This window comes from Ostrinia nubilalis, chromosome 2 (genome assembly GCF_963855985.1).
Source record: "Ostrinia nubilalis chromosome 2, ilOstNubi1.1, whole genome shotgun sequence".
Taxonomy (NCBI): Eukaryota; Metazoa; Arthropoda; class Insecta; order Lepidoptera; family Crambidae; genus Ostrinia; species Ostrinia nubilalis.
The window spans coordinates 15,255,428-16,408,860 of record NC_087089.1 but is presented as its reverse complement, the minus strand read 5'-3'; the positions used below and the strand labels follow the sequence as shown (position 1 = coordinate 16,408,860).

Genomic DNA, 1,153,433 nt, shown 5'->3' with positions numbered 1-1,153,433 from the left:
TAAGTACCTAATAGATAGGTTATTGCTATTGTTATCATTTTATCATGTTCATCATTTGGGTTAAAATTGAGTTTTGAGTGACTCTTTCCGTGTAATCAATCAATCTAATCGTAGAGTCTGACGTGAATTAACCAACAGTAATATCGTTCGTTTGTTCGTTTCAGCCGAAAGACGTCCACTGCTGGACAACGGCCTCCCCCAAGGATTAAGGAAAAATCCCCTCATAGATAAGAACCAAAAGTGATAAACACGTGTTCACATAGTTTTTTTTGTGAATTTCACAAGTAAGTTCAATTTAATATGTATTCCCAATTTCCATTGCTGAAAACCCTAGAACAACTAAATCTTGCTCCAGCAGATAAACCGTGACATATCTATACCGATAAATTTTATGCCAAGGCAATGCACTATTATTTTAAAACGAATCAATGGCTGTGTTAAATAAGATATTTGAAATATTTATTCTCGATTTCAGAAACTTTAAAAATTTTAAAACAAAATTAAGGTGCATTTTAGAATAATTCATTATTTGCATAAGAACATGAGAGAGAGCAAAGAGACTTACATAATTTGAACAATTATTTTTAAACTTTAATAAATGTTAGGCAAATACACCAAAATAACCACGTATTGCGTTAAAACCTTTTCAAATTAATTTGAACAATGATAATTTTATTATCATTTGTTATTACGTCACATTATGCCAGTTTTAAAGCACTTTCAAGGCTTGACAAGGTTGTAAGTCCACATAAAAGATTCTAAAAACTGCTATTATTCTTGTGTTCGTAGAATGGCTTCACCTCTACACAGTTTGAATTCTTACGAAAATGTACATTCTATGTTGAATCAGGTCTCATAAAACATTGTGTGTGATTTCGTGGAAAATGTCAAAAGGATTGTTATTATGAACCGTTGTTTTTGCAACGACATTACCAGTATTTATTTAATAAAAGTGTGTTTTCATTTTTGGAAGTTAATTCTTATAAAAAATAACATTTTCCTTTTGAATTCAAAACATGTCAGTCTTGTTATAATCATTCGTTCTTGTTTCAACCTAATGTCGTCCACTGCTGGACCTCCCCAGTGGATTTTCCCCTGGGGAGGTCCAGCAGTGATCCCCATCCAGGTGGCTCCCACGACCTTCACCAGATCGTCAGTCCACTGAGTGGAGGCCTGCCTTTTCCGTTTACGTTAAACACTTATTCCTCATATCTGGCACTAGCGGCCGCCCGCGACTTCGTACGCGTGGATCCCGTTTTACCCCCTTAGGGGTGGAGTTTCGTAAAATCCTTTCTTAGCGGATGCCTACGTCATAACATCTACCTGCATGCCAAATAGCCCGATCCGTCCAGTGGTTTGGGCTGTACGTTGATAGATCACTATGTCAGTCAGTCAGTCAAAATCAAAATCAAAATCAAAATTTTCTTTATTTGTTTAGACTAATTAAATAAGTTCTTGCAAATCGTCAAATGCTCTTAAGGAGCCTATACATGTCTCATTATTTTTTTGCCCTACCAGCGCTTCGAGACAAACATTTGGCAAGTGCTGAGAAGAAGCGCCGCAACAAACTCAGTCACCTTTTTGTTATATATATTTAGATTCTACTTATTATTGTCTAATATATTAGGCCGAGACGACCCGCCACGTCATTCCTACTAGTCAAAAATACTTTTCTTAGTAAGATTAACTGAGCTGTTTTTCCCTAATTTTCCATAGCCACGACCTTTCCAAACAACCAACCTTCACCTTATAATACAGCCAATCGAAGACTCACGTTACGTAAAGCCGCCGACACATTCGATCTACGTGAATAATTCACATGCACATTCGCCCTTACGGAGGATAATAAAAAAATAAACAAACAACACCGCGTGACGAGGGCACGTGACACCGTCGGTCTGACGGCGAGAAGACGAATTCTGGAAGCGTGCGAAAAACTGTATAGCATAACTCTAAACAGTATTTTTTCCGTTCGATTTATTTGAGTTTGAAATATATGTACATGATTCGCAGTGTACTGATATGCAACGTACGTAAATAGAATAGAATAGAATTACTTTATTCAGCATGTAACATTTAGGTACAGTCACAGATCACAGAAACTATGATGATGGGAGATGTGACAAGGGGGCGGGGCCGGTGTCGCAGCAATATGCCCAAAAACAAAACACATTACTCGTGACAGCAATGATGACAGCAGCGACGTTATAATGTAAACAGTTTACATTGCTTGCGTAGTACTAACAAATATTCGAACTTTGAGTACTGATACCGCAGTGGATAATGAGTATGTGGTTATTATTTTGGTTACTTTGTGTGTGTGAATTTCTAATGCGACACTGAGTTTCGAACTCAGCGCATTAGTTGGCATCTCTCTACATCTCTATGGGTACAGTATTTGGTTAGAATAGTGCTCAGCCACTCAGTGTAATTACTACGCTGTAGCAAAATCGTAGCATTTTACGCGTACTACGTTGTAGCATTGTAAACATGCTACGTCGTAGCGCTCGTAGTATGGGTTGATGCTACGAACAATTGCGCAATACCAATGTTTGTAATGAGATAAAACTAAAATTACATTTCGTAGTTACTTGATATTATTTGGGGTAGTTAATTAATGTAATACGAGTGCTTAGCTAATTTAATGCGTCTAAATCGTATAAATAAGCATTAATTAAGCACTTTTTAGATTTTTTGTCCTTTAGTCACTCTCTAAGAGTAGGCGCACACCGTTGATTTTTAGTTGACCGATAGTTGTGCCCGATTTTAATTTGTATGAAGAAACGGCCAAATCGAATCGGCGTAGTGTGCGCACTCCCATACATGCCCATACTGATCAACTGCCCGACTAAACTATCGGCCGACGAAAAATCAACGGTGTCCGCCTACTCTAAAACTATCGAGCGGTTCCAGAGTAACTCCTTTCGATCTTTCTCCCCGGATCAACTGCCAATAGCTATAACGTCACGTGTCAAACTGACTTGTTCCCGTTTTTATCGCCTCGCTTATTGTTGCGTGGAGGAGGCGCTATAAAAATAAATAAACTATCAACAAGGGATGGCACTCGGGACTGCGTGTGACTGAAATAAGCCGCACGCGATTGAATATTGTTTTGGTTGTTGGAAAATCTAAATATATCAATAACTAGCGGCTCGCCCCGGTTCGCACGGGTATATAAGTATTTTAACAAAAAAATTACTCAGACGTTAGGAACACACCAACATTGCTCAGACAACAGTGAGTGTTTGTAATTAAAGAAAAGGGCTGTTTTAGGCCCGGAAATTATTTGAATTTTCCTCGCCGTAAAAACCATCCTTGGACTTCAACGAACATTTAAAAAATAAGAATAGGCTAGTTTCCTAAAAAATATTTTTTTAGTCCGTCATGTTTAATATCAAAAAATATTGGACACATATATTTTTATTTGTCAATCTAACAAATAATTACATAGTTATGGTGCGTTGAAGTTCCGCACGACGTCACAACGTGCGGCACTTTTATGCACGCATTGACGTCACGGGCCTCTTCTTATGAACTTTGGCGCGCTTTATCTCTTTAAATTTTCATTAGTTTGGAAAAGTGAAAAATACGTGTAGAGTATTTTTTGATAAGTTAACTGACGGACTAATTAAAACTCTTGCTTTTTGACCCAGGAAACATCCCTATTGGTAAAGTGATCCAGGCGTTGTTGAGTTATGCGTTTACCAACACATTTTGCTATTTATTTTTATATTTTAGATGGTTATGGTGCATGACATTGATAAGGGCTCGTTCCCACAAAAACCAGTTTTACAGCATCCTGCAAAATTGGACAGTCGTGTGAACACACAATTATGTGTGTTTAAAATTCAAACTACAAATTCGAACGAAATGTTTGCAAGACACTGGATGTTCGTGTGAACGTTACTATTAAAACATGTACAATACTAAACGGGATGTCTCTGTGGCAACAAGACTATTAAACTTTTTCTATGTATAATAAGTATGTATTTAGAAAAAAAAGGATTTAAGTATGTTTTTATCCGTTGTCTAGTACCCATAGTACAAGCTTTGCTTAGTTTGGGACTAGAAGCGCAGTGTAAAATGTTCAAGGATATTTTAAAAAAACCTCATTTCCTAAAACTCTGTAATCTTACACCTAGCCATTTTAACTCCCAAAGCGCGAAATATTCATAAATCGGACTAAAATGCAAAAACAAAAACACTTTCTTATGGGGCGGTCCATTTGAACCCGTATTTATGACTCGAGCCTTATCTTGCGACAATTAATTCCGTTTCCTCTAAATTATTATCTACTTTATCAACTGAAATTCAGCGGAATTTGTCTTTGGCCTTAATATATTTAATTGTTTATTTGGCCTGGGTGTTTCTTCGAAGCAGGTGTTGAATGTCGTTGGAGATTTTGGTGATTCAATTAAATAAGTTAAGGTGTTGAATGAAGCCATCTTGGAGAAATAGGAACCGTCTCATCTTACTAAGCTTTTCATTTTGTGTTTTAGGATTTCAATCAAGATTCTATTATTTCAACTGAATGGCGTCTATTGTTGGACAAGGGCCTGCCTCAATGATTTCGACAATGACGGCCTTACGCTGCGTGCATCCAAGTGTTTTTTTAGTTTTAGTTGTATTGTGTATTTTTATGTATAACTTAGAAATCTTCAGAGATTTATGCATATGAATCTTGTTTTTTATAATTAACAGGTTTAAAAATTGTACTAGTTTTTTTTGTTTCATAAGTGTCAATAATAGTCAAGTCTGACTCCTCTCTCTCCTTCACTTCCGTCGTCATCATAATTTACAAAGAAACACTCGAACATTTTCCTCATAGGTTAATTATTTTCAACATTGTCCAGCTAATTCTAATACCCAACTTTACCCTCCTCGATGTATCTACCATGTTTTAAGCGAATGAACATCTAGCTGATGCATATAAACAAACATGCCGCTAATTATGTCACGGTCTAATTTCTACGCAGCTATCTCCCGCTGTAGGAGCGGTGCCAATAATTGGCTACATGTATTTAGTATACTCGGCTATACTCGGTGTTTCAATCAGAAAGGAGGAGTTCCGTAAACGAACTAAAGTCGCAGATATAGCCCTACAGATTAGCAAGCTGAAGTGAAATCATTGGGAGAGGCCTATGTTCAGCAGTGGACGTCCTATGGCTGAAATTATGATGATGATGATGATTTAGTCGTATAGCTCGTGTTATAATGAGCTAGTGTAAATTAGCCCATCTTTCAAAAGAACAATTGTGAAGTTTTATTCTTAGGCCCAGTTTTTTGATTCATAGTTAAAATAACTAGTTGTCAAATTTTGCTACTAATGGTTAAATATTAACAAAATGTAAACTAATAGTTAAAAAATGTATTAAAAGTCAGGGTGATAGGGGCGATGTTGCAACAAATTTTATCATTTGATGTCCACTGTACTCTTTACCTAAACAAATTCTTACAAACAATTGTTAATATTTTTACCATTTAAGATTTGCATCTTAAAGTTAAGAGTCGATAAAGTTGCATTTAAATTTTACAAGCAGTTTTTCTAATTACCATTTCTATTCTCCAAACCTGACATTATGCACTTCCGAACGCGGATCAATTTCGGAGGGTTGTTAGCTCAGTGTTTGCTCATTACAGATCTGAGCACACTATCAGACTAATTACAGTGCTCCTAATTACCGAGGCAAACTCAGCCGAGTTATCTATCGCTGGCAGGTTGCAGAATCGCAAACATAACTTCATTAACAGTATAGTGGAGATAGGCAGCGCAAACACATTTGTATAGTAGACGTTGTGTTCTACGACGATGAATAAATCTATACTCAAGATTAGACTCAAGTCTGTGATTGGTCTCAATATTGAAGTCCAACAACACGCAATTTAAATCGGAGCTTGAGGTTTAATCGAGCTTCAAACTAATAAGCCGAATTTCTTGAAGAGCGCTTTCACATATAGGTGTTTTTGTTGCGCGACTTCAGCGCGACTTAGAAGCGCTACAGTCGCGCCTATATGTATAAGCGCTCTTAGAATAGACTATGAAACGAGCAAAAAAATGGAAAATAAAGGATATTCACCAATTTGATCTTTGAATTAAAATGATTAAACCAAACTTTTATTTCCTGCTTACACAAAAAAATTCAAACTGCATCACAAATAAAACCGGCATATTTTTATTTTATTAAAAAAAGGTTTCTTTACCAAACCACTGAAAGGATTTTGAAAAAGCAAAAATTTTTCAATTTTGGGGCAAACATTTTTGAAACTGCTTTCAAAAAGATATTTCAGTAAAAAAATGTCAATAGTCCAGGCCATCCTATTGAAAAGACAGGATTCGTTTCGCGGTTGACTACTTATACCACTAGCTAATGTTAAGAGCGTTTACGCGAAGCGCGGCGTTTCAAGGGGCATCATTGGAAATGATTCGCGCGCGGCGTTTTTTAATAGTTTCCAAATGTTTATAGCAAAACAATAACAATGAATTATATATCTTTTCAAAGTAAATATTTTAAAGAAGATGTTATTTTATTATATTAAGCTATTTTTATGTTGAATTAAAGAAGAATAATGGTGTAAAAATCACTTTGATTTTTGGGTATTTCACGTTTTTTTAATTTGTGATTTCTTATTGTAAAATGCTTAAATCTAAAAATTTTCTCAGATAACTATTTGCCCAAGGATCTATGCTATAGGATATAAATGTTTGTTAAATCGTTTTAACAGTATTTTTATAAAAAAATTCAGCTTGTAAACTGACGCTAAAGTGGAAATTTACAAAACCTGTGTGGACTTATCTTGATAGAATTCTTAAATACTAAACTAATCGCAATATTTTCTCAATTAACTATTTAGACGACGAAATTGCCTAACTATTTATGCCTATAACATATTTGTAATATTGCTGGTTAATGATTGTAACGAGTTGAAAAAGTACTGTTTTTGCGCCAATCGGCGTAAACGCTCTTAAAAAAATACAAAAAACTTTACTCACAAAATGAAATAAAACTTTTTCCACGAGAATGCTGAATTGTACAAATGTCTATTGTTATGAAAATGTTTACCTAAAAAGAATGAGAAATCGTTGTTTTTTTTTAATTTTTTGCTATCGTGCCCAAACTATATTATTGTTAAGTTATTTATTTCATAGATTTTCATATTAATGAACACTATTCGTAGAAAAACTGATTAAAAACAGTTGGTTTTTGTCTTACTTTATTCCAGCTGGAATCAGCTCTATACTGATCCAAAAGTTGTTTTATTTTTTTATTTATTATCCCTTTACACCCGACGATACACGTGAAAGTAACTTTGAAAAAATCTCATGCCCACATAAACTTGTTTTTGCGGACGCAATCGGCGGAAATCGCTCGTGAGAGATATTTACTCGCTTATAGCGCCGCTCATTTATTGTCAGGACCTGTCAGCACACCAACAAACTCACATACAGTACATACATTAACATGGTTAACACATGATGCGTATATTACGTCAAGTTGTGATTTTTAAATTTAATATAAATATTCAAACTAATATACTTCCTCACTACCCTAGAATTATCTAGGCAGTAGGTAAGTTTACTTCAGCAGTTACTAATAAAAAGATAAAAAAACATACATACAGCTGAACATATAACCTCCTCCTTTTTTGAAGTCGGTTAATAAGCTAAAGACCACAGTTCAGCATACTCCACTTTACAACTACCCCCAAAAACCCAACTCATAACTGCTCATAGTTGGCAGCAGGTAGATCATTCTAACTGCTAACAAGTTGTTCTACGAACACTCGTGTTATAATTTGACAACTTGCCATCATCGCTGTAGAACAACATTTGGAAACTGGGGCTTGGCGATAGGAGGGATGGTTTAGGTGATATTACTAAGGCTGAGTTGCCCCAACTTACTTTAACCGGTTTTTTTAAAGTAAGATGCTGCAACTCAGCCTAAGTTTGGTAAAATAACTGGTTATTAGGACAATGGAATGTAAAGACGCCTGAAATTAAGTAAATTCAAATTATAGATTGTGATTAGTTTCAATATTAGTTAGAATTCAATAAAGCTTGAGATTGATCATGTTTTCAGCATTGTTTAATTGAAATGAAAAGTGTTACATGATAAGCTCGGTTGGTTGATTTCAAAGTCAAAGTCAAAATTTCTTTATTTGCATAGACTATTAAATAGTGCTTACAAATCGTCAAATATTTTGCTCTCTACATGTTTCATAATCTTTTTACCCTACCGGCGCTTCGAGACCAACATTTGGCAAGTGCTAAGAAGAAGCGCCGCAACAAACTCAGTCACCACTGACTGCCGGTTAATATAAATAAATTTAAAAAAGCAGTAGTAGGTACATTGGTTCAGGAGCAGTTCACTGAATTTACTACGCATTCTTGTATGGTGTATCTTATAAATGGGTATACAAAATTGCGTGGTAGGTATATTAAACAATGTAGTAACGTGCTAATATCTACACTCTACAGATTAAAACACTTAAATACTAGTAGAAATGACTCTCATAAATAAATTTGAATAACTTGGATTGACCAGTCCCCAAAAGCAGCGCCTGTTCACAGATTATCACGGGGAAATGAATATATCATTGGAAAATTTTAACTGGTAGGGACGAGTTTAAAAACATATGTAGTCAGATAATATGCTATCTGTACTTTCATTCAGTTAAATAATTTCATAGCTAACTAATTATGTTTGAAATCAAAATTACGTTTACCTAGTGTTAATTGTGAAAAATATAAAACGTTAAAATAGCGGTATCGTTATAGCCAATGAGCTGCTGTCATAGTGACATTGACGTATTGTCAATGTCACGCGAGAATCAAACGTCAGAATAGAGGGACGCGCGGAGATGACTCCGCGCGCTTTTGTGCTAAGTGATGAATTGTATTTAAAATAAGGCAATATAATGTGAAAGATGAGTATCCAGTGTTTTATTTATGAGAATAGATCGACCGGCCTCTAATAGTTCAGAAGTGAGATCTGAAACCTATGATAGTAACGTGATTTCAAAGTGTTCCAGGTGACCAATGTTTCGTGTTATTTGTCACGAATATTAACACAAAACGCCCACGATTCTATGATTGTAAATGAATATGATGAAAAGAGGATGTCAAGGAAACCACGCTGACAATGGTGTGAGATGCAGAAAAGTATTTAAGTACGAAAAATGATGGACACGAATTATGAAGATGCTCCTTCCGTAACTTGGCTTGTGGTCACGTAAGTGGTGAATAATTTGACTAACGATGGCCCCAGAGCAGGTACGATTTATTATTATTATCGATTATTCCAACAACAACAATATTAACACATTTCCTTTTTGAGTAAAATAATGCATGGAAGTGAATTATGCAACAAATATTATAGGTATTGTCAGTCTTTACTGATAATGCCAGGAATGTGTGTGAAAGCTATGGTATGTGCTCACTTTAATTGCAATGCCTAATAAACTATTTTAGTAAATCAAATTAAATTGAATGGTGTTTATTTGTTCATGTTTACATTCTGCAAAGAATAACTTGTTGAGATTTAAAATCTATAAAGAATAGATAGAATTTGGTCAGATAAATTAAATAAGTTTGGTGATCATGCCCGAGTAACCTCTTGGCATTATTTTGGAGAAGAATTAATAATTAGTTTTATTCAAGTAAATTGAAGCTAAGGTCTGTGTTGTGTAAACCAGTTTTAGTATCATGATGTTTCTTTCTTGATGTTGAGTAAATACTACAAGATGAAATAACTTAAAACATTTAGCTAATTGAAATTAAGTAAAGCAGCCAGTTATATCATTGAACATGGGGATTTTTGGTATTCTTATAGTGATTGATACTTCAATTATTGTGAAACATAATTATTGTGTACTCCTGATTACTGTAGATGCAAGACACAATATTATGTTACATGAAGCTATATTTGAGTAAGGATAATGTTAATATTGAATTTCTCCAACTTATCAAATAATTTCTACTGCCAGTAGTCATTTGGGTTGTATTACTAAAATTGAAAATTAGTGTGGGTGATTAAAATTTATCCAATTATTATTATTATTACAAAAAAGTTATAGAATGTGGTACATTTAACTTGAAGGGTATTCTTGTGTACCAGCCATTATTGTTAATTATTCTCGCATGGTGAAAATGATTTTAATCTTGAAGTTAACTGTTAGCTGTTTAATAAAAAGGTTACTGGTTTTAGCATGTTGTGTGTGCATATTTTTAGATTTGACTTGAGTTTTAGATATGGTGACTTATCTGTCTGCGGGTTGGCCCTGTGGTGAGCAAATCAGTCAAGCACAATACCTGAGTGAAGCTGAACACTGAACAACGGTACTTCACATAAATGATTTGGAGTTGGACAGTAGGTAATGCAATACAAAAGGGCATCAGCTGTGATATTTGGTGAGTGAAAATGTAATACAAAAGGAATCAGCTGTGATATTTGGTGAGTTGAATTAATGTTTTATTGCAAGGGTTGAGCTGAGACTAGCAGTGCCACTGCGGCTTGGTTGTTTAACTGTGCTTATTCTTGTCATACAATTAACTTGAGTGTGAACAGATTGTAATAATAAATTGGCTACAGTCTACTGCTAGACTTTAGAACTTCCAAACTGCCGCTAACAGTCTTAAGCAAAAAGTTATTATTAATAATGGTGAATAAGAGAGTTATGTGTTTGAATAGAAATAAATGCTTATCATTGGTCATTAGCATTGGCCTATTGTGTGGTATACTGCTGTACTGTGCGAAAGTTAGCTATTTACCCGACTGCGCCAGAAGGAGGGTTATGTTTTTGAATAATGGTATCAATGGAGCAAAGTACTAGCAGTGATCAAATAAAGTTTATATTGGTGATGATTGTGTTGTGTGCTTCCCTGTAATGACTGGGTTAACAACAGATACTTGAATATGAAGTCAGTTGCATTATGGGTGAATTTTGGCCAAGCATGAGAAGAGAAGTATTGTACTTGTTAAATTAAAGTTCTTGGATATTTCCATGAATGCTTGTTCCTATTTGAGGATGGTAAGTTCATTGAAGTATGTGCAGTTTCCAAAGATAATAGTTGGAAGTGTGTCAACACAACAATAACAGTAAGTTTATTATGATAAAGTTGCATTTGTGTGTGAAGCAAATTTGTGTTCACTAAGACACAATGAAAACATAATTTGTTTCACTGTTTATTACTGGTATTATTGATGATGATTTATGTAGTTGTGTTTTTCATCTTAATATTTTAGAGTTTACATTGAAATATTTTATTATTTAAATAAAGATAATTTTAGCAAATTTCTTATGATGTTGTGATTATGGGAATGGTTTGATAATAATAATAATAATAGGGGTATGATGTACTATGTGAGGATCATACACCAGTGGGCATTGTCATGAAACTGGGTGGACTTTGTCATTTTGTGTGAGATGGATGTCCTGATAGCTGTGTGAAGAGGACATGTGGCATTGTCTTGAAACTGTGTGGACATTGTCATTCTGAGTGGGATGTCTGGTGTGACATCAGGAATTGTGAAGATGTCGTGTCTTGTGTGGGAGACATCATGAACTATGATGTTTTGGCTTGTGTAGCGACATCATAGGGCTGTGTGGCGAGGCGCAAACTGTGTGGAATGGCCTAATCTGTGTGGGTTTAAAGAGAAAATGTTAAAAGAACCATAACCAATCCCATAAATCATTTAGGTCCGATAGTATTTATTTTATTTGTATTGTATTGTATAACTTCATTATAATTACGTCATTAGGAGTTCACAATGTTCTAAATTAATTCTGAATAATACCGAAGAGAAGAGGCAGTATCATGAGCAAATGGAGAACCTACTGAGAACGGCATACGCCGGGCGCTGTAGTGGTGACTTCGTGGAAAGCTTCAACGACATCGAGCAAGCAAAGAAGTGATTTTTCAAGTGGACGAAGACCACAGGAAGGCGGTCTTCCATGTCCGGAACTGGAACAGCAACGACGACAGGCTGCTAGCAGTCGCCCCGAGCGGCAGGCGCGCGAAGAAAGAAGCGACTCCCCTAGAAGCTCCTGAAAAGCAGTGGCGCCTCAAGACCGGATGGGACGAGCCCGTGCTGGAAGACGTCGCAGCATACTTCGAGAAATGGTTGTCAGACCTGCAGACTATGAAGAGACTGCGTATTCCTCGATACTACTACGGGGGGAGATAAATGAAACTCCGAGAGCTGCACATCTTCTGCGATGCAGGCGAGGAAGCCTACGCCGCCGTTGCGTATTGGCACCTTGCTTACAACGACAGGAAGGACGCGGAAGTTGTGCTGGTAGCTGCGCGTGCCAAAGTGGCTTCAGTGAAGACACAAACGATATCGAGGTTGGCGCTACAAGCAGCATGAACGGAAGTGCATCGGCTGCCTGTAGAAGACACTATCTACTGGAGTGACTCCTAAACTGTGCTGCATTGGCTGCGGAACGGAAGCCGCCGCTATACACCCTACGGAGCGCATCGACTTGAAGAGATCACCGAGGAGACAAGGCCGTCGGAGTAGCGTTTGAACTCACTTGAACGTAGCCGACGTGGCGTCGAGAGCGGGATACGTGCCTACATCGGAAGAGGATGAGTCTGTTGTTCCAAGGGCCGTCGTTCCTCAGAAGACCGAAGTCTGGATGGCCACGGCAAGAAGGCAAGGACGATGACTTGAAGATCGAGGATAACGAGACGGTCACATCGGACCTCTCGCTTTGAATATTCCAGAACATGAGAGACAGAGATGGCAATATCGCGAGAGAAAGGGAAGAGTATAAAATAGGGAGCAGGGCATTCCAGCTGACTAGTTTAATTCATTCAAATAGATAAGAAGCGAGTTAAGAAATCAAAGTGGTCGAAAAGAAAAAGTGAAGAACTCAGAAATAAAGCTGTCTACAACAAGTACTCTGCCTTCAAGATTTATGCCGGTTCCTAGCCCACGAACATACAGTCCACTGCTCATCAACAGTGAGGGTTCTTTCCATTCTTGGAAGTAGAATTGGTTACAGTTCTATGATTTGGAGTTTATCGGAACCAATAAGTTGTATTTTTGTGGTGGTTGAACAAACCTGATAGAAACCTTGGATAAAGGCCTAATTGGGCATCAAAGGATGAGTTTCTTCGGTGGTAACATTTTGGGCATATGAGCTATGGTGCCTAGATTAAGATGGCATGTGTGTAGTCGACATTATTGTCATTATTGGAGCAGCTGATTCTAAAATATTGAACGAAGAGATAATTGTGATAGCGTCTGTATGACCATTGGCGTGGCGCTACTGATTGAGGAGCACGCTGAGCTTCTAGATGATATGGATGTGCTGTGTAATGATGACATAGATGTACTGTGTGATGATGATATAGATGTACTGTGTGATGATATAGATGTACCGTGTGACGATGATATAGATGTATTGTGTGATGAGTTCTCGTTTCAGCAGAACCAAAGGTGGTCAGCGTGTGGTGCGAATGGTGGTGGAGATGGCAGAGTGGATCTCGCCAGGTGCTCAGCTGGATCCCAATACGAGGCGTCAAGTGTGCCATGAGCAGACCTTCGAGGGCGAAGGAATTGCAGGAAGGCCGAACTGTTAATTGTGAAAAATATAAAACGTTAAAATAGCGGTATCGTTATAGCCAATGAGCTGCTGTCATAGTGACATTGACGTATTGTCAATGTCACGCGAGAATCAAACGTCAGAATAGAGGGACGCGCGGAGATGACTCCGCGCGCTTTTGTGCTAAGTGATGAATTGTATTTAAAATAAGGCAATATAATGTGAAAGATGAGTATCCAGTGTTTTATTTATGAGAATAGATCGACCGGCCTCTAATACTAGGTTACAAACATTTCGTTTCAATATTTAGTTAGTTTCACAAATATAAATAGGCAGGAAAATTGAAACCACAATGTCCAATCATTTTGATTTTGATTTATAATTTGGTCGGCCTACAAAAGATTTTCATTATTGTACCATCATTTCAAATTCAAATGGGAATAATGTTACTAAATGAAAGATTCCGTGTAAACTGATTGATCTATACATATAAGGTAAAACCAAAGAGTTGAAATACCCAAGTGATTACTAAATTATAATTTACTTGATTAAACACCAAAGTCAAAATCAATCATCAAAATCAAAACCTATACTGTTATTACAAAAAACTTAAACGGACGCTAAATAATGTTTAAAATGACATTTTCATATTAAATATTTTTTTAAACACTGTTTAATGCTAGTTTAACTTTTTGTAATACCTAAGTCTCTTAGATTCTTACGTCATTTGAGCGCATTTTATCTTAAAATTAACCCTGATGGATTTCAAAAATAACTTCACCGGCGTTTTAGTTTTGGTCTATATTTTAATCCCATTCAGTGAAATCTAATGTTTTCAACATCACGAAACTTGTCCATTCAGTATTGTCATCCTAAATTAATGAAAAATAGAATAAAATGTGATAATTGCTTTCAATTTAGAAAAGCAAACAATCACATAGTGAGCTATCAATGCACACAATGTTTTTTCCTATTCAATAAAAATATTGCTTTTAATAACAAATATATTTTATGAAGCTCGTAATACAAAAAACAAAGGGAGATTCCAAAAATAAAGGACTACGAATATTTTATTCACTCTTGCAGCGAACACGAAATTCATAGGCCGGGTCGTTTACGATGAAAAGCTCAGCTAAAAACGTCATACGTGATATCCCTGCCTATTAAAAGGAAAAAAACGTTCCCAGCTACATTTTAAAACAGAATTGAGTGTGCAAAAACCGGCCAGAGTAAATACAGATGTATTCATTTGCACCTCTTTTTAGAGGAAAAATTGCTGACCGAACTGGCCCCTGTATGTTAGAGCCTATAAGGCGAGTTCATGCACTAGAAGCGATAGCGTTAGCGATTACATTGGATTCAACACATATCTCGTGGAACTCTAAGGCTGAGTTGCACCACTTTGCTTTAACAGTAACTTTTAAACCTAGGGTGGAAGACGCTGGCAGCTGTGACACAGTGTATTACTAGTACAACTGTCAACGCTAACCTCTTAGAAATATTAATGATGTTCAAGCTCTTTATGTAAATGGAGTTGGTTGTAAACAGGAGTATTTAAATAAATTATTACTAATTCTATTAACTATAACGATAACCGGTGCTTCTTGTATGAAGTTTGACAGTTTTTTTTGACGTTTTTAGGGTTCCGTACCTCATAAGGAAAAAACGGAACCCTTATAGGATCACTTTGTTGTCCGTCCGTCCGTCTGTCAAGACCCTTTATCTCAAGAACGCGTGAACGTATCAAGCTGAAATTCACATGAAATACTCAGGTCTATTGTCCCTTTAAGCTGTGAAAATATCAAACTTCTAAGCCAAGCCAATCAAAAGATACAGCCGATTATGTCGATATTTTCAACAAATTTTCGACACTCGCAAAGGAATCAAAACCTACAGGATACTTCCCGTAAACTCAGAATCTTGAAATTTGGCATAAAGCATTGTCATATAATGCAAATATAGGAAAAATTGCGAAAATTTCATTTTTTTAGTTATATAATATAATAAAAATATTTTAATAAAATGAAACTTACTACCTTATTTCTCACGAACGAATAAAGGTATCAAATTGAAATTTATACCAAATACCTAGATCTATTGTCCCTTTAAGAAGTAAAAAAATCAAACTTCTAAGTTAACGCGATCAAAAGATACAGCAGTTTATACCGACACCTTAGACGAATTTCCGTCACACGCTAGGGAATCAAAACCTACAAGGTACTTCCTGTGAACTCAGAATCTTGAAATTCGGCACGAAGCAACGTTATATAGTACAGATAAAGGAAAAATTGCGAAAATGATAAATTTGAAGTTATATAAAATTTTAAATATTATTTTTGCTTACATGACATAAAATATTTTTTTAATAATTATAAACTTACTACCTACCCTTTTTCACATGAACGCGTAGAGATATTAAAGTTGAAATTCATATCAAACACTTCTTAAATCTAATTGCCTCTAAACTGTGAGAAATTCTAAATCAACGCAAAAATTCAAAACGCTGAGGTAGGTACCTACCTATAATGCAAATATAGGAAAAATAAATAAATAAAAAATAATCATACCGCATATTTTGAAATTCGCCACTACTCGCAACGGAATCAAGTAAGTAATTTGATTTAATACGTCATAAATTGTAAACCGCTACGTTTGTACGGCGGAACCCTCGGTGTGCGAGCCCGACTCGCACTTGGCCGGTTTTTTAAAGTTAAAGTAAGATGGTGCAACCCAGCCTAAGTTGTCTCATAAGACCGCAGTATTTTATTTCTATTGTGTCTCGATTCGCTGGTATTTGAAGGGATATTAGCAGTTGAATGTGGTGGTCTACAACGCTACATTTTAGTCTCCTTTGCTCTATTCGCTGGTATCAAGCGTGTGCAGCAAATTTATTACCAGGTAGAGCCTTCTGCTGACTAATAAAATTACTTTCTGTTTATTTATTTATTTATTTATTTATTTCTGTTGCTGTTATCTGCCTGCCCTTTTTATCTGGGGCGCCTTTTTTACCGGAAAGTGACTATTATGTTTTCAGTACATAGTTGTGTCAGTGTAGCAAATACTTAATGCAAAACAGGTACTTAGCTTTATTTCTAAGCTTAATAAAATAAACAGAACTTATCTGCGTTGTTTTAGATTCCGCTACCGCTCACGCTTCCGCTCTCGCTCTCTTATGCAACTCACACACCCTACAGATCAGTGGTTCAGTACACAAGCCACGTATGCGTGCGCCGCTCGGATCCGGTTTGAACTGGACTAAATTAGGGTTGCCAACTAGCAGTTTTTCGTGAAAAGAATTACGGATGACATTGCTCGAGTCAGCCGTTGAAAGATTGCTGGAGTGTTCACTTTGACTGTTTAGTTTATTAGGTAGTTAGTTTTTTGAGTCATTCACCGTCAGTATTTATTTTTGATGTTAAAGCTTAAATTTTATTTAGGTAAGGTTGTCAAGTTTGCGTTCAAAAAGCTAGATTTATATTTTCGGTTAAAATGTTTATGCTACAACATAAAACATTAGATTATGTCGGATAATTCTTCGAAAGTACATGATATTTAAAAAAATCACTCACAAAAATATTATTTCATTTAGTGTAAATGACAGTTAGGTCAAAAAATATTAAATTGAAAATGGCTTACATTAAATTCATTATTATCTGAAGCACTTTCCAACCAATGAACAAATATCCGTTTAGTCTAACCGTTGTATTTAATCAATTCTAGAACAAATTAGAAGTGTACTTATGCGTTAAGTATTGGATGAACATTTCAGGCTGCGCATCGCCTTTGAGGCCACAGGGATGGTTCGCGTGTTTGCACATTGTAGACAATCTAACAAATACTAACAGCGAATATAAATCAGCCACACTACTTAAGTTTAAAGCTGTCGTCGAATTCAACTCAGCTGGGCAGCGCTTGGGAAGCTTCGCGATATTTTCATGTCCGAAACATCGCAGTGTCTCAAGAACAGTGTGTGTTGCCAATGATGGAATATGGATGTAAGACGTGGTCGCTTACTATCATAAGAAGGCTCAAGGTCACTCAAAGGACGATGGGGCGAGCTGTGTCCGGAGATTCTCTGCGTGATCGAATCAGAAATGAGGAGATCCGCAGGAAAATCAAAGTAACCAATATAGGCCCGCAGAATTGCTAAAATAAACTGGCAGTGACGGGGCACATAGCTCGTAGAGCTGATGGCCGTTGGGGCAGAAAAGTTTGAAAGAGTGGCGAATACGGTTTCACACTGTCCGGCTAGCACGAAAAATTTTCGAGTTCGAATCGTTTGCGTATTCAAATCACCATCAAAAGATTTAATACGAAAACTACAACAGCGCCCTTGTGAACGTGTCGTAAAGTGAACTTAGTATGAGGAAAAGTCGCACGAATTTTTTTTTTGAGAATCACAATTGTCACGTTATCGTTTAATTCGAAAGTTGACTATCGAGTTTTGTCGAATACGCAAACGATTCGAAGACGAAAGTTGTTCATGCTAGAGGTATTGGTCCACCTAAATGGACTGTTTGTTCTTACCTAGCCGTGCTATACGTCTGCTGATAGACTAGATGACTATATAGCTTAGGTTAATTTGAGGTTATTGCCTGTAATCCAATATATGCATATCATCGAATTAACCAACACTGCAGTACAGGCGCGTATCTGTTAATGGCGAGACTAACTGGTGGAGCTTTGTAATCCCAAATTAGGTTAGGTGATTAAATGATTGTAGAATTGGTACAATCTATCTTAGCTAGACCATCATCGGGTTCTAACAAACGATGCACGCTTGAGTGATCTATCTATGAATAATGATCTACGAATCTGGCCAGATTTATGATCATAAGTGAAGCAGCGAGCTCTGTGGTTGGTTCGTGTGTCACCCTGTGCATCCACGCGCACTGTAAGACCTCATAGTAATATTTGTGAATACGGGTGTCACTTTCCCACCCAACATCTTGGCCCAATAACACCCTCTAGATTGGATCAAACATTCGCACACGTGTATAATGAAGTGGCCGTGTCATCCGACCCTCTGTTATAATTAACCCGGCCAAATTGGCTATTCTACCCTAATACATTGTCAACGGAATTTGGGAGCACATACTTACGTCCTGCTTAAGGGGATGAAGCCTGTTTCTATTTTAGAGAAAAGTCAAATCAAAAATTGAGAATTACTCAAGGCTTTACTGTCTTCATGATTTTTTAATTTAGAAACGTCACAATAAGTAGTAAAGGGGACTATTCCCACCTCTCGTTCCCACCACTGCAACTCCTGTGTAGCCAGGATCTACAGCTTGACCGCCACAAAAACCCAACCAATGAAGGTCAAGTTTGTCCCGGGGGAAAGTTAAACTGTGATTGGACCCGCAACGAAATTAATCAGAAGAACATAGGAGGAGTTCGAATAGTAAGTAGTACAATAAGTAGTAAAGTAGCCCGACCAAGAATAACTCTCAACGTATAGTAGTAATCGAATGTCTTAAAATACAGTGGCGGCGCTGTTCTGGTTTTCAAACCGAAAAACGATTATCATTATGGTGCGCCCAGTGTGGACACTGGGATACTGTAATCTTTGTCGCTACGAGTTGTTTTTTATCATATGTGGTTGCTCGCCTTACGACATCTTGCCATCTTTCTGTGTTGTTGGTCAACTCAGTGATAAAATGCAAGGAAGAAGTTTGGTACTTCGCCTTAATCCATGTGGGCAATAATGTCAGAGAGAGAGAAAATTAGGGTTTTAATTTAGAAATAGGTCCTAAAACTGTGGTGAGAATGAATAATGATGTATTTCTATTTTGTCAGATACACAAAATAAACTTTTAGGCTGAGTTGCACCACCTAACTTTGACTGTAACTTTGACGATAACCGGTGTTTTTTGTATGGAGTTTGACAGATTTTTTACTTTTGTCAAAGTTAAAGTAAGATGGTGCAACCCAGCCTTAGGCTTTGTAACTTTATCGATATCCGGTGTATTTTGTATGGAGTTTGACAGATTTGAAAGTTTTTGGACGGTTATCAAAGTAAAAGTAAGATGTTGCAACTCAGCCTTACAGTTGCATCTTATTTAAAGATAATTATGTTTTAAGTAACTTTTGAGGACTGTTGGCAACTAAATGAAATGTCAACCTTTATTTTCACCTCATCAAATCCTCAACTTTTCTGCTATTAAATTGAGCTATGAGTATTACATACATCCATTTACAATACAAAATGCAATGAGATCCAACGATAATTGGTTTTAATAATTAACAGCCCGGGAGGAATCAACCGATCACATCCGCTTCCGAACTACAAATCACTACAAAAACTACCGTCCAAGTCATAGCATGAACAGCGATTAGATGATTTTGTGGAAATATTCGAATAATGAGAGCTACGACAATTGTTTAGTTAGAATGGAAAAAAAGATTTTGATCTGGATTACTTTTTGTTTTCAGGTTTTTCATTGTGTTTCTGTTTTTCTGAGTCTAATGATCATACCTACTATGAGCTGTCAAATGCACTAAACTCATTGGTAGGTAAAGCAATTGGATGATATGCCATCACATTTCTGCTAACTCAATGTTAAGGGCTAGATTTAAGTGTATTTTTGTCTTGTTATTATTGGTTTTTAATGTCAACTACCCAATTAGAAAATTGAGTGGTTAAAAAAGAGAGCTTTTACTCGATTATTTCAACCCGGCTATGAAAACTGTAAGAACTGGAATAATACCATAAGTTCTGTAAAATAATAGCAATATAGAAATAACCTGTATTTGGCAAGCATGGTGAACTTTTGGCACAGATCTACTACAGTAACGCTTCTATTTTCCTTCAAGTTGTTCGAGAGATGAACTCTCTTGATCCAAAGAACTCTCGAACTTGAGTCAGCAAATTGAAAAACATTTTATTTTAGTGCGAAAGTTAAGGGTTTTGGTTGGAAAAGTGCTTCTTTTTAGTAAACATTTTATAAGAACTGTTTGAAAGATTCAGAATCTTTAAAATGTCTGACACAGATACTGTTGTACAGTTTGTGCATTTTGAGAAGAAGTTAATTCTCGAAGAATAAAACATGAACACGCAAATTTCGACTGGCCGAATATTATTATTTATTATTCATTTATTTAAATTAGTATATGGAGGCTGGAAACATTGAATTTCCCGATATATTCAATTTATTCTGTAACCTATAATTGACCACTATTTGACCTATATTTTAGCATTTGAAAGAGTTTATGTAGCACATTCAGGATCAGTAACCAGTTTTTCGATATCTTGTGTAGTTAAGAAATAATCGAGTGAGATCACTTTTCGTATCCACCGTGTATACGAATTTTGCTTGTTTTTATGTGACAGGAGGCAAACGAAGAAGCAAAGAAGAAGCTGTCATGAGCAACTATTCGTCTTCACCCATATGACAACCAAGAAAAATAACGTAATATTAATTCCGCCCGCTCTCTCCTCACTTCGTACCGCAGACCACATGGTCCTTTGGTCATACATCAACCACTCTCGGACACATTGGCCCATTTAATGAATTGCAGCAACTTGTCCGGCGCTTCCGAAATCTGTTCTGATTTAAAGCCTTGCATAAACAGCGCTTTGGGGCGGTTAATGCAAAACATTAAGCCATTGTGTTTGATATTCGGAATCATGTAATGATAATTAATGTTCGTGGAGGTTGAAACGGTTAGTAATGCTAGTGTTAAGATAATGCAATAGTGCCAGACTAAAACACATCTATCCAGCTTTAATTGGATTGCAAATTGAAACGCTGTCTTTTTTTTATTATTTGTTTATACGTAAATGTTTCTGCTCACACACATTAATACCATAATTAAAGACACCATAAAATCGTTTGGTAGCGCAATAGCTGCTAACAAAGTTTATTGTCAAAGTTTTTTCAAACACGTGGTTTCATACTACAGAGAGCTTATTCGTTTTCAGCCGAATGACGTGCTGGACAAAGGCCTCCCCCAAGGAGAGCTTATTATGTCGGTGTGTTTGAGTCATATCAGAAGCCTCTACCAGATCTTAGGTCTGCCATTATAGTTATCACATCCGTTACAACACAAGCAATACAGAAAAAAATTGGGTTTGAAAAATTTATCAAGCATCTAGTCTCTGAATTCTTAAAAGAATACATTTAAAAACCATTTTTATTGCTACAAGCATATTGCTATATGAATTCATGAAAACTTTAAGTAGAATGCTATCCAATACAAGAGCTGAAAGCAGACACTTACCGTTATTTGAATTTCTCGAATAGGAATCCGAGGTGAAATTCAAATTGTCTAGATGTATTACCATACCTCAAGATATAAAATGTGTTGAACAGAGAACTTGTTCTCTTTAGAATGCAGATTAGTTCTGGAACGAAAATGGTACGACCATTTGCTCGTCGATATTTCACACGTAATGTTATTTAAAGGGTTGTAATGTGGCGAAGAAAGGGTTAAGATATTTAAGAGGCAACTTAATGTTATTGGATATTTCCTTAAATATTATCTACTTTTTTTATAAAATGAGATTTTTTCTGCGTTGCTCCTTCCATCTTCATTTATTTTGAGATAATGAAATCATTAAATTATTATTTTTAAAATTAATATTGGACATTATTAATAGTGTAAATTAGAGAGAAATATTCTCCTATAGTGGGGACTAAATAAATCTAATATGAAAAGTTTAATATTTTATGAAAAAAATACCGAAATTAAATTTTAATGCGATAAAACAAATAGAGACATACAATACATGAAAACGTGTTATAGTTATGCCTATTATAGGCATATTAACATAAAAATGCTACCTTTGCCTCTTATGTTGAAGGTTTTACCAACAATTAAAACTGACTATAAAGAACTATAATAGCACTCATAACCGCTCACAAACGTTTCTCTAAATACTATTCCAACCTTAATAACCCTTTGACCCTAAATTTGTTTACCGGGCTCATTCCCAGAGTTCCCATGCGAGACTAGGGGAAACCAAGTGGGGTTATAAATTAATAAAGCGGTCGCAACGGCCCAAAAACTTCCTAGTAAGAGGTTTAGTAATGTCACATTTGGGACACCGCTCGCCCGCGCTAGTAGGGTGACCAAGTAACGACGTGAATTGCGGACAGTTTTTTTTTGCATGTTTTTTTTTGTTAATTTTTTGCAATCAGTCCCAAGAATATAAGCAAATCTATTCTGTGATGCAGTCATGCGGAGTGGATTCCTATTGGAGCTATCAACTAATCCGCTGCCCAGAGCTACTGACAGTCCTCTAGCTCCAGGATATGATAACGTTTCAGTCGTCTCATATACTGTTCCATGGTAAGTTGGCGAGCAAGTTCGTTAACCGCTCTTTGTATTTATCAGCCAGGCTCCGATTTTCCTCCTTAATTGTTCTCATTTCAAGGCGGACAAAATAGAAGTATTTTTTATCCACAATGGAGAAGCTTGGCATGTGTGGAAAATAATCAGCCTGATGACTGTTGTTGTACCGATAAATTAGACTTAGGTAAAATAGCGGGAGAGATACAGGACTTAGAACAAGCCTTACCACTAGCAGCTACTATAACCGAGCACAAATATTTGCCTCCACTGGGAATCGAACACGGGACCTCTGGGTATGAGACAGGTGGTAATAGCAAGAGGTTTGTTTAGTAATGTCACATTCGGGACACCGCTCGCCCGCGTAATAATGATGACAAATTCTATATTTTTACACACAACGGAGAATTTGTTAGCTTTAATATCACCTGATGGAGTGACGATCAGGCTAAAGGCTGTGGTTATGACAATAGGCATATCGATGCCTCCTAAGTAAATAATCGTAAGCCACAAAATATCAATTTTGATTTTATAAGCATTTTATAATTACTAAAATACGTATTATCGAACCCGCGAACAAAAATTGCAATATCATTTAAAATAAAAGATTTTTCACACGTATTCAATCGTATGTAATCCACGCTCGCAACGTATACTATCGTAATGTCCTGTGCGATCGTCTACAGGGGAGAAGCGGTTTGGTTCACCGCTAGCGAGCGCATACTATTAGGTAAATAGTAATTGCAGTTTTCCTTTTGATGTTGAAAATTGCCTTATATTTTGTTACTAGCTATTCAAAACTATAGTAATTAACACATACGATTCTTTACGTTCCTTTTTTAAGCTAACTAAGTATCGTATGTTTTACATACCATGATAAACGTTGTCAATTAAATTTATTTTTTATCGTATGTAATAAATACGATTATTAACGTGGTTTGTTTTCGTACGTTTGATATTGTATGTGCAATTTAATATTGTTTACGTTGGTAAATTGAGTATTTATTCCTATTGTAACGTTTAATTACGATTTTTTCGTCTTCGTTGTCAAGTTAAATTATATTTTATGTTTGTGTTTTTTTAATATTTTCAGATTCGCCATTGCCTGAAGAAGCTGATTTAATAGAAATCCAAGCATTTTCTAATTTGATCTCCAGTGATTTACTTAGTGATGAAGGTACTTTGATCCTACTAATATTATAAATGCGAAAGTTAGGATGTCTGAATATCAGGATTTCTGGAAATTTGTTACTCTTTCGCGCAAAAACTACCGAACAGATTTTGATGAAACTTTACAGTATTTTTGTTTATAACCCAGAATAACATAACATATCGTCGGCTGATTGCAAGAAGTCATTAACTAGCAGAAACATGATTTCGAGAAATAGCTTAATGAAGTTTGGAGAGAAAAAAGCCATTTAAAAAAAATATATAATAGTTAGCGCCGCAATGAAAATGCCGATACATAAAAATAAGTCTTAGTAAAAATTTTTAGTTACTGGCATTTCAAAATAACGTACACAGTATTTAAAAAAAATCAAAATATGAAGTTAATGTCTTTTGACTGACGGCCAACTATAACAAACCAAGAAATAATTACTTTTTACTTTATCGGATTACCGTGATACATGTTAAATCAAGTTAAATTACGTTTAAAATAATATAATAAACAATCATAATAACGAAATATGTATTATGACCTGTCATCTTCTGGGTCACATTCTAAACAAAAAATTCAGAAACAGTGCAGTGTGGATGACATAGAAAAGACAGCACACAAGATGTTTTCTTCATGAAAATTTTCGCAACTACAGATGATATAATTTTGTAAATCTGTAGCTACGAATTCTTACATAACCGTTGCTAATTGCTAGATAAAAATAGGGTATACACGAGCACAAAATAATCCTCCCTCAGACACTACCGTGTAGAAAATTTTCATGAAAAAAACATCTCGTGTGCTGTCGCAAAATTTTCGCAACTACAGATGATATAATTTTGTAAATTAGTAGCTACGAATTCTTACATAACCGATGCTAATTGCTAGATAAAAATACGGTATACACGAGCACAAAATAATCCTCCCTCAGACACTACCGTGTAGAAAATGTTCATGAAGAAAACATCTCATGTGTTGTCTTTTCTATGTCATCCACACTGCACTGTCTCTGTTGGCAAGATTAAGAAGAGGTGCAGCAAACGCAGTTAAGGAACGGCTGGGATGAACAAGGATAGGCGCATTATAAATCTTTATTAAGTTCTGGCAGTTAGTCAAAACAGTGTGTGTATCGACTATGTTACGACACAAAATCATTAATGGACAATAATTACTTTAATGCTATAAAAATTGACGAAACTGTATTTATCAAGTTTTACAAAAATAAATCTTCCAAAGTACGGCAGATATCCATTTACTGATTCTTGCATAATATAGTATAAGTCGCGGCCAATATCGCCATGCTAGTATGGACACTTAATGACTTTTTGTAGTTAATGACTTCTTGCAATCAGCCGACGATATAGGCTATAATTTATGACGATCTGTGACAAACTAAATTTCTTTAATTAGTGACATTTTTATGTATTTTTATAAGTAATCAATAATAGGTAAAAAGCTTTATAACTAAAAAAAGTAAATCTGAATCACTCTCAGCATTATGATTAAAAGAATCTACAAGAAGATTGTGATAGAATTGGTGATGCACCGCTGGAATGACACCACTAGTACAAAGGCTAGGCTACTAGTATTTTTTTTAACTTTGGTTATAGGTAGCATTTATGGTTAAAAAGGAAGCAAACATCAGAGTAATCTTGCTGTCGTCGTCTCGTGTTAGTTTTAGTAACAACAGTCATATATTGAGACTCATCCAAATGATATTTATAATGGAGTTTATTTGAACACAACATCACCGTTCAAGTTCTTAGTCCAATTTTTACAGCCTAAGATTGACTTAAAATCCAAAAATTTGGTATGATGCAACTCGATTACAGTATATGGTTTCCCATCTTGTTTAGCCCATCGTACCAATGAAAACCATTCTAAAGGAGTATAAATACATTTATTTTTGGCACACCTTTCAATCAAAGCATGAAACTACAACCATGTACTGTAATCGAGTTGGATCATACCAAATTTTTGGATTTTAAGTCAACCTTAGGCTGTAAAAATTGGACCAAGAACTTGAACGCTGTTGTGAAATGGATGAAAATAAAAGAAGTCAAGGTGCTTCCTTCTGAGCCAAATACACTCCATTATAAATATAATTTGGATGAGTCTCAATATATGAATGTTGTTACTAAAACTAACACGAGACGACGACAGCAAGATTACTCTGATGTTTGCCTGCTTTTTGACCATGTCCTACTATAACCAAAGTAAAAAAAAATACTTGGTAAGCCTTTGTACTAGTGGTGTCATTCCAGCGGTGCATCACCAATTCTATCACAATCTTCTTGTAGATTCTTCTAATCATAATGCTGAGACTGATTCAGATTAACTTTTTTTGGTTATAAAGTTTTTTACCTATTATTGATTACTTATAAAAATACATAAAAATGTAACTAAATAAAATAAATATCTTTAAAAGTCCAGTAGAAAAAAATAACTCATAACTTAAACTTAATTGATTTCAGAAAAAAAAACAATTTACTGAATTATCATGAATATTATTCATGTTACCTATTATATAGATTCCTTATGTGCAATTTTTGAATAATATTAGAGGCTCTAATAAGATTAAATACTATTTTTTTAAAGTAAGAACAGTAACGATGTAACTTTGTTAATTGATTTTATCAATTAAGAATAGATTTTGCTTATTTTAAGGTTAATAAAGAAGATAAATATTCCTTTTATCACTTTATAAATAAAACTTTTTAATTTAATCGTAATTGCTATGTTTAAAAAATAAACAATGTTTATTAGAAAACAAAAAAAAATGTTATTTGATTGCGTCAGTTAATTACTTTTGATTTAATTATTTGTAATAACTTCACATTCTATGTTAATTTAAAATTATTTTAATTATATTTTCATAAGAAAGAAAGACTGTTATAACGTGATTCTTTGGTACTGTTAGGGTCTTACTAGACGTTAGATATAAATTAAAGGCGGACTGTATTTCATAGGTGTAATGATTATAAAATATATCGCTAGTTCGCGCCTACGTGGGAGGGCCGCGTCTGACACCGGTGACGGTCGTGAGGCTGAGTGGGCGTCGGGCACGTACGGAGTGTGCCGGCGCCTCGCGCGGAGCCGATGATGGCCGATCGATCTCGATGAAGCCCGAGGACTCGAGAAGCGCCAACATACTCCCCGGGTTGAAGAGTCATCTTCTTCAATGAAGTGGAAGCGGGCAGATGCAGTTGAAGGCTCGACGTATGGTCCCCCTCTTGGTCTTCAATTCGGCCACCCTGGTGATGCCATCCACGCCTGGATAGGTCTTCACGACCCGCCCTAGTGACCAGAGCAGTGGCGGGGTCTTCTCCTTGATGAGCACCAGCTGTCCAGGCTTGACCTCGCCTGTGGATGCCAACCATTTCGTCTTGGTCTGTAGCAGAGAGACATACTCGTTATGAAACCGTCGCCAGAAGTGTTGCTGAACGTGTTGGATGCGTTTCCATCGATCCAGACGGGTGATAGTGACGTCAGCCACATGAGGGTGAGGTACAGTCAGCAATGGTCGCCCAATTAGGAAATGGGAAGGTGTAAGAGCCGAAAAATCGTTAGGGTCAGAAGAAAGAGAGGTAAGAGGTCGTGAATTGAGGACGGCCTCGATTTTACAAAGGCAAGTTGTCATTTCCTCGAATGTGAAATGAGTGAGATGCAATAATCTTTTTAAATGATGCTTACATGATTTGACTGCAGCTTCGGCCAATGAATTAAAATGGGGTGTGTAGGGAGGAGTAAAAATAAATTCAATGCCTTCCTGGGCTATATGAGATGCAAGATTATTACTCGAAAGGAACCTTTGAAGATCATTCGATGCACCGACAAAGTTAGTGCCATTATCGGACGTGATGCTTTGAGGCTTGCCTCGCCGCGCCACGAACCGATTCAGAGCAGCCATGTAAGCTTCGGTGGTGAGGTCCGTAACAAGCTCCAAATGTACAGCCTTCACTGCAGAACAAACAAAAATGCACAGATAAGATTTCAACAACTTACAACCACGTCCCTTTCGATCGGCTATCAAAACTGGGCCAGCATAGTCAACATTACAGTTTTGAAATGGAAAATCTAATTGTGTTCTATTAAGAGGTAGCTGTCCCATTACAGGTTGTACATTTTGAGCTCTATGTCTGTAACAAATTACACATTTGTTAACAACATGCTTTGAAAGATTTCTGCCTTTAAGAGGCCAATAGGTTTGGCGAACGCTAGCCAAAAGTAATTGAGGGCCGGCATGTAAAAGTTTTATATGTTGCATTTGAAAGATAAGTTTAGTAATGTAATGAGAGCCACATAATAAGATTGGATGTTTTAAGTTATAGTCGTAGGGGGAATTATCAAGCCTCCCGCCTACGCGAATAAGACCATTGTTATCTAAGAATGGTGATAATGAAATTAATTTATTTTTGTGTGGCAATGTCTTCTTGGACTGCAATAATTTATATTCGTTAGGAAACATCTGAAGTTGAGCACAATGTAAAATTAAGTCATGAGAACCTTTCAATTCAAATAAAGAGAGATTGCCACACCTTTTATTATTTATATTTTTTAGGTTATGAACAAATCTACACAAATAGGCTACAACTCGCTGTAACTTAGTAAAGCTTGAGTATTGCGATATTAAAGATTGAATAATTGTTAAGTCAATGTTATTGGTTAAGAAAGCGCTACTACGACTACAAGCATTATCTACAGCATCACTACTGCTAATGATGTGAGAAGCTACTTCAGGTAGATCACGCTTCACGACATTAGGCATGACGGGCCATTCATTTTCACTCTGTGTTAAAAATGAAGGTCCAGACCACCATAGAAGGGTGTCGCCAATGACGTCAGCTCTTAGGCCCCGTGAAACGAGATCTGCCGGGTTGTCCTTTGACGGCACGTAGCTCCAGGTATGACCACAAGTACTCTCCTGAATTTCGTTGACTCTATTTCGCACAAAGGGTTTTAATTGAGTAGATGGAGTTGACAGCCAACCTAAAACTATTGTGGAGTCACACCAAAATCTACATTTGTCTATGTGCAAAGTAAGCGAGTTAACTACTTTTGTACACAGTCTTGCACCTAACAACGCACCACAGAGTTCAAGTCTAGGTATGGTGGTGGGTTTTATGGGAGCTATGCGGTTTCTAGACGCCACAAGTTGAACATGCACCGAGTTTGAGCCAGGGTTGTAAGATCGAATGTACAGGCAAGCTCCATAGGCCTTCTCGGATGCATCTGTGAAAACATGGACCTCGTAAATAGACGATTCCTCACAGGAAATCCAGCGTGGGATGTTAAGCTTGTTAAGAAAAGATAAAGTACTTTCAAACAATAACCATAAGTCCCTAATTTCAAGTGAAACCGTGTCATCCCAATCGTACTTTTCTAGCCACAAACGTTGCATAATGATTTTTGCTTCGACGACACATGGTCCCACAAGTCCCAGGGGATCAAAAATTTGGCTTATTACCGAAAGAATGTGACGTTTTGTTATAATTTTAGAATGTTCTATATGAATTGAAAAGGTTAAGTTGTCTGTATTACAAATCCAATGAAGACCTAAAGTTTTAGACTGACAGTTGCCTTGGCCCTGCTCTGAAAAGTCAATAGAATTATTTGGCTCACCAGAATGCGCGCCACTAATTTGAGACAAAATTTCGGGAGAATTTGATTTCCATTTACGTAGATGAAGTTGGGCTGAAGACAGTACCGATGCTACTTGTTTAGCAACATCGATGGTTTCTGAAATTGAACTAGCAGAATGGAGGAAGTCATCTACGTAAAAATCACGTTGTATAGCGGATTTAACGTGACTGTCTTCTAAATTGTCCGCGAGGCTCACTAGACATTTGGTGGCCAAATATGGCGCAGAAGCAGTACCATAAGTTACTGTATTTAAAGTGTAGGTTTTAAGAGGTTCCTTTGTATCGAACCGAAATAAGATTTTTTGTAAGGGTCGTTGGATGGGATTTAATTCTATCGCTCTGTACATTTTCTCTACGTCGCCCGAAATCACGTACCTATGTTGGCGAAAGCGTATTAAAATGGAGAATAGATCATCCTGAACGACAGGCCCTACCATTTGGAGGTCATTAAGAGACACTCCTGAAGAAGTGGGAGCTGAAGCGTCGAAAACTACGCGAAGCTTAGTAGTGGAACTAGACTCCCTAATAACGCCGTGATGTGGAATAAAATAATTTCCCTTAGAGCTGTTAGGCATAGAGGCGCAATCATTGTCTAATGTCATGTGACCTAGTGATTCATACTCGTGCATGAAATCAAAATATCGATCTTTGAAGATGGGATCGCGGTGAAAACGTCGTTCTAACGACAAGAACCTACATTTAGCGTTTTCGTAAGAGAGTCCCAGTAAACTTGGATCTTGTTTCAGTGGCATAGAGACGACAAAACGACCGTCGTCCTTGCGGAAGGTTGTCTCAAAAAAATGTTTCTCACATGCTCTTTCTTCTAAAGATTGTGAGTGATTAGGTGAGACATGATCAAGTTCCCAAAATTGAGATAGGTCAGGAGTAGGGGCTAAACTTGTGTGGTTACAGGACTGAAAAATAGTGCTATTCTTTTGGCATGATACGCTTCCTGAAACCAACCAGCCAAACTTTGTTTCACACAATTTGGGGAGATTTTTACCTAAATCAATGAAATTGGAACCTAAGACATTCCAAAAGACTTCCGCGCCTACCAGGATGTCGATGACCGACGGAATATTGAAATTCGGGTCAGCTAACTGAAGACCTGGGGGAATAGGTACGTGATTTATGTTCACGAAAGAAGAGGGTAGAACATTAGAGATCTCAGGCAAGACATGACACACTATATCTAGATTGTAGGCACAGCATAAAGACTCGATTGTGAGGTTGCAAGACTGTGTACTTGAAGAGATATGGTTGTTAATACCTGTGACCTTTGTTCTCGTGCCGCATCGTGACAAACCCAACTTGTCACACAAGCGTTGCGTTACGAAGTTGGCTGTACTACCGTTGTCCAGTAGTAGCCGGGCAGTGTACTTCTCGCCCGAAGTGTTCAAGACGTTCACCAATGCTGTGGACAGTAAAACATGGGAAGAAGTAGCAATCTGCAAGGAAGTAGCTGCGGAGGTAACATTGTCAATAGCAGAAGGCAAAGGATTAATAAAAGGTACTAAATTTTGTGATTCCAAATGTAAAAGAGTGTTGTGTTTAGTTTTACAATATTTGCAATGAGTGAGCTTGCATTGCTTAGCAAAATGACCAGGGCGTAAGCAGTTAAGACAAACTTTAAAATCCTTTGCTTTTTGTATGCGGTTCTCAATAGACAAAGCTCTAAAAGATTCACACGAAAATAGTAAATGGCGTTGGGAGCAAAGCGGACAAGTTAAAAAGTTTTGTTTACTATTATTATAACTGTTATTATTTGATTTTTTATTTTGTTGTGTTTGTTTATTTAAGTTTGTATGATTATTATTTAAGGCAACAAATATATTATTATTAGACGAGTTATGATTTGTTTCAATTGATTCCAATAAGTCCGCTTTCCTTCCTATAAAAGTACAAAATTGATGTAAAGTGGGTTCAATAGACAACTCATTGCGATACTCTTCCCAGTGGCGACTTGTTGTTATGTCCAACTTTTTAGCCAATATAAAAATAAGAAGAGTATGCCAATGTTCAGTAGGTTGTTTTAATGTTGTAAGAGCTCTAATGTTTTTATTGATTACATCAACTAAGTTTCTAAGAGAAGTACTGGACTCCCTCAATACGGGCTCAACATCAAATATTGCCTGCAAATGATTATCTATCAGAAGGCGATTGTTATTAAAACGTTCGCATAATAAGTCCCATGCCACATTGTAGTTATTGCCGGTAAAATCAATATTTTTTATAATTAAGGCTGCATTTCCTTGGAGTGAAGCTCGCAAATAATGAAATTTGTTAATATTGTCTATGCTATTATTATCATGAATTAATGAGATAAATGTGTCTCTAAACTCGAGCCAGTATTGATAGTTCCCATCGAAGCTAGGTAGATTGATTTTAGGTAATCGAACAAAGTTGTTATTGAATTGTGCATTAGTGTTATCGTGTTTGGAGTCTGATACGGAACCTTTGGAAGAAACCCCAAGCAGAGAGCGTGCGAGGGCCACCTGGCTGAAGTACTGGCGCTCGAAGTCCTCGCGCTCCTCGAGCAGGTCCTCGGGGTCCTCCTCGAGCATCTCGATCTCGCTCTGTAATGCATCGAATTCAGTGTACATAACATTGAATCTACTAAAGCGTTCCTCGAGGTCTAATCGTTGCAATTCTGAAATTTTGGATCCAGTATTTAACAAATTTAAATAATTGCTAAAGATTGTGAGCTTACACTTATAAGTGCTTCGTTTTTTAAGTAAAGATTTTATGTCAGCCATTTTGATTTGAGCAAGCACGTGTAAAGTTTAATGAAAGAAAAGGAAATTATGCGTAATAAAATAAATGAATAGCGCGCAAACAGCTGATCGATGCAGTCAATGCAGTTTAGTGCGATTACGTAAGGAAGGCGGGTCCCGTTAGGGTTATTGACCGCGTGTACGTAAACACGAGCTGGCAAAAAAATACGCAAAGAAAGAGACAGATAGTAGGTTTGCGGGCTGATAAAGTGAGAAGCAAGACGATGAATGAGAAAATATGAATTAAGTTGGCAAATAAGAACGATTTTCGGCAAAGTTGAAAAAAAATAGACAATTAGGGAAGCGACTAATTGGAACGACTCACGCATGAACTGTATACTCCCCAACAATAGGTGACATCAGCTCCAGGATCCTCTTCCACGCGGCTAAGGTGACGACGGTTCCACGTTGTTCCGGTCAAAGTCCACAACGAACGGTGACACGCAGTTGTACAGCGATCACTCAGGAACCAGACGAGTAGACGGCGAGATAAGGACCAATGTTAGGGTCTTACTAGACGTTAGATATAAATTAAAGGCGGACTGTATTTCATAGGTGTAATGATTATAAAATATATCGCTAGTTCGCGCCTACGTGGGAGGGCCGCGTCTGACACCGGTGACGGTCGTGAGGCTGAGTGGGCGTCGGGCACGTACGGAGTGTGCCGGCGCCTCGCGCGGAGCCGATGATGGCCGATCGATCTCGATGAAGCCCGAGGACTCGAGAAGCGCCAACAGGTACAAATTAATAAATATGGTATTTAAAACAGAGGTTTCATTTCAAGACTTTCATTGTGTTCAAATTGATTTTGTGAATCCTTTTGTCCAAAATAGATGAGTACCTGATTGAATAATTTAGTTTTAGCATGAATTTACAATGAAAAATTAATAAATATGTAACATACCTTCGACAGTATAAATGATTATGTTCCCGTACAATGGAGTATGTGGCTCTTACTATATATTTTACCTACAGCTAGACAAAGTAAATAATTGTATAGTTATGTTACGATTTCTATGACTAATTTTATCCGCCGTAAAACACCGTAACAACAATATCTCCAAAACTACAATATATTTACAAATAAATGTTATTGTATGAGAATACACCTTAAATCGACTATATGTTTTGAAAAAATCGTATCCCTAGCTTAAAAGATGGGAAAACTGCACACATATTTTTTTTTTTTTTATAAATAAATAAATAAATCTTTGGACAATTTCACACAGCGCCAGCTAGCCCCAAAGTAAGCAACTTAATGCTTGTGTTATGGGTGCTAGCTTAACGGATATACTACTTATATACTTTTTTTTTTTTTTAAATACATAAATATTATACATAGTCACACCCAGACCCGTCACAGAAATTAAAATTCATCATTTCAATTTCTGCCCGGCCGGGAATCGAACCCGGGACCTCTCGGCATAGTAGTCCGTTCTGAACCACTACACCAAACGGCCGACAAACATAAATATCTTTAAATGGCTCTACTGTAAAGTTTGGTTTTAAGACATACGATAGTTTACTTAGGAGGCATCGATATTATTATGTAAAATAATAGTGGTCAGTACTAGTCACGTGGACTATCACTAGGAGCAATAATAATTTAAAGTACTACAACCAAGCATAAAAATTTCCCTAGGAACCGAACTGGGGTCTGGGACAGGTGGTCTTACAAATGGTTTAGTAATGTACTAATGTCAGATTTGGGACACCGCTCGCCGGGTGACGAGGTACAACCTGAGCTGAGGACAAAGTTTTGTTTAAACTTCTCAAATTCGAGTAGCAAAAGTTAGCTTTTACTCTTGGGATTTCATTAAGTAATTAATCTTGAGATATTTTGACTCAAATATTCCTGCCGAATGAATGATAAAGTAATTATTTAAGGAGAAGTAAAGTTTTGACTTCATAAATATGATATCTAGTACATAACTTTTCTACCAATACCAATTTTCTACAAATTAGACACACCGAGCTTGAGAAGCGACCAATGTGTAGTTAAATTTTTAAACAAGTTAAAACTTAATTGATTGAGGTAGGAAATGATATTTTACTGTAGACAGATGGTGGCATCACTCTTTAAAAAAATCAAATAATTTATTCCATGAAACACGGTTCATAAAATGGAACAAAAAATTGATAATACAAATAATGCAGTTCAACATGTTTCGCCAAATAATGGCATGTAACAATGAATCCAGACTTAATAAAGTAAGCAAAGTCTAATAATGTAATATAGGTAATTTCATCTCACTTCTATCACTTTACTCATTGCTTTCTCATCTATATCTATTATTTCGTCTCATACAAGTAATGGCTAATTTATCCTACTTTCTCCATAAGATGTGAACACCCTAACCCTGAAATATATTGGTCCCAGACGTGATGGGTGGCCATCCAGGCGTCGCTCGTTCCGCTCATCCAAAAATAGACGATTGCTTTTAAGGGCGAGAATCTGTCACGGTGTTCCTTAATCGATATTGTCCTTATAATGCGAGGACTTAGGGCTTGTTCCCATGGAGATATCCCATTTATTTGCAGGAAATGATATTTGCAGAAAATGATATTTGCAGGATCCCGTTTTAGTCATCATCATCATTATTTCAGCCACAGGCCCCTTTTTTCCACTGGGCACTTTGTGCACGTGCCCAGGGCCTCGCCACTGAGGGGGCTCCCATCTGCTCAAAATACCTTTTTCCAGATGATAAGGTTCCTTGATTCCTGGGCCAGGGCTCTGGAGACAGCCACTGCTGAACATAGGCCTCTCCCAATGACTTTCACGTCGCCGGTTGGTAGCGGCCTGCATCCAGCGCCTTCTTACTACCTTTATGAGGTCGTCCGTCCTACGACGTTTAGTAGAATACGATGAACATCCTGTTTGCAGTGTCCGAAAAAAAAAACCCGATACGGATACGTTCAAATTGTAATTTGTTGCAGTAGGAAAGAGCCTTCACTTGAGTAAACTCTTGTGACATTGATATTTTTGTGGGGTCTCCCTTTACGTAAGTGAGAACAATTGCTTGCTATTGTGAGATTTCTTTTTTCAGACAAACACGTCATTGCCGCGTTGGATGGATCTCGTAAGGATTTTTTGACATAGTAGATATCTTGGTGAACAAAACTTGTTTACATCCTTATGTGATGAAATAGTGCTGATTTGAAAAATATAGTCTTCTCAAGTTATTTCCATAAATTATATTCGAAGAAAAAATCAGGAATAACAATCGTTGTAATAGGCGTCTAGTTTCAAATCCCGCTAAAACGATTTTGATAAGATTTCGAGAAATTAAAAAAAACCGCTTATCCATATAGCTTTGGCCTTAGGCAAAAAATATATGATACGAATTATTATTGTCATCTGGCAATACTAACAGTAATTGCTATTCATCTTTAAATTAAATATAATTTGAATTACAATGAAAACTATTTTCATTTTGGCGTACTTTGTTACGAACATTCGGTTTTAATGAGATTTGAAACGGACATGTTGTATTTTAGCGGGATTTGATAAGAACAAATTGTAATGCAAGAATGGCGTTCTACAATAAAGTCTAATATTATATAAACCAAAAAATGATAAAATAAATAGTTGTCCGTATTAATTTGTCCATTGTATAATATTCAAAGCGATTGCACTTATTGGTTTGGTTATTAGATTAATAAAGTTTTATCGGGTTATTAAAAAAAAACCAATTTAATTATAGCATGTAAATAAGAAACTTTTATAAATTATTTTCTCAATCTCGTCTTTACCTTTTTATAACATAATATTTATTCCTGGACATCTGGACATCAGATGATCCATCTGCTCGTTTGCCTCCTGTCACATAAAAAAAATATCCCACAATATTTATTTATTTACTTCACTGACTGGCTAGGTAGGTACAGGTATATAAACATACACACATACATACCTACCTACTCTCGAAACCCTCCTGCACTCTGGTAAAAAGTAACATACCTTTATAATTAAATTCGTCTAAGGGCATTGAGCTAGTGAAGTTACTAGTGATCACTAACACTTAATAGTAACAATAACCAACGACAGCTAAATGGTTAATGTTGCATAACACCATCAAAGCTGCTTCAAAAGTAGTTTTTTAACACATTTCTCTTTCCGTTTCTGGCGCTCCTTGGTGCGTTTCCAGGCTATTTCATTACGTGGTTTCTTTCTTGCGTCTTTAGGGTTACATCTTTCCACGAACTGAGATAAATCTTCCATTATTTTGGATCAAAAACAATAAAAAACCGCAGCAACCTTAAGCACGTTATGAAAAAATCTCCATACTGATTTCGCAGTCACTTGACCAAAATACCGTGTTGCCATTGGTCAATCAACTTTTGGAGGGTTTTGAAAGAAACGGACGGCGTTTTAGCGGAATTTGTAACACAAACCAAATTTTAAGTGCTAGTTTAGTAGTCTTTTAGCGAATTTTGATCGAAAATGATTGAACAGTATGATGAGAAAATTGCAGTAGCGTCATTTAGAGATATAAACAGAATTTCGTTGCAGGAGCGTTTTAGCGGGTTTTGAAACTAGACGACTCTACAAAGTCAAACACTATCAATAACATATTTGTATTTATACTTTAAACAACCAATATTGAACAGCTTTTGAATCAAGCATTTTTTCAAGTCAAAGTCAACCGCAAAACAAAAATAAATTCTTGAGCCAAAATTTCTAAATCAAAAGCACATCACTAAGACCTTTGCTAATACCAAATTAATTTGAAGCCATCCGTGATCTCAATAACCGGATCTCACTCACAATGCGAGACAGATCCTCACTTTCACTTAGCGGAATCACCGAAGCAGAGCCTGGTAACTCTTGGGCATAATGAGGGAAGGCTCAGAAGGTTACGTGTTAAAATATTGCTATAATTATTACAATTTTAAACGAGTTCGTCTCAACCAAAAGACATTTATAATAAGTTAAGTAAGGGGAAAAAAAACGAAACAAAAAAAATACTTAAAGAAATACAAATTCCGTGAAACGGAACGCACAAAGTAAACATTGTCGTCCGTATATTTTTGCCTAAAAAATATGTAAAAGTGATTAATACTCAATAACAGTATATTTAAAAGTGAGATTAAGTTATGACTCCTCATCTATATCGTTATCTCTTCAAACAAAACATTATTTCTGAGTAAAATGAGTGAAAATGTGACGACGTTGAAAACGTTTAAAACGACTAATAAAAGTGTGTGTGAAACCATTTATCTATAAACAAGTGATACTTGCAATAATTAACTTGTTAAAACAGTGACAATTTTGTGTAAAAACGAAAAACAATTATAATAAATCATCAGAGTGTATGACACAAGTGACAGAAATATCCATGCGCATGAGTCACAGCTAACCGATTTACATTTCAAAATAAAAGACACTTAGCAACAAATCCTAATTTTCACCGTACCGAGTATACAGCTCGGTGGCGCATTTGGATATTAACCTGCACTAGAGCTACGCAAATCACAGGGGACCAAGATCAAGTCCCGAAGATTGGAATATTTTTGTGTTTATTACAACAACAAAAAAATGTCACAGAATCAGAAAAACGTTTGTGTAACGTGCAAAAAGACTATTCCAAGAAAGGATTTCTTAAAATGCAAGCTGTGTAGTGATATCTTCGATCTGGATTGTGCAAATGTATCAGTCAAACTTTTTGATTTAATGAAAAATAAAGCAAATTGGCAATGCAAACTATGCAGAGAGGAAGGAAGGATTAAGACTTCAAAAGTTCAAAAACCAACTCCATGCTCCTCTACGCCAAGGAGCCTCCCTGCAAATCATAGCAAACCATCCAGTATATCCAGACAAAATGTATCTGCCAGTAAGAGTACCAAAATAGTGTCAATTGAGGCCGGCACTGATGTGCTGCTGAGAAAGACTGATTGCAGAGGTAATATCATTGAATCATCCACGATCCAGAAATACGGAACCGAAAGCGAGAGCTTGAAGCAAGATACAAGCAACTGTGAATTTGTAACGCTACGAGCAAAGCAGTACCGGCGGGGGTCTGCGGATATCCAGCATACATCATTACCGGATGCTGAAGGTTTTTCTCCTGAGTTATCGGAAACTGATTCTAGCTACAACCGCATTAGTTTGCCAGACTTATCCACTTTGCACAACAAGGAAATTGAAGAATTTAGACAAGAAATAACAAACTTAAAATCACAAGTGCTATCTGCTAATAATTTAATTGAAGAATTAACCTTGGAAAAGCTAGTAATGCAAAGGAAAATTGATGAACAAGATAAAAAAATTAAGCATCTGTTAGAAATCTGCGCAAATACTCCATTACTAAATGAATCTAAGAGGTTAAAATCAAAAAATATATCACAATCAAAAAGAGGAAAAAACCTTAAACACAACTGTTTGCCAAAAGAAAATGTAGATTCCTCTCTATTGAGCACAAGCATAGCAAATATAAGGTCGGAAGATGTCTACCGACCGGAATTGGAGAATAAAGGAATAGTAGAGAATTTCAACAATAACCAGAAGGGCGATTTACCTATAAAAAAAATTTTTATAATAGCAGACCAACAAGGGCGTGGTGTACAACAAGCTTTAAAAAAAATGGTTGGACCGGAGTATGAAGTGTGTTGCTTTTGGAAGAGTCAAGCAAACTTATGCGACGTCCTAAACACCTGTAAAAGCGAGATAAATACTTTAACGAAGCAGGATTTCATCGTAGTAATTGGGGGGTTTAATGATAAAAATCCATTTGAATTAAAAACTAACTTACTTAAATGGATTAGAGGCATTGTAAATACTAACTTAATTATATGTGGATTACCAAGTAATGCAAAAATGTTTAACTATAATGTAAATTATGATTTGAAAATGATATGTCAAGGGTTTAGATATGCTACTTTTTTAGGAATGAACTATAAAAAATCTCGTTTGGGATCAAAGTTTTATCTCTCAAATTTATGTTTTTCTGTATATAGGGAGATTTTACAATGGACTCACTCGCAGACTAGTTATCAAAATACTACGCAAAATGTAAGTTGTACAAGCGAATACATCAATCAATGTAAAAGTGTCAATTCAATAACTATACAGGACGAGGCTTTTGGAATGCAAAACCAAAACAAATCAATTGTAAAACCACAAAAACATATTTTTTTATGAATGGTAATGTTAGTAATCAATTGATGTTTTTGCATCAAAATATTGCAGGTTTTTTAAGCAAAAGAGATCTACTGGAAATAACACTTTATGAACTATCCATTAAATATAATAGACCAATCGATTTAGTTTGCCTCACAGAAACTTTTATTCAGAAAAATAACGAACTAAATGTACAATTACGAAATTATAACTTAGGTTCCTCCTTCTGTAGACTCGGTAAAAAGCGTGGAGGCGTGTGTATACTACATAGGAATAATATTGAGATCAAGCAATTACCGTTCCTGAGAGATTTGTCTTGTGAATTGGTTTTCGAATGCTGTGGTGTAGAGATTACTAATTATAACATAGTCTTAGTATGTATCTATAGGATCCCGGGAGCCGATACTCATATTTTCTTTGACAAACTCTCTATTTTACTCAATAAATTAGGAAAAAAAACAAAAAAATATATAGTTCTTACTGGGGATTGGAATATTGATACACTCAAGGATACTAAATTATCTCGGAATCTTAAGGAGTTACTAGAAAGTTATGGATTGGAGTTTCATATTAACTGTCCCACTCGACGACAATCCTGTTTAGATCATTTTGTAAGTAATATTAAGGCTGCGCAAGGCGCCACAGTGCCGGTTTCCCTATCGGATCATGAGACTGCTCAAATACTAACTGTACCAATCAACGCGCGAATAGACACAATTCAATACTATTACAGATTGGTAAGAGACTACAGTAAAGAAAATATAGAAAAATTTAAAGAATGTATACTAAGTTACTCGTGGTCGGATTTATGGAGATTCACCAACGTTGATGAGGCTTTTAATTACTTTCACACTGAACTATGTCTCCTCTATAATCTGTGTTTTCCCAAATACAGAGTGAAAGTGAGAAACAGTAGTAATTGTAAGCTTAACTGGTTAACAAAAGGATTAAGAATCTCATGTGCCACAAAAAGAAAACTGCGAGTAACTTTTTACAAAAAAAAGTCAGACATAGTAAGAACAAAATATAGAATGTACTCAAAATTATTACAAAAATGTATAAATACCGCTCGAAAATCTAAAAATAGTGAATATATTAATAAATCGAAAAATAAATGTATAGCCACATGGAAAATCATTAATGAACAACAAAAAAATGATTTTCCGAAATTTGATCATTTAACTTTACGAAGGAATGAACATACAATAATAGTAAACGATCCGGAAGACATTGCAACTGAGTTCAATGATTATTTCATAGATATTCCCAAAACTGATCTTGACTCTGACTCTGTAAACTATTCGAGAAATATAAGAAATAATAGTGCTACTCTTTTTTTATCACCTACTGATGACTTTGAATTGAGAAATATAGTAAAATCACTAAATAACACTGGAGCAACCGGGTATGATGAGATAAGTACTAAAATAATTAAAGCTTGCGTAAATGAACTGTCCTCGTTATTGGCATACTTAGTAAATTTATCCTTTGCCAATGGTGTATATCCATCTTCTCTTAAGTATTCAGTTGTAAAGCCTTTGTTTAAGAAGGGAGAAAAGGATGATATTGGTAACTACAGACCAATTACACTTATTCCAATACTTTCAAAAATTTTTGAAAAAGTTTTCCATAAACGACTGTCATCATTTTGTACAAAATTTAACGTCATACACCCGGATCAACACGGGTTTCAAAAAGGAAAATCTACCACATTAGCATGCTATAATATTGTTCAACAAGTTTCAACCTTTATGGACAAGCGTATTCCCGTAACGATGGTTTTGTTTGATCTCAGTAGAGCTTTTGATCACGTGTGTCATGGAACTCTGCTTGGAAAATTAGAGAAATATGGAGTGCGTGGTCTCTCGCTCAAGTGGATTGCATCCTACTTGAGTGACAGAATGCAGAGGGTGGAGATAGATAAAATTGACAAATTTAACTTCCTTACCACTTATCAATCTAAATACTCAAAAAATAACTATGGCGTACCACAAGGTAGCATCCTTGGACCTTTGTTATTTATATTATATATAAATGACCTCCCCTCTATCACTAAATATCGTTGTACCTTATTCGCTGATGACATCTCTATTATAATTAATAAAATCACAAATACTGATTATGAATATGAAATAAACAACACAATAAATAATGTAACAAAATGGCTTATGTGTAATAATTTATCATTTAATCTGTCTAAAACAAAATATCTACAATTCTATAATAAAAATGGAAGCCCCCAAAGCGTATCGGTAAAACACGGCGGTGACTTAATCGCAGAGTGCACTAATGCTAAATTTCTTGGAATCAATCTGGACGCGAATTTGACTTGGAAGGAACATGTATCTAGTGTCTGCCAAAAAATTAATAGATTTGCGTTTGCCTTATACCGCCTTGCAAAAATTAGTGATCAAAAGACAGCACTTGCTGCGTATCACGGCTACGTCTGCTCAAATTTAAGATATGGTCTTGTTCTGTGGGGAAACTCGGTCGATATCCAGCGTGCCTTTTTAATTCAAAAAAAGTGTCTGAGAGCTATTTGTGGTGCTGGGCCAATGGATTCATGTCGACCAATATTTAAAAAACTTAATTTGCTGACATTACCATCAATGTATATTTTTGAAATATGTATATTTACTAAAAACAATATTAATTCTTTTCAAACGAAACAAGAGATTTGTACATTTTTTACACGGTATCCTAATCGTTTGGTGGTACCGTCTTGTTCAACGACGAATTTTCAGAGAAATTGCTACTTTATGTCTATAAAACTGTACAATAAACTTCCGGACGCAATGAAGGACTTACCCACTAAGCAATTTAAATACCAGCTTTATAAATTGTTAAGCGACAAATGTTTTTATAGCATAAATGAATTTATTAATTGCAAATTTTAAAGAAATTGACACTGTTTTTCTATTATATATTTTTTTTTAATCGAAATGTATTTTGTTTATTATTATTGAATGTATAATATCATCATTGTTAATTAATTAATTATTTTAGTTGAATTTTTATAGTCTTAGAGACTTATTTATTTGGACAAAATTGTGTGCTTTCTGTTTCACTGTATGTTGCATGCCAATTGTCGTTGGTTAGATGTGTGAAACGAACATTCATTGTTTATCACTACTTTGTACCACATTTACCGCAATAAAGAAATTCTATTCTATTCTATTCTATTCATATAACATTAAAAACAAAAAAAAAAAATAAAAACAATAATATTAAAAAAACATTGTATATAACTGTCATCATCATCATCATTTTTGTAAATATTTACAGTTTACTCGTACAAAATAGCGAGAAACTATTCCACATTCTCTCAAAAAAAAAACTGTTTAAGAAAGTCAACATTTACATTTTATCTCTAACTAGCTGACCCGGCGAACTCTGTTCCGCCTTAAAGGCAATAAATAAGCAAATCTTTCCTTATTTGCTCACCGTTTAGACCTACCCTGGACTACGACAAACATTTTAACACCAAAATCAGCTCAATCGGCCCAGCCATTCTCGAGTTCTAATCAGACTAACGAACATCAATTCATTTTTTTTTATATGTATAGATAGATTATCTGGTAGGTAATAAACAACCAGACTTAAAAATCAGACTTAAAAATCCATTAGTAGACAAGGCCTCCTCCAAGAATTTCCACATCGGTCTGTCCTGCTCTGCCCGAATCTTCCTAAGATCTTCATTAGATCGTCGATCTTACGAGTGGGAGGCCTGCTTGCTTACCCTACGTCAAAGTTGAAGTAGGTAACTATTTATTTGCAAAGAATAAGTACAATAATGTTTACGTCTTCAGATTAAGGTCGTCGCCACACAATAACTTTTGCCCTAACCTAAAGGGCCAAATGAAAGACGTGTAAATAACTATCAATAGAACAAACTAATAAACAAGTTCACAAGTTCGAGCTATTCTGTCGATGAAAAGCGGGTTTTGTTATTACATTTATGGTCTCAAGAAGTACTGCCAAAATGCATTATTGTTGCGTAATATGCTAGCTATTAGCATTAGCTGATTTCTGGACTGAATGGGTGTATTATTCTTGAGATCTTCAAGTTAAAAATACGTTCAAAAATAAATAATATTTACCTACTTTCTTATACGGAGAAAGCCTACTTGTACATCTTCATTGTGTCCGAGGGCACACCGCTAACCGCGCAGTTCATTAAAAGTTGCCGCGAACTCGTCAAAGTCAAACGTTACATTAATCTGTTTTTATAGGGCCTCGCTCTAGCAAAAGATGCTTTTATTGGCGATATTTCTTACGACTTGATGTATATCATGCATGTTCTACGCAGCCCGAATTATATTAAATTGGATATGTTTTATTTATAGGCCTAAAAGATATCAAATTACAGGACCAAGGAAAAAATACGAGTACCTACTCCATAATCGAATCGAATTTTAACAAGTTGTTTCCTTATAATTATATGATCAAACGAACTTACCAAGTGAAGTTCGATCTGAATTATCCTGTTTTCGCCGAAGAGATTTATTTTACCGTGTAGTACCCCTGTACGACAAGCCAATCCGCACACAATATTCAGCGTAGTAGTAGTAAAAAACAAAAGAGCGGGCAACCCCACCCCTACCACGCTGTGGGCTCGGTGTCCGAGCGGTCTCATTATATTTAGAGAAGAGATGACATTGACGTTTACCTCCAGGGAAGAAGATATAGAAATCTTCGGGTTGGGAGGGACCTTAAATCTCTTCGGCGAAAACAGGATAATTCAGATCGAACTTCACTTGGTAAGTTCGTTTGATCATATAATTATCCTGTTTTCGCCTCCGAGATTTATTTTACCGTGTAGATGTTTAGAGCATGGATCAATGTCCATGTTAAATGGTTAAGAGAGTAAATGTCAATGTACTAAATACATAATAAAGCAATATTTTTGTATTATAATCGTATTGCATCACTTATTCATAACAATAACAAGTATCACGGTCTCAACAAGATTTTGTTCATTATAGAGTATTATTATATACATTTATTTGTACTTCTATTAACTGTTAAGTACGACTACTGATTGTAAAAAGTTGCCAAGACAGTTGACAGAGCATCCTGTCTATCCAGCACACTGGCTAATTGTGTCAACGTTGACAGCGGCGCAAACCGCAGGCAATACTGCCGCGTGTCGCGTGCTGTGTGGGCCGAACACCCTCGTGTCGACACTCCTTTCCTATATTTATCCAGTTTCATCTCAGAACTGAGCTTGACGACGGTAGTGGTTAACACCGAATCGATCACAGTGACTGCAAGGCTAACACTCTGATTGTTGTAAAACATAAGCTCACTTGCATTTTAATTAAATAAATGAATAATGTGGTTAATTAAAACTTATTATTTTTTTGGATACAGTTTGACCAGTATTCTATAACAGTATTAATTTGGATTCCAAGTAACACTGTTGCGAGGAAAAAGTTTGGTTTCTATTTAATAGCACCTTTTAATAGCAATCTTTTGATTCTTGAAACCTGACCTATAAATTATAATATTTATTTAAATAATTATATATTTCAATAAATTATATGATTTCACTAAAGATATTGCTAAGCGGTGGTTATTTAATGTTATTATAGGATGCACCCGACTTTAGAATATGCTAAGAAAATAGAGTAAGGTAGGTACAATGATGTAATTGAGCATTGTAAAAATATTTATTTGTCAGTCATTTAGTGTAGTGGTTTCAAAACGGACTACTATGCCGAGAGGTCCCGGGTTCGATCCCCGGCCGGGCAGAAATTGAATTGATACATTTTAATTTCTGTGATGGGTCTAGGTGTTACTATGTATAATATATTATGTACTTATGTATATAAAAACGGTATTTAAGTATGTTTATATCCGTTGTCTAAGACCCATAGCTTTGCTCAGTTTGGGACTAGGAGCGTAGTGTAAAATGTCGAAGGAAGGATATTTATTTATTATTTGCGGAGTGTATAGCGGAGTCTGGTACGTTTTGTTTGATCCACGACTGCCAAATACAAAACTTACTGCCAAGGAAAGGTAAGCTTAAATGGGCAATATGGTACTACTGATGTACCTGTTGCCCCCGCATTCTATTTTTTTTTTTTTATTTTTTTTTTTTTATTTTTTTTAGTGAAAAAACGTATTAACGTCTAAAAAAAAAATGGTTGCCATTCTAAGGCGAATTAATTGGAATTAATTCATGTTAATCGTGTAGAAATCTCTACGCCAGACGATAAAATATGAATTATGACTAAATATCAAACAAAGTTCAAGAAACAAAAAAATAGGTTTATGTCATGTACAGAAACCAAAGCGTCTAAAATTTTCTGAGACAATATTAAACCAAGCTCCTACTCCGTGTCTTTATTCAGACACCTTGATTCAGTCAGCTTCAGTATTATGACTGTGATGATTGAATTTTTATAATCATGCTAAGAAAAAATAACAAAATACTAATTCTCAATTTATACTTCATAGAAAGGGAAGAAAGACTCATTCATTATTATGAGTTTGTGGCAGCGTTATCGTAAAATAATATCGCATTATTTTTTGGTATTATTAAAAAATGTCCTTAATCTAAACTAAAGGTTACAAGTAGTGGTAGTACTGGTAGGTACCTACATAATACATAGTTTATTTTATGTGGTTGATTCGTTCTTTGACTGACCAAAGTCCACTAGTCCGGTTGTTATTACAAGCGGCCCGATTTCTTTTTTGATGCGTCAATAATTTTCTATTACATTGATTACAATGTAATTATTATTGTGTTATATTTATAAAGGCATAGTTATTATCGCTTTAACGCATAATAAGATACTTTGCTTGTCTAAAAGATTTAGCAAGATAAGAAATGATTCAATGTATTTCATGATGTCGCATCTCTTCTTATGAGAATTCTGACGTTATACATAAATAATTTATACGAACCAATTGTAAAACAGTACATGGAGTTAAAACTGACCTTTTTTTTTTTTTTTTAGTAAATAAATAATAATAATGATGATGAAGCCTTACTTTGTAAGACTATCAATAGTATTATTAGCATTAATCATACATTGATTAGTAGGTACAAACCTACATAATAATGTTTTTCCAATACAAGAAAAAAATGACGTCATCTTATGTACCGATACCGATACAGTTTAAGGAAGCTCTTAGATTTTATCTATTATTTATAGATACAAGCTGGTGAGACGTCATGAATAAAAAAATAAACTTTGTAAAAATATCAGGGCTAAAGAAAGGCCGCAAAGAGACAAACAAAAATGTTGCCTGTTTGTTCAGATACAAAACAAATTCTATTTGCTTTTCAGTGGCTATCGTGTTTATGTAATAAACATATTATATTAATAATAAGTTTCTTTAAACCATAAATGAATCTTTTGTTAAAAGTTTAATTGCGGTTAAAATATCATCCCTTTTGAAGTGCTTAAACCACATAAACTTTGTTTAGCATCTTATATAAACGCTATCTAAGTCCACCATCTAGGAACATTTTTTTTTTTTTTCTTTTTTTTTTTTAACAAGTGGGTAATCTCAGAATGTACTCGTGTCGACGGATGCGATTAAGAATATTCTTAATATCAACGTCTCTGCGCCGACGTGTATAATTATTTGTTATGTATAATTAATTATGTTTACTCGCATGGTTATGATGATTATGAAAAAAATCATCTGGGTTCGAATCGGGAATCGAATAGGTATCTCGGTACAATAAATTCTGTAACCGGATATTAGGTACATTGCATTTAAAATAAAAATATTTTAAGCGGCCAGCACATACCTGTACATAGATGGCGCGTCGTCTAGGGACGCGGGTTACCTTGGTGTTCTGGTCGGTCTTTAATGGCGCTTCCCGCGTTGCGCTGGCAGCGCTGGGCATGCGGCGGCGGCGGCGCGGCGCTTCGGCGTAAATAACGGCGCCTGCGCTTGTGGAAGCCGGCGTGGTTGCGCCGCGGGCGGGTGATAGGTCTTAGCCCATCATACCATACAGCAGGGCGTAGCTTGTCGGTACGGCCTCTGTATAAAGCCTCGATTCACACAGTTATGCGAACGGCTAAAGCTTAAATTATATATTCAGTGCAGCAGCCTGGATTAGTTGTCATATCAAATAAATACCTCTTTTCCCGTTTTAGAGGATTATAATGAGTTATAGTTGTCGACCGTCGATGTAATTGGTCGACCGACCGGAAATGTAGAAAGATCTTTGTAAGTTTCCAACAAAAAAAATGTGAGACTGAAAAGTACTCACAATCACAATGTCAGTTAATATGAGTCGTTGCATAGAAAAAACGACATAATTATTGTCATTGTCATTTCCACTTCGACTCGGTTCGGTCAGCAAACCGGCCTAAGGTTTATTTAGGATCTTTTATTCTGACCTTATAATAGCAAGTAATGAATCTACATAAATGCACTTTGAATTTTGATCTGATACTTATTTCTTTCTTACTAGCCTTTGTATTTAGACCAATATCTATTGGTGTAATGTATAAAAATACAAAACAACAAAATTATTCAGTTACCCTTTGTAGCATTGAACAATGTGTATGGCCACAGGGTTATCGGTCGTTATAAAAGCAGGCGGAGGCTCGACTGGGGCGAGTGCGTCCGCGGCGCCGGGTCATCAGGCTCCAAGACGGTTGATGGTTCATAAGGTGTAAGGCCAAGAAGGCAAGCTCTTAATGTGGGTAGTTTCGTACAAACGCAACATTTTTCTGTATGAGCTCATTATGTTCTGTTTTTACGGCTTTTAAAAATGGCCGAAAAGAAGATACTTAACTCGTAAAAGTGAATAATATTACAATACCTGGCTATCTCGGTAGTTAATATCTCGTTTTTACTCGCTAGAGCAAAAAACGGCTACTGGTTAAAAAATAAACGAACATAAAGTGGCTACTGGTTAATATCTCGTATTAACGCTACTGGTTAAAAAATGACCCGCAAAAATGACCGAATATAAAGTGGTTGCTGGTTAATATCTCGTATTAACTCGCTAGAGCAGAAAATGGCTACTGGGTAACATCTCGCATTACCTCGGAGAAAAAAATGGCTACTGGGTAACATCTCGCATTACCTCGGAGCAAAAGAATGGCTACTGGGTAACATCTCGCATTACCTCGGAGCAAAAAATGGCTACTGGTTAACATCGCGCGTTAACTTGGAGCTAAAAATGGGTCAAAGTTACGCGTCGTGTCACAACGCTTATAATAAAAATGTACGAGCACTTGCACAAAATAGTTGTTACAACCAACCTTGTGTTGGGTCTAATTCTCGTCACTACACTGCACAACTTAAAATAATTACGTTTTTTGTCGGTAAAAACGTCCTGGTGACGTCACTTAAGCATTTTTCTTATACTGCGTGCGGTCGTTGCGCGTGCGCACAAAGGAATGAGACCGCTCGGACACCGAGCCCACAGCGTGGTAGGGGTGGGGTTGCCCGCTCTTTTGTTTTTTACTACTACTACGCTGAATATTGTGTGCGGATTGGCTTGTCGTACAGGGGTACTACACGGTAAAATAAATCTCGGAGGCGAAAACAGGATAATCTGTATACAATGCTGTAATGCAATACAACGCAAGAGAACCAAAGTGACCAACATAGATCGCAGAATTGCTAAAATCAAGTGGCAGTAGGCGGGCTAATAGCTCGTAGAGACGATGGTCGTTGGGGCAGAAAGTTCTCGAGTGGCAACCACGGGCTGGAAGACGTCGCGTGGGCAGGCCTCCTACTAGGTGGACCGACGATCTGGTAAAGGTCGCGGGAAGAACCTTGATACGGGCAGCGCATGTCCAGCAGTGGACATCATTTGGCTGAAACGAACGAAATACAATGCTGTCTGGTAAACTGATGGATTTAATGATAGTAGTAAACTTGACAGTGAAATTGAGCAATTGCGAGTGAGCACAGTTTTTTACTGTCGTACACATGAATGTTTAAATTAAATTTTTATAACAGATTCTTGGCCATATTGTTTTACGTTTGTTACATATACTAGGATTGCTTAAGATTACTTTAGTTAGTCTATTACAGAATTCCTTATTTCAGCTTCTGAAGACATCATGCCTTACCTCAAATTGCTTAATTGCTCAACAGATGAACAATATTAACATTATACTGGATAACGAACCCTTAGTTAAACTTTAACGATTGTACACGAAACCACGACTTTGAGTTTTCTTTTAATTTCGCTTTAATTGTAGTATCCTGAGGGAATTCCTTAAACAATTTATTATGCAACTCATTAAAACTCGAAGTGCGTATAAATTTTCGGCAGTTGAGTTGAATTAGGAAACCGGTAAATAACTTCCGAAATGTCAAGTAAAGTTTTGCGTTGGCATAATTGGACCCACTATAACCGATACTCAATTAGAATGAAAATGTTTTCGGTGAGTGATGAATGATGACTTTCAGCGAATAATTGATGGGACACGTAAATTGAAATTTTATTTATTTATTTATTTATATGGCATACCAACAACATATATACACTCAACATCAAATAAACCGCACTTTCCGCGACGCGAACTTTAAAAATTTTCTACTGACACAATCATGGTACCCCAACAATATTGGTGTTATTTGAAAGCCCAATAAATATCCTTAAAGAAAATTACATTTCATTTCTAAATAAATGATTAACATTTACCATAAAAATGTGACTTGAAAATAGACTTCACTTTGCCTGGGATCAATTAGACCAATTTTTATGGTTATAAAACCAAATAAAGATCTCACGTGTCCTCTTTAACAGATGGATAGCGATTAATCCCAACTTAACAGTTTTATAGTCATAAAAAATGGCTATAGCGTAACTACCTATTTTTTGAAGAAGTGACTCTGGATCCTTGTAAAGACACATTTTTGGGGTAAAAACCTTTCCTTTAATGAAATGAACTTTAGAACTAAGCTTTCAAATGGTACCAATGTTGGTGGGAAGTGGGGATGCATACGTTTGATAAGTGCTTTTCGCGGGAGGTGCGATTTATTTGATGCCGAGTGTATTATACTCTTATGATTAACATTTATGAAGATAACATTTCTGATATAGAGGTGTCACTTAAGGTAATTTTTGTTTATTTTACGAGGATTTTGGTTAAATTAACCACAACAAAATCAGAAGATTTCAAAACGAAACAGTAGTTGCTGAGATTAGTGCGTTCAAACAAACAAACGAACTGTTCAGTGTTATAAAATTAGTAAGTACTAGCGGCCGCCCGCGACTTCGTACGCGTGGATCCCGTTTTACCCCCTTAGGGGTTGAATTTTGAGAAACCCCGTCTTAGTGGGCACCTACGTTCTAACCCCCATCCAAAATTTGAAACTCCTAGCACTTGTAGTTTCTGAGATTTTGTGACGAATGAGTGAGTCAGTCAGTCAGTGACCTTTTGCTTTTATAGATATAGATAGAAGTGAGTACCTATATATTATCGTGAAATGTTAGTGTAGGTATAGCATAGGTCAGGGATGGCGAACCAATGGCATGCGTGCCGTCGATGGCACGCGTCACAATATTTAGGGCACGCCACCAATCACAAAATTCACTTTAAAATAAAATAGCAAATAATGTGTTTTGAATAAGGGCTATCGTAGTTGCCCTCGTCAGTTAGTGCCACTGTAAAGTAAGGTCCTGTCACTTGCCAGTGGCGCCACTTGTACCGCCTCATTGATAGCATTAGGTGATGGCACGTCTATGACTACATCAAATTTTTTTTTGAAAAAGTGACACGTTGATACATAAAGGTTCGCCATCCCTGGCATAGGTACTCTATATACTCTGTTACATAGGTACATAGACTATGTACCTACATAGGTACTCTATCGTAATCTATAGAGATTTGTTGATTTAGCATGATAAGGTGCTCACCTACGAAATAGACGGATGTTTATCTGTATTTAGTACGTTTAAACATCCTTATACGTAATCCTCGTTAAACACGTCTGGCCAGTGTATTGTTATGTAATTATGTTGCTAGTTGAGTCGTGTATTTTTTGTGCAATATATTTTATGCTTTGGTTTGTCATAAAATTCATAGAAGAGTAATACGAAACGTAAACAAACAAAGCAGTGAATATACTCGCGAGTAGGTAGAGACGTTTTATATTCTAGTTAGTAAGAATATAAATACGAAGCGCGATGACTTGAAGGCCCGTCCATCTGCCGCCATTCACTTTAACTATGTTGGCGGCGTGCTCAGATGCCCTCAATGTGCGAGGGGGTTTGCTGCGAAGATCGGCTACGTAAGCCATCTTCGGGCACACCAGCGCCGCCAAGACAGCTAGGAGTCGGAGTGGTCGCCATGGCCGAAATCGGTCGGATGGATCATCAGTAAGAATATATAGAACTTATTAATTTATTGATAACACCGTAACAATAAGGTACAAGTAAAGACTTCAATTTTATCGTTAAGGAAACCTCATTGGAATAGAAACAATACAGCCAATATTTTGGACGTGAGCATATCGCGAAGCTTCCCGAACGCTGCCCAGCCGAGTTGGATTCGACGATTTACCTCTTTCTTGAAGTGTGACCTATCTAACTGGACTGTTTGTTCCAAGTATACATCTTCGAGTGTAGTCTCCAACCTTCAGAGGAGTGGGTGTACCACGGACATTTGACATGATTTTTATCTTGTCCATATTCATTTTGAGACCCACTTATTGAGAGGCTCTACTGAGGCCATCGAGCATTATGCCTAGATGTTACAAGGTCTCAGCCAAAATATGCATATTACTAATGACTTATGATAACTATCAGTCACTAAAGCCATAAAAGACTAGTTCATTATTTAAGGTTAAAATGTACGATGTTTTTTCCTCGTCGGTAATTTTGTGGAATAACATTTTGCAATTAACTCTTAACCTGCGTCGCGTCAGCAAAAAATCTGCCATGTACCTACATGGTCAATATACGGAGAGCACGTCAAGCTTTACACTGTGGCATCATAAAGAGCTGTAGGTTAGAAGCTATTTCGCAACAAAAAAAGTACAGTCTGATGCGCTGCCTAAAAATTTGTACTTGTGAACTAGCAAAAATTTTAAGGTACTTAACGTTGCCAGTAAATATTACAATTATTAATATTTATTTTAATACCTTCATTTGGTTCTAAATACGAGATGCAGGCCGCTACTAACCGTGTGATGTGGAATTCATTGGCTGAAATGGTGATGATAACGATGACTAAGAGCAAAAAGTGAAAACAGTTCCCAATTTTTTTTAAATTTAGGGACTTTTTGAAATAACCCAGGCTCTCAATAGATACCTATAGGTACATATACACACTACTTGGAAGTGCAAAAAAAGTTTGGATTACATGTGCTTGCTCGGAATCAATTTTGAAAACGCAATTTTTGTAACTTATTTGACTGGTCCATAATTCAAATAGTTTCTAATATTGATTGCAAAAATATTGATACACTGCATATTTTGTCATAATTCCAAATGCTAAAAACTTTCGGAAACCAAAACCGACTACAATAAATCAGAGGCCACAAAAAAATCAAAATTATAAATATTTTATTCAATATTTTTAAACCAGTATTCTGGCATTTGAAGACGTCTAAAATAATATAAAAAGGTAGCTCATAAGGAGCACTTTACATATATCCTTAGTATCTTTTGGGCTCTACCAGCGCTTCGAGACAAACGTAATAATAGCAAGTGCTGAGTAGTAACGCCGGTACAAACTTAGTCACCACTAGTTTGTCATCTTCATTTTTTTGATTGACAACCCTCTGTAATTTACAAGAGACAATGGAGATTTGACTTATTCGTAAACTCTCCACGCTGACCAAAAGGAGGAGATCCGTAGACGAACCAAACGGGACTATTCCCAGGAAGCCAGGATCTACAGCTTGACTAGCTTGACTAAACTAAAGTCGCTGACATAGCCCGACGGATTAGCAAGCTGAAGTGGCAATGGGCAGGGCATATAGTAGGTACGCAAAACTGACGGCTGATGAGGCAGCAAGGTTCTGGAGTAGAGGCCGCGTACCGGAAAACATAGCGTAGGATGGGACGTCCATCCACGAGGTGACATCGTAAAAGTAGCAGGAAGGCGCTGGACGCAGGCCGCTACCAACCGGGAAACATGGAAAGCGTTAGGCGGGCCTATGTTCAGTAGTGGACGTCCTATGGCTGAGATGATGGTCGTCCAAAAGGGTTGGGAAGGCCGTATGTTCGCATATTAACTCCCACACATTTTCCACAATATACTTGTTGTGATAATACAATAGGTATTTTATTTTTTAATAAATTCTACGAAAACATTCAAGGCAAGTAATGCCGTCATTTATGATGGTCATATTGTCCAATAGTTTTATTATTACGTACATTGTAGCGTTAATGGTGCTAACTAGTGCTAATTATGACTGTTGGCAGTTTGACGTAAATGTAATTAATTATAACTAAACAGTTACTGCGAAAAACAGGTTAAAAATCTTGATCCCATCAAAAACATAAATGTGAAAATTAAATGAGAGAGCCAAGTTCAATATTATGATATTTATGCCTTGGTTGTTGACTTCAACGACAAAAGAAGTGATATCTAAATTAGTGCCAAGTTCAATGGTCAGTCCTGAAATTTACTAATAATAACAACATAAATTTTTTTTTTTCTTATAACTTAGGATAACTTAATAATTTTAAAATGTTTTAGTAGTAGAATGTGTTCCTTTAATTGGCTTATGTTCAAGTAGGTAGTATCTTCCTGCACATGTACACACGGCCACACTGTTACCTATACATTTCCGTTTTTGCTCTCGCTCTCATCAAATGGCGATTCTTTGCGATAGAACGAGACGACATGACAGGCAATGGATAGTTAACACTGTTGTCGATGGTACGTACAATTAAATGCTGTTGAAACATTGTTAAACAAATAAAATAATTATATTGTAGCCTAAGGTCTGACGTGGCTAGTTTTCATATAAGAATTATTCGGGTCAGCATAAAAATTACGTCTTGGGAAATAAGAAGAGCGCACATGAAAAGTGAGTTTATTGTACTTAATTTATCTTTTTTCGTCTGGCATCAAATTAGTTTGATATTTTATAGTTTTTCAAATCCTCATTTAACACCCCGCTAACCGTGAGTTGACGTTAATTAAATAAGAACTGATATCGCAAGAGCGATGTTATTTCCCGAGAGGTAATTTTTGTGCAGACCCGATAATATCCAGTTGATCGAAGTCCTAAGCCGAAAACATATAATTAAATAATTTTTAGTACCAATACTACCAGTACAAAACTAGTTTTAATAGTCTTACCGTGATGATTAATAGATTGATCGTCGTAGTTTTTCTGTGACAGACAAAATTCCACTCGGGCGAAGCCGCGGGCGGAAAGCTAGTACCTATCCTATTAAGGCGTGCGCACACGCAGATGCGTGTAGCGGACGACTGGACGGGGCTTTGTTTTTTACGTATTATTGACATAGACAGACAATGCGTACCCAACCGGTCTGCCAACGTCGAGTCTTCCGTCATCGTAGTACACACTCGCAAAAAAAGGTTATTCATGTATTGCATTGAAATTGTAAACAAAATTATTGAGTTTCTAAATAAATAAAATAAAATAGATAGCTTGGAAATAAATAAAATAAAGTTTAAGATAAAAAACCATGGGATAGTTTTAACCCGATTTTTACAGGGATTACGTGCAGACTGAAATTTATGCCGACGAACCCGTGGGCAAAAGCTATTAGACCATTTACGAGAAACATTAAGCACATGGGTCCAAGAAATATCAGTCATAGTCATAGTCATAAATGTTTATTGCATGTTGGTACCTTTTTATCTTAAACTAGCTGACCCGGCGAACTTTGTTCCGCCTTAATGGCAATAAATAAGCAGACTTTTTTTTTAATTTCGAACGGGATAAAAAGTATCCTATGTCCTTCTCCTGGCTCTAAACTACCTCCCTGACAATTTTCAGCGAAATCGGTTCAGCCGTTCTTGAGTTATAAGTGGTGTAACTAACACGACTTTCTTTTATATATATAGATTATAATATATAGCTTTTGCCCGCGGCTTCACCCGCGTGAAAGTTTGTCATATATCGTCATAAATATAACCTATATGTTATAAACAATAATACTGTAAAGTTTCAACAAAATTCGTTCAGTAGTTTTTGCGTGAAAGAGTAACAAACATCCAGACATCATGACATCCAACTTTCGCCTTTATAATATTAGTAGGAAGAAACATGGCCCTGTAAGGGAAATGTAAAATTAAAGGTAATTAAACTAGAAATTAAACAAAGTGATTACCATAATGTGTAATAAGGCTTACATAATTACTAACACCGGTTTTAAGAGTTCCATGCGCAAAAGGGTGACATAAATACTGGTACAAGGGTGCTATAATAATATTTTATGTATTTATTAGTACTTTTATGTTTACTATTTTGCACCGCCTGCCCAAATTCTGTGTTTTTCCCACTAAGGTCAGCTGGTAGAGAATGCCACATGGCATTAAGTTCGCCTTTTTGTACCGCTTTTTTGTGTGTGCAATAAAGTTTTTAAATAAATAATATACTGGACCTTATTTACGGCATTGTCAAGCGAGCTGTATCCTATAAAAATTGTCTAACTCTATCTCCAAGTTATTCACTTTTGAAGTTTGTATGAAAAAAAATTATTTAGATTTTTTCCATGGAAAAGCAATGTTTTTAAAAAGCCCTATTATGTAGTCATTTTTAACCCTCCAAGCCCCGTGAATCAAGAAACAAAGATAAATCAATTGTCACGCGCTCATAATGCACCATTTGGGGATTGATATGTTAAGGTTAAGGTTATTTTTTCTCAATAATTATTCATTAATATTATAAATACAAATTAATATTCTATTTCTGATGGTCACGTGCAGCTGTTACCTTGTATATTTTAAATAAATTAGTAAATTAGAACCAGTAACATTAACTACATTTTTGACCTTATTATTGAGTAAGTGGGTCAGATTATTGATCACCATGGTCATTGAAACTGATTGATTGTATAACATTGTGTATTTTAATTAAGTGACGTCATAAAACACGACCGATCGACCGACAACGTCATGAAGGTCAACGTCATGAAGCTGGAAGTCGCTGGATGCAGGCTGCTACCGACCAGTCAATATGGAAATAATTTGGGGGAGATCTATGTGTGTCTATGTGCAGCAGTGGACGTCCTTTGGCTGAAATTATGATGGTGGTGGATGAAAGTTTCTTGCGCTGCTTCTTCTCAGCATTGGCGCATGAATTGTCTTGAATCAGTGGTAGGATTTAAATGAGACGCATTAAAGCGCTTTCTAAAAATCTATCTTAATTTGTCGGCCGTTTGGTGTAGTGGTTCGAAACGGACTACTATGCCGAGAGGCCGCGGGTTCATTTCCCGCTCAGTACAAACATTTGTGTGCATGGACATAAATTTGTTTGTATTGGACGGTTTTTTTTTATATTATATAATAATGTATGTATTTACAAATTAACTTTTTAAAAAAATAAAACCGACTTCAAATGCGTGAACACAAAAAAAACTAAAAATTGCGTATAAAAAAGTTCATCCCCAATTTTCCACCCTTGGGGGTGAAATATTTTCTTCAAATTCGCATGAAACCACCCTTTTGATAATACCTATTCAACAAAGAAATAATCGTTCAAATTGATTTATAATCGGCGGAGATATTGCGTATAAAAAAGTTCATCCCCAATTTTCCACCCTTGGGGGTTGTTTTTTCTATTATTAAATTTAAATGGGACCACCCTTGAGGTATTACCTATACGCCGAAAAAAGATTTGTTCAAATCGGTTCATAATTGGCGGAGTTATCGCGTAACAAACATAGAAAAAAAAAAAAACATACGGGTCGAATTGAGAACCTCCTCCTTTTTTTTGAAGTCGGTTGAAAAAGGATTTAAGTATTATTTATAACCGTTGTCTAGTACCCATAGTACCTAATACAAGCTTCGCTTTGTTTGGGACTAGAGGCACAATGTATAATGTCCAAGGATATTTATTAATTTTTTTTTTCATATTTTTCCTAAAGTAGTCATGACTATGACTAGCCAACGGCGCCGGCTTATCGTTGAATTTTGGGACTTTTTTGGGAATTTTTTTCATAATTAATTATTTTAACCAAACAAAATTTCAAAATTGGCACACGTGAATAATTTACTTGGTTCATAGAAAATACATAAACACAAGTAACTGCAAAACCTAATAAACATAACGGTGAGCAAAAATAAGCCTTATCCTTTAAAACTTAAGTTGAATGCACCCGAGAATTAAATTTTCAAAATTTTTTTGGCGAATTAAATCATGATTAAAAATAATCAAGATAAAGTAGTATTATCAAATTGTTCTATAGAGCTTATTAAAAATATTGAATACTGATTGCAAAGTCAGCCTGTATAGATATTTTTGATTTTAGCTATTTACAGGGATCTTTTTTGTTAACTTCAAATATCCATCATGGACACTCGAAAAATCTAAATCTTCCGCGAGACGACGAGCGAGTCCCGCCCCTTTAATATTCTTTACGAATTTGCCATTAGCTTTTAAGACAAGACATGTTGTTACGCAAAATATTTCAACCTAGACGTCCTGACCGTTTAGACGTGCCGGGTGTTCAGGTCTTCATTTTATGTCAAGGTTGAACAGTTGGAAGCTCCACTTTAATAAGTTTCATTTTAGTTTTTAGTTTTGTGCGTGTGACTATTGTCCGTTTTTAGAACAAAAGTTAAAACAATAACAGTTTAAAAATTAGGGAAAATGCTAGTTGAAATATTTTTAGTGTTAACATTTGCATGGATGGCAATATTGTGGTGGCAGAACAGGGCAAAAAGGGATATGTGCAAATACATCAAATCTGATATACCTACTTATCCATTTATTGGAATGGCACACAGGTTTGCTGGAAGCAGTGAAGGTAAGTCCTTTTTACTAAAATTTGAATATTTTGAATTAAATAGTATACTATCAGTTTAAAATTTAATAAAGGCAGATAAGGCAATTGATTTTAAATATCACAACTTTCATTGTTATTGTATTTTATAAACTCCCCTAGTTGGCTGGAGGAGATCATTGCCATTGATAAGACCACATAAATTAAACTAAACAGTCGTATCATGTACCTACTAAGCAAATGTCGTGTATAGCTATAACTGGAGTGCAAATTTATTTGATGTATCTTTTTGCTATCTAAATTATTTGTAAAAACTAATTTGTATTCTGTTGCTGTACCTAAATAAATAAATAAATTGCTATAGCCATGGGTTTTTTTAGAACGAGTTAATCATAAAAAGTTAAGTAAACTATCTGTTATCGTTTAACATAATTGTTTCTTAATCAGAATTACAATACTTTTTTAAATGGAATGAACGAGTGAACGACATCCATCCTAAAATATACGTACAGACGACAGCACATAACTATTTCTGTTACAAAATCGCTTTTATTGTTACAATAATAAAGTTCTACATACGTTACCAACGGGTCTCAAGGTCGTGAACTGCCGAATTGTAATTCTTTAAACCATCCTGTACATGCATACTAAACATTTTGGGAGTACGACAGAGACATCAATTAGGTACAGCCAAATCAGGATATACATATTTGTTGTAAAAATAGCACTTGTTTCAACCAAATAAGATGCCACGGTGTTTAACTAGAATTTCCGTCTTTCGGCAAGAGTTGATCTCCCATTATTGAAAACTTATGTGCTTTTAACGCTGAGTTGCACCATCTAACTCTAACGGTAACTATGACGAAAACCGGAGTTTTTTGTATGGAATTAGACAGATTTTGAAGTTTGTTAAAGTTAAAGTAAGATGGTGCAATGCATCCTAAGTGTAGTACTCTGTAATCGAGAATAGAAGAGACAAATTCCGGACTCATAGAAGTTTAAATCCGCAGATATCATTTACTTTATATGAAATAATTTTATGAATGAAACTTGTATTTGTATTCTGTTACTGTATCTATAAATAATACCCACTCAGTTTTGGCGACGGCGCACACTGGGCGACAGACGCGGCCTCAAAACGCGCGCGCGCGTCATTTCATAAGAGAGATTACGATAACTTGCGACTACGCGACATGTCGCGACAAAAGCTGCTGTTGCGCGTTTGTCGCCCAGTGTGCGCTGTCGCTAAAGCAGACCATTTACTTAGTTGTTTTCTTTTTTTAGATAAGATGAAAACATTGATGGACGTAGGTAGAGAAGGCATTAAACACAATGGCTGGACAAACCTGTGGCTTGGAATGCGCTTATTTGCAGGTGGGGAACTTTTATTTTGACTGACATTTGTACTACTGCATGCACATAACATAGGTACGAGTGAAAAGGAACACCTACATAAATAAAATATTCGAACTCGAGTAACCGACATGCCTCGTAGAATAAGGATGTTTCCTGGGTAAAAAAGCAAGAGTTTGAATTAGTCCGTCAGTTAACTTGACAAGAAATACTCGACACATATTTTTCACTTTTTCAAAATAATGAAAAAAAGAGATGAAGCGCGCCAATTTGCAAAAGAAGAGCCCCATAATGTCAAGACGTGCTTAAAAGTGTAACACTTTGTGACGTCACGTGGCACTTCAACGCATCATAACTTCGTAATTACTTGTTTGATTGACAAATAAAAATATAATTATTACGTGTCCAATAATGGACAAGTTTCCAATTTTTTTCTTTTAATAAAACTTGAAAATATAAGTAAAACTAATAATAATTGTGAAAGAATCATGAAAATATAGAATACAAAAGTTACAGGGCCCTAAAGTTGCGCATAGCAAAATTCGCGCCATTTTGATTCGAAGTAGTCACGACAGTCATTCGAAGTACAAACAGTAAATCACTCCTGTGGACAAAGTGCAAATTATAATCGCAAACCAGTCGAAAAATGGTCGAAAAGCCCCTTTTTGTATGGAGTTTTGACGGATTCGATTTTCGATTCGATCAAAAAGTGCGTTTTGTCTAGGGGGGCTGGTTCAGTGTTGTTGACAGATCCATTTTTTTCAAATCAAAGTTTTTAATTTTTCAGCCAGGGTCACTCAAGATTCTTTGTTAGTAAAATTGTGTTACCTTTTTTAAATATCCAAGACCAGATCATATTTAAAAAGAAAAAGAATACTTTGACATTAAAGTGTAATTTTTTTTTTTTTCAAATTCAAATTCTTTATTTGCTTATAAATAGGGTAAATACATAAGTGGTGGATGGTATTTTATAAAAGTGCAGTCCTATTTAGCCAATGTCAGTTAGCATGCAAATTATAGATTAGGTAAATGTAGATTGGTATTACATGTATATTATTATTATTAAATGTCGATTGATGTTACATACTATTAAATGTCGATTGGTATTACATAATCATGAAATGTCGATTAACATTAATTATTCATTATTCTCGACAATGCGTGAGGGGTGGTAAGCATTGTGATTGAAACTTGAACAGGGGCGGCCTGACATCACGGCACGCGGCACCGCCTATTTTTAAGTTCTACGCGAAAATATTGAGGTAATTTAAATAATTAATTTCTCAGCCATTTCTTGATGGATTTCAAAAATAACTCCACCGGCTTTTTAGTTTTGGTTTATATTTTAATTCCATTCAGTGAAATCTAATGTTTTCAACATTACGAAACTTGATCGAAAATTGACGGACTAAAAGTAATTTTTTAGGAAACTAGCCCATTGCCAAACTTCAGCGACGAGACGTTTCGTAAAGACCGTTCTTAGCGGATGTCTACACTTTATAAGGAACCTGCCAAATTTCAATATAGACAATGAAACGGAATAATATTGTATTCTCTAGCTAGATTGTTTAAACTTTAACTTTTTTTTGCAGTGGCCTGTGATCCCGCGGAAGTAGAATTCGTTCTCAAGACTTATCTTGAGAAAGACGATGTCCTTAAATTCACGCAGATGGTCATAGGCAACGGCAGCATCTTTGCCTCAGGTTGGTAAAAATATGGAACTTTAAAGCTGGGTTGCACCATCATACTTTAACTTTGACATACGTCAAAAATCTGTCAAACTAAAACACCGGTCATCGTTAAAGTTACGGTCAAAGTTAAGTGGCGCAACTCAGCCTAAAACAGTTTTTTATCCCCAGGGATGTCAATTCGTGACGCATCCATTAGAAAGAAAGAAAGAAAAATCTTTATTTGACAAAATAATAGTAGAAAATAGATACATTCATAACATTTTAGATCACAAACATCAAAAGGAGAAAGAAAAAAGGAAAAAATAATAATAGTTGTCAAAAAGGCCACCCACTCAGTAACGTCTTGGCCCGTCGACCAAGAAACTGATTTTCAGTGAGCGCCTTTTTGTACGTAGGGGCATTCAATTATACAAAATAAACAAAAATTAGACATTAGGTGTTAGTTAGACGGTTGGTGCAAGTAGCCACTAAGGGCTATATTTCACCGGGACACCATGGCGGCGCAACCAGTCCCCGGCTACCAACAAAATGTATACAGCTCTATAGAGAGTTACTCACCTGGTGTCCGTTTGGTTGCGCAAAGCTGCATACATTTTGTTGGTAGCGGCGACTGGTTGCGCCGCCATGGTGTCCCGGTGAAATATAGCCCTAAGAGGGCGAGAGCAGAGAGAATAAAAGAAATCTACTAACTCGCTTCGAACTCTTATGTTCTTCTGATTAATTTCGTTGCTGGTCCAATGACAGTTTAACTTTCCCCCGGGACGAACTTGACCTTTATTGGTTGAGTTTTTATTGGTCCCGTACTAATGTGGTAATAATTCAATATTCATTGTTAAATTATTTACTTAATAGCTTTTCTCCTCGGCTCTGCCCGCGGGAAATACAACCTGATACTTATACTGGGTTGCACCACCTTACTTTAACTTTGACAATCGTCAAAATCTATCAAACTCCATATCGTACGTTATAGTTACGTATCGTTATAGTTACGGTCAAAGTAGGTGGTGCAACTCAGCTTAATCAATAAAGGACAATGTTCGTTCTCCATACATTGTTCGCCTAAAGAACCAACAATTTTGACATATTACTACCCGAAAGCGAAATAATACGATTCTGTGTGTAAGAACAATGATTCCTGATGGACACTTGCCATAAAATTAATGATTAAGAATATTAAATCACAGCGATTTTATAATATGTCGTTTATGACAACATGGCGTCTAATGTATTGTGTGAATGTATGAACACCGATTCGCGAAAAATGTTTTGTATTGTCGTCACGCCGAGTCGCAGCCAAATAGTATAAAATAATAGAACAAGTTTTAGAAATACAACTCGGCATTCCACTTTTACAATATGCCCACATATTGCACGTAAATAAACAACATGAATCGTAGGTTGTTTCCACCCTTGTCATCTGACACATGAAATAAACTCCTATTGTATTATAGATATCGAAGCCGAATCGTATATAATAATAGAATGGGTTTTGGAGATCACTCGGGGTTCCACTTTTATAAAATACCTACATATTACATAAAAATACCACGAATCATGAGTTTTCTTTTCACCATTTACATCTGACACGAGATAACAAACTCCTATCTCCATGACTACCATCGTAGTCTATGCCAAAGACTACAATATTTTAAGCAAGAAGTTTCAAACCTTAGCTGCTACGGTAACCCCTGGGCCACATACATCATGATAACATTCGGTCGACACCGGAACGAAGTCTTGCGATTATGCAAAAAAGCATCGTATTCTAGTGCGGCTATATCACGTTCAACCGGGGTTTTAATTCGACTAAAGTCCTGACTAAAGACTGGAAGAAAATACGCCGCATTGTATGAGCACTTCGTGTTCGTTAAAGCGGCTTCAGATCTAGAGCCCACATAGTTTTCTTTCCAATAATATCCGCAAGTAGCGCTGCATGATCTTTACAACAAAAACGGCAATAGTTATTAAGGTGCCAAAATTATATGATTACTTTGGCACGGTATTATACACGTTCGAAGATTTGTCATTTTCATTCATTTCTTCATCATCATCATCATTTCAGCCACAGGACGTCCACTACTGAACATAGGCCTCCCCCAATGACTTCCACATCGCACGGTTGGTAGCGGCCTGCATCCAGCGCCTTCCCGCTACCTTTATCAGGTCGTCGGTCCACCTTGTGGTGGGTTGACATTGCAGAATATGACTTTTGATAGGTTCATCATAGAATTCGGCGGGGATATCCTCACGGAGGAAGTTCGTAAAAGGGCGGAACAAGATCTTATAATAATGCAAGGCCGAAGCTGTTACGCGCGTGCTCATACGTGTAATCCGGCGAGTATGCAATAAATAGTAATGTCTGGTAAATAGTGGTAATACGTATCGTTCGTTCGTTCGTTTCAGCCGAAAAGACGTCCACTGCTGGACAAAGGCCTCCCCCAAGGATTTCCACGAAGACCGATCCTGCACCGCTCGCATACAGGCACCTCCCGCGACCTTCACCAGATCGTCGGTCCACCTAGTGGGAGGCCTGCCCACGCTACGTCTTTCGGCTCGTGGTCGCCACTCAAGAACTTTCCTGCCCCAGCGGCCATCAGCTCTACGAGCTATGTGCCCCGCCCCGTCTATGTCTGTATGCGCTACGATTACAGGGTATCATTTTGCATAGTCGCAAGACTTCACTCCGCTGCTGTCAAATCAATGTCGCATAATGTTATCGCAATGTGTGTGGCCCTTGGCCAAATCACAGAAGCCTATGCGAAGAAAGAGCACTTGAATGACAATAAAAATCAGGGTTACCATTTTATAAGATTTCCTCACTATTGAGGGTAACAAAGTAACATTAATAATCTAGCCATTAATTACATTTATTACCTATACGAGAAAGTAAAGCAACATGCGGTTTTATTTTAATTTGTAAAATATTAAACCCCTCATATTTGTAACAGTTTGTTCCAAGTTTAGTTTTACTGTTTTGTTAACAGTATTGCTGTTTCAGCTGTCACTGTGAAGCTTTGGGAAAATAAATAAATAGAAAAAATATTAACATAAATATTTATTTAAGTTTTTATGTTCATTATCATAATATGCCAATTTAAGTTACACTGTGTGACAGTCTTTGACACTAAACAAACTCTTCAGCTTAATAATACCTACCTACAGGGCGTTTTTATAGTTACTCTTGCTGATGAAACAAGAAGGGTTGATTCTACTACTGAAATACAACTACTTTTCTTACAGGACCAATATCAAATTCTCAAAAAAATTCACATCCTCGTGATGGTGATAATTTCTATGGAGAGGTTTTTTTATATTCGGTCTCTTGGGATAAGTTATTCCATTTGAGCAGTAGAATTAATCCTTTTTATTCGATCACATATAAAAACAACACAAGTGTTTAGGAAAACTTCTTCTTTGGTATGGTATCACTACGGAGTTATAATGTCGGCAACTCTGTATCACTGACTTGTAACTTTCAAACAGCATGAATAATAAGGGCACCACATTGGTTTTCTTTCTGAAAAAAGGCTTTCAGTTTTAGTACTAACCCTTTAGCACTATTTCATTGAAATAAAAATACAATAAACGCACAGAAGACTGAAATTGAGTCAACTGACGTGACATTTATAATTTGTTGACATTATGACAGTTTGACAAGACTAGGGATTGAAAAAGTTTTAATTGAAAAAGTAAAATGACAATTTATTAAAACGATTCACATGGATATAATCGATTAAAAATATTTATAAAATGTTCTGATACTTGCCTGTAGCGATTATCCAATCCTGGTTTCTACTGAAAAACTACCTCGTGGCAAGATTTTAATAAAATAATAAAATCTTTATCTTCTCTTTCACAATCTATAAAAGTTCATTTGGTCTATTATTATACATGTGCTATGAATGAGGGTTTTCGCGATTGAAAAATCCGCGAGATGGCAATACGTAGACGCGAGGTCCAAATGCTGCATGATTGGTGGATATCTGTCAATGTCATGTCAAAAATAACCAATCATGCAGCATTTGGACCTCACGTCTACGTATTGCCATCTGGCGGATTTTTCAATCGCGAAAACCCTCATTGGCATAGATTATGAGAGACTGGCAACTATACTAGGTTGATATCAGGTGATCCGTCTGCTCATTTGCCTCCTGTCACATAAAAAAAAATATATAGGTATGTTTCTCACACTTCAACTGGCATTGGATTCAACATCGGATTCTGACACTTTTACAGTTATGATACCATGAATATCAGTTTATGGTCCTAATTATTTTTATTTTATTTACGACCTTCGACCAGTTGGACACTTTAGATATCTTCTTGTAATAGTGTCAAACTGTCAATATCTTTTTAGCTTTTAACGCAAATCTAGTCTTCAAAGCAGTTTAATCGATTTATTTTATTTTCAAAATTGATATTTTATTGTCTATGATGGCCGCAGGAACATCACTATACATGGACTCCCAGCAATAAAGTACGGTAATGCCTCGTACAGATTTTATCGGCAAAAATTATGGAACTTGATAGGTTTTAGACCATGCCACGCACCAAAACGTCCGGAAGTTGTAATAGTATTATAGAATAAACGTTAAAAGACTTATTTATTTAATTTTTCAATGCTTAAGTGTCCATTAGAATGAAAGGGTGCTTAATGTATTAAAAAAAATAGAAAATAATTATGATGGGTTAATGTTTTTGGGCGGTTTTTTAGGCGGTTTCTGACAATGTCCTTTCAAATAATAAATATCAAAGTAGTTTTAAAATAATATCCTATAGTAAAAACAATAATACACTAGATTAATCAAAATCCGTTCAGTAGTTTTTGCGAGAGATTATCAAACATCAATTTTCACCAACGTTGATATTTATAACACTGGTACAATAGGATAGTAGGACTATCAGTTTTTCCTTAATCATCATCATCATCATTTCAGCCATACGTTGGTGTGGTATGACCCCCGTGCTAGAGTGCACATGTGGTACAATCATTACTTTAGTTTGGTTCCATAATCTCATTATTTCCTGTTTTAAATCCAAAATCAAAATCAAAATTCGTTTATTCGTGGAACATAGGTAAATTACATACATACACTCTTACAACTTCTTGAGTGGCGACCACGAGCTGGAAGACGTAGCGTGGGCAGGCCTCCCACTAGGTGGACCGACGATCTGGTAAAGGTCGCGGGAAGTACCTGGATGCAAGCGGCGCAGGACCGGTCTTTGTGGAAATCCTTGGGGGAGGCCTTTGTCCAGCAGTGGACGTCTTTCGGCTGAAACGAACGAACGAACGAACTCTTACAACACACAAATACACACACCACACACATACACACACCACACACATACACACATACATACAGCACGCCTAAAGTAGTATGTTTATGGAATATTTTTACGGAAGTGGGCGTTAGTAGTCGCACCACAGTTCTCTGAAACTATTGTGGCTATTATCGTACACGCTTTTTCATGTACAAATTTTCTCGTTTCCAATAAATAAATTTTGAATTTGAATATTATTACAGGTGTTAAAAATTAAGTAGTCGGTATCACTATGTTTGGCTCAAGGTCGGCGTACAAATTCACATAACATCATTGAGTCGTATTAGGTTAGTAGAAATTGAATAAAATAAAAAGTAAGTTAGTAATGTCCAATCAGTAACAATTTCATAAACATTTAAACATAAAAAAAGTCAAGAATCTTACAATTTGTCAGTTAGATACTCTGTCAATGTACGAATGCTTATTAATAAGGATAGCAGCTGCTTGCGAAATACCTGAATATTTGTGTCTTTTAGTGTCTGTGGTAATTTATTGTAAATTTTTGGAGCCATAATAAAGAAGCTTTTTTGTTTTAAAGCAGTTTTTGAGATAGGTGCACTTAAAATGTGACCATGACGTCTACTTTGTTTCAATTGCCCAAAGGATATTGTGGGAAACAAGTGTGGATTTCTCTTAACAATCATTGCAGTTTCAAAAATGTAGAAGGATGGTACTGTCAATATTTTTAGTTCTTTAAAATGTGGTAGGCAGCTGTCCATTCTTTTTAGAGTTTTTATGGCTCTCACACATTTCTTTTGGGCTCTAAAGACTTGTAATGTTTGTGGAGTTGCCCCAAATAACTATTCCATAACGTAGAATAGAAGCGACGTATCCATTGTCGGCTGTAAGAACTGTCGCCAAATCAGCTACTCTAGATAGAGCTTTTAGTGCATATGTTACTGTAAAAGCTCGAACTACGGTTAATCTTAAGATTTAAGTGTAAGTCTTAGGATTTACCGACATGCGTTGGTAAATGTAAGTATTTCTGAAAATACGACGATTTTTTCGAGCTTTTACCATTCGAATTCAGTATATGCTAGGTTTTACCTCTGTCAGCTGGTAGATGTTGGTTTTAGGAATAAAACAATGAGTAATTCTTAATGGGGAATTATAACACGATCGACTAAAAAATAACTTAGTGACTGATGATGGCATACTTACTGTTTTAATAACTTGAGCGGTATGAATTTGAGTACCTAAGCGAAAAATTAACTTAACTAACGACGAATATTGATTAATATAATCAAATGCAGAACGAGCTTACAAAAAGTGGGTTATGTATTATTTATTCTGTGGTTATGTTTAATCCATTTTAGATATTAAAATTCTGTCCGTGCGACTACATTACTAAGTGAGCGACTAGAAATACAAAGAGGGCAACTTCAATATTAAGATAGATGCGATTTTTTCCAACTGAAGTAATTTCTGATGATGATGATGATGATGAGATGCGCTGAGCACGTTATGACATGTTTTGTTTTTCAACATTTACCGTGCCATTAATGTAAATCCTAAGATTTGCCAACAAAATGGTGGTAAGAGTTCGAATCGCAAACCTTTTGGGACATTTACCATTAGAAATTGGTAGATCTTAGGTTTTACTGGAATATCTTAGGATTTACTGCAATTCGAGCTTTTACAGTAACACATACACAAACTTGTTTATGCGGGTGCACATAATATTGTTAGTATGAGTTATCCATTTAATTTGATAATCTATATTTAAGCCAAGAAACATTGTTGTTGAGACTGTTTCTATAATTACGTTTTTATATCGAATAGTAATGTTTGGTATTTGAGTGTACTGTCGGAAATGAATTATTTTAGATTTATCTAAATTAATATTTGAGTTATTTGAGTCAAGCCATTTAATTATGTCAGTTAGCGCTATTGTAATTTCATTCTCATATGTCATTTTTTTATTATAATTGTACTGTCATCAGCAAACAATGTCATAGGATGTTCGATATTAGCTGGTAAATCATTTATACTATAAATTATGAATAGAAAAGGGCCTAGTATTGTTCCCTGGGGAACACCGTACTCAAGATCTCTGCATTCAGATAAGTATTCTTTTTCAAATAATGTCAGGTTAGACATACTTCTGATAGATGTTCGTTGTTTTCTGTTGCTAAAATATGACTCCAGTAGTTTCAGAACAATTCCCCGTACCGTATGCCATAGTGATATAGCTTCTGTAAGAGTATATTATGGTTAAAATAGTCAAAGGCTTTGGACATATCCGTTAATGATGATGATTGTTGATAGACCAAAAATAAAAAATCAATTTTCTAATATTGTTTGTGTTGAGTGCTGTTTGTTGTTGACGATATTCCTCACTGTAAAATCGATCAACACAATAATTAGTACGAATGTGTGAATTAGTGCTAATAAACATAATATAATTAATCATAATATACATGAATATTTACACAACCGTGACCCTGAGTGTAAGTCAATGCTCTTCGGGTCTTTGAATTATGATTGTTTTATGTGTTTGTTATGTAAACAATCAATACAAACAAACAACTTGTCTGAGTGTATTCTAAAAGTTTTATTTAAAACTAGCTTTCCACCCGCGGCTTCGCCCGCGTGGAATTTTGTCTGTCACAGAAAAACTTTATCGCGCGCGTCCCTGTTTCAAAAACCGGAATAAAAACTATCCTATGTCCTTTCCCGGGACTCAAACTATCTAATTATGCCAAATTTCATCAAAATTGGTTCAGTGGTTTAGGCGTGAAAGCATGACATACAGACAGACAGAGTTACTCTCGCATTTATAAAATTAAGTATAGATAGTATAGATTATACTAGGGCACTATTTAAATTGTGAGCCTCGACAACATAACGTGTTTTTAGACGACATCTGATACTTTTAATGAAAAGTTTGACATTTTTGACTACAACCTTATTCAAAACTTTTTACCATTTGAGCACGTTTTGTATTATTAACATTGAATTGAAAATTATCTTGACTACAAAAACATGGAATTGACTTGCGGAAATTTTCGCGTGAAGATTTATTATGACTTTCGACGTGGTTAATCAATACAAAACTGAAGCGGTCAGCTAAATTTCACTTTTGATGATAAAGATCTGTCCTTTACTATTGTAAAACGCTAGTTTAAGAAGTATAATATTGTATGTCATTGGCTCACCAGTGAACTTTGCGAAAGTCGTCCAAAATGACTAATAGTGGCGGAAAACATTGATGTTGTCAGAAAAATGGAAGAGAAACCTCATCATGTGATATATCGTAGGATTAAGATAATCCTAGGCATTAATTCCACTAGCAGTAATAAAATATTGTATGACCATATTATGGTTTATACGTTTTTTTCTCGCTGGATGTCACAAAATTTTTCAAACGCTCAATAGGACGCTTGTGTCGTTTAGTCCTTGGAAATGTTTGATAAATACGTTTAAAAAGCTTTAAAAGCTGTTTTTAAAATTGTGACAGTTGACGAATTAAGGATCTATGCATAATGATCCTGAAAATAAACAGCTATCGACTATGGAGGTGTTTTAAGATGAACCAATTCCAACAAAAGTCCCATGCGCTCGGAACACTTTGAAACTTACGGTCACCTATTTTTCCGAAATATCCGATTATATGACAGAAACGTCACTAGAGAAATTTAGAATGGTTAATTCTTAATAGTAAACAGCCACTTTTTTTCCAAAAGTCTTCAGTTAAATAAGGGAAACTGACCAGCATAGTCGAATCGCCATTCGTGACGAAAATGTGAGCTTTTACACGTCTCGTCAAACAACTGACTATTTGAACACTCAAAATATGAAATAAACAGGTCCAACGCTACAAAATTCTTGCTTGGAATCTAAACACTTCTTTTGGTACCCATATATTAAAATTAAATGCGTGAACAGCGATTTATGTAGCCAGAAGAAACTGTCGGTGAGGTCAAAAACCATGCTTTGGAGGTTCCTCAAGCTGAGTGGAAAAAATGCTATGAAAAGTGTTTCCGACACCTTAAAAAGTACATAAATCATGAAAGACAATACCAATAAACGCAATCAATACCATTTTAATAATAAACTACTTTGTTTTCATAGTTAGGCTCACAACTTAAATAGTGTCCCACGTATTGTCCAATCTGATAAATACTAATACTCCATTAAAATAATAAAGGACATGGCATGATAATATTATTATTTTGAAAGTAATACAATTTAACGCTATTGCATTTATTTAATTTTTTTGTGATTGGTACTACTTGCCACAATATTAACTACCTACCCATTTCCATTTTTGCTCTCGCTCTCATCAAATGGTGATTCTTAGCGACAGAACGAGATGACATGAGCGGATATGGGTAGTTAACACTGTGGTCGATAGTGTATTTAAAAATGACATAAATATGCATTTTATGATTAGCTAGAATAATAATTAATTCTGTTACCTTGTTATAAATTATGTCAATGTCAACTATTGAATAAAATTGAGCACAAGATTCGGATTCTGATACTGTATCAGAATCCGAATCTGTTGTTGTTGTTGTTAGACTGTAACAGTCTAACGACACCTCTCACGATGAAATCGATCAAGCCGTTTAGGCTATAGAGCGTGCTAAAGAATATTCTCGAAACACTCGAAAAACATAACCCTCCTTCTGGCGCAATCGGGTAAAAATTGCATGAAGCGATGCATATTTTCCCATAACTCACGCGCTCCTTCTATTCCTTGAACGGTTTTAAAGAAATCGAGTATTGTTATTTGCAAAAAAAAATCCCTCCGTTTGCTTCGCTGGTTATATTTTCAAGGCAGCCAGTCCGACACCAACTCAATAATACTTTGTAGCTTCATCATGGTTATCAGTAACTCTTAAAAAATCTATATGCAAGATGAGATCAAAGTTTTCAGTTCCAGTTTATCTGTCAGTTAACTATAGATCGTTTCATCCACGAAGACGCGCCCCACCAATATTTGGTCGAGGGTGGCGCGGGGTGCGGGGAGATTGATCTGAGCAATCCGAGCGTCATTATTGTAGTGTGCGTGTGCACTCATGGATAATTTGGCGTGTACCGATAACACTAAAACATTAGCGGAAGAATGGTGGGGCGCGTCTTCGTGGATGAAACGATATGTATCAGGAACTTCAGAACCGCCTCTGTGGTCTAGTGGTAAGACCACCTGCTTCAGACGCAGAGGTCCCGGGTTCGATTCCCAGTGGGGGCAGATTTTTCTGTTCAGTTTGTTTGGTGGTAGGGCTTGTTCTAAGTCCGCCTGGCTAGCTAACACCATCTTATCTAAGTCTGTCGCCATAACAACAATGTTAACAGCATTGCTGTGTTCCGACAGTTAGAGGTAAGATAGCTAGTTCCTCCGTGGTTGAGTATCCCGAGAGAAGCTCGCTTCCACCTTACCATCAGGTAAGATACAGGCCAAGAGCTTCCTCGTTGTGGATAAAAAAACTTTTTAGCAAGTTGAAAAACGTCTCTATTCCAGTGCCAATATGGAAGCCGCGCCGCAAGGTACTGGCGCCAACCTTCGCACAGAGGAAGCTTAACCACTACATGAAGGTGTTCCAAGAACAGGGCGCCGTAATGGTGGATGAGCTCCGCAAGGTGGCCGATAAGGGCAGCTTTTCAGTTTGGCAGTTCATGACGACCTACACCATGGATTCTATTTGTGGTAAATAAAGATCATTTTCTATTTATTTTTTATTTGGAAGCCATTTTAGGTTCATTGTGGACTACTTTGACCCGAATTCTTAAATCACTAGTAAATAATACTTGCTACTTTGGACGTTTGTAGGTTCGGGTTGGATGTTCGAATTGTTGATGGTCAATGGTCGTTAATAAGGCATAATATACGAACCACTTTTCTTCTGATTACTCCTGATCAAAGATATTGTCTCAATTTAGAGACATCAAAGCTTATTTACTACGTAAAATAACTAGCTGTTATAGTTTTTTCATCCACGAAGACGCGCCCTGCCAATTTTTGATCAAGGGATGCGCGGAATGCGGGGAGTTTGATCCGAGCAATCTGAGCGTCATTATTGTAGTGTGCGTGTGCGCTCATGGATATTTAGCGGGTACCGATAACACTCAAACATTAGCGAAAGAATGGGAGGTGCGTCTTCGTGGATGAAACGATATATTTTATACGTTGGATACTCGCATTGAATCGCAACGAAAGTTCTTAGAAGCCAATGAAATCAAGACAGTGTGTCTGAGCGGATTCCATTTTGGTTCAAACACATACTTTGAACTGTAAAATTGTAATAATTGTTTTGGACCAAATAAAAATTTTTCTTTCTTTCTTTATTTTTTTCAGAAACTACACTTGGTTGCAAATTGGGCATCCAGAGGCAAGGTGACCACCCCTTCCTACATAACTTTCCACAAATAGCCGAATTAGTAACCACGCGCATATTGTCGCCTTGGCTGCACTCTGACTTCTTCTTCAAGGTTTCCGGCTATTACAATCTGTGTATGAAATATACGAATGTTATCACTGACTTTGTGTCTAAGGTAAATAAGACTAAATAATAATTTTATCAAAAGACACATTAGGATCGGTTTAGTACTTGTTCAGGACACTTTGGAGGTGTGCCCAGTGTGGGATGCTGAGCGGGAGTCCCTCGTAGCCGCAGTGGCCCGCATGGTAGGGAGTGAGGAGGTGTGGCACGCGATGCTCTCGCGAGGCAATTATCTCGCAGAAGGAAGCGGCGGAGAGGGAGCGAGAGGCTTCGGCTAACGCCCCTGTGATTCACCGCCGTCGTCCAGGGCGTCGCAGGATGGTTTACAATCTCCACGCGCCTTCTTAGGAGTCTCGACCGCCGGGTATAGCCTGAGATGGTCTGAGATGTCCAATAGGACAATAACTCGCGGGTTCGTATCAATGGTCCCGGAGGACACCACCTTTATGGGTTGGCCCCGCATTCCCGGCGGGAAGAGTCCCACATAACCCAATGACTGACTGTCCCCATCAGCCAGTGGGCATAAACAAAGCATTTCCCGACGCAAAAAAGGCCTTATGCAGGAGGGCGAATTCACCGCGAATCTTACGCGCGTAGTATCATACGCGCGATACTAGCAGCCATACATTTCATCCAAAAGACACGCGCGAGTTGTAAATTCACGCGTAAATTGCATCATACATACACTCGTGTTCACGCAAAGACATTCGCGGCGAATTCGCCTTCCCTGACAAGGCCTTAGACCAAACGTGCGAATGCTCGCTCATTCTTATGTGTAAACAGATACAGAGCATTATTTTGTTGTTCTGCCTTTTTTGCGAAGATTCTAAGAATGCTCGAGTATTAATATATTATTATGCTCGCATATTGATGCTCCATTCTGGGAGTGGGTAGTCAATGCTAGTTCTTCGGTTGGTTGATATTCGCGTGGTGTAAACACTGAAAGTGATCTTTTGTTTACACTAAAAAATCTAGAAAGAATGCTCTACTCTGATTCTAGCTTTTTGTTTAGTCTAAACCCACCTTTATATAAATAAGACCACCTTTATGAAGTAAGAGCCTAGAATGCAGTGATGAGGTCAGTAAAGCTGACACAATTTCTCAATTGTTTGCTAAAAAACTTGGCAGACAGCTGACCTTGCCGGCAACCCTTAATCGCACACTTAAATCTGTTAGAAATACTAAAATGACTAAGTACTATATGAAAGGCAGAGACATTGTGAAATTATGAAGACAAGGATTGAGCTAGGCTAGCTCAGTCCTTGTCTTCATAATTTCACGCTTGCAATGAAATATACAGGGTGACTTTGTTCCAGTATCCAAATTTTTAATAAGCTCTATAGAACAATTTAACAATACAACTTTATCTTATTTATTTTTAATCGTGGAATTTTTACACAGAACACCTTTGGTTGAGTGATAATTTTCCAATTTCAGATAATAAAATCAAGAAGGACTGCGCTGAAAGAAAATAATAATACGATTAAAAACGATGGTAGGTGCACTAATTCAATGAAAAGTTTACATTATTATACTTTTTATGAAGACTTTTTTTAAGTTAAGGGATAAAGATTTTGCCATCCATTCCAATTGTGAAACTGCTCTATGAAAACAAAACTCCTGTTATGTGTTATTATATGGGTCACTTAAAAAATAGGGATTTATGGTGAAAACGGGCAACCGTTTCTTTTTTGTAACTGACTATCCTTTCAGAGTATACTCCAAAACCATTCTTGGACCTGCTGATCGAGTCGTCAGGTGGCGAGGAACACGGTTACACCGACAGGGAGTTGCTCGAAGAGTCTCTGGTGATGCTGATAGCTGGCACTGACACTTCAGCAGTAGGGTCCTCATTCGTCACCGTCATGCTGTCGCAGCATCTTGACAAGCAGGAGAAGGTTTATAAAGAGTACGTATGTACGGGACTATTTCCACCTTTCGTTCCCACCGCTCAACTCCTGTGTAGCCAGGATGCAGTTTGACCACCAATAAAAAAACCAACCAGTGAAGGTCAAGCTTGTCCCGAGGGAAAATTAAACTCATTGGACTCGCAACGAAATTAATCAGAAGAACATAGGAGCTCGAAGTTAAATTACGTACGGGAAGCCGAGTGCTTCTGGCAGCATCGAATATGAACACTCTTACTTAGAAAAGGGCGACTAAGGGACAAATAGGCGAACATCAACTCCTTCATTACATTATCATATCTTATACCAAATCCTTCATTATATCCTCTGGTTTTGAGTCATGATGCTCCTGCAGTAAAAAATAAATGACCTGATAGTGTATGAGAAGACATTTTATACGACTGCGATTTTGTAGACTCTTGCAACTCTATTTTAGACCCATATGTATGGTATTCTCTAGTTGCGGGATCTTGCAGTTGACGCGCCTTTACAGCGCTTTTAATGCTTCAACTACACCATCGCGTGATCATAGGCCAATGACAGGTCGCGCGGACTGTCATGGGTCGCGCGACCTATGTATGATCGCGCCGGCGATGCGATGGCGATCTGCACGCGTTGGTGTGGTTGAAGCTTAAAGCTTCAAGTTAAAACTAATTTTTATTGCAGAATACAGGAAGTATTCGGTGATTCGGACAGGCCGATCACAGCCGAGGACTTGCCTCACCTAAAGTACTTGGAAGCCTTCATAAAGGAAACGCTGCGACTGTACCCGCCAGTACCAATCACGGCAAGGAAAACCGACAAAGAATGCGTGACCCGTAAGTATCAGGCATTATCATCATCATCGTTTCAGGCCTCTTCAGGTTTGGCCTCCCCCAATGATTTCCACAATAGCCGGTTGGTGGCGGCTTGCATCCAACGCCTTCCCGTTACCTACCTTTATGAGGTCGTCGGTTCATCTTGTGGGTGGACGTCCTACGCTGCGTATCATGCATGACACAGACATACTGATTTATCGCTAGTCCTCCTAGTGGCACATTCTAAGACACATACTTCGTTTCATCTACGAAGGCGCGCCTTACTATCCTTCCGCTAATGTTTGAGTGTTATCGGTACACGCTAAATTATCCATGAGTGCACACGCACACTACAATAATGACGATTGGATTGCTCGGATCATGCTCCTCCCACCCCGCGCTTCCCTCGACCGAAAATTGGTGGGGCGCGTCTTCGTGGATGAAACGATATATAGCGTATTTGTTTCCATTTTGGTCAAAATATTACAGACTTGAATCACCTTGACCGTCCGAAATAAAACTGATTCGGAAGTCACATTAAAAGCAGTCGCGTCAGTCCATTTAGCCGTGACCTTAGGTTAGTGACCTTAGTTAATTATAGACTTATGTGTTACAATGAAACTGACAGACTTTTACGCCCGTATTCACAAACATTACTATGAGGTCTCACAGTGCGCGTGGACGCACAGGGTCACAAATTCAAATTCAAATTCATTTATTCACAGAAATACACGTCCATTAGATGTTTGTAAATAATCAATTTCGTTACAGTGTACCTTGCCATGACTGGCATGTGAAAGTTAATTAGGAGAACATGTCAAAATATTAATTAATCTTATGAAAAGTCATTTGATAAAATCATAACAATGCAATGTCAACAATCCAATTATACTAATCATTACAATTAAATGTCAATTACACGAATCAATCACAGAGCTCTATTCAATGCTGTGCGTTCGATTTTGCTACATCACTTAAGCAAGCATCGTTTGTAAATACGGGTGTTAGAAGCGTGATTATGTATTAAACTAGTTTGTCACTAATTTACTTTGCATTTTTTTAAGTCCCGTTAACCCCTCGTGGTAAGCTAAACACGCTTTTGTCAGAAAATAGGTGTTCACCACAATAGCTGTGGAAGCAGCTGGGAAAATTAAAAGATTGATAATTGAAGATTGGTTGACGCATGAGTTTACCAATTAAAAAAATGTGCACGTCATTAATCGGGTGGATAAAATATGATAAGTAATAATTAGCAAATAAACGTTTTGAATTTGAATTTGATCCCATTCGATTATTTTTCTAAACTATACAAGACATCGAAAAACTGATTGCTGATCTTGAAAGTGCTTCACAAGCTCTATCAAACGGTATCCATCCGAAACTATCACAACTATCCGAATATTCAAATATACCCTACATATCACTACATATTATACACCAAATTCGCTTTCCTGTCTGTCTCTATGTATGCTTATATCTTTAAAACTACGGAACAGATTTTGATGCGGCTTTTTTAATAGATAGGGTGATTCAAGAGGAAGGTCTTTAAGTATAATTCATGTACTGTGCGAAGCAGAAGCGGGTCGCTAGTAATACTAACTTAAAATTTATACAGCTGCGGGTACAAAACTCATACCCGGCGTGGGAGTACTGATCCACATGTGGGCGATCCACCGCAACCCCCGCTACTGGGGCGAAGACGCCGAGGAGTTCAGGCCAGAACGGTTCTTCGACAGCCCCCCGACCCACCCAGCTGCGTATATGCCTTTCAGCTACGGATCGAGGAACTGCCTTGGTAAGGAATAAGTCAAAGTCATCATCCACTGCTGAACATAGGCCTCCCCCAATGCTTTCCATGTTACCCGGTTGGAAGCGGCTTGCGTCCAGCGCTTTACTGTTCCCTTTATGATGTCGTCGGTTCACCTTGTGGGTGGACGTCTCACGCTGCGTTTTCCGGTACGCGGCCTCCACTCCAGAACCTTGCTGCCCCATCAGTCAAAGTCAAAGATGTATATTTTAGAGCGCCTTCACATTAGGGCGTCAGAAGCGCGACAGCAGCGCGGCAGTAGCGTTTTTATAATGTGAAGGCATGCATCCACTGTCATATAGTATGAAACTTTCGGCAGCGCGTCTGTCGTGCTGCTAAAGTCGCCTAAATGTGAAAGCGCTCTTAAAGTCTGTAAACCCTTGAAAAAGAGGCTGACAAGTGACTGAGTTTCTTGCGCTGCTTCTTCTCAGCACTGGCTCATTTATTGTCCTCAAGCAGTGGTAGGGTTAATACTGGGACGTGTAAAAGTGATTTTTAATAACTTACTTGCATAAATAAATGTGTTTTATGGGCGCTTATACGAGTACTTAGGGACTACACATCAAACAGAGAACGAGCAGCAGCGCTCTCTGAAAAACATAATTTTTTTCAACTACAAGCCAAGCGTGGGGATTATGGCAAAACCCTCCACTATAGTGGAGGAGGCTCATAGTCCAGCAGTGGACTGTAAAGGGCTGTTGATGATGATGATGACTAAAATAATAACATTTCAGGCTATCAGTACGCGATGATGTCAATGAAGACCATCATCACATCACTGGTGAGGAAGTACAAGGTCCTGCCCGCTTCTGGAACCAGCAGTAAGGAGCCTTTACGATTGCACTACGACCTCATGATGAAACATGTTGATAACTTCCAAGTCAAACTACAGACCAGAACTAATTGAGGAGAAGGAATGAACATACATGTATAGTATAAGAAAAAGAAAAAGAATAAAGACTCGAAGATTCTCCACTAAGAGTTCTGATCATGAATTAACGGTTTGGTGATATAAAATAGTGATATCTTAGATACGTTTTGAATACATTATGCTTTTATAAGTTAGTATTTTTAGAACAAAACTGCATCTAGACTATACATACAGGCCTATACTAGACTATACATCAAAACATTTGTGTACATTAAGTGTTAAGTTAAATTTATAAATGGTTTCAAAATGTCGTACCTTTGCGAAGTACAAACTAATATAAAATAACTAGCTTTTGCCCGCGGCTTCACCCGCGTGAAATTTTGTTTGTCACAGATCGTTATAAATTATAGCCTATAATGATAATCTGGGTTATAAACAATAATACTGTAAAGTGTCATCAAAATCCGTTTAGTAGTTTTTGCGTGAAAGAGTAACAAACATCCAGACATCCAAACTTTCGCATTTATAATATTAAAGTAGGATGTCAATACACAATCTCTATAAATCAATAAAGCCAATATGACATCAATATTTTAATTTTTTTATTTTATGTTATAAACACGCCTATTTGAAATTTTTAAGCAAAGATGCATGTGAATGACATTTCGTGGTAAACAATTTAGTAGTAAATTTAGAACAATTGTGCATCTAAATATACAAGGCTAGTCATGTAGTCGGACTAGGTTATGGGATTCTTAAAGGCAGTGCATTTTCGCATATTAACCGAGTTATGGAACTACTGGGAAGGGGTATCTTTGTTCAACAATAACGTCGAAACTAATAGACGTAGACTAATAAATTTACATTCGTTTTGTACAATAGTTCAAGTACCAATAATACAATGTAAATAAAACATACCTCATCGACCTGTTTTTTCTTGTGTTGTAAAATAACTGAAAAAGAAAAGAAAAATGTCATGTATTTTTCTACTTAATCCATTCTTACTCCCTTAAAAAGTATTAAACTTGTGTCTGTTTTCTACTTGTACCAATAGATAATTGTCGGACAAACTGCTTATTACCCCATCAACTGACTGACTGACATAGTGAATTTCAGCCCAGACCACTGGACGGATTGGGCTGAAATTTGGCATGCAGGTAGATGTTATGACGTAGGCATCCGGTAATGTGTGTTATGATTAATAACACACATTACTTACACATAAGGTTTAGGCTCATTACAAAAGGTTAAGTATAGCATAGCATATGCCATGCGAGCTGACGATGAGCTCGAGAACCAATTCAGATTCAATTTAGATCTGCCGCGGTACAGGGTGCGCGGAAATATTCTTGTTTTGGTTAACTTTATTGCGGCGACTGAAAATTAATTTTGTTTGCGGGTTTTAAATTGACTTTGAGCGCACTTATTTCGACAGAAGAAATGCCGTGAGTTTGTTAGTAGCCAAAAACTACTGTAACATGCATTGTCATGTCAATATTTTTTAATTTGATTGAAAAGTATGTAAGAATAATAATTATTATTAGTTTGTCACTTGCGGCACGAAGCTAGTGAAACTCCTTTAGAAAATTATCTATAATTTATCTTCCTTGCTCAAAGTTTGAATAAATCTATTCCAAAATTCTTCAGCTTTGGTTGATCGTGAAAGCACAAAAAACATACAGAGCTGACATAGTTCTTACTTCAGACTTTCGCGTAATTAGCTAAACGTAGACTGGACACTATGTCTGCATTTATAAAAAAAAATTTATCAAAACGGAGCGTAACTCTATAAAAATAAAGATAATACTTACCTAGTAGTAAAAAAAAAAATCTAAATAGTTTTCAAGGTCAGCTATCGATATCCAAACCACCATCTAAGCAACACTATTTGCCAATCAATGAGCACTTGTTTTGTCTCGTTCTCATCCAAGATCGGTTAACAGACCAACACGCTGTCATAACAAATAACTTATAGCTAACATGGGTGAAGTTATGACCCCTGCCCTCGCATACATGCAGGAATACCTGGAATTCCCAGTTTACGGGCATTGGGAAAATATTTCTTCTACGTTCACAGCTTGTGGAATGCTTCAGTCTGAGAATTTCTTTTCTGGAACGCTCTTGGGATATGTGTGAGTACGTAATATCAGTTTGTAATTTGATATAGATCGTATTAAATAAATTCATGCTCACAACAACAAAGCCTATTATATAGCTTGGTATACGAGCTGCTTAAGAAAGTAATGTAATGTTGTTATTGAACTTTTTTTTTTGCAAATATTCTAGTCTATACAATGTCATCGTTTTAGAAAATAGCAGTCAACTTAACTGGATAATGCGACGAAGCTGACATTGGCGAAATCATGGTTCTCAAAACCAAGCCGTTGCCATAATAAAAAAAGAAGAAGAACAGCCAGCTCTATTTAAAAAAAAACAAATCAGCAACTTCTAGTTTAGAGTCTCCAACCTTCAGATGGTTGACAAAATTTTTACAAATCACAACGTTTCGAGCATAGAGTCTCTACTTAACCTTCAGAATAGTTGATGCAATACAGACATTTGGCATGTTTTTTTCGTCTTGTCATGGCCATTTAAAGGCCCAATTTTAAGAAAACCAAATTAATTTATGAACTAACGCGTGGATCCCGTTTTACCCCCTTAGGGGTGGGGTTTCGTAAAATCCTTTCTTAGCGGATGCTTACGTCATAACATCTACCTGCATGCCAAATTTCAGCCCGATCCGTACAGTGGTTTGGGTTGTGCGTTGATAGATCACTATGTCAGTCAGTCAGTCAGTCAGTCACCTTTGAGTTATTATATTTAGATTAGCAATACCCAACAGACACTTGTCCAATAGTTAACATTATACGATATATTATACGCATAAATTGGCCAACTTCGACGATATTGTGGCACGTGTAGTATTTACGCTAAAGGAATCCAATTACAAATTCGTGATCCAAACTTTGATACCAATGTTTAATTAATTTAACCAACTGATATTTGCGATCCAATTAGTGTTTTAGGTTATAGGCCTACATTGCTAGTTTTACCACAGAATAATAATGTTTTAGGTACATACGTAGCTGACGTAACTACTTAGGTTGTAAATACTATAGCAATTTAAATAAATAAATATCCTTAGACATTTTACACTGCGCTTCTAGTCCCAAACTAAGCAAAGCTTGTACTATGGGTACTAGAGGGTACTAGACAACGGATATAAACATACTTAAACACTTTTTTTTTGTAAATACATACTTATTATACATAGAAAACACCCAGTCCAATACAAACAAATATGTTCATGCACACAAATGTTTGTACTGTGCGGGAATCGAACCCGCTACCTCCGGAATAGTAGTCCGTTTCGAACCACTACACCAAACGGCCGACATGTTTTATTGAAGTTGAAATACCTAAATAGGTGCAATTTTGTACCAGAAAGAGAAAGTGTTACTAGCAATATTCAGTCGTAAAACTATGTATAACACTAAATACATAATTTTGTAATTAAAATACAAGATTTAATTTTTAAAAGAAGTTATATCATTAATTAGAACTTTACAGTATCTACACAAGGTTTCGCGAAAATGAATAAAAATGAAAATCAAAAACATTTTATTCAATTTAGACCACTAATGGCATTTATGAATGTCAAAATACAGTAAAAAAGGTAGCCCTTAAGGGGCACTTTACATGTTTCCTTATCTTTTGGGCCCTACCAGCGCTTCGAGACAAACATTTGGCAAACTCAATTTACTCTTGTCTAATACCTATATCAAGCACTCGAATAAAACTTTTATTAAATCAAGAGAAATAATACTAAAGACGACAAAAAGAAATACCCTGTATAATCTTCGCGCGATACCTACCTTCACCTTTGAAATGAGTCAAAATTGAAGCCCCCAAAGAACGAATGAATGAATGGGCGAAATGAATGAACTCCCTTCTCGAGATTGCATTTGATTTAGAGCTTATGGAGTGTGTGAATCAAACTCCACTTAGCGAAAATATGGGAGGTTCTTTTTCACTTTCCCTCTGTAAGGGGCTTTGGTTAATTTAATTTTGTTTTTAATCTTTTTCACATTAACTTTCCTGAGTCCAAGTATCTAATCTTTTTTCAAGTGTCGAATAAGGGACAGTTACTTCTAATTTAATAAAAAATACTTTCTTGATATTGCTAATATATATTTAAAGTAGGTAAATAGATTTTGTTGAAGGCAGACAGAATTTTTGACCCATCAAAAGTACATAATTTGACGTTATACGACGATAAGCTTTTATCACGCCATTTTATGGATTTTACGCGATAAGCCCATGGATTTCTTATCTATGATCATCATCACGGCGTGCATCTTAGCCCTTTAGGATCATTTATTTTACTGTCGGTCAAAATTTGATGGTAACTTTTGAACTGAAACAAAGCTTTTTATGAGATTAAGTAATGTTGTTAATTTTAAAACAAGCAATAAAATTATCCTACTTGAAATTACTGTTGAACTTAAATTATTGAATTTTAACCCATTTAGACCGATAATTATTTTTGTAAATAAAAATCGTTTTTTCACCAAAAACTTACAAAGGGAAGCTTAAAAATCATGAAAAAAATATTTAAAAAAATATTCCATAAATAGGGGGCCGTGGGGAGCCCGTACCATATAGGGTACAGTAGGTCTATAAGCAAGCAAAACATAGTCGTTGTTCAAAGAAGATTTTTATTTATTTTTGTATGATATAAAATAAAAATAAAATCACATGATCACTAGTATCAAACTTGGCATATCTTGTAAGACGTTTTCTGTGATACTAACCACATTTGGTTCTTTTTTCCTACCTTCTCCGAAGTTAGTGAGGATAGCTGAAGAAGACCTGGCTTCTTCTGATTTATTACGTTTAGTGCTATCCATGATCGCATTTAGCAACACGATGATGGAAATTTAGCAAATCCATCGAAGAAAACTCTGAGGGTTATTATTTACATTGACACTATCTTTATCGCCCAAATCTTCGTCAATCTGATCATCATTAGCGGTCATCTGACAAGACAGCAGTAGAAAAATACCAAGTCTGCTTTATGTTTGCTGAAATTATCAAATTTTTCATGACTTATGACAATATAGTGAAGCATCAATAGCCTAAAACAAATAATAATAATAAATATTAAATTATATTTTTCGCATGATTTGCTCATGCATAGACCTACTGTACCTTATACGGTACACCTATTTTAGACTGGAATAAACCGTATAAAAATAATCTCAATAATACTTTTTTTGTAGTCATGATATCTATTATACTCTATTTTTAAAATAATATTGATAAATAACATAATTTACCATAAATAATAAGAAATTATACCTTCTTAAATACATTGTAAATATTTTTTTGGTTTTCTGTCGAGGAATTTTATAAATATTTCCGAAACCACTTGTTAAAACATATTTTTTAATATTTTTATGTAAAATAATCACTATAAGCTTACTATCACAATCATTTTTACAAATTAACAACAGTTTGGTACTTCGAAATATTTTCAAAAAGATACCGTACCACATAGGGTACGGTAGGGCTAAATGGGTTAAACCAAATCTGAATTATAGATCCCAAAGTAATTTGAAACTGTTTTCTATTGCAAAGATTTGAAGAATCAAACCGATAATTTTCTTGAGCGAAATCTTACAAACATTCATTGAAAATTGAATGGTAATAATATTAATTTAGAGTCGGTAATTACTTTGCCACTGAGCTGTATTAATTGGTCAGATTAATCGGATTTCACCTGAATCGTGAACGAAATAAAACGAATCTTTTGATCTTAGACATCAAAGGTTAGCTCAAATCTAATTATTTGGAAAAAGATAAATACTTATACCATCAGCACAGTGGAAGCTAGACTATCTTTATGAAATACAAAAACCTGTTGACGGTACGTTCTATATGTAATAAGAAAAAAAAATCGGAGCTTAACTTGGTGTTCAAAAATATAATTTAAAAAGAATTGGGGGAGGTGCCTGGATGCGAGCGGCGCAAGACCGGTCTTTGTGGAAATCCTTGGGGGAGACCCTTGTCCAGCAGTGGACGTCTTTCGGCTGAAACGAACGAACGAAAAGAAACTAACTCTATAGAATTTGCCAGCATTTTATATATTTCGTGTGAAGAAAATTCATTCATTCAGGTATATGTGAAATAAGTGTTGCCTCTATATTTTGAACTTTAATAGCGTGTAATAAAGTTCATAACTCACGATAATATTTTTACTTGAACTGGTCAAAAGATTAACCGGTTTTCTGAGCCCAGAGCCGCTTCAACTTTGTAGTAAAGTAATTAGTGAGTTTCTTGGAACTAAATTTAATTAAGCCATAACTTTTGAGTAATGTAAGTACCCGTTATAGAGCTTTACATGCAATATTCAAAGTATTATTATTTTTAAATACGTCACCTCATAAAACGAACATAATACATTGAATTTTAAGGTTCGGTCAAACCAATGCGATTACACGCGGCCGGCTGATCGTGTGTGATCGCGTTGGTTTGGCTAAACCTTTATGATTCTGTTGGTTTTACATAACGTCACTTCATAAACGCGTATTCGTCACTATACGCTTGGTATACGCTTGCGTAACACTTACTCGTACATAGAAAACCATGAGTAATTTAACTAACATAGCTTTTAGTGTACACAGTAACGCTTTAACTAATTTAATTTTGCATTCAAATCAATTTCAATAGAAATAAATTAGCTTCGATTTGTAGTTGCGAAGTGTTTTCTTAGGCGATTATCACTCTGCACCGCGCTCCGCCGCGGGACGCGTTAGCATAACAATGATGCAAGTACCTCAGTTTGTATAGAAAACACGCGCGGCACTACACACTGACAACGCGTCTGCGCGCGGGATTTTTTATATGAAATCACGCGGACCGCGGCGGAGCGCGGCGCAGTGTGATAATCGCCTTAAAGAAACGTATGATTCGTTTTATAACTAATTAATTTAAATATTCTTTACTCTTTAAAAACAGTGTAAACATATTATTATTCTGATTAGTAAAGAGCTCTGAGGCAAAAACTTTGTTCTTTAGCTAAAATAAGATTAAGTATGGTAGTGTGTACCTAAATAAAATATTTGAATACCTGCTTAGTAATTAAGTGCCTACTTTAAATTTAATTTAACAGTTTGTAGGAACTGATCATTTATCCCTTCAAGCTTTGATTGTTTCTTAAGTAGCGAAATAATAAAACGTAGATCGGTCACATTCTATAGCTATCAAACCCAAAAAAATCTGGTCATTGCATTTTTAGATTAATATCTCTATTACATAGGAATCTCGGTCCATTTTCGCGGAGGACATCGGGTCGTACGGTCACGTAGCGCCCGTCCGCCTTAATTTCCGACCGGTGCTTAAGGCCGGGTAGCAGAGAAAATGGCGAAAATGAGGTTTTCATTTTTCATTTTTGAGGTACTAAACAGTAAAATTAAAGGCCAAGATTTTTATTGGGCATAGTTGAGGATATTTTCTAGGGCTATTAACGGATAGAAACACGATTTGATGAAGTTGACTCGATAGAATAAATTCCCAAAGTTACCTCTATTCGTTTTCTATTTATGGTTTTATTTTTAAAATAAGCGATTTGAGATTCTAAATCTTTTACCAAACTAAAGTTCAGAAATAACTTGAGGGCTTTTAACGGATGAAATTTTTATATTGCGTCTTATTTAGTTACTATGTTAAAAAATGTGGAAAAATCGTCCATGACGGCTTGGACAATCTCAATCAGTCGCGCGGTGGCGCTAACGGAGGACGGACGCGTGTCAGTTTTTTGGTCGTGACAGTTCGCGATTTGTCAATATTTTTGACAATGATGACTTTGATGAGTCACAGTATAATAATATCAGTGTTACTGGAGAAAGCTTAAATTCAATTCAATTTTGTCTACCTATTGAAATTTAAATCGTTCGCATCCTTTTAAACGAAGACTCTACTCATGATATAGCCTGACCAGGAACATAAAAACCCTGGCATAGAGGCGCGTCAATTGCATTTGATAGTGCAACACTGAGTACAGTAGTACCTATGTTAAATTAATAGGCTAACTTTATGTATCAGGATTCAGGAATACGAGCTAATTTAATATTTTCATAAATAACGAAAAAAGATTATTTATAGGTAACCTGGTTTAAATAAATTAAATGAAACCATCAATCGAGCTAGGATTAGGATTAGATTGGATTAGATAGTAGGATTTATTTTATTATTTATCAATAACAAATTCAGAACTTGAATATTCAACTACAATGTCTGCTCATGAACGCTTCAAACTCGGTACTTCTTTCCCAATTCCATAAAATTCAACACTTAAAAGTGACAAAAAACTTTAAAATAAGTAGTTGAAACAAACCACAGCTAATTTTCATAGTGGACTGTACTATACGATAAACATGTCAGTCAATTTGACAACCTTTGTCGGAAACATTATTCAATGAAAATATTGTCCGAACCCTTAGTATTTCTCTTCGACAAATACCTTAACACATTGGGAACCACTTTTCTTTCACGACTATAAAAAGATTTTAGCAATTTAATTCACAAAAGCAATTGCACACTTTAAAATAAAGTTTGTTTACACTTTGACAGCAATAGACAGTTTAATTATTGACATGCAAGGTGACATGTCAATGAAGTTTTCAGTTACTGTTGCCATTAAAAGAAATTAGTACCATTAGTTTTCCGCAACATGGCGAGGGTTTTTATGTTCCTGCCCCCCTAGACAAAACGCACTTTTTGATCGAATCGAAAATCGAATCCATCAAAACTCCATACAAAAAAGGGGCTCTTCGACCACTTTTCGACTGGTTTGCGATTATAATTTGCACTTTGTCTAGACCCGCTGGTCAGGCTATACATAGTACATTCCTCAAATATGAGACAAAACCAATGAGTTAAAATTACATTTTAATAGTACCTACATACAATCGTCTTACACTCTTTAGAAGAGCACACTGACACAAATAAATAATAAAAAATACTGTCTAAGGTCTGTAGCTAAAGGTCTAAGCTGTAAGATAGAAGAATCTTCTAGCCAAAAAGATGGCAGATGCAGCAGATGTCAACGGATTTAAAACTGGAGTTCATATGACTCCTTGTAGACTTGAGTCTCTAGAGCGTCCCTTCCTCCACCATGCGTAAGAATTTTCACAAAAATACTGACTAAGGTCTGTAGCTAAAGGTCTAAGCTGCAAGATAGAAGAATCTTCTAGCCAAAAAGATGGCAGATGCAGCAGATGTCAACGGATTTAAAACTTGGAGTTCATGTGACTCCTTCTAGACTTGAGTCTCTAGAGCGTCCCTTCCTCCACCATGCGTAAAAGTTTTCCAAAAATAATGTCTGAGGTCTGTAATAAAAGTCTGAACTGCAAGATAGAAGAATCTTTTAGCCAAAAACATGGCAGATGCAGCATATATCAACGGATTTAAGACTGGACTGGCACCACCTTGCAATGTCATCCTCTCATTGTTATCTGTAATGTAAATTATTTTTAAAAAGTATTTAAAAAATAAAATGTTCGTTTTATTATTTCAATAATCTGACCTCTCAACTCAACTACACTACACAAACACCTTTGTTCGCAACTGTACTGACGAAACCTCGATATTATACCGTTCATTTAAGATGGCAAGCTTTTTGCTGCGGTAATGCACTCCAGGTAACCGTGTGTGATGCTTATTGCTCATAGTGATTTTCGATACAGAGCCCCGTACATACGTTATACATAAATTATGAAAGGAAACACCCAGACCAATACAAACAAATATGTATGCAATTTTAGTATGATATTTTTATTTATTAATAAACAAAAAGACTGAACAAAATTGATGCGTGTACTGATTAATGTAATTAACCACATGCAAAGCTTTGTGAATTGCAACAACTATAATTTATTATCCAAGCTCTAAATAATCGCTACTACGAGTAACTGATCATAAAATGTTTTTCCAATCGCTCAAGCTCCCGAGGATCTACCGATAGGTCGGGTGACGTAATCTTGAAATTCTTTTAGCCGGCGCGGAACTTCCGGAGGGTCGGGTGACGCCACGCCTCTTTGAACCGTGTTTACTTTGGCAGTTATATTCTATGTTTATTCGATTCTAAAATATATTCCCAAAAATTTTGAAAGTTGTTTTAATTTGTATCACTTGGATATGATTTGTATTAGAAAGTGCTGTGAGTGTGACGCTTGAACGGAAGGAAGTCAACCTAACCTAACCAACTGCGTATTTCCAAACTGCGTATTTCTATACTGTGTAGCCGCGAGAGCTCTTTGGCGCGCTGTCTTCGGCAAAGTATTGCGCGCGCAGATTTTGACAGCGCGAAATACCTACTTTAGCAGAAATACCAAGCCTTAAAGCGATTTGGGTCTTAATGGCCATTGGCGAAAGAACTGAGAAAAGGACAAAGACAGTTGGATTTTCATATGTCGATTCTATTTGCCTTTTTTGCACTTGCCAAAGCAAAGCGAAAAGCGAAAGAGAACAAAATTGTTTATTTATGAAAGAGTCTCTTAAATGACGGTTTTGAAATGCAGATCAATACTAATTTTAAAAACACAAAAGTTTACGATATTGTGGTATAAGTTAATATTTCTTTATGCAAAAACTAGCCAGATTAAAACATTTTTTTACCAATCGGTCTTATGGAAATCATTGGGGAAGGCCTATGTTCAGCAGTGGACTGGACGTCCTATTGGTCGAAATGTTGATGATGTTTTTTATGCTTATTCATCAAAATAGCATAGAGGCTCACTATTTCTCATGCTGTCTCCAACCTACAACTGACATTATAGTTAAGTACTAAACTCCCCAGTCCACTCAGCCGTTAAATTGCAGTTGCAGATTGTTAACAAACAATTTGTAGTTGTTTTTCATCTCTTATTTCTGTCACAGCGAGACATTGGCACTGCCTTTCGAGTAAATAAACAGAATAAACGGATTCTCAGGCTTACAGGATAAAACAAGAGCGTTACGATAAATCAAGCCAAAATATACGAACTGCACCATAATACATGGTCCTTCGTGAGGAAACTATCATGATGAATGTGCTTCGCGTGTCCAGTGGTATATTACTGGCGCAGAAACTGCTGAATGGATATGTATGTTTTATGGCCAGAAAAATGTTTTTCAGCACTGTTTTTCTGTTAATAATTTGAACACACAAGGTGGACTGATGACCTAATACAGGTAGCAGAATGGGCTGGCTTCGAGAGTTGTTCAAGGTGGACACAAATGACCAATAAAGGTACTTAGCAGGAAAATGCTGGTATCAAGAGTCGTTTTGGGAAGCTATTATGTTCAGCAAGTTTCTAATTCTGAAAATAATTATGATTTTGAATGAAGAAGAGTACTGCCGCACAATTTATAAACGCAGTAAGTACCACTTACTGCATTTATGATTGTTTTGAATATTCTGAATCCTGACATCGCGATCTATAAGAATCAAAGACCCGTTTTTTTCTATCTATCTTAGAACGGAAGATACATATTATCATAAACGCAGTAAAGAGCAGATTGTAGGTTTCTTCACATACTATGTTAGCAGTAAGAGCACATAATAACTTAATATTACGTGAATACTCGCGCTTACTTAATTTGCTACACAGTAATAGTGCAGTATGTGCCAATTACATCATTCTTGTTATGTTTCTACAATTGTTAAGTTCACCTTGTACATAGTATATGTGCAGTAATTCCACTTAAACACACACTGATATTATGTTTCCATAGGAAAAACAGATGACTTGTACTTAATATGAATGCAGTAATTACAATTATACTGCGTACATACTAAGGATTGTCAGAGTGCTGCCTAGGTGTTAACATGTTATGAACGCAGTGGCTGACTCTTACGTTATTGGAAGAAGTTGAAAACCTGTCCAAATGACAAATCTAGCCGAAGACCCAAGAGCTAGATTGACCCGTCACTATACCGAAGATATCCCAGACGTGTCTGTACGAGATTAGAATGGCTCTCAAACAGCTGAAAAACAACAAGGCACCTGGCGATGATGGAATCACGGCTGAGCTTCTGAAATCAGGCGGAACGCCGGTACTAAAGGCTCTTTAGAAGCTATTCGATTCCGTCATCCTTGAGGGAAAAACGCCTACGGCATGGCACAGAAGTGTGGTGATACTCTTCTTCAAAAAAGGCAACAAAACCTTGTTGAAGAATTTATTTTATACCCATCTCACTTCTGATTCTGTTTTTGAGAGTCATCATGAATGGTTTCACGCGACATCTAGCCTCCCGAACAAATCGGTTTCCGATAAGGCTTTAGTACGATAGACCACATACTTATCTATGGCAGAAAACTGAGGAGAATAATCAGCAACTTTGTCTGGCATTTGTGGTCTATGAGAAAGACTTCTCTCTTCAAGCTAGTCTCTCCAACGGTGCCAAATTTACTATAGATATAATTGTTGAATGGCTTGTACGAATAGGCCACAATTTCAGTCCGTCTCCGGGATCAGGACTCCAGTTGCAGCGAGGGGTTAGACAGGGAGATGTGATATTTCTAAAACTGTTCACTACCACTCTGGAAGATGTTTTCAAGCTTCTGGACTGGAGCGGATTGGGCATAAATATCATCAGCGAGTACATCACCCATCTTTGATTCGCGGACGATATCGTAGTCATGGCTGAGAACGTGGAGGATCTAAGCTCAATCCTCGATTGCCTCAATAGAGCCTCTCAACAAATGGGTCTTTAATGGACAAGACAAAAATCATGTCAAATGCCGTGCTGTACCCACTCCTCTGAAGGTTGGAGACACTATGAGTTGTCTGATGGCCGCTGGGGCAGGAAAGTTCTTGAGTGGCGACCATGAGCTGGAAGACGCAGCTTGGGCAAGCCTCACACTAGGTGGACCGATGATCTGGTGAAGGTCGCGTCAGGTGCCTGTATGCGAGCGGCACAGGACCGGTCTTTGTGGAAATCCTTGGGGGAGGCCGTTGTCCAGCAGCAGTGGACGTCTTTCGGCTGAAACGAACGACCGAGTCTTTATTTTATTAGATTGGTATATTTAAGATCTAAAAGTGGGTGCCATATCTTAATTTTTGATTGAATAACAAGCGATCTCAGCAATTATTTTGTAATACTTGTTTCATTTACCCCTTGGTCATTTGGGAAAGTTCAACATGAAAGCGTTATTGGCTTATGATAAGCGCAGTATAATTGTATTATTACTGCGCATTTAAAGTTTTGATAAATTATTTTGATTCACACTCCCACTCATAAATGCAGTAAGTTGTAAAGATACGGCGCATATATTACGTTGTAAGAACTAAAATTTAAATCAATCATTTAACACATGTACCGTAAGTAACGAAAACTACTGATAAACGCAGTAAGGAACAATCATACTGCATTCATGGGTAGTAAGTATCGAACGAAATCTTAGTTAATCCATAACATAAACAGTTTTTTAATAATTTTAAATACAAAATATTAATTAAAATACAAAAACCTCATATCAAAATAAACTTTGAGTTTAGCTCTATAAGACCATATATTTTTTTTTACAAATATTTGCGTAACTAATTGTAGACACCCCAAAATAAAATTTCAACTTTGATCGCGTTTTTCTCGAAACTGTTCACGTGTTACTTACTGCGTTTATAAATTGTGCGGCAGAGTACGGGACAAATAAGTAAATACAGCAACTACTTGGCAAATGATATTTATTGACAAAAATCTGATCTAAAATTCTTCTGATGAAAAAAATAAGGCAAGAATCACACGATCGACTCTAGTTAAATTGATAATAAAACAAAAAGCAATGGCAGGCTATTTTCACAAGTTATTATTTGAATTTCGTCCTTCACAATAATTTATTCAACATAATCATTCTATGCTCATAATTTTAATGAATTAAAACATGTTCAAATACGTCTCACATGCTTTTATAATATAATTTTCATTTCTAAAGTTACATGCCTGAAGGCATTTTGCAATACGTTTCTATGAAGAAATTAAATTTACAGTAGTCAAAGAAGCAAGATACTAATTACTGCCTAAAATGTAATATTATTATAACCAATGTGACTTTGTAGACAGCAGAAAAGGAATAAATATGACGAATGCGAGCGTCGCGTGTATACAGCTCCTTCCACATGTTGTAGGGCTGTCTATAGCTAAAATTGTGTACACTGATATAAGTAAATGTCTTATAGGGGTTGTTTTAGTAAAAAAATACACAAAGAGGACGCTGTCCTGTGAAGTGCCCCCTAGTGACTAAAAATTTAGCGCTAAATCAAGCGCTGCTTATTGCAAAAAAAAAAAAATTGACGCACCCTATATTCAGCTAAATAACATTAAGGAACAATGAGTTTCTTGCGCTGCTTCTTCTCAGCACTGGCCCATTTATTGTCCCGAAGCAGTGGTAGGGTTAATATCGGGACGTGTGAAAGTGCTTTCTAAAAGCCTCTTTGCAAAAATAAATGAATTTTATGAATTTTATTTTAATAACAAATAATCTGTTCCATTGTACCTACCATATAAGCTTAAATTGCTTTCTCTTAGAGGTTACTCCCAAATAAAACTTAGAGAACATTAAAAATTTAACTTCCCAATTTCTGCAGCAAGCTATAAGCAACCCTGAGACAGTTACAAAGAAACACTATCCAGCATTAATTACTCAAACAAGCGGCACTCGTAATAATTTCCGTCACAAGGAGGAAATTAATTTGCAAACTGGTCCAAACTGTTATAAGAAAATGCAAATTTTGACACTATAATTACAGGTCGCGTGCACCCTGGACACAGATGGCGCTAGGGTGCGGCGAACGGGAATAGCTAATCAAAGTCAAAGTCAAAGTCAAAATTTCTTTATTTGTATAGACTATTAAATAGTTGTTACAAATCGTCAAATATTTTGCTTTTAAGGAGCTTCTACATGTCTCATAATCTTTTTATTCTACCAGCGCTTCGAGACCAATATTTGAAAAGTGCTAAGAAGAAGCGCCGCAACAAACTCAGTAATTGTATGAACTCTCACGCCTGTATTCACAAACGATGTTTGCTTAAGTGAAGAAGCAAATCGAACGCACAGCGTTGAATAGAGCTCTGTGATTTGTTCGTGTGTGACCCTGTCCGTCCACGCGCACTGTGAGACTTATTTATTTTATTTACACTTTTGCACATACAACTGTACAGTGGCGGACTTAATGCCAGGTGGCATTATCTGCCAGTCAACCACAGGTCAAGTAGAGAGACTAAGGCGGTGCAATAAATATGACGTTTAATTAATATACTTACTTACATAGCATTAGATAAAATAAATAACATAAGAATACATATATAATAGACATACACCTACATTAGGGTGGTCCTTATTTTCCGACTTTTGAATTATCCCCGGGGCACTTTCTCATTCGATTATATACCTCTAAATATGAAATTAGCTTTTTTTGTTTTTTTTTTTGGTTAAGATTTAGAGGTCGCTACCAGCTGTCAAAATATTTACAAAAGCTTTGAAGATCTTAAATCATGGTTTCATAAATGTTTTATTTAAGTGTTTATATCACATTTTACGTGCAAATGAACATCGCATAGATAGAATAGACAATCGCTTCTTGTCCCCTTCTCCCCTCAACCCCTCTCCTATACCGACCATGGTACCGACGCGTCGAGATACTAACAAGTAAACTCTTATATCTTAAAAATAATTGATTCAAATAATGTACATTGTACATAATATCTTAGTTCATAGCAACAACAATAATTTTGTAATATTTTTATTTGGCTTTGGCTTTAAAAATAAATGAATCTAACAAATACAGATTTTGTTTTTACTTAAAATTCAAACCTTGGTAGCGACCCCTAAATGTCTTTTAAAAATTAAAAAAATAATAATGAAAGTCTTTCATATGGTATATATTCAAATTACGTGGTGCCCCGCAATATATAAGAAAAACATTTTTTTTCGTAGGAATAAGGACCACCCTAACCTACATACATAAACATAATAATCATATTGGCGTACACAAAACACATGTCGGAGATAAGAAAAAAGTACATACATTACTTCATAGTAATGTTTGTGAATACGGGCGTTATTTTAGTGTGTCTTGTAGCGACTACAGAAAGATACTGGAGCTCCCATAATGATAATGTGCACTATCGATGTGGATAGAAAAACATAAATCAACGGCAATTCAAGAAAATATTGTTTTTATTCACCGTGCAATTTGGAGGGACACTTCCAAATTGGCAGGCTTCAAGTATCTGGCAAGATAGAGGTTTCGAAAATTAGTTTTAGACACATAAAAGTTCCCAAAAAATTAACATTGCATGAACGAAACCTTTTGTGTCATAAAAATATTTGAGAGAATTTAATCAAAATCAAATCAAGACAAAGGCCATCTACACAGATACAACCTTTTAGTGTCTGTCACATGATCATTTAATTTCACCTAAGCTTTTCTTATGGATTCAAGCAAGTACTTCATTCTCAGAGAGCAATTTTAACCCTTTTCTTGGCATTGTGCATTTAAAGATACGTTGACGAAAACAAAAATATGGGGGAGAAACCAAAAACTATTTTTAAATGTTTTTTTAATATTACGTTATCCCAAATACTACAGATTGTGTTACACAGTATAGAATCGCTACAAGCTGCACAGATTTAACAGTAATATTCAAAATGTCAGACCGTTGACAGGCGTCTACGCACCGGCTAATATTTTTTATTATTTTCGGTGTTTTTTTTTAAAGAATATTGGTGATTATCTGTAGTAATATGGATAGTAAATAAAGGTTTCTTGATTATAGTGCTGTTTTTTCATCCCAAATTTTGTATAATTATTCTTGTACGACGCGGATTGTCCGAATGTATCTCTAAATGCACACTGTCAGATACGTAATAATTTACTTTCAATTTTGAATGTATCTTTAAAGACACATTGCCAGGTTCTCGTTGACTTTATTTTATAATTTTTTTCATAGATTTTATCGCATAAAAAAGGGATCATGTTATTAGTTAGTAATATTTAAAGCTGTAAATTATATGCCGATGTGAGTTTTAATTCATGTAAAAAATAATGTTGTTTTTTGGACAACTTTGTGCTGCGGCAACAAAATCAGGCGCGCAAAATGCTGGTTCTGGTTCCAAAATCTGGAACCAGGTCGAAAGTCAGTGGCGGTGACACTTCAGCTGATGAATTAAAGCCGCACTTAGCCCCCTGATTCTCTTGGGTGGTTATCTTCCTACTCCAAACAACCCAGATCACCTCCAAAAAGCGAGCAGCCTATTCAGGCTGCTGCATGCTTCTGGTTATAAAGCTAGTGATTGAAGAATTTCAGCCAGTTCGACTGCTGCATAGTTTCCCAGAGAGTTCCAGAGATTCATTTTCGCTATCTTGCGTTTCCACTGTAAGTTGGGTATCAAATTATCTTCAATCGAAGACGTGAACACAGTTCGGTACCAGTTGGCGTCAATACCCCTCGTATTTCTTTAATGGTCTTGCAGGATTCCTATGTGTACTATCTGCATTTGCTTCTCCTGGATGGTAAGAGGGGTGTGAGGTTCAGGAGGTACTCCAACGACGCCGATGGAGTAGTTCTCATACATCCAAATGCAGCTATACTTGCAAGGCGTTACAGACTTTCAAGTGGGTTTTTTACTTTGTTTTCAGTTTTTTTTAAAAGATACTTATTTTTTATTGCTCAAATAAGGAATAGCTTAAGCTTTTGTAGTAATTTTCATTTAAATAACTAATTTTTACTAACAAATAAACCATGTTTTAATTTACTACAAAGCTGGCAATGTGCACTTAAAGATACATACTATATTTCCAAAAGTACATACCTAAGATTTTTTTTCGTATTTTTTACATGATTTTTACTCGTCCTAAATCCAATATTTATAGTGTAAATCACAAAAATTAACCAAAACCGTCTTTGCCAAGTATAGGGTTAAAACAAGTAACCATGATTTCTGTCACATATGCTCAACGAAGGCAAGGGCAATGTGTCCTACGGTCTCATGTAAAGTGCAATAGCGAAATTATTTTTAATGTGACAAAAAGTATTATAATAAGTTCCAAACATGCGATCTAATATGTGTTAGGTAATTTATGTAATGCGTCGCAATGTTTAGATTAAGGCTAACTATAAAATTATGGTAATCTGGTAGGGAAATTCAATGGCAAAAAAAAACATTACTTTTATTTAAGAATATGCTTCATACTGGCTGGTATAGTTTGAGTTTAAGAGATTCCAGATTATAGAAATTAGAAATAGAAATGAAGAGATCCGTAAACGAACAAAAGTTGCTTAGGTACATAGCCTAAGGCTTGATTTCCTTTTAGGCTGACATCGGTGACCGACGTCAGCGGCGCGCACGATTACACACTACTTCTATGTAATCATCTGCCGCTGACGACGGCGTTGCAGTGCGGTGCTTCATAGAACATTGTGTTTATTCGTACGCTCGGACGATGTTCGCAACCGACGTCAGCGTAGGAGGAAATCAAGCCTAACAGATTAGCAAGCTGAAGTGGCGATGGGCAGGGCACATAGTACGCAGAACTGATGGCCGATGGGGCAGAAAGGTTCTGGAGTGGAGGGCATGTAAGTACCAAAAAGTGCAGTGTAGGATGTCCATCCTCAAGATGGAGCGACGACCTCCACGTCGGAGGAAGGCACTGGATGCAGGCCGCTACCAACCGGTCATTATGGAAATCATTGGGGGAGGCCTTTGTTCAGGAATGGAAGTCCTATGGCTGAAATAATGATCATGATCTTTAGAAAAGTTCGAAGACCCTGTCTTTACCATCCAAATAATCAGTATGATTTACTACAAAAAATCCACGCCTTCGAACTCTCTGGAATTTTTCGAACTTAGTTTGATAACAAAAGGCAGAAACTTCACAAACTCATTCAACTATGAACAAGAAAACATAAATGTGTATACCTAGTAGAGATTTTGTTTCGCCAACATTAGAGCCGGTCGTCTGGATAGTTCCCTAAGCAACAACAACTGGAAGTAAGCTCATAACACTGTCTCTACAAGATATTACAACAGATAATAATAGCTTTTACTTCAATACCAACGAGTCGTGTAAAGCCACAGATGAATTCAGCAATAGACACTGCTGTTGTTGGTGAATTTTCAACACTAGAATTTGTGAACATGGCACCAAGAGATATAAACTATTAAGACAGTAAAACTAAAATGTTCATCATCATCATTTCCGTCATAGGACGTCCACTGCTGAACATGGGCCTCTCCCAATAATTTCCTTAACAATCGGTTGGTAGCGGCCAGCATCCAGCGCTTTTCTGCTACCTTTATGAGGTCGTCGGTCCACCTTATGGTTGGAAATCCTAAGCTACGCTTTCCAGTACGTGGCCTCCACTCCACAGGGCCTAGTGTGAGTTTAAATCAAACGTGCGTAAATAAATCACATTTAATTAAATGTATGACGGATTGTACAGCGCCCCTAGCGGAAACGTTCAAGAACTAAAATTTTCATACATTTTTCTAACGCGCTCACTAGTGAGTAAGTTTTATGTAAACTCACACTCAGCCCACAGAATATTGCAGCCCTATTGCCGTTAGTTCGGCGTATTACTATGTGCCTTGCCCATTGCCACTTCAACTTGCCAATCCTTTTAAGTTCATTGGACAGCTATCATATTATTTTGCTATACTTTTAAGAGGGCTATTACTTGATTATTACTATAAGTTTAGTGACTTTTGCTCATTATCCACCTGTAGTTTAGCTCTTTCTTTTAACCAATCACCAGCCACCTTGCGAATGGCGAGGCCAAGGCGAGACAATAGACAAATCTGCCCACTGACAATATAGAGCATTGTCAGTGGGCAGATTAGTCTATGTCTTTTAGTTGTCTATGTTTAAATCGCACTCCGTGTGTTTGTATCAAGCCGACATTTTTATTGAGTCTCGGACGATTTATTTTCCCTGAAGCAGCATTTATACTTTCAAGTGACAAAATCATAAAGATACTTTAGAACTTATTTCTAAGGTGATACAGGTTTATCTAAAGTTGTTCTAAAAGCTTTTATCCCATCAAAAACAATACTTGTCAAAAAAACCAAGTCTCGCAACTCAGTTGTTCTACGGTAAAAAGTTGTGAGATCCATGTAATACCAAGTCCAGGCCAGGAAATCTTTAACGTTTTACATAAATATATTGACTTGGCCATCGCATGAAAACACGTGTAAATTAAATTATACTTCGTATCTCTCCCGAAGATGATTACGTTTTACATGCAGCAGTACCTGGGATGATGCCGTCCTTATCACACTTTTAGAGAATATTTATTTAAAAATATAAGTTTTAAATATAATAAAGTACGTGTTTTGACTCCTCAGCACCGTAGTACATTCCGCGGTCCGCCATATTTCTTGTCATTACTTGTGTTGGTGTTCGTCCGACTCACACGTACTTTTTCAATAAAAATAACTTAGCGTAAAAATGGGTAAAAGGAAACGATCAAGTAATGGTGATAATAGTGATATGGTGAAAAGTTTGTTAAGGAACCTCGTATACATAGACAACGACAAATTATAGTTTTATCTGATGATGATGAACCAGAAAAAACATCGTTGTCTCCATCGTGCAGTCACTGCAGATTTGCAGACATACATACATACAATATACATACATATTTAAAACATTCTGGTAAGTTGTGAATCGTGTATTTTGAAATTGTTATGAAATAATGTGAATAATTTCTATTTTTTGTATTAAAAATGAATATTTTCAACTACCCTCCGTGGTAATACTTTGTGTCCCGACTTAATCGTGTGTGGATACTAAACTACACGTACAAAAATCGTGTTATACAAAATACAAAAATATCCCGACGTAAATCGTGTGTGGATGATTTATTGCTTATCCCGGCGTATATCGTGTGTGGATACTAAACTACACGTACAAAAATCGTGTTATACAAAATACATAAACATCCCGACGTAAATCGTGGGTGGATGCTTTATTGCTTATCCCGGCGTATATCGTGTGTGGATACTAAACTACACGTACAAAAATCGTGTTATACAAAATACATAAACATCCCGACGTAAATCGTGTGTGGATGACTTATTGCTTATCCCGGCGTATATCGTGTGTGGATACTAAACTACACGTACAAAAATCGTGTTTTACAAAATACATAAACATCCCGACGTATATCGTGTGTGGATGCTTTATTGCCTTTGAGCGTATTAATTATCCCGGCATATATCGTGTGTGGATAAGACATTTTTAAACTGATTGCATTTTGCTTTGATTATTTTCCTAACGTATTATCATATAACGTGGGTAGACGTATCAACACGTCGTAAAATAGTATAACATAATTATAAATATAATAATATACAATATACATGGGGTATTTATAATTTGTTACCCTATCAAATACAAAAATCTTTATTGTGAACTATTACTAAAATAGCATACAATAATTACCTACATCAGACAAAAATACCGGGTATTTTTCAAGACAAAGCCTTTCAAAGACTTTCACAAGGATCTAGCAACAGGTTGGAAAATATTGATTAATGGATTACCTACCTAGTTACAAATAAAAAAGACTTGATGAAACATTATTTACTTGCTAAAAATTGCGCATAATAATTACTTCAACAAAGGCAGCAATACAACTGTACATCTGATTCTGCTTCTGTTTGCTGTACGCATCCTTATTGCAACTGATTTCACCGAGCCCTCAATATGATTTGATGACCTTTCTATGTCACAAATGGAATAATATTCCGTAAGGAATTATAAAAACCTTGAGCGATGCTGGCGGTTACTTTGTGACACTCATTAGAGAATCACTGTCAAGAAGATACGCTATCACAAATTCCATTAGCAAGCAAAAAAAGAGATATCATAAAAGATTTATCAAAACGAATCTCTTGTTTGGTTCAGATTTATCAGATCACTCGAAATCATCTATGACTAATATAATTCAGTAATACCAGCCCAGCACGTCTACAACTCATCAGACTTTAAACGCAAGGGGGGCATTGTGAGCGAGCGGCAGCCGCTGAGCAGCGAGTGAACCCCGGCCAGCCCAGCAGCCGCCGGCTCCGCCGCCGCCGCCTGCGCCGCGGGGCCGTCTCCGGTTAACCCGAGACCCAACTATCATCAACCGAATCGGAGATGATAATTTTATTCAGCAGATAGGCACCAAGGTGCTAGTAACTGGTAGACTTAAATACTACTAAAATAAATGGCTTACCTAACATAACAAAATTAAATAATACTACTATTTTGTCCTGGATCAGGGTTATGAAATTCCATTTTATTCCAATTTAAACTTAACCATGCCAATTGGAGTACCCCAATGTAGGTCACATACTACACCTGAGGGGAGTAGTAGGTATATTCGACAACTGTACAAAAGCCAAATTGTAGACATAGATTTATTCTAAATTTAAAGGAATTAAATAAATTCATTAATATGAACTATTTTAAAATGCAATACTACCACTGACTTTACATAATTAATTATATAACAATACATTTTATTATGTGAAAACCTTAGATTTGAAAGACTCCTATCTTTTATTACCAATTGCTGAAAATGGATGAATTTGGCTTCGTTTGTCATGGAACTCCAAGCACTTTAATATTCAGTTGTTTGAATTTCTTCGTGATCGATCGTTTTTGTCTTACATCCGCATGGTGCCTTTTGTATTTACAAAATTATTAAAAGCAGTTTTACACTTTTTGCAATCACTCGGCCATCTATCTGTACCAATACCTGTACCAATTTTTATGTATTGGAACGGTCAGAATGCTGGAATAATATTCAAACAACGGGAGATTTATAAGAGCAACTAGGGTAGGAGGACAAAAGATTTTTTATCTAATCAAAATAATAATGTTACCTACATTTCTAAAATTTACATTTAATACGATAGAAATTAATTTAACTTAACAAAAGTGCAAGACACTAGTAATGCTAAAAACTACGAAAAATATCATTCCAGTAATTTGCTTCATTCTTGGGGTTATTGACCTCAGCGTGCCCCGCCGTTAAAATTACGGCTGGATGTACACGAAGTTACCGGGAAAAACATCTTGGCACTCAATTACTCAAATAACTACAATAAACATTATAATGCATCTGCCAAGTATTTAAAACATAATTTAGCATAGTGGAGACTGGAGAGATTACATTGACACAGCACATCATGTACCTACCCTGCAATCAAATGATTTGTTTCGATGCCTCAACCACTGGTCAACCTCAACCGCAATCGCGCATCGTGTAACAGCCATCGGAAATTGGTCCCAGTTACAGTTACTTTTACCTTTAAATACCCTGGAATTGCTCGCTGCACTCTATGATCTTGAAACTTTTGCATCTAACCTACTTATTAAGAATAGACAATACAACGGTTATTGCCAAATAAAAAAAGGGGTAGTATACAGCACACTTTAAATAATACTGTTCGAGAGTTATGGAATTGGTGTGGTTGGGTGTGAAAACGCGGTCACAGATTTCGAATCTCGTCAATCAAATACAGACACGTACTATGAATTTAGCAGACTACGCATTTACAGAAATTACATTACCTTATGGTATTCCAGAATTCGTCTTATTTGCACGTACATTTACTATTCAAAATCACCAATGTTCTACGAATGCATCTTGGGAGTTAGACCCTATTTCCGAAGTTATTGATACTTTCACATTTAATGTAACTTTCGAAAGCTTTATACAAAAAAAAAAAAAAAAAAAAAAAAAAAATGGCGCTAAGGGCCTAGTAGTAGTACCATTCTGACCTACTACCGTGGTACCTATTGTGGTCAAAGCTCCTCGTTTCAAAAGTCATACGTTTCGAACCTAACAAAAATCTGTTGTGTTCGCCCTTCAGAGTTGATCATCCTCTCCATGCGGATTTAACCCTGATGGTCGGCACCTTATCAGGCAATCGCAGTTGAGGCGAGGCGCACCTACTAATTCTCTGGATATGTTAATGACATCTTTCTCACATAGTACATACTAATATTATACAATATACTTCAGGTCTAAAATCATGGTTGTAATTCCAATTCAGCTCATTTATTGGAATACTCAACGGACAAATTAAATTATTCGTGTTAGTTACAGTACAGTACTCTCAATGGTTACCGTTTGACTTTATCTATACTGTTATATCAGGATATTACTACTAATGACTGTATTAAACGTTTTCTCAAAAGCGTGTTTCGCCTCAGACCGCCTAAATATGACACTACTTGGTATTAAATTATCATTTCCCTGAAAAAATTTACAGTTAAGTGTATACCTCTTCTAGTTCTGGTTTCTGCACAGATAATGAATACTCCGAGTTTATCTAATAATATTACTAATAATATTTTATTGTGTCCAGACTAAATATAAATTAAAGTAGATAGATGAAATTGATGAAAACATTAAAACCGGACTCGATTAATTTTATCAACCATTTATTATTGTACCTATATATTACCGTACATTATGGACAACCTTGTACTATGCCCAGCCTCAACACTTAAATCTTACATTGACAGGACTATTGGTATACGCACAGATGATAATCTTTTTGTCAGTTACCAAAAACCACTAAAAAAGTGGTAACTCAGTGGAACTTCAAATTTGATAATATCGATTTTTATAGCGCTCATAATACCCGCCATACGGGCTACGTCTGCGTCCACCGGGCTGGCGTTAAATAAAATAATTTAAAATTTGTAAGTCATTCGTAAGGCTTGCAAGCTGGTGGACCGAATCTTGTCAAGTAGGCATTTCTTAAATATTAGACTAGAAACTTACTTAATTTAACTTTTTGTGTGATTGTGATTTTGTTAACTGTTCGTTTCAAAACCATCATTAATTATTACGAAAGTAAACAATGTTTTGTTTATTTACTAAAATACCTTGAACAAGTTAATAGTTTCTACGGTTGTAATTTTTTCGATGCTCTAAACATCTGCATGTAAAACGTAATCATCTTCGGGAGAGATACGAAGTATAATTAAGAATCAAACGAACTTACCTGTGATGTTTGATATCTAATTATACGAGTGTCTTGACCGAAGATGATTACAGTCCCACCTCACCCGAGAATAATTACCCTCAACCGATCGAAAAAATTTGCTCTAAAATAATGACAAGAAATATGGCGGACCGCGGAATGTACTACGGTGCTGAGGAGTCAAAACACGTACTTTATTATATTTAAAACTTATATTTTTAAATAAATATTCTCTAAAAGTGTGATAAGGACGGCATCATCCCAGGTACTGCTGCATGTAAAACGTAATCATCTTCGGTCAAGACACTCGTATAATTAGATATCAAACATCACAGGTAAGTTCGTTTGATTCTTAATTATTTAGTGCGATGGCCAAGTCAATAATTTATGTAAAACGTTAAAGATTTCCTGGCCTGGACTTGGTATTACTTGGATCTCACAACTTTTTACCGTAGAACAACTGAGTTGCGAGACTTGGTTTTTTTGACAAGTATTGTTTTTGATGGGATCTCATTTCTTTTTGTATTTTGTAGACAGCAGTTATGTATCTAGAAAACTGGACCGAAATTGAAAAATTTTACTCGACTTGGCGGTTGCACTACCGTGCCCCCAAATCTCATTTCTTTTTGTATTTTGTAGACAGCAGTTATGTATCTAGAAAACTGGACCGAAATTGAAAAATTTCACTCGACTTGGCGGTTGCACTACCGTGCCCCCAAATATTTTAGTTTTTCCTTGATTCATACACCAAACACTACTTATATTCCAAATTTGAAGCTTCTAGGTCTGCTAAAAGTGCCTTAGAATTTTGATGATCGGTGAGTCAGTCAGTGAGTCAGTGAGTGACAAAATTAAGTAACTTTGACCCGTTATAATTCTTAAACTACTGGTTCAAATTGAATGAAATTTTAAATATACCGTGTCTTTACAATGCCTGCATAGCTAATGAAAATTCAGCCTTCTAGTTTTATCCACAACGAAGTTACAGGCGGTCGAAAATGGCCTGAATTGCTTCGAGAAAAGGATGGTACGGCCGTGCCGCTTTTTTGCTCGACTTGGTGGGGGCACTGCCGTGCCCCCAGATATTTTGTAAGAACTGTTTACGCTTACGTTTTTACTATCTTCCAGGATAAAAAGATACGTTAAGTTTAAATACACTTTGCTAAATCGTTATGTAGCGTTATGTAAGTACTAGCTTTCCGCCCGCGGCTTCGCCCGCGTGGTATTTTGCCTGTCACAGAAAAACTGTATCGCGCGCGTCTCTGTTTCAAAAACCGGGATAAAAACTATCCTGTGTCCTTTCCCGGGACTCAAACTATCTCTATGCCAAATTTTATCAAAATCGGTTCAGTGGTTTAGGCGTGAAAGCAAGACAAACAGACAGAGTTACTTTCGCATTTATAATAATAGTATAGTTAATATAGAAAGTTATGTCTCTATATTTTGAAGAAGCACATCATTATTTGACATTTATTTTATGAGTACAATTTTGTTAGAATTTCTAGATAACAAACGTCACTTTAGTAACTTTCTTTTTCTGTTAAATTCTTTTAGCATTAAACATTGTTCACTGTTATTTGAACTCTAGGGACGTGAAAGGTCTAGATGACGTAGACGTAAAGGTCTAGTCTAGGTGACATAGACATAAATGAAATAAGGTCCAAGAAGTCTGACTGCTAACCCTTTATTTATGAGAAATGAGAAAAGCCCAAATTTAGAAAGCTTTTACTAGTTTCCATTACTTTATATTACCCGAAATTGTTTCTTAGAATAATGTCTGGCTACTAATCTATACTCTATACTAATATTATAAATACGAAAGTAACTCTGTCTTTCTGTCTGTCTGTCTATCCGTCTGTCTGTCTGTCTGTTTATCCCGATTTTTGAAACAGGGACGCGCGCGAATAGGATTTTCTGTGACAGACAAAATTCCACGCGGGCGAAGCCGCGGGCGGAATGTTAGTATCTGAATAAATGGTAAAACATGAAGATTTCATAATTGTGTAATTTAATTAATTTTCTAAAATTAACGTATTGAATGAATTCAGTTATCAATGGTCAATATTTTGTTTCGTTGCAGACATTCAAAAGTACAAGACTCAGTCAATTAACTGTTTTATTTAATTTAGCGCAATGTCAGGTAGGTACTTATCAAAGAACTTTATATCATTTCTAAGTAGGACTATACTACTCTATTTTCTGTCCTATTTATAGTACCTATTTGCCTTGTTCGGGATTTTAGATTAGGTCAGCTTTGGTTGACACAGTATAAACACACCTTTAATTATACACCTAATTTTAATCGAGCTTAACCCAGCTCACCGCTAAAGACTAAAAATATAATTTAGTTTTCATGGGAATTGCTAGCGATAGTCGGATTTTATTGCTGTTTGCTTAGGATCGAGCCACAGTGTTGACGTGCCCGAATATACTTAGTTTAAAATGCTTTGCTGCGAATCATATTTAATTAAAATAAATATGATTGTTATTTAATTTCTAGATGTTAGCTGGTGGTTGGTTGATCGGGCTCTTTGGAGCTCCATAAGGAAATTATATTATCCTTAGTAAAATCAACGGGGGAGTTTGACGACTGAAAAGTTTGAGTACTAAAATACAATGATGTCACTATTTTCCTGGACTAAAAAAAGTTCTCCCATTTCATACCTATCTGTGAGAAACCTCATAAAAAAAAACAATTTACTAGAAAAAAGTTTTATGAAGTAAGCCATGTTTTCATCATAAGTCTTCACTCATTCCATTTAAAGTTAAACATATTCCGTAACCTACCACGTCCTTTTAAAAGAACGTGAGCGCAAACACCGCGGGTGTAGTGTGAATGTGGCTTAAGTTGGTTTTATTATAGTAAAATGAGGTCACCGGGTTCCACAATACTTCTAGGTTTCGCACTTACCTGCAAGGGTGCTTTCTGAAAGGTTGAATAACAAATATTCTGAAATATGAAAGTTTTCATGTTTATTTGCGGATTATTTTTCAGCTTTTGATTCGCTGGGAACTATAGGTAAATGTGGGACGAGTTCAGTTGATTTGAAAGAAAAGGAACGCGCTAAAACACCGTGTAATATGAATGCTCTTCAGTATTCCTTGGGGGACACCTCTGTCCAGCAAAAGTTTTCCTTTAGCTGTAAGAAAGAGAAAGAGAACGCACCTTTCTCTCCTCTGCGGCTCGGGGTATCTTTGTCCAGCAGAAGTCGCCTGTACCTATCTTTAAAAAGTTGTCTATTGGCACTGTTCAAGTAACGAAACATTTGAACGACAAATGACGATCGCAATCCCATGCAGTTGCTAATATAATTCCCACCTGCCATACACCATTTGAAAACACAAAAAAATACTTTAATTAGTTTAAACAGGTTTTATCTAAATTATGCAGCGCCAAAGTTTAAACATAATAACTATAGAAAAAATACTGCCTACTCTTGGAATGGATTTTTCACGGCGTCCATCTTTCATGGCTAACCATTAACTCTTTGAGACCCTTGTTGAATAAAACGACGACGTCTTCTTTTTCTTCTTGACATTAAACAGACAAGCACGAAGATAGCACTTACAAGAAAAACTATACTACTTTGAATGTCCTAAAGTTAAAATAAACCTATTTAGTTAAAACAGAAGATCTTTGAACCGGCTACTTTCTTGACTGAACGCATGTTTTAAAAGCATACATCTTATAAAGGGAAGAAGAAAAGAAATCTGCTGTCGTAAAGATGAGCGGTCAGTAAAGTCGCTACAGCACATCAGAATGTAATTTTTTTTGTTGCAATATAGCATTTATTCCAACTACATAAGAAACCACGTCGTCTGGACATAGCACTTGGTTTGCGCAGACGGCCGATTCAGAAGCAAGTCACGTGTCTTCAAAATGAAGCGCTCGCAAATATTGTGTGGGCAACTCATAAAGATGTGAGATTTTACAGTGTGAATGAGCTTCGGACTTATTCTGACCCGTTGTATGGGTTTTATGTGTTGATTCTAAACTTACTTTGCGATGGAATGGTACTTGAATCCCAAAATTTTTATCTACACTATTATTTTGCACATTTTCGTAATAAAGGATTCGTTTTTCTTTCACAAATCTGAACTTATAAATTTTATGAAATGATCTTACGCCCGTACCTATTCACAAACATTACTATGAAGTCTCACAGGGTGACACACGATCCAATCACAGAGATCTATTCAACGTTGTTCGATCGATTTGCTGCTTCACTTAAGCAAGCATCGTTTTTGAATACGGGCGTTAGACATTAAAATTCAGTGTTCAACAATAATTTGTATTGTCAATGGATCGAACCCATGAACTCTAGCATGTAGTCAAATAAGCAATCATTTGTTGTGGCTGCCGTTTAAATGTACCTATCTAAACTTGTTTTTTTTTTTTATAAATATCCTTAGACATTTTACACTGCGCTTCTAGTCCCAAACTAAGCAAAGCTTGTACTATGGGTACTAGACAACGGATATAAACATACTTAAATACTTTTTTTTTTGTAAATACATACTTATTATACATAGAAACCGACCGGTTAGGTGGACGGACGATCTCGTAAAGGTCGCGGGAAGAGCCTGGATGCGGGCAGCGCAGGACCGTGCATTGTGGAAAACCTTGGAGGAGGCCTTTGTCCAGCAGTGGACGTCATTTGGCTGAAACGAACGAACGAACGATACATAGAAAACACCCAGTCCAATACAAACAAATATGTTCTGTTCATGCACACAAATTTTTGACATGTTTGGACATGTCCAATTCCCATTTGCTATAAATTAATACATTTTGAACAGTCTTTTAAAGGCAGACCAGTGGAGAGTTCCAGCCACTCATATAAGACCATTGGAATTTTCCAAAAGTCTCCAATATGTGAGTTGCTAAATAAACCGACGGTTGGCACACCGCGCGCAATAATGTACGAGAGCTGAGCAAACCGGACCGCCACTTTACTCGGTCACTGTCTTCATCTGTTGATTGATAAATATTTCACAGTATTTTATACCTACACGTTCATTTAAAACGCTAATATCGATGGTGTCACACTACCACCTATGGCTGAAACCTTACCATCAGGTGAGTGAGATACAGGCCAAGAGCCTCCTCGTTGTGGATAAAAAAAATATAAAATAGTAGAAAAGAAAAATCTGTCTTTAAAAGTATCGGCTTTTGGGCTCATTATTGTTTCAATTAGGTATTAAAAAAAATAAAGGCAAATAAAACATTCTGGAGTAAATGCTTAGAGTTTAATACTAAACGTCAATAAACTTTGAGATTCTTGCATACTAATCATTAACAAGCATTTAACTGCCGAATTAGAACCATAATCAGATTTGACTACAAAGTATTTGTATCTTATTATTTTCATTCCTAACTATTAAACCTTTCGTATACGTCCAAGTGGGCACTTAATTATAATACTTGGTTTATAATGAAAATATTATTTTACATCGTCGGAGACATGAACCTAAGTAATCTTGAGAGATCTAGGGTAGACCTAAGCAAACATTCGTGTTTGCGGCGCGCCTTACGATTCCAGTGAGAAATGACATACCTACCCACACTACAAGAAAGATAAACGCAGTGACCTCACTCGTAACTGTTGAATTAGAACAGACTCCGAATGTATATTGCGTTAAAACAAAACAATACACAATCTCAGGGACAGGTAGGACGATGCCGCGTACTTTAAGTTCTCTTTTTGAAAGCTGCACTTTAAATCACTTTGATATAAAGTCGCGGGTAATTATTGCTCTACTGTATATTACTCTTGTATGGTTTCAGCAAGACATAACATACCTCTACACGATTCTTGGAGATACCTCCGAGCTATTGTTATCTTGAATACAAGAGCTGTTGTTACAGACATTAACGTTACATATATTGAATCGCAAAGCTGTCTCTAGGGTACTTAATTTAGTAATAGGAATTTCTATAATTAAATTAACATTGAGCAGATTTGATAACAATAATAGCAGTGTTTCTGTTTAGAAGTGGTTCCCGGAATAACCAAAACAGAGGGTAGCAGAACGGCACATCAAAACTCTAATCAATAATGTATTGGTCTATATAGTAATTACCAATTAAGTCTCAATTTAAGCTTCAATTTCAATCAAGTTAGTGTGTTATATTGGCGGCATATGTACAGCATTATATTGACATGTTTGTTATGATATTGTATAATGTGACAAGAAAAATTCTGATAATCAAGTTAAATAAAAACAGTAGAGTCCTCCTCCATGTTTCTGCTGCTCCTTTTGAGAAGAAGTACGAAAACGTTAACAAAAATTGATTGACATGAAAGATAATTACATAGAATACCAAAAATACTGTTGATCAAAAGAGATGCAACTTGTAAGGAATCCAAAATACATAAAAGAGAGCTCAACATTACAGAGAGAGAATTACTTCTGCTTCAATATCATAACGGTTTACTATACACTTAAATCGCTAAGTGATACATCAAACGATTGACCCTTGCCAGGATACATTCCCAATGCAGGGATGATGTCGAATATTCTCGAATACACTCGAATATACTCTTAATGAATAATGCATGAAACACAAATTGGAAGGAGTGAGGTCAAGAAAAACTAGCTAGATTGAGAAAAGCCAGATCATTTTGGATAATAAAGTTTAATCTTGCACCTAATTAACAAGGTTTCTTAATACCTCATATACATTTCGGGTGTGTAATCGATCGAAACAAACTTTGTTACTAAACTGGTTTTTTTTTAAATGGCAGATGTACGAAAAACAAAAATGGGAACAAGAATGACGATGAACCTTATGAGATTATTAGATACTTACAGAAGATTCGAATGACCATAATCTACATAGAATGTTTGCACTTTGCTATTGTCTTTTATTTTTCAAACAACAATGTATCTAGCTCTACATCATCAAAGCTTAAAAACAAAGAATAAAATAATTGTTAACTGGCTGATTTATTTAACTGTGACAAAAAGAGCAGAATACAAATCATGATATGATAGTTTTCCAAAGGGTTTTGCTGTGCCTTTTTTATTTAAATAAACCGAGGCACCTTATACGGTGTTTTTTTAGGTCACAATAATGGATTCAGACTCGAGAAACCGTTTTCTATTATTTCAATGACTATTTCAGAAAAACAGTATTATTATGAAATCTTATTGAGTGGTTTTTAGAGTTTGAAACGAGACAAAAGTGTTAAAATGTTACTTTTGAGCTTTTTTTGTAATGAAATAATACTACTTTGAAAGCCTTTCTAAAATAGGACTTGGAAATAGATTTTTTTTTGTTTAGCCCAAAAGTTATCAGAAAGAGAATGACATAAGCCACTAAATTCGCCTTGTGTGCCAATTAATCATTTTTGTACTCGAAAAAACCTGTCAAACCCATCAAAATTAATCAAAAATACCTTCAGCAATAATTCAAACGGTTTGAAGCCTTAGAAAAACTTAATTGAATGGAATTTCCCAACTTAAACGGTATGGAACCCTGTAGGAGACCCTTATCAGGGCAGCAGACGCCTCGTAGAGACAAGGGGACAAGGGGACATTTTCCCGTTCGCTCTAGTGACAGGCGCTAGACGGTTTATTCAATTTGTGTACGTGATTTTTTTGTGATGGTGAGAGAGACAAAGACACGGCAAAAGCTTGGGATATTAAAATAGAATATTGAAATATTTTTAATAATCTCACCCAAAAAATGATTTAAAAATTGGTAAAGTTGTTAGGTTAGGACTGGACCGCAAAGAAAAGGGTTAGAAAATCTTTTATATCTTCAAAAGTACCGGACCTAGCTTTATGCCTACAATCACTTGCCGAAATCTATAAAAGCCCTCCAAGGTAGAAAGTTTGATAGTGAAGTAAGGACACTTCTCATTAAAAAGGCATATTACAACTTAAAAGAATATTTTGATGAAAGATTGTAATTACTAGATAATGATTGTATAATTGTGTACTCCTTTATGACATACATTGTTGTTGATTTATTGTTGGTGACATTCTATTAATACCATGACCATAATTAACTACTGACCTTTTATAATTATTATTGTTACTGAATCTAATTTTATTGAAATAAGCATGACATCTAAATATTTATTAAACTCAATTATTGTTATTTTCCAATAACTTGCAATGCCCTTACAGGGCTCTTGTTTGTGTCTAGACATAATTATTTGTAAACACCTAATTGTACAACAGGATGCAATAAATGAATATGAATATGAATATGAAATAGGTCCAGTGTATGAAGCTAAATTTTCAGTAATTTCTTGTAACTATCATAATGTTTTTAAAATAATATTAATTTGTTAAGAAAACTCATCTTTCTGAGAAACTTTGTGAGGCTAGATAAAGCCTACAGCAATTAATAAGTTGAGAAGTATTTCATAATATGAAGGACTTATTGGGAATCAAACCAACAACCTCTAAGTCGAATGAACCGAACTCTCGAGTCTTTAACTATTTTGGAAAGTTTAATTTTATTCTGATTTCAATTAATTTTTAAGAGCGAAGACTTTAATTATCATATCTTTTCAGTTTACTTGCAATATAATTGAAGACTTACAGCATTTGACTTTGGATGAAGTAGTGCTTTGAGCCATAAAAATATCGATACTTTACGATAATTTGTACAAATACCAGTAAGTATGACAATATTTTTCTATATAACCCGTTATGCGTTGACTTTGAACTAGCAAAAAAATGATTAAAGAAATTTAATGGAAAATCTAATAACCGAAAATGTTATTATTGACCATGATATTAGTGGTTGACGCCCAGTATAATTTTATGACAGTTTTTAAGAATAAGAATATTCATATTGTATTTGCTTTTTATAACAGACTTATTCATGTAACTTCAAAATGTGTAGGTACGTACCTAAAGTAGTTACTACGTTTAATTTCAAGCAATATCTAGCACATTCCCCGCTTAATATACCTACAATCATGATTATAAATTAAAACTATTAACCAATAGTTATGACAATAACTACTGTCGATAGTTAACGACCATTTTGTGGTCACATAACTGTCACATTACTTGCAGATGTCATTAATATCGATACATTAGTTGCTCCATCGATGTGCACATCACTATCGCGAGCAAAGTCGATTTAAGGTTGTCTGTGATTAGGTTACCGAAGTTTAAACTTTCCTTAGATTTTATATAAGTTAGATAATTTTTTACGACTTCTTTTTTTCCATATCACTCGATTTGGTTTCTTTCATAATAAACCATGAATTCAGTAGATTTAATAGCTTCGAACATCCTCATTTAAAGTGGTATTTTTATGTACTTTTATTAGTAAATGTGTTGTAAATTAATCGATTACAATTCATATACAGTTCTATCCTATTTACTGTTGTATTTTTCAGTTCTTTCTATCCTTGAACCACCCCTTTAGAATCTAAAACAAACAAAAAACCACAAAAAGGCTCAGGTAAAGTTATAAAAAACTCGTAAAATACGAAATAGTAGACCTACTTTACACTATCTCATTAGATTTGATAACTTTTGACGAGTATTTCTCGGATTTATTTTATTACAGAAACGGTATACGTCTGAAAATCAAATGGTGGCAAAAAGAACACCTAAATTGTACCGTATTTTTTGTATCTTAGTTTTGTGCTATTTATGCAAAGTGTAACTTACCTATCTGCCTTGGGTAAATTTTACTTAATATACCTTTTCATAAAGTATTATTTACTGACTTCAAACTTTAATAAGACTATATTAAATTAACTGTATTTCGAAACTAGCTTCTATAACTCAAAGCTAACTAAATTTACATGCAAGTCAATTATTTTGTAGACTACAAGTGCAGCAAATATTTAAATAACAATATCAGAAACATTTTTATGGAATAGCAAAATGTGCTGTTAAATAGGTACTTCAGAAACATTATAAAAAAGATAATAACTGTTTTCGTCGTGTCGTCGCTAAAACGAGAGCCGAATCATTTCGTATCACAAAAGTCGAGTTCACAACATTTTATCCAAACAATTACTTATTATTTAAGGAAGCCGGCACTTTTCCTAGCTAAAAACCGTGAGAGGTCAAGTCAGTAAACGTCTTTGTAAAATTAATTTTCCATTCCCTTTTTTTATAAAGAAAACAAAATCTCCAACCAAAATAAGCATTTCCTCATATATTTTTCGGCCGTTTTGTTTCAAGGAGGACAATTTCCTTGTCGAAATCCTGCTCATCACGAAAAATAGGCCTCAGGGCGAAAGTTTGTTTCAGGCGTCCTCCATAAAGAAAGGAATCGGGATGGTCCAAATATTTGCAGATCTAAGATTTTGATTAGAAACTTCATTAAATATTGTTTTTTTTTTTCGGAAATTCACATCCATAATTTAAATTAATCCGTGCTCCCATACTTCACTAGTCTAGTATAATATGGTACCTAACTTTGTTGCGGGTGGAATGGAGTATGAAAGTTTTGTATGGGGAACCAATAAATTCCTCAGATCTGAAAAATCATGTTTCAATCATTGTTCATAAAATTATTAACCTGCTCTTTTCTTGACATTTCGTATAAAATTAAATTGTATTTTGCTGAATACTTGGGTATTGTTTGTAATAGAAACCGTCAATGGTTAATTTCGATTCAGATAGTTTACATTTGATTACTTGCCTTGAAGAGAGCGGCGTTAGTACTTCAATTATTCCATTTACTTAAAGCTAGGAGAGTTATTCTGAACCTAAGCTTTACTGAAAAACAATCTCTATCTCAGCGGAATAAAGAATCAATTGGTTACGTAGCTCTCACAACTGAAACGTCAATTACAGTTTTTCTAGTCTTTTTTCTTGCTGGACACCTTTTGATTAATCAGAATGTAGTAGACCGTTGAATAAACGATAAACTGCGAACTTAGACTGTTTCTAAATGTAAACAGTGGAATTTTCCGTAAAATAAAATATTTTCTACAAGTTTTTCTTACTTTTCACCGTTTAGATGTAGGTGTCCAGACGACAGCACGTCTAACAATATTTTTGGTTCAGTAGCTCTTAATAATTAATAATATAACGTATCGTTGTGTACACTGTACTTTTCGTAGAAAACAGCGCTTTCGTAAAATACAGATATAGCGCTGTTTTCTACGAAAAGTACACTCTGATATAAAAAAATACAATAGCTGCTTAGGTCAGACGTAGGTACGAAAATATCTAATATTGTTTACCTAGTCGATAACATATTTAGTATTTATCGACCTTTAACCCTTAACTGGTATCGTGGGGGCCGCGCGGCCCCCACGCATGACGTTTTCTTTCATTTCTAAGAAGCTACGCATCGTGGGTAGGGACACGGTATCGAATAGAAAGTATCGATACTGTACTCATGAGTAGTATCGATAAAAAAGTATCGTACTCGTAAAAGAATCGACACAAAAGTATCGATACCTCAAAGTATCGAGTTCTTTTCTCAGGCAGGGCCTACGCCATACGTTAGTTTGTCAATGTTAGTCAGTTCAGTAAGTATCGTCTGTACCTTCATTCATACAGTAAGAGAAAATGAAAAAGTAACAAATGGTACATATATAATTATAAGGGCTGATTTTTCCATCGTCTGATAACACTTAACAGACCAATAAAGTGTAATATGATTAAAAGTAAGTGTCACTTTATGTTATGCATTTATTATAAATATGAAGGTGTAGACAACTTTGATTCGCTGAGTTATACTTTATTGGTTTGTTAACTTATACCTTACGATGGATAAATCAGCCCTAAGATAAATAAAAACAACCTGTAAGTAAAGCCACAATTTTTTAATCTAAAATATTATAAATCCCATTCCTCCTCGGTACAATCGCTCAAGAAAAGAAGTTTGTCGAGCCTTTTTGGCGATAGGCGGTTACGGGTTTTAGTAATTGTACTTCCAGCTTTCGAAAACAATCTTTCTGAGGGCACTGAAGTCGCAGGAATCGATAAAAATTCTCGTGCCAATTTATATAATTTTGGGAAAACAACTTTCATGTCTTCCCATTGTTTCAGAGGATCCAAAGAGAGTGGCGAAACCTGTGTAGATAAATAATGGCTTATTTCATCCTTATTTTCAAACTGTGATGAAGCACTGGTTTTACTTCGCTTTTTCGTGTGAGCTAATTTCTTGTGGTGACTCCAAAAATCGTAAGTTGTTTCAAGAGAGGAATCGCTGTCATGATCGCTGCCGATAACACTAGGAGACGTTGTTATATATCTTCTCAGTGAAGAAATTGCCTTTGCACAAGCTTTAGCGTCCTGAAAATGGATATTCTTGAATCTCGGATCTAGCAAACATGACATTGCAATCAAATAATTACCTTCAATATGTCCGAATCGGCGTTCTATCTGTTTTAGGATTTCTTTTTTTACTGTATCTATTACCTTTCCATGGGGATCATCACCATCACCTACAGCCATAGGTATAGTATTAATCTGCGTCTTCAAACAGTTCACCATCGGAATTATTTTACTAATGGTTACATACTGTTCACCTGATAACTCTTTGGTTACATACTCCAGCGGTTTCAAAATACAAATCAATGTTTTAATATTTTGCATTTCTACAGCCGATGGTGTGGGTGGTGCTTTTGTATTTAACATCAAAATTTGATGAACTATTGGTGCTAATTCAATGTATCTCTGTAGCATATAATAGACGGAATTCCACCGAGTCTTCACGTCTAAAATCAGTTTGAGAGGTTGAGACCCAGTTTGCTTTTGACGTAAAGAGTCACTGAGGATTACACTGCTCTTGAAAAATTTTACAATGTCTCGTACCTTGCTTACTAATGCTCCTAAATCATTGACTGACATGGCAGATTCAGCAATTAGATTAATTGTATGAGCAAAGCAAGATAAATGTTTGTTCTTTTCTAGAAAATTTGCTATGCCGGCTATCATGTTCGAGCCATTGTCTGTAACTACTGCAGTTATTTTATCCAAACTGATGTGTATACCTGCACAAATTTCTTTTAATTTTTCAGCGATAAAATCACCAGTATGACGCTGATCCAGTGCAACGGTAGCTATGCAACGTGACACCAGTTTGTCTTCTTGCAAATAATGAGCAGTAACCCCTAAATAACTGGTAACAGTCATCATCTCACTCCAAATATCGCAGGTTAATGCCACGTGATCTACATTGTCAAATATATTTTCTATTTTCAAACGCATTACACTATAAAAGTGTTCGAATTGTGCTTTAAGGGTATCTACATGAGGAATTTTAAATGATGGACATGCTTGATGCATCAATTTTTTAAACCCACGCCCTTTCACAATGTCAAACGGTCTTTTATCAACGCAAATAAAATAAAGCAAACATTTGCAGAGTTTCAAATAATCTTTTCCTCCATCCAAATAAGAGTATTTTCGTTCCATTGATTGTACAATTGAAAGTTGCCTTTTTTTTGGAGGTGGTGCATAGGTTTCTTCTAACTCACCATCACCACTGATTACTATTGGAATTCTCTCGACATCAGATGGTGAAGGAGTTGTTAGCAATGCATCTGATTCAGGTGCTTTCGATGTACTTGTTGATGGTTGGGGTTCGTGATCACGACTCGTTAAATTCGACAGTTCTAACTTTTTCTGAATCGTCGACATCGTCGTTTGTTTTTTATCTCCTTTTACACTAAAAAGAATAATATAAAATAATCAGTTTCGTGCGCCTATTAAATGACTACAAAACAAATTTTAGGTTATATAAATAAGGACCATATAATCATTAAAAAAAATTACCTTGAGGCATCAGATCAGAATTAGGGTGTTTCTTTAAATGTTTATTCATGTTTGACGTATTCCCTGACGATTTTAAAGTTTTGAAACAAATCTTACATTTCACCTCATCTTTGTTAATCTTGACGAAATACTGCCAAACGTCACTCTTGGTAGGCGGCATTCTTTGGATATTGCACTGATTCAAATCCCGATACAAACACAGAATAATTGTGAGTGCTGTTCTGAATAGGTTGAAATATCAATAAGTCAATTATCATTTATCAATAATGCAAGAAAATCATTAAATATCAACATGTTATAAATAACAACCAACTGTCAGTTAACAACAACGAACGAATGAACCAGAGTTTTTTTTGTATGATTTTTTCGTGAGGTTAGGCAAAGGGATCTAAGTCCATACAGCTACAGTACAGCCAATGAACCATAGACTAATTAAACAAATGAAATGTGAATCCGGCAACCTACCGGCAACGGAACTATCTCTATGAATGAAAGCTTCAGCAAGATTGAACAAGATGGCGTTGCAAATGTTGCCATAAATTATGAATAAATAAAAAAACAAGTAATTTATTCGATACGATATCTGTCAAAAGTACTTGGTAAGTAAAAGTATCGAATACAAGTTATCGAGTACAAAAGTATCGGTATCGAAAAGAAACCTACTCGATACCATAAAGTATCGATACTTTTTTCGTGTCCCTAATCGTGGGCAGCCAAAATTTTTGGTATTCTCATTTCGGCGCTACTCGCGTCTGGTGCAGGCGTTTCAGCACTGTATCATTCACCAGGACGAAGATATGCACGTGTTGGGGTCCGCGCGGCCCCCACAATACCAGTTACGTTAGTTTTTTTTTCATGGCAATTTTTATTTTTCTTGCAGGATTGATGGCTTATTAGTGATAAAACAATAGAAGATACCTAGAACGAAGTTTTTGATTCCAAATTAGTGATTAGTAGCATGTCAGAAGAAGGATATAGTGATAATAAAATTATAGGTCATTTTGAAGACCCAATAACCAATATTCGGTCGATAATGAGGATATTGATTCTGATTTTCAAGTTTTTTCTTCAGAGAGTGAAAATGAAGATGTTGTAGGACCTAGTCAATCCAGCTACTATGAAAAAATAAATACAAGTGGTCTGAAAATCCACCAGCACCTGCTAATGTTTGTCAACATAATATTTATGTTTTTATTTTTATAAAATGCTTATTATTTTTATTGAACATTACATTAAAACTTTATTTATTATTAAGTTCACATTTTATGGATTAATTAAAATAATAATATTTTTGATTAAAACTTTCTGAACGTAGGTTTCATAGATATTTGTAAACTTGAAAAAATATTACGTAAAAAGTTGTTACTATTATGTAATGTCTTGAAGTATATAAGTAAGAAGATTAATTACAATAAAAACTAAATGATTACATAGAAAAAGCCTGATATATATCATTTATGAGCATTTATTCAAGTATAAAGGTAAAACATGCTTGCTAGAAGCAAACATAGTATGGGGGCCGCGCGGCCCCCACGATACCAGTTACGTATGTCCAATTTACGATACCAGTTAAGGGTTAATAGACTTAATTTACTTACTTGTTTTTCTATCGTACTTTATTAATTTTTCGTTCGTTCGTTTTCAGCCAAATGACGTCCACTGCTGGACAAAGGCCTCCCCCAAGGTTTTCCACAATGAACGGTCCTGCGCTGCCCTTTAATAATTTATTAATTTACCCATCGGTAATTGGAGGCAATTTTTTTAAAGTATTGTTATTTTGAACGCAAAATAACGATAAAAATAAAAGAGTAAGCGCATCAGTTCATCTTTCTGCCAATTTGCTTCGAGTGCTTTCAGCTCGCGAGTCACAATCGTTAGCGGAGAGTCGACTGTAGTAACGATACTCGATATTTATATCGATACGAAAATAAAGTAATATCGATAGCCCTTAACTTCATGATAAAGGTAAAAATGTGAAACGAAATAACATTTTGTGCGTTGCGAGTGTGTTATTTCGAATCATATAGATTTGCCTTGAAATGCATAATTTAGTTATAGAAAAATTGCATGATTATTAAACTTATTTACAATAATAGAGCAATAGAAAAATCAATGTCAACTTAATTCGACGTTCTTGTATGTTCATTAGATATCGTTAACATCTTGAGAATTCTGTGCAGTGCGTATACAATTTTTAAAGTTATAAAATAATATCACATACATTAATATTTTGTAAGACGAAAAAGGAATAAAATCTATCGATATTTAGACAACACTACACAGTTACCGGCAGTTTGTCGTCTCGTTATAACTTCACTAGAAAGCATAGTTGTTGTTCAATTATATCAACTTTTGTTTGGAATGAATCTGTCCACAAGCATTTCTAATATTTATGTAGTATTTTTACCTTAGATCAAATAGACCTCGCTATTTCTCTTATCTTTCGTCTCTTAGACTGCATAATAACTACATATTGCCTGTATTTGTGTGATGTCCATTGCAATAAATGTATCTTTCTTTCTTTCTTTCTATATTTCAGAAGAATTCATAAATTAAGGTAGAATGAAAATATTTCAACTAATGATTCACAATTTTATGTTTGTATTGAGTTTGTTTAAGCGGTTACTGACCGTGAACTGGTTGACCCAGAAATGAGATCAAGGAAGTTATAGACGACATCACATCAAGCTTCACTCTGTAGCATCTTATACAGTTGTAATAGAGGCGATTTTTCAGAAAATGAATAGTCTGATGTGATGTTCGCTGATCTGGGGATTTTAAAAATGAAAATGAAAATGAACTTTATTGTGAATGTGAATTTAGGTAAACAATAGCAGATACATGGCTTAATAATAGAAACGCTCCAAATTGTACATTTTCAGGCGTTTTTGGAAACTTGGATTAAGGGCACGAAATTAAGGTTACGGTTTTCAAGGAATCCAACATTTATGGCGACAGTTAACGTTTTTACAGGTCTAGACCTTAAACCAGCCAGTGCCTGAGCTATGGGAGCGGCATGGAAAGGCTAACATTGACATATTATGACGTCACAGAGCATACAAATCAGAAGCATAATTATTATAATGAAGTCTCGCTGACGATTGACGTCTGAACCCTGGCACTGAGTGAGTTAAGCACTAGACTTTTAGCAAAAAAATCCTTGTCCGCAAAAATCATCGTTTATTCCTTAAAAAGTTCAATAAAAAACCGGGCAATAAAGCATCCAGAAATTTTCGAATAAAGCACTCAATGCTTAATTGAAATTAATAGTTTTGTACTCAATAAATCTTACGAGCAACCGCACTCCCGTTTAAATCTTTGGCAGTAATGTGTCCATAACTCAGGGGCGAACCGCGACTGCATCGGGACTACGGACTATAGAATGTCACTGGGGTAACCAAGCTTTGCTGTTGTTGTTTTTTTGTGATTTACTCAAGTAATTTAAAGCAATATGATGAGAATTTGATGAAATTAGAAAGCATATGAAGCTATAAAAAGATTTACTTTAAAGTTTTCCTTTTATTTTACAGTAGTATAATAACAAAAAACATTAAAAGTTACATTCGCACCTGTGATTTGTTGACCAAATTTCATTTTTTTTTTCCAGAAATTTCATTCATACTTGAGCTATTATAAAATTATGATTAATTAGTTACTTTCGGTATTAAGCAAAAGTCACCGTTTATAATAAGTCTCGAATTTTCTGCAAACTCTGGTCACTCTATTATGCCACTCGCACAGCCAATCTGAGATTTATGAGAATTGTGGTCAACATAACGTAATACCACGGATTTTATTTTTCGCGATTTAAATTGATTTCAATAATTACAGGGAGCTCTTGGAACTGGTAATGGAAATAATATTATTGGATTCGTTTCATTAAAAAGTTCGAGGAAAATTGCATTAACTATACAGGGTGTTAGGTAAATGGGTATAAGATACATGTAAAGTGCCCCATAAGGGCTACCTTTTCTTTTTTTATTATTTTCTATTGACGTTCATAAGTGCCACTTGTGGTCTAAACTGAATAAATATTTTTTGATTTTGATTTTGATTTTGATTTTGAGCCGACACTAGCCCATGTTAACATAGGCATATAAATGGTATGGTGAAGTCAGAAAGGATGATGGGCATATTGGGCGTTAAACCAACAGAAACAAAAAGTATACTAAATTAAAGCTTAATACTAGTACTTCATTTCATAGTATGACAACAATCCTGAAATACGCGGGGATACGGAGATAGAGGTCGTTGAATTTGCAAAGTTTCCATAGTATTTCACATCACATTAAGGTAATGAAAATAGTATTAGGTCAATTAGATTGCTTTTATCGATCATATTGAGAGTATTGTATCATATCTTACTATCGATTCTATCGATTTAGTAAGTATGTATACCGAATAAATCATAATCGATTATTCGACTGCAATAATCGATTATATTGCTGAAAATAAGGAATTGAATTAACAATCAAATGATAGTAATGATGGTAATCAATAAAATCGATTAATCGAATTGTTAATCGATACATCGATATTTGGCAATATCGATTAATAATCGATCCGTGATCGATTATGCGACAACACAACTTAACTGGTAGAAATCCCCTTGAAACATGACTGTGTTCATGTCCTTTCTCTAAATGGTACCTAGGTATGGTCCTACGCTTATAATGTAGAACATGGTTTAAATATACCATTTGTTGGCCCCACTCCTGAACTCTTGGACATAATAATAGATAAATAACTGTATTTAAAATGTAAGTAGATAAGTATATTAATTAATAATATTTTTTGTTTACGCAATAAAGCATCTATTACTATTACATATTATGTCAATTTCCAAGCAAACCCGGGAGTTTTTGGTAGTTATTTATATGAAAATATATTTTTAATATTAAGTCCTGACAAATAATAGTGCCGTGTGGGGACGGCCGGAAAGAATACAATTCCCCACCGCCAACAGGAGGCGTGTCGTAAGAGGCGACAAAATCCTGTAGCGCGAGATGGGCAGCAGCGTCTGCGTGCGAAACATATAAAAAACTGCGCTCGCCAACCCGCCTGCCAAGCGTGGCGAGTACTGGCAATTCCCCCACAATGAAATACACAAAAGCAACCAGGCCCCCAGTCTCCGGTGGCCCCGCTGTTCCTGGCTACGGTAGCGGTCAGGGTGACAGCGGGGCGGGGGGTGCTAAGAATCTCCGGAGGCGGATTGGCTACCCACACCAACGACGACTGGCCCTGGTAACGCATAATATACGCACATTGAGGACTGACGAAAGGCTTATAGAGCTGGAAGATGAAATGAGTAGGTTGCAATGGAGCATCATGGGACTATCGGAAGTCCGACGAGAGGGCGAGGACACGATCACCCTGAAATCCGGCAACCTACTCTACTACCGGGAGGGCGAACAACTGTCCCAAGGTGGTGTCGGGTTTCTCGTCCACAAGTCCCTCACTAACAACATCGTCACCATCGGAAGTGTGTCGAGCAGGGTTGCATACCTGATACTCAGAGTATCTAAAAGATACTTGTTGAAGGTAATTCAGGTATACGCACCGACCTCTACACACCCAGATGAGGAAGTAGAGGCTATGTATGAGGACATAAGTAGGGCCATACATACTACTAAAACCTACTTCAATGTTGTTATGGGGGACTTCAACGCAAAGCTGGGCATGCGAGGTGATGATGAGCTGAGAGTGGGGCAATTTGGATGTGGGCAACGGAACCCCAGGGGACAGAGGCTGGCCGAATTTCTGGAGAAGGAGGACCTCTTTGCCATGAACTCCTTCTTTCAGAAGCCGCCTCACAGGAAGTGGACCTGGATAAGTCCCGATGGTTCCACGAAAAATGAGATTGACTTCATCATGACCACAAAGCGACGAATATTTAGCGATGTCTCCGTGATCAACAGGGTGAAAACCGGAAGTGATCACCGAATGGTCAGAGGCATACTAAATATTAACGTCAAGCTAGAAAGGTCCCGTCTGATGAAGTCTACGCTCCGACCCATAAATTCCCATATTCACTGCCCCGAGAGCTTTCAGCTCGAGTTATCAAATCGCTTTGCATGTCTGGAAAACTGCGAGTCAGTGGACGAGATTAATAACGGGTTCGTTGAAACTGTCCAAGCAGCTGGGTCTAAATTCTTCAGACCTCGTCGCAAAAACAGGCCGCAAAAGTTGACCGACCACACCCTCAACCTCATGCAAGAACGACGCCTAATGACACTGCAGACCTCCGTTGACGCTAAGGCATATAGGCAGCTCAATAGACAGATAAGGAAGTCCTTGCGACACGATATTCGCAACTTTAATACCAACAGTATTAAAGAGGCGATAGAGCGGAACCAAGGCTCCAAAGTGTTCGCAAGAGACAACTCTATTGGGGAAAGCCAGCTGACTAAGCTAACGGCGGCGGACGGTAGTGTAACGTCAACAAAAGCCGAGGTTCTGGGTGAGATCGAGAGGTTTTATGGACAGTTATATACCTCAGTCACCAAACCTGTTGATAGCTCAACCACAGATCCAAGAGCTAAACTAACTCGACACTATACCGAAGATATCCCGGACATCAGCCTATACGAGATTAGGATGGCTCTCAAACAGCTAAAGAACAACAAGGCACCGGGTGATGACGGAATAACATCGGAGCTTCTGAACGCGGGTGGAACACCGATACTGAAAGTCCTTCAGAGACTCTTTAACTCCGTCTTACTCCAGGGAACTACGCCAGAGGCATGGAACAGAAGCGTGGTGGTGCTCTTCTTCAAGAAAGGTGATAAGACCTTGCTGAAGAATTACAGACCCATCTCGCTTCTGAGTCATGTCTACAAACTGTTTTCGAGAGTCATCACAAACCGTCTCGCGCGTAGGTTCGATGACTTCCAGCCTCCAGAACAAGCCGGATTCCGAAAAGGTTATAGTACCATAGACCACATCCATACGCTGCGACAGGTTATACAGAAGACTGAGGAGTATAACTTGCCACTATGCTTGGCGTTCGTGGACTATGAGAAGGCCTTCGATTCGATTGAGACTTGGGCAGTGTTACAATCTCTCCAGCGGTGCCGTATTGACTATCGGTATATCGAGGTGCTGAAGTGCTTGTACAAAAACGCCACCATGTCGGTCCGAGTACAGGAGCAGAGCACGAAGGCGATTCCACTGCAGCGAGGCGTTAGGCAGGGAGATGTTATATCTCCGAAACTGTTCACCGCTGCATTGGAGGACGCTTTCAAGCTCCTGGAATGGAAAGGATTCGGCATAAACATTAATGGCGAGTACATCACTCACCTTCGGTTTGCCGACGATATTGTGGTCATGGCAGAATCGTTGGAAGATCTTGGCACAATGCTCGAAGACCTTAATCGAGTTTCCCAACAGGTAGGCCTGAGGATGAACATGGATAAAACGAAGCTTATGTCGAATATCCATGTTGCGCCCTACCCAGTTTCAGTTGGGAGCTCAATTCTCGAGATTGTCGACAAGTATGTCTACCTCGGACAAACGATCCAGCTAGGTAGGTCCAATTTCGAGAAGGAGGTCAATCGTCGAATCCAACTCGGCTGGGCAGCGTTCGGGAAACTACGTAACATCTTTTCGTCCAAAATACCCCAATGCCTGAAGACGAAAGTCTACAATCAATGTGTGTTACCAGTGATAACTTATGGCTCGGAAACGTGGCCTCTCACTATAGGCCTTATACAGAAGCTCAAAGTTGCACAGCGTGCTATGGAGAGGGCTATGCTTGGTGTTTCTTTGCGAGATCGAATCAGAAATGAGGAAATCCGTAAACGAACTAAAGTCGCTGACATAGCCCGACGGATTAGCAAGCTGAAGTGGCAATGGGCAGGGCACATAGTGCGCAGAACTGACGGCCGATGGGGCAGCAAGGTTCTGGAATGGAGGCCGCGTACCGGAAGGCGCAGCGTGGGACGTCCACCTACAAGGTGGACCGACGACATCGTAAAGGTGGCAGGGAGGCGCTGGATGCAGGCCGCTACCAATCGATCAATGTGGAAAGCATTAGGGGAGGCCTATGTTCAGCAGTGGACGTCCTATGGCTGACATGATGATGATGATGATGAAATAATAGTAGTTACATTTCTGTTGGTTTTACGCCCAGATTCCATAGAAAAGTGCCCATCATCCTTAGATATCATCATTTTAATTTTTAAATGTTCATACAAAATAAATTTTATAAAATCCGATTTGTATGAAAATTAAAATAATTAAAATCAAGATATAGATTTTCTGACTTCACCATACCATTTATATGCCTATGTTAACATGGGCTAGTGTCGGCTCATATACCCATTTACCTAACACCCTGTATACATTTATTTTTTTTCTTGTTAAAACTAAAAGCAGTACCTGACGTCATCGTTAAGAATTGACAAAAATGATCAGTTAGAAAATCTTCAATATCTTCAAAGGTAGCCTACTTGACCTAATTTAAACAAAATATTATTATATAAAACTAGCGGCCGCCCGCGACTTCGTACGCGTGGATCCCGTTTTACCCCCTTCATCTATCTTACGCGGTTTAGATTTTTTCATACAAATGTTTTATCTCGCTAACTCCCGTTCCCGTGGAAATTCCTAAGTATACTATAACCTGCCCAGAAGTATGAAGAATAATTGTACCAAGTTTCGTTAAAATCCGTCGAGTAGTTTTTGTTTCTATAAGGAACATACAGACAGACAGACAAAAAATTTACTGATTGCATTTTTGGCATCAGTATCGATCACTAATCACCCCCTGATAGTTATTTTGAAAATATATTTCATGTACAGAATTGACCTCTCTACAGATTTATTATAAGTTTAGATGCGTAGTTTTTCCAGTACCTACGTATTTTTTGTTTCATAAAGCTGGATCAGGTACTTTTGAAAATGTAAAAGATTTTCTATCTGACCCTTTTTTGCGGTCCTACATAGTTAAAACGCACAGTGGAGGAACACTATATATGGTCGCGATCCTCATCAGTGAGGGACCCAGGAAGAAGAAGAAGAATAGTTAGAACACACGCGTAGATATGTTAGCAAAATTCTACCAAGTACATACGTAAGTATCATCACGTTTTCTATATAAGAATAGTTACTACATCTTTCAATATTGGCAAAATATATTTTAACTGTTAATATACGAGCTTTTGTGATGAGGGATACCAACTATAAAAATGGTAAACCTATGGACAGACAAGCAATTATCTCCCTTTGTTTATTGCTACATTCTTTTGCTTAAGCGTGGTACAAGTGACGTCATTATAATTTATAAAGGCAAGGCAAGGTATATTTATCAAGGTATACATTGAGGTACCTGTAGTTTTAATAGGAGATTATAATACACCAAAAGTGTAGCCTGAAGTATTCTGTTGTCGACTGTATACAGTTCACCAAACTAGACAAGAATGTTTTACAAGTGCAACTTTAAAATCAGCCTGTATCCAGCGCCTTCCTTCTTGCAACCTTTATTAAGATAGTGTGTCTGCTTTGTTATGTATGAACAGTAAATTAGATGACAAAATAATTGTCATTGTCTGTCAGTTGCAAAATTTGGGGAAATGAGAACATCAACTTACATTCGATACTGACGCTCGTATTTACAAATGATGCTTGCTTAAGTGGAGCGGCAAATTGAACGCACAGCGTTGAATAGAGCTCTGTGATTGGTTCGTGTGTCACCCTGTGCGTCCACGCGCACTGTGAGACATCATAGTAATGTGTGTAAATACGTGCGTTACAATCGTCATTAATTCAACACTAATTTTTGTCAATAAGTACGTTCGAAGTCTTGCTCATATTTCATAGTTAAAAAGAATAAAGATCGCCGTTATTAACTGAAACAGAAGAAAAGTTCCTAAAATACCAATGAGTCCAATCTACGTTCCAGTTGCAGCATTGCTCAGTTTTGTTAGTTAAGGCTTAGGAAAGCTCGGAAAGCTCGTCTTTTTGCTGTCCACGCTTCCGATGGAAGGTGAAAAAAGGCTAAGCTAAAGCGGCCTTGCAGTTTAGATTGGAGGCGCGCTAAAAAAGTGAGCTTTATTCCGTTGGGTTGGCAGCATTTCCGTCTGCTAAATACCTACTACCCTACTGGTAGTATTAGCCAAGAGAATATTAGATTGTATGATGATTTACTTGAACTAATTTTGTTAATGTTACAAATCAAAAAGTTTTTCCTGTCTCTTTGTTTGTTGATACTTTAGTTGATAAATACTCGATCAATTATTGCATCCATCATGAACTAAAAAACTAGGATATTATTACAGAGCCATGTAGGGCATGGCAATTAGAAAAGAGGGGGACTATTTAGAATTAGCCGAAAAGCTGTAAGAAATTAGAATCATTTGCTTACGTATTCGCTATGTAGAGGTAAATGACCTTTGGGAAGAACAATATCGTTGCAAATGGGTTGTTTATAAATGAAATGAAAAATGCTGAATTGGGGTAACTATTAAAAATTCTGACTTCAGAATTAGAATCGCTGAATGATTCTGAAAAAAATATATAAGAAATTTCGAAATTGATATTTCCATGTAAAGCATCTATAACGTTGGAGTATGAATTAATTTCTTCGCTCATACCTTGTCCACGTTTAATTGTAACGTTCTTGTTGTAGGAAGCGCAAATTGTTTGTGAAATACTTTTTTGTACAGACAACGCACATCAACCTAAACTAGCATCTTACATCCTTGTAATAAGTGTCATTTTTCAACAAAAAATCTTAATCTGATATCGTGTGGACTGTACAAAGTGATGATGGCAGCCATAAAAGGGATTGGTTTACGACCTGTGGTTTATATTGGTCTATGAGGAATTATTTCATGGTTCCAACTGGTCGTATTTTTATAACGATTTAAGCAATTGAGGAGATGAGAAAATTGTAATTAATCTTGATTATAAAGTTAATGATGATGATTAAATAACCATTTGCAGTTCACTGCTGTTTATTAAGGCTGAGTTGTACCATCTTACTTTAACTTTGACAAACGTCCAAAATCTGTCAAACTCCATACAAAAAGCACCAGTTAGTGTTACCACCGGTTAGTGGACATTGGACATAAGCTTTGTTTTGTCAATATTCATCCGCAGGCCTACCTGTTGGGAAACTATATTAAGGTCTTCGAGCATTGTGCCAAGATTTTACAGCGATTCTGCCAATTCCAATCCAAAGAGCTTAAGGAAAATCAAACAAAGATTCTCTTCTAAAATCAGGATTCACCAACAATTAGAATTTAAACGCGAGATCTTTATCTCCTTATCTCAGATTCTAAACCCGACTCTAAGAAACGCTAAACTCTTAACAGTGTGGTTCAAGATTAACACTAAGCTGATCCGTTGAGAAACATTTTCCTTTACAAAATAAAGTTTTAGTTCCGCACAGTACAATGAAAACAGCCAGTTCAGTGTAAAGGTCGAAACGTAATTATCAGCTCCGTAATGGATCGACACCGTTCCAACTCGAGTTGTTCAGTATTCTTCACAAGAAAACCCTACTGCAACGCACACTAATCGGAATCGTAACGCAATCGCCTCGCCTCGGGAGAAGCTCCCGGACAGCAGTGCATGCGTGGTCAACTAGCTTACACCTTTCGTCCGGGGGCTTACAGTTTGTCGTTCGCGAGCTTACGGCTCTTCGTTCAGATGATATTCAAATTGATCTATCCATAACGGTTGGTGAACCGCAAAATTTTCACTCTGTATTTTATTTTGTGCAGAAAAAAGAATTCAAAATTCTGTCTCTTACGCCCGTATAAAAAAAAACGAACGCACAGCGTTGAATAGAGCTCTGTGATTGGTTCGTGTGTCACCCTGTGCGTCCACGCGCGTGTTGACTATGAGACCTCATAGTAATGTTTGAGAATACGGGCGATAGTACATACTAAACAAATAACTTGAAACAATAAAACTGGCTGTTCTATTTAACTACTTTAGTAAACTTATGCTGCGGGCTGCGGCTGCTGTTTCGTAAACTTAGCGAGTTTCGACTCGTAAGTATTAGAATAAACTCGGTAGTTCAGTATTTTCTTGCTTTAAACTTAGTTTTTAATGATTTATAGCAATTACTTAAGTAACTCTAACCAGTTCGTCTGTGGTTGAGAATTCTGGGTAAAGCTCACTTCCACCTTCGGCCTGATCATCACTTGAGGTGAGATACAAGCCAAGAGCTTCCTCGTTGTGGATAAAAAAAAAACTCGCAACTACAACCAACCGATCATATGTATATCACTGGAGAATTTTAACCAAGTTCAGTGGTGGACGTCCTGTGACTGAAATGATGATGACGATAATGAGACACACGCATTTACTTGCGATCAAGTCCCATCAAAGGCTATCGTTTTTTTTTTTCTATTTGAGAAAAGAGGTTTTATTTTATTACAAAACTTAATTACGATGCAATAAAGATTATTGTTATGGTTACTTTAACAAGAAAACTTTGAAATAAAATTTCTTAATTTAGTAAGTGACTATTAAGTGTTCGGAACAGATTCATCCAAATTAATGTTATTTGTCAAACTTTAGCAATTTGATAACCATTCAGTATGTTTGTTGACTGTAAAAGTGAAGAACTTTCATGACATATTTTTGCTGGCGATATCACAAACTAGATACTTCCTTTAGTATGAATATGAGTTATGTTATTATGAAACTTGGGGCACAAATCTATTACTTTAATATTATAAAGCTGAAGAGTTTGTTTGTTTGATCGCGGTAATCTCAGAAACTACTCGTCCAATTTGAAAAAATATTTTTGTATTAGATAGCCCATTTATCTAGAAAGAAATTAGTCTACATAACACCACCATATAGCCAATAGGTGTGGAGCAGTAAAGAAAAATGTTGCAAGATCGGGAAATATTATTCAAACTATTTTCACGCGTACGAAGTCGCGGGCACAGCTTGTTGGTCTATAAATACATTATGTTCGTCACGATATTACTGTTTGTCTAAACGTTTGTGTAAATGTTATTAACTCAGTAACTACGTTTTTAAATATCGTTGTTATACTTACATTACCTAAAATGTATATTTAAAAAACTCTACCACTGATAAAAGTACTTAGGCCTATGCTGAGAAAAAAGGGGCGTATTCTAAAATGGCATTTGAAAGTCGTTACTAACTCAAAAAAAAATAGATTCAATTAAATTTATTAAAGCCTTTAATGATTGAGTTTTAACTTTAATTTTAAGCGTCTCGCTCCAGAATACGAGCCTAACCGTAAATATTCAAAATAAAATTACCCAGGAGACTTAATTTACTCAATCCATCCCCCATTTGTTATTTTATAGCAGACTTTTTCTCTCAAAAGATATTTATTTGGCTGTCTCCGGTGTTCCTTTCCTATTGCCCTTTTATCTTCTTTCCTACGAAAACCCCTAGACTTTGATTAAAAAACTTCGCAACACCTTGACGTTTAGATTTATTCGCATACAAAACGCTCTGTCTATCAACTTTACGATCGCACGCGTACGTACAGCCGTTTTACGGCACGCGATATCGAACAATGCTGAGGATTCGTTCGCAAACAAAATGTCAGGATAGGACTCCTACACACTGTAGTAAAAGTAAAAATGAAGACATATGTTGTTTTCACCGCAACAGTGTTCACAGTTTTTGTCATTAAGTTGACACAGTTACTCGTACTTTGAAGATTCGTAGCTGATCGTAGATGATACCAATTATAGTATCACTACATAGTTTCCCTATGTATGCTTAGATCTTTCAAACTACGCAACGGATTTTGATGCAGTTTTTTTAATATATAGAGTGATTTAAGAGAAAAGTTTATATGTTAAATTTGTACCCATGCAAAGCCGGGGAGAGTTGCTAGTTATTAAATAAAATAAGTAGGTGTTATTATCACAAATAATTACAAATCAGACCTCTTCAACAAAAGGAAGACGTATTCATTACAACAAGACCTTTCGAGTCCTTTTGCTCTCAGAAGTAAAGACATATTATATGGGCCTTTGGAACTGAACTGAAGCGGAATCAGTGTGGTCTAAGCCAGTCTCAATAGGGCTCCTTTGAGTCTTTCTATAATGTAGAGTCACCCCTTGATGAGAGCCACTTTTTTGACACAATTATTTCAAAACTAACAGACAAAGTAACATTCGTTTTGTTCGTTCGTGGAGCAACTATAATTTATGGACACCTTTACAGTATTGATATAAAGAGAGTAATAAACAAGTTGGTATAATCATGGCAATAAAATCCTTGATTAAACTAAGATTAGGAGGTACGAAGTAGACTTACAGGTAATGAAATGGTTTACATTGTTACGAGTTGACAGAGAAAGCATCAGTGCCACTTGTGGTCTAAACTGAATAAATATTTTTGATTTTGATTTTTTGATTTTGAAAGATACATTGATATGAACAAACACATAAACCTGTGGGCTGAGTGTGAGTTTACATCAAACTAGCTCACTAGTGAGAGAGAGAAAAATGTATGAAAATTTTAGTTTTTCAACATTTCCCGCTAGGGGTACTAAAGTGCTGTCCTTTTTGCGAGTGTTCCACTGATGATGTCAGTCATGAGCAGTCTGCCCATCATATCTTGTGGGAGTATGATCTTTGGAAACATGAACGTGATATATATAATGCTTAATTAAATACAGCATACATCTATTTCCGCAATTTATTACACCGATCTTGTCGCGACAAGGAAAAATTTCCGTGCTTTTAAGCGATTTTGTGAAAAATATTATTGGCAGTTAGTTGCTGTTGCTCATAAGATAGGCCCCCTTAATTGATATTTATTGTCCGTGGTGCATAATCTTTTCTTAAAAGTTTAAACCTTTGTTTGTCACCTGTCATCCGCTTTGCAATGGAGGGAAGTCGAACCTTAATTTCGAACTCCTCCTATGTTCTTCTGATTAATTTCGTTGCGGGTCCAATGACAGTTTAACTTTCCCCCGGGACAAACTTGACCTTCATTGGTTGGGTTTTTGTGGCGGTCAAGCTGTAGATCCTGGCTACACAGGAGTTGCAGTGGTGGGAACGAGAGGTGGGAATAGTCCCGTTTACTAGGGGTGCTAAACAATCCGTCATACACTTAATGTAATTTTTTGACGAGCTCACTAGTGAGCGCGTTTGATATAAACTCACACTAGGCCCTCTGAAAACTGTGGGATCTTCTTCAGTTTTAGTAGGTGCGATTTTTCAACAAAAATGTATAGTTTGATATACTATCGAATTCATATTGGAATATAACTTTACTAGCTTTCCGCCCGCGGCTTCGCCCGTGGAATTTTGTCTGTGACAGAAAAACTTTATCGGGCGCGTCCCTGTTTCAAAAACCGGAATAAAAACTATCCTATATCCTTTCCCGGGACTCAAACTATCTCTATGCTAAATTTCATCAAAATCGGTTCCGTGGTTTAGGCGTGAAAGAGAGACAGACAGACAGACAGAGTTACTTCCGCATTTAAAATATTAGTATAGATTCAGAGTCAAGGATAATAGATTTCTATTTGTCCAATCTTTTAGATCTATCGCAGCAAAGTTTAAAAAGTTTTGTCTGGTCAATGTCTGAGAATAAAAATAACGTTATGTTATAAGTTATTTGGCAAAGTTCTAAGGCCTGTTTCTGTCCTGCAGTAGTGGACGTCATTTCGCTGAAACGAACTAACGAAGTCCTGTGACAAAAGTTCTAAGTTTTTATTACAGTGCTGTATAAAATTCGTAAAAAACACGTTCAAAAACTTTATTCACAACAATGTGCAGCTGTAACTTATATTATTTTATTTTCAATTTAAGTTTATTTTCATTACATTCATAAAGTTAATTACATAATTCAGTAAACATTAGCACTCATCTTGATATAAATAAACAATTATTATGTAACGTAACTAGCTCCAAAACCAATTTATCAGAACAAATTTGCTTACAAAGGCACTAATCCTACGTTCGAGCAAGCGCCGCGTATCACTACTGCTCGATTAGACGACATTTACATAATCTCGCTCCGTAACAAGGCTATCATAACAACGTCAAATTAAATGGCTCCTCAAAATACTTCACTGCCATTGAAAGATATTTTAGGATGTTCAACGTAATATACCCAAACTGGAACAAAGATATTATTATTTTCGTTCCCGCAATTCATAGAATGACTTGCTTTTTTGACAAACATATAATGTTGATGTTACTAAATTGAACTGTGTAGGCTAATGCAGTCACCAAACCTGCTGACCTACCGACGTGCTGTCAAAAGTCATCGAAAGTCGTTGACTGTTGAAATAAAGCCGCCGACACTAAGCTGCCGATCTTGGTGTGTTTGAACGCGCTGATCTTTAAAACGCGCGCTGGAAGGTTTTCCGTGGCTCCACACCACCATACAACATGGCATGGAGTACTATTTTTTGATGACAAACCATAGTATTGTTTCAACCATAGTGTTGTATCATAACATTATCTTATTCATTTTTCACTAAGCAACCACAAGCCTTCTTCTTTGTCGCTCTATCAGCAAGAAATTGTTTACTCTACCTACCTATCAGTTCTGCGATAGATGTGCGGGGTATGGTACTTTTATATTTAACAAGATCCCAAACAAAAGCCTTTTCTTAACTAAGCGACGTGTAGTCGTATTAAGAATAAATTACTCTAATTGTCTGCTACGATAGATGACTGCGTTAAGAACGATTTCTTAGCCTTTCAGTCGAACCAAACTATGTATAATCAGGCTCATAAACTGATTGGTATTAGTATGCTACTCTGATATAGTTTAGTAATATGAGCTCTTGAGAGTTATTTCATACACAAATACACAAGAAAACTCTTACAATGTTCTGTTAATGAGTCATAATTAGATCTAGAACCCAAAGCATAGCCCACGATCGCTCTTGCCCACTTTACCACCATTGTCCCAGTAATTAGGTCAATGTGATCATTTGCCCGTGCACGGGTTCTCTCTAATGCCTACATTATCCTGATTACCTAATACTGTTTGAAAATAAAAAGCAAAGTAGGTGTAGTTAATTGCATATGTCGTTGAGATGAGCCAGAGCAGTTCACATAAGGTGTAGGTACCTTATGTGAAGTCATATACGAGGATAAAAGACATAGCAAAATAGCCAAAAAAGCTTCCAAAAAACAAATTAATGAAAGTTAATCAACACCAAACTTAGAAACGTAGTTTTGTAAAGTCAATTAAATAAATTCTTGCAAGTCCAAGCCTTTATGTATAAGAACTGAACAATGACTCAAAATCAAATAGTAATTTATTAAACCTGGTGAGACGTTATTTATTGCTTCATCATTAAGAATATGATAGGGAAAATAATATATTTCAACATAAAAACAGTTCATTCAATCGCAGTGTGCACATAGCTCGCAGAGCTGATGGCCGATGGGGCAGAAAAGCTCTCGAGTGGCGACCTCGGTCCGGAAGACATAGTAAGGACAGACCCCCCACTAGGTGGACCGACGATCTGGTGAAGGTCGCGGGAGGTGCCTGGGTGCGGGCGGCGCAGAAGCGGTCGTTGTGGAAATCCTTGGGGGAGGCCTTTGTCCAGCAGTGGACGTCATTTGGCTGAAACGAACGAACAAACGAACCTAAAGCAAAAATCATCGCAGGTTGCTTAGGAAGCCATAATAGTAAAGCAATCATAACTAATCTAGCTTACCGATCCCTTTGCGCTATGCTAATTGTTAAGATAATGAGGCGTCATAACGCAACATTGCGTTTCAAATTGGGTATGAAATTAAACACAGTCCCATTGAGTCTTATTAATGAGCACCGTGATATTAAGAGCGAGGTGTCCTTTATAATAGTTGGAATATTAAATTAAATATTGCTCTAAGGAGACTACTTCTCTGAAATAGTCTGAAAACTGAGATAATGAACGCCTAATCTCGTGTCATTAATGACTACATAAAACCGAGAATGAGAGAAGTAGACCAACTGTATTTTCAGAATCATAATTATTATCATCGTTTCAGCTACGATGTCCACTGATGTACAACTTACAAGGCTTATCTATCCCAATCATTGCCAGATGTGACATATATCTAGAGTTTCTTACAACCTTTATAATGTGGACCACTTATAGAATACTCTTTATTACTGACGTTAAAGTTTAACCCAGCCTGGTAATGATTTTGGTTTGAGGGCTTTCCAATATTTTGAATTATCTGTCTGACGGACTGAATACAATTTAGATATCATTACCCACTCCACAGTCCACATCCCTATTGTATTTTTTTAATGCAGCACAAAACAGGAATTTGACTGCGATCGCACCTGATGTTAAGTGAGGTGTAGTCTAAGATGGTACATAACTGCCCTGTAAGTGCCTATTCAGTCTCGCCTTGAAGAGGCCCGGATTACAAAATGCCCGGGAAAGACAGAAACGAATAGAGAAATAACATTTATCGCTTCTATAGTCTGGTCTGCACGTAGAATTATCGCGACTGTGCGACGGGCGCCCGCAGTGAGTGTGCGAGCACGACAGCAACATAATTACACGCGAGCGATAAGGATGGGTAGCTTGGGGTCATTGGACAAAATTCTACGTGCTCACAGACCGGGCTTTACCCACAAAAGCTAAGCGTCTCTACTTCACTTATCCATCTCATCATCCACTTGTCCAGCAGTTATTACCACGATCCTTTCATATTCAACGATAGTCCGCCGCGTTTTATCGGCCGAGCGATAGTTTTACATGTTGAAATTCAAAGCGTACCGGGAACACGGGAACTTTTATCGGGCTCTATTTTTACTAAAACTAGGTGAATTTTATTTTAACCTAGTTGGTGGGATGTTTAAGTGGATGTGCTTGTTTTTTGACAGTTATATGATAAATGTACCTACCTTTTTAATTTTATTGTTATTGATTGAAATTTATACGACAAAAAAAACAAACAGTTTTTTGGCTATGATTGGAAAGTTTTTATATTAGTCATTATTATTTTTTTAAATATTTTTATAGCACAAAATATTCGTGCATAAGTCTACAATATTTTCTGGTAAGGTAATTGAGCACAATATTCCTAGATCGGGATCTCTTTCATGCATGTCTGATCTGGGAATCTGGTGCTCGATTAATTTCCTGAATATACATATTTTATAGAAGAGATAGATGAAGCAAGGTCCACTAGGTGGACCGAGGACCTCAAAAAGGTAGCAGGAAGGCGCTGGATGCAGGCCGCCACTAACCGACCATTGTGGAAATCATTGGGGGAGGCCTATGTTCAGCAGTGGATGTCCTATAGTTGAAATGATGATGATGATGGTGAGATGAAGCAATAGGCACGATGGCATAGATTCAACGTCAATGACACAAACTTATCTAGTTGTATATCATAATATAACAATCTAGTTGTAGTTAGGTCTGTAGTGGCGATGGCCTGTAATCGGTTAGACAGCGTGCCTTGGGCACCCTAGTACAGATACCAGTCTCTCACAAAGGTATTATTGCTGTATGATGATAACTTACTGTAACTAGATATAAGTTTTTATACCTCTGTGAAAGAGAAATAAAGTTTATTTATTATTATTTATTTCACTATACTTTTTTTTAACACTTATGGCACGTGCTTCCCTACCGCATATTCACTTGCAGTAACTACAAGATATTCAGTTACGGCGTGCATCCCACACCGGTTATAGAGCGAGCAAGCGAACAGCCGACGCCGGAGGCGGCTGCAATATCCGCTAACGATATGAGATTATCAAGGAATCTTGATGCTATCAGTTATCTTGCTGCAAGTGTACAGTGCATCAGAAATTTCTTTATACAATTATAGAAATAATAATATTAGTGAAATAATCTCGCCGAACTGTCATATTTTTTGTCTTCCCCAAAAACGCACAAACAAGAAACACGTAATTATTACGTCACTACTTTTAAATACTTGTATAAAACTCATTAAAAACTCATTAAAACTCATTTATTTCTGTAAATAGGCTTAAAAAAAGCACTTTTACACGTCCCAGTATTAACCCTACCACTGCTTCAGGACAATAAATGGGCCAGTGCTGAGAAGAAGCAGCGCAAGAAACTCAGTCACTATTGTCAGCCTCTTTTTCAAAGGTTTACATGCTTTAAAATGTACAAAGTTATAAATATTTATGCGAGCTAGGCAGTAACGTATCCCAAACATTTTTATCTTTTAAATAATCATCGACTTTATAGTAGCCCTTTTTCATTAAGGTACTTTTAATATGTGCTTTGAATTTATGAATGGGTAGTTCTACAACAGTTTGTGGTAATTTATTAAAGAATTTAATACACTTTCCCATAAATGAATTACCAATCTTATGCAATCTGAAATTTGGAACGGCAAGTTTATTTTTGTTTCTTGTATTAAAGTTATGCAAATCGCTCTTTTTCGTGAATTGCTCTATATTTTTGCGGACATATAAAAGGTTTTCATAAATGAACTGTGAAGCTACTGTCAGTATGTTTATTTCCTTAAAAAAATCTTTCAAGGAAAATCGGGGTCCAAGGTTATAAATGGCCCGCACTGCTCTCTTCTGCAGAACAAACACAGTTTCAATGTCCGCGGCTGAGCCCCACAACAATATGCCGTATGACATTATACTATGAAAATAGCTAAAATATACTAGCCTTGCCGTTTCAATGTCAGTTAATTGCCTTATCTTTCTCACTGCAAAAGCAGCCGAACTGAGCCTTTTTGACAAAGTTTCAATATGAGGACCCCATTGAAGTTTAGCATCTAAAGTGATTCCCAGGAATGTTGTGGAATTTATGCTATTTAATGGTTCATTCTTAACCATTAATTGCGTGGATACCTGCCTCACATTAGGTAAGGTAAATTTAATGCACTTAGTTTTGTTTGCATTTAACAATAAGTTGTTAACAGTGAACCAATGTAGAACCTGTGAGAGTGTGTTATTAATATCGTCAAAATTTACTTTACCTCTATCAACTTTGAAAATGAGAGATGTGTCATCAGCAAATAACACAATATCACACAGATCTTTTACAAAGTAAGGAAGGTCATTAATGTAAATAAGAAATAGCAAAGGTCCCAATATTGATCCCTGCGGCACACCCATAGTAAGAGGTGCTCCAGAAGACTCAGTTCCGTTAATACAAACTTTTTGTTTTCTGCCTGTGAGATATGAGTTCAGCAGATCAAGTGACTTATTCGAAACACCATAATGTCGCAATTTGTTTAGTAAGGTTTGGTGGTCTACACAATCAAACGCTTTTGAAAGATCACAGAAAATACCAACAGCGTCCTTTTTACTCTCCCAAGCATCAAAGACGTGTTTCAATAGTGCTACCCCAGCGTCAGTAGTACTTCTACCTTTCGTAAAACCAAATTGCTTATTGTGTAATAATTTGTTAAAAATGAAGTGAGATAGAAGTTGGTGGAAAATAATTTTCTCGAAAATTTTGCTAAGTACTGGTAGAATAGAAATCGGTCGAAAATTAGAGGGGTCACATTTGTCACCAGCCTTGAACAATGGAATTATTTTACTTAACTTCATTAAGCTAGGAAAGCAACCTTGATCAATACATGTATTAAAAATGAATGCAAGGTGAGGAGCTATGGTGTCAATAATTGTTCCAATTATACTGACGGAGATTCCCCAAAGGTCCTCAGTTTTTTTCATATTTAATTCTCTAAAGGTTTTAATTATTGTATTACAATCTATATGCCTGAACTGGAGCAACACTGGCACTCGGTGACATTAGATTTTAAAAGAGACTCTGCAAGAACTGGTGATGAATTCAGTTCTTTAGTTGTTTCAGACGCAATATTGGAGAAGAATGTCTCAAATGTGGTTGCAACTTCTGTATCGGAATTTATAATTTCGTTTCCGATTTTCAGTGAAAAAGTGTTATCCTTCGATTTATTTTTACATGTTTGTTTATTTATTATGTTCCACGTAGCCTTAGCTTTATTATTAGAATTTAAAATCATGTTTCGAAGATGATTTGATTTAGCAGCCAAACAAACCTTTTTAAATATTTTTGAGTAATTTTTAACATATTCTATAACACTCAGATCTTGCGTATCGGCTTTAAGACTATATAATTCATACATTTTATTTCTACTCTTGTGAATGCCAGTTGTAGCCCAGTCATCAAATTTACATTTAACAGAATTTATTCGGATCTTTTTCTGTGGGAATGTGGTTTTGAATTCCTCACTCACAACACTGAATAGATCCTCATAAATTTGATCGACATTATTGTCATCTAATATAAGTTTATCAATACCATCACAAATATTTTTCTTAAATTTGTCAATTCGGTTAGTTGTTATTGGCCTACAAACAACATCCACTGTACTAGGGACATGATGGTGTTCAAATGTGGCCAATTGTCCACTATGATCTGAACTAAGGCAATTAATTATTGATTTACTTTGAATATCACAGTTACAAAAAATGTTATCTAAGCAAGTAGCTGATGTTGGAGTGATTCTAGTAGGCTCATTGAAAAGATGTGATAAATTAAAAGATTTAAAAAGGTTTAAGAATCTTATTTTATATTGAGTATTATCTAATAAATCTATATTAAAATCTCCACATACAACTACTCTCTTATTTGATTTAAATACCTTTTTTAAGACCTCCTCCATAGTGGATTCGAATAATTGGTAATTTGCAGATGGGGGCTTGTACACACTTACAATTATATACTGCTCTAGCTCTGCACACGCAAGTTCTATAGTTCGTTCGACTGAGAGTGAGACAATGTCTTTTCTTTCCTTGTATTTAAATTGATTATTTAATAATATGAGTGACCCCCCTCTAATAGCAGACTCCCTGGTGAACGAACTACAAACTTTATAATTTCCTATATGAAACATCAATTCATAATTTTTAAGCCAATGTTCGGTTAAACATAATACATGAACATCGTATTTTTTTAAAAACAATTCTAGTTCTAATTCTTTGCCAGCCAGGCCTTGTAAATTTTGATGAACAATATTAAATCCTTTAATAGACCTGTCTGTTGTCGTCCCTCTCAGTTTAAATCAGAGGTCGTCACAGAAATATTAGTATTAGTATTTCTACTAATAATATCAAAAGTGGAGAGGAGTTCGTTTTGGGCAGCCTTCGGGAGTGGACGTGCGCAACACGTGCGCTCCAGACGGTCCGACCCTAAAAGGCACTTACAAATGGCGTTTGACGCCGACGCGACGGTGAAACACAAATGTTCTAACAGTGAAAATTACCCGAAATCATAGTCGTGATTAACTATTAACATAGTCAGCTGGTCAAATTAGTGGTATTTTTGAGTGAGAAAAACTGTAGGTGAGAAAAAAGCTGCGAGTACACAGTGACCAGCACAGCGCCTAAGCTAAAAGCCTAGAAAACTAATCCGACGAAACCCGGTGAGATCTTTCCTTATCTTTCTTTCTTTATATTTATGTAAATATTTGGTGTCAATTATCTTGCCAAAAGCACTAAAGCAAACGCATAAGTAATTATGATCTAGTATTTTCATTTAAAATATGTAACATAGATCGTAGTTTGTCAAATGAATAGCTCTAACTTTTGGTCCATAAACTTTACATTTTTATTAATAATTTTGATACATACAGATTCCACATGTACTCTACATGTCTACATGTATGTAGAATACATTGTATTCTACTTCTTGCATGTCATTATAGTAGGTATAAATAATAATTGATAACAAAGAAAGATCCCTACAAAACTTTCACCAAACACATTCTATAACAGACATCTATTGCACACAATTTCAAAGCGCGTACCAAGAAAGGTCAACATCTGGTCGCCATAAAAAGTTTCCAAAAGCAATAAAATTTAACTTCACTATTGCACTACCATTAGTAGATGGACACTTTAAACACATTTGCCACGAAATACACAAAAAAATATTTGAAACAACAGCTAGTAGAGATCCTTTGCTTTTAGTCGCATCTGCATGTCGTAAACCATTCACCAACCAAAAGTACAACTCATACAAAAAAAGAGGTGGCCCGACTAACATTTTGTTGAAAGCAGGTTAAAAACAAAAGACTTGACGCTTTGACAATACAAAATACTATTAACACCTTAGTCATAATTCACTAACCCTCTAGTTATAAGCCCCTTTCTACAGCTAAAAAATGAAGGCATACACTTTAAAACTTCCTGGCGATGGAAAATATCGACTTTGAGAAAGAGCTTACCAAATCAATGAACCTATGTATCCCAGACTTGATCAAAAAGCGGCCAGACAAGATCTTGTACATTTTAACGAGAAAAATATACCTAGTGGATGAAACAAGTGAATCACCAATCAAAGAGCAGACCAGGTACCTGGAAAATCATCTAAGAAATTTTGAGCCTAAAAGAATCAGGATTTACTGCCATATTTACACATGCATAGATAAATACTATCAGATAGAACATCAGCTTACCGGAATCGGAATATTGAAAGAGTAACCGAACATAATACAGTTTTAAGAGACTTAAATGCACTGAGAAGTCAAGGAATTTTGCAAAGGGTCTTCATCATAGACAGAAGAGATATACTCCGCCTAAAACTCATTTAATAGCAAGAAAACTCAAAAACTGGAACCAAAACCATGCCATTGACCATTTAATAACGAAATCCTATAGGAACCACAAAATATTCAAATCGATTGCAGAAACTACGTATTCCAATAAGAAACTTCAGATCGAAAGCAATTTAACCTACAGTGTACACATACAGCTCAACAAGCTCTGCTGCAACTTTGTCGGAAAACGGATTTCAACCAGAAAATTTGAATCTAATAAGATATTTTTCAATGAGAATACATACTTTCACCAAGAGCATAAAAACCTAATCCAACGAGGCAGTTAGCAATGTCTTTTGCCTTGAGAGGACAATATCATGTATATCTTGAAGACATCGGAAAATAATTTAAGTACTAAAAGAAATAAAAAATATCCACCGAAAAAAATCAACGAAACAGTGAAAAAATAAAAACTTAATGGAAACGATGGAAGAAACTCAATGTAACAATCACCCTGCATAAAGATCATTGAACTAAAAGAAATCATATTAGATTACACCAAGGCGAACCGTTTAATGTTAGGAAAATATGAAGACGCTCCTAAAAATGCCGTTTTTAGTGGCCAGCCGTCCGCTTACCGCATCAAGCACAATCCAAGAAACGAAAGAGAGAAGACTAAATTAACCCACCATAAAAATAAATAAGAAAAGCAGCACATGAAACACTAGATATGGAAAAATAATGTCAAAAGACAGCGAAAAAGACGACAAAAACCCAGAACCGCTTAACATCGACTGAATAGTTAAAAGTGCAAATCAAATAATCGAAAAGAGAAGATTTATTTAGCCCAAGACAAAAAAAAAAAAAAAAAGAAATATTCGACTCAGGGAAAACAGACAACAAAGAAGACGACAAAAACCCAAAACCACAGTTATCGCCGTAGTAATTATAAAAAAAAAAACAAAAGGGTCAAGTTTTTCAGAGGTTGTGGATAAATGGAACTAAAATTTAAACATCTACTATCCAAGAAATAGAAAAGAGTGAACTCAATTATGACACAGAGAAATGAAGCATAAGAAATATCTGACCCGGAACATGTAAAGGAAAGAAAACGTCAAAAACTCAGTAGGTACCTACCTAACACAGACCTCAGGAGAAAAAGGAAGATAGCCTAGCAGCAGTACAAGAACCAAGACATCTCACCAAAGGCCAGACCGCCCGTCTCATCACAGAAACGCTCAGTCCTACCAACGATATCAAGAAATTGGAAATCAATGAAGCTAGTCTTGTAGCAGTAGAACTAAGAAAAACCAAGCCGCCTCAACAAAAGACAGACCGCCCATCGCATTGCATCAACGCTCAGTCCGACCACCAATATCAAGAAAAGAAGCATAAAATCGGAAGAACAATGATGCTAGTCTTGTAGCAGTACAAGAACTAAGAATAACCAAGCCGTCTCACTAAAAGCCAGATTAAGCTGAAGAAAAGAAATACAAGAAATGTTTTACCTGGAGGAATACTCGTTTAAAGGCAGAAAATAAGACGATACAATTGGGAGAACAATGAAGCTAGTCCAGTAGTAGTACGAGAACAAAGAATAAACAAGCCACCTCCCACACCAAAGGCTAGACCGCCCATCTCATCGCACCACGCATTTAGTTCTTCCAACGACACTAAGAAAAGAAGTAGAAGAAATAATTAATCTGGAAGATACAGAGACGACAAAAACTTAGTACCGCAGACATCAAGAGAACAACGAGGCTAGTCTAGCAGCAGTATATGAACCAAGAACAACCAAAGCCACCATCAAAGGCCAGACCGCCCATCTCATCGCATCAACGCTCAGTCCTATCAACGATAACCCGTCTTTACCTATTTTCCTAGACCAGGCTCAGGATGCATATCTACTTGGTTGTGGTCGACCGGTTGCGGTTTAAAAGACGCAGCGGCTAGTTGGCCGTCCTCTCCCATCCCAGAGCGTGTCTTTCCTTAAAATCGTGCCCCCTGGTATACCGGTTTGACCGGGACAGGCCTCGTCCTGGCTGGGTCGGCACTATCGTATCGTATCGTATCGTAATAATATCAAAAGTGGAATTTACTTGTTTTGTGTTAATAACACAGTTAATATTATAAGCTAACAATGTAGCAAGTTTTAATTTTATGCTTTGAGGCAGGTGTAAAGAGCTGCCTGTCATTATGAACTTATTATTAATAAATTTATTAGTGTCAAAATAGACAAATTTGTCGCTATGACGAACAGTCAAATTAAATAATAAAGTATTCAGTAAGTGAATACTTTCATTAGTTTCAGAGGAGCCATTTTTACAGTATGGCAGGGCACACATAATTATTTTATGAATATTAAGGCTGGCCAGCATGGAAAAATTATGTAGAATATTTTTCCTATTTATATTCTGACTGTTTCCTAACATTATAATTAAAATAGAATTACTGTGTAATTGTTTACTATTTTTTATGCCATTCATTAATTGACAATAAGATGCGTCTGGCATACAGTTATTTATTATTTTACAATCTAATTTTTTATTTAATATGGGGCCATAACCAACTCCTAGCCTATCTGAGAACAACACTACATTGCTTGATTTATGTACATTCAACAGTCCCGTTTTTGAAGACATTGAAGGCCGCAAGCCGCCATCAGTTTGTTGCTGACTTTGCATTGTTATGTTTGGCAGAGATTTAAAATCCGTAGTAGGATTGCCTAGATCTAAGAGATTGTTTGCTGCCAGGATATGTTCGTTAATTTGTTCCCTGGCTGAATTATATTTAGCTGTTATGGATGCAAGCGAGTCATGCAACTTTGTGATTTCAGCCTGCAACCTTTCAACGTCCAAGTTATGAGTGGACCTACTCTCTACTAGTTTACTGTGGTAAATTTCTAGACTGTCAACCAAATCTAGATTCTTTTTCCTTAACAGAATACTTTTGTGAAACTGTTCTTGCCCTTTTATTAATTTTTTTGTTTTAGAAATAAACCTATTAATTTTAACATACTTTTTTAATTTATTTCTACTAGAAAAAGTCAATGGCCGACTAACGTTCTCAAATGATTTAGTGTCGCAAGATACATTTAAGTCTGGTAGCACTGCACGTCCACCAGGACTCCCAATTAGCTCTTCGTATAAGTTCAGAGTGTGTGTGAACTCCTGCTGCTTTCGTTCCTCTTCGAAGTGCAGTATGGTCTTATTGGCGTCCCTCAGTTCAGCTTCTAACTCATTGTTGCGCATCAATGTCTGCTCAAAGATATTGCTGCACTGGTCGAAGGTACTGATTGTATGCAGTAGTAATGTGAATCAAGAGACGTCACATATAAATGAGACGTTTTGGTCGATTGGAAAACGATTGTCATGACGTGTTTAACTACCATATTGCGAGCTAAAAAGTATTACCTACTTATGATAAAAGTTATTCAAGCTGCAAGATCTAATAGACCAGCAATCATCTTTAGACTAATTTTGTCTCAAGTATTTTTTAAACCAAAGTTATTTATTTTAAGTATGTTATTGCAGAAGTATTCAAGAAAGAAATTACCACTGTATAACTTTAGGTAAAATTTTCCACTTTAAAGCAACTGTGTTATGATCGCCATAAGGCCTAAATTATTGGGCACTCTCTGAATGGAATTTTCTTTATCATAATAATAACGAAAAGGAGTACATTAGTTCTGAGTTCTCATTTTGAGAGCGCTACATTATCACTTTTACGGAACAAACGCCTCTATGTAAGTGAAAATACAAGTGTTTTTCGTGCGAAATTATAATTAAAGTCTATCTAGCGTGAAGTAGCAATTTCGTGCAAATTGGTAACTTAACGCTCGATTTTACTTTAACTTAACAATTCACGTCGAAACGATTTCCTTATTCTGGGGGCTATTCCTTAACGACGTTTTCTTATTATGTGATTTAACCCTCTCTCTCCTATAGACTAGATATAAGAAGGAGCAACTGCGACAGAAAGACCCAAACAAAATATAAGGAACTGCCAAATTGTATACTCATTCTCGTTCAATTTTCTCTCTCTCTCTCTCTCTCTCTCTCTCTCTCTCTCTCTATCTCTGTTTCTTTCCCTCTCTTTCTCCCATTTCTTCTATGCCACATTAGTGATTATTTGTTGATTTTATGAAAAACACGGAGCGATCATAGGATCGCTCGATATGGTGGATATGACCACTCACAGGTGGAATTGTGTAAAGCAATCGTAATCATTTGACAGTTTATAACGTACGATAAAGTCAGTTAAACAAAGCGTTTGACAGAATAATTTCCACAATTCCACCTCAGTACGTTCTCTTGAAATGAAAAATTGCCACGCACTTTCTGCGGTGGATAAAATACTTCGAAAATATGACAAAGTGCTAAAATTAACAACATGTATAGAAATGTTTGCCAATTGACTTTTCAATAATTAATCAGTCAAACTCAATCCATTCCTCATTTGAAACCCACATTTTGATTAAATTACCGGAATACACAATCGAATCGTTAAGCATCCCTTATCGAGCCGGCAATCGAGTCGGAATGTGAAATCGATACGGTCCAAAATAGGCTCCTCGATTATGTCTATTTAACAGACAAATTGGTATAATTTAGACGAAAGACCTCTTTATATTGATTGAAGGCAGCTGTTTGGTGTAATTTATAGTTTTGAATTAGAATTTTAGTTAATTAAAGGATAGGATAGCTTAATTTGGTCCAAGAGCCGTTTAATTTAGGATTTACTTATCGGTGAATGATATTAACAGTTTGCTTTGTATTCGTCGAAGATATTTGACGTTCTGTAACTATATGGGTATTTAATGTTAGTTTCAGAACCAACTTTCAGTATAATTAAAAACATAAAAATATGGTCATATTTATCATTTATTTTTATTATATCCAATCTAAACCGGAAAAGAGTGCGCAGTCCCATTAAAAAAATCTTCACTACAAAGAGAAATGAGCCTTTACTATAAAACCAAGTTACTAGTGAGTAGCTTTGTTAGTGAGTAACTTTGTTATAAATGAACATTTATGTGTACATAGGCTGACAGTACCTACCTACACTAAGCTTGATTCAGTAGCATCTAGTACAGTTGTTTGTTATACGTGCGATTTTACGCCAAAACGTACTCTATTGCGCTGTCGTCTCTACTCCAGCAATGTCTTTTATAATAATCCCCAAACAAAGTCAGGGAATGCACGCGTTAAACGTAAGCCTGTCGTGTGTCGGATTAATCCGTGGAACACGTGTCCGTAATGTGCTAAGCCGAACGTTATACAGCCCTTTGTTACGAACGGCTTGCGAATTTTCACACATGCACGTGCGCTTGCATCCGATACGATTGCGATCAGACCGAAAAACATGAATCTAGAAAATCGTTCACGTTTTTGGAACTAATATACATCATCATCATTTCAGCAACAAGACGTCCATTGCTGAACATAGGCCTCCCCCAATCATGTCCAAATATCGGCCTGCATCCAACGCCTTTGAGCAAACTTTAAGAGGACGTCTGTCCACCTGTGAGTACATATTCTACATACGACTTTGATTAGATCAAGAAAATACGGATCAAAATTGTGCACTAACGTAAAGACGTCCCATATGGTTTGTGTTTCCCCTGAAACTGCAGTCGAGTCGCGACAAGGGTTGCCAAGTGTCCGGCTTTAGCCGGACATGCTTGGCTTTTTACGGACTTATCCGGCCAAATATTATCTTATCCCGCTCAAATTAAGCACCGAGTCCGGCTTTTGTATTTTTGGACCTGGCAACCCTAGTCGAGACAGCTCAGCTACTCGTATACGTAGATGATGTTCTAAAATGTAAAAAAAAAACTTAAGTAATTCACTTTCAGTTTTTTTTTACACTGTCTTTAAGTTAAGACGGTTTTAATGTTGACGTTTTACAAATAGTTAGTTATGTAAGCTTCTATCTAGCTCAAATGTAACAACTTTTGAACTGAACTTATCTGTATATTGCATCCCGATGTGATGACACAAAATATCTGATCCAATTTGCACATTATTCTTTATTCTAGTACCTAACGATATAATATTTCACATTTCCACGTTTTTACTTTGTCTATGAACAATTTGGCAGCGATACTGGCACTGCAGTTAACAATAATCGTGATTGGAACGCATTCAACACAAACGTGCTGTAAAACAAAAGAGTATAGAAAGTCCTTATATTTGTTGACATTGCAATAAGTAGAACCAGGCCTGTTCATCTCGCGAGTTTACATCAAAAACAAAACACGCACGATGGCCCACCTACAGGATACGATTCGACAAGGCCTCACATACGAGCGAACATTGACTCACGCACGCGTATTCTTGTGTATGATGGAAGAAAATGGTGTTCTAAATACTGTGCAGTATTTAACTGCCTAAATAATAATAAAAACACAATGTACTTTTTAAGTTGCCTCAAGATACTGAGAGGTAAATAAGTAGTTAATATTATTCATGATAATTCATGCTAAATCATGTATTTCCTCCGCCATTTTCCGCAGTTTGGCACCTCACGTCACATCATTTTACCGAAGTCAGCCCTATAGCTTCGGCGCAGTGCCGATCACTGACGTTTGTCAACAAAATGGTGCTTACTCTTGAGACAGGCTAAATTATACCATATTGTTAATGACATTGAGCATCCATTTTTTTAAATACCTTCGCGAAGTAAAACTTCTGTACGTAGTACTTATTATTATTCTGTGGTAGAACAGAGAAACACGGGTCTCAACGCGACATATTAAATGTGTCTCCATTTTAATTGAAATGGAACGCGAAAGTTCTTCTCTGAAATCCTAAATTGCAATAAAAATCTTCTAATGAAATAACCGCCTCTGTGGTCTAGTGGAAGACTTCAGACGCAGAGGTACCGGGTTCGATTCCCAGTGGGTCAGATTTTTCTGTTCGGTTTGGTTGGTGGTAGGGCTTGTTTTAAGTCCGCCTGGCTAGCTACCACCATCTTACCTAAGTCATAACAACAATGTTAACAGCATCGTTGTGTTCCGGCAGTTAGAGGTAAGATCGCCAGTTCCTCCGTGGTTGAGGATTCCGGGTGAAGCTCGGCTCCACCTTTGGCCTGATCATCACTTACCATCAGGTGAGATATAGGCCAAGAGCTTCCTCGTTGTGGATAAAAACAAGTAATATAGTATCTTAACGGTCACTGTATTTGAAATAGTTTCTTGCAGCTTTATAACGAACGTCGGTCAATAGCCCCCTGTCACGTTACAGTCATAGACCCACGGCATTATGAAGCGACTATAGCCGAACGGTGAAGGTGTTGGACTGGCTGACTCGTGATCCGAGGAACGTGGGTTCGATCCCTGCCGATGCTCGACTTTGTGATGAACCCACTCGAACTCCTAACACAAGTATACTTGCTTACCACGAGAGCTTAAGATTATTTTACGAATAACGGAACTATTAGCGCGTACCGGAAAACGCAGCGCAGGACGCCCACCCACAAGGTAGACCGACGACATCATGATGGTAGCAGGAAAGTGCTGGACGCAGGCTGCTACCAACCGGGTAACATGGAAAGCATTGGGGGATGTTCAGCAGTGGACGTCCTATGGCTGAGATGATGATGATGATGATGAGGGGACTATTAGGCTCTAACTTCTAACATTTTTTTCAGCTGATCTAGGGTGGTCCTCCTCTCTCCTAATTGCCGTGCCCTACAGGGCCAATAACGTTCTAATTTTAAGTACATACCTAATGGATGCAATAAAATATTGAGTATTGAATTCTACAAGCACAGTTGTTCCACAAAATCGTAATGAGTCTACTGTTCTCATCTTTTACTAGTAAGCAGAACTTGTTACAGCAAATATCTTCGTGATATCGCAATTAAATGAAATGACTTTCGCAAAAGAATTCGAAAATTGCATCATTTATGAAAGCTTCATGTTTCCACGAACTTTATTATGAAAATAAAGTGGCATTGGAAACTTCTCCATTATAACAATAACTGCTGTATTACTAGTGAAATTAAGTTCTCAATATTTATTTAATCTCGTGAAACCTAAACGGTACTTTAAGGAATATAATGATACATAGTCATAAAAATACACAAATAAATAAAAAAAATATTAAAAAATATTAAAAAAAAAAAAAAAAATAAAAAAAAAAAAAAATTAAAAAAAAAAAAAAAAAATTAAAAAAAATTATAATAACAAAAAAAAAAAAAAAAATAAAAAAAAAAAACAAAAAAAAAAAACAAAAATATATATATAAAAAAAAATTATAATAATTAAAAAAAAAAAAAAAAAAAAAAAAAAAGATCTTGTAAATATAACCATCATCATCATTTGCAAATATAACCATCATCATCATTTGTAAATATTGTCTCGCATCAATGTCTTTTTCAGTTTGCTCGTAGAAAATTGCGAGAAACTATCCTACTCTCTCAAAACTTAATAAAAGTAACCTAATAGTAACAACATCCAATTACTGATTACAAACATTGATTCTGGTAGCAAAATACCAGTTAAAAAAAAAAAAAAAAAATATTTATATTTTTTAAATTTTTACGATACTTAGAAAGATTGATGAACTGACGACCTTGAAACCGAAAATGAATTAATTTCTAAGTAAAATAAAGAGAGATAGAGTCGTCTTTATCTTGAAATATCTGACGCACCTCAGCGGTTATTCTTACTTACCATTTTTAGGGTTCCGTAGCCAAATGGCAAAAAAACGGAACCCTTATATATTCGTCATGTCTGTCTGTCTGTCCGTTCGTCCGTCCGTCCGTCCGTCTGTCCGTCCGTATGTCACAGCCATTTTTTTCCGAAACTATAAGAGCTATACTGTTGAAACTTGGTAGGTAAATGTATTCTGTGAACCGCATTAAGATTTTGTTGCAAAAATAAAAATAAATAAATAAATATTGGGGGCTCCCCATACTTAGAACTGAAACTCAAAAATTTTTTTTCATCAAACATACGTGTGGGGTGTCTATGGATAGGTCTTTAAAAATGATATCGAGGTTTATAAAATACTTTTTTTCTAAACCGAATAGTTTGCGTGACAGACGCTTCCAAAGTGGAAAAAAGTTGCCCCCCCCCCCCTCTAACTTCTAAAATAAGAAAATGAAAAATCTAAAAAAAACATAATTATGATGTACATTACTATAAAAACTACCAACGAAAATTGTTTTGAACGAGATTTAGTAAGTAGTTTTTTTTTAATACCTCGTAAATCGTAAACCGCTTATTACCGCGTAATCTTTCATACAAATAACTTAAATTAAAAAAATAATAATTTTAATTTCATAAATCAATGGTACGGAACCCTTTGTGTGTGAGTCCGACATAGGGTTGCCAGGTCCAAAATCACAAAAGCCAGACTTTGTGTTTCATTTGGCCGGACATTTTAGCCAAAAAGCCGGACATGTGACGGGGGGGGGGAGCAATTAGTGTCAGCTCATGAGTGAGGCTCATCATCATTGGTTGCTAACCAACATCCTGATGCATGCGCTTCATATGATTCTGTGGCTCGACTTTCGCCTGGCGTGGCAACCAAATAAAAAGCCTAACAAAAGCCGGACAGGCCGGACAAGGCAATATTTGGCCGGACAAGACCCTAAAAAGCCAAACATGTCCGGCTAAAGCCGGACGCCTGGCAACCCTAGTCCGACACGCACTTGGCCGGTTTTATTTTAAATCATGATTTTCAGTAAATGTCTTATAAAAAACACAACCCTCCTTCTGGCGCAGTTGGGTAAAAACGCTTTGTACGCGAAGAATTCTACGACAAAATACTATATCATTTACAAAGCTGACAACCAACGTCACAATAGGTCTTTTTCCAAAAACTAGCTCATAACTGATTAGGATGGAGCAATATATCAAAATGCAACGTTCCGTTTGCAGGGATCGCGTGATTTGCGGCCATTATTGTCGTGCCATCCTTGCCGTGTAAAAACATACACGGTAAGGATGGCACGACGTGAAAAAACACTGAGGAACCTTATGCAGTTGAAATAAATGCTATTTTTGAACAGTTTAATGTGCTGACTGTACGATGCCTCAGTCCCGCAGACAACTAGTGAAATCAGACTTGTCAAGACTTTGGTTTCTACTCCCTTAAGAATATTTCTGCATTGGATCTGAGCGATATTAAATACCCACTGAATAATATTATCTTTAGATAAGATTAACAACCTTAAACGAAGACGTTCTCAAAAACAAAGTGTCTGTATTCTTCCATCAACCCCTTTTCTAGTTTCTCGAACCACACGCACTTTTATAAAGTTTGTCTAGTATCTTATAAAAATAATTTATTTAACATACTACTTATACTAATATTTTTAATCACATTATCACGAAAAATTGTTTTTCAAAAGTTTAACCCTAAAAAAATATCTACACTAATATTACAAAGAGGAAAGATTTGATTGTTTGTTTGTATTTAATTCTATTATCATTAGAATTTTACATTATCCCTGATGAACATGGATGGATAAAGACATTCTGTGACAGACCAAAATAAACGAAGGCAAAGCCGCAGGAAAAAAACAGTTTTAGAAAAATCCTTAAGAAAGATCTTAAAATTACATTGCTTGCGTCTCTCATGGTATATTAATTACTTGCGGTGTCTATTAAGTATAATTGCCTGTTGTACAGTCAGCCTCATGAATAGGGTTGTATGTATCTGCTTAATTAAGACGAGTTAGGGTTTTACGGGCTATAAAGTGCTGCTAATTACAGGGAAGCATGGTACGACAATGTTGCGAAGTGCACGTACTTTTTTGTGAGGTATGACCTAAATTAAATAAAAGTAAGAGTATGTTCAAGTAGATGTACATATTTATTGCTGTTATTGTTTGCATGTTTGTATTTCTAAATATTTTGTAGACAAAAATAAACTTATTGAAATTAAAGAACCTCTATCTAGAGATGCCAGAATAGTAAGATATTTTTCAAGGCGAGAGTGAATACAGACACTTACAGGGCCTGTATGTACCATCCTAGATTGCATTTCAGATGCGATTGCGATCAAATACCTTCCAAATCAAATGCCTTGTTCTGTATAAAAAAACCGGTGAGGTATTTTAAAAATGCAGATTTCGTTAGGGAACGAATTGAATTTTTGAAACTCAATTCATAAAGGAATTCGCGTGGCTAAGTGTAGGTACTACATGTAATGGAAATTATTTCGGAAAATCATACATACTCGTTTGTGTTAGTAGAGCCGCAGGGCTTGCTAGTAAAGATATAATTCATTAATCAGTGCAACAAATATCGCGGTGAGACAGCACATGCCACTCATTTGGCATAATAAAGGCTAACACAGTAGTAACATTTCCCATAAAATCATAATCAAATTAATATTCACGATAGAGCCTTTTTCACATTCGAATTCATAACTATATTTTGCATAACGCGAGTGCATTGAATTCATAATAATAATGTACTTCTTATAAAACTTCTTCTTAAATCACTCTATCTCTTGCTGAAATTCGCATTAAAATCCGTTGCGTATTTTAAAAGACCTAAGCGAACAGACAGCAGGAGCGACTTTGTTTTATACCAGTACTATGTAACTTAGGGACTACACATCAAACAGAGAACGGGCAGCAGCGCTCTCTGAAAAACATCAATCTTTTAAACTGCGATCTCCAACCCGCCTGCCAAGCGTGGAGATTATGGCAAAACCCTGTACTATAGTGAAGGAGGCTCATAGTCCAGCAGTGGACTCTAAAGGACTGTTGATGACTTTGTAAAGGTAAGTAACGGAGCAAATAAGCAATCAATTCAATATGCAGTACTTAAGAGGGCTGTCTGTGATGTATAAAGTTACGTCACTTACGTCACGCTAGTTCAGCTATAAGGTTTAGAAGTGATTGACATAGATACTTATTGCTAACGTGAACCTATCAATATACAAGTACGTTTTATTATTCATCGCTACAGTAAAGTTTAATTTAAAGCTAGGTGATTTCTGTGATTATAAAAAAATATCAGAACATAGTTTATCTTCAGTATATGTTGCATACTAACTGATAATCGAGAGGTCAATCTTGAGACACGTCTTGGAAATGATACCGGTATCATTCACAGCTGTTTGATGACCAAATAAAACCAGTCATAACTTGAACACTGCTCATATTTCTGTTGTACAGACTGCGGCTTTCAGCATCATTTGTTTTTCGCGACCGTAACCCATCAGTTGGTTTTTGCCAAACACCTGTCCTTTTAGGGCTGAAAGGACTTTGTGGTATTACGTAAATGACGCGGTAATACAATATTTTAAATTTTGTCGTTATGGTTTAAATCACATTGTTTTATTTAATGTGCACTAGTATTTCACCGCAGCCTTACTTGAATTTCAGTTTCTCATAGAAAGTTTTAAGGTTTTCGTACCAATACGTTGTTTCCTATACGAAGTTTCTTCTTTTCATAAGATTTTTTCGTGATAAAAAGTACCTTTGTGATGTAAATGACAATAATACATCGACTTTACCTGAGTACCTCGCCATTGTTATTTGTATCTTGTAAATAAAATTTCCTTTAATAAACAAGAATCTGACAAAGGTGCCTGAGTTTCTTCCGCCACTTCTTTTTAGCACTAGCCAATATGTTTTCCCGAATTGGTGGTAGAGCAAGCTACGAGGGGCGGCTGAAAAGTTTTGAGCCTAGGGTATTAAAAATGCCGATAGAAAAGTACAAAAAATATATTTTCCTATTTAATCTCCCTCTACTACAACGGACTTCTTACATTTGTGTAAAAGAGCTTTTAATCCACTGAAAAAAAATTCGCAATCTTTGCCTTCGAAATGAGCCTTTAACGCCGCCTTCATTTCTTTGTCACTCAAAAATCTTCGTTCCTGAAGGTCTTTTTTCCAATTTGAGAATTATAAAAAATAGCTAGGTATTTGGACTAAACTGTGTGGTGGGTGATTCATTTCTTGAAATCCAATTTTACCCGGGGCAAGCCATGCAACATGCGCGATGTGCGCGGGCGAATTGTCTTGCAATAACAGATTTCCTTTCGCCAGTTTGTCTCTCAATATTTCAACAACCATTTGACGCACTCTTATCAACAGTACAGTATAATAATCCCCGTTTATTGTATTTTTTTTACATAGGTAGTCAATGAATAAAATTCCTCCACAATTCCAAAAATAGTGTCTATGAGCTTGGGTGTCGATCGCTCCACTTTGAATTTCCGCGGCGGCGTTTTCCTTTTTAAATCCATTGCATTGACTCTTATTTTGACTCTACATCGTACTGCCGGATCTATTACTTATCAATAGCGCCAATGTGAGAAAAAAAATTGTTAGGATTATGGCCAAAGATGTCCTAAAACTCCTGCGAAGTTGTGACTCGACGCTGGTTGTCGCGCGGCGTGAGAATTTTTGGCACACATCGCGCGCACCCCTATTTCATGTGCAAATTACTATGAAAAATATCGCCAATATGTTCCTTGCTAATGCCTATGGCTTCAGCTATCTGTCACAGCTTAATTCGCTGGTCTCTAAAGCAAGATTCATTAAATTTTCATTATTTTATTCGTTAATGGCGAAATCTGGCCGCCCTGACTTGCGGTCATCTTTTAGCGACTCCCTGCCATGCTTGAACTATCGGATCCAATCTTACATGATGGCAAATGAAGGCCCAGACTCCCCATAAACTGTAAACATCTCATCAAATGTTACCGTCAGCGTTTTGTTCCTCTTTTTGAGGAATTTTATGACAACTGTGTACTTCAATTTCGTACATTGCGCGGTTGACTAAGACATGATGATGTTTACGAATTAATTACCAAAAGCGTGATGACGCTAATGAAATGAAACTTTGTACATACACTAAGAAGGTTATTGGCAAATTAATTAAATTTAGCGCTAGTCAATAATAACACTTGAAGATACTTAGGCTCAAAACTTTTCAGCCGCCCCTCGTATAATAGGATGTCTCTAAGAAGGGCCTACATATTGAAAATATTTCATCATTTTCAGCCATAGGACGTCCACTGCTAAACATAGGCATCCCCCAATGATCTCCACAATGGCCGGTTGGTGGCGGCTTGCGGCCTGAAAACATTTTTAATTTCATTTTTTGTACTTATTTTCTACGATAAAGTATCAACCCAGTTTAGCAGATCAGTGCAATCGTGAAGCGTAACGTATAAACAGAGATACAGCACGGTAATAATATCATACAGTATTGTAACTTCATATAAACCGACGAAACGCGAGCTTTCCTTCGAATTTCAAATCTCGGGACGTGGTTGAGATGAAAAAATTAGGGGTGTCGCGAATGTGCGAACGGACGTCGATGGCCTAATGTTGAAAATGACTAAGGTGATTGAATTTGACTGATCGTCATTTACGGTCAAATTTGTCAAAAACTAGTCATTAACTGTCAGAAATGGTCATTTTCAGTCAGTTTGATTTGAAATGAAAATTATATATTGTATAAAACCAGCTTTTGCCAACGATTTCACCCGCCTGAAATTAAAGTAACAGATCATTGAGTACTCATTATGATTAGTAGATTCAAAATTATTTTAGTATATTTTTTAAAATTAAATCTACTAATCACAAAACAACACGTATTTTTACCCTATTCCATACACGAAGTATTTTGTTTGTCTTAATAAAAAAAATTACAATCACAAAACTAGACAGAAATTCTAAGTAGACAGATGTAATTAGAATGGGTACTGTAGGTGAGCAGCCCTATCGCATGTTGTCATACCGTGACGTACCGCGGGGCTGTTGACATTTATTTCAAAAATATGGCCGAGTTGGAATACTGTATAGATAGTATTACCGTGGATACAGACAGAAAAAATGCACGACCTAGTTATATTTTTAACCCAATTTTATCCCACCCACTCATCTGCATACGCGGTTGAATGCCCCAAGCCAATAAATTACAAACTGACCGCCACTTAACTCTATCCGCCAGTTCGCTAACTGTAACATAGTTATTTATCAAGTTAGCCAAGTTAGCTGGGTTGACTGCATCGAAAACTTGTATAGCATCTTTGGAGTTGCATGAGATTATATACGGGAACGCGTTGTGACTAGCTTTGTTAGATAATAAAGCTGGACGCATGTACTCTTTAGAATATATTTTTGTTTGAAATGAAATTATGGTTTAACGAAATTATGTTTTATTTATGATTTATAGCCTGACCAGGAACATAAAAACCCTGGCATAGAGGCGCGTCAATTGCATTTAATAGTGCAACACTGAGTACAGTCGTACCTGTGTTAAATTAATAGTATCAGGATTCAGGATTACGGGCTAATTTGATATTTTCATAAATTAACGAAAAAATATTATTATAGGTAACCTGGTTTAAATAAATTAAATGAAACCATCAATCGAGTTAGTAGGATTTATTTTATTATTCATCAATAATCAAATTCAGAACTTGAATATTCAACTGCAATGTCTGCTCATGAACGCTTCAAACTCGGTACTTCTTTCCCAATTCCATAAAATTCAACACTTAGAAAGTGACAAAAAACTTTAAAATAGGTAGTTGAAACAAACCACAGCTTATTTTCATAGTGGACTGTACTATACGATAAACATGTCAGTCAATTTGACAACCTTTGTCGAAAACATTATTCAATGAAAATATTGTCCGAACCCTTAGTATTTCTCTTCGACAAATACTTTAACACATTGTGAACCACTTTTCTTTCACGACTATAAAAAGATTTTAGCAATTTAATTCACAAAATCAATTGCGCACATTTAAAATAAAGTTTGTTTACACTTTGACAGCAATAGACTGACATGCAAGGTGACATGTCAATGAAGTTTTCAGTTACTGTTGCCATTAAAAGAAATTAGTACCATTAGTTTTCCGCAACATGGCGAGGGTTTTTATGTTCCTGGTCAGGCTATACCTGAGAGATCTTTGCTAGCCATAGTCATTTGAAATAGGTGTTCTGTTTGGTCTCTTTTATAAAGTAAACAGTTTAGTAGAGAGAGATAGTGAAGACACTATTCACTTAACTTACTACTTCGTTTCTGTGCCAAATATTGGTTTTGTTTTATTTTTGTTTTCAAAATCTTTGTAGATACTTACTCGTTTGTGAGCAGGCTTTGAAGACGAGCTAATATAGTTGACGTTTTTTAATTGATATTCTTAACTTTATGATGCGACTATAACGATCGTTTGCTATTGATACAGAAAAACACAGGCATATTCTAACACCCAATCTACATGGCATTTATTAGCTCACCAAAACGCTCCACCGTGTGTCTACCCGAATAAGTTGCAGTCCAATAGAGCAGCACCGAGGATCCAACTCGTAACTAGACCTAAGCCGAGTGTAGGTGTTAATAGCGACGCCAGTTTGCAAGTTTATCATCCGTCTCGCGAGCAGATGACTACAATACAACTTCGACGCTTCTTACAGCTCCAATAGAGCTGATATAGAACTTATTTAGAGCTGAAAGTGCTAATGATAGAACTGGTTTGTGCGTGGAATTTTCTTGGAATATGCTTTTTCATCATGATTTCATGTCTATTAGATTTGAAGAGACATTGACAAATTGCAAGAAAATAGACTGTATATGGTCATTTATTCTTCGTTGTAACACTTAATGATTATGATTATTATGATTATGATGACAATGATAATATAGCAGCTCAGAGAATCCAACTCGTAACTAGACCTAAGCCGAGTGTAGGTGTTAATAGCGACGCCAGTTTGCAAGTTTATCATCCGTCTCGCGCGCAGATGTCTACAATACAACTTCGACGCTTCTTACAGCTTATTTAGAGCTGAAAGTGCTAATGATCGAAGTAACTGGGTTATGTTATGTGTAGTATTTGCTTGAAATATACTCGTACTTTTATTGAGCGACTGATAGATATGTAGAGACACTAGCATGAAAGAAGTTTCGTGAGTTAACTAAACTAATTTACATTTTCAATGTGTCAAGGAGCCTTTATGTGTACTACTTGATGGTGATGATGGTAATGACTATCATGATCCTTGACAATACAATCAGGGACTTTAGACAGCCTATATCATCCCGTTAATATCTTGATTCATCTGTTGATAAATTCAAGGTTCAAGCAAGCAAGCTTATTTTCAAATGCAATCAAGTGTTCACCACTTATTGTTTCATGTAAAAGTAACGAACATAAATCCTTACTTCGTTTTGAATTTACTTTTTATTTTCATGACCATATTCAAAAACTACCTTAACTTTGAAACTCAAAATGTCACCAACTACGTGCGGTTACAATGAAAGCAGCACACCTAAACACAATTCACTCAGTGCACGCCGCTTGTATTAAGCTCTTCCATTTTGTTCGTTGAAATTCCGCATTTTTCCAAACAAAACTGGCTTGAACTGGATCCAACTAGCTATTTAGTAGGTGAGCTGCCCATAATGGTGCATGAAAGGTGACAGTATACTGGTTCTGGTTGGATTCAGTTTTTTAAACAAAGGACACTTTTTTGCTACTTTTTATTACACTCACGAGTTTGTGAAAAGTTGAATCCACGCGTTTTTATAAACTTTTATTAGATTTTCAGGGAATTATTATACCTAGCTAGGCACAGTTAAGTAATACGTACCTAGTTCAATACGGTGTTACACTCGTATTTTGTTATTGTACACTTTTGACTTCCTTGTGTGTCTTTAAAGTGCCTTTAAAGTAAACTTACGAACCTGAAAAATTTGTGAAAGAAAATGATAAGTTAATATTTTATTTAATTTTCTTTAAAAATCTATCCAAACTCAGACGCAAATATTTTATTTTTGAAGTACAGAAAAAGAACATGGGAGTTATCATCATCATTTCAGTCATAGAACATCCACTGCTAGGTTATAGGCCACACCCAAGATTTCCATTTCCCATTTCCACATTGACCGGTTGGTGGCGGCCAGAAGGAGGGAACCTTTTTACAAATTATAGCTCAAAGGTGACTGACTTGAAACCACTGGACGGATCAGGCTGAAATTTGGCATGCAGGTAGATGTTATGACGTAGGCATCCGCTAAGAAAGGATTTCACGAAACTCTACCACTAGGGGGTAAAACGGGATCCATGCGTACGAAGTCGCGGGGGGCCGCTAGTTACTTCATAGTACTATTATTAAAATTTGTGGACACTGTCACGTCCCCATTCAAAATAGTTTCAGATGTGGTCCACTTTATACAGAGGCATCACACTCTATTATACAGGTACCTCCATTCAGCGGAACATTTCAAAGCGAAACTTACTTTATCGGCCGTCGCGCGGACAAAATGCACAAATGCACTTCCCTCGTACTGTTTTTGCGTCCGCTCTGTGTAGATGTTTGCGAAGTTTTGCATTTTCCAGAAAAATCTGGAAATCTGATAGCTTTCGAGGCTTTTTGGGCGCGGGAAAGCTCCTATATGATACGACTTTTGGGTTTTAAAAGATTGAATTCTATACGAAGTTGGGAATGGCTATTGATTCAATTTTTTGACTGAAATTCCTTTAAGCATAGAAGAGGGGGAGTAGTTTAATTTTGATTTAAGCAGTTTGTATAGGTAAGATAGATAAAATAACAGTTTTAGTAATCATAGAATTAAGTAAGTCTGCCTTTTTTACCATAATCAATCAGTAAAATTTTTGGGGGGAGGATGTACTTAGTTTGTACTTACATGAAAAGGTAACCAATATGAAAATTAATGTTGCAACTTTGTAACGAAAAGTAATAAGTCCCTGTAGCTATACTGTAACGTTACTAATAACTTACCTACATAACCAATGCCGTAGGCAAACAAAGCGTTGCGTAAATAAACATAATATTTACAGCGATTCCCATAATTAAATGTTGATATTTGATCAAAAATATATTTGATAGTTTAAATTCCACGTAATGAAAAATATTGTCCAACACGAAAATATCGGCACAAGTCCGTGCCAATTCAAACCGAAGCCGTGCTCGTCAATAAAGGTCCGATCCCGAAACCGATCGAAACCAATTTCGTGAATCTGGCGATCTTTTTAACAATTAATCGGATTATCGCGCGACGTCCAATCGCCGCTTCAAATATTTACCGCTGATCCCTTGTATCCTTCTGCCATAGAGAAAATATAACAAACTGTATATACCTATGAAATTCACTAGTTTGATAATATGTTAATGTGATAATAAAGAGCTATTGGGAGAAGTAACTTTCAAGTTTCTTGTTTTTTCTTCTTATTTGTTATCTATAAATATTAATCCTGTTATTCTGTATATCTAGCACCAGTGGTAACAATACCCAGGTCTATCATAGAGTAGAGACAAAACTTCGTTCACATTTCGAACACCAAGACTGAACTATCTTAACAATTTTCAGTTTATTATCTTTAATTTACGGACTCAAAATTCTATGACAAGTTTTAGCTAGCAATTATTGTTTTAGATTGTGTAGTATCGTTTCCCATTATTCAAAAACACTATTCCATAGCTCATTTTGCATTTCGCATCACAACGTCATTTCCTATTCGCTAGCGAGTATTCAGTGCTTTGTTCAGTCACATAAATTCGCGAATACTCGCTGAATTCCTCGTACGACTGACCCCGGCGTGTCCGTTCTCTTTGTGTTGTGTGTCCCCCATAAAGTGGGGGAATCGTCCAAATGGCGATCCCGATACGTATCGTGGTCGATAATACGTGTGGCCATTTGTTTAGATATGCCGTTCGGGGAGCTATTCTGGTGACGATCGAAAATCGAATGCGTTGTGATCATCTGTAGCAATTTTTGTGCGGAAAATTTGAAAGTACTGACCTGGTAAACCGACGACCTCAAAATGGCAGCGGGACATCGTCCAGCAGTGGACGGCGATGGGCTGAAATAATGAAAGTTTAAAGTTAGTAATTTTGTTGTAGACAAGTTTAACTTTCTACTGATATTCTTTCGTGAGAGTAATTCGCAATCTTAAAATATTAAGTATATTATGCGATATATCATTTAATTAGGTTAATTTTCTCATTCATAACGTATAGGATAAATTATTGTGGGGTTATTATTTCACGGACGATTAACTTACAGGAAAAAAACACTTATCGAGTGGTTTCAGAATTATGTCGTGTTATTGTGGTTTACTTTTAATCCCACCAAAAACATTCTGTAAAAACTAGCCAAGTCACGATGTAGCTGCTTGTTTATCTCTAAAAAGTAATGAAATCTAGACAAAGACGTGCCAAGTATATGGTTCCTTACTGCGATTTCTTTATTATTATTGTTAATGTTGTGTGACTTGGCCGTTAAGAGTACAACAGCAACATTTACCAAAAAGCGATAAAGCATTCAATAGCTAAAACAGAGTTACAGCACTTTTTTTATAAATAAAGCAATAAGACCATAGCATTCAATTTAATAAGCATCATACCCATTACATTTCAAAATAAATCACTTCAACAAGCCAATATAAGCACAGAAAAAACCAACTTTAAGCCCATTTCCCGGAGAAAATTGCTTCGAATGTTTTGAATTACCAACATTATTGTTTTTTAGATGCCTGTCCTTAAAATGATCGCACACCGGAGCTTTCCCGGATCAGAGGGCCAAATGCGGCATGAATTACAATTTCTCTACAAATGGTATACAATGTAAAGTCTTTGTACACTTGAAGCCTTTATACAGGGTGAAGTTTTTCTATTTAATTATTTCAATCGGTAGACAGTGCAGTGGTGACTGAGTTTGTTACGGCGCTTCTTTTCAGCGCTTGCCAAATGTTGGTCTCGAAGCGCTAGTAGGGCAAAAATATTCAGACATGGAGAGGCTCCTTTAAAGAGCAAACATTTTTTTTATTAGTCTTTTCTTTTTCTAAAGTAGGTGGTCTACGACTAGACCAAATCATTGGCATCCTTTTAATACCAAACTCTACTGTCATGATAGACAGTGCATTCCCAAATATGAGACAAATCCAATAAGATTTTTTGTCTTTATTTTTACTATTTATTTGTATTAGTGTACTACAAGGTTTTAATTGTTGAAATTTTAACTCATTGTACTTGTCTCATTTGGGGAATGTACTAAGTATGTATGATTAGTCTAGGGTTGCCAGGTCCTAAATCACAAAAGCCGGACTTTGTGCTTCATTTGGCCGGACATTTTACCCTAAAAGCCGGACATGTGACGGGGTGCAATTAGTTTCAGCTCATGAGTGAGTACTATCATCATCGGTTGCTAATCAACATCCTGGTGCGTGCGCTTCATATGATTCTGTGGCTCGACTTACGCTTGGCGCGGCAACCAAATAAAAAGCCTAACAAAAGCCGGACAGGCCGGACAAGGCAATATTTGGCCGGACAAGTCCCTAAAAAGCCAAACATGTCCGGCTAAAGCCGGACGCCTGGCAACTCTAGATTAGTCTTATTTTAAAAGGATGCCAAAGATTTAAATTTCACCCTGTAGATATACTTTATAGGTATACTTATTGAATAAGTAACGTTTATGATCAATTTCAACAGTCGTTATTCTGTTTAAGACAGCCATTGCTTCGTAATGACTCATTAAGTTGCAATCACTGTATACAAAACAAACACACATGCGTCTTGGTTAATTGAATAATGTTAAATAGTGCATTATTGTTTTAAGACTGTTCTCATGCTTATAAGGCGCTGACTTAAATAAATTGCTTATAATAAATGAGTTGAACGCCTTTTTTGCATCGGGAAATGCATGAATCTGTATAGGTACCAACCAGCCGCTTATCCTGACCGTACAAAAGTTGTAGAGTGAATTGTTGCCGGTATTTTTATGATATGCCTGTATCAAAATTGCTTTACATAAACTCAATATGAATACTCGTAAAATCGGTCAACTGTCCATTAAATGCGAACAAAAAAATATAATTAACTTTTTAAAAAAATAAAACCGACTTCAAATGCGTGAACACAAAAAAAAACTAAAAATTGAAAATATTGCGTATAAAAAAGTTCATCCCCAATTTTCCACCCTTGGGGGTGAAATATTTTCTTCAAATTCGCATGAAACCACCCTTTTGATAATACCTATTCAAAAAAAAATTATCGTTCAAATTGATTTATAATCGGCGGAGATATTGCGTATAAAAAAGTTCATCCCCAATTTTCCACCCTTGGGGATTGTTTTTTCTATTATTAAATTTAAATGGGACCACCCTTGAGGTATTACCTATACGCAGAAAAAAGATTTGTTCAAATCGGTTCATAATTGGCGGAGTTATCGCGTAACAAACATAGAAAAAAAAAAAAAAAAAAAACATACGGGTCGAATTGAGAACCTCCTCCTTTTTTGAAGTCGGTTGAAAAATGAAGTGCTCTTGCCATTTGACAGGTATTGTAACTTAAAATATACTCGTAAGTAATAATGTCAGACTCCATACAATTTTGCAAGCAAAATCCGTTGGATGATAGTAAAAGACTAAGGCTGGGTTGCACCATCTTACTTTAACTTTTGCTTAAACGTCAAAATCTGTCAAACTCCATACAAAAAACACCGGTTATCGTTATAGTTACGGTTAAAGTTAGGTGATGCAACTCAGCCTAAGTCAGGTCTGTGTTTTGTTTGTGCTTTTATATGAGTAGGTGCAAACGACAGCACATCAAACTAATTCCTGTGGCATCTAATGTTGTTTAAAGTCTTAAATACTGTTAACATTACATTGTATTTAAAACAACAATATAAAAATTTAAATAAAGAATCCTGTTAACAGTTTATTGCTATAAAAAGCGTAAACGACTGCCAGTTAATGCGATCTGAGTACGAATAAAACCTGTTCGTAGTTGCTAGGCCGTAACTTAAAATGTAACTTAATACAAACTGTGCAGCCGTTAGCTGTAATTGAGTTAGTATTATTACTGCCAGTGCCAACTTGAATTACATCCCTTTATTTCTAAGTTGGAACTTAGTAAATATCTTGAATTGGAGCAGATTCTTCGGAAGTTTGTTTTGGCAAGGCCTAGATAAAGTTAAGCATTAGCGTATTGGAGCTTTTATACAGCCGAGTAACTTTGGATGGTGGTATAAATATGATAAGGTTCGTCCGTTCGTTTCAGCTGAAAGACGTCCACTGCTGGACAAAATGCCTGCCCCAAGGATTTTCACAAAGATCAGTTCTGCGCCGCTTCACCAGACCACCACCCACCTAGTGGTCTACCTAGTGGGAGGCTTGATGATAAGGTGTATTGACTCAAATATAAGGTGTATTATTTCAAATATCTACGCTTTATTCATGAACCGGACAGCGCATCGCCGAACAAACGGGAAAAGCGAAAGAATGCAATCAATGTTCGGTTCAATAATTCCAAAGAGAGCTGTATACATAGTTCGCTATTTTCATTTAATGTGTTTGAGCGCGGATTCTGGATTGTGTAAAAAAGAAGCTGACACACAGGGAGATTCAACGCTGTGCGTTCGATTTGCTGCTTCACTTAAGCAAGCATCGTTTGTGAATTGTGAATACGGGCGTCAGTTACTTAGTTGTGTAACCAATAGGTAAATATTTATTTGTAGTAAGTAAATTTTTCTTTGAATAAGTTCCTACTGTAATCTATACCGGAAGCGCATTTTGACAGCTCATTAAAAGCTTGTCAACTGCCGGTGTCAAGTGTCAAACCAATTAACGACAATCGACAAGAGCTGGAAAAAACACACTGTTTAACATTCATTAACCTCCTGTAACATAAAGCGCAATACACACTGTGCCTGCCAGGCCGCCCACAAAGCCCGGCGACACAACCCGGCGGCCTGTATGAAAAGAATCATGTCGGCAACATGCGCCCGCGCGTGTTACCCGCCGACATCTTGGCGGCTTGGGTACGCCTGCGCTCAGTTGCTTGCCCGGCGACGCTCGACCTGTGGTGACGTGCTTGTATGCGGACTGCCATATAAATTTCTCATCTCAAGCCGCCGACATGCCGCTGACAAAATTTTCCGACATAATATGTCGGCGGCTCGGCGGGCTCAATGTGTATTGCGCTTAATAAAGACGAAGCAGGAAGAAACTTTGTTATCCATTTCTCTCAAATTTCCCATGAAATTCATCTGGCCCTGTTCTTTGTCGGAAAATAATTAATCCTTAATTGCAATTAAATCATTCACAGGGTGAAAGGGGGGGTCGAAACTAGGGTGTTTAATTAAGGGGTTGATTCCAGGTAAATATCGCCTTAATTTAGTTCGGCAAAAGTGATGGCGTTTTTGTTAATTTTATTTTGGATGATTAAGGTAATTTTTCAGAATGTTTCAATTTATTACTTTCGATATTATCGGAGCTTTATCGAGTCATCATTATTCTGATAAATAGATCTTATACTGTTACAGTATCATATCGAAGTTTCTATGTGTCATGTTTTTTTTCCTTCGTTCAGCCAAATGACGTCCTCATAAATGAACAAAGGCCTCCCCCAAGGTTTTCCACAAAGAACGGTCCTGCGCTGCCCACATCCAGGTTCTTCCCGCAACCTTTACCAGATCGTCGGTCCACCTAGTAGGAGGCCTGCCCACGGTACTAATTCCAGCCCGTGATCGCCATTCGAGAACTTTTCTGCCCCAACGGCCATCGTCTCTACGTTCTTCCTTACTATTAAGAAAAACTACACTGGACGTGTGCATTTCCTAATAAGAGGAATACATTGTACGTGTATGACAGGCAAGTTAGCAATAATTATGAATTGCAAGTTCGCAACGACGTTTGATTAGTTCGTCAGCTGTGCAACTACCAACAATGTTATGTACTAACAATGTACTATATTGAATGAAGTATTCCCTCGTAGCCGTCTCCTGACTAGCAATACCACATAATACGTGGTTCTATTGCCTCTCATTGTAATCGCACACTGACCCGTGTTATTGATTGTTAACACTAACACGCGTTACAGTAAAATCAGTGTAGTTAATCATCTTGTTACTTTCGAATTGAGCTATGATGTAATGACTACATAAAAAAGTACATAGGTAAGTATCTATCCATTGTCTGGTACAGCTTAGTACTAAGCTTTAATTAGTTTGGAACTAGACAACGCAGCGCAAAATGTCATTATTCTATTATTTACTAACGACCCCTATATGTATTATACCTATAAACCTTTCTCTTGAATCAGTCTATCTATTGCTGAAAACTGCATTAAAATGCATTTCGTAGTTCAAAAAATAAGCACACAGAGAGCTGGAGTGACTTTGTTTTAAAGTGTGTAAAGATTAGCTGTGCCCGCAACTTTGTACGTGTGAAAATAGTTTGAATAATATTTCCCGTTAACAAAGTTTTTCTTCCTCGATAAATGGGCTATCCAACACAAATAGAATTTTTCAAATCGGACCAGTATTTCCTGAGGTTAGCGCGTTCAAGCAAACAAACAACCAAAATATACATACACACACATAATTTTTTCCAGGTCAGCAATATTCCTGGTAACGTCCCTCAATATTCTAATTAGAAATATTCCAAGAACAATATTGGCAATATTTATTCTGACTTGCGGAATGTTCTAGGAAACGCATCAAACACGAACATTCTGTAGCGAGAATTATAGTAATTACTTCCTATAACGTCATAATTAAGTATGCTACATTAAAATCAGATAAATCAGCGTACCTACTCCCTTAGTAATTACTACTTATTGAAATCCTCATTAATAACTTTTTGATCCAGGGAAATGGCCGGGGTCAAAAAAGGGGCAGCATGGGTGGTGAAGGTGAAAGATGAAGGTCGTATGGATGGGGCTAGATAAAACCTAGGATATTCTCTAAGTAGAAAACCCCCTGTAGGCCTAAGATGAGCTCCATGATAAACTTTTATCGAGGTATTATATTGATTTTTCGTGATAAGCCCATACATTTGTCACGGTGACAAATGTATGGGCTTATCACGTGAAAACACGTGTAAATTAAATTATTTAGTGCGATGGCCAAGTCAATAATTTATGTAAAACGTTAAAGATTTCCTGGCCTGGACTTGGTATTACATGGATCTCACAACTTTTTACCGTAGAACAACTGAGTTGCGAGACTTGGTTTTTTTGACAAGTATTGTTTTTGATGGGATCTCATTTCTTTTTGTATTTTGTAGACAGCAGTTATGTATCTAGAAAACTGGACCGAAATTGAAAAATTTTGCTCGACTTGGCGGTTGCATGCACTACCGTGCCCTCAAATCTCATTTCTTTTTGTATTTTGTAGACAGCAGTTATGCATCTAGAAAACTGGACCGAAATTGAAAAATTTTACTCGACTTGGCGGTTGCACTACCGTGCCCCCAAATATTTTAGTTTTTCCTTGATTCATACACCAAACACTACTTATATTCCAAATTTGAAGCTTCTAGGTCTGCTAGAAGTGCCTCAGAATTTTGATGATCGGTGAGTCAGTGAGTGACAAAATTAAGAGTAACTTTGACCCGTTATAATTCTTAAACTACTGGTTCAAATTGAATGAAATTTTAAATATACTGTGTCTTTACAATGCCTGCATAGCTAATGAAAATTCAGCCTTCTAGTTTTATCCACAACGAAGTTACAGGCGGTCGAAAATGGCCTGAATTGCTTCGAGAAAAGGATGGTACGGCCGTGCCGCTTTTTTGCTCGACTTGGTGGGGGCACTGCCGTGCCCCCAGATATATTAATACCGTGCATTTGTCGTCTAAAATAAACTGTATTTTATGATCACGGCGCGTAGCCTGGTCGGGTATTAGAAATAACCAAAGTACCTTCCACATACGGCAGGACTAACCACACCCTCAATGGGGTTCCGAATTTCCGTACCAGGTACCCTAGTAAATCCAAAACAAGTCTCGAAATATTGTACTATTTTGATTTTACTATGATTGTATTATTTCCTGACAACATAAAAAAATAAACATACAACGTCTTATTCCGCTCAGGTTGAGATGATCGAACAGACGGTTGGTCGGAGAAAATAATTGTGGTGAAGTTTCGCTGAATTGATGGCTACTAGGAAAAAGAAATATTCTTCAAATATCAGAAATATCGTTATATTATCATGACTGTTTTAATCTTGGTGCTTCTTGATCAATGTAACACATGCGAGCATAAATGCTTTCTAGAGCATGTTAATAAATGCTAAACGCATCTTCTCGTCAAGACTATATTAATATGTTTATCTCTTTGCTTCACTTATGATCACGCCTTCCAAGTGACCTAGTTGTCGGTGTTTGTATGCATTATCCGAGCCAAGTAACTCATGACGCGGTAGAGACAAGCCCGAGACGCTGTAGGGTCGAGTTGGATTATACGCTTATAAGGGAACAATCTATGCGAACAGAATAGGGAATATAGATCGAGCCATCTACGAAGACGCTCCCCACCATTTTTACGCTAATGTTTGAGTGTTATCGGTACACGCAAAAGTATCTATGAGTGAACAAACAAACTACAATAATGATGCTCGGATTGCTCGGATCAAACTCCCTGCACCCCGCGCTTCCCTCGACCAAAAATTGGTGGGGCGCATCTTCGTGGATGGCACGATCATAACACAGCGTAAAATCTCAAAATTTTAACAATGTTTGTTAGTGACAACTAGTGTGATTGTTGATAGAGTCAAACCAAATTGATGCACAAACAATTTAATAAGCTGTATTATTATTGGAAACATTACGTATGCTGTAGGACTTTGCAGAGGGCCTAGTGTGAGTTTTTATTAAACGCGCTCACTAGTGAGCGCGTCAAAAAATGACATTAAATGTATGACGGATTGTACAGCGCCCCTAGTGGGAAACTTTCGAAAACTAAAATTTTCATACATATTTTTAAACGCGCTCACTAGCGAGCGCGTTTAAAAAAACTCACACTCAGCCCACAGACGACTGGCATCGGCTGAAAATCAGCGCTCTGTGTTTACAGTATCAAAATTAATTAGGTACATAATAGATAGCGAAAAAATACACGCAAATCTGTGTCTTACACACTTTAATCTAAAGTTAAGGTGATTCTAGGAATAATTTATAGTAAATAAATAAATAACTTTGATGAAAAAATTATGGAGGAGGATGTTATCTAGACATTTTAATAATTCTCCTAGCGTACAGGTAACACAACCTGGTAGACAATATTTTAATATTTAATGTAGTCATATTTTCAGCCAGACACCTTTTTCTCCTTGAAGGAAAAAGACAACTTTGTGTAATGAATATTTCTTTCTGCTAAACCCTGAGCTTTTGATTAATCTTGCAATCTACAATGTAGAATTTCAATTTTTCTTTCTTGGTGTAAAGACGCAGAAATCTTTTTTCATGATCACTTGGCATATAATAATACAACACCCATTATTATTATACGCTTATACAAACTCCAATCCAAGATCCTTCTGCAAATATACGAACTGTCTGCAAAGTGGGTCAACTAGTCTATGCGAAGGGACACATATTATATTAATCTTGGTTATCAGGCCCGGATTAAGGTTTCAAAGTTTAAACTTGATCAGTAGATCGATCATGATGAACGGTAAGAAATTATTACTATTGTTATTGTTATTGTTTATTGTTTAAAGACATTTATTCTCATATAGTAATGGCAATGGGCAGGGCACATAGTACGCAGAACTGACGGACGATGGGGCAGAAAGGTTCTGGAATGGAGGCCGCGTACCGGAAAACGCAGCGTGCGACGTCCACCTACAAGGTGGACCGACGACATCGTAAAGGTAGCTGGGAAGCGTTGGACGTAGGCCGCTACCAATCGATCAACATGGAAAGCATTGGGGGAGGCCTATGTTCAGCAGTGGACGTCCTATGGCTGAAATGATGATGATTCATTCTTATAAAGACAAATTATATATGCCACTTACATGAGAACACAGTAAAACAAAACAAAGATAATAATCGTTGTCGTACATAAAATAAATAACAATTAAAATTAAAATTATACCCATCACTCACTTATAAACCCAGATTTAGGAGCAACTAGCAAAGAACACTCTCAAATAGGCAAATAGGCCTATAAATAAAATGTGTGTATAAGAATTATTTTCGTTCACTTTATAATATTTTCAGTGGCCTGTTAGGATAGTAAGAATTTATTAATGAAACCATTGAAATAAGGACATTGCAAAAAATAAACATTGCCTCATTATTTAAGACTCTACTGAGACCTTTGACAGCTTAAAAAGGAAAACACTAATCAGACTAAGTTACGAGTAAGTAAAACTTTTTGCAGGTAAGTAATTGCTCTGAATATTTTCGTAAAATATTCTATTAAATAAGTACTGTTTCTTGTAAAGTGTATCATGTCTATTAGCTGTGCGAAGTGTCCTTTAGGGATTTATTTTAGGCCCAATATTCTTAATGGTTCTCTTTTAAAACTTCTTTGATCTTTTATTGTAGTGGGAAATTCTAACATGGAATAAAAAAAATAAGTAAAAAGTGTGTTGACTACATATTTACTTTCATTATTACATAAGTCTACATTATTTTGATAAGGATACAGTATGTAGTTGTTTGCTGTCCTACTAATATTATAAATGCGAAAGTTTGGATGTCTGGATGTCAGGATGTCTGGGTGTTCGTTACTCTTACACGCAAAAACTACTCAACGGATTTTGATAAAACTTTACAGTATTATTGTTTATAGCCCGGAATAACACAATAGGCTATAATTTATGACGATATGTGACAAACTTAATTTCACGCGGGTGAAGCCGCGGGCAAAATCAAGTCCCAAAGAAAAAAAAAAACATTTTGTTAAAACTGTTTGTGAAATAGAAACAGATACTTCTCCCACGCCCACTTTATTCCAATTATTTGGCCTCAGTCCGCTCGCCAAGTTTCCACATCGCGCACAATCGTACGTGTGAAGTGGCCCCAGGCGGACAGGTTGGTCCCTGACAAATTCACGGATAACTCGTACCCTTGTTAGATTCACTACGGTACACGTCGACGGCAGAAAGCGATTTTGTCGTATCTCAAAAAGTCCGATTTTACACCAGAGCAAAAAAACTGTTTCAAAAATTCATAAATCTTAAATTAAGAAAGTTAGAAAGCTGAAATTTTACATGTTTTGTCTACTAATTAAACTTTATTTAATAAAGGTGATTGGAATAATCTAGAGTTACTACTTCATTGACTTTTGACTAGTTACAGCAATTGATTTTTTAATGTCGAGCTGCAGAAATGTTGTATCAGGAAGGTAAAATGTATGGCTTATTTAAGTTGACTTCAATTCCCAGGCAGCGAATCTGCTGTATCTCAAAGAAACGATAAACTGTACAAGGCTATTTAGCTGTATGGACCTTATAATGAAATAACTTTCTACATTTGAAATGTTTTATCTACAATAAGAGTCAGAGATGTGAAAACAATAAAATACTGTATCTTTTTCTTAACTGTTTTATTTAAATTTTAAGAATGTAATGGCACAAAAAAATCAGTCTGTTTTTTAATTATAAAAATCAGTCCGACAAAAATATTCTTCTTTATTAGTTTATCTCTCTTCTTCATTAATTTTAAGAAGCATACACTTTCTCTTTAAAAGTTTAACAATCAGCCTGCCATAGTTTTTCTTCTTCATTAGTTTCAACAATCAATCTGCTAAATTCAGTATTAGTTTTTAAACTAAATAAAAATAATCATCATGTTACTTTTCCTTCTTTGTTCATTAGTTACATAAATCAGTCTGCTATACTTTCTCTTTATTGCTTGCAACAATCACTTACTTATACTTTGTCCTGAGGTTTGCCATTTATTATTTTTAAACACGTAAACAACAAGTGCCGTGTGGGGGGGACGGCCATAAAGAATACTCTTCCCCACCGTCAACAGGAGGCGTGTCGTAATAGGCGACAAAATCCCTGCAGCACCGGACGGGCAGCAGCGTCTGCGTGCGATACCTCACAAAAAAAAACTGCGATCGCTAACCCGCCTGCCAAGCGTGGCGATTAAGGCAAAATCCCCTCATGAAGAGACACAAAAAAACACGGCCCCTAGTCCCCGGCGGCCCTACTATCCCGGGCCACGGTAGCGGTCACGGTAACGTTGGGGCGAGAGGTGCTAAGAATCACCGGGTACCGACAGGCTACCAACCCCGACGACCTCTGGCCCTGGCAACATTTAACACTCGCACGCTGCGGACTGACGTGAGGCTCGCCGAATTCGAGGAAGAACTGAGCAGGTTGCGGTGGGATATCGTAGGATTATGCGAAGTCCGAAGAGAGGGGGAGGACACCATAATCCTGAAATCCGGAAACCTGCTCTATTTCCGGGAGGGCGACCAACAGTCCCAGGGTGGTGTCGGGTTTATCGTCCACAAGTCCCTTGTCAACAACGTGGTCCATATCGAGAGTATTTCGGCGAGGGTTATACTCAGAATCACCAAACGGTATTCGCTGAAGGTCATACAGGTATACGCACCGACCACGGAACACCCCGACGACGAAGTGGAGACTATATGTATATGAGGATATTTCCAGAGCCATACATACATAGCTCCCGGTCCCATTTTACCGTTGTGAAGCTCGAGAGGCGTCGACTGATGAAGTCTACGCTCCGCCCAGCGCCCATCCAACTCCAAAACCCCGAAAGCTTTCAGCTCGAGTTGCAAAATCGTTTCGAATGCCTGGGATTCTTGGGAGACTGCGAAATTGTGGACGAATACAATGACAGGTTCGTGGAAATTGTCCAAACGACTGGGTCTAAGTTCTTTAAAACCCGTCGTTCAAAAGAAACCAAAAAGATCTCTGACCTCACCAATAAACTTATAGAAGAGAGACGAAACTTGGTTCTGCAGTCCTCTAAAGATGCTGCTCAGTATCGGCGTCTTAACAGACAGATCTCCAAGTCTTTGACTCGCGACCTACGCCAATTTAATACAGATCGTATTAAAGAGGCGATTGAGCGTAACAAAGGCTCTAAAGTGTTCGCAAGGGATCTGTCTGTTGGCCAAAGTCAACTGACCAAGCTGAAGACCGAGGATGGCAGAGACATCTCGTCGGGGCCTGAGTTATTGGAAGAAGTTGAGAAGTTCTACGGACAATTATACACGAGTGTACTTCCCAAATCTAGCTGAAGACCCAAAAGCTAGATTCACCCGACACTACACCGAAGATATCCCGGACGTCAGTCTGTACGAGATTAGAATGGCTCTCAAACTGCTGAAAAACAACAAGGCACTGGGTGATGATGTAATCACGGCTGAGCTTCTGAAAGCAGGTGGAACGCCGGTACTAAAGGCTCTTCAGAGGCTGTTCGATTCCGTCATACTTGAGGGAAAAACGCCTACGGCATGGCACAGTGTGGTGAAACTTTTCTTCAAAAAAGGCGACAAAACCTTGTTGAAAAATTTATAGACCTATCTCACTTCTGAGCCATGTCTACAAGCTGTTTTCGAGAGTCATCACGAATCGTCTCGCACGCAGGCTCGACGACTTCCAGCCTCCCGAACAAGCCGGTTTCCGAAAAGGCTTTAGTACCATATACCACATACATACGCTACGGCAGATTATAATCAGCCACTTAGGCGTTTGTGGACTATGAAAAAGCCTTCGACTGACCTGGGCAGTGCTACAGTCTCTCCAACGGTGCCAAATTGACTATAGATACATCGAAGTGCTGAAGGGCTTGTACGAAAACGCTACAATGTCGGTCCGCCTCCAGGATCAGAACTCGAAACTTATCCAGTTGCAGCGAGGAGTGAGACAGGGAGATATCTCCGAAACTGTTCACCACCGCCCTGGAAGATGTTTTCAAGCTTCTGGACTGGAGCGGATTCGGCATAAATATCAACGGCGAGTATATCACCCACCTTCGTTTCGCGGACGATATCGTAGTCATAGCTGAGACCGTGGAGGACCTAAACACACTGCTCGATGGCCTCAGTAGAGCCTCTCAACAAGTGGGTCTTAAAATGAACATGGACAAGACAAAATGCGTGGCCTGGATGCGAGCGGCCCAGGACCGGTCTTTGTGGAAATCCTTGGGGGAGGCCTTTGTCCAGCAGTGGACGTCTTTCGGCTGAAACGAAACAACAAATAAAAATGTAAAATAATATTTATTTTAAGAATTTACAATTCTGCGTTCTCACTATCGGCGCTAACGCACAACTGCCGCGCGATCAGAATGGCGTATGACGCAGCGGGTGGAGGGGGTTTGTTTTGCTAGAGTGACGTATTACTTGCTGTACACAAAACAAGACTCTATTCTAATGATGTTAGTAAGATTTTCGCTATTAGATGATACGTTTGAAATGCAGTAACTATTTTATGAGTACTCACGTCAGTTCGGCTCATTTGCTGTATGTTCGACATCGTAAGATTTTAGGGCGGCTGAAATGCTGTATCTCCTTAAAAATCAATGTTCGACTCAGAAAAAGAGTGCTGTAACTGTTTAACATACTAGTAGTGTGGTCGTATCTATTTTATTTTCGAAAGTTGCGTTTTTTTGACCAGTTACAGCAATTGGTCAAGTAAATTGTAAAAAAACTGGAAAAAATTCTATGACGTATCTATATTTTTTTTCATCGTAGAAAGACGATACATACACCATTCGACGCGGCTTTTTTTTCTTAATACAATACAATTAAAAGTCATTTTAGCCAATTTTTGAGATACGACATTTCCGCTTTCTGCCGTCGACGTGTGCCTTGCCTGTTCCTGTAACATGAGGGATGGTTTTGTTTTAACGCACGTAGGCTCGCCCGTTTTTGATCCAACGTCATTGGGAGAAAGCACGCGAAAAACGCATCTGTGTGCACGCGAAGGGTTCGTTATGTTCCGTTATGCATGCACCGAACGCAATAAAAGGACTTTTATTGCAAACTTAATGCGTTTGACGCACACAAAATAAATAGTAATTTATTTAGGGCAAGAGTTATAATTTTCACAATCACCATTTACTTTCAGTACTAGGTTTTCAAAATTCTTGGGTTGAGAAAAAACGTGTGTGTCGTGTGTGTTATCAGATTCAAGTTGATGGTGCAAAACTACTTTTGATGCACATAAAATAAATAGTATTTGATTTAGGTCAGGGATTACTTTGAATTTTCACAATCAAAGAAAGAAAGAAACATTTATTGCCATGGACATCACAAAAGACTTTACTTTCAAGATTTTATAATTCTTGGATTGAGAAAACATGTTAGGTGTTATCAGATTCAAGTCGGTTTTCCAAAACAACTCTGATATTTGTACCGGCAACGTTATAAGCTGTCGTCAACGACACACGAAAACGTCTTTTCCCTTTCAATATACAAATACAATCCAGGTCGCGGCTCACAAAACACGACAATTCGCGTTCAATTCCCTGCGAAAACAATGGGAGCACATCAAATTCTGAGCACATCCTAAACTGATTTCCTCAACATCACACGCACGGCTCCGCTAGCGCCTTGAGATGCAGCCATTTGCATAGCTCGTACCTCTGAGTGTTGATACCTGTGTTCTAGCATTGTTTGGAACTGTATTTTAGTAGTGACAGAAAATAATTTCAAATTATATTTTTTATGGATTCTTGAAAAAACCTAATGAATAGTATAGCAAGAAAGTATAAACTGTAGCTAGATCACATAGGCTTATTCGAAATTAGGGATTAATCGATTGGGTCTTAAAATTACACTAAAAGAACAACGAAAATGAAATCGATTAGAGATTGTTAATTTTGTACTAGATTAACTATAAGCAATTAAACTACTTTCACAGGCACACCATTAGTACTTATGTACCAATTTATGTGGTTTTTGTTTTAATAATAGTATGTTATATCCTGAATTCTATTTTTGTAACGAGTACGGTATTTTCAAGATACAAACTCTAGCCAAAGGCAAAGCAATATGAATCTAGATTCAGATCTGCAATAGCAAGGAACCTAACAACTCTCGAGGGATCCCAACTCAGGAATAATATTAAAATTGCCGAATGTACAAAAAGGTCGCAACTCCGTCGCAAAACGGAGGAAATGAGTGCGGAAGCCCGTTCCTTTAGAGAACGACGGCCAAGAACGAGTTGGGGTGGCTGTTAAGGAAAAAGGTAGTAAGTCAAGTGAACTTTGACCTTGGTACTTTTTGGCAGTGACAAATATTTGCACTGGAATTTTTGCGTGTATTAAAATGAAAGAAGAATATTTTTGTCAGCTTACAGCATTTTTAGCTGTTTGGTTGAATTATCGTCTCTAAAAAAAAAGAGGCCATAAAATGTTGCGATTAATCTGAGTAAAGTGCTTCAACTTGACCATCCTGAAAAAGATACAAAAACACAAGAGATGTATGCATTTTGCAGCTTCGCAACTTTTATCTACGGGACCCTGTTTAACGAATTAAAGCCTGGTTGAAGCAGACTTGTTCGGTGCCTCGGGGCTATACCTACGTATCTTGAATACTAATGGACGGTCAACGTAATTTTCAAATTTTTGTGGTTCGTAGTAGTATCTTCTCGAATAGATAAATATAAACCATCGAATAAATTTAAGTATCAAGAATAGATTTTTGCTATTTTTGGAAACAAGAAATGTTTCAAATATTTTTTATAAAATGTGTAACTACACTATTATTTACAGATTCATACTAAGTGCGTAATCTAATTAATGCAAAACAGCACTTGTTTTTTTTTTAAAGTACGTCCCAAAACGAAAGAATAAAAGAAAATCAAAAGGACTATATTGGAAAATAAGTCAGAAAACCATGTGCCAAACACAAGAAACGATCTTATCTTTCACAATAATTCATTATTTTAACAAACTTCCAGGAGACTACTGCAGAAAGAACTAATAAATATAATTTTGATGTAACTGCTCAAAGGAGAAAGCAAAATGAGCGCAAATTGCTACTATTAAAGAAAAAGAGAAACGCGTTTATTTGAAAACAGTATTTTCCTGTTCGCCAGAGAGAACCGTCGAAGAAATTTTATCAAGTGACAAATTGTGCATCCGTGATAAAAATTCCATTTTAAATTGTTAGGTACTACTGAGATGCGTCAGGTCTCTACAGAAGTATTTTCTGTCTAGAATAACTAAATTATTGTAATGGTTAGTGTTAGGAATTGGGATAGAAAAGGGATAAATGATACCCAGGCTCAAGGAAGGGAAAGCGTTATAATAAAAAGAGGAATAAAGGAAGATACAGGATTATAGGGATATAGAAGAGACAGACCGATGACAAGTGACATATAGAAAAATATAAAAGTATAAACCATAAACGCTATCAAAAGAGGCCGTTCGTAACATCTCTCCCTCTCTCTCAACAATGATAGAATACGAATATCATGAAAAAAGAGAGAGAGCGGGAGAGATTGATACGACCGGCCTTAAGGTGGGCTACCAAAAGAGTTAAAAGTTCATTGAACTATGTGACGTGACGTGGTGGTTCAAAATGTGCTGGCTTCGGGTCAGGGGGTGGTGGAGTCTTGCAGTCAGGTGAACAGATGAGGCGTCGTGCAGAAAGGAAGAGGCGTGGCAACCGTAAATAAAGCAGCGTCCAGCAGAGTTGAAGGAAGAGGCGCAGCAACCTTAGATAAGGAACGGCCGGGATGCACAGAGGTAGGCGCATCCCCGGTGGCAGCTCCAGATTGCAAATCGGGTACACTTGAAGTAGCAGGTCTACCTGGGCACGCAGAGATAGGCGCGCCCGGAGAGGGAAACCTGCGGCAGCTCTACCTGGGCCCGCAGAGATAGGCGCGCCCGGAGAGGCAGAGCTGTAGATATGTGATGCCCGACTTGAAGGCGCCGTATTCTCCAACCATTTCGGAGTGTCAACGCTGCAGCGGCTACCATTGGCATCAACTGGCTACGAACGGTCCCTTTCTGGATACGACGAAATTGAAGATGGCGAGCCGTAAATCCGATGGAGCTTCAGTATCCAATAGTCCCATCAACGACCATATTGGTATGCCGTGAGCAAGGCGTTGGTGGTCATGACACGTCTGCAATCCACTAGCTCGATGCGTTCCACCCAAGACTTCCACTCAAGACGACAGAAGGGTCCATCCAATTTTCAAAAGTAGTTAGATACTACCGAGAGCCACAATAACCATCTTGGTATTAAATCAGAACCACACGTCGAAATTTACTTTGCAAAAGTTAAGACAAATAAAAAAACTAGAGTAGCCAAAGTTAAAGATTAAAAATAAATATAAACTTATGATTGCACAGTTTGAAATGACAGGAGCGTGCAAGGTTTACACACATTAGCTCTACCTTACAAGCACCTGATGAACTGATGCGCGATCGTTATTGAAACGAAAAAAATGCAGCCAATGGCTGAAACGGAACGGATCCGTACACACAAAAATATTATAGGTGAGATAATGGAAATTAATGGTAAATACCTATAATATACAAATGGAAGTTGCTAATGGCGAAACCTCTTCGACTTCCAACAAAAAGTGAGAACTAAAAATGAAGACTATTATTTATGTCTTTCTAAATTAAAAAATAACAATGTTTCTAATATTAATGGAAACGAGTGTACCTACTGGGGCATATCAAATACACGAAATGATAATTGAAAGTGGGATAATGTGGTGGTTGACCTTAGTAACCAAATATTCAAAAAAGAAACAGTGAAATCCTACTGATCAGGTATGGGATACCGGTAAAACCAAAAGCTCGTACGTTTTGCTGAAGATTACTTCTATCTACATAATACTACTACAAACTTGAGCTCAGAAGGCACAAGAGCGGGTGCTTCCGGAATAATCGAAACCCAAGTCTTTTAAATGCGCTCGCTTTTGCACCTCATGCAGCACTAAAGATGATCGAATCGGCAAATAGGAAAGATCGCGACATGGGAAGTATCGTACGTCCTTGTATTGGGATCCAATCTTAATCTCCTTGATGGCAACTGAACAGGAATCTCTATCCTCTCGAACTCGGAAAAATAAATCATCGTACGAAGACAGCAGACCTGGGCCAGATAATGGAGGAGAATTAAGACTGGAAGGAGCACAAGGGACGTTGACTGCGCGTAATTTTTCATGATGTCGATGTCTGTATTTACAACCGGAGACTTGACATAAAGTATTTGGATTACACGACTTATAAGTATGTAAACCTTTTTTCAAACGCCGAGTGCAAACTTTTTGGTCACGGACCCAATTCAATTTTGACATAACGTCTAGATGACGAAATTTATGACAGTTGTCAATCAAATGTTGTTGTTGACAATAATTACAATTTGGTTTAATAATTACAGATTGTGATGGATGATTATTTACAGATGGCGAAGAACCGATGGCTGTGGTGCACAACGATTTGTTTATAGGCCGTTCAGATAAAGTGCGGACAGGTAACACGTGTTCCTGCGGGACACTGGGACCGGCGAGCAGGAGGGTTGAGTCAAGGGGCGCGGCAACCATAGAAACGGAACGGCCGGGATGCGCAGAGGTAGGCGCATCCCCGGTGGCAGCTCCAGGTTGTCCTAAAATAGGCACGTTAGCAAGGGCAGATTTACCTGGGCACGCAGAAATAGGCGCGCCCGGAGAGGCAAACCTGCTGGTAGACGATGCCTGATTTGAAGGCGCCGTATCCTCTAACCACTCCGAGACACTGGGACCGGCGGGCAGGAGGGTTGGGTCAAGGGGCGCGGCAACCATAGAAACGGAACGGCCGGGATGCGCAGAGGTAGGCGCATCCCCGGTGGCAGCTCCAGGTTGTCCTGAAATAGGCACGTTAGCAAGGGCAGATTTACCTGGGCACGCAGAGATAGGCGCGCCCGGAGAGGCAAACCTGCTGGTAGACGATGCCTGATTTGAAGGCGCCGTATCCTCCAACCACTCCGTAAGATTGCGGCTGCTCTGACGACTGGAGCGAGATCGGCTGAAGCTGGCTTCTATATGGGCAAGTTCCGCTTGCAGCTCAAGCTCACTCGCCACGGCTTCGGCAGCTTCTAACCGCGCTCTTTCCTCAGCGGCACGCACGCGTTCCGCTTCCACGCGCGCTCGCTCTGCGTCGGCAGCTCTGCGAGCGAACTTAGCTTGCACGGCGAGGATGCGTGCCCGAACGGTGGTCGATGAACAAGATAACGATCCTGTAACAGATGCCGCGTCGGCGGCCGCCGCAGAGGCGGTCGCGACTGGTGCGGGGTCGGGTGCGGCAGCGTGAGGGGAGCCCCGTATGGGCTGCGTAGCCTCGGCCATACCCGACTGGCTTTGCGCTTTTGTTTGAGCCCGAGTGATCATGGCTGGTAAGCGAAAAAATGAAGGGAATAAATTTTGCCGGAAGAAGGACCAAAAATGTTAGGAATTGGGATAGAAAAGGGATAAATGATACCCAGGCTCAAGGAAGGGAAAGCGTTATAATAAAAAGAGGAATAAAGGAAGATACAGGATTATAGGGATATAGAAGAGACAGACCGATGACAAGTGACATATAGAAAAATATAAAAGTATAAACCATAAACGCTATCAAAAGAGGCCGTTCGTAACAGTTAGTACGAACAATGCTGATTTCATTCTGCTAGATTATTTTTGGTTTATAGTGTGTTATAAATTATGAAATATGGTTTTAAGGAACAATGACATACGAATTAAACTCGAAATTTTGTGATTTAATAACTTATACTTTTGCAAGTGACTACTTAATAAAGTAGGAGCTTAAATACTAATACTAAAGAGTTTCTCAGCTTAAAAAAGACAATGTTTTATTTTTATACGTAATTATTAAAACACACATCGAATCCCATATTTAAATCATACTGTGCTTATCAAAAGTTATCAAGTCAAACTTTAAAGGACACGGGATTATTAAATTATTCAACAAGCCACGTTTCGTATGTTAATGTTGTCTCTGACGCCGCTTGTGACTGCCGACTGGAGACATGTTCAGACGGCAGGTCATTAGACTATACATTTTTGGTGTAAAATCACCCATATTACAAGTAGATTAGATGCCACAATGATTAACTTGATGTGCTGTACGTGGGGCACTTACTTGAATGAATCAGAATAACAACAGTCATTGAGACTAATATTAACTTCAACATTTTTAGATCATGATCCCACCAAACTCCCATAATTATTAGACAAGAAATAGTGTAGGACCCAAAATGTAACCTTGAGAGATCCCAAATTTCAACCTTTTATTGGCAAGGTTACACGGAGCCTGAGTGATAGAGAGCTTATATGGCCTGAGCCTCACCATAATTGAAATAAGGCTAGTGTCTTGCAGTAGACTCAACCAACAGCATTGAACCCAAAATAGCGCCTTGACGTATACCAAAATAGATTAACTTAGCTGGATTGAGTTGAATGTGGCAATAGGTTTTGAACATTGTACACAGTGAGTTTCCAAGTACAGCGATAGAAGGGATGGACTGATTTATTCAACAAGCCACGTTTCGTATGTAAATGCCGTAGCTGACTCCGCTTGTGGCACATCAGCATGTTTGTGACGGCCAACTGGAGGCACGTGTAACTGTTACCTGATACAGATACATCTACGTCACCATGTATAAGGCCCGGTTTCCACCAAAGCGGAGAGGAGATGTGGTGAAGTGTATGGGCAAGCCGGATTAATTACGCCGGTACATGTGAAAGCTACGTACCATGCCCATACACTTCACCACCGGGTACCCGGCGCCGGTTAGCCGGCAACCGGGACATGTGAAAAGGGCCTTAAGGTGCCTTTGTAAAGAATCAACAAAATATAATTAACTTTGAGGTCAAGAGAGCCCAAACCTCTAAGAACTAGACAAAGGAGGCTATTTCAGTATTAATTTTCTGAAAAATACGTCACTCAACAGCGTAAATTCGCTTTTACATTAAATGGTGAGGCACGCAATAACTTATTTGCTGAGAAAGGTTCTTGGTAATTGACGTCAAGGCCTTCCAAATTGGGGTTCAGTGAATAAATAAATTAGTCGTCAATAGAAATCGTGGGCCGTTAATTAAGATTTGGGAATTGCCTTTAACCTTTGTCCCGGGAGGCTTGGGGTAATTTGTATGTATTCAATAAGCGACATGTGTAACGACAATATTGCGATGGGTTACAAATAAATATTATGAGGAAATCACGTATAATTTTCTAAATATATGACTAATAAAAGAATGTCAAAGGTTTCATGGCGCAGTAAAGCGGTTGTATTTCTTTCATCTTTGCTTTAAATTGGCTCAGATCTGAGTTCTTAGGAAGAAATCCGACAAATATCCATTTTCTGCTACATACCTTTTAATTTCATAATAAAAGCGTTATAAAAATGTACACTGCGAACAAATGCACCAGATAAGTTACTACAAAAACAAAAGCTATTGAACTTTTTAGTAAACAATGCAAAATAAAATTAATCACTTCCAGTGCACAATATCGTAACTAATTTAACTACGATATCTTGGAATCACTTCCCCGTGAGCGTCAATGTTCAGCGGGAAGCAATACATCACTTCGGAGGGCGAGATGACGATGAATAGATTAGGAATCGTCGAAACTTGACATCGATTACAGAGTTGCACAGTGGTTCCATGAAGATATAACTCAAACATTAAAATATCCAGTTTTTAGACAATTTTAATCAAATAAGTAAAAAATAATCACTCGTACGTATATGCTAGACTAAACTAGTTTTTTAGCCACAAATTCACGTGTCGCTAGATTTGGTAACGTTTAGAAATATCAACGGTTCTGAGACGAGCATTCTACACATAGCAAAAGTGAAACAAAAGAGAAACTGAGACGTTGTAGCTGTCTTCAATATTTCGATAGCCTTTCACCATATTGTAAACTTTACCATTGTAAAGTAATTACTGACCTCTACATAATTAACTCTTTCATTAATTTTAGGCCCAATATTTCGATATTGCACACCACTGTGCTTGAGTTTAACACTTGAGTTACACACTCGATGTGTGAATGGCAAACTTCCACGGTTACGGGACCGTTTGATTGAATAGTGCGGACTTGTAACTTCGCTTCGAGTTACGGAAACCACATTGATGTTACATTTATCTTTCGCACCGCTTTGTTGGAGTTAAGTTATTGTGTGATCGTGGTAATTTAAGTTTTGGAGGATATAATGTGATGAAAACTTCAGAATAGAGACTGATTGGATTTTGTATAACTGATTGATTTAGTCAATTATTCATACCGATTTTTTTGTTCGCCCACACATACAAATAACTTGTCTTTCCACTTCTTGGCGAGCAAATAAATAAATTGAAATTAAAATATAAATACTCACTTACACACACAGTATAAATATCAAAATACGCTTTAAAAAGCTACGTCAAAGTTTCTCTAAAATACTGATAAAAAGCTTTTCAGCCGCCTTTCTGAATGCCTAAGTAAGTTTATTCCAGGCACGTTTGTTTTTGGAGTAATCAGGTTTTTTTGGAGCTGATAAATATTGCGCTTTATGATTTCAGAGTTTGGAATGGATGAAAAATATACTTAAAACTCTTATTGTATTTGAATAGGCACTTTTTAAGTTCGTTCGTTCGTTTCAGCCAAATGACGTCCACTGCTGGACAAAGGCCTCCCCCAAGGTTTTCCACAATGAACGGTCCTGCGCTGCCCGCATCCAGGCTCTTCCCGCGACCTTTACCAGATCGTCGGTCCACCTAGTAGGAGGCCTGCCCACGCTACGTCTTCCAGCCCGTGGTCGCCACTCGAGAACTTTCCTGCCCCAACGGCCATCGTAACTTTAACTTTTTAAGTAGATTAAATAAATAAATATCCCTAGACATTTTACGCTACGTCATCTTGTCCCAAATCAAGCAAAGCTTGTATTAAGAATACCACTTTTTTACACTTAGGTAAATGTAGAAGAAGGCGCTGGATACAGGACGCTACCAATCGGTCAATATGGAAATCATTCGGGGAGGCCTATGTTCAGCACTGGACGTCCTGCGGCTAAAATGATGATGATGATGCCTTAAAATGTTTGTCGTGTTCAGAGATCTAACCCGCGACCTCTGGCCTCGTAGTCCGGTATAACCACAAGGCCATGCGGGCATCAAATAAACAAAATACTTTTCCGAATCCTAACCTGGTGGTCTACGGCGGCATGCTCTAAGTCCTTGAGCTTGCCCAAACAAATGTTTCAACAACCCCGGACAGGCTTTCCTCCAGAACGAGGAGAACCGACCCCAAATAATGGGCAATGGCTAGGACAAAGAAGCTTTTCCAAACCCAAAATGATGGAACGTAAAGACCCTGCGGCAAATTCAACGCAGTATATCAATTAGCGAAGACTGCCACTGGATGCTCCCGTCCGTGCTCAGTATGTAAATGAAGTGGACGAATGCATAAAATATGCACCCGCGAGCATTGTTAGCGATTGCGAACAATAGCCGAAGGGCTTTTGCCTTTGACTTGTTTAGATTTATGAATTCTAGTTCTTTTGAATAAAAAACAAATGTTTTGGCAACTTGGGCATGATTTTAGGGATTGTATTCAGGAATAGACTCAAAACTTAACTCGAGCTTAATTTCCAGGGGTGTTTATAGAGTTTTCATAGATACGACTTATTATAGGGAAAAACATGTCTGAATTCGTCATACTTCATATAAGATTGTGTACATGTGTATGTTGGTAATCCTTTAAATGTATCTTTTACCACGTTTTATCCCCAATCCCACTCTTTTTGTCACTCCCTTTCACGTAGGTTGCATCTCAATTGCATGCAAATGTATGTGTGACAGATGTTTGCTATGCAGTTGTATACTGATTTTAAATTCTTATTCTGTGTTTTAGTACTCGATTTTATTAATCAAAACCTATAAATATTACTCTTTATTGTATACACACAAATACAAAAGATGCAAGTTAGATAGTCTTATCAATTGTAAAGGACACATTGTAATAAAAAGGTAGTTAGTCTGGAGACGAGTCTACAAATCAAAAACCAAGGTATAATAATAATAATAAATACACTTTATTGCACACCAAAATAAAAAAGAACAGAAAGAAAAGGAACACACAAGGTATTGTGAAACAAGTGCAGTAGATTATTGAGTTTTGTCATCTCTTTCACCTTTTCTCAAATCATATTTCCCCCCAAAAATCCTTTCCAAATCGAGTTCGATGACGAAGTAAAGCCCCAATTCCAGCAGCTTAACGCATCTTAAATCAGAGCAATAGAAACGTCACGCGGCACAATGATCGGTGGCGTGCATCTCAATGCATGCGAATGTGGATCGGCTGTTTGCTATGCAGATGCAAGCGGGATCATACTGGGAATACTGGGATATACTAGGCATTGTAGTGATGTATTGTTGTCTGCTTCTTGCCAAGCGATTCATTGTCTTACAACTCTAATTAGTTATAGGTAAATGAATCTCCAAAGAGAGAGATAGAGAGAAAGTTCAGAGAGATCAGAAATGAGGAGATCCGCAGGAGAACCAAAGTGACCGACATAGCCCGCAGAATTGCTGATATCAAGTGGCAGTGGGCGGGGCATAGCTCGCAGAGCTGATGGCCGATGGGGCAGAAAAGTTCTCGAGTGGCGACCACGGGCCGGAAGACGTAGTGTCGACAGGCCCCATACTAGGTGGACCGACGAACACAATTCCTTCCAAAAATCCTTCCAAATCGAGCTCCATGACAAAGCAAATCCCCAATTCCAGCAGCTTAACGCATCTTAAACCAAAGCAATAGAAACGTCACGCGGCACAATGATCGGTGGCGTGCATCTCAATGCATGCAAATGTGGATCCGCTGTTTGCTATGCAGTTGCAAACGGGATCATACTGGGAAATACAGGCTGTATAGTGACGTATTAGGTTGTATGTTACTTGCCAAGCGATTATTGTCTTATCATAAAGGTAAACCCTGATTAAATGTGCGTGCAAGTTTTTACGATGTGTCAACGTGAAATTGTGAACTTCGTCAGTTTAAAATAGCTGAATCCGACTATTTAACGCATATTGAGTTAAATGACAAAATTAATTACAACGATTAGTGTCCGTGAAAAAGTCTCAGCTGGGCCTCAGGGTAATATCATTCAAAATATGGAATAACTAGCGGCCACCCACGACTTCGTACGCGTGGATCCCGTTTTACCCCCTTAGGGGTAAATTTTCGTAAAATCCTTTCTTAGCGGATGCCATAACATTTACCTGTATGCCAAATTTCAGCCCGATCCGTCCAGTGGTTTGGGCTGTGCGTTGATAGATCACTATGTCAGTCACCTTTGAGTTATATTATATTTACATAGTTAAAGCTCGTTGATAACTACCAAAAACATTAATTTGAAATTAACAGTGAGGTCACCATTAAATCTGACGTCAATTGTTAAACTCACAATACAAAATAGATAATAACTAAATCAATCTCTATTTAGTGGTCAGTCACTAAACAATATCGGCAAATAATAACATTCCCCTGATTTGGACACACAATGCAGGACAAATTATTAAGCACCACATAATTGGAACTATTCCTAGTACGAACCACAACAACACTGCCATCTTATTTCGTTCTAAATAGAATCCATTTTGCAACAAAATGTTATAATCTTATGTGCTGTGGACTGTACAGTGCCGGACAATGAAACGGGCCCCTATTTTGGTATCCATAGATGCTTGATTCTCTTGGTATCTATTCGAGAGAGGAACACATACATCATTGAGAATGTGCGGCATTTTCATAGAGGCCATACTGAAATGCGGCTATTTTGATGATCCATTTTGAAACTTGTCATTGAGACCTCGCCATTGTTATAAGGATGAGACTACACTATGCGAATAAATATGGTACAGAAACAGTACTTAGCAGTGTAGGAAGTTATGTCGTAGCTGTAGACATAATATTTTTAGTAACGTCTTTGTAAAACGTTTATTCTAGTAATAGGTCGTGGTCTTTTCTTGTCTCTCAAAAGACTATACACTTCAACAAAATTAAATGTATTACAGAAACCCCATACTAAATAGATCAAGAAGTTAACTCGCAAAAGAATTGAGATACCGAGAAATCGTTGATAAATAAAACCAAAAGTAGCCTACGCTTAAATGATGATAATGAATCCCACTATTTATTTTGACATTTAATTGACATTAATTCTATTTGTATTATTAATTTATTTGGACATGATGTGTATTTCTTTCTTATTAATAGTGCAATTGTTTATTATTAATAAGAAAATATATTGGAATTTGACATGTAATGAACATTATGAATAAATTTCTTATTCTTATTCTTCTTATTCTTATTCCTGAACCTAACATTATGGTTCGTATTATAAAGACGCCCAATAGTTCAACTATTATGTAGGTATATATTGAGGCTTGTGACTGCTTAATTTGAAACTTAGGACAATCATTGGACAGATTCTATAAGTAAGAATTATTTGCGTTTTGAGCGTTGTCTAATTTTATCCGTATAGCATAGAGAGTATGTAGCTCCGTACCTACCTATAATAATGACTCACAAAATTAGATCTATGATAGTGTATCTTCAGCCTAAAAGGCTAAAATGCAAAGCTGCTGGCTAAAACGGCGGATACACGCCGGAATCTAATACCTAAATCGGTTTCCCAATAACCTGACAGCTCATTTGAATATTGCGTCCGCATTTGAGAAAAGCACCGGATGTGCCTTTGATTTGGAGGGAATTAGAGATGTAGATAGTATGCGACTGTTTAATACAAGACTATCCATTGGCTTTGGCCCTGCTTGGATTTTGGAATGAAATTTCACATGAAAAAACATGATTTAATATTTGTATCACTGGTTCTGGTACACTAGCGCGAAAAGCCATTTGCGCGCATGGACACTAGCGCGAATGGACGTTAGCGCCAAAAGACATGAGTGCGAAAGACACTAGCGCGAAAAACATAAAATTGACCTCTCCTCCTCCTCAAAGACTACAGAATAAGAAAACAAAAAAACATGTTTTCCCATTTTTTGCATTTTTACATACTTTTCACACTAATCATTTACCATCAGGTGATCCGTCTGTTCGTTTGACTTCTTTCCCGTAAAGAACAAACTTAGCCGTGGTCACCAACCGAGAACTTTTCTGCCTCAACGGCCATTGGTGCTACGAGCTACGTGCCCTGTCCGCTACCACTTAAGTTTGGCAATTCCGCTATATCACTTAGGCTGAGTTGCACCACCTAACTTTAACCATGAGTATAACGTTAACCGATGTTTTTTGTATGGAGTTTGCCAGACTTTTGCCGGGTGTTAAAGTTAAAGTAAGATGGTGCAACCCAGCCTTAGTTGCGACAATGGACCAGAAAACTTAGTGTAGGCAGGCCTCTACTCGGTAAACTGACAATCTAGTCAGGCCCCTCTTTCCCACTGGGCACTTAGGGCACGTGCCCAGGGCCCCGCGACCAAGGGGGCCCCTGTCTACTCAAAAGACCTTTCTCCATGATGATATGGGCCCCCTTTGATCCTTAAGTGTAAAGACGGCCCTGGGCACACTCTCCGAAGGGATCCTAATCACATCCCCAAGCAGGCTCTGGATTGGATTCCGACTTCATTGCGGACAGATCTGGACAGTTCGTGGTGGAAATCCTTGTTTTGGGGAGGCTTTTTGCCCATCAGTGGACGTTATTATTTGGTCGAAATGAACGAAACACTAGAAGTTACCTACAACATATTATATTTTTGTGGAAAATTTAATATTACGCCAATGACAAACAGAAATCAAGAGAAAAAAACGTAATCCGCTACAGAGCAAGTTTCAACCTTACCATAAAGAAATACGGACCAAAACTTCTAACTCTTATCATGAAAAAGCAACCACAGAACATACCAATTATAATTACGATGCAAGAATAATAACATGCTTCTAAAGTCAACCGCCACAGCACAGAAGTTGGCGAAAGCGTGCGGTGTGTAGCCGCAAAATATGCAAATGCCAGGTGCCAGGTTGCTCTGTTGTAAAACTCCAAGTTGCCAGACTTGTTTTCAGAAGGCACGTCTGATTTATAACATGTCATAAAAATGTAGCACTGTTAAAAATAATAAAACACTCATTGAGGTTTCTGAATTCTTATGACATAAATCGATTACCTAATTATTCACAAAATACCTTAAAGTATCTTGTTCTTCTTAATTATTATACAGCTATTGTCACTGGATATCTAATGCGACAGTCATCTAGTCATCATCATCATCATCATCATCATCATCATCATCATCATCATCATCATCATCATCATCATCATCTAGTAGTATTACAATACTACTTTTTCCTGTCGAAATCAATTGAGTGTTTATTTATGTATGAATACAGACGTTCCTTTAAAAAGTATTCTTAAATAAGTTATTATTTTATCCTGGAAATGTTCCCAGATTCCGAGAATTGCGTGACTATTTCAGTAGGCCAAGAAACAAACAAGACAAAAAGGTTGGAAGTATTAAAATATTTTTTATTCAAAAAAAAAATGAATAAACCATAACAACAGCAGTAACAAGATAAAAAGATAAATCCAAAAACAAAAACGATCGGTGATTTCGAACGATGACCTTCAAGTAAAATAACAAAACACACTCTATAGAACGTTCTAATTGATCAGTCATTTGTTTTTTCTAATAACAGCAATACTGTTAACTACATCTAGAACTAAAAACAAAAGGGGATCGATGCGCTCTACAATATTAACAAAAGGCATGTATTTAAATGATCTTTTTAAATTAGCAAAAACGGCAAATAAAAAAATCTAAATGGTCATCTATTTTAATGATTGATCCTCTTTCTTTGAGACATAAAATAAATGAAATCGATCGATATTTTAATCTCTTTTGAACTACGCAAAAAATTATTGAGATGTAAAAATTATATCTGATCGTTACTTGTTGGTCCTCAAAAATAAAAGAAATGAGCACCAAATATTCAATATTCTGATACTTTTTTAAATAATTCGATTTGTATAAATTATTTTTTGTCTTTATCAAATAATCTTCAAAATAATTATGTTATGGTACTTATTTTTATTAAGTTGTAGTCAAAGGATGGAAACTATTTAAAGGCACTTGATGTTCAAAGATTTATTTTTTATTAAAAAAGCATACTTAACACGTCCACACTGCGTTATCGGGTCGAATTGATCTTAAGTGCTGGATGCGTTGGTGCGGGATGGAAATATTCGGTCTTTTCAGTAGTACGAAAGATACATATTGTTTTGCAATTGTTTCGTCAAACACAGTAAATATTTGGAAAAAAAACTTATCAGGTCCTTACGACCCGATGTCGTACTAAAAGTAAACAAATATCGTTTAGTGCTTTTATTGTGTCTAATCGACCCGTTGACAGATGACTTTATGGTCACTGATCACGGTCGAGATCGGTTAAGAGAAAATCAACCTTGCGATTTGAAAAAAAAATAAAGAGGTAAAAATTATGATGTCGGGTTCAGGGATGACAGAAGTAAGAAATTATTTTACATAGCGCCTGTAGTCCCAAACTAAGCAAAGCTTGTAATTTAAACAAACATGGCAATGTACCATTCTGCTTGCTTATTGGCGCTAAGCCCTTGGCCAACTCAGTAACCAATGACGGACGATTGTCACTCAACCACAAAGTACCGCGTAAATTAAAAGATATTTTTTAATTAAAAATATTAACCAATAATATTTTTAGTTAGATCAAATATATTTTAAAGTTAAGTTATACATAAATCGAAATGTATTTATTAGGTGATCAATATTAAAAGGCAAACTTGATATAAAAATCATCAAATTAACAAAATTAAAGATCAATAACTAAAAAAGAGGATCAAATATTATTTTTGTTTACCAAATATTAAAAGAGTATGTTAAACATAAATATTATGTTACCTTAAATGAAGATCATTCATAATTTATCCGTAGATCAACTAATATAGACCCAATAATTAATATAAAGATAAAATATAATAAAATACATCATTTATTTTTAAAAGTGCACATACAAAAAAGATCAATTAGTTTTTAGAGGATCAAATAATATTGTCCCTTAACAAAATAGACTCTTTAGAATATCCCAATTATCAGTCGTTGTTTCTCTCTAATAATACCTGAGCTATGTCTAAGTTCCATTCCACCGTGACGATTATGAAACTTTGTCTAAACAAAGCACACAGCGAGCGGAGAAACACGAAACCGAGACCACTTGCCAACAAAGAACGGCTCTAGTCCAGCATTATCATAATGCGGAACTTCCAAAGGGTCTGCGAGTCCCCGTTGTCCCCCTTTGTTAGGGTACCGGGACAAGTTGACGACTTTGTGTGCGAATAATAGGCTCATGTGGAACTTTGGGTGTACTGCTTAGTTTTTAGACAATTGGAGTTGAGGTAACTCTTAGATAGGACTTGGCGGTCTTATTTAATGATTTTCTTTGAGTTTCTAGTTGCGTTAAGCCCGTATATACCTTTACTTCACAAACGCTATAGGTGCTTAAAATCGTTAAAAACGTATTACAGACTGCGGTCGTCTTATGCTGGATTTCTATATTCAATCCTAATCCAAATTATAAAATATAAAATTTTGGAAATATAATCTAAAACTGAATTCAATTTGACAGTTGTGATCCGGATTTGGACAAGGATTGAATATGGGAATCGGGCGTTAGATAGATCACTCTGAGATTATAACTTTTTACTCTGACATACTTTACTCTCCTTCCAAACTTAGTCCAATCATTTTCTCAAAAATCTTCATAATACCATTAAAAATCACTCACGTACAACTTTTGTCGATATCTATTCAGGCAGAGCTACATTAACGGCTTATAACAACTACTTCATCAATCTCTCTTTATGTATCATTTCTGACTTGGACACGTATGAATCGATGCACAAGACAGTGACGTAATAATTGTATGGTGATACAAACATACAGGGGTCGTAGTGTGAGTTTACATCAAACGTAGTGAGCGCGTGAAAAATGGCATTAAATTTCAGGGGGACTAAGTAATAACGCCCCTAGCGGAAACTTTCAAGAACTAAAATGTTCATAATTTTTTTAACGCGCTCACTAGTGAGGACATCTAAGCCCTAAGAGAAAAAAAAACCAAGCACAAACTTGAAAAACCTTCTCAAAAATAGACACTAAAACTTGGTTCTATAAAAAAAAATATTCTTCCACTACAAAACCGTTCAATCAATTGAAACGAAATTGAAACGCAGCCATCCACAAGGCATCAAAACTGACGTATTCTCAAATCCCGCCATTCGCACTGGAACCACGCCAAGTTTTTTGGGTCAACATCACCATCGTGCGTGGAAACCAGATTCTGATTTCCTATTGTAATAGTTCTGTTGTTGTGCTCTTCGTAAGGATAGAGCAAAACAAATAAATAGCACCCGATTTCCCTTTTGCCGAAGAAGTGGAAAATATGGTTTAATATATTTGGTAAGACGGCTGCCGGAAGATATAAATTAAGCTTAGCTATCGTTTGCTGGGAAATGAATTAATGCAAGCTGACGTTTCGCTAAATTATTTGTGTGAAGTGCGGCGAATAACGTTAGAGCTGCCTTCGTTGTTAACACGGAGTAAGGCAATACTACTAAAACTTAGTTAATTTACACTATAATCAACTTTAAATTCACGCAATTCCATTCCAGTTACAGAAATTAATATCGTGCGTACCACTGTCAAAACACAACCTCAAAAGTATTTTTTTAAGTAAAGGACAATGTTCGTTCTCCATACATTGTTCGCCTAAGAACCAACAATTTTGACATATTACTACCCGAAAGCGAAATAATACGATTCTGTGTGTAAGAACAATGATTCCTGATGGACACTTGCCATAAAATTAATGATTAAGAATATTAAATCACAGCGATTTTATAATATGTCGTTTATGACAACATGGCGTCTAATGTATTGTGTGAATGTATGAACACCGATTCGCGAAAAATGTTTTGTATTGTCGTCACGCCGAGTCGCAGCCAAATAGTATAAAATAATAGAACAAGTTTTAGAAATACAACTCGGCATTCCACTTTTATAATATGCCCACATATTGCACGTAAATAAACAACATGAATCGTAGGTTGTTTCCACCCTTGTCATCTGACACATGAAATAAACTCCTATTGTATTATAGATATCGAAGCCGAATCGTATATAATAATAGAATGGGTTTTGGAGATCACTCGGGGTTCCACTTTTATAAAATACCTACATATGACATATTGCATAAAAATAACACGAATCATGAGTTTTCTTTTCACCATTTACATCTGACACGAGATAACAAACTCCTATCTCCATGACTACCGTTGTAGTCTATGCCAAAGACTACAATATTTTAAGCAAGAAGTTTCAAACCTTAGCGGCTACGGTAACCCCTGGGCCACATACATCGTGATAACATTCGGTCGACACTGGAAGGAAGTCTTGCGATTATGCAAAAAAGCATCGTATTCTAGTGCGGCTATATCACGTTCAACCGGGGTTTTAATTCGACTAAAGTCCTGACTAAAGACTGGAAGAAAATACGCCGCATTGTATGAGCACTTCGTGTTCGTTAAAGCGGCTTCAGATCTAGAGCCCACATAGTTTTCTTTCCAATAATATCCGCAAGTAGCGCCGCATGTTCTTTACAACAAAAACGGCAATAGTTATTAAGGTGCCAAAATTATATGATTACTTTGGCACGGTATTATACACGTTCGAAGATTTGTCATTTTCATTCATTTCATCATCATCATCATCATTTCAGCCACAGGACGTCCACTACTGAACATAGGCCTCCCCCAATGACTTCCACATCGCACGGTTGGTAGCGGCCTGCATCCAGCGCCTTCCCGCTACCTTTATCAGGTCGTCGGTCCACCTTGTGGTGGGTTGACATTGCAGAATATGACTTTTGATAGGTTCATCATAGAATTCGGCGGGGATATCCTCACGGAGGAAGTTCGTAAAAGGGCGGAACAAGATCTTATAATAATGCAAGGCCGAAGCTGTAACGCGCGTGCTCCTACGTGTAATCCGGCGAGTATGCAATAAATAGTAATGTCTGGTAAATAGTGGTAATACGTATCGTTCGTTCGTTCGTTTCAGCCGAAAAGACGTCCACTGCTGGACAAAGGCCTCCCCCAAGGATTTCCACGAAGACCGATCCTGCACCGCTCGCATACAGGCACCTCCCGCGACCTTCACCAGATCGTCGGTCCACCTAGTGGGAGGCCTGCCCACGCTACGTCTTTCGGCTCGTGGTCGCCACTCAAGAACTTTCCTGCCCCAGCGGCCATCAGCTCTACGAGCTATGTGCCCCGCCCCGTCTATGTCTATATGCGCTACGATTACAGGGTATCATTTTGCATAGTCGCAAGACTTCACTCCGCTGCTGTCAAATCAATGTCGCATAACGTTATCGCAATGTGTGTGGCCCTTGGCCAAATCACAGAAGCCTATGCGAAGAAAGAGCACTTGAATGACAATGAAAATCAGGGTTACCATTTTATAAGATCTCCTCACTATTGAGGGTAACAAAGTAACATTAATAATCTAGCCATTAATTACATTTATTACCTATACGAGAAAGTAAAGCAACATGCGGTTTTATTTTAATTTGTAAAATATTTGTAACAGTTTGTTCCAAGTTTAGTTTTACAACAGTATTGCTGTTTCAGCTGTCACTGTGAATCTTTGGGAAAATAAATAAATAGAAAAAATATTAACATAAATATTTATTTAAGTTTTTATGTTCATTATCATAATATGCCAATTTAAGTTACACTGTGTGACAGTCTTTGACACTAAACAAACTCTTCAGCTTAATAATACCTACCTACAGGGCGTTTTTATAGTTACTCTTGCTGATGAAACAAGAAGGGTTGATTCTACTACTGAAATACAACTACTTTTCTTACAGGACCAATATCAAATTCTCAAAAAAATTCACATCCTCGTGATGGTGATAATTTCTATGGAGAGGTTTTTTTTTATATTCGGTCTCTTGGGATAAGTTATTCCATTTGAGCAGTAGAATTAATCCTTTTTATTTGATCACATATAAAAATAACACAAGTGTTTAGGAAAACTTCTTCTTTGGTATGGTATCACTACGGAGTTATAATGTCGGCAACTCTGTATCACTGACTTGTAACTTTCAAACAGTATGAATAATAAGGGCACCACATTGGTTTTCTTTCTGAAAAAAGGCTTTCACTTTTAGTACTAACCCTTTAGCACTATTTCATTGAAATAAAAATACAATAAACGCACAGAAGACTGAAATTGAGTCAACTGACGTGACATTTATAATTTGTTGACATTATGACAGTTTGACAAGACTAGGGATTGAAAAAGTTTTAATTGAAAAAGTAAAATGACAATTTATTAAAACGATTCACAAGGATATAATCGATTAAAAATATTTATAAAATGTTCTGATACTTGCCTGTAGCGATTATCCAATCCTGGTTTCTACTGAAAAACTACCTCGTGGCAAGATTTTAATAAAATAATAAAATCTTTATCTTCTCTTTCACAATCTATAAAAGTTCATTTGGTCTATTATTATACATGTGCTATGAATGAGATGTGAATGTGGATATCTGTCAATGTCATGTCAAAAATAACCAATCATGCAGCATTTGGACCTCACGTCTACGTATTGCCATCTGGCGGATTTTTCAATCGCGAAAACCCTCATTGGCATAGATTATGAGAGACTGGCAACTATACTAGGTTGATATATGTTTCTCACACTTCAACTGGCATTGGATTCAACATCGGATTCTGACACTTTTACAGTTATGATACCATGAATATCAGTTTATGGTCCTAATTAAATCCGTTGTCTAGTACCCATAGTACAAGCTTTGCTTAGTTTGGGACTAGAAGCGCAGTGTAAAATGTCCAAGGATATTTATTATTTATTATTATTATTATAATTATTTTTATTTTATTTACGACCTTCGAGCAGTTGGACACTTTAGATAGCTTCTTGTAATAGTGTCAATATCTTTTTAACTTTTAACGCAAATCTAGTCTTCAAAGCAGTTTAATCGATTTATTTTATTTTCAAAATCGATATTTTATTGTCTATGATGGCCGCAGGAACATCACTATACATGGACTCCCAGCAATAAAGTACGGTAATGCCTCGTACAGATTTTATCGGCAAAAATTATGGAACTTGATAGGTTTTAGACCATGCCACGCACCAAAATGTCCGGAAGTTGTAATAGTATTATAGAATAAACGTTAAAAGACTTATTTATTTAATTTTTCAATGCTTAAGTGTCCATTAGAATGAAAGGGTGCTTAATGTATTAAAAAAAATAGAAAATAATTATGATGGGTTAATGTTTTTGGGCGGTTTTTAGGCGGTTTCTGACAATGTCCTTTTCTCCCCCTCCTATTTTTACAACCTTTAAGTTTGTATAGTTGTTGCAATTCACGAAGGCGAATGAGCTTTATAAGTTTACATGTGTGGTGGCTCGCTACTGTTCAAACGTTTTGATAGACTTTACACTATCGTTATATGTACAGTCACGGAATGAAAAGGTTCGTCAGTTTTCAAATTGATTCCTTCAACGAATCGCGAGCACATATTACCTTTTGAAACTATGTTACAGAATAATCTCGAGTTAGAGAAAATAATCTTTAACTGTTTATTCAGATCGAAGTTGTTTGACGATTTATCTTGTCAAGATTATTATGATTGATAAACTAAAACCTTCTTGTTGGTTCAACCTGCCATTATTATTTCTATAAAAAAAACTACATTTTGTAACATTGCACTGATGGGATAGAAAAATAAACAAGCAAAACCTTATTCGTTAGCAAACGTCATATTTATTTAAATGTTAGCAGCACTGTTTCTTGCACTGTAATGTTGGTAGGTTTGACTCTTACAGTATCTAGTGCAAGCGAAAACCGACACTAAGGTGACGAACCATTTCATTCCGCGACTGTACACGTACACACACAAGTAAAGCTCACTCGCCTTCGTTAGTTGCAATAACTATAACGTAAAAGTAATCCCACCAAAAACATTCTGTAAAAAACTAGCCAAGTCTCGATGGAGCTGCTTGTTTATCTCTAAAAAGTAATGAAATCTAGACAAAGTCGTGCCAAGTCTATGGTTCCTTACTGCGATTTCTTTATTATTATAGTTAATGTTGTGTGACTTGGCCGTTGAACAATCTTTATTAAGATAATCATACAATAAGTATTATTGAAATACGCAGCTTTATTAAGCCTACAATTGACTGGTTATTGAATCAACGTTTTCCAAGTGGCAATTTTCCATCGCCAATGGGTAGCGGTTCTGGCGACAGATTGGTGCAATGTAGTCATGGATTACCTGGTTTTGTACCCTTCAACGGCCAAGTCACACAACATTAACTATAATAATAAAGAAATCGCAGTAAGGAACCATAGACTTGGCACGACTTTGTCTAGATTTCATTACTTTTTAGAGATAAACAAGCAGCTCCATCGAGACTTGGCTAGTTTTTTACAGAATGTTTTTGGTGGGATTTCACTTCTTTTTGTAGAAAGTGGCAAAATTATTTAACGTCGTCGTTTTATCGACATTTTTTACGATATTAAACACAAATAAACTCAACGACCTTTAAAATGGACAACGAATCAGAATTGTTTTAATAACATAACCTTAGCGAACCTTACAATATAATAAACGAAATCAACGAAATGCAAATTATACAACATTCAACTTAATCGACGGGGGACTCTAGAAAGGAAAAAAATCTGGACACCGCTTGCTAGTGCTAGCGCCATCTAGCGGTGAGCGATACAGGCGAACACCACGGTGCCGGAGTAGTATTGATTATGAATGTGGTGTTACTCCAGATCTTCGATTTTCCTAGTTTTTATAGTTTTCCCTTTATTTGGCCATTAAACCCTAACTCTGTACCAAATTTCAGCTCTCTGAGTTTATGGGAAGTACTAGTTCTATTTTGATGATCATCAGTGAGTGAGTGAGTGAGTGTCGTAAATGCGAAACTTTGCTTTCGCTTAACTTCTGAACTAAATGACCTACAGATTTGAAATTTTGGATTTTAAGTATGTGATTATAGCTTACTAGATGACGAAAATTTCTGCGTTCTGGTTTTATCCAGAGGTTCTCAAATAGGGGCCTGAAAATGCGGCGAAATGGTTCCAGTAAAGGATGGTACGGCAGTGTTTGCTTCGCGCTCGACTTGGCGGGGGCACTGCCGTGCCCCCAGATCTTTAAATATATTTTTATCTAAAATGTAAACTTGAATTTTATATTATTTTGACTAGAAAACATAGCAATAAGTTTGATTGTTTTCAGCATTTAGTACTAGGCTTCAGTTAAACCTGTAATCTAGCTCCACGATGTCAATATAACCTACTCCCTACAACGTCTGTGGTGAAGCTCGCTAGGAAAATCTAATTTTCTACAAATAACGTTATGCAGCGTTTACTGCAAACAAACTGCAATACAGTATCTTCCTATCTCGTTTATGGGCTCATAGCGTATGCACGAGGTCTATCGCGAATGCATATAGACCCCACGGGGTAACAATAACTATATCTAATGTATCATTTTCCTAGATTTAAAAACTGTATTAAAGGGTTTGTAACTTAGACCTTAAGAAATAGAATTACCTTGGGACGGTAGTCCAGAACTCATTTTTCAGGTTGTAAACACAAAAAAAAAATAAGTGCCATTATCAGTTTATTAAAGAGAGAAATCAATTTTAATAACTTCATTAGGACATCAATATTTTCTTTTTTGCGCTAAAAAGCAGTAACATGACCGTTGATTTATGCAATGGTTATTAATTATAACACCTATGCTACTTGTAGTCTTATAACAGCATGTCAAGCGTCGAAGAGCACCTATTTGTCGGCCGTTTGGTGTAGTGGTTCGGAACGGACTACTATGCCGAGAGGTCCTGGGTTCGATTCCCGGCCAGGCAGAAATTGAAATGATGAATATTTATTTCTGTGATGGGTCTGGGTGTTACTATGTATAATATGTATTTATTTACAAAGAAAAAAAAAGTATTTAAGTATGTTTATATCCATTGTCTAGTACCCATAGTACAAGCTCTGCTTAGTTTGGGACTAGAAGCGTAGTGTAAAATGTCCAAGGATATTTATTTATTTATTTGATGCCATTTTTGTATATTCAGTTCTATTGTTATTACTGGTCAAGCCAAGATCAAGCTATGAACTCATAAAAAAACTCATAATACTTATTTATTTATGCAAGTAGGCTTTAATAAAGCACTTTTACACGTCCCAGTATTAACCCTACCACTGCTTCAGGACAATAAATGGGCCAGTGCTGACGATAGAGATAGATAGATCTGTAAATATAGAAACAAGATAATATAGAGTCACTATGTTCTCTATAATGAATACTTCATATTTACCTAAATTCGCACAATCTCAACGATTTTCTTCACTCAAGTATATCTCAACAGTTTCAAGAACCATTTCCTCATAAAATAAAAATATTGGTGCATTTTCTTACACCTTCCGATGTCGCCTGCAATCTAATTATATGAACTAGCTCGCAGCTTGTGGCTGCAATCTCTTGTACAGACATCAAACTATACATTTTCGTTGCAAAATAACCCCTATTCCAACTAAGTAAGATCTTACGATGTTTAGATTGAAGTGCTGTCGTCTACAATGCACTATGCAGCACTGTTTTGTGGATGTGGCATGTAGAAGTTGGGCTGAAGTTCGAAATTAGAGCTCGTCTTGTTTGAATTGATACCGACTTGAGTTTGAGTTGGTAAATCTAAGATTAAGCTATTCGTGCTAAGTTATAGAACGTCATGCTTAACATTTGCACTTAAAAATACTCTTTTGTGCTTTTTGTGGATCTTAACACCAATATGTAACATCTGAAGTCACATTTTTGAGGACTTACTAATGCAACTTAAGTATCATTCATGTAATACCGACCTTTGTAATTAATTTTCTGAACTCGTACCCTGTGTAGACTCTACCAAGTAGACCCCAATCTTCAGATACATTCATGCAATTCTAATATTTATCACTAACATCACAAAGTCTGACAACTACAAGAATCACTAAAACTTGGATCAGATCTAGGAAGACTTCACTTTTACAATCATCCCGGAGAGAACATGTTTTTGAAATGAAAAGGAGAAGATACAGACATAATAGGTAGTATAAATAAAATTCCAAGCTTAGGTCTCTACAACTCCAATTTCCGTTTTTTAAATAGAATAGAATAGAAAGTATTTATTTGTCTCAAAACAGGTTTCATTTACAGTTTTTCACAGATACAAAAAATCATAAGAGACAAAAAGATCTATGACTCAGTGATTGCAGGAGACCCACAAACCCTGTTATTCTGCCATAGCCAAGATATACATAAGTAAATAAATATTAATTTACACTTAAAATTAAAATTTCCTAAAATTACAAATTGCTATGTGAACTTATAATTAGCCAGTGCCAGAGATTGCTCTTGAAGCAGCCAGTTGCGACATCTTTTGCGGAAGGTCGGTAGCGTAAGATCCAATGCGGCGCGAACCGGTGGTGGCAGGTCATTCCAAATTTTTGCAGCGGCAAATCTAAAGCAGCCCCTAGCACTAGCACTATAGATACCGTTTTTTCTTACTAGTCACCTCAAACAAATAGCAAAGAAAGTGCCACATCACCTCCGTAAACTTCCATTCATCCGTGCCCCGTCTCGCAATCGCAACGGTGAAATAAAAAGTGCAAGTTTTTTACAACATCGCCGGTTGTTGGTTCAATTTTCAAATTCAATTTAGATTTACTGCGCTCTTAAGGCGCTTCCTCGGGCCACTCGCGATCCACAATGAATCGCAATAAACTGAGCTAGTGATCCTTTAGTTCAGTACAATGCGTCCACTTCAATGGGCCGTGTCTTTTGTACGGTCCGATGCTTCGATATCTGAGTTCGAGAACTTTCGGAAATTGATTGAAGTTATTTTAGTGTCTTCTACTAATTATCATCAGCCTTTGTAAGTCCACTGCTTATCAAAAAATATCACCTTACAAAGATTGCAGGAAGGCGCTGGATGCAGGCTGCTACCAACCGGTTAATACGGAAATTATTGAGGCCTATGTTTAGCAGTGGACATCCTGTGGCTACAATAATGATGATGATGATGAATGAAAAAGGGTTTCAGTTTCTACCATCAGGCTTGTGGTATCCGCGAGTTCGTTCGTTCGTTTCAGCCGAAAGACGTCCACTGCTGGACATAGACCTCCTTCAAGGATTTCCACAAAGACCGGTCCTGCGCCTATTCTCGAGTACTATTTCTCTATTTTAATTACTTGTAATGATATGCGATAGCTTAACAAAGCCCAATCTTTATTTACGAGTACCTATGCCAAATTACCTTCCATTTACTATTTCTTTTCCTATCCAATCCCGATTTATATTTTTCTGTTTAAAAAAGTAAATCATGACGCAATAAATTAGCATCAGATGCCGTTCTTTTTGTGTGAAAAGAACCAACATCTTATCATTGCTTTCACTCCAAGATGTAACATACTACCTCTATAATATTATTAAGCACAACACATCCATCCCCATATACGTATATTCATTGCGTAAAAGATGGCCTGTCCCAACCTTTGTACGGCGGCTCATAAACCCATCTCGAGTCGCGGCACCTTGACTGATCGCAGCCGGCCGCCAGGACATACGGGGGGATATTGTGAGGAATTTACTAGTTATTTGAAGAAAAAGCTCAAGTTTTAAATGGAAAACATATTGCAAAGTGAACTAAAATAAATACCAACGCCCCTATTCACAAATATTTCTATGAGGTCTCACATTGCGCGTGGACGCACAGGGTAACACATGAACCAATCACAGAGCTCTATTCATCCTGTGCGTTCCATTTGCTGCTTGACTTATGCAAGCATCGTTTGTGAAGACGAGCGTAAGTATCAAAGGCGTGAGGCAAAGAGGTTAAAATGATTAGAAATCATTCGATCCTTATACCACACTCTTCGAACCAATGTTACCAAACGGTAGAGCCATTTGGTCCCGGCTGCTGAGTTCTAGCATCAGCTATTTACTCAAGACCTGTTCCCACTTCATAAACAAACCTCTGAAACTTCTGTGTAGCCAAGATGTACAGCTTGACTGTAAAACTCATAATCATCATAATTGAAATTTATTAGCGATTAGAGTCGCTTCTCAAACTAATTTTTTAAATAAACAACTTGAAAAAATCGATCTGCCTAAGGCGGGAATTGAACCCACGACGTTTTGCTTGCCAGGCGACACAGTCATAGGAAGTCTACTGCTGAACGTAGGCCTCCCTCAAAGATTTCCAGGGAGGCTGGTTCCAGAGGCATCCAGCGCCTTCCTGTTTTTTATGAGATCATCTGTGTAGACATCCCACGCTGTGCTAGATCCTGGCTAGGCGAATTTGCTGCGATGGGAACAAAAGGCTTTAGTCCAGTTAAACTATAAACATTGCAACTCCTGAACAACGCCCGCAAAATCGCGCCGTATGTTTCCTCATCAGCTAAAATACTTTGTTTTATGCGTTCCGCTAGTTGGGTTTATACGAGTGCGGTTTCGCCCCTCGCTCGGTGTCCACAAGGTCCGTAAACATCCCTAGATAAAACATTTTGCGCTAGCTCAAGCCAAATTTGGCGACTCAGAGTGGTTTTATGATGTGTTTACGAGTGTACTTAAGCGGTTAAAATAAAACGAATCCGTGATATAAAAGGTCAATTAAGTTAAAAGCATTTGTACTAAAGCTAAGACAATACTACTTATTTAATTACTTTTGGAAATAGAACCTGGACATTTGGTTTTGGATTGTAACTGTACCCCTTTTATAGCAAAATAAATAAATAATGTATTTATTTAAGTTTCAAGGTCTCAAAATAAATAACTTTGTCATTACTCATCATCTAAAGCATTGGTTCCCAACCTTATTTGAGACACGCCTCCAGTCAAGATTATTTATTGGTCTTATCAAGCAGTTTGGAATACATTCTCTCAGCGGTCGCAGGTTTCTTACAGATGGCCCGTGCCCCCCTCTAAAGGTCTTTGGGAACCAATGATCTAAATAATCATGTACCAATTAGGTACACAGACATACCTACTGATTTTTCTCAATTGAGTCAACCAGGAACTGAGTCTGGGGGCAGATACGATTAAATTTTACTTTAGAACTTCAAGATGAGGAGAAGCAAATTTGTTGTGTCTTGTTTATAGTTTGATCGGAATTTGATAAGTACCTTTGTAGAGAATAAATCGAATCCTGATTGCCAATCGGAGTGAGTAAGCGATACTTGATTTCTAGTCAACTTATTCCTACAGCTCCAGTTTTTGTTTGGAATTTATAGTCTTAAATATTTGCCAACTGTGCACTTACAGAAAAGTTATTTTTGCACTGAAAAGTGGAAAATATAATCTTTTCTACATTTAAAAGCAGATAAATTAATTATTTACCGGCCTTGATAAACGACCTAGACATAAACAACTTTTTACGTTACTCAGAAGATCCGACTGATTTTTGTAAACATTTCTTAGAAGCTGAAACTAAAATAAAGAGGCAAAAAATTTAAATTCCATCTCAAGGATACAAATATTATTTCTAAAGTTATTCCATCGCAAACTTAGAATAAATCTGAGTTACATAAATTAAGTTCTATTCAATCTTCGAGACGTTTAAAAACCCGGCCGAATTGCCTTCGTGCTTTTACTTAGAATCAATAAAAACCGCTCGCTGGCCTATCCCGATAAAATTTAACGGTACCTAAACTAATAAACGAAATCCGAGCCTTCGCCATTGATTGGGGTTGGCTTACCTATAGCCAATGCAGAACAGACTGCAATAACAACAAATAAAGAGTTCATTATATTGCAAACTGATAGAGTTATTTTAATAGACCAGGGGGCGTAGTGTGAGTTTACGTAAAAGTAAAAATATATTATGAAGATTTTAGTTCTTGAAAGTTTCCTCTAGGGGCGCTGTACAATCCGTCATACATTTTTAATGTCACTTTTTTATGCAGTCGATATCGAATGCTTTTGACGTAACCTCACACTACGCCCCCAGATAACTCTTCTCTCTTAAACCTATGTAGATCTATGTCAAAATAACAATTTGATTCTTCAATTAATACTCAATACTCAATCGTTTATTGCATAACCACATTAGCATTCACATTAGGTCTTACAATTTAGGCAGTTATACAATGTGGACCCAGTTAGGGCACAGCAACTTTAGGAAGGAGACAGAACGACGATCTTAATAGTTTCAAAAGAAATTAAACATTGAGTTTGGTGGAAAAATATTGTTAAAATGTCATGCTAATTATTGTCAAGTGTTGAAATGTCAGGTTAAATATCAAGTGGTAAGCAGTTAGGTCCTACTAATTTATTATTCAGGTCAACATTAATAAATAATAACTTAAAAATCCTTAAATGTCAAGAAATTTTTAAAATAAAAGTAAACTTACTCTTTTCTGACCCGACGGATTAGCAAGCTGAAGTGGCAATGAGCAGGGCACATAGCACTGTCGGAGGATGGGGCTACAAGGTTATGGAATAACCATGTACCGTAAGCGTAGGTACCATAAATGACTTTCAACAACAAGATGGACCAGACTCTCTTAAACTGGAATCTTATTGGTTTTGAAATCTTAAAGTAGTCGGTAGTTTTCTTAAAAACCAACTCGAGGGACCAATGATTCAGCCTTAGTCCCTAAACGGACCGATAATCTCTTTTTAAGGAGTAGTAAGACACGGGTCTTAACGCGACGTTTACGACGACGCCTCGAGCCGCCAGTCTGCTTGTGACCACGGCTGCAGCATCGCAGCCGAAACGTCAAGCCGTGAGTACATAATGTAACTCATTAATAAACGTCGCGTTAAGACCCGTGTCTTACTATTTTAGTTGAAATGGAACGCGAAAGTTTAAAATCTTAAATCTTATTAAGGAGATTGTAAATCTTGATGTGCTGCCGTTCGCTATTGTAACGGCGGTTTTTTGGGCTATGTTCAAAGTACGCACTATCCGACAAACGGTTATAGCTTTTATGTTTTAAGGCTCTAGAATTTAGGTAAGTATGCCTCAGGGTCGAGATATTGGCGTGGAAAATTATAACGGAGAAATACTTGTGGCCAGTGAACTCTTTCAACAGTTATGGCCACGAAATATGAAATTTTTATTAGATATTTTCTGCCACGGTTCGACATGGTTTAATTTTTTGATGCTGACTAAATAATTCTTCGTAGGCTATACAATAGGTAAGATATTTATGCTCAATTTTCCATCTAATATTATACAAAAGATATACAAAAGAGGGATGTTATGAAAATTCAGCCGACGCCAGGACACTGCTGGGGATAATTATACCTTACTAAAGACATTAAGGGCCCTTGGCCGGAAGAAATAAAGCTTATGAGTAAGTATTTACTAAAACTCTTTCACTACACTGGTCATCAATAAAATCGACCCACCCGCGACAAGCACTTTCAAACGTATGCATCCCCACTTCCCACCAATATTACTATACTATATTACCATTTAAAAAAGCCTAGTTCTAAACTTCATTTCATTAAAGGAAAGGTTTTTACCCCAAAAATCTGTCTGTAGAAGAATCCAGAGTCACTTCTTCAAAAAATAGGTAGTTACGCTTGAGCCAACTTTTATGGCTATAAAACTGTTAAGTTGTGATTAATCGCTATCCATCTGTTAAAGAGGACACAATTGGTCTAATTGATCCCAGAGGTGAGCTCAAAGTCTTTTTTCAAGTTTTTCAAGTCACATTTATTGTATATGTTAATCGTTTATTAGGAAATTAAATGTGTTTTTCTTTAAGGATATTTATTGGGCTTTCAAATAACACCAATATTGTTGGGGCACCATGATTGTGTCAGTAGAAACGAGTTTTCCTGTAAAACGTAGGTGGGCCGATTTTTGTGATGACCAGTGTATATTTCATTCAATATCATCCATGATGACAGAATAATTAAATGTCAATGATTCATGAAATAGCGAAACAGGTGATAATTACTGCATGGGTATAGCATGGGATAGTCAACCTTTTTGCTTTAATTCGTTTAGCACCAGTTTCCACAGTTCCTGATAGAGTTTCAGATTATCTAATAGATAATTACTGGGTACCGGGGACCTTATCTGCCAGGTAGGATCATACCCTTCGAATCCACTAGTTGCAGAGTAATTGTTATAGCCGACTTTATCTTCACATTTATCTTTACTAACATAATTTATAAGTACCTACTATCTAACAATACGAGTCATTGTTACTTGATTAAATAAATTCGTTTATTAATTAATTTGATAGCAAATTATTGAAGGCTATTAATGACCGAATGAATGAATGAATGAATGAATGAATGCTTTTATCATCACCATCAGCATCTCGGTCGTCAGACCTCTGCCGTCATTAGGTAGGTAAGACTTACCTAAATTTTCCTTTTTTAACTATCTAAAAATTATTATTTAAAATTTTCTCTCACACCCTTTGGTGCCATTGATTTGCCATCCCTGCCTCGCGGTATAATGAGATTCTTAATTACGGTTCGGTTGGCTTAATTATATGATTGCTGTTTGCCAATGTCTAATTGATATCGGTAGGTATTTTTACAGCCCGTATTTTGATATTTGAGTTAATGAAACGGCCGCTCATTTGAATAAATGGTGGGGAAAAACTGGATTGGTTTATGATCTTTTTAAAAGAAAGTGGCTCATTGTCGTGATTTAGTCAGAGGTATTTATGTCAGTTCTTTTAATGTTATGTTCTTTTTTGTTTTAGTCCTAGGAACTCTGATAACCTATGCACTTATAGGCGAAGAATCTGTTGTACTATTAAGACTGTATCTGTCATTATCATCATCATTAGTTCCTTTAGTTTCCACTCCCGGAGTTATATGACTCTCTATTTTACCAAAGATTTTCTTTGCTTTATCTTCTATTTTGGTGTCAGTTGTAACAACTGTAGTCTAAGGCTGAGTTGCACCACCTTATTTTAACCGTAAGAATAACAATAACCGATGCTTTTTGTATGGAGTTTGACAAATTTTTGACGTTTGTCAAAGTTAAAGTTAAATGATGCAACATACCCTAGACCCTGATGTCAGATATTTGAGCCGCCGCCCGGCGTCTGATATGGCTCAACACTACAAACTATCTGATGATATGACTCAATCTTACTACAACAATAAAGTCTTCCAAAGCACTGAAACATATAACTTTCCGGACAATTGCGTTGTCCAAGCCTGCAATGTAAGCAATGTCATTATAAGGGTACAATAAACCCCAAAACTTACTGTCCCACTTATTGTCCGACCTTATTGATGGATGTATCTAAACCTTAACTAAGCCCAACTAAATCCCGGCGCCAACTTTCGTGGAACATTCTCGACCATCAGCGCGCCATATTTATTGTAACGAATGGAAACCGAACAACGAAAAGTTAAATTGAATGTAAATCTATTGCCGGAACGTTTACAAACTTAGAAATGCCGATAAATCTTGTAAAACCACCTTTACGTTGACGCAATAAGAGCCGTGTAGAGCGCGCGCTAGTGTTGGTAGTTCAAGAGACCGGGACGCATCAATATTGGGAAAGGGCCTTCGGGTGTTTAAATAAATAAAATAACCCGCTTGTAGGCAATTAGGAATCGTGTGCTTTTACGTTTTTCGTTCATTTCACTGAATGCGAATTAAGGTTTAAGTATCGCCCGTAGCAAAGGGCAATTAGGGGCTGTACGTAAATATATTTTCGGACGCTGTTAGTCTGCTCAATTAAAAAACCTCTCTCTGATTGATTGAACGTTTTTTTTTTAACATAGAGCTACTCACGAAAGCTGTTTCGGCATTATCGAATCCATCCATCACTCCCACTTATTGGGACAATTGCAAGGCCTAAAGAGATAGGACCAACCGGACAACCCGAAAATACAGAAATTGTATTAGTCTAAGCTAAGTTTTTCTATTTGTTTGGACTGTTAGATATTATATTACACTTAAACTCAAATTTCTATATTTTTTCTGACATATCCAAGAGATTACAGACATGATGTTAATAATAAATAATTTCAACTAGATATGGACCTGTTTTCCAGAAAAAATTTTGAGACAAGCTAAGTCTTAACCGTCACCGAGGTTGTAAATATGAATAAGGACTCCTTATTTCAACGAAGTGATCTAATATAAATAAATGTGTCTTATTCTTTTTAAGATATTTATCCTTAAAATTACTGGTTGATATTTATATCTACAAAAGGACTAACTAAAATGTTACGAAACAATTTATACAATAATACCTAACATCATAACTGGATTTAATTTCAGTGTACAGAAGCATCCGCCAATATGGATATTTGCTCTATGGATAAATACTGCAATGATATTTGCATACGACCAAGGTGTATGCGGACTTGTGCAATCAGGTAGTTGGCTCCAATACTATAAGCTTTTTACTTATTAAAATCCACCTTCCTTAATTTGTAGATTGTAATGAATGAGGTCTATGAGATCGAATTAGAAATGAGGCGATCCGTAAACGAACTAAAGTCGCTGACATAGCCCGATGGATTAGCAAGCTGAAGTGGCAATGGGCAGGGTACATAGTTAGCAGAACTGACGACCGATGGGGCAGCAAGGTTCTGAAGTGCCACGTACCGGAAAGCGCAGCGTAGGACGTCCACCCACAAGTGGACTCACGACCTCATATAGATAGCAGGAAGGCGCTGGATGCAAGCTGCTGCCAGCCAGGCAATATGGAAATCATTGGGGGAGGCCTAATGTGCAGCAGTGGACAATGGACATCCTGTGGCCGAAATGATGATGATGATGAATGACTGAAGCTACAACCTCGACAGAATTAACCCTCAAACAGGCTGAAGAAAAAATATTTTTACCAATTTTAACCGTATCTCTAGGGATCTATTTAACCACTCTGCCTGGCGAAGGGTTAATAAATGCAAGAAATAAAGGGAAGGAAGGAAATTATTGTTTATAAGTTTGTTATGGTAAATAAACAATGTCCACAAACTAGAAAAAATATAAGTATACTCATATAGGTAGCCGCAAGATTTACCCTGGTTACTTCCATCGATCCAAAATCTTGAATGCTAATAAAAGTTACTCATAGGTTTTATTATTATGTGCAATATCAAAGTATGTAACTATTAATGTTTCAGTAGGTACCTTTGAACAGTTTTCAGTATATTCGAAATAAAAACCAACCTTCAGCTAATTTCAGTTTAACTTTTTATTTATTTACTTACTGACCTACGGAGTAAATTTCAACAACTACAAGTATATTTATTTGGTCTTACATGATACTTAAGGGGGAAGTTTCTATTCAGCAGTGGAAGTCCTGAAGCTGAAATGATAATAATATTTTGCTTCAAAAATTATCGCTATGTGACACATGAAGCCTTCATCACTTTCAAAATTTTCAAGCAATATTTTTGCTCGAGTCTCTAGTTTGCCCACGCACCACGATCAGGCACATTATATTACAATTACGTTGAACTGTATCGCCAATATTGTTGATTAGTCGGCTCGTACATTTGTAATTCTAATGGCTTCCACGCAATTTAGATCGTATGATATCCCTGATCGTGTACGTAACGACTGTTGGATATTATTGTTTTGAGTGTTTTAGGGTTAACTTTCAATGTCGATGTCAAAATATTGGGAAAACGTTAGTTCATAACTTATAAGAAAAATGGACATGCTGAACTAAATAAAAGCTTATGGAGCTCACTAAGGTGTTCAAGTATACATATACGAGTATACGAGAAAACAATCAACATCTTTCTTTGATGCGCCCGCTGCAAATCAGTATCTATGCACTTGGCTGGTGGGATATACTGGACGGGTGCACGATATTTTTGTAAAAAAATTAGTGCCAAAAATGAATCTTACTTTGTTTCTTCTTTCTTAAATAAAAGTAAAAATCCGTCCAGGTACCTTAAAACAATTTATACGTCTCCTTTTCCTGTATCCTGTATCAAAACCACACAACACGCGTAAATCTTCTTTCCGACAATTAAGTCACACGTTCGATCTAATCGAATCGTCTCAAGACAAAAAGTAACGGAGTGGACCCACATCTGGCACGGACGCATGCCAGCCAAACAAATTGGCCCATGCGGAGCAGAATAACCGCGTCCTTCAATGCGCGACGTTGAGCTATCGACGCTAGTGATTTAGGGCGGTATAGTCAGCCACATAAACAACAAAATAAGAAAAAAAAAAGAAATTAGAAAATATTTATGCATCAAAATTTCTAGAGGTGGCTGACAAAATTCAATAAATATGTCAGACAAAGACAGATTCTTTCAAAAAAAGTCAACTTGAGATACATACTTAGTAGAAAGTCTTTTAAAGTAATAAAGTCATCGTCTCAAGACAAAAAGTAACGGAGTGGACCCACATCTGGCACGGACGCATGCCAGTCAAACAAATTGGCCCATGCGGAGCAGAATAACCGCGTCCTTCAATGCGCGACATTGAGCTGACGCCAGTGACTTGGGGCTGTATAAGCTGCCGCGTAAACAACTGTGTTTTGATAAGGAAAAAAAAGCCATTTGAGCAACTTATCATTTCATCATCATATCAGCCACAAGACGTCTATTGCTGAACATAGGCTGCCCCCTATGATTTCCAAAATGAACGGTTGGTAGCGACAAAGCTCTGAGCTAACAACCACAAATTATTTACTCATCATAAATTACTGCAACTTACTTTATGGAATACTAATAAAAAAAATTAAAAGTTCACATTCTTCTTCACACTCTTTTCTGGAAAAAAAAATATAGGTAATTTGTGGCTGACTGTACCTTAACGCCCGTGTCTATTGGGGATTAAACGGACGCTGGATTTTGGGATTATCGAGCGAGAAAGAGATTTCCACGTCACGCCCTGCCTCATTTTACCCACCCTATGTTTTAGACAACACATGTCACATTTGTTATTACAATTCTTTATGTCGTATGCATTCACTATTTTGTAAAGACGACAGCAGATCAAGCTAAATTCTGTGGCATCTTATATGACTGTAATGGGTACTATTTAGCAAGAAAAAATTATAGTATTAAGCACTTGCCATATTATGTTTGTCTCGAACTGCCGCGCTGCTCTGGTAGGGCCCAAAAGATAAGGAGACATGTCAAGTACCCCTTATAGGGCTACCTATTATTTTTCTGTATTTTGACGTTCGACCTGTGGTCAAAATTAAATAAAATATTTTAGATTTTTTTTAATTAGACTATGCTGCTGACTGTACGACGTACGTAAACTAAAGTCATCACGTTCTCGTTGTCGAATCGATATAGAATGAATATTGTCTACAAGCACTGATGAGGTCATTAATGTCTACGGGATAAGGATGACTGTGCTGTTCTCCAAGGACCAATCCATCTAGAGACAGAAATTAATCAGATTTGGTTCAACAGAGGCAGTTAAACGTCACAGTCAGACAAAGTAGCTTTCTTAAATTAGTAGAGATTGTCTTACTAAGGCTGAGTTGCACCACCTAACTTTGGCCGTAACTATAACGATAACCGGTGTTTTTTGTATGGAGTTTGACAGATTATTGACGTTTGACAGATTATGACAAGTTTTGTCAAAGTTAAAGTAAGATGGTGTAATCTAGCCTAAGACTTTAAGTTTTGTTCTGAAAATATGGCTCTTTCAAATAAGACGTTTTAAAGTAGGCGCACACCGTTGATTTTTCGTCGGCCGATAGTTTAGTCGGGCAGTTGATCAGTATGGGCATGTATGGGAGTGCGCACACTACGCCGATTTGATTTGGCCGATTCTTCATACAAATTAAAATCGAGCACAACTATCGGCCAACTAAAAATCAACGGTGTGCGCCTACTCTTAAGCCAGATACTAATCCTCCATTTTCAGGACAGCGGAAGGAAAATTGTGTGACAACTGTGTTGGAATAAAAATAGCAATTACCAACAATAAGGCGGAGTTTTACCATCTTACTTTAACCTTAACAAACATCAAAAATCTGTAAAACTCCATACAAAAAGTACCGGTTATTGTTATAGTTACGGTTAAAATAAGGTGGTGCAACTCAGCCTTAGTGTGCAGTCCTGTATTTGAAAGAGCTAAGAGCCCATACAGTGACGTTACTTCATCTAATAACCTAGACCCATTCATATTGAATTCCCATCACAAAATAATGAAAAGCGAATAGCAGTTCCCCTCGATCTTTCTCGAATTATCGGCGACAGTGATTGATTTCAACTTAATTGGCTCTTATATCGATGTAGCAAGGTTGACTTTCCAACACATCTCATTTAATCCAAGGTAAAACTGCACGCTAAGACCATGTCTATCGAGGATTATACGGAGCCGTATCGGGTCTACGTTTTGGTTGTATCAGGTCTATCCATCTCTTTCATACACACCAGCTTGCCAAAGTGAGTGAGGGAGATAGTTAGAACCAGGGTGTTAGGGATTAGCGGATAAAGGTACGGTAAGATTGACATGCTTTAAAAAGCTCTGGCTAAATTCGGGCCAATTTTCACCGATTACAGTGAGGAAGTTCAGGTTTTTGAGTTTCTATTTGATTGTCATTAAACCAACGATCTGGTAAAGGTCGCGGAAAGAGCCTGGATGCGGGCAGCGCAGGACCGTTCATTGTGGAAAACCTTGGGGGAGGCCTTTGTCCAGCAGTGGACGTCATTTGGCTGAAACGAACCAAACCGGCTATCTGTGTTTCGGTTGGCAATACTTATTTATTTATTGCTTCGATTATGTACTTAAAAACTAGAACATGGGTCCTGTTGCTCACGAGATGAGATTTGCAGCTTATTTTTGGATGACAAATTGATTAAATTAAAAACGTTTCTCAATATCCCTTATTAATTAAGTTATTCTTCTTCGAATAACCTTACAACATTGTAGACTAGAACATAAAGTAGCCATTAAGTTAGTGGCTCTAACTGCTGTCGGGGGAGTATTGCGGACTAACTACCCTCATAAGTCAACTAAACTGGCTCGCGAATTACCAAGCCAGGTCTTGGAACTAAACGGTCGACCATTTAATGTAAGGCTTTAAAATATACAGGGTGACTTTGAAATCGTTGGCATCCTTTAAAATAAGACACTACTCATGATACAAAGTACATTCCCCAAATATGAGACAAATCGTCAAGGATGCCAACGATTTAAAAGTCAACCTGTATAACAGGAAAATTGTGATGAACATAGAGTAAGATAAAAAAATATTGTAAATCAAAATGATACCCACTAATTAATGAATCTTAATCAAGATTACTAAAAGGTAGAGAGCTGGAAACATTGAATTTTCGGATAGATCCCGTTTATTCGGTAACCTATGATTGATACGGTTTGTAAGAGCTCGTGAAGCACTTTCAGCATCAGTGACCAGTTTATTGATATATTTAGTTTAGAAATAATCTAGTGAGATCACTTATCGTTTCCACCCTGTATACTTATTAATAACATACAAGTCATCTAGGTAATACTTATAAATACGATACAATTTTAGTCACAAAAAGGAAACTTTTACATTTCACTTGATGGAATGTGATGATCAAGTCAAAGATGGCCAAAAGGAACTGTGGGTCTAGACAAAATGCAAATTATAATCGCAAACCAGTCGAAAAGTGGTCGAAAAGCCCCTTTTTTGTATGGAGTTTTGACAGATTCGATTTTCGATTCGATCAAAAAGTGCGTTTTGTCTAGGGGGGCTGGTTATCTTACCTCTAACTGCCGAAACACAACAATGCTGTTGACATTGCTGCTATGGCGACAGACTTAGGTAAGATTGGTAGTTTTTGACATGATTTAACATTTTGACATGATTTTACATTTTTGACATGATTTTACATGTTTGACATTATTTTACATTTTTGATTAATTTATACACATATTCATTAATATTTATTTTGAAAATTTCTTGACATTTAAGGATTTTTAGGTTATTATTTATTAATGTTGACCTGAATAATAAATTAGTAGGACCTAACTGCTTACCGCTTGTTATTTAACCTGACATTTCAACATTTGACAATAATAAGCATGACATTTTAACAATATTTTTCCATTTTAATAATTGATTAATTATATCTTTATTTTATAATTATCGAAACGTTTAATAATGACATTTCCACTAAACTCAATGTGTACATAAATTTCTTTTGAAACCATTAAGATCGTCGTTCTGTCTCCTTCTTAAAGTTGCTGTGCCCTAACTGGGTCCACATTGTATAACTGCCTAAATTGTAAGACCTAATGTGAATGCTAATGTGGTTATGCAATAAACGATTGAGTATTGAGCATTGAGCTAGTCAGGCAGACATAGAACGAGCCTTACCACCAAACTTAAATGGAACTAAATTAGTAACAATAAATTGGTGTACATCTTTTTAAATTTTGATTTCATATTCAATGAATTCCCATCCAACTGAAATAAAACAGGTTAATACCCAAAGCTTTTACTGAAACAAAAAGTTATAAAACCATATTTTATTTACGACCGTTTGATGGCCATAGTATAACAGAACTTACACAATTTACACCGAGTAAACTTTTATAGTTAACAATTCTGCCGAACTGCCCAAAAACAAATAGGTAATTCCCGAGTGTGTGTATGTTACAGACAAAATTCATAATAGGTCTAAACCACTTCTGTCTGCAAAAATCAGTCAAAGCAACAAATGTATATACATCCGACCGTACAAATTGACAATCTACTTATATTTACCTGACGAATACCCAGATTTCTTAAAAGTAGTACCTAAGGTAGGTGTGATCATTTTGTATGTACAAATCACATGTAAAATGTTACACTTTGAAATGGTTTAATAACGCATTTTTATGATTTTCAAGTTGTTGTTGTTGTTGTTTCAGCCAAATGACGTCCACTGCTGGACAAAGGCCTCCTCCAAGATTTTCAAGTAATTTTCATTAATCATAACACTTTGTATGAATATGACTGATTGGTAAAATTTTAAATTGGGCGAAACCACTTATTGACTAATTTTTTGCAATCAAAATTGATTTTGACTAACGCGCTTTTGACTGGAAAAATCAGTCAAAAGTGATATGACCAAGGGCATGAATGAGTTTTGACTGTAACATGTATACCTACTGTATAACTTGGCATCATAACCTCGTTACAAACAAGATTCCCGTGTCCTTCCCTAATGGTAATAGTAATGAATTAAGTGGAGGGTAAACAAGATTCAATTATCATGAGAGTTTAATCACTGATACCTGTTTTTGTTCGTGCTGGGGTGAGGCGAGTTCGTTACTTGTTAGTTTAGCAGTAAACTTATACCTAAACTAAACTACTTGTGTATAAAGTTAGAGTAGGCGCACACCGTTGATTTTTCGTCGGCCGATAGTTTAGTCGGGCAGTTGATCAGTATGGGCATGTATGGGAGTGAGCACACTACACCGATTCGATTTGGCCGATTCTTCATACAAATTAAAATCGGGCACAACTATCGGCCAACTAAAAATCAACGGTGTGCGCCTACTCTTACGATTCAAACCGATGATATAATTACAATAGAAAGATTGTATTATTATTTGTTTGTTAGCATTGAGTACTAAATTGTAACATTAGACTTTCACCTATAGAATCTATGATTTGAGTTTGAATTGAAAATACTTAAAAGAGAGTCACTCTTACCTACTCTCTGACCAATAATAAATACTATAATACCAATTAAAATGCATAAAATAATTTTATCCAAAAGGTCCTTTGTATCGAACAGTCAGTTCATTATTAGCATCAGTTTTTTATTTTATTTTTTAATCTTATCATATCACGAGAATATTCCCACCTCTCGTTCCCACCATTGCAACTCCTGTGTAGACAGGATCTAGAGCTTGGCCGCCAATAAAAACCCAACCAGTGAAGGTCAAGTTTGTCCCGGGGGAAAGTTAACTGTCATTGGACCCGAAACGAAATTAATCAGGAGTTCGAAGTTAAGATTCGACTTGCCTCGCTTAAAAGCACGGGATTTTTTCCTTGATTCGACAAAATCGGTGTAATATTTGCAGAATTAGATTTATGTTGTATTTAATTATGCTAATGTTCTTTGGAAGATTCGTGTCAAAATTACCACGTTCATGTTTCCAAAGATCACACTCCCACAAGATATGATGGGCAGACTGCTCATGACTGACTTCAACAGTGAAACACTCACAAAAAGGAAACGAAACTTGTTTGAATCTATCGTATCAATGAAAATATTATAGTCTTATATTGTTGCAATAGGAGCGCATTTGCAATGAAAAAGTATCGTCCATTGTATTGTCGACTGTACGTAAATAATACCAACGCTTTATCAGTTACAGAGTTCAAAGGCCGCCCACAATGTTATTCATCTCCAACAAAAATAAACATTCAGATATCATTAGGAGGGTAGGTGGCGCTCGCCTAACGTCAATATTGAGCTCCGTGTATTTTGTAAATAAATATAGTCTAAACGATTTTTCTAAGTGTATTTCGAGTTTATCTTGCATTTCTAACGGTGTACTCTAAGTGACATTGTTGGCAAGCTCCTAAGTGACTTCTTAGTGTAAAAAAGAGGAAACACAAATTAAGTGACTTTGACTTATCGTTAATCAGTGACCTTTGAACTCGTTTTTATTTACTGTTGTGATAATCACTATAAAATGTCTCCCAAAAATAAATTATGCGGTGGTTGTTTACAAAAAATAGAGGACAAACGCAGATGCTTGATGTGCATGGCGTGTAAGAAACATTACGACCTGGAGTGCGCCGGTGTCAGTGAACAGCGGTTCCACGGGACGCTTGTCGGCGAGCACAGGGACCGGTGGCGGTGCGTCGCCTGCGTCAGCGCGCAGCCTAAGCGCGACAATACGGACACGCCGGTCCGGGCCGCCGTCGACGGCGTCACGGTGAGGAGGGGCGCCAACACAGTGAGCCCCCTCAGCCTGGACGTGTCCATGCTGGAGCGGCCGCCACTGGATGACACCGCGCACAACTTAACCGTGGAGCTGCCGGACTTCCACGCGCTGGTCCTCGAGTTGAGGCAGTTCCGCGAGGAGGTGCGGGAGGAGATGAGGCAGCTCCGCGAGGAGGTGCGTGAGGAGCTGAGGGCTGTGTGCGCCCGGACCGATGCCGTGTGCGACGAGGTGCGGAAGCTGACGGGCCGGGTGACCCGCTGCGAGGACAGGGTCGGAGCCGTCGAGCAGCGCCTGCACGCCATCAACCTCGCCGTGCAGAGCGGCGCCACGGCCGGGACGGCGCGGATGGACGCGCTCGAGCAGCGGCTGGAGGCCGGGGCGGCGCCCGGGCCGGGGGCGAGCGCGCAGCTGGAGCGCACCGTGGCCGAGCTCAGGCTCGAGCTCAACGAGCGGGACCAGGAGGCCCTGCTCGCGGACCTGGAGATCGGCCACCTCCCGGAGGTGAAGGGGGAGAGCGTCGTGCACAGCGTCGCGGTGCTCGCCAGCCGGCTGGGCGTGGCGCTGGACGAGCGGGACGTGGTGTTCGCGGAGCGCGTGGGCGCGCCGCCGGCCGAGGCGGGCGGGCGCGCGCGGCGCGTGGTGGTGCGGCTGGCGCGGCGCCGCCTGCGCGACGAGCTGCTGCAGGCCGCGCGCGTGCGCCGCGGGGTGCCGGAGGGGAGCGGCCGGGTGTTCGTGAACGAGCGCCTGACGCGCCCCAACCGCCAGCTGTTCCACCGGGCGCGCGAGGAGTGCCGCGCCCGCCAGTGGAGGTACTGCTGGACGAGGCGGGGGCGTGTCTTCGTCCGCAGGAGCGACGGTGCGCAGGTCTTTCAGCTGCGAGAGCCCGACGACCTCATCAGAGTATTAGGCGCTCCGAGTGAATGACTCTTTTTGCACTGTAAATGTCAAAGTTCAGTGGTTATTGGCGTGTTTTTAGGTCATATAAATATTAATCATTTCATATATTCCTCCTTAGTTGGTATGCTCACCTGTATAATAATCGAACAAAGTAATTGTTTAAGTGAAACGCAGACAATCTATGTTTGGTCTCCTCACACTCATTTACTTACAGAACCTACATACATACAGAGTAATAAACATGGCATTATCTACAACATATTATCATACATTTTCCAGACTGAACTTAACTACACTAACTCTACTTATATTATAATACAATGGTATATTTTTAATCTATACATATTAAAGGCCTTGGGTTAAAAAATCTAACAGTAGGTCTATTCAATGCAGGTTCACTGAGCACAGGACACGAGGAGTTTATCATGGCTATGGAGGAACTTAACCCTGATGTAATGGCGATAAATGAGACGTGGCTCAGGACGGGGGAGGAGGATAGGGCACCCAAACTATCAGGTTACCGTCTAAGGCATACTCCGAGACCTACCCAAGTTAGAGGAGGGCGCGGTGGTGGGGTCGGTTTCTACATACGCAAGGGGCTAAACGTGAGGACCTGTCCACATCCTGCCACTTTTTCTACCGTTGAGCAAATGTGGGTCTCCTTGCGTCTAAATAATCAGAGAATTGCTGTTGGTACGGCTTACAGACCTCCATGGCAGGACGTGAGTGTGTTTTTGGATGCCATCGCTGAGACAATAGCCTCCTTCACCGGGTTTGATGGATTGGTCATTCTTGGGGACTTCAACATCAACCTGCTGGACGGGCATGGTGGCAAGTGTAGGGATCTCATAAATTGTATGCACAGCCTCAACCTGAAGCAACTGGTTTCCGAGCCAACACATTACACAGCACACAGCTCAACTCTTATTGATGTAATATTTACCGATATAAAGGCTCTTAGGGTTATTGTGAGACAATCACCTGATCTGGGAGGCCACGCCATGCTCACGGCGGAGCTCAGGGTCAGGAAGGAGACAGCGAAACCCCACTGGGTCACCTACAGGCCACTGAAGGGCATCATGCAGCATCTTTTTGACTCAGACCTTAGTAAAATAGACTGGTCGAACCTCAGAGGTGTTCGGGACATAGACGCTAGAGTTGAGGCATTTACGGGGTGTATTCGAGGGCTGATAGATCTGCACGCCCCGATAAAAACACGTAAATTCAAGCATCCCCCCCACCCTTGGATAACGGACACAATCAGAGAGATGATGCATGTCAGGGAGAATTACCATAGACAATTCAGGAAGAGAGCTACCGCTACTCTACGGGACAGTTATAGAGTGATGAAGAAACTAGTATCAGATGCTATAGAAAGAGAAAAAACTTGCTTTTTCAATAAACACATTAACAGTAACCTTAAAAATTCAAAACAGCTCTGGAAGAATTTAAAAAGCACAGTTCTACCGAACAAGAAAGATGCTTGTGAACTCCCTTTACTGTTTAATGACCCCAACTCCATCAACAATCATTTCCTCGATGTGCCTGGTGAGGACAGTGTGACAATCTCTCAACTAACTTACTATGAATTTCACAGATACAATAGTGTTACATCGTTCTCACTTCAGACTGTGAATTCAGATGTAGTTCTAAAAACCATCACAGCACTTAAATCGAACGCCCAGGGATGTGATGGTGTCACCCTGGACATGATACTGCTCACTCTTCCTTACTCGCTGGAGGCCATCACTGACATAGTAAACTGCTCTATACTTCAGGGCAGCTTCCCTGAGTGCTGGAAAATAGCAGTTGTGAAGCCTCTGCCAAAAACCAACCACCCAACAACAGTCAATGAGCTCAGGCCCATTAGCATTCTGCCATGCCTCTCTAAAATCTTGGAACGTATAGTATGTGACCAGCTGACCAAATACCTTGAGACAGAGGACATACTTCCACAACGTCAATCGGGATTCCGCAAGGGCTTCAGCACAGCAACCGCCCTTTCGGATGTTGTTGATCACCTTTTGGCTAGCCAAGACAGGGGAATGGTCTCCTTATTGATGCTGCTGGACTTCTCGCGCGCATTTGACTCCATAAACATTCCTCTACTGCTGTCAAAATTGAGTTTCTACGGTCTTGACAGAACTTCAGTGCAATGGTTTCACAGCTACCTGACGCAGAGACAGCAGTATGTGGAGCTAAAAAAAACAGACGGTACCGTATTTATATCACAACGCAAACCAGTCACCCGCGGAGTCCCCCAGGGATCCATCCTAGGCCCAATTCTATATATTTTATACAGCGCGGACATAATTAACCACATTACTGACTGCCACTACCACCTCTACGCTGACGACCTACAACTATACACATCGTTCCCACCATCAGACTTTGCTGCTGTCATATCCAAAGTCAATAATCAGCTGAGTAGAATCTCCATCTGGTGCACTTCCAACTGCCTCGTGCTTAATCCCAGAAAATCCAAATTCATGCTGACAGGCTCACCCAAAGGGTTGGAAAAACTCAAAGATATTCAACTCAACATTGCAATAAACGGAGAGCAAATGGAGCGGGTTTTGGAAGCACGTAATCTGGGTCTGATTGTTGACAGTAAACTTAGGTTTGAGAGTCACGTGCTCGAGTGTGCCAGAACTTGTTTTTACCGGCTGAAGCTTCTGTATAAGCTGAGACCATACATAACTGAAAGCCTTAGAACCTCTCTATGCGAGTCACTTATACTAAGCAAACTTAATTATTGTGATACAGTTTATGGCCCTTGCCTGTTGACTAGATCTGTTCGTCTCATTCAGAGAGTTCAAAATGCATGTGCGCGCTTTTGCTTCACGATACCTCCTAGAACACACGTTACCCCCTTTTTAAACTCAGCAAATTTGCTAAAGATGGCTGCTCGTCGGAGACTTCACCTGGCCACAATGATGTTTGGTATACTGTCCAATTTAAAGCCAAAGTATCTCCTTGACAAGTTGGAGTGGGCTCAGGTTCAGGGTAGATATCCCAGGAGGTTGTGCACTCACATCTTTGCCACGCCCAAGCACCGCACTGTTGCATTTCGGGGTTCCTTTCGTTTCGCGGCGTCCCGATGCTGGAACGACCTGCCCCCACCACTGCGCGCCCTAAAGACAAGGAATACCTTTAAGAACAATTTTAAAAAACACTTGACACAAGCACAACAGTTACAGCATAGTTAACTTACATTTAAGGCAAGCGCGACGCGAGAAGGGGCATAATGGGTTTGCTCCGGCACTGGTGGGCCGCAATGGGCCGAGATTAATGCATGTTCATGACTGTCACTTCACCACACACCAGTGGGTACGCCTTGATAATGGGTGCGCCCTGCAATTTTAAAATTTTGAAGTTTTAGTTTTAGCTCTCGACTTTTTTAAAAAACTAACGCATAGTAGCCATCTCACCGTCTTTTTTTGCGCATCACGCACGCAACATCGTCAAACGCTTCCTCACGAGGTCAATTTACACCGTCCAATTCCGACCAACAAACTGTGGAAGGTGGGAGGAAGGGACATCATTTCTTCTTTACGCCTTGGGCGGTGCTTTGTCTTGTCTTGCTGTGCACATTTTTGGTTTCACTCACATACTTTGTCCCTATTACAGTAGGTAATTCATCTTCCATAACCACAAACCACGTTTAATTACGTGTAATATTTGACGTGGTAGCTAGCACGCGGACAGGGATGAGGCACAGACAGAGCAGCAAAGAGTGCAGAGACACGCGACGCCTTTTTTTTTTTTTTTTTTTTATTTTATTTTTTTTTTTTTTTTATTTCTTTTTGCGCAGAGTTCCTCGCTCGGAGTCGCTCGTGTCGTCTGCCACAGATTATGTGTGGCGCGAGTGCGATGTTCGGCGATTCGCCCGAGTCGCACACCGAAGTGTGAGCGACGCACTCGATTGTGATCGTTACTTTAGTATTTATTATTACTTATTATAGTTCATTAACATTTTATTTATTTTATTTTATTCCCGTTTCGTTGACTTATTTATTTATTTATTAGTAAACACACAACACTCAACACGTCACCCACACTAACGCATTGATGGCACGTTCAGGAGCACACACACAACACACCTACACATTCTTCATTTATTAGTATTTTTCTTGATTTTGTCTTTAGCTTAGTGTCTGTAATGTTATTTTATTTTTATTTATTGTTTGTTTATATGTTAGCAGAGCGCCACGCGGGGCCTCGACTGTTGAGCATCCCCTATCCGCTCTTGAATCTATAAAAGTTTTAATAAAATAATTAGTTTATGTTTGGCGGACGCGGTTTGGGTCCCAACAGCCGAGGCCTAGGCAAGGGTACTCGCTGAAAATCAGCGTCGGGACATTTACTTATGTCCCGAGTATCGCTGAGCGGGCGCCTTTTTGGCTCGGGATTTTTACTGATCTGGCTGGATTATTTTACTGTTTTTTATTTTTTATTTTTTTCTTCTTTGTGTACCTTTTTATACTAGTAATTGTCATTTTTTGTCCCGTGCCAAATAAAGATTTTTATTATATTATTATTATTATTATTATTATTTTGGGACCAAGAAAACTGTCTCGGCTGCGTATTTGCAAAGGCTTGTTTACCTTCCTGTCCGCTTGCCTCTGATACGACTGGCTATGTCAACTTAGTTACGAAATACGCGTTTTTCCGCATATACAATAGCAAAATAATGTCAATAAATATAAAGCTTATTTTGTAATTATTTTGTTGTCATATTCTTAGAGAAACAAGGTATTTATAAAATAATAAAGTAAAAAAGTATATTATTTATGAACTTACAATAATTTGACACTTGACAAAAATTTTTATCTAATGACTATAATTTGGAGTTAAGTATAGTGGTAAGAAAAAAATATTATTAGTTAAGAAGTTAAGCCGAAACTCTAAGATAAGCCACTGGATTCTTAACTATTTTTAACTTTTTTTTATATGCATAACAAGGCAGGTATTTGACCACAATCGCACCTGATGTTAAGTGGGATGCAGTCTAGGATGGACTGGATTCTTAGCTTTACTTTTACAATTTTAAAGACAAAATAAAATGTCTACTTAACTCTACAAGTCCATAAAAATTATTATTATACATAATAGTCAATCAGGTAACATAAACAGCAATAACGAAAACCAGTACGCTATCTGTTTTATAAAAATATGTATTTTTTTTATCTCAACAAATATAACATTATCAAAAAATTTACCTGATAAACGAGTCCATTTATTTACAAAACATAACATGCAATGAAGGCAAAGGAAAACCTCGACAACGATTGAATAAAAAAAAATTAAGTATCTGCCATTATTTTTCCCAAATTAATAATCAGGATACCTACCTAATTCAAAACAGGCATTATTACATCTAAATATAACTCTGACTGACATAGTGATCTATCAACGCACAGCCCAAACCACTGGACGGATCGGGATGAAATTTGGCATGCAGGTAGATGTAATGACGTAGGCATCCGCTAAGGATTTTACGAAACTCCACCCCTAAGGGAGTAAAACGCGATCCACGCGTACGAAGCGCGGGCGGCCGCTAGTCTAAAAATAAACACAACACGACTCTACCCATTATAGTGCCGTATTAGTACGCTTCTCGCCGTCGCACCAAACCCACGATGTTGTTGATATTATTGAGCATCTGTGTAATCTTAGTAGTGTGGTTGATATTTAGACAAAGTAACAAAGACTACTGGAAAAAACTAAATGTGGTACAAGTGAATGACTTATTTGTGAGTTTCTTGCGTGGTGATCGTTCAATTGCTGAAATCTACAAAGAAGTTTACGACAGCCATCAAAATGAACCGCACGTCGGCTCATTCATGATGACGAAGCCAACACTTATATTGCGGGATCTCCAAAACATACAAGCTGTTCTTAATACAGATTTCGAGAGCTTCTCTAGTAGAGGGATCAATTGCAATGACAATGATCTATTGGCAGATAACGTTGTGTTTATTTCCGACTATCAACGTTGGAAAACTATTCGACAGAAACTCACGCCCTTCTTCACCAGTTCTAAACTGAAAATTATGACGAATGTTATCAAAGAATGTGCTCGCGATTTCGTTGAAATGGTGAAAGAAAATAAAGAAATGAGAGAAAAACCATTTACTGCTTTATACACTTACACTACGGCTACTATTGGAGCCTCGGTTTGTGGCATCGACACACAAATGAAGAACACTATGCAGTCGCCTTTCCTTGAACTGAGTTGGAAATCTTTGGAACCCTCAACTATTACAGATATAAAATTTGCCATATCTACCTTATCTCCAACACTTTTCAAACTTCTAAAACTAAAAATTTTCGGAGATCATGAGGAATTCTTCATTGGAGTAATGAAAAAGATGTTAGCTGCACGCAGAAATGACCCACACAATATCAGTGATTTCATAGGATTGTGTGTAGAACTCCAAAAGGCTGGACCAATGAAGGACAAGTCGAATGACTACGAGCTGGAACCAACAGACGAGTTGTTGGCAGCCCAAGCATTTTTCTTCTTTTTAGCTGGCACGGATACTGGAGCTAACACAATGCATTTTACTCTTCTTGAACTGGCTAGTAATCCAGATGTTTTGCAAAGATTGCACAAAGAAATAGACCAAGTGTTTGAAGAAACAAACGGGGAAGTCACATACGATATGATTGATAAATTAGTTTATTTAGATATGGTGGTTAACGAAACTCTGAGGAAGTTTCCACCCTTAGGTGCTTTGCAAAGGGAATGCGTAAGAAATACGGTATTACCTGTTGGTAACTTGAAAGTTGAAAGGGGGGTTACAGTAGTTATACCAACTTATGCCATACACACGGATGAGAATTTCTTCCCGAATCCCGGAAAATTTGACCCAGAAAGATTTGCTCCGGAAAATGCTGCTTACTTCCCGAAATATGGTTATATGCCATTTGGAGAGGGGAGAAGAATCTGCTTAGGTAAGGCTTGAGTTCGTTATATTATTTTATTAACGTTGTTAATTTTGTACAGATAGAGTAATTCTAGGTTTGGTAATTTAGTTCAATAAATTAATATCCTTGGACATTTTACACTGCGACTTCAGTTGCCTGTTAATTTATAAGGAATTTTATTTCTTTCAGGTTCCAGATATGGACGTATTCAAGTTTTATCTGGCCTAGCGTATTTACTGCGTTCGTTTACTCTGAAACCTCAAAACTATACGCCTCGGTTCCAGAAGAGCAGCTTCAGCTTACGAGATACTAACGCAAAGTACGACTTGATTCTGAGAAAAAACATGTGAAGAAAGTGACAAATATAAGTAGTAGTAATAATAGCATTTGATACTAAGATTGGTGACTATTAAAAGACAAGGACAAAAAAGTGAATGAAAAAACTTATTTTGAAATAATTAATATATTTTTTAGTGTCGAAAATGTAGCCATGTTTGTTAAAATAAATCAGTACATTACCAAGTTGTATAATTCTGTTTCCATTCATTTATTTCCATTTAATTACAAGACAGCCCTTGCCATTTACCATAATTATTATTGTATTATTTTCTTTAATAAACAATTTGCAGACTGTTGCCCGTACACAGATTCCGGTCCCTAATTTTGAGTACATAATTGATAGCAATTTAAGTGTGAATGATTGTGCCAATGAATTTGACCTTGAATTACATTTAGACCGCATGTCCGATCAACAGTTTGCTAGGATAATAAGATTATTCTTATGTCACTTCGGTTATGTTCGACTCGTAACTATGAATACCTACTGGTTTTTATGAAAATAAGTATTTTGGGATACAAATAAACCTTAATATCTCGACTACTTGTTCTCGATTATTTGAAAAAAAAATTTGCTTCAAAAACTGTTCAATATCAACATTATTATTATCAGTAACCGAGTTCAAAGACACAATATTATTCATCGCCAACATAAATAAACATTCAGATATCATTATTTTGGGACCAAGAAAACTGTCTCGGCTGCGTATTTGCAAAGGCTTGTTTACCTTCCTGTCTGTTTGCCTCTGATACAACTGACTGTGTCAACTTAGTTACGAAATATGCGCTTTTCCGTATGTCTAAATATTATTACAGGTTCAAAGCCGACAGATAGTGAATTAATGTTAATGTTATGACGTGAATGTTAATGTAATACATGATGAATTATTTTCTGCAGTAGGTACAGCTATTAGTTCCTTTCCTAGAAACTTTCTTTGAACTTGGCTTAGCTGATTGCAGTTACAGTTGAATCAAAACATTTTGTTATCAGTTAAGAAATCAAGCAAAACTCGTGACAACATTGATAAACATAAGTAAATAAACGAAAACAACATCGTGTTGCACAATTTTAAAATAAGAAGCTAAATAATTACTTAGCTATACGTATAGCAGCCGAAATAAAAACTAAATAATAATTATTTAACTAAACAAGTTCATAAATAATGTTAGTCAATCAGGTAATACACTATTATTTTGTTTTTTTTTTTCATTCTAAGAAACTCGAAGTGCCTACACAAATTGATAAAACCTATCAGAAACAAATGGATCCAATTATATCAATATTTACAAAACTAAAATGCAAGTCACGTTAATTAGTTTATCTCGAACAGAGGACGATAACGATTCAAATCGTTTTACAAAAGTAAATAAGCATCTTCCATTGTTTTCCTTCAATATTAATAAGGATAATAAATTCAGAACATCTAAACAAACTATCAATAATGCATCTATAAATAAACACAGCATGAATCTACCAATTAGTACGCTTCTCGCCGTCGCCTTGACAGCACCTATCTCACAATGTGGATAATATTATTGAGCATCTGTGTGATCTTAGTAGTGTGGTTGATATTTACACAAAGTAACAAAGACTATTGGAAAAAACGAAATGTTGTACAAGTGAATGACTTACTAGTGAGTTTCTTTCGCGGTGACCGTTCAATTGCTGAAATCTACAAAGAAGTTTACGACAGCCATCCAAAAGAACTGTACGTCGGCTCAGTTATGATGACGAAACCAACACTGATATTGCGGGATCTGCAAAACATGCAAGCAGTTCTTCACACAGATTTCGAAAGCTTCTCCAGTCGCGGGATCGACTGCAATGAAAATGATCTATTGGCAGATAACGTCCTATTCATTTCTGACTATCAACGCTGGAAAACCATTCGACAGAAAATGACGCCGCTCTTCACCAGTTCTAAGCTAAAAAGTATGACGAATGTTATTAAAGAATGTGCTCGCGATTTCGTTGAAATGGTGAAACAAAATAAAGAAATGCGAGAAAAACCATTCACTGCTTTATATACTTACACTACGGCTACTGTTGGGGCCTCGGTTTGTGGCATCGATACACAAGTGAACAACAGTATGCAGTCGCCTTTCCTTGAAATGAGTTGGAAAGCTTTAGAACCCTCAACAATTACAGATATAAAATTTGCCATATCTACTTTTTCTCCAACTCTTTTCAAACTTCTAAAACTAAAGATATTCGGAGAACATGAGGAATTCTTCATTGGAGCAATGAAAAAGGTGCTAGCTGCGCGTAGAAATGACCCACACAATATCAATGATTTTATAGGATTGTGTATGGAAATCCAAAAAGCTGGACCAATGAAGGACAAGTCGAATGACTACGAGCTGGAACCAACAGACGAGTTGTTGGCAGCCCAAGCATTTTTCTTCTTTTTAGCTGGCACGGATACTGGAGCCAACACAATGCATTTTACTCTTCTTGAACTGGCTAGTAATCCAGATGTTTTGCAAAAATTGCACAAAGAAATAGACCAAGTGTTCGAAGAAACAAACGGGGAAGTCACATACGACGTGATTGATAAATTAGTTTATTTAGATATGGTGGTTAACGAAGCTATGAGGAAGTATCCACCCATAGGTGCTTTGCAAAGGGAATGCGTAAGAGACACGGTATTACCCGTTGGTAACTTGAAAGTTGAAAAGGGAGTTACAGTAGTTGTACCAGCTTATGCCATACACAGGGATGAGAATCTTTTCCCGAATCCTGAAAAATTTGACCCAGAAAGATTTGCTCCGGAAAATGCTACTTATCTCCCGAAATATGGGTATATGCCATTTGGGGAGGGGAGAAGAATCTGCTTAGGTAATCTTTAGTTTCTTTGTTTTATTTACGTTGTTAGCTTCGTACAGATAATGATCATGATGGTCTTCGTTCAAAAATTGGCAATTTACATGTCATCATTTATAAGTATTTTTGTTTCCCATTTCAGGTTCCAGATATGCAAGAATTCAAGTTTTATCTGGCCTAGCGTATTTACTGCGTTCGTTCACTCTGAAACCTCAAAACTATACGCCTCGTTTCGAGAAGAGCAACTTCAGTTTACGAGATACCAACTCTAAGTACGACTTAATTCTAAGGGAAAACATCTAAAGAAATTAATTATATGAGATGTAAAAGGAAACAATAGCATTTAATACCAAGACTGATGTATTTTCAAAGACATTGACAAATAAAAGTAAAAGGCGAATGAAAAAGACTCATTTTGAATTAATCACTTTTGTAATTTTGTCGAAGATTTATTAATTACGTTAAGATATATTTATCTCATATTAATCAACATGAAAAAATGTATTTACATTCTGCTTTATTTTCCTTAAACAATTTGTGAACTGAGCCTCTGCACAGATTCCGGTCTATCCTTATTACTACAAGTTGTGTTTACTAATTTTAGTATGATTGTACCAATGATTCTGACCTTGATGTATATTTGGACGTGTCGGAGTCACTTTGTTTGTTATGTAGTTAAGACATGTTCTTATGTATAGGTGTACCAGAATCTCATGGCAAACAAAAATATTGGAAAAGTGTGTTTTTCATATGGCATTTGTCTATGGCTTTATTGTCACCTGTCAAAGAAAATTATGAAACTGTCAGCTGCTGCAGAAATTTTGTAATCTCTTCTTGACTATTTGTTATTTTTGTAAAAAAATCGATAAAGCTCAAGCAAGTCTTAATGTTTTCAATGTGAATTGTAAAATAAGGTATAATTCAAAGTCAATCTTTGATTTTAAAGCACGTCGTCGAGTTGACAGTAAGTTGGACTGAAATGTTTTGATACATTTAGTTTATTACCCAACTGCGTCAGAAAGAGGGTTGTGTTTGTTTATATTCTTACTTAATAGCTGCTTTATCGGGATTTTCAGGTATATCTCACAAATTGGTGCAGAGGAATGGTTAACAAATATTCGCGCCATTTTGATCGGTGTAGTCACGACAGTCATTCGGAGTACAATCAGTAAATCACCTCCCTGGTCCAGTGCTGTTGACAGATCCATTTTTTTTAAATCTAGTAGTTTTTAATTGATTAGCTTTTCACTCAAGATTCTTTCTTAGTAAAATTTTATAACTTTTTTAAATAATCCCAGACCTGGCCATATAAAAAAGAACGGCACCGCCTATATGTTTGAGTTCCACGCGAAAATATGTAGGTAATTGAAATAATTATTTTTTTAGCTATTTCTTGATGAATTTCAAAAAAATCTTCACCGTCTTATAGTTTTGGTCTATATTTTAATCCCATTTAGAGAAATATAAACTTCTCCATTGAAATGCTGGAAGAGCAATTTATTTACAATACCGCTTTATCTTGATCATCTTGAAGAACAAGAAATGCAAGTGGAGTTCTTTAGAATCGTTTTCTAGTTCTGAATGAAGTGATAAGTTATAAGTATGATACATAATGAAAATAGTTACATAAAGTAATATACGATTTACTTACTTTTGAAGACATTTTCTTATGTTAAAAACCCTATGTATAACAACATTCTTCATACACATACCTAAAATGTTCGTACTTCATGTTCATTAATAAGTCAAGTAAAAAATTAAACAGTATCAAGATCGTTTAATCCAATTTCCCCAGTATTGCTCTCAACAAAGTTTATTTTCCCTATTTGCCATGAGATTCTGGTACACCTATAACTTCGGTTATGTTGTGTTACCCTATTTAACAAATTAATTATTTCTTATTTTAGTAACTTAATTTTAACCAGGTCTTTTTATTATAAATGATATTACCTAGAGAATCAATAAATGAAAATAATTAATGATTTGTTATTCTTTTACCCTATAGTACGTATATTTTGTGACTAGTGTGACACTTGAAAATATTCTGTCTCGTAAGGACAACATCCTCATAAAGTCAGGTTAATTTACAGGGTTCCAATTATTCTAAAGAGATCAACTCTATGATTGAACTACGGAGGTGTAGATTGCAATCCTTTGGTCCAAGCAGGATAACTATGTCTTTAATAAACTAATATTTTACTTTTTGTGTACAAATACTGTATTAGTTACTAAAATATTTAGTATGTTTTATGAACTTCAATAAAGCACTTACTACACTTGAATAAGATCCTTATAAAGTTTGAAGTGCTACTTACTTTAGGCCATCGTACAAGTAGGTAATTGATACGATAAGTAATTGAGACAATAATCAATTATGATAATTAAGTAAACAAGATAAGTTAAAACAAAAACATTTGACGTCATCAAGTACCTAAATTAATAGTGACAAGATTTTATGGCGCAACTTACCAAATTCTTTGTAGCGTTTAATAATAAGAAGCAAATGAGCTTGTAGGTAGGTACATTAGTTTTGTTGGGTTTATAACAAATATCTTGTGTCATTATTTCAAGGAAAGCGCAGTATAGGAGCTCCACAAGGTGGATCAACGACCTCATAAAGGGAGCAGAAAGGCGCTGAATGCAGGCCGCTACCAACCGGTCACTATGGAAATCATTGGAGGAAGTCTATGTTCAGCAGTGGACGTTCGAAAGCTGAAATGATGAGCGTCAAGTTGTCACACACTCGGCCTATTTTTTCCGATCTAGTTATGTGGACATCAATACAATGTTATCATCAGTGAAACGGACCTGACTATAAAGTTACCAGTAGTCTCCATGATCCGGTATTCTATAGAATGTCTTAACATTTAGGCATACTATGTTCAGCAGTGGACGTTCGAAAGCTGAAATGATGAGCGTCAAGTTGTCACACACTCGGCCTATTTTTTCCGATCTAGTTATGTGGACATCAATACAATGTTATCATCAGTGAAACGGACCTGATTATAAAGTTACCAGTAGTCTCCATGATCCGGTATTCTATAGAATGTCTTAACATTTAGGCGTACCTAGTAATATAATTTATTACATATTTTGTCCAGGCGTTCATTAAAAACCTGCATCTGACCCAAAAGGTCCCGGGTTCGACTCCCAGTGTGTGAAAACTTTTCTACTCTAGAAGGCGGTAGGGCTGGTTCAGAGTCCGCCTGGCTAGTTACCTACCACCATCTTGCCTAAATAACAACAATGTTATCAGCAATGTTAACCCATTAATAATAAATAATTAAATAATAATCCTATAATAAATAATTAAATAGCACACTTTAAATCTCAAAAGCCTCATGCCCGTTTTCACCATTAATCCCTAATTTTTAAGTGACCACTAAGAAAACAAAATTCCTGTTATGTATTAGCATAGGGGTCACATAAAAATTAGGGATTGATGGTGAAAACGGGGTTCAGACATTTAGAAAAAAGCACCTACCTCGGTCAATGATCTTTTCACTTCTATGCCGTTTTGTTCCAAAGAGACTGCAGATCCTTATTCTCGTAAAATACCTGTAACCAAAAAAAACACATTACCTGGCTGTCTTTCGCCAATTCTTCTATATTCTAAAAATGATTAGGTGTTTTATGTAATTACTGAATTATTTAATTTACCAGTAACACACATATACTAACAGAACGAAATATGCAAGTCATGGTGATTAATTTTCGTCGCATAAAACCAGAATCACGATGACGATACAAATTGTTAAACAAGCAATAACAAGGCAAGCTATTTTTGCTCTTATTTTTAATCATTTAGGAGATTTGTTATTATGCACCGATACTAAGAGTATTATTGATACTATAAATATTATCACTATTGACAGAACTAAGACTTTAACTTCAGTATACTTCACGCAGTCGTATAGATTTGTAGATAACAACAATGTGGATAATATTATTGAGCATCTGTGTCATCTTAGTGGTATGGTTACTATTTAGGAACAGTAACAAAGATTACTGAAAGAAACGAAATGTTGTACAGATAGACGACGTCCTAGTCAAATTTTTATTCGGAAAACGTTCGCTTGCTGAAATCTACAAAGAAGTTTACGACAACCATCCAAATGAACCATACGTCGGCACAGTTACGTTAACTAAACCAACACTTGTGATACGAGACATCCAAAATGTCCAAGAAGTACTAAATACAGAATTTAAAAGCTTCCACAGTCGCGGAAACGATTTAAACGACAATGATATATTGGGAGACAATAATCTACTTATTTCTGACTACCAGCGCTGGAAGACTATTCGACAGAAAATGACGCCTCTTCCTTCACCAGTTCCAAACTGAAGGGTATGATAAATAATACAGAAATGTGCTCGCGATTTCGTCGAGATGGTGAAGCAAAATAAAGAAATGAGAGATAAACCATTCAATGCTTTATACACTTACACTACGGCTTCTATTGGAGCGTTAGTTTGTGGTATCGACACAAGAGTTAAGAGCACAATGCAGTCGCCTCTTCTTAATATGAGTTGAAAATCTGGGGAACCCTCCTTTGATAATAATTTCAAATTCGCCATAGGTGTTCTGTCTCCCAAACTTTACAGAATTCTAAGACTTAAAATATTCGGAGAGCATGAAGAATTCTTTCTTGGCGTCATGAAAAAAGTGATGGCAGAGCGCAGAAAAAATCCACAACACATTGACAATGATTTTATGAGATTGACCTATGAGGGACAAGTCGAATGACTACCAGTTGGAACCGACAGACGAGTTGTTCGTAGCCCAAGCTTTTCTTCTTTGTAGCTGGCACGGACACTGGAGCAAACACAATGCATTTTACACTACTGGAACTGTCCAATAATCCGGATGTTTTACAAAGATTGCACAACGAAATAGACAGAATGTTTGAAGAAACAAAAGGACAAGTCACTTACGACGATATTGATAAATTAAATATGGTTGTTAACGAAGCTATGAGGAAGTCCACCCATAGGCTTATTCCAAAGAGAATGTATGAGAGATACGGTATTGCCTGTTGGTAATTTGAGGGTTGAAAAGGGAGTTACGGCAATCATTCTGACTTATGCCATACACAGAGATGAGAAGTTATTCCTGAATCGATAAATTTGATCCCGAGAGGTTTGCCCCGGAAAATGCTGCTAATTTCCCGCATTACGGATATTTGCCATTTGGGGAGGGAAGAAAAATATGCATGCATAGGTAAGCATACAACATAATAATATGTTTAATTTAAATGTCTGGGTGGTCTCAATGTTATTAATTTAAAATATTTATTTCATTACAAATTGAAAACGATCAAGTGCTCTTCATTCTTCTTTAGATTGTCAACTTCTTTATATAGACAGTTATTTTTAGGAGTTGTATTATTATAGACTATATCTTAGAAGACAATTGTTGACAATTATTGATTTATCCATTTCCATAGAAAATAACCATATTTTTATTTCACATTTCAGGTTTCGCACGCATTCAAGTTTTGTCTGGCCTAGCGTTCCGTTCTGCGTTCGTTCACTCTGAAGCCTCAAAACTATACGCCTCGGTTCGAGGAGAGCAACTTCAGCTTACGAGACCCTGACGTCAAATATGAGTTCATTTTAAGAGAAAACATCAATTGAATAACTTATATTTTCTTAGCAAAGCGACGGCACATCAGACTGTACAATTTTATTGTAAATAAAATGTAGAACTTAATACAACTACAAAAGATGCTTGATAATGTTAATTTGTGAAGAAATAAATAAAAATTAATCTAAAATTTAGTTTTTTATTTATGTTTTTTTTTTTAATCCGTAGAATCTAAGAACAAGCCATTAATCACAGACTTCCATTTTACCTGATTATGAATTCAAATTTAAGAATCTTCCGCCGCTAGAGAACATTTATATCAGTTAAAATATGTCAAAACTGGATACCTGGGTAAACCTTACATCGCGTGAAGGCAGTTCGGTTTGTTTTTATACTTTCTCGAAATAAATAAACTGTTTATAATATTGATCTGTACCTTAATCATTTATTTATGGCGCTCTTATCTTAATTGATACAACAGATTTAGATAAGTGCATGTATCTGTATAATCTTGCTATGAGATAAGATAAAAATTATAATGTATTTCTGATAACAGAAATATTTTGACGGCCACCTCGTGGTGGGCATTTTTAATACCTCCTAGTGAGTCATTCTTACTATAAATTTTTACAAGTTTTCTTTTACAATTTTAAAATTTTATAGGTATAATTTTACTAACTGAAAATAAATAAAATAATTTTATTATTTTTGGGACCTACGAGTAAGATGACACGGGCAAATTATGATACCTTTATTTCAAATTCATTGATAGTAGACTTATAAAAAGCTCTTTTACACTTTAATTAGTAGATTACACATAAATAACATTAATTTATTCCATGTACCTACTTCACAATTATTTAACAAATTATTAATTTATAATTAGGAATATTCTTAACAGAAAATCTGATTTAATCGTCTGATGAATTCGGTGTCTCAAAAGCATTAAATATGTTCTAAAGAATCAAAGGACAATGGGCAAAATGGTACCCGGCTCCAATAGATATGTGTCTAGTATCGTTTGAAAGGTTTTACCAAGATGAACAACTTTTACTATGACCACCAAGCTCAGATCTGGTTGTGTACGAAGATATATACTTTTTTGCAGAATGGTACCCGGCTCCAATAGTTATGTTTGTAGTGTCATTTGAAAGGTCTTACCAAGACGAACAACATTTACTATGGCCACCAGCCTCAGATCTGGTTGCGTTCGAAGATAAAGATACTTTTTGTGTAACCTAAGTATCATACAGTATGAAGGGGGACGCGCTCGGGGCAGGGCACCGACGAGATGGTCGGACGCGGTGAGGAAGACGGTGGGCGGGAGTTTGCATCGTGCGGCGTCCACACAGCTTATGAACACTATCTGTGGTCGCGATCCTCATCAGTGAGGGACCGAGGAAGAAGAAGAAGTATCATACGTGTCCATCGTATGGTACTTAGGTTATGCGAGGCAGGAAGGGTTTACTGCTCCAGCATCCTTCCTTAACTCTATAATTATTGATGGGGATAATTGTGAAATAAATATTTTTATTTTTAAGAAGTACAACCCCCTTATTAATAAAAAGTTACACCTAGGAAGAACCTTGGATTAAAATGACATTTCCATACCAAATGACAATTTAAGCCAGAGTTCAACTAGGGTGTAACTTTTATTAATAAAGGGGTTAAAGTTTTATTACTTCTTAATGGTTTTATTATGGGTTGCTAAAGCGAATAAACCTACAAGACCCAATAAGTCCACCCACAAGATGGACCGACGACCTCATAAAGGTAGCGGGAAGGCGCTGGATGCAGGCCGCCACCAACCGGCCATTGTGGAAATCATTGGGGGAGGCCTATGTTCAACTGGACGTCCTATGGCTAAAATGATCATGATGATGATGATGAAAGCGAATAAAGGGCTAATAGCTCGGGTAGTTCATCGTAGGTATAATCCTTTCCTTTTCAATGCTTCTTTTAGTTATATTAATTGATTGTAGTCATAATACATACTCGTATACATGGATGATTGTGTTATACTTTCATTATAATACTTAGTGGAATTACTGCTTTCAAAACGTGAATTAGAACTGGCCCCATAGCAGAAATTTTTCTACATCTAAAGGCCTTTTAAAATATATATTGGTTATGGCTATTGGAGCGGGTACCACTTTCCATACATTTGTGCCCATCATCCTTTAATTTAACTTTTATGAAGTTTATTAATTAACGGAATTATTCAGTCGGAAAATTTGATCTTTAAGAGCGAGTTTAATAAATTATTAATTATTATGTTTAGAGTTATTAGCTAAATGATTTCAAAATACAGTTTTGTATGTATGTAGGTAGGCATCGCATCCTAGGGCGGTTTCAATCAACCCAGCATGTCATAAGCGCATGTACTACGCGAGCTTTTATAAAACTTTATTACTGTTTTAATATCAGAATAACGAAAAACTTTCATTTAAAAGGATATAATAATTGATTACTAACTTCAACCAGGGGTACATTTTTTCAAAAGAAAGAGTTATTACCATTTACAATCAAATTACAAAATACAATTATAAAATAAATTTATTTAAAAACACAAACTGATAATAATTTTCAAGTACAAGTACAAGCACACAGTAGCAGTACACTATAACATAAAATAAATAAATGTGCAATTTATCCTGGAACATTTCCTTGGGAATTTAATTTGTTCGAATAGTACAAATAATAATGTAAACATTATGAAAACAAACATAGCTATGCGAAGCGCCATAGCAGTGTGTTTCGTTTGACATAATTTAAACGGTTTCAAAATTATGTAGAAACTTATTACAATTTTTGTTTTAGTTTAAAATAAGCGATCATTCTATAAAAAGAATTGTTAGTAATGTAGTTTTTCAAGTGAACATTGATTCTATTAAAATTTAAGCAAACAAATTGAACCAGAATCACTACCAAAAGATAGAGCTTAAAAGTTTACATAAGCTTCTAATTTGACTTCTTCGCAAAATGCGCACTTTATAATATTATACAAACAAATTCTTCAACCTTTATATTAGTAATCTTCAACTTATAAAGAAATGGTGCATTTTGCGAAGTGCTTATTTTACGAAGTGCTCATGTCGCGAAGTGCACATTCTCCGTCAAACCCTTATCTTCTTTGTGCGCTTCTTCTTTATTTTATTACTTCATCACATGACATTTTCTCTTAGCACCAGCTCGTACTTCGCTTCAGTGTCTCTTGTGCTGAAGGGGCTCTTCTCAAAACGCTTCGGTTCATATTTTTGAGGTTTCAGCGTAAATGAACGCAGCAAAAACGCTAGCCCTGTCACCACTTGAATGCGAGCGTACCTAGAACCTGTATAAAATAAACACCATGATAAATTAACTTTAGAAACGGTAAAATAAGTAAAAGAATCACAAATCTTATACGTACTTTTTCAATCATTAGAATTTGATTTAATTAATGAAATCCTTTGATATTTAATTTTAACACTGTGCCATCTCAAAATAAACAAAGCTTGTCTTGTGAGTACTATATGACAGATGATAATAGTTTTTAAATACTTTTTATTCACTCAGACAATCCAGATCCAATTTAAACTAACCATACGTTGTATGCTTACCTATGCATGTTCTTTTCCCCTCCCCAAATGGCATATAGCCAAACTTCGGGAAATTTGCAGCATTTTCCGGGGCAAATCTCTCTGGGTCAAACTTCTCAGGATTGGGGAACAATTTCTCATCCCTGTGTATAGCGAACACTGGTATAACCATCAAAACTCCCTTTTCTACTTTCAAGTTACCAACAGGTAGAACCGTATCTCTAGCACATTCCCTTTGGAAAGAACTAATCAATGGATACTTTCTCATCGCTTCATTAATGATCATATTTAAGTAAACTAATTTGTCCACAACTTCGTAAGTTATGCGCCCATTCGTTTCTTCGAACACTCTATCTATTTCTTCGTGTAATCTTTGCAAAACATCTGGATTGCTGGACAGTTCCAGTAGAGTAAAATGCATGGTGTTTGCTCCAGTGTCCGCGCCAGCCAAAAAGAAGAAAAATGCTTGGGCTGCCAACAACTCGTCTGTTGGTTCCAACTCGTAGTCATTCGACTTGTCCTTCATAGGTCCAGCTTTTTGGAGTTCGACACACAAGCCTATGAAATCATTAATTTGTTGTGGACTTTTTTTGCGCGCCGCTATAACCCTTTTCATGGCTCCAATAAAGAAATCTTCATGTTCACCAAATATTCTGAGTTCAAGAAGCTTGAATAGTTTTTTAGATAAAATAGCTGTGGCAAACTTTAGATTAGCCTTTACCGACGGTTCCACAGCTTTCCAACTCATTTGAAGAAAAGGCGTATCGATACCACAAACTGAAGCGCCAATAGAAGCTGTAGTGTAAGTGTATATAGCACTAAATGGCTTATCCCTCAATTCCTTATTTTGTTTTACCATTTCAGTGAAATCCCAAGCACATTTTTCAATTACACTTGTCATACTCTTCAGTTTAGAGCTAGTAAAAATGGGCGTCATTTTCTGTCGTATAGTTTTCCAGCGTTGGTAGTCAGAAATAAATAGAATATTGTCTCCCAAGAGATCATTGTCATTTAAATCACTTCCACGACTGTGAAAGTTTTCGAAGTCTGTAGTTAGGACTGCTTGAATGTTTTGAATGTTTCGCAAGACAAGTGCTGGCTTCATCATCAGAAAGGATCCGACGTGTAGTTCATTTGGATGATTGTCGTAAACCTCTTTGAATATTTCGCCAAAAGAACGGTCGCCAAACATGAATTTCAGATACAAATCGTTTAGCTGCACAACATTGCGTTTTTTCCAATAGTCTTTATTATGCTCTTTGAGAATGAACCACAATACTAGTCCGATACAAATGGTTGACAAAATTAACCACATTTTGAGATAGCTGCTATCAATTTCACCGCGGAAAGTACACTGACGGAAAGCACCATCAATGCTTTTATATGTAGTGTCAAATCGATGAGATACAGGAAAAATGATAATGGTAATTCTAGGATAAGAGACACTTGCTCGTTAAAAAGGCTTTCTTCCTGAGTTTTACCTGAATAACCACAAGGAAAATGGTCAATTTCGGAAAGTAAATTAATAGTTATCCCAAAAAATTACTTTGGAAGCATCACTTTCCTTTTTTTGTCAGCTTTTAAAAATTAAAGTAATGATGACTCAACATTTTTTACAGTTTTGTATGTACTCATCATGATTTTAGTTAACTAATGCATGAACTAGTCAGCATGATTTGTAAAAGTGAATATTCTATGTCTATATCTACCCTACAACGTTTTTTATGTGTAAATTATACTCGCACCTCGTCCTCGAGATAAGTATCCTGAAATTAATATATTATTATTCACAACATGTAGTAACGCATATTAGTTACCGATCTTGCACTATGGTTGAGAGATAATTTAAAAAAAAAAAGAACTAATTTTCCGCTATGGTCACCCCGGCCTCACCAGTCCGCCATCTTATATTGTCATTCGCATTTTAGTGCTTAACCGTTCTGCACTTTTTTCTTTACATTCAAAATTAAGCAGTTAAAATGCCGAAACGTAAGCGTGAAAAGGATTTTGACTACATCAGTGATCAAATCAAGAAGTTAAAAAAGAAATTAAAACGAGCACGGAAACAAAACACAATTTCTTCGGATAGTGATTCTGAATCTAAAAATAGCTATAACGGTACGTACCCACTGTTACCTTTTATTAAGTGTTAACAAATTATATGAAAAGCATCCGTTAATATTCACATTAGGTGCAATCGGGCTGATCTTTGGACTGTCCCACAGCACATAAAAATTGTTCAGTTACCCTCAATTAGAAATTGTACGGGTTTACTTGGTGATTTAAATTATTATACGACACAATGCATTCGAGCTGATCATCGGACTGTCTCAACGCATTTAATGGTCGTATCTACGCTAAAAATAACATTACATTAAAAATTGTAATTTTTACGAAAAAAGCAAAAAATGCAACTCGAACTGTACTGTGGTCTGTTTCACTGCATTTATGCTTAAATCTCTTTTACATAAGAATGTAACCGGACTGATCTTTGGACTGCTCCACTACATTCTGCAAATATTGTGTAAACAATATTCTAATAATTTTATTATGATAAAAATCAAGTTACATAATGGTTACAAATCAGAATGTAAATAATTACTAATCACAGGTATTGTTTACAATCATAAACCATTATTTTCAGATAATGGGCTAGCAGAAGAACCAATCATCGATCTCGAAAATAGTACTAACATTTCTCAATCCAACCAAAACTTGGCCGAAATCACGAACACAACCCCAGTTTTGCCCAATGCAGAAATAGAACCCGAAAGTGACCTAGTCAATCTAGAACATATCTCGAGCGAGACTGCCAATAAAGAATGTGAAAACACACAGTTGGACAAAGACATTTTAGAGGTCCTTGGAGACGACCCTTCCACTACTGTACAGTACGGAGAAGAAATCCATAAGGAACTCGCAACCCGGTTACAACATATTACAGCCTCTGGCTTAACCAAAGAAGCTAGAAAAGAATTGCAACAAAAATACCTGCTTCCGTCAAATGCAATTCTTTTAGGCGCTCCCGCATTGAATCCGGAGATTAAAGCAGCTTTGCCTGAAACGTTAGCCAATCGCGACAAAGCCATAGAATCTAAACAAAAACTCCTGGCATCGGCCATCTCCTGCGTAGCATCAGCTACTTCATATTTGCTGGAACCCCAAAATCAAAACAAGGAGTTATTGAAGAAACTTATGGACGCAAATAGACTTTTGTGCGACATACAGCATTCCGATTCAGTGACCAGGCGAATGTTTAGTACGTCAGTACTTAAAAAAGACGTCAAACCCCAAATAATGAACTCCAAAATTGACAAATTTCTATTTAGTGAAAATCTTGCTGATACACTAAAAACAGCTAAAGCTGTGTCTAAGTCCGGTGCTGAAATAAAATACACGAATACTAGAAAGGACGTCAAAAAACCCCAACCCTCAACATCCAAAGCCGGTACTTTAAACGTGAAAGCCCAGGTGGCTCAGCCTCAGAGACCACCTGCGACCACGAGGAAGACCCAACCACCTGTCTATCACCAGAATCGGCCCGCCGGATCATCCAAGACGTCATCGCAACGGCAGAAGACGACCAATTATCGACGTTAGAAGAGGTAAACTACGCGGGACGCTTATCTAAATATTACTCCCAATGGTTACGGATCACAGACAATCGCTGTCCTATCTTGGATCCAGGGCTACAAAATTGAGTTTAATAGTATTGTAAAACAATGTTCTATTCCGAAACCACCTGTACTCTCTCCTAAAGAGTTTACACAATTTGAGGGTGCTATATCAGAACTTTACAATATTGGAGCTATTTCTAAATGTAAACCTTGTCCCAACCAATTTATATCAAGTATTTTTCTAAGGCCAAAACCAAATGGTAAGATGCGGTTAATACTAAACCTAAAAAACTTAAATAAACACATTGACACTTATCATTTCAAGTTAGAAGACATACGTACAGTCCTAAAAATCATAGAAAAAGATTCGCTAATGGCTACTTTAGACTTAAAAGACGCGTACCTTTTATTAAAAATAGACGAAACTTCCCGAAAATATTTGAGATTTACATTTAATAATACCCTTTACGAATTCAACGCCTTACCATTTGGTCTTAACACGGCACCTTACATCTTTACCAAAGTGATGAAACCGGTAGTAAAATTGCTACGATCAGCAGGTTTTTTATCATCTATATATCTAGATGATTTATGTTTACTGTCCGACTCATATCACGGCTGCCTGAATAACGTAGAAACAACGCAAAAACTGCTCACTAGTCTCGGGTTCATAATAAATTTGAAAAAGATCGTTTTGACTCCCTCAACAACATGCAAATATTTGGGCTTTGTAATTGACACAAAGGAAATGAATATTCAACTACCTTCCAATAAACGAATTCGAATAGTCAATGAAACCAAAAAAGTTATAGAACTAAACCAATGCAAAATCAGATATTTCGCACAATTTGTTGGACTGTTAGTATCGGCCTGCCCTGCGATAGAATATGGCTGGCTCTACACAAAACAACTAGAACGTTGTAAATATTTGAATCTTCAAGGGCATGGTGATTACAACAAAACCATGATACTTCCGCCTTCCCTACATGAGGACTTGGAATGGTGGTTACAGGCTGTCCCTCATTCCGTAAAACGAATAAAAGACGACCACCATGAACTAGAGATCTTCTCTGACGCCTCAACAACGGGGTGGGGGGCTGCCTGCGGATCTGATACTGCCAGTGGTCCGTGGTCCAACAAAGAGCGCCAATATCACATTAACCAATTAGAACTTTTAGCCGCGTTTATAGCTCTTAAAATATTTGCTAAAAACTGCACCAATTGTCAAATACTAATGCGTCTAGACAATTCCACTGCGATTAGTTACATTAATCGCATGGGGGGCATACAATTCCCCCACTTAACGGCCATAACAAAATCTATATGGCAATGGTGTGAACAACGTAGTATTTTTGTAGTTGCTTCATACATAAAATCTAGTGACAATGACATCGCGGATGGGGAGTCACGACGAACTCACCCAGACATTGAGTGGGAATTAAAAAACTCTGCCTTTAAAGCTATTACAGACAAATTTGGTTTCCCTGAAATCGATTTATTTTCTAGTCGCATTAATAAAAAATGTGACGTTTATGTGTCATGGAAAAAGGATCCTGATGCACTCGCTATTGATGCGTTTACTATTAATTGGGCCAATTTTTTCTTCTATGCCTTTCCTCCGTTTTCAATTATATTGAAAACCCTCCGAAAAGTAATATCAGACCAAGCTAAAGGCATCGTGGTGGTACCAATGTGGCCTACACAAGCTTGGTACCCAATATTCACGAGTCTTTTGATATCTGACTTAATAATTTTTAAACCGAATGACAATGTGGTTATCTCCCATTCTAGCAAAGGCAAGATTCACTCCAACCTTACCCTGGCTGCCGGAATCTTGTGCGGACGGCGTTGCTGAGACGTAGTGTACCACCTTCATCTATAGATATCATGCTGGCGTCACTAAGCGAAAACTCCATCAAGCAGTACAACGTTTGTCTTAGAAGATGGCACGAATTTTGTGTTCACAATAACCGGAATATCTTTCAAGCTTCAATTCCAACAATCATCTATTTTTTTACCCAACTTTATCAGTCTGGCGTGCAATATGGCACATTAAATAGTTACAGAGGTGCTCTTTCTCTTATAGTAGGTTCACACATATCCACAGATGATAGAATCAAAAGGTTCTTTAAAGGGGTTTTTAGACTCAGACCCCCAGCCCCTAAATACAATGTCACGTGGGACACCTCTAAAGTGCTAGATGCTTTAAGTGAGTGGTACCCTAATGAAGCTCTCTCTCTGCAGAAACTCACCAAAAAATGCGTTACCTTACTGGCCATAACAACGGCGCATAGATCACAAACATTTCATAAAATAAACATAAGTAATATAGAATCTTCTACAGACCATATTAGCATTAAAATACCAGACTTAATTAAAACATCGAAGCCAGGTACCAATCAACCTATTCTTTGCATACCATTCTTCACTGAAAAACTCAGCATATGCCCAGCTACCACGCTACTGTGCTACATTAAAAAGACAGCTTCACTTCGCTAAACAGAAAACTTGTTAATAACTTTTAAAAAACCCTATAAAGCAGTCACTACTCAAACCATCAGTCGATGGATCAAGAACACTCTCAATGATTGTGGAATTGATATCTCCATATTCACGGCACACAGTACCCGGCACGCTGCCACTTCTAAAGCTTACCAAAAGGGTGTCAGTATAGATGTCATCCGAAAGACTGCGGGATGGAGTGGTACTTCCACTACATTCGGTAAATTCTATCAAAGAATAATAAGAAACGAGGATCAGACTCCTTTAGCCAGAGCTGTCCTTAATCAGGATTAAATAGAGGCGATGATTTTGATTTAACATAAGTTACAATGTACTGATTCTATTATCATACAAGCTAAACCTATTATTTACATATTTACATATCTGTAATGAGATTTTCTACTGATTATATAAAAATATAATTATGAGATAAGTCCATTCTTTGTTAATTTTGGTAAATAAAACAACAATATTGATTTAATCAATTAACTTTTATTTACAACGACTACTTTTTGTGATATTACCGAAACACAAATACTCTCAACCTCTACATGTTGTGAATAATAATATATTAATTTCAGGATACTTATCTCGAGGACGAGGTGCGAGTATAATTAATGATTAAACGAACTTACCAAGTGAAGTTCTATCATAATTATACGAAGCACCTCGTCCGAAGAGATAAGTATCCATCACCCTCCCGAAACCCGACCCAAAAATATGGGCTTCGGTAATATCACAACATCTCTAAACTAAATGACAATATAAGATGGCGGACTGGTGAGGCCGGGGTGACCATAGCGGAAAATTAGTTCTTTTTTTTTTTAAATTATCTCTCAACCATAGTGCAAGATCGGTAACTAATATGCGTTACTACATGTTGTGAATAATAATATATTAATTTCAGGATACTTATCTCTTCGGACGAGGTGCTTCGTATAATTATGATAGAACTTCACTTGGTAAGTTCGTTTAATCATTAATAAATAAGAATAAACAAAAACATTTTTTTTGTTTGACAATGCAAGACAATATTCACACCTAAGCATATTCAGTGAATTTACGAGTGAATGAACACAAAGTTAGTCAGTCTACAAAATGTGACTTCGAAAATCATTAAAAAATATCTTGGATGACGTAAACATTTCATAAATTAGTTCTTTTTTATGCAAAATGAGAGCAGTTGAAATATATTGTTGTTATTAGTTTGTATTATCATCATGATTTCATTTATTAATGTGTGCAGTAGTCAGCATGACATGTAAAAAATATTTTATCGTTGTGAGAGCATTTTCCTTTCGGTTATTTTCCATAATGAGCTGTATTACTGACGAACTAATAAATATGAAATATTGATAAGTCATACGTCGAATTACGTGGAAAAGTTTATTCATTATTTTTGTTTGATCAGAAAATTCTGGAAATAAGAAAGTCGGGATCACCTTCGATTGACGTAATAAATCACCTTATGATTTGTGTTTCCATCTAAAATGGAGACAAAATTATAAATGACTTTACCAATTAGGTACATTTAGTAAAATTTGAATTCGTATGACCCACAGGGGAATCAAACCTGGTATCTGGAATCGAGAGAATTTATCTTAAATCACTAAACTATGGACAAGATATCATTTCCTATAATTTACATTAGAAGGTAGCAGCTAACCAATCGATCAACATGGAAATCATTGGGGCGGCCTATGTTCAGTGGACGTCCTATGGCTGAAATGATGATGATAATGATAATGTAGACTCTTTGTCACCTCAAAAGTCACCGTATCATTCTTTAAATATCACACTAATTCCTCAAGACGCTACGCAGCTGTAAGATACTGGTATAAACGTTTTAGTTCAGGAAGTTCTTATAGCTACTGTACTCGTATAAAAGTCGAAAGCTTCGCCTGGCATATTATGGTGTAGCTTTACGGTTCTACCATGCAATGGTCTCTGTAAGTATTTACTTAGGCTGAGTTGCATCACCTAATTTTAACGGTAACTATAACGATAACCGGTGGTTTTTGTATGGAGTTTGACAGATTTTTGACGTTTGTTAAAGTAAGATCGTGAAATCCAGCCTAAAACTTTAAGGCTGAGTTGCACCACCTAACTTTGGCCGTAAATATAACGTTAACCGGTGTTCTTTGTATGGAGTTTCACAGATTTTTGACGTTTGTTAAAGTCAAAGTACAATGGTGTAACGCAGCCTAAGTTTTGTTCTGAAAATATGGCTCTTTCAAATAAGACGTTTTAAACCAGATATTAATCCATTTTCCGGGCCGCAGAAGGAAAATAAATTGTATGACCATCTGCGTTGGAATAAAAATGTCAATTACCAACAGTAAGGCTGAGTTGAGATGGTGCAACCCAACCTTAATGTTTGTTTACGTCTAGAAATTAGGTAAACATGTTTGCTAATATTTTACGATGTTCATCAAAGATTTTATATTAATAAATATCATTTCTATAAAATCACAAAAAGTTACTTTAAAACTTAGTATTAGTTCTTGCAACTCACAAAATCGAGTGAGCTTTACTTGTGTGTGTACGTTTTCACATAACGATAGTGTAATGTCTATCAAAACTTTGCCACCACACATGTAAAGCTCACTCGCCTTCATGAATTGCAACAACTATAACTATTAATAACAAAACTATTTACTAAGCGCCACCCTAATTCACTCCAATGAAATCTTTCGTCCACAAGAACTTTGCTTTGACCACAAACTTCGTAACTATGTGAAGTTTGACACTTCCATGGTCTACCCGACCAAAGTGTCCATCATTCTAACATCTGCCTGGGGCAATCGGGCGATAAGATAGTGATTTAACGTTAGCTCTTGAGTGCAGCCGAATGGTCGCCGTTAATTCCATTTGATCCTTTAAGTTTGATGTCTGAAACGTGTTTATATACAGCACTAAGTTTTGCCCGCGGCTTCGCGTGAAATTTGTTTTGTCACACAATTCTACAGCCGTTGTAATTAAATTTGGCTAATACGATAATTTTAAAAAATAACGAAATCTTCAAAACATAATAATAGTGTGAAACTTTTCTATGGACATTAGGCCCGTTTGATGCGTCTTAGGCTCATATACCTCCGGATGTCAGTGTGACGTGCTAATTTTGGGACATCTGTTGTTATTCTGTATAAACAATAATTAGGCTGGGTTGCACCATCTTACTTTAACTTTAACAAACGTGAGAAATTTGTCAAACTCCATACCAAAAGCACAGGTTATCGTTAAAGTTAGGGTAAGATGGGGCACAGTGTTACAAAAAAAATATACGGGACTATAATGACAAAAATATTGCTTCAATCAGTTAGTTTTTGGTATAAAAATGAACTTTAACAATCCCTCTTTAATTGAAATAGCTCAAACATTAACATTATTAGGAACTACTAAATTTAAATTGTACCTACTTTAAATAAATCAGTCGATTGTAACACTGAGCCCCGTATCTGGGGTAGTCTGTTACAGAGTTAAGGGGCGCAATGTTACAACAAAATAATAGGTTCGGTTCAAGTGGAAAATAGAGACTATTGTCAATTTTGCCATTTCGACGTAAGTAGCTAACGTCGTCGTCCTATCCTCATTGCAATATCGTATATTAAGTAATTTTCAAAAATAATGCTTTCAACCATCCAAATCGCTTCTGCCATATCTATTTCACTGTGAAGACCATAATCTGTCTTCCTCTTACGATTCCGCACCATTTTCTTTTAATACCTTGAAATGGTACAAAAACATTTTGTAATTGGGGCTGACTTTTACAGTGTCACACAGTGCCCCGTAACACAGTGCCCCAGAGAGGCAAACCAAATTGAAAAAATCAAATTAATATTTTAAGGTATGTTTACAACAAACAATTCAACGGTAATATGTAGCTAAATAAACATAAAAATAAAGAAAAATATCAACATTGACCTGAATACAACACGTCCGGCAAAAAATTAAAAACTTTGAAACGGTTTTTTCGACGTTTAATAACACGAAAACAATTTTTGTTTGTTAATTTTCAAGCGCGGTACAATCTGTGGCAGGAACAACGGTTCAAAGATGGCGGCTTATGAGCTTGACATACGTGAATACCAACATCATACAATTAATAGAAAGGGACGGAGAAATGTGCATTGTAACATTGTGCCCCGTGTAACATTGTGCCCCACCTTACCCTACACTCAAAGTTAAGTGGTGCAACTCAACAGTGTCTTATAATTGTAGTTGCATTTTTTTTTCAGTCCTTTTTGCCTCAAGAGTGGCAAATATCCATCCATAGTAGGAAGTAAGATATGACCAGTAAGGGCTATGTCAGGGTGATAGCATGAGTACTAATGAGTAGGATTGGATTCATTCATTCATTCGTTCGATTAAATTTCGCTACATGCAACGATGACGAAAATCCTTGATTGATAATATTATCTTTCAATAATTTTAGTTTAACGACTTTAAAAACTGATAATAGACCTTTACAAACTATCTTTTCCAAAAACGCCCCCAACAAATAGATAGTAAGTCCACATAATTTCTAGCGGGGAAGAATTTTGGGAACGTATTTTCTGCTAAAACTTTTGCTGAAACAACTAACTTGGCGACGGGCCAACTAAAACTTGTGTTAGATTTTTAGACTGTCGTAATCTACATCGGATTATGAACTTTATCATTTAAGCCCACAGTGAGGTCCCAAAGTGATAGTGACTTGCAAAGACGAAAGTTTTACTCGGAACTCGGTTATTGGAAGAAAACTAGCATTAAAAGGAAAGATGTCTTTGATGATGTTACTATAGTCGAGGGAATATTGCGTGCAGGTGCTAAGTTGTTCGTACCAGCCAAATAATGTTCACTGATGGACCAAGGCCTGCGTCGTTTCTGTCGAATGACGTCCAGCACTGGTCAAAGGCCTCCCCCAAGGATTTCCACAAAGACCGGTCCTGCGCCGCCCGCATCCAGGCACCTCCCGTGACCTTCACCAGATCGTCGGTCCACCTAGTGGGAGGCCTGCCCACACTAGGTCTTCCGGTTCAAAGGCCTTATTCAAGGATTTCCACAATGCCCGGTTTAGGTGCTTTATACTAGTTCGTTACATTTCGTGATGTTTCTTACCATTTGCATTCTATTCTCTACCTGAAACCTTTTGGATGGTTTACGTGGGGTCTTTATAATCAATATTTAGTAAATCCTACATAATTTTGAAATCGGACAACAAAACCCCTTTCATTAGTGACGTAGACGTAGGCGTGGGTCACTCGCCCACGACTTTGTAAACCATGCTAAGGGTCCCCCTTAGGGCTTGATTATAACTAAATAGTTAATAATAGTTCTTAAATGCAATTTGCCACAAATAGGTACGATTACGATACGTATGTTCAATACATAAAAAGGCTTCTCATTATTTTATGTAGAGGAAAACATAGTAACGAGTAATAATTTGCTACAAAAATCCGCATTCATAGATGATAGGTTTTATAATAAGTACCACAAGCGTCTTTAACCCGTCTGGTCAGTGTGTGGAGTGTAGGTCAAATCCTCCTTTTGCCCCTCAAATTGGAGAGGGTCGTGCACTTAGGCTGGTTTTAGTGTCACGCAGACCATCCGGTGCGGACCCATTCCGCACGGCCAATCTGTATGAACTTCTAGGGAGCGTTGTAGAGTAATGCGGTCCGGAGGAACCGCTCGCTCCCTAGCAGTTCATACAGATCGGCTGTGCGGAGCGATCCGCACTGACAGTCCGCGTGACACTAAAACCAGCCTTACAGTGGAGACTGAATGATCTGACGATGATGACCCAATTTACTGTTTTAGCTTAGAATCCAAATCATTCGTTTATTTTTTGTTTCAAAAGTTGCCTCTAGCGCAAGCTACACTATATCGCTTGACCAAATATCTGTGTACCCTCCTCACAGCCGACACATATTGCCCCAACACGTCCGGGAGGATTACTCAGCGAGCATTACAAGTCTGCTGTCAACATACTTATTCAACTTTTGTTGTTAGGTCTCGGTGGGGAAGGAGTTGCGTGTTATTGTTTTTGAGGCGCCAATAATGACCTACCTGATAAAGTTCCTAAAGGCTGATTAAAGAGACTGTTTAAAGTTCTAAGACGTAACGATTTTCCGTCCTAAAACCATGTTACTTTAGGAACACAGGCCTCCCCCAATGATTTCCATAATGACCTATGTTCAGCAGTGGACGTCCTGTGGCTGAAATGATGATGATGATGATCTGTTATATGCTACCTGATAAATCTTCGAGGCTGTTAAAAGTTCTAAAACGTAGTTATATTATCAGATCTAAAACCATGTACCTAACTTTAGTTAACTATGTAATGGTGGGCTCTATAAATTCATGATATAACTAAAATAACACTTTCGGTCAAAGACTGCAACTGCAATGTAAAACTCATAATAAAAGAATAGGATAAATATTTTAGGTATTGTGTGTCTTACTTAATGCTATTGTTTTTCATACTAGAGACGCGGTAGTTAGGTAATTGCTTAAAATAGTAATGCATAAACCCAGAAAATAATGGAAGTAATGACGTCATGCATGTACAGCAACCATGTGCATACGAGTAGAAGGCGACGATGCATCTGTCAATCATGCGTTTCCAGACTGTTGATAATCCAGAGATGTGACATGAGGTCATGCATTTGACAGTCGGTAAATTAGTAATCTGTCCCATGTCTAAATTTATCTATATCCACACCGATTTTTTGTCGGCCGATAGTTTATTTGGGCAGTTAATCAGTACGGGCATGTATGGAAGTGTGCACATTACACCGATTGATTCTTCATACAAATTAGAATCGAGCCCAACTATCGGCCGACTAAAAATCGGTGGTCTGCGCCTAGTTTAAACGTTCATAAGAAGCCAAGATGTCAATCTCAAAAATTTGGCACCTAGGTAAATTATTGTAGGTGGACCGACGACATCATAAAGGTAGAAGGGAAGCGCTGGACGCAGGCCGCTACCAATCGATCAACATGGAAAGCATTGGGGAAGGCCTATGTTCAGCAGTGGACGTCCTATGGCTGAAATGATAATGATGATGATCAGGTTATTATAATAATTAATGCTATTTGGGACCAAAATTTATAGTAATAATAATAATAGAGTTGAGAGCATATCAAGTTAAACTCTGTGTAAGTAGTTTAAAATTGTATGTAGTTGTAATACGGTTGGTTTTGCAATAAATATGTACTTTATTGTTCTATCTATTGACATTAATAACTCTAGAATGTTCACTAACAAGATAAAATTAACGATCGGTATAGTAAATTGTCGAATCAACGTGTTATCCTTGACTTTATTATCTGTACCAATAATGTAAACAGATAAAAATATCATAGGTTTGTTTGTATGGAGCTAATATGAAACCACCAATCAGGTTTTATTATTTCTTATGGTAGTACAAAGCTACGCTGTTGCCAAAAGTCACAAATATCAAGCCAATGGATATACTAAGTTGTCTAGGAATGCTACAATAGTAGTTTTATGACAAACAAAAACAAGCAACATTCTGGTACACACAAAGTAAAGTTATTTTGACCTCTTAGAAGCCGAACTCTACCATTAACGGTAGCTCACCCATCTAATAACCATAATTACAAAAATAAGTCTAGCTAGGATTAATTGCTTACAATGTGGTTAGAAAACAAACATCGTCGTTTCAGCCGAAAGACGTCCACTGCTGGACAAAGGCCTCCCCCAAGGATTTCCACAAAGACCGGTCCTACGCCGCTCGCATCCAGGCACCTCCCGCGACCTTCACCAGATCGTCAGTCCACCTAGTGGGTGGCCTGCCCACGCTACGTCTTCCGGCTCGTGATCGCCACTCAAGAGTTTCGTAAAATCCTTTCTTAGCGGATGCCTACGCAATAACATCTACCTGCATGCCAAATTTCAGCCCTATCCGTCCAGTAGTTTGGGCTGTGCGTTGATACATCACTATGTCAGTCAGTCCTTTGAGTTATATATATTTAGATTTTTATTACAAAAGTACACAGTATGAATAATCTTTTATAGCAAAAGTTTTGCCATTTAAACCAAGCAAAACTAGCCCAATCCACTTCAAAACACTTGACCTCCCACCGCAATGCCAAAAGCGTGCTATTCCTTGCTGAAACAATGCCTTAAGTGGCTATAGAATACTAAAAAACCTAGAACTACATTTAGTAATTACTATAACTTCGCCTGAACTTTTTGGCTAAGAACCAGGCAGACGCGGTCGCGCGGCAAACTTTGTCCGCGTAAAGGCAAACACCACCATACTTAGTTTCCTAACACTGGTTAGCTTTAACAGACTTTAAACATTAGTTGGTGGTTTTGGAACAAATAAAGAAATTGAAATAATTCCCATCCACCTATTGAGGTAGGCCTAGCTAGGTACTTTAGACGTTTGGTAATATTTCTTTAAAAATAAAGTCGAAATCAGCTCATCCAGCTATCATCGTGTTCTTGGAGAATGTTAATCATCATCATCATCATCATTTCAGCCACAGGACGTCCACTGCTGATCATAGGCCTCCCCCAATGATTTCCATATCGCCCGGTTGGTAGCGGCCTGCATCCAGCGCCTTCCTGCTACCTTTATGAGGTCGTCGGTTCACCTTGAGTAGTGAATATTAATTTGAATTTATATTTAATAGTGGCTGTCCATAATGTTGAAGTCAATATGTTGACTTCGGCTAGATTCACGCACAGCAGTGATCAAAAGTGATCTGGTGAAGGTCGCGGGAGGTGCCTGGATGCGAGCGGCGCAGGACCGGTCTTTGTGGAAATCCTTGGGGGAGGCCTTTGTCCAGCAGTGGACGTCTTTCGGCTAAAACGAACGAACGAAGTGATCAAACTTGTACGCATTTATATTAGCGTTACGTAATATCTGGTTAATCTAGATTGTGTAACTGGCCGTAAGTAGGAATCGCACTCCAAGGGGAAAATTTATGTCGCACTTAGACATCGAAGCAGAATGTCTTAATGCTGGATGTTTCGGAAGAATTACAGTAAGATTTTTCGGGAACCAAGGCTCTAGTTGTACTGGTCCTAATGCTGATTCAAAGTCAAAATTTCTTTATTTGTTTAGACTAATAAATAGTTCTTACAAATCGTCATTTTGCTCTTAAGGAGCCTCTACATGTCTCATAATCTTTTTACCCTACCAGCGCTTCGAGACCAACATTTGGCAAGTGCTGAGAAGAAGCGCCGCAACAAACTCAGTCACCACTGTCTGCCGGTTAATATAAATAAATAGAAATAGTAGTAGTAGGTACATTCGATTCAGGAGCAATTCACTGAATTTACCATGCATTCTTGTATGGTGTATCATAAGAATGGGTATACAAGATTGCGTGGTATATTAAACAAGGTAGTGATGTGCTAATATCTAGACTTACATATTAAGGTACTAGTAGAAATGACTCGCATACATAAATTTGAATAACTTGGATTGACCAGTCCTCGAAAGCAGCGCCTGTTCACAGACATGACGAGTGAACCAGCCATCGTAAATAAATCATAAATAACGAGACACTCACTTATTACCTACTGTTGATGACGAGGCATGAAGAAGCAATGGGTGAACGAAATCTATACTGATATTATAAATGCGAAAGTAACTCTGTCTGTCTGTCTGTCTTGCTGTCACGCCTAAGCCACTGAACCGATTTTGATGAAATTTGGCATAGAGATAGTTTGAGTCCCGGGAAAGGACATAGGATAGTTTTTATCCCGGTTTTTGAAACAGGGACGCCGCGATAAAGTTTTTCTGTGACAGACAAAATTCCACGCGGGCGAAGCCGCGGGCGGAAAGCCTGGTATTCAAATATTAGAGTTATTTGAACATTAAAATTTTTTTTTTTTATTTAATTCTCTTTATTAAGTTTATAATAGATACGGTATCATCATCAGAGCATGCTTTGTCTAATTACAACATCTTACTTATATTGCTGAAATTGAAAAAAAGCTTGCGTCTTATTTGCTTGAACAAGATTTCAATGTAGGTAGGTATACTGATCAAAATTGCTTAGTTATTATTAGTAAAAAATACAACTAGTCCCAATAAAAAAATCCAAACCATGATCTGATTCGGCAATAAGGTGCCAAAGTTCTGTTCCACTAAGGACAAAGGTCCGCATAATCCGTGCGCCGCAATAAACCTGGAGCTGTCACAAAAAAGCAATTTGGTTTGCTCAAGCGTCCGTACAAAGCTTTTCTTTGATGTTGTCACAGATGTTTGCACGTATCCACAATATGAAGAACTAAAGAATTACTTTACGAAATAAATAAACAAATGCTAATATGAAGAACAAAAAAACAACTTTATAAAATAAACTTGCTGTTTCCACGTACGCGTGAAATTAGTTTGAATTACATTTCACGTTTTTGCAACATTTTCTTTACTGCTTCGCCCCTATTGGCTGTAGGGTGATGTTATAAGATAGCCTAAAGCTTTCCTCGCTTATCAAACACAAAAATATTTTTTCAAATTGGACTAGTAGTTCCTGAGATTAGCGCGTTTGATCAACGTTTGCTCACGCGTCCGCACCAAGCTTTCTTTTGATGTTGTCACAGAATGTTTGGGTGCTCACGAAATTGTATGAAGATTGTCCGAGTAGAGAGCGCTCTAAAATAAATGAACAACAAAGGGCATTTCAAAGTAAATCTTGTAGAGTTATTTATAGGATCAAAATCCAAGTTTTGTTACAAAAAGTTGGCAAAATGTCTTTGTTACAATTGGAATAAGGTTGTGTTGACGACATTTTAATCATTTTGGGTGTCACGAACTATTTGACGCTGACTGTACCTACAATTGTTGACAGACAACGAATATGCTTACTTATTCATAGGTATACTAACTCATGTACTTTTGTTCCAAAATACGTTCATATTTTACATGTATCGCACTTAGGTATATCAATTCAAATAGTGGTCATTCACACAAATATTTGTATTACACTGAGGTCAAACCCGTGACCTCTACGCCAGAGGTCAACAGTCTGGTACGGCCGTCATTAATTCCATTTACCGAACAAATTTAAAAAGAGATAACTAGAAATCATGTAGTAGACTTAGGAGCCAGTTAGAACCAGATTTCAGTATAATGTCACTAAGATAACCTTAATAGTGCTATTTTTGCAGATATCCTATGAATTATTACTTGACTAATATCTGCACGCGGCTATACTCGTGCTTAGTGGTCTTCAGCGTAAAGGCCACATCCTATTCCTTTCTGAAAATACAACAAACAGACAGATATAGCTTTTATAATATTAGTTATAGATGATAAATTAGCTTTCCGCTTGGTCGACTTTCGGGCTTTATTGCTGATATTAGTTTTACTCCGAATTTTCTCTACCTAAATCGGAAACCTATAAATCCTAACAAGGAAAAGTCTTGAAATACAGGGTGAAATCGAAATTATTGGCATCCTTTTAAAATAAGACTCATGATAGAGTAAATTCCCGAAATATGAGACAGCAACAGTTTTTCCAATAAGTTGCTTTTTGTCTTTATTTTTACTATTTATTTGTATGTATAAAAGTGCTCTTATAAAGAGTTTAAAATGCAATTGTACTAAACACCACGTCAGAATAAGTAATGTATAATTTTTGTTGCAAAATAACACCTATTGCATCGAGATAAGAAACCGCTGTATTTATCCCCTCCCTTATCTGCTATCGTCTGTTCTTCTTCTTCGTCGCTACACTCTTGCCAGAGTGGTCGTGGTCGTCACACCAGGTCCGGTAGCAAGTCTCACAATCCGTCGCCATTCCTTCCGCACTGCAGCCTTTCTTGTGCACTCGTGGAGTGGACCATTGAGTGCGGTTTTGATCTGGTCAGTCCAGCGCATGGGCGACCTACCGCGCGCTCTTGTGCCCTCAACCTTCCCCTGCACAATCGTCTGTACAAAGTTTTAATTATTGGCATAAGAGCCTTATTTTAAAAGAATGATTTAAATTTCACCCTGTATTCTTTCCCGGGCCTATCTGGAGGCTGCTAAATGACTTACACCACTTCTGAACAACAAGCGATTCTGATGCAAATTATCAGGCGGTCTACAGGTTGTGAAAATGGCGTGAACTGTTCAAGAAATCTTGTTCTTGGGGCTTTGAGTTCAGTGAACAGTGAGAGATAAGTTTCCCCCTGTTTTTGTGATGTATTTGTATAAACGATAAAATAAAGTATGGGGAGAATCAAAAAAATCAAAATCAAAATCAAAAATATTTATTCAGTTTAGACCACAAGTGGCACTTATGAACGTCAATAGAAAATAATAAAAAAAGAAAAAGGTAGCCCTTATGGGGCACTTTACATGTCTCCTTATCTTTTGGGCCCTACCAGCGCTTCGAGACAAACATATGGCAAGTGCTGAGAAGAAACGCCGGAACAAACTCAGTCACCACTTATTGCCAGGAATTATCTAACGGTAAGAATAGTCAAATTTAAGTACATCAAATATGTGCAGACTGAACTGACCACGCATCCTTGTCATCAATATAGTCTCGAACCTTGTAGTACCCTTTGGACATAAGGGTATTTTTTATATGTATCTTAAATTTGTTTATTGGCAATTCGACAAGGTTGTGTGGTATTTTGTTAAATATGGTAATACATTTCCCCAAGAATGAATTACCTATCTTATGCAACCTAAATGATGGAACAGCAAGTTTATTCTTATGTCTCGTGTTAAATGAGTGGACGTCACTTTTCTTAGTAAATAAATGTATATGTTTACGGACATACATAATGTTATCAAATATGTATTGCGAAGCCACAGTCAATATATTGATTTCTTTAAAAACTTCTCTAAGCGAGTCACGTGGTTTAAGACCGTATATTGCCCGAACAGCTCTTTTCTGTAAAATGAAAATTGATTCTATGTCTGCTGCTGAGCCCCACAGTAAAATACCATAAGACATAATACTATGAAAATAACTAAAATATACAAGCCTTGCTGTTTCAACATCAGTCAAGTTTCTGATCTTTCTCACCGCAAAGGCAGCTGAACTAAGTCTTCCCGCCAAGGCAGCAATATGGGGGCCCCATTGTAATTTATAGTCTAGGGTAATACCTAGAAAGACAGTAGAGTTTATCAGTTCAATGCGTTCATTATTTACTGTAATATTAGTATTAACTTGTTTGACATTAGGCATAGTGAGAGACAAAAGGACGGGTAAAAATCAAGTTAGTTACTAGATTTTTCTTATGGCATTTAATTATAACCAATATGCTTACCTTATGTATGTAAGTAATACTTCACTACATAGTATAAAACAAAAGTCGCTTTCCTGTCTGTCTGTGTATGCTTAAACCTTTAAAACTACGCAACAGATTTTGATGCGGTTTTTTAGTAGATAGAGTGATTCAAGAGGAAGGTTTTTTAAGTATACGTAGCACCCGTACGAAGTCGGGGTGGGTCGCTAGTAGCAAAATAAGATAAAATCACATAAATACCCCAACTCGTCCCAATTATGCAGTACATCCATCGTCTTGCACAACGAAAATCCCGAAAAAGGCCTTAATCAAAATCAACTGAATGATAGAGGATAACAAGGAAAACCCTAATTAAACAAAAGGTCACTGATTAGTCTGTTTCTTTCGGAACACCCGCTGGACGTGGCCAGAATTCGCTCCGATAAAAAACGGCATAAATTTACTTGCGCCCTTTTCGAACTGAATACATTACGGCGAAGATTGTCTTTTAAACTTTTTTGTTCTTTTTAACTGATACTGAAATTTTCAAAGATGCTCGGATTAAGAGGGAATTTATAAACTGATCTTGTTAGTGAGCGTTTGAAAGGAAAATGCTGGTGTATTTGTAATACTTGGGAAGTGATGTAGAAGTTTGAAAATTTTCTTTATTGAAAATTCCTTGTTAACATCACTGCCTCAAGCGGGCTTTGAACCTACGATCTTGTCAGCAGACGACTGTTCTGACTAGTGAGCTACGGAAACATAGGCACTCAGGTAAATCGGTTGAAATTTCCAAGTGAATTTTACACTGTCAGCCAACTTTGCTAAGTTGTCATCAAAGGCATAACTTGTTTTTCTTCTTTTAAAGTTTGTTCTGCACCTTGCTCTCTAGAAGTGATGAAGTGAAATATGACACCTATTACGTGATTTTGACGTTGATTGAACTCAATTAATGGCCAAACTGTAGATCTTGGCTATCCAGGAGTTTCAGTGGTGAGAAAGAGTGTTAGAACTAGTGCTATTATATCTACACTAGCTCTCGACCCACGGCTTCGCCCGCGTTAAATGTTTTCTGTTAAAAACCGGGATAAAAACCATCACTATACCTTTTATCAAAATCGGTTCAGTGGTTTAGGCGTGAAAGCGACACATACAGACAGAGTTGCTTTCGAATTTATAATATTAGTAGGGATAGTAGGGACTAAGGAAGTAGGGATAGGTAAATAAAGCTTACCTACAACTCAAGAGTTTAAATAAATACTCCCTCTGCATGGGGAAAAAACATTTAACTAGCCGCCTAACTATAACGGCGCCCCACATATGACATAAAACGGGAAGTTACTTGAATTAGAGAGCACACTAATTAGAATTTATTATATCTATGTATTTACAGTTCATTTAACTTAGGTAAGGTTGGTTACACACGCACGACTTATGTCCGTATTCACAAACGATGCTTGCTTCACTTATGAAGCAGCAAATCGAACGCACAACGTTGAATAGAGCTCTGTGATTGATTAGTGTGTCACCCTGTGCGTCCACGCGGACTGTGAGACCTCATGGTAATATTTGTGAATACGGGCGTTATTATGCAATATTAGGTACATTTACCTACTTGAATAAGAAAAAGCATTGTGGGATATTGTTGAGGAAGGTGTTCGTTAATATACTTTCAGGAAAGGTTGTTACTAAATAATAAATTATCGAATTTTATTAGCTCTCGCAATCGGATTCTTTCTTTTTCGTGTAAAATGTCAGTTTCTTACAAATAGTGAATGAGCAGGATATCACTAAATATCCAAATATCTTTCCAGATGTCATCACATTACATAACTGCCAAGTTTACCTTCATAGCTACGGACTTCAACAAAAATATGTCACACACATGACAACCATTGGAGAAATAACAGTTTCTAAAACCCTAAGTAATTGCCATCAAAAAAAGAAGAAAAGGTCTAAGTTTTTTACGTAGTAAGTACCACCACCATTTTTGTATAGTCCGACGAGTATTTGACTCTAACAAATCGTACGACAAAGTCGTAACTGTGTGATCGTCCTTGCCCACCGCCCATACGTTCGTTAGCCGGGAACATAACACCCCAGGCGACCATTTATCCACCTAACCTAATTACATCAGAAACGAGATCTATTTATTTTGTACTACCAGCGCCCCCATGCGGCGTTCCCGAAAAACGCGACTCTTTGCGCAACGCAGATTTTATTCCAACTATTCGTGCCACTATTTACATGTGACCCACATGTTTTAAATAAACATTTTGTTTTCGAGTTTAGGGATTTAACTGTGTGGGTAGGTATAGAGCATATACTATATACAGTAGAATCCCGATTATCCGGATCAATTAAAACCAGGGGTGTTCCGGATAATCGAAAATCCGGATAATCGATTTCAAAGTAAAATCAAACAATAATTAACTTCTTACAATAGAAAGGGTTTTCAATACATCATTTTAGAGTCTAAAAATCTAAATTTTAGACCATTGGTCATCCATTTCTTTTAACAATGAACTAAGAAGACGTCCGTACCATGTTACGGTGGCGGCGCCTTCGGTTTGACCCTGAATCGGTAATTAGAAACCGTGAAGAATGAGTCCGGATAATCGGATATCCGGATAATCGAGATTCTACTGTAATTGAATTTGAAACAGCGTCCATTTCTTCTTATAAAGTTTTATAACGTGATTTCAGAGCAATATAAAAGGTCGAATCGAATATAGCAAATTGTAAGTTAAATTAATACGATAACCGCTTTCACGTATTTTTGTTAATTAAAGAGATCAAGGTTTTATTTGCAAATACCTACTGAGCTAATTAAATCAGCGTTAAAAAAATAATTCTAAAACTTTTAGCTTTTAAGTAAATGCTTAAAATGATATTTACATTCAAAATCTAATAAACAATAGGCTAGTTTCCAAAAAAAATTTTTAGTCCGTCAATTTTGATATAAAAAATAGGACACGTATATTTTGAATTGTCAATCAAACGAATAATTACAAAGTTAAAGTGCGTTGAAGTTCCGCGCGACGTCACAAAGTGCTGCAGTTTTACGCACTCATTGACGTCACGGGCCTTTACTTTAGAACTTTGGCACGCTTTATCTCTTTACATTTTCATTAGTTTTAAAAAGTGAAAAATACGTGTCGTGTAGTTTTTGATAAGCTAACTGACGCACTAATTAAAACTCTTGCTTTTACCCAGGAAATATCCCTATTGGCCTAACATTCATACAACACTGGTTTCATTTGTAAAAAAATAAAATCTCGTTGCCCCAAAAAGACAAAAAGACGACCAATTCGCAGTCTTATTAAAGATACTCCCTTGAGTCAACAGACCTATTTTCACTAAAACTTTTTGTAGGCTGAAAAAGCTTTCGCCTTCGTCGTAATTTCCATTTGCCACTAAAATGGAAGTTGGAACAATACTGATGCTAATTTCAGCGAGATATAAAGCTTATCCTCCAGTTATACCGGAAGAATACAGTTAATAATAAAACTACCACCTTAAAATAAGTACCTAAAGTACGGCCAACGAGAAGCGATACCAAATGTAAACAAACCCAATGTCATGGGTGAACCCGTCTGACTTATATCGTATTGACCTTTTGTATCGCTGCTAGTTGGCCGTACTTTGGTTTGCATTTATTATTTTGTAAATTGTAATTCCTGTAATAAATAAAAGACTGACAAATCTAACAGAGTTTCTCCCTCCACTTCTTCTCAACGCCAGCCGATAATGTTAAGTTTTTCAGGGATAAGATAAGTATAACAAATATTTACCACGAGAAGTGTAGAAGCACGACCGGCACTCTCTAATTTACCAGCAAATGGAGGATTTTGCTTACACTCCCCACGCTGGCCAGACGGGTTGGGAATTACCTTTTAACTTAGTAATAGTGCAATATCACGATTCTTTTGCAGAAGTAATAAATTAATAATAAACAAATAATAATCTAAAAATGTAGTCGCTTTCTTTTACTGCTTTGGGTGCACTACATACCTAAACCCAATAGTCAGTCGGCTAATAGTTTTCATAGAGCGAGTTAGTAAACTCATCGCGTTTTCTACACATATCATTTTGAAGAATCAAACGAAGTATTTAGCATTTAATCAGATAAAAACTATTTTGGCTTAATGTAAGGGAGTAAAAAGAAAAAAGACACGTGGGTTTTTCCAGGTTTGTTGTGTTTACCGAACCAGAAAGCTGACTCTACATTTTATACTTATAAAAGTTTTACAAATGTTACCTGGTTACCACATGAAATACATAAAAAAACTATGTAATAATGTACGTAAGTACATTCATTATTAATACTTGCTTTATGATAACTCAAAGTTGTGAATCTGATTACAATTCTTCCCAAATAATGTGACAACAGCCAACGAAGAAATACGTAATTTTTTAACCATTGGAACACGGTAGTGTTTCACTTTTCCCTGACTTGTAAACGTGTATCAATGTCAACTTTATCAAAATAAAGTTAGACAGGGGTGGGCAACTCCCATCCACAGTTTATGTTTTAATTAATTTCTGCAACTTCTGTTTTGCCAACTTTAACAGCTCGTTGCGGTGTGGGTTGTTATTTTTGTCGTTTGAAGTGCTAAAATTCAGGTAATTTCAACATTATTAATTGTTTGTGTTGACGACTGGAATTAGAACGTTTTGAGTGGGTGAACCATAATAATAATTGTGGTATAATTATTGCGGAACTGAAATTTTGTTGCTGTTTTCATTGCGAAATATAATTCTGCTATTAAAATTACTACGAGAACCTATTCAGTGGGCTGTGTGAGTTTACATCAAACGTTTTCACTAGTAGCCCGTTAGAAAAATGTATCAAAATTTTAGTTTTTGAACGTTTCCCCTAGGGGCGCTGTACAATGACATTAAATTTATGACGGATTGTACAACGCTCCTAGCGGAAATGCATTAAAAAATAATAATAATATTGAGCGCGTTTGATGTAAACTCACACTAGGCCCTCTGTAGGCAGTATTACCCATCGGTTCAGCCATTTTTGTACAATTTTTAATTACTTTTATCTCTAAAGTTTATTCTATTAAGAATGTAATTAATTCATGTCAGGATCAGCTTCATCTTAAGTGTAAAGTTCAGTAAAGTTTTAGTTTTAATTTCAGCTCAAAATCCAATGTCACATTAATTAAATAAGTTTGTTTTTATAAGTAATACAAGAGCATAAATACGCATATTTTCAAAACTAACGTATTCACAAACGATACTTGCTTAAATGAAGCAGCAAATCGAACGCACAGCCTTGAATAGAGCTCTGTCATAAGTTCCTGTGTCACGCTGTGCGTCCACGGCGACCTCAGAGTTATGTTTGTGAATACGGGCGTAAATGCATTAACATAAGTATAAAAGTTCAAAAGTGATTAGAAACGTTTCGGAGTTGATGGTAAAAATTTAAAATCTCCTTAACGAAAGATCATAACGTCGCGTCCCAAAGGATTTCAAGCGATTAAAAATTCAAGCGCAAATGATCAACCGCGACTCTGGAACACTCCACTTAGAATATTAACCAGCTTTGCCCGTGGCTTCGTGTGCACTCTAGAAATTATTCTTAGAGAAGGCACTAAAAGTAAAAGCTTTATTAGTTGTAATAAAACCCACCAAGTGTGATTAGGGCGTTTCGCACACGAAGGGTTTTATGTCATCATAATATTTAACTCTACATATTTTAATAGTGGTTTATAGTTTCATATACGAGTAATATTTATGAGGTCTATTACGGTGTAAGTTTCAACTGTCTACCTTTATTGCTTCATGTCAATGTAAAATACTACCAAAAAGTGCCTTTATTGGTTCATTTATAAAATACCACAAAAAAGGCATTTTAAAAAGTTTGACTTTCTCAAGCAGCTTTCCTTGTTATTGAGGTACCTTATAGACAAAGTTTCTAAGTCTGAGTTGCACCACCTTACTTTAACTTTGACAAACGTCAAAAATCTGTCAAACTCCATACAAAAAGCACCGGTTATTGTTATTGTTACGGTTAAAATAAGGTGGTGCAACTCAGCCTAAGTTTATCAAACGTTCATGTAAATGAAAGACAATTAGGAGAGGTCCCTGACATTTGTCTTCCCACTTTCCGATAATCTGGTTCCTTTAAGGACTCCGGTAAATTGATATAAATAAACTAAGCAGAGGAGCCATCTTAAACTCACCCTTAACGCACACCTAATCAAAATATATTTATATAACTCAAAGGTGACTGACTGACTGACATCTATCAACGCACAGCCCAAACCACTGGACGGATCGGGCTGAAATTTGGCATGCAGGTAGATGTTATGACGTAGGCATCCGCTAAGAAAGGATTTAACGAAACTTCACCCCTACGGGGGCAAAACGGGATCCACGCGTACGAAGTCGCGGGCGGCCGCTAGTTTCAAATATAAGAAGGAAGTAATTATGAACTTGACTCTCCTGTTAATCAATTTTCATCATAGAACATTCTTTAAACGCCTAAAACACACTTCAGTATTTAATTAGATTAGAGGCTAATTAACTTTCGCCATAATTGGAATTACGCTCGCAATAGCGAATTTGAAGTTGACTGACAATGACATAGCAAGCGAACTATTGCTATGGGAATGCGATAATGAAATGATGTCATTCCGTTTCAAATATAGGGTGATTTTGCAAACAGTAGTAATTTTTTTAGGAGCGACACAGAATCTGTAACTTAATCGATTTATGCGAAGAAAACAATTTGTTTTTTCATATTCAACTATTAATTATTATCCGCTGCGCGCGGTTTCAAAATTGGCTCAAGTGGATAATTTGCTTTGATCATAGAAAAATACGTACACACAGGTAACTGCTAAGCATAATAGATTATTATGGTGCGTGAAAATAAGCCTTATCCTTTGAAACTTAAGATAAGGACACTCGCGAATCGTATCTTGATTTTTTTTTTTCAAAAAATACCACGAATAAAAGTAACTTACAATGAAGTTTTATTGACGTTCATAAGTGCCACTTGTGGTCTAAACTGAATAAATATTTTTGATTTTGATTTTTTGATTTTGAGTTTATTGTTTTACTAGCTTTCCGCCCGCGACTTCGCCCGCGTGAATTTTGTCTGTCACAGAAAAACTTTATCGCGCGCGTCCCTGTTTCAAAAACCGAGATAAAAACTATCCTATGTCCTTTCCCGGGACTCAAACTATCTCTATGCCAAATTTCATTAAAATCGGTTCAGTGGTTTAGGCGTGAAAGAGAGACAAACAGACAGATCTACTTTCGCATTTATAATATTAGTAGAGATAGAGCCTATTAAAAAATTGTTTGCAAAATCATCCTGTATTTGGCAGATGAATGGAATAGCTGACACACGACGCGTATTATCGATGGAACTTTATACACGTGGCGACTAAAATCATATCTACCGGTAGATAATGTTTCGTTATTACATTAGAATTTAGATTCCGGGATTTTGGATCCCAAATTACTGAAGTAGCTCAGCTATAACGTAATCGAATATCTACGAGTACATCGTATTAAATGAATTCGTTTCCATTGTCTGTTTGCTTAGATCTTTTAAACTACTCAACGAATTATAATTAGTTAGCAGTTTTCAAAAATAGGATAGAGTGATTCAAGAGTGTAGGAGATTGGGATAGGAATGGGATGGGATACCTTCGATTGAGCAGACTCCACAGGACGGTCCAAGCTTGGTTCTTCTTTCACTTTCACAAACACTTGAATTTTTATTGAGATGAGTTTAGCGCGCGATTTGGGTTTATTTGAATTGGTTTATTTTGGATACTTATTTATTATTAACGCCCAGATAGGTAGGCGAAGCGGCGCGTTGCGATGCGAGAGCGAGACTGAAGGTGGGAGGGAGAGGATAGGAAAAGGACTGTCAGAATGAGTGATAGAATAGTGTGACATGAGTTTGAATTGCATGAGGTTTTAATGCTGGCGCGTACAACTCCCCCGGCCTAGAGGTCTTCCTCTAGATTGAGTAGCGTTTGTAAAAAAAATAAAGTTAAAAACGCAAAAAAGCATGCGTTAGAGAGAACTAAACGAGTTAAATTTGAGTTAAATGAGCGTTAAAGTTGAGTTAAATTAAAGTTAAAGTTGAGTTAAATTGAAGTTAAAGAAAAATTAAAGTTAAAAGCATTATTTGAGTTACTGTAAAGGAAGAGGACAAACTCTAACTACAGGCCGAACATAAGTACCGGTTGCAGTGCGAATCTTTAAGGTGCGAATGATTTTGTCCTTTCCGGGATATACTTCCACAACCACACCCAATGGCCAACAAAGAGGATGCGCATTGTCATCTTTTATAACAACAACAGAGCCCACATCTATCGGTTTGGTCACCGTATTCCACTTTTCACGGCGTTGTAGAGAAGTTAAATACTCCTGACTCCAGCGACGCCAAAAGCTTTGCACTAATTTATTGACTAACTGATAACGCGTTAACCGATTGTCAGAAATATCAGAGACATTCTCTACTGGTAAGAATTTCAGTGGAGTTATATTGAGAAAGTGATTGGGAGTGAGAGCGGATATATCAGATGGGTCAGAGCTAAGAACACACAATGGTCTACTATTCAATAAGCCTTCTATTTGTACAAGTACAGTGTTGAACTCTTCGTATGTTAACACTTGAAGACCAATAACTTTATAAAGATGCGTTTTTACATAACGAACATTTATCTCTGTGATGCCGTTAAAGTGCGGACCATATGGTGGACTATGAAGAAACTTAATGCGTTGTTCAGCCAAATGTGAACTTAAATAATTTTTGTGAGAGTCAGATTCTAAAAGAGCGTAAATTTCGTCAAGCTTGCGTTTAGCGCCAATAAAGTTAGTACCTCCGTCGCTATATATCATGGAAACGGGGCCTCTTCTACAAATGAATCGACGAAAAGCGGCGAGAAATAGATCAGAGCTTAAGTCTGAAACTAACTCTATGTGTAGAGCCTTAGTTGTAAGACAGCAAAATAAACAAATATAAGCCTTCTGGCTTTTAACACCTCTGCGGCGAATGTGAGTAATAAAGAAGGGACCTGCATAATCGACCGATGTATAAACAAAGGCTTTAGCTTCTGAAACGCGAAATGATGGCAAGTCGCCCATAAGAGGGTTTGTAGATTTAGGGTTTAAACGAAAACAGATATTGCATTGATGCACTCTTTGACGTACTAAGTTACGTGCGGAAAGTATCCAAAATTTCTGTCTAAGCAGACTGAGTAGAAGTGAAGGACCAGTATGTAAATTACATACATGAAAGTAATCAACTAAAAGTTGAGTGAAGCGATGTTTTGGCGATAGAATGATTGGATGCTTTTGTCCATAGTTGAGTTGAGAGTGAGTGAGTCGACCTCCGACACGAAGTATATTATCAGAGTCAATGAAAGGGTTAAGTTTGAGAAGCGATTTGTTAAAGGGTTTATTATTTTTAATTGCGTGCATATCTTGAGTAAAAAATAGTGCCTGTATATGGCGTACTAAATAGAGTTCAGCGAGTTCTAAATCAGAGGATGTAACCACTCCGTTTGAACGTAGTATTTTAGCGAAGCGTAACACGTACACAGTAGCGCGTAATAATTTTGGGTACGTGGAAATGCGATCAATTAATCGATCGAAAGGGTGAGAGTTCGATTGAGAGCTTGTCTCTGAAACAAGAGCGATAGTTTTCTCTTCCAGTCGAACACTGTTAGATGAAACTTGAAATGGCTCGATAGGCCATTGCGAGATTGGCTGAGCTGTCCATTGAGGAGAGTGAAACCAATTTAATTGATTTAATAATGCTTTAGGAGTTACAGGTCGCGATATTACATCTGCAGGATTTTCATTTCCATTAACATGATACCAAATTTTGGCGTTGAGTTTCGAATTAATTTCAGTAATTCTATTCGCAACAAATGTGTGAAATTTGTACGCGGGAGAATGTATCCACGTGAGAGTGACAGTCGAGTCTGAAAATGCGTAAATTGAGTTAACAGGATAACGATTCTCTATTAGATACTATCGCGAACCGATAATAAAAGATTTGTCAAGAGCAGCGCTGCGCACAGTTCAAGCCGCGCAAGAGATATTTTCTTTAAAGGCGCGACGCGCGATTTGGATGCGATAAGAAAGACTTCACCGGGTGAATCTGCATCAGAGCTCACGCGCACATAAACTACAGCTCCGTAGCATACTTCGCTGGCGTCCGCGAAGCCCATGATAGTGACGTGACAACCCGCGGTGATTCCTATGTGACGAGGTATTTTTAATTGCGATAAATAGTTAATCTCACTATCAAACCGATTCCATTTATTTTTTATTGAGTCTGGAACTGGCTGATCCCATTCAAGTTCGCGCTGCCAGCATTCTTGAATTAAAAGTTTGAGAAACGCTGTCACAGGGCCTAGCAAACCCAAAGGGTCGAATAATCTAGCGGTTGCGGAAAGAATCGTGCGTTTTGTGCATTGGTCAGAGTTAGTAGAGTTAATTTTGTAAAGAAAAACGTCATCATTAGGAAGCCACTGCATGCCTATGATTTTTGTCGTAATTTCTGAGTCAGTGTCAAAATCGACGAGCTGTGGATTTTTATGCGAATCGGGAATCTTATTTATAAGCTCAGGGTTGTTCGAGATCCACTTAACCATTTTAAACCCCCCGGCCATGAACATCTTAACCATTTGATGGTAAGATTGTTCAGCTTTTTCTAACCCGTCCATAGATGAGACATAATCGTCCATATACATACAGGATTGAGCTTCAGACGCGGCGATAGGATAATTCGCGCGCTCGTCCTCAGCGAGTTGGCGAACGACACGCATAGCGAGGTAAGGCGAGCTAGAAACGCCAAAAGAAACCCTATTGTATTGATAAGTATCAATCGGTGATTCAGGATCAAATCGAAATAATATGCGTTGAAACGGGTGGTGATTTTGATCAAGCTTTACACAGAAATACATCTTTTCAATATCAGCAGATAAAGCGACTGAGAAAATGCGTAAGTTAATTAAGAGATCAAAAATATTACTTTGTAAGTTTGGGCCAGTGTAAAGAACATCATTTAACGACTTTCCAGAGGTTGTTTTACAACTTGCATCTAAAACGACTCGAGTTTTTGAAGTGAGTTTATCTGGTCGGTATACTGCATGATGAGGTATATAATAATTTGGAGTATTTTCCTCTGAATTCGATGCGTTTTCGACTTTTGACAGAAAACCGCGATCGATACAGTCTTGAATATTTTCATTATAGTTAGTGCGTAAGCCCGGAGTTGAGTCTAACTTTTTCTCTAAGTTATAGAAGCGACGCCTAGCAGTAAAGTAAGAATCGCCGAGTTCTGATGGGTCGAGTTTAAATGGCAAAGAAACGGTATACGTCCCAGAGTCGTCGCGAGAATGAGTTGATTGGAAAATGTTTTCACATATTTCGTCGTCAGGGCTGATGTGTCTCTTAGTAGGTACACTTTCAAGCTCCCAAAAGCGTTGCGTGAGTGATTCTAATGAGTGCGAGTCTACATTGCAAAAGAATGCTTTATTATCATTGCGTGAATGAGCTGAGTAGCACTGAGCGCGTCCCATAGCGAGATATCCGAGCGTGGTTTCGATAGCGATGACAGAGGATTGCGGTGAAGTTATTTTATTACTACCTAAAAGAAGCGGGAATATCTCATTGCCTAACAAACAATCGATTTCAGCAGGGATATCGAAGCTGTCATCAGCCATAGGAAGACCTTGTAAATGCGATAACTGGGTTATGTCAACCCTTACATTAGGTAAATAATCGGTTATTGTATCAATGACGCGTGCGTTAATTGTGTATTTACACCTGGGATCAAAGCGTGAGGCAATTGTGAAAGATACATATCCTAGCGACACACTTTCAGACTGACCTATGCCCTTAATAGTGGTAGGTAGCGGATTGACTTTTAAGTTTAGTCGCGCACAACATTTATTTGTGATAAAGTTGCTCATCGAACCTGTGTCTAGAAACACGCGTAATTTTTGACACGTCTTATTATTGTCATAAGTATACACTGACGCGGTGGGTAATAAGACCGTGGTACTAGATTCATCAGCGATCGACGGCGTGACTGCAGAGAGAGATACATTGTTGGTTGGCATCGATTGCAACGGCGGCGTGACCGGACCGGGCGCGGACATGGACGCGTCGGTCGGCGAAAGCGTCGCGCTGCAAGTCAGCTGTTGTGACGTCATAGGTCTATTCACGTTAAAGTTGTCTATATGAATAAGAGTGTGATGTTTACGTTGGCAAACTGAGCAACGATTTTGAGATCTGCAATATTTAACATTATGAAAGCCCAAACAATTGAGGCAAAAGTTACATTTTTTCACTAAAGAGTAGCGAGTTGGCGCATTTTTCGAGCGAAAATAACTGCATTTGAACAGGGCATGTTCAGGTTCCGTCTTACAAAGTTGACAATTCTTGCGTACAGCGGATGGAGTGTATGAGCCTTGCGAATTCGGTTGAGATTGGAAGTAATGTTGATTGGGTTTTACTCCAGAAGCTGTATTAGAAACAAACGACTGTGTCGGTTTCGAGTTTTTAGACTGCGATGCGAAATTCGTTTTATTATTAACGTACGGCTTATTCTGCGTAAAACATAAGCGTAAAGCATGGATTTTATTTTGTACTTTTATAAAAGTCTTGAGATCATTAAACGTAGGCATTTTTACGTGCTTAATGGATTGTTCAAATAAATTTAGAGTGTCTTTGTCTAATTTACTGAGAGCAATATGAGTCAAAATGAAATCGGAAAGGTCATCAATCTGTAAACGTCGTAAGGCACCTTCAGCTGAGCAATACTGTTCCAAAAATTCATCTAAAGATTGCGATTTGAAGTTTATTAACTGTTCCAAATACATAGAGGCTTGTACTCTTATGTCTTGGTATTTTTCTAATAGGTTGTTCCAAATTATGTAATAGTTCTCACCAGTAGGTGGAATACCCGAGCAAATTGTAAGTGCTTTTCCGGAAAGTTTTCCTATAAGGTATTGAGCCTTTTCACCTGGAGACAAACCAGTGTTCTCATGAATAAGCGTTTTAAAATTTTGGTAGAAAACGGGCCACTTGGAAGGGGCTCCGTCGAAAGAGACTAGTTCTAAAGGCGGTAATTTTTTTACGAAATCCTGTTTGCGACGCTCTGTGTTGGCCTTTAGTTGTGCAATGGAGCTTTGCACCGAAAGGATGTTACAGTACAAATCGTCAAACGAGTTGAGTGCGGCAAATGTAGGTTTGAGTTCCTCATCATTTTTCATATAACACAAATTAAGTTCGTCAATGGTATCAAGAAAATCCGATCTTGTTTTTTCAATCGAATGCATGCGAGACATGAAAATTTGTTCAATCTGAGGGTCGGAGACCTTTAGGCTGAGGTCGTATAATTCCTGAACCCTCTGAAAAAGCGCTTCTTTTTTAGCTTCAAGCAAATTAATTTTGCGTTTTACTCCCTCCATTGTATTGTAGGTGAGCAAACACACGCACGAGAGCTAGCGTTAAAAAATGAGTTGAGTTGTGCGTATTTATTTATAATCCAGTAGGAAAATAAAATGCGTAGCGTATGTAAGCGAATTTGAAATTGAATTGAAATAAAATTTTAAAAGATTGAATTTAAAAAATACACGTGTTTACAAACAACGAGTTGACGTTTGAGCGAATAGTAATTTCTAGAATGTGTCAAATGTCAAACGAATCGAACTTTCCAGAAAGAATGTGTCAAACGAGCGAATTTTCTAGAATTTTCTAGAGAGTTGTCAAAATGACGGATGCGTGAAAATGTGTAGTTGTGATTTTCTGTAAGTGTAAAGGATAGGAAATGAACCATCCGGCTCGAAGGACCAGAAAGGAGTTGTAGGAGATTGGGATAGGAATGGGATGGGATACCTTCGATTGAGCAGACTCCACAGGACGGTCCAAGCTTGGTTCTTCTTTCACTTTCACAAACACTTGAATTTTTATTGAGATGAGTTTAGCGCGCGATTTGGGTTTATTTGAATTGGTTTATTTTGGATACTTATTTATTATTAACGCCCAGATAGGTAGGCGAAGCGGCGCGTTGCGATGCGAGAGCGAGACTGAAGGTGGGAGGGAGAGGATAGGAAAAGGACTGTCAGAATGAGTGATAGAATAGTGTGACATGAGTTTGAATTGCATGAGGTTTTAATGCTGGCGCGTACAAAGAGGAAAGTTTATATTATGTATAAAAATTATTATGTATAATGGTGTAAAAACGGGGCAGGTATTAAATAACAATACATTGTTCAAACGACGCCACATTTAGCTAAGCACTGGCACAAAAAGAGGAGTTTTTGTAATTTTGTAAATACAACGTGTATATATTTCTGCATGATAAAATATGCAATAGATTCAGTATTACGTTTTTAAAAATGCTTACAATTTCCAGTATTTCCCATTACTATAGGCAGTCGTTAGCGCCGGACGCTATTTGGCAAATTCCAAAACCAATTCCGAATTGGACTACGTTTAGAATATTCCAGTGTAAAAAATAGGCAGCAATTTTAAATATTCCAGCGTTTGACCTCAATCATTGATAGCTGGATTAAGCAATTCCAGGAAACACTCTTTGCAAACTATTGATCTTGATTCGTTCATTCGTTTCAGCCAAATGACGTCCACTGCTGGATAAAGGCCTGCCACAAGGATTTCCATAACGACCGGTTCTGCCCTGCCGCATCCAGGCTCTTCCCGCAACCTTCACCAGATCGTCGGTCCACCTAGTAGGAGGCCTGCCCACTAGTGCCCACGCTACGTCTTCCGGCCCGTGGTCGCCACTCGAGAACTTTTCTGCCCCAACGGCTATCGTCTCTACGAGCTATGTACCCCGATTTTAGCAATTCTGAAAGCTATGTCAGTCACTTTGGTTCTCCTGCGGATCTCCTCATTTCCGATTCGATCACGCAGGGTTTATCTTGATTGCTTGGTGTTATTGGCTTAATCTTTAAATATGATAAATACTATAGTAACTCTGTCTATCTGTTGCTTTTTCATATTATACCTACCCAGAGTAAATAAAAACAAAGGATAGTGCGCGCAATGAAGACCTTTTGTGATAGATTCACGCGGTTGCGAGCAAAAAAGTTTGTTTTAAATATTTTTCACGTGTAAATTTTTCCATGAAACATTTTAAATTTTTTTTCTTAATCCAAAATATACAAAAGCTAGAAATATATCGATAATTTTAAATCACTCGTAAGTAACATAGATACATTATTACTGTCCCAAAGTCCTCGAAAACAAAAATACGTGTCCACATGCCTCCGAGCTAGACCGTACGTTAGTATGCGGGGCTCGTGACGCCTAACTAAGGCGTTGTTCACATAAATCTCATTTATCGCTAATAGGCGGTCCGTACTGAGTCAGATACTCGAGTGTTTGTTGGTAGGCAGAAAAGTCTGAGCCCCGCCGGCGGAGTTTGAGAGAGAGTACAGCAATGATAGAGCACATGAGACAACTTTTGTTGCTTAGAGGACAGCACAGACAAGTTTTGACCTAAGATTGTAAATGAATCACTCATATTACTGTTACTACGTCATAAGGTGCTATAGCTAGTATTCAGCTTAATGTGTTGTCTTATCACCTGTACAACAATAACCTACAATAGTAATTAAGCATTAGCTAAACCCACAATAGTAATTAAGCATTTGGCTAAAAAGATAATGTACGGAATATTATAGTGAATTTAAAATCAGAAACATGCAGTCATTTTGACTGCGCAAAGTTTTTGCCAGCACACTCATATTTGTTTTAAAACAGCACTTTTTACAACTAAATAAACTATTACATTGTTAAACTTGATGTTGAACACTCAAAAACATACGAATTGTGAACCTCCTCCTTATTTTTAAGTCGGTTATAAATAGGCAGGACGCTTCTGAAATTAGTTAGTCTATGATAGGACTCGTGACTCCTTAGACTTGTAGATAATTTCAAGTCCGATATTCTTGAAGCTTTGTCGCCCGTCGAGATAAATTTTAAATTCATCTGAATATTTTACATGACTTTTACAGGAATAAAAAAATACAACAAATAAAAACAAATTCCCAAAACGACAGAACTTGAGACAGGCTTAACCGACTTAATGTGTTGGAGAATTGAACCCAGAAACTCTAAGAAGATTCAAGCCCGTTTTCACCATCAATCCCTATTTTTTAAGTCACTCCTATAGTAACAAATAACAGGAATTTTGTTCACTTAAAAATTAGGGATGGATGGTGAAAACGGGCATCGTCTAACTCACTAGCTCATAAGAAGATAAGAAACGACGATAGGTCGTCACTCCGACCCCAATTCTAAAACAAAGCGAATTCCCACACTAAAACTAGTTACGACTAAAACAATTTAACGTCTTAGCTTCACCCCATCTAAACCAGTGTATAGTGTAAAGAAAGCCTTCAACAAGAATTTACAGTGTATTACATTAGTCCAGTTTGCGCTCAGAGCGTGTGGTGGGATAAATTCATGTTACTCGCTCCGCTGGGCGCGGGATACTGTTTGTGAAAATGTAGACGGGCTTAGAGGAAAGAAGCCGGATCGAGTCCTTTATTTCAATCGGCTAGGTGTACTATTTTTCTAAACCCATTAAAGAAAGCTAAATATGTCTTTTTTTATCCACAACGAGGAAGCTCTTGCCCCGCATCTCACCTGATGAAAAGTGATGATCGCCTCGAAGGTGGAAGCGACCTTCACCCGGAATCCTCAACGACAGAGTTATGTATGTATGTATCAAGTAGTGGCTATTGACTCGTATTAGGAGCATGGTAACCACAACAACCAAACCACAGGCAGCCAACAGTCTTGCATGATTTGTCCCTTCCCTCCCTTCATCTATCTTACGCGGTTTAGATTTTTTCGTACTAATGTTTTTTCCCGCTAACTCCCGTTCCCGTAGGAATTTTTCAATATCCTGTTGTAACTAAGCTTTAAGTTTACTAAGGTACCTGCATGCCAAATTTCAAGCGTCTAACTTAATCGGTTTAGACTTTTCATACCAAATGATATTCCCGCTAATCTTCCCGCTAAAATCCCGCTGAGTTGCACCATCTTAATTTTACGATTAAAATAATAATAACCGTGCTTTTGGCGTCCTTGGGGGAGGCCTTTGTCCAGCAGTGGACGTCTTTCGGCTGAAACGAACGAACGAACCGTGCTTTTGTATGTAGTTTGACAGAACTTTGACGTTTGTCAAAGTTAAAGTAAGATGGTGCGCAACTCTGCCTAAAATAATATTAAACTGTAAAATAATTTGGTATAAAATTAGATTGTGACTTAATGAATCTTAACGACGCAATCCTAGTGATGCTCTTTATGGTGTGAGGTAGTATTATTGAACACAGGATATGATGTCTCTGGTGTTTAGACACAAAATTAAAGTTACGTTCTCTCCATAAGACTCTGAAAATAAATTAAACAACTGTGCCTTTCAGTCTCAATCTAGGCAAGGCTTTTTAGGCTCAAATTTAATCTAGAACCCTATCAATGCGGCGTCTATTAAGACAGCTAAGTTGTCTACAGCTAGAACTATGCCTCGAGGAAAACGTTGCGTAAATTCCACCTTGTGGAACACTTTTAAACCTAAGTGATGGAAATTTTCTTTTACGGCGGAATGCATTCCGATTGTTTCAATTTAACTAAAGTTTATTTGTACGAATGACTGTTTAATATAATTAAATGTAGGATAGTTTAAATCACGCGTATAACTGTTTATAAAATTATATTTTTGGATTCTTTCAAATATTTTTTTTATGCATAACAAGGCAGGTATTTGACCACAATCGCACCTGATGTTAAGTGGGATGCAGTCTAGGATGGTACATATCTGCCCTGTAACTTACTTACAGGCTGTAAGTGCCTATTCACTCTCGCCTTGAAGAGGCCCGGATTATAGTTTACGGGGAAGCAACGAATTCCAGTCCCTAGCTGTTCGCATTATAAAAGTAAATCAAGTTAAGTACCTACCTGTTTAATTTCATTATTTTCTTTACCTATTTATTTTTATCAACTTATAATGTACTTGACTGTAAGTGTCCCTTAAAATAAAATACTTATATCAAACCACTGTAAATTAGGTTTCAGACTTCATAATAAGTGTTCAACAGCTAAAGTTTTCTGTTTGGGATGCTTATAAAATTTACTTAAAATATATGAAACAACTTATTAAGAAAGGCTTAGAGTGTATTTTATAAAGCTAGACAATGGGTATGTTGACTCAAATTAATTTTAAGCCTCGTTTGGCGCAACTACTCTTCTCGCTGCGCGGATTTCCCAAGTAATCCTAAAAATCCTTCTGACGAAACTTTTGTAGAAGATTTTTCCTCGCTGCAGCTTTACTTATGGAGGTAAGCGCTTAGCACTAAAATTAACATCAAAAACTCTATCTTTGATATTAGTTGTAGTTTCATTTGAATTTTATCACCAGTAGTTTTTTATATAAAAGCAGTTTAAAGCTTACACTTAGGTATTTTATATTGTTGCATTATTAGTTTTCTGACACCTATAATGTTTTAAAAATCTTACAAAGATTACCTACTTAATTTTTTGTAATGACAACTGACTTATTTCATTCCAGTTTTGTAAAATTTTCTTTTATATCAACAAGCATTCGATAAGTGGACTTTGGAAACATAAGTGATTTTCAAATATCCACATAATATGAAGTCGCTTAACGTTTCGACTGCTCCAAGCTTTTTATTATTAGATCACATTAGAAGTCCTGTAAACCGATAAAAACTCTGAACTGAGAAAAACAAAGTTAGCCTATACCAATAAGAGTACTCATTCCAATCTAGCCCTTGAATCTCAAAATCATTTTCTACTTTACATACACAGTCGCGCGCAGATCCACCTTTACACTTTTCCTCAAAACCACACCTAATACAGCCGCATAAGGTACCACAGTGTCAAGCTGGATATGCCATCTCCTTGGAAAAACTCCTCGCACTTTGCAAACTCATTAAAAGTTGCTCAGTCCATTAAATAGTCCCGAAACAAATCAGTTCACGTGTAGGTTTCAGCGCGAAGTAATTCCCAAGTCCTGGGAATAATATGGAAACTTTCAGGCGGAGATGTCATTTCAGCAACTTCTGGTACATTCATTAGAGCGTGATAATAATGTAAGTAATGTTTTAAAATACCTAAATATCATTATGGTTCTGTCACAATAATAATGTAAATACTAAGGCTCGGTTGCACAATGAAAAGAGGTACAATTAATGGTTTTGTGAAACCCGAACCGCGCGGCGTCAAGTGGCGAAAGTCATAAAAAATGATGGGGCACCCTAGGGTTGGCGTCAAGAGCCCGTCCGGGCAAGCCAGCGGTTACTTTAACTTTGAGAAACGTCAAAAAACTGTCAAACTTCATACAAAAAACACCGGTTATCGTTATAGTTACGGACAAAGTTAGGTGGTGCAACTCAGCCTAAGAATTACATAAGATGAACACATTAGTAAGGTTTGTTAACTCAAATAGAATTTAAAACAAAAGTTTTCACAAAATATACCTACATTAAAATTCATAATTCTAAACTTAAACCTCTAACTTATAAGACTAGCAGCTATCCCCATCAGGATTCAAACTCGCATCACAAACCACCAGAAGCAACTTTAATGTCAATTATTGTTGTTCAAACAGGCTTGAATCGCTCTACCAGCTATGCTACGGGAGACTCTGGTAAAGCTTTTTTAAATATTTTTAGATAGGATGGAAAGTGATGATCAGTTTCACCAGAAATTCTCAACTACCTACAGATCTGAATTTTTACACCTTTTTTTGTCACCTGTCATCCGCTTTGCAATGGAGGGAAGTCGAACCTTAATTTCGAACTCCTATGTTCTTCTGATTACTTTCGTTGCGGGTCCAATGACAGTTTAACTTTCCCCCGGGACAAACTTGACCTTCATTGGTTGGGTTTTTATGGGGGTCAAGCTGTAGATCCTGGCTACACAGGAGTTGCAGTGGTGGGAACGAGAGGTGGGAATAGTCCCGTACAGATCTGAATTTTAACCTAACTACCTAACGGGCCGTAGGTCCGTATTACAAAACAACGCCCAAAACTCAATTGAATCAGTCTTAGATTATATCCTGTGTTTAACGTAATTATTTAAATACAACCAATTAAAAGTCTGAAACTATGCTTAAGATTAAAACTAGTTTCTAGCTTCTGTCTGTAATACAGTGATTAGTATAACCGCAACAATGATAATCAACATGCAAGCCCCAAATGAAATGCAGCAACGTCTAATGAAATAATGACAATGAATATACATTACAAGTTTATGCAACTAGGCGAAACAATTGCTATGCGTTTCGTGCTGAATACAGACGACTGCGTACCGTGAACAGTACATCAGACTATACATTTTAATAGCAAAAATAAACCTTATTACAACGAGATAAGACGCCTCTGTGCTTAACTTGATGTGCTGTATCATACCAAAGTTCTTGCCAATATTATTTGCATAACTTAATATGCATTCCGTATTCCGCTCCATCTAAACTTGTAGATACCAAGTTTTTAGAAAGTTTTGTTAGAACTTCAGAGGTTTCTGTTATGTTTCGAACTTTTAAGCGTGATCTCGGTCATTTAATTTCGCATAATAATTGTGACTCTTGAAACTCCTATTCAATAGCTTCAAGTATTGGTAAGAGTTCATTCATTTCAGCCACTGCTGGTCAAACGCCTCCCCCATGGATTTTATTTTTTACCCGACTACGGCAAAGCAAAAGGAGGGTTATAATTTTGACAGGCTATGTTTGTATGTATGTATGTATGTATGTATGTATGTATGTATGTATGTATGTATGTATGTATGCATGTTCATCGGTTCCCTCGTAACTTCTAAACTACTTATCAGAATTCGACAAATGACATATCATTAGAAGCGTCTTAATATTGTCCGCTGGTTATAGGCTATATGGGGTTTCACAAAATCTAATGTGGCGCCCTCTAGCGGACAAATCATACAGAGTAAAAAAATAAAGTTAAGATAAATATGCCGTGTTTGGTATCATTTGAAAGTTCTTTACTTGTACATTTTGAGTATATATGTATATATTACTAGCATTTGCTTGTGACTTTACCTGTATTCATGGTCTGATTGCATATAATTCACATCTTTTCGTTCATAGCTTCTTTACTACTTATTAGTTCATCAATTTAACTTTTGTTAATATTATGCGCCACAAATACACTATAATACCAAAATAGTACAAATAATAAATAAAAAGTAAAAAAACTAAAACCCAACTATGTACGACAAAAAACGACGCTGAAAAAGTATAAAACAAGATTTTCAGAATACTGAACTGAACAAAGTTGCTAATGTAGTTGAATAGTAATTTTTATGCTTGGAAAGGCGTAGTCACACGTTACATATACCTACCTACCGTAGCACTTTGACAACGTGTGACTGCGGTTTTCCAAACATGAAAATTACTATGCAACTAAATTAGCAACTTTGTTCAGTTCCGTATTCTGAAAATCTTGTTTTATACTTTTTCAGCGTCGTTTCTTTAACAACGACCGGTCATGCGCTTTCCACCCAAGTGTTTCTCGCGACCTTTACCAGATCGTCGGTCTACCGAGTTTGAGCTACACTATGATACTAAACTTATCGAGTGTTTTTTTGCTTAATTTTATAATTATTTGCAAAAATAATGGATTAATAAAATTAAATATGTACAATGTTGTTTGATATTCATAGTACAAAACTCCGTTCCTTTACTTGTATTTCGCAATCTTCCCATATTTAAACTGAAACTATTGAAAATCAAAACGGAGAAAGTTTTGATTTTTTTAACACCTTGTAAAGTTCGTACTTGAACCGAGTAGTATCTATTCAGCCAGCTCCAACTACGATCAAAGGATAGCTCCAAAGCAATGGCGATTGGAATTCCGTTTGCGAGTAGCCAAAGGGTCGAGGGCTCTCAAGTCAGGACTAAAGACTCGCGAACCTAAATAAATGATCCAAATTGCGACGTATACAGGGTGTGAGAGACTAGTTAACATAAATTGTTTTATTTCTCGGCATTTTCTCGGAGAAATGCCAAATGGTTTTTCAGTATTCAATGTACACCGTAATTTTAATCGCCTGTGTTACATCAGCATGAATTATTCAACGAAAAAAGAAATATCTTTATTAATGTAAATACACGGTAAATATCATTTTATTGACTCTACTACCCACTCGAAAATAAAAGATCGCGAGTGCACAAGACCAGCCAATATTTCAATCTGTCTCTCAATTGATCATGACAGACGATGAGGGCCCATTACACCGGGGCTACCCCGGTAAAAATGCATATTCGATAATTTATTATTTTAATTATTTCATTAGTATTCGTCATTGCTAAGTTACTAGATACTAGTTATTATCAGAAGCTTAGTTTCAATTAACTTTTAAAGTTTTGTACCAAAGTCACCTTTACACCCTGTATTCACATTATTACACATTATAACTCCCTAATTTATCCTATTCATTTGCAAATTGTCAAGCTTGTGATCCCATTGTGAAAGGGGTTAACATGCAATTTTATACCAAAACAGTAATAAAACCTTAATAATGCCGCGTTGGAGGTTCCTCGCCTGGGGTTTGGTTCAAACAACAAACTGACATAAATAATGAGTTTTTCAATGCCAGAATATAAATAAAATGTACAGCTGTTTACATTGCAACATTGTACAGCAATAAGTTTGAAAATACAGAGTTGAACAAATCGAAATCATTGGTCTGATCCAAAAGCTATGAGTGAGAAAAAGAGAATCCTCCGCCGCGTCTGTTTGTTTGCAATAAAGTCATAAACTACTTATCGAATTTTCATACGGTCATTACCAATAGACGGAACTTTTCATGAGCAAGCTTTAAAAGTGCATAATTTTTCATGGAGAAAAACGTAACATAGTTTTTATTCCAGTTTTTTAAAGAATTAAGTACGCACAACTTTCTGTGACAAATTATTATTCACGAGGGCGTAGCTACGTAACAAATGTACTACAAATGGTAATCAAAATAAATAAAGATTGTATTATCGGAAACTTAAAATTAAGATACATGGTAGCACTCCCGTCAATAATAATTATTAAGATATGTGTGTCATCATCAAAATGTAACACATGCACAAATTTTATAAAACTGGTCACAGGTAGGTGTGCTAGAAGCTTAAATGACTTTAAACTTTCAGTTTTCAAACTCTACCAAACCTGAAACTTTTCACTTAGACCACCGCCCCTGGATTTATTAGCGGGATCAGGTAAAAGGGGTAAAAAATAAATAAGTCCAGCCTTCCGGCGGCTTTTAATTGTTTCTCTGATTGTGGGATTGGCCGAAAAAATTCACGCTCCTAGAAACGGGGCTTTTAATGAAAATGTTTATGGGGATCATCCGTTTCCTTGGGCAATAACTTTGCGGATTTGCAAATGGATAAAAAGGTTTTTAAATAACACGGTTTAGTTAAAAGTAGGGTAATTTTATGAGGTCGTCGGTCCACCTTGTGGGTGGAGGTCCTACGCTGCGCTTTCCGGGAAAGCGCTGGATGCAGGCCGCCACCAACCGGCCATTGTGGAAATCATTGGGGGAGGCCTATGTTCAGCAGTGGACGTCTTATGGCTGAAATGATGATGAGGATGATGAGGGTAATTTTAGCGACATTTATGAATGAGTTATATTATGTACTCACGGCAGCCGAAACGTCAAGCCGTGAGTACCTACTTGTAACTCAATCATAAATGTCACGTTAGGACCCGTGTATTTCTATTTTAGTTGAAATGGAACGCGAAAGTTGAAAATCTTATATTAAAAACCTATATTATATAGGGATAATTTTGTTGTAAGTAAGGCTGTGTTTATCCTCAATCTCAACTGATAGTAATATGATAAAGAAGGTTTAAGGTACGAGTACTTAACGTAACGTAAGACGTCATGTACGTTTTGAATACAACGTTGTGCTTGGCCTTAAGTGGCAATATCATATGGCATAAGTTATTATCACACGTCTTAGTTTTTCATAAGGGTTACTTTCGTTGTTGGTGTGCCTTACTGCATAAATAAATAGCTGAATAAACGTTCCATTAAAAAAAAACACTACCGAATATTTTGGTGACTTATTATTTACTTATTCGTATGTCACATGGTGATACTTAGTATTATCATGATAAGTAATACGATATTATTGTTTATACAGGATGTTAGGTAAATGGGTTTATTAGCCGACACTAGCCCATGTTAACATATAAATGGTATGGTGAAGTCAGAAATTTGATATCATCATTTTTAATTTTAATACAAAATAAAATTTATAAAATCAGATTTGTGACATTTGTAACACCCTGTATAATAAAAGACGATGACTATATTCTCTCAAATGAAGCCACGGGCGTCCACTATGTTTTTCCATAAATAAGAGATATCAACTTATATCTCTGATAGTTTTCCTAATTCACAAAATACACATATGTCTGAGTATGAGCCTAATGCCCGTTTTCACCATCAATCCTTAATTTTTAAGTGACCCCTATGAAAACAAAATGCCTGTTATGTATTACCATACCATTAAAAATTAGGGATTGATGGTGAAAACGGGCATAAGGGTCACAAAGTAAAGAACATATTATAAGAACCCTAACCTAATGGAGTCCCCTAGGAGAAAACTTAAGTCCAAGCTGTAATACGACGTGGTGACTTGACATAATGATTTTCTTATGAATAACGAAGGACATGGGGTCAGTTAGGGGGCAAGACGTAACACACAATTTTGCAAAAAAACAATTTTCTTAACATTTTATTCAAATCAAATAAAAAAATATTTATTCAGTTTAGACCACAAGTTAAGTGGCATTTATGACCACGACTTATGACCACGACACACATGATATTTGATTTGGATTTCCTCGAAGCGCACCTATTTTGAGGTGCACCTAATGAAGCGCACCTAAACTATTCCTCGAAGCTGACCTATGTTTACTAAAATAAAGATTTTAAAATTTATATTTACTAAGAGCTTACGCTTTGAGTAATAGAAAAAGTAACTTTTCAACGAAAATACCCAATTTTTTGTCTAACAAACCCTCCTAGAAATATAGGTTCAACAAAAAAATATCAACTTAAATTAAAGTTATTTCTGTAACACTCAAAGGAATCTGTCTGGATCGTTAACCTTCTAATTAGTATGATTGTAGTTAAGTCTCATTAAACTGAAAGCTTTCATTTACCTTCAAGAATCTGTTAAAGGTCACAGAAAGCTCCTGAATGCGGGCAGCTTTTGTCAAGCAGTGGGAGTCTTTCAGTTTGATCCTTCATCACTTAAGACTCAAAATCGATATAACTTTGACTCCCTATCCAACATTTTGAGTCAGAACCTTACATTGCATTAGAGTTGTTCGTTCAACTCCAATAAAAGTACCTACGACTCTTTTAAAATTTCTACGAGTATTTTTTCTTCTTAGTTTTCTTTCCCTCAAGCGTGGGTAGAGACAACATGGCAACATTTAATATTTCGAATGAAAGCGCAAAATTGTATTATGTCTGTTAGAAGACCTCGATTTGAAATTGAGAACATAGAATTGGATTATTCCTGTGTTCATTTCTGCGTGAAAAATAAACATTTTCATAAAAACTTTCTTAGTTGCCTTGGGGTATACTCTATTTTGGTCTAGTTGGAATAAAATTCTAACATTCATTGTTTATTATTTTTCAGCAATGTAAAAAGAGATAAAAAACAGAAGATGATGAAAGTGGCTTTAAAAGCTCATTGTTTTTTTGGTTTAATTGTTAAACAAACTTAACCTCAATTAACGTGAAAGTTGCAAAAACAAAAGATAATGAAACTGAAACACGAATTACGCACCCACATTAGTGTTGTGCTGTCATGTGCCAACAATATTAGTCGATAGATAATATTTTGTCTTATAAATTTATTTATACAGCTAACAAGATACACAATCAAATGGAAAGAAACATTGAAATCAATACATGTTTATTATTATAAATATCAAGTATTGTAGCAATGGTCAGATCTTTTAGTTTATTGCATAGAGATCGTCATATAATCAGGACTAATGAAAGTCGTCAAAACAAAATCAAACATAGCTGTTAACAGCATTTGAATCCACTGAAAATATCGATTTAATTTCTATTTTATTTCAAAAAATCAAACGAGGAATATGCGTGACCAATGTCACTACGCGTCAATACGCTCTATCGACTGCTGACACATAATATTTGATTTTGCCTCACGTACTCGATTTGACTTCTTCGAACATATCGATAACGGAACTAAGAAATATCTCACTACAATACAACCCTAACTTACACTGAAGGCGAAATTAATTAAAACCGTTCATTGTTTTCATTGAAGTTCGACGGCAAAAAATAAAGAAACAAAATAACTTGAATAATATTTTAATAAATCCCTTGTAAGGAGGTACACGACTTAATTGTGAAACTTTTCCATAAGACGGCTTTTGTCGAAAAATTTCTACCGAAATTTTATTAAGACTCCGGCTCTAATTTTGTTGGGGTTTTATGAATTTCACTTTTACTAGGTGTTTGGTGGAAATTGCGATTTAAGAGATTTAAAGATTACGCGAGATTGACAGGCTGGCCGTGTGCCCGTGTGGGTGTCTTAATGATATTTTTCGTTCATAGAAAACCGTGCTATTAAAAAAGTTTCCTAATATAAAAGTGTTAGAACTTCTTTTCGCCCGAAAATCTTCTGAGAAATTCGATGAAAAGTAAAATAATTTTAATAAAATACTCTTTTCTCACCAAAAATTAAGGAATTCTTGCTTTAAAGGGCACACAAACACTAATACGACGCTTTACTAGTTATTCCTACTTAAATTACTTACAAATTACATTACCATGTATAAGTTACTAAGAAGTACCAATTCAAAAAAAATTCTTCTGTACATTTTATTAGATCTCGCAAAAAAATTCCCATTCTACGTTCCCCGTTTAAAATCTTCAAGTTTTTACAACTTTCTCGAACACAACCTGTTAAACTGCCATCTTTCTACACACACACACCGCTAACTAACATCAAAATGAAATGTGGCAGGGCGTCGCCCGACAAAATCCCCACTGCGGTAATACCACGTCCATCAAGGGGGATAAAAAATAATACTTCATAATAATTTTCATCACTCCCCTCGCCCCTAAATCGGTGGTATACTGCGAGCGTGTCGCGACTGCATAAACATTAGCCCAGCGGCCAGGAGTCTTATTATTTTAGTTTATTAATAATTCGCCTTTATTTTTTGTATTTACCTGCAGGGCTTTTCGCCAAATTAGAATAAAAATTACGAACTTTTTGTTAGGCAGTTTTTTTTAACGTCTCACCGTTGAAACGCCAATAACTTTTCATAGTGTTTATTTTCAACGAATCTTGAATTGTTTACGCACTTTGGTAATTTCATTACACGTGGGTAGATAATTTATTAAAAAGCGGGCACGAGTAGACAGCATTAGATCACGTAAAACAAAAAATTAATTATTCTAGTAAGGCCTGGATTACATAAAACTACTTTGCTTTCTAGACTAAGTCTGCTGGGCAAACATAATTCAGGTAGCAAAATTGTAACCAGATTTTGATTAAATATTATGTTGTTGATGCGCATAGGATTTATTTTATTAACCGGCTTCAAAAAAGGAGGAGGTTATATGTTCGACTTTCATTGTTTATTTTATGATAGAACCAATTATAAGTCTTGTCCGTTATAGAACGTTGTAATATCAATCAACAATAGTTATTTAACATAATTGAAAGTTCGACAACTCTTCTAATTATCAAAACACACGGTTAAAACTTAACATCTATACAAATTCCCAATCAATTCACGAAAATACCTCTGAAAGCCGTCGTATTGGATCCCTTCAACTATTCATTAACTCATTACTTCGCTGGTCCATTGTCTACCGTTATTAATTGACATCCTATTTATTAGATTGGCCGATCGATACCAGGGCTGTTATGCCCGGAACCGAAACTATCGGATATTTGAATAAGGGATAATAATGATAACTGCATTGCGTAGTGGTTCACTTACAAATTCAACGCAGGTTTGAGTTCCATCTGGAACAAAAAAAAATTAGATGCAGTGGTTTACGTAATCTTGTGTATCATTTCCTTCTTCCTCCATTGGAGTAACTTATTTCGCACACCAGGCAGGTGCTATTGTACTGCTATTTTAGAGAGAGTGATACATTCTCACTCTCTCTAAAATAGCAGTAATTTTAGATAGGTATTAAAAAAGTACCATAAATGATGTGTGACTTCACTACTACTACATGGTACCTACTTAGTACACAATAAAGTCGCTTTCTTGTCCGTCTGTCCCTATGTATGCTTAAACTTTAAAACTGAGCAACGGATTTTGATGCGGTTATTTAATAGATAGAGTGATTCAAGAGAAAGGTTTATATGTATACTTAGCGCGGGATGGGTCGCTAGTACTATAAATAAATCAAAATATATTTAGATAGTGTTCAAATATCCGAAAACCAATCATAACCAGCATCCCTAGTGCAAATGCTTGATGTGGGTTATACCACATCCATAAATTTCAGCCCACCGAAACGTTTTGGTCTGATAACTTAATTATATTACGGACTCTGCTATTCTGATGTGCCTATTTGGATTACCCCATTTCAATCAATAGGATTGGCATTGACGAAATTTCATTCTCCACTAGTAGAAACTGAGTAGGTATATTTCAACCAAAGGGCGAACGATGCTGGACAAAACCGAAAAGCCTCCCCCCAAGGATTTCCACAACGACTAGTCTTGCGCTGCCTGCATTCGAGTGCTTCCCCCGATCTTATCTAGATCGTCGGTCCATCGAGTGGGAGCCCCGCCTACATTGGTACGTCTTCCGAGCAATAGTCCGTGGAAGTAATCTTTAGTACATAGAAAAACGCTTCATTCCAACTCTGTAACGCAATTTTAGAAGTAGTTTGTTAATTGCTGTACAATTCGCAGTGAAACCACCAAATAACTCAATTACAAAGCTTTTTGCACAAATGATTTATGGTGAAAAAAAGATGCGAAGCCCCTAAACTAACCGCTCTCCGTCTTCATCTTAGTACCATTAATCTAGCTATGTGTGTAATATTTCTCACCAACAGATGTTATATTTACGGCAAAAATATTGTTTCGCCATTATTATAATAATGTTTATTTTGTTGGTGGTCTTAGCCGAGATAAGTAAGGTTTTATAGACTAATCAAATCTACAGCAGCTGATAAGCGCTCCCGGGGAAAATGAACCTTTAAAATAAGCAATCTTATTTTTTTCGGGAAGTTTTCTTCGTAATTTTTTCGACAAATTGTCTTTATAAAATAAAAAGGAAAATGAGAATTACTCTGAACTAATGGTTCTGTACACTTTAACTATATTGGACTTTTTCACTGATATTACGCGATGAAAAGCTTTATACTCTTAAATTCATCCTATCCTATGAGTTATTTGTAGGAAAATTTCGCGTACCTAAGCGTTGCGCTTCAAAAAATTACATTTCAAAACTTACCACCTTATTACCTACTACGGAACCCAAAAATGACCTAGTTTCACTGAACATTAAATAAGGTTTTATTAAGATTTTATCTGTAAATTAAGAACAAGAACTTTATTATAAAGGTACTCGTATAAACTCGAACGAATAAGAAGTTATTTACTTTTGTCTTTGCAAGAAATTAGGTATTATTCAAAACATTATCTCCAAAATGGCCTCAAATCCGATGCCACAAAAGCGGTCAGTTATTCACTTGGCTCAGATATGAATAGAGAGAGGTATTTAAGCTTTGTTTTAGATTTAGGCCGAGCCCGACTAGTAATCCGGAAATGATTGCGAGCATTTCCGAAGGCCGTCGCTAATATTTAGTGCACTACCATAGTGCAAATAGAACCAGTAATCTAACTAAAGTAATATACGAAACTTTTTTATGCCCACAAAAGAGATACAATGTGTAAAGCCCGTATTCACAAACAATGCTTGATAAGTGAAGCAGCAAATCGAACGCACAGCGTTGAATAGAGCTCTGTGATTGGTTCGTGGGTCACCCTGTGCGTCCACGCGCGAGGCCTCATGGTAATATTTGTGAATACGGGTGTAAAAAAACACTCTAGTAAATGAAACTTACTACACCACCGTCATCATAACGTTTCCTTATGGTCTCATATATGGGCCTATGCACAATAAGGTTTTCGCGAAGGTGATGACTAACTCAACGGGACGGGTAACATCGCAATATGTAGCAAAACTCTTCAAGTATAGCAGCACAGAAATACAAGTGGCGTAGTGTAAGTTTACGTCAAATGCATTCGATGTCTATTGCGTAAAAAAGTGACATTAAATGTATGACGGACAGAAACTTTCAAAAACTAAAATCTTCATATATTTTTTTAACGCGCTCGCTAGTGATGACGTTTAATGTGAACTCACAATAAGCCCTCAGAACTATATTGATCCTCGGATAATAAATTGATTCGAACCGACTACAGTCCTAAACAAACTGTGAGGTAATTATTCCCAGGAACTACCTGTACCTACCATACCAAAATTAACAAATAGACCAAGGAAGCGTTATCGAACCGTTAGTAAATAATTCTTAAGGTAATGTCAATTTAAATCACACGTTTACTACTTCTTTCTTCTTTAAGCCATCGCTATACTACGTGTTAGACACGGTTTCCACCAAGGCTGAGCGGAGTGGAGCAGAGCGTCAAATTTTAATATTTTATTTTGGAAATCAACGGCGATACATTACTGGTAATATTAAACATTTGTATTGAATAAAACATACAGCTTATTACAGATTTCCACAGATTATCAAATTGGAGTTGGAAATGTCAAAACGTTTAGATAACCACATAACTATGACAAAATAATTATGTCGACATTAAAACAAACAAAGAAAAAATCTATAACTTTCTGCTCCTTGTGTGTGTATGTGTTTGTTTTTCTATAGAATTTGACAGTGGAGAATCGTTGAACCGATTTAGAAGAAATTTAGTAGGAACACAATAATTTGTGATCATGGCAAGGACATGGAGGGGGGGATGCCAAAGATGCCAAACTCTCTCTTTGATGACATTACGGTATAAAGTTACAAATAACAACACCAACTACAAAGTACTTCTGCTTAAAAACTTGAAATCGAACCGCCCTTCCGCCACTGTAACGCATTGTAACGTTTTTCAAGACCTCCTCTCCCCCCAGATTGCATTACGTAACACTAGAACGCCCCCTTAGCAACAAATACCACATCTCACTTTAAAAAAACGCTATTTTTGTTTTCACCCACCAGAATGGGTGATAATGGGTAAAAACCGGGTTTTTACCCAAATCACCCAGTTTAAACCCAATCGGGTGAAATGGGTTTTTACCCACTACCCATCTCTACTTGTAAGAAACCGGTCCTCATGACGGACCGTTTAATTATCAATTAATTCACAAATCATACTGCGCGTTTTTGCGTTGTGCCATCGCTATGCTGTGTGTGACTGACGGACCGTTGCAAGCCAACTGGACCGGCTTTGTGAACCGAACACATTCTCGTCCACTTTTTCTGTTTCAATTTTAATAACGCTTCTGTGCCCCTTTTGGGGGCAAAGCCCAAAGCGTTTGGCAATGCTACTCTTTATTAGGAACACGATACGATTGCTGGTCGTATAAGAAGTTTTAGTGAAATTATAAAACTGATATTTACTGTTCTCACTTGGTGGACGGACGATCTAGTGAAGGTCGCGAAATGTACCCTTTCCGTTGTGCCTGTAGCGTATCTTTAAGAGACCTTTGGTACACAGTAGGCGTCCTCTGGCTAAAAAATTAAGGCTGAATTGCACCATTTGACCTTTGCCAAACGTCAAAAATCTGTCAAACTCTAAAAAGCACCGGTTACTGTCATTGTTACGGTTAAAATAAGGTGGTGCAACTCAGCCGAACTTCATAAAAGTGTAGTTATAGGTACCAATTATTTGGTATTATATCAAATTTACGATGTGACCAGTAATAAACTAAAACCAGGACTATTTCCACCTCTAACTAGGATGTACAGCTTGCAACTAATGAAAGCCAAATAGTTCCCGAGGGACAGATAACTGTCTTGGAACTCGCACCAAATCGAAATAGACCATTAAAGCTGAGTTGCACCACCTAACTTTGACCGTAACAATAACGATAACCGGTGTTTTTTGTATGGAGTTTGACAGATTTTTGACGTTTGTCAACGTTAAAGTAAGATGGTGCAACCCAGCCAAAAAGAGTACTAAACCTTTTTAGGAATGAGATAGGGAAAAATGTAATAATTAAGAGGACCCACTCGTATGTGCTACGAAGCCAAGTTATGTTTCAGTGAACTAATAAAAATACGCTGTCGGCTCAAGAACTTTTCTAGGAAGGGTGTGTGTTCTCTATATTACTATTAGATACCTTTTAAGTTAAGGAATGTTACGGGTAAAACTAAAACACGAAATATTAAAGGCATCGCCAAATAAAACTCATAGGTACCTAACGCGCGCTAGAGCGCTAGTCTGACTTAGCGCTATAGCGCCAAATTAAGATCATAGCACACTTATCAGACCGCAAAGGGATCAACACCGTATCGCCTTTCGCAGCGAAGCGATGAGTTTACGTTACAGTGCGGATAAGGGTGCATTGCGTTATGGAGTTTCATATAAAGAATTCTGACCGCCTCGAGTTGATACGGTTACGATCTCTTTTTTGGTTTGATGATGAATGAAATGTGCTTCGTCCTTTATGTTGGTAGAATGTGGATAGTTTCATTAAGAGATTAGACGCCGGGTTCTACATTATATCAATACAATTCAGCGCAGTAGCGCAAGGTCAAACTATCACTCAGCGCGCGCTAAGTAAGCGTTATATTTGGGGAAGCCTTGATAAACTCCTGTTATAAAAGCTTAAAATGAATTTTAATTACCTACCTAACAGTTTAAAATAAATAAATAGTTAATACCATCTCTGTTTTTGCGAAAATATCTGGCAAAATATAGCGGCTGTACTTTGTGGACATTCTATTAAAGTTATACCGCGGGCCGCGGCTTATTTTGCATACGCCGCAAGCTTCGCCGGCTTAATGAACTGCCCGATGCTGTTTTATGTACACTGCGCGTATCTACCGTGTATGTACTACGTGTATAATGTGAAAAATAAAGATATTTCAATTTATTTCTGACTCGTGACCTCGTTTTACCCCCTTAGTTCGTAAAATCTGTTGTTAGATATCATGTTGATAGATGGCGTTTCACTACTTTAATATTTACCGCATGAATATTTACGAACGTCAAAAACAGTAGTTTGTCCAGTAATGTAGATTTTAACCAATGACGATAGATGGCGCTTTTTAGACACGTCTTGTGACGTCTTATTTATTTATTGAAATTTATTTGTCACATAAATAAACAATAATACTGTAAAGTTTCAACAAAATCCGTTCAGCAGTTTTTGCGTGCAAGAGTAACAAACATCCAGACATCCAGACATCCATACAAACTTTCACATTTATAATATTAGTAGGACTAAATTTTGCCCGCAGCTTCGCCCTTTTGAAAAAAATAGTCATTTACGAGTAGGCCCTGTCACAGAAAACGTCTTCTCGGTACAAAAACGATTGTTGGTCCCTGAATCTCAAACTATCTTCAAAATAATTTAATTTTGTGATTTAAGCGTGAAAGAATAACAACCATCCATCCTCTTCATGCCTCTGGCAAATTGGAGAGTCGCGCTCTTGCGGTTGAGACGTCCTGTTGTATTTGACATTATTTTTTGCCCGGATTGTAGTTTTCAACGAGAAAACAGGGAAATGAACTGATGACATACTGACGTATGCGATTTCAATAACTACCCTACAGGAGTTCAATATTTTTGAACTTGGTATGATTTTTTTTACATTGAGGACGATACCTACATAATAAGTATTTATGTTGTTTTACATGATAAACAAGAAAAAAACGAGCGGAATTATCTCTTAACCTTACTAATTGTTCAAAGACTGATTTCCTTTGACATGCCTTTGACCCTGTATTCATACCTTCTCGTTTCAGCCGAAAGACGTCCACTGCAGGACAAAGGCCTCCCCCAAGGATTTCCACAAAGACCGGTCCTGCGCCGCTTGCATCCAGGTACTTCCCGCGACCTTTACCAGATCGTCGGTCCACCTAGTGGGAGGCCTGCCCACGCTACGTCTTCCAGCTCGTGGTCGCCACTCAAGAACTTTCCTGCCCCAGCGGCCATCAGCTCTTCGAGCTATGTGCCCCGCCCACTGCCACTTGATTTTAGCGATTCTGCGGGCTATGTCAGTCACTCTGGTTCTCCTTACCTTATTCATACCTTACTGTACATAAAAATATATTACTTATCACACTCCAAATAATTCCATAATTGACGATCCTAATTCGATAACTTAAAATGAATGGATCAGTGCAAAGAGAAAATGGAATTATGCCCAAATTGAAAAGTCGCTGAGTGCGATCAGAAAGCGGAATCTCACGTAATAAGGGGCTCTCGCGTCAAATTATAATGGGATCTCTGACACATCTCCGCCTTTGTGATCTTTAAAGGCCAATATTTTCACTTGGCCATATTTAAAATGGATTCCAAGAAATTTTTCGAACGTAACTGTGCGTTTAAATTGGCGCTGGCAATACAAATGCCGTTGTAATCAGAGCGTCAATTTATTATTATTTCAAAGAATGGGAATACAAATTAAGGGACATCAAAGGAATTGTCATAGGATGTCAGTCCAAAGCAGTAGCTTAGGTTGGTTGCACCATCTTGCTTTAACTTTGACAAACGTCAAATATCTGTCAAACTCCATACAAAAAGCACCGGTTATCGTTATCGGTCAAAGTTAGGTGGTGTAACTCAGCCTTAAAATTGAATTTGCATTGTAATTTTCTCAGGTGTGACATTTGACACTCAGAATGTTTGATGTTCCAAGAGCAAAAACTACATTAAAATCATATTATATTATGTTAAAATGTCCTCTGAATATCTTGACGGCAATATCAAGTCAAGACATACATTTTCAGCGAGTCATGAATATTTTCAAGAAAGACAGATTTTTTATTTAAACAAGTAGAGTTCACATTGAAGAATTGAATTCCTTTTGAGGAAAAAGCTTTGTTCAGTAAAATTACTGAGCATAGAGCTGATTATTCTAAACCTGACCTGGCTAAGAATAATTCATATTATTTTTCATCATTCAGCTATTCTCGGCGCCTATTTTTAGCGGGCTTAATTCAGCACAACTCGATTTGTTCCGATTCCTAACTCAATTTGGATCAACGCGTTTTTCAGCTGTCTTCACTGAAGGTGTGTTATTTTTAGCGAGTTTAATAAACCCAAGCCTTACACCTGAGCTTCTGAGTGAATAACCTGGCTCCATTTTGAATTTCACTTTCGTATTTGGCACATATCACAGTGAGTCAGAGTCAAGGAACATAATGCTTTTTTATTCCTTCTTCGAAACCTTAATTTTGTGAGTGCCTACCAACATTTGAGAAGTCTTGTCTTGTACCTACTTCTTCATACGACGTACAGATGCCATATTTTATTCAAATGGAATAACTAAGTTCCGATTAACAGGAAACCAAGTATCGTGTTCTGGAATAGAAAAGATGCCACTGTAACTTTTAAAAGATATAAATAAAAAATCAAGGCAATTTCTTATGTACTTAATTTTGCTCGAACTATAAAAAAGTTTTATACCAATTTGTTGCCTCTAGGAAAGCTGCCTGCTTTTGTAGGAGTGAATTAACCCGTTACGGTGATCGAACTATTAGATGTTGTTAACTATTAAATATCCGTTGGCCTATTTTCGCCTGAAACCTTTTAACCGTACTACAATACACAGGCCATCAATTATCCTAAGTTAAGATTTGCCATCACAATCAAAAAGGCAATAAAATCCCAACTTCCACCGAACTCCCGGCTTTTAAATTTAAAAAACTAAAAAGAAACGCAATCAGCCTATAGAGTCACCCACCTGGCACTCTCTTATTAATTCCGAATAGAAATTGGATTCCTTTATCGCTGCGATTATTCGCTTTCGTTCGATTCACGCGATTTCTAATTTATTCGAGATATAATTGGAGTGACGGAATCGAGCGATTCCGAGTGTGTTTCGAGTGAATATCGGTATTAGTCGATTCATTTGCATTTCGATTGGCAATTCTGTCTTTTTATCGAGAGGCATTGTTTGTTTTTTAAAACGGATTCTGTTTTTTACTAACCGTTTGATTGTTGTGCCGCAAAATATAAATCAAAACAGAATAATAGTTTCATAACATGATTATGTAACTTGACCAAATTAATGAACTTAAATTAATTTTGTTAAACTACTTTGCTCTACTTTGCTCTTTAAGGCATTCACCTTAATAAGTTAATAGTAATATTTTAATTGATAAATGAAAGACCTGTAATCAAAAATAGATAATTAAATTACAGGTGAAACCTAAAATTTGGTCGAGCTTTCAAATAGGCCTTAAAATTCATCACAAGATGACGGACTTTTCTCGGAGAGACACGGTTTTACGTCAAATGGCTTTTTAATGACTACCTAATGACGCCTCACCGTTCGGGATTGCAGTAAAATAAACGACGCAGTAAATTGAAATTTAGACACGGCTTTCTTACAGCGATGACGTCATAAAACGTGAAGACTAAATGACTGAGACTACTGAAAAATTTACTAATTGCTCGCAGAGCTGATGGCCGCTGGGGCAGAAAAGTTCTCGAGTGGAGAATTAGGCCTTAGACAAAAATGGTAATGATTATGAAAACTTTTGGATACATTGGACTTGGCATTGGTCAATATTTGATAGTAAGTTGAAGGTGGGCGACAATTGATGAGATACATGACATACTTTACGTTCTACCCTAAGTTTTACCACAATTATCCAAAGGTGCAGGTAGAGCTACAACATAAGATAACATTGTATCTAACGTCATCTTATCAAGAGACAAATCCCAAACTCTATTCCCCGTGTCACTAAACAACTTTGTCACATGTCATACTTAGGGTGACTACGAGTTTGGCTTAAAAAAACTGAGACTCGAATTCTACAAAGACGTCTCAAACAAAATGCTAAATATTTAAAATCTTGAAGTGAAATAAAAAAGGGTTCCCGATGTTTTTAAAAACGTAGTGTAGATTACTCCTTGTTTAATGGGCGAACGATTTCAAAAAAGGAAAAGCTGGGTGCGAAAAGCATTGTCATGTTTTGGGGCGTCATCCCTTGGCCTAAAGAGTTATGTCTAGAAGTGGATTTCCACCCACGATTGGTTTTAGCGTGATGATGGTGATAGTTAAATAAATATCTGAGTTTGAAAAGTTTTTAGTGTCAAATTAGAATACGCCACCAGTCTCTTGCTATCCAGTTCATAATTGCTACTCAAATACTTACTAATTTTCAGTTCGCAAGATACTCGCAAACTCGCGGGACAATCTTGACCTTCACTAGTTGAGTTTTATTGGCGATCAAGCTGTAGATCTTGGCTACAAAGGAGTTGCAGTGGTGGGTACGAAAAGTGGGAATAGTGCCGTAAAATTCTAACAAATTTTTTTTACCTGTCCAAGCCTTACATCATAGTCACTAGCCCACTCTTTACGCGCGTACATCCCGAGTTTTTCTCGTCCGTATAAAACACCCGGCAGGTTACGGGTTAACGGTTATGCGGTCCATACGACCCGGCCACAACTTTTTTCATTGCCGGGCCGGTGGCCGGGGGTTATTCCGATTGCGTGGACTGAACGACTTCACAGATAATGGTGAAGGTACGAGTACCTACTTTGGTGATTTAGGATTTTTTGACAAACTTAGAAACTTTGGTTATTAATGCTTTAAGTTAAGAGAAAAGAAGATCTAATCTTCGTTGTACTCGTAACAACTGACCAAAATATTTATTTATTACCTAGACATAAAAATGTTAACGATCTTAATAATATTTCTATAATCTACTATTATCATATCAATAATTCCTCTGTGGTTGAGGATTCCGGGTGAAGCTCGCTTCCATCTTCGGCCTGATCGTCACTTACCATCAGGTGAGATACAGGCCAAGAGCTTCCTCATTGTGGATAAAAAAAATACATTTAACATAAATACGATCCACAAATTCTGAAATTCAAGATTAGAATAATTAGAAATTTTAATCAGAATATTTTATCCGTAGCGTAGGCGAAGGGCTTTGTCCAGCAATGTACGACAATAGGTTGAAACGAATGAATTTAACAAGTTTCCCATTCGTTATTCTCTATCTTAAATCCCATCTGAAATAACTAAGCTTTCGATGAATTTTCACCGGATATCGTAAGTTTGATTTTCGATGAAAGAAAAGGTACTCTGCTATCTTTAAATAGTAGAAATTCATATTTTTCTCGAAGTAACACACCCAAATCTATATCCATAAAAGCGAAACTTCACTGACTCATCACGAAATCTCAGAAACTACAAGTGCTAGGAGTCTCAAATTTTGCATGGGGGTTTTCAGTGATCACTAAGACGGGAATTTGCAAAATTCAACCCCTAAGGAGGTAAAACGGGGTTCACGGGCACGAAGTCGCGGGCGGCCGCTAGTTTCATAAAATTCTGCCACCAGAATCGTCGCCAGCCACATAACACAACTTATTTTCTTTACAACCCATGTTCACATACAAATAATAAACACACTCTTTTAGTCCCGTTACATCAAAGCTTTGTTCCAGCCGTGACATGCTCACTCATACAGCTATTATTTTCTAACAATAGCAAACGCGGTATGGGACGCCGGTAGTGACGTCACGCCGGATGTTGCTCCCGGCTGACGGTTAACTATTTAAATAAATGCACAGACGCGGCCGCGGTGATGGTGACAAGATACGATAAAAATTGGAACTACCCTCAATGGTGAACTTATCGTGTATACTACCCAGCGTTCGGTATTTTAATGTCACTTTAATGTGGTTTCGACATTACATGGTTAATTTGTATTAGAATTCATAATAATAATTTAAGACCTCATATTCAAAAGTGTACTTAAAACAGAACTTCAGATCATAATAGTGTACAGGTGACTGAACTTTATATTAGATAAATAAACATTAAGGGCTTTCGTGAAATTTCGCCCGAGCGCCCTGCTAAACCAAATTCTTCGAATGTAACTACATATTAAGGCAAAGTCTATAATTAGATATTGAGCTGTAACTCACCCTTCTTCTTGAGACAGCAACAACAAAGTTCTATACAAAACAGAATTACATCAGAAGTCGCGCATGAGCAAATACCATCCGCTATCCGCCCAAGTAATCCAGCTCCGCTCTCATTAGTAAGTCGTTTGTCATTACGCGGCCTGAAACTTTGGAAATTTCCAAAGTCCCCGAATTGTGACGTGTCTTTGAAGCAGAAAATACGATGTATCCGGAAAATTTTGATTGTTAGATTAATGTTTTGAGGGAGTTGCGGCTTGCCTTTGCTCGAGCTTCGAATGCATGGGCGTAGACCGAAACTCCTAATGATCATAAGCTCTGTTGCCTAAATAAACAGTCTAGTTACTGTAAATAGATTAGAATTTGGATGTTTGACGTCACACGCAAGTGTAATTAGCTTCTTGCTAACTTTGTAGACGTCATTATTTTAGTACAATGCTGTCAAATTACAGCTGTGTACTAATTACTATTTGAATTGACAAATATATCGACGGAAGGACAGACTTGGAGGTCTCTAAAATTGATTTATCACGGAACCCAAAAAAATAAAGAGTCATCAAATCAAACTTAAATATTTTTTCAGAGCTATTCTATATGACTATGATTTGCGAGTACGATACCATTCCTATCTCTTATTCCAATCGCTCTGGCACTTGTGTAGAGAAGATCTCAGCTTGGCAGCCTTTAAAAACATCCTATGAAGATATTTATGATCTTCTTCTTAGTCAGGCACTCTTGTCAGAGTGGTCGTGGTTGCGCTGACGAGGTACATGGTGGGGTGATGTCATCTCCGAGGGTAGCTCTCCTGGCGATGTGCGTCCATTTCTGACGGTTAGAGGCGTCACGAGTACACTGGACAATGGTGGACTCATTGGCCTTCGTGATGGCGTCTATCCAGCGGGTTAGCGATCGACCGCGTGTTCTCTTGCCTTCAACCTGGCCCTGAACTACCGGTCTCTACATCGAGTTCTCATTTCTAGAGACGTGACCAAAGAACTTCATACCAAAGATGTATGATATATGACCATAAACATATTTTTTCCCCGGGAAAAAGTCATCTTATTCTATCGCAATGAAACTAATCAGAATAAAACTGTGCAAAACTAAGTTAGTGTAAACTTTTATCTGCCATTAGCAGAACGACATTAACAATTTGAAATGAAATCGGTCCAGCAAAAGCTGTAATTTCTCGCTTCTCAAAGTCTAACTTCGCCCAGATGGGGCGGGTCCAACTTGACGGTATTGCGATATTAACTTACCCGTGTAATTATTTCACCCTCTTCAAGATAACAAGGTCTATGAGATTAATTAGAAACGTCTAGTCGTTATACCTTTTGAAATTGAGTTACAGATTTTCAGACTATTAAGATCGGATATCTAACGCGTTATTTTTAATAAAGTAACTGCTTTTAATTGGATCTGTAGGAATTTGGATCAAACGTTAACGCTCGTATTCACAAACGATGCTTGCTTAAGTGAAGCAGCAAATCGAATGCACAGCGTTGAACAGAGCTCTGTGATTGTGTGCCACCCTGTGCGTCCACGCGCACTGTGAGACCTCATAGTAAAGTTTGTGAATAGGTACGGGCGTTAGTATTCGTTTGTTTCTGATAGAAATAATATACCTACTATAGCAACGGACGGCATTTCTTACAATTCACACATTACAATTTGTCACAGAAAAACTTTCTTACGCACGTGTTCGCGATTCAAAAATCGGAATAAAACTGTTTTCCATAGATCTTAAACTTCATCTTAATCGGTTCAGTGGTTTAGCGTGAAAATACTTTGTCTTACTAGAGAAACACAGTCACTCTAGAATGTACGTTTGAAAAAAGTAAAAAAACTAAACATGAATATTCGCTCGCGAGCCGAGCATCCTGTAATTTCTAAACACCCATTTTCTCTTTTCTCGCTAAAGCTAACGCGCACATAGTTGTAGCAACTATTGCAACTATACTGCATATTCCCAACTACTCGATATAACATTTTAGCGAGATAGTTCGAGTATGCTAAGGTGTTTAAAAAGGCTGAGTTGCTTTTTTAACGGTAACAATAACCGGTGCCTTTTGTATGGAGTTTGACAGATTTTTGACGTTTGTCAATGTTAAAGTAAGATGGTGAAACTTAGCTTAAATGTGTTGAAATCACCTGCTAGGTAACGGACCTGCTAACCCGCTGGATAGACGCCATCACAAAGGCCACTGAGTCCACCGTGGTCCAGTGTACTCGCGACGCCTCTAACCGTCAGAAATGGAGGCACATCGCCAGGAGAGCTACCCTCGGAGATGACATCACCCCACCATGTACCTCGTCAGCGCAACCACTACCACTCTGACAAGAGTGCCCGACTAAGAAGAGGTAGGTAATGGTGCATTTAATATTGTGCGGATTAAATATGCGTATTCCACGCATTACAGTAAATACTTGTATGAAAATGACACTTGCGGCGTCACGCATGCGGACCCCGCGTCCTTGATGAAATCCGCACGTTATTAACCCTTTCAACGCCAGAATATTTTGATATGTTTATGCTGTATGCCGTACATACTGCAAAAATCAGTAAAAAGTGGTTTTGACTGATTTAAAATTTTATCAATCAGTCAATATTCATACAATGTCACAACTCTTTTCGGTCTCCCTAACGAAAAAAAGATGTCACAAAAATCGAACTTAACTGTCATTCTCGTTTGAATCATCTGAGCCATTAAGGTGGCTTTGCCTTATCAGTCATTGATGTCATTAGACATCAGATGTGACGTGGAAGTGAAATACGGTGGAAATCCGTTTAACCTTCCCTGGAATAACAGCTCGGATGGAGTCCCGAAAATATTTTTTATTGGCCAACACGCACCAAGCGATTGGATTGACAAATACATACCGATAAACAAGTTACTTTGGGGCGGTGAGACACGGCCGCGTAGAATACAAAGCAGACGGTATAATTCAAATATATATTTTTGGTTCGCCTTTTCCTGTTAGAGGCGGTCAGCGTTTTTGTAGTGACATTTTTGTTTCAACTGTCACTTCAAATGTTTAGATGTCCAACAATGAACTATCCCAACTATGATATTGTCAAGGGGGCGCTCTATCTATACTGATTATTAGTAACCATATAATTATGACATTTACAGGAAGGTGCTACTGTCAATACTGGGTTGTTAGTTTTTTATTTTTTCCACTAAACGTTTCAGAATGGTGGGACTATAGAGACAAAACTTAAATCGAATTGAACAGTGAACAGCGCTATAGGAAATTTTGTGTAGGAGAAATGCACCTTTTTTTTTCGTCGGGAAATGCTTTGCGCATACCCACTGGTCTATGGGGACGGCCAGTGGGTTATGTGGGACTCTCCCCGCCTACCCACTAAAGGCGGGGCCTACCCACTAAAACCCGACGGTTTCCACCAGAGCCCAAAGAAACGGAGCCGCGAGTTATTGTCCTGGTTGGACATTCGTCCGCAGCTCCGCCTCAGGCTAGCCTCTCTGGCTTCGAGGGAACCCCCAACCTCCTCCTCCAGTTGTTTTTTATAGAGGTTTTCTCCTCGCGGCCCTGGTACAACAGGACCCCCGGCCCGCCGTAGCGGGTTACGGTCTGCTCTATGCCGCTGCTCGGTCAGCTCTGCTGATCAGAGAAGTACCGAGGCCCTCCAAAGAATGGGCCCGGGCAAACGCCCCGCCAGCCCCCACCTGTGGGGGTTTTTAAAGATGTCCCCTGCATCGTGGCCCGGGCAAATGCCTCGACGGCCCCCGGCCCACTCAATTGTGGGTTACGGGTTGCCCGACAGGCCCGCCGAGTTGACGAGACCTGCCGCGCAGGTGAGAAGTTAGCCGCCCGCGTGAACAGACCACGCGGACGTTGCCCAGGGTGCACCACGAGGAGGTCCGTCACCATCGCACCCCAGGAGAAATGCACCTATTGCAACTTAATAAGGCACCACACCAAATTGTTTACCTTGGTTTACGTTGTCTGTTCGTAACTTCGTCTGAAATTGTTTGTTTAATAGAATAATTCTAAGATGAGTTATAGTAGTAAGAGCTATCTCGAAATATAATGTGATAGAAATTAACATTGAGATGATTAGGTGACCTAAAAATATACTTGCTCATACAAAAGTAAACCTTACAGTTCTGTACAAGTGTAATAAATAAAAAATGCAAAAATATTGAAAAAATAAACTGTTGTTTACAACGATCGTCTGTGTGTCCCGAGCACTTCGCGCGTTCCGCTCTCTCAGCGGATTCAATTCCGGGACTTAATCATAAAAGTTTTTGAATAAACAATGGTCCCGTACCGGGGCTTGTTACTTGAGGAACGCGGGCGAACATCTGCGGATGGTAGATATAAACTTGGAGACAGGTTTTACTCGAGCGTTTCTAATGTGCCTGCATGATAGGTTGAACGGTATATTATTGTGATGTCACGCATCGTCGACTCTGCACAAACCTTATGATATCCAATCGTAATTAAATAAGCGATTATAGTCGTTTCTCAAACTAAATTTTAAATAAACAACTCCAAAAAATCGAACTGCCTCAGGCGGGAACTGAACCCACGATAGGCAGTTTGATTTTTTCAAGTTGTTTATTTAAAACTTATAATATCGAACTAAAAAATATTCAATAACTACTAAAATCCGAATTTGACTACGCACTACGCTACTACTCGTAGTACTCTGCTACGATCAGAATGATTGCTACTATCCGTAGCAAACTACTACAATCTGAATGTCAGCTACGAAACGCTATGCGCTACGACTCGTAGTACCTACTCCACTACGATCAGAGTGATTGCTGCTATTGCTATCCGTAGCAACTTACTACAATCTGAATCTCAGCTACGAAACGCTATGCGCTACGACTCGTAGTACCTACTCCGCTACGATCAGAGTGATTGCTGCTATTGCTATCCGTAGCAACCTACTACAATCTGAATCTCAGCTACGAAACGCTATGCGCTACGACTCGTAGTACCTACTCCACTACGATCAGAGTGATTGCTGCTATTGCTATCCGTAGCAACCTACTACAATCTGAATGTCAGCTACGAAACGCTATGCGCTACGACTCGTAGTACCTACTCCACTACGATCAGAGTGATTGCTGCTATTGCTATCCGTAGCAACCTACTACAATCTGAATCTCAGCTACGAAACGCTATGCGCTACGACTCGTAGTACCTACTCCGCTACGATCGGAATGATTGCTACTATCCGTAGCAATATTAGTTCTACACTTTTGAAACCATGAATGGCTGAACTAGTGCCGCACCAAAAACCGCTTAGATGAATAATAACATACAAAGGTACAATGCATTCAATATAATAGGCGAAATCAATAATAACATATTATTTTATTGGTAAAATAAATATCCTACTATCCTACTAATATTATTAATGCGAAAGTTTATATGGATGTCTGGATGTTTGTTACTCTTTGACGCAAAAACTATAGAACGGATTTTGATGAAAATTTACAGTATTATTGTTTATAACCCAGAATAACATATTATTGGCCATAAGTTATGATGATCTGTGACAAACTAAATTTCACGCGGATGAAGCCGCGGGAAAAAGCTATCTGCTATAAATCTATAACACTACATACAATGATAGATCACACCCTGCGCTGAAGCCAATGAAGTAAAATATGTAGTAGTTCCAACAACTGATATAAACTTGATGAATGCCACACAAATATGACCTCTACATCCTTAAATTTACAACCCAATATAACAGAGTTACGTCAGGTATAAGGTTACAGCACACTTATCAACTTGGAAAGGGATAAACACTGTTCATCGCCTTTCGCCGTGCGGTCAACCCTACGTAAGCACGAGGCGAGGCATTTACTTACGGAGCCGTAGTAAGGAGTTTCATACAAAGAATACTGACCACCTCGAGATGAATTTACGGTCTGCTTCCAGGTTGATAGGTGTTGAACAGAGTGATGCGGCAGGTACAAAAGACACTTAACTTCAGTGATATTCTATTTATTGAGAAGATAATTTACAATCATGTGCACACACTTGAATGGTAGGAAAAAGAGACCATAGAGAGGGGCCATAGAGCATACAACGCTTCTGGGTTGCCAGATATCGTTATTACATTTTTACCATACACCCGCCCCATTGAAATTACATTTCAATCTTCAAACAAAGAAGTTAAAGTTATTAACATTACAGCTTACATTTTGCAATATAATACTTAAGCAATGAAATACACCTACAAACAAGAAGAAAGTAAGTTAAGTTAGTTAAGAAATGCACTTAACAAGAAAGAAATTAATTAAGGTAAGTAAGTTCAACAAACCTAAGCGCTCTTGGCGTCATACATAAGTACAAGCTCTTGGCATCATACATAAGTACACAACCATAAGGTGTCCTACGAGCTATAATAGCCTACCAGTTACATACTAGTAGTAAACAAGTTTTACTTATTGTAAATCCTTTAAATATAACATGTAATTATGTATACAATATTTAGTTTAATACACAAGATAGTATACACTCATAGTGTAGAAACAAATCAAACTATGTTCTTAATAATGAAAGTTAAACAAATACATAATTAAACTTTTAACTTTACAGTTTAGACAGTAATTATAAAATTACATTTATCAGTTCTTAAGTTAATTATTTTGCTCAATAGGCAATGGGACAATTTTTGTAATAGGTCGAGAATACAAACCAGTTTTAGTTTTTACAACAACAGCTCGAATATGATTATCTTTACCTTTATATAATTCAACTACACGACCCAATGGCCAAGACATTGGTGGCTGATTATCATCCTTTAATAAAACAATAGTATTTAACATTAAATCTGGGTTTTCTTTGTACCATTTATACCTCATTTGTAATGTATTTAAATAGTCAGTCTTCCAACGCTTCCAGAAGGTTTGCCGTAGCTTACATATTTGTTGATATACATCCAATCTATTATCAGGAAATTCTGCAAAATCACCCTCCGGAAACGAAGTCAGACTGCTCCCAATTAAAAAATGAGCTGGCGTGAGACACTGCTCATCACCATCCAAGTCTCTCAATGGAGTTATTGGTCGACTGTTTACAATAGCTTCAATTTGAGTTAAGAGAGTATACAAATGTTCATAACAAAGTACGGTGTGTCCTAACACTCTCTTTAAATGATGCTTTACAAGTTTTACAGAGCTTTCCCATAACCCGCCCCAATGAGCTGAATGAGGAATTATAAACCGCCATTCAATACCTTCTGAAATTACATAATTTGAAACTTGTTCAAAATCGTTCTTAAACATGTTGAATAAGCTCATTTTTTGCCCCATGAAAAGTAGTACCATTATCACTGAATATTTTAGCACATTTACCTCGTCTAGAAATGAATCTACGCAATGCATTTAGAAATTCCTTAGTAGTGAGATTCGACACTAGTTCGATATGAATAGCTTTAGTACTCAAGCACACAAAAAGGCAAATTTAACCTTTAGTTATAATAGGTTTCCTTATACGAGCAACTTTGACAGACAGCGGTCCAGCAAAATCTATGCCTGTGAACAGAAAGGGTCGAGAAGGAGTAATACGACATTTGGGTAGGTCAGCCATTATTTGTGAAGCAGTTTCTGCCTTAAACCTGTAACAACGTACACACTTGTGTATGAAATGACGCACAGAATTTCGAGCGTTTAGCGGCCACACAAATCTTCGTAAACTGGACAAAGTCGTCTGCGTTCCAGCATGCAACAACCTCTCATGCTCATACCTAATCAACAAGTCAGTGACATGACAACGTGCTGGCAGTAGCAATGGAAATTTTTGATCAACAGGGATATCAGCATAACGTAAGCGACCACCCACGCGCAACATTCCTTCGCCATCTGAAAATATGTTTAAAAACTTCAAAGACTTAGAACCAGAACCAAGTTCCGAGGAAACATTACCATTAGCATTTTTTTGAAAATGAGCATGCTGCAGGCATTTGATGATACAACTTGATGCTTGATTAAGCTCCTTACTTGTGAGAAATTCAGTGATTTTAGATTTAGCATTTTCCATATTGTTAATAAATCGACGTACATAAGCCATGACTCTAACCAATCGACTCCAAGACGAATATCTCTCAAATAATTCAAGAAAATCGTTTTTAGTCTCCTCAAAGGTAGGTAGTGCTACACTTGGCATGTCATTACTATTGTCAACACCCACTGAGTCATCCTGAGAAAACGCTTGATGTGAATGAAGCCAAGGTGAGTCACTTTGAAAAAGCCAGTTAGGTCCATTAAACCATAATTTGCAATTGGAAAGATCCTGTGGTTCCAAACCACGTGAAGCCATGTCAGCAGGGTTCTCTGAAGACTTTACATGAAACCAATTGTCTTTAGGAGACAAATTTTGTATTTGGCCAACTCTATTCGATACAAAAACATCTCGTCTAGAGGGATCACTCTGTATCCAACACAGGGTAATCATGGAGTCAGTCCAATAGAATGAGTTCTCAGAACTAATATTTAAAGTTTTGGAAACAGTGCTCATAAGCTTAGCAAGCAACAGTGCAGCGCAAAGTTCTAACTTAGGCAGAGTGACAGGTTTGAGAGGAGCAACTCTTGTCTTCGCACATACTAAGTGGACTGTAGTTTTTTCAGGACAACTGCAGCGGATGTACACGACGCAGCCATACGCCTTCGTGGAGCTATCTGCGAAGCCATGAAGCTCAACCCTCTCTGCGTCAGTATTAACCATGAGACGAGGCACTGAAATGACATTCAAGCATTCAAGATTGGCACAAAAAAAATTCCATTTAGATAAAATAGCGTCAGGCACCTCAGAATCCCAGTCAACGTTTGCCTTCCAGATATCTTGCATTATCAACTTAGCATAGACTGTAACTGGAGCAATAAAACCCAAGGGATCATAGACCTTAGCAATATCAGACAAAATATTTCTTTTGGTATGACTAGTGGAAGTATATTTAGGTACCTCGACCTGAAATTTATCTGAGTTTGGCTCCCACTTCAAACCTAGCGTTTTAATACAAGAACCTTCTTTATTGTCAAAGGAAAAATGACATTTTTCAAGTTTTTCAGGAGGAAATTGCGACATTAACATTGAGCTATTAGAGTACCATTTGTGCAATTCAAACCTTCCTTTAGCTAACAACTCTTGCAACTCATTTATGGTATTTAATGCAGAAGAAAGATCATTCTCGCCATGCAAAATGTCATCAACGAAGGTACTTTGAAGTAATGCCTTAGAAGCAGATGGAAAATTATCACCTTCATCCTCAACCAATTTCACCAATGTCCGTGTAGCAAGGTAACTGGCTGATGCTGTTCCATATGTAACAGTATCCAGCTGAAGACACTGTATATCATGCGATGGATCATCTCTCCACAGGATGCGCTGAAGTACTTGATACTGAGGTTTCACTCGAATTTGCCTGTACATTTTAGTTATATCAGACACAAAAACATAAACATAGGTACGAAATCTCAGAAGTATGGTAAACATGTCAGGTTGAACAACAGGACCCACAAGAAGTACATCATTTAAGCTCAAACCCGTAGAAGTGAAGAAGTGAGAATACAATCCTAAGCTTGGTAGTAGAGGAACTTTCCTTCAAGACAGCATGATGAGGCATGTAATATTCAATTTCATCACTTTTGTGTGGATTTATATGAACAAAGTGAGCATGGCCAAGTTTAAGAAATTCCTCAATAAAAGCTTTATAGGCCTTAAAAAAGTCAGAATTATTTTGGAATTTTTTCTCCAATGACATAAGACAACGAAAAGCAACATTGTAAGAATTACCTAGTTTTGGTAGAAGTTCTTTGTTTATTGGCAAATCGACATGATACCTTCCTTCTTCATCCCTGGACACAGAATCAAGGTAGCTCTGTTCGCACCTTTTCTCCTGAAATGACAACATATTATCATTAGGCATTTCTTCTAATTGCCAAAATTTTTTAATGTCGTTATGTAGGACAGACAAATGACATTGGCTTTTTAAACCCGAAACATGTTGACCTACCACAGACAATTCACCACAAAATACCCAACCAAATTCAGTATTTATTAATGTGGGCATATTTGGACCTAGATCGATCTTGCCTTCTCGAAGACATTTTGCAAAACATGAAACACCAAGAATCATATCAATGTCCTTAGACACATTGAAATTAGGGTCAGCTAAATGCAAATGCATGAGAGACGGCAGTGCCTCTTTAGACACATTGACCATTGGTAAAGGATCAGTAATAAAATCTAACACACCGAATTCTGAACAATATTTAAAATCAGAACAGTTAGAATAAACTGATAGTGCAACTTTATGCTTTATTTTACAAGTATGACCTCCCACCCCGGCCACAGTTTGACTAGCATCTTCAAAATTAACACAGTACAATTTATTAGCAAACGCAGAACTAATATAATTCTTTTGGCTACCTATGTCCAAAAGCACAGTGCAGTCATATCGCTTACCATCACTGTCACACACATTCACTAATGCAGTGGGCAGAAGGGACACTTGACATACAGAGGTACTATTTTGTGTAACTATTGAAGATGTCATTACAACATTACTCGGGGAATTGATGTGAGAATCATTTGAAGTAGAGCTACGGGCAGAAGTCTCATTACATGTCTGCGAATCAAGATGTAATAAGTGATGATGCTTTTGTAAACACTTTTTACAGACAATATTGGATGTGCAATTGCTAGTACAATGTTTATCTGATAAACAAACAACACACAAATTAGTTTTGTTAACAAATGTCTGTCTGTCATTGGGACTCAATTTAATGAATTTAAAACACTTGTAAGTTGAGTGATTTTTGTTGCAGTACAAACAAGAAAATAACTTACCATTTGCATTACTGCCGCTGCCAACAGTCACATGACTAGTGCTCTTTGCCGGAGGCACAACCTTTGTAGTGCTCACTGCTTCATCACGGCATAGCATATCTAATGCTTGGCAGCGCTGCTGTATAAAGTTAAGAAATTGTTGCAAACTAGGGAAATCACTGGAATCTCTATGCAATTCAAAGTCACGCAAAGAACTGTAATCAATTTTTGTTGACAAAATATGTATGAGAATAATATCTTGCAATTTTGAAATATTCAGTGATAATAGTGAGTTATAATACTGCATAAATTCATTTGTTAATTGTCTTAGTGTATAAGATTTACCATTGACTTTATGTAAAGACAAAATGTGTTGCAAATGATAATTAGTTATAAGAACCTTATTGTCATATCTTGATGTAATCGCAGACCATGCCTTCACGTAGTTTTCGTTCGTACATTCCAAAGTCGTAACCAAAGAGGCAGCTTCGCCGACCAAACACGACTTCAAGTAATAGAACTTCTGCACGGGACTTAAATCTTCATTTCCGTGTACCATAGTGACGTATAAATCCTTGAACGACAACCAGTCTCCATAACTTCCACTGAACTTGGGCAACGATATCTTGGGAAGATTCGGTTTATGCTGGTGCTCTTGCGTCGATCCGGAGTCACTCGCCGATGAGTTACAATGATGCTTCAGCGCCTCACGACGTTCACGAATGTCAGTTAGTATTCTTTGACACCTTGACTCGATTTTCGATCCCTCAGCGGTCTCTGAAGTATCCATCGATTCCAAATTGAGATTGACGTCCTCCAATCTCGTAAAAAGACTGCTAATTCGTTCGGCGGCAACATCCAACATGGCGGTGGATTTTACGGTAGAAATGTCCCCCAGCTCATTTTCCACAAGTGATATGCGGCCTTTGATGTATCTTCTCACATTTATCAATTTTTGCTTGTCTTGATGAGCAAAATCACTGCTGGTATCCTCGCCGGTTAGGGGCATTTTGAAAGCACGCAATAAGTGGTATGCAATGCGTTAACGTCACCCCGGGCCGGCAGCACACAACACGAAAAAAACTGCTATAAGTACAGATTCTCAGTACAGACTCCTACATCCAGCTCTGAAGGACCATGAACAGAGTGATGCGGCAGGTACAAAAGACACTTAACTTCAGTGATATTCTATTTATTGAGAAGATAATTTACAACCATGTGCACACACTTGAATGGTAGGAAAAAGAGACCATAGAGAGGGGCCATAGAGCATACAACGCTTCTGGGTTGCCAGATATCGTTATTACATTTTTACCAGGTGTGCTTTGTCCTATATTCTGAAACGTTACATTACTCGCCAACGTAGCGGCATACAACAGGCGTTTTTACGGGCGCTTTACTATTTTGCTATACGGCGCGAGTCGTCATGATGAATTTCCGTTCATTTACATACATATTGGACTGAGTGCTGGCAAAAGTTCCGGGACATACAGGGTGTATTTAATAAATACAGATTACACTAATAGACATTGGAAAAATTTCCTGGAAAACGAACAGGACTTATTACGGCTATTCTATAAAATAATATTACCTAATTATGACATTATTGGAATTGACCCGGAGTTGAGTTAATGAATTTCGCAAAAATATTCAGTATCATTAACTTGATATTTTAATTAATAGACTATTAAAGCAGATAATGAAAATATAAAAATATTGTGTTGCAATTGCCCGGTGGAAAATTGCAGGAATTTAATTATGTATGCATCAAAAAGTCGCTGACAAGTCAATTATAGGCACTGCTTTCAGTTGTGAGAAAAATAATAAATATTAAGTAAATCATTATTGCTTGCTTGTGTAATTTTAGCACATAATATACTAGCGACCCGCTCCAGCTTTGCATGGGTGCTAAGTATACATATAAACTTTCCTCTTGAATCACTCTATCTATTAAAAAAACCGCATCAAAATCCGTTGTGTACTTTTAAAGACCTAAACATACGTAGGGACAGACAGCGGAAAGCGACTTTGTTTTATACTATGTAATGATTTATTTTATTCATACAATAGGTTGTTTATTTTATTTGATTTTAAGCAATTTGAAATAGTCGATGATTAATTTCATATAATGATCGGAATAACTTTAAAAAAAGTTATATTCAGAACTAAACCGGTGTGTTACGCCCTGTATAGTATGAGTTGCAGCTTAAATGTAGCGGCTAAGTACTCCTTTGTTGCCTGGAGACAATGAAGGTAAGAAAGGCTACCTCGCATTGGCCGCCATGGGCACAGTGGATAATAATATACTCGTCTCGTATTATCCATAGAGATATACGAGTAGAGAGATGCCAACTAATGCGTTGAAGTTCGGTACTCAGTGTCGCATTAGAAATTCACACAGCAAAGTAATCAAAATTGTGTGCTCATTATCCACTGCGGTTACTCAACGTTCGAATAATCTTTAGTACTACGATATTTTGAAATAGCCACTGAAAACATTCAATAGTTGAAATCAATACCAGCCGTGGCAGCCATTATGTAAATACCACAAAGTGAAATAAGTTCCTGTTTAATAAAACACAAAGCGAATTATCTCCCCGAACTCATCAGCCGTCGTCAAACAAAATAAAACAAATTGAAAATACATTAAATATGCATCCAAAATTTTATATTAATATTTCTCACGCCGATCGGGCCAAATGAAAATGTAGAGCTGAAAATGTTTTCCGACGATTTCGGTCATTGTGTTCATTATTGTCGTATCGTTATGCATACAATTTTACAATTAAATTTTGTTATATTTTACATCCAATTTCAATTTAGGTAAATAATAAAAATCGTAACGATTGTACATACGAGTACATAGCAGTGTTTCTTTGACAGACTTGTGTACTTATTGAAAATCGTTCTTGGTACACAGTTTTATCTATTTTATGTTTTGTGACTGAATTTCAACTGTTCTATGTTGATAATTAGCTAAATATTTTCCATACCAATGGAGAAGAATGACTCATTGAGATACTTATTTAACTAGTTAAGTTAAAATAAAGTACATTCGGCAAGACATAACTATATTTTTTTAGTGCTAGATATCAAAAATTTCACTGGATCATTATAGTATTTTTTACTTTCCTTTTTTGGCTATAAGTATAACTAGCTTTCCGCACGCGGCTTCGCGCGCGTGGACTACATTATTTACATATTTTACGGATCCCTATTTTTTCCAAAATAAAATTTAGCCTATGTTACTCGTGGATAACGTAGCTTTCGAATGTCGTAATTTTTAAAAACGGTCAAGTAGTTTTTGAGCCTATTCCTTACAACCAAACAAACCAACAAACAAAGTTTTCCTCTTTATAATATTAGTGTAGATAAATAAGATGAATTCAACTTTCTTGAACATTAAATCATAACCAATCCTCATTACCTTCATTAATACCCGCCTGTACCTTCATAAACCAATAACCCCTAAGCGAAAATGTAAACAGTTTCCAATATGGAAAAGATAGTAAGCTCACTGAGCTGAAGGCCAGTCACAAATGATGTTTAATGCTCCTTTGATATGCAGATCCAGGTTTTACGCTATTGAATACTGATGAGCGTACATGTTTGTATAATGGATCATAAAATCGCTTTGGTTAGGCCCGCTCTATAATGAGTTTCATAGTTCGCGCTCGACTAATCAAGGTGAGTAAAACAGCAACTTCATAATTTTGATACTTGCGCTAAAATTTTATAGCCACGATCGCCGAACGGTGAAGGGGTCGGAGTGGCCGACTCGAGATCCGAGAAACGCGGGTTCGAATCCCACCGCCGCGACTATTGTATTGAGCCCACTCGTAACACAAGCTCATTTAGTTTAACACGAAGGGCTAATGGGACTAATAGTAATTTGGGCAATACAAATTGCTAATACGAGTAATATTAAAAAAAAGATGGACAGATTTTGACGTATAATTTGGTTACAGACAGACTTTGTGTAATGTATTGTGATTTAATATTATGCTAGTAGAGATGAGATGATCCATTTGAGATGTTTCTAAAAGCATTAATAAAGAGATTGTACCTGGAAGATGGGCATTTAGGCTACCTTTTGTCGTTAAAATTGAATGGGTGAAAAAGATGAAAATAGCTTGAATGGGGATTTCATATTTTCTCATGTGAAGGCGTGAAAAATTATGAATGAGACTCGCGATAAGAAACTCTCTGAAGCAGACTGAAACCCACGCGGATGAAGCCGCTGACAAAAACTAGTTCATAAATATAAACGTATTTTTCACATCTTTTTCTTGTTGAATTTAGGCTAAATATGCTTGTAAATCTGTCATGGTAACTGTTTTCTATTTGAATTGATGTTAAAAATTACTTCAATGAGGTTCTTTTGGGCTTACACAACCACATTGGTATCACAAGTTTTAACGCGAGCTAAACCGGACTATTCCCCCCTCTCGTTCCCACCGCTGCAACTCCTGTGTAGCCAGGATCTACAGCTTGACCGCCAATAAAAACTCAACCAGTGAAGGCAACCAGAAAACGCTAGCCTAGCCTATAAAAGATAATGTAAAACAAATTCGACTTCTACCGTGTGTATCGGCCATAACAGTTTCCTAATCCCATAGAACCGAGCCATAAATTGAGTTTACAAATTATGGAAATGTCCGGTTGTCCGGTAAAATTAAAGTTTTGTACCGTACACTACGGTACCCTGCGTTGGAACGATAAACCGTTCCGGACACCGTAAACCTTTATCAGTTTTCATCCGTAATTTCGTTCCGGAAAAATTACGATGTATTTTAAACGGGGTAGTTATTGTATTTATATTACGATGACGGTTAAATTGAACAGTCTTTCGGGCTTTTATACGCTGGATATTTTAAAGCTTTTCAGCTGTATTAAAAACGGGTTCATATAATTTTTTGTGTTAATATTCAACCTGGATGGGGGTTTTATGGCACAAAATGACTAAGTAATGGTCTGCAAAACTACCTTGGATATTGATTACAGTCCCTTTTCCTTATCTATCGCTAGTTTTCTCTCTCATTCTCAACAGATGTGACGAAAATGTGTAAATGAAGCAAGCTTACATTTATATTGCTTACAAATACATGGTATTTCTGAATACGTAATAATACTGCGATTTACTATTGTAAAGCTATCTAATATCCAAAGTTTCACCAAAACAGTAATAGGATTCTATAGTTGAATCAACATTTATGAGACATAAATATTGACTGTACTATTGACGTGGCAAATATAGTGCATGCCTGTTTAAAAATATTGGATCTTCAATATGCGGCGGCAGAATATCAGATTTTACGTTTTTGTTGCAAAATAGCACTTATTGTAACTGTATACGATCCCGCTAAGCTTGTGCAGTTATTTAAAGTTGCCATGGAGTTTATTAATATGAATAAGACTCAAATTGTAATCGTTTTGCAACAGCCCGCTAATTAGGTCAAACAAATCTTCCTCATCCGAAAACCTTATTAATTCAGTTCGTGACTAATAACGATCAGGGGCAAAATGGCGAAAACCAAATTACTCCACTGTCACGTAATCTAAAGCTGGTCTCCGGTAAACATCTGCGAATAATTAAGGTCATTGGGAGACGGGGAATCATTCGTTTGGTGGAGTAAGGACTAGGTGCGTTCGTTCGTTTCAACCATAGAGATATAGAGAGATGCCAACTAATGCGCTGAGTTCGAAACTTAGTGTCGCATTAGAAATTCAAACTCACAAAGTAATCAAAATATGTGCTCATTATCCACTGCGGTATCGGTACTCAACTTTCGAATAATCTGTAGTACTACGCAAGCAATGTAAGCTGTTTGCATTATGACGTCGCTTCTGTCATCATTGCTTACACGAGCAATGTGTTCTGTTTTTGGGCATATTGCTGCGACACTGGTCACGCCCCCTTGCCATTTCTCCTTTAGTTTCTGTGATTTGTGGTTTCTGCCAAATGACGTCCACTGCTGGACAAAAGCTTCCAAGGATTTGCACAACGACCGATCTTGTGCTGTCTGCATCCAGATGCTTTGATCATCGGTCCACATAGTGGGGGGCCTGACCACACTACGTCTTGTGGCCGCCACTTGAGAAAATTCTGCCCTAACGGCCATCAGTTTTACGAGCTATAGGACGAGGGTCTATAGTTGGAACCCTGTCGCCGCAGTTCTATTGTAGTGAACCACTCTTAACATTTAGTTTGTGGGGTTAACGGGAATATACGTAATTTGAGCAATAAAACTTACTGATATTCTTTCTGAAACAAAAAAAGATAAGGACTCAAATCCACCACCATTACATAAGCTAAAAACTCGATTGCTTTGCCTCTTTACGAAAAAAAACGTTTCCCTCATTGAACGACTGCGTACTTTCGGAATCCTTTTTTCGTCAAATTAAAACGAATCGAAATTACATTTTCCTTTACAAAAAAGCGGACAAGTTTGTTCGAAGTTCGCGCCCGAGGCAGTCCCAGACTCGTCCGTCCTCTTTTTAGTGCTTAAAATTCTATTAACGCGTTTGTTCCTTTAAAACTTTCGGTAATGTATCTTTTCACGTTTTATAAACCGCTTAATGTTGTCCAGAGGGACGCTGAAGTCTAGACGTTTAATTTACTTAATGTAAATAAATATTCTGTCCTGTTACCCAGAACTAAAAAATGTGCTCATTAGTAATAGACTAAGAGCTAGTGAACGCCAGACCTACGTTATTTTATAAAGGCTGAAAGTTTGTCAGCGCATGCTCCCAACATAGCTAAGAACCATGGCCAAACATGAAGTTTGGGTCATGGTGGCTTTGGCAGACAGACGGTACTAAAGGTGTGTAAAATACCAACTTAATTACGTCAAAGTATAAAGGCTGATTTTTTGATATTTCCTTCAAAATGTTATTAGAAATGACGTCATTAATTGACAGACACCTACCATGGTGGCAGCCCTTAGCCAGACGCCTTAAAGTTCATGAAAATGTAGTCCTACTTACGTCATACTATAAAGGCTGATATTTACATAAAATATTTGAACTATCATTTGATGAAGTTTCCTCATCAGCCAGACACTTCTGATGGTTCCTTCGCCTTACCAGACAGCTTTTAGGGTGGCTGAAATTGCGAACGCGAGGCACTATAAATATTGTTTTTTGTACCTTTTCTTATGTTACTCAAGTATTTGAGTCTGTAAATCATCATCTCATGTTGATGAGCTGATGATGGAAGGTAAGTACAACTCCTTAAAGCTTAGGTAATCCCTAATTTTAAAGTGATTACCTCTGAAAGTTGCCTAGAGTAAAGTTCTTAGCAACATTATCATTACCTATGTTAATGCTAATGTTGCTAAGAACTTTACTCTAGGCGTTTAGCAACTATTTTGAAGATAAAATTTGCGGCACCACATTTTCCGCGTATATAAATTCTAGTGAGGATTTGGGGATCCTAATTCAATATAGAATTGTTATAGTATTATTTGATACTATAAATTTGATTATACTATGCATAGTAATAGATATATCGTGATGGTTACGCTGGTAGGATACTCTGCAGCGCAACCACTTTCAATAACAAAATACGGCGAAACCTGTGACATCATTTTTTTTTAAATAGGACTAGAATTTTATAGACATTTCAAAGATTTATTTTAGAAACTTACACTAGACTAGTTAAATCAAAAGTAGTTCCGCCGTGGGAGCATGACGTGAATTATCCTACAACTCCTAAGCGTTAAGGAGTTGTACCTTCCATCAACATGGGATGATGCTAGCTGATGCAAACACCCAAATAACTTTAGAAACTATACTTATATATACTGGTTAAGGAATTGTCCTCCAACTCCTAAGCCTTAAGGAGTTGTACTTTCCTTCCATCATCAGCTCATCAACATGAGATGATGATTTACAGACTCAAATACCTGAGTAACTTAAGAAAAAGTACAAAAAACAATATTTATAGTGCCTCGCGTTCGCACTTTCAGCCACCCTAAAAGCTGTCTGGTAAGGCGAAGGAACCATCAGAAGTGTCTGGCTGATGAGGAAACTTCATTAAATGATAGTTCAAATATTTTATGTAAATATCAGCCTTTATAGTATGACGTAAGTATGACTACATTTTCATGAACTTTAAGGTGTCTGGCTAAGGACTGCCACCATGGTAGGTGTCTGTCAATTAATGACGTCATTTCTAATAACATTTTGAAGGAAATATCAAAAAATCAGCCTTTATACTTTGACGTAATTAAGTTGGTATTTTACACACCTTTAGTACCGTCTGTCTGCCAAAGCCACCATGACCCAAACTTCATGTTTGGCCATGGTTCTTAGCTATGTTGGGAGCATGCGCTGACAAACTTTCAGCCTTTATAAAATAACGTAGGTCTGGCGTTCAGTAGCTCTTAGTCTATAACCTTTCTTTTTACAATTTTCTCCAATACATTATTATCTATGTAAAGTAGGTTCCAAAGCTCCCGTACATACTGAAAAAGCACAGCGGAGCTTTTACTTATGTAAATTATTTTATAGGTAAAAATAACGTAACATAAAATCTTAACATTATAATTTAGACATTATTACAGTTTAAACACCTAATAGGCTTAAAATCTAGGGTAGGTATATTGAGGTAATTTCTATTTATAACGTAGATCCAACTATGCAAGTTGAACCCTCTACTGAATACAGTCACTTGAAAAAGGGAGATCTTGTTAAACTGGAAAAATTTAACATAATTTCCACACGTTAAAAATAGCGCACACATATTTATTAAAAAAAACATCTAGGTGCATCTACAATGCGAGAATATTAAAACATTGAAGCCAGTGTTTTCAGAATCTTAATAACTTATCGATACAATATTCACAATTACTAATTAAATGTTAATGCATCAACAGCAATAAAAGAACACAAAAATTATCTTTTCATTCCATTTCATTCAAAAGAGTCACATGTTTTTATCAAGTTAAGGGACGGAATTGCACAACAGAACGAAACAACGATCCATTGGCAGTTAATGGAGTGGTCTCTCATTTCCTTTTCCATTTCATAATCTATTTATTTACCCTCGTGCATGTTTCCTCGAGTGTTTCTGTAACATTTCTGCAATATTTTCGGTAATGGAACGATTTCATTAGTAAAAGTATGAGCAAAAGGCAGTGTGGGGACACATACACCGCACATCGAGACGCGGCGACCGCCCGCTCGGCTCGCCGCCGTGCCACTGCTGAAAGAATTTGACCTACATTTGATTGCGCCCGCACCGCGAGTGCGCGACAGAGACAGCGCGCATGCCGTCCTACTCATTCCTCCGGAGTAGCGGGCGGTTGAATATTATTTTGTGCGATGACAAGGACAGCATTAGTATAGCCGTCTTACTTAGTCTAAAATTGTGTTAGGTAGTCTAGTAAATAATCTACCCATTGTTATTATTTTTATGTACTAGGAAATATATATAAAGGGTGCGAATACAATAAGATTTTACCATTCTGCAATCCGAGTTTTATTAAGAAACATCTCCCACTACACGCAACAATACCAACAGTGGTGACCAACCGACGTTTACCCGGCTTCACTGAAACATATTACTATGGAGGAAGAATTCCGCGATGCTGTACCCACTGCGCTGCGCTCTGAAGAGAAAGAAGTGTCAACAATTTCACTGCAATCAAGAATACCTGCGTTCTGGAGAGCTCAACCTAAACTTTGGTTCGCGCAATTTGAAGCTGTGGTTTCTTCGTGCAAGATCGGCGATGAACAGAAATACAACCTTGTTATACCGGTGCTGGAACGAATGGATATTGAACAAGTCAGCGACATCATCTGCAAGCCACCCGCCACTGGAAAGTACACAGCGCTGAAGAGAAGATTACTGTCAGTATACGAAGAATCGGAATCCCGTCAATTTCAAAAGCTTCTAAGCGGCCTAGAGCTTGGCGATCAGAAACCAACACAACTACTGCGCGTTATGCGTGACCTGGCCGGCGAGAAAGTAACCGACGACGCCCTGAAAGTGCTTTGGATGGGACATCTACCCTCACAAGTTCGAGCCGTACTGTCTGTGAGTACTGAATCATCTCTAGACACACTGGCGATCATGGCAGACAAGATGATGGAACACACAGATCGTAACACCATCGCAGAGATTGCTTCATCACCATCACAACCGTCGACAAGTCGAGACCCACATTATGAACTTCTGTCAAAGCAAATTGAAAAGCTCACACTCGAGATAGCAGCGATACGTGAGAGCAGGACAAACTATCGCCGTCCTTATCGTGCACGCTCAAGATCAAGGTCTAGAACAAATGGCAAGAAACCTGGCGATCCCGGTTGGGAATGTTTTTATCATCATCGATTTGGAGATAAAGCGAGGAAATGTGAGCCTCCGTGCGCTAGAAAACCGTCGTCGGAAAACTAACGTTAACACCGACCGTGGCGGACGTCGGTGTTACTAAACTGAACAATCGCCTTTGCATCACTGAAAGAAACACTGGAGAGCGATTTCTAGTCGACACCGGCGCAGATATATCGGTCTTAGCGACAAAGAATAAGCGAAAACCGATAACGTCTACAACCTACGCCTTATTTGCTGCCAACAACACACCAATCAAAACGTACGGCGATAAAACAATTCATTTGAACCTGGGACTTCGACGCAGCTTCAAGTGGACATTCATCGTGGCCGATGTGAAGATGTCAATTTTGGGTGCAGACTTCCTACGACACTATAAGCTGCTGGTGGACCTACATCACAAGAAGTTAATTGACAGCGTAACTGAACTATCTGTCAACACCGTCGAGATACAGACAAACCAAGACGTGTCAATTCATCTGGTTGAGCCAAGCCATCGATATCACAAAATACTTCAAGCCTACCCTGAAGTCCTCAAGCCAACATCGATGAAAACGCCCGCTAAACACGGCGTTAGACACCACATTGAAACCGTCGGCCCGCCGCTGTTTGCCAGACCACGCCCGCTACCGCCAGATAAATACAACGCAGCCAAGGCAGAATTCCAATCCATGATGGAACAGGGAATTTGCCAGCCGTCGAAGAGTCCCTGGGCGAGCCCACTACATGTTGTGAAGAAAAAAGACGGTACATTGCGAATATGTGGCGACTACCGTCGATTGAACGCGGTTACTTTACCTGATCGATACCCGCTGCCAAGAATACAAGACTTCACATACCAGCTACATGACATGAAGATTTTCTCTAAAATTGACCTGAAAAGAGCATTTTTTTGGATTCCAATGGCTGAAGACGATATTAAGAAAACTGCTATCACCACGCCATTTGGGCTTTTTGAATTCACCCGCATGACGTTTGGACTTCGAAATGCACCACAGACTTTCCAACGATTCATGCACGAAGTCCTACAAGACCTAGACTCATGCTGCTTCTGCTTCGTTGATGACCTATTAGTGTGGTCAAAAACTGAAAAACTTCATGAAATGCACCTACGTCAAGTCCTAGAACGACGACTAGCAAAGTACGGTGTCGGAATAAACACTGAAAAATGCAAGTTTGGTGTCCAGAAACTCAACTACCTGGGATACGAAGTTACAAGCGAGGGTATTAAACCAACTGAAGAACGCATCGAAACTATTCTCAACTACCCGAAACCAGCAAACATACAAGAGTTACGACGATTTCTGGGGATGCTGAATTTCTACCACGATTGTTTACCTAAACAAGCTGAACTTCAAATCGACTTGAACAAGCTACTTCACAATAAGAAGAAAAAAGACAAATCGCCTATTCAATGGACGCCAAGCCTTGAAGAAACGTTCGAGCTCAGATCATAGAAGGGAATAGATGTGAAACGGGGGCGTGGCGCGTGTCTCCGCGATATGCCCAGAAACGAACATCGGCCGCGTAGCTAGGTTAGTCGCGATTCAGTCGTACTAAGGAAATGTTCTCCGATATTTTGGATAATGCGTCGTTACGTGCAATAAAACAAGTGAAACGCAGAACTACAGGAACAATGGAGTCATTTACTACATGTAAGTATTGCAAATCCATTGGTATTTTGCTTATAAATAAAAAAAACTAAACATTTTTACGAACGAATTCAGTGCCGTAACAGTTACTGCGATATCGAAATCAGTGGTGATAAAAATTCTAACACACTTGTACATTGACGATTTAGTTAGCAACCACTTTATGTCATGCTCAACTACTGCGCAATGTATTTAATTTCTTCCGATATCCACTGTCGTGTGAAAATACACAGTACGGCCGCATGTGCCGGTCGTAACATAGTGCCGTGCTCGTGTTCTAATGCGGTTTGCTATTATCGATAAATAAATTATAATTTTCTATTTTGTAATTTTAAATAAAAAAATGATGTGTTACTTGCGATTATAAGATTTTCCAAATAAAATAATAACAGTAGAAGTAATTAGTAACTGTCAACTATGTAATTACTATAAGAGCTAGTTGAAAGCCTAATATAGGCATTATTTTTGATAAACATTATGCGGTACGCAGATCGCCATAATTAAAAAGTAAATGCGTGATAGTAGTTAATAATAACGTATAATAATAAAAAGGTTTTCATACATAAGCATTTTGTGCAATCAGTTTCGATCCTTGCCCCTAGCGATTTAAAGTATCGATATCTTGTCGACTCCATTTTATCTATGTTCTCTCACTAGCGTTTTCAATGTGTGCGTCACGTCACGCGGCCATTGATTGGCCATGAGGCATGCCTTCTGGCCAATCACAGCACTTTTAAGCCGGTTGCACATGTTGTCGTAGACTCTCAGTCGCTTTGTTTTTACACAGTTGAATGTGTGTGTGGGAGCTGTGGTGGGGGAAATGTGGGGACACTGGTTCTCGTTGTAGTTACGCGCGACTTCATATCTATTCTCTTTCTATGATCTGAGCGTTCGAGAAATGCCGCCAAAGCATCTCTAACGCCACGGTTTTGACTCATCCCGTCTCAGGCGCACCGCTATGCATCATGACAGACGCGTCAGACGTAAGTGTTGGCGCAGTACTACAACAAAAGATAGACAACGTGTGGAGACCACTATCTTTTTTCTCAAAGAAGCTGAGTGACACACAGAAGAGATATAGCGTATACGATCGTGAACTATTAGCGATCTATATGTCTATTAAGCACTTTAGAAGATTGATTGAAGGCAACGACGTCACTGTCTATACAGACCACAGGCCTCTAACTTACGCCTTGATGAAGCCAACAACTGCAAATGACACACCTAGACGAGAGAGACAGCTACTTTTCATCAGTCAATTCTGCACAAGAATAGAATACATAAATGGCGAAGAAAATACTGTGGCTGATGCACTATCACGCATTTCATCAATCGATTGTCCTACTATCATCGACTACAACGAGTTGGCTGAAAAACAAGCGCAAGATCAAGAGCTGAAACAACTGTTACAAAAGCCGCATCTCAGTTTTACTACGATTACACTACCCGGCCTAAAGAAACCTATCTACTGCGAAGTAACTACAAAGACACCGCGTCCCTACCTACCGCCAAGCCTTCGTGAAACTGCCTATAAAGCGTTACATGAGCTCAGTCATCCAGGAATACGCACAACAAGAAAAATGGTTACCGAGAAGTACTTCTGGCCTAGCATGAACAAAGACATATCAAAATGGACTAGATGCTGCTTACCTTGTCAGCGAGCAAAAGTGAGTCGCCATACAGTAACACCACTCGTACAATTTCCTACATCAAGCCGATTTGAACACGTACACATGGACATCGTCGGCCCATTGACACCATCAGAAGGACACCGCTACATTGTTACTATGATCGATCGATGCACTAGATGGCCTGAAGCAATACCTGTCAACGATATAAGTGCAGACACAATAGCCAGAGTCTTTTACGACAGTTGGATCGCAAGATTTGGTTGCCCACTACGCATAACCACCGACCAAGGAAGGCAATTCGAATCAGCTTTATTCGAAAAACTCACAAAAAAGCTCGGAGTCGAAAGATTAAGGACTACCGCCTATCATCCACAGTCCAATGGCATCGTAGAACGCTGGCATCGATCACTGAAAGCCGCCCTAATTGCAAGAGGCAATAGAAATCAATGGACGCAAGAGTTATCTTCAGTATTGCTAGGATTACGCAATGCAATACATAGACAAACCAACTATAGTGCCGCTATGATGACCTACGGAACCTCAATGCGACTACCTGCCGACTTTTTCACACCTACAACATCTACAAGTAACAATGAAGACCCGGAAATAATACGCAAACTCACAGAAACAATGTCATCACTAAACTATTCAACGTTTTCAACTCAACAACAACGCACAAGCTTCGTTCCCGATCAGCTGTCAACCTGCAAACAAGTATTTATACGCACAGATGCAACTCGCAAATCACTAACACCACCGTATGAAGGCCCGTTTGAAGTTATAGAAAAACACGACAAACACTTCAAGATAAAACTACCGAAACGTGAAGCGAACATATCACTAGATAGACTGAAGCCCGCCTTCGTGATGCCCTGTGAAGAACTGCCACAAGATCCTCAATACGTAACCCGTTCCGGCAGGATAGTCAAACCTACAAGAAATGTACGGTTTTCCTGACGGGGGGTACCTGTGGGGACACATACACCGCACATCGAGACGCGGCGACCGCCCGCTCGGCTCGCCGCCGTGCCACTGCTGAAAGAATTTGACCTACATTTGATTGCGCCCGCACCGCGAGTGCGCGACAGAGACAGCGCGCATGCCGTCCTACTCATTCCTCCGGAGTAGCGGGCGGTTGAATATTATTTTGTGCGATGACAAGGACAGCATTAGTATAGCCGTCTTACTTAGTCTAAAATTGTGTTAGGTAGTCTAGTAAATAATCTACCCATTGTTATTATTTTTATGTACTAGGAAATATATATAAAGGGTGCGAATACAATAAGATTTTACCATTCTGCAATCCGAGTTTTATTAAGAAACATCTCCCACTACACGCAACAATACCAACAGCAGTATGAATAAAGTAATAATATGCATTAGTGTCGTAATTCTAAAAGTCAAATTCAAAGTCGCAAAAATATGCAGCGTTTTGAACTTAGGTTCAAACCATGCAATAATAGGCTTATGCCTGTTTTCACCATCAATCCCTAATTTTTAAGTGACCCCTATGGTAACACATAACATGTAGTCTTCATAGGGGTCACTTAAAAATTAGGGATCGATGGTGAAATCGGGCATTAGGCTCAGTTTTGACTCCTAGCACTTGTAGTTTCTGAGATTTCGTGATGAGTAAGTCAGTCAGTGACCTTTCGCTATTTATACATATAGATATTATTATAAGAGTTAAATGTTATCAGGTCCTAGTAGTATCCTTTAAAATCATGAACAAGTAAGAATCCAGAGAGGAAACGTATTTATCGCATTAAAATAATATTTACTTTGCTTTTTCATTTCGTCAAACAAGATATACCAGGGACGTATTAAGGGCTAAAAATATTAGAATGGTTTAATAAAAAATATTTAAAAAGTAATCAAAAGTATTTTAGCATAGAATTTTAGTCAAACAGTTATTATGAGCTCTGCTCTACTTTATGTAGGTTATTCACTAGTAAGAAAAATCTGTTTTAAAATTACTACAAGATGACTCTAAAGAAAACAGTTAACTTTTGGTTGGTGAAGCTCGCTCCTTCGACCTGATCATCACTTTCTATCGGGTGAGATGCAGGCCAAGAGCTTCCTCATTGTGGATAAAAAAACATACAGTGTGAGTCACGTTAAAGTGTACATATGAAAATAGATTAAACTAGACCTATTTTTATCGACAAAAAAGAGGTCAAAAATTTTTTGAGATTTTTTTTTAATTTTTTATACAATTTTTTTTCTTCCAATTACTTATTGTAAAGAAAACGTAATAACTTTTAAACTAAGCGGTATATCCTGATGAAATAAAAACAGTTATAATGCTAAATAACAGGCGATACTAAAAAAATACATAAAATACACAAAAAAGGCCAACAAATAATAAAAAATTAAACTTTTTGAAAAAAATCTGCTTTTGAATTCGTGTTTTTTTGGTTATTTGATAAATTTCTCAAAAATATGCCCCTATAACAGGTAGTTTTTATTACTTTGTATTATTCTCTATCGTATTATCTTTGTAAAACCAAAAATCGCATGTCTCAATCCCTATCACAACATTTGCTATGATCGTATGAACAAAGGCCTGCCACAACATTTTTCTCTGCTACAGGTAGAGACAATTTTAATTTTAACTAAAATTCTTATTTTACTTCGAAATTTTTTGTTTTTATTTGAAATCTAACTTGTCTTTATCAAAATTACAGAAAGACAAATCTAAAGTCATTTTCAGTTTCGTTGTTAACGAAGTGTTGAATGGCGCGCCCGGAGAGGCTTAGTTCAAACGATCATTGCAAACGTTGTGATAGGGATAGAGACATGCGATTTTTGGTTTTACGAAGATAACACGATAGAGAATAATACAAAGTGATAAAAATTACCAGTTATAGGGGCATTTTTTGGAGAAATTTATCAAATAACCAAAAAAACACGAATTTAAAAGCAGATTTTTTTCAAAAAGTATCATTTTTTATTATTTGTTGGCCTTTTTTGTGTATTTTATGTATTTTTTTAGTATCGCCTGTTATTTAGCATTATTACTGTTTTTATTTTATCAGGATATACCGCTTAGTTTAAAAGTTATTACGTTTTCTTTACAATAAATAATTGGTAGAAAAAAAATCTATAAAAAATTAAAAAAAAAATCTCAAAAAATTTTTGACCTCTTTTTTGTCGATAAAAATAGGTCTAGTTTCATCTATTTTCATATGTACACTTTAACGTGACTCACACTGTATATTGAAATCAATGGTGTTAAGATGGGGGAGAATCGTGGTTCTATTAAGCCCTACCTAAGTCCATCCCTGGTGTAAGTAACAAGGAATCTCGCTCATTCACGTCAACACGTCAAAATTCCGCTGAGATTTTGAAAGCATTCAAGCCGCCATTCAACGGCTTTCGAGAATCTTCCGAGCCCGAAACATTGGGGCCTATTCAGCAGGCGTGAGACATAACTTGGAACTTACGGAACATTTGCCGTACAAACTTATTTGTACAGCTACCATTTTAATTTACCTTTGAAATGTATGTTGTTAACGAATATTTATTAATACCTGTGGAGTGTTGAAAGCGTATTGAGTTCGCAATTAGAAGCCCTTTCTGTCTAAAGACATATTATAATGTGATAATTATTTAATCACTTTGTGTTTGGGAAATACCTACATAATATTGGATTAATTCTGTACTTAACTACACACACCGATACTTAAGTCTCTACATTAATAACATTCATACTTATGATATCACATACTCGTACATTTTCGTAACCCTGGGATATTAGAGATATCCCAGGGTTACGAAAATGTACGAGTTTTGAATTTTGAGAGAATTTTGAATCAAAATAGATTAATGAATACCTATGTAAGCACCTATTTGATAGTTAGGTAGGTATACGCTTTGTAACTTAACTGGTTGGCTAACTTATGCATATAACATGGTAAGTTGGTTTGCCTCTGAACTATCTGAACTCAGAAAGTAAACGAAGTTATCAACATTGCTGTTATTTGTAAGATACTTGCATCTTTAGGATACTCGAAGAACACAAATTTTCTCAAGCATGTGGCCTCAGTATGAATAGTTCCAAAGTTGCAACCAGTTAAGAAACTCATCGCCAAGTTAAAATTAACTAGCTCATGCCTGCGGAGCCCCACTCAATATTTTTTATGAAGATAGGGTTTCACTAGCCCGTAAATAGTAATATTGGGTAGGCACTTTCACCTATTTGCAGATTATTTTTGCAAAATTTCGTAGACACTAACATCATAAGAGATTGACAGAAATAAACTGCATCATTTCACTCCCGTCATCTTAGCAATCGCCACACGCACCCTAAGCCTTTTTCCCTCCAAATTAATCGGTTAGGTGACGTCACAGCCCACCGAGGCCCCAAATTGCCTTGTATGATTAAATGGGACCCCTCAAGACGAATGCTGAGCCCAGATAAATTGCTGTGTACTCCACATGAAACATGATATAACGCCTAACGTCTTTTGACGCGCAATGTTTAATTCATGCAAATTTGCTCACGCGACTTTTGCAAGTGCGTGGTTTTGCGTTGACTGAAATATAAGTAACTTTATAGCTTCATTATTGAGCTAATGCATTTTGATGAAGGTAAAACAGGTTTTTGAAATTGACCTAGTTACAAAATTAGGCAGGTGCCTAAATATGATGGCAATTTGTATGCAAATGAGGCTTCTACAGACTAATCGATGAAAATCGATCAACCTATAAAATTCTAATTTTACTTAAATACATGACTTCATTGTGTACCTGCATGTTAAGAGAGACAATAATTATCTTAAGTTGTCGTCTTAAGATTCACTACTTTGTTCCCTTTACGCACAATTAAGTCCCACAAATCAATGCAATATACCGTGCAATTCGAAATAATCTTTCCCACTTAGTACAGTCTTAACTCAGTTGCCGGACACCGTCTCGCTATAAATAGAGCACGTCTCATAACGGTATTATTAAGTAAAATTTAGTACGGCCGGTTCCTTGGGCCCCGGACGCGGCAACAGCAATTAAACCTTAGTTATGGCTCAGGCGAACTATGCAGGCGCATAGGGGGTTGTGTTGTGAGTTGAGACGCTTGAAATACTATAGTGGTAGAAACTTTTGGAAACATGTTAGGAAAAAAGACCATGTTGTATTATGAAGATTGTTTAGTTTTCTAAATAAAATCTTCATTAGAGCTTCATTGGGGCAGAAAAGTTCAAGTGGCGGCCATAGACCGGAAGACGTAGGTAGACTTCCCACTGTGTCCGAAAGATATTTTGAAGGTAGCGGAAAATTACCTTCATCCACGTGTATTGACAAAAAACAGCTGGTAAATATCATAACCGACGATGACCCGGTGGCATACTTTCAGTAATTGATAATATCAATACAAAAAGGCCAAGTAGTAACATAAATCATTAGGAAGTGTATGAGCTTACTAGCGGCCGCTCGCGACTTCGTATGCGGATACCGTTGTACCCTCTTAGCGTAAAATCCTTTCTTAGCGGATGCCTACGTCATAACATCTACCTGCATGCCAAACAGCCCGATCCGTCCAGTGGTTTGGGCTGTGCGTTGATAGATCACTATGTCAGTCAGTCAGCAGTCAGTCATTCAGTCAGCAGTCAGTCATTCAGTCAGTCACCTTTGAGTTATATGTTTTAATTTTATTTTGGGTCCAGATAAAAAGCACTCACAAACAAGATTCAACAACGTCAGTTGCAGGTTCACTTGGGGTAACTGACAAAATACGGTTTTTGAGTTAAATATACAGTTTTTCTTAGTTTTTTCTGCTCTTTCGAATGGTATACGTAAAAAAATTCTAGCTTTAAAAAAATTACAATTACACGGACATTTTCAGGTGTGAACTTTTCAGATTTCCTTCACAATTTTGGTGTAACTGACATTGTAATAATTTTACCAGGTTGAATTGGTGTATCTGTAATAATGTAAAAATTTTGCTACAAAACTTTGCAATTACACTGATTTGCTAAGGTTTATAACATGAAATAAAATAGGAATTTAGAAAGTTTTAAGGCATATTACATTATTATTATACCAGCAGTATCAGTTAAAGAAGTTAAAGTTAGCTCAACAAAAAAAAATTGAAATTGAGCAACTATCCAGCCAACTAGGCGTCACTGCGCGTTGCTAACATTAACCTGTTGTTACTCTGTTACTTTTACTGTTGTAGTACTCATGACCGTAATTCAACATTGCTATAAAGAGGTGGGAAATTAAATCCATTTTGTTTTCAGTTTAAGTTGCCCCGTGGAGCTAAATACGGTATTGGTAAGTCAAAGCTTAAAAAAATATTGAAATTACTTAGTTTCACAGTAATACTTTAGTTATTTCAATATTTCTGTCTTAAAAAAATTAAATACACATATTTTCTTGATTCCCATGGCTTTTTTAAAAATTTTTAATGAATAAAATAAAAGTTTCTTCTAATAAAATTAAAAAAAAAACAAAGAAATCGACAAAATGTTATTTTTTTCATGAATTCTCTTATTTTTTAATACTTTTACATAAATTATACAGCAACTAAGTAAACAAAACCCAGCAAAAACATCAAATTATTTAAATTTGGGCAGTACTTACACCAATTTGACCTATGTTTTTTCCAAAAGTATGGTGTAAAATTAGTGTAACTGTCAAAAGTACAAAAATACATTGGTGTAACTGCAATTTATTTCCTTAACTAAGACATATTAGATAATTCTTTTTATTTAATCTAAAACCGCGTAGAATTCTAAGCATTTCTGTAAAAACACATCCAAAAAAGGTTAAATAGGAAAAAAGTTATGTCCGATTTAAGACGAAAAAAAACTTTAAACGGCTCTACTGAAAAACTGTATTTTGTCAGTTACCCCAAGTGAACCTGCAACTGACGACAAAATCAAACATCAATTTGTAGTCATCACTGAAAATCGTCCGCAATATCCACCCGTATTTTCCGTCATAAATTGGTCAACTTCTCAAGAGTTCAAGCTACGATGTTCCAGTTATTCTACGGACTTCCGACTCTACAAGTACAGGCGGTACACCAAGCTAAGCACTGAATCTTAAGTTATTGTAATAGGGGTTATTTTACAACTAACATGATGTGCTGTCGACTGTACATAGTACTGCGAAATTGTTCGTAACACGTTCCCTTTATCGGATCCTTGAAAACATCTATCGAGCGAGATCTGTAACATAATAACTACCCCTAAGCTTTAAAATATGGTTTTATACGATTTATCGGGAAGAACAATACTTGTTATTTTTATTTGTTTGCACTGGAACCATTTCTGGTATAACTTCTTTTCCATACTTTTATGTTCAAAAGTATGCAGGCTGTCTCTACGCATACCATGATAAATCTAATATTTACAATCGAGGGACTGAACTACACATTTTTTAAGCTAATGTGTGAAAGAAGACGTACCGTCATCGAAATACTATACTATACCTCACTAGCGGCCGCTCGCGACTTTGTACGCGTGAATTTATTTTACCCCCTTGCTTAATGAGCTGAGCACCTACGTTCTAAAAGGAACCCCCTTACAAAATTTGAGACTCCTAGCACTTGTAGTTTCTTAGATTTCGTTATGAGTGTGTCAGTGACCTTTCGCCTTTACATGTAAAGTATAGAATGATGAGAGACATTGTTATCAACAGCCAACCAAATGACAGTACCTACTAATACAACGATTCCGATCATCTCATCAATGGAACAGCGGCCATCACTGAAGCGGTAAGTCTGCTGTAGAGATGAGACGTATTTACTAGAACAGATCCACACACTAGGTATTTTACAGTACTAGGCGGCACCTATTCCAATTTTTTAAATACTTGATCCACCTAGTATTTTATAAATTACACGATTTCCGACCCTACCATCAAAGTAATAGAGGTTATTATTGCGTAATCCGTAGTCGTGTATTACGCGCACCTAGTATTTCTCGCTTAAAGATTCACTCCGTCTCTGTCTGACCAAACAAATTTGAGCGCGACTAAGCAAACGCACACAAACGTAGTCAAACCATATTCATGTAAATAAGAAAAAATATGTAAATATTTTTATGAAATTGATATCTTTTAAATACGCCAACTTTTAAGTTGACAGTCCTAAGCCGGTTGAAGTATGAAGGGAGGAATTATTATTCAATTTTAAATTGCATTATTCATACTACGGTCGTATCTTTTCAAAGAAAATTGTATTTTAAAGACATATTACGTGGATTAGTCCGCACTAGTCGCGTCAAGTATGCTAAATTACTACGTACTAGGTGGAATAGGTATTTGGATCGAGTATTAATAAATACTAGGAATAGGTGCACCTAGTATCAAAGGACATTGGGAACTTTAATATGAGAAAATGCCCCACGGCGGACAAAGATGAAACGTATTTTATTTCAAAGCTTTATACTTGTAGGTATATTCACTTAAAGCGCTATGTTGTGATATATGGGAATTCTGAGATATGACGAGTCTAAGTTGAAAATATATTTGTCTAAAATGATTTGATATTTTTATATGTTATGTTGTTTGGCAGAGTTACCAATAAAAGTAAATAAAATAATATAAATAAATAAAATATTATAAATACTTAAATTAATATTAGACAACATCTCATATATTACTCCAACCCAAAATAAGTAGCTAAGGCATTTGTGTTATGGAAATCGGGAACGACGAACCACAACACACCCAAACCAGAGACAATGTGAAAAGATCGTTTTCTATATTGTCCCGGCCGGGAATCGAACCCGGGACCTCAGGATTGGCCCGGCACACCTTGAAAACCGGTGTGTGCGCCTCTCCGTCACCGAGGTCGTCAAAAATGTTACCTAAATGTAAAATAAAATAAAATATTAAAACTTCATTTTCTCAATATTCCCATATAAGAGAGAAAAAAAAATGCACGGAAATTCATTGGATATTAGTATGTATCATCTGTGATAGGTTTCGTTTGTGTCCGCTACTTTTCGAAAAGTGGGCAAAAAGTTCCCAATGTCATTTACCTAGTATAACCCATCTCTAGTCTGCTGTCTACCTCTACTGTGTGACAGTACTGAAAGGCAATCCCAGAGGCCGTATCGGTGTGAGACGCAATTAAGGCGATCGCCAGCCGAGTCCGGCAGCTTAGAAACGTAGGTACTCTACGTACGGGCTAATTGTGTGTCTTTAAAGCAATAGTCCACCATCGTCCAGAGTATCGCGACGCCTCTAACCGTCAGAAATGGAAGCACATCGCCAGGAGAGCTACCCTCGGAGATGACATCATCCCACCATGTACCTCACCAGCGCAACCACGACCACTCTGACAAGAGTGCCCGACTAAGAAGAGAGAAAGCAATACTAGCAGTTTAGTAAATTTTATTAAACGCATTCGTTCGTTCGTTTCAGCCAAATGACGTCCACTGCTGGACAAAGGCCTCATCTAAGGATTTCAACAACGACCGGTCCTGCGCTGCCCGCATTCAGGTACTTCTCGCGAAGATTAAACGTGTATAGTGATTGATTTACAGCCTGACCATATTAAATCCTCATCCTTATCATCATCTCAGCCACAACTAAACATAAGTGAACTCCCAATGATTTCCAGATTCCACAAGAACTCTATTTACTTTATAAGGTGGTGGTCCGTGGTCCTACGTTTTGCTTGTAAATTAATTCAAATAAAAACATAAAAATCTTGTTTAGCCAAGTATCTTGGCTTTGAAAAACCATGCTTTTTCGTCAAAGTTACTTTATCAGCTCTTTACAGCTTATTCCGTCAATACATATATTTCAATTTTCCATTATTTGTCGAAGGGTTTGTAAGTAACGTTAAAGATTTAACAGCTTCATTCCATCTAGATACGTAATACAACACTGCATATGGCTTATTCAAATTAGTTTCGCATTAAGCTGTCTACGACTAATGAATATGATATACGTCCGCGATAGCGCCGTCTCGGGAAAACTCATTCCCTGAGCACTAACGTTCTAAGACACACGAAGCTATCGACGTGATTATGTAATTTTAATTACATTTGTAATACAGTCAGCGTCAAGTAGTTCGTGACACCCAAAGTGGCCAAAAAGTTTATTTTATTTCAATTGTAACAAGACGTGTTGCGAATTTTTAGGCTACTTTTTGTGTCTTGTGATTCAATGCACACTGTACGACGTCACGGAGGGTTTTCGCGATTGAAAAATCCGCCAGATGGCAATACGTAGACGCGAGGTCCAAATGCTGCATGATTGCTTATTTTTGACATGACATTGACAGATATGTCAAAATTCACCAATCACGCAGCAGTCAGATCCCACATCCACGTCCCGCCATCTAGCGGATCTTTCATTCGCGAAAACCCTCATTGTAACAAGACGTGTTGCGAATTTTTTGGCTACTTTTGATGTCTCCAACTATTCAACGCTCACTGTACGACGTCACGTTGACTAATTCAGTTCATGTCGCTGTCTTTTTATTTATGATTTTCATTTGTTTTCTATTATTCATTTTGACGTTCACTTGTTTTCAGTAGGTATGTAAACTATTTGATTTCACAAACTGCGATTATTTTAAGTTGGGCTATTGTTGCCCTATTTTACAAAGTTTGTTGAATATTATTTCGTCATGAAACAAAGGTAAGTAAAACATGAAAAACAAGGTGTAGCAATGAATGGAATATACGAACCCCGCGTTAGAGCCGCTTAGGGAATACCCAATCCTGTGTTAATATCCTGTAATATTTCTGAGAAGGAATATCATACTCGTATGAGACAAGCATAATTTTATGATGTATTATGTAAAAGCTAAAGTGCCGCCTTTTCATATTTTTTCCGTATTTCACTTTTTGTTTTGTTTTATTTTGCTATTTAACCTATTTAAACTGTCATGGTCACTAACAGAAAAATAAATTATTATTCTGCTATTATCTATTTTATCACCGGTTTCGTCTGCAATGCTTCCTAATTTTTTTCATGATTTTCTGTTATTTATTTGTTTTAGTGCTGGCCACTATTTCTTTCTTTTAATCGTAAACTTCTGTACAGTTGACACATTCCGATGACGGTTTCATTGTAAAAACGCTTTTACTACAACAGTATAAAATGCCAAGTTGATTATCTTGATGTGCCATCGTCTTACGAAATCAAAGCAAGCAAGCAAACGTTGAATGAATACGCGTTACCATTAGGGTTGCCAGGTATCCGGCATTAGCCGGACATGTTTGACTTTTAACAGTCTTGTCCGGCCAAATATTGTCTTGTCCGGCCTGTCCGGCTTCTGTTAGGCTTTTTATTTAGCTCTCGCGTCAGGCGAAAGTCGAGCCACAGAATAATATGAAGCGCACGCATCAGGATGTTGGGAAACCGATGATGATAGTACGCCAAATGAAGCACAGAGTCCGCCTTTTGTGTTTTTGGACCTGGCAACCCTAGTTACGATAGAGCTGTCTGGGAACTCATTCCAGCGATAATGTCTTGAGACGCGTCTCTGAGGGTATTACCGTGTAATACTGGACTTAAGACATCCTTCAGGTCTGTTGCGATTCTACTCAGCATCTTTAGGGTAAGCGGATTTCGGGAAGCAATTTGCTGAGTTGCAACGCGAGTAATTTGCAATTCGAAATCTTAATATGTAAAGTCAACGTTTGTGAGTTTGTGGCAGTTATTTAAGCACGGCACTAATTTATAAATAAAGATTGGTACTCCTCGAAATGTTTTATTAGCACAGAATAAGTAATAGTACCATGTTATTAGTTACTAATAAATGCTTTGACTAGAAATTTCAGCCACTGAAATGTTTTCTTGTAAAGAAAAAATAATTACTATCAGGATGATTTAATCTAGTTCCATATTTATCTTGTCAAGAGCTCGCTGTTGTTTAAACAAAAGATGTAAAGTTACAGTTGAACTGAAACGTGTGGGTTATGATGAGTATCTACAATTATTTTTTAACAAGGAACCAAACTAATAATCAAATATTGGACACTGAAAATTTAGGCTTAATTAACATCTGTTGGTTCACTCACAAACGCCGCGGGCCAAAAGTTGAGCACACCTGTTCTATACCGATTATAAGGCCGCATTTAAACCTGAATTTTCCCCCATTTGCAAGGTAGCGTTGACGTATAGCGGGGTAAATGCAAATATGCGACCCTCACGCGTGGGACCTCATTAGTGTGACGCGTTATGTCTTCATCCCACAGGAATATGAACATTAGTTTTCGTAATAAAAACACTCAAAATACGCCACCGTATCAGACACATTTCAGAATATTATGCAAATATTTTGCAGGCAAATCTAAAGTGAGTTGAGAGAAATTTTCAAAACAGATTTCTGAAGTCATTACTGTCATTTTAGATAGATAGATATTAGGTTTATTTGCAAAACGCATTGACACACTTTAAAGCAAAAAGTAAGAGTAATAAACACAGGAGTAGCAAAAAAAATAGTACATTACAAGGAAAAACAAGAAAATCCTGCGCTAAGGTGTAAGTGTGCCGCAGCGATGCAAAAAAGCAGAGAGATTTTGCACTCTACTTACATGAAGACAAAATTAATATTACATATAACAAAAGTGGCAATACGAAGTGTTTTGCTGCTGTGAGCTTTAAAATATTAAGTAGACTACTTATTCACCACAGCAGTATAAGCGCAGACTCAAGCATTTGCCACACTTGATACGGTCTGCGGTGACTTTGACCTGTTAGACTTTGATTGAAGTATTTTCTAGTGTTAGCTATTAATGTCTCATCCTATCTGTACTTACTAGTACCGACAGAAAATTCCATTTAATATGCCAACGTTACATCGACCCCATACGTCCCGTTCCGTAGTAATTCGATATTTTTGGTAATATTTGTAAATCCGCTACCGTATCTCTTGTAAACATCTCGGGTTGCCCAGAAATAATGTTATTGGGACCCTTTTTGGCACACTTTGAGTTTTATAAACAAGTTTTAGATTGGTTTTGGCGACCGGATACTGATACGAAAAAAGTCGTGGGATGTAGCAAAATATTATCTCGCTTCATACCAATAGTTGATTTTACCATCGTCGGATAAGTTTTGACTGAAGAATAAACTTGTCATTTTGACATATTTCCCATACTGAATCTGTCAATGTGCCAAACTTAGGCTGAGTTGCACCACCTTATTTTAACCGTAACATTGACAATAACCGGTGCTTTTTGTATGGAGTTTGACAGATATTTGACGTTTGTCAAAACTAAAGTAAGATGGTGCAACTCAGCCTTATTCTTCAGTTAAAGTTATCCGACGACGGTTAAGGGCTGATTTTTCAATCGTCGGATAACTTTTATTTGCAGAATAAGTTTGTCACATTGACAGTTTCGGTATGGAAAATATGTCACGATGACAAGTTTATTCTTCAGTTAAAAGATATCTGACGATTTGAAAATCGGCCCTAAATCAGAGGTAAAACTGTTTTTAATGCAACCCCCTGGAGTAGAGATTCTCGTAGTCGTAGATGATCACAAACGCCAGCTAAAGTAGTAGGTAAGTTTGAATCCAAGTGGCAAGCTTTTGTGTGATGAGCAAGAGTATAAAATATTGTAACCTACATAACAATGTTTATTCAAAGAATTAAAGTGCAAAATCTCGTTTTGGTCATATAGGGTATTTGAATAAGAGGTGTAATTTTGATATTCAAAGAAAAATGCTATTTTTTAATATGAAGAGGAAGGTATGCCGTTAATAGTGGAAAATAACATCAGGCAAATTACCACGCTTATAAGACCTTTTCATGAAATTTTCCATAAGCAAATCGCAAAAGAATGGAATAAGGTTGCATAAGGTTTAGAAATCACCTATTATTATAATTATGCTAAGTAGAAGAGAAAGCGTACCGGAAAACACAGCGTGGGACGTCCACCTACAAGGTGGACCGACGACATCGTAAAGGTAGCGGGGAAGCGCTGGACGCAGGCCGCTACCAATCGATCAACATGGAAAGCATTGGGGGAGACCTATGTTCAGCAGTGGACGTCCTATGGCTGAAATGATGATGATGATGAAGTAGAAGAGAAAATTTTGTAACTATGATTACAAAGAGCAGGCTAGAGTTAGATAAACCACCAAATAATTCACATAATAATCAAAACACGATACAAAAGCTATACATTGATTTCAAAGCATGTAATTTCACAAGTAATTTTCAGGTATAGAATGAAATAATAAATAAGGTAATATGAATGTATAATAGGTAACTTGATCGCTCTACTACATACGGTCTTAAACAAATTAGACGTTTTGATTTGATGAATCGTGAATACTGAAACTCGAGGCAAATTCCCTGAATAAAGCTGGAGCCTTTATAAGTCGGTTCACCCGCGTAAAGGCAACCTTGAAAAACTAATACAATTTAGCTCCGTTTGAAGCTCACCAACCGTTTTGGATTCCTTTGTGTTTAGATATGTGGGAAATAACTTTACCCTAGGTCGTCTAGATGAGCCTGTTATAATATTGAATAGAATTTAAAAAAGGGCCATGTGATTTCAAATTCTCTCACTTATTCACTCAGAAATCTTCATAATAATCTTACATTTTCACTATTGCAGTAGACACCTAATTACCATTCCTAGAGTGAATCTATACTAATATTATAAAGCTGAAGAGTTTGTTTTTTTGTTTACTTGAACGCGCTAATCTCAGGAACTACCAGTCCGATTTGAAAAATTATTTCAGTGTTAGATAGCCCATTTATCGAGGAAGGCTATAGGCTATATACCATCACGCTACGAGTAATAGGTGCAGAGCAAAATGAAAAATGTTGCGAAAACGGGTTTTCACGCGTACGAAGTCGCAGGCACAGCTAGTAATTTTATAAGGACAGGCGAGGCGATCCATTCAGAACTCAACATCTCAGCATTGGGTGAGATTAAGTCCAGTTTCAAGTAAAAAAAATTTTTATTAAGTCTATTTGAAAACACAAAACTGCTTTCAAAAATGGGTACTTACTCATATTTCGTAGCAATGTCTTAATGAAACATGTTCTTTTAAACATTTTCCTTAAGAAGTACATAGCAAGAACTCTTCTAGTGAAGACGAAAACAATAACAGACCGAGGGTTTCCCACAGGCACCCATTAAAACGGTATCCTTTCCAATAAATTAGGCAGATAAAGAACATATTGCGTACGTACCTATCCACATACGTTTGAGTCGGCCCCGAAAATTTTATTAAAAGGAAATCTACGTAACTCAAGTAAGATGCTTTGCGGGAATAATGAGAAGATTTCCGTCCCATGAAGTATTGGGGCTAAAGAGCTGGGATTTGGGGCATGTAAACTTCGATTTTATAGTCTTAAACGACACTTAATACCTATTTGCAAAAATAAAATGAATTTTATGAATGAACTAGCGGCCCGCGACTTCGTACGCGTGGATCTCGTTTTACCCCCTTTGGGCTGGAGTTTCGTAAAATCCTTTCTTTCTGCATGCCAAATTTCATCAGTAGGTACACCAGACTAATAAGTACAGTAAAATCTGATTATAAGAATAAGAATACTTTATTCAGCATAGAAAAATAAAATAAAAATACAGTACACGACGACGCTTAAGGTCCGTATTACTGGACGTCGTAAAAGCAGTCATTTTTACGTTATTTCTCAAGAAATCAACTAAACAACTCCAATTATGCATCGCTAAAAGCGGCCGACCGTTATAATCGACGTCGTACTAAAACGGATTCTACTGTACCTACTTTGTACTACTCCATTATAAGGTAATAAGATGCCTTTGTGTATAGCTTGATGCACCTTCGTCCGTAAATAAATTAAATAAAAATAAATAAATATTTTATTTTCCAATACCTTGGGGGAGGCCTTTGTCCGGCAGTGGATGTCTTTCGGCTGAAACGAACGTACATATCTTATTACAAAATATTACATTAAAACAGTGCATTTCTGTATCAATGCCAAATCTGTTAGCAGAACATTCACAAATTAGTGGCGATTCAGAGAAAGGAACCTCAAATTCAGGCTACACATAGCCCACATTGCAACGTTAGTATTTCTTAAAGCGCAGAGTAGGCTTTCGTGTGAACACCTGTCCGGCAAATCTCACACATTTCGGACACCGTCCGGAGAATTCAATTGCCGGTGAAAACCCCAAGTCCTTTAAATGACCGATATAATTAAGATCTGTAATCCACCATCGTATAAAATAGAGAATATTTTCTTATGAACCTAAGACAATAAAGTTAAATCTGGTTTTTACTAACTATGCAGCCATAATCAGCTTTGCATGCAAGTTTGAAATTATGAATTATTTATTACGTGAAGCAAAGTTTACTAATTCATATATGTTTTTGGATATTATGTTAACATTAATGTAAGATAGACCTCGTTTTTAAAAGAAAAAGATTGTAAGCACGGAGACTATCTAGTAGGTCTAGTTACTCACGCATCATCTTAATTTGAGTAAGTAAAGGATTTGAAGGCAGGCTCTTAGAACGTTGACTCTACAGTTTTTCTAAAAAACAAGTATTTGAGTATTTGAATACTTGTGTCAGGTTTTACAACATCATATTGCGATAACATATTTAGATTCTTAGTAAAAATAGGTTATCCAATTAAAAGTATGTTATACAAGTACTTAACTACTTAAGTATTCTGTTCCACGGCGAGGAATATTTAAACAGAGTAAATTACTCTCATACGAATTTCCTTTACATTTTGTTCAGAGCAAAATCTTGAGACGCTCATTCGTAATACATTTGCAAGGGAAACCAAGCGATTTTCTGGAATAATTTTACATTTATCAAATTAAGGGCTGCCCTGTCAGATTACGGTGTAATCCAGTAATTTCCGATAGGTGGGTGAAAAGCTTAACGGCTTATGTTATTTTTAGGGTCCCGTGAGGGATATAATTGTGGTCGTTCGGCAGAATGTTACTAATGACGGGACCCTAAGGTCCTTCCTTTCTGTGGTACTAAGGCTAACATGTAACTACTAGGTAATCCGGCTTCTCACAATTTCATTATATTTACATCTTATCCTTCTTAAATCACTCTATCTATTAATGAAAACCGCATTAAAATCCGTTGCGTAGTTGAAAAGATCAGTGTACAGACAGAGCGACTTTGTTTTAAACTATGTATAGATGACATCGGTGACTGTAATATAATTACTATTTTTGACAGGACCACTCCCAGTGGTTGTCTTGATGCTCCTCTACTATAGCTTAGAGTGAATAGCTAGGTATACTACATAATCTTGCGCCTACATTTCACCTTTAGGTACACCAAGAAGAAATATTGAGGCATTAATACGCAGACGTTCCAAGTAAAAAAGTGCCGAAATACAATTAGAAAAGTTTCAAGTAAAGAATCTGAGGTAAGACTTCCATGATATTAAAGTAGATACGGAATTCATAAGGTTGATCTTACTCGGTTTCTTATATAAAAAGAGGGAAAAGTTCCTAAACCTTAAGTATATTTACCGATGCCAATAAATCGTCTTCTTGACATTCTCAGAACGGTTTCTTGAACAATTATTATTAAAATGTGTCAAGATCTCCTGGTGGGATGCCAGATTGTTAATTCAATCACGTTTCTGTGACGTCATTATGTCTAGTTTTCGATATAGAATCATTTAAACACAATCTGACAAACATCTAGCTCATCATCATTGTTTTTACACTCTGATGGTATTGTAACATAAGAGGAAGAAACTAAGCAGCAAGAAAGATTTTCTTTTTAAATTTAAGATTATCACGATAAGTATACACATACGCCGTCATTTTGTCCTAAAATATGCAAAATGATAGGTAATTTTTGTTTGTAAAGTTAATAAAAGTAGTTTAGGTACAATAAGTATGGCGCTGTTAAACTATCAAGATGCAATTTGCAACACATTAAATTTTCTTTTTGTAGAGACGATGACACGTCAAACTTAACTTGGCAGCATCTTGTACAATCGAAATAGGTGAAGTTAAGTATGCAATAAAAAAAACTCACAAAACTCATTTGTTTTTGCAAATAGGCTTTTAAAAAGCACTTTTACACGTCCCTGTATTAACCCTACCACTGCTTCGGGACAATAAATGGGCCAGTGCTGAGAAGAAGCAGCGCAAGAAACTCAGTCACTAAGTAACAATAAAATTGTAGTCTAAGGTACTGTAGACTGTACCTACAACTCTAGGTTTACCAACCTACTACATTTTATCGGTATAACATTACCCCAAGTTTCAACCCGGAACGTTGTTTGTAAAGTTCAAGCGAGTACGTTTCGCCCACGCGATCCTAAGTTCGGAAAGTAACTCTCCTCAAAAATCAAACTATACAAAGTAAATGTAAAGTTGCGGAACAGTTTAAACTAGGGACGTGCACTGGGCCGGTTCCGTGGGTCTGTTTGTGTTGGGCAACCCGCATCCAAGGCTCTCGGATCTTCGAGGCTCGTTCAGGTAACTAGCTACAATGTTGCCTTATGTCAGGTTTTCCAGATTATTCTGTAGTCTATTGTGTATTTTTTTTCAAGTTTCAAATCGTCGGATGCAGGCCGCTACCAACCGTGCGATGTGGAAGTCATTGGGGGAGGCCTATGTTTAGCAGTGGACGTCCTGTGGCTGAAATGATGATGATGATGATGATGAAATCGTCGGAAACTAAGAATCAAGAAGTAGAAACTAAGCGCTGAACAGTTACTCCTAGTTTATAGATTCTTTTACATGAGGTAAAATGAATTGAAACATACCAAAATTTTAACAAGTAATAAAACTAGCGCGTTTGAGGATTAGATTAATTTTCAGCGTTTTCCAAAAAAGCAGCGACAGGGTCACCCGGGGCGAAAGCAACAATGAGGTTGAAGTAACTAATTGGTTTTATGCTTAATCTGATGGATTTTGAACAAACTGTCAACTGTTGAAGCAGCATTCATTGCTTTTTATGCTTAACTAGCTTTCCGCCCGCGGCTTCGCCCGCGTGGAATTTTGTCTGTCACAGAAAAACTTTATCGCGCGCGTCCCTGTTTCAAAAACCGGGATAAAAACTATCCTATGTTCTTTCCCGGGACTCAAACTATCTCTATGCCAAATTTCATCAAAATCGGTTGCGAGGTTTAAGCGGGAAAGCGTAACAGACAGACAGACAGACAGAGTTACTTTCGCATTTATAATATTAGTTGGGATACCAATTAGTCACTTTAACCTCATAGTTGCTTTCGCCCCGGGTGACTTTACATCATATTCAGTCACCTGTGGCTAAAAGTATCAATACTACAATAAACAAAACCCCAAAGGAGAATGCCACAGTACATAAAGGCAAGCAAATAGATATAAAAGTAGAAAATACAAGACCATAAAGGTTTACAAGTCGCTCGCTAGCTCCAAACCGAGCACAGACGCCGGTGCATGCAATTCTAAACCTCCTTATTCCTGTCTGCGACGCATCGAAGGTTATTCATATTTCCACACAAATACAATTTCAGCCCCGACATTAGATAGAATACGTTATTCGATGTGATGTACACAGGGTATTTGAATCACATGTGCATTTCTCTGTCGTGTGTACTTAATGTTAGGCAGCCAGAAGCCAACGTATGAAATTGGGTTTTGAGTTCGTATATTATGGGTGTGTGATCTTTTCACTAATGTTGGGACTTTTAATATGAAAGTAGGCTTTATTACATGTATAGGCGGAGCACACATAAGACTTACATACTATTTGCACGGGCTTGAAGTTTCTTTTATTAAAAAAGGCAAGATTTGATTGTGTATTTTTAAGTGCAAACAAAAAATCCCTTTCATATACCTCTAAAAACAATTCCTATATCGTTTTGCTGATAAGAGTCAGTGATTCATTAGCTACGATTTTAAATTTCAACAATTATTGTAAGTATTGCAACCTCAGATCATAGAGATTGCAACATTGTAAAAGTACAAGTTACGAGTAGTTTTAAAGTAGGTACTACTTGAAATGTAAAGTAGTACTTAACTAAACAATAATTGAACTTATCTACAAAGTGATAATAGAAATTAACACTGTTTAAATTAGCGCGCAAATTCCATCATCCATACAACATAATCTTTTTTTAACGCAATAAAATACCAAGATTTAAAAAATTCCAAGCCATGGGGAGTCCAACCCAGTGTTCCTATTTAACCATCCCATACAAAAACCACAAATAGGCCGCCCTTAAACATTATTCATGCTCCACAGCCATGGAACTAAGTAATTAATTAAATTAAATACCCCGCGGACCTGTTAAACTTCACTGTGGTCGTGAAAAGGTATTGTGCGGCGTATTTATTTTTACAACGTATTAACCCATTGTCATGTATTTAATTTACAACTACAAAATATTAACTTTGGGATATCAAATTTAGTAAACGTATAGTAAAACTGTGACGATGTGGTGAAAATTTAGGTCCGAGTTAAAATTAGGAAAAGCCTGCAACTCCTTTACATTAAATTCACAAACCTGAGCCTGAGACGATGGCCGTTGGGGCAGAAAAGTTCTCAAGTGGCTACCACGGGCTGGAAGACGTAGCGTGGGCAGGCCTCCTACTAGGTGGACCGACGATCTGGTAAAGGTCGCGGGAAGAGCCTGGATGCGGGCAGCGCAGGACCGTGCATTGTGGAAAACCTTGGAGGAGGCCTTTGTCCAGCAGTGGACGTCATTTGGCTGAAACGAACGAACGAACGATGACGTTCGTATTAGTTGGATATTAGATTCTGGTATATGTAATAAAAATAAACCAGGTAGACAAATATAAAAACAGAATCCGTAAAACATTTTGGTGCGGAAATACATTTCTAAAAATCGTTTGAATTGGTTCTGTATGAACATCTGTAAAGGTATTTTAACCTTCTCTTTCTATAGAAATGTTTGATGTCGACTGTACATTCGCAGCAATAAATACAGTAGCACACACAGCTAGGCACAGTCGACGACCCGCCAGTCCGTCATTAGAGTGGCGGGCTCAGCCGCGTCTGTAAAAAGTTTTGCTGCACGGAACGGAGACGAGCATGGAGTCGAAATGTGTATGAAAAATATTTACTTAGAAAGATCAAACGTGTACTATTCACTCACATAATATTTACTTACTTAGCATAGTGGAAAAAGTCCATACTTATTACTAAGTAAATATTCAGCCGACCCACTGTGGGGGTAAGGCCTATTCTCTGTAGTGGGCAGCATGTTTTATAAGCTTACGTTTGTTCTTTTACTTTTAAATCAACTTTATTTCCTTTAATATTTCAGTGAACTAAAAAGGCACATCCACACATGCCGCCGGGTTGGCCTCCTGCCGTGTTGCCGCCCTGCATGTGTGAATACGCCATAAGAAAGCACAACGCATTAACTTTGCAATCGGACTAAATAAAAAAAAACAAACTTTCCGTCGGCAAACTGAAACCTAGAGGTATTAACATGAACAAACCATAACCGAACTGTAACGAAATACGACTAAAAATCGTCCCAACCGGCTACACAATAAACACCTTCACATCTCCCACAAAAAAAACTAAAAACACCAAATCCACAGCTCTCCCTGTTCCCGAAACAAACGCTTCCATCCCCGCAGGTTCCCGCTGTCGAAACTTATTTGCATAAGTAAAACTGGGAAATGGACCGAAAAATGTGCGGGGCCCGATTCATTTGTAGACCACGGTTTCTGTAATCCTATTGTCATTTTCCCCTCGTTAATTCGATTGGTCATGTCGAAGTTTTTAACCATAATGTCATGCATATAATCGATGCATAATTTCTAGTCTCAACTAAGAAAATAAGTATGATGCAGTGTAAAAATTGTTGACATAAAAGTTTGTGAATATACAGAGTGAAATTTAAATCGTTGGCATCCTTTTACAATAAGACTACTCATAGTACGAGTGCATTCCCCAACCTACTCCATAATAAGAGTTTATAACACCAGCATACAACTCTGGTTATCAGTTCTGCGGTGCCTTTTGTTCACTATGCATAAGTAGTAGACAAACGCCAACAAAAAACCAAAACCCAAAAGTGAAAATTAAATAGCATTGGTATTTAATTAGAGGCTTATTAGACTATAAAATTTTAACCATGGCTGTAACTAAGTACCTACTCGTATAAGATCATCATAATAACTCTATGATAGGATTTTACTTTATTTTCAAAACAAGTTACCTACTCTTGATTTTCGCTACAAAGTTGAAGTGGCCGCAAACTTCCTTACTAGAGTTATTCTCTTTACAACTATTCTCTATGAAAACCCAGGGATTTCCATAAGCGAAAGATTTAAGTGAACCTCAAAAAAAGGACAACAGAATCTACAGAGTCGCGAAGAAATTCTTTTATTCATAAACTAGAGCTAAAGTTGAAGCTACAGTAACAGAAGTCAGTAATCTTAGCAATCAAGTTAGTAAGCCAAAAGCCATGGAAGAAAGAAGTTAACGCCATAGAGCTGTAGATTTTAAATAAATCAAAACAATTCTGACGGCCGATGGGGCAGAAAGGTTCTGGAATGGAGGCCGCGTACCGGAAAACGCAACGTGGGACGTCCACCTACAGGGTGGACCGACGACATCGTAACGCAGGGAAGCACTGGACGCAGGCCGCTACCAATCGATCAACATGGAAAGCATTGGGGGAGGCCTATGTTCAGCAGTGGACGTCCTATGGCTGAAATGATGATGATGATGATGATGAAAACAATTCTAAAGCTAATGTTCTCTAAAATACTTCATTCTATAGTTTACAATAGTGAAATATGATTTATTTTGAAAGTTGAGTTGACGTCATAGATTTATATTGCTATTCAAAATCTATGGGCATTATTACTATTTGGCATTCAGAAGCAAATTGGCTTTATACTCGTATTATTCTTCTTAAATGAAGAATCGGAATTTTATTAGCTAAGTAGTGCGTAGTTTCAGAAATTGATATTAACAGACAAACAAGCATATTTACGTCTGTAGAATGATAGCAAAAGTTTGTTTAGCTACCGATAAATCTATTTGTAATGCTAAGTGACTGTTCTCCTATCGAAAGCCACATTAACGACTGACAAACTCTACAATTTAGAACAGACAAGAAAGAGAGCTATTTTCTTATTAAATTTTCAGTGCCAATTTTATTTTTCAAAAGATTTTCTTATTCTTTTATAATCTAACTAACTCTGACTGTTAAATAAAGAAATTTTGTAAGTATTTAATATTGATAATTCTAAGGACCGTACCGTATCACGTTAAATCTAAGCCTTCTTTCCCCACCTGTATTGTATAAGAGAGCCGAATGAAGCCACAAAAAGACGATCAATCATCAATTGATTTAGAAACTGAAAACTGGGACGTCGTGATTGGACTGTGAACTCCTGGAGCTTTGTGCATGGATTTTATTTCTGAGGCCACGATTCTCCTACGAGCCGTAAATGCAAAAGTAGCTGTCAGTTTTACTTTTAGGTATTTTTTTGCGCTCTCTCCCAAACTATAAGCCTTTTTGTTCCATTATTTAGTTTTAACATGTCCAAGAAGCTCCACACTCCTCATTCACCACCAGTAACCAAGAATATCGCGAAATTTCAGTTGTTTAGTATATTATATTGAAAAAATGTAATATAAAAAGATATTTTATTTTTATATTAATAAGAACAACCTAATTGTATTCTGCCATTTACTTAGCTAGCTATCATGTCATATCATGTTATTTACGGAACAAAAAATCATGTAAATAAACCAGTCACAAAGTTCGTCGACATAGTTCGCATAATTTGGGGTTAGCTTTAATTGGTGTAATTTTCTAAAAATAGCAAAAGTTCCTCAAGGTTCCAAAGATTACTTACAAACATACAATTTGTACCGTTTTCATGAGACACAACCGTTTATTTCTGATACCTAGGTATGGTAGAGATCGCCTCGCACGCATGTCTTCTGGTATCCTACTAATACTATAAATGCGAAAGTTTGTGTGGATGTTTGTTACTCTTTCACGCAAAAACTACTGAACAGATTTGGTTGAAACTTTACAGTATTATTGTTTATAACCCAGAATAACATATAGGCTAAAATTTATGACGATCTGTGACAAACAAAACTTCACGCGGGTGAAACCACGGGCAAAAGCTAGTTTTGTATAATTTCCACAAGTCATCCTCTTAATGACATGCATTAGGTGCATTAAGATTAATACTGTGTCACGATGATTTACGTAAAGTAACGAACTGATAAAATAAATAATATGCTACATATTGTTATGATTTATTTATGATGCTGGTATCATAAATAAATCAAACAATTACACCGATATTTTTGATAAGAATGCCTGTATGTGGATAATTATCTCAGGAAAATAAAAACAATATACAAAATGAGAAATAAAGAAATACACAAGAGACGACTTTTGCACGAATTGCACGATATGCAATTTAGACGGTCTTATCGCTTTAAAGCGATATCTACCACACAACTTAGAAGAGGGAGTTGTTTAAAATAAGTAAGATTATGCCAAGACAATTTATATTGTTTTCTGATGATAGTCAGTCAACGTTTATTCGTGAACATCAATCGTGTCGAAAACTATCTCTCTCACTCTCATCCGGACATGTTTGACTTAACTGATTTTATTTAACTTGCAACCAACGACAGCAATAGAGTATCAATAAATAAATAGGTAAACCAATGTTACTCGTAACACGTGTATTGTACGAGTAAGAGACCGATAATTTCCTCTTCATAGGCTAGGCTAGGAACTCACGGCGCGATTTTCACCCGCGCTCGCGGCGGTTGAGGAATTGCGGTTTTCTTGTAATGTATACAGTTCTATAGAGAGTTAGCCCTATATTTCACCGGGACACCATGGCGGCGCAAACAGTCGCCGGCTACCAACAAAATGTATACAGCTCTATAGAGAGTTACTCACCTGGTATCCGTTTGGTTGCGCAAAGCTGTATACATTTTGTTGGTAGCGGCGACTGGTTGCGCCGCCATGGTGTCCCGGTGAAATATAGCCCTAAGAACTCGCATACAACCGCGCCCGCTGCGGGCGAAAACCGCGTCGTGAGTTGTGCATTAGTTTTTACATAAATATCTGCATTCTACAGAAGCTGCGGGCGCTGGTGAAAATCGCGCCATGAGTTCTTAGCCTTAGTCTTCATAGAGTCTTCACTTATCTTTATAAGTCAGTGGTGTATCATCAACAAATCACACCATGTTACATTGATCTATACGCCAAGGCTTGCCATTGATAACTTTTTGAACTTGGTACTGTACAGTACATAGATTCTAATGTTGATATTTGGTACTCACATAATTATAAGCAGACAAATTTTAACAACAAATTTTATCTAGAATTTAATTAGTTAATGTATCAATTACTTAATAGTAACATTAAGAAGTAAGTGCCATTCAATTTTATTATGACTACTCTTTGTTATTATTATGAACTTTAACGAGTTTACTTATCATTTCGTTAATTATAATCAGCGACGATTGAAGAGGTCACGCTTGGGCCAACTCTCATATAAATACTACAACTCGCCACAAATCTGTCAGTCACACCGCGAACCGTATAGACACAAACATGTTTTTGTTTCTATTGTTACTAGGCTTGGGCCTAAGCGCATTCCTCGTGTATTTACGAGGAAAGTACAATGAAATGTACTGGACAAAACGCGGAGTGAGATTCCACGGGAAAAACAAATTTATGGGCATCTTCTGGGACTTCATCACGCAAAATCGACCGCTGTTCCAGATTTGTCACGATCTTTACCTGCAATACCCAAAGGAGCGTGTTGTTGCCTTCGGATCTTTCTTCACGCCGTCGCTGTACATTAGGGACAAGAACAATGTACAGTTCATAATGCAATCCACCAGCTTCATAGACAGGGGAGTCGATTACAACGATGGAGACCAGCTCGCTGACAATGTTCTCTTCATGAGTGGCATCAGATGGAAGCTAATGAGACAGAAAATGACGCCACTCTTCACACCATCTAAGCTCAAGAATATGTATTACATTATGGACAAAAGTGCTCGTGACTTCGTCGAGTACTTAGAAAAGTATCCGGAGAAAAGGAAAGAAAACTCATTCGACACGTTGACGACCTTCTGCTGTGCTGCTATAGGTGGAGCTGTTTTCGGAATAGGATCAAAGTCAACGTTTGAGTCGCCCTTTTTAGAATGCACTAGAGGAGCATTTTATCCAACCTTCTGGAGTAATATTAAGTTTTCACTGGCGAATCTATCTCCAGGGCTTTTCAAGTTATTCAATCTCAAATTCTTCGGCGAATATGAGAATTTCTTCATTAGTGCAATGAAGCAGGTATTCAGACAGAGGGAACAGGAGGGCAACAAAAAGCACGACTTTGCTGACATTTGTCTGAGTATTCAGAAAAGTGGTGACATAAAACATGACGAATCTGGCTTCAAGATGGCACCAACCGATGAGTTGCTGGCAGCACAAGGATTTTTCTTCTTCACCGCTGGTGTGGAACCCGCGGCAACTGGCGTATTTGGAGCCCTAATTGAAATGGGAAGACATCCAGAAATTCAAAAGAAGGTGCAAGAAGAAATCGATAGCGTATTTGAAAAGTATCAAGATAATTTGACAGCCGATGCCGTAGGAGAAATGGAGTATCTTGAGAAAGTGTTGAGTGAATCTTTACGAGTTCATCCTCCTATTGGTTTCCTGACAAGGCGTTGTATTGAAGATACAGTTCTTCCAGAAGGGAATATCAGAATTGAGAAGGGAACACGAGTGTACACTCCTATTTATGAATTCCACCATGATCCTGAATACTTTAAGGATCCTGAAGTTTTCGATCCAGAGAGGTTTACAAATGAAGCGAAGCAAGAAATGGGAGTTACGTATCAGCCTTTTGGGTATGGTCATAGGGCGTGCATTGGAGCTAGATATGCGAAGCTCCAGGTGAAGAGTGGACTTGCACACATATTACGGAATTTCGATATCAAGACGATAATTCACGATGGCGGTATCAAATACGGAAAAGACCAACTTCAAGTGAGAATGAAGAACGTTGACGTGGAGTATATTCCTCGAAAAGTGAAATCGTCCTAAGCAGAAGTAATTTTAAAGATTTTTTATCTTATTGTATGAAGTGAACTGACTGAAGGTTGATTATTTTTACTTGTACAGTCACGGAATGAAAAGGTTCGTCAGTTTTCAAATTGATTCCTTCAACGAATCGCGAGCACATATTACCTTTTGAAACTATGTTACAGAATCATCTCGAGTTAGAGAAAATAATCTTTAACTGTTCGTCAGTAAAGTTCAAAATTATTCAGATCAAAGTTTTTTGATGATTTATCTTGTCAAGATGATTATTATGATTGATAAACTAAAACCTTCTTGTTGGTTCAACCTGCCATTATTATTTCTATTAAATAAAAAAAACTATTGTCAATTGGTCAATGTCATCATTGCATTGCACTGATGATGGGATAGAAAAATAAACAAGCAAAACCTTATTCGTTAGCAAACGTCATATTTATTTAAATGTTTGCAGCACTGTTTCTTGCACTGTTATGTTGGCAGGTTTGACTCTTACAGTACGTAGTGCAAGCGAAAACCGACACTAAGGTGACGAACCTTTTCATTCCGCGACTGTACATAACTTGGCTTAAGTATCAATGTGTAATTATTATATTATTCATTTTGAAATATAATACTTACTCATAGAATGTTTTTTTTTTCTTATTTCCTTTTAATATTTACCTACTCTTATAAAGTACACAATAAATAATATCTATGAACCATAAACATTTCCAGAATCAATGGAAGGTTAAGTTATCATGAAAAGTTATCGATTTGTTATTTATTTAGCCTAAAAACTTGTATGTATTACAAACAATACAATGTTGCAATGCTCTTACAGGGCACATGTTTCAGAGCTGGAATTTGATTAAAGGTTTACCCCTTAGGTACTAATAAAACTTACACGCTCGTTGAACAGTGTTTTAAAGTGACGTTTAGTATAGGAAATGTCATTTTAAAACAGTGTTCAACAACTGTGTAACTTTTTATTAGTTAGGGGGTTTTAATTTTTATGTACCAACATGATTCAATAAATAATTACAAGTAAGTATTACCATCATTGTATTTGCAAGCTATACATGCAAACTAGTAAGGAACATTAAGCATATTCGTCTAGGCATTTCTTTCAATGGCTTGAAACAATATCTCAGCCCGATTCACACACTTTTGAGTAAACATGTGTTTGAAACAGGATGTATTTGACATACAAATATTGACACTCGATACGAACACAGCTCTCTCAAATGGCACGCAAACTTAGTGGAAGAAGGTGCATTGGTTTAACTAGCGAATCTTGATTTTTTGTTGGTAAGTACTTTTCTATTTTTTAACTACAATTATTACCTATTTAAAAACAATGTTTATTTAGTGCAGTGTTCCCCTTTTTTAAAACTATGTTGTTTAAATGTTACGTGCGTTTGAAAACGTTAGAACACGAATTGATGATAATAATATGGCTCTTGGACTACAATACAAACTAATTAATGTACACACTTCTTACTTAGACCACCCGTATTCACAAACATTACTATGAGGTCTCACAGTGCGCGTGGATGCACAGGGTGACACACGAACCAATCACAAAGGTCTATTCAATGCTCTGCGTTCGATTCGCTGCTTCACTTAAGTAAGCATCGTTTGTGAATACGGGCGGTACTTCTTTTGATCTGCGTGTGCGTTCTTTCTATGTATTTTTTATTCTTTTAATGTGTGTTTTGTGTGCGTAATACACTAAGGTCTGGGTTCGATTCCCGGTGAACTGGGCGTGGGCACATAAAATGTTATAGTTCCATATTTCAAGACCGTTTTGTGTCAACACATAAATACCTTGCTGGTTTCCTGGTACTAAAACTGACTATAAAATTGGATGATTTACAGACGTTTCATTCTGAAAATGGATTTCAGTCATACGTATCTCCTGTGTTTATTCTTCTTAAACATTGAATGTAAGTATTATTACGTTATTTCTCTCTGATATCAAATCATTTAGGTATACTCATCATCACCATTTCAGCCACTATTGAACTTTGGTCTCCCCCAATGATTTCCACATCGCTCGGTTGGTAGCGGCCAGCATCCAGCGCCTTCATATTCCGCAAAATTATAGAAAAATCAACACAGTGACTAGATTAGCTTAGTTTCTTCATATTTTTTACATTCTTATCTATTAATTAAACCTCGCAAGAGACCACGGTTATACTTATGTAGATTGTTCTACTAAATTACAGATTTGAGTCCGTAACTTCACTTCATAAAATCATGTTAGAGTCACATGCTTTATAATTATCCAGTAGACACTACATTTTTAGGGTTCCGTACCTCAAAAGGAAAAAACGGAACCCTTATAGGATCACTTTGTTGTCCGTCCGTCCGTCTGTCAAGACCCTTTATCTCAAGAACGCGTGAACGTATCAAGCTGAAATTCACATGAAATACTCAGGTCTATTGTCCCTTTAAGCTGTGAAAATATCAAACTTCTAAGTCAAGCCAATCAAAAGATACAGCCGATTATGTCGATATTTTCAACAAATTTTCGACACTCGCAAAGGAATCAAAACCTACAGGATACTTCCCGTAATTTCAGAATCTTGAAATTTGGCATAAAGCATTGTCATATAATGCAAATATAGGAAAAATTGCGAAAATTACATTTTTTTAGTTATATAATATAATAAAAATATTTTAATAAAATGAAACTTACTACCTTATTTCTCACGAACGAATAAAGGTATCAAATTGAAATTTATACCAAATACCTAGATCTATTGTCCCTTTAAGAAGTAAAAAAATCAAACTTCTAAGTTAACGCGATCAAAAGATACAGCAGTTTATACCGACACCTTAGACGAATTTCCGTCACACGCTAGGGAATCAAAACCTACAAGGTACTTCCTGTGAACTCATAATCTTGAAATTCGGCACGAAGCAACGTTATATGTATAGTACAGATAAAGGAAAAATTGCGAAAATGATAAATTTGAAGTTATATAAAATTTAAAATATTATTTTTGCTTACATGACATAAAATATTTTTTTAATAATTGTAAACTTACTACCTACCCTTTTTCACATGAACGCGTAGAGATATTAAAGTTGAAATTCATATCAAACACTTCTTAAATCTAATTGCCTCTAAACTGTGAGAAATTCTAAATCAACGCAAAAATTCAAAACGCTGAGGTAGGTACCTACCTATAATGCAAATATAGGAAAAATAAATAAATAAAAAATAATCATACCGCATATTTTGAAATTCGCCACTACTCGCAACGGAATCAAGTAAGTAATTTGATTTAATACGTCATAAATTGTAAACCGCTACGTTTGTACGGCGGAACCCTCGGTGTGCGAGCCCGACTCGCACTTGGCCGGTTTTTTATCGCACTAGAGCATTAGATAATGAATAATTAATGGTGCTATTATCCCTTTTTAAAATATCTATAAAAGAAAATGTTAGGGTAAATTATAAATCCTTAATTACATACAATTACTTTTTAATTTCTTGTCATGAATATATTTATTGCAAATATGGTGTTAAAAAATAAATGACATTTGTATCCATATTAAGCACGGCTAGATGGGGACGTGTTTGCCCACGGGTTTCAGTATTAATTTGCACGTAATCTGCAGTATCTGTAATCTGTAAGGGACGGGTGTAAAAGTCGCCCACCATCAGATTTTATCATGCTTAAAGGTCGTAATAATATCAAATGGAAACCACCGGGCATTACTGTTAATACGACATTGACGCCCGTATTCACAAACATTACTATGAAGTCTCACAGTGAACGTGGGCGCACAGGGTGACACACGAACCAATCACAACACTTAAGCAAATATCGTTTGTGATTACGGGCGTTAATTAATCAAAAGTGCAACTTCTGGCCGTAAAGATTGTAATAATCGAATTTAAGTTTTCATAATAAACTGATATAGTCACCTAACGTGCCTTCCAAAGCACGGAATCATATTTCTTTTTTAACCGACTCCAGAAAAGAAGCCTAAAATGACCTTACCACCTGAGAACAAATTCATTTTCATCCCTTCTTCTACCTTCAAGTTGAGCGAGCCTCACTCTCTTAGCACTATATAGACGTCTCTGATCTCCGGACATGATACCTTTAGGTACATTTTTACTAGACCACTGCACTATAAACTCAAGTGCACGGCTACTAATACCTACATGTTAACTACTTGAGTAGTACTTTGGACAATCAAGTAAACAAGTTTAACTAATTATCGTATTGTTTCAGCGTCATCTGGCCAATTCATACCAGCTATGAGGAAAACAAACAAATCAAGTTCATGCGACGGCACCAGTAAAACTGCACTAGTAGAACACTTCTTCAACGTGATATTCACAGAGTTCCACAACAACCCACCAGTGTGTGTCTGTGTCCAAATGTGCAATGATCAACCTACTTACTGCTACCCTAATGGATGCCTGAAGAAAGTAGACAATAAGAAGAAAACCCCAGAAGAGAACAGACCGGCTGCTCCGGTGAATGTCCAGAACGATGATATAGCGAAGACAATGTTCTTGGTCGAAAATGACTTTAGCCGTTTATTGAATGAAAATTATGAAAACAACAAAAATGGTAAGTGTAAATGAAATGCTATTCAGACTAATTTAAAATCTTAATTAAATTAAATAAACCAGTCAGCATTTAGTCACACTCAAATTATAGACAACTAAAAACAAATCGCTTAATTACATTTTTCATGAGTATACTCTGACACAGAGAGTAACATTTTCATCAATAGTGAAGTTACTAAAATTTCTAGAGAGCACTATTTTGAGAGACGTTTAAAAACATCCCTTCTTAATTTTTCAGCGCAAACAGAAAGGTCTTCTGTAAAAGACATGCGTCCAGACCCTTTCAAAGATAGATACAAATCGCTATTCAAATACAAGAAAATGCCCAAAGTTGAACTAAGGTACAACTTACGAGAACAAGTAAAGAATATGAAGTCTGACATACTCAAGGTGGAAACTCAAGACGTGTCTAAAACGAGATGGCCAAAAACTAACCACATGGTGCTTCGTGAACAACAAACTTATAACCTAGGTGATAAATCTAATGAACCAAAATCTACTGATATTGGATCAAACAAATTCTTTATTCAAGGACCTAGTATCGAAAGAGATCTGTATTCTCCAAAGTTCTTCAAAAGAGATCTAAGAAGGAACCTCAAAGATGATATCGATGTTCAATCCGAGTATTTGACGGAGTTGCCGGACCCTTTGGAACCAAAAACCTTTTCATTAGAGACCTTGATAGATAATTTAATAGGAAACAATTTTGCAAGAAAATCCGACGGTGAAATAGAATTCAAAGAACCTCATAATGACTCGCAAGCAATTAGTCAAATTATAACAACCACAGAAAATACAATCAATGATACTAATACAACAAAAGACAATAAAGAAATTACTTGTGTTGTCTCTTTGAACATGACTAATGAGAATTTAGACGAAAACAAATACGAAGAAAGTCCTATCATTAAGAAACATTTAGACAAATGGAAGAATTACACATTTAACGAAATGATAGCTGCTCTGTCTAAACGAATTGAAAAACAAAATAATACTAGTTTAGAAATAATGAAAGATGCTTCCAAAGATAATATTGAGGTAACCATTACCGGGCCTATGGATAATTTGAAAGATAAAGATAATTTAAACGTCATAGAAGATACAAATATGAAAAAAGCTACAAATAGCACACAGAAGATTACATCAACTACTGATAGCAATAAAGAAGAAAAACAAACGGCAACAGTGATGAAGTAGAGAAAAGGAAAGGAAAGTGATTACGCTTGAAAGATTGCCGTGTGATCATTAATATTAAGTAGTTTACTACTATTAGTCTAATAGGAGTGTGAGGAGATAATAAAATTAAAGGAAATAAAATTTTACTTGACGAGTATTTTTTACAATGTTCCCAGTTCCCAACGATTAGATGCTCCTGGTAAGGCTAACTTCAAAAAATAGTTTATTTTTGAATTGTACTTTTTCCTTTGTTTTTGTTATTTTAAACGTCTAAGGGACACTCAAACCTTAATGTTTATTTACACCAAAGGTTCAATACAACCCGAAAGTTTATTTTTACAAGGGGTACCCCGCAAACTCATCCCTATATCCCATAAACCCTATACCGACTCGTAATTCCTCCGAGTACGTATAGTGAAGTTTGTGGTAATTTTCCTTTGGTGACAGTCAGTTCGACGGACGCTTTATAATACAATAAAAATTATACGTTTACTTTTCCGATGAACTGTCTCGAATGATGGTGCTCTTCTAGCTATGTGGAATTAGAGTACAAGTTTTAACTCACATCTAAAATAGTAACCGGTTGGTAGAGGCTTCCATCCAGCGCCTAGCTGCCACCTTTACAAGGTTGTCGATTTGGACTGGGACTTTGTGGGTAGACGTCGCACGCTGCGCTTTCCGGAACGTGGTCTCTACTCCAGCCAGAACCTTGCTTCTCCATCGGCCATTAGACCTATGTGCAGCTGTGGACGTCCTGTGGCTGACATGATAATGATGATGAAAATAGTAACAGTAGGATAAGGTGGGGCACAATGTTACACAGGGTACAATGTTACAATGCATATTTCTCCGTCCCTTTCTATAGTTGTATGATGCTCAGTTCAGCAGCTCTTATGAGCTTGACAAACGTGTATACCAACATCATACAACTAATAGAAAGGGACGGAGAAATATGCATTGTAACATTGTACCCCGTGTAACATTGTGCCCCACCTTACCCTATAATATGTCGATGCCATCAACTAGTCGTTGTCTAACAGACGAATTGTGAAATTCAGAAATGAAAATTAAGTTTTTCTATTGTTATTCAAGAAGTACTGAAAGAAAGAAATAAAAATACAATTTTAATAAAGAAATAGGTACGAGTACTTACCTTGATGCAATAAAATACGAGAGGAAAGAAAAGGTTGACAGAAAAATTTACATTTTGCGATTTTATAAGCCTTCAATCAAAAGAAAAAAGAATCCGGTAGTGAAATGAACAAATAAAACAATTCAGGAATTTGGTATAAAAAAATATCTGTAAAATTTGATTGTCTAAATAAAAAACTGCATGGAACCATTGTCTATGGCATCCACATTTATTTACTAGACTAGAGTTGAGGATAGACGCAATAAACTCAAAATAAATTATGTATAATAAAGAATTTACATAATGTTAATGCTAATAATAAGGCCGTAAGGGGTTGTTCCCACGGCAATCCAATTTGGGATTCTGCAGTAATGTATGATCCCGCAAAACTGGACTCTCGTGTCGTGTATGAAAACCTAGCTGTGTTTGAAATTCGAAATACAAATTCCAATGTATCGGTTTTTGCGGACACTGCAAACGGGATGTTCTTGTGACCGTTTATATTAAAACGTTTATTATAGGTACCTGCAAAATGCGGGACGTCCCCATGGCAAACAAGTTCTAACTCTTAAAACGATTTACACGCGTACGAATTCGCGTACACCTACTCAAAAAGTATAACGCCATTAATCTTTATTCCCTTTAAGAATCGCAAACGCCCGTATACCTGAATTAATGACTTACATAAACTTCCAAAGAACGCTCAGCTCCGCTCTCGTACCACCAATTTAATCTCAAACAGAGGAATAAAACTAATTTGTACCGGAACAAAGTACAGCCCACCGCAAAACGCAGATGGATCCTTAAAACGGTGTGGTAAGAGTTAAAATTGGATGTGCTGTTATGCGGTTTTACCAGCATTAGAAGGACCATTCTCTATTAAGTTTTGCTGTGAAACTTTTTCCATTTTAGTCATTAGGCGGCTCGTGGAGAGCTCGGCCAGTGATAATAAAACAGAATTGTTTGCATATAGCTGCGCGATAAATTGACAAAACATAGCACTTTTGTAGAGCCAAATTGATAAAATTGCCGTTTTAATGGTCTTTTAGTATGAAAGCCATAGATTTGTGGATGCAAATCTCATTTATTAACACAATTTACAAAGAGATAAACCATAGGTAACCTAAAGAGGCTATAAAACTTTTTGATCTCCTAAATACCAGTTTCATGTATCATCTGATATTATAATTCTACCTTTAACTGATTAATTCTCTTTATTTTTAAAATCATGTTAGTTTTTGAACGAAATAGCTGAGTTCGTTCCGAATTCAATATTATTTGCTAAAGTTCGTACATAAAATAGAACATTAAAGTTACTACCTACTTCGAAAGTAGGTAATACTGGTAATACTCCGAAATCGAATAGGTAATTGATGGCCGTTGCAAATATGTAGCACGGTAAAAGGAAGAGCTATTGTTTTCCAAAACAGACTCGTTAATTGAAATTCAAACATAACGAAAACGCTTGTTTGCACTCAACAAGATTGTTCAAGCGTTCTGCAATTATCTGGGGGCACGGCAGTGCCCCCGCCAAGTCGAGCGCGAAGCAAACACTGCCGTACCATCATTTACTGGAACCATTTCGCCGCATTTTCAGGCCCCTATTTGAGAACCTCTGGATAAGACCAGAACGCTGAAATTTTCGTTATCTAGTAAGCTATAATCACATACTTAAAATCCAAAATTTCAAGTCTGTAGGTCTTTTATTTCCGAAGTTAAGCGAAAGCAAAGTTTCGCATTTATGACACTCACTCACTGATGATCATCAAAATAGAACTAGTACTTCCCATAAACTCAGAGAGCTGAAATTTGGTACAGAGTTAGGGTTTAATGGCCACATTAAGGGAAAACTATAAAAACTAGGAAAATCGAAGATCTGGAGTAACACCACATTCATAATCAATACTACTAGCGCCACACCGGCATCGTGGTGTTCGCCTGTACCGCTCACCGCTAGATGGCGCTAGCACTTTGAGCGTCGATTTTCTGCACCGCGGTGTCCAGATTTTTTTTCCTTTCTAGACCCCCCCGTCGATTAAGTTGAATGTTGTGTAATTTATATTTACATTTCGTTGATTTCGTTTATTATATCGTAAGGTTCGCTCAGGCTAAGGTTATGTTATTAAAACCATTCTGATTCGTTGTCCATTTTAAAGGTCGTTGAGTTTATTTGTGTTTAACTGTTTAATATCGTAAAAAAATGTCGATAATATAATTTAAAGACGACGACGTTAAATAATTATGCCACATTCTACAAAAAGAAGTGAAATCCCACCAAAAACATTCTGTAAAAAACTAGCCAAGTCTCGATGGAGCTGCTTGTTTATCTCTAAAAAGTAATGAAATCTAGACAAAGTCGTGCCAAGTCTATGGTTCCTTACTGCGATTTCTTTATTATTATAGTTAATGTTGTGTGACTTGGCCGTTGAACAATCTTTATTAAGATAATCATACATAAGTATTATTGAAATACGCAGCTTTATTAAGCCTACAATTGTCTGGTTATTAAATCAACGTTTTCCAAGTGGCAATTTTCCATCATCAATGGATAGCGGTTCTGGCGACAGATTGGTGCAATGGTGTCATAGAGCACCTGGTTTTGTACACTTCAACGGCCAAGTCACACAACATTAACTATAATAATAAAGAAATCGCAGTAAGGAACCATAGACTTGGCACGACTTTGTCTAGATTTCATTACTTTTTAGAGATAAACAAGCAGCTCCATCGAGACTTGGCTAGTTTTTTACAGAATGTTTTTGGTGGGATAAAATGTTTCCTGGAAACCAACCTCATAAAGCTTGCCGAAGCATAATTGACTTGAAACGCGTTAAACAGCTCGCAAACTGACTAGTTTAAGTTGAAGTGGAAGTTGAAGTCGGCTTCAACTTTAATTGCAGGCCACTTGTGAGACAGGTGCCTGTGATGCTTCCAGCAAATAACTTGCGTTCTTTGAGGGTTTGTGCGCGTTAAAATGTGTCTTACCTTTGATAACGTTTATGTAAATATTACAATCTGAGTTAAAGACTCATTTTCTTCTCAGTGCAGTTTTCTCCAGCTTTGTAATTAGGTTTGGTTTTTCTAGTTTTATGTTTGTCATTTAATTGAGGTCGTAGGTCAAATCGTTAATAGGTATGTACCTACCTTGAAAAATATGCAAATTCAGTTGAAAGTGAAAGAAAGTTCGTTACTATAATAAATGTTCATAATTACTTAAGGATAACGTCAATAATTCCGAGAGGACATTTTACCTATTGAATTGGTGCTTCAGAAGTGCGTAAAGTATACCTACTTACTTCTATTTTCCTTTGACCAAACAAGAATGGGTGTTACGTAATCTTCCCACTTCCCCAAACCGTTGCAAAAAAAGCAAAATAAATCTCCGTTTTAGAACCGCACAAGTTTGAAGCGCCGCGTGTAAAACATAGCCGCGGCGAAACTTTTTGTTTTGGACACATTTTTCTTCCCGCATCTTGATAACTCTTTTAGCCACGCCATGATTTAGTGCGTTGGGTTTCTTTTGAGATAGAGGGCATGGGGAAAACAGCCAAATCACTTTCTGATTGTCGCTGGGGAATCTGCAGATGTGAACTTTGATAAAAAATGCAATCTCCTTTTTTAGCCTAGGAAGATTTACGCTCGTATTCACAAACGATGCTTGCTTAAGTTAAGCAGCAAATAGAAGGCACAGCGTTGAATAGAGCTCTGTGATTGGTTCGTGTGTCACCCTGTGCGTCCGCGCCCACTGTGAGACGTCATCATAGTAATGTTTGTGAATACGGGCGTTAGTATCCTTAGGCTGAGTTGCACCACCTAACTTTGACCGTAACTTTAAGGAGAACCGGTGTTTTTTGTAGGAGTTTGACAGATTTTTGACGTTTGTCAAAGTTAAAGTAATATGGTACAACCCAGGCTTAGTGTCATTTTATTTGTATTCCAGCGTATGTTAACTGCTGAACATGGGAGAGTAAATCAAAATTATTGTTTACTGCATAACACTTCATCGGTCACTCGATCGAGCCACTCTACTCGAGAGCTGTTCTATCACAGCCATTGATTTTATATTTTTAATGTGATTTAGCGATATATTTTAGTTAATACTGCTTATCGCTTGGTAATCTGCTAGTTTTACTGCTGTTAGTAAATGTAGAGCTACTAATATGAATCTTTGTCTGATCACTATCATTATTATTGTCTTCTAGCTAGATAGAGGTCAAACCAAAGCGACTTATGCCCGTTTTCACCATCAGTACCAAATAAATATTTTTTCTTTCTTTCTTTCTTTCAATACCAAATTTTTAAGTGACCTATATGAAAAAAAATCCTGTTATGGTAGGGGTCACTTAAAAATTAGGGATTGATGGTGAAAAGTAAAACGGGTGTTAGGGTCGCAATTTAAGAACCATTTCTCCTCTTAATGTAGGTATATAAAACTCTTAAATTAGCTGAATGACAGCCGATTTTGTGAGATGGAAACAGAATAAAAAGTTGTTTTATTAGAATCACTGACCAAGTTGCAAAATTTCAGAAACGTCATGGCTGAAGAAGATTCCCGCCAATATGACCTAGCTTTTTTCTTTGCACGTTCTTCAGATAGAACGCGTTCTCAGCAGCCATTTGTAAAAATGGCGTCCATCCGTCCCCATTTGGTGGGTAGTGGGGAGTGTGGTACCTAATAAAGATGCTAAATCGGCATCCTGTTTCAAAATGCTCAGTGAACAATGTGGGCTGAAGAACGATTGGGCTTTTAGGTACTCTAAATTGGCGAATACATTGAGAGGTCTATAAACATTAACAGGGGTTAAATAGGCATGTTCTTTAACCGAAAATATGGGTATTGGATACACCATTAAAGTAAAATTTTAGTGTGATGAATACAGTGGTTTGGTATAGCCATACCACATAATTGTTTTGAGTAAGTTGAAGTGTTAGGGCATATACAGTTTATACAGCTTCTAAGCTTGGCTCTTCTAGTCTGAGATCTGATAACTTTTTCACAATGAGAGCCATACCGTTCGTCTTGGCAACGTTTTACATGGAAAAAGGTCATGAATCTATTTTTAGTGGGATTTAAAAAAAATGTTCTAATGTAACCTTTCAAAAGGTCAGACCATAGCGTAGGAGTTAGCTTAACTAACATTAAGTACATGACGAGTAATCACTGTTACTAGTTTTAGCAGTTTTAGTGTGAAAGTCTAGATAAACTGAACTCGCGTTTAAAACGACTCAGTCTGGCGTGGCTCGAAATAAAATGTTTAATTAAACCAATAAAAGACTGCTTCACGGTCAGCTTAAATGAATTTGCTTGCTACCTTTACTGCTAAAGTTGAAGCAGTAAAGAAAGTAGCGATTAAGTGTGTCGCGACTGGGATTGACGGGGTTCCGTAGAGGTAAAACTAGTACTTTTGATAAAGTTAAAATAGTTGACGTCTACACGTGAATTCCATTTCACTAAAATGGTAATTAACAACAGCTTAAAGATGGATTAACTAATAATAGGTACATTAAAAAGCAATTTGTAAATGTTTTATCTAAATTTACAAGGAGAATGATGGGCGACGGGCATCATACTTATCATACTTAGTAAACAACAAATAATTTAGTTATTGTTATTTTTTCCTACGAGACCCTAAAACGCCATTACTTTGCTGGCAACAACAACGAGAAAGAAATAGATTTGTTTAGTTTAAAAGTAAACATATTTGTTATTCTCATAGCTGAAATAAAGTTTAAGTAATACCTAAATATTAACACGACTTGAAAATTGTTTGTTTCACTTAAATAAAATCGAATAATGGAAAACTTTAAACATTAAGAACATTCTGTAAGTTTACGATAAATCTTGTGAGTGAATTGTTTACTATTCATAAACGTTACTATGAGGTCTCACAGTGCGTGACACACAAACCAATCACAGAGTTCTATTCAACGCTGTGCGTTCGTTGTGTGAGACTGCTTTACTTAAGCGAGCATCGTTTGTGAATACGGGCGTGTCTGTCCCATCTGAGAATCAAACCATACTATGTGCCCTGTCCATTGCCACTTCAGCTTGCTAATCCGTTGGGCTATGTCAGCGACTTTAGTTCGTTTACGGATCTCCTCATTAAACATACCCTAATGCACAAAATAGCATTGAATTTAGTGCCTAAACTCTGTGACATCGTAATTGTAATAGGTGCTATTATGCTACAACTTATAGCCTAATGTGCTGTCAATTGTAGATAACTACCAGTTTCAAGTTCAATTGAGACGGAGCTGGTTAAAAGTAATCACATAGTTGCCGCCACTTGATATCTGAGAGGTACTGTTTAAGTAGTAGTTATCTACGAGGCATATTTTAATTGGTAGATTAAGGCGTATTCTATCGCTGATTTGGTACTTAAATAACATAGTTTGAAAAGCAACTTGGGGTTTTGTTAGTCATCCAGAATTATTCAGTTTAATAAATATTCGGGTTTGTTATTGGTTAATTAGTCCTTAAAAAGTCTTAAAACCTTTACTCAATCACAGGATGGAATCAATACTAATAATAATTCGAAAATGTAGATAAATAATAATTAGGGAATTACAGTTTCGTATAGGTAAGAGCTAATAACATCAAGTAAGATCTACTTACAAGAACTTCCTTGGCTCTAAAACACTCATTATTATACTATGGCTCTACCTAGGTTAAACCAATGTTCCAAAATGGAGACTATATCATAACATTAACCTCTACCAGCCAGACAAATCCGCGAACTTATAGCAAGCGAGGAAACGCCCACACAGACGTCACATAGCCGTAACATAACCGCGCATACCGCATAACAATAAGAGTTTAATTCAATTCGCGCCGCACACCGTTCATAATAACGCTAAGAGTAGGCACACACCGTTGATTTTCAACCGACTTCAAAAAAGGAGGAGGTTCTCAATTCGACCCGTATGTTTTTTTTTTTTTTTCTATGTTTGTTACGCGATAACTCCGCCAATTATGAACCGATTTGAACAAATCTTTTTTCGGCGTATAGGTAATACCTCAAGGGTGGTCCCATTTAAATTTAATAATAGAAAAAACAACCCCCAAGGGTGGAAAATTGGGGATGAACTTTTTTATACGCAATATCTCCGCCGATTATAAATCAATTTGAACGATTATTTTTTTGTTGAATAGGTATTATCAAAAGGGTGGTTTCATGCGAATTTGAAGAAAATAATTCACCCCCAAGGGTGGAAAATTGGGGATGAACTTTTTTATACGCAATATTTTTAATTTTTAGTTTTTTTTTTTGTGTTCACACATTTGAAGTCGGTTTTATTTTTTTTTAAAGTTATTCGTCGGCCGATAGTTAAGTCTGGCAGTTGATCAGTATGGGCATGTATGGGAGTGCGCACACTACGCCGATTCGATTTGGCCGATTCTTCATACAATTTAAAATCGGGCACAACTATCGGCCAACTAAAAATCAACGGTGTGCGCCTACTCTAAGAGTTCCAGGGAGATTTCCACAGGATCTGTACTGTAGCTACTAAGTAGAAACTAGAGATAAGTGAGTAGGTTTGTATCCGACTAAGCGTTAAGAACATGATGAAGCGTTTTTACTCGCGCGTTCCGAATCGCGTAAACGTGAGGGACTAGCTAGAGGTTCTATTCACATGCAGTCTAGTCTATCTAGTCTAGTCGCAGTCTAGTTGCAGTTTAGTCGCAGTCTAGTCGCAGTCTAGTCGCAGTCTAGTCGCAGTCTAGTCGCAGTCTAGTCGCAGTCTCTAGTCGCAGTCTAGTCGCAGTCTAGTCGCAGTCTAGTCGCAGTCTAGTCGCAGTCTAGTCGCAGTCTCTAGTCGCAGTCTAGTCGCAGTCTAGTCGCAGTCTAGTCGCAGTCTAGTCGCAGTCTAGTCGCAGTCTAGTCGCAGTCTAGTCGCAGTCTAGTCGCAGTCTAGTCGCAGTCTAGTCGCAGTCTAGTCGCAGTCTAGTCGCAGTCTAGTCGCAGTCTAGTCGCAGTCTAGTCGCAGTCTAGTCGCAGTCTAGTCGCAGTCTAGTCGCAGTCTAGTCTAGAGCGGCATAGCCGTAACATAACCGCGCATACCGCATAACAATAAGAGTTTAATTCAATTCGCGCCGCACACCGTTCATAATAACGCTAAGAGTAGGCGCACACCGTTGATTTTTCGTCGGCCGATAGTTTAGTCGGGCTGTTGATCAGTATGGGCATGTATGGGAGTGCGCACACTACGCCGATTCGATTTGGCCGATTCTTCATACAATTTAAAATCGGGCACAACTATCGGCCAACTAAAAATCAACGGTGTGCGCCTACTCTAAGAGTTCCAGGGAGATTTCCACAAGATCTGTACTGTAGCTACTAAGTAGAAACTAGAGATAGTGAGTAGGTTTGTATCCGACTTGGGGTTAGGAGCATGACGCGTTTTTACTAGCGCGTTCCAAATCGCGTAAACGTGAGGGACTAGCTAGAGGTTCTATTCACATGCAGTCTAGTCTATTTATTCAAGTCGCATTCTAGTCGCAGTCTAGTCGCAGTGTAGTCGCAGTCTAGTCGCAGTCTAGTCGCAGTCTAGTCGCAGTCTAGTCTAGAGCGGCATACCGCATAACAATAAGAGTTAAATTCAATTCGCGCCGCACACCGTTCATAATAACGCTAAGAGTTCCAGGGAGATTTCCACGGGATCTGTTGGTAAGTAGAAAGTAGAGACAGTAAGTAGGTTTGTATCTAGCTAGGGCTTGGAGTTGGTCCAGATTTATTTATTTATTTTATTTTATTTTATTTTATTTTTGCACCACCTAACTTTAACCGCAACTATAACCATAACTGATGTTTTTGGTATTGAGTTTGACAGATTTTTGGTACTGTTATAGCCTAAGAGTTAAATTCAATTCGCGTCACACACCGTTGATAATAACTCTTAAGAGTTCCAGGGACATTTCCACTGTAGCTCAGTAGAAAGTACTGTGTAGGTACTGTGATTGAAGACTAAATTTTAAATTCGTCACCAGCAGCGTACAGCTAAAAGACCGTGTTATCGGTGTTAGCTAAACTTCTAGGGAAAAAATTGATTGAAAATGTATAAAACGCAGTAGAAAAATTTAGGCACGGTTTAAAGTAAAATGGACCTGCTGCCCCTTTAGTATGTCGTGGATAAACTTCGGTCGGTACTACTAGCCTAGGAAAAACTTAAAGCTAGTGGAAAATGAACTAAAACGTATTTCTACAAACTAGAAAAGCTTCTTTACCTAAATGCTCACTGTTTGTTTTTAGTGAGAAACTCTAGCTAATTAGGTGGGTAAGTACCTACTTATTATAGTCACTATTCTCTATACAAAGACATAAAATCCATTAAGGAATTAACATTGTACTTAAAATAGACTGAAGTTCAAGAGTTTTGTTCGAAATCTATTTAATGTCCTAAACATTACCTTTCGTGGTGCCTTTGAAGTTATTCTACACGAATTCTAGCTGACACAGCGACCTCCGTACCGCCATTTTCATCAGATATAATGTAGGATTCTAATGGTAAAAAATTTTTTTTTAAATCGGCCCAGTAGTTTCTGAGGCTATTCTATAAAAATAGTCAAATTCGTCCTTAATATTAGTGTAATTGTAGATGAAAACATTGAAAACCCCAACTAAATGCTGTCTCCTATAATAAAACACTAGCAACATTTCTCAAAAACTCCACTTGTCTGTTAATTGCCGCGACAACTTGGTGCATAAACAACGCGCGAGCCTGAGTCTGTACAGCTGGCGATAAATTTGCTTAACTGTGCAACTAGGACTTAGATGGGAGACGCAATTTATACGTCTTACACGCATGTGTTTATTTAACACGTCTAAGGAAATAACACTAAAGTTTTATATTAAAGAAACGAAGTGTAGCACAGGTTTTAAGTAAATTGCGTTAACGACTACTTACCTGGATCTTTGATTATTGTCCAAAAAGTCTACAAAAAGCATTCGTATTCAAAATTGTAATGAATGGGCCTCGCCTTGAAGCTAATTTATCTTTTTAATGTATTCAACCAATCCAATAAATAAAATAAACGAAGACGCAGTAGACAATGAAAAAGTTCCTAAATAGCAGTAGAAATATAGAAGAACTGCGAGAGCCTTACATACTATTTCCCGGCAGTAAACTTAGGTACGCGTTAATAGTGTACCAAGTTTCAACTTGAATTAAAAATTCCGGAAAATCACGTGATATCTGCTTTAAAATCACACCAAGACCAGACCAGAAGTATTTTTATCACTGTGCCGCCCGCGGAGCCGCAAGAATTTCAATATAATACCGCGCCGCGCGAACTATTTGAATAAAATCCTTTGTTACGATGTCCTGCGGTAATTTGAAAATGGTGCTGCAAGTTTTAGGGCGCTAGCTTTGTGCGGAATAGGTTTTAAAAGTCTGCAAGAAAGTCTGATGTGAAATCCTACTAAGTTAGCAGACAGCAGCGGCAAGACTTCCTTGTTTATAGGTAGGTAGGTACATAACCTGCTCACAAATGACACCTAACACTTAGAACCTAAATATGAAACTACTGAATTCTTAGTACTAACTTCTTACTAACTACTAATCTGGTTGGAACGTAGAACCAGACATCAGTCTGGGTATGGTCACAGGTATTTCACAGTACAGTCAATAACGGCGTTTTCCAGACAAACAACAGCCGTCATAATAAGTAAAATTTGAGAAAAATGTACTGTCATTATCTTCCTCAAAGTCTTTCGTCCTTAATCGTAAGATTGTGTAACTTAGATGGAAGTTTTCTCTACATTCTGTATCATGGCCATCGCTCAGCGTCCCAGCATTCCGCCTCGGATCGTGCTAGGGTGAGTCGCCATTTTGTGTCTGTTACTGATTTAGTATCAAATCGATCTATTAAAGAAATTACTAGATACGAAGTTATTTCTCTATTGATTATGTTGTCGTAAAGAAGTTAAAGTAAAGAAGGAAAAATCTTTACAATACGAAATAAAATCATTTTCAAAGAAAATACGAAGGAAAGAGATACAATAAGAATGATGTTTCCATAGGATTTTTAACTAAGCATTAGTGATTCTTTATGTGACTAGCAGTGCTTGCAGATCTTAATTTACTATTTTTCAAAAATAACAATAGGTATCAGCTCTATGTGCGTAAAAAGTGCGTAAACAACTATTGTTCATTACCAAAATCTCATATTAATGTAAGTATTGTAATAGAGCCTTCGTCCGATCTTTGGTGCCCTCATTAATCTCATAATTACCTGCAAATAACTACCATTGGAAACTGTGGAAAACCTTGGGGGAGGCCTTTGTCCAGCAGTGGACGTCATTTTGGCTGAAAAGAAGAAGAAGAAGAAGAACTACCATTAGTCAACTTTTTGCTATTCAATTTACCACAGGCTACTTCCCAACCAGACGTATCAAGGCATCCACGTTTTCCCGTTTCCCCTGCGACATCTCGGTCGATTAGTCCCGTGTGCTCGGGCTGATTGAAAAATGTTCGCGCGTCGCGGCCCAGACGTAGCCGGGACCGGGACGCGGGGACTCGGGACTTGGAGCAGAGTAAATACAAATGAGTAGGTAATCTTCATAGAAACGCACGGGCGCGGTATGTATGTGAGCGCGCCAACACGTATACGGCGCGCACGCACACTGACAAAATTTAGCGGGGATTAGCGGGAAGCCAGTCGTGGTTGCACCGAATTTTGTCAGTGTGTGCGTACGCGCCGCATACGTATATTGGCGCGCTCACATACAAACCGCGCTCGGTGCGTTTCTATGAAGATGACCTACTCATTTGTATTTACTCTGCTTGGAGCGATAGCTGACGAAATGTGTTTAGGAATTCCTCTTTACAGCGGGGAAATAACAGCGTAGTGACGCTCGCTCGTTTTCAGGGTCTATGGTATGCCGGGCTATTTGCTGGAGAACGAAATCAGCGTTTAAACTGTTTTGTTTAAAAGGTTTAAAGAGATTTTTGTAAGAATGTAAGAATTTTCTTTCTTTCTTTCTTTCAAAATGCATTCAAGAGGGCTTAAAATTCGTCAGCAGGAATTAATGAGAAGAAAAAAATCTAAACATAAAAATAACAATGTTTGTGTAGATTACATACCATGAGTAATAAAAATATCTAGGAAATCATTTTTTGGCAATTTGATTAGACGTTTCCTTGCCTTTTAAATCTACGATAATAATAGTGTATTAGGTACATGTTTGGAAATGTTATTGTTTTTGTCTCGTTGAATTTGTTCAAGTTACTTAGAACTAAATCAATTTTTAAATTAGCGCGTGATGACGATCAGTTTGACGGACATAAAACCAAATTAAACGCTAACATAAAGTGTTGTAAGTTAAACTTACCATCAGGATCTGCTCGCGCGCTTATCGAGTGGCGGTCGCGCTCCAAACCATTCACCATGGTAATTGTTCCTTGCACAGTCTTCAGTCATCAGTCCACCAAGTCAGCCACACAAACAACACTATTTTTCACAATTCACAAACAACATAGTCACGCTCAAAAACAGGTATTTTATTAACAGTAAGTATGCCACAAATAACACATGCTTTCCAGAACATTTCTACGTGGATGCTCGGATGCAGTTTGATATTTATCATTTTACGAGAAATAAATAGTATTGACAAATTAAATTCGCGTTTGACATTTATTTTTTGTCCGGATTGTACCTAGTTTTCAAAGAGAAAACAGGAAAATGAACTGATGACATACTGACGTATGCGATTTCATTATTTACCCTACAAGAGTTCAATAATTTTGAACTTGGAACGTCAATCCTCATTGTTTTTTTTTTCTAACAGGTTTAACGGCTTCGGATAGTATCCTTACGGCCAAATCTCAATCCTCTTTGACAGCTAAACATGACAGCATGTATTTTGTGTTTTTTTTTTTTCAATTTCGCATTATGGCAAATACGTAACACATACAGTCTTACAGCTTCAACGCCTGCGTACATTTTATTAACACATTCGTAATGTTTGAATGCGGAACGTGAGAAAATTTTAAACAGATAAAATAATTCGAAAATGGAACTAACAGGCGATACTAAAAAAATACATAAAATACACAAAAAAGGCCAACAAATAATAAAACATGATACTTTTTGAAAAAAATCTGCTTTTAAATTCGTGTTTTTTGGTTATTTGATAAATTTCTTCAAAAAATGCCCCTGTAACCGGTGGTTTTTATCACTTTGTATTATTCTCTATCGTATTACCTTCGTAAAACCAAAAATCGCATGTCTCTATCCCTATCACAACGTTTGCAATGATCGTTGATCTCTATCGCTCTATCCCATACTTCAACCACGGACTCGGTTATGCGCTAGACCTGTTAGTATAGCCACAGTATAGCTGTGTTTTACCATCTTTTTATTGTTCGGCTTCTTTATTATATGACAGTACTAGCTTTCCGCCCGCGGCTTCGCCCGCGTGGAATTTTGTTTGTCACATGAAAACTTTATCGAGCGCGTCCCTGTTTCAAAAACCGGGATAAAAACTATCCTATGTCCTTTCCCGGGACTCAAACTATCTCTATACCAAGTTTCATCAAAATCGGTTCAGTTATTTAAACAGACACACAGACAGAGTTACTTTCGCATTTATAATATTACGAGTAGTATAGACTAAAAACAACAAAAATCTAGTAACGTAAATACTCGTAGATTCGACAAAATGGCAAGATTAACATTGATTTATTTTTATACAACATTTTTCTAAGCTTGGGCATTGAACTCTGCGAAGAATAACATTTAATAATTCAAGAGAAAACTCAATCATACATGCTCTTGTTTCTTGTACAAATAAGAGTTGTATTTTCGTGCTTACAAAATAAACAGACTTTGGAACTGTTATTTTTACTTACTTATGAATTACTATAAACTCCTACAATTATTATTTATTTTGCGTTTACCTATTGTGGGTAGACGTACCTTTTACAGTCTATTCTGTTTCGCTTATTTGCTTTGGTGTTAATTTTCAAAGCTTTTATTGTTGACTTGTAGCCTTTTGTAACCTTTGAATAATTTTAACATTTTAAATAAAATCAGTAATGTAAGCGAAAATCTCTGGAACATTCAGCAATTATTTTCATAGTCTTTAAATTCATATTAAAATTATTTATTGGTCTAAGTGACAATTTGTTATGTTGGAAATTACATAGACATGGGCTTAAGACTCGTCGAATCCAACTCGGATGGGCAGCGTTCGGGAAGCTTCGCCATATACTCACGTCCGAAATACCGCAGTGTCTCAAGTCGAAAGTATTCGACCAATGTGTGTTGCCAGTGATGGTATACGGATCTGAGACGTGGTCGCTTACTATGGGCCTCATAAGAAGGCTCAAGGTCACCCAAAGGGCGATGGAGCGGGCTATGCTCGGAGTTTCCCTGCGTGATCGAATCAGAAATGAGGAGATCCGCAGGAGAACCAAAGTAACCGACATAGCTCGCAGAATTGCTAAAATCAAGTGGCAGTGGGCGGGGCACATAGCTCGTAGAGACGATGGCCGTTGGGGCAGGAAAGTTCTCGAGTGGCGACCACGGGCTGGAAGACGTAGCGTGGGCAGGCCTCCTACTAGGTGGACCGACGATCTGGTAAAGGTCGCGGGAAGAGCCTGGATGCGGGCAGCGCAGGACCGTTCATTGTGGAAAACCTTGGGGGAGGCCTTTGTCCAGCAGTGGACGTCATTTGGCTGAGACGATGGGCTTAAGACTTAGTTACCTAGGAGGTATTGCAACAGAGTAGGTGGCTATGCAGGGTGGAATTTTGTAATGCCACCTGCAAGGAAAGCACTCTTAATGCAGATAGAAAACTTCTTCGAAATCGTAGAAAAGTTTTTGTAGAGAAAAATTGAAAATCCTTTTTATGGGATATGGATTTCTATATTCAAGATATAGTAGTTTTTCAAGACAATAACTAAGTAATAGGCTATCATAGGCCTATTAGCACGTGCAAAAATTACAGTCTTTTCATTGAACTACTCGTAAATTAAAATAGAATCGGTATTTTTTTTAATCTTTAACTTATATTTTTTACACTCCTAGCAATTTTCTAATAAACAATGAACACTTAACATAATTCGGTCATTAAGTGCTTAAAACAAAGAGGTACTTATATTTCGCAATATTTAATGCAGTGTCCCAAGTCCGCAGACCATAAGCCCCTCAGATCATAGAAGGGAATAGATGTGAAACGGGGGCGTGGCGCGTGTCTCCGCGATATGCCCAGAAACGAACATCGCCCGCGACGCCAGGTTAGTCGCGATTCAGTCGTACTGAGGAAATGTTCTCCGATATTGTTGGATAATGCGTCGTAACGTGCAATAACATAAGTGAAACGAAGAACTACAGGAACAATGAAGTCATTTACCACATGTAAGTATTGCAAATCCATTGGTATTTTGCTTATAAATAAAAAAAACTAAACATTTTTACGAACGAATTCAGTGCCGTGACATTTACTGCGATATCGAAATTAGTGGTGATAAAAATTCAAACACGTTGTACATTGACGATTTAGTTAGCAACCACTTTATGTCATGCGTAACTACTGCGCAATGTATTTTATTTCTTCCGATATCCACTGACGCGTGAAAATACACAGTACGGCCGCATGTGCCGGTCGTAACATAGTGCAGGGCTCGTGTTCTAATACGGTTTCCTATTATCGATAAATAGAAGTAAATTATTATTTTCTATTTTCTAATTTTGAATGAAAACATCATGAGTTGCTTGCGATTTTTAAGTTTTTACAAAAACAATAACAATAGTAGAAGGGATTAGTAACTGTCAACTATGTAATTACTATAAGAGCTAGTTGAAAGCCTAATAATTATAGGCATTATTTTTGATAAACATAGGCGGTACGAATTTCGCCATAATTAAAAAGTTAATGCGCGATAGTAGTTAATAATAATTACAGTGATCCTGTTATTATTATTAAAGTAAATAATAATATATTACCAATATTGTAAATACTGGTAAAAATCGCAAGTACCTACTTAACCCATGACTTTTCATACAAACTTTGTCAGTCTATAACTTTTATACTCCATCGATAACGACATTGAGCTTTGGTTGGGGTAAATTAATATAAGGTAACTTCATTTAGTCCCAATAATTGATTCTGAGTTTTTCGTCCATACAAAATGGAACTGACTCCTTTATGCAAAAATCGTTAAAGAACATAATAATAACGTATAATAATAAAAAGGTTTTCATACAAGCATTTTTTAAACCAATTTCGAGCCTTGCCCCCAGGATTTAAAGTATCGATATCTTATCGACTCCATTTTATCTTTCTTCTCTCTAATTGCTTTTTTCAAAGTGTGCGTCACGTCACGCGGCCATTGATTGGCCATAAGGCACGCCTTCTGGCCAATCACAGCACTTTTAAGCCGGTTGCACATGTTGTCGTAGACTCTCAGTCGCTTTGTTTTTACACAGTTGAATGTGTGTGTGGGAGCTGTGGTGGGGGAAATGTGGGGACACTGGTTCTCGTTGTAGTTACGCGCGACTTCATATCTATTCTCTTTCTATGATCTGAGATAAGCCCCTTTGTCTGCGAAAGTTTTCCAATTAAAAAGGTTTTACGCTGGTCAGCGGGGATAAGACAGTGTAAGTACATGCTATGTGGCAAGCGCTGATGGAAATGAGAGGCTTGTGTTTTAATCGGGAAGAATTGTTAGAACGTTTTGGATACAATTTTGTTCGTTCATCTCACCCGCAAGTTTCCTCAGTTACTCCGTGACCATGGCGCTTGCAACAGTGCCGAAATATCGGAAACCCGTCAGTAGGTAATAATAATTATACCAAAGGACGTCTACTGTCGGACGAAGGCTTTCCAACAGTGCACGTTTTTCCCCACGATTTCCACGACTGGTTCTGCGCTGTATTATTATTATAAGTCCTGTGTTTCCCGTAACCTTCATTAGTTTGATATGATGTTGGCAATGAAATGTAATATTATTATCTATAGAATTTACCCCCATGAAAACTACAAACTGCATAACTGAGTAAATTCCATATGCCGCAAATCTTCAGAAATGGCATTACCTACCATGTGAGTTCTGTTTGTTACGTCACATATCACCTCTCTCGCACTGCTCCACTACCACAGTTAAAAGCGCTATGTTTTAAAAGCAACGCTACTTAATTCTTCTGTGAATATGAAATGTCCGAAAAACTAACTAATGAACACACGTCCTTAGGTCTCATCCTCGGATATTAAGGGATATAGTGATTGATTGCGCTGCCTCGCCCTGGACCTCGGAATCCAGCATCCATCACTGTGTCAGAGCTAATGGTAACGCCTCCGAGGCGTAGTGGTTTTGGTAAGGTTTGGGATCGATTCCCAGTAGAATAAACTAATAAAAAAAACTTTTAGCTGTATCAAATAAAAGTCAAATAACACTACACCCAACCCCAAAAACCGTCCTATTGCCTCATCAGTATTGTTATGACTTTTTCGCCTGAGGTACAGGAAAAACTTACCTTTTACGAGTAAATCTTAAGATTAGCCTAGTTTAAACTGTCAAATAAGATACTCAATAAAGATTTATTTATTTTATTTTCTAGCAATTTGAATAAACTTATCTTTGATTGAAAAATGAATGTGGACTTTGAAGACTGACGTCTTTGAGTCGATTTTTACCATATTGATAATACTTATTTTATTATTTCCTATTCAAAATTGAGACGCGGACTATGGAGGAAGAAAAAATTTACAAAATCATCATTTACATCGTTTCATACACGGTGCGTTATCTGTATCTAAAGATATTTTTGAAGTCTAATCAGTCAACGATCAGTGATCAGAACGTGTTCAGCTGATCCAGTATACATTTAACTGATCTTACCTGTGAAAGTGTATACAGGGTGGAAACGATAAGTGATCTCACTCGATTATTTCTAAACTATACAAGATATCAAAAAACTAGTTGTACTGATTCTGAAAGTGCTTCATGAGCTCTATCAAACGGTACTAATAATAGGTTAAAGAATAAACTGGATCTAGCCGAAAATTCAATGTTTCCGGCTTCCATACATTTATTAAATTTATTAAAAAGCCTCATAATATTAAAAACTACAAAAGATATCGTAAAACTGGTTACTGACCCTAAAAGTGCTTCACGAGCTCTATCCAATAGTATTATTATTAAATTCTAGAATAAACTGGATCTATCTAATAAATCAATGTTTCCATCTTCCATACATTTAGTACTATCACAGATATGGCACTCATCTCTTGATAATATTATAGCAAATTTTATAGCAAATGAAGCCTAAAACTAATGTTTTCCATAAATAATTTTAAATAAGAATGCAATTTACGAGTTTATTTTAAGTTTTAAAAAAATTACACTTCTAATATTGAGTGGTTGGCATACATTTAGTATGGAAGCTGGAAACATTGAATTTTCGGATAGATCCCGTTTATTCTGTAAACTGTTATTGGTACCATTTGAAAGAGCTCGTGAAGCACTTTCAGGATCAGTAACTAGTTTTTCGATATCTGGTATGGTTTAGAAATAATCGAGTGAGATCACTTATCGTTTCCACCCTGTATGTATATTAATGCTCTTCCAGGTTCCAAACGGTGTATTGGGTGTGTGCTATAAATCCCAGGATCCCATGAAGACATTACGGCCATCTGCGTCGCGCGCGGTCCGGGTGCTAATGAGTGCTTAGTTATTGGCTTAAAACTGGATAAAGAAACTATTTGGAGTGAAGGTAAAAGAAACCCAAAAATATGGTAATTAAGGACGAAAATTGCCGTGTGGTTCTGGCAGAGTAGAGTAGTAAGTCCACCATTCTTCCCGTGGATGTCGTAAGAAACGACTAAAGGAGAAATAAGTATGCAAACGTCAGGCTTCCTCAACCCGTCTGACCATTGTAGGGTTCCGTAGCCAAATGGCAAAAAACGGAACCCTTATAGATTCGTCATGTCTGTCTGTCCGTCCGTCCGTCCGTCCGTCTGTCCGTCCGTATGTCACAGCCATTTTTCTCCGAAACTATAAGAGCTATACTGTTGAAACTTGGTAGGTTGAAACGTATTCGGTGAACCGCATTAAGATTTTGATGCAAAAATAAAAAAATAATAATAAATATTGGGGGCTCCCCAAACCAGGCCTGGCTCACTCCGCGCGGTACATCCGATACTTACCTACAGCGAAGCGCCCCGCCGGCGGGTATTATATCAGTCGAGTGTCACGCGCGTGCCCGTCAGGACCTGTGGTCAGGACGCTGGCGTGCGTTGTAGTACCTAATTCTATGATCGAAGTATTATTTAAAAATGGACATAAAGAGAAATAAATATTGTGCGGCGTTCGGGTGTTTAAATTCGAAAAGAAATCTACCGGATTTATCTTTTTTTTTTTTCGCTTCTCAAAGATGCTGAAAGGTATGTTGGCCATGTAGGTACCTAATCAATAATTCTTAGGATAGTATAGGAACCTAACCTACCATGACTACTGCTCAGAATGCGTTCGTTCGTTTCAGCCAAATGACGTCCACTGCTGGACAAAGGCCTCTCCCAAGGTTTTCCATAATGAATGCGTACTTACCTACATACGTACTTCATTACAAATAAGTAGATTAATTATTTTTTCACTAGACAGCAACCCTAACAGCGTAAGAAGAGTTCAGAGGTATGCGATAGAAAAAGACAAAACTTGTAGGTGAATAAAATTGTAGGTACGTAGTGCTGTGCGAGCTGAATTCCACTGTATCGCGTGGTAACAAGACTCGCATTTATTTAAATCGTCTTGCGGAGTAATCCTTCTGTACCTGTACTATTACTTATTCTGTGCCCAAACTTAGAACTGAAACTCAACAATTTTTTTTTCATCAAACACATACGTGTGGGGTATCTATGGATAAGTCTTCAAAAATGATATCAAGGTTTCTAAAATACTTTTTTTCTAAACCGAATAGTTTGCGTGACAGACGCTTCCAAAGTGGAAAAAAGTTGCCCCCCCCCCCCCCCTCTAACTTCTAAAATAAGAAAATGAAAAATCTAAAAAAAACATATGATGTACATTACTATAAAAACTACCATCGAAAATTGTTTTGAACGAGATCTAGTAAGTAGTTTTTTTTTAATACCTCGTAAATCGTAAACCGCTTATTACCGCGTAATCTTTCATACTAATAACTTAAATAAAAAATAATAATTTTAATTTCATAAATCAATGGTACGGAACCCTCGGTGCGCGAGTCCGACTCGCACTTGGCCGGTTTTTCAGTCGTGATTATTAAATACTTAAACTTAGACATTACCATTTTCAGTTGAAGACTCAAGGTCTCAGCCAATGTTTCACGTGCCATCGGAATCGTGGCTTCACCATTCAAGTCTCTGCCATAAGAGTACCTAGCGTTCATTATTGCAATAAACAATGCCTTCTGTTGTATAATAGTTAATAACAAGACCGTCTATCTTTTAAATTGTAAAATTCTAATTACCTTCACGTGATATGGCGTTTTAGTGATCGATTTCAATAATGGTAATAAAACACTTTTCAAATTTGTTCTTACAGTTTGTATTAGTGATTTAATAATAAACGTTTTCGTCAATATGACTTCATTATCCATTGTTATACTTGCTTCTAGAGTTTTTTATTCACAACGAGGAAGCTCTTGGCCTGCATCTCATGTGATGGAAAGTGATGATCAGGCCAAAGGTGGAAGCGAGTTTCACCCGTAATCCTCAACCACAGAGGAACTGGCTATCTTACCTCCAATTGCCGGCCGCAATGGATTCTATAAGTACTCAATGTCTCTGACATTTAAACTAAATTTAAACTCTGTGTTATATTCATGCAATGGTCATCTTGACCAGAATAAACTTTACAAAACTATATTGCACAATATTCTGTTTCATCAGAAATACTAAAACCTTAACCCTTAGTCATACTTCTTAACCATGTATTTCACGATTTTCTCCTCTCTTGGGTAGTCCAGGCCGGAATCGGCCAGTTCTGCCCACGTGACCTGGGCTATGGTGGTAAACCCACAGTTGGCTGCTAGCTTCTGCGAAGCTGGTCCAGTAAACACTGTAGCTGTCCCTTTTATACCCACGGATTTGCAGAGGGGCTCTCTGAAATAGATAATCAGATTAGGCATTGTGACTTTAATACAAGAAACAAAAATAAACTTGCCGTTCCAAATTTCAGACTGCATAAGATTGGGAATTCATTTATGGGGAAATGTATTAAATTATTTAATAAATTACCACAAACTGTTGTAGAACTACCCATTCATAAATTCAAAGCACATATTAAAAGTACCTTAATGAAAAAGGGCTACTATAAAGTCGATGATTATTTAAAAGATAAAAATGTTTGGGATGCGTAACTGCCTAGCTCGCATAAATATTTATAACTATGTATTTTGAAAACCTGTAAACCTTTGAAAAAGAGGCTGACAATAGTGTCTGAGTTTCTTGCGCTGCTTCTTCTCAGCACTGGCCCATTTATTGTCCTGAAGCAGTGGTAGGGTTAATACTGGGACGTGTAAAAGTGCTTTTTTAAAGCCTACTTACAGAAATAAATGAGTTTTACTGAGTTTTACTGAGTTTTACTGACCACATTAACAAAAGCAGTTGAAATACCCAATGATAGTTACAGTTGATCTACAGGATCTGCCTATGATTTAATTCCCTGAATTACAAGGCTAAAATTAAGTTCTAAATCTTTTGGGTAATTCAGTATGTGTTGGTTCTAAATTATTTTGTTGTTTATACTTTAGACTAATAACTTTAGTAACTAACAAATTACAAATCGTCAGATGCCTAAAATATTTCAAAAACGCACAACATTGCAAGTTTAATTATTTGTTGCCCAGCGCTACGAAACGAAACATTTCAAGAGCAGATAAGAAGCTGCTTTCTGTGTAGAAGTTCTCTTCAAATGCCTATTATCAATTTTTTTTAAAGATTATTTGTAATTTGTTACCTCACAAATTACTAATAGTCCCGTTAGCCCCTCGTAGTAAGCTAAATATGCTTGTGTCACGAGTGGGCTCACGATTAGAGCGGCGGCAGGGACCAAACCCGCGTTTCCCGGATCACGAGTCGGCCAGTCCGACCCCTTCACCGTTCCGCTATCGTGGCTTCAATGACTACATGATATGATACGATGCTCACCTCGCTGCCAAGATTCTGCCCCCCAGTCTGGACCCTCGGAACTCTCTGCTGACGACTAAGCCCAGTGCATGAAGTAGTACATCGGTTCCGACCACTTCAAACGCATCTTTCTTCTGCTCTATGTAATCTATCACAGCATACACATTCTTCCACGCTTTGCCTTCAATCTGTGAAGAAATAAATAAATAAATAAATAAAGAGCACTGTGATTAGCGTAATATGCCCACTTCCTAACTAAGGTTCGAATCAGCGTTTCTTGGATCTCGAGTCAAAAAGTCCGACACCGACACCGGTGCCTTTGGTCCACAACTTTTTAACCTTTGGCACTCTGAGCATTCTGAGCATAAACGTTTTTTTTTCTTATACATATATGTTACAGGAAATGTATGAATTCTAGGAATTGTATACATCTCCTAGGAAAAGTATACAATTCCGAAGCTATTTAGGAAATGTATAAAATATTTATTCAGAGATTATTCAATACGCACATATCCTAGGAAATGTATACAGTTCCTAGGAATTTTATAGAATTCCAATGTCGTATTAGGAAATGTATAAAACGAACACTATGTGTGAATAAAATAAGTAAATCACGTTTATAAATGAAGAATCAAAGTTTTTAAGAGTCTCATTGAGACATTTATGTAACAATCATACAATGTTATGTAATATTTTAAGCTTAATAAATCAACTAAGTATTATATTAATTCTTTAATCGGATGATGCAATACCCTCCCCTCGCTCCACGCGTATTTATTGAAATCTTAAATAATAATATATTACATTTCCGATTGCTGTTTAGGAAATGTGTGTAATATAATTTACATCATACATTTCTGGGTGATTTTAGGAATTCTATACAATTCCTAGGAATTGTATACAATGACGGATTTCATACATTTCCTGTAACATATACACTCGGATGTTTTACTCATCGTCATCTCAGCCTTAGGACGTCCACTGCTGAACATAGGCCTCCCCCAATGCTTTCCATGATGTCAGGTTGGCAGCGGCTTGCGTCCAGCGCCTTCCAGCTACCTTTACGATGTCGTCGGACCACGTTGTGGATGGACGTCCCACGCTGCTTATGAAGGACTGCTTACCGTTAATTCAGGGTGTTCTCCTTTCTCCATGACAGAGCAAGCGTTCAGAGCCACGAGGGTCATTCGACCGTTCACCTCCGTGTAGCATCCTAAGGTCATACGCTCAGCTATAGTCTTCTTCCAGACCTCTTCGATACTTGCTATGCTGACTGGATCGTTGTAAAAATCTGAAGATAGTTAAATAAGAGTAAACCTCCATGGTTTAACAAATACGCGCTGTTGTGAGCTCGCTGATAGTAGATAGATTGACAAAACTTGACAATGTCACAACTCTGTTACAACTCTCCTCGGTCTCTCTACGTCAACATGACGTCATTATAAAATGAAGAAAACTCACCACAAGATGCACACAGAGCCTCATCAGGGACAAAAACATCCACCATCATTCGCAGAGCTTTCTCGTCGTCCTCTGGCCGTAGGTCCTGCACCACCCAAGTCCTTCCGTTGGCTTCCCATCGGTCCCACACGCGCGGGCAGGACGAGTCCCACTCTCTTTTGAAAACCATTACCTAAAAGGAGTTAAGAGTATTGTTGTGCTCTCGATTAGGTGCTTCGAATATGTGTCCAGATTTGTACAGTTTTATAGCAATCAGCTATCCGCATTTAGTCCAATCTTGGAAAGTTTTTAGATTAATTTTATTAAACGGTAGATAAATAATAGGAAGCTTCACTCCTTCGCAATGGTCATGTGGATGATAATGGAGTATCCTAGGGTACAAGATTTTCCAAACTCTTTTATTATGAGTGTCTATGAATGTGTGTAACCTTTGACATCGGAAAACGACGTTAATCAGGATTGGTTGACCCTTTAGTGCCAATATAGGTCAGTCTCGGTCATCATTCAATTTAGTGATCTATTCTAAATTGGCTTTTGTCTGGGTACCGCGTACGATAGGCTGCCTTCGAAATAATCCTACCCTTAGTAGTACGTAAAAGAGGATTTTTAATTATTTTACTCAATTATTTAAAGTTAAAGGTACCTATTTATTATATTCTTTGAACTTTCAACAGTTTGATCACCAGATTGACGATTTTAAAATCCTTAGAAAGTTATTATATTGTTGATGATGCAAGTAATTACTTCATTCTAATCTTAACTCTAATTTAACTTTAAATAATTTTAATTTAAAAGTTTATTTAAAAATATTTTTGTTTTGCAACTCGACACTTTTAAAGAATGACTAAATTTTAAGTTTCGTCCGATAACATAAAAACTTACAACTGCATTTTTAATTTGTTAAATTTAAAGAAATACCTTTTTAATTCATAACAAAAGAAAACCGTAATTAACAATACTCAATACACTACGTAATCTTTATACGGAAGTAATAAATAATCTCAAATGCTTGCTATACTTACTCACATATCAATAACACACTCGAGAAACTATAAACAAACGTGCACGTGCGCAACTGGACGAGCACTGATAGCAAGCACTATATGAGTTGACAGATTAAATATAGAATGCTATAGATCAGTGCAGTCGGCTAGGGTTGAAAATCAGTTATTACGAAAACGTTAAACGCTCGATGAACACAGGTTTCAAATGTCTATTATTAGCGACCAACGCGAGTTTAACGTTTTTTAATAAGGGGGATTTAGAGGTATTGGGATTTGAGGAGCGTAACGTTAGCCGATTTCAAACAATAAATGGAACACTGTCGTGTGATCATACAAGTCCAGTTTTGTAAAACTGGATTGTTGTGGGAAATGGCCCGTAGAACTTAAGGGCATCTAAGGCTTAGATGCAGCCGCAATGCAACCATCAATAATTAATGCATCGTTGAATGCAACATAACATACTTACTTTTCGTTTATACCACCTTTTGGTAACCCTAAGATGTGGACTTGGCGTTTCCGGTCTTCATTCAAAAAGGGCACCTAACTAGTTGTTACTTGAGTTGTTACATTACGGTTAAGTAAGAGTAGGTCTACTAAAGCCCGGTCCGTGAGGACGTAGAATTTTGTCCAATGACCCCTAGCTACCCATCCTTATCGCTCGCGCATAATATATTGCTGTCGCGACTGTGCGGCTGGCGCCCGCAGTGAGTGTGCGAGCGCGATAGCAACATAATTACGCGCGAGCAATAAGGATGGGTAGCTTGGGGTCATTGGACAAAATTCTACGTGCTCACGGACCAGACTATACACTATACTCTCGACATCAGCAAATCAGATTAAAGGTACACTTTTGTCCCAAAATAGGTTATTATTAGGTCTAATAAGCCATAATACGCCGCGAGTTTAGTTTGGTGTGCTGTCGTCAGTACAGTCAGCCTAAAATAGTAACTTACGTGACACCCAAAGTAGCCAAAAAGTCTTTTGCCATTGGAATAAGGTTGTATTATCAACTTTTTGGCCACTTTGGGTGTCACGATCTATTTGAAGCTGGCTGTACAATGTCCAACGTCTTATTATGCTACATTTAAAACGTTATCACTGCCAATGAGCTTATAGCCAAAACAGGTAAAGGTCGCGGGAGGTGCCTGGATGCGAGCGGCGCAGGATCGGTCTTCGTGGAAATCCTTGGGGGAGGCCTTTGTCCAGCAGTGGACGTCTCTCGGCTGAAACGAACGAACGATGTCAACTTTTAGCCACTCAGGGTGTCACCAACTATTTGACACTGACTGCACTACTTGCATGTAAGTTTGTTGTTTTTTGTTGAGAAGTTGAGATTTTTTGTCAGTAATTTGTACACAAATTAATCATCTGAAATACGAGTAATATGTAATCGCCGTAGATACTTGTTGTGTTTTATTGTTGTTGTTTGTACAGAAACACGAGGATGTGATTATGAGTGCAAATATAACATACTAGCTTTCCGCCCGCGGCTTCGCCCGCGTGGAATTTTGTCTGTCACAGAAAAACTTTATCGCGCGCGCCCCTGTTTCAAAAACCGGGATAAAAACTATCCTATATCCTTTCCCGGGACTCAAACTATCTCTATGCCAAATTTCATCAAAAACGGTTCAGTGGTTTAGGCGTGAAAGAGAGACAGACAGAGTTACTTTCGCGTTTATAATATTAGTATAGAAAACAGGTGTCAGTCAATGCTGTCGGTTCTAGGCCGAGCTATAAATAGTAATAATCTTTACTATGTCATTTCCTTACCAAGACAGGTAGATAAATATGTACCTACTACCCGTTCGCACTAAGATTGCCGGTCCGTGGAATGCGCGTCCCCTCCCCCAACCACGATTAAACGCAATTAGGTAGTGATTAACGCAATTAATGTGTCTTATTTTACGCATATTCACAATATTAATAAATAAAAAATATTTTCAATATAGTTTGCAATAGTTATAGACACTTCTTTTCGAGTGACGTCATATCGGCAGCGGCAAACTTATCGCGAACGGATAGTATAGCCTGACCAGGAACATAAAAACCCTGGCATAGAGGCGCGTCAATTGCATTTGATAGTGCAACACTGAGTACAGTCGTACCTGTGTTAAATTAATAGTCTAACTTTATGTATCAGGATTCAGGATTACGGGCTAATTTGATATTTTCATAAATTAACGAAAAAATATTATTGTAGGTAACCTGGTTTAAATAAATTAAATGAAACCATCAATCGAGCTAGTGGGATTTATTTTATTATTCATCAATAATCAAATTCAGAACTTGAATATTCAACTGCAATGTTTGCTCATGAACGCTTCAAACTCGATATTTTTCTTTCCCAACTCCATAAAATTCAACACTTAGAAAGTGACAATTTTTTTTAGATAATGTAGTTGAAACAAACCACAGCTTATTTTCATAGTGGACTGTACTATGCGATAAACATGTCAGTCAATTTGACAACCTTTGTCGGAAACATTAATCAATGAAAATATGGTCCGAACCTTTAGTATTTCTCTTCGACAAATACTTTAACACATTGTGAACCACTTTTCTTTCACGACTATAAAAATATTTAAGCAATTTAATTCACAAAATCAATTGCGCACATTTAAAATAAAGTTTGTTTACACTTTGACAGCAATAGACTGACATGCAAGGTGACATGTCAATGAAGTTTTCAGTGACTGTTGCCATTAAAAGAAATTAGTACCATTAGTTTTCCGCAACATGGCGAGGGTTTTTATGTTCCTGGTCGGGCTATAATATGCATTTTACTAAGGGTGCGTCCACACTGGGCGAACGGGCTCGCGCGGCAAACTCGACATCCTGCTCACTCAAGAGCCAGGGTGAGCAGGATGACCAGCGTGCCGCGCGAGCCCGTTCGCCCAGTGTGGACGCACCATAATACCATAAAATACATACTCATCTGTGGCATTCAGGCATTCAGTTTACACAATTATATTTTGGCTTTACCTACTACAAAATGACTTGGATAATAATTACCTGATTGTTTATAGTGGTAATTAAGTAACATAAGTAGTTGCCCAAAATTAGTTCCAAGGTCCCGGGTTCAGTTTTAGACTATTGTTATTTGTTGCCTTTTCATCTTTACACTTGACATCTACACGTATACGTACAGGTACAGTACCTAGTCTACAGCAAATCAGACTATAGGTACATTTTGTTGCAGAACGGCCTAGATCTGACTCGGTGGACCGACGATCTAGAGAAGGTCGCGTAAGCACCTGGATGCGGGAGCCCAGGACTGGTCGTTATGAATATCCTTGGGGGAGGCCTCCCAGATAACAATTTAAACTTGAATCTGACTTGCAGTAAGTTTGATGTATCAAAAATGAAGCTTTGTTTCAAATTTGCCATGGCAAGTATATAAACTTGAGGCAAGTTTAAATCAAACTTTCTAGTTTCCGAGCGACAAACTTGCATTAATGTGTTTCTATAAAGTATATGCAAGTTTGCCTTAACAAACTTGCATTATGTCTGCTTCTATAAATTATATGTAAGTTTGCCTTAACAAACTTGCATTATGTCTGCTTCTACAGGGTGTTAGGTAAATGGGTATATGAGCCGACACTAGCCCATGTTAACATGAGCATATAAATGGTATGGTGAAGTCAGAAAATTGATATCTTCATTTTAATTATTTTAATTTTCATACAAATCGGATTTTATAAAATTTATTTTGTATGAAAATGTAAAAAAATAAAATGATGACATCAAATTTCTGACTTCACCCATACCATTTATATGCCCATGTTAACATGGGCTAGTGTCGGCTCATATACCCATTTACCTAACACCCTGTATAAATAATATGTAAGTTTGCCTTAACAAACTTGCAATGAATATGCATGTTTGACATTAAATAAAACAACAAACATAACATATATTTTTTTATTATTTATACTTTTATCTTATCTTACTTTAAATGAGAAAAAATCGGTTTCATGGTCGCCGCTATTGGTTTTTTTCTTTATTTTGTGTTTCTGCTCTGAAACAAAAAGAAACAAGTATATTTACCACAGGTTAAGACATTATTTTACATTTAATTGTATAAGTTTCTGTACTACTAACAAAATTATGAACTATGTCTGAAATAAATATATTTATAGTAATCCTTAAAAACTACTATAAGGGTAAGGGGTTATTAGTTAAAATTCTGAAAGGAGCACATCTAAAAGGACAATGTTCGTTCTCCATACATTGTTCGCCTAAAGAACCAACAATTTTGACATATTACTACCCGAAAGCGAAATAATACGATTCTGTGTGTAAGAACAATGATTCCTGATGGACACTTGCCATAAAATTAATGATTAAGAATATTAAATCACAGCGATTTTATAATATGTCGTTTATGACAACATGGCGTCTAATGTATTGTGTGAATGTATGAACACCGATTCGCGAAAAATGTTTTGTATTGTCGTCACGCCGAGTCGCAGCCAAATAGTATAAAATAATAGAACAAGTTTTAGAAATACAACTCGGCATTCCACTTTTACAATATGCCCACATATTGCACGTAAATAAACAACATGAATCGTAGGTTGTTTCCACCCTTGTCATCTGACACATGAAATAAACTCCTATTGTATTATAGATATCGAAGCCGAATCGTATATAATAATAGAATGGGTTTTGGAGATCACTCGGGGTTCCACTTTTATAAAATACCTACATATTACATAAAAATACCACGAATCATGAGTTTTCTTTTCACCATTTACATCTGACACGAGATAACAAACTCCTATCTCCATGACTACCATCGTAGTCTATGCCAAAGACTACAATATTTTAAGCAAGAAGTTTCAAACCTTAGCGGCTACGGTAACCCCTGGGCCACATACATCATGATAACATTCGGTCGACACCGGAACGAAGTCTTGCGATTATGCAAAAAAGCATCGTATTCTAGTGCGGCTATATCACGTTCAACCGGGGTTTTAATTCGACTAAAGTCCTGACTAAAGACTGGAAGAAAATACGCCGCATTGTATGAGCACTTCGTGTTCGTTAAAGCGGCTTCAGATCTAGAGCCCACATAGTTTTCTTTCCAATAATATCCGCAAGTAGCGCTGCATGATCTTTACAACAAAAACGGCAATAGTTATTAAGGTGCCAAAATTATATGATTACTTTGGCACGGTATTATACACGTGCGAAGATTTGTCATTTTCATTCATTTCTTCATCATCATCATCATTTCAGCCACAGGACGTCCACTACTGAACATAGGCCTCCCCCAATGACTTCCACATCGCACGGTTGGTAGCGGCCTGCATCCAGCGCCTTCCCGCTACCTTTATCAGGTCGTCGGTCCACCTTGTGGTGGGTTGACATTGCAGAATATGACTTTTGATAGGTTCATCATAGAATTCGGCGGGGATATCCTCACGGAGGAAGTTCGTAAAAGGGCGGAACAAGATCTTATAATAATGCAAGGCCGAAGCTGTTACGCGCGTGCTCCTACGTGTAATCCGGCGAGTATGCAATAAATAGTAATGTCTGGTAAATAGTGGTAATACGTATCGTTCGTTCGTTCGTTTCAGCCGAAAAGACGTCCACTGCTGGACAAAGGCCTCCCCCAAGGATTTCCACGAAGACCGATCCTGCACCGCTCGCATACAGGCACCTCCCGCGACCTTCACCAGATCGTCGGTCCACCTAGTGGGAGGCCTGCCCACGCTACGTCTTTCGGCTCGTGGTCGCCACTCAAGAACTTTCCTGCCCCAGCGGCCATCAGCTCTACGAGCTATGTGCCCCGCCCAGTCTATGTCTGTATGCGCTACGATTACAGGGTATCATTTTGCATAGTCGCAAGACTTCACTCCGCTGCTGTCAAATCAATGTCGCATAATGTTATCGCAATGTGTGTGGCCCTTGGCCAAATCACAGAAGCCTATGCGAAGAAAGAGCACTTGAATGACAATAAAAATCAGGGTTACCATTTTATAAGATTTCCTCACTATTGAGGGTAACAAAGTAACATTAATAATCTAGCCATTAATTACATTTATTACCTATACGAGAAAGTAAAGCAACATGCGGTTTTATTTTAATTTGTAAAATATTAAACCCCTCATATTTGTAACAGTTTGTTCCAAGTTTAGTTTTACTTTTTTGTTAACAGTATTGCTGTTTCAGCTGTCACTGTGAAGCTTTGGGAAAATAAATAAATAGAAAAAATATTAACATAAATATTTATTTAAGTTTTTATGTTCATTATCATAATATGCCAATTTAAGTTACACTGTGTGACAGTCTTTGACACTAAACAAACTCTTCAGCTTAATAATACCTACCTACAGGGCGTTTTTATAGTTACTCTTGCTGATGAAACAAGAAGGGTTGATTCTACTACTGAAATACAACTACTTTTCTTACAGGACCAATATCAAATTCTCAAAAAAATTCACATCCTCGTGATGGTGATAATTTCTATGGAGAGGTTTTTTTTATATTCGGTCTCTTGGGATAAGTTATTCCATTTGAGCAGTAGAATTAATCCTTTTTATTCGATCACATATAAAAACAACACAAGTGTTTAGGAAAACTTCTTCTTTGGTATGGTATCACTACGGAGTTATAATGTCGGCAACTCTGTATCACTGACTTGTAACTTTCAAACAGCATAAATAATAAGGGCACCACATTGGTTTTCTTTCTGAAAAAAGGCTTTCAGTTTTAGTACTAACCCTTTAGCACTATTTCATTGAAATAAAAATACAATAAACGCACAGAAGACTGAAATTGAGTCAACTGACGTGACATTTATAATTTGTTGACATTATGACAGTTTGACAAGACTAGGGATTGAAAAAGTTTTAATTGAAAAAGTAAAATGACAATTTATTAAAACGATTCACATGGATATAATCGATTAAAAATATTTATAAAATGTTCTGATACTTGCCTGTAGCGATTATCCAATCCTGGTTTCTACTGAAAAACTACCTCGTGGCAACATTTTAATAAAATAATAAAATCTTTATCTTCTCTTTCACAATCTATAAAAGTTCATTTGGTCTATTATTATACATGTGCTATGAATGAGGGTTTTCGCGATTGAAAAATCCGCGAGATGGCAATACGTAGACGCGAGGTCCAAATGCTGCATGATTGGTGGATATCTGTCAATGTCATGTCAAAAATAACCAATCATGCAGCATTTGGACCTCACGTCTACGTATTGCCATCTGGCGGATTTTTCAATCGCGAAAACCCTCATTGGCATAGATTATGAGAGACTGGCAACTATACTAGGTTGATATCAGGTGATCCGTCTGCTCATTTGCCTCCTGTCACATAAAAAAAAAATATATATGTTTCTCACACTTCAACTGGCATTGGATTCAACATCGGATTCTGACACTTTTACAGTTATGATACCATGAATATCAGTTTATGGTCCTAATTATTTTTATTTTATTTACGACCTTCGACCAGTTGGACACTTTAGATAGCTTCTTGTAATAGTGTCAATATCTTTTTAGCTTTTAACGCAAATCTAGTCTTCAAAGCAGTTTAATCGATTTATTTTATTTTCAAAATCGATATTTTATTGTCTATGATGGCCGCAGGAACATCACTATACATGGACTCCCAGCAATAAAGTACGGTAATGCCTCGTACAGATTTTATCGGCAAAAATTATGGAACTTGATAGGTTTTAGACCATGCCACGCACCAAAACGTCCGGAAGTTGTAATAGTATTATAGAATAAACGTTAAAAGACTTATTTATTTAATTTTTCAATGCTTAAGTGTCCATTAGAATGAAAGGGTGCTTAATGTATTAAAAAAAATAGAAAATAATTATGATGGGTTAATGTTTTTGGGCGGTTTTTTAGGCGGTTTCTGACAATGTCCTTTGTAAATCACTAGGTACATAGTATAAAAGAAAGTCGCTGTCTGTCTGTCCCTTGTGTAATAATAATGTAATATATGTATAACTAGCGACCCGCCCCGGATTCGTATGGGGTTCTATTATATAACCTTTCTCATAAATCCCTCTAACTATTGTTGAAAACCGCATCAAAATCCGTTGCATAGTTTTAAAGATTTAAGCATATGTATATAGGAACAGACAGCGACAGCAACTTTGTTTTATACATATGTATAATACATGTACCCGTGTGAAGCCGGGGCGGGTCGCTAGTGTAAAATAAAATACATCTAATGTAAATAAATTAAATCTTACCTTCTTGAAAGTCTAACTATAGCTTGATTTAGCCAATCACTTATAATTTCTTTTAGACTGTCTTCAGTTACATCTTCGTTGATTTTTCTACATATTTCTGAAAAATAAAATAGAAATAATTAACACTAACAAACACGAATGATTCAGAAAATAATAGTAGTAGGTATATTGAGAGATATACAGGTGTATCTTAATGAATTCATTGGCAACCTTGCAGGGGGAAGCTCAGACCATCATTATGAACAACTTTATTTTCGTGATCAGTTTTTGTATGAAAACAGGAAAAATTGGTCATAGGAAAAGTTCATAATGATGGTCTGAGCCACCCCCTGCAAGGTTGCCTATGAATTCATTTACACCCTGTATAAGTTTGTAATAAAATAAAGGTACTTACGAAAGATTAATTTATAGGTTTCTGTACTCATAAATGACTTTTTATTCGAATTTTTCATCTGTTTCCCAGTTAACGAATACAACTCGGCTACATCATCTAGAATTATTCGTCTCAACATATTAGTCGTAAGGCTTCTTACATTTCTGCCGCCAATACCAGACAAAAATGACATTTGAAATTTAATTAAAGTAGCATTAGAATGTTTTCATAGAATAATAAAATTTGCCCTGTGTTTAAGTATTTAATTTATACATACTATTGCCTGTATTCTTGTTTATTTTTAAATGGTCATCGAAATTATTAAAACTTGCAATATCTTTACTGGTAGACTTGCCAAAAGTTCTGAAAGACCTGCATTGTCATCTGTTGGTGAAAATGTTTCTTCGGACCTAGCTAACGGTAAATCCAATTTTCTATTGATTTCAGCCATTTGGTTAGCTAGGTCTGACACAATCTGAATCATATGACTCTGCTGTATAGCATATTGCTTGTTTGTAATGCACTCTGTAACAAATAAAAAAACATGGAAAAGTCATAACTAAAACAAGTGAAAATATGAAATTTTGTCGCATTGCATCTTTGACGAGAGAAGCTCATTGCATGTTATAAAAACCTGTTACCTGATTGGCAGTTAACAGCTTTGAGTTGTGTTTGCTTGGCCTCTTTAGAACCGGAGGTGACTGGGTAATTTACAGCAGACATTATGTCCACTGTCACTTCATTTGTAACATCATTTTCTGCTTCGTCTGAGTCCAAATTTCAGGTTTCTTCCGCTTTTTTTAAATGTAATCGTGCTTCGCCATAAGTTTCTGAAATAAATAAAAAAGTCTCACAATAGTAGAATCTAGTTATAACTTAGCAATACAAAAATAAAGAAAATTATTGTACCATAACTTTTAAGTATTTTTATTTGATATTGTGACCATGTTGCTTCAGGTGCAGGCATCTTCTTCAAGTTTGTTTTTGATTTCTTCAGTGCATACATTAGGGTAATAACAAGTGTTGGTATCTTAACCACTTTGATGAAACTATGCCAGGAGCATCATCTTCATCTAAAAATGTAACCAAAAAAAATTTTTTTGATTCCATTATGCAAAGTCTGAAACCAAATAACACTATTAATTATAATTATATTATATAATAATAGATAGGTATGTAGGAGGAAATTTATGTTACCTTTGCTAAGACATAACTCGATGCCTCCTAAGTAAACTATCGTATGTCCTAAAACCAAACTTTACAGTAGAGCCATTTAAAGATATTTATGTGTGCAGTTTTCCCATCTTTTGAGCTAGGGGTACGATTTTTTCAAAACATATAGTCGATATAAGGTGTATTCTCATACAATAACATTTATTTGTAAATATATTGTAGTTTTGGAGATATTGTTGTTACGGTGTTTTACGGCGGATAAAATTAGTCATAGAAATCGTAACATAACTATACAATTATTTACTTTGTCTAGCTGTAGGTAAAATATATAGTAAGAGCCACATACTCCATTGTACGGGAACATAATCATTTATACTGTCGAAGGTATGTTACATATTTATTAATTTTTCATTGTAAATTCATGCTAAAACTAAATTATTCAATTAGGTACTCATCTATTTTGGACAAAAGGATTCACAAAATCAATTTGAACACAATCAAAGTCTTGAAATGAAACCTCTGTTTTAAATACCTTATTTATTAATTTGTAACAAAGAATGACGTTATAACAGTCTTTCTTTCTTATGAAAATATAATTAAAATAATTTTAAATTAACATAGAATGTGAAGTTATTACAAATAATTAAATCAAAAGTAATTAACTGACGAGATCAAATAAAAAAAAAATTGTTTTCTAATAAACATTGATTATTTTTGAAACATAGCAATTACGACTAAATTAAAAAGTTTTATTTATAAAGTGATAAAAGGAATATTTATCTTCTTTATTAACCTTAAAATAAGCAAAATCTATTCTTAATTGATAAAATCAATTAACAAAGTTACATCGTTTTTACTCTTACTTTAAAAAAATAGTATTTAATCTTATTAAAGCCTCTAATATTATTCAAAAATTGCACATAAGGAATCTACATAATAGGTAACATGAATAATAATTAATGATACTTCAGTAATTTTTTTATAAGTAATCAATAATAGGTAAAAAACTTTATAACTAAAAAAAGTTAATCTGAATCAGTCTCAGCATTATGATTATGATTATGATCTACAAGAAGATTGTGATAGAATTGGTGATGCACCGCTGGAATGACACCTCTAGTACAAAGGCTTACCAAGTATTTTTTTTAACTTTGGTTATAGTAGCACATGGTTAAAAGGGGGCAAACATCAGAGTAATCTTGCTGTCGTCGTCTCGTGTTAGTTTTAGTAACAACAGTCATATATTGAGACTCATCCAAATGATATTTATAATGGAGTTTATTTGGCTCAGAAGGAAGCACCTTGACTTCTTTTATTTTCATCCATTGCACAACATCACCTTTCAAGTTCTTGGTCCAATTTTTACAGCCTAAGGTTGACTTAAAATCCAAAAATTTGGTATGATCCAACTCGATTACAGTACATGGTTGTAGTTTCATGCTTTGATTGAAAGATGTGCCAAAAATAAACGTATTTATACTCCTTTAGAATGGTTTTCATTGGTACGATGGGCTAAACAAGATGGGAAACCATAATATACTGTAATCGAGTTGCATCATACCAAATTTTTGGATTTTAAGTCAATCTTAGGCTGTAAAAATTGGACTAAGAACTTGAACGGTGATGTTGTGTTCAAATAAACTCCATTATGAATATCATTTGGATGAGTCTCAATATATGACTGTTGTTACTAAAATTAACACGAGACGACGACAGCAAGATTACTCTGATGTTTGCCCCCTTTTTTAACCATATGCTACATATAACCAAAGTTTAAAAAAATACTTGGTAAGCCTTTGTACTAGTGGTGTCATTACAGCGGTGCATCACCAATTCTTATCACAATCTTCTTGTAGATTCTTTTAATCATAATGCTGACTGAGAGTGATTCAGATTTACTTTTTTTAGTTATAAAGCTTTTTACCTATTATTGATTACTTATAAAAATACATACAAATGTCACTAATTAAAGAAATTTAGTTTGTCACAGATCATCATAAATTATAGCCTATATGTTATGTTATTCTGGGTTATAAACAAAAATACTGTTAAGTCATCAAAATCTGTTCGGTAGTTTTTGCGCGAAAGAGTAACAAATTTCCAGACATCCTAACTTTCGCATTTATAATATTAGTAGGATCGAAGTACCTTCATCACTAAGTAAATCACTGGAGATCAAATTAGAAAATGCTTGGATTTCTATTATTCAGGCAATGGCGAATCTGAAAATATAAAAAAAACACAAACATAAAATATAATTTAACTTCACAACGAAGACGAAAAAATCGTAATTAAACGTTACAATAGGAATAAATACTCAATTTACTAACGTAAACAATATTAAATTGCACATACAATATCAAACGTACGAAAACAAACCACGTTAATAATCATACGTATTACATACGATAAAAAATAAATTTAATTGACAACGTTTATCATGGTATGTAAAACATACGATGCTTTGTTAGCTTAAAAAAGGAACGTAAATAATCGTATGTGTTAATTACTATAGTTTTGAATAGCTAGTAACAAAATAGGCAATTTTCAACACCAAAAGGAAAACTGTAATTACTACTTACCTTACAATAGTATGCGTTCGCTAGCGGTGAACCAAACCATTTCTCCCCTGTAGACGATCGCACAGGACATTACGATAGTATACGTTGCGAGCGTGGATTACATACGATTGAATACGTGTGAAAAATCTTTTATTTTAAATGATATTGCAATTTTTGTTCGCGGGTTCGATAATACGTATTTTAGTAATTATAAAATGCTTATAAAATCAAAATTGATATTTTGTGGCTTACGATTATTTACTTAGGAGGCATCGAACTAACAATTTTAAGAATTAAACGAGGTAGGATAAAAGTACATGATAAGGTGGATAGGATGTTTAGGGGGTATTTTATATTTACATTTACAATTTTGAAGTGCTATGAGTGTAGCATTTTCATAGCAACATGATAATTATTGAAAGGAAAAACTATGACTTTTCCATCAATGTCAGTCACTGTACAGCAATTAATTTATTTTATTTGAGGATATTTGTTAATTTTAGACGTTCTATTTATGTATTATTTTCCAATTGCAGTGCAAGACAGGGTCCACGATGTACATTTACAACTTACAATAACACCTTTCTGTTACACATAGATAATTAGAAATAGATATTGAGTAATATGCATAACTAAACAGGATCGAACATGCAGGAACTATTTAGGGTTAGGAACACTTGGAACACGTTGCCTGGGTTTGAAAGTAGGTAAATAAGGTTTAAGGGATAGATATGAACTACATATTATCATTAATTCTGTTTGTAAAAGTAAAAATAAATGAACTAACCTTTAATCTTCAGCACGTCACGCGTCCAATTCGCACAACAGAAGCGTTTATTAAATAAAACACCGTGCAAAACAAAAAAACTTGTAGGTTCTACGTTCTACCACTGATTTTGTGCACTGCAAAACACAGATTAGAAGAGAGTATGCTGCAAAAGTGCAAAACACTTGGCTGTTTTTTCTTCCGGAACCGGAAGTTTTTGTTTTCTTTTTTATGGCTTCGGGCGAGTGACGTTGGCGTATGACCACTAGTGATTATTTGCAGTGTTGCCAGTCGGGTCTTGTCAGAAATTACCAGAAATATAAAAAAATGTAACCTTTTTGAATAAAAAGTAACCTTCATACGGGGGGGGGGTGCGGAGCGATTGTGTAAGGTTGTTCATGGATGGTTCATGTTTACCTAAATTCGAAATTTTGACCATTCCATGAAGACCGAAAAGTGACCGGTCGTATAAAACCGTGTCATGGATTTGCGTTTTATTATCAAAAAAACATTTGCTAAAACTCATTGTCTTTAACAAATAATAAATCAAATTCATGTTTAAATGCAGTTTATGACATAATTTTTAAATTGTCACTATTAATATTTTTACTGAATAACCTGTAAAAGTTAATTCTACAATTTCTGAAAAATCACCTAAAAGTAACCTTTTCATTAGTGTAACCAATGCAGTTCAAAAGTAACCTAAAAGGTTACAAAAGTAACCTTCTGGCAACACTGATTATTTGCTCCATGCGTATGACAGTTTAACGCAAGTTTGTAACAAACAAAAAACAAACTTGATACTTCATCTTTGAAACATAGCGCAAAATGCAAACTTGCTTCAAAATTAAAAAAGCCTTGAAACATCATACCTAAATCAAAAAGCTTACAGCAATATTGCCACAAACTTGATTTGTCATATTTGACGTGACAATCTAATTTCAAATAAAAATCATGTTTGCAGCAAGTTCGCTTGCTATCTGGGCTACGTCCAGCAGTGGACATCATTTGGCTGAAACGAATACTTATTCGTAAGTAATGAAAATCAAAAATTGGATATAAATTTCTTCCGACTCCGAAGCGTAGTCGGAAGTCTCAAAAATGTATGAAACGCATGTGACTTATTTTAGTTATTAGCTTTACCCAGGTACTTTTCTGCAGCATAGTATGTAGCCGTAATCTATGACATGCTGTATCGCAAAACTTCTACAACCTTTATTAATATCGAAAAGTTCTTTCCTCATTTAATTTCGTTGAACAAATTCAATAAGGTTTTCGACGGACCGAAAGAACGCCTGATCGTTTCAGAGCGGCATATTCTCTAGAAAGCTCCTGATTGCAGTGCATTTTGCAATTGGATTGCATTTTACTTTTATTATGTCCCAGTCGATGCTATTTGTGAATGAGATTCCACCTGCGACAATTTTCAGGATAAATTTTTGTATTGTAAAAGTAGTTTCAACAGAATTGCCAAACTTAAGTGGCACATAGCTCGTAGAGCTGATGATGGCCGCCGGAGCAGAAAAGTTCTCAAGTGGCGACCATGAGTCGGAAGACGTAGTGTGGGCAAGCATCCCACTAGGTGGACCGACGATCTGGTCTGCAGCTCATTTCGGAAATGTAGTTACCTTAAGACAACCCTAAGACTGCACACTTTTCTTCGGTCGATAGTTTGGTCGGGCTGTTAATCAGTATGAACATTTATGGAAGTGCACACATTACACTGATTTGGTATCCGCGCCGATCTAAGTATCGGCAGTAAGCGTGCGTGACACTGGCCGCTAAGAAACACTTTCTTTTTTCATCGACGATTTTCGACTTTTTATACTTCTCGCTCACGGCCCTTCGTCACGCATTCAGTTTCCACGTCTCGTTTTGCAAATAATTATTTTATAATAGTCACGTTTTTACCATAATCGAGTATAATTATAACTATGAAACCACGAAGCACACGTAAACCCCAACGTCATGGTAATAATTATTATAGTACCGTGCCAACGTTTAGACCCAAGCTATTAACTTTCATTAATAATTTTAATTTAGACAAAGTTTTATGATTTTCAACTTTTGTTTGAACTCTTATCGTATTAACAGCGATTAGCTTTACCAGGGTTGGCACTGTGTAGTATTTTATTTATTGTTGTTTTTAATTTAATTTAAATTTCAGTGAGACATTGTTAAACTCATGATTATTATTTTGGTTCTTCCACTGTTTAGGTTGAGACTAAGTTTAAACTTAGTAAGTACTTGTTTCAAAGAAATCGTTCTGTCTGTTGGTAACGTCGGGGAGAGAGGTAGACCTACTTAGTAATATCTTCTGCATATTTTGGCCCCTATAGACTTTATCATACTTACTTAAAAAATGAGACGCCATTTTGTAAAATAAACTGTCACGAATGTCAGATGTCCTGAGATATCCTGAGGGTCCTGATCATGACATCAAGACCCCTGATTTATACACCTGCTATGCCCAGTTTTCAACCGACTTCAAAAAAGGAGGAGGTTCTCAATTCGACCCGTATGTTTTTTTTTTTTTTTTTCTATGTTTGTTACGCGATAACTCCGCCAATTATGAACCGATTTGAACAAATCTTTTTTCGGCGTATAGGTAATACCTCAAGGGTGGTCCCATTTAAATTTAATAATAGAAAAAACAACCCCCAAGGGTGGAAAATTGGGGATGAACTTTTTTATACGCAATATCTCCGCCGATTATAAATCAATTTGAACGATTATTTTTTTGTTGAATAGGTATTATCAAAAGGGTGGTTTCATGCGAATTTGAAGAAAATATTTCACCCCCAAGGGTGGAAAATTGGGGATGAACTTTTTTATACGCAATATTTTTAATTTTTAGTTTTTTTTTGTGTTCACGCATTTGAAGTCGGTTTTATTTTTTTTAAAAGTTATTTAAATTCATCATCAGTCAGTATTGATATTAAACAGAATTGTACAGAAAAATGTGTACGTAACCCTAACAGAAACAAAGTGAATGACTTATCAGAACTGCCAACATTGACCAACAAGGCATCGCCAGCCCTACTCAACGCTCAGTTTCTGTGAACAATTCTTTTTTTAGACATACGACATTATTAGTGTAGCTGCCACGCGCTTGTGTTGACGTGTTATCTCGGGCAATCATTCATAGTTTACTGATTAGCAAAAATCACCAATAAAATTAGTAAGTACAGGGGACATCACTACATACTTTTGTTGCATAATAGACAATTAGTGCAAAACGATACAATCTTTAGCATAAGCTATGTCGTTCTTCGGCGGGCTCAGTTACTCTTTCATTATGGTACAGTAAGCATCAGATAGTGACACCCAAAGTAGTGAAAATGTTCGCAACACGTCTTTGTTACAATTGGAATAAGGCATAAAGTTAATATTCCTTCGGAATAGAGCAACAACCACGAACTGTCAAACTGTCACTGGATGTCATTTATTTCTGTATCAGTGTCAGGATTATTTCACTGTTTTGTATAATAAATAAATCACTGTACCAGAAACCACGTTTCAGAAACACTAATTTCTCATAAACATCCACGATTTCACTCGCGTAAAACCTGAAAAAATCTCAAGAGTTTAATATTTTCAGCGTGCCAATAAGTGCTAACGGACTGTCAAATAGTTGCAAAAAACGGTTCTGTTACATCGCCTCTCTTTTTATCACACATTATTGCTGCTCGTGACATCTCGCTCGCTCAATCCTTTGTTGCTCTATTTCGCTCTAGTTCTCTAGAAAACGTAAGTCGCACTTCGCGAAAGTATTGGAGAAGTTCTGGTCCTCGAGCTGGTCTTCGAGTATGCAGGTTACGTTCTTCCATCCTTCTTCTTATTGTGTGCTCACTAACATTCACTGGGCTTGCTGTTTGTAAACGCTGGCGTATCTCAAACGTAGTGAGAACCCGATTTCTTGATATTGTAAGCACGATAATCGGGTCATCGCGCGCTGACATACACCTTAATTCCCCACTTCTTGGTCTTATGTGTAGGTAAATGGCGGTCTAGTCATGCCTTTTTAACGTGTATCTTAAGTTTGTACGCCATAAATTGAAAGTTTCAGCCATCTCCCGCTGCATACGCCCTTGACTTCTAAGCAACACTATTTGAGCAACTTGAGCTGGAGTAATGGGCATTATTCTCAAATTATGGAATCGAGAATAACCCTAAGATTAATTTAAAAACAAAAAACAAAACGCCAAACCCTTACAATATTGAATACCGAATTTAAACTTACCCGTAATCTTTACGCTCCAACAACGAAATGCGTTTCTAGAGTCAAAAAAGTTAAACAGACGCATTTTTTTTTATTAATCTAGCCTCTAAATTAACAAAAACAAATGTTCTGTTAACATGCCACACGAAACAAAGGCATACAACACCTATTTGGCCTCATATCCGAGTGTTTAGGCTTGGGCCAAATTCCGTGCCGCTGAGTGTATTTAACGCTGACTGTAGCTTAATTACTCGTATTGTGATTAGTACAGTCATTGACCGACGGTATTGTGGTAGGTACATGCCAGTGATAATTAATCATCTTGTGCACATAAAAACAGAGATAAGTTATCATAGAACACGCATCATGCCGCAAACCGTCAAAAAACTAGCAGATTCAAAATAATATTTTGAATTATTATAACTCATATTAGGGCTGATTTTTCAATCACTGGTAAGGGGCGTCCATAAATTACGTGAGACAATTTTGGCTATTTTTCAACCCCCCCGCCCCCCTTGGTGAGATTTGGTGAGATTTTGCCTGACCCCCACCCCCACCCCCTAATCTCACGTGATATTTTAAAAAAATCCGAAATTTATTAGTTTTGGAGTAATTTAACTGAGAAAGATTTTTTTTTGTGTGCTTAGTGCGAGTTTGCATTTACCGTTGTCGCTAACGAGTGCATCAAAAAGATCTATAAAGTTTAAGATTTTAGTTCTTGAAAGTATCTGCTGGGGACGCTGTACAATCATCTTACATTTAATGCATGTCATTGTCACGATCGATATAAAGTCGCACTAAACCCACTGATTACAAATAGATCCAGAAAAACACGTTAGTGACAGCGGTTAGTACTAGGGTCTCATTGTTTTTTTTTTTACAGAAGTAGGTACCTAGTCTAATTATTGTTCCTTTCTACTTAATCTAGCAAAATCGATTTTGATAAAAAAAAACTTGTTTTATAATTTTCTTAATTTCGTCATTTATTCTGCATTTTAGTATTCACACATGCAGACGGAAGCATTTTTAGTTTTATTTGTTTAGACGGTATAGAATAAAATGTCATTATCATCATAGAAAATATAATTTTTGAGGGTCTCGTAGTCCTGACAAGGAACCCTTATAGTTTCGATATGTCTGTCTGTCCGAGGTTTTGTTGGGAAACTATAGGCACTAGACAAAACGGTAGAATAAAATTTTGAAAAAATATTTTTTTGGGGTAGCTCCCCTACATGTAAAGTGGGGATGAATTTTTTTTCATCTTCTACACCATCGTGTAGGATATCGTTGGATGACTTGGGGGTTTCAAAGACTATTTTTCGATTTAGGGATCCGTTTGCAAATTATTAAAGTTTAAAGTGCCAATTTTTGTTCGAGCAGGGCGTCCCCCTCTCTAAAAACTAGACTGTTGGCTTGAAAAATCTGGAAAAATTCATAACAATACTGCTTTTTATGAACTTTCAAGAAAACTATAACGGTTAGGGTAGGTCAGTTGGTTTAATAGTAATAGTCATTTAACTCATGTATTATACAATTTCATATCTAATAAAAATTCCTTAGAAGAAAATATTAAAAGCGACTTTAGATGAAGTAATTGCTTGCTTTTGAAATATATTTTGTTAACGACGGACAACTACGGAACCCTACACTGCGCGTGGCACGACACGCACTTGGCCAATTTTTTTACTTAAGATTTAAACCCAGTTTTCTGGCAAACTCTATTTCTCTATTTCTTGCGGAAAAAATTACGTGATATTTCCTGAGACCCCCCCCTCCCCCCCACGTGAGATTTAGTGAGGTTTTTGTGAAGTCTCATGTAATTTATGGACGCCCCCTAACCTTTTAACTGAAGAATAAGTTTGGAACATTGACAGTTTCAGTATGGGAAATATGTCAAAATGACAATTTTATTCTTCGGTTACAAGTTACCCGACGATTGACAAATCAGCCCATAATGACGCAAAAAATATTACAGACTGTCTAAAATCAGGTTGACTTTAAGCCTAGGCGCAGACTATCGATTTTTCGTCGGCCGATAGTTTAGTCGGGCAGTTGATCAGTATGGGCATGTATGGAAGTGCGCACATTACACCGATTTGATTTGACGATTCTTCATACAAATTAAAATCGGGCCCAACTAAAGGCCAACTAAAAATCGGTGGTCTGCGCCTAGTCTAAATCCTTTTTTTAATTAGCACTCTTTATGCCTGCCCTCTTCCAACGCACACCTGAAACCAATACAATTGCCATTCTATGTGCTTACCTAAAATTATTACTTCCAGGTCTAGACAATGTTGCGTTTCAAACGAGATCTGGATGCGTCGTATCCCCACGTGTGGGACCGCTGGGAAGCCTACGGGAAGACCTGGATAATCCAAGACTTACCTCCCGAGGACGATGAGACCGCGCTCCAGATGATGGTGGAACATTGGCTTCCTGATGAACCTTTGAGCTTTAGTGCTGGTATGTTAAACAAGCTCTTTAAGCATTCGTCGTCGTCGTCGTTTCAGCCGAAAGACGTCCACTGCTGGACAAAGGCCTCCCCCAAGGATTTCCACAAAGACCGGTCCTGCGCCGCCTGCATCCAGGTACTTCCCGCGACCTTCACCAGATCGTCGGTCCACCTAGTGGGAGGCCTGCCCACGCTACGTCTTCCAGCTCGTGGTCGCCACTCAAGAACTTTCCTGCCCCAGTGGCCATCAGCTCTTCAAGCTATGTGCCCCGCCCACTGCCACTTGATTTTAGCGATTCTGCGGGCTATGTCAGTCACTCTGGTTCTCCTACGGATCTCCTCATTTCTGATTCGATCACGCAGGGAAAGCATTACATTGGCTTAATTGGCTAATACCACCGTCGGACATGGTTGGTTTTACGGTCTTGGCTAATCCTGTCGGCCCCCCATTGAGGGTCTCAAAGTGGACTCCAAGCTACACTGGTGTCCTTTGATCACCCATGGATAAAAGTCCATTTTGATCACCTAGATGATCTTATCAATGGGTGATCAAAGGACACCAAAGTGTCGCCTGGTGTCCATTTTGATCACATGGGTGATCGAATTAATGTGACCCCATTGAGGGGAAGGCGTAGTGTGTCCCGTGGTATCTGTAATAACGCCGCAAGACTACACATTTTCCCTGGCAGTCAAAATGTAACCTGGATACGGGAGTTGCAGTGGTAAGAACGAAAGCTGGGATATATTAGTTCCGTAAAATTGAAGATAATGCTGAGAGAAAAATCAAAAGCTGCCTAAATGACTCAATATACCTCCAAAGTACTGACAAGTCAACATGCTTTACATATTCGACATGATTACTTCACCACATCCTTTGTTTTATAAAACAGGTGTATTCAAATTCGAATCGGTTCAAAAACTAATATTCCCATGTCTTCAGGCAAAGTCAATAGCATGCCTATGTTAACTAGGCTCTAATTATTTAAGTCAATATCTATCAAGGTTGCTTTCGAAATAAGTTTGTGTAAATGAATGAATGAGGATTTGCCAGCTGTTTAACTAATATTTACTAATAATATTTTATTATCCAGGCATACTCGACGATCCGGTTAGTTTAGAATGCTTCAAACACATGTGGAGAGAGTGTTTGTCCCAGCGCATGAGTCTTGGTTGCTATACAATCGTCGAAGGCCAAAAAAATCTAGTAGGGGCAAACGTGTGCATGGTAATGCAAAAGGAGGATAATGATAATATACAGGTGATGAAGACACTAATCCTTTATATTATTAGAAAAGACAGGATTTAAAATATGAACTTAATTGATTAATGAATCGTGCATGCAAACACAAAATTTCATTCACGCTGAAAAAAACTGGTTGGGGAAAACGTAATCTTCGCATATTGTTTGTCTCTTAATCGCCCTTTAAAACATCTACACTACAACATAAGTTATCTACTTACTCCATAACTTCAGAACTGCTTTATCGTGAGAAAATTATGTTCATCTATGTAAAAACAGACATGTAACGGTCAAACATTGTTGTTGTAAATCAGTGACTCTAAGGCCCAGAACAGACGTTGAAACGCAACTGCAACGAAACTGCAACTCTCTGATGATTCTTATGAATGAAACTGAAACTTTCAAACTGGTCGCGTCATTTGTGGTCTCTCAACGGACGCTATGGCAGAAACTTAGATGCCACTCAAAAGTAACTAGCAGTTTCGTTGCAGTTGCGTTTCACCGTCTGTTCTGGGCCTATGTAACTCAAATCACTACATTTTTTTTTCAAGATTGCCAAATCGCCTTTTCGAAAATTACCTACGTATGAATTAAAAAACTCATAAAACTCATTTATTTATGCAAGTAGGCTTTTAAAAAGCACTTTTACACGTCCCCGTAATAACCCTACCACTGCTTCAAAAAAGAATAAGTGGAATAATATTATACATATTTTCCACTCACACTCTTCCCGCGGATGTTGTAAGAGGCGACTAAGGGACAATTGCGAACATCAGGCCTCCCCAACCCGTCTGGCCAGTGCAGCGTTAGGAGTATAGACCAAATCCTCTATTATCTGATGAATTAGAAGACCATGCTCCTGCAGTGAAGACTATAATGACCTCATGATGTAATGATTTATGATTTTCAACCCACAGTTAGAAGGAAAGAGAGCTCTGAACGTATACGGCGTTCTTTTACATTTGGAATCAATGGCTGACCAGTATGAGCACCTCGGAACGGAGAAAGTACTAGATGCCTTTGGTCTGGTCGTACACAGGGACTACCGAGGATGCCGGCTTGGAGGCAGAATTTTAGCTGCTAGGTAAGTACTTATCAGTTTGAAGGTTCACATTTCCTTGCATTGAGTACGTCAGTCATGACGTTTTTATACGCTTGATTAAGCGACAGCGCACATTGGGCGACAAAACGCGGCGACAGACGCGGCCACAAAACGCATGCGCGTGTAACGTGCGTTTTGTGGCCGCGTGTCGCCCAATGAGCGCTGTCGCTAAAAGTGCATGTCAGTAAAGAAATCCTTTCGCCAGCTGTACACTGAATTACCATTCCGTCTTCGCCTAAAACCTAGTCGTTAAATTCTGACAAAGCTTGTAAAATACATCATCATACTTACAAAGAGTTAAAATACCGTATTTGATCCGAAATGGGACATATAGGGCTACCACTATCGAAATGTAAAAAAAAGAGACCACCAAATGATTTCTTCGTTCTTCAATTTTGTTGTATTTGAGCACCAGAAGCATCTACCACACATCTACCTTTCGGATCGCACAGTCTTTTTATACTACCTTATACAATCGTATATTTCATATCTATTTCAGGGAGCCTCTAAGCAAGTCTATAGGTGTGAAAGGAACAGTATCAATGTTCACTGGGCCGGCCTCACAGAAGTTAGCAAAGAACTGTGGGTTCACAACAATCTCCAAAGCAACGTGGTCGGAACTAGCCGACGTTGGTCTTGACTTCCCGAGAGAGGACAAAGTGGTCAAATACATGATCAAGAAGTTTAAATGAAAATATTTCAGCAACCAAGTATCAAGTACGACCGAGCATTTATTCATATGAAACCACCGAAACCATATTCCCTAAGGATGGTTTTAGTGTCACGCGGACCGTCCGCTCCGCACGGCCAATCTGTATGAACTTCTAGGTTCGGCTACAGATCGGCTGTGCGGAGCGATCCGCACTGACAGTCCGCGTGACACTAAAACCAGCTTAATATTCCACTTATGACACTGTAAAATAAAACAATGACATTCAATTTGATATTTTTTTCGTCTTCGGCACATTTGCGATTTTGGTTAAAGTACCTAATAATGTGCTCACAGTTTATATAGATCGTTTCATCTACGAAGACGCGTCCCACCATTCTTCCGCTAATGTCTGCGTGTTATCGGTACACGCTAAATTATCCATGAGTGCACACGCACACTACATTAATGACGCTTGGATTGCTCGGATCAAACTCCCCGCACCCCGCGCTTCCCTCGACCAAAAATTGGTGGGGCGCGTCTTCGTGGATGAAACGATCTATAGCTACCGAGGCATACTAAAATTTATATGTCAAAGGTAATATTATAAGTCAGAAATGTAAACCATTTAAAAATAAAATATTTATTAAGTCCTGTATTTTTAACAATTAATAATATACACAATCAGTTAAACGTAGTTACAGTCAAACAACAATAGACTTTTTGCCTGTACAGTAAAGATCAGGGTTCTCTTAAAATAGGCGTTCTTATAGATCTTACTGCAAGAAAACTTAAACATTAAAAAGGGCAACAACTATATGAATTAAGCATAATAGCAATAAGGATATTCAGACTTCAAATATATCGTAATTTTGAATGTGTTAAAATTAGTGTCCGACCGAAATTTCGGTTTCGGTTTCGGTTTCGGCCAGTTTCGGCCAAAAAATCAAGTTTCGGTCCGAGTTTCGGTTTCGGCCAAAAACGGCCGAACCTTTCGGCCGCGCCGAAACTTACAACATCGTACCTTAGGGTAGTTAAATTTTCAAACAGAACCTCTGTAACTGTGCTGAAATTTCATTGTGATAAATCTTTGAAAGTAGAAACCTGTAATTATAGGTCGGCGAGATATTAATTTTAGAAAAAAATGGGCTTACTATAGGTCTACCAGAATCTCATGGCAAACAAAAATATTGGAAAAGTGTGTTTTTCATAATTATGGCAATTGTCTATGGTTTAATTGTCACCTGTCAATGAAAATTATGAAATCTGTCAGCCGCTGCAAAAAATTTGTAATCTCTTTTTGACTATTTCTTATTTTTGTGAAAAAGTCGAAAAAGCTCAAGCAGGTCATATTGTTTTCAATGTGAATTTTAAAATGAGGCATAATTCAAAGTCAATCTTTGATTCTAAAGCGCGTCGTCGAGTTGACAGTAAGTTGGACTGAAATGTTTTGATACATTTAGTTTATTACCCAACTGCGTCAGAAGGAGGGTTATGTTTTTTATTATATTATTCTTACTTAATAGCTGCTTTATCGGGGTTTTCAGGTATATCTCACAAATTGGTGCAGAGGAAAATGTTATGACCATTTAAAGAAAAATGAAAAAGATTTCATCAAGCAAGATTGAATAATGGAGAAGTTTCCAATTTTTTCTTTAAATAAACTTGAAATAAATATAAGTAAAACTAATAATAATAATTGTCTTTGTGAAAGAATCATGAAAATATCTCTACAAATGAATAAGTTACAGGGCCCTAAAGTTGCGCATAACTATTCACGCCATTTTGATCGGTGTATTCACGACAGTCATTCGGAGTACAAACAGTAAATCACCCCTAATCCGGTGCTGTTGACAGATCCATTTTTTTTAAATCTAGCAGTTTTTAATTTTTCAGCTAGGGTCACTCAAGATTCTTTCTTAGTAAAATTTTGTAACCTTTTTAAATATCCCAGACCTGGCCATATACAAAAAGAACGGCACCGCCTGTTTCAGTTCCACGCGAAAATATGTAGGTAATTTAAATAATTAATTTCCCAGACATTTCTTGATCGATTTAAAAAAAAATTCACCGTCTTTTTAGTTTTAGTATATATTTTAATCCCATTCAGAGAAATATAGTGTTTTTAACATCAGGAAACTTCTCCATTGAAATGCTGGAAGAGCAATTTATTTACAATACCTCTTTATCTTGATCATCTATTGAAGAACAAGAAATGCAATTGGAGTTCTTAGAATCGTTTTCTAGTTTTGAATGAAGTGATAAGTTAAAAGTATGATTCATAATAAAATTAGTTACTTAAAGTAATATACGATTTATTTATTTTTCAAGACATTTTCCTATGTTAAAAACCCTATGTATACTACATTCTTCATACACATTCCTACCTAAAATGTATACTCGTACTTCATGTTCATTAATATTAAAGTCATAAAAGTAAAAAATTAAACAATATCAAGATCGTTTATTCCAATTTCCCCAGTATTGCTCTCAACAAAGTTTATTTTCCCTATTTGCCATGAGATTCTTATAACATTTTTTCGACATTTTAAGGACTTTTTTTTTATTCTATAAAAGGTTCGGTTTCGGTTTCGGTTTCGGCCGAAATTACAATGAAACCGAACCTTCGGTTTCGGTTTCGGTTTCGGCAAAATAACATGTTTCGGTCGGTCACTAGTTAAAATGTACAGTCGCAAGCGCATCAACGTACCGCAAAATTGGAAACTACGTCAATTGACTTTGATATTTACGAGCAAAACATAAAGTACAAAATACTTTTGGTATAATATTTCATATTGAGGAATAGTTTTCTGTACAATAAAAAAATCTTTAAATATTTGTCCATTATTTTAAGTAAAATTATAAAATTAGACAACTGTACTTTTTCATTCAAAATAATGATATAAATTGATTGTCAAATACAGGCCCAATTAAAGTTAAAAGTACCGTACAAATTAAAATGGTCTCTTAAAAGTTCTATAATCAAAAGTGGAAACGAAACGTTTTAAACTGGATTCAAAGTAAGTGTCCTGATTATTGTCCTTATTGTCATTCGTTGAATTAAAATCTATTTTCAAGTGTTGTACAAATCAATACTTCTGGCCTTAATATTTTCTTTGCTTATAGTTTTAAACTGACAGCAGAATATTCTTTCCAGTACCCAAAATAAATATCACACTAGATCGCAAATGGTCTACCAAAGTTTTGCGGTCCGTGGATTTTTATGAAGTTAATGACCGAATACCGATTCATGTGTGTTTCATCCAACTTTTACATGTCAAGTTTTATCACTTGAACTAACCAAATAAATAAAGTGATAAACCTTGAGATACATTTTAAAATCGACCTTTTTTTTGCACGATACGGTCCATATTTTATCCGTAGTCTGCTTACAATACTGTAAAATCAAATGTTACAGAAATTGTTACCTTAAAATCATCGTCACAAGTTCTACTTTGGCCTGAAGTCGGGTAAGCAGTGTTCGACGGGGTTCGGTGGGTGTTCGTCGGTGAGATACGAGCTTAGTAGTACGGGTGCACATACTGGTATCCTACGGGACACCAACCACGCGGCGTCCCGGTCTGAGAGAGGGTACCTTTTGATGTCGGCAAAGCATACGGTGATGTCTTCGTTGTTGTATGGGGGCCTGGAAAAAAGGGGTTAGTTAAGTTTGCTATTATTTATAATGCACATTGGTAAGAGGTAGGTTGCAACGCTTGGAGTTTCTAAAACAAATCACATCAAGCGCTGCATCACATTAATTAATTTTATAACGCGAGGAAAATGGCGGAGTATCAAGCCTTATTTATTAAAAAAACGCATATTACCCCTTTAGACCATGGGCGTACCAACGAAAAAGTGTCAAAGAGCGCGATTCTGCTTAAAAGCATTTTGACTCAACCTTCAGAATGCCCTCCTGGGCCAGAAGCTGGGTAAGCCCATCGCTTAGAGTTAGACGGTACGAACTTTGGAAGGGCAGTTAGTTATTCATATTATGATACATGCACCAGCGTCAAGACACCCGCCAGGAACGCCCGGAACGCCAGTGGACCTTATCCCTCATACTATAAGGTTCATTATTGCTCTGGTGTTATTAATACTCACTCGTCTTCGGGCGCTATTCCATCTCCAGCGCTGACCAGTCTAGCCAGCAGTCTTCTCCTAGCCGCTGGTACAAGTAGCAAGGCCACGACGCCCGCAAAAGGCCCCGGTAGCCACTGCTCTTGTACAATAAGGTTTACTCTAGCAGTAGGTACTTGTGTTATTAGTACTCACTCGTCTTCCGGCGCTATTCCATCTCCAGCGCTGACCAGTCTAGCCAGCAGTCTTCTCCTAGCCGCTGGTACGTGTAGCAAGGCCACGACGCCCGCAAATGGTCCCAAGCGCCAGTGGACCTTAATTCTAGCAAAATAAGGTTCACATTGCTCTTATGTTATTAGTACTCACTCGTCTTCCGGCGCTATTCCGTCTCCAGCGCTGACAAGCCTAGCCAGCAGTCTTCTCCTAGCCGCTGGTACGTGTAGCAAGGCCACGACGCCAGCAAAAGGCCCCGGCAATCGTCGCTCATACCCCGAGCGCTAGTGAACCTTAACTCATGTACGATAAGGTTCACATTGCTCTTGTTATTAGTACTCACTCGTCTTCGGGCGCGATTTCATCTCCAGCGCTGACAAGCCTAGCCAGCAGTCTCCTCCTAACCGCTGGTACGTGTAGCAAACCCACGACGCCAGCAAAAGGCCCCGGTAGCCACTGCTCTTGTACAATAAGGTTTACTCTAGCAGTAGGTACTTATCTTATTAGTACTCACTCGTCTTCCGGCGCTATTCCATCTCCCGCGCTGACAAGCCTAGCCAGCAGTCTTCTCCTAGCCGCTGGTACGTGTAGCAAGGCCACGACGCCAGCAAAAGGCCCCGGCAGTCGTCGCTCGCGGCCCGATCGCCAGCGGTAAGCGGCCCGGGCTAATGTACGCTCCGCCCCAGAGAGAGGAGGTAGGCATGTGGCTTTGGGATTCCCCCATTCGAAGTCTTCCTCCTGGTGAAGATAGGTTTGATGATGAGAAGAAATAGACGTGTTTTAAGCACACACAAGTTAGTCAAAAAGGTAGCAGGAAGGCCCAGGATGCAAGCTGCTACCAACCGCACGATGTGGAAGTGATTGATGGAGACCTATTTTTAGCAGCAGCAGCTGAAATAGTCAAAATGACAAAAAACGTGTTCTTTGATCAAGGGCTTGACAGACATAGTCAGTGGGCTTGATTATTATCAAACTAGCTTTTGCCCGCGGCTTCACGAGCGTGATATTTAGTTTGTCACAGATCGACCAAAATTATAGCCTTTATGTTATTCTGGGTTATAAACAATAATACTGTAAAGTTTCATCAAAATCCGTTTAGTAGTTTTTGCGTGAAAGAGTAACAAACATCCAGACATCCAAACAAACTTTCGCATTTATAATATTAGCAGGCCTGTTCATCTCCGCGAGTTTACATCGAAAACAAAACACGCACGATGGCCCACCTACAGGATACTATTCGACAAGGCCTCACATACGAGCGAACATTGACTCACGCACGCGTATTCTTGTGTATGATGGAACAAAATAAAGAAAATGGTGTACTAAATACTGTGCAGTATTTAACTGCCTAAATAATAATACAAACACAGAATGTACTTTTTTAAGTTGCCTCAAGATACTGAGAGGTAAATAAGTAGTTAATATTAGGTATTCATGATAATTCATTTTAAATCATGTATTTCTTCCGCCATTTTCCGCAGTTTGGCACCTCACGTCACATCATTTTACCGAAGTCAGCCCTATAGCTTCGGCGCAGTGCCGATCACTGACGTTTGTCAACAAAATGGTGATTGACTCTTGAGACAGTCTAAATTACACCATATTGTTAATGACATTGAGCATACATTTTTTAAATACCTTTGCTAAGTAAAACTTCTGTACGTAGTACTTATTATTATTCTGTGATATTAGTACTAAAGTAAGATCCCAGAGCCAAGAACGTTCTCGTTGCGGAGCCTCGCATCTCCTCGCTGCGGCCCGCGCGCCATGCGACAGTGGGCCCTATGTCCGGGCAGGAAGGCTCACCGCAAGGAAGACTCGCATCTCCTCGCTGCGGCCGCGCGCCACGCGACAGTGGGCCCTATGTCCGGGCAGGAAGGCTCACCGCAAGGAAGACTCGCATCTCCTCGCTGCGGCCGCGCGCCACGCGACAGTGGGCCCTATGTCCGGGCAGGAAGGCTCACCGCAAGGAAGACTCGCATCTCCTCGCTGCGGCCGCGCGCCACGCGACAGTGGGCCCTATGTCCGGGCAGGAAGGCTCACCGCCAGGAAGCCTCGCATCTCCTCGCTGCGGCCGCGCGCCACGCGATAGTGGGCCCTATGTCTGGGCAGGAAGGCTCACCGCCAGGAAGCCTCGCATCTCCTCGCTGCGGCCGCGCGCCACGCGACAGTGGGCCCTATGTCTGGGCAGGAAGGTGAAAGCCTCGCATCTCCTCGCTGCGGCCGCGCGCCACGCGACAGTGGGCCCTATGTCTGGGCAGTAAGGCTCACCGCCAGGAAGCCTCGCATCTTCTCGCTGCGGTCAGCGCGCCACGCGACAGTGGACCCTATGTCTGGGCAGTAAGGCTCACCGCCAGAAAGCCTCGCATCTCCTCGCTGCGGCCGCGCGCCACGCAACAGTGGGCCCTATGTCTGGGCAGTAAGGCTCACCGCCAGGAAGCCTCGCATCTCCTCGCTGCGGCCGCGCGCCACGCGACAGTGGGCCCTATGTCTGGGCAGGAAGGCTCACCGCAAGGAAGCCTCGCATCTCCTCGCTGCGGCCTGCGCGCCATGCGACAGTGGGCCCTATGTCTGGGCAGGAAGGCTCACCGCAAGGAAGCCTCGCATCTCCTCGCTGCTAGGAAGCCGCCGCCGGTCCGGCTGCGCGCCACGCGACAGTGGGCTCTATAGACTAATGCCTTGATCATACGTACCGAGCAAACGGGCGAGACAGTGCTCTCGGCCGAGTACTCGGTGTGTATGAACATTACGCCGAGTGCTCGAGTATGTGACTCGCTCACCCAACTGTCTCGACCGAGTAAACATTTTACTGTCTCGCCAGTAAAATGTTTAATCGGTCGAGACAGTGATGTAAGCGAGTGCTGTTCACACGTGTTTTGAAATTAGCACAGTCAGTTCAGTTCTATTGAGACTTTTCTTTTTCTCTAATCTGTGGACGTGACGTCAAATCATTTGGCCGAGTGGCGAGTGGCGAGACAGTGCACGTTCAGACCTGCCGAGCGAGCGAGCGAGACAGTGCGGGGCAGCGGGAGGGTGGATACTCGGCCTAGTAAGTTGAACGGGAGTCGAACCACTGTCTCGTCGCTTTGCTCGGCGAGACAGTGCTCTCGGCCGAGTACTCGGAGCGTATGTTCATACATCTACTACTACGAGAGCACTGTCTCGTCCGTTTACTCGGTACGTGTGATCAAGACTTAAGAGCTAGTGAACGCCAGACCTACGTCATTTTATAAAAGCTGAAAGTTTGTCAGCGTATTCTTCCAATATAGGATAGAATGTTGGTGAATCATGAAATTTGGGTCTTCGTGGCTTTGGCAGCTACCCTAAAAAAACTGTCTGGCAAGGAGTTGGAACTGTCAAAACTGTCTGGCTGGTGTGGAAACAACTTCTAATCATCCGGGCAGGAAGGCTCACCGCCAGGAAGCCGCCGCCGGCCCTGCTACGCGCCACGTATGCAGGATGCAGCACCCAGCGGCCCGCGGCTATGGAGCCTCGTATCTCCTCGCTGCGGCCGCGCGGCACTGTCTATGTCTGGGCAGGAAGGCTCACCGCCAGGAAGCCTCGCGTCTCCTCGCTGCGGCCTGCGCGCCACGCGACAGTGGGCCCTATGTCTGGGCAGGAAGGCTCACCGCCAGGAAGCCTCGCATCTCCTCGCTGCGGCCCGCGCGCCACGCGATAGTGGGCCCTATGTCCGGGCAGTAAGGCTCACCGCAAGAAAGCCGCCGCCTGCCCTGCTACGCGCCACGTAAGCGGGATGCAGCACCCAGCGGCCCGCGGCTATGGATCCGAGCATCTTCTCGCTGCGGCCCGGCGCGGCGCACAGCAAATGCGTCGCCTCCGGATCAAGTTCTGTGCCTTCGCACACTTCACCGCCAAGGTATTGGATCATTTCTATTATCTCTTCGCGGTTCTGTAATCATAAATAACAATGGGTCAATCTCTTAACAATTTGCTGTCAAAGTATAATGGTGCGACCACACTAGGGCGCACGAGCTCGCGTGGCACGCTGGTCATCTTGCTCACCCTGCTCTTGAGTGAGCAGGATGTCGAATGTGCCGCGCGAGCCCAGTGTGGACGCACCATTACGATGAGACAACGTAGTCTTAGATCGATGTCTACCGAGCGGAGTCACGAGATCACGATTAAACTCGTGACTCTATGCTATCAATATGCTCTATAATAACTTGCACAGGTAGAGCAAGCGTTTTTGGGTTGCAAGCGGTTGAGGGAGCATGGTCCCTACCCTACCTCAACTTAAGGCTTGGTATTTCTGCTAAAGTAGGTATTTCGCGCTGTCAAAATCTGCGCGCGCAATTCTTCGCCGAAGACAGCGCGCCAAAGAGCTCTCGCGGCTACACAGTATAGAAATACGCAGTTTAGAAAATATACGCAGTTGGTTAGTTTAGGTTGACTTCCTTCCGTTCAAGCGTCACACTTTCTAATACAAATCACAGTAGCGGCGTAAGGGGGGGGGCGGTGGGGGCGGTCCGCCCCGGGTGCCAAGCATCAGGGGGTGACACAAGTCGCGCAGATTAGTACTCACTGGCAAATCTGCGGTCTATGTCATGATACGCGGGGGGGGGGGGGGGGGTACGATTGTCTTTCAATCTTCGAATCGGTAGGTAACTCCAAAATCCTGGGGGGTATCAGGGGGTGTCTTAGGACTTATGACGGGGGGACGGGGGGGTGATCGCCCCGGGTACCAACCCATGCTACGCCGCCACTGACAAATCATATCCAAGTGATACAAATTAAAACAACTTTCAAAATTTTTGGGAATATATTTTAGAATCGAATAAATATAGAATATAACTGCCAAAGTAAACACGGTTCAAAGAGGCGTGGCGTCACCCGACCTTCCGAAAGTTCCGCGCCGGCTAAAAGAATTTCAAGATTACGTCACCCGACCTATCGGTAGATCCTCGGGAGCTTGAGCGATTGGAAAAACATTTTATGATCAGTTACTCGTAGTAGCGATTATTTAGAGCTTGGATAATAAATTATAGTTGTTGCAATTCACAAAGCTTTGCATGTGGTTAATTACATTAATCAGTACACGCATCAATTTTGTTCAGTCTTTTTGTTTATTAATAAATAAAAATATCATACTAAAATTGCATACATATTTGTTTGTATTGGTCTGGGTATAATTTGTGTATAACGTATGTACGGGGCTCTGTATCGAAAATCACTATGAGCAATAAGCATCACACACGGTTACCTGGAGTGCATCACCGCAGCAAAATTTTTATAAAATTAAATGTTGTGCTTTAGAGAGTCGAGAGTATAGCAGATAATTAGTCCATCGTGAGCAGAAATTTGTCCACTAATAGCAAAATTCGTTCAAATTATAGTTTTAAAGTTATTAGGAAAAAACAGATTTTGCTGGGGTAACGTTTCAAACATTACCCTGGCAATTTTTTTTTTTAAAGTCGTTCTATCCCGAAACCAAATACATGGATAGATAGCTCTTGTTGCGTAGTAATTTGTCCACGAATAGCAAAATTTGTTCGTGTTCCGGTTCTCAAGTTATTTAGAATTTTGCTGGGGTAATGTTTTGTGATGTCCCAGATCTCGTAAATGGCTCAACGCAGAAGTTTGAAAAAAATATCAATGATAGACCTTGATATGTCCAAATTAGTTCAAACATTAGTCATTGATTTGAATGATAAACACCAGTGTAATTAAAAGATTTCGAAAATCAGATAAAACGGATTTGTGAGTAAACCAGTACTCTTACAATCGAATAAAAAGGTGTAGCATGTACCCTTGATACACCTTTATAACCACAGTAAATATAAATGATGTGGCTTTGCGCAAAAGAGAGATTTCAAGAAATCTAATTTATTTTACAGTCTTACTTTCGTGGCCGAATACGCGATTCCCTTATAACAAGGGAACATGGCATACAATGGACAAATTAAAATGTTCCTTGAATAAGCTATCCTGTTAATTTCAGCTTTATATTACGACTTATAAGAAAGTTATCGAACTGCAAAAAAATATCAGGATTTCTTCTATAAGCCGACCAAATTATAAAGGTTACAAAAAAGCGACCGTTCCATACATAAGGCTTGCCATCTTAAATGAACGGTATAATATCGAGGTTTCGTCAGTACAGTTGCGAACAAAGGTGTTTGTGTAGTGTAGTTGAGTTGAGAGGTCAGATTATTGAAATAATAAAACGAACATTTTATTTTTTAAATACATTTTAAAAATAATTTACATTACAGATAACAATGAGAGGATGACATTGCAAGGTGGTGCCAGTCCAGTCTTAAATCCGTTGATATATGCTGCATCTGCCATGTTTTTGGCTAAAAGATTCTTCTATCTTGCAGTTTAGACTTTTATTACAGACCTCAAGACAGTATTTTTGGAAAACTTTTAATCATGGTGGAGGAAGGGACGCTCTAGAGACTCAAGTCTAGAAGGAGTCACATGAACTCCAAGTTTTAAATCCGTTGACATCTGCTGCATCTGCCATCTTTTTGGCTAGAAGATTCTTCTACCTTGCAGCTTAGACCTTTAGCTACAGACCTTAGACAGTATTTTTGAAACATTCTTACGCATGGTGGAGGAAGGGACGCTCTAGAGACTCAAATCTACAAGGAGTCATATGAACTCCAGTTTTAAATCTGTTGACATCTGCTGCATCTGCCATCTTTTTGGCTAGAAGATTCTTCTACCTTGCAGCTTAGACCTTTAGCTACAGACCTTAGACAGTATTTTTGAAACATTCTTACGCATGGTGGAGGAAGGGACGCTCTAGAGACTCAAATCTACAAGGAGTCATATGAACTCCAGTTTTAAATCTGTTGACATCTGCTGCATCTGCCATCTTTTTGGCTAGAAGATTCTTCTATCTTACAGCTTAGACCTTTAGCTACAGACCTTAGACAGTATTTTTTATTATTTATTTGTGTCAGTGTGCTCTTCTAAAGAGTGTAAGACGATTGTATGTAGGTACTATTAAAATGTAATTTTAACTCATTGGTTTTGTCTCATATTTGAGGAATTTATTATGTATCATGAGTAGAGTCTTCGTTTAAAAGGATGCGAACGATTTAAATTTCAATAGGTAGACAAAATTGATAATTTTTAATTATCAAAAATTTAAGCTTTCTCCAGTAACACTGATATTATTATACTGTGACTCATCAAAGTCATCATTGTGAAAAATATTGACAAATCGCGAACTGTCACGGCCAAAAAACTGACACGCGTCCGTCCTCCGTAAGCGCCACCGCGCGACTGATTGAGATTGTCCAAGCCGTCATGGACGATTTTTTCCACATTTTTTAACATAGTAACTAAATAAGACGCAATATAAAAATTTCATCCGTTAAAAGCCCTCAAGTTATTTCTGAACTTTAGTTTAGTAAAAGATTTAGAATCTCAAATCGCTTATTTAAAAAATAAAACCATAAATAGAAAACGAATAGAGGTAACTTTGGGAATTTATTCTATCGAGTCAACTTCATCAAATCGTGTTTCCATCCGTTAATAGCCCTAGAAAATATCCTCAACTATGCCCAATAAAAATCTTAGCCTTTAATTTTACTGTTTAGTACCTCAAAAATGAAAAATGAAAACCTCATTTTCGCCATTTTCTCTGCTACCCGGCCTTAAAGATTATGTAGACTTGAAACGATCTAAATCTAATGGGAATTTAATAAAAGTAAATATTAATAACTTACATCAACATTCGAAGACAGCATGAACCGCTTGGTGGCTTGCGTCTGTACCGGCGCGTCCTGTACATTGTTGGCGGGCGTTGTGTCGTCCCATCCCACTGTATTGGGCTGCGATTCGGGGCCTGTCTCGACCTCAATCGGTGGTGGAACTATAAATTAAATTATTAATCTTTAACACTCTTTGGTTTGCTAATTAAATAAGATGAGACTTGCTGTAAGATATTTAAAAACACAAAGAATGTCCCAAAATGCGTACACTAGCTAGCTCAGGAGTTCCCTAACTTATTTGAGACGCGCCCCCTTTCGACCATACAAAAAATCAACAAACTCTTATGAATACGGAATCACCTAATAAATACATAATATAGTTATTTATTACCTGGTACAGGAAAAGAGTCTCTAGTGCGTCTTGCCTTCTGCGAACTCAAGCGGCTGCTAAGCGCTGCATTGAGCCTGTTTAGCTGAGCGTCCACCGCTGCAGGCAAAGTGCTTGAAGCGCTTGAAGTTGAGTTCTTAGAACTGTCTTCATCTTCGTGAACGTGACTGCTTATACTGCCAGCACTCTGTGGGAAAAAGTTTGTGATTTTTCGTCAATAGTGGACCAGTCACAAATAATTCGTTGATGAACTAAAGCCCGTTCTGTGGATGGGTAGCTTGGGGTAATTGGACAAAATTCTACGTGCTCGCAGACCAGACTATACTATTATGTAAGAAGGAGTCAATTAGCCTAGTATAATTTTTTTAGACTTACTTGATCTGCCGATAATTTTGGCATTTTAGCGGGTGGAGTATCTGCTTGTTCCTAAAAAAGGAAAAATAAATTATGAATTTTCATATTTGCATTGACTTTAATTAAACAGTCGGTTGTGATATATGTCTATAATCACCTGTAATTGTAATTTTCTCGGAGCCGCGTGATGTTCCGAAGGGGGTGTGGCTACGTCGCCATTGAATTGAGCGAGGAATCTGTTGCGGATTTCTGATAGTGGCTGTAAAAATTTTTATGTTAATATGAATTAAAGTTAAACTACTTTCAGTATGAGAAAGTCGATTGAAATATACTTTCACTTTTGTTGGACGATATTAAAAAATTTTGGTTATTCAAATCGATTAACCAAAATCGAATTAAGATAGGGAAAGTAGCCAACGTATTGTAAAATGTTTGATCACTTAGGGCAGTGGTTCTTAACCGGTGGTCCGCGGACCCCTGGTGGTCCCTGGAGGCATTCCAAGTGGTACACGAAGACATCATAATAAACAAGTGACGTGACGTGATGAGTCGAGTCAACACAACGCAAACGGCGCACAGTGGGCGAGAAATCGACCTCCCCTTTCATAGGATTTTGAAACAAAAAGTGGTCCCTGACAAGATAGAAATTAGGTAAAATGGTCCCTCGTGACTTAAAGGTTAAGAACTTAGGACTTAGGGTGAACGATCTACTTGACGCTGACTGTACTTCAGTTATTCATTCGATTGTATACGTAACACTTTGTATAATTGCGAACTATGTCAACGATACGATAAAAGGGAATTTTAGCTTATATTGATGCGAGGGTTAACTGATAAACTACCTTTAAAACAACTTACTAAAACAACATTACAACATTCTTACTCACCGTATGCCTTTCCTTGGACAGCTGTGGTTCCTTAGAAGGTAGGTCTTGCACGACTTGCCACAATCGTTTCCTTGCCTCTGGAGAAAGTCGGCCTGAGCCCGGCCTTAGGGCTGCCCCGAATGCACTGTCGGGAGTGTCTGGATTGCGATTCACTGTGGAAATTATAATAAATCTTCAAAAACTTCTTGATCATCATATTTTGGACCTAATAGTTTTGTCTTAGGGATCAAAAGGGTCCTGTGGTTGAACTAGTTTTTGTTCATTGAAGACAGAAGATGCAGATTTATGTAAGTACAAAGATTATTCGAAAATATCACCAGATCCCTCATTTTTGAAGGTCGAGGTAATTTAATAAACATTTCTAGAAGTAAAATACTTTTCCTTATACTTATCGACATTTATCTACGAGTCTATAGATTTATAGTGTAAAAATAGCATATTTTCAACTTTTGCGGCTTAACCAGGGTTCTGTCATACTTTCTATAAATGAATCTAGCAGTTATGTGATCTTTGTGTGAACCACAGTGTTAGTGGCTTAGTGGCTACCTCTGATGTCAATAAAAATTAAGAATTACAGGTCTCAATGCGATTCTCAATTTTAATTGTAACGGTTTAAAAGCTCCTCTGTCAATATATCGTATACTCACGTAGGTCTTTAGGCGTGCGTATTGGGTCGGAAGGCATCTCGCCTCGCTTCACGGCTTGCAGCCGCCGCCTCGTCGTTGGACTGAGACCGACCAGATTGGGGGTGGATAGGGCATCGTCTAAAGGCGGCGTTCTGATTTCACCATCTAAAAAACATTAAGTAACTTAGAAATTCTGATGTATTGAGTCAGATTAGACGGGTTTGACGCAGACCGTCCCATTCGCATTTCGTCACGAATTCTAAAATGATCGTTCATTCTGTTCCATACGCAAAATGGTCACACTCAGATAAAAATTGTCTAATATTTTCAACCTACAAGTTGAACTATAGTGCCCATTTTGAGAATGGGACGGTCTGCATCAAACCCGTTTAGACTTTCAGTAAAATATAAATACTTGCCTTGTCTAGCATCATCTTTCAAAGCTTGAATCCTCTTGGGCGTTTCTTGAGAGTCGCCGCCTAAAAGTCCTTGGCGAGCCATCGCTATGTATCGTGATGCGGGAGACATATCGTCGACATCTAAATAACAATTAAATAAATTAGTAAAATAAATATTGCATAGAACACGGCAAAGCATAGTAAGATTAGTAAGCTTCCAGTCATTTGTATGTATGACAGCGCTATGTAGTCGGGTTATTGGCCGTATTTTTTCATGTTATCATTTCGTTGTTATCATTGAGGGACATAACTTAGAAAGATAGGCCATGTTCAGCAGTGGACGTCCTGTGGCTGAAATGATGACGATGATGATGTGATGCCGACTACCCCATTAGTCATAAAGAACAATAAGTTACGATTTGCCTTAGAAGTAATATTCAACCTTATGTGCCAAATATTACAGTCGCAAGTATATCTTATCCATATTCTTCCCCTTCGGAGTTCGGAGCGGTCGGAGGCGGCCGCATGTCATTCTCTTTGTCTGTGGTGGAGATTGTATATTCAACCCTATGTGCAGAGTATTATAGTCGCAAGTAGCTTACCCATATTCTTACCCTTCGGAGTTTGCTCTCGACTTGGTATGGAGCCTCTACGCGGCACAGCCGCGGTCGGAGGCGGCCGCATGTCGTTCTCTTTGTCTGTGGTGGAATTTGTTTCGTCTTTGGATTCTGGCGGCATTTGCTCTATGGTCTTCTGTGGGCTAGGAGGAGCTGATAAAACAAAATAAAATAGTTTCAAAAACTGTTTAGACACATTTTAGCAGTCCGAATTGAAAATAAAATAAATATACTTTGACATTTTACACTGCGCCATCTAGTCCCAAACAAAGCAAAACTTGTGCTATGGGTACCAGTGAATTCAAACATTTTTATATCTCGAAAGTACTTTATATTGAATACTAGCTGTGCCCGCGACTTCGTACGCGTGAAACACCGTTTTCGCAACATTTTTCATTGTTTTTTTTTTTTTTTTTTTATGTGATAGGAGGCAAACGAGCAGACGGATCACCTGATGGTAAGTGATTACCGTCGCCCATAGACACCCGCAGACCAAGGGGCGTTACAGGTGCGTTACCGGCCTTTAAGGTAAAGATACGCTCTCCTCTTGAAAGCTTGCAGATCGTATCCGTCCGGAAACACCGCAGACGACAGTCCATTCCACAGTTTGGTTGTACGGTGCAGGAAGTTTCTAGAGAAACGTACTGTTGTGGACTGCCAACCATCATGTTGCTCTGCTCCTATTGATCGTAGCGTGATGTTGTATAGACTATAGCCTTTCTCGATAAATAGGCTATTTTTTAACATTGAAATAATTTTTCAAATCAGACCAGTATTTCCGGAGATTAGCGCGTTCAAGTAAACAAACAAACAAACTCTTCAGCTTTATAATATTAGTATAGAAGTATAGATTTTTAATACAGTAATTATTCGAGTAGGTAAGTTAATAACAACTGAAAAGCTAAATTAGGTAACACTACATTTTAATTACAACAAACTTCTTACTAGGGGTTGCAAGTCCCGGTACTAAGGAGTGTTACTGAATTACCGGTACCAGGTCTAAGCCAGTACCGGGAAAACCGGGAAATTCGGGAATTTCGGTACCCACGTGAATGGTTATTAAAAAAAAAACCTAATTTGTACGTAATTTTAATAAAAATGTGAATAGGTCAACAAAAATATTAAACTTTTTCTGTTCAGTTCAATTGGTCTGTTACCTTAATAATAAATCAGTCAAAACAATTACACAATACGACAAAACTAGTTATAAATGCCCATTAAAAATCATAACCGCCATATTCATAAAAAGCAACAATCGTTTAATCAACCTATTTTAGTTAAAATGTGTTTCCTCACTTTCTATCAATGTCAAATACTGGCAGCGACATGAGTTAGGGACAAAACATAAATTAACTAAATTAGGTTTATAAAAAAACACGCTATTATAAGAAATAATAAGTAGTACCTAAGTACAATCAGATAAAACAATCAGTCTTAAAAGGATAGTAATGAATTAGGAATATTATTAATATTTTTTCATTTGTTGATAGTGTGTACGTAAAAAGATGATGGCATCTAGTCAAAAAATTGTTATTCAAAAATAAATTATTGAAGTCCCGAAAGTACCGAAAGTCTCGGGAATTGCATCGTCAGTACCGGAACTAGATAAAGGATTAGATTATCGGGAATTCCCGGGAAAAATGAGTACCGGTATTTCCCGGGAGCAAACCCTACTTCTTACCTTTAGTGTCACCAACTAAATATTCCCTCTCGCTCACTCTCTTCCCAGTTCTAGCGCATTCAAGCAGCCAGGTCGCCTTGACCGCCGGTAAGCCCCATTTCAATGCCCCAGTGTATTTGTCACCGGTGGGGGTGGGGCATATGAGGTGCGTAGACGCTAACGCGTTCGCTGTGTTACGCCGACAGAAGCGGAGTTGCGTTCTACGAAAAAAATGACAAACCTTACTTGACATGAAAACTTACTCAAGATTGAATGAACTGTGCCCAAGGCCCCGATTGGGGTAAAAAAATTTCAGCTTTGGACACGATTGGACGACGAACGAAAATCAGCTTTTTGAAAAATCCATATCGCGGTATCGTTTTTACCACTAGTTCAAACGATGCGGTAACGTAAAGGGAGCGCAACTGCGCCTTTACGTAAAAGCTGACAGAAAGCTACTTTATCTCAAATGCAAGCCAAACGCAAATATAAACATTTACTGTGATTTAGTAATTTTAGTTTCAAAAATAAGGTGTTCGGACTTTTAATGGGAATAACATAAATCTATTGTTTCATCTTTATTACCGCGTGAACTTTACCGTGATACCGAATTGTACATCAGCTGGAATAAACATGGAGCACGAGTGGCGCGCAACTGGAGATGAAACGCAAGTGAATTGGAGACAGGGGATCTGCGACGGTAGTACTCTAATCTTTATGGATCAATACTATTACTTACGTAGCACCAAGCAGTTTCGCCAGTTCGTCCAAGAACGCTCTCTCCATCCCACTGTAGGTACTAAGACTCGCTACGACACCGTTTAGGGGGGGTGGCCCGTCACCCCAGGTGGGAATCTGTACGGGTCGATGGTAATACTCTATGGATCATTATTATTACTACAACTTACGTAGCACCAAGCAGTTTCGCCAGTTCATCCAAGAACGCCCTCTCCATCCCGCTGTAGGTACTAAGACTCGCTACGACCCCGTTAAGTGGTGGACCCGTCACCCCAGGTGGGAATCCGTACGGGTCGATGGTAGTACTGTATGGATCATAATTATTGTTACTATAACTTACGTAGCACCGAGCAGTTTCGCCAGTTCGTCCAAGAACGCCCTCTCCATCCCGCTGTAGGTACTAAGACTCGCTGCGACCCCGGTGAGTGGGGGTGGCCCGTCACCCCAGGTGGGGATCTGAACCGGTCGATGGTAGTACTCAATGGATCATTATTATTACTACAACTTACGTGGCACCAAGCAGTTTCGCCAGTTCGTCCAAGAACGCCCTCTCCATCCCGCTGTAGGTACTAAGACTTGTCAAAGTCAAAGTCAAAATTTCTTTATTTGTTTAGACTAATAAATAGTTCTTACAAATCGTCATTTTGCTCTTAAGGAGCCTCTACATGTCTCATAATCTTTTTGCTACGACCCCGTTAAGTGGGGGTGGTCCGTCACCCCAGGTGGGGATCTGTAAGGGTCGATGATAACACTTTATGGGTCAATATTTATTATAACTTACGTAGCACCAAGGAGTTTCGCCAGTTCATCCAAGAACGCCCTCTCCATCCCACTGTAGGTACTAAGACTCGCTACGACCCCGTTTAGGGGGGGTGGCCCGTCACCCCAGGTGGGGATCTGTACGGGTCGATGGTAGTACTCTATGGGCAGTAGCTCTTGTTGGGAGAGACAGTCTTTCTGTAACAATATTGTTGATTTAATGACGTGACATTTTTACACCAAAAAATAGTTAACTTGAACGTTACATTCACGAAGTACTGAGTTTGTTTTATCACGATAGGGCAGCTTTAAGCCTGCATCGCACCTGATAGAATCTCTAGAACCTCAATGCTTATTTTCGTTTCCTTCTCATTTCGCTTCGAGCAACCTCGTCCCGACTTTCAATTTTTGGCAGTTGGCGCAGTTACACTATGCGCGATATTGATCGACAATAAGCGCGAACGTATACACGGAATTATAGGCGACCCACGACGAAAAGTGCCAGTTTACACTGTCTGATTTGATCAAATTCGCGCATAGCAATTTAACTGCGCCAGGATAGCGTTCGAGTCAAAGGGCTTGAAGCGTTCTGAAGTTGAACACGAGGTATCTGACTACACTACTCGGCTGACTTCGAAGCGAGTGACGTATAACACTTACCACCCAAAACACAGTTACAGCCTCGGCGTCCCTAGTGACCAGCTCGGAAGGATCAAAGTCCATCGGCACGAGCGCGTGCGAGCCGCCCGCGCCCGCGGCCGACTACGTACATAGTATAGACACGCTCTTAACTTACTTCGAAGCGCCGAAGCGAGTGACGTATCAAGAACTTACCACCCAAAACACAGTTACAGCCTCGGCGTCCCTAGTGACCAGCTCGGAAGGATCAAAGTCCATCGGCACGAGCGCGTGCGAGCCGCCCGCGCCCGCGGCCGACCACGTACATAGTATAGACACGCTCTTAAAACTTACTTCGAAGCGCCGAAGCGAGTGACGTATCAAGAACTTACCACCTAAAACACAGTTACAGCCTCGGCATCCCTTGTGACCAGCTCGGAAGGATTAAAGTCCATCGGCACGAGCGCGTGCGAGCCGCCCGCGCCTAGCTCGCATAACGCTTCTTCGCCCAAGCTTCATACCTCAGCTACGTTACTCGCGATGTTGGCAGAAGAAAAGTCGTCAAAGTGCTTGAAGCGTTCTGAAGTTTGAACTTCGGATCTCTACACCACTCGGCTAATTTCGGCCCTTCATGAAAGCGCCGAAGCGAGTGACGTATCAAGAACTTACCACCCAAAACACAGTTACAGCCTCGGCATCCCTTGTTACCAGCTCGGAAGGATCAAAGTCCATCGGCACGAGCGCGTGCGAGCCGCCCGCGCCCGCGGCCGCCCACGTACATAGTATAGACGCGCTCTTAACTTACTTCGAAGCGCCGAAGCAAGTGACGTATTACTTACCACCCAAAACACAGTTACAGCCTCGGCGTCCCTAGTGACCAGCTCGGAAGGATCAAAGTCCATCGGCACGAGCGCGTGCGAGCCGCCCGCGCCCGCGGCCGACCACGTACATAGTATAGACACGCTCTTAAAACTTACTTCGAAGCGCCGAAGCAAGTGACGTATTACTTACCACCCAAAACACAGTTACAGCCTCGGCGTCCCTAGTGACCAGCTCGGAAGGATCAAAGTCCATCGGCACGAGCGCGTGCGAGCCACCCGCGCCCGCGGCCGACCACGTACATAGTATAGACACGCTCTTAAAACTTACTTCGAAGCGCCGAAGCGAGTGACGTATCAAGAACTTACCACCTAAAACACAGTTACAGCCTCGGCATCCCTTGTGACCAGCTCGGAAGGATTAAAGTCCATCGGCACGAGCGCGTGCGAGCCGCCCGCGCCTAGCTCGCATAACGATTCTTCGCCCAAGCTTCATACCTCAGCTACGTTACTCGCGATGTTGGCAGAAGAAAAGTCGTCAAAGTGCTTGAAGCGTTCTGAAGTTTGAACTTCGGATCTCTACACCACTCGGCTAATTTCGGCCCTTCATGAAAGCGCCGAAGCGAGTGACGTATCAAGAACTTACCACCCAAAACACAGTTACAGCCTCGGCATCCCTTGTTACCAGCTCGGAAGGATCAAAGTCCATCGGCACGAGCGCGTGCGAGCCGCCCGCGCCCGCGGCCGCCCACGTACATAGTATAGACGCGCTCTTAACTTACTTCGAAGCGCCGAAGCAAGTGACGTATTACTTACCACCCAAAACACAGTTACAGCCTCGGCGTCCCTAGTGACCAGCTCGGAAGGATCAAAGTCCATCGGCACGAGCGCGTGCGAGCCGCCCGCGCCCGCGGCCGACCACGTACATAGTATAGACACGCTCTTAAAACTTACTTCGAAGCGCCGAAGCAAGTGACGTATTACTTACCACCCAAAACACAGTTACAGCCTCGGCGTCCCTAGTGACCAGCTCGGAAGGATCAAAGTCCATCGGCACGAGCGCGTGCGAGCCGCCCGCGCCCGCGGCCGACCACGTACATAGTATAGACACGCTCTTAAAACTTACTTCGAAGCGCCGAAGCAAGTGACGTATTACTTACCACCCAAAACACAGTTACAGCCTCGGCGTCCCTAGTGACCAGCTCGGAAGGATCAAAGTCCATCGGCACGAGCGCGTGCGAGCCGCCCGCGCCCGCGGCCGACCACGTACATAGTATAGACACGCTCTTAAAACTTACTTCGAAGCGCCGAAGCAAGTGACGTATTACTTACCACCCAAAACACAGTTACAGCCTCGGCGTCCCTTGTGACCAGCTCGGAAGGATCAAAGTCCATCGGCACGAGCGCGTGCGAGCCGCCCGCCCCTAGCTCGCATATCGCTTCTTCGTCCAAGCTTCATACCTCAGCTACACTACTAGCAAAGTTGGCCGAAGTACATAGTACAGACACGCTCTTAACTTACTTCGAAGCGCCGAAGCGAGTGACACTTCACTTCTCCCAACGTCCGATTCGTGTTGGTAAAGCGCCAGAGTCAAAGGACTTGAAGCGTTCTGAAGTTTGAACACACTACTCGGCTAATTTCGGCCCTTCATGAAAGCGCCGAAGCGAGTGACGTATCAAGAACTTACCACCCAAAACACAGTTACAGCCTCGGCATCCCTTGTTACCAGCTCGGAAGGATCAAAGTCCATCGGCACGAGCGCGTGCGAGCCGCCCGCGCCCGCGGCCGCCCACGTACATAGTATAGACGCGCTCTTAACTTACTTCGAAGCGCCGAAGCAAGTGACGTATTACTTACCACCCAAAACACAGTTACAGCCTCGGCGTCCCTAGTGACCAGCTCGGAAGGATCAAAGTCCATCGGCACGAGCGCGTGCGAGCCGCCCGCGCCCGCGGCCGACCACGTACATAGTATAGACACGCTCTTAAAACTTACTTCGAAGCGCCGAAGCAAGTGACGTATTACTTACCACCCAAAACACAGTTACAGCCTCGGCGTCCCTTGTGACCAGCTCTGAAGGATCAAAGTCCATCGGCACGAGCGCGTGCGAGCCGCCCGCGCCCGCGGCCGCCAGCGTACATAGTATAGACACGCTCTTAATTTACTTCGAAGCGCCGAAGCAAGTGACGTATTAAAAACTTACCACCCAAAACACAGTTACAGCCTCGGCGTCCCTAGTGACCAGCTCGGAAGGATCAAAGTCCATCGGCACGAGCGCGTGCGAGCCGCCCGCGCCCGCGGCCGACTACGTACATAGTATAGACACGCTCTTAACTTACTTCGAAGCGCCGAAGCGAGTGACGTATCAAGAACTTACCACCCAAAACACAGTTACAGCCTCGGCGTCCCTTGTGACCAGCTCGGAAGGATCAAAGTCCATCGGCACGAGCGCGTGCGAGCCGCCCGCGCCCGCGGCCGCCAGCGTACATAGTATAGACGCGCTCTTAACTTACTTCGAAGCACCGAAGCGAGTGACGTATGACTTACCACCCAAAACACAGTTACAGCCTCGGCGTCCCTTGTGACCAGCTCGCAAGGATCAAAGTCCATCGGCACGAGCGCGTGCGAGCCGCCCGCGCCCGCGGCCGACTACGTACATAGTATAGACACGCTCTTAACTTACTTCTAAGCGCCGAAGCGAGTGACGTATCAAGAACTTACCACCCAAAATACAGTTACAGCCTCGGCGTCCCTTGTGACCAGCTCGGAAGGATCAAAGTCCATCGGCACGAGCGCGTGCGAGCCGCCCGCGCCCGCGGGCGCCAGCGCACATAGTATAGACACGCTTTTAATTTACTTCGAAACGCCAAAGCGAGTGACGTATGACTTACCACCCAAAACACAGTTACAGCCTCGGCGTCCCTAGTGACCAGCTCCGAAGGATCAAAGTCCATCGGCACGAGCGCGTGCGAGCCGCCCGCGCCCGCGGCCGCCAGCGCGCCCCCCGCGGCCCCCACTTCCGCCCCTAACTCGCATATCGCTTCCTCGTCCAAGCCTTGCACTTCGATCTTTATGCCTGCCAAAAATGTATCTTATTATAGTCTGGTCTGTGAGCACGTAGAATTTTGTCCAACGACCCCAAGCTACCCATCCTTATCGCTCGCGCGTAATTATGTTGCTGTCGCGCTCACACACTCACTGCGGGCGCCCGTCGCACAGTCGTGACAGCAATATAATTACGCGCGAGCGATAAGGATGGGTAGCTTGGGTTCATTGGACAAAATTATACGTGCTCACCGGGCTTTAGTTGTTATTCTGTTGTGTACTTTTTCTTTCTTTTTTTCTTTCTTTTCAGACCGGGCTTTAGGCCAATATGCACGCCGTGATAACTTTTATCGACGTCAAAATGTATGGGCAAAATCGATAAAATGGCGAGTTCGATAGGAAAGGAAAATAATTGATAAAAGTATCACGGCGTCTGAAAGAAATTGGTAGTAATGGATATTAATTTAAGAATGATTTGAAACCCAATCGACATACGTTATGAGCTGTGAATACGCGTCACGCCCATATCTTTTGTAATGCAATGGGGACTATGATATGATGACGTCATTAGATATTGATTTCAAAGCTCATAAATCAATGGATAACTCCGTATAACCCTCTAACTATAATGAAGTGTTTTTAAGAAGTTGTGTCACCATTACACTAACTAGATGTGATAACTACCCAATTAATAACAACACCAGTCTAAGGCCCAGAACAGACGGTGAAACGCAACTGCAACGAAACTGCAACTGCTAGTTACTTTTGAGTTGCATCTAAGTTTCTGCCATAGCGTCCGTTGAGAGACCACACATGACGCGACCAGTTTGAAACTTTCAGTTTCAGTTTCATTAATCAGAATCATCAGAAAGTTGCAGTTGCGTTTCACCGTCTGTTCTGGGCCTTACATAACTTATACCGGTTATTTTTTAAGTATTAAAGGACTATTCTTACCTCTAAAAATCTGTTCAATTTCTTCAGTCGGCTGCTCCGTGACGTCGGACGTGACGTCAGGCTGTTGCACTGTTGCATTTGGTGCTGCCGGTTCTGGTGTCTTCTCTCTTGGAGGCTCTGGTTCTGGCATATTTTCTGGGAAAACAATTTGCATTTGTATTTGATGAGTATTAAGGTTCACTGTTCTTTGTCCAGCAGTGGACGATATTAGGTTGAAAACGAATGAACAGTTTGTGACATCTTTAGGATATATTCTCCAATTCTATGACAAGCAAGATGACTGTTTATGATTGATTTACGCCCGATTCCCATATTCAATCCTTGTCCAAATCCGGATTACAACTGTCAAATTGAATTCAGTTTTAGATTATATTTCCAAAATTATCGATTTTTCTAACACTTTAATATTGTTTAAATATACTAATAAACAATATAAAAATGTAAAAACATCAAAAACCGCAGATATTTTGGCCAAAAACATATTAAAATTTGACAGTTGACAATCCAAATCCGTATATAGATGACCCACGCTGAACTGTCCCACCAAACTCAATGACAGGGGGGCGCTACCATCGTTCAACTATATGGTTTCCAACATGGCAAAAATCGGAATCAGCGATCCGGTATTGACGGTGGCGCCCCACTGTCAATGTCATGGATAGGACAGTTCAGTATTTTGGAACTATAATTTGGATTAGGATTGAATATAGAAATCCAGCATTAGTAGGGGTCTATTGGTCGACACATTTTCGACGACTAAAGTGGATTCAGTCACTAGCCGAAGCTTCGTATCGACAAAATCGATAAATAAGGCTTTCTTGAAACTACTGAAAATACTCGAAAAGCCTAATCCGTATACTTCAGTCATAGAATTCATAATACATTTGATTGCTTATCATCTCATAAAGATAGAACTAAAAGTTTAAATAAGAAAATTACACTCACGGCTCAAATAATGGTTCACAATTTCATCCTGCACTGGTTCTTCGACCTCCGGCGTGGGAGGAGGTAAGTCCAGCGGCCCCCGTCTTAATAGCTGCAAGTTTCTCTTGCTCATAGGAGACGCGGGTTCGATTTTAGGTTTACGTGCACTTGATTTGGCTGGCGTTGTGGGCTTCGTATCTATTAGATACTGTGAACAAAAATGCATATTGTTATGGGGGAGTTCTAAATGTAAAATGCAAGTTCGATGAGTCATCATCATCATCATCATCATCATCATTTCAGCCACAGGACGTCCACTGCTGAACATAGGCCTCCCCTAATGACTTGTATATCGCACGGTTGGTAGCGGCCTGCATCCAGCGCCTTCCTGCTACCTTTATCAGGTCGTCGGTCCACCTTGTGGGTGGACGTCCCACGCTGTTCGATGTTCGATGAGTTAAATATTAGAAAATCTATAAATCTTTAAATTATTGTTAGTGTCCGGTTTTGATTTTTAAACCTCTCTTGATGCGTCCACTTTAAGTGCAGCGACAGTGATCAGTGATCGCCATTGTACAGATCGTACCATCCACGAAGACGCGCCCCACCAATTTTTGGTCTCGGTCGCGCGGGGTGCGGAGAGTTTGATCCGAGCAATCCAAGCGTCATTATTGTAGTATGCGTGTGCACTCGTGGATCATTTAGCGTGTACCGATAACACTCAAACATTAGCGGAAGAATGGTGGGGTGAGTCTTCATAGATGGAACGATCTATACTGACAGCGTCATTTCACGTGGAACAACTGCCAACCTTATCGATTTATGATAAGGTCGAAAGTCACACACTGGGCGGCGAGTGACGTCACAGAGCAGCGCACACCGCTAGGGCCGCGGCCTTACTGCCGACGACGGCTAGTGACGTCACACAGTGGGCACTCGCTGCGGCTGGTGACGTCACACAGCGGGCACTCACCTCGGCCTCGTCCAGCGGCCGCCCCTGGCCGGCCATGACGCTGTTGACCAGCCACAGCGGGCTCAGTACACACGGCGGGCCGGCTCTGATGACGTCACACGCGGGCACTCACCTCGGCCTCGTCCAGCGGCCGCCCCTGGCCGGCCATGACGCTGTTGACCAGCCACAGCGGGCTCAGTACACACGGCGGGCCGGCTCTGATGACGTCACACGCGGGCACTCACCTCGGCCTCGTCCAGCGGCCGCCCCTGGCCGGCCATGACGCTGTTGACCAGCCACAGCGGGCTCAGTACACACGGTGGGCCGGCTCTGATGACGTCACACGCGGGCACTCACCTCGGCCTCGTCCAGCGGCCGCCCCTGGCCGGCCATGACGCTGTTGACCAGCCACAGCGGGCTCAGTACACACGGCGGGCCGGTTCTGATGACGTCACACGGCGGGCACTCACCTCGGCCTCGTCCAGCGGCCGCCCCTGGCCGGCCATGACGCTGTTGACCAGCCACAGCGGGCTCAGTACACACGGTGGGCCGGCTCTGATGACGTCACACGCGGGCACTCACCTCGGCCTCGTCCAGCGGCCGCCCCTGGCCGGCCATGACGCTGTTGACCAGCCACAGCGGGCTCAGTACACACGGCGGGCCGGCTCTGATGACGTCACACGCGGGCACTCACCTCGGCCTCGTCCAGCGGCCGCCCCTGGCCGGCCATGACGCTGTTGACCAGCCACAGCGGGCTCAGTACACACGGCGGGCCGGTTCTGATGACGTCACACGGCGGGCACTCACCTCGGCCTCGTCCAGCGGCCGCCCCTGGCCGGCCATGACGCTGTTGACCAGCCACAGCGGGCTCAGTACGCATACAGAGGGCAGCGCGCGCTGGGCAGCTAGGGCCGCGGCCTTACTGCCGGCGACGGCGTGCGTGACGCGCTCGTGCGGGCAGTCGTAGCGGACGCCGCCGCCGCGGGACACGCAAGCCACGGCTTTCTCGCGGCAAGTGCCTTCGAGGCCGGTCACCCAGATCTAAAAAGAAAAGGCGTATATAGAAAGAAAGAAAGATACATTTATTACAATGGACATCACACAAATATACAGGCAATTACATAGACATGGCACATAATAATGGAAGAAGAAAAAAATAAAAACAAGAGTAAACTGAGCAGTGCCACCCTTTCGCCAACAAGATGCCCACTGCAACGGGACCCCACTCAGCATATGCCGTGGCCCACGGTGACGAAGGCCACGGCGCTGGTTTTCAGTGTGCCCCATGCCGAGTGAGGGTCACGGACCATTGGTAAAATAAATATGAGTTGTTATATCTAATAGCTTACCCTACTACCACTTATGGCAACATCTTGAAAAAAAATTGAGATCCGGCTCGAAGGACCATCGTTTGAGCCTTAGGTCTTGACCAAAACCTTTTTTTAACAGTCCCGTTAGCCCCTCATTCGTTCGTTTCAGTCGAAAGACGTCCACTGCTGGACAAAGGCCTCCCCCAAGGATTTCCACAAAGACCGGTCCTGCGCCGCTCGCATCCAGGCGCCTCCCGCGACCTTCACTCTTAGCCCCTCGTACTAAATATGCTTGTGTCACGAGTAGACTCACTACAATAGTCGAGCGTCAGCGGGGTTCGAACCCGCGTTTTTCGGATGACGAGTCAGCCAGTCCGACCCCTTCACCGTTCGGCTATCGTGGCTTCGAAATACTTGAGCTGTTACAATGATGGTGGTGAAGGAGACAAAGGGGAAAATAAATAAATAATAAACATTTTACTTACGCAAAATCCGTCAAAAATAGGCCCAGCCTTCTTTATGTAACTGACGTCGAAATTCTCAAATGCAGCTATAATTTCCTTATCAACTAGCGATGAATCGTTTGATTTCTTTGAAGACTCTTGAGTCAGCTGAAAAATACAGAAATTGCTCATTAATAAAAAGTCAAAGGAAGAGCAAAAATATTATTATGTAACTATATCAGTAAGTAAAGTTTACCTTCATTCTTCCTGATAAAGTAGACATGTCGGTCGCTCTACTTTCATCAACAAAATTACTGGGCGGTCGCAAATTAGTAATACGCGAGAAGTTCAGACCTGAAACAAAATATAAGGTGCTTTAATATAAGAATCCTTATTAGACCTGTAAGATCTTATTGGGTGTAGGTACTCTTCTTGTTGTACTTAGAGGCTTTTTTTTGTAACAAAAATGTATTCTCCATTCATAGCGCATAACGGAGTAGGTTCCTGTGGTAGAAGAATGGAACAGGAGGCAACCCTCTTGCACCGTTTTGCTTCGTTAAATCCCGCGAGGCTAAAGCAGTTAGCAGTGTGCAGCTGTGACGTCACACGTAGCCTGCGTCACTCAGTCATGTCAGGCGCGCGATGCTCACGCCTGCTGCTCTAGCGCCGCCTACTGCGTGTGACGTCACACGCTACGTCACTCACTCATGTCGGGCGCGCGGTGCTCGGCGAGCGGCGATGACGTAGACGCGCCACACACGCGGTACTGCGCCAGCGGGAGCGACACGCCGCGCGCCGCCGAGTCTCTGATCCACGCCTAAAGCCCGGTCTGTGAGCACGTAGAATTTTGTCCAATGACCCCAAGCTACCCATCTTTATCGCTCGCGCGTAATTATATTGCTATCGCGACTGTGCGACGGGCGCCCGCAGTGAGTGTGCGAGTCATTGGACAAAATTCTACGTGCTCACAGACCAGACTATACTGCTGTAGCGCCGCCTACTGCGTGTGACGTCACACGCTACGTCACTCACTCATGTCGGGCGCGCGGTGCTCGGCGAGCGGCGATGACGTAGACGCTCCACAAACGCGGTACTGCGCCAGCGGGAGCGACACGCCGCGCGCCGCCGAGTCTCTGACCCACTCTTATTGCTCTAGCACCGCCTACTGCGCGTGTGACGTCACACGCTACGTCACTCACTCATGTCGGGTGCGCGGTGCTCGGCGAGCGGCGATGACGTAGACGCTCCACAAACGCGGTACTGCGCCAGCGGGAGCGACACGCCGCGCGCCGCCGAGTCTCTGATCCACGCCTAAAGCCCGGTCTGTGAGCACGTAGAATTTTGTCCAATGACCCCAAGCTACCCATCCTTATCGCTCGCGCATAATTATATTGCTATCGCGACTGTGCGACGGGCGCCCGCAGTGAGTGTGCGAGTCATTGGACAAAATTCTACGTGCTCACAGACCAGACTATACTGCTGTAGCGCCGTCTACTGCCCGTCTGACGTCACATGCTACGTCACTCACTCATGTCGGGCGCGCGGTGCTCGGCGAGCGGCGATGACGTAGACGCTCCACACACGCGGTACTGCGCAAGCGGGAGCGACACGCCGCGCGCCGCCGAGTCTCTGACCCACGCCTAAAGCCCGGTCTGTGAGCACGTAGAATTTTGTCCAATGACCCCAAGCTACCCATCTTTATCGCTCGCGCGTAATTATATTGCTATCGCGACTGTGCGACGGGCGCCCGCAGTGAGTGTGCGAGTCATTGGACAAAATTCTACGTGCTCACAGACCAGACTATACTGCTGTATCGCCGCCTACTGCGCGTGTGACGTCACACGCTACGTCACTCACTCATGTCGGGCGCGCGGTGCTCGGCGAGCGGCGATGACGTAGACGCGCCGCACACGCGGTACTGCGTCAGCGGGAGCGACACGCCGCGCGCCGCCGAGTCTCTGACCCACGACGGTAATACGCACGCCTTGCCGTACTCTAGGGCTGCCTTGTACTTCTCACTGCCTATGCCTTCCCTGTAAATAATGATTAGTAGTTTAGGAGCTGCCACACTGGCGGATTACGAGCGTTTCCAAAGCGGAGCGGCCACGCAGTGAACACGTCGCGGCTGCACGTTTCCGCTTCGCGTCGCCGTTCCGCTTAGAAAACGCTTTCAATCCGCCAGTGTGGCAGCTCATTTAAAAGGTACAGCTAAGTAAATAAATGAACATACTATTATAATTTATCTTTTGCATGTCTGGTAAAGCATCAGCCAAGCTTTCTCTCATAGCAATTTGATGCACCCATTCTAAGACACCTACACTGCACACTGTATCAATAAGAAGGCTTAAATTTTCTAAGACTTACTTTGTTAACACCACCACATCGGTTGTCTCACTCTGGAACGCCCCAGAAAAAGATCCACCATGTTCACTCACGAGCTTCATAATCATGTGTTTATCTTTCTTTGAAATGCCTGACGTGGTGACTTGCAAGTTCGCAAACGGTGGCAACTTGTGGCTATCGAACTCTGACGACGAACCGTTGATGTTCATGTTCATGGATGCCTCCCAAACGGCTTCCACCCATGTCTCACTCATGACTGGTATTCCTTTTTCTACTGATTTCTGATAAATAAAGGAATTACTTGTTAGTTATTTTTGCAGGGCAATCGAATACCGCACTTAGCCTCATGATAGGGCCATTGTGCGCGATTTGTGGTTTATCTTCCGACTCCAACCACCCCAGATCAGGAATTACTTGTATATTAAGATCTAATTAGATTTTAAAACTGAATCAAGCAATAAAATTGAAATCAAAAGTAAGTAGGGAATATTGAGTAAATGATTTGTTACTTACAATATACTTGTCAGAAAGGACAGTATCGGAAACAAGGTGTGTAGTGTCATCAGTTAAAACTGTACTGTATAGACCTCCCATCCAGTGGACTTTTTTCTTTATATTTTCCTGTAAAAATACAGCACTATTTACAAATTTATCTTTGCTATAAGCAACTGAACTCACAGGCGCGGATCCACCGTTGTGGGAACTGTGGGCATGCCCACAACCCTAATTTGCTTGTTTTAATTATGATCTATTGATAAGATCGATAGGCATGTATGTATGTGCGGGCATGTAGTGATCAAACTCTCACTTTGCTAATTTTTGGTGGCTGTGCCCACAACCTTTTTTGAGGGCTGGATCCGCGCCTGTGAACTCAATGCTAACATGTTTTTAGTCCAAATTCCATTGGCAAAACTATTGCAACATTACTTCATATCATACCTTTTTCTGTTTGGTCAGTCCACTTGCAGTAATTACAAGACTTTTCATGGCTATAGTGAAGATTGGCTCAGGACCTGAGGGTATGGGTATACCCTCAGTTAGACAACATGACAAACATCTGGGACCCACAATTCTGGTAAAAAAAGAAAACAACACCACCTAACTTGAGTGAAACTACTATCACAAACAAAACAAGCAAACAATAGGTATGCATTTTATAGGATTTTAATAAAATGTTAGTATTCTTTGAATAAATAATATTCAGTGACTAGTCACTAGATGTGATGTGATATCACTACAATACCTTTAACATGTAAAAGTTAGAAAAAAGATATTGGTTTTTGATCTCATTTAATTTACATTTTAGGATAAACAAAAGTTTACTTACAAACACTTTGTTGTTCGAAGTTTATCATACAACTCGCCTTCGAACTGGGACATAACGAAAACATCTTTTTTCGTTAGTCCCGTGAAGAAATTCCAACTTTTTTCTTTTATCCATTGGGCTGTGAGACCGCCCCCGCAATGCTGCTCGCAGGCCTTTTAATCATAATTACAGTAATTAGCTTTAGTTATATGCAATAACAGCCATGAAATGTATAGTAAAAGTTATAAAACTTACCACAAAAGCAAGTTGCATGTCTTCCGAGCACTCATTTTCACTGTTACAGTCTTTCGGTATTATAAACGCAACTTTAATTTCATCACCCATTTTCAACAGCTTAAGAATACACTAAGGTCGTATTAGTTGTAATTAGATTTGCGGAAATTAATAGGTTTTACGACATTTTTACAATAAAATTCCGCCAAATGTTTACAAATTATTTGACATTATTTGACAACTTGACAACATGCAAAATTCCGTTTTCCCTCCTCCATTCGTTCAATCAAAATTTATGACATTTCATATTTTAACGTTCAATCAAAAAATGTGTTTTTTGACTGGAGATGAACAGTTTAGCCAGGTTTGAAATAGAGGGGACAACAGGGGGACAAGGAATTTAGTTGACCCGAACTGTTCATCTTTATTTAACTCTTCTTTCCATTGTTTCTTGATAAACTGATTCCGATAAAATTGATTTTAATAAAATCAAATTAAGAAAATAATCAAAGACATTAAATTCCAAACTATCTTACCAGTGGCCATAGCTGGGCACCGTTAATCAAATAGTTAACTTCGTTAATCGTTAAACCGTTAATAAAAAAATTAACTTCGTTAAACGTTAAAACGTTACATTTCGCAAGACTTAACGCAAGTTAACGTTAATCGTTAATCCGTTAACACAGTCTTTCCCAAAGTGGGCGATAACGCCCCCTTGTGGGCGCTGCAGGCTTAAAGGGGGGCGGTAAGAGACCCAGAAAAAAAATCGGGACGTTGTGTAGAGTAGAGATGGGTTATACTAGGTAAATTTGATACTAGGTGCACCTATTCCTAGTATTTATTAATACTCGATCCAAATACCTATTCCATAGTCTATAGTAGTAATTTAGCATACTTGACGCGACTTAGGATTGAGGATTAGTCCGCACTAGTCGCGTCAAGTATGACTTTAAAATACAATTTTCTTTGAAAAGATACAACCGTAGTATGAATAATGCAATTTGAAATTGAATAATAATGTTTTTGCTGGCTGTTGATTGATTGATATCCTCCCTTGATACTTCAACAGGCTTAGTTGGCGTATTTAAAAAACATCAATTTCATAAAAATATAAATGGTTTGACTACGTTTGTGTGCGTTTGCTTCGTCGCGCTCAAATTTGTTTGGTCAGACAGAGACGGAGTGAATCTCTACGTTCGCACATAAGCTTAGCGAGAAATACTCGGTGCGCGTAATACACGACTACGGATTACGCAATAATAACCTCTATTACTTTGATGGTAGGGTCGGAAATCGTGTAATTTATAAAATACTAGGTGGATCAAGTATTTTATTTAAAAATTGGAATAGGTGCCGCCTAGTACTGTAAAATACCTAGTGTGTGGATCTGTTCTAGTAAATACGTCTCATCTCTAATGTAGAGGCTTGGGAGGCGTCATTTACTAGGAGCACTCGACTCTCGACTACAAATGGGGGCGCTAAAAAGAATTTATTCTCAAAGTGGGCAATAGACAAAATAAGTTTGGGAACCGCTGCGTTAACACATGATAACAAAACGAAAAAAAATATTATATGCAAGGTTCAAATAATTTAGAAAGCTTGTATCGCGCATGGAATTTATTCCTCTTTTATGTTTGCGCTACAAGCTTTCGAAATTATTTGAACCTTGCATAAGTACAATTATTTTTTTCGTTTTAGTACAACTGCATTTCAGAATAAAAGCTTGTTTTTAAAAAAGTTTAAAACACTTTTTAGTAACTAGTTCCTATCTCAATCTCAGAGCCTTGGTTCAATTACAATACAATTTAGCACCAAAGTGCTCGAAAAGACAAATCCAGCAAACCCAAACTCGATAAGTTTCCACAATTTCATTTAGGAATTCCTATGGCCACCTCCTGACTCCATCATCAGGACCCTGGACATCATCTAGTACTAAAGTGCTCGAAAAGACAAATCCAATGAACCCAAATTCGATGCGATGACGCCGTTTCATTTAGGAGTTCCTATGGCCCTGTTTTACCCGTGGTCCCCCCAACGGGGACATGTTGGGGGGACCACGGGTAAAAGAGGCCGTCGTTAGTGATCTGGTTACAAAAACTGTTGTTTTGGGTTCTGGAAGTTCTGGAAGCCCGAACGTACTTGTCAGAACGCGTTTTTCTAGCGTTTTTCAGCGTGCCTGCTATATCTTTTTGGTAAATAGTAGGTACTGGATTAACGATTAACGGACTTAGGATAATTTAACGGAAGTTAACGAGTCCGTTAACATTTTTTAAAGTTAACTTAAAAGTTAATCCGTTAATAGAAATGTTAACTTCGTTAATTAACGATTAACGGATTAACGAGTTAATGCCCAGCTATGCCAGTGGCGGACTTACGTCGCCGTGCCAGCGAAATTTGTTCAACCATTTCGTAACCGTTGTCTCCTGACTGGTTGGATGGACCGATTAACGAGTTAGTGAATCCGACACACGTTGACTTCAACAAGCCCAATCTCGATGCCGTCTAGCTATAGCGAAAAATCGTTTTATTAGCAACCGACCTCAGGGCCTCTGCCACAGATAGGGTTGCCAGGCGTCCGGATAAAGCCGGACATAGTTAGGCTTTTTGATTGCGTGTCCGGCCAAAATAACCGATATCCGGCCTATCCGGCTTTTGTTAGGCTTTTTATTTAAGCCACAGAATAAGGCACGCACGCATCAGAACGTTAGGCAACCGATGATGATAGTACTCACCAGCCACTCGTGAGGTCACACTAATTGCACATCTGTGGCCTCTACTGTGTGTACTTCTGATTGATTGATTAACCATTTCTGGTAAAACAGAGAACACATTGAACGTTTGCATAAATGCACCTAGCGTGGGCTTCCTTCGTAGGGCTCGGATGATAGGAATAAAAGACAATTAACATTTAAATACGTTACTTTAATAAAAATAAATACACGCAACATTTTTACCTACTAGTACATAGGTACCTAAATATCAACGAAGTAAAAATAATTTTATCTACTTACACAGAATTGGTATTAAATAGACGATTGGAAACTATATTTCTATAATTTTTACTTTTAGATCATAAAATATGCTTTGAATATTATATTTTATTAAGATGAGAGAAAGGCAAATTGTTTTCATCTCCTGAGGTATCTACAAAAATGTATAAATTATACCTTCACATACTAAGTACATAATAATATTATGTGTAAATTATTATTTCTAACAAAACAAACAAAAGTACATTGATTGTTATTATGAATCAGGCAAACTAATCTCAGTAAATAGTGATATGTGGTGTTTATAATTCAAATATTTTAGTTCAACAAATCATCATGATTTAAAACATTAATGTCTAACTCTCACAGGCAAAAAGTATACATATTCAAGATAAAAAACATATCTATAATATTTATTGCATGATCCTAAGTTGCACCCTAAGTAAGGCTAGCACAATTTAGCTAACATTCACTTTAACAAGCATATTAATATTATTACATTACAATCATTCTATTTAATGCAAGTACTACTTCTATACATATAAAATCTATACCGGTAGGTACTTGATTGAGGAATTATTTACTTTTGTTGATCAATAAAAAGTTTTATATTAAAACTAATCTACAGTTTTTTCAAATTTTCACAATCTACTTTGCTTGTAAGGTGCCAGAGCATTATATTGTAAAAATATCAGTATTAAGTTGATTAGTTGCTGTATATTTATTCAGCATCTAAACGTGACTAGAGGTGTCATAATCATTACACTCTAACCACTATCACACAAAGTGTACGCTTGCCATTAAGCTGGTTTTTCACAGAAGCTGACAAAACGGTCTCTTCCATTCATCTATCGTGAATCTAAACTGATAACAAACTTATAATATGAGTTATTATGTTGCTAGTCTATTTCCTCCTCCGTGTCCGTACTACCGTCCAGCCGGGTTCAACGTCTTCATCCATTGGTTCGGGTTCGTTATTTTGGTGGGATGATGAAGCCACTTCTCCATTTGTTTGGTCATCATCTTCTCCACTGCTACTAGTTGTGTCGTCATCTGGATTCCCATGGTACTGAAAGTGGTAATAAGCATATTAGTGTTAATGTTAAAATTGTATGTTATTGTTCTAAAATGATTGGATATTTTTTTAAATATTTTGTATTATTTCATCATCAACCTTTGGAAATACACTGGGCCCAGCTAAGGTGGCCACTGCCTTAGTGAATACCCCACTGAGAAGCTCTGTAGTCTGTAATTAAATTACATTTACGTATAAAATAATGCATGTAGTAACAACTTACTTGAGGAGGTACCGATTCATGTATCGGCTGACTGAGCCACTTCTGGCACTTGGGCATAGCTTCGATTCTAGCTCTCAGCTCATCGTGCTGGCCCTCCTTCAGCAAACTCAGGAACATAAGGAGCACTGATGCTATTTCTGTAAATTACAGTCAGGGATCAGCATACCGATTTTTAATTAAATAAATGAAATCATAAATCGTTTATTTATGCAAGTAGGCTCCCAAAGAGCACTTTTATACGATCCAACCCTACCACTGCTTCGGAACAGTAATATGGGCTAGTGTTGAGAAGCAAAGCAAGACTCAAAAAACTACTTTTAAAAAAGTTATTAAAAAATCAATAAACCTTTTGGCGAGTTATCATGGCATACGGTATCAAATTCTTCGTCCATAAGATCCTCTATTACTTCTGTTAGTTCTGGGATGTCTACTACATTCTCCACACAAAACCTTGCTATGTAAACTGACATCAGCTGGGCAGTCTGGAAGTTAAAACGTTATTCTAAGTATTTCTGGAATCTCTATAATATTTGGGTTAAATTATAGAAATGCTACAAAATAAAATAGCCCAAGTTAGTGTTGATGTTTTGAGTAAGGGTAAGCTTATTGAAATTTATTTGTAACGAAATTGTATGTTATCTTTTTTGAAATTATAACTTATTTTTTGTTAATTTAAACGAATTAATATTAAATTTACTTAAATTTACATACTTTTTCCCCGCCTGGTGCACCCATGCCATGTTCAACCGCAAGTTGTAAGGCTGTCCAGTTATTTAACACCAAATCGACTATAGGTTTGAAATCGTCGTACAACATATTTTCACTTAAACTTGTTTAAATAGAATACAGAATTCGTATATTCGCAAACAAAACCCAAAATCACACGCTCACATCTGGGGTAACCTCTCAAATTGAAGTTGACGACTTGACTGACTTTATTTTTTTTTGTTTGATCAATCAATGTGTTTTTTTTGGTTCTATATTGGCTCACATAAAATTCTAAATCCTATTCTTTGTCTTACTACCGATTTGTGTTCATAATAATCACTCTTCATAATTTTATTTTTCATACTTTTTTTATTCATACATTTTTATTACTACCATCGGAGCTCATAACATTTAGTAATCATAATTTTTTTATCAATACTGTTACTACCAAGAACCATTTAAAATACATAATTTTTATTTTCAGATCTTTTTTCTTCATAACATTCATTGATCATATTGTTTTAATTAATAATGTTGTTACTAAGAACATACTTCAACTCAAATAATGTTGTTCAGAATAATTTACTTAATAACAGACATACTCGTATCTTTAAAAAAATCGGTAGCGCATTTTCTTACATAACTTTTCAATTCCTATCATTGGAGGTCCGAAAATAGTTCTCATACAATTTGATACCATAATGATCATTCTTCATAAAAAATTTAAAACCTACATATTTAAAAACATAATCATTGATATTCATAATATCACTAATCATACACTTAGTTTTTACTAATATTTGTTTTCATATATTTTTCTATACTAATGATCGAAACTCATAATCATTCGAATAAATAACTATAATATTCATAAATGTGATGTATCCTAATATTTGTTTTCATAAATTTATTACTCATAAGTGTATTTATCCATATTATTGAAAATCATGATGTCTATTAATCGTAATCGTGTATTAAATCGTATTTTAACATTAAATTAATTTGAAATGGTCCAAAACAGGCAATATTTTGTGCCACAAAACTAACGTGACAGAAACGAATCGCTGCAAAACCGACTCCACGTAGTCTTGTCTGCCCTACCCCTAGAGTGTAATTTAAAAGCCGGAGGCGCGGAGGGAGGGCAGCCCTCGCCCGCTGTAACGAGGCTCAGGCGCCCGGGTGAGTTGGAGCGGCTGAGGCTGGTCGCCGAGGCGCCGATGGCGATCCAAAAAGCCGAAGCTGCGGAAGCAAGCGTGGGTGCCTGAGCCTCGTTACGCAAGGGCGGAAGGGCTGCACATCCCGCAGCGCCGGAGACGAGGAGATACCAATGCATGCTGCATGCTTGCTTTCATGCTGCATGATCTGCATACTTATCTACTCTATTAAATTATATATGATTTTTTTAAAGATACGAGTATGTCTGTTATAAAGTAAATTATTCTGAACAACAACATTATGAGTTGAAGTATGTTCTTAGTAACAACATTATTAATTAAAACAATATGATCAATGAATGTTATGAAGAAAAAAGATCTGAAAATAAAAATTATGTATTTTAAATGGTTCTTGGTATTAATAAAAAAAATTATGATTACTAACTGTTATGAGCTCCGATGGTAGTGATAAAAATGTATGAATAAAAAAAGTATGAAAAATAAAATTATGAAGAGAGATTATTATGAACACAAATCGGTAGTAAGACAAAGAATAGGATTTAGAATTTTATGTGAGCCAATATAGAACCAAAAAAATCATATATAATTTAATAGAGTAGATAAGCATGCAGAGCATGCAGCATGAAAGCAAGCATGCAGCATGCATTGGTATCTCCTCGTCTCCGGCGCTGCGGGATGTGCAGCCCTTCCGCCTTTGCGTAACGAGGCTCAGGCACCCACGCTTGCTTCCGCAGCTTCGGCTTTTTGGATCGCCATCGGCGCCTTCGGCGCCTCGGCGACCAGCCTCAGCCGCTCCAGCTCACCCGGGCGCCTGAGCCTTGTTACAGCGGGCGAGGGCTGCCCTCCCTCCGCGCCTCCGGCTTTTAAATTACACTCTAGGGGTAGGGCAGACAAGACTACGTGGAGTCGGTTTTGCAGCGATTCGTTTCTGTCACGTTAGTTTTGTGGCACAAAATATTGCCTGTTTTGGACCATTTCAAATTAATTTAATGTTAAAATACGATTTAATACACGATTACGATTAATAGACATCATGATTTTCAATAATATGGATAAATACACTTATGAGTAATAAATTTATGAAAACAAATATTAGGATACATCACATTTATGAATATTATAGTTATTTATTCGAATGATTATGAGTTTCGATCATTAGTATAGAAAAATATATGAAAACAAATATTAGTAAAAACTAAATGTATGATTAGTGATATTATGAATATCAATGATTATGTTTTTAAATATGTAGGTTTTAAATTTTTTATGAAGAATGATCATTATGGTATCAAATTGTATGAGAACTATTTTCGGACCTCCAATGATAGGAATTGAAAAGTTATGTAAGAAAATGCGCTACCGTTTTTTTTATTTAAGGGTCCATTCCATTGATGCGACTTTTACCTGAGGTTTTTTGTGGAAACAACTATCTTCGTAAACAGTCAACATAATGTCATATTGACAGCTGTAGCCAGCTCAGTTTTTGTCAAGTTGTACGTGTGGAAATTGGGTTTGCGTTTTCACGATTTTCCGGGCCTGAAAATTAGATCTCACCTCGTCTTTGCTATTATTAGATGCATTCGTTTGTAATTTAGCTTTCCCGATGCCGTTAACAGCGCGTCAAAGGAGTATTCACAACAAGAATGGCGCTAAAAGGGGTGCAAGTTTCAAAGGGAAAAGAAAAGCTAGCGAAGGGTAAAGGAACGAAAAGTGCTTGTTATTAACACGAACAAAGTATTCTGTGTTCTTAAAACACGTTATGAACATCTTGCTTCGATGATAGATAAGCTTTTAATCTCAGTTCTTTCGCTTCTTTTTATTTTTTGTTGACCACATCGGTTTGGCGTTTATCCAGACGCCCGCCGCGCCGACGAAGGTAAAGCGCTTTGCTGACGTTATACGACGCGTTTTAATTCTTTTTGTGTATCCCGCCAACATTTTTTGTTAATTTAAAACATTCTTTACATTTGTGTGTTCTAAAACTTTTGTATTAGCATTTATCTTTTAACATTTTTTAGGAAGTGATAACCATTGCTACTCTAAGTAAATAGATATATTTTTAGGGCACAACATTAATTCGATGAACACAAAGACCATTGTTATACTCTGCATGTTCCTTAGTTGCTTGGTAGAGAATAATAATAAATCCTCAAACAATAAAACAATATTTTTTACAAGCAAAGGATTGAATGTGAATGATATAAGGCTGAGTTGCATCACTTTAACTGTAACTATAACCATAACCGGTGTTTTTTGTAGAGTTTGACAGGCGTTTGATGTTCGTTTAAGTTAATGTAAGATAGTGTAACCCAGCCATTTCTTTTTGATTTTACAGAGAATACCTCGTGACCAGTGCACCTTCAGATCTTCGTAGCATAGGATACCCGGGTGGGGCGTTGGCTTTAGTTTTGTTGCTCACTGTCCGGCTCTTGTCGGCACAATACGGCCACATATCGGATTGTGACGAGACCTACAACTACTGGGAACCTCTGCATTACTTAGGTATGTGTCTACTTTTAAGTAAATTTCTATTATTTCTAACCAGAAATGTAAACTCTATAATGTCACTCAAAACGTCAAAAATGCTCACAGTCCCTTGAGTGTCGTTATAAGGAGTTTATACTGTATTTCTAGAGCCCGGTCCGTGAGCACGTAGTAGCTCGCACACTCACTGAGGGCGCCCGTCGCATAGTCGCGACAGCAATATAATTACGCGCAAGCGATAAGGATGGGCAGCTTGGGGTCATTGGACAAAATTCTACGTGCTCACGGACCAGACTATACTTGAGCACAAGATTACCTGTTGGTTGATTGTTTGTATTAAATAGGCTCCAAAACTGCTGAACCAATTTAAAAAATTGGAATCCTACATTTTTCCTCATAAACATAGGCAGTACGAACTATAGTTCGTTTCATCCACGAAGACGCGCTGGGTCGAGGGAAGAGGGGGGTGCGGGGAGTTTGATCCGACCAATCCGAGCGTCATTGTTGGTCATTGACTCACGGTCCGGATAAAATGAACTATCTATACTTCTATACTAATATTATAAACCTAATATTATACACCTAAACCGCTGAACCGATTTTGATGAAATTTGGCATAGATATAGTTAGAGTCCCGGGAAAGGACATAGGATAGTTTTTATCCCGGTTTTTGAAACAGGGACGCCGGGATAAAGTTTTTCAGTGACAGACAAAATTCGATCGGCGAAACCGCGGGCGGAAAGCTAGTAGTATTATAGAGAAGAAAAAAAAATGTTCTCAATCAATTTTAACAATATCTTTAATCTGTTTTTCCTTTAACATATGTCACGGTTAGAGCTTTAGGAGCAGTGACATAATAGAATTTATAGTTAAGTTAGAGAAATAAAAGATAGTTTTGGTTAACAAGTCATTTATTTAGATTAAAGAGTAAGAGATCTTAAGGGTGTGGGTTACGAGCTAACTATCATATCGCACAAGTAGAATTTAGATCTGTGTATATGTGTAACGGTCAGCGGTAACGCTAACCGTTACACATATACAAATTCACCTGTTACTATGTTACAGTGTACGGCAATGGTCTTCAAACATGGGAGTACAGTCCGGCATACGCGATCCGATCGTACATGCCCCTCTGGCTGTTTGCGGTCCCAGGCAAGATACTCTCCACAATGATGACTCCAGTCGCAGTGTTCTACGCACTGAGACACATCCTGGCTATTCTGACCGCTTGCGCCGAACTTATGTTTTATAAGTAAGTTGAAATTTGTTTCTTGAGCAAGTTTATTGATGTTCTATGGAATTTCTATTATTATTATTTAAAAAAATATAAGTATTTTTCAAAACAGTCAATAGAAGTCACTGTACCAAGTTGCATGGCAAGTTGTATGTTTTTAATGACCTGCATATTTTAATGACCCGTTTTGGCGTGAGTATAAAGATGATTTCATAGATAGACTATGTCCTTTGTTCTTTGTTGTAATTGTTTGTCACATCTATTGCTAGCGACGTCGTCTGAAGGTATTTAAAAACCAGATGTCACAGCGATACGTCGCTTGCTGCTGCTGTGTGTAATTGACGTCGAACTTTTGAAGATTTCTGATCCGAAACTAAGCAGAGAAGTGTTATGGATATAAGGAAATCTGATTTCTTTCATCTCTCCACTCCACTTTGGTAAACACCAGATATTTCTCTGACTTTTCTCTTTATTTTATTTTAAACGACCCGCCCCGGCTTCGCACGGGTGCTAAGTATACCTATAAACCTTCCTCATGAATCACTCTATTTAAAAAAAACTTATCAAAATCCATTGCGCAGTTTTAAAGATCTAAGCATACATAGGGACAGACAGCGGAATTATACTTTGTTTTATACTATGTAGTGATATTTTGTACTCAGAGCCATATGCCACGAGTTCGGCGTCCACGTAGGCCGGCTATGGCTCTTCTTCACCCTCCCAGCGGCAGGTGCTTGGGCGGCGGGCGCGGCCATGCTGCCTTCAGCCTGGAGCCTGGCGCTGGGCGGCGCCGCGCTGGCTTGCTGGTGGCGCCGCCGGTACCCGCCGGCTGTGGCTTTGACCGCGGCCTCTGTGATTATAAGTGAGTACACTCGTTTCAGCCAAATGACGTCCACTGCTGGACAAAGGCCTCCCCCAAGGTTTTCCATAATGAACGGTCCTGCCCGCATCCAGGCTCTTCCCGCGACCTTTACCAGATCGTCGGTCCACCTAGTAGGAGGCCTGCCCACGCTACGTCTTCCTGCCCGTGGTCGCCACTCGAGAACTTTCCTGCCCCAACGGCCATCGTCTCTACGAGCTATGTGCCCCGCCCACTGCCACTTGATTTTAGCAATTCTGCGAGCTATGTCGGTTACTTTGGTTCTCCTGCGGATCTCCTCATTTCTGATTCGATCACGCAGGGAAACTCCGAGCATAGCCCGCTCCATCGCCCTTTGGGTGACCTTGAGCTTTCTTAACTTAAGGTCCTATGACCCCTAGATGGGGCAGAGGGCGTCCACAACAGTCCTCCATCGCGTTCGGTCTTGAGCTTCGCGCTTGATCTCGCTCCAGGTCTTGCCGATTACACTGCTGCCTCATAAAGAGGCTCAAGGTCACCCGAAGGGCGATAGAGCGGGCTATGCTCGGAGTTTCCCTGCGTGATCGAATCAGAAATGAGGAGATCCGCAGGAGAACCAAAGTAACCGATATAGCTCGTAGAATTGTACCGGCCGTGGCGCTGACCGCGGCCTCCGTGATCATAAGTGAGTACACTGCTGCCTCATTAAAAGGCTCAAGGTCACCCAAAGGGCGATGGAGCGGGCTATGCTTGGAGTTTCCATGCGTGATCGAAGAAACGACGGCCGTTGGGGCTGAAAGATTCTCGAGTGGCGACCACTGGCTGGAAGACGTAGCGTGGGCAGGCCTCCTACTAGGTGGACCGACGATCTAGTGAAGGTCTCGGGAAGAACCTGGATGCGGGCAGCGCATGACCGTTCATAGCGGAAAGCCTTGGGGGAGGCCTTTGTCCAGCAGTGGACGTCATATGGCTGAAACGAACGAACACTGCTGGGGCGCGCACTAGGCCGACTATGGCTCTGCTTCACTCTCGGCGGGCGCGGCCATGCTGCCTTCAGCCTGGAACCTGGCGCTGGGCGGCGCCGCGCTGGCTTGCTGGTGGCGCCGCCGGTACCCGCCGGCCGTGGCTTTGACCGCCGCCTCCGTGATCATAAGTGAGTGGCACTTACAGGGAAAGCAGAGAAAGAAGCATTAGCGTGCTGGTGGCGCCGCCGGTACCCGACGGCTGTAATGCGATCACGAGTAAGTTACACTTCTGGGACGCGCACTAGTCCGGGGTGGATCTGCTATCATCCGCAAAAATCCTATCCATTAGGTATCATCAATCAAGTTCTTGGGTGAGAGGAACTTTATAGTTTTCTGGCCCAGGAGACCCATACTAGTTCTTGCTAGCGCATCGCATTCGCACAGTAAGAGTTTACATCAAAACTTTAGTGTCTGATATAGATATATTTAAAGAAGCATTAACGTGCTGGTGGCGCCGCCGGTACCCGCCGGCCGTGGCGCTGACCGCGGCCTCCGTGATCATAAGTGAGTACACTGCTGCCTCATTAAAAGGCTCAAGGTCACCCAAAGGGCGATGGAGCGGGCTATGCTCCATCCCTGCGTGATCGAGGAGATCCGCAGGAGAACCAAAGTGACCGATATAGCTCGCAGAATTGGTAAAATCAAGTGGCAGTGGGCGGGGCACATAGCTCGTAGAGACGACGGCCGTTGGGGCAGAAAGGTTCCCGAGTGGCGACCACAGGCTGGAAGACGTAGCGTGGGCAGGCCTACTAGGTGGACCGACGATCTGGTAAAGGTCGCGGGAAGAGCCTGGATGCGGGCAGCGCAGGACCGTTCATTGTGGAAAACCTTGGAGGAGGCCTTTGTCCAGCAGTGGACGTCATTTGTCTGAAACGAACGAACACTGCGCACGCACACTAGGCCCCGCTCTTCTTCACCCTCCTCCGTGATCATAAGTGAGTACACTGGGTTCTTTGGTCACGTCTCTAGAAATGAGAACTCGATGGAGAGACCGGTACTTCAGGGCCAGGTTGAAGGCAAGAGAGCACGCGGTCGATCGCCAACCCGCTGGATAGACGTCATCACAAAGGCCACTGAGTCCACCGTGGTACCACCGTCTGATATAGATATATTTAGAGAAGTATTAACGTGCTGGTGGCGCCGCCGGTACCCGCCGGCCGTGGCGCTGGTCGCCGCCTCCGTGATCATAAGTGAGTGGCACATACAGGGAAAGTAGAGAAAAGCATTGGCGTGTGTGTTCTATATTCTGTCATCAACACACAGATTTCTATCATAAGAAGTCCACAACACATCAAGCTAAATACTTTAGCATCTTCTTATCTTATAAGGGTAGTGTGGCCGCTTAGTAATAATAATTATGTTAGTGACCATGAAAGTTTAAAACAATATAGTGTCGCCGCTGTTGTGCAGACCGCTTTTGTGATGCATAAGTGAATAGCAAAAACGCTTCTATGGAGAAGGAATTCTTGAGAAAGCACGTGAATACTGCTAATGCCTTTTTCGGTACACTTCTATGACTTCTACGCAAATCTGAGGCACTTGAAGATAAATTGTGGCATTTTATAACAAAGGGGGCTCTAGTGTGCATGTGAAACCGCCGCTATACAACACCTTATTCTGGAGCCTCGAAGTTCAAGTTGTTATTAACGAAAAATTGAGTTACTGTAACGTTGGGCGTTGGGACGATTAAATAAGTAGACTGACTGCGTATTAAGAGCTCATTTATTAAGAGTGCATAACCTTATATACCACCTATGGGACGTGAGTGTGTGCGTGCGTCGTGACGCGCATACTACACCTCCCCCGTTTTTTTTATGCAAATTATTATTCTTTCTTACTATCCAGTATTACTATATTGTTCAATATTATTATGTTATCAGTAAATTTACTAAGTCGTCAACAAACGTTATTATAAAATGTAAAACAATTACACAACAAAAATATTCAAATTACCTAGTAATAAACATTTTACATCTTCAATAAAAATATCGAATTCTATATTTATTCCTTTAAGTATATAAAATTGCAGTTTTGTAAATTAAGTTTAAGTAAATTAGTACATACATTCAATATATCCATAAAATATTCTCACAAAATAATAATAAATCTTTACAAAGTTACGAAATTATTAAAAAAATATATCTCAAATTAAACCAATAAATTAACACTTCAAAAATTAAATTAATCTCCAAAATTTAAATGATAATCATAATTAATGAAAAAAAAAAATTTTACCGTAGAACGACGACCTAATTTTTAAGAGGACAAGAGGACTTTTCTTCATGGGGCATATGGGGACTTCTGCACGGGGACTTATCATGATGTAGGGTTCTCCCGGCTGCGACCACTTCCGACTCGAACACTCCCGGCACCCTGCTAACTGCTGTCAACCTCATCATCTGGCTCCATCATCGCCCGGCTCCCAGCACACTGTTGTTACCTCATCTGACTCCATCATCGCCCGGCGCCCAGCACACTGTTGTTACCTCATCTGACTCCATCATCGCCCGGCGCCCAGCTCATTCAGTTCTTCATCACCTCGGTCCGTTGTCTTCTAACGTCTTCATCAGGAATTTCTTGATTTTTGGCACTTGATATTACTATTTTGCGTACATATTTGTAGTTCGTTATTTTTATTGAAGATTTGTTTTAAGTCCTGATTTAACTACTTAGTCCATTTCTGATAGTTCACTTCATTTTACACTATAAGTTTCACATTATATTATAATTTAACACGAGTACTTTATTTTCCTAAACCATCTGCGCAGCGCTGCGTGAGCAGCACTGGCAGGGTCGCCATGTAACGTTGGGCGTTGGGACGATTAAATAAGTAGACTGACTGCGTATTAAGAGCTCATTTATTAAGAGTGCATAACCTTATATACCACCTATGGGACGTGAGTGTGTGCGTGCGTCGTGACGCGCATACTACAGTCCTCTCACTCAACTTAAGCTGAGAATTGCATTTGTGTGAGTGCACACCGATAGTTTAGAGTGGCAATCGGCTTGAAGCGCGGCGCGTCCGCCACGCACCGCTTCCTTGTCGCTCACATACTTCACTTCACCCCCAGTACTGGTAGCAGATACGTGTAATTTTATGTAATTGTGTTCCAAATATTAGTGAAATGGCTCCTACTGTAAGTGAATTTCCTGTACGAAATCCATTAAGCAGCCAAGTGAAAGAAATTTTATGCAAATTGAATACGTATTTTAAAGGTGTGAACGAAAAGTTTTTAGTCTGTTTTTATTTTGTAATTTTATAAAGTTTGTCTTTTTGTTGTATTTTGTAAGGCTGGCTGGACGCCCTCTCTATAAACGGTGCTCGCAGAATATCAGCGTCGAGGTACTTCGTGCCTTGGCATATGCTGAGCGAGGACCTGTTTTTATTTATTTATTTATTTAAAAGGATGTGTCAAGTGTCGTTACATCGGCCCAATTGGTAGCAAGTGTTTTATAGACTTCCTTTTAATAAAACATTAATTTTATTTGTATGTGTTTTACTAACGGTACTTTTGGCGATCACTCACACAAATGCAATTCTCAGCTTAAGTTGATAGGACTGTACATTACTATAAAATGACGAATTTATTAACTTTCCTTTTCTAAAGTACGAGTTTATTAATGATAAATTTTCTTTCCAGGCTGGCCCTTCACAGCGCTTCTCGGCGTGCCCATAGCAATCGACATGCTCTTCATAAAGCGGCAATACGTGGAATTCTTCAAGTGGTCGGCCATCTCCCTCGTCGTCATCCTGACTCCCACCGTCATCATCGACTCGTGGCATTACGGCCGACTGGTGGTGGCGCCATGGAATATTGTGGCGTACAACATCTTCACTGACCATGGACCGGATTTGTATGGTGTGGAACCATGGACTTATTACTTTGTGAATGGATTCTTGAACTTCAATGTTGTTTGGGTGAGTGGCAGTGTACTGTTTAGAATTTAGATGATGATACATAAAGTTGTAAATATTGTGAATAAGACTGATATCTTATGTGCAGTACCGACGTAACGCACTGTTGAACCTTGTGTGGCATCTCTCTTACCTTGTGTCCGCGACTTCGTACGCGTGAAAATTATTTGAATAACTTGTCCCGTTTTTGCAACATTTTTTTATTGACGATCCGCTCCTAGCGGGACGTAGCGTGATTTTTTTAATATGTGATGCCTATAGCCGTCGAAAAATGGGCCAGATGAATGGATAGATGAGTTTCCAACACAGAATTAATTTGTCGTTTCGAATCTTAGTTTTCGTGCATTTGCATCAAAAACAAACTGTAATCGCACGGTTAGTCTAGGCGCAGTCCACCGAGTTTTAGTTGGCCGATAGTTGGGTCGGGATGTTAATCAGTATGGAGAACTATGAAAGTGCGCATTACACCGATTTGATATCGGTCGATTCTTCATACAAATTAGAATCGGGCCCAACTATCAGCCAACTAAAAGTTGGTGGTCTGCGCCTAGGCTTATTGACTAGACTGCCTCAGTGCCTCGCTAATGAGAACCACACAAAACCCGCATGGTTCCCGCGTGTCTGAACCAGGTCTAAGGCTGGTTTTAGAGTCGCGCTGACCGCACGCTGATCGTCGGCGCTGACAGATCTGACAGGGAACGTTCCTGAGTGACGCTGATCGCTCGGCGCCGACAGTTCACACATTTCGGCTGTCAGCGCTGACGGTCAGCGTCCGTCAGCGTGACTCTAAAACCAGCCTAAGGGCCTTGCTACACTGGCGGCTCACTAAATATAGGTTTATTTATACTGTTCATCAGGTGCTAGCCCTATCCAGTCCGCTGCTACTCCTGGCTTGCACCGCGATGTACCACCGTTCTATGCGAGCGCACTTCTGCTCGCCCTACTGGCTCGACCTCATGCCGCTCGCGCTGTGGCTGGCCGTCTTCATGCCGCAGCCACACAAGGAGGAGAGGTGCGTCATCATCATCATCATCATCATCATCACTTCTGCTCGCCCTACTGGCTCGACCTCATGCCGCTCGCGCTGTGGCTGGCCGTCTTCATGCCGCAGCCACACAAGGAGGAGAGGTGCGTCATCATCATCATCATCATCATCATCACTTCTGCTCGCCCTACTGGCTCGACCTCATGCCGCTCGCGCTGTGGCTGGCCGTCTTCATGCCGCAGCCACACAAGGAGGAGAGGTGCGTCATCATCATCATCATCATCACTTCTGCTCGCCCTACTGGCTCGACCTCATGCCGCTCGCGCTGTGGCTGGCCGTCTTCATGCCGCAGCCACACAAAGAGGAGAGGTGCGTCATCATCATCATCATCATCATCATCATCACTTCTGCTCGCCCTACTGGCTCGACCTCATGCCGCTCGCGCTGTGGCTGGCCGTCTTCATGCCGCAGCCACACAAGGAGGAGAGGTGCGTCATCATCATCATCATCATCATCATCATCACTTCTGCTCGCCCTACTGGCTCGACCTCATGCCGCTCGCGCTGTGGCTGGCCGTCTTCATGCCGCAGCCACACAAGGAGGAGAGGTGCGTCATCATCATCATCATCATCATCATCATCACTTCTGCTCGCCCTACTGGCTCGACCTCATGCCGCTCGCGCTGTGGCTGGCCGTCTTCATGCCGCAGCCACACAAGGAGGAGAGGTGCGTCATCATCATCATCATCATCATCATCATCATCATCACTTCTGCTCGCCCTACTGGCTCGACCTCATGCCGCTCGCGCTGTGGCTGGCCGTCTTCATGCCGCAGCCACACAAGGAGGAGAGGTGCGTCATCATCATCATCATCATCATCATCACTTCTGCTCGCCCTACTGGCTCGACCTCATGCCGCTCGCGCTGTGGCTGGCCGTCTTCATGCCGCAGCCACACAAGGAGGAGAGGTGCGTCATCATCATCATCATCATCATCATCACTTCTGCTCGCCCTACTGGCTCGACCTCATGCCGCTCGCGCTGTGGCTGGCCGTCTTCATGCCGCAGCCACACAAGGAGGAGAGGTGCGTCATCATCATCATCATCATCATCATCATCACTTCTGCTCGCCCTACTGGCTCGACCTCATGCTGCTCGCGCTGTGGCTGGCCGTCTTCATGCCGCAGCCACACAAGGAGGAGAGGTGCGTCATCATCATCATCATCATCATCATCATCACTTCTGCTCGCCCTACTGGCTCGACCTCATGCCGCTCGCGCTGTGGCTGGCCGTCTTCATGCCGCAGCCACACAAGGAGGAGAGGTGCGTCATCATCATCATCATCATCATCATCATCACTTCTGCTCGCCCTACTGGCTCGACCTCATGCTGCTCGCGCTGTGGCTGGCCGTCTTCATGCCGCAGCCACACAAGGAGGAGAGGTGCGTCATCATCATCATCATCATCATCATCATCACTTCTGCTCGCCCTACTGGCTCGACCTCATGCCGCTCGCGCTGTGGCTGGCCGTCTTCATGCCGCAGCCACACAAGGAGGAGAGGTGCGTCATCATCATCATCATCATCATCACCAGCCGTGCTGCTAACGAAAACTTCCCGTTAGGTGTAACAATACACTTAGGCTGAGTTGCACCATCTTATTTTAACTTTGATTGAAAAATCTGTCACTCCATACAAAAAGCATCGGTTATCGTCATAGTTACCGTTAAAGTTAGGTGGTGCAACTCAGCCTTAAATAGACATAAGAAGAACAATTCATAGTAAATGTTCCTTGAGAGTTGATAGTTTATATTTGAAACACTTTTAAATAACAGCGGAGTTCCTCAGGGTAACGTTCTGGGGCCTCGGAGTTCCTCAGGGTAGCATTTTGAGGCCTCTGCTGTTTAAAGATCGGAGAAGATAAAGCCTGGTCCGTGAGCACGTAGAATTTTGTCCAATGACCCCAAACTATCCATCCTTATCGCTCGCGCGTAATTGCTGTCGCGACTGTGCGACGGGCGGCCGCAGTGAGTGTGCGAGCGCGACAGCAACATAATTACGCGCGAGCGATAAGGATGGGTAGTTTGGGGTCATTGGACAAAATTCTACGTGCTCATGGACCAGGCTTTAACATTATGCAATCAGTTCCAGTCCCTATCAATTTGCATTATAAAAGAGTCACATAATTTACCATTAATTTACATTACAATAGTAGATCCTTAACATACTTTTTTATAAAATATTTTTTCCACAATGATCATTATTTATTATGTAACACGTTTCAGATTCCTGTACCCAGCATACAGTCTAATCGTTCTGGCTGGGGCCATAGCCTTCGACTGCTTACAAAAGATGACCTTCGCGGTAGGGACGGAGCTATTCCAGTGGCGGAAGGAGCGAGAGAGACGGCACTACCTGGCGTATACCGGCCAGATCATGATCATCTGTATTATTTGGACTGGGACTTTGGGTAAGTAGAAAGGCGTTATTTACTAGTTTTGAATCTTACTACGTTGTCTTAAGGTCCAATAACAATTTAACTTTCTTCTGAAAGTTGAAACTGATGTCTAACTACAAAGCAGTTAGTTCTACGTAATTTTTAAAAAGTGTCGTTGGGCCGCTAAAAACTAGTGTTGGGACACTGATATCCTGAAAGCGTATTATTGCGATAAAACTGGAGTTTTTAGATTTCACTATAGTCTTTTTCACCTAAGATGATCCGTATGACACTTCAAGGTTATCCATATTACGCATATTACATATGCAGAATATTTTTGAAAAAATATTTGTATTTTATTAGCAATATAATAAACTACTTAAAAAATTAACTACTTGTCTTGAAATATACAGGGTGGAAACGTTAAGTGATCTCACTCAATTATTTCTAAACTATACAAGATATTGAAAAACTGGTTACTGATCCTGAAAGTGCTTCATGAGGTCTTTCAAACGGTACCAATAATAGGTTACAGAATAAACTGGATCTATCTGAAAATTCAATGTTTCCAGCTTCCATACTAAATGTATACCAGACACACACTATTAGAAGTGTTTTTTTTATTGAATAATAAACTTAAAATAAACTCGTAATTTGTATTCTTATTTAAAATAATATTCGTGGAAAATATTGGTTTTAGGCTTTACTTGCTATAATATTGTCAAGAGATGAGTGCCATGATGACTGTGGTAGTACTAAATGTATGGAAGAAGGAAACATTGAATTTTTGGATACATCCAGTTTATTCTTTAACCTATTATTTATACCATTGGATAGAGCTTCTGAAGCACTTTTAGAATCAGTAATCAGTTTTACGATATCATGTGTAGTTTTTAAAATAATGTGACTTTACCAAATGTATGGAAGCTGGAAACATTGAATTTTCGGATCGATCCAGTTTATTATGTAACTTATTATTAATACCGTTTAATAGAGCTCATGAAGCACTTTCAGGATCAGTAACTAGTTTTTTGATATCTTGTATAGTTTAGAAATAATCGAGTGAGATCACTTATCGTTTCCACCCGGTATAGTAAAATCTGAGTCTATTGATTTTATTTTAATTAAATACGATGTAATAATATTTTTTATTTAATGTACGCAATGTGTGAAACGGAATAGATTTAGTGCTGGGGTATTTGTTGTATAACAAAATCGATTACAAAATAGATTCATTAATCGATTGCAGTGAATACTTAGTTATTAAAAACATCACAAAAATCAACTATATTTTTATTGTTGACTTTAATAAACGCATTGAAAATAAATTAATAGTTTATAATTTAAATAAATAGAACCAGTACTTTTTAGGAATCGTTTTTTTGAACACGAAGTCCATGGAATTTGAATATTATTAATAAAAAATTGTTACAAAAATATTTGTAATTAAAAAAACATGTTTTTTTGTTAAAAGACACCTATACAAAATATTTCTCTAAAAGTAGGTTTTACTAACTCTTAGAAAAAAATCGATAGATATAGATGAACTACACTGAACTGTCCTTTATTTGACACTGACAGGGGGGCCACCGTCAATAGCGGATCGCTAGTTCCGACTTTTGCCACGGTGGAAACCATATAGTTGCATGAAGATGGTGGCGCCCTGCTGTCAATGTCGTCGGTGGGACATTTCAGTGTAGTTCATCTATAAATCGCTATGGTTTAGTTATGTGACATCTCTATAACTTTCAAACTCGAAACGTCATACGGATCATCTTACGTGAAAAAGACTTTAAGACATCGTCATCATCATCAAGTTTTTTATTTAATGTCTACTGCTGAAGTACGATAGGGGTGATGACTGGGTAATGAAATCGAAGTTCTATTTAGTCCGTCAGACAGATAATAAAAAAAATTTGGACACTTTTTTTTCATAATCGAATAATTACAGTATTATATCGAGTTGAAATGTCGCGTGACGTCACTTTTGAGTAAAAAATCTGCTCAAACGTGACGTAACGCGCCATTTCGGTGGACGGGGACTCAGCGTGTGCTACCGTGCGGCTTGCCTTTATGACGTATATCTTAGTTATTCAGCAATTTGCTTTAAATATTCTTTATATTTATTATTATATTCATAATTAAAAATAAATCAAGATATATCAGCTCAATTGACTATGAGGGCACCTAACGCTGCGGTATTGTACAAAGATTGACTCTTTATAAGAGTAAGAATCAGGAATACGTAACTCGCAATCTTGTTATTTGTTTACATAGACGCAGAAAACTGTAACTTGTAATAATTACATAATTTAGGTCACTGTAAAAATAATGCTCATCTAGTTGTTAAGTTTTAGTTTAGCAGTAAATGTATTTGTTTTTAGTTTGTCATTAATATTTTCATACTGTTTAGTAAGCACTTTTAAAATAGATAACTAAGATACAGGCAAAATATTTTGCTTAGTTTAGGTATTATTAATTATGTCCGTGCACTAATTTTAATTGAAACCAAATGTGTACTTATCTAGGCTAAGTTTTATACAGAAACAAATTATTTATTTATATTATTTATTATTTATAATTATTTTATTTCGAATCAGGCTTATCCCGCATCGGAGCACTATACACCAACTACCACGGGCCGATGCGAATACTACGATCGCTCCCCGAAACCACCGATACCGAGTACGTCTGCTTCGGCAAGGAATGGTACCGGTCCCCGTCCAGTTTCCACCTGCCTGAGAACTACGAGATACGGTTCATACCCAGCGAGTTTAATGGACAGCTGCCTGCGCCGTACGCTGATGCGAAAAATGGTAAGTTATTTAAATACTAGCTTTCCGCCCGCGGCTTCGCCCGCGTGGAATTTTGTCTGTCACAGAAAAACTTTATCGCGAACGTCCCTGTTTCAAAAACCGGGATAAAACTATCCTATGTCCTTTCCCAGGACTCAAACTATCTCTATGCCAAATTTAATCAAAATCGGTGCAGTGGTTTAGGCGTGAAAGAGAGACAGACAGACAGACAGATAGAGTTACTTTCGCATATAATATTAGTATAGATTAATTCATTCTTCCTTTATGTTCGCAGTTGCCTATGGAAGTAATACATTCGAGGCATCGATCGTTTGTTGTTTTCATTGATAATTTATTTCAAGGCATCTCGAGTATCTCACCTCTAGACGCTCAATGATCAAGTATAAAATTAGAATGGTATAGAATCAATACCTTATTAATTTAAATTATTACCTAACCGCGTAACGTTAATACCTGATAAAATGAATAAAATATGCAACGCGAAAGTTTAAATAATCAATTCGTTGTCAATGTAGTGAACATGTAACATCACTGTTTCCTTTTGGAATAAAAAATATCTATAGCATTTTGTGCGTTCATAAAAGTGTCTCAAATCTCAATTTAATGACAGTATCAACTACCAAACTTGACACACTAATCTGGCACTAAATTACAGGATAATAAACAAAGCATTTGATCTCAAAACTTAATTATCTGGTTAAAAAAATAGTTGCTAATATCCTCTATCTTCCACAGCGACCCGCCTCATCCATCCATACTTCAACGACCTAAACCAAGGAGACAATCGAACCTACGTCCAACCGTCTCAGTGCCACTACCTCGTCGATTCCGACATCGGAAAACCCACACCCCTACAGCCGTTCTACCATAAAGACCCGCTATGGGAAATCATAGACTCAGTTCCTATACTCGACGCGGAGAAATCGCACCAAGTCTTCAGAGCTTTCTACGTCCCGATATTGTCAAGCAAACATAACGTTTACGCTAATTTGTATCTGTTAAGGAATAAAATGCTATTTGCATAGGTGTTGGGTTCAAATTTGATTGGTCATTGAATATCTTGGTGGACCTAAGTCGGGCAAAGAAAGAAAGAAATTTCGCGATTGAGGTGATGGTACAGTAATTGAGTCCATCAATGGTAATCATACATAACTAACAAATCTTTGCACTGTATAAAACCTAAGTCAACTTAGAGGTTTGTAAATACTATTGTAAAGCATATTTGAAATATTTTTTCCGAAAAATGTTTTCAAACTACTTTTGTTTAGTGGCCATTTTTTCGATGTCAGATTAGATTCACACAAATAAATAATTTAAGTAAATAATAATTAATCAATATAATAATTGAATTTCAATAAGCAACGAGACTGACACTCGGATAATACTTCTGACAGTGAAAGTTTTATACTGTAATACCAAAATAATCTTCTAATTTTTTTCTATAGACAATAATTTACAAAACAAAAAGTTTCAAAAGATTACATGTAGTTCTGCCAAACGATAGATCGACTCGTTAAAATCGTAAATTTCGATGAGACTACGATTGTCCTTCGCTATCGATCAGCAACTATAGTTATATGGAAATGTGTTCGCGTGATACAGACAAGTTGTGAAAGATGAAAATTACACGCAAACATATCATGTAAATAAGGTCGAATTTAGGTTATCACTGTATGTTACATAAAAAACGAAAAAAAAAATTGTAACAGCGTAAATTGGTACAATGATAATTTTGTCATTCGTTGTAATAGCAAAGAGAGTAGTCGAATCATGGGTAAACTTAGTATAAGGTAACGAATATAAATGTGAATTTTTATAACGAATGCATGAAACAACAAATTTTAAAATAAAGCTTTGAGTTTTATCACTAGTAGAAGTTTTCCCATCGGTTTAACCAACCACCTTATGTCTTGTGTAATGTATAGTTATTTTATTTATGATGAAAACATTATTTAAATATTGTTCAGGATTAATAATTCAGCAAAAACAAATTATTTTAATAGAATACTAAACTAAATGTAAATTGATGCTAGTCATCTAACGAGTTTTTTCAATTTTATACCAAATGCGAGCTTGTTTTAGTGCAATAATTTACGTTAATTTATGTACTTAGCTGTTAATTGTTAGATTAAGACCATACCGATTTCCAAAAGGTGACTTATTGACACGTCATATCTTAATATCGTGTTTCTGCTTAGATGTTTTTTGTTTTCAAAATTAATAATTTGCCGTCGTATATAAAATACGTCTTTAATATAAAATAGCACCAATTATTACTACTACAAGATACATTATGTAGCACGTAACGTAGCATGTAACGTAACTAACCTTCAAGTGAGTACGGCTCGTCCACGGTCATCGCGTATCTGTCTGCGAGCTCCTGAATCCTACTGCGAGCCGCCTTTGTGCTCGCAGTGATACCGCCACTCGGCGGGTCGCTGCGATCTCCCTGCGAACCACGCGCGAGCAGCTCGCAGCGGGCTCGTGCCTATGTACTCACTTGATACAGTGTCTGATACATTACATGCTACACGGCTAGATGAGTACACTGCTTATTATACACTGTGTTTAGTTTGTCTGTAGCTTTTTTTTTCAACCGTCAACTATCCTTATTGTAAGTAAACATTAGAGCAAGAGTGAACAAAAACACTAATTGCAGCTAATCTTTTGAAATTTAACAAAATGTCACATGTCTTCCTTTCATATAAAACGTGCATTTGAAATTATTCTGAAACTTTTATACTATCACATTGCATTTTTATAGGATACATGACGTAATGTTGTAATTATGTACAATAATTGTATGAATTTTATTAAAAGAAATTTAAATATAAATTGTTGTTTCATTAATTATTATTTTGTATAATATGATTTTGAAATATTTTAAATATTTTTATTTTTATTTGCATGACTGTACAACAGACGCCATCGCGATTTTTTTCCTCATCAGGGTAGCTATGAAACAAAATAGCTTTTTAATTTAATTATGTGTTAGGTTTTATACTAAGTAGATGTAGGTTAGGCAATTATTTGTTTTTGTCTTAGATATTTTGTGAATATTGAATTTATTTATTTGTGTTTGCTAAATTATTGTCATTTGTAAACTATGAGAGAAATAGTTCATATCCAAGTTGGAAGATGCGGGAATCAGATTGGTGGAAAGGTATGGTGTCATGAATAGTTCGTTCGTTCGTTCGTTCGTTTCAGCCGAAAGACGTCCACTGCTGGACAAAGGCCTCCCCCAAGGACTTCCACAAAGACCGGTCCTGCGCCGCTTGCATCCAGGTACTTCCCGCGACCTTCACCAGATATCCATGAATAGTAATTTAATACAAATCAATTATTTAGGTGAAGTCAGTGAATACAATAATATGGACTCACTTTTTTGATCCGTCTTTATCGTAAGCTCCATAGAAGAACATCAAACTGTGCTAAAGCTCTATAAAACGCTTCCAAAAGCTCAAAATCAAATGCATCACAAACATTGTCAGGTTATTTAATTTTTTCAGTTCTGGGAGGTGATATCAGACGAGCACGGAATCGACCCTGAAGGCTGCTACCACGGCGACTCCGATCTCCAAATAGAACGCATCAACGTTTACTACAACGAAGGGTCAAAATGCAAATACGTTCCTCGCGCCGTCATGGTCGACTTAGAACCTGGTACGATGGACGCTCTCCGAGCAGGCCCTTTTGGCCAACTCTTCCGACCAGACAACATAGTTTATTCTTGCTCCGGCGCAGGCAACAACTGGGCTAAAGGACATTACACAGAAGGCGCAGATTTGCTTGAATCGGTCCTCGATGTTGTGAGGAAGGAGGCTGAAGGTTGCGACTGTTTGCAAGGGTTCCAGCTGGTTCATTCGTTGGGAGGCGGCACTGGGTCTGGTTTGGGAACGTTGCTGTTGGCCAATTTAACCGAAGAGTACCCTGACCGTATTACAGTATCGTACTCTATTGTTCCAAGCCCTAAGGTATCAGATACGGTTGTAGAACCTTACAACGCGACCCTATCTATCAACCAGCTCATAGAGAACACCAACCAGACGTACTGTATCGACAACGAAGCGCTGTACGACATTTGCTTCAGAACCTTGAAATTGAAAACTCCTACATACGGAGACCTTAACCATTTGGTGTCCCTTGCGATGTCAGGAGTGACGACTTGTTTGCGGTTTCCTGGACAATTGAATGCTGATTTGAGGAAATTGGCAGTCAATATGGTGCCGTTCCCTCGACTGCACTTCTTCATGCCAGGATTTGTTCCACTAACATCGAGGGGCAGTCAGCAGTACCGAGCGCTGACGGTACCAGAGCTGACGCAGCAGATGTTCGATGCGAAGAACATGATGGCAGCGTGCGATCCTCGCCACGGCCGCTACTTGACAGTCGCTGCGGTATTCCGAGGAAGAATGTCCATGAAAGAGGTCGACGAGCAAATGCTGAACATTCAGAAGAAGAACAAAGACTTCTTCGTGGAGTGGATACCTAGCAATGTTAAGACTGCTGTTTGCGATGTACCGCCAAGGGGCTTGAAGATGTCGGCAACTTTTGTTGGTAATACGACAGCAATCCAAGAGGTCTTCAAGAGGCTTTCGGATCAGTTCTCGTCGATGTTCAGAAGGAAGGCTTTCCTCCATTGGTACACCGGAGAAGGTATGGACGAGACTGATTTTGCTGAAGCTGACAACAATCTAAACGACTTGATAGCAGAGTACCAGCAATACCAAAATGCGACGGTGGATGCGCAGGATTTTGGTGGCGAGGAAAGTGAAGAAAGTGAAGAATGCGAATGAATCAACTTTTTATTTATTTTATTATATTATTACACGTTATTTGTTTTTTAAACCAGAAATTAAACGCTAATTTCCATTTGTTTCATTTTATTTGCAAGTTAACCTTTGGTATGTAGGTGCGAGTACCTACGTTGAAATACGTGTATAATAAGTGCCATGCTTATTAAAAACCAACTTAGTTATTTGTAACTCAATGTATGGAATATTAACCTTTAAAGTCCCAGACGGCCATACATTAATGCCATAATTAATCTACTCTATCGTATTGGGGTAACCTGTAATGTTAGAGCTAAGATTGTTATTAAATAAATAAATAAATAAAAATAACAATTGATTATCTATTGTGTCTAGATTCGCGGGCCTTGAAGGATTAATTAGGAATAATAAATACACTTTATTGCACACCAAACAAATAACATAACAGAAAGAAAAGGAACACACAAGGTACAACTAGGCGGTCTTATCGCTATGAAGCGATCTCTTCCAGACAACCTATAGTGAGGACAGTTACAATGAGGAATTTGAGAGTCTAACTGGTCTAACAGTAAAAATACTCCGTATCTACAGATACGATAAGAATAAATCTCAATCAGCAATATTTCCAAAATGTATTTCATGAGCTTAGAGAATCTAATTCCTCTATGATCATGAGCAATAAATATTGATCGACAAATTATCAATATCATTAAGCATGTTCATGCCAAATGTGGGCATTCGTATTTATTCTTTTTTCTTACCTACCCGCTTCTATCAAATAATTTTACGCCGCTATTATTCGCTGCTTACTACACTAGTCTACGAACTGACGTGGCTCACTCCGGATGCCGTCGCGCCGTTTCAGAGTCACTGCTTTTTCTTTCTGGAACCTTCTATTGTAGAAGTCCACACAGGTGTACTGTATTTGACCTGAACTGTTCAGCCAACGCTGAGAACTGAAATATTGTGGAGTGTATTCTGTGAAGTTCCGTTATAGTGTGATAGTGTAGATATAAGTGATGTAAATTCAGCCGCCTTGACTGACTGAGTCGAGGCTGATGCTTCATAATCTTCCATCTTCGAGGACAGATAAGAGATTGGGAACCGCGGTTCACGCCCCTGAAACTGCTGGTGCTGGTGGATTGCCGAACGGGTGAGTGCGCTGTTTGTTCGTAGTGGATTATTATTCTGTGGTACTTATTAATGCTAGAAAGCAGCAATCTTCCCTTTCTTTATCTCTTTTCTGAATCATAAAATCATCACGACCCGTTCGCGCTAAGTTTGCCAGTCCGTGGAATGCGCGGCTCCTCCCCCAACCGCGATTAAACGCAATTAGTTAGTGATTAAACGCAATTAATGTGTCTTATTTTACGCAAATACACAATTTTTATCAATAATAATAAATAAAAAATATTTTAAATATAACCTACGAATCTTCGAATGATTTATTATCGCTCGTACAACAACGCAGCTCGCTCGCTTATCAAAACCTACTTGGTTGGTCAAAGCCGTAACAAAAAGTTTTTAATTACAATTTATAACATTTTCTTTCAAATTTAAAATTCGAATTTCATTTTCCATTCGGTTTGACAAAAGAATACAGACCTTTCATTATTCCAGAAAATTTTGTGTACGATGCACATGCAATAGTCCAACTGTATTTTTTTATGTTTTTTTATGACGAATTAACGGAAGGCAAATTTTAACTAACTAGATTTTAGGCTCAAAATTATCGTGAAACAACCAAAATGAGGGAAATCGTCCACATCCAGGCCGGGCAATGCGGAAACCAGATCGGAGCCAAGGTAAATATCAAGTTTTCATTATTTCCACACTTTCCACTACGCTGGGAAGTGTTTTACTCATCTAGATTTTCTCAATGGTGTAATTAAAAGTAGATCAATCCAGCAACATGTCACGTCATTTGTTTCTACTATTTAACTTTACAGAAAAATAAATTGATGTCCCGAGATCGTTACTATAAAGTCTACACAAGCTATTCATTCGTATAGCTCACGATGAAAACGTTTTTTCAGTTCTGGGAGGTGATCTCCGACGAGCACGGCATCGACCCCACCGGCGCGTACCAGGGAGACTCCGATCTGCAACTAGAACGCATCAACGTCTACTACAATGAGGCTTCTGGCGGCAAGTACGTGCCCCGAGCCGTCCTCGTGGACCTGGAGCCCGGCACCATGGACTCCGTGCGCTCCGGACCTTTCGGCCAGATCTTCCGGCCAGACAACTTCGTCTTCGGCCAGTCTGGAGCCGGCAACAACTGGGCCAAAGGACACTACACCGAAGGAGCAGAATTAGTGGACTCTGTACTAGACGTGGTCAGGAAAGAAGCCGAAGGTTGCGACTGTCTGCAAGGATTCCAATTGACACACTCCCTAGGCGGCGGCACTGGATCAGGAATGGGGACGCTACTAATATCAAAGATCAGGGAAGAGTATCCCGACCGCATCATGAACACCTTCTCTGTAGTCCCCAGCCCGAAAGTCTCCGACACAGTCGTGGAGCCGTACAACGCCACGCTATCAGTGCATCAACTTGTTGAGAACACAGACGAAACGTACTGCATAGACAACGAGGCTCTATACGACATCTGCTTCCGAACGTTGAAGCTGACGACGCCGACCTACGGAGACTTGAATCACTTGGTATCAGCAACCATGTCCGGGGTCACAACTTGTCTGCGGTTCCCCGGGCAGTTGAACGCGGATTTGAGGAAGCTGGCGGTGAATATGGTGCCGTTCCCGCGACTGCACTTCTTCATGCCTGGATTCGCGCCGTTGACATCGCGAGGCAGTCAGCAGTACCGAGCATTGTCAGTGCCGGAGCTGACTCAGCAGATGTTCGACGCGAAGAACATGATGGCGGCGTGTGACCCTCGCCACGGGCGGTATTTGACGGTCGCCGCCGTCTTCCGCGGACGCATGTCCATGAAGGAGGTGGACGAACAAATGCTCAACATCCAAAACAAGAACAGCAGTTATTTCGTTGAATGGATTCCGAATAACGTCAAGACTGCCGTATGTGATATTCCTCCTAGAGGGCTGAAGATGTCCGCTACCTTTATTGGTAACACGACGGCAATTCAGGAGCTGTTTAAGAGGATATCTGAGCAGTTTACGGCCATGTTCAGGCGGAAAGCGTTCCTTCACTGGTACACTGGTGAGGGTATGGATGAGATGGAGTTTACGGAGGCCGAGAGCAACATGAACGACCTGGTGTCAGAATACCAGCAGTACCAGGACGCTACCGCCGACGACGAAGGGGAGTTCGACGAGGAGGTCGAGGAAGAGTGACGTCAATGTTTGTCCTGTCCAGTGTAATTAATATTGTCATTGTTAAGTGTAACTGTTTTTGATGTTTTTGTGGCTATTTAAAAGCGTCAACAATAAAAAACGCTTATACATATTTGGATTTTGATTTCAACAATTTAGGCCTCCTGTCATAGCCCTCCTGTCATAGCCCTCCTGTCATAGCCCTCCTGTCATAGCCCTCCTGTCATAGCCCTCCTGTCATAGCCCTCTGTCATAGCCCTCTGTCATAGCCCTTCTGTCATCGCCCTCTGTCATAGCCCTCTGTCATAGCCCTCTGTCATAGCCCTCTGTCATAGCCCTCTGTCATAGCCCTCTGTCATAGCCCTCTGTCATAGCCCTCTGTCGTAGCCCTCTGTCGTAGCCCTCTGTCGTAGCCCTCTGTCGTAGCCCTCTGTCGTAGCCCTCTGTCGTAGCCCTCTGTCGTAGCCCTCTGTCGTAGCCCTCTGTCATAGCCCTCTGTCATAGCCCTCTGTCATAGCCCTCCATGCACTGCACTGGCTGTCAAATACCTCCCTACGTTAAGCTCGCTCCCTCCCTACGTGAAGCTCGCTCCCTCCCTACGTGAAGCACGCTCCCTACGTGAAGCACGCTCCATCCCTACGTGAAGCACGCTCCCTCCCTACGTGAAGCACGCTCCCTCCCTACGTGAAGCACGCTCCCTCCCTACGTGAAGCACGCTCCCTCCCTACGTGAAGCACGCTCCCTCCCTCCATACGTAAAGCTCCCTCCATACGTAAAGCTCCCTCCATACGTAAAGCTCCCTCCATACGTAAAGCTCCCTCCATACGTAAAGCTCCCTCCATACGTAAAGCTCCCTCCATACGTAAAGCTCCCTCCATACGTAAAGCTCCCTCCATACGTAAAGCTCCCTCCATACGTAAAGCTCCCTCCATACGTAAAGCTCCCTCCATACGTAAAGCTCCCTCCATACGTAAAGCTCCCTCCATACGTAAAGCTCCCTCCATACGTAAAGCTCCCTCCATACGTAAAGCTCCCTCCCTACGTAAAGCTCCCTCCCTACGTAAAGCTCCCTCCCTACGTAAAGCTCCCTCCCTACGTAAAGCTCCCTCCCTACGTAAAGCTCCCTCGCTACGTAAAGCTCCCTCCCTACGTAAAGCTCCCTCCCTACGTAAAGCTCCCTCCCTACGTAAAGCTCCCTCCCTACGTAAAGCTCCCTCCCTACGTAAAGCGCCCTCCCTACGTAAAGCGCCCTCCCTACGTTAAGCTCCCTCCCTACGTTAAGCTCCCTCCTATGATTGAAAATCTAAATTATAGCAACCATTTTATTTAGGACGAACACAAGGACATACACAAATGAACACCAAATTATTAATTGCTACTCCATTCCTTCGCCTTCTGCTTCCTCGTCGAACTCTCCCTCGTCGTCCGCCGTGGCGTCCTGGTACTGTTGGTATTCTGACACCAGGTCGTTCATGTTGCTCTCCGCTTCTGTGAATTCCATCTCGTCCATACCCTCACCAGTGTACCAGTGAAGGAACGCTTTCCGCCTGAACATGGCCACGAACTGTTCAGCCATCCTCTTGAATATGCTCTGGATGGCCGTTGTGTTACCAATAAACGTCGATGCCATCTTCAATCCTCGTGGAGGTATGTCACAAACTGCAATCTTGCAATTGTTCGGTATCCACTCCACAAAGTATGTGCTGTTCTTGTTCTGTATATTGACAAGCTGTTCGTCAACTTCCTTCATCGACATTCTCCCTCTGAATATCGTGGCCACGGTCAGGTATCTACCATGTCGGGGGTCGCATGCCACCATCATATTCTTCGCGTCGAACATTTGCAGCGTTAACTCTGGTACCGTCAACGCTCTGTACTGCTGCGCTCCTCTCGACGTCAAGGGAGCGAAGCCAGGTGTGTAGAAATGAAGTCTAGGGAAAGGCACCATGTTGACTGCTAGTTTCCTCAAATCTGCGTTCAGCTGACCCGGGAACCTCAAGCACGTCGTGATGCCGGACATAGTCGCACAAACCAAGTGATTTAAATCGCCGTAAGTTGGTGTCGTCAGCTTTAGCGTTCTGAAACAGATGTCGTACAACGCCTCGTTGTCCAAACAGAACGTGTGGTCCGCATTTTCCACGAGCTGGTTCACGGCCAGCGTGGTATTGTATGGCTCCACTACGCAATCCGACACTCTCGGGCTTGGGAATACGGAGAAGGTTAGGATGATTCGGTCGGGGTACTCTTCTCTGATGCGGTTGATTAGGAGTGTGCCGAGGCCGGAGCCGGTGCCGCCGCCTAGAGAGTGGGACATTTGGAAGCCTTGGAGACAGTCACATCCTTCGGCTTCTCTGCGGATGACGTCTAAGGCAGATTCTAGGATTTCAACGCCTTCGGTGTAGTGTCCCCTTGCCCAGTTGTTGGCGGCGCTGTTCTGGCCGTAGACGAAGTTGTCGGGGCGGTAGAGGCAGCCGAAGGGCCCCGAGCGCACGGCGTCCATGGTGGCAAGCTTGAGGTCCACCAGCACGGTTCGCGGGACGTACTTGCCGCCGGACGCCTCGTTGTAGTACACGTTGATGCGCTCCAGTTGGAGGTCCGAGTCGCCATGGTAGCAACCGCTAGGGTCGATGCCGTGCTCGTCGGATATCACCTCCCAGAACTGAAAAAGAAACGCGTGGTTAGGTACTTCATAGAAGATAAACATAGAGCGTAGGTTGGCTTAGATAAAGATACCGCGATCAATGGACGTTATAAACTACACACTAACGAGGCGGTCTTACCTTTCCTCCTATCTGGTTTCCGCAAGCGCCAACCTGCAGGTTAATGATCTCCCTCATCTTGATAATTTATCAGATTCTTCGTTCCAGATACTTGTAAATTTCTCTAAAAACTATCGAAAAACGATCACAAAGTTGTTGCTTAACATTAACTTAAAAACTAATAAAAAAAAAATAAAAAAATCTATCGCGGTTTCTTCACACTGTTTGCATCTCGGATTTCAGGAAAAAATGAGCTTGGCAAACCGTGTTCAGTCATCGTTGATTTTGAAATTGAATTCTAGAACATTTTTAGAAGATTTAAATATTATTTAATGCCAGGAACAAATTAGAAGAGGTCACTATCGTATCCTTTAAGAAAAAATAGTTTTTATCTAATAGTACATTTTAATGTACGGTACATATTATAATAAACTTTATTATTAAAGGTTGAAAATAATAAAATTTATTTATTATGTCGGTATACCAACGCCATCTTGTAAATAATTTTTCAGCTATTTTCAGCACAGTTTTCAGTTTATGTCAGGAAGTGCTACAAACTCATGCTAGATGTCGCTACGTCCCTTTCAGGGAGGCTTGTTTTGTTTTCAGTCGCAGGGTATGTGTCAGAATTGTCATGGCGCTTGCCCGAAATGTCAGCTAGGTAGCGGCTCGTATACAAAGTAAAATTAGTAAGTTATTCTGTATGATGTAGTTGCATTTGCACCGCGCAGTGTGTTCAGAGTGCGAGCGCCCGCGAAGTAATGTCAGTGGCCGACAGAAATGCTGTCGGCGATGACAAGAAAACGGCCTTTTGTGAGGACAGCACCGACAGTGATAATGATACGGAAAGGAAGCCCCTGCTGCGGAGGATATCAACCAGCAAGTGCGTCGGTAGGCTGGTGTGTATAATGTTTACAAGCTTTTCGTTTGGTCGCGAGTTTGGGCGTGCCAGAAGTCAGCTGTCAAACGCTGCGCGGGACGCGGGGTAACCATGTGTAGTTTCGTCCGAGACACCTTTTTTGGATACAATTTTTAAGTATTTTAATCGTTGAATAAATGAGGTAGGAACGTTTGACCTATTTAGCGGCAAGCAGGAGGGGAGCTGAGGTGACTACGATTTGGAGCGAGACAACATAATGTTTTTATTCGCGCTGGATAATTATGCGCCCGAAATTGGCACACAGGTGCGACGGTATCTGGGCCGCCTAATTGCTGAAAGATTTTTGGCGAATCTTGAGATTTCAAGGAATACACCAATATACTAAGACCAGAATTATTTAATTAATTAAATAATTTTCAGTTATTATTTATACGTGAATCCTTTTGTGTTTTCCCTCTTATGTAGGTAAGTAGGTATGTACCTAGATATTTTTTTAGTTCATAATAACAGTCATCATATTACTTAAAAAAAAAACTTTATGTTGTCCGTATTTTTTTTATCTAAAAAGTTTTTTTATTTTTTAATCTATGCAGGTATTTTTTTTATTTTAGTTTCATTAAGTAAATTAAAACATCCATTAACGAACTTCAAATAGTATTATAAAATTTTAATGTCACCTGAGGACAAAGCAAAAAATACTTTAATATAATTGAAGCCCGCCATAATCGCGTAAAAGCAATGACCTTTAAAGTAGTAGGCACTTCAAATTACCAAATTCTAATACACCTATTGAGAAAACTACCCGCGATCGAAAAAAAGTCGAAACGTTTCTAAGCAAATTGCTACCCAGACCACTGAACACGTAAGAAGTCACTTTACAGATGTTTTCAGAGTATTTTTGGAACTTCTCAGTATTTTGTCATCGAGTTATTATTAGAATTCTAACAAAAAGTCAGATTTACAATATTACATATTTATATTGGTCCTCATCTTTTTATAAACTCGAGTTATTTTCGAGACTTACTCGACCGAAAACGACGTTTACATATTAGTGTGTACGTTCTTATTTCACTTCATAATATTACGTACAAGACCAGGTTACATTTATACCAAAAAGCCTAAACTACATAATACTTGGGAACATTATCATTTATCACCCCATAGACTAAACTTTGAAACTTCTCACGTCACAAACCGAATTCTAACTAAGTACACGCAACCTGTCAATAAGCTGTCAGTGCCGTCGAATCCCGCACTATCTCCCGTGTGTGGGCACCCTACGCGTCCGCCCGGACGTCCGGGCATCCGGCCGCGTCACAAACTGGGTCGCGTTTTGGTGTTTGACGTGACAGAGCGGTAAGGAGGGTCCTTGGTTGTGGTGGTGCGAGGAATAGAATAGTTCGTTTGATTCATGGGACACATAAGCGACACCTTTCAAGCTTACCTACTCGAATATGGGATAGTTGTTGAAGGTCATGTCAATACATGACCTTCAACAACTATCCCTACAAATCTAATGGCCGAGTTCTTACCTTGTGACGGGTGGATTGGTAGGTAGGTACTTACTGGTTTTACTGGTTGACAGATCAAGACTTTACGTACAAGTAAAATTTGAGATCGACTTAAGATTCCTAAGAAGAAGTAAACGAAATAATGAAAGACAAATTGATTAGTCAAAGTTCTTTAATCTAATTAACCAAAGACATGTAATTTCAGGACCCATTAGGATAATTTGTCATTTTACGTAGGCTGCGGTACCACACGGTTAGAATACCAAATAGGACTTTGTATTTTGTATGGACAGTTGAAACAATTGGTTGATTTTTACGCACGCACAGCACGAGCCTCAGTAAACTCCCGTACTACACGCGAGTATCAAAGAATAGACGTGTCTGAACTCCGAAGCAGTTGTCCCGTGACGTCACGCGCGTTGTGTGTAAAGTGCGACGACCTTAGCTTAATCAAATCGTTTTATTTTTCTTAAAATGTTTAAATATATTTTTACTGAATAGTATGAAAGTTATTGTAACAAAAGGTATTCAACTTTTTTTATTTAGTTATTTTAACAAAGGTTTTAATTGAAACGCAAAAATATAGACCTACAAGAGAAACAAAGCGATTCAATAAAACAATTTTTCGAATGAATCTTTAAATTTTTTTTTATTTTGACATTTAACTTATTTTTCTGACAGACTCGTTTAGAACTATTGCGATGTTTAACTTTTTTAGTTATTTATTCTTTTAGGCAAATTTTAAAAAATCAACAAGAAATCTTCAAAATTCCCACTTTTATCCCGCCACCAACCTACTGTGGTCACCCTACGAGTCTGCAACGCATCCGGACGTCCGGGCGTGTCAATCTTTAGCGAGCGACCCAGTTCGATGCGTCCCGCGCCGCAAATGACATGGCTCTTCAATATGACGAGCGCCTATGCATGCTGTATCTTCTATCAAGCGACAAGTACGGCCAGACTTGATGGCTCGACGTCTTTTAATATCTTTGGTACCAAGAAGGCTGGTACAACGTCTTTATCTATTTTATTTTTTTAATAAATACAGGGTGGCCAGGGAGTTAACATTCAAAGCTAAAATTTAGATTCCTTACATGAAGGTGTATCTAAGTCACCCCCATGTATGTTCTACGATATTTCTTAGTTTAGGAGATAGATAGCTTTGAAAGTTGAACATCATTGGAAGCTTCTCTAACTAACGTACGTAAGTAAGTAAAAACAAATTACAAGTGCTCGCCAGAATGAGAAAAACATTAAAAACCAACCATAGATGAAAAGAAAAAAATACAAAATTTACTTAATTTACAAGAGTTAGGTACTATCTCCTAAACTAAACAAAATCGTAGAACATACATGGGGGTGATTTAGATACACCTTGATGTGTAAGGAATTTAAATTTTAGCTTTGAACGTCAACTCCCTGGCCACCCTGTATAATGCCAAAAGAATTGCACAAATTGTTCTTACATAATCATTTAAAATAACTTCGACAGAAAATGACGTGTATTTTTATTAAAATGAATTGCGAAAAAATACTAAAAATAGACTTATTTATAAATGCTTTTTTATAATTTAGTCCTACCTACCCGCTTTCAATCTTTGTAATGAATTTTCATATTAAACAATCAGGGTAAAAGAAAAACATAAAGCTGTAAATCTTTTAACGTTTATCTCGTAACATTAATTATCGTGTTTTTTCAGCGAAATCTCATTACAAACGTGGGGATTTACATTTCCAAGCTTCAATTTTCTTTCAAAATTCCTTGTCGGTAATTAAAAATATTGTTTTTAAATTCTCTAGGTCCACAATACGAAGTTTAGATTTAAACACAAATGTTGCTCATTTAATTAACCGTATAAATATTCAGAATAATGAGACATTAAGGACAATTAAACGATAAATCAAGTTTTCTTACCTTTCCTTAACTCAGTCTACTTTAAACTATGCTCTAAAGGTGCCAAAAAAAGTAAACTGAAGTGCCCCCGACTTCGTACGCGTGAAAATTGTTTGAATGGACATGGCGCACAATTTTTGTTGAAGATGCCAAAAAAAACTACATAAAATTAGAATGAATACTGTATTTTTACTTTTTTGATATCTTTAAAAATGACTGAAATATTCAAGCTCAAAGTGCGCTCTTCCGCTAGGAGCGATTTTCCGCGCGGATTTTGAAAATGTGACGTAGTAACATGAAAAGCTGCATGTAAGATATTATCTGTGTACAATGGTTAGAATGGTTAGTAGGGGAGCCGAAGCGGGGATTTCGGGACTTACTAAAGAGTGGCAGACTAACATACAAGGAAATACTTTGTACCTGGTTGATTACCTCTAAGTATGAATTTTTGATATAAAACGGCATTAGTTCTTATGCCTCTCACCCAAAAAATACCTCAATTAAGCCCAAATTTGAGACCGCAGCCAAACTTTGAGTGACGGTGGAAACTAGCCTAGATGGAGGACACATGAAATTGAAATTCTGCTTCTTCATTGATAAAGACTTATCATTTACCATACCTTATCATTTTGTATTCCATTTTCAAGTCACTTTTTTTTCGTTTACTGTTTAAACAAAACGTGGGATTTTTTTAAATCTCAGGTCTTTTGAACGCACATCTGAACGATGTCTGGTTTTAATTTCTTCAGTTACTCCGTGACCATGGCGCTTGCAACAGTGCCGAAATATTGGAAACTCAAAACTAAGGTACATGGTAGCAATCCCGTCAGTAATAATAATAGGAAAATATCTTGAAAAATAAGTAAATCGTATATTACTATATGTAACTAATTTTATTCTGTATCATACTTATAACTAATGCACTTCATTCAGAACTAGAAAACGATTCCAAGGATTCCACTTTTCTTCAATAGATGATCAAGATAAAGAGTTATTTATTATAAATTGCTCTTCTACCATTTCAATTATTCTATCTTACATCTTACTTGATGAAATCTTTTTCAATTTTATTTACATGGTCATAACATTTTCACCATTCCTCTGCACCAATTTGTGAGGTACACCTGAAACCCCCGATAAAGCAGCTATTATAAGAATAATATTAAAAAAAACCCTCCTTTTGACGCAGTTAGGTAATAAACTAAATGTATCCAATTTCACTCCAACTTACTGTCAACTCAACGACGCGCTTTAAAATCAAACATTGACTTTGAATTATGCCTTATTTTACAATACACATTGAAAACAATATGACTTGCTTGAGCTTTTTCGACTTTTTCACAAAAATAACAAATAGGCATGAAGAGATTACAAAATTTCTGCAGCGACTGACAGTTCACTTGATTTACTTTGACAGGTGACAATAAAGCCATAGACATTTGCCATATGAAAGACACCTTTTCCAATATTTTTGTTTGCCATGAGATTCTGGTACACCTATACCTATCATTTAATGAAAAAATAAACTAAATTTTTTCAGCACAACGAAAATCTGCATTGGCGCGTAGCAATGCAACGTGACAACTGCAGTTCGGACTTCTTTATGCGTCCACTACACATACAATAAAATTCGAACTATCGCACATTTTTTCTTTTTAATTCTAATTCAGTAAAAAATGTTTTTGAAACCTTCATTCAAAATTCAAAAGTTATTATCATATGGCAGAACTTATTACCAGACTATGTACATTGAATAAAATATTTTTCTTTTTATCATCAAGCTTAGCAGTCTAATAAGTTACTATGACACTCGAGTTAATCCACATTCAGCACCATAGCCTCCCCTTCTACAAGGCCCTCTACAAATGTCAAAACGTCACTTAACCCTTTTAGCACCAGTTCTTTTGTTTTTGAGAAGATATACTCAAATTTTTATATCAATTTAATTATAGTCCAGTCGTTTGGTACAAATTAACGTGGTTACCTGGAAAGTGTTCCGGGAGTTTTGAAAATTGGTGATTAAAATAGATTTCGCTATGCTCTCTGTTAGTCTGTTAGTTAAGTGTGATTGCCGCGCTCGTTGCGAAATTGGAAAAATGCTGCCTTGAGAAGATTTTTGATAGTTACATTCTTTCCTATTTCGTCGTTACAGCCAAATGACGTTCACTGCTGGACAAAGGCGAGAGGCCTTTGGGTTTTCCATAGGTTTTTCATAATGAACAGTCCTGCGCTGCCCGCATTCAGGTTCTTCCCGCGACCTTTACCAGATCGTCGGTCCACCTAGTAGGAGGCCTGCCCACGCTACGTCTTCCAGCCTGTGGTCGCCACTCAAGAAATTTTCCGCCCCAATGGCCATCGTCTCTACGAGCTATGTGTCCCGCCCACTGCCTCTTGATTTTAGCAATTCTGCGTGCTATGTCGGTCACTTTGGTTCTCCTGCGGATCTCCTCATTTCTGATTCGATCACGCAGGGAAACCCCGAGCATAGCCCGCTCCATTAATTACCCTTTGGGTGACCTTGAGCCTTCTTATGAGGCCCATAGTAAGCGACCACGTTTCAGAACCTTAAACTTTCCTATTTATTATACGACTAGCTTTTGCCTGCGGCTTCACCCGCGTGAAATTTAGTGTCACAGATCGGCATAAATTATAGCCTATAATGTTAATCTGGGTTACAAACAATAATATTGTACAGTTTCAACAAAATCCGTTGAGGACTTTTTGCGTGAAAGAGTAACAAACCCGAGACACAGGAATCTTCCTAGTTCAGGTATCAACCCACCAACATTCTTACTAGAGATGAAACGGATATCCGGTAACTATCCGGTAGGCCGGATATCCGGCCTAAATTTACTATCCGGCCGGATACCGGATAGTAACTCACTATCCGGCCGGATACCGGATATTAAAAAACTACGACAATTTCCTATTACTAAAATGAAATACATTGATCTTTGAGGTAAATATCAATAAAATGGCATATAATAATGACGGCTTTCATTTAAAGTCCAAAAAGTTACAAAAAAGCCATATTAAGGCCTTTCAAAAAACTAATTTCTTTTTCTGGGCTATTCTCTCTAATGGCGAATACATAAATGGTAAATATCTGTTAATGTCGAAATATTGCCAAATAAAATAAGCGATCTTTTTTTCACTGATGATGGTCTGATGTGATGATGACATGATGCAGTTCAGTCAGATTACGCAGCAAGTAAACTAATTTAATTTTCGCTATTCAATCACACACTCACGATGGCAACCGAAATCGCCCGAATTAATCTGCCCCCTAGACAAGTGGCAAAATCTGACATTCTATTCGGACGAATTCGATTTTCGAAAAGTGTGACTAGTCTAATCTACTAATAGACCCACTGATCGCGTTCGAAGCACCGCTAAACTAGACACGAAATGCAACGAGACAATGATGGGCCAACTATCCGGCCGCCGGATATCCGGCTATCCGGCCAGCTGCTAGGCCGGATAGCCGGTATCCGGTATCCGGCCAAACAACTATCCGTTTCATCTCTAATTCTTACTTTTTGTTTTTCCTGATTGTTTGTTATCATAATTTATCTGTTATGTTGGTGGGAAATAAACATTACTTTACTTTATTTTAAACTTCCAGACATCCAAACTTTCGCATTTATAATATTAGTAGGATACAATTATGTAGGTAATGTAGAAACAAACAAGACAAAAAAAATGTATACTTCAGCAACGCGATTTTTTTTATACTTCAGCATATTTAGGACACGCGGCAGCGTGTCCTGCCATGATCAAAGAAAAAAGAACTCGCAATTTAGCAGGTACATTAATTTGACTGTTTCACAACTCTAAATCGATTTAACTTACATTACATGAAATTTATCACATTTATCAAAGCTTCTTAGCTTGTCTATGTCCCAAAAATTATAAAATGAAAAAAGTAGTTGTCAAAAACCTTTTTTAAGGCGGATTTTTTGCAATAAGGCGGGCGCGCGCGCGGCTATAAACGAGATCACAAAATTCGGAAAGAACATAGCGAAATCTATTTATTCACCAATTTTCAAAAATTCCGGAAAACTTTCCAAGTAAAATTAACAAATAACTGGACTATTTACTCGTTATTGAGCACAGAGACACAAACTTGGTTATTTTTCCAGAAAATTTATATTTAAGTGCATAAATGTAAAAATTGCTTCATAGTGCACAAAATTGGCAATAGGTGGCATAATAATGGTTACTTTTTTAGCGCCTAGTTTGAAATGTGATTGAACGATGACAACTAACAACAGTTGTCAGTTAGGTAAAATTTTATTGTAGTTGGAAAAAGACAAAAAGTGGTAAATGGGTTAACGTGCGGGGGCTGCAAAATCATGTTGTGACGTCACGCGCGAATATTGGAAATTTTTGAAAATTTTAAAAAGTCCGTAAACTTCTCGAGGGTCTATCTTCGGTAATACTGGATGGATTGAGGTGAAATAAAAACTAGTGTAATGTGTGTGATCTAAACTTTAAATTAAGTCATAATTTAACTTAATATTACAACTTATGCGTGTTGTCCATTACATTTCCCGTTTTTGTAACATTTTTCTCTACTGTTCCGCCCCTATTGGCCGTAGCCGTAGCGTCGGGTGATGTTATAGCCTAAAGCCTACCTCGATAAATGGGCTATCTAACATTTCAAATCGGAATTTTTTAAATCGGACCAGTAGTTCCTGAGATTAGCGCGTTTAACCAAACAAACAAACAATATTATAGATAGAAGATAGATTAAATGGAGATAGGCTAATCCACGCAGGGCACGACCACGACCTTCAGAGGCGCCATTCTCGCACTCCCGCATTCAAAAGTGTCCTATAATGAGCCCTTTAAATAAGCCCTCCAAAACTTGCCCTTAAATGTGTAATCCTCCACACGTGTTTAGTTGGCCTGGTTTGAAACGTGAAGGTTGGGATCTTTTGTGGCCTTTAGAAATGCCTAAAATGGGCACATGCGTATGAGAAGCTTTCTATGGGCATTTGAAACGACTGTCACGTGCCAAAATATGTATAGGTACATCATTAAAATTTCAAATAAAAATCATATAAACGTATGACAAAGGAATAATTTACATAGAGTTGCATACTTATGTGCTCGTGTCTGTGCTAAAGGTGCACGTGAAATACTTATTCAATTTCAAATAATTTTATTTCGGAAAACAGATTCCCTATTAACGTAGCTTACAATTAGGATTATTGTGGAGGTAGTATAAAAATAGCATATTCTTGAAATATAAATTTTGTAGGAACGTAGTACCTACTTTTTATTTGTACGTTAAAATATGATATTTTATTGCAAACTTTGCGGACAAAAAAGGATCAGCGTACGGACGGACATTATGAAAAGAACATTTTCTTGTATCATCGGATATCCATCATCGGTGTTGAATTGATCGTCCCTTTATAAAATATACATTGAATTTTATGTATTACATAAAAGGCGTTAGAGAAGGATTAATAAGTCGATAAGGTAAGTGCCCCCTACTTCGGTATATTAAGGCTCTTACGACTTTAACATTTTATTTAAAAATAACCAAGCATGATATCAGTATGAAAGCTTTTGTATGCTAAACTTTGGTCTTTTGACAGTAAGTTAATACATAATTTATAGTTATATAGTTTGAACTTTTTTTTATATTAATTGTTCTGCGGACCACTTGTTTGGATCCTGTTTCGTGACAAAATTTTGCTCTGTTTCTAAGTTCGTGAACTCATGTCCCCTATTTCGGGATAAGGTTTTATGCATACAGTTAGGATATTTTAATAATGAGTAAGGGTTTAATAAATTTAAAAACGATAATAAAAATTTACAATAAAATAATTATGTGAAATTGACGATATTACTTACCTGAAATATTCATAAGAAATAATGTGTCTAGTATAATATTTTGATTTGTTAATTCTAACAATATGTGAAATTATTTAAATAACCATTAGAAATATAGAGGGGGGGGGGGGACTTAACCCCCCCCCCCCCCTCGTACCCATAAAATTTGTATTGTCATTTCTAGCGATATCTGAAAATATTTATATAACCATTAGAAATGTGGGGGGACTTACCCCCCCCCCCCTTCGTACCCATAAAATTTTGATTTGTAACCCCCCCCCCCCCTTCTCCCCATAATCCCACCCCTGGAGCTGTTTCAAGTGAGGGTAGCGCCCCCCCCCCCCTGAAAATAACCCCAGATACGCCAATGACTCATAATAAAAGTAAGTAATTAATTAATTTCTTAGGTAGGTAAGTATTAAAAACTAAAAAATATGTCGATTTCTTTGATGGTGTGTGTCATAAAAGTACCTAACACCATACATTTATATATCACGAACTTGGAAAAAAGTAACAATAATACGGTTCCTTGTTTCGTGATACTGATTATTCCAAATTCCCCAGGTAAAATTCATGGATTATTGTCAAAATGTGTCAATTAACTATTATCTATCCCATATACAATACAAATAAACAAAGATAAATAAAACAAATCGAAATAAAACCAAAATTATGCTGGTACTACTTATGCTAATTTATCTTAAAATTGGTCATATATGTGAACTTCAAACTCGTGTCATATAAATTCTAGTGAACGAAACATATACCGAATTTAGGTCACGAGAAACTTAAATAAATGCATTATTTGTTTCATAACTTACATTTAAATTATCATAAATAATTATTTAAAAACCAAGCATCAAAATGTTATCCATAATATCCTTGAATCGGTAGTGTCACGAAATAGGGGACACACGAAAAATAATATGTACGCTATTTCGTGAGTCAATTAATCGCAATTTTAAAGGAATTCTACGTTTTCATATAACTTTTTTCTAAACCAAATCAATTGCCAAGGAACACATGAAACCACTATTACAAGTTTTATTTAAATGGACGTTCCTTCGCCTTTTTATAAGCTTAAGAAGTTGGAGCGCTAACCTTACGGTGAGAGCAACCTTTGCAAGCCGCACGGCTGTTTTTGGCTCTTTGAGAGTTTGAAGCTTCGTATTACTCTCATTTTTGGCGCCACAATGCTGGTACTTGGTTTTTTAGATAGCTTAAATAATAGAGTTTTTTCAGTAATGAAGAATTTTTATAAATAATATTCCATTTGCTTATTATTTGAGCTAGAAAAAAAACTTACGAACTTACGTACTATCACGAACTAGTAGCCGTTTACCTTATTTCAAAGTGGTTTAGGAATTAATATCAAAACAAAGTGAGTAATATTCCCAAACCCTTCTTGTTTTCTGGAATTTATGATACCTTACTATAAACTTACTTATTAGTACTTAATGAATAGAGACAATACGTCGTTAGAAAGGCTCACTAAATTGTTTATGTAAGACCTGAAAAGAAATGCATCGGTTGCGTTAACAGAATGACGTCAAAATCAACCGAACGCTGTAGAAAGAGGTGGTTTGACGTAACATCGAAAGTCATAAACTCATAAAACTCATTTAGTTTTGCAAATAGGCTTTTAAAAAGCACTTTTACACGTCCCAGTATTAACCCTACCACTGCTTCCAGACAATAAATGGGCCAGTGCTGAGAAGAAGCAGCGCAAGAAACTCAGTCACTACTGTCAACCTCCTTTTCAAAGTCAAATGATCGATTTCCTTCAACGAAAACCTTTGATCGATTGCTCCATTGATCGATGCCTTAGATTAGTTCGAATTCCCCGATGTAATAATTCACCGAAAACCAACTTTGCGATACTTGTTTCGAACGAAACATTTCACTGATAAATGAAGTCAATGTACGCTATAGATAAGTACCTACTTGTTTATTATTAAAATGTCTATTGATTTTGCGTAGGGGACCCCTATGCAAAGAATTGGCAAACATTGGCCTTGAATAGGGATAGAAGATAGAAAAACACAATAAATCGATAAAAGAAAATTTTAACACCAATGTCATTTTACTCATCATATTTTCGCAATTATTGTCAGAGGCTTTTCTTAAAATAAGTAGGCTGATAGCTTCCATCCAATATTGGGCTATAATTAAGTTCTTATATTCCCTGAACTAAATTTAACACACTGTAAATGGACACAGTAGTCTTATTTTCCATTATTTTTATTTTAAGTAAGAAAGTGTCTAATATAAACAATCATCGTAGAACATCCTGTAGTCATGTGTAACATGTAACTCCGATATTCCCGAAAGTCTCCATTTTAAAAGAAAGATTCGCTTATTAGTTTTTCTAATCACTACTTTTCCGAATCAAATTATTTCTATAAAAATCTATCTATATGTCTAAAATAATAATATTTTCAACCCGGAATTTGATTTTTCTCCTGCACTAGAGTACATTGTTGGAGTTATCCTATTTAGTTAATTTCCATGCCATGTTTTAAATTGCTCATATTTCTAGAAATTCGCGATTCCAATCATACTTTGCGGTCGTACTGTTCCTTCAATTCGTTATGTCTACCGTGAGAGCGGCCGGCTGCTGTTTTAATTAATATGAAGTAAGTTTGCAGTAGCAAATTGTATCGAGTGACGAGACTGGACAAGACCAATTTAGATAAAGTCGAGTTCGCAACTCGATTCCAAGTTTGAGAACAATATTGTTTATTAATTTCCTCTATTTACCTGCCAGAGGTTTGTTTACATTGAACTAGATTTCAACTGCAGGTTAACTGGCTTGGCATTTTTAATTATAAAATGATGTTTATGTGCCTAAATATTCTGTGTGCATAATTAATGATTATAGTGTGCTTCATCTTCAAAATGATAAAGACTTACAGAGAGACACCCTGTCATGGTTCAAAGTCCTAGAGCCACACTTCTTCTTCTTTTCGTGTCGACAACAAACCTACACAGTGTCAGCCCAAAACTCCGCCACAAGAGTGGCGTTGTCAGTAGCACTCATCAAATCCTCCTGAGTGCAGTTGCTTGGGCACTTAGGTATAGTTTGGTTACTGCTTACACAAATGAGTGACTATCGAACTGGAGGTTACTACTAACAGGTACTTTGATTATAAGGAAATAAATGTTGTGTAAATTAAACAAACTATTGTGTAATGAGCTAAACCTGGTTTGGTTATAGGTTAACACTCAGTTCGCTAGTCACTCATACTCATTTGTGTAAGCAGTAACGAAACATTTTTTCAGTGCAATACCCAGATGGACATTCGATTACGAAGTCATGCAGAACCTGTTATGAGGTGTTTTACTCTGGCTCTGATATTGCGGGTGCGAATCTACCTGTACCTATAGGAATCATTGAAATGATTCTTCCATTTCTATATTAAGAAAGAAAGAAACATTTATTGCCATGGACATCACAAAAGACAAAAGATCTAAATAAAAAAAAGCAAATAAGACAGAGGTGACATAAAACATACAATGGAAGAGAAAGTAAACTGAGCAGTGCCACCCTGTATTAGTACTTCATTACTTTAGAAGCTCAAATCTGTTACAGCATATTAAATAAAGTGCTTGATAATACAAATAAACGGAAAGATTGTGTACGTGATAAATATACAAACGCAAATAGATTTCCTTTGTAATAAAGACAATCCCCTATTTATAAACTCAAGTTTATGAGAAGTGTGAAGATGATTAGTTCAATTCCAAGATTGTGAAAAAGGTCAAAGCATCTAATATAACATAATTTTTATCAATCGTCATAACTGAATTACGTTTTTGCAGTGGCGTCAAAAGTCACAACACCTATTCTAGGTTATTAATAGTTTTACGACATAAATAAAATTCTCAACGACTATTTTACGATCACGATGAGTGCGCTTATAGTCTCCCTGAATAATATCCACAGTATTATAATAACTATAAAACTAACGAGATATTGAAAGAATTAATCCGCGAGCTGTCTCGTTATAACGCGTCTAAACAGACGGACACACGATCTATTTATAGATAATTCTCACAACTCGAATGCGTTGAATATTTATAACACTTGAAAGAACGGTGCACGTGTGTTATAAATGTAATCTTGTCATTTTTGGGACGGATTAAGATTTGTGTACAATGTACATGTTCCTAAGGATGGGTTTAGAATACTGACATCAATACTCATTTAATTTATTGCAGATCATAACAATCATAATCTTACTAGATAGTGTAGTATTGTATTGTGTTGCATTGGAGACACTTTTTGTACAAAATAATGTCAGGAATAAGTACCTACTACATAATTCTTCTTGTCTTGTCGAGAACAAACCTACACAGTCTCAGCCCAAAACTCCGTTGTCAGTAGACTTCATTAAATCTTCCTGCGTGCAGTTGTCTGGGCACGCAGGGCACGAAATCATGTGTTTCGTCGACTGGGAAACAAAACCACACTTGCACTCCAAGTTTGAGCCATCCAAGAATCCCCACTTGAACAGATTGTCCTTACTATGGCCGACCTGCGTCCGAGTCTATTTAAAGACTTCCAGATAAGCCAGGGGAGCTGATGTCCAGGCGCAGGACTATCAGACATGGGAACAAAAGGGCAGGGAAGATCCATAACCTGCATCACTCTTTTGAACGATCGTCATGCTGTTAGCTGTTGTGACGTGATCTTAATTTTCATTCTCTTGCTATTTTGTATTATGCCAGCTTTAATCCTTCAAGGCCCGCGAATCTAGACACAATAGATAAATCAATTGTTATGGCATTAATGTATGCCGTCTGGGACTTTAAAGGTTAAGTAAGCTTCAAAATGGGTCACAATGCGACACGTGTACATTTGTTAGACACATAAAAACTGTAGGTATCTGCGAATAATTGAACGGTCAACAACAAAAAGATATCTGATGGACAAAAAATTGTTTTGCTACGAAAGCTCATAAGCTTCAATTAATTAAAATTGAATTCCTTAATATGCGAACGTGAGTGAGACAATTGAAATAGAGAAACACGGGTCTCACGCAACATTTTATATTTTATTTAAAATCTTTTATTACAAGCCGATATCACCGATAAAGCAACAATTAGTTTCCAATAAAGCCTATTTATTTTGTGCGAGGTTTTAAGGCAATGTCGTTCTGAATCATCATTTCAGCCATAGGATGTCCACTGATGAACATAGGCCTAGAATAGCCCTCAACGATTACCATAATGAACGGTTCTTAGCGGCCTGCATCTAGCGCCTCCGTACTACCTTTATGAGGTCGTCAGTCCACTGATTTATCTTCTTACCATAATACCGAATGGTTATGCAAACATCTGGCATACATTTGCGTACGTGTGAGACCGACGGGTGAACTGAAGTACTGAACCCAGTAATTTGCATTCCTCGGGAATGTCTTCGGGACACTATGTTAATTGGGTTACCCTATTCTGGATGCAGCTCTGATTAGGATGAAATAAGCATTATCCGAGTGTGCAATACACCTAATATTTTCATTCCAAGAGCAAAGGTCGGCCACAATAAAATAGAAAAGTAAAACGTCTACACGTAGACTCTACAATTCTACATGTCCCTACCCCTATATCAGAGTAAATACAAATGAGTAGGTTATCTTCATAGAAACGCACCGGGCGCGATTTGTATGTGAGCGCGCCAATACGTATGCTGCGCGCACGCACACACTGACAAAATTTAACGTGGATTAGCGGGGAGCCAGTCGTGGTTGCGCTGAATTTTGTCAGTGTGTACTGGCGCACTCACATACAAACCGCGCTCAGTGCGTTAGATAACCTACCTAACTAGCTAACCTACTCATTTGTATTTACTCTGCCTATATTTTATGCCGTTTAGTTATACCTAGTCACAAATCATAACACGAGTCTAATGACATTCGTTCTGTTTGTAGTAAAAAAATATTACGAGTATGTGCTGATGCAGACTTGTAAGTTTAAAAATCATGTAACCATTAAAACTGTGGTGGTAGGTGCACTAAGGTTGCCCTGACACATTCTACTGCTTCCATTTGACTGTGCCCTCTCATTTACATTCCCGTAGGCCATGTTAATTAGGTTACCCTATTGTGGTCACATCCCTAGCTGGGAGTAACGACCGCCCAGAACAACATTATCGTGCCGTGTAGCGCTGGCGCGGTGCCAGAACAGCGGTGCTACTCCGAAAACTTTCGAAGTTTCGATTGTTGCCATCACTCTTATACAAAGCAGGATGCCGGCATGAGCGACGGTGACAGACAGATCCGAAATAATGTGAATAGAATTACAGAGTAGGCCTGCAAAGACGGTAATTGATTGGAGTAGTCTTCGATGCAATGGTGGCTCGTTTGCATTTGTTGAGGAGGTAACAATAATATTGTGTAGTACGACTGAGTACGCGCATTTTTGAGGGAATACTTATTTTCAACGTCATCTAACGTGTCTAAATATGTAGGGGACTGTCCTTAATAAAACGTAAGAATATAAAATTTTTGTTCTACTTAAAACATAAGTCACGTGGTTTTACCAGGGTAAACAGTGGTTATTAGCTAACGTAAAATTACTTTATTTACATAATTAACTGGCAAATTGAAAAGAAAACTATAGACCCTCATTAGTTACAAATATCTAGGAGTTACTTGTATTTGCCAGATGTAAAAGATGCAGAAGTTTGGAAATCGTAAACTGCTTCATTCACTGCTGCAATCCATATATCTTCAGCAACTATTTAACTTACATGGTGCTTTCAAATTATAGTTTAATAATAAAAATAAAATAAAATAAAATAAAAATCATTTATTTTCAGACAAAAGCAGTCCATAGTTTGGTTAGTAACAATTTGAACTTAGAGACTATATTAATTAATAATCCTCGTCACTTTCAACCCCAGTTTTTCCAAAATTCCTGATGTTGCATTTAAAATTAAATGTAATTTTAGTCGCCATCCACTTACCACCACTTTTTCCATTATTTTTATTAGTTAAAAGACGTTAACAGCTTATCCCGCGTGTATCTTGGGCGGTGACGTCACCCCAGTAATGGTACTCTTAGCGTCCATTAGAGGGTCGCAGTAACGCCGACTATCCACTGGGAGAGGGGAAGTCCCTTTGAAAATGAAAATCCTTCAAATATGTCTGAGAAAAGGATTGGTTTGGCCCACCCGTAAGCTTATATTGCAGTAAAGAAATATGATACGACAGAATGATCTCATTATTTACTTAAGAAGCCATCGTTTATGAATCGACTACTCCAATTATCTACTTTGTCTAAAGGCTGATTTCATCCACAAAGACGTACCCCACCATTCTTCCGTTAATGTTTGAGTGTTATCGGTACATGCTAAATTATCAATGAGTACACACTCACACTACAATAATGACACTCGGATGGCTCGGGTCAAGCTCTTCGCACCCCGCGCTTCCCTCGACGAAAAATTGGTGGGGCGCGTCTTCGTGGATGAAACGATCTATACCTTCCTACGTTTTCCCGAGGACTTGAATAACAGTAAAAATGTATTTTAATAAAATCTACGCCAAGATATCCCATAAAACATGCATATCTTGCGCTGTGCACAGCGTCAAACATAAGAGCTCTTCGTGGGTCTTAATTAAGGGTGTTTCTACGCAGCCGCCAGCTGTATCGTATTTACGGCGCTTTTGTATCGTGCTTTATTAATATCAACACTTGTAGTTAATAGAGGAAATATGTATAAAACACACATGTCTCGTAATTTAGTAAATTATTGGCACAGAAATTAATTAACTTGTAGGAGATTAAGAAAATATTCTGTTGTGTAGCATTCTTCATAAAGTTGTACAGATTGAATTATAATGACAAAGTTTTTACTATTGTTGTTAAAAAAAACCGGCCAAGTGCGAGTCGGACTCGCGCACCGAGGGTTCCGTACAAACCTGCAAGGTTTACAAAGTTCGTTCATTACGACAATCGAGTCATAACTATGGTATTTTCCCTTGCGTGTAGTTGCGAGTTTCAAAATATGCGGTATCAATGGTTGTACTTTTGCGTTTTGCGTTTTTGCGTTGACTTAGATTTTTTTTTTCACAGGTTAAAGGCAATTAGATCTAAGTATTTGATATGAATTTCAACTTGATAGCTCTACGCGTTCATGAGGAAAAAAGTAATAAGTTTATATTTTGTAATGTAACTACAAATTTAAGGTTTTCGGAATTTTTCCTTTATGTGTGCTATAAAACGTTGCTTCATGCCAAATTTCAAGATTCTAGGTCGACTGGAAGTACCCTTTAGGTTTTGATTCCCTTGCGAGTACTTGCGAGTTTCAAAATATGCAGCTTAAATTGCTGTTTCTTTTGATTGCGTTGACATAGAAGTTTGATTTTGTTACAGCTTAAAGGTATTATAGACCTGAGTATTTGGTATGAATTTCAATTTAATACCTCTACGCGTTTATAAGGAAATGGGTAGTAAGTTTAAAATTATTAAAAAAATACATATTATGTGATGTAACTAAAAAGGACAATGTTCGTTCTCCATACATTGTTCGCCTAAAGAACCAACAATTTTGACATATTACTACCCGAAAGCGAAATAATACGATTCTGTGTGTAAGAACAATGATTCCTGATGGACACTTGCCATAAAATTAATGATTAAGAATATTAAATCACAGCGATTTTATAATATGTCGTTTATGACAACATGGCGTCTAATGTATTGTGTGAATGTATGAACACCGATTCGCGAAAAATGTTTTGTATTGTCGTCACGCCGAGTCGCAGCCAAATAGTATAAAATAATAGAACAAGTTTTAGAAATACAACTCGGCATTCCACTTTTACAATATGCCCACATATTGCACGTAAATAAACAACATGAATCGTAGGTTGTTTCCACCCTTGTCATCTGACACATGAAATAAACTCCTATTGTATTATAGATATCGAAGCCGAATCGTATATAATAATAGAATGGGTTTTGGAGATCACTCGGGGTTCCACTTTTATAAAATACCTACATATTACATAAAAATACCACGAATCATGAGTTTTCTTTTCACCATTTACATCTGACACGAGATAACAAACTCCTATCTCCATGACTACCATCGTAGTCTATGCCAAAGACTACAATATTTTAAGCAAGAAGTTTCAAACCTTAGCGGCTACGGTAACCCCTGGGCCACATACATCATGATAACATTCGGTCGACACCGGAACTAAGTCTTGCGATTATGCAAAAAAGCATCGTATTCTAGTGCGGCTATATCACGTTCAACCGGGGTTTTAATTCGACTAAAGTCCTGACTAAAGACTGGAAGAAAATACGCCGCATTGTATGAGCACTTCGTGTTCGTTAAAGCGGCTTCAGATCTAGAGCCCACATAGTTTTCTTTCCAATAATATCCGCAAGTAGCGCTGCATGATCTTTACAACAAAAACGGCAATAGTTATTAAGGTGCCAAAATTATATGATTACTTTGGCACGGTATTATACACGTGCGAAGATTTGTCATTTTCATTCATTTCTTCATCATCATCATCATTTCAGCCACAGGACGTCCACTACTGAACATAGGCCTCCCCCAATGACTTCCACATCGCACGGTTGGTAGCGGCCTGCATCCAGCGCCTTCCCGCTACCTTTATCAGGTCGTCGGTCCACCTTGTGGTGGGTTGACATTGCAGAATATGACTTTTGATAGGTTCATCATAGAATTCGGCGGGGATATCCTCACGGAGGAAGTTCGTAAAAGGGCGGAACAAGATCTTATAATAATGCAAGGCCGAAGCTGTTACGCGCGTGCTCCTACGTGTAATCCGGCGAGTATGCAATAAATAGTAATGTCTGGTAAATAGTGGTAATACGTATCGTTCGTTCGTTCGTTTCAGCCGAAAAGACGTCCACTGCTGGACAAAGGCCTCCCCCAAGGATTTCCACGAAGACCGATCCTGCACCGCTCGCATACAGGCACCTCCCGCGACCTTCACCAGATCGTCGGTCCACCTAGTGGGAGGCCTGCCCACGCTACGTCTTTCGGCTCGTGGTCGCCACTCAAGAACTTTCCTGCCCCAGCGGCCATCAGCTCTACGAGCTATGTGCCCCGCCCAGTCTATGTCTGTATGCGCTACGATTACAGGGTATCATTTTGCATAGTCGCAAGACTTCACTCCGCTGCTGTCAAATCAATGTCGCATAATGTTATCGCAATGTGTGTGGCCCTTGGCCAAATCACAGAAGCCTATGCGAAGAAAGAGCACTTGAATGACAATAAAAATCAGGGTTACCATTTTATAAGATTTCCTCACTATTGAGGGTAACAAAGTAACATTAATAATCTAGCCATTAATTACATTTATTACCTATACGAGAAAGTAAAGCAACATGCGGTTTTATTTTAATTTGTAAAATATTAAACCCCTCATATTTGTAACAGTTTGTTCCAAGTTTAGTTTTACTGTTTTGTTAACAGTATTGCTGTTTCAGCTGTCACTGTGAAGCTTTGGGAAAATAAATAAATAGAAAAAATATTAACATAAATATTTATTTAAGTTTTTATGTTCATTATCATAATATGCCAATTTAAGTTACACTGTGTGACAGTCTTTGACACTAAACAAACTCTTCAGCTTAATAATACCTACCTACAGGGCGTTTTTATAGTTACTCTTGCTGATGAAACAAGAAGGGTTGATTCTACTACTGAAATACAACTACTTTTCTTACAGGACCAATATCAAATTCTCAAAAAAATTCACATCCTCGTGATGGTGATAATTTCTATGGAGAGGTTTTTTTTATATTCGGTCTCTTGGGATAAGTTATTCCATTTGAGCAGTAGAATTAATCCTTTTTATTCGATCACATATAAAAACAACACAAGTGTTTAGGAAAACTTCTTCTTTGGTATGGTATCACTACGGAGTTATAATGTCGGCAACTCTGTATCACTGACTTGTAACTTTCAAACAGCATGAATAATAAGGGCACCACATTGGTTTTCTTTCTGAAAAAAGGCTTTCAGTTTTAGTACTAACCATTTAGCACTATTTCATTGAAATAAAAATACAATAAACGCACAGAAGACTGAAATTGAGTCAACTGACGTGACATTTATAATTTGTTGACATTATGACAGTTTGACAAGACTAGGGATTGAAAAAGTTTTAATTGAAAAAGAAAAATGACAATTTATTAAAACGATTCACATGGATATAATCGATTAAAAATATTTATAAAATGTTCTGATACTTGCCTGTAGCGATTATCCAATCCTGGTTTCTACTGAAAAACTACCTCGTGGCAAGATTTTAATAAAATAATAAAATCTTTATCTTCTCTTTCACAATCTATAAAAGTTCATTTGGTCTATTATTATACATGTGCTATGAATGAGGGTTTTCGCGATTGAAAAATCCGCGAGATGGCAATACGTAGACGCGAGGTCCAAATGCTGCATGATTGGTGGATATCTGTCAATGTCATGTCAAAAATAACCAATCATGCAGCATTTGGACCTCACGTCTACGTATTGCCATCTGGCGGATTTTTCAATCGCGAAAACCCTCATTGGCATAGATTATGAGAGACTGGCAACTATACTAGGTTGATATCAGGTGATCCGTCTGCTCATTTGCCTCCTGTCACATAAAAAAAAAATATATATGTTTCTCACACTTCAACTGGCATTGGATTCAACATCGGATTCTGACACTTTTACAGTTATGATACCATGAATATCAGTTTATGGTCCTAATTATTTTTATTTTATTTACGACCTTCGACCAGTTGGACACTTTAGATATCTTCTTGTAATAGTGTCAAACTGTCAATATCTTTTTAGCTTTTAACGCAAATCTAGTCTTCAAAGCAGTTTAATCGATTTATTTTATTTTCAAAATCGATATTTTATTGTCTATGATGGCCGCAGGAACATCACTATACATGGACTCCCAGCAATAAAGTACGGTAATGCCTCGTACAGATTTTATCGGCAAAAATTATGGAACTTGATAGGTTTTAGACCATGCCACGCACCAAAACGTCCGGAAGTTGTAATAGTATTATAGAATAAACGTTAAAAGACTTATTTATTTAATTTTTCAATGCTTAAGTGTCCATTAGAATGAAAGGGTGCTTAATGTATTAAAAAAAATAGAAAATAATTATGATGGGTTAATGTTTTTGGGCGGTTTTTTAGGCGGTTTCTGACAATGTCCTTTATGGTTTTTGTAATTTTTCCTTTATCTTTGCTATAAGACGTTGCTTCGTACCAAATTTCAAGATTCTGAGTTCACGGGAAGCACCCTGTAGGTTTTGATTCCCTTGCAAGTGTCGAAAATTTGCGGCATAAACGGCTGTATCTTTTGATTACGTTGGCTTAGAAGTTTGATTTTTTCACAGCTTCAAGGGACAGTAGACCTGAGTAATTGATATAAATTTCAGCTTCATACCTCCACGCGTTCCTGAGAAAAAGGGTCTTGACAGACGGACGGACAGACGGACAACAAAGTGATCCTATAAGGGTTCCGTTTTTTCCTTTTGAGGTACGGAACCCTAAAAATACAAGAATACCGATCAGAATAATGAAACATAAAAACGATTTTCTTATAGAGATCCTATAAGTCTAGATTTATTTAGCAAAGTCCTAATTTGTTACTTTATTCTATTTAGTTCCAGATGTAAAGACAGCTATTAAACAAATCATATTTTTGTATTATGTTTACCTAACCAGATTTTATACTATGCTAAAGTAGGTATAATAACAATATTCGCTTTGCTTTTATTATAAAAAGTAGCAGTTTATCTTCACAACGCTTGATTGAAACTGCACTTTTTATTCAAAGTATTCCTTGTGAACTTAACTGATGCAGCTTAAGAGTAGGCGCACACCGTTGATTTTTAGTTGGCCGATAGTTGTGCCCGATTTTAAATTGTATGAAGAATCGGCCAAATCGAATCGGCGTAGTGTGCGCACTCTGATCAACTGCCCGACTAAACTATCGGCCGACGAAAAATCAACGGTGTGCGCCTACTCTAAAGAAGATAGTAATGCCATTTTAATTATTAAAATTTCTCTCAGCTGAAGTAAAATCTCTCATGAAGCCTGGAGCAAAAAGTTACATTTGTACAAACAACATTAAAAACGAATGGCTAGTTTAAATAAAAAAAGTATTTCGACTCAACTGTTCGCGACAAGTCGAGGCCTCCAACCCCGTGCTCGTAGCCATTCGTAGCTGTTCGTAGCAGCGTAGCACGTGTCGTAGCTGCGGCTGATGCGCCTGTCTACGACGTAGCACGCGCGTAGCGTTCCCTTTTATCACTGGACTAGATTCGTAGTACCAAGAGGTTCGTTGCGAGTTTGAAAAAATATAATTTACTACAAATTAATATGGAATAGTAAAATAAACAACGGTGATGAATGAACCCATAGATACAATTATGAATCAGTAAAATGCGGGCTTACTAAAATCTGTAGTCAAGAAATAGATTTAAATCATAAAATATGAAAAATAATGTTAAATGTTAGCCACGATATTGTTTATTTTTTAATTATATGTATAGCACATCACAACTGCTTTCAACAAAACTAAGGATTATGAGAAAAACTGTAATAACCATCCGCATTGCGTGAAAATAATTTTAGCTTTCCATTACCCGCATAACTGACTTTTTTAAAATAATAAACCCCAATTAAATTCTGATCAATTCTTTACGGCATTTATAGAGGAGTTTCATACTATTTTTAATGTAATAACGGAAACAATATCTGACTGGACTAGCTCGCAATATGCTTTTCACATTGAAGTTTTTTTTTAAATTATAGGTAGGTAAAACAAACGAGTGTTTTTATTTTTATTTATTTCGTTTACCTATAAATTATTGTTTTGTGTTTGGTAGGGATATAAAAGTACCTACATAATAGACTTATGTAAAATGCACTTATGTTTAAGGCTGGGTTGCACCATCTTACTTTAACTTTGACAAATGTCAAAAATCTGTCAAACTCCATACAAAATACACCGGTTATCGTTATAGTCACGGTTAAAATGGTGTGGTGCAACTCAGCCTAAGAGTAGGGTATAGTAGACTCCCTTGTCAATAGACATACATTTTATGAGCTACGCTCCTATAAAGAGGTCAAAAGGTATCAGGTCGCGAACTTAACTGACGGATAATTATTGATTGAAAAATATTTGCGAAGAGTAACAAACTTCCACCTATCCATCCTCATCAAACTTTCACGTTTGTGATATTATGTACTAGGATTGGTGCCATCTCATATCATCATAGACAACAACCAGGGATGTTATGGATATCCGTAACCGTAACCGAAACTTTCGGATATCCGAAATAAAAAATATCCAAAACCGTAACCGATTTAAAAGTTTCGGATAGTTTCGGATGTAGGCACTTAGGCAGTCTAAATTGTTTTTTGTATAGCATTATAATGTAAAGGCATAACAGCCTGATTTACCTTTATAATGTCATTTATTATCAATTTTTATTTACTTTTTATTCGATGTAAAGTTTGCGGCCATGAATGAACCGTGTTGGACAACTATTCCAAATTGCATTCTAAAGCACAGATATCCGTAACCGTAACCGAAACTTTCGGATATCCGAAATAAAAAAATATCCTTAACCGTAACCGAAACGGGTATATTATTATTCCTATATCCGTAACCGTATCCATAACCGAAACTACATATCCATAACATCCCTACTAACAACTTGTTTTCCCCGCAGCCGGTGGTCAAGGAGGGTTACCTGATGAAGCAGACGCACAGCTTCCAGCGCTGGCAGCGCCGCTACTTCAAGCTGCGCGGGCGCGCGCTCTACTACGCCAAGAAGAAGGACGTGAGTACTTTACTTATTTCTTTATTACTTTTTAAGACTGTGTGTCCGAATTTAAGTCCAAGATGCTCTAACAGCTAAAGCCTGGTCCGTGAGCACGTAGAATTTTGTCCAATGACGCCAAGCTACCCATCCTTATCGCTCGCGCGTAAAGTTGCTATGGCGTTCGCACACTCATTGCGGGTGCCAATCGCACAGTCGCGACAGCAATATAATTACGCGTGAGCGATAAGGATGGGTTGCTAGGGGTCATTGGACAAAATTCTACGTGCTCACGGACCGGGCTTTATGAGTTTCAAGTAGAGATTCCAAAGCGGGCCCGGTGCCCTTTTAGGCACCCACCGGACCTGGGAATTCGTACTAGTGATTGCAACCTGGAATGTTTTTCATTCCGGCCGGGCCCGGTCTGCAATCTCTAGTTTTATGTGGTCACAAGACTTAAACAGGGTGATACCCTGTCTTCAATGACCTTTAACCCAGTTCTTGAACATGTGATACGGCAGGTATGACATTAGATGAATTGCGTGGAAAGCGTAAGGCTATTCGGATAACCTGGCAAAATCGTTATTTTTAATAAAAATATTTATATTATTACCAAAAATTCATCAGAATCAAAGATATAAACATCTGATAAGCAACGGAATAATTTATTTGATACACAACATAGATAGGCTATATAATAACAGAAAAAATATGGACGAAGTAGGTATTTATAAATAACATAGCGTGGCACTACTGACAACGACCAATGGCTGTCATTTTTCCTTGATCAAAGAAAATATTTTTTCTGAGTATAAACGTGTTACGTCATTCGAAATATCAATCTTTGATCATCAAAACAAACAGAAACTGGTCAGTTGGAAATAGTGAAACCACATGTTTTCCTTAACTTGTGTGGACAACTCAATCAATAGTCTGACAGAACTGGGCCGCAGGAACCGACATGAATTCACCCGAACAGAATCAGCTGAGTTGGGTTCAACACTTTGAATATCTGGCTAATTTCCATACAAAATCCTTATATCCATATTTTTAAAGAGATCATCTAAATATAGGCTAATTTTGAACCATAATTCCGTCTCTTTGACTGATCGCAAAATGTTTTGGTTTCCAGCCGACAATTTAATTCAACACAATAAAAAACAGCTTTAAACTGCTTTAAACCACTTAACTTAAATCAACAATTAAGTAAAATATAGTAAACGTCTGTACTTCGATCTTAAAATTTAAGAAACGGTGTACAGTCAACGTCAAATAGTGACACCCTAAGTGGCCAAAAAGATCACAACGCAACCTTATTCCAATTGTAACATAAACGTGTTGCGAACTTATTGGCTACTTTGGGTGTCACGAACTATTTGGCGCTGACTGTACAAAGAAATGCCTACAAGACCAGATAAAGAGATCATCATCATCATCTCAGCCACAGGACGTCCACTGCTGAACATAGGCCTCCCCCAATGCTTTCCATGTTACCTGGTTGATAGCAGCCTGCGTCCAGCGCTTTCTCGCTACCTTTATGATGTCGTCGGTCCACCTTGTAGGTGGACGTCCCACGCTGCGTTTTCCGGTACGCGGCCTCCATTACAGAACCTTGCCGCCCCATCGGCCGTCAGTTCTGCGTACTATGTGCCCTGCCCATTGCCACTTCAGCTTGCTAATCCGTCGGGCTAAAGAGATAGGTAATAGTATTATCGACCTGAGGCGTACTCGACCGCAAATTTCACTTAACATCCCGCAAACTTAGCCAATCTATCTTAGCACAGCCTGCAGACCTACGAACTTTGGTCTTAGACCGTTTCACTGAATAAAAGTATTCGGCACTACAGATTTATCATTTAAAGTTTCCTAATCTAAGTAAGGAACTTTGAAACGATGAAGTTTTGTAAGAAAATGACCCTGAAAGGAGATTCAAACTTGAAAAGCGGGCTCACGTATCCTCAAAGGGCCTTATTAACGTGAGAATTCGAGCTACAAGAGATAATTTGTATGACAAAATTGTTTAAAAAGTTTCTGAGTTACATAAGTGAATTAATTGTCAAATTAAATGGCAAGGAGCCTTGAGTTGAGACGATCACGTGTGACCTGAATAGCACGTCGAAGGCTGAGACCTAAATCTATTTAACAGGTGTACAATTAACATTTTGACAACTAAAACCCGTATTAGGCCTCAGCCTCGAACTTAGCGGGCAGCGGGGCGGGAGCGGCGGCGGCGCTGGAGCGGGGCGGGCAACGCAGACCCGTTCTCGAAACAAGCGGGCAGCTCGCGCGGCGCTTTAGCGGCGAAGTGTTGTGTTCGGGGTTGTGTTGTCGAGATATTTGTTTTTATTCGCAAACGAAATGTCTAAACAACGGCGACAATTTTATTTCGATGCAAATGTATTCCTAACGCTCGATTTATTGTGGGCAAAAGAAGAAGTGCGCTGCCCGCTCGTTGCCCGCTCCCTCGCCGCTGCCCGCTCGTTGCCCGCTCCGGCGCCGCTGCCGCGCCGCTGTTTTCGAGAACCGGTCTATTTGATTTTACGCATAAGATCCTGCCGCTCCCGCGCCGCCGCCGCCGCCGCCCCGCTGCCCGCTAAGTTCGAGGCTGAGGCCTTAGGGTAAAACCTATGTAGGTATATTTTATAACATAAAGTGGTTTATAGAAATTCACAATGCAGCCAACTAGTGTCAAAGTTAGAACAATGTTTCATACATGGTTCTAACTTTGACACTAGTTGGCGACATCCATTAAATCAATACTAAATTGTAAGAAGGTGAAGCGTTTGTATTGTATATCATCCTGTCAAAGAGCTGTTCTCTCTATCAGGTTCAATAGTAGATGACCTAATAGTATTTATTTTTTACCCAAAAATTCTCGAGAGTGATGGGGCAGAAAAGTTGTCGAGTGGTGTTTAAGGACCGAAAGACGTAGTGTGAGCTGGCCCCCCACTAGATAGACCGACGATCTGTTGAAAGTCACCTGGATGCGGGCGGCGCTGGACCGTCGTTGTTGAAATCCTTGGGGCAGGCTTTTGTCTAGCAGTGGACGTCATTTGGCTGAAACGAACGAACGAACCTAAAAATATTTTCCCACTTCCTTTCTTCTATAGATATGTTAGCCGATTTCCCACCACACTGTAATTCCACATAACCTATACTCCAATTCAGATAAACGGTTCCACTCGCTCATCCAATCAAAACAGTTTCATATTTATGTTTCGAGGCACTGTAACGCAATTCCCTGTAGCAGAAAAAAGAGGCAATTTGAAATAAGAAAAAGTTTTTATGAAATTCTGAAAGTTCAACTTGTATACCGCAGACGTAGCATGGCGTGGTGATTACTTTTGGGAAACTTGATGCTGTTTATTTATTTGGAGGTATAAGTTATTTTTTTTAATAACAATATGAAGTGCGAAAATTCGAATACTTATTTTAATAGTTGCTTTCAAGTTTTCTATAGCTTTTTAAGAGCAGATGATAGAGATTTTTATGATATAAAATGGCATTGGCATACACACACATAAGCAGCATTTTCAATTTTTTTTTATATACATAGGTATTCTTAACGTTCATAATAATCTTTGTCAAATAAATCGAATACCTAATAACTGTCTTTAAGAAGGTGATAATTAAATATAATAAGAATTATTACTCATGCCCAGCCCTTTAAATCCTTTTACTTATTCATTGGCTCATATCTGGGATCGTTAACGACTCGGAAAAGCTATGTATACGCTTGTAACCTTATGTACACACGCAATCCCCAGAGATGATATGCCCGTGGTGAATATTTAACTCAAGGGGAGAGGGATTTCCCACCCCCACGTTCCTACCACAACTGTGTAGCCAGGAACTACAGTTTGCCAATAAAACCCAACCAGCGAAAGAGAAGTTTAGTTAGGTTAGTCCCGAGAGAAAGTTAAAAGTCGGTGGACACGCAACGGGATCAATCTGAAGAAGTTGCAAAAAAGTTGTCTGTTGACCTAATAAGCCAATAAGTAAACTTTAAGAAATAAATAAGACGCATTAAGTATGAGCATTAAACTATCAAGATCTGTTACTACATGAGCTGTTAAAATCTTTCAGTAAGTAATATTTAAAATAAAAAAAACACTGTAAACAAGAACGGAATCTTTAATGCCCGATCGGTAAATAAAAAATCTCGTCGTCAAAGATAAATAAACGTACGCTCTTAAAGAGCATTAAATTATTACGTTACAAAGATCACGCTTCCACAACTCCCGCAAGATTTGATGACTGACTTCAACAGGGGAGACGGAACAAGTTGGCATTCGTGTAATTTACGTTTGTGGAGGGGAGAGGGGGTATAGGCGTACCTGGGTAGACTGCTGGGCGCCCAGCCCGCCCAGACCGCCCCAAATGGATCCAGTCGCGCTTCCAGCGCCAGCCGGTTTACACGTGTGGTCTATATCGCTTTGTACAAAAACCTAGCGATCACACAAACATAAAATCATTAATGAAACTCTACTTAAATTTCAAACTTACGCAATAATTCTTGCCTTTTACTCGTTGTGTGTCTTTACTCTGTATTTCTGTGTAGTTTTAAGTTGTTTTGGTGCAACACTCTTGGCTGAGAACGTAAGTACGTCCGTGTTTACGTTTTATTTTGTGATGTGTTAGTACACTTAGCCAATCAATATTGCTGTTTGTAATTAGATCGTTAATCAAACAGATTAACACTGAGACAATGTGTCGAGTTTTTCTGATATATTTTCTTGAGAAGTAGATAAATTCGTTATGGTGCAAAGATTGTTTTTCAGGTGAAATTTTACGTATAAATGTAATTTCTTCGAAGAAAATTATAAGTTTAGGAATTAATAACCAACTTTTGACGTTTTTAAATAAAATATTTTCTTAGAAGATTTAAACACCTTTAAAAATATTTCGATAAACGACATTGTATTATTTGAAGTTAAAGAAGAGGTCAGGATTAACCCTTTATTATTTTTACCGTAAAATAGGATAATATTTATTTTGATGATGATATTAAACTTAAATAATTTTTAACGTGAAGTTTAGGACATTGCTAATATTTAATGATAGCGGAATCATTTTGTTTAATATAATTTAGAATGATTAAATAATTCATTATTATTTTTAAAAATCTACAGTTCGCCTCTCGAACTAAATATTTTTAAAATTCCTGAAATTCAAAACAAAACCTAATAAACAAGTAGATAGGTACGAATAGGTACGTTACTGGATATAAAATATTTTCTTGACATAGATACAAGTCCTCAGTTCCGAATCGACCAGTAAGTAACCATTTAATATCTAATTAATTACGTTTACTTCCAAGAAACTCACATCTTACAGTAAACCGCTTTCATCCGATCAAATTAGATAGATTGTATCTAACCATCGCCTGTGTTACATTCTAAGGATCTCATTGTAATATCTTCCGAATAAGCCTTTGTGTGTAATGAAACCGCTTAAGAGATTACAGTACTAAGGTAGAGGTGCTGTTTGTGGCCACTAAAGTTTGAAAAAGGTTTAAAATTAATAAACATCATTAAATTCATTTTATTTTTGTAAGTAGGCTTTTAAAAATCACTTTTTCATGTCCCTGTTAATACCGGGCAGCGATTAAAACCCGAGCAGAAGTACTTCGGGACAGTAAATGAGCAGGAAATGGGCAGTAATAGACAATAATATAATAATGACAGTACTAGGTAATAAAAATAATAAGAATTTTTTAAAATATAAAAATGACGTTGTAAATAATTTACACTGAAGATTTTCAAATTTTTTATGCATAACAAGATTAATTTATAGATTAGTCATAAATATATATAGTAATCTCTAGTCTCCGTCACACGTTGGTAGGTAGGTACCCGCTGAAAACCAGCTTCACGTCATGACGACATGTGTCATGTCACGATTTTTGCTAAGCTAAAATAATTTTATTTATAAAGATAAAGTTATTTCTACTCGTATTATATTCTATTCTTAATGCTTTACATACCTATTAGTTTAAATATGGTCATAACCGGCACTTGTACCCCTACCGTTTAGTTACCCCAACACCGCGGGCTGACTGCGAAGATAACGTGCCAAACGCAAACATTTGCCGACCAGCGCTGACGGGCATATTTATCCAGTTTATTGCTTCTGTTACACCAAACAAACGCCATGGAATATTAATATCACGTTAAGATCAGAAGGAAGGCTGTTTTACCCTAAATACCTACTTGGGACACAACTCAGGCGGCATGGGAATTCGTAAAATGTCGACATAAAAATGTGCAAAGATTTGCTTTGTGTCAAATATTTAATAAAATGTCAAACACGACTGAAAAACGTTTTTGTTACCCGTTTTGCCTTACTTTTAATTTACAAATAGCTTATGAAAGTCGATATAAAGTAAAAAACTTGCTAACAATTTTCAATGTATCATCATCCATCCATCAATTTGTAATTTATATTGATTATGGACGTTTGAAATATTGGAGAAGGTTAGTTTCTCTTTTGTAAATTTTCTTTACAGTAATTGCTTTTAAGACATGATGTAGCATTTAGTTGTGCAATTTTGACCCGTTATTGTAACAGAATTTTCCAATCTAAATTGACACCTACTTATAATTCGAATTCAAGGTACAATATCCCTAAAAAGCTTTACTTTAGTCCTAAAACCCAATTAGTTCCTAATTGTAAAATGAATTTTTAATGGGTTTGGAATCTTTACGTTAGATGACGTCATAGACTACAAATTATATTATGGGATTTGTGAATCTATAGGCCCAAAAAAGGTCAATAGATTGGTAGTGTCAGCTACCCAATTAACGAAATCCGAAATCGCAAGCCCTATTACGCGAAGATGCAATTATCCTGTAAAAATCTCAGCTTCCCTTCTGTTTGTTTTTGTTTGATACTAAATACGTAGACGAATTCTGCGACGCTAGAAATGTGAGATATTTTTTTACTATACAAACATGGTTCTTGCAAACAAAGTTTGTTTGGAGAGGGGGTCCACCCAGATTCACGTTGTCGCCACAAGAAACGTAGTTACAGTAGATTCAAGGTTAGTTAGTTAGTTAGTTTATTTTTGCTTGTATCCAACAAGCAAAAATAAACTCTAGGGATAGGAAAAATTGTAAAAAGTGTATACTTGTACAAATAACATATCCAAGACGAGACAATGGTTATATTACCGCGTATAAATTGTACTTGTTCTCATTATAATGACCCTAGTAAGATTCGATTAAGCAACTGCAGCTAACGTCAAAGGCTGTCCTTATTATTCTGTCTATGTTAGGAATTAAAGAAATAAAATTATGTTACGATGTATGTAACACCACAGTAATACGTGTAGGTAAATGTTACTGACGTTCATCTCCACTGCGTATCCTTACGACCTACATAAGGTTATGGTTTGCCTGATATGAATAATGTTTGGCGACCTCATCAGATTCTATAAATATTAGCACGTCTGTCAACCTGTACGAAACATAAGATAGTAAAACTGATGAAAAAACACATTGTCTCCTTTGCGTTGCCATTTTTACCAGTCTAGTTACATTAAATCGAAAAATTAAAAAGCTTCTTGTTTTGTTTCAAAGGCTAGGTTTCATGAACAGCCTTAAGCATCCGACGTAACTCAACGTCTCTCAAAACATAAACTATCAAATTGCATTACAGATTCGCATGGATGAACTCCTGAGTAAGATATTTCAATATGTCGAGTTGGCGGAATGTCAATCCAATATCAATTTGTTGAAATGGCCTTATGATCGATGAAGATTCAATCTGTGATCTCAATTTGTTGCAGACATTCCTAAGTACACTCGCAGCTTAATTCTAATTAAATTTAGCTATTACGTCTTTAGAGATCATAGAATAATCTTATTTATTTGATTTGGAAAAAATACGCCTATGAAGGAATGGTAAAGAAATAAAAGTAAAAGTGAAAATTAGAATCTTTATTCCTGTAACTATTAGTGCCACGAAAGGTCAATATCGTTTTAGGGCTTACAGGCAGTGTTAATTTAACTTCAAGACTTATTACCTGGTAAAGCTCTTGATAAACTACGTCATTGAGCTTCCAATGCCCACGTTGACGTCACTGGTAGGTTGTTTTGAAAAGCCAAATAAAGGAATAAAATAAAAATCAGATATAGCAAATATATGCTTAATATTACAAAGCTAAAGACTTTCTTTGACTTTTTGATTGAACTCGCTAATCTCAGGAACTACTGGTCCAATTTGAAAAATATGAGGAAGGCTTTAGGCTATATAACGTCACCCTATGGGGGCGGAGCAGTAAAGAAAATTGTTGCAAAAACGGGAAATGTTATTCAAACTACTATAAGTATTCACGCGTACGAAGTCGCGGGCACAGCTAGTAAACTTAATAAATTAGGTTTACGGTACGCTCGCTTGAAAAGTAGGTAATCATTACGTTAATTACATACTCAATTAAAAAGTTTACCAAGTACGTTATAACATTACACTCTCGACCTAATTATCTGAGAGTATATTTTGTCTGCAATTTAATTTAAAGCTGATTTATAAACCAACGAAACTCCTTAAAAGTTTACTTCTCGTTTCCAACAAATCGAGTTGCGAGAATCTTTGCAATCGAGTCACGTCGAGCCGCTCGGCTCGAGTATTTACCTGAATTTGCCATTTATTCGATGCTAACTCGAGCCGAGACAGCGTTTAATCGATTTGCAAGACTTGTTTGTTAACTTTCAGTTCCTTGTAACTTAGTAGGCAATTTTTTATTATTTTATTTTGGTTTCCTCTGAAAATACGTGATTTTTGCTATTAATATATCTAATGTCTATGTCTACAACATGTTCGATTCTACTTTGTTCAAACTAAGTCGTCATGTATGAATGACTCTGCATTGCGATGCATAAGCTAATATAAGCCAGTTCGCTCCGTAAGGGAAGCCAATATGCTTTTTAAAGGGATTAGCATTTAAGACTAGATTGCATTTAGATTGTCATTTGTCTCTGGTCTAAATCCCGAATGAATACCCGCAAATATCAAGATTGTTCCGTCACCACATAGGTACCGTACCTACAATTAACAATCTCGTATTTCAAGCTATAGGATAAGTCTAACGAAGGAAAATAGACCGTAACTCGATCTGCCTTCGGTCCCCTGAGACGCTGAAGTAGTAATTGCTGACTTAAAACAATTTCCAATAATCTGCCTTTACGTGTGTTTCGCTGAATTCCAAGAATTGTCAATCGATTGAGAAGCAGTTGTAGCGTTAGTTTGAAAAGCTTAGTTATTGAATTGAGAATAAAATATAATCATGATGCCGACTACAATGACGTAAACTTTAGTACGTTGTAGCGGGAAATACTTACTGAAGTTAATTATTTGATCTTAGTGCAACGATATCGATAAAAACTTATTTGTCTTTTTTATTTTTCAAACAAAAGCAAGACGCCTTCAGAACCGCCTCTGTGGCTTAGTGGTAAGGCCACCTGTCTCATACCTATAGGGGTTTGATTCCAGTGGGAGCTTTTCTGTCCACCTGACTAGTTACCTCCCACAATCATCTTACCTAAACCTATCGCCATTACAGCAACGTTAACATCATTATTGTCTTTCGGCAGTTGTAGCTAAGACAGTGATTCTATCAAATGCGATGCAGGCTAAGTTTCTCTATTAAAAACATACCAACTGAATTGAGAACTTCTCCTTTTTGAAGTCTGTTAAAAGTTCTCTTACACGCATAGACGACCCCTACATACTTCATGCGGGTCACGGCTTCATAAGCTGCTTATAACGACGATCATTTGAATAACCGTCAACTATGTTAGCTTGGATCGGTTAATCGGGTGACGTCACTTCGCGTGACATATTGCGGTCATCCGCGCGTTTTACTATGCGACATGACGCAGCTTGTCCGCCCTAACACGTAGCAATAGGGTGCATTATAAATTAGCAGGTTTTGAGGCCAGCTGGAGGAGAAAATGTCCAGCGTGCCAAGTGAAAGATACAGTTTTTAGGGTTCCATAGCCAAATGGAAAAAAACGGAACCCTTATAGATTCGTCATGTCTGTCTGTCCGTCCGTCCGTCCGTCTGTCCGTCCGTATGTCACAGCCATTTTTTTCCGAAACTATAAGAGCTATACTGTTGAAACTTGGTAAGTAGATGTATTTTGTGAACCGCATTAAGATTTTGATGCAAAAATAAAAAAATAATAATAAATATTGGGCATTATTGGGGGCTCCCCATACTTGAAACTCAAAAATTTTTTCTCATCAAACGAATACGTGTGGGGTTGTGTGGGGTATATATGGATAGGTCTTCAAAAATGATATCGAGGTTTCTAAAATATTTTTTACCGAATAGTTTGCGTGACAGACGCTTCCAAAGTGGAAAAGTGTTGGTCCCCCCCCCTCTAACTTCTAAAATAAGAAAATGAAAAATCTAAAAAAAACATATGACATTACTATAAAAACTACCAACGAAAATTGTTTTGAACGAGATCTAGCAAGTAGTTTTTTTTTAATACGTCGTAAATCGTAAACCACTTATTACCGCGTAATTTTTCTTACAAATAACTTAAATTAAAAAAAAAGAAAAAATTTCATAAATCAATGGTACGGAACCCTTTGTGCGTGAGTCCGACACGCACTTGGCCGGTTTTTTCTTGTTACATTTAGAACGGGCAAATGTTGACTTTGGTCTCTAGAATTTTTGATCTTTATGAAGAAGATTTCTTGCGTGCTTTGCCTCAATTTTTATGACAATCTTCTCTCTGATCACTCTGATTTAGGTCTTTGTTTTCAAGGGCCTTTAGTGTTCCACTTTGCCTGTGAGGGGATTAAAATTATTCTCATTGGTACCACTTGGTATACGAATATATGCAGTTCTTTGTCACGTTCTCACCTGATGTTTAATGCAGATACAATTTGTTGCAGTTACATACCATAAAATTCTTACTATTTCGAATATCTGTTTCTTATTGTCCACCAGGGAAGCAGTTTTGCCAACAATTTTTCAGCTGTCAGTCTTAACCACTTACAATATCGTCGCGTGCCGGCCATTAGCGAAACCTACCCTTTACCTTGGTCGTTGGAACTCCCTCTGAAGCATTAGTCGCACCTTGCTAGATTGACGGAAATGTTTTATACACTCAGCGTCAAACAGTTCGCCAAAGTGTTCGCCAGTTCAAAGTGGCGAAAAAGTTGACAAAACAACCTTATTCCAATTGTAACAAAGACGTGCGAACTTTTTGGCTACTTTGGGCGTCACGAACTATTTGACACCGACTGTACAGTCGAAAGCACGTCAGACTACTCATGTTTGTTGTAAAATAGAACCTATTACCACGATATAAGATGCCACAATGTTTACCTTGACGTGCTGCGGCCGCTGAAATCGGGTCGTCGCATCAATCATGAGCAGTTCCGTACTGTAGTTGTTATTACAGAAACCGGTAATAGTTGTTTGTAGAGTTTGTTTGTTCCGATGCAGAATGGATACAGCGTGATTTGCATGTTTGCTGTGACTCAAATCGTCGGAAAAGTGACGTGAAAAGTTGGCTTTACGTTAACACTGTCTATTTGTCACAGAAGCGTCACAACAATGACACAGCGTGAAGCGTCGTAAAACTATAAATAATTGTGATTCTTATAGGTTTTACCATGTTGCAATAGTAAGACAAGATTAGGGAAAATAATTTGATACTCTTTCTAAAATCCTACAAATATAATGTTCAACGTAAACATTACTTTGCTACAAATAAAGGTTTGAATTTGAATGGCAGTAGCTACTGAAATACTGCATTCATAAACTCATGAATCTTGAAGCAAATATCGGCAATTTCATAGTAAAGACCTATTATTAGAAGACCACAGTGAAATAGTAAAATGTAAAATTTACGAAGTGGGATAGACATGTAGGTCAGAACGGTCGGTATTCCGTTGCAACATCATTTCGATAAGTGTTTCAAAATGTTTCGCTCGCTCGCATAGAGTTCACTCGGCGTCAAGAGTTTATTAAAAACTTTTTCACAGAATTCGTTGGTTAGTTTATTTCGTAAGTTATTTTTGATTGAAACGTAACGAAAAGTCAACATGTTAGCAAATACAAAGCACAGTAAACGTTTGAAATATACTTTCGTCTGCAATCATTATAATAAGTCAAACGAAAACAGCAGGAAAAATGATTTTTTTTTGTTTTAAAGTTTTTCTTTACGTAGCTACTAAAAACACAATTTCCCATTCCAATTAGCGCATTATTTATTTTCTAATGCATCCGACACGTTAATGACCATCGTTAATTGATATCATTTGAAATCGTTGCCGTGTTGTTTGATAATTGCGTTTTGTGCCATTCTTCACATACACATCTAATTGAGTTCTATCCCTTTTGTTTGTCGATTGTTTTCTTCTTTTTTAGGTCGGCAATGCAAAATGCCAGTGTCATCCTCGTTTTTCGGCGTTATTGAATCATAAATTAATTACGCATAGGTTAATTAGCCGCAAAAGACAGTAAAACTGGACGAACCCATTTAATCATGCACACAGCACTTCGCAGTTACGGTAACGGTATAATTTAGTACGGGGTTGCCGTTAAAAAAATAGAATGTAAAAATGTGGCAACCCGAAGAAAAAAGCTTTCGTCAGACCTGTCTTCCACAGATAACCCTAAACAATTTGTCGGGCGGGATTGTTAATGACACATTTGGGATGAACCGTTATTTCTCTTTTTATTTTTGCAACATAATGGAATTTCAGTTAAAAAGAAAACGGACCAACTTATAGAATTGCTGAAGACAAGACTTCGTTAAAATAAGTCTTAATACATTTTTATTGGCCTATACGTTTGTGTCTTTGTATGTCTCTGATACTAATTTGCCAAGTAAATAGTTACCTACTAAGATAATAAATGATTCACGAATCCAAAAGTAGATAATAGCAAAAACATTTTTGGATTAAGTTTTCGTCTACCTACTAAATTTTTCAGTAACGTGATATAATGTAGATTATTTGAATAAGTATTCATCTATTACTAATATTATAGTGAGGTCAAGTTTGTCAGTTCGTCTGTACGAAATAGTCTGTGGAACTACCAAACTGATTCTGAAATCTTTCACCAGCAAAAGGTTACATTATTCCGAAATGACATTTTACCTATAGATACGTACTAAATTTTCTGTGATAGGCTGATGCCACGGGTAAAAGCTAGTTAACAATAAACTGTAACTATCCTCCTGGGGCCCAGGAATTTTTTTCATCGTGAATTCATATGAAAACTATCCAAATCGTAATAATAATTGATATAATTATCTTAAAAAATAAAATAAAAAATATTATCTGGAAAACGGCAATTTTCTCTATGTCATATATTTACGACATCGGTTCCCAATGTCAACGATTTTTTTGTTTCATGTACAGGATGTCCCGTAATAAATAGCACAAAATTAATTCCTAGTTAAGTTTCTTGACTACTTACAACGAATTTGAATCGATTTTTGAAATATATTGATTTTCCAAAATTTTTTTTGCTATATTTTTAATTTTTTTTCTGCCTGTACTTAGTTTTTTCTATGCAGTGGATGCAAATATTGATATTTTTTAAGAATTTTTTCGTTACAATGTAGCTAGATAGATTCTTTATCAAGTTTTATGTCGGTTTTGGCCAATAACATTGCATCTCTATTTTTTTTTAGATAGTATTTCAAAATTTTATTGCATTTCATTTGGATGACTCAAATTAAAAAATCCTCTTGATAAAAAAATGCATCACACCGAAGTGTTATTAACATTAAGTGATGTAGATAAGGTCAATAGCAATAATAAAAATTAAAAAACAATTTGATTAAGTGCTTAATGAAATTATTTTAATTTCATAAAAAAAATGAAAGTGACTTGAGGTGTTGATAATACTTCTGGGCCGACTTTACCAGTAAAATCGAGTTTTAAGTGTTCTAATATATTATAATCGCATATATCTACTTAAACAAATAAATAAATAATATCAGATTGTATGCTATTTAATAGAAAATGTATAATGTCATACAGGTATTACACTGGGCTCTGTCAGTTTACACTAGTAATTGGGACCTCATGTAATACCTGTATGACATTCAGATTTCACCATGGTTTTCGTAGTTTTCATACGTATTTCCACAATCAGTGATACTCAGATAATAAAACAGTTCAAATCCCAAAACGAATAATAACAAAGGCTTATAGAAATCGTTCATATTTTAGTAAAAATCTCATTATTACTAACCACTTGTTCTCGGTCGCGGCGCCGTCGCTAGTTCAATTAAAGATAAAATAAATATAAATGTCACTTCACTGGCCAATCACAGCTAAGAATGATGGACAGATGCATCATCTAACTAACTAACGTAAAAGTTCTGGTAAATTTCAACAGATAGCGTTGATTTATATTTCTTTGTTTTATGTAATAAATATATGACGCCAGGCCCCAGGAGGCTATACTCTATCTATTGCAATAAATAGACTATAGACTTTATACTTCGTAGAGTTGAGAATACTCTTAAAGCAATTTTAAAGTACAGATTTGAAACTAACGTGGTATACGTTAGCGTAAACGTAGTAAACGACTGAAAGTAAAAATATGTTAACTACGTGCCAATCACTCACTACAAGGAAACAAACGTATCATAACACCGAAATAGCAGGTGAACAACATCCAATGTAAACAAAGAACGAAAAAGCAAATACTTTATTATTGTTCGCAAAATGCCACTCCGAACAAGCTACGGAGTCGGATAAATACTTCAGTTCCGTCCAGTTACAGTTTCTGTAGTGATGCCAGTTTAATTTGTCGATGTTTATTATTTACTTTTTGTGTGAAAATGGTTTTTGTGTGAAACTCACAATAACACTTCACTAAACTTTATATTACACAAAAGAGCACTTTTCTCGTTGAGTAAAATAGAAACACTGCCATATTGTCAAGAAACAATATCAAACAAAAACAATAGAAAATTGAAACATTCTAAACATAAATACAATAACTTTTTAAAAAAAATTAAACCGACTTCAAATGCGTGAACACAAATAATACCTATTCAACAAAAAAAAAATCGTTCAAATTGGTTCATAATCGGCGGAGATATTGCGTATAAAAAAGTTCATCCCCAATTTTCCACCCTTGGGGGTGAAATATTTTCTTCAAATTCGCATAAAACCACCCTTTTGATAATACCTATTCAACAAAAAAATAATCGTTCAAATTGGTTTATAATCGGCGGAGATATTGCGTATAAAAAAGTTCATCCCCAATTTTCCACCCTTGGGGGTTGTTTTTTTTATTATTAAATTTAAATGGGACCACCCTTGAGGTATTACCTATACGCCGAAAAAAGATTTGTTCAAATCGGTTCATAATTGGCGGAGTTATCGCGTAACAAACATAGAAAAAAATAAAAAACATACGGGTCGAATTGAGAACCTCCTCCTTTTTTTGAAGTCGGTTGAAAATAGAAAAGTAAAAAATAATAAAAAATAAATAAATCTATATTTCAAAATAGTCCATAATATTATTGATGTTATTATTATTATTGATTTTTTAATAAAATAGTTATATTAATCTGCCGATATTAAAATCATCGATATTCTCACAACTCTACTCTACCTGTCCTAGACAACCTCAAAATTAGTGGTAACTTTTGTTCGCCGGTTTCTTATAACGACCAAAGTTTGTGGAGCTTTCCTAAAGATGGCGCAATGCAACGAGACCACTATTCTAGCTGCAACAATGTAAAAAGCATTAAGGTGTTTCTTTGAGTATTTTCCTTTCGGTATTTTTACAACTTTAAAGTTTTTACGGCTGTTTTTGCATTCTAAAGTTCGGGTAGATCGTGGCGCTAACGGTTTACGGGTTGCACTCGCTTACCACAGCCACCCAGCCTTAGTCTTGGTTGCACCATCTTATTTTAACTTGACAAACGTCAAAAATCTGTCAAACTCCATACAAAAAGCATCGGTTATCGTTGTAGTTACGGTCAAAGATAGTTGGTGCTACTCAGCCTTAGATTAGATATAATCTTGAGCAGTTTTTGGTTGAAACAAATCATCGTACTGTTCAAGTAAGTCGTTGATCATAAAACAGTCGGATGCGTCAATAAAGGAAAAACCATCGCTAAATCGCATTATGTTACATGTGATGGGCTTAAATCAAAGATTTTTTTGTTTATTACAACATAGAATAACATCATTACGTTTATTAAATATGGCATGAAGATGATATGACATGGTAGTATGTTAAAGTCTACGCACTCCTTCCAACAAATGATTCTGTTTAACATTGATATCAAACCGTCTAATGTCTCTAGTGATTTAGGCAAACATATCTTTGATCATAAAGTGAAGTAATGTGGGGTACTAAGGTAGTTCTAGTCAGTTAGAAGTGACGTCTTTTGATGCGTACTACGTTCATATTTTCAGACATCTTGACAGATCTGCCTTAACTCGATGTGGTTTTGTAATGTATCACAAGTTTTGATGTGAGTGGTTTGGTTTGCCGCGACTTGGGACATGAGTTGTCGTAACACCAGTTGACAGCTTAAGTGTTGTGAAGTTATTAAAGAAACAACTTTGGAACATTTCATAGACATTGGTTTGAGACATTAGTTTAATAGTTATAAGTAGGTATGTAGTATGGGGTGGACTCTTGCAATAGTGATAAATTGTATACAACTAAGATGAAAATACATTTAGTTATCTTTATGCAAACATATTTTTAAGAACTGAATTAATTTAAAAACAAAATTACAATTTAAATACTTTGAGATAGGTTTACTTAGGTATCATTTTAAACGGAACAAACCCTAAAAAACTATAACAGGTGTATAACAATACACCACTACTTTTCAGTAATCGAAAAAAAAACTGGGTGATGAGTTATTGATACTGATCCTAATGCAAAAAAAAAGTAAAAAGTATGTACGAGTATTGTGTATCCTTTGTATCCTTTGGATTTTAGAGGACTTGGATTGTTGTTCCACGTCCTCTGGGAACATCATCGAATACAACCAAAGGTTTCTCGTTTCTAAGACCCTCACAATAAATACCACTTTCGCTCGTAACTGCAAATTGGAAACCACTAAAGTTTCATACAAACTATCTGTAATTTCGGCCCGGGTGTGAATCGAAAGCAATCCACTTAAATAGTTAATTGGTAAGTGAACAGACACGGTTTGTATCTTTGTAGCAGTGGGTATACCAATTAGGATAAATTAACAAATGTCTGGGATTTCGCTACGTTGTACGTCAAAGCGAAATTTTAGTAGTAAATACCACTAAAGCCCGGTCTGTGAGCACGTAGAATTTTGTCCAATGACCCCAAGCTACCCATCCTTATCGCTCGCGCGTAATTATAATAATTGCTGTCGCGACTGTGCGACGGGCGCCCGCAGTGAGTGTGCGAACGCGACAGCAACATAATTACGCGCGAGCGATAAGGATGGGTAGATTGGGGTCATTGGACAAAATTCTACGTGCTCGCAGACCAGATTTTAACTATTATCTATGTATTTCGAGATACAAATAGAGAAAGTAAGAGAAGCGTAAGATGATTATGTAGTGTGTTGCACGTAATTATTTTGCACCTAGAGAAAATAGCTAGGAATATCTTAGATAGGTGTAGCGTGTCTAGGGTAGGCTTATGTAAAGATATAGTCTACTTGGCTGAAATATTTTTTTAGTAAGGAACGTCAGTCATTTGGTTAGCAATTTTGTATAGAGTAGACTAAAACGACTCTCACTCTTTTCGAGAAAAGGAGGCTGACAATAGTGACTGAGTTTCCTGCGCTGCTTCTTCTCAGCACTGGCCCATTTATTGTCCCGAAACAGTGGTAGGGTTAATACTGGGACGTGCAAAAGTGCTTTTTAAAAGCCTATTTGCAAAAATAAATAAGTTTTATGAGTTTTTTTTATGAGTTTCTCGTGGTTATCATAAGAGTCGATTATGGGATAAATCTGCTAATATCAGGATTCTGTTTCCCCAACTCGTTTGGTATGGTCCCTGAAGGCCAAATCTTCTATGCCTCTGACACATAGAAAACTCCGTCGTACTCCTGCAGTGGGGAGGCCTTTGTCCAGCAGTGGATGTCATTTGGCTGAAACGAACGAACGAACTCCTGCAGTGGAGACTAGCGCCCGTATTCACAAACGATGCTTGCTTAAGTGAAGCAGCAAATCGAACGCACAGCGTTGAATAGAGCTCTGTCATTGGTTCGTGTGTCACCCTGTGCGTCCACGCGCACTGTGAGACCTCATAGAAATGTTTATGAATACGGGCGTTAATGATTTGATGATGAACGGCCGTTACACTTACGATGCGATAAAACCATTGAGAATTGGGGCAGCTCGTAAAGTCTTACGTCTGAAGTTAATTACTATCAGGTACTTAGTTTAAGTATATAGAAAGCTATTTATACATACCGCTATAAACCTTTCTTGGTTAGGTCTTTAAGTTACGGTGTAATTAACCGTATTACTATTTTTTTTCTGGTATTGTTTGAACTATCCAATGTAGCGCTGTTAGTACAATATTAATTAGATAATTTGAATCTATTTCCTTCATTATTGCTATTGTTTTTATACTGAATAGCTGGCATCATGCGGGTGACAGGACCTTTACTCTACAGTGGCGCCAACTGGTAAGCGCTAAAACAATAAGCCTCATTGATAAATCGGTATACCTTTTGATAGCTCAAATGATTATTTCAAGAAATAAAACGGTTTCGCATTAATCCCCCATTACAAAAGCTCATAATCCCACCCCGATAATCGATTTACAACACAGCCTAATTATATTTCACACGAATCGATTCAGCTCTAAATATCGAATCAGCCCGATTGCCCGGTCCTAATAGCATCAGCGAAACTCCATTATGGCGGGAATCGAACCGACGACCCATCCAGTAATTGTGGGGGCCTAATTGGGGACGGGTCCACCTGGGTCATATTCAAAGAGTGCCAGGATCGGCCTATGAATACGATTTTGCGTAACCTAAATGCGATGGTATGAAGCTATAAAGGGCACGAATAAAATCGAATGAAAAATTGAATAAAGGCACGAATGTGTCTGTAAATTGCAAAGGTGGTGTTGCTAAAACGGGATATTTTTGGCACTGAGTGATAATGAACAGATTACGATTCGATTAAAAAAGGGACAATAAATAACTGCATTGTTATATATTAGCTTCGTACGCGTGGATCCCGTTTTACCCCCTTAGTGAGCACCTACGTTCTAAAAGGAACCCTCATGTAAAATTTGAGATTCTTAAATTAAATTCTTAAATTAGAGAATTCTTTAAGGAGATTAATATACTGACAGTAGCTTCACAGTTCATTTATGAAAACCTTTTATATGTTCGCAAAAATATAGAGCAATTTACTAGAAAGAGTGATTTACACAAGTTCAATACAAGAAACAAAAATAAACTTGCCGTTCCAAATTTCAGACTGCACAAGATTGGTAATTCATTTATGGGGAAATGTATTAAACTTTTCAATAAATTACCACAAACTGTTGTAGAATTGCCCATTCATAAATTTAAAGCACATACCAAAAGCACCTTAATGAAAAAGGGCTACTATAAAGTTGATGATTATATAAAGGATAAAAATGTTTGGAATGTTTAACTACCTAGCTCGCATTAATACTTATGACTATAATTTGTATATTTTAAAGACTGTAAAACCTTGAAAAGGAGGCTGACAATAGTGACTGAGTTTCTTGCGCTGCTTCTTCTCAGCACTGGCCCATTTATTGTCCCGAAGCAGTGGTAGGGTTAATATTGGGACGTGTAAAAGCGCTTTTTAAAGCCTATTTGCAAAAATAAATGAATTTTATGAATTTTTATGAATTTTAGCACTTGTAGTTTCTGAGATTTCGTGATGAGTGAGTGAGTTAGTCAATTGGTGACCTTTCGCTTTTATAGTTAAAGATTTTACTCTCGCTGTATGCATTCCATTGAACTCGTTATAATTTTTATTTTCTATCGTGGAATCGGAATCGTAAACATATTGTGGTCTTACATTAATATTCAAAACAGCAGTTTATATTTTAGTTTGTATGACGTAAGTGTAATCCTAAAAGATAATGTGTGATTGAAAAGTAAATGCCAAAGAAGCATCAAGTTTTATTTTTTCTACTACACACTATCTCTCATACAATAAATAAACATTTGATTGAAATAAGCATTCGTAATCGTTTAATAAATAAACAAATACCAATAAAAACACAGTCACTGGAAGGTTAGTAGCAAAACAAAGAACGCACAAAGAGTAACAAACGAAGAATTTCCATCAGATTCCTTTATCTTGAAGAAATCTCAACATACATCAGTATCATGTGACTCGAAGGTATTTTTTTAGCATAAACATACATTTGCAAACGTACCTTCAGGCGTATTGTATATACAAATTAACGTTACATACATAATGTATGAAAGATATGCTTCAAATCCGACCTTTTTACCCCCTATTTCTCTACCACCAAGTAAAATTAATTTCCCTTTTCGGGGTGAGTAAGCGTCTGGATTCGAGAAGTCTCAATAGAACTCCGTTAAGTTCACTGTCAAGTAAAAGTTTTTTCAACCACGCCTTGATTTTGTTGGTCTGGATATGATTAATCGAGTAAGTAAGTTGTTCTGGGAAACTTCATGCATGTTTATCATCGTATCGCGTTGTAAATGAGTTGTAGTTGAGTTGAGATTGATATTATGAAATAATTAAATCACACCAAAAACATTTTCATGAAAAATTTTGCCAAGACGAGACCATAATAATATGACTCGCACTGTCAAAAAGTTATCAGATCTCATGTAGAGCCAGGCTTCGTCCTAACTCTTCAAGGCCTAACTTAACAAACTCTAAACCTAAGTCAAAATATATGGCTTGGCCATTTCGCTACATTCACATGGGCGTAAGGTGAAAAATGTTATTCGCTGTTCATTACTTTTCTGTTATACAATATAGTTCTTGTAATAATAACAAAATATGCAATACTTTTTTTTTTTTTATATATTTTATTTTATAAATATCCTTGGACATTTTACACTACGCTTCTAGTCCCAAACTAAGCAAAGCTTGTACTGTGGGTACTAGACAACGGATATAAACATACTTAAATACTTTTTTTTTGTAAATACATACAAATTATGTTTAATTTCCAAAGAAAACAAAATTAATTTACAATATTATGAGAATGCTCTTCATACAGTCAAATCCAAGCAGGACTGAAAACCACTGGCAAAATAGCAGGCAAATGTATTAATCTTTCTTCTATTATAAATGCGAAATACCACTCACTGATTAATCACGAAATCTCAGAAACTTAAACACCTACAAACTTGAAATGAGGCAGGTAGGTTCCTAGACATTCGTTAAGAACGTATTTTACGAAACTCCACCCCTAAGGGGGTAAAACGGGATCTAACGCTTACGAAGTCGCATAAACATTTTTTTTGTTGCAAGTAAAATATAATATCGTCAGTTGCAGGTCACTTGGGGTAACTGACAAAATATGGTTTTTGAGTTAAATATACAGTTTTTCTCTGCTCTTTCGAATGATATATGTTAAAAAATCTAGGTTTCAAAAAAATAGAATTACATGGACACGTTTCTAAATATTATTTAGAAACAATTTTCACAAACCGATGAAAGTCGTATTGGGAGCGATAACACTTCCCTGTCAAGCGTTTTCCGAAGATCGAGAAAACGAGGGTGGAAATGAAAGCCCATTGTGTATAGAAACAACCAAACCGAGGAACTTTGTATATTTAGGTATACGTAGCTTCGTTTTGACATTGGTGGAAAGCGTAAAGAATCTTTCAAATACTTCTTGTTATGATTGGATCGACATTTTGAATTTTACATTTCACGATTGTGTAGGACTTTATTTATTAGACATTATTAGTGTTACTACTTAGTACTTAATATTATCATATTATTCTGTGGTGTTACCTACATATTTTAGTAGTGTTACAATTTAGACACCTGTCTTTTTGTTTCATAGAACTAGAGTGTCTGCAATATTAATAACATACGAGAGTGTTTTGAATTTTTTTTAATCCACGCTCATATAGAATTCGTTTAGAATTTTTGGAAGGGAAAATATCTATTTTTAGTATCTGTATGTACAGTCGACTGAAAACAGACTGTTCGTTATCCTTCACAATATGCCTCAGTGTTTGCCTTAATGTCTCCCATACTGTGCTGTAATTAATTGTTGTTTTTTTGGTAAGTTTGACAGATGACACGGCTTGTGAGGCTTCAAGATGGTTACTCCAAACTTATGCCTGTCTTTTCATTGATTATCCTACACATAAGTACCATTTAGTAGGTACTCCACCAATAACCTATATTTTCCCCCCTCAGTACAGGCGCCCATTGTCTCTGTTGTTCTCAAGTTACAGGTCCGTAGTATACAACACGTAACACTGCTAACATAAAACAGACAGTTCAAATTAAACCAATTACAAATCTAAGTCTAGCTAAAACAGCATAAAGAATATAATTTTCATAAAACAGTCATAGCAATAGAATACATTGGTGGTCATGAAAGATATACATACTCACACTGTGCATTTTTGATCATTGATACAATGTTTCATAGATTCAGCTCCTTTTTATTTTTTTGTCAGATAAACTACATAAATAAATGTGTCTAATACAAAGTATAGTTGAGAAACCAGCTAATAATTCGCGTAAGCTGAAATGCCATATAGGCTGTTTTTATTTTTCCTTAATTAGAAGCTTTTTAAAATAGAGAAACAAACTCAACGCGACATTTTTATAGGAGTTACATATGTAAGTACTCACGGCTTGACGTTTCGGCAGCTATGCTGCAGCCGTGGTCACAAGCAGACGTTTAAAATCTTTTAACGCGAAATTTTAATATCTTATAGATAGAATATTGTGGTTGGTTTGTGTGTTTTTGTCAGGCTATGGCAAGGAGCACGATCCAACTAGCGGTAATAGACTCAATTAACTGCAGTCTTCGATACTACCCTCTTTAACTTGCTTAACGAAGCAGGAAGTTAAGGAATGTGCGAAAGAATAGAGAATCATTTAATAGCTTTTATTTTATTAGTTAGTACACATTTTTACAGAGATATTATGCTTTTTTATGAGTTTTCTTGTTGCCGACAGTGGATAGAAGATACTTAAGTACATAATCTAAGATTTAAGATAATGTAGAGAGATAACTAAGTGAAGTACCTACATATAACCCTGTTGGATAATGGCAGAACTGTGTTTATTTGATTGTTATAGGTATTTGTCACTTACCATGGTTTACTAAGCTCCTAGTTTCCATCACTTTCGATACGTCATCCAGTTTCAGGAAGTGCGCTCTCCGTAACGAATATATTGTTTTAAATTTTTATGGTCACTAATATTAGAGTAATTTTATTAAACGGCATTGCTTATTTACGAGCCTCCGATACTTGCTTAGTTACTCCGTAATCATGGAGCTTGCAACAGTGCCGAAATATCGGAGGCTCGTAAATAAGGTACATGTTAGCAATCCCGTTCATAGGTTCATAGCGGCCATCCGCGATTTCGTAAGCGTCGAACCCATTTTACCCCCTTAGGGGTTGAATTTTGCAAAATCGCGTTCGAGCACCTACGTTCTAAAAGGAACCCCCATGCAAAATTTGAGACTCCTAGCACTTATAGTGTCTGAGATTTCGTGATGAGTGAGTGAGTCAGTCAGTCAATCAGTCAGTAACCTTTCGCTTTTATAAATAAAGATTACCGTAACAAATAGGTTTTTTTTACGTGCATGTATGCGTCGTAATCGCGGCATAAATTGTACAATGATATTAAACATGATGAAAGTTTTTTCAATACGTCTTACCCAAATGATACACTTTTCACAAGAACGGTACCGTAAAGTTGAGACCAGCCCTCGGAGAAGTGAACGAAATGCCCTTTGATGTTTGTCGTTAAATATAAATAATACAATTTAATTATGATTTTTGCTTGAAACGTAGCCGTCTACTTGGAACGAAAGTTACAAAGTTAACATTTTCAGAAGGTTAATAATTCAGCTTTCACTTGCCCAAAATTCTCGAAGTTTCTGCAATGAAAGCCTTACTTTTATTTATGACGGTTAAATGTTTACAAAGAAAATTATTCTTGAAGTTTCTTTAAGTTATGGAGAGTAACTAAATTCCATACCATGAGTTCTTGAAACTTTTAAGCTCTATACCAACCTATTTATATTCTTAGTGAAGTCTAACAGATGCAAAGAATATTTAACAATACAAATTGAAGAATGAAAGTTTTCTTTGTTATTACAGTTTACAACTCTTTAAGTTTGCATAGAAGTTTAGTTTTCTTATTGAGGGACAGAAATAAAGTGTTATGAAGTCTAAAATTCAAAAACTGTATTATGTATTCGTAGGTTATTTCTGTATACAGAATCATGCTCTCTTGTCTATTTTATCATTTCTTCAAAAATATTATATTGCCATTTAAGGCTGGGTTGCACCATCTTACATTAACTTTGACAAACGTCAAAAATCTGTCAAACTCCATACAAAAGTACCGTCATAGTTACGGTCAAAGTTAGGTGTTGCAATTCAGCCTAAATGTGTGAAGACTATGTATACAGTTCAGCGTTTTGATTGTGTGCGAGTCTAACGTCAAGCTGTACTCGTAAGTATAATGTACCTACTAAATAAAATTAATGAAAGAAATCTAGTCTTATTTACTTCTACAACAAAAATAAATGTATTATTAGAAAGTCATTGTCTTACAAGGTCCTCCTTGTGCCAATCTCAGTGCATTTATATCGATCTCCAGAACATTATTAGTGCACGTGCAACTTCTTACCACGAGAGCACTCAAGCTGTTGTTTTTCTCATCGCTTACCTTCAATATTCTGAAATAGCTCTATTGAACAGTCCTTTCTAGAAAACTAACCTTGGCAGAATTGTTAGAAGTCTTTATTGTATAATTTTTTCTGTTTCTGGTTTGCCGCCCTTTGGTTAGTTTCTGAAAAAACCTAAAGTGAGGTTTAGACTAGCAATAAAACTCGCAGAAGTTGACTTTTTCGTTAGCTATTTGCCACACCACTAATTAGCTGTGGCAAGCCAACTTCTGCCAGATTTACACAGTGGTGATAGAAGAAGTCAACTTCTGCAAATTTTATTGCTAGTCTAAACCTCACTTAAGATGCAAAGTAACGAACAAGTTCCACATTTGTACCGCTTTTCGTTTGTCAAACTTGACAAACATATCTATGTGTTCAAGCTTTCTTCTTCTTCTAATTCGTTTCGCTCTTGGCAGAGCGGTCGTGGTCACGTTGAGGCGTTGTTCACATCGGTTTAGAAGCGGATACAACTCTCCGCACGATCTCCCGCCCATCTCTCTCTGTTGGCACACTGTTCAAGCTTTACACTGTAGCATATTAGGTCTATAATAGGTACTATTTTACAGCAAATATGTAGTCAAATATGCTGACGACTGTATATGAGGTTGGTAACCCAACTCGGGCTCTGATTGTAGAACGAGTATGCAATGTTTGTATTAAATCAAGTGCTTTATTATTTCACGAACAGATTCTGTGGTTAATTGGATCCGCGGGATCTCTGAACGCCTGTGATTGATGTTTGTCTGAGATAATGCTAAGAAATCAGATATGCACGTTTGCGCAGTAACAGTATAATTAATTAATAGTGGTTATTTTTTACTCCAAAACGTTATATACGTAATCCATAAAACTTGAAAGTTCGCCCTCAGTAGGTAGAGGTACTACAAATCATTTTATAAGTATTGTATTTTGAACATTTTATAAGTATTGTATTTTAAACATTGACCACATCACACACTTGGTTAAAAGTAGTTTCTTTGCCACGCACCTACACTATTTTATTCTTCCGTATTTCTTCTTCAAACTAAATATAATTGTTATTTAATGAAACACACACAGACTTCAGTTAATTGCTAAAGTTACATCGTTAAGTGTGACATGGACGTGAGTCCGTGACTGCGAACTCTTAGAAGAACTTAAACGAACAATGGGAAATGCCTTCATAGATTAAATTCAAATTCTTATTTAGGTCCTTTTCAGGGCACATAAACACGTCCCAAATATAACGTGCTCTATTACTAATTCGGGACAAATCATTGGCTGGTGCTGAAAAGAAGTGGCGGAAGAAACTTATGCTCGTTTTCACTAATAAATTTTTCAGTGACCCCTATGGCAACACATACCAGGAATTTTGTTTTCAAATGTGTCACTTAAAAATTAGGGATTGATGGTGAAAACGGGCATAGTTACCTTTTTCTCGGTCCCTAGTGGGAACAATTCGGAACGTCATGATTTAATGCAACGTAGTTCGGCTTATACTTACTAGTTCATCATCATCATCATCATCTCAGCCATAGGACGTCCACTGCTGAACATAAGCCTCCCCCAATGCTTTCCAAGCTGCCCGGTTGGTAGCGGCTTGCGTCCAGCGCCTTCCTGCTACCTTTAATGATGTCGTCGGTTTACCTTGTGGGTGGACGTCCCACGCTGCTACTGCTGCACTTACTAGTTACCCAATATAATAGGCGGACGTTATAAATTAAACTTTGTGATTTCAATTACTTATTTGCCCCAATAGATAGACCCACATTCGATGTGGCGTCTTAGGCCCGGTCTCCACCACAATGGAGAGGAGATTTGAAGAACCAATCATATTTCTTTATTTCCACAACACCTATTGTTTCAGCTTCGGTTCAGAATCTGATTAGACATCACATACAACACATCTCTCAGCTTTAGTGGAACCAAACATCTTAGACGTTCATAAAAGCTGTTCAATTCCAATATTGTGTAAATTACCCAAAGTCCATCATTTTAATTTGTTACATAGAAGGACACTAATCGTTAGTCGCCGAATAAGTATACAGAATGTGGACTTGTATTTGTATAGTTATGTATACTACTAAGCAATGTTCTTTGTATTTTCTTAATTAACGACGTAGCTCTGCCTCCCGTAAGTTTTACTTTGTTCTCGTGGATAAAATTATTGCGTCAGATGAGAAATTGCTCTTTGGGTTATTTGCGAAGCAGATTTGGATCGGCACGGAATTGTCTATAGGAATATTGGTGCGAATTTAATTAAAAACCGTGAAGGTACAGAATTAGACGGCGTGAACGAGCTCTGATCGTTTGGGTGCGAGTAATTATTACATATTGATTGTTAAAGAATTTTCAAATGGAAAACGGATGGTCCGAAGAAAACCAGCATCGACTGGGGCTAAATGGGTATTAGTAGTTTATTATCCTACTGATGATGATGATCCATCCGACCGATTTCGGCCATGGCGACCACTCCGACTCCTAGCTGTCTTGGCGGCGCTGGTGTGCCCGAAGATGGCTTACGTAGCCTATTTTCGCGGTAAAATCCCTCGCGCATTGAGGGCATCTGAGCACGCCGCCAACATAGTTATAGTGAATGGCGGCAGATGGACGGGCCTTCAAGTCATCGCGCTTCGCGTCGAGTTCAGTCGTACGCTGCTCCTCGAACTCGTGGACTTGCCTCTTCACAATCTCCCGCCATTCTGGACGCTGTGTTGCCAAACCTTCCCACTGAGAGGGCTCAATGTTGCATCTTTTCATGTGCCGCTTCTGTACATCTTTGTACCTGAGGAGTTGACCGCCATGAATTCAAGAAACTTTACAGTATTATATTGTTTATCCATCAGAATAATATAGGCTATAATTTATAATGATCTATCATCATCATCATCATTTCAGCCACAGGACGTCCATTGCTGAACATAGGCCATAATGATCTATGACAAGCTTAAATTTCACACGGGCCAAGCCGTGGGCAAAAGCTAGTAGTGTTAAAATATTTTAAAAACTGGTAAAAATCACAAGAAACACAACATTTTTAATACACACTGACAGGCCCCTCGCTCTCCTACATAACTCCTATGCCCCATTGATTTCGACATTGAGCTTTCGTTGGGATAAAATGTGCATTACAATGAAACAAATGATATCCATCTAGTCCCAATCGATTCAGTGTTTTTTCCATACACAATGGACCTTCTCCTTTACCATTAAAAAGCGATCTTTTTGCTAAATTAATTTGCAAACTTGATTACCTCCGAAGCCGCGTCGCGATGTCAATCCGATGTTTCGGGGCGTAATACAATAATCCCGTGATCCCTGTTACCATCCTCGGGATCGGATAAGACAGTTCCAAGGTCGGCCGATATTTTAATGTGCCGAATTTGCCGGTACCACGAATGAAAGCGACTGAAAGTTGCGACCGGTCGCTTGGTTTATTGGTACCTGGATTACAGGATAATGTCGTAGGGCAGGCAAAATTTGATAAAATTCACTTCCTTATTTTATGGTTTTATAATCACTTCGTTTAGAATTTGCGGTCAAGCTAATGTTAACCGCTAATTACGCTAAACAAGTTGTTTTTTCTTAAATAAAAAATAATTAATACATAATTACTTAGACACATTACTCGTACACACTTGTCCACAAAAATTTTGATTACATATGATAGAAAACAATAAACTTACAACGTCGTTTGGAATGTTGGTACTGCTAAAATAAGCATCCACTATATGCGTACTTGCAACGATCTGGTAAAGGTCGCGGGAGGAGCCTGGATGCGGACAGCGCAGGACCGTTCATTGTGGAAAACCTTGGGGTAAGCCTTTGTCCAGCAGTGGACGTCATTTGGCTGAAACGAACGAAAAAAGGATATTCGTACTTAAGAACTTGTATTGCGTTGTGAAACACCCGTCAATATAGAAGAAAGATCCTATAAACTACCCTACGTCTTTATGCTCGCCTTGTTACGTTGTAGAGACTTCTCGACTTGATTAGCCACTTGTGGAGCTCTACATATTAGGGTAAGACGCAGATTGTGGCAAAACAAGGACGCTTGTTTGAGATATGAATATGAGAATGTGTGTGCTTTAAGCTTTTTATGAACTGGATTTTATTCTTTATAGTCAGCTCCAATGGTTTAGATAGTTTTTTAAATATTATATTTAAAAAACTATCTAAACCATTGGAGTTAGATAGTTTTTTAAATATAATATGATAAATATTGCCTCAATCAGAGATTGAACTATCTCAGTATGCTTAATATTACGACACTTTGTACTCAAACATAGGTTTACAAAAATCCTTAGATGCATAACTCGGTGTCTAAATGGATCTAGTGAATGGATCAAATGAGATAGATCGTGTTATTCGGCTGTGTCTTTTAGAAAAATAATCGGTACTACAGTAGGTATATTCACATTTTCATTTGCACATTTTGTCATGACGTATTAATCGGAATAAAAGTTTGCTCAGTGCTTAATAAAATAGGTACATAACATTAACTATTTTTTCTTTTTAATACCCTAAGGACGGTATACGGACAAAACTAAATATTATTCAAATTCTAATTCAGCGGTATATTCTAGTATTTGCTCAAACCTCATTCGCGCAGACTTGTCTTCCGGTTTGCATTTTATATGTTCCCAGCCGGCACAAAGTGACCGCCGCGACCTAGTTAGGGCCTTTTCAGCCGCCCGCCCATTTCGCGGCTTTTGTACATTGCACAATACTACAGACAGAACAGTCGACTGTAAAATAACGCATTAGGACAATTATATGTTAAATGTTTTCAAATGGGAAACTCACTAACATCACTATCTAAGCTGGAGTGAATAGGTTCGTTCGTTTCAGCCGAAAGAAGTCCACTGCTGGACAAAGGCCTCCCCCAAGGTTTTCCACAAAGACCATGCACCTCCCGCGACATTCACCAGATCGTCGGTTCACCTAGTGGGAGGCCTGTCCACGCTACGTCTTCCGGCTCGTGTTCGCCCCTCGAGAACTTTTCTGCCCCAGTAGCCATCAGCTCTACGAGCTATGTGCCCCGTATAGGTTCACACCAGCTTTAATTGAGTCCCTTTTTAAGGCACTCGTAACCTTAACAAACGTCAAAACTTTGTAAAAGTCCATACAAAAACACCAGTTAACGTTATAGTTACGGTTAAAGTTAAATATTTCTATCTACTACTTAGTCTGAAACAAGGCTAAGTACTCATATTTTAATCATTAGTTTAACTTGTGTATTTCCATCGGTGGCTTTTCAAGTCAATTTCATTTCTGCTATCCTAAAATAGCTGGATCCGGTCTGTGCCTGACTCCTAGTATTCTTGAAGTTTCAACGGTAACCGATCCCAAAGGGAGCTAGTGGCCTTGAAAAATGTCTTCAAACACGACCAATCTACCGACCCAGTGGATTTGAAATTCGGCCATTTGAATATTATTAATACTGCCCAATCGGTCGGAAACTGTTTGTGGGGCGATACGGGTGTGCTTGGCAACTTCAATTGGGATGAAAAACGATAAAATGTATAATATAATATATAGGTAACAAGGCGGCGTCGTCTGTTTGATGCGGAAAGAATTTTTACACATTTTGGTTCATTTTTGTTAGGGTTCTATCTTAACCATATTTCAACAGCACAACATAGGCTCCTCCGGTACATTCAACAGCAGTTCATAATATAGTGTGATTTAGTTAACAAGAATTTGTTCTGTTACAAAATATAACCTTATTACCACTGCAATATGCTATAGCGTTTAGTTTATGTGCTGACCCAGATCCTCAGCTGCTCTCTTTCACATACTTACTACAAGGCACCTTGAGTTCTTTCGTTTCAGCCTAATGACGTCCACTGCTGAACAAAGGCCTTCCCCAAGGCTTTCCATAACGATTGGTCCTGCGCTACCCGCATCCTCGTTCCCACGACCTTCACCAGATCGTCGGTCCACCTAGTAGGAGGCCTGCCCACGCTATGTCTTCCGGCCCTTGAGTACCTCGATGTTAATAATTGTAGACTGATCTTCGTTTGGCGACGTTAAGACTTTGCAAGCTTCTGAAATAACGCTCAACGCTCTTTTATTGTTTTCAAGTCCCTTCCCGAAGTTTCTCTTATTTATCCACAATTTTTGTCTAACTATATTCAAAATACGGTATAAAACAACTGGAAGCCGCTTTGAATGTTATTAAATACAATTTGTTTGATCAAACTTTCATTTGCTATTTTAACAGCAAAGCCGGCAAGTAATGATGAAACCTAACATCTTTTTGATTATAGACCCGTGTTTCAGTTAAATGAAAAATAATTACACCGGCCTTCTAAACTTTGAGCTCAGAGGCTTTAAAAATGTCAGAGGTCGTTCAAGTCAGTACCACAATATACTAACATCTAGTAAGGTGGAATTGCGCACGTGTAACAGGTAACATGGCCTGCAGTTGAGATCTGTAGGTAGAGTTGGATCCTACAAGCATGGTTTAAACATTATCTTCTTCATTTTATACACACTAACAGCACAGATTTCTAATAAGTTACCGAATAGGGTCAGTTAAACCGTAATTTTCTTTGTAATGAAACTTATTTATTTATTTATTTTAAACTTATTTGCTTACAAAAGGTGAATTTAATGCCATAAATGGCATTTTCGTTCAGTTGAACTTCGAGCCTAGCAAAAAGAGTAGACCTAACTTTAACCGTAACTATAACGATAACCGGTGTTTTTAGTATGGAGTCTCACAGGTTTTTGACGTTTGTCAAAGTTAAAGTAAGATGATGCAACCCAGCCTTACTGTGTCGTCTTTCACTGTGTCTCTCGCAAAGTTACCGTTTGAGCGTGCAACTCGCCCAAATCACCGCATTGTTGACGGCGGCCATGCTGAGTTTGCAGAATGAATAAATGTTTGCCGAAATTCAGGACAGCTTGATGACAGTACCCATTCGAAGTTCTGCTTTGATGTTAGAATCTGTTCAGGACGTTTAGATGTGTTCAGAAGTTTTTTAAATTGAAGTCAGTACATCGATATTGACTTTAAGTCATGGGTAACCTACCGAATACAACATATGGGTGGGTACAGGTTTATTCGTTTCTACCAAAAGACGTTCATCATCATCATCATCATTTCAGCCATAGGACGTCCCCTGCTGAACATAGGCCTCCCCCAATGACTTCCACATCGCACGGTTGGTAGCGGCCTGCATCCAGCGCCTTCCTGCTACCTTTATCAGGTCGTCGGTTCACCTTGTGGGATTAACAAGCTGAAGTGGCAGTGGGTAGGGCACATAGTACGCAGAACTGACGGCCGATGGGGCAGCAAGGTTCTGGAATGGAGGCCGCGTACCGGAAAACGCAGCGTGGGACGTCCACCCACAAGGTGGACCTACGACCTGAAAGACGTTCACTGCTGGACAATAGGACTATAACAACCGGTCCAGTGCAGCGATTTTTATCTGGATGCGGGATTCAGGTAAAAGTCACTTTTATTAAAGAGCACCGAATTGCACTCATCTCTAAATTGCAAGGATATCCGGGCCGGCCTTAACATAAGTGCGATTGCAGTCAAATAACTGCTTTGTGCAGCTGCATAAAAAACCTCTGTATCCGTAAGAGACTAAGAGTGAGTCTTTTTTGGCTGGTATTGTTGTTAATACGGTCCAAAATAATCTGACCACGATCTCACGATCAGCGAATTTTCGCACATAAAATTAATTGGTTATGATATTAAGGGGATTATTCTTAATGGATTTTTAAAATGTAATTAATATAAAGTGGTGGGGATGGAGGGGCGAATGCCTGCTGTACCTGGGGTGATCGCTCTGGGGCCTAGGATGTGACCTTGGTTTAGGGTTGCCAAACGTTTGAAAATAAATAAAAAATAAACACCCCTCTAGTTAAGGTAAAAATCCTAACATTTCTGAATTTTGTGATTTCTGTAATGTATAAAGTCAAAGTCTACGATTAAAATAGTGCTTACAAATATGTATAATAGGAAATTGATTCATTGTTGGCATGAGAAAGTTAAGCATAAAACAAATAGCGATTAAATCTGAAATTTACCTCTATTACAAAAGTCGTTAAAAAATAAGACTACCACTAATGTGGGACATTACTATAATAGTAATCTATGAAGTCGGTTACAAAGTAATTTTTTGGGCTTCCATGATCCTCTATCATCATCATTCGCCATAGTAGAAAGTCATAGAATATTATTTTGATTCAAACCCGTCTAAAACCATTTCAATGTGACTAAAAACTGAAATAAGTCATAGGGATACTATATCCTAATCCATAACTTGTGTGTCAGCCCTACTGGCTCGCTGCCAAAGGTCGGCCCATTCCTTTCAGTTCTAAATATTTTATTGAGCCGCCATGCAATACCGTTTGTTCTAATATTCATTTACTAGCAGTTCCCGCGACTTCGTACGCGTAAAAATATTTCCCGATTTTGCAACATTTTTCTTTACTGCTCCGTTTCTATTGGTTGTAGAGTGATGTTATATAGTCTAAAGCCTTTCTCGATAAATGAGCTATAGTCTAAAGCCTTTCTCGATAAATGAGCTATCCAACACAAAAATAATTTTTCAAAATGCTCCAGTAATTCCTGAGATTAGAGCGTTCAACCAAACAAACAAACTCTTCATCATCATCATCATTTCAGCCACAGAACAGGTCTTCCACTGCTGAACATAGGCCTCCCCCAATGATTTCCACAATGGCCGGTTGGTGGCGGCCTGCATCCAGCGCCTTCCCGCTACCTTTATGAGGTCGTCGGTCCATCTTGTGGGGAACAAACTCTTCAACTTTATAATATTAGTAAAGTATTATAGATTGTTTTGTGCCGTAAAAGCTGGCTCGATAAGATGGAAAAGGTGAAGTACACTTCATCGGGAGACGAACCACTCAATAAAGTAAAGTGTAAGAGAAAGAGCGATTAGAATTAAGCCTCTTATAGCATGATGAAGTGGAAAATTGGATTTCTAACGCTTTGCATTTTTAATGTAACGGACTGTAGTTTCAATTTTAAACGATTTAGGCCCGATTCGACCAAACTTTCATCCGAAAATAACTCCTGGTATAACTGACTCATTGACAGTTTTAGAATGGGAAATATGTCAAAATGTCGAGACTGACGAATTTTATTCTGAGATTAATATTTACTCTTGTTTGGTCGAATCTACCCTTAATGTCATAAAGATAACTAGCTGTGCCCGCGACTTTGCGTGAAAATACTTTTGAGTAATATTTTCCATTTTTACAACATTTACTGCTTTGGCTGTAGGGTAATGATGTATAGCCTAAAGCCGTCCTCGTTAAATACCCAACACAAAAATATGTTTTCAAATCGGACCATTAGTTCCTAAGATTAGCGCGTTCAATCAAACAAACTCTTCAGCTTTATAATATTAGTATAGATTCTCCTGGATCAATATTTGCCGTTCTTTGACAATACAATACTTCTCAGGACCTAGGATTGAGAGAATAAAATAAAAATGTTGGTCACGTGAGGTTAAAAGTTTAAAAGGCTTATAAAATACTTACCATCGGTCCGTGTTCAATTGTTCATATCTTTTTATGCTACGGTATTTTATGTTTGGTCCTACATAAAGTCGCTCAAATATTCATAAAACATTCAAATCATTGCAGGGCATCATAGATAACATCATTAACATACATGCCTTAGTCAGTCTACAGGGTGGAATTCTGTAATGCCACCTGTAATGCCAAAGGGAAAGTACCTCCTCGTTAATATTCCATTTAATTCGGAAGTCTTTAAATGCAGTTTTTTGAACTCATAAAAACTCATTTTATTTTTGCAATTAGACTTTTAAAAAGCTTTTACACGTCCCAGAATTAACTCTCCCACTGCTTCGGGACAATAAATAAAAAAAAATCACAATTATTTAATTTTTAGCGTCGCATCTCAAACTAATTTGAAAATTATAAATAACTTGAAAAAACGAACTGCCTAAGGGTATTTAAGGGCAGGTATACCCAACATTGATGAAACAAACGCTGGCCGTAACTTGAAAAATTTCGACGGGTTCATCCAGTGTCTAAGTAGCTCAGTTGAAAGAGCAGTCGCCCGGCAAGCGGAAGGTCGTGGGTTCAATTCCCGCCTTAGGCAGTTCGATTTTTTCAAGTTATTTATAATTTTCAAAATAAAATCATGTTTTCTTTGAGTAAAATTTTCTATGTATATTTCTATGAGTACTTTCCCTTCAAGTGGAATTACAAAATTCCACCCTGTAAAGCCTTCTCAACCTCGCAACAGAAACCAGGTTAATACAAATTACAGGCCCGACATAACACGATGGCTGCGCATCGGAAATTGATGAAAGCAATCATGTAAATTGCCACCAATTAGTTGGGGGCGTTTTGTTGACAGGCACCGGAAATGAATTGCAACAGGCGACGCGGGTACCGGATGTGGGTGTTTACATGCAATTTGCACGGTTTAAGGGGCTGGGCTATAGATATTTATAGCAGAGTAAATATAAATGAGTAGGTCATCTTCATAGAAAGGCACCGAGCGCGGTTTGTATGTGAGCGCGCCAATATACGTATGCGGCGCGCACGCACACACTGACAAAATTCGCGCTCACATACAAACCGTACCGTAACCAACTGACCGCCCGTGCGTTTCTATGAAGATGACCTACTCATTTGCATTTACTCTGTTTACAGTTATGGATTAAAGGACGTAGCATACTTATCAACCCGGAAAGGGATCGTAACCGTATCAACTCGAGGCGGTCAGTATTATTTGTATGAACCTCCATGCTGCAACGCACACTTATCCGCACCGTAACGTAAACGCCTCGCCTCGCAGTTGGCAGCACGCTAAAGGCGATGACAGCTCGTAAAAAACGATACGTTGTTCATCCCTTTCAGAGTGATAAGTCTGCTATGATAGTGGCTATTTGTTTAGGTGTGGAAAATTAAAAATAGCCAAGTGCGTGTCGTGCCACGCGCAGTGTATTGTTCCCTAGTTGTCCATCGTTAACACAATATTTCAGAAGCAAGCAAAGTCAGTTTTAATATTTTCTTCAAAGGAATTTTCACTAGTTAAGAAATTTTATAATACATGTATTAAATGACTAGTACTCTTAAACTAAATGTTGTATTTTAACCGCTATAGTTTTCCTTGAAAGTTCATGAAAAGCAGTATTATTACGAATTTTTCCAGATTTTTAAAGCCAACATTTTAGTTTTGAGAGGGGGGAGGGAGGCCCTACTCGAACAAAAATTGGCACTTTAAACTTTAATAATTTGCAAACAGATCCCAAAATGGAAAAATAGTCTTAGAAACCCCTAAGCCATTTTAAAAGACCTATCCAAAGATACCCCACACGATGGGGTAGAAGATGAAAAAAAAATCATCCACACTTTAGATGTAGGGGAGCTACACTAAAAAAAATTGTTTTTCAAAATTTTATTTTACCGTTTTGTCGGCGTGATTAATATACATACCTCCGCAAAATTACAGCTCTCTAGTGCCAATAGTTTTCAAGCAAAACCTCGGACAGACAGACAGACATATCGAAACTATAAGGGTCCTTGTCAGGACTACGGAACCCTAAAAATAAAACATGAGAATTAAAAACGGAATTGCTGCTACCTCTCTCTCCCACCAATGGAAATACTGAATAGCCAGAATATTTAGTTAGGCTGCCAAGAAAACCCAACCAGCAGGTTGAGTAGTCCCGAGGGATTGCTGGCTGTCTTGGAACCCGCAACGAATTTAATCAGAAAATAGGAGCAGGTCGAAGTATAATGTCGACTCCCCCGAGGTATAAAGGCCTGCTTAAAGGCAACACTTATGTTTTGTTCCAACTAGTGTAATAAATAACAAAGTATTACTTCAGTGTGTTTTATAATATTAAGGCTAGGTTGCACCTGCATCTTTCTTTAACTTTGACTGATGTCAAAAATCATCTGTCAAACTCCATACAAAAAACGCCGATTATTATTTATCGTTATAATTAAGGTCAAAGTTAGGTGGAGCAACTCAGCCTAAATGTTACTTCAAAGAATTTCTAGTATATTTCAGCGCAAGTGATTAATACTGGTACGGTAACGACGTTAGTTCTAAAGTAAATAGTAGACGAAATGTATACTCGCTGCAACGGGGACAGTTGTGACAGCGAGTTGTAAATATTTTGCTGAATTCGCAAGTAGTTTGCGACCCATTTCGGTAAATGTATGCATTGGCAAGGTAACAACAAAAACAAGAACGCTCTTTTGTCGACATTTTCAAAATATTTTTCGTTTGAACCCTCTTTCTCTTCACCAAAAACTGACCGTGTGTGTAATATCTTACAATGATATTCATTGTACACTGACAGTTTTTTGGATGTAGGTACGAGTACGTCGTTCAATTGATCAGTCTATAGGCTCTTTAAAATTAGACGTTTTGAGATGGACGGTTATTATATTTACAAAAGCTAAAGGTCACTGATTGACTGACTGACTTACTCACTCATCACGAAATCTCAGAAACTACAAGTGCTAGGAGTCTCAAATTTTGCATGGGGGTTCCTTTTAGAACGTAGGTGCTTACTAAGAATAGTATTGCCTTTTTCTTAATGCAAAAAAGCTCCAAGTCTCCTATTTGCAAAAAACATATCTACAGATGCTTATTGTGTATTACCAAAACGTAGAACCTCGCTTAGTTTCTGCGATCAAATTGCCGATTGCGAAGTTAAAGTTGGTGGCCCCAAGACACGTCCCAGCATTCAATCTTCAACTGTATTTGACTCGAGTCCCAGTAAATGGCCGTTTCATCTCAAGGCAATTCATTTCTAGCCTTGGGCTATCTGATAAGCAACATCTTGAGCCCTAATGCTGGAGACGCTACGAAAGTTTAAGTTTATTATTATTTATGTTGATTGTTTACAATGTTCTTTAGTACCTTAATAATAATTGTGCTCATATTGCCATCAGATTCTCTTGCCATCTTGTTACTTCGCATCAAAAAATGCTGCTCACTAGCATGGACTATGCTATGTGTTTTTTACAGCACTAGCTATGCCCGGGACTTCATTCGCGTTTTAGCAATTTTTTTCATTGATGCTCTGTTTCTAGGTAGGTCGTAGAGTAATGGTATGCCTTCTTCGATAAATGAGCTATCCAACACAAAAATATTTTTTCAAATCGGACCCAGTTCCTGAGTAGTATAAAAGTACCTATAGATTACTTCAATTTATGTAGGCATGATTTCTTACTAAGAGGAAAGATTTTATGAGTATTGTTTATTTGTTTGTATTGAAAAGACTCCAAAACTACAGGAACGATTTGAAAAATTCTTACAGCATTAGAATCCTATTATATTTCTGATTAATATATTTGTGGTACAAAGTTCGCCAGGTCAGTCAGTCATAAATACGTGTGGATAGATTGCAGTCATTCGCCTCAATATGCGTATTAATGCGCTGGAGTTGGATTTATTCCCAAGACCTGTTAGTTCAGCTGGGATAATAAATTGTAGAGAGCTTAGCCAGGGCACAGACAATTGATAGGACTGCTTTACAAGACTCATACTCTCAAGATATTTCCTAAGATTGATGTTCTTTAGACTTTTAGTCTATAATGAATGTTCATCCATATGTAGCAGCAATATATCTGTATTAAGAGAAGGGCAACGATACTATAGATCTTCAGTGGAATCAGCATTTCGGTTTGTGATACTTGAGGGGCAACGGCCTTTGAATTAAAAGGCAATATCGGTTGGCTTTTAGAGGTACAAACAACGGCATGTCAAACTGTACACTGTGGCATCGTATTGTAGTTGAAATAGGAGTTATTTTGCAACAAAAATGAAAAGTCTGATGTGCTGTTGTCTCTACAAAACCGTTTTATTGCTCACTGCGCAAATTCTAGTTCGGAGGGTGCAATGTTTTTATGTCATTCGGATGAAATACGATCGAAGAAGATTATTATTATGTTTTCTGGCTAAACCTTTTTGTTTTGCATTTTCCAGTTTATACTATAATTTATATCTAGTTATATTTAATTGAACCTAACGGTCGCGTTCTCGTCTAATTGTGCCCGTGTCAAATTCAATAGATTCCAAAGCAGTTTGAAATTTAACTTAGAAAATTAAGATATCAGAATTCAATACTTCACTGTATGGCCTACTAATTGAACTTTTACTGAAATGGAATTAATTTTGCCTTTTTAGACTATGGAATATTTGCTCTTATTTATGGTATTTAACCCACTCTTATCTGTAGGAGTAAATAATTTAGGTACTAACCAACAGCGTCTTTTTACTTTCCCAAGCATCAAATATTTTAATAGTGCTACTCCAGCGTCAGCAGTACCTACTTCTACACTTCGCAAAACGTATAAGTAGATGATTTACTGGATTTAAGAGACATTATTAAGATAATAACATTAAAGTTGCTACCACATTTTGAACCTTAAGCTCTAAATAGTGAATTTGCTGTACAATAAGGGTTAGTGGCCTTAACCACCATGACCCAGATTGCAACAGTACCTCAATTTGTTCCTCCAACATTGCTAGCCTCTCATTGTATCAATCGCCGTAATGGCTCAACCACGATATTATAGCCAGCCGCCTTATATTGAGGCGGCGAAGTATCGGCTCCCTTTCATAAAGTAATTGGAAACAGTAGCACCAATCTTGGTGTATACCCACTAAAATCTTCCACTAATGGAAGTGGGAATAGAACCATGATTTGATGATACTTCATTTTGCATACGTACACAGACGGCGGCATTTTCGTTCGCACTGGTTTAGACTGGTTTGCGATTAATGGCAATAACGAGTCCGTGAGCAGGCTGCTTTGAACTTCTTTGTAGATAGAAAAACTTGACACCTTTTCTTGCCGTTGCGACTTCTTTGATCGACGAATTTTAAGTTTAGGTAAAGTACAGACGACAGCATATCCAGCTAAACACTGTGGCATCTTTCGTAGTCGCAATAAGTGCTTTTTTGCAACATAAATGTATACTGATATGCTGCCGTTACTGTACATTTGTCGTAGCACGGAGTAACTTTGACTTACTTGACTTAAGGTCCTATGTCCCCCAGATGGGGTAGGTAGAGGGCGTCCACAACAGTCCTCCGTCGCGTCTTGAGCTTCGCGTTTGATCTCGCTCCAAGTCTTGCCAATTTTCTTCGCCTCGTCTGCCACAGTGCGCCGCCAACTTTGACTTCAACCGGGGCGACCACGTTTGCGTTTTCTTTGGGGGTTCCAATCCAGAGCCTGCTTGGTGATCAGGATCCCTTCTGAGAGCCGATCCAGTTCCACTAGCGGCGCTTGATCTGCCGGTCGATCGGAATTTCGTGGCAGCGGAGTAGCTTTACTCTGTGTCTACTGTAGGAAGGTATCGCGTCTCAACCCTCAGAACTGGGACGTCCTGATTAAATTGAAACACCTAGCTATATAAGGATAATGTTGTACACAACACAATTCTTTTGGTATTAATGTTATTGACGTTGAAGATTCATTTATGTATTGAGCTCTTACTAAATAATTTTGGAAGGACATAAACAACAACGAACATAAGTAAATTCGTGATATACGATTCGCAAATCTTAAGCAATTCTGGTCCAAAGTATAACACTTTTCACTAATTCCTAGCCAGAACGTGGATAGAAAATTCCATCAAGAGCCTGTAATACACTTTAATGAAGCCATTTTCTTAAAAATACCACTACTTAAATGTTATATTCTTATTCAGAACTGACAGAGATGCGGTTGTTTTAGTCGTTCCATCAAAACTTTCGCGGTAGAGACGGCCGGCTACACTGTATTGTTACTAAATTGATGACTTTTTGTGTTGAAAACACAGGGTTTGATGCTCGCTCGAGCAATCAATTAGAAAATGTCTTTATACCTCTATTTCATCATCATCATCATATCAGCCATAGGACGTCACTGCCGAACCTGCCTCCCCCAATCATTTCTATAATGATCGGTTAGTAGCGGCCTGCATCCAGTGCCTTCCTGCTACTTTATGAAGTCGACGGTCCACCTTGTGGGTGGTCTTTATATTTTCAAAGCTTATTTATAGTTAAAATGGTTAAAGATTGAAAGCTTGACCAGGCTCGTGAAGAATAAACCTACCATCAGAATCAGCCGTGGTGTAATTTTTTTTTGCACGTTACGGGTATTAAATATTTACTATTTTTACAAAAAAATATCGTGGCAGAACAACCACCAGACATTATCATCTTGTTTTATTTCAAGATACTCTATAATAATAATAATAAACAAATAATATTTTATTTAACTCTAAAGAACTCTACATAATTTTTATTATAAAACGTTTTGTTTGGATCATGTAGCTTATATTCTACAGGTCTAGCAGCCAAGTTTCTTTCAAAGAAACACAAACATAACTTTTTGTTCAATGTACTTTGAAACAACTTAAAATGCGTGTCCAAAATTCCAACCGTGTTTCCAACTTCGTCCGTCTGCAAAGTTTAAACTTTTACAAGAGCTCGCCCCGCTGACATCATTCGGAGGACTGACGCCCACTGCTGGGCGTCGGGTTGTCAAACTTTTGGCATTTTTAATTAGACCGATTGTTATGAAATTGCCGGTTCGTTTGCCAATGGGAAAAGTTAGATGTGATTGTTTGAGACGTATCATGGCTAAACGTACTTTAATTAGTTATCTGCATGAGTTTTCTTTTAGTGTACTTATTTCATTTATTTTGCTACTCATATTTGAAGAGCATAATATATCAAGGTGGACCGACAACCTCATAAAAGTAGCAGGAGGGCGCTGGATGCTGGCCGCTACTAACCGCCTATGTTCAACAGTCGTGTGGCTGAAATGTTGATGATAATTATTTAACAAGCGTATACGATACCGGGCAGCGCAGGACCGTTCATTGTGGAAAACCTTGGGGGAGGCCTTTGTCCAGCAGTGGACGTCATTTGGCTGAAACGAAATACGATACCTACATAAATAAGTGTATGCTTACGTTTATTGACGTCTCTTACCTCTGTAGATTCATATTACAAAAGTTAATTCTCTTTATAAAGAATTAACTACCGAGAAACAATTGTTTGTTTCTATAAAACAACTTGTAAAGCTTTTCTTGCAAAAAGTTTGTCTTGACATATTTACTTTGAGTCTGCTTGTTGCGTTACAAGAAAGTATAAAGAGAAGCAGAATTCATTTTCCATTCAGTAACTTAGTATATAACAAACATAAAAAAACAATTACGTTATTCAAACATAATTCGAGTAATTTATATTTGGAAGTATCTCTCCATCAGTAAGGTCTGAAACCTGCATCTACATTAATAAACATTTAACCAAACGTACAAAATGAAAATAATTTAAAATGTCTATTTGTTGATGAAGTAAAAATAACTCGATTCCTGAACTATAATAATAATAATTGTCTTCTACTGGAGTAATACCGAAATTACTGAAACAAAGCCTTGAAATTTTAGATGTCCCAAGTAATTTGCTCTACACCCTACAAAAAGCCTCGCTACTGAACACCTGCCGCATCACACGTAATTTTTTATCCTCTGGTTCCACAGCACTGTGCCCTATGATGCTTGGCTGAGGCCCGCATCATAGGAGTACACCCATCTTTAAGATGGAAAAAGATATAATCTTAAAAGTAAAAAATAATAGTAATAAATACACTTTATTGCACACCAAAGAACAGAACAGAAAGAAAAGGAACACATAAGGTACAACTAAGCACTATTTTACATATAAACTCAATTTTTGATAAAAAAAAAATTAAGTGTGCATTTGTTCACAATTGTTGTTAATAAAGGACAAGCGCTCGTTCACGCCCCGGGTTTTTTTTTCATGATCGTGTTACACGTTACTCTTCGTAAAGAAATTGGAATGGGATAACGAATTTTCGTCATCATTTCGGCCTCTAAATTTCTACTGATGAAAAGAAGTATCTCTCCGTCTCCCGTCTCCTTATAAGAATGTTCCGAGTGAATATGTATCAATAACTCACGCAACCTGAAGGTGTAATGGAAAATCGGGTCGGTCGGCCTTCTGAACGTGTTCAGATCATGGTTCTGCATCGTTATCCCTTGGATTTTCCTATAACTTGATAACGAAATTTTAGTAAAAACATATCACTGATACCAGACAATCATTGGAAATGGAAAGACTTGAACGTCATTTGGCTGAAAGGAACGAACCCAGAAAAAAGTAAAACTACCGTACTTAAACTTTATGTCCTAAACTCCTTTATGTGTGAACTCGACGTAACTTTAAATTACACACTACGACAACGTTTTGTAACTAGAACTGGAATCTTTTATTGCAGTTACCTTTTGAATTTCAATAAATATTCAGTGTAAACTTACGTTATTATACTGAACCCATTATAATTTTAATGACTAAAACAGCACAACACCACAATATGACAGGTAGCTACCAGCTGTCCCGTCCCCTACATATCAACGTCACAAGTAAACTTTGTTAAAGTAATGAAAGAATTCTTCACAGAGGAATCCAATTATAATATGAGCGAGGATCGCGAAACGGACGCAAAAAGTTACAAAAACTTGTTTGGACTTTGTTTAACTTTGATTTTAAAGGTCCTAAAAATAGAGTGTAAAATGGTAAAATATCAGTGACAAAAAATGTTGAACGCCTTTGTAATTGGGTAAATCAAAGCTAATTCTGTATTCTTCGGCTATTCTTAGTCATCTAAGAATAGTCTTTCTCGCTGGGTGGGCGATGTAGGTAAATATAGTTTACTCTATCTAAAGTGAGCAGTGCGGAAAGGAAAGGTATATTTACTCGCAACCCACAAACCTGAATACCGTTTTATACAACTGAAAATAAACAAAGGTGTTATTTTTCATTGAACATTTAAGGTACTGACGTTAACGCATAAAAATGAACACGTTCATCTCATATCATCATCATCATTTCAGCCATAGGACGTCCACTGCTGAACATAGGCTCCCCCAATGATTTCCACACAGCCCGGTTGGTAGCGGCCTGCATCCACTTCCTTCCTTTATGAGGTCATCCTTCCACCTTGTGGGTGGACGTCCTACGCTAAGCTTTCCGGTACCAGAACATTGCTGCCCCATCGGCCGTCAGTTCTGCGTACTATGTGCCCTGTCCATTGCCACTTCAGCTTATTAATCCGTCGGGCTGTCAGCGACTCATCTCATGTACTTAGTGGCAATAAGTATGATTATCCAACTAAAATGTTAAGTCTGATCAATACTTAATGCTACATAATACATATTAATATTGTTAGGTATAAAACACGGACCGATACATCTCTCTAATGAACTCTATTTTCTACATTGTTAAAATTACTGCACACTAGACGTTTCTAACTATCTATACAGCTAAATTGTTGCACTAATGTACTAAATGAAACATTGTAAAGATATTAACGTTAAGTTTTGATAGCAAAGTTGTAATAATCGTATACAAGAAACTTTGTAGAGTTTAAACAAAAGTAGCGCCGCGGCGTTAGCGCGTAAAGCTCTCCATAAAGCAACACCATTCAGCTGTACGGGTAACGTCAACAGAAAAATCTTTCTCATGGTATTATCATTTTAAATACTTTTTTCCATTTTATTAAACAGTTGAGTAGAGGTAAGCTTATTTCCGATTTAATTTTCATTTTACATAAGGTGAAATACAAGCTCTCAAAACCTTCTTTTTAACAGTGAAATTATTTTTCTTGTATTCTAACTGACAATTGATAGGGAAGAGCTTGTTTTGTTCAACATATCTCAAACTTTTCGCATGGAAATGACTATTAAATAATGTATGTACCTACTTAATTACATAAAACCATTATTTTAACGACAAACCCTTACGTATATCCCTCAAATTAGAGATTGTAAAATTGTTTCGTAGTTTGCATTTGTTGTTTGCATTGCATTGTTGTGTTCCGGCAGTTAGAGGTAAGATAGCCAGTTCCTCCGTGGTTGAGGATTCCAGGTGAAACTCGCTTCCACCTTCGGCCTGATCGTCACTTACCATCAGGTGAGATACAGGTCAAGAGCTTCCTCGTTGTGGATAAAAAAAAATTATAATATTTTTCAGTGTTTCTGCAGTCGGTACACTAGGCTAGGCCAATAAAATAGTATTTACGAGCGATTTGCGGCGCGCGGCCATCCGTCAGCGCGCAGATTGCGTGACCGCCCGTATTACTTTGATGAACTGCTCCAACCAGTGCTATTATGTGCTATAATATTAGGCTATTGGAGTACAGTCACGGCCAGTATAGTTTCAGGGCAAAGTTTTACAGGCAAAGACAGATTTTATCTTAGGCGACTGTGATAAAAAACAAAACGGCATCTCTAGATTTCTGAAAAAAAGAAGTAACGACAACGAAAATGAAAACTGAATGGAAGAGAATTTTCTGACTAAAAAATTTAAATGTTTATTCAACAATTTCTTGGTACCTGTTCTCTTGATTTTATAGATTTTTTTTTTAAATAAAAATGTAATGTGACGCGATGCTCCGCTATAAGGTTTCGTTGCATATAATCCACGGATATAAAATAAAAATAAAATACCCCAAACTAGGTTACACCTGTCTCTTGGGGACTGGAGTACGAGGCTTGAAGTAAATAGCATTGTAAATGCACTTTATGCTAGTAACAATAAATACAATATCAAATCACAATTGTAAAAAAATGCGCATAAATTTTTTTAACTACCTCAAACCAACTCGATTTTCGATTGTCAGATGTTTTAATGGCTATCTTTAAACACCAAAAACCCATCCTAATTTCGTTCGTTTTCTACTATTTTCAAATGTTTTCTCCTGACTGTACCGTGGCTACTCGGCCCGAACACCCTGAGCGGTTCCCATTGTTTGAACACCCATTGATACGCCACATTCGACCGTCATTACGCCATTGTGGTGTCCGAGACTTTTGTACGCGTCCATTAAAGTTGTACGCAATTGTGTTTTATCAGGAAGTTTGCTCAACTAGTTTTCTTAGTTTGACTGAAGAAGAAAGAAAGAAAAATAAGTAGTTTATTTGGTTCAAACAAACGTTTTACACAATTTAAATAACATACATAATTTATTGAACCAAAATGGCTCCTACTCAGCTTGTATCATGTTCCATTCAGAACATGAATGCTGGTATTTGACTTAGAAAAACTATTTTCATTGTTGAACATTTTCTGATACTTATCTATTTACTTTCAATTTGTTACGAATGGAATTGTTTTTGGCAGGCTGATACCTATGCTGAAAGAAACACGTAATGAAACTCATTTTCTGGAGACTAGGTATTTAGAAATATATTTGAGATAGGTACATTGTACTTGTATCATTTAATCGACCATACAAAAGTCTACTTAAAGTTGTATCTATCATCATCCATATTTTTTCTGGATCGTGATGTTTCGTTCAATCTATTTCTTATTATTCTTTTACTGACTTACTTGACTTATGGTCCTATGTCCCCTAGATGGGGCAGAGGGCGTCCACAACAGTCCTCCATCGCGTTCGGTCTTGAGCTATGTGTTTGATCTCGCTCCAAGTCTTGCCGATCTTCTTCGCCTCGTCTGCCACAGTGCGCCGCCAAGTTTGCTTGGGGCGACCACGTTTTTTCTTTTAGAACCTAACCATTTTATTTTTTGCCATATTCTTCTTCTTTTGCATCAGTTAAGTAATAAATCGTAGGGCGATTTCACAAAACCAATATCATTCTACAGTCTTAGCTGGCCCAAAAGAATGATTTTCGATTCAGATATCATTCCCCATAGTAGGTATTCGTCCAGCCTGAATGGTCTCGCATTGTTTGGTACCCTTTCATACCGCCACAGTGCTCGTTATTACGCCATTGTGGTCCGTGAGGCCCACCCTGAGACATTTATATTAATATTTGGTACGCAATTGTGTGGATTTAGCAACAATAATATTGGTGTGTTACAAAGGACTGAATGAAAAAAGTGTGCGGTTATTCTTTTAATATTTAGATGATTTATGTGTGATAGAGGTTACCCCTTGGAAAGCCAGGCTCACAGCTGGGCTGCGGAATGGATATTATTTCTTTTTATAATGTCGTAATTACTCTGGTCTTTATAATTTATAGGCGTCTTATATGACTCAAGTTATAATAGTATCGTTTTTTCGGCACATTCTACACATACCTACAGTCTACGCCGATTATAGCGCTAGATAGACCCGTGCGATACGTTTGAATTTGAATAACATGAAAATAATAATAAGTTAATGAATCTAAGGGTGAAGGTCGCTTCTAATTAAAAAAAATATTAACCATCTAATTTGTTGTGTCATTCCAAACAACAATTAAACATTATTTCTAACTTATAAGAGAACCTCGGCGTGTTTTTTCGAGTAAATATTAAAAACACCAACGTCGGTAATAAACGTAGATTAGCCGGGCTTGCTCCGTGCTATAATCGCTGTGTAAGTTCTCTTATTTCTTGGTAAATATTCCAACTTCTTTTTAAATACTCATTTGTAAGCATACCTTTCTTTGTAAAGGTCGCAAGAAGTAATTTCAAGACGAACTCGCAAGTTTCACGAATCTTTTCTGTGATATTTTTTTTGTTTGTTAATGCTGTACTTATTCTAATACTGTCCAAAATGCATGCCGTGCGTACCAGCCTTTAATTAACCCATTCATTGCCGAGCCCAAAAGAAGTTTTTCACATGCCGAGCCCGCCCATGGGCGGGTGGATTTTTTTCAATAAAGCCAAATAATATCAAAAGTTACGTGATAATAATTTGTTGTATTATAAGTAACTAGCTTTCCGCCCGCGGCTTCGCCCGCGTGGAATTTTGTCTGTCACAGAAAAACTTTATCGCGCGCTTCCCTGTTTCAAATACCGGGATAAAAACTATTCTATATCCTTTCCCGGGACTCAAACTAACACTATGCCAAATTTCATCAAAATCGGTTCAGCGGTTTAGGCGTGAAAGCAAGATAGACAGACAGACTGACAGAGTTACTTTCGCATTTATAACATTAGTATAAATAATTAGTATAGATTTACTAGTGGCCGCCCGCGACTTCGTACGCATAGATCCCGTTTTACCCCGTTAGAGGTTGAATTTTGCAAAATCCCGTCTTAGTGAGCACCTACGTTCTAAAAGGAACCCCAATGCAAAAGACGTGAGACTTGAGACTCCTAGCACTTGTATTTTCTGAGATTTCGTGATGAGTGAGTCAGTCAGTGACCTTTCGCTTTTATAGATAAAACCTTTCTTAGTAAAGGTCGCAAGAAGTAATTTCCAGACGAACTCACAAGTTGCGTTTCGTGAATAGTTTCACGTAGTATTGAGGTGTTGACTCAACTCATTAGTCAGTGCGTTGCTGAGTAGGGTCGTAGGTGATGCGCCGTGACGGGACACATGCGATATCGTCCATTAAGCCGCGCTAGTAATCAGACAACTTGGGAAAAGGTTACGAAAAGGCTAAGGTTTATTCGGATTTAGTTATCCACGCATACACTGAAAACACAAATATTTGACACACTCACTCTCACTCAGTTTGATTGGGAACTCAGAGATGGAATTATGTAAAGCAATCGTTATCATTTGACAGTTCATAACGTACGATAAAGTCAGTTAAACAAAGCGTTTGACAAAATAATCATACGTTATGAACTGTCAAATGATAACGATTGCTTTACACAATTCCACCTCTGATATACCTCAGAGGTTGTGCGTGCGTTTCTTACTCAAAAAATACATTGTGTGCATCAACATATCCGTTTGAATTGCTCGTATATTCTAAAATAATTAATAATTTCGTTTTTCTTTTTTTTTCAGGTAAGTACCAAATTATGGTGTTCAACTTTATGAATAACAGGTATTTACTTAAGGTCTTACTTCTAAATCGCATGACTTTTAGATCAAAATTCAACATCGCTCTCTAACAAGTATGTATAAGGTATAACACTAATATTTCACAATACCTAAAAACCGATCAGAGTGTAGATTCCTCACGGTGTTTTTGCTAAACCATTTGGCAGCGATATCAAAGGGAAGTTGGTAGGATTTGGAGAAACCCATCAGTACAGGCACCACCACCCTCACGGATGATGTATGGCCCTTATCCTAATCCTTATCTAGAAAATATAAATATGTAATAGCACAGCTCGTGTTCGTTCTCAATCTGTATTAAATTGAATAATATAACATGTCCAGTGCCTGCTACTACAAAAAATACAGAAGACTTGAGGAATAATACGATCTCTGCATAAAACGTACAAAAAAAGACGATCAGTCTGCTACATCAGTAGCATCTTATAAAGCAGGACAAAAACAAAAGGTGCCGTAAGTATAAACTAAATTCAACACTATTTTAATAAGGTTCAACTAAAATAGAGGAACACGGGTCTCAACGCGATATTTGCTATATTACTAGTCATAGAGTTCAATGAAAAAATCTATCGCAATTTTAATGAATGTTAACTTAAGTATCATTACTGGTTCCCCCAAACATTTTCAGCAATTTTACATAAGTTATACGGCTTACGTTGCGGTTTTGTTATGTTTGTCGCAAAGTTAAGTTCAGAATAATATTTTGTCACAAATCAAACAAAGAGCGTAAACCCTTTATAACCGAAATCAAAGAGTTTAGGAAAACAAAACAAAGATTAGTTTTAGCAATGAATATGTAAAAGTAATAATCAATAATTTATTGCTTTACCAAATTAGCATTTAGGTCTTACAATTCAAGCAGAACAATATGAGTGTGATCAGCATAAATTGTCTGGTTATTTTTTATTTATTATAAAGTTTGTAAATATTAGTTTTATTATTGCAGAGCTTTCAATTGACGTCGAGAGAGTCAATGGTTTTTAAATTTTGAAACTAACATCAAATAGCACTTAGACACGCTGAGAAGATTAAGAAACGTCGTAGTCGACCTGTCAAGTAGTCTGGTGGAAAATAAATTATTCTAGAATCTATAGATTGTCGATGCAGTTTTCATTGTAATTTAATTCATGGGATGTTTATTCAACTCTAAACTAAGATATGTTACTTAGGGCTGATTTTTCAATCGTCAGATATCTTCTTCTTCTTCTTCTTCTTTTATTTTGGCCACAACTTGGTTTTGAGAACCACGATTTCGCCAATGTCACGTAATCAGCTTTGACAAAGTTTACAGGGTTTATAAAATTCAAAAATGTTTAAGTTTAAAATGTTAAGCTAAATTATTTGTGTGAGTACCTTAAACAAAAAAGACATCACAAATTGAGACAACACACAGATATCTTTTAACTATAGAATAAACTTGTCATTTTGACATAATTCCCATACTAAAACTGTCAATGTGCCAAAGTTATTCTTCAGTTTAAAGTTAAAGTAGTTATCTGATGATTGAAAAATCGGCCCTTAGATTAGAGCGAGATTGAACAGGCATTTACAGGGCAGATAAATAAATAAATGTACCATCCTAGACTGCGTACCACTTAACATCAGGTGCGTTTGTGGTCAAATTCCTGCCTTGTTATGCATATAAAAATTCAACATAAAGCCCTGAATGATGTGTCAAATAATGTCAACTAGCTTAAACCCGCGGCTTTGCCCGCCTGAAATTCAGATTGTTACAGGAAGTCTGACTTACTTGACACTTATCGTTGTAATTTAGTAAATTAAACATAATTAAACATAAACAATAAATAGGTACTGTTTGTTTCACCAAAAGATTTTGAAAGTGTAACAAACATTCATTCTCTGAAACTTCCATATTCATGATACATACATCGTTATATGTTATCGTCGCAAAAACATATCTTTTTCGTACAGATTATCACTCATAATGAGTCACGCAACGTAACTCACGCAAGTTTGCATGTAGTACGTAGCGTACGGGCCAGCAGAACTACTACAAAACGTTGTTTACGTAGTTTCGAGTCTATCTGTCACCATCGCTCATACTGGCATCTCACTTTGCGTGAGAGGGATGGCAACATTCGAAATTTCGGATAACGTTTTTCGGAGTAACACCGCAGATATGTTCTGCTAGTAATCAGAAGTTGAGTTGTTATTGGATCTCGTTTTATCTGAGGTGAACACACGCAGGGCTGTACCACAAAATAAATAGGAGCAGAAGACGATCTACGTACACGCCCGTATTCACAATCGATGCTTGCTTAAGTGAAGCAGTAAATAGAACGCACAGCGTTTAATAGAGCTCTGTGGCTGGTTCGTGTGTCGCCCGCACAGGGACTGTGCCACGCGCACAGTGAGACCTCATAGTAATGTTTGTAAGTACGGGCGAAAGTGCGCTCGGGCATCGTACATAGAACGTTCACACTACACGCTCGAAGTGTCGCAAACCAGTCTAAACCAGTGCGCTTGAGCCTTGCGTCTGTGTGCGTAAGCAAAATGAAGTACAGTCAGCGTCAAATAGATCATGACATCAAAAGTGGTCAATAAGTTTACAACACATCCTTATTCCAATAGAAACAAAGACGTGTTGCGAATTTTTGGCTACTTTAGGTGTCACGAACTATTTCATGCTGACTGTACATACATGCGATTGTCTTCTGTTACTGTTTTGTGGCTGTATGTTATAACGATACAATAATAGGGTATTTGACACCACCAATCAATAGACGTACTTTTTAAAACTGTCAAAACGACACTCGCCCATAGGTTTTGTACGGCAATACTAGCATGTGACGTCACAATTTTATCAACTCAATGAAAATACTTTTTTCAATTATAATGCAACCAAAAATCGTAATTTACAGGTAATTAAAAATTAATTATGTTTTTAAGACCAGAAAGAAGTGTCTTTTAAAAAAAGTTGTGCTTTAGAATTATTGGGAAATGGTGTCAAATACCCAATTCGTTGCGATGTAATACCGCAGAGATTTCGTACAATATCGTGTATCCAACTACGATAGTATGAGGCTTATGAGTGTAATTGGTTGATACAAGTTTTGGGCGTCCTATATAATATCTGTAGTCCAAGGTTAGACCGAATAGAAATTGGCAATCTTGCAATAATCCCGATGATGTGAATGTAATGTATTTGTGTTTCTGTGATCACTGAGATTGCCACAATTCCTTGTCCATAAACAAGACTGTTGTTTTCCCTGTTGAAAGCTGTTAAAAATAAGTATCACGAAAAGTTCAGATAAAAGCTATTTAAAGCCTGATTTCTTGTAATACTATAGACCTTACTAAACACGCTTTGATAACTCTGGGTTTTTACTTTATTCAGATTTCACTGAAGAAACTTTTCGTACAAACATAACAAATTGTGAATTTCAATACTTATTCCTAACTTAAAATATACACAAAAACTTTCATTTCCTGTTTCGCCTTCAGGATTTTTTTGCGATGTTGCCTACATTTTCAACTGACTTCTTAATCACACATTTAGGTTTAAAAAAAAGCTTGTAATAGCCTTAAATTACGTGCTTTTTTGATGTGTATATAGATGTACGAGTATAGCTATAACAAATTACAGTGGCATCAAAATCACTCTGGTAGTTTTTACCAGGATCAAGTAAAGAACATCGACCCATCCTCAAAAACTTTCAGTTTATCATATTAGTAAAGTTTAATAGTATGGCAACAGCCCTACAGCCGTTACTGGGGTACGAGGTGAACGCACTATAAAAACACGCGGTCCAGCTCGGATTAGAATAGTTTGTGGAGTAAACAAACATGTAAACGCTCCGACGTTTCCGCTTTTATCTACAAATGTAGCAGGGCAGTTGCTAAGTGCTCTTTCTCTTTCTTTCTCGAGGACGAACACGGCCCGGAAGATGCTGTGTAGACAGGCCTCCCATTCTATGAACCGACGATTTAGTGAAAGTCGCGCGAAGCACCTGGATACGAGAAGCGCAGGAACGTTCGTTGTAGGAAACCTTAAGCTTTGAATCCAGCATGGGACTATTCCCACCTTTCGTTCCCACCGCTGCAACTCCTGTGTAGTCAGGATCTACAGCTTGACCGCCAATGAAAACCCATCCAGTGAAGGTCAAAGTCCTGGGGGAAAATTAAAATGTAGTAGTTGGAAAATGCTGTGCTTTTTTTCTCTTTACTTTCTTTCTCGAGTAGAGACTACGGCCCGGAAGATGAGGTGCAGGCAGTCCTCCCTTTCGATGAATCGACGATCTAGTGAAGGTTGCGCGAAGCACCTGGATGTAAGCACCACAGGACTGGTCGTAGTTGAAATCCTTGGGTCCTTTGTCCAGCAGTGGACGTCCTTTACTTCAAACGACACGTGCTCTTTACTTAATATAAAATTAAATTCACTTGTCCTCCCCAGGCTTGTCTGTTCTGAACATGGCAGAGATCTAAGCTGAACTTAATATATTGTTTGCAACATTCTTGAGCTGCTGAGAACACAAGACGAAGCAATTTCTGAGTTCCTGGAAATTAGTCTTTAACGGAATCTAGCTACCAAATCTAAAATAATATGGTAGAAGCGTAAGTAAGTTATGTAGGTCGGGCTTACGTTTTATACCAAACTGCTTAAACCTTTAGTGATGAATTAGGGTAGGTACTAATGAACTAAGTATAAGCGATACCGCTTACCAAAAATATTGTTCCTTTGATTAAATCGGAGTTCCAAGTCAGCCAGCTATCCCCTGGGACTACTCAGCCTTCACTGGTTGGATTTCCTTGGCGACCAAACTGTAGATCCTGGCTCTACAAGACTTGCAGTGGCGGGAACGAGACGTGTCACGAGACCGGCTCATTACGCAGCGAACTTTATACCTACATTTATTTTGTAAATAACTACATTAACTTGCCTAATAGACAGAAAAATAAGTAGGTCAAACACACTCTTTTTTCCTTTGTTTTAACCAATTTAGGGTGATTTCCGGTTAATCAGTCACGGCGTAACCTGTCTGGCAACCGACAAGAAGACACATACATTAGCCTAAAAACATTAATAAATATAATCTAATTACGTGTGACATAAAGTTAAATTAAGGACACTATGAGAGTTCTTTTTTAATGCATGACAAGGCAGTTATTTGACCGAAATCGCACCTGGCGTTAAGTACGGAAGATTTATTTTTTCTATCATAATTAAAAGTGTGTGAATTACCTATGGAACGCCAATATACCTTTATAAAAATAACACCTATAATCCAAGTAATACCATCGCTCACCATAATAATATCAGCCAATTACTAACTACACTACATTATTATCATCATTGCTATCAAATTGTATCAATAATTATAACTGATTTTGACTTCGCTTTCGATACATTTCATAGGCTATCGTAGCGGCGTATACAGCATTTGTTATTTAGTAAAATACGGGCAATCTTCTTTCCCGGGAACCTACCTTTATTAATCTAAATCTACCACTCAACCTACGCTTGCCCAGGCTTACCCTGGGTACGTTTGATAAAGTCCTGCCATTCATTTCTTTCTACAAAGCCCCGAGCAATAACTAAACCATCGCGATGAGATTGAAACCCTTCTCTGGCTTAATTAATCTACCAACTTTCCTAATCAATTCTGCGGGCACATCTCGGTCGCTTCCGTATAATCACTCAATGTCACCTGACTGCTCGGCCTACTGACACAGATGCGCTCATTCATACTTGCAAATGGGAAAGGAGCTATTTCAATATAACCTTAGACGTGTTGAAAACCCGTGTATCTTGCTGCAAATTGATTGCACCGTGAAATGGAAAGCTTGGCTGTGTAGAAAATGGAATGAGCTTTTATGAGTTAATCTTGAATACTCTGGTTAGTTTCGAACTGAGTGTTTGAAATTATAAAGCTAGATTCTTCGCTTCGCTTCTGTGCATACTCTACGGAGTATTATTAAGTTATTTTATTCTATTTCAAATACCTCTAAGCATGCGACCATATAGAATCAAATTGTTTAAATGTAACATCTAGATTATTTTCGAAGCTTTCCTTGATCCTTTCCATATAACGCCGACTCCTAAAAACCTACCTAATCACTATTTTGAAAATGGAAATAAATATTTTTATTTTGATTGCGAATCCTCTAGGATATTGGTCCCCCTGGGATCTGTGTGCTTACCATGAGTTTACGTTACGTGTGCTCGCTAGCGACTGCGTAAAAAAATGACATTAAATGTATGACAGATTGTACAGCGCTCCTAGCGGCTACTTTCAAGAACTAAAATCTTCATAGATTTTTTTGACATACTCGCTAGCGAGCACACCTAACGTAAACTCATGGTAAGCAGACTGTAGACCCCAGTTAGGGCAAGAGTCTGTAACCCCAGTGAACCCCATATTAGGAAATCGTGATCTAGTCGCATTTGGTCCAGGTGAGCCTCATAATATTGCCCGGGACCCCGCGACCTAGGTCGCCGACGATCGATGTCACGCTCGCTCGGCCGCAGTTAAACTAAACTAAACTTTGGCGAAGAATAATGTGTTTGGATACGTCCAATGGTATTGTTTACCTAGTGTTAATTGTATTTTCTTAATGCGCTATCACATAATTTAATCGTTTTAATAAGCAGTTTAGCAATAATAATTATTGCTGGCGTTTCTTCTCAGCACTTGTCATGTTTGTCTCGAAGCGCTGGTAGGGCCCAAAAGATAAGGAGACATGTAAAGTGCCCCTTAAGGGCTACCTTTTTTTTGTTTTGGCATTCATAAGTGCCAAAATCTATTACTTATAATAAATCTGTAGAGAGGTCAATTCTGTACATGAAATATATTTTCAAAATAACTTTTAAAAAAAAATAAAACCGACTTCAAATGCGTGAACACAAATAATACCTATTCAACAAAAAAATAATCGTTCAAATTGGTTCATAATCGGCGGAGATATTGCGTATAAAAAGTTCATCCCCAATTTTCCACCCTTGGGGGTGAAATATTTTCTTCAAATTCGCATGAAACCACCCTTTTGATAATACCTATTCAACAAAAAAATAATCGTTCAAATTGGTTTATAATCGTCGGAGATATTGCGTATAAAAAAGTTCATCCCCAATTTTCCACCCTTGGGGGTTGTTTTTTTTTATTATTAAATTTAAATGGGACCACCCTTGAGGTATTACCTATACGCCGAAAAAAGATTTGTTCAAATCGGTTCATAATTGGCGGAGTTATCGCGTAACAAACATAGAAAAAAAAAACATACGGGTCGAATTGAGAACCTCCTCCTTTTTTTGAAGTCGGTTGATAACTATCAGGGGGTGATTAGTGATCGATACTGATGCCAAAAATGCAATCAGTAAAATTTTTGTCTGTCTGTCTGTCTGTCTGTCTGTATGTTCCTTATAGAAACAAAAACTACTCGACGGATTTTAACGAAACTTGGTACAATCATTCTTCGTACTCCTGGGCAGGTTATAGGATACTTAGGAATTCCCACGGGAACGGGCATTAGCGGGAAAATCCTTTTGTATGAAAAATCTGAACCGCTTAAGTTAGACGCTTGAAATTTGGCATGCAGGTCCCTTAGTAAACTTAAAGCTTAGTTACAACAGGATATTGCAAAATTCCAACGGGAACGGGAGTTAGCGGGAAAAAACATTTGTATGAAAAAATCTAAACCGCGTAAGAGATGAAGGGGGTAAAACGGGATCCACGCGTACGAAGTCGCGGGCGGCCGCTAGTAGACTGAATAAAATATTTTTGTTTTTTTTTTATAAAAAAGCAAGTCAAGCTTACAAACATTACAGTACAATATGTTATGATATGAAAAATGTAGGTAACTTTTTTTTAAACTTTGGTTTCTTATTTTAGTTAGTTCTTTTGTAAATTGAGCCAACATTTGGCTTACACTCACAAACATTCCTAGAATTATTATCTATTACAGCATTTTATTTCAAGTAAATTGAACTGTCAACCCTTTCGCTCAGCAAAATAAACGTTTTGGAGTTATTCGTCATCTCGCACCTCTAAAAATGCGAGTTGGCACCTTCTGTTTTTTATGTCATCAACTCGCACCTTTTTGAAATCTGACGTGTTTATGTATCTACAAAAATGTCAGTCATCTACAAAAATGTTTTAATAAATTACTTAAAGGATTGTGTAAGCCACTTGCAATGAGTTGAGTTTAATAATAAAACAAAATGTACTTTTCAGATAGGTTTATATTCTAAATCAACATGCTAATAAATATAAATCGGGAAGAAACAAATTATCAACAACTAGCGGCCGCGTGGACCTCGTTTAATTACTAATCCGCATAAATAATTTACGAACGTCAAATTTTTTGATAGATGGCGCTTTTTACCCACGTCTTATTTATTTATTGAAAAGTTGGTCACATATCGTCATAAATTATAGCCTATATGTTAATCTGGGTTATAAACAATAATACTGTAAATTTTGAACAAAATCCGTTCAGTAGTTTTTGCATGAAAGAGTAACAAACATTCAGACATCATGACATCATCCAAACTTTCGCATTTATAATATTAGTAGGAAGTAGGATATCACAATGTCTTGAGGATACCTAATACCTAGTATGTAAACTGTCTACTAATATTTAAGTAGGTATATTTAAAAACAAAGCTAGATTTCTAGCTATTTAGTAATGGCAAATTATAATAAGTCAAGCCGCAGATAATTTTTTTTGCCACGGCATCTAACCTCAGATTTTATAACTAAGCCACGGGATATTAAAAGGCTTCAAATATATTAATTCGCGTTCTTTTAAATGCCACTTAAATATCCCAAACAAAGTGTCAAATGAAGAACAACAATTATTATTACCAATTTTACAATTAACTAACAATTTACATTGTACAGCTTTAACAAACAATCCTAAAAAAAAATAGTTTAAGCTTGAACTAGAGAACATCAAATCTTATAAATTTTCGTAAAATTCTTCTTACAAAACGCTAATTTAATAAGTAAGGAACTAGTATAAATAATTCCTAATAAAAGGTTATTTATTGCAAACAAATAATTTGAATTTGAATAGGTAAATAAAATTATCTCTTGGTAGAAGAGAAAAGAGACACGAGTTTCATACATTTCATACAAAAAAAATATGTTTAAATATCCGTTGTTTTTTTTACTTTGCTTAGTTTGGGACTAGAAGCGTAGCGTAAAATGTTTAAGGATATTTATTTATTTCATTTCATTTTAAAGTAGTAAGAATGGATTTAAGTAGAAAAAATATGTCATTTTCACTTTTCAGTTATTTTACAACGTAAGAAAAACCAGATATTCTACAAAACGAATGTACACTTATTAGTCTAGGTCTTTTAGTTTCGACGTCATTGTTGAACAAGGATACCCCTTCCCAGTGGTTCCATAGCGCGGTTAACATGCGAAAATGCACTGATTCAAAGAATCCCTTAAAGTTTGATCACTACATGCCCGACACACTGAAAGTTTTTAGTTTCAATTCGTTTTTATTTGACTGTACTTTTGAAAAGGTGCGAGTTGACGAACAAAATAATAGGTAAAATCGGAATTTCCCAACTCGCGCCTGCTAGCGAGTTTGACAGGTGCGAGATGACGAACAACCCTTTGTAGCCAAATATCACAAAGACATGATTACAATATTTTATTATCTAACTTCTAAATTATTCAGGTCATTTCATTGAAAATAGTTGAATATTTAGCTTGTATTTTAGAAGGCAAATGTATATTATTTTCGACATTCAATTTAAGCCTAGGCGCAGACCACCATTTTTTTCGGCCGATAGTTTAGTCGGGCAGTTGATCAGTATGGGCATGTATGGAAGTGCGCACATTAGACTAATTTGATTTGGCCGATTCTTCATACAAATTAAAATCGGGCCCAACTATCGGCCAACTAAAAATCGGTGGTCTGCGCCTAATCTTACTCCACACATTGAATTATACCAGCTCTATGCTCGTTCTTTGAATAGTCAATTTGCCTTTGAAACAAGCACTTTAAACCATCCCATAGTTTCCATTCATTCCCCTTGCCTTTGATCGGTTCACAAAAACCGACAGCACGAGTTTACGTGTGCTAATTTGGTTAGTTTTTTTTTAATAGTTCTTTTTATCCACAACGAGGAAGCTCTTGGCCTGTATCTCACCTGATGGTACTTTTATCCCCAAGGTCTGTCTAAGACTAAGAAAGTGTAGTGGATCAAAAATAGATGGTATCTTGTTGCAAAAATCAGTAAATAGTGACGCGAACAAAAATACACCCATTAACTAAATTTCAAAAGAAATCAGTGAAGTAGAAATCGGTAAAGTCCTAAAAATTAAATTTATAGCTTTATTTCCAAAAGCGTCTTCTGTGAATTCATGTATGAATTTAATCATAAACGCGTCTAAATGAGGCGCTGCTATTAAATTTTCTCGCTCGCTGGCTACGTGTCTACGACGCTACGAGGCTACGAACGCTACGTCGTAGTATTAAACTTTTTTACGCCGTTTTATTCACGTAGTCGTAGCGTAGGACGATTTTATCGTAATAAATAGTGATAGTAACTCTAGTAGTAACGTAATGAAATAGATCGGTTAATTTTTTATAGTTACTTTTGTGAAGCCTCAATGTAACCTTGTTGGTGTTCAAATAAATAAATATAATTTACGAAAACAATTATCGACGATTTTTTTTCCGAAGGTTTGTCGTCTTTTTCTCAATATGTTTCTTCAATATTCTATTAATTATTTACGTTGAAAGAAAAAGAAAAAGACCCACATCAAAATTCTGTGACACCATATTTTGTGAGGTCATCACAAAATTCCAGCGGACGACGGGGATCCGGACGAGTAGTCTTTTGAAGACGATAATTTTTTATAAACACATATTTATTCTTAACATAGCTCGTAAAACTATAAATAAATAATAATCATTTATAAGCAGTTCTCAGATCATCGCTACAACAATAAACATCATTGATTATATCCCACTAAAAAATTGAATCAAAGAGCCTATAAATGAAACTCTCGTTTTATACTGTTGTCATAGTTTTATTGTTCGATTTAGGAGCCATAAAGTATATTTACGAGGTAATAAAGTGGGGGTGATTGAACATTTAATGTGTCAATGAACTGCCAGGAAAACTTGGGCAGTAAAGTGATACAAGAAAGTGTAGGCGCCAGATAAGTCTCAATTGTTCTAGTCTCATTTAAGGTTCAGCCAAACGGCAATCAAACAATAGTAGAATACCATTTTAACCCACAATCGATTTACGATACAATCGTAATTGTAACACGATTGAAGAGCAGACTAGCAAATAGTCCAATGGCATTCCATTGGTCCACGGTGTACTGCAGCCACAGCCGCTGTGAGCCCTTTCTTCAATCATTGGTCTTTTCTTATTAGCAGAATACCAAAAGTGTATTGAGATTAAATTACGATTCAATTGAGCCATTTGTAAATTAGCGGACTTGGGGTCCTGATGTCGTGTATGATTTTTTTTAAAAGATTATTAGTAATTTTTTATTACACAATAGCCCCTCGTACCTTAGTACGAGTTCACTCGTGACACAAGCATATTTAGCTTACTAAATATGCTTGTGTCACGAGTGAGCTCACCACAATAGTCGAGCGGCGACGGGGACCGAACCCGCGTTCCCCGGATCACGAGTCGGCCAGTCCGACCCCTTCACCGGTCGGCTATCGTGGCTTAGAAATAGAATTGGTAGCGATAAGTTCACATCAACGCGTCCTGTCATTGGTCGCGGCGATCTATGCACGCGCAGTGATCGCCATCGCCATCGGAAGCTTAAGGCAAACTCTTTGTTGACACAACCATGCTTATAGGTTTTGAAAATTAAATAAACAAACTTGGAACTGTTAGAATCCACAAACAATAGGTAAAGGTAAGGTAAACTTAAATAGATATTAACCTAGATGAAGTTCGGAGCTCACTGCGAATGTTTTCCTGAAATGTTTGCTCGTTGCCTAACTTAAACTATTTTTGATGTAACGAAAATAGTTCGGTTTAAAGAATCTTTATTCTCATAAGAACAAGGTAGTTCACTTACATGAGATTATAATAATTTACAACAATATTTGTCTTGTGACGAAGCATGCGCTAAGCCAACAAACAAAAAATAATATAGGTACATAAATAATGATTAACATTATTTCGAATAAGTAAACATCAAATCTGCAACTCCGTTGACACAGAGATAATGGCCCTCAAACTAGTTTAGTTCATTTTTCGCTGCTTTTGTCAGCGTTCACTAACAGATTTATCCACGTAATTAATTTGATCTATCCATGAATACAGATTAGTGCATGTAGCCAAAATATGCGGGCATGTAGCTTTTAATGGGAACTCTATTATGTAATAATATAATCCCAGCTTTTGCTACATTATTGCGTGTGCAAAGCAGATTATACTTACGTGTTAACAAAATTAATGAAGATGCGTATCACCGTATCGAAATCATTAGCATTATAGCATATTGTGGATTACTACGTAGTAAGCTGAAGAGATAATAACACCGAATCTACAGTTCAAAACGTTTGTAAACAAAGCCAAATGCTATTCCAATCAATTTCTTGCTCGCTGCTGTTTTGCTAAAACGTGTACGAAGCAAATATTGATTAGCAAAACACTAACCACTTTCGCTGGCAACTGCTAAGTAATCATTTTTCGTGATTCCATTACGCTGTTTGACTGTGCAGAGGTTAAGGTGAAAGTAACCTTTAGCGTATCTAGGGTTTGTAAAACGGGTTAATCTGGGGCCGATCTTTTTGCCGCACCCTCGCGGGGTCGGAGGGACCTTTGTGGAGCCGACAGGGCCCAAAGAGGGTCGTTTGGACCCCACAAGAAACAACCGTTAGATGAACTTGCTCTTATAAATTTGTGCGCTGGTTTGCGGGCACGTTTATAATTATTAAGCCTTTGAATTCGGTTTGTCACAGTATAATCATTTAGATGCGTGGGTCGTGGGTTTGTCAAGGTGATACGAGGCTATGGTTACAGTTACACTTTAATATTTGCAAATGAATCCGGCTGAATTTATTCATAATGTTTTGTGTATTTGACTGAAAGACGGCCAAAATAAATAATAATAAATAAATAAATAAATAAATATCCTTGGACATTATACACTACGCTTCTAGTCCCAAACTAAGCAAGCTTGTATTATGGGCACTAGACAACGGATATAAACATACTTAAATACTTTTTTTTGTAAATAGGTACATACATATTATACATAGTAACACCCAGACCCATCACAGAAATTAAAATTCATCATTTCAATTTCTGCACGGAAGGATCATCCGGTTTCGACTTTACTCAATTTAATCGTTGGATTTCTTTTTGTTGAAAAATGTATATTTTAAGCGTTTTTTAGATAAATGTTTCTGAAACTCAATCACAAACGTCGGCGACCGAATGACCCAATTTAATAAATAATAACGTCATCACTTTTACGTAGCTCAAAACATTATCTTTACGGTCGATTCACCTGAGTAATTTGTAACAGTCAAAACGGATGTAGCTCATCGCATCTCGCTCGCTCAACTCGCCGGGAGAACGCGCCAAGATGAATGTAGCAATCCCATCGGCTCGCTCGACACGTCTCAGAACTTCTTTGGAGGGGTTTGTAATTTATCACAACTGTCAGATCCACCGGCTCGAGGCTCTAAAATCAGCGATCAGTGTATGAGTAGATACTTTGCAAGTGAAGCGATGTGCGAGAAATTTCATGAGTTACTCAAGTGAAACCGTAAAGACGTAAGAGGATTCTCAACAACTTGAGTTTACTCGGTCCGATTCATGCACAGCTCGGTGCGTTAGTGTTCACAGCGGTCGTCTTATTTATTGAGTCTATTACAATGCTGGTAACACCACAGAATTAGTCAGGGAATGGCTATTAAAACAAGATTTAGGTATTTATTAATGGGATGATTAAAATAGCTACCTACTTATCTGAAATTAGGATTCCTTAGTTTTTATTGGCCACCCTGTTATTTATTTTTAAATGCTTCATGAATAGGTGCGTTAGGTGAACCTAATAGGGCATTGTCGGCCATTTCTATGTAGTAGTTAACCATTTGTAAAAAAAAAAAATTTTCGTAACAACATGCTAAGAAAGTTTTAATTTGTAGAGCTCATTAAATCTAAATATACAGGGTGTTAGGTAAATGGGTATATGAGCCGACACTAGCCCATGTTAACATGGTCATATAAATGGTATAGTGAAGTCATAAAATTGATATCTCCATTTTAATTATTTTAATTTTCATACAAATCGGATTTTATAAAATTTATTTTGTATGAAAATTAAAAAAATTAAAATGATATATCAAATTTCTGACTTCACCATACCATTTATATGACCATGTTAACATGGGCTAGTGGTCGGCTCATATACCCATTTACCTAACACCCTGTATGTACTATAACTCAAAGGTGACTGACTGACTGACTAACTGATATAGTGATCTATCAACGCACAGCCCAAACCACTAGCCGGATCGGGCTGAAATTTATAGATGTTATGACGTAGGCATCCGCTAAGAAAGGATTTTACGAAACACCACCCCTAAGGGGTTAAAACAGGATCCACGCGTACGAAGTCGCGTGCGGCCGCTAGTTACTAAAATAAAACAATTTTGTCAGGTGATCATCCGTGCTATGACTTTATTTACATTCCCAGAACGCGTCTACCGGAACATAAAAGACTGTATACCTTCCGAGTTGTGAGGTTGGCAAATAACCGTAAAGTTTTGTGGATGTATGTCGCCGCGTGCGAGTAGTTTGCAGTGTGAGGTCCGGTTTCCACGAAGGCGGAGCAGAGACGAGAGATGTGCGGCGAAGCTGGCAGGCTATTTCCACCAAAGCGGAGCGGAGAAGAGTGGAGCGGTGCGGAGACGAGAGATGTGGGAGCTGTACATAGCTTTTTTTTATACACAACGAGGAAGCTCTTGGCCTGTATCTCACCTGATGGTAAGTGATGATCAGGCCGAAGGTGGAAGCGAGCTTCACCCGGAATCCTCAACCACGACAAGTGCGCCCGAAACTTCTCCGCTCTTCTCCGCTCGATCCATTTCCACGGAAGCGGATCGGAGTAGAGATGTGCAAATAAGGGAATCTGATTGGTTATTCCAAAACTTCTCTACTCCGCTCCGCTTTGATGGAAACCGACCCTCATGGTCTATGTGATTTTTTATGACCCTGCGACTACGTGGCACGATAAATATTTGTGTAGGGTATTGGATGTGCCGGGATTTGTCGAGTTTGTAAGGATGCTCGCGTTGGCTATAAATAGTTGATAGAATCTTGAGAGCAGTTCAAGGTTTTGATGCTGAATCGTTAGATCCATCAACTAGTACTGTCGTGTACGGAAAATATTACAGTAATAAATAACTACTGCCTTTACTTTAATATAAACTTTAATAATTGGTTTGTTTTATTAATATCGTTCAGAGTTCACTCGCTTCTCGCACAAAATTGAATACAGCGAAGCACAGGGATTCTAGTTATTGAAGTTTATAAATTGGCTTCGGAAAGTTTAGAACAGCTGGATAAAGGTCATACGAACAACTTTATTGTGAACTAGCTTTCCGCCCGCGGCTTCGCCCGCGTGGAATTTTGTCTGTCACAGAAAAACTTTATCGCGCGCGTCCCGGTTTCAAAAACCGGGATAAAAACTATCCTATGTTCTTTCCCGGGACTCAAACTATCTCTATGCCAAATTTCATCAAAATCGGTTGCGAGGTTTAAGCGGGAAAGCGTAACAGACAGACAGACAGACAGAGTTACTTTCGCATTTATAATAAAATAAAATAAAATAAATAAAAATAAAAAATGTATTTATTGCCTTCGAACCATTAGACATAGGTAGGTACAGGTAGTTAGACTTACAACTAATAAGTACACTGAAGGCAATTGGACCTGGCTCAGTATACGTTGTAAGGACAGATCCTTGCAACACTGGTTTTCAGCCATGCCCAATTCTCTAGGATGTTGAGCGAGAATAAAGTTATGAGGGCTTAAGAAATAATTATAAACTTTGAATTGAAACAATTATAAACTTTAAAGGAAAAAAAAAATATTTGCAATCTAAATTACCTATTTATTCATAAGCATACCTATAAAAAAACGAAAATGTACGCCTTCTATGCCATTACCCAATACACTATAACCGTGTGTGTGTGTGTTTGTGTGTGTGGGTGTCTGTGTGTTTGTGTGTGTGTGTGTGTGTAGTGTGTAGACTATTTGAAAAAATCCTTAAGGGGCAATAATTTGTTTGTATTAGTTGGGATAGTGGTGGTGAGTCACACGATACATGAGACCGCAGTATTTTGTTGGATTATGATGAGTAAATCGACTATGAGTCATACATTATGAGCCCCATAAGTGGTTAACGTAGCTTAATCAAAACATCGCAAGTTCGCATCGCATCGTTTAACCATAGAGATGTAGAGAGCTGCCAACTAATGCGCTGAGTTCGAAACTCAGTGTCGCATTAGAAATTCACACACATAAAGTAATCAAAATAATATGTGCTCATTATCCACTGCGGTATCAGTACTCAACGTTCGAATAATCTTTAGTAGTACTAAACAAGCAATGTAAACTGTTTACATTATGAAGTCGCTGCTGTCATCATTGTCTTCACGACCGGTCCCGCCCCCTTGTCACATCTCCCTTTAGTTTCAGTGATCTGTGGGTTTAACGCATCATCCGAAATAGGAAATCTTATTTCCTTTCAGATAACATTGATTCAGTCCTAACTCCTAACCAAACTATACATAATGTGATTTTACGCTTAGCATGAGTCCTCGGAGAATCTCTGAGACTTCGTTACTGGAAGTCACGACATATTTTGCTAAGTGTGGTCGTATTGTAGTTAAAGATCGTGATAGCAACAAGGTAGATTGGTTTATTTTCTTTTCTTTCTTCGTGTTTATCTGTCTAATGCCACCTATTTTTCAGTGTGCCCCATACCAATTCGGTTTCAGTCTCAGAAATGCTCTGAATTGGAACATACCAAGCGTAAAATTATTATTGAATTGGATCTGATTGTATTGTCTGTGTCCCATCGTAATAACTGTTTCTTTTATAACTGGACGATAGAGATTTAAAGTCCCTTATTTCGTGGCCCCATTTCTATAAGCTCGGCGAGGCCGCAGCTCGTCGCTATAAATCAGCTCAGGCCAGTTACGAGGTTGTAAAATTTTAATCGCCCTGTAATTGACTGGCAGGTCATGCGGGTTCTTTCTGCACAATCAGGTCATCCGTTACGGGATCGATCGTTCAAAAGAGACTCATCACGTTCAGTGCTGATCGATGCACGATAAATCGTTTTTATGTCCATATCAGGTTCAATCTTGGTCTACTTTTGGTTTCATTTTATGTGATTTGACTTTATTGTCCAAGAAAATGTAGGTTATATTTTGATTTTATTGTCTAGGAATAAATGTAGGAAGTAATATAAACAACTGAGAAGTATTTTTACTTGTTTAAGCTTATCCAAGGATGTCAAGTAGGTCACTTACCCCACCCTTTTGTACGGTTGATTGTATCCAACCACCCTCAAATTGAGATGTGGTTAGCAACGTACGAACATTTGCCCAAGAATTACAACAATTGAAACCCTTGTTTCTAAGTCCTGAAAACTTCGATAGCTGTTCGCAGTCAGTCATTATTCAACATTCTCGAGAAGTAAGCCTTTACAACTACGTTTTGTACTTAAGCTAATAATACGTAGGCCTGAGGCCGGAATGCTTTGAAAAGTCTAGTGATGTGACGCAACGGGGTTAATTTCATGTTGATTTTATACGAGTTGGTTCGTTCGTTCGTTTTATCCGAAAGACGTCCACTGCTGGACAAAGGCCTCCCCCAAGGATTTCCACGAAGACCGGTCCTGCGCAGCGTTATACGAGTGCTTGCTTATAAATGACCGTAGGTTACATCGTAACTTAATTTTAAATCCCTAAAGACAGGCATACCTATTACACCCTAAAGAAAAATAGCATACTCACATTTTATCAGGATTAAAAATTGCCTCTATTCTCGTGAACGAGGCGTATTGCGTCAGCCCTTGTGAGTCATACATTGTTATATGTATTTTAGTATGCCAGCTCTGTTTTGCACGTGTAAGTGTCCTGAAAAGAACCTACTTATTAAAAAGGGTTTTGAATTTATATTTTACTTTTGCCTAGACGCTTAGCTTAGTTCGGGGCTAGGCACACTTAGAAATAAAAAAAAAGTATTATTTACAAATAACAAAATAGTGTAAAAAATATTTATTACCTTTTTATTCTCTTCGTAGGTGTTAACAAACATTTCCCTTCCTTAAATAGTAAGTGATAGCCTCTATGAACCAAACCTATCCATACATCTTAACATGTAAGATGAATTCACACCTTTATCAGTCGGCAGACAAAGGAACACTCAAGTGCCATTGTATTACGAGTCAGAAAATGGCTCTTCACATGTCAACGACATCACTATGCTGCGAGTACACGTGATAATGCTAGCTAGCGCAGCATCATGTTTATTTTAGTATAATGGTTTCTAGTTTCACGCAATAGGGGTTAGAATTGAGCAAACAGAATAATAGATCATGAAAAAATTCTGTTAGAAAATTCCATTGAGAAATCACCTTTTTTTTTTGTCTAACGCGATGAAGTTTTTTTACGTTAATGTGACCATTAGGTAATTGCACTGACATAAAGATATATTAAATGTCAAGTTGTTTAATTTATAGTTACGTAGGTAATTATAAAAAAAATATGCGATAAAAATGTACAAAAGCCTCTATGTACGAGCTCAACTCGCACTGAACTCGAGAGTGAATAGGCACTTACAGGGCAGATATGTACTATCCTAGACTGCATCCCATTTAACACCAGGTGCGATTATGGTCATACACCTGCCTTGTTATCCATAAAAAAAATAAGTTTCTATCCTTAAAATTCCTAAGCACTACGACAAATTTATATAAGATAGAAATTCATCGTAACACTGATTGATGTATCAGTTCGAACTTTACACATCACTAAACTATTTTCGTCAGTCCTTTGAGCCAGGACATTGTTGGGCAGATGACTCCAATGCCTGAACAACTTAATACCTTTCGCCTAGCGTTTGAAGGCCGCATATTATTGGATCCTGAGGCTGTGGCAAGTCTTGAGGTATCATTGCGAATATTTAGTCAAACTTTAGGTATTGAACATTTTCCTTGTAAGTGTTTAACATAGATAATAAAGTCACCTAGGTTAGCCCTTTTTTCAAACACTAGTTGGTACGCCTATGTTGTTTAGAAATAATGTAGGATTCTAATGGTGCAAGAATTTTTCAAATCGGTCTAGTAGTTTCAGAACCTATTCAATACAAACAATAAAATCTTTCCTCTTCATAATAGCAGTGTAGAAAAGATATAATAGCTTTAATATTAGTTTTGTTAATGCAACAATACTAATATTAAAGCTATTATATTTAAAACTATATGACAACTTAGACAAAATATTGTACGAGTGGGTAATCAAGCTTTCTTTTAAAATAAATAACTATAAATTCAAGTGCGAACGTAATAAGACTTAAATCTAAACGTAAAAAGTATCGAAAGTCAGAAGTAATTTCAGATATGTGAGTGAAGGCTCTAAAACGAGAAATCAATAAACTCTTAACCCATTCTCAGTCGAACAAACTCAGAAGAAATTGCTTCAATTCGTTCAACAATTTGGCTTTATTCCCAATGGGCTTGAGCTTGACCATCGATTAAATTTCTTATTTCTTCTTATTCTTTGCCCATGTTGTTTGATGGAAAACCGAGGGTTGATTTAGGACTCGATCGTACAGATAGCAATAAAATTTTATGGCTTTTACGTCCTAAAATAATTGTACTAAAACTACAAATCAAAATTAAAATAGTTCTATTTTTAAAAGCTTAATTAGAAAAGTTTGCTTCACAATCATTTATTTTATTTTATTAGGGATAACAAATAATTGTACAAACAGATTTCACAAAAAGATACTACTATTACTAGATTTATTACTAAAAGGTTTTAATTAGGCATTATCTGTTTTATTCACAAACATTATAAGCAGAAGAATTTAGCTATTTAAAACGTTATCATCCCAACTAATATTATAAATGCGAAAGTAACTCTGTCTGTCTGTCTGTCTGTTACGCTTTCCCGCTTAAACCTCGCAACCGATTTTGATGAAATTTGGCATAGAGATAGTTTGAGTCCCGGGAAAGAACATAGGATAGTTTTTATCCCGGTTTTTGAAACAGGGACGCGCGCGATAAAGTTTTTCTGTGACAGACAAAATTCCACGCGGGCGAAGCCGCGGGCGGAAAGCTAGTTTTCTGATAAAAGTTGATTTGTTTATGGAAATAGTATTTTAATGATAATGTTACATTTAATGGTTAATAATGTTGTCCTCAATAAGTGCGGTAATACAAACGCATTAAACATTGATCATTCAAAAATATCCGCTATCAAAGATTTAATCACTTTTTAGCACTTAGATTAAGTTTAAATATACGATGTAAATATTGATTGTCTTATAGTGTATGTCTTGTTGGTTGTCCTGTTAAATAAATAAAAATAAAATAAAATAAATTTATTCCTTATAAAACAACGAGCTGAAACCAATTTCGTTATCATGTAACGGCAACCTAACAAAATATTAACAAGACCTGTGAAAAAGTAATAAATATTCATAAGAATATTCCAAGAAAAATCCGGCGCTAGTGAAAATGGCTCGTATAAAATTTTTGGGTTGTTCCGTATTCTAATACTTTTCATTGGGTCATTGATCGTCAATAATTTTTATCTGATTGGTACTTCGTACAGTGTGGTAAACATTCATTAATGTGCGTGTATGTTTAATGTCTCAGAAGCGACTCCCGTCAAGTGATGATAGCAGCATTTCTCTGTCCCTCTCTCTTAGAGATTATAATATGGAGAAAGGTTTTGTTTTTAATATGTACATACTCTATACGAAAAATCCTTTTTCATTTTTGTGTACAAAAGTGTTCAAGACGTTAGTGCCAGCCGGGTCTAGATATTTTTTGTTGAGTAATAAAATCACCCCAATTTCAAGGAAAGTTGAATATGTTAGTGCCAACTCGATCTAGATATTGTTTTGTTTTAGTAATAAAATTGAAAGTTCTCGAGTTGCGACCACGGGCTGGAAGACGTAGCGTGGGCAGGCCTCCTACTAGGTGGACCGACGATCTGGTAAAGGTCGCGGGAAGAGCCTGGATGCGGGCAGCGCAGGACCGTTCATTGTGGAAAACCTTGGGGGAGGCCTTTGTCTAGCAGTGGACGTCATTTGGCTGAAAAAAGAAAAAAAAAGAAAAAGTAATAAAATTACCCCAATTTCAAGGAAATTCAATACCAAAATATACGAGCAGTAAAAAATGTTCCCAAACACTTCGTTTACGCAGGCAATTTTATGGTGTCCGAAATGAGAAAGTTCCCAAATGGGATAAGCCCAAACTGTTCATGTTGAAAGACATGGTGTTGCATTATTCATAAGATACACTACAACTTTACCGTCGGTTACACAAATTCTATAGAAGTATACGGTGAGTTTTTGGCTCTGATATGCTTGCTTGCCAATCCATCATTTACCAAGCTATAACTATGTATTTGGGCGAACTTAGCCCCAGATAAAGTGTACTAGATAATCTTTAACTTTTTGTTAAGCTAAAAATATACAAAAAATATATGATATATTTTTTTTATCTAGGATATTAAGTTTGCAAGTAAGACTCCAAAATAAATTTAAAATACATTTTCGTATTTTAAATTTATTAATTTCATAAACACAAAACATCGATTGACGTTTATTGACGTCATTAATCTTATTTAATTTAATTAGTAAATATGTAAATAAATTAATTAGTAGCTCGTAGCAAATTACACATAGTCGTAGCATAGACAACACCTGCGGAGTTCGCATCATTTATCTGTCATGTACTACGAGCTACTACGGAATTGCTACGGTTTTCTACGAAACGCCTACGGATTACTACGGAATTGGCGCGACGAGTGACGGTCGAAGTTGTATGGCGGTGCCGATCGCAATTTATATGCCTTGCACGTGGACGCGTCCCACGATGATGCATTATGGTTGCCAATCAAAATAGCATTTTTAAAATGTTTTATTAATTTGACATTCCTTTAAATAGACAATAATAGTACTAGTGTCACTAGTTCCTGATAAAATTACTGTCCGAGAGTATGCCGAGTCAGAGAATATATCAATATGTCAATTTTTAATTTAAAAATCTGACTAAAGTAATCCATCCTAGCTTATGTATATAGTCAAGGGCTTATTGTAACGTAACTTGGCTACTTTCATCATCATCATCATCATCATCATAATTGCTATCAATAGCCATTTAGTTCTGAACGTATACCTACCCTTATAGTAATTGTTAAAAGTATTTACGCAAGTATTGTAAAAAATCTAGTAAATACGCAAGTGAAATCTATTATTAGATCTTTTTTTCTATTTCACTGAAATATAAATGAAACAAACGACGACTTTTAATTAATACCAACATTAATTTCCACGACGCAAAAGTTGAGTCCGTTCGTCACAGGAAAGTTTTGGCCGAACAAAAGCTTTGCCAACCCTACAGGCAGCTTAATTTCGTAATGCATTTTAATCATACTACGAGACTGTGAAATGGAATTCTGTTTTTATTAACTTGGCAACAATAAAGCTCATTAAAATTATTGAATCGAAAGATCAAGTGTTTTTATGTCGGTTAGTCGGCATGAATAACTAATTAAAATATCAGAAATATGAAAAAAGGAAGTGAAGAAAGTGGGTCATTTCTCGAATTGGAGATATGAAAACTCATTAGGTGCTATTGGTAAAAGATTTCAGATCAAGCAAGAATAATATCAACATTAAAATTGTAAATTCGAGTAAAACTACACTGTTGTTCGTTACTCTCGCTTAACCGCTTAAGTCTCAGACGGCATTCATTAATGTCATAACAATTGATTATCTATTGTGTCTAGATTCGCGGGCCTTGAAGGATTAAACTCAAGAACAGCTTGACCGATTGATTAGAATCACGTATTTTTGTAAATATATACTTATTCACATTTGTCAAAACAAGATTTGAATGGAAAAAACAACGGAAAATTTACAAATACCATAAAAAATATCTCTCTAATGGATGGAAAATGTTCAATTTGGAAAGAATTGACCTTTTGAAACTGCGCAAACATCGTTTGGAATAATTGTCAAATATGGACAACACGTTTGTCGGGGCATCTAGTAAATAATAATAACAATGACCTCTTTAATATTGAGTGCCCTGAGACAAGGTCCGCCCGGCAAAGCCAAGGCCACTATTGGGAGTGACCTCGCTCCGTGCGAGGAATCCACAATAATATCCTATACTTTATCTTTTTCTTTCTTTAGCCGCGTGCTGTTTGCTAGTGTTGGGATAGCATTGTTTTTGTCGATATTCCTTCGGTTCTCACTGTAGAGTATTCATCTTTCAAGATCGTATTATCCAGAGGTGTCATCTTCAAATAGGAACTGTATGTGTACAATAAAGTAAAGCGTGGCGATTAGGGCAAAACCCTCCTAGATGATAAACCTTGGAGGAGGCCTTTGTCCAGCAGTGGACGTCATTTGGCTAAAACGAACGAACGAACGATGTGTACAATACTTTCTCAGACAACCTTTTTAATTAGTTAAATACAAACAATAGGTACAGTCAGCGTAACATTATAACACTCAAAGTAGCCAAAAATTTCGCATCACGTCATTGCTACAATTTAAATAAGGTTGTGTTGTCAACTTCTTGGTCACTTTAGCTGTCATGAACTATTTGACGCTGACTATACAAGGAGGTCAATCTTTATGTAGGTAAACTATCATTTTTAAAACAAATGATCTAAAATCTCCGTATACGTAGAGGGGACAAAACCCACGACCCAAAGATCGATAACTGTATCGATAGAGTTTTTCCGCTTCACTAACGTATACTGTTTATTACGCTTTCACTGAATAGCGTATGTTCGCTGTAAAGGCAATGCCAAGGCCAGCGTAATGTGTGTATTATACTCTAGACGCCGTTTCTGTTATTTTCTTTGTCTCCAAAGCACTGTTTTATTATTTTTGATGGCGGTTTCAGTTTTTATTGCCACGGAAACCTTCAGAATCCGAAACATTTTCGGCAGTAAAGCTGATTGTGATTCAATGACGAAGGTTATATTATAATATGATTTTAGGTGAAAAAGATTCACGGTATCCTACACTTACGCCCTTATTCACAAACGATGCTCGCTTAAGTAAAGCAGCAAATCGAGTTGACACACAGCGTTAACTAGAGCTCTGTGATTGGTTCATGTTTCACCCTGTGCGTCCAGGCGCACTGTGAGACCTCATAGTAATGTATAGGTTTGTTGTCCAATGACTTACTTAATTATGTAAACCTAGTCTCCCTAATATAAATAACTGTTTTAAATTCCCGCTTACAAAGCTTCATCGGTAAATTCAAAGCAAAACTACAACAAGTGCAAAGTCACTCAATCGTGTCGCTACAAAAGTGGTCATAATGTTAAGCCCCTTAAATCCAACCATGCGAATTATTTATTCCTTAGAGGGTTACCGCAATAGCGCGTCAATATGGGCCTTGTTGCCTCGGCATAAGATACAAAACTGTCGTCTATGAACATGGATATTTAAAAAGATGTCCACTGCGGCGGTCTCGGGAACGCGTATGTAGAGATACGGCTCCTACGAGACCCTTTAGCCGGGAAAGGCGTAAGAATGCGTGCACATTACGTGGCCTACACAGAACTAAGTAACTGTAACCCAAACATTTTAATTAATTTTTTCATAGTGTGTCACCATTAGCAAAAAAATATTATTGAATAAACAAAAAGCCCAACTGCGTAAAAATGAATAAGTATTCACAAATGCAGTCGGAGGCATCAAAGTCAAAATCAAAGTCAAAATGTCTTTATTTGTATAGACTATTATATGTATAGTGCTTACAAATCGTCAAATATTTTGCTGTTAAGGAGCCTCTACATGTCTCATAATCTTTTTACCCTACCAGCGCATCAATGACTAACACCTTATGTACTTTATGAAAGTGTGCATAAATTACTCATTAAATTCAACCGGTAATTATTCTAATAGGCAAACATAATTCAATTTCTCACCAGCCTAATAGTTCAGTCATTTGGTAGTTTTACTTGGAAAGTTTTTCTGGAAATCCTTGGGGGAAGCCTTTGTCCAGCAGTGAATTGTAACGAACGAACGAAGGAACCTGGAAAGTAACCACGTTAATTTGTACCAAATGACTGGACTATAATGCTGCCGCAGTTTAGGTTTATGGATTGTTGATGTTATATGGTTAAGTAAATTGGTCTTTCTTATCAATCAACTTATAATAACAAAAATATTGTCGCTATCTTCGAGCTATTTTATCGTTAGTGTGAGCATAGCCTAGGATCCTTGGACATCTCTGTGTCATGGAATCGCGAGCGTTATTGTATGTAATCGGCTTTCAGACCGATCGTGTATATTATGGGAATATTATGTTATAAAAAAAAATAAAAAATGTATTTATTGCCTTCGAAGCATAAGACAGGTACAGGTAGTTAGACTTACAACTATAATAGTACACCAAAGGCAATTGGACCTGGCTCAGTCTACGTTGTAAGGAGAGATCCTTGCAACACTGGTTTTCAGCCATGCACAATTCTCTAGGATGAAATGATGAGCGAGAATAAAGTTATGAGGGCTTAAGAAATAATTATTAACAAATAATTATTAAAAAATAACATTGACTTATAATTCAGGGTAGTAAACTGGTTAAGCGTGTTTTAGTATTTGCACGGCAAAAAATGATATTAAGGTAATGCAATAAGTACTGGCTGATGCTTTAAATAACAGTAATTATATGATTTACATTGGAAATACATTGTAAGCAAATAATACACGTGTTACATTACATTTTGAAAAGAAAAGTGAATAAATAGAGTATCTTATTTCAAGGCTCAGTAGGTGCTAACATGATATTTTGTATTAACGTAGGGAGGGATTCATCTGTGTTGTGGGAATTTAATACTTACAGTAAAAACCGCAAACACTTTATATAAAAATAATAAAGGTCGGAATAAACATAAATTCTGAATTAATTAAAAGCCTCCAGAATCCGAAAACGTGAAATTCAAATGATTAGGGAGTATAATGAGAAAATGGCCGACCTAATCCTGGAGGGCTCGTAAGACGGATCCGACTGTCAGCTGTTTCAAAATGTTCCCAAGATAAATAAAAAGAAGCGTTCAATTTGACTTCAATTGTAATAGGAAAATACTGGTTCAGCTGTTTCACTTAAGTAACAGTCAACGGCAGCAAAAAAACTAAAAAAAAAAATAGAAAAAATCAAAATACTCATGTACAAACAAAAGTGAGCCCCATCACTTAGATGTTTGGCAGTCCACAACAGTACGTTTCTCTATAAACTTCCTGTCCCGTACAACCAAACTGTAGAATGGACTGTCGTCTGCGGTGTTTCCGAACCGATACGACCTGCAAGCTTTCAAGAAAAAAGCGTATCTTCACCTTAAAGGCCGGCAACGCACCTGTAACGCCCCTGGGACTGCGGGTGTCTATGGGCGACGGTAATCACTTACCATCAGGTGATCCGTCTACCCGTTTGCCTCGTGTCATAAAGTGAAATGCGTACACTAGAGATATCAGCGATTCGTTGTTAACTTGCAAACAAACAATACCAATTTACAGTAAGAAACAAGTCTATCATCATCGTCATCATCATTTCAGCTACAGGATGTCCACTGCCGACCATAGGCCTCCGTCAATGATTTCCAGCTTGCATTCAGCGCCTTCCTATTACCTTTACAAGGCCGAAAAAGCTCTATAACAGAATTATATTATATTATTATATCAAGCAAATCTCAAATTCCAAACCTCATCCAACTTATTGAAATAAAGCCGTAAATACTGAGAGCTGACACGAATTTGATCGAGTTGAAATTATTTTCTTTAGCAGGTCGGGCACGTACGGCCCTTCGGCGTGGAATTCGGCGTCCAATACAAATACTTCACCGCCGGCTAGGTCAGGTAGTAGCGCCAGTAGAGATTGGCAATCGTTTAAAAAAATAAGTATTGACAAAAACGGAAGATGTAGTGTCGGTAAGCCCCACTAGGTGGATCGACGATCTGATGAAGGTCGCGGGAAGTACCTGGATATCGGCAGTGCAGGACCGGTCGTTATGGAAATCCTTAAGAGAAGCCTTTGTCCATGTCCAGCAGTGGACATCATTTGACTGAAACGAACGAAAAGATTGTCAAAAAATTGTGTATGTGTCCTTAGAGATTTATATGCTTAGCTGACTCTATCGCTTGTCGCTAAATTGGGAAGACAGAAAATACAAGTAACAATGAAAGTACTAAACATAAAAATAAATCATCATCATCGTCATCATCAACAGCCCTTTACAGTCCACTGTTAGTGTCCGTGACTCCCACTCGGCATGGGGCACACTGAAAACCAGCGTCGTGGCCTTCCTCACAGGGGGCCACGGCATATGCTGAGTGGGGTCCCATTGCGATGGACATCGCTGTGCGACAGGGTGGCACTGCTCAGTTTACTTTCTCTTCCATTGTATGTTTTATGTCACCTCTGTCTTATTTGCTTTTTTTATTTACATCTTTTGTCTTTTGTGATGTCCATGGCAATAAATGTTTCTTTCTTTCTTTCTTTCACTGCTGGACTATGTGCCTCCTCCAATATAGTGGAGGGTTTTGCCATAATCCCTACGCTTGGCAGGCGGGTTGGAGACTTGGAGATCGCAGTTTAAAAGATTGATGTTTTTCAGAGTGCCCGTTCTCTGTTTGATGTGTAGTCCCTTTTTATATGAAAATCACGCGCTCCGCGGCGGAGCGCGGTGCAGTGTGATAACCGCCTAAGTCGCCTCTTACGACACCTTACTAAAAATAAATACAATGAAAATATGTGTGGTTATAAAATAAGTCCTGTTACAACAGACTTGTTTTCTATTTTATTCACAAGATTTCCAAGGCCTATTGGCTGCACTGACTTCAGGTATTCGTACGTGGCTAGTAAAGATACGCTGTTATTATTTATGCGATCCACTTTGTTAGCTATAAGAGTGCGGGCTTGGATATAACAATAATCTTGGCCGCGTTTCCAAACATAAATATGTCCTGGGCATGATAGTAATTATTAATTTATGATCATACTAGCTGACCCGGCGAACTTTGTTCCGCCTTAATGGCAATAAATAAGCAGACTTTTTTTTATTTCGAACGGGATAAAAAGTATCCTATGTCCTTCTCCTGGCTCTAAACTACCTCCCTGACAATTTTCAGCTAAATCGGTTCAGCCGTTCTTGAGTTATAAGTGGAGTAACTAACACGACTTTCTTTTATATACAGGGTAGAATTTTGTAATGCCACCTGGAGGGAAAGTACTCTTAATACGGTAGATAGAAAAATTTACTCAAAGAAAACATTCCTTTATTTTTTAAAAGAAATAGAACTGCATTCAAAGATTTTAGATTTTTTTTTGAAAATTCGCTACCATACCATAAAATTTTCTGTAAATAATTTAAATAATGTAAGATTTTATGGCTTTCCTTTCATTTGATTTATCAAGTTTGTTAGAGAGATTTCATCCTTATACTTAACCCTAACGATCGATGCAATAAAAATACAGGGTGTAATTTTTAACAGATGTTAGTTGGTTCGATTCCTGGGTATGGCAAGCAAATTTTTGAAAATATTTGAATGCACTTCTATTTCGTTTCAAAAATAAAGGAATGTTTTCTTTGAGTAAAATTCTCTTTCTACAGTAGTAATAGTACTTTCCCTCCAGGTGGCATTACAAAATTCCACCCTGTATATAGATATGGATAAGTAGAAGACACTATCTTACACCACAAAAGAAAAGAAAAGATAAGAGATTCACAAAAAGGTTTTTAAAAATTTGTAGAGCAGAAAGAAGTAAATCCCTACAGTTTAGGTCTACGTCCAGCAGCGCACTGACATTGAAAATGTACTTAAAGTACTCATTGGATTGTCAGGAGTACGTGCTTCGTTTATATTTACTACATTAGACGGGGACTGTACTCGTGTCTCATACGATCAAGCACTCCGCCTAACTGAATAAAACTTTACTTGAAACTTGTCGATCAGTACATACTAAACTTAATACATTTTCTAAGAATTTTCTCAGAAAATGTATTGCCTAATCGACTGATAGCAATTTCAAATAAGTATATTTTCTAAGAATAACTTTATTTGTAATCAAGTTGTCTTTTATTTTACCTGAACATTGTCTGCCTCATTTATAACTATGTTTTCTATAACTAGGGGCATGTTCCCGCAAGTTACATGGGACTAATTACCGGCGAACCCGACCCAAGACAGACAAAATACATCAGCCAGTTACATGGCCAAAATAACTTGACCTTTTCACATAGAAGAGTACTTACTCGTATGTATTAATTCAACAATACCTATGAGATTGTGTGCAAGATCTAAAACTTAACCTTCAAAAATGTACCTAACTACATTAAATTTACAGTTCAGTGGGTGTGTACTGGTAATTTAAAAAGTGTTTAAGATAGCTTTTAATAATAAATGTAGCGTATTACAATTTGCCTGAATTTTATTTTTGATGTGTCATGGCAAGAAATGCTGTTCTTAGCTATTCATTTTAAGCTCATTGTTTATTTATTTAGCGATAGTTCAGAGCACAATATCAATTTAGGTTACAATATGTTTTTGTAAGATTTTGTAGGCCAATTATCCATACATATTGTACCGAACTCCGCAGATTCTTAAATTTCTTAAATTATTTTACTTAAATCTTCGTTCTTGGCATGCAAAACAAAACAAAGGCTTCCCGTGGCAAGTTCTAGGCCATCGGAATTTAGGCGAAGGTTTTCCTAATCTTTCTTTGACAAACCATACTTTAGGAGAGCAAAGCCGCGGTGACAGGCTAGCTACATAAATTTATTTCAGTCGAGATTTCCAATTTCAGGCAAGACAGCTCTTTATTCCTAGATTTCCATAAAAATGAAAGTTGATTGTGAAATGTGAGAAGGGGAAAGTGCCAATTGGCTGCTATATGCTCCATATTTTATGAAAAGAGCATGCGAAAGTAATAAATCATACGTATTATTATTATTCAGTGAGGCTAGAAATTGATTTATTTTGAAATTACTTTTCTAAATAAGAATGAATAGCACAATAAGCTGTACATTGTAGCATCATTTTAATAGGTACTATTTTTCAACTGAAATGTTATACATTAACTGTAGGAACTTCATCGCTAGCATTGATTTCATATTCTCACTTCCATGCCGGTTACTGATTTTTTTTATATTTTTACCTGGATTTTAAGTTTAAAGCAAATGGAATAGATGCATTAAAGCAAATGGACCTTTAAGGTGAAAGTATTTAGTCGTATTTTACTTTTTTACAACCAAAAAAACGACTTAGCAAGAAAAAAGAAATTCATTACAATACACAGGTTGTAAGGGACAGGCAAGGAAAAAATTAACACCAAACTGCAATTAGTGTCAAAAACTCCAACCATTAATTACTTACTTTATTTCCTAAATGTTGTGAAAGATTAATGCTTTTATTTACTTATTTATTTGTCCCTGAATCCGACATATTGTTTCCGCTACTTACCGTCTATCGATCATAATGACAATAATTCATTGTCCATTAATTCATAGTTAAATATTAGGTTGCGAAGAGTATTTTAAGTATAATACAAAAAAATATAAATAAAATGAGGATAAAAGTAAATTTTCCTAGCATAAGTGGTCACTAGTTTCCAACCAAAACAGTTTAGTACTCTGAATTAATTAAGTCGCTCTCCATTGTATCCAATTAACTTTACAATCGCGGAAAATTCACATCATAAAATTGAAGTCGTTTATTGATATAAGATGTAAGCACAAACAAGACGAAAACAAATTGTTTTCTGCGTATACTCGTAACTAAACAAGCTGCCGCATGTTAATTGATTCTAAACTTTGGTTTGCTAATTCAAAGTGCACTATCGTTTTAGCGCTCTGAACATGCATGGGAGGTCCCAATTAATACTCATGACGTGTCCTCAGACTACGACGTTATTAGTTTAATTGTGCGGGAACTCGATCACATCATCAACAACATTCATAATACTGTAGTATATTATGTATTAAATAAATTATTTATCTACGAGATTGCATAGATAATGTAATGTGTCTGTTTAATATATCAATTTAAGTACCTACATAATGAGTTATTTATTCGTCTCGACAGTGCATCAAACAATGTTTTTTATCCACAACGGGGAACTCTTGGCCTGCATCTCACCTGAAGGAAATTTTCGATCAAATTTTGTTGCATATTAACTCTTATTAAAACTAAATAAGATAGCACATTGAGTAGCTTGAAGTGCCACCCGTAATCAGTGTAATAACATTGGAGTAATTAATTCACTATTTCTTAACCTATATTTAAAACCAACCTCTTTATTCTCTACTAGCGGCCGCCCGCGACTTCGTACGCGTGGATCCCGTTTTACCCCCTTCATCTATCTTACGCGGTTTAGATTTTTTCATACAAATGTTTTTTCCCGCTAACTCCCGTTCCCGTTGGAATTTCGCAATATCCTGTTGTAACTAAGCTTTAAGTTTACTAAGGGACCTGCATGCCAAATTTCAAGCGTCTAACTTAAGCGGTTTAGATTTTTCATACAAAAGGATTTTCCCGGTAATTCCTATTCCTGTGGGAATTTCGGGAATTCCTTTCTTAGTGCACCTCTACGGTACCTAAGCTACGTCCCTTATAAATTTCAAGTGCCTACGTTTAGCCGTTTAGGCTGTGCGTGGGTATGTCAGTGAGTCAGTCATACAAAAGGAATTTCCCGCTAATTCCAGTTCCCGTGGGAATTTTGCAATATCCTGTTGTAACTAAGCTTTAAGTTTACTAAGGTACCTGCATGCCAAATTTTAAGCGTCTAACTTGCGCGGTTTAGATTTTTTCATACAAATGTTTTTTCCCGCTAACTCCCGTTCCCGTGAGAATTTTGCAATATCCTGTTGTAACTAAGCTTTAAGTTTACTAAGGTACCTGCTTGCCAAATTTCAAGCGTCTAACTTAAGCGGTTTAGATTTTTCATACAAAAGGCTTTTCCCGCTAATGCTCGTTCCCGTGGGAATTCCTAAGTATCCTATAACCTGCCCAGGAGTATGAAGAATAATTGTGCCAAGTTTCGTTAAAATCCGTCGAGTAGTTTTTGTTTCTATAAGGAACATACAGACAGACAGACAGACAGACAGACAGACAGACAGACAAAAATTTTACTGATTGCATTTTTGGCATCAGTATCGATCACTAATTACCCCCTGATAGTTATTTTGAAAATATATTTCATGTACAGAATTGACCTCTCTACAGATTTATTATAAGTATAGATAGATAAAAGCTTTTAAAACAACCCATTGGGTGATTGAAATCAAATATTTTGAAAGCCGGCGCGGTGTAGAGCACTCGATATATGCCACAAAAAACGTTTTTCTGCGTACTCACGTCGGATGTTCCGGGAGTAATCCATCACCATCGGTTCGTTTGCCTTCGGCCTGGAGCGAAAAATGACGAAATATTGTTTACATCGGAAGTGCCAAACATGTGGATAAGCCTTTTTATTTTGCTCGTTCATAAGTCCTGAATTTTTAATCGTCCATTTTCAGTAAATTACCCGCGGTCTGCTGCGCCTTCATCCACACAAATGACGTTCTCAAATTCTAGTATCTACTATATAAAAATAAGTCGGGTTTTCCTCCCTGACGCTATAACTCCAGAACGCACGAACCGATTTCCACTGTTTTGCATTCGTTGGAAAGGTCTCGGGCTCCGTGAGGTTTATAGCAAAGAAAATTCGGGAAAAGGGGGTAAAACAGGATCCACGCGTACGAAGTCGCGGGCGGCCGCTAGTTGCTATATAAATTGATGTTATGAAATATCGTCACAATTCGCTCGTTCGTTTGTTTCAGCCAAATGACTTCCACTGCTGGACAAAGGCCTCCCCCAAGGATTTCCATAATGACCGGTCCTGCGCTGCCCGCATCCAGTTTCTTCCCGTGACCTTCACCAGATCGTCGGTCCACCTAGTGGGCACAATTATTCAGTGAATAATAATAGTGCTATTAACACGATTTATCACTTTCGGATACTCCATTCATAGAATATGGAGCTTAGCATCATTTCGTTATTTCCACTTGATTAGATTTCTAAGGACGGGATTTCTCGTACTAAATACCGATATTCCCAGATTATTTCCCACATTTTGACCTAAAGCAGTACGTACATAATCGTTCCTTTTAGTATAGTCTTAACGGCCTCAAATGGAGCGTATTTGAAGTATTTCCAAAGCTGGGTTGCACCATCTTACTTTAACATTGTCAAACGTCAAAAATCTGTCGAACTCCATACAAAAAGCATCGCTTATCGTTATAGTTACGATCAAAGTTAGGTGGGGCAACTCAGCCAAAGTTTATTATTCTAAAAGCCAATTCTAAAGACACTCAGATATGGCAGGCGCTCCTGTATTCGTTAATTATTATGCACACCGCTCTACCCACGCGGCCCTAACACGGGCCAATATTTTATTCAAAAGTGCCTTCTCAAGTGGAAATTATTTATAAACCTACCTCGTTTCATACTTAGCGCCGGAGCTATGTTAATTTGCCATTTATAAGTGAAGGCATGAACTTGAGTGTAGGGACGGGACGTCAGTACGGTTAGATATTCTATTAAAGTTGGTGCATCATCTTTGCTCCAATTTTAGGGTTCCATACTCCAAAAGGATTATAGGATTCATTTTGTTGTCCATCTATCTGTCAATACCCTTTTTCTTGGGAACGAGTAAAGTTACCAAGTTGAAATTAACATCAAATACTTGTCTGTGATCTCTTGAAATTGTAAAAAATCTAGGTAAGTGAACAACAGTGTGCAATACAAATATTTTAGTACAAACATAATTATTTACAAGTTTGTACGGAATCCTCGGAATCCCTACTCGCACTTGCCCGGTTCTTTTATTTAATCGTAACAGAACAACAAGCCGGTAATTTCATTTTCCTGATTCGTATCAAGATTAGGTAGGACGTGACAACCACAAACAAGGAGGCCGCTCTATGACGATGTTATGCTTTGTATCTTTCTCTAACTTACGGCAGGGGTCAAGATTGAGCGAGAAAGATAAATAGAGCCGATCATTTCAGGATTGTTTTGCAAAGTAAGGCTTTGACTACAGATTAGGGCCGTGAGAAATATGCCATTTCACGAGATGGATGGGCGACCCATCTTGTTTATGTATGAGCTCATGCGATTGGACAGACAAAATATAAGGCGTCAGTTTTTCCACGTACTGAATTTGGAAGCAAAAATTGCCTGAATAATGCACAGTATGAATAAGATAGCTGCTTGAAATATAGGTACGATCAACATCATCATGCTATTGCTCTTTTTGTAAATTAAACAGTCCTACATACCTGCTTCAGTTCACTGCATTAACTACGCACTCCTTCTCTTTACCTACTTGTCTATAATTTCAGAATGTTTGCAATAAACATTAGAGTCTCTGCAGACTACAGTATCTTTATCGGACGATAGTTTGATTGGCTTCTAAGTATGAGGAATCGGCCGATACTAAATCGGTGTAGCAGTGTGCGCACTTCTTTATATGTTTAAAAACCTTGTGGTCGTCGGGGATTCTTGAGCCAGTTAAATAGTAATATGAGTGGTTATAAAGTAACACCCTAAACCAGCATTGTCTGAATGGGCGGTGACTACCTAATACAGGTATACTTTTACTTACTAGGTATGTCAGAACATTTTTGATTTGATTTTTTGATAAAGATAATTCATTTAAGGGATAGTGACATCGGCTCAAACAAAATATGCAGTAAATTCTTCGTGTAGGTTCTTGAAAATCCGCTACGTTTATGAATACAATATTATTGTTCTTATATTCGTGGTACGTGAAGGTTTGTACTGCATATTCCCAAGAGCTTAAAAACACACAGAACGAAAATACTGAAGCGAAATATACCTTTCCATGTTTTGAAATGTTTTTTTATTATTTCTGTTTCGTATTATTAAAGCTCCACTCCAAATGTGGTTAATAATAAAGGTAGAGCTAAAAGCACTTCGCACCATTTTATAGTTGGTTAAAATTTAATTAATATTGAAAATTCATTAGCAGAGTTTAATAGAGAGAAGATTTTTAAAATCTTTGTTTTATGACTTTCACTTGTACAAAACAATGCTCAAAAGTAAATCAAATCAAACCTTTAATCTGAGATTGAGCAGTGTTTTGAGCTTTCTTCTGTAATATGAACTTTGTTTGTATTTTTGGGTATTTCTAGCCAAGTTTTATCACTGTGCTTTGTAAAGAGCACGTTTCGCAGTCACATTACTTCATTACGTATCAGTTACTTTATTAGCTACGTTACAAAGCAAGGGCTTAATTACACAACACATGCCGGCTAATCTTTTGAGCCGTACTCCTAGCTTTGAGAGCACATTGTGATGTATTTATTAGTCACAGTATGAAGGGAACAGCCAGTTAAACTAAAGTCAAATCGCACTTGTAATTTTAAAGACGTTCAAACTTGTTGTTGGAGTGGTTTCAGGTTTCAACATGTTACAGTTTTTACTTGATCATACTTTTTTAAAGTTGAAATAAGAATAATTTCCTAATTGCCGTGCCCAACAGGGCCCATAATGTTCTAATTTTAAGTACATAATGGACCCACAAGGTGGACGGATGACATCATAAAGGTAGCAGGAAGGCGCTGGACGCAGGCCGCTACCAACCGGGCAACATGGAAAGCATTGGGGGAGGCCTATGTTCAGCAGTGGACGTCCTATGGCTGAGATGATGATGATGATGATGAATGGATGCAATAAAATGAGGAGTATATTATAGATCTAGCGCTTTTGTTTAGTTGCTAATTGCTCATAAGATAGGCCCCCTTAATTTAATTTATTGTCCGTGGTGCATAATCTTTTCTTAAAGGTTTTAAACCTTTGTTTGTCACCTGTCATCCGCTTTGCAATGGAGGGAAGTCGAACCTTAATTTCGAACTCCTCCTATGTTCTTCTGATTAATTTCGTTGCGGGTCCAATGACAGTTTAACTTTCCCCCGGGACAAACTTGACCTTCATTGGTTGGATTTTTGTGGCGGTCAAGCTGTAGATCCTAGCTACACAGGAGTTGCAGTGGTGGGAACGAGAGGTGGGAATAGTCCCGTAGATCTAGCGCTTAACTGAGACAATGCCTAAGATATGGAAACGGCACGTGAGGGGTTATTTTAACATATTATAACGTGACAGAGATACAAATCTGAAGTCTCGCTGACATTTAACGTAAAAAAAAACACCCTACCGTGCCGCCCCCATACCTCAGGCACCGACTCAGTTAAGCCAGAGTAAATACAAATGAGTAGGTCATCTTCATAGAAACGCACCGAGCGCGGTTTGTATGTGAGCGCGCGCCAATACGTATGCGGCGCGCACGCACACACTAACAAAATTTTGCGTGGATTAGCGGTGAATTGCCCCGAATTAACAATTTTAAACCAAACCGCGCTCGGGCGATTCTATGAAGATGACCTACTCATTTGTATTTACTCTGGTTAAGCGCTACCCCTATAGACCTAAGTTTTTAGAGACAAGAAAAATACGATGTTTTCGGCCATTAGGCCTGAAAGGTTGTTAATTTCCGTTATCTTTGATTCCTTTATCGAAGACAAAACTTTAGTGTATCTCACTAGTTCTTTAGATGCTTTTGTCTCAATTAAGAATCTTCGGTAGAGTAAATTAACCACTTTAACATAAAAAAGACTTAAGTTAAAGTGGGCTGACTGTTCTATTTATTCTGACCATAAGTCCTTCACGCACCACCGGATCATAATGCTATTCCCGTCGGTGGCTGCGCATCTAACCACTGTGTCAGATGCATTGACTGTGATTATGGCATACTAGCGTCTGTCAGCGACTTTGCCTACGAATTATGATCTCTCAAATAAAGTCCTAAATGCAGGCATGTTTTCCGATTATAACCACTATTATTTTTACCAAAAGATTGTTTTTACATATAGCTAACATGAGAAAAGAAATTAATTTCTAATACAAACATCTGACCGACGATCTGGTTAAGGTCGCGTGAACCACCTGGATGCGAGCAGCGCAGAACCAGTCATTGTGTAAATCATCAGTTGGAAAGCCTTTGTCTAGCAGTGGTTTTGAATCTCTTGGTTGAAAAAAACAAATACTCATGGAAAATTTTACATTTTGTCAACAATACATTTCTTGTTTTATACTTTCATTGGATTCCGTGGAGGGTAGTTGAACGGGAAGCATGGTCGATCTTTTTTAATGGTTTCAATTTATTATTTAATGGACTTTAGTGGTATGGTGTTATTTTGTGTTCTAAAGTGCAGTGAAGTGATAAATTATAAAAAACATTCGAATTTGAGCGCGCATCGAGTGTCGAGTGGGTTGTCGTATGAACAACCCGCTTTGGACCCGGTGGCGTCTCGAAACCTGCTTACTTAACTCCACGGAATCCATGAAAAATCAATAGAACTGAAACACCCAAGTTCTATTGATACAATTATTTTTCACTCGACATTGGCAGAAATAAACCTCCCAGAGAGGTTTGGTTGCCACTAAAAAAAATATACTTTCATTGTCACTAATAGAATAATATTATCGAAATTAAGGTACATAGTAGCAATTCCGTCCATAATGATTATTCAACAATACATAATATCCTTGTACGTCTCTACGTCAGACGGGAAAGCAGTTTGAATCTAATGAATCCGTTCCCAACTGCGGTTCTGATTTGATAACATTTCAGTCGCGGCTTGCAAATCACTTCGTGGTCCCGTACTAAGATAATGTACGCAGAAATCTTAAGCTGTTTGCCAGCATAATAGGAAGAAGCAAAGGCAGAAGGCCCTCTAAGTCAAACTCGTCACTGGCACAAATAAAACTAATATTATAAAGGTTTGATTGCCATTAGACAATATAAAAAGTTTTTCGATCGACTGCTGACGTTCGCAATGGTATTAAGTAAATTTTTCTCCCAAAACTATGGTTAAGAAAACTTGATATGCTTCGAAAAAGGATTTACATACTAGCAAAGAATTTTAATTTGATACTTTAATCTACAGCCTTTTACTCCTGAATGACATTTCAGTCAAACATCCAACGCAGTTAAATGAAATGCTAGAGTAAACGATAGAGACAGATACAGCAGTAGAAAATACACGGACAATGGACCTTTGAATTTTACCTTTCTATCAATACATCTTGATAAAGGCCGAATAAAAAGCTTCTTGGAAAAAAGTTTATAAAATAAGCCCTTCTGTACCTCCTTGCATTACGGTCGGAGTGTTGTGAATAATTAAAGTGAAATACGCCTCGAGGTTGCCACTCGTCGCCCTAGCACGGCAATCCAAACTGAAATGGTGCAAATGGAGAAACTGACCTATTTACGAAGCCGTTCTTGGTTGCGTAACATTAACTGGTTTGGACGTTGGATGGTAATAAAACAACCACTTTTATACTAAGTAGTCATAATTAGAGTCATTTTACTTATATTGCGTGATAATTCGTTTTTGGTTACTTTTTAAAACAACTGAAAAAATACACAAATTCACAGAAAAGTCGCTAATAGAAGGAAAGAAAGATACATTTTATTACAATAGACATCACACAGATACAGGCAATTACATAGACATGACAGTGGCACATAATAAAGGAAGAAAAAATAAAAACAAGAGTAAACTGAGCAATGCCACCCATTCACGAATAACCACTGCAATGGGACCCCACTCAGCATATGCCGTGGCCCACGGTGACGAAGGTAATAGGTTATAAGATTTTAAACTTTCGACGACGCGGCAATTCGCCAGTCAGCTTGTGAGTACGGCTGCAGCATAGCAGCCGAAACGTCAAGCCGACATAATGTAACTCATGTAAAAAAATGTCGCGTCGAGTCCCGTGTTTCTCTATTTTAGGACAAGTTATGTCAATTACCACGAATTTTTATCGATAGAAACCAACCAGTACCTAGCAACCAAGATTTAATATTCGTTTCCTCGACGGTTCCGGAACAATTGAAAATTCAAAGCATTCCGTTGCTGTGTGCTCGAATAAAGGTGAATGCATTCAACCGAAAAAAGTTTTGTTGCTCATGCAAAAAGGCTTAAAATTGAAAAGCGAATATCGCAATCGTGCAGGCCTTTGGGACAAGTATGCTGTTATTTGAAGCAGACAATCGTTGAAGAAAGAAAACGGGAATGTAGGAAATGCACTGGAATTGTGAAACATTTTTTGCATATCTTTCTGGCATGGATTGTTTTTTTTTATTAATGTTACACAAGGTTACATGTAGGTACCTAAATGATAGTGCCTATTTACTAAAGCAAAGGATCCCCAAGGCAATGTTGGACTCACTTCACTCTGGCTTTTTCATCATCATTATCATCATCATCATCTCAGCTATAGGACGTCCACTGCTGAACATAGGCCTCCACCAATGCTTTCCATGTTACCCGGTTTGTAGCGGCCTGCGTCCAGCGCTTTCCTGCTACCTTTATGTTAGGGTTATACAATTCAGCTTCATTCTTTATTACTATCATACTTATTGACGTAGACAACATCAACAGCTTCTGATATTTAAAAAAATCGCATGAATTTTTGTACAAAAATATTTAATAGACGTACTTACCTGGTTTACTGAAAAAGTTAATTGCTGGAAAATCAGTAAATCAACGCTTCACCAAGAGCTTTTAACAAGCATTGTTACTCTTATATTATTTTAAATAAGGTATCTTCTAAAATATAATGTAGCCTGTTTATAAGTAAAACAAGGGTGATCACAGTTAATAGCTTTCTAGTACCAAACAAACCAAATGATTAAGATGGGTGGGACGTATGAGATGAATGTGCATTTAATGTGTTATTTCATAGCACTTCGATTTAAATTATATATTATTAATTATATATTATATTGAAAATTTGACATGTAATGAACATTATGAATAAATTTCTTATTCTTATTCTTATCGATGACCTGGAAATAATAACGCAAATATCGATATTTTTATCGTTTCACGAACTCCATTAGCAACACTAATCGCTTGCTGTTTTCTTAATTGATATGTTTTTGTTACCTCGACGTTAATCAGTTTTATAAAATCTTAAGTAAGAGGTTTTTATTCATAATGCCCCGGTTTTTTCCTTTTAAGAAAATTCGCGCTCAATTTGAGTAATATTATTATGTTATTTCTTAACGAAAGTTTGTTAACACCTTAACATCTCGTGGATTTAAATGCTTTTTATTTACAATTAATCGTTGGTAAAGTTTTATTATAATCTAAGGAGAGAATATCTGAGGGTATTACACAACGAACCTCAAAACTATCAATCAAATCAAAACCCTTATCACCGAATAGTTTTCCTTATTTTCTTCTTTTTGCAGCAAAAAGAATTTTAACGATTTACTCGCGAGTGTGACACGGTCTATGCTCATAACGGCTGTTGACATTATGTGAATAGTGATTCAAAGTCCTTCATTGATGCCGTTATCGATAATTAAGTTTGAATTAATTCTACGTCTCTTTAGGGGGAGGGAAGACCACAAACTCCAAACTCTTAGACTTGTTGACCTGTACTTTGGTCGGGCTGTTAATGCTAATTCCTCATACAAATTAGAAACTGACCAAACTATCGGCTTGTAAATATTCTGCGGGGACTCTTACATAAGGGTAGTGAGAATCAATGTCAAATAATTCCAAGACACGAGTTCTATAAATAGGCATTTCATTATAACACTGAAAATCTGATTAATTTTCAGTTAACTATAAATTTTCATTGCTGAAACTAGTCAATAGTCTGTAATTTGCAAATAAGTTACGTGCGTCACAGGTGTTTATAAACAAGTGAGGGCGTTGTGTTTTGACAGCTCGTATAGTATTTAAATTCTAGATTTCTAGATGGTGTTTCGCTAGGGATAGGGATAAATCATATGACTACGAAGAAAAGAAGATTTCTCTACTATCTGCCTTTATCTAATGGAACAATACGAATAATCTAATAGTGTCGTCACTTTTTTGTGTATTTTTTTATTGTCTTGTGCGGTGTGGAATAAAGTGAGCTCTGTCTCTTTCTAGCCTTTGTGCTTTGGAATCTTCGAAAAGGTATTTGTCTCTGAGAAGGTATCGATGTTTTATCCAGAGTGACCTATCAAGCAAGCTACATCACTAATCCGAAATGTCACGCCATTATAAGGTGCTCTGGGAATGCCAACTGCGCCAGGTCGTTAAAACGGTGTACAACGAATAATTAAATACGAGAATGACGTGATGTTTTGAATATAGAACCTTTAAATGGGACTAATTTGATACGCTTGAATAACATGAGATGTGTTTACCTTTAGAAAATATGAAAATAAACTTTTTAAAAATAGATGACTTTGAGAACCTTCATTCTCTTTGAAAACTTAATATACGAGCTCGCAGCGTACCAAGAGTATGTAATTTCATAATACAGAAACTTATGTAACGTGAATTTTCTCAATTATTATGAGTGAATTTAAAGATTTATAATTTCGAAGCGTTTACATATTTTTCGCTTTAAAATAAAACTGCTTCGTGTTCGGATAAACCTTTCGATTCAATAAGTTACTGCTATAATCTATCTACAGGACATATTAAGGCCGGGTAGCAGAGAAAATGGCGAAAATGAGGTTTTCATTATTCATTTTTGAGGTACTAAACAGTAAAATTAAAGGCTAAGATTTTTTTTGGGCATAGTTGAGGATATTTTCTAGGGCTATTAACGGATGGAAACACGATTTGATGAAGTTGACTCGATAGAATAAATTCCCAAAGTTACCTCTATTCGTTTTCTATTTATGGTTTTATTTTTAAAATAAGCGATTTGAGATTCTAAATCTTTTACTAAACTAAAGTTCAGAAATAACTTGAGGGCTTTTAACGGATGAAATTTTTATATTGCGTCTTATTTAGTTACTATGTTAAAAAATGTGGAAAAAATCGTCCATGACGGCTTGGACAATCTCAATCAGTCGCGCGGTGGCGCTTACGGAGAACGGACGCGTGTCAGTTTTTTGGCCGTGACAGTTCGTGATTTGTCAATATTTTTGACAATGATGACTTTGATGAGTCACAGTATAATAATATCAGTGTTACTGGAGAAAGCTTAAATTTTTGATAATTAAAAATTATCAATTTTGTCTATTGAAATTTAAATCGTTCGCATCCTTTTAAACGAAGACTCTACTCATGATACATAGTACATTCCTCAAATATGAGACAAAACCAATGAGTTAAAATTACATTTTAATAGTACCTACATACAATCGTCTTACACTCTTTAGAAGAGCACACTGACACAAATAAATAATAAAAAATACTGTCTAAGGTCTGTAGCTAAAGGTCTAAGCTGTAAGATAGAAGAATCTTCTAGCCAAAAAGATGGCAGATGCAGCAGATGTCAACGGATTAAAAACTGGAGTTCATATGACTCCTTGTAGACTTGAGTCTCTAGAGCGTCCCTTCCTCCACCATGCGTAAGAATTTTCACAAAAATACTGTCTAAGGTCTGTAGCTAAAGGTCTAAGCTGCAAAATAGAAGAATCTTCTAGCCAAAAAGATGGCAGATGCAGCAGATGTCAACGGATTTAAAACTGGAGTTCATGTGACTCCTTGTAGACTTGAGTGTCTAGAGCGTCCCTTCCTCCACCATGCGTAAGAATTTTCACAAAAATACTGTCTAAGGTCTGTAGCGTCCCTTCCTCCACCATGCGCAAGAATGTTTCAAAAATACTGTCTAAGGTCTGTAATAAAAGTCTAAACTGCAAGATAGAAGAATCTTTTAGCCAAAAACATGGCAGATGCAGCATATATATCAACGGATTTAAGACTGGACTGGCACCACCTTGCAATGTCATCCTCTCATTGTTATCTGTAATGTAAATTATTTTAAAATGTATTAAAAAATAAAATGTTCGTTTTATTATTTCAATAATCTGACCTCTCAACTCAACTACACTACACAAACACCTTTGTTCGCAACTGTACTGACGAAACCTCGATATTATACCGTTCATTTAAGATGGCAAGTTTTTTGCTGCGGTAATGCACTCCAGGTAACCGTGTGTGATGCTTATTGCTCATAGTGATTTTCGATACAGAGCCCCGTACATACGTTATACATAAATTATGGAAAGAAAACACCCAGACCAATACAAACAAATATGTATGCAATTTTAGTATGATATTTTTATTTATTAATAAACAAAAAGACAACAAAATTGATGCGTGTACTGATTAATGTAATTAACCACAAGCAAAGCTTTGTGAATTGCAACAACTATAATTTATTATCCAAGCTCTAAATAATCGCTACTACGAGTAACTGATCATAAAATGTTTTTCCAATCGCTCAAGCTCCCGAGGATCTACCGATAGGTCGGGTGACGTAATCTTGAAATTCTTTTAGCCGAAGGTCGGGTGACGCCACGCCTCTTTGAACCGTGTTTACTTTGGCAGTTATATTCTATATTTATTCGATTCTAAAATATATTCCCAAAAATTTTGAAAGTTGTTTTAATTTGTATCACTTGGATACGATTTGTATTAGAAAGTGCTGTGAGTGTGACGCTTGAACGGAAGGAAGTCAACCTAACCTAACCAACTGCGTATTTCTAAACTGCGTATTTCTATACTGTGTAGCCGCGAGAGCTCTTTGGCGCGCTGTCTTCGCCGAAGTATTGCGCGCGCAGATTTTGACAGCGCGAAATACCTACTTTAGCAGAAATACCAAGCCTTAATGATTCGCCTGGCTCTGAGAATTTTAATTTTTATCTGTAAAATATGTTGTTTCTGGTAAAAACCTATTGTAACTAAAACTATTGTATATGATGTTCAGGCAGTTTTCAACTGCTGCACCGCTTACTTAGGTAGACGCTCGCGCACATTCGGGAAGAATTTATATTATAAGTGTCACCCCTAATTTTTTCCTTCTTTCCTAGTCAGGGTGTATATCTTCTTCAACGATTTGATTCCCCATCAAATTATCAGTTTATCTAACGACAATCTTGGATTTTTTAAAAACTATCAAGATTATACGGGACTAATCCTGCCTCTCTTTCCCAACACTGCAACTCCTTTATGGCCAGGATCTACAGCTTGCCCTCGAACAAACCCAACCAAAACCAAATTATCAAAATTGTGTATTATCCTAATGTGCAATATTCCGATTGTTTCAGAGTCAACTGTGGGACGAGTTTGAGCTAGAGGACGCCACCTTCGCCGAGTGCAGCATCAATAACGCCAACAACAGCTTCCAAGTAAGTTCATGACTCGTATAATAGACTAGCAGTGCCCGCGACTTCGTACGCCTGAAAATCATTTTTGCTCTGCACCTATTACTCGTAGCGTGATAGTATACATATAGCCTATAGCCTTCCTCGATAAATGGGCTATCTAACACTGAAAGAATTTTTCAAATCGGACCGGTAGTTCCTGAGATTAGCGCGTTCAAGTAAACAAACAAATAAACTTTTCAGCTTTAAAATATTAGTATAGATATTCAAAAACTGACAAGTTTAACACCCGTATTTGCAAACGATGCTTGCTAAAGTGTAGCACCAACACTATGCGAAGTCGAACGCACAGCGTCACTCCGCCACTCAAGTATTGTCTATGAATAGGTTTGGGAACCCTGTATGTCCACGCGCACTGTGAGTTCTCATAGTTATGTTTATGAATACGGGTGTTAGTACCTAGAGATGATTTTGCTAAAACGGTCTGAACACTACAACAGGAGATCAAACTACCGCCCTTAACAGCAGTCCGAAATAGAAAAAACGCATAAAAAAGGAAAACCATGAAAGTGTTACGTATTTACCTACTTGTACATACGTAGACTATTACGTTAGTATTACATTTGTCAATGAAAAAATGAAAATGTATATAGTAAAACTTCTAAAATTAAATACCCTCTTTTCTAAGCAGCGTTGTAATCAGAAGTGAAACATGAATGAATACCCTTGCTTACCCGACAGAAAGTTATTTCATTGTAAACGTTCCAAGAATCGACCGGGTTAATTCTAGGTTTTAGTTTGCTGTTAAATTAGTAGCGCTATGAATAATAACAAATGCGAATATCTATTAATGCTTTGTTTTGGAATTTAGTTCAGTAGGTATGGCACAAAATGAGTGCGTATTTCTTTGAAAAAGGTGCCTAGGTGGGGTAATTTCCCTAAAACCAGTATATTTTCTTCAGATTCTTTTCGTTTTGGTTTCGAGAAACGATTTTTTTTAAACACAGCCTAATGAGGGCTATCGTTTTAGCGCTCACCAGTTAGCGCCACTGTAGAGTAAGGTCCTGTCACTTGCTAGTAGCGAAGACAGTGGCACCAACTGGTGAGCGCGAAAGTGGTAGGAGGACTATCGTATTTGCACTCATCAAGATGGCGCCACTATAGAGTAAGGTCCTGTCAATCGCCAGGGGTGCCAACTGTTAAGTATAAAAACGATAGCCCTCATTAGACCAATTTATTATACTGGTAGTTTTACGAAAATGCAGTAGAAAAGAGGTGAGGATTGTCCAGTTTTTGGTGTCAGAATCTCTTTGATCCGGGTCAAAGGTGCGGACTGACGAATGCCAACGCGCAATGTATTCTATTACACATGCTTTTGTTGCATTCCACGTGACGCTTTGTGACGTTGTCTACACAAATTCGCGAAACAAAGGAAGCTTGAAACATGGAAATGGACGCGACAAAATTCACGGTGGAATGTGTTCATTTGACTTGTTTTTGGTAGGTGCAACTGTTTTTACAGCTGGAACAAAAGTAGCGTGTGACGTAAAAGTTTAGGAAGCATGTAGAGCGCTACTATTAATATTTCAGTTAGCCTGGGCCTAGACAACCGCCTTTTAGTGGGTCTATAGTCGAGTCGGGCTGTTAATTAGTATGGAGTTGTATGAAAGTGCGCACATTGGATCGGCCAATTCTTCATACAAATTAGAATCGGGTCCAACTATCGCCAGACTAAAAGTTAGTTGTCTGCGCCTAGGCTTGTATATGTCAACGTGAAATTGTGAACTCTGTCAGTTTATAATATAACGCGTTAGATTGTAAACTAACAGTGGGTTAGGTTAGGTTAGATTGTAATTTAACTACGTCAGATTATAATCTGGCGGAATTCACAATTTTACGGTGACATATACATATACATATACATATATTAAAGTATTATTTAATTTTAATTTATTGCCCATTTATTTTGTGTTTCTACCTGGTCTATATGTATGTATAAGCATAATACATAATTTAGTGGAGCTCATACAGAATTACATAAACCGTTTCCACTGATGAGTATCTATGGATAAGACAGGCTTAAGATTAAAGCTAATTTACAAAATAAATTATCCACTCAATAATCATTACTCAAAGGTTTTAAGCTGTATTCACGGACTAATAACAGAGTAGAAAATCTCATTTTCATCATAGTCTTATCATCATATTTGATTTTACTAGCATCTGGGGGCACGGCAGTGCCCCCACCAAGTCGAGCAAAAAAGCGGCACGGCCGTACCATCCTTTTCTCGAAGCAATTCAGGCCATTTTCGACCGCCTGTAACTTCGTTGTGGATAAAACTAGAAGGCTGAATTTTCATTAGCTATGCAGGCATTGTAAAGACACGGTATATTTAAAATTTCATTCAATTTGAACCAGTAGTTTAAGAATTATAACGGGTCAAAGTTACTTAATTTTGTCACTCACTGACTCACTGACTCACTGACTGACTCACCGATCATCAAAATTCTAAGGCACTTCTAGCAGACCTAGAAGCTTCAAATTTGGAATATAAGTAGTGTTTGGTGTATGAATCAAGGAAAAACTAAAATATTTGGGGGCACGGTAGTGCAACCGCCAAGTCGAGTAAAATTTTTCAATTTCGGTCCAGTTTTCTAGATACATAACTGCTGTCTACAAAATACAAAAAGAAATGATATTTGGGGGCACGGTAGTGCAACCGCCAAGTCGAGTAAAATTTTTCAATTTCGGTCCAGTTTTCTAGATACATAACTGCTGTCTACAAAATACAAAAAGAAATGAGATCCCATCAAAAACAATACTTGTAAAAAAAACCAAGTCTCGCAACTCAGTTGTTCTACGGTAAAAAGTTGTGAGATCCATGTAATACCAAGTCCAGGCCAGGAAATCTTTAACGTTTTACATAAATATATTGACTTGGCCATCGCATGAAAACACGTGTAAATTAAATTATTTAGTGCGATGGCCAAGTCAATAATTTATGAAAAACGTTAAAGATTTCCTGGCCTGGACTTGGTATTACATGGATCTCACAACTTTTTACCGTAGAACAACTGAGTTGCGAGACTTGGTTTTTTTTACAAGTATTGTTTTTGATGGGATTTCTTTTTCAAGCTTAATTTTCTCTACTCCGCAAAAAAAAATACGCCAAGACTTAACAAATATTCATAATTTCCAAAGGCATCCCAATCTGGGTTGCACCCTCTTACTTTAACTTTGACAAACGTCAAAAATCTGTCAAACTCCATACAAAATACACCGGTTATCGTTATAGTCACGGTCGGTCAAAGCTAGATGGTGCAAAGTTTGTTGAAAATAATTTACAACGCGCCATCTAATCCCAGAATTCCACACTAAGTAAATCTCGTACATTCAGCGTCAAATAGTTCGTGACTCCTAAAGTAACCGAAAACTTCGCAACACGTATTTTCTACCATTGGAAGAAGGTTGTGTAGTCAACTTTTTGGCCACTTTGGGTGTCACAAACACACATAGGCTGAGTTGCACCAGCTAACTTTGACCATAACTATGACGATAACCGGTGCTTTTTGTATGGAGTTTGACAGATTTTTGACGTTTGTCAAAGTTAAAGTAAGATGGTGCCACCCAGCATAACTGTACGAGTTACCGCCGCACTTAATGGTCCACTCCACGAGTGTACAAGAAAGACTGCAATGCGGGAGGAATGGTCGCCATTGTGAAGCTTGCCACCAAACCAGGTGTGTGACGACCACGACCACTCTGCCAAGAGTGTAGCGATGAAGAAGAGAAGTACGAGTTACTCGTTCCTTACTTGTTATATTACAGCGACTATCATTTAATCAAGGCTTTGTTACATTAACTAGTTAAATGGACCGAGATAAACGAGCTAGCGTCCAGTGTCTGTTAACCCTAAAAGGTGCGGAGAAGAGTTTCTACGCAAACAGACAGTTTTCATAAAGAGTTTACTCCATTAGCCTTGCGTCCAATTTGCATGTTCTCTAGAAAACGTAAGTCGCACTTCGCGAAGGTATCGGAGAAGTTCTAGTCCTCGAGCTGGTCTACGAGTATGCAGGTTATGATCCTCCATCTTTCTCTTATTGTGTGCTCACTGACATTCACTGAGCTTGCTGTTTGTAAACGCTGGCGTATCTCAAACGCAGTGAGAACCCGATTTCTTCATATTGCAAGCACGATAATCGGGTCATCGCGCGCTGACATACACCTTGATTCCCCACTTCTTGGTCTTCTTGTGTAAAAGGCGGTCTGGTCATGCCTTTTTAACGTGTATCTTAAGTTTGTAAGCCATAAATTGAAAGTTTCAGCCATCTCCCGCTGCATACGCCTTTGATTTCTAAGCAACACTATTTGAGCAACTTGAGCTGGAGTAAAGGGCATATTCTCAAATTATGGAAACGAGAATAACCCTAAGATTCATTTAAAACCAAAAAACAAAACGCCAAACCCTTACAATATTTAATATCGAATCTGGGGGCACGGCAGTGCCCCCACCAAGTCGAGCAAAAAAGCGGCACGGCCGTACCATCCTTTTCTCGAAGCAATTCAGGCCATTTTCGACCGCCTGTAACTTCGTTGTGGATAAAACTAGAAGGCTGAATTTTCATTAGCTATGCAGGCATTGTAAAGACACGGTATATTTAAAATTTCATTCAATTTGAACCAGTAGTTTAAGAATTATAACGGGTCAAAGTTACTTAATTTTGTCACTCACTGACTCACTGACTCACTGACTGACTCACCGATCATCAAAATTCTAAGGCACTTCTAGCAGACCTAGAAGCTTCAAATTTGGAATATAAGTAGTGTTTGGTGTATGAATCAAGGAAAAACTAAAATATTTGGGGGCACGGTAGTGCAACCGCCAAGTCGAGTAAAATTTTTCAATTTCGGTCCAGTTTTCTAGATACATAACTGCTGTCTACAAAATACAAAAAGAAATGAGATTTGGGGGCACGGTAGTGCAACCGCCAAGTCGAATAAAATTTTTCAATTTCGGTCCAGTTTTCTAGATACATAACTGCTGTCTACAAAATACAAAAAGAAATGAGATCCCATCAAAAACAATACTTGTCAAAAAAACCAAGTCTCGCAACTCAGTTGTTCTACGGTAAAAAGTTGTGAGATCCATGTAATACCAAGTCCAGGCCAGGAAATCTTTAACGTTTTACATAAATATATTGACTTGGCCATCGCATGAAAACACGTGTAAATTAAATTATTTAGTGCGATGGCCAAGTCAATAAATTTATGTAAAACGTTAAAGATTTCCTGGCCTGGACTTGGTATTACATGGATCTCACAACGTTTTACCGTAGAACAACTGAGTTGCGAGACTTGGTTTTTTTGACAAGTATTGTTTTTGATGGGATTTAAACTTACCCGAACTCTTTACGCTCCAACAACGAAATGCGTTTCTAGAGTCAAAAGAGTTAAACAGACGCATTTTTTTATAAATCTAGCCTCTTAAATTAACAAATACAAATGTTCTGTTAACATGTCACACGAAACTTAGGTATACAACACCTATTTGGCCTCATATCTGGGTGTTTAGGCTTGGGCCAAATTCCGTGCCGCTGAGTGTATGTTCATGGTAAACAATATAGAGCTTTTAAATTATGTTTTAAGGGCATTTGATCTAATTACCGCTGAAAATGTAGCCATAAAAACTGTGTGTGCGTCTTTTTAGCTAGTTATTTGAATTGTTTTATTTTTCGTGTAAATAATTCAAAGTAAGCAATACCAAATGGCATAAGTAATTTTAACGAGAGAGACATTTCTGTAAAAAAATTACAAAAAAGTTTAATAATAAAATATAGCAGAGTTTAAAATAGTAATTGAGCATACTATTAGGTACCTACCTCAAAACATTTTTTTTTCTGTCAGCAGCACTAATGTGAAAACTGTGTCTATGTGTGTTCTAAAGTACCGTTGCCCTTTAGGGTCTACATTATGATATACTGTGATAATAATAGAGTAAAAGTTGCTATTAGGTCTTTAAATTAAGATAAATATAGGGTCTAATATTACAAAATGAATGTTACGATATATTGTATTTACTAGAGCCGTTAGTTTGATTTAACGTCTAGATTCTTACTGTCCACACGAAAAACTAGAACTGTCCAACTATGTTTTGTTTTAAGGTAATATACGAGAGATAAGAAGAATATTAGCCATCTTTAGATTTGAACCATTCGACTATTGGCAAGTTTATTAAGAATATTTTGTTTAAAATCTTTTTTTTTTAAACAATATTTTGGGAATGGCGAGCATTCGTTATTTAAATATATTCTATCGCGAACACATGACTTATCTACCTTCCTTTTAGATTTCCGTATTCAATAAACCAACTGTAATCGCAAAATAGTATATGTATAACCATCCCAATTCGCTAAGCGTATTATAATGTAGCCCTAGTTACCTTTCTAAATGGAATTCAGGTGCTAGAGCGGCGGTAAAACGCGGGGAATGAATAATATAAAGCAGGTCAAATGGAAACCTGTTTTCATTCATTCTTTCATCGCATTACATGCAAATAATGCCTTAATGGAGCACTCAGTGCCTGCATTGGAAAGCACTCGATTGAATCTTTTGTATTGTAAGCCAGAAATGGAAAAGTTTATTGAAGTCTCTATTGCTCATGAGTTTACTATAGACTACACAGCGAAGAACTTTGCTTGTTACCTCGTTACGTGCATAGCGTAAGGTATAAGGTATTACCTATAGTTTAAAATGTGCTACCGTATAAAGGGCTAAGTTTTTTTTTCCATGGTCCTGATCCACCAATATTGTTGTTAATTAAAAACCAAAAATTCTGTGAAAAATAACACCAAACCATAGTAACATAACAACATCTGTATTCTTTGACTACCTAGAGCTTAAATTTTATTCGTACCTTACTTACATTATAAAGAGTATTTTTCATTAATTAAAGAAGCCGCGATAGCAGAACGGTGAAGGGGTCGGACTGGCCGACTCGAGATCCGAGAAACGCGGGTTCCAATCCCACCGCGTCACTCGACTCTTGTGGTGAGCCCACTCGTAACACAAGTGCAATACAAATCTATACATAAATATAATAAATCTGTAGAAAGGTCAATTCTGTACATGAAATATATTTTCAAAATAACTATCAGGGGGTAATTAGTGATCGATACTGATGCCAAAAATGCAATCAGTAAAATTTTTGTCTGTCTGTCTGTATGTTCCTTATAGAAACAAAAAGTAGTCGACGGATTTTAACGAAACTTGGTACAATTATTCTTCATACTCCTGGGCAGGTTATAGTATACTTATGAATTCCCACGGGAACAGGAATTAGCGGGAAAATCCTTTTGTATGAAAAATCTAAACCGCTTAAGTTAGATGTTTGAAATTTGGCATGTAGGTACCTTAATAAACTTAAATCTTAGTTACAACGATGAATTCTCGAAATTCCCACGGGAACGGGAGTTAGCGGGAAAAAACATTTGTATAAAAAAATCTAAACCGCGTAAGTTAGATGAAGGGGGTAAAACAGGATCCACGCGTACGAAGTCGCGGGCGGCCGCTAGTTACTAATAATCTTAAAAAAATAGTAGTAAGTGAAACAAAAACATATCGAAATCTGCTCGCTGAACAGAAGCTGCGTTATAAATATTTATAAACCCGACAAAAGCCATTGGATATTCCCATCCTCGCGGAATAATCAAATTAAATATATATAGGCTTTGCGTTTGAGTTTATCTACCCCACGCGTCACAGCTTTATGGGATCAGCCTGCTCAGACTGCCAACAAGGCTACTGAGATAATAATTTTACATTCGGATGGACTAAGGCCGGCAATACACGGACCGCTTGAAGCAGTCAGGGTCAACAGCTTCAAGCTGCGACTGCACAGTGAACTGCAGAGTTCTATGGACGCACATACACGAACCGCTCGAGCAGTTAAAACTGATTCGGGCAGTCGACAGCACGGTGAATTTTCATCGTGCGGTCAAGCATTCGCCAGCCATACACTGACTGCTCGAGCTGTCGTCAGTGCTTCCTCTTCAAAATCCATGGTGCTACTGATTTGAAATTGCCCACCGCTCGAACTGTTGAACCAACTGCTCGAGCAGTTATCACTGGCAGCTTCAAGCTGTTGACTCTTGACTACAAGAGTGGTCCGTATATGTTGATCACTAACTGCTCGAGCTGTCCGTGTATGGCGGGCCTAAACCACTATAAAATAGAAAGACACGGGTCTTAAAGCGACATTTATGAATGAGTTACATTATGTATTCACAGCTTGACGTTTCGGCTGCTATGTTGCAGCCGTGGTCACAAGCAGACTGGCCGTGAGTACACAATGTAACTCGGTCATAAATGTCGCGTTAAGAATTGTGTCTTTCTATTTTAGTTGAAATGGAACGCGAAACTTTAAAATCTTATAAACCTTCACAATGACATAGGAATCTGATGCTTCAAGAAATACTTTTCAAGAGCAACTGAATGGGTTAACAGTAGTTCTCACGGGAAGTCGGACCCATATACAATGTATCAAAATCAGCTCAGTTAGTTTTTAAATTAAAATTTAAGTCATACAAGAAAACGAAATTGGAGAATGATGATTCTGCTTCTTAATGTACTTTTTGGAGGAATTTTAATTTTTATAAACAATCTTTGGAACAATCACGGGCTGGAAGAGGGTAGCGTGGGCAGGCCTCCTACTAGGTGGACCGACGATCTGGTAAAGATCGCGGGAAAAGCCTGGATGCGGGCGGCGCAGGACCGTTCATTGTGGAAACCCTTTGGGCAGGCCTTTGTCCAGCAGTGGACGTCATTTGGCTGAAACGAACGAACGAAACAATCTTTCTTTGTACACACAGTTTGCTGGCTGTTTTCTTTTCCCTATCGCCGTAGCTAGAGCACTGAATTGTTTTAGCTTCCATAAAATCCACTGTTAATGCAAAACCGTACCCAATTAAGGCTGGAGTGGATGTCGCAATGGCGTGGATCGAATTTGTGAGGCTTTTTCGTCCCATTATGTCGACGTCGCGTCGCTAAGCGACACAAGAGGATCGAGCCCGCGAAATATTTTAATTTTGGTTGTTGAAACTCGTTTATAATTAAGGTAAAAAAAGCTAAATCAAATCTATTTTGTGATGGCTGCGATGATACAAGTTCAATTAATCTAATGTAAAAATTATATTGTATTTTTTTAAGGATAACAATCTACGCAGGGATTTTTTATTATGTTGGTCGTCTGGGGGAGATTGCTTCTTAGCGATAAGACAGCCTAAATTGTGCGGTTTCCATTTGTATTCCTTACAGTACAGTTTTTTAAAGAGTGCAGAAAATAATAAGTATCTTCCTAGTATTATTTTTAATGGCCTCAACGGCGCGTATTTTACTGTCATTTATCAATGAATTTAATACTTTGACCAAGTCTGTTAATTTTCTTGCAAAATAAAAAAAAACTGAGCCACCAAATTTGTAGTGGCAAATATTAATCTGCCTCGGATGTCATCGCTCAGCAACCTACCTAAGCTCCATTAAGTCAAGCTGTCCAAGCGCCGAGGCGATTAGTCGCGACTCTATGGCCGCCGGAAGCTGCAACGATAAGCTCCGCAACTTTTGAGCGGCGGGTTTGCTTGCGAGTTGATGTTGATGGTTGCTAAAGAACGAGGGAAGAATTTTTCCATTAGTCTTGAACATTTTGAATCTTTGAAATTACTCGAGTATCTGTAAGTTTGTTGCTTTTTTTTTTAAATAAAATCCGGCTTTGTCTTATCTGCGATAAGTCAGGAACCTACCAAAATAGCCCAAGAGAACAATAAATCTTCGATTCGAATCGAACGATTTTTTCAAGAACGTCATCGGTTTCTTCCAACATTAACATTATTTTGTCTGTTCAATACATTTCTTTATCTGTATTTTGTTTGTTTGATAGATTATTGTCGAGGTTAACGATGCTAGGAAAATATACAGGGTGAAGTATGGGACTTTACCCTAGAATATACAGGGCGAAAGTATGAGACTACCCTGTATATTCTCCTGGCATCGTTAACCTCGTCCTGTCTCACCGGCACATTCTACCGCAGGTCGTGACCTACTTGGATACATTGACGAACGATCGTTTTATTGGCGCGGTAGTTAGATGCCGACGTGTGGTAGGGCTACCTTCAAGAAATTTTTAAATTCTGACTACGAAGCGAAAATAGAAAAAGAAATAAGTTGAAACCATAGAGATATAGAGAGATGTCAATTAATGCGCTGAGTTCGAAACTCAGTAACGCATTAGAAATTCACACCCACAAAGTAATCAAAACATGTGCTCATTATCCACTGCGGAATCAGTACTCAACGTTGGGGTGAGGAAATAAAGCATACAAAAGTTGTGGTGAGGAAATAAAGCATTTTTTAACGTTCGAATAATCTTTAGCAATGCAAACTGTTTACTTACATTATGATGTCGCTGCTGTCATCATTGCTCTCACGAGCAATGTGTTCTGTTTTTGGGCATATTGCTGCGACACCGGCCCGGCCCCCTTGTCATATCTCCGTTTAGTTTCTGTGACCTGTGGTTTAAACCGAATGGAGAGATGCTGGCTGCTTTACAATGTACAGTCTTTTATTAGATTCATTAGAGTGTCACAATATTTCAAATGCACTAGGTACTCGCCACAAAACGAAGTTTCACCAGTCCCTTTAATTAAACGTTAAGAAAGTGTTTGTTTACAACAATCTTTAAATGCTTTGTGACACATTTTTTCTTCTTTCTCGTCTGCAATCGATACAATAGTATTAATAGCGATTATAAAATTTAGGAGCAATATGATTATTTTTAAAGTTTTTCGTGTTGCATAATTTAATTAAAATAATATACCTTTTTAAAAAAAACCGACTTCAAATGCGTGAACACAAATAATACCTATTCAACAAAAAAATAATCGTTCAAATTGGTTCATAATCGGCGGACATATTGCGTATAAAAAAGTTCATCCCCAATTTTCCACCCTTGGGGGTGAAATATTTTCTTCAAATTCGCATGATCAAACCACCCTTTTGATAATACCTATTCAACAAAAAAATAATCGTTCAAATTGGTTTATAATCGGCGGAGATATTGCGTATTAAAAAGTTCATCCCCAATTTTCCACCCTTGGGGGTTGTTTTTTTTATTATTTAATTTAAATAGGACCACCCTTGAGGTATTACCTATACGCCGAAAAAAGATTTGTTCAAATCGGTTCATAATTGGCGGAGTTGAGTGAATTTATTCATAGATAAATCAGATACAAGGAAACAGACAAAAAAGGTTTGGGTTATTGTTTATGATATTTTACAACATATCTCTTTCAGAACAAAATGTAGAGATACAAAGAAGCCTTTGTCTTTCTCTTGCGCAAATGTAACTACCACTTTTTTATGTTGTACCACTGTTTTTTATGTGTGCAATAAAGATTTTAAATAAATAAATAAATAGACTTATTTTCCCAGAAGGTAGCCCTACGCGTAAGCAATAAACGACGCTTCGAATACCTGTAATGCCTGTCCAAAGCGAGTCATTTGAATTTTTAAGGTAGCCTTCGGTAGAAAAAGAGCAGCGAGTCGCCTTTCCACTTAAAATTTATTAGATCGTAAACGTCAGTGGAAAACTAGTTTGTTATTATTTATTTAGATACTACAACTAGTCATCTGTACGGTTCAATTTATAAATGGGTTTTTGAAGCTACATCTTCAACCCTAATTGAGGTAGACTCACATAAAATGGTCTCGGTTAATGTAATAACTGTTTAAAATATATTAAACTAAATAATATACATCTAAGGCTGAGTTGCACCACCCAAATTTGACCGTAACTATGACGGTAACCGGTGTTTTTTGTATGGAGTTTGACAGATATTTGACGTTTATCTCAGTTAAAGTAAGATGGTGCCACCCAGCCTTAGAATGTAATTTGCTAAATTACGTTATTCTATATTCTTCTGGTTAAATTCTTTGTGGGTTTCAAGACATCCCCTAATTATTATAGGTATTCCTGACACTAAGCAAATGATTGTGTTTTCTTGTTGCAATGGCATTAATGAAGGGCTCCATTACGTAAATGAGTATTCAAAACAAACAGTTACTTGTATAAAACCAAACTACGCTAGTTTACCCAAATAAGAAACTTCCAAAGCTTGTCTCACAGGACAGGAGCTTAGTGGAGCGAACTAATGTATTATCAAAATGGTACGTCCTGACGTAATGGGTATTCCGTGTTTGTAGTATGATGGATTAGGCAAGGCTTATAAGTTGGCAACACAGACCAAGGGTGTATTTACATTGCCGCATTTACATTCGACATTGTTTAGTTACGCACCTTTATATTTGGGTAACGTTTTACCTATTATTATGGTATCAATTTTCGTCTGATGAATTTCATTGCGGGTCCAATGGTCTAATATTACTATTTATGTATGTTTATCTAGATAATTTTATGCAGCTTACTATTTTATTTATTTTACCAATGGTCCGTGACACTCACTCGGCATGGGACACACTGAAAACCAGCGCCGTGGCCCTCGTCACCGTGGGCCACGGCATATGCTGAGTGGGGTCCCATTGCAGTGGGCATCTTGTTGGTGAATGGGTGGCACTGCTCAGTTTACTCTTGTTTTTATTTTATTTTTCCATTATTATGTGCCACTGTCATGTCTATGTAATTGCCTGTATTTGTGTGATGTCCATTGTAATAAATGTATCTTTCTTTCTTTCTTTCAATAACAGTTTAACTCTCCCCTAGGACAAACTTGGCTTGCACTGGTTGAGTTTAAGTTGGCGGTTAAAAAGTTTTTGGTACGAGTATAAGCTATCTTAGAAACTATGTAGTTAATGATTTGTCACTAATAAAAATCAACTCTAGTATCACAGTGCAGTAATTAGAGAGAATTTTGCTATTATACCGAGGATTAATCTATAATCAGGCTTGATATTTTCATTATTTTGACTCTGGTACGTATACTGATACTCCCACTAGGTGGACCGACGATCTGGTGAAGGTCCCGGGAGGTGCCTGTATGCGAGCGGCGCAGGACCGGTCTTTGTGAAAAACCTTGGAGGAGGCCTTTGTCCAGCAGTGGACGTCTTTTGGCTGAAACGAACGAACGAACGTATACTGATATCCAAAAACCTATACATAAGCGTAGGGGTAACCAGAGTCTTTAAACATTTGTAAGAAGGATTTAGTCAATTAGCTTGCTGATGGGTAACAACCCGAAAAATGTGCTATGCGGTAATTCTTTCGCGGTAATAACCCGGGAATAATCCCAGGTGCCGCGGCAATATTCCCGAAAATTCCAATACCCGGAGGAAACCGCGGAATTTCATAAATCTTCATTTGAGTTGAGCCGAAATCGATTCGCATCAGCAGTGGCACAGCTGGACTAGAGCAAACAGCACAATAGGGATGATGACTGGGTAGTGAAATCGAAATTCTATTTAGTCCGTCAGACAGATAATAAAAAAAATTTGGACACATATTTTAATTTTTTTTTCATAATTGAATAATTACAGTATTATAATATTGAGTTGAAATGTCGCGTGACGTCACTTTTGAGTAATAAATCAACTCAAGCGTGACGTAACGCGCCATTTCAACTCGATGCAGCACTGTTATTATTTAATTATAAAAGATAATATAAAATATGAGTCTAATATTTTCTAATTATCTGTCTGACGGAGAAATAATTGCAATTTTGTCATCTAGCCTATTTGCGAGGTGAAGAGATTTTCTTGGCATTTCCATCTTCAATCGACAAGCTTCCTCCAAATGAGATCCAAATCCAATTTTCGTATGAAGATGAAAACTAGTAGTATATTCTAGTAAATAATATTTATATTCACCACATAGCTGCACTTCATCATTTTGCTAGTATAAACCCGTCCTAAAAATATAAGTATACCTTTAAATTTTATTACATAAAAAATATTGATTTGTTGACACAACTTTCAGGAATAATTTTTTACACACGAGTTTTCTAATTTACTTCTGAAACCTGAAATATTTTAGCTACTCTTATTCAAGTGACATCACAATATTTATATTTTTGCTGCATAAAATATGGGGGTGATGACACATTGAGACAGCTCAAAAAAGGATGCCAATTCAATTCTCAAAAAAATGGTCTGGCGGTTCTTGTCACGCTATGTCACTACAGTACAATTTAATATTTCCTTTATGAACGGCGTTAATAATTATAAGAATCTCGTTAAACCTGAAAATGCGGTGAAAGAGACCACCCACAGACAGTAATATCAGAAATATTATGAAACAAGCTTTGTCACAGTTTGCGCATTGAAATAAAAATAGCTACGAATATAAATAAAAATACTTAGCCGCAATATAATTATAATTTGAATTTCTCTCTTTGTAGCCGAATATTATTATAAATTGAATTTCTCTCTTTGCGAATCCCTTTATAAATATTAATCAGCATAGGTACATAGCAAGTTTTGATTAGGAGTTTCCGCAACTGGCAACACGCAATTGTAATACAAATGCGATTTAAAATTTTTGATTGTTCGAAAAAAAAAATTGTTGAAGATGATTCGTAGAGTTAGTAGTCGTTGGTAATAAGTTACATACAAAAGATATAATTGAAAATAATGTTGAAGTAAAATATTTACAGATAATTAGCTATTTTGAAATTCCAAGTATTAAAAGGATGGGAAATCAATATAGTGTTTCTATAATGTATTAACAAGTTGAATTTTATTTGTTATCTTATAGTAAGTACATTAATTTATGTATTCTTTTAAATACCAAATTATTGAATCGAGTAACTTGAAATAATAAAATATCGATAAAATGTTTGTCACTTCCTACATCCCTAGTCAGTTGCGCCACGCTTGTCGTGTTATCCTGAGGTAACACCCTCATCGATTTCATTTGAGATTCGTCGGATATGATTTTGATATTTCTTATTAAGTAATTTATCTAAGAATTTTGTTTAATATAGAGGTTGACGCAGCGTGGGACGTCCACCCACAAGGTGGACCGACGACCTGATAAAGGTAGCGGGAAGGCGCTGGATGCAAGCCGCTACCAACCGTGCGATGTGGAAGTCATTGGGGGAGGCCTATGTTCAGCAGTGGACGTCCTGTGGCTGAAATGATGATGATGATGATGATGATAGAGGTTGAGCTCTCATTTCAATGGGAGCTCGTTCGCTTGATTGAACTCAAGTTCCGATTGTCATTTCAACAGAATTCTAGTTAAAAATAAGACGATAGTAATTAAAAAACTTGCAGAAATATAGATGAACTATTTTTGTGATTATAAAAATAGCTTACTAGTATTTCTACTTATTTTCAGGAAGCACAATATTTACATTATATTATTTAAAGTATATCATAGGTTACATTCGGACGTATAAAAGCATTTTATTAACTTTTTCTCCAAAACTACCTCCTACTAAAGTTAAGTGACTATAAATGATTTTTCCATTTACGTATCACCCTTTTAAAACCGGAATAAAAACTCAGTTCAGTGTTTGCAATGGTGACAATTTAGAATTTCGTAAAATTTTAGAATTCTCTTCGTTTCGTTTTTAATAACGGGAAAGTTTTATATAAGTCCAGAAAAGTCGTTAGATTTAATTATCCTCAATTTGATGGCGAGTGGAACCGGGAATGCGCCTTAGAATGGTGTCAAGACACTTCTGCTGTGATTACTGTAATTTACTGTAATTACGTCTCATTTCGCTTTAAAGTATTTCGTAATCATTCGTACACTTTAGGGTTGTATTTCAGAAGAAACACAACACAACTTAGGCCCGGTTTTGACCAAACCTTTATCCGAGAATAACTCCTGGTATAACTGGCACATTGACAGTTTCAGTATGGGAAAGATGTCAAAACTGATGATTTATTCTGAGATTAATATTTACTCTTGTTTGGTCGAATCCACCCTTACTCGTACAATGATACCAACATGCACAATATCTTACTAAAAAGATATTCGTTTAACCCAGTGCAAGTTAAATCTTCCATTTGCCTCTGCTAAGTTTGAGACGGTCTTGCTACTTTAGTGGAGACTAAATGGTGATGATGATGATTTTTTGTTGAGCGACAGATTGAGTTCGTCTTTATACGAAAGGAAACTAGATACGCCCATAAAAATCACCTTTCGGTTTCGACTACGTAATCGTATTCGGCTACCGTCTTACTGTTATTTTCAGCAAAAAAGGCTTCGTTATATTATGACAGATCATATGTTGTCACAATTTGCTTCTATTCACACCCGCGATTGCAGATCAAAAGCAGCGAGTTTGAAATATGTATTCAGTATGAAATCTTGTAGAGCTGGATTAGCTCTATTCAGATGCGCATTGCTTACTCTGATTTTCTAGGAAACCCTTAAAATAACTCTGATTTTGTAGGAAACCCTTAAAATAAATGTACAAAAATACCAACTTTAAAGCTTGCTGACCTAAAAATTCAACATCAACGACCAAATAAATATTTCAATCTCATTTCAGATTCAACTCCGTAACAAACCGTGTCCTTTTTTCCCACTTCCCCATTTCCCAAGTTCTCGAAGCAAATTGTCCCAGCTTCCCACTTCGCAGCCGCCAAGACAATTCGGGCAGTTAACGAACCATTCGCTACCCTCTAAAAACGATTTTACGCTCGTCTTTTGTTTTTCCCCGGGATGAGATTTCCCGACAGTGGCCGGCTATTTTACTTTGTTGGCTTATCGACTGCAGGGTAAATTAAATATACGAGTTCCAAATACAATTTGGCTTTTCTTCAAACGGCAACCTTTCGGGCCGGCTCGAAGGACCATTCCTTAAATAAATCAGTTGAGTGATCTTAAGGAGTTTAATGTAATGTGACTCAATATCGATCAGTGGAGGCTTTGGTGCGCCGAAAGATAGTTGATAACAAATGTGATACATTAGTTAATGTTACTGTAAAAGCATCATCATCATTTCAGCCACTGGACGTCCACTGCTGAACATAGGCCTCCCCAATGATTTCCAAATTGCGCCCGGTTGGTAGCGGCCAGCATCCAGCGCCTTCCTGCTACCTTTATGAGGTCTTCGTCGTCGGTACACCTTGTGGGTTGACTTTAAGAGCATATTGAAATAAAAATAAGGAAAGTTAATCGATTTACGATCGCTAGCAAGCAATATAAGAGCATAAATAAATTTCGAATTGCCTACTACATGAAAGTTATTAAACTATGTATTAAATAAACTCATGTTAGCATGTTATTATAAATGCCACGAGTAGCGTTGTTCTAAAATAGAGATAAGTGCGTACTTAGCGAGTCAAACGTTCACATAACTACACAGTAACCGCATCTTAGCGGTCCCAGGAGATAAATTGAGCATATTAAATGTAAATATACTAGACAACACAATTTGTTGTGTTAATACGGTACTTGTTTGTAAGTTAAATAGTTCAAAAGGTAAGAGATACACCTGTTTGGAGATTTAATATTCCAAATATTTGCGTACATGACAATCGAAATAAATTAAATAGGAATTGCAGCCATCATTCTCGCTTCGGCTTGGTGGATATATTATGATTTTTTGAATTATTAAATATTTATTTAATGGTTCGCTTTTATTTCCTTTGTAATTTAAATTTCATTAAGTACGCATGAATATACAATATTTCATTTCATTGGTTAAATGAATAAGCGAATGAAATGGAACACACAACTCTTTGGCCTTCTGAGAAATTCACCGTGTTCATTATCTTCCATGTTTCATTTATTAAAGCTACTACATATATCTACCTCTTATGATTATGTCGCATCATAAATATTATGCCAGTCATTAAAAATGCCAGGTTATGACTTTCATAAAGGCTAACAGGTATTATAACCAGACTGTACGACATCGATTAAAAACGTAATTTCATATAATTAACACTGTTGTCATTATTTAAATGACTCATCTCTCATACACTTAACCACTCATCAATTTTAAAGCATCCTTTCCATGAGGGTTTTAAGGCAATGAGTCGTCGCTGTAATTTATTCCAAGGGGTGATACTGTTGACTATCAAACAGATCCTTTATCCATTAAATCCTTTAACAAAAATAAATACATAAAAAGAGCGACTCGTAACCATTTCACATTCCGTCACACATCACACTTTACGGCGCCACTGAAATAAACAATGAGGCCGTTTCCACCAAGGCGTTGGCGCCACCGTCAATACCGGATCGCTGGTTCCGATTTTTGCCATGTTGTAAACCAAATAGTTGAACGATAGTGGCGCCCCCTGTCAATGAGTTTGGTGGGACAGTTCAGTGTAGGTCATCTATAGCAATAAACTGACAGCTGACAGTTACGCACAGCGCACACATGTCCTCTCGTCTCCGCACCGCTCCGCTCGTCTCCGCTCCGCTCCGCTCTTCTCCGCTTTGGTAAAAATAGCCTGCCAGCTTTGCCGCACATCTCTCGTCTCCGCACCGCTCCGCCTTAGTGGAAACCTGGCCTTACATGCTCTTTGATGTCGTGAACTGGTGAATTCTCCCTCGTGTTGCGTAAAACATTATTATAATATCCCAGACAGCACATCAGACTACACATTTTTATTGGGAAATATCACCTATTACAAACACATAAGAGCCACAGTGTTTTCCTTTTAGTGCCGTCGACGTCAAGCTGAATATGATTGGAATTTATGAGCGAAGCTGGTAGTAAATGGCTCGGGTGTGATCGTGAGCTTTATTAACTTTTGATTTGATGCAATGTACATGAGAAAAGTAGCTGATACATCAAGTTCTACATTTTTATTGCAAAACAGTTGAATCAAATGTTACAATGTATGAAAATGTATCTTTGGTCTAATGTGTTGTCAACTGTACATGGACAGATACAGTATATTTAGCTTCTCTTCCCCATTTACGTTCATTGTGAACCACAGAAATACAGTATGTCCTACTTATTTATAAGCATTCTTTCAATGATAAACAATAGTTTTAATGGCACAATCGCTTCTGAAAATCCACGTGATTTAAAGAAAGATTTTCGGAAATAAAAGAATCATCAAAAATATAATAGGAACAACATACCTATATGAAACAAAACCTATTCGTAGCATTGAAAGCAATATAATTTTGCTGACACAAAAAGCTCTCCGGCTCAAAGTTGTCAGAAACACCTCTAATACTGCTAAAGCTACGACAAACAAAATAAGCATTAATATTTTTGTATTGTTTAATCTGATTTCCTTAACATAAAAATGGGACCTCTATACATTGGCTAGCCTGTATAAATTAAAAAGCAGAGAAATTAAATTCGTAGAGCATTTAGCCGCTTTCGGTGTACTTTCGGCGGCATTCAGCCGTCCAGCCACCGCGACCGCCTTTGTGGGCATTATTACCTTTTGTTTGTAAAAAGTTTCATTAATTCCACTAGAGGACGATGCCAGTATTTTTATGGGATTTTGTTGATAAAAATACAATTTTTGTGCTTCTGAGAATCGACCGTGGTAAGGCTTCATGGTTTTATAAATCAATTTTTATCGTCGATTTCATTCTGGGAAGTAATTATAGGTTTTCCAAAGAAGTTTCCAACAGAAAATGGGATTATAATGTTAGGTAAAAAGTTCTAGAATCTGAAAAAGTGAATAAACAGGAAATATGCGAAGAATTGTGAAGAGGTTTTCAAGAGGAGAGCATATCTTTATCTTAAAGGCCGGCAACGCACCTATAACGCCCCTGGGTCTGCGGGTGTCTATGGGCGACGGTAATCACTTACCATCAGGTGATCCGTCTGCCCGTTTGCCTCCTATCACATAAAAAAAAAAAAAAAAAAAAAAAAAAAAAAAGGTATCTTTTGAAGACGTATAGACAACAGCACCAAGTTAAACACAAATTTCCAATAATAGTTTAGAGCCTGATGCGCAAATTGAAATTAGCGCACTACATCAAAGATATTCTCGAAGAGGCAGACGATAAATTGAAGCAACAGACCTTATCCCATCCAATTAAGTTTTATAAAATTAAGAACACATCGATATCGCCTTAAAAAGTTTGCGGAACGCTTCCATACTCCGTTACTTAAGTGTAAGTCTGCGGGCACGAAACTGGCGACGCGGGCGATGGCGATGAGGAGTGGTATTGCGATCGCCTCGCCCCGCCCGTTTCGTGCGCATCACCATATCTGTCCATAGTTATTTAATTTTTAGCATTAAGAGATGCATCTAAACTAAAGAAAAAAAAACGAACTGCCTAAGGCGAGAATTGAACCCACGACCTTCCGCTTGCCGGGTGACTGCTCTTCCAGAACAGATTTTTGATTTTTTCAAGTTATTTATAACTAGTTTTCCGCCCGCGGCTTCGCCCGTGGCGCGTTCCTGTTTCAAAAACCGGGATAAAAACTATCCTATGTCCTTTCCCGGGACTCAAACTATCTTTATGCCAAATTTCATCAAAATCGGTTCAGTGGTTTAGGCGTGAGAGCAAGACAGACAAACAGACAGAGTTACTTTCGCATTTATAATATTAGTATAGATTTGTCCATGTTGTTGTATGCATCGCCGCCGCTCAGTCGTCGCGTCGCCCTGCCATCGCTCGACCGTCGCCAGTTTCGTGGCCGCAAACTTAAGACGTCATTAAGTACCGCGATACGTAAAGTTTGGGAGGACTCGGGAACTCCGACCGGGGAGTGCAAAGTCGGGGCTCCGGGTTTGTCTTTAGTGTGTGTTTGTAGCTGATTTCACGCTGAGAGTTTAAAGTTAAAACATGGGGAATTAATTGCCTGAAACTTCGTTAAAAGATCTAGGAGGTCCTGCTGAGAATGCTTTACGCAAAACTTTGTGGCGAGTTTTAGTTACACAAGAAAACAAGACCTTGAACTTTTATTAAATCCACGACATTTGAGGAAAAATATTCTTGGTATCAAAAAATTCATAATTTATTTACGTTTTTCTGTTTGATTAAGTAAGTAGTTTCAAGTGTAATAAATTCCTGCAAAATCTAAAGCGAGGTAGATCATTTTTACGGTGAGTCTATAAAACTTCGGATTTTTATAATGCTCGATACCATGTTTTCGCGTAGAATGTTAGTGATATAGGCCTTATTCCTTTTACAAATAACAACCGAACTTGTGACCGAACATACAATTTGTTAGTAAAACAGCAATTAAGAAACAAAAGAAAAATACTACCTTCTCCTAGCGGCCATTAAACGTCATTAAAAATTAAAAGCAATCAATTACGAGTATTTCCGAGTCAACATTCAATAGTCGTCCAACCGATCATTAAAGTAACGACGGTAATTGCTAGCTATTTGCTTAATCGCCATGTTTGATACTAGCTATGCCTACGACTTCGTACACGTAAAAATTGTTTGAATAATTTTCTCTGCTCGTATTGGTCATAGCGTGATGTTATATAGACGTCTTTCTGGATAGATTATCTCATTAAATACAAATACACTCGGCATCAAATAAATCGCACCTCCCGCGACAAGCACTTATCAAACGTATGCATCCCCACTTCCCACCAACATTGGTACCATTTGAAAGCCTAGTTTTAAACTTCATTTCATTAAAGGAAAGGTTTTTAACCCAAAAATGTGTCTTTACAAGGATCCAGAGTCACTTTTTCAAAAAATAGGTAGTTACGCTATAGCCATTTTTTATGACTATAAAACTGTTAAGTTGGGATTAATCGCTATCCATCTGCTAAAGAGGACACGTGAGATCTTTATTTGGTTTTATAACCATAAAAATTGGTCTAATTGATCCCAGAGGTGAGCCCAAAGTGAGGTCTATTTTCAAGTCACATTTATTGGTAAATGTTAATCATTTATTTAGAAATGAAATGTATTTTTCTTTAAGGATATTTATTGGGCTTTCAAATAACACCAATATTGTTGGGTTACCATGATTGTGTCAGAAGAAAATCTTTAGAGTTCGCGTCGCGGAAGGTGCGGTTTATTTGATGTTGAGTGTATTTTCAATTCACCTCCTAACCCGTCTGGCTAGCGTGGGGAGTGTAGGCCAAATACTCCATTTGCTGGTAAATTAGAGGGTCGTGCTCCTGCAGTGCAGACTAAATTAGGTACCTGATGATTATTTTCAATTCGAAACAGTAATTCCTTAGATGAGCGTGTTGAACCAAACAAACAATAAATTTTCATCTTTATAATATTAAGTAAGTATATTGATATGCCAATTCAACTTAACTGAGCCGTCAACCTGTTTGCAGCCTGTCACCTGTTAACGCTCGAACGGCCATAACTTGTACAAACCCCGTATTTATAAATATCCCACCCCTGCTAGACTTGCGGTAAAGGACGTCTACAATTTAGTGTTTACGTAAAATCTAGTTATAACGAAATTAGATGCTAGAGTACAGAATTTGTTTCATAAACATACTTAACTGCAAATTACATAATCAAAACATCGCGTATTACAGAAAGTAGGTACTAGATTCTACTTTACGTCCTCTATGCTACACAATGTATGGCTTATAACATCGTAAAGTTTCATTAACAAAACTCTAGTAGTTTTTTGCGTGTAGGAGTAACATACATCCATCCATCCTCACAAACTTTCGCGTTTATTATATCATAAAAACAGCTTTTATACTAAAAGTTGTATTCACAAGGGATTGAAATAAAACCAGAGCAAGGCTAGCTCGTCAAGTGACACAATTTGCATTAGAATTAGAGCCGCCATAATGGGGCGTAATGTAACCTAATGGGTTCGTGCCTAGGGCAAATAGCACAGGCCCGAGTAGAGTGCCCTGTGGCACTCCCTCTGTATTTCGCTATTGCTTTGCAAATACTACACGCTTAATGCGTATAATATGTTCAGTTATGACGCGATCTGCTAAGTAACTCACTTTCAACTACGAATTTGTATTCATGACTAGCGGCCGCCCGCGACTTCGTACGCGTGGATCCTGTTTTACCCCCTTTTCCCGAATTTTCTTTGCTATAAACCTCACGGAGCCCGAGACCTTTGCAACGAATGCAAAACCGTGGAAATCGGTTCGTGCGTTCTGGAGTTATAGCGTCAGGGAGGAAAACCCGACTTATTTTTATATAGTAGATATCGTTTTTAGTTACTGTGGGTCTAGTCAAAATGCCATCGCAAACCAATAGGAAGTTTTCACTAATGTCAGTCGCCGCGTCACCAGTAATTCGATTCGATCGGAAAATGGCAGCCAAAATGCACATTGAACCACCAACGACGCGGCGATATAAAAGTTCATTCAAAATCGAATAAAAGTTAAAAAATGTCTATGACTTTGCGATTGTTTTTACTTTTTTTAGCTTTTTTTTTTTAAATTAGTTTCTTCCTTCTTTCTGCTCTCTGTTTACGTCTATGCTTCGCTGTCAAACTAACTGTCATAACGACATCGCGATACGGATTTGTCAAAACAGCCTTAGGGTGGGTTGCACCATCTTAGTTTAACTTTGACAAACGTCTAAAATCTGTCAAACTCCATACATAAAACACCGGTTAACGTCATAGTTACGGTCAAAGTTAGGTGGTGCAACTCACCCTATTGTTTTTCGATCGAATCGAAGCTTATCACCGGGGTTTTAGTAATCGCAATGAAAATGGCGGGTTTTGCGATTCGATTCGATTTTGATTGAGTCTTAAATGCATGTTGGCTAAGCCTTTGTATGGGAAATTTCAATCCAGTCTTTCGATTATCGATAGGTAGGGCTTTGCGATTCGATTTTTTGCCGTTTGACTAAGCCTTTTTTGTTATCGACCTCTTTTGCGATTTGTTTATGTGTTTGCGACTGGTTTGCGATGGGTTTGCGATTTTAAAGTGCGTTTTGACTAGACCCACTGGACTTTGGCACAACCAAAACTATCATGTCAAAACCGTCTGCTAATAAAGGATTTTCTTAATTTTCCTGCTTGACTCAGATGGAAGACATGGTCTTATTTTGTATTTCTAATTATTTTTATTGAAGTAACTAATAAAGAAAAATATACCTAATAATATGTACTCATGAAAATCACAGACGCAGGAAACAGTTTTAGAGAAAGAGAAGGAGAAACAAGTCAATAGTATCAAAGGCCGGATAAGTATTATTGACTGTAAATTTTTAAGTACCTACGTAACGATTGTACGAGTATCTACATGCAGTTCAATTGTTTATTTTCGGAGCTTTACCCACAACGTACGTAAAACTCAGAAGATCCTTTTGCATATTTCTCTATTTCGAAATTGAAAGCTTCCATGATATAAGTATCCAAAAACATCTTATAAGAAAGAAAATCTTATTTGGTACTATCACTAATATAATCATCATCATTAGGTCATTTGGTCTCCACTGCATGAGCACGACGCTCTAATTTACTAGAAGCAAACGGAGAATTTGTTCTACACTCTCCTCTCCACATTGGGCATACGGGTTTATGGTGTTATGCCCGTTTTCACCATCATTCCCTAATTTTAAAGTGACCCCTATGGTAACACATAATATGAATTTTGATTTCATAGGGGTCACTTAATAATTAGGGATTGATGCTGAAAACGGACATTAGACAATTAAACAAATTATGTGACCCACTCATGTATGTCCAAAGATCTAGAAGTAGGTATGACAGTACACTGATTTTTATTTCAATAAATATGAATGATCTAAGATCTTATCTTCTTAGGCAATCATGGTCTCAATAGGTTAAGGCTCTTCTGAAAGACTGATGCATTCATTCAACTCAAGCCTTCTGCTCCCATCTCAAACACCAAACGCATTGACCGCAACGTTTGTATACTCACTCGCACGTGGCTCCGATAAATTAACTAGCACTAATTATAAATGCTAACACCAACACTCAACTGAACCGGTAACGAGAGCTAAATTTAGCAGTCGGTACAACGAGGAATGCATGACGTACGAGCATCGTACGTGACATGGAATCGAAAACGTGGAAATTCTCTTAGAGAACTGTGAAACTGCAAGTTTCGACGCGACAGCTGAAAAGCAAAAGCCTTTTACTGAATACAGCAATAGTTATACAATAGATTACAGCAATAGTTATATAACACTACTTATACAATAGATCTTATTTTTTTACGCGAAGAAAAACCTTACTACGAATGGATAATTCTTATCCCCAGTTTATACATGTAGTGCATGTCGGACACCTCAAGTCAGCAAGTCACGACAAATTTTCTCTTCAATTAATGAAGACAGCTTCATTATCACTTCAGGATGTCCACTGCTGAACATGGGCCTCCCCCAATGATTTCCATATTGACTGTTTGGTAGCAGCCTGTATCCAGCGCCTTCATGCTACCTGAGGTCTATGAGGTCATCGGTAACAGCATTTACACGGTTTTATTTGCAAAGCAAAAACAAAAATATTTGCGGGATGTATCCCAAAATCCTCGAAGGTAAAATTATTAAAAATTTCTGAGAAGAACTACATCTTATCTACATAGTTTAGTCCATAAACGACTGTAACATTGTACCTTTACGATGACCATTTACATAATGACGTACGGGACAATTTCACGGCAATTCACCATCTATTCTGTAATAATATTCATGAACACGACTCCCCTGACGTTGCAAATTTTTACGACCTGGAACTATCAGAGTCACGTCCACAGTAACTGCCACTGAAACGGTCGGAATGGCTCAACGGCAATACAATTAGGTACAGAAGAACTACTTCTTCCTTCCTAGATGTTACACGAAAATATTTTTGCGATATGATGATCAGGCCGAAAGTGGAAGCGAGCTTCACCCGGAATCTTCAATCACAGAGGAACTGGCTATCTTACTGCTAACTTCCGGAGCACACGAATGCTTTTAACATTGTAGTTAAGGCGACAGATTGAACAGAAGATGGTGGTAGCCATGACGACTTAGAACAAGCCCTTAGAACAAACCAAACCGAACAGAAAAATCTGCCCCTACTGGAAATTGAACCTGGACCTCTGGGTCTGAAGCAGGTCTTCACTAGCCAAGGCGCGGTGGTCAAATATAAAGTTTAAGACTATTACTATAGTTTTCTTACTAGCTGTGCGGTGGTTAGTTACGAGTGCTTCTGTACATCTGTACCTTGTAGAACTATATGCTAATTCCGATTCAATTTTACAAACAATTGAGTTCGAAATAAATTAAGACTGTCGCTTTGAAATCGCGTTGTTTGTGCATGACTGATGGATGTTTGGTTAGTAAATACGACTGTGAAGTGAAAATAAATGATTTGTTGTTGATATAGTGATTCGGTTTCAAATCACGATGATTGTTTCTCCACTTTCATGGAAATTCTAACTTGTTTTTTCACATCTGGCATTTAAAGGTTGTGTGAGTAAAGATTTGATGCCTACGCGAAAAATATAATAAGATAGCTATTCATCTGTACTTTTTTTTTTTTGGGCATAAATAAGTTTATTAAAAGTATAGAATTAAGAGATTAAGAATAATACAAATAATTAACCTACATAGACTAAAATTAAATATTTACAAATATTTACAAATAAAAAATATGTCCCAAATCGCTGTCCAAACAACGCGACATGGTGCCCAGAATGCTGGCTGCATTTCCGCGCTGAATGGGCAAACTGATTCGTTGGCCAAGAAATGCGCCAGCTCTTCTATCACCTGTACAGTCAATCAGCCGCTTGGCTAATTCCCTGTACAGGCGATGAGCACTTGGTCCCCACGGACCTAGCGTCTCGACCCCAAATGGCTCAAACATGTAGGTACTACTAAGACCTACATATTTGCGTCGCTTGAGGGATTCCGCTGAGGCAGCGGCAGTACCAGCCCCAGACGAGGTTTGCGGAAGATGAGACGGTGCCAGTGTGTCTACGCAGGTTGCATCCCACACTAGTGGCCGTCCCACCTTCCATGGAACCAAAGTCATACCATCAGGTCTCTTACCATCACTTCGAACCAGGCCATTTGGTTCAAGAATGGCCGGTACGGAAGCGCTAGAAAGAGACCTGCGTATGATGTCATTGAGGCTGGCGTGACGGGAAAATCTCCCGGCACTTCTGCTGCATGACAGTCCGTGATGACCAAGGGAGTCAACCATGTCACCGCAGGGACAGCGATGGGGGACAATGCATGGTGCCCCCAAACGGAGCGAGACTGCTAAATTAAAAGTGGTATTATCCAAAAGTGTGCCAATATGAGGAGAAGGTAGGGAGTGAAGCCAAAGACCTGATTCCCACTCGGCTACAGCCAGAAGACGAGCTCGATCTGCAGAACTGGAAGACGTGTTTAATAAGTTATTCCGTACAAGTCTGCAGAGCGGCTCGTCCCACTGCCTTTGTGAGATGAGAGACAACGGCAAATTTTCAGAGCTTAACTGCCTCCAAGCGCTAATGCCTTCGGCTAGGTGGATGGTAGTTGAGTCAGAACACTTACTCAGTATTTTTGAAACCAATCCACTGGTGCTATGAGCCGAAGACAAAAAAGCCGGTAGAGCAACACTGGAAATTTTGCGAATACCCAAACCTCCAAACCTAATAGGTAGATCTATAATCTGTACTTTTATCATCCTATGAGCTATAACGAAAAGCACTTTCGTATTACAGTACAAAAATACGAAGTTAGTGAATGCGAAAACTTTAAGCTTGTTTAAAAAGGAGTCATAATTCAACGAGCAGATAGCCACTTTTGCCATAACAACTTTTAAAGTGAATTTACGAAGTTGATAGCCCAACCATTGCGATAAGGCTAACTGAGCAAGATATCACGGCAAGTAATTTAGCTACGAGAGATTGCTTTCTTCCTTTATTATAACAAAATAGGAAATACAAGGAGGGATTCTATCCATCCGAGACTTCAAGTATCTACCGTTGTTCGGAGTAGCTTCTACTAAGGAACGCAGCAGCTCTGTGTCAAATATTGTTTTCACGCCCGTATTCACAAACATTACTATGAGGTTTCACAGTGCCCGTGGCCGCACAGGGTGACACATGAACCAGTCACAGAGCTCTATTCAACGCTGTGCGTTCGATTTGCTGCTTCACTTTAAGCAAACATCGTTTGTGAATGCGGGCGTTAGTCATTTTGTATGGTGGTCGCATTTGACGACGCTGCATCGACGGTCGGTGTATAGTTTTACCGAGCTTTTTGTCCTCTCAATAGAGACTCGTCATTTTCTGATCAATGAAAAATACTTATCGTAAAATTGTTTGTCGCACAGGTGATAACAGCTAGCCGCAGCCTCGTGCTGTGCGCGGACAGTCGCGGAGAAATGGAGTCGTGGGCAGGAGCGCTGCGAGGCGCCCTGCACCGCGGCGCCGACGTGGCTGACCTGGTCGCTCGCCTGTCTTCTGGGGACCACCACTGGTGAGCAATAACTAGGACTAAGCACTGTTGTTTATTATTATGCGAGAGGGAGACATGGGCGGGAGCGCTTCGAGGCGCCCTGTACCGAGGCGCCGACGTGGCTGACCTCGTCGCTCGCCTGTCTTCTGGAGACCACCACTGGTAAGCAGTAACCAGAACAAAGCATTGCTATGATCTTTATTATGCCGGTGGAGTCGTGGGCGGGAGCGCTTCGGGGCGACCTGCACCGCGCTATAATCCGGGCCTTTTCAAGGCAAGAGAGAATAGGCACTTACAGGGCAGATATGTACCATCCTAGACTGGATCTCACTTAACTCCAGATGCGATTGCAAATACCTGCCTGCCTTGTCATATATAAAAAAAAACTACTCTATCCTGAAGTAATAGAAGTCTTTGATAACACCAGGATGTTGTCTCCAGGTATGCAGCAACACACGCGCGTCCCACCTTCTGCAACGTGTGCCGCGAGCCCCTCGGCGCGCTGGGCACGGCGCACGCGCTGGCGTGCGAGCTGTGCAAGTTCAAGGCGCACAAGCGCTGCGCGTCGCGCGCGCCGCCCTCGTGCAAGTGGAGCACGCTGGCTTCGCTCGGCCCGCACGTGGTAGAGGACGTGGAAGGGGTGAGTGGAAGCGACAGTAGTAGTGTAGTCACTAAAGTCCGGTCGCCGAGCAGATAGAATTTCGTCTAATGACCCTAAGCTACCCATCCTTATCGCTTGCGCGGATAATTATATTGCTGTCGCGACTGTGCGACCGGCGGTCGCAGTGAGTGTGCGAGCGCGTTCGTTCGTTCGTTTCAGCCGAAAGACGTCCACTGCTGGACAAAGGCCTCCCCCAAGGATTTCCACAAAGCCCGATCCTGCGCCGCTCGCATCCAGGCACCTCCCGCCGTGCGAGCGCGACAGCAATATAATTACACGCAAGCGATAAGGATGGGTAGCTTGGGGTCATTGGACGAAATCCTGTGCTCGGCGACCGGACTTTAGCCACCTTCTGCAACGTGTGCCGCGAGCCACTCGGCGCGCTGGGTACGGCGCACGCGCTGGCGTGCGAGCTGTGCAAGTTCAAGGCGCACAAGCGCTGTGCGTCGCGCGCGCCGCCCTCGTGCAAGTGGAGCACTCTGGCTTCGCTCGGCCCGCACGTGGTGGAGGATGTGGAAGGGGTGAGTTTAGAAAAAAAATTTAGGTATATGTTTTTCCCATTGACTGTATGCAGCAGTCTCTAACATCTAAGACGACGTAAGGACAGTTCAATAAGCCGACGCTGCCATCCCCAGTAATCGACGCTGCCATACCCTTACCCAGTAACCGACGCTTCCATTCCCCAACATCCGACGCTGCCATCATGCCCATGATACTAAAACCACAGAATTATACCTCTAGAATTATATCCTAGTCACCTACCACTATTAGGCGCAAGTAAAATAACTATAGGTAAATAACAGTCATAAATAGTCATTTAACGAAACATAGCCTACGTTAAGAAGTGTAGCATGTGTCACAAGTAATAAAGAAGTATTGTTCAGCAGGGATTCATTAATTTTGTATACTTTAGTCAAAAAATAAGGACCCGTAGAGTTCACAATAATATCCTGTTACTAAAAGAGCTTTTACAAACTAACATCATTTCATCCCCTGCAAATAAACTGTATTAAATCGCAAAATATTTCAATCCTTACATCATTGTAGAGAACCAACCTCATCCCCTCCCCGAGTGCACGTAAATTATGCAAGTTAGATAAGAAGCTTGCAAAGAGGCAATATTAAAGTGCAGTGCGCGCTCACCGACCCATGCATCGCCCGGAGCAAACGCGGATGCTTATCAGAGATTTACCGACTTCTAAACTTGCTCACTGAAGCTCTGATGTTTATTTATTATAAGTATCTAGCTTACTATCTACCTAACTACGATTTAGAGCACCAACTCGCAATGTATGCACTCAGAAAGTTTAACAGGAATTTCGAAACAACTACTTCAGTAATTAACATACCAACGGACAACTAATTGAGTTGAATCTCCGAAACTACTAGACCGATTTGAAAAATTCTTTCACCATTAGAATCCTGTATTGTTTTTGATGAACATAGGTGGTACGAAGTTCGCCGGGTCAGCTAGTTGGATCTAAATGTATAAAGAATTAGCGGCCGCCCGCGACTTCGCACGCGTGGATCCCGTTTTACCCCCTTAGGGGTGGAGTTTTGTAAAATCCTTTCATAGCGGATGCCTACGTCACAACATCTACCTGCATACCAAATTTCAGTCCGATCCGTTCAGTGGTTTGGGCTGTCCGTTGATAGATCACTATGTCAGTCAGTCAGTCACCTTTGAGTTATATATATTTAGATTATCAGCTAATACCTAGGGATACAGTACAGTATAACCCCTCTTCGTAATACGTAGCTTAACCTAGTTTCCTTATTTTATTTATGACCTTTGGTTCACCTAGCTACATCATTGGATTCCACCCAATTTTCTCTTTATTCGATTCCTAGCATATAACGTTAAGAAAACCCGCTTTTCAATAAATTGATACAACGTAATCTAGTTGGTACAGTTACAGTACAGTAATTGGGTTTATATACCTTCAATAATGCCAGGTCTACCTACTGTGAAACAAAACAATTTGTATGTGATCATCATAACAATAGTTTTGTGATCTGAATCAGGCCTGTTCATCTCCTCGAGTTTACATCGAAAACAAAACACGCACGATGGCCCACCTACAGGATACTATTCAACAAGGCCTCACATACGAGCGAACATTGACTCACGCACGCGTATTCTTGTGTATGATGGAAGAAAATAAAGAAAATGGTGTACTAAATACTGTGCAGTATTTAACTGCCTAAATAATAATAAAAACAAAGAATGTACTTCTTTAAGTTGCCTCAAGACACTGAGAGGTAAATAAGTAGTTAATATTATTCATGATAATTCATGCTAAATCATGTATTTCCTCCGCCATTTTCCACAGTTTGGCACCTCACGTCACATCATTTTACCGAAGTCAGCCCTATAGCTTCGGCGCAGTGCCGATCACTGACGTTTGTCAACAAAATGGTGCTTGACTCTTGAGACAGGCTAAATTACACCATATTGTTAATGGCATTGAGCATACATTTTTTTAAATACCTTCGCGAAGTAAAACTTCTGTACGTAGTACTTATTATTATTCTGTGTCTGAATTCTTTAACTGCTATATTATGTTTAAATTAGTAAGGCATTTTTCTATAATGTAACATGCTACTGTATCATGATTGATTTCCTGAATATACGAGTATAAACAATAGCGGACATCCACCACATCTTTATTTTATGGCCCACCAGGAAGGCAGTAAAAGGACAGATTTAACAGCCGCGATCGCTGAGTGGTATTGAGTTGTTCAATCAAAGAAATTGACCCATTTCTTTTTAATGACAGAATGAAAGTACCACAGAAACGTCTGGGGTTTACTTTTTAATTTCAAGACTTTTAAAAGGTTAAAACATTCGAATGAAAGTCTAAATATACACCGCAATTTTCAACTTTATTGTCTTGGACTTTTATTACAGTCTGACTATATATTTTATTTATTAATTTAGTCTGAGGTGGAATTGTGTAAAGCAATCGTAATCATTTGACAGTTCATAGCGTACGATAAAGTCAGTTAAACAAAGCGTTTGACAGAATAATCGTACGTCATGAACTGTCAAATGATAACGATTGCGCTTTACACAATTCCATCTCTGGTCCGTGAGCACGTAGAATTTTGTCCAATGACCCCTAGCTACCCATCCTTATCGCTCGCGCGTAATTATATTGCTGTCGCGACTGAGCGACTGGCACCCGCAGTAAGTGTGCGAGCGCGACATTTTACTCGTGTCATCATCATCATCATTTCAGCCATAGGACGTCCACTGCTGAACATAGGCCTCCCCCAATGCTTTCCATGTTGATCGATTGGTAGCGGCCTGCGTCCAGCGCTTCCCCGCTACCTTTACGATGTCGTCGGTCCACATTGTAGGTGGACGTCTCACGCTGCGTTTTCCGGTACGCGGCCTCCATTCCAGAACCTTGCTGCCCCATCGGCCGTCAGTCAGTTCTGCAAACTATGTGTCCTGTCCATTGCCACTTCAGCTTGCTAATCCGTCGGGCTGTGTCAGCGACTTTAGTTCGTTTACGGATCTCCTCATTTCTGATTCGATTTACTCGTGTATAATTCGGTTTCTCTCATCTGCATTAATCTGCATCAGCAGTACTCGTACTCAGTAAATAAAATTGTTTATTTTACCGTGCACACTGCACACTGCTTTTAGTAAACCTTTTTAGGAAAAGCATATTATATTTTGTATATTGTTCCACAAAGAACTCAAGACGAAGCTTTGCTTTATTATCCCTGGACTACACAGGACATACTTAAAGGCTCACACACAATGCACAAATTATTTCTCACCATACATAAAATAATGCCAAAATATAACGTAAACTTAATAAATGATTCGCATGAACACAAAATGTGGTGATCTAAATAATATATTTTTACCGCTACCACAAAACAGCTTCATTAAACATTTGAAACATAATTGCAGTGTTTTAATTATTCAAATCAACCATTTGTGAAACGAACATCCATAATTAACCAGCCATCGTATTGTTGCCGCAACTGAAATAAATAATTTATTCATGCATTAAGTGTTATGAACGGCTCTATCTTTATCGTTAAATTTTTTCAGTATTTTTTAATATTGCAAACTTGTGAAATGATGGGATTTCTTTAATTAAACAATATGTATATTATGTTGAATAACTTTATAAAATGACTGATATACCTAATGAAAACTGGCCAAATCAAATCTAACCTCAAATAAACTTGGCACTCATTTAGATCTCCATTGTTTTTGCGGCGAAGCCCACAGCCAGGCATAATTTTTGTATTAATCTTGGCTCTCCTTTTTTACATTTATGTTTTGGTGGGATTTTACTTAGTACATCACATTTCAAAAACATTTTCCATCCAAACGATTTCATACTACATTTAGCTAGTCTAATAGTTAAGCTTTAGTTAGGCATATAATTATAAAATACAAGCCCGAAACAAGAAACTTAGAATGTTACTGAAGTTACAAGAATAGCCTTGTTTCGTTGGAAAACATAGAATGGAACAAGTCAGTGACTTTGAGATAACTTTATAACTTTCCCCGGGTTGAGCCCCATCTATCATGTTGTAGTCGTTTGTTATTGAAATAAGTTTGCCAGGTACAAGCACACTTACAAACTCTTTACTCGATTCATTTGCCATTCATATTCTTGGAAACTGGTTATAATAAATTTATAAACGGTGATTAAGAATCAACTCTTCCTAACTCAAAGGTCGTAGTTTTGTGGTTGGTTCTTTAATTTTTAAATAAAAGAATTCATAAAATTACACTACAACATGATAGCAAGTAAGATATTGATACTTCATTCGTTCAGCCAAATGATGTCCACTGCTATACAAATGCCTCCCCCTAGAATTGAAAATTATGAAATGAGAGCTCTTTCATTTCAACCATAGGGCGTTCACTGCTGAACATAGGTCTCCCCCAAGGATTTCCATAATGACCGGTTGAAAGGAGAGTTAAATATACTTAAATCCATTTTTATTGTAAACAAATAAACATAAATAGATACGGTCATGCACATTGCACACAATATTTGTATTCTAAAAGGATCGAATCCGCTACCTCTGGTCAAATAGCAGGTCTTCTAACTACTGAACCAAATAGGTCGAATAAAGCAATATCTGTCTAGCCATGACTTACGAGCTGTATCTAATCTGAAGAAGGATTTATAATGCCCCAGCCCGGGGTGATATTTATTAAGGTGCCGTGTCTTTTGTTAACCAACAGAGAAATTCTGGTAGAAAATGATATTTCATTTTGACCACCAGTAAGATTCGAGATATAATTTCAAACTTTAATGTTCGAATAGGGGGGTAATTTTCCTGTGATTTTCGAGAGCGATAATTGTACTTGAATTAATATTAAAGTTCGTTTTTAAATAGTTTGAAAAGAGTATGCATCGCATATTCTTTATGGAATTGTGTTTTATACTTTCTTCAGTAAAAGTGAAAGCCCACAGTAACATTTGATTTTCACCCGAAAAATAGAATTTCCATTTCAACAAACGTGCAACAAAATTGAAACGTATTTTCCTTCAACACTAAACATCAAAGAGAAACCTATAGAACGCTAGAGGTAGAAATTTAATAAAAAGTTTTGTTTATTTTATTGTAGTATAAAAGTGCACCAAGATTTTTCAATCAAGCTCACCTTTCAACCTTCATCTAGAGAATACAATCTAGAAAGTTTATGAAAAAATCCGCAAAGCACACGAGCTAAGTCGCTGTAAGGCTGGACTGCAATACTTAATGTTTGATATTAGATTCCCTGACCTTTTGAGGTTATCATGAAGTTGTGGGGATAGCCGGCAGCAGTTATGCAACTTTGCGCAGCAAGCTTTTAGTTTAAAAGTCTTTTTGCCTTTACAAGACAGTGGGAATATAGTTCCCACCATATTTTGAACCTTATTCGCTTATCTTAAGGTTCAAAAACAATGAAAATTTTGATTATGTTAGGACTGGGAAAGGGTTAAGATATAAACTACTAGGTCGACAATTTATGATGTACGCACTTGCACGTACAGTATCGACACGTATAGAAACTGGAACTCCATGAATTTTACATACTATACATTTAAATACATCTGTAGGTCGCACCAGGATAACTATCATTAATGCAAATGCATGATGAAAATCGGCTGAAACCGAAAGGCTGAAACAGAAAAAAGTTCTCAGTTTCCTTTCTTCTTACCTACTTCAATACAATCAAAGATAGTTATTATGTCACTAAATAAAAACAGGTCAATATTTAGGCTGAGTTGCACCACCTTATTTTAACCGTAACAATGACAATAACCGGTGCTTTTGTATGGAGTTTGACAGATTTTTGACGTTTGTCAAAGTTAAAATAAGATGGTGCAAGTCAGCCTTAGAGAATTAAATATGGCTTACGCCCGTATTCACAAACGATGCTTACTTGTAAAGCAGCAAATCAAACGCACAGCGTTAAATAGAGCTCTGTGATTGGTTCGTGTGTCACCCTGTGCGTCCACGCGCCCTAAGAGACCTCATAGTAATGTTTGTGAATACGGGCGTTAGTGTCATTCTTTTCTTTTCTTGATAAGTTTAAAATTGCCAGTTTCTATTGTGGAAATGTCGCAGCTGAAATACCAGAGACGCCATCTTAGATTCCAGGCGCGTTAAGTGTGCGTAAATAATAAATGAACACCCCTGACACTCGCGCAGTCAAATGCTTATAATGATATCCTAAATTACACTTTGCTGAATTGTCTACGTGATCACGGGGTGTATTTTAAGCACCTGTCAATCAGGCTAAACTGGTGTGCCGTGGCGTGGCGTGACATTGGTGGAAGTATCAATTAATGTAAGGGACATTTTGGCCAAAATGAGTTATATATACCAACGCATTCAGAATTTTCGGCTCTATCGATTGGTATACTTGAAATGTTGATATCTTTAAAAAAATGTCCCTTACCTTAAACATTTTTAGTCGTCTGAATACGACTTTTGGGAAAAAAAATGATTTAAAGGACGTAAATTCCTTTTAATAATACAATTCAGCCCTTACCCTAAACTGTTGGTTTTAACATTTGAACTCATTGAACCTTACTTCATTTTAAACTTTTTGATTTATCATAATTAGGCCCTTACGTTAATATGCATATAGGATATCAATTACTTTTTTTGGTGGTGATATGCATTTAATGCCTCCCACTCCTACTACACTTATGAACACTAAGTTGTCTTGTTTCTATCTTTTTTCTGTTAATTTTTACGCAGTTGGGTTTTTGACCGAGGGGCTGAAGGCTCTTCAGAAGCTGTTCAATTCCGTCATCCTCGAAGGAAAAACGCCTACGGTATGGCACAGAAGTGTGGTGATACTCTTCTTCAAAAAAGGCGACAAAACCTTGTTGAAGAATTATAGACCCATCTCAATTCTGAGCCATGTCTACAAGCTGTTTTCGAGAGTCATTACGAATCGTCTCGCTCGTGAGCTCGATGACTTCCAGCCTCTCAAACAAGCCGGTTTCCGAAAAGGCTTTAGTACACCACATATATACGCCACGGCAGATTATACAGAAGACCGAGGAGTATAGTCAGTCACTTTGCCTGGCGTTTGTGGACTATGAGAAAGCTTCGATCGAGACCAGGGCAGTGGGCAGTACCTACTAAAGTTTCTCCAACGGTGTCAAATTGACTATATCGATACATCGAAGTGTTGAAAGGCTTGTACGAAAACGCCACAATATCGTTCCGTCTCCAGGATCAAGACTCGAAACCAGTTGCAGCAGCAGACAGGGGGAACTGAAAACTCCGAAACTGTTCACCACCTGGAGAACTGCTTCTGGACTGGAACGGATTCGGCATAAATATCAACGGTGAGTAAATAACCCACCTTCGATTCGCAAACGATATCATAGCCATGGCTGAGACCGTGGAAGATCTAGGCACAATGCACAATGGCCTCAGTCGAGCCTCAACAAGGGGGTCTTAAAATGAAACATGGACAAGTCAAAATCATGTCAAATGTCCGTGTTGCACCCACTCCTCTAAAGGTTGGATACTCTACACTCGGCAGTTGTTGACAATTATATATACCTAGTACAAACAGTCCAGTTAGGCTGTTTATAGTGTCACGCGGACCGTCCAGTGCGGATCCGCTCCACACAGCCGATCTGTAAACTTCGAGGTTTTAGAGTAATGCCGTCCGCAGGAATCGCTCGCTCCCTAGCAGTTTATACAGATTGGCTGTGCGGAGCGATCCGCACTGACGGTCCGCGTGACACTAAAACCAGCCTTAGGTAGGTCCAACTTCGAGGAAGAGGTCAATCGTCGAATCCAACTCGGCTGGCAACGTTCAGGAAGCTTCGCGATATTCTCACGTCTGAAATATCGCACTGTCTCAAGACAAAAGTCTTTGATAACTTATGGATCTGAGACGTGGTCGCTTACTGTGACATAAGAAGACTCAAGGTCAAAGGCGATGGAGCGTGCTATGCTCGTAGTAATTGAACCAGAAATGACGTGATCCGCAGGAGAACCAAAGTGACTGACATAGTCCGCAGAATCGCTAAAATCAAGTGGCAGTGAGTGGAGCTCGTAGCTTGCAAAGCTGATGGCCGCTGGGGCAGAAAAATTCTTGAGTGGCGACCACGACCTGGAAGACGTAATGTGCTGCAGACCTCCACTAGGTCGGCCGACGATCTGGTGAAGGTTGTAGGAGGTGCCTGGATGCGGGCGGCGCAGGACCGGTTGTTGTGGAAATCCTTGGGGGAAGACCTTTGTCCAGCAATGGACGTCATTTGGCTAAAACGAACGAACGATGATTGAAAAAAAAACCTAACTGCGTAAAAATGAACAGAAAAAGATAGAAACAAGACAACTTGTTCACAAATGCAGACGTAGGCATCATCAGTGACTAAATGTTTTGTTGGTGATGTGTATTTGATGCCTCCAACTGCATTTGTGAACACTAAGTTGTCTTGTTTCTATCTCTTCTCTTCGTTTTGTTAATGAAAACTCGAATGCAACCTCTACTTACATCAGGTTTCAATGTTAAAATTGTCAAGTTACAATAATATTACTGTCGTATTTATTCTTAAATGTACCTTACAACATACATGACATTCCATACTGTAAAATTTCAACATTGTAAGGTACAGTCAAGCTCGTTTTTTTAATGTAAGGGACAGGCTATCTTTTAAACTACCCATTTTTCGAAAATTTGGCGTTTATATTATGAAAGAACAGAAAATTCTAAGAAACTTTGCCATAGAAACTATTTAAATCGTAACATCACATAAAAAGATATCGAGGTATAAAGAAAAAAAAAATCGTTTTTTGGCTCTCCTGAAAAGTCGTGTTTTGTCCCTTACAGTAATTGATATTTCCACCATCGATATATGATTCAGCTGTGAGAATAGTGCGATTTTGACGATATTGGTAATATATAGTATATAGTATTAATTATCTGTGGTAATAGTTAGACCTAATCGAAGGAGTGTTCCATCATCATCATCTCAGCCATAGGACGTCCATTCTGAACATAGGCCTCCCCCAATGCTTTCCATGTTGCCCGATTGGTAGCGGTCTGCGTCCAGTGCCTTCCTAGATACTACTTTTATGATGTCGTCGGTCCACCTTGTGGGTTGAAATCTCACGATGCTAAGAAGTGCTTAATATGTCTAGAATTATACGAAAGTTGTCTAATAGTTGTCTACTACTTTAGAAACATGACTTTTGAGTGGTTGACCAAGTGATTGTGTTCATTGCTATACAAACATGTGCTCTACTTTGGATTCTTACCAGGCACCTGTGGTTGTACCTATACTTCGACGTAACAACCCTGTGCTCTTGCGGTATATAAGTGAAGGGGCTATTTTGCTCACAAAGGACATTGTCAGAAACCGCCTTAGATTCCTGGGCACAGCAGTAAAGTATCAAAATTAATCTCTTACTTTTTGAATACTTAAATATTAATTAGATTGTAACGGACACTTGAGGATTAGAAAATGAAATAATAAAAGTCTTTTATATGTATTCCATAATACTATGACGACATCCGGACATTTTAGGGCGTGGCCTGCTCCATATCCTATGAAGTTCCATAATTTGTGTCGATAAAATCTATGTAAAATCGGCACAAGGCAATGCCGTACTTCATTGTTAGGAATCCATGTAATAGTGATGTTGACTGCGGTCATCATAGACAATAAGATACCGATCTTGTAAATAAAATAAATCGTCCAAATTGCTACAGTATAACTAGATTTTAATTAAAAGTTAAAAATATATTGCACGATACTACAAGAAGCTATCTAATGTGTCCAACTGGTCGAAGGTCATGAATAAAATAAAAAGAATTGTGATCATAACACTGATATAGACAATGACAACAATATGGGATCATCTTTAATATATCTGTAACAGTTTCAAAATCCGATGAAAAATCCAATGCCGCTTAAAGTGAGAGAAATGTCTAAAGTTCTAATAGAATTGAAAGTTTTATTCGCTCAAAATGCTTATAACAATAATTGGTAATACATTTCAAATATTAAGTACCTTTATAATGTATCGATAGAACCAAAATGATGTCCTCTCAGCTTGGAAAGGGAAAACCCAGGATTGGGGGAGCGCTCGATCGTAAATAATATTTATTTCTTTATTCATCTTACTTTCTTATTTTTATTTTTTTCTTTTTACAATGTAATTATTATCAAAAAATAAAAATACATTATAAAAACAAAAATCTTAAAAATAGTTAACCCGCTGGCAGCGGAGCAGGGCCCAGGCTACCGGTGGTCAGGGTCACAGGCTGAGGAACCTCCGGACAATGCGTGCTGTGCTGAGGATCACCGCCTTTTCAATCTGACCCTTGAGCCAACCATCTAGCGAGAGCTTCTTTAGATGTTGGTCGAAGCTCTTCGCTATTAGCCCGTTTGCCAGTATTTTATTATTAAAATTGAATATTTTGATATTGATAAAATTGAATATATCTTTCGATTCAAATTCCGAATATTTTTCAATCGATAATAATTATCGAGAATTATTAATAATATTCAATTAAAAGTTGTTCAATCCCTAGTCATGCATAGACTAAGACGGTAACCATGGAGATAGTTAGTTTGGTAAGTCACGTGTTAAATGTCAAGAGTGGAAAGTAAACATAGGATTCATGTTATTTATTTACGTGCAAAATGTAAGTAAGTAAATCATAAAAGTGGAACGCCGAGCTATTTCCAAAACCCGTCCAATATTATAATACAATTTGGCTGCGACAACTACAATACAGAACATCTCCCAAATCGATGTGCATAAAATAATATAATACAATACTAGCAAGTAAGAGGTTATGATAACAATATTGCTATTAATAAGTTTATAGAATTGGTCCGCCAGGAATAATTGTTCTTACATAAAGATTTGTGTCATTTAGAACCTAGAAAGTATTTTTTCGGCACTGTTGATCTAACGGCGAACAATGTATGGAGAACGAACATTGTCCTTTGGTGATTGGAACAACTTCACGTCTATCTCCAGGCTTGCTTCAGAAGATCTGAAACCGTCGGAACTACTGTGAGACCGCTACCCCAGGACAAACTTGACCTTCACTGCTTGGGTTTCTATTGGCGGTCAAGCTGTAGATCCTGGCTACACAGGCGTTGTAGCAGTGGGAACGAGAGGTGAGAATAGTCAGGCCCCTCTTTCCCACTGGGCACTTTGGGCACGTGCCCAGGGCCCCGCGACCGAGGGGGCCCCCGTCTGCACAAAAGATCTTTCTCCAGATGATAAGGGCCACCCTTGATCCTTAAGTGCCCAGGGCCCCTAGTAGGTTAAAGACGGCCCTGAGAATAGTCCCGTATTGTATGCCGGTTCATAAAATCTGGCAACGATAGAAGAACCCCCAGTTTCCTCGTTGCTAATTCCATTTGAAAAAACTCCTAAACCATGTAATTAAAAACAACATAAATTTTCCCCAAGTGAAAGCGAATCGTAGATATTTTCTTTTTATCAGACTGTTCCAGCAATTAACCTAAAAACGGTACGTTCCTTATCGTAATTACAGTTAAGCGGCGGATTGCTTTGCTAATTACGCCGGGGAACACAATGGAAGTAATTTACGGTGCTGGATATACGAAAAAACCATGCGTCGGAAAAAAATTCAGGCTGGTTTTATTTGGTCTTAAGTGAAAATGGCAGTGGGCGGGGAACATAGCTCGTAGAAACGATGGCTGTTGGGGCAGAAAAGTTCTCGAGTGGCGACCACGGGCTGGAAGACGTAGCGTGAGCAGGCCTCCTACTAGGTGGACCGACGATCTGGTAAAGGTCACGGGAAGAGCCTGGATGTGGTCAGCGCAGGACCGTGCATTGTGGAAAACCTTGGAGGAGGCCTTTGTCCAGCAGTGGACGTCATTTGGCTGAAGGGAATTATCGAACAAAGTGGAAATTCCCACCTCTCGTTACCACCAATACAACTCTTCTATAGCCAATATCTCTCCTGACGGCTCGCTAGTGTCCAACTAAAGAAACGTAACCAGTGAAGGTTGAGCATACCTGGAGGGTAACTAACCATCTCGGAATTTGAAACGTATTTACCCTCAAGATCACAGAACACATAATTCGAGCTCAAGATAGCACAAGGCTCGGCGGTTGACTTGTGACACGTTTCAAACGTAAATTCCATCTAGTATACTGACATCAAACAGTGGTTGCACATAAGTTATTTACGTATCATAATACTAATTTATTTACCTGTATGTAAGTTTTGTATACTAAACATCATTATTCTTTCGTTCATCCTACATTATCCCATCCATAGGTGAGTGTAACGTAAACATTTTCGGTGAGAGTCATGGAGAAGTTTTATAGCCTTTATAATGGATGGACTTATAAATGATTCCTCAGGGATGTGCGATAATCGTTCTTAAACGAATATAAATAGCGAATAAAGTTGTGAGTGCGGTAAATTACTGAAGTTTGTTGGCCACCCTAAACTGAAAAAGTCCATTCTATCGCATTTGTACTAGAAAGCTCATGCTCCTGGGAATTCCTTAGCAGTGTAAAGGAATGTATTATTATTATAATTAACTTCTTATAGTGTGGGCTGAAACAATTCGAGTCTATTAATCTTTAGTCTGGCAGATATCTCAGTTGTTTCAACCCACACTATTAAAAACCTGCTATTAGACAGACAATTTACATTACTCTTAAACGAAAAAAGGAAGAATTTTAAATTCGTATCTAAATTCTATTTTAAATTCGTATTGTAAATATCAGGCCTCCCACACCAGTCTGGGCAATCCTTTTGCTTACCTACCTATTTAAGTGTGATCAGTACCAGTGTGACTGGATGGGACTTTTTTTTTATCCACAACGAGGAAGCTCTTGGCCTGTATCTCACCTGATGGTAAGTGACGATCAGGCCGAAAGTGGAAGTGAGCTTCACCCGGAATCCTCAACCACGGAGGAACTGGCTATCTTACCTCTAACTGCCGGAACACAATAATGCTCTTAACATTGTTATTATGGCGACAAACTTCGGTAAGATGGTGGTAGCTAGCCAGGCGGACTTAGAACAAGCCCTACCACCAACCAAACCGAACAGAAAAATCTGCCCCCACTGGGAATCGAACCCGGGAGCTCTGGATCTGAAGCAGGTGGTCTTACCACTAGACACAGAGGCGGCTTTTCTTCCCAACGAGTAACAGTGTTCTCGTTTGTGTGTGACTCGTTGGGAAGAAGAGAATAATAGATAGCGTCGTCCACTGCAAGAGAGTGGAGTGTAGTGGAGACAAAATTACCTGGTTGATGAAATAGATCTTGTTTTATCTGGCACCGGCTGAATACACCAGTGCTGCACGGACCTAGTGCCATACGGCTTACGCTGATTCGGACGTCCTTATCACCTTGTTTATAATATTTAATCTTTAATGTATGTTTTTTGTTTTTGTTTTGGTGACAATATAGATTTCATCATCATCATCATTTCAGCCATAGGACGTCCACTGCTGAACATAGGCCTCCCCCAATGCTTTCCATGTTGATCGATTGGTAGCGGCCTGCGTCCAGCGCTTCCCTGCTACCTTTATGATGTCGTCGGTCCACCTTGTGGGTGGACATCCCACGCTGCGTTTTCCGTTACGCGGCCTCCATTCCAGAACCTTGCTGCCCCATCGGCCGTCAGTTCTGCGAACTATGTGCCCTGCCCCTTGCCACTTCAGCTTGTTAATCCGTCGGGCTATGTCAGTGACTTGAGTTCGTTTACGAATCTCCTCATTTCTGATTCGATCTCGTAATGAAACACCGAGCATAATAAAGGTTTATTTATTTAAAAATAAAATTCTAATAACTCTAAATTGCTTGTTACAGAACATAATAATGCCTCACCAGTGGCTGGAAGGGAACCTGCCCGTAGCAGCCAAGTGCGACGTCTGTGATAAAACCTGCGGTTCGGTGCTCAGGTGAGTCAAGTATATCTTTTATTTATTACATTTCTAACTTATGAATAAAAGTAGAGTAGGTAATTTGAGCACTTATACGAGTACATGAAAAGCGACACTTTTATTTGTAACTGATCTCCGAAACGTTAAGCATAAATTCTGAACATGGCATTGTGGTTATGTAAAAATGCTCGCAATCTATTTTATATCAGCATTACCTGAACAAATAAAACAAAAATACCTTGTAAAATACACACGTCACACACACATAATTCTTTTACTGACTTCACCAGACAGGACATTAAGCTTGAACTACAACATCAACATCAAATTGCCTATCTTAAATGTAAATAAATTTCCATAGCCTTAACATTTAGTTTAACTAAAAGAACTCTATCTCCAAAGAATAAACTCATAAATTGCTTAATTTACCAACATAATTCACTTTCAGCTGAGTTAAAAGAAATTTACTCCAGAATATTAAGCTTGGAAACTTTACGATGCATTAAACCTTATTTAAACCATCGACCTACATTAGGTTACTGGGTCGGAAACTTCTAAAGCCACAATTTCGTTACCCATTGTCCATTTCATGAAAACATTTAGATAACTCCCGACCTCCTTCAATGTCAAACGTAAGCCAGTGATATGAAGACATAGCAATATAGTGGGAAAACTTTATTCTCATTTTCACAGGCTATCCCACGAGAGGAAGTGAGGGTGAAATAGTTAGGGATGCGATTTACTATCAAAATATCGATGAGCTTTTATTTTACGGTTAAAGATACCTTCAGGTCGTCACATGTATCTCTATTGTAACACCTCCATAAATTGTAATGTGATATGCAATAAACAGTTTTGATTTAATTCAAAACTGTCTTGATTGAATACAATTCAAAAATTTTAAGATTGCGATATTTCATTGTAGAGATTTCCATGTCGTAGATTTATTTTGAACAGAATAGACAGACAGACAGAATAATTTATTTTCTACTGCGCTCGCACCCCAAAGCCTGTGTCTATCAGATTCAAAAAGTAATAACATTTGTTTTCATAACGCTGACATGAAAAATAATGGGATCCTCATACATAATTGTATCTTTTATTTCACCCCTTTGTTTTATTTCACAGCAGCCTGTAGTTACTTTGCTTATTTAGATTTGCACATATTCTCGTTTTAAGTACTTATTTATACCGTAAAAATTCACATAGACCGTTTAAGAAACGCTAATTTAGTAAACTTCCCTTTTCACAAAAACTATTATCGATATCGATATAAAACCACTTCAACCCTCAACACTTCGCTGTAGAGCAGTTAACGTGGGATTTTTCGCTACATCCCGTGAAGGCGTTGCATCCGCGAATCCCCTCGTTGCAGGCCCTGGCAGCTGAATATTGGACGGATTAACTGAGCCGGAATACTGAATAATAATATTTTTAAAGTTCAGGGGTTATTTCGGAACATTTTTAAAAGCCTAAGAACGGGTACCTAGGGATAAAAATAAACTGTAAAGAATCCTACGCGTTTGTATCGATGCATTACTAATCGGCTCACAGTTAGTATTAAAGGCAGGCAGTCACTTTCAATTTCTTCTCTTATATTAAGGAAAAGCCAAATTTTCATACGGTATATACATTTTAAGAATTTCTATTACGTATGTTGTACCTTGCGCGGGTCTTTCCCATAAGCGGTATAGTGGGTGATACAGGTCAACTCATTTAAATATGAAACTTTTTTTCTCTAAAGTTTACACCCCTACTTTTTAAATGTACGTACTTAAAAATCTACCTACGTGTAAAATATCGACATCCACAACGCACTACACTAGTGAAGTGCAGCCGCGTCATCCGCGGTACATCCCGCGATCGTCTCGTCGCATCCCGTAGCAGGTGGATATTGGACGGATATACCGAACTGGAGCGCTGGAAAATGATATTGCAAACTTAAAGCCGCGTACTTTTCAGGCGGTTGGTTTGAGGTCTTTCTTTTGTAAAACTTATTTCAACAAGTGCTGGGTGAGTGTTGTGGTTATTAACAGAACCACGTAAGCTAAGGCCTTGTTAGTTGGCTAGAGTTAGATAAATACCTAAATGTATTTGTTTTAAGCAGCTGTCTTCTTCTTGGGTTGTCTAAAAAGGGTCGGTTTCTATCATAATAGTATAATGTATACTGTGTCGATCCAACTGTATGTGTTTTTGTCATTTGTGTGGTATATTCAATAAAGATAAGCTCTATCGAGTAAGAAAGACTAGACAGTAGACAAAGTTGCAAAAAACACAACAAACAACAAGCAACGTTATAAATAACGTCGCACTTTCATCATTCTTTAGAGCTTTGTGGCTGTCTTACGCTTCACTTACCTCAAGAAAATTGCATATCCCAACAGTAAACAAACAAGATTATGTACCCAACTTCCACTATCTAGACCACGTCCATCGCCTGTCGTTTGTGCATTAGATCCTTTAATAGATATTGGATGCTATCAATTTCCCGCGACATTTCGGGATTGTCTAAATCCCGGGAAGTGACGTACAAAGCCACGCTTTCAAAATCCCTCGGCATGATTACCGTTTGATGGCACTGAAAGGTTTTGCTGAAGGCTTACGATCGAAAATGAGATATCCACCAGTCACGATCCCAGAACGCATTATTGGAATTAGGTACACAAAAAAGAGACATGTAAAGGATTGTGGTGCGGTACAGGAAATTAAGCAGTCCCTTTTTCCTTAAACCGATATTTAATTATGCTTATTTGTTTAACATTGATCATCTCTCATCGCATCTGAATGTTCATCGATATTTTTTTTAATTTCAGTAACATTTAATTAGACATCAAATATCTATTTTTCTGTACATTTTTTGTATCTTTGTAGCCTTTTAAAATATATTGCTTTTGTAATAAGTAAATTGTAATTGTATTTTTTTTGCGACTTCTCTAATTTTAAAAGTAACTTTAATTTAATACGAATTCTAGTTTTTTTTTTATCCACAACGAGAAAGCTCTTGGCCCCGAATCCTCAACCACGGAGGAACTGGCTATCTTACTTCTAACTGTCAGAACACAACAATGTTCTGTTTCTCGAACGATTTAACATTCTACGATTAAAATTATTGTAATGTGAAGTATGTTAGAGGCTAAATGCAAAGCTAACAATGCACGTTGCAAATAGAATGACTTCAAATGGAACGTGTGCCGCTAGAAATAGCCACGTCTATTTCAGAGTGGACTAGGCCTGCACGCCACTAGTTCAATTTATCGATACACTACAAAAAAGTACACTTTCATGGAAAGATTCTTTAGATCTAGTTAGGGTTAGACATTTGGAACAAGAAGAGCTAACGACCGAAGACAACTAGCTGATGATACTCGTAGCTTCCTTACTCTTTCACGCAAAAAGTGCCGAACGGATTTTGTTGAAAGTTTAAGTAAGTACGTATATTATTGTTTCTTACATCAGAATAATAGTAGGTAACATCACAAACAACAACATATTAATTTAATTTAGCAGTTCACCAAACGCGCGATCCTAAAGAAAGAAAGAAAGAAAGAAGAAAGAAAGACACACACATTTATTTTAAACTACTAAACGCACATCGACGGAAAAAAACGTGGTGTGTATGGAATTTTTTAGCTTACTTACGCATCGATAAATTTTAATGATTATTTATCGATAATGGAGCAACGTTAAGAACAGACTGTTCTGACACGACAATTTGCATCTAGGACGGCTTTTGCCGCCGTATTTATAGGACGGAAATTTTAAATGGATAAGAGTTTGTGTGAATCTATTCATTTTTGGCTGTCCAACACAAGACAGTATCAGTCAGTTTAGCGATCACAGAAGTACCTAGTTAATCTTCTCTGTTACTTTCACGTCACTACTGAGGCTGAGTTGCATAATCTTAACTTTAACCGTAACTATAACTTTAACCGGTGTTTTTATATGGAGTTTGTATTTACTCTTTAGGAGTTTGGCAGATTTTTGACGTTTGTTAGGGATACCTAATTATTTAAAGTAAGATGTTGCAACCCCGAGTAAATGTAACAATTTTATGTGATCGTCAATAAATCATCGGAAAAAAATAATCCGTCTTTTCGTAGCGTTGTTGACAAAGTTACTATGGCCCATAGGATGTAATTTATTCTTTGAAATTGTCTGCCAATATAATTTATGTATGTTAATTCCAATTATTACACAACAAATTAAAGTAAATAGGTAATTATTATTCGAAAAAGTGAAGCGTGTAATACGTGCAATGCGATAAAACTTGCATTTCACTGCGGGCCGCTACAATGTTTGAGATAGCATTGTCCGTGGCCAATGGGCCGGCAGATGCACACCGTGAACAACAAAAGATAAGCAAACAATGGACTGAAATACATATATGTAACAACCTTTTATTCAACTAGCTTCTTTCTGCCCGCGACTTCGTCCGCGTGAACAAGAAACTACTTACTTGTCTTAGCGTAATGATAATAATATACAGCCTATGTATAGTCTTCCTCGATAAATGGGCTATCTAACACTGAAAAAAATTTTCAAATCGGACCAGTAGTTCCGGAGTTTAGCGCGTTCAAGCAAACAAGTATAGATTAAGAAGACCAAAATAATCATTTTGGTTCGTATTTTGTAACGGCGCGGACTCTCAAAACCCCAAGCATGGTGTTTTTTTTTATCATGGACTTCAGAGTATTAGGTAGAATCATACAGTTTTAGTGATCTTTCACAATATGTCATAATCTTTGACACTTCGGATCACTTTCATACGCTTCTGATATCCCATTATGCGGACTATTAATGTATTATTATGGTATCTAATGGAGATATCTAATATCCCCTAATTGATTGATCGTTAGCAGGTATCGGATAACAAGATGAAGTTAGGATTCGGAATTTAGGCGCACCTTGGGACGGGCTAAAGCTTACCTACTTGTTCCAGTCCAGTTTTGACTTTTCAAAGATGAATCATTGTCAAATTAATATGATTAATAAACACGAACTGATGTTAATTTTTGCCTTGAAATAGCCATAACAATCAAATACCTACCACTCAAGTCTCAACTCAGCTGAAATACGATTCAATGATAAACGGTGTGCTTATTCATACGTAACTTTTTTGTAGCTTCTTAATAGATCGAGCACAAGATAATATGACTATTTAGGTATCACGTTTGAAATAAAGTTACTACTTATCTCTGTATTCATCCAGATCGAAAAAGCTGTATTAAATAGTTATTAATATCCCATTATGACTTCATATTATTAATTAATTCCATTATATGCTTACCGCTTCGTATATTTCGTATTAGAATCTGTTCCGAGCCACCGGCTCGGTTATTCTTGTACATAATATTATCGGTACATATTTGGTATATCTGTCACCGTAAGATTTTGAGATCTTTGGTCGTAGGGGCAGAAAAGTTCTCGAGTGCCGACGACAGGCTGGAAGACGTAGCGTGGGCAGGCCTCCTACTAGGTGGACCGACGATCTGGTAAAGGTCGCGGGATGAACCTGGTCAATCTGGATGCGGGCAGCGCAGGACCGTTCACTGTGGAAAACTTTAGGGGAGGCCTTTGTCTAGCAGTAGACGTCTTTGGCTGAAACGAACGAACGAAGATTGTGAGAAGGTGAGAACCGTTAGATTACAATAAAACTCGCGAGATTGTAAACTGTTGAAATATTGTGAACAGGAACATACTGCTTACTATTCAACGCATTATTTTGGGTAGATTACTATCTATCCAAAAGATTAGCCCTTACGAGGCCAAGAGATTCAAGTCTAAATCCCTTGTAACTTCCCTTTGAAGTCACCTTAAGAATTTAACTTCTCGAAATGAATCTTGCGCGCCGAGAGTTCTTGTTTTGTTCGTAAGCCTCGGTTTTGCCCTTTGAGAAGGCCCTTGCTACCTTGACGGGGAGTTAATTGCTACTCGGCGTGAAGTGTAGTAGGCGCTACATTTCTGCGGGTTAGTAGTGGTTTATATGAAAAAAAGAGATTTATAAGGGTTGCGTTTTGTAAAATGATGACACTGGTGATGAATAGTGTCATAGGGTAAACAAATTGACCAATTGAAACGTGTTTAGAAACTTGCATGAACGAAACCTCATAATATCGTGACAGTGTTACGACAAATCGTATTAAAAGTGGCATCAGGCTCTTATGCTAGTAGGACTGCTGATCTTCCAATCACCATAACAGCCAAGGATCAAACTCTGTCTAGTGTAGAGGCCAGTCACCAAGAAAATCTAGTAAAAATTAAGCACTAGCGGCCGCCCGCGACTTCGTACGCGTTGATTCCGTTTTACCCCCCTTAGAGGTTGAATTTTGCAAAATCCCGTCTTTTAAAAGGTTCTTTCGTGATGAGTCAGTGACCTTTCGCTTTTATAGATAGCTACTGACAGCATAGAGCAGCCTTACATTATATAAGTAAGAATTAACTTCATATCTCTCTCTCTCTGTCTCTACAGATTGCAAGACTTCAGATGCGTGTGGTGCCGGAGATGTGTGCACGCGGCGTGCAAGCCTAGCTGGCGCGCGTCGTGCATGCTAGGCCCGGCGCGCGCGTCGGTCGTGCCGCCCACGCGCCTGCACTCGGTGGGGCCTGATGACGCGTGGGTGCCTGACAGACCGCCGAACGCCAGCCCGCTCATAGTCTTTGTCAATTCGCGGTCAGGTAAGCTTCATCATCATTTCAGCCACAGGACGTCCACTGCTGAACATAGGCCTACCCAATGATTTCCACAATGGCCGGTTGGTGGCGGCCTGCATCCAGCGCCTTCCCGCTACCTTTATGAGGTCGTCGGTCCATCTTGTGGTCGGACGTCCTACGCTGCGCTTTCAGGTAAACTTAGTTGCAAACAAAAGACGTCTATTGCTAGACGAAGGCTTTCCTCGAAGATTTCCACAATCGGTCCTGCGCTGCATCCAAATCCTTCGTGATCGTAGTAACCGACCAGCCGGGCTAGGATACGCGCCGTGATAACTTTTATCGACGTCGAAATGTATGGGCAAAATTGATAAAATGGCGCGATAACCGCATATCGCGGCGCCCATCCTAGACCTACAGGTCGCGTTTAGATTCGTTCTGGATTAGATTAGACTATGAAAGAGGTCGCAAAACAAAACAAACTGTATTTTGTAAGCGTGAACAAAAATCTGTTTGTAGGTATTTATAATATCGATTGGGTATTTTGTGCATATAGGATTATAGGTATTACCTAAATTAATTATTATACCCAAGTAAGTTTAAATCCGTTGCCTAGCATTCATGGTACTAAAAGATTTTCTTTTTTTGGGACTTTTGATGGGCCTAAATGGCGCAGTGTATGCCCAAGGATATCAAAAAAACACAATGTACTAATCCAAAGTACAGCCTTAGCTCGGGATTTCTCTCAAGGATAAAATTAGAAATGACGTTATCTGACGGAGAACAAAGGTAATCGATATAGTCAGAGCCCCCGAGGATTAGGTGGATTTCACACTGCCACGCGACAAAAACGAAACGCGCGTAAAACGTTAGACAGGAAGTTATACTCGTACCTACAATTTGTTGCAAAATCGTACCAATTACAACTGATTAAGGTGCCACAGTGTTTAGCTCGATCTGCTTCCGTACATAAAATGCATAGAGATATAGAGAGATGCCAACTAATGCGCTGAGTTCGAAACTTACGTCTACATTCACAAACGTTACTATGAGGTCTCACAGTGCGCGTGGACGCACAGAGTGACACACGAACCAATCACAGAGCTCTATTCAATGCTGTGCGTTTGATTTGCTGCTTCACTTAGCAAGCATCGTTTGTGAATACGGGCGTCAGTGTCGCATTAGAAATTCACACACACAAAGTAATCAAAATAGTTATGTGCTCATTATCCACTACGGTATCAGTACTCAACGTTCTAATAATCGTTAGTACTACGCAAGCAATGCAAACTGTTTACATATGACGTCGCTGCTATCATCATTGCTGTCACGAGCAATGTGTTCTGTTTGGGCATATCGCTGCGACACCGGCCGCGCCCCCTTGTCACATCTCCCTTTAGTTTCTGTGATCTGTGATAAAATTTAGGTATGATATACAAGCGTATAACACTGACAACGCTCGTCCTTAGAGATCTGCAGGCTCATGCGTGACAGCGTGAGATTAGCCTTAATGATGTATGACATTAAGCTGATCGCTACCATATAACTTGATGGCCGATGAGGTTTATGAGTGCTTTAATGAAGGTCGGATCTTGACAAACACAACATGGGAAATCCTTCAACAAAATGCAATGATAGTTAACTGCAAAGTGACTTGGAAATGTTTCCAAAAATAAACCAGTAACTACTTGTGTACTTACCTGCTTAAAACAATTGACCAAGTTAAATAGACAAGAAATTACATCAATATGAAGAATTTCCCCAATTTTAATCCCACTCAAAACCATTTATTGAAGCATTGAGATAAAACATGTTGATAATGATTTTTCATTGTCATGCTTATGACCAAAGAACACTCAATTAAATAGAATAAAAATTGTATATTTCACAACCCACATCACTAGGTTTTTAGACTATAGGTCTATCGTATAAGTCAATCACTGCCTGAGGTATGACATGACAGGGCATACAAATCTGAAGTCTCGCTGACGTTTGACCATTAGGTACGAAATCACCCTTCCATGCCGCTCCCATACCTCAGGCACTAAGTTAAGCGCTGGACTTATAATCACATTGTCTTTTCAAGGTGACAACCAAGGCGTGAAGTTCCTCCGGCGCTTCAAGCAGCTGCTAAACCCAGCGCAAGTGTTCGAGCTAAGTGGAGCTGGTCCCAGGCTAGGGCTGCGATTGTTCAGGCACTTCGCCCCACTGCGGGTGCTGGTGTGCTCGGGAGACGGGTCGGTGGGCTGGGTACTGCAAGAGGTCGACAAGTTGGACATGCACGTGAGTCTCTAACAGCTCCTCAAATACTCTGCGCGATTTTCCGTAGTCTTTAATAATCTAAACACAAACTCAAAGGTGACTGACTGACTGACATAGTGATCTATCAACGCATAGCCCAAATCACTGGACGGATCGGACTGAAAGGCATGCAGGTAGATGTTATGACGTAGGCATCCGCTAAGAAAGGATTTTACGAAACTCCACCCCTAAGGGGGTAAAACGGGATCCACGCGTACGAAGTCGCGGGCGGCCGCTAGTGCCATATATAATATGTTACATACTGGGTCCATAGTAATTATGTAAACTGTCAAATACCTGTAACAACTGTTTAACTACACACGTGGTGTGCAATAAAGTATTATGTATTCGACTTCCGCGCTCGAACAACAACTGTTTCCAGCGCAAATGTTCAAGAAGTTCATTGAGTTGAATGTAGAACACCAGAATTAATGTTCCAAAAAGTTTGCAATCACTCTGCGGATGTTGCGCTCGCGCACGACCGGACTCCTTGGCCGCGCGACACTGGCTATCAAGAAACTTATTTTTTATTCAGTCAATCTTTCGATATTTTTTTGTTATTTTTTGTGCATTGAGTTGAATGTAGAACGCCAGAAGCAAAATGTTCCAAAAAGTTTGCATGCGACCGGACTGCTATGCTAGGCCGCGCGACACTGGCCATCAAGAAACTTCTTTTTTATTCAGCAATTAATTTCGATATTCTTTTGTTATTTTTTTCATGTCTCGACTCGATTTTTCACGCAATGCATTTCCAATGCAATGAAATAATAAGTGTACTATAACCACAACTACCATGTAACGAGATTTAGACCCATCGAGCCTACAGTGGGTCTCGGTGTGCTCTAGAGGCGTCAGTTGAATTCAAATTCAAATAGTTTATTCAGTACATAGGCCCTTTCTAGGGCACTTATACACGTCCCAATGGGTGCTACAGGAGAAGAAAGTGAGTTTTAGAACAATCATCAAAATAATCATCAGCCACAGACCGTCCACTGTTGATCATAGGCCTCCCCCAATGATTTCCAAATAGGCCGGTTTGTAGCGGCCTGCATCCAGCGCCTTTCTGAAGGCCTTCTGTCCACCTTGTCACTAATGACCATCTTCATGTTCCATGTACTAGACAATTTAGGATTCCCATTCTTCATTCCAGCGTCAAGTACAAACAGCAGTGCTGCCGCTTGGTACTGGTAACGACCTGGCGCGAGTCCTGGGCTGGGGCGCGTCGTGCGACGACGCGGCTAACTTACAGCAACTGCTGGAGCGTTACGAGAGGGCTTCGACTAAGATGCTGGATAGGTAAGAATGATTTGAGTAAAAAATTACTTAGCATTCACTTTGAAATCATTTCTAAAAAAATGTATAGAAACAAAAATTAGTTCGTTTATAAATATGAAAGAGAACGTCGCTTGAGGTCTGAAAAAAACAATTTGACTGATATATTTTTTGTTACGAGTACGTTCGTCGTAATTATTAAAACAAGATTTGTACGAATCAGTACTACTTAAGTATTTTATCCACGGAAAAAGTTGTATTTTAGAACGGACAAGCGTGATACTATTGTTCTTAAAATTTTCTAATGAAAATATACCTAATTAAACCAGTGATTCATGCATTTTGTTGTTGTACAAATTATTCCCTAGATTATCTGGAAGAGATCGCAGTCTAGCGATAAGACCGCCTAAATTGTGCCGTTTCACTTTTGTATTTCTGTTCGTTTATATTTCTGTCTTGTGAGATGTATAGTATATTTATAATTATTTTTAATATTTTACAGGTGGTCGATAATGACGTTCGAGAGGGCATTGACAGCGCCGCCGCCTCCGCCCGCGCCGCCTGACTTGGTAGAAGAGAGCTCGCTGCTGAAGAACTTGCAGGAAATCATGCAGGTAACGAAGAAAACGTACTTAGTGATTATTTGCTTAGTAGGTACCTACAGTCAGCATCAAATAGTTAGTGACACTCAATACCACCAATAAGTTGACAACACAACCTTATTTCAATGAGGGCTATCGTTTTAGCGCTCACCAGTTAGCGCCACTGTCGAGTAAGGTCCTGTCACTTGCTAGTAGTGAAGACAGTGGCACCAACTTGTGAGCGCTAAAGTGGTAGGAGGACTATCGCATTTGCACTCGTCAAGATGGCGCCACTGTAGAGTAAGGTCCTGTCAATCGCCAGGGGTGCCAACTGTTAAGTATAAAAACGATAGCCCTCATTGTAACAAAGACGTGTTGCGAACTTATTGGCTACTTTGGGTGTCACGAACTATTTGACGCTGACAATAGTGTAGTAGTAGTGCTCTACCACAAAACAGATAGTAACAGAAGACAATCACATAGGTATGTGTATTTCATATAGCTTAAATACGCACACAGACGCGTATTAAGCGGCCGGCATCGCGCTGGCAATGGTTTAGACTGGTTTGCGACACTTCCATGAGCGTTACCCGAGCTCACTTTATCTGTAGATTGTCTTCTGCTCCTATCTACTTTGTGGCTCTAGACTGTTCCGAAAGCGAGAGCAAAACAGACTGTTAACGCCATCTATCGAACGTTCAGTGAAACTGGAACGTGATGATCAATGAAATATGGATAGTCATTATTTATTAACAAATTTTATACCAACATAAAGCAAAATAGAAAATAAGTGAAGTGAAGCTCGCTTCCACCTTCGGCCTGATCATCACTTACCATCAGATGAGATACAGGCCAAGAGCTTCCTCGTTGTGGATAAAAAAAAATATCTGATACAAGTCTATGATTCAAAATATTGAAACAACAAACATATTGAAACAAAAAAATACATAACCACAGACCAGACAGTGTGTTGAATTTTGAATCAGCTCTGAAATCTCATTTTTGAGGGTTTAAAAATCAGAAGCTTGTCTTCTACGAGTAGGTACTAGTTGTAGTCAGAATGTGTTTTAATTCTAATAAATGTAATACTTATGTATTAAGGGAGAGTCCGCTAATTTGGACCAGTTTTTTTCAATCCCATTTTACACATAGTTTTCTTTTTTTTATGCTAATGTCCATGGTATATAATAAAAGATACATTATTCAACTTACTATTTCATAAGTATTAATTAACATGATTGTTGTATATTTAGCACAAATCAACAAAGTACGAGTTCAGAGCTTCGGTCCAATTTAGCCAACCGGTTCGATAATTTGTACCACAGGGTTACTAAATTGGATTTCAATAAATTTCAAGCTTATAAAAAAACTATGGCAAAATATTATACGATACATTCTTAACAAATTAGGAAACGAAAAGGAACAGTAGTTAATAACATAGACAATCGATATTGTTTTACACGTTATCACGATTTTGAGTACAAGTTTTGTAATTCCAATTATCGTAACGCACACTTGTACCTAATCTACTTTGCCAGTCTTTTGCTTTCATTTATTGTTAGTCAAACATAACTACGCTATTATAACTTCAAAATATGATTTACTAAAAAAAAATTCAAAATCCTTTGGTAAAGTTCCATACAACTTGATGTGGTACAATTTAGCCGACTAGGTGATAGTGCTTTTAAAAAATCTGTAAAAAATATAGCTTATAAATACCGAAAAATGTTTCAAATAATTGTAATCCACACCAATTTACGCTTCTAAATAATATATTAGAAACACCCTGTGATTAAATTTAACAAAATTACAAACTAAACATGTATTGTCAAAAGTTACTTGAAAACAATGAAAAAATACTTTTCAAAATAAAACACACGTGTTTGTTGTCACGGCAAAAACCACATGGCCGATATTAATTGATTTTAGTTGTGTATCGCTGAGTGTTGCAATTACAGACATTCAATAAATACTTTACGAATTATGAGGGTGGTACAATTTACCCGGCGGTACAATATACCGAACTCTCCCCTACTTACAGGCGGGGGAAGTAAGCTGCGCGGCGACAGGTGCTTTGCGCGTGGGTTGCGCGCGCCTTGCACTAGCGGGGGAGCGCGCGGGGGGCGGGGCGGCGCGGGCCGCACATCGCCTACGTCGAGCGCTGTCTCTACTATTGCACGCACGCGCGCATTTGGCGCACGACCACGCGAGATGCAGGTAGGATCATTGTTTAGTATTCAAACCTTGATAGGACAAGTCGTGTAGTGTTGCGCATGGCTGGCATATTATAAACAGGCTGAGGAAGTAAGCGTGGGTTGCGCGCGTCTTGCGCTAGCGGGGGAGCGCGCGGGGGACGAGGCGGCGCGGGCAGCATACCGCCTACGTCGAGCGCTGTCTCTACTGTTGCATGCGCGCGCGCATTTAGCGCACGACCACGCTAGATGCAGGTAGGATTACTATTTAGTATTCAAACCTTGATAGGACAAGTCGTGTGGTGCTGCGCGCGGCTGGCTTATTATAAATAGGCTGAGGAAGTAAGCGTGGGTTGCGCGCGTCTTGCGCTAGCGGGGGAGCGCGCGGGGGACGAGGCGGCGCGGGCAGCATACCGCCTACGTCGAGCGCTGTCTCTACTGTTGCATGCGCGCGCGCATTTAGCGCACGACCACGCTAGATGCAGGTAGGATTACTATTTAGTATTCAAACCTTGATAGGACAAGTCGTGTGGTGCTGCGCGCGGCTGGCTTATTATAAATAGGCTGAGGAAGTAAGCGTGGGTTGCGCGCGTCTTGCACTAGCGGGGGAGCGCGCGGGGGGCGGGGCGGCGCGCGCAGCACACCGCTTACGTCGCGCGCTGTCTCTGTTACTACATGCGCGCGCGCATTTAGCGCACGACCACGCGAGGTGCAGGTGAGATCATTAGGCTAGCTTTGAGCAGATATGCCGTTGGTGGGATCACTGTTTGTTATCCAACCCTTGATTACACAAGCCGTGTATTACTGGCAGGTGAGTGGGGGGCAGGGCTGTTACTACACGCGCGCGCATCTGGCGAACGACCACGCGAGATGCAGGTAGGTTTATTGTTCGTAGACCTTAACACTAGGCAATGAAGTTCAAAATAATGCTGCCATAGACTGGTTAAAGGTCAATTCGAGTCGCGCGGTGCAGGTGGGATATCGTTGTCCAAGCGTTAATCAGACAAGCCGTGTAGTGCAGTGCGTGGGTTGCGCACGACCACGCGAGATGTAGGTAGGATCACTGTTTAGTATTCAAACCTTGATAGGACTAGCCGTGCAGTGTCGCGCGAGGCTGGCAATTCTGGCTGGAATATTATAAACAGGCTGAGGAAGTAAGCGTGGGTTGCGCGCGTCTTGCGCTAGCGGGGGAGCGCGCGGGGGACGAGGCGGCGCGGGCAGCATACCGCCTACGTCGAGCGCTGTCTCTACTGTTGCATGCGCGCGCGCATTTAGCGCACGACCACGCTAGGTGCAGGTAAGAGTCTAGCTTTGATCAGTGGGCTTAGTGTGAGTTTACATCAAACGTCTTCTCTAGTGACTGCGTAAAAAGTGACATTAAATGTATGACGGATTGTACAACGCCCCTAGCGGAAACTTTCAAGAACTAAAATGTTTAACGCGCTCGCTAGTGACGACATTTGATTTAAACTCACACTAAGCCCTTAGATTGTTACCCAACCCTTGGTTACACAAGCCGTGTAGTACTAGCGGGCGGGCGCGCGGGGGGAGGGGCGGCGCGGGCAGCACATCGCTTACGTCGAGCGCTTTCATTGCTATAACACGCACGCGCGCATTTAGCGCATGACCATGCAAGGTGCAGGTGAGCAGATTGTAGACCTTAACAGTATGCAATAAAGTGTCAAATAACCTAAATTTGACTTGTTTAGAGCTATGGGACTATTCCCACCACTGCAACTCCTGTGTAGCCAGGATCTACAGCTTGACTGCCATAAAAACCCAACCAATGAAGGTCAAGTTTGTCCCGGGGAAAATCCCACCACCACCCATGGTTCTTCCTGCCTCACGGCGTACAAACCGGATCTCGGGAGAGCACGCGGGTACTTGCTTTGGGCTCTTTTCCCCGGGCGCTTTGCTTGACTCCCTACAAATTTCTCTGATCCATGTCCCTTCTCTTAGTCAATTCTCCCCGTCCTGGGGCTTGACACCACAAACACGGTACTTCGCGTCGGGCTACTATCGTTGATAAATGTCATAACTTCGCCTGATTGTGTGCCAGGAGTTCGCGAACTCGCGCAGCGCGATTCATTTACTGCGACTACTCGTTAGGTCCTGGTGATAAACATGTCCTTGCTCGGCTCTCCGTATCGCATCCAGCATCTTCTGTCGAGCTTCGTCATAAAGGTTGCATTCCCAAAGTGTGCGATCGCGGCTCTCTTCGACTTCCTCGCCGCATAGGCATAGTCCCGGGGGAAAGTTAAACTGTCATTGGACCCGCAACAAAATTGTTCAGAGCTAGTATTTAAGCCTTAATCAGACGATCAGCATATAAGTATTGCACGCGGCTGATAGGTATATACAAAGCTGCGCAGCGACCGACGCTTTGCGGATGGACTTCGCGCGTCTAGCCCTGGCGAGCAAGCGTGCCGAGGGCGGGGCAGTCGCTTTTATCAAATTTTACCTTAGTACCTACTACCACTCGGTATTTTATCACACTGTTTTCTTGTTCACAGATCTTGGGAGCCTCTAGAAACAAATAGTGATAGTGAGCCTGAAGCACAACCCGTTGCCGAGAAAGGCAGCATCGAAAAGACTGAAAAGGTACTAATAACCGAATTCCAAAAAAAATTAAACACGCCCCATCTTGAATTTAAATCTTATGTCCTTCTTGTGAGGTTCGAAATTAATTGTGAGTTTTGTTATCTGTACAGGAGCAGCTTAATTGGGCGGCACGAGGCTGCGCGCTCGCCGGTCGCGCAGATAGCGTTCGGCGAGCGTTACGCTCGCTAGTCCGTACGCTCGTGCAATTCTACCCGCAGGTTAGTACGGTAAGTATAATATTACCAACATTTTATGATTTTGTCCGCGACACAAGACTTAAAATAATTTCAAACTTGCAAACAATATGCGCAAGTGAAAAACGAAGAAGAACACTCGTAATGATGACGTAAAGTATTATCGCTCTCTCTCCTCTTGTGCTTTCTGACGACTTCGATAATCGCGGACCTCCGGGCGTATCTGCCACTCGCGCTCGCTCACAATCGCCTGAATGAGGTTGTGTTCGAAATCTAAAAAATACCATGTAAAAGTGATCTTTGAGAAAAATAGACGATTTTGTTTTGTTTAAATTAGTAGACGATATGTCGATATATTAGCCCGGCTGGGGCTAAGATGCGCTTCCTGATAAAATCTTATCGATGATTTTAGACAACAAATGTAAATGATGATAAAATGGCGTGATAAAAGCTTATCGCAGCCCACATCCTAGGTCTACAGGACAGTGAATGGTATATACAGGGTGTTAGGTAAATGAGTATATGAGCCGACACTAGCCCATGTTAACATGGGCATATAAATGGTATGGTGAAGTCAGAAATTTGATATCATCATTTATTTTTTTTAAATTTTCATACAAAATAATTTTTATAAATTCCGATTTGTATGAAAATTAAAATAATCAAAATGAAGATATCAATTTTCTGACTTCACCATACCATTTATATGACCATGTTAACATGGGCTAGTGTCGGCTCATATACCCATTTACCTAACACCCTGTAGAACTCCATGTCATTTACTTTAGGAGTCAGAATCGTGCGATACGTGCACGAGCGGCGCGGAGGGCGGGGCGGCGTGCGAGGGGGGCGCGGGCGCGGACGAGATGTCGGCGCTGCCGGTGCCGAAGGCCTTCGCCGACAGTCGGCGCTCGTCGGCCGCGTCGGCCGTCTCCGCCGCCTCTATCAACCCTGAGAAGTGAGTATAAGATTCAGCCGCATATCATAAAACTCATTTATTTATGCAAATTGGCTTTTAAAGCACTTTAACACGTCCCTGTATTAACCCTACCACTGCTTCATATGTTGTGGGAGTGTGATCTTTGGAAACACGAACGTGATATAATGCTTAATTCAATACAACATACATCTGTTTCCGCAATTTATTACACCGATCTTGTCGCGACAAGGAAAAATTTCCGTGCTTTTAAGCGATTTTGTGAAAAATATTATTGGCAGATAGTAGCTAATTGCTCATAAGATAGGCCCCCTTAATTTAATTTATTGTCCGTGGTGCATAATCTTATCTTAAAGGTTTTAAACCTTTGTTTGTCACCTGTCATCCGCTTTGCAATGGAGGGAAGTCGAACCTTAATTTCGAACTCCTCCTATGTTCTTCTGATTAATTTCGTTGCGGGTCCAATGACAGTTTAACTTTCCCCCGGGACAAACTTGACCTTCATTGGTTGGGTTTTTGTGGCGGTCAAGCTGTAGATCCTGGCTACACAGGAGTTGCAGTGGTGGGAACGAGAGGTGGGAATAGTCCCGTACCACTGCTTCAGGACAATAAATGGGCCAGTTGAGAAGAAGCAGCGAAAGAAACTCGGTCACTATTGTCAGCCTCATTTCTCTCATCATCATTTCAGCCGCAGAACGTCCACTCCTGAACGTAGGCTCAATGATTTCCATAATGACCGGTTGGTAGCGACCTGCATCCAGCACCTTCCTGCTACCTATATGAGGTCGTCGGTTTGCTGCACATGTACCTATATTATGTTTTCTAGTGATGTAGCTGACATGACTAAATTTAGGGATTATGTTAAAAAAATTAAGTATATCAATGCCCATGAAGTTTTTGTTTTTACTTTAGTGGCTTTCCCTGTGTCATGTCTGATAAAGAGTCAAATGCCAAAGACGAAGCTCTTTTAGCGCTACCATATCCGAGACATCAAATAGTAATACGTAACCAAAAGTCATTGTGCTATTACTGTGGGAGCTTTAGCTCAACTTCATCTACAGGGTGTTAGATAAATGGGTATATGAGCCGACACTAGCCCATGTTAACATGATCATATAAATGGTATGGTGAAGTCAGAAAATTGATATCATCATTTTATTTTTTTAAATTTTCATACAAAATAAATTTTATAAAATTTGATTTGTATGAAAATTTAAATAATTAAAATGAAGATATCAATTTTCTGACTTCACCATACCATTTATATGCATATGTTAACATGGGCTAGTGTCGACTCATATACCCATTTACCTAACACCCTGTATAACTTATGGAAACGAATTTATCCTAACTCGCATGTTTTAATACTATAGAAACTACTTATATCGAGTTTTTTATTTTTTTCCAGCATTCCAGACGTGGACGAAGACATAGCGAAGTTAATTAGTTCGAATCCGCCTGAGCAGGCGTTCAGCTTAGACGTAGACAAGCGCTCGCGCAGCAAGGCTAGTTCGGCCTCGCCGCAGGAGCGCCTGTCTCTCTCCAACCTGTCCTCCTGCGACACCTCCTCCTGCCGCAACCTCCGCCCCGACGCCGCCGCCTTTAGCTCTAGCCTTACGATACCTAACCTAGTTGTCTCCGACGATAGCGATAAGCCAGATTCGATATTACAGGGAGTAGCTTACGAATCGGACCAATTGACTATTATAGACATCGACAAACCTTACACCGACGACGTTCATTATAGCGAACTGAGTGCCCGAGCGACCCCAGTTAGTGGGGATTGCACGCCGGAGAGGAAACTATCCAGCGTTGACTTGGAGGTGGATGCAACGAGCTCGGAAGGGTCCAATATTAGCGACGACTTTAGCTTAATATCAGAGATTATTGACGCGAAACCAGATGATATCGAAGAGACTGGCTGCATCGGACACATCGATTCCCCTGAAGTTTCAGATGCGACGTATATGAACTCTGAGACCTTACATGGGGAATCGATCATGGACGACATCAGCTCTATGCTCGGACAGGACGTCCTTATGGCTATGATGGGGAAAAACGGAGAAAACGAAACGTATACGGATGACACGACACTTTTTACATCAGATACAGTGTCAGATATACAAATGGACAGCCGAAACCCAAGCTTGGAAAAGAATAACGAGACCAAAATGAAATACATATCGAAAATTAAGAAGCCCAAAGAGGGGGAGGTTGAGAAATTCGGGTTCGAAAACAGAGTATTCTACATCGAAAATGCAACGAAAGTGGAGGAGCAAATCAAATACTGTAGTTTAGCGCAGTTCGAGGAGGGCAGTGACATCGCTCGGAAATCGTTCAGAAAACAACTAAAGAAAAGCATTAAGAAGAGGGTGGCCGACGATTCAAGTGTTAAACACCTATTGCCTACGACAGAAGAACTAAAAGACGACGATTTTGGGAAATGCTGTCACAGTTCTCCGACAATGATTCCGTTGAACCAGCACTGTGAAAAGAAAGCAGATGGCGTCCAACTCCAAATACCAGCGTTTCCTCAAGTTAGTGTTGTAGTGGAACCTCCTTCTCCTTCACACAGCGAAGATAGGAAGAGCTTGAAGAATAACGGTAGTCGAATGGCGTCGGTGCTAAGTGACATCTTCGACCAGGGTACGGATACGCTGAGTGTGCATTCCCCTGAACCCAGCATTGCCACAGCCAGGGAAAGGCGGCAGTCAGATAACCCGAACCTGTTAAGTTCTGATCCGGAGTATGGAAAGTTTTTGAGCTGCTCCCCTGCCGCTACAAGAAGAATATCCTGTGGAAGCCTCTTCAAACCTGGTGAACCTGACAAGTAAGTTCAAGTTTTTTTAATTATTTTTATTCCTTCTTTTATTATATTCCCGTTACAGTTATTTAGCTCTAGATTCTAGGGTAAATGGTAATATTGCAAGAATCTGTCAGTCTTTGACCTATTTGGGTTTTAGAAATACGAAAAGATCTTTACAATAGAAATAACTTGCAGGGGATGAGAACTTAACTTAAGCTACTCGAAATAATTATTCTATACGTACGTTTTCAATGGTCTAACAATCACAATTATACACATCTCATTTTAGTGATTTGTCTCAAAGCAGGTTATCAACATCAGTGTCATCAATATGGGGGGAAGGCGGTGCGATGAGCGGGATGGGGTCATCAAAGACCGAAGTCAATGAAAAAGCTAAGAAACTTCCCATCATCAACCCCCTAGTTCAATTACCAGCTTGGCCGCACGTCACCCAAGGGTTCATAAGCCAATGTCTTCTCGCAAACGCTGATGCGTTATGCGCTGCTGTCAGTCCATTGATGGATCCTGATGAGACGTTGTTAGAAGGGTTCTATGAAAGAGCGGTGATGAACAACTACTTCGGAATTGGGATCGACGCGAAGATAACTCTGGATTTCCATAATAAGAGGGAGGAACACCCTGAGAAGTGTCGGTCGAGGGCGAGGAATTACATGTGGTACGGCGTGCTGGGGTCGAAGGAATGGGTCAATAGGACTTACAGGTAAAGACTTTCTCTTGCAAGCCTTTTAGTTTTTTTATACAAAAATTACTGCCCATTCAAAAATACAAAATTATTTATTGTGAATCATAGGTAAAATGGTGACATGTTACAGTAGGTAGTATCACTATGTTCCGCTCAAAGAGCATACAATTTGTCAGACAACAATAAAATATACAGGGTGTAACAGGAGGGGTGGATCATCGTAAGTCAAACGATGGGGGACTTCAATACCTATCGATATAACCCCCATGTATGTTCCGCGATTTTCAATGGTTCCAAAGTTATTGAGATTTTTGTGAAATTTAAGTAAAAAGCCGGAATTCAGTATAAATAAAAGTCTTCACTGTAGCACTATTGAACTACTTCTAGAAAAAAAACATAGTTGTGTATGTTTTTTTTTCTAGAAGTAGTTCAATAGTGGGTCCTAATAATCACGATACCGATTCGTAAAAAAAGAATAAAAAAAAAGGTAAATTTTCTTTGTTTGAAAAATTCAAGTACATAGGTACTTTTTTCACTAGAGGCCTTGAAAGTTGTTAGAAATAATTCTATTTGTAAAACTTTTATGAAGAATATTTTTTTTATTTCAATATGGGTTATGACTCGAATCGGTATCGTGATTATTAAGACCCACTATTGCACTACTTCTAGAAAAAAAATCATGCAAGCAAGTCCAGTAGTTAAGCTATAGTGAAGACTTTTATACTGAATTCCGGCTTTTTACTTAAATTTCATAAAAATCTCAATAACTTTGGAACCATTGAAAATCGCGGAACATACATGGGGGTTATATCGATAGGTATTGAAGTCCCCCATCGTTTGACTTACGATGATCCACCCCCCCTGTTACACCCTGTATATTATCCTGTATAAATAATATTTTATCCTGCTATTCAACATTTTATGTGGGATCATCTTTCAATGAGTTTCTTCCTCCAGGCATCTCGGACAACGAGTACAACTGGAATGCGACGGCCAAAGGATACCTTTACCCGAGCTGCAAGGGATCGTAGTCCTCAACATCCCCTCGTTCATGGGCGGGACCAACTTCTGGGGCGGTACCCGCGGGGATGACCTATTCCTGGCGCCTTCCTTCGATGATAGGATCCTTGAGGTAAGTTTCTTGATGAGCAGCTCTGTTATGTGTGGCCGTAAATCACTAGACTCACCTTTATAAGTCTTTCTTATTATGAACTTTGTAAAAAATATCATACTAATGACTTGATAAACTAAGCAGTAAGCACTGTAAAAACATTTGTCTGGCGTTGCTTACGGTTAGTATCTGATACAATATTTTCTTCTTTTTATCATTGTCGGCCGTTTGGTGTAGTGGTTCGAAACGGACTACTATTCCGAAGGTAGAAGTATTTGTTTGTATTGGACTGGGTGTTTTCTATGTATAATAAGTATGTATTTACAAAAAAAAAGTATTTAAGTATGTTTGTATCCGTTGTCTAGTACCCATAGTACAAGCTTTGCTTAGTTTGGGACTAGAAGCGCAGTGTAAAATGTCCAAGGATATTTATTTATTTATTATTTATTTTCATGTAAAATGTCCACTTTCCATCAGACTATTGATTACTGTAGCAAAATATAAGCTACTGTAACCCACAATAAAAGATGCCAGTGTCTTGATGCACCATCGCGTCATTCGTACTTCAGTAGGTGTATGGATTGTGCACAGAATTACATTTTCCAAATCAAATGGTAACCATATCAAAAGACTCAACAAATACCGTATACCTCTCCAGGTGGTAGCAGTATTCGGCTCAGCCCAAATGGCGGCTTCGCGCCTCATCAATCTCCAAAAACACCGCATCGCTCAATGCAGGGCAGTTCAGATCAACATCCTTGGCGAGGAATGTGTGCCAGTACAAGTGGACGGAGAAGCGTGGCTACAACCGCCCGGATGCGTCCGGATCATACACAAGAACCGGGCGCAAATGCTGTGCAGGTCAAGAACACTGGAGAACAGTCTTAGGTTGGTGTACGTTATCTTTCTTGATACTTTTAGTAGAAAGTAGAAATGTAGTGGAGTAGTGTTAGTACACTTCAGTGCAATCTACTTTTGAGACTTACGCCCGTATTCACAAACATTACTATGAGGTCTCACAGTGCGCGTGGACGCACAGGGTGACACGCGAACCAATCACAGAGCCCTATTCAACGCTATGCGTTTGATTTACTGCTTCACTTAAGCAAGCATCGTTTGTGAATACGGGCGTTAGCAATCGAAAATGTGGTGGCCCGACAACCTCATAAAGGTTAGAAGGCGCTAGATACAAGCCACTACCAACCGTGCGATGTGGAAATCATTGGAGGAGGCCTATGTTCAGCAGTGGACGTCCTATGAATGAAACGATGATGATGAATCGAAAATATCATTCGTCAGAACTAAGGCACTCGCTCTAGGATTTTCCTGCCTGTAAAAGTGACACCGAGCACATAGCACTGCTTCTGTGCACTGAAACATTTGCAACCCCATCAAAATATAAAATTTGAAAGTGATAACATTCGAGATAAAGATATCTGTAGTGATAAAGAAGCGTCAGGGAAGATAGATATAAAGTGCCGAAAACCGATTAGAAAACGCAACGTCAGATTTATTTTCTTACTAAGATCAACCAATGCCCAAATGCTATGCTAAAATAATGCTGGAAACAAGCAAGAAGCTCAGAGAGCCGCTCGCTGCAGAATTTTTAGAAAGAGGCCTATGTCCACTAATGGACAGAATAATTTTCATTGTAACATATCTCAGTTCAGTCAGCTCGCAAACTTTATATCGGTCTCGATTAGCTACATAATCATGTTATAGCCTGACCAGGAACATAAAAACCCTGGCATAGAGGCGCATCAATTGCATTTGATAGTGCAACACTGAGTACAGTCGTACCTGTGTTAAATTAATAGGCTAACTTTATGTATCAGGATTCAGGATTACGGGCTAATTTGATATTTTCAAAAATTAACGAAAAAATATTATTATCGGTAACCTGGTTTAAATAAATTAAATGAAACCATCAATCGAGCTAGTAGGATTTATTTTATTATTCATCAATAATCAAATTCAGAACTTGAATATTCAACTGCAATGTCTGCTCATGAACGCTTCAAACTCGGTACTTCTTTCCCAATTCCTTAAAATTCAACACTTAGAAAGTGACAAACAATGGGACTGTAACTTTACGATAAACATGTCAGTCAATTTGACACCCTTTGTCGGAAACATTATTCAATGAAAATATTGTCCGAACCCTTAGTATTTCTCTTCGACCAATACTTTAACACATTGTGAACCACTTTTCTTTCACGACTATAAAAAGATTTTAGCAATTTAATTCACAAAATCAATTGCGCACATTTAAAATAAAGTTTGTTTACACTTTGACAGCAATAGACTGACATGCAAGGTGACATGTCAATGAAGTTTTCAGTTACTGTTGCCATTAAAAGAAATTAGTACCATTAGTTTTCCGCAATATGGCGAGGGTTTTTATGTTCCTGGTCGGGCTATAAACAGTCCATTAGATAAGTAAAAAGCAAAGCTAGTCACAATAACGTTCTGCTCGCCAGGGCGTGGGACGAGAAGCAACAAATGAAGGCGCACGCGCTGGCCGGGCAGCCGCCGCGCGCGCCGCTGACCGCCGCCGAAGCCGCCCAGTTGCTCGCGCTGCTCGATGACGTCAACACGCTCGTCAAGCACGTCAGTACCCTGCCTTATGTTAGCTCCGCTGTGACGTCACCACGAGCAGCAGTGAAGGCGCACGCGCTGACCGCCGCCGAGGCCGCGCAACTGCTCGCGCTGCTCGATGACGTCAACACGCTCGTCAAGCACGTCAGTACTCCTGCCTTATGTAGCTCCGCTGTGACGTCACCACGAGCAGCAGTGAAGGCGCACGCGCTGACCGCCGCCGAGGCCGCGCAACTGCTCGCGCTGCTCGATGACGTCAACACGCTCGTCAAGCACGTCAGTACTCCTGCCTTATGTAGCTCCGCTGTGACGTCACCACGAGCAGCAGTGAAGGCGCACGCGCTGACCGCCGCCGAGGCCGCGCAACTGCTCGCGCTGCTCGATGACGTCAACACGCTCGTCAAGCACGTCAGTACTCCTGCCTTATGTAGCTCCGCTGTGACGTCACCACGAGCAGCAGTGAAGGCGCACGCGCTGACCGCCGCCGAGGCCGCGCAACTGCTCGCGCTGCTCGATGACGTCAACACGCTCGTCAAGCACGTCAGTACTCCTGCCTTATGTAGCTCCGCTGTGACGTCACCACGAGCAGCAGTGAAGGCGCACGCGCTGACCGCCGCCGAGGCCGCGCAACTGCTCGCGCTGCTCGATGACGTCAACACGCTCGTCAAGCACGTCAGTACTCCTGCCTTATGTAGCTCCGCTGTGACGTCACCACGAGCAGCAGTGAAGGCGCACGCGCTGACCGCCGCCGAGGCCGCGCAACTGCTCGCGCTACTCGATGACGTCAACACACTCGTCAAGCACGTCAGTACCTAATACTCAATACTCAATATTTTATTGCATCCATTATGTTGTGTTCCGGGAGTTGGAGGTAAGATAGCCAGTTCCTCCGTGGTTGAGGATTCCGGGTGAAGCTCGCTTCCACCTTCGGCCTGATCGTCACTTACCATCAGGTGAGATACAGGCCAAGAGGTTCCTCGTTGTGGATAAAATAAAAATAAATGTACTTAAAATTAGAACATTATGGGCCCTGTAGGGGACGGCAATTAGGAGAGAGGAGGACCACCCTTGATCAACCGAAAAATGTATTAGAAGTTAGAGCCTAATAATTATTCATTGAGATACTCACTTAAGCTTATTAAAAATTTTGATTGACATGGAAAGTGGACCCGATGAGTACAGTTCAAGGTGGGATGGAGGTGTTATTAGTTTTTGTCGATGTCGTAAATTGTATGTACTGTCGATGTCTTCTCGTTTTTTGTAAAATTCTGGGTATTTTTTGACAAATTTACACGTCTCTAATATGTAAATGCTAGGTAGGGTGAGTATATTGTTTTTGGTACCCTGCCTTGTGTGTTAGCTCTGCTGTGACGTCACCGCGAGCAGCAGTGAAGGCGCACGCGCTGTCCGCCGCCGAGGCCGCGCAGTTGCTCGCGCTGCTCGATGACGTCAACACGCTCGTCAAGCACGTCAGTACCCAATACTCAATACTCAATATTTTATTGCATCCATTATGTTGTGTTCCGGGAGTTGGAGGTAAGATAGCCAGTTCCTCCGTGGTTGAGGATTCCGGGTGAAGCTCGCTTCCACCTTCGGCCTGATCGTCACTTACCATCAGGTGAGATACAGGCCAAGAGCTTCCTCGTTGTGGATAAAATAAAAATAAATAAAATAAATGTACACACGACAGCATATCAGGTTACCAATTTTTGTTGCAAACTCGCCCCTATTACAACTGCACAAGAACCCACAGTGGTTACGTTGACGTGCCGTCGTCCGTACTTAAAATTAGAACATTATGGGACCTGTAGGGCACGGCAATTAGGAGAGAGGAGGACCACCCTTGATCAACCGAAAAATGTATCAGAAGTTAGAGCCTAATAATTTATCATTGAGATACTCACCTAAAGCATAATAGTGTTTGGAAATTAAGAGTTCTTTAAGTTTTTTTACGAATGTTGATTCTTTGGGTGTATTTTTTATCGAAACTGGAAGCTTATTAAAATTTTTGATTGACATGGAAAGTGGACCCGATGAGTACAGTTCAAAGCGGGATGGAGGTGTTATTAGTTTTTGTCGATGTCGAAAATTGTATGTACTGTCGAACTGTGGATGTCTCCTCGTTTTTTGTAAAATTCTGGGTATTTTTTGACAAATTTACACGTGTCTAATATGTAAATGCTAGGTAGGGTGAGTATATAGTTTTTGGTACCCTGCCTTATGTGTTAGCTCTGATGTGACGTCACCGCAAGCAGCAGTGAAGGCGCACGCGCTGGCCGGGCAGCCGCCGCTAGATGACGTCAACACGCTCGTCAAGCACGTCAGTACCCTGCCTTGTGTAGCTCTGCTGTGACGTCACCGCGAGCAGCAGTGAAGGCGCACGCGCTGTCCGCCGCCGAGGCCGCGCAACTACTCGCGCTGCTCGATGACGTCAACACGCTCGTCAAGCACGTCAGTACTCCTGCCTTAAGGCTTCCGCAGACCAAACGCGGGGCAGTAGCAGCGCAGTTTGAATGCGGGCCCGCGCAAGTTGTAATACAAGAAACTCTTTGAAGTGTGTCACACCAAATTTGAACGCGGCCCCGCGCTCCAACCGCGCCGCACTGCAACTGCCGAACGACAGAAGAGGCGGCGCGGGAGCGGGACAGAAGCGGCGCGAACGCGGGCCCGCGCTGTTGTATTTCTATGGCGGCTATATTAGCATGACATACCGAACGCAGGGCGGTAGCAGCGCGTTGAAAGCGGTTTTCGAATATTTAAATTTTTGACAACCGCCCGCGTTGCAACTGCTTTGAAACTGCGCTGCTTTCAGTGTGCCTCAGCCGCGCTGCAACTGACCCGCACTGCTTCTGCCCCGCGTTTGGTCTGTGAAAGCCTTTAGTGTTAGCTCTGCTGTGACGTCACCGCGAGCAGCAGTGAACGCGCACGCGCTGTCCGCCGCCGAGACCGCGCAACTACTCGCGGCTGCTCGATGACGTCAACACGCTCGTCAAGCACGTCAGTACTCCTGCCTTAAGGCTTCCGCAGACCAAACGCGGGGCAGTAGCAGCGCAGTTTGAATGCGGGCCCGCGCAAGTTGTAATACAAGAAACTCTTTGAAGTGTGTCACACCAAATTTGAACGCGGGCCCGCGCTCCAACCGCGCCGCACTGCAACTGCCGAACGACAAACGAGGCGGCGCGGGTGCGGGACAGAAGCGGCGCGAACGCGGGCCCGCGGCGGCCATATTAGCATGACACACCGGACGCAGGGCGGTAACAGCGCGTTGAAAGCGGTTTTCGAATATTTAAATTTTTGACAACCGCCCGCGTTGCAACTGCTTTGAAACTGCGCTGCTTTCAGTGTGCCTCAGCCGCGCTGCAACTGACCCGCACTGCTTCTGCCCCGCGTTTGGTCTGTGGAACTTGTGGAAGCCTTTAGTGTTAGCTCTGCTGTGACGGTGACGTGACGGTGACGTCTGTAGTGAAGCAAGCAGTAGTGAAGGCGCACGCGCTGTCCGCCGCCGAGGCCGCGCAGCTGCTGGCGCTGCTGGATGACGTCAACACGTTCGTCAAGCACGTCAGTACCCTGCCTTGTGTAGCTCTGCTGTGACGTCACCGCGAGCAGCAGTGAAGGCGCACGCGCTGGCCGGGCAGCCGCCGCTAGATGACGTCAACATGCTCATCAAGCATGTTAGAAGGTGCTGCTCAACAAGCAGTCTTCTGAGTAACTAATAAATAAAGTGTTCGGCATAAAACTTGTCTCGCGCATGTGCACTGTGTTGGATGACGTGAACACGCGTGTCCTTTAATGTTTATTAAAATATTTTTATGGTGTAAAATCCTGACTACCCCACATTAGGTTGTGTGAGGCTTGCGTCAGATGGACGACACATATCCTCTGAACCCTGGTACTTTTTCAGTCGTTTAACGAAACAGGAAATACCTATGGCGAAGCAGACTCCCAACTTTTTTTAGCATTTGGCAGTTTTCTATGGTGCCAATAAATACTGTTTTCACAGGTGAAACTGTCGTGCATAAGCGAGACGGGCGTCTCTGGTGGAGTATCGAGTGGCGTGGCTCTGGCACGGCGCGTGGCGGCGCAAGCTGATGCTCTGCAGGACGCCGAAGGAAAGCTACTGCCCGCGCCGCAGCTGCGACGTCTACTGGCAACCCTGGTGAGAACTCCTCTGTAGATTAATAGAAGCGCTTTTCGAGCGTCAGCGTAGCCTGTTAGGCCTCAGCCTATAATTTAGCGGGCAGCGGCGCGGGAGCGGCAGCGGGGCGGGAGCGGGGCGGGTAACGCAGACCCGTTTTCGAAACAAGCGGCGAAGTGTTGTGTTCGGGGTTGTGTTGTCGAGATATTTGTTTTTATTCGCAAACAAAATGTCTGAACAACGGCGACAATTTTATTTCGATTCAAATTTATTCCTAACGCTCGATTTATTGTGGGCAAAAGAAGGAGTGCGCTGCCCGCTCGTTGCCCGCTCCCGCGCCGCTGTTTTCGAGAACCGGTCTATTTGATTTTACGCATAAGATCCTGCCGCTTCCGCGCCGCTACCGCCGCCGCCCCGCTGCCCGCTAAATTCGAGGCTGAGGCCTTAGTGGTCTTTAAACAGGTTCGTTAGATCGTTTAGAACCAAAAGCTGGTCAAAGCGAGACGGGCGTATTGAGCGACGTAGTGCTGGCGCAGCACCGGCTACTAACAACACTGGTCCGCTTTGCAATGGAGGGAAGTCGAACCTTAATTTCGAACTCCTCCTATGTTCTTCTGATTAATTTCGTTGCGAGTCCAATGCCAGTTTAACTTTCCCCCGGGACAAACTTGACCTTCATTGGTTGGGTTTTTTTTTATTTTTATGCATGACAAGGCAGGTATTTGACCACAATCGCACCTGATGTGTTTTTGTGGCGGTCAAGCTGTAGATCCTGGCTACACAGGAGTTGCAGTGGTGGGAACGAGAGGTAGGAATAGTCAATAACAACACTGGTAAGGACTGAAGACTTTATCATCATCATCGTTGTAGTAACAGGAAGTCCACTACTGAACGTAAACCTTCCCCAATGATTTCCAGATTGGTCGGATGGACGCAGGCCGACATCCAGTCGTCCTGAAACCTTTATAATGTCATCTGTCTACCTTGTGGGTGCCACGCTTGTCGGTACAAACATGGCTTCCATTTCAAAATCTAGATGCCGTCAGTTTATTTGCCCTGCCCATTGCTACTTCAGCTTGCTAATCCGTCGCGGCGGGCTATGTCAGCGACTTTAGTTCGTTTACAGATCCGCTGGGCAGCGATCGGGAACTACTCAATTTCATCTCTACCAAAATATCTCGCTTCCACCTTTAGCCTGATCATTATTTTCTATGAGATGAGATGCATTTCAAGACATTTCTTGAGATGCAGGCTGAGACCTTTTTTCTTGTTGTCAATATTATTTGAGCAACATCCGCCCACAACAAATCACCACTCACAACGTCCACCACTCTATCAAGAGAACTAGAACTAACGACTGAGAAGTTTCTTTCACAATTTCCAGGTGGAAAGCTGCCACGAGTTGGTAGAAGCCGGGTGTTCGGGGCCGGGCGGCGCGGGCGCACTATCGGCCCTTAGAGCGCATTTAGCACGCGTCGAGATGCGCGAAGGACACGCCTACTTGCACCCTGACGAGGTAAATGTCTATTGGCAGGCTATCGTGGGTTCCAATCCCGCAGAGACGTATTGTCAAACGTACATAGTTAGATAGTTACATAGGAAGGATCCAATTCATCTTATGATATTTTTCAATGAGATTTTTGTAATTGAAGATGTAGAAAATATACACGGTGTCACTTTGCATTCTTGCCGTATTTACAGACAGAGGTAACTACACTCAACATCAAATAAACCGCACCTTCCGCGACGCGAACTTTAAAGATTTTCTTCTGACACAATCATGATGCCCTAACATATGTAACACCCTGTATAGTTCTACAGTCTTTTTTGGTATATTAGAAAGTTTTAGAATTTTTGTGGATTGGATCTTTTCTGTTCGTCTACAGGTCAGTATAGACTATAGCATATACTTGTAACAGAACAACGAACTACTCTACGAAATGTCTATTGTGTTGTGACACCCTGTCACGAACCAAACGTCATACATTTTACCTGTATTGTACCATTCACAAAGAACGTTACATTACATAGAAATGCTTTAGTCTATACTCACCTTATTGCAATCTGATGCACGAGAATTTGTAACGGGGGCCATGGATATTCATAAAGTGTTTATTTAGGTGGCATGTTCGATAATTTAGTCGCCAAAATACAATCGCCGCTTAGTTAGGAGCTGGTTGGTGTTCTTGTAAGAACGCCAAGCTCTTTCGACGACTCTTTTACTGTCAATTGACATTGAATGACAGCATTGCACAATAGTCTAGCTAGCTAGTTGAATCTCTAGTTTAAATAAATACACTGATCATTTACAATAGTACTTATAAAACTATTTCAATTTTTATCCAAGCACCTCCATGATAATAAATGTTGTTTCTCAAAATCGCTTACGACTATATTTAGCTGTGATGACTAACCTCTGCTTTGTTCCTCCACACCTCACCCCGCAGACTCTTCGCTCCCGTAGAGCCTACAGGAGACTCTCGCTTGACGGCATTAGACTCTACTTCTGAATTCTTCATCCTTATAAATAAAGCCACGATGAAAATCATTCAACATGTTCTGCGCAAAAAGTTTTAGGTAGCAGTCTTTCTAAGACTCTACCTACGCGATAACATCTTCTAAAAATCTTTCTTTACTTAACAAAATATTATAAAGAAAATAAACAATATTAATGTTATGCAATTTTAAGGAATTAAAATGTGTTCAAATGGTTAATATAATTAGTTACAGTAAGATAAAGCACAAAGCAATAACGTGGCACCTAGCACATCATTACCCCATCCACCCTTAGCGTCTATCACCCGCTTCAACCATAGACCAGTAGCATTATCGAGTAAAACCTCTCTCACCTAAACCTCCCCGACCCAAGGTCCAGAAAAAGTCCGGTCGCTGGCTGCGCGGCCGCCGCAGCGTCTCCGAAGGACCGCAGGGGTCATCGACCGCTGCTCAGGTCAAATCCTGGGGCGTCAAGGAGGTCCAAACCTGGCTAGAGTCCTTACAGCTAGGGGAATATTCTGACGCGTTCGCGAAACATGACGTCACGGGCCGCGAGCTCCTCTCATTGGCGCGTAGAGATCTCAGGGATCTTGGCATCACGAAGGTGGGACACGTGAAGAGGATACTGCAAGCTGTCAAGGAGCTACAGTGACGTCGGCGAGGCCACTCCGAGGGAGATGGCCACGGGTAAACGAAACGGACGGTCGCGACGCGATGTGATTTTGTTTTTTAGCGGTTTCTAGAATGGCAATTGTTTCTTTACGGCCAGATGCTTTGAAATAAATTAGATTATGTCGAACTGTCGATTGTATTTTCAGCAATATCTACTTATTCGTTTTAAGAATTTGACAAGCAAAGGCGTTCTGTTTAAAAGCCCAATGCTGTATCATTCGTATGTCTTCTTCTTATGAAATAGGTAGTTTTTAGATACTTAAAACACACATAAGCAATCTGTATGCCCTTGATATAGTGTTAAAGTACGTGTGAGTCTTTTTGAGACAAAATACTTTAATATTTAGATAAGTCTTGCTATTTAACAATAATATTACCTACTTAATCATTTGATAATGACAAATGTGTTGTCTCCAAATACATAGCGTAGTACCTACCAAAGATAATATAATACTTAATTTGCATATTTAAAGCTATATTTTAATGATATAGTCTAGAATTATAGCAATATTAATTTTAGGGAAGGTAAGTCGCGACCGTAAGAATACAATTTTAGCCAATAAGATATTATTTTGAACTTCTCCATATTTGTTAAACAATATGAAACTACAAGGATTATAAAAAATATGTATGAAATTATACGATTCTTAATAGTTAAATAAGGAAAGAAATTAATAAGATTAAGTTTAGGGTCAGTTTTACAGGTAAGTTCTATTACCAAAGAAATCTTCGTTATACATTTTAAAAATAAACGACTTATCGCATAATTTATATAGATTTAACAGTTAGAGCCTTGTCAGCTCGCATTTTATGTCGTAGCTCATTTAATAAAAAAGATTGTAAAAATATTGACTCTGTTTTAATCGATAAATGTATCTTAAATAGCTAAATAATATATTTACTGATCCATGAATAACATTATCATTATCATCATCAAATATTGGATTTAAAATGACAAGGCTCTAAATACGCCAACATTTAAAATTATGGTGCGAGATTATGCCTCTCAGTCGCTCTTACGCGATTAAGGGAGTGTGGAAGGAAGAGGCACAATATCTACGTCATTAGTCTAAAATGTAATTTTAAGGCAATTATTAAAACTGACCTATTATTCCTAAATTGATGAATACCGTATGGTTCATACCAAAATAATATTGTAGATATATTTCTACATGTTTTGGTAAACAAAAAGACTGAGAAAAGAAAGATTAACAGCTGTTGTTAACCAAAAATGGACCATATGTCTAGTGCAGCAAGGATGAAATTACAATGAAGCCTACCCAACGATATTATACTATTGGACTATACTACTTTTTGCTATATCTTCTAATCCGAAACTATATTTTCGTTTAACTCTTGAACATCGAAGTTTCTACCTCTCCTTTGCTATGTTCCTGTATAATATTACTAACTACTATCTTTCCACTATTTATTGCCATAAAGATATTTTTTTCAATATCATTGGCTAAGAAGCTTAAAAGAAATAAACGAATACCACTAAGAAGTACAAACATATAATACAAAATGCCTGCTCAGTACGAATGAAATATCAGGCATTTCAAGTAATTAAAATTAATAAAATTACAGTACATACGGCAGTAAAGATATAAATAAATATCATAAATGTGATTCTACGCACACATAAATAAAATATAAATAACTAAAGTCTACATAGATAAATTACATAATGAAATAACTGTAGCGTATCTCGTAGCATCGTAGTACAGCTACGGATTGCTACGAGTTCGTAACAGCTACGCACACTTCGGTTCGTAGCCTAGCCAATGCTACGGACTACGAATTCTGTAGACGGGTTGGTGAAAGAAGCAACGCAATGAAAAAAGAGTGTTGTCTCTCTCATACGGAATAAAATAGTGCTGGGAAAACTTTAATGTCGTCGAATTTTGTAAAATCAACATATTTTCGACAACACATAACATTGTTATTAAAATCCCATTCTCAACGCTAATTCCTGATATTTTTAATTCTCATGGGAACACACTGGACGAATTTATTAGCACTTTCAATATACACCCTACAGTGTCATTAACTTATCATTACTGACTCAAGTATATTATGAATCATGAATATTGTCAGATTGATCTATTTTTCATTGAGTCTTAACATGATAAGTTTGGGACACTGTATTTTTCACCTTCCTACATTGTATTTACCATATTACTTTTATAAACCCTTATTGTGGCGAATAAAGAAATTGTTAAGACTAGCATTATGTCGTCACTATTGATATTTCGACGTCACAAGCTGCCAAATTGCCTTCAATATTGAATTTGACGTGTTTTTCAGAAATCCATGAAACAACGAAATAAGTCCGTTGTTTAATATGTACCTAAGCCTAGGCGCAGACCGCCGATTTTTAGTTGGCGGATAGTTGATCGGGCTGTTGATCAGTATGGAGATGTATGAAAGTGCGCACATTACACCGATTTGGTATCTGCCGATTCTTCATACGAATCGGGCCCAACTATCGGCCAACTAAAAATCGGTGGTCTGCACCTAGGCTTACATTTATTGTTTTTTAAGCCATGTGTCCATGAATGTACGTATAAATATTACTGGTTTAAAAATAAGCTTGATTCTCCTACGATCTTAATGGAAAATACTGCATGCAACTTAATTTTCGTTCGTTTCAGCCAAATGACGTCCACTGCTGGACAAAGGTCTCCCCCAAGTTGTGGAAACTTAATTTTAGTAAATATTAAATTATTTACTTGTGGACACATAGCTATTGATTCCGTATTTTTGTTTCTTATACCAACAGATGTAATAGTAACTAATCGTACATACTGTGGTTAGCGACATTTTTTTAAATACCAAATATTATTAGACAGCACTCCAATTAATAGATGCACAACAATTTTATAGAACAACCATACGATTGTTAGTTATTACGTAAAATACAACAAATTTTTTTTTTCAATCGATTTAAAACTTTTTTTCTGTACAATATAATAAAAACATAGGCATTTTTTTCGTATACAATTAGATTTTAATAGAAATATGTGATTGCATGCAAATATTAATCGGTTTAACTAGCCCGTGTACTCATTTGATGCACAAATTGTTTTCCTGTGTAATGATTTAATAATCAAGTGTTAAAATATTAAATAGCACTCATCTCTACAAATTATACAGGAATTAAAATGTTAAAACAATAGCGCAGACATAGTAAGAAGCATAGTAATATACCTACCTGTACTAGTGATAATTATTTATTCTACATTAAAAATAAATATATTCTCCGCCTGAATAAATTATACTTATTACTGTTCTGGAGTTGTAGTAGAATACATTTAATTATAAAATATTACATTCGGACATGCGAAGATTAGATTTATTGCAGTAATATAGTACTCAAATATGATGTAGGCAGTCATTAAATTAGGTGTCTTATGCCCGTTTTCACCATCAATCCCTTATTTTTAAGTGACCCCTATGAAAACAAAATTCCTGTTATTTGTTACCATAGAGGCCACTTAAAAATTAGGGATTGATGGTGAAATCGGGCATTAATCTCAATTCAATATTCTAAATAATAACAAGCAATTTCATCATCGTCTATTCTATATTATGTGTGTGTGACAAAGAAAGTTTCGATGTGAAACGACTCTATGAAATGTGATCTCTTGTATTTTGTTGTATTTAATCTTTAGGTAACGTATGACGACTGCGTTGGTTCTGACCACTTTGATTATAATTTTTTGGTGCAATGTGTTGAGAGTCTCTCAACATTACACATGGTGTAGGTATAAAAGTTGCGTTTTCATCACGAACTAATCTTTGACCCCGTATTTTTGTAAATGGTAGAGCATCTAATAAGTTTACTAATGCTGTCCTTTTTCAACAAGAACAAAAGACAGAAACAGCTATAGGTACTTTACTCTTTTTTTGGTACATTAAGTTTCGAAATGTTACAAAATGTTTGAAACTCACCAACGCAGTCGGTTCTCCTTTACGGATCTGCCTTATAGATGTTTTTATATCACTACCGTGCTAACCGTTCTATTGGTGTATTGTGCGACGATTGCGTGTGTCTAAACTTATATTTATATGAGCATTTATATTAGAATAACTCGTGAATGTTCGATCTAATTATATGAATTAAAATAAAATATTTCTGCCGGACCCACGGCACATTATTGCCTTAGATGACTTAGGACTATTTTATTATAAATAAATAATTAAAAGTACTTTATATTGGACATTGTAATCTATATTATTCGAAGCGTAGATATTCTTGTATGACTCATTTTCTGTGTGTTAAATTATTCGATCAATGACAGCAATTAATTGTTAAGTTTAATACATGAGAAGTGTATAGCTCATCTCAAACTACTTTGAAAAACAATCCTGAATGATTTCACTCATATTAGGCGTGACTTTTCCATTCGATGCCTACAAATGTGATTTTAGTCTCTTACGTGCTGTTGCTCTCCCTTACTATAATGGCGCAAGTACACTAGCCTGAAGTGCTAGCCCGTCGCACACCGAAGTATGGGCGACGCACGGATGGGGGAAGGAGAAAGTGACCGAGATGTTGTTCACACTATTACGTCTTGGCCAATTTCCCGAATAGTGTACTTGCGCTATAAGAATAAGCGCAGGACATTACAGAAATCATTAGAGGCTTTCGTACAAAAGATGACGTATTTAGATTGAAAAGAAAAATCAACATCTATTTGCTGTTATTGATTGAAAGTTAAACATCAAACTATTGAAGAGATTGACGTGGTTTAGTAAGGGAGTTATTTCTTGAAGATGTTTTACGCTGATTTTTCGAATACTTATTAAGTGTTGTGTTATTTATTATAAAATCTTATGGAATTTTACAACTGGTGTGATTCGGTGTGTCGAACTGTTTTTTACATCGTTTGGATTGATGTTAAGGAATAATATTAATTAGTGTGATATCCTTTCGAATAGAATTTGGATTATGTATATCTGAAAATCGATTATTATTATTGTTGTATTTAATGCATTTTTCTTGTAAATTTAATCATATCAATATGTTTAAGTATGTTGATGACGCTGCCTGGTTGGTACACTTTGTGAGCGGGACCGGTTCCAGGGAAGTATCGGTGAAAGTTCTTGCTATATTGTAACAAAGAGGTTTATCAAACGATCTCCTTATATAAAACAGTTTTTTAAACTAATTTAGTCCCAGAAAATGCCACTTACCAAACAAAAAGCTGGCATTTAAGTACCAGAAAAACTATTTTTCATACCGATGCAAAAAGCGAAGTGTAATAAGATAGAGAATATTTCGATGGACTAGCATCTGTTTGTAAAGATAAGTATGATATCTGTTTTAAAATATTTTTAAAGCTACGAATCGCTTGCCCCTAGGTCCGGTCCTGTTTGTGAACACCTAAGCAATAAGCATCGATAATTCACTTCGATTTTCTACTTAGATGTTGTTTGTGATGCTCTGTCTATTGTATTAAAATGGCCGATAGCTGAAATACCGACCTAACTGTATACGAGTACCGTAGTACCTATTTATTATCGAACCTAAGACCGATATCGAGAGAGTCTAAACTCTGTAACCACTAGACCAATGATGACACGATTTTAATGTGATCTGAAATGACCTAAAACTTAGCTGGATGAACGAACAATTTGTGAAAAGAATCCGCTTGTGTTAATTCCAACAAAAAGCTGCAAAGATTTAAGGCCTTATTACAAAAAGTGAGAGGCTTTAAGACTAAAACAAATCATTGTATTTTATCGGCCATTTCTATACAATGAAGAGTTGATAATTTTAGTTTTTCTAGTCATTAATTATCGTGATGTTCCTGGCACAAGTTGTGAGATTCGAATTAAATTGTGTTAGAGTTAGTTTCAATACGTTCGTAATTGATGCATTTTGAAAATAAAAAGTGATTGTTTTAGTTGTGCTCGTAGGAAAGAGCTAATTATATTGTTTATGCTATTCTGTTTGAGTAACTCTGACGACGATTTTATGCACGTTTTGAGCATTATATCTCGAGCCGCTGGCGGTTTGAGATTTTTTTTTTTGAGTTACAACATTGCAGTGATTGTATCGATTCAGGATTCGAATTAAAATTAAAAAATTAACGATGAATATTAAAAAATCATGAGAAGTTTGTCAGAGTCATCGCTACTTTCTCTTATTTCTTAAAGTTATAAAACGTTTATTTTGAATGTATTTTGCTCAATTTTATTTAAGTTATTAATTTTTATATTAAGTCCAACTATTCGTAAAAATGTGATGGAATTTAAATGTTTGTTTGAGTGTGAATTATATTTTATGGCAGTGGGACACATCAATAAGTCAGCTGGCAACACATTTCTGGAGCCGTATTCTTTATGCATTCGAGTTTCAATTCACAAAATTGCATAAATCGTTAAGTAATCTCTATACGACTGGTCTCTTTATAAAATTATGCGCACCTATTTGGTGAAAAATAGGCTTTTAAATCCTCATAATATTCACGAATCCTGATTAAATTGTTCATAATTAATCTAAAAGAGATGCCTGTACTGTAATTATAGACTTATTGATGTGTCACCACAGAATAAAGAACCAGTTTTTATCGTCGAGTGTTGGTATAACTTTACTATGGAGGGCGGTGCCCATTGATATTACAATATAATATACGATTCTGATATTTCCTCTCGGTATTTATATTTGAGAATTCAATAAATTATACTGTTACTCATACTTTCTGGATTTTATTTCATAGGTATGCTCCAAAAGGAATAGTGTAGAAGAGACAAAACTACCCTAACATACGTTCTCAAACAAGGTTTAGACATAAGTGAAGATAATGGAGTACCTACGTAAAACAGTCATTGTAAAACATACCGTTTGTACTTTACTAGAATTTTAAAATATTTCCTCGGTTCCCCCTACTAAAGGTCTATTCCACTGATCACCTGTAATATACGATCCTGGCTTTGATCACCCAGGTCATATTATCCTTGGGTGATCAAAGGACACAAATTGTCGCTGGAAGTCCACCTTGATCAACTGGGCGATCAAAGCCAGGTGATCAAAGTGGAATAGACCTTAATATGGTTGTAAAGCCTGGTCCGTGAGCACGTAGAATCCCGTTCAATGACCCCAAGCTACCCATCCCTATCGCTCGCGCGTAATTATGTTGCTGTCGCGACTGTGCGACGGGCGCCCGCAGTGAGTGTGCGAGCATATAAAATAAAACAAACGTCTTACCGCACAACCGCCTTTATTCTTTCCAACGACTGACTTTTCCCTAACAAGTGCATCATTTCGGCCACTCCCGGCCCTTCGCTTAGTCCACTTAACACCGACCGCAATATCTTCATCAACTCCGGAAACTTTATATTGTTGTTCTTAGAAAACTCTCTGAGCTTATCCTTCAAAATGGGTTCTTCAAACACCTCTTGCGTTTCGAGGTATTCAACTAAACGATGTAACAAATCTTTGTCGATATCCATTTGGTTATTTGAAGGAAGAATCCAAAGAAAGCCGAATTTGGAAGACACTAAATCTTCAATCTTTGATATCCTAGCCACAGCCCAATTCAACACAGTTTTTATGTGTTCTTTCTCAATGTCTAAGGTCTGTGAGGGGTAGGTGTGTTTGATCAAATCCTGGAGCTTGGCCACCAATGTTTGGGAGAGCTGGTCGTCTTGTAGTTGCCGCCTGATCTCGAGCCTGTTGCATTCTTGAAGGAGGTCTGGGTTGAGACGACTGGGGTGCGAGGATATCCTGTCGATTTGGAACTGAGAACAAACGAAATAAATATTCACAGACAATTAAATCTCAAAATATTACGTTTCTAGCGTTTCTGGTCGCGAATAAGGCGACCTTAGCCATAAGCATCCCATGCCATTTAAAATTGACAATAAACATTAAAATTCGTTTGGAGTTTAATTTGAATTGGTAAGATTGGGTCTTGATCGATTCGTTGGACTTATGCCCGTTTTCACCATCAATCCCTAATTTTTAAGTGACCCCTATGTAAACAAAATTCCTGTTATTTGTTTTGTAACCATAGAGGTCTCTTAAAAATTAGGGTTTAATGGTGAAAACGGGCATGAGTCGCAAAAATACAGCCCTATCGAGTTACCGGCAGCCGTGACGTCACATCGCCACTTTGGTACGGACGGTGCCGAGTGACGAGGTGCGCCGGTGAGTGCGAAGGAGAGTCACATTCTAGCGAGGTGCGCAATTAAAGTCTATTCCACTTTGATCACCTGGCTTTGATCACCCAGGTGATCAAAGTGGACTCGAAGCGACAATTTGGTGTCCTTTGATCACCCATGGATAAGATGACCTGGGTGATCAAAGTAGACCGCAATGAGGGCTATCGTTTTAGCGCTCACCAGTTAGCGCCACTGTAGAGTAAGGTCCTGTCACTTGCTAGTAGCGAAGACAGTGGCACCAACTGGTGAGCGCGAAAGTGGTAGGAGGACTATCGTATTTTTTTTTGTTGGCTCGCACGGCTTGTGCATTTGCCGGACTATCGTATTTGCACTCATCAAGATGGCGCCACTGTAGAGTAAGGTCCTGTCAATCGCCAGGGGTGCCAACTGTTAAGTATAAAAACGATAGCCCTCATTAGCTCGATCGGGTTGTGAAACTCGATTGATTACAATAATATTGCGTTTACCTCTTCAGCAAGCTCGTCCATTGACTTCAGCCGGACGCCGGCGCCCGGCACGTGGTCGAAACCTCCTCCGGACAGCGTGATGTAGTTCACCAGCGCCAAAGGGAATATCCCTAAAACGTCCGAAATTAACTGAGCTTTGCTCGAAAAACTAAACGATTGGTCACCTTAGATTCTTGTCATGTTATTATTCAATTTCGCTGCTTGTTCTAATTTCATCATTACCACCAAGTAATTTAGCATACACTGCAGGAGCATGACATAACCCTTTAATTTATCAGAGGCAATTAAAAGATTTAATCTTGTAGGTGGGTAGGGAGACCTGATGTTCGCATATTTGTCTCATAGTCGCTTTATACGACCATGAGGGCTTAATTTAAATGTTTAAAGGAGTCATGATAAGGTTAGTATGACCTACCATTATTTCTGTAGTCTTCTACTTTCACGTCACTCTGCCTCTTGCTCAGTTTGGTACCGTCTGCATTCACGATCAAAGGGAGATGCCCAAACTGCGGCGGCGTCCATCCAAATGCTCTGAAAGTTTCATTTAAAATGTTAGTGTATAGGTATTCAAACATACAACATCAAATTAACTTATTATTCGCGTACTACTTACATTATTTTATAAAGTGTCAAAGTATTGTAAATACCCAATTCCGTGGTGGGTAGTTAAATGGAAAGCAAGCTCAGTAACAAATTGTATTTTAATGTTTTAATATGATAAATAATAGACTTTAGTAATATTTGTACCTATTATTTGGTCTTAACTGTTACTGTTTCGGACTTGTAGTGCTGTTTTATGTGGTGTGAAATAAAGACTATCTTAACTATAGTCTGGTCTGTGAGCACGTAGAATTTTGTCCAATGACCCCAAGCTACCCATCCTTATCGCTCGCGCGTAATTATGTTGCTATCGCGCTCGCACACTCACTGCGGGCGCCCGTCGCGACAGCAATATAATTGCGCGCGAGCGATAAGGATGGGTAGCTAGGGGTTATTGGACAAAATTCTAGTGCTCACAGACCGGGCTTTAGGTATCTAATATATATCTAGTACCAGATAGAAAAATACAAACTTATAGATCAGAAGGTGCTTCGTAGTGGATATCTGCCACTCCACGCCTCTTAACACATGTGTGACGTCCATGAGGTGGTCATCCACCACATTGGCGAAGTGATACGTGGGGTAGCCGTCACTCTTCATCAAGACTGGGTCACCTTCGTTCAAGGATACGTCGTACGCTATCCCGCCGAAGATCAGGTCTTCGAATGCTGAGCAGTCTGAAGAAAGCTGGAAATGTATGTAAGTAAAGACATAAGACCACAATGATGTGACTGTATTTAGCTTGACATACCATAGTTGATAAAAAGATGATAAATTCGATCGATCATAGCAAGGCAAAAAATACTATACATGATTGTGTACTAAACTATGCTGTTCCATTTAAGATTTCAAGAAGTATGTAAGTGTTAGATCGCCCAGGGTTTCGTTAATAAACAGTAGATCTTATGTCTAATCAAGTTGGTCACCCCTGGTTTCAACAACAGCCCTTTACAGTCCACTGCTGGACTATGAGCCTCCTCCACTATAGTGGAGGGTTTTGCCATAATCTCCACGCTTGGCAGGCGGGTTGGAGATCGCAGTTTAAAAGACTGATGTTTTTCAGAGAGCGCTGCTGCCCATTCTCTGTTTGATGTGTAGTCCCTAAGTCGCCTCTTACGACACCCGCGGGAAGAAGCCGTGTGGTGACGGCAGAGTAGAATACATTTGTCACCAACCCCTACTCTTCCCACCCCTGGTTTATAGGGTGTAAATATAAAAGCCAGGTAAAACAATTTTGGGTTTATAGTTTACCTTAAATCTAATACAATAAGGAGAGCCAGCCCCGATCTTTTCACTGATGTCCTCTTCAGACAGACTGCGACACCGATTGTCGTACTTTGGTATACGCTGGGATCTCACGGCATCTCTCCTGAGCAAGTTGAGCCGCCGCTCGGTACAGAAGCATTTGTACGCTGAACCATTCTCTAGCAGTTTGGAAATGTGTTCTCTGAAAGATAACATATTTTCAAAATGATTCACATTTCTTGAAAATTCTTCTCAGCTATTGAAAATCAGCTTTACTCAGGTTTTTAGAGTAGGTAATAAAAATTATCACCATCTAAAAAAAGTTTGATGATAGGTAATTAAATTTATTCCTACAAACATGTTTTTATTTTTAACTTGCACTCGTATCTCTTATTATGTCTATAACTTGTGTTTATGTCTAGAAAGTAACTTGTTATTCTAAAATTAATTTATCATAATTATGAATTATATTTACTAGTGATATTTACTGGTATATTGGAAGTCTTTCGCTCTGCACGTACGGACCGTATTTGCCACCGATCCCAGGACCTTCGTGGCACTCAATCCCTGCCCACTTCAGATCTTTCAATAACGCTTTCACCGAGCCTTCCACTTTCCTCGTCTGATCGGTATCTTCGATTCTAAGTATAAACGAACCATTACGAGACTTAGCAAATAAATAATTGTACAAAGCGGTCCTCAGACCACCTAAATGGAGATATCCCGTAGGACTAGGGGCGAATCTCACCCGAGGTACTTTGGTCTTAAAAGTACGACATAAATTCACTATCGACACAGGCAGGACACGATTATTCAAGACAGAATTCATTTTCAGACACTAGCAACTCATATTTACATTGATATCCGGTTATATAAAAAGATTTTCATTTATGAATATGGACTTTGAGGTTAAAATTCACCACAACAATAAACAGCTGATCGCTGATTGTCATAATGACAACTGAGAAGAGGATCTTCAGTGGGTCTAGACAAAGTGCAAATTATAATCGCAAACCAGTCGATAAGTGGTCGAAAAGCCCCTTTTTTGTATGGAGTTTTGACGGATTCGATTTTCGATTCGATCAAAAAGTGCGTTTTGTCTAGGGGGGCTGTTCGAGAACTTCAAAAATTTATTGTTGAATTTTGTGAAATAGACGAATAGAAATAAAAATTCTCATCGATTGAAAATAGTAATAAATAATGAAGAATTTTATTATTTAAAGTGAATCAATAAGAAATAACAAGTTATTTTTTATGTTGATATTTATGTGTTTTCCTCATTATAATTTTTGAACGAACAGCCAATTGTCTATGAAATTTTACTAATGTTGCAAGGAAATAAATTAATCATTATAATAGGCAAAATTTTGTCAAATTAGGAAGTTTGTATAGGTGTACCAGAATCTCATGGCAAATAGGGAAAATAAACTTTGTTGAGAGCAATACTGGGGAAATTGGAATAAACGATCTTGATACTGTTTAATTTTTTACTTTTATGACTTTAGTATTAATGAACATGAAGTAAGAATATACATTTTAGGTAGGTATGTGTATGAAGAATGTTGTTATACATCGGGTTTTTAACATAGGAAAATGTCTTGAAAAAAAAATTAATCGTATTATTACTTTAAGTAACTAATTTTATTATGCATCATACTTTTAACTTATCACTTCATTCAGAACTAGGAAACGATTCTAAGAACTCCACTTGCAATTTCTTGTTCTTCAATAGATGATCAAGATAAAGAGATGAAATCTTTTTCAATTTTCTTTACATGGTCATAACATTTTGACCATTCCTCTGCACCAATTTGTGAGATATATCTGAAAACCCCGATAAAGCAGCTATTAAGAATAATATAAAAAACATAACCCTCCTTGTGTGTGACGTAGTTGGGTAATAAACTAAATGTATCAAAACATTTCAGTCCAACTTACTGTCAACTCGACGACGAGCTTATAATCAAAGATTGACTTTGAATTATGCCTTATTTTACAATTCACATTGAAAACAATATGACTTGCTTGAGCTTTTTCGACTTTTTCACAAAAATAACAAATAGTCAAGAAGAGATTACAAAATTTTTGCAGCGGCTGACAGATGTCATAATTTTCTTTGGCAGGTGACAATTAAACCATAGACAATTGCCATATGAAAAACACACTTTTCCAATATTTTTGTTTGCCATGAGATTCTGGTAGACCTATATAGGTGTACCAGAATCTCATGGCAAATAGGGAAAATAAACTTTGTTGAGAGCAATACTGGGGAAATTGGAATAAACGATCTTGATACTGTTTAATTTTTTACTTTTATGACTTTAGTATTAATGAACATGAAGTAAGAATATACATTTTAGGTAGGTATGTGTATGAAGAATGTTGTTATACATCGGGTTTTTAACATAGGAAAATGTCTTGAAAAAAAATTAATCGTATTATTACTTTAAGTAACTAATTTTATTATGCATCATACTTTTAACTTATCACTTCATTCAGAACTAGGAAACGATTCTAAGAACTCCACTTGCAATTTCTTGTTCTTCAATAGATGATCAAGATAAAGAGATGAAATCTTTTTCAATTTTCTTTACATGGTCATAACATTTTGACCATTCCTCTGCACCAATTTGTGAGATATATCTGAAAACCCCGATAAAGCAGCTATTAAGAATAATATAAAAAACATAACCCTCCTTGTGTGTGACGTAGTTGGGTAATAAACTAAATGTATCAAAACATTTCAGTCCAACTTACTGTCAACTCGACGACGCGCTTATAATCAAAGATTGACTTTGAATTATGCCTTATTTTACAATTCACATTGAAAACAATATGACTTGCTTGAGCTTTTTCGACTTTTTCACAAAAATAACAAATAGTCAAGAAGAGATTACAAAATTTTTGCAGCGGCTGACAGATGTCATAATTTTCTTTGGCAGGTGACAATTAAACCATAGACAATTGCCATATGAAAAACACACTTTTCCAATATTTTTGTTTGCCATGAGATTCTGGTAGACCTATAATTCAACTGGTCAATATCACGAAACATGGTGATGATTATGTTGGATATGAGCGTCCTAAAATTATTAAATCACATCACCAAAATATCATGACGGACCGACTAAACCAGCCATATAAAAATAACAATATAAAAAGTTACTGGTGCATTGCATTATTTCTAAAATAAATTTTAAACTTGTTTTTTAAACGTGTGTTTACGTGTCTTTAAAAACATGTTTTTCTCCTTTTGTTTGTTCAATCTTTACTTTTAATTTGATCTTTTTTTTTTATCCACATTTGCATTCTTCTTAACTTGTTCAAACAACTGTCTCCCATAATTGTTGATCTTTTATATATTTTTTACTATTATCACAAAGCTAAAGCGTTTTTTTTTGTTTGTTTATTGAATTGTAAAAGTATTTTTGTGTTGGATACTCCATTTATTGAGGGAGGCAGAAAGCTTCACGTTACAAGCATTAGAAGCGGAGCAACTCAGCAAAAACAGAAAAATTATGCAAATTTTTTAAGCGTACCATGTCGCGGCTAGCGAGTGAAGATTAAAAATAGGGTATTTTTTTTCATAACGCGTGCAATAAACATTGTCTATGATTGTTATTTCACTTTGGTACTGATGTCGAAATAACAGTGAAAGTTATTAGAAATAATAAAATCTTTACGAAAATGGTGAGTAATCATTGCCAAACACGCATTTAAATCGTTTAAAATAGATTGGATTAATAAATTACGGCTGTGTCACATAGTAAATTACGTTATTAAAGTGACAGCTAAGCAGTGTGCGAGGTTATGACGTTCCTGCGTTTTCTTTCAGAATAAATTAAAATCGTCACAGAGGGACAAAGTGAAGAAATTCGTCGCGTTCACACAGACGAGTGAGACCACGGCGATATACTGCTTGTCTCAAAATGATTGGAAATTAGATCTGGCCAGCGACAATTATTTCCAAAACCCTGAGGCATACTACAAGGACCCTGTAAAAGCGTCCGTCGACAGAAAAAAGTTAGATCAATTATTTAATAAGTACAGAGACCAGCAGGAGGCAGATAAGATTACAGTGGATGGGGTAATGAAGTTCTTAGAAGATTTAAATCTTAGTCCAGAATCAATTTTAGTTTTGATAATAGCGTGGAAATGTAAAGCTGCAGTGCAATGCGAGTTTACTAAAGATGAGTTCTCGATGGGTTTGCTGGAGCTGGGAGCGGATAGCATAGAAAAATTGAAAGCGAAACTACCAACGTTGGAGTCTGAAATAAAGGATACTAACAAATTCAAAGACTTCTATCATTTTACGTTCAACTATGCTAAGAACCCTGGGCAGAAGGGTTTAGAACTGGATATGGCAATAGCCTATTGGAATATTGTGCTCCGTGGGAGGTTTAAATTTTTGGATGCCTGGTGCAAGTTTCTCACGGTTAGTACACAATATAGCTAAATTTAGAAGATCTTTATCCATAAAAAATATAATACTAAAGTTTTGTCTAGTGTAAACAAATGCTAAAAATACTTATTGGTCTTATTTACCCATTAAATGCTTATTAAAATTTTTCCCTCCAATTTGTAGTCTTGTCATATCAACACACCTAGCACTAGTTTGCCATTTGCCATTTCAATTTTTCAATATAGAGCATAATTTTAATAGCAGTAATAAAGTCCTACTTGTACAAAATTATTGCTCTTTACCCATTATACTTGGGTTTGATTCAAAATAAAAACTGACTAACTCGTCCATCACTATAAATTTCAGGAGCATCATAAGAGATCAATACCAAAAGACACCTGGAATCTGCTACTGGATTTTGCCACCCAGATTGATGATGGCATGAGCAATTACGATGCCGAAGGTGCATGGCCCGTACTCATTGATGACTTCGTCGAATGGTGCCAGAAACAAGGCCTCACGGCAGATGCGGTTAAAGCACTCGAGCCAGCGTCCGGCTAGCTGACAATCATAGGCTTTGAGCACTATGACGAAGACCTTTTGTACGCTGGCATAGAAGCCATTACGCCTGAAGGTGGCTTCTTGAAAAAGATTAAAGCGTGCATCATCTTTATTGTGTCTCGTTTGGTGCTCTATAGTCTAGAGCTGTGTACAGTCGAGTGGCTCATCGTTCTCATACTGTTGGAGTTGTGTAGCTGACTGGATTGTGACGTGTTATACTGAGTTAGATAATAACTGCCGCAGAAGCCTATAGTTTTTAGATAAGTCAGTCTTGAGTTTACTTTACTGTATAGAGCTCTTGCACTATTCGTCCGATATGAAAAATTTTCGTGTAGACTCTTGTTGATCCAGTTTGTACCTCTTCCAGGGTAACATTAATGGGATAATGGTTCCTCAATGGTAACAAAGTCCTCGTAAGAGATAGTTAAATGTTTTTTCAAATTTTTCAAAGTTCTCTTACGTTATAGAATAGTATGCCGTCAAGTAAATTAAGCTGTAAATATGTATATACACATTAATGATATTACTTTTTTTAGTATTAAAGCTTAGAATTTTTTTCTGTTTGAATTTTAACAGCAGCTACAATACAGATTATTTTAAAAAGCAAAATAATGTGAGCATCCAATCATATAAATAAATAGATCAAAGTCAAACAAGATAAAGATTTGGTATAAATTATTTTATTTGCTAATTAATTATGTTTAGCAGGAGTTTTGTTTAACATTTTAAATAAATCAGATGTGCAATTTAGATTTGATCATAATAAAGGTGCAATTTTAATTAATTGTTGCAATTATTTACGAAATTCCTGCTATATGTATAAGCCTACTTCAGGCAATGTTTAAGATTTTTAGATTATGGCCTGTTGAATTGTTCAAAAATAACGTAAATATATTTACGATTCGAGAATATAAAGTTTCAACATTTCTTAATACTTACTATTTTCAAGAGTACTGTTAGCATGGTCTGTGATTTCTGATCTATAGGTATTACAAGCTTTTGTCTTGTAAAAGAACAACTTACCATAAGACTATTTAATACTTTTAAAGTGTTTATTTAATACTTGCCCTTCAACTGTGAGTTACAATCATATTAATCATAATATTCATTTGTTTAATTAGTTTTAAAAGAAATTATTTGTCAATAAAACTAAAACAGTGTGTCTATTCATTTTAACAATATTCTCATTAATTTTCATTGTAGAAGTTTCTAGGGGAAGTGATTTTGCTTCTAGGATGTCATTGACTTAAAATCGTAATTAAAAGTGTTTGGTACTTAGTTTTAATGTACAAAAGATGAAATTGATGTATTTGAGTATTAAATTACATTAAATTGTTAAATAAAATATTTTTGTTTTTATACCCCATGCTCCCATGCATCTCGAGGACCAATCACAAGGTGGTGGAGAGTGGAGATGAGATGAAGTTATGCTAAGAAAGAAGCGATGATACAATAGTATTATTTCTAAGTGATTACCGGATTTACCGGTCAGGTATTTATTATTCACCCGGAGCACGAATAAACGTTCTCGCCCCACTCTACGTAGGAAACTCGTGTTGTGTGTACGGTCGAGTCATTCGTGCTCAGGGTACAAACAACTGTACCCGAGTATACTTCTGCAAAATGGTTGATTTGATGGAAATCAGCAGTCCGAAGTCTGGAATGTATGTTGCATGCTGTCCATTCCGGATATTCAAATTCACACGATTTTTGTATTTCAAAACGTATAAAAGTTTTTTTTTTTTCAGTGATATCTATCAATTTTAACACCTTTGCCATGCCTTTGCCTATAAAAAAATATTTTGACAATTGCTTTGACATTGACATTTGACAGATTTACGCCAAGAAAAATTGCATTTTTTTTGTCCCAGCAGCAGCAGATAAATCTAGGAATAATCTAATAAATAACAAAAATGGCAGTCCGTTTAGGAGGTGTGTTGAAAGAATTGAGGATTCATTTGTGTCAGACAAGCGCACAATCTGCTGGCGTGAGGTATATTGTTTACTTCTGATTACATAAACACAGGTCTAACCTCTATCTTCCTTTTGTAAAGTGATTCTTTTCTTGCAGGGAATTCATCCAGAAGAATTATGTGAACTTAAAAAAGGATAACCCTACCTTCCCTATACTCATTCGTGAGTGCAGTGGCGTGCAACCACGAGTTTGGGCCCGCTATGGTTAGTACTTTTTTCTCTGATTAATTTACTCTAAGTTCGAAGTTTTCTGATGATTATCAACGAGAATTAATGAATATTAATTCTAACCCCCCTTTTATAATATGAAGAGATTTTTGATACATTAATTTATCCAAATTTTATAAAGTGTAGTAGATATAAAATTTACCTACACTGCTAATCTTTTATATCTTTTTTTAAGCTAATTGTAGTAGTTAGTTAATAAAAATATACCCACTTTACAGAAAAGGGCCATGAAGTGTACATGTCTCTCTGTGATTTGAATGGTGATCAGGTGTTTGCTGTCATCAAGTCGCTCGTTAAAATTTAATTTGCACTTGAGTGAGAATCAATTTAGACTACTTACCCTCTGTTTAATAAGTTACATGTGTGTTGAACATTAGTTTCAAGTGATATTAGCATCAAGGCACCAAGGGGGTGGAACTTAATTTTATAAAGTCATAATATTTAATTATTATTATTTTCATTAATAATCTATTTCACAAGTAAGCATCTAATACTTTAATGTGTATGTTGCATACTCATTAATTATTCAGTTCAGTATTTATCATGTATTTTAAAGGTATTTATTTCACTAATGACAAGTATTATGGTAGGTAGTCAAGTTGATATAGGTGTAAAGTTGATCAGTTTAATTATGATATAGTAAATTTGTATGTTTTTCTAATAGGTTTTGTTAATAATTGCAGAAAAAGGAGTGGAACGGAGTGCACCTCTCACCAACCTAACAGCTTCTGATGTAATGTCCACCATCAAACAATTAGCAAAGTGAAATTCTGATTATTTAAATGGTTATGTACATAATATAGCATATAGATTATGTTGATTTATTATTTCAAGTAAATATCAGTTGGATATTTTAACTTTAACAGACTTTCATTTAGTAGATTTTATGGTTGAATTCATGAGCTAGGTAAAATAGGTTTAAAATAAGGATTCTAGCCAATCTAGGTGATAAAATAAACAAATTAAATGATGATATAAATAATTTATTATGATTAATCATCTAAAACCTAACAGACTTTGTAAAAAATAACAACAGTTAAAACTCTCTAAAACTACTGGCACTATGATCATTGCATTACATAGATCAATTGCTACAAAGTATTAACTATTGTACATAACTACAAAACTATGTTTCTTTATTACAAATTCCTTTACAGTATTTGGAGGCAGTTAACCCACTTGTTACTAGCGTTTGATATACGGATCAACATAAAAATTAAATTATTATAAACAATGAGGGTGGTTTCTGATAACATTGTTTATGTTAAACGATTCCTGTGGGGTCCCTTTGTCCATCAGAAGTGTTTTGTTCTACATTGGGTGTCACATTTCAATCGTAAGCGTTTTGTTGTTTTCGTAAATTTTACGATGACTTTTTCAAGGTGAATACAAACATGATAAGTATTTATTCTTAAGTATTTCTTGCCGAAATATGAAAGTTTGTGGCCCACTTTTTGTAAATCGATAACATAATTATAAACATTTTTATAGTAACTGTTACTAATTCAACGTTAAACTTAGTGATCCGTATAAGGAACGCTAGTAATATGAGCTGCGGTATTTTGTTGTTTTAGCGCCTGCCTTCGAGGCCCTTTCCTTTAAATGAAATCATTGAAGAATTGGAGAAAAATGAAGATGAGTGTATCCCTAACTCAATCACAATTTTCCCGCCGGAAAATTGTAATGGTGACTTAACCAAAGAGAGCTCTGGTGATGAAAATAAAGTGCCATTAGATTTTCCTGGATTACAAAATGAGAGCCCACATAGAAATCACTAGAGAATACTTCATTCAGTGATGATGAAGAAGACTGCATCCCGTTAGCTTAGATAGCCAATTATGCCCTAGACAGGGTCAGTCATGTTTGAAGATATGAAGAAATTATTGTTTGTAAATGAGATGATTTAGTGTGGTTACAGTTGCTTCAAATGCATTGAAAATTACGCCAACTGTCAAAACCAAGAGATTTTCTCCGCCACATAAACAGAGGAGAAGTATTTTCACATCTCAAATTCAGCCACAACACACAGTTTTTATGAAACTCACGCTTTGATACAAATGCAATGTTTTTGCAAGAAATATAATATTACCCTTTATCCCAGAAAATGTTTTGGGCGTAATTATACAGTTCACACTACTGGAATTAAATTTGAAAAATAATCAATTTAACTCTGAATATTATTTTATTAATGAATATTCCATATTTTATGCAAATACTTTAATAACTTACGCAAGTCGCAAAGAGTAGGTATTATCTCTAAGTTCATACAAGTGGCCGTACATATTACTAGCGTTCCGTATATCAAACACCATTTTCCAGCGTTTCCGTAAGACCAATATTTTTTTTTGTATTTTTCCTGTTGCCTTGATGCATTAAATAGCCGATATGTGCAAAATCACAGGAATCGTAAGAAAAAAGGGATATCCGTAACAACTGGGTTAAAGTTGGTCAATATGCTAATTCAACTAGTATATTTTAAACATTTGTATTACAAAGTTAATTTTTTTCTTAACTTATTATTATTTTGTTGTTGGCTTTTTATGCGATATTTACATAAGACTTGTTTACCAACCTTGTGGCATATAGAAACGATACCAGAAATTACAGAGTACATCTTCAAACTCAATTAAATTAAGTACCTACAGAACTAAGGGATACAGTGCTATGTTTTATGTAGTGATATACATTTAATTTGGAAAATAGCACATTTTTACAATGATAGATGTACAGGACAACACAATTATAATTTTACATTGTACAGAGCCACAGAGGCTGTACAGAGAAGGTTTACACCAAAAAATTATTTCCCCGTGAATAGCACTTTAGCTTTAGAGCTTTTTTTGTAGTCAAGACCTTTTTGATAATCTTCCCATTTTTGTCTTAAAATTATTTGTAAATTAACTTACAAGAAGCACCACAGTTAACACTAAATATTATGTGTAGGTAATGAGGGCTATCGTTTTTATACTTAACAGTTGGCACCCCTGGCGATTGACAGGACCTTACTCTACAGTGGCGCCATCTTGATGAGTGCAAATGCGATAGTCCTCCTACCACTTTAGCGCTCACCAGTTGGTGCCACTGTCTTCGCTACTAGCAAGTGACAGGACCTTACTCTACAGTGGCGCTAAAACGATAGCCCTCATTGGAAATTAAAATGTGTTTAGTTGGTTACTGGTTACAAATTTTACTTACAGAAATTATTAGAAAACTAGTAATTAACTGATTGGCCACTATTTGTACTTGTACATTCAGTAAGGATGTGGACACCCTTTATTAAAATAAGTCAGTCATATTTTGGAATTGAATCCACAGTATTATTTTCATAAAACTTTTTTGACTAGTTAGTGTCCATATCTGAAATGTTTGTCTAAAAGTTCAAGTTTTCCCTGTTTGTAGTCCTGACCAAGAGCAACAATACAATTTTATCGTGTTATGTCCATCAAAGTACGACAAACCCATATTATTATAATTTATCGTCGAAATCGATGTAAAGTCACGATAAAATTATACCGTGCCGTGGCTAGAACATAGACACTTAAACTTAAAAGTCATGTCACCTTATTAACAGTGAAATTGGCATCTTAAAATAAATTCTACACATAGCCAAGCTGATACAGCTCCGTGGATCACAATACCATGTCCGTTACAAAGGTCACTGAAACGCTGGCAGCCCAAACAGTTCGGGTTGGAACTTGGCTAGGGTGGGAAGGACTATGGTGGCGTGTTTGGTCAGTCTCTTGTCCAGGTGAGGGTCAGGAACCATTACTACTTGCATGCCAGCGGAGATTCCTGCGGTCACGCCGTGCGGGGAGTCTTCGAATACTAGACACTGAAATGGTAATGTTTTTTATGAAATTCATATAAGGGTGGTGGAGAATGTGTAAAAATATAGGCTTGCTTTTTGATGTAGTAGTTAGTGCATCAGGTAAGTAAAGCGTTGTAGAAGTTAAAACAATATAGGGCAAGTGACTTGTTGTCATGTCACGTGTTATGTAAATGCAAGATCGCATTTACATAACACAAAAAAGAATCAAGTAATTTTTGTATACATTTTCTGGTACCCATAGTACATACATTATTTAGTTTGGGAATGGATGTAACAGTGTATAATGTCTCAGAATATTATTTAAGTCAAATAACTGCTAAAAATAGCTGGATGCAATACCTTTTCTGGTTCAGGTTTGTCTGGGAACCTGGCAGCTGCTACTAAGAATATATCCGGATGTGGTTTCCCATATTTGACTTCGCTATCTGTGCTGCCCATAACTTTATGATGGAAGTAAGAGAACAATTCCTTGTGAGCTGCAACTTTTGTGATGACCGATCGTTCACTGGAGGACGTAGCCAGTGCAAAAGGCACTTTTGTTTTGTGGAGGTGGCGGATTAGTCTTTCGGCACCTAGAAAATAATGGTTGTGGTAAATTATCATCTAATGAAAAATGATAGGTGTAAAGTTCACATTGCAAGAGTCAGACACATCAATTAGTTTATTTAAAAAAAACATGGCCATCAACCTTAATACATTGGCTTTGTTACTTTTTTATCATACTGCCGATATAAAGTTTAGCAAAACTTTTATTTATCATCTTGATATTGATAATCAATATTTATTATTAGCATAGATATGGATTTATCATTTTTATAAGGATGGTGGTGGACTCAAGAACTAGAAAGAGGATTGACAAATGCTCAATTATTTTGTCTGTAGACAGGCAATGATATTAAAGAACTATAGATATGTTACGTTCATAGAAATTACGATTTGAATCCGTGCCGAGCTATTCCAAATTGCACACATTGACAAATGTAACTGATAAGTGAAACAAAAGATACGAAATAGCACGCAAATGAAAGAGATAGCTATAGTTTTAACGATTCTGCACTAACTAATCTATGTCCGCAGCGCACGCATCCTTATCGCTCTAACGTCAAAACAAGATCGCTTTCTCTTTCTTAACTTAAACATGGCGCATGGCGTCTTGATTGTTTGCATAAATAATTGAAAATATAAATACTAAATAATTTTGCATAATCACATGTGGTAAGAGATCCCTTGTATTTTGTTTACTTTAGAGTCATAATTGGTACACTTTCGAAACACACACGATGGCATTTTTTATTTATTTTGGTAAGAACAGGAACTTACGGTGTGGTACGCACGCGATTGCGCACGACGCAGGCCACACGAAGACTAAACACAAGACGTCCCAATTGGGACGTATTTGAGTATTCACAGCGCGAGCGCTTATAACATATCTGCTTTTGTTTTTATATAATATCATTGTAGACAGGATAATCATTATTCAAATAAAAGATCAAGATAATTTTTATTGGGAAGTGGAAGCATAAAATTTGCCTGTATAAAACTTACACATTTGTGTAAATAAAAGTTGATTCAACTGCAAAGATAATACTTCATAATATTGATATTTTAATTGCCAATTCATCAGGTAAACACTTAAACAGTCTAGTAAATAGTGGTAAACAAACCAAGAATTGGACATTTCTTTCTGTTCTGTTCTCAGATCATAGAAGGGAATAGATGTGAAACGGGGGCGTGGCGCGTGTCTCCGCGATATGCCCAGAAACGAACATCGCCCGCGACGCCAGGTTAGTCGCGATTCAGTCGTACTGAGGAAATGTTCTCCGATATTGTTGGATAATGCGTCGTAACGTGCATTAACATAAGTGAAACGAAGAACTACAGGAACAATGAAGTCATTTACCACATGTAAGTATTGCAAATCCATTGGTACAGTAGAATCCCGATTATCCGGATCAATTAAAACCAGGGGTGTTCCGGATAATCGAAAATCCGGATAATCGATTTCAAAGTAAAATCAAACAATAATTAACTTTTTACAAGGTTTTGAATACATCATTTTAGAGTCTAAAATACTAAATTTTAGACCATTGGTCATCCATTTCTTTTAACAATGAACTAAGAAGACGTCCGTACCATGTTACGGTGGCGGCGCCTTCGGTTTTTATGGGTCCAGACCCATTAAAAACCGTGAAGAATGAGTCCGGATAATCGGATATCCGGATAATCGAAGTCCGGATAATCGAGATTCTACTGTATTTTGCTTATAAATAAAAAAAACTAAACATTTTTACGAACGAATTCAGTGCCGTGACATTTACTGCGATATCGAAATTAGTGGTGATAAAAATTCAAACACGTTGTACATTGACGATTTAGTTAGCAACCACTTTATGTCATGCGTAACTACTGCGCAATGTATTTTATTTCTTCCGATATCCACTGACGCGTGAAAATACACAGTACGGCCGCATGTGCCGGTCGTAACATAGTGCAGGGCTCGTGTTCTAATACGGTTTCCTATTATCGATAAATAGAAGTAAATTATTATTTTCTATTTTCTAATTTTGAATGAAAAAATCATGAGTTGCTTGGGATTTTTAAGTTTTTACAAAAACAATAACAATAGTAGAAGGGATTAGTAACTGTCAACTATGTAATTACTATAAGAGCTAGTTGAAAGCCTAATATAGGCATTATTTTTGATAAACATAGGCGGTACGAATTTCGCCATAATTAAAAAGTTAATGCGCGATAGTAGTTAATAATAATTACAGTGATCCTGTTATTATTATTAAAGTAAATAATAAATATTACCAATATTGTAAATACTGGTAAAAATCGCAAGTACCTACTTAACCCATGACTTTTCATACAAACTTTGTCAGTCTATAACTTCTATACTCCATCGATAACGACATTGAGCTTTGGTTGGGGTAAATTAATTTAAGGTAACTTCATTTAGTCCCAATAATTGATTCTGAGTTTTTCGTCCATACAAAATGGAACTGACTCCTTTATGCAAAAATCGTTAAAGAACATAATAATAACGTATAATAATAAAAAGGTTTTCATACAAGCATTTTTTAAACCAATTTCGAGCCTTGCCCCCAGGATTTAAAGTATCGATATCTTATCGACTCCATTTTATCTTTCTTCTCTCTAATTGCTTTTTTCAAAGTGTGCGTCACGTCACGCGGCCATTGATTGGCCATAAGGCACGCCTTCTGGCCAATCACAGCACTTTTAAGCCGGTTGCACATGTTGTCGTAGACTCTCAGTCGCTTTGTTTTTACACAGTTGAATGTGTGTGTGGGAGCTGTGGTGGGGGAAATGTGGGGACACTGGTTCTCGTTGTAGTTACGCGCGACTTCATATCTATTCTCTTTCTATGATCTGAGGTTCTGTTATTTGGTGTGCAATAAAGAGTATTTATTATTATTGAACTGACCATCAAGCAATGGAGCTCCTGCCAGCATAGTGTCCCCGAGCACTAACAGCTCGTCCCTAAACTCCTTAGGGCTCACGGGAAGGTTCAACTCTTTACACAGGATCTCCGAGAGACGTTGCTCCGTGCCACCCAGCACCTTCATCATCATTTCCGTGGTGTACTCGTGACCGTATTTTGCACACAGCTGTGTTATCATTTTCTTGTAGACTAATTCAGTATCTGAAATTGACAAAAAAATACATATTTTTAATAAGTTAGAGAAAACATATTTGATCTTTAGAAAAATACTTGAAAAAAGTTACAAGGTTTAGAACTCTGGATGCTTTAACTCATACTAGAAGCGAAAATAAGCTTTATAGGTAACTGAATGAAATAGTTTAATTTTGTTTCAATTTACAGTGGTACAGGTATTTTTTTAAATAGATTGAAAGTCGCTAAATTATTGAAACACATTTTTCTACAAGTAGGCTTTCAAAGGGTTTTTTATACGCTTAAAAAGTTTCGAGATGCAACTTAGTAAGAAACATTCGTTTTCTGCTTTGAACATTATATTTCAGTTCATTCATGAATAAAGTAATTAATATGTAAAAATATACCACTCGGACAATACATAATATTAAACTATTGCACGGCAGCAACACATTTATAACATTAATTATGTAATTTTACGCTTTGTAACCTTCATACCGATTAACATTGAATTCAAATGGAAAGGTCGACAATATCCACTCACCCAAAAGTAGCCCATCCATATCGAAGATACAGTGCGTGACTTTCTTGTAATTCGTAGTTGACAAAAATCGTTTGCCAACAGAGCTTGATAAAGTTTTGAACAAACAAATCCTCATGGTTAGGCCGGTTTGTTATGTAAAAAAACAATAACTTTTAAAACTATGGGACGCTGGGAAACGGCCAGATTAATTTAAATTTTATACGGGTAAATATTCTAAAATATTTTTTGATAGAAGCTAAGTGAAATAAACTTAGATTTCCGCAAATAAATAAATTCACACGTCCCCACGATAAGAAGACATCACTGACAGTAGTGAAAATGACACTCACTTTTTGACAGATTAAAGTAGGGATGTGTAGTGTTACTATTGTCGATAAATTTATAAGAATACTAGGTTTTGCTCACGGATTCCCCTGCATGGATAAAATATTATTGCCTACTTTATAGTTTCATTAACATTCGCTCAGCAGTTTTTAATTATTACTATCACAGAATACATAATAGTAGCAACAGAAATTGCACTCCTTTGTGTAGGATCAGATGCCGACATTTTAACGGTAATAATAATAATGCAAAATATCCAACGCACATGGTGCATTCGAAATCGCACCTTACTACTACGCTCACAAGAGCAATTTTTTTGTGTTCAGAATTGATTTACCTCACAGCTCAAGCGTCAGGGTTGTATAAGCAAAGTAAAATAAATAAAAACTTAATTTTAAGAAGCAATTATTGTATTTACGATTGGTAAACTTTAATCTAGTGGTGTTTGTATAATCGTACCATCTCTAAAGTACCTATTAATAAACTTCAGTGTTGCGATAATTCGAAATTGGACAAACAGTTTTAAAAGGTGTAGTGTCGGAAAATAGACACGGTGAAGTAAAGTTAATGTTTTTATTATCTAAAATAATTTTTTGCTACAGTTTTTTGTCATAAGTATTTCAAAATTATTTAAAAAGTGTAGTTTTTTTTATTATTTAAATAACTACAGTTAATTATTATTCCTAAATATTACGATTTTCCATTAAAGAAGAATAACAGTGCTGTTGGAACAATAAACCTTGATTGCGACGATGATCGACCGAGCGTGTATAGAAATACGCGTGTGCTCACAGGCGCGTGGCGGCCCTGACTGATTTGCAACTTGAAGTTGTCGCGCGCTGTAGGTAATTATCTCGGCCGGCATAGGCGAGTGACGACGGAGGCCTGTTACTATTCTCAACTAATCCATTAGACTGATTGTGATGGTTGACTTGTTATGACGTCATTTTTATATGTTTTGAACTTTAATTGATAAACTGATTTATCATAAAATTCTGAATATCGTGTGTCTTATTATAAGGATGCGATTTATTCAATGTATAAGTTGGTTTTTTGTATCGATAGCTTTAAATTGTACTATAAATACATCCCTATCACATGCGAAACGTCATTTTAGTACTCAAAAAATATGTCCGAATCGAGCTGTTTCAGTGAAATAGAATTTTTATGGAACAATAATTTAATTCCAAAATTAGACTATTTTAATTAAATTCTATACATAGTATTATAATACTTGCGTAGAATATTAATACACCGAACTTTAAAATATTAATTCCATAATAATAACATTTATGTGACATTTTGACATTGTGAACCATAAGGATTCGGACTGGTGAAATGACAGTAGTCTAGCGGATATCCGTCATGACTTAAAGATATCCGGTTATCCGGTTTCCGGTTTTACTTCGCGGGCTACCTAACTGCCCACATAACCTTCAACCAAAGGCTTCATTGACGAGAAAAATAAGTGCATTTATGTTTCATGAATTTCATGATTATTTAGCTATATCTTCATATTTATTTTCGAAATGTAAGTTTTAACAATACAAAGCTTGTGTAATAATAAGTCTACATTAAACATTGAAAGTGTTGCTTGCTCCTTGCTGGGTAAGCATAGTTATTCCAATAGGGCATTAGTAGATCATATTCTCATACTAAGAATCATCTAAAGTTCATTATCTTCATTGCCTTACGCTTAATTTACAGTGGTATCATCTTTAACCAATCATGCATTATGTAGGTACTTTTTTACCTACCTAGTTGTTACAAATGTACTTGCCGTGTTCAAGTGGAGAGTAGGTAACTGTGTAAGCGCGAAATGAAGAAAAGTAAGTAGGTAAGTAATAAATAAAAAATATGATTCTTTGTTATAAAAATCACACATGGCAGCGTTGCTTGTTGCCGGCGGCTTTCGTCCGGCGCACGGGGAGCCCGAGCGCCCCGAGCCCGCGGCGAGCGCAGTCGGGCTGCGACCGCCATGGAACGCAGTTGATCGCGCGTCAGTGCGTATGGCGTTAATACCACCGCATTTATTTCATTCAAAAATATTTTGTTCACATCATCATTTATGAATTAACATTGAACAAGTGTTGTATTTTCTTTTGTAAAACTTTACGCGAACATGGCTGTGAGAGAGTGTTGTTGTGGTGAACTGTCGCTTAACAAAAAATCGATTTTGGGATTCAGAATGAGGAGCCAAATATTGTATTTACTGTTGGTCGCTTGTTTTGTACACGCGACCGCGGCGGAGCCGGAGCCTACATGTGTGAGGGCGAAGAATATATTCGAGAAGAGCAAGATGTTAGCAGCCGTCAACATTCAGGAGCAGCCGAACTCAGGTGAGCTGCATGTCCAGCTGAGTGATAATGAATGATACGCGTCGTGCGTACAGATTGGCTGATAGTTGATAGTCGTAAGCGAAGATAAACCCGCGAGGTTATCACACCTTTTAGTGAAGGTAGAACGCTATCTGATAGCGTACACGGTTCAGAAAGGATATAAATAAGTAGTTTTAAATTAATATACAATGATTTACTCATGATTCCTACTGAATAATACTTCTATATTTTTGGTTTAACATTACAAAATAAAAAAATCACAACAACAACCCATTTAAACAAATTATGTCAAATCAAAGTGACAGTCGTGACAGTTGCTAATTCTGTAAGCGCCGGCGGAGGCCACCACAAAGAAATGCGCAAGAACAATTTTATACATTTCCAAGCAACAATGAATTTTATGTTGAAAATATTTAAAAAATGCACAAAAAATTGAGAAAATAGATTTAAGCACCAGCAAAGCGATAATACACACATAGAAGGAGAATAATTCACATTTTATTTGAAACATCAATTTAATCCTAATTAACAAGCAGTAAAACAAAATCAAAACGAAGTCTGGAATTTCATGAGTCCAAAAAGGCAACCTTTTTACCTGTTGTAGGAAACAGGTTAAGACATGAATATTAGACCGTGTCTAATGCCTTTTGGGATCATTTATTGCCTGTCCATTTACGAGTATTCACCTCTTTGTGTTTTATGTAACTGCTTTCAAACCATGATAAGTAACAGATAGAAAATGAAAAGAGGGTTAAGGATTAGGTCAAGAGCTTTTAAATTCGTAAAATGAATGCTGGATAATGAATAAACAACCTTGTACACTTCGTAATAAGATATTGACACAGTAAACATCTCCCAAAAGATATGTAGGCGTAGTTGATACAGTAGGCGGAGTTGTGAAATGCACACTTACGTTGCGACATTATCAGAATACTTAGGTGTTCTGCGTCTGCAAACCTTTGGCCGTTTTATTTTATCCGAGAACTTGTATAATAAAATGATCTCTAATAATTTGGAACAGAGTTCAAATCCAGACAACACCAATATCAATGTCAGGAAATGTGTTCAAGTAAAAACCGTGGCTGGTAGTAGGCAGTTAATAGCATCACAAGAAAGCGTGGGCGATTTCCACCGCGCAGATGGTATAAACATAATAAATTTGACACAGATTTTTATAATCAAGACATTACAAACAAAAATGATTACAGTGTAAAAGAATTATGTTTCTTCTTTGGTGTAGAAAACGACATTGTAGATGTAGAAGATGACATTAGGGTTTTGTAAATCTAGCGACGTGATCGAAATGTGTTCGAAAATAAAAGAATTATTTTCGATGTTCCACAATTTATTGTTCCATCTACAGTGCAAACTTATCCTTCAAGTCTTACGAGTCCTTATACGGCATTTAAAAGTACCCCGTCCAGTTCTTAATCATTGCTAAATTATTTCTTGAAAATCCATCACTTACTGAATAAATTTCGCTCATGCACATTCAATTTGAATAATGTTCGTTGAATTATTGTTAAACTGACGATCGGCACAGTTTCATTATGGCCCTTTTAACTTCAGTTACAGAAATTCGTTAGAGACATTACAAGTATAAATCCAAAGCTTTTCCGGCCCCGACCAGGCTATTGTTTAAATTTAATGAGATCCCACCTCGTTCAATTTGTAAAGGTATTCTGTGACAGAGTCTAGAAGCGGAACCCATCCCACAGTAAACTGATAGGTACATTATTAATGAGACACTGTACCACTCCCATTTAGTAATAGGTACGAAGCAACTAAACCTATCGATCTAATAATACTAATTGCTTCATACTCTTGTGTAAATCAAATTGACCTATGCATTGAGCTATTCGAGGACTGAACAAACTTATTAATATTTAATCGTAGATAGATACATCACAACCACCACTTATGTAATTTATATGCAAACATGGTCTTATTTCATTCGTCGCCAACGGTAATTAAGTGGACAGGGCGAGATCTTGATACTCGTTTCACAGTGAGATGGAGTCAGCAGTTGACGCCACGTTTCCCAATAAGGGTCTCATAGATATAGCAGCAGCGGTGTTAAGTCGCGTCTCGTCGTACCAAGTACGATTATTTGCTGAGACTTGCTTTTTAGCATGCGCCCCTCGATCGCCGGTGCTTCTAACGGGCGGCTTGTCGCGACAACTACCGGCACTTGTGCATTCGCAGACTTCTAATGTATTTGCAAACCGCAGACAGACACCGGAAAACAGACGCACAGTGTTTGATAAAACGAATTCGATTCGGCGTTTGCTTTGATCAAAGTTTTAAATAATTCATACTTCTGTTAGGATATAATAGCCATGTTTGATATGCCTGCTACATCAAACGTAAATTCAATTATGTGCCTAATCTATCATTCAAATATTTGACGTGAGAAATTGAGTAGATTGAGGTCAGTCGCCGGATTCTTTACCCAAAGTCCTGCCGTCCAACAGAAAATGTCAGGGAAGGATATCGTTATCAATGGATGGAGTATCCTGTTTGGAGACTTTCTAAACTAACCGATCTATCATGCCTGTCACGGGAGTTAGATAAAAGTTACGGGCATTAAGAAGCAAGTTTGATCATTTTTTAAAATAAAATCGAGAGACTGTTTTTTAAGAAAAATGGTCCGTCTACTACGAAGAAGGCATTTTAATTGCGACATTAAGTAAAGTATTGGATAATTTACGTCTTAATGCAAAGGTTAAAAAGTGAATGCTACCAAGACAGATGTGACTGCTAACGTAGATTAGCTTACACTGTATTTTTTATATTTTTAGAGAACGTAGTGTATGTAGATGACGTGTTTCTGTGTAGGTTTTGGCATTGAACAACCTTACGAGATTCTTTTGTTTTATACCCAATTTGTAACTTTAGAGGGCATTAATTGTATGACTGTAACAAGTTTTACTTGTCAAATGTTTGAAGGAAATGTTTGTTAAGCAGAGTTTATTAACAAGTGCAAATGTTTGCATAGGAAGCTCGACTCAAATTACACTAGCCACTAGTCATAAAACAGTCAAACTCTTTGTGAGTAGATACTCAGTGCCTATAGCATAGCACTCCGACCTCTCACGACAACTATTCGATGTTAGCGCTCGGTTCTGACAAAATCGAGATGTGGGTGGACTGGTTGACAACAAGCAAACATGCCGCGGTCGTCAACCTGCACCGGCTTCGATTCTATAAATCCACGTGAACTGGCAATTAGTAATTCCCTACACAATATTAAGCAATCCCAAATCATAAATATAAATGCTAATTAAACGTACTGAGTACTTGTAGGACCCAAAAACGAAAATGCAAACCCTCTATAGCGAATTAGCGCGTACCTGAGTACAAAATACCATTACGACCCGCTTTATTCGGGCTTTCATGTGAACCCTTTCAATCAAGTTAACTGAATGGCGCTCCATCAGTCACAAGGTACGGCGGTCCTTTATGTCGTCCCGTAACCTCCCATTCTGTAATTAGGGATGGAAACAGGATGCTGTCGATTATAAACCTTTTTTGCGGAGTTTTGCGAGAGCATCTGGTTTATTACGCTTTAACATATCAATTAGAATTGTCATAAATTCCGATTGAAGCGCGCTCAGTAAAGCATCAATGGGCAGTCGTAAAATATATGTAAAGAATATTGATCGTTAAATTGGCTTAGAAACCCATAAAATATTGAGGTCGAATGTGACGTAAATGCTCCAAACATAACCATGTTTCATAGTACAAAATAATCCAGAAAAACGGATGTATCTTTAATCTGAAAGTGCAAAGGTTAAGAATTTATCGGAGCGGACTCCGGATTTAGAATTCGCGGATTGGAATCTTTGCAATTAGTTGTGACTTGGGAAGTCTATTCGGCGGGTATATTAAATTCCGATAAAGGGTAGAATGTTTCTTTGACAGTTGTTCATGGAGTAATTCCGTGGAAAAGTTAATATCAAAACTTGGACTGCGTCTAAAAATACAACCCAACGCCATTAAAGGCATTCTTATGTTCCTTACACAATAGTTATTGTTACCGTCATGATATATCTGGAAATCATCGCGCACCCATCCGGGAAATAGTAATTTTCGATACACTGTACCTGGTGCATGGGTGCAGAGCTAATTCCTTGGCGGACATTCCACCGGTCGGAGCAGGTGGCGACAAGTCGCTGGCGCAGGACCGGTCCGCGGACTCACCGCTACTCGCAAAAAATGCACACGTTTAACCACGTTTAAGCCGACCGTTCCGCTCGTGTCGCTGCATCCAGATCCACATGCATCTGTCTAAGTTTACCCCATTAAGATATTATCTTGATTGTCCTATTTATAGGTCTCCATTGTTTGAGACATTGGAAATACTTTTCCTCGTCGCCAATTTTCAATATTTCTTAAACCTATTGCAATTTCTTTTTAATTTAAATGCAGCATTGGACTCTTCTCGTGTCAAAAGTTATCAGTCCACTAGATATCGTTTGTTCTGTATTGGCAGCGGCACATTAGCAGAACACTCGAGGATGTTATCTTATAAGTCAATGCCCATTTATGTGCAAATGAACGCATATTTAATTACAATAACCGACGATACTGACCAATCGTGGTGAGTTTTATTACTAGAATATTTGTTGTTCGTCCTTCTAAAGCTCATTTTAATAAACATGAGCTGTTGAACTGCAGGACAAGATTGAGACTGTAATGTCTGTAATAACCTGCCTAATGGCGTTTATAATTGTACAGGAATGTTACTAGAATCGAAACGACTTTATATTCAAGTGTTGATAAGAATTCCATGTTTCGAAATTGCACATTTCTCATTGGCTTAAATTCAAAGAAGTTGTCTATAAAGCGTCTGGTATTTAATTTATTAAAGAGCAAGACTAGATTAAAAAAATTCATAAAATTCATTTATTTTTGCAAATAGGCTTTAAAAAAGCGCTTTTACACGTCCCAATATTAACCCTACCACTGCTTCGGGACAATAAATGGGCCAGTGCTGAGAAGAAGCAGCGCAAGAAACTCAGTCACTATTGTCAGCCTCCTTTTCAAGGTTTTACAGTCTTTAAAATATACAAATTATAGTCATAAGTATTGATTCGAGCTAGGTAGTTAAACATTCCAAACATTTTTATCTTTTATATAATCATCAACTTTATAGTAGCCCTTTTTCATTAAGGTGCTTTTGATATGTGCTTTAAATTTATGAATGGGCAATTCTACAACAGTTTGTGGTAATTTATTGAAAAGTTTAATACATTTCCCCATAAATGAATTACCAATCTTGTGCAGTCTGAAATTTGGAACGGCAAGTTTATTTTTGTTTCTTGTATTGAACTTGTGTAAATCACTCTTTCTAGTAAATTGCTCTATATTTTTGCGAACATATAAAAGGTTTTCATAAATGAACTGTGAAGCTACTGTCAGTATATTAATCTCCTTAAAGAATTCTCTCAAGGAAAATCGGGGTCCAAGGTTATAAATGGCCCGCACTGCTCTCTTCTGCAGAACGAACACAGTTTCAATGTCCGCAGCTGAGCCCCACAACAATATGCCGTATGACATTATACTATGAAAATAGCTAAAATAAACTAGCCTTGCCGTTTCAATGTCAGTTAATTGCCTTATCTTTCTCACTGCAAAAGCAGCTGAACTGAGCCTTGCTGACAAGGTTTCAATATGAGGACCCCACTGAAGTTTAGAGTCTAAAGTGATTCCCAAGAATGTTGTGGAACTTATGCTATTTAATGGTTCATTCTTCACCATCAATTGTGTGGGAACCTGCCTCACATTAGGTAAGGTAAATTTAATGCACTTAGTTTTGTTTGCATTTAACAATAAGTTGTTAACAGTAAACCAATGCAAAACCTGTGAGAGTGTGTCATTTATATCATCAAGGTTTACTTTACCTCTATCAACTTTGAAAATGAGAGATGTGTCATCAGCAAATAACACAATATCACATAGATCTTTTACAAAGTAGGGAAGGTCATTAATATAAATAAGAAATAGCAAAGGTCCCAATATCGATCCCTGCGGCACACCCATGGTAAGAGGTGCTCCAGAAGACTCAGTTCCATTAATACAAACTTTTTGCTTTCTGCCTGTGAGATACGAGTTCAACAGATCAAGTGCCTCATCCGAAACACCATAATGTCGCAATTTTTTTAGTAAGGTTTGGTGGTCTACACAATCAAACGCTTTTGAAAGGTCACAAAAAATACCAACAGCGTCTTTTTTACTCTCCCAAGCATCAAAGACGTGTTTCAGTAGTGCTACTCCAGCGTCAGTAGTACTTCTACCTTTGGTAAAACCAAATTGTTTATTGTGAAGTAATTTGTTGAAAATAAAATGAGAAAGAAGTTGATGAAATATAATTTTCTCAAAAATTTTGCTAAGTACTGGTAAAATAGAAATCGGCCGAAAATTAGAGGGGTCACATTTATCACCAGCCTTAAACAATGGGATTATTTTACTTAATTTCATTAAACTAGGAAAGCAACCTTGATCAATGCATGTGTTAAAAATGAATGCAAGGTGAGGAGCTATGGTGTCAATAATTGTCCCAATAATACTGACAGAGATTCCCCAAAGGTCCTCGGTTTTTTTCATATTCAATTCTCTGAAGGTTTTAATTACTGTATTACAATCTATATGCCTGAACTGGAGTAGAGACTGGCACTCGGTGACATTAGATTTTAAGAGAGACTCTGCAAGAATTGGCGATGAATTCAATGCTTTAGTTGTTTCGGACGCAATGTTTGAGAAGAATGTCTCAAATGTGGTTGCAACATCTGTATCTGAATTTATAACTTCATTCCCGACTTTCAGTGAGAAGGTGTTATCCTTCGATTTATTTTTACATGTTTGTTTATTTATTATGTTCCACGTAGCCTTAGCTTTATTATTAGAATTTAAAATCATGTCTCGAAGATGATTCGATTTAGCAGCCACACAAACCTTTTTAAATATTTTCGAGTAGGGTAGTAAAAAGTTGATTTCATTTGTGAGAGAGATGATTTGTGCAGTGCAAATGTTGTACTTTAATAGACCATCAAATAAAAGCTGCATTGCTGCTGCAGGTATCGGGTATCGGCAAATCCGCTTTCTAAATGCGTGGTGCTCAAACTCAGTCAGGTTTGAGGGTCGAGATCGAGTTATGACGTGGCGAAAACAAAACGAGTTTGAATCGATTCCGTGCATTCCGACGCTTCACGGATTCCTCACGAAGAATGCGAGCCCGCGACTCTTATAATGATTATAATCTCGATTTAGTGGTCGATTCGTCATCGTCTGATTTAGTTAATGGAATAGGCAATAAGCGTGTGAAACGGGTGTGATGACTTTTGATTGTGCTCATAGAAATCACCCGTTGTAAGGCCGTGGGTAATGGACGCTGTCACGGCTCACCACCTGTCTTTATTAAACTTGATAGCTGCGACAAGTTTTACTTATTTTTTAACCACAATTCCTCACGAAGTCATGACCAAGGAGTTTTTGGTAAACAAAGAAAGCTCAAACCAGTAAACAGTTAGTTGAGGATTTAAATTTTTGCATAAAAGCTCCTACCTGAACTTGAAAAAAAAAAAGCTTCGGTGCCTTTGTGACGCGATTAGGATAGTGAAAGTCTTTTGGAAGAGTTCTTAAGCTACTGTCTGAAAAGATGTAAATTCTTGCAGCTAGACAATTTGTCTTTATTCGTTCTATCGCTAATGGTGAGATGGAGCTTGTGCGATAGTAAAAACATGACATTTTGGAGAGGTCCTGGAGGCAGCAGGATGCAGGACGCGGTCGCATGGGAGCGGAATGCGGTCCGGCCGGCGAGGGGGCCGGGGGCTGCGAGTGCGCCGAGCCGGCCTATAAACTGCGGAGTGGTGCTGCGCCCCGTAATTATTATGCCGTGAGAGTGCACGGCCGATCACCCCGGCCCATAACGCCACTGCGCATTGTTTTAATGACTGTTGCGAACTGCACTCATTAAAAACGTTATTGTAATCGCGTTTGTAATTTGTTTGCGCTCGCGTTTTTCTTGGGTCGTTAAGCGTAAAGGGCAGAATTAAACGGTGACCCTATTAAAGAAAGACACCTGTAGTTAACGCGTAGCTTTAATGGGTGTGCGATTGGAGGGTATAATTATTTTGTATTTTTCAATTTACTTTACATGGGCGAATGGTTAAATATTCAGCTTTAGCAATTTGGCAGACTATAGTGTTAATTTCTTTACAATTTATGGGTTTTGTACGGAGAAGTTAATTTTATTAATAGTCATTGATTACTTGGTGCAAAAGTATTATTTTGCTATCAGCGATGGATAGGTGTTTATCGCTATCTATTCTATAGAATTCATTATTTATTATTCAACGCTGCATCAGTGACTCATAAAATATTAATCTCAAGGCAAAGGAACTTAGCGGCTTCCATCTGTAACCTAAAGTCCTAAAGTAATCGAGTGCGATCATTTTAGCGCTGTTTAACAGTTTTTGAAGATTAAAGTATGACCTAAATAAAAAGACAGCAGTAAATTACATTTAGACCTTCTTGAAGTTCTACTTCAAAGAAATGTTTTCTTTAGAAAATAAAACGAAAGCTATCTAGATAACGCTATGCGTTAAAAGCTTTTAATAGTACATATCTATTCGTATTAAACTCTTTGAAACAGTTAGCAAACAAATAGGAGGATGTTTTAGCTTTCTGGGCTTATCTAATCGCTAAGAAAGTGGCTTTACGGGCTACGAAGTGACATTGCTTCACAGTTTTTTACCCTTTTCAATGTTAAAGGCACTGGAATTTATGTGCTGCGTGTCCTATTAATCAAAGATAATTTACTACATTAGTCACCTAATTTAAATAAAGAAACTTAGAATAATATTTTAATTTTGCTCTTAGGGGCTTTTGCGTCATGACCGTCTATAGATCATTATTTTTCGAATTACTGGCTCAGATTACTATCTGTTTGAAATTATTATATTTTGCTAAAATATTGTTCGTTGTTTTACTCGTGGCATGCCATATTTAAAGAGATTAACGCGCCGATATCCTGTTCATAAATGTTTTTATTGTACTAAATGCACGAGGTTGTTCACCATCTGATAAAGCCTCGTTGAAATCGCGTCGAGATTTTTTGCACGATGTCGAAGCAAAAATTCAGGTTTATATCGTCATTTTTTGATCTATCGACGTAGGTGGCGCATTCTTGACAAAATCAAACGCAAATACACGAGTGCGTTTTGTTTTCGTATACGTTTCCGGTTTTCGGCAGACTCCGAGCACGTGTGATACGATCTTACATGTAATAGAATCTAATGTTGGTCGCCGGGCGTCAAAGGATATTGGTATCACGCCGGGTTATGAATGAACGTGGACCTCCGGCGGCGGCGCTAGCTGACCCGGCGGGGGGAGGGGCAAATGGAATTCCAAAAACTCGAGTGGGCGATGTGGATGCGCTAACGCATAAAAAACGAGCCGATCCAACACAATAGCGCCTCGGGATACGTCGCGCCGAGGTGCGACCGTCCCTTAGAAACACAAATACACTCTAATCGCCTGAAACGCTATAATGATATGCGGTTGCGTTATGCCTTGTTAAAATAACAGAATAATGAGCCTCCTGTTTGGTTAACATGACAAAGACAGGCTGTGGAATGCCGTTCATCTCGCCGGCGCCTGCGCTACCGGCTCGATTGAAAACCCTAGTTTTCCATTCGATCTGGTGCCAGGTCACGTATTGAACCTCAGCTTTCTACGTACCGACGCTGTTTGAGGCATTACTATTGCACCTTAAGCGGATAGTGTGGTATTTCAGATGAGGGGCTAACGATTGAGAAATCAAATCAAGAACTCGTTAACTGATCTGTCTTCGTTGCCCCTACACTTGGACAAGGCAGACGTACCTAAAGCTCGTCACAAAGTGGACGTTAATACGCAAGAAGAAGATGTAAACCATGAGAATCCTTTGTCGCTATAAGTGGTTTCTTGTTTTTCCCGTGTGAGTCTGGGAAACGAGGCAAAACAAAAATCGTCTGCGTTGGCACGGGCTTGCGAGGACGAGGGCGACGGTGCAGCGGCAATAAAAGCCTACCTGCCCGATGTAGATGTTATCTCCCTCGGTCAAAGACGCCGGCCGCCTCCGTGCTTTACCACCGCGAACGCGAAAGCCGCCTCTACCCAAGCAAAAATAAAGCTCAGATTACGGCTGCAAAACGATGCAGTAACAAACACGTAACGGTGTGGAATTACAACACTTTTGTTAGATTGTAAGCTTTTGTCATAGTTACAAATACACATTTGTCATAAACGCGGCACATTACCGGTGTGGTCGACCGTCGGAACGGTCGTTACAGATCTCGATTTGTCCAAGTTTCGTCTTAATTACGTCGATCAATTCGAGATCGGAGAAAGCATTTGAAATTGTCGTGCTTTTGTCAGATATAAAAATTCTTTTGGAACAGCCTTGATCCCTCGAATGAGTCCAATAAAGACTGGAATGTGGGCATTGTATCAATTAACATAGACATTAAAGTTGGTAGATAAACGGGACGGGTTCGGTAGGTTGTATAAATAAATACGAAGGCAGCTGCACCGGGAATTATTGGAATCAAAAGGAATGTTTGTGGAGATCAACATTCGGCAGCGAGCGTTGAGATCTTGAGAACCTGCGCGTGCGCTCTTTAAAGTGTTTTTTTTCCGTAAACACTGCCGTGAAAGCAATTAACGGCTAGCTCTATTTTTTCAATCCTAAGTGCCATGAATGGAGTGTTTTAAGCTGCACACTTTCTACGCTCAATGGCCATTCTGCTGCATCTGTCTTTAACGGCATTTTTTATGATATTTGCTGGTCAAAGTGTGATTTTAAAGACTAAGTAGCGGTGTGTTTTAATATGATGATGACAAGCAACTCAAGAATATTGTAGGTAAAACTCTTATAGCTATTACCCACGTAGGTGTTACTCGTAGATTGTCAAGTCTTGGTAATGCCTACCTGATCATACCCACAGCGTCGATTCCATGAAAAATTAGGTCACTTTTTAAATAATGGCGGGTACTCAACGCTTTAATTGACTTCAAAGTGGCATCGATTTACCGGCATTTAAGTAATTTACTCTGAATTCAGCTATTATCTGTGCCCACTTTCGTTTCATCGAACTAATTGTTTTTTCGTCAGAAATTAACTCTCTTGATTCTAATTTATTGAAGGGGACGAGACCACAAAATATAACAGAAGACAAACTCCATACTAAACGCGCTCGAGCCACGCACACATAGACACCGCTCCAAGCAAGACTGTCTTGGACGAATGCGAGCGCGACGTGGCGCGACAGACGTTCGCCACACGTTCGCTGTGGTTCGCTTGAGTCACGCGCCGGTCAAGCGCCTGTGATATTATTTTGTTTTGCGAAATTGACGAAAATGAGTGAACAGAAAAAGTCGTATTATAATTGTTCGGTATTTGGTTGCTTAAACTCATCATTAAATACCAGTTGATTCGGAGAGGTAAGTAAGTTATTTATTTGAATTTCAATTGAAATTGAAAGCCAACTCAATTATTAGGAATATCGAATTGTTTTAGAGAGGTTTTAGGAATTACTGGATAACTAGCTTTTGCCCGCGGCTTCACCCGCGTGAAATTTAGTTTGTCACAGATCGTCATAAATTATAGCTTATTATGTTATTCAGGGTTATAAACAATAATACTGTAAAGTTACATCAAAATCCGTTCAGTAGTTTTTGCGTGAAAGAGCAACAAACATCCAGACATCCACACTTTCGCATTTATAATATTAGTTGGATAATAGTGTCAACCACTCAACTAAATACTACTTCCTTCTCGTGTATTTGGGCCATTCTTAAATTTGTGCCAAATTTTTTTTTTAAATTAAAGTTTTTTTTTTTTAACTTTTTGCGATGTGTATCGAAAGTATAAACCAAAAGCATACTTTTGATGTATATGGACAACCTTAAAGCCCTCGGAAAGGAAACAAAATAGCCTACGTAAACACGGCTGTGACACTGCATGACACGGATGTGACAGTTTTACATTTTTACTGTAAATAATAATATTTATGTTGTTAAATTTATATCATAATAGTTTAAATTGATTAACAATAAAATACACTAAATTCGTTTCATCAACAAAGGTGTTATTTGGACATATGTATTTTTTTCTGTACATCCAAAAATTTAATTAAAATTGAGATCAAAAATATCGTCAGGTAGTTAATATATCTACTAGATAATAAAAAAATAGACTTTTTATTATTGGCACTATCTGATCATGCTTCCGATATGCTACCTACATGGTTTCGATATGATAATATGCTTAACAAATTAGTAAATCTTAAACACAGTAGGTACCTAATTGAGTATCAAATGAGATTTCTGTAGGATTCACATAACAGTTGGTTTTGACAACTTAAACATGTTTCATAGTCACCGTACCACTAAAAATATGGTTAATAGCAATTCCTTTTAAAACAACTCCGACCACCTCTGCAGGGCCTTTACCGGGAGCTGTCTCAGTAAAATTTGATTTATCTGCAGAAATGAGAAAGTGCAATAATTTTTCCTTCGTGGCATCTAGAAAATTATACTAGCGAAAAATAAGTACACTTACTAAAAGGCTACTCCTAAAAATTGCACAATACACAAAATAATTTAGCAGAACAACAAAAACTATTAAAATAATAAAAATAGAATGTCACAACCACGCGTTGTAATGTCACGACCATGTACTTAAATAGTTTGCGGTAGTGACACATTTTTAATACCATGGCCGTGACAATTTGGAACGTGTCCGATATATCCAAAAAACTATCTGTGAATTAGCAGATCTTGTGCAATTATCTGAAACTATACTGCATGAGGTACATAATTATGTTTTATACAATAGCGTGACATTGATACCTACCTTTAAAAACCGTACACGGGATGGACGTGTTATGGTTGTCCCTTTTTTCAAATAAATAGGAAATAATTTTTTGCGGCTCACTCACTACGTTCAGCCATTTGCAAATCTAATAAGATGACAATGTTACTGTTCTAAAAAAACTTAGCAAGGGATGTCAATATCAAAGATAGTTTTTTACCGAGTTACGCATATGTAAAGTGGCGCACGTGGTTGTGACACAAAAACTGCTCACACAATGTTTGGTGTTCAAAATCAAAAATGGTAATTATTATTGATATAAATTTTTAACAGTCTTATATAACATGTATTAATCTTGCATAATTACTGTAATATTTATCAAAATAACATAACATCTCTTCAGAAAAAAATATTGTATGTCCAAATCCGGGAATCTCACACTACACGGTCCGTGACATTTTGGACTTGTAACTTTTTTTAAATATTCTTCTAATAGTTTTATGATAAAAATGATATTGGGCCTAGTTAATAGAGGTATTTTACTAAGTAAATTAATATACAGTGCACTGATTTTCTTTAAAAACATATGCTATTCTTACATCTCACACAAAAATGCATAAGAATAAGAATGGCCCATTTGTTTGCAAACTACTTATTACTATAATAACGTACTAAAATATAAATAAGTATACGTGGATATCTGTTATTGTCGTTCTTGCATAGTATTAAGAGTAACATTTTTCTATCATAACGAAATAAACGCAACACATGACAAGACAACCCTGGCGCGACGGCCGAGCGTGCGAGCGAGAGAGGTATGCAAAGCGAGGTACATACATGAGTTTACCTTCTGTTATATTTTGTGACGAGACGTTTTCTTATTATGTTCTGACGCGTTCTTGATAAACTTCTCACCAAAGAAAAAAAGCTGAGATTATATTCTGTCTTGGTTGACCAATAGTAAGTATAGCACATCTAAAATGGTCTGATTCATTCTCTGACAAATCGTTCTCAGTCTATTAATAACGATGCAAGCACCGACAACGTTACTGTTATTAATTACTGGCGAGCAATAACCACTCAGTTTTGAACCAAAAAGAAAAGAAACTATTAATTACGTCTGATCACTATGGCAGTATGGTTTTAAATTATTGGGATCTAATACAGGGTTCTTTGAACTCTATTTACTAAAAGAAAAACATTTTGGTATACTAAATGACAGCAATTTTTTTCACCACAACTCAATTTTGAGCGCACTTTTGTTCCTCAAGCGTTTCTACTGGTTACAGAGTTTGTTAGAGAGAAAGAGTAAAGCGTTTGCAAGAAAGTAAAAAATACTGCATGAGCTACATAAAGTCCAACGACTGAACTGCTACAATGAAAACAATTCTTGGTTTATATTAGGGCATGTAATATCGGAAGGTTTTCAATTCCGATATTGAATTCCGATATTCGATCTCAATATCGGAATTCCGATATTAATATCGGAATTGAGTTTATGTATTATAAATTTTAAATATTTGGTTATATTCGTATAATTTCTCGATTGTATACAGTAAAATAATGATTTTAATCAAAATCTTTAATTTAGTACAAAATAACACTTCTTAAAATTATAATATTGAAGTATTTAAAACCATTTTGTATGTTATGGGTAACCATTGCATTTTGGTAACTGATAATGGGCCAATTATGGAAATGGACTAGCAAAGAATTTAAGTGTTTTTGTAAAACAGGTATCAAACAAACTTTTACTCCTTCAACCAATACTGGCGGAACGATTTGTAGTCATTCAAGTCACATGTTACAAAAATTTTAGACAGTGGTATAAAACTTGAATATGCTTGTAATTTGTTCCTTTTTGATTATCGATGTACAACACACAAAACCACGGGGCGTCATCATCGTCATCATTTCAACCCTAAGACGTCCACTGCTGAACATAGGCCTCCCCCAATAATTTCCACAATGGCTGGTTGGTGGCGGCCTGCATCCAGCGCTTTCCTGCTACCATTATGAGGTCGTCGGTCCACCTTGTGGATGGCAGCCTTATTGTGCGCTTTCCGGTACGTGGCCTCTACTCCAGAACCTTGCTGCCCCATCGACCGTCAGTTTTGCGTACTAGGGCGGAATCGCTGGAAGACCTCGGCACAATGCTCGAAGACCTAATCGAGTCTCCCAACAGGTAGGCCTTGGACATGGACAAAACGAAGCTTATGACCATGTTCCGCCCTACCTATTTTCGGTTGGGAGCCTGATTTTCGAGATTGTTGATAAGCATGTCAACCTCGGATAAACGATTCAGCTAAGTAGATTCAATTTCGAGAAAGCGGTAAATCATCAAATCCTACTCGGCTGGGCCGCGTTCGGGAAACTACACAACATCTTTTCGTCCAAAATACCTCAGTGCTTAAAGACGAAAGTCCTCAAACAATGTGTGTTACCAGTGATAATATACGGTTCGGAAACGTGGCCTCTCAAAGTTGCACAGCGTGCTATGAAGAGGGCTGTGCTTGGTGTTTCTTTACGAGTTCGAATCAGAAATGAGAAGCTCTGTTTACGAACTAAAGTCGCTGACATAGCCCGACGGAATAGCAAGCTGAAGTGGCAATGGGCAGGGCACATAGTACGCAGAACTGACGGGCCATAGTCCAATTTTATTAATGTTTGGAAGGGAGTTGAGATGTCGTTTTTCATTGCTAAGACCAAGTACGGCAAGTGTTAAAATTGTTTTAGAACATGTTATGGTTAATAATTATTTGCAGTGGAAAAAGTGATGTTGAAAGACATGAGAAAATCATTGGTCTTTGCCAATCATGTACTTTGAGCTTTGTAGCAGGTTATCGCGCTTTTAAACGCTTTGTTTAAAGTCTCAATCAAAACCTTTATCTGATTCCGATATTACGATATTGGGTCGCTCAATATCGGAATTGTAATATCGGATCTTGTCTTCCGAGATTCCGATATTACGAGATTCCGAGATTCCGATATTCATGCCCTAGTTTATATTTCTTCATCGACAATCTTAGATGCCAGTCGACTATTTCCTCGAAGTAACTGCTTCGTCACGGATGAAAACGCCATAATAAAGTCCAGTCTCGCGTCTTGCAGGAACTCATATCGCCTAGCCTACACGACCTACTTGCCGGACTATTTTCGTTCAAACCAGATGCATTGCGCTGTGTGTAAGATGGAACAGTGACACTTAGCATTCGTAAATTGTTCAGATAATGACCAGTGTTGGCTACGGACTGTAAAACGCACTTATTTGATTAATGAACATTATAGTTGGGAATTGGGATCTCTACAGAAAGACGAAATTTCTATTATCCAAACAATTATTCACAAAAGAAAAAATGAGAAAAGTAAATAAAAAATCAATACAGTACCTACCTACCTATTAAATTATCGAAACCTAAGCCGGCTACCTAATAATGCATGTTAATATTGACAATAATTATATTTTAGGTTAAAACGTTTTAAAATTCGTTATACTAACTAAATTACTCATTATTGCGGCCACTCATTATTATAATAATATCAGTTATTGAGTCCAAGTGATTCACAAACGTAATATTGACATAAATAATTCCTGTATTTGTGATGCGTTTTATTCATAATTCCATTAATAATTCATCTGAATATTATGAGCAGTTATTCGTCACGCTAATATTGATCTTCTTCTTTTCAGCCAAATGACGTCCACTGCTGGACAAAGGACAAAATATTGATCATAAGAAGTAATTGTCAAAGTTCTGCATGGGACCCACAATGCTTCCTTGTGAAATGCCAAATACTAAAAAGCATGAAAATAAAGAATTACTAATAAATACGCAGGGTATCGTATATCTTCCAATAGCTTTTGACTGTTCTACAGCCTTTGATTTCGACAGAAGTCTTAATTAAAGATGGTCTAATATATTTTTTTGTCGTAAGCGATAGCCAAATCTGTATAAAAGCTGAGTGTGTGAATTTTATTGCAGTTATCAAACTTTGTTGTTACTTAATTCGATAGTGCTACTAAAAATGTGAAATACGACACGTTATTATGTTACGTGTAGGCAAATAAAGGAAAACGGACGAAAGAAATAAGATCCTACCTAACAGTATATTGAAATTGGACAAAGACCGTTCCGAGAAAAAACGTCATTGACTGCTATATGGGCGGTCGGCTTAATCAGGACAGTTTTAGAGCCGTGAGCACATTGTTGTATTAATAAACAGGCTACATACAAGCTACAAAAACACATGAACGAAAGTAGGAAAAGTTAATAAGGAAACCACGCAAGGAAAATTGTGACCTGATACCTACTATCGTATTTAAATTAGGCTACATTTACACGCACGATAAATACGTTATCAAGTGTAAAGCCACAACAATACACACCTGCTAAAATTATATCTAACGTTATCTTATTTCGACGTACCGTAGTAGTCGTGTGATTAATCTAATTCGATATAAATAGCCCATAGATAGATAGGCTGAAGTGTTCTACTAACTTGTATGTTTCGATGTTACATACGATATTTAGATAATTAGTAGATATTGTACACCAAATTGTTTGTAAAGTTCACAAATTTTTTCATTATTAATTTTTAATCAATGTAATTTTGTCGTGTCTTCCTAATTCGGTAAATGTAAAAAGAAACATTGAAACTTAAGCAGGCATAAACTATCATTTTAATTATGGAAAGTGAATTAATGTATCAAAGCGTTCAAACGGTTCAATTAACTAACGATAAAAACAAAGTGCACCGTACCAGTAGCAAAACACTCGATGGTTGGACACGCAAACTCTACATCATTGTGATTTACGGAGAGAACCATTGCTTTTGCATCCTGCATCCTTGTTTTAACTATGTTTTGTTAGCGTTGGATTTTACGCTCAACAAATTTTCTTTACAATTATTTTTAAATCGAAAAAGACGGGTTACTAACAAAAATGCATGCAGCGTCTCGTAAAGCTTGTGAAAAATTTCAAATGATGCTGGAAGCTTTGTTAATTTAAATTAGGACTTATTAAAACTTATGATTGGAGAATTGGAGACCTTTAAATTCAAGAGACTTGTTTTTGCTACCAAGAGCCAGACTAATGTTTATTAATACCTACCAAAAGATCTGTAAAAAAGTAATAATTTGTATTCGTATGTGCGAACAAAAACGCCACATCGCAATAAGTTTATTCGGTTTTCTGCAATCATTAGAATAATTAATTGACTTGACCATACATTAAATTGGACCTTCGTATCCATTAACCTTTTCCAAAAAAGGGATCAAACCAATGTACCACCAGTTAAAACGATTGCCGACTGTGTAAGAATTTTACGTATTTTATGAGCGGATTCTGTTCATTCATGCAGCATTAACAGCGTGTGCCCAATGGAATATATTTTCCAGTAATAAGCAAAAACTCCGTATAAAACTGATTTATGTCCTAAGCCTTCCGTTTATGGAGAGACAAGTTTTCTTTTGCTAAACATTTCAATGCAGTCATTAAATTTTATCTCCGGTTATTGAAAGTTCTTACATTAACGCTAACTGATATGTATGACACTTTCGCAGAATTGATTGACGTCCAGATCCAGACATGTAGGTATGTACCTAATTGACGCAAATATTATTATGAACAAAGACAAACAAAGGATCTGGGGCTTTGACGATTGAAATCGAGAATGGTTTTATTTTCTGCATCAGCATACCTAAAGAATTCTTCGGTCATGCATGAGTTCTTTTTGCAGATTCAGACGTGGATTTATTTTTGCCCGAATATGAAGACCTTGATCATTGCTACTGATAACTTCAGGAGTCTTCTTGACCTTGGATCTTTCATAGTTAGTTATATCATTCATCATACCAATTCCGTGGTCATTAATAGGTTATAATAAACCCTTGACCTTCTTCAAAGTTGTTGACGAGTCTAGTTTCTTGTTAGATAACATATTTTTACCGAATAATGAATGCCTTAGAAAGTTACAATAAAATTCCAAGATTAGAGTGAGAACGGTGTTTCTTAAAATGTTCCTATAAATAACAATCTAATTACTCCATAGACGTTTTTAAATTGTTAAGATCTCACAAAAGGTGTGTGGCTGCCCCTTTGTGCGCGGGCGCAGCTCAGGTAGGGTGACTCACCCCACCATTACTCATCTGTGACACTTCGCGGCGCGCACCGTTGGTAGTCGCGTTGGTTTGTTTATAAGCCAAGGGTGGTGAAGTATCGATAGCAGTTATCGGCATTTGCAAGTCATTTGCTTGACCACATCGATGACTTGCAGTTTCTTAAACGGGATTACCTCTAATCATTTTATTATCACTGATTGGACTTTCATTTGTTGAAAAGAGCTGAAGGACGATTCGGTTGTAAAAGGCGTCTGTATTCGGTTACGAATTTTTGAGTACATAAGAATGTTTCAAGGGTTATCGATACTCATCATCGTTAAAATCTCGTCTCTACCCCCGGCCAGTTTTAGCCTGCTTGGTTGTCGCTAAGTTTAATCGGATTTGCCTGATTTAGTAGCTGGAACGTCTGTTAGTTGATTTATTTCGCCGCTGGCGCCAGCAATCGCAGCGAAGGTCTTTTGAGTTAACGACTTTTTCACTTTCTGGGGTAAATATTATAGTTCTATTCACGCGATGAAATGATTGAGTTAGTGGGGCAATAGTGTTACCACTTTTTGAGTTGTGTTTTTTTTTATTTTCAGGTAATATCCTGAAAATTTGGTTGATTGACTGCTCTTATTTTTTATTTCTTGATTAATTAAAGATGCTGAAGCAAGAAATTTATCCTAGAGATGTAGATTTACATTCTGAATCTAGTCATCAGTTTTATCAAAACTATCAAAAGTGTCTTCTTTTGATTTCAGCTCCACCGCTCTCTCACTTTGCATTAGACAAAAAGAACTTTCCTTATGGAGCAACACCCCAATTAGAATTGTGAAGCCGCAAAGAGCTCACTCTTCAAACAACATAGCGCTCTAAAGGCGCCGTCGTGTTTGTGACACACAGAGACAATACCTAGATCAAGATAAGATAGTTGTACAAACTTGAGCTCTACTAAACGCACCGCGTTCCCAAATCCTGTAATTAAACATACGGTTACAACGTGTAATACCGGTAAAACGTTTACCATTCCTGCAATAACAATCTAGCAAGCAAGCTATTTACGAGACGTAAGGTTTAAAATGCGGTTGGGATGACCTGAAACTTGTCCATGAAGTAGCAGTATAATTAACGCCATATAACACCATGTTTATTACGGCTTGTCACTTCGCGAATGGACATGCTCCATCGGACTTTAAAACCAGAAGTTGTTTTCATTTGGAAATTAAATTGAATGATAATGATGTCACTGTTAATAACTTACATCTACGCAACGCGTAGGATGCTGTTGATTACTTTGAATTAATAACAATTTGTATAAATTGAAATTCTTTGCCCTATTTCGGGGACGCCGAAATAGATTTTTGTTTTCGCATTCCCATTAAATTTATTGTGGCTATTTTTACTCAAAGTCCATTATAATGCCATTTGCTTCCAACGAAGCATTTCCATTATTTACTGAAAACACCACTTGGCGCACAATTTGACAACTATGCATTCCAAAAAAAGTAATTTGAATTTTGAATACAGAGCTTGATTAAAAACTCCTCGGTGCTACCGGTGTAGTTCTTCCATTTTGTTTGAGGCGAAACAAAGGAGTTTAATTTGGAATGTGTTACATCCAACTCTAGTTTAGCAGTTGATCAAACAATCATACATTCATTGAAACAGAATATCTGGTTTCGTTTATATTGAGAAAGCCTTGTGAATGCTCTGAAAGTGAATAATTTGTTCTCATTGTTGAAAATGAGTTTGGGACAATTTTCTTTACATTTGCGGTTATAAATAGTTTGTTCCTAACTCTTATCAAGAACCTTAGATCTCAGATAGTCGTTATCTCTGTGAGGTGCCGGTGTATCGTGATCATACAAGGATTTGTTGAATGAAATATTACTTGATTGCCGGCAGTATGATAAATCAACTAAGTAGATTTTCAAATAAGGGTCATTAGATTAGTTGTAACTTTGGCAGATCTAATCATCTGATAAAAGCTGTTCTAACTTCTAACCTTTGGAATTTACTTAGATTTCTGTGGAATCGAAAATAATGTCCAAAGGCGGAAATGTCACTCCGGCTCTTAAATCAGCCATTGATTTTAGTGCACTTATAATAATATGACTCGATCTATACTTAAACATTGCGTTACCACACGCTATTAATGTCTTAAATTTCTTCAGCTGAAAAAATAATTTCCAACGTTCCTTTACCTACTACCTGCTACTACTTTCTGAATTGGGTTTCCAAATCGGAGCCAAGAAAATCTTTGACAATTTTGTTCAGTCCACCCGTCACTCTATCTAGGTGCAGTGACGTATAGCCCAGTGTGAATGGCCACATTTATTAGTTCTGGATTATTATTAGCACGCAGGCGTATGGCAGCAGCACTGTTATGTAAATGCGACCGTTTGACGGCGCAATGAAGATTTTGTTTTAATGATAAGTTGAATTAACGTCTGTTGCGCACGCGCTTTATGCTCATTAGGGTTCACACCTACAGCTTGTGAGAAAGATGACTTTGCATCATAATAGGTACTCTACTAGTTACTACTGACTTGAGTATAGCGATTTGAATTTGTTGCAAGTCAGAAACTTGTACATTATTGTCATTAAATTTATCTTTTAAATGTAATCTAATGTTAATTTCAATACGCTATGTTCTAAATCTCTAAAAATAATATTAGTTACATGAGCACTTTCATCATACTTAGAAATGTAGGTGTTATAACTCTACATTTACGGTGCTTTACCAATGTTGTTACTTCTTTCTTTCCATCCAGCAAAAATGAGCCTTAACGCTTAAGATGTTCCGCTCTACGTATAATAACTGTCTCTACCATACTTATTGATATCAAATTTAATTGCACCGTTACCACTGTATTCAGAGCGTCAACCCTGCGCTATGTTTAGCACAACCCCGTGGCGTGGTAAGGTAAACAAAGGTGCCGAGTGCGGTCAATATACCACCGCAAATAGACGCACAGGAAGGGTTGACTGAGGTGTCGGAGCAGGCGATGGTAGGCTTCCTGTTGGATATTTCTGAATGACATCGTGTCCGCAAGTGAACATCGTTGATGGATTGGAAACTTTAACTTGAGCCTCAAAAATATCAGTCCTTACATAACTTAGAGACTTTTTCAAGAGTCAAGAATCTCGAAACCAAAAATTATAAAGGAAACCAAGGGGTCTCAGACCCGATCGCCCTGTAATCTTTCGCTCCTTTGCCTAAAATATGGCGAAAGGGTTCATTATGGTATGAGGGGCGAAACTTACGGGGCGAACGGGTTTTAGGCCCGTTTTCACCATCAATCCCTAATTTTTAAGTGACCCCTATCGTAACAAACACATAACAGGAATTTTGTTTTGATAGGAGTCACGTAAAAATTAAGGATTGGTGGTGAAAACGGGCATTAGAACCCACCATAATCAAGATATTTTTGCTGCCTGTAACTGTCTTCATCAAAATGTTCTAAAGCTTCAAATCTGCGTTAGTTAGAATGGAAGTTTCTTCATGGAAGTCCTAATAGACTACCACCACAATAAAAAGGTTAATGAAGTACGGTAAACCATGGGCGTTACTCCCAATAATCTTAGGTGATTGTGGTGGAGTAAACAAATGTGCTGCGGTCGGAGTGTGACCGCAAACGCGCCAGTTGCAGGCATTGGAGTGTACACGAGAGGTATCGGCACGTACTATGAAGGAATGTTCTCTTGTTTCCTATGAAAAGGGCGTTATTTTGATTCAAATAATTTTCCCCATTATAGTAAAAACTCTTAAAAATACCATGAGTATTCGACTGAATATGTTGGCGTCGAATATTTCAACGATCTTCAGACGCGCTGACGGCTCTCGCTAATTCATAAACCACTTGTGTATTCGCTCTTCAATTCAAAAGGCCGGCTTATCAAAAGCATTTATTTGCAACAAACAGAAATGCAAGATCGCATACTTGTGATAACGACAACAATGAACCAAGGATAGAGAAACAAGTTTTTTTCAAGCAAGCTCAAATTACTTAGCGATATGCCAATAAACACGGCCCAGCCATTCATGTTCCCTCGGGCTCTGAACAAATATCGTGTCCGGGACGTACCGCATTGTTGGGAAAAAATGGGATGGAATCGTAGGACAGAATGCGGTCGAGTGTTCCGATTTCGAATTGCTATTAACGGATTTTTTCGGCATTCCTTTTTTTATGCCTTTGCTAATCTTGTTTTTGAAAAGCTACATTGCAAATGCGAACTCGTTTTATTGAGAACTTTTTTTGCAAACTGAGAATATTCCAGACATACAAACTAATAATAATTTGTGCAATGAAATATTAATTAAAAACAGGACGCATAAAATAATAATTAGATAAGTATGTTTTTCTTTATGTAGTATGTAAGTACACTATTTCAGTAAAATATAAACTAGATAGATTGATATCACGAAGATTTAATTAGATTTCAAAAAGGAAATGTTAAATTGATTTCATCTTCCCTTTGTAATTGTAGAGCCTAATTACTATTAAAATGTAACCTTTTTGGACTTATTTAGAATCAATACTCGAGAAAAAAACTAAATAATGGTCGCAGTCATGCAAACAGTTTAATAACAATGAAGCAATATTATGTAATCCGTATAAAATGCGCATAAAATATCAAATTCATTCATATTTATGTTCTAATTATTGATAAAAACGAACATTAATTGTTTGTACTGTCAAATTGTTAATGTTTTACAAGTGTACAACGTTTCACACTCTTTAGAATACAATTTCCTTCTTGGAGTTATGAATAATCTTGAAGATATAATTGTCATAGATAGGCTTGTTCAGGCAAATAGTAAATCAGCAGTAAGCCTTCCTTATTGCATGTTCAATTGAGGATACTTTCGTGACATTTCTATCGGAGCTATTTTAAAGCCATTTAATGCTTCACGACGTTATGTAACCGCGAATTGAAATGTAGAGCCAGTAAATGGTTCGCAATCTCTACTTATAAGGTCTATTTTGAGTAATAATGGATAAGTGATTTCACGTGTAGTGTGGATTAAGCCTCGATGTGAAGTTTACTCAATGTGTTTTTTTATTTTCAGGTAAAGACGGGTCCACGCAGCTGTGAAGTGGTAAAAACGTACTAAAGATTTTGAGTTGCATGCAAGTGCTTGACATTGTTCAACGAAAAAGCGGGATTTGGAAATCGTGTTCTTTGGAGTCCCTTGGGAGAGGCTTATGCTAACAGTGCAGTGGTTGCTGTCCACTCACAATAAAATTCTATGGATGATACCTATCTTACAAATGACACTCTTATAATTTCAGTAAAGATTTTGTAATTATGTTATTGTAAATTGATATAGGGTTTCACGTAGAGCCCTCATGGATAGGACATTAATAGTCCCTTACTTTGGGAGGGGCATTAATACCGTTTCTTTATAGATTATCCTTATTCTAATGTCATAAATATGGGCCGAAACCGCGCTGTTTGTTTTCATAAGACCGTAGTAGCAATGCGTAGTAACGTCATACAGAAACAAATACGGTGCCCTAAACTAAACAAATGGAAACCGACGACAGACGAGTTCCAGGGTATACCCATGTTGTACATACACCCTATAATAATACGAATAGAGTTCAAAATAGGTAGGTTTGTAGTATGCTGAGAGTTGAACGCTCGGCTTGCCACACAGCGAATTTCATGGAACGTCATATTCCTTGCCGGAATCCTGGCTCAATTATTAGAATGCGTTTGTTCTTAAGACAAAGCATTAGGATTCAAATTTGAATATCAAGTCCACGGGACGTGACTTCTCGTACCCAAAAGATTTCGAGGAAATAATCTAAGAGAAAAATTATTTGTAATAACATACGCAATTATAACTTAAGTTCATTTTCCTTTTATGATATTCTTTTGTTTGAGATTAAAAAAGTTTGAACTTTACTTGCTTAAAAAATAGGTACTTAGTTATTTGTTATGTTGTTATTATATCTACTTAAATTTATAGAAACCTAGTATCAATGCTAATTGCTTTTACATCGTCTTGTCAGAACAATGGGGCCGTTCAAAACCATAATAATATTGTGTGTTCTGGCAGGCAGCATTCCCTTTACAAGTGTTGTGAAACTTGAGAATAACTTGTCTTGTAAGACTATGAATATAATTCAGTTGTAACGGAATGGTGATAATAATTGAGAATCTCCAAAAGAGACACTTGTTAGGACAACAAAATATGTACCTATATACTTTTTCCAAAAAATAGTATTTTTTGTGCATCGCTTTAATTCCGCTAATATAATCAAAATACTGCAGTGCCTCAAACACAATTGTCATAATACATTTCAGAACAAAAATATTCTTTCACACAGCAAAATAATTATTAACTGTAACAGTCACGTCAATATAACAAAGCAATTGACTTAAAATATCAAACTTAAATAGTACCTATTATTTTACTAAATGTTGCTTTAAATTTTCCAACGAAATAACTATATCATCGATGTATACGAGGTAGCAGGTGTATTCGGAACCTTTGTGCGACCACAAAGCAGCAGCTGTAGTGTCACTTCACCCACATGCGAGATAGGCCGTCGGCCCAGATAACCGCCTCACAGACTGGACCTAGATTAATTTGCTGAACTTTAATTAACTTCACAACTAAAAGCAGTATCTGAAAGGAATTGTAAGGAAGTTGAGAAAGAAGCAAAGGGATAAGATTGATGTAGTAATTTATCTTGATTAAACCTAAACAAGTTAAATTGCGTAAGTGCGATCAATAAAGTTCGGGGCTACGAGTTTTGAGAAAAGTTAGTGCTAATTAAGGTTAAAATTTGCATAGAATAAGAAAACAGAACACTTTGTACGAAACTCCTTGAAATATTAGTACATAGTCGCAAAACCTTTTTGTATTCGTATTATCAAAGTGAAAGGAATTCCATTGGCATGTAATTTAGATACATTTCTCAGGTGCTGCTACAATCCATTTCCTTTGCAATACTGTATGTATATTTCCATAATTTGTTTAATCAAATGACACACATTTATAAATAGCGCACGCAAAGGAATGCGCCCTATTCGACTGGATGCCCAAGCAGCGCCAAGTTTTCTTTTTTCTCCCCACAGACCAAGTATGCGGGAGTCGTAAAGTCGAGGAATGTCAGACTCCTTACTCCGTGAACAATTCCAATTTGCTCTCAGTGCTTTCTTACTGTTTGTGTTATTTGACCTTAAAACTTAGTTGTTGGGTAAAGGAAATATTACAAAGAAATAGGTACATATTTTCAGTAAACTCATTCCTTCTATCAAACATTTAACCACCAAGTCAATTCATATAACTATTATAAAATAGTAATCCATCACATGTTAGTAGCGATAAAGTCTAGACTCCTACGGCAATATTATTATTGTTTTCCTCAACAATAAAACAATGTTACTCAAAGGGTCGTAAACCTCGCAGCACAGAACCATTATCTAAAACACTAGAAACGGGAACACTTACTTACACTTAGTGTAAGTAAGTAAGTGTAAGAAAGCGAACTGTAATTTTATCTCGCGCCTGCCTCAAAGGACCACTGTTCGACGTTTAACAAAACATTTTTATGAGCCTTGGAAAATATCTTTGCGCTGATGAAATAGCGAAAGTAAAAAGGTAAAAAATTTTGAGACTCTTTCTTTTGAAATTCTTTTGTGGTTAAATAGAACAGTTGCCTGAAATTTTAAGGTTATCTGAGTGCAATAAACGATAATGAATACAAACGTGAGTTGATTAATGATTCCGATATGCATCGGTGAAAAATATACATAAGGTTTTCCCCAAAGAAACCGAATAATTAAAATTGATGTGCGTTACCGAATTCGATGCACGTATATTAATGATCCGAATGATTGAAAAAGGATAAAATGATGTCCTTAATATTTTTTGTGTCCGACTTTTTGCCTCGGGGTAGTGAAACAGGATTTTATGGTAATAAAAACGCAGTCAAAAGGTATAATTGCGGGTGATGTTGAGATACAACCATCCGGGTCGGCCATACTATAATAGGAAAGTCGTTTCGAGCCTTGTGATACAACTAATTTGCAAGGTAAATGTTGCCGAGGAATTTCGGCTCGAATAATGACGAGTAAGGGAAGGGAACTGTATTTACGAGTGAGTGTTCCCCTTTACCGCGTCCCTCGGTTACGAGCTTCGTAATTTCGTTGCATAAAATGCAGAAGTTTGTTGGCACTTTTGATGTATTGGTTTTGACTTGTCCACATAGCTGTGAGATTACTTTCTCTGTAGCAACTCTCATCAATCAGTAGCTAGTGTTTGTTTAGGGTAGGTGTTACTTATGTTTTCGCCTACTAGTGGCCGATTGTGTTTGACTTGATTTTCACCTTATTCATTGTTACCGATCTAGAATAAGTTCTAGGACTGGTTCAACCGTCTACGTTTAGTTCAGAGACAAAGCGTATTGAATGGATCAGGCTCATCAAGTTATACATCATTGGCATCTTATTTGAGTTGTAATAGGTGCTATTTTCCAACTGAAATGTGCTATAAACTGTGCCTACGGTCGGAAGCGGTCGCGCCCCCCGAGACTGGGGACTCAGGGGTGGCAAACGACCTGTCAAGGACACCCTGTGAGGACACCCCTGCGAGACATGGCGCGCTTTACGTGTGGCTCTCACCGGCGCGACCACTTCACTGAAACTGTTTATGACGCTATTATTATACTTAGTAAATTAAAAACTAAAAATGCAACATTGAATAAATATTATTATCCTAGTTAATTTCGGCTCATTCTAATTTAAGGAAAGTGATATTACTTGAAAATCTGAAAAAATGTATTTCCTGAAAATAGCTTAGAAGTTATGTAGAGTCATAAAAAAAGCACCACCACCACACGTGTAATATAATTTTAAACAACTGTTTAGAAGATGTTAGTAATGCATTTATTCTAAGAATGATAACGAAGATAAACATTGTAGTGACTAAAACTGCAAGTTAAAATCATTAATCATGATGTAGTCGCGCTAGAGTTGTCACTCCTAAGCCGGCCGCCATTGTGGGGTGTAGGGAACTGTGCAACATCTATTGTTTGAATTGAATACTAACATCCTTTTCATTGTAAGCGTGTTCCTGCTGGTTGGGTACACTCCGTAATTATGCCGCTTCACGACCAAAATTATATTTCATATAATATAGTATTATTAGTAACATCTGTATGTTTACTTATGTTAAATTGTTTTAATTCAGAGCGGACCTACCTACATTAATATAACACACGTTGTACCTAAGTTAGCACGCTAAAATTCCCAATGTCAAAACAATTTTTCTCTTTTGCCAGTTACGTGAACGGCAACGTGCCATTTAAAATTACATGCGACTTTTCAGCTCTCTTCACTTGTCTAAAATGTCTCTTACATTTTAATTAGTTACATTGAAGTTATAGATTTGTAATTTAAAATGTGAATGATATTTTTCCACGCGAGTGACAGCCTAACAACATGACATTGCAACAGGCTCCGTAAAAGCTCGTGCCATTGATGGTATGTATGACCGCTTTACCCATGGATTTACCGCACCATCGCCCCATAGTCAGAGTAACGATCTGGTGAATTGACACTTCCGTTACCCGACAGATCTGAAGTTGGTAATGGCGTATTAACGGCCCGTAGTTAGCGACGATCTACGCGAGGGCGGGCAGATGCGGGTTATGCAAGCTTCCGAGTGTGATTTAGATTAAAGATTGACGGCGTTTTCAATTATACATTAAATAAACACGTTACAAATAAGGAAAGGGCGATTGTGAAAGTTGGGAACGGCTGCTTTGTATTAAAATCTTGGGTAACAAACACCTAAGCTGCGGAAATATGCAAAGACCCTACAGACTACAGACTTTTAGTCGGCCGATAGTTTGTGTTACTGAAAAAGGACCAAAATAACTCCTATTTTGCTGACAAAAAGTTGATATGCAAGTGTTTCTGAATCGTGTAAATCATTTAAGTAAAAGTTCTGCCTTGACTTTCCTATAGCTTCTGAATCACATCTTTTGAGTATGAAATCTGTCACGGATCATAGTCTAGTGCCTACATTTCATTTAAAAATACAATTTTCTCTTGAGTGTCACATAGAGACTCTACATTGCTTGCAAAAGACTCGCGGATCATGCAGACATTCGGAGAAATACGATCGTCATTTCATTTTCATAGTTCATTTCCATACCCAGTATTGCATCTAAAAAGTGATTTAGCAGCACACCGCGTCAAATACTACAAAAACGTATCGTTCGCGTCGGCATGCGCTACAGCCTGCGCATATCAACTCGCCCCAACCCGTCACACAAAGGGAATGCGTGCCACACGTGACCTGCGTGACGAGTTGTGACCTGTTCACACCTGAGATGAACGTGGAGGATGACAGCACAGTAGCGATCCGTAGATTTGTCCCTTTCAGCCACGTAATGATTATCATCAACGTAGCAGATGAAATAGAGAGAATTTGTTCATTTTGGCTGAACGACAGAATGATGTTGATCAGCCAATTTACACCCTCAAAAAGGGTCCATATTCGGTTGCATAAAAAATATTGTCATAATTTAAGAGTGCATAAAGTTTTATGGCATACTCATCATTTCGCATAACTTTCATACAGAATAAATCATAAAGCATATATTTTTTTGCCATAACCACTTTTATTATAATAATATTTTAGTATATCTTTTTTCTGTATTCTTGTTTTTTTAATAACGATTTCTAGGCATAACATTTATTGGCATCTAAACCAATGCCATAAATATTACCATTCATAATATACAAAATACCATAATGTTAACAAATATGAAATAAAAAATGTTATACATATAAAATATAAGTTAACAAATATAAATAGACAAGCAAGCATGCAAACAAGCATGCAAGCAAGCAGCAAGCATGCAATCAAACAGCAAGCACGCAAGCATGCAAGCAAGCTGCAAGGAAGCATGTAAGCATGCATGTAAGCATGCATGCAAGCAAGGGTGCAAACAAGCAAGCCTGCAAGCAAGCAGCAAGCATGCAAGCAAGCAGCAAGCATGCAAGCAAGCAAGCAAGCAGCAAGCATGCAATCAAGCAGCAAGCACGCAAGCATGCAAGCAAGCAGCAAGCAAGCATGCAAGCAAGCATTTGGATTGCCTTATCTCCGGCGCTGCGGGAAGTGCGGTCCTTCCGCTCTGGCGTAACATATACCCGGCATGCCATGCTCGCTTCCGCAGCTTCGGCTTGCTGGTCGCCTTCGGCGACCAGCCTCAGCCGCTCCAGCTCGCACGGCTGCCGGATCTATGTTACAGCGAGCGAGGACCGCACTCCCTCCGCGCCTCCGGCTTTTAAATTACACTCTAGTATAGGGCAGACTAGTATCACGTGGAAGAGACCACGGCCAGTCGGGATCTACATAATTCCAGACCAGGCAAGCTTAATGTTGTAAAAGAAATGTGGACTGTATTATGTGCGTTATAATAGATAAGAGGGATTCGAGATCAAACAGAATGTATTTTCACGAGCTTAAGTTTTCTAAGAGACAGGTCAAAAGAACAAAAATGACAATGACATAAGAATTTAGTTTTACAAATCTATAGGCCGAAAGAGTATAAAGGTGGAAGGAGGAACGTTCGCAACATCACAAATACATAATTTATGACTTTAAAAGTTATAAATAATTACATTATGATTATCGTATTTTATTCAAAACAAATTTTAGGAATATAAAAATTATGTTCTTTACATTTATGATTATTTAAATTATGGTATTGAAAATTAGACAAAGTTATTATTATGCCTAAGAAACCATTATGCATTTAGAAAACTATGCATATCAAAGTTTATGCGAAAAAACTTTATGCAAATACTGTTATGCCAAACTAAATTATGATGAAAAATGTTATGCGTCTGAGAGGGCACCCCCTCAAAAACACCCACTATTGTCACAAAATCAGTTTTTCCACTCCAATTTATAAAATCGAGTGCACATCAAGATGTGTCAATTAAAAAGGCGAATTAATAGAACACAATTCGTTCCATTTTTCTCGTTAGATTCATTCTTTTTCACTTTCAGATCTTCATTCTTCGCATGAGTGTTTGCTCAAATAATTAAATCACTTTCAAGCCGTTCGTACGGATAATAAATTTTAATGGAAAACTGTAAATAAATGTACAGTCTGTGCCACCAATGATTTGTTGAACAAATTATAACTATGAAATTTTCTGAAGAATAGATTTGAGGAATAGATTTTGCCTCCTGCCAGTCTTCTTGTCGCTTTTTTCTTTGGGCAAATAGTTTCGGCTGTAGGAAAGAGCAGACAATATATTACATCAAACTAAACAAACACATCGTATGTGGTTTCGTAGCTAAAATATGATCTTGTATGCTGTAAATTCTATATTATATTGCGGACTTACGTAGTTCATACTTCATACGCCTACTCGCTGACTAACGAAGTATTGCCAACTGCGGGTGTCTGACAGGAAATCGCAGCTTATCTGCATTTTCCGGAACTCTTCGCAGGTAATTTAAGTTATCATGTTGATTTACTACTTTCCCCTTTTAAAAGGTATTAAACATTCTTATAATCACCATAACAAATCAAACTACTCGCTCTGTGGTCACGACTATCTGCAATACTCATTATAGACACACGTTATACTTCAACTGTACTGACATGAAAATCAGAGACCCTACTACGAAAACTGTATGTCGATTTATAAATATTTCTCCTGTTACTACGTTTTACATAACTAGTAAAACTCAATATGTATTATAATTTTAATCATCATTTTAGACCGCCTATTGTAACCTCTAGACCTCTTCTTCAAAAATATTTGTCAAGTATTTATTTTCAGCATAACTCCTTGCTCAATTTAAGTTCTTCCATTTATTTTCAAGTTTCCTTTGAGCTCTTTGAGTGGACTAAGTACGAAACTACACCCAAAGTTCGGCTAATCCGAACGAGAGCTGTTTAAACTTGTCACGGTACCGTTTAGATTGGATTTCAGTTTCAAAAGATAAATTTTAATATCTTGGAAAGAGTTTGCTAAACCTTTAAGTGGAATACTTGAGGTAATTTTGCTTGCGAATTTTCATTTCATTTATGCTTCAATACTTAGTTTAGGAAATGGTTTATTGCATGGGTACATTTCGTTATACAGAAATCAACCAGTTTTCAGGGTATAATGCAGCGTGCATTAGGGAAGTATTCTAGTTCCACTTTTTATTTCGGTTTCTCATCGTACGCGTACTCACAAAGTTTATTGTTTTGAATATCTCAATCTTAAGTACCTATCGTTTGTTAATAAGTATTGCGAAAAAGGGGTGTATCAAGCATGACTCGTACGGTCAACAATGTCAATGTTGCTTTTTATCCATAAATTATTGTTTTTATTGCAATTCTGTTACTGATAACATGTTGTTTATTATTCCATTTTGCGTCAACATTTCTCGTGTTCAATTGTTTTTGTTTCTTGTTATCCAACTCTTTAACATAACTTTGAATAGACGTTCCTCCATTGTTTGTGGTTCACAGAGGTCGTGAAAACTATGTCGTGTGTGCACTATCGCCCACCAGGTTCAGAAATAGATACGGTCACTGCCACTACCGGTAAAGTTAGGTAGGGCAATGTACACAATGTACACATGCTTGGCTGATTTGGAAAATAGCTCCAAAAACAATGTTGACTTCTTGTATGAAAAACCTAATTTGAATTTTTGTAATGGTACTTGACATGAGGTTCACGACTTCTACGTCTTGTCACATAAGTTAGAGGGATGTAAACAATTTGTTTCTATCTGGGAAATTATGCCCATGTTGACGTTTACAAACTGTGAGCTGTCTACCCACTTTGGCACCGCAACGTACTTAACATCTATGAATGTTACATCGTTTTGTCTTTCCTCTACACCTATCAGTGGCTTTTTGTGGTGGTAAATATTCATCCAGTGTCCCGTGGATCTGTTGAATATTACATTGAGGAGGATCCTGTCTATTTTCCTTCGTGTCAGCAGTTCAGCACCTATTTGTTTTACCGTCATTGTTTTACACATACAAATAATGTAACCTTATTTTTAAGCTGATTGTGCAATCAAGCAGTGACTCTACATACTTTGCCCTGTTTATTTTTAATATTGTGATTTTTGTATGGTTCACACCTCATTTTCATCATCATCATCATTTCAGCCACAGGACGTCCACTGCTGGACATAGGCCTTCTCCAATTTGGCTCTCTCTGATCTCTCTGTCTCATTTTAGCTATTTCGAATTTTACTCTCATATTAAGTTTAGTCACTGTCTGGCTAAACTATCTGACAGATTAAAATGATGTGTCAATATAAAATCTGCTCGACTCTATCTGAGAAAGGTGCCATGGATCTCTCTCTAGGGATTATAGGGAAACTTTTCACGTTGCTTACTGGTTCTGGCGAGGTCTGCGATCGTAAACATTTTATCTCAGTCCGGTTGAGCAGGGAGTAACCGACAGGAGGCCGATTTATTTGACGGCTAATTTATACTGGACAACATAGTAATGGCTGCTAGATGTCGAAGTTATAGATGTACTGTTCGCTGTGTGAATTACAAAGTAAGCTGTTGGAAGTTATCGATATTCTGTTCTATGGACACAATTTCATTCTTTGAAACTGATGTGAAATTCAGGGAATTGGGATCATTGTTTTTCACGTTTAGGGTGCGAGCTTAGTTAAGTTGATCTCAGTTAAAAGAAACTTTTTAAAATGTTGCACGGCCCTTTTTATTCAAGTTTTATGCCGCCCTATCAAAGGCAAGTTGCAGCAAGTGTATTCATAGTAGCTAGCTGTTTATGTAAATTCAGTTGTATTATGAACTGCTATTTCAGGTTATAGATCTGGTCTTGTAGCTCTCTCGAGCATTTTATTTAGCGATCTTATCTATCCAAGTCCAGGTACTTGTTCATAAATAGCAGCTTAATTGTATAGACAGCACTTAGACGCAATTTTAATAATGCATTCGCATCACGACGCATTGGCGCCATGATTGCATTTAAATTTTAGATGTTGCCGTATCTCTACACGTTAAAATGTAGGTTAGTGAGTCAGTAAATAACAATTAAATAATAAATAGGTTTTCGTTTTTAATTAATCGTCGAATACGTACGCGAGTTTCACGAAACCGTTCGACGTGATAACGTGACACACGGAATGGTAATAAAGTCTTGATTTACATTCAATGTCCTCTATTACTAACTTAGATGTATTTATTAAACATTAATACGTCCGTAGATTTAATCTGAGACATATTTACAGACCAAATGCGTTCAATGATGATGAAAAACGCGAAAATGTTTTCTTTTCTCCTTTCTAAGTCGAAAGTATCTAAAATACAAAGAAATTGAAGCGCGACTTGTTCCATGTAACGCATGATTTAGCTTTCAATTACTAATTAATGTGCTATGAAGATGACCTTGTGTTATTTTCAGCACAAGCCTGAATATGTGTTATCGTTCGAAAGATCATGAATATTACAATAACGCAATGATTGCTTAGTTAACGCCTCAATTTCTAGTAATAATAACGTTTTTGTCGAACTTTTTTAAATCAATGTAGGGTTGTAAAATATTTCGTTGCATAAGACATTTTAAGTTTTTTAAGAGTAATTTTATATTAAATATTTTACCCTTAATGTCCAGACCACAAAGGAGACTTAGTAGGCTCTACAATGCCAAACGTTTTTGTTTTAAGTTCATAATAGAATACCTATCTAATCTATATTGGTAAACATAAGGTTCATTTGAGTAGTCTTCGAATCTATTTTGATGTTCTTTTTATTCAGAATAACATATTATGACAGCAACTGAAATTGTTACTTACTGTCTTTGTTCTGAAAAAGTCCTAAGTCAATTGTAAGGCTATTTTACCCCATTTTACGTCGCATTGAGACAGAAAATTGCTCAAAAATGGGAGTAAAGTGCGTATCTGCCAAAAAAAAAATCTTGACATACCTCAGCAATGTCCATGACCGGTGCGGACGCGAATCGCATGCACTCTCGTACTTAATAATATCTCAAGTTTTCTTTTTCGTCTCGCCCGCCCGAGATTCCCTCCAGATAAATAAATGATGAGTCATCAGCGAATTCTTTTATAATTAGACCGTCCAGCATGCACGCAGTGCGGGCAGGTATAGTAGAACCAAGCACTAAACTGGGAATTTGGGAACAAGTGATGTGGTAGTGGTGGCGAAAAATATATACTACATTTTTATCGATAGAATCGTCCAAAGTATTTTCTTTATCATAATTTATAAAAACTATTGTTAAAACCGAAAAAACTTAAAAAATCAGAGTTGTTTATTGCGCGTCGTACCTATAAACAAAAAAAAAATGGTAGAGTTTCGACGGATATTATAAAACCTTCAATAAAATATAGATTGAGTATTGAGACTTGAGAGTTGTCGCTTTTGACAAAGTCGACCTTAGTTATTTCCATCTTATACTTCTTCCATATTAGAGTTCAGTGGTGGTAACTGGTTACCTAATCACACCTAGCAAAACTTAGGTCAATAGTCCAAAATAGCTTTAATAAAGAAAGTTCAATCATACCTATCAAAACTTAGACCAATAGTCCAAAATAGCTTTAACAAAGTTAGTCCTACCGAGCCTTCTCCACCACTGGGCTTAGTATCCAGCATGCCGGTCAAATTGCTGGCTCGGCGCGAAGATGCTCAAATAAGAATAACGTGGACTGAACGAAGATTGATGGGAAACGGGAATACATTAATTACGGGATATGGAAACGTGATAAAGACGTGCTTGCAGTTCATTTAGCCTTTAATTTGGTAATCAGCCAGCGAGTTCGTTTGCCTTTTTTTAATTATAAAGCTGTGAGTAAAGGCGCGAGTTAAGATTTTACGAAGACAGATGAAGAGATGCGATTTTTGTTCTTTATAAGGGATTAAGAGTTAAATTACTTCTATTTTACGGAGTGAGCTATGTCTCTACATTCGGAATTATCGATTACACATCACAATTTACTGTTTTTACTCATTGGACGTACCTAACGCAAGCAATCAAGAAAATATGTCTAAAAGAACCTTAATTTGACCTAAAAGCACTGGTGACCGATATTACTTTGCTGTCAACTCATTAGACAAATGACAATCGGGGACAAAAACAAAACACAATTCTTAATATTAGTAAAAAGGGTCATGAACCCAAATATTTTCAGTAGCTAGTAACTTCATTCCATTCATTCCTCATTCATCACTAGCCCATTGTTTGTCAGGATGAGTGAACCCGCGTGTCGCACGTTTCCCGCCATCGCATTAAAATGCAAACGACCACAGACCATAAAGTGGTGAGTGCGTTACGAACACTCACTAACACTTCATTCACTATTTTATTTATTGTAAGTGTTATTTTATGTCGCATTTATACGCTCGAAGAAAGTGAATAGCGTGGTACTAGGGACCATCCTGTTTTTAAACTTCAGATGGAAATCAAGCGATATTTTATTGCGAAAAGGTCAAACCTAATATAATGTGCATGGAAAATATACCGTCTGTGGTTATACGCAAAAAATAGATAGTCTCAAAACGCATCGCTTACTTCTTTAACTCATGAACTTCGAGTTAGACCAAAGAAAACTATAAGTTTAAATAGGTACGTTGTAAATATTGATTGTCTTCTAGTGTATGTCTTGTTGGTTGTCCTATTAAATAAATAAATAAAAGACTGGAATATCCACGACTCTACATAAAATAATATCTCGTTATCTACACTTCAGTGGCTATTAATTATTTTTGGCTTTTAATAAATAGAAAACATTTAACATTTTTTGTTGAATGTAATGATTTGATTTCACATTGACAAGATTTCCTTTTAACTCAATAACAAATATTGGCTGAGGAAAAGAAAATAATTAAGAAGTCAAAGGCAATTTATTCTGCAGAAAGCATCATTCAGTCGCACTGTAGCCCACTGTACGGCCAGGAAGAGTGAATGGACCGGAACGTGAATACTTGCCTACTGAGTGAATGGTTTCCGCGCGTGAAATGTGATCGACGCGTTCACAGTGAATATTTTATGTTAGGCGAATGTTGGGGAAGTGTCGATAGTTCTGCTATCGATTTTTTAGTTAGTTAAAGAGCTAACTGGTTTGTGAAAAAAAAACTTATTTTTTTGTAGTAAATTACATGGTTTTTATAGCTCTACCAATTTATTATTATAGATGACCTGCACGTTGACTTGAGTAGGTATATTGGGATTTCCTATTTCCATTTTCTAAGTGTGGGTAAATATTATTAGAGTAAAATATCGATACTAAATTGAAAGTCACGATGCAGTAAACTATCGACAAGTAGTTATTTACACAATGCGAAACATTGAATGTTCAAATGTGCGAATTTAGTATAATTATTGGCATTAATGCTAGAAACTCATGTTTGCTGACGAATCGATTAATCACAATATGACGGAAGCGTCTGTTGTATTGACTTAAACTGGCATAATAGCATGAATAGGTGCTAACTTATTACGAATTGTTGTTAACTTCCATTTGTATCTAAGTTGACAGAAGATTGACGGTAAATGCTAGAAAGCATCTAACTCCTAACTGAACGGGGCAACTTACAGTAAATTACCACGTTTACATTTTACGTTGCCTGTTGTTTTAAGTTTTTACTACTTGCTATGTTATTGGTCTATAATAGGAGCATCATTCAAAAATGTACTGAGGGGCCTGAAATTAATAAGATCTTAGTTGGTGTACCCAAACAATTGAATATACGAACTTTTTGGAAGTTTTTAAGCTGCCCGCACTATAGTCGCCGAATCACAGATTACTTAATTAATAGTTACTGCCTTAATTTGATATCTTTGAATGATGAATTAACGTGTTCTTCAAAGCACGAACATCAGTTTGATTCAATATGGCAATATGATAGCAAAAATGGTAGCAAATAAACACATTAATTACAATACGTTCAATTTACTCGACATGATACCCAGCTCCAGTAAAATGCGGCGCAAGGTGTCACAGCGCAACATTACGTTACCAGCAAATCGATCCTCGATTGAATCGATTAGGCTGGCCGCACGCGGTGTCCCATCCGAGTGATGACTTCATTGTGTGGATGATTGTTTCCCCACAAAAAGGCCTTCTAATAGGCCGCGCGAGATCTCGCGGGTGGTCTATGTAATTACGGAGAGCCATTACGGGATCGGTGTATCTCTTTCTTTGTCACGCGTAGGGCTACCAAGATTTTTTAAGAGAAATTTTGTTATAAAGCTTTTTGGATAAGTAAAAATCAAGACATGAGCTTTATACCTACCGATTTGTAATTTTGTATTATGTTATGTTATATGTTGTTTTAATATTATTTGTAGTAGGTAACTCATGAAACAAGGAATTTTCGTCCATTGTTTATTTAGGTAAATGATATTAGACATAATTTGCGATTTTGTGGTTTGTGGTAGGTAAATTGGCAACCCTATTGTTTGCACTTTGCATAATGTTTTGGTGCTCTTTATCAATTTGAAACTCCAAAATATGCTCCATTGTTTTAAATACATAAATTATTTTAGACATAGTGGCGATTTTGTGGTTTCTTAAAAAAACATTGGCAACCTTAACGTTTGCCTGTTTTTTGGGTGCTATAATATTTAACATGTCGACGAAAGTCACAATCTGCTCTATTGTTTCAGAGTATAAATAAATGGTTATACAACTTATAGTGATCACGTAGTCTTGGGGTTTCTTTAAAAATATATCACGTACCATTGGCAAGTGGCAACCCTATTCGCCTGTTGTTTTGACGCTATTTAATAAGTCGAAACTCATTTCTGTTGCTTTTCTCCCTTTTGTTCGCTTTCAGATTTAGAGAGGAAAAATCGTGGATGCAAATGCTAACATAAAGTAAATTCACCAAGATTTATTTTTTTGATACACGCGATTTCGATTTAGATCTCGCACTGATTAACTTAATTTTCGTTGATGTTTACCATCCGTAATTAGTCCGATTTGATTTTAACAAGTAATTGCTGGTTAAAATCAAATCTATTTTTACCTGAACCTCAATACAACTACTAACATGAACTAATTACCAAATTAATGCCTTTTAAATATTTATACGCTGCAATTTAATTGACATTCTATGCAAAATGTTTCCATAAATAGTTTCCTATTAGTGGACTAGCCGTAATATTGTGGTGTGGCAACTTGTTGAATATCAAGAATGTTATAATGACATTATACATAACTATAGCTATTGTACATACAATAGTTGGAAATACTTTAGTCATTGTTTTGTTTCAAACTTCCATAATAGCAACATAACTGTATCGAAAACTGTTAAACGGTCAATTATGCACGTGTTATGTGAGGTTTATGTGTTTAGTAACTTGTCTTACGATACTTACCTACAAAACTTGTTCCATATTGTAATCTATGCCTCTTCCAGTTTTCGCGTTACGTATTTTACTCGTAACGTAAGTCAGTCAACAACTCCATCAATCAATAAATCAATCAAACGTTTTGTGAAGCGTGTCTGATGTCTTCTAAACGTTTCAATTACACTCTAAAACTCAGTTTTTTGTTTTTATTCGGAAAGTTATCGAAAAGGTCAGAAACATAAACCGCATTTTACGTTTTTCGACTCCATTAAAGTCGGAAAATAATCCTACTAAGAGAATCAATTAAGTCTCAAGCTAAAAATAAGTAACCAGTTTTGTAATGCACTTGCCGAATAAACTTTTCCATTCTCGATAATGTCATATCGATAAGTATTAAAGTTGAGTTCACGCATCACTACGTTTGAGCTTTGTAATTTTGAGTTGAGCGGGCGATCGACATCGCCCTGTAATTTTTATTTTCTAAATAAATAGGCATGAGTAATTGTTTCTCGATCCAGTACGATATTATTTTTCAATTAGCCTTTACTTACGTAAATAACAATCAATCAATTCTAGTTTTTAGGTACAGTTGACAGCACATTAGACTACATTATATTATAATTTTTTATTGCAAAATCGCCACTATTACAACTGTATAAGATGCCACAGTGTTTACCTTGATGTCGTCCATACTTCTATGCAGTTACTTTGTGAACATGATAATATAAAGCCAGCTCTCACGATTGTATTTAATACCAGCTTCATGGTTTTGCAATTAAACTAAACTATCATTACCTATAATGCACTGCCCCGTGTTTTAGTAAATTACAGTTACAATAACAAAAGGTTGGAGTTATTCGGAGTTATAACGATCAATTGTTCGTGGCCCTCCGATTTTGCTTGTGTACAGTCAGCGTCAAATAGTTCATGACACTCAATTTGGTCAAAAAGTTGTCAACTTGACCTTATTCCAATGTAACAAAGCGTGTTGCGAACTTATTGGTCACTTTGTTTGGGTGCTGACTGTACTATGAACTGACACTCAGAGATATGTTTACGAAGTTGAATACGAGCTTTTGTGTGCTTTCAAACAATAGGGGTAAGCCCCTTTAGTTTTCATTTGTTTAATTGGGCTTCCTTAGTCATAACAACTCTATTCACAATGTGAATGTTTTGATTAGAAGATAAAGAGTCGGATTGTTAATATGTTGAAATGTACCTACCAAAACAAGCAAGTACCTAAGTCAATATGTATTTATAATGAATTAAGGCGGATTTTTTCAATCTCAATCGTCAGATAATATCTTTTAACTAAAAATAAACTTGTCATTTTGATATTTTTCCCATACTAAAACTGTCAATGTCTTCAGTTAAAAGTTATCCGACGATTGAAAAATCTGCCCTTAATCAATAAATTCTTTATTGCAGTCTTTTATAGATTTTAGTTCGTGCTCTACTTTCTCATTAACTTTAGTAGCTAGAGAGCTAAATGAAGATCAGACTAATTTTCAATTAAGCTATTAACTATGACTAGGTATATTGTAACACAACAAAATAGACATGTCACTGTTATTTAGAGTCTGATTTGAATTCAATCGGCTACAATTAAGTTTAAATTATTCAAAGCTAGCGTAGGCGGCTGCCTACATATGCCTTGGCATGTCCCTCCGGCTAGATGACCCAACAGTCATAACGCTCGGAGGTCGAGCGTGGTCATTTCAGCAATTTGCATACGTTAACTACCGGTCAGAAGGGGAAGCCTCGTTTGGTTAGGAGCAGCGGTTCTCAAACTGGGGAACGCGAGGGCTGCGAAAAAGCCTGCTGTAAATCACTTTGTCCAAGTTAAACAAATTGTGAGCTTATCAGGTTACTATAAAACCAAAATCTCAAATGTGCCAAGACTAAAATAAACTTTCTAATCAATCAATTTTTTGGTATGACAGCACTTTTTGGTTTGGGACTCCCGATCTGGATCTTAAGTTCGATTCAGAGACGGATTGAGAACTCAATAGTTACTATTTGATTACAAGGAGGATTTTCGGAGGGTACTTTAAACCGCGGTTAAATCGGCGAGTCATGTAACTCGTAGGAAACCCGCGCCTCTACAATAAGTAAACATTGAGACTATGAAAATTGTCATAACCCACCACACATTACAGACTCCTAAGAGGTTATAAAACATAGAACTGAAGCTACGGTTTACTCGTAAGTCCACCAAAAAAGGGGGTGAAAATGAAGTCAATGAAGGAACAACTAGGTGGGGTCAAAATATTGAGCATCGCTGTGCAGGGCAGACAGGGTCGTTCAGATAATGGTGATGAAACATGAAAACATGACGGTACGATAAACACTTCGGCTGATTGATTTACGTATATCAGTCGGTGGCCTATTTCTGGCGCGATGGCGTGGCAATCATTACCGTAATGCTCCATTTAGGAGATCAATGTAATATGAGATGATGGTTTACCAAATGTTAGCAGAATGTTAGCATAGGTACTAAATTCTGACCAATTCTAATTGGATTAGTGTACCTACATAGAATACATAGAATATTGCATAGGTACTAAATTGTAACCGTGGAATAATTTAGTAAAAATGTAGAGTCGAGGGGGAGGCCTTTGTCCAGCAGTGGATGTCATTTGGCTGAAACGAACGAACGTAGAGTCGAAAAATATTTATGAATCGAATCCTATTCATATGAAATTGAACATAATTCTAGCAATTAAACGAAAACCACTCGTCTTTCTTTGTCAAATGATCAAAACAGAAAGAACACAACTGTATGTTTAAGTTAGTTTCAGTCTATATGATTAGGAGACCTAATTTTCAGGAAGTCTTTCGTAGCGAATATTTTCGATATTTTTATTAGTTAGGTTACCTATATTTATTACCTCGCGTCGCAGAATAAACTCAATACCTTCCTAACCAAACCAACAGATATCAAATACCAAAGTTAATTTCTAAAAGTCCGTTTCAATATTTCGCGGCGCCACCAAGGGCCCTCGAGCGAGCCATCGACGCGGGAGGAGAGAAATGATTACCCACTCACCACTTAGGTGGGCGATAAGAACTGCCTTTGAATTGCTCGACGTGCGAATTGCTGTTATGAACTTTCTGAATTATTTTTTTAAACTGCTTGAATTGGGCAAGGGAAATGATAAATGTAGAGCCTTTGCTACTAACTTTTTAACTAACTTGCACGTTTTGTGTCTTAATTTTTTAAAATAAGAACACCTGAACGAACGAATAAACGTTTCATTTGACCCAAAAAATCAACAAAGGAATACCTACACTGAAAAATATTTAGGTTTGCTTGAACAGCATTTAATTTTTTGTTATAAATAATGATGTTAAATTACCGAAGTCTTAACTCACGTGCGTTAATGTTAGTTTTTTAGATTATTTAATTATAATTAAGGCTTATAGATGTACGAGTCTCAGTGTGCGGTGAATTCAATGCCAATAATTTTGTTATGCTCTAATTACAAACCTAATAATTTGCGATTAATGATAAACTGCGGTATAATTTAGTGCATTAATTAGCAAATAGTTTTTAGATAACATTAAGTTAAATAGATCAAGGCACATGCTATTAGAACTAACAACACTCTTATTTACATGACTTTAGTCACCTTATTGACAAACAAGAAGACAAACAAGTCTGCTTAACTTTGAAGTTAGTGAACATACGAAGTATATCCTGATGCTGGTCAACAAAATTATTATGACTTGAACATTTCGTCTCTAAGTACTATAATTACGTCAAAATTAATTAAAATTATCTTAATTTGTGTAGATTAATTAAATTAGTACTTACAAATCGTCAAATGCTCTTAAGGAGCCTATACATGTCTCATTCTTTTTTTGCCCTACCAGCGCTTCGAGACAAGCATTTGGCAAGTGCTGAGAAGAAGCGCTGCAACAAACTCAGTCACCACTGTTTGCGAGTAAAAATAATACATTATATTTTAACTATTGTTTGCAAGTGAGCATACCTCATAATCAATAACAGCGTTTCTACGGGCACCGTTAACATTGATTAGTTTTACAGCGCATCTATTAGCTTTGAAGTGTGGCATATTGCGGTAACTCCATAAAATACGGCAGAATACAGCCAACAGAAAACCAAACCGTAGAATTTTGTCGCAAAATCGCTCCTATTTTAACTGAAAAGAATGACATTGCTCAGTTTCTGACTGTAACATGCGCACACGTCGCACATGTTGCGTTTCCAAAGTTTATTTTTTCGTGTCACTTCACAAAGTGCCGCTCGAAAAACAATAAAAAAGCCGTAAAATTTGGAAGCTACGTTATCGTTCGACGTCGTCCGTCGGCCATACTAATGAAGTGGACGGCCGCGTTTCAAATGGCTTTAATTGAAATGTTTGGTGATACTAAATCATTGGGCTTATCGGTACAATATTTTAATCGGCAGCAGATACTTGACACAGTTGCACGTTGCATGCAGTAGCGTCTCTCATGATGTCATCTTTTAGAGTTCGATCATTCTAAGCGACACTGTTACAAAATCAGTTAATATGATTTTAAAAAATAATGAATTTGAATAGACCAAGCCAGTACCTTAAAATTTTCAATTCAAGATAGGGGTACGAGAATTTATACAAACTAAAAACTCTCCATTGGTAAAACCGTACAAGTGCGTGTCGGACTCACGCACAAAGGGTTCCGTACTATTGATTTATGAATATATTTTTTTTTAATTTAAGTTATTTGTATGAAAGATTACGCGGTAATAAGCGGTTTACGATTTACGAGGTATTAAAAAAAAACTACTTACTAGATCTCGTTCAAAACAATTTTCGTTGGTAGTTTTTATAGTAATGTAACATCATATGTTTTTTTGAGATTTTTCATTTTCTTATTTTAGAAGTTAGAGGGGGGGGACCAACTTTTTCCACTTTGGAAGCGTCTGTCACGCAAACTATTCGGTTTAGAAAAAAAATATTTTAGAACCCTCGATATCATTTTTGAAGACCTATCCATAGATACCCGATACGTATGTGTTTGATGAAAAAAAAATTTTTGAGTTTCAGTTCTAAATATGGGGAGCCCCCAATATTTTTTTTATTTTTTATTTTTGCATCAAAATCTTAATGCGGTTCACAGAATACATCTACTTACCAAGTTTCAACAGTATAGCTCTTATAGTTTCGGAAAAAATGGCTGTGACATACGGACGGACGGACAGACAGACATGACGAATCTATAAGGGTTCCGTTTTTTGCCATTTGGCTACGGAACTCTAAAAAGTATATTCCTAAGGCACTAACAGCCTATTATGCATGCATGCATCGCACTCTGCTGATTCCAATATGTTAGAAAAAATATTTTCGAAACAGCTAGTAGAGCTAGTACAAACCTAGAGCTCGTAGACCTACTGTATAGTAAGATCGCTGTGGCATCAGTGATTTGTATCGAATTTTGGAGTAATGAGAATTATCTGGTTAAATATGTCTAGGCTCGTTAATATTATCGACAGCCGTTAAAATAGTTTTGACACGATAAATATTTGATATCTAAACTAGTTAGCATAACGGTTCCACGCTCGTACGTCATTGATTAATTGTTGTATATTTTTATTTAGGTGTTATAAAAATATTGTATTAAACTACGATGTCAAATTACAGTCACATTACGTATGCATTATACGCTAATAATAATAATGTACATTATCAATACGATATTGTCTTCCTGAAAGGAAAAGTTCTAACATCTAAGTAGTAAAGACTGCATATTATTATAATACTTCAGTAATATGTAAGTCAAAACATTTAATTAACATTCTCTCTGTATGATACGAGATTTTTTGTGTCAAAGGAGCATTATTGTTGTCAAGGTTAATCTTAGGAGTTAATTAAGCAAATCACTCTTTATACTATTCAACCAAAAAGACTCCATACTTCGAAAGGATAAGCAGATCGGTCCTTTAAAATCATAAGGCTGGTTTTAGTGTCACGCGGACCGTCCGGTGCGGATCCGCTCCGCACGGCCAATCTGTATGAACTTCTAGGGAGCGTTTTAGAGTAATGCGGTCCGGAGGAACCGCTCCGCTCCCTAACAGTTCATACATATCGGCTGTGCGAAGCGATCCACACTGACAGTCCGCGTGACACTAAAACCAGCCTAAGAGTGTTTCACATACAGCTTGCAAGCATATCGGTGCTATAAACCCATGTGACAGTGATTCATATACAGGTTCCTTAATAGCCCAAGACGTTTACCTCGCCGTGAACTTTGTAGCAATAACATAACATGAACGGTTTATTTAGATACGTCCACACCTGATTACTTTTCCACAAGACTCCATCTAATCTACCACTGTTTTCGTAGCTCGGGTTCATCGTAGCTAGGGTTGTCACCACGATATAATCTTCACAGAACATACACCTTAAATAACTTAACATTTGTTCAGTAAAATTGAGAATTTTCTACGGAAGCAACTTTTTTATGCAAAACGCAGCGTGTTACGAGTACGTTTACCCACCCACAAGGATGACCGACGACCTCATAAAGGCACTGGATGTAGGCCGCTACTAACCGGGCGATATGGAAATCATTGGGGGAGGACGAGTGGACGACCTCTGGCTGAAATTATGAACTTTTTTAACCCCCTGTGCTAAGATAATATGATTGTTTTACAAATGGGCTCACCACAATAGTCCAGCGGCGGGGATCGACCAGCGTTCCTCAGATCTCGAGTCGGTTTCCGACACCTTCGTTCGTTCGTTCGTTTCAGCCGAATGACGTCCAAGGTTTTCCATAATGAACGGTCCTGCGCTGCCCGCATCCAGGCTCTTCCCGCGACCTTCACCAGATCGTCGGTCCACCTAGTTAGTAGGAGGCCTGCCCACGCTACGTCTTCCAGACCGTGGTCGCCACTCGAGAACTTTTCTGCCACAACGGCCATCGTCTCTACGAGCTATGTGCCCCGCCCATTGCCACTTGATTTTAGCAATTCTCCGTCACCTTCACCGTGCTGCTATTGTCGCTTACAAAGACCTTATGTCACATTATATTGCAAGACTTGCTTTGGGACGTCTTTTTTTTTTTTTTTTTTTTTATTTGTGGCAATCAAACCTCTCTGGGAGGTTTATTTCTGCCAATGTCGAGTGAAAAATATTGACATAGTTATCAATAGAACGTGGGTGTTTCAGTTCTATTGATTTTTCATGGATTCCGTGGAGTTAAGTATGCCCGTAAGCAGGTTTCGAGACGCCACCGGGTCCAAAGCGGGTTGTTCATACGACAACCCACTCGACACTCGATGCGCGCTCAAATTCGAAGTATTTCAATGTTTTTTATAATTTATCACTTCACTGCACTTTAGAACACAAAATAACACCAAATTTGTACACTAAAGTCCATTAAATAATAAATTGAAACCATTAAAACAGATCGACCATGCTTCCCGTTCAACTACCCTCCACGGAATCTGTTTGGGACGTCTTTCTAAACAGAAATACTTGACAGGTGCCTTCAGACTTTTGACAGCCCTGCCCACAGCTAAATTCGGGGCTCCTTACTCAAACAATCCCAGTGTTTGTTGATTCCAGATTAAAGGCCGGGGGAACGAACGGGAACGATATCAAAAATAGCATTTATCATAGTATTATGTGTTATAAAATGCTGTCTGGTCTGCGTCGTTTCATATCACTATATTTCTTTGATGGTGATTGCCCGACTTCAAGATAATATCTGGATAAATCAATTAAATTCGGATGATTTTATAATATAGCTTGATATTTGTCTGTGCTAGGTGATATCTGCTGATACCTAATATCTTAAGAAGCAAGGATGTATGTATTTTCTTGCTTTCAGTGTTTTTACTTAAACGCCTGCCTCATACATCGTTTTGACTAACGCACTTGGTCAAAACCACTTTTGACTGGAATAATCAGTCAAAAGTGATATTGACTAAGGGCATCAGTCAAAACCACTTTTGATTATAAGTTTTGACTGTAACATCCATACTGATTAACAGCCCGACCCAACAATCGGCCAACTAAAAATTTAAATTAGTAGTCATGAATCCTGTTGGCCAACTCATCCCGTTACCAAGGACTCTTTCAGGATGAGTCACCGAATTTCACATTAATGTTGATGACTCACGCAGTATCCTTCTACTTGAACTAATCATTTTTGTGATTATAGAGGTTTTATTGAACTGTCGATTTGATGTAGGTATGTACACCGTTCCGTAGTACGTTTTTCCAATTTTCATTGAACTATCTATCATTTCCTTTTTTTCTTCCGAAGTTTTAATGGGTTGGGGCTTCTGTAATGTCTCTACATTAACTATACACGCACTACATCATAGTGTAGGTAGGTTAATTACTCAACCTAATACACATTACTTCCTAATACACAACCTTCTAAATTACCTACTTTCATAATATTGTAACCAAAACAAAAGAGCAAAATTGCTCCTAAGTACAAACCAAAGATTGAGTGCAACCTTTTTACCTTTATACATTAAAGCACAACCCAAATCTTTTTAAAAACAAAACTCTAACCTCTAAGGGCTAATATCTCGCTTGTTGAACCCGTTGATTAGCTGTCGAAGGGGGGGTGAAATTATTTTCACCCTTATGGGTTTTGCTCTTATTTAGCTCTCCTTTTAACGCCTTGCCAAGCGGCCATGATGAATTTCCCTTTTAATCTTGCCACCCTTAAATTAAATAATGAAAAAAGAATATGAATGAGCTCTAGACCTTAAAAAGCTACGGGAAATGACTTTTAATGGTAATAAAGAAAGGTAACATTTTTTGTACAGAAGAAAAATAAAAATTCAACATATTTGATCTGTGAATTTGTTGAGAAAGGTATATAAATATTAATTCTCACTAGAATACAATTTGATTTAAATTATAATTTGACAAGCGAAGTTTGTTAACGTTTAGACTAGTTTGACAGTTTATTAATTTGTGTGTTGATGTCTGATGTTCAGTCATTTACTTAACAAATTACTGAATGTCAAAATGTTTACAACTATTGTATATTTACATAATTTCTTATGTTAGTTATTTTCCAGTATTGTTTAACTGTCTGTCTCAAATGAAATATATTAGGTATGGAAAATTACATTATAGTATTCATAAATTAGTTACAGTGTGATTGTAAGCCGAGTAAACAACAAAAATCCACCAAAAATGTTTTAAATAACAACAATGTTAACAGCATTGTTGTGTTCCGGCAGTTAGAGGTAAGATAGCCAGTTCCTCAGTGGTTGAGGATTCCGGGTGAAGCTCGCTTCCACCTTCGGCCTGATCGTCACTTACCATCAGGTGAGATACAGGCTAAGAGCTTCCTCGTTGTGGATAAAAAATACTATAGGCCTAGCTTTTAACTCAGTCATTGCCTGAGATAGGCGACACGGGACTTTTGAACTTCAAACGTCAGTGAGACTTCAGATTTACACAGTTTGCTCTACTACAGGGGTCACCGATTAGTTTCGGTCGGGGTCCATTTTTAGAAATGAAATGACCTTCGCGGTCCACACATATTATAAAAAAAAATATTGAAAAAAGGTAATTACGGAAATTACAAAAGATACATATCAATGAGAAAAGTGAATTTTTTTATTGTTAATTATCTGTCTGAAGTTTGGAGTGGAATTGGTGCAAACTATTGACATTAAATCCTGAAGATGTTCATCAGTAAGTCGAGATCGAAATCTATTCTAAACGAAGTTCATCTTCGAAAATGCTGCTTCGCAAATATATGTATGTTGACCCAAACAAAGTGACAAGTTATTATGACGTGGTAGAGTCTACCACGTCATAATATCTCAGTCACCGCTTCCGTGCCGTTCCCATACCTCATTCACTGTCTGAGTTTAGTACTAGACCTATATGATTTAGACTCTACATTATACTTCTACTACAACCTTGACCTGAAGGATCAATGTAAGTTCCTCGGGATCAAAGTAAGGCGCAACTTCGAAGCTTTCAGAGCTATCCGGCTAAAGCCCTGCTTTGTTCAGATTAGGTCCTGGGATTTAGATACCACACGAAGTTTGTTTAACAATAATTTCTATTGATTGCAGTTACGAATATTGCTTTGCTAGAGCTATTGGTGTATGTATGTATGTATGTGTTATTGTATGAACTGAGAGAGAATCTTTAGTTCAAAGTTAATATCGGGCGACAGCAACTGGTTTTATGTACTTCGGCTTCCTAACCGCTTCGCCCGCGTGGAATTTTGTCTGTCACAGAAAAACTTTAACGCGCGCGTCCCTGTTTCAAAAACCGGGATAAAAACTATCCTATATCCTATCCCGGGACTCAAACTATCTCTATGCCAAATTGCATCAAAATCAGTTCAGTGGTTTAGGCGTGAAAGCAAGACAGACAGACAGAGTTACTTTCGCATTATAATATTACATAGTATAGATAGTTCTGTGCCGTCTGATATGCTGTGAACTGTGTGACTGTACAATTTTCAGGTGCAATTAAATCAAATGATAAGTAACTAAATGTATATCTCCATTCTTTTGTTTTTCCTAACTGGGCATAAAGAATGATAGAGCATCTGGTAAGTGAAATTAGAATACTGGAAAGATCATTAGACCATGAGGGAAGAGTATTCCTTCAAAATACCAATAATTCAGGCACAAAACTCCAAAAAACGAAACATAAACGATTGAAAAATTAATCAAAGACACATTCCCACCCTCAAATTTTCAAGCCCACTGAACATAAATTATTTCGCAGCTGAGTAGCGTTTGTTTGTCCACAATATTGAGGAAATGAGCGTAGAGCCGTGGGCCGTAGCAATCAGACGACCGCGGATCAATCGCGCCCTCCTAAAGCTTCCTGGCACAGTGCAGGGAGATCAGCTAGAGCAGTTGTTACGTAAAAGCTTTTTTTTAGTTGTACTGTGTGCGCATGAAATCAATATCAGTATATTAAACAGTTGTGTGGAAGAGCAGTTATTATTCCTGGTTGTATGGTATTGCGTACTGCCTGGGCTGTAGCATAAGTATTTAGATTCGAATAATGCAAAAGCTCTGTAACTTTTTACGGTTCCTATTGGATGAAATCTTATTTCGGTGATTTGAAAATGTTGTTTAATAGTCAACTTTCCTATTTTTTTCTCTATTGCGTGAGAATCAGCCTTCATTTATCTTTAGTGAGCCAATACGCTTTAAAAAGTGTTGTAGAATAATAGAGCAATGTTTTTACCAATGGTAATTATTAAAACAATTTTCGTACCTACTCAAATAGTTGGTGCGGCTTCTGATAGTCGTTCATTCTCCTATCTTTCTACCTCTGCACTCGTATCTTTCTTTACTAGCTGACATCTCTTGTCTGTGGCCAGACGCATTGGTGAGGCGCATTATCGCCTGCCTTCAATAGATATGTCACCCCCGACCGTTGCAATGGGGTGCAAAGGACGCGCGTAGGGCGGGACGTTATAACGACTCTACTAAAGTTGTGTTTACTGTTAAAACCTAAGTTTAAATACCCGAATGATGTTTATAACTAATGCTCTTGTCTTGCAAGAGAACCGTTAGCCGCTTATAAGAAAAATATAGAGCAGTGAACCTCGTACATAGCTAACATTGGGCTCACCTCCTTAATTTTTTTTGATATTCAAACTCATCTCATGTAGGTAACTAATTTACACACAAAAGTATCGTCATAGTCACTAATAACGACGAAAATTAAAAATAATAATATTCAAGGCTATGTACAACATTTTAAAGATTAATTAACATAATAGTAACATTGTTAACTAAACTATACCTATAAAATAATGATCTCATTATACTTAGTGTGACTTTTTATGTTTATTAAACACTATCACAGTATTTATTAACACTTTTTTATCAAATTACCGACCTTTTTAGTTCATCATTAAAAATAGCTTTGTTATTTGTTTTTATAATGACCAAAGCAAAGATAGCGTTAGTTATGTCTGTATTATTATTTTATGCCAATAATGGCGGTTAATTATGCTAAAAAATAATGCGTGCTATTATTTATTTGAAGAATAAATCGCTTTGTTTTTAAACAACGTTAATAGCTTTACTATATTTACAAATTAATGATCCACAATAATTATTTTGTTTTTAATGGAGTAGTTGATAACTTGGACCACAACTTTAATTTGGTTTGGTGTCCCCTAATCCGAAACTAGAATGATGTTTAGTACCTTGACATAAGCAGTATATTCCGTTGCGAACGCTTTACATAATGTAAATCAGTAATTTTAGTTGATCCCGTCTCAACTTCAAGAAGCACGAAATCAAACCCTGTTGGTTCGAAGCCCAGAGGGTGCGGTTAATCTAGAGACGTTCAAACTTGACACTCGCATAATTATAAATAGATATAGACCTTACATTCGTGATAATAGGATAGATATTACGATTGTATTTGATAAAATAGATAAAGAAAACTATCAATCGATTTCATTGAAGATTAGTATTGTATTGACTTCAAGATAACAATAAGTACGAACAAATGCAGCACGACTTTTAATTAAAACACTGAATAAGTACGTTGATCTAACAGAATCCCCCGTAAAGTAAGGATGTAGATAAACACATTTTGTACAAGCATGAAAAACTCGATTTCAAGACTTTCCAACTAGCAATGCTTGAAATCACATATACAGTGTGAGTCACGTTAAAGTGTACATATGAAAATAGATGAAACTAGACCTATTTTTATCGACAAAAAAGAGGTCAAAATTTTTTTGAGATTTTTTTAAATTTTTTATAGAATTTTTTTTCTTCCAATTACTTATTGTAAATAAAACGTAATAACTTTTAAACTAAGCGGTATATCCTGATAAAATAAAAACAGTAATAATGCTAAATAACAGGCGATACTAAAAAAATACATAAAATACACAAAAAAGGCCAAAAAATAATAAATAATGATACTTTTTGAAAAAAATCTGCTTTTAAATTCGTGTTTTTTTTATTATTTGATAAATTTCTCAAAAAAATGCCCCTATAACAGGTGGTTTTTATTACTTTTTATTATTCTCTATCGTATTATCTTTGTAAAACCAAAAATCGCATGTCTCTACCCCTATCACAACATTTGCTATGATCGTTTGAACAAAGGCCTGCCACAACATTATTCTCCGCTACAGGTAGAGACAATTTTAATTTTAACTAAAATGCTTATTTCACTTCGAAATCTTTTGTTTTTATTTGAAGTCTAACTTATCTTTATCAAAATTACAAATCTAGAGCCATTTTCAGTTTCGTTGTTAACGAAGCTTTGAATGGCGCGCCCGGAGAGGCTTAGTTCAAACGATCATTGCAAACGTTGTGATAGGGATAGAGACATGCGATTTTTGGTTTTACGAAGGTAATACGATAGAGAATAGCACAAAGTAATAAAAACCACCGGTAATAGGGGCATTTTTTGGAGAAATTTATCAAATAACCAAAAAAACACGAATTTAAAAGCAGATTTTTTTCAAAAAGTATCATTTTTTATTATTTGTTGGCCTTTTTTGTGTATTTTATGTGTTTTTTTAGTATCGCCTGCTATTTAGCATTATAACTGTTTTTATTTTATCAGGATATACCACTTAGTTTCAAAGTTATTACGTTTTCTTTACAATAAGTAATTGGAAGAAAAAAAATTCTATAAAAAATTAAAAAAAAATCTCAAAAATTTTTTGACCTCTTTTTTGTCGATAAAAATAGGTCTAGTTTCATCTATTTTCATATGTACACTTTAACGTGACTCACACTGTATTTTGAATATTTTTTCCAGACCGTTGATATTGAGTTAGATGAATTAAGTTAACAAAAATTTTGTATCGGACACAGTTTAGATTTAGATCCAGTCACTAAGAACACCAAGTCTTGTTCTCTAGCACAGAACCTAATTGAATTTTCCTAAATTACAAAATAACACTGTAGATTTATGAAAAGACGATATTAGCGTACATCTTCAATGGATGAGAATATTATTAAGTTTACTCTATACTAATATGTATGGGAGGTGCGTGCGCCTTAATGCAATAACGTCCCGCCGTCGGATATTTAAACTTATTTGGGCCTGCAAGGGGCGCAGACCCCGTCTGGAGGGGATAACCCCCCATAGGCATAGCAAATATTGTATACTGCGATGTATTGATGTATTGCTGAATGGCTGGTTTGATTTGAGTCCATTGACAGTAAATATTCTTAAAGATGTACCATCCTAGACTGCATCTCAGTTAACAGGTGCGATTGTCAAATACATGCCTTGTCATGCATAAAAAAAGAGAAAAAATTGTGGGGACCCATCTACTTAGTAGTTGTAGCATCACTTTATTGGGTAGTTAAAATATGGATAACCTAACATAAAACAGTCTCATATGCAATTATTTAACTAAACAGTGTTTAGTCTTAAATAAAAAACTTGAAAACATCGAACTGCCTAAGGCGGGAATCGAACCCGCTTGTCGGGCGACTGCTCTTCGTGTTTACTCTATTTATTTATCTGGAAAATCAACATTTGTCATAGTACAGTTACTTTATTAGACGCTTTCCTAAGCGTCTAATCTAAGAGTTCCTCTCTTATGTGTAATTGAAAAGATAATAATCATCAGACGATGCAATTTATTCAACCAACATCTACAAGAAATAATTGTTTAATCAATTCCCGTATTATGTTATTAAATCAAGCGTTACCTACAGCAAATTGTAACCTATCATGGCTGGTGTCTATATGTACTTGACTACGTAATTATGTAGCAAAGATAAAATGGCTCTTATGGACATCATAGAAAGGGAAAGAAGTCTCGAGCTTATAATAATTTGAGAAAAAACATAAAGTTTAGCAAGTTAAAATCATATAACACAGATTCAGCTCTTGCTAAATCTTACTAGTATTATTTTTAAACGCTAACTTGTAAGGTAGGACGTAAGACTTGCTATTTCTCGCATAAACTTCTAGACAGATTTTTGATCTATCTCTACGTTCTAGAGTTGTGAGACGTCAGATTTAGTATTTCTAATTGACTTGTGGTTTGCGGTGCTCCTCCAACGTTTTTTAGTAACTATGTTGCCAATTTGCATTTATCGATCTGTATACAGGATGAAGTTTAAATCGTTAACATCCATAATAACAGTCTCCTCATGATACATACATACGTAGTACATTCCCCAAATTAGAGACAAATCCAATGAGAGGAGAGTCTTATATTAAAAGGATCCCAATGATTTAAATTTCAACCTGTATTTAAATACAAAGTGAGAAGTAGCCCTACTCTTTCTGGTTGGATTGTCATTTTAATGTTAGTGCACTATTAAACGTTACCCAATGATTGTTATGTTATTATTACCGCGCTGTTTCTGTAATTATGTCAGTCATGCGAGTCGGTTTAATTACACAGCCATTATTAATATTCAGCTCGTAAGTTACGACTTAATTAATAATTTATTTTAACGGAAAAAAATGCCTTCTGTCGGAATGTTGATTTATAAAATGACATTAATGTTTCAATTAAATGTAAAGAAGTTTTTAAGTGGATATTCTAGCTTTGACATTAATTGTTAAGAATTTAATTTAATACTGATTAATTCGGTAAATGAAAATGAAAATTATTTGGACTTTCACCACCACGTTGGGCGCCAATTTGGTATTTAACACTGTCAATTAACATTTGGAGAAAACGTTTATCATTTCAACCAAGTTTACAACTGGCAAATAACTGACGAGACGAGACGACTTGTCTCTTTGCGATGCTCAACTGTCTTTTGTTTTTACTTTTGGCTCTACATCTCACATTCACCTAAACGTGCCGTATATTGACGAGAGCACATAAATAAACTTTAAATCAATGTTCCTTTACGATGCTCAACTGTCTTTATTTTCGGTCTACCTCTTTCTCATTCATAAAACGTGCTGTAACTGTTTGACAAGAGCAGCCTAAACTTCTGTCCCTCCACGATGTTCAAATGTCTTTTTTTCCAAATTAACCGCTGGAGTCCCAGACGGCATTAATTAATGTCATAACAATTGATTTTCTATTGTGTCTAGATTCGCGGGCCTTGAAGGATTAATGTTGCCTTACGATGCTCATCTATCTTTTTCGTTGTCCACAGACGCAGACGGACTATGCCTCAGCAAAGGGTGCTGCGGCGCGGGCGCACACTCGAGGCTTACGCAGCTTGCGCGAACGCAGATAGAGGGCGCTTTGCAAAGCGAGCTTGGCAAGCTGGCTGACGTGCTGGCGAACCGCGCGAAAAGGGTTAACGGTAAGTTTAATGATTTAATGAGATTGTTGACTCCACAAAACACAAAAATCATTCTAAATAGTTAATGGGCAACATGGAGTTCATTTAAGAGTAGGCGCACACCGTTTATTTTTCGTCAGCCGATAGTTTAGTCGGGCAGTTGATCAGTATGGGCATGTATGGGAGTGCGCACACTACGCCGATTCGATTTGGCCGATTCTTCATACAATTTAAAATCGGGCACAACTATCGGCCAACTAAAAATCAACGGTGTGCGCCTACTCTAAGTGTAAGAAGTTTGTTTATTTTTACCTATACAGCAAAGGCTTTTTTGATCGGTGGTTACAAAATGCCTTTAATGCACCTGTAGTAAGTGTATTTTCAATCTACCTATGTCTTACGAAAGTTTCATGAGATATCAAAGATTGACTAAATATTGACTCCACTGTTGAATGTTACTCCAATAGTAATAAAATTATGGGTGCAGTTTAATATTCTGATTCATATTAATACAAAAAACTAAGTGCTAAGTATAGTTATCTACATAAAGATAGAGATATAGGTACAGCGTTTAGTTCAAAACGCGACAAAAACGTGAACAGCTTGTTATGCCCAAGTGCTGCCACTTAGCACCTGCACTACGCTTACATCTGGTTTTGCGTTAAAAATGGACGACCTGCTATTTCCCAGGCAAACTTTACTTGCTTTAATATTTTTATATTCATTGCAAACTAGAAATATGGTGAACATGAAAATTAAATTGAAATGAGTGCATGTGAGTACTTCCATTTGAGAAATAATTGAATGAACTTAAATTTTCTAAACGTTAGGATGAAATCATGTTAGATTTTATACATCTACAATAACAGTTTCGTAAATCATTATTTTATTGAGCAGTTGCCACGAAATCATGAACTTTCATCTTTTCTAAAAGTTAGAATGAAATCAAGTTAGATTTTCTACATGTGCAATAACATTTTCTTAAATCATTAATTTACTGAGCGTTGCCTCGATTTCTCCCTACACTTGCGACAAAATCTATCTTATCTTAACATCTCTCAAACTGTTAATTTAAATCCAAAGAAGAGGGTTCTGAATCTTATCAAGCTGTAAAATCTATTTACGGTTCGAACTCTACCAAGTTGCGGTTAACATCTGCCATTTTTATACGCCCGCATTCTTCGCTGGTATGAATCATAAAGCCCGACGTTAATTTGATAAACGATCATTAAAACAATAGATACAGACTATAACCATCGTATACGGCAGTGGTTCCCAACCAGTGGTCCACGGACCACCGGTGATCCGCAGAAGTTAAAATTTGGCCCACGAACGATTTTAAAATTCGTGAGTACTCGTAATAGATTGACGCGTGTCATGATGAGAGGGTTTAAGTAATATTAGTCCTACTAATTACCGAACTAGTAAGTACAGAAGAATGCAAGCTAAAAAAGCACATTGATATAAATGTAATTATTTGCTTTTCTAAATAAAGATGACTTCCTTTTCAATAATACAAACTTACTTATTATAGATACAGTTTTTTAAGTTTGTTTACGGATTTTTGAATAGTCTCTGCGCATAATAAAGAAATCAAAGTGGTCCCTGGTTCAGAAAAGATTGGGAGCCACTGGTATACGGGCACTCTCTTGATATGCCACATTTCATAACGTTCGATCACACTAAGGAGTATTTATAGAAAGGTAGCCGGGTTATCGACGCCATATTAACGTGTAATACGATTGTTTGTTATATATAATTGTTTAAGAGATTGTCCTAAGTAATAATAAACTTACTGCGTAAATATTTTATCGACAAGTTTAACAAATGTCTCAGCAGAGACCTAGAATTTAGAACCCACTTAAAATCAGTTCGAGAAATATTGATTAGTATCAAAAGAACCTATAAAATATAGACACAAAATAGTTCAGTAATAGCGAAATTCTCTGACTTGTGAAAAAAGATCTAAAAATTCATTCTTTTGAAAAATTGATCGCTAATTAATCAATTATCGACTCCTATGTTCTATTGTTTAAAAAAGCATAGTTTCTTGCTCAAAATTGCTAATTGTATTCTATCAATCAATTGCTAAAAGCGCATCTGTAATTCTGAATTTGATCTAGTTAATTGTTCCCATCCTATTTTTTCGCAGTAATATTCAGTCTCACTCTCAATATAACGATTCGTTGAATATAACATTCTCCATATATTAACATTACGGTTAATATTGTAAACGGATAATTGTGACTATTAACATGGGCAATGTTCACCCGACTGCGCGATTTTTGCACGCACAGCTAGTTAAATACTGCATTCAGTTTTTTCCGTAATTTAATTTCAGTCACACGAGCTGTATTATTTGTTCTTTGACATTGAAGTAATATTACTGTACGTAGTACATTACGAGTAGGTATATCTCAATATTCTTTGACGAATATCTCAATACGTCAAAAGTATACTCCCGAATAAAGTAGAGCTCTTTTCGGCCAGTCACATTACTAGTAAAATCTAAATCTAATTATACATATAACTCAAAGGTGACTGTCTGACTGACTGACTGAATGGCATAGTGATCTATCAACGCACAGCCCAAACCACTGGACGGATCGGGCTGAAATTTGGCATGCAGGTAGATGTAATGACGGAGGCATCCGCTAAGAAAGGATTTTACGAAATTCCACCCCTAAGGGGGTAAAACGGGATCCACGCGTACGAAGTCGCGGGCGGCCGCTAGTAAATAATACAATATCAAAGTAGCAGAATCTACAGACAGAAATGTAAGTATCAAGACAAGTAATGAAACAATAATAACCGATGGATCGACTCAAAACACGGGAATTGCGTCAGAAAATTAAGGCTGAGTTGCACGATCTTATTTTAACTTTGACAAACGTCAAAAATCTGTCAGACTCCATACAAAACACCGGTTATCGTTAAAATTACGGAGAAAGTTAGGTGGTGAAACTCAGCCTACGTAAAAAAAGATCAATCTAGAATCTAGCCTAGTGCATTTTGTAACCTAAGAAATATTAAATAAAAATAACTAAAAAGATCTTTAAATACCGACTTATTATGGAGGACATGTGCCGCCTTTGAAGTTAATCTTATAACAAATTAGTTTAAACTGTCAAAAATTGTTTTCTAATACGTCTTTCCATTTACTAACGATACATTATCGTTTCGCCTACAATTTTCTTAGATGACGACTCTAGATTTTTTGACATTTATTTGCTAGAACGAATTTTTGTCTCTATCTTAGCGAGGTTTAATAAGAGAATTAATCGTTATTTAAAAAGTATTGGCACTAACTAAGAAGAAATAGAGCGGAAAGTTATTAACACGCATAGTTTCATTACTTTTATTTACTTTTCTCAAACTCGCAAACGTAGATTGATTTATCTATATACAGGGTGTTAGGTAAATGGGTATATGAGCCGACACTAGCCCATGTTAACATAGGCATATAAATGGTATGGTGAAGTCAGAAATTTGATATCATGATTTTATTTTTTTAATTTTCATACAAAATAAATTTTATAAAATCCGATTTGTATGAAAATTAAAATAATTAAAATGAAGATATCAATTTTCTGACTTCACCATACCATTTATATGACCATGTTAACATGGACTAGTGTCGGCTCATATACCCATTTACCTAACACCCTGTATATGTTACGGTTAATGTGATAAATTGAAAATTATTAATAATAACCGGTTATTATGAATAATTACCGACAGTCGCGGTAAAAGTGATAAATTAATCACATTTAACAGTGATTATTTAATAATTCAACCTTAGTACTAACAAATTTCATAAAAGAGAACAACATCTTGTGTACATGCTCCTGTACAGCCAAACTTTAGAACGTTTTGATATCATATATTAATATAATTTGGCATAATAAGTTTGGAATGTTTTTTGCATAATATTACTTTTCCATGATGCCTATAACATAATGTTTTGATTTAAAGTGAAAAATAGGTTAAGGTGCGGCGGGGGTGGCCCTTGGGCCACCCCTAAGCCGCCTATTTAGTTTTATACACACATAAATGACCTCATATTAATCACATTTACCAAATCATGCGGTAATTATTCATAATAACCGGCGATTATTCATAATGTTCACATTTATCACTTTGACCGTAATAACATATATAAAAGAAAGTCGTGTTAGTTACTCCACTTATAACTCAAGAACGGCTGAACCGATTTAGCTGAAAATTGTCAGGGAGGTAGTTTAGAGCCAGGAGAAGGACATAAGATGCTTTTTATCCCGTTCGAAATAAAAAAAAGTCTGCTTATTTATTGCCATTAAGGCGAAACAAAGTTCGCCGGGTCAGCTAGTTAATAATAAAATCTATGCTCAAATGCTGAAGTTAGTGTGGACGAATGGGTGTTTTTCTTCTGTAAGGATTTTTATAAAACTCTACAAGTTTAATACACATCAAAATATCACATAACTAATGTTAAATGACTGTAATAGGCTGCTTATTATAGAAAAGGAGCAAAAGCTAGTGTTAAGCTTTTCTATTTTCTGAAATATTGAAAATGTATGAATGCAAAAACTTCACGAAAGAAAGTGCTGAACTTTGATCTGGAGAGTCTGTCAAGTTAAAGAATGAAGTATTGATCATAACACGTTTCTACCAGACTCCTAACAAATGGCTGGTATTCCATAGTCCCTGTGTAGAGGTGAAAGCACTCGCACAATGGCGCGTTTACCTGCCCCGTCTGGAGCAGACCGACTGCCGATAACTGGAGTGAATCACTTCAAGGTTTACAGTAGGACAAGGGTAGAACAGCCACTCCATTAAACTTATCTTTGCTACTTCATAAAGAAGGCACTCTTATGGATTCCGTTTGTCAGAGGCATGTGAGTTAGATTCTCCTTTAGACCTTTTTAGAGTGGATTTTCTGAAGACACACATTATTGTAAAAGCACTGTGTATTTGTCTATAGTTTGGTAAGGACATTACATTATTTCATCGCAGAGAATTCAATGAATAAAGACTATATTGTTCATTCAGAAAATGGAAAAACTTAACAACTTTTGTAATTTTGCGAAAAATAACTAACTCTACAATATGCCTTCATGTCTTTTAAACGTGTCAATTCGTCTTATTAGCGCCTTATGTTACCAATAACTGCCTTGAATAATTAAAAGAGTGGAAAATCAAATTTTTTAAGCTAAAAAAAAGCTTTAACTCTTAAAATTTTCCGGGTATCAAGCGTACAGCAATTCAACCAATTTCTCTCTCAGACATATTGAGTTGGCCGTCCTCTCCGGTCTACTTTCAGCGTCAGTTCACTCTCGCGTTATTAGCTATTGTAAAAATGTTTAGTCTTCATTCGCGATGACGTCAGCGGGTAATTCAGGGGCCTTTGTTAGCAGCCATTCATGGTGTGCCTACGGGTTTTATAGATCACTAATTTTTATGATCTCGCTTCGGCTGTTGCGCTTCTGTAAAAATTATGGACAACGTGACTCGTGTCTTTTATTGCGAAAGGTAGTGACAGCCATTAAAAATGGTGAGGTATATGTTGTGCTACACACGCTAAATTTTTATGGGGTTTTTGTACTACATAACATACTGCCTCCTGTTACGTTTATTTATATTCTATTTAACGAAAATGTAGTGCTCGTGAAAAGAAGCAAGTTTTTTTATTATAAATCCTTGAAATATTGGTAATTGGTAATTAGCTCTAACTAATTGTATATATCAACCCTACGTACCTACCTCCTTAAATTACTGTCTACGTCCAATATTGCCAAACTCCTAATTAGGTATCACGAAAATAATTAATTTGTGATAATATACGCAAATGCCTTGTTTATTACAAGCTTTTTATTACTTTTTACCATATTTATGTAAACATAAATAGAAAGCGAGTTTCTGTCATCGCAAAGGAAATATGGCCGTTTTATTATAAGTGAGCGGCGTATTTTGTCCTTTAAATGGATAAATTCCATTACCTGCGCGAGAGCATTATCAGGAAGATTATGCCGCCTCGCTCGCGCTGCATAATGATAAAATTTATACTATACCACTGTGGAACTGTTATCCCGTTAAGATATTATGACGAAAGGGCCAAGTTGTGTAGTATTTTTTGTTTTACTAAATGTACCCAGTTAAAAAAAGAGGACGTGACAATAGTTTTTTTTAGTTAACTTTACGTTTAGTAAAGGCTTTTCGTGCTTAATTGATCACAATTAGCGCATCAGCGCTACACCCAACATAGACGAAACTAGTGTGATATGAAAAGGAATTATTAAATACATAGGCATGCTAAAATAAAAGCCCGTAAAGTATACGATTGAGTTCACTGATTTACTTTTTGCCAGAAGAGTCAAAAAATTTATGACTTGAATTCACAACCGTGACTGTCGAAACATAGGAAAAAGCTGAAATGTGAGGCCAAATGACTCCGTTCTATTTTGTTCATTCTTTTCCGTCATAGTTTTCAACGCGATGCGGAACTTGGCGCTCCACTACCGCGAACCCAGAATGTTTGCAGTAATTTAACTTGCTGATTACTCCTAAGAATACTTGCCTCGGCATTCCGAGGCCCATGTTAAAATAATAAGCCAAGATGCTTTCTAAATTAACGCAATTATACCGAGTGTAATGTACCTACCTTTAGTTTTCAAGAAGGGCATATTAAATAGATATTTCTTGTGGCCATTTTATCAGGCTAGATCACTCACAATAAGCAGGATCTTTATGGCCCTAGTATACAGGGTGGAAACCTCACTGGAAACGATAAGTGATCTCAGGGAAGATGGAAACATTGATTTTTTGGATAAATCCAGTTTAAATTCTGTAACCTATTATTATTCATTCATACCGTTGGACAGAGCTCGTGAAGCGCTTAGGATCAGTAACCAGTTTTACGATATCTTGACACAACTCAACACTTGTTTCCACCCTGTATAGCATAGAATACGTTTCAATTACCTGCTCAAGCTATAAAAGTGTACGTAAAGACATAAATAAGTCCCAGCTAACTTTAACCCTTACCTACCTGCGTGTAGAGGCAATTTGCTGCTACTGCGTCAACAGCCTGACCACACGGTCTTCAAAATTAAGTGTACAGAGTGAACTCAAATCACCGCCAGAGGGCGGCACGCCCATAAGCAAACACCTTAGTGTCCACAGTCAACAGTTCCATACTAAACTCGAGCTCCCCTGGAGGCCTCCAAATTATACAGCGTTGGGGACAATTTCACAATTTGGGGAACCTTTAGCTGATTGTTGAGTAATTTGATGACTCGAAGTGTCATTTACTCATTCGGCCTTTTCGTGGAATGGGAAAATAAAATATAGCATTTCAAGAGCAACGTATTTGCAGTGCTGCTGCCATTCAATATTCGTTAATTATGTTACTTTAAGCCTTGGGGCAGGTCTTTGTCCAGCAGCAGTGGACGTCATTTGGCTGAAACGAACGAAGTTACTTTTGAGGCAGTTTTGTCAATTGGAAATTTGTATCGTATCAAGTTTCATCCATTCATTCAATTTTGTTATCGTTATCTTATCAGATTACGAAATATACCTAATACCTACGTATATTTTTGACTACATTTCTACATATCTTAATACTATCTTAAAGATGAGATAAATAACTGTCTAGGTTTGCAAAATTTTACAATTTAAGGCAATGGAATCGTTTAAAACTTTTTTACGTTGTTAATTGAAGATAGGGTAAAGACCCCCTGCGTGGACATTGTGCCTTTTTTGGCCAATTATCGTGGATTTTCTATCAAAAAAATTTTGACACCAAAATGATTTCATATCAAAAATAGTTAGGTACATCCGTAATTTTGTAATTTCATAACATAGTTAAAATTTAAACTGGCCAAAAACGGTGTAAAGAATAAAGATGGCCAAAACCGGTACGTCTGCCCTACGCCCGGACCGGACAAAAGCCAATATTGACCGGGGCACTTTCCAACCTCCATTCACTCCCACGGTGGCTTGATTGCGCCTCTTAATTCCGTTTGTTGGCTGAGAGGTGTCAATTCTATCTTTCATTCATATTCATTGTACGTGACTGTCAATTTTCAAAGTCTCATTAGTCCATGCGCTGGGTTTGAGTAGGTTTTGAATGAGAATGGATTGATTATTTGAAATTGATGTTGAAAGTAATGTATTGTGCAGGCATAGGAGGTTATTATTATAAATTGTCGTAATTAATTAAAGAGTAGGTACTTAGAATGTCGGCCGTTTGGTGTAGTGGTTCGAAACGGACTACTATTCCGGAGGCAGCGGGTTCGATTCCCGCACAGTAAAAACATTTGTGTGCATGAACATATTTGTTTGTATTGGACTGGGTGTTTTCTATGTATAATAAGTATGTATTTAATTTATTTCTTTATAATAACATGAATAATCCAATAATTGCAAAATAAGTAATTATTTATGTATTTAATATTTTTTAAACGTCGATTAAAGTATTTTGTATATTTATTTACTAAATCCGACGTTAATGTTAGGAACTTGATGAATTCGAAAAATAGAAATCAAATCCAATACACGCAAGAATTATATCTTTGAATGTTGTACCTACCTTGGATATTGTCTTATTACTGTAAGTAATGTTTATTATCAAAATCTGCGAATCTTTCAATTTTTCTCCCAGTCCCTGTCGTCAAATACCTAACCGAAGGTAACTTTTTATAGCAATTGCTTTTAAAAGGGGCGCGAATCGTCTGCGTCTCCCCTCGTGTTGAAGTTAAAATCGAATATTTTTCCCGAACGACAGTTGACACAGTGTAAATAGAGAGAGTAGTCATAGAACCGTATTGTGAATACAATACACCAAACACGATTGAAAATTAAGCATTGAAAGCCAAGTCATCGGATTTCAAATTTTAGGCCCAAAAAGACCTTGAAAACCTTCATAAAAACCATTTGATTCTAGTCTCTTTATGTTTTTCAGCGACATTTGGTCAGAAATCTTTGCTAAATAAGCTAGCTTAGCTTCTGAATTTCTCTTTTTTTTAATCCCCGTTTAAGCCCTTCAGCAAAGCTAAATAATAAGCTCGTGTTAGGACTTAGGATTGGGTTCCCCAGAATAGTCCAGAGGATGACGGAGTTTGAACTAGCGAGCCCCTAATCGGCAGACATTACACAAAGTAAGAAATTAGGCACAAAACCTACCGTGTTCTGCTCTACTGTAATGGGACAGTAACGTTTACTGGCCCTCCGTTTGCTCGCCGTACTATGAATAATTGCTACATTCCGTACCTCCGAATGGCCCTTACCATTCTTAAGTCGGTTGATGCCTTCGGGCTATGATGAGAGAGAAAAATCTATATTTTGTTTCAAAATACCGGATATTACAGTAGAACTCAATTGCTCTACAGGGTAGGATGGTTGACCACTATTCTAAAAGGAAACGTTAATGTATTTGTAGCATTTTTTTTTGCATTTTAAATTGCCAATTTGTCTACTGATCTAATAAGTCTAACGCTTTACAAGTTTCAGAAACTGCAATAGAAATTTTTTTTGTAAAGCTTTTTTATAACTGTAATGAAAAGACGACATTGGCATCTTAACAGGCATTATGCCAGTTTAACATTTCATTTAGGCACTGCTAAAGGAGACAATATTTTATTTGGTGTTTATTTATACATAATCTTTTTTTTTTATTTTCTTTACCCATGACAAAAGATGATAGGTACAGTAAGTAATTTTACAAGTATATTTTTTTTGGAAAAAGTTTTCTTTCTAAAGGAAGCGCATTTAAGTAGGCGTTGATTAATACGGGCAACGATCACCAGATCCGTAATAGCCGGGGCCAACAATTACTCACATTGTTATAAACACAAGCAATTGTTATTTCGATCACACGCGCTTTAGTCACCGGCTGCTATATTTGGCCACGGATTTCTGTTAACATATACATCCTTTGAAGACCTCCCAATTTGAGCTACGTGATGATTGCCAGTTAAAAATTGAATGAGTGTTTTTGATATTTTATAGTTGTGCCACTTTGTTACGGAGGCATCCAAGTAGGTTGCGAACTTAATAACTCATTGATGTACCGTTGGCGGCACATCAAGCTAACATTATAGCGTCTTATGCTGTTGCAATAGGGGTTATTTTGCAACAAAAATTCAGTCTGATCTGAACCAGCAGGAAGGGCCGGCAAGTTTGCTTTACCGGTGCCGCAGTGACCGGCATGTGTCTAATTGGCGAAATCACCGATGCTTAATGGCCAGTGGTGGGACACGATCGGTCATTCAGGGGGCCTACCGTTCTGTGTTTATCTGGATATGAAAAAAAAAATTACTTTGACTTGTTTTATGTGAAGGCAATTTCGTTGATAAGTTGTTTCTAAAGTCCAACAGTCATTATGATTGAGCTAACTTTTTTTACCAGCATTGGTCAAAATGGAGAATGGAGCTTTTAATTTCAAACTGCTTACAATGTCCACACTGCACTCTATTTAAATTCATAAAATTTCCTTTACTTTCCGCTATCGCCATCGGGGATGTAGCTGCATAGACAAATAAACATTCCTTCTTGGCCATTTTTTGCATGAAATGTTTCCAAATTGAACCTACTGCCTACTTCTATTTAATAACCACTCGCTATTGCCGGTACTGCGATATTTTCAATGATAGCCTATTGCTATCAATCAAGTAGACCGTGTGTCCCACACAAAAACCGCTTCCCAGTTAGGACTGTCCCGTTTGTGGCACACTCCTGGCCACCTCAGGCTCCGTATATGTCGCGACGCCGGCAGTCCCGTTGCCCGCAATTATCTTCGAGACGGGAAGCGCAAGGGTGCCATATCTGTGCCTGCTTATGTACGCGGCCTGAGGCCACTTGTGTTGGGAAAAATCAAAGGAAAAATGTGTGGTGACTGAGAGACAGTTTTGTATGAATATTCTGAATGGGGGGGCTTCTCTCATAGCCATCGTTTAAGATCTACATTTCTTTAAATTGACTGCTTAAAAAATAAGAAAATTGTGAAACGACAAACCTACGCATTTTTTTTGTCGAATTTTAACTTGTGCTTTCATTAAGATTTATTATTTAGAAAGAGACTTAATCCTGTGAAACCATAATATACATCACAAATCGCTATTATTCTTCTTAAAGAAATCTCTTTATAGAGATATTAAGCTCACTAGCTCTTTCTTGTATATCTTGCTTGACTCTATCATATTATGTAAATCTGTGTACGAACTGTGAAATAAAGAAATCTATAAGATTTCTTCTTTCATCTTTCATCCAAGCAGATGTGCGAATATTCCTTGGTCCGTACCAATAAACCAACTCAATTCTATCGAAGTTTTTGACAAAGCCTATTTAGTATTAATAACAATAGTTTTTAACGCGATTTAGCTTCAAATTATCGACATTCTCAACATTAATCAAGTATCTTTCCCCCAAACGGCGAGGTAATGATAATTTTCATGTACAGAATCAGCAGACGTTAATGTGGTTTCTGATGCATGAATTTGTGAGATCATTACATGTAATTTTATGTAGATTACCTGTAAACTTTTCTTGGAGTTTATTATCGACAAGAGCACGAAACCTGTTCTTGATATGACATGTTTAACATCTATCTTGATGCCACTTAGGCTAGCTATTAAATTGAACAGTTCAGGAATACTCTGGACCAAGTCTGAAAATCCTAAACGCCATGTAAATTGGCTAGAAACATTGAAACATTTATAATACAAAGATCCTTTACGAGTTATTCGTTGAAAATTTCTTTAAGCTTGATGAAAAGTCACAAAAGCTACAAAAAAATATTTTATTTTATTGCTAGTTACTAAAAAACTTCTTCTTCTTCTTCTTTTCAGCCAAATGACGTCCACTGCTGGACAAAGGCCTCCCCCAAGGTTTTCCACAATGAACGGTCCTGCGCTGCCCGCATCCAGGCTCTTCCCGCGACCTTCACCAGATCGTCGGTCCACCTAAAAAACTTATGTGAACGGAATTTAGGCCTAATTTAGGTTATTTTATTATAACGCCATTGATTGGATTTTCAAATAAGCTAAGTAGTACTTGGCCTACAGCCTCAACACCTAAGCAAATAAGTATCTGGGACATTATTGTATAGAGTCTACAAACAAAAATGAAGAATGGCTGTTTTATACATAAGAAATATCGGAAAATGGAATCGAATTGCATATTAGGTCATTTTACAGTCCCAGAAATGGTTTTGTCCTTTCACATAGGAACTGAAAAGCGATTTGATCAAGTTTTCAGTGTTCGAATAAATTTAGTTGCGATTTTCGATTCGAATAAAAACTAAACTTGACTGTTGAAAACTTGTAAACCACACCAGTTACAAATGCACTCACTGAAACCGTTTTTGCCGAGTTTTTTAAAGAGTATTGATACCATGTATGTTGTATGATCGATTTAATTCTGTAATACCCAGTAGCGTTGAAACCGTTTAAGTTTTTACATCGGTGTAGCAGTTTTCCTGATAACACCTTCCTCGTTCCAATATAATGATGTGCTGAGATACAGGGTGTTTGTAAGGTGGCTGAAAAGTTTAAAGATAATAGAAACAGAACACTTTCAAAACAAACTTGACCATTTGGAAAATTTTCAGCCATTTTTGTAGCACTATTCACTGAAATTTTTCAAATGTTTTAATTAAAGCACATTAATTTAAAATAATATTTTAAGTTCTTTGATTTTGAACTTAGCAAAGTATTGCAATCATACGAAGAATTTAGCGGGCAGTAACATGGCTAAAAATAATTCATGTACTGTTTATTTTCGAAATTCCCACAAATGAACTTAACTGCTTACAAATCCACTATATAAAAATAAGTCGGGTTTTCCTTCCTGACGCTTTAACTCCAGAACGCACTAACCGATTTCCATGGTTTTGCATTCGTTGGAAAGGTCTCGGGCTCCGTGAGGTTTATAGCAAAGAAAATTCAGGAAAATTTAACAAACGAAATTCCAAGCGGGCAAAGCCGCGGGCGGAAAGCTAGTCAGTTTCTAAAATAGAACATTGTCATTTGAGTAAACGACATTTTTCAGTGTCATGTTGCCTTCCAACATAGTATCTTCATAAAAGTGTTAACACGTAGGCATGCGCATGAGACACATTGGGGTAGCAACAAGAAGTAAATCAAATCTATTTAGTGATGTTACAAGGCTGGGAATTGTCGATGTTTAAGAATCATTTATACTTTAAAAATTCAACTTACTGAGTAAAATTTTATGTTATAATCTTTACATGTAGAGTCGAAGCAGAACATCTTTCGAAAACTGTAATCTATTCGTATTGCATTATTTACAGCACCTTAGTTGAGGTTTTTCTGAACTTGCACTGTAGTAGGTACTTCGCTACCTAATATAAAATTCGTGTTCGAGTTTATTTACAATAAATGAATCTGCAAAGACGCGTTGCCTTCATCGCGAGTTTGTTTACCGAAGCCGTAACGTCAACACCGCATCGATATAAATACCCCGCTAAATCATCGACACGTCGCCGGCGCATCCCATATAATCCGCCGTAACTAAGGTTGCCAGGTCCAAAAATCCAAAATCCGGATTCGGTGCTTCATTTGGCCGGACATTTTACCCTAAATGCCGGACATTCATCGTTCCCCGTCTTGAATTCGCGGAAAATATTTTTTTTGTACTCTATTTTGGTGCCAACCCAGTGCAGCCCAATACGTGATGCCCTAATAGCCACTCTCTACTGCGTTATTCAAAAGTTAGCACATAAGACCTAACAAAAGCCGGACTGGCCGGACGAGAGAATATTTGCCAGGACGCGTCCGTAAAAAGTCAAACATGTCCGGCTAAATCCAGACACCTGGCAACCCTAGTCGTCTCGTAACTCAAGAGGCGTTCAGAAACCAAACACCGCGTTTTAAGACACACGGCCACATTTGTTGCCGGCCGAAACTCGAGAGATCAAATAGCTCGTATTTATACGTCAGACCTCAATTTACAACTAATTTGTATCTTTTATTACCAACAGTAGAATACCGAGTTGATTTTGTTAACACGCCGTTGAAAGGCTGTAAAATGTCATAAAGCTGTGTATGAATAACGGCCGTAAAGTCTTTTGAACCTAATAAAGTTTGTTTAATTGCTCGTAAAGTTTTGCGTTTACCAAAACTGGTAACGTAAATATGTAGTGACTTTTTTACATCATGATAGTGATTTACGTAGTCTACTTTATTCTGTTGTCTCTGTTACTCAACCTGAGATACTGTATGTGTGAAAGGGAGCTGATATACCGGAATCAATTTACGGAAGACACCCCAAATATTTTTTTCGTAGAAAGTATTCTATTGCAAACGTACTCGTTTCCTTGCTAGCGCCAACAGCTGTGCGGATAAGCGCGCACGTGCGCAAGAGTGCTGCAAGAGTGTTGCTAGGTCTAGGTATAGTAGATCAGATGCGATTCTGTAACAAAATGATAGAACCTAGTTTGCTCTCAACTCAAAGTAAAATAACATTGTATGTACAACCCTAGTGTGTACACATCATTGCATTATCGCCGCATATTCCCCTCTTCACATACTATCCTCTTTGCTTTCTCACAGCGCATCCTTAAAATACTTTAGTTCCCAATAAACACATTACTATGCTATGCGTAAAAACCCAACTCTCTGCCAAACTGTACATAAATTGACACTTGTAAATGAAAATTATGTTAAAATGTTACCAAAGAGTGCTAAACCTATTTGGGTCTAATAATTTCATAGTGTTACCATGTAAACCGTTTTAAAGTTTGGAAGGGAAACTCCTAGCATAGAGTCCGTGAAGTACGCTCCAGTCAACAATATCAGTCCTTGAACGGCTGTTCTTATAAAGGCCCGGTATATGAATTAAGATCCTACTTTTCATAATAAATTCTTCCTTGAATAGAAGATGAAAACGCTTATGCCGGAAATCTCAATTCGGAAATCAACCTAAGTGTGATACGGTGTCGTAATATTTACTTGAATTTAAATGCATAAGAGTCGCGTAACTTACGAACGTCGCGTGCGCAGCGCCGAAATAGATCGCAGATGCCGATAGTTGCGATATCGATGGGAGGAAGTGGAAACGACTCGTTTTATGGTACCGTGAACTCGGTGTAAAATGTACTATGTTGACGCACTTGGTCAGCTCAATAAAGATTTTTAATAGATCGCTGAATTACGAAGCTACGCATGGTATGGGACCATGAAAACTTCGCTAGTCTTCTAAGAAAGGCATATTTTCCTTTTCTTCGTGACCAGAGATTTAGCCAATGCATTGGACTAGATTCGTTCGTTTCAGCCAAATGACGCCCACTGCTGGACAAAGGCCTCCCCAAGTATTTCCACAACGACCGGTCCGCGGGCGCGGCGCCGCCCGTATCCAGGCATACTACGTCTTCCGTCCCGTAGTCGCCACTCGACCACTGGATTTGGGCTAGATAAAAACATATTAAAAAGCCACCCTGTATAAAACTTTAAATATTGGAATTTGGATAGAATGTTGACGAAGAATATCACGCATGCATATGCCGGAAGGGCTCATTTTAATCGAGTAACGTAATTAATTAGGATCGATTAATCGCTATCAAAACACTCGTGTCTATAAATCTTCTAGTGGAAGTCGGTTAACTAATAGCGTTTTCTTTCCATCAGTCCGTAATGTGAAGCTGAATTATACAGACACACATAAGTATGATCAAAAATATAAAGTTTCCTGGGCCCATAACCTGATGAATTTAAATAAAAATAGTTTGAATTTAGCAGACGCAGTTTTATTGCAGAGATTACCTCAGACAACAAAATGGCGACATAGAGCGATTTGTCTATTAACTAGAGACGTAACTACATACTAGTGTAGATCTGCTGAATCGGTAAATAGGGTTCAATATTAATAAATACAACATTTCCAAAATATAATCATGCCACCACCACCACTTTTTTTTTCACTTGTAATTTGATGTTTTTAATCAACTTTTATTCTAAATCCACGCAAGCTGTGGTTATTTGTTAGAAATCGATATTCTCAAAATAACAATATTTAACGATTTTTAAAAAAAATTTGACGTTAAAAATATGCGTGTTGTTCATCATACAATAATATAATTTTTGTTGTGGTGTTTTAATTTAATTTAAATTGTTTATGCTGTCTAAATTACGACTTCGTTAGTGTTAAGTGACAGTTATTGTCTTGATCGCTTTATTTTTAACGATTGCTAATAAGTTCATTCATTTGTTTCGACCACGATCGACAGCTTTAATGAAGTGCGGTATAATTAAGCCTAACTATTAATACACTCGCGAGCAAAAGTATGGAATCACTTACATGAAATTGTTTCCACACGATCTTGTGTACTAACTAATTTGTTAGTAACAAAAAAGTGGCACCATTTTAAAGATTAAACGTTTAACTTTAAATTGATACCAAATTCATTTAAATCACATCAGTATTTAAAAAGTTATCCCGGCTGATGTGAAGAAGGAAGGAAAAAGACATGGCATCAACTGTTTGATACGGTCGCGATTTGCGGCCAATTTACCCCCTATAAAAGCACGTGTTTTCGGATTTTGGCTTTCACACGTTGATCCATACATATCTCCCCATCTTTTGACACTTTACCTGAGACGAAAATGGATTCTACACACCTACAGAAGCAGCACAAATCGTTGCACTATTGCAAGAAGGGCTCTGTCAGCGGGCTGTCGCACGTCAGCTCCACATAAGCCAAGTCCTGGGTTTCGAAAGTTTTAAGACGCTTTAGGGAGACTTTGTCCCGAGACTTTTTTTGTTACTAACAAATTAGTTAGTACACAAGATCGCGTGGAAACAATTTCATGTAAGTGATTCTATACTTTTGCTCGCGAGTGTAGTTATTCAAGCTGAACACTAGTTTTAGTGACGTTTAGCATAGAAATGTCATTTCACACTAATTTAAGTAGTATATCCGTTAAGCTAGCACCCATAACACAAGCATTAAGTTGCTTACTTTGGGGCTAGCTGGCGCTGTGTGAAATTGTCCAAAGATTTATTTTAAAAAAAAATCTGATGGACATAGGCGGTACGAAGTTCGCCGGTCAGTCATTAATAAGGAGGATGTGTTGTTTGCTCTAACCGCGCTGTAAAGCTAAAGTTGCCATCTTCAATCTAATAAATGCGAAAGTTTGTATGGATGTTTGGATATTAACATGTTTGTTACTCTTTCACGCAAAAACGACTGAACGGTTTTGTAGAAACTTTACAGTATTATTGTTTGTAACCCAGATTAACATATAGGCTATAATTTATGACGATCTGTGACAACTTAATTTCGCGCGGGTGAATTCGCGGGCAAAAGCCTATAACATAATGATAATAAATCACCTGCGTTCACTCACAGTGTGAAGTGCGCTCGCACATTGGCCGAGTGCAGACTTCAATCCATCAGTCTTACGGCTGATGCTTCCCCTTCCTCACTATCGCACGCAGTCATGATACTGTAAAGACCTGTACATAGTGATACATACCTATAGGGTCCCATAGGAATCAGTCAAGTTAGGAAGATGACGCTTAGGTGAATTCCTAAGCGTGTTCCATCTAAATCTCATCATCATTTACTAGGTCATAAAACCCAGTATTTATTTATTTGGCACTTAAAACTTTTACTAAAATTAAATATAGATTACTACTGCTACTACTACTTTACCTAATAAGTAACATTATAAAACCCATATTTTTGAAATCTCTGCTGAAATATTATTAATAGATAAGAAATGAGGAAAATGCTCTTTGTTTCTTCATATTTTCCTGTTCATCTTGCCGTATAATTTCATTCGCAAATTCATTGAAATTAACATGTTTCTTGAATGAATGAGTTCATTCATATAATGACGCGTCGATTTGTTTACGCCTTGAAAAATCTGAGAACTAAATTTAAATAAAACTATATGCATAACCAAATTGAAGACTTCATTACCTACCTATCTGCTATCATATTAATTTCTGTTAATTTTTTTAAAGCACTAAAATTTTATCAATATCACTATCACTACATAGTATAAAACAAAGTCGCTTTCCATTGTCTATATGCTTAGATCTTTAGAACTACGCAACAGATTTTGATGCGGTTTTTTTTAATATAGAGTGACTCAAGATGAAGGTTTATAGGTACAAAACATGCATATTATACAAGAGAAAAGCCGGGAAATTCCATTGCAACCGTGCGAAGCCGGGGCAGGCCGCTAGGTTTTCATAAAAAGTAAATTAGGACATGCTTTGACTGAAGTCTGTTTCACTTGAACGAGCAATACAAACAAAATAAAATGTTTGTGTGAGAGGAGATCATTCGTTAATTTTGCACGAACTCGAACATGCATGCTTTCACGCGACGTAATGTGGTAGGTAATTACAAAAACCGCGTTACCGGTCAACGATCCCTGTTCATATACAATTTATGTAACATTGAATGTTTTCAATGTCAAGACTTATCAACAATATCTAGATAATAAAGTAACCTAGAGATTACAGAAGTAATTCTGTTTGAACTACAATGGTTTTTAGTATTCATATTTTCGCGCCTTGATAAAGACCAAATTGCACCATCGTACTTTAACTTTGACAAATGTCAAAAATCTGTCAAACTCCATACAAAAAACACCGGTTATCGTTCATAGGTTATCGTTATACAGTAGTTACGGTGTGGTTACGGTCAAAGTAGTGCAACTTACGCCCGTATTCACAAACATTACTATGGTCTCACAGTGCGCACTGCGCGTGGACGCACAGGGTGACACATGAACCAATCACAAAGCTCTATTCAACGCTGTGCGTTCGATTTGCTGCTTCACTTATGCAAGGATCGTTTGTAAATACGGGCGTCAGCCTAAATCTCAAATATCATACTATGCGTCAGTTTTCAGGCGGGATTAGGAAACTGACTATCAAACAATTTACATTTTTATTGGGTAAAACGCCATTTATATGTACTTAATCTTGTTGGTCTAGCTCGGGTCCAATGAGGATCATTTCGATTTTTAGCTGTGAATGCAGATTTATAGGGCTAAGAAATCCTTAATACACAGTGCAAAAATTTTTGTTCTACGACAAAAATTGACAAAGTTATGGCCAAATTACTAAAAAAGTTCACTGACCGCCCGGCGCGGGGACGATGACGTCATTATATCCGATCCGAACGCTGCCGGCGTACTGCGTGGATAGAAAATATTTTTTTCTAGCCATATTATCAGTTTTAGAGAAAAACTTGTAATGACATTTATTCATCAGAATAAAGTAAGCTATCGATAGGTAATTTTTAAAAATGGAAATTGTGAAAATTAACGCAAAAAATCCATACGCTCATACGATTCAATGGCACGCAGAGACGCGATTGGGGTCTCCGCGGTGGTATATTTGGCGATTTATTCAAATAAAGTGTACATAAGTGTTGTTAGAGTCATATCTTCTTCCAAGTAAAATATAAAAATGTATAAGTATTAATTAATTTATTTACTTCTAACAATAAGGTATAACTTCTAACAATAAGACATTGCTATGAAAATCATTTCGATGTACACTTAGTTAATACCTACCTGTTATTTAGTTTTTCTGAGTTAAACCTACGCACCTACCTATCTATTCGCCGTTCCCATGGGCGGGCCAGCTGCTGCAGGAAAGGACAGCCGCTCCGTGCTGGAAATCTATTTAATCTTAGCCTAGAAGCTGGGTATGACTACCCCGCCCCTGTCCTCTCCCCAGGTCATAAGCTGGGCATGACTTCCCCCTCGGCCAGAAGTAGGGTATGATTTACCCCCCCCCCCCCCCGGCCCGAAACTGGGTATGACTTGACCCCTCCCCCTCCCCCCAGGCCAGAAGCTAGGTAAGGCTTGCCCCTACCCCCAGGCCATAAGCATAAGCTGGATATGACTCCCCTTCGGCCAGAAGCTGGGTATGACACCCCCCCCCCCCCCTTGCCAGAAATGCCAGAAACTGGGTATGACTTAACCCCCCCCCCCTCCCCCAGGCCATAAGCTGGGTAAGGCTAGCCCCTCCCCCCAGCCCTAGAAACTGGTTATGACTTGACCCCCCCCCCCCCCCCCCCCCCTCTCCCCAAGCCAGAAGCTGGGTAAGGCTAGCCCCTTCCCCCAGTCCATAAGCATAAGCTAGGTATGACTCCCCCTCGGCCGGAAGCTGGGTATTACTTACCCCCCCCCCCCCCCCCCCCAGGCCAGAAACTGGGTATGACTTGCCTCTCCCCCCTCCCACCAAGGGGAGAAGCTGGGTAAGGCTTGCCCCTCCCCCCAGGCTATAAGCTGGGTATGACTTATCCCCCCCCCCCCAGGCCAGAAACTGGGTATTAGCATCATATTATGTATTATTATGTTCAATACAAACAATCATTAAGTTACACTCACCCCAACCGCGTCTCCGCATTGCATCGAATCCTATGAAAATGTGGTTTTTGGACATAGCAATACTTATTTTTCACAATTTTTATTTTTAAAAATTACTGGTCGATAGGTTACTTTATTTTGAAGAATAAATGTTATTAAAAGTTTTTTTCTAAAACTGATAGTTTAGCCGGAAAAAAATATTTTCCATCCCATTAGTACGCCGGCTGCGCTCGATTCGGATATAATGACGTCACGCGGCCTTGCGTACGTTGACTTTTAGCGGCAAAAACGGCCTATGTTTATTACTTAATATCTTCGTAAGTAATGGTCCGATTTGGATAATTCAAAAAGATATATCTTTCTTATGTCTTAAAGATTAACGTAGATACTAGTTTTATTGAATTTTCTACAACAATACTGATCCTCATTGACTTTAAATAAAAACTAACGATGGTTAACGGGCTCTACGAGAAATTTGACTATTAAGTGAAGTAAGTAAGTAATATCAAGATTAATTTTAATTTGATTGATCACTTCTTACTATCAAAACAACTAAAATGTCGTCAAGTATTTAGTTGAAAACTTTATTATTTCAATTCATAGATATAAATGTGACTAATGTGTACCTACTTAGTAATGTGTCCAATGACTGGAAGTTCATCTACCAGACTTTGGACCCTAAAATTCTTTATTGTCATCTAACGTTACCTAATAAATAAAATTATTTCGTTTAGTGACCGTTTGTTGCACATTTTAGGGTGAGTGGGAGTTAGAGTAATGTCAGTGGCTTCGTTTTCACGAAATTATTTTAAAATAACAATGTGGGGTGGATTTGCGTCACCATTCTTGTTTACGTTGTGAAGCGATTCATTAAATCTTCATTTCGCTGTGACTTCGGAGAAGCCCGTTGTTTTTGTTTTTGAAGCATTACGATTTACTTTTCTTAGATATTCCTTAATCTTTCCAATTGCCAAAGTTTCTTGGTAAAGCACAAGTGTTTTTTTGTTCTTCAAGTGAAATTCACAAACTGCTCTGCGCTTTGTTTTATTTTAGGAAATGATACCATAAAGGTCATGCGTATCGTCAATCCAATTTAGATTTTCATTTATTTTTACCTAACTTTTTTTCTTTTGCAGAATTCTTCAAGAAGCTGCTACACATGTCTCGCGAGGAGTTTCACAACATGTTCAAACGCACGTATGGAATGATCTACGAACAACACTCTTACGTCTTTGAGCAGCTCTTCGAAGAACTAGAAAGGTAGGAACATTTTCCTAATTGAACCCTTTATTTAATGTCTTTTCGCAGTGTCCAATCTTAAAAGAAGAGTCGACGCGAATTCCGACCTAAAGCTCAATCTTTCCCAGGAAATCCCTAGTCACTCGTGCCTTGAATATTAAGTCGGGTTTATTTAAAAAACACTAATCACTTGTAAACTGTTCTCAAACTGTGCGAACAAGACTAGACACTTTGACGTAGTAGAGTTAATGATAAAATCTATACTAATATTATAAATGCGAAAGTAACTCTGTCTGTCTGTCTCGCTTTCACGCCTAAACCACTGAACCGATTTTGATGAAATTTGGCAGGGAGATAGCATTGAGTTATAATGTACTGGAGATAGTTTGAGTCCCGGGAAAGCACATAGGTTAATTTTTATCCCGGTTTTTGAAACAGGGACGCGCGCGATAAAGTTTTTCTGTGACAAACAAAATGCCACGCGGGCGAAGCCGCGGGCGGAAAGCTAGTTTTAAATATATTGTTTTCTCCAGGTACTACACTCATGGAGACAAGGAATTCGACACCATGATGGACAAGTTCTTCGGGATCCTCTACCAGAAAATGTTTGCGGTGCTCAACTCACAGTACAGCTTCGACGAAAAGTAAGTAACATTCAGTAAAATATTTACGTACTGGGGTTGGGTTGCCAAACGCCGTACAAAAACACCGGTTAAAGTTATAAGTTATGTTTGAAGTTAAGGTGGTGCAACTGAGACCATTATATTTAATCATAGTGGATTTAAGGGCCTAATTAATGAGGTAGTAACGTCAGCGGTAGGTACTTGGTAAATTCCAGGTGGTGCCACTTGGCGGAATCTAGGAAAACAGTAAATGTGAATGATATCTCTTGCCACTAGCACTAACTGAACTAGGTACCTCGAACGGTAAAAGAAATTATCCTTAAGAGCGTTTACGCGAAGCGCGGCGTTTCAAGGGGCATCATTGGAAATGATTCCCGCGCGGCGTTTTTTCATAGTTTTCAAATGTTTATAGCAAAACAATAACAATGAATTAAATATCGTTTCAAAGTAAATATTTTAAAGAAGATGTTGTTTTATTATATTAAGCTATTTTTATGTTGAATAAAGGAAGAATATTGGTGAAAAAATCACTTTGATTTTTGGGTATTTCACGTTCTTTTAATTTGTGATTTCTTATTGTAAAATGCTTAAATCTAAAAATTTTCTCAGATAACTATTTGCCCAAGGATCTATGCTATAGGATATAAATGTTTGTTAAATCGTTTTCACAGTATTTTTTATAAAAATTTCAGCTTGTAAACTGACGCTAAAATGGAAATTTACAAAACCTGTGTGGACTTATCTTGATAGAATTCTTAAATACTAAACTAATCGCAATATTTTCTCAATTAACTATTTAGACGACGAAATTGCCTAACTATTTATGTCTATAACATATTTGTAGTATTACTGGTTAATGATTGTAACGAGTTGAAAAAGTACTGTTTTTGCGCCAAACGGCGTAAACGCTCTTAAACATTATTGTATTACACGAATAATATTTTCACTGAAACAATTTCTTACCTGTTTTCATCAAAGCGTAATTAACATTTAACATAAGTGACTAACCATTAATTAGCGGTTTTATAAACACGGTATAATCGTTTAATTATAGTTCACCTAATAGTCAACTTACACATGTCACATTATAAAAAACATGCTATTAACGTGTTACTGGTTAGTTGGCGACTAGACTGTATGAACATTTCCTACACAAATCATACAGAAAACATTAATTCTACGTAATTTATAATTTTAATTGACAAACATTAACGATGATTTATCAGGTTAAGTACACATTTCCAATATTTCTCCTTAGATAAGCGTTAAATAATGTATAAATTAAGTGTTACGTAAAGTAACATTAATTTTATGAATTCGCTACCAATTTTACTTTTATTTCAATATTTAACGATAGTTTATGCCTCAATTAATGTAATTATGTATATTTATCGATCGAACAAATACTGTAGCTTATGCCTCAATTAATGTAAATAAGTATTATCATCATCATTTCAGCCACAAGACGTCCACTGCTGAACATAGGTCTCCCCCAATGATTTCCACATCGCCCGGTTGGTAGCGTTGTTGTAAAATATAGCCAAGATACCAGCTCTGATTTTGTATAATATTTTCCGCCTCAGAATGTGAGGAATGCGTTTAATAGTCATAATTTATTCTAACATCCAAACCAATTGTCTTAGCCGGTGGGATGACGTAAAAGGGCCATATTATCGTACGTTCATACATATTAAAACGCCCAGAATGCGTTCAAGCCATTACTAGGTACGGCCACCCATCATGGTGTAGTTAATTGCTGAAGATGTTTGGATTCCGATCGTTGTCACGCGATGGTAGTTTGTCCTATTAGTTTAAGTATAGGGATTAAGTTAAAGTCGATTCATTAAAAAAATCTATAATTTGTAGTGAGCTTTTTAACGGTTTGTTGAACCTTAAAACAATCAGTAGGCTATCGATAATACTTTGAGGCAATGAAGTCCTAATTTCGATTTTACTGTTAAACTAGCTGATCGCCTTTGTTTAGATAGAGATAAGTACATCCGCCGCATCAGAAATAATGTAGGTTTCTAATGGTGAAAGAATTTTTCAAATCGGCCCAGTAGTTTCGTTTCGTTCGTTCACGGGTTCTTCGACCATTGGCCGGTGCGGGTGTCGAGCCAACGCTCGAGCTCATTACCCGGGCTTCTTCTCTTGGTAGACGCTTCTATCCGGTGGTTGTGGCATCGCTTGTGCGACCTGCAAGCTGCGACTCGACCCTAGCACCATAGGCCTGCCCTCGGCGCGGTTCAAACCCTCCGGGTGGTTCGACATTCGTCGAGGCCCAGTGAGCGACCAGCGAGCAGGCGGGCGAGCGAGGTACCAGGGGCGTCGCTACTCCGGGCGCCATACTCTCTGACGTCGTCTCCGTCTCCGTAGGCCATGTCGGACAGAGTAGTCCGAAACTACTCTGTCCTATTCAATACAAACAAACAATAAATTTTCGCAGTCACAAATCTCCACTATGGCATGATAAGTAGGTGCTTTTTTGCAACAAAAAGCTCCCAAATCCTCTTTCTAGTCTCACCGTCTTGGATGTCATGCCATGTCACACGGCTCGTGCCTCGTTTAAATATCGTAAACTCCCATGAGAATATAACTTGACAATACGGGATATGTGCAGTGCAGCCATGCAGTGCTGATATTTTAATTACTGAACCCACCGCTTGTCGGTTCTGCATGGATACACGCAGTTAGATTATAGCGGAGGAAATGTAGAGATTACACTCGCCTGTCTTTCTCACTCATCCTGAGATGTCTGTATAAATGAGAGAGACAAAAGTTTTATACAGAAATTGTTTTGTAAAGTTGACCACCAGTTTTAGGCCGCTCCATCCTTCACCTGACCGCAAACGCCTATAACCGCACGTCCAAACCAGACATTCTCGACATATGTTTCTGTTTTATAATACAGTAATTTTGTGGTCACAGTTAACGGCTATGTCACGTAATTATTAAAGAACATTACCTTAACGGTACATTTAAATATTCTTAGTCTTACCAAATCGCCCGAACCAGTTGTCTTGGCAAAAATTATGTTGATTACTGATGATGTCACTCATTCATTAGCAATATTTTTAATTGAACGGTATGGACGCAACTGAAACTGTTCGTGATATCATACCGTTTTATATTTATTGTCAAACGAGTAGTGTCAAGTGTCAGTAACTAACTTATTTTTAGCGTCTTTCCGTTTAGCGTCTCTCAAGTAGTCGTCAACATGGGAGTACCTATAGGCTAAATTCTCAATTTCCCTCTGGTAAGTTAGAGGGTATGATCTTGCATGATGATGTAGAGTCGCCAAATTCGCCAATGTTTATTATTACTATCGACTTCGACATAGGTTATTAACTGGCAGTTACCTAAGGCTGGGTTGCACCATCTTAATTTAACTTTAACAAACGTCAATAATCTGTCAAAAAAGCACCGGTTATCGTTAAAATTACGGTCATAGTTGGGTGGTGCAACTCAGCCTAAATCTAGCTGATAGAAACTGTCTTGTGTCTTGTACTACATACAGAAAGTTTTCTTAGTGATGGTAATTTAAAAAAATGTATGCCCAATGCCGTCAACAATATGATGTAATTTAGTTTGTCTCAAGAGTCGAGCACCGTTTCGTTGATGTCAGTGATCGGTACTGTAATGCTGCCAAATTAACTCAGGAGGTGAGGTCGCGCGTATTCTGTTTTCCATGCAAACCGCGGAGATGAACAGGCCTGGTTGTGTATAATAAGGTGGACTCTAAACTTATCACAATGCACTTTCAATGGTTTTTATATGCGCCGTTATCGGGCTAATAGTTTGTTTACGTGTCCATAACAATAAAACTGTCCGACAAGTGTTTTATAGGCGGCAGTTATAAACAACAGCTCCCTTGGAGTGTGACCCTCCAGTGAGGGCTTAATCATGAATAATACTTAAAGTTTTATTGAATAGTTATTGTGCTATTCAAGTTTGATGTTGGTGCTTTGTTTTCTCATATCTTAAAAAGTTTGCGGTTTATTTTCATTGTTATTCCAACATTACGTTATAAGTTATTAAGTCTTTGATTTCTTATAATACAGGGTGTAGTGTCCCAAAAAGTAGTGTCAAGCCGAAGCCCAGAAGTAGAGCATCACTAGGGCTATCCAAATCACCCCTATGTATGTTCCGCGATTTTTGATATTTTTCGAGTTATGATTGTTTAAAATTTTTGTGCTTTAGGCACTTTTTTGGTCACTGTGGCGCGAATAGACAAGTTACATGCCTTTTATTTATTATTATCAGATGAATACTAGGCCTAGCTGATTCAGAAGTATTTACATCCATAACACGAATGTAAACTAAAATCCTGTATGTTGTAAAAAAAAATCTTAAATCGAAAACTATCAAAAGTCACGGTGATTTGGGTAGCCCTAGTGATGCTCTACCTCTGGGCTTCGGCTTGACATTACTTTTTGGGACACCCTGTATAAACGTTTAGCCATCTATCATCAAATCACTGCAGTAGGCCTCATCAAAATGCACGCCATCGATCGACCGAGCCTGCAGGGCTTCTCTCTAACACCCTTCCCGTATTTTCGGGTCAGTCCATCTCACTTATCACTAAAGCTGAATTTTGTTACGAGTGAAAACGACAGAAGGATTCGAAAATACGAAAACTGCGCTAGGAAGTCTAGGAACTCCTCGGAAATTTCGATTAATTTTTATGGACGGCTTATGTCAGGGTTCTTCACTAATTAAGTTTGGTACTTACTGCTGCCAATGCTGCCATCCATATTGACCGCTTCCAAAATTTTTGCTTGTGACTCAACTGGAGTCACTTGAGCACTTAAGCACCAATGAGCCCACTGTGAGTGTCTCCATCCTCCTAATCGTTGGTTCTCCATCAACATTGTATTTTTAACATCAACAGTACAATAAACTGTGGTCTTATGTTTTTTTTATGCTGGACAAGGCAGGTATTTGACCGCAATCGCACACAATTGAGATGCAGTCTAGGATGGTACATATCTGCCCTGTAAGTGCCTATTCACTCTCGCCTTGAAAACGCCCGGATTATAGTGTTCAGGAAATACAGCAGCAGGCAGCGAATTCCAGTCCCTTGCTGTTCGCATTATAAACGAGTCGTCGAAACGCTTACTGCGAGTTGGTGGAATGTCGACAATGTAGGGATGGTACACTAACCTGCGTGTTAAAGAGAACATAAGACCACATTTTATTGTACCACACTATCTCGGTGAATAAATAATCTTTGAACTTCACTTATTTATTACTTTTGTCTCCAGGTACCTCTCGTGCGTGAATGAGCACATGCGCGAGATCCGTCCCTTCGAGGACGTGCCGCAGAAGCTTTCGGTGCAGCTTCGGAGAGCTTTCGTCGCCACTAGAACCTTCCACAAAGCGCTGCAAGCGGGCGCTGAAGTCGTGCGGAATGTTATGCAGGTAATGATTGATACTGGTAGAGTTAAGGGTTAAGAGATTCATATGTTGCCGGGGTTAGAATCAGGGTTGCCAGATTTGGATCGGAAAATTGCGGGACGAAAAAACGCAAAAAGTACTGTCTCTAGCAACGTTACAAATAATGGTATCTTATGCGCCGGTAATAATTCTCTGTACTAACAAGAAGAATCTAGTGAGTTAGGTACTAAGTAATTTCCAGAATAAGTATTCAAGTGTAATCACTGGCCACGATACAAGTCCTATTATTACATTATTCCTGGCATTTTTTAAAGTGTTAAAGTCACAAATACCTAAATGTAGAACGTCGTAAGTGTGGTAGGTATAAATTAACCAATTTAATGCTAATGCTTTTCAAGGAACACATAACACAATGGTATAGGAACTAAGAAAACTATGTAGGTACATACATTTAACACATTGCAAGTGTGCCAAATTCAAATTTATCATTCCGCTTTCGACCTCTATATGTAAATTCGCAAGCCGGTGCCGAATTCGTAAACGAACATTCCACCCGCTCGGAAACTAACATGGCAGCGAGGAATATGTCATAAAGCCGCTGTAGCTACAGCTGTTATATGACTTGAACACTTGTGCTGTAAAATAGGACTCTACGGAGATTGTATAGTGTTTGTTAGTAATTTTAAATTATATTCTTCGCTTGAATAACCTAAATTAGAAAAATATAGTTAACACTTACAACGGAAACGTGGGAGTGTATGCAATATTATGCTATCACTACTTATGTACCTAATAACTAAAGTTAGAGCCATTCAATTCAACTGTAACTTAAATGTAACCAACTAAAGTTGACGTTAACCCCTAGTAGCTACATACAATAGCACATAGGTATAATACAGGCTGTCATCATTGACTGACGCACTGCATAAAAATGACACATTAAATTCCGAACGAAACGAACATAATTTTGGACGTCCGCTACTGGTAATAATTTACTGATTATGCTCAGTGACTAGGAAACAAATATTATGGAAATTACAAATTGGTAGGAATCAGAGGTGAATATTTATGAGGTTTGATTTCGGAATGAAAGGCATGTTTCGTTCGACGACAGTAATATTCGATTTCAATTCTAATCGTCGCATCGCTACGTTTCCAAATTACCCGTCGACAGCACATCGGCCTACACTTTTTTGTTGCAAAATAACTCCCTAATACAAGTAACATAGAATGTTATCATGTGTAGCTTGATATTATGCGACATCAAATCTTTGTCAATTCACCTCTATGTGAACCCCATGTGTATTTAACATTAAAAAAAATTGTAGTAATGATTTTTGTAACAATAATTTTTAACTTGCCGCGTTTCCACCTGTGAATCCGGTCCTCTCATGACCCTGTGAATTAATTATCGGCTGTCTATCGACAGCTAATCCATCGAATTAATATGCACGAGACCCAAGTCGGCCTTCAGATACCTACTCCGAGACTAAGCAGTGAGTCATTTCTGTTCGTCGAGCGATGATCCTAGCGACCAGTAGGTTACAAGCATGTCATATTTAGGACTGCCAATTATTAATTAAAAACAAAATCCTCCGCAGCGACTGTTTGCAATGAACTAAAAACTACTGAACAAATTTTTTTAGATAATATGATTCACCAGGAGATTGATATTCCGGTTTTTGAAAGTGAGAAACATGCGATAAAAAAATTCTGTTACTAACCGATTTTAACGAAGCTAGATTTATATGGACGATGTTAATGCTCCAGAAAACAGAATTAGTCTAGTCTAAGCTCTAGGTCATTTTAGTTGTAAAAAGTTGTATCCTTGTGGCAACAGAGTGAGTCATGGCCACCCGCCGAGCGATGATCCCACCGGCGCTCAGTGGGTTAAGCGCGTCATATTCAGGGTTGCCAATCCTACAATCCTACTAATAATATTATAAATGCGAAAGTTTGGATGTCTGGATATCAGGATGTCTGGATGTTTGTTACTCTTTCACGCAAAAACTTTACTGAATTATTGTTTATAACCTAGAATAACATACATATAGGCCATAATTTATGACGATCTGTGACAAAATACATTTCACGCGGGTGAAGCCGCGGCGGGCAAAAGCTAGTCTAAAATAAAACAGATTACCTACATTTGTTTCAAGAACGATTTTTACATGTATAAAAACACACATAAATTATAGTTATCTTACATGGATGTAACCGAATCAAAGTATTTGCCTAGCTAATTAAAACCCAAACAAGTAAAAAGCTCGTTTTATAAATTTACCGTATTCGGAATCGAACCAGGGACACCTTCCACTTATGGTGATCCACTGCGGTCGATAGACGAATAAAACAGTGTTGGTTGGTGATATATTCCTGAAGTAACAATAATTTAGTAATTTCAGTCACAAATTACAGGTCATAAAAGCTTCTAAAATTTACCATACATGCTGGCCTGCTTTGTGGAACTAAATATATTATAATTAAGAAATAATTTAGCCTTCAGGAAATATAGGCAACACCAAGGGCATTACCCATAAACCCACATTTGATACGTATTTTTTTGCGTGAGAATATACCACTTCCAGGCTTAATTGGCTACATTAATTCCACCTACGCATAAAAATAATAATTTACTTGACCCAAAAGTGCGGGCGGCATTATTGTATTTATAAAACCGTATATTTGTCCTCAATAATTTTCTGATGTGAGTGTTACTTCGCTCCAAAGTTTGCCTTTTCCCCCACTTACTTATTAAGACACTTTCACTCGCTAGGTGGCGTATCATCCCCTAACTAATAAATTAAATAGTCAACCTATACATAATATTCGAGTCGTTACAATGTGTCCAAGTTTTCCCCTTAAAATAAGTATGCAAAAACATGCCCATAACTTAATAATGACGTCCTTAAGAGTTCTGTTATTGGGGACTGCACTTACGCATGGCGTCTGGAATAACTTTTAATATTTATTTTATTGTTCTTCAAATACATTCTCATCTTCCATTCTTAATTCCACGCCATAAGGTCTATAAATTGCAATCCGACTCCGTTTCTGTCCAGCGCTGATGTCACGGCTCCACTGATTCATTCTGATTTATCACCTCATGCATATAAAATCGAGACGTTTAAATGTACGTAGTTTTCGATTTAATTACATAAATTGTTGTACAAAGCCGCCGAAACCGGTTACAGATTTATTGACGAGTGGCCGAATAAAAACATTTTAACTAAGAGTAAAGATTATTGTACTTGGAGAGAAACAATCAAGGTTGGGTGAACAATAATCAAGAAGGGTCAAGAAACAATCATTTCGCTTTTCATGATAAATAAAGCGAGTACCTACTTATAGACATTTTGTGACATACTTACGGCAATAGAGCTTCGCCAGAGGCGCCGGCGCCTGAAAAAATACGTGGTATATGATCCCATACCTTGTAGGTCGACGTGACATCAGAATACGTGTCAGTCTAATAAGGCATCGATCAATGGTTTCATTGAATGAAAATCGATCATCATACTTTCCATTTTAGGATGGAAACCTCTGGGCACAGTGTACAGGACTATTGCCACATTCAGTTCACAAGTACGGTGTACTGAAACTTATAGACTAACTTATCTCCCTTGGTGAATAGGATAGGGTTGTTCCACATAACCCACAGGACATCCCCATCGGCCTTGACATGGTGTAGTGAAACTTATATCCTGCCTCATTTTACAAGTGGGCATGACATCAGAGTCTGTAACGGCGCGTGGTCATGCCTGTACTACCGTATACTGAAAATTATACTGTATGCTGCCTCCCCAACCCATCTGGGCAGTGCGGGGAGTAGAGGCTAAGTCAATTTGCCTCTGGTAAAATAGAGGGTCGTGTCGTGCTCCCGCAGTGGAGACAATGACCTGATGATGATGATACAGCCGTGTTCTAAAACATATATCCTTAACTTGCTTTCCAGGTGGGCGTGACATCAGAGTGCGTGACAGCATGGGCTCGGCTGCGCTTCTGCGGCGGCTGCTCGGGCGACGAGACGCCGGCCTGCAGCCGCTACTGTCACAACGTCATCCGCGGCTGTCTGCCCGCACACGCCGATTTGGGCGAGCAGTGGGATGCGTATGTCGGTGAGTGGTTCTTAGCGTTTGTTTTTACAAGCGTTTTTCTGTTACGTGTGCAGCCTCAGATTCTTCTATTACAATGCCAGAATGCCGATCAAATACAAAACTGAAAATTACCTACCTACTTGAAAGACACACTCAAAATTGAGGATGCTATCAAAACTTTGAAAGAATCTTGAACTGAATATACAGACTGCTGAATGGCTAACAGTCTTACTTGACACAAAACGCTCTTTTAGTTGGATCTGTACTTGTAGATGTAGTGTTTGAGACTTACACGTTATTTGTCTTTCCCTTTAAACTGACCCGGTCTGATGCTGTCGCCAAAGACCATGTCATCCGTTTTGAATATTTTTTCCTACTTACCTAATGCTCTATCTCTGTCATTGCAGAGGCCGTCGACAAGGTAGCAGACCGCCTCCTCGGCCCGTTCAACATCGCCATGGTAGTCGAACCCATCGACATCAAGATCTCGGAGGCCATCATGAGTTTCCAGGAGCACAACCAGGAGATCTCGCAGAAGATCTTCGCAGGCTGCGGCAAGCCAGTGTTAGGCGGCGGTGGCGGCGCCGCCGGGCCTTTCTTCGCGCCGGACCGGGCCCGCCGGTCGGTCCGATCGATACCGGACTTCGATTGGAATCCGAAGGCGAATGACGTGGATGATTTTGAGGTGGAGGCTTCGTTTGAGAGCGTGTTGAACGATGACCCGTCCCTTCTTGGGTTAAAGTCGTCCGCTGCGATCAAGAAAGCAACGGAGGAGATGGCCGAGCAAGCCAAGCTGAGGGAACGTTTTCTGCAATACATGCGCGGGCATATTGACTTGGAGCAGTACGAGGAGTATGAGGAGCACGACCGTACTCGCCGGGAGGCCGAACCGGGCCCGGAGGCGGCGCCGGCGCCGGCCGGCTCGGAAATTGACTTCAGGACGTTTGAGTTTGACGGCAAGAGGGGCTCCAAGAAGAAGAAGACGTCTGCTAAGACCGATGATGTTCACGGTGGGTTTCCATAATAACTGTAATAATCTAATAATAACTACCTATCTTTCGCAAAACCAGTTCTTAGATGAAAGCTCTTGTTTATGCTGTATCGTCCATCTTAGGCTGGTTTTAGTGTCACGCGGACCGTCCGGTGCGGACCCGCTCCGCACGGCCAATCTGTATGAACTTCTAGGGAGCGTTTTAGAGTAATGCGGTCCGGAGGAACCGCTCGCTCCCTAGCAGTTCATACAGATCGGCTGTGCGGAGCGATCTGCACTTACAGTCCGCGTGACACTAAAACCAGCCTTAGGTCAAGTAGACTTTGAGATTTTGAACATTCGTGTAGATTCTAACACACATTATGTTATTTGAAAGATATTAAGTATTCGTTAGAATAACGCGACCTCGGACTTTCGGACGTAACAACGCGATGTTTTACATTTAATTAGCGCTACTCAATTTTCCCTCTTCCCGCTTTTACAAGGTTCTGTTTAACCTTCATGATGTTTCATTAAAAAAATTCCTACCGTCAACTTAACCAATTAAATGTCTATGTTCCAGGTTCAGAATGGGGAGGCGTGGCGTTGGAGCGATTAGTTCGCGAGACGCGCGCGCGATTGCGCACGTGGCGGCGCTACTGGAGCCAGCTGCCGGCTTTGTTATGTACTAGTGTCAGCATCACGTCTGCGCCTTGCTTCAATGGGAGTGCTGTTGGCAGGTAAGAAGTATAATCATCTTTTTCATCATAACTAATGAAATAGTCAATTTTCTTCCATTACTGCCTTTATTGGAGCCAGCTACCCAACGGTAACACTGTTCGCAAGTAAGCCACTAAACCTTCAAGGAATACCTTTTTCCTTCCGCACCTCTTTAAGCTCTCTCCCTCGACTGTTAATAAATCGCTTTGAATCAATTTAAAAGCAACTTTATTGATTGCGATGTCATAAAACGGGGTGTTTGGTTAACTCGCACGCACTCCCGCAGAAGTAACCAGTGTGCTTAGCATGAGTTTACGTTAAGTGTACTCGCTAGCGAGTGCGTCAATAAATTCTATGAAGATTTGGAAGAAGCATTTGTGTCTAATGAACTAAAAAGAGCTGTAAATCGCTAAAATGATCATCTTGTTCAGCTTTTGGTAAAAACGAACGAGAGAAGTGTACAAATCGTGCCTTCGAATTAAAGTCAATCGTCATCTATGCAGCAAATTCTCAATATAATGTTTCCACAGCTACAGCGTAGCACCAGCGGGAGAAGGCACAGCAGCACTAGCGTCCAACCCGGAGGTACGCGGCGCGGCGCTGGCGGCCGGCGGAGCGGCGGCGCGTGCTCAGACCGAGCGCTTGCGAGCGCTGACCGCGCATATGAAGGACGCGTACAATGGGGTCGAGGTGCAGTGGAGGGATACTGGTGAGTGGTAACAATTGCGTCATCCTATAGCAGTCTACTTAGTGCCACAAGCGGGCGGCGCGGCGGCGCGTGCTCAGACCGAGCGCTTGCGAGCGCTGACCGCGCATATGAAGGACGCGTACAATGGGGTCGAGGTGCAGTGGAGAGATACTGGTGAGTGAACAGCTGTTTCATCATCCTATAGCAGTCTCCTTAGTGCCAATAGCGCGCGCAGACCGAGCGCTTGCGAGCGCTGACCGCGCATATGAAAGATGCTTACAATGGGGTCGAGGTGCAGTGGAGGGATACTGGTAAGACACTTAACAACATCATCGTCATTATTATCATTATCATTTGCCTATAGTAGCTCTCGCGGCGCGCGCGCAGACTGAACGCTTGCGAGCGCTCACTGCGCATATGAAGGACGCGTACAATGGCGTGGAGGTGCAGTGGAGGGATACTGGTGAGTGAACAGCTGCTTCATCATCCTATAGCAGTCTGCTTAGTGCCACAAGCGGGCGGCGCGGCGGCGCGTGCTCAGACCGAGCGCTTGCGAGCGCTGACCGCGCATATGAAGGACGCGTACAATGGGGTCGAGGTGCAGTGGAGAGATACTGGTGAGTGAACAGCTGCTTCATCATCCAATAGCAGTCTGCTTAGTGCCAATAGCAGGCGCTTGCGAGCGCTGACTGCGCATATGAAAGATGCTTACAATGGGGTGGAGCCGGTGGAGGGATACTGGTGAGTGGTAACTGTTTTATCATCCTAGCAGTCTACTTGGTGCCAATAGCGCGCGTAGACCGAGCGTCTACGAGCGCTGACCGCGCATATGAAAGATGCTTACAATGGGGTGGAGGTGCAGTGGAGGGATACTGGTGAGAACTCATCATCATCAGGTTATTTCGTCTGAATTGCAGGAGCATAACCCTCTAATTTAGCAGAGCCGAGAGAAATTGGGCCCGTCCTTTTTACTTATAATTCTTAACCTCTCAAATATAACTTGCCCTACCATAATATTACTTATTTTGGGCCCTTTTCCGATACATTAGTAGTTAGTAGTCCCAAAAGTAGTTTGCTCTGCCAGGATGTGGAAGCCTGGTGCTCGCATAATTTTGAGCTTTAGTTCCACGGGCAGCGCGATGGAGGTACTTTCGCGATTGTGGTACTTTTCTGCTCTATCACCACGCATCTAAGGACTTAGTTAGTGGTGGTCTTATTCTTTCCTGTCGGGACTACACGACCTTTTTTGCACATGGTAATGATGAAGATTTTTGAATACATGTCCTAATTTGTGTGTGTTAAACTGTTAAATGTTTGCAAATAAATGATTTATCTAACTAATGTTAATGTCTCTTCTGCTTATAGACAGCCCACAGCTATCGCAGCCGCGACAGGACTTCGTGGACGGCTCTGGCTCGGGCTCCGGCGACCGCGAGGACGACGACGACGGCGGCGACGACGACTTCGAGTACCCTGAGCCAGGTAAGCTGATAGCGATGGTTGTGTGGGGTATGCTGTGGGAATATGAGTCTTAAGTCCGATGTGGTAAGATTGAGATTTCGGGCAAAAGTCATTAGAGGCGGTACCGCGGTCTAGGGGGCGTGGTGACGCAAAGAATCGCTTAAAGATCCGTAGGTCCTCAGTGCTTCATGCTGCATGAAGCATGAAGCACTTACTGAGGACCTACGGATACGCATTGATGCATGAAGCATGTATCTAAAGCACGAGCGATACCAATGGGTCTAGACAAAGTGCAAATTATAATCGCAAACCAGTCGCAAAGTGGTCGAAAAGCTCCTTTTTTGTATGGAGTTTTGACGGATTCGATTTTCGATTCGATCAAAAAGTGCGTTTTGTCTAGGGGGGCAGATGTTAACAAACCCAATGTCATGGTCATTTGGAATAGCAGGGGTTTGACTTTGACATATTTTGGCGGGAGAACGAGACATTACGACAAATACACAAGATGGGAAGAGACAGAATAGATTGTCAGTTCGACAGTCGAATCGACCTTTTGTATCGCTGCTAATTGGCCGTACTTTAGTGAAATAGGTTCAATTCATTGTTTGCGGTAAAGGCCGTAAACTTCGCCAAGAGTCAGGCGGCAAATATTACATTACCGCTTATGTACGATCGTGTTAACTTCAACCAATACTAACCAATCATTTCTCTTCCAGGCTCCGGACACATTCCACCAGAGTTCGACGACACGTCTGACACAGAAACAGAACAGAGCCCGGCGCCGGTTCCGGAGGCGCCTTTCGTGCCCGGCGTGGTCGATTCACCTCCAACCAGCAACGTCAACATTCGCGGTCGAGCCGAGGAGCCGCCGGCGCCGGACGCCGCCGGTCCGGCGCCGGTGCCGGCACGGGACGAGCCCGTGGCCGGTTCCGCAGACCGACCGTCGCTAAGGCAAGCGCTGTTCACGTACGCTCTGCCGGTTGTTTGCGCGTGGTTCGGGTCGATAGTGACGGATCTGTTCTAAGGGACTACGGTGTACGGAGTTATGTGGAGTGATCGGATTTAAACATTTATCAATTAATCGCAAAGGATCGATAAAAGCTGTTTGGAAAAAAGGCCTTTAATCGCAAAAAAGAAATACGTCAGACTGGCTCCAGTGTAATTTAAATAAGATTATTAATAAGAGTAATTTATCTTATGCTGGACGCATCAAATGCTGAAAGATACACTTTTATAGTCAAGGTATCTGATGATTGAAGTCATAAAGATGATCGAACTGGTCTATTGCACTAGCTAGATATAAATTGAAATCAAAAGAGAAAATGGAAGATTACTCCACATATTCAAACACGATTTTTGGCTCGAAATCTCCGTACAAACGACGTAGCGTTGTAGTTAGCCTAGTCAGAGCCCGGACAAGCCGCGCCACTGTGATATAGTTGAGTGACTTCGGAACAGGACGAACTATCAACAAATAAGTTTCGGTGAAGTGATTAATTTATTTTACCATACACGTGGACGACAATAACATTGGACTTATTTTTGTGATCGGCAACGTTGTTGTTACAAGAAAAATTATCAATCAGCCAAATTTACGTATTTATTAAATTTTAATGATCTTTTCCTTTTGTAAATAATTGTAAAATATAATTAAATTAGATAGTGAATTTACGTTAATCTTTCATGGGTATGTATGATGTATGTGCGTTTTATACGGTTTCTGCGAGTGATGTCACACTAATTTTATTTTCAAGAAATATTTTTATTTCTTTGAAAGCTTGTCTCTGAACGTTATCGTCGTGATGTCACCTAAGATCGCATTGAATGTTTATAAATAAATAAATGTACATAAAATTAGACATAGCGCTTAAACTTAAGAGACTGATTTGCTTTCAAATACATGGTTTGTTTAAAAATTTATAGCTATTTCTTCGAGCTAGGTTATCGTCTAATTTTTAATCGACTGATGTAATACTATGTAATAATAATGCTTTTAGTTTTATTATTATGTTTAACGATTGGGCGATTTCTTGATCAATTATAATTTATAACAAAACTAAATGCCGGATCGGATATCGAGTATTTTATATTAACTTATTTAATTGATTTAATCGGTGCTTTCTATGTATTTATCTAAATAATCCGGCGGCCATATTTGCTTTAATTCGTTCTAATCGCCCTTCGGTAGCACTTGTTATTTATAAAAACAAATTTGGCTTCAGCTTTACTTTGCTAGTTTAATATTGTTTTAGAGAACATTATTCTATTTTATATTATTGGTTAAGCTTTGTGCTCCAGGCTAACTTTAGTACTGATCTAAATTAAATACTGATTTTAGTCTACAACAAAAATCTTGAAACTCATCGTAAGTATGACTACGATTTTAAGTCACATTATAGCTCAGCGTGTTAAAAAGGGTCCATTCTGTATTTAAAGACAGTGTATAAAATAAGATAATTTATATCTTTCTTTAGATGTCAAATGATCCTTAACGTGCTAAAGAATAGATCTTGTGACCATATGCATTGTATCACAGTTAGCTTGGAAACATAGAGTTAGTTTAACACGCCGGGTGCTGTGTAGTCACTCATTCAGAATATTGTTATACCCAGTGTACGTAATGGTTTGCCATGAAGTAGATATGTTGTGTAAAGAATTGGGCTCCTTTTTGAGTTTTTTACTATTACCTAAACAAAACAAATACACATCATTCAGAAGTGTTTATAATAGTATTGAAAGTTTATTGTTAGTGAAAATCTCAGAATTGGATCTTTTGTTTATTTGTGTTATAGTCAAGTACGTTTTAGGCACTCTTGTTTTGACTAGTCAATCAGAGTTCATGGCAAAATCACATTATAAATCAACTATTGGAACACTCAATGGAAGTATTTAGTATCAAGATCTTGTAGTCAGCAGATTTTTAGAGACATCAATCAATGACCGATCAGATTCTTTGGCGATTACATATCGTACTTTGAAATTTACAAAACCTGTAGGCTATAAGGTCTTGGTAGGACTTCACTTTGTTTACGGTCTCGTCAAACTAGGATGGAGTGGTCATGTTTGTATTCGGCTATAATTCGGAAATAGTGTGAAATCTGTAAGAAATGAAAATATGTACAGTCACTAAGTGCTAGTATAGTTGCGTATAGATGTTATAGTCAGATCAAGTTATAATGCAAATATGCATAAATACGCGCACAATAAGATAACTTGATATTTTTCCAGTGGGATTCAGGACTAAATAGTTTTCTAGGCCCGTAGATTATGCACTGAGTACCTATATCAAATCATGGTCATATTAAAGATATACCTTAGCACTATTTATAGAACAAATTTGGCAAAAGGTAGAATAAATCGAGTCATAGAGTAAGACAGCGACATCCCTATTTCTAAAGTTATGTTCACACTTGCGGGGCGAGTTCCGTACGTGCGTTCTGTTAAAGGGACACTAGCTAAGTAATATAAAAGTATATTGAAGTTATGTATGAAATACGATGTTGCTGACTTAATTTATGTATGACTCACATGCTTGCAATAATAATCGTGCGAGCTACGGGGACCAAACAATTTTATCAGTGCGATGTGCCATCTACTTTAGGGTATGTATGTATACGTACATAAACAATACACGATTGTACATTCTGTGACACGTTTCATTTGAACGTAATTTAAGTATGTGGTCATAGGAAATATACCCTATATTGATCATGGTTGGGTTCAATTTAGAGATTGGTGTCACAGAATGTGCAACTTGAAAATATTTATTGTGTCCTTCGTTTCAAATCGAGCACAAGAATTAGAATATTTGAAAGCTGTATCATTGAATGTATATAGTCAAATAACTATGTATACTGGATCAGTGTGTAGGATCGTGCTTTTATTTTTATATATTTGATGGAATTTTGATGTTTCAAAATAAAAAAATATGGATTTGGACGTTGTAAATATTATTTAGCTTGTTTATCAAATGTAGAAAAGAAGACTTAAGCTTCATTTGCGATATTTTTTGTTTTTGATACATGGTTTACTCGTAAGAGAATGTTAGAACATATTTTACCAATATTATGGGGCATAGACGAAGTTGTTATTTATGATTATATAAGCCGATTATATATCCAATGCATTAAACGTTACTATGGAATGTAGTTTTTATACGGTTTGTAGTTTGACAGGGTAAATAGTTGAATCACTGCCACGATTTCACAGTACGGTTTGAATATGAGATAATAAACGTCGAATATATCGTTATTTAATGCAGGATAGTTTGTAAAGCCTGGTATTCATTGTAGGCGTTGTCTGATTGCAATTTTGCGTCATGTTTTTTTTTACATATGGACGTTTCCAAACTTGTCGCCCGAAGTTGCAAGACACTTGTAACGGGTCGCAGATAGTGCCCCAGTGTATACGAAGTTTTATTGCTATAATATTTAGTAATCTGGTCTGAAATTATTATTATTGTACTTTTAAATTACCCGTTTTAAAACTTAAAAATACGCACTCTGTTCTAAATGTACTGCTCATTTCTTAGTTACTGTTTATTCGATATTTTTTGCAATGGCAATTCACAAGTTTAAGCTATCACGTGACAAGTTTCTTGGGGAAAATCTAGTCAGTCAGATGTGTTGGGTTAGAGGTGCTGTGTCGCATGATATAACGGCGTGTTTTCCCCAGTTCTTGTGACGATGGCCTGGATGCAATGTTATACTTCCAAATACTGTAGAATTGTCCAATGAAAACTTACAGAGGTTTTGTTGATCTTTGGTGCAGTGTTGCCACTTTCTAATTTATTCTTCCTTGGATATTTTGATTTTTTTACTGTATAAAAGACTAAAAGTAATAAAGATGGTTGATTTTCAAGTGAATAGTGCTTTATAAGTTTTACAGTTCGATTTCGTAAATTTATTGGCAGTTCTACTGTAATCCTTTATGTGTTGATGCCCTTATATAGCTTGTAGATATCAAAATATACTTTTTCATTAATGTTGCTGTATAATGATTTTTATAATGTATTTGTATACTACTCAAAAGCTCATGTAATGTTTTATAATCTTTAGTATATTATTACAATTACCAAATAAATTGTGCAAATCTAAAGTTTTGGAACGTTTTGAGGCAAAATTGATTTATTCAGAGCAATAGAGTGTAACGTTCGGTAGACTAACTAAATTTTTATAAAGATATATTATGTAGGTATAAATTTGTGTACATAAATAAAAAAATAACATGTATTTTGTTGTTTCATTTATCTTTTAATACAATATCATAAAACCTGAGTTATAATCTCACTATAAAGAGGAAAGTAATAAAATAAAACATAATTATAAATTCGATTTTATATTATTTACGTAATAAGTATATAAATTCTATGTACACTTACCTTAAATATGACGTTTCTGTATCACATATTTCATACATCATTTGATAGATAATTAGACAATTACATAGTTGCCCACAGTATCAAGTATTTTGTGTCAGAAATTAACATTACAAGTTTGCAAGTGAAACAGCACTTTATCTTAAACACTGTAAGGTTCATAACGAAAATTATGTAGAACCAATTGAACGCAAGTAATTTGACTACAATAAACCATAATTTTCAGATATATTCTAGCGAAATTTCAACCGTAATCCACGTCATATTTTTATTTATCTGTGGTTTTTCTAACGGAATATTTCTTGAACAGTAACAAATAAAACAGCACTTACTCTTAAACACCTTAAAGTCCATATTTGATTGCACTCAATCATCGTCGCTTTCGTCGCTCTCCTCGGAATCTTCTTCGGAATCGGTCTCGTATTCTTCAGAATCGGAGCCCAGCCAGTCGGGCAGTGAAGGCTGCTCGATTATGGTCTTCCATTCGTTCAGTTTGTGCAGATCTGTGGAATCAACAGTTGATTTTAAAACAAAAGACAATAAATTAACATAAAAGTATAAAAAATAGTTCACTATAGCAAAATTTGGCAGTAATAAAACAATTGATAACTTTATATGTGGACCTCTGTACCGCCATCATTGAGGATTTGAGGACATAGGAGCTACACGGTTCTATAGCTTTGACGTCATCATACTCATCCAAGCTGTACCTACTTATCGAGGTGGCACTGTTTTTACAAGCTTTATATTGACTTCACTTGTTAGTATGTGTGGGACAAATCTTGCAACTGAATTTAAGACCACTTCTCCTCAACCGATTGAGCTGAAATGGCAATGCCAGATTTTGTATGGAAAGTGGCGTCTTTTTTCTTTCGTGCGGCCATCGACCAAACTTTATTTTTTGATTACAAAATAGTGTAATAAACCAAACTCACTATGGCATGTACACCTCTAAACTCAGTCTGAACTGAGTTACGAGCATTAGAAGTTTGATGATTTTCATACTAGATTTGTTTTTTGTGCGCAAGTTTTGTAAGAAATTGCAACAAAATATTGCGCTATTTTTTTCTTGCGCTGATTCTGTCCCATACTGATGTCTGGAGCCTTTAATGGATGATATTGTTTGTTTACACATACAATCTCACTATTTTGTTGCAATTTCTTACAAAACTTTGCGCGCAAAAAGCAAATCTAGTATGAAAATCATCAAACTTCTAATGCTCGTAACTCAGTTCAGACTGAGTTTAGAGGTAAACATGTCATAGTAAGTTTGGTTTATTACACTATTTTGTAATCAAAAAACTAATTTTGGTCGATGGCCGCGCGAAAAAAAAAAGACGCCAATTTCCGGCATTGTCTTTTGGTATACTTATGTAAGTAGGATGACAATGCAATGTTATGGTACCATTGAGCTGGTCTGATGATGGAGTCAGGAGGTGGCCATAGGAACTCCTAAACGAAACGGCGGAATCGCATCGAGTTTGTGTTCGTTGGGTTTTTCTTTTCGAGCAGTTTAGTGCTAGATGATGTCCAGGGTCCTGATGATGGATTAGGGAGGTGGCCATAGGAACTCCTAAACGAAACGGCAGAAACTAATCGAGTTTGGGTTCGTTGGATTTTTCTTTTCGAGCAGTTTAGTGCTAGATGATGTCCAGGGTCCTGATGATGGAGTCAGGAGGTGGCCATAGGAACTCCTAAACGAAAGGCGGAATCGCATCGAGTTTGGGTTTATTGGATTTGTCTTTTCGAGCAGTTTAGTACTAAATGATCTCCAGGGTCCTTATGATGGATTAGGGAGGTGGCCATAGGAACTCCTAAACGAAACGGCAGAAACTAATCGAGTTTGGGTTCGTTGGATTTTTCTTTTCGAGCAGTTTAGTGCTAGATGATGTCCAGGGTCCTGATGATGGAGTCAGGAGGTGGCCATAGGAACTCCTAAACGAAACGGCGGAATCGCATCGAGTTTGGGTTTGTTGGATTTGTCTTTTCGAGCAGTTTAGTGCTAGATGATGTCCAGGGTCCTGATGATGGATTAGGGAGGTGGCCATAGGAACTCCTAAAAGAAACGGCAGAAACTAATCGAGTTTGGGTTCGTTGGATTTTTCTTTTCGAGCAGTTTAGTGCTAGATGATGTCCAGGGTCCTGATGATGGAGTCAGGAGGTGGCCATAGGAAATACTAAACGAAAAGGCAGAAACTCATCGAGTTTGGGTTCATTGGATTTGTCTTTTCAAGCAGTTTAGTGCTAGATGATTTTTTTTTAAGGGACGCGCGCTGGTAGCTTGAAGAGCTTTTCCAGCTTCACCGGGCAGAGTGGCGAGTACAGAAGGTACTCTAGCCGTTTGGAGATCGTCGGTGCGAGTGCCGACGAGGCCGAGTGTGGGCTTCGCGAAGCGAAGCTCAGGCTCGTCCGCGTCGGTCGCAGACCGACGTTCGCGATCGGGCCGTATCGAACGCATAAGGCGCCCGATCAGTGGCGAACCCAACCCAAGGGTTGCCCACCGCGGTGTTGGAACAAAGTCCAGCCTACGGCGGGCTCACTCTAGTGGGCTCGATCGAGGGGACTACGAACGCGGCCTGAGGGCGCCACGGTAGGCTCGGACCTCGGCTCAGGCCGTGTCCGGGGGACGGATAGGGGAGAACCGGCCCGGTACATGTCTGTACCGTCCGAAATGGAAAGCAGGGCCTCGTACTCGCCGGCGAGTACGGTGTAACGAGCTACTGTGTTGTGGAGTAGTTGGCGTGCTTAAGGCAGTGATGTCTGTGTTCAGAAATTCGGTAATAGGATCGTCCGGGTCGTCTAGGACATGCCTAGGTCGTCGGTATTGGGCAGCGACATCTTTCTGGGGTGTATACGTGGCGGCGCTAACGATAAGAGGGTTCTTGTGGTTGATCGCTTTATCAAAGTAGCGACGAGAGGCTTCTTTCATAAAGTGATCAATCGATGGGATCTCGAAATCTCTATGGAGATTCGTATTTCGCACGAACCACGAGGCATCCGCGGCTCGGCGTAAGAATTTGTTTTGGAGGGTCTGGAATTTCTTAAGGTCTGTGCAGGAAGTGTGAGCAAACACCGGACTGGCGTGAGTCAACACTGGACGGATGCAGGTTTTGTAAATTGTCAACTTATTTCTAAGTGACGATTTACTTTTCCTTCCAACTAGGTGGTAGAGTCGGTGGATGTAGTGGTTCGCACGGCTCAAGACGCGTCTGAGGTGCGGAGCGAACGATAATCTCTGGTCGAGGGTGACACCTAAGTACTTGCCCTCACTTTTCCAAGGAATAGTTTGGTCAAATAAGGTGAGATGGGTAGAGACATTAGGACGAGTGCGAACCGGAGGACGTTTCGCAGACAAAGCCCTAGAAAAGTACACTGCTGTAACTGCAACTTTTTCCGAGATTTACCTCGATACGCCACTTCCTGAACCATTCGCCTAATTGTGTGACTGCGCGTTGGAGCGCCAAGATGACGTAATTCCGATTACGTCCGGACTTGTAGAGTGCGGTGACGTCCGCAAAGAGGGCTAAATCCGTATTCGGATATTTGGGGATATCATTGACGTACAAAGAAAGAATGGGTGCTAGATGATGTCCAGGGTCCTGATGATGGAGTCAGGAGGTGGCCATAGGAACTCCTAAACGAAACGGCGGAATCTTATCGAGTTTGGTTTCGTTGGATTCGACTTCTCGAGCACTTTGGAGCTAAATAATGACCCAGAGATTGAGATACAACTAAAAAGTGTAAAATAAAATTATAATAAAAAAAAACTTTTTTAAAAACAAGCTTTATCCTGAAATGCAGTTGTACTAAAACGAAAAAAATAATTGTATGCTTGGTTCAAAGAATTTCGAAAGCTTGTAGCGCAAACAGAAAAAAAGAGGAATAAATTCCATGCGCGATACAAGCTTTTGAAATTCTTTGAACCAAGCATACAATTATTTTTTCCGTTTTAGTACAACTGCATTTCAGGATAAAGCTTGTTTTTAAAAAAGTTTTTTTTTTATTATAATTTTTTTGTCTTTCTGACACGCATATACCGAGTAGACTACTGCTATAAAATAGGTATTAGTGACGTCATCAAGTGACTTACCTAAGCTGTACATATCCCCAAGGTAGAACTGCTTGTCGTCCTTCTCTAGCACGCCGCCATACAAATACAGAGTAGACCTCTGTACCGCCATCATGGCCGACATTCGTGCTGAAGGACCCGTCTTTGTTTTGACTGCGGCTGCGGCGGTGACGTCCTCACACTCACCTAATGACCTAAGCTGTACATATCGCTGAGGTAAAACTGCTTATCGTCCTTCTAATATGCCTCCATACAAAGTAGATCTCTGCTGCCATCGTTCGTTCGTTTCAGCCGAAAGACGTCCACTGCTGGACAAAGGCCTCCCCCAAGGATTTCCACAAAGACCGGTCCTGCGCCGCTCGCATCCAGGCGCCTCCCGCGACCTTCACCAGATCGTCGGTCCACCTAGTGGGAGGCCTGCCCACGCTACGTCTTCTGGCTCGTGGTCGCCACTCAAGAACTTTCCTGCCCCAGCGGCCGTCAGTTCTACGACCTCTGCTGCCATCATGGTCGATAAACTGCGCCGAGCATTCGGTCTTATTTTAACAGAAACGATGACGTCATCAAGTTACTTACCTAAGCTGTACATATCGCCGAGGTAGAACTGCTTGTCGTCCTTTTCTAGCACGCCTCCATACAGATACAGAGTGGACCTCTGTACCGCCATCATGGCCGACATTCGTGCTGAAGGACCCGTCTTTGTTTTGACTGCGACGGTGACGTCATCAGCGGCGTGGTACATACGACGCGGGACTACCGCCCAACCACCGTGTTTATGACGTCATCAAGTAACTCACCAAAGCTGTACATATCACCGAGGTAGAACTGCTTGTCGTCCTTCTCTAGCACGCCACCATACAGATACAAGGTGGATCTCTGAACTGCCATCATGGCGGACATTCGAGCTGAAGGACCCGTCTTTGTTTTGACTGCGACGGTGACGTCATCACACTCACCTATGTAGTACATATCGCTGAGGTAAAACTGCTTATCGTCCTTCTAATATGCCTCCATACAGAGTAGACCTTTGCTGTTGTCATGGCCGACATTTAAACCAAGGGCTCGGTTTAATTTTCGACAGAAATATGACGTCATCAAGTTACTTACCTAAGCTATACATATCTCCAAGGTAGAACTGCTTGTCGTCCTTTTCTAGCACGCCTCCATACAAATACAGAGTGGACCTCTGTACCGCCATCATGGCCGACATTCGTGCTGAAGGACCCGTCTTTGTTTTGACTGCGACGGTGACGTCATCAGCGGCGTTGGTCGGCGCGGGCGCACCGCCTAACTTCATCGTGAACACCTCGTCTGTTACCACTGGAATGATAGTTAATTTTATTGTCATGTGGTATGCACTTGACACATGCTGAGACGGGGACCTTTTTGCTGCTGCAGCGCCGCCTAAGTATCTGTCCTGATTAATTTTAATTTTAATTGTCTTTCTTTTGACTGGTTTTGTAATGTTGACCGTTTGTTTTATGTATGTATGTGTATTCATGTGGCAGCAAAATAAACGTTATTCTATTCTATTCTATTATTATTTTATTTAGGATAACAAACAATTGTACAATTCAGATTATGCAGTAAAGTTATAAAGAAAGATAAATAATATAAAACGTATTGAGAAATTGTGCCGTTACAACTTTAGTACATTATTATGGTGTGCGAAACTTTGGATAGATGGTGCTAGCGGCGGTTTGGAAATACTAATATTTCAAATTATGTGGCATATTTCTCGGTCTCCAAGTTTATCATGAGTAGTTTACAATCGCGGGAAGCATTGGCAGGACCGGTCGTTTTTAGGGTTCCGTAGCCAAATGGCAAAAAACGGAACCCTTATAGATTCGTCATGTCTGTCTGTCTGTCCGTCCGTCCGTCCGTCTGTCCGTCTGTCCGTCCGTCTGTCCGTCTGTCCGTCCGTATGTCACAGCCATTTTTTTCCGAAACTATAAGAGCTATACTGTTGAAACTTGGTAAGTAGATGTATTCTGTGAACCGCATTAAGATTTTGATGCAAAAATAAAAAAATAATAATAAATATTGGGGGCTCCCCATATTTAGAACTGAAACTCAAAAATTTTTTTTTCATCAAACACATACGTCTGGGGTATCTATGGATAGGTCTTCAAAAATGATATCGAGGTTTCTAAAATACTTTTTTTCTAAACCGAATAGTTTGCGTGACAGACGCTTCCAAAGTGGAAAAAAGTTGGTCCCCCCCTCTAACTTCTAAAATAAGAAAATGAAAAATCTAAAAAAAACATATGATGTACATTACTATAAAAACTACCAATGAAAATTGTTTTGAACGAGATCTAGTAAGTAGTTTTTTTTAATACCTCGTAAATCGTAAACCGCTTATTACCGCGTAATTTCTCATACTAATAACTTAAATAAAAAATAATAATTTTAATTTCATAAATCAATGGTACGGAACCCTTTGTGCGTGAGTCCGACACGCACTTGGCCGGTTTTGTAAACCTTGGGAGAGGCACTCCAGCAGTGGACGTCCTTATTTGTAAACCTTGGGAGAGGCACTCCAGCAGTGGACGTCCTTTGACTTATACTTACCCGTGACAACTTCTTTTGTCTCTTCAACAGTCTCTGCGCCTTGTTCCTGCGAGCTTGACGCGGGCGCGGCTTGCTTTTCGGTCCGTAGCGTGACGCTATGCCACTTGCCGCTTTCATCTTGGGATATTATATACCTACGCAGGTCATTCTGGGATACTATACTTATCCATGAAAATTTCCTTCGTCTCTTCCACAGTCTCTGCGCCTTGATCCTGCGAGACGCTATGACGCTTGTCAGTCTCCAAACTTAGGATCGATAGGTCATCCTGGAATCCTATACCTATGTAGGTCGTAGGTCATTCTGGGATACTGTACTTACCAGTGACAATTTCCTTCGTCTCTTCCACAGTCTCTGTGCCTTGGTCTTGCGAGCTTGACGCGGGCGCGGCTTGCTTCTCGGTCCGTAGCGTGACGCTATGCCACTTGCCGCTTTCAAGGTCTAGCATGAGGAGCTCGTCGCTCATTTCACCGCGAAGCTCTTCTTCTGTTTCTTCTACGTCCTAGAATTGATAATTTGATACATAATTCATTTATTAGTTGTTACATAATTTATTTATTCATTGCGTCATGTACTACATGAGATGTGAAATTGTAAATTGGAGCTTAACTAAGCTCTGCTTGAGTATCTTCTGGGGTTCTGGAACTAAGTCGCTGACATAGCCCGATGGATTAGCAAGCTGAAGTGGCAATCAAATAAATAATTACGAAAATATTTTGTGACAAGGCACCAGTTTAAAAAGGTGACGTCACGCCGTGCTACACTTTTACCACGTAGTGACGTCACTAGCTTCCACTTTTGAACTTTGGCGTGCTTATCTCTGACAATTTTAATTGAGAATGTTACTAGGTATGCAAAATCACTTGAAACCTATGTTACAGTTAGGCTTTTACATTTACAAATACATTAGTTTTTATTTCATTCAAAAATACCCAGTAGTTATGATTTTATAGGCATTCAAAGTTCGCTTAAATATTGAGTCCCGCCGACGGTCACGTGACCCCGCGTGACGTACATTCACAGTGTCCGCTCACTAGAAAACGGATATAAACATACTTAAATACATTTTTTTTTGTAAATACAAACTTATTAACACCCAGACCCATCACAGAAATTAAAATTGAACCAAACCCAAACTTGATGCGATTGTGTCGTTTTATTGCGAATTACCTTCCAGCTCCATCATTAGACCCTGATTACTATATAGAATTGAAGTACTCATCAATACAAAACGAACGAGCCCAAACTCGATGGATTTAAGTCGTTTTATTATAGAGTTCCTATGGCCACCTTCCAGCTCCATCATCAGATCAGCTCCATGTCATCATAATATTGCATGGTCATCGAAATCACATGAGTTTGCGAAATTTCAGCTTAATCGGTTGCCTGGAAGTGGGTCTTAATTCAGCTTGCAAGATTCCACCCATACAAATATGAGCCAGTCACTGTAATATGACGTCACGCGCATAAAATGGCGGGCCGGCCGCCGCCCGCACTTTTAAAATTCAATATCTTGGAAACTAATTGACGTATCGAAATAATTCTTTCACGTGTATTTTTTATTTTTAACAGAGAATACAGAAAGCTAAAAAACAAAATTAGTGAACATTCTTCATTGATTTGATAAATCTAACAATACGTGTCAGGTATTTTTTGATAACTAAATAAGGGCTGATTTTTCCCTACAGTCATCCTTATAGCTAAAAATATGAAAACTGGGATTATGATTCAAATTCAAATTATTTTATTGCACTGTGTGATGTGATATACTCACACTGACTCCTCCGAAGACATAAGCCCTCCCACTATGTGCGTTAACAGCAGCCGCTTGTCCCGCCCTAGCCGGCGGTGCCAGCGGCCCCCCCGTCAGCGAGCGCCACGTGTAGCCGCCGCCCCCACTCTTGGGGGCCAATCGGAATAGTTCCGTGTGCGTGTGAGTGCGCTCCGTGCGACCTTCCTTGACTCGGGAGAAGCCGCCGTAGATTATTAGCTGGGGATTACAAAGGAGTATTGTTAGCTACACACTGTCCCACAAGGTGGACCGACGACATCATGACGACGACGAAGGCGCTGGACGCAGGCCGCTACCAACCGGGCAACATGGAAAGCATTGGGGGAGGCCTATGTTCAGCAGTGGACGTCCTGTGGCTGAGATGATGATGATGATGATTATTATTAGCAAGGTCATCTAACTAAATACATTTTAATTAAATAAATAAAAAACACACGTCGATATCACAGAATTAATATACAAATATTTCGTCCATTTCCGATGCTTGACAGTGGCAAAATCTTCCCACTAGTGGAAAGTGGGGTTATATGAGTTTTCAGTGGGGGAAATCGAAACCAAAAAGTTTCCTTGTCCCTTATCAGAAAGGACGTGTAGCCGGGCTAGGATGCGCGCCGTGATAAAATCTTATCAATGATTTTAGACGACAAACGTATGGTATAAATAAAGCTTGTAAATAGCGCGATAAAAGCTTATCGTGGCGCTCATCCTAGGCTTACAGGTCGTAGAAGTAGCGGCACTCGCGGCCGTGGTCATGGTAACCGCCTTATAATGGTCTATAGCAGTGGTTCCCAAAGTTGTCTGGGCTACGACTCATCTAATAGAAGTTCCAAACTCGGGACCCACCTATAGGAAATTTCGCTCGCTGCCCAGCGGTTGGATCGGTAGGGTGGTGTGTCGTTCTACAGGCAGGAGCCTGTAGAACGACACACCAGGGCCCACTCAATGTTCGCTCGCGACCCATAGTTTGGGAAACCCTGGTCTATAGTAAATCGTAGTTATGGGCTGTAGTAATGTATCATACTCACACTATCAGCGCCAGGCAGCATGAGACAAGCCGAGCGGGACTCGCGGCCGTCGTCGTAGTAACCGCCCTATAGTAAGCTGTAAAGTCCGGTCACCTAGCACGTAGAACTTCGTCCAATGACCCCAAGCTACCCATCCTTATCGCTCGAGCGTAATTATATTGCTGCCGCGAATGTGTGACGGGCGGCCGCAGTGACTGTGCGAGCGCGACAGCAATATAGGGTATGGGTAGCTTGGGGTCATTGGACGAAATTCTACGTGCTTGGCGACCGGACTTTAGTAATGTATCATACTCACACTATAAGCGCCAGGCAGCATGAGGCAAGCCGAGCGCGCGCACGGCCCTCTCCCGGCCACATTGACGCGGCTCCATACTCTCGTGTCCAGACAGAACGCATATAAATCGTCGAAGTAGCGGCACTCGCGCCGTCGTCATGGTAACCGCCCTATAGTAAGCTGTAAAGTCCGGTCACCGAACACGTAGAATTTCGTCCAATGGCCAAGCTATCGAGCGTAATGAGGGCTATCGTTTTAGCGCTCACCAGTTAGCGCCACTGTAGGTAGAGTAAGGTCCTGTCACTTGCTAGTAGCGAAGACAGTGGCACCAACTAGTGAGCGCTAAAGTGGTAGGACTATCGCATTTGCACTCATCAAGATGGCGCCACTGTAGAGTAAGGTCCTGTCAATCGCCAGGGGTGCCAACTGTTAAGTATGAAAACGATAGCCCTCATTATATTGCTGCCGTGAATGTGCGACGGGCGGCCACAGTGAGTGTGCGAGCGCGACAGAAATATGATTACGCGCGAACGATAAGGATGGGTAGCTTGGGGTCATTGGACGAAATTCTCCGTGCTCGGCGACCGGACTTTAGTAATGTATCATACTCACACTATCAGCGCCAGGCAGCATGAGACACGCGGAGCGCGCGCACGGCCCTCTCCCGGCCATATTGACGCGGTTCCATACTCTCGTGTCCAGACAGAACGCATATAAGTCGTCGAAGTAGCGGCACTCTCGGCCGTCGTCATTGTAAACGCCCTATAGTAAGCTGTAAAGTCCGGTCGCCGAGCGCGTAGAATTTCGTCCAATGACCAAGCTATCGAGCGTAATGAGGGCTATCGTTTTAGCGCTCACCAGTTAGCGCCACTGTAGAGTAAGGTCCTGTCACTTGCTAGTAGCGAAGACAGTGGCACCACTGGTGAGCGCGTAAGTGGTAGGAGGACTATCGCATTTGCACTCATCAAGATGGCGCCACTGTAGAGTAAGGTCCTGTCAATCGCCAGGGGTGCCAACTGTTAAGTATGAAAACGATAGCCCTCATTATATTGCTGCCGCGAATGTGCGACGGGCGGCCGCAGTGAGTGTGCGAGCGCGACAGAAATATGATTACGCGCGAGCGATAAGGATGGGTACTTGGGTAGCTTGGGGTCATTGGACGAAATTCTCCGTGCTCGGCGACCGGACTTTAGTAATGTATCATACTCACACTATCAGCGCCAGGCAGCATGAGACACGCCGAGCGCGCGCACGGCCCTCTCCCGGCCACATTGACGCGGTTCCATACTCGCGTGTCCAGACAGAACGCATATAAGTCGTCGAAGTAGCGGCACTCGCGGCCGTCATCGTTGTAACCGCCGAAGACTATAAGGGCACGCCCCACAAGCGACATGCGGTGGCCGGAACGTGAGGACGGGCCGTTTGGGGCTACCACCTGCATTTATAAATTAGTTTAACTAAACATTACTCAAAGATAAAGACACCTGGGGAGAGGTAGACCATGATGTATTCATAAGCGTTTATACTAGACTCCTATCCTATTCACAAAATTTTAAAAGCATTCAAGTACTGAGTAAAACATAAGAATAACGTAGTTCCAAATAGAGGCCATAGATGGCGCTATCCTGAATTCACTCGCGGTATCGTCAGTTTTGTACTGTTTTATACATATAGGTAATACAAAACTTTTACCAGAATCCAATTTTTTTTTAGGTATTAAAAATTAAAATATGTAGGGATTATAATTACCTTCTCCCATTTCTTTTCTGCAAATGAGAAGCACCACAAGTCCTTGTAGTGATGGAACTGTGTCTCAGTGGGGCTGGTGAACTCTCCTCCGAATACCCACAGCTCACCCCTAGCAAATAAAGAAAAAACTTGGTGTAGTAGAGCATTGTATTGAGGGCTATCGTTTGACGTTTTTATACTAAACAGTTGGCACCACTAGCAAATGACAGTGAATTTACAGTGGCGCCAACTGGTCAAAAAAGTCATTGGTTTTCAACTGTACATTTTCACAGCTTTTAGTTCAAATTGATGTTGGCTTTATGGCCACCAGAGCCTGGTTAAGAATTAATGAAATAGTTTATGCAAAAGCTTACAAAGCATGTAATATCGAAATGCTTACTTATTAGCAGGTGTGGTGACAGCTTGGTGCGCGCTGCGCGGCGGCGGCGCGCCGGGTGCCTTTATTTGCCGCCACGAGTTCTTGTCCGGGTTGAACAACAGCAGTTCATTGTATACTTGAGTCTAAAAGAAAAGTGCAATGATTATAATTTTTATTTAGGGCAAAATAAGTTGTCTTTTATAAGTGATTTGATTAGGGAAATGAACAACACTTTCGAAAATGTATAGAATTTGCTTTTGCTTTATTTACAGACCACAGACCAATCTTTCCAATAAGTTTGTAAGTAGGTAAGCAATTCTTTCTATGCATGCAGGTATTGCAGGTGTAAATTAAAACTAATTTAAAACCTTTAGTACCATAAAAACTAAAACAAAAAATGAAATCATTTATCAGGAAAAATGGTTTTATCACAATTTGAAAGTTTTATGACATAAAACATATTATTAAACTCTCTTTTTACTTACAGTCTGACCGTTATGGTACTCTCCGCCGAACAGAATCAGCTCGTTAGTGGTGGGGTGTGGGGTCAGCGAAGCATAGGCCCTGGGCGATGGTGGACTGGGAAGGGTCTTCTCTGACGCCTGACCACGCTTCGCTTCTTCCCGCTCTATCTCAGCTATTACTTTTGCTATATCCTCCTAATGTGAAAAAACATTAAAAATAAATAATTATTCATGAATTTTGCTGGCAGCAAAATAAAAAAAAAATACTTTTTTTTACAGAATTTAGACAAATAAATTTATTTTTACATTTTTTACGGATCATTTCAAAAACATTAGATTTATTAAAGGTGGTAGGTAATACCTATGTAGAAAAATAATTAATTTACAGTACTGAAATGACCCTAATACAATATACAACGTGTAAAGTTAGGCATTTTTATTATAGAAAACATTGAATATGCAAATAAATTTAATTAAATTTAAATAATGAAGGTAATAACCAAAGCATGGACTAACCTCTCCCAGGTTCGCTAATTCTTTTTTCAGTTTATTCGCCAATTTCTTTTCAGTCTTAGCAGCAGTTTTAACAGCGCCGCTAACCTTGTTTTTGTTCTTCTTCTTGCCCATTTTTTAAAATTAGGCCTAAGATTTTTATTTCAAAAGTTTATTTTCAAAACAGCACACAACACAGCAATAATAAATCATTAACGTGGGTGTTCAAATACCAACTTAATAAAAGAATTCTAGGTTCAAAAATTCCTAATACTATTTAATTTAATGTAACGTGGCCCACGTGTTTTGTTATAATTGTTGTTAATTTGATGTTTATTACAAAATATCATACAAAATAATGCAAACAATATATTTTTAAAAACAAATAATCTAAAAAATTTAGTTTCTTTACTTAAGTTTTCGAACGGCTCTAACTTTTGTTGACAGCAGCAGCGTTTCGTTTTTCGTTCTAGTCAGCAATATATTTATTTTTAATGGTAATAATATAAATAATAAATGTAAAATACAGTTTTAAACAATATTTTTTGGTATTTTATGTAAATGTATGTTTATTCGTACTGAGTTGTAATATTTTCTAATAATATTTTTTACATTTTGAATTTGTGCTTTCGCTTTAAAATTCTGTCAATCTGTGTTGAAAATTGAAATGACATTTTGCTATCAGCTGTTGATGCGTGCTGGTGCCTGTGTAGCTTCATCGATGTAGGTAACATTTTCTTGAATCTTCATTTTAATTAGTTGAATTTGAATTGTATAGAAAAGCTCCTATCTATTTTACAAAATGGATGTGTAACTTGTGCGTTTCGAATTAAACGAAGGTAGTTTTCACAAGAAATCGTAATGATGTCAGCAGCTGGAAGTTCCGTGAGTTTTTTTATATTTCTATAAAAAAAATATGTATTATTTGTTTTATTTTATGAAATTTACTGAACAATGATTTTCTCAGGGGGCCCCGGCAGCTCAAGAGTTCAAAATAAGAGTGCCTAAGAATGTAAATAAGAAGTATCATGTGATGCGATTCAACGCGACGTTGAACGTGGATTTTGCAAAATGGACTCACGTAAAGATGGAAAGAGAAAACAACATCAAGGAATTCAAAGGAATCGAAGAGGAAATGCCCAAGTGAGTGAATATTTACAGTGAACATTATGAAATTATTAAGTCTATCCAATGGAATAAATCCAGCAGTAAGTTTAACTTTAACTTTGTGAATAATGTTATTGATGAGTCATCAAATACTCTTTAAGTAAATATTATGCAATGTTTAGTACTAATATTTTTTTGGTATAGTTAAGACTTAGAGCGCTTTCACATTAGGGCGTTAGTAGCACGACTGCAGCATGGCAGCGGCGTTTGTATATTGTGAAGGCATGCATCCGTTGTCACATAGTACGAAATTTTCGGCAGCGCGTCTGTCGCGTGTTTGTCGCGCTAAGAGTAGGCGCACACTGTTGATATTTCATCGGCCGATAGTTTGGTCAGGCAGTTGATCAGTATGGGCATGTATGGGAGTGCACACTACGCCGATTCGATTTCGCCGATTCTTTATACAAATTAAAATCGGGCACAACTATCGGCCAACTAAAAATCAACGGTGTGCGCCTACTCTTAATCGCCTAAATGTGAAAGCTCTCTTAAAGATTAAACTTCATAAGATAAAGTACATATATTTGAGTAAACATCTCGCTATGTTTTCACCAAGGTTTGGTGCTGGCTCAGAGTACGGCAGAGACATTCGCGAGGAGGCCCGTCGCAAGAAGTTTGGTATCATCTCGCGCAAATATAAACCGGAGGATCAACCGTGGATACTGAAAGTTGGAGGCAAGACTGGAAAGAAGTGAGTCAGCTTTATTTGTTGATATGCCCAAATATGTTGAGTTTGCAATATTTTGCAGTAGGTCACGTTTTTACTACATTATTGACCTCAATTTCTCAAATAAAAATAAAGAAAAGGCAATTTCTCATTTGTGATGACTTTAGAAGATGTGCAATTTCTCATGTTTTTTTAACTAAAAGCAATGGTTTTAGAAGTGAAAATTTTGTACAAAATAAGTCTGCAGTCTTGTCAAAATCATGTATTTAATTTTAGATTCAAAGGCATCCGTGAGGGTGGTGTGTCGGAGAATGCAGCATATTACGTGTTCACCCATGCCGCTGATGGTGCCATCGATGCATATCCACTGCAAGAATGGTAAATAATGGAGTCTTCAAATAAATACACCTTTTTACATGTTGCTTATAACAACTACAACTATACATATTTTGTAAACAATGTATTCCCAAGTTTTTTTTACTTATAGACTTATAAACAATTAGGTTAGGTTCCTACTTGAATATTCCAATAATCCTTCACCTGAGTTACTACACTCTAAACTTTTCACAGGTACAACTTCCAGCCCATCCAGCGGTATAAAGCATTGTCTGCTGAAGAGGCAGAGCAAGAGTTCGGAAGGTAATTCATTACAATTATTTTTTTAATACTCATTGAGAATCTTATACAAAATGTAACGGAAACACCGTCCGATCCATTAAGGTGTTAATAGGTATCGAGTTAAGATTCTATTTGTGTAATAATTTTAAAAAAATACCGCAATAATTGCATCTTATGCATCTGTAATACGTGCTATTTTGCATCGACAACTGGTAGACGCAACAAGGTGCTGAACTACTTCTCGCTGATGTTCCGCAGTATGGCATCTTATTGTTGTTTCAATAGTTGCAGTTTTACAATAAAGACGCAACAAGGTCTACTTCACATTAATGTTCCGCAATATTGCATCTTATGCATCTTATAATACGTGGTATTTTGTATCGACATCTGGCAGACGCAACAAGGTGCTGAACTACTCGCTGATGTTCCGCAGTATGGCATCTTATTGTTGTTATAATAGTTGCAGTTTTACAATAAAGACGCAACAAGGTCTACTTCTCACTAATGTTCCGCAATATTGCATCTTATGCATCTGTAATACGTGCTATTTTGCATCCACGTCTCGCAGACGCAACAAGGTCTACTTTTCACTAATGCTCCGCAATATTGCATCTTATGCATCTTATAATACGTGCTATTTTGCATCCACATCTGGCAGACGCAACAAGGTGCTGAACTACTTCTCGCTGATGTTCCGCAAGCGCATGCGCGGCGAAGAGGGCGCCGACGACCCCGACGAGCCCGACGAGAAGAAGCCCAAAGGCGCCAAGGCCAAGAAAGGTACATTATAATAATAAGCCTTTTATTTCCGAAAATATGTACATTTTACATTTAACACTTTCTTAATTTAGGATTAACACTAATATAAACAAATACTTCACTTAAAAAACTTTCACAAAATGTCTAAAATTTCGGTGTGCCTATTGGTAAAGAAAGGTACATTGCTTTCGTTTTATTTTTTTAACATTTTTTGTTTTACATTATTTTAAAGATTTTGATAGTTTTCTTTATTGTTTTTGACAGATTTTTTTTAATGCATGACATAATATTTTTGTTATCTCTTGTATTCGTATTTCGTCAGTGTTCAAAGGAATTACTCTGGTCTTTGTCATGTAGTAGTGATGAAAAGCCTATGCAAAAATCTATGTCAACGCGTGTTTATAGCGATACAGACGCGATACACTCAATAGTTGGACCCAATCACCTCGGTCAAGCGCGTTTAAAGAACGCATGATAAAAAAAAGTTACATTCTTTATGAACACTGTTTTAAAGAGACTTGACATTTCCATACTAAACGTTAGTGTTTTAAACACTGTTCAACGAGCGTTTAATTTTTATTAGCAAGGCAGTTATTATTTACGCCACCAAAGGACGTTTTATATTTCACTCAAGAGACAATAAATTCTCAAAACACAATTAATTGCAGACTTGAAAATATCGGAAATGGACGAGTGGATCGATTCGGACGACGAGTCCTCGGATTCGGAGGCCGGTGAGAAGGACAACGATAGCGACTCGGGCGCTAAGAAGAAAAAGGACAAGAAGAAAGGTTGGTCAACTGTTCTTTGGAATCATTAACCCTTAGGCTGGTTTTAGTGTCACGCGGACTGTCAGTGCGGATCGCTCCGCACAGCCGATCTGTATGAACTGCTAGGGAGCGGAGCGGTTCCTCCGGACCGCATTACTCTAAAACGCTCCCTAGAAGTTCATACAGATTGGCCGTGCGAAGCGGGTCCGCACCGGACGGTCCGCGTGACACTAAAACCAGCCTTAACTAAGCTCTGGTGGCCATAGAGCCCACATCAATTTGATCTTTATGCTGTGAAGATAAGTTTGAGAACCAATTGTTATTTTTTAGCCTGGATAGTGGTTAATTGCTTTGTACTAAATAGAGATGTGGTGTTAAACCTTTAAAACCTTTATACGGCAGTGGGAATATAGTTCCTACCATATTTTAAACTTAATTCTAATTTGCATACAAAATAAAATTTAATTAAGATTAAGATTTGTATGAAAATTTAACAAAATATAATAATGATATCAATTTTCTGACTTCACCATACCATTTATATGCACATGTTAACATGGGCTAGTGTCGGCTTATAAACATATTTACCTAACACCCTGTAGATCGTATAGCGTTTAAATAGTAATAAGTGTAATAATAATGTAGGTTCCCTACAATCGTTTCATCCACGAAGACGCGTCCCACCATTCTTCCGCTAATGTTTGAGTGTTATCGGTACACGCACACTACAGTAATGACGCTCGGATAAAACTCCCGCATCCCGCGCTGCCCTCGACCAAAAATTGGTGGGGCGCGTCTTCGTGGATGAAACGATCTATAAAATACTTTTTCTTCCTAGCCAACAGAAGATATAAAAACTGTGAGTTTTAATTTCAAAATCAATTCTTTTTTTAATAGGTAAACAAGTAGTAAAAAGTAGTAGTAGTAGTAGTGTCACGAGTATTTTTAACACGCTGTTTTTATACCGAAAAGCTGCCAGTAACTTTAATTTATGCGGCTTTAGGCGGTTATCACACTGCGCCGCGCTCCGCCGCGGTACGCGGGACGACAGATTTAATCATTGTATGCAAGTACCTCAGTTTGTATAGAAAACACGCGCGGCACAACACACTGACAACGCGTCCGCGCGCGGGAATTTTTATATGAAATCACGCGCTCCGCGGCGGAGCGCGGCGCAGTGTGATAACCGCCTTATGGCCAGGGAGAGGGAAAGTTCAAAATGTTCATCAGCATCATCATCATCATCATTTCAGCCAAAAGACGTCCACTACTGAACATCGGCCTCCCCCAATGATTTCCATGTTGATAGATTGGTAACGGCCAGCGTCCAGCGCCTTCATGTTCAAAATACCTCTTTGAAATGTTGCTAATACGAAATTAATAGACGACCCTCTAAGGTGTACATTGTTGCCCCATGGCCACTAGCCATTTGCCCGCCTCTTCACCTGCGTGTGTCAACTTTTTCAGTCATAAGATAGGGAACGCCAGTAATAAAATAAAAGAAACTTGGAATGTTATCAACCGAGAGACTGGTAAACTAAAACCAAGAGATAATGACTTTTCTCTCAAAGTTCACGATAATTTGATATCTGCAGATAAAGATGTAGCAGAAGCTTTTAACAATTTTTTTGTTAATATAGCTTCAGCAACAACTGCCAACTTAAAGTCATCTCCCTCCGAGGCTGAAGAAATATTGAAAACCCACGTGACACCCTGTGACTCGCACTTCTCTTTTAAACATATTACTCCATTAGATATCACTAAAACTTTTAATCTTTTAAATGTAAAGAGTACAACTGATATCTGGGGCATCTCTGTCAAGATAGTCAAACACATTATTGATATAATTTCCCCACAGTTAGCGATAATATTCAATAATTGTATAGATAAGGGAATCTTCCCCGACCTCATGAAACACAGTAGACTAATGCCATTATTTAAGTCTGGTAGCAAAACCGACCCTGGCAATTATAGACCCATTTCTATCTTGCCCGCTTTGAGCAAGATTTTTGAAAAAATCATACAGGAGCAACTTATGATTCACTTTGGCTCTAATAAACTATTTCATAGTGAACAATATGGTTTTACCAAGGGTCGTTCCACCACCGATGCCGGGGTTGCACTACTTAAGCATATCTTCGAGGCTTGGGAGAATTCTCAAAATGCACTAGGGGTCTTCTGTGATCTCTCAAAAGCTTTTGACTGCGTAGAACATCAAACGCTAATTCGCAAACTGCACTATTATGGGGTAAAGGACTCGGCTTTGGATTTAATACAATCCTATTTAAACTTTAGAGTTCAAAAAGTCGACATAAATGGTGTTTTGTCTTCTGGGTCACCTGTGACAATGGGAGTTCCGCAGGGGTCCATTCTGGGTCCATTCTTGTTTCTTATATACATTAATGATCTACCATATTTTGTTAAAGACTCTTGCGAAATCGTGTTATTTGCTGATGACACATCTTTGATTTTTAATATTGATAGAAGTAAAAATAACTTTGACGATGTAAATAATGCACTAACAAGAGTTTTAAGTTGGTTCACTACAAATAATCTACAACTGAATGCAAGGAAAACAAAATGTATAAAATTCTCTTTGCCTAACGTAAAAACAGTTAGTACCCAAATAGAACTTAATAATAATGCAATCGATCTGGTAGAATCTACTGTATTTCTGGGAATTACCCTGGATTCAAAACTCCAGTGGGGCCCCCATATAGAAACTCTGGCGGGAAAGCTCAGCTCAGCGGCTTTTGCAATAAAAAGAATACGGTCATTAACCGATGTTTCAACAGCTCGCTTAGTCTACTTTAGCTACTTTCATAGCCTAATGTCATATGGAATCATGCTATGGGGCAAAGCTGCAGATTTTGAAACAATATTTATTTTGCAAAAACGTGCCATAAGATACTTGTATAAAATGAAAGCAAGAGCGTCCCTTAGAGAATTGTTTAAAGAAATTGGCATTCTCACGGCCGCTTCACAATACATCTTAAACTGTATTCTATTTATTCAACAAAATATTAATGAATTCAAAAAGAAAAGTGATATTCACCAAATCAATACTAGAAATAAAAATAAATTGGCTATACCCGCTTTTAGACTTAATAAAGTGTTTGCCACCTTTATGGGACAAGGTATCCATTTTTATAACAAAGTCCCTGATAAATATAAAGAGCTACCGTACAATAAATTTAAAGGTATAGTTAAAGATCACATGCTTAAAAAAGCCTATTATACAACTCGAGATTTTCTTAATGATAAGTCATCCTGGGAGTAGGATTATGGTCCTCTCATGCTCGCACTAAAAAGAATTAAAATCGTGCTATGAAAAGTAATGTATAAACTAATCTAATTTTCTAAAATGTTATAGTGTCATGCTTCTCAATCTGGACTGTTACTTAGCTTTATTATTGTTTTTTTTTTTTCTAAGAGATAACTTGGTATTGTCATTCTCACTAAAATGTCTCTGGGGTGGTGGCGTAGTGAGGCGGGTCGTTACATTCCCTCTAATATGGTCGAGTGAAGCGATGGCTGGTTCACTCGTCATGTCTGTGAACAGGCGCTGCTTTCGGGGACTGGTCAATCCAAGTTATTCCAATTTATGTATGCGAGTCATTTCTACTAGTATTTAAGTATGTAATCTGTAAGTCTAGATATTAGCACGTCACTACCTTGTTTAATATACCACGCAATTTTGTATACCCATTATACACTATACAAGAATGCATGGTAAATTCAGTGAACTGCTCCTGAATCGAATGTACCTACTACTGCTATTTCTATTTATTTATATTAACCGGCAGACAGTGGTGACTGAGTTTGTTGCGGCGCTTCTTCTCAGCACTTGCCAAATGTTGGTCTCGAAGCGCTGGTAGGGTAAAAAGATTATGAGACATGTAGAGGCTCCTTAAGAGCAAAATGACGATTTGTAAGAACTATTTATTAGTCTAAACAAATAAAGAAATTTTGACTTTGACTTTGACTTTGAAAAACTTTATCGCGCGGGTCTCTGTTTCAATAACCGGGATAAAAACTATTAACCTAGGTGAGACCATCGATTTTTCGTCGGCCGATAGTTTAGTCGGGCAGTTGATCAGTATGGGCATGTATGGAAGTGCGCACATTACACCGATTTGTTTTGGCCGATTCTTCATACAAATTAAAATCGGGTCCAACTATCGGCCAACTAAAAATCGGTGGTCTGCGCCTAGTCTTATAGTTGTCACAATTCACGAAGGCGAGCTTTACATGTGTGGTGGCTCGCTATTGTTCGTTTTTCAAAAGTTTTGATAGACATTACACTTCGTTATGTGCATGTACACGTACACACAAGTACAACTCACTCGCCTTCGTGAGTTGCAAGAACTATAGTCTGGTCTGTGAGCACGTAGAATTTTGTCCAATGACCCCAAGCTACCCATCCTTATCGCTCGCGCGTAATTATGTTGCTGTCGCGTTCGCACACTCACTGCGGGCGCCCGTCGCACAATCGCGACAGCAATATAATTACGCGCGAGCGATAAGGATGGGTAGCTTGGGGTCATTGGACAAAATTCTACGTGCTCACAGAGCGGGCTTTAGGTATAATAAAGTTTTCCTCCAATCTCGTATGTAGCAGCGGCCTTGAAGAAGAAGAAGAAGAAAGTCAACGACGAAGCCTTCGAGGAGAGCGACGACGGCGACGAGGAGGGCCGGGAGAAGGATTATATCTCCGACTCGTCCGACAGGTGACTTTATGCCCTTGTGATACGGTTGATTTTGGCTTGACACGAAATAAATAATAGTTTGTTGTCAGGTGACTTTATTTATACCATTGCAATACTGTTTCAATTGTCTTAATTCTTTATAAGGCAGTGGGCACATAGTTCCCACCATGTTTTGAACCTTATTCACTTTAAAGGATAGTGCCAGGGTCTGGACCAAGTGTTGCCCAGAATCAACCTATAGTGCATTTTGTTCCTCAGGCCTATACTAATGTGTAAAATCGAAGCGCACTGAAATCTATCCCTGGAGTTAAGAGAAAAAAGAGTTTTGTTTTGAATTATTTACATATACAAAATATCATCGATGTATACGTACTACGCATACGATTTCGCGATTATGGCATTAAATAACACTCGTGATGTTGAACTTAACCATACTGCATCCGTATACGTTACTTTAGTGCGATTTACACATTCTTTATAAACGATCTAGCGCTGTTTTAATTGTTTGGTAAGTTGACAGAAATTCATTATTTCAAAAATGAAGCAAGAAGTTTTATTTCTCTATCCTTGCAAAAAATCAATTTATTGATGCATTATAATCGATTATTGAAGTTATTGTAAGCTAAAACTTCTTGCTCCATTTTGGAAATAATTAATTTCTGTCAAGTAACCAAACTACTGCAACAGCGCTTAATCGCTCTTAAATAATGTCGAAGTCGTACTAAAGTAAGGTGTACGGATGCAGTATGGTTAAGTTCAAAATAGCAAGTGTTATATAATGCCACAATCGCGAAATCTTATGCGTAGTACGTATACATCGATGATATTTTGTATGTAAATAATTCAAAACAAAACTCTTTTTTTCTCTTAACTCCAGGGATAGATTACAGTGCGCTCCGGTTTACAAATTAGTATTGGCTTGAGGAACAAAATGCACTATGGTTTCATTCTGGGCAGCACTTGGTCCAACTTCCATACATGGATTGGCACTGTCCTTTGTAATTATTTTATGTTATGACTGTCAAAGGGTTAACATAAAAAAAAGAAAGAATCATTCGTTGTCAGGTGACTTTACACCTTTGTGATACGGTTGATTTTGTCTTGACATGAAATAACGAATAGTTTGTAACTCAATTGGTTGGAAAATAGTGAATTTTCCTTGGATTCGGACTCATCGCACCTTTGCAATACGGTCAATTTTGTCTTGACATGAGAATTTCAAATCAAAAAATAATATTGAATGGTGTCAATTCTAGTAGTAGATTTTCATTGGTTTCGGGCTTTCGATGACGGTACGCTAGAAAACTGGTGTCATTCGGTTACGTTGTATTTTGTTTCAGTGAATCTGACCACGAGACTAAGGCAAACAAGGAGTTGAAGGGAGTGGCAGAGGAAGACGCTCTGAGGTTTGTACTCTGTAAAAATACTATGATTATGTACATAATTTCAATCCATATTAACACTACCTGCACTTTAACTTCTTATCTAGTTACCCATCGATATCGGTATAGATCGTTTCATCCACGAAGACGCGCCCCACCAATTTTTGGTCGAGGGGAGTGCGGGGAGTTTGATCCGAGCAATCCGAGCGTCACTATTGCAGTGTGCGTGTGCACTCATGGATAATTTAGCGTGTACCGATAACACTCAGACATTAGCGGAAGAATGGTGGGGCGTGTCTTCGTGAATGAAACGATCGGTATCAGTATCGCCGATTATTTACCACAATAATCGGTATTTTATCGGCAGGACAATAGTCAATAGTCAATACCTTTATTGCATTCTATATTGTACATAAGTTCTTAAACAATCTATAGTATCAAACACTATTGTTAATTCCTTACCTATAGCTAGATGTCGATTACATTGAAAATTTTCATCAAATTCTCAGTAGATGCGTAAAGGAGTCACAAAGATTGGTTGAAGATGGACGAATCATCGCTAGGATTCATCCATTAATCATATCAAAACGTTCGCGTTTTAATAAATATGGTTAATTTTAGCATTCTCTTAAGAGGCTGCAGCGTCACCGAAAAACCACGAGATTTTGCGAGCCGAGTGAGAATGGTGGCGCGACGAACTAAACAGCACACAAACTGTTTTACAGAGTAGACACTCAACACAGAGTAAAACATATATTTTCTAAGCACAAAGTGCATTTATGAATAGCTGGTTAGGCAAGCATTATAATTATATTCTTAATATCTTTGTTTGTATAAGAAGTTTCGTGATATTTTTCTTAGCTAGACGTTCAATTCTTAATAAGTAGACTAGTAATATAACTGTCTTATCTTTCGAATTGGTAATTCAGTATTATTACGTACTTGAATTAATTCAGTTTATTACAGTACTATTAAACTGAATAAACTTTTTATTTCATTTCTTTGAATGTGGATAATTAAGTCAATATCGATCTCCGCATCGCTTATTTTCATACCACATCTCTGGTCAAAACACCCAAGCCGATTCACAGCTTCGCTATGTTAAACGCTCTTGGTCAAAACTACTTTTGGCTGGAAAAATCGGCTTATTCCACTATTCCCCGTTGACAATCCCCGTCAACGGGGATTAGTGAACTTTTTGTTCACTATTCCCCGTTAACGCCAATTGGAGCTTATAATGGGGAATAATAAAAAATAAAATTAATGAACTTTTTAGTTCATTATTCCCCATTACGTTAAAAATAAAATCTTAATATAACTGGGATTAATGAACTTTTTAGTTCATTATTCCCCATTATAAGCTCCAATTGGCGTTAATAGTGAACAAAAAGTTCACTAATTGTTGACGGGGATTGTCAACGGGGAATAATGGAATAAGCCGGAAAATTCAGTCAAAGATGATATTGACCAAGATCATCAGTCAGCTACACATCCTAGCTCCACTCAACTTCGTAACATGTCTTTGCACTAACGTCGCTATTTACAGCCAGTCCAAATTCTTCATTTGCGGCTTTTTTACTTTGGCTAATTCTCAGACACCATACAGATGTTCTGATATGCAAGGTTTCACAAGAGCAGTTGTGATTTGCTCTAGGACAGTGAATAAACCTATACCTAGAGACATAAAGCTGCCACGATTTGTGATTTAGTGTGAGTTCTATGCTACTGTGAGATTTTTATCACTTTGAATTACATACCTATTTGGCATACAAGTAAAAGTGGGAGTGAAAACCATTTTTATGTTCTCCAAAATTTTTTAGATTTCTGAAACGCAACCAAATGGTGAATCGTGGTGCGAAAATTCTTGGAATTGCTCAAAAATCGAATTGCATTCATGTACCTACTTGAAATCTACAAGTTGTACCCTGTGGCAACAATAACAGGATTGGTATGTGTTCTGTCGGTCTTCATGTTACCTGTCTCTAACTAAAACAATATCAAGTAACGTTTGGCACTTACAAATTGTCTTTTAGTTTTGACTGAAATTATATTAATTTAACCTTATGTATGAATTAAGGTAATCACGTACTATCTTGGCTACTTTAAATTTTGGTTTAAAAATATATGAACCATCAGGTCTCTTTGACAAAGGCACATTATACCGATCCGGTATCGCCCGATTCCTCATACAAATTGGAAGCCGACCAAACTACCGTAGACTAATGCCCGTTTCCACCATCAATCCCTAATTTTTAAGTGACCATAACAGACACATAACAGGAATTTTGCTTTCATAGGGGTAGCTTAAAAATTAGGTATTGATGGTAAAAACGGGCGTAAAAGTATGTAGTCTGCGGGGTGTCTTAAGATAGAAAAGGCAGCTGCAGTACTAAGCTTTACCTTCTAGGAAGCTGCTGACCTCCGACGAGGATTCGGAAGAGGAGCAGGAACAGAAGGTCAAGGAGGAGGACGCGCAGGAAGACGAGCCCACCAAGGAGGGCGAGGAGCGCGCCAGCAAGCTCACCAAGAAGAAGAAAAAGGCTGACGACGTTAAGAAAGAGAAAGGTATTGAGTTATTGGGGTATTTTTTAATTACTACCATCATTTATCAGTTAGGTTGCAGGAATTCGCTGGATCAGTGGCGGCGTAAGGGGGGACGGCACCCGCCCCGGGTGCCAAGCATCAGGGGGTGCGATTGGTATCATATAGCTCACTAGCGGCCACCCGCGACTTCGTACGCGTGGATCCCGTTTTACCCCCTTAGGGGTGGAGTTTCGTAAAATCCTTTCTTAGCGGATGCCTACGTCATAACATCTACCTGCATGCCAAATTTCAGCCCGATCCGTCCAGTGGTTAGATCACTATGTCAGTCAGTCAGTCACCTTTGAGTTATATATATTTAGATGATTTAGTACTAACATCTTTCGTCTTCGAATCGGTATCAAAATCCTGGGGGCAAATCGCCCCGGGTCCCAACCCATGCTACGCTGCCACTGCGCTGGATGCAGGCCACTGCCAACCGGTCAGTATGGGAATCATTTGGGGAGGCCTATGGTCTGTTCTCATAAAAGATCTTTCTTCAGATGAGAAGGGCCTCCCTTGATCCTTATGTACCCAGGGCCCCTAGTAGGCTGAAGACGGCCCTGCCTATGTTTCGCAGTGGTAATGATGATGATCATTTATCAATACAAGAAAAAATGGTTAATTGTTTTCATCGGTTTAGTATATTGTTTACTGCTGGGTATCAAAACATGGGGATTTTTCTGTAGATCTATGGAACAATCCCACCATTATTCCCAAAGGGATTAGACAGCGTTTTTAATTAAAGCTCCCAGTTGGCTTGATCTTTTTTGACATATTCAGTAAATCATCGTTAGTTTTACTCAATACCTTAACGTAAACCTTATCGAAACCTTCCACAGTAACTCACTGTTTATAAGTAAAATGGTAATTTGTTACAGAATCAAGTAGCGACTTCAGTTCGGACTCGGACACAGACCCCGAGAGCAGCAATAAGAAGCCCAAGAAAGGGAAAAGCAGCTCCAACGACAAGAATGGTACGTCGGCGACAGGTAACTTCTGATACGCCTTATTATAAACGCGGAAATATCATATTGTCTAAGTATTGTAATAATCCCTAACCAGTTTGGCCAGCGTGGAGAGTGTAGGCAAACATTCATTGATGTGATACAGGGTTACTTTTAAAAAAAATCGATAATGGTGGTTGTTTGTTCATTCAACCAAAATGTGTGTAGCTTTAAAGCCGGCCTATCTGAATAGAGTAAATAGAAATTAGCGTTATTCGAAAATTCATTAACCCTTAAAGGATCACGTACCGAGATACCAGACAAAAATCCAAGTCATTGTGTCTCGCACTGATTCAGTGCTCACGCGTAAAAGGTTAATAAGATAGAGGAATATAGTTCCCACCTTATTTTTAACCTTATTCTCTCTTGTGTTTAGGTTGAATATACATGTATGCAAAATTTCAGCTCGATTGGAAACCGGGAAGTGGGTCAATTTTAAGTTGCAAGATTTGACGACAGACACCAGACATGTGAAAGTAAATAAAAGCTTGTAAAAACAATGAAAAATTTTGACTTGCTATATTAGTGTTTTCTTCTTATTCCCTCGTCGAAAAACAATGAAAAATTTGAACTTGCTACGAGTATATCAGTGTTTTCTTTTAATTTGCAGCGAGCGCTCCCAATAGCGCGAGCACGTCGCGCTCGGGCACGCCGACGCCCGCGCCAAGCGCCGCCAGCGCCGCCGTGGCCGCCGCCAACGCCGCCAACAACGCGCCGCCCTCCAAGCGGCCCAAGCTCGACCCCTCCTACATGTGAGTAGCGCGTGTAGCGCGGCAGTAGCGCGTGTAGACAGCGCCGCCGTGGCCGCCGCCAACGCCGCCAACAACGCGCCGCCCTCCAAGCGGCCCAAGCTCGACCCCTCCTACATGTGAGTAGCGCGTGTAGCGCGGCAGTAGCGCGTGTAGACAGCGCCGCCGTGGCCGCCGCCAACGCCGCCAACAACGCGCCGCCCTCCAAGCGGCCCAAGCTCGACCCCTCCTACATGTGAGTAAAGTCCGGTCGCCGAGCAGATAGAATATCGTCCAATGACCCCAAGCTACCCCATCCTTATTGCTCCTCACTGCGGCCGCCCGTCGCATATTCGCGACAGCAATATAATTACGCGCGAGTGATAAGGATGGGTATTGGGTAGCTTGGGGGTCATTGGATGAAATTCTATCTGCTCGGCTACCAGACTATAGCGTGTGTAGACAGCGCAGCACGTCACGCTCGGACACACCGAATGCTTGTATAACCAGGCCTGTTCATCTCCGCGAGTTTACATCGAAAATAAAACACGCACGATGGCCCACCTACAGGATACTATTCTACAAGGCCTCACATACGAGCGAACATTGACTCACGCACGCGTATTCTTGTGTATGATGGAAGAAAATAAAGAAAATGGTGTACTAAATACTGTGCAGTATTTAACTGCCTAAATATGTAATAATAAAAACACAGAATGTATTTTTTTAAGTTGCCTCAATACACTGAGAGGTAAATAAGTAGTTAATATTATTCATGATAATTCATACTAAATCCTGAGGCTAAATCATGTATTTCCTCCGCCATTTTCCGCAGTTTGGCACCTCACGTCACATCATTTTACCGAAGTCAGCCCTATAGCTTCGGCGCAGTGCCGATCACTGACGTTTGTCAACAAAATGGTGCTTGACTCTTGAGACAGGCTAAATTACACCATATTGTTAATGACATTGAGCATACATTTTTTTAAATACCTTCGCGAAGTAAAACTTCTGTACGTAGTACTTATTATTATTCTGTGGTATAACGCGTAATTATACAAAATTCAATGTTTCCAGCTTCTGTACATTTAGCACAGCCACATATTCTAGCCAGTCCTGAATATGTGGGGTTACTTCGAAAAATATCCGAGGTTTCCAATGTTACCATCCCTCTCACGCAAAGCAAGATGCCAGCATGAGAGACTGTGACAGATAGACCTGAAACTTCGTAAACAGCGTTTCGGAGTAGCCCCAATGCTCTTGTAAGGTCACTCTTACAACCTTAATAATAAAGCTCACTTTACAAGGAGTGCATGAGGCGTGACATAGGGTCTAAACACGTCCAATATTTCATAAACAACTGCCTGTTAAGCGCTCAAATGCTCCCGTAATATCACTCTTACAGCCATACTAATAAAGCTCACTTTCCAGGGAATGTGGCGTGACTGAAGAGGCGGTGCGTCGTTACCTGGCCCGCAAACCAATGACGACCACAGAACTGTTGACCAAGTTCAAATCCAAGAGGACCGGCGTCAAGAGCGAGCGGCTGGTGGAAACCATGACTCAAATCTTGAAGAGAATCAACCCCGTCAAGCAGAACATCAATGGGAAGATGTATCTCAGTATAAAATAGTGATCATCACAATCACAATGTATTAAGTTAGTGTATTACTAAATAAATGAAATGTTTTTTTTTTATTTGGTGTTTTATTTAACTCGTTGTAAAGACTGGTTCGGAATGAATACGGTGCTGTGAGGAACCGAAGAGTCGAGGCACATCGCCTATGTACAGAACTCTCGCCTTGATCTATGCGTGGATGTTTATTGCAAAATCACATCTATTGCTACTGTATTAGGTGCCATAGAGTACTTATTATTGTTCTGTGCCATAGTATCTAGCATTAGACTATCGTCGGTTTGTGAGGAGATTTAAGGACGAATCAACCCGGAAAGGGATCGTAATCGTAACCGTATCAACTCGAGGCGGTCAGTATTCTTTGTATGAAACTTCATCGAAAAGCAATATGGTATTTTTATATTTTTTTTATTTTATTGTTGACCCTTTCCGAGTTGATAAGTCTGCCATGAGCTTTATTCCTAGAAATGGCACATATTTGTAAAGTTAAACTCGACAGTAGGTAAATTAAAAAAATTAAATATTGTGTAGTAGAAATGAGAGAAATATTACAAATTAACATTTACGGCTGTGGTAAAAATATACTCGATCGGACCGTTATGCAGACGGTCAACTGGTAGAATGACCCTATTCGCGGTCTTCAAGCAAACATTGTTAATTTTTTCCTTCTTGCTGTGCCATGTACTTAAATACTTTTGCATATTAATACTTGTTTTGAATAAAATAACTAAGTACTTGTTTAAAAGCAATAAGATTAACGCAACGGTTCAGTATTGGTTTCTCTCCGAGCCGAGATTCTTGGTTCGATTTCCATTACAGACAGTTGATTGGCAAAATTTTTATGATAATATGCTTTCCGGTTTTAATAATGATCCGGCGATCAATAGACACACATTAGTAAGCAGTTTCTTATACTTAGTCTGGTTCAGACTGTCTGACACCAGCTTTTTAAGTGTGTAACTGGAATAAATAATAGAATGCTCTATCCGTGTTGATTATTAAGTACACTGAAATAAAAAACCTGTTCATCATGAACAGCCATAGTGTTAGATGATAATTCATGAGACGATACATTGACTGTCTCATAAACCTGTTTATGTCTATAACTCTAACAAAAATCGGGAAATGCAAATCGAACGCCGAGAAAATTCAACTCACATCAAACCACTAAATCACTGAGGCTTTCCTACATATCCGAGCGAGGTAACTTTTAATTAAGCTATCGGCAATAAACTTACATAATCGACTTCCGAAAACAGCCAAACCGGAAGTAACTAGAGCTTAAAGCCAAGTAGCAACAAGCTCACGGGCAGCGACCTCGCGGCCTCGTCCTTTGTAGGCTGTCGCGCGCCTTGACCTGCTTATTACTTGTGATCTGGATTTGTTTTTAATAATCTTGTCCAGTAGCGAGAAGTCGGTGCGATATACAGAGTGGCTAATTAGTTACTTAATTTTATTTAAATAGCTGTATATTTTATACCTTCAGCATGTAAAAAAACTATCCGTTTAAAAAGTTGGTGCGATAAACAGGGTCATTTAGTCAACACAACTACTGCGACACAAGCCTGCGAGGCTAGTGCAGAAATTGTGGTCATTACAACCGAGAAAAATACATAATATGATATTATTATTACTTAGTTACTTTTATTTAAATCGTTGTCGTATGTTTATACCTACAGCATGTTAAAAACATAACCGTCCTTCTGGCGTAGTCGGGTAAAAAGCTGTCCGTTAAAAAGGGAGAAATTCTGGTGCTCCTATCAACAACAAAAACATGTTAGGTGGTCGGTTTTACCTTTGAAAGTCGCTTTATTTTAGTCTTAAACATTTCACTCAATTAATTGTTGTAAAACCAGATTTTGGAAGCTTTGACCGATTTATAGAGCTCGCGAGCAAGTGATGTCATTTACCTATGTTGTCGCGCAGATTTGGCCGAAACTTATCTAATCTATCAAAATCATCTATCGAAATCAGTCGCAAAGTAGCTTCGCTAGCTCGTAAATATTAAGACATCATAATCAGAGCTTGTGCATTATACTTAACTACCATAAATGTAGATAAAATTATAACTATATGGATGGAAATATATAAATCCATACTAATATTATAAATGGGAAAGTAACTCTGTCTGTCTGTCTGTATAAAATATAAACATTATGATACATCTCTCAAAAGAGCATTCTAGTGCAGATCCGATGTAAAAATTGTAGGTTTCTTTTTCACGGGTGCCATGAAGGGGTATTTTATTTAATAGATCTTCCCTTCATGGTTTAAACGTTATTTATTTATTTTATTTAAGGCACAGATACTACTATCTAGAAGTTATTATATAAATATCTATAGGAATATGTTAGAAGCCTATACATCACATATCTAAACAGTGGTTTTGATCGATCTGATAAAACCATCTGAATTAGTAACGCGTTATCTCATATTTATGGTGAAGTTCCTGATAGTGAACCTGATAAAACAAAACTAAATTTCATGATGATTACACAATATTGTATAATTTATTATGTTAAGTTGTTTTCCTGCTTGCACCATAGTAATTAGTAACCATAAAAAGTTATTTCTATTTTAAGGGATTAAAAAGTAGGGACCTGAGGAATATTGATAGACGCATGCTTATCGTAGATTTTTATTTTTAAATTATAGTGCGGGAATCAAACCCGCTACATAAATTGCCCGGTACGACAACCACTAAGCTTAGGCGGCCGTCAGTCAGTACTTAGTATAGTAACAACAGCGTAGTTAAGTAGGTATGTGTAGACCACAGAACATAGAAAGAGGTGTAGACTCTACACTGTAGAGTCTCTGTTAGCCATATTTCAAATAAGATTTAAAAATCTTGTATCGTAACTGTTTGCGAAGCATAGCTGATGTAAGGGCGGCCGAAAGGACATACTCTACCTATATTTTGAATTCGCCTTTATCTTGTAGGTAAATTAAGTGGCTATAGCTAACCGTCCATTAGAAGGTAGGTACACGGTAAGATGTACGCATATTGCATACGCCTAATCACCAAGGGATTATTGCAAAATCCTTAAAAAAACATGCAAACAAACGCCGATTTACTTCTTAACCTCGGTGACATCATGAATTACCGACAGCCTTCAGCGAAACGGGTTTAGGGCATTAAAGCAAAGTTTGTATGCAACTTTATCACAACCTGCCATTTCCAATGGACATCGGAGCGAGTGACTCGTGCCGAGCTGCATAGTAAAAAGTGTGATGTGTAGAATATTCAATTAAAGGTCAGAAAAAACGTGATTTTGGATCTAGTAATTTGGTCTGCTCTTTTGTATGGTTTTTATTCGGTGATACCTTTATGTAGTGTTAATTTCTATTGTGGCTTTTGGATTTTTGGATTGCAACGAAGTTTTCAAGATGACTGAGGTTTGTAATTTTGTTTACTTAGAACTCTAGCATAATTTAAATATATATATACCTATAACTCAAAGGTGACTGACTGACTGACTGACATAGTGATCTATCAACGCACAGCCCAAACCACTGGACGGTTCGGGCTGAAATTTGGCAAGCAGGTAGATGTTATGACGTAGGCATCCGCTAAGAAAGGATTTTACGAAACACCACCCCTAAAGGGCTTAAAACGGGTACGAAGTCGCGGGCGGACGCTGTAATAGGTAAAGCTCAAGAAAGGGTGACATAGTGTCATGGTCCTCTTTAGGACAATCTCTAGTTTCCAGATGTATTTATCATAATCTAATAAGATTTTTTTTTCTTTTAGTTAGATAGTTTCTGATTTAGCCAACTAGGTAATTGTACTTGCGCTAGAATGAAGTCGGTAAAAATCATTATTTTTTAAAGCTAATCTTTAAACCCACATCCTTTGGAATTAATTAACTGATGCCATCCTTAATAGTGCAATCATAATAATGTTGCCATTGATGACTGCGTGTGTGCCAAAAATAACTATGATTAGGTACTTACTGTTGAAATAAGATAATTCCAAATTAGGTAAGAGTGGGTAAATATATTGAACCTCGTGTAAATACCTACATCCGCGATACTAAAATACATTACCTGATATTGATATTTAAAGTAGATGCAAAATAACATATTGATATTTCGAACCAATTTTGTTAGACGTAAGTTACAAAATGTCGAATAAATTGTAAAGTGAATGAAAAACACATGTCCTCATTTAAACTTTAAAATCCAAACAAACGTTAGGAGCATAATGTATTTTTATTTTATTTATAACTAAGTTAGAACAATCAGTAAACCAGACTACATACACTGAAACCAGCTTTAGAACATTTGTGTACCAACTTAATTTTAATTTAACCCTTAACTGGTATCGTGGGGGCCGCGCGGCCCCCACGCATGACGTTTTCTTTGATTTCTAAGAAGCGACGCATCGTGGGCAGCCAAAATTTTTGGTATTCTCATTTCGCCGCTACTCGCGTCTAGTGCAGGCGTTTCAGCACTGCATCATTCACCAGGACGAAGATATGCACGTGTTGGGGTCCGCGCGGCCCCCACAATACCAGTTACGTTAGTTTTTTTTCATGACAATTTTTTTTTGTTATTTGTTGTTTTGCAGTATTGATGGCTTATAAGTGATAAAACAATAGAAGATACCTAGAACGAAGTTTTTGATTCCAAATTAGTGATTAGTAGCATGTCAGAAGAAGGATATAGTGATAATAAAATTATAGGTCACTGTGAAGACCCAATAACCAATATTCGGTCGATAATGAGGATATTGATTCTGATTTTCAAGTTTTTTCTTCAGAGAGTGAAAATGAAGATGTTGTAGGACCTAGTCAATCCAGCTACTATGAAAAAATAAATACAAGTGGTCTGAAAATCCACCAGCACCTGCTAATGTTTGTCAACATAATATTTATGTTTTTATTTTTATAAAATGCTTATTATTTTTACTAAACATTACATTAAAACGTTATTTATTATTAAGTTCACATTATTATGGATTAATTAAAATAATAATATTTTTGGTTATAACTTTCTAACGATAGGTTTCGTAGATATTTGTAAAGTTAAAAAAATATTACGTAAAAAGTTGTTACTATTATGTAATGTCTTGAAGTATATAAGTAAGAAGATTTAATACAATATAAACTAAATTATTACATAGAACAAGCCTGATATAAATCATTTATGAGCATTTCTTCAAGTATATAGGTAAAACATGCTTGCTAGAAGCAAACATAGTATGGGGGCCGCGCGGCCCCCACGATACCAGTTACGTATGTCTAATTTACGATACCAGTTAAGGGTTAAGTGCAGCCTTAATTATGTATGTTGTCACGGCATAAATTGTTCAATTCACGGCATGTTTACATAAACTGCACGTGAATTGAGTTTGAAACACGTATATTATGTATATAAAATTTAAATCAGTCCTCCTAAACTATTTTTGTATTCAGAAGAAAGTGTTACGCTCGTGGTAGAGTCGTTCCAAATTCTCTATCTATTCTGTTGGATTCTCTCGATCCTCAGATCGAGAGAATTCAACAGCCTTTGGAATCAAACCCTGGAGTCCTGGACTCATCCAGGGTTCGATTCCTAGATGGGATACATAATTGTAAAACATATTGTTACCTACTGCTTCTGTACTGTACTGTACCGTTCTGTACTTTTTAACGGATGATTTCAGTTAATTGGAATTATGAAAAATTGCTTGTCACCATTACGAAGCACCTAAATAATATCAAAGTTATTCCTTTTATAAGGAACTGGCAAAGAGGCTCACCGAGGTGACCGGTGATCAAAAGGCTGGCAGCTATTTCGGCCAGAGAATTAGCCTGGCCATTCAACGTGGCAATGCTGCCAGCCTTTTGGGCACCATTCCTGACTGCGGCGCTGGGGGTGAAGTATTTTTTATTTTGTAAATAATTTTTATCATTAGTAATTTTAAAATTTTAGTTTTTAAGTCATTTTAAGTTAATGTATTATTATAAAATTTATTCTCTAATAAAACTTACAATTCCTGAAATTATTAAACATGTACTTTACTTGCCTAGAAGCGATTATAATAGATCATCGCTGTTCGTTATCAAAAAACAAATCCGAAGGCAAAGAATGAGTGAATCATATTATCAGTATTCAGTAGTGATACGGAAGTGCTTGTGTGTGTTCTGTTTTTGGTTAATTTTGTGTTATTTTGTTCAATTCACGATGACAGAGAAAATTCGCGAGGAGGTTTGTGCTATTTTTTATACAATTGGAGGAAGAGGGCCGTGTATAATGTATAAGGACAGCAGGTCCTTTCCACGTTACGGTTGGATATGAAAACTATGTAGGAAATTGCTACTATCTACTACTTTTAGCAGGTAGTATAGTTATAGAGTTCTGTACGACTAGCACGAAAAACTTTCGACATTGAATCTTTTGCGTATTCGAATCGCCATCAAAAGATTTAGTACGAAAACTACAACCGCGCTTTTGTGAACGTGTCGCAAAGTGAACTTAGTATGAGAAATGGTTGCACGAAACTTATTTTGAGAATCAAAATTGTCACGTTATCGTTTAATTCGAAGGTTCAGTGTCGAATTTTGTCGAATACGCAAACGATTCGAAGACGAAAGTTGTTCATGCTAGAGGTAATGCATTAGTTAACTGACTATTAAGGCATCGCTGAATTTGTCTGTCTGTCACAGCGCTGCATCTTTCCAATCAGTTAATTATGTAGTACTTACATGGAAATGTTTTGTAGATAGGTACTGGCAATTTTAAGTATTCTGTTTGTCTATTTCAATAAATACCTAATCTATACGCACAGCACGCTAGTTCTACTGTTTTATTAAACCAACTGGCTACCACAGAAGAACTATTCTTAACTAGCTTTCCCCCCGTGCGGCCTCGCCCGCGTTTAAAGAAGAATTTATAAAATTGGTCCCGGCGTTGTTGAGTTATGCACTTCCCAATACATTTAGCGATTCATTTTTGCAATAAATTGTATAAAAATAAATGTTCTCTCTCACTTCTGTCTTACAGGAGATCATGAGGCTTAACGAGCCCCCTCCCCCGCCTCAGGGGGACATCATGGAACGCATCATCACCGAAGTGGGAGAGATGGGCCGCTACCAGCGATGGCTCTTCGTCTCCATGATGCCATTCGGCCTGTTTTTCATCTTCGCGTATACGGTACAGATGTTTATAGCCGCCACGCCACAGGAGCACTGGTGCAAGGTGCCAGAGCTGCAACATTTGGACTTGGATTTAAGGTACGAACAGCAACATTGTTGCTGTAAAATCATCCCTAAGATCAAGCCCTAGAGCACATTATCATCGAGGTGGGAGAGATGGGCCGCTACCAGCGATGGCTCTTCGTCTCCATGATGCCATTCGGCCTGTTTTTCATCTTCGCGTATACGGTACAGATGTTTATAGCCGCCACGCCACAGGAGCACTGGTGCAAAGTGCCTGAGCTGCAACATTTGGACTTGGATTTAAGGTACAGACAACAACATTTTTGGGCAAAAACAACCCTAAGTTCATAAAGCTCAACTAACGTATACTGCGGATGACGTCATTAAGGACCGGATCATTCATGAGCCAGGTGAGATCCTCTGTTGGCGTGTTCATTCACACAGAGTAACTACATAGATGTTCGTGACCCACCTACGAATCCAGGGCTTCCCGCGACCTTTACCAGATCAGTCCAGTGAATCTGGTAGTATTATACTTCGTTCATTAATAACGCATCTACAATCATATTCAATAGAGTTCTTAGGTAATTACTTTTTGTCAAAATCTGCAGTTGACTCTTCAATGAAATAGGCTAAGTACCTATCTGCGTTACTATATTCCATTATACTACTTGATCTTTGTCGTTTCCAGACGAAACCTCTCAATACCGGGAGCAGTAGACGGGCCGGACTGGAACCGGTGTGAAGTTTACGACGCCAACTGGACGCAAGTTCTGCAGACCATGATGCCTCCAGTCGGGAGCCCCACTGTCCCCTGCCGTCACGGCTGGGAGTTCCTTTACAACGATATACCATACACTACAGTTGTGAGCGAGGTATGTAAGGACTAATATAAATGCTAATATCTTTCAGGAAGAAAAATACACGTAGGAGAGAAGACCGATAGGGTCAAATGAAGCCAGCTAATAGCGATAATTAGTGATAGGCAAAGGTCAACTAACTTTTTTAGGGTAGGGACCCAAGTAAGAACACCTATGAAGAAGGTAAATCAGTATACTTGTATAGTTTGTAAATTGTAGTTAAACCTAAGATTCTAAGCTTATCTATTAAATTAGTTAATTCAAACAATGTTCTGTGAATTCAAGGTATTATTATCTATTCCATGAGCTTTGGACCTGCTCTGTAAGCTTACAAGTGTTTTGCATTAATAAATAAATAAATAAAATGATAAACTACTTAAGTATTTATGCTTATGGCATATCAGTCACTAACTAGATCGCAATTGACAAGATAACAATTGTTTCAGCGAGGATGGGTGTGCGAGAACGCAGGAATCGCGCCCTTCGCGCAGACTATGTTCTTCGTTGGGTCGCTGGTGGGGTGCGCATTCTTCGGCTGGGTGGGAGACAAATATGGACGAGTGCCAGCTCTAATAGGTAGGTAATGACACCAAAAAGCTACCTAATTAAGTAATTCCTATGCTTGGACGCCCAGAACTAACAAGATCGGCTAATGATGTTGATGCAAGCAACTGACCCTTTTCATGAGAAGTAAGAAGAATTTCTTGGTTCCCATCACTGAAAGAAAGAACTCTAGCGGCGTGAAAATAGTTAACTAAGTTCCGAAAAATTGCAGTTTCCTAAGGACTTTACAGTAACCTTATTGACCAACAAACTGTTCCTCCAAAGTTCTCCCTTAATGATTTCAGGAGCGAATCTCATTGGATGTTTCGGGGGAGTGCTGACGCTGTTCACGTCGGGCGTCTGGGACTTCACCATCGCCAGGTTCATCGTTGGCTTGTGCAATGATTCCTGCGCCATAATGATCTACATTATAGGTAAAACATTTAACTAAAATAGTTTTAGTATGTTCAATGACATCTGAAGATCTGGGGATAGATACGGGTCGAATCGAATGCACCTACTTTTTCGGCATGCCACACATTTTGACTTACCTAGGTGTAATGTTTGTGTACTTACTTAGTTAAAGTCTCTAGAGTTAGGGCATGCAATGTAACGTGAGTTTGTTAGAGCTTGACTCTACATGAAATGTTTTTGGTGGAATAAATCATTTATACTACTTTCCATCAGTAAGATTGCTAATAACATGCTTGATGACTGCAGTTATTTCTGCCTATACTCGTATTTAAAGCATGTAAGGCATGTAGTGTTCTGAGACGACGTTTACCTGCACTCAAGAATGCTTGAGTTTAGGTAAGCCTAGGCACAGACCACCGACTTTTAGTCGGCCGATAGTTGGGCCCGATTCTAATTTGTATGAAGAATCAATCGGTAATCTCCATACTGATTGGTGGTTGCGCCTAGGCTAACTCTTGATTTTAACACAGTTTCTCAAAAGCCTAGTGAATAGACAATCAGTTTTCTTAAATCTTCAATATGGTTTACTAATGATATACATTTGTTTTCCAGTAATTGAATACGTGGGTTCTCGCCATCGAACATGGATATCGAATATGTCGATTGCTGTCTACTGCGGGGGAGGAGCCTTATTGATGGTGGGGCTGGCGCTCTGGCTCCTGGACTGGCGTCACCTAGTCCTGGCCACTTCGCTCCCTATGCTGTTCGTGCTGGTCACACCTTTGTATCTACCGGAGAGCGCCAGGTAAATACACAAGCAATTTTCGCGATGTTGTTGACCTTAACTTCAAACGCTATATTCTTCTGATTAATTTCGTTGTGGGTCCAGTGACAGTTTAACTTTCCCCCGGGACAAACTTGACCTTCACTGGTAGGGTTTTTATTGGTTGGCTACACAGCAGTGAGAAGGAGAGGTGGGAATAGTCCCGTTTTATGATGTGTTGCTCCATGTCACACAAAGACTTAAATACTTTTCTTTCTAGTAAGACCGTATAGACTTTGTCCTAACTGGAGAACTTTGTTTTTAATTTTAGATGGTTGGCTTCTAAAGGAAAAGTCAACAAAGCAGTAAACATGTTGAAAAAGTTCGAAAAGGTTAACAGGAGGGGTATACCAGACGACCTTATGGCAGAATTCATCGTGAGTTACAAAAAAGTTTTTAAAATTTTTAGAATGGTTCGCTAAAGCGAAATCCTTTAGCTTGATTGATAAAGTACTTAGTCAATGAAATGCTATGTAAAACCAGACATACGCCCGTATTCACAAATATTACTATGAGGTCTCACAGTGCGCGTGGACGCACAGGGCGACACACGAACCAATCACAGAGCTCTATTCAACGCTGTGCGTTCGATTTACGATAGATTTAAGAACATGCTTATCCATTAAAGTATGATATAATTACCAGGTAGTCGCAAGCCAAAAAAGCACAGTAGACGAGTCGCTGCGAGCAGTAGTAGCCAGCAAACCCCTTCGGAACAGCTTGCTCGTCCTCATAGTAGTCACGATGGTGGGCAACCTCGGCATCGACGCCATCCTCAGGATGTCCGAGAGCATCGGCACCAACTTCTTCCTCACCTTCACGCTGTCCTCGGCGTCGGAGATACCGGCGCTTGTGCTGGTCACGCTGGTTTTGGATAAGTAAGTAAAAACTACGTAAAGTCAGCACCAACCCTAGCTCTTGAGGGGTAGAATGTTAAGGGCGCGGATCCAGCCATCAAAAAAGATTGTGGGTGGGCACCCGAAAGTCACCCAACTTTGGGGGATACCATCAGCCTGTCGTTTTCAATAGACACTAAAAGTTTGACGTCACAAATATAAGAAGGTTGTGGGCATGCCCACGGTACTACTACAATGGATTCGCGGTAACTGAGAAGTGGCAACTGAGAATAGTAGGCACAATAGACGAGTCACTCACTACGAGTAGTAAGGCCAGCAAGCCACCTCGCAACAGCTTGCTCGTCCTCATAGCAGTCACGATGGTGGGCAACCTCGGCATCGACGCCATCCTCAGGATGTCGGAGAGCATCGGCACCAACTTCTTCCTCACCTTCACGCTGTCCTCGGCGTCGGAGATACCGGCGCTTGTGCTGGTCACGCTGGTTTTGGATAAGTAAGTAAAAACTACGTAAAGTCAGCACCAACCCTAGCTCTTGAGGGGTAGAATGTTAAGGGCGCGGATCCAGCCATCAAAAAAGATTGTGGGTGGGCACCCGAAAGTCACCCAACTTTGGGGGATACCATCAGCCTGTCGTTTTCAATAGACACTAAAAGTTTGACGTCACAAATATAAGAAGGTTGTGGGCATGCCCACGGTACTACTACAATGGATTCGCGGTAACTGAGAAGTGGCAACTGAGAAGAGTAGGTACAATAGACGAGTCACTCACTACGAGTAGTAGTGGCCAGCAAGCCCCTTCGGAACAGCTTGCTCGTCCTCATAGCAGTCACGATGGTGGGAAACCTCGGCATCGACGCCATCCTCAGGATGTCCGAGAGCATCGGCACCAACTTCTTCCTCACCTTCACGCTGTCCTCGGCGTCAGAGATACCGGCGCTTGTGCTGGTCACGCTGGTTTTGGATAAGTAAGTAAAAACTACGTAAAGTCAGCACCAACCCTAGCTCTTGAGAGGGGTAAAATTTTTAGGGCGCGGCTCCAGCCATTAAAAAAGATTGTGGGCACCCAAAAGTCACCCAACTTTGGGGGATACCATCAGCCTGTCGTTCTTAATAGACACTGAAAGTTTGGCGCTTGTGCTAGTCACGCTGGTTTTGGATGAGTAATACAGTGTGAGTCACGTTAAAGTGTACATATGTATGAAAATAGATGAAACTAGACCTATTTTTATCGACAAAAAAGAGGTCAAAAGATTTTTGAGATTTTTTTTTATTTTTTTATATAATTTTTTTTATTCCAATTACTTATTGTAAAGAAAACGTAATAACTTTTAAACTAAGCGGTATATCCTGATAAAATAAAAAGAGTAATAATGCTAAATAACAGGCGATCCTAAAAAAATACATAAAACACAAAAAAGGCCAACAAATAATAAAAAATGATACTTTTTGAAATAAAACTGCTTTTAAATTCGTGTTTTTTTGGTTATTTGATAAATTTCTCCAAAAAATGCCCCTATAACCGGTGGTTTTTATTGTTTTTTATTATTCTCTATCGTATTACTTTTGTAAAACCAAAAATTGCATGTCTCTATCCCTATCACAACATTTGCTATGATAGTTTGAACAAAGGCCTACCACAACATTATTCTCCTCTACAGGTAGGGACAATTTTAATATTAACTAAAATGCTTATTTTACTTCGAAAACTTTTGTTTTTACTTGAAATCTAACTTGTCTTAATCAAAATTACAACTAGATCCATTTTCAGTCTCGTTGTTAGCGAAGCGTTGAATGGCGCGCCCGGAGAGGCTTAGTTCAAACGATCATAGCAAATGTTGTGATAGGGATAGAGACATGCGATTTTTGGTTTTACAAAGGTAATACGATAGAGAATAATTCAAAGTAATAAAAACCACCTTTTATAGGGGCATTTTTTGGAGAAATTTATCAAATAACCAAAAAAACACGAATTTTTTAGCAGATTTTTTTCAAAAAGTATAATTTTTTATTATTTGTTGGCATTTTCTGAGTATTTTATGTATTTTTTTAGTATCGTATGTTATTTAGCATTATTACTGTTTTTATTTTATCAGGATATACCTCTTAGTTTAAAAGTTATTACGTTTTCTTTACAATAAGTACTTGAAAGAAAAAAAATCTATAAAAAATTAAAAAAAAATCTTAAAAAATTTTTGACCACTTTTTTGTCGATAAAAATAGGTCTAGTTTCATCTATTTTCATATGTACACTTTAACGTGACTCACACTGTATAGTTAGTTACTTAAACTTCTTGCTAGTCCTTGATGGCTGAAGGTTGCTTTAACGCCCCTTTGGTCAACATTTTCATATCACATTTAATATAGATTTCTACTGTCCTCTCATCTGGCCTTACCCCAGAATCACATTAATTTAGATTTATATCTCTCGTCTGGCTCTACCCAAGAGGCGACAGTGCTAGGAAGTTTAAGGAGTCTTCTCACTGCATCATGAAATGCGAATGCTCAATTTACATTTTGTTCATTTTTTCAGATGGGGTCGCCGTAGCTTAATCTCTGGGACAATGGCAGTGGCGGGAATTCTGGCTCTCTTTACGGCATTCACTAGTAAAGGTAAAAAATAATGGGCTGCACTCTACAAAAATGGCTAACCTAGACAAAACATGTAGGATTAATTAAATCTTCACCCCCACCCTTTTACGCTTTAATTGTCCCTTAGTCGTCTCTATATTGACATAAACGGGAATCTGGAGGTGCTCCTCTTTTAGGATCTAAAGCAATTAGTGCAGTGTGCTCTTCAAAAAATGAACATTTGGACAACAAGGGGCAATTCTTCTACTGTAAACAAGTGAACAAAAACTTGAATCCATTTTCATAGATCTAGTCTAGCCTAGTACAAAAGCCCTTTTCAGGGCACTTATATACATATTCCATTATTTCAGCACAAGGCATTTTCCAGGTGTGACGCAAATGGTGCTGGCGGTGGCGATGCGCTTCGCCGTCAACATGGCAATCGGCGCTCAGCTGCAGATGGTAGCCGAGCTCATTCCCACCGGCGCGCGCGCAAGTGGCAACGCGCTCGTGCATCTCACCGTCTACGTGGCAGCCATGTTCTCACCGTACGTCGTTTACTCGGTGAGATCTGTTTTTTGCGACCTTTCTAGATCTCCGGTCGGCCAAGCTCTGTTAGCTATGTAAGTTGGTTCAGCCAATGCGTCACGATGCGGACAAAATCCTCCCCTAAGGATTGCCATAATAACTTGTTGCGCTACCCACATCCAGTGCTTTCCGCAATTTAACTAAGGTAAACGGCTACTAGTTCGTGATAGTACGTAAGTTCGTAAGTTTTTTTTCTAGCTCAAATAATAAGCAAATGGAATATTATTTATAAAAATTCTTCATTACTACAAAAACTCTATTATTTAAGCTATCTAAAAATCCAAGTACCAACATTGTGGCGCCAAAAATGAGAGCAATACAAAGCTTCAAACTGTCAGAGAGCCAAAAACAGCCGTGCGGCTTGCAAAGGTTGCTCTCACCGTAAGGTTAGCGCTCCAACTTCTTAAGCTTATAAAAAGGCGAAGGAACGTCCATTTAAATAAAACTTGTAATAGTGGTTTCATGTGTTCCTTGACAATTGATTTGGCTTAGAAAAAAGTTATATGAAAACGTAGAATTCCTTTAAAATTGCGATTAATTGACTCACGAAATAGCGTACATATTATTTTTCGGGTGTCCCCTATTTCGTGACACTACCGATTCAAGGATATTATGAATAACATTTTGATGCTTGGTTTTTATATAATTATTTATAATAATTTAAATGTAAGTTATGAAACAAATAATGCATTTATTTAAGTTTCTCATGACCTAAATTCGGTATATGTTTCGTTCACTAGAATTTATATGACACGAGTTTGAAGTTAACATATATGACCAATTTTAAGATAAATTAGCATAAGTAGTACCAGCATAATTTTGGTTTTATTTCGATTTGTTTTATTTCTCTTTGTTTATTTGTATTGTATATGGGATAGATAATAGTTAATTGACACATTTTGACAATAATCCATGAATTTTACTTGGGGAATTTGGAATAATCAGTATCACGAAACAAGGAACCGTATTATTGTTACTTTTTTCCAAGTTCGTGATATATAAATGTATGGTGTTAGGTACTTTTATGACACACACCATCAAAGAAATCGACATATTTTTTAGTGTTTAAAACTTACCTACCTAAGAAATTAATTAATTACGTACTTTTTATTATGAGTCATTGGCGTATCTGGGGTTATTTTCAGGGGAGGGGGGGGGGCTACCCTCACTTGAAACAGCACCAGGGGTGGGATTATGGGGAGAGAGGGGGGGGGGTTACAAATCAAAATTTTATGGTTACGAAGGGGGGGGGGGGAGTAAGTCCCCACCCCACATTTCTAATGGTTAATATAAATATTTTCACATATCGCTAGAAATAACAAATCTAAATTTTATGGGTACGAGGGGGGGGGGGTTAAGTTCCCCCCCCCCCTTACATTTCTAATGGTTATATGAATATTTTCACATATTGTTAGAATTAACAAATCAAAATATTATACTAGACACATTATTTCTTATGAATATTTCAGGTAAGTAATATCGTCAATTTCACATAATTATTTTATTCTAAATTTTTATTATCGTTTTTAAATTTATCAAACCCTTAATCATTATTAAAATATCCTAACTGTATGCATAAAACCTTATCCCGAAATAGGGGACATGAGTTCACGAACTTAGAAACAGAGCAAAATTTTGTCACGAAACAGGATCCAAACAAGAGGTCCGCAGAACAATTAATATAAAAAAAAGTTCAAACTATATAACTATAAATTATGTATTAACTTACTGTCAAAAGACCAAAGTTTAGGATACAAAAGCTTTCATACTGATATCATGCTTGGTTATTTTTAAATAAAATGTTAAAGTCGTAAGAGCCTTAATATACCGAAGTAGGGGGCACTTACCTTAGATCGTCGAATTACATTACGTTTTTCGGTACGTGATCGCCCCTTGAGAATTTTTCTGCCCCGATCGCCATCTGAGAGCGATCTGCCCTTCCAGTGGGTTGAAGTGGCCACTTTCAATTTGAAAAGCTAATGTGGCAATCACCCGTCACATCGTAGCTTAGAAGAAAGATAGCATCTCCCATACAGCTTCCCGCAGTACCGCTATAAGTAAGTTTAATTCGTCACCATTCTCTCACTTAAACCTTTCAGACATCCGGAGATCTTTGTCTTCTAACTCCCTTACTGTTATGGTAGCAACGTCTGTGGTTGCCGCTGCCGCTGCTGATTATCGGGCTCATCTGCCTGGGCGCCGGCGCGCTATCGCTGCTGCTGCCCGAGACCAAGGGCCAGCCCATGCCGCAGACCATCGCCGACGCTGAGAAGCTCATCAGGGATGGCATGCTGTGGCAGTGAGTACAGCAACAAGACTAGATGCTGTTGCTGAATTTTTTGTTTAAAAGACGAAGCACACTTATCAACCCAGAAACGGATCGTAACCGTATCAACACCAACACGAGGCGGTCAGTATTCTTTGTATGAACCTCCGTACTGCAATGCACACTTATCTGCACAATGTAAACGCCTCGTCTCGCGACGAAAGGCGATACGGTGTTGATCCCTTTCCGGGTTGATAAATGTGCTATAACCTTTATAGAGAGGTGTTGGTGGCCAATGGCTTCAGTGTCGGACTTCTACCTGGCCCCACATGATAGACCTAGAGTAGGTACTTATTTAATATTTAGATTTATCAATCCGCTATAGATACCACCCTGTCCCTTCCCTATCTCTGTTAGATAAATATTGTCAGCATTATGATTAATGAATTATTTAAGAAAAATCTGTGCTTTTTTTATAAATTAAATAAGCAATGTTTTTGTGTTTTGCAGGAAAAAAAAGCCAGATTTAGATCAAAATGAGAGACTCAATGAAGAATTCCGAAAAATGAGCATGAGTGTCACAAGTTTACATAGAATGTAATGTTAGTAACAAATTAAGTAAATTATTAAATTAATTATTTTTAGTATTTATAAATAATACCTACCTACTATGTGATATGTTAAGTTGTGATTTGAAAGTGCCTAAAACGATTAATAAAGTGATATTTTTAATGAAATGCTATATTTAATTGTATGTTTTAATTTATGCATTAGACATGAATAAGTTTTTTCGATAAGAGACAAGTGTGTTAAAAAAGTTGATAACCCTCTTTCTGGCGCAGTCGGGTAAAAATGAAACAACTTTAATAGGTAAGACAAAATTGTTTATCTACAGAAGACAATGCTATTGTACAGTTACCTATGACAAAATAATAATTTATTATATTGTTCAGACTTTTAAGTTTTAACAATCAGCACCATAAATACGTAATTTCCTACACACAGTAGGTAAATAGTAAGGCATTTAAAATTAGTAATTAACACTTTCATAACATTGTATTATTTTTAATTGAATCAAATAAAAACAAAAGAGAATGTCTTTTTCATTTTAATAACAAAATTGACTGATATTTTCCCTAATTTTTAATGAAAATGCCAATTAAAATTTAACTGTATTTACACTTTTTGCAAAAATTCCTAATCAAAGTACCTTACTTTACATACGAGATATTTACTGGAGCACACAATATTAAAATTATTTACACAGACAGGCAGGCAAACTTAAACTTTTCATACTACGACATTCCAAGTTCTAAATAAGAGAAATATTGAATAAAATTACAGTAGTTAAATACCCAAGGAAAGAAAAATATTTGAGAAAACTAGTTCTAAAAAATAACAATAATTTTGCAAGAAGATGTGGTTCTTAGGCTGAGTTTCACCACCTAACTTTAACCGTAACGGTTATCGATAACGACAACGTTGCTTTTTGTATGGAGTTTGACAGTTTTTTACGTTTGTTGAAGTTAAAGTAAGATGGTGCAACCCAGTCTCAGTGTAGAGCATGCTCTGTGGTGTAGAGTGTAGTGTGATATTATTTTTCTATCACACTTTTGACATGCATTATCCACGTTTAATTGACACGATCCAGAGTGTAATTGAAGGGGTTATTATTTAACTATAATAGTAGTAACTAACTAGAAGCCTAGACTTATACTTAAACTAACTAATTTAGTTAAAGAATTGCACAATTACATCAAGGCTCTAGACCTAATGTAATTAAAGTAATTACAGACATTCTATTGTAACTACAACGAAAGATCGTAAGTTTAGGTAGAAAATACCTATTTGAATTAATTGAAAATAGTTCCATCTTTTCTGTCAGTTATTAGCAAGTTTAATATCACAATAAGTTCCTGGTTTGAGCACAGGAATCTTACAACTACTTAACATACAGGCCACACAGTGGAAGTCGGCCGATTACGTAATAAGCGCTCGTTCTTTATCCTTCCTCCACTCTTCACTCTCGTCAGGTTCAGGTTTCCTGAAACAGAAGGAAGTGTAAGTTACTTAGATGCCAAGTTTAGATCCTGGATTTAGCGTGTGACGTCCACCCACAAGGCAGACAGATTACCTCAAAAAGGTTGCAGAAAGGCGCTGGATACAGACCACTACTAACTGGCCAATCTGGAAATCATTATGGTTTTTGGAAGGAGGATATGCGCGATAAGGATTGTTACAGACAGACCGAAATTTACGCCAGTAAAGCCGTGTGCATTTGCTAGTAAAAATATTTACGCCAGTTTTCACTAGCACAAGGAGGAGGCGCTTGCCGTCTGCTATGGTCTACGCTCGCTGCCAGCCTCACGCAGCCCAGCATTAACTATTTCCTACTTAATTCCTTGTGATTGCAAATGCCCAAGGTATTTGCGACCTAGGCTACAAAGAATAAGGCCGGTTCTGACCTGCACAAGGAGTAGTCCCGCACCTGCCACTTTCCTTCAGCGATGATCTCCGGCCGCGCTCTTTCTACCCAAGATATTTGCGACCCTAAGCTGCAAAGGATAAAGCCGGTTCTCACCCGCATAAGGAGTACTCCCGCACCAGCCGCTCTCCATTCGCGATGGTCTGCGGCATACTCCGGGCACGCGTCTCGGACAGCAATACGCCCAGATTCAGAGTCAGCGTATAATATGTGCGCAAGGTATTTGCGACCCTATGCTATTAATAATAAGGTGTTCTCACCCGCACAAGGAGTACTCTCTAACAAGCCGCTCTCCATCCGCGATGGTCTGCGGCATACTGCGGCCACGCGTCTCGGGCAGCAGCACACCCACGGCGCTCGCCACCAGCCCCACGGCGCCTAGGATGAGCAGCGGTAGCGGCCGCCATACGCGCTCCTGGAGACATAGAATACATTCACAGCAATGACGTAGCGTAAGACGGGCGCAGCTGTATCAAAATTGATTGGCGCCCCATGATGTTTATTTCATTTATACACGTTGGGGGCCCCATATCATTGATACAGCTGATAATAATAGTAGAAACGCCCCACATACAATAAGGTACAATCCACCACCAGGGTTGAAAAGTTCTCGAGTGGTCCACGGTTTGTAAGTCGTAGACGATCTGGTGAAAGTCGCGAGAATCAGCTGGATGCGGACAGCGCAGAACTTCTTAGAGGAGTGCTTTGTTCCGCAATGGACGTCTATTGGTTGAAACAATTGAACAAATCTCCGAATCTAATCTGCGGGAATTCAGCTATAAGTAGTTGTTGCAATTCACGAAGGCGAGTGAGCTTTACATGTGTGGTGGCTCGCTACTCTATGATTTTAAAAGGTTTTGATAGAAATGCATTTATGTGCATGTACACGTAGTATACACACAAGTAAAGCTCCCTCGCCTTCGTGAGTTGCATGAACTTTATCCATTACTTGACTACCTTACATTCTTTAGTGTACGGGTTTAATACCATTAACTACCAGCTACTAAACTGCCTGCAGGACAGCTCAGCAGAATTTGTACCTACAACGTCCCTGAAAATATAACTTACTGAATAGACGATGAAAGGTGACACCACAGTGGCAACATAGCCGCTGACGTGTATGAGCGAGGTGCCCGAGGCTCTGACTCCCGTCGGCAGCAGTTCAGCTGACCACTGTATGGCGGCGTTGTACGACATGTTAGTGCAGAACCGCGCCATGATCGCCAGGGTCACTTGGGGTATGCCTGGAATACATATCGAACTTATAATAACGATATTCTTTGTCACACGAGTGTCTTATCAAATTTTTCCTTGTGTTAAGATGGTTTTCGTTACCAAACTTCATGATTCTAGCTAGGTCAATGGGAAGTTCCATTGGATACATAGGCTTTGATTCCCTTTCGACCTCCAAAATATGCAGCCCTGTTTGTTTTCAAATCCCCGTTTTAGATGAGCCGAGACTTGCCGTGTCTGATTCTGAATCTGAACTGGTTTGAAGTAATTTTACCCTTTAGTTACAGATCTGAAAAGAATGAATGTTACCTTTAGGGACAGCTGCAGCTATCAGAGTCAAGCTGCCTGCGATGAGCAGCGGTACACAAGTTAGCATTCTTCGGCCGTATCTGTAGCAATAACGTGAAATTGAGTTTAATATGAAAATTCTTACTCGAAGTCAACTTTTCATACTTAGTAAAGAAGTGGATTCTCCCACCTGTCAAGTATCAGCGCCAAAAGCGTGACCGAGGGTATCTCTGTAGCTGACGTCAGAGTGAACGTCACGAAGAAGTCCAGCCCCAAGCCTTCTGACATGCGCACGAGTCCGTCGAAGATGACCGCGCAGCCCATGTATACCAGCACCATATATAGCATCATCATCCGGAGAGGCACGCTTTTGAATACCGCGGCTATGGACTCGTCAGTTTGCCGGGATTGCTTGGCGCGGGATTGGACCTGCAAAAAAGGGATTTCACCTGATGAATTGTTTGGGGATATTTTTAAAATAACTTGAAAAAATCGAACTATCTGAGGTGGGTATCTAACCCACGACCTTTTGCTTGCCGGGCTACTGCTCTTCCATCTGAGCTACTTACTTAGATACTGGATTCAGAAGACATTTTCAAGTGTAATAAGTACACTATTATGGTCAGCGTTGTTGGGGATATTTCGAATTCGTGTCAGCAGGGTCGTTTTAAGGCACTGAGAATTTTATACGAGAGGGGCAGTATATCAACTCTATACTTGGTACTGAAAGAATAGAGCTTATTGTACCTGGGTATTTCTCATCGCCACGGTTCTCATCGTCACCTTCGTGGCGAATTTTATTTCTAACTTATTTTAACTTTTTGTAAACAAATATTGTAGCGCTTGATGTGAAGATTGTATTCTCAGTAAATCAGTCAAATAGTGAGTCTCGTTTGGAAGCTTTAACGTTTTGAATTTTTTGATGCCACGAAAGTGATTCTGTACTTCACAGCAATAATTTTTTCAAACTTTATTACTGTAAGTGACTCTTAAGTGTTTATAAAACACATATTTTGTCTTATTTTCATAGATAAATAGCAATAACATAATATAAATAGTAGGGTGGTCCTTATTCCTACGAAAAATATTTTTTTTTCTTATATTTTGCGGGGCACCACGTAATTTGAATATACAGGGTGTCCCGTAATGTAACGTCAAGCCGGAACTGGGTGTTGAGGCAAGTTGTGCTCGTTATCAGAAAAATATAAAAAAAAAATCTATGTGGCATATTTTCAAAATAATAGGCATTTAAAAAAAATCTAAAAATTCTACTCCAGCTGACGGTCCTTTTACTCGTGTTGCCACAAATCTTCACTTTTTCCAAAATTTTTTTTTGTTATGTAACCCTGAATAATGCTTATCTAAATTGTAATCAAAATTACAAAACCAGCTGCTCCAGCTTGGATGAAAAAAATACATTATTCCCAAAAAAAATTACAAAATAAAAATTTTGCCTAGATTAAACTGACTGTACTGAAAAAAAAATGTACTACGCGAGTGTGGCAAGTGACGTCATAATTTGGCGCATTTAGTAAGGATTCCAAAATGGTATAACACTTGGTAAATTTTTGCTGTAATTTTCGACAATTTTTGGTTTTTTGGAAATAGTCCCGTTTTTAACCTTATCTACCTTGGTTAAAAAATATTATTCTAATGTGCCCAAAATTCAAGTTTCTGTGACTGACTACCGTACAGTCAGTCACAGAAACTTTTGTCACCATGACAGTAATTAGTAGTTGACATACTGTGACAAAAGTCACCCGTGCGCGCGCGCCTTTACTACCTGCTCTTCCTGCACTTGTACTTGGTAACAGGGATAATAAGGATATGAAGTTTCGGTTATGGATACGGTTACGGATATTAGAATAATATTATACCAGTTTCGGTTACGGTCACGGATATGAAATCATTTCAGATTATCCGAAAGTTTCGGATAATTTCGGTTACGGAATTATTAGAATTTCAAAAATGTAGGTATAATACAAATAGCAAGATGCTGCGTGAGCGTGACCCACATAGCTACTTTATGTACAAACTAAGACGACACCTATGTATGATAAAGGTTAAACAGGCTGGCATATTAGATGGTGCCAGCGAATGCCAGACAAGTTGGTAACAAATATTAAGATTTAAGGTACAATTCCAAGACGGGCCGCAGACCGCAAACTGCAACCGCAAACTGCAAAACTATGAAATCGACAGCGCGGCATTGCAGCTGCGGCGTGTATACTGCAGATTTCATAGAATTTTGCAGTTTGGAATTGTACCCTTAGACTCCGCCTTTATCCGAAACTATCCGTAACTTTTGAATCAGTTTCGGTTACGGTTATGGATATTTTTTTAATTCGGATATCCGATAGTTTCGGTTACGGTTACGGATATCCATAACATCCCTGCTTGGTAAGATGGCCCTCTCCGTCCCGCTCATACCTTTTAAAATGGCTTCTCCACCTCACTTAAGCCAGAAACTTGAATTTTGGGCACATGAGAATAATATTTTTAACCAAGGTAGATAAAGTTAAAAACGGGATTATTTCCAATAAACAAAAATTGTCGACAATTACAGCAAGATTTTACAAAGTGTTATACCATTTTGGAATCCTAACTAAATGCGCCAAATTATGACGTCACTTGCCACACTCGCGTAGTACAATTTTTTTTCAGTACAGTCAGTTTAAACTAGGCAAAATTTTTATTTTGATATTTTTTTTTGGGAATAATGTATTTTTTTCATCCAAGTTGGAGCAGCTGGTTTTGTAATTTTGATAACAATTTTGAGAAGCATTATTCAGGGTTACATAATAAAATAAAAATTTGGAAAAAGTGAAGATTTGTGGCAACACGAGTAAAAAGACCGTCACCGGGAGTAGAATTTTTTGATTTTTTTTAAATGCCTATTATTTTGACAAAATGCCACATAGATTTTTTTTTATATTTTTCTGATAACCAGCATAACTTGCCTCAACACCCAGTTCCGGCTTGACGTTACATTACGGGACACCCTGTATACCATATGAAAGTCTTTCAATTTTTTTTTATTTTTTTAAAAGACATTTAGGGGTCGCTACCAAGGTTTGAATTTTAAGTAAAAACACAAAATCTGTATTTGTTAGATTCATTTATTTTTATAGCCGAAAAATAAAAATATTACAAAATTATTGTTGTTGCTATGAACTAAGATATTATGTACAATGTACATATTTGAATCAATTATTTTTAAGATATAAGAGTTGTCTCGACGCGTCGGTACCATGGTCGGTACAAAAGAGGGGTTGAGGGGAGAAGGGGACAAGAAGCGATTGTCTATTCTATCTATGCGATGTTCATTTGCACGTAAAATGTGATATAAACACTTAAATAAAACATAAAAAACATTTATGAAACCATGATTTAAGATCTTCAAAGCTTTTTGTAAATATTTTGACAGCTGGTAGCGACCTCTAAATCTTAACCAAAAAAAAAACAAAAAAAGCTAATTTCATATTTAGAGGTATATTCGAATGAGAAAGTGCCCCGGGGAAGCAAAAAACGGATTATCAGTACCTCAATAAAAAGAACTCTAACTGATTATCAGTCCCTCAACAAAAAATATTTTTTATTTAGGCCAGAGGGCCTTTTATTTTTGTTGTACAACTTTTAACTCAAACTTCAGATTAAATTTATCTTACAAACAGATACACAGTCACATCTACAGACATACATACAGTCATACAGACAGATAACAAAAATACCCTTATTTATTTATTGATGTACTGATCTCTACTTACCACGTATAATTTATTATTTATTAAAATATTGTAAAAACATAAACACCAGTCACTATATTTTAAAATAAACCAAAGCAAGAAATCACTTTCGTGGCCTAAAATCACCTTCGTGTATAAAACACCACGAAGGTGATGCCACGAAGGTGACGAAAATTTTAGTTTTTTATGAATTATCCTTAAATTTGAATTTAACGGTTCAAGTCGAATACTACACAAATAAGTTGAAGCAAGCGACGGTATGTCTATGCATAATCACAAAAAGTTATGTATTTTTTTCGCGGAGCGACGATCGACCTATCTCTCCTCCCCAATGGTCGAAGGGCGACTGACGTTAACCGAATAAAATGCTATGATTGGTTGCTGATGTTCGGTTTAACGACAATCTTGTATTATTACTCAAAATTTTAGGTACCTAAAATCGTGTGACCAACGTATTTCGCTTTCTCAATTCAAAATAATTATAAGAAGATATTTTTTTGACTATTGTGTGGAAAGTATATTTAATTACGATGATTTTAGTATATGCTACACACAAATTGAATGAACATTGTGAATGCAGTAACCAAATGTTTCATTGCAACCGAAGGTGTGACACGATGAGAACGCGAAAAATCACCCCGTTTTTTATCGTTTCATGTGATTTTTTTATATTATTTTTGCTTCTATTACGATAAAATTTATTTTCTATGTAGCTAAATAGATATTTTATCATCTGATTTCAAAGTTATTGTTCTAACTTATACCGTTTATGAACTATTATTGTGTGACCATCAAATTTGAGTGTAAATGAGAAGTACCCACCTACATTTGAAGTGATTTGTCTACTCACAATAAATTCATCTAAAACGTCTTGTGGGATTTTCGTGCCATTGACGCGTTCGAATTTCCTCAGGACATCTACCGCCTGGTTGATTCGCCCCCGCGATGAAAGCCATCTGGAAACAATATTATTCATAAGAAACCAATATAAAGGAGGATAAAATATCTATGATGGTATGGATAGTTCAGCGTTCAAGCGGGTATTAAACCAGTGACCCTACAACTTGCAGTCCGACATCGAAATCGTTGGGCAATGATGTTAAGGTCACTACTAGCTAAAACTACCACAAAATGAGGAATATCTCAAAATACTTTTCGAAATGTCTCGTGTAACTAACGCTAACAATTTTAAAAAGAGAAAAAGGATTGTTAGTTTGCCCAACAGAGGTATGGTTATTGAAATAATGAGTAAGTAACTGCACCATAAACCTAAATGATAAATCCAAAAGCAACGAATAAGAGCAAATGTTCGTTCATTTATTACGTGTGATGTCTAGACAACGTTATTGTTTGTTCGGCCTAAAATTGCAAGGTTGACAATAAATGCAGATCAACAATACTTAAAACAGGATGTGACTACAGATTACAGTGAATTAAGAGTTTATAAAGAGATAATGATCCTCATGGTCACTATAGATGGTCGAAGCTCTAAGTATAGTGTGGATTTGAACAGGGAAAATCCGTCTTTGTATCTGTAAAATAATCAGTTCACAATGATTTGGGTAAGATAGGTACATTGAAAAAGGATGAAGCAAAATCTTAGAATAGAGCAACTACCTACTTAATCACAAAGGCAACACACCACATAGGTAAAATCGGTGGGTATGATCAATCAATTCAAAAGTTAGAGTAGGTATTGCTCTACATTGGATTACGGCGGCAACCGTCGGGTTTTAGTGGTAAGACCCGAGCCCTCCTAGCGGGGAGAGACCCCCACATAACCCGGTGGATAGGTAGGCAGTTCCATTCATTTCCCGACGCAAGAAAAGAAATAGTCCCCTACCTGGCACTCTCAGGAACAACCAGCGGCGCTGCCAGCACCACCAGCATAGGTAGCGAAGTGCCCAGCAGGAGAGTCCTCCAGTCGGCTATCCAGTAAGCCAGCCACGGCAGGATCAGACAGTCCCCGCTAAAGATGTATGGTGCGCCATACGTTTTGACCACACTCTAGAGTTTTCGCCCACCATAAGGTAAATAAAGTCACGAGCTAGAATAGGGTTAACCTACCTTGCACTCTCAGGAACCACCAGCGGCGCTGCCAGCACCACCAGCATAGGTAGCGAAGTGCCCAGTAGGAGAGTCCTCCAGTCGGCTATCCAGTATGCCAACCACGGTAGTATCAGACAGCCTCCACCGAAGAACAGCGCGATCGACATGTTCGCCACCCATGTGCGGTGGCGAGGGCCTACGTACTCCATCACTGTAAGAATTGGGAAATTTAGGGCTTAATGTCGTTGGAGTAAACGTCAAAATATAGATGGAAATACTGACCTAGTAGGTACTAATAGTAATAGCGGCCGAAAGCTCGTACTGTCTCCATACTCTAACTAAAGGATTACTTAATTAGTTTAAACATCTGGAGTTCCTTCATTTGTTTCAATCAAATGACGTCTACTGCTCGATAAAGGTATAAACTATAGATAGAGGATATCCATCCAGAGTAAAGTTATTATTGTCTCTCTGTTTTCTGATTTTGATACACATGAAGTATTAAAATAAAATCCGTCCTTACTCCTCATCTTGGACACGCTATTAAACTGCGGAAGACTATTTATTGCCTTGGTGCAATCTACTATTTAGTACTATTAATCTACTGTGTAGTAATAAAGTAAGTAGGTATGTAGGTAGGTAATAGTATGTGATTTATGTGTAATTCAATTACAGTCTGTTCACTGCTTATCAAATGATTGGACAGCATGTGTCTGATAATGCTAACAGCATTACACTTGTACTGTGTAATGTAATGATATTATTAATGCCGCAATATCTGATTAGTTACTTAATCTAGCTAGCTAAATGAAAACATTAAAATCAGCATTCTTCTCTACATCGATCGCTATCCTAATCTATTAGGCTGATAGATAAGTTATCAAAAGAAAAATCTTTGCTCTCAACTGTCTTTCAACGTTGGGTTTACCCAATAAAAAAGCTGAAACATTGCATTAGTAATCGGTACTTGACCTTAAAGCAATAAAGATAATGTTTAGTGTCAAACTGATATTAGATCATGCTAGATAGATAGACATTATCTTTTTTTCACATGAGCATACTTTATAGGCCATATGAAATAGCTATTTCTTTTTTGGAAGATGTGTAACATCAACATCAGAAGTGTAACACTGTGCAAAGCAAGTAAGAGGGTATATTAAGGGCTGTATAAGAATCAAGAGCCCCATACGTCCACGGCTGGACCGACGACCTCATAAAGGTAGCAGGAAGCGGCGCTTGATGCAGGCTATGCGATGCTACCAACCGGGCAATGTGGAAATGGAGGCCTATGTTCAGCAATGGACGTCCTGAGGCTGAAATGATGATGATGATGAAAAATCAAGTCTTACCCAAAATGTACATCATCATGAAGCAGCTATCATATGCCATGCCGACCAGGAACCGGCAGAAGGCGAAGTCCCAAAGCCCAGTGGTGAAGATGCTGGCGACTCCACCCACGCAGCCGATGAGGTTTGTACCTGGATACAATATTTTTATTGATATTCGAGAACTGCATCAAATTCAGTTCAACCAAAAGCGTGATAGTTGCGTCGCGTCGTCCAATGAGAAACTCCTTTTTAAATCGGTTACTACTGTAGTGAGTGGTAGGTGTAAGGTTAATACGGGGACGTTTAAAAGTGTTTTTTAAAAGCCTATTTGCAAAAATAAATGAGTTTTATGAGTTTTTTTATACCTACGATAGATAAGACGATGCCTTGCCTACAAAAAACGAACATGAGTTCACACTTAATCATACTTTAGTGAACATGTGTGATTTCTTTTTTATTCCCTTTAAAAATTTCCTTTTCATTCCCTTTAAAAAGGAAATAAAATACGAGAAAAACATTTGGTGGAAACTTCCAATCCAGCTCCTAGTAATTGGTAGAACATCGTAATAAAAGTCCGCCTCTGGACATATTACGAGTATAGACACACTATTGTAGTTAATTAAGTAAGAATATGCTGAAGTCACAATGTTTTTTGTTGTATTTGCACATTTCATTTTCTTTATGTGGGAGAGAACGCTATAAAGAAGGTTTAGTACGTAGAAACCCTGCAAAAAGTCGTATGTGGCACCAGCCTAAGATCGACATTTATTGCGTGATACCTACCTGAGTACTTCTTGGCTGTTTACTTATAGCTACGTCTAGGCTCCTGCAGCTTTTGACCTTCGTTAATTAAGGCTATATAAACTTTAACTAGGTAAAAATCGTTATTTATAAAGAGACGGACGGACATTTAGAATCTTTATAAATATTTACTTTTTAATAAAACGTTAAAGAAGTCGTTAAGTAAACATTGTGACGTAAAGTAAATAAGGTGGGAAAGTTTGCTTAATCTTTACCTAAACCAAATACTTCAGACAAGATATGTTATAAAGTTGAAACGGCATTTTGGGTCTTATTCAGAAAGTGATCTTTTTCAAATAATTTGGAAAGGAACATTCTATTAATTTTGTATATTAAATATGCTATTAATTTCAGGATGATCACGGCCTACAGCATGTCTGTCATTATCAAACAATATGACCACTAAGCAATAATTGTTGAAAGATTAAAGGCTAAGATGACTTTACACTTTTACAGCAAGTAAATCCATTGTTTTGTTTTATTGCACAAATAGATATGAAAAGATTTATGTATGTCAACATTAAAAGATTAGCATCTCGAGGACTTCGAAATGATGAAATGATATCGTTTTATTGAGATTAATAGTAAGATAAGTACAGGTGTGGTTTTTGAAGAAACTTAGTGAGCATAAAACTTGAACACTTGAAGTTCAGATACTTTATTATCAGTCTAATCGAACTAGGTCCTAACTAATTAAGTACTAGGACAAATTGAAAATCAAGTTTCACAGTCTTCAGGACTCCAGCTCGTGCTTAATCTACTCCAATAGAACTCTGACTATCTATGTGTACGGACGGTCTTACCAACCAAAGCGGGCACTCTGCCGAAGGTGTCTGCTAGCCAGCCGAAGAATAAGCCCCCGACGAAGGACCCCGCGAAGAAAATGGCTTGGGCCGTAGGAGCGAAGCCGGCGTTTTCGCATACCCATCCGCGCTGCAACAAACAAATAAAAAAGTATGCACAAGATAACGTAGAGTTGTTGTTGTTCTTTTGTTTATTCAAACGGGCTCAGTGGCTCACGTTAGGTGACCGTGGGATTGAGTTGAGGAAAAGTTTCTGTTTTGGTTATCAAAGCGCAAAGAAACGAGATTTGTATGAATCATTGGGATAAAACACCAATCGAATAGACGTGTTTCGTTTACTTTCTTCCTTCTAACTCACGCATCATCCTGTGTCTCACGAAAGGAGCACGCAAAAGTACAAAGTGGACCTTCAAAACTATCTAGTATGCTATAGCACTCACACTATAATCATCTGGTGATGCCGGTGAAAGATAAAGAGCTGAATGAAAGCTTTTAAATTGAAGAGTACTTAGACTCTACAATGAAAAGATGTGGATGAAACATCTAGTTTCAAATGCAAGAACTTAAAGGGGCAATAATCATCAGTGTAAACTGTAGATATTATTGTGGTCAGGTACTATAACTTCTGATACTCACCTCACTAACAACAGTATGGTACGGAATGTCCCCAAGCTCGAACTCCCAGCCGTTCTCGCAAGACACCGTGGAAGTGTTGGGATGTGGGGCCGTCATGGTCTCCAACACGTGACTCCAATTGGCGTTGAACGTCAGGCATTTGTCCCACTCGTACTCAGCATGGGGTAAGGTTGAGAGGTTCCGTCTGGAAATCGTCATCATCCGGTAATTTTCCTTATTTACCAGAGGCAATTAAATGGGGGAGTTGGCCTCTCCGCGCTGGCCAGTTGGGTGGGGGAGGCTTGATTTTGACATAGGTATTTGTCACTTCGACTCCTCTTTACAGCATTTAGGTACGGGGTGATCCTATTCAGCTCTGCGGAATCACACGGCTTTTGGCAGATACCTAAATCAATAAGCATAAATGCATAAGAATCAATAAAATTTAAGTGTGCGCGAAATGTGGTAAACAAAATACAGGTTCGGGACATTATCTATTGAAATCGATGACACACAACCATGACAATTGGCGTGTTGTTGTCTGGCACATTGTATAATTTTTGGTTAATGGTGACGCCATAAGGAAGGAAGCTTCAAGAAAATATGGTGCTACCATACGATTAGCTACTATTACTTAAATGCAAATGAGATTGTGACAATCGAGTATCGTTTCGAGTATTGACTCATTAAGATATTTCTTTCTCAATAAGTAAAGCTACCTAGGATCTTTGACTTAAAACTACTATGATAATCCATTCGGAGATTAAGGAATATTAGTGGACTAATGCCCGTTTTCACCATCAATCCCTAATTTTTAAGTGATCCCTATGGTAACACATAACAGGCATTTTGTTTTCATAGGGGTCACTTAAAAATTAGGGGTTGATGGTGAAAATGGGCATAAGTCAATGTAGTTAGGCACACAGTAAAATAGAAGAATTTTGAACATTAGGATGAATAGGTCCGACAGAGGCTCTCACAACATGGAATCTTGGAGACTTTTCGACTAGCTAGCTTTTCTGTGAGAAATCTATTATTATGACAGGTTGGGAGAAATCTTACCTGACCTCTGGCTCCAAGTGGCTCAGCTCCGGTACCTGGCACCAGTGGCGCTGCGGCGTGGCCGTGACGAACATCTGCACGAAGTAAACGAAGGCAAAGAAGAAGCCGAAGGGCAGCATGGCCACGAACAGCCACTTCTGGTAGCGGCCCATCTCCCCCACGTACGAGAGGACCGTGTCCAGGATGTCCTCATCGTTGTTCTTTTCTGGCTTCTCCTCCTGGAAAAAAGAATTTGTTTTTTTGTTTGGTAGAGTCCTTTCGCTGTTTTTAATGACGACTGAACTGATGGTGCGTCCAGACTGGGCGAATGGGCTCATGCGGCAAACTCAACATCCTGCTCACTCAAGAGCAGAGTGATCAGGATGACAAGCGTGCCGCGCTAGCACATTCGCCCAGTGTGGACGCAACATGACATTCTTTGCTGGACAAAGGTTTTGTTGAGAGATGAGATTTGTTATTGATAATATTGAGGCTAGGTTACACCATTTTAACTTGACAAACGTCAAAAATCTGTCTAACTCCATTCAAAACACACCGGTTATCGTGATAGTTACGGTCAAAGTTAGGTGGTGCAGCTCAGCCTAAGTGAACTGAAATAAACAAAGGCTACAAAATACAACATCTTGTCGTCATTCAATAGGGTGAAGTAATTAAACTTTTAATTACTCGGTTAAAGCATCAAAATATAGAGTTCACAAGTCGAATGTAAACTGATATTTTCTGTAAATAATTAAACTGAATCCGTTCTTGATGAAGGATAATGACGAAATCCGCCTGAGAATCAATAGACAAGCAAGTTCATAATCAATTATTAAATTAATGAACACTGCATTTTGTTATAATACTAGCAATTAGCTGTAAAAACGCAAACCTTGCATTATTTTATAAAATGCTTAATCTTTAATTGTTTCTTAGCAAGTTCAGGTTTTCAGTTATTCTGCGAATCTTTGATTTAATGTACCTAAGTCGTAATATCTTCCAACTAACTGTAAACCAATAGTTAGCTAGCTGGTAGAGAATACCATACGGCATTAAGTTCGCCTTTTGTACTGCGTTCTATTTTTGTGTGCAATAAAGTTTTAATTAAATAAATAAATAGTTCGCAGTTCACTCGGAAAATTTCCAACTGCTATTCATCACTGCAGCTCTATGACCTCCAATTAAACGCAATCAGAGAAGGTTGAGTAGCCCTGGGAGAAAGTTAAATTGAGTTGGAAATGAACGTAGTTAATTAGAGAAATAAAGACAGACAAAATGAGTTAATATGACAACAACAACAAAATGAAGAGCCATAGGTGTTTGAAACTGAGTAATTTAAAAAGGGCCTATTTTCAAATCAAATCAAATCTTTTATTGCAAGTTTATGCAAGCTCCCAAAGAGCACTTTTCCATATCCCAACCCTACCACTGCTTCAGGACAGTAACAATGGCCATCAGCCTAGTGATGAGAAGAAGCAGCGCAAGAAACTCCGTCACTATTATAATGTTAATATTGTAGGATAGGTATACCTACTAATAAGTATAATATGTATTGTATTTGAACACTAAATTATAATTTAAACACATACATATTCATAAAGATCTAATGGAACTTCAGTAAACAAGTTGATTGACCGGCAAAAACAAACCTTTCCATTGTCTTCTCTAATCCTCGTTAATCTCGAATTACTTTGTGTATTTGCAACAAAAACAAATGACAACGAAAAGAAACGAACGTTATCTTTAAATTATTTTGAAAAAACAATGAAAGTTTTTTAAACTGATGTCACATTTAAAAAGAGAATGCTGAAGCAACAAACCTCAAACTTCTGCATTTCAATTTTCTGATTTTCTTTCATGATCCCAAAGGAGGTCAGTTTCACATACTGAAAACGTGTCACACTCACAGCTGTCCGAGATCGAATGCCGATAATAACGACTTCTTTATCGATATATTCGGACTCGGCGCTGATAAAAAATAGTCAAGTGCGAATTCATTTCTGATTGGGGTGATAGCGCGACGGTTTGTCGTTATGCATCGAATGCTAAACGAGTTTGTGAGCGTTATGAATGAAAACATCTCTATATTCTAAGGCTGGGTTGCCCCATCTTACTTTAACTTTGACAAACGTCAAAAATCTGTCAAACTCCATACAAAAACACCGGCTATCGTTAAAGTTACGGTCAAAATTAGGATTAAAAGAAGATAAAACTTTGACAATTATGCGTATTTTAAGACCGTATTGTTTACCTACCCGAAAATGAACAAATCAATGTATTTTGAAGTTGAAAGATCTCTGCATGATCATAATGGTTAAATTCCAAATATTTAACAGTTCAAAACATTTTTCAGGAGTCTTACAGAAGTCTCAAAATGTTAATTGCCATCTCTTGTACTTAACATATCGGTTTAGAGAAGAAGAGGCGTAAGGAACTCTAAAAATATACCTATTTCTCTACATAGTCAACCCTCAGAGCTTACTTATCGTGACCACATCATTTGTAACTCTACATATTAATGAGGACGACTTGCTGGCGTCGTGGCTGCAACCCTTCTATTTGTGTCTATCGATTGCAATCAGTCGCAAAGTAATTCCATTCCATTATGTAGAGACATCGGAAACCACTGTTTACAAATAGAAATAGTTTGTGTAAAGAACTATTCTGTATCATTTTTGAACTAAACTAGTGAAAACTGTATTTCAGGACCCAGAACACTGTTTTTAGGACCGGAAAACTGTATTTCAGGAGCCAGAACACTGTATTTCACGACCGGAAGACTGTATTTCAGGAGCCAGAAAAAAATATTTCAGGGCCGGAAAACTGTATTTCAGGACCGAAAACTGTATTTCAGGGGCCAGAAAACTTTCTTTTAGGGCCGAAAAACTGTATTTCAAGAGCCAGAATTCAGTTTAACGTTATTCCGTTTTACGAATTATAGAATATTTTTTGGATAGTTCCTACTTCATATTCTTCATTTAGGTACGGCAACCTTACTTTCTTTCGGGAAAATTTGGGTCACTGGATCAATCATTTGGAAAAACAAAACATCGTAAAGTTCATTTATTGGGTTATTCATTGAGCGGAGGGTAAGGTTAGTGTCTAACAACTACGACAAAAAACGACGCTGAAAAAGTACAAAACAAGATTTTCAAAATACTAAACTGAACAAAGTTGCTAATGTAGTTGCATAGTAATTTTCATGTTTGGAAAACCGCAGTCACACGTTGTCAAAGTGCTACGGTAGGTAGGTATATGTAACGTGTGACTACGCCTTTCCAAACATGAAAATTACTATGCAACTACATTAGCAACTTTGTTCAGTTTAGTATTTTGAAAATCTTGTTTTGTACTTTTTCAGCGTCGTTTTTTGTCGTAGTTGGGTTTTAGTTTTTTTACTTTTTATTATTTGTACTATTTTGGTGATAAAGTGTATTTGTGAAAACAAAAGTTAAATTGATGAACTAATAAGTAGTAAAGAAGCTATGAACGAAAAGATGTGAATTATATGCAATTAGCCCATGAATACAGGTAAAGTCACAAGCAAATGCTAGTAATATATACAGTTATGTATATATTCAAAATGTACAAGTAAAGCGCTTTCAAATGATACCAAACACGGCATATTTATCTTAACTTTATTTTTTTACTCTGTATGTTTTGTCCGCTAGAGGGCGCCACATTAGATTTTGTGAAACCCCATATAGCCTATAACCAGCGGACAATTAAGACGCTTCTAATGATATGTCATTTGTCGAATTCTGATAAGTAGTTTAGAAGTTACGAGGGTACACATGAACATACATACATACATACATACATACATACATAGCCTGTCAAAATCATAACCCTCCTTTTGCTTTGCCGTAGTCGGGTAAAAAACGTAATTAAGGATCCTAATTAGTGATTGTTGACTGTTTTAGACCCGTGAAACAAGCGTGGCCAAAGTCAATTTGGTCATGATTAGACTGTTTCGCGTTTCCTCCGGTTGATTGTGTTTTGACAGGGTTAAAATTAGTTTTTTGGGTACGCTTTTGGAAGTCATGTGTCATGGTTTACCGGCAGGTATTTCACACGTTTTTAAGCTGAGTGTTCACTACGTAACCTTCCTGATGGCTGCCTAGCCTAGTAGCACGCGTATCTACTTACTAGATGCGCGGTAGCGTTTAGCTTTGTATTTGGTCTGGGTCATTTCTATGTAGGTTGAGACGTGTCGGTCGTGTCGTGTCGAAATGGTATGAATCTATTTATGCAAGTATTCTTTACATCCGTTGTCTATCTTACTTTTCAAGCTTTGCTAAGTTTTGAACTTGAGTGTAATGAAATGTTTTTTTTTTTCAATTCAATTCTTTATTGCTATTCCACACGTTTAAGGATGTTCTAACATAATATACATTATAGGTACAGTATGGACCCTGTCGGGCACAGCAAACTTTTGGATCTCGCAAGAGCGCGTCAATGTTACTGAGTAGACAACTTTATGCATCGTAGCGTAGGCGTCTTAAAAAACGTCAATTTGGATTTGGCGAATATAATTTATTTGAACTGTTTGAAACTGTCACACTTCGCTCCCATCGAATTAAGTTGGCCATTTTTAATTAGTATAGCCTTAATTTATTTATTTATTTATTTTATTTTATTTGGGATAACAAACAATTGCGCAATATTGCAAATACAACTGCTGAACATTAAATAAACTTATACTATTACGCAACCAGCACTATTATCCTCATAGTAATATTACAAACTTATTTTGGTACAAGCTAACCAAGCAAACAAACAGTGTTATATGTGCTTTAACTTAATGCAAAAAAGAGAAAAAACAAATACAATTAAGGTACATTCGTTAATACATCAAGGATGCACTTTCTGAACTTTGAGGGAGACACTACAAATAAATCGATATCAGTAAAATATTTGTTGTATGCATCCATTAATCGCCATAAAGGAGCTCTTTTGCCAGCGTTAGTTCGACATCGTTTAGGAGCAAAAAGTCTGTGAGTGTAAGCATCTCGTATACGCTGGGAGCGACTGGGGATGCGCAGGTAAATTTGATTAATTAGTTGGTTGCAATCGAAGCCATTACGACAAATTTTAAAGAGAATAGATTGGTCAAGATACAGTCTCCGTTGTTTGAGAGTTAATAACGAGTATTTATCCAAAAGTGATTGATATGAGGCCCATACCTTTACAGATTGGTAATTTAGATTAAGTAGATATTTACGTTGTAAGGTTTCAAGTTGATCACTGTATTTATTGTAAAATGGGTTCCAAACACAAGTAGCATACTCCACCTGAGGTCTTACGAGTGATTTGTATAGTAACAGATGAGTACTTAGCTTCTTGAAAGAACTGCAGGTACGTCTCAGAAATCCAAACATTTGAAAACCCCTAGCAGTGATGTAGTCGACGTGAGCATCAAAATGCAATTTAGAGTCGAAGAGTACACCTAAATCTTTGATTAAAGAGACTCGTTCCAGAGGAGTGTTACAAAGCACATAGTCATATTGAATGGAGTTGATTTTTTTAGTGAAGGATATAACTTTGCATTTAGGTATGCTCAAGTGAAGTTTATTGGCTGAACAGTAAGCAGTTAGTCGGTCCAGGTCCTCCTGTAATTTGACACTATCGTCAATGCAAGTTATTTTACGAAACACCTTAAGATCGTCTGCGTACAATAAAAAGGGTGATTAGACTTGAGATATTTTGTGGCTTGAGTGCGAGGGATCCGAGTTCGATTTCTTGTTAAGTTAATTTAAAATTTAACTACATTTGATACGCGTGACGACAATTACTTCGAAAAGAGCAATTTCGAGAGAGGAAAGTGATTACTCGTATAATCCTATGATATTTTTTTATAATATTGAATCAGCGTTACGATACTTTAAAATATGCATCGTAATAATGACGGTCGTTAGGTTCCTATGCTTTTTTTTACCAATTACAATTTAGTATCGAATCAAATGAGTATTGAACTTCGTTTTGTAATACGCACAAGTAGCGGTTTTTGCTTCGTTTACCAAGCGAAGGTAAAAACGATGTAAAAACCATAGCTGATTAATAAAATGTACCGTTTCTATTCTTGTCGTGACCTACTGAACCCTGCAAGTGACACAGCACAAATTGACTATTCAAAGTTGGCCTGGCAGACACCCTGAAATATGCACGAGGCGACGTGTACCTACCCGGTAACTAATGTACCTACTTCAAAGTAAAAGTTGTTTCATTCCAAGAAATGGGGGAAAATTATAAAACTACATTTAAGCTGTGTTTAAATACAGGAAAGTTCACAAAATTATCCTTAATCAATCAAAAATACTCGTACCCACAAGGAAGGAAGGAGGAAGGAAGGAATATTTAGCGTCAGTCTTCTTTCGGTACTAATTCATCATCATAATTTCAGCCATAGTACATCCACTGCTAAACATAGGCCTCTCCTAATGATTTCCATGTTGACCGGTTGGTAGCGGCCTGCGTCCAGCGCTTTCCTGCTACTTTTATGATGTCGTCGGTCCACCTTGTGGGTGGACGTCCCACGCTGCGTTTTCCGGTACGTGGCCTCCACTCCAGAACATTGCTGCCCCATCAGCCGTCAGTTCTGCGTACTATGTGCCCTGCCCATTGCCACTTCAGCTTGCTAATCCGTTGGGCTATGTCAGCAACTTTAGTTCGTTTACGGATCTCCTCATTTCTGATTCGATCTCGTATTGAGTGATCTGATTGTAAAACACGTAATCGCATGTTCCTTTATTGCAATCCCATTCTCGAAGTCGTCAAGGATGGCCATAGAGATACATAGCAAAACAGCGGTACCACTCTACCCATGAATGGATAATGCTAGTGCACACGGACAAATAGTACAGAATTGACCATTTTGCACACGCGAGCAACAGTGGAAAAGCGAACAGTAGAGTCTAGTTCGTAATAACAAGGACATCTTACAATTACGACGTAGACTTACCTACATATGTCGTGACTCTACCTCTATCGTCAAGCACGTACTAATGCTATTATCGTAATAAATGTTTCTTTCTTTCTATTAAAATCACTTAAAGGAAAAAACATCATCACTTTCTCGCAAAAAATCATCGGGGCACCCGATTTTGATGATTTTTATGGGAGAAGTGATATTTTTTAGAACTTTTCGGCCGGAAGAAACTAATTTCAAACTCTCACGGCCGTCACAACTTCGAAATATCTTATCGTTTTTCTTACCTTTGGTGACCTAAAACAAAAAGTTATGTATTATGTTGATTTATTAGATGACGGAGCCTTTTGTTCTTCTGTACTTTGTGACAAGAGATTGTCAATTTTGCACACGCGAGCGCCGGGGCAGCGTGAATTATGCACGCGAGACCACTCTTACGCGAATGGATGTCTAGTGCATACTAATATTGATGAAACTTGGAGCAAAGCTCTTTTTGTTTGCGATATAAACTAAGTACGAGTATAAAGTAATCAAAAGGTAGCAAGGAGATGAAACCCACTCTGCCAAGAGGGTTTAGTTCAAACATATCAAGTAATAATATATTTCTAGGTAAGTTTGAGACACAGATGTTCATCACTAAAGTATACAGGGTGGAGTTTTGTAATGCCACCTGGAGGGAAAGTACTCTTAATACTGTAGATAGAAAATTTTACTCAAAGAAAACATTCCTTTATTTTTGAAAAGAAACAGAACTGCATTCAAAGATTTCCAAAATATTATCTACAACCACATTCATATTATCTGTGATATTACTATCGTTGTTAGGTAGGCATCGATATAACCTGAAAGCTTTATACCAACCAGTATACTTTACAACACCATATCTCTATAGTATGTTCAATATTCATGCTGCTGAAATACTGATCGTAGCAACTATAGACTTATGAAGTCTTCAGTGATAAAAAGTGGTTCTTAAGTTAATCTAATGACTGGGTTGAATGACGTCATTTGACCTACCTCAAGCTAAAAATACAATTTAACTAGACATTTTTAACGAGTCGCTTCGTGTCATAAATCAATGTAAACAAGTTACTTGTTTTTAACTTTTTCTTTAAAAATAGTGGCGAATTTACAAATGACGTAATGGTATGAAGAGGAGTAAGTAGGTACCTACCTAATTAAGAAACCTGTCTTATTAAAACGCAAATCATGTTGTAGGTAGGTTCACATTATTAGATGTACCTACGCTACGTAAGTCTACAATAAATATCTGTGAGAGAATGCTTTTGTAAAGTTATTGGTCAGAAAGACTAACTAGTTAGTTTTAAATCTACTAGTTCCTATTTAATTCTTGTTTTCATAAGGTTTGGTCTCTACATTAGATTTACCACAATCGTATGACCATATCGTAGGCCATATTTCCATACAATTGTTGCTCTCCGCCCTTGGTGTTGCTGAAGCAGCACAATGCTTGTGTGCACAGCTAGACAATGCCAGCCGGGCCTACGCCCACTAACTGTTTGCTATTGATCTACAAACCAACGTCAATTTAGTACATGGTTTTGCGTCATCGACTCTGTCTACGCAAATAAAATCGCAAATGATAAATAATTATTTACTTACCTTTATGTTTACATTCGATAATCGATAAAATGTCCAGACGTCTGCAAAGCCTCTACTACAAAATTAATTTATTACGTAACATTATCTAACTTAGGCCCGATTCAACCAAACTTTTATTCAAGAATAACTCCAGGTATAACTGACACATCTGGGGGCACGGCAGTGCCCCCACCAAGTCGAGCAAAAAAGCGGCACGGCCGTACCATCCTTTTCTCGAAGCAATTCAGGCCATTTTCGACTGCCTGTAACTTCGTTGTGGATAAAACTAGAAGGCTGAATTTTCATTAGCTATGCAGGCATTGTAAAGACACGGTATATTTAAAATTTCATTCAATTTGAACCAGTAGTTTAAGAATTATAACGGGTCAAAGTTACTTAATTTTGTCACTCACTGACTCACCGATCATCAAAACTCTAAGGCACTTCTAGCAGACCTAGAAGCTTCAAATTTGGAATGTAAGTAGTGTTTGGTGTATGAATCAAGGAAAAACTAAAATATTTGGGGGCACGGTAGTGCAACCGCCAAGTCGAGTAAAATTTTTCAATTTCGGTCCAGTTTTCTGGATACATAACTGCTGTCTACAAAATACAAAAAGAAATGAGATTTGGGGGCACGGTAGTGCAACCGCCAAGTCGAGTAAAATTTTTCAATTTCGGTCCAGTTTTCTAGATACATAACTGCTGTCTACAAAATACAAAAAGAAATGAGATCCCATCAAAAACAATACTTGTCAAAAAAACCAAGTCTCGCAACTCAGTTGTTCTACGGTAAAAAGTTGTGAGATCCATGTAATACCAAGTCCAGGCCAGGAAATCTTTAACGTTTTACATAAATATATTGACTTGGCCATCGCATGAAAACACGTGTAAATTAAATTATTTAGTGCGATGGCCAAGTCAATAATTTATGTAAAACGTTAAAGATTTCCTGGCCTGGACTTGGTATTACATGGATCTCACAACTTTTTACCGTAGAACAACTGAGTTGCGAGACTTGGTTTTTTTGACAAGTATTGTTTTTGATGGGATTGACAGTTTCAGTATGGGAAATATGTCAAAACTGACGATTTGCTCTTGTTTGGTCGAATCCACCCTTAGGGACGTCGTATTAGGCGATCGCGAAATCGAATCGTAGTTAGTGATAACATTCCATAAAGGAAATACATGAAAACTACTTTATCGATGTAGCTTCAGGAATGTCCATGGACAAACAATATTACGATCTCCAATTAATATCAGTTCTTTTCATTTTCTGCAAAAGTTGTATGTTTCTGCTCTGTTTTTTCGTCTTTTAAAGCCGTAAAGTATTTTTTATATGTAGAGCCTAAGTAATGGCTAACAGTTTATACAATTTTGATGAATCAATTTTATTACAAATATTGACCAAATAAATAATAATGTAAAGAACTATACTATCTTACTACCATATGCGTCAAAAGAATCCCTAAACATTTCTTGATAACCTTACATGATAACTCAACGAAGTTTTTAATTGAAGAAAATAACATGTTAAGACTCGATAAGTAACAGAAGTGAACGATATATAGTATTACCGTGACGATATCCTTGACATGGAATTGTGCAGTGTGATTTTCTTTTAATAATGCATCTAGAGCCTTTACCCTAAGGTGGTTCCACTACGATTGCAAATGTATTTAATTGCAAAATAATTACTCCAATGTCTCTACCCTCCGTTGTGTGTTCGCCTAGATACATTCGTTGATTCGGATCTCGAACAACTTTTTATTTAATAGGGGGAATTGGTGGATCTGACCCAGCTCAACTACATAATTATATTAATTTACTTTTCAACTTTTTTTAGTCAATTAGTCTTAATAAAAGTTTCAAAGTCAGAAAAAGCATTTATTGATTGACTCTGTGTGTCCCACCTGGGCATTGAACCCGGAACTTTGGAGTCAAGAGGTCTCACTTGACCATGAAGTGGTTTCTTATGTACTGAGCATTTTTTCAGGTCGTTAGGTACTAAAAAGATCTACTACGGCATTAGGATTCGATGCTATCTGTCTCGACTGAAGTTGAAGACTTGCAAGCAAAAATCCATTTTAAAAAACAATGCAACAATTTAGTTACTAATTTAGTCTTATTAACATAAAGAAACTAGTTTACCTTTACCTTATCAAAAATTACAATTTAAATGAATTTTGCAAAAAACACGAACGTTAAAGACGATATTGGCTGAATACGAATTATGTCTTTTTCTGAGATTTTGTACTTTATTGCTATAGAAAATATAGAAATACGCGTAGTGAAACGAAATTATTTTTAGTTTTGATTGACCTCTTACTGGTAATTTTGGTCCCAGTATAGTAACTAAAAGTGCAGAAGCTTGATTTTTTAAATATTACAGTTGGCCACCTGCCTCAAACTCCACGTATCCTTGATGTCAAGTCATCCTTGATTAAATCTATTGATCCACATGCACAACACGTAAGTTAATTACGACTGTATGTACGCCATTTGCGAGTATGTAGGAATCTACATTTTATGCAGTGAATTAAAAAAATACGCAATCATCGTTATAAAAAACAACTAGGTACCTAATTGTTTGTTTTTATATAAGAATTCTACCAATCTTTTAATGATATAAGTAACTATCTTTATGTATTCGATAATACATAAGTATCTACTATGTTACGTAATCTATGTAATATTGAAGTCGCCTATTTAAAATTATACAAGCGTGTTCTCTACGTGTGTCTACTTTTAACTGACAATGTGTTACGCTAAAAGTTACGTAGCTTAGCCTTTTTAAGCTTTTTTATGCATATTAAGCACAGAAACTAGTATAGGTATTGCTATGTGTACCTACCTATTTTATCCAGTTCTATAAGGGAGATGCTATCATCACTACAAGCTTTTAATTTCAAAGTACACACTGCTTGTTATTTTATTATTAAAGTTTAATTTATTTATCTCTATTATCGACCTAATTTGTCGTCCCAAGTTTGCAAAATGTCAATTATTGTTCACATCTGAACAAATAATATCGCGTTCACAAACTGTGTAAAGCCAAAAAAGAAAAAAAAATATCGCGTTGGCCTTAGATAACATTAGAAAAATAATTTAGTATTTTAATAATAAGATGCAAAGGTGACTGAGGTTTTTCACACAGCACCAGCCGATATGGACAACATATATAACAATTGGTGGTAGAACAAGCTGTATTGGGCCGTGTGTAAGGGTCCTGAAACGGGCCTATAAGGAAAATAAGAATTTGAATTTGAATAAACTTGTGCCGTAAAGCACCTGGCGCGAATAAACTTTCGACTTCGAATCGCCTTTACGGTCGTAACGGTTAGGTCCCTCTCACCCAAGCACTTGATAGGGATAGGATCTTCACGCATGATGAGGAATAAAGGTAAAGGGAAGCAAAAAAGATCCCAATGGGTCGACGTGCACTGCGCCCATGCGCGGCCCTAGATAAGATTAGATAATAGCACGAACAATTTTGATATTTGCTTTCGTATCGAGATCGAATAGTGAACGTTACGTAAAGTGAACTTAGTATGAGAAATAGTAGCTGATTGCTAACGTCTTGACCCTGCGTGTAGCCCGCACAGATCGTATCTTACCCTATCAGGGTGTGATTGAGTACAACCTTGGCAGCGTGATATTGGGGAAATGGTTCAACCTTGATTTATTGCCATTGTAACTAACTCTACCTTAGTGCTCAGTTACACACACGTAAATAAGGACAGTTTTCTAACAAACTTTTCTCTGACATGTAAGGCTGAGTTGCACCACCTAACTTTGACGATAACCGGTGATTTTTGTATGGTGTTTGACAGATTTGTGACGTTTAAAAGTTAAAGTAAGATGGTGCAACCCAGCCTAAGTATTGGAAATAAAGCCATCTTGTACTAAAATATAAAGCTTACGGCATTACGAGAAGCTAATCTTTCTCTATTTTCCAAAACTCTAATTATGTAGTTTGGACGTGGTTAACTGGGGGAAAATGCTATGTTATATGGCATTAAGTTCACCTTTTGTACCTATTCTATATGCAAATAACTATACATTTACCCAAACATGTGCTGTTCAACTGTAATAGGTACAATATCTAGTTTTAAAGACAATAATAAGTAAGTAAGGAGTGGGTGGCAGTGTTTCGTAAAGTGTTTAGATATTTTCGTTTGTGTTATCCCGAACCTCGGTAATGTAAACCTTTTTTATTTTGTGTTGTGTGTTTGTTATTAAGTGGGTAATATTTTCTGTAAGTTTAGAACATCTATGGATGTGACGAAAGAGTGGATTCCTCTCAATACAGGTTACTTAAACTTAAAGAGAGGAATTCCCCAACTACTTGTAACATTCGTACTAAGTATCAATAAAATATTTTTCATTTTTCATTATTCATAATTATAGCTAGCTTAAGCAGGTACAGCATACTATACATATTACGTTATACATAACGGATATAAGTATCTAAAGCAGAAACAACCTTGGATCACCTCTATATTTTATTATATTTAATTAGGTATTGTAACAATACAGAAGTCTGTAGAAAGACTCATTAAACTTGACTCAAAGTGTTTTAACTAAGTGATTTGTACACTTGTCAATTATTTGAAATGAGTTTTACGTGTTAATTCATAATACGGGTATTATTGTATAAAAACTTTTATTTTTATTAATAACTAGCGGCCGCCCGCGACTTCGTACGCGTGGATCCCATTTTACCCCCTTCATCTATCTTACGCGGTTTAGATTTTTTCATACAAATGTTTTTTCCCGCTAACTCCCGTTCCCGTTGGAATTTCGCAATATCCTGTTGTAACTAAGCTTTAAGTTTACTAAGAGACCTTCATGCCAAATTTCAAGCGTCTAACTTAAGCGGTTTAGATTTTTCATACAAAAGGAATTTCCCGCTAATTCCAGTTCCCGTGGGAATTTTGCAATATCCTGTTGTAACTAAGCTTTAAGTTTACTAAGGTACCTGCATGCCAAATTTTAAGCGTCTAACTTACGCGGTTTAGATATTTTCATACAAATGTTTTTTCCCGCTAACTCCCGTTCCCGTGAGAATTTTGCAATATCCTGTTGTAACTAAGCTTTAAATTTACTAAGGTACCTGCATGCCAAAGGAGAATGCCCAAAAGTGGTATCGCTCGAAATCTAATTGTACATTGAGGGTACCACACCGTAAATTCCTTTCTTCATTTGTAATGATTTGCGAAAGTAGTAAGAAATTGTAAAACCTCCGGAATAAAATCCGATTTTAATAAAAAGTATTGTAACAATGAGCTGCAATCAGCAACACCTATCACCGAGCAACGACACTACGTAGTTCGCACGGTTGTCAATAGATGGCGCTGTTCGTAGTTAGCTCGCGATATCATTTGATTTTTTCCTGTCCTTAAGTAGTCAGGGCTAACCACAAATCCCTTTCCCCTTGCAAAATGGTATGAATAACATTGGTATGCACGCAAGATTATTTTGTGTTTATATCTGATCCTTATCAAATAACGCTAGCTTTGGAGTAGCTAGGGTTTTTTTTAGGCAGGGTAACTATCCACAAATATAAAACAAGTATTCTAAGGTAAAACCTGTAGCTATGCCAATGGACACCATTCATTTCACTTAAACCAAAATTACGTCAAAGTCCGGAGTTTTATAAAAAAAAAAATAACTGTGCCAAATAGTCCTGTATGCATACTATAAATTAAGCTTTATTCGATTAATGTACAATGAATTTGATAGCGATACCAACTCCCATAGTCACTTGGGCATTCTCCTTTCAAGCGTCTATGTTACGTGGCTTAGATTTTTTCATACAAATGTTTTTTCTCGCTAATTCCCGTTCCCGTAGGAATTTTGCAATATCCTGTTATAACTAAGCTTTAAGTTTACTAAGGTACCTGCTTGCCAAATTTCAAGCGTCTAACTTAAGCGGTTTAGATTTTTCATACAAAAGGATTTTCCCGCTAATGCCCGTTCCCGTGGGAATTCCTAAGTATCCTATAACCTGCCCAGGAGTATGAAGAATAATTGTACCAAGTTTCGTTAAAATCCGTCCAGTAGTTTTTGTTTCTATAAGGAACATACAGACAGACAGACAGACAGACAATTTTACTGATTGCATTTTTGGCATCAGTATCGATCACTAATCACCCCCTGATAGTTATTTTGAAAATATATTTCATGTACAGAATTGACCTCTCTACAGATTTATTATAGGGGAGAGGGGGGCATAGTGGAAGGGGTGGGCAAAGCGAAAATTTTGATTTTACCAACACTCTCTCACCCAACGGCACTCGTGCTTCACGTAAGCCAAGCACAGGGCCTACCAAGGTCATTGACCAAAATCAGTCCGGCTAGCGCCACCGAGCAGGCTACATGACTGCGCGATGTAGATCAAGTGAGTTTCTTACGAAATTCAAGGATTTTGGAGGCTGGATATTATTGTGAAAAGTGAGTAGTGATGGTATTTTTATTATTTAAATCTAATATCTGTTTATCATAGATTCCTTTGACATTTTGTAGATGAAACAAATTTTAATACTTTCTTAGTTATCAATTGAAAACTGTAATTATTATCAAAAAGGCAAAGTGGAAAAAATTACAAGGGGGCAAAGTGGAATGATTCCCACATAGAAATATTTAATTTGTTTTTTCAGATGGTTCATAATTATTACAAAAGAAAAACGAACCAAGGCTCATGGACAGAAGATCAAATGAGAAGAGCGATGGAGGAAGCGAGTCTTAGTACGATTAGTTCGGTAGAGAAAAATGTGGTATCCTATTTGGAACTCTTCATCGTCATTTGAAATCTGGTGATGCATCGAAGAAGATTGATAAGTTTCGTCCGGTATTTTTCAATAAAACTGAAGCAAAAAATATATGATCTTGCAGTAGTAAGGGACAAGGTTTTTTATGGCCTAAAACAGTTCCTAATTACCAAATAAGTTGTTTATGTTATATCATTTAATTGACCTCATTAGCAAAATGCTCAAATAGAGTAGATAAACGCTTAATAAGTGCCTTTTTCACTTTGCCCAAAGTGCAATTCCACTTTACCCTTGTGATAAGGGCAAAGCGGAAAATTTTAAACTATAAAAAAAAGTTATTTTATGCCAAAATAGTTAATAATTCGTTATTTTTTTTTAGAGTTATCTATAATACAATACTTGTAGTATCATTTTGACTAAAACTAGTCTTCATAACTTATCTGGTTCTTTTTATTTTTTCGATTGAAATTAAGTACTCCACTATGCCCCCCCTTCCCCTAAGTATAGATTATTAAAATTAGTCGATACCTACAAGTCGACAAGTTATAATAATAGGTATTCTAATATATTTTAAAAAAGAGCTTCGTAATGTCAAGGTCAATAAAATGCATTTTAAATTTATTTTTATTGAAACGTTGTCATTAAGCACCAACAGGATACTGCGGTTTATCTATAAATTAATAGTGATTAAGTAAGTAATGTGTATAATTGCATATCTAGTCATAATTACTTGGTATTGGACCTTATTTTTATTCTTACTCAGATCAGAGGTAAACCATCAAGGTTGAGAAGTGACCTACTGTAGTCAAAGGTTGAGTATTAAGCCATGTGGTTCCTAAGCAAAGCTTCTAGCATACATTGGAGTCATTGGATCCTCCATACAGAAGCTTTTCTTGTTATTTTATTTCTGTGGGAAACTTCATATTTAAAGGTAGAGCCAACCTTTCTTTGTTCTTTCCAGAAGATGTCCACAGATGGACAAAGGTCTTCCTGAGTGATTTCTTTCCTCCACTCAACCCTACATTCAGGGCGTGGATTCCAGACAGGCCTATTTATTTAGTACCTACAATTCCTTTTAAATTCTAATTCTTTCGTAGTTTTATTTCTGAAAGAAATTTCATATTTGAAGGTAGAGCCAACCTTCCTTTGTTCCTTTGTTTTATTAACCAAAAGATATCTACAACTGGACTAAGGTCTTCCTAAAAGATTTCCTCAACTCAACCCTACATTAGGGCCTGGATTCTAGGCAGGCCTATTTATTTAGCACCTACTATACTTCTAAATTCTAATTCTTTAGGAAAGTTCGCATAATCAACCGTTCACGCTGTAATTATAGAATCATTATGACGTCAAATCTTGACCTTGGGGTTTTATGTGCTCTCAGTTATGAATCATTTTCAGTTTAGTAAAAGTTCAAAGGTTGAGCTCCTAAAAAATACATACCCCACTACGTACTCAGTAGTAAACTTGGTATTTAGGGTTATTGGACTTGTTACACAAATAAAAACAACTTTCAGTAAGAAATAATGACAGCTGCGACTGCGATAATTTAAAATTTTGGCAACAAGTAGGTAATTTCATTGCGGATTATACCAGAATAGTCTATCACTCTGTTACAGGGTTTTGGTATTTTTCAGATGTAGTAAAAGCTTTTGTTACTACCTCTTAAAAAGTAGAGTCACCTTATTCCCTAACCCCCTTACTAACAATAAATTTCACGCTCGTTGAACAGTGTTTTAAAACATTTTCAACAAGTGTGTAACTTTTTTTAAGAAGGGGATTAGACTAAGAAATTTTAACTTGTATGTAATTTAATCGTTGAAAGCAACCTCTTGCTCTCCATAATTTGTGAGAAAATTACGAAAATAATAATTTTTACTCCTTAAGTGTGATCTGTTTAGTTGTTACGGAACCCTAAAACAAAGCAAACAATGTTTTGCCATACTTGCGACATCAGATTATCGCCGCAGCAAATATGAGGATGATAAACATCGCGAATTGGATGTAACATAATGTACAAATAGTACATTATCGAGGCCGCGAAAATGAGGAAAAGCAAACAAATATACGCATTACGCACATACAGGGTGAACTTGAATGCTTTTAAGAAGAGAAACTTTTAATACATTTCCCGTAAAATGATATGGGACTATTCCCACCTCTCATTCTCACAGCTGCAACTCCTATGTAGCCAGGATCTATTACAGCTGGACCGCCAATAAAAAAGCCCCAACCGGGTGACGTTGTTGACGTTGATCGAGCAGTGACAAAAAATTAAGGATGGACTTCCTTTTTTCGACTTTAAATTGATGATAGGGTTCCGTATCTTCTATGATCTTCCACCTGAGACTGTGGTAGTGAATTGGTGTGGTGGCTTTGTCCGGAATCTCACAGTTCCTTCCCACTTAAGGCGAATGAAGGCATGAAGGAGCACCGGGATCTTTTTAGTGGAATGTCCTTTTGACTTGGTGAGCCCCACATAACAGTTGTCCGTCACCTTTGTGCTGCCTTTATAATGGCCACTTTTTTAGGTTAATAAAACCTAAAAATAACAACTTTATGAATGAGTCGGTATGGTACGCAGTACCTAAACCCAAAATACTATAACCTAATTACCTTTGTGCCGATTGGTCTATCGACCTTTTAATGGCCATTTAATTTTAGGTTAATAAAACCTAAAAATAACTACTTTATGAATGGGTCGGTATGGTACGTTAAGTACGCAGTAAATTCTGAATTACTTTCAGTCGAATGTTGGTAAGTTCAATTATTATAAAGATTCTAGACTAGATTATTCTGTCCGCGGCTTCATCCGCGTGAAATATAGTTAGTCACTGATTGTCATAAATTATAGCCTATGTTACGTTATTTAATCAAAAATACTGAAAACTTTCATCAAAATCCGTTCCGTAGTTATTGCGTGAAAGAGAAACAAACATCCAGACATCCATACAAACTTTCGCGTTTATAATATTACAAGTAGGACTTTGTGTAACTTTTCTTGAGATTTTCTTACTCAGAACATAACAATAATAAGTGTTTGTAATAATTTTAAAACAGCATGCTTAACATCTGTTATCACGTGTTAGATTTCAATCGGTTACTAAATTATGTCTTAAAACAATTGACAATAAATTACAATGCGCACATGGTGCAGAATTCATAAATTATTAACATTCTCGCACGTTTTATAATGTAACTTTGTAAACCTATTTACATTTAGGTAACTACTAAAATTAGACCTTATCAGTATTCAATGCAGAAACTTAAACCATGTAACATGGTACCTATCTCATTCCTATAGATATGGTCTACTTAGCTAACTTTTAGTTTGGACTTTTTAAAATATTGTTGAGTGTAAGCCAACAAGCATCCCTAAAAAGTAAAACTTAGTTTATCATCTAGTTGTTTAGGTTGTAAGTAAGCCCTACTAAAGATGGATTCATATCTTTTTGACCAAACTGGGTACAAACAAATACACAGAGAAAAACTAAAAACTATGAATATTTCACACTGCATTAATATTTATTTGAACTAGTAACTTTTGAATTTGGAATATTTTGGACCACTAGCGTGTAAAGGTCACTGATAATGTTATCTAACTTAAAATGACGTATACGTACATTTATGTAGATAAGGTTATTGCGAAACAATCATCATCATAACTTTTATCATGGAATAAGTATAAAAAATACGTTTATTATTTAAAAGTTCTACGGTGATATCACAAAAGATACTAAAATTAAATTACAATGCTTCTGATTCTTATGTGACCTAGGACTTATTAAAATAGTAAGTAGTCGAGTCATGAACAATTTCCTTAGTTTTCATTTCCTACCATAAAATCGGTCAGTCAGCACAAAGGTTCAATTGAATTGAATTGCATCAAGTTCATGTTGCACTTTATTTTACCACTGCAAAATCGACTTTCCTCGGTTATAATTTGGGTTAGTTTCAGGTTGCATTGTTAATCGAATGCGCATGCGTTTGCAAAATAAACATCCTATTCACTGATATCGTTGCGTTCTAAAATATTGTCGTTATTGCCGCTATAGTCGATCGAATTGCAAATCTGACTCATATTTTATGAAATCGGACTTAATATGTAGATGGGCATATAGTTTCGACTGATGTGCTGTTGGTGTTATTAAATTATTTATTATAATTAATATGCAACATCAACCGTACCCTGAGCACGAATAACTCTTGTAATCGTATTCCTTAAACAAGGTTCTGAATCCTACAAAAAACTATTAACAAACGAGTACCATAACCAGAAAGAATGTATAATGGTGCTCGGGGTACCAATCTCTGAATTGAGATCTTAATCTTGGGGATGTTTCTGAAAACAGATTTGATCAACTTCGGAAAATTATTAAGAGTCTAGCAGTACTAAGATATTATCGCTTTATGAAACAAGTGCGGTTAGCTATGAACTTACGACTGAAAATTAATGTCTCTCAGGCTGAGTTACACCAACAAACTTTGACCGTAAATATAACGATAACCGGTGCTTTTTGTATGGAGTTTGACAGATTTTTGACGTTTGTTACAGTCAAAGAAAGATGGTGCAACCCAGCCTTAAAGTAGGTTATCTGTGGTAACTACAGGTACGGTTCACAATAATTGAATTTATTTTCAGCTGTGTAACTAGCAGTAACCAAAGGGCGTTGACATTTCATTTGTTTAATATTTACGTTAGTACGATAGGTAGGAATGGATTCCGCAATCCGCGTGCGCCGGCTAGTTTAAAAATACCTTTACCTCCTACAATAAAGCTGTTGTTGTGTTTCAGTTTTTAGTAGACTGAATACAAACCGGTGAATTACGAGTCGGTGTTCCGGAGGATTCCGTACCTTTGCTTGCCTATCATCTCTTATTCCTCCATGGAAAAATGGTGATATATTGAACAAACCTTGCAGTCAAAAGTCATGTTTAATCACTGCCCTGAAGTGCATAATTTCAAAATAAAGTAGCCTACTTAAATATTAATTGTTAACATTAATAATTTTTGCCATGAATTTGTAATTGAAAGATAAAAGCAGAGCCGAGCTTTCTTCCTCAAAATATTATGAAACCTAACTATGTAACACTATTTATATTGATAAGGCGAACTAAATGCCACTAGACATTCTCTGCCAGTTAACTTTTGGGCTACACGAAAAAAAATCGTTTGGCAGTGAATTTAAGTGAAAGAAATGAGAGAAATATCAAATTTTGAGAAAATTATGATAAAGCTGATACGTGTTGCGTGCGAAAACGGGGAAAAAATAGGTAGAAACGATTTTCACGTATAAGTCGCGGACACAGATAGTATGATGTTATGCTTGCTGTGTTTAGTTATAATTGTCCATATGGAGGTAACTAGCTAGGACCTAGGTAGTTACTTGCGTTAAATTAAGCGTGTTAAAATGACCATATGATTAGGGGTCAGGGGTGCGAAAGTTTCAGATTACAAACACAGGTTTCTATCATTTCTTGGCTAAGCGTCATTTAGTATTTTATTTATACGACTAGTTAGCTATTTACCTACGCTAGGAATCAGAATATATAGCCAGCTATGACACAGATGAATGGTACCGGTACCTAACTCGCCAAAACCGGTAACGGTAATACAAGTCCTTTCTAAGTGGGCAAGTATTGAGTGAAAGTTAGGACTTTAAGAAGCTTTTACGAGAAGTTAAGCTAAAATTTCGAAAGTAAACAAAATAAAAACAGCTATAAACGAAATCGGCAACGACTGCCAAGTTTTCAACTTACCATTTTAAAACAAAGTTGCGATAAAAATAGAAACGCCGACTTGATTTATTTTAAACACTATTTTATCAGTCACTGTGAATGAGTGTTCTCAACATAACGTTAAAAGTTTTCACTAAATATTAAAACTTAAATTAACACGGTCGAATGTTTAAAAATAAAATCATCTGACACAACCACTTCGCGACGGAACACGTGTGGACTGCCTGCCAGATGGCACAACACAACACATGAATGACTGGAGTAGTATTCTCGATGCCGAAGGAAAAAGAACTAAAACTGTACTTTGATTCTGTGCAATTAAGTCTAAATTAGCTTGAAGGTTGCAGCAGATGTTCTATTGAGTATTGCACAGTGCCCGATGCACTTTTTAATTCATTGTTTATGTTTGGGGGAAAAGTATGTACATGCGTACTACCGACGCAGTGCGGTAGCCGCACGATAGAGGTGGACCGACCAATCGCGGGGTAGAAGCGTTTTATCGACTAAAATGTCCTCCAAGGTTGCATGAAAAGCTCAGAAGGACGACAAAGTTTTTTAAATATTTGTGGCCATCGGCCATCTCCTGAAAAGTATCGAAAAGTGTGTCTATCATACTATAAGTAGGTAAGCATATAAATTTCTTGTAATCTGAACAGACGCTTACAACCCGATACAAGCTCAAGAAAAGTTTGTAATGTGAAAAACTGGGATTTTTTGAACTTCACAATCAAAAACTTGAATTTTCAGCCCTGTTGACGCCTGAAGTCTCATGAAATTAATTTTAAGCTCGAATTACCTAATAAGAGTAATTTAGATAAAATACTCGCCGTTAGTAGGTACCTATGTATCATGCAAACATTTTTTTTCCACCAAGCTTTAGGTACTTTCAAACGTAAATGACGCAGGTTCGATTTCCAGATGAAACACACACAGTGTCCAGTTTTAATAAGTTAGTCCCAATTTGATTGAACACGGCTTGTGTTAAATTCAAAGGGCCCAAAAGGCACATAAAATAAGTCTTTGTAGTCGGTCCGATTGAGTCATTTCAGAAGCTTAATATGCCATTTATATCCTGACACCAAGGTTAAGACCCTTGTTATTATTACAACCCAAAAGTAACAGTAAAATGAACACGCTTATCCGTTCCCAGGCCTCAGCCCAATGCTGGTTAATTAATTAGTTCGTAACCGACACGAATTACCGAGTGGCGGATTAATTAACAAAAGCTGTGACTAATCATCAACTCAACAATATAGCACTTCAGACGGCGTTGCAGGCAATGACATATCATATAAAAACATCTTAGGTTGCAGGCGGTTGGCGACAACCTGCTGCGGTTGCGGATTCTACTCCCGCTGGGAAGTACTGGGAACAAATGATAATGTAATAACCACGAACATTTATACCTGAAGGGCTTAAAGGTAGTAAGTACATAAAGTAGTTGTGTGTATTGTCAATAATCTACCCAGTCGTTTTATTTGTGTAAAAGCTTTTCAACATCTATTGATATCGAGATTTTTTTAATAGGAAATTGGCATGTCATTATTATTAGTCAATGCTACCACAATACCTAATGATTTATAACTCTTCCATGGAGTAAAAAATTAAGGAATTCTTCGCATCAAATGTATTCAATATGTCGATGCATTTTCATCATTAGCAATTTGTGACGATATGAGACATATTGCTTTAAAAAAACAGCAGGCGTTTAATAGTTTTCTTTCGGTTCTATATTGGCTCACATAAAATTCTATATCCTATTCTTTGTCTTACTAACGATTTTTGTTCATAATAATCTCTCTTCATAATTTCATTTTTCATACTTTTTTTATTCATACATTTTTATTACTACCATCGAAGCTCATAACATTTAGTAATCATAATTTTTTTATCAATACTGTCACTACCAAGAACCATTTAAAATACATAATTTTTATTTTCAGTACTTTTTTCTTCATAACATTCATTGATCATATTGTTTTAATTAATAATGTTGTTACTAAGAACATACTTCAACTCATAATGTTGTTGTTCAGAATAATTTACTTTATAACAGACATACTCGTATCTTTAAAAAAATCATATATAATTTAATAGAGTAGATAAGCATGCAGAGCATGCAGCATGAAAGCAAGCATGCAGCATGCATTGGTATCTCCTCGTCTCCGGCGCTGCGGGATGTGCAGCCCTTCCGCCCTTGCGTAACGAGGCTCAGGCGCCCACGCTTGCTTCCGCAGCTTCGGCTTTTTGGATCGCCATCGGCGCCTTCGGCGCCTCGGCGACCAGCCTCAGCCGCTCCAGCTCACCCGGGCGCCTGAGCCTCGTTACAGCGGGCGAGGGCTGCCCTCCCTCCGCGCCTCCGGCTTTTAAATTACACTCTAGGGGTAGGGCAGACAAGACTACGTGGAGTCGGTTTTGCAGCGATTCGTTTCTGTCACGTTAGTTTTGTGGCACAAAATGTTGCCTGTTTTGGACCATTTCAAATTAATTTAATGTTAAAATACGATTTAATACGAATATAGACATCATGATTTTCAATAATATGGATAAATACACTTATGAGTAATAAATTTATGAAAACAAATATTAGGATACATCACATTTATGAATATTATAGTTATTTATTCGAATGATTATGAGTTTCGATCATTAGTATAGAAAAATATATGAAAACAAATATTAGTAAAAACTAAGTGTATGATTAGTGATATTATGAATATCAATGATTATGTTTTTAAATATGTAGGTTTTAAATTTTTTATGAAGAATGATCATTATGGTATCAAATTGTATGAGAAATATTTTCGGACCTCCAATGATAGGAATTGAAAAGTTATGTAAGAAAATGCGCTACCTTTTCTTTCTTCTTATGTGGTACAATGTGGTATGATCTTCTTGAAGACTTCTCTAGATAGAAAGATGTATTTAAACCAAACATTATAACAACAAAAAAGATTATAGGATGCAAGAAAACAAACCAATCAAGTCAATTATAGCCTGACCAGGAACATAAAAACCCTCGCCATGTTGCGGAAAACTAATGGTACTAATTTCTTTTAATGGCAACAGTAACTGAAAACTTCATTGACATGTCACCTTGCATGTCAGTCTATTGCTGTCAAAGTGTAAACAAACTTTATTTTAAATGTGCGCAATTGATTTTGTGAATTAAATTGCTAAAATCTTTTTACAGTCGTGAAAGAAAAGTGGTTCACAATGTGTTAAAGTATTTGTCGAAGAGAAATACTAAGGGTTCGGACAATATTTTCATTGAATAATGTTTCCGACAAAGGTTGTCAAATTGACTGACATGTTTATCGTATAGTACAGTCCACTATGAAAATTAGCTGTGGTTTGTTTCAACTATAGGTGTACCAGAAACTCATGGCAAATGGGGAAAATAAACTTTGTTGAGTGCAATACTGGGGAAATTGGATTAAATGATCTTGATACTGTTTAATTTTTATTTATGACTAATATTAATGCATCTACTATTAATCCTACTTGCATCGAATAAATATTTTTCTTTCTTTCTAATGAACATGAAGTACGAATGCCTACTTATACCTACATTTTAGGTATGTGTATGAAGAATGTTGTTATACATCGGGTTTTTAACATAGGAACATGTCTTGAAAAATAAGTAAACCGAATATTACTTTTCTGGTTAGCTGGAAGAGAATGCCACATGGCATTAAGCTCGCCTGTTGTACCACTGTTTTTTTATGTGCGCAATAAAGATTTTAAATAAGTAAATAAATTACTGTAAATAATTTTATTAAGTATCATACTTATAACTTATCACTTCATTCAGAACTAGAAAACGATTCTAAGAACTCCACTTGCATTTCTTGTTCTTCAAATAGATGATCAAGTTAAAGAGGTATTAATATAATATAAATCGCTTTCTCAGCATTTCAATTACTCAAACTTGCTTAATGAAATCTTTTTCAATTTTCTTTACATGGTCATAACATTTTCACCATTCCTCTGCACCAATGCATGAAATACACCTGAAAACCCCGATAAAGCAGCTATTAGGTAAGAATAATATAAAAATAAACATAACCCTCCTTCTGACGCAGTTAGGTAATAAACTAAATGTAGGTAAGTATCAAAACATTTCACTCCAACTTACTGTCAACTCAACGACGCGCTTTAAAATCAAAGATTGACTTTGAATTATGCCTTATTTTACAATACACTTTGAAAACAATATGACTTGCTTGAGTTTTTTCGACTTTTTCACAAAAATAACGAATAGGCATGAAGAGATTACAAAATTTCTGCAGCGGCTGACAGATCTCTTGATTTACTTTGACAGGTGACAATAAAGCCATAGACAATGGCCATATGAAAAACACACTTTTCCAATATTTTTGTTTGCCATGAGATTCTGGTACACTTTCTAAGTGTTGAATTTTATGGAATTGGGAAAGAAGTACCGAGTTTGAAGCGTTCATGAGCAGACATTGCCGTTGAATATTCAAGTTCTGAATTTGATTATTGATGAATAATAAAATAAATCCTACTAGCTCGATTGATGGTTTCATTTAATTTATTTGAACCAGGTTACCTATAATAATATTTTTTTCGTTGATTTATGAAACTATCAAATTAGCCCGTAATCCTAAATCCTGATACATAAAGTTAGCCTATTAATTTAACACAGGTACGACTGTACTCAGTGTTGCACTATCAAATGCAATTGACGCGCCTCTATGCCAGGGTTTTTATGTTCCTGGTCAGGCTATACCTTTATCATATTTTTTTTTAAACGACTGTTTTATTTGTTGTATATCGTTGCCATTTTTATGAAAAAAAGTTACTTGACATATGTCAGCTGAGTAGACAAATGACAGCTGTCAGTTGCATGAACATGATTGGTCTTTATTGAATGAAGTTTAGTTAATCGTACAATTTCAACCAATCAAAATGAAGCTTTTATTTTAAGCTTATTTTTCATTGGCTGTGATGTGACATACTTTGATGCTGTTTTTGTTAGAGACATGACTAATTTTTTCTGATTTGCTTTGACAGATCGGATTCTGCGGAAGAGAATATTCTTTCCGTCGTAATTGATTGTAATGTTTATTTTGTTTCCAAATTTTGTTACGAATCGCGTTGTTTGGTGAACAGAAGTAAATTATTACCTAGAAAGCAGTATTACACAAGCGAGTTGTAAGTATACCTGTTACGTTGCCTTTGTTAGTCGGCCGTAATTTTGCAATGTATCCAGTCAGTGTGAACATGTTCAAATGAAATTAATGCTGTATTTAAAACACGTGATCCAAGGACAGCTATGTGCTGTACATGTGTAAAATAATCGAGTTAGCCTGTGATGCGACAGCCATTGTTAATCACATAACATTCTTCGTGCATTGTGGTCTTGTTTTGATAGCTAAACTTATTGTGTTATCTTTTGCAAAACAATGTGTGTGTGCGTGAGGCAGTATCTCAGGCATCTCGGATAAGTGCATCAGGGGTCGCTGGATGCCCCGAATCACGTTTAATCGGATATCAGTTTAATTTGGGCCAGTGGTTTATCTTGTGGTTGATGCTTATGTGTGAGTTTTCAGTCTGACACGCCAATTGAACAGAATAATGAGTTCGCCAAGTATTTTAAAGCATTGTGATAGTGTAGTGCTGAAATTGTTATTGCATTCCTTAATTTAAAAGTAAACTTTGTCAACTCAATTAGTTGACTAGTTTGTGTAAATATTTGTTTAAACTCAGTCCCGTTTTACGGATGTTGATTAAAGTATCTAGTTCAAATCCTCATTTGAAAATAAAGTTAACTTGTATGGAATCGATCCATCAAACAGGTTGTGTCAACTAATAATGCAACTAAGCCATCGGTTACAATATACGGACAATGACACATGACTGACAACACTGTAGCTCCTTATGTAGAAGTAATGTCTACATAAAGTTAAACATAAGAAAATTTACTTTTTAGTTGTGCCAGCTAAAAACTTTAACCTTAAAATGTTAACAGGACACTCTCCTCTGTAACCCAATGGGTTGCCTAACCCTGTTTTAATTTTTTGGGGTCTATCTCTGTCACTCATGCCAATATCACTCTATGAGTAGAAGAGACTAATAAATAACCCCACATGGTACTAATTTCTAAAGATGATTGTTGTTTGGTGTTTTATAACTATTGCAAAAACATACCTATAATGAAATTATATGAGCAAACTGTTTGACAGCAGTTTTCTTCACTTTTGTTGTAAAATTAATTTCTTACGAAAATTTATTTGCTGTCTTTATTGCATTTATTTATCGATATCATTTATGTGTATTTTTTATCTCATGATATTATGTGATTGCTTACACAATAACACTGAAAAACAAAGAACAAATCAATCTTAACTTTTCAATCATAAATAAATAATACTTATTCACTTCTCAAATACTGTGTTATTTGATATTAGACAAGGGCTGATTTTTCAATCTTCGGATAACTTTTAACTGAAGAATAAGTTTGGCACATTGACAGTTTCAGTATGGGAAATACCTATGTCAAAATGACAAGTTTATTCTGCAGTTAAAACATATCTGACAATTGAAAAATCAGCCCAAAGTTGAAAGGATGATACTACATCTGTGTTAATTATAGTGATGATATTGTAATTAAGTTTTAATTACTGAAATGTGTTATGCGACATTTCAGATACCGGTGTGATCATCATGTTATCAGTAAACAGCTATTGCTGTAACTGTAAACAATCAGTTACATCATTTTTGTTTAAATTTCTTGACCACTTTGGTCTTTGCTACTTTTCTCACACAAAAAATTATATTACCTAATTAAGATTATTCTAAAAACACAAATAAAAATCCTAAAAAATGGATACATTGCAAAATAATTCTAATTTAATGCTATACTCTCCTCTACCTTATCTTATTTAACTACTAAAACTGCATTAACATTTTTGTTGCAAATTGATTTTTCTATTCTAAAAGAGCATTTAAAACACTATTAACGCCGATTAACGTCAAATTACCATTTAAGTATCATCATTAGCTTAATTTAAGAGAAAAGGTACCTACCTACTGGAATACTCATTACTTAATCCACCTCATTTCCATCTTCAGATCAAAACAATGCGCCATACTCTACCGCCTACAGACACCAACGTAGGGGCATCCGAGGTGTGACGTATCACGGCAGACACGTCGGGTGATGCAGTGACCGAGCGCGAAATTTACGTATCACGTCAGCGACATTTAGTGATGCAGTGATAGTGTGAACGCTGGCTATCACGGTAGAGACTTTTAGTGATGCAGTGACTGTGAAGACTGCTTATCACGGAAGCGATATCTAGTGATGCAGTGACAGTGAAGACAGCGTATCACGGAAGCGATATCTAGTGATGCAGTGACAGTGAAGACAGCGTATCACGGAAGCGACATCTGGTGATGCAGTGACAGTGAAGACTGCGTATCACGGTAGCGACATCAGGTGATGCAGTGCCAGTGAAGACTGCGTATCACGGTAGCGACATCAGGTGATGCAGTGAGGATGCTGTCTGCGGTCATCACTGGCGTGCTGGGCCTACTGGCAGTGGCCCAGGGCGACGTCGTCGTCTACACAGAAATTGTACCACATTTGGTAAGAATAATTAATTACTACTTACTTACTCCTATGGCAATTTTTATTTTACGAATTACAAACAAATGTCTTACAGAAACTGTCCATTAGACTAGGTGGTAACACATCCCACCACGTTTTCCAAACTTGTTATTACTGTGACACCCTTGGAAACTTGTCTTAGTGTCTTGCATCCATAATGTTACAAAGGTGTTATGGAAATTAGAAGGATGCAAGGATGTGCTTGCTTTTCTGAGCATAGCTTTTCAAAACGGGGTAAAGTTTGGAAAAGGCCATTTGTAGGTACCTACAGAAAGAGACATCTAGATCTATTTTCGCCGTTGGGATATACGTTTAGTTTGAGAAGCCCTGTCCTAGTTTCTAGGTGAATAAAAAAGGCGACTGCATTTATAGTCGGCTCAATTCACCTGGGTGAAATGGTTCCGAGGTGAAATGAGGACATTAAAAATCTACTTTGTTCACCCAGCTCAACAAAGTGGAATAAACCTGTGGGACAGCGACCCAAAGTGTGTTTTCACTTGCGCTCATATCAGGAATCACGCTGAATCGCTGGAGCTCGCAAATACCTATCACGAATTTCCGTCTATCAACTGTCAACCAGTCGACCTTCCGACATATATTTTTTTGGCACTTCAATCCGAGAGAAGAATATTTGATTAGTAATATAAATAGAATAGAGGTTTTTTAATAGTTTAGGTAAAGGCAAACGCGGAGAGATGCGACCGCGTTGCCAAGGCCATCGACTGTCGCTCTTTAAATCTCCCACGCATAGGTGTGATGCTTCATTCACTAATTCTATAGTCTTCTGATTAATTTCGCTGCAGGTCGAATGACTGTAACTTTCTTCTGGGACAAACTTGGCCTGTAGTTTTTATTGGCGATCAAAATGTAGATGATTAGATCCTTGCGACCGCGACATCACTACCAGTAGTTCTAATTTATAATGACACGTTATTTGAACACCCAACAACAACCATCGCTTAATGCAGAATTGAAACGCAATTTAACAAGGACCGACGCACTATGGATCGAAATTGCGATTTATGGACATAGCGATTTTTTTCACAATTTCTATTTGAAAAAATTACCTATCGATAGGTTACGTTATTCTGATGAATAAATGCTGCACAAGTTTTTCTCTAAAACCAATAGTTTGGCTGGAAAAAAATATTTTCCATTTTCGTTGTATGGAATGAAACATAAAGTGGTCGATTTCGACTAAGCCTTGACAGATCTTGCTTTGAAACTACTTGAGCCTTGTTTTATGGCTTGTTGACTATAATCCTACGCAATCAGCGCGCGCCCAAAGTTGCCCGTTCACAAGTTATGAGGTTCTGAAAATTTTTAAAAAAGTAAGTAAAAGTGACTTTTTTTTGGAATATCTTTAAAGATTTAACGAAAATATAAAGATTCTATACGTTAATAATGTGAATTAACCTTAAATTACTGCTAAAAACACATTTTAATAAAATTCAAAGGAATAAAATCGGTGAAAAACCTATCGATAGGGTATGTTATTCTGATGAATAAATATTATGAAACGTTTTTCTCTAAAACCAATAGTTTAGCTGGAAAAAAATATTTTCCATTTTCGTTGTATGGAATGAAACATAAAGTGGTCGATTTCGACTAAGCCCTGACAGATTTTGCTTTGAATCTACTTGAGCCTTAATCTATGGCTTGTTGACTATAATCCTACACTAACGCGCGCGCGGGCAACTTTGTGCGTATCTTTATATTTTCGTTAAATCTTTAAAGATATTCCAAAAAAAAGTCACTTTTACTTACTTTTTTAAAAAATTTCAGAACCTTATAACTTGTGAACGGGCAACTTTGGGCGCGCGCTGATTGCGTAAGATTATAGTCAACAAGCCATAAAACAAGGCTCAAGTAGTTTCAAAGCAAGATCTGTCAAGGCTTAGTCGAAATCGACCACTTTATGTTTCATTCCATACAACGAAAATGGAAAATATTTTTTTCCAGCCAAACTATTGGTTTTAGAGAAAAACTTGTGCAGCATTTATTCATCAGAATAACGTAACCTATCGATAGGTAATTTTTTCAAATAGAAATTGTGAAAAAAATCGCTATGTCCATAAATCGCAATTTCGATCCATAGTGCGACGGTAGGAAAAATACAGTAAAATAAACAAAAAAACTGCATAAATGGGTGCATCAAACGCTCTTGGATGGGGGGCAGTCATTGAACTGACGTTGTTAATTTGTTGATTGTATTGCTGGTGTGACTCAACGAGTACCTTTTGTGAATTTATTTTGTTTAAAATGTCCTTTATGTGAGACTGAATGAGTGTTATTGGACGGCTCCCCTCTATCTGGCAGAATCTCGTTACGCAGAAACTCATTTTACATAACTCACTTGGCATAATCTTCTTTAACCGAATATTTATAAGGCATAAACATTGTTAAATATAATCATCGTTTGGTAGAATGTTTATATACCCGAATTTTCAATGGCATACTTTTAAGATAGCAGAATTTTATTTGGCATAATTTCGATTAGCATAATGTTTCTTTAGCACCATGATTATTGGGCATAATTATTTAATGGTATTCAAATGGTGGGATACGGCTAACATTTAGAGTGTATACCCAACTTTTGGGTTTGCGTGTTTTTTTAGTGAATAGAGTCCAGCCTAAGACGTCCTTTTGTCAGTGTAAGATCGGCATGATCTAGTCTTCAAATGTACCAACGAAGGTCAGCGAGCGAGCGCAGCGAGCGAAGCGAACGTGCCGCGGCAGCGGCCGCCGAGCGCTAAGTCTAGAACCGCGTACGTAAATAGTTGATTTGCAATAAAAACTACCCAAAAAACGCAACTTAACCTCAAAATTTAATTTCCTGTTTTTTCAGAAACTAAGTTTCTGATCTCCCCCGTTTACAGGAGGATTTCCCCTCCCCCCCTCTCTCCCTCCACCTCACCCCTACAACCCTTAATAATGCGATAGGGGAATAAACATTTTACCTTTAATAGTATCCCAAAAGACGATTCTGACTAAGAACTTTCTGCGATGTGATGATTCTGCTTTTTATTTATTCGGGATATTAAAGTTATGCCAAAAGATGATTCTGTCTTACAAAATTATTAGTTTTGAATGTATACCAAATGAGTGTATGCCTAACGAATTTCTGCGTAAAGAAGATTATGCCATCCGTTGTTATGCATAGTAAAATTATGATTAAAAAAGTACTGCGAAAAAAGGTAGAACCTTATTGGACACGTTTGTTTTACAAAAACAAAACGGTAGCCCTGAAAGCTTACTGTGCATTGTGTCCACCTCCCGACTTTACAACGTGTCTCTACTTTTTAACTGACTTCAAGAAAAGAGGTTGAGAGGTTCTTAATTCGACAAGTTAAGTGAGACGAGAGATTTCGAGTTGAGAAGTTAAAAAAAGTAAGAAGTGCCGTGAAAGACACAATAAAAGAATTTGTATTTTACAGAGCGAAACTTAATTCAATTTCAATCAAAGATTGAGGCTTTTGAGTGCTTGAATTTCAGGAGAGAATCTATGTCTGAAATTAAAACGAGTCTTGACCTTCGTTCTGTAATACGGAGTCACCTATCGTCAAAAATAACAATATACCCAGTTTATATTAGTCATTTTTTTTCATTTTGTCTGACCAGTTCACAATGTCCAAATCATTCTGGCAAATAAACGGGACGGTAAGTTTAATCAAACAATTTCGGCCCTGTCATCGGTTTCAAGCATTTATACCGCCAGGAGTACATCCAATATAACGATTTTTTTTGGTAAAATCGCATCTATTACAAATACGTTAGGATTCTACAGTTTTAAGTTGATGTGCCGACGGCTGTAGCAATGACAAACTTGCGATGATTATTATGTATTTAGGTAAGATGACACAATAATGAGCCGAGGTTATCGAATGCGGAGTATAATTTGGGTGTACTGTCGACTGTTTTTCTAGGCACCTATATTTATTTACCTACTAAGTTACAACATGATGCAACTACTTAACAACTTCTATGTTCGCTGAGTCACTGTGTTATCTCCCTTCCTACTCGCATTGAATTGGTTGACCTTTTTACTATGACTGCACTTGTTCGGTCGATAAAGTGAATGAGCCTACAATCAATCATGACAGAATATCCATATTTATTTAGTGTTAAAATTAGTAAAAAAACTGATTCATTATCAACAAAATACCAATTATCATAAAAAGCCTCCCCCCAAGGTTTTCCACAATGAACGGTCTTGCGCTGCCCGCTTCCAGGTTCTTCCCGCGACCTTTACCAGATCGTCGGTCTATCTAGGAGGCCTGCCCACGCTACGTCTTCCAGCCCGTGGTCGCCACTCGAAAACTTTTCTGCCCCAACGGCCATCGTCTCTAGGAGCTATGTGCCCCGCCCACTGCCACTTGATATGTCGGTCACTTTTTGGTTCTCTTGCGGATCTCCTCATTTCTGATTACGAACGGGCGTTACGCGTATGTTAGTTTTCCTTTATTGTTTCCTCTAGTGTTATGTCATATTTATCTAAGATAGTAAACCTTATGATAAAATGAATACGTGATTCCAATCACCCCGGCATACCCCCAACACGCGTGTTTATATTAATAACTATCTTATCAGCAGTCTACAAAACGTTAACCGTGGACTTCTAGCTTGATCGTTAGTAATGTAACTAAGTCGTGTGCCGTTAATATTAACTACATTATACAAAGTAATGCAGTGAAATTTGTCGTTAATGATTGATTTAGTCATGCTGTTAGGGCGTGTATTAACGGTTAAAGTAGAGCTATTTATGATTACAATTTAATTACTAATAGAGCTACCATTAAAGTTAACTGATTAGTTCAACTAATTAAGGAATTCGTACGGTTACATCATATGTCTTACCACTTTAAATGGAATAGCAAAATTATAACTGTCTAGTTCTTTTCAAATTCAATTTCAAAATCCATTCTTGGGAAGCTCTAGGCACAATACTCCTGATGGGAAGTAATTATCAGGCCGAAAGTGGAAGCGAGCTTTACCCGGGGTCCTCAACTTCAGGGAAACTAGCTATCTTACCTCTAACTGCCGAAACAATAAGTAATGCGGTTAAAATCTTTGTTACGGCAGTAAGAATGATGGTTACAACCAAGCAGACAGAGCATTAAAATTTCCCAAAGCCCCATTGGGTCTGTCGCAGGTAGTCGTAAGAGACGAAGGAGAACCCGGTGGTATAAAAGTTCAGCTCTTGGCTCTACTATCATAGACGAATACATACTTACATAATCTTATCGTGATAATGTAGAAATGTAGGTACCCATAACCCATACAAAGCTGGAGGAGCTGAATACTCCTATTTCCATGCTATATACGCTATTTTTGTACTTTATTGCTATTTTTCATTGGGTAACTTGAATTGATGACTCCAAATCAATCATCGATTCATTTGTTCTGTTAAGCTTTATCGAACGGTCAAATGCCAAATTAATTGTCAATTTAAACTTATGTTAACATTAAATATTAAATCACAGACGGTGCCGTACTTGGCCCAATGTTAAATTGTTTGTTACATAAATTTTTATCAACTTAATTGGTAGTGTTAATGATACTGTTATTTATCGACATTTTGGTGAATTTTATAAAACTTCTGAAACCCGGAAGTTTAATTATGATAGAGAGATCGTAAATGCTTGAAATTTCTTTACTAGGTAGCCTCTACATCTACTATCGAGCAAAATAATTGAACCTCTCGGTCATTAAATTGATGAAAAACAAAAGTGGTTTACAGTTTATTTCTTTTTTTGGGTATTTGTACTTGCTTTCCTGTATTAAAACAAAGTTTAATAAACTCAGAAGCCATGCTATCGAAGTAATATAGTTTGTGTAAGAGGGGAAGCGGAGCATAATGACATGCATGGATAACTCAGTGGTCGGTTATATCCATCGCCTGGAACGATGATGTTGCGGAGTATTTTGCTTTTCCTTAAAACATATTGGTTATCTTCTATCGACTTGATACATCTATATCTATCGACTGAGGTCACAACCCTAGTATTAGCTATTTATAGTGAAGATGCTTGCTTACATGAAGCAGCAAATCGAACGCACAGCGTTGAATAGAGCTCTGTAATTGCTTCGTGTGTGACCCTGTGCGTCCACGCGCACTGTGAGACCTCATAGTAATGTTTGTGAATACGGGTGATAGTCTTCTGTCGCTTTGACAACCAGCGGCGTTAGACGTGTCTTCAAAATCACGAAATAAAATATAATATCATATTCATTTCGGAAAAAAATACCAGTATTTTCAGATGCCTATCTAAGACCTTATCCAACACGTCTCCATTTTGGAGAGTCCAAATCTCTTACCACTCACTCCATCACCATGATTGCTTTTACATACGATCTGTACAGCCCAAAAATTAACATCTGATTTTGTCTTAGCTCCAAAAATATTCTGCGAAATTAACCTACATACTATTTATATGCAGGCCTGTACTAAAGTACGTAGTATGCGTTCAGTATAGTACACACTGTTACACTAACAACAATAGTTAACTTAAAAGCAAACCAGTACTTTTCCAATAGTGAATGTCAAGCGTTTAATCTATAGATTACCTTATCTTCGCTCATTACTTGTGCGGCAGCAAGGCTGAGTGGTACCGGATTGATTTCAATGAATTTCTCGACCAGTGCTCGTACCAGTGACCAGTGAGTGAACTATAGATGGACAGTGGCAGGACGTCGAATCGAGGCAAAAGTGGCATTGGCTGACAGTGAAATGTGAAATTGTAAAGTGTCAAATATGCTGTTTAAAATGAATCCTCGCTACGCCATTCAGGTGTGGCACGTGGTGGGATTGCAGGTTTTTGTTAGTATTTAATTTTACTTGAATTTAAACAATGAGTGGTATTTTATTGTTGGAAATACCACACTATTTAGCCCCGAAATAAAAAAATCATGTGCTTTGGCAACATGATAATAGATGTTTCAATAGATACCTACGCGTATTCTGTAAATGAACTCGTCCCAACTAATATTATAAATGCGAAAGTAACTCTGTCTGTCTGTCTGTCTGTCTGTCTGTTACGCTTTCCCGCTTAAACCTCGCAACCGATTTTGATGAAATTTGGCATAGAGATAGTTTGAGTCCCGGGAAAGAACATAGGATAGTTTTTATCCCGGTTTTTGAAACAGGGACGCGCGCGATAAAGTTTTTCTGTGACAGACAAAATTCCACGCGGGCGAAGCCGCGGGCGGAAAGCTAGTATTCTATAAACGAGCGTGCTCATCAGTTGGTACACGCCAAAATTATACTCAGCAGTATTCGAATCTGCAGCTAGAACTGGCCGTCACGCTTTATCAGATAATCCAATTGTTTTGTAGTCGATTAAATATGTCAAACATGATCATAATCATGTGAAGAAATCCTGGCTTAATCCTCGTTTAATAAAGTCCACCCACAAGGTGGACCGACGACATCATAAAGGTAGCAGGGAAGCGCTGGACGCAGGCCGCTACCAATCTTTCAACATGGAAAGCATTGGGGGAGGCCTATGTTCAGCTGTGGACGTCCTATGGCTGAAATGATGATGAATAAAGTATACTCATTCAAATCCAACCAATGTCTTGAATACCTTTGCATAGTTAAAAATGTGCATTTGTGATATTTGGCTTCATCATCAGTAGCCTCATTCACGTAACAAAACTTTAACGACAGCAAATCGCTGGATGCGATCCTATCTAGTAATCGTTCTATCGAAATGACCCTTATGAATACGGATTTAGAACTGTTTTTCTATGGGACTTCTGAACGTCAGCGAGATCTTGACTGTCAAAATACGTCAATTAGGCCACAGGCCTCCCCAACTCGTTTCACCAGCGTTGGAAGTGAGGCCAAATCGTCAATTTTCCTCTGGTTTAGAAATAGCCGCCTGTGCTCCTGAAGTTTCTCCTCTTTCTTAGTATTAAATGTTACACGCGGGTTTAATTACAGACTAATTTAAAACACTTAACTTGTGTTCAACAGTGTGTAACCTTGACCTAATGATGATGTTTTCTTGCAGATAGAGAATACCTTCTTAGACCGGCCGGCGAGCTTCGGACCGGACCTTCCATTCGAGGGGCTGCGCGGACTTCTGGTGCCCGGCCAGCCGGCCAACGGCTGCGGCGCCATGAAGCCGCCTCCCGCTGTGGATAACTTCACTAACAAGTGGATAGTGCTGGTCGCTAGGTGAGTGACGAAGGATATTAGACCATACACCATCGACTGAAGGTCTCACTTCGAGGGAGCTGGCCAACGGCTGCGGCGCCATGAAGCCGCCGCCCGCTGTGGATAACTTCACAAACACAGATCTGCTTATAAGTTTCTGGGACTTATGCAGAGAAAAATTGCTAGCGGCTGCAGCGTCATATTATATGCTCTTGTTATCCTTCAAATAATCTTCTCTAGTCGCCAGATAAAAATGGGTCGAGCTTGCGATGAATATGCAGCGCTATGCTTTCGTTCAAAGAAATGAGTGAAATCAGCTGTTTTGAGAGAAAAGGATCGAAAATTACATCATCCGCTATTTTTCTATCTGCCGTTTTGAGATGGACGTCCTATCATCTGAGGATTTCCTGGATTCATGATTTGATAATGGATTATATTATTAAGAGCCATTTTACATTTTCGTGCGAATTTCTAAGATTTTGGAAGCATGAATTACTATCTTAAGCAACACCCAGAGATTATTTAATAATTGCGAAAGATAGGTCAATCCTTGTTGTTGACCATTAATGAAACGGATTTACTAAAACTCTTTTGCTTAATTCACAGTGCCCCATCTCCCACAACCATTTTACGAAAAAATTGCCGCAGACTCATTTTCAAAGTCCTGTATCTATTATTTATGCTCATATAATAAGCTTAAAAATATATAGTAATCATCGGATATATATTCTTGTAGTCCATTAATGAAATAGATTCTTGAATTTCATTACCATTATTGAGTAAAATCTAAAAATAATTTGGCAAATTTGAAGATTAACGTCACATTTTGATCGTGGTTTTTGGTTTAAAAACACAGCATAAACTGCAATAAAAGTATCCCAAAATAAAGAATATTCATTGTAGAATTAATTTCTACAGTTATTGTTTAAATATTAGTAACCACTTTGTCAAAATATTGATGTGAATATCAGTATAAATTACAATGCGCAAGCCGACATCGATTAGTATGGCGTGAGCGCCCGTCAAGGCAGGACCTGTGTCATTTTTCCCGCCGTGACGTTTACGTGCGTTCGTGTCGTAGAGCGGTGATTTGTACGGCGACCAAATACATTTGATACTATGCCGAGAGGCTGTTTCGAGTCGGCCGGCCGAGCAGAAATTGAAATGATGAATTTTAATTTCTTTGACGGATCTGGGTGTAACTATGTATAATATGTAGGTACCATGTATTTAATTTAATAAATAAATTATAAAAAAGTATATCCATTATGATAGCACCCTTAACACAAGCATATTGGTGGCCTACTTTTGGACTAGATGGCGCTGTGAAATTGTCCAAAGATTTGTTTATTTATTTATCCGCTTTGAGTTTTGTTTCGTGAAGAAGAAAAAGAAGCGTTTTGTTTTGTTGTTAAATCTATACTAATAAAAGAGGAAAGATTTAATTGTTTGTTTGTTTGTTTGGAGGCAATAGGCTCCGAAAAAAATTTCTTTCACGATTTAGAATCCTAATTTTTTTCTATGTAGGCTATAAAATATTTTCAAAAACTTTAGTCCAAAATCTTTAATAAAATTCGACGTTTAATAAATAAATTAGATAACATGTTAATACTTTTTTTTTCAGTACGATTTTAGTACTTGTTTTTCAGAAATTCTACGATTTAACTAAACTTCTAAAGTGTTTATATTTTATGCATAATTTATTAACTTCTAAAATATTCATATATCCAATTGATAGATGACGTGCTTCGTATTTTATTAAAATTATTACCTGACTAGGTTAAAAAGGTGTGGAATGTTATTTTGGAGATAACTTGGTTCCATAGAAATATAGAGAGATGCTAAGTAATGCGCTGAGTTCGAAACTCAGTGTCGTATTAGAAATTCACACACACAAAGAAATCAAATTATGTGCTCATTATCCATTGCGGTATCAGTATTCAACGTTCGAATAATCTTTAGTACTATGCAAGCAATATAAACTGTTTACATAATGACGTCGCTACTGTCATCATTGCTTTCACAAGCAATATGTTCCAATTTGTCCCTTCTCACATTTCCCTTTAGTTTCTGTGATCTGTGTTTGTTTCTAAGTTGATATCAATGAAATATTCCTTAGTACTTTTGATTTAATTTTTTTTTTATTTTGACACGTGTTTGAAAAATCAAGGTCAGATTACAATAAAATAACAAGTGAAAACGTAACATTGCATTGCAACTCGCAATTTCGCAATATTGATGAGGAGATTCCATTGGAAAGTCTGTATTCATTCCTAGGATTCCCCTAACACCATCAAATTCAAGAGAATTCAAGAGAGTGCAGTTTCCCATCTCATGCTTAGGGACCACGGTTTAAAATAGTGTGGTTGCATAGAGCCTGCAACGGGCAACCACGTGCGCAGCTGCTCATACTAATTTTCGATACAAAAGCAAGTGTTGGCGCCCTCACGAGTTTTAGCGGAGTTCCATATGGTAGCGGGAGTAGACTTAATGGAAATCTATGCTTCTCCGACGACCAGTTGTATGTGGAATACTCCAGAGTATGCGCACACAATAGCCTGGTGATTTTAGCACCTGAAGGAAAAACAAAAAAACATTGTTTAGTGTTTTAATTTTGTTTTAGAAAGATCTCATAATTTTGTAAGTATTCAAATATTTAAATGATGTGTAGATTTTATATCAAAAAATATAATCATTTAACAAAATTAATTTTCTTAGAATATTTTAATTCTATTAGAACCATTTTCCACTTCATCGCAGAAGAAGTCGCGGGCAAAAAGCTAGTATGAAATATGTAGTATTGCCCGCGGCTTCACCCGCTTGAAATTTAGTTTGTCACAGATCGTCATAAATTATAGCCTATACATTGTTATTCTGGTCGACGCCAGGGATGGATGAGCGTCGCTGTCGCTGGCGACAGGGTCTTCTGGTTCAGGGTTCATGGCGTAGGTCTCAGGCAAAATAAAATCCACTCGTAGAAATTAATAAACTCAGTGTATTAACGAAAATAATTACACACAGCACTAGAGTCGTATCGGAACTGAGTGAACCAAAGGTCTTGCGATAGGAACGTCCGACCCGAGTGATAGTTGAACACAGACAGACTGCCTAGTACCTACTGCTGTACTGTACTGTAAACTTTCATCAAAATCTGTTCAGTAGTTTTTGCGTGAAAGTGTAACAAACATCCAGACATCCACACAAACTTTCGTATTTATAATATTAGTAAGACTAGTAAAAAGTAAGATAGTAAGATGAATTATTTTAGTTATTTGTTTACTTATAATAATATTTATTTATTTATTTCTTAGCTCTGTCTGATAATGGATCTGGAGGAGATGCAATGGCCACCTCCGTAACAAAATAATAGAACCATATGGAGTTTGGGCTTGTGTGATTCGCCTTGACGAATATTTCGTATCCAAGGTCCGATGATGGAGCTGTAAGGGGGCAGATTTTTTTTTTCACTATGTGACTGTCTTTATTTTGTACTTAATATATTTTACATATTATACCTATTCGTGTTTCATTATTCGTATCCAGGGTCCGATGATGGAGCTGCAAGGGGGCAGATTTATTTTTCACTATGTGACTGTCTTTATTTTGTACTTAATATATATTTTACATATTATACCTATTCGTGTTTCATTATGAATCGAAATATAAAAGACTTAATAAACTCTATTAAAAAATTAAATTAATTAATCAAGTTTGAATACCTCATTCTACCTTAAAATTAATAACTTAAATCAAGTCTTAATACGGTCACGGCTCAAGATTTTTTTGTCCATTTCAGCGTTCTTTTTACTCTTTTGACGTTGCGTTGACAGCTTTTACCTAAATTCGCGCGGAATATTTTTGTGAAATGGCTCTTAACTAGCGGCCGCCCGCGACTTTGTACGCGTGGATCCCGTTTTACCCCCTTCATCTATCTTACGCGGTTTAGATTTTTTCATACAAATGTTTTTTCCCGCTAACTCCCGTTCCCGTGGGAATTTTGCGATATCCTGTTGTAACTAAGCTTTAAGTTTACTAAGGTACCTGCATGCCAAATTTCAAGCGTCTAACTTAAGCGGTTTAGATTTTTTATATAAAAGGATTTTCCCACTAATTCCCGTTCCCGTGGGAATTCGGGAATTCCTTTCTTAGTGCACCTCTACGGTACTTAAGCTACGTCCCTTTCAAATTTCAAGTGCCTACGTTTAGCCGTTTAGGCTGTGCGTTGATATGTCAGTCAGTCAGTCAGTTTCTCCTTTTATATATTTAGATGCAAATTATGTATGCCCTACAGATACAACTGCTCGTTCGCGGACAAGGTGACCAACGCCATGAATGCGGGGTACGACTGCGTCATCGTCCACAACGTAGGCTCCGATGAGCTCGGTGAGTTGTACTGTCCATTATCTTCTATATATACAGTGTGTCCGGGCATGTAGTGATCAAACTTTAAGGGCGTAATCTATGGACAATTTTATCGATGAAAATACTTCAAATTGGGGCCTGACCCATTTCTCGAAAAATTACATCGATTTAAGTTTTTAATTTTTAGTTTACACCTCTTCTTTAAAAAACAAGTAAAAGCGTGGGTAGCTTAACATTGATAGGAAAATATTTTATATCATGGGATAGCCAATAAAATTATCTATTAGTAGAAGAAGAAAGCAGACACAAGTTTCATACATTTTATGGGAGTAAGAATGGATTTAATTAGAAAAATACATTACTTTTTTCACTTCTTTTTCAGTTATTTTCCAACACAAGAAAAACCAGGTCGTTAATGTATGTTTTATTTGCATTGTATTATTAGTATTTGAGCTATTCTACAAAACGAATGTAAATTTATTAGTCTACGTCTATTAGTTTCGACGTAATTGTTGAACTAAGATACCCCTTCCCAGCGGTTTCCATAGCGCACGCCACATGCGAAAATGCACTGCCTGAAAGAATCACACAACCTATTCCGATTACTATGGAAACCGCTGGGAAGGGGTATCTTTGTTCAACAATTACGTCGAAACTAATAGACGTAGACTAATAAATTTACATTCGTTTTGTAGAATAGCTCAAATACTAAAAATACAATGCAAATAAAACATACCTTAACGACCTGGTTTTTCTTGTGTTGGAAAATAACTGAAAAAGAAGTGAAAAAAGTAATGTATTTTTCTAATTAAATCCATTCTTACTCCCATAAAATGTATGAAACTTGTGTCTGCTTTCTTCTTCTACTAATAGATAATTTTATTGGCTATCGCATGATATAAAATATTTGCCTATCAATGTTAAGCTACCCACGCTTTCACTTGTTTTTTAAAGAAGAGGTGTAAACTAAAAATTAAAAACTTAAATCGATGTAATTTTTCGAGAAATGGGTCAGGCCCCAAATTTGAAGTATTTTCATCGATAAAATTGTCAATAGATTACGCCTTTAAAGTTTGATCACTACATGCCCGGACACACTGTATAAAAATGAAACCCGTTTCGCGTTGTCACGGCATCACGTGTGAACGGCTGAACCGATTTCGATAATTCTTTTTTTTAAATGTTTGTGAAAGTCCAAGGATGGTTCTTACGGAAAAAAATATTAAGAAAATCTCTACGCTAAGGCGGTACGAAGTTCGCCGGGTCAGCTAGTATGTTATAGTTTCGATATGTCTGTCTGTCTGTCCGAGGTTTTGCTTGGAAAATATTGGCACTAGGGAGCTGTAATTTTGTGGAGGTATGTATATTAATAACGCCGACAAAACGGTAAAATAAGGGTAGCTCCCCTACATATAAAGTGGGTATGAATTTTTTTTTCATCTGCTACCCCTTCGTGTGGGGTATCGTTGAATAGGTCTTTTAAAATGGCTTGGGGGTTTCTAAGACTATTTTTCCATTTAGGGATTTGTTTGCAAATTATTAAAGTTTAAAGTTGGCTTTGAAAAATAGTCTACTGTCATTTGTCTCATGTATTATAAAATTTCTTAAACAGTAAAAATTCCATTGAACCGATTTTGATGAAATTTGGCATAAAGATAGTTTGAGTCCCGGGAAAGGACATATAATAGTTTTTATCTCGGTTTTTGAAACAGGAACGCGCGTGATAAAGTTTTTCTGTGAAAGACAAAATTCCACGCGGGTGAAGCCGCGGGCGGAAAGCTAGTAACTGTATAAGCAGCCTGTAAATGCTTCGCTGTAATCGTTCCAGAAATTCTCAAATTAACACAATTCTAGTGACCGATATAACAATTAAAACTCGTTAAAGAAACGCCTTCTATTGAGCTATAACAACCTCGTTGTAGGGAGATATACAAGCAACAACGTATTTTTATGAGTGGGCCTTGATAAGAATAATGCACTCCGGTGGGGTACTCGTAGAGAATTGTTATTTGTTTGCGAGGCGATATCAAAAATTACTGCTGTATTTATCATTTCATTACTTAGCGAGTAAGGTTGGCCAATATGTTGCCAGGAAGATAAACAAAATGCGGTTTCAAAAACTTTATAAAATAAATAAATAGGCAACTAAAAATGATCTTTCTCGTTTTTATGACTAAACCGCTGAACCTATTGAATTTTTAGTGTCTATTTTATCCGATATCCATTTGTCATGTACAGTCGACAGCATATCAACTTAAACTACTGTGGCATCTTATACTTTGTAGTAATAGATTCCATTTTATAACTAATATTTTCAATGTATCGCTGTTGGTTTCCAGAAATAAATACATAAATTTTAGAAAAAAATAAAAAATAGTCTGATGTCCTGACGTAACGACGTGCATAAGCTGTAGTTTAGGGCTTGGTCATGTAATATTCATTGAATTGAAACCATTTACATACTTTGACACACCTTGAAACATTTTGTATGTTGTGTTCGTCTCAGTGTCAACCCTACACTGTTGCTTCTTCAAGCTAAAGTATGCAAAGTACCTCAGTTATCATCCCTGTAGAGAGAGGAATTGACGCATACATTTCACGCCGATCAAACTCAATATGGAACCAACAAGAAAAATATCGGATTTGTTGTTATTCCGCATAAACATGCGCAGTGATACTAAGTGCGTAGCCCTATTTACCTCGTTATTTGTGCTAGATAATAACGGCTCAACTAGTGAAGTTTAATGTGTTATTCTTATTTATTATTGGGTTAAAACAATACTGCAAGTGGGATAAATAATAAGTGGAAGTTCGGTTTTCAAAATATGAAAATAGCTGTTCCCGCGACTTCGCTCCTATTGGCTGTAGGGTGATGTTATGTAGCCTAAAGCCGTCCTCGATAAATGGGCTATCCTACACAAAAATATTTATTCAAATCGGACCAGTACTTCCTGAGATTAGCGGCAATAAAAAAGAATTTAGGAACATATCCAGTTCTACATAAATGTGAATACAATTTCGTACTGAAATACAGGATAATATACTTATGAAAATGAAATTCTCGCAAAGGAGAAGCTACGTTAAAAGGAAGATCTTATTATACTTTCATAGAATAAATCTATCCATGGATGAAGATGCCTGCTATGCCTGTTCTTTCATTGATTTGAATATTTTATTGCATTTTAGTTCACCTTATACCTAATGTATTCTATAATTATGTAATTTTTCCATTTCAGAAACAATGTCAGCAAAAAACTCCTTCAACATTAGTATTCCGTCCGTGTTCGTCAGCGAAAAGACTGGCATCTTGCTTGCTGATGACTACAATTACACCTCACGGTCAGTATCCACGTTTGCCCCACTCATGTATTTAATATCCGTGAAGTAATGAACTAAAACGGGGCTTTGAAGAGAATTTAATACATTGGAGTTTGCAAACCTGAATCAATGAATGAAACTACAGTTGGAGCTAATCATCATACTGGGAGTACCTAAACTCTGCAACTCTATCACTCAAACATGCCAGCCAATTTCCCACGGTAAGTCCTAACGTCATGAATATAAGGTGCATTTTTGAGACGAGGGTATACAAGTAAGGGCAGTTACTTACCCTACCCGTTTACAAGATCTAAGGCTTAACTGAGATATGGGAGAGGTGATTTTTGACGTATTATGACGTGAGAGAGCATACAAATCTGAAGTCTCGCTGACATTTGACGTAACAAAAAACACCCTCCCGTGTCGCAGTCATCATCATCATCATCATTTCAGCCATAGGACGTCCACTGCTGAACATAGGCTTCCCCCAATGCTTTCCATGCTGCCCGGTTGGTAGCGGCCTGCGTCCAGCGCCTTCCTGCTACCTTTATGATGTCGTCGGCCCACCTTGTTGGTGGACGTCCCACGCTGCGTTTTCCGGTACGCGGCCTCCACTCCAGAACCTTACTGCCCCATCTACAGCTATATAAACAATGAAATGTAGGATACTTTTTTGACATAAGTAAATTCGTTCGTTCGTTCGTTTCAGCGGAAAGACGTCCACTGCTGGACAAAGGCCTGCTCCAAGGATTTCCACAAAGACCGGTTCTGCGCCGCTCGCATCCAGGCACCTCCCGCGACCTTCACCAGATCGTCGGACCACCTAGTGGGAGGCTTGGCCTTGACATAAATTATGTGATTTTGTTTCAATTGTTGCAGTAATTATTACATAATGGTGAACGGTGACGAGCCGTTCGACATCAACACGCACTTGTTGCTGCCGTTTGCGGTGGTGGTGGCGCTCTGCCTCATCATCATCATCATCTTCATGGTGAGTCATCATCAGTTTATCATCGTACGGTGCGTAGAAATAAGGTGCCCAAAACAGCTCAGAAGTTGAATAGCATCAAGTTAATTGGGTATTTAACACCATAAACTATAACTAAGACACAAATTGTCTAAAAATGAATAATACTTCATAAGTAAAGATAAAATATTTTAGCCCTGAAACTCGCAATTCCTACCAACCCACCTAAACTAAAACGTAAATAACGTATTTACGATAGCTTTGAAATAATTCTATAATTAAGTTTATAAAAAGTGACACTATAGCTTCACTTTCTTAAAAAATCTATGGCAGTATCGCGTCTTGCCACTACTCTACTGATGACAATTTAAATCTTATGTTATGACATTATCAAATCCATGCGAATTAAAAACGTGTAAAATTACTTGCTTATTTTTAATATTATATTCGTATTTCCAGATAGTGAAATGCATAAAAGACCGCCGCAGAGCGCGTAGACACCGCCTGCCGAACCGGTCTCTCAAGAAGATCCCGACGTGCAAGTTCAGCAAGGGAGACCCGTACGAGACCTGTGCCATCTGTCTGGACGACTACCAGGAAGGCGAGCGACTGCGAGTGTTGCCGTGTGCACATGGTTGGTATTATTTATTGTATAGTCTGGTCTGTGAGCACGTAGAATTTTGTCCAATGACCCCAAGCTACCCATCCTTATCGCTCGCGCGTAATTATATTGCTGTCGCGAAATCGAAATGACAATGAAATGAATACGGATTTAGGACTGTTTTTCAATAGGATGACTTCTAAACGTCAACGAGATTTTGTCTGTTTCAAAATACGTGAGTTAGGCCAATAGTTGCAATATCATGATGAGGCGTTCCTTACTCTCTCATAAAGCCATAAAATGTCAACCATTTTTTCTGCGAATTTGAACCTTATTATACACCACTACATTTTTATCACCGAAAAAATTTTAACAGGTTATGTAGAAATATGTGAAAAATATAAAGTACATAAAAAAAATTTTTTTCATAAAGTTATTATTACGTATTTTACGCGTCACAGCTGGGGCACTCCGCTATGTCTGTTTCGACCACGCTTCCAGTGTTATTATTACTTACTTAGCTAACTTAGACCATTTTAATGCAACATTTCAAGTAATTTTGAGTTCTAATAAGTGTTACATTATCTTACGTAAATAGTGCTAGCGACGCGTGTGTCCATAAATTACCAATTTTGGGAGGAAATTTTGAGTAACTTTAACTTTTTTTTTGCATAAATAGGGTCAGTATCAATAACTCATTACCCAGAATTTTTTTTTTCTGTGATAAAAATTTAGTGGTATATTATAAGTTTTTTTTTTTTTTTTGCATAACAAGGCAGGTATTTGACCACAATCGCACCTGATTCAAAAAGTTCAAAATGAATTGCAAATGTTTTGTCAATTTCCAGCATACCACGCGAAGTGCGTAGACCCGTGGCTGACGCAGAACCGTCGCGTGTGTCCCGTGTGCAAGCGCCGCGTGCTGGCCGCCGGCGAGCGGGAGGCGCGCGCGCGCAGGGACTCCGACGACTCCGATGATACAGAACCGTTGTTGGAGGCCGAGCCACAAGTGTTGACGCAGGTGAGGTTTCTTCTTCTTAATCGAGCACTCGGTTTAGTCTCAGAATGTCCAATTCGCAAAATGTCCAAGTGTTAAAAGTTCAAAGTTTCTAATAAAGAGTTTTTTTTCATTTCATAATTTCTTAAGAAACTTTAAACTTTTGAAACTTGGACATTTCGCAACTTGGACATTTTGGGACTTTGACATTTTGCAACCACTTGACATTTTGCAAATTGGACATTCTGAGACTAAATGAGCACGGGTTGAGCACGGTTTCTTGTCAGAGTGGTCGTGGTTGCGCTGACGACTGACGAGGTACACGGTGGGGTAATGTCATCTCTGAGGGTAGTTCTCCTGGCGACGTGCCTCCATTTCTGATGGTTAGAGGCGTCGCGAGTACATTGGACCATGGTGGACTCAGTGGTCTTTGTGCCGTCGGGCTGCTATCGTTGATAAATGTCATCACTTCTTCTCAAAACTTCGCCTATTGTGTGCCAGGAGTGCGCGAACACACGCAGCGCGATCTAGTTTCAGCGACTACTCGTGAGATCCTGGTAATAAACAGGTCCTTGCTCGGCTCTCCGTATCGCATCCAGCATCTTCTGTTAGATTGGATTTGCAGCAGTGGCAAAGGCAAAGAAAGGTGGGATTAATCCCGAGGTAACACAGACCCGTCGCGTGTGTCCCGTGTGCAAGCGCCGCGTGCTGGCCGCCGGCGAGCGGGAGGCGCGCGCGCGCAGGGACTCCGACGACTCGGATGATACAGAACCGTTGTTGGAGGCCGAGCCACAAGTGTTGACACAGGTAAGATTAAAGCCTTGGGCAGACCAAACGCAGGGCAGTAGCAGCGCAGTTTGGATACGGGCCGGTGCAAGTTGTAATACAAGAAACTCTTTGAAGTTTGAAGATGTGACACATCAAATTTAAACGTGGGCTCGCGCTCCAACCGCGCCGCACTGCAACTGCCGAACGACAAACGAGGCGGCGCGGGAGCGGGACAGAAGCGGCGCGAGCGCGGGCCCGCGCTGTTGCATTACTATGGCGGCCATATTAGCATGACACACCGGACGCAAGGCGGTAGCAGCGTGTTGACAGCGGTTTTCGAATATTAAAATTTTTGACAACCGCCCGCGTTGCAACTGCTTTGGAACTGCGCTGCCTTCAGTGTGCCTGCTGCCGCGCTGCAACTGACCCGCGTTTAGTCTGTGGAAGCATTTAAACACGTTCAAATTTCGGAACGCTCTGACTCTAAAAAACCGACAATAGTCGCAAGTCCGACGAGGCGAGGCGAGATTGCTCGAAGCAAAGGGCATGGCGGCAAAACTATCTAAAAAAAATCTACTTCTAAACCTTGGCCAACTTCTCGAGTAATGAAGCTGAGGCTTCAAACTAAACAGAGACTATACAGGATTTGCAACAAATCCCACCGCCACCCATGGTTCTTCCTGCCTCATAGCATACGAAACGAATCTCGGGAGAGCGCGCGGGTTCTTGCTCAGGGCTCCTTTCCCCGGGCGCTTTGCTTGACTCCCTACAAATTTATCTGATCCATGTCCCTTCTCATAGTCAATTCTCCCCCTTCTGGGGCTTGACACCACAAATACAGTACTTCGCGTCGGGCTGCTATCGTTGATAAATGTCATCACTTCTCAAAACATCGCCTGATTGTGTGCCAGTTACTACGACTACTAGGAAGGTCCTGGTGATAAACAGGTCCTTGCTCGGCTCCGTATCGCATCCAGCGTCTTCTGTTGGATTGGATTTGCAGCAGTGGCAAAGGTTAAAGGTTCCCGAGGTAACACAGACCCGTCGCGTGTGTCCCGTGTGCAAGCGCCGCGTGCTGGCCGCCGGCGAGCGGGAGGCGCGCGCGCGCAGGGACTCCGACGACACTGAGCCGCTGTTGGACGCCGAGCCACAAGTGTTGACACAGGTGAGATTTCAAGGCCGGCAATACACAGACCGCTTGAAACTGTCAGGGTCGACAGCTTCAAGCTGCGACTGCACAGTGAACTGCAGAGTTCTATGGACGCACATACACGAACCGCTCGAGCAGTTGCAACTGATTCGGGCGGTCGACAGCACGGTGAATTTTCATCGTGCGGTCAAGCAGTCGCCAGCCATACACTGACTGCTCGAGCTGTCGACAGCTCTCGCGCAGTTACCTCCGCCCACTTTCTTCACACTTCTTGTAAAGCACCAGTACAATTATATAGCTCCACTCCTTTATAATAAAATAAATAAAGAATTAAATATTTATTCCTTAAATAGTTATCACTGTAAGAAAAAAATAACAGAGTGGCTTCTCAAGCTTGAATACGATATGGTTGAGTCTTTGATTAAATAATACTAAAAAAAATATATATACATCAGCCTGATTCCTTCCTTACATTGAACACAAACACACACACGCACACACACACACACACACACATGTTGGTTTTCTTTTGTTATTGTAAGTTCATCTCATATTCAATTCATGTAGGTATTCAGTTAAAGCTAAATAAGTATTAAGTTATTTATTAGTAACCTTAATTGTTTATTTATAGCGTCTGTAGAGGAAGGCGCTAATGACTGCGACACAGTCTTTGACTACTGCAGTCATTAACGTTTCATTTTGTCTATGCACAATTGTAATTGGCTACAAATAAAGTTTTTATTTATTTTATTTATTATTTATTTATTTATTCCACGGCGCGCGCGCTTGTGATTTGTTGAGCATTTATGTTAATACCAACTGCTCGAGCAGTTATCACTGGCAGCTTCAAGCTGTTGACTCTTGACTACAAGAGTGGTCCGTGTATGTTGATCGCTGACTAACTGCTCGAGCTGTCCGTGCCGTGATTTCTTCTTCTTAGTCGAGCACTCGGTTTAGTCTCAGAATTTCCAAATTGCGAAATGTCCAAGTTTAAAATTTCAAAGTTTCTAATAGTTTTTTTTTTTTTTTTTTTTTCATTTCATAATTTCTTCGTTCGTTCGTTCGTTTCAGCCAAATGAAGTCCACTGCTGGATAAAGGCCTCCCCAAAGGCATAATTTCTTGAGACACTAAACTTTGAGACTTGGACATTTTGCAACCACTTACATTTTGTAAATTGGACATTCTGAGACTAAAAGGAGCACGGGTTGAGCACAGTTTCTTGTCAGAGTGGTCGTGGTTGCGCTGACGAGGTACATGGTGGGGTAATGTCATCTCTGAGGGTAGCTCTCCTGGCGATGTGCTTCCATTTCTGACGATTAGAGGCGTCGCGAGTACACTGGACCATGGTGGACTCAGTGGTCTTTGTGCCGTCGGGCTGCTATCGTCGATAAATGTCATCACTTCTTCTCAAAACTTCGCCTATTGTGTGCCAGGAGTGCGCGAACACACGCAGCGCGATCCAGTTTCAGCGACTACTCGTGAGATCCTGGTAATAAACAGGTCCTTGCTCGACTCCGTATCGCATCCAGCGTCTTCTGTTGGATTGGATTTGCAGCAGTGGCAAAGAAAGGTGGGATTAATCCCGAGGTAACACAGACCCGTCGCGTGTGTCCCGTGTGCAAGCGCCGCGTGCTGGCCGCCGGCGAGCGGGAGGCGCGCGCGCGCAGGGACTCCGACGATTCCGATGATACAGAACCGTTGTTGGACGCCGAGCCACAAGTGTTGACACAGGTCAGGTTTCTTCTTAGTCGGCCACTCTTGTCAGAGTGGTCGTGGTTGCGTTGACAAGGTACCATCGGCAACAGTGTTATAGTATAACCGCTTAAATGAGTTCTCGCCTGCGGAACGTTTACCGTTAACCAAGAAGCGGGCGGGATCGTTAAACAAGAGGTAAAATCAAAAAAGTTCACTAGATAGTTCTCAAGATATATGAAGTCACAGTGAAGTGGTTAACGGTAAACGTTCCGCAGGCGAGAACTCATTTAAGCGGTCATACTATAACTATCCATTGCCTGTCATGTCGTCTCGTTCTATCGCAAAGAATTACCATTTGATGAGAGCGAGAGCAAAAACGGAAATGGATAGTTAACAGTGTGGCCGTGTGTACATGGTGGGGTAATGTCATCTCCGAAGGTAGCTCCCCTGGCGATGTGCTTCCGTTTCTGACGGTTAAGGCGTCGCGAGCACACTGGACCACGGTGGACTCAGTGGTCTTTGTGCCGTCGGGCTGCTATCGTTGATAAATGTCATCAAATCTTCTCAAAACTTCGCCTATTGTGTGCCAGGAGTGCGCGAACACACGCAGCGCGATCCAGTTTCAGCGACTACTCGTGAGATCCTGGTAATAAACAGGTCCTTGCTCGACTCCGTATCGCATCCAGCGTCTTCTGTTGGATTGGATTTGCAGCAGTGGCAAAGAAAGGTGGGATTAATCCCGAGGTAACACAGACCCGTCGCGTGTGTCCCGTGTGCAAGCGCCGCGTGCTGGCCGCCGGCGAGCGGGAGGCGCGCGCGCGCAGGGACTCCGACGACACTGAGCCGCTGTTGGACGCCGAGCCGCAAGTGTTGACACAGGTCAGGTTTCTTCTTGGTCGGCCACTCTCGTCAGAGTGGTCGTGGTTGCGTTGACGAGGTACCATCGGCAACAGTGTTATAGTATAACCGCTTAAATGAGTCCTCGCCTGCGGAACGTTTACCGTTAACCACTTCACTGTGACGTCACATATCTTGAGAAGCGGGCGGGATCGTTAAACAAGAGATAAAATCAAAAAAGTTCACTAGATATATGAAGTCACAGTGAAGTAGTTAACGGCAAACGTTCCGCAGGCGAGAACTCATTTAAGCGGTCATACTATAACTATCCATTGCCTGTCATGTCGTCTCGTTCTATCGCAAAGAATTACCATTTGATGAGAGCGAGAGCAAAAACGGAAATGGATAGTTAACAGTGTGGCCGTGTGTACATGGTGGGGTAATGTCAACTCCGAGGGTAGCTCTCCTGGCGATGTGCTTCCATTTCTGACGGTTAGAGGCGTCGCGAGTACACTGGACCACGGTGGACTCGGTGGTCTTTGTGCCGTCGGGCTGCTATCGTTGATAAATGTCATCACTTCTTCTCAAAACTTCGCCTATTGTGTGCCAGGAGTGCGCGAACTCGCGCAGCGCGATCCAGTTTCAGCGACTACTCGTGAGATCCTGGTAATAAACAGGTCCTTGCTCGACTCCGTATCGCATCCAGAATCTTCTGTTGGATTGGATTTGCAGCAGTGGCAAAGAAAGGTGGGACTAATCCCGAGGTAACACAGACCCGTCGCGTGTGTCCCGTGTGCAAGCGCCGCGTGCTGGCCGCCGGCGAGCGGGACGCGCGCGCGCGCAGGGACTCCGACGATTCGGATGATACAGAACCGTTGTTGGAGGCCGAGCCACAGGTGAGGCTTAAAGTTTCATTGGGATCTATCCGAAGTTATAGTGGGCTGAATCTCAGTTCAGTGTCATCTTGTCTCGTACGTAATAATATATCATCAAGATCAAGCAAAATTAAATGGCTCAAATACGCCTTCTCTCTTCTAGCCTCTGATTTGCCTCCCCAACAAAGTCCATAACACTTGTCTTATCTATTTTATAACATCTACCTACATGTACTATCGGTCACAGTCTCAGATCATAGAAAGAGAATAGATATGAAATCGCGCGTAACTACAACGAGAACCAGTGTCCCCACATTTCCCCCACCACAGCTCCCACACACACATTCAACTGTGTAAAAACAAAGCGACTGAGAGTCTACGACAACATGTGCAACCGGCTTAAAAGTGCTGTGATTGGCCAGAAGGCATGCCTTATGGCCAATCAATGGCCGCGTGACGTGACGCACACTTTGAAAACGCTAGTGAGAGAACAAAGATAAAATGGAGTCGACAAGATATCGATACTTTAAATCTCTAGGGGCAAGGCTCGAAACTGATTTCACAAAATGCTTATGAATGAAAACCTTTTTATTATTACACGTTATTATTAAGAGCCATTTCACAAAAATATTCCGCGCGAATTTAGGTAAAAGCTGTCAACGCAACGTCAAAAGAGTAAAAAGAACGCTGAAATGGACAAAAAAATCTTGAGCCGTGACCGTATTAAGACTTGATTTAAGTTATTAATTTTAAGGTAGAATGAGGTATTCAAACTTGATAAATTAATTTAAATTTTTGATAGAGTTTAATAAGTCTTTTATATTTCGATTCATAATGAAACACGAATAGGTATAATATGTAAAATATATATTAAGTACAAAATAAAGACAGTCACATAGTGAAAAAAAAATCTGCCCCTTTACAGCTCCATCATCGGGCCCTGGATACGAAATATTCGTCAAGGCGAATCACACAAGCCCAAACTTCATAGGGTTCTATTGTTTTGTTACGGAGGTGGCCATTGCATCTCCTCCAGATCCATTTTATCAGACAGAGCTAAGAAATAAATAAATAAATATTATTATAAGTAAACAAATAACTAAAATAATTCATCTTAGGGCTGATTTTTCAATCCTCAGATATCTTTTATCTGAAGAATAACCTTGTCATTTTGACATATTTCCCATACTGAAACTGTCAATGTGCCAAACTTTTTCTTCAGTTAAAAGTTATCTGACGATTGAAAAATCAGCCCTTACTATCTTACTTCTTACTAGTCTTACTAATATTATAAATACGAAAGTTTGTGTGGATGTCTGGATGTTTGTTACACTTTCACGCAAAAACTACTGAACAGATTTTGATGAAACTTTACAGTACAGTACAGCAGTACTAGGCAGTCTGTGTTCAACTATCACTCGGGTCGGAAGTTCCTATCGCAAGACCTTTGGTTCACTCAGTTCCGATACGACTCTAGTGCTGTGTGTAATTATTTTCGTGAATACACTGAATTTATTAATTTCTACGAGTGGATTTCATTTTGCCTGAGACCTACGCCATGAACCCTGAACCAGAAGACCCTGTCGCCAGCGACAGCGACGCTCATCCATCCCTGGCGTCGACCAGAATAACAATGTTAGGCTATAATTTATGACGATCTGTGACAAACTAAATTTCAAGCGTATGAAGCCGCGGGCAATACTACATATTTCATACTAGCTTTTTGCCCGCGACTTCTTCTGCGATGAAGTGGAAAATGGTTCTAATAGAATTAAAATATTCTAAGAAAATTAATTTTGTTAAAATAAATGATTATATTTTTTGATATAAAATCTACAAATTATTATGTTTAAATATTTGAATACTTACAAAATTATGAGATCTTTCTAAAACAAAATTAAAACACTACACCTGCCGCAGATTTCTTTGTAAACAATGTTTTTTTTTTTCCTTCAGGTGCTAAAATCACCAGGCTATTGTGTGCGCATACTCTGGAGTATGCCACATACAACTGGTCGTCGGAGAAGCATAGATTTCCATTAAGTCTACTCCCGCTACCATGTGGAACTCCGCTAAAACTCGTGAGGGCGCCAACGCGCACGCGGTTGCCCGTTGTAGGCTCTATGCAACCACACTATTTTAAACCGTGGTCCCTAAGCATGAGATGGGAAACTGCACTCTCTTGAATTCTCTTGAATTTGATGGTGTTAGGGGAATCCTAGGAATGAATACAGACTTTCCAATGGGATCTCCTCATCAATATTGCGAAATTGCGAGTTGCAATGCAATGTTACGTTTTCACTTGTTATTTTATTGTAATCTGACCTTGATTTTTCAAACACGTGTCAAAAAAAAATTAAATCAAAAGTACTAAGGAATATTTCATTGATATCAACTTAGAAACAAGCACAGATCACAGAAACTAAAGGGAAATGTGACAAGGGACAAATTGGAACATATTGCTTGTGAAAGCAATGATGACAGTAGCGACGTCATTATGTAAACAGTTTATATTGCTTGCATAGTACTAAAGATTATTCGAACGTTGAATACTGATACCGCAGTGGATAATGAGCACATAATTTGATTTCTTTGTGTGTGTGAATTTCTAATACGACACTGAGTTTCGAACTCAGCGCATTACTTAGCATCTCTCTATATTTCTATGGAACCAAGTTATCTCCAAAATAACATTCCACACCTTTTTAACATAGTCAGGTAATAATTTTAATAAAATACGAAGCACGTCATCTATCAATAGGATATATGTATATTTTAGAAGTTAATAAATTATGCATAAAATATAAACACTAGAAGTTTAGTTAAATCGTAGAATTTCTGAAAAACAAGTACTAAAATCGTACTGAAAAAAAAGTATTAATATGTTATCTAATTTATTTATTAAACGTCGAATTTTATCAAAGATTTTGTACTATAATATAGTTTTTGAAAATATTTTATAGCCTACATAGAAAAAAAATTAGGATTCTAAATCGTGAAAGAATTTTTTTTCGGAGCTATTGCCTCCAAACAAACAAACAAACAATCAAATCTTTCCTCTTTTATTACTATAGATTTAACAACAAAGCTTCCCTCTCGAAACAAAACGCTTCTTTTTTTTCTTCACGAAACAAAACTCAAAGCGGATAAATAAATAAACAAATCTTTGAACAATTTCACAGCGCCATCTAGTCCAAAAGTAGGCAACCAATATGCTTGTGTTAAGGGTGCTAGCATAATGGATATACTTTTTTATAATTTATTTATTAAATTAAATACATGGTACCTACAATCCTACATATTATACATAGTTACACCCAGATCCGTCAAAGAAATTAAAATTCATCATTTCAATTTCTGCTCGGCCGGCCGACTCGAAACAGCCTCTCGGCATAGTATCAAATGTATTTGGTCGCCGTACAAATCACCGCTTTACGACACGAACGCACGTAAACGTCACGGCGGGAAAAATGACACAGGTCCTGCCTTGACGGGCGCTCGCGCCATACTAATCGATGTCGGCTTGCGCATTGTAATTTATACTGATATTCACATCAATATTTTGACAAAGTGGTTACTAATATTTAAACAATAACTGTAGAAATCAATTCTACAATGAATATTCTTTATTTTGGGATACTTTTATTGCAGTTATTGCTGTGTTTTTAAACCAAAAACCACGATCAAAATGTGACGTTAATCTTCAAATTTGCCAATTTATTTTTAGATTTTACTCAATAATGGTAATGAAATTCAAGAATCTTATTTCATTAATGGACTACAAGAATATATGTCCGATGATTACTATATATTTTTAAGCGATTAATATATATTAATATACTATATATGAGCATAAATAATAGATACAGGACTTTGAAATTGAGTCTGCGGCAATTTATCCGTAAAATGGTTGTGGGAGATGGGGCACTGTGAATTAAGCAAAAGAATTTTAGTAAATCCGTTTCATTAATGGTCAACACCAAGGATTGACCTATCTTTCGCAGTTATTAAATAATCTCTGGGTGTTGCTTAAGATAGTAATTCATGCTTCCAAAATCTTAGAATTTCGCACGAAAATGTAAAATGGCTCTTAACTACTATCACGCATTTACTTTTTAATTATGGCGATCTGCGTACCGCATATGTTTATCAAAAATAATGCCTATATTAGGCTTTCAACTAGCTCTTATAGTAATTACATAGTTGACAGTTACTAATAATTACTTCTACTGTTATTATTTTTTTTGTAAAATCTTATAACCGTAAGTAACACATCATTTTTTTATTTAAAATTACAAAATAGAAAATTATAATTTACTTCTATTTATCGATAATAGGAAACCGCATTAGAACACGAGCACGGCACTATGTTACGACCGGCACATGCGGCCGTACTGTGTATTTTCACACGACAGTGGATATCGGAAGAAATTAAATACATTGCGCAGTAGTTGAGCATGACATAAAGTGGTTGCTAACTAAATCGTCAATGTACAAGTGTGTTAAAATTTTTATCACCACTGATTTCGATATCGCAGTAACTGTTACGGCACTGAATTCGTTCGTAAAAATGTTTAGTTTTTTTATTTATAAGCAAAATACCAATGGATTTGCAATACTTACATGTAGTAAATGACTCCATTGTTCCTGTAGTTCTTCGTTTCACTTGTTTTATTGCACGTAACGACGCATTATCCAAAATATCGGAGAACATTTCCTTAGTACGACTGAATCGCGACTAACCTAGCTACGCGGCCGATGTTCGTTTCTGGGCATATCGCGGAGACACGCGCCACGCCCCCGTTTCACATCTATTCCCTTCTATGATCTGAGGTCACAGTGTTAACTATCTATTTCTGGTTATGTCGTCTCGTTCTATCGCAAAGAATCACCATTTGATGAGAGCGAGAGCAAAAACGGAAATGAATAGCTAACACCGATAGTAATTATGGTTTTCCGACAAAGTCACTGACATAGCCCGACGGATTAGCAAGCTGAAGTGGCAATGGGCAGGGCATATAGTACGCAGAACTGACGGCCGATGGGGCAGCAAGGTTCTGGAGTGGAGGTCACGTACCGGAAAACGTAGCGTGAGACGTCTACCCAAAAGGTGGACCGACGACCTGATAAATGTAGAAGGCGCTGGATGCAGGCCGCTACCAACCGTGCGATGTGGAAGTCATTGGGGGAGGCCTATGTTCAGCAGTGGACGTCCTGTGGCTGAAATGATGATGATGATGATACGACCTAAATGTCAATGGGACAGAGCCCACAAAGTTGTGGACGCTAGTTGGCGCTGTAATCGTGCACAGAGCCAATATCTATTTTGTAACATGTACCACAGCATGTACGTACAATACCCGGCGATAAATATTGCACATCGACCTTTAGAAAGAGACAATCGGCTAAATTCGGTTTCGTAGAGCGTTATCACTGTCGCACTTGAACAATGACTGACAATGACGTTTTGTCAAAGTGTAAACAAACTTTATTTTAAATGTGTGCAATTGATTTTGTGAATTAAATTGCTAAAAACTTTTAATAGTCGTGAAAGAAAAGTGGTTCACAATGTGTTAAAGTATTTGTCGAAGAGAAATACTAAGAGTTCGGACAATATTTTCATTGAATAATGTTTTGACAATGACGTTTTGTCAATCGTATAGGTAGTGTGCGACAGAGATAACGCTCTACGAGCCGAAATTAACCGATTCTCTTTCCAAAGGTCGATGTGCAATATTTATTGCCGGGTACTGTACAGTAAAGTATCGAGTATTGTATCGACACTCAGATCTAACTCGTTTGTTGCAGGGCGGCACATTCGCGCCGCAACGTGAGAACCCGTTCCGCCGCGCCGCGCGCGCCATGGACGCCTGGCGTCGTACCCGCGCCTCCGCCGACCCTGAGGTGAGGCCCATTGGTCAATCTGGTTTTTTACATGATCTAAAGTCTGTTCGCCGAGAGTTGATAAATATTATGAAATGTCTTGCAATAGCGACTGTCGCTTAATTATCGCATTCTCATATCGAGTACCATGTCGAGTACCATGGTACGAGCCACGCAGCTGTCGTCAAGCGCCCCGGCCGCCGGGCCGCAATGTGTGAAACGGAATAGATTTATTTTACATAAGACCGAAATTAATGGTATGACAGTGGGTAGGGCTTTGCCCAACATTGGGATACACTATAAGCCACTTGATAATAATGAAATACTTTTTATCCAACACATGGACGCCACGTGTTTGATCCGTATCCCCACGTATGCCCTAACCGGAATAATTCCCGTAAATTTAAAAGAGATAATAATGATAATCTACCAACTTTTTCATTATATCGACAAAAATAATTAGCGGGCCGCAATTTATAATGAACTAGCTGACCCGGCGAACTTTGTTCCGCCTTAATGGCAATAAATAAGCAGACTTTTTTTTAATTTCGAACGGGATAAAAAGTATCCTATGTCCTTCTCCTGGCTCTAAACTACCTCCCTGACAATTTTCAGCTAAATCGGTTCAGCCGTTCTTGAGTTATAAGTGGTGTAACTAACACGACTTTCTTTTATATACAGGGTGACTTTTGTATCAGTATCCAAATTTTTTCCTGACATTAGGTATCGTTTATAGATGACATTTTTAATAAAAAATAGGTAGGTCAAATTTTAACATCAACTATTTTTTTCCTAACCAATTAATCACGTAGTGTGGTTACCGCGCTTAGCGCGTAAACATTTTGCGGGAGAGCTGGTCGAGCGGAGAGCTGGCAACGTGTGGCAACGCTCGACCGGCCGGCCTGGCCGCGCGGCGCTTCAATCAGTCGCCCGCGCAACCCATTACGAGACGCGCGTATCACTGCGCGCGCCGATCGTTCCGTCGTGCTGTCAACGTAACGATGTATTCGCAGCGCGAGTGTTATGAAATGATTCGGTGCTACATTTTAAGTGGAGAGAGTTTGAACCGGGCCCAGAGGAATACCTAGACTTCGTAACCAAGGACTAAACCCAACAGTGCCAAACCGGTGAACGATTTTAGCGGCAAACTGAAGCGAGATCCGCGAGCAAGTAGGTAAGTACCTACACGAGACGCGAAGTGCGAAATGACACTGTAGTTTTAAATAAACTCAAAGACAATGTACAAAAGCGTGCAAGTCTGTCTGGAGAAAAATGGTATGCACTTTGGGCAATTATTAAAATAACTACTCATAATTTGTTAGTTTGTTGTTAGGTTAGGTAGGTTTGGTAAGCAATCTCAATTATTGCACATGAAAATAACGATAAATACCCCCGAATAGGTACACAAGAAAAGTAGTGTTACCGCTCTCGGTGATTTTATTTTCTTTTTGATAGCGTAATTATTGTCGTAGGTATTTAATTTTTGTACCATAAATATTAGTAAGTCTGTTTAATTAAAACTAATTACCACTTTGAAATCTTTTGCATTTTGACGGTCCTAAGCCCGTGAAAGTATGAAGGGAAAATCGACAACTTATAAATCGTATCGCAATGAATGAAATGCGGCGCGGGCAGGCGCGTACGTGTGTGCGTGCGTAAGCGAGTGAGCCGTGACCACGGTGTAAGTGTTTTTTCAGACTGTTTCTGGGTGCTTTATTTTGACATTTTTGTACTGGACGATACAAAAATAAAAAATACGTGTTTTGTCTTTCGCTTCATAGATTATTATATTAAAATTTGGATACTGATACAAAAGTCACCCTGTATATAGATTTAGAACCTCTGATTTTTTTTTTATCAACTCGCGGCGAACAGACTTTAGGTAGGATTAATAATACTAACACACGCATGCGTATACATACATTACACACGCAACACACACTGGAAGAGCACTGTGTTATTTTTTGTGTAAAACTTAAATATTAGTGTCTATCCACTTAATATGGCTGCCACAGAATACCAGCGTTATGCTAGGTCCTGACCTAGAGCATAACACATGCTGAGTGGCTGCCATTTTAGTTCAAATTTAACTACATAAGTAAGTAACTGTTGTAAGTAGTCTAAGGATGTTTGGACTAAATAAAAATATTTTCTTTCTTTCTGTCTTTCATTGTAAAATGATATCTATCACAACTACATAAGATGCCCTACATTGTAAAACTTGGTTCACCATCTGGGTAATTGTCAATTGCATATTCAATTTGTTTATTGGTCAAAGTCTTATTTATTTATTTATTTATTTGAACACCAACAAGGTTACATTGAGGCTTCACAAAAGCAAGTCTTCGCTAAAGTGTTAATTTATTGTTTCAGGAAGCAACTTCAGGAACAGAAGAAAATAATCAAGCGACTAATGATAGTGAAAAGTGAGTATATTACACGTTGCCTTTTCACGTTGTCCTTATATGAAGCTTATGCCCAACCTTTGTCCAGCAATGGACGTCCTTTCGTTCACTTTAAATTTCACCCGTAATCTACAAGTTCCAAATGACGTTCACTGCTGCACAAAGACCTCCCCCAAGGATCTCCACAACGAACTCAGGAACTTTTTTGCCTCAAGTGATGTGACAAGGGGGCGGGGCCGGTGTCGCAGCAATATTCCCAAAAATAGAACACATTGCTCGTGACAGCAACGATGACAGCAGTGACGTCATAATGTAAACGGTTTACATCGCTCGCGTAGTACTAAAGATTATTCGAACGAGTACTGATACCGCAGTGGATAATGAGCACATATTTTGATTATTTTGTGTGTGTAAATTTTTAATGCGGCACTGAGTTTCGAACTCAGCGCATTAGTTGGCATCTCTTTTTTTATCCACAACGAGGAAGCTCTTGGCCTGTATCTCACCTGATGGTAAGTGACGATCAGGCCGAAGGTGGAAGCGAGCTTCACCCGGATTCCTCAACCACAGAGGAACTGCTAAGCTATTAAAATCAAAGCAACTGGAAAGCTATCTTACCACAGAATAATAATAAGTAGTACGTACGTACAGAAGTTTTACTTCACGAAGGTATTTAAAAAAATGTATGCTCAATGCCATTAAGAATATGGTGTAATTTAGCTTGTCTCAAGAGTCAAGCACCATTTTGTTGACAAACGTCAGTGATCGGTACTGCGCCGAAGCTATAGGGCTGACTTGGGTAAAATGATGTGACGTGAGGTGCCAAACTGCAGAAAATGGCGGAGGAAATACATGATTTCGCATGAGAAGATGATAGCTAGCCAGGCGGACTTAGAACAAGCCCTACCACCAACCAAACCGAACAGAAAAATCTGCCCTTACTGGGAATCGATCCCGGGACCTCTGCGTCTGAAGCAGCTGGTCTTACCACTAGTCTATAATATCCTTATGATTTGAGTTCTTCTTCTTTTATTAATGGCAATAATAAATCTGGTTTTAATCTTACCAGCACTAAAGCTGAGATAAAATATACAAACAAATAATAATAATAAAATAAATGTTTATTTTCTCTTCACAAAGGTAACAAAGAATAATGGGCACTACAATATTGTGAATGTTACAATAACAGAACCTTTGCGAGAGACTGGTGTCTAAACTAGGGTAATCCCTGTGTGATAGATCACCAGGCAATGAACTTGTGTTTTTCGCCACAGGGCACACTGTTCCGCTAATATCACGTGCGTGATTTGAATTCACCGTCACGTTTATTTGCAGCGTACCAGCGTCAGAGTCCGCGCCGCTCCTCCAGCCTGTATCGGAGCGGCGAGTTCGGCGCGGGCGCTCCCGTCGTCGAGCGCACAGCGCCGCGCCCGCGCCCGTCCCCGCGCCCGCGCCGGACGGACACTCGATCAATACTGAAGTCAGGGGGGAGATCGGTGAGTCACCACGATATACACTCAACATCAAATAAACCGCACCTTCCGCGACGCGAACTTTAAAGATTTTCTTCTGACACAATCATGGTACCCCGACAATATTGGTGTTATTTGGAAGCCCAATAAATATCCTTAAAGAAAAACACATTTAATTTCTTAATAAAAGATTAACGTATATCATAAATGTGACTTGAAAGAGGCCTCACTTTGGGCTCACCTCTGGGATCAATTAGACCAAATTTTATGGTTATAAAACCAAATAATGATTACACGTGTCCTCTTTAACAGATGGATAGCGATTAATCCCAACTAAACAGTTTTATGGCCATAAAAGTTGACTCAAGCGTAACTACCTATTTTTTGAAGAAGTGACTCTGGATCTAAAAACACATTTTTAGGGTAAAAACCTTTCCTTTAATGAAATGAAGTTTAGAACTAGGCTTTTAAATGGTGCCAATATTGGTGGGAAGTGGGGATGCATACGTTTCAAAGTGCTTGTCGCGGAAGGTGCGATTTATTTGACGACGAGTGTAAGACATGTGAAGTTCGCTATAATTACTAAGGTGGATTCGACCAAATAAGCACAGCGCCGCGCCCGCGCCGGACGGACACTCGATCAATACTGAAGTCAGGGGGGAGATCGGTGAGTCACCACGAAATATGACATAAAGTTCGCTATAATTACTAAGGTGGATTCGACCAAATAAGCACAGCGCCGCGCCCGCGCCCGTCCCTGCGCCCGCGCCGGACGGACACTCGATCAATACTGAAGGCAGGGGGGAGATCGGTGAGTCACCACGAAATATGACATAAAGTTCGCTATAATTACTAAGGTGGATTCGACCAAATAAGCACAGCGCCGCGCCCGCGTCCGTCCCTGCGCCCGCGCCGGACGGACACTCGATCAATACGGAAGTCAGGGGGGAGATCGGTGAGTCACCACTAAATATGACAAGTGAAGTTCGCTATAATTACTAAGGTGGATTCGACCAAATAAGCACAGCGCCGCGCCCGCGTCCGTCCCTGCGCCCGCGCCGGACGGACACTCGATCAATACTGAAGTCAGGGGGGAGATCGGTGAGTCACCACGAAATATGACAAGTGAAGTTCGCTATATTTACTAAGGTGGAGAGGGCTATGCTTGGTGTTTCTTTGCGAGATCGAATCAGAAATGAGGAGATCCGTAAACGAACCAAAGTCGCTGACATAGCCCGACGGATTAGCAAGCTGAAGTGCAATGGGCAGGGCACATAGTACGCAGAACTGACGGCCGATGGGGCAGAAAGGTTCTGGAATGGGGGCCGCATACCGAAAAACGCAGCGTGGGACGTCCACCTACAAGGTGGACCGACGACATCATAAAGATGGCAGGGAAGCGCTGGACGCAGGCCGCTACCAATCGATCAACATGGAAAGCATTGGGGGAGGCCTGTGTTCAGCAGTGGACGTCCTGTGGCTGAAATGATGATGATGATGATGACTAAGGTGGATTCGACCAAATAAGCACAGCGCCGCGCCCGCGCCGGACGGACACTCGATCAATACTGAAGTCAGGGGGGAGATCGGTGAGTCACCACGAAATACACTCAACATCAAATAAACCGCACCTTCCGCGACGCGAACTTTAAAAATTTTCTTCTGACACAATCATGGTACCCCGACAATATTGGTGTTATTTGAAAGCCCAATAAATATCCTTAAAGAAAAACACATTTAATTTCTTAATAAAAGATTAACATATATCATAAATGTGACTTGAAAGAAGACCTCACTTTGGGCTCACCTCTGGGATCAATTAGACCAAATTTTATGGTTATAAAACCAAATAATGATTACACGTGTCCTCTTTAACAGATGGATAGCGATTAATCCCAACTAAACAGTTTTATGGCCATAAAAGTTGACTCAAGCGTAACTACCTATTTTTTGAAGAAGTGACTGGATCCTTCTAAAAACACATTTTTAGGGTAAAAACCTTTCCTTTAATGAAATGAAGTTTAGAACTAGGCTTTTAAATGGTGCCAATATTGGTGGGAAGTGGGGATGCATACGTTTCAAAATGCTTGTCGCGGGAGGTGCGATTTATTTGATGACGAGTGTATCACATGTGAAGTTCGCTATAATTACTAAGGTGGATTCGACCAAATAAGCACAGCGCCGCGCCCGCGTCCGTCCCCGCGCCCGCGCCAGACGGACACTCGATCAATACTGAAGTCAGGGGCGAGATCGGTGAGTCACCACTAAATATGACAAGTGAAGTTCGCTATAATTACTAAGGTGGATTCGACCAAATAAGCACAGCGCCGCGCCCGCGCCCGTCCCCGCGCCCGCGCCGGACGGACACTCGATCAATACTGAAGTCAGGGGGGAGATCGGTGAGTCACCACGAAATAAGACGTTACGTTCGAAACAAGCTTTCATCATCATCATCATTTCAGCCATAGGAGGTCCATTGCTAAACATAGACCTCCCCCAATGCTTTCCACCTACAAGGTGGACCGACGACATCGTAAAGGTAGCAGGGAAGCGCTGGACGCAGGCCGCTACCGATCGATCAACGAAACAAGTTTTAAGGCATTAAAAATATGTGAATATCTCCCGGTTTCTGCATTGAGATTTATAGTACATACATAATGATATCATATTAGGAAGAATATGCTTAAACAAATACAGTATGAGTCACGTTAAAGTGTACATATGAAAATAGATGAAACTAGACCTATTTTTATCGACAAAAAAGAGGTCAAAATTTTATTTATTTTTTTATAGAATTTTTTTTCTTCCAATTACTTATTGTAAAGAAAACGTAATAACTTAAACTAAGCGGTATATCCTGATAAAATAAAAACATTAATAATGCTAAATAGTTAGTCGCTTAGTTTAAAAGTTATTACGTTTTCTTTACAATAAGTAATTGGAAGAAAAAAATTTCTATAATTTTTTTTTTAATGTCAAAAAATTTTTTACTTCTTTTTTGTCGATAAAAATAGGTCTAGTGTCATCTATTTTTATTGGAAATAGGATGCGGGCGAAAAGAAAAATGCAGGTTTAAATATGAAAAATACGTTAGAACGTATATTATTATATGTGGGTAGTATACGAGGAAGGTATAATGTCTGCCTCCTAACACACAGTGCGTAGCGAAGTATCGAAAAGAAAAGAGAGCGTAAAATGGGCGTCCATGGCTTTTATACTGAACACATTTGGTGTTGCCATGTTAATAACATTGCCAGTAAAAGAAACATAAAATAATTAATTTTTGCAATAATAATTTAAAGTAAATGCTAACACGCCCCCTCAAAAATTAATTACAAACTATTTACAATCATAGTTTTCTGACTAACCAGAACATTAAAACCTTCCAAGTATTTTCTGGGAAAAATTACAATAAACAATGGCCCAACATTTGTTGCAAGGATTAGGAAAACCCAGTAAAACCTAATCAGACCATTAAATAATAAAAATAAAATAAACATTGCATCACTCATTAAATCATTGTAAAATATTGCAAACAAACTCATCTCATCTCTGAACTTAAATAAAAAAAAATTCATCACTCATTAAATCATATTATGTACATTAAATAATAAAATATTATAAACATAAACCCATCTCATCTCTGAACTGTCTAAATACAACTGCTGGTAGCGGCTTAGTTAAAACATCCGCTATCTGTTTACCTGTGGAGAGATACAACAATTTAATTATATTGTTTTGTACTTGTTCTCTAGAAAAATGGTACTTAATATCGATGTGTTTAGACCTTTTATGGCTTGTAGGATTGTTTGCTATACTGATACAACCATTGTTATCCTCAAAAATGGGTATTGGATCGACAATATCAATTTTGAAACTAATTATTAGAGACTTTAACCATAATGCCTCTTTTACAGCCTCAAACAATGCCATATACTCGGCCTCAGTCGAAGAAGCCGCCACAGTATTTTGTCTCCTTGTATTCCAGGTTACTGTACAGCTTTCAAACAATTTAAATAAGAAACCTGAGGTACTTCTCCTATCATTTATATCATTACCACCCCAGTCTGAATCTACATACCCACACAAAATATGCTCAAAATTATTACACCTTTTATACGTTAGTTTTAATTCTGAAGTGCCTTTCAAATATCTAAGCACTCTTTTGAGACTTTGCCACAACTCCTTATTATTTTTATTTGTGTATCTGCTCAATATATTAACACTGACGCTCAGATCAGGGCGTGTACACAACATAACGTACATTAAACAACCAATCAAGTTACGACAAGGTGCATTATATTCACTATCTATGTTAAGAGCTTCATAGTTAGGTTTATTCTCCATAGGTGTACCAATTTCATTACAGTCAGCCATGCCAAATTTCTCTAAAATGGCTTTTATATACGAACTTTGATCTAAAGTTACAGTATCATTACTTCGAGTAATTTTAATGCCAAGAAATAGTTTAATCTCATTAAAATCAACCATTTTAAATTTACTCATTAAATAACTCTTCAAACTATTGAGTAATGACTCATCTGCACAAACTAAGACCAAATCATCGACATACAGTAACACATAAATATTCTTATGTACATCACCGTTATTTAAAATATAAATACACCTGTCTACCGATGAGTTTACAAAACCTTTCTCCTTAAGACATTGGTCAAATAACTCAAACCAACATCTGGCAGCTTGTTTTAACCCGTACAGAGCTTTATTTAATTTACAAACATAACCTTCTTTACTAATAACACCATCTGGCACTTTCATATAAATTTCCTCTTTCAAAATGCCATTTAAAAATGCTGTTTTTACGTCCATATGATGTACCAATAAATTATATTGATTTGCAAAACTAATCATGAATCTGAAACTTGCTATACGAGCAACTGGGGCAAAAGTTTCATTGTAATCGCTCAAATATTCCTGACTAAAGCCCCTGGCGACAAGACGTGCCTTATATTTTAATGGATTACCAAACTCATCCCTTTTAATGCTAAAAACCCATTTACTGTCGACTATGTTTTTACTATCAGGTTTAGGCACTAACGTCCAAGTATTATTGGCCAAAAGTGAATCTAATTCGTTTTTTATTGCACCTTCCCATTGAATCCTATCATCCCTATTTTTAATTTCATGAAATGAAGTAGGTACCTCGCAACTAACTGACTGAGCACACAACAAAACTTCGTCAATTTCATTATAAGATACTGGTGTACGACCTTTTAACCTAGCACTCCTTCTCAATCCACAAGAATCATCGTTATCCAAATCAGAACTACAAGTTTTATTTGAACTTGCTTGATTGTCAACGTTTGGTTCCAGCACATTATTTGAATCGTTTAACTTACGAATCTTACAATCAGAAACAGACTCATCAGGTTTTAAACTACCTGATTTTAAACTACCCGATTTTACACTATCAGATTTCGAACTTTCACCACCCTGAGGATTTATTGACCCTGACTTCGATGTCAGTTCAGTATTTTGGAAATGTTCCATTTCATTTCCTTCGAATCTCAACTTAGGCCTAGATTGCAGAAAATTTATTTCATCAACTATGACATCCCTCACTGTTTCATATTTTTCATGTTCTGTGTTCCATACCCTATAACCATTCGGTACATATCCTACCAGAACACCCTTCCATGATTTTTCATCAAACTTAGTTTTTCTGATTTTATTATGCACATACACGGTAGCACCAAAAACTTTTAAATGTTTAATTGCAGGCTTTTTATCATGCCACATTTCAAAGGGAGTTTTATTTTGTTGCAATGCGCGGGTAGGCGTTATATTAATCAAATATACTGCGGTTAATACCGCATCTCCCCAAAAACATTTAGGTAATTTTGCACCACTAACCATTGCGCGGGCTTTTTCTACTATTGTACGAACCATACGCTCTGAAACCCCATTTTGTTGCGGTGTTCTCGGCACAGTAAAGTGGTATGAAATTCCTCGAGACGTACAGTACTCTTTCATTTCACTCGATAAATACTCCCGACCGTTATCACAATATAAGTTAACCAATTTTAAATTGAACTTTGCCTCACTTTTCGCAACAAAATCTTTAAAAGCGGAAAACACATCCGATTTATAAGCTATCGGGTACGCAACACAGTAATGAGTAAATTGATCGACAAACAACACAAAATAATTCTTGTTATCAATTGTAGAAGGAGTGATCGGCCCACATACATCAGTATGCACAATAAATAGGGGTCGTTTAACATGACTTTTATCCTTGCATGTGTTAAATGGCAATCGACTCTGTTTCCCATTTATGCATGCCTCGCACAGTTTTTCGTCAGGCGTTATTGATTCAATTAAACTACTGTCATCAGTCATACAATTATTTCTCAATTCCGAAAACTTTTGTTTACTTATGTGACCTAATCTTTGATGCCACAAGTCGTAATTATTTTGCATGCACAACTGAGAAACAGATCGATCGACACTAACTTTAAAATCTAGCGAAATTAAGTTATTAATCGCCTTACCTCGCATCAGTATTTTACCGTCCTTACTGATATTCGTTCCATGCGGATCGAAGGTGATGGACAGCCCAGCACGCTGCATCTTCGTCACCGACAGCAGGTTGTGCGGCGCCTCGGGACAGAATAGCACGTCCTCCAGGGTGCCTTGGATGCCGGTGTCGCTCATCACTTGCAATGTTCCACGTTTGGTAGCTGAAATGAATTCACCGTGTTTAGCAATTGAAATTCTAAACGGTGGGTGTAAGGTTGTATAGGTACTGAAAAGATCTTCCCTGTTAACGATGTGGTCGGATGCTCCGGAATCCAACAGGAATGTTATTTGTTTCACGTTTTCGTCAGCTTGAGCAGCTTCGTGATTACCGGACATGAATGCAAACCCGGTGGCTTCACTGGACACGGGCGCCCCCTCAGTCATTTCTACCGTTTGAACAGTTCGGGGCCGGTCCACTGGCTTCCGTTGTTGGTTGTTGTTAGGTTGACTTGTCCGGTCGAACCTTTGTTGGTAGTTTCGGCGCTTGAAGTAATAGCAGTCCCTCTTGACGTGGCCCTTCCGCCCACAATGGTAGCACTTGGTGAATTTCTTCGTATCCTTAAAACTCTGCTGGTTTGATCTCGTATCAAATCGCCTTACGTTGGACTCAGCGCGGACGTGAAGTACTTTTGCTGAAGTGTCACTACCCTCATTTTTGATTTTCACTTCATGATCCAACAATCTTGTTTTTACAAATCCCAAAGTCAAATTATCTTCTGATAAGGTTTCGATAGCCGTGATGACACCATCGTATGAAGTTGGGAGGGTAAGAAGTAGATGAGATACCTTATCAGTTTCATCGATCTTCGCTCCAGCGGCCAACAACTCCGTCATTAAGTCGTCGAAAACCGTAAAATGCTTGACTAATGAAGTATCACCATGCAGCTTCAAGCTCAACAACTTCTTCCGTATTGCCAACTGCGTTGCTAAGCTTTTTCTCTCGTACAAAGCGTCTAGGTTCTGGAGGATTTCTCTGGCGGTAAGTTCTTCTTTGGCAAAACAGAGAAAGGAGTCTGCCAAATACTCGACGATCACACTCTTCGCAGTTCGGTTTTGCTTCTCCCACGCATCGAGCCGTATCACGGGTACTTCATCGATGACCTTGATGACGTCCAATTCGGATAATAGCGCGCGAATTCGGAACTTCCACACACTATATTTTTCGCCGTTGAATGGTTGGATGTTTCTCTTGGTTTTCAAGTTCTCCATGACGATTAGTTTTAAGAACAACAGCACAATACCTTAGTCAGTATGGCTGGGCCCATAACCTATTGGAAATAGGATGCGGGCGAAAAGAAAAATGCAGGTTTAAATATGAAAAATACGTTAGAACGTATATTATTATATGTGGGTAGTATACGAGGAAGGTATAATGTCTGCCTCCTAACACACAGTGCGTAGCGAAGTATCGAAAAGAAAAGAGAGCGTAAAATGGGCGTCCATGGCTTTTATACTGAACACATTTGGTGTTGCCATGTTAATAACATTGCCAGTAAAAGAAACATAAAATAATTAATTTTTGCAATAATAATTTAAAGTAAATGCTAACACATATGTACACTTTAACGTGACTCACACTGTATACATACATTGTCTGGCACTATTATAGAGAATGAAAACGGCTTGTAAGAGTGTACTTTTTTACGCAAAGACAAGTCCAAAACTAAACAAAATTTATAGTAGAGGTATCAGACAACGTTCTTAGAAATTCCGAAACTTATGGAAAAAATATTAAACGCATTTAATGCAAATTAGAAACACTATATTAAATACGTATAAAATGATCAACAACTACGAAATAATCACATAAAAAATGTTGAAATCACCCATTTTCAATGTTACAGGCGTAGCCGCGCTGCCCGCTATCCCGCACTCGGCGTCGACCCCGCACCACATCGATTTATGAACGCGGGACCCGCCCCAGTGCTAATACTAGTACAACACTACTAGGTACATCTAAACTTACTACACTTATGCCCATTTTCACCATCAATCCCTAATTTTTAAGTGACCCCTATGGTAAAAAATAACAAGAATTTTGATGTCATAGGGGTCACTTAAAAATTAGGGATTGATGGTGAAAACGGGCCTTAGGCTGAGTTTCACCACCTAACTTTAACGGTAACTATGACGATAACCGGTGCTTTTTGTATGAAGATTGACAGATTTTTGACGTTTATCAAAGAAAGATGGTGCAACCCAACCTTATTGCATTAATTGACCAGCCGGGCTAGGATGCGCACCGTGACGCGATAAAATCTTATTAAGGATTTTAGATGACAAATGTATGGGCTTGTCGCGTAAAATCGATAAAATGGCGCGATAAAAGCTTATCGCGGCTCGCATCCTAGGCCTATAGATTACAGCAGATAAGTGGCGGCACTTTTACTACCTCAAATGTCAGGGGACTTCAGACATGTATGTACACCTGACAGCTCTGTTACGTGACGTGACAGCTTTTCCGCACCGATCCACTGCTGTATAGATGACCCACGCTGAACTGTCCCACCAAACTCAATGACAGGGGGGCGCTACCATCGTTCAGCTATATGATTTCCACAGGTTTCCAAGGGTAAACCACCCAATCATTGGCACTCTACCAATTTATTGGCATGCTCCAGTTTTTTAAGAAAATTAAGGTTTTTTGTAGCCAAACCTTATATTTTTTAGTAGAAATTGTACAGTAATATCATTTATTACTCAACTGGCTACACACGTTTTTTATTTTTTCAAACATCGCGCCGCATCAACCATTTGTTTGACAAACCGGGACTTGTGCGAAAAAAACAATCGAAATATTCGTTTTTTACTAAGGTAAGAGCTATCATAATCTTTTAAAAAAATGCAAATCTATTTTGTTGTCCCTATACATAATCATTTTGTCTTATTATTGAATATATTAACTGCCTTTTTAAAACATTATTTTATAATTTAACCGCCAACTTTTAATTATTTGTGGTGTGCCAACATTTGGTATGCGTAAAATCTGTTTATCCATTTTATTGGCACACATGCCAATAAAAGGGTATTTAAAATAATTTGAGTTTATTAAAAATTATACCTTGTTTGTCTCAAAATTGAGTTTCAATTGCATTTAAAATATTTTTTAACGTTTTGGATACACCAATCCAAATGTTGGCCCACTGCCAATTATATAAAATCCATTTATTGGCACGGGTGTCAAACATTGGTTAAAAAGGTGCCAATAAAAAATATTATCTTTTCAGCCACTTTCAAAGCCTTTCAGTCTTATTCTACTAATCCCCGTTGACAATCCCCGTCAACGGGGATTAGTGAACTTTTTGTTCATTAATCCCCGTTAACGCCAATGGAGTTTATGATGGGGATTAATAAGAACTAAAAAGTTAATTAATCCCCAGTACGTTAAAAATAAAATACTCATGCAAGAATCAGGTACCTTATATTTATTACTGGTTAAGAACTCACTTATTATCAAATTAAATTAAATTTAAGACTGATTACAATACTTAAAAAAATTAACACTTACCTGATTAACCAAAAGCACTATGGATATTGAATCGTTATTCCCCATTCATCATTTAAAAGAAGATGGAAACGATTACATACAAATTTGGGCCAAGATGTAACAAGATAAAAATGGTGTAAATTAATAGCTTTGTAATCAGGCTTAAATTTAATTTAATTTGATTATAAAAATAATCAATAAGTGAGTTCTTATCCACTAATAAATAGAAGGTACATGATTCTTACATTAGTATTTTATTTTTTAACGTAGTTTTCTGAATAAAGAAAAATAAAATAAACTAAAAAGTTCATTAATCCCCATTATAAGCTCCATTGGCGTTAGCGGGGATTAATGAATAAAAAGTTCACTAATCCTCGGGATTAGTGGAATAAGCCTTTGAAAGGCTTTGAAAGTGGTACCACGGTCTACTATACAATTCAGATTGAAACATCCTGATCATCGCTCTAAGCCCGGTCCGTTCACAATTTTAACTGACGAGGAAGAACAGCTTTTTCTTGACGGGATAAAATAAAAATCAGTAGCAAAAAAGTATTTCCGAAGAGAAAAGAAGATTTGATAAAAGAGTTTATGGAAAGTTTAAAACCATATTTAAATATAAGCGTTTGAACTGATATGGTATGTTCCTATACAAATAAATGTTACTTTTCTTATAACAAAGGATTTTATTTTGTTTATTTCTATCATGAAACTCTTTAAAACCTCTACATAAGACCTAGCAGCTATTTTTCAGTCTTGCGAGAACAGTGCCAATAATAGGTAATTATCACTGCCAATAAAAGGTTTGGCTATGCCAGGAACTGGTATTTTGAGGTATTTTTTTAAAAGGTACACTATATTGAATAAATGATTTAATTTATTAATGATAAGTACTTTATAATATTCTGCAAAGATTAAAAGACCAATATAAATGTTTTTTTCTTTGATAAAACATATTTTTACATGCAAATTTTACCGGTTTTGTGAAGTAGCTGCTTAAAGTGCCAATAATTGGGTGGTTTACCCAACATGGCAAAAATCGGAACCAGCGATCCAGTATTGACGGTGGCACCCCGCTGTCAATGTCATGGATAGGACAGTTCAGTATTTTGGAAATATATTAACCTATTCAGCTAGACACCATGGTTTATGATTGACAACAGGGGGCGTAGTTTGAGTTTACGTTAGACCTATTCGATATCGACTGCGTTAAAAAAAATATGAACATTTTAGTTCCTGAGTTTTCGCTAGGAGCGCTTAACAAACCGTCATACATTTAATGTCACTTTTTTACGCAGTCGATATCGTTTGCGTTTGACGTAAACTCACACTACGCCCCCAGGTCAAAAGTTTCAAGACCTACCAAGTCCTGACATTGTTCGTACCATATATAAATTCAAATTAACGTATTGCTGACATTTTTTTTTGTTTGCAGTCCACACACGGTTCAACGGACTGGTCACGTGTTAACTGACAGACGAGTCGATCCCAGAGCGAACACGTATTAAATTGTAGTTAAATCACTAACCATAACCACTGATCAATTAATTTAACGCTTGAATTTATACTAACATAACATAGTATTTTTACCAATATCAATTTAACGAGCTGTCAAATGTTATGTCATAGGTTGTCTTCTTCTTCTTTTTATTTTGTTTATGGCCAGGTCTGGGATATTATGGCTTCTCGAGTAACCTCCCCATAGTTAAAGTAACTGACAGTGATTGAGTGTTGTCAAACAGCGCTGTTTAGGCCGTGATCACATTAAACGTACTTAAAATTCCAGCCACGAATGGCAAAAAGTGTACAGTACGGATAAAAGAAACTAAGCACAGCCATTGACATAACATTTTGACAATCAATATGTAAACATATTCGATTGAATAACCTGGACTAAAGAAATAACTTGTATATCTTTTCCTATTATTATATTGTAACTATTGTAAGTGAGTATGATGGCTCACTTTATGCGAAGCTAGTTTTCAAAGCTAGTACTAGTTCACTCGGAATTAATTTCGATTGAATTAGATTCGTTATAAATAAGTAATTCGTACTGATAACAAGGCAGTTCATATTAGCTTTGTGTAACTAACGTCGTATGGCGACGTCAACAATGTAAGATGATATACCCACGCAGGATCGGGGTTGCAACGCGCATTGGTGCAATATAACGGACTCGTATTGTGTTTTAAGGCTAAGGGCAAACGAGCGAAAACGTTCTTTGAGTTCACACAAAAGTTCTGTATGAACCTCATAACGACGCTAAATGTGTTGGAACTTGAACGATTGCTTCGCTACAGAAATTACGCTCGTTTGGCGTCAGCCTAAAATGGCGTCTCATATGGAATATACGCGTGCTATGTAACATAACTCAAGTCGCATTGTAATTTGGCAAAAAGGCAATGACAATGGAAGATCAATACCCTATTATTTACCGTTGCAATGTCTGTACAAACTGACGTTACATTACATGCGAATACTCACGCTGAGACCTTTAGGATTAATGTCTCAGAATTGTAAATGCTTAGTTGTAAAATAATTACCTAACTACAGGTCTAGGCATAACTGAGCCTGAGTTATGGCGACTAAGATATCCGCTAGGCCCGTAAGTTTCATTTATTAAAAGCACTTTGGTAATATCACTCACTCCACATTTGTGCACTTTTAATTACAAGTCTCGAAACTTTTGGTGAGGTTAAAAACTTAGTTAAATGAAACCCATCAATTTGAAAATCAGTTATTATAGTCCGGTCAGAGAGCATGTAGAATTTCGTCCAATGACCCCAAGGGTAGCTTGACTGTGCAACGGGCGGCCGCAGTGAGTGTGCGAGCACGACAGCAATATAATTACGCGCGTGCGATAAGGATAAGTAGCTTGGGGTCATTGGACGAAATTCTACGTGCTCGGCGACCGGGCTTTAGCTTTTTTATATAAATCATTCATCACAGTAATACAACTTCAATTGTATTTGTCCGAACTTATCGTATACTTTGGACATTGTTTAGGTACGTCTTGACAATTTGTACTTGTAATTCATAATTTGTATGTATTATTTAGTAATAGTTGGTCTGCTAGGAGCCAAGTTGGTCGGGCAGCTGTTATTTGGAGGGGGTTGTGATACTCAATGGTTTAAATGTACAGTCAAATGCAAAAGAACATCGAAGAAAAAGTTATTAGTATTTTTTTTGCATTTGACTTTTTGGAAGCTGCTGTAAATAAATATAAAACTAATTATAGATTGACCGCCGGTGGTTAATGTGCCTGTAATACTTTCAAATTGAAGTTGAAATAGTTTGGGTGCCTACAATAAACAAATTCTTGCTAAAGATAAAATATTCATGATTCTGTTTTAATTAGTAGATTGCCTTTTGGCATTTAGTCCTTATCTCAGACTAATTAATAAAGTAGAACTAAAGGTATAAAGATTTTGAAAATTAGCTATCTCATAGTAAAGAATTTACACGCATCAAGCTTTATCGACTCGGCTTATGTTTTCAGAAAAGCTTTTCTTTGTAACAAGCTCAAAGTAAGCGTTATCAAAAAAGATAGTCGCACGTTTCTCGAATTTCAAATAAAATTTAAATGTAACCCTTTACAAGGCTTTTTTTTATCTTGAACCAACTTGTTAATCCTTTTCGGAGAATCGCTTATTAAACTTGATAACATTTTGTGAAATACCTCTTAACTGTGCAGAGTAACTCTAGAAACAGTCTTAACAACTGTTTCACATTCAAGAAATTATGACACTGTATTTAGGCAAGTCAATCAAAACTTATAACAGAGTATTTTTTAAAGTTTAATGCGTGAAAACTTAAACTTATTCTTTCCTGGGCGTCATGAAACTATAGTAATTTTAGTAAATTTAAATAATATTAGCAAACTTTTATGTCATGTTACCTCATTTATTAACTTGAATTTATTCGCTTCATCATTTATATTGGAAATTTAACTTTAAGACGTTGTAAAATAAAGCTATTTTCTAAGGTTCTGTATTATCTGCCTAGACATAATAATATGACTGGACCACGCACTGCGGGTCATTCATTATAACATGTTTTCCATATTTTATATCTTTCTATCCCTGTCACTCACATTAGCATTTCGGTGTAAGAGAGATTCGAAATCAATAATCTTATTTTAGAATCATTCGCCAGACTTATTTAAGTTTGTGTATCTTCATGTATAAAACAACTCTGTGGTAGTAAAATCTCTACGAAACAGATCAAAGTTCTTGGATTGAAATAAATATTGTGATAAGCAATTTCTAAAGAGTCTGTCTAGTTTTACTGTATATTAATTTGCCTTGCACAGAGCTGTTTGATACATGTCTCGAAATCAATACCAATCGGTGCAAATATAAACACCCACCTCCCTGTAGAATACACAATAAAATTGCTTTAAATCACTTGCTTGATAGGAGCAGGCCGCCTTTAACTTAGAATACTTTCAAACAGAAGTTTTCTTTCTAAAAATATATTTGTGGCGTTGAAACTCATTGACGCATGCCTAAAATATATTATCTCCACATAAAAATTACCTGAACAGAATTCTAAGAAGTCAAAAAATACAATTTACCAGTGATAAAGAAAAGAACCAACAATAGAAAGACAGAGATAAGACCCTTCCCAAAAAAAACAAAAGACCTTCCCCAGAAATAAAAGACAATCGAGTCTTTATACTAGTCTTTACTATAATAAAAGAAACGTGGCCTGCTCCTTTCGTGCGAATGACTGTTATTGTTAGACTATATTCCCACGGTAAGTGTAGTATGTAAACTTATTTGTATAAACGTTATTAAATCGCCGTGTATATAACTTAAACTTAAGACCTTTTATTTGTAAGTAATTCTTTATGTTATTGTCATTTTAGAGGGTTTGCTGGGTTTGGGCCATCCGGATTCATTGACATTATTTTAGTGTGTTTAACGTTATTTCTTAGAGGCTTAATATAAATGTAGATTTGTTTTTGTGAATGATTCATCTGAATGTTATGTCCTGTATAAAATAATCATAAGATTTCATACTTTTATTTTCATGACTCTTTAATTTTATTTTATTCGTTGAAAAAAATATAAAAGTTAATTAAGTCATTTAAATATGAATTTATGAATTTTGCCACACAAAAATACCACGTAAATGAATCAAGGATGGCTAACACTTCACTTTCTCTACACTAAACACTATGTGATATATTTTTCTTGTATTAAATTCGTCGAGACCTTTGTTTGTTGGACTACTGGAAATAATGTTTGTAAAATAACATCCAACTGTAAGATTTTGGCTTTTAGACCTCTTGGGTCACAAGTTTAGGATAAAACCAAAGAAATAAATCGTTTTGACACGAAACCACTTTTTTATTGTTTTTTACCTTTAGCCTAGATGCAGACCACCGACTTTTAGTTGGCCGATACTTGGGCCCGATTTTTATTTGTATGAAGAATCTGCCGATGCCAAATCGGTGTAGTGTGCGCACTTTCATACATGCCCATACTGATTAACAGCCCGACCCAACTATCGGCCAATTAAAAGTCGGTGGTCTGCGCCTAGGCTTACTCAGTATTACGATTCCGTATTTAATATTTAACCTCTCAGTCATTTTGAGATGATTTCATGAACTATACTCTAAAATATGAAGAAGCCGAAGCCCTCTTAGTTTTGGCTTATTCCACTATTCCCCGTTAGCGCCAATTAGAACAATATCCTAATAAATAAAATAAAATCCTAATAAAACAAGGATTAATGAACTTTTTAGTTCATTATTCCCCATTATAAGCTCCAATTGGCGTTAACGGGGAATAGTGGAATAAGCCTATTTTTTAAGCCATGGAGAGGCTTTACTTTATTAGCCAATATCGAATCTTTAATTTAATTTAAAAACCAATTCTTTAATCGGTGATGTGAGATGTCAATGAGAAAACTCTATGAACAATTATGTCAATGCTATGATTTTGAATTTCGTTTCAAACTAATCTCATTTTCAGTGGTGGTGAGTTTGAACATTAACTTTTTTATGTAATAAATAATTTATATTCCCACTGTGTGCCTTAGAAAGCCTGAGAACATGTATCCGGCCTCATAAAATACATTTACAACTATGTAAAGAAAAATATTAGCTTTGTATCATTATTTGAAAATTACTTTGCTTCGAAGTTACACTTACACCCATTGTTTCTTAACACTCCCTCTAAAATTTTGTAATACAATAGATGGACAGACACTAAAATAACACATGGCCAATATTCTGACCCATAACAAAAAAATAGAAAGCTTAAATTCTTTTGTTTAAAGATCCTTATTTCAAAGGAATGTTATCAAAGAAGCACGGCGCGCAGGCAGCTAGGTACCTGAATAGGGACCCCAGACGGCGTGGTGAGTCATCATGAGTCATGCACTAGCTTATGCTTCTGAGGCGGCTGGTTGTATCAGTTACAATTTGGGCAGCGCACTAGCAACATGTCTTCGGGAACTTCTTGCGCGGAACGTGAAAGGTGTCGAAAAACAGTTTCGAAATTCCTGCAGTACATAGTGTACTTCAGACAACTCCATACTTGACAGTAGTGGAAAAATGCTGCCGCCAACGACTTCAGGACATCAAAGAATAAAGAAGATCACCACCACGCCCGTTTCACCAAGAAAATCTGCAAGACAAGTAACCAGTCGAAAATTAAATAGTGCAACGGAACCAAAGTGACAAACGTAGTTTGGAAGATGTATCAAAAAAGTTGGGTGAAGTCTATACCTACCACAATCAATGCTGAGTCTCATCAGCGGATTAATGAAAATCTTTCTTCAAGAAATGAAGAAAACATATCAGGAGTTTGGAATCAGCCAACATGTTCATAAAAACGAAGAAAACACGACGGAGTTCGACATTGTTCAAACTGTCCTTCAAGTCAGCTCCAGATATTATGAGGGCACCCACACCACGTTTCTGATCATCTTTTGATTGCTCCCTGTGGTCTTTGTTTCTTGTTTCATGCCTATGCAATGGCATTTCCTACCATGGACTACTTTGAGTTACCACAAAATGCTGGTGAATAAAGAATGTGGCATATCAAAACAAGTTCTTCTTTACTAAACTTCGTTTAGTTCTTCACACACAATCTTTTGTAACATACAATGTTCAGTGATAAATGGGTGGAACTAAATAGTCTCTGTTTCTATCTGTTTCACTGAAGTGCCGTTGTCTTCGTTGTTGTTTTTCGTGGTTCTTTGAAATGTCTTTGCATGTGGTCTTCTTTTGAACTTCAGTTTAAATACTCATAAGAAAGTTTTGAGGGTGGTTTTGTTGATAAATAACGCAATGTTGGAGAAAGTTCATTCTCGTGAAAATTTTTGTCTGGGTGAATTTTTGCTCTGAAAAATTCTAAGAAATATCTTAGAATGATTTATTTGAATTTTATTTTTAACGGCTCATTCAGCTGTAAATTTAATTAAAATGAAGTAACTTATTAAGTACCTTACATGATGATAAATTTCAATTATATAACATGTGGTCGTTAATATTTTTAGGTAATAACCACAGGTGATTACCGAAATAATTATAATTTGTGCAAAACTCGTTTTCCGTTGCATTTTGGTATTCTCAATTAGTGTTTTTGAGATTGTTTCCTCTTGTCGGGTTTCTGTTGTTTTTAATGCATTATTGTACGCTGAAGCACAGAATAAGTAATAGTACAGGTACAGAAGGATTACTCCGCAAGACGATTTAAATAAATGCGAGTCTTGCTACGACGCGATACAGTGGAATTCAGCTCGCACAGCACTAAGTACCTACAATTTTATTCACCTACAAGTTTTGTCTCTTTCTATCGCGTGCCTCTGAACTCTTCTTACGCTGTTAGGGTTGCTGTCTAGTAGTGTCTTGTAAAAAAATAATTAATCTACTTATTTGTAATGAGGTACGTATGTAGGTAAGTACGCATTGATTATGGAAAACCTTGGGAGAGGCCTTTGTCCAGCAGTGGACGTCATTTTTGGCTGAAACGAACGAACGCATTCTGAGCAGTAGTCATGGTAGGTTAGGTTCCTATACTATCCTAAGAATTATTGATTACCTACATGGCCAACATACCTTTCAGCATCTTTGGGAAGCGAAAAAAAAAGATAAATCCGGTAGATTTCTTTTCGAATTTAAACACCCGAACGCCGCACAATAATATTTCTTTATCTTTATGTCCATTTTTAAATAATACTTCGATCATAGAATTAGGTACTACAACGCACGCCAGCGTCCTGACCAAAGAGCATAAAAGAGTAAGAGACGGCACTCCATAGATATTTTTTGAGCTCACGCACACATATGCATTTTAGAGAACGACCCGCAAATCTTTACCAACCGCACAAACTACAGGCGGAGCTACCAACATAATGCCTTATTTTCTGACAGTATTAGTGACGTTCGTAATAACTTATCGATTATCGATACTTTGCTAGGGTTGTAATTGCATATCGATATCTAGTATAGGAACCTTCAATATTTTAATGATTACTATTTTTATTTTATACTATGTGTAAGTAAAACGAAGTTTTGTAACGTAAATTATTTATTTCGAAATAAAATAGGTATATTACAATAAGTATTGAACATGACATAGCAGTTGTAGGCATGAGGAATTATTGAAAATTATAACAAAGTACAGAAATGATAATTTTGTAACCTTTTATTTTCACAACTTTTTCTAAGAAAAAATAGGATTTTTATTTATAAACATCTTTAATTTTCTTATCAGCTGATCGAACCTCAGCCTCAAGATTACTTTTCAATGCTTTGTTGCTGTGCTTTTTTACTTTTGTCAGCAAAATTGTTTTCACTTTTTATGAAGCTGTCATTAATGATTTTACAACTTTTTCTTAGAAAAAGGTAACTTAATATTTTAAACATCTTATCATAAATTTCTTTATTATGTTGTTGACATTTAAACCAACTAAAATTACAATTTGTACTCAACATTAAGAAAATGAATTTTCCAACATTTTCCATATATATCTGGTCGGTAATATGGTCATGATAAAATTGTTTAGCTTCATTTACGGTGGTACATAATTGAATTGTTGGATAAACGAGACTTTTTTTATCATGCCACCATTCGCGAAGAGATATATATGCATACAAATCATTGTCAACAGGAGTTTTCACGCTCAAACACTCTTCACAAATTAAACAAGAACTGTTCTGTAATAGTTTGGCAGCTAAATACCCGCTTACATATACTACTGGTTGGTTTTCAAGGCTACACAAATTTTCAATGGGCTGTTCTAAGTTTTCAGGGTCCGGGATAGACAACACAGGATAAACACACATTCAGTGTCTGTGGAATCTTGAACATTAATTTTTATTTCTGTTGTTTTTAAATTAGTTTTTAAAATGTCTTTATATTCCAGCATATGTTTATTGTTGTCTGCTTCACAATTAGCACTTCTGCTATGAGGCACTTTCAGCCCAGTAACCATGCTTGTTTTAAGCGCTGCAGTAAAGTGCGTGATAGTGGGATTTCTATTGGTTACACTGTGTTGCCTAATGATTCCAAATAAGTTTTCCAGAGAGTCTTGGTTAAACTGTCTAAGGTTCGTATATTTAAACCCTTCATTCTTTAACTTTTCCCAAATATCGTTTAAGGATTTGATAGATATTTGATATCCCTTTACGCATTTAACATTTTTTAGTATCGTGTTTTCTGCTGTTATAAATTTTATGGTTTTTAACTTATCAGTATAAAAGGTCCAAGACTCAATGTGATTACTTAATGTGGAAACATTTTCCCGGATCCCTTTCTTTACGTCATTTAAAGATGATGGACCATTTGTACAATCAAATAGTTTATCTAACTGTTCAATCACAAATGCTGTATCATTGCAATCAGAAACTTCTTTCCATGCCATCATTTTTAAAATAGCTGCCACGGTATTACTCAGAGCATGCGCAGCATACTTCACCCTCATCTTAGTTTTGAATGTTGGATTTACAATGGTACTATTCAGTTTTTTAAAATTTAAAAAATTTCTGTTGTGTTCTTCTGCAACTACCAAATGCCTCCATTGTGCAATTTTTCCATCGAAAGACATATTTCCACTTTTAAAGAAATTGTTTCGTAATGATTTGAACAAGTGAGGGATGTCATAGATTATAAAAATTTTGTCATTATTTACAGAGAAAAAGTTGCTATCTATGCCTTGTCCACAGTTTCTTTTTAACATGTTAAGAGCTCCTATATTTGTAGATCCCTGATCACAAACTGTTGTTAGAACCATAAATCCGATTTCTTTTAATTTTTTGATGATGTCCGATATAATTTTTGCCAGTTTTGCTGTTGATATTGTGCCTTCCACAAAATAGTGCGCAATATATTGTTTGTATTTATGTTTAGCACCCTGTATCATAAACACTAACGCATGGTCTGCAATTTTCTTTTCTCGTCCCATGTTCTCGCCCTCTCCATAATCCACGTAGCCATCCACTTTATCAGCAATTTCGTTATAAATTATCCGTTTCTTTAACGCCATCTCGTCAAATATTAACGAGCAATATTTATTTTCCTTTGGCATACTTGATGCTTTTGCCTCTAACATATCAATTATATTTTTATTTATACCAGGCTCCATTGGTATATTTTTTAAAATCCTTTGGAGCGTTTTAGTGCTTGGTAGCGTAAACAGCTTTTGCATATAGCGGTATGCTTTAGGGGACCGTTTAAATATAGCCAAAGCATATATTTTGTTGGCTAAAGTCCACCTTTTTCCTTGTGACTTTTTTTTGTTATTCTGCACTACATCCTTTACTAACGATGTCAGCACTTCCGAATCTAACTTGTCTAAATTCACTCTTGACTTCGCTATATTCCTTATTGTTTTTTTTTGCATTTTGTAACTGTCGCCAAAGCCTCTTCTCTTTAATTGTAAATGTTGATGAAGTGTCTGTAATAAAAACATTTCCATTAGTAAAAAAAAACAACATTAAAGCAAATTGAATTGAATATTGGTTAATTAATCAGCAATTTTACTTAGTTTTTTAAATTAGGTATGTTTTATCTTACCTTTCATTTCAATGTTTTTCTTAGGTCTTTTATAACTGTGGACTAATATTTCTGCCTGTGCATCTTGATGGCAAATGTTTTTATCATCTGAAATTATTATAAATATGCAAATTAGTTTAAAATTTATTTTGTTGTTTTATGAAACATATTATTTCCAAATCAATCAATCATTATCAAGTTTTAAAAAAATGCAAAGACAGGATAATGATAGCTCTTCTCATAAAATATGAAGCGTGTGCCCACCTTCAATAACAATGACATAATATTAAATTAAAGGCATTTAGAGGTTTTAATGTTCTGCATTCTGGATGCGGTCTGCGGGTATGTCAAGACAATCTGTAAGTGGTCGTGATAAGGCAATCAGAAACGTGTGCTTTGCGTTCTTTGTTCGTATCCGCACGGTCAAATCGCATTAATATAAAATGTACAGAAACCTAGAATGTTGTACATATAAGTTCATTTTGACCTGACTGCAGACTGCAGAACGCATCCAGGGTGGCATTCTTTAGTTTGAGGGAAGGCATATTTTAGAAGGTAAATAATTAGTTTGTACACTTACCATGAGTAATGGGTTTATAGGTCATATGTTCTGGTGCATTGGAAGTAGAAGGAAGAGGTTCAAAAGTTGTTTTCGCAGAAATACCAGAATCTGGTATATCCACAGCTCCCAAACATGTTGAATTTAGTTGTTTGGTTGTTGTAAGGGGAACTGAAAGCAGATAATGAAATTGGGTAATAAAATGTCATGTTCTTACCCAACTTTAGGGTACAATCAGTCTAGTACATGTCTTGCTCACATTAAAAATTACTAGCTTATAAATATTATTAAACTAGCTGACCTGGCTAATTAATGTAGATTGCCTAAAATTTTTCAAATTGGTCCGGTACTTTTTTTGAAGAATTTGTATTACACAAATTACTAAAGTCCCTCTAACTCAACACACATTCTAAGCTAAATTGTGTTACGAGTGGGTTTACTACAATATTCAAGCTGTGGGGTTCTAACCCGCACTTTAGGCTATCTTGGCTTCGAGTTACGGAGCCGATCAAATACAAACAAACAATTAAATATTTCCTTTTTATATTATTAGTATAATTTTAGATAAACATACCTCGTTCAACTGGATTTGACTTCTTTGGAATGCAATATGAATGATCATAAAGAACTGTAACAAAGTATAGATATAATTAATAATTGAAATTATATATTATTTATTGATAAGCATACAACACATGTTTGTGGTTACAAAGAAAGAACCTTGTTAAATTGCATTCGGTTGGTTTGTTTTGGAAACCAAAGAAAATTAATTAAGACATCTAAATAATTCAGAAAAATTTATAGATAGTAAATTAAATTTTAAAAAAATAATTGAAGTCATCATCATACCTGTCTTGAGGTTTTCTTTATTGGAGTCTTTTACATGAAGAGGAAACTCTGTCAAAACTTCATCTGGCAAGATGGGATTGCTCAATTCCAGTGTTGGAATAGCTGAGTTCTTCAGCCGAGTTCCTTTGGCATTGAAGGATTCAGGAGTGAAGTGCCCACCACAAACAAACTTCAGTTGGTGTAACTTTTCAATAGGTACATATGCTAAGTCTTCTATGCCAGCATTTTTAACCCACATTCGACAACTGAAATAAGAAATACCTATTAGAAAAGAAAAAGAATAACAAACTGAAATTTATTCATCAACTAATTTCTTTTAGTATTGTTATGCAATTCATTTACAGAGTACGAAACAAAATACTGAAATTAAAAAAAAATTAAAAAATCCCAGCCTTTAAGTTTACACAATCAGTAAAATTATCTTGTAATAAATGAGTGTTATTAGAAACTTACCGGTCAGAATCCAGAGGAAACCTACTCAAAAGTAAGGGTGATCCACCACGACTTCGCCTCTTATTACAAATAACGCACTTCTTGTTGTTTCTACTCTCCATTATCAGTAGAAGCCTAAAATGAAATAGGTATTAATTAAACAAAGCCTATAAAGTCTCTCCAACCAGTGTCAATGCCCTGGTTCATGCATTTACCAGTTTTGAAAGTACATTTACATTTTCATCACATAGGGTTGTTTTTAATGAAAAATAGATTTGTAATAGATCTAATATTTCAAGTAAGTAGATAACATACCCATTAAACAGAAAAGTAAATAAGAGTTTAAACTTCTGTAGAAGTTGAAACACAGCTTATTTAAAAGAGTCTCTATCTCACAAAAAACATAACACTGAACAGCAAACTTTATCACGCCCGATACGGAGGAACTTAATCAACTCAACGTAAACGACAGAAAAGTTTATTTACAGTAATATTGCACCAAATCTGAGAAAATAACTTCACACGAATCAATTCGCCGGTTAAAAACTCAAACTCAATTGACAGAAATTTTTTTTCATTTGTCAAACTAACAATACTACCAACATAAGGACACTAACAATTATTTTTAGTATGGTGGTATTGATCCGCGGGTTCCCCTGCTATAGTGAAATCAATCCAAAATGCACTTTATTGCTTAAGGGATAAGGTTGTATATCAATTGCTACATATAGAGACTAGTTTTTGTATGAGAAGTGTCTACCCACTGGTCCTGACGGGCGCGCGCGTGACACTCGACTGATATAATACCCGCCGGCGGGGCGCTTCGCTGTAGGTAATTATCGGATGTACCGCGCGGAGTGAGCCAGGCCTGGCTGAAGTGCGTAGAGGAGTTTCTATTGATTTTTTCTTATTTCACTTTTTTAAATCTGATGTTTTGGGTGACGCATTAAATTAGTGCGTGCGTTTTGCATCTGTCTGTCATTTGATTCTCATGAATTTATTTATTGGCATCGGCTAATATTTTTGTACATAATGTACATACTTTGGGCTGTGTGACTGATGAAAACGATGAATACTTGGTTTAAATAAAACAGACATTAAAAAATTATCATTTATTTATCCCTCACACAAGAAGCCATTTCACGTTGCTTATATACATTATCACTAGCTATCGGATTATCATTCACATAGCGCTCAAATCGGGTTCACAAACATTTCCTATCAATTCTGCTGAGGTGCAAAATATTTTAATTTATTACACTTGATTTGTGTAAGTAGTTCCTCTATGATAGAGGAAATAACGTTCCAATTCATCATTTCTTAGCGTTAGAAAAAGACGCTGTGCAAACATCTTGTTAGTTTTTGATTTTGTAACAATCATGACAATTGAAGCCTTTCAAAATCGATTGGCTATAACAAAATTACTTTTAATTCGTGGTCCAATGAAATTTATTTCAATATTGCTGTGAGATATCATATAAAAGCTCATATCTTCTTACGGTTAATAAATAGTACTTCAAATGGGATACAATCAAGACTATTTGACAGTAACCCCTAACTAATAAAAAGTTACACGCTTGTTGTTTTAAAATGACGTTTCCATACTGAACTATAAAACACTGTTCAATGAGCGTGTAAGTAACTTGTATTAATAAGGGGGCTAGTTTCAAATTGTCCCGACTCATTCTAACAATCCTTTCATTCACTTATCAACGACAAAGCTGCTGAAGCTTAAAGTTAATTTAAGGGCTATTGGAAGTTGTGTGTTATACAGGGTGTTAGGTAAATGGGTATATGAGCCGACACTAGCCTATGTTAACATGGGCATATAAATGGTATGGTGAAGTCAGAAATTTGATATCATGATTTTAATTTTTTTAATTTTCATACAAAATAAATTTTATAAATTCCGATTTGTATGAAAATTAAAATAATTAAAATGAAGATATCGATTTTCTGACTTCACCATACCATTTATATGCCCATGTTAACACGTGCTAGTGTCGGCTCATATACCCATTTACCTAACACCCTGTATATGTGTCAAAACCAACTTCTAGCTGTGCTGTAACTTTGAATAAATAATTCAATACTATCCAAATCTACTTGGAAGAAAACTTGTCAGTTTTTCAGTCACGGTATCTTTGTAAACTTCATTATTTTTTACTGTCATTTTGTTAAGTCAATGTCATTGTTATGGTTTGATTATTTCAATACCAATTTATATACAGCAGCTTACTTCTCTAAAGAGCATCCGCCATGCGAGTCAAACTCGAGCATTCGGACACAATTTTACTCCATGGCGCGCGCCTCTGCTATAACCGAGCGGGCTTGATCCAATGCTTTTCTGTAACAAAACAAAACACATTGAATTTGTTGAACGTACAAATGATGAAATCTCTTGGGGAATCTCTTTTCTACCTTTCAAATCTTAAAACCATATATTAGCAAGTGGTAATCATTGAATTTGTTTAACGTACAAATGATGAATCTCTTGGGGAATGTCTTTTCTACCTTTCAAATCTTAAAACCATATATTAGCAAGTGGTAATATCTAAGAAAGGTTGATAAATTACTAGGATCTTCTTCCAAATCTCTTGATGCGTAAATTGCTCCTGAACCTTCAGGCGAAGTTGCTTGATGCGTTTATACAGTAATATGTATGTCTACATTTTGTAAATTCCCACTTCTGATGTCGGAGAACGGTCAGAAGGGGCAGGACATTATGTTTCACCAGGAAGTTAAATAAAACGATGTATAGTTTTAACACTATAGATTGTTGTATTTCGGTAAGAATACAATAATAACAATAATAATATTCGAGCAGTCTCACACACAGGACCGAGACAACAATACCGAGCGGCGGGTGAGGCCAGAATGCCACGACTACGGTCGTGCTCGTTCTTTTATACAGCCATCCCCACCCAAACCGGCTAGCAGGCAGCGCCCGACCTGTCTCGGTACGGTCAATACAACTCCTTTTACTTACTGCAAACTATTTTATAACATAACTAGACATTTACAATAAATCAAATTATAATTTATTACATTTAAAATTAATGTTGTTATTATTATTTGGTTTTATTAAAATGATTACTAAGTAATTACATGACAATCAATATTCTACGACATGTATTTTTTCTAAGTTAAAAGTTTATTGAGTTAACACTCATTATTTGTATTTATTGCTTGATGCGTTTATGCAGTAATATGCATTTTTGTTTTCTTAATTCAGAATTTTAGAAACTGAGTTTTTACTCGCAATTTGCATCGAGTTCTTATCATTTCTTGCGAGGTTCGGCGAGACGATTAAAAGCCTTCGGCTACCACGTATTTTGTCGTTCTTTTTTTTAATTCAGAGGATCGGTTCCCAATTAATATTAAGACCTGCTCTTAAGTATTTTGGTAAAGTACTAACTAGGGCCTACTCAGCTTGACCCGTAAATTGTATCTGCTCCCGATGACATTATTATTGTCACTGAGAGCTTCTTCTCATTAATATTTCAATTACTAAGATCGGTCCGCAATGCATTACTAAGAGCTGAGAGTTTACTAGGATCTACTCCCAAATCTCTTGATGCGTAAATTGCTCCTGAACCTTCAGGCGAAGTTGCTTCATGCGTTTATACAGTAATATGTATTTTTTCTAAGTTACGATACGATAGTGCTCACCCAGCCAGGACGAGGCCTGCTCCGGTCAAACCGGCATAACAGTAGGCACAATTTTAAGGAAGGACACGCTCTGGGATGGGAGAGGACGGCCGACTAGCCGCTGCGTCTTTAAACCGCAACCGGTCGACCACAACCAAGTAGATATGCATCCTGAGCCTGGTCTAGGAAAAGAGGTAAAGACGGGTTTATTGTTGATAGGACTGAGCGTTGGTGCGATGAGGTGGGCAGTCTGGCCTTTGGTGTGGTTGCCTACTTGTTATTGGTTTGTACAGCTGCTTTTCTTGGTTCATTGTTCCATCAATGGCTGCGGTTCTGGATTTTGGACGTCTTCTTCGCTGTCTGTCTCTTCAAGATTGAATATTTCCTGTGCTGCTTTTCTTATTTCTTTTTTGTCTAGTGCTAATTGAGTCCACTCATTTCGTGTTCTTCGGTAGTATTTTAAGTCTTGCTTTAATGTGTCTTTCCAGGTGTATATGGGCCTGTCAATCTTTAATCTTCTTGCTTTAAATCTCATAGCACTGTGAAGGATATGTGGTTCGGGTCGTCGCAAAACATGGCCGTAATAGCAAATTCTGAGGAACTTGATGCTCTTAGATATTGTTTTGCCTTGCAGAAGTTGGTGCACTTTTTTATTTTTTGGGGGATTTTTGCTATAGCTCAGCATGTCTTTCCGAATAACACGTTCGTATTTCCTAAACATTGAGCGGTTTGCTTTGGTAATGGATGCGGCCTTTATACCATATGTCATGGTTGGTTCTATGATCATTTTGTATAGTAGCCTGGCAGTTTCCCATTGCATTTTGGTTTTCTTTATGAAGGATATAAGTGTTTTAGAGTTTTTAACCCCTTGCTTGCAGCGGGCTTTTATTGTATCCTTTCTGCTGTGTCCAGATGTTATCCAGGGCCCTAGATATTTCATTTCTTTCGCTGGCTGTATATTTATTCTCTCGGCTATACTAATGAACCGTGTGAGGTTTGGTGGATTGATTGGATCTCGGATGAGGATTTTTGTTTTCGTGTCGTTGATTTTTATTCCCACTATTAGTAGGAGATCTTTGAGACTTTTGAAGATTGATTTCATTTGACTAGGTTTCGTCCCTAGTATGATCAGGTCGTCAGCAAACGATAGGCAGATGGGCAACGTAATGTGTGAGTCTTGGTTTAGTCGTAGTATTGGTATTTCTTTTTGCAGTGTTTGAAGGACGTCATCTATTAGTATGGTGTATAAACGAGGGGACAGTGGGCAGCCTTGTTTTACTCCCTTCCCTTTGGTGACGCACCTGGTTTGCTGCCCGTACCATTTGATGCATGTGGATTCATTCATGCAAGCTTTACTAATCCTATTGGTCAGGGTTTTATTGGTTCTGAACGCAAGAATATCTTTAAAGGCGTTTAAGTCTACAGTGTCGAAGGCTTTTTCCAAGTCAATTGCCATGACGAACGTTGTTGTGCCCTCTCTCCACTTTTCGTCAAGAATTCTTCGGAGCGTAAAGATGAGTTCATCTGTGGATCTGTGTTCTAGAAATGCTGTTTGATAGTTATCAAGGCTTTGGATCTCTTTATCTAAGCGATTAAGAAGAAAGTTGGCGTATATTCTGTATCCAGTATTACATATCGAAATACGTCTGTAGTCACTGATGCACTGTGGATTCTGTTTTTTCGGTATTGGGACTTGTACGGTCCGAGTCCAAGCTTCCGGGATTATATTATAATTCCAGGCGTTATGTAGGTGTTCTGTTAGGGCTTCAAGCAGTTGATTAGGTATTGCTTTGAACAGTTCAGTTACTACTTGGTCAGTGCCATTTCGCATTTTATAATATTTTCTCTGACTTCGTCGTTGGTTGGATCCTCAGACAGCTTATTTATTATTTTTGTTTGATGTCTTTTGCTGCACCAGTAATTTTGTTGTTTTTTTTTTTACTTATTTTATTCATATCTTGCGATATTGAGACATCTTGGTGATAAAGGAAATAATTTTCCAATAATTCAGCTGCTTCCAGAGCTTCCTTAATGCTCGGCAGAGGCTCGGCTCATCTGTCTCATCTTCTTCAGCTCCTTGCTCTTGATCCTCAGTTTAATTTAATAGTATGGTATGGTAAATAGTATGGTACGCACCTGGTTTGCTGCCCGTAACATTACATTTGATGCATTTGGATTCATTCATGCAAGCTTTACTAATCCTATTGGTCAGGGTTTTATTGATTCTGAACGCAAGAATATCTTTAAGGGCGTTTAAGTCTACAGTGTCGAAGGCTTTTTCCAAGTCAATTGCCATGACGAACGATGTTGTGCCCTCTCCACTTTTCGTCAAGAATTCTTCGGAGCGTAAAGATGTGTTCATCTGTGGATCTGTGTTCTAGAAATGCTGTTTGATAGTTATCAAGGCTTTGGATCTCTTTATCTAAGCGATTAAGAAGAAAGTTGGCGTATATTCTGTATCCAGTATTACATATCGAAATTCGTCTGTAGTCACTGATGCACTGTGGATTTTGTTTTTTCGGTATTGGGACTTGTACGGTCCGAGTTCAACCTTCCGGGATTATATTATAATTCCAGGCGTTATGTAGGTGTTCTGTTAGGGCTTCAAGCAGTTGATTAGGTATTAGCTTTGAAGAGTTCAGTTACTACTTGGTCAGTGCCATTTCGCATTTTATAATATTTTCTCTGACTTCGTCGTTGGTTGGATCCTCAGACAGCTTATTTATTATTTTTGTTGGGTGTCTTTTGCTGCACCAGTAATTTTGTTGTTTTTTTTTTTACTTATTTTATTAATATCTTGCGATATTGAGACATCTTGGTGATAAAGGAAATAATTTTCCAATAATTCAGCTGCTTCCAGAGCTTCCTTGATGCTCGGCAGAGGCTCAGGCTCATCTTCTTCATCTCCTTGCTCTTGATACTGTTTTTCTCACTGAATCTAAAACTTCTTTGTCCCAGATACTCGAAGCTCTGTACTTGTTTTAACGCAAAATAAATATACGTTGTATAAATAAATATTATCCACGATACATTAGATATGTAAGCATTTTGATCGTTTAAGATAAGGCGTAGACGATATTATTCTGTTAAGACTTCATCTGCCGGGTACATAGTTCTCACGGTAGATGCTTTTATTGTGTCATTTCTGCTGTATTCTGATGTTATCCATCCAGGTCCCTGCCCTGGATATTTCATCTCTTTCGCTGGTTGTATATTTATTCCCTCCGCTATGCTAATGAACTGTGTGGTTTTGTTTTTGATTGTTTTTAGTTGACTTGGTTTCGTCCCTAGTATGATTAGGTCGTCAGCGAACGATAGGCAGATGGGAAGCGTAATATGTGAATCTTGATTTAGTCGGAGTATTGATATTTCTTCTTGGAGTGTTTGAAGAACGTCATTTATTAGTATGGTGAATAAACAGGGGGACAGTGGGCAGTCTTGTTTTACTCCCTTCCCTTTGGTGACGCACCTGGTTTGCTGCCCGTACCATTTGATGCATGTGGATTCATTCATGCAAGCTTTACTAATCCTATTGGTCAGGGTTTTATTGGTTCTGAACGCAAGAATATCTTTAAGGGCGTTTAAGTCTACAGTGTCGAAGGCTTTTTCCATATCAAATGCCATGACGTACGTTGTTGTGCCCTCTCTCCACTTTTCGTCAAGAATTCTTCGGAGCGTAAAGATGTGTTCATCTGTGGATCTGTGTTCTAGAAATGCTGTTTGATAGTTATCAAGGCTTTGGATCTCTTTATCTAAGCGATTAAGAAGAAAGTTGCCGTATATTCTGTATCCAGTGTTACATATCAGAATACGTCTGTAGTCACTGATGCACTGTGGATTCTGTTTTTTCGGTATTGGGACTTGTACAGTCGGAGTTCAAGCTTCCGGGATTATATTATAATTCCAGGCGTTATGTAGGTGTTCTGTTAGGGCTTCAAGCAGTTGATTAGGTATTGCTTTGAAGAGTTCAGTTACTACTTGGTCAGTGCCATTTCGCATTTTTATAATAATTTCTCTGACTTCGTCGTTGGTTGGATCCTCAGACAACAGATTTTTTTTGTTTGACGTCATTTTATTCTATTTTTTTACTTATTTTATTCATATCTTGCGATATTGAGACATCTTGGTGATAAAGAAAATAATTTTCCAATAATTCAGCTGCTTCCAGAGCTTCCTTAATGCTCGGCAGAGGCTCAGGCTCATATTCTTCATCTCCTTGCTCTTGATCCTGTTTTTCTCACTGAATCTAAAACTTCTTTGTCCCAGATACTCGAAGCTCTGTACTTGTTTTAACGCAAAATAAATATACGTTGTATAAATAAATATTATCCACGATACATTAGATATGTAAGCATTTTGATCGTTTAAGATAAGGCGTAGACGATATTATTCTGTTAAGACTTCATCTGCCGGGTACATAGTTCTCACGGTAGATGCTTTTATTGTGTCATTTCTGCTGTATTCTGATGTTATCCATCCAGGTCCCTGCCCTGGATATTTCATCTCTTTCGCTGGTTGTATATTTATTCCCTCCGCTATGCTAATGAACTGTGTGGTTTTGTTTTTGATTGTTTTTAGTTGACTTGGTTTCGTCCCTAGTATGATTAGGTCGTCAGCGAACGATAGGCAGATGGGAAGCGTAATATGTGAATCTTGATTTAGTCGGAGTATTGATATTTCTTCTTGGAGTGTTTGAAGAACGTCATTTATTAGTATGGTGAATAAACAGGGGGACAGTGGGCAGTCTTGTTTTACTCCCTTCCCTTTGGTGACGCACCTGGTTTGCTGCCCGTACCATTTGATGCATGTGGATTCATTCATGCAAGCTTTACTAATCCTATTGGTCAGGGTTTTATTGGTTCTGAACGCAAGAATATCTTTAAGGGCGTTTAAGTCTACAGTGTCGAAGGCTTTTTCCATATCAAATGCCATGACGTACGTTGTTGTGCCCTCTCTCCACTTTTCGTCAAGAATTCTTCGGAGCGTAAAGATGTGTTCATCTGTGGATCTGTGTTCTAGAAATGCTGTTTGATAGTTATCAAGGCTTTGGATCTCTTTATCTAAGCGATTAAGAAGAAAGTTGCCGTATATTCTGTATCCAGTGTTACATATCAGAATACGTCTGTAGTCACTGATGCACTGTGGATTCTGTTTTTTCGGTATTGGGACTTGTACAGTCGGAGTTCAAGCTTCCGGGATTATATTATAATTCCAGGCGTTATGTAGGTGTTCTGTTAGGGCTTCAAGCAGTTGATTAGGTATTGCTTTGAAGAGTTCAGTTACTACTTGGTCAGTGCCATTTCGCATTTTTATAATAATTTCTCTGACTTCGTCGTTGGTTGGATCCTCAGACAACAGATTTTTTTTGTTTGACGTCATTTTATTCTATTTTTTTACTTATTTTATTCATATCTTGCGATATTGAGACATCTTGGTGATAAAGAAAATAATTTTCCAATAATTCAGCTGCTTCCAGAGCTTCCTTAATGCTCGGCAGAGGCTCAGGCTCATCTTCTTCATCTCCTTGCTCTTGATACTGTTTTTCTCACTGAATCTAAAACTTCTTTGTCCCAGATACTCGAAGCTCTGTACTTGTTTTAACGCAAAATAAATATACGTTGTATAAATAAATATTATCCACGATACATTAGATACGTAAGCATTTTGATCATTTAAGATAAGGCGTAGACGATATGCCGGTAAAGTTCTCACGGTAGCAATTGATTCCTGCAACAGCTCCACATAATTAACAGCGTTGGCCCTTGGAGCGAGAAAATCAACACCGATTAATTGGTTTCTGTACAACCGCTACCACAAATATACATGGGAAGTCTCTTCGAAGCCCGAGGTTTAAGGTCAATGCAATAGTACCATACGTAGTTATTGGAGTTTCGTTGGCGGCGACTAATCCATAGGCAGAGGCATTACTCGCCTTATCAGTAACGAAGATGCGGCGTGTAGGTGTATGGGAAATTGCGTCAACCGCCGCTAATGACTCCCGCTGGCGTTTCCCTGCTGTGGTTTGTAGGAGCAGGGTTCAATGCACTTCCTTGCTTGCGTACCATAGTGGTGATGGTTCTAACACAGTCAGACCGCCGGCCTAGTTCTAGACCAGTCTTTCCCAAAGTGGGCGATAACGCCCCCTTGTGGGCGCTGCAGGCTTAAAGGGGGGCGGTAAGAAACCCAGAAAAAAAATCGGGACGTTGTGTAGAGGCTTGGGAGGCGTCATCTACTAGGACTCTTAAGACACCGACTGAGCTTGACTCTTGACTACAAAAATGGGGGGCGCTATAAAATAATTTATTCTCAAAGTGGGCAGTAGACTAAATAAGTTTGGGAACCACTGTTCTAGACCGAGATTATGTTTGCGAGCGTAAGTTTGAACGATCGCGTGGCCTGCTACTTCTCGTATCTACCTCAGTTACTTGCGCCTGTTGCATATTCTTTATGAGAAGCGACATGGTTCTCTTCAAGCGGGCGAAAACGTTCGTCAGTGACGTGTGTGATCTCCACACGTAACGTAACGTTTCCGTAACGTTTTCGCTGCTACTGGAGGCGATGGCCTCGTGCACCGTAGCCTAACGTTTTCAAGTGTGTCGAGTGGCGTATCCACGACGACTGCTTACATGTCGGTAAGTAAGCTCTTCGTCCAAATGAACTGAAAACCAGCGCCCTTCGTTACCGTGGGTCACGGCATATGCTGAGGGGGGTCCCGTTGTAGTGGCATCCTGTTCTTGAGTAGGTGGCACTGCTCAGTTTATTCTTGTGTTTGTTTTTCTTTTATTATTATGTGCCACTGTTATGTATCTATTTATGTGATGTCCATTGTAATAAATGTATTTTTCTTTCTTTCTTTCAAATAACGCGCAACACGTCTTCAGACAGCGCTGCCAGCTAGCGATTTAAGGTGCCGCAAGAACTGTGGCGTACGGTCACCAATCTCCTCTCTTTCTAGAAGCCGCTGAGTTTTCACGATCTGGGATTCGCTGAACCTTTTAACTATCTTCTTCTTCAGCTCTTCGTATTGTCCCGCTGTGACGACTGAGAGACCGATTATAAGGTATCTTACCTTTACCGAGTTTTATCACTGTTGCTTTTCTTAGCAGCGTTTCAAATTTATCCACTTCTCTCCGTATGTGTTCTCGAACTCGTACATGAAGTAAGCCGTAGACCATTTCGAGTTTACTTTCTCGCTGAGGTCTTCATGCTAGGTGAGCGCGTGCTTTAGCTATGTACAACTCAGTTCTCTCCCGTGGCTGTTGAAGTTTCGAGAACAACTCTCTGTATATCCTGTGGAATCTTGGGGCGCTGCTCCACGAAATGATCACTTGACTCCACCACGTGGTTGCGTCGTGTGTAAGAAGCATCGACAAACCACGTAAGGCGTTAGCATCACTCACATTTGCGCAATCATTAAATGCCTCCAAAGTGCCGATGAAACCGTCCGCTCCACTGTAGGTCGCTTTGTAGTGGACGGCGCGGGTGTTACTTTGTTGTATTTTATTCTTGACTTCCACCTTTATTTATGTTGTTACAATGAAGTACAACTTAAGACTAAAGTATGACCGAAGAGTTCGGTTATTTATACATAGTGAAATCAGCGGTATAAGTTTAAGGGATGACACGTTGCTAAAGGCAAGTCACTCTACTAAATTACTCGAATAAAGGCAGCCTTTCGAACTAAGCGTCACAGACGCAGCGTCACTGCATTCGAATGACGTTCCCTAGAATTTCATACATTTGCATAGAACATCTATTTGTCGCTCTGTCGCGGCATCACAGTCGCGGTGCCACAGACGCTATAGACGCTCGCTTTGAAAAAAAAGCTCAAGTGAACTTACAAATGCAGCGGGTTGTCAGTTTCCAGCCGCGAGAGCGCCACTTGCGCCAGCTGCGACAGTCGTTTAAGCGCTTCTGCGCGCAGGCGGCCCGAGCGCGGTAAGGTCTCGGACAGCGCGGCGGCGGCGGCGGCGGCGCTGGGCCCAGGAGCGGCGCCCGCTGCCGTGCTTAATGTATCTGGAAACAATTAAAACCTATAGGCGCAGCAGATCAACGAGCTCAACTGCTGCAAGAAGCCTGTAGCGGCCTAGATAGGGTGCTTGCTTTCTGAGGGGATCTGGGTTGGTTGGTGTAGAAAGAATAAATCACAAATCGTGCACAATAGCCCAATAAAGGGGCAAAGTGCGACTCGATTACCTTGCAAAACTAACAAATTAGAGTCTGACCAACGAAAACAAGAAATGGCGGCAATTATAAAAAATCTTTGGATGACAACACCGTTTATACTTCGAATTGTTTCAACTTTTATTGGTGTTACGAATCATAACTAAAATCTGATCGCGGCGGCGGGGAGCGCTCCTATTGGCCGTGGCTTTGTCTGTGCAGACTACATAATAGGAGCGAATCGCGGGCGGTTAGCCAACCTTTCGGAATGAACTTCGGATGCGCGCTACAACAATTATTTTTATTTTTAACGACCATATTTTGCTTCCTTGTTTTTCAAGACTTTTATTTCCTCTAACTCAAATTTAGCGGTTTCTAGTAATTTCTAGTAATGTTTTCTGTCTTTCTTGCTCTAATAATGCTGTTGTTTTTATAATATGCTCTAACTGTAAAGAGAAACATATTACCTATTAAACAGTGTTGTACTTTATTTTTATTAATTAATAAAAAACATAAGGTACCCGGTTTTCAATATTTGCATTCCCATCTTTTTCTAAATGTTTGATTCTTATTACAGCCTCTAGACGAATGTAGTCTGTGGGTTTACGTTCCCGATCTTCAGTCTTGGTCATTGTTGCTAAATAAGGTTTGCCGTCTGAGCAAGCATTAAGTTATTTTTTTTTTTAATCATTTGTATTAAACGACAAATAGTAGGTGTACTTTGCAAATCTTCGACTTGAAAGTGGTTATGTTCAAAGATTTTGCCGTCTTCTTGCTCTTTAAAACTCATGATATTTAATTCGGAATCTTTTATATTCTCTGTATCCAATATTTCTAAAAAAAAATCACAATCTTATCAGCATAACATAAAATTAAGGATTCATAAAATAGTACATAGAGCAAAAGTACCTCTGGCGTCAATCGATACAGAAATGGTAGGTTTGTCTAACAAGTCCAGTTGTTGACTGTTGCTAATTGCATCTAGTATGGTTCCGTCACTATCAAAAGAGTTTTTCAACTCGCAAATCATAATAGGTGCAGCCTGAAAAATAAAAACAGTTGAGGAGTACTTGATAATTTTTGAAACGTTTTGAGAAAATACATAATAATACGCACTTCTTCAACCATGGTTATTATGGCTCCATTGTGTGGAGGTGCTGGTGGTCCGCCTCCAGTTTTTAATAAATTTCCTCTTTCTGTTGCACGATTTTTACGTGTGCAGAAACGTTCAGCAAGAATATCTGAGCCTCAGAATTTTTATCTTTATCAAAAATCGCGGAACATAGGTACATGGGGGTGATATGGATAGCCCTAGTGATGCTCTACCTCTGGGCTTCGGTTTGACACTACTTTTTGGGACACCCTGTATAAAGTTTCAAGAGTGAAATCCCGCCAGATACAGATCAAGTAGTAACCGAACTGTTCAAAGCTATAGCTAACAACACAACATAACAAAACACAACATAATCCCGGAAGCTTGGACTCGGGCCGTACAAGTCACAATACCGAAAAAACAGAATCCACAGTGCATCAGTGACTACGGACGTATGTTAAACCGGATACAGAATATACGCCAACTTTCTTCTTAACCGCTTAGACAAAGAGAGCCAAGGCTTTGGTAAAAAACAAAAAAAAAACAACAAAAAAAAAAAACAAAAAAAAACAAAAAAAAAACAAAAGAAAAACAAAACAAAAATAAAAAAATAAAAATAAAACCAAAAAAACAACTATCAAGCAGCATTCCTAGAACACAGATCCACAGATGACCACATCTTTACGCTCCGGAGATTCTTGACGAAAAGCAGCGAGAGGGCACATGGAAAAAGTCTTCAACACTGTAGACTTAAACGCCCTTAAAGATATTCTTGCATCCAGAACCAATAAAACCCTGACCATACTTTAAGACCAAAGCTTGCATGAATAAATCCACATTATGTATATCAAAGGCAGCGCTAACCAGGTTCGCCACCAAAGGGAAGGGAGTAAAACAAGGCTGCCCACAGTCCCTCCGTACTAATAAATGATGTCCTTCAAACACTCCAAGAAGAAATAGCAATATTCCGACTAAATCAAGATTCACATTTACGCTTCCCATCTGCCTATCGTTCGCTGAAGACCTAATCATACTATGGACAAAACCAGGTCAACTAAAAACTCAATGTGCCTTTAAGATGCAGCAGCTGGCATATGAGGTGAGGATATTTTTTTTCTTTAGTATTTTATTTATTTGTACACTAAGAGCTCCTTCAAATTACAGGCGCGAGGAAGCGCTGCAGTGGCGCCACTGTAGCGCGAAAACTACTAGTTTTCATACAATTTCTATAAGCGCAACACACGTAGCGTTTGTCATGGTAGTGGTACTACGACTGCGCTTCTAGAAATTGTATAAAAATTAGTAGACAGTACTGCAGCGCTTCCTCACGCCTCTAATTTAAATAAGCATTTATTATTTACTATGTATGTATTCTACGAGTAAATCGGAGCACGGAGGCGTGGCTTCATAGACGCATATTCGTAGTTTTACACTTACAAATACGCGTTTATAGGCCGATTTACACGTATTAAGTAGTTAAGTATTTAACTTAATTTTAAGTGATCAAATTGCATCGTAACTAAATTTTAACTTAATTCCAAACGTCAAGCTCTTGTTTACAATGAAACTGCTTGTCAAAATCGTATCAAGTGACAAGCCCCGCCCACCAACTTGACAGAGAAATTAAGTTAAAATTGTAAATGTTGGAAATTAATTTGAAATGTAATTGGAAATGTTGCTGTCGCGCTCGCACACTCACTGCGGGCGCCCGTCGCACAGTCGCGACAGCAATATAATTACGTGCGAGCGATAAGGATGGGTAGCTTGGGGTCATTGGACAAAATTCTACGTGCTCACGGACCAGGCTTTACTTAATACGTGTAAATCAGCCTTATCCTCCTGAGACCCCCGGTGTCACTCGTGACACTTGAGTATATTTTTTTTTACAGCGCCATTTATTGATATTTTTGAAAATTAATAAAAGTGTGTGAAACGTTGGAATATGTCACATATCCAAAAAATTGCTATGCCTCGCACGAAAGGGTTTTTGATTTTGTAAACATTAATCGAAATTTTGAATTCGGGCGACCTCCGACATGACACATTCAAAGAAAAGAAATTATTGTTTAAAACAAGTTTTTTGGTATTGTTTTGTGTTTTCTGTGTGCTACGGTAATATATCTCTCAGATTGTGCGATAAAACTATTAAAATGTTTCTATTGTAATAAGTATTTTCGTCAATTAATTCAAGTGTCACTGGTGACACTTTGGGCACTCGTGACTTGAAATATGGTCCTTTTTAGGATTGTCTGATGGTAACGTCAAGTCAATGTTATGCAACTTTGATGAGACAGATGATGAAAAAATTGATGCTCCATCCTCAGATCAGACCCTGGATATCATGCAAGACCAGAGTACTTGTCAATACCAATCAAATGAGTCAAAACTCGACAGAGTTACATCGTTTAGTCACAGAGTTTCTATGGCTACCTTCCGTCTCCATCATCAGATCAGCTCCATGACCTAATTATATTGAAGTCTCATCTGAGTTACATGTCTATGCAAAATTTCAGCTCAATCGGTTGGCAGGAAGTAGCTCTAATTCAGCTTCCAAGATTTTACTCAAACATACATTCACACATTTATTGCAAGTTAAATTAAAGTTTGTAATAACAAGTTAAATAAAAGCTGTTAAAAAGTAAATCTTATATGATTCTAAACAATTGCAGATCAATTTGAAACTAAAAACACCTATTTTATCATAACTGAAGTAATTAAAATATTAATTAATTCAAGTCCGTTTTAATGTATTTGAAACCCGTAGTATCACTGGTGACACCCCCCATTTTGGCGTATGTAGGGGGGCTAGATTTTTTTTGCATTTTTTGTTAGTTCTACATATGAAACTTAGCCTGCCTTCCAAAATTCAAGACAATCCGACAATTTTTAGGGGTCTGGGTCTCAGGAGGTTATGAAGCTCGCCTCCGTAAACACTAGGCAAAACATGTTGTCTAGTTTCCTAATTATTATTTTTATAAAGTTTTAACGTTTAATTTTTGTTTGTTTCAGGTGTCGACAGGAAACCGTTGCTGCCACAAGCACGAGAGGATACCAGTACTACTACTACACCAAAGCCAGCTGAGAGAAACGAGTTATTGTCACATTAAACTTTATATTTTGTATCTGTACTTTTAATTTAATAAATAACAAAATAAACAAAGGTCTTTTATTTAATTGGACCATTTTATACTTATTTTTAGTTATTAAAACTTTTTAGCATAGAAATTGATCAAACGACGACGCTAGCCCTAACAGTTATAGATGACCCACGCTGAACTGTCCCACCAAACTCAATGACAGGGGGGCGCTACCATCGTTCAACTATATGGTTTCCAACATGGCAAAAATCTGAACCAGCGATCCGGTATTGACGGTGGCGCCCCGCTGTCAATGTCATCGACAGGACAGTCAAGTATTTTGGAACTATACATTTGAAAATTACAATCAGAGCAGTGGCAAGCGAAAGTTTGTGGGTTCGATTCCCATCTTAGGTAATCCGAATATTTTTTCAAATTATCAGGAAGAGCAATTTTTTAAAATAATTTTAAGTAAAGAGCTAAAATCACAAATGCGTTAAAAATATTATGAAAGTTTCCGCTAGAGGCGCTGTACAATCCGTCATACAATTAATGTAATCTTTTTACACACTTACTAGTGACCATGTGTGATGTAAACTCACACTAAGCATTCAGATGGAAGAGCAGTCACCCGACAAGCGAAAGGTTGTGGGTTCGATTCCCGGCATAGGCAGTTCGATTCAAATTATTGACAGAATGATGTAATAGACTATTTGACACCATTCCCCAATAATTCGTAATCACAACTTTTTTTAAAAGACACCATTCTGGTCATAAAAACTTAATTAATTTTAAATAACCTGTAAATCGCGAATTTTGGTTGCATTGTAATTAAAAAAAGTAGTTTAATTGAGTTGACACTGGCTAGTAGACGTCACTGGCTAGTATTGCCATACAAAATCGTACGTTTCGTTTTGACAGTTTTAAAAAGTGGTACGTCAATTTATAGGTGGTGTCAACACGTCTATTTGCGAAGGCGAGTGAGCTTTACATGTGTGGTGGCTCGCTACTGTTCGTTACTCAAAACTTTTGATAGACATTACATTATCGTTATGTGCATGTATACGTACACACACAAGTAAAGCTCACTCGCCTTCGTGACTTGCAAGAACTATAAGAATATACAGGGTGTTAGGTAAATGGGTATATGAGCCGCCACTAGCCCATGTTAACATGGTCATATAAATGGTATGGTGAAGACAGAAAATTGATATCTTAATTTTAATTTTCATACAAATCTGATTTTATAAAATTTATTTCGTATGAAAATTAAAAAAATTCAAATGATGATATCAAATTTCTGACTTCACCATACCATTTATATGACCATGTTATCATGGGCTAGTGTCGGCTCATATACCCATTTACCTAACACCCTGTATAGAGAATGACTTATGGCATTGAGCTCGCCTTTTTGTACTGAACATTGTTGTGTGTGCAATAAAGTCTTTAAATAAATAAATAAGGCAGGGTACCCTGCTTTATAGTACCTGCCATGTAACACATAACGTAGCATGTAACGTAACCAACCTTCAAGTAAGTGCGGCTCGTCCACGGTCATCGCGTATCTGGCTGCGAGCTCCTGAATCCTACTGATACATTGCATGCTACACGGGTATGTGTTACTCACCGACGAGCGTGCACTAAAGTTCACTCGCCTTCGGGAGTTACAAGAACTATATTGTGTGTACTCACCGACGAGCGTGCGCACGACGGGGTCCGCGTGTAGCAGCGCGGGCGGGCCCGTGAGCGCCAGCGTGGCGCGCAGCAGGCGCACGCCCGCGCCCAGGCAGCGCCGCCAGAACGCGCCGCTGGTGCCCTCGCCCGCGAGTGAGCTTTACATGTGTTTTGGCTTGCTACTGTTCGTTTTTCAAATTTTGATGGACATTACACTATCGTTATGTACATGTACACACACAAGTAAAGCTCACTCGCCTTCGTGAGTTGCAAGAACTATATTATTAAGCTGGGTACTCATCTAGCCGTGTAGCATGTAATGTGTCAGATACTGTATCAAGTGAGTACATAGGCACGAGCCCGCTGCGAGCTGCTCGCGCGTGGTTCGCAGGGAGACCCGCCGAGTGGCGGTATCACTACGAGCACAAAGGCGGCTACTGTCACGATCATTGCGGATTAGGGAGCTCGCAGCTAGATACGCGATGACCGTGGACGAGCCGTACTCACTTGAAGGTTGGTTAAGTTACATGCTACGTTACGTGCTACATGGTAGGTGAGTACCTTTGTGCTCGCAGTGATACCGCCACTCGGCGGGTCGCTGCAATCGCCCTGCGAACCACGCGCGAGCAGCTCGCAGCGGACTCGTGCCTATGTACTCACTTGATACAGTACCCTGCTTAATATTATGTGTTACTCACCGACGAGCGTGCGCACGACGGGGTCTGCGTGTAGCAGCGCGGGCGGGCCCGTGAGCGCCAGCGTGGCGCGCAGCAGGCGCACGCCCGCGCCCAGGCAGCGCCGCCAGAACGCGCCGCTGGTGCCCTCGCCCGCGAGTGAGCTTTACATGTGTGGCTCGCTACTGTTCGTTATTCAAAAGTTTTGATAGACATTACACTATCGTTATGTGCATGTACACGTACACACACAAGTAAAGCTCACTCGCCTTCGTGAGTTGCAAGAACTACAGGGTGATTTTTGTATCAGTATCCAAATTTTCAGGATCGACTCAGAATCAGTAACTTAATTGATTTACGTAAAGAAAACAAAACTTTTTTCTCCATATTTAATTATTTTCATCCGCTGCGCGCGGTTTCCAAATTGACTCGGGTGGAAAATTTGAAAGAAAGAAAGAAGAAAAGAAAGAAAGATTTGCTTCGTTCATGGAAAAAAATGTACACACAGTTAACTGCAAAGCTTAATAGACATAATGGTGAGCGAAAATAAGCAATAACCTTTAAAACTTAAGATATGGGCACCCGCAAATTAGACTTTCAATACCTATATTTTTTTGCGAAAATACCACATTTAAAATTAATTACGATAAAGTTGTATTGTCAAATTGTTCTAACGAGCTTATTAAAAAAATTTGGATACTGATAACAAAGTCACCCTGTATAAGGCAGGGTATTCACCTGCCATGTATCACGTAACGTAGCATGTAACGTAACCAACCTTCAAGTGAGTGCGGCTCGTCCACGGTCATCGCGTATCTGGCTGCGAGCTCCTGAATCCTACTGATACATTGCATGCTACACGGGTATGTGTTACTCACCGATGAGCGTGCACTAAAGTTCACTCGCCTTCGGGAGTTACAAGAACTATATTGTGTGTACTCACCGACGAGCGTGCGCACGACGGGGTCTGCGTGTAGCAGCGCGGGCGGGCCCGTGAGCGCCAGCGTGGCGCGCAGCAGGCGCACGCCCGCGCCCAGGCAGCGCCGCCAGAACGCGCCGCTGGTGCCCTCGCCCGCGAGTGAGCTTTACATGACTGTGTGGTGGCTTGCTACTGTTCGTTTTTCAAAAGTTTTGATACACATTACACTATCGTTATGTGCATGTACACGTACACACACAAGTAAAGCTCACTCGCCTTCGTGAGTTGCAAGAACTATAAGGCAGGGTACTCACCTGCCATGTAGCACGTAACGTAACCAACCTTCCAGTGAGTACGGCTCGCTAACGGTCAACGCGTATCTGGCTGCGAGCTCCTGAATCCTACTGCGAGCCGCCTTTGTGCTCGCAGTGATACCGCCACTCGGCGGGTCGCTGCGATCTCCCTGCGAACCACGCGCGAGCGAGCAGCGGGCTCGTGCCTATGTACTCACTTGATACAGTACCTGATACATTACATCATCATCATCATCAACAGCCCTTTACAGTCCACTGCTGGACTATGAGCCTCCTCCACTATAGTGGAGGGTTTTGCCGTAATCCCCACGCTTGACAGGCGGGTTGGAGATCACAGTTTAAAAGATTGATGTTTTTCAGGGAGCGCTGCTGCCCGTTCTCTGTTTGATGTGTAGTCCCTAAGTCGCCTGTTACGACACGACCACGGGAGGAGTAGTAGAGTGCCGTGTGGTGACGGCAGAGTAGAACACATTTGTCACCAATCCCTACTCTTCCATTGGGTGTCGTAAGATACATTACATGTTACATGCTACACGGCTATTTGAGTACCCTGCTTAATATTATGTGTTACTCACCGACGAGCGTGCGCACGACGGGGTCTGCGTGCAACAGCGCGGGCGGGCCCGTGAGCGCCAGCGTGGCGCGCAGCAGGCGCACGCCCGCGCCCAGGCAGCGCCGCCAGAACGCGCCGCTGGTGCCCTCGCCCACGCTGAGGAGACAACACGTTAGCTATTAGTACTGTTTAAGGTTTAAGAATTTATTTTTCAAAATAAATTGTACACTTCACTTAAAATGAAAAACAGGGTAGTTTATCTAAATATATAAAAGGAGAAACTGACTGACTGACTGTTGAAAGTTCTCGAGTGGCGACCACGGGCTGGAAAACGTAGCGTGGGCAGGCCTCCTACTAGGTGGACCGACGATCTGGTAAAGGTCGCGGCAAGAGCCTGGATGCGGGCAGCGCAGGACCGTTCATTGTGGAAAACCTTGGGGGAGGCCTTTGTCCAGCAGTGGACGTCATTTGGCTGAAACGACGACTGACTGACTGACATATTAACGCACAGCCTAAACGGCTAAACGTAGGCACTTGAAATTTGGAAGGGACGTAGCTTAGGTACCGTAGAGGTGCACTAAGAAAGGAATTCCCGAAATTTCCACGGGAACGGGAATTAGCGGGAAAATCCTTTAGTATGAAAAATCTAAAGCGCTTAAGTTAGACGCTTGAAATTTGGCATGCATGTACCTTAGTAAACTTAAAGCTTAGTTACAACAGGAGGTCGAAAATGGCCTGAATTGCTTCGAGAAAAGGATGGTACGGCCGTGCCGCTTTTTTGCTCGACTCCAGATATTGCAAAATTCCTACGGGAACGGGATTTAGCGGGAAAAAACATATGTATGAAAAAATCTAAACCGCGTAAGATAGATGAAGACGGGTAAAACGGGTTCCACGCGTACGAAGTCGCGGACGGCTGCTAGTAGACATATATGACATGACAGTACATGCACACAATAAACGCCCGTTCGTGATAAGCCGCACGACACGAACACTGGTTCAATTTACCGGCGGCCACCGTCGCGGCGTCTTTCCGTTCTATACATAGCCAGAACGCAAGGGTGTGAAACTAATCGAGTATAGTTTGGAAATTACTTTATTTACTAAGCTCCTCCAAACTATACACGACCAGTACGCATATGCTGCGTACTGCTCGCGTATACTTTGTAGTGACTTAGGTCAATTATCTTACTCCAAAATATACATCGTCAGTACGCATACGGACTAATCATGTATGTATTGTAATAAGTGCGTGATTACAATTTATACGCGAGTAGTTGCATGCTAGTCATTTTGACTTATTGACCTCTCTTTCTATTACATATTAATTCATATCTGCGTGTCTACTTTAAACATTGAATCATCTTTCGACACGTGTCATTGTTTTGATAAAGGATTTTTTGGTGTTTCTTATTCTGCCATAGAAAAGATATTTGTTTTGGGGCTGATATTTCACCAATTGTCGTAGGTATGGAAATATGTCAAAATGATTTTATTCTTGAGATAAAAGTTAATAAATAAAATAAATAATAAATAAATATCCTTAGACATTTTACACTGCGCTTCTAGTCCCAAACTAAGCAAAGCTTGTACTATGGGTACTAGACAACGGATATAAACATACTTAAATACTTTTTTTTTGTAAATACATACTTATTATACATAGAAAACACCCAGTCCAATACAAACAAATATGTACATGCACACAACTGTTTGTACTGTGCGGGAATCGAACCCGCTACCTCCGGAATAGTAGTCCGTTTTGAACCACTACACCAAACGGCCGACAATACAAACCTAGCATTTAAAGTCTCGCATAATATTGTATTTAATGCACGTTGAACTTTCTTCTCTCACTCTCTCTCATTTTAATTAAATTGTTATTTAATTCGAAATCTACCTAATCAATTTAATTTCAAAAACCACTTACAATAGTATTAAAAATCTAGATTTATTATAGATTCAGTAAAATAATAATATTTTATGTAATAATATCAAATAAATGTAATTTTAAATATAGTTCCATATTTTACTGAATTTTACTAAATCAATATCAACTAAACACACTCTAGTCAAGTGTAAGTGGTGTAGTAGAAACTAATCGAGTATAGTTTGGAGATGACATTTTTTACTAAGCTCCTCCAAACTATACACGATCAGTACGCAAAAATCGTGTATAGTTTGGAGTCACAGATTTACAAACAGGCACTACAAAATATACACGAGCAGTTTCCTATGGGTGCGTTCTGGCCATGTATAGAACGGAAAGACGCACCGTCGCGCATTGTTCTTTTCGTGACGCACAGACGTCACGAAAAAAAAAATGCGCGACGGTAGCCGCTGAAGCGCTGCGCAGGAGCCGGGTAGCGTGGCGAGGCGAGCGCGCTAATCGCTCCAGCGCGGTGCGAGAGCCGGGTAACGCAGCGAACTACACAGCCTCACACTCACATCGGGTCTCATGCTATTAGCTTCCTCAAGGGCTTCGTCGAAACGTAGAAGCGAGTAAAGTGGGTTATGTTACCACAGAATAATAATAAGTACTACGTACAGAAGATTTACTTCGCGAAGTTATTTAAAAAAATGTATGCTCAATGTCATTAACAATATGGTGTAATTTAGCCTGTCTCAAGAGTCAAGCACCATTTTGTTGACAAACGTCAGTGATCGGCACTGCGCCGAAGCTATAGGGCTGACTTCGGTAAAATGATGTGACGTGAGGTGCCAAACTGCGGAAAATGGCGGAGGAAATACATGATTTAGCATGAATTATCATGAATAATATTAACAACTTATTTACCTCTCAGTGTCTCGAGGCAACTTAAAAAAGTACATTCTGTGTCTTTATTATTATTTAGGCAGTTAAATACTGCACAGTATTTAGTACACCATTTTCTTTATTTTCTTCCATCATACACAAGAATGCGCGTGCGTGAGTCAATGTTCGCTCGTATGTGAGGCCTTGTCGAATAGTATCCTGTAGGTGGGCCATCGTGCGTGTTTTGTTTTCGATGTAAACTCGCGGAGATGAACAGGCCTGATGTTACTCACACGGGTGGTAAGAAGACATCAGCAGCGACGTGCGAGGCGAGGCGAGCTCGCGCGCTGGCCGCTAGTCGCTGCAGCGCTGTACGAGAGCCGGGTAACGCAGCAAACTTCACAGCCTCACACTACATCACTCCAATGCGTGCTCAAGTAGTGTATTGGAGACACTTAAAGTTAAACATTATCACTCACACAGGCGGTAGGAATACGTCAGCGGCCACGTGCGAGGCGAGGCGAGTGCGAGCGCTGGCCGCTAATCGCTGGAGCGCGGTGCGAGAGCCTCGTAGCGTCGCAAACTTCTCAGCCTCGGACTTACAGATGGTTCCATGCTTCCTCGAAGCGAGTAGTGTATTGCAGATAAAGCCTGGTCCGTGAGCACGTAGAATCCCGTCCAATGACCCCAAGCTACCCATCCTTGTCGCTCGTGCGTAATTATATTGCTGTCGCGACTGTGCGACGCGCGCCCGCAGTGAGTGTGCGAGCGCGACAGCAACATAATTACGTGCGAGCGACAAGGATGGGTAGCTTGGGGTCATTGGACGGGATTCTACGTGCTCACGGACCAGGCTTTACTAAAGTTAGGTAGTGTCACTCACACGGGTGGTAGGAAGACGTCAGCGGCCACGTGCGCGGCGAGGCGAGCGCGCGCGCTGGCCGCTAGTCGCTCCAGCGCGGTGCGAGAGCCGGGTAACGCAGCGAGCTTCACAGCCTCGCACGCACATCGGGTCTCATGCTATTCTAGCTTCCTCAAGGGCTTCATCGAAACATTGAAGCGAGTAAAGTATTAGAGACAATAGGATTCTGTTACTTACACAGGTGGCAGGAAGACATCAGCAGCGACGTGCGAGGCGAGGCGAGCTCGCGCGCTGGCCGCTAATCGTTGCAGCGCGGTGCGAGAGCCTCGTAGTGCCGCAAACTTCACAGCCTCGGACTCACAGAGGGTTCCATGCTTCCTCGAAGCGAGTAGTGTATTGCAGTTTCACTCACACAGGCGGTAGGAAGACGTCAGCGGCCACGTGCGAGGCGAGGCGAGCTCGCGCGCTTGCCGCAAGTCGCTGCAGCGCAGTTCGAGAGCCGGGTAACGCAGCGAACTTCACTAAAAGCGCGCGTAGGCGCACGCAGCCACGCACGCACATAGGATCCCAGGCGTGCTCGATCAGTTCTGAACAAAAAACATTAATAATCATAAATAAATACTGTTTATTGCACACCAAAGAACAGAACAGAAAGAAAAAGAAACACACAAGGTACAACTAAACTACGGCCAACGAGAAGCGATACCAAATGTAAACAAACCCAATGTCATGGGTGAACCCGTCTGGCTTTGACATATTTTGGCTGGAGAATGAGACATTACGACAAATACACAAGATGGGAAGAGACAGAATAATTATATTGTCAACTCGACAGTCGTATCGACCTTTTGTATCGCTGCTAGTTGGCCGTACCTTAGCTAGGTAAAGGTGTAATAAGTTCTAAATAAAACAAAATAAAATGTTTACAAAGAGTAAATGGCGTTGTTTTTATTAAACCCTTTGAAGAGTCAAGAAACATTAACATAGGTACCTAACATGCGCGGGGCGTATATTATTTGTGCGTGACATAGGGCTTAGGTTAGGTAGCTTGTTTCTACTACGGATACGTCTGTCGTGTTGCACGCACATGTTTAGAAACAACAGATTACATACTTAATAAAACTAAGTCAAGGTCCATTCTCAATTTCTGAGCTAGAAAACGTTATTCCCGTAAGTTATTTTATCAGTCAATTAAATCAGAAGACCTACTGAGTAACCTTATGATAACTAAATTTAAAAACACACGATACTACACTGACTCGTGTGTTTTTAAATTCTGACACTGCAAGATAGAGTACGTAGAAAACAAAAAGATATAAAAAATAGCATAAATCATAAAGGTAGCAGGGAAACGCTGGACGCAGGCCGCTACCAATCGATCAACATGGAAAGCATTGGGGGAGGCCTATGTTCACCAGTGGACGTCCTATAGCTGAAATGATGATGATGATAAAAAATAGCACTAATATAACTTACCGGTTAACTTAGGTAGCACGACCCGGTTGACCAGGGTCGGCACGAGGAAAAGGTCCGGGTCATCACGGACCGTTTCCTCAGTGACCGGGGGCAGCGGCTCCACCTCATCTTCAGAGCCTGACGACCCACTGGACAGCTTCTCTGGCCGGACGCCATACATCATGAGACATCTGGAAATGGGTTTGTATAATAACAAATAGTTTGTCTAACACCTCACGCGTAATCTTGTAGGTTCCAATATCAAGCGATCGTAATCACAACTGTAGGTTATTAACTGTTAACAATGAAATATCAAAATCAAATTAGCGTAGCGATGTGAATTATGATACAAACTACATCGTTATTGCGCTAGAATTTGCATCCAAAGTTTAGTCACATCTGAGCAAAATAGAGTTTCATATCCATTGAGTTGAAACAGAAACACATCACGATCACGTGACACGTGCACCAAGGCGGAGCAGAGTGGAGCGGAGCGGAGAAGTGTTTTGAATAACCAATAAGATATAATTATTTCTTCTTCTCCGTTTCGCATAGCTTCGCCCAATTTGACAGCGAAACACTTCTCCGCTCCGCCTTGGTGAAAACCTGGCCTTAAATATTAATATTAAAAAATGAAACGGAATATAAACAATGCTCACTTGTACCAGTCCATTTTCTCGTAGTCCTCATTGTCTTCGTCCGCCAGCGGGTTCCATAATATGAGCTGTGAACAGGAGACCCAGAGTTTATGATGTGCACACGACCTAAACATACTTAAGTTCGTAATCTCCTAACCGTTATAGAATCAATGTGAATTGATATGCACAAGGAAAATTACAGTGTAAGATATAAAGTTTACATTTCGCTTATAACACAACATCGACTTTTGATAAATAACCATGCAACGCGTTTTCTCAAGGATAGGTCAAGGAATTTAATTTGTGACCAACCTAAGGTTGAATAGAGACTAGCGCTTAACTGTTTTTGTAACGTCAAACTTCAGATTTAAATGCTCTGTCATGTCATAATATGTCAATTTCCCCTCCCGTGCCGCTACCATACATCAGGCACTGAGAGTTAAGCGCTAGGCTCATAATAAAGCCTATGGCCCTATTGAGTGACATCTGCAACGCCGTAGCATAGCGTTCAAATAACTGCAGTGTCGATGCCACAACAACAAATGCAAGTATCGCGTCATGCGTTCATAAAATACCTCTATTCAAAACTAGTGAAATGAAGTCCCTGTGAAGGGACCAGGGATGTGTAGTGCAGCGGTTCCCGAAAGGTGGTCCGCGGAACCCTGGGGTTCCGTGGAAAGGCCGCAAGGGTTCCGTAAAAAATATTATCCCACGTTTCGTGACTGCCGTTGTTCGCGCGCACCGACTTGTTTACGCACAAGGGAGGGGCAGGGCGTGCGGGCGGAGTAGTACGGGGGTTCCGCTAGGAAAAGTATAATCAATTAGGGTTCCTTGGCAAAAAAAATTGGGAAACCCTGGTGTAGTGTATTCTCATCTCTAACTGACCTGATGGCGCACGTACGGCGCCAACAGCCGCGGCAGGCAGGCGGCGACGTAAGCGTCACTATAAAGCGTAGGGTCGCGGCGCCGGAAGCGAGCCAAGCGCGCGCACACGCCGCGAACGCTGCGCCACGCGGGCAAAGCGTCCGCGAATAGCTGCTCGCTGCCCGACTTGATCGCGTCTGTTCGATAAAAAACTCATTTATTTTTTCTTCTTTTTTGATGATGTTGGCAATACACGTCGAGGCGTCTTTCCATTCTATACATAGCCAGAACGCAAGGGTGTGAAACTAATCGAGTATAGTTTGGATGTGACTTTTTTTACTAAGCTCCTCCAAACTATACACGACCAGTACGCATACGCTGCGTACTGCTCGCGTATACTTTGTAGTGACTTAGGTCAATTATCTTACTCCAAAATATACATCGTCAGTACGCATACGGACTAACCATGTATGTATTGTAATAAGTTCGCGATTACAATGTTTACGCGAGTACTTAGTTGCATGCTCGTCATTTTGACTTATTTACCTCTCTTTCTATTACATATTAATTCATAACTGCGTGTCTACTTTAAACATTGAATCAATTTCGACACGTGCCATTGTTTTGATAAAGAGCTTTTTGGTGTTTCATATTCTGCCATAGAAAAGATATTTGTTTTGGGGCTGAATAACTCTGAAATTAAGAATTATGTATGTGAAAATGATTTTTGTTCTTGAGATAAAAGCTTATAAATAAAAATGAATATCCCTGGACATTTTACACTGCGCTTCTAGTCCCAAACTAAGCAAAGCTTGTACTATGGGTACTAGATAACGGATATAAACATACTTAAATACTTTTTTTGTAAATACATACTTATTATACATAGAAGACACCCAGTCCAATACAAACAAATATCAAAATATGTTCATGCACACAAATTAATGTTTGTACTGTGCGGGAATCGAACCCGCTACCTCCGGAACAGTTATCCGTTTCGAACCACTACACCGAACGGTCGACAATTTTAGTTAATAATGCACGTTTAACTTTCTTCATTCACTCTCACTAATAAATAATTGTTATTTAATTTGAAATCTACCTAATCAATTTAATTTCAGAAACCACTTACATTAGTGTTATAAATCTAGATTTATTATAATAATATGTAGATTCAGTAAAATAATAATATTTTATGTAAAAATTAATGAATTTAAAAATGGCATCACCGTACGTGATCTACATAGGTAGTTCTTATTTCTAATCTCGAGGACAAAGCACGAGCATAATATCTAATAAATGTAATAATTTTAAATATAATTCCATATTTTATTAAATCAAATTTAAACTAAACACACTCTAGTCAACTGTAAGTGGTGTAGTATAGTTTGGAGCGAAGACGGAATCCATCCACGACACAAACTATACACGATCAGTACGCAAAATTCGTGTATAGTTTGTAGTGACCGACTTACAAAGAGACACTCCAAAATATACACGAGCAGTTTCCTATGGGTGCGTTCTGGCCATGTATAGAACGGAAAGACGCCACGTCGAGGTCGACTTGATTTGTGCCACTTTCAAGTATACAGGGTGGAATTTTGTAATGCCACCTGGAGGGAAAGTACTCTTAATATTGTAGATAGAAAAAAATACTCAAAGAAAACATTCCTTTATTTTTGAAAAGAAATAGAACTGCATTCAAAGATTTCCAAAAATTTACTTGCCACACCCGGGAATCGAACCAACTAAAATCTGTTAAAAATTATACCCTTTTTTTTGCCTCGATCGTTAGGGTCAAGTATAAGGATGAAATTTCTCTAACAAATTTGATAAATCAAATGAAAGGAAATCCATAAAATCTTAAATTATTTTAATAATGTAGAAAAAATTTTATGGTATGGTAGTGAATTTTCGAAAAATTTTCAAAAATCTATGAATGCAGTTCTCTTTCTTTTAAAAATAAAGGAATGTTTTCTTTCAGTAAAATTTTCTATCTGCAGTATTAAGAGTACTTTCCCTCCAGGTGGCATTACAAAATTCCACCCTGTATAAGTGATACGAGTTACAAAATGAGATCAAGTAATGATATAATGAAGGATGATAGATGATAGCCCCTTCCCACCCTTTGAGACTCAGTAAAGTTGTGGTGCTTTACTGAGACCTCCTATGGACAATTTGAGAGAAAGAATCACGATGCACGGTTTTGCTTCACTTGCCCACACTCTTGCACGTTCATGAACACTTAATGGTTAATAATCCACCATTTATTTATTTATTTATTTATTCATGAATAGAACGGTAGTACCAATTACACTATTCAAACAAGACGTAACAAAGCTCACTTATTAACCATTATTATTAACCATTATTACACATTAATAGTCGCCCAAACACGAATTTGAGTAAATAAAACAAAACCGCTAACATGACGCTTCAGATTCCCGCCAAAAAGTCCAACTCATTTATTTTTACAAATAGGCTTTTAAAACGCACTTTTACACGTCCCAGTATTAACCCTACCACTGCTTCGGGACAATAAATGGGCCAGTGCTGAGAAGAAGCAGCGCAAGAAACTCAAGTCACTATTTTTATATTATTTTTAATTAAAAGAAGAATAATAAATGGCTTCTGTGGTCTTGTGCTGGTTACAGACCAAGAACTATGCTAAGTTAGTTTAGCTTAGCTCGCATAGCTGACGCAGTTTTCCATGGTGTTTGAATAGTTTGCAGTTTGCACACAACTATGGAAAACTGCGTCAACTATGCAAGCTAAACTAAACTAACTCAGGTTTATCTCTTTGTCTGCCACCGGCCTAAGTTCTGGATACCATACCCCAGAAAGGCCATTCAAATAGAAAATAATTTTGTGTGATTGCTCCCAGTTTCATTTATTTATTTTTAAGACATTCAAATACAACGAATTAAATATGTATATGATTCAGTATTTTAGACACCCCTAGCGGCGAAAAGTCTATCAGCAGGGTTATGATCTTAGTTTTAACAAACAACCCAGACGATATGAGAAATTTCCTATCGCAATTTCGCACGGATCTATTTCACCTTATGCTCAAATAAATAAAAAAAGAGAACAGTATAACATCTTTTTTTTTTTCATACCTCGCTCTCGCTCATAGTGGTGGAGTTCGGCAGGCGGCAACTCGTCGTCGCTCGAATCGCCATCCCTGCGAATAAATACCACGCTTTCAAGAACAAAAACTTTTCCTGGGAAACATCAATTTAAGCTTTATCAGCAGCTTAACCTTTCATAGGGTTTTAAAATCTTTTGAAATAAGTTGGGCTGGCAACCTTTCGTTTATGGCTTTATGGCAACACAGGATTATTACCTGGTTGGTATTGCTCGCAATATTATTAACTTTTGTCTTGAACAACCAGCCACATTGTCTACAATAGACAAAGAACAATACTAAAATACTATGAACAAATGGAATGGATTTAGTTATCTGCATAGTCTGCAGTGCGAAAAGAATCAATACTTCCAAAGTATCTTGAAAATATCCTCTATTTTACACAGTTACTATTTTATGATTCCATCCCGTGTCATGGTGTTTTCAGTTTTCAAATATTTAGCACAGCTATTCCGCAAATCTTAATTCTATATAAAAATAATCTAATATTTATTTAAAATGCATACTCTACTTTTGGTGTAAAAATTCTTGACTTATTATAATAGTAAGCGGCTGTGTAGCCAGGATCTAAAGCAGTCTTTCCCAAAGTGGGCGATAACGCCCCCTTGTGGGCGCTGCATGTTTAAAGGGGGGCGGTAAGAGACCCAGAAAAAAAATCGGGACGTTGTGTAGAGGCTTAGGAGGCGTAATTTACTAGGAGGACTCTTAGACACCGACTGAGCACTCGCCTCTCGACTACAAATGGGGGCGCTAAAAAGAATTTATTCTCAAAGTGAGCAGTAGACAAAATAAGTTTGGGAACCGCTGATCTAAAGCTTAACTGTCAAAAACAATCAGGAAAGTAAAGGATTACTAAGTTAATAGATTTGTAATCACATCAGTCATATCGAGAGCGGAGAGTTCTGGTGCTCTGTAATACCGTAGCCTAGCTTAGGCACCAGTCTCTCGCAATCAAAGTGTCAGTTTACTACATTTAATTGTAGACCTAATTAAAGACAATCACCTCACATTGTAACCCTTTAGATTGTGGAGAAAATAAAGAATTGTATTAACTATGTATTTATATTATGTAACTAGCTTTCCGCCCGCGGCTTCGCCCGCGTGGAATTTTGTCTGTCACAGAAAAACAATATCGCGCGCGTATTTGCTCACCGTTTAGACCTACCCTGGACTACGACAAACATTTTAATACCAAAATCAGCTCAATCAGCCCAGCCGTTCTCGAGTTTTAATCAGACTAACGAACATCAATTCATTTTTATTTATATAGATAGATAGATAGATGACCTGTGCGCCGGCTGAGTGCCGGTGGCGGAGGCGTGGTCCTCGCGGCGGCGGCGCCGGGCCCGGCGGCGTCCCTCGCGCTCGGCGCAGCGCCGCCGCTTTTCTTCAGATTCCGGCGGCCGCGTCGTGCCTGGACGCGCTAAGGAAACAATCAAAAATACCTCTAAAATATGTGGTCAGTTACAGCTTAAACTTATCAAATAATACAATAGTAAAAAATGGGCATAAAACTGGAAACATTGAATTTTTTGATAGATCCAGATTATTCTGTAACCTATAAATTGATACCGTTTGATAGAACTCGTGAAGCACTTTCAGGATCAGTAACCGGTTTTTCGATATCTTGTAGTTAGAAATAATCACTTATAATAAGAACTTGATAGTTTAGAAATAATCGAGTGAGATCACATATCGTTTCCACCTTATAGAGTCGATATGGTAGTATCTAAGAGCGCACAATGCACATTATGTGCTTTTTCAGGAAAGAGGCATTCTGAGAGGCGTTACGGAAATAAATACGAGAAATTCTTCCGATGTATACAAATTACATAGACGTGACGTCATAACTATGTAACGTCTTGTGTGTAACGTTTTTGGGAAAATCTAATAATGTTATAATCAAAGAACGATTCTCTTAGATTTTATTTATTCTACAAAAGTGATTCTTTCAGCAATGTTTCTATTTTTGAGTTGCCTATCATTAAAACACCAAAATGTCTATTAATCATCATGCCTATTAACTAATGTTTATCATTATAAATCTAGTAGAAAATTTATTTATACAAATATCGGAGTCCAAAAACCGGCTCGGATTACTGACTCATAATAATTAGCAAATGGTGCTTTTAAAAATACCACGAGCCAATATCGTCATTCAGTTTTCAATATTTTGGGACTAACAAATATGCAGAAAACAAAACCAAGGAAGCTTCATTGTTCTATTTGAATATTGTAAAGCTACCTGGGTATGGCCTAAGCCGATAGTAAAGTAAATGCAGCTTTATTTTAACAAAAGAAAACAATAGCCGAAACAATTCAAAATGCCTAGTCATGGTACCAGTTAAATGTTAAATAAAGATACATACTTTAATACCACGTAGCAGGAAAAATGGCGTGTATTGCCATATCCAGCAATTGATGACAATGGCCATAGATATATGTATAAACTATGTATCATTAAAATTACTTAGGTGCTTCGTACACAAGGCAAAATGTTGGCGACGTGTGTCTATGTCTTTGTACTGCGGTAGTCGCTTAGAAACCTTAATCATAGAATATTGAAGATTTGCGTAGCCTTTTGTACCTACTCGTTAATTGATCAATAATTCACGTAACGTATGACACCCGACGACGGCCAGTGGCCTAATTCACGTATTATGACACAGTTAAAATCTCGTTGACGTTTAGAAGTCGTCCTATTGAAAAACAGTTCTAAATCCGTATTCACAGGGGCCATTTCGATAGAACGATTACTCGATAGGATCGCAACTCAGCGATTTGTTGTCGTTGAAGTTTTGTTACGTGAATAAGGTTACATGCCATTATTATGCAACGACTACATGATATGCGCCTGGTCGCGCACGTCGCGATCAGCGTCACTCAAAAACGTTTCAATTACATACATATTGATCTGTTAGCGCGGACGATCAGCGAGCGCTCAGGGCGATTTTAAACCCGCCTTAGAGACCACAATCATAGGGCACTGATGATTTGTAGCGTGTACTTTGGGCCTTATAGTAACAGGCGTGCGTCTGGTCACGCACGTCGCGTTCAGCGAACGTTACAATTACATACATATTGATCTGTCAGCGCATTCAATCAGCGAGCGTTCAGCGCGATTCTAAAATTCGCACATAATAATCGGGTATTGAAGATTTGTAGCCTTGTGTACTTTGAGCCTTATAGCACAGAATAATAATAAGTACTACGTACAGAAGTTTTACTTCGCGAAGGTATTTAAAAAAATGTATGCTCAATGTCATTAACAATATGGTGTAATTTAGCCTGTCTCAAGAGTCAAGCACCATTTTGTTGACAAACGTCAGTGATCGGCACTGCGCCGAAGCTATAGGGCTGACTTCGGTAAAATGATGTGACGTGAGGTGCCAAACTGCGGAAAATGGCGGAGGAAATACATGAATTATCATGAATAATATTAACTACTTATTTACCAGTGTCTTACTACTCAGTGTCTTGAGGCAACTTAAAAAAGTACATTCTGTGTTTTTATTATTATTTATGCAGTTAAATACTGCACAGTATTTAGTACACCATTTTCTTTATTTTCTTCCATCATACACAAGAATACGCGTGCGTGAGTCAATGTTCGCTCGTATGTGAGGCCTTGTCGAATAGTATCCTGTAGGTGGGCCATCGTGCGTGTTTTGTTTTAGATGTAAACTCGCGGAGATGAACAGGCCTGCTTATAGTTATAAGCGTAAGGAACATAGTTGTGTACCGGTGAGCGCCATGACGTCATGCGCCTGGTCGCGCACGTCGGCGCGGCGCCGCTCCACCACGAACTCGCAGCGCCGCCGCTGCAGCGCTAACGCGCGCGCCTCCAACGCTTCCAGCTCTGGCATCTGGAAGGAAATACGTTTAATTTGGGCTAGATTGGACCTTATTTCTGCTTAGAGAAGGTCTTCTATCGCACGTCTGTGGGGAAAGCATTCATTCATTCTTATACTACGAGTAGACTACACTTAATTTCTGTTTCGAGAACTCGAGAAGGCTCTTCTTTTTTTTTTATCCACAACGAGGAACCTCTTGGCCTGTATCTCACCTGATGGTAAGTGATGATCAGGCCGAAGGTGGAAGCGAGCTTCACCCGGAGGAACTGGCTATCTTACCTCTAACTGCCGGAACGCAACAATGCTGTTAGCATTGTTGTTATGGCGACAGACTTGGTAAGATGGTGGTAGCTAGCCAGTCGGACTTAGAACAAGCCCTACCAACCAAACCGAACAGAAAAATCTGCCCCGACAGGGAATCGAACCCAGGACCTCTGCGTCTGAAGCAGGTGGTCTTACCACTAGACCACAGAGGCGGTTGTTCTTTATCTATTGCGAAACTCATCGCACTACTGCATCTGGGGATAATGCCATTCATTTACCTTACACAATTACACTAGACTGAACCTTATTTCTGCTTCGAGAAGGTCCTTTATCGCACGTCTGTTGCGAAACTCATCAAACATCTAAGGGGGAAAGCATTCATTCTTTCTTATATTACGAGTAAACTAGACTTAATTTCTGTTTCGAGAACTCGAGAAGGCTCTTTATCTGTTGCGAAACTCATCGCACTACTGCATCTGGGATAATGCCATTCATTTAGCTTACACAGTTACACTAGACTGAACCTTATTTCTGTTTCGAGAAGACTCTTTATCGCAACACATATCGTGCGAATCGCGCGTCTGAAATTGAGAAACTCATCGACACAAACTAGGACATAATACCATAGCCCAGAAAGAGCTAAGCTAGAGGTGACCTATGACCGCTTTTACACGTCTATGCAGCGTCTAGCTGACAACAGCGCGTGAGTGCGATTCGCGCGTGAATGTCGCGTGTACGAGCTTCTCGCGGCACTTTTCGCACTTAAACAAATATTAAGAGGCTTCAAACCCTGCGAAGAACATAACTTTTCATCCAGGCATTCAATAAGATCTGATAGGTAGCCTCTAGCCGCCTGTGCACGCCTATAAGCCGCATTTAGCTGCCCGCAGCGTGCACCGCGCGATTCACGCGTGCGTAACGCGTGAACAAGCCTATCGCGACACTCGTCACGCTTCAATAACTCGAGAAAAATCTTTCAAATAATGCAGAGCCTACCTTTTCATCCAGGCACTCAATAAGGTCAGTAAGGTAGCCTTTAGCCGCCTGCGCACGCCTATAAGCCGCATTTAGCTGCCCGCAGCGCGCACCGCGCGATTCACGCGTGCGTATCGCGTGAACAAGGCTATCGCGACACTCGTCACGCTTTAATAACTCGAGAAAAAAACTTCAAATAATGCAGAGAGCCTACCTTTTCATCCAGGCACTCAATAAGGTCAGTAAGGTAGCCTCTAGTCGCCTGCGCACGCCTATAAGCCATCTAGCTGCCAGCAGCGTGGGCCGCGCGATTCACGCGTGCGTATCGCGTGAACAAGCCTCTTGCGGCACTCGTCACGCTTCAATAACTCGAGAAAAAAACTTCAAATAATGCAGAGCCTACCTTTTCATCCAGGCATTCAATAAGGTCAGTGAGGTAGCCTCTAGCCGCCTGCGCACGCCTATAAGCCGCATCCAGCTGTCCGCAGCGTGCACCGCGCGATTCACGCGTGCGTATCGCGTGAACAAGCCTATCGCGACACTCGTCACGCTTCAATAACTCGATAAAAAATCTTCAAATAATGCAGAGAGTTTACCTTCTCATCCAGGCACTCAATAAGGTCAGTGAGGTAGCCTCTAGTCGCCTGCGCACGCCTATAAGCCGCATCTAGCTGCCAGCAGCGTGCACCGCGCGATTCACGCGTGCGTATCGCGTGAACAAGCCTATCGCGACACTCGTCACGCTTCAATAACTCGATAAAAAATCTTCAAATAATGCAGAGAGTTTACCTTCTCATCCAGGCACTCAATAAGGTCAGTGAGGTAGCCTCTAGCCGCCTGCGCACGCCTATAAGCCGCATCTAGCTGCCAGCAGCGTGCACCGCGCGATTCACGCGTGCGTATCGCGTGTACAAGCCTCTTGCGGCACTCGTCACGCTTCAATAACTCGAGAAAAAAACTTCAAATAATGCAGAGAGCCTACCTTTTCATCCAGGCATTCAATAAGGTCAGTAAGGTAGCCTCTAGCCGCCTGTGCACGCCTATAAGCCGCATCCAGCTGCCCGCAGCGTGCACCGCGCGATTCACGCATGCGTATCGCGTGAACAAGCCTATCGCGACACTCGTCACGCTTCAATAACTCGAGAAAAAACTTTCAAATAATGCAGAGCCTACCTTTTCATCCAGGCACTCAATAAGGTCAGTAAGGTAGCCTCTAGCCGCCTGCGCACGCCTATAAGCCGCATCCAGCTGCCCGCAGCGTGCACCGCGCGATTCACGCGTGCGTATCGCGTGTACAAGCCTCTTGCGGCACTCGTCCGTCACGCTTCAATAACTTGAGAAAAAGAACTTCAAATAATGCAGATAGCCTACCTTTTCATCCAGGCACTCAATAAGGTCAGTGAGGTAGCCTCTAGCCGCCTGTGCACATTTATAAGCCACATCCAGCTGCCAGCAGCGTGCACCGCGCGATTCACGCGTGCGTATCGCGTGAACAAGGTTATCTCGACACTCGTCACGCTTCATTAACTCAAGAAAAAAACTTCAAATCCTGCAGATAGCCTACCTTTTCATCCAGGCATTCAATAAGGTCAGTAAGGTAGCCTCTAGCCGCCTGTGCACGCCTATAAGCCGCATCCAGCTGCCCGCAGCGTGCACCGCGCGATTCACGCGTGCGTATCGCGTGAACAAGCCTATCGCGGCACTCGTCACGCTTCGCAGCCGTGCGCGAGCGGTCCGTTTGAAGCTCTTGGAGCCTAGAAACAAATACATACAGTCAAGATATTAGAAATAATAGATAACTTTATGCATCTTCATTGACGTTAAACGCGGTTATATTTTATGATTTTACATTCTGTAATACTTCCCGCAGATAACCGATTTTTAGTCGGCCGATAGTTTAGTAGTCTCTTCTTGTTTTTGTCCTCATACACATTCATACATGTTCATATTAATTAACAGACCGACTAAGTTATCGGTCAACAAAAAATATGGTAGTCTGCGTGGTGTTTTAGTGGCTTAAGCCTGAGTACAGTTTAAGTTCTCAGGCTACAGTCAACAAAAATAACACAGTAAACTAAAATAACCGAGTACGGTTCGTGGATCTAATGCCTATAATAAGAAGTAACACGCAATATTTAATTCTAGAAACGTTTATTTTACCTCCAGACAAATAGTCTTAAATAAATCAATAAATAATGATGAAATAGGACAACTTTAAAGTCGCAGCATAAATAGCGATGATAAACTATACATGAACTACATTCACCAAATAAACGCAAACGAAACTGTAATAAACTGATTTATTTGTAATTAATTTAATTAGCCACCCATCGTTTTCATTTGATAAGTGATGAATAAACACCTCATTTATCAAACTAATCGATGTGATGATTCCAGAAAATACCACGACTTTTCAAAGTAGATAATATTACCATGCTTAAGCTATTGTTTATTGAAATACCCCTGACAACAAAAGTACAAAAACAAATTAAACCTCATCCCCCTTCGAGATAAGGTTCAATATCGTATGACTTTTGTGTGAGCGTTTAAACCATAATCCTAGTGACCTTTCTCAGGTAGAGGGGCTAGAAAGGGAGGGGGTATGCCCATGTGAACGGACCGGCCGTCATACCGTCTGCCAGAGGGCCAGTGCGCATCTACACTTCATCGCGATCAGTTGTGCCCAAGCTCCCGTGCTTACCAACCGAGTCTCGCCTTCAAGAACCGACAGTGAACCAGTGACTGTGTTAGTTTAACTTAAAGTTACTTAGTTTTTGAGTGAATACCGATCGAAATGCTCTCCGTCACCGCCCGCCACTACTTGGAACAAGCGCGCCAGCATGCCAACAGGCAGAACCCAAGGTTAGCGTTTGAATATTATATAAAGGCTGTCAATTTGGACCCAGAATTGAGACATGGCATCGAAAACGAATACCGGGAACAGTTGACCAAATATAATGAGATATTGGCCAAGGTGCCTGGCAAAAGGACACAGATGTATATCAATTATGTCGTCTCGATGCGTATGTACCCCGGCAACATAAATATACTGTACGCCATTGGCCAACATCTAATGAAAAATTCAAAACCCCTTGAAGCGCTTTGCCACTTTGAGAAAATTATCCAAATCGACTCAAATTTAGTAATGATGGAAAGAAATTTGGACTCGGCAAAGAAACATGTTTTCGAGGCCGAAAACTTCCGATTCTTGAATGATAAGAAACGGAAAGAAGCGTACGAGAGGACTATAACCATAATCAACAGAAAAAATAACAATTCAAGAGCGGACATAACGTCGACTTATGTTCAAAGAAATAAATCAAAGTCGATACCCCACCGCAGCTACGTAGGCAGAAGCAACATCCACGACGTGTTAACAACAAACAAGGAAACCGGGCAGCTGGAGTTGCCCGATATAGTAAAGGGTAAAACGATGCTGGTAATGAACAAGTTCGGCCCTGGACTCTTCGGCAACGAGTTGTTGCCTGCACTCAAAACGATCTGGGAGTGCAGGCACTTTCAAGACGGCAGGGTGACTCCGAGCAGCGCCGAGTTCTTCGTCGTGGGGGCCAAGTGCGACCGCCTCATCGCCAGGCACCAGCTGGGCGCCGCCGCCAAGCACATCCTGGGAGTCGCCCCGGGCCCGGTGCACGCGGACTGGGCCGAATCCTTCCACGGCCAGGACGTCGCGACGTTCGACGACGTGGAATACGTTACGGAGGCGGGGAGCGCCTTCAAAATAGACTTCAACAATTACGGCGACATAATGTCGAAATATCGCGGCGTCGAGGCGTACACCGCACGTTTAAAAGGGAAGGACGAGGACGCCGAAATGAACGTGCTCGTCGGCTATTTCAATTTGCACATGGCCGAGGGCGTGACTCTCACCACCGACCCCCGATCGCCGGACCGCTCGGACGCCTGGCCCCAGGCGATTTTTTTCGATTTCATACCTCGACCGATCAAGCGGGACGACGAGGTGTGCGTCGAACTTCAATCGAAGGGAGGAATGCTGGCGCTGGCGTCTGACGCCGATCAAATCGCTCGGCTGGGGCCGGCCACGGTGGCGTTTCTCAACGACACGGCCTACGTGGAGGCGCTACGCAGCGGCGCGGGCTTCGCGGCGCAGTATCTGTCACAGGTGCGCGACGTGCTCAAAGCCGATATCGCCGACCTGTGCCCGTTCCCCGTGTTCGGGCTCTTCATGCTGAAGCGCGGCGCGCGCTCGCTCACGTGCTTCGCGCAGACGCCCCACGACCGGCGGTTCATCGAGCGAGTTTTCAAGGAGCACGGCATCGAGAAGGACAGATTCACGGTGCTTGCTCCGAACCTGCTCGACGTGTTCGGGGATAAGAAATTCAGCGCGGTGGTGTACAACGGGCTGCGACAGAGTGGCGAGATCGACTCGACGATTTGCAGGATAATGTACCACCTGCGGGTCGCGCACTTAGAGGAAGACGGGCTGGCGCTGCCGGCGCGGGTGAAACTGATTGCGCAGCTGATCAGCAGCGAGAAGTTGGACTCGCTGACGAAGGTGTGTGACGAGGGGCCGGTGGCGCGCGCTCTTAACCCGTTCCAGGCGTCGCAGGTGTTTAACATTGACCCGACGCGACTGGAATACGAGGCGCTGTCCGACCCGGAGACGATGGCAGACTGCGTGCACCACATGGGCCCGGCCACGGTACGGGTTGAGGTGACGCGCGACGGCGAGTGCGGAGCGATCCTGTGCTGGTACGAGATCCACCTTCTGGACGGCACGGAGCCGTTGCCGACCAACCGGCGCGGCAGCTTCGTGGACTCGCTGGCGTTCCTGCTCAAAGACCCGGTGGAGTTGCACCGAGGCGATACTGTGACGTTGGTCCGCTGCGTCGACATGGACGGATCGTTCAAGTTGGCCCTCGACGTAGACGTTTTGTAATCGGCACGGAGTCGTTGCCGAGCAACCGGCGCGGCAGCTTCGTGGACTCGCTGGCGTTTCTTCTCAAGGACCCGGTGGAGTTGCACCGAGGCGATACTGTGACGTTGGTCCGCTGCGTCGACATGGACGGCTCCTTCAAGTTGGCCCTCGACGTAGACGTTTTGTAATCGGCACGGAGTCGTTGCCGAGCAACCGGCGCGGCAGCTTCGTGGACTCGCTGGCGTTTCTTCTCAAGGACCCGGTGGAGTTGCACCGAGGCGATACTGTGACGTTGGTCCGCTGCGTCGACATGGACGGCTCCTTCAAGTTGGCCCTCGACGTAGACGTTTTGTAATCGGCACGGAGTCGTTGCCGAGCAACCGGCGCGGCAGCTTCGTGGACTCGCTGGCGTTTCTTCTCAAGGACCCGGTGGAGTTGCACCGAGGCGATACTGTGACGTTGGTCCGCTGCGTCGACATGGACGGCTCCTTCAAGTTGGCCCTCGACGTAGACGTTTTGTAATCGGCACGGAGTCGTTGCCGAGCAACCGGCGCGGCAGCTTCGTGGACTCGCTGGCGTTTCTTCTCAAGGACCCGGTGGAGTTGCACCGAGGCGATACTGTGACGTTGGTCCGCTGCGTCGACATGGACGGTTCCTTTAAGTTGGCCCTCGACGTAGACGTTTTGTGATTCGGTAAATTCAATTAAAAGTGCTATTTAATTTCGGTAATATAAATACCTATGTTTTCGCTATTACTTTACATATCTATTTTTTTTGTGTTTTGTTACTTTAGATATTTGATTTATCATCATGTATAGCGTGATCGTCGTCATTATGCTATTTTTGTCTTTGATTTTCATTTATAAGCGCAATTTTAAGCCCAAGATATAAAATACGTTCGGTAATTTTTTGTTATGTTTTCACTTTTAGTAGTACCTATAAGTAATTTAGTTTTCGAAAAATAAGTATGTGCAATGGAAATAATTTAATACAAATAAATTGACATAATTGTGAACACCAAGTTGAGTCACGAAGTCAATAATTCGCAATAACATTCAGTCAAAGTCGCATATTTCTTGTTGTGTATCGACATCATAATAAATTTTGATTATTATTATTGTCTCAAATGAATTTAATTTAATTTAATACGTAATTTTAAGTTTAAAGTATGTTTTAACATGTTACTTATAAGAATATGAGGATGGTCAATTTTTCCATACTTAATTTTAATGGACAAAAGAGAGAGAGAGAGAGGTATCGTTTTGTCAGAAAATAAAATGTAATACCTGATTATGATTAGTTTTGTCAAATTGCTTATTACTTTGATTATGTTTTAATTTGTGTATTTTAATAATTAAATGTGTGTGTTTTAAAACTTTCCATTTTTATTTATAATTTCTCTGACCTTTATCATTCAGAATAAAAAATATTCTGATTTTTAAAAGTGAATTGAGTTGGCAAATCTATTTTAGCAATAACATCTGTGAAAACAGATCAAATTATAACAGAGCACTAAATTAATTGTAGTATTCAAATACTAGCCTAGCTATTATGAGCTTAAAATATTATTTGCAATTTCATTAACGCTTTAAACGACACATCAAACATCTCTATGAGCTAGTGCTGCACTCTTGTGGCAGAACAATACAGTAATTGGTCCTATTGCTCTAATAAAATTATTATAATATATACACTTAACATACAGGTTCAATCGAATGGTATGATATGATGTACAGTCACGGAATGAAAAGGTTCGTCAGTTTTCAAATTGATTCCTTCAACGAATCGCGAGCACATTTACCTTTTGAAACTATGTTACAGAATAATCTCGAGTTAGAGAAAATAATCTTTAACTGTTCGCCAGTAAAGTTCAAAATTATTTAGATCAAAGTTGTTTGACGATTTAACTTGTCAAGAAGATTATTATGATTGGATAAACTAAAACCTTCTTGTTGGTTCAACCTACCATTATCTATTAAATTAAAAAAACTACATTTTGTAACATTGCACTGATGGGATAGAAAAATAAACAAGCAAAACCTTATTCGTTAGCAAACGTCATATTTATTTAAATGTTAGCAGCACTGTTTCTTGCACGATTTTGTTGGCAGGTTTGAGTCTTACAGTACCTAGTGCAAGCGAAAACCGACACTAAGGTGACGAACCTTTTCATTCCGCGACTGTACATCTCTCTCTTCGTAATAACAAAATTGCCTTGAACATACACGGAGGTTCGTTCAATCGATAGGTATGGTATTTCGTTGATCCGGTGACACATGAACACCCTGTATAACTTGACACTGGCTGGAAAAAGGAAAAATAAAATAAAAATCGTCCTACCTTTCTGTAAGCGCGGCCAATAGTTGCGGCGCGGTAGCGGGCGGAGCGGCGGCGCGCAGCGGGCGCAAGTGCGGCGCTTGCGGTGGCGGCGGCGGTGGCGGCGGCGGTGGCGGCGCCAGCGTGAACGGGTTAAGCTCCGCTAGCGTGTCTCCTGGAATAACGGTCCACTCAATGGAAACTGGGATATAGTATTTGCGTGTTGGCGCCACTGGCGAGTAACTGATGACAGGATTATACTCAAAACCTCTAAGGCTTGATTTCCTCCTACGCTGACGTCGGTCGCGAACATCGGTCGAGCGTACGAATAAACACAATGTTCCATGAAGCACCGCACTGCAACGCCGTCGTCAGCGGCAGATGATTACATAGAACTAGCGTGTAATCGTGCGCGCCGCTGACGTCGGTCACCGATGTCAGCCTAAAAGGAAATCAAGCCTAAAAAATAATGTCATCATCATCTAACATAGTAAGTATGTAATCGACCTCTGTATGCTTTTACATCAACAGCTTAATTAAACTGTACAGTGGTGCCACCCTAGTGAATGCACTGAACTGCAAGCGAGTGGCAGGACCTTATTTTCAATGACATCAGGCAGGGGTAAATATGTTTGTCTTCATCGGGTAGTTGATCGAATTACTTTATTCTATTGTAGCCCAATTACTTTTCAATTTCCCGCCTTAGGCAGTTCGATTTTTTCAAGTTATTTATAATTTTCAAAATTAATTTCAGAAAAGATTTTATGTAGCTTGTGTACTTGACAAACATCAAAAGTTGGATTATAACACTAACTGAAATGCCATGGTCAAGCATCGAACCTGCGATATCCGATATAGCCGGCATGGCCTTCTGCATCTGCTGCTCCTCCCACTCCTCGGCCTCGCTGTCCAGCTCCTCGTTGGTGGGCGCGGCCGCTGTACCACCTGAAATAGTATTTTTTATATTTGTAACTTACTATAGTCTGGTCCGCGAGCACGTAGAATTTTGTCCAATGACCCCAAGCTACCCATCCTTATCGCTCGCGCGTAATATATTGCTGTCGCGACTGTGCGACGTGCACCCGCAGTGAGTGTGCGAGCTTGGGGTCATTGGACAAAATTCTACGTGCTCACGGACCAGGCTTTATCAGTGTTAATTTAATTTATTTAGAACACCAGGGTATCCACAATTTCATTCAGATATTGTAAAATTAATTGCAAGAAACACTTATAAATCCTCTCAAATAGAGGTGTATTAGACTGTTCAAGAAAGTCTAAAGAACTGAGTATTATATTACAGCAATCACCTGCCTCAAGTAAGCAGAACTTACAATACTCTTCAATTACTCTTCTCAGTAAATGTAAATAATGTTTTTGAAGTAATGCTTAAATGTTCATTTCCATCCCAACAGAAGTGAAGTCCCAAAAGGAGAATTTAGTTTGATTTACAAGGAAAAAAATCTCATATCCACTTGTTTCGCAGGTCTCCGATTGGGTCACAAACATTGAATTATCGATATATCGATGTCTGTATCGAATTATTGATAGATCGATATCGAGCGCCTTTTCTAGCGTCAAGAGCTGTAGTTCTACAACACCACTCACGTTTAGGCTTGTCACTAGGCAGATCCAGCCCCCGGACTTGAATGCGTCCGTCTTCGTCGTCGTCTCCAGAACCGTCGTCACGCACGAGCCGCGATCCGGGCAGAGCCTCCGACGGAACTGGCACGAAGTCACCAAGTTCCCGCGCCTGGAAACGGAAGGCGGGCTGTAGTGTAGGCAGGGACTGTTGTGGCGAGAGCAGCGAGCTTGCTTCTCATATGGTCTATTACTTATCAATAAATGGCAATGCCAAATTTTGTATGGAAGGTGGCGTCTTTTTTTATTGCGCTGATTCTGCTCCACACTGATGGCTGGAGCCTTTAATGGATGGTAACTATTGTTTCATTACACATGCAATGTCACTATTTTGGTGCAATTTCTTACAAAACATATTATGCGCAGAAAGCAAATCTGGTATGTAAAATCATCCAACTTCTAATGCTTGTAACTCAGTTCAGACTGAGTTTAGAGGTATACATGTCATAATAAGTTTGGTTTATTACACTATTTTGTTATCAAAAAATAAGGTTTGGTCGATGGCCGTGCGAAAAAAAAAGACGCCAATTTACGGCATTGTCTTTTCTCATAAGCTACATCTACACCGGGCGCATGGGCTCGTGAGGCACACTTGTCATCCTGCTCACTCAAGAGCAGGATGAGCAGGATGTCAAGCGTAACTCGCGAGCTCATGCGCCCGGTGTGGACACAGAATTATGATATTCGAGTTTCAGTTTAGCGCTGTCTATTTCATACGTGTAATTATTTGGAAAAAGTGAAGTTTGAAAATAGTTCTCATTTTGCTCGTGGTACTGGCATGTATAACAGTATCAGATAGCAATCGGTTTCTGTCACACATATCGTGTTAGCTTAGCATCTCTCAAGTATGAAAGGGATGAATAGATTGAGATTTATTTTTTATTTCTGAAGAGAAGTCATGCTGGCTCTCGTACCACAATTGATGGCGCTAGCTGAAATATTATTTCTTAGTGCTCTACTTCATCTATTTATGCCCCAGCTTCAAACTAAAGTATAGATCTCATAAGTACTTATAAATTTTATAAAGGTCACTTTAGTAGTTAATACCAGACGTCTTACCACACAACAGGAAAATCGCACCGAAAACCAAATACCCGTCTGCCTGCGCACACGTGACTTGAAGGCTAAAAGGAAACTCTCCACACTGGCAACCTAAAACTTATCTTCGAACTCAAAAGAAGGACATCCCAGCATCGGTGACGGCTCGCTTAGTCCCTCACCTCTCATACCTGCTGTCGGGTCTTCCGCGCCGCGTGGATGAGCGCGGCGTCCGGAATGTGTCCGGGCGCGACCGCCAGCGCCGCCCGGACGGTTTCCGCGCGGTACTTGTGGAAGCCCCGCGAGTCCTCCTCCTCTTCGTCCGGGCTGTCCGACACGTCGCCGGCGCCGTCCGCCGCTAACGCCTCCCGTCCGGACAGAATCAGACCTTCTAACGTAACTTTCTTTTTCGATTTCGGCTGCGGCTGGCTGTTTAAGTTGTTCGGCGTTTCGTCCTGGATGTTGAAAGGTTTATTGTAGAAGTTTATTGGTGTTCACAATTGAAGATACATTCATAATGTCGATAATATGGCATAAGATTAAAACTAAAATTTTTAACATTGATTTAGGGCAATTTTAATTTAGTTTTCAATAAAGGCTAATAGGATCTACCTTAGGACACAATCATGTATTTTGTCCCATCTTGTTTTTTCATTCATAGTAATGCTTTTAGCATCCCAATCAGATAATGTTGCATATATTGTAGGATTTTGTAGGGAAGGTACCCTATTACAAAGGCATTCCACTTTTCACCAATGGAATACAAAAAAAAAAAATTACAATTTCAAATGTGATAAATTGTATAAAATTACAATTGTTCTATCATACTATTACTTTTATGTGTATAATTAATTAGTATTAAATCTTGAACAAATGACATTGGGAACTTTTTGCCCCACTTTTCGAAAAGTAGCGGACACAAACGAAACCTATCACAGATGATACATACTAATATCCAATGAATTTCCATGCATTTTTTTTTCTCTCTTATATGGGAATATTGAGAAAATGAAGTTTTAATATTTTATTTTATTTTACATTTAGGTAACATTTTTGACGACCTCCGTGGCGGAGAGGCGCACACACCGGTTTTCAAGGTGTGCCGGGCCAATCCTGAGGTCCCGGGTTCGATTCCCGGCCGGGACAATATAGAAAACGATCTTTTCATATTGTCTCTGGTTTGTATGTGTTGTGGTTCGTCGTTCCCGATTTCCATAACACAAATGCCTTAGCTACTTATTTTGGGTTGGAGTAATATGAGATGTTGTCTAATATTAATTTAAGTATTTATAATATTTTATTTATTTATATTATTTTATTTATATTTTTTATTTATTTATATTATTTTATTTACTTTTATTGGTTACTCTGCAATGCCAAACAACATAACATGTAAAAATATCAAATCATTTTAGACAAATATATTTTCAACTTAGACTCGTCATATCTCAGAATTCCCATATCTCACAACATAGCGCTTTAAGTGAATATACCTACAAGTATAAAGCTTTAAAATAAAATACGTTTCATTTTTGTCCGCCCTGGGGCATTTTCTCATATTAAAGTTCCCAATGTCCTTTTAAAAAATAATTTACCTTTAGTAAGTCCAATTTTTATACATAAAATATCATAATTTGCAGCATGAATGTTTCACACTCAAATATAATAATAAACAAGTTTTATTGATATGATTATAAAAAGTAACTACATCAGGTGCTTAAGAAGCATATTACCTCATTAACATTATTGTCATATTTATTATTATCACCATCGGGAGCCTTGCGTCTCTCCTTTTCCCTGCGTTTAGCGAGACGCTTGCTCTGAGACGACTTTTTCACTTTGAACACTTCTGCATCTTCTTCCTCTGTAAGTAGGCAACACACCACAGCATATATCGGGTCCCTTAACAAATCTAAGCAATACTGTAAAACCTAACAGACTAACATTGTCAATGTATCTAGAAATAATGGCAAGACCAAGAATTTGAGAGAATTAACTTTAATCTTTTTTCTTCTCAGCAGATACACCAGGGTCTTGGTCATAATTTTAAGTGTAAAGTGACTATTGTGTAGATAAATGGAAATTACTATAGATCATGGATGGTATACAAGAAAGGAAGCAAACAGGTTGTATGCTGTAATGGCTTCGTTAACTGTGCCATTTCCACTCTATCCCAGTATATGCATAATATTAACTTCAATGGTGCTGATGTATTTTATCAATTTCCAAGTATCAAATCATGCAGAAGTAACAGTTCTTTTCAGCTGTATCTAATTTCCCTTCATTGTATTTAATTAAACAGAAACGAGAAAGGTATAAATTATATTAGTACAGTAGGAATATGATGCCAAAGCTAGCCAAGCTTCTCGGAGAGGTTACCTTCATCAGCAAAACTCAAAAGGGACTTGGTTTTAACCGGTTTGTTTTCCTTCCTCTCTCTCTCACGGCTGATGACCGGCGGCGGAGGCGGCTCCGGTTCACCATCCTCGTCGTCGTCAGCGCAAAACATGCGCCGTTGAATCTTTTTTGGCTTACGAAACAACGACATTTTTGTAAAGGTAAACAATCTTAGAACTAGAAAAAAACAATTTTGCTATTGTAACCCAAGAAATACAATATCCACTGAAAAGGAACTAGTCATTCCTCTAGAATTTAGTGTGTAAATTGCTAAAAAAACTGAATCTTTCCCACAATTTCACAGAAAATGACAGTTTGACAAAAAAGTAACCCGCTTGTCAAAATCAGCAATAGCCATTTTTTTATTTTTTTTACCATAGTGTTGTTTGTATTTCGTGGAAGATTATATTGAATTTTCAAATTAAATCACCCATAAATAGTAAAGACAGAATCTAAATCAAGGTCCTCGCTCAATGTCTATAATAGTAAACAAACTTTTATAAGTCATGATAATCACGGCAGCTTAACTTTTTGTCTTACTAATTCCTCGAGGCTCGAACATCATGTTTGTCATTCGTTATAGTTAGTTTATTTATTCCGATTTATTCATAGGTTGTTAGAGAACTATAGAACAAAAATTGAATTTAAGTTTTTATTTATTTTTATAATAAAAAACTTAAATTCTAATATAGAAATATAAGCAGCTGAATAAATTCTGAATAACTTTGATAATAAAATTAGTTTTCGTAAGTGAATAAAAATTAATCGATATAGAACTCGATAACTTTTGACAGATTAGCAACCACTAGGTTAAATTCTTCACCATTTTTGTCCCGCACTGAGTTTGTGCGTTTTGTCTTGGTGAGTGAAAAATCGTGAATTATTTGTACAATCTTGCTTGAAATCAAATCAAATATTAGCGTTGTGCATATAAATTAGATATATTCACAAGATTATGTGTCTATTTAAAGGGTTTTCCCAAAAAATACTTGGTAAATGCCGACGTCGATCACAACCAAACTTTCTACTTTCAGTCCTTAAATTTCAACGAAGTCCCTACACACTTCAAGATGGGTAGGGAGGACAAGGCAACCTGGAAGTCCAACTACTTCATCAGGATCATCGTAAGTTCCTATCACTGATTTTCTGGACATAACCTCAAAATGCTGTTGGCATGTTGTTTACAGTGATTGTTCTATTTCAGCAACTTCTAGACGAGTACCCAAAATGTTTCCTTGTGGGTGCAGACAACGTAGGCTCAACGCAGATGCAGCAGATCCGTATTTCTCTGCGTGGGCACAGCATTGTGTTGATGGGAAAGAACACCATGATGCGCAAGGCCATCAAGGACCATCTGGAGACCAACCCGGCTCTTGAGAAGCTGCTGCCCCACATCAAGGGCAATGTCGGCTTCGTCTTCACCCGTGGTGACCTTGTCGAGGTAAGCACAAAATTATGCACCAATTTCATAATGACTTGTATATCAAAACTATGCAGCACATTCTAATACCTAAAAAGCAGGTAAATCCTTGTCTGTTCTAATACCTGGGTGTTGATGTCAACTCACAGGCTTCGCTTTCAGACTAAAGTAACTCTTTGAATTTATCCTAGTGTGATTGTCTTAGTTATGGATATTGCACTGGCATTTCAAGGATACAATCAATTATAAAGTTCTCTAAAAACTGCACATTATGGTGGATTCACACAGCTAGGCCCCTGGCAAGTGGTAACAGGGAGAAAGTTTGAAGAAACATCCTTATCGGTGGCTTAGCTTTGGATCTAGCCGCCGGCAGTGCTGCCAGGCTGTGTAGATCCACTGTTATAAATTAATTTCAACAGCTAGCTTACTTAACCCTTACTTTTCTGTATTTATAACAATACTTTTCTGTATCAGGTCCGTGACAAGCTTCTGGAGAACAAGGTGCGCGCGCCGGCCCGTCCTGGAGCCATCGCGCCGCTTGCCGTCGTCATCCCGGCACACAACACCGGTCTTGGTCCCGAGAAGACCTCCTTCTTCCAGGCTCTGTCCATCCCCACCAAGATTTCCAAGGGTGAGAGTCTTATCTGATATATTTCATATTTACACCAACTGTAATGATATTTCGGTTCCTTATCAACTTAATTTGGTCACCAGTTGCTGCAGTCAATTGACCTTTAGGCTGAGTCCGCACTACGGTTTTTTCCCGCAAGCGGTAAACCGCCAAACCGCAAAAAGCCGCATTGCAGACGCTTGCATTAGTTTTACTTGATTATAAAGTCGCGCGGTTAAAAACCGCGGCGGTTTAGCCGTAGTGTGGACTCTGCCTTAGAAAGTAATTTAGTGACTGGTATCTTCACTCTCTGTGCATGTAAAGCCCGGTCTGTGAGCAAGTAGAATTTTGTCCAATGACCCCAAGCTACCCATCCTTATCGCTCGCGCGTAATTATATTGCTGTCGCGACTGTGCGACGGGCGCCCGCAGTGAGTGTGAGAGCGCAACAGCAACATAATTACGCGTGAGCGATAAGGATGGGTAGCTTGGGGTCATTGGACAAAATTCTACGTGCTCACAGACCAGACTATAGAAGATGTTCCAAAGCATGTATTTTAAAGACAAATTCATGCAGTTGCAACATCACTGTTGACCATGTCTGTTCTAATACCTGGGAGTATCTGTAGACTCTCTGGCTTCGCTTTCAGACAAAATTAACTCTTTAAATTTATCCTGGTGTGATTGGTCCTATGTGGATATTGCATCGGCATTTTGGAGATACATTATTTCACTAAGAAAACTTGATATGTAATGGCGCAGTTACACTGCGGGAAATTGACAGAGACGAAGCGCGAGAACGCACACCGAAGTATGGGCGACGCGGCGAAACTAACTGAAGTGTGAGTTTACACTATATTTTATGCCTCGATCAATTTCCCGCATAGTGTAACTGCGCCTTTTAGTAAAAGCAAAATTTCATGTTTACTGATGTAAAACAATGCTATTCCAGGTACCATTGAAATCATCAACGATGTCCACATCTTGAAGCCCGGCGACAAGGTGGGAGCCTCCGAAGCCACTCTCCTCAACATGTTGAACATCTCTCCCTTCTCGTACGGTCTTGTCGTCAAGCAGGTGAGATATAAATAATACTCTAGGTCAAGGCTTCCCAAACTGCGTCGCGCGTCATAGTAAAAAAAAAATTTTTTTGGAAGCCCTGCACTAGTTGTAAACTAGATCTTGAGTCTGTACTCACAAGAACCTGTGTTCCTGTGAGCCCTATATGAGGGTGTTTTAAACAAATTATTTTGAGAAACTGCTAAGATAAATGAACTGCTGGTCAATCCAAACTCATCTATCTAATGATCTCCATTATCCAAAGTGTTGAGTACAGTTTGCACTTTACCTGTGCACTCTGATAATTTACCTTTGGTAAATTGATTGCACTTTGATTTGTTCTTGATTGGTTCAGTAACCAATTTTTATTTCAATTGCAAACAGACATTCATAAATAATGTATCTATCTGTCCTCTACGTAGAAGAGGTATCAAGATTACATGAATTTCTCATGCTAATATTATTTTGAGAGGAACTGAACCCCCTAAACAACAAAATGTGACAGTTATAGTATCGAAAGGCCTTCGCTCTGAGGGCCTAGTGTAAATTTACATCAAACGCGCTCACTAGCTTGTCTAGAAGAAGGCTGTAAGTGGTTTCGTATTGATTCATTTACCTAAAATAATATTGTGAAATCTTCCTATAGTCTGCTCGCACACTCACTGCTGCCGCTCGTCACACAGTCGCGACAGCAATATAATGAGGGCTATCGTTTTGGCGCTCACCAGTTAGCGCCACTGTAGAGTAAGGTCCTGTCACTTGCTAGTAGCGAAGACAGTGGCACCAACTGGTGAGCGCTAAAGTGGTAGGAGGACTATCGCATTTGCACTCATCAAGATGGCGCCACTGTAGAGTAAGGTCCTGTCAATCGCCAGGGGTGCCAACTGTTAAGTATAAAAACGATAGCCCTCATTACGCGCGCGCGAGTGATAAGGATAGGTAGCTTGAGTTCATTGGACAAAATTCTACGTGCTCAGCGACCAGACTGACACAAATCATTCCCACACTCCAGGTGTACGACTCTGGCACCATCTTCGCGCCGGCCATCCTCGACATCAAGCCGGAAGACCTTCGCGCCAAGTTCATGGAGGGCGTGGCCAACGTGGCGGCCGCTTCGTTAGCGATGGGCTACCCCACGCTGGCGTCGGCGCCGCACTCCATCGCCAACGGATTCAAGAACCTGCTGGCCCTCGCCGCCGTCACCGAGGTTGAGTTCAAGGAGGCGACCACCATCAAGGAGTTCATCAAGGTTAGTACACGTTTTGACATGAAAATAGCTTAAAATTGCACAAATCCCTAAAACTAAGACAACTAAAACCTCCGCGGCGTTCCGTCTTCGCTTAAATGGTGCAGCATTAAGGTTACAACATTCAAGGCGGATCGAGACGGGAGACTACGACATTTACATAACTTATGCACGTTTTCACCATCAATGCCTAATTTTTAAGTGACCCCTATGGTAACACCACAAAAGGCATTTTGTTTTCATAGGGGTCACTTGAAAATCAGGGATTGATGGTGAAAACGGGCATTAGTCTGTCTCGCTCGCGAACTGACGCATAATACATTACCTAAAGTCAAGTAACGGCCGTGGTCTCTCGTCTCGGTCGCTTCTCTGTCGCAGCGTGAACGGCCACCTTAAGACTTCCGCGACACCAATGGCGACGGCCCAACACATTACTAGGGCGATATAGTTTTGACAAGTATAACTTGTGCATTTTTTACAACTACCCTCATAACGTGACATTATTTTCGCCATACACTAATTTATGATTTAAAGTGTACTGTGACCTTATCTGGTTTTTGTTTATCCGATTTTGACAATGATTGTAACAAATATATAGGTACATGTCATTCAATCGACATTTGAGATGAGAGATTGATGCGATACGACCCTAGTGTACTGATTGATTGTATAGATAAAGATATTGAGATATTGTGAACAGGGTTCGAGGATATATATCAAGGGATATATATCAAGATATATATCGGATATATATCCGATATATATCAAGCCGGTTTTGATGATATACAGGGTGTTAGGTAAATGGGTATATGAGCCGACACTAGCCCATGTTAACATGGGCATATAAATGGTATGGTGAAGTCAGAAAATTGATATCTTCATTTTAATTATTTTAATTTTCATACAAATCGGATTTTATTATATTTATTTTGTATGAAAATTAAAAAAAATAAAATGATGATATCAAATTTCTGACTTCACCATACCATTTATATGCCCATGTTAACATGGGCTAGTGTCGGCTCATATACCCATTTACCTAACACCCTGTATATCAACTTTTAAAATTTGTTACTGTATTTGTACTTTTTGACATAAGATTTTTATTTTTTTAGTTGATTTTGCCGTATTTAAAAGAATATTTTATGTTTTTGCTTTATTTGTCTGATTTTAAGTTTAAAAACATTTAAAACATGTTTATGCAACACATATGCAATAGTATTCATGAATAATACAATAAAATAATACTATGGCTTTCATACAAAATTGATATACAGGGTGTTTGGCGCATCGTGTGCCAAAATGATTTGGTGGATAGAATGGGTCATTTCCTATATTTTCAGCCCCCATAACACGTTCCATGCCAGGCGGCTACTTTTATATTATTTTTTTTAGTAATTTCACCAAAATACCCAAATCGCATCATTTAATTTCGATTTAAAAAAAAACTACTAGGCGTAGCCTCAAAGTAAATATTTTGTTTTGACGTGCATTGATGTAGGGTTGCATCAAATCTTAATTTACTGACAAATATCATCTAGTTTTTTAAAAATTCAGCTTTGAAATTTTCCGAAAAGTTAAAAATGGACTGAAAATTTAAGTTTACATGGCTATAAAAAAATAAATAAAAGAGATTGCGATCTTCGGATTTTATCAAAACTTCTTTAGTCTATAACGCCTTTGTAGTAATAAAAAGAGAAATGTGGCTGCATACGACAACAGTCGAAATTAGAAGAAGATGTCATGAGTGTATACGTTGCCGAGGCGGACATTTTGAACAAAATTTGTAATAATTAATAAACGATCAAAATAATTATTTTCGTCTTTAATTTCAAGAAATCCACATTGAAAAACGAAAGGGAAAAGGTTTTTACATTGCATAAGATCAATAATTTTTACCTGTTAGGTGTTTAATAACGTGCTATTCACACAAAAGGGGCTACAAACACAAATTTCGCAAATCAGTCCGAGTAGAGTCAATGCACTAATTTAAGGAATTTGTGAAGTTATTGTTATTATTTAAACAAGATTAGTATACCGTTTAAATGAGGATAGACTAGAGAAGTTTTGATAAAATCCGAAGATCGCAATCTCTTTTATTTATTTTTTTATAGCCATGTAAACTTAAATGTTCAGTCCATTTTTAACTTTTCGGAAAACTTCAAAGCTGAATTAAAAAAAAACTAGATGATATTTGTCAGTAAATTTAGATTTGATGCAACCCTACATTAATGCACGTCAAAACAAAATATTTACTTTGAGGCTACGCCTAGTAGTTTTTTTTTAAATCGAAATTAAATGGTGCGATTTGGGTATTTTGGTGAAATTACTAAAAAAATTAATATAAAAGTAGCCGCCTGGCATGGAACGTGTTATGGGGGCTGAAAATATAGGAAACGACCCATTCTATCCGCCAAATCATTTTGGCACACGATGCGCCAAACACCCTGTATATCAAAGTTGATATATATCGGATATTTTCGAACCCTGATTGTGAATATATAGACTTTTTGTGGACTTAATTATTTTTATTATTGTGGTAGCATTCACTGCTCCTGCATTCATTATAATTGTAAGTTGTCATTATGAGAAGTTGGCATTCTGAGAAGTTGTCATTTTGCGAGCGGTTGGCATTTTGAGAAGTTGGCATTCTGAGCATAAACGACCCTCACGCCCCTTTGTGGGGAAATGAATCCCCTGCCTGGTTCAATTTTGATCATGTCTGTTCTAATACCTGGGAGTTCCTATCAACTCTCTGGCTTTCGCTTTCAGACTAAATTATTTCTTTGAATTTATCCTAGTGTGATGATCTTAACATGGATATTGCACTGGCATTTCAAAGTAACAAACATTCCTTATTATTTAGGCAACCACCAAGGAAATCTAACCTAAAGAAGTACTTAACTGAATCTTTGTTTGCAGGACCCATCCAAGTTCGCCGCAGCGGCCGCGCCCGTCGCCGCCGCTGCCGCCGCTCCGGCCGCCGCCAAGCAAGAGGAAAAGAAGGAGGAAAAAGAGGAATCGGAGAGCGACGACGACATGGGCTTCGGTCTCTTCGACTAAGCTGTGTCCTGAGAACACTCGCCTCTTCCCTCAATTCTGCTACCTTACACTCCAAATGGCTTTTCCATGGCTTCGTTTTTTCGATCCATTGAAAAGTTATTATTATTATAAAGTAGCAGAATTAGGACTCATGCGAGTGCCGTCTGCGTGAGCTGTTGATGCACCGAGGGACCGCCAAGCCGCCGGGTTGGACGCCCAATGGCGGCCGGCGCGTCTATTTGTGCTTGTCAATAAACTCCTCGCTTGTAATTTGATTGTCTTATTTCAAACGTTTATGCTCAGAATGCCAACTTCGCGAAATGCCAACTTCTCAAAATGCCAACTCCTCGAAATGACAACTTCTCATAATAGTACAAGTTTTACAAAACAATAAAACTTGTATTATTGAGCAGAGACGATGCACAGCATCTGGTGAGAGATGCGTCTACTTCCGGTGTAGTTTTTTACCATTTTATACCTTAAATGACGTCATTTCCGCAATTATTTAATAGGAATTGATTTGACTTACTTCCGTTTGCCGCCATTTTAGTCACCTGGGTGCGAGCTTGCTCGGAGTTCTTCATAGAGAGCTCACCAGGAGGCCTTCTTGGGATGCTGTGCATCGTCTCTGCTCAATAATACAAGTTTTATTGTTTTGTAAAACTTGTACTATTATTCGGCATGTGACGATGCACAGCATCTGGTGAGAGACTTGTTTATTAGCTCCTGGTGACTACTTACCAATGGCGCTATGTGATGAAAGTTTTCGAGTTTCTGTAACAGAACTAGATTAGAACATGATTAATTTCAGGGTATAAACATGTTTTGTTCTAAATGCCCAGTGAGAGCAGCACTAATATCACAAAGTAGGAGGGTTTGTACTTTTGTATGTTTGAAATGAATAAACTGGAAAGCTACTGAACTGAATTCAGAAATTCTTTTCTCATTAAAATGCAGATTGAGTGTGTATTGATATAATTTGCCCGCATGGCAGTAAGATTCATGCGAGTCATCAACATAAGTTTATAATACAGGCGTACGATGTGATTGAAGAGTATCCAACATGCTTTATATGTGTTGATTGAAAGTTATTAATTAAATAATATTTTATTTGGTGTATCGGTCGTAGATCAGTTAATACAAGTGTCTGCCTTATAATATTGCTATTATTGTTCTGCCTACGCCAATATCTCGTCAAATAATTTCATCTATGGCTAAATATCAACCCAAATTAAAGATGCCACAACGAAGTCAACAATACCAGGAGAGGTTTTAAATCCAACAACCTTTATACTGTTTTTATCCATGTGGATTCCTAGTATTACTTGGTGTTGAAAAAAAATAAATAATAATAATAATGTGTTATTATATTCCGCTGTTCGCCTCTGCTCGCCTGATTCCAGTAACTTACGCAACCGTAGCAAGGGCATACATATGTTGTTTTTTGGGATTTGCTGTCATTTTTCCCAGTTGTTTGTATGATGCCGTAACGGTGCCGAACTTACTCGTAGGTCAAGGTTTATTAACTTAATCTTGAAATTATTCAGGTGAGACTATGTTTTGTCATGTCAGCAGCTGATGTAGATGGTAGGAGAAAAATATACATAAGCTAGTCTACGAGAAGCCTCGTAAAGGTCACATTTTAGATACCTACTGTTGGGTTTAAGGCCTTTATCAGGAAGTGAAATTGGTTAAGCTTTTATGCTTAGTAAGAAAATTAAAGTTATCTTTAATATAGTTTTAGATTAGTAATACCAGCCCCCCTAGACAAGTAGCACTTTTTGATCGAATCTAAAATTGGATACGTTATAATTTCATATAGAAAAAAGAAGGCTAATCGACCATCCTTCGACTGGTTTGCGATTATAAAGTGAATTTTGTCTAGACCCACAGGGCATAAAGGTAGTAGAAGAGTAGATAAACGATTTAGTCTAGCAAATAAATCTTGCTGTCGAGCTTCAAGAGGTAAGTTAAGTATATAGCTACGACTGTTTTCCTTAGGCCATTAGTTTAACCACCAAGGCCAGGTTATTTTATAAGTTTTTAAAGTGGATTTTTGCCAGGTATGTTTTAGGAACGATACCTTATTACCCCCAACTCAACATACTAAAAAATTACATGTTACCTGATCCTGACGTGGAGGGCACCATGTGGTAAGAACATGGTGGAGATTCTGTATTTTGAGGGTCGGCCTCGAGCCCTGCTAGGAAAAGCCAGAAAGGTCACTTCGAGGTGCTAAGCAGGTACCTTTTGCTGTGGTGAGAAACGGGACAGCAAAGATTTAGCCTAGTTTACCACCATAGCCACCCTGGTTGAAGTCGTTGCAAAGGCTGCTGGTGAATCTCTGTGGGGTCTCTGGATATCCAGTTTCCCGAACTTTTGGAATATATACCTTTGGATTTGAACCCAGGAGATGCCACTAAGTAGGTTGTTTTCCCCGTAAATCGACCTAGAACGTCAGATAAATTTGATTGAATCGACCTGGGAGATAATATTTTGCACTGTCAGAGCTATTTTTACCCGACTGAACCGAAAGGAGGTGATGTTTTTCAAGTTGAAAAGTTAGAGAGACAGTTCCAATAGAGGCTCTGAATGTGCCCCTTCCTCCCTTAGTTTCGAGTATAGGCTATGCTTTGATTGTCCGATAGCAAAATTAGTGAACGCACATGAAATGAATGAAAGAATGAGATATCCCCCATCGCTGATTATGATTTCTGATATTTTGTAGACATCCAGATGGTTGTTAAGAGATGCTGAGCTGGAGTCTTGTGTATTGGATCGGTTGTGTGGGGTCGAGTTGTGATGAGCCCTCACTGGAGATCAAGCTTACCATTATAGGCACTTGTTGAGTCGTATAGATTTCGTATTTACCGACAAAACCCTTAAGAGATGACGACTAGTTGAACCCGAGTTCACGTAATTGACTAGGTTTAAAGTGTTCCAGAAGATAAAATGTTACACACTAACCTTCCGTTCTAGTAGTTGCTGTCTCGTCTGGTTTGTCAAAGGTGACGAGGTTTAGTAAGTAGTTTGTGATTGTATCAATGTTTTTCGGTATGCAGTAGAGAACGAGAGATTGATAATTTTAGGGTACCTTGACAAGACATGCGGAGAGGCCGGCGGTGTCTCTGTGATCGGTATCTGCATCCAGATTTAGAATTTAGCATTCAACTACTTCAGATCGGATCAATACTTACATAATTGTATCTACTGATTAGGACGTTTAATAGAATAGGTTGTTTGGTCTGTCCTTCTTGCGAAGGGATATTGTGAGGAGCAGGCTCATGCTGAGCGGTGCCTTATCTGGTAATTTCAGCACCTGTTTTAACAGGATTTCGGTTTATTTGGTCAGCGTTAGACAGTCAAGAGTGTTAGAACGCTGAATAAAGCACGGCGTTGAAGGGACAAGCACCGGCTTGGAGGTGAATGGCAGACGCATCCCTGGAGCCATTGTCAGGTAACAGGTTGACCTCCGCAGTCTGATGACGCCTGCCACTGCCTAAGATACGCTCAAAGGCAGCCTCCGTAGAATTTGCTGAGTGGAAAGTCACTTGACTTTGCTATTCTTATTTGGTCAGCGCTAGACAGTCAAGAGTGTTAAGACGCTGAATAAAGCACGGCGTTGCAGGTAAAGGGGCAAGCACTGGCTTGGAGGTGAATGGCAGACGCATCCCTGGAACCATTGTCAGGTAACAGGTTGACCTCCGCAGTCTGATGACGCCTACCACTGCCTAAGATACGCTCAAAGGCAGCCTCTGTAGAATTTGCTGAGTGGAAAGTCACTTGACTTTGCTATTCTTATTTGGTCAGCGCTAGACAGTCAAGAGTGTTAAGACGCTGAATAAAGCACGGCGTTGCAGGGGCAAGCACCGGCTTGGAGGTGAATGGACTGATTTGGAATCCTTGGCTTTTTGTTCTAAATCAAAGGGAGTTATTTTGAGGCTTATGTATTTGCTTTAAAGATAATAAGATGTGTAGGTAGAGGTTACTTACTTATTAGTATTTGACGATTTGTAAGAACTAATTTAATCAGTCTAAGCAAATAAAGATATTATTATGTTTTGATTTTGCTTGAAGTGACCGGCTAGAGAACCAAGGTCGGATTATTTTTTAGATATCACCAGTACGAGCACAGGGTGATTTTGCCGAACAAAAATCCAGCACTGGGAGGGTGCTCCTCGCACAATGCTTATTAGGAATTTTAGCCAGGATACGCTCGTGACATGTTCAAATTCAAATTCAAAAACGTTTATTGCATGTCACATTACAATTTATATGTTGTTGCAAAATAGAAGTATACATGTTCGATGCACTTAGCACATTTTGTCATACTTATTAAGCTTCTTGATTTGCAAAAAACATTAGAATTTAATTCAAGCTGTAAGCTGGCTCAGTGTTGGGGGTGGCCACCCAGTCTACTAATAGTTGTAGTTTAAAGTGCTTTGTTGATGTGGTAAAGCATTTGTAGGTGCTTTATTTTATGAGCACAATGAGCCTTTTTAAATGGGTATTTATTAAGAAACTCGTACCAGAAAGAGTTATCGTTCGATTGTGGTGATGCTAACAACGTATTTTGATTGGTAATGTTTGCGATTGGGGCTGACGGGGCCGCCGTTAAAATTGTATAAGATGGTTGTGGGTACGTTATTCAATCTATTTATACAATATAGAGATTCGCGAGAATGGTCATTTGATCGAAAAGAGTGTTAAAGCTATCAGAATCCCACGTACCTCGTTTCATCCGTTTTGAATCTCGCCGGGGTCCGAGTTTCTCCGGTATCCGACGCTCTGGGTCCACCTGCTCGCCGTCCGGAAGACACTCGATCCCTTTGGCGCCAACCACCATCACGTACATGTCGTTCGCGGTCACACACGCGCGGTCAATTGCACTTTTTAATTTTAAACTTAGTATAAGAACGTTGAGAAATAAATTATTTCAGTAAAAATCTGAGCAGAGTTTCTGCTTACGATGTTGCTAGTTTGGAAGTTAAAGACGCTATGTATGAAGAACTCCGAGCAAGCTCGCACCCAGGTGACTAAAATGGCGGCAAACGGAAGTAAGTCAAATCAATTCCTATTAAATAATTGCGGAAATGACGTCATTTAAGGTATAAAATGGTAAAAAACTACACCGGAAGTAGACGCATCTCTCACCAGATGCTGTGCATCGTCACATGCCGAATAATGACAACTTACAATTATAATGAATGCTACCACAAATAAAAATAATTAAAAAGTCCATATATTTACAATATCTCAATGATCGATGCGATACGACCCTAGTGTATTGATTGATTGTATAGTAACAAATAAATATATTGAGATATTGTAAATATATGAACTTTTTAATTATTTTTATTTGTGGTAGCATTCACTGCTACTGCATTCATTATAATTGTAAGTTGTCATTTCGAGAAGTTGGCATTCTGCGAAGTTGTCATTTTGCGAGCGGTTGGCATTTTGAGAAGTTGTCATTCTGAGCATAAACGATTTCAAATTGCCTTTGATCACCATGTAGAAGATACACTGAATACACACTGTACCTCAAAGTAAAACATGGATAACACACCTTTGATACGTATTAGTAAATCACTCATTAATAAATACTTATAAACGCGAAAAGTAGGTATTATACCTCTCTTACACTCGCACAAAATTGCTCAACGGATTTTGATGACCATTAGTAGGTAATATATTATTAGCTTAGCCGCGCCCGCGTGAATTAGCTTTGTTACAGATCGTTATTAATTACCTAACTATTTGATATTTAACAATAATAGGTACTGAAGTTCCATCAGCATCCGTTGAGTAGTTTTTGCGCATGAAAGAATATAACATACATCATCCACACTCGCATTTATAATATTAGGATTATAAGTCCTAAATTGGAATTTAGGCACCTTCAGTCTAGACGTTAGTAAAGGTTCATACCATTCATACTGGGTGGACTGATCTCGGTATGAATTATAATGGTGTGTCCACACTGGGCGCACGGGTTCGCGCTGCACGCACACTCGACATCCTGCTCACTCAAGAAGGATATCCAGCGAGCCCGTGCGCCCAGTGTGGTTGTGTGCGTCAGAAAACGCACCATAAATAGTGCCTATACAGACTGTCCCAAAAAGTAGTGTCAAGCCCGAAGCACAGAGGTAGAGCATCACTAGGGCTATCCCAATCATCCCCATTGATCCCCATGTAGTATGTTCCGCGATTTTTGATAGTTTTCGAGTTTTATGATTGTTTTAAATTTCTGTGATTAGGCATTTTTTTATTGTTATTAGATGAAATTTTCTGATTCAGAAGTATTTACATCCATAACACGAATGTAAACCAAAAAAATCCTATGTTTAAAAAAACATAACTCGAAAACTATCAAGTCGCGGTGATTCCGGTAGCCCTAGTGATGCTTTACCTCTGGGCTTCGGCTTGACACTACTTTTTGGGACACCCTGTATTTGTGTCTATATGCTGCGCTGCGCATGTCATTGAAAAACCTTCACCCCTGCCTTGCGCTAGATGAATGTATATTATGTTGTACCGAGCAGCCGGGCAAATAAATCAATACACCTTCTGCGCGCAGGTACTGTAGGTCAAGAGTTCAAGAGCCTGGGTAGGGGTGACATTGCACTACGAAAAGCAACAAATCAAACGCATTTTACACGTAATACGTTTATTCAGATGGTAGTTTCAACATTTCAAATACACATTTAACATCAAATAGATAAAAGGTTGACATATAACATCTATTTCTATTAGATTACAAGGTGGTATTTAGGTAATATTTATAACTAACATGCGACGTTTGAAACCATTAAAAATAAACGTTCAAGAGATAGTTTCATGTAAAGAGATTTTATCCATTACTTTTTAGCAGCACCGATTTTGCATTCTTTTACACGCAAACAACACAGAGGAATCCCATCCGTCATCAGGGTGTCGCTTATATTTACATTTGACCTATCCCAGGTTTTACAAGAAATATACTCTTTCTCGCTATAAAGCCTTATTGGACGGGTACCCTACTTGTCGCCTAAACTAATTAACATTCGATATTGCACTTTCAAAAACATTTAAAAATTATATTATTAATTTAATTTCTATTGTTATGATTTTAAGAATTCATTGAGTGTAAAATTTAGGAAAAAATATAAAAAAATAGAAAAGTATTGGTCCTACTTTGGAGTTACTTCACAGCCCCATTTACCTAAAATGTTCTTACTTCTAAGCACGCACTATAAAACGCCTTATGAGATTCAGTCCATGTGTAACGCGAATTATACATTATGCATGACATTCTAAAATATTCGAACAATGCGTGCAGATACCCTTATCCGTTACCATCGCGAAAATGACCATGAGAAAAAGTTCCTACTCCAAAAAAGCTAGACCGCGGTACCCACCCTGTGTCAATTATAGGTAATCATTTTTTTTATACAGGTTGTCCTCGAGAAAAGTGCAGTCTTACTTCAGTCGTGATAAAAATTTAGTTCTTTAATGTTTCGTGATAACTTTTTGGGACATCCTGTATAAGGTAAAATGCCGATACACAAAATCAGCTACCCTCAGTAGGCGTAAATAACGCGGTGTGTACCGGCCCTTAGATAATATGAAGATTAATTTTATTTATTTTTTAAGTAGGTAATAAATTTTCCATTTAATTAAGCAGAACGAGAGGTGAAATGCGTCAAATGCGCTCTTCCGTTCCACCCATGTTCCACCTCAAGTTAACGATTCGATCAATAGCTTCGCAGTTTACATTTATTTTGAATTTATTTAATTTGATATTTACTGACATGGGCAATTTTCTGAACATTCGCTAAATCTCGTGCTGCATGCATACAGTAGCAATCACAATTCGACGACACAAATGGTGTAATTTTGTATAGACAGGATCATTGCACTTGCACGACATTATGTAAACAATCCTATACAAAAATACACAATGTGTGGCTTCACAATAGAAAAGATAATAAATTGAGGTCGCATGGTGCAAGTTATAATTTAAACTAGACTACTAAAGTCTGGTCGCCGAGAACGTAGAATTTCGTCCAATGACCCCAAGCTACCTATCCTTATCGCTCGCGCGTATTGCTGTCGCGACTGTGCGACGGGCGGCCACTGCGAGTGTGCGAGCGCGGTAGCAATATAATTACGAGCGAGCGATAAGGATAGGTAGCTTGGGGTCATTGGACGAAATTCTACGTGCTCGGCGACCGGACTATACAGGTTTTAAAAGTAGATCTTACATACCTACGAATAATAAGGCTCAAGCTACACTACGGGATTTGAGAATTGCCACTAATGTAGCTTCAGCCCTGTAATAGCGCTACAAGCAACAAATAACTTATAGATTTTGAGCGACATTGAGCTACAGAACTGTAGGAGTAGGTAGGTAAACATAACACAGAAAAAATATCTATAATCAACATAAAACATGTTAACATTTTGAGAAACTTAATAAGTAAACACTATGCCTGAAAAAATGCTTTTACTAATCTTAGTTCATGTGATACTTAGAGATGAACACTAGAACATTCATTCTTAATATTATACCTACAATACCTAGTAATAATAAGATACAAAGTCATCTGGGTCGCCTAATCGATCGCATCGCACTGCGTCGCTCTCACAATTTTTTTCGTTTCAGATTGTTTCAAGGACCTTCATCTGGGTATACTACGCACTATTCATTTATTGGCCGTCACTTGTCGGCCGTTTGGTATAGTGGTTCACAACGGACTACTATGCCGAGAGGTCCCGGGTTCGATTCCCGGCCGGGCAGAAATTGAAATGATGAATTTTAATTTCTGTGACGGGTCTGGGTGTGACTATGTATAATATTTATGTATTTAAAAAAAAAAAAAAAAAGTATATAAGTAGTATATCCGTTAAGCTAGCACCCATAACACAAGCATTAAGTTGCTTACTTTGGGGCTAGCTGGCGCTGTGTGAAATTGTCCAAAGATTTATTTATTATTATTTTATTTGCGATAGTTTGCGATTGCGATTTGATAATGCGATTAGATTTGGTGGCCTTACTAACATCAAATATACAAGAAATATTCTAAGTCCTAATAAATGGCACACACATTTGAATAATATTAATTTTACACATTTAATATTTTGGCTTAGGACTATAAGAGTTTAGGCTACATACTTGTCATGATCATGATTTGTTTAATCAATATCAATAGGGCTTTCGCTAAAATGCGCTACGTTTAGATAAATAAAATAAGAGGTTGCACATAATAAGACATGCAAACTGAACTTGAATGATCAACATTTTTTACAAACACAGGTACTTAATTATGAGAATTTTAGTACAATGAGATTACACAATACTTATAGCTATTAATACACAGTAGTAAGGATTCACAAAATACTGTTTCTAAATTGTCTTAGGTCTTAGAACAAAATGGGTTGAAATTGGAATCTAATCTAACACTATGGAAAATGGTTTCTGAAATAAATCATTTGAAAAGTAAAACTTGAATTTAAAATTGAAATTAATTAATAACATATTATGAACAAAAATATTTTAGGCAGAAAATTATAATCAATATAAAGATAAGTATTTAAATTAAGCATCTATAAATGAGATCTAATACATTCTTAAATTTAGATTGATGTTTAATTTTCATCTGCAGGAACCTCAATTTGAAATGCCATTTTGAATGATGCATCCTCATCATTGGTACGAACAAGGCATGCTTCTTTTCCTGCTTCTAATTTCACTGGTGGGTTGATCAAAAATAATGTGCCATCTATGAAGCTGCCAGTTCGGTTCGTAGAGACGACCCCGATGTCTTCAGTAAGCTCAATTTCATACCAACACAAGATTGCAGTAGCATCTCCTGAGTGGGTAACAGGAAAATTTACTAAATCGGTTCTTAAGCCACTATACAGTGGACCAATGTAACATGCTTCTGTCAAAGGGGTGTTTGGCAAATTGGAGAAATCAATGCAAAAGTTTTGAGTCACTTCATATCTGTTGATGTGCTCAGCCAATTTGTATGTTTTTGTATTTGAATCATACACTCTGTTGTTTACATCCAACCATGGACTATTTACTATCTGGCCCATCAGTTTTATGTTAGCTGGCATGACCAAACCTCCTGGCATAAGATTATTAGTCTTCAACTGCAGTGCAATTTCACTAAGTCTCAAATCAATATCCCCGCTTAAGTCAATCACATTGCAGAATAGTGCATGAAATTTTTCATCACGAAATATTTCATGATTCCATTCTTCTCCTTCCAATACGTTTATCCTGGATAAGTCGATTTTATTGATTTCTAAAACTGTCCTAATGAATGCATGGTCATTTTCAGTTTTAGCATAACAAGTTAAAGATTGAGCACCCCTTTTAAGCATGAGCATCCCAAACATAGGGAATGGGCATAGATCAACAATATTTATATGAGAAAGATCAGCCATCTGCCCCAAATAAATGCATGACATACCAATGCATGAACCAATAGTTTTCATAAAGTGCTCATCATTCAAGAACCGGATTGCTTCTGGGGAAATCCTTGTGATATACGATTCGCTCCAAGGCAGCATCGTAAGTTTACTACCATTCAATAAAAATTCAGCATCAATCACTTGGTCTTTCTTCACAATTTTTGGGACATTATCGTAAAAAATAGCCTGCTGCCAGGCAGTAGCCCTGGTCTCAGCTCTTGGATCTGTCGTTAGGGTTATGCTTTCTGTGAGGTACAAATTAAACCACCCTATAATTAAATTGATCTCATTATCTTCGTTTGCAGTAAATTTTACTTCATATGGTTCAGTATGGTTAAGTTTTTCTTGGACATCACGATAATCATTGAAGTCTACTTGAATCAGAGATTGCGGTTCAGAAATATATTTAACATCTTCAATGAAAGGAATGTCTTCACAGTCATATGGCTCATCATCTGATATAATATGGACATTCATATCAGTGATTTTCAGTAATTGTTTAGCAGCTACCCCAAGCTGATATTTTTTATGAAGTGAGTCTGATCGAGCAGCAACAACAAAGAATTCTGCTTTGTTAGGGATAAATCGAGTGGTTGGGATGGTGAAGTACTCCCAGGCGTGATTTAGAGTGCGTAGAACATGCTCACCGAAGAGACCAGCGTCAAACATCTCTGTAACCACCAGAGATCTCTTGCCACCAATATCCCTATAGTTCATTGTAGTAGACATCCTGTTAACTATAACAATGTCAGGCATGCCATTGCCTTGCGTGACACACTCAGCAATCCAAGCCATTAGTTCTGAAGCTTCAATACCAGTGACAGCAGTAGGAGAAAACTCACTTGCAAACATTGCTAATATCCCAGTGCCTGTGCCAATATCAAGGACACTGTCTTTGTATGGAATAGAAGTCTCCTCTATTGCACTAAAATAGGCATCATTGCGGATCCTATCATTCAACATTCTGTAGTGCCATCTTTCAAAGAGCACATTTTTCAAGGAGTTTACATTTTTTTCAGCATTGACAAATGTAGGATTGAGTTTCAGTGCCTTTTGGAAGTGGGACCATGATTCAGTGTAGAAGCCGAATTTGTAAAGGTATTTGCCGATATCATTCAGTAGGAAGCAGTTGCTGGGAAATGCATCAACCGCCTTGGCAAAGTTGGCGAATATATCCTCAATTTTGCCGGCGCTCATGAGGATCTCATTAAGCCGGATTAGCACTACGCGGAACTCTGCAGTGCAACTCTCTTTCACCCGCGGATCTTTTTCGAAAGCCAGCATGTACTGATCGAATGCTTTGCTGTAACCTCCAGTCGAAGAGAGCTTCCTTGCTTGCTTCAGAAGCTCTCTTGCTGCTTGCGCGTCTGTTGCCATGTTGTTGTTCAACTAGCCGCCAATAAATACGGCAAAAGCCGTGAAGTACTTACTGAACAGTCTTCCAGGGGTAATCAATTGAGCTGATCCATTCGGCAGGAGCGAACAATGATGCGATCGCCGTTCTGTATATTTTGTCACGCAGTTTACAGCATCCAAATAAAACTGCAAGTGCAACACAGAAGAAAATCAATACTTTCGAGTTTGACCACCATCAACCAAAAGTAAACATCTGACAATGACATTGACAAACTGGAACTGTCAATGTCATTAACTTTTTTTTTATAAGCTGTATGGCTTTGAAGACTATCCAAACAGCCAATATCCGTTTTTTGAAATAACTTGGCCATTGACCATGATCACATTGCAAATTCCTTGGATTAACTTAGGTCCTTCTTCCACTACGTTTTACTTTTATCACCCGCACGCAATTTCTTGCCGTCTTGGTCAATACAATACTCTTATTTGTAGAAGCCACTTCTACAGAATACAGGGGGAAATTAAGTTCTGCTTGGGAATAGAACCACCTTAAAGCAATAAAAGCATTTATTTATATGTCTAATAGCTACATTGTACTTATAACTAAATAGGTAGGTAGGTTTTACATAGCATGAAAATCTACTTCATTGCCACATTGCACGACTTGTATTGACTAACACAGTTGACCAAGGGCCACATTGAATCTCTGTGTCATTTTCACATTGGAATGCTTTTGTGAGATGGTGCAATTTCTGATGATCATCTGGCGAAAATCCCAGTTGTCCATAATTGTTGTGCCCAGAAGTCCAGAGCGAGTTGTCCTCTAGCATCACTACTGAGTGTCTGGACCCACAGCCCACGTCTTTGATATCCAAGTGGATTTCTTCATCATTCTCATCCAGTACATCAACTAATGTTGGGAGAGGATAGCTTTTTAAGCCTTCTTTGTTCATAACTCCTTTAGAATTAGCATGTTTGACCCCCAACTGGCCAGTGTCATTCCAGCCCCAGGTGTATAAGTCTCCAAACTCACTCAATGCAAAGCAATGCCAGCCACCAGCTCTAATTTTTGTTATCTCAATGCCCGCTAAAGCTTCAACTTCAGTGGGTACATCCAGGTTGTCTAAATCACCATGGCCCAGTTGCAGTCTCCTAAAAAAAATTAAGGAAAATTAGTCACATATTAAGATGATTAGTTAACCAGAATATGAACAGTTAAGACATTGTTCATTCACAACTACCTTCCATTTCCCCAAGTGTAAACTCTGCCTGCATCTGTAAGCAGCATATAATGTTCATAGCCACACTGGACATCCACAACTTTTCCCATACAGTGACTTGTATCCAGGAGGCTCGGCATAACGCCGCTGTACACTCTTCCATCAGTGGTAAGAATCAAAACAGAAATATTCGTCGTTACTACCTGAAGTATTTGACTTTCCCGACGTGCCCTCTTCGAACTGTTTTCTAATGGAGCCTCTACATTTAAATTCACTTTCTTGATGCTGTTATCTTCTAAATCAATAAACCACAAAGTGTTAGTCCGTTTATCCACCAGTATGAGACTGTAGTCGTTGCCAACCAGTGCCAGATTGGATTCAGCATCCGTAGTATTGCAATCTTCGGGCAATTCCACCCTTCGTACTAATTGATTTTGTTGGCCGTTCCAGTCACCGGTCAAATAAAACGCACTACCATTTCTATAGATGTTATATGACCAATTTATTTCGCATAATTTAGCGTTTGAGTTGGATTCACTTATGTTGTTACCTTTGAGTAGTCGGAATTCTGGGATTATACGGTCTTCTTCAAGCCATTGTCCGAATAAATTAGAACCTGTAACTGTATACATTTTCAGGAATTAAACAAACAAATTAATGGTTTATTTACGGTGATTACAGCTGTTTTGTGTTTTTTTACTTTTTCTTTTATCTGTGCTTGGCAGGGCACCATAGAGTAAAGTAACTTGGCACTTTGATTTATTTTAGTTGATTAACCGTTTAGTTCTACAATGAAATCTATAAAAGTTTTGGTAAAATATTTTGCTCATTAGATAAAACGATTGTTGTATTTCTCAAATAAAACTGTCACTGAGATTTACGAAAACAAATTAAATATTACTAATTATACTATCAATCAAGCTTTGTTGAAACAAAACGCCAGTAGACATTTTTCGTGGTAATGAATGGAGTACGCCGGTAAGAAAGGTAAGTTTTTAAGTTATTTTCTACTCAAAATATCCCCTTTTAGTATTTTTCGATAACATCACTCGATTCTCTTTCCTTTGAGGTACATAATTTGTATAAATAGGACCTTTTTTTTGCAGATGTGATGATAAGTTCCGTAAAGTTTTTAAGAAATCAATATGGCCCTCAAGCTGGGGAAATGCAGACTTTGTCTGAAGCTTGGCGACTTTTACTCCATCTTCACCGTGGACAATGCCATCCAACTGGCAGAGATGGTCATGGAATGCGCCCGGGTGAAAGTAAGTACAATGTTTATGAGGCCATTTCCATCCTATCTTCCATATTTCAGCTGATTCGTAGGAAAACGACACTTGCACAGTAATGTCATTCTAAAAGGTAATTTGAACGCTTGGTAGCGACAGTGTTGCCAGTCGGGTCTAGTCAGAAATTACCAGAATTATAAAAAAAGTAACCTTTTTGAATAAAAAGTAACCTTTATACGGGGGGGGGGGGGGGGGGGGGAGGGGAGGGGGGGGTGCGGAGCGATGATTGTGTAAGGTTGTTCATGGATGGAAAATGAATTGATCATCTAAATTCGAAAAGTGACCGACCAGTCGTATAAAAACGTTTCATGGATTTGCGTTTTATTATCGATAAACATTCGCTAAAACTCATTTTTTTTAACAAATAATAAATCAAATTCAAGTTTAAATGCACTTTATGACACAATTTTTAAATTGTCACTATTAATATTTTTTACTGAATAACCTGTAAAATTAATTCTACAATTTCTGAAAAATCACCTAAAAGTAACCTTTTCATTAGTGTCACCTAAAAGTAACCACAGCAGTTCAAAAGTAACCTAAAAGGTTACAAAAGTAACCTTCTGGCAACACTGGGTAGCGACGATGGAAAGTCTATTGAACACAAGAATAGGCTGTGGTACTTTTAATATGAGTATAGTCAGACATAAACAACATTCATAGCAAAAGTCTTCCAGTGCATTTATTTGTAGCTGTTCTACTTTTCTAGTTTTAGAAATTGTTAAACTTACTGTGTTCAAGAAGGCTAATTGATATATTTTCTGGAAAACCTAGTTTTTATAGTAGCTTCTCAATATATTTTTGAGAGCTTAATCTCTTATCTGTCCACAAAATTATTATGTTTGCAGAAAAGTGATTCACATAAATTTTACACAACAAATAATAACAATCTTGCCATCCCTAACTTCAAACAATGATTATTTATTAGAGAAAAATCTATGGAATTAAAACTGCCTAGTTCACACCTATATGTAATATGGCAATTTTATTTTATTTTATTTAGAAATAGTACACAGCACAATATTATTTGAGGTTACAAGATGTTTTTGTAAAATTTTATCTTGTAAAATTGTAGATAATCTTGTAAAATCTTTCAAAAGAGGAAGTTTCTTGCGCTGCTTCTTCTCAGCACTGGCCCATATTTCTGTCGGGAGCAGTAAATAAGTGATTAGGTTGATACAAGAACAGAAAATATTTACATGATCAGTAATGTGAAGTTAGATTTGATTTCGAAGTAAAAAAAAATGTAAGCTAGAAAAAAATATAAGTAAAACATAGTTATAAAAAACATAGTTTATTTTTTCATAAAGTTAACGTTATTTATAAAATGTTTCGATTTACTTGATCAACAATGGTGTCCTCACATTAGATACTATTTGCTAGCTGTACCACTACAAAGGATAGTGCCAGGGTCTGGACCAAGTGTTTCCCAGAATCAACCTATAGTGCATTTTGTTCCTCAGGCCTATACTAATGTGTAAACCGAAGCGCACGGAAATCTATCCCTGGAGTTCAGAGAAAAAAAGTTTTGTTTTGAATTATTTATACAGGGTGTTAGGTAAATGGGTATATGAGCCGACACTAGCCCATGTTAACATGGGCATATAAATGGTATGGTGAAGTCAGAAAATTGATATCTTCATTTCAATTATTTAAATTTTCATACAAATCAAATTTTATAAAATTTATTTTGTATGAAAATTTAAAAAAATAAAATGGTGATATTAAATTTCTGACTTCACCATACCATTTAATGTCCATGTTAACAAGGGCTAGTGTCGGCTCATATACCCATTTACCTAACACCCTGTATACAAAGTATCATCGATGTATACGTACTACGCATAAGATTTCGCGATTTTGCCATTAAATAACACTCGCTATGTTGAACCTAACCATACTGCATCCGTACAACTTACTTTAGTAGGACTTCGACATTCTTTATGAGCGATCTAGCGCTGTTTTAATTGCCAATAAACAAATTTAAGAGCGTTTACGCCGTTTGGCGCAAAAACAGTACTTTTTCAACTCGTTACAATCATTAACCAGTAATACTACAAATATGTTATAGGCATAAATAGTTAGGCAATTTCGTCGTCTAAATAGTTAATTGAGAAAATATTGCGATTAGTTTAGTATTTAAGAATTCTATCAAGATAAGTCCACACAGGTTTTGTAAATTTCCACTTTAGCGTCAGTTTACAAGCTGAAATTTTTATAAAAATACTGTGAAAACGATTTAACAAACATTTATATCCTATAGCATAGATCCTTGGGCAAATAGTTATCTGAGAAAATTTTTAGATTTAAGCATTTTACAATAAGAAATCACAAATTGAATAAAACAACATCTTCTTTAAAATATTTACTTTGAAACGATATTTAATTCATTGTTATTGTTTTGCTATAAACATTTGAAAACTATTAAAAAACGCCGCGCGCGAATCATTTCCAATGATGCCCCTTGAAACGCCGCGCTTCGCGTAAACGCTCTTAAGATACATATAAAAAATACCCTTATGTCCAAAGGGTACTACAAGGTTCGAGACTATATTGATGACAAGGATGCGTGGTCAGTTCAGTCTGCACATATTTGATGTACTTAAATTTGACTATTCTTACTGTTAGATAATTCCTGGCAATAAGTGGTGACTGAGTTTGTTCCGGCGTTTCTTCTCAGCACTTGCCATATGTTTGTCTCGAAGCGCTGGTAGGGCCCAAAAGATAAGGAGACATGTAAAGTGCCCCATAAGGGCTACCTTTTCTTTTTTTATTATTTTCTATTGACGTTCATAAGTGCCACTTGTGGTCTAAACTGAATAAATATTTTTGATTTTGATTTTTGATTTTTTGGTAAGTTGACAAAAATTCATTTTTTCGAAAATGAAGTTAGATGATTTAGTTCTCTATCCTTGCAAAAAATCAATTTATTGGTGTATTACAATCGATTATATTATTATAGTTATTGTAAGCTAAAACTTCTTGCTCCATTTTGGAAATAATTAATTTCTGTCAACTAACCAAACTACTGCAACAGCGCTTGATCGCTTATAAAGAATAAAGAAGTCGTACTAAAGTAAGTTGTACGGATGCAGTATGGTTAGGTTTAACATAGCGAGTGTTATTTAATGGCAAAATCGCGAAATCTTATGCATAGTACGTATACATCGATGATATTTTGTATGTAAATAATTCAAAACAAAACACTTTTTTTCTCTTAACTCCAGGGATAGATTTCAGTGCGCTCCGGTTTATAAATTAGTATTGGCCTAAGGAACAAAATGCACTATGGTTTCATTCTGGGCAGCACTTGGTCCAACTTCCGTACATGGATTGGCACTGTCCTTTGCATGCTTGGCTACTAACCACAATTAAATGCTACGTAACTTCAACTATTTATAGAGAAACCCATTAGTGTAATTTTTGAGACCTTTGCTTCCACAAATTTCCAACCAGTGCCGTGCACTAAACATGACGCGTACATCGCCCCTTGGGTTTTCAACTATTAGGCCCGGATCAGACATGCGCGATAACCGTGCGGTTTTGGGTGGTATTGGTGAGGCACTGAGGCGGTAACCGTGCGGCTACAGCACGAGAACTGCCCAGTAACCTCGCGATTTTCGCTGTCTGAACCATGTCTTAATGTGTATCCTCTATCATTAGATCTACGATGGCGACGGGCTTCCCGACAAGATTTGTTCAGAGTGCATACAGAAGCTCAGCAGCGCATACATCTTCAAGCAGCAGTGCGAGCGCTCTGACCAGGAGCTGCGCAGGAATTATGTGCCGCCGCCGGGTGAGTATAACACACGTGATCTTAAAGCGCATTCACGACGAGCAGTTAGTTTACTTTATAGACCAACTTTTATTGCTGCTGCACATTATTCTACTGCACCATTTCAGGGTTCAGCATCACGCCCCCACCGCCACAAAACAGACAAAGCAGCGATTCCGCGTTCTCGTCCCAAACTGACATCTCGAACCAGACCAAGCCGTCTTCCTCCAACGAGAGCGCCGTCACGCCGGCCAGTCGCTCGCGCAAGCGCAGCCGCGAGAGCGCCGACAACACCTCCGTCAGTAGTCGTTCCCACGACTACGCGCCCGCCACAAAACGCGTCTCCGAACTCCGCGATTCCCAAAAGAAACGCCGCGTCCAAAACTCCTACGAGGACGACTCCGACTACGAGGATCACATGTCGAACTCCCAGTTCTCCGCCGGCACCGACTCCGACGAGCCGCTCCTCAAAAACTCCTTCAAGTGCAAAAAGTGCGAAAAGTCATTCGCGAGCGCCAAAAGTTTAGCCCTCCACGGCCGGACGCACAAAAAGGACAGCCTCGGCCAGAACGAGGTGGTCAACATCCCGAAACCCGCCCCTTCCGAGGACGCGACCGACGACGACGACAAGCTGTCGTGCGACAAATGCGGGAAGACGTTCAAGCTGAAGATAATGCTGAAGCGGCACCACGACCTGTGCGGCGTGATCACCGAGGTGTCCCCGCAGAAGGAGTTGCTCGTGTCTCTCGAGCCGATCGACGCACCGGTTCACCCGAAAAAGATCGAGTGCGAGATATGCACGTCCAAGTTCAAATCGATCGATAATCTGAACAAGCATTTGCGAGTGGTTCACGCGGCGGCGCCGAAACCGGATCCGTCGCCGGTGAAAGATAAAAAAGTGTCGGTGCCGTGCATATTCTGTCGGAAGCAGTTCGACGACTACTACGTGTATACGGCGCACCACAACAGCTGTAACAAGCGGCGGGAGTTGGACGCGTTCTCGTGTCCGGTGTGTAAGCGGTTGTCGGGGAAGCGCAGCGCGTTCTTCGTTCACGTGAAGAACCTTCATTTCGAGCGCGGGCTGTCTGGGAAGGAGGAGCCTCGGGCGGAGGCGTTCGACTGCCGCGTGTGCAGCAAGCGGCTGGCGTCGCAGGAGCAACTCATCACGCACCTGGCCGCGCATATGTCGCACATTGACGAGCCCGAGGCCGCCGCCGACGACGAGTCCAGGTACATTTTATGAACTTTACTTACTTTATCTTACTGACAACTCTTACTATAATAAAAATAAAATAAAAAGCTTTTATTTCCACAAGTTTACAAATTACAATTTATAAATTAAGTTAGAAGCATCTGTCCGTTCACTCTTGGCACCCTTTATGGGCAAAAGATCACAGAATGGTGAGAACTAAATTAACTGATAAGTAAATTAACATGTGACATAATATACTGAAAAAAAAAACGCAAATCGTTTTACAGTACTTACAGCACGCAATTACCGGTTGCTTTGGATCTTATTATTACTATGTATACTACCTTTGAGTCGTTTTGGAAACCTTTGTCCAACATAGGGAGTTTTTTGGCTGAAATGATGAATGCTAGGTACTCACGAATCAATAAAATAGTATTTCAACCTTACATTTCCAGGGCCAGCACCTTAGACGATTCTGCATCGATCGCGTCGGCGGACTATACCAGCTCAAAATACGTTTCCAACGGACCTTTAAAGTGTGGTATCTGCGACAAGCGGTTCACGTACAAGAAGGCGCTGGTCACGCACCACGAGCGCTGCCACGCGAATATGGAGCTGCAGGTGAAGGTCGAGCCGCCTGATAAGATGCCTGAGCAGGTAATTTTGGGATAGTTTGAGACAAAATTTAACAGATTAAGCCCCAGCAATGTTTCGGGTTAGGTTAGATTAGGTTAGGATTCATTCCGGAAGGAGCTGAGGTAGAGAAGGCTTTGTCCCGAAACCCTCTGTTTCCTTCCACTTATGGCGAGTGACGGAGCACCGGGGTCTTTTAGTGGGTATGCCTCGTCCTTCTGACTTGGTGAGCCCCACAACCTACCCTGTCCCCGCAGGGTAGGTATGCGATTTAACGCATTTTTTCCCCGTAAAAAAAATGGTCATTCATTGCCAAAGTGCAGCAACTAAAGCTGCTAAGTGCCGCGCTACGGCAGCGCTGTTCTCGCTAGGATCAAGAATCGTAGTGTAGTACAAACGAGACATCATGCTAAATACTGTGGCATCTTATGTCCTTGCAATATGGCCTATTTTGCAACAAAATACGTGTCCAACGGTCCCGCTAAAGTGCGGCTACAGTGCCGCGCTACGGCAGCGCGGCTGTCGCTAGGATCAAGAATCGTAGTATAGTACAGACGAGACCTTTATACTAAACACTGTGGCATCTTACGTCCTTGTAATATGGCCTATTTTGCAACAAAATACGTGTGCAACGGGCCCTTAAAGTGTGGTATCTGCGACAAGCGGTTCGTGTACAAGAAGGCGCTGGTCACGCACCACGAGCGGTGCCACGCGAATATGGAGCTGCAGGTGAAGGTCGAGCCGCCTGATAAGATGCCTGAGCAGGTAATTTTAAGATAGTTTGAGACAAAATTTAACAGATTAAACACCAGCAATGCTTCGGGTTAGGTTAGATTAGGTTAGGATTCATTCCGGAAGGGGCTGTGGTAGAGAAGGCTTTGTCCCGAAACCCTCTGTCTCCTTCCACTTATGGCGAGTGACGGAGCACCGGGGTCTTTTTAGTGGGTATGCCTCGTCCTTCTCACTTGGTGAGCCCCACACGCAGGGTAGGTATGCGACTTAACACATTTTTTCCCCGTAAAAAAAAGGGTCATTCATTGCCAAAGTGCAGCAACTAAAGCTGCTAAGTGCCGCGATACGGCAGCGCGGCTCTCGCTAGGATCATGAATCATAGTGTTGTACAAACGAAACCACACCACACAATACTGTGGCATCTTATGTCCTTGCAATATGGCCTATTTTGCAACAAAATACGTGTCCAACGGGCCCTTAAAGTGTGGTATCTGCGACAAGCGGTTCACGTACAAGAAGGCGCTGGTCACGCACCACGAGCGCTGCCACGCGAATATGGAGCTGCAGGTGAAGGTCGAGCCGCCTGATAAGATGCCTGAACAGGTAATTTTAGGATAGTTTGACACAAAATTTAACAGATTAAGCCCCAGCAATGCTTCGGGTTAGGTTAGATTAGGTTAGTATTCATTCCGGGAGGGGCTGTGGTAGAGAAGACTTTGTCCCGAAACCCTCTGTTTCCTTCCACTTATGGCGAGTGACGGAGCACCGGGGTCTTTTAGTGGGTATGCCTCGTCCTTCTGACTTGGTGAGCCCCACAACCTACCCTGTCCCCGCAGGGTAGGTATGCGATTTAACGCATTTTTCCCCGTAAAAAAAAGGGTCATTCATTGCCAAAGTGCCTAAGTGCCGCGATACGGCAGCGCTGCTGTCGCTAGGATCAAGAATCGTAGTATAGTACAGACGAGACCTTTATACTAAACACTGTGGCATCTTACGTCCTTGTAATATGGCCTATTTTGCAACAAAATACGTTTCCAACGGGCATTTAAAGTGTGGTATCTGCGACAAGCGGTTCACGTACAAGAAGGCGCTGGTCACGCACCACGAGCGCTGCCACGCGAATATGGAGCTGCAGGTGAAGGTCGAGCCGCCTGATAAGATGCCTGAACAGGTAATTTTAGAATAGTTTTGAGACAAAATTTAACAGATTAAGCTCCAGCAATGCTTCGGGTTAGGTTAGATTAGATTAGAACTTATTGCTTAAGTGCAGCATCTAGAGCTGAAAGCGGAAGTCGAGTCACCCGATAAGGGTAGTTTTATAAAGTACTAGCTTTCCGCCAGCGTGGAATTTCTTTTGTTAAATTTTCCTAAATTTTCTTTGCTATAAACCTCACGGAGCCCGAGACCTTTCCAACGAATACAAAACCGTGGAAATCGGTTCGTGCGTTCTGGAGTTATAGCGTCAGGAAGGAAAACCCGACTTATTTTTATATAGTAGATTTGAAATGAGATAAAAGTGATCAGTTGATCAATTCAAATAATCTTTAGGGTTGATTTGTAAATGCGCTTTCTAGAGCGAAGGCGTCTGTTAGCGTCTGTTTATTACCTGTTATGAATTTAGGTAAAAGCTTACGATAGTTTTTATCCTGGGTTTTAAATGCGCGTGATACTCTTGCTATGACCGAAATTCATGGGAGCAAAACTGGTAAACAATTAAATGTTATCAATGCTAACTAATAACTCAGCCATATTCTCTCCAGGACAATCCGAATCTTCTCAGCGAGACGCGAGCACCTTCCGAATCAGAATCGAGCGACGAGGAAGGCGACGACAACACGTGTGATATATGCGAGAAACATTTCTCATACAAGCGGCTGCTACTGCAACACAAGCGCACCAAACATAACCTGAGCTCGGGGACCAAGCGAGCCAAGATCACGCTCAAAGACTGTTCTGTGAGGTGCCTCATTTGTGACTTGGAAATGAAAGTCAGGTTGGTATTTTAAGCCTCTTTTTCTTTTGTTTATGGGCTCAGCCCTAAAATAGCCCCTTCTTATTTCATTTACGAGATTCGACATGCGTTTAGCCATTATGTAGCATTTCGTGACGTAACATAATAAAACAAAATTAAATCATCGAACATAACTTCTTAGTTCTAATTTCTCGTCAAAAAAATCTATGAAGATTTTATTTCTTGAAAGTAGCTGCTAGGGGTGCTGCACAATATGTCATACATTTAATGTAATTTTTTTACACAGTCGCTAGCGAGCACACGGAACGTAAACTCATGGTAAGCACACTGAGGTCGGCTCCAAACGTTGTTCCCAACGACACTTGTCTATCTAGAAAACTGTATTGGTTGAGATAAGCTATTTTCTAGATCCACAACTTGGTCGAGGAGCGTTGGGAACAACGTGTGGAGTCGGACTAAAGCCCGTATTACACGCGCATTAATGTTTGTGAATACCGGCGTAATGCTTCAACCAAACCAACGTGTGCAGATCGCCATCGCTGGCGCGATCTTAGGGATATGACAGCATCATCCAGTTAGATGTTTTTATGCGCATTTAGATTTTAAAAACTAAATTAATGTTTCAGCGCCATCAACGAGCACAACCAGAAGCACATCTCTGTGAACATCAAGCCGCGCAACGTTTACACGTGCGCCGAGTGCCAGGACAAGTTCAAGAGCTGCAGCGCGCTGGCCGGACACATCAAGTTCGTGCACAGGTGAGGCACTACTATCAGAGTAAATACAAATGAGTAGGTCATCTTCATAGAAACGTCAACTTCATAGAAATCTTCATAGAATATACGTATGCGGCGCGCACGCACACACTGACAAAATTCGGCGCAACACCCCGCGTGCCGCTAATCCCCGCTAAATTTTGTCAGTGTGTGCGTGCGCGCCGCATACGTATTGGCGCGCTCACATACAAACCGCGCTCGGGCGTTTCTATGAAGATGACCTACTCATTTGTATTTACTCTGCTACTATCCAGTAGTTCGATCATCCGATCGAACTATAATAGAGAAACACGGGTCTCAACGCGACATTTTTATATGAGTTAAATTTTTAGTTGAAATGGAAAGTGAAAGTTTAAAATCTTATATGATCGAACGAACTATCACTTGAATTAATCGCTTGCTTTAGGTGAGTGTTGAATCCACCAGCTTTCGTTTGCCTAGCGACTGTTATGACAGAGATATCTAGAGGTTGGTAAACTGTGCAAAATTTTTGGGATGGCTGAACTATGACGTCATATTCCAGTAGCCAGTCTGTTTGTTAACTTCTAGGCTCCCACGGTTCTACCTGCTTCACGGTGTACGCACCGAATCTTGGGAAAGCACTTAGGTACTGTTTTTTATCTTTGCACTTGGCTCCCTACAAATTTCTCTGTTCCGTCAGAGTAAATACAAATGAGTAGGTCATCTAGGTAGGTCAAGATGACCTACTAATTTTTATTTACTCTGGTTCCGTCCTTTCTCTTATCAATTCTCTCCCTTGCAGTGTGTAATATAAAATCAGAAAATCAAATATTTCTTCGAAACAAAGCAAAAACAACTACTAGTTACTTCCCCAATTTTATACATCATAGTAATATCTAACGATTGAATTCATAAAACATGGATGTCCGCTTCTAAGGCAATATCACACACTGTGCCTTGACTTTTTCGAGGGTTTCGTCTATACCTCTAAGAGCGTAGTGTATTGCAGACTTAACATTGTAACTTTGTCCGCAGATTAAAACAGCCGCGAGCGCCGAAAGCACCGCGTGCCCTTGAGGGCGGTTCGGAGTTGGCGGATTTTTGCGAGGTCGTTGTGACTAAGGCGGAACCCCTGGACGCGCTCCAGGATCACAACGACCCCGGAGCAGTTCCGCCCAGTGTCAGCGCCGCCGGGTTTACCTGCCCGCTGTGTACTAAACGAATGCCCACGCTGTTGGCTCTCAAGCGACATGTGAATTGGCATACATATCGTGGCAAGGATTTGGAGAAGAATATTGAGTGCGCCGTGTGCAAAGAGGTTAGTTGCTAGGGTCTGAAGCGGCTCTGTCTAGCGTCAGCGCCGCCGGGTTTACCTGCCCGCTGTGTACTAAACGCATGCCGACGCTGTTGGCTCTCAAGCGGCATGTCAATTGGCATACGTACCGCGGGAAAGACCTGGAGAAGAATATTGAGTGCGCCGTGTGCAAGGAGGTCAGTGTCTAAGGCTCCGTCTAGGGTCAGCGCCGCCGGGTTTACCTGCCCGCTGTGTACTAAACGAATGCCCACGCTGTTAGCTCTCAAGCGGCATGTGAATTGGCACACATATCGTGGCAAGGATTTGGAGAAAAACATTGAATGCGCCGTGTGCAAGGAGGTCAGTGTCTAAGGCTCCGTCTAGGGTCAGCGCCGCCGGGTTTACCTGCCCGCTGTGTACTAAACGCATGCCGACGCTGTTGGCTCTCAAGCGGCACGTGAATTGGCATACGTATCGTGGGAAAGACCTGGAGAAGAATATTGAGTGTGCCGTGTGCAAGGAGGTTAGTTGCTAAGGCTCCGTCTAGCGTAGCGCCGCTTGGTTTACCTGCCCGCTGTGTACTAAACGCATGCCCACGCTGTTGGCTCTCAAGCGACATGTGAATTAGCATACGTACCGCGGGAAAGACCTGGAGAAGAATATTGAATGCGCCGTGTGCAAAGAGGTTAGTTGCTAGGGTCTGAAGCGGCTCTGTCTAGTGTCAGCGCCGCCGGGTTTATCTGCCCGCTGTGTACTAAACGCATGCCCACGCTGTTGGCTCTCAGGCATGTGAATTGGTATACGTATCGTGGGAAGGATCTAGAGAAGAATATTGAATGCGCCGTGTGCAAGGAGGTTAGTGCCTAATGCCCGTTTTCACCATCAATCCCTAATTTTTAAGTGTACTAAGCGCGTGCCCACGCTGCTGGCTCTCAAGCGGCATGTGAATTGGCATACGTATCGTGGCAAGGATCTGGAGAAAAACATCGAATGCGCCGTTTGCAAAGAGGTTAGTTGCTAAGGCTCCGTCTAGGGTCAGCGTCGCCGGGTTTACCTGCCCGCTGTGTACTAAGCGAATGCCGACGCTGTTGGCTCTCAAGCGACATGTGAATTGGCATACGTACCGCGGGAAAAACCTGGAGAAGAACATTGAATGCGTCGTGTGCAAGGTGAGGGCTGATGACTGAGGTTGGGACTCATTGCAGTGCGGCACTACGGAATACCCACGCTAGCGTCTGCCGAGCGCTGAATTTACGCAGCGCGTCACGTTATTTAGTTTAAGACAGTTGGTACGTCGTGTTGCAAGCACGGGTGAGACCACGTCCTTTAATATTACGCTCTAAAGACACTAATATGGGGTCTCTTCTATCTAGGAGTGATGCTCACTTCAACGCCAGACACGTTAACCGTGTGAAATAATGTTTTGACGTTTTGAGCCGCGCCTGATCTTGAAACGCCTAGTATACTCGTAATCAAGGCTTACCCTTCCGTGATTTCGCTTTTTCAGGTCATCTGATTTAATGATTATTAAGTCAAATAAAAAAAAATGCAAAAAAGTCGCCGTTATTTGTGAATGTCCAATTCTTATAGTGCTTTATATCGTTCCAGACCTTCCGTTTCCAATGCCACTACAAGTTACACATGCGCGGGCACTACCGGGACCCGAACCTGGACCCGGTGCACCTCACGTGCCCCATCTGCAACCGCAAGAGCAAGCATCTAAGGGCAGCTCAGATGCACATGAACTACCACAAGCAGACGCGCTTCAACACCGCCGACTACCAGTGCTCGATCTGCAAGCGAGTCTTCCAGCATCGGAAGGTAATTTATAAAGAGTATCATCATCATCATTTTAGTCACAGGACACGTCCACTGCTGAACATAAGCCTCCCCCAATGACTTCCACATCGCACGGTTGGTAGCTTTATTAGGTCGTCGGTCCACCTTGTAAGTGGACGTACCACGCTGCGTTTTCCGGTACGTAGCCTGCACCTGAACCTTGCTGTCCCACCGGCCATCAGTTCTGCGTACTGTGCCCTGCCCATTGCCACTTCAGCTTGCTAATCCGTCGGGCTATGTCAGCGACGAGTTCGTTTACGGATCTCCTCATTTCTGATTCGATCTCGTAAAGAAACACCCAGCATAGCCCTTTCCATAGCACGCTGTGCAACTGTGCTTTGAGTTTTTGAGTTTTTTTATGAGGCCTATAGTGATAGGCTACGTTTCGAAGGACGAGAGTATCAGCGCAAAGGCAAGCACTGAAAAAAAATACGTGTCCAATATTTTTTATTATCTGTCTGACGGACTAAATATTAATAAAATCCCAATTGTTTTTTTATCAAATAAAGTTATTTTTCTTTCTTTTCAAGGTGTACCTCTCGCACATGGCTATCCACTTCAAGCGCGGCGAGAGCGGTCAGAACACCATCGTCGGTGACGTCACGCCCAACAACGCCGACAAGACGCGCTTCGACGGCACCAACACCTGCCACCTCTGCGGAAAGGTCTGCGACTCCGAAAATTCGCTCAAGCACCACGTGCGATGGCACAACTCCAAGTCTTCCTTGTACGGAGCACGCCACGAGTGCCAGTTCTGCCAATTAGTCTTCACAAACAAGCGCCGTCTAGAAATCCATATAAGATCACATTACGAGGACGACAACGGACCCTTCAAGTGCACTATTTGTGGTAAAGGATACATCGACGAGGAATACTTTCGGAGACACGTTAAAGGACACAACTTCGACCACCAGTCACATAAGGATAGAATCGATAAGTTAAGAAAGGATAAAGTCAAGTGCCCGATCTGCGCTCGCTTCTATCCAGACCTGATCCATTTGATACGTCATCTGAGACGCACCCATCCTGAGAGCAAAATGATCAAGACCGACCCTGATGCGCCGGCGCCGGTCTACTTTTCCTGCAAGCTGTGCGCCAAAGTGTTTCTCGACGAGCGCCGCTTCCAAAAACACGAGGAGGCCCACATGAGAAAGCCGCAGTTCTTCAAATGCAAATTCTGCGGAAAAAACACCATCTCGATGAAAACCCACAACCTTCACATCAAGGGTCACCTAACCCAGAAGTACCTAGACGAACCGCTGAAGTGCATGCACTGCGACGAAAAGTTCTACAAGGGCTACCATTTGCACCACCATTTGAGGGACGCGCACCAGATCAATGAAACGTGGATCGCCGAGCGCACCGAGCCCACTCTTAGCGGGCCTTTGAAAGAGTTCCAGTGCTCAGTTTGCTTGAAGGTGCTCGCCAGCAAAGGAAACTTCGAACGGCACATCGACTACCACAATACCCTGCGCTGCAACTATTGCTTCGACTACTTCAGCACCATCCGCTTCCTGGAAGGCCATCTGGCCTTCAGCTGCGACAAGAAGAAGCTCCTCGGGGACACCGAACCGCATCTAAGGAGGATCAAGTGCCACGTCTGCTACAAAGCCTTCCACTTGCAGGTCAAACTGGACTGTCATTTGCAGACGCGACACGGGATCAAAGTGAATAAAGAAGCGTCGAGCGGGAAAAAGGAGTTCGTCTGCGATTTCTGCTTCCGCGTATTCGAGAATGAGGACTCGCTGACCGGGCATAAGGTCTACCACCGAACCATCGGCTACTACGGCTGCATCTACTGCAAGCGCAAGTTCAACACGCTGACTTTGTACCGCAAGCACAAGAACCACCACTTCTCCCAGCTTAACGTCGACAACCCTACCAAGTGCGAGCACTGCGACGAGACTTTCGTCGCCTTCCGCGAGATGATCTACCACATGCGGGACGTCCATAACGACGACAAGGAGTGGATCGTCATGCCTAAAGACTCTATAGAAGAGACGTGCCCGATATGCAACAAAGTGTTTTTCAATCTACACAGACACTTAGAATACCACGAGGAGAACAAGTGCAAGAAATGCAACGAATACTTCTACTCGCGCGCCGATTACGACAACCACTTATGCTCGATCGAAAGCGACGACGAGGAGGCCGGCCCGAGCGAGAATAGCTCGCTTCCGGCGTATGAAGAGTGCGAGTTCTGCTTCAAGCCGATCACGAGAAAATCCTCGAAACGGAAGCACGACATCATCCACCGCGGCTCCGGCTCGATCTCCTGTCGCTTCTGCCCGCTCAAGTTCAAGACCATAGACGCGTTTAACATCCACGCGTTCTCGCACCGCAGCAGAAAGTACAATAAGCGGCCGATTAAATGTCGGAAGTGCGGCGAGAAGTTTGTCAAGTACGGGCCTTTCATGAAGCACATGAAAAACGTGCACAAATCCACGAAGAAGATTCACTATCGTGCCATTGTGAAGCCAGAAAGATGCGTCGTTTGCGGAGGAGACTTTCCCAATCTACACAATCACTACCGCGCGCATTTACTCAACCAATGCCAGCTCTGTGGCAAGTACTTTTCGTCCTCAAGACTGTTTTCAAAACACCGCTGCGACCAGGAAGACGCCGATCCCTCTAAAGTGTTTATCTGCGACAAGAACCTCGACGCGCTCATCAACTCATACGTCCCTAAAGACTTGAAGGACGACGAGAAGTTCTACGGGGGTTCCGAAGACGAGGATGAGGAAGAACCGACTGAACCGCCAGTTGTTTCAGAGACGAAGGAACTGAAAGCGTCGATGTCTCAAGACGAGGATAGTCAGGCTGCCGACATGACATTCTCGCAGGACGAAGCCAGCCAGGAAGAGAAAGAATTCACTCAAGAGGAGCGGGAACTTCACCAGATGGTATCTTCGCCGATCATATCCGACGTGTTATCGTTGTATCAGCAGACCCAAAGCACAGAAGACCGCAAGCAGATCGTTAACGAGAAGGATATTGTCTCGCTGATCGACGACGATTCGTTGGACATGGACGTCGTCAGTATTCCTGTAATTACGATTGATTAACTCGAGGAAAAGTGGTCACATGAGACCGCGGTAACAATTGAAGTCTATTGTGTCTCGATTCTCTGGTATAAATGGATAATTTATCCATGAGTGCACACGCACATTACAATAATGACGCTCGGATTGCTCGGATCAAACTCCCCGCACCACGCGCTTTCCTCGACCGAAAAGTGTTGATGAAACGATCTATACTTGATAGGTTAATCGATTATTCGGAATCTAAATCGGACTTGTCGACGATCATCGATGGAAATAATCGAGCTGAAATATTTAGGCAGCATGGATTAGTACGGAACAGATGTACTGGATGGAAAGCATTATTATGTAACGTGTCGTTGCACTAACGCAATTAGTAAAACTGATTTTAACACTATAGGTTTTATAGGCCACATTTGATTAGTAACTACCTTCAAAAAGGATTATGCAAACCAATCATGGTTAAGTATGATTATGAATGAATGATTTTGAATTGATAAGATTAGATACTATGACAGCTTAATCGTCAATACCCTTTTTTATATGATATCATGTAAAGATTTATGTAATACAGATTCATGATTGACACTAAATTATATGACACAAGTATTTAAAATGAGAAGGCTCTATTTTTTAGAAAATTATTAGATTAGGATGTATGGTGTTAAGTGTAGGAATCTAAAAAAAATATGTCTTTAAATGTCGCACTTTAAAAATTATACATTTGGAATGTTAATCCACTATAATGTTAATGCTACCATTCGTAGATTCTATGTACTGTATTTTAAATAGGTGTTGTGTCAGTTGTTTATTTTTGTTTATTAATATTGTAATCAAGTGAGTGGCAATGGGTATAGTATTTAGCTGTTTTTGACTCTAGATTATAACTGTTATTATTGATTTTGTCGATATCTTTTTTCTAGATCTACGGAACCTCTCACCAGCTATTGGGCTGCCATATTTATTGTAAATATATTTTACGCCATAGTATGTATTTAGGATTCGGTATGTACACTCGCGGTCTAGTTTTACCGCGGTACGGGGTTATTTTGTGAGGTGTTCTTAGATTATAATGTTATTATATCGTCACTCCACTATAATGATTGACAATGATTTTATAGATCACTAGTAATTTTTGGCGTACAAAATAATATTCACGTTATCTCTTCCAGCTGTAAAATATGCCTGTGTTTAAGTGTGGGTTCACCAACAGCACGGTAAATCGTAAAGCAAGTTTAGTTCTAACGTAACATCACAGTTTTCCAATAGTGTTTAATATTTTAATACCACTTTAAGGTGCCTGTATTCATATAGAGAAGAAAATTAAATATCATTGCAACCATAGACAAATATAGAAATATACATAGTTTAGCATTTCTAGTTTCATTATGTAGACACATACATATTTTTACAATAAATTTTGCTAATAGTTAATAAGTTATTAAACTGCAATTACTCAAATATTAGAAATATTTATCTAATGTAACTTTAACTTGGAAAAAAATAGGATTTTTAATGTCATGTCTTGTATGAATGCGATAGATTTTTTATTGCATTGTATTTGTCGCGTGTAGGTAGGCCACGGCACATCAAGATAAACACTGGCATCTTAAGTAGTTTACTAAGTGATATTTTGCAGTTAAAATTGTATAGTATAGTCTAATGTGCTGTCGACTACAAGTTATGTACTTTCTGAAATGTTTTATTATCGCGTACTGGATACAAGTGTGTATGTTTTGCAATATTAGCAAGCTGTATTCGTTCGGACGAGGCTAGGGCGACGAAATGATGTAGTTTTAAATTTAATCAGTAAAGTGGCATCTTATACAGAACAACAATAAGAATAGGTCGCGCAGCAAGAGTCGAGGCGATCAATGCATGCAAAGATTTATGTCTAGATGTGCCCGGCGGTAAAATGTAGCCTATACAGACTCACAAACATAGGATTACTAGCTGACCCGGCGAACTTTGTTCCGCCTTAATGGAAATAAATAAGCAGACTTTTTTTTATTTCGAACGGGATAAAAAGTATCCTATGTCCTTCTCCTGGCTCTAAACTACCTCCCTGACAATTTTCAGCTAAATCGGTTCAGCCGTTCTTGAGTTATAAGTGGAGTAACTAACACGACTTTCTTTTATAATTATTGAATTTGTGTTTTGTGTTCTGTATTGTGTTCGCCTCAACTTTCGCTGCGCGATCTATAGGAATTATATTTTGTTCATTTGAGAGCTGTTTTGACATTTTACTGACTCACCATAAGAACTGGAAAAAAAATTCATTTGATTTGATGTTAGCTTTACAATATTCATATCTTTGTGCTAATAGCTTATCAGAATTCAGTCTTTAAAACTATGTCAGAAAATAAATTTTTTATTGCGAATGAAAATAAAAAGATACAGACAAGCGGGAATTATTATATGATTTGGAAGGAATTAAACAGTTTTAAAGACTGAACAATCTCGGTTTAAAAGTATTTTTAAAGAAATAGTAGTATTTGTGACTGGTGTATCATTCCGAAGAGTCGCGTTGATTGTGATTGCCAAAAATGGATGTTTAAGTTTGAATTATAACTGAATATTAGTTAGATTTAGCGTGACTAAGGTAAAGTAGGTTTAATGGTTCTTTTGTAAATGTTTCATGTATGAGTAGGTAGTCGCATTACTATATTACGTGACGCAGTTATTTTATTGAGTGTCCTAAGCTGATAGACAGAAAACAAGAAGGTCAGTATCAGTATAAAATATGCTTCAAGGGTCTTATGATTATGAATTCACTAAATACCTTTATGAATGTGTTGAGTGACCTAACATTTTCTGTCTCTGAGCCTATCACAAGTTATCTTTTGTTTTCAGAATGTTATATTTGTTTTATTTTTTCTTACAAATTATGTATGTCTTCGACTTCAAAGAATTTTAATCTTTTTATCCTGAAAATGTTAAAATAAATAGATTATACCAATCTGTATGATTTTATTCAGTCATTAGCACCTAAGAATATTGAGGTAAAATAAAACACTTAACTAATTTTAGAAATGATCATTTTTATTTGTCAACATAGTGTTACAGGTGGTATTAACATGTATTGTTAGTCAAATCGCGCTCGTACACCTCACTTCGATAACATTCAAATAGAAAATAAATTCAATATTATAAAAATAGCTTTGCGCCTTTTTACAATATACACAGTTGTGTGCTTATTAATTACAAGTGCTGGTTAAGGCTGAGAGTATGACCACAATGCGGGTAGCTCTGTTGAGCGAACGACTATGAGTTATAACAGCGTCTTAATGTAGTGCCTATATGTATCTTTTTTTCGGGCTTACCCCATGAACAGAATATAAGAGTAGGGGAGAGATCCGAAAAGTACCTTACAAATGCGCGACTCAGTCCACGCTAAATTTGTGGCTGCTACCGGCGATCGAATTGGTTTCAAAGTCCGCTCAACATGAGTTTCCGAAAACATTTACCTACATTATGGGATATTGCGAAACGATAAATGCGTAAATAGGACAGTCTTAAGTGTAATGATGAAAACGCCTAAGCGGAAGTTAGTGTAGTCCAATCGCATGATTAAAAAGCAGGCTCCCTCAGCACTACAGAAGTTACGAGCAAAATAATAAAATAGACAACTCAACATCATCAGCATCACTTAGTTATTTATTGATACGTTAAGTCTATCGCAAAAAAATTGCGCTGACGAGTGAAGAAGCTCAAGCTGTATATCCACTAGGGGACAAGTCCCAGACACGTGGCTTATTCCACTATTCTCCGTTGACAATCCCCGTTTATTAGGATTTTATTTTTAACGTAACGTAACGAACAAAAAGTTCACTAATTCCCGTTGACGGGGATTGTCAACGGGGAATAGTGGAATAAGCTAGACACATGACGTTTCTCTTGGCCCGAGTTCACTTGAACGTGTCAACAATACTTTTTCCACAGTGAATACAAGGCCTAATGCTATGTAGAAATCACAATCGTAAACCTTACATGGATCTATATGAAACCTAACTAAATATGATTAAATTTAAACGCTTTAGAATCACCATGGGTTCTTCTCAGTCATTTTACCTAATTTATATTATATACACATATACAGAAAAATATTAAGATATACACGTCATACCATATAGCTTAACGAATGTCCCATTAACATTGTCACATAAAATATAAATAATAATATTTGTTATTTTAATAATTATTGTTAAAATAATTTTCGTGGTTACATTATGCACAAAACCTAAACGTAAAACATTTTTTTTTGCTTAGAAGCATATAACGTACCTAAGAATTAAAAGGAAATTATTATGCGTTATAAATGACACTTTCTCTCAAAAAATACTCATCGACTCCGTACCTACTATAAAAATTGACCAACATAGTGAAATATAATATTCTAAGGGGAAATACTAATTTGGTCAGATTCCATTTGGAGTGTACGGTAAACTAACAAAAAATACTATAAACCAAAATACTGAATTGTAATGAAATAATACCAAGTAGATTCACAATGTGCGGCTCATCACACACACACAAAATCGTACCTTTAAAAGTGAAACAACAGTTTTTGATCAAAGTTTCACTGCGTACGAAAATAAGACACCGAATAGTACTCTACTCTTCTGATGTGAACACTGAAGGCTCGATTAATTAAAATGTCCCGATCTTATAATATAGACTAAGCAAAGATACTGTCGAAATGATTTTCTGTACTATCTTATATCCGATGTAGACACCTCTCGCTCCCACAAAATACCGAGTGAACGAGCGGCAGCTATTACTATAGATTACTCTTAAATTCGAATCGCGATTCGATGAGTGCTAAGCCTTCACTTGGTTTATTCATCTGATATGGTTCTTTAGTGCTGTAACTGCGACACAGCACCTTGACTAGTACATCCCTACACATTTTACACGAGGCACTGAACACTAGTACTAACACATTGGCACACCAATCACTCATTTTTACACACTAATCGTATTACAAATGACAGCGTGGGCAGTTTCAAAATAATAGAAATTGTATGCAATATACATAACCGGCCAGACAGAAATTATTAGGCCTTAAAAAGATGCGTTGTCATTTGTAATATTATCAGAAACACTCCGTTGTAAACTGGGGGACTATTCCGCAAACGGACTTTAATAAATTTGCCCTAAACGACTCTCACTCATGCCACCTTTAAATGGTGAGCGAACGGGTATAATCTAATATAGCGAAATGTTTTTGCGGAATAGAGCCCCAGTTTCTATTTACATTTTAAACTCTTGTATGACACTTTTGGTACGTTCACGTTTTTATTAAAAAAACATTGGTGTGCGTTCATGACATAAACAACTGTATCAAACAGTTACTATTTTAAATAAAAAAAACGTAAGTCTTTGCCACAGGGTAGAAACGCGTGGCGTGACCATAGTCCATAAAACTATCTGTTATTTCAACTAATTAAATGTTACATAACTTATTCATAATTCACATATCAATCCTGGTGTAATTTGATCACGTGTTTAAATATAATCAACTTAAATATACACATACTTAAATAAGTTAAACTATAATTAAAAAGATAAAAACTATACATCGTTTCACTTTAGCGAAATCATAAATCATCAACTTATTTATCGGTCACAAAAATATTGTGACAGTTATTTGAAGACTAATGATATTTTATTGGAGTTGTAAATGGCTATAAATGAGATATACGCCCGTATTCACAAACAATGCTTGCATAAGTGAAGCAGCCGTCGCAATCGAACGCACAGCGTTGAATAGAGCTCTATAATTGGTTCGTCACCTGTGCGTCCACGCGCACAGTGAGACCTCATAGTAATGTTTGTGAATACGGGCGATAAACCCGATTATTGGCGCATGTATTAAGTAGTTAACTAGGTGTAAGTTTTCTATAGTCTCTCTTTTAACTGTGCACTAAAGTAACTGGCACTATAAAATAGTTATCAATTATTGAGCAGCCGTTGAAAAACTGTCTCAAATAATTAATTGATCTGTGGTACGTTTGTTCAATGAGGACTTTTATATTTATGACGCCAGCTGGCGCCACTGGCGAATAAGGTCCTGTCACTTGCTAATGTATATGACAGTGGCGCCACGTGGTGAGCGTTTAAGGCTTGGGCAGACCAAACGCGGGGCAGTAGCAGCGCAGTTTGAATGCGGGCCCGCACAAGTTGTAATACAAGAAACTCTTTGAAGTGTGTCACACCAAATTTGAACGCGGGCCCGCGCTCCATCCGCGCCGCACTGCAACTGCCGAACGACAAACGAGGCGGCGCGGGTGCGGGACAGAAGCGGCGCGCGCGCGGGCCCGCGCTGTTGTATTACTATGGCGGCCATATTAGCATGACACACCAGAGGCAGGGCGGTAGCAGAGCGTTGAAAGCGGTTTTCGAATATTGAATTTTTGACAAACGCCCGCGTTGCAACTGCTTTGAAACTGCGCTGCCTTCAGTGTGCCTGCTGCCGCGCTGCAACTGACCCGCACTGCTTCTGACCCGCCTTTGGTCTGTGGAAGCCTTTATCCTAAGAGGACTATCGTATTTGCACTCACCACTTTGGCGACTCTGTTATTGTTCTACTTCTCGACAGTGGCGCCAACTGGTGAGCGCAAATATGAAGGCCCTTCATTACTCTGCGATGGAAACTTGTGCTAAGTAACGAACTAGTGTTTTGATCACATCAAAACTTTAGTATTCTAATTATCTCGGGTGCAGTGGGACTACTGACGTTCATTTATATTTATGAGCTTGTGTTGAGCAATGTTAAATTTTCAGAATTTGAGCTATTTATATTTTTAATATTCATTTTTTTTGCAAAAAAAATCTGTAGAATATTTTTTACGCAACATTACGCTCATTGTTAACAAATTTATATGTCCAGTATTTTAAAACCATCGTAAGTAGGTCAATATTATGGCCATAGACTAATTGCTTAAGTGTAAAATGGAAGACAATGATAAGATAACTACTTTCTAGAATAACATAACAAGCTTAATAAAATATCAGAAATAATAAAATCATAAATTACTTGATGCCTATGGCCATAATATCACTTTTCATAAAGATAATAACAAAAATAAGTAGTTCGTCGTAAATATTGGGAGCATTTTGCACAGTTATAATTTATGGCGTTGCATCATTAATTTAAATTTTGCTTTCTTTTAAATACACGAATAAATAATAGACATCCCAAACACTGAAATACAGCATAATTACTGTATTACCTTCTGGTTTAAACAAGCTGTGATTGTGGTTATGGTAGAGCAGTAGATACATTGACTTTTTTCACATCTAGAGTGCTTGACTGGGTTCAACCATTTACGGTGTGCAGAAACCCTATTCTCAGCAGAACCAGCTGCATCTATTGCTCGTCTGATGTCCCGGTAGGTAGTTACTGTTTACTCATTTGTAATACGCATGCGGGTTCAACTATTTAACTATTGAGTCCGCACTACGGTTTTTCCCGCAAGCGGTAAATCGCCAAACCTCGAGACCGCACGAAACGTATAGGTGAAAAAAAGCCGCAGTTCGTACGCTTGCATTAGTTTTACTTGGTTATAAAATCACAAGGTTAAAAACCGCGGCGGTTTAGGGTGGATTCGACCAAACAAGAGTAAAGGACAATGACCAAAAGTGGTCCAAATGTCCACCACTAATGAGACCTATTTGGGCTTATAGTCCATTAAATAGAGATTAACTTTCAGTATGCGACGAAAAAAAAATAAGCCGTCAGTAAAAAGTTACGACTGTTTAAAAAATTGTAGTAGTTTACGCGCTAATCACAGGAACTACTGGTCCGATTTGAAAAATTATTTTTGTTATGGATAGCCCATTTATCAAGGATGGTTTTAGGATAAATAACATCACCCTACAACCAATAGGGGCGGAGCAGTAAAGACAAATGTTGTAAAAATGGGAAATATTATTCAAACTATTTTCACGCGTACAAAGTCGTAGGCACAGCGAGTATAATATTTAATAAAATTCATCTATAAACCCGCGCCACATGCGACATGTCATAATATGCGTAGATTAGTCCAAAATGTGCAATGGATAGAATGATATCAAGAACATTTTTCGGATGAAAAGGTAAAAAACAGACTTTTCATTCAATCATAACTTTTTACTGACATCATATTTTTGATTGCGGTTTGGTTATAATGAATCAGTATTTAGCAGACTATTTTACTACATAGGTCTCGTTAGTGGTGGACATTTGGACCACACTCCATACATTTTTGGTCATTGTCCTTTAATCTCAGAATAAATCGTCAGTTTTGACATATTTCCCATACTGACACTGTCAATGTATCAGTTATTTATACCAGGAGTTCTTCTCGGATAAAAGTTTGGTCGAATCGGGCCTTAGCCATAGTGCGACTCGGTATTGCCTTACTGTATGCACACATAATCACATAGAGCTCGCCTGCTGTCCCCGTAGGTAGCAACTGTTTACAAAGATCTTGCGGGTACATTTACGATGTTTAAATCTCATTCTCAGCAGAACGCTAGTGATCGCCTGCTGTTCCGGTAGGTAGCAACTGTTTACTAAGATCTGTACTACGCATGGGGGTCACTTACATTTTTTCTTATACATAACAAGGCAGGTATTTGACCACAATCGCACCTGGTGTTAAGTGGGATGCAGTCAGGACGGTACCTATCTGCCATGTAAGTGCCTATTCCCACTCACCTTGAAAAGGCCCGGATTATAGTCTTCGGGAAAGACAGCAGCAAGCAGCGAATTCCAGCCTAGTCCCTAGCCATCGAAACGCTCAGTGCGAGCTGGTGGTATGTCAACAATATAGGGGGATGGGGATGGGATGGTACGTTAACCTGCGTCTGATTCCCTGGTGATGGAATTAATTAATTTGTAATACACATGAGGGTTCACCTATTTACGAATTAAAACATCATTCTCAGCAGTTCGCTAGTGCTCGCCTGGCTTGTGTCCCGGTCAGTCGTCCCATTCGCCGTCGCTGGTCTCGTCGCTGTCGGAGTCGGAGTCGGAATGTATGGCGCGGTTACGCTCCTGCAGAGCGCGGGCCAGCGCGCCCGCCAGCCCGTCGCCGCACGCGCGCGAGCTGTCGCTGGCCGTGTTGCTGGTGGAGCGGGACACCTACGCAGACAAAAGTATAGTTAGCTTATGCGTCGTCTGTAGGGTAGGCCTTATATAGAAGCTCTAAGTTGCAAATGGAAAGGCTATCTAATCTATGTTCGGTGTTTCTTTACGAGATCGAATCAGAAATGACGAGATCCGTAAACGAACTAAAGTCGCTGACATTGCCCGACGGATTAGCAAGCTGAAGTGACAATGGGCAGGGCACAAAGTACGCAGAACTGACGGCCGATGGAGCAGCAAGGTTCTAGAGTGGAGACCGCGTAACGGAAAATCCACCCACAAGGTGGACCAACGACATTGTAAAAGTAGCAGGAAGGCGCTGGACGCAGGCCGCTACCAACCGGGCAACATGGAAAACATTAGAGGGAGGCCCATGTTCAGCAGTGGACGTCCTATGACTAAAATGATGATGCTGATGATGGGTAGAGCCATATGAATCCAGGACGAATTGTTAGAGGGGTGGTTATGAGACAAGTGGCCAACTTTAACCATACAGAAGAAGAGTGTCTACATCCCACTGAAAAGCAAAGAAGTTGTCGTCATTTGTGGTAAATTACATCAAATATGGTGGGATTTCCCCCACCTATCATCGAGCGCGGTATAGAGTACTTTTTTTTAGTGTTCGCGATTCACGCACAGACTCCACCGAGTTTTGCGTGCGTATCTGTTCAATGTGTAACAACAAGCCAATAGCTGTCCACAGCTAACGCTTGCTCTAAGGAGTAGAATTTCCTGCTTTTTTCACCCAATCACTAATAACTTGAAACAGTCCACAGAAGTCACTGAGTGAGAGAGCTATAAATGTGCTAAGAAGAAGAAATAATATAAAGAATAATATAAACACTGCACTTACGGCGCGCAACTCGACGCCCTGCCGGATCTCGCTGAGTAGATTGCTCCTGCTGTCTTCCACCACCGGCGGCTTCGCGCTCACCTCCACCGGCTGCAACAAACACACATTGTGCATTAGAGCAGTAATAGTAAGAGCTCAAGAGTATAATTTACTTTGATGGAAAACAATCTTATACAGAAAGCTTATGCTTAACACTGGAGTCGGCATAGACCTACCAAATGACAACAAGAAAGGCACCATCAACCTTCAAGCTCTTGTTCCCACTGCGTATGCTCTCCATGAGCGTAGCCCTGGGGTCTATAGTCATAGCCGCGGGCGGGGGCGGCGGCGGCATTGACTATAGGATATCAACAAGAAGACGTCAGTCACTCACCTTCAAGCTCTTGTTTCCACTGCGTATACTCTCCATGAGCGCCGCTCTTGGATCCAAGGCTGCAGGCGCGGCCGCGGGCGCAGGCGGGGGCGGCGGGGCCCCGGGCGGCATAGCAGGGGGCGGCAGGGCAGCGTAGATTATAGGATATTAACAAGATGACGTCACTCACCTTTAAGCTCTTGTTTCCGCTGCGTATGCTCTCCATAAGCGCCGCCCTTGGATCCATAGCCGCGGGTGCAGGCGGCGGCGGCGGGGCCCCGACCGGCATGGCGGGCGGCGGCGGAGCCCCGGGCGGCGCGGGCGGGGGCGGCGGGGGCGGCGGGGCGCCGGGCGCGGGCGGCGGCGGCGGCGGCGCGGCGGGCGGCGCTGTCGACGGCGCTGCGGCGGTAAGACGTTATTGGGACGCGGCAGTTTGTTAGTTTGGTTAACGGCTACTTAGTGATAAAGTCGCGAATTTAGATAAAGCCCGGTCCGTGAGCACGTAGAATTTCGTCCAATGACCCCAAGCTACCCATGCTTATCGCTCGCGCGTAATTATATTGTTGTCGCGACTATGCGACGGGCGTCCGCAGTGAGTGTACTAGACCAGATTATAGTATAAAAGTTTGGTTAACGACTACTTTTGGTAAAGTAGATTTTAGATATTATAACCAGCACTACTTAGTGATTGTGTGAAAGAGAGATTGTAATTAAAACTAGATGCTGTATGACAGTTGATAGAATGGACATTTTAGATGCCACAGAGGCGACACTGGAACATTTTTGTCTAATTTAAAGAAATTGTTAGACCAATTTAAGTTTTTGTTTGACAAGTGGGAGGCTGGGAGCTCTAGGTAAAAGTGATCTAATTAAAGCTTCCAAAAACTTTGGGGCTTCTAAACGGTAGTCAGTATTTTTATGCGATATGTGGTTACAACACATTGCACAACTGTAGAATAGTCAGCAAAAAGCTGTAAGTAAAAAACTGTTTTTGTTGGCTGGGCATTGTTATCAAAATGTGTGATATGTCCAAGGATGATTTTTACGTCCAAAGACAGACGACCTCATAAAGGCGCTAAATGCAGACGGCTACTACCAGCCAATGTGGAAATTATTGGGGGACGCCTGTTTAGCAGTGGACGTCCTATGGCCTATGGCTTAGCGATGGGCGTTATTCGTTATAACCGGTTATTAAACGAGTGATTAGCCTGACCGGTGAACACTCGTTATCCAGAAACGTTTATACTAGCTATTTTAATAACGTCATACAACGTTAGAATCTCTTCGTTATTCAAAACGATCACCTCCACAACGCTCCGAAGCTAAGCTGAATTCACTCTTAAGCCAACAACATAAGGTAGATGTTTGGTTGACATAAAAAATAACGTGTTTCCCGCTTCGTTATGACAAATTTGAGGACAACGAGTATAGCGAGTAATGTATGGTGTCCAAATAATAAGGATCGCAACGAAACGAGTGCGTGTGCGAGTGAGAAAACCATAGGACGTTAACATAAGTGTGGATGAAATAGGTATAATGTTCGTCGTACGTTAGACATGGTTTGGTATTTAATCGAATTTGAGTCTTATTTTGAAGGTCATATTTTCCTGAAGGCCTTGCAACTAACCAAACACCTAACGTTATATTATTATCACGTTTGCTTTAGAGCGTTGTGGAAATAACTAGGTTAAAAAAAACTAGTTGTGGAAACGTTATTCGTGATACCGAAAACCGTTACGTTTTGTTATGTCAAAAACCCATAACGACACATCTTTACATGGCTGAAATGATGGTGATGAGCATCATTATCATCATTGAGTGAATAGACTCACGTTGCAGCGGGCGCGGCGGCGGCGCGGTGCGCGGCGGAGGCGGCGCGCTGGTGGGCGGCGGCGGCGGCACGCCTCGCGCCGGCGGCGGCGGCGGCGCGCGGGACGCTGGCGAACGAACAACATAAGTTGCAAATACTACAGACGCGTTCAGTACAATTGCAGAAATATTTTCATGAAGCATAGGGACTTCTTTACACCATATTAAATATTTTTAGTTTTTAACCCCTAATTGCTGTTGCTTTAGTCTCTAACGCATGATGTTTTCACCTATAATTAAGTTTGCATTTAACAAGTGTCATTTTTTATAGTTACTTTTGTGAAGCCTCAATGTAACCTTGTTGGTGTTCAAATAAATAAATAAATAAATGAAGTAAATATTATATTGCAGAATTATTTATTTATTTCATCCACGAAGACACGCTCCACCACTTTTTGGTTTAGAGAAGCGCGGAGTGCGAGGACTTTCGTATAAGTAATCTCTTCGTCAGTGACTGACACTGAACTTACAATATTCTGTGTTCGTGTAATCGTGTAAGGCTGCCCTTCAGGGCTGCTCTAGTTCGTTTTAATTTATTTATTTCCATGTCCAACGTCGCCAATTATTAAATAATATAGCATTCCGCTAATTCATCATTTTTTATAAGTAAACAATGTGTTTCTATGGAGACTTCTTCCATAGACATGACAGCATCCATAAATGCACACGCATAGTACAATAATGACGATCGGATCAAACTCCCCGCAATCCGCGCTTCCCTCAACCAAAGTGTGGTGGGGCGCGTCTTTATAGATGAAACGATCTATAATTGGGTATGGGAAAAAACAAGTTTGCAAAAAGACCTGTTAATCAAATGGGAAATATTGGGAAATGGCAATGCCAGATTTTGTATGGAAAGTAGCGTCTTTTTTTTTTCGCGCGGCCATCGACCAAACTTTGTTTTTTGTAATAGTGTAATAAACCAAACTTACAATGGCATGTATACCTCTAAACTCAGTCTGAACTGAGTTACGAGCATTAGAAGTTTGATGATTTTCATATTAGATTTGCTTTTCAACCGACTTCAAAAAAGGAGGAGGTTCTCAATTCGACCCGTATGTTTTTTTTTTTTTCTATGTTTGTTACGCGATAACTCCGCCAATTATGAACCGATTTGAACAAATCTTTTTTCGGCGTATAGGTGTCAAGGGTGATCCCATTTAAATTTAATAATAGAAAAAACAACCCCCAAGGGTGGAAAATTGGGGATGAACTTTTTTATACGCAAAATCTCCGCCGATTATAAATCAATTTGAACGATTATTTTTTTGTTGAATAGATAGGTATTATCAAAAGGGTGGTTTCATCCGAATTTGAAGAAAATATTTCACCCCCAAGGGTGGAAAATTGGGGATGAACTTTTTTATACGCAATATTTTTAATTTTTAGTTTTTTTTGTGTTCAAGCATTTGAAGTCGGTTTTATTTTTTTTAAAAGTTAATTATTGTGCGCAAGTTTTGTAAGAAATTGCAACAAAATATTGCGCTATTTTTTTATTGCACTGATTTTGCTCCATACTGATGTCTGGAGCCTTTAATGGATGGTATTGTTTGTTTACACATACAATCTCACTATTTTGTTGCAATTTCTTACAAAACTTTGCGCGCAAAAAGCAAATCTAGTATCAAAATCATCAAACTTCTAATGCTCTTAATTCAGTTCAGACTGAGTTTAGAGGTATACATGTCATACTAAGTTTGGTTTATTATACTGTTTTGTAATCAAAAAACAAAGTTTGGTCGATGGCCGCGCGAAAAAAAAAAAGACGCCAATTTCCGGCATTGTCTTTTGCTGGGATATTCCCTACAAAGCAATAGGACGTAGTGGGTAAGGATATACTTACGGGGTGCGGGCGGGTGCGGCGCGGGCGAGCGGGAAGGCACGGGCGGCGCGGGCGGCGCCGGCGTCGGTGGCGGCGGCGGCATCGGCGTCGCTGCACAATACGATATTCAACCTTATTACCACACGCAAAGACTTCAAAGTAAATAGCAGATTAACATAGTTACTGGGAGTTCCCTCCGGTGGTTCCTTGCGTGATTGTATCTTCTGATTCGAGAATGAGAAGATCCACAGGAGGAAACCTCCTTATATGACCCACAAAACCACAAACTTAAGTAGTAGTGGGCGGGGCACATAGCTAATTTTTTTTTATCCACAACGAGGAAGCTCTTGGCCTGTATCTCACCTGATGGTAAGTGACGATCAGGCCGAAGGTGGAAGCGAGCTTCACCCGGAATCCTCAACCACGGAGGAACTGGCTATCTTACCTCTAACGGAACACAACAATGCTGTTAACATTGTTGTTATGGCGACAGACTTAGGTAATATGGTGGTAGCTAGCCAGGCGGACTTAGAACAAGCCCTACCACCAACCAAACCGAACAGAAAAATCTGCCCCCACTGGGAATCGAACCCAGGACCTCTGCGTCTGAAGCAGGTGGTCTTACCACTAGACCACAGAGGCGGTTAAATTTAATAATAATTTAACTAATGGTCTTTGGAGCAGAAAAGTTCTCGAGTGACGACCACGACCGCAATGTGAGCAAGCCGTGACTTTCACAGAATGCATCTGGATGGGCGCAACGTAGAACCGGTAGCTGTGAAAACTGAAAATCCTTGAGGGATGTTTTTGTCCACTTGTGAAGGACGAGGAAAGTATCTAGAAGCGGACAGCGCAGGACTGGTAACTAGAAATTCTTGGGACAAGCCGCCGTGCGTGTTGATAAAGTTGTAGATGAACTGGCGCGTGGCGTGGTCCTGTAGCTGTGTCTCGGAAACACCCGGTTTGGAGAAGAACGAGCGCGTCTCCTGCTCAGCTGGGAGTTACTTAGCTCTTGCAATTCGTGTGCGAATCTGACTAGCTCTTGGCCGGTTAGTTAGTTATATTCAATTTTACTGGAGTTCTTCTCGGACTTTTCCTACATGATCGAATCAGAAAAGAGAAGCGGCATATGGTTGAAACGACGATTGCAACTTACCTCCCTCCCATGTTTTAGATAGGAATGGCGGAGTATGCGCAACACCATCGTGTTACAGTAGAACATTGTTAAAGTCCGGTCGCCGAGTACTGTCGCGACTGGGCGACGGGTGGCCGCAGTGAGTGTGCGAGCGCGACAGCAATATAATTACGCGCGAGCGATAAGGATGGGTAGAGTGGAGTCATTGGACGAAATTCTACGTGCTCGGCGACCGGACTATATACGCTGTCTATGAACAAGCAATATCATTTGATTAAAACAAACAAACCTTTGCTGGGCTTGTGGTTCTCATGTAGCTCCTCCTTGACGGCGTCGAGCCCGCCGTGCGTGTTGATGAAGTTGTAGATGAACTGGCGCGTGGCGTGGTCCTGTAGCTGTGTCTCGGAAACACCCGCCTTTGAGAAGAATGAGCGCATCTCTTCTTCTGGTAAGTTATCCACGTCGAAACCTGGGGAGATGACATAGATTGAGTACACTACAGGATTCAGAAGGGTAGTTGAACGGAAAGCATGATTGATTTAGAGTAGGCGCACACCGTTGATTTTTCGTCGGCCGATAGTTTAGTCGGGCAGTTGATCAGTATGGGCAATTGGGCATGTATGGGAGTGCGCACACTACGCCGATTCGATTTGGCCGATTCTTCATACAAATTAAAATCGGGCACAACTATCGGCCAACTAAAAATCAACGCTGTGCGCCTACTCTTAAGGTTCGGCCAAACCAACGCGATCACACGCGAAAAGCCGGCGAGCAGCGATGGCGACCAGACTTAAATGCATTGGTCGCCATCGCTGCAGGCCGGCTAATCGCGTATGATCGCGTTGGTTTGGCCGAACCTTTAGAAAAGACAGTGAGAGCTATCGTTTTTATAGTTAACAGGGGGCGTATTGTGAGTTCACGTCAAACACATTCGATGTCGATTGCGTAAAAAAGTGACATTAAATGTATGACGGACTGTACAGTGCAGCGCCCCTAGCGGAAACTTTCAAGAACTAAAATCTTAATATATTTTTTAACGCGCTCGCTAGTGTCGACGTTTAATATAAACTCACACTAAGCCCTCAGATGGCAACACTGATGAGTGACAGAAAGGACAATGTTCGTTCTCCATACATTGTTCGCCTAAGAACCAACAATTTTGACATATTACTACCCGAAAGCGAAATAATACGATTCTGTGTGTAAGAACAATGATTCCTGATGGACACTTGCCATAAAATTAATGATTAAGAATATTAAATCACAGCGATTTTATAATGTGTCGTTTATGACAACATGGCGTCTAATGTATTGTGTGAATGATGAACACCGATTCGCGAAAAATGTTTTGTATTGTCGTCACGCCGAGTCGCAGCCAAATAGTATAAAATAATAGAACAAGTTTTAGAAATACAACTCGGCATTCCACTTTTATAATATGCCCACATATTGCACGTAAATAAACAACATGAATCGTAGGTTGTTTCCACCCTTGTCATCTGACACATGAAATAAACTCCTATTGTATTATAGATATCGAAGCCGAATCGTATATAATAATAGAATGGGTTTTGGAGATCACTCGGGGTTCCACTTTTATAAAATACCTACATATTGCATAAAAATAACACGAATCATGAGTTTTCTTTTCACCATTTACATCTGACACGAGATAACAAACTCCTATCTCCATGACTACCGTCGTAGTCTATGCCAAAGACTACAATATTTTAAGCAAGAAGTTTCAAACCTTAGCGGCTACGGTAACCCCTGGGCCACATACATCGTGATAACATTCGGTCGACACTGGAACGAAGTCTTGCGATTATGCAAAAAAGCATCGTATTCTAGTGCGGCTATATCACGTTCAACCGGGGTTTTAATTCGACTAAAGTCCTGACTAAAGACTGGAAGAAAATACGCCGCATTGTATGAGCACTTCGTGTTCGTTAAAGCGGCTTCAGATCTAGAGCCCACATAGTTTTCTTTCCAATAATATCCGCAAGTAGCGCTGCATGATCTTTACAACAAAAACGGTAATAGTTATTAAGGTGCCAAAATTATATGATTACTTTGGCACGGTATTATACACGTTCGAAGATTTGTCATTTTCATTCATTTCATCATCATCATCATCATTTCAGCCACAGGACGTCCACTACTGAACATAGGCCTCCCCCAATGACTTCCACATCGCACGGTTGGTAGCGGCCTGCATCCAGCGCCTTCCCGCTACCTTTATCAGGTCGTCGGTCCACCTTGTGGTGGGTTGACATTGCAGAATATGACTTTTGATAGGTTCATCATAGAATTCGGCGGGGATATCCTCACGGAGGAAGTTCGTAAAAGGGCGGAACAAGATCTTATAATAATGCAAGGCCGAAGCTGTAACGCGCGTGCTCCTACGTGTAATCCGGCGAGTATGCAATAAATAGTAATGTCTGGTAAATAGTGGTAATACGTATCGTTCGTTCGTTCGTTTCAGCCGAAAAGACGTCCACTGCTGGACAAAGGCCTCCCCCAAGGATTTCCACGAAGACCGATCCTGCACCGCTCGCATACAGGCACCTCCCGCGACCTTCACCAGATCGTCGGTCCACCTAGTGGGAGGCCTGCCCACGAACTTTCCTGCCCCAGCGGCCATCAGCTCTACGAGCTATGTGCCCCGCCCCGTCTATGTCTATATGCGCTACGATTACAGGGTATCATTTTGCATAGTCGCAAGACTTCACTCCGCTGCTGTCAAATCAATGTCGCATAATGTTATCGCAATGTGTGTGGCCCTTGGCCAAATCACAGAAGCCTATGCGAAGAAAGAGCACTTGAATGACAATGAAAATCAGGGTTACCATTTTATAAGATCTCCTCACTATTGAGGGTAACAAAGTAACATTAATAATCTAGCCATTAATTACATTTATTACCTATACGAGAAAGTAAAGCAACATGCGGTTTTATTTTAATTTGTAAAATATTTGTAACAGTTTGTTCCAAGTTTAGTTTTACAACAGTATTGCTGTTTCAGCTGTCACTGTGAAGCTTTGGGAAAATAAATAAATACAAAAAATATTAACATAAATATTTATTTAAGTTTTTATGTTCATTATCATAATATGCCAATTTAAGTTACACTGTGTGACAGTCTTTGACACTAAACAAACTCTTCAGCTTAATAATACCTACCTACAGGGCGTTTTTATAGTTACTCTTGCTGATGAAACAAGAAGGGTTGATTCTACTACTGAAATACAACTACTTTTCTTACAGGACCAATATCAAATTCTCAAAAAAATTCACATCCTCGTGATGGTGATAATTTCTATGGAGAGGTTTTTTTTTATATTCGGTCTCTTGGGATAAGTTATTCCATTTGAGCAGTAGAATTAATCCTTTTTATTTGATCACATATAAAAATAACACAAGTGTGTGTGTTTAGGAAAACTTCTTCTTTGGTATGGTATCACTACGGAGTTATAATGTCGGCAACTCTGTATCACTGACTTGTAACTTTCAAACAGTATGAATAATAAGGGCACCACATTGGTTTTCTTTCTGAAAAAAGGCTTTCACTTTTAGTACTAACCCTTTAGCACTATTTCATTGAAATAAAAATACAATAAACGCACAGAAGACTGAAATTGAGTCAACTGACGTGACATTTATAATTTGTTGACATTATGACAGTTTGCAAAGACTAGGGATTGAAAAAGTTTTAATTGAAAAAGTAAAATGACAATTTATTAAAACGATTCACAAGGATATAATCGATTAAAAATATTTATAAAATGTTCTGATACTTGCCTGTAGCGATTATCCAATCCTGGTTTCTACTGAAAAACTACTTCGTGGCAAGATTTTAATAAAATAATAAAATCTTTATCTTCTCTTTCACAATCTATAAAAGTTCATTTGGTCTATTATTAATGTGCTATGAATGAGGGTTTTCGCGATTGAAAAATCCGCGAGATGGCAATACGTAGACGCGAGGTCCAAATGCTGCATGATTGGTGGATATCTGTCAATGTCATGTCAAAAATAACCAATCATGCAGCATTTGGACCTCACGTCTACGTATTGCCATCTGGCGGATTTTTCAATCGCGAAAACCCTCATTGGCATAGATTATGAGAGACTGGCAACTATACTAGGTTGATATATGTTTCTCACACTTCAACTGGCATTGGATTCAACATCGGATTCTGACACTTTTACAGTTATGATACCATGAATATAGTTCCAAAATACTGGACTGTCCTGTCGATGACATTGACAGTGGGGCGCCACCGTCTATACCGGATCGCTGGTTCAGATTTTTGCCATGTTGGAAACCATATAGTTGAACGATGGTAGCGCCCCCCTGTCATTGAGTTTGGTGGGACAGTTCAGCGTGGGTCATCTATATCAGTTTATGGTCCTAATTATTTTTATTTTATTTACGACCTTCGACCAGTTGGACACTTTTGATAGCTTCTTGTAATAGTGTCAATATCTTTTTAGCTTTTAACGCAAATCTAGTCTTCAAAGCAGTTTAATCGATTTATTTTATTTTCAAAATCGATATTTTATTGTCTATGATGGCCGCAGGAACATCACTATACATGGACTCCCAGCAATAAAGTACGGTAATGCCTCGTACAGATTTTATCGGCAAAAATTATGGAACTTGATAGGTTTTAGACCATGCCACGCACCAAAACGTCCGGAAGTTGTAATAGTATTATAGAATAAACGTTAAAAGACTTATTTATTTAATTTTTCAATGCTTAAGTGTCCATTAGAACGAAAGGGTGCTTAATGTATTTAAAAAAATAGAAAATAATTATGATGGGTTAATGTTTTTGGGCGGTTTTTTAGGCGGTTTCTGACAATGTCCTTTATTCTACCAGTGGTACCATCATGGTGAGTGCAAATGGGAAAGTCATATTACCGCTTCAGCGCTCATCATTTGGCACCGCTGTCTTAGCTAGAGTGACAGGACCTTACTCTACAGTGGCGCCAACTCGTGAAGACAAATCGTCGTACCCGACGAAAACTGCCCTAATTGCAAAACAGCAACTTTTCAGGAGAGACATTTTTGTGTTTATTTTAAAAAGTAATCACGGTAATGATAATTTTTCGATATGATAGTGTGTATGGACCTCTTATTGACTTGTTAGAACTAAAGTATTGTAATAATTATTTTTATTTTAACTATGGCGAATTATTTTGTATAAAAAATAAGTCGAAAAAATTCGTAGAATTCAAAAAATATTGATGCCATTCGATTCTTTGAAGTACTATTATACCCTAGAGTTCCACGAAATCATAAAGAGCAATTTGTATACAAATAGAGTAAAAAACTAATTTTATTACAACTAACGCCATTGTGGCTCTTTGTTTTCCATACATACCAAAAATCGAGTGCCAATTATTTCTTTCCACGGGAGATTTTGTAGGTATGAGATTGTGGCTTTTGCATAAAGTGGAATATCTAAATAAGTATTGAACTTATTTAGATATTCCACTTTAATTTTTTAATACAATTTTTTAACAGATTTTAATACAATTGTTTTACTGAAAGGTGTATTAAGGAATGTAGTATTTAATAATGAAATAAAAGAAAAAAGCCCTAATGATCATTGGGGCAGTCTTCGTCGGGTACGACGAAATACGATAGCCCCCATTATGGATGTTTGGTACTTTTTCAAAGGCAAATCATATCGGTGTGATGTACGGCTTCATTGGTGTATTACCTTTATTAGCGTCCCAGCCGACGTGCGATATATGCTTGAAGTCTTTCGGCATGCCGATGTCCGCTTTGGTCAGTTTCCTCGTCGGCTTCTTTTTTCCGGAGGCCTTCATAGAGTAATCGCCTCCTGGAACGAACGCATCGTTTAGTTACAGATCATGTAATATTTTGTAGTAGGTTGGACCTTGTCTGCGAGTGATTACCTACTCGTGGCGGCGTGTGTAGTTAATGATGCTAATACATAGTGGATTATATAGAAAAAAAGTTTGTTTATTTATAACATTGGGTCTCATACCTGCCTCAGCTTACTATCATGCTGTATTTTTTTTTAATAAAGATTATTAGCAATTTGTATTGCACAAATTACTAACAGTCCCGTTAGCCCCTCGTGTTAAGCTAAATAAGCTTGTGTTACGAGTGGGCTCATCACAATAGTCGAGCGGCGGTGGTATTCGAACCCACGATCCTCGGATCTCGAGTCGGCCAGTCCGACCACTTCACCGTTGGGCTATCGTGGCTATAAGTTTAAGCGTTGTGCGGTAGTAATTTATAGAGAAATAACTCAAAGCTGTACTGAGCACATCCTATCTAGCAGTAAGTACATAGAAGGGTTAGCCGCGGAAGAATGTCCAATTTTAGGACAATAACTCGCTTCGGCTTCGTGTCAATGGCCCCGGAGGATACCGTCGGGTTTTAGTGGGTAGGCCCCGCCTTTCTGGCTGGGAGAGTCCCACATAACCCACTGATCGCCCCGATCGGCCAGTGGCATTTCTCGACAAAAAAAGGCAGTACATAGAAGAGTTTGTTGTTTACCTCCCAAGTAGGCTTTGGGCAGTGGCGCGGGCGCGGGCGACGGCGTGTGCGCGGCGCCCTGTTGACAGTGTTGATAGTCGAACCGCTACTGGCGCGAGACTGTTCGACGACCACTTAGCGACTACATTGCCTGTCTAGTAGTGACATCTGGAAGTCTGTGCATAGTACTGTTGTCACTCACCTCCTAGATTTGCTTTGGGCATCGGCGCGGGCGCGGGCACGGGCGGCGGCGTGTGCGCGACGCCATTGTGCCGCGGCGCGCTGTTGACAGTGTTGTTAGTCGAACCGCTACTGGCGCGAGACTGTTCGACGACCACTTAGCGACTACATTGCCTGTCTAGTAATGATATCTGAAAGTGTTTCTATACAACAGGTTGTCACTCACCTCCTAGATTGGCCTTGGGCAGGGGCGCGGGCGCGGGCGGCGGCGTGTGCGCGACGCCATTGTGCCGCGGCGCGTTGTTGACGGCGGTGTTCGACAAAAGGTTACCAAGCACGATGTCTGCCTAGTAATGACATCTGGAAGTGTTTGTATACAACAGGTTGTCACTCACCTCCTAGATTTGCTTTGGGCATGGGCGCGGGAGCAGGCACGGGCACGGGCGGCGGCGTGTGCGCGACGCCATTGTGCCGCGGCGCGCTGTTGACAGCAGTGTTCGACGACCACTTAGCGACCATGTTACCTGTCTAGTAGTGATATCTGGAAGTGTTTCTATACAACATGTTGTCACTCACCTCCCAGGTTGGCTTTGGGCATCGGCGCGGGCGCGGGCGCGGGCACGGGCGGCGGCGTGTGCGCGACGCCATTGTGCCGCGGCGCGCTGTTGACGGTGGTGTTCGACGACCACTTAGCGACCATGCTAGTAGTGATATCTGGAAGTCTTTCTATACAACATGTTGTCACTCGCCTCCTAGATTTGCTTTGGGCATCGGCGCGGGCGCGGGCGCGGGCACAGGCGGCGGGGTGTGCGCGACGCCATTGTGCCGCGGCGCGCTGTTGACGGTGGTGTTGGACGAACTGCTGTTGGCGCGCGCTGCCAGCATCGACCGCTGGCGACGCTCTGCGGACAGACGCATAGTTTTAGTATTATTATTGTAACGGCGTACTTGCACCTTCGATGAACAATACCTAGGTATCGGGTCATCGCAAACAGTACGTCTCGGGAAATAAGCAGCGCACTTGACAACTTTTATTGTAATTAATCTCTTTAATTTTAGTTGGTATTGTTGATCGAAGACTTGTGCCAAATAAATATTTTTTCTATCTTTATATCTTTCATTGGTAAATAGATAAAAGGACTGACTGATCTATGAACACACAGCTCAAACCACTTAACGGATTGCGCATTGCATTCGTTATCAGGATTTTACAAAATTTATCCACTAAGCCCTAAGGGGAAGAAACTGGAGTTCGAAGGTTAAAGCGAGCTATGTCTATGTGTAGAACTGCACTACTGGACATAGGTCTCCCCACTTTACCGTCTTATCTTGTCACGTCCATCGTCTGTTTAATCTAATGCCATGGCTATACGATTATTTATAGCTGCTCGATAGATTGACGAGCTCTGGCTAGACAAAAAAAGCAGTACTGTGGTTAGTGGTGTTGCAGTGGACTATCATAGGCCGAAATCACCCTATTAGATACAGATTGTGTTAAATAATGCCATTTTGTACATGAACTATGACGTAGTAGTAGGGTGGTATAGGAAAACTAACTGTCGTACAAATAAACTTATTAAAATATAACACGACACAATATACGCCTAGAAAGCAAGTTATGAAAAAACTATGTATAAGTTTATTGGCATTTTTGCATTCATAAAAATGTGTCTAGAACTTATTAATATTGTTACTTGTTATTCAACATTAACGCAATTCAACAAAAAGTGTAATTTGTAACAAAAAGTGCGTTTTTATCGTAACTTTCGTGCGTTCGGTACGTAATGTCCAAGTCTTTACAAAATTAAAAAAACTCAAATAAATTGCGATTGAACTAAAATGTAAGGATGAAACTTTGGTTCTGAAATCTAATTTACTCAACGATGCATATTTCAATAGAGCATATTATTTGACGTAATGAATTACATAATGCAATTAAATCTTTTTCTAAGGTTTCGTAATTTGTGGAACAAAAGAAATAAGAATGTAGCTGTTATATTTCATTAAATCTACATCTATCTATATAAACAAAAATGAATTGCTGTTCGTTAGTCTGATTAAAACTCGAGAACGGCTGGGCCGATTGAGCTGATTTTGGTTTTAAAATGTTTGTCGTAGTCCAGGGTAGGTCTAAACGGTGTGCAAATAAGGAAAAATTGCGATGGCTTATTTATTGCCTTTAAGGCGGAACAGAGTTCGCCAGGTCAGCTAGTAGTAAATAATTCAGCGATCGTGTCCGACCTCATAGGTTATTGTTTCGTTTCGCCACGGCTGATATTAGTTATTGACCTACAAAAGTCGGTCGAACTTCATAAGGCTAATTGAACCGTTGACTTAGATTGATATCGATTTTCCTATTAGTGCCAGAAATATTTCATCTGAACCAGAAACTTTTATTTATTTATTTATTTGGAAACTCAACAGCTTTGTCGACAATTCAACTGAGATAATAATATTGTTAAACAACATAAAATGAAAACAAATGTTTTTGTATTTCGACAAAAATATCAGCCAGCTATAAGGCATTGTTATTGCAGTGATTAATGATCGTTTTTCACTTGATTTTAAGTTTTTAATGCCTCTCTGATGAAAGGAAGTCGTGAGGGGATCGGAACAATGCTATTAAAGTGAAAGTCCAAAAATCTGTTAGGAATTTACTATTATATCCGATTACATGACAAGAAAAATAATATTTAAGGCTTAGTTGCACCACTTTATATTAACCGTGACTATAACCATAACCGGTGTTTTTGTATGGAGTTTGACAGACTTCTGATGTTTATTAAAATTAAAGTAAGATGGTGGTGCAACCCAGCCTAAGAGTGCAGCGTTACTCTGGGCACGGTATAAAAGTATAAAACATCCGTTTGAGAGAGGTTTCATTTGGTTTTATCAGATTTTTTCTTGTCTTCGTTTGTGATAGCGCTCGACCTCGGTCGATTGATAGCAGTAACAAAAACACATGTTTTCTGTCTAATCGCTCTGCGATAGTCATAATAAAATATCGCCGCATTCATTTGTCACCGCGTTTAGTCTGTCTTCTACGGGAGTTACGAGGTTCATTTCCAGACAGGGTCAGAACAATGCGCGTGTGTAACAAAAACCGGACTTTAATCCCAAATCAAGGAAAGGCTTAGCAACTTGTTCGGGTGCTAATTAATCTGTCTACCTGTGGGCGCCGGTAGACGCAATGTCAAGGACATCACGCGTTAGCAACCTTGCCGAACTAGTTGGCCGTCGGGAATTTCATGGTGCGCCGAATCGATCATTTGTATTTATAGTTATTTGAAGTGAAAGAATAATTTAGTTTTGAGGCGTATCTAGGTGGTAATTAAAATTTTATAATTATTTCCAAAAAGCGGTTAAATTGCTCTAAGAACGGCTTCTATTGGCACATAGATGATGCTTATTTAAACTACAAAAAGTAAGTAATTATGTGCAGAAAACTACACAAGTAGGAACAGCGCAATAGAGAAGATCTTATCGCTTGCAAGCGAGCTCTTCATGATATAGATTGGCAGAAAACAGTTCTTTGAAATGAAAGGAGTAGGCGGATATAATAGTTATCTAGTACATTAGTTCTACTGCGATGAGTCGCGGCTCGCCCGCACAGAACCCAGAACTTTTGCAACTTTATGTGCAGTAAAACCTAAATAGTTCATAATAATTAGAGAGCGGAAATATCTGACACTAACTCGAGGAATACGGATATAGTTAGGGTATCTCCGTTACAGCGTCCGCTAGCTTTATTTTAGTAAGTATTATAGTATTGATACCGGAAAAGGAGGCAGGAATGTACTCGTTTGGATTATTTGAAACAAAAAAATATGGGATACAAGCCGTGAAGAAGAATATTTACCATAAGTCATTGTCAATGATCTCTACATATTATAAGGTTTATACAAAACAGCGCACAATATTTGATACAATCTTAATCATAGATTCTGCCCTGCTGTGGTTAGTCTATATGTTGAACAAGTTGAAATCCAACTAATCCAAAGTCAATTTATGCTCAAGAATGAATCGAATTCGTAACACCTTTCTGTATTACGAACATGTCTCTTTTGTATGTTCAACATGAATCTACCCAACTATTCCGGAAGAATAACGATGATTAAATCAGTTGCGGCTCTGATGAAAGTACTAGATAGTGATCCAACAACTTCACAACATTGTACAAGTTTAAATTTAGCTCGGCAGTTCCATTCCCACAAAGAAAGTTATTTGGCGCTGGCGTAGGCGTAATCTCTGAACGTCCTTTGTTGTGCCAGATGAATACATGAAAGGGACTGCGAATAGGGAAACAGTTTTTTTGAGGAAAAACAGGTCGTATTTCGTGGTGCATTGGGTTAAACCTATAATATTTAAAAACCTATAATTTTGCCTACAAATTGTCCAGAAAATTTTAAATTGTGGTTGATACAAAAGAATTACGGGGAAACATCACTAGACGAATTTATAGCATTATTAGTCATCACATAATTATCATCATGTCATTTACAATTATAAATCTACGACTTGACCTTTATGATGATAAGGAGGTCTATGACATGACCTCTATTATGAGTAAGTAGTGGATAAACAAATAAGATGAAGAAACATTAAGGTTTTAGTTTAATAGAGAATCTCATAAACCTCCACAAAATGACATATTATTTCCTCAATTTATTTTCAAACATGTACTAAAAGTTTGATTTCCTGTGACTGCTAACAAGTGGAATAAAGGAGAAGATAGAAAAAATAGACCAGTCAGATGGGCTCTCAGACCAATCTCTAGAACTTCCAGCAACCTCTACCTATCACCGGTCATAATATTATAAACATTACAATTCATTATCCGAATAGATGTAACCGTGACGTCACTCGGCGCATACGCTGAGCGATGATTAGCGTTTGTTTGTGCGCGCGCGCACTGTTAGTAAACAAACCCGCGGGCGAGAAATGTTTCGGTTCCATTCAAAATGCCTGCGGTGTATCTCGATATCTGCAGGTTAGATAAAGTTCCGGAGGTGATGAGTCACGGCCGAAAATATTGAAATTAGCTGGGCTCTCAATTACATCGACCTCGATCGAGGTGCGTGGGTGTGGGTCTGGCTTGGAGGTCAATCTTTAAAACACTTTATTCAATTATTCATTCATTAGTCGCTATCAAAATCTATATTTTGTCACCAGTCGCATTAACTCATGTCTAGGTCAAGTCACATATCATGATATCATATTGCATATGCAAGTGAAACCGTGATAAGAACATGGACCCAGAAAGTCGAACGACTTTGAATGACACCTTTTACTGCCTTTTTTGGTTTCATGGAAGGATCTTTGGAGAAATGACATTCGAGGAAAGGAAATGCGCTGAGAGACAGAATTGATAGAGTGATAAGTGACGCTAAAATTCGGGATTTGACAACGCAAAATTTCACTTAGTAGCGACTGCGAATCCCTTTTTGGGAAGGACAATGCAGAATGAGCATATATTAACGTAAGACACAGTAAGTCAATCCGAAACGGCAGTGGCGCTCATAGCCGCAAATGTAATGGTCCTCGAGTGTCGCCACCAGCTATTCTTCTACTGAATTGCGTCACACCACACCGGCAAATTGGCCAGGTTACCATATCTGTCACATAATAACGCCCGGCGTTAAATGTGTTACGAAACACAATCTTTCGATGTTGTAGGGTAATGAGGTAAAATATTACTGAAAGCTATCAAGCCAACCGAAAAATTCTTCCTACACTTAACTTCCTCAAAACAAAACAAATATAATGTTAATTACATTGTTTTTACTTGTAGATTGTAATACAATTATGTATAAAATAAAAAGCATTTTTAATCGAAACTAAAGAATCAGAATAGGTGTAAAATAGGTATGTTTATCGAATGCACTCTCTCTTTCCTTTTGTAGAGGTAATTGAGTGGCAAATATCACACACCCATTTAAACTTTCAATATAATTTTAATAGGGTGGCATAAAGTTACATGACTGAGAGTAAAATACATAAAATGTATGTTTAGGATCTTGTAGTATCAGTAAACTTTATTGCTGTGTGTACATTATGTACATATGTAATACTCTCTATGTATGAGGATAAACCTTTAATGGAATATGACAATACTTGTCATTATTGCATCTGCATTGTGAAATTTGTGAGGCAGATCATGTTTATCCACAAGGCAGAGTCAACCATTGTGTAAGAGAGCATGTAAAGGTAAGGCCTTTTCTTTAAAAGGAACAGTTGTATAGAAAAATGTTGACATACAAAAAAGTAGCAACCCGAGAAAGCGTCACCGAAATTAGGACGATGTCACAGCACTCGACCTAATAGAACCTGTGTTCTAAAATGAATTTTGAATGTAGAGTAATTATTTAGAGATTTGTACATACCTTCTCTTCTCTGTTTTCGGAGCTCGATCTTTTCGATAAGTATATTTCTGAGGACTCTGGCTTCATCTTCGTTTGCGAAATTGAAAGCCGTCATGTATTCCTGCGAATAAAATGAACGAATTAGGTTTTTGCAAAACAGGTTGGCCACTTTCATTTTAATGTTGATGATTAAATTAAGTTGAAGGGCGTTTGAGCGGCACTTTGGGGCAAAGAAGGCGCCTCAAAGAATGATTCAGTCATTCAGGTATCATGCTATGAGATACATAACCGGTAGTAAATAGTGGTCTGGTGTGATAATTATGTAAGTTTAAAATGTCCAAACTTCTTACCTCAGCTTCGAAAGTATGCAAGTAAGGCCGCGGGCTTTTATATTCTATCTGCATGTACACCTCATGTTCCCAAATCATGGTCTTCCGGTACAGGCAGTAGATTCGAAAGAAGTAGGAGCGCTTCGCGTTGTCCTTGACTAGACACAGCACCCCAGTGTCTTTTTTCTTCCATTCTGAATGTGCTGGGCCTTCTGTTGTGAAAAGTTGCACCACAGCTGTTGCTAAGCTCTGGAATAAGAAAGGATTTGCTAGATTACTGGGTGTCAGGAATAAAAAAAGGATCTTTTGGTCCCACTTGGCTCTATTGGATGGCTTAAACATGGAGTGCAGGTGCGGTTTTGTTCCCCAGTCGATGAAGCACCTGATGTCATGCCCTGAGTGCCCAAGCAACTGCACTCAGGAGGATTTGATGAGTGCTACTGACAACGCCACTCTTGTGGCGGAGTTTTGGGCTGACACTGTGTAGGTTTGTTGTCGACAAGAAAAGAAGAAGACTTGGCTCTAGCCTTCCAACCCGGTCGTGTTTACTTCGTACCTGGCAGCCGTGACGTCACATGGACGCTCTGATACGTACGGCACGAACGCGGAGAGGTCTACGGGTAAGTGGGAGGGAGGGTTGTATTCCAGCGAGGTGCGAGAGGCAGATAGCTCGATCGGGTTGCAGGTTTTTGAAACAAGCTGTTCCCAAAACTTTGGCGTTACGCTTTTTGAATGCGCGCGCGCATTCGCTATAATTGGATATCAATCTTCTATTACATTACGTCCAAATGTCATCTTTAATGTATTGGATTCAACATTGGTATAATGGCATTAGTGCAGGTTACAGTGCATGACCGCGGTATAGGCAACAAGCGGCCGGTGGGCGACGCTACCAGCTGAGTTCACCGCGCGGCACGTTTCATAGATTCAAAGTCAAGACAGTCACGCCGATAAAGTACTAATTATTAGTTTTAAAAAAACATATGAATAAAAATGTTATGTTTATTTAACTAATAGCTTCATATGAAGTACCTGTGGGTGGTGGCACCATAATATTCTTGTCCCAAGATTAATTACTTACATCAATTAAGTCATCTGTATGTTCTAATTACCCATTAGTTCACTACACAAAACAGGAAATTGTTAAAATTGAAATTATTTCCTTAAAATCTTATTTAATATTTCATACATTATTCAATATGTTAAGACATTATGTAGTACAACTTAATGCAATGAATCATTGTTAGGAATGATGATTCACTGATTTTTAATTTATATAAAAGTTGCTATTTCTAAGAACAGTTAAATGTTAGAATGACTTTTATCAGTAACTAACCTAAATATCAGGTGTAAATTCCCACGAATAATATTTTCTATTTCTTGGTTGGGTGTATCTAGAATGGTTTACACCCTGTATGTTAAAATGAGTGATCTCCAAGGTTAAAATATTTCGAAGGCTTATTTAATATTTATTAGTAAAATCTTGATAATTAGTTGTGTATACTCGAGATTCTTTCTTAGAAACAATTTCACAGGTTAACTTCAAACACTTTCCCCCTTACTAATAAAAAGTTACACAGTTGTTGAACACTGTTTTAAAATGTCATTTCCATAATAAATGTCACTTTAAAACACTGTTCAACGAGCATGTAAGTTTTATTAGTAAGGGGGTTTGTGTTCGTTCGTTCGTTTCAGCCAAATGACGACCACTGCTGGACAAAGGCCTCCTCCAAGGTTTTCCACAATGCACGGTCCTGCGCTGCACGTTAGGGGGTTTGTGTAAATAGGTAGAAAAAAATGATTTAGAACATTGATTTTAGATATTAGATATAAATTGGTGGCTTATAAGCTTTTTAAACATCATAGACACTTATAAAAGTGCTTTTAGCAAGCTCTTACAAAAATTAAGCAGTAGTAGGTATGTTATGTTGTCATAGAAAACATAAAAAGCTATTCCTTCATAATCAAGTTGTTGAATGATTATTATGAAATAAATATAGGCAGGTACGTAATATAAATTAGTTATACTCAAAAATTGCATGTAATTGATTCAAAACATTACTTTTCAAAGCTGATTATAAAATAATATTTAATTTATTTTTAATTTCTTTCAATTACCAACCTAAATAAATTGGTACTTTAAATCAAGAAAATCTTTTTTAACATTAAACTAACTTTGAAATAAATATGTATTTTGTTCTCAAGATCATTAACTTTCAAAACAGGTGCAACTGATGAAACTCACTCGCATTGCAATACAAACTTGCAACTCAAGGAAAGCTTGGTGCACACTTGCAATAACAGCAAACAATGGACATGTGACATTAATTTGGCATGAAATATTATTTACAAGAAACAATAAACCTAAACTAAAAAAAATATATTTGATTAATTTATCATATTATTTTAACTTAAATGGCCTTCTTATATGAGGATGATTTAAGCAAATTATTATATGGCCAAGACTGACTTAAAGGTTAAGTTTTATTATAAACAAACCTATTATAATTTATTAAATAGTTAGGTAGGTATAAAACTTATGAACAGACACTCAAGGAATAGTCAAATGGTACAGTGTGCATGCAGCCTAACCACAAGATCCAGATTTATTGTCACTTTCACCCTCCATAAGGTTATGTGAGAGAAAATAACAAGCCTACTGGAGGTTTCTTACCAAGTTTATTGCTCTAAAGATTACGCTCGAAAGCCAAATACACAGGATTAGCAATATCTGATAAATGTAGCTTGATAAATCATAAATTCTTGTTTTAGCGACCAATAAATCATTTTATAATATCACAATGTATTAAAACACACAAGGCTAAAATGAACCTGTTGGACATTATCGCTGTGATATCGACTGATAATCCGCTGATACACAGTGTTATACGTAATCTAAGAGATTGGTGAATCACGAGAGGACATTGGGCACCTCAAGTACATACCTGGCATTTGGGCCCAATGAGGCTGAACACCTGATCGTTCTCGTCCCGAGATAGCAACACACTGGGCCTGTTCTCTCCCCTCGGCATCCTTTCCGTTTAAATTATAAAACACACGTAAAATCACTTTAAACATGCAACATCCGAGGTGTCAGCCACCGCGGTTGTCCAACATTTTTCCACTAAAATGTTTAACTTTTGGCACTGAACACATTCTTTGGACGACGAAAATAGCATTTCTCAAAACAAGGAAATGTTCATTACACGATTTACGACTAAATAACTGAGGAAACTTAAAAAATACTTTCTCCACATCCGTATGTGAAACATCAATCATCAAACTGAAGTTTGCTGAAGTTGGCACTTTGGCAGTTGCCAAAATGTCAGCCATTTGTTTTTTCATAGTTGACTGTGGTAGTGGACCAATGCATATTTAGTCTTTTGCCAAGTTGTCTACTTGGCCGATGTATTCTAGTTGATTAACAAAGATATGAATCGTTTTTGCGTCATCACATGAAATATGTGGCTTTTCGGATGCTTTCCGAACTTTCTTCTGCAGGCAGGACATTGTAGTTGGTATTAAAAATATATACTCGTTGCACCTTGTGCCTTGGCATGGTAAATTGTTTTTTTTTTTGTAATTTATCAATATTGTTTTAACATTTGCTTTTGTATAAAAATGCTACATCGAAAATATTAATACCAACAAGCACGCAATTGCAAAAATAATAACTCATATGGTCATGGCCATTAAAACTTTACAATATCATGACCATATAACCTGAGAGGCCGTCCGCTGGTTCCGACTTGATGGAAACGGGGCCTAAGTATTTCTTTGTGAACCTCGGAGCATTGCCCTCTCAAAAAGGCTAATTTTACCATCAGGCCGTTTCCATCAAAGCCGAGAGATGTGTTTGATTAACTGAACCGAAGCTGAGCAGGTGATACACAGATGAGAGAGCCTACTTATCTTGGTGATGTGGAAATGATGAAATCAGATTCATAGGTTACTCAAACTCTCCCCTCCCTTCTACACTTTGGTGGAAACCGTGCCTTTAGGACTCGTTAAACCACAATAAACTTTGGGGGAACGTGGTTACCCTTTTTTCCCCACTGCTCAACTGGTTATATTCCCCACTGCCCAACTACAAACTGCCCGTTGATACGTTCCATAATTCGCCATTAATACCGATTGACGAGGAAGGTTCGAGGGATTTATCATAATAAAACGTCAAAAGTATTTTTTAAGTTTTATTCTCTGTTTGTTTGGACCACAAACTAGATACAAAACGATACAAATTCGTTAAAACTATCCTCAGGCTAACTTACATGTTGATACTATGTATTCTTTGATGCACCAGTCAATAATGTGTGTGTTTAATAAAACATTCCATGCGTATTTTAACTCATTCTCCGGTATAAACTGTCCTAGAGCAAATATTAAGTACAAGCCAAGTTGAACCCTACACATAAACAGATTAGGAGACATTGGATTGCACTTATTATCTGCTCAAGCAGCATTTAGCTACTTTTGATCCTACTTGTTAACAAAAATATGTTTTCTCTACATTTGTGTTAAAAATAAACAAGTTTATTTATAACGGGTAGGTATTCACGAAAAATCAGAGATGTTTATAGAACCTTGCCTTATCCTTAATAGTTCTAGAAAGTTATAGTAAGAAATACATAGTTTTTACATTCTTGAAATGGGTTTATATTAGAGTTATATTATTATGACATCGCTGTCTGGTTGAGGCACATATTGCAAGACAGCGGACTCAGACGTTAGAATTATTCGTTAATTTTAGTTCCTCATGTTAATGCCTTTATGATATCGCCTAAGCTGTTTACAGTCGGCATCAATAGAATTCAGCAATCTTGTAAATGCCACAGATTGGTCTCAACTTGCAATAAGTTTACTACGTCATGTTAGTTGTTTACTGCTGTCACATAGGTACAGGAGATTGCCTGATTCTAATGAGGGTTTTCGCGAATGAAAAATCCGCCAGATGGCAATACGTAGACGCGAGGTCCAAATGCTGCATGATTGGTTATTTTTGACATGACATTGACAGATAATAATATGTCAAAATCCACCAATCACGCAGCAGTCAGACCCCACATCCACGTCCCGCCACCTAGCGGATCTTTCATTCGCGAAAACCCTCATTGGCCTCTCTCCGCCTAGGAAAGTCTTGCTTCAGCGCGGTTTGTTATCTCGCACTATTGTGAATAATTATGAACTTCTACACATTCAAAATGGTTCAGAACTACGGATAGATCTAGTAATTTCTACAGGAACTCCTTAGAGGGTAATTGACAAGAATAAGATCGAGTTCAAAGTGTATATCGCAGATTAAGGCCTGGGACTATGTTATATACACGAGATATGTATAATGTACAATGACATGTATAAGTAAGCATCATCGTCCACAAGTCTTACAAATATTACACAAGTTTACATCAGGTCCATGATCTATTTAGCAAGGCATTACCATTTGTGAGCCATTTAAATTACGCCAAAATTCTTCACCAACGCCATTTTCCAGAATTCATTTTCAGGGCAATGCCATTACATTCTATTCTATCCTATACCACAACTGGATCTAGTCTATCTAGTGCAGTGGTTCTTAACCTTTAAGTCATGAGGGACCATTTTACCAAATTTCTGTCTTGTCAGGGACCACCTCATAATCGGTCAAAACCAGTTTAACTGCAAAAATCAGTTAAAAGTGGTTTTAACCAAGGTGTGCAGCAAGTGCACTTCGTGGACCACTTGGAATGTCTCCAGGGACCACCAGTGGTCCGCGGACCACCGGTTGAGAACCACTGATCTAGTGCATTGGTTCCCAAACTTATTTAAGACGCGCCCCCTTTCGACCATGCAAAAAAATCCTCCTCCAGTCAAGGTTATTTATTGGTCGTATCGAGCAGTCCGGAATGCATTCTCTCAGCGGTCGCAGGTTTTTATACTTACGTACACAGATGGCCTGCGCCCCCTTTAAAGGTCTTTGAGCTCCCCACTTTGGGAACCAATAATCTAGTGCGTTACATAATAAGCCAGCTCACCCAGTCAAAAGCTTCGTCAATATACCTACTCAAAAATAAACACGGCGGATATTTTCAGTAGAAATTGCTTTAATAAGTAAGCGTAGTGTGGCGTAGTTGTTATGATAATGCCTTGCTAAGCAGTTACGTTATACCATAGAGGAATCGTACTAAAGGGGGCTCACTGTAGAAAATTGCTTCATAAAATATAGATGTTAACCCATGGCTTTTCCATAGTAAAATAATGATAAAAAATGCAATTTACCGCACCCTTTTGGTATGATTCCTTCAACGTAGTTACCAATGACGACATCATTTGTTTGTAACAGTTTCACCTGGCTTAGGCTATGATTGGTGTACACAAATTCTACGTTTACTATACACAATTGACCGTATAAATAACATTTTTATACAAGAAGTGACAAGTATATCTCTTGTTTGACAGAGAATAAGATTAGAAACTCCAACGCCTGTATTCTCGTCTCGCTCTTATATTATAGTGAGCGAGTGAGATGTGGATATGTACATGAATCATGTCTTCTCACAAGTATTTTTCACAAAGACCTATGTTTTCGGTATCTCCAATTAGGTACTTGTCACTTAAATGTTTAGTATAATTACAAAGCTGGGTTACTAGAATAACATGAATTTATTTCGTTATCAAACGCTTTCAATACAAGGTAAAGGGACCAACAAATAAATATTTTCGGCCAGTCATTATAGTACATTTTCCTAATTTATTCGTTACCTAGCAGCCCAGCGTATACTAAGGACAGGTACACACTCTAACACAGAACACCGAATAGGCCCCGAAGAACGTTGAATCATTCGATGATTAGGAAGATAATAAGGCAACACGTAGATGCGTTGATTTTTCGTTAGTTTGTGCATTAACATTGCAGGCCAGCGCATACATGGTGTTACGATTTGCCACAGTGATAAATGGAAAGTAAAATTAAGATAGAACCGACACAGGCGTGTCATATGCAAGCACTCTCCTTTAGTGTATTGAAGTGACGTCATAACGCACTTTAAGAATAAAAGCGACTCATTTAAACATTTTAGAGTATGTATCTAATTCGTGGTGCGATAAGTCAGCTTAAGAGAAAGATATGATTCAACGGAAACCTCGAGCTTAGCTTATAAATTGATGGCATTTATTTTGTACGTGAACGCGCTATTTTTCGGAAAATATTTCGATTACCGACTCGATCACGTGACCTATACAAACTTCACTAGTATACTCGTCTGTATTTATCACAAATCGTAACACCATGGCCGTTATCAGAGTAAATACAAATGAGTAGGTCATCTTCATAGAAACGCACCGAGCGCGGTTTTAGGTATGTGAGCGTGCCAATACGTATACGGCGCGCACGCACACACTGACAAAATTTAGCGTGGATTAGCGGGGTGTTGCGCCTAATTGCGTTTCTATGAAGATGACCTACTCCTTTGTATTTACTCTGAACGTTATCCACATAGTAAGTACAGTCAGTATCGAAGGAACGTTTACATTTTGTACACACGAACATTAGCAACCATTTTAGCTGGTTTCTTCTTAATTTATGCATGCTAAATATATTGTTCTGCCATCTGAGATAAATTATAACATATTTGTAAGTCTTTTTACACTGATTGACTATTAGCCACACACACGTCAATTTATACTTTGAAACATTAGTTTTTACCAGTATTTTTAGTGAAACAATATTTTAAAATAGCTTCCTCAATAGATCAGAAATCATATCAGAGTTACTGAAAGTTTGACAGTTAATTAAATAGTATAAATTGACTGACAATCAGCTGACAACACAAGACTTATGAATTAAACATAAAACGCAAAAGACAAAAAATATCTATTTGTACTAAGTGAAAGAGAAAAAGATATGTGCCGATAAAATTACGTATCCATTGACTAACTAATATCTATAATTTAATTAATAAATAATCATAAAGCCACTAAACAGCCTCAAATTATAAACCTGTTTGATAACTTCATCTATCACGTTCATTCTCTTACAGAATGAGAAGGATAGATAAAAGCTTAACTTAATTTACAAAGCGTTTACATTGGGCATAAGTGTTTGCAGTTTCTATTGTTAGTTAGCGTTATCAGGACCAGAATTAAAGAAAATTAAGGCGTCTTCAAATTAGATGCTTGAACAGCATGAAAAAGCTTTTCCAATCGGATTTTGATGCTATTAAGATACAGTTATTAGATTAGTTAGATTGCAAAACAACTACCTTATTTGTATTGGATCAAAATCGTAAATTAAATAAAGATTCCAACATTCAATCCAAACGCCCTGATATCTAATTTGAAGGCGCCCACTATGAACATTTTATACATCGATCTCTATACGACAGCTGGTGATAGCAGCATAATAGCAATTCTTTTGTTGTATAGCGTCATTTCTTTCAAGCACATCCACGAACCAAAAATCTTGTATTTTCACGAGAATTATAGAAAAATCGATTGTCTAATATAATATTGGTATGTGGTGTGTTATCTTGCATCCATTTGACAGCTCAATTATTTGACTAAACAATAATTAAATTCAGATTCAATTAAACGACTGATAGATCAAATCAATAAGAACTATCACAGAAAAAAGTGCTTTTAAACATGCATTTTTATTGACAAAACCTAATTATCACGCGTTATTTCGAAATCCATTTTTTGTATATTCATAATACACATAACAATAATAAATAAAACTTAAAAATGTAAGCACCAGAATGTACTCTCGCCCTAACAATCAAAACAAAATTGTACTCGCAAACAAAGTAATTATAATTAACTTACGTATTATTGAATAAATTACGTTAAAATAACTAAGCGTACGTTTGTGTCTAATAAATAGGAACACAATTATAACTAGAATGTGTACATAACTTTTATTTTGGACAAAAGTATGAAAAAACGAGCTGCGACAAAATCACAAAAGTTCAGATAATAAATATTGAGGCCCATATTATGAAACGATACACAAAATTCAACCCAAATTCAATTAGATTCGAACTTGTGACTGTTTTCATGATAACTGAACCAATCACAGTGTAGATTTATAAGTTAGTGTCATTTTATAATACGGGGCTAAGTATTAAATAATGTTAGTTAATAAATATAGAGGCCATAGAGTAGAGTCAAAAGAGATTCTTATTTTCTTGTTTTTAGCTTTTTTATTTACATTTTTTTGCATTTTACTGATAATTTTTGAGTCCGTTGTTCACTTTATAAACTAGAGTTCATACCAATGTCATTTCAAATTAGATATTACTTTTAACTCTTCACATCTTTAGCCTCTCTCATGTACAATCAGCGTCAAATACACTCGACATCAAATAAATCGCACCTCCCGCGACAAGCACTTTCAAACGTATGCATCCCCACTTCCCACCAATATTAGTTATTATTGGTGTATTATATATATTATTTCATTAAAGGAAAGGATTTTACCCCGAAAATGTGTCCTTAGAAGGATCCAGAGTCACTTCTTCAAAAAACAGGTAGTTACGCTTGAGCCAACTTTTATGGCTATAAAACTGTTAAGCCTAACTTAATCGCTATCAATCTGATAAAGAGGACACGTGAGATCATTATTTGGTTTTATAACCATCAGGTGATCCGTTTGCTCGTTTGCCTCCTATCACATAAAAAAAAAAAAAAAAACCATAAAAATTGGTCTAATTGATCCCAGAGGAGAGCCCAAAGTGAGGTCTTTTTTCAAAACACATTTATGGTATATGTTAATCATTTATTAAGAAATTAAATGTGTTTTTCTTTAAGGATATTTATTGGGCTTTCAAATAACACCAATATTGTTAGGGCACCATGATTGTGTCAGAAGAAAATCTTTAAAGTTCGCGTCGCGGAAGGTGCGGTTTATTTGATGTTGAGTATAGTTCGTGTCTTCGTGACATCAAAAATGGCCAAAAAGTTGATAACACAATTTTATTCCAATTGCAACAAATGCGTATTGCGAGTTTTTGGCTACTTTCGGTGTCACGAACTATTTGACGCTGACTGTATGTCATAAAATGTTATAAAAAAAACTAGGGCCGAATGAAGCAAAGTTATAGCTTGTTGAATCCAATTCATGAAAGCGTTGGAATATTTAAGTGTGTACATCATTTATTTGACAGTCCTTAAATATAAAATGAAGAAAAACTAATAGCGGTATTCCGATTGATACAATACAGACTTAAGTAAGACAGTCACATACAATAAAGTGGTAGACACCATTCAATCATTAAAAGTCTAACATTATTTGAACATTTTCCAAAATCAATACTTAATGACTGTCAACAGTGATATGAATTGGTAGCCTCTGTCTTTGAAGAAGAAGAATGACATTCTGATGGCAACTAAAACAAAAATGACTGACACTGGTGTCTACGACCTTAGATAACATTTACTTTTCAATTTCCATACATCCAACCTTCAATAAAAACTTCCAAAAACTTACACGTCTATGACTTACAATTCTTACAAAATGCTATAACATACATCATTAATTTAAATTCGACTTCGAGCCCCTATGAGGTTACCTAATATTCTAGTTTCATTCACTGCAAAATCTACCTTCTCACCATGACATAGAAAGCTATTTTGTACACCATACCTAAATTAAGGTGGGGCTACAGTACTCAGTGCTTAGTAATACTATTTACCTGATTGAGATTACTTAAGCTTTGGGCAAGTCCAGTGTTAGTCCGGGGACTGTGAGTGAGAGAGACAGCTCAACTGCAGCTGTCCTTTTTCGCCGGCGGTTCGTCTACTTTTTTCACGTCGAGATCAGTTTTCGAGGTGCCCGGCTGCGGGTCGAGGTCTGAAATAACAAATAAATAACGTTATTTTTGGCAACTGCCGAAAACAGGGTCAGGATTTAATAAACTCGAATATCTTTTTTCTATCTCTATCTTGATAATCTCGACCAAAAGTGTCGAGTCATACAGATTATTTACTTGGATATCGTAGTGAAAATATTGGATTCGTCCAAGTCCCGTCCGCCGTCCAGTTTCTTGAAGACAGGTTTCACATAAAAGTCCAGACAGCTATCAATGTCGGTTGGTATGGTACAGTACCAACTACCTTGATGGTGGTCAGTCAGTCTTACGACGACCCATCGTCATCTTGTATCGAGGTAGCTGCCACAACAACTCTACAAAGAGTAGCGGCGACCAGCGCTGCTGTAGCCTTCGATTGTAGTAAATAATGCAGAACGACTTCGACCTTGGATGTAGCAAACTCACAACAAACAAAAGAGAGGCGTACAAGCGGCTATCTTCCAGAGAGATGTCCTAAACGTAATTGTATTGAATAGTTAATAATTTTGCATAAACAAAGGAAGCGTTAGTGTCTGCTTTTTGAAGTCAGGTCAAGGATTTGGCATTGATGCTTTCAAATTATTTATTCATTCGAATCGAATTGTGTTGCCTGATGTTCAGACGTTACGAAACCAATGATAAATAGAGTGAATATCACTGATTTACGTAACATGTTGTGTCCCCTGTCAAAGATCGTTCGCAGAGCAAATAAACCCCAGGTCAGATCGAAGTCTAGATAAACACATTTCCCAGATTAAGGATCCGCAGACAAACAAAGATACCCCTACCACATACGTGCCAGCGGCTAAGAAAAATACTCTCAGAGAATCCATCTTTGATTTATCAACAAAGGGATTTTCATTTCGGAACAACGTAAGCAATCTCTTTGGTATTCATGGACGCTTACGGTCGAAGTGAAACTATGGAAGCGGCTTTTAAAATGTTAAAATCGCCAATTAGTCTCGGAGTTAATTGTCTCCACAACAAACAATAGTCCTTTTCGTGCTGCTCAAACAATCTACTTGTTTCAAACGTGACAGATTTTCACAAATTTTCCTACTGAGACACATCAATATTTATTTATGCGTAGGTAGAGCTGCCGACTAGCAGATAATTTACAAATTATGATGTTGCTCTTGAATCTTGTGACTATTAATAGACCAGCCTCCAACGTTATCTGCGCAGAATTCGGGCCGCTTAGTCTGTGGCAATCGATTTGTATTTTTTATTTGGAGATATTTTGGTCAAACGCCTTCTTCGATAAGAGCGGTGTATTAAAATTCTTTCTTTGCTCTTACATATTAAAATTCTTTACAGTTTTATTTGTGTTATGAGAAACTATTATAGGCATTTGATAAAGTAAAAACTGCTTACACTACGTATATGAGAGGGCAATAATGTTACTCATTGATGAGAGAGAAATGTCAAGGATCAAACTTGACCTTCACTCTTTGGGTTCTTATTGGCGATCAAGCTGTAGATCCTGGCTATACAGGAGTTGCAGCGGTGGGAATAGTCCCGTTCTTTAGCGAGGAGCAACTATTGCCTTGCGCCCATTATTAAGACATTAATGCGTTTATGATTATTAGCAAATAAGTCTGGCTTCTTTGTCCTGGTAGGAGGTGTAGGTACTAATAAAACTGAAGCCTTCAAAGCACACAAAGTAATGAAGACATCAACAAAGGAAGGAAACGACCCACCTAACCGTAACTTCGTTATGACAGTGTTAACGCTGTCCTATGCCGGAAAAGTAATTAGCAATAAACTTCTACTACAGCTGTCAATCAGTTAATGAGCTGTGTAATTCTTATTACTGATTCTTATCCCCATGTCCTTGGCTATGACAAGAAAAAGGATAGCAAACAGAGTAATCATGACCCGATGACAATCACCGAGAGTCAACACGATGGAATCTGACACTGAGGAAGGTGACAACCATTTCCATGTAGGTACAGTCAACGTCAAATAAATGGGACACCCAATCCCAAAGTAGGCAAAAAGTTTGCAAAAGTCTTTGTTACATTTGGAGTAAGGTAGTGTTGTCCACACTTTTTGGCCACTTTGGGCGTCACAAACTATTTGACGCCGACTGTAAACTGGCGCTAGTCAACCACCAAATCATGCTTAATGAAAGGAACTCGATTATTATAAATCGATCTCTTCGATGCAAGCCATGTAGAGTTGAAAATAAAAGGTAGGTTAAAAAACCTTGAAATAAAGCCACTTACGCCACGGACATTATTATTCCATGGGGACCTAACACATTAAACAGTTTACTACGAGTAAGTACCTAAGGTTTATTTAAGGTTTTACCTAAGGATTTGCCACTGATATTACTAATCAGTGGCAAATCGCCGGAACTCACGGAATTGTGTCTATATGCTATAGTAATTTGTGAATTACCACGTAAACGTTTCTTTTTGGGGTTAAAACCGCTAAGCCAAAAACCGCCGTAAGGCCCGCCTTACATGGACAGCTTGAAGCAGTTAATATCGAGTTATCGACAGCTTCAAACTGCGACTGCACAGAGCAGACCACAGTATTCTGAGCAAATACTACACGGAATACAACTGCTTCCGTAGCTCACTAACTGCTTGAAGCTGTCCGGTGTACGGCGGGCCTAAATGGTTGCTTTCAAAAGTTGTTTTCGAGAGCTGTATCCTGGGAGTAAATGAGACTGATGACGGACGACATTGACGAATGACGTGCAAAAGTTGTTTTTCAGTTTTAGAGATAGTGAAAACTGTTGGAATCTAGCCCAAAGATTACTTGCCACACGTGCTAAAATGAGACGCTTGCTTCTGTCAAAGAAATTCGTTATCGCGTGCATGACGCGTGTCTCCCAATAAGTAGTCCCAATACACTTTTTTATTACAAAGACATTACTTAAAATTAGTTTTAAATCGCTGGCATGTGAAAAAGGTTCTTCTGAAAAACGTTCATCCCTTATTTCACTCAGCTCAGCTATATTTGAATGACTAAGTAAAGGTAGTCTTTTGTCATTATTCTGGGTTCTACCTATTTCATATCAATATTGGTTCAGCGTATTCAGCTAGAAAATTGTAGCAATCAAACATAGTGTTACTTTCGCATTTAGGTATAACATTATTGTCACATAAATTGAGGTCGTCGATCCCTCTCCTCACCAATTCACACCTACTTACCACAAATCGTCGGTACACATACACAGTCATACGCCACACAACAACACGAGCACGTGTCCCGCTGACGTCAAGGCGATTGAACCTAACGTTATCTAGACGTCATTTCACAATTTACAATCATTAGATCGATAAATTGGCAAGCATCAGATAGCAACGTGTAAACACACGAACCATACAGTACACTATCACACAATACAGGTAATAAAACGGCTATTCACAAATTGCTTTATGCTTCACAATTAATGTCCATCAATCGCTGAATTCGACCGTATAGATAGGGTCAGGCAACGATAATCTTAGCAATCTAATCAATAGGCTATGATTATGGGTTGGATTTCACTAAACTACGTCAATGTTTATAGATTTAAGCCAAACGACTACTGATAATGATCGTATTGCGTCAACTAGAGCGATTTTTGAATGCCGATGGCCTTGAGAGGATAGGATATGAAAACCTATAATCGCATAGTATTTTTCAGGCGGTTATCTGACTTTCGATCGCGACCGACACCGGCTAACGGCGTAATGCGAGACTGAGGTCAAAGCGAACGTGAGATTGTTTTGAGCAAAATAAGGAAATTGCTTCATAAGGTTGTTGATATCGAGACAATAGAATATGGATTGCTATTGGCCCTCATGGTCGTATCAGTTACCCAAGTAACATAAAGGGAGTAAAAGCATCTTAAGATGTTGATTGCCAATCTATGCGAGACATTTTACTCGTCCCAAAGGTATCTTAGTAACCCTATATTCCACAGCCTAAAACAAATTTTCTTTTCTGCTCAACCCAAAGGTAAACTGGTCGAGAATGCTTTAGTGCATTAAGTTCGCCTTATGTACAAATTTATTTTGGCATAAAAGTTTAAATAAATAAATAAATAAATAAAACATCAACACAACATTGAAGAACTGACTGAACAAAAGACTGATGAAAAGTAGTGCTAGAAAATACATCCACTGATGAAAACAAAAATATGCCACAGGTAACTTTTGACTTTGATTGATCGAGCCTATGTTACAAAACAAGTTCATACATAGATAAAAACGATTTACAACTTAATTATGGCATTAGGTACCTACCTGAATTAAACAAGCAGCATGGTGCCTAATAAGTACCTCCTTATGAAAAACCCAAGTCACTCTGTCATTTTGGAAAGGGCAGGAGAGGTTTAATTAAAACTTTATTCTGAATGTGTCCCTCTCATTTCAAGTGGGGTTGTAGGTACGTATGCCCTTTCCACAAATAGCATATGGAGCTTAGCGCTTGAAAGGTAAGGACGACTTGAAAACCCAGAAGTGCGAGATGAGATCAAATTGACAAAATCTGTTAAAACTAGCATGTCATGGGAAATGTAAGTACTCTATTCTCTGTAAACGAGTACTATAGCTCACTCTACTTACGGTGAAGATCACAATAGCCCAAGAGTATATTAGCGTCAGATTAGGCGATTCGAGATCCGAATGATGACGACCGATGACGAAAACCACCGTGGCGCTGCTGCTAGACTATTCTGCTGAACCCACACGTAAAACAATCATAATCTTAAGCACGAGGGGTCAACGAATTGGACTTTAAAAACGGAAGAGTAAAGAAGGATTTAGGGAAAAAGTTGACTCACCAGTCGTAACTAGCTGCTGCAGCCTTGAGGGCAGATCGGAGGTGGTGACCTCCGCGCCCTGAGGGTGCAATATGTCCGGCATCGCATTCCGACGCCCCGTGCGGCCTGTCTCCAGAAATTCCTTGGGTACTTCTTCGCTATTTCTGTCTTGCATTATGGCCATCATTCTCAGCGCTGAAATGGCGGAAGAATGGCTTTTATTGCGGATTGCTTACGGTACAGTTTTGAGTAACAAAAAGCTTATTCGGGCGAATAAGTTGTTGGATTTGGCACCAATCTACAACGGTAAAAACGTGAAAACCCTAAATACCACCTAGTTATAAATAAGGTTATAATAGCTAGATAAGGTCTCTTTTTACAAGCGTAATGCTACTATCCTATGCTTGGGTAATAAAAATATAGTTTGATTGACACTACTGCATAATCTAATACTACTGTCAGCTAGAGGTATGGTCAACAGAGAAGGTAACGTACGTCATGTAACGTTTATGAAAAATTGGTCAAAGATTAGGTATAATAAATGTTTACTAAGGCCTTGCTTTGCTATGTAACGTGCGTGTTCGTAGGGTGGTTGAAGTGGATACTCTTGATTCAAGGGTAAATATAAAAATCACTTTGTGTATTTGTACTAACAAACCACACAATAGAAAATTACTATACCAACATAACTACCAAAGTAGAAATAAAATCAGCTTTGATACCATGCAACAGTTGAAGTGGTACTAATGGTAACGGCCATATCAAACTGGACAGTTTTGTTGCAAATTAGCATCTATTACAGTTTTTACAGTTGAATAAGATGCCGTAGTGTATGGCTTGATATGCTGCTGTACTGCGTAGTATAATAGTAAAGTAGGCACACGCCTGCATTCTGGGTCAGTAGAGCTTGTGATAGAAGAGTGGAATGTTTGTAAATGGCAAATAATCTAGTGTTTACGCACGATAAGCCCTATCTCGGACTCTAATCCAAGTATTAGGTCATAAAGTTTGCTAAATGCCAATATACTGATACCTACATAAACTATCTTGGTTATTTTATTAGAACATAGGTAGGTACTAGTGAAGCTTATAGCGAAACCGCAGAGCGGATTGTCAAACAGTCATTCACGCAAAAAATAAATTTGATTAGAAACTGCGTCTGGCATAAACTGGAATGATTTTGGTTTTTAAACCATACCTATGAATTAAGTAACAAATACACAGCAACATATTGTGTTCATTAATTTCTCTATGACGATGACGGATGAATGTTGATGACGTGACAACACGCCGCCACACGGTGGATCGAGCCCATACAAGGTGTTGGACATGGTGCTTTAAATGCAACTACTTAAAACAAGATTGATTTGCATATAAATTGAAAGATGAGACTTCATTCTATCAAATATCACTAATATCAAGTCATGATCTACTATCATAGTTATGTGGTGCGACCGTAAAGTGAACAAAGTCAAAATCATGGATTTTCTGACTTCTGTTTGTATTGTCAATTTATCCAATTTCGTTCACTGGTTTTATGTTATTACTTATTAATGTATTATCTTATACCTTTATCTTAATCTGTGTGTTAAAATGAGTGCCTAAAAAACTTCTAGCTTGGCTATTTTGACGTATTTTTAAAAGGTATTTTTTTTAATGAAAACTGCGTGTTTTAGTTGACATCTTGGGCGATCTTTAACAAACCATGAATGAGAGATGATAGATGACAACGTGGGCGATATTATTACTCAGTTTTTAGACCCTTATTCATCCCTATTTTCGAGAAAATCACAAAAAACTAAATAAAAGCGCCTCATTTTTCCGCATAGCAAAATTAACTTAGGTAAAATTCGTTACACTAAAATAATGTCAGGTAAACCAAAGATGTTTATTTTGGTTTATGAGTTGTTTATCGTGTGCAATTCAGTAAAAATACTCATTAAAATGAAAAACCTCAAGTCAAATAGAGATTTGTATGCATTATTAAAAACCACGATGAAAGATCGCGCTAGTTCTTTAGCTAGGATACTAGAGCTGTTTTCGCATACACTCTCTTCAGATAAACAGAGGTAAGTACTAACGTAGTTAATACTTTATGAACATAAAGAAATACTATAAAACAGATATAGTAAAAAAATCATATTGTCATCATCTCAAAAGATTGTCGTTGAATTTAGTACATACCATACATACATTTTGTATGTATTTTTTTCTTCATTTATGATTGTGTTAGGTAGGTACTGAGTTACACATTTTATTTATCAGATAACTATAAAAAAAAAAACAATAATTTCATTGACATTGTTTGTCGCAAGAAGAAGTAGTGTCATTATAATGAGCACCAGTTTTTAGCTACAAACGTAGATTGGCTTAGGCAATCTGTTGATTGGAGTCAGTTTTGTAGTCCGCTAAGTCCCTATAAAATTGCATTAGTATGTATCTAACAGCTAACAGAATATAAAATCAAGCTCGACAAAATCGAACAAAGTGATTGTGTGCAATGAAAAATCAGGCGTTTGCAAAAACATTTCTTTCATAAGTTTAACACTTAATGAGAATAAATTTAGAGTATTGTTAGATTATGTATTTAACAGTTAACAGAATATGAAAACAAGCTCGACAAAATCGAACAAAGTGATTGTGTGCAATGAAAAATCAGGCGTTTACAAAAATATTTCTTTAATAATTTTAACACTTAATGAGAATAAATTTAGAGTATTGTTAGACTATGTTACTCTTTAAATATGGAAACAGACCAAAATGAGTGAGTATTTGCTTTTAATTGAACAATAAATACAAGTTTTTCATCACTATATTTTAAGATTTTTTTTCACTTATATTAATTGCCATCTAATAAGTAAAATCTATCACATTAGAAAGATAAACTTGTCAACCTTACACTGTAAAAATTTGAAGTTACTACGTTGACGCAATCTCATTTTATTTTAAAAACACTGAGTAAGGAAGCGATGTCCAACGCTTTGTATGGGCTCGATCCAGTGTGCGCCAGATTATCTTTTCAGAAGAAAGTCTCATCTTAGTTCAAATTAACGTGCAACCTGAAGTACGGGACATCACCCGTCTTTATTAAATAGCTCTAGCAACTTGTGCTACGAGCCATTAGTTCTTTTTAAATAAGCGGCTTAACTTTCTACGTACGAGTACTTTTTAAACAATGGGTTATGTTGACCATACACTACATTCACCTATAAACTGATACCAAGGGGATTTAGTGCAATAAATGTATAATCAAATGTTATCTATGAGGTTAAGTAATATAATTAAATAGATAAGATAAACGTGTCACATTCGATGGAGAATATTAAATAATTATAGTTCTGTAGTGCTTATCATTCATTACATTTGGCGTTGCTTTTGGCGCTTAGAACGGCAAGACGCACTGCGGGGGACCTTTCATGGCAGCGTAGATTAACCCACATGGTCACACTTAGGCTTTTAGTATAATGTATATTTTGTGATCCATAACAGTTGATTTCTCTGTTTGCCTGTGTTCCAGATTTATAGAACTTCTTTTCACTCATTCATTTTTAAGCCACGTGTAGAAAAGGTGTTCTCTGCACTAGATCCACCATTGATCGCATCTGCAGTTGTGCACTCTAGTATTTGTTACCATGAGCAAGTCCATTCAACTTAAGATTTTCCGATTCATTTTATTTCGTAAAAAGGTTTCACAACAATGGCCCATTACAATGAAATTTCTTTTAAAGAAAGGAATAGACAGTATTGTCCAACATTAGCAACATCGCATACCTTTACTTATCTCAGGAACCACGACCCATGAGCAGACACTTTGCACAGTTAAGTATGTACTCTCTGATAAGTGGTTTTGCGTCATTAGACTTAGAGATAAAGTTGCGATGTTCAAAGTTACTCTCTTTGTGAGTTTTTGTCGTTCGACTTTTTTTTATCGTTATCGGTCTGTGTGAGCTTGGATAGGAAACCAAGAGCTGCGGATGAATGTCCAATTTTAGGACAATAACTCGCGGCCCCGTTTCATTGGCCCCGGAGGACACCGTTGGGTTTTAGTGGGTAAGCCCTGCCCTTCTGGGCGGGGAGAGTCACACATTATAACCCACTAGATGTCCCCATCGACTAGTGGTTATGCGTAAAGCATTTCCCATCGGAAAAAAAGGATAGGAAGCCACGTCATGGTTATGGCTGCAGACGCGTATTTAATCGTAGTTCGATTTTTAAGCCAACTATGGGCAGAAACTAGTATAATAAACGCTCAATTCCAGAGACAATATAGAGAATATATCGACAAACAGTACAAAATTACGAGTCCCGTTTCGACAAAAAAGAGTAAGTACTTTTGGTATTTGTTGGCGCCCAACTGGGGCGCAATGACTCGTACTGAATTAGCATTCAGTATCACACCATTCATTTGAATGGTCGTTCTTAAGCAAAGATACAAATAAAATGCATCATCACCAGAGTCTATACTTAGGATACGTGTCGTAATTGCCTCTGGCAACCAATTATGATGCTAATGAGGCAAGTTCTAAGGCATTGAAGTGTCTTCTGGCCTCTTCATTATAATTACAGATCACAATGCAAAGAGGTACAGTGTTCACAAGCCATCTATTCAACGCACATGCAATTATGCACACACGTACGTATATCTTGACATGGTCGCCACTTTTATCTATCCTTTCTAGCAAAAATGGGATATACATAGACTGAAATTACGTGGGCTCAACTTTTTGAAATTAATCATAGCTCATAGATATGCGACGAGCAATTTGCATTGGCCTCTTGGCCAATTTATTGGTTGAATCAAGAGCACTGCTCAATGCAAAAGAAACATTGGATCCATGGTTCTTTTTTGTTTCTTCAAAGTCAAAGTCAAAATTTCAAAGTCAAAATTTCTTTATTTGTTTAGACTAATAAATAGTTCTTACAAATCGTCATATGCTCTTAAGGAGCCTCTACATGTCTCATAATCTTTTTACCCTACCAGCGCTTCGAGACCAACATTTGGCAAGTGCTGAGAAGAAGCGCCGCAACAAACTCAGTCACCACTGTCTGACTGTTCTTCACTTAGTTATGAGTGCATTTTTTGTTCTAAGCTTACTGAATTGATATCATTGTATATCGCCATTCACTGAGCAAATGTGGATGACGCAAAATTGCACTCAGAAGAAGTAATGGGACTACTAAATATTTAGCTGATGTAGCACATTACTTTGATGAGACTGGCTCAACGCTATTCAATGCACAAAAGCACATAGCAATTTATGCACTTGGTCAAAAACTATGGCGTCATATTTGGCTCTTTAAAATATTCTTATTTATTTAATTTTGTCTCTTAATTCCAAGAGTATTTATTCACTGAGACAAGGTTATTACCTTGCTTAAATCCCTTCAACTCTACTGTATTCAGTAGAGTTGAAGGGATTTAAGCATACTATTTATCTAAAAACTCTGTAAACATAGTAGGTAGGTCTGTAAACTACTACAAAGAAAGACCTTAAAAATATTTTAAGGAAAACCTATACCTCATAGTCTAATAACTAGAAAGAGAAAACTAAATGTAAAAGCATTTTTTATGTAAACTACACTCGACATCAAATAAATCGCACCTCCCGCGACAAGCATTTTCAAACGTATGCATCCCCACTTCCCACCAATATTGGCACTATTTAAAAGCCTAGTTCTAACCTTCATTTCATTAAAGGAAAGGTTTTTACCCCAAAAATGTGTCTAGGGAAGGATCCAGAGTCACTTCTTCAAAAAATAGGTAGTTACGCTAAAGCCAACTTTTATGGCTATAAAACTGTTAAGTTGGGATTAATCGCTATCCATCTGTTAAAGAGGACACGTGAGATCATTATTTGGTTTTATAACCATAAAAAATGGTCTAATTAATCCCATAGGTGGGCCCAAAGTGAGGTATTTTTTCAAGTCACATTTATGGTATATGGTAATCATTTATTAAGAAATTAAATGTGTTTTTCTTTAAGGATATTTATTGGGCTTTCAAATAACACTAATATTGTCTGGGCACCATGATTGTGTCAGAAGAAAATCGTTAAAGTTCGCGTCGCGGAAGGTGCGGTTTATTTGATGTTGAGTATATAATAAGTTTACAACCAAAAAGTAAGACTGGATTAAAACTGTTGTTTTCAGACTCAGATATTTTTTCATCCTAAACTAGAAAAATACAAACATGCAATAAAAGCTAACCAATCAATACATGCTGAATAAAGCAGATACAAAAATGATGATTCAAGTTTAAAAATAAATGTTTCTAATAAAATACTCTATGAAGTGATATTCTTAAATATTTTTCAAATCATAACATAAAAGGCAAAAGAAATATCTACCAGAGTTTTCTACTAATTATTTTTTTTCAAAACGATCAACCTACACATGTCAGTAGTGTGATAAAAATAATACCTACATAAAGAAGTGTTTTTCATTCATTCATTCTAGAAAGTTATTGCAGTTATCTTGTGAGGTTTTTTCTGACAAGTGTAAGTCAATCAAAAATAGCAAAATAATTTAATTATTGAATTAAATATAGGAGAAATGGTTATATACCATATCATCCCAAGATTATCTTCAGCGGGGTAGCGGACACCGCGTGTGACCCAAGCGGCGGTCACGCTATGCGCATGCACCTTACAGTCCTGGATAATGCAAGACAATGTTAGTATTCCTCCGCGAGTCCGTAACGAGCGATACCAGATGATCTAGTTAGTTTTGACCTGGAAAATTTAATGTCTCAGCAATGCTTTAACATTAATTCAATAATGTCTGAATTTTATTTGGTCAGGTCAATAAATTAGAAGAACTTAGGATAAGATGACATATTTTGTCTCATTTATCTAGAGATTAAATGGAAAAATTGCAGTTGATAAAGCATGTTAAAATCCAGGCATTATTGATGAAACAGTCAAAGAAACTATGAAAGTAAAAGAAGAGTTAGAGATTTCGGAGATGAAGAATGCTCTTCCAAACAAGCTATAGTCGAAAACTGAAGCGGAAATCAAACCCCGCGGTCTAAGAAGCGAAGCACCAACATGCTTTCCTTCTTGTACCTGCTCGGCTCTTCACGCGGTGGCTCCTCCGGTGCTTTGAAACACGACCCACTCGCATTGTGGACATGATTATAATCACTGCTTCAAAAACATACGAATTTATTGATTTCAAAACTAAAACCGTACTCACAATCACATAACTGTTTAGTCGACGGAACACAACAGACCACAAAGAAGAAAATTAGATATCTCGCGATAGTTGTTGTGACTTTTATAGAGGTTTAGCGGTGTTGAATTAAATAACGAATTATGAATTTTAAAGAGCACAGAAATCACAGCAATACACAAAAGATTAAAAAGAATGGTGGTGGTGGTGAGTAGTGGTGACATGACCATCAACGTCCGCGAAAATGACAGATATGATTTGACAGCTGAGCAAACTAATTGCCATCCTATATCTGTGCTAATTGCAGTCCGAAAACACTTATCAACTGTCTCTTTGTCCGAAACCAGCACTTTCGTACGTCCCTAATAAATAATTTGAAATTCATTTTCTAGTAAGTTTATGGTATCGTAAATTATCTCTATAAGGTATCACCATTGTCCATTTATTAGAATTAAAATCATTCTGAAAAATCTACCATAATAGTAGCATTTTTAATTAATTTTGGCAACTGCTTACATAACGTCAAATTCAGCTGTCAAATCAAGCAGCTGATCAGCGAAAATTTTACGAAAATTAATATTTATGTAATTATAGCAGTGGAACATCTCATTTGAGGTATATAGAGTTTATTAATAATATGTGTACAATCTAACAACTGCAATCTTGCAAGTGAAAGTGTGTGTACATTGTAATATTGTTTTGTTTAGATGCTGCGAAAGGTAGTTTTAGGGTCCGGGTTACTGGCTTTGGTGCCTACTGTGAAGGCGGCAACTCCCGTGCCGAATGAGCCGAGTGGTCCTGCGAAGCCTCCTCCCATGAGGCCGTCTGACCTGCCCATATACGAAGCGCCACACGCTGATTATGGGGAGTGAGTAAAACTTAACCTTTTTCTTTGTGATCTTGCTGTTTTAGAAAAAAGTATTGGTTATAACCGGTTACTGAAGACCTTTATTGTATATACCATATCTATTATTACTTGCTGCATATATTAGAAAGTTAGAAGTGTTGTTTTTTCAAGAAATTTTGATCTATCTGGTCTTAGATTAATAAAATCTAAGTATCTGGTTAATTCTGTTTCAATAATATTGCAGATTACAAAACATCCTTACAACTATGATCTTTATGTCTATAGGTTCATAGAGTCCAAATCAAAAGAACAGAAACCTGGTTACATCAAAACTGCACTGCTGACTCCAGTGAAGGCGGTGCGAGAGCAGGTTCAAAATGTTTGGGAACAAACAGACGCAGTTAAAAATACAGTGCAAGAGCACTACCATGAGGCTAGAGATAGATCAGATTGTAAGTACAGACATACTCTATTATCTAAAATTATAATTTTTTAAAAGTTTGTTCGTTCTTTTCAGCCAAATAACGTGTACTGCTGGATAAAGGCCTCCCCCAAGGGTTTCCACAATGACCTGTGTTTTTATAATGTAAACCTTGATGAAATTTAGTTAAACCCAATTTCTTGAACTTACTCAATATCAACCAAAAGAATATAAGTAACTTAAAGCCATCTCAGGCAGATTATCCTGAAAGCAATTTGAGTTTTATAGCTGGAGAGAGAATTTTAAATTATTAATTGCTGAGATTATCTTTTACATAACAAAACATATTATTATTATCTCATAGTTCTGAAAATATTGTATCGCCAATTATTTCAAACTATTTCAGGGATTGTGCAATACTTGCGTGAGGAAGAAAACAAGGAGGTGCGGTATGGAGCAGTTGCAATGGGAGGTCTCACTGGCTTCATATTTGGACTAAGGGGTGGAATCATCAGGGTAAGTATATTTTTACTTATAATAACCAACAAGCAGACTATGGTAATATAATTGCCACTTTATTGCCTTTGTGTTAAGGCCCAAAACCAATGAAAAATGTATCCCTGTGGCCTGTAATGATCTGTCCATTTACTTTTACATTCAACAAACTGTTATCACATAGTTACTTGGCAGGATTAAGGATAAGCCTGGGCAGCACATCAAAAGCGTCAAAGTATTCTTTCATATATTTTGTATTATATGTTTCTCAATAAGGGCGGCGCTAAAAGGAAGTTCGTGCGTTCCGACCTTTAGAGCCAAAGCCCGTTTAGAGACGTCGCGTCGTTTGTCTTACATAAAAATATCTGTGGCGGACACGCGAGCGGTGCCGCTTAGGCCTCAGCCTCGAACTTAGCGGGCAGCGGGGCGGGAGCGGCGGCGGCGCGGCAGCGGCAGGATCTTATGCGTGAAATCAAATAGACCGATTCTCGAAAACAGCGGCGCGGCAGCGGCGCCGGAGCGGGCAGCGGCGAGGGAGCGGGTAACGAGCGGGCAGCGCACTCCTTCTTTTGCCCACAATAAATCGAGCGTTAGGAATAAATTTGAATCGAAATAAAATTGTCGCCGTTGTTCAGACATTTCGTTTGCGAATAAAAACAAATATCTCGACAATACAAACCCCGAACACAACACTTCGCCGCTAAAGCGCCGCGCGAGCTGCCCGCTGGTTTCGAGAACGGGTCTGCGTTGCCCGCCCCGCTCCCGCGCCGCCGCCGCCGCCGCCCCGCTGCCCGCTAAGTTCGAGGCTGAGGCCTAAACGGCGAAATCTTTGCGGTGGGGCGCTGCAACCCATCGTGAGCTTTGGCTTTTATTTAATTAATGTTTTTTTACAATTACAGCGGCTGTTCTACACTGGCCTCGGTACCACCGGTATGGGTCTAGTGTGCTTCCCAGAACAAACTAAAGAGCTGATGAAGAGCAATGGTGCACTCGCGAAACAGTACATCAATATCGCGTACAACTTCTTATATGGAGGTAAATACAGACATCACTTACTTTTTTATCTCAATAGAAAGTAATGCAGGATTGATAAGATATGTATTCAGTTTGTAATGTCGAAGATAATATTTAACTTATCTATTTTTATAGAAAAATGATTTTGTTTGAAGATGATTTGATGACTAACTTCTTCAGAATCAGATTTATTCTATTTACATTTCTACATACGACCTGGGTCTGCGGGTGACTATGGGCGATGGTAATCACTTACCATCAGGTGATCCGTCTGCTCGTTTGCCTCTTGTCATTTAAAAAAAAAATGACTAGTGAGCGGAGCGGGTTAGCAAGAGATTTATACGCAACCGTAACCAATATCCAGTTCTTTATTCAACTATATCAGATAAATATCGGTCTATAGTCACATCAGATTGTACAAGGAATTCTTATTTCATCAGTAAAACCGGGTGATCCTCAACTCGAGGTCAAATTCCCTGAGCTGTCTTTCCCCAAAGACTTCTCGGAGTTTGTCGACCTGACCGTGTCAATGGCTGCATCAGTGAAGCAGGCAGTCATGCCGCCACCGTCTAAGGAACCCGACTCCAAGTCAGAGGAGAAAAAGGATTAGGTATAGATTGTAATGGTGGTGGTTTTCCTGCACGTAGGCATGGGCTTTCGATTTAGTTTAGACTTCTGGCATTCTCTTGACGATTTTGTTTTAACAGCATGTTTTTCGTTTCTTTCTGTTGTGCTGTGCCTGCTACGTTTTTGGTTGGTGTGTGATTTTACAGCATGGATTTTTCGTGGGCTTTCTTTAATTTTCTTTTGTATTGACGCTTCAAATAGAGTAACGTGGAAACTTGAGAATCGTTAGTAACATACTTAAGACATTGATTAATTTATTTTTTCAATATTACACATCTTGTGGTGGATAAATAGACCTTTTTAGTGTGCTACTGTTAGGCAATGCTTTTTTATGCTTGATCTGGTTGCGGATTTTTTTTTACCATAAAAGCTTCAATCCTATTGCATGTAACTGATTAATGCACGTTACCTATTATAAAAAATAATGTCTTCATGAAAAAAGATAATTATAGCCAAACCCGAAGGGCTGTATTGTATGTATACCATTAGATGTGACGTAGCTAAAGTGACTCTGGGTGCACTAAGAATATTGTATGCAAAATAACTGTTTAGCGCCGTCTCACATCTCTCATCTGCGCTTGCGTACAGACGTGAATGAAAACGCCACCTAATATCTGTTGATTTCTTACAACGCATCTCTTCCCCTCTCCTTTGAAAGAAATCCAGCCTTATACAAATGAGTGAGTACCTAGGTAACTAATATTTTTTGTTTATTATTTTACAGATTATTTATTTCGAGAAGACGTAGAAAGTCAAGCTGTACCCAGTACGTATACCTACATAGTTACCTAGCGGTAGATAGGCTCCCAGCTAGCTCAAAGAATATTTCTACCCTTATTGGTTTTTTACCTATGAAAATGTCACCAAGTATTTCTTTATTTTACAGCCACATCTTAACTATCAAGCAACATACAAACAGCAATGTAAACCTGTTAGTGAAAACTTAACTTATTGTCTGCTAGAATACAGTGTAAATTGAAAATAAATGTATATTTTTACATATCGTATTTTATTTAACCCTAAAAAGTACAATTCATTGAATTCCAATTTAAATGATTAACAGAACTGCATTATGCAAAAATCATTTCCTCTCGCCTCTTCTTGGTGACTACTGTGCCTGGCTTATGCTGAGCCTCTGGGTGATTCATCAATTCAGGAGGACATGTCGACACAGAGCTAGCTAATAAGACCTGTTTCAAATCGTAGAACAGAGCCGAATCCTCTTTCGTGACGAACGATATGGCTTTACCAGTCTTGCCAGCACGACCAGTACGACCGATACGATGCGTGTAGTCCTCAATAGTCTTCGCCATGTCGTAGTTGATGACAATACTGACGTCCTTGATGTCGATACCACGACCGGCGACGTCTGTCGCGACAAGTATATCTTTAGACCCGTTCTTGAGACTCGCAAGTGCGAAGTCACGCTGTTCTTGCCCTTTACCACCGTGCAATGTACACGCATTGAAGCCCAGCTTTTCGAGACCTTTCGCGAGCACGTCAGCCCCTTTCTTTTGATTGACGAAAATAATAATCGGAGGTTCCACTCCGCGTTGCAAAATCTCGGTCAGCTTCCTACGCTTCTCGTTCTCGCCAATCATGTGGACCACTTGTTCGGTTCTATCGACTGGTTTACCGACCGATCCTATGTAGACGATTGCCGGTCTTCGAAGGTAGCTTCGGGCTAAACGCTCCACAGCCGGAGGCATAGTTGCTGTAAACATCACAGTTTGTCTGTACTTCTTTTTAGTATTGTAATTGGCCAGCAGAACCGACGCATCCTCGGCTGCGTCAGTGTCCGGTTTGATGTTCGATACGGGCATGTATTCTAGAATTTTCTGCACATCAGGTTCAAAACCCATGTCAATCATACGATCGGCTTCGTCGAGTACCACGTATGTGCAGCGATTAAGTACTAGATAACGGTTTTCTAAAACATCAATGAGACGACCGGGCGTTGCAATAACGATTTCACAACCCAATCTCAGTTTGAAACCTTGCTCTTCACGAGATAAACCACCGACGACTACGACTGACGTGATTCCAAGTGGAATACCGAATTTGTTAGTCTCTTCCTCAATTTGTTGGGCCAACTCACGAGTTGGCGCCAATATGATAGCATACGGTCCTTGATCGGCGTCTTCCATGCGCTCACTCTTGGGCAATGATTGGATCCAAGTCAGAAGAGGTATGAGGAAAGCCAGTGTTTTACCAGATCCTGTTTCGGCGACACCAATGATGTCTCGATTTTGTAAACCAATAGGTATGGCTTGTCTCTGAATTGGTGTGGGGCTTTTGTATCCAACTTTGTTGATGATATCCATAATGTCTTGGTGGAAACCTGCCTCCTTCCAATTACGAATAGGGTTGGGGATTTTGCCACCTTTGATAGTGATATTATAATCTTCTCTAAAGATTCGCCAATCTCTTTCAGTCATTTCATCCTGGTCTTTCTCAGACCAGTGACGGTCATCCCATTTTTGTTTGTCTTCCTTCTTTTTTACTTTCTTCAACCTTATTTTCTCTTGTTCTTTCTCAAGTTCTGTTCTACGTTTCTCCAGAAGATTACCATAAAACTTACAGTGGTCTTTTTTCTGTGCCTTAATGTCTATGCCAGCAATATGACCTCTTCCAAAGAATTGTACTTGATGCCTTTCTTTGTACAGCTGATTGTAATCATTCGATGTGTCTTCTGAAGCATCCCAATCAAATACAAATTTTCTGTCATTGAGACGTCTCACTCTACGTTTCTTTTTGATGATTCCCAAGTAACGAGCTTTGATAGCTTCTTCTTCTCTTTCCTTGTCTTTAGTCTTGGATACTTCTTCATTTTTATCTTTTTTGTCATCACGACGGTCTCCTGCAGACTTCCTATCATCATACTTACGTTCCTCCCGCCTCTCTCTTTGCTCCCTTCTCCCTTCCTCTTCTCTTCTGTCTCTGTCCTCCTTATGCTTCTTTTCTTCATCCTTCTTAGAGTTGGAACTAGAACTACCAGTTAGATCAATAGTAGTTATTGAGGGTTTCTCCACATTGGCTCTCATAGCTTCAACCTGTTCACGACGCCTTTCTAATGCCAACGCTGCCCTTTGCTCTTTGGTTAAAAACACTGGTTTGCTTCGAGCTTCCTCTTCAGCCTTTTTCTTGGCGAGAAGTTCTTCTAAAGACAGTGGCTCACGTTTAACGGGTTTGGGCTCCATCTTTTTAGTATCTTCTTCCTCTTCTGGCTTTTCATCCTCTTTTTTCTTGCTCTTTTCTTTATCATCGTAACGCCTATCCTTCTCCTTACCGTCGCGTTTCTTCGGACTTCTGGAACGACCACGCTCCTTCCTCGGGCTCCGGGAACGTTCGCGTTCTTTCCTCGGGCTCCGCGATCTGTCTCTGTCTTTTCTGCCAGGACTGCGCGACCTGTCTCGCTCTTTCCGCGGACTCCGCGATCTTTCTCTGCGCTTTGTTTTATCCCGGTGAGAATCGCGGTCTTCGTGACGATCTCTTTCACGTCTTTCTCTAGAACGAGATCTTCGCCTTTCAGGACTTCTGTCTCTAGCCATGGCGGGTACTTTGGTTTTACTTTATTCGTAAACCATAACAAAGAGCTTGAGTGAGTGGAATTTTAACGAAAATTGTGAATGAAATACACAGGAAAATACAGAAAATAATGTAAACTTGCGTGCGACATCCAGGGGAAAATATTTTTGACAGTTCGCTCCACAGATGATATCGCTCGTTCGTTTGACGACTTTGACAGACGTCAAAAGCTAAAAATATTTGAACGGGCGAAAGTACGATTCAAATGGTGGAGAAACCATTGATTTGGAGTTCCGTTTCGCGAGTGTCAGTGGCTACACGTGTTTCTGGAATTCGAGCGTATTTATTTTGTAATTTCACTGTTTATTTTTAGAGAAAACCAATCCTAAGCTCAATTATCAATAAAACAACGGTGGTGGTAACTAACTTGCTCTATCCTTGGTAAGTACCTAGCAGAATGGAGGTGATTCCTCCCGATCCGCCTGATCCCCCAGATCAGGCCGCCGATATGGAGCTTTCCCCGCCTTTATTTTCCCAAACGGCTACCAAACGCCGTCTTGACACGGTAGGTGATACCGAGCCGGCTAAGAAGACGAATACAGATGGATCATTAACCCAAAACAACCAACTGATGTACACACACCCCTCACTTGTAATAGCCCCAAAAACATATACAGACGAAGACAAAGGCCCCTTCTTGGTTCATGTGTCTCACATAGAATCGGAACCTTCTTCTCCAGCCTTCATTCAACCTATGAGGTTTGGCAAATTCTTGGTGACCAATAAAATTCAGGGAATCATCTTAGACGGCGTTACAAAAATCGGCAGAAACAAGATCTCCGTCGAATTCATTTCAGCCAGTGCAGCAAATAACTTTCTAAACAATGACATTTTGCCTATGTACAAGTATGTTGCATTAATCCCCACTTACAATGTGACCCGCATGGGCCTCATTAGGAACATTCCTACTGACTGGTCTATGGAGGAACTTGCAGAATCTTTAACAACCCCCGACGGCTGTGGTATCCTCCTGAAGGCTCGTCGGTTAAATAGAAAACAGATTAGGGATGATAACCAAATATCGTGGGTCCCCACACAATCAGTTGTAGTAACATTCAAGGGACAAGTACTGCCACAAAGAGTCTTCTGCTGCCACAATTCCATCCCAGTCGAGACCTACCAACTCCCGACAATCCAATGCCTCAATTGTTGTCGGTTTGGTCACATCAAGGCTCAATGTAGGTCTAAACCTAGGTGCTATCGTTGCACTCAACCTCACACAGCAGAAGAATGTAATGTCACAGAGGCCAAATCCACTTGCATTAATTGTTTAGGTCACCACTTTGCAACAAACAAGTCCTGCCCAGAGCACTCTCGACAAAAGGCTATCAAAGTAACAATGTCTCAGGATAACATTTCCTACTCTCAGGCCTCCTCTCAGTTTCCTCCTGCCCGCAAATCATATGCGGACATTACTAAATCTCCATCCTCTCAAACCACCAGTCCTGCTTCTCAACCTCCCTTACGTCACTCCTCACACCCCAACCAAACGATCTCATACCGAAAGACCATTCCCCGAACATCCCGCCCTCATACTCCGTTAGATAAGGGTTACGATAAGCAGGCGCATCAAGCCATAATTGGTAACTGTGCCTCCTCCCTACCTAATGGTTGTGCCCTGAACGGTGACTCTTCTCCTTCCCTGGGAGAGGATAACCTTTTACAGATGGTTCTCTCTCTAATCATTCATATTGTTTCTGGTCGTAATACCGCCCTACCGCCCAACGTTGCGCAAATGCTTTCCCAAATCTCGCAGATAACTTCTAATAATAATGGACAAGGAGGTAGTCCAGTGGAACTGCCAAAGTATTAGGCGCAAAAAACATGAATTAACTTTTCTTATAAGTAAATACTCTCCATCAGTCCTAGCTATCTCGGAGACGTGGCTGGTTCCTGGTTCACATTTTCGTGTATCAGGATACGCATGCCTCCGGGATGATAGGAATGATGGCTACGCGGGAAGTGCCTTACTTGTAAGACGCTTCCTTCCCTATAATCAACTCCCCCTTCCTTCGCATAGTCAAGACATCAATGTCGTGGCTATACGAATATTTGATATCTCCCTTTTATCCGTATACATTCCCCGCCCTAACGCTTCCTCCATCAATGAACTGCGCTCTGCTATTCTATCTGTCCCTCCTCCAGTTATAATCTTGGGTGACTTAAATGCGCACCACGTTTTATGGGGCTCCTACCATTCCGACTCTCCAGGTTCATTGCTCCTAGACCTTTTGGATGAGCTTGACCTTTGTATTTTGAATAATGGTTGTCCAACAAGAAGATGTGCTCCAACCCAAAACCCAGCATCGGCCGTAGATGTGTCATTCTGTTCTCCAAATTTGACCTCACTTTGCTCATGGAAAGTCCTAAACAGCACATTTGGTAGTGATCATTTTCCCATTATAGTATCTTTGCCTAATAATAACTCCCCAATAAATCGCCCTCCTCCTCTTTTAAAATATAATTTAAATAAAGCTGACTGGCTTGCCTATCATGCATCAGTCAACGAAAAATTGAAAAATTTACCTTCAGTCAATAATGATAATGCCCTCTCAGTATACTCTGATTTTGTTAACACCTTACAAACATCAGCAGATGATCACATACCATTGAAAAATCCATCTCGGAAAATATCTCCTCCTTGGTGGGATTCTGAATGTACAGCCAGTGTCCAAAAACGTAAGGAATCTGAAAAAAGGTACAACCGTTCAATGACCATGGAGAATTACATCCTTTACCAAAAAATTGCTGCACAAACAAGAAAGTTTTTAGCCAAAAAAAAGAAGAAGGGATGGATAAACTTTTGTGAAAATATGTCTCCAAGGACCCCTTCCTCTATTGTCTGGAAACAAATTAAAAGATTCCGTATATCCTTAATCCCTATAAATGCCCCGTCTAACAACCCTACAGCTTGGCTAAATGATTTTGCGGATAAACTAGCCCCTCCCTTTGTTCCTTTTATGGATAGCCTCCCTTCTATAAGTTGTTTTCTTCCCCAATCAAATATTCTAGATCGGCCCTTCTCCTTTGAAGAACTTTTATCAGCTCTTGACGGCTTAAAGGATTCATCTCCTGGAGCAGATGGAATTCCTTACTCTTTTATAATTAAATCTCCGGAAAGTGCCAAACTTCTCTTCCTAAATTTAATAAATTCGTTTTTTGACCAAGGTACTCTACCGGAAGCTTGGAAACAACAAATTATAATTCCTATTCCTAAACCAGGAAAAGAACCTTTGGATCATAACTCTTATCGTCCCATAGCCCTTTCTTCCGTTCTCCTTAAAATAATGGAACACATACTTAAAAATCGCCTCGAATGGTTCTTGGAATCAAATAACATTTTGGATAAATCCCAATTTGGTTTCCGTAAAGGCTTTAGTACTTTAGATAGTCTAAGTATTCTAACGACGGATATTCGCGTAGCTTTTAAAAATAAGGATTACCTCGTTGGGGTCTTCTTGGATATAGCGTCTGCGTACGATAACGTGTTGCTCCCAATACTCAGGCAAAAATTGCTCTATCTGAGTATCCCGGAGAAACTGGTACGTCTCATCTGCAACACGTTGATGTCACGATCAATAGCAGTGAGATACCAAGACTCTATAGTTCCCCGTTTAGTCTGGAAAGGGCTCCCGCAAGGATCTGTACTCAGCCCTTTACTTTACAGCATTTACACATACGATCTTAGTAGAACTGTAGACTCTTTTTGCAGTATCCTTCAGTACGCAGATGACATTGCCCTCTATCATTCATCCAAATCTATATCCGAAACAAGTTCGCGCCTAAACTCTGCTCTGGAGTATCTTAATGCCTGGATGACAAATCATGGACTATCTATTTCAGTTCCAAAATGTAGTTGCGTCACTTTTACTCGAAAACGTAACACACCAGAGGTTGATATAACATTAAACGGTGATAGCGTTCCTTGTGACAACCAAGTGAAGTTCCTAGGTATGATTTTAGACTCTCGGTTATCAGGTATTCCCCATTTCAATTACATTCTTGGTAAGGCTGAAAAAGGGCTAAATATCCTCCGTGCCCTTTCAGGTACCTGGTGGGGTGCACATCCATACTCACAAAAATTACTTTATAACGCCATTGTCCGCAGCCACTTTGATTATGCTTCATTTCTTTTAGACCCCTGTAATAAATCTGCTCTTGAAAAACTTAATAAAACCCAATCCAAATGTCTACGTATAATACTGGGAGCTATGAAATCCTCACCTATTAATGCTCTCCAAATTGAATGTGTGGAACCTCCCCTATATTTGCGTAGACAATACCTAAGTGACCGGTTTTACGTTAAAATCACTCAAAATTCCAATCACCCTTTGAATGAAAAACTGGCTCTCCTCTCTTCACTAAGTAGCTCTGCTGACTCCTCTCAGAGTTCACCTTGTGTTTTGTTGAGTTACCAAAAATTTAACCGCCTCCCTACTCCAATTGAAAAAATTCCATTGAATCCTCTTTTCAGCAATAGCTATGATTCCCTTCTTTTCCATCCCTCAATAATCCTTAACTTTGGCATTTCTAAGGACTCCTGCTCAGCTGGTCAGGAATTTATCAATATTGTCTCTGAGCACTGGCAAGGCTGGCTAAAAATTTACACTGATGCCTCCAAGCTAGATGAGGGTGGATGTACTGGCGCTGCAGTCTGGATACCTTCATACAGAATAGCACTAAGTTTTAAGTGTCCACCAGTTACATCAGTCTTCACCGGAGAATCAGTCGCTATATTAGAGGCTATTCGTTATTCTATCTCTCACCACCTTAATAACACCTTAATCTTTACCGACTCTTTGAGCTGCCTCCAGTCTATCGTAGCTAACCCATTTAAATCCAAATCCAAATTTCCTATCATCTTCAAAATTAGAGAAGCCCTTTTTGAGAGTAAACAGCGTGGCTTAAATATCGTTTTAGCCTGGATCCCAAGCCACCGAGGTATCCCTGGCAATGAAACTGTAGACACATGTGCTAAAAATGCTATATCCACAGGTTCACTTGATCATTATAAATTATTTGCACATGATGTCTCTTCGCTCCCACGTAAACACCTATTCAAGTCATGGAATACTCACTGGGCTAACTCCAAGAGATACGTAGGCAAATATTATGCTGATATCCAACAGGATATTCCCTCTAGACCTTGGTTCTTCAAACACCCCCACTTGCCAAAAAGGACAGTGTCCATTATCTCTCGCCTGCGTATAGGTCACGCATGTACCCCTGTTCATCTTGCCAAAATGCGGATTAAGGATAGCTCCATATGCGAATGCGGCTTGGATGAAGGAACAGCTAACCACATATTTTTCAACTGCCCCAAAATTGACCATTCATTATACGACTTCCTTCCTAAAAAATTCCCTTTTCCGACTAACCTTAAATGTGTCCTTAACTTTACTAATCCCCATACTTTGAAATCTCTAGTTAAATTTATTAACATTAACAAAATTAATTTGTAACAGGCAAGAGCTAGCAGAAAACTAAACCTCCACATTTGTGTTTATTTTCATGTGTTATGTTTATGTATTGTGTTGTCTTATTTGTGATGTCTCTTTGTTTTAGGTATTTTGCTTAGCATAGGTACCTTTGAAAATTTAAATTTATCAAAATACCTATACCGTGTAAAAGCTGCGCACGTGATATTGGCGGAACAGTGTGCCCTGTGGCGAAAAACACAAGTTCATCGCCATTAATAAGAAGAAGAAGAAGAAGAACCATTGATTTAATTTTCTGAGAAGAAACCATAAAAAATCTATAAAGATCCAGACGCTCTGCTGCTATTTGTATCTATCTATTGATAAATGAATAGTGAACATGAATAGATTAGGTAGCCTAAAACTGAAAATATGAAAGAATGTGTTTAAAAATGTTTCTGAGACTCGAAAAAATTTCATTTTCCATATTATGGTCAAGGTCATGGCCATAAATATGGATAGGTCATGGCCTTCTTAACTGCGATTAGAATGACATTTACGATGAGTCGGTCAAATAAAATTGACACGTGGGATTATTTTGACTGGATCCCAGCGTGATAAATTATTTTAATAATTTAATATTTTCTTTGATTTTGCACTTTGCAGTAAAACGCACAGAGCACGCACGTAGAAATATTTCAAATGATTCCTTATTGTAATAATTATAATATTTTTTTCAATAAGTTATGGAGTTTTCAAACTTAAATGTTAGTCTAACCTCGGCAGCGGTTTTATTGGGATGTGCTGGTCTAACTTACTGGTTTTATTACAAAAACAAGCTCCGCGATGCATCTAATGCCTTCAAGTACTTGACTATCAAAGTTGTGACTAATGAAACATTGTGCAATGAAGTAATACTTGAATTAAAGAGGTATGTCTATCATTATTTCTTTTGCGTTTTTCTTCAAATAAATTCATAATTTATTCAGGCTTAGACTAAACTACATGTGTACAGAATACTTATAAAGGTAAATATTAAATTAATCATAAATAATTCAATATTTATCATAATCTCGATAGGTACTTAAAGTAAAACATAAAATTAGTTTCCTCTTAATTTATTTTTATGAATGTTTATTTGATTTTTAGGAGATGCCAGTCTCATCATGCCATAGGTTTTGACTGTGAGTGGGTGACAGAGCATGGCAAGAGAAATCCTGTGGCGCTGCTGCAACTCTCTTCGTTTGACGGATACTGTGGTTTAATACGTCTAAATCAATTAAAATATGTACCTGAGTCATTGAAGGTATGTTACTATTTACTCTATTTAAATAAATATTGTATAGCTATGAAATTATGTATTTTTTTAAGATTCTTAAAAATTTAAAATTTCTTTTTTTTTAAAATTACAACATTCTCAATTCCTAAAAAGATTTGTTATTTTTTTTAAGAAAAGCCAAAAAAAATTATAAACAATTAATTAACATTTCAGGAACTTTTAGAAGACAAGACTATTTACAAAGTGGGCTTGGCCCCTAGTGACGATGCACGGTACCTCCACCAAGACTACGGCGTTGTAACAGAAGGCACTCTGGACTTAAGGCACATAGCCCACTTGGTTGGGCACAAGGTCGGTGGGCTCGGGGCCTTATCCCAGTCCTTACTGGGCGTTGTCTTGGACAAAAGTTGGAGGGTAAGTTTCAAGACGTTTTAAAATAAAACTAAACTTTAATATTTTAATGCAAAACAATAAAGATACGCAGTTTTTATATTTTTTACCTCTAAATTACAATTTAACATCTGATGTACCTACGGTGGGCCAAAAGTTCCAGTTATCCCATTTCCGTATTTTCTCTTGCTCTCATCAAATGGCGATTCTTTGTGATAGAATGAGACGATATGACCAGAAATGGGTAGCTGGACATGTGGCCCATAGGACAGATAACAGCACATTAAGAAAAACACTGTGGCATCTTAACTTAATCTTAAGTAGTTGTGATAAAGACAACTTTGCAACAAAGATGTGTTTTAGTCTGATTTGCTTCTGTTGTCTGCACTACATGATGCAATGAATGAATGAATTATGAGTTTGTTGACATCAACTACTGTTATCATTTATTCTAAGTAACAGACCTAATCTACCTACACATATCTTTGTCCTTTGTTTCACTATTACTCATTACTTTCATTTTCTATAAGTTTTTGAACACTTATGAGTTTTAATAAAGGGAAAGAATTTTTTTTTACAAATATGTGTGTACTAGCGGCCGCCCGCGACTTCGTACGCGTGGATCCCGATTTACCCCCTTAGGGGTTGACTTTTGCAAAATCCCGTCTTAGTGAGCCTACCTACGTTCTAAAAGAAACCCCCATGCAAAATTTGAGACTCCTAGCACTTGTAGTTTATGAGATTTCGTGATGAGTGAGTCAGTCAATCAGTGCCCTTTCACTTTTCTAAATATAGATTGTACATATAAATAATTATTTTACCCTCAAATAGACTTTGTCTCATAACTTTTAAACCTTATTTTTCTGAGCTAAGGTCCATAAACAAAAACAAAATGTTTAGCTACTTTTTCTTAACCTAGCTGTTGGTTACAGATTAGATGCAGTGACTGGGAGGCCGAGGATCTCTCCACGAGGCAGGTCCGATACGCGTCGGCCGACGCGCACGTCGCTATCAAGATGTTCGTCCGCCTCGTCAACGATCTGAATAAAAACAACCGTTGGTTGTCAACGAAGAGGAACGGAGAGATTTGGGACAACCTCGACAAGTTCTGCTGGCAGTACTGCGATATACGTTTTAAGACGAATAAGATGGACAGACAAGGGAAAAATGAGTAAGTTTTCGATTCAAAAAACTTGTTTATAAATTGGCCTATGGGCTATCACCATGCGTACATAATTCACAGCCTATTCACATGGTGCTTGTTTCATTGTTTCTTTATTTTCGGGTATATTATTTGTTTCTATCACTCATGCTTGCATCTAGTTATGAATGAAAGGGATGGAAGAAAACACAAAACTTATGTTACTGCCGCTATGTGCTTCGCGCCAAATCGCATATGCATGTTTTTTATTAGGGCAGGCACCCATAACTTTACCTATCTATCGCCCGTATTCACAAACGATGCTTGCTTACGTGAAGCAGCAAATCGAACGCATAGCGTTGAATAGAGCTCATAGTAATGTTTGTGAATACGGGTGTATGTATTTAGCCATATTTCGCATTACAATATTACAATATTTCCAGCACCTAATCTTGTGACAGAGTGAGAAACATCTATTCTTACTAGCTTTCCGCCCGCGGCTTCGCCCGTGTGGAATTTTGTCTGTCACAGAAAAACAATATCGCGCGCGTATTTGCTTACCGTTTAGACCTACCCTGGACTACGACAAACATTTTAAAACCAAAATCAGCTCAATCGGCCTAGCCGTTCTCGAGTTTTAATCAGACTAACGAACATCAATTCATATTTATTTATATAGATTACAATCTTTCCAGCACTTCTTCTTCTTTTTTTCGTGTCTGGTAAGAGAGTGACAAACATCATCTATCTCTCTTTTGCATTTATTATTATGTTTATTTTCTGTTCACAGCTCTAACAAAGTAAAGCAGTTGAAGAAGAAAGATAAAGAGTTGGTTTCGAGCAAGCGGTACCCGCACGCGGTGCGCTCCCGGCCGCTCTACCATAATTGCTTCCTGCAGGCGCCCGATGGCGACCTACTGTGCACTTGTGACGACAGAAAAGCTATGTGGTAAGGATATTTCGCAAACATTTTGAAAACTGTTAAATAATGTAGTGGTCGCCCCAAGCAAACTTGGCGGCACACTGTAGCAGACGAGACGAAGAAAATCGGCAAGACTTGGAGCAAGATCAAACGCGAAGCTCAAGACCGATCGCGATGGAGGACAATAAAATTGTGGACGCCCTCTGCCCCATCTAGGACCTTAAGTCAAGTAAGCCAAATAATGTAGTTGAAAGCACATCAGATTTTTGTTGTGAAATATCACTTATTTCAAGTACATAAGATACAGCATTTATAACCCGTCGAGTTAACTGCGCACCAGGCAGCCGTGACGTCACATCGACGCTCTGGTACGGACGAGTCGCATTCCGGCGAGGTGCGCAGTTAACTTGACCGGGTTGTAATGTAACATTTTGCTGAGTGGGTATTTCGTTTATTTCTTTTCCACTACATTTTCGTGTTTCTTAGTACTTAAATACTTAATCATTAAAAAAAATATAGCAAAAGCATTTTTCCTCGCACGTGAGACTGTTAAAAATATTCTCCTCTCTTTTCTCCCAAAGGTACGTCGAGAAACAGATAGCAGACGTGGTTAAAGACGACCCATTAACCGTCCGCCTTCGCTTCGAACCATCTGGACGGGCTAACGGCAGCGTGGGCGCATACTACAAGCTCACTAAAGAAAATAAATGTGTCGTCTGTGGCGCTGGTAACATCTACATTCGGAAGAACGTCGTGCCTAGAGAGTATAGGAAATATTTCCCTGGTGAGTGTAAAGTCACATCCTCATCATCATCATTTCAGCTACCGATTTTGCCATGCATTTTGCTTACCTATACGAAGTTGATAGTAATCAATGAAAGTTTAAACTAATGATCAACGCGCGTTTAACTTTTTGTTCGTCCAAACCAACGCGTGCAGCCATTTTAGGTCTATGTATTTGCAATTAATTTGGAAATCATGAACTAATAGTGACAAGCGCGTGTTATTCCAAACATACTCCATGGAGAAATAGCGTTATCAAAGCTCATTCAGCTCAATCGTCGCTTGCCTCTCTAACTGACGTATCTGACATTTTTTTCGAAACTGAGTTATCTACATCATCTTAATCAATTTTGCAAGACGAATCGATCTGTCTAAGCGCCTGAAAATCTTGTAAAATGTCAGTTACGTCAATTAGAGAGGCAAGCGACGAAATGATGTCATATCCTGTCCAGATTTTATGAAGTGTGCTATAGTGTACACACTGTCTATTTCAAAAGTAATAGAGAGTGGGAAATCATTTATTTATATCTATTTATTATTCCAGAAGTGATGAAAGAACACTCCTCCCACGATGTGGTCCCGTTATGCGTGCCTTGCCACCAGCGAAGCAACATCAGCGACCAGGCCGTGCGTGAGCGGTTAGCAGACAAGTGTAGCGCGCCGCTTGACGTCAAGCGGTCCGCCAAGTACGCAGAGGATGTTACCTGCAAGTGAGACTCGACTTTATTTGTAAAGCGATAGGTTTTATAACGCAACGTCAGCGACCAGGCCGTGCGCGAGCGGTTAGCAGACAAGTGCAGCGCGCCGCTTGACGTCAAGCGGTCCGCTAAGTACGCAGAGGATGTTACCTGCAAGTGAGACTCGACCTTATTTGTAAAGCCATAGGTCTTATAATGCAACGTCAGCGACCAGGCCGTGCGCGAGCGTTTAGCAGACAAATGTAGCGCGCCGCTTGACGTCAAGTGGTCCGCTAAGTACGCAGAGGATGTTACTTGCAAGTGAGACTCGACTTTATTTGTAAAGCAACAGGTCTGATAGTGCAACATCAGCGACCAGGCCGTGCGCGAGCGGTTAGCAGACAAATGTAGCGCGCCGCTTGACGTCAAGCGGTCCGCCAAGTACGCAGAGGATGTTACCTGCAAGTGAGACTCGACCTTATTTGTAAAGTCATAGGTCTTATAGTTGAATGCAGCACGGCAAAGTCAGCAACTAAGGAAGTTGTCACCTGCGAGACTCGACCTTATTTGTAAAGCGACAGGTCTCATAGTGCAATGTCAGTGATCAGGCCGTGCGCGAGCGGTTAGCAGATAAATGCAGGGCACCTCGGCGTCAAGAAAACGGTCAAGTACGCACAGGACCTCACCTGCAAGTGAAATTCGACCTTATTTGTACAGCCATAGGTCTCATATTGCAACTCACAGCGATATACGCAGGGCGCGCCCGTCAGCGTCGCTTGTGAACCATAGACAACTACCACGACAATATTTTTTTAAACTAGGCAAAATGCCAATGTCTAATGCCGTAACGTAATATTTTTTGTTACAGAAAAATAAGATCAGCCGCCCGCGCGTTACTTCTCCAGTCCAAGAAACACGTGTTACCGGAAGAGAGACGCAAGAAATTAGAGGCGGTGTTGCTAGATCACTACAAGGAGCATGCAAAAATCACGGAGGAACTGCTTGCGGAGGCTTCGGAGATCCAAGTTATGTACGTATAAACAATGTAGGCTAGTTTTCAAACGTAAGATTTTGTAATGTAACTCTAACGAAAAAATGTTGTATTGAATCAGCAGGCTAGGAAACACGCCGTGATAAAATCTTATCGATGATTTTAGACCACAAAATCTTATCGCGTAAAATCGATAAAATAGCGCGATAAAAGTTTATCGCGGCGCGCATACTAGGTCCACTGATGTATTTTTTACAGTTAGTGTATTGTTGTTTTTTTTAGATTCGTTGATTTATAGTGGTGATTAAAAATGTCATCCCGTTTTCACGATCAATACCAATTTTTCAATTTTTAAGTGACCACTATGAAAAGAAAATTCCTGTTATATGTCACCAAAGAAATCACGTAATTTAAGAAGACAGCTTAGGCATAGGCCAGCTCTTGCTCTTTAACAATAAAATGACACTCAACATATCTGATTACAGTCTTGCGACTGATTGCAGAAATTATTATCACAAAAAAAAAATCACCATAGGGGTTACTTATAAATTAGAGATTGATGGTGAAAACGGGCATCAGTCTCTTGTTCTCAGTTTTAAATGTAATAAAATTCGAAAATTTTAAATCATAGATATTATAATTAGAGATGAAACGGATATCCGGTAACTATCCGGTAGGCCGGATATCCGGCCTAAATTTACTATCCGGCCGGATACCGGATAGTAACTCACTATCCGGCCGGATACCGGATATTAAAAAACTACGACAATTTCCTATTAATAAAATGAAATAAATTAATCTTTGAGGTAAATATCAATTAAATGGCTTATAATACTGACGGCTTTTATCTTAAGTTCCAAAAAGTTACAAAAAAGCCATATTAAGGCCTTTCAAAAAACTAATTTATTTTTCTGAGCAATTCACTCTAATGACAAATACATAAATAGTAAATATCTGTCAATGTCGAAATATTTCCAAATAAAATAGGCGATCTTTTTTTTACTGATCGTCTGTGGGCTGAATGTGAGTTTACATCAAACGCGCTCACTAGTGAGCGCGTTTAAAAAATGTATGAAAATTTTAGTTTTTGAACGTTTCCCGCTAGGGGCGCTGTACAATCCGTCATACATTTAATGACATTTTTTGACGCGCTCACTAGTGAGCGCGTTTGATGAAAACTCTCACTAGGCCCTCTGATGACATGATGCAGTTCAGTCAGATTACGCAGCAAGTAAACTAATTTAATTTTCGCTATTCAATCACACACTCACGATGGCAACCGAAATCGCCCGAATTGATCTGCGCCCTAGACCAGTGGCAAAATCTGGCATTCCATTCGGACGGATTCGATTTTCAAAAAGTTTGACTAGTCTAGTCTACTAATAGACCCACTGGTCGCGTTCGAAGCACCTGTGCGGCGCTAAACTCGTCACGACATACAACGAGACAATTGGGCCAACTATCCGGCCGCCGGATATCCGGCTATCCGGCCTAGCAGCTGGCCGGATATCCGGTATCCGGCCAAACAACTATCCGTTTCATCTCTAATTATAATCTACTGTATCCTCAGGTTCGAAAACTCCGATTACGAGAGCCACGGGCAGAAGGTGGTGGAATATTTCGTGGCGCACGGAGGGCTCTTGCAGCTGGAACAGATGTGGCGCGAGCACTTCCTGCAGACCATGCGGCCGCAGCACATGCCCGAGCTGTGGTCCGTCAGGCACAACGAGGAAAGGTATACAATATCGTCATTTTAGAGCGCTTTGATTAAGCTTTGAGTTTAGCGCCTAAATTCATAACCCTGTTGAGGCTAAAAAGAGCAATGAAAACTGAAACTATGTTGGAACCATAGACAACAAATATATCAACCGCCAATATTTTTTTTAATTTAAAATGTCTTCTTCATTTATTGCTACAGCTATGCACTTTCGTTTTTTGCCACTATAATAGACAAGTATTGTAATAGGATTTTTTTAAATTATATGAAATACATTCTAAAGTTCAGCTCCTAAAACCGAATTCCTTTATAAAATAATATTTTGGTAATTTTCAGATTGCGTATAAGGCTTAGCGAAGGGCGACTACCTAAAGAAGATATGAAATTGATCGGAATCACAGGCTGGCTGACGTGATTTGATTTATTAATATTATTTGTGTATTTATTAAATAAATAGTTATGTCTTTATGAACAATTCGAATGAAATGAAAAACTTTTACATTATGATCAGCAAAAAATATGAAAAGTAATATTTTATTTTTCAACATGACTGTTTAACTGCATTTTGTGATCAAGACTGTATCAATGAAAACTATTTTTTTACTGTCTAGAACGATACGTATTTTAATTTTTAAAGGGTAAAACTCGCTTAAGCAAAGTGTAAATGTAAATCTCATGTCTTGTTAATAATTATTGTACATATCTAAAATAGAACTAGTGGCCTGTGTTGACTGTAATATTCTTTGACTAAATAAAATATTAGTTTACATCTCAATGTGTGATCTATAATTTATTTCTCCCTAATGAGATTCTTGTGGCGGAGTTTTGTAGGTTTGTTGTCATGAGATTAATTTATGATTAAAACTGAGGATTCAGAATCAGAATCAGAATTTTATTTGCGTAAAAACATGGTATATAAAGATGTTACAGAATTCAGTGGTGCACGTTTCGCCATTACAAATAGCATGCAAAATTACATTTCAGTCAGTTAATAAATTATATAATAAGATTAAAAATGGAGTGTAAAGTTACGAGCGATACGATATGTAACAGACATAAAACTTCCTCGGTAAAAACTACATTACTGATGAACCGGCTACATAGCACAGAAAGATAAAGTACTCCTAGTCGTCTCCACAATTTTATTGCTCTAAGCTCATCCAGTATTTACCATAGAGTCACATACGCTTAAGAAAAAATAAAATGTCAATTTCGAAATTTCAAAATTGGAGTTGTTTGTCAACGGATGCGATTTTGCGAAATTAAGAATGACTAAAATAATAAAAACCATAATTATTTATCGTGATTAAAGAAAAGAAATCCCTTTTTATTATCATGACGAATACAAAGCAATTGAAGATTACCAATATATTTCGCAGGGGAGGTAAGAATGCAATGTTTTCATGCCAACTTTTTTAATTATTTATAGTTAATTTCATTAGATAAGAATTCGTTTATTTTACTTTAAGCTTCTGCAAAAATCCCTGAAGACTGTGACGAAGTTCAGGAAGAAATACAGCAACTGGAACAGAAGCTAAAAGAAAAGCAGGATGAGCTCTTTCAGCTCCAAAGAAACCGTTTGAGGAACAGTTGTAAAAACAAAATTTCACCGCCTAAGAATAAGCCTGACCCGTTTATTAGACCTCAAGTAAGTAATTAATACGTAAATATTAAAATAATTGAGTACATAACATATTTCGAATGCATATTGTGTATATTTTGTGCAAGTAAACAACTTGCACAAAATATACACAACAACAATACAGTAAAAACAAACTTCTGATCGTAACTTCTTTGTTATCTAGAAAATTGTCCTGCATAACTCAGTGGAGAACTTGAAAAGGAACCTGGAGCTTATATCAATGCTGTCTGGTACAGAGGTACAATCATATGTTGCAAACGACCACTGCTGTATTGTGTACCATATGCAGCATGATTCACAGTTCATTATCAAACATGGATTAAAGATTGATATGCAGTCAGGTAAGGGGCTAATGTAACGTAATACATAGTTCAATTTATTAAAACGGAGGAACATTATTCTACAATATTGTGGTGATTGCCTTGCAGTTAACTGCCAATTTGTGATGTTTATTCCATTTTTGTTACAGGCTGATTTTATTGTTTTAATGTGATCAACGTAAAAACTAAATAACTCTTATCTAGAGATGATTGATTTATGTTAAAATTCTAATAAAATTATTTTACTCTCAGGTGTTAATGAAATTTCAAAATCTTCACTGCCACTTGGGTTCAACCTGAGTGCTGTGATGGAAGGATTCGACAATGTGATGATGCCAGACTGCCTCAGTGCTATCAGGAAGGCACTAGTAGCATACTACGACAGGCTGGAGCAGTATGAAGCACTGAAGGTTTGTTTCATTTTAAGCTTAATACCTACATAGTAAAAAGTTGTCTAGGCATATAATTTTATTGTGATTTGGCCAAGATAATTGAATTTTGCACTAGTTTTCTTAACATTTCTTTTGTGGTACCATAATTTGCACTGAACTTAGCTGCGAATAGCAGTGTATTATTAGAGTAATCCCATCCATCTTATCAATATGTGTATGAGAATCTTGAAGAAAGTGATAAAATTCTTCTGTTTTTTTATTTTATTTTATTTTTATTTTTGTTTATTCAGAAAACCACAGCTCTTTATAATAATAATACAAACAGGTATTTTTGTTCTTACAGCCAATAATGGATTCTATATATTATTACAATCTCGTAAAAAACAGTGAAAGGGGCAAAAAAAAGAAACATAGGCTTGCATGCAGGTTGTGTGTGTGTGTTTAGGCTTATTTTTGTTACATAGTTAATAACTAAACTTGCTATCTTTTCACTTCTAGAAACTTCTGAATGTCGAGGCGACACTATTCAAAGTGATTGACGGTTCACACATAGAGGTGTCGTTTACCGCTCACAGTGATATGGAGCCAGAAGATGAGCAGATCCACATAGTCCTTATGCTGGACTACAGAGTATATGATATTAGACCGAAGACTATTACTTTTAAAGAAATGGGTGAGTTTTGAAAACTGCTTTTGTGCAATATCATTTAGATTAGGTTATCTGAATCTCAACTTCGCCTTATACTGACTGAAGTTGATACAACTTTGACTTCCACAAAAGTTTGAAATAGAAGACCTATGATTTACATACACATAATTAATCATCGATAAGGTCATTGAATCTTGGTAATTTAACCACAGAGTTATTTAACCCTGTTTATTTTTAGAAACCCAAATTATAGAATCTTGTTTCTCTAATTAAAAATTTTCAACAGACCTTCCTGAGGGCGCGGTTGAGGCGCTGAGGGAGCAGTGCACGATTTTCAAAAAGAAGCCGCTTCGGAAAGCATTCAAGGAAGCCTTCATCACTGGCATCGGACCATACAAATTGACTCAACAGGTGGGTTATTGCTAGAAACAAGTGCTAACTAAACAAAACAAAAATTTAGTAGTTGTTAACTGACCAAAATTAAAGTTAAGCCAAGCTTAGTTACAGATTGGAAAGTGGAAGTGAAAGAGCTATCGAGCGAATCTACAGTAATTCTTTTTTTAACCCAAGGGGAAAGTTTTTGGCTTGCATCTCACATAGTAGGAAGTGACGATCTAGTGGTAGATAGAAGCTAGCTTCACTTCAAATCTCAAACCAATTTTGCTCTTAGGGCGTGTGTGTTGGTTGACCAGCTCGTCAAAACACGCCCTAGTATGCAGCTGGATACTTATTGTTGTTTCATAGGTATAAATTTCAGCAGTTTTACCAAATAAGCTTGAGATAATATTCACAAACTGTTCTTCTGTTACCAGATCGGCCCTCGGCCCTCGGAGCGGCCGCAGCGCCGGCGCCCGCGCCCTCACAACAAGCACTACCATAACGACGACACCTTCCACCCTGAGGATTGCTCCGACCAGAGCGACTATGCCAGCGACAACTGATATACGAAATAGCCTATGTTTTTTGAGAGTTAATCAACATACAAAAAATACATGGATATTATTGGATATGTTGATAAAGCAGATGGAAATTGATATTACTCAGTGGAATTTAATGTTGCAGTGCAACTTTTAGTGAGAAGCCACGGTGCGGCGCCAAACATTTTGCCACATCGCTGTACACGTCATGTGATATTATGCGCCGCCGCAATACGGCACCGTCTCGCTCAATCGAAGTGCGGTGTGCCTGCGGTGCGGCGCCGGAACGCACCGTCTGGCATATCATTGATTTTTATATGCAGGACGCCGCAGCGACACCGCTCCGGCGCCGCGCCGCGACCGCCCCGCACCGTGTGGCTTCTCCCTTACGTGTATGTGCAGTGAATAAAGTAAAAACAGTCTTGTGATGAAGTTAAGTTAAGTGTAATTTGTTTGGTTACAAACTACTGAAATGGTGTGGTTAGAAAAAGACATTGCGTGTATTACATATTAAACTTTATTTAAAATAAAAATAGAAAAGAATTTATACAACTTTTTATTGTTTACAATTATCAACTTTAGGTCTTGCCTCATTGATTACTACTTTTGAACTAGCAAAACTGAAATAAATATTTTACACAATGTATTAAATCTTACTAAACACACTATTAAATTATGTTCATGTTCGTTTAATTCGCATATTTAAGCATTCATCAATTTTGCTAGTTCAAAAATAAGATAACACTGAAATGTAATAACATTAACATTTACAAATAAAGATCTGTTAATGTCATCCTATTCAACTACTAGAACGGTTTCGTGAAAGGCTGTGAATTATTTGTGCGATTATCTACTAGTTCATTCATAATGAATGTATGACAAATATACTGCGCCTTCTGGTGCAGGCTTAATGCTCCCTAATAATAGTGTCCACTACTTCAATATAATTTAGAAAAATTACACAATATGGTGAAACTAACTGACATGTTTCAGTCTATTTTTCACTAAATAATAAATGCACCACTTATAAATATGACAGTTCGGTGATCAGGCATTTGATAAAAATAAATTGGTTATTGTTTGAAGATTGCACATAATATTTTGTATTCAACACACACAACTTACGACATACTTTGTGACTTCAATCACATATCAACTTTAACACTCAACTTTTGTCCTTAGTTTATCACTGTAAAATGAAGTGTCCAAAATCCGTTAGGAAATTGATGGAACAATATTATGTTACGTTCTGAATTCCTCAAATATGTACAAAGCCCATTTGCATTTTTGTTTAGTGCTACACTCAGCGTATTACATTGCAATTAACATTGGGTGCACAACTTTTCATTCGTTATTGAGCTAATAAGAGACGTGTTTGGATGATGCTTTGTATGTATTAAAGGCAATCGGAACGGTAACTGAACGTGAAGGCTTCCGTGCACCGAGCGTCATTTGTTAACATAACTTATCCTAGCGATTGTTGCGTATTTGTGTCTTCTATTTTTAACAGTGCCAGCGCTACTAGCATGGACTTTACGACAAAGTATCTAACATTTGTGACAGCTTTAAATCGGATCTCTCTAATATCTGTTTTTTGTCCCTAATTACTTCGCACAACGAAGCGATTATGAAATTGAATCTGTCAGGAATGTAAGATTTTAAACTCGCTATCCATTTCAGCTACAATAGAGAAACACGACGACGCCGCGAGCCGCCAGTCTGCTTGCATAGCAACTGAAACGTACATTATGTAGGGTGATCGCTATAGTAATTAGCCAATACATAGTTATTGGCCAACTTGCCTAAAATGAAAAGAAACAAGCCTAATGGAAGTTATTTTATAAATTTTATTTTGTATGAACATTTAAAAAATTAAAATGATGATATCAAATTTCTGACTTCACCATACCATTTATATGCATATGTTAACATGGGTTAGTGTCGGCTCATATACCCATTTACCTAACACCCTGTATAGGCCAATTACTATAGCAATCATCCTAACTCATATAAAAATGTCGCGTTGGGACCCGTGCGTCTCTATTTTAGCTATCAGGAATGATACGAACGTGGCTTTCGGGTCTAAAAAGTGTTAATAATCGCAATCAACCGCTCAGACTTATCAAATCGGCAATAATCGTCAGGTACTGCTCGACGACGTCATTCCGGAACGCGTGTAGGTCGTCGAGCGTGGCCCGTATCGCGCGGTGCAGGAAAGCGCGCGCGTCGGCTCACACGCCGCGGTTGGGCAGCGGCTTGACCTTGTAGATGCGCACCAGCCAGTGCTCGGTGGTGTAGGCTTCCTCTAATACGTCGAGGTTGAAGTCCTTGTTGCCGATTTCGGCGCTGCGCACGCGGTCGAAGCCTGGCGGGCGGCCTGTGGGGTGAGGATGGTATTAGATAGAGTAAATTATAAAGTATGTGTTATGTTATGATTAAGATTGTGTTAAGAAAGTTACTTAATTGGGTAATAAAAAACTGTGGGCTTGCATTTTTGTGTTCTGGTATTTTTACTGTAAATATATTTTCGATGTCGCCCCTACACTGTAACTGTACAGCCAGCGTGAAAATAGTTCGTGACACACGTCTTTCGCTCGTATTCACAAACGATGTTTGCTTAAGGCTTGGTATTTCTGCTAAAGTAGGTATTTCTAGAGATGTGCCGCTGAGAAAGTTCTCGTTCCCGGCAATATTCCCAGTGAGAATATTCTCGAGAACCGAGAATGCTCCCGGGAATATTCTCAGTGTTCTCGATAGAATATATTTAGTTTTAATTTTAATTTTGTTGTTTATGTGATATTATTTGTAATGTTTCGAAACTGGGCGTTAAGACTAGTCGTTATAAACAAGGCATGACATGTGTGAGTGAGATATTGCTGTCTTGCTCACTCTTTTCGTGGCGAACGCGTACCGCGGCTTTAGGACTCGGCTACGGTATTTGAACATCAGTGTGCCTCTGAGTTTTAAGGCCCTTGCCACCTTAGCGGATTGCAAGCGGATTCAAAGCGGATTTAAAGTGGAGCGACGGAGACGCCGCGTGAAAATATTGTGAAGCTTCCTGAAGGCTGCCCAGCCGAGCTGGATTCGATGATTGACCTTTTTTCGAAGTTGAACCTACCTAACTGGACTGTTTGTCCCAGGTATACATTATTGTCAACAACTTCGAGTGTAGTCTCCAGCTTTTAGAGGAGTGGGTGCAACACGATCTTTAGACATGATTTTTAAATCTTGTCCATGTTCATTTTGAGACCCACTCGTTGAGAGACTCTATTGAGGCCATCGAGCATTGTGCCTAGATCGTCCACGATCTCAGCCATGACTACGATATCGTCTGTTGTCTGGGTGATGTTCTCGCCGTTGATATTTATGCTGAATCTGCTCTAGCCCAGAAGCTTAAAAACATCTTCCAGGGCGATGGTGATGACGTCTCCCTGTCTCACCCCTCGCTGTAACTGGATAGGTTTCGGGTCCTGGTCTTGAAACGGACTGTCACTGTGGCGTACAAGCCTTTCAACACTTTAATGTATCGATAGTCAATTTGGCACAGTTGGAGAGACTGCAGCACTGCCCATGTCTCAATCGAATCGAAGGCTTTCTCATAGTTCACAAACGCAAAGCGGCTGATTATACTCCTTGATCTTCCATATAATCTGCCGTAGCGTATATTATTATGGTCTATCTATGGTACTAAAGCCTTTTCGGAAACCGGCTTGTTCGGGGGGCTGAAAGTCGTCGAGCCTGCTAACGTGACAATTCGTAATGACTATCGAAAACAGCTTGTAGACATGGCTCAGAAGCGAAATGGGTCTATAATTCTTCAACAAGGTCTTGTCGCCTTTTTTGAAGATGAGTATCACCATACTTCTTTGCCATGCCGTAGGCGTTATGGTATACCCTCGAGGATGACGGAATCGAGCAGCTTCTGAAAACCCTTTAGTGCCGGCATTCCGCCTGCTTTCAGAAGCTCAGCCGTGATTACGGTGCCTTGCTGTTTTTCAGCTGTTTGAGAACCATTCTAATCTCGTACAGACTAATGTCCGGGATATATTCGGTAAGTGTCGGATCAGTCTAGCTAGCACGTATTTTCTATAAAAAAGTGTCAAATGATCCGTCAGACAAGCTATCCACAACTTATCCAGAAGTGGCGAAACAGGCCCTTACTAAGCGATTGTGAAATATGTCCTTAATGTCAAATAAGAACAGTTTAAAAAACTAAAAACACGCTTTTAATTACTAACAGCACTAAAAGGCCAAAAATCATCAGGTTCCTGGACATCATCTAGCATTAAAGTGCTCAAAAAGACAAATCCAACGAACCCAACTCGATGAGTTTCCACCGTTTCGTTTAGGAGTTTTTATGGCCACCTCCTGACTCCATCATTAGGACCCTGGACATTATCTAGCACTTAGAGATCTCGAAAAGACAAATCCAATGACCCCAAACTCGATGTGATTCCGCCGTTTCGTTTAGGAATTCCTTTGGCCACCTTCCAGTCCCATCATCAGACCAGCTGGTACCACAATATTGTATTGTCATCTAATCTACATTATAATTGCCAAGTTTCATGATGATACAAGACTTAGAAGTACGTGTAATTCAGATTCTAAGATTCCATTACATAGTTAGTTACATACACGACGACCTAATAAAAGCGTGTTAAAAACGAAAAAATGGACAGTTACATTATTTAATTACGTGTAAAAAGAAATTTCTGTCATCATACATATCATTAAAACGACATTTCACGACGAAAAAAATAAAATATAATAAAGGTGCAGTTGCCGAGAATATTGCCGGGAAAGTTCCCGAGAATATTCTCGGGAACACTGGGAATATAGCCTTTCACTGCAAATAGAGTGTATTGATTAATATACACTTATCTGTCGACTTAATTTAATACTAATTTACTTAAGAAAGTTTGTTTATTTCAATTTGATAAACATGATTCTCAACCTTTCTCACTTAGGAGAACGCTCCCGGGAGCGCTCCCGAGAATATTCTCAGTTGGGAGAGCGTTCTCGGGAACGGCACATCAATAGGTATTTCGCGCTGTCAAAATCTGTGCGCGCAATACTTCGCCGAAGACAGCGCGCCAAAGAGCTCTCGCGGCTACACAGTATAGAAATACGCAGTTTGGAAATACGCAGTTGGTTAGGTTAGGTTGACTTCCTTCCGTTCAAGCGTCACACTCACAGCACTTTCTAATACAAATCATATCCAAGTGATACAAATTAAAACAACTTTCAAAATTTTTGGGAATATATTTTAGAATCGAATAAACAGAATATAACTGCCAAAGTAAACACGGTTCAAAGAGGCGTGGCGTCACCCGACCTTCCAGAAGTTCCGCGCCGGCTAAAAGAATTTCAAGATTACGTCACCCGACCTATCGGTAGATCCTCGGGAGCTTGAGCAATTGGAAAAACATTTTATGATCAGTTACTCGTCGTTGTCGTCGTTTCAGCCAAATGACGTCCACTGCTGGACAAAGGCCTCCTCCAAAGGTTACTCGTAGTAGCGATTATTTAGAGCTTGGATAATAAATTATAGTTGTTGCAATTCACAAAGCTTTGCATGTGGTTAATTACATTAATCAGTACACGCATCAATTTTGTTCAGTGTTTTTATTTATTAATAAATAAAAATATCATACTAAAATTGCATACATATTTGTTTGTATGTATTGGTCTGGGTGTTTTCTTTCCATAATTTATGTATAACGTATGTACGGGGCTCTGTATCGAAAATCACTATGAGCAATAAGCATCACACACGGTTACCTGGAGTGCATTACCGCAGCAAAAAGCTTGCCATCTTAAATGAACGGTATAATATCGAGGTTTCGTCAGTACAGTTGCGAACAAAGGTGTTTGTGTAGTGTAGTTGAGTTGAGAGGTCAGATTATTGAAATAATAAAACGAACATTTTATTTTTTAAATACATTTTAAAAATAATTTACATTACAGATAACAATGATAGGATGACATTGCAAGGTGGTGCCAGTCCAGTCTTAAATCCGTTGATATATGCTGCATCTGCCATGTTTTTGGCAAAAAGATTCTTCTATCTTGCAGTTTAGACTTTTATTACAGACCTCAGACAGTATTTTTGGAAAACTTTTACGCATGGTGGAGGAAGGGACGCTCTAGAGACTCAAGTCTAGAAGGAGTCACATGAACTCCAAGTTTTAAATCCGTTGACATCTGCTGCATCTGCCATCTTTTTGGCTAGAAGGTTCTTCTATCTTGCAGCTTAGACCTTTAGCTACAGACCTTAGACAGTATTTTGAAACATTCTTACGCATGGTGGAGGAAGGGACGCTCTAGAGCAGTGGTTCTTAACCGGTGGTCCGCGGACCACTGGTGGTCCCTGGAGGCATTCCAAGTGGTCCACAATGTGCACTTGCACACCTTGGTCAAAACCACTTTTAACTGATTTTTGCAGTCAAACTGGTTTTGACCGATTATGAGGTGGTCCCTGACAAGACAGAAATTTGGTAAAATGGTCCCTCATGACTTAAAGGTTAAGAACCACTGCTCTAGAGACTCAAAACTACAAGGATACACATGAACTCCAGTTTTAAATCCGTTGATATCTGCTGCATCTGCCATGTTTTTGGCTATAAGATTCTTCTATCTTACGGCTTAGACCTTTAGCTACAGACCTTAGACAGTATTTTTGTGAAAATTCTTAAGCATGGTGGAGGAAGGGACGCTCTAGACACTCAAGTCTATAAGGAGTCACATCAACTCCAGTTTTAAATCCGTTGACATCTGCTGCATCTGCCATCTTTTTGGTTAGAAGATTCTTCCATCTTGCAGCGTAGACCTTTAGCTATAGACCTTAGACAGTATTTTTGTGAAAATTCTTACGCATGGTGGAGGAAGGGACGCTCTAGAGACTCAAGTCTACAAGGAGTCATATGAACTCCAGTTTTAAATCCGTTGACATCTGCTGCATCTGCCATCTTTTTGGCTAGAAGATTCTTCTATCTTACAGCTTAGACCTTTAGCTACAGACCTTAGACAGTATTTTTTTATTATTTATTTGTGTCAGTGTGCTCTTCTAAAGAGTGTAAGCCGATTGTATGTAGGTACTATTAAAATGTAATTTTAACTCATTGATTTTGTCTCATATTTGAGGAATGTACTATGTATCATCATGAGTAGAGTCTTCGTTTAAAAGGATGCGAACGATTTAAATTTCAATAGGTAGACAAAATTGAATTGAATTTAAGCTTTCTCCAGTAACACTGATATTATTATACTGTGACTCATCAAAGTCATCATTGTCAAAAATATTGACAAATTGCGAACTGTCACGGCCAAAAAACTGACACGCGTCCGTCCTCCGTAAGCGCCACCGCGCGACTGATTGAGATTGTCCAAGCCGTCATGGACGATTTTTTCCACATTTTTTAACATAGTAGCTAACTAAATAAGACGCAATATAAAAATTTCATCCGTTAAAAGCCCTCAAGTTATTTCTGAACTTTAGTTTAGTAAAAGATTTACGGCCGAATACTGAAACACTACTCAAATCTGTCACTCAGCTGACGGGCTCCTAAATTTAAGTATCCTTCAATTTTAAATGGTATTCTCAAACGCTACTCAACGGATTTTAAGCCGTGATCAGCTAAGCAGCTCTCAAATGTTTATATAATGGCAACATTTACCAAAAAAAGTATGTTTTCATTTACACAAATGATAACTTTACGTCTTTTATCCATTACACGCAGCATCGTTTGGTTATGTATTGTCTTTTATGGAAATATACTCAATCAACTTAACATAGAACAGTTTATTTTTAGTTTCTATTATATATAAATCTCGTTTTATCATATAAAAAAATTAATGCTTGCATTTTTATTTAATTAAAAAAATAATTTTAAATGTGATACTTTTTATTGTTGAAATCTATTAAGTGGCGATCGTGGACCGAAACGTAACCACAATTGACATGTATCATTGTTGAAAGAGCATCAAATTGACAAATCAACAACTCTTGGAAATGCTGCTATGCGATGTCCCCTTAATCCTCAGAAATAGGCATGTTTATGTAAAGCGATTTCATAGCAGCTATTTTGGTTGTTACTTCGTGCACTATACGATGCACAGTTGGCTGTTAGATGTGGAAGATATCACCTAGTACACGTTCATAACTTCCCGTTGCGTAGAACAGTAGGGTTATAATAAGTAGGTACTTGGTCCACTGGTTGTATGGCATTTGGTGAGGGGTTTCAAAGAGCTTCCAAATTATGAAACCAGAAACAACACCGTTTCTTTAGAGACGCGGAACCTCGCTCGGAATTGCATGTCATTATAATAATATTTTTCAATAGCGTTCAGCCTTATTGCGTTCCTGCGATTAGATCTAGGTATTTCCTCGGGGCTCGAAAGAAATGATAACGATGACACACATTATTTACCACTATTTAGGTCGATTTAGGTATAAGAGTAGGATTTAAGATACCGCGCAAGCACTCTCAAATTTAACAGCTGCTTAAGACGATTTGACAGTTGTTTGAGTAATGCTTAGCGTTGAATGGCGTTTCAGTATGCGAAAATTCATTTAAGTGGCGTTTGAGTGCAACTTAATTTGAGAGGTGCTTAAAAATTGAGAACTGCTCAGATATTGTTTTGAGTATGCGAAATGTAAGTTTAGGAGCTGCTTAACTATTTGAGAAGCCGTCAAATATTTAAATGGCGTTTCAGTATTCGGCCGTTAGAATCTCAAATCGCTTATTTTAAAAATAAAACCATAAATAGAAAACGAATAGAGGTAACTTTGGGAATTTATTCTATCGAGTCAACTTCATCAAATCGTGTTTCCATCCGTTAATAGCCCTAGAAAATATCCTCAACTATGCCCAATAAAAATCTTAGCCTTTAATTTTACTGTTTAGTACCTCAAAAATGAAAAATGAAAACCTCATTTTCGCCATTTTCTCTGCTACCCGGCCTTAAATGAAGCAGCAAATCGAACACACAGCGTTGAATAGAGCTCTATCCCACTGCGCCGCTCGACTATTGTGGTGAGTCCACTCGTAACACAAGCTTATTTAGCTTAACACGAGGGGCTAACGGGACTATTAGCAATTTGTGCAATACAAATTGCTTATAATCTTTAAAAAAATAATAATAATAATAAAAATAGAGCTCTATCACAGTAGATAAATCAAACAGTACGGAAGCTTCATACAAACGCTCGAAATCAGACTCACGCACACAGACGCACGCTTTACACGAGCTCTAAGCGAACCTCGCAGTCCATCCGTCGCGAGTGTCGCGCGCGTTGTGTTTTTAATAATAATATTTTATTGCAAGCACTGTCCGCTGTATTTTTAAAAACATGCCACGAGTGTATTGCGTAGTATACGGCTGCTTGAACTCGGCATCTTCAAAACCAGAACTTTCATTTTTTAAACTTCGTAATAATTCTGAATTGTAAAAATTATTAAATATTACTTTTTAAATAAAGTGCTTACATCTCATTTAGTAATAGTTCTTTTTAAATTACGTAATTACGCTTTTTAACAATTTATGTGTTCTATTTGATAAAGTAATTTGCTCCGCACGCTTTTGTACTAAGTGATGAACTGTATTTAAAATGAGGCAATAGCTATGTGAAAGTAAGTATCCGGTATTTTATTTATGAGAATAGAATATCTTCTACCGGCCTCTAATATTACTTTTAATCAATTTATTCGATTATGTATTCTATTTTTATAGAGCCTCATTAACGTTTTATTTTTTTGTTAACTACTTAGTCAATTAATTTATTCCATTAGGTATTTGATAATTAAAAAACCTAAATAAACGTTTTAATAAATAAGTAAGTCAGAACCTTATTAATTTTATAAAGATTAAGAGTGCCAACCCTAACACTCAGTTGAAGTGTAGGTATTTAACTCGCCGAAAGGGCTAAGTTTCCGTACTGCTTTAGCTCATATATCTACTGTGGCTCTATGATTGGTTAGTGTGTGACCCTGAGCGTCCACGCGCACTGTGAGACCTCATAAACACTTAATTAATCTTATTATAGATCAGGTACTTGGCAATGCCCGTAGCTGATCTTTAATTTTCCAGCTTTTAAGCTGAGGTGGAAAAAGCATAAAAATAGAGCTCTATGATTGGTTAGTGTGTGACCCTGAGCGTCCACGCGCACTGTGAAACCTCATAGTAATGTTTGTGAATACGTGTTTTTGACGTTTTGCTCTTCCAAATTCCGTCGCGAATTAATATAATTCCTCCCATCAATTTAATTGCTGCGTGATACTGACCGCCCTCGGTGTAGACGAGCCCGAACTTGTAGTAGCTCATCTTGTACATTAGGCAGTTGAGCAGCGTGGGCGAGCCGTCGGCGTCGACGCGGAACTCATGGTGAGCACACTGTATTACTGCTCGAGTGATACTGACCGCCCTCGTAGACGAGGCCGAACTTGTAGTAGCTCATCTTGTACATGAGGCAGTCGAGCAGCGTGGGCGAGCCGTCGGCGTCGACGCGGAACTCATGGTGAGCACACTGTATTACTGCTCGAGTGATACTGACCGCCCTCGTAGACGAGGCCGAACTTGTAGTAGCTCATCTTGTACATGAGGCAGTCGAGCAGCGTGGGCGAGCCGTCGGCGTCGACGCGGAACTCATGGTGAGCACACTGTATTACTGCTCGAGTGATACTGACCGCCCTCGTAGACGAGGCCGAACTTGTAGTAGCTCATCTTGTACATGAGGCAGTCGAGCAGCGTGGGCGAGCCGTCGGCGTCGACGCGGAACTCATGGTGAGCACACTGTATTACTGCTCGAGTGATACTGACCGCCCTCGTAGACGAGGCCGAACTTGTAGTAGCTCATCTTGTACATGAGGCAGTCGAGCAGCGTGGGCGAGCCGTCGGCGTCGACGCGGAACTCATGGTGAGCACACTGTATTACTGCTCGAGTGATACTGACCGCCCTCGTAGACGAGGCCGAACTTGTAGTAGCTCATCTTGTACATGAGGCAGTCGAGCAGCGTGGGCGAGCCGTCGGCGTCGACGCGGAACTCATGGTGAGCACACTGTATTACTGCTCGAGTGATACTGACCGCCCTCGGTGTAGACGAGCCCGAACTTGTAGTAGCTCATCTTGTACATTAGGCAGTTGAGCAACGTGGGCGAGCCGTCGGCGTCTACGCGGAATTCGCCGGCTCCTGTATAGTAGTCGGCCTCGCGGATGTGCGCACCGCGTTCCGTGCTGCCGCCGATGCGCACCATCCATAGGAACTTGTTGATGTCTGCGAAATAATTGGATAGATAAAATAACATTAACACCAAACTCGGCCGACTAATGCTGGATTTCTATATTCAATCCTAATCCAAATTATACGGATTTGGATTGTCAACTGTCAAATTTTAATATGTTTTTGGCCAAAATAGGTTTTTGATGTTTTTACATTTTTATATTGTTTATTAGTATTTAAACAATATTAAAGTGTAAAAGCATCGAAAATTTGGGAAATACAATCTAAAACTGAATTCAATTTGACAGTTGTAATCCGGATTTGGACAAGGATTGAATATGGGAATCGGGCGTAAGTCTGCAGAAGGCGGGAGTGTAAGAGCCTATGCTAAAACTTGTGCGCGAGCCCGCTCCGGGCGTCTTACGCGGGACTGCACTCCGTGGCTCACGCGTCGCGTGTTTGAAATCTCGTCGCAAGCATCCTCGCCACACTGTGCTGACTATTTTTTTCGATATAGACGCGTAATTTAGCCCCAATAACACTTCAATCTAGTTCTAAAAACTTAGTTAATTCTCGACTAAGAACAACATTTATATTAGCTTTTTTAACAACATAACAAAAAAGCGACGTCAGAACTTGTCTATGGCATATAAAATCACGACCGATAACTGACGCGTCGATAACACGAGACCGTTAAATACACATAAAATGGAAGTATCAATCTATCATTTACTGCTACTACCCGTATACGATACAATTATTTTAGAAGCCAATTAGAGGTCCATAATCATAAATTGTTTTTTTTTTTCATTTATTTAAAAACTAAAAAAGACAAATTACATTGGGAAAATTACATTTAGATCGCTTTGAAAAACAATACATGAGAAGTAAACATTGTTAAATCTGTATTATGTAAATACAGAAGACATAAATACTAGCAGTCTACTCACCATCCGACGAGTACCCGACCAAGCCTCCGAATATAACCAGCACGTAGTCCACATCGAGTTCCTGCATGATCTCGTAAGCCTTCTCTTCGGTCGACGCCATGGCCTGCCCCACGCGGGAGATATGCGTATTGTTCCACGTGTTATTGTCCACTATCACTGTTCGGTTCGCCATCGCTGTTATCTGGTACCCGTAGTCCCACCATGACATCACTTTTGAGTTCTGAAATAATGGGACGTATATGAGATGTGTGTAAATTGGAAGCATATACAAGCTATGAGTTGTGTGCGTGTGCCTCACCGATGAATAAAGCCCAAAGAGAGTATCTTAGTCCAGATAAAATTCAACTGCCTAATCACTAGACCATTGAGGCATTAAAAATCGATGGTTGTGTCAACAATATCGATAAGTCGACGACAGCAGTCAGCCAGCACCGGATTATCTCTAGTGTGAAATCCAAACAGCCCACCTCAGGCGTCTTGAGCCAAGCATACGCCGTCGACTCGTGGGAATATTCCCGTATCAAGCTGCATCTGTAGTGTGAAATCAAAGACGTTATCTTACCTCAGGCGTGTTCATCTTGAGCCAAGTGTAAGCCTCGCGGAAGTCGTCGAAGATGATCCGCGCTCCGTCGTGCGCGCGCGCCGATAACACTATGGAAGGCGACGAGTACGCCTCTGACGTCACCCACGTGCAGTGGAACACGTATGACGTCAGCAGACAGCCGAGCACGCATACGAATACTGCGCCGACCTGAGGATGAAAATTTGACGCTATATTTTGAACCTTGTTTAGTTACTCAAACGGCTCAAGATAGCATTTTGGCATTATTATACTTGATGAGCATTACAATCGAATTGGTGATTTGTTACCATTTGCAAATGCTTGGAATCAAAGCACAAGGTTTCACATTATTCTAGTAAATCTCAATTATGTAGATTTTGGTTGAGTTGAAGATGAAGATTTTATAAACAAAACAATGACATCATTTGCTTGTATCGCCATTGAAAATCTATGTGTCACTCACATTTTAATATCAAGTCATAAAAAGTCATAACAGCATTGTTGTGTTTCGGCAGTTAGGGAGCATTCAAGTATTACGTAACGCAATTTGGGGGGGAGGGGGGTCTCGTAAAACGTTACGATGCGTTACAGGGGCGGGAGGGGGTCTTTCTTACAAGACGTTACGTAACATTGTTTCTTTTTTTTAATAAAAATTTAGGGAATTAAAACTCCCAAATTGGCAACCCTTTTCGTTTACGTTTTACTGGGTATTTCAGTTGGGTTTCTGTTTATAATTGCATTCCCAAAGGTTAAAATAAACATGTTATGTATTTTAAGAGTTTATTAGTAAAAAAAGCTAAAATAGGATAGGATTCACAGAGAAAAACAATTGTGTGTGAGTAAAGCCAAAAATTTGTCTCGCTTGTAATTTGTAATTTGGAACGCTGCCACGAAACTCCGATCGACCAGCAGATCAAGCGCCGCAAGTGGAACTGGATTGGCCACACTCTCCGAAGGGACCCCGATCACATCCCCAAGCAGGCTCTGGATTGGAACCCCCAAGGAAAACGCAAACGTGGTCGCCCCAAGCAAACTTGGCGGCGCACTGTGGCAGACGAGGCGAAGAAGATCGGCAAGACTTGGAGCGAGATCAAACACATAGCTCAAGACCGAACGCGATGGAGGACTGTTGTGGACGCCCTCTGCCCCATCTAGGGGACATAGGACCATAAGTCAGTAAGTCAAAGCCAAAAATTTATAGATAAATAAACAAAATACGCATGTGTTGCGGATTAAAAATCTCTTGCTTTATTTAGTATGATTACCGCAAAAGCAATTAAAACTATACCAAGGACAAAAACTATAACATAACTTATAGCGCCTTTAGGGCAAAATGGTCACTTATGGGGGGGGGTACAGAAAAACGTTACGGTGCGTTACAAGGGGGGGAGGGTAGTCTAAAATCTTCAAAAATTGCGTTACGTAATACTTGAATGCTCCCTTAGAGGTAGGATAGCCAGTTCCTCCGTGGTCGAGGATTCCGGGTGAAGCTCGCTTCCACCTTCGGCCTGATCATCACTTACCATCAGGTGAGATACAGGCCAAGAGCTTCCTCATTGTGGATAAAAAAAGAAAAAAAAAAGTACAAAATCGTATTTAAAAGTGGAAAAAATTACCTCAGACCTGAAGACCAAGTTATTTTCGTGCTTTTTCTTCTTTTCATGTTTCTCCACTTTAGGCTCAATGTCCTTAACGTGTAAACTGAGCAGGCTCGAGGCGGCGACCCCTGACACGATGCACATCACTGGGGCAAGCACCAGCATAAGACGGACCATCACACCCTGTGTGGGACAAGCGGAGAAGGGTCTGAGTATTTTGGTGATAGTTGGATATTTGTATTTTTGTTTTTGTGGATGTCAGCGATCAAAGTGTAAAGGATCACGGCGCGGAAACATCGGAATGGTATCACTCGACGTGTCTCTACGCGCTCCAGCTTTGTTTCTCATCATGAAAAATATTAAGTTAGGCAACAGGACTAAAAACGTACTGTAAATGTTTTGCGACTGTAAAATATTTTGAGGAAGTGTTATTTATCCCAAAAAGCTAGCAGCGATGCTAGCTTTTTGACACGCTACATTTGTTGAGACGTGGATTCTATTCGAGAACGTTCTTCTTACTCCGCCCATCGTTGGTTCTCAATCAGATATGGCTAGAGCCCATAGGCACATAAACTCTATGCATACTTTACAAAGTAGGCTTTCCACTAGGATGATCGACGGTTTAGTTAAGGTCGCGGGAAGCACCTGGATGATGTGGCCCTTTGATTGAAAGAACGATACTTTATCCCAAATATTAACAATAAACACCCAGGTGTGTCAAGGCCAAGATTTGATTGCAAAGTTTTTACCAACAAACCAAATGGAAATGTAATTAACCGTGTAAGTCAATGTCTAGAACTCTAGATAATACTCACAGCAAAGTAGATGCTAAGCACTCCATACAGGATGATGAAGATGTTGGCATCAGTTAGCTTGCTGAAGCAGAAGTACAGTCCCGCGGGAAACAGGAACACCAGCACCTGCAGGTCGAAGTAGAACGACGACCAGGATGTCGGCTGGTGCTCCGATACGGACGCTGCAGACAAGTTAGTTACGTATAAAAACATGGATCAAAAATCTATACTAATATTATAAATGCGAAAGTAACTCTGTCTGTCTGTCTCGCTTTCACGCCTAAACCACTGAACCGATTTTTATGAAATTTGGCATAGATATAGTTTGAGTCCCGGGAAAGGACATAGGGTAGTTTTTGTCCCGGTTTTTGAAACAGGGACGCGCGCGATAATTTTTTTCCGTGACAGACAAAATTCCACGCGGGCGAAGCCGCGGGCGGAAAGCTAATTATAAATATTACGCCGCGTTTACACAACAAATTATGAACAGCGAAGTGTTTCAAATATGCTCTGTATATTCCGAGCTTCAATAATAACACTTCTAGCTCTTGTGCACTCTTTTTTCATTTACTTCGCTTTCAATGGGTTAGTAGCGGCTCACGCCTTGAGGGATGGCTAATCTTTGGCGAGAAAATATCTTAAAAGGGCATTATAGTTCACTTACCAATAATAGGAATGTGGTTCTTAGCGTATGACGGGTCCAGCAGAGAGTAGAAACGTCCAGTCCATGGTGAAATTTTTCCTAAAATATAATTTTAATTAGTGACATCAAAAACAATTAAAACACGAGTGAATGAAATGTAACATTGACTATCCTTTAATTTCAGGTTCAATCAAAAACAGTTCTGTACAAGAAAGTCAAGAGGACATTTTACTGCAAATTTTCGTTGGAAAATGACACCAATCACCGTGGCGTAAGGTCCTCGGTATCAGTGGCGGATTTACAAATTTGCCGCTAGTAGGCCATTCAATTTTTGCCGCCCCTACCTACTGACTTTTGAAATTCAATACGTTAGTTTAATCCCGTTATTAGGTACTATGATTGTGAACTTAATGATGTTTTTCTGTAAGTTAATAGATTATTATTATTGCAACCCGCTATGTAGTGAAGAGTTTAATGTTGACTTATAAACAGCAATAATATGTACTAATCCTAAGATGGGGAAACGAAAACTATACCTACATTTTTATAGAACTTTAACTATTGCAATTTAAAGAAAATTTTATGCAATTTATTTTTAAATTTACCTTTATTAAATTACATCGCCCAGGAGATTTCCTTGACGCTGTAAGCGTTAGACGCTGTAAGCGTAACATTCGATCAACATACATCAAAATCTTGGAATGCGTTCGTCAGAATTACCTCGAAACCTATTTTCAATTTTTGTCGAATGCTCAGCTTCAGTTGCTGCATTGTTGTTGGATTATAAAAGTATACTCTATTCTTAATGTAACACCACAAAAAATAATTTTCTGGAGTGAGATCAGGGCTTCCTGGTGGCCAGGAGATGTCACCCCTGCCTGAAATTATTTTTTTGTGGGAACATGTCTCTTACCATCTAAATGTTCTCAGTTGAAGTGTGACACGTAGCCCCATCTTGATGAAACCAAACGCTCCGGTCATAACCTTGCGAATCTTGCAGCTTTGAAATCAAAAAGCTTTTCAGCCTACCAGTATAGCGCTCTCAAAAATTAATCATCCTTTCAATGCAACAAACCAATTAAGCAGTGGTGAAATCTCACTGCCTCTAAGAAGCGCTAATCTCATTCCAGCAGACTTCTTTTTGTGGGGTTACCTTATGAGCAGAGTATACTCTAATAATCCAAAAACTCTGCAGCATTCATCCATCCTGAATCCATTTTGAGGTAACTCTAAGGCCTCAGCCTCGAACTTAGCGGGCAGCGGGGCGGGAGCGGCGGCGGCGCTGGAGCGGGGCGGGCAACGCAGACCCGTTCTCGAAACAAGCGGGCAGCTCGCGCGGCGCTTTAGCGGCGAAGTGTTGTGTTCGGGGTTGTGTTGTCGAGATATTTGTTTTTATTCGCAAAAGAAATGTTTGAACAACGGCGACAATTTTATTTCGATTCAAATTTATTCCTAACGTTCGATTTATTGTGGGCAAAAGAAGGAGTGCGCTCTGCCCGCTCGTTGCCCGCTCCCTCGCCGCTGCCCGCTCGTTGCCCGCTGCCGCCCCGCTGTTTTCGAGAACCGGTCTATTTGATTTTACGCATAAGATCCTGCCGCTCCCGCGCCGCCGCCGCCGCCGCCCCGCTGCCCGCTAAGTTCGAGGCTGAGGCCTAAGGCCTCAGCCTCGAGTTTAGCGGGCAGCGGCGCGGGAGCGGGCAACGAGCGGGCAGCGGCGCAGGAGCGGGCAACGAGCGGGTAGCGCACTCCTTCTTTTTCCCACAATAAATCGAGCGTTAGGAATAAATTTGAATCGAAATAAAATTGTCGCTGTTGTTCAGACATTTCGTTTGCGAATAAAAACAAATATCTCGACAACACAACCCCGAACACAACACTTCGCCGCTAAAGCGCCGCGCGAGCTGCCCGCTTGTTTCGAGAACGGGCCTACGTTGCCCGCCCCGCTCCCGCGCCGCTGCCCGCTAAATTCGAGGCTGAGGCCTAAGGGCTCCTGCCCACGACGCCGCCACCGCGCCGCTACACTGTTCATAAGCACCGAGTAAAACCGCCGCCGCGCCGCCACCGCGCCATCAAAGTATAATTTCGCGCGCGGCGCGGCGGCTTCGCGGCAGCGGTGTTCACGCGGCGCGTATAAACAGTACAAAGGCGCGGCGACGGCGCGGCGGCGGCGCGGTAGCGGCGTCGTGTGCAGGAGCGCTTACGAAAGTTTTCCAAAATGTTGATGTATGTTGACCGAATGTTGTAAACGTCAAGGGAATCACATGTACGATAAAATTTATAAAAGAAAGTAAATTTTAAAATAAATTGCATAGTGTCCGACCGAAACTAGTTTTACGACCGAAACCGAAACCGAAAACGAATTTCGGCAACGGTGTCTATTTCGGCCGAAACCGAAACCGAAACCGAAACTTCCTTACAAGGCTCATATTTTGAGGGAAAAATAAAGAAAACGTTATTATAATCAGACAGTCTTTATTGTTTTCTCTTTAAAATGCATTAAAATTGAACTTATAAAGCGCCTTTTTACTCTAAAAGGTATCAAATTATGTTTAAAAAAAGAAAAACAAAGATTTATAATCTAGATTTTTTTAATTACCCGCAATATTCAGGACATCTTAGTACATAAGCCGTCCCATAGTCGAGTTTTTTACCTTAATAATTTCTCAAAACAAAATTGATAGTACGTAAGTTAGTATCTATTGTACTTGGCACTTGGATACCTCGGTGATAAATACTAAAATGAACTTTGAAACTCTGAATCCATAATATTATCACCATGAAATGCACTATAGTCATTACTAACTACCTAACTTATGTTTGTTTACGTATAGCATTTGCGAATCAAAAAAAAATTATAGGTTAGATTAAACTTGATTAAACTTTTATCAGTCATATTGAATTTTTTTTTTATGTTTACTACCCGCTCTTATGTTATAACGACATAAAACGAGATAAAACTTACCAAATTCAAAATAAATCACTCGAAAACTCGCCACCACAACAAAACTAACAGCAAACAAACAAGCGAGTGAATCACGACATTGGCTCGAATCGGATTCATTCACTCATTCAACGCGCCGAACATGACCGATAACAGCGCGGAAACTCCCGAACGCACATTCGGTTTCGGTCGTAGTTTCGGCAAGTTTGCCGCCGAAAACGAAACTAAACCGAAACTCGTGTTTTTACCGAAACTCAACCGAAAACGAAACCGAAACCGAACATTCGGTCGGACACTATAAATTGCAAAAAAAATTCCTTTAAATTGCAATAGCTAAAGTTCTACAAAAATGTACAGTTTTCGTTTCCTTGAATTTTCAAAAGTGAATTTTCTTCTGGGCCACCCTGTAAAACAATATACACGAAGTTGTGGAGAGATGGTGCTCGTGCTAGGCTCCGGAGATCCTGTGTTACTAGTCCTTTAATTTTATTTTTATTGAAACGCTATTGGAATATTTTAAAATTCATGATCACATAAGTACCTAAGTATATATTACAGTGCGTTTATTAATCGTTTATTTATATATGGATTGTGTAGGTAAACGTATAATTATATATTTTTTCCTGTGAAAAAAAATTAGCTAAATTTGCCGCCCCTCTAAATCTGCCGCCCTAGGCACTGGCCTACTTGGCCTATTGGTAAATCCGCCACTGCTCGGTATACACACCGGTGATGGTGAGCACGGCGGCGGCGGTGCCGAGCGTTGCCAGTAGCGTGGTCAGAAGTGCCTTGAAGAGTAGCTCGAAGTTGGCGGGAGACAGGCGCGCGCGAAGGTATTGGGCGAACGCGTATAGCTGGCAGAGACCGAACGTGCCCAGCGCCTAGGAAAGAAAGAGAGATGTTTTATAGTCTGGTCTGCGAGCACGTAGAATTTTGTTGCGCGTAATTATGTTGCTGTCGCGCTCGCACACTCACTGCGGGCGCCCGTCGCACAGTCGCGACAGCAATATAATTACGCGCGAGCGATAAGGATGGGTAGCTTGGGGTCATTGGACCAAAATTCTACGTGCTCACAGACCGGGCTTTAGTAATCTGGCATAGACTGAATGTGCCCAGCGCCTAGGAAAAGAAAGAGATGTTAGGCCCTTTCACGGCGAAAAAAAAAACGTTTCTATAGGCGCTGTTCAAATGAGACGCGAAGGAAGCGGTGCAGTGGCGCCACCACTAGTTTTCATACAATTTCTAGAAACGAAACATCGCGGTAGTGGCGCTGCAACGATTGTGCATTTATTGCGCTGCGTAGATACACTGAGTGCGAAAAATATCGCTTAATATACAGCAAGTTTTTATAAAAGTAAAATGTTCGAAAGAGCAAAAACCGAATTAATTCCAAAATCTAATCGGCGTGAAGCTTTCGTAATATTTATCTATGATAGCTGTACGACTGCTATGTTACTGAAATAACGAAACAGCAAAATATGCAGCTATCAATTTTAGTCAAAAATTCCAATACGCGGACATCAAGCCGTATAAGCAATATAAGGGGTATTGCATAAACAAAACATTGGCTTGACGCATATTCATAGAAACAGTGTATGCCAAATTCTCCATTTGCCTCTAGAGCAGCGGTTCCCGAAAGGTGGTCCGCGGAACCTTGGGGTTCCGTGGAAAGGCCGCAAAAAAATATTATCCCACGTTTCGTGACCGACGTTGTTCGCTTGCACCGACTTGTTTACGCACAAGGGAGGGGCAGGGCGTGCGGGCGGAGTAGTACGGGGGTTCTGCTAGAAAAAGTATAATCAATTAGGGTTCCTTGGCAAAAAAAAATTGGGAAACCCTGCTCTAGAGTACATTAAAGATGGTCATGTTTTTTATGAAAATTTAAATACTTGATGATGAGATAATCACTTACCAGCATATGCTCCGAGCTCTGCACCGGTTGGAAGCCGACAAAGGAGATCTGCATGGACAGTATAGTGCCCACACAATACAGCGTGCTGTATGCCACATACACTCGGGATGAGAATCGACCGAGCAGCATCAAAGCCAGCACGTGAAGAGGAATCAGGTTGATGAGGAACACGTAGCCTCCCCATGACGACACCTGGGTAGAAATGTCAAGTTGTATGTTATGTTTTTACAGCAAAAAAAAAGGTTTTAAGTTTGGGAAAACAATCAGTTCTGTTTATAATAACACTAATATGGGGAAGATACTAATTTCTGTTCTATTACTAGGACACACACAAGTGGACAACTAGGACTATAGCAATAAAGAAAAAACCTGTTCGAAAGAGCAAAAACCAAAATAGTTCCATGAACTAGTTGACGTGAAGCTTTCGTGATTTTGATCTATGATTGTTGAAGGGCTGTTATCCAATGGAATAACAAATCAGTCAAAATTATAACAATCAATAATACAGATTTGTATATCAGATTTTCTAAATGAAATAGTTTTAAGTACTTTTAGTTATAGTAATTGCATGTATGCGTGTTTGTCTTGTTGGTTGTCCTAATAAATAAAATAAATAAATAAATATTGAATCAGATTATCAAAATATGTAACATCTTTTTTATCATCTCAATAATTTCATTACATATTCCCAATTTTCATAAGAGCCATAATAAATAGAGACGGAATAACTCCAACAAGTTAGAAATATTACGTAAAAATCTATACTAATATTATAAATGCGAAAGTAACTCTGTCTGTCTCTCTTTCACGCTTAAACCACTGAACCGATTTTGATGAAATTTGGCATAGAGATAGTTTGAGTCCCGGGAAAGGACATAGGATAGTTTTTATCCCGGTTATTAAACAGAGACGCGCTCGATAAAGTTTTTCTGTGACAGACAAAATTCCACGCGGGCGGAAAGCTAGTGATTGATACATGAGAAAAATAACACTCACCATGTAGAAATAAGCGAGCGCTGTCATCGTGGCCCACAGTATGGTGCCGGTGTTGACGGCTTTCACCCAGAAGTAGTACGTGAGCAGCATGCAGAAGATGGCTATGCCCTCGTTGTCGTAGCTGCCGGCCACTGAGCGGCTGATGTAGCCCGGCACGATGGCGATCATCGCAGCGGCGACTAAGCCTGCGCCTTCATCCTAATGGTAATACGGTTGTTACATTCATTTGAAGTCTATTTTTTGTAAAAGTTACCAACAGACTGGACTGGTAGTCTCCACTTTTCTAGACTGAAGAGAGCTAGTGAAAATATATGCAGTGAAAGAATAAAAGATGACTCACTGGACTTAAAGAACGCCTCAAAAAGTAATCTGTTACAAATTCATTATCATCATTTCAGCCATAGGACAACATTGGCCTCCCCCAATGCTTTCCATGTTGATCGATTGGTGAGAGGCCTGCGTCCAGCGCTTCCCTGCTAACTTTACGATGTCGTCGGTCCACCCTAAGGTCGACGTCCCACGCTGCGTGTTACAAATTACTAATACTAAAAAAGGTGATAAAACATGACAAACCTTGAGCTCCTTCGTCAGCAAGTAAGTGACGATAGTTGTGAGTGAGGAGAAGAAAGGTGCAAGGAAGACGCACACATTGCGGATATCGATGGTGATGTTGAGAAACTGCATGACATTGTATAGCGTTGCCGATGTCACCATTAGGCCAGGGTATATCGTGCCTGTTGAAATATGTATGAGTTAAAATCAAAAAATCTAAAATATTTTTATTGAGCCATCCATTATTCTTACTAACTAATCAACAAAACCATAACTTATCAGTAAGTGTACATTGTTTGTTTACACAGTCATGGTTTTACATAAATTATATTAACAGTAAAAAGTACTACTGAATAAGCAATAATGAGGGTGGCAAAATGTATCAGATTCCGTCCCCTACCCGCCGGTAAGTAAAAACTGTGTTGCGACTGGTAGTGTCCAACGTTGCGGTCCAAGTGACTGGGGATTATTAATGGACTGGATTTATCATTGATTAATTTATTACTTGGCCTTTTTTTTCTAACTGAATAAATAAACTAGTCTCTGTTCAAAGCTCTACCTGTTCTGATTTACAAGTCTTAATAAAATAATGTACCAATGTAAATGATAAAATATTTTTTCAAATAGTCATTTGTAGACTGTAGTGGTTTAAAAGCTTTTAACTTCCAGATATCTTTCTCTAATACAACAAATATGTTGTGGAATGTTAGGTAACTGTAGGAGAATGCCAAATGGTTCATTTTATGTACTGTGTACAGCAAATTTTTATGCACTTATGCATTAAAGTTTTTAATAACTAAATGTATATTCGTCACAAATTCATACTAACCACCAATGATACGGCCTAGAGGGTACCATGCCCGGTCATCAAACCAGTTGTGGAAATTGTAGAAACCTTCTTCAGTCAGGTACCGGGTGGTCCGGTAGTTGAAGTACGGATCGAACTCGTGAATCACGCTCTCGAATCGCAGCACGGAAAACAACCGGGTCGCAAACGCTAATAATAAAACACATTTTACACGTTACACTAAAAACATTGACAACACACAATAAAATCTAGATTATTTTGGTCATAAAAGTAATATCAATAAACCTAACCAAACACCCACTTTTAGGGCCACGTAATTGATTTGTTTATCTACTCTAGCGGTAGCTCAAAGTGAAAACAACGTGAATTTCTTACACAAAATCGCTGCCATCGACAAAACAGCCAATTTTATAAATGTTAGCTGTTTGTCAGACGTAAGCTGCGGCAGCTTCGCCTTGCTCTGCACTTCCACGGTCATTTTGAATTTAATTCAGTCCTGCTGAAAATTACATAGAAAATAATAAATAAAACGAAATTGGAGAAATAAACGCCGGCAACCTATCCGTTTTCCAGCCACCGACGCAAATTGACAGCTCATAAGCGGCGTGGCAAAAATTGTTGCCAGTATGAACAATATTTTTGTCGTAAATAGTAGAAAAACGTGTAAATAGTAGAAAAAATTCAAACGAGCAATAATGTCTCGTAACAAGAGAAAATAGTGAACAAAACAGGAACACAACTTTTGACGTTTCATTGACATTTGCTTCCCCCCAGCCCCTTCACTTCACTCCCCTTTGGTCTCTCTCCCTTCATCTCTTCATTCGCGCATTCATCACGTTAGAATTTATTTTTATCGAGGGTATTTTGTTAACAATAATCACATTCATTTCATAGTACTCCACGTTAACTTCCCTGTAACATGATATAATTTTAAATATTTGCGCGTGGGACTGTCAAAGTTACCGGATGAATCTGGTGCTAGGTTGTGACTCAGAAGAAGGATTTTGAAGACTACAGTGCATTTTAGTGTTACGGAAATTACATCTGGTTGTTGTATGTGATGTCCGACGGAGATCCATCGCTTGAAGAGGACGTTCCCAAGCCTCTGTTGGTAAATGTGGAGGAGAATGTGTTTACCCCGAAGATAACTACCCCTATTTACGCGGGCGGTGTAAAATTACATCACAAGAGATCTGACGCAGGCGAGACGGAGTCTTTCCTGACTGAAGCCCAGCGCAATGACCTCGCCTTCCAGCAACTCTTCCAAAGTGGAGATGACGAATTTCACGAGGTAAATAAATATAAACTTTTTATCACCTCAAACTTTCTCTTTTAAAAACATTACAAAATGTGTATTAATTTGGACTTATATAGCAAAGTTTTATTTTATTATTAATATGGCCATTGACATGTGCCTTTATCAGTCGATGGATTAAATTATAATATACCTAATTCTTATAAGAATTGTAACCGAGTTTATTATACTTTTTGTCTTATCTCTGGAAGTATAAAATAAAGCTTCATATCATAATTAATTATTTATTACTTTGCACAAATTGGCTCGCTTTCAAATAATATAATGAATGACTTTAAGGGTAGTCCCCACTTTTTTCTTTTTATAGATCTTATTGAATTCTTTTAGCATACTTACTTCATACATACTCAGCAATCATTATATCACAAAGATTTGTATATTTAACAGACCCCACACTGTTCTGTCCCTTATTTACTGTTTCCTTTTACACTAATATATTATGTCCTGTAGTGTGACATAGTGTTTTGTATGGGAGGGAACTGTAGGGTGCCATTAATGCTTGTATACTCATTGGATTGAGTGAATAAACTGCTTGGTGTTATTGAGGATCTATCACATACATCCTGCTTCTTGTTTTAGATTTCCCATTTATTCTAGGGTCTTGGGTTTGATAGTATTATTATTATAAAAACTTTCTAGTTATTCTAATAAATTTTAAACCATCAATAAGTGTTTTCTAGAAATGGTCAGTTACAGTGCTCATAATATTAATTGTTTAAATAAAATTATGTAACGCGGCAACGCTAATTTATAACGTCTATAACGTTATCGCGCGCGAACAACGCAACGTTAGTGTTATCACGCTATCTCGTCTAATAGCGAATCGCGCGGAAGTATGGTGCCGCGCCCTTTCCTCGGCCAATCGGCGCGAGGCAGTCCCCCCGCGCGTCTCGCGACTCACGCGGAAGTTCGAGAAGTTTCCTTCTTCCCGGTGCGCGACGCCAACGTGAACGGTCGATTTTGAGCTAGCCTATTTTATATGTGGAAATATGTAAATTCCCATGATTGTTTGCCACGAAAAGTTTGTTTAGTCGTAAGCTTAAGTTTCAATAAATGAATATTGTGAAACCCACGACTAAAATGACGCCCAACTCGAGGCCTTAACCTACGAACAGTACCTACCGTGAGTGCAGCAGCGTGTCGAAACCTGTTTTTACCGGCGTGAAAATAGTGCAATCTCGAACTTTACGAGTGACGATGGCTTCCGCGACGCGATCCAAGTGTGGGGTCGCAGGCAACCGCGATGACCACGACGACCACTCGGCGGCAACGGCATCGGCAGCCGCGGGCGACCAGGGGGTCGCTCAGCACGGCGCCGACCGGCAAGCGACGGCGGCTCCGACCGCGCCCGGCGGCAACGCCGCGGGCCCGTTCATGACCGAGTCGCAGGTGTCCTCCCTCCTGTCGGCCTTCGCACGGTCCCAACAGGAGGCCAACCGCATCCTCTTCGAGAACCTACTGACGACGCTGAGCACCACGAGCACGACGAGCACGGGGCCGGCAGTACCGCCCCAGTCGCCACCGATGTCGACATCCGAGTCGCAGTTCCGAGGCGGGTCGTTTGCTAAATGCACGGCACGCTTCGATGGGCGAGCGGACGACGCCGACAAGTTGGAAGCATTTCTGGACGCCGTCACTACATACAAGGAGTGCCTGAGCGTGAGCGACGAGCACGCGCTGCGCGGCCTCCCCATCCTGCTGGTGGATGATGCAGCTGTGTGGTGGCGAGGGATCAAGAACTCCGTCTACACCTGGGACGACGCGGTCGCGCGCCTACGAGGCATGTACGGCGCCGCACGACCGGCCTACAAAATCCTTCGCGAAATATTCGCGCAAGAGCAAGGACAGCAACGATGCGACGTGTTTATCTCGAAGACGAGAGCGCTGATAGCTAAACTTCCATATGAACTGAACGAGTGTCTGCAGATTGACATTGTTTACGGTCTACTTGACCGACGAGTGCGTAAACGCGTAACCCGCGAAAGTGTTGTGTCGTTAGACGTGTTGGTGGATAGGGCCCGCGATATCGAAGAGTCTATCGCCGAGGTAACGCAAGGGGACGCAGGTAAAGGTCCACGCGGCACCACAAGTACCTATTCCATCCAGAAAACCGTAAGTAGTTCTCCGCTAACTGATAACACACCTACACACTCGCCCTCTAGTTCAAATGACGCAAAAACACAGGGACGTAATCGTTTACGTTGTTCTTTTTGTAAAGTATTTGGTCATCAAATAGATAATTGTCGTAACCGTGAGCGAAATAACAAAACTTCCACGAGCAAAGACAACTCCGAACGTAATTTTAATAATAATAGTTCGCGTAATAGTAGTACAATACGGTGTTATGGATGTGGCCAGCAAGGCGTAATCAAATCGAAGTGTGAGACGTGTAGTCCGAAGTCTCAATCGGAACTTCACACTTTAGGGTCCCGTCGTACTTTTTACAATAATCGTAAACCCCCCGTAACATTATCATCATCACGTAACAAGACGAAAACTCGTCGTTACTCATCACGTAAAATTCCCGTCATACAGGGTGAAAACGGGAATGTTTTGACAATACAGGGTGAAACCGGGAATTTTTGTGGACAAAATTGTAAACCCGGGAATGTTAATTCAGTGCGGTATGGTAACCGTAGTTCACCTGTAACACAGGGTGGTAACCGTAGTTCACCTGTAACACAGGGTGGCAACCGGAATTTTTCGGACACACAGGGTGGCAACCGGAACTTTTCGGGCATATTACAGGGTGGCAAATGCGACTTTTCTGGGATGCAGGGTAACGCATCCGAAATGTGTCACAGTGGTAATCGTGTGCAAGATAGATGTGAAATGCCTATCTCACCCGATGTTTTACGCAATTTTCGAGAAATTGCCGATTTTGAGGCGAAAGCCAGTTTTTCAGGTACCAGTGAGCTTAATTCCGCCCAGGTGAAGGGTGAGCCTCACGATTTCTGTTTCCTCCCTAATCTTACTTTTTATACAGCGGGAGTGGACTTCGACCAGTTCAAACCGACGATCCGTATCAAGATCTTGGGTCATAGCGGTGTTGCTGTCATGGACACAGGGGCTACGGACTGCCTAGCCAGTCCGATGTTGTACCGGACGTTGGTGGCAGGTGGCGTACGCTTCACAGAGACGCAGCGATTGATCGGGTTAGCAGATGGAACACGACAGGTACGCGACGTCCTTACAGGTGACGTCACTGTCGTCCTGCAAGGTCGAAAGATATTTACGACATTCCTGGTGATCCCTGGAGCCGATACGAGGACGCTTCTAGGACGTGACTTCATCAGAGACGCAGGTATTGTTATTGATATCCAGCAGGCATCGTGGAGTTTTGCCGACACACCAGACCGGCGGTACGCTTTTGTACGGGACCACGTACTTACCTCTGCCGCCGACGCCGAGCTGAAGCGTGTCGAGGAGACCACGAAGCTGAAGCTGAGGACCGAGAGCAGTTGTTGTTGCCTCGGGGTAGCTTCGAAGCAGGGGGAGGGGCCGGACGAGCGACTTATTGAGTACCCTAGCCGCCTCCGAGCTGCCACCGAGAGGAACTATGCCGACCAAGGGCGTCGGCCGCCGCCAGACCATAAGGTGGGCGATTTGGTCTTACTGAAGACCCAGGGTTTGAACGACACTGATCGAGGTCAAACCCCTAAGTTTAACCCTAGGCGTGACGGCCCGTATAAGGTATCGAGGGTCTTGAGTGACAGCACTTACCTCCTAGAGGGAGAGTCTGGAGTGAAGTTAGGGAAGTGCTATGCCACACAACTTACTCCATTTGTTGGTCACATCCATCCGCCTGTTAGGGAGAAGCGTAGGCGAGGTAGGCCGCGTAGCTTTTAAGCTAGTCCAGACCGCGATGCGTCGTCTGAACTAGAGGGGGAGGTTGTAACGCGGCAACGCTAATTTATAACGTCTATAACGTTATCGCGCGCGAACAACGCAACGTTAGTGTTATCACGCTATCTCGTCTAATAGCGAATCGCGCGGAAGTATGGTGCCGCGCCCTTTCCTCGGCCAATCGGCGCGAGGCAGTCCCCCCGCGCGTCTCGCGACTCACGCGGAAGTTCGAGAAGTTTCCTTCTTCCCGGTGCGCGACGCCAACGTGAACGGTCGATTTTGAGCTAGCCTATTTTATATGTGGAAATATGTAAATTCCCATGATTGTTTGCCACGAAAAGTTTGTTTAGTCGTAAGCTTAAGTTTCAATAAATGAATATTGTGAAACCCACGACTAAAATTATTTATTTATGAAACTGATAAATGAACAATTTTATTTAAATACCTCAAGTCAAGTAAGTATTTGGATAAGTGCTAAAAAATGAATTAAAAAAAACTATGTTATGCTTCTAATTTATAGTGGCAGTGCCGACATATTTTACTTTTTTATGTAAATTGATGGATGAAATTGCTGCACTTAGTGCACTGATGATGCTGAATCATTATTAAAAACCACATGAATCTCCAATGTAATAAATGATTAAGGTTCCAAACCACAGTTTAACAAAATAATAGCTAAATGTTTTTACCTTATTGGGTTTATAACTATGTCTTCATGACAATTAAGTTGTAAATCTTCACATAAATAGGATTGGATCTATAATAATTTAAATACATACCTACATATGATGATACAGTTTGTATCTCAATCCATACTTGAATTTTAATCCAGATTGAGATTTATGAGCTTGGTTTCATCTTACGAACGTAAAACCGCGTCAACACGATACGTAAAAATCCTGTAATGTTTTAAAGGCGATATACACACGCTCGACTTAAAAGCGCAGATAATTCTGTGATATTTTGCAGCCCCCAAATTATACACTTCTTGAATAAAAGTACACTTTCCGCGAACGCACACAAGATTGCACACAAAATTTTTGCGCGGAGTATTTTTAATAGTTTAACTTTCGCGCGAAGCTTTTCGTGCTTATAAATGCAGACAAGACGACATCACAGAGGTAAAAAATACCAACCGAATAGAACCTCCTCCTTTTTAAACTCGGTTAAAAAGTCAAATAACACTGTAACTAAAGTTCGGCGTGTTTCTCTAAAGTCGATAAAATACGAAATATGCATCTTGTACACGACATTATTCGAACATACTTAATTATACTTGCAGTACTTTATTTGTTGCTATTTACGCTTGTTAGCGGTCGCATGCACAGCATAGTGGCGTGTGGAAATGCTCACACAGGTGTATTAAGTTATTCGATATCGCCTATTTTGTTTGTAATTAATTAATTGATTGATAGACATGTGTGTTGTTGTCACGCGATCCCCTATGGTGTCTGCCTAATTAAAGGTAACTACCATGGACCCTGACGAGTAGTTCTAACTAACTACGAACTAGCTAACAGACAGTAATGGTAGCATTTTAGTTATTTTGCCTAAATTGTAAAGTACCCCTTAGTTTTCGTCTGTATGAAAACTTTGTATCCTAATCCTAAGTCTTGCATTCGCGTACTCTTAACTAGGAGCTAGTCTGCCTTACCTGTTACTATCTCGCCTCAGCTCCATTGTATGTTCGTTAGAAGATGAAACATATCGCAATTTTTCGCATAGCTAGCTGCAGTATTAATTGAATCCAGGAACTCTTGGCGTCCTAGTAAATCATAGGATCTCTGAGTCGTCAATCGTTATGTGCTATAAATTAATTTAAGTGTAAAAGATCCTATCTTAATTAAATATGCTTCTCTTAACGAACAGTTATCGCGTTATCACACTGTCCGTTCTGTCTTGTTTATTACCCACGATCGTCTTTGCACAGGGTATTCAGTAATCGCTAAAAAGTGTCATGTTTGAATGTGACTCATTACCGATGTGCCGACGGCATCGTCAACTCATTTGGGCAAATTAAAATTTACACTAAAACTTTACCTTTAGACGCGGTGGCTCATAAAATGAACACGTCTATTTTGGTGGTCTTTCCGTCATTGATAAAGTTTATCTTGACGACATTATGGCCTTTATAGTATAAGAAATAAGATTGTAGTTACTTGTGAATGGTGTTACAGGTTGTTGGTTATTGCACGTCACAAAAAGTGAATTAGTGAAGTCGAGGTCAGTGTTCTTTGGTCGTTCATTTTGGTGTTTCTGTTCATTCTTATTGCTATCGCAGTGTGATGATAGTGAGGTGTTTAATCGATGTAGTATTGTACCTTTTGTACGATGTGGCATTGCGGCGAGTTAGCAAGTCTAAAAGGAGGCGCAAGGGGAGTAAAGAGTGCTCTACAGATGTGGGTTTTATCAGTTCTATCGTAAGGTTATCTGTGTTAAGTACGAAATTACAGTTCTTTGTAAATTCTAATTGAATTGCGGTTTGAGAGCGAATGTAAACTTGGTTTGATTACAACAATCATGTGTTGTATGGTAATTAAAGAGATAAACGTAATAATGGTTCTTATGTAAGGCTGACATTGTTTATCTTGTGTTTTTTGGATAGGTGCTTTATGTAATTTCACACAAAACGTTGGAGTCTCTCTTTAATAATTAAGAATCAGATCGCAAATAAGAGATTGGTTTGGCGCCGATTGTTTTATTTAACGTCGTCCCACTACAGTTACTGGAAATCAAACCAATCCTGTAACATGATGGGCATAGGTCAAGTAGGTACCTATCTAATCATCACACTACGCTTCCCTTGGCCCAAATTATCTTCTTCCGCCCCTATAACGTGCAACAAACAGTGTTATTTCAAATTTAAAAATATACCTCTAATCATTATTTGACGAAATATTCATCGGCAATTAGGTGTTCCCAGACGTAGTCTTAAATAGAAGACTATAGACATAATGATAAAATTAGCCATTAGAAGTATGTGTTAGTCATTACAGGAAAACCCGACAAGTTATTTACCATAATGACTTTCAATAAAATGTTCTTTGTTAGCCGCCAGTAGGCTCGCTTCCTTGGTGTTTTCTAACTTAAAACTTCACTGATATCACTGAAATTTATCTTTTACAAAATAAATTTCGTATTTACCTAATGCTTTATTTGATGTGTTAGATGACAATGTTTTTTCAAACTGTTGACGATTCAGTTATCAAATTCTGAATAATCCGATTCATCCAGTCATCCGATTTGCACTAGAGGGAAGTCAATCCTTAACTTCGAATTCCTCCTATGTTTTTCTGATTAATTTATTTGTCGCATTGTCAAAATGTTACTAAATAAGTATATCGGACGTAAAGCTAAGCTTCTAACTCTACACGCCCTCACTGTAGTCACTTTCCAAGGCCTAACTACACAAACTGACACCTCAGTTAAAATAAAATGTGTAAATAATTTCAATTCATCTCTTGCACTTAAAATTTCGTGGTAACAAAATGTTTTGTTTCCTTTTATTTGAAGGTTAAATTATAAAATGTGTTATCAATTTGTTGATTTAATAACACCCTGGATATCCCGACCCCATGATGATGACTCTCTTTGTTTGGATCAGACAGAGAAGGCGCGGGAGGAGAAAATCGCGGACCTTCAGGCCATGTCCGTCCTGAGCATGTACCACGACAACATGTCCCAAGACATGAACACCGACCGGTGAGTACATTGGTTGGTGTTGTTGCATTGCTTGCTGTAGGAATCTAGAAGCTTCCCTGCAGTGGCGTAACTATCCCATCCGAGGCCCGTGGCAAATTCTGTGCATGGGGCCCTTGGCGTATCTAGGGTTATTTTCCAGGACCATCGCCCTGAAGCATCGCGAGGGGGATTAGGGTCTTGGGCCGAGGCCCCTGGCATTTTGCCAGCCTTGCCACCCTATAGTTACGCCACTGCTTCCCTGTGAGAATGTGCTGATACTAGTATACTTCTTTTACAATGAGGGTTTACGTATTTGCGCTCACCAGTTGGCGCGTAAGAATAAGAATAAGAATACTTTATTTAGCATAGAAAATATAATAAAAATACGGTACATAAGTATAACATTAAACTAAGTACAAGCTATGCTGAAGAGGCGTCCGCTCAGCTATATTCGCGACATAACAAGCGCCATGTCGAGAAGCTGGTTTTCAGCGGGAACCAAGTAAGGTCGTATTATTTGTTTGTGGTTAAGAACTTGATGCCAACTGAAGAGCGCTGAAGTGGCAGGAGAACTAGTATTGCATTTGATATCACCAGGTTGGCACCACTGTCGAGTAAGATCAAGATCCTATCACTCGCTACTGACACCAACTAACTAGCGCAAATATGTAAATCCTCATTTAATTGGTATAGGTTTCCTATCTAGTTAACTTTTTAAAAAACCTGAAGTACCTAACAAGGCTACGTGATTTCTGTAGGCAAGTCCTGAATCATAGTCAATTGATATAGTCAGAGTCCACCAATATAAGGTCGAAAAACATGAGGCAACGGTTGTTTTGTTAGTAAATCTAATAAAGGAACACGATGGTCACAGAACTTTCGCACAGGGAGGAAACTAAACGATTATGTTTTCGGGATTAATTACGAGGTGCGGAGGGAGAAAAGTTGGCGCCTATTTTTCCCGCTTTATCACCGCACTGCATTTTCTTGTGATAGTCTGCACAATATACAGGGTGGAATTTTTTAATGCCACCTGGAGGGAAAGTACTCTTAATACTGTAGATAGAAAATTTTACTCAAAGAAAACATTCCTTCATTTTTGAAAAGAAAATTAACTGCATTCAAAGATTTTTTAAATTTTTACGGAAATTCACCACCATGGCATAAATCCATGGCGATGGAACCCTAACGATGGATGCAATAAAAATACAGGGTGTAATTTTTAACAGATTTTAGTTGGTTCAATTCCCGAGTGTGGCAAGCAAATACTTAGAAATCTTTGAATGCAGTTCTATTTCTTTTCAAAAATAAAGGAATGTTTTCTTTGAGATTTTTTTTCTATCTACAATATTAAGAGTACTTTCCCTCCAGGTGGCATTACAAAATTCCACCATGTAGATTACGAATCTTAGGAAAATTGAGAAAAGACACTTAAAACCCAACTCAAGCTCATAGATTTTAACCTCTAATGAACAATACACCAATCATGGGGATCGATATCTATGCTTGAGAATTGATTTATACTTTCATTAGGGGTCTACTTAGTTGTCGCATTAATCTAATTGTAAATATTTTAAATTATTCATTAATAGAACCGTTACTATAACTGTAAATAGGTATTACGTCATTGTTATAAATAACAGTTACATTGTCATTATATCAATTTGAAGATACCACATGACAATAGAATAGAATAAATAAATAACGTTAATTAGTGGAAAACTATCCTGGAGATAAGGACAATTCTAATTATTTTTTAATGCTTTTAATATGGGCTACTTATGGTGTATTAATGGAAAGATCCTTGGTGTCGTGAGTTACTAAGTAAATAACTAAATGGCACATACTCGACATTTAGATCTTAGAGCAAATAATATCGAGTGTGCGTAAGCGCACATATTCTTACAATATTAGAACTTAATGCTTAATGTGTAGAAACTTACTGGCACATTGTTTTGTTAACTAACTGCGATTTTTTAATCAAATATTGTGTCGTCGTAGAACTCTCATTTGTGTGATTGTGTTGTGCGTTTTTTAAAAATAATGTGTCGTTATAGATGTGTGTTATTGTTTGTGTAATTGTGTTGTATTTTTGTATTACACTTGGTAGTTTTTATGCTTTGTATTAATATCTTTATATGGTTTTGGATCTTTTCAAAAATAGAAATCTAACTTGTTTGGGTAAAGTTACTCATTAAAAGCACTTACAACAGCAAGCCAAATCTAACATGTGAAACTACAGCGTTCTATCCAAAATTAGGTTTTCACTGTGGTGAACCCTTCTTCAAGATGGACGCATACAATGGTTTGTTGCAATGGCATGCATGTAATAGTGCAGTGAAGGCCATGTAAATGGGTATTGTAAATAGAATTGTAACACAATCCTCCCAGTATGTAAACGACCGCATAAATGATAAATAATGTTCTGCGGATCATATGACTGTTCCTGTATTTATTTCCATTGGCAGTGATTTGTATGACATCATACAGCCAATCCAGTGGCAGATACATTTTCAATTGACAGTGTGTTGCGGTTCATGGCCGAATATTCGACCGATACAGTGAAGACTATGTACTATATTTAATTGTCTTCGCGATATGAAGTCTATTTGATTGATTTATTTTTAGAAACAGAAATAGCCAAATAGATACTTTTCTGAGATGCTAATCTGAAAGTGGGTTTGCCAAAGGACTCAGTTAAGCCCCGTTTTTAATTGGTCGACCAAAAATTTTCCTTGGTCTTAGATGATTAACTACATGAATCTAGAATCGTCTAAAAATATACAGATGACTAAGTTAGTCTCTTATTGATTATGCAGCTTGTGGTTCCTAAAATGTTGCGCAAATAAGAATATAATACCTGTGCGTTTAAGTAATGCTAATCAGTTATATTTTGAGTAAAGGCTGTGGTAAAGGACTCATCACAAACTTCTGACATTCGAAGTCTAATGAAAACCCTCGATATTCCTAACATTACCCTTACAAAACTATGAGTAAACCATGACTATAACAGTAGTAAATATAGCCCATTATAGAAATACTCTGGGTGATATGCCTCTTTAGGCCTCTCGTGAGATCGGCTACCAAGACACTCCGGACGTAGCAAATTCAAATTCTTATTAGTATGTAGACCCCTTTCAGGGCACTTCTACACGTCCCAATATAGCTTGACATGAGGACAAATTCGGGAAAAATTATGTATGCTTAGTTAGGTTGACACTTTTGTTTTGACACATCCTCAAAAGGTGAGATTCCACCGCACACAGTGGCGCGAATTACGTCACTAGTCATTCGCACAAAGAACATTCTTTCGTACAATTGTATTTCGTAAAATTGCATAAATAAAAACACGTTAAAATTGATCATCTCCATGAATGTATGGCGGAGTCTCACCTTCAGAAGCACGTTTCAGGGACAACGGTAGCGAAGCGTCCACCAGGCCAGCAGAGGAGTGTATCTGCGGCGGACCTCCCGACGTCGGCAATGGCAAACCCTCGGACAACCATTGCTCGTGAGTAGACAACACTAAATCATAAATACAGTTCGTTCGTTTCAGCCAAATGACGTACACTGCTGCACAAAGGCATCCAAGGATTTCCACAAAGACCGGTCCTGCGCCGCTCGCATCCAGTATACAAAATTAAATGTATGTATGTATGTAAATTCACGCCAGAAACATAATACCTATTTCATAAATAAGGTAATCATGTATTTGGTATCGGTGGTTTCGGTACAGGAAGGAAAATTTGATTTACCTAATTAGGCATTTAATATTATTCCTCTGATAAATTATTGTACTCATTTAATATTAATATTTCAAAAGTTTAAAAAACATGATTTTGCCAGATTTTATCCTACTGAATGTTCTCATTTATTATTCAGTACTTACTTTTATTTAACATACTTATAAAACGCACATTATATTTTTCATAATATGTACGTGTCTCATTATCACTCAATCAATGATTTCGGTGACTCGATCATTAGGCAATTTTCTTTTTGGTAAGTTGGTATCACCGTTAAACATCTTCTAAGTTAACCAACAATCAAATCACCATTTAGGAATATTTTGTAACTTTACTATCACGTTCATGAAGAAGCAAACATCCCGGATGACTCAGCCGTACCTAAATAAACACTAATTAGCGCAATTATCGGTTTACTCGGTTGCCGTAAGGAACATTGGCAAAAAAGTCAAGATGTTAACTAAAAGCTGAAATGTTTGGACAAATTGACGCGTGTCCTAAAATTATCGAGCGGAATGTTGATAAAATTTTAATTAATCAGATATTGTTGCAATTACAGTCATTTAGCCGTATTTAGGCCGTGTTTGATACCTAAATCGGTCGATAATATTATGATAATATTAATTGACTAGCTTTCCGCCCGCGTGGAATTTTGTCTGTCACAGAAAAACTTTATCGCGCGCGTCCCTGTTTCAACAACCGGGATAAAAACTTCATCAAAATCGGTTCAGTGGTTTAGGCGTGAAAGCGAGACAGACAGACAGACAGAGTTACTTTCGCATTTATAATATTGGTATAGATTTCACTATTTTATGCAGTGTAAGTATGTATATTGATAATATTTTTTGAGTTAGTTCGTCTTAATGAATCAGCCGGTAGTTTTCTGTCATCCCATCGTGTCGTTGCTTTACAGTCATTGTATGTCGCAGCATTATTCTTCTGTAAGTACATTGGGAGGGCAATGAAGGGTCAAACTGTATAGTTAACTTATGCAGGGTGTCTAACATACTAACCTCGCTTTGCATTTGGCATGATCTAATAACAAATCCATCTACATTTCTTTCCGTTGTTAATAAATCAATCAATGTACCTATATCATAATTTAAATGGCGCGGGCGGGGATTCATAAGTGCCTCAATACTAGTCAAAATTAATAAAATATTATTTTTGATTTGTTGTGACTAAAAAGAACGAGCGTTTTTAGAAAACTGTTAGATTTCTTACAGGCAAATGTCGCAAACTGAATTTTGGGAAAGTTGGTTAGATTTTTCAAGTTAATTCAGGCATAAGTATTATTAATTTATATCGAAATTCAAACGCCCATTATACTTTTCCTTTTAAATATTCTATTTATGTGAGTACTATTTATAGAGTAAATATCCTCTTTATTAGAATAATAGGAACGCAAGCGTTCTATTTGCTCTTGTTATTGTTATGGCACGAGTGAATAGGTATTTTATTTACTGAACGAGTATACTTCATCATAGATGTCATAACTTAACAAGTGTGATTGAGGTCAAACGCGTTACTCATTAATTAAAAAATATTAAATCTACGTTATAATTAGAAATCGTTAATATCTGCTGTCCGTATTCAGAAACATAAAACAGACCATAAAACTCCTCAACACATGAATTGAAGATCATAATTTCAGCCACAGGACGTCCACTGCTGAACATAGACATCCCCCAATGACTTCCAGATTGACCAGTTGGTAGCTTTACGAGGTCGTCTGTCCACCTTATGAATATGAAGAGATATACAAACATAATGTCATCTCACGACAGGATAGTGATGGGCGGAGTCCTCCACAATCCCTCTCTGACCTTCACCGATGGGGTGAAGACGGTAGACTACGTGTTGGTCTGGGAGGCCGGCAAAGAGGACGCGAGGAAACCCGAGGCGGTGGAACAGAGGAGGATATTTGAGGAGAACCTGGAACTCGAGGGGTTAGCGCTGGAGAGGGCCGCGCCGGATAACCTTTACGGACTGAACTTTGTTAAGGTGAGACAGGACTTTGATTCTTAACACGTAGACGTTAACTGACATTGTTGACCGGTCGTATGCCGATAACCCAGACAACAATGCGAAAGTCATTGTGTCTCGGCCTGTAGGCCTAGGATGCGCGCCGCGATAAGCGGATATCACACCATTTTTGCGATTTTGCCCATATATTTTGACGTCGATAAAGTATACCTATCACGGCGCGCATCCTAATCAGTGCATACGAGAGGTTAAGTGACAAAAAGAGTAATTCAAGTTTATTTGTTCTAATGGAGATACGAGATTAGGTAAATCCGGATGTGTAAAGCCCGGTTTCCATCAAAGCGGAGAGGAGTATGGATATAACGAAATATAATTGATTACTCAAAACAAAATTTTCTCTCGTCTCCTCTTATCTCCGTTTCGGTGAAAAAAACTGGGCCTTAGATTTGTATTAAGTGTTTTTAGTTGTGTACGATGTCGTGTTAAGAAATATTTTTTTTATTACAGATACATGCGCCCGTACAAGTTCTGAAAGATTATAGTGAAATATTAAAATTAAGGATGCCAATGAAGGTATGTTTTTTCATTATAGCAAACATTTCTAACCTTTGGTGTTCAGTATCGTGGAGTAGATAACGCAGGAGCGAAAGAGACAAGGCAATACAATATTATCAATTTGTATAGCGTGATCACTTTCACTCGTTTGCTAATTAGGGTACATTTAAATTGATGCGGAGTTGAGTTTAGTGACAATGTTTTCTTACATTTTAAACGCCGTTTGCGTCAAATGCATTGGATGTGGGAAAACTCCGCTCCGCTTAAATTCAATGGAAACGCACCCTTAAAATGTGTAGGATTTTGGTATCTAGTCGATGTGTCTTGGCTTTTAAATAATAGAGTAGTCCCCTCTCCCTTAGCTTAATGCTTAGAGGTAATAAAGTTCACTATGGGACAAATGTCATCGGACATATTATGTCACTTTGGGTGCCAGCCAATCGTGAGCGAAGAAACATGTGACGTAACGAGATTTAGAATGTCATCGTACGAATTACTCCCTGACTCTTGTCGTGACATCTGTCCCCTAGCGAATACTAGACTTTATAATTTGATGAAAGAAATCCCTGAATACATATTATCATGAGTATTAATTGTTTATTTTATACTATTACGTATTCTTAACTAATAATTGAAAGGTTTTATAGTATTTTGTACTATAAATAAGTGTATTTTTTGACCTAATAAACCAAATTGATGATAGTAGCAGGAATGAAAAACAAAATCTTTTTTTCGCTGATAATATAAATTAATAAATAAGTTTGTTTTTGAACCATAGTTAATTAAAAGATTAAAACTATGTTATTATAAAAGGTTATCTTTGTAAGAGTTGCTCGTTCTGTATATTTCTCTAGATAAGTGTTGTAACTAACATTTGAAATCTAGCTGTTGAATGTTGGTGTGTCAAAAGTAGAAAATTAAAAAATGTGCAAAAAATGCCTTGCATTGTAGCATGTAATGTGCCATAAATCAAGCAGAAATTATTTAAATTATACTTTTGTACAGTCGTCATCAAATACATGTTACACAGATGTTAAAGTAATAAATCTCAATATGTGCTCAAGTATGTTAACAGTTAAAAGTGTTGTGCACAAACAAGTATACATAATTATGTTTGATGCTGACTGTATTATTTAAAATTAAAAAAAAACATATCATATCCTCAACAAAAATTCATCATAGACACACTATTTATAATGAATGGTTTCACACGAGTTATTCATAAGTTAAAGGGTCTGATTACACAGGTTGCTTTTAGTCACCCGCATAAAAAGAATTATCTGTGTTTGGAATAAATTGTGCTCCAAAAATCAATGTGGCGTATGACAAATATCGATCCATGTGAATGAGATCTAACATTGTGTTATATGTACGTTCGTAGGAATGCAGTAAGATACGAAAAGGTGGGAAGACGAATAAGATACTGAATGCTGCACTGTATATGTCTAAGGTATGCTGTCGTGGATATGACGCGCGAAGCATGAGCTTACTAACCGGGGGCGGATTTAGGAGGATAGGCGAATGGTGTATTCTTTCTCTATCGATATTTTATACTTTTTTCTTAAATAAAAGAAAAAAACTAATACTCTGTTAAGCTCAGTTACTCATAATCTTTAGACTTTAAAACTTTAAACACTATAAATAACAGAATGCAGATTTTTTTCAAAAGTAGACAAAAGCTTCAAAAGCACTTGGTTGTACATTCTTACTTCTCCCTTTCAAACATTTGTTTTTTACATCATGCATTGAGTGCAATTCTGATGAATTAGAGAAAAAATTATGTCTAAAGCTATTAGTCTCCTTGAAAGATACAGAGACATCATCATCATTAAACTGCGTTTAAAATCGTATTTTAAAATATTGGTCTGGCAATTTCGATGTCTCTTAGATATTTCTATTGCTGACTGTACACCATCGTGACTCAGGCTAAGAAACCCTTCTTGAATCCGCCCTTGAAACTAACATCCGCGCTTATGCGACCCATGTGGATTCGGCTCATTGTAAGCTAATGTGCGATCGTTGCCTAGTTGTTCTCTAAACGCTATGAATGGATGTGACTTTATGTAAATAAGTAACTACCTATCTGTCTTATGAAAGAAATCGTGGATTATCACTTATTTTTACTATACAGAATTAAATGTCTAATATGTAATTTTTAATAATAATGGTGGTGGTTTGTATTAAATGTACACCTACTTTTATTTCTTTGTTTATTGAGAGCGAGTCCGCTGTCATGCGCGTATTGTAAACGTTTCTACAATGGACATCGCCAGCTATTATACAGATGACAGCACATCAAGCCACATACAGCAGGAAACGAGCTATGGTATCTTATTGTATAGAACATAGGTGCTATTTTGTAACAAAAACTTGTAATCTGATGTGCTGACATCTGTTGCGAGCTGTTGTACGTGTTGTATGTTGATCGTCACTTTATCCATAATTTTTCAAATGCAATTAGTCCCTTAAAATACCCTTTAGATTAAATACAAAAGAAGAAAGATTAGATTCATAGCTGGTAGCGCTAAAGTGCGATTTCATGCACTACATAATATAAATTAATAAATTAATATAATTAAATAGGTCTCGCTTAACAATCGCGGGCATCGCTGCACATAACGGATAGCTTAAATAAATATTAAATCCCATTAACGAAGGTCGCGCTGCGTACTAACATGTGATTATACTTAACTAACGAGCTACGATAGCAAATAACAATCAGTGTTTGCGATAGTAACACCCTATTAATTGACTAATGTATTTTATGTTTAGCGAGTAGGTACTAACTTGTTTGGTAGTTATATTTTGATAATATAGACATTTTGTAAAACTAAAAAGCTTATAATAGTGAACAATTATAACACCATTATGTATGTAGCAGCTAAAAGCTAATCTTCACATCATAGATCCCATAAATCGATGCAATGTTATCTATAAAATTATTATCTATGGGTTCATTACATTTTTAGAATTCTCCATGTATTGTTGCTGTAATAATGCTGTCAATGTCTGTGAAAACACTATCAAGTTTAAGTTCAAACTAACCAGTCATTTAATCATTTAGGCACAGTATGTTCTAAAATGCACACTGTATTGCTTGTATCTTCAAAAAATACTTACTCAATTCAGAAAAACCCTTCTATTTAAAATAAGACCATGTTCTAATAGAATAAGGTTGATTTTGCAGTTCTCAGCCCTTAAAGATGTGCACGAAAAGACTAACAGTCTGCTGGACAAAGTGGAGGGCTGTTGGGATAGCTTCATGAACACAATCAGGGTGGACCCAGTAAAGTTCCCTGAGAAGAGACACCGCCTCACTGCCATTTATTCTAAGGACAAGGAGTACTTGTAAGTAAAAGTTATTTTGTTAAATTATTACGAGTAAAAGGCAGACATTTTTAAAATAGCTCTGATCTTACTCCCGTATTCACAAAGGTTGCCTGCTTAAGCAGCAGCACAGCGTTGAATAGAGCTCTGTGATTTGTTCGTGTGTGACCCTGTGCATCCACGCGCACTGTGAGATACACCTTAAGTTAAATAAAAATGATACTTAACACAATGGGAAGTCATGCCCTCATTATGGTCAATTATCAACCCTCGGTTTTAATCTGTGGTATAATCTATCACTCGCGCATTTTGTGATAATTTTATCGTCTGAAAGTATGACACAGTCCAATAAAAGTTACCATCTAATTTAAAACGTTAAATCCTCCCTAATACGAACCTGATATTTTTTTTGCTAATCTACGCAATCGTACTAGTTTTGTTTACCATAGATGTGCCCATCTATAAAGAGGTGCCATAAAATAAATTGTGCATTAATACTGAGAAACAGTTTTCCTTTTTCATTCAAATTATCCTATGTTCATGACCTAACTTTGTACCCAATGTATCTATAAAAATATGTCTATATTCAAAATGTCTTAAATACTGTTTTCATTGCAGATTCGATACAAGTTCCCCATGTTTCTGGACTCCGTCGATCCGTTCTCGCATAGTCCAGTTCATCCTGGACCGCAAGAAGTTTTCCAAGGAGCCCGGCGACGACTTCGCATTCGGCATCACGAGGCTTATCAGCAATAACGTGTATAGCGCTGCGTATCCTCTACACGACGTGAGTATCCGGCTCGAAGGACCAGTCAAAGAACTAGAAACTAGGCCTTAGTATTTAATAAATTTGTATACGAGTGTAGATGATAGATAATCTTAGAAAATCCCTATATTTTTATCTTTGGGTATAAGAAAGATAGAGAGAGAGGGAAAAGAAATACCGTTTCCCTAACTGGTATTTGATTCATTATACGGAATATACAATCTTCTTCAGGACTATTTTGTAAAGAGATCTTTTCCTTTTAGTTGTTTTAAGAGAAAATTGATTGAGATTTTAGGATTTTAGGTAATCACTTACCATCAGGTGATCCGTCTGCTCGTTTGCCTCCTGTCACATAAAAAAAAAGTAAAATAGGAACAATTTTGCAATGAAAATGACTGTGTACATTATAAATACATAATTTATTATTGATTATTTCAGGGTGATCTCAAAACTCCTGGCTCAATGCGGCATCTGCTATACACGGAATGGGCTAGCGTATCCAAATGTATAAAATACCAGCCGCTCGACTATATTAAGGATTATTTTGGAGTTAAAATAGGTAAGCATTTAAGAGTGACACCTAGCTAGCATATTTTGAACCTTACCGACTTACATTAAGGCTGGAAATCACTGGCCCATTTATTGACCCGAAGCAGTGGTACGGTTAATACTGGGACGTGTAAAAGTGCTATTTAAAAGCCTACTTGGATAAATAAATGAGTTTTTTTTTATCAAATGAAAATTATTACCCTAAGTGATCAAAATCCTAAAATACCATAGTACAGCTTCACTTTATCTTTTTATTGCACGATTAGTGTAAGTAAACCTTTGCGATTTCTTCGACCTTGTACGTCTTATCTGGTTACACTCGTTAGCGAAAGAAAACATTGTGACGACGGTAATGGTATTCTATTACCTTACAGGTCTATAAGTATAGCAAGATGAAATTCATTCGACCTTAAAGGCTTCCACAGACCAAACGCGGGTCAGAAGCAGTGCGGGTCAGTTGCAGCGCGGCTGAGGCACACTGAAAGCAGCGCAGTTTCAAAGCAGTTGCAACGCGGGCGGTTGTTAAAAATTTAAATATTCGAAAATCGCTTTCAACGCGCTGCTACCGCCCTGCGTCCGGTGTGTCATACTAATATGGCCGCCATAGTAATACAACAGCGCGGGCCCGCGTTCGCGCCGCTTCTGTCCCGCACCCGCGCCGCTTCTGTCCCGCACCCGCGCCGCTTCTGTCCCGCACCCGCGCCGCCTCGTTTGTCGTTCGGCAGTTGCAGTGCGGCGCGGTTGGAGCGCGGGCCCGCGTTCAAATTTGGTGTGACACACTTCAAAGAGTTTCTTGTATTACAACTTGCGCGGGCCCGCATTTAAACTGCGCTGCTACTGCCCCGCGTTTGGTCTGCCCAAGCCTTTAGACAAGTCGGTAAAGTTCGAAATGGGTGTTTTTTTATTATGGCCGCCCTTTAACACTGTTCCGAAGTCGAAGCAGAGTTGTAGGGTAAAATTTAAAGAGTATAATGTAATGTTTAATATTTTTTATAATTATTTACAGGTTTATATTTCGCATGGCTCGGCTTTTACACGCACATGCTTATACCAGCATCGATAGTGGGACTTATATGTGTGATATATTCTGCGTCTACTGTATACTCGAATAAACCTAGGTAAGTTACTACAGCTTTGTAAAAAATATTATCAGATAAAAAAATCACAATCTATTGATAAAATAATTATAGAAATGTCAGTAAAAACTATCTTATAGTCATTTAAAGTATTATATTAATATATAATAAAACAGCACACAGAATTAATATTCTGTGTGCTGTTTTATTTTATTTTATTAAGAAAACCAACTGCGTAGTGAAAACTTTTACTCTGTACTCATATAGGGCGTGATGAATTCCTGATAATCCAGCTTGTAACTTCTAACGTGCGCCAAATCATTATGTACCTTACGCTACTTGACATAGATGCTAAAAAGCAATTGAACAAGATTATAAAAAATACATGCTTTTTTACTTTTCTTGCAGCGAAGACGTATGCAACTACAACTCGACGATCAAGATGTGTCCGCTGTGCGACTACCACTGCGACTTTTGGGACCTCAAAGACACGTGCTTGTATTCCCGCATCACGTATCTGTTCGACAACCCGACCACTGTGTTCTTTGCCGTGTTCATGAGTTTTTGGGGTAAGTTAATATAGATTTATGATGATTAATTTCAAGTAAAAATTATTGTTAACATTACGCTAAGTTTTATTAGTTCCTTTTGATTTGCGATACATATAAAAAATACCCTTATGTCCAAAGGGTACTACAAGGTTCGAGACTATATTGATGACAAGGATGCGTGGTCAGTTCAGTCTGCACATATTTGATGTACTTAAATTTGACTATTCTTACCGTTAGATAATTCCTGGCAATAAGTGGTGACTGAGTTTGTTCCGGCGTTTCTTCTCAGCACTTGCCATATGTTTGTCTCGAAGCGCTGGTAGGGCCCAAAAGATAAGGAGACATGTAAAGTGCCCCATAAGGGCTACCTTTTCTTTTTTTTTTATTATTTTCTATTGACGTTCATAAGTGCCACTTGTGGTCTAAACTGAATAAATATTTTTTGATTTTTTGATTTTTGATTCTCCGTTCAACATCAAATCCTCTGAAATTATTATCAGTTATGGAAAATAGGTGTTCCTTGTGAATGAAGTAACATAATTGTTACGGAAGTTTTAAACATGTAAAATTTAAGAGCGCCTTTAAATTAGAGGCACGGGGAAACCACTGTGGCGCGCTTGTTATGATACTAATTTTTCTAGAAGTGCAGTTGCAGCGCCATTACCGCGACAAACGTACACGGCAAACGCTTCCCAATGGGTCTAGACAAAGTGCACTTTAAAATAAAGTAAACCAGTTGAAAGGTGGTCGAAAAGCCTTTTTTTGTATGGAGTTTTGACGGATTTGATTTTGGATTCGATTTTGGATTTGATCAAAAAGTTCCACTTGTCTAGGGGGGCAGATCATTTGGAGTAGAGTCATGAGTCTGCCATTGACTATTTCGAATGAAGCTCGCCTTCGGCCTTTCCATCATTTTCTATAGTCACAACTTCCTCGTCGTGGTATTGCATAACATGCTGTAACGCTATTGCTTTAGGCGCGTGTTTCCTGGAGCTGTGGAAGCGGTACTCGGCGGAGATGACGCACCGCTGGGACCTGACCGGCTTCGACGTGTACGAGGAGCACCCGCGCCCGCAGTACCTGGCAAGGCTCGCGCACGTCAAGCGGACTGAGGTACGCAAACATTTACATCTATTACTAAATAAGTAGCGGCGCGTTTGCTTAAGGTTAACAACTCACGGCGCAATTTTCACCTGTGCCCGCAGCTTCTGTAGAATGCAGATACTTGTGTAAAAACTAATGCACAACTCACGACGCGGTTTGCGCACTCTGCGATGAATTGGTGGGCGACCGCTGCAGTGGCATCGTTAACTGCCACGTTTGAGGGCGATGGCGGCTAGTGTGGGAGTGTGAAACGGAACGCAAGGGAGTGAGTGAGAGGAAACGAATGAGTGAGGAAGTAAGAACGACGGGATTTCCTATTTTTTGTGGTTTTTATCCTGGAGAAAATACAAATAAAGCTGAAGAAATACACCCTGAATTTCAATTCCTACAGCTTGTAATCGCGCAAATAACGGGTCCCGCGAGTTTTGAAATAAAACCGCAATTCCAACACCGCCGCGGGCGCGGGTGAAAAATCGCGCCGTGAGTTCTTAGCCTAAAAGTGGCATCTTGATTAAAGGTCTACGAGAATAGTTTTTCAGAAGTTCGTGCCCAGAATAATGGTTTGATTCGAAAATATAAAGCATGTATAATATTGTCTAAAATGGTGTATGTCTTGTTGGTGTTAATAAATAAATAAAATAAAATATAGATGGCAGAAAGGAATGTGATTCTTACTAGGGCGTAGCCAAAAATTACGTAGATACGAGTAATATCGACAGCCTGTTCTCCACCATGATGATTTCTGCCGCTTCTCTATGATTTTTCATATAACATATCGGTCCTGGGCGCGATAGGAAACATTATTATTGAAGGCAGGGAAAACTAGTCCTTACTGTCTTGGGAATCAAGCTAAATTTTCCTCAACAGCTCAATGTCATAACGGACGAGCGAGAGCCCATGGTTCCGTTCTGGCGCATGCGTCTTCCCGCCACGCTCATGTCGTTCAGTATCGTGGCTCTTCTGATCTTGATGGCTCTGGCGGCAGTGCTTGGTGTGGTGTTATACCTATAGGAGATAGATAACGTTATTTTCAGCAGGGAAAAACACTTCTTACTGTCTTGGGAATCAAGCTTAATTTTTCTCAACAGCTCAACGTCATAACGGGCGAGCGGGAGTCCATGGTTCCGTTCTGGCGCATGCGTCTTCCCGCCACGTTCATGTCGTTCAGTATCGTGGCTCTTCTGATCCTGATGGCGCTGGCGGCAGTGCTGGGTGTGGTGCTATACCGCATGTCGATCATCGGCGCGATAGGAAACATTATTGTAGGCAGGGAAAACTAGTCCTTACTGTCTTGGGAATTAAGCAAAATTTTCCTCAACAGCTTAACGTCATAACGGGCGAGCGGGAGCCCATGGTTCCGTTCTGGCGCATGCGTCTTCCCGCTACGCTAATGTCGTTCAGTATCGTGGCTCTTCTGATCTTGATGGCTCTGGCGGCGGTGCTTGGTGTGGTGTTATACCGCATATGACTAGACGCTATAGGAGATAGAGAACGTTATTGTAGGCAGGGAAAACCAGTCCTTACTGTCTTGGGAATTAAGCTGATTGTTGCTCCACAGCTCAACGTCATAACGGGCGAGCGGGAGCCCATGGTTCCGTTCTGGCGCATGCGTCTCCCCGCCACGCTCATGTCGTTCAGTATCGTGGCTCTTCTGATCCTGATGGCGCTGGCAGCAGTGCTTGGTGTGGTGCTATACCGCATGTCGATCATCGGCGCCACGCTGTTGAGGCAAGACAACCGGCTGATATCGTACAACCCGATCATGTTCACCACGGCCACTGCTGCCTGTATCAACCTGGTGCTCATCTGCGTGTTTAATTATGTGAGTACATTTGCCTGTTTATTTATTTACAACAAAATAAACGTTACAAAAAAAGGTTTCAATTCAAACTTCACTATAGGTGATAACTGTTTTGGTGTGTCTTTGTGTTGTATGTAAGCTTATATAATTTGCGCTAATGAACACTGAAAATCATTCAATTCAGCTAAGGATACGGAAGTGATTTATATCCATTATAATTTTTACTGTTCTGTTAGTAATGGTTGAGAATTTCTTTACTTATTTACAAAATTGCCGACGTCTACTGATGTGAAGATGACAATGTATTTTGAAAAATAACACCATGACAGTTAATTTGTAGCATTGAAGTATTTTATATAATGATAAGATTATCGGTTATTTTTTATATTTTCTTCAACGCTAACAAAATCTCTTTCTAGATGTATACCTACCTAGCAGAGTGGCTCACGGAAAAGGAACTCCTGCGCACACAGACAGAGTTCGACGACTCGCTCACGCTCAAGATTTACCTGCTGCAGTTCGTCAACTACTACGCGTCGATTTTCTACATCGCTTTCTTCAAGGGAAAGTATGTGGGTCGGCCTGGGGACTATGTGAGGGTATTCGGCCAGAGACAAGAAGAGGTGAGAGAATCAAGAATTAATATAAAACAAAATATCGAACAATATTTAAAAAAATAAACTAATTTTATGACATCATAAATTAAAACTGTAAATTATTGACGTAAGAAATTGCGATGCTTAAAATATTCTGCACCAAATAGATTGATCCTTTCTTTCACGAGTGTGAACGGATTGAATCTATGATACTTGCAATCTTCTGCAATTAATGTATTTTTGCGTTAGCTGTTTCTCTCATTCACTACACTGCTTTCATGAGTGTGAACGGACTGAAAACGGCTTTAAGGGAATCTCCGCTCTAAATATATTTGCCTTTTGCAGACTTACCATACCACTTAGTTAAAAGAGCGTAATCCCAACTGTCACTCAACAAATTAAATCACATATTTTATACAATTTAGGTCCTTTTGGAACTCTGTTTCTACATAATTACTTAAGATGTAATTTTACTTGTCAGCCTTTAATAGAGACTAATACCATTATCTTTAATGTAAGCTTTGTTACTATTATAATTATGTTTTAATCTTAATTTCTTATAGCAATAAATTGCCTGACTTGTGTGTTCTCAGACCCCAAAGTAAAGATCTTCTTGTAAAAACTAAAAGGCTACTGCGACACAAGCTATGCTTAGTGCAGAAGCCGCTAGTCATAAGAATACTCTGTACATTGATTTAATGGCAATAAACATTTTTATTATTATGTTTGTACGCTTTGGAGCTCACGGGTCAAAAGTGGCCCGGTTCTTGGCGTCTGCCAGCTCAGGGGTGTAGAGGTGTGCTGCGCTTTCTCCGAAGTTACTCGCGGCGTTATGCCCTTTAACACTTCCACCCCTGGAGCATATAGCTCTAGCGACTCCACTCTGGCCGGCCGGTTAAGGCAAGCCAGAGGTGAAAGTCCTGCAGACCCTCTCGGATTCCACTTCGGCAAGCCGAAGACGAGGGTCTTGACCGACTCTCGGGAGCACTCGGATTAACAACTGGCCCCGTGGTGTCGCTACTCACCAACAGCTCGCCACAAAGCTGCCCTGCGGGGCTTATTATTATTATTATTATATTCGTTCATCACTTACAAACAAAACTTGTCAATTCCAGTGCGCGCCGGGCGGCTGCTTCGTCGAGCTGTCCATCCAGCTCGCCATCATCATGGTGGGCAAGCAATTCATCAACACCTGCGTGGAGATGCTCATGCCCTACCTGCTCAAGTGGTGGAACATCATCCGCGCTATCGGCAGGAAAAACACGTAAGTTACCCTAACTTTTTTTAATTTATTTTAAATACCTTTTAACATATATTCATATTTATTAAGTCATAGTCATAAACCTTTATTGCATCATCTTGGATCATCATCATATTTATAAGGTGCTCAATAGCACAAATTAATGCACACTTACTTATTTTCCTCTATTTTGTCAAATTTTGTAGTGAGTTGTAACGTTCGCTGTGGGCCACGCACTCCTCTTTCATGGTTTCTGCAGAGTACCAGTGGCCGTAACGTGCTCTTCAGTACGTTATGACCTCATACTGAGCAGAGACCAATTTGGTACAATGTATTTTGCTTTTTAAGTTGATTGTACTTATTGTTTAATTTTTTTGGTACCAAATAAATGTTTTTTTCTTTCTTTCTAACTAGTGTTCGGAGTGCTTACCATGAGTTTACGTCAGGCGTGCTCTCTAGCGAGTGCGTCACAGAAATCTATTGTTAATTGTGAAAAATCTAAAACATTAAAATAGCGGTATCGTTATAGCCAATGAGCTGCTGTCATAGTGACATTGACGTAATGTCAATGTCACGCTAGAATCAAACGTTAGAATAGCGGGACAATTCATCACATAGCATCAAAAGCGCGCGGAGTCGTCTCCGCGCGCTTTTGATGCTATGTGATGAATTGTATTTAAAATAAGGCAATATAGTGTGAAAGTTGAGTATTCAGTGTTTTATTTATGAGAATAGATCTACCGGCCTCTAATACTATGAAGATTTTAGTTCTTGAAAGTAGCCGCTAGGGGCGCTGTAAAATCTGTCATACATCTAATGTATTTTTTTTACGCAGTCGCTAGCGAGTACACCTAATGTAAACTCATGGTAAGCACACTGAACGTGTCATATCTTTTCGAAAGTCATAAAAAAAAAGTTATTTTCTGTAAACGAGCATGTACCGAGACACTATAATCCTGGTCTTTTCAAGGCGATAGTGAATAGGCATTTTCTGGGCAGTCTTGCCACCCTAGACTGTATTTCACTTAACATCAGGTGTCATTGCTCTGATGTTGAGTGAGATGAGTGAGTGACTGGTCAACACATCGGTCCCTGGTCTGCCTGAAAACAAGTACGTATATGAAGAGCTTTTACATCTACAATTTATAACAAATTTGTTACAGAATCAAAAGTCCTATGCAGTGGGTGAAAGACTTTAAGCTGGTAGACTTCGGGAACATGGGACTATTTCCCGAGTATTTGGAAATGGGTAAGCTTCTTTAACTGTACGTTAACTCAGAAAAATCGTCGTATTCCGTCGCATATATTGAAAAGTGCCTCGACTTTGCACGGGTGCAAAATATACATATGAACCTTCCTCTTGCATTACTCTATCTATATCTATTAAAAAACCGCATCTAAAACCGTTGCGTAGTTTTAAAGATCTAAGCAAACATAGGGACAGACAGCGGAAAACGACTATTTTTAAATAAATTAAATAATATTTTTCCACAAAGACCGGTCCTGCGCCGCTCGCATCCAGGCGCCTCCCGCGACCTTCACTAGATCGTCGGTCCACCTAGTGGGAGGCCTGCCTACGCTACGTCTTCCGGCTGGATGCGAGCGGCGCAGGACCGGTCTTTGTGGATCTCCTTGGGGGAGGCCTTTGTCCAGCAGTGGACGTCGTTTGGCTGAAACGAACGAACGAACGAAATAATATTTTTAAAGGCTACTTGTAAAGTTTCGATTATTTTTTCCAGTTCTCCAATACGGCTTCGTAACGATATTCGTGGCTGCGTTCCCGCTCGCACCTCTCTTCGCTCTCATCAACAATATTCTGGAAATGCGCCTCGACGCGAAGAAGTTTCTCACTTGCTACCGCCGTCCCGTGCCGCAAAGAGTCACCGACATCGGCGTGTGGTACAGGATACTCGACTCTATCGGCAAGCTGAGCGTGATCACTAACGTGAGTATACGTTGTGAAACGGGGTTAAAATATTCAGCGAACTAAGATATCTTTTTATATCGGCTTGTTGAGTTGCCTTATATCGAAAATACTGTACTAATACTGAGATTGGGCTGGCTTAATTTATCTATTAAGTGTGCTGCATCGTTTAAGCCGAATGATTAAGTGTATTAAGCTATTAAGTGTATGTGATGTTATGAAAAGCAGGGTAAAATAACTTCACTTTACGAACAAAAATTTTACAAAAAAGAAAACCTATCTCCATATCGCTTCAATACCGTAAGAACCGTAAACAGTATGCGCTATTCCTGAAACATTATGTTTCAAGGTTGTGATTTATTAGAAACTTAGGCCCCTGTTCGTTGAATCTTGTTTGGTCGAGTGAGTTTTGACTAAGATACGGGTCTTAACGCGACATTTATGAATTGTGTACTCACGGCTTGACGTTTCGGTTTGGTTTGGTAACATCGGTTTAAGTACATTTTTTTTCTTCGCAGGGCTTCATAATAGCGTTCACCTCGGACTTCATCCCACGTCTGGTCTATTACTTCTCGAATGGCACGTACGAGAATTACGTCAACCACACACTTGCCGAGTTTGACGTGACCGTTTTCCACGAGTATCGGCCTCAGTCCTCCACGTACAATGAGACGATGTGCTCGTGAGTATTGGGCAGGGTACTCACCTGCCATGTAGCACGTAACGTAGCATGTGACGTAACCAACCTTCAAGTGAGTACGGCTCGTCCACGGTCTCGGTATCTAAAGCCTGGTCCGTGAGCACGTAGAATCCCGTCCAATGACCCCAAGCTGCCCATCCTTGTCGCTCGCACGTAATTATGTTGCTGTCGCGCTCGCACACTCACTGCGGGCGCGCGTCGCACAGTCGCGACAGCAATATATTTACGCGCGAGCGATAAGGATGGGTAGCTTGGGGTCATTGGACGGGATTCTACGTGCTCACGGACCAGGCTTTAGCTGCGAGCTCCTGGATCCTACTGCGAGCCGCCTTTGTGCTCGCAGTGATACCGCCAGTCGGCGGGTCGCTGCGATCTCCCTGCGAACCACGCGCGAGCAGCTCGCAGCGGGCTCGTGCCTATGTACCTACTCACTCGAAACAATTCTGATACATTACATGCTACACGGCTAGATGAGTAGCCTGTTTTACGCTTCTAATTACACTGTATGAACTTAGGGGTAGACGATTGTAAACAGTAAAGGTCATCAAGGCTTGTCAACTCTTGAAGGGATTAACACGTTATCGCCTTTCGCACGCTGTCAACCGCAAGGCAATTTATGCTCCATACTGCAACGCACACTTAACCGCACCGGTTAAGTGTGCGTTGCAGTATGGAGTATCATACGAGTATCATACAAGGAATACTGACCGCCTCGAGTTGATACGGTACTATTGTAAACAATTATAACCTAATACCTAAAATTATCCAACAATAATGCCTGTTTTCATCATCAATCCCTAATTTTTAAGTGACCCCTATGGTAACAAATAACAGGAATTTCGTTTACATAGGGGTCACTAAAAATTAGGGATTGATAGTGAAAACGGGCATAAGACTTTTTACACAGTTTTATCTAGTCCCAAGCTAAATAATGACAAAACTTGGGGCCACTCTTTATGACTTTGATTGACATAACAATTTAATTTTATATTTGTACAACCGTTTTCTAGACTTTTCTAGAGTTTACAATGTGTATACCTACCTAACTTACCAGAATATTTCTTTTGTTGAAAAATCGTTCTTATTACAATCGCATAAGGTGCTAGAATGTTTAGATTATTGTACTTGCAGCTACCCCGGCTACTGGTACAACGACGGCGAAGACTATGCGCGATCTAACTGGTACTGGCACATCATCGGCGCGAGGCTCGCTTTCGTCGTCGTGTTTGAGGTACCTTTTTACTAAAGTAAATACAAATGAGTAGGTCATCTTCATAGAAACGCAACACCAACACCCCGCTAATCCACGCTAAATTTTGTTAGTGTGTGCGTGCGCGCCGCATACGTATTGGCGCGCTCACATACAAACCGCGCTCGGTGCGTTTCTATGAAGATGACCTACTCATTTGTATTTACTCTGTTTTTACTTTCTTTCGAGAATCTTCTCAGCACTGGCCCATTTATTGTCCCGAAGCAGCGGTAGGGTTAATACTGGGACGTGTAAAAGTGCTTTTTAAAAGCCTGTTTGCAAAAATAAATGAGTTTTATGAGTTATGTTCTCTCTATGTTCTTTTTTTTTTATTTTATTTATTTAATGGCAACCAAACCTCTCTGGGAGGTTTATTTCTGCCAATGTCGAGTGAAAATTGACAAAGTTATCAATAGAACGTGGGTGTTTCAGTTCTATTGATTTTTCATGGATTCCGTGGAGTTAAGTATGCCCGAAAGCAGGTTTCAAGACGCCACCGGGTCCAAAGCGGGTTGTTCATACGACAACCCACTCGACACTCGATGCGCGCTCAAATTCGAAGTATTTCAATGTTTTTTACTTGACACTTTAGAACACAAAATAACACCAAATTTGTACACTAAAGTCCATTAAATAAATAATAAATTGAAACCATTAAAACAGATCGACCATGCTTCCCGTTCAACTACCCTCCACGGAATCCTCTATGTTCTTCTGAGGGCTTAGTGTGAGTTTACATCAAACGTCAAAAAATGACATTAAATGTATGACGGATTGTACAGCGCCCCTAGCGGGAAAAACTAAAAGCGCGCGTTTGATGTAAACTCACACTCAGCCCGCTGAAGTCTCGCTGACATTTGACGTCACAAATTCACCCTCCCGTGCCTCTTACGTACCCCAAGCTCAGACTCAGTTATGTGCTAGACCTGTACTATAAAATTTTAAAGTTAAACTGGCTTAAGCTTTACGGTAAAGACAGCGTTCAAAATCCACTGTAAAAATTTAGTTAGTAACATTTAGGAGTTTGGTAAAAGTAATCGTTCGCAGTTACTCCACTCGGTGCAGATATTATATGTGATACTAGCTTTCCGCCCGCGGCTTCGCCCGCGTGGAATTTTGTCTGTCACAGAAAAACTTTATCGCGCGCGTCCCTGTTTCAAAAACCGGGATAAAAACTATCCTATGTTCTTTCCCGGGACTCAAACTATCTCTATGCCAAATTTCATCAAAATCGGTTGCGAGGTTTAAGCGGGAAAGCGTAACAGACAGACAGACAGACAGAGTTACTTTCGCATTTATAATATTAGTTGGGATGACCGAATAGTAGTAAAAACAAAGATATTCTGTGTAATACAAATCGTAAAAACAAAACAAAACACTATCCGCGCCTTTTAAAGGCGAGAGTGAATAGGCACGTACGTACAGGGCAGAAATGTACCATCTTAGACTGCATTTTATTTAACACCAGTGCCTCTAGCACGAAAACCTTTCGACTTCGAATCGTTTGCGTATTTGAATCGCCGTCAAAAGATTTAGTATGAAAATTTAAACAACCTCTGATAGTGACGTATAGTGAACTCAGTATGAGAAATGGTAGAACGAAACTAATTTTGACAGTCAAAATTGTCACGTTGAATTCGAAGGCAGTGTATCGAATTTTATCGAATGCGCAAACGATTCGAAGACGAAAATTGTTCATGCTAGAGGTACAGGTACGATTGCGGTCAAATACCTGCCTTTTTATGCATAAAAAAATTAAAAAAAAACATTCATTTTCACCCACAGAACGTGGTCGCGCTAGTGACGATCATCGTCCGCTGGGCGATCCCGGACATGTCGTGCGAGCTTCGCGACCGCATCCGGCGCGAGGCCTACGTCATCAACACGTTCATCCTGGACGAGACGCGTGCGCGCTCGGGCCGGACGGCCGACCGGACGGAGCCGGACACGCCGCAAGGTGGACGGCCGGTGCACTCGACGCCGGTTTAGCTAACGGTTACGGTAGGCACGCAGCATCGCTTACTCTTTCGTTTGGTTACTAACAACGGGTTTTGTTCACTGCTCTATTGGATACTTACTTTTTAAGTAAGTTTTTGTTTGTAGTTAATGTAAAGATTTTTAAAATACTAATTAAAGAAGTTACACTTGAAAATTTTCCAATATCTAAGTAGCTCAAGAGCTCAGACCGGTTTCCCGGCAAGTGAAGGATCGTGAGTTCGATTCACAGCTTAAGGAATTCGATTTTTTATTGGTAAGAACTAAGAACTCCTTTGCTCTAAAAGTAGTATTTTGTTTAACTTCTACGGGAAAGCTCTTCACCTGCCTCTAATCTTCTAAAAAGTGATAATCAGGCCAAAGGTGGACGCGAAACGAGGAATCTTATCGCATGTAAAATAAGTAATAATTTTAATAACATTTTTGGACATTTCACACGTTGTCAAATCTAGTCCTTTCTAAAATATCTAGTCGTTATAAAATCTAGTCATTTTTAAATCTAGTCCCAAACTAAGTAAAACTTGTACAAGTTTATAATACAACATATGTTTAAATCATCGAAGACGCAGCGTTATAGCATGAAAGAGCAGTGAACAAAACACGTGAAATAAGACTGTGTTGTGTGTGTTTGATACATTTTTAGATTTTTCTTCAGATTCCAATAACGACAAACAAACATTTTACAGTTACTTTACAAAACCATTGTGTGTTTAATCATAATTCTAGATATGATTGTGATATTTGACAGATATAATGAATTTAATTTTATGACGATATTGCACTGCCATTAACCTAAATTTTGCTTTTTTATACATTTTCCTTTCAAGGCGAGAGTGAATAGGCAGGTATGTACCATACTTGACTGCATCTCACTTAACATCAGGTGCGATTGCGGTCAAATACTTGCTTTGTTCTGCATATAAAAAAACATATCTAAGGAGTTTCCGTGGGTCCTCCGAAATAATGTAAATGTCACCGGAAAATAACAAGACTCGTAAGTTGATCAATTTTCTAGGTAGTTGATCAACTCTCGGAAAATAATAAATGGCAGTTGAAATTTACTATTTAACGCATTGAATTTTAGCTAATTGGTCAACTTACGGCACCTAGCCGTAATTTAATAATTAACTATATTGCTACAAGTAAAATCATCCTCAAATGGGCCAATCGTTGCCCAGTGTACTATTTGACGGTACACTATTATCCGTCACTTAATACACTTTTCTCTGATTGGTCGACAGCATTAATTATAAGCATTTAGCAAGTGTTTATTCATAGAGTTACAAACACTTAGATATGTTGTTTTAATATTTATATTTTAGAGATAGGGATATTAAAGTTCGTCTATTAAATAAATGAAAAATGTTTAAAAATATTTTGGAGCTCAGAGTTTTATTACTGTAAGTTATATTAATAATAATTATTATAATCAGTTTAATCAGTCAGTACAATCAGTCTGAATATCTAATATTTGTATTCGTATTTTACTTATTACTACATGTTAATGATTTATGGCATCTAGAGTTACACAAAACTTTGGCTTTTGCAATTAAACTTGTTACTTACACATTGTTTATTTTTAAAGGCTTTGCAATTGCATTGTTTTATTCCTTGCCCACCGAATGACGAACATTTTGGATATTTTCACTTGTCCACTGAGTTTTTTTATTTTGTGTACTTAGCCCACTGTGTACTTTTGTAACTCTGCATCAAAGTGTTCTCGATCGACAAAACTAGTATTGCTCACTGATTGTTCGTTTATTTCTACCACTACAGACTCTATTTCACTCATCATAAATAAAATGACGCGTTATAATTGAGAATTATTACCAAACAAAACAACAACTGCTAATTTTACTACTGTAAATAAAGAAAAACAAGTACAGTACCTCTAGTACGAAAAACTTTCGAGTTCGTTTCGTTGCGTATTCAAAGTGTCATCGAAAAATTTTGTATGAAAAATTAAACAGCGCCCCCTATATTATAGCCGCCCTAGGGGGCACTGTTTAATTTTTCATACAAAATTTTTCGATGACACTTTGAATACGCAACGAAACGAACTCGAAAGTTTTTCGTACTAGAGGTACGGACTAGACCTCAGACTAGACAGATTTGTTTACGTTTAAACCGGTAATGGCGGCGGCCGGGTGGCGGGGAGCGGTATAAAAGCACGTGAGTCTTTTAACCAATCATCGTGCACCTTGCCTTTGTCGGATGATTTAACGGCAAGACGCCGTAAATTAATCAACTTACTAAAATACATACGTTAAATAGTACATTTCAAATGCCGTTTATTATTTTCCGAGAGTTGATCAACTACCTAGAAAATTGATCAACTTACGAGTCTTGTTATTTTCCGGTGACATAAATACATAAAATAATCTTACAGTATTTGATAATGCTTAAGCTTTAAAAAAATATTACTTGCAGGTTTGTGTAAAAATATGAACATATTGCCACCCGCAATCTGTCAAATATCGCTTGTGTCATAAAACCATAAAACAGTAGTAAGCAGTATGGTTTTGGGCCATTTATAAAATATAATTGCTTTTAGCAATATTGAACCCTATGTTATTAGTCATAAAAACGTATTTTAATGCTTTTTAAAATGCTTTGTATTTACGATACAAAGCAAACGTTTAATATGTAACATACACTCCCAATGCAGTCTTAATGGCTTGTTTGCAAGAACATCTGTACAATACTCGTTTACTAGTTTTTGTGATTTGGTCCCAAAGTGAAAAAGTTTCTAGGAATGTCTTTGCATAAAGGTTTGTATGATAGTTTGAACTCCTCCTAAGCCCTGAATTCTTATGTAGTTGCGGTTTGCTTCCACCGAATTCCTAACCTTCACTGGTTGGGTTTTATTTTGGCCTTAAAACAATAGGAATTGGGAGGGAAACAGCTGGCTGGTATGCATGAAAAAAAAATGGGAAAAAAGTATTTTTAAAATTCGAACTGGGTTTCAATTGTTTCGTAATTCAGCCTGTGACTGAAGTGTCAAAGTAAATTAAACTTTATTCTCTATTTAATAAAGATGTTCTTGCAAACATGTTCCTACTTCTTTAAGCAGCTTCTACTGATAAGTATTTATAAGTCGAAGCAGGTAGCAGTCGCCTGATCGCTGACATGTGAGTGATTTGAAATTGGTTACAAATAATCGCATGCGGAGTTTGAGGGGTTTGTTTGAACTGCAAATCATGGAACACTAACACGCTTCGATCAATGATAATAACAGTTTTCTTTGGAATCGTAATATAATTTGGAATGTTTCAATTTTGGCTTACGGTTCAGAGTGTAATTTATTAACACTTTTTCTTTACAATCAAGCCTAGACTGTAAACTGTTTGTATACCTATTACAAATTCAGTTATAATTCAGCTTGTGTACTAATTATTTACACGCGGGTCCAATGACAGTTTAACTTTCCCCCGGGACAAACTTGACCTTCATTGGTGGTTTTTGTAGCGGTCAAGCTGTAGATCCTGACTACACAGAAGTTGCAGTGGTGGGAATGAGAGGTGGGAATAGTCCCGTATACTAATTAAGAAGTTTTATTTAGAAGTTTTTGGGTACACTAAAAATATTCATAATTCTTCTGACTCGTCTAATATTGTCTACAAATGTAAATATTTTATACATTTGAAATCTTATGTCTCGTTATTATTGTTGATCGAAGCACATATCAAAACACATAATCATTTGAGATCGCACGTTTGAGACGCTTTTGTGCTCACTCGTCGTTTTAAATACGAGTTTTGAAAACAAGGTTTAACAGGGTGAACACAATCTTACAATCACGTTGACAAGCACAACGTCTGAGTTGTACACCTGACATCACTAGAGTTGTATTAATTATAATTTTCGTACGGTAATTATAAATGTTTTTGACTAATTCGCAGGTAAATTTATATTCACCACATTGACAGTTAGTTCCTCATGCACAATACATCAGTTGACTAAATAAATTTTTATTTTATAAAAGCAAATAAGCAATATTATCACGTGGTGTTAGTTTTAAATAAGCTTCGGGAATTTATTTATAGTAACGCTTCTGATATACAATAAATTATGTTCCGATCAGCTTTCAAGCAAAGTATTTAGGCGAAATGCTTGTAGATTTGAATGAAATAACACACACTATGCTTTTAATATTTTATTAACTTGTATAATTATCTATTTAATGGACCTAAAGAACAGAAATTTAACTTTTTGAAAACTTTAATGTACTTTACGTTAAAATTTTATTGATACATAAATAAAACTACAGATTAAGTTAAAAACAAAAAGAAACTATGTCGAAGACTTTCGTTACGAAAAGTGACTATTTTCTATTGATTTTACACTACGGTTTTTAATGTTCTTGGTATTTAAAAATTAACTTGGAGGTCCAAACAAAATATTTTTTTTAAATAATTATGTAACAGATATTAACACACCTTTAAACCCCAACAGATGAGCGAACGGAATCGAACTGGAATCACATAGCGTCTCTGTCTGGATCTGAATTCGATCTCGCGGCCCACGGCGACCAAAACAACTTGAGAGACATCGCTATGCACGTCATAGCCAACGAAGCGAGGAGCGAAAACCCGCCGCCCGCGCACGTATAGATTTACATTGACCACGCCCCTTGGATACGTTTCAAGTTATAGGGTTGTGCGTACGCTAAGTTACGGGTGACGTAGTACGCCGATGCCATGTAGTTATTTACATTGACTACGCCTCTTGGATAGCTTCGTTTGAAGTTATGAGATTGCGCGTACGCTGAGTTACGGGTGACATAGTACGCACGAAGGCTGATTGAGCCTGATATACATTGACCATGCGTCTTGGATACACTGTCTACGTTTAAAGTTACACGTGCGTACGCTGTGCTACGAGTCCGCTGTACAACGTACGCACGAAGGCTAATAGAGCTTGTATATTGTGGACATACGGTGCACATTTTTTTTTCTCGAGATGTAATACGTATTGAATCGGGCAGTAAGTAAATTGTACATAATGTAGTATTTTGTGCTACGTCATCTTCACCTTTGCGTACGCGCAGCCAACTTTGGAGCCAACCCATCGTTGCTGCGATCACACAGGTGTCTGCTTTAATTCGATGTTGCGACAATGGTCAAGCGCATTCGGCCAACTATACAAAGGTTCGTATTCTATACACTTTGCTCCATTGACTCAAGACGTCATGGTTTTTCGTCCACGGCCTATTTTGACTACACACCTCACTAAGTAGATGAATCACATGGCCTAAGTATTTTGGGTTCCAGAATAATAGCACTTCGAGTTAATTGACTGAGAAGTGTAATCTTTATTTTGCTCAGGCAAAATATCGCTCTTATTTGTTAAGCGGAAGTCGTAGGATAAGATAAGAAGGTTTTGGAGTAGGTTCTGTTAAGTCTCGAAGTGAAATATCAAAGAATGCTAAAGGAAAAATGATTTTCAACATTGATACCTCATTTCCATGTCTCGATTGATCTAAATAAAAGTAAAAATTGTACTTAAAGATAACATATCACGTTCATAAAGTGACTGAGGAAATAGACACAACATTTTTTAATACTTATTTATTGGTACAAAAGTATATTAACGTATTTAAGTTGCTCATTAATTGACCATTTATTTATTTCATTGAAAAAAAAAATGTTTCTTACTCAGTCACTAATACTAGTTGCAGATCTATAATATTTATACACGCATCCTTTATATCAGTGAACAGAGAGAGATAAGTTTCGGCAAGTATTTTACTGCCTTAATATTAAAATTAACGTATCCTACTAAGATCATTGCTATGCAATTATGTTCCTTTTACCAAAGCCTTACAGTCATATTTGGCTTGGTATTCTTCTACATTTTATGCCCAGCAGGCAATCATTATTAAGACTAACCCGAATCTCACATCATAGGATTCATATTTACAAAACTGTATATTTATTTTTTGAAATACAATACTAAAGCACTGAAGAAAATGATAACAATATATCTTTTTTATTTACATTTTGAAGGTTGTAAGAGTATTTGCTAGAATGTATGTGGTCTGGCATCGTGTTCAGTAGGAATATAAATGTTTAAAATATATATAAAAAGTAAAAGTTTGTATAAATTATACTGAGTTATTTAAATGTAGAGAAATATCTTGAAACGTAAACGGAACGTTAAATGTAGAATTGCCGATTATCTTGTACTATGTTTAAGTAATTCAGTATGCTGCGTCGTGTTCAGTAGAAAGAAAATTTTGTACGCGCATTGGTACGTTAATATTTGGCTTAGTAGTTTCCAATTTATGTGTAGGAAATGCAGACAAGAACAATGTATTAAATCCTCTTTTGCGTAACAGCAGAATTATTGATCAAGTTTTATGCATATTTTGTCAATAAAATCTGATATTAGGCGATTATCACACTGCACCGCGCTCCGCCGCAGTCCGCGTGGCGACATATAACGAATCCCGCGCGCAAACGCGTTGTCAGTGTGTTGTACCGAGCGTGTTTTCTATACAAACTAAGGTACTTGCTTCTAATGATTAAATCTGTTGTCCCGCGTACCGCGGCGGAGCGCGGTGCAGTGTGATAATCGCCTTAATATAGGAATTTAGTATATTGTTCTTGTCTGTTAGTTTTTTGATAGGACAGTTGAGTAGGCAATCGCTAGCAAATATATGTATTGTTGGTTGTTTTTATAAAGTGATGATGCTTTTAAAACAAGTTACCTTATGAGATAAGAAAAATTATTTGCAATATTTTAAAGTTAACTAATCGTGCTTGTTCAATCATTGTTATTGTTTTTTATGATATGTACGAGGGCCGGCTGATAAGTCCGCGGCCTAAGGTACTTAATGAAATAAAATAAATGGTTTCTATTTTTTATTTTGTAATATAATCTCCCTGAAAAGAAATACATTTCTTAAATCTCGCATACAATGCCTTTTACCCACCCAAAAATTTTTTTTTCAAAATGACGACCAACCGCAGCTTTAATTTCGTTGTCATCTGCATATCTCCGGCCCCGTAAGTCCTTTTTCAAATCGAAAAACAGGAAAATATCGCTAGGTAATAGGTCTTGGCTATATGGTGGGTGGTCAATCTCTGAGAACCCGGTGTCTTTCAGGGCTTGGCCTCGCAACACGTGCGGCGTGAACGGGCGCGTTGTCTTGCGGAAAGAGCAATCCGCGTGTCAGTTTCCCACGTCATTTCTGTACAATAGCCTCGCAAACATAAAGAAATATTCTTCAGCTATCTGCCACGATTTAATTCTTTGGTCAGCCGGAACGATTTTTTCGACTTTTGAACGTTTCTTTCACTCAGTATCGTGACAGGGCGGGGGTCGTTTTCACAGGTCTCTCGTCCGTGTTGAAATAGTCGGGCCCATTTTTTAACCATGGTATATGAAGGTCCACAATCCTGAAGAACCAATGACATATCTTCAAAAATGTCTTTCGGTCTATTTTCCTTCTTTACGAGGAATTATGTCCGCGGCGCGCGGTGTCGAAATTCCGCAAATCTCCAGATTCGGCGGACATGGTGATGTCATTTGTTCGATAGAAATTGAACTATCAGTGCAAACTTAATAAGTGATTGCTTTTTATAATACTACTGAGTGTCGCAACTAGTGACATGAGTAACAAGCTAATTACTCATCGCTAAGTACCTTAGGCCGCGAAATTTTCAGCCGCCCCTCGTATATTTCCTATGTCTTTGTCTCGATTTTATGATAAAATAGTTCTTTGTCCTTCACATTGTTGTTAAATTAAGTGAATTTCGGTGCTGTGTTTTAATTAACAATTAATTTAGCTTCCCTTTGTAAGGCATTTGCCGCTTGTTGGCTGTTCATAATTTGTAATTAATTTAATTAATACTAGTCATGTAATTGTCTCGAGTTGAAGTACCAAAATAAAGTGTCAGTCGCTTGAAAACCAAATCGATGGAGATGACCAAAAATTCCATAAAATTGTCCAAGACAATGACTGGTAGAAACTGTTTAGCACAAAAAGATACCTAGTTATTAATTTGAATATTTTAACACTTTCGTGGACTTATCTCAGTAAGTGGGTGTATATCGGGATAAAACATACCACTGAAATAAAAACCTCCTATTTTGAAGTCGATTAAAAAATATACATGTCTTATGAAATTGCGGCTTGTTAGTAAGTATACAAAATAATTGAACTTATGCCACTTACATCTCTTGGCGATGGAATTTCTTTATAAAATTTTATTGTCTACTGCCATTTTGTGGTGGTCTTTGCGTCCACGAATGTGTTAAGAAATATCGTTGGTTTTCGAACAAAAATGTTTATTTCATCAAATGAAATTTAACTACGTAATTTAGATCTGCTATAATTTATTAATTTTAAAACAATTATTTTCTATTTTGTAACTTATTATCCTTTTCTATTGTAACTTTTTATGAGTTTGATTTACTACTACAGCTACACGTAAAATAATACATTTTGTTGAATGTTGAATCTTACCCCTTTTGTAATAAAGTTTAACTTTGACGAGTATAAAAAATGTGCTTAGCCGACTATACCAAGTGAAAAGTTCATAACTATTAGAGGCTAAAGTCCTTTTCAGAATGTGTATTTTTCGATATTTAGGTAACTATATTTTTGAGTTTGTATACGGAATGAAAATAGTACAGTCGACGTTATTTTTTATTTTATTTATTTAACAATGTTCTAACAAAAATCAATTGTATACATGCGCAGAAAGATGCTATTTTAACAAGCCAATTATTATAGAGTAGTTAAGATTACATGTTTTTGTTACCATTGTTTTCTTTTTCGCATTGCAATTGTCACAAAAGCTGTAACCAACGACGACTGTACCACATTGGAACGCTTTGGGTGTTGTCCATAGCGAAACGTAAGCTACTTGTACTGTTTGGAGACGCTTCTACTATTTGTAAAGTTTATATGAATATATGGCAAATTAACAATGAACAAATGCGTTTTATTCTTTAATATTTTATATCTCCAGTTTCGTAATACGAAATTATACAACTTTCCATTTTGTTACAAAACATCAGGCAACTGGTGTGCACTTACAAGTACATTTTGTTAAGTTAGGTGATTATTATAGAACAAATCTCAAAACTCGAATCAATTTTAAGCATATTAGGTTGAGACTTGGTTTGTTAATAAGGCTCAAGTAATAATAAATCTTATTACGAGTAATTACGAATGTTTTGCCATACTTACATACTTTACATACTCGTACTACATGGAATAAGTCAATGAGATTTACTTAGCTACAGATAGATAAAGTAATTAGGATAAACTGGAGATTAGAGTTCGCAATCTCACTGCAAAACATCTCGCTCAGCGATTTTGGAATTTATCTACAAGAAAATAAGGAAGCTGGAGCGTAATGCGAGTAATTAACACGTTAAAGCTCCAAGAAACTTTGTTTAGTGCCTGTGGCACACTGCCGCGAATGCGGAACAGAGGGGCTACTCTGAAAAACATCCGAAGTTCTGAATGTCGCCATCCCTCTCAAAAATAGCGAGATGCCAACATGAGCGACTGTGACAGACTACGTAAACTACGTCTCGAACTCTACATTGCGGATCCGATGTGTTGTGGTGTGGTAATACGTGTTTCATGTACCTATGTCTAGTGTATTCTAGTGGGTTTATAGTTAGTGGTCTAGTTTATAATGATTGTTTCAAAAAGAACTCTCCTCTGGTTCTCCTTATTCACTTGTCGGACAAAACGGTTGGACTACGAGGAACAAATTGGGGAGCATATGTCACGGCACGCCCTCTACATTTTTAAAGTAACATTAAACTTAATGTATCTCCCGATAGTGTTCAGATATAAGTCGCTTCTATTACGCATTCGAGCCAGTGTGCTACGAGCTTAACCTTTCGCGAACGTACGACAATAAATTAGTTTCCCAACGAGGGTCACATTCATGTTTACACATTCTTAAGTCTGTGCTAGCAGCATTAAAATATCAACCTTAAGTATTTGGCACAAAGGTTATTGTTGCAGCTAAAAAGTTGTTATCGTTAAGCATTAAATTGCGGGATTATGACAAATTGTATTAAACCTCGTGACATTATGGGGGGAACGGGAAAATTTGATCATGTCAGGTGCCGAAGCTGAGACTATGAAAATGGGGCATTAAAAAGCTACGTAATTATGTTATTAGAGGCTGAATACATCATCAGAAAGGGTACCAGCAGAAGATTGACAGTATTGCAGCAATAATACATGTAAGTAGGGGGTTCCATTCCGTTTCCATTCCATTTTATAAAACTCGGATTCGTTTCCGGCGATACTTCAATGTAGGTACCTAATACTTACCTAACTGGGCAATAAAATTGCCTTCGGTAGAGATTGCAGTCAAGAGTTCGAGTCCTTAACATAAACATTACCATGAATACATACATGTCATCTGTATACGTTAATTAATAAAAGTTATGGTATTTCACCACAGCATTTTACTCACGATGCGTCAAAAGATATTTGAGTGACGGAATTTCAGATTCAAACACAGAATTATAAAAATTAAAAAACAATTAAGGTAAGTGCCCCCTACTTCGGTATATTAAGGCTCTTACGACTTTAACAATTTATTTAAAAATAACCAAGCATGATATCAGTATGAAAGTTTTTGTATGCTAAACTTCGGTCTTTTGACAGTAACTTAATACATAAATTATAGTTATATTGTTTGAACTTTTTTTAATATTAATTGTTCTGCGGACCTCTTGTTTGGATCCTGTTTCGTGATAAAATTTTGCTCTGTTTCCAAGTTCGTGAACTCATGTCCCCTATTTCGGGATAAGGTTTTATGCATCGAGTTAGGATATTTTAATAATGATTATGGGTTTAACAAATTTAAAAACGATAATATAAATTTAGAATAAAAGAATTATGTGAAATTGACGATATTACTTACCTGAAATATTCATGAGAAATAATGTTAGTCTGTTTAGCTAGGTACGCACCTTCGTATAAAAGGACATCATCCACGTTTCATATATTTTTGGTCCAAAATCAAAAGTGCCGGCCAACAAAAAAAAGTGCTGTATTCTGACAGAATACGTCTGCCTTAGCATTTGTTACTATGGCACCAAAGCCGTAGCTTCACTGTGCGTCGAGTATTTGAGATCTAAAAGTCATCGACTATTCATACATTTTTTGTTCAAAATCAAAAGTGTCGGCCAATAAAAAAAAAGTGCTGTATTCTGAC

General features: G+C 38.3%; 44 protein-coding genes, 4 long non-coding RNA genes and 1 other non-coding gene across 67 annotated transcripts; 25 read left to right on the top strand and 24 right to left on the bottom strand.

Moving 5' to 3' along the window:
- Positions 1-26,958: 26,958 nt before the first annotated feature.
- Positions 26,959-33,005, bottom strand: LOC135085274 (uncharacterized). 4 transcript variants are annotated; one of them, XM_063980035.1, is made up of 3 exons: positions 32,099-33,005; positions 30,914-31,057; positions 26,959-27,961 (listed from the first exon to the last, which is right to left on the bottom strand). In XM_063980035.1, exons 1-3 carry the CDS (start codon positions 32,397-32,399, stop codon positions 27,180-27,182), a joined length of 1,227 nt encoding a protein of 408 aa, XP_063836105.1. In that variant the 5' UTR covers positions 32,400-33,005; the 3' UTR covers positions 26,959-27,179. The 4 variants fall into 4 exon arrangements, with proteins under 4 accessions (XP_063836105.1, XP_063836114.1, XP_063836121.1 ...); XM_063980044.1 differs by having other exon boundaries at positions 30,995-31,057; XM_063980051.1 differs by lacking the exon at positions 30,914-31,057.
- A 25,102-nt stretch (positions 33,006-58,107) lies between these two features.
- Positions 58,108-78,664, top strand: LOC135085309 (cytochrome P450 4V2-like). Its single transcript, XM_063980101.1, has 10 exons — positions 58,108-58,432; positions 59,693-59,782; positions 61,354-61,464; positions 72,242-72,427; positions 73,076-73,272; positions 74,658-74,715; positions 74,934-75,129; positions 75,794-75,945; positions 77,540-77,719; positions 78,466-78,664. The coding sequence occupies exons 1-10, from the start codon at positions 58,276-58,278 to the stop codon at positions 78,636-78,638; spliced, it is 1,500 nt and encodes a 499-aa protein (XP_063836171.1). The 5' UTR covers positions 58,108-58,275; the 3' UTR covers positions 78,639-78,664.
- Positions 78,665-115,385: 36,721 nt separating this feature from the next.
- On the bottom strand, positions 115,386-118,068 carry LOC135085389 (uncharacterized). Its single transcript, XR_010260097.1, has 2 exons — positions 117,362-118,068; positions 115,386-117,254 (listed from the first exon to the last, which is right to left on the bottom strand). It is a non-coding gene; the product is annotated as an uncharacterized LOC135085389 (long non-coding RNA).
- A 105,919-nt stretch (positions 118,069-223,987) lies between these two features.
- On the top strand, positions 223,988-225,825 carry LOC135087066 (cytochrome P450 6B5-like). Its single transcript, XM_063981912.1, has 2 exons — positions 223,988-225,330; positions 225,493-225,825. The coding sequence occupies exons 1-2, from the start codon at positions 224,013-224,015 to the stop codon at positions 225,651-225,653; spliced, it is 1,479 nt and encodes a 492-aa protein (XP_063837982.1). The 5' UTR covers positions 223,988-224,012; the 3' UTR covers positions 225,654-225,825.
- Positions 225,826-227,130: 1,305 nt separating this feature from the next.
- On the top strand, positions 227,131-229,168 carry LOC135087054 (cytochrome P450 6B5-like). The gene is made up of 2 exons (XM_063981904.1): positions 227,131-228,478; positions 228,606-229,168. Exons 1-2 carry the CDS (start codon positions 227,161-227,163, stop codon positions 228,764-228,766), a joined length of 1,479 nt encoding a protein of 492 aa, XP_063837974.1. The 5' UTR covers positions 227,131-227,160; the 3' UTR covers positions 228,767-229,168.
- A 7,756-nt stretch (positions 229,169-236,924) lies between these two features.
- Positions 236,925-238,963, bottom strand: LOC135087043 (cytochrome P450 6B5-like). The gene is made up of 2 exons (XM_063981895.1): positions 237,650-238,963; positions 236,925-237,381 (listed from the first exon to the last, which is right to left on the bottom strand). The coding sequence occupies exons 1-2, from the start codon at positions 238,941-238,943 to the stop codon at positions 237,215-237,217; spliced, it is 1,461 nt and encodes a 486-aa protein (XP_063837965.1). The 5' UTR covers positions 238,944-238,963; the 3' UTR covers positions 236,925-237,214.
- Positions 238,964-305,741: 66,778 nt separating this feature from the next.
- Positions 305,742-308,020, bottom strand: LOC135087031 (uncharacterized). Its single transcript, XM_063981886.1, has 3 exons — positions 307,386-308,020; positions 307,007-307,124; positions 305,742-306,053 (listed from the first exon to the last, which is right to left on the bottom strand). The coding sequence occupies exons 1-3, from the start codon at positions 307,992-307,994 to the stop codon at positions 306,025-306,027; spliced, it is 756 nt and encodes a 251-aa protein (XP_063837956.1). The 5' UTR covers positions 307,995-308,020; the 3' UTR covers positions 305,742-306,024.
- A 38,020-nt stretch (positions 308,021-346,040) lies between these two features.
- LOC135085269 (cytochrome P450 6B5-like) lies at positions 346,041-348,204 on the top strand. The gene has a single exon (XM_063980020.1). The coding sequence runs from the start codon at positions 346,085-346,087 to the stop codon at positions 347,579-347,581; it is 1,497 nt and encodes a 498-aa protein (XP_063836090.1). The 5' UTR covers positions 346,041-346,084; the 3' UTR covers positions 347,582-348,204.
- A 3,465-nt stretch (positions 348,205-351,669) lies between these two features.
- On the top strand, positions 351,670-353,424 carry LOC135077796 (uncharacterized). Its single transcript, XM_063972345.1, has 3 exons — positions 351,670-351,682; positions 351,811-352,155; positions 352,393-353,424. The coding sequence occupies exons 1-3, from the start codon at positions 351,670-351,672 to the stop codon at positions 353,349-353,351; spliced, it is 1,317 nt and encodes a 438-aa protein (XP_063828415.1). The 3' UTR covers positions 353,352-353,424.
- A 21,554-nt stretch (positions 353,425-374,978) lies between these two features.
- On the bottom strand, positions 374,979-393,852 carry LOC135085354 (uncharacterized). 3 transcript variants are annotated; one of them, XM_063980156.1, is made up of 5 exons: positions 393,771-393,852; positions 378,033-378,204; positions 377,696-377,862; positions 376,593-376,759; positions 374,979-375,545 (listed from the first exon to the last, which is right to left on the bottom strand). In XM_063980156.1, exons 2-5 carry the CDS (start codon positions 378,199-378,201, stop codon positions 375,353-375,355), a joined length of 696 nt encoding a protein of 231 aa, XP_063836226.1. In that variant the 5' UTR covers positions 378,202-378,204; positions 393,771-393,852; the 3' UTR covers positions 374,979-375,352. The 3 variants fall into 3 exon arrangements, with proteins under 3 accessions (XP_063836226.1, XP_063836216.1, XP_063836221.1); XM_063980146.1 differs by lacking the exon at positions 393,771-393,852 and adding an exon at positions 379,055-379,135; XM_063980151.1 differs by lacking the exon at positions 393,771-393,852 and adding an exon at positions 379,059-379,124.
- Positions 393,853-395,184: 1,332 nt separating this feature from the next.
- On the top strand, positions 395,185-402,459 carry LOC135085252 (uncharacterized). Of its 2 annotated transcripts, none has more exons than XM_063980005.1 (5): positions 395,185-395,323; positions 398,647-398,827; positions 399,908-400,074; positions 400,974-401,140; positions 401,658-402,459. In XM_063980005.1, exons 2-5 carry the CDS (start codon positions 398,656-398,658, stop codon positions 401,848-401,850), a joined length of 699 nt encoding a protein of 232 aa, XP_063836075.1. In that variant the 5' UTR covers positions 395,185-395,323; positions 398,647-398,655; the 3' UTR covers positions 401,851-402,459. The 2 variants fall into 2 exon arrangements, with proteins under 2 accessions (XP_063836075.1, XP_063836080.1); XM_063980010.1 differs by lacking the exon at positions 395,185-395,323 and adding an exon at positions 396,598-396,656.
- Positions 402,460-409,646: 7,187 nt separating this feature from the next.
- LOC135087021 (DNA topoisomerase 2-binding protein 1-like) lies at positions 409,647-416,579 on the bottom strand. The gene is made up of 8 exons (XM_063981876.1): positions 416,460-416,579; positions 416,062-416,205; positions 415,415-415,566; positions 414,685-414,786; positions 414,549-414,599; positions 414,177-414,360; positions 413,801-413,946; positions 409,647-410,010 (listed from the first exon to the last, which is right to left on the bottom strand). Exons 1-8 carry the CDS (start codon positions 416,566-416,568, stop codon positions 409,786-409,788), a joined length of 1,113 nt encoding a protein of 370 aa, XP_063837946.1. The 5' UTR covers positions 416,569-416,579; the 3' UTR covers positions 409,647-409,785.
- A 335-nt stretch (positions 416,580-416,914) lies between these two features.
- Positions 416,915-419,912, bottom strand: LOC135085658 (DNA topoisomerase 2-binding protein 1-like). The gene is made up of 4 exons (XM_063980434.1): positions 419,794-419,912; positions 418,737-418,936; positions 417,041-417,208; positions 416,915-416,979 (listed from the first exon to the last, which is right to left on the bottom strand). Exons 1-4 carry the CDS (start codon positions 419,838-419,840, stop codon positions 416,915-416,917), a joined length of 480 nt encoding a protein of 159 aa, XP_063836504.1. The 5' UTR covers positions 419,841-419,912.
- Positions 419,913-423,840: 3,928 nt separating this feature from the next.
- Positions 423,841-427,611, bottom strand: LOC135085651 (uncharacterized). Its single transcript, XM_063980420.1, has 6 exons — positions 427,546-427,611; positions 426,594-426,780; positions 425,649-425,783; positions 424,541-424,725; positions 424,197-424,298; positions 423,841-423,954 (listed from the first exon to the last, which is right to left on the bottom strand). The coding sequence occupies exons 1-6, from the start codon at positions 427,579-427,581 to the stop codon at positions 423,841-423,843; spliced, it is 759 nt and encodes a 252-aa protein (XP_063836490.1). The 5' UTR covers positions 427,582-427,611.
- A 252-nt stretch (positions 427,612-427,863) lies between these two features.
- On the bottom strand, positions 427,864-433,420 carry LOC135079044 (uncharacterized). Its single transcript, XM_063973678.1, has 11 exons — positions 433,182-433,420; positions 432,948-433,099; positions 432,560-432,692; positions 432,134-432,241; positions 431,642-431,901; positions 431,135-431,310; positions 430,310-430,408; positions 429,534-429,631; positions 429,320-429,445; positions 428,332-428,565; positions 427,864-428,034 (listed from the first exon to the last, which is right to left on the bottom strand). Exons 1-11 carry the CDS (start codon positions 433,269-433,271, stop codon positions 427,864-427,866), a joined length of 1,647 nt encoding a protein of 548 aa, XP_063829748.1. The 5' UTR covers positions 433,272-433,420.
- A 2,641-nt stretch (positions 433,421-436,061) lies between these two features.
- LOC135087009 (uncharacterized) lies at positions 436,062-438,390 on the bottom strand. Its single transcript, XM_063981868.1, has 4 exons — positions 438,160-438,390; positions 437,795-437,930; positions 437,449-437,585; positions 436,062-437,219 (listed from the first exon to the last, which is right to left on the bottom strand). Exons 1-4 carry the CDS (start codon positions 438,262-438,264, stop codon positions 437,055-437,057), a joined length of 543 nt encoding a protein of 180 aa, XP_063837938.1. The 5' UTR covers positions 438,265-438,390; the 3' UTR covers positions 436,062-437,054.
- A 2,416-nt stretch (positions 438,391-440,806) lies between these two features.
- On the top strand, positions 440,807-456,377 carry LOC135085377 (alpha-1,2-mannosyltransferase ALG9). Its single transcript, XM_063980168.1, has 9 exons — positions 440,807-441,026; positions 441,667-441,833; positions 442,881-443,067; positions 443,712-443,911; positions 448,554-448,831; positions 449,686-449,840; positions 452,096-452,280; positions 454,848-455,063; positions 455,799-456,377. The coding sequence occupies exons 1-9, from the start codon at positions 440,935-440,937 to the stop codon at positions 456,086-456,088; spliced, it is 1,770 nt and encodes a 589-aa protein (XP_063836238.1). The 5' UTR covers positions 440,807-440,934; the 3' UTR covers positions 456,089-456,377.
- LOC135085396 (uncharacterized) lies at positions 446,617-447,839 on the bottom strand. The gene is made up of 2 exons (XR_010260101.1): positions 447,399-447,839; positions 446,617-447,352 (listed from the first exon to the last, which is right to left on the bottom strand). It is a non-coding gene; the product is annotated as an uncharacterized LOC135085396 (long non-coding RNA).
- Positions 456,378-456,685: 308 nt separating the features above from the next.
- LOC135085320 (tubulin beta chain-like) lies at positions 456,686-459,881 on the top strand. Of its 2 annotated transcripts, XM_063980109.1 has the most exons (3): positions 456,686-457,067; positions 458,169-458,226; positions 458,573-459,881. In XM_063980109.1, the coding sequence occupies exons 1-3, from the start codon at positions 457,000-457,002 to the stop codon at positions 459,857-459,859; spliced, it is 1,413 nt and encodes a 470-aa protein (XP_063836179.1). In that variant the 5' UTR covers positions 456,686-456,999; the 3' UTR covers positions 459,860-459,881. The 2 variants fall into 2 exon arrangements, with proteins under 2 accessions (XP_063836179.1, XP_063836176.1); XM_063980106.1 differs by lacking the exon at positions 456,686-457,067 and having other exon boundaries at positions 458,030-458,226.
- Positions 459,882-461,433: 1,552 nt separating this feature from the next.
- LOC135085345 (tubulin beta-4B chain) lies at positions 461,434-463,258 on the top strand. Its single transcript, XM_063980134.1, has 2 exons — positions 461,434-461,640; positions 461,872-463,258. Exons 1-2 carry the CDS (start codon positions 461,584-461,586, stop codon positions 463,144-463,146), a joined length of 1,332 nt encoding a protein of 443 aa, XP_063836204.1. The 5' UTR covers positions 461,434-461,583; the 3' UTR covers positions 463,147-463,258.
- Positions 463,259-464,433: 1,175 nt separating this feature from the next.
- Positions 464,434-466,151, bottom strand: LOC135085340 (tubulin beta-4B chain-like). The gene is made up of 2 exons (XM_063980121.1): positions 465,906-466,151; positions 464,434-465,784 (listed from the first exon to the last, which is right to left on the bottom strand). The coding sequence occupies exons 1-2, from the start codon at positions 465,960-465,962 to the stop codon at positions 464,501-464,503; spliced, it is 1,341 nt and encodes a 446-aa protein (XP_063836191.1). The 5' UTR covers positions 465,963-466,151; the 3' UTR covers positions 464,434-464,500.
- Positions 466,152-466,546: 395 nt separating this feature from the next.
- LOC135079036 (diacylglycerol kinase delta) lies at positions 466,547-659,309 on the top strand. Its single transcript, XM_063973669.1, has 24 exons — positions 466,547-466,783; positions 490,756-490,866; positions 583,878-583,958; positions 612,072-612,217; positions 612,638-612,836; positions 627,186-627,277; positions 633,729-633,934; positions 635,994-636,190; positions 637,359-637,504; positions 637,983-638,094; positions 641,065-641,129; positions 642,767-642,854; positions 642,965-643,072; positions 643,837-644,006; positions 645,394-646,815; positions 647,096-647,512; positions 648,452-648,626; positions 649,264-649,493; positions 651,086-652,003; positions 652,564-652,676; positions 654,667-654,761; positions 655,204-655,359; positions 656,723-656,854; positions 658,208-659,309. Exons 1-24 carry the CDS (start codon positions 466,646-466,648, stop codon positions 658,484-658,486), a joined length of 5,796 nt encoding a protein of 1,931 aa, XP_063829739.1. The 5' UTR covers positions 466,547-466,645; the 3' UTR covers positions 658,487-659,309.
- A 6,374-nt stretch (positions 659,310-665,683) lies between these two features.
- Positions 665,684-669,924, bottom strand: LOC135086998 (nondiscriminating glutamyl-tRNA synthetase EARS2, mitochondrial). The gene is made up of 6 exons (XM_063981858.1): positions 669,479-669,924; positions 668,997-669,192; positions 668,218-668,432; positions 667,561-667,676; positions 667,146-667,255; positions 665,684-666,255 (listed from the first exon to the last, which is right to left on the bottom strand). The coding sequence occupies exons 1-6, from the start codon at positions 669,817-669,819 to the stop codon at positions 665,719-665,721; spliced, it is 1,515 nt and encodes a 504-aa protein (XP_063837928.1). The 5' UTR covers positions 669,820-669,924; the 3' UTR covers positions 665,684-665,718.
- A 2,661-nt stretch (positions 669,925-672,585) lies between these two features.
- LOC135085242 (DCN1-like protein 1) lies at positions 672,586-675,298 on the top strand. The gene is made up of 3 exons (XM_063979998.1): positions 672,586-672,680; positions 672,826-673,425; positions 673,759-675,298. Exons 1-3 carry the CDS (start codon positions 672,678-672,680, stop codon positions 673,951-673,953), a joined length of 798 nt encoding a protein of 265 aa, XP_063836068.1. The 5' UTR covers positions 672,586-672,677; the 3' UTR covers positions 673,954-675,298.
- Positions 675,299-675,780: 482 nt separating this feature from the next.
- Positions 675,781-677,018, top strand: LOC135086991 (NADH dehydrogenase [ubiquinone] 1 alpha subcomplex subunit 2). Its single transcript, XM_063981847.1, has 3 exons — positions 675,781-675,946; positions 676,025-676,131; positions 676,839-677,018. The coding sequence occupies exons 1-3, from the start codon at positions 675,867-675,869 to the stop codon at positions 676,919-676,921; spliced, it is 270 nt and encodes an 89-aa protein (XP_063837917.1). The 5' UTR covers positions 675,781-675,866; the 3' UTR covers positions 676,922-677,018.
- Positions 677,019-678,598: 1,580 nt separating this feature from the next.
- On the bottom strand, positions 678,599-684,478 carry LOC135085231 (probable pseudouridine-5'-phosphatase). Its single transcript, XM_063979990.1, has 4 exons — positions 684,166-684,478; positions 683,433-683,651; positions 680,324-680,556; positions 678,599-679,987 (listed from the first exon to the last, which is right to left on the bottom strand). Exons 1-4 carry the CDS (start codon positions 684,278-684,280, stop codon positions 679,811-679,813), a joined length of 744 nt encoding a protein of 247 aa, XP_063836060.1. The 5' UTR covers positions 684,281-684,478; the 3' UTR covers positions 678,599-679,810.
- Positions 684,479-686,456: 1,978 nt separating this feature from the next.
- LOC135085220 (glypican-6) lies at positions 686,457-783,105 on the top strand. The gene is made up of 11 exons (XM_063979979.1): positions 686,457-686,828; positions 742,215-742,367; positions 763,816-763,939; positions 764,452-764,562; positions 769,806-769,962; positions 773,894-774,056; positions 774,443-775,045; positions 775,589-775,745; positions 776,256-776,434; positions 777,779-777,895; positions 778,591-783,105. The coding sequence occupies exons 1-11, from the start codon at positions 686,612-686,614 to the stop codon at positions 778,896-778,898; spliced, it is 2,289 nt and encodes a 762-aa protein (XP_063836049.1). The 5' UTR covers positions 686,457-686,611; the 3' UTR covers positions 778,899-783,105.
- A 7,142-nt stretch (positions 783,106-790,247) lies between these two features.
- On the top strand, positions 790,248-812,073 carry LOC135079027 (general transcription factor IIF subunit 1). The gene is made up of 15 exons (XM_063973657.1): positions 790,248-790,391; positions 795,578-795,617; positions 797,014-797,189; positions 797,770-797,904; positions 798,157-798,258; positions 798,451-798,519; positions 799,157-799,278; positions 799,926-800,048; positions 804,646-804,757; positions 806,077-806,142; positions 808,526-808,683; positions 809,580-809,690; positions 810,316-810,457; positions 810,489-810,689; positions 811,865-812,073. The coding sequence occupies exons 1-15, from the start codon at positions 790,339-790,341 to the stop codon at positions 812,064-812,066; spliced, it is 1,812 nt and encodes a 603-aa protein (XP_063829727.1). The 5' UTR covers positions 790,248-790,338; the 3' UTR covers positions 812,067-812,073.
- Positions 812,074-815,235: 3,162 nt separating this feature from the next.
- Positions 815,236-822,751, top strand: LOC135086973 (carcinine transporter-like). Of its 3 annotated transcripts, none has more exons than XM_063981833.1 (8): positions 815,236-815,465; positions 819,057-819,286; positions 819,903-820,086; positions 820,518-820,647; positions 820,920-821,048; positions 821,641-821,833; positions 822,123-822,228; positions 822,497-822,751. In XM_063981833.1, the coding sequence occupies exons 1-8, from the start codon at positions 815,457-815,459 to the stop codon at positions 822,731-822,733; spliced, it is 1,218 nt and encodes a 405-aa protein (XP_063837903.1). In that variant the 5' UTR covers positions 815,236-815,456; the 3' UTR covers positions 822,734-822,751. The 3 variants fall into 3 exon arrangements, with proteins under 3 accessions (XP_063837903.1, XP_063837895.1, XP_063837906.1); XM_063981825.1 differs by lacking the exon at positions 815,236-815,465 and adding an exon at positions 818,153-818,261; XM_063981836.1 differs by lacking the exons at positions 815,236-815,465; positions 819,057-819,286 and adding an exon at positions 819,299-819,516.
- Positions 822,752-823,025: 274 nt separating this feature from the next.
- On the top strand, positions 823,026-829,075 carry LOC135085202 (organic cation transporter protein-like). Of its 2 annotated transcripts, none has more exons than XM_063979968.1 (5): positions 823,026-823,201; positions 825,240-825,319; positions 825,666-825,841; positions 828,010-828,164; positions 828,642-829,075. In XM_063979968.1, the coding sequence occupies exons 1-5, from the start codon at positions 823,068-823,070 to the stop codon at positions 828,730-828,732; spliced, it is 636 nt and encodes a 211-aa protein (XP_063836038.1). In that variant the 5' UTR covers positions 823,026-823,067; the 3' UTR covers positions 828,733-829,075. The 2 variants fall into 2 exon arrangements, with proteins under 2 accessions (XP_063836038.1, XP_063836029.1); XM_063979959.1 differs by lacking the exon at positions 823,026-823,201 and adding an exon at positions 823,461-823,674.
- Positions 829,076-829,208: 133 nt separating this feature from the next.
- LOC135085186 (organic cation transporter protein-like) lies at positions 829,209-863,937 on the bottom strand. Of its 2 annotated transcripts, none has more exons than XM_063979948.1 (12): positions 863,581-863,937; positions 842,542-842,759; positions 841,501-841,684; positions 840,865-840,994; positions 839,282-839,410; positions 837,951-838,143; positions 836,734-836,839; positions 832,328-832,566; positions 832,159-832,238; positions 831,685-831,860; positions 830,877-831,031; positions 829,209-830,175 (listed from the first exon to the last, which is right to left on the bottom strand). In XM_063979948.1, the coding sequence occupies exons 1-12, from the start codon at positions 863,581-863,583 to the stop codon at positions 830,112-830,114; spliced, it is 1,677 nt and encodes a 558-aa protein (XP_063836018.1). In that variant the 5' UTR covers positions 863,584-863,937; the 3' UTR covers positions 829,209-830,111. The 2 variants fall into 2 exon arrangements, with proteins under 2 accessions (XP_063836018.1, XP_063836012.1); XM_063979942.1 differs by lacking the exon at positions 863,581-863,937 and adding an exon at positions 844,341-844,445 and having other exon boundaries at positions 829,210-830,175.
- Positions 863,938-868,828: 4,891 nt separating this feature from the next.
- LOC135079016 (E3 ubiquitin-protein ligase RNF13) lies at positions 868,829-904,803 on the top strand. Its single transcript, XM_063973648.1, has 12 exons — positions 868,829-869,126; positions 870,661-871,177; positions 879,214-879,380; positions 883,651-883,742; positions 886,958-887,060; positions 887,919-888,030; positions 888,466-888,640; positions 889,456-889,628; positions 890,217-890,411; positions 900,739-900,834; positions 903,187-903,239; positions 904,554-904,803. The coding sequence occupies exons 2-12, from the start codon at positions 871,088-871,090 to the stop codon at positions 904,747-904,749; spliced, it is 1,452 nt and encodes a 483-aa protein (XP_063829718.1). The 5' UTR covers positions 868,829-869,126; positions 870,661-871,087; the 3' UTR covers positions 904,750-904,803.
- Positions 904,804-906,956: 2,153 nt separating this feature from the next.
- On the top strand, positions 906,957-916,649 carry LOC135085166 (uncharacterized). Its single transcript, XR_010260035.1, has 3 exons — positions 906,957-907,089; positions 913,075-913,180; positions 916,150-916,649. It is a non-coding gene; the product is annotated as an uncharacterized LOC135085166 (long non-coding RNA).
- Positions 916,650-925,049: 8,400 nt separating this feature from the next.
- Positions 925,050-928,450, bottom strand: LOC135085157 (THAP domain-containing protein 3-like). Its single transcript, XM_063979914.1, has 6 exons — positions 927,588-928,450; positions 927,135-927,379; positions 926,860-926,913; positions 926,307-926,456; positions 925,748-925,834; positions 925,050-925,628 (listed from the first exon to the last, which is right to left on the bottom strand). Exons 1-6 carry the CDS (start codon positions 927,686-927,688, stop codon positions 925,471-925,473), a joined length of 795 nt encoding a protein of 264 aa, XP_063835984.1. The 5' UTR covers positions 927,689-928,450; the 3' UTR covers positions 925,050-925,470.
- Positions 928,451-928,663: 213 nt separating this feature from the next.
- Positions 928,664-945,367, bottom strand: LOC135086966 (uncharacterized). The gene is made up of 3 exons (XR_010260649.1): positions 945,246-945,367; positions 939,059-939,233; positions 928,664-929,913 (listed from the first exon to the last, which is right to left on the bottom strand). It is a non-coding gene; the product is annotated as an uncharacterized LOC135086966 (long non-coding RNA).
- A 550-nt stretch (positions 945,368-945,917) lies between these two features.
- LOC135079010 (PAX3- and PAX7-binding protein 1) lies at positions 945,918-975,128 on the bottom strand. Its single transcript, XM_063973634.1, has 17 exons — positions 974,771-975,128; positions 974,125-974,255; positions 972,583-972,846; positions 971,321-971,465; positions 970,556-970,660; positions 969,740-969,890; positions 964,067-964,256; positions 961,152-961,275; positions 958,697-958,832; positions 957,381-957,445; positions 954,283-954,458; positions 953,419-953,483; positions 952,781-952,950; positions 951,717-951,891; positions 947,714-947,843; positions 946,780-946,968; positions 945,918-946,049 (listed from the first exon to the last, which is right to left on the bottom strand). Exons 1-17 carry the CDS (start codon positions 974,937-974,939, stop codon positions 945,918-945,920), a joined length of 2,517 nt encoding a protein of 838 aa, XP_063829704.1. The 5' UTR covers positions 974,940-975,128.
- Positions 975,129-975,566: 438 nt separating this feature from the next.
- LOC135085146 (large ribosomal subunit protein uL10) lies at positions 975,567-982,276 on the top strand. The gene is made up of 7 exons (XM_063979905.1): positions 975,567-975,649; positions 975,823-975,912; positions 975,993-976,229; positions 976,683-976,839; positions 977,770-977,894; positions 978,889-979,125; positions 982,045-982,276. Exons 2-7 carry the CDS (start codon positions 975,859-975,861, stop codon positions 982,183-982,185), a joined length of 951 nt encoding a protein of 316 aa, XP_063835975.1. The 5' UTR covers positions 975,567-975,649; positions 975,823-975,858; the 3' UTR covers positions 982,186-982,276.
- Positions 982,277-994,548: 12,272 nt separating this feature from the next.
- Positions 994,549-995,921, bottom strand: LOC135086961 (E3 ISG15--protein ligase HERC5-like). The gene is made up of 2 exons (XM_063981804.1): positions 995,226-995,921; positions 994,549-995,136 (listed from the first exon to the last, which is right to left on the bottom strand). The coding sequence occupies exons 1-2, from the start codon at positions 995,834-995,836 to the stop codon at positions 994,629-994,631; spliced, it is 1,119 nt and encodes a 372-aa protein (XP_063837874.1). The 5' UTR covers positions 995,837-995,921; the 3' UTR covers positions 994,549-994,628.
- A 217-nt stretch (positions 995,922-996,138) lies between these two features.
- LOC135079001 (zinc finger protein pita-like) lies at positions 996,139-1,003,443 on the top strand. Its single transcript, XM_063973621.1, has 7 exons — positions 996,139-996,191; positions 996,311-996,469; positions 1,000,157-1,000,289; positions 1,000,397-1,001,498; positions 1,001,916-1,002,117; positions 1,002,739-1,002,858; positions 1,003,309-1,003,443. The coding sequence occupies exons 2-7, from the start codon at positions 996,350-996,352 to the stop codon at positions 1,003,441-1,003,443; spliced, it is 1,812 nt and encodes a 603-aa protein (XP_063829691.1). The 5' UTR covers positions 996,139-996,191; positions 996,311-996,349.
- A 388-nt stretch (positions 1,003,444-1,003,831) lies between these two features.
- LOC135078994 (zinc finger protein 728-like) lies at positions 1,003,832-1,019,624 on the top strand. Its single transcript, XM_063973611.1, has 6 exons — positions 1,003,832-1,003,996; positions 1,004,586-1,004,818; positions 1,005,424-1,005,555; positions 1,006,570-1,006,852; positions 1,008,437-1,008,649; positions 1,009,198-1,019,624. Exons 1-6 carry the CDS (start codon positions 1,003,832-1,003,834, stop codon positions 1,011,730-1,011,732), a joined length of 3,561 nt encoding a protein of 1,186 aa, XP_063829681.1. The 3' UTR covers positions 1,011,733-1,019,624.
- LOC135078986 (actin nucleation-promoting factor WASL-like) lies at positions 1,014,730-1,043,551 on the bottom strand. The gene is made up of 13 exons (XM_063973599.1): positions 1,043,209-1,043,551; positions 1,040,285-1,040,512; positions 1,039,956-1,040,055; positions 1,034,322-1,034,474; positions 1,034,149-1,034,234; positions 1,033,968-1,034,100; positions 1,032,605-1,032,727; positions 1,027,162-1,027,341; positions 1,025,759-1,025,848; positions 1,023,879-1,023,983; positions 1,022,237-1,022,445; positions 1,021,695-1,021,784; positions 1,014,730-1,020,838 (listed from the first exon to the last, which is right to left on the bottom strand). Exons 1-13 carry the CDS (start codon positions 1,043,293-1,043,295, stop codon positions 1,020,677-1,020,679), a joined length of 1,746 nt encoding a protein of 581 aa, XP_063829669.1. The 5' UTR covers positions 1,043,296-1,043,551; the 3' UTR covers positions 1,014,730-1,020,676.
- On the bottom strand, positions 1,026,308-1,026,379 carry Trnal-cag (transfer RNA leucine (anticodon CAG)). The gene has a single exon. It is a non-coding gene; the product is annotated as a tRNA-Leu (tRNA).
- An 892-nt stretch (positions 1,043,552-1,044,443) lies between the features above and the next one.
- LOC135085174 (uncharacterized) lies at positions 1,044,444-1,063,223 on the bottom strand. Its single transcript, XM_063979931.1, has 3 exons — positions 1,062,913-1,063,223; positions 1,055,870-1,056,043; positions 1,044,444-1,051,088 (listed from the first exon to the last, which is right to left on the bottom strand). Exons 1-3 carry the CDS (start codon positions 1,062,977-1,062,979, stop codon positions 1,051,000-1,051,002), a joined length of 330 nt encoding a protein of 109 aa, XP_063836001.1. The 5' UTR covers positions 1,062,980-1,063,223; the 3' UTR covers positions 1,044,444-1,050,999.
- A 299-nt stretch (positions 1,063,224-1,063,522) lies between these two features.
- Positions 1,063,523-1,067,422, top strand: LOC135085128 (MICOS complex subunit MIC27). 2 transcript variants are annotated; one of them, XM_063979894.1, is made up of 8 exons: positions 1,063,523-1,063,633; positions 1,063,726-1,063,886; positions 1,064,151-1,064,317; positions 1,064,693-1,064,802; positions 1,065,681-1,065,816; positions 1,066,236-1,066,405; positions 1,067,147-1,067,188; positions 1,067,309-1,067,422. In XM_063979894.1, the coding sequence occupies exons 2-6, from the start codon at positions 1,063,726-1,063,728 to the stop codon at positions 1,066,403-1,066,405; spliced, it is 744 nt and encodes a 247-aa protein (XP_063835964.1). In that variant the 5' UTR covers positions 1,063,523-1,063,633; the 3' UTR covers positions 1,067,147-1,067,188; positions 1,067,309-1,067,422. The 2 variants fall into 2 exon arrangements, with proteins under 2 accessions (XP_063835964.1, XP_063835956.1); XM_063979886.1 differs by having other exon boundaries at positions 1,067,147-1,067,422.
- LOC135085116 (probable ATP-dependent RNA helicase DDX23) lies at positions 1,067,413-1,070,132 on the bottom strand. The gene has a single exon (XM_063979878.1). It carries the CDS (start codon positions 1,069,971-1,069,973, stop codon positions 1,067,493-1,067,495), a length of 2,481 nt encoding a protein of 826 aa, XP_063835948.1. The 5' UTR covers positions 1,069,974-1,070,132; the 3' UTR covers positions 1,067,413-1,067,492.
- Positions 1,070,133-1,076,007: 5,875 nt separating this feature from the next.
- On the top strand, positions 1,076,008-1,084,102 carry LOC135078976 (exonuclease 3'-5' domain-containing protein 2). The gene is made up of 11 exons (XM_063973587.1): positions 1,076,008-1,076,358; positions 1,076,577-1,076,733; positions 1,076,920-1,077,120; positions 1,078,029-1,078,267; positions 1,079,028-1,079,186; positions 1,079,741-1,079,943; positions 1,080,487-1,080,653; positions 1,080,981-1,081,084; positions 1,081,488-1,081,649; positions 1,083,181-1,083,345; positions 1,083,664-1,084,102. The coding sequence occupies exons 1-11, from the start codon at positions 1,076,174-1,076,176 to the stop codon at positions 1,083,740-1,083,742; spliced, it is 1,821 nt and encodes a 606-aa protein (XP_063829657.1). The 5' UTR covers positions 1,076,008-1,076,173; the 3' UTR covers positions 1,083,743-1,084,102.
- A 419-nt stretch (positions 1,084,103-1,084,521) lies between these two features.
- On the top strand, positions 1,084,522-1,088,013 carry LOC135085089 (uncharacterized). The gene is made up of 7 exons (XM_063979865.1): positions 1,084,522-1,084,711; positions 1,084,797-1,084,975; positions 1,085,133-1,085,310; positions 1,085,542-1,085,699; positions 1,086,180-1,086,354; positions 1,086,617-1,086,741; positions 1,087,143-1,088,013. The coding sequence occupies exons 1-7, from the start codon at positions 1,084,663-1,084,665 to the stop codon at positions 1,087,269-1,087,271; spliced, it is 993 nt and encodes a 330-aa protein (XP_063835935.1). The 5' UTR covers positions 1,084,522-1,084,662; the 3' UTR covers positions 1,087,272-1,088,013.
- LOC135085105 (dolichyl-diphosphooligosaccharide--protein glycosyltransferase subunit STT3A) lies at positions 1,087,747-1,110,819 on the bottom strand. Its single transcript, XM_063979867.1, has 13 exons — positions 1,110,598-1,110,819; positions 1,110,244-1,110,411; positions 1,109,436-1,109,596; positions 1,108,863-1,109,060; positions 1,107,867-1,108,058; positions 1,106,682-1,106,835; positions 1,103,035-1,103,112; positions 1,102,392-1,102,552; positions 1,101,595-1,101,759; positions 1,099,979-1,100,167; positions 1,099,417-1,099,636; positions 1,098,332-1,098,520; positions 1,087,747-1,089,624 (listed from the first exon to the last, which is right to left on the bottom strand). Exons 1-13 carry the CDS (start codon positions 1,110,698-1,110,700, stop codon positions 1,089,479-1,089,481), a joined length of 2,124 nt encoding a protein of 707 aa, XP_063835937.1. The 5' UTR covers positions 1,110,701-1,110,819; the 3' UTR covers positions 1,087,747-1,089,478.
- Positions 1,110,820-1,110,985: 166 nt separating this feature from the next.
- Positions 1,110,986-1,151,177, top strand: LOC135085042 (anoctamin-1). Of its 7 annotated transcripts, none has more exons than XM_063979822.1 (21): positions 1,110,986-1,111,513; positions 1,118,988-1,119,085; positions 1,122,477-1,122,575; positions 1,124,598-1,124,814; positions 1,125,304-1,125,369; positions 1,126,733-1,126,801; positions 1,128,539-1,128,699; positions 1,129,297-1,129,465; positions 1,129,883-1,130,003; positions 1,131,000-1,131,111; positions 1,131,478-1,131,638; positions 1,132,597-1,132,733; positions 1,134,283-1,134,546; positions 1,134,945-1,135,148; positions 1,136,237-1,136,385; positions 1,137,525-1,137,610; positions 1,138,101-1,138,306; positions 1,138,804-1,138,967; positions 1,140,117-1,140,216; positions 1,142,020-1,142,191; positions 1,146,685-1,151,177. In XM_063979822.1, the coding sequence occupies exons 1-21, from the start codon at positions 1,111,283-1,111,285 to the stop codon at positions 1,146,840-1,146,842; spliced, it is 3,144 nt and encodes a 1,047-aa protein (XP_063835892.1). In that variant the 5' UTR covers positions 1,110,986-1,111,282; the 3' UTR covers positions 1,146,843-1,151,177. The 7 variants fall into 7 exon arrangements, with proteins under 7 accessions (XP_063835892.1, XP_063835911.1, XP_063835906.1 ...); XM_063979841.1 differs by having other exon boundaries at positions 1,142,020-1,142,235; positions 1,146,685-1,146,773; XM_063979847.1 differs by lacking the exon at positions 1,110,986-1,111,513 and adding an exon at positions 1,117,350-1,117,606.
- The last annotated feature ends 2,256 nt before the right edge of the window (positions 1,151,178-1,153,433 follow it).

What these genes read in the sequence shown, in the direction of transcription:
- LOC135085274 (XM_063980035.1), bottom strand. Translation starts at nt 32,399, where the DNA reads ATGGCTGACATAAAATCTTTACTTAAAAAACGAAGCACTTATAAGTGT. An exon ending in GCTTGGGGTTTCTTCCAAAG is followed by an intron (nt 31,058 to 32,098) that starts GTTCCGTATCAG and finishes TACTGTCCACAG; the next exon opens with CATTGGTGAACGTCTTGAAC. An exon ending in CACGAGAACAAAGGTCACAG is followed by an intron (nt 27,962 to 30,913) that starts GTATTAACAACC and finishes TTTGTTCTGCAG; the next exon opens with TGAAGGCTGTACATTTGGAG.
- LOC135085309 (XM_063980101.1), top strand. Translation starts at nt 58,276, where the DNA reads ATGCTAGTTGAAATATTTTTAGTGTTAACATTTGCATGGATGGCAATA. An exon ending in TGGAATGCGCTTATTTGCAG is followed by an intron (nt 59,783 to 61,353) that starts GTGGGGAACTTT and finishes TTTTTTTTGCAG; the next exon opens with TGGCCTGTGATCCCGCGGAA. An exon ending in CGACAAAGAATGCGTGACCC is followed by an intron (nt 75,946 to 77,539) that starts GTAAGTATCAGG and finishes AAATTTATACAG; the next exon opens with CTGCGGGTACAAAACTCATA.
- LOC135087066 (XM_063981912.1), top strand. Translation starts at nt 224,013, where the DNA reads ATGTTGTTGATATTATTGAGCATCTGTGTAATCTTAGTAGTGTGGTTG. An exon ending in GGGGAGAAGAATCTGCTTAG is followed by an intron (nt 225,331 to 225,492) that starts GTAAGGCTTGAG and finishes TATTTCTTTCAG; the next exon opens with GTTCCAGATATGGACGTATT.
- LOC135087054 (XM_063981904.1), top strand. Translation starts at nt 227,161, where the DNA reads ATGTGGATAATATTATTGAGCATCTGTGTGATCTTAGTAGTGTGGTTG. An exon ending in GGGGAGAAGAATCTGCTTAG is followed by an intron (nt 228,479 to 228,605) that starts GTAATCTTTAGT and finishes TTCCCATTTCAG; the next exon opens with GTTCCAGATATGCAAGAATT.
- LOC135087043 (XM_063981895.1), bottom strand. Translation starts at nt 238,943, where the DNA reads ATGTGGTTAATTTTGTCAACCATTTGTATCGGACTAGTATTGTGGTTC. An exon ending in GGGGAAAAGAACATGCATAG is followed by an intron (nt 237,382 to 237,649) that starts GTAAGCATACAA and finishes TATTTTATACAG; the next exon opens with GTTCTAGGTACGCTCGCATT.
- LOC135087031 (XM_063981886.1), bottom strand. Translation starts at nt 307,994, where the DNA reads ATGCCCCTAACCGGCGAGGATACCAGCAGTGATTTTGCTCATCAAGAC. An exon ending in CATCAAGATATGACAATAAG is followed by an intron (nt 307,125 to 307,385) that starts GTTCTTATAACT and finishes AACTTTATACAG; the next exon opens with CAGCGCTGCCAAGCATTAGA. An exon ending in CAGCGGCAGTAATGCAAATG is followed by an intron (nt 306,054 to 307,006) that starts GTAAGTTATTTT and finishes TTGTCATTTCAG; the next exon opens with GAGAAAAGGTGCGAACAGAG.
- LOC135085269 (XM_063980020.1), top strand. Translation starts at nt 346,085, where the DNA reads ATGTTTTTGTTTCTATTGTTACTAGGCTTGGGCCTAAGCGCATTCCTC.
- LOC135077796 (XM_063972345.1), top strand. An exon ending in TTATGAAAACAACAAAAATG is followed by an intron (nt 352,156 to 352,392) that starts GTAAGTGTAAAT and finishes TTAATTTTTCAG; the next exon opens with CGCAAACAGAAAGGTCTTCT.
- LOC135085354 (XM_063980156.1), bottom strand. Translation starts at nt 378,201, where the DNA reads ATGGTTTTCAAAAGAGAGTGGGACTCGTCCTGCCCGCGCGTGTGGGAC. An exon ending in GGCTCTGTGTGCATCTTGTG is followed by an intron (nt 377,863 to 378,032) that starts GTGAGTTTTCTT and finishes AACTATCTTCAG; the next exon opens with ATTTTTACAACGATCCAGTC. An exon ending in GAGAACACCCTGAATTAACG is followed by an intron (nt 376,760 to 377,695) that starts GTAAGCAGTCCT and finishes ATTTCTTCACAG; the next exon opens with ATTGAAGGCAAAGCGTGGAA.
- LOC135085252 (XM_063980005.1), top strand. Translation starts at nt 398,656, where the DNA reads ATGTTGCGTTTCAAACGAGATCTGGATGCGTCGTATCCCCACGTGTGG. An exon ending in ACCTTTGAGCTTTAGTGCTG is followed by an intron (nt 398,828 to 399,907) that starts GTATGTTAAACA and finishes TTTATTATCCAG; the next exon opens with GCATACTCGACGATCCGGTT. An exon ending in AGGATAATGATAATATACAG is followed by an intron (nt 400,075 to 400,973) that starts GTGATGAAGACA and finishes TTCAACCCACAG; the next exon opens with TTAGAAGGAAAGAGAGCTCT.
- LOC135087021 (XM_063981876.1), bottom strand. Translation starts at nt 416,568, where the DNA reads ATGTCTCCCGCATCACGATACATAGCGATGGCTCGCCAAGGACTTTTA. An exon ending in CAAAATTATCGGCAGATCAA is followed by an intron (nt 414,361 to 414,548) that starts GTAAGTCTAAAA and finishes TTTTTCCCACAG; the next exon opens with AGTGCTGGCAGTATAAGCAG. An exon ending in TGCTGTCTTCGAATGTTGAT is followed by an intron (nt 410,011 to 413,800) that starts GTAAGTTATTAA and finishes TTATGATTACAG; the next exon opens with AACCGCGAAGAGATAATAGA.
- LOC135085658 (XM_063980434.1), bottom strand. Translation starts at nt 419,840, where the DNA reads ATGGAGAGGGCGTTCTTGGACGAACTGGCGAAACTGCTCGGTGCTAC. An exon ending in GCGAAACTGCTCGGTGCTAC is followed by an intron (nt 418,937 to 419,793) that starts GTAAGTTATAGT and finishes TTTTTTTCGTAG; the next exon opens with AACGCAACTCCGCTTCTGTC. An exon ending in TCCGAAGGGTAAGAATATGG is followed by an intron (nt 416,980 to 417,040) that starts GTAAGCTACTTG and finishes TCTCCACCACAG; the next exon opens with ACAAAGAGAATGACATGCGG.
- LOC135085651 (XM_063980420.1), bottom strand. Translation starts at nt 427,581, where the DNA reads ATGGCCGGCCAGGGGCGGCCGCTGGACGAGGCCGAG. An exon ending in GGCCGCTGGACGAGGCCGAG is followed by an intron (nt 426,781 to 427,545) that starts GTGAGTGCCCGC and finishes TTTTGTTCACAG; the next exon opens with TATCTAATAGATACGAAGCC. An exon ending in TGTGAACCATTATTTGAGCC is followed by an intron (nt 425,784 to 426,593) that starts GTGAGTGTAATT and finishes TTGTTTTCCCAG; the next exon opens with AAAATATGCCAGAACCAGAG.
- LOC135079044 (XM_063973678.1), bottom strand. Translation starts at nt 433,271, where the DNA reads ATGGGTGATGAAATTAAAGTTGCGTTTATAATACCGAAAGACTGTAAC. An exon ending in ACATGCAACTTGCTTTTGTG is followed by an intron (nt 433,100 to 433,181) that starts GTAAGTTTTATA and finishes TATGATTAAAAG; the next exon opens with GCCTGCGAGCAGCATTGCGG. An exon ending in GATGTGGTGGTGTTAACAAA is followed by an intron (nt 431,311 to 431,641) that starts GTAAGTCTTAGA and finishes CATTATTTACAG; the next exon opens with GGAAGGCATAGGCAGTGAGA.
- LOC135087009 (XM_063981868.1), bottom strand. Translation starts at nt 438,264, where the DNA reads ATGTTGTACGACGATTTCAAACCTATAGTCGATTTGGTGTTAAATAAC. An exon ending in GTGCACCAGGCGGGGAAAAA is followed by an intron (nt 437,931 to 438,159) that starts GTATGTAAATTT and finishes TTTAACTTCCAG; the next exon opens with ACTGCCCAGCTGATGTCAGT. An exon ending in ATGAATCGGTACCTCCTCAA is followed by an intron (nt 437,220 to 437,448) that starts GTAAGTTGTTAC and finishes TACCACTTTCAG; the next exon opens with TACCATGGGAATCCAGATGA.
- LOC135085377 (XM_063980168.1), top strand. Translation starts at nt 440,935, where the DNA reads ATGCCGTTAACAGCGCGTCAAAGGAGTATTCACAACAAGAATGGCGCT. An exon ending in TGAACTTCAATGTTGTTTGG is followed by an intron (nt 448,832 to 449,685) that starts GTGAGTGGCAGT and finishes ACTGTTCATCAG; the next exon opens with GTGCTAGCCCTATCCAGTCC. An exon ending in GTACGCTGATGCGAAAAATG is followed by an intron (nt 455,064 to 455,798) that starts GTAAGTTATTTA and finishes TATCTTCCACAG; the next exon opens with CGACCCGCCTCATCCATCCA.
- LOC135085320 (XM_063980109.1), top strand. Translation starts at nt 457,000, where the DNA reads ATGATGAAAACATTATTTAAATATTGTTCAGGATTAATAATTCAGCAA. An exon ending in AAACAAATTATTTTAATAGA is followed by an intron (nt 457,068 to 458,168) that starts ATACTAAACTAA and finishes TCATTTGTAAAC; the next exon opens with TATGAGAGAAATAGTTCATA. An exon ending in GGAATCAGATTGGTGGAAAG is followed by an intron (nt 458,227 to 458,572) that starts GTATGGTGTCAT and finishes TAATTTTTTCAG; the next exon opens with TTCTGGGAGGTGATATCAGA.
- LOC135085345 (XM_063980134.1), top strand. Translation starts at nt 461,584, where the DNA reads ATGAGGGAAATCGTCCACATCCAGGCCGGGCAATGCGGAAACCAGATC. An exon ending in GAAACCAGATCGGAGCCAAG is followed by an intron (nt 461,641 to 461,871) that starts GTAAATATCAAG and finishes ACGTTTTTTCAG; the next exon opens with TTCTGGGAGGTGATCTCCGA.
- LOC135085340 (XM_063980121.1), bottom strand. Translation starts at nt 465,962, where the DNA reads ATGAGGGAGATCATTAACCTGCAGGTTGGCGCTTGCGGAAACCAGATA. An exon ending in GAAACCAGATAGGAGGAAAG is followed by an intron (nt 465,785 to 465,905) that starts GTAAGACCGCCT and finishes TTTCTTTTTCAG; the next exon opens with TTCTGGGAGGTGATATCCGA.
- LOC135079036 (XM_063973669.1), top strand. Translation starts at nt 466,646, where the DNA reads ATGTCAGTGGCCGACAGAAATGCTGTCGGCGATGACAAGAAAACGGCC. An exon ending in ACTACGCCAAGAAGAAGGAC is followed by an intron (nt 490,867 to 583,877) that starts GTGAGTACTTTA and finishes CGATTGTTTCAG; the next exon opens with AGTCAACTGTGGGACGAGTT. An exon ending in CACGCTCGTCAAGCACGTCA is followed by an intron (nt 652,677 to 654,666) that starts GTACCCAATACT and finishes TGACGTCTGTAG; the next exon opens with TGAAGCAAGCAGTAGTGAAG.
- LOC135086998 (XM_063981858.1), bottom strand. Translation starts at nt 669,819, where the DNA reads ATGAATTCTGTCTTGAATAATCGTGTCCTGCCTGTGTCGATAGTGAAT. An exon ending in GAAAGACTTCCAATATACCA is followed by an intron (nt 669,193 to 669,478) that starts GTAAATATCACT and finishes GTTATCTTTCAG; the next exon opens with AGAACACATTTCCAAACTGC. An exon ending in AGAAGACTACAGAAATAATG is followed by an intron (nt 667,256 to 667,560) that starts GTAGGTCATACT and finishes CGGACGTTTTAG; the next exon opens with GGATATTCCCTTTGGCGCTG.
- LOC135085242 (XM_063979998.1), top strand. An exon ending in CCTGGTGCAAGTTTCTCACG is followed by an intron (nt 673,426 to 673,758) that starts GTTAGTACACAA and finishes TATAAATTTCAG; the next exon opens with GAGCATCATAAGAGATCAAT.
- LOC135086991 (XM_063981847.1), top strand. Translation starts at nt 675,867, where the DNA reads ATGGCAGTCCGTTTAGGAGGTGTGTTGAAAGAATTGAGGATTCATTTG. An exon ending in GCACAATCTGCTGGCGTGAG is followed by an intron (nt 675,947 to 676,024) that starts GTATATTGTTTA and finishes CTTTTCTTGCAG; the next exon opens with GGAATTCATCCAGAAGAATT. An exon ending in ACGAGTTTGGGCCCGCTATG is followed by an intron (nt 676,132 to 676,838) that starts GTTAGTACTTTT and finishes TAATAATTGCAG; the next exon opens with AAAAAGGAGTGGAACGGAGT.
- LOC135085231 (XM_063979990.1), bottom strand. Translation starts at nt 684,280, where the DNA reads ATGAGGATTTGTTTGTTCAAAACTTTATCAAGCTCTGTTGGCAAACGA. An exon ending in TATGGATGGGCTACTTTTGG is followed by an intron (nt 683,652 to 684,165) that starts GTGAGTGGATAT and finishes TGTCAATTTCAG; the next exon opens with ATACTGAATTAGTCTACAAG. An exon ending in AGGAGCTCCATTGCTTGATG is followed by an intron (nt 680,557 to 683,432) that starts GTCAGTTCAATA and finishes ATTATTTTCTAG; the next exon opens with GTGCCGAAAGACTAATCCGC.
- LOC135085220 (XM_063979979.1), top strand. Translation starts at nt 686,612, where the DNA reads ATGGCTGTGAGAGAGTGTTGTTGTGGTGAACTGTCGCTTAACAAAAAA. An exon ending in TAAGACCGATGATGTTCACG is followed by an intron (nt 775,046 to 775,588) that starts GTGGGTTTCCAT and finishes TCTATGTTCCAG; the next exon opens with GTTCAGAATGGGGAGGCGTG. An exon ending in AATGGGAGTGCTGTTGGCAG is followed by an intron (nt 775,746 to 776,255) that starts GTAAGAAGTATA and finishes ATGTTTCCACAG; the next exon opens with CTACAGCGTAGCACCAGCGG.
- LOC135079027 (XM_063973657.1), top strand. Translation starts at nt 790,339, where the DNA reads ATGAGGAGCTCGTCGCTCATTTCACCGCGAAGCTCTTCTTCTGTTTCT. An exon ending in CCGCCGAACAGAATCAGCTC is followed by an intron (nt 795,618 to 797,013) that starts GTTAGTGGTGGG and finishes TGATTTTCTCAG; the next exon opens with GGGGCCCCGGCAGCTCAAGA. An exon ending in GGAGGCAAGACTGGAAAGAA is followed by an intron (nt 797,905 to 798,156) that starts GTGAGTCAGCTT and finishes ATTTAATTTTAG; the next exon opens with ATTCAAAGGCATCCGTGAGG.
- LOC135086973 (XM_063981825.1), top strand. Translation starts at nt 818,238, where the DNA reads ATGACAGAGAAAATTCGCGAGGAG. An exon ending in CAGAGAAAATTCGCGAGGAG is followed by an intron (nt 818,262 to 819,056) that starts GTTTGTGCTATT and finishes TCTGTCTTACAG; the next exon opens with GAGATCATGAGGCTTAACGA. An exon ending in ACACTACAGTTGTGAGCGAG is followed by an intron (nt 820,087 to 820,517) that starts GTATGTAAGGAC and finishes CAATTGTTTCAG; the next exon opens with CGAGGATGGGTGTGCGAGAA.
- LOC135085202 (XM_063979968.1), top strand. Translation starts at nt 823,068, where the DNA reads ATGGTGGGCAACCTCGGCATCGACGCCATCCTCAGGATGTCGGAGAGC. An exon ending in GTCACGCTGGTTTTGGATAA is followed by an intron (nt 823,202 to 825,239) that starts GTAAGTAAAAAC and finishes TCATTTTTTCAG; the next exon opens with ATGGGGTCGCCGTAGCTTAA. An exon ending in TACGGCATTCACTAGTAAAG is followed by an intron (nt 825,320 to 825,665) that starts GTAAAAAATAAT and finishes GGCATTTTCCAG; the next exon opens with GTGTGACGCAAATGGTGCTG.
- LOC135085186 (XM_063979942.1), bottom strand. Translation starts at nt 844,379, where the DNA reads ATGAAAGAAAATCAGAAAATTGAAATGCAGAAGTTTGAG. An exon ending in CACTTGGAGCCAGAGGTCAG is followed by an intron (nt 841,685 to 842,541) that starts GTAAGATTTCTC and finishes GACGATTTCCAG; the next exon opens with ACGGAACCTCTCAACCTTAC. An exon ending in ACGTTTTAGATGAATTTATT is followed by an intron (nt 832,567 to 836,733) that starts GTGAGTAGACAA and finishes CCTTTTTTGCAG; the next exon opens with GTCCAATCCCGCGCCAAGCA.
- LOC135079016 (XM_063973648.1), top strand. Translation starts at nt 871,088, where the DNA reads ATGCTGTCTGCGGTCATCACTGGCGTGCTGGGCCTACTGGCAGTGGCC. An exon ending in CAGAAATTGTACCACATTTG is followed by an intron (nt 871,178 to 879,213) that starts GTAAGAATAATT and finishes GTTTTCTTGCAG; the next exon opens with ATAGAGAATACCTTCTTAGA. An exon ending in TGGATAGTGCTGGTCGCTAG is followed by an intron (nt 879,381 to 883,650) that starts GTGAGTGACGAA and finishes TATGCCCTACAG; the next exon opens with ATACAACTGCTCGTTCGCGG.
- LOC135085157 (XM_063979914.1), bottom strand. Translation starts at nt 927,688, where the DNA reads ATGGAGAGTAGAAACAACAAGAAGTGCGTTATTTGTAATAAGAGGCGA. An exon ending in TTTCCTCTGGATTCTGACCG is followed by an intron (nt 927,380 to 927,587) that starts GTAAGTTTCTAA and finishes TTCTTATTTCAG; the next exon opens with TTGTCGAATGTGGGTTAAAA. An exon ending in GTCAAATCCAGTTGAACGAG is followed by an intron (nt 926,457 to 926,859) that starts GTATGTTTATCT and finishes ATCTGCTTTCAG; the next exon opens with TTCCCCTTACAACAACCAAA.
- LOC135079010 (XM_063973634.1), bottom strand. Translation starts at nt 974,939, where the DNA reads ATGTCGTTGTTTCGTAAGCCAAAAAAGATTCAACGGCGCATGTTTTGC. An exon ending in TGACGTCATGGCGCTCACCG is followed by an intron (nt 958,833 to 961,151) that starts GTACACAACTAT and finishes TTGTTTCCTTAG; the next exon opens with CGCGTCCAGGCACGACGCGG. An exon ending in GAGAAAATGGACTGGTACAA is followed by an intron (nt 952,951 to 953,418) that starts GTGAGCATTGTT and finishes ACCCATTTCCAG; the next exon opens with ATGTCTCATGATGTATGGCG.
- LOC135085146 (XM_063979905.1), top strand. Translation starts at nt 975,859, where the DNA reads ATGGGTAGGGAGGACAAGGCAACCTGGAAGTCCAACTACTTCATCAGG. An exon ending in ACTACTTCATCAGGATCATC is followed by an intron (nt 975,913 to 975,992) that starts GTAAGTTCCTAT and finishes GTTCTATTTCAG; the next exon opens with CAACTTCTAGACGAGTACCC. An exon ending in CCCGTGGTGACCTTGTCGAG is followed by an intron (nt 976,230 to 976,682) that starts GTAAGCACAAAA and finishes TTTCTGTATCAG; the next exon opens with GTCCGTGACAAGCTTCTGGA.
- LOC135086961 (XM_063981804.1), bottom strand. Translation starts at nt 995,836, where the DNA reads ATGTATACAGTTACAGGTTCTAATTTATTCGGACAATGGCTTGAAGAA. An exon ending in TACACTTGGGGAAATGGAAG is followed by an intron (nt 995,137 to 995,225) that starts GTAGTTGTGAAT and finishes AATTTTTTTTAG; the next exon opens with GAGACTGCAACTGGGCCATG.
- LOC135079001 (XM_063973621.1), top strand. Translation starts at nt 996,350, where the DNA reads ATGGCCCTCAAGCTGGGGAAATGCAGACTTTGTCTGAAGCTTGGCGAC. An exon ending in GAATTATGTGCCGCCGCCGG is followed by an intron (nt 1,000,290 to 1,000,396) that starts GTGAGTATAACA and finishes GCACCATTTCAG; the next exon opens with GGTTCAGCATCACGCCCCCA. An exon ending in CTGATAAGATGCCTGAGCAG is followed by an intron (nt 1,002,859 to 1,003,308) that starts GTAATTTTAAGA and finishes GGGCCCTTAAAG; the next exon opens with TGTGGTATCTGCGACAAGCG.
- LOC135078994 (XM_063973611.1), top strand. Translation starts at nt 1,003,832, where the DNA reads ATGGCCTATTTTGCAACAAAATACGTTTCCAACGGGCATTTAAAGTGT. An exon ending in GACTTGGAAATGAAAGTCAG is followed by an intron (nt 1,004,819 to 1,005,423) that starts GTTGGTATTTTA and finishes TTAATGTTTCAG; the next exon opens with CGCCATCAACGAGCACAACC. An exon ending in CACATCAAGTTCGTGCACAG is followed by an intron (nt 1,005,556 to 1,006,569) that starts GTGAGGCACTAC and finishes CTTTGTCCGCAG; the next exon opens with ATTAAAACAGCCGCGAGCGC.
- LOC135078986 (XM_063973599.1), bottom strand. Translation starts at nt 1,043,295, where the DNA reads ATGCCGAGGGGAGAGAACAGGCCCAGTGTGTTGCTATCTCGGGACGAG. An exon ending in GAACCACAAGCCCAGCAAAG is followed by an intron (nt 1,025,849 to 1,027,161) that starts GTTTGTTTGTTT and finishes CGTATTGTGCAG; the next exon opens with CGACGCCGATGCCGCCGCCG. An exon ending in GCGGAAACAAGAGCTTAAAG is followed by an intron (nt 1,021,785 to 1,022,236) that starts GTGAGTGACGTC and finishes TGTTTGTTGCAG; the next exon opens with CCGGTGGAGGTGAGCGCGAA.
- LOC135085174 (XM_063979931.1), bottom strand. Translation starts at nt 1,062,979, where the DNA reads ATGTCCACAATGCGAGTGGGTCGTGTTTCAAAGCACCGGAGGAGCCAC. An exon ending in CCGCGTGAAGAGCCGAGCAG is followed by an intron (nt 1,056,044 to 1,062,912) that starts GTACAAGAAGGA and finishes CCGCCATTTCAG; the next exon opens with CGCTGAGAATGATGGCCATA. An exon ending in GCAGCAGCTAGTTACGACTG is followed by an intron (nt 1,051,089 to 1,055,869) that starts GTGAGTCAACTT and finishes TTGTTATTTCAG; the next exon opens with ACCTCGACCCGCAGCCGGGC.
- LOC135085128 (XM_063979894.1), top strand. Translation starts at nt 1,063,726, where the DNA reads ATGCTGCGAAAGGTAGTTTTAGGGTCCGGGTTACTGGCTTTGGTGCCT. An exon ending in CCACACGCTGATTATGGGGA is followed by an intron (nt 1,063,887 to 1,064,150) that starts GTGAGTAAAACT and finishes TTATGTCTATAG; the next exon opens with GTTCATAGAGTCCAAATCAA. An exon ending in GTACAACTTCTTATATGGAG is followed by an intron (nt 1,065,817 to 1,066,235) that starts GTAAATACAGAC and finishes TTATTTCATCAG; the next exon opens with TAAAACCGGGTGATCCTCAA.
- LOC135085116 (XM_063979878.1), bottom strand. Translation starts at nt 1,069,973, where the DNA reads ATGGCTAGAGACAGAAGTCCTGAAAGGCGAAGATCTCGTTCTAGAGAA.
- LOC135078976 (XM_063973587.1), top strand. Translation starts at nt 1,076,174, where the DNA reads ATGGAGTTTTCAAACTTAAATGTTAGTCTAACCTCGGCAGCGGTTTTA. An exon ending in GTAATACTTGAATTAAAGAG is followed by an intron (nt 1,076,359 to 1,076,576) that starts GTATGTCTATCA and finishes TTTGATTTTTAG; the next exon opens with GAGATGCCAGTCTCATCATG. An exon ending in GACAGACAAGGGAAAAATGA is followed by an intron (nt 1,078,268 to 1,079,027) that starts GTAAGTTTTCGA and finishes TTCTGTTCACAG; the next exon opens with CTCTAACAAAGTAAAGCAGT.
- LOC135085089 (XM_063979865.1), top strand. Translation starts at nt 1,084,663, where the DNA reads ATGACGAATACAAAGCAATTGAAGATTACCAATATATTTCGCAGGGGA. An exon ending in AAAGATTGATATGCAGTCAG is followed by an intron (nt 1,085,311 to 1,085,541) that starts GTAAGGGGCTAA and finishes TTTTACTCTCAG; the next exon opens with GTGTTAATGAAATTTCAAAA. An exon ending in CATACAAATTGACTCAACAG is followed by an intron (nt 1,086,742 to 1,087,142) that starts GTGGGTTATTGC and finishes TTCTGTTACCAG; the next exon opens with ATCGGCCCTCGGCCCTCGGA.
- LOC135085105 (XM_063979867.1), bottom strand. Translation starts at nt 1,110,700, where the DNA reads ATGACCGTGGAAGTGCAGAGCAAGGCGAAGCTGCCGCAGCTTACGTCT. An exon ending in AGAGCTCGGAGCATATGCTG is followed by an intron (nt 1,106,836 to 1,107,866) that starts GTAAGTGATTAT and finishes TTTCTTTCCTAG; the next exon opens with GCGCTGGGCACGTTCGGTCT. An exon ending in CGCCGTGCTCACCATCACCG is followed by an intron (nt 1,103,113 to 1,106,681) that starts GTGTGTATACCG and finishes ATTATATTTTAG; the next exon opens with GAAAAATTTCACCATGGACT.
- LOC135085042 (XM_063979822.1), top strand. Translation starts at nt 1,111,283, where the DNA reads ATGTCCGACGGAGATCCATCGCTTGAAGAGGACGTTCCCAAGCCTCTG. An exon ending in CCCTCGGACAACCATTGCTC is followed by an intron (nt 1,122,576 to 1,124,597) that starts GTGAGTAGACAA and finishes ATCTCACGACAG; the next exon opens with GATAGTGATGGGCGGAGTCC. An exon ending in CGCACGTCAAGCGGACTGAG is followed by an intron (nt 1,132,734 to 1,134,282) that starts GTACGCAAACAT and finishes GTTGCTCCACAG; the next exon opens with CTCAACGTCATAACGGGCGA.